The sequence below is a fragment of the Melospiza melodia genome, chromosome 4 (genome assembly GCF_035770615.1).
Source record: "Melospiza melodia melodia isolate bMelMel2 chromosome 4, bMelMel2.pri, whole genome shotgun sequence".
NCBI classification, from domain to species: Eukaryota; Metazoa; Chordata; class Aves; order Passeriformes; family Passerellidae; genus Melospiza; species Melospiza melodia.
This window is the reverse complement of record NC_086197.1, coordinates 91,818,892-92,972,324: the sequence shown is the minus strand read 5'-3', so window position 1 is coordinate 92,972,324 and position 1,153,433 is coordinate 91,818,892. Positions and strand designations below refer to the sequence as shown.

General features: G+C 38.6%; 4 protein-coding genes and 1 long non-coding RNA gene across 25 annotated transcripts; 3 read left to right on the top strand and 2 right to left on the bottom strand.

Moving 5' to 3' along the window:
* Positions 1-37,776: 37,776 nt before the first annotated feature.
* On the bottom strand, positions 37,777-71,635 carry GNAI1 (G protein subunit alpha i1). Of its 2 annotated transcripts, none has more exons than XM_063155605.1 (9): positions 71,281-71,635; positions 51,679-51,721; positions 51,459-51,600; positions 46,913-47,070; positions 45,279-45,407; positions 42,154-42,283; positions 40,791-40,944; positions 39,693-39,896; positions 37,777-39,580 (listed from the first exon to the last, which is right to left on the bottom strand). In XM_063155605.1, the coding sequence occupies exons 1-8, from the start codon at positions 71,396-71,398 to the stop codon at positions 39,706-39,708; spliced, it is 1,065 nt and encodes a 354-aa protein (XP_063011675.1). In that variant the 5' UTR covers positions 71,399-71,635; the 3' UTR covers positions 37,777-39,580; positions 39,693-39,705. The 2 variants fall into 2 exon arrangements, with proteins under 2 accessions (XP_063011675.1, XP_063011674.1); XM_063155604.1 differs by having other exon boundaries at positions 39,682-39,896; positions 71,281-71,634.
* A 146,873-nt stretch (positions 71,636-218,508) lies between these two features.
* Positions 218,509-257,617, top strand: LOC134418111 (uncharacterized). The gene is made up of 3 exons (XR_010027702.1): positions 218,509-218,663; positions 219,960-220,054; positions 257,176-257,617. It is a non-coding gene; the product is annotated as an uncharacterized LOC134418111 (long non-coding RNA).
* A 100,309-nt stretch (positions 257,618-357,926) lies between these two features.
* MAGI2 (membrane associated guanylate kinase, WW and PDZ domain containing 2) lies at positions 357,927-1,059,609 on the top strand. 13 transcript variants are annotated; one of them, XM_063155598.1, is made up of 23 exons: positions 357,927-358,340; positions 569,528-569,644; positions 765,910-766,029; positions 815,747-815,962; positions 822,938-823,151; positions 834,526-834,605; positions 900,396-900,453; positions 907,226-907,347; positions 908,768-908,950; positions 937,235-937,870; positions 966,281-966,312; positions 970,606-970,795; positions 986,303-986,394; positions 992,725-992,917; positions 993,876-993,962; positions 995,905-996,153; positions 1,008,955-1,009,140; positions 1,012,729-1,012,933; positions 1,015,051-1,015,291; positions 1,017,565-1,017,708; positions 1,035,709-1,035,847; positions 1,041,691-1,041,779; positions 1,056,610-1,056,803. In XM_063155598.1, exons 1-23 carry the CDS (start codon positions 358,040-358,042, stop codon positions 1,056,664-1,056,666), a joined length of 3,951 nt encoding a protein of 1,316 aa, XP_063011668.1. In that variant the 5' UTR covers positions 357,927-358,039; the 3' UTR covers positions 1,056,667-1,056,803. The 13 variants fall into 13 exon arrangements, with proteins under 13 accessions (XP_063011668.1, XP_063011669.1, XP_063011670.1 ...); XM_063155599.1 differs by having other exon boundaries at positions 1,041,669-1,041,779; positions 1,056,610-1,056,748; XM_063155600.1 differs by lacking the exon at positions 1,041,691-1,041,779 and adding an exon at positions 1,041,410-1,041,446 and having other exon boundaries at positions 1,056,610-1,056,747.
* A 25,676-nt stretch (positions 1,059,610-1,085,285) lies between these two features.
* Positions 1,085,286-1,148,062, bottom strand: PHTF2 (putative homeodomain transcription factor 2). Of its 6 annotated transcripts, none has more exons than XM_063155583.1 (19): positions 1,147,992-1,148,062; positions 1,133,990-1,134,066; positions 1,122,392-1,122,448; positions 1,122,004-1,122,015; positions 1,118,929-1,118,998; positions 1,115,810-1,115,968; positions 1,111,234-1,111,399; positions 1,110,365-1,110,529; positions 1,105,274-1,105,475; positions 1,103,993-1,104,151; positions 1,100,964-1,101,182; positions 1,098,866-1,098,994; positions 1,097,379-1,097,651; positions 1,096,115-1,096,246; positions 1,095,147-1,095,233; positions 1,093,936-1,094,091; positions 1,090,631-1,090,726; positions 1,088,189-1,088,314; positions 1,085,286-1,087,441 (listed from the first exon to the last, which is right to left on the bottom strand). In XM_063155583.1, exons 2-19 carry the CDS (start codon positions 1,134,032-1,134,034, stop codon positions 1,087,421-1,087,423), a joined length of 2,274 nt encoding a protein of 757 aa, XP_063011653.1. In that variant the 5' UTR covers positions 1,134,035-1,134,066; positions 1,147,992-1,148,062; the 3' UTR covers positions 1,085,286-1,087,420. The 6 variants fall into 6 exon arrangements, with proteins under 6 accessions (XP_063011653.1, XP_063011654.1, XP_063011656.1 ...); XM_063155584.1 differs by lacking the exon at positions 1,147,992-1,148,062 and adding an exon at positions 1,147,057-1,147,075; XM_063155586.1 differs by lacking the exon at positions 1,110,365-1,110,529.
* Positions 1,148,063-1,148,569: 507 nt separating this feature from the next.
* TMEM60 (transmembrane protein 60) lies at positions 1,148,570-1,153,223 on the top strand. 3 transcript variants are annotated; one of them, XM_063155579.1, is made up of 3 exons: positions 1,148,578-1,148,647; positions 1,149,035-1,149,084; positions 1,152,568-1,153,223. In XM_063155579.1, the coding sequence occupies exon 3, from the start codon at positions 1,152,610-1,152,612 to the stop codon at positions 1,153,012-1,153,014; it is 405 nt and encodes a 134-aa protein (XP_063011649.1). In that variant the 5' UTR covers positions 1,148,578-1,148,647; positions 1,149,035-1,149,084; positions 1,152,568-1,152,609; the 3' UTR covers positions 1,153,015-1,153,223. The 3 variants fall into 3 exon arrangements, with proteins under 3 accessions (XP_063011651.1, XP_063011649.1, XP_063011652.1); XM_063155581.1 differs by lacking the exon at positions 1,149,035-1,149,084 and having other exon boundaries at positions 1,148,570-1,148,647; XM_063155582.1 differs by lacking the exons at positions 1,148,578-1,148,647; positions 1,149,035-1,149,084 and adding an exon at positions 1,150,935-1,151,220.
* The last annotated feature ends 210 nt before the right edge of the window (positions 1,153,224-1,153,433 follow it).

The following is a 1,153,433-nucleotide window of genomic DNA, read 5'->3' as shown; positions in this document are numbered from 1 at the left end:
AAACGGTGGTAGAAATTTGTTCTCTAAAACACCTTTTTTTTTTTTCTCAAAAACAAGTAGCTTTTTGCAGTTTGTCAGTCCATGATTTTCCTTGCCCTTAAAATCTAACAAGCACTTTTCCATTCTCTATTGCTATTTACTTTTGAGCAGGCTGACAAGCATACACTGACAGAAGACATAGTTTTAAAAAACTCAATTCTTCATTTCTTTCCTTTTTTTTCTTTTTAATTTTCTAGAAATCATCAGTCAGCCAGTCACCAGAAATAAAATATTATATCTGAAATTTTATGAATAAAGGAAAAAAAAATTATGAATAAAGGATATGACTGAAGTCATGTAGAATGCATTGAATCTAAGCTAACACTCTGTCAAAGTGACTTGGAATTTAGGTCCCGAGTTTTCAAGACTGTCCATTCAGTTTATCCCCTGAAAATTCAATTAAAATAATGGAGCAACTTGAGGTGTGACAGAGGAAAGTCTGGCCTGTGACTTCTTGTCACATAATTAAGATGAAGAACTTTAGTCCAAGAGTAAGGGTTCTGTTGATGCACCTGCGGTGTCTCGGTCTATGACCGTCAGTGCAGCAAAATCTCATTTAAAGGACAACAGGTAACAGAGCAAAAAAAAAGTCCCCCACGGCCAGGAAAGGAGAAGATGTGGGAGGAAGAAGGCAGAGGTGCAAAGCAGGATAATCAAACATTTCAGAACATTGCTCAGTCATGAGCTCACAGCAGTGACCTTTTCCCTGTAAAGAGAAGTAAAGGTTAAGCATCAGCCGTGCCTCAGCCAGCCCAGGCTTTCAGCGTGGTGCAGTTGCTAAGCTCCCCACAATAGGCATCCAAACATATGCATTTGGAAAGCTGTGTGAATCACTCTGGAGTAATGATAACTGAAGAGACATAAGGAATAAAACAAGCAGTCAAAACTCAGTGAGGCACTCTGAAATTTCGTTTGCGAAAGAAATGGAAAAAAAACAAAAGTCCACCCTCGGGTCTCTAAAAATAGCCACAGAAAATTATCAGTTCAGATACAGAGAAACACTCTGCTTCCTCAGGCCTGCACAAGAGGATGCCAGCTGACAAAGCCAGCTCAGGCTGTGAGAGGACAGACACATTTGACTCTGTATGTGAAGAATTTCATGGTTGCATTGTAAAAGCAGAAATGCTCATCACTTCTGGAAGCTCTGAAGCCATGCTTTCATTCAGCAGAGCTGGCTGGCATCATAGACACTTCAGGGACAACAGACAGAGAAAAGTTCGCTCTTTTCATTGTGTTTTTTTTATGCTCAAGCCTGATCTGTGGCTTGAGCTAAATCTACTGTGAATATTTTGCAGATTTCTTTTCTGGTAAGACAAGCTGGTCGATGAGAGACCTTGCTGATCATGGGAACAATGTGCAGTTATCTCTCAGTGAGAGTTCAATCAGCTGAGAAACTCACAGCTGGCTGAAAAGGAGAGATATACAAGCAGGAGGTGAAGTTCAGGGTAGCACAGAATTTCAAGAGGAGAACAGGATGGGAAGAAACAGAAGAGATGAATGGATGGCACTGGGTGCTGGGAGCTGTTCTGCTGATCACAGCCAAAGCAGGACACCCTGCATGAGCCATGGACACCAGCTCAGGGCTGCACATTTGCTGTGTGGTGTAGAATTCACTCCCTGCAAACACTGAAATTCAGGGCATTCTTCAGTCAAGGGGCCTTGGGATTAATTTCGTTTAGCCAGGTTTCTCCCAAATAGCTACACACAAAAAATTATGCAAATGGAAAGAAGCAAAATCGATGTTTATCTGTTTTCCTGTTCTCTCACATAATTTTTGTGCTGAACAGGAGTCATTCCAAGCTGTGGACGTCTTAAAGAAAAGCTGGAAAAAATTAATATCCTACAGATGAAAGGGAGATGATTGTACAAGTCTTGCCATCTTCCCTTCCAGAGAAGCTGAGTGGAACCACAAACTTCTAAGATCTAGCAAAAGAGAGGCATGGAGGAATAATTTTTTTGAAAGCAATTTTAAGTTGTATAATTAAAAAACTTCTGTTTAAACCAGTGTGCAACATCTGTGGTGAATATTTTCCTGAATTTTTCCAATAGGACGATCCTAGTCAAGATGAAATTTCTAGAGACAAGACTGGTTTTGGTCCCTGAGAATACTCCTTTTTTTTACTCCCACTATAAAAGAACAATAGTCTCATAAACCTGTGATAAATTTACTTTATCAGCTGCTTATCAGGAAAAGAGTAGAGCAGAAAAGTGAAAAACAATTAAATATAAGATACAACTTTTATGGTCCAGGTCACTTAGTATTTTTCTTAAGAAGATTTCAGCAGTGTGCTCAAGTAGTGACATCCATGGAAGAGACTTTATCACTTTCTTAGATAAACATGTCAGTATAATAAGGATTTTGCAGATTAAATTTGGAAGATCAGAATAAAACCATGAGTTTCAATGTCAGACATGCATTTTTATGTCACCCGATGGTGACATTCAGCAGTATTGTCTGAGGACATGGACTTCAGAGAAAACTGAGTGTGGCGAAGTGAGTTTGAAGGATGCAAACATCAGAACTATTTGTTTACCAAAGTCTGAGGATTTCATCTAACAGTGCTAACAGGTATGATCTCAGTTGTGAAGGCATGAGAAAGGACATCACAGGTGTGGCTCCAAGTATATAATACCCATGCAGATTGAGCCTTCCTGCTCACTCATCTAAGAAGCATTTAACAGCTGAATATCTCCACTGAGAGACCCCTAACTTAAAAAGGTAGAAAAACATGACGGTAAGAAATGCAAGATTAATGGATTTCAGTTCTAAGATAAATCCGACCTTTTGGTCATATTCTGAGCCTCTTGGAGAATTAAAAAGTTTTAGAAGGGTGGTGCCTTTCTCATCAAGTTAAAGGGATGCTCCAGCTTCACCCAGAATCTGACCCCTCTTGCCGCTGCCCAGCTTGGCAGGGCCCACTGGCGATGGAGCTTCAGCAGAGAGCACACCTGGAACTGAAAGCTGAGAGATTTTCCTGCCACTCAACACCTTCCCATGGCCTTCAGCCTGGTCTGCCCCTGACTGACCTGAAAAAACACAAATGTAACATTTTACAGTAGCATAAATGGCTACCAGAGATCAGAGCAAAGGCAGAACAAAGTCTTAGTGGTAACAGACATCATTCAGTGATAAATGCTGAGAACGACTGATTTGGCTTGGTGGCACATCCCCATTGAGCTGTATTGGAGTGTTCCACATGTAAATCCTCCAGGTCTTCAGGACATAGAATCATAGAATCTGAGAATAATTTGGGTTGGAATGGAGTTTAAAAGTAGTTTAGTTTAAATCCTCCTGCCATGGGCAGGGACACCTTCCACTAGACCAGGTGGCTCAGAGCCCCAATCAGCCTGAGATGAAGGGGTCCAACAATTCATCCAACAATGAGATGAAATTCAAATCAAAGTCGTACAATGGCCAAAAACTTTATGCTAATTAGGGTTATCCAACTACATCCAAATTTTGAATGGTCAATATTTAGTATTTCTTTTTGTATTATTTTGATTGGTTTGGTTGTTTTAAACTTGGAGGAGAAGAAGAATAGACAAATCATGAACAGAGAACTCTGTATGACCAGACTGACCAGGCTAAAAATTAACCTGGTTGCAAGTAAATGGCAATAACCTGACTGCAGGAACTATTGTACTGTGATAATGAATTGGGCAAGGAGAACACACAGAATCTGTAGACAACCTGTATGTGAAACTGAGCTGAGCTTCATGTGGATTAACTGAAAGTGCAGCTAAACCTCCAGGTTATCTGCTTCCATCTTCACACTGGCTGACAGGAGAAGCTTGTGCTTTCTCTTCATTAAGGTCCAGGTCTTATCCTCTACTGCCATGTCTAGCAAGCAGGAATAGGTTTGTTTATGTTCATTCATATGGTTCTGACAGATCCTATCAGCAAAGACACGCATCTGTGCATGCTTTAAAACCTGATCCCACTCTGTGACTGACATAATTCTCCTCCAAACCAAGGCAAACTTAACCCTTTTTGCACACAACCCTTCAAACATCATGGGGTAGCAAAAACAAAAGGGTTGAAATCATCTCAGCTTTTCAGACTCAGAAATATATACATGTTTGAATGGGAATGTTCTGACAACAATGAAAATTTAGGATTGAACAGCAGGTCCAAATATGTAAAAAATGCACACTGAAAATCATCTCTGTGATCACCACCTCTCAGGTTTCAAGTGTACAAGAGGAAGGTGAGTGATGCTCAGAACTGGTGTTACCCAAGGGTAACACCAGCCACCTTTACTCAACAAGCAAAGACCACCTTACCCCAGAAACTGTGAGATGGTATAGAAAAACCTCCAGGTCCTGGCCATGATCCCTCCTGGCTACTGCAAAAATTGATCCTGTCCTGGCTGGAACCAGGACAGTACCTTGTTTTCAAATCAATGTACAGCAGCTGGGTTTATGCTTTGCCATGCCTGTGATTCTTGTTTGCTGCCCTTGAGTTACTTAATGCTCCCTCATTCTTCCCTTGATGCCATCATGTAAATGATTCTTGACAAGCAACATGAAAAATGAGACATCAAATCATAAAAATAACGAAAGCTGCATGACTTGTGTTTCATATTAGAGGATGGCTGGTTGTTGGGAGCTGATAGATTCCTCAGGAAAGGAGCGCAAGTGGAGTGTAAAGGCAGCAGATCCTGCAGAGCAGCATCTTGAATTGGACTTGATGACCCTTGTGGATCCCTTCCAGCTCAGGATATTCCATGATCATGATTCCATGATCCCATGGAGTAGGTGAGCTCCATCTCAGCACCGCGTAGAGCTCTTATGTGTGAACTCCACACATAAGAGCCCATACTGTGTCCAGCTTCAAAATCCTTCTGTTCACACCACAGGCTCTCAGCTCCCCATGCAAAGATGTGGAGAGCCAAGCCACAGACCCCCAGGGTGCTCAGTGTCCAATGGCACTCACAGCGTCTTGAAAGAAAGAAAAACTGAAATATCATCCCTGTGTGCTGGGCCAAAGACAACATCCCCATGGCAGTGCTGCTGGCTGCTTGTAAACATTGGAAGCTGAAGAAGGTTTCTGGAGCCAAACATATTTTGAGGGCATTTAGGCTCTTATTCATTTCCAATTTCAGAATAAAAGAAAGAGGACTGCTGTAGCAATTAATTAAGTTGATTAGATATAAATTTTCTCATCAGGTTATATTGAATCAAATATAACAGTTCTTAAGAATCTGATTTATAAATAAAAAGTGTGATGTCTAGTCCAGAGACCTTATTTTCTTTGACATTTATACTAAAACAAAATTCAGATATTTAACATAGCAATTTCTCTTATATTCCAATTATTCCCAAGCACTTTTAAATTACCATGAAAAAAAATCATTCATTTCCATTTTGCTTCCCAACAGCCATCTGACACACAGGGTGAAAGGAACTTTTCAATAATTACCAAATAATTTATGACCAAATAAATTTGTAGACAGCACTAATTTAATAACCAGCCAAGAGGTGACGGTACAAAAAAGATTTGTGGAGGTGGCCGCGTACCTGAGAGTAGTCAATGACATATTAAATTAAATATCTCTCTCTGGTGGAAATCAACTAAAAGGCTAAAGAAAGGATTTATTAAGTCATTTGTCACTAAATCCAGAATTTCTCAATACACTATTTCACAATTACTGGAAAGTTCATCCAGCCAAATATGAAAGGGCTCAAAGGACTCCTGTCTTGGAGAGGCTGCAACCCTCCTCTTTTTGCAGACACAGGCTCTAAAAATTAGGTTTTCTATGATCCCTTGTGCAGTCTCAGCCTTACAAATGCTTACAAATTACTGCAAAAATACTATTAAAATGACTGCTGAATTTATCATCAGCACAATAGCAATATTTGTCATTACAGGAAGAGAGATAAACATTTCCAAAATGTGATAACTGGGGAATAGGAGCAGTATGACACAGCTTCCATAATAGTGAGTGGCAGCAGCTCCAATATCTAACTTGTATGGGGGCAAAGCAAGCTGTCTGATGAGCTGATGTATATTTGACAGTATTTCCACTTCTGGGCTGCAACAAAACAAAACTGTCAATAAAGTCCAAGGACAAAGTGATCTTGCTGCAGAAGTCTATAACTCTTACTGATCTTGGCAGGAGTTGTGCCAGCATGTACTGGGGCAAGCTGCACATTTATAGATTCTTCCCTTTATTGCATATTTCATTATCTCAGCATATTCATTATTGCTATAATTTTTTATTGAAAGCCATTATGCTGTAATAGATCCAATAGACAATTGATTTGAGTGAATGGGCTTGTACATGTGATGGGATTTAGGTCTGCCCCATGGAACAAACAGGCACCTAGTGGAAATACACTTGACAGAAGCCTTTGCACAATCTTGGGCAATTCCAGAAAGTGCATTTAAATGAGAAGGTCAGCTTGTGCACATCCCTATTTGAAACTTTTTTCTCTCCTATACTTTATGGGAGTTGGATGGCCACAGGGTCACAGAAGCAAGAACTTGAAGTGCTGAATGTACTTGGGAGTCTCCAAAGAAAGCAGAAGGCACAATTTAAGAGGAGAATTTCTGCTGTGGTGCCTCTGGGTGGTGCAGTTTGCATCTGACCCTTCAAAGGGTGAGAGCCTGTGAAGGAATGACCTGTTCCCTGTCAGCCTGAAACTCATGTATTGCACCATGACCTAAAGTCAACTGAAAACAGAGACTTTAAAGTCAGCCTTGTTTTGAAATGTAAGGGTATATCAGACAACTGTAACCAAATAGCCTTTGTTTCACATATAAACAACAGCTGCTAAACAAACAAAGCCTTCTAAGAATGATTTGTTTCCAAGTCTCTCCGTTTAGAATTAATCTTTCTGGGAAATAGTTATAATGTCACAGCCAATACATTTTTGCCCCATGATACTTATTTTGCAAAATGAAAATCAACAGTTACAGCTTTAAGAGGGAATGAGCACAGCAACTACTTAACAATTTGTTCTTGGCAGGATCTGACCATGTCCCAATACCCTACAGATTAATGTTTTTATAATGGAAAAATGCAGCATTCAGCAGGAAAAGAGATTATTGCTGGCTGGAGTGCAGAGCAGAATATTGCTTCCTCTGCTCACTTCTAGCACAGTATCTCTCCTCAAGGCTCAGCCATCCCACCACTTCAGAAACCTGCATCACAGGCACCCCTTCAAGCTCCAGACATTCCAGCTGCTATCTTGGAAAATGCTTTGTGGGAGGGACTTTGCACAGTTTCACTTGCAAATGATATTGCAGGCTCCCTGTTGAGGAAAAAGCAGGATGTGCATCTTTGCTTTCCATCAACTCAGCTCCCTGGGCCTTCACTCCAGGACTTTGACCCTTTCCACGTGCTGGATATCAGAGCCAAAGCAAGCACGGATGAGCAAGGTTCTCACCCTCTGCCAAGTTTGATGATGTGTCTTTTCTCCCTGGGAAGAATGACAGTAATTCACAGAACAGACAAATGAAGAAATGAAGGCACTTGATAGAGCAAGCCCTGGATGGGATCCTGCGGGCCAGCACAGCCAGACTGTCACTGTCAGTGCCTCTCCAGCCTCCCTCCTCCACCTGGGCCACCACTGCAGCAGCAAGGCCTGATGCAAATCCCACTGCAGGCCACCACTGCAGCAGCAAGGCCTGATGCAAATCCCACTGCAGGCCACCGCTGCAGCAGCAAGGCCTGATGCAAATCCCATTTGAAGGCCTGTGCATCCTCCCGGGCCAGGAGGAAGCACAAAGTGTGACAGACTGTCTCTGACTGCAGCACAGGGCACAGGCAGAGGCTCCCCAGGTGTGCTGTGCCCCAGTGCAGAGCAGGATGGGGAGCACCCACAGACCTCTCATGGTTTTTGCAGATTACCTTGATCCAGGGTCATGGTGTGGGAACCATCATTCAAGATAGTAAGCAATAGAACAGTATGCTAAAATATTTCGTTCCAAATATACTGCTACGCAACATTACCTTCTGCTGCAGTGCTTCCCCAGTGCTGCTGATAATGTTGAGCCTATGGTTTCCTTTGGGGAAATTAAATCAATTTATTCATCAATACACTGCAGGGGTTTTGTCACAGGTTAAGAATCTATTACAAATTTGTCATTAGCTTGCATTTATACTGAGACAAAGAGGAAAATATCCTTTTCAAGCTGTACTTACAACTCCATAGCATGGAAAGCAAAGACATTTTAATATGTTTCTAGATTTATGTACATTTTAAACTTCATCCAGAATGCTGTTACCAGGACCCTGCTACTTCAGACTGCCCCAGACTGACACACTGGTTTTGTGGAGATGAATGAAAGCAGTGTCAGCCCTTTTGCTGATCAGACAATCAAAGAGAGACATTTTGAGGCAAAGTTATGTAGGTGGATAAAGTGTCAAGTAGGGAACACACAGAGAGAGATGGAGGTGCTTAGATTAGGACATTGGCTTTATCTATAGGACAGGGTAAAGTAATTACAGCCAAAGTTTTAAATCTGTTCAGAGCAAGTAGGGCATTTACTAGTGACTACAGAAGAATTAAATAGGACCTTGGACACATCAACAGTGAGAGTGACAAGGGAGAGGTGCCCATTACACACATAGAGACTTCCTACATCAGTATGAAAAGTGCCTCCTTTTTCAAACTATGGAGCTGTCTGTGCTTAATACACTTGATCTTGATAAAATGGTTATTGTAAATCCATACCAGCAGGGCACAAAGGGAGGATGTCAGGAATAAAACCCACCAAGATTACAGCTAAACTCAGTTAACCTGGAAGGTTATCCACCTCTAAGAGTGAAAAATATCTGACAGTATCTTAAAAAGTGTGGGTTGTTTTATATTGAACATGAACACAGCATTACCAAAACCATGTTGAATGGAAATAAGAATGTTTTAAAACCAGCTGCACTATCATGCTTTTAAAAAAGAGATTTATGTGACCTGTACAGTGCACAAAAGGACTTACAGGATGTCAAGGCTGGATTTTCACAGCCTCCATGCTGCAGGCCATGCTGCAGTTTGTGTCCACCATTCAGCAGCAAGAAATAGCTAGAGGAATTAGTAATGAAGACGAGGGCTCTGGTTCCCCTTATACCCTCCTGGAAATGTGCTTGGGAGCACCATTTGCAATGAAGCTCTCCATATATTGTGCATATGCTTAAAAAAGCTCTACTGGTCCATGCCAGAGTGACAGCAATACCTCTTCTTATTTCATTTTGATGAAGTAATTTCCTATGAAAGATGTCAGCAAGGCATAATTTTGCATAGCAGAATGGTGTCTTGGACACCTACACCTTCCCTGGTTTCTGATGTTTTTCATTTCTAGTACTGCCATAAACTCACTGAAAGACTTAAGGGTTTTTCATTTTTCTGGTTCTACAGAAAAATATCCTTTTCTATTGAAAACCCCACAGAATAAAGGAAGTTCTGTGCATATCTGTGGTGATGCCTCTTGAGTTAAATTGACCTGTGTTGGTAGAGCATGTGTTCCTTTTGTTTCGTTGCATTACCAGCCAAAACCCCTTTGCTAAATGCAATGAATCACTTTCTTCTTTCTAGAAATACAAGACTTTGCTGACTCGGGGAAAAAAATAATGAAGAATCCTCTTTTACAGCAAAAACTTTAATGCTTATTTAATAGGTAAATTTATTGCAGTTTGTGGTTTTCATTTCCTCACAAAAACCACCAGCAGAACAGATCTTCTCAATCAAATGCGTTATTGGCCCTGCTCCACCTTCCCATTAACAGTGACTCATAAGCTAGAGCTTAAAAAATAAACCTGATTTACTTTAAATAGAAAGAGAACAGAAAATAAAGGCAGCTGAAGTATTTCAGGTGCTGAAAAAGAAGGCTGAGGAGGTGAATTTTAATACTGAGTAAGTAATCTGGAGCACAGCTACTGCATCCCCCTAAATACTGTGGTGCTTGCTGTGCAAAGGCTTTCTGCTCTGGGCTTAATGCATGTGACACTTTGCTGATGGGCCCTCCTAGGTCTCTAATGCTGAGCTTTGGATTTAATGCTCCAAACAGTTGGAAGAAAAATGCCTTCCCCTATGAGTGTTAGTTACAAGGCTCTTAGAAGTGAATTGATTGCAATCTCCCATTATTCATCATCTAAGGCATTACACCTGCAGCTCTAACTGAAGTATTTATGACTATCCAACAGAGAGCTGTCTGTGCCAAACTCCAGGCAAGGTTACTCACACCAAAAGTAGGAATGTAATGGACTATAAAACTACCAGGAGCAGACAGCTGCTAACTCCTCCATGGGCTGAGGACAAACAGAGCCAGCAGGAGAGCAGAGCCCAGCACGTGCAGAGGGAGGAGATGAGTTCAAGGGTGCTGGCTGGAAAGGCTCTGGCCAGGCACACTCACTGCCCTGCCAGCAGGGCTGGAGCTGTGCACAAAGCAGCCAGAGTGTAAGGAAAGGTGAAAACAAGTTTGTGCAATATGGATACGGCACACTGCATGCAGAAATGCAGCTTTATGTTTATGAATATTGAAAAGAGACAACTAACAAACCCCTCTGAGACACTGGGTGTATCAGCTTGGCCATAGCACAGGCAGGAAATCTGATCAACACACTTTTTGTGTGGAGGAGAGCAGACAATGCACTGCTCTTAAATAAAGTGTAAATGCATTGCAGTAGATTTCCTCTCCCACTCTCTTTGTGGACTCTGCTACAGACACTGAAGGTGCCAGACTAGCCACCCTACAGAAACAGGAAAGAAATTAATCTTCCTGAGCCACTTAACGAACATATGCTTGGGCAGACAGGCTTTACTTAGGGCTTTGAAGTCCTAAACTAAACATCCAAGTCAAAGACAGCCAGTACAGATGGAGGAGCAGAAGGTTATTGACTCAGACAACAGTGCTTGACAAGCAGGGAGCTCAGTGCTGCAGCAGCTGCCCTTTCAAAATGGGTTTCATCAAAACACAGCAAAACACACGCGGGCAGTGCAGGTGTACACAAGCAGGGGACATGATTTGGGATCAGCTGTTAACACAGCATTTTCCACTTTTGATGAGACCCAATATAAGGAGGAAGCAGCAGCAAGGACACCTCTTGCATCCTTAGGAGTTTTGGCAAAGCTCACTGAAGGTAACTGAAGAGAAAGGAGGAGCCAGGTACCTCCATTACCTTCCCTATCCCACAAACTTCAACTTGCATTGAAGAGCAGAGCTAGCAAAATATTCACAATTGCAACACAGCTTGAATCAATGGGAATTCCTGCACTTTTCTGGTTCTTATTATTGTTTTTCCTAAAAGATAATGCAGAGATTCACCTGATTGCCATTGGCCAAGATTTCATTGACTCAAAAAGGGGCAAGTTCAAACCTGAGACAGAAAAATGACCAAAATGTGAGGGGAAAGGACATAATTGTAGCAGATAAAAGAGAGAATAATCATGTCCTAACTTTAAGTTACCACATCCACAACTCTTTCTTCCTCCCAGTCCTAGCTGAGCAAAGCAACTAAATCATTAATTTGCATTTATAGAAGTCCCTTCCTTATGGCAAACTGTAGAATCATAGAATGGATGGGTGGGAAGGGACCATAAATGACATCAAATTCAAACCCCACTGCCATAGGCAGAGACACCTTTCATTGGACCTGGTTCCTCATGGCCCCATCCAGTCTGGCCTTGAATGCTTCCAGGGCTTGTCAGCCCCAGCTTCCCTGGGCAGCACTGTTACAGTGCCTCACCACCCTCACAGGGAGGAATTTGTTTGTGACATCTAATCTAAATCTACCCTATTTTAGTTTGAAGCTATTTGTCATGTTATCACATGGCCTTGAAAAAGTCCCTCTCCTTTCTTCCTGTAGCCTCTTCAGGTACTGGAAGGTGCTCTATAGTTTCCCCAGAGCCTCCTCAAGGCTGAACAATCCCAGTTCTTTCAGGCTGGGATCCAGGAGATCCCAGGCTGTCTTCACAGGAGAGTGTCTCCAGTCCTCTGATCATCTCAGTGGCCTCCTCTGGACTTGATTCAACAGGTTGACATCCTTCTTAATTTGGGGTCCCAAATTAAGAAGGTGAATGCAGAAGTCCAGGGGGTTTCACCGGAGCAGAGCAGAGGGGCAGAATCACCTCCCTCACCCTCCTGCCCCCTCTGCCCAGGACGTGTCTGGCTTTCCAGGCTGCAAGTGCACATTGCTGGGTCTTGTCAACCTTCTAATCAACCAACAGCCCCAAGTCTTTCTCCTCAGGGCTGCTCTCGCTGCCACAGGCTGTGCACAGAGTGCCAATTTGGCTATGCAAATTAAAAGTGAACAATTAAAGAGCTGATATTTGTAACAGGAATGTTCACAGAGGGAAATTAGCACCATTTTGAAGGAAAAAAAAATTGAGCAGCTTGTGGCAGCCTGAGGGCAGGAGGAACTGACACGATGTTATTGCACACTTTATGCCCATGCAATATTAATGCAATCACCATGACAACCGTGACATCCTCTGAAATTATACACCTTTACAACTATGGAACATCTTCTGAAGGAAAAGAAACACATCTACAGCTTGCAGGAAGGCTGTTTTAATCTAAAAATCTATCTTTTTTTATAAGGATTCAAACATTTCCTCAACATCTTTTTTTCCTGAAGGCTACTGTAAGTTTGTTTCTAATGTGCATCTGACCAAAGCATAGCCATGGCTGTCTGGTTCTTTTTCCATATAAATTTATGCTCTAAATTGACATGATTATTGTTTAAAGGCAGAAAGTGGTACAAGGAAAAAAAAAAAAGAAAAAAAGTCTGCACAAAGTAGCTGATCAAAGTCTTATAAAAATTGAAATATTCAACATGTCAAAACCAATCATGGCTACATCCACCAGACACCTTGCTTAATCAGGAGCTGAGGTAGGATGCATCTTTAACATTTCTATAGTGTTAGCACAGTGTTTTCAGTGAACAAATAATCTGGATCCACTGAGAATAATATGGGAAACTACATAATGTAGGAGCCTGAATACCAGCCACAAAGCAATTGCTCAGAAAAGTAATATAAAGGCCACCAGACACTGTGTCATGCCAATGTTATCCTTTTCATAATGTATTCAGAAAAATCAAAATGACATAAGCAGGCTTTAGTAATGATGCCTCACTTCTAGAAAAATGCCCCATGTGGATTGCTACACTGCAGTCCTCTGCTTTTTATAGCCTTGTTACATCTCCTTCCAAATTGAAACCAGGCTGGGATTCAAGTGTACGTTCTTCCACTCATTTCAATTGGTAAAAAAAGCATCAAAGTACCTCAGGTTTATTAGAGAGAAAATGAGGAGTTTCCAAACAAGAAAAAATGAAAACAAAGTGGTAAGTGTCCTGCCCCCAGTAAAATTTGGAGTAGACGTTCAAGGCAGCAGCTTGACCTCTGTTGCCCTGTTACTGAGGATGGATGCCCTGGACAGTGTCAAAGGGATATCAGACTCACTTTGTGCAGTAGCTGAAAGTCCTCATCCAAAAACAATACCTTAAAAGCATGTAAGAGCTTTAATATTCCTGCTTATTTTCATAAAAAGCTGCAGATAGGGAAAAAAATAAGATAAACAGAGGACTCCTTGATCTATTAAAATCAAGTTCAAAAGTCCAAAACTTATCCAGCTTCCCTGTTTCCTGATTGGACACACTCATGGTTCTTCCCACTGGTTTAGTGTCACCAGGTACTCCAGAACAAACACAGCACACTCAGAATTTATGACAGACACCAACACATTTCAGTGCCAGACAGTCACTCCAACACTTTGCCAGGATAACCCTGCCCCGGGTTTGTCTCTCCCACTCCAAGCAGATGGTGGGAGCACGGCTCTGGTGGCAGGGTCTGCTCTGCCTGCAGAGCCATTTCCAGGCACAGGAGGAGACAGGAGCTGCTCCTGGCCACAGCATTCACCCACTGGAAAGCCTGGGCACTGACCCCAGCAATGGGCACAGCTGCTCGTGAGAATTCTCCAGCATCTTTGCTTCTTTCCCCAACTCCAGCATTGGCCCCACCATTGTCTTGGGCACAAAGTTAAAACCACAGGCATTGTGTAATTGTGTGACAGCACTCAGGGGAATAGACCAAACACTGTATCTTATTTAATTCCTACTTTCACCATGTTTATAGAGATATCTAAAGATTTTAGGTTTTATGCATTTTTTTTTTTTATATTTTGTAGCTTCGTAGCATGTCAATGTGTGGTTATATAGCTCCTTGTATTTTTCCTGCACTTCCTCTCGGATTTCAGAATAATAAGCTAATCCTTCCAATGCATACTTGGAATTCTGTTTATTCTTATTCTTAAGAAGAACAAACCTGACAAAGATATATTTTTTCTGCTAGAACTTAGAAGACATAACAAGAAATCCTCTGGAAAAACTCCAGTGAAGCAGAACCTGGGGGAAAATTGCCCAACCAACTGCTCTTCTAATTGGACAATATTTGTTAGACTAATGAAAACTTGTTAAACTTGTAAAAATTGTAGAAATCTGATGCCAGGTGTGCCCATAACCATGGAGGCACCAGGTAGCTTCCATTAAAGACCTGCTTTTTAACTTTTACTATTTTAACTGTTACATGTTTCACTTTTTGGGGATTTTTTTAGGCAACAACAGGAAATGTGAAATTGTCCCAGTGACACATATTTTTGAGCACAACTTAGTGACTATAACAGTGTCTGCTTCTGGCAGTGGCTGACTAAAGCAATGTGGGGTAAGAGTTGCTAAGGAGGAGTGTGAGCCCTGGAGAGAGATATTTGCTGCATTGCTTACACCTCTGTGTGCTTTGCCACAGTAAGAATAGCACCCTAGCATGGGAGACCAAACATGGGCTTGGGATAAAGATAGACAGCAGTCTTACACTTTCAGAGAAAAGTTACATCATCAGCAAAACTAACCAAGAAATGTAGAACACACCAAATGCTTTTCCTACAACCCTCTCTGCCAAAAACTGTATTAAAAAAAAACTGTCAAGTAAACTAAATCTGAAAATTCTTAGGACACGTTTTGTCCTACATTTAGTTAAAATATTGTATATGTGTATATGCTAGAAGAACCTGGAAGGGTTACGTAACAGCTTTCTTTAGAAAATACTACAGTAAAACATGAGACTTATGCAAAGCTCAGTTCCAGTGACATGATTTTATTCGTGACACTAATTTCTGTGATCATATTGGCAGGAACCATTGAGCCACCCACTCCACCAAATATTAGAACATTTTTTTAATACATGGGTTTTGGACATACATTTACGCATGATCACTAAAATGAAGCCACTTCTGAAGACAATAAGAAGAAGCAGAAAGGTATTTTAAGGGCAAATTTCAGCCAAACCTGCTCAAACTGATAGAATCAGATAAACCAAACATTGCTAAATCTTTACTTCTGTATGGAGCAAATCAGTCTAGAGCCCCTCCTAAACTACTGAGATAGCAGCAGGGAACCCTGGAACTCTCAGCTCCCCAGCTGAGGCCAAACCCCACTCGTGGAAGCCTGACAAACACCAGGCTTCAGTCACTGCATCGTGCCTCTCCAACTCATCATTTACCCTGGAACTTTCATTATTATTATTATTTGGGTTATCAAAACACCGTGAAGCACCACAAAGAACACTACTTTGAAAACACACAACAAGATGCCCCATAACCCTGACTAAGTTCTGTGGCCTCAGCACAAAGCAAGAACCAAGAGATTACACACACAGTGGTGTAGAGAAATCAGTGAAACAATGCTGATCAGCATGACTAGCCAGGATCCCAGCACACCAGGGCTGACTCTTGTAAACTAAGCCAATGGAGCTGTGCTGATTTACTGAGAAAACATCCTGTCGAGTTTGTATTGTACTTAACTGCTGCTTCATATTTAATTATGAAAACCTTAAATCAACACAAAAGCCTGCAGCAGCACACACGTTGCCTGCTGTGCACCAGCTGTCTGCAGTGACAGAGCATGACAGATAGCCCCAGCCCTGGGGGGCTCTGGGGACCAAAGCAGTCCCTCAGCAGCCAAAACCACTGCCTTCTTCATGCATTACAGTCCTTGCTGCAAGAGTACTTCCCCACTGCGCCCACTGCCACCACTGGGAAATAATTATTGTTGTCTGGACAGATCCTGTTTTCATTTACATCAGTGGGAATAAAAACACCATGAGGAGGAAATTACAGGGCTGGAGTTTCAATCCTGATGCATCTTTTGGGACGGCTGAAGGGCAAATTCCCCCGGATCTTTCCAGTGTTGCCCATTGGATGGGCAGGAGCTGGTACCCAGCCCAGGGGATGCTCCAGGACCCTGCCAGGCCATGCAGAGCCCCATTCCCACAGCCCAGGCAGCACAGATATTTCCAGGTGTTGAGGAAAGTAAACACAACAGGCAGAAATCCTGCCAGGGAGAGGGAAAACCCACAATGGCAACCTGATGTACAAGTTAGAGCTATGGTTACCTGGGCAGAGAGGACTCAGATTGACCCCTGATTTATGTTTTGGGGAACAGGGAATCTAGAATGGCATCTTTTTCCTCCTGGACAAATTTAGTGAGTCAATTTCATCAAATTACTGTCATTAAGCATGTTAAAGCAGCTGTAAGTAGGGGAAAACCCAAAGATAGTCAAACACAGAATCACACTGCCAGGACTATGGCAAGAGTATTTAATATTTTACAGGAGCTTGGAAGAAAGTTATAATAATGTGAAATTATGAAATAACCGAGCCAGAAGAGATTTTTATTTCTGCCTTCAGCTGCTGAAGATGAATGCCTAGTAAGTCCCAAAGGATGTTCCCTCCCCTCTTCAGTCCACACTCCCTCCCACAAAAAAAAAGGAAAAAATTTAAAAAGGCTCCAAGTTTTCTGCACAGACTGAATCTAAGATCAAAAGAAATTAAGTAAATAGATGGGGAAGCAACATAGAATATCAGTGGTAACTTGTCCTTTTATTTCCAGTCTCCCCTTCAGGTGTTTATCACTTTTCTATCTGTGTCAAGAGAGGCTCCCTACGATTTTGGAAAACCAGATGTGACAAAAATCATGCTAAAAATATTTCAGTTGCAAAATATGATGCTTCACAAAATACCAGAAGGCCAGAAATAATTCACAAGCAAGCTTTCAAAATGCTTCAAGTACACTCATGATAAAATTGCACTCTGAATCATAAAAACCATAGGAGAAAGAGGGGTCCCCAAATCAATTTAAAACTAACTGAAACTTTTTGTACACTAGCATTTAGAAAGAAGAAAAATAAAAACATTGAAAACATTTTCAAATATGCTTTCCTAATAAAAAGAGTTCCCTGGGTGTGGGTTCACACCTCTAGTTCAAAATTTTTATATATAAATTTTCAGATAAAAGTGAGAAATTTAGGTGGGATTTTTAAGGAACTCGTAACACATGCTACCTGAACAAACACTGTAAGAATGGGATTTTAGTGTGTCTGCAGAGCCAGGCACGATGGCTCTGTGCTGCTCCAATGCCATTGCAAAGTAAAGCTAATGAACAGAAAACCCCTTGGAAGCTGACTTTGCATTTACCCTTGACTGTGAGCACACACACGGTTAATCCCAGCTCAGCTGACAGCACTAATTCATGCCAGCTATGCTGCTCCACTGCCTGCACGCTCATGTGTGAAAAGCCAGCTCCTACTTTGTCTCAGGCAACTCCTTGACTCATTATTATTTTGCAAAAAGACTCACTGCCTCTGTTTCCAATTAATTCACCTAATTAAAATCTCTATATATTCTTTAACATGTCAATTCCTCTGTGCCTTCAGAGCAGGCTGCCTTTTTTCACATGAAAGGAAGATTGAGATCCAGAAGAGAATTTTATCTGTCTGCAGTCTACACTTTACAGCATCATTTCACAAGGCCAAGAAGAAGTTTAATGTTGTTCCTCCTGAAGCAGAGCAGTAAGGCAATATTAGAAACGATCTTGTAAACCACACTTCAGTGTGCTACATTTGAAGTGCTCCAGGGCTGGCCCTGATACTTAAAAAGCAGGAAAATCATGTGCCAGGAAAGGGCAAAACGCAGGCAAGAACCAAGAAGCATTAAACTCACTGTAGACTCTATTAATTTTAACTATTTATTTGTGACAATACCTTCTCCACTGCCTTTCTTCCAGTGTGTTATTTTAAATTACAGCACATTGAAAATATCATACTGCAAGACTCAATGCAATAACAGATTTTCAGAAAATTCTCATCTTACTGTACCCAATAAACATCCAATCATTTAATGTAAGCAGGCCAAATTACATGGCTGAACAACTTAGCCCTCCATGTGTTTAAAAGAGCCACAATAATTAATATGAAGTGTGAATTTGTAAATTTTAATCCCTTGCTACAATATACGCTAATAGTTGTGCAGAGTTGTGCATGCCTCCCCAGAAAGCCAGCTGTCAGCATGATTATCACATTTAAATATTATTTCTGAGATCAAATTGGTTTAAACCAAAGAAAGATATAGCAACTCACTAGTCTTCACTCTCTACCACTTCTGCATTAGCATTGTGGAATGAGTTTTTCATTTCAGCCTTCCTAGGTGGGAAACCCCAAGCTTTCCATCCCAGACGTTCTCCATGGACCCTGTAACAGCTGTTACAATGCCAATTAAATGTGCTACTGCTGTCCATGCTGTTCTTCAGCTAGAGCAGCCACACTAGGCTCCTGTAATTCATAGCAAGTCATAACAGTAATGTTATTGTCTGTGGATAATCATCTGTGAGAACTGCTGACAGAGGGGAAGAAGGAAAGACTCTCCATTATGTTAAATCCAGCTTGAAAGAGCCCAGAGGGAGGAGGAAGCACAGACTTCATGGCCCTGAGGTGCTTTCAGAGCACCCGACCAGCTCCAGGCAACATCCCTCTTTCCAAAGCCCTGACGTGTCCAAGGGTGGCCACACAGCAGGGCCAAAGGCAGCAGCTCTGCTCCTTGGACACTCTATGTAATAAAAGGACCAGAAAGACTGAAAGGGTTGAATCCCACCTCCTATTCTACAAGACAGATAGTGAGGGCAGAAAATATTTCTTCTATAGCATCACCCACATTACGGAGAAAACTTGGCTTACCACAAGAGCCTGTGTTATCTCAAGAGCATGGAAAGGAATCAGGAATTTAGATCTACAGGAGTGCTATGGTTAGACCTGCAGGACAACCTTTGGAGCTTGCAGCTCTCCCACTCATCTTCAGTGTTCTTTACTAAGGAACAGCAAAGTGAGCACTTTGTTGGTTTGAAGAGTTTTTAGAACAGATTTTGTTCTACAGGTGTGAGGAGTAGTCAACACAGAAAGGAAGGCTGCTGTGGAGAATTAAAGTGGATCAGAAAAAAAGGAAAGGGAAAGGGGAAGGGAAAGGAAAAGGGAGAGGAGAGGGAAAGGGAAGGGGGAAAGGGAAAGGGAAGGGGAGGAAAAGGAAACGGAAAAGGAAAAGGAAAAGGAAAAGGAAAAGGAAAAGGAAAAGGAAAAGGAAAAGGAAAAGGAAAAGGAAAAGGAAAAGGAAAAGGAAAAGGAAAAGGAAAAGGAAAAGGAAAAGGAAAAGGAAAAGGAAAAGGAAAAGGAAAAAGTTCTATTCCTTCACTGGTGCAGTTTTGCTGTTTTGCTTCAGCAATATATTTCTTGCTGCTGTGAAATAGGACATTGATTGGAGAGAATAGAAACAAGGAACCCACAAAACCCTGAAATATCAAAATTGTTTAAGTATGTCAATTTTAGGAAATGTCTGGTCTAAAATACTCCAAAGAGCATTTAATCTTTGCTTTTTCTCTTTTCCTTCTCACTCACAGCTGTAAATGTAGGTCTGGAAAAACAAGGGTTTAGTTGCAAAAAAAAAAAAAAAGATTAATTTTAGAAGCTGCTTTATGCCTCTTATTTTTGATTATGAGGCATGTAACATATTTGCTCATATTTACTTCTTCTTTGTTAAAGTATAGGTGCAAAGTCATTAACATACTGTACTTGCTTTATTCTACCCCAAAGAAGAAAAGCGGCCATAAACTCTGCTGAAGAACACCTGATTACACTGGCTTTGTATGGACAGAATGAAAAAAATATATCAGCAAGAATATATCAGTCAGGGTGGACATAAAAATCCATTTCTACTCGTAATAGATAATTTGCCGTCCTAAAATGTCAAGTTTTAAATGGCAGATGTGCGTCTTTATTTCTGACATAATTTCCATCTTTGATATAGCATCAAGATACATCTTAAAAAATAGATAAAGTGATTGTAGTTCATGTCTTTTAAAGGTCACTTTTGCCACATTTCCAAATCTGTTGATGATTGAGTTTAAACACCAGAGGAATAATTCCTGTAATGGCTTTTTCTGTTCAGTCTCTATTTTTCTCCACTTCCTGAGAGAAATAAAATGATGAGGAATATTTAAGCCCCTGGTCACATATGTGAGAAGTTCATAAGAGACTTCTGTATTTATTTCCCTAAGAGAAAAGGGATTCATCTCATCTGAATTACTCTGTTTATAAAGTGTTATATCCACAGCATACAAAAGTCAATTCAAGTGTTCTGAATAACATTAGCAGACTTAACATCAGGCCTTGAAGTCATTTATGGGAGAACAAAGATGTCCCTGTATTCCTGAATTTTTAGATTGAAAACATTGAACTTGTTCATTGTGAATAAGTTGATGATTTAAACATTATCTGTTGTACTTTCAATTTCAGACACAAGTCAAAGACATCTTTGATGGCCACTTCATCATTTTCTCCTCACCTCACTTACTGTTCCACATTGCAGCCCAAAGACACTGTCAGGTCTATGTGCAGCAAACCGGGGGAGTACACAAAAGATGTGTGTGTTATTCAGCAGTTTTCTTTATTGTTTGCCACACTTTCCGTGAGCTGTTAATGGAGCTGTCTGGGTACTGGCTCAGCCAGATCAAGAGCAGTTTACTTGTCTTCCTCTCTGCTGGATCATCTACATTTTCACAGGATGTAGAAGATGAAAAGTTCTCAAAACTCTGTGATTTAATACACTCACTCACCTTTTAAAAAATGTAACACCTTGCAGATCTCAGCGATAATCAGCAATGCAATGTAGAGATTGTTTAACTAGAATACCCCCTTCGCTGACAGTCTCACAATATTTTAAAAAGTTTGGGAGGTTTTAAATTATCCTAGAGATGAGAAAAAAAAAAAAAGTTTTTTCCTCTGTCCCAACAGACAGACCAGTTTCAAAATAGTTTTCTTCAGGAAAGACACAGTGTCAGCAGACCACCAGCTTGCAGTGTCCAAGCAACAGAAATGCATTGTTGGGAACCTTTCCTGCTAGACTTCAGCTGTGCTGCCTATTTGATTAGCTGATTTAGTAATGCAATATTCCCTCTTGGACTCATCTGAAAGAAGCAATATAATATTCTGAGGACAGAATTATAAGCAAACCTACCTTGAGGCAGTAATGATGCCAGCAGTGCAGTGCACATGATTTACATCACCTTCGAACGCAGCTGAAAGTATTAGACTGCAAAGACTGAAGAGAGTTTCTAACAGAGCAATCTTCACTTTGGAATTATTGGATCTCAAATCCCCAATATTGAATCAGTCTCAATCACCCTGAAAGCACCCTGAGCTAACAGCATGTGCAACTCAGATCCACCAGCAGAAAGGGGATTTTCACTGGAAAGTCATCATTGCACTCTAACACTTGGATGCTGAAACTCTGGGAACTTTTTCCCTTTCATTCCTGCAGTTTCTAAAGGAGCAGATCTTCATTTGCTTTTGAAACTCAGAGCCAGTGTAGCTTATTAAACAAGATGAATAGAGTTGCCATCAGACATGCAGAAACTCTGAGAGTCCTGGTGTTAGGAAGAACCAAGTCAGAACTTCACCTGATCATATTCAAGGTGACAGGACAGAGATGCCTCATATGAGTAGAACAATTATACTAAATATGAAATACAGATATAAGGCCTCCCAAAGAAGGAGTCTCACACATATAAGTTTTGGCTCTTTGCTCAGCAAACTTGCCATAATCTATAGGATTTTTGTCTTTTGTGTAGGACAGTGATAATCCTTAGTTTCTGAATATATTTCTTTTGTCTATGGATGCTGGACCCCCCTTGTGTGGTGGGTACATATATCACCTATATGGATGATATGGGACACAGTGACACTGAATTCTGAAAACAAGACAATCTTTCTGATTTTTACAATAGGCTGATGCATTGCCCCAGTGACTGTTTTCATTCTTCAGTTCTTCACTCATAGGAAGGGAATAACTATTTATTCCTTTTAAGAAAGTCCTTTGAATGAATATTAATATATTTATATGAATAAATTCTGTAGCATTAATAAACTCTGTAACAGTGCACTACCAATAATTTCTGTTACATAAGTATTACAGCATATTGATTTATGAAGAACTCAAGGATTAATAAGATTCATATGAATCTTTAATAAATGTGTGCATTACGGTAAAACACTTCACAATAGTGTTAAAATGCACAGTGCAAAAGGTAGCTGAAAATTATCAATGCAATCAGGACAATCCTTCCTCTAAAAGCCAAGTACACATGAACATCAAACACTACAAACAGTATCAAAAATGTCTATTGCTTGGAAAAAAAGGAAATAAGAAAATAAATGGAACGTGTCAGGGCTGAAATTAATAATTTCTGAGATTAGGCTTCTGTTTGGAGTCTCATGTGCAGCCATTACACTCTTAAGCAGACCTGAACAACCTACTCAGAGCAGGGGAAAAAAACCAAAAATCTCAACAAATCAGAAAAAGTAAGAAAACTCTTCGGAATTTGGAATATAATTTATAATCTCTGTGATAACACAAAAATATCATTGCTGTTAAAGTAATCATCTTAAACAGGTTCATGGGTTAAAAATTTCATTAGAAATTAATACCTTTAGCTTGAGCCAAGGCACTTCAAAAGATAAATTTTCATCTGTTAAAATTTAAACTATCATTATTTTCTAGAAAATAGGAGATTAATTTAAAAGACACTGAACTGCCTTTATTGGGACAACAGAGTAGCTTTTCTTTTTTTCTTTTTGTTGTTTGTTTGGTTTTGCCATTTTTTAGAAACAAATAATAGTTCTGAAAGTCCAAAATTTGTTAATCACATTATCAGGTGATTTTATTAACTGAAGAAATGAAGGGAATAATGGTCCAAAAAAATATTATTAGCTTTGCTGACATAAGAAACACAACATTAAATACCACCAGCTTAATCACTTAAGAAAAAAGCCTACATGGGGAGACAAACTTATTTTTTCCTTTCCAAATTACAACAGATATCCCTGAAGAAAGTTCAAATGACCCTGCCTCCCCATTTTAACTGCATGCTGGCTCAGCCTCATTGCTAATCAGAGGTCATTTCTCTGAAACACAGGACTGTGGAACAGAATTACTCCTCCTGCTCTCAGGGCCTCACCCTTGCTCTAGAAGGGTGACATCATCGCCAAGCACCAGTAAACTGAAATAAGACCGAGCTGATTTCCTGTTACTTTGTGTACCTCCCTGAAAGATGCACTTTACAGTCCAAGTTCACTGCCTTGCAGGAAGAGGATGCTTATTTTTAGCAACATCCTTGAATGTTTCGATCAGTGTGCAGATATAGAAGCAAACAGGACAATTGCAAAATCTCATTGCTCTGGGTTTTTTTTTGTTGTTACCGAAGAACAAAGTTAAATAGAATACAATGGTGCATTTATATAGCACAATCAAGCATCAATAATTAGGAAAAAAGATTAATCATCTTATGTTCTTTTTATTACCTTTTTCATTTTAAAAAAAGTAAGAAAACAAATTGAGATCTCAACTTATTTTTCCAAACCGTATGATTCACATTTACAGTTATGAAACATTAAAAATTCAGACTATGCAATCTAATCCTGTGGTAAGATGTAGACCAGCTTCAGAAGATTTGACTTCAGAAACCTCCAGCAGCAAATCTGCACTTTTCCTTCTCTTCCCACACCAACAGCATCTGTTCTGCCATGGTATTTGCCATAAGATTCCTGAAAGGAATTCCATTCTATTTCCCCAGGATTTTCTTCACCCATCAGTTCAGAATCAGTATTTCCTGAACTGAGACAAAGACAGAAGTTGCAGATTCTCAGACTTGCCGTTTGGCAGCCACGAATTCACATCTCTGTGGCAGCTTTCCTCTGCTTTGGGAAATGTAAAATGTGCCATATGCTGTAACTGCATGGACTCAACACTTCTGAGGCAATTGAAGGAGTAAAACACACCATCATCACCTTCCTGTGTCAGTCACAAACTGCTCACCCCAGCCCCGTTATGGTAAGGCAAGGAGCAGGAGCAGCCCTGCATGGCTTGGGTCGAGTCTGTGTGGGCAGGAGGATGTGCCAACAGCAGCTGCCTGCTGGGGACACACGGTATGAAATCAAACATGGGTGAATCGAGCCACCAAGCTGGCTTTTCATGGGATGAAAGCAAGCAGCTGTGACAGGAGAGGGACACCACAAAACACAAGTCACCCAGTATGGAACACCTGATTACTATCCCTCTGGCATCTTCCCTGGCCTCCACACTCCACCTTCTTCCCACAAGACCACTCCAAGCTTCTAAGACTCCTTATCCTCTATCAGGACAGCCCAGCCATGGTATGGATCCCAAATGCTGACCTCCCCAGAAGAAGGAATGTTGGTGAATTTTCCTGTAGACCCCATGCCAGGTATTTTTCTACCACTAGGAGGAGAAGCAGGTCCCATAGTCCCAGATGTGGCTGAGAAAAGCAACTCCCAGCAGAAGGGCATGTTTGCTCAAAGGATGATGAGGTTATTGTGATTAATGACAGAGGGAATCTTTACACCAGTGCAAGGGCAGCAATCCAATCCCTTCTGATCCAATCCCTTCTGAGCAGGCAACAAAGAAAAAACAGGTATGGATCAGTAGTGTCAAACCCTTCCCACAACAGACCCAGCCCAACACTCCCAACGCAACTGCTTTTCCTACAGAAAAACCCATTCCAGGTTCCCACCTCTAGGCCATTATGAAAACAGAGAGATCATTCAGGCTGCACACAGGGCACTGCCATCCTCTCCCTCTCCACACTGAAGGATTCTTAGCAGTAGTTAGTAAATCATTTCAGTAAAGGCCCTTCTCCAAGAAAGTTTTTTTTCTGATACTGTCATCAATCTGAATATTCTTTAAAAAGTTTTGAGATCCCAGTAAGGTAAGCACAGATACTGGCAACAATGCATGTTTTCAAATTAAAACAGCTCCTCACCACAAAAAGATTTGAGACTTTAGCCTCACCTATCCCCAGGCTTGCACATACAATTCAGTGTGGGTCATCCAGCAGCAGGCTGATTGTCAAAATGTTGCAAAAAAAGAGAAGAGGGAGCAATAGAAAAACAGATTTGTCTGATGGTCTGCGTTTGAAGGAAGGTCATGGGCACCAAAAAAGTGCAATTCCTTGGTTGTGTTTTCTAATCTGAGTCTCCTGCCTCAGAAGGCCCCATGGCAGGACACTTTTCTGGCTCTCCAGGTGTAGCAGGTGTCCAGGTGTCCAGGCAGAGGTCAAGCAGGCTGCCTTTAGCTGACAACCTCATCTCAGTCTCCTCCCCCCACAGGCTGGCTGTATCCTTGTATAAAAAAAACAAAAACTTAACCAAACCAAACTTAAAAAAAAAATAAATTCAGTGTTTTGATGGGAGCCTTTTCTGCTCCTACACCTCTCACAAATATTAAGCTTCTTAACAAGAAGGCAGCCCAAATACAGAAATCCAGGCTGCTACAGAAATCCAGGTTGCTAAACAGGAGATTTATAAAGGAGGAATGTTTTATCTCCACGGATAAAAGGCTGCAAGCAGTAAGGAGAAACACTCAGAACTTGTAGAGCAAAAGAGCAGCCTTCCAGCAGTCTAAGAGGTTTCACAAAATTTCATAGCCCTGTAGAACAAGGATGACCTTTACTGTCAATAACAGCAACAGTGGTTATGCTTTGTATTATATGAGTGTCCTCGTAAAGTGCCCTTATGGTTATGGCACATTTTGTGCATGCTGCAACATTTCACTGCAGAGAAAAGACCAGTGCTCTAGGCAGGGAAACAAGCAACACAGATGAGCACAGTGTCTCGTTGGGCAAGAAGGGGGACAGGGAGTCTGGAGAATGGCAGCCTTGGACAAGGCTGAGCCTGCTGACCAATTCACTGGGATGGTAAGGTACAGCTCTCTGCACAGTGGTTTCAATCACCTTACACTGCTCATAGAAAATCTGTCCCTCATCATCCTTCTCCTTAGTGAGATGACAGAAAACACCCTGCATGTCAACTGTGAAGAGTTAGGAGATTCTCAAAGCAAGTGCATGAGCCTCTAGGTCTGTTGGTAGAGCTGAATGGTAATGAAGACCATGGAGGACAAGTTCTTCCTTGAGGAGAAGAAATGAATCTTAGTGGAAAAAGCCTAAACGGTAAAAGGCAATTTGCAATGCAACAGTTGTCTCTGCTGTTGTTGCAGACTCAGAGACACAGATCACCTTCCACAACAGCTCACAGGGCTTGTAAAATGAAAAAAATTATAATCACTACTTAACCCAATCATAATTTTGTTATGAACACTGCATACAGGCATGTGTACTCCTTTCCAGTTGAGAGATCACTAATAACAGCAGTACTGGTTATCAAAATGTACACACCAGTACTGATTTACCTTGGGCATACAACTGTTAGAGACCAAACTATATTAAAAGTGAGATATGGCATCAGAAGCTTAGGCCACCAGAAGATGGTCATTTGACTTTGAACTGATTCCTCACTGACCAGTGCAAGTGAAGGATTCCCAAGATCCAGAGAGCAGTGGCAAGGCTCTCTTCCAGAGGCATGAGCTCCCAGGAGATTGCACCTTCAGTGGAAATAAGAGTGCTGGGCACTGGTTGCTGCTTCTTTTTATACCAGTGATACACAAAGGCTGAACTTCTGTGCACAGTCTCCCTCAAGCGAGTAACAAGGTGTGTGTGTCTACACTAAGTTTAGTTTTCACCAGGAATGTGTTTCCAAAGGAAATGCACCCTCATTTCTTCCTAGAGTTAATAAATTCTGCAAATCTGGCTCTGTGCCAGGAGTGTACCTAGAGCTCCTGAGGGGCACTTGGTCCAAAAGAGCAGCTGGTTCAGAGTAACATCTTGTGAAACAGAGACCTTGGGCATTGCATCCTTAGCAACAGGCATTTTTCTTGAATAAATCTGCTTCTTGCAGTCTGTGCTGCTTGCTATGAGGTATAGCCAAGGTGAGTGTAAAACAAGTGACACATGAGCACAAGTGGATAAAGAGACACACTCCAAAAATGCCAGAGTTGGTGTTGCAGAGGAACAACTGCCCAGCCCAGCCAAGCCACTGTAGAGCACCAGCAAGAACAGCATGGTAACAAGCCAGTCTGCACGTACTTGGAAGGAGGACTTAAATGCCCTCTCTGATGATCCCTACAAAAGTTAGCAGAGACACAGTTCTCTGCAGATTCTTTCTATTTGCAAGGCGTGACACAACTGTTCTGTTTTCCTCTAATGGATGTAAAAAGCATGTCATGCTGGAACAGGTCTGGCAATTTCAGTTTCAGCTACCAGCTGGTTTTAGCACCAGCTTTTATGAATCCTTGAAAAGATGTTCAATTTTGCTTTAACAGGATTGCTGATAGATCATATTGTAAAGTGTTAGTACATAACATTTACTACCTTGCATCTGGGTTTGAGAACACTATATCTGAAGAGAAGCTATGAAATCTATTTTCTATGGAGAAGTTAACACACTCTGAAGTCAGCTATTTTTAATCAGAGAGAAAATATGATAAAACCAACTAACTAAAGATAAGGTTCACATAAACATGTTTTCTAAAAGGAGATAAGCACACATTTTTCAAGAAAAAGGTTATAGATTTAGTTTCTAAAGTAATATTTCACCCTGTCTCCTTGAAAAGTTTAGATTGCTTTTCTAACTTATGCCTTTAAAGAAAGGCTGAGTACCTTTCCAGGACATGGGAGTAATTAAATACTAAATAAATGATCTGAACTACATCACTGTAGCTCAGAGAACCATATCTCAGAAATGGCTGAGGGATAATAGTGCAGTTTTAGAGATATCTAAAGAGTAAGGCTGAATATGATTATCTCCTACTCACTTGCTCTGCCACAGACTTCACATGAAACTTCAAGTAAGAAATGTATTGTAATAAGTGAGGTATGCCAGGAAATGGTCTTTCAGAGATTCTACAGAAGTCATTTTTGCCTTCTGTTTTCAGTAACACAGTAATACTTCATGCCATTTCCAACTGTGGAAAAGAAGTTCCAGTTTGTTCTTACAGAAAATATCTTTAACACATCATAGCACATTACAGCATGAAAAGGGATTGTTTAACAGGTAGAAGAACTCTTCTCACCTACACTGGTCATGATATTGTTTATATAATGATTCATAATAAATAAAAACAACTGAATTCCGAATAAAATGGAGATTTAAAAATATACAGAAGCATCCTGTTGCTAGCATTACATGATGCTATTGTTTATGACAGCATTTGGATTTTATTAACAGAGAGCATCTTAAATGCTTACAGGATACTAAATACTGTGCTAAAAAGTTTTGCTACTGAACAATTACACATCAGACAACATCCATTATAAATCTGCCATGTTAAAAGGTGGATGCTCACACTTACTGGCCAGCATGGGGCTTTGTGGTCATCACAGGTAAGTCAGCACTAGATTGGTCACCCTCTAACCTTAGTGGAAGCAGAATTCAGCTGAGTGGGACAGACAATGCTGAACACAAAACTCCCATCTATGATGCCAGCAAAGCAATGGGCAGCACTGTCAGGTACGTTTTAGCATTGCATTCTAGTTACAGTACCTTTTGCTTGGGTCTTCAGAGAAATTCCCAACACCTGATGCTGATTTTGAGGGATGAAATGTGATGTGTTTTGATTTTTGTATGGTTTTTTTTACAAAAGAGGATTTGTATCCCTCTCCAGAGCAGGCTGACATCTCAAGCTTGTTTACTGCAGTGAAACCCTGTCTGACTGGTAAACCATGGTGTCCCCTGCACACACTGCAGATTCCTTTGGCTGGGATTCACTTTGTGGAATCACTGCTTACATCTCCCAAATAACTGTGAGGAATTGAATAATACCCATGTCTTATTCTCATTAAATGCTATTCCAGACAATTCACCTCAAATGATCATTTATGGGAATAAAGCAAAAGGATGTTCGCTTTTGTGGTCAGAGCAGGTATTTGTGTAGGAAATGAGGCAACTTCCAATTCAGGATGAATTTGTTCACTTTAAATGGGAAACATCTAGAAAGTCTTGTTTTGGTAGCCCTCTAACTTGTCTTGGAGCATCACTGCTTCATCCCTGATTTAGCATGGTTTCACACTTGGCACCCAAGCCTTGGGTCAGACTGACCAGCTGTGTCTCTCACCATAAACAGCAGCCAGCCAGGAGTTTTTGTTCCAACAGCAGTGTAAGAGTGATTGAAAACATCGCTTTAAAACGTACCAATCCAAATAAAGCCAAACGATTACAGTTTGTAGTGGGGCATAAAGCATTTAAGAACACAACACAGCAAGTGCTCAGAAACAGGTGCCAAAACCTTCTTTGATCATAAACAAGGTATGTAGCCCAGGAGTTGCATGGAGGACAGTCAGAGGCTGTGTATATGCCCATATAATCATAATTTGGAAGCTGTTACAAAAGAGGAAACACGCAAAGATTCCATATTGCTTTAAAAGGGCTTACTCTTTATCTCTCCACAGTGTGCTGATCTGAAAGCCTCTTTCCCTCTGCTCCCTCTACAAAACACTAAATATGGCATTCACAAGACAGATGTTAAAATCTTATTTTTCAGCTATAACACATCCCACAGCCACCAGCATCCTCAGCTGCTTCCTCTTCCCCAAGATCCACTCACTGCATTTCCTGTTACCTCTCTCTCCTAATAAAAATCCCCCTAAACCAATTTATCACTTGGCAAGTGCATTTATTTTAGTTGTAGATAAATAACAAGAGAGGGGGCAAAAAAGCCCTGTAAATAGAAAGGTACACTGGTCAAAGCTTCATGGCACTAAGCTTTTATCAAAGTGTGTTTTGTGAGTTAATGGCCCAAATTAGACTACAGAGAGATTTCAGGCAGCCTGAACTAAAAAGTAATTTTCAAAAGCACACAAGGCTTCAAGTGCAGCACTAAAACAGAAAAAGAAAACATGCATGACATTTCTAAACTGCAGAGGAAACAATTATTGTGGTCCACAATAATTGATGTATCAGCAAGACTATAAGTACTTTTGGGTTTTTTTTGACAGTATATTTAGCACAGTTGCAGTACTACAGAACATAGAAAAGAGTGCAATAACAGGAAAAAAAAAAAAGAAAGGGAAACCATGGAAGAAAAAAAAGACCTCTAAATTAGACCCATGAAATATTTAAACCCATAGCAAGACAATGAGAAACCTTAGTATAGTTATTTGAGGCATTTTCCATATATTGTGTAAGATCATAGCTCTAGAAGAGAGATAGTGATGAGGGAAAACTTTCCAACAAAGCCAGTATGAAATTTTTTTAAAGCTTTACAAACTACCAAGGTCACAAAATTACCCACCTGCCTCTTGAGCTGAAGAGCCTCCAGGGAGCAGCAGGCAGCTCAGATCTAAAGAGAAGATCCATTGAACAAAGCTATTCAAGTATCCCACAGAACTACTGATTTCTGAACTTAGCTCTAGCTCTTCTGTTATCTACAGTCTTTGGCCTCAGAAGCAAACTCATCCAGGTGACAAAATACATTCTGATGATGCTGTTTCATGATTATCATTACCATGATTATCTGTGATTATCATCATTCATGATCATCTGTGGCATGACCTCCAGGTTGTTTGACAGCAATAAAAAAACCCCAAATCAGATATTAAAGATTAATCAATAGGAAGATAAATGATTGTACTTTCTCATGGCATTTGTCTTTCAAAGAATTCAGCCCCACTGGGCACCCAATAAAGAATACAAGTGAAGAGGTGTGCTGATAGAACTGCTAACAGAGTATTTATTTGGTATAATGAAATGCTATAAACATCACTTTGCTGTGCTTAAAGCACAGAAGCCTGTGTAGACACATTAACTGAACAATTTTGCCTTCCAGAACAAAGCTCAAAAGAAAGATCCGCCTCAGAAGTCCAGCTTGTACCTCCTGGGCCATTGGAAAATTGACTTCCTAAGAGTCCCTTTTTGAACACAGCGAAGATTAATGGCTCTAAAGCAGAACAGGGGTTGGCAATGAGGCGAAGAAATGCTTTTATAGCAGTCTTTAGTTAGAGCCAATTCAGGCAAGGGACAAACACCTTGCAAGGAAGCTGCGTGCCTTCATTCAGCAATTTAAAAGTGTTCCATTATCCAGTTAAACTCCTGCAGTCCTATTTCATCATTCAGCCTTTCCTCAGTGTGCTACCTGAATTCTTCTGGAATGAACACAGTACTCTGATTTTGTCTGTCTCTCCCTGGTCTAATGGCATCATGAGTTAATGAAGCCATCAATTAACTATCCTTGTCTCACCAGAAATAGAACAGAGGCAAAAAAGGGGTTGAAAAGTTATCAGTTTTCTTTTCAATCCAATTTTTTTTAAGCGTATTAAAATTTTTAGTAATCTACAAGCATCTCAAGTAATGTCTAATCTTTAGGAATGGAAAATTTTGAAGCTTGTTGAGATGATTCAAGCTGGTATTTTTTAGTAAGACACTAATTTCATATTCCATCCTCATCCACCCTACCAAAAGGAAATTAAAAAAAAACCATCTTTCCACTTTTAAATCCCTTTCATTTATAAATAACTTCACAATTCAAGATACACAAGGAGAAATGGAAACCAATTCAAGAAAAAACTGCAAGAATGAATGGACTAAAAAACTGCATTGTACAGAAAGTCTCCTCAGGCCAAATCCATCCAGCTCAAAAGAGAAGCAGCTGAAGGATGACCAAGTTAGCTGGTAGCTCAAAAAATTATTAATCTCAAATTGAACTAGACATTGTGAACTATTACAAATAAGATGTTATCTCTGGAGGGGGGAAAAGTCTGTAAGGATGGTTTTGTTATCATCCAAAGCTGAAGAGGAGGGACAGCAATATTCTCACACAGCAGAGCACCACTGGCTCAGGTCCCCCCCTCAGGACACTGACAGAGTTCAGCTTCAGCTCAGAGCAAGGAGATGAGTAAGGGTCTCACTCTGAGACCTTCTATTGAATTTAATTTACTTAGTAAAGGATACAGATATTTATTGCAAAGGAATGAATGATTAGTATTGGTAACTGTGATCCAGATTCTAGTCCTTGCAGGATGTCAGTATCATATAAATGAAATCAAATCAACAAGGTAAAAAAAAAAATCAGAGTATTTACTTACTCACTATGTCACAAAGATTTTCTCAGATTTCAGCAGGCCAAATATATTTCAAACATCAGACTGAGTTTGAGCCTTAGCATCCCAACTGCCAGCTGAACATCCTTGCAACTGGAGTACAGAAAATACCATGAGTGTCATCATCCCCTCCCTTTTGTAGAAAGTATGGCAATGAGAAATGCTACCTGGCACAGATCTATTTCAAAAATTGAGTTTCTGAAATGCTGGCATAACATGATAACGTGTGTGTTATTGGAGGAATGCAAGTCTTAGTTAACTAATATGTAATTTTAATTCTGCAAAGTTTTTCCTTAGTGATCATGCCTTCCTTCCTTCTCAGAAGTACAAGTTTTGTTGCTTTAAATAAATAATGTGAACGACACTGCATTTGGTAAAGGCTCAGAAAACATATTACCCCATGCCAGCTGACAGCAATCACTTGAGAAACTCTTTTAACTCACTTGAAAAGCTGAACATTAAAGTGAAGCAAATTATGCATTTCTAGCAAGACTGCTCATTGCTTTCTGCAGTCCATTTAAGGTGATGGAACAGGTAGCTCCTTTCAAAGCCTTTTCTAAAAGTCACTTTGTGTAAACAACCCATCTGCAGCAGCCATCACAGCTTGGCCTCAAACGACCTGAACACTTGTACTCCTGTAATTGAGGGTCCTACATCACTGATACAAGTCCAGTAGTTCTGTCCTCTTGGCCAAGCATGTCAGTATCAGTGTACTGGATTAAAAACAACAGTGCTATCAGGAAGTGCTATCAGTTCTTTGCTGTAATTCCACAGGAGATACAAATGCTTCATTCTGCTTCTCTTACAGCCTAAGGAAGCATCATATTTCAACACTGGTCTTGAGAAGACTCACACAGAGCACTTGGAGTTCTCTATTCATTTTCATTTCACAGAGTTACTGGGGGAAAAATGAAGTGATATAAAACACCTTATTCCTGTCTCTGCACTTTAATATTTAAAACACTATAAAACTCACTTAACCTCACAATTTATCTTTCAGATAATCTTTGAAATGCTGCAACACTAAAACTTCTGGTGGTGAAGACAAAACTCATTCAAGACTGGCAAACTATTACTCTGCAGCTCTACTTGCATTTTTTTCTGGCACAGCTTTTAAGTAGGGGAAGAAAGATCTTGAAGGACTGAGAATCTGGATAAGACAAGATGCTCCAAGTTTAAGTGTACAACATACCAACAACTGTCTCCAAGCAGCACCCAAATACATCATCTCTACTTGTAAAATTGTATTAAGTACTGATAGCATCCAAATACAAACTTAACAGACATCAGAAGTGCACCTGTGTCCCTCCTCCTCCTCTCTTCACTGCTGAAGAATGCTCCCTGTCTCCTCTCTCAGGGTGCCTCCTGCCCATTTCTTTTTGCTGAGTAGCTCAGACCCTTTCCCTCAATATGGAAGATCAGGCTCCATGGGCCTTTACACACAGACATCAGCAGCCTCACCTGGGAGAGGGATAAGCAGCTGAGCAACTGCACGTACCTCACTGCTACTGCCTCACTAGAGCTCCAGACAACAAAAGCAGGCAAAAATAGACCCAGAAACAACTTTATGCCACAACACTCTCAAAGCTGCTTTCTTCAAATGTCGGACAGAGCTGCCAAGATCATCACTGAATGTTTTCTTTAATGCTTTCCCAGAGCATTTATCTCATACATGCCCAACCGAGCAAAAACATTTTGATTTTTTTTTTTGTCTCAGTAGATAATAAAATTTATTACTTTCTTCCATTCTTTAAATTGAACCAGAGGGCCAAAGACTGAGAACTTTACAAAGAATTAAGTTAATAGGTAGAAAAACAAGGCAAACTAATGACATTTAAGCTAAACCAACATTATTAGGCTATAAAAGATGTGGGCAGAATCTATATGCAACAACTTTAGAATTTTATCAAACACGTTCATATCTATGTGCAGTCCCTAACAAATTCATTTTTTTTTCAATAAACTGCATAGAATTATGAAGGATTAAAATCACATTTTTTGTTAAATGCCAAAAAAATAGTAGAAAGGCCATCATTAGAAACTGGATGTAACAAAATATCCTTGTTGACTTACAGACCTACAGGCCAAATTCACATCTTCAGCATATGTTCTAATGTTTACAACAATAAAACCACAATGTAATTTTTTTTTCAGGTTGTTGTGTTCAGTTTTACATTCTAAATTATGCAGTTGATAGCTACAGTTAGGTTTTTTTTTTAATAAATTCACCTTTAGTTCTCACTAATAGGAATAGAAATATAAGTTTTGGCGATTCACATCAAGTCAAAGTTAATAGTATTCTCACAAAAAAATTCTGTGTTTTAATAAAGCTCTTGAAAGTCAGACAAAGTATTACAAGTTTGTGATTTATAGAATCAAAACAGGAATAGCTTTGTTTTAATCTATCAAAAAAAATCCTGACTTACAGGACAAGTATTAGCATTTTTTAATCAAAACTATTTAACATTCTCAGGATGACAGTTTCATAGCATTTTTAGAATAGATTTTGTGGGTTGGGGTTTTTTTAATCATAATTCAAGAGAATCACAACACTGAAACAGAGGAAGAGTGAAAATTTGTGGCCGTACCTCCCCATATTTTTTTCATAGGAAGATTTTATAGCTCCTGAGACAAATTATTGTGAAACTATGTACAAAATAGATGGTTTATTAATTTGATTTAGTCTAGAAAATTGTTCCTTTTTTTGACAAATGGAGAAAACCTAGAGGTATGTTTCTATTGGCAATGTGTTTCCCTCTCAGTCACTTGTACAGTACTGTCTCACAGTGCATTTGCATTCTGATTCTGTAGACAGGAGCACACTTGTAAGAGATATTTGAGATGTGCTTGGTGTGATGCTGTAAAGATTTCTGATCAGACTGTGGATCACTGTGGAACTGTAAACTACAGAACTAAAAAGCTTCACCTGCTCAGGTTCCTGGTTTCCTAGACTTTTATTCATGCTTTTCTATACAAAACCATGCAGTTTTAAGTACACTTATTTTCTAATCAATCTGCATATTCTCACATTACCATACTAATAATAATCTTAAATCAGGCATCTGCATATTCTTTATCTGCAAAAGAAAGTACAGATCAGCATATCTGTAGCAGGTTCCTCAGATGTCGACACAAATAGCACAACCTGTGAGGGAGAGCACAGTGACACTACCTCTCCCCAAACTTCTCTTAGTGGGAGGATAGAAAAGGAGGAAGACTGAGGTAGCTGGGAACAGCTAGTTCTGTGAAGCTGCAGTGACTTCCAGTGACAATGTATTTGATTTTAAATGCCTTTTGTTCCACTGCAATTAAAAAGGATCAATTTTCAGATGGCATATTCTTATCAGTACATCCTTGCATGCATAAATCTTTCTTTTGTAACACATGCTCTGACATTCCTTTCAGAATTGACACAGTTCTACAGACATGTATTTCTACACTGTGGTCTCAATTTTTCCTGTCCTAATACCCAGAAGGGGTATGCTATATCAAAAATGGTATAGCATTACACTGCCCTATATAGATCTCACCTTATTGACTTTTGAAAATAAGCTTAACTATGATTAGATCAAATAAATTACTCCTGCAATAAACTGCTCAATAATCCTGACCTCTGTTGTGTCAGGTAACAGTCAAAGTCTCACTACCACAAAAAAGAAGACACAAGCAGAGCAAAGCAGACAGAAGCACCTGGACCAACTTTGAAAAGCACTGCTTCTAAATACACCAAGGACAAAAAGCTTGATAAATGCAATTTAACAGCCATTTTTAAGTACAGCATATTTTCATTACTTGGAAATACAACTAAGTAAAACTCTGGTCCTAGTTCCCTCTATGTCAAGCCAGCTTCTTTGCAAGAACTCCAGAGGCAAAACCACAAAATGGTTTTCTTGCACCTATGCAACTGAATTTTCAATATTACTGTTCATTAGAGTATAAAAACTCAACAGTTTTGCAAAAACTACAAGCACTGCTTATAGTCCATGACTGATTAAGCTCCACTTTTACCAGTCTCATGTTCCACATTCATGGACCGTGAGTGCACTTCCACAGGCTATGAATTATTCAAGGCTGAGGTGCTTAAAGACTCTTGTTGCACCTTCTACACTTTTTTAAAAATTAAATATAGTCAAGGCTTTGAAGCTTACAACCCTGGCATTACTCTTTGACCCACAGGATCTTAGCTACTAATATGAAGTATAACAACTTCAAGACACATTCACACAGTAGGATAGCTAGTATCTTGGCAGGGTTTCCTTTTTGCTTGATTTGAAACAGACAATTATCCTTTAATTCTCCCCAGTTCTGAATGCACACCAGCCACCATGCTGTTCAGCATGCTGGAGATGGATCTCTTTTGCTCCCTAAGGTTTAATGTAGACTTTAAATCATGAAGCTGCTAATTGCCTACACGGAACCAGAAACAGCAATCCAGAAAATCTACACTGCTCCCATGCTGTGATCCTCGACCTTGTTTTACTTAATGAGAGATTACTACATTTAACACCAAATTAACCTCCAGATTCCATAGGTGGCATAATGAAGCCAAACAGCAAATTTTCCAAACCACCCTTCCACAGTGTTAAGCCTCTTAAAAATAACTACATGTTTAATGACAGCTGCATTTTACTGAGAGACTTCAACCACACGGCCATACATAAGACCATGGGGCTGGAGAAGTCTCCACAAAGGTCTGGTTTTTTTTACATATAGTACATTTACAATATCCTGAAGGAATTTCTTAGGTAATAGAGAGAGCTTCTTTGTGTCATGCTACAGAAAGCAGTTTGCCTGGACACTCTGCATGACAAAATCAGAGGAATGGGGAACTGAAGAGAGCAGAGCTCAGGCTGCTGAGGGCCAAGACTGTCCCCCTTAGACAGTGGTGTACCTGCAGCATTTCCTCCATTCTCTGCAGTGCTCTCACAGAGAAGCAGGCTCCTGATGGAACAGAGATGTGGAGCCTTACTACAGCTGCAGTGAAAACCAAGTGTGTGGCTCCCACCACAACTGCACAGAAATCTTCTTGGAGCGTTTCCTAGAGAAGAGGCCTAGGCTGACAACTTTATCTCTGGACAAAGATTGACCTACCAGTGCAGCATCTCTACAGGGAAACATCCCTGCTGACTATGCATCAGGTCAGTAAAAACAAGCTTATCTGTGGACTAGCAAGGCAAATTAGTTCGCAATTTTGTTCTGTGCTAATATAAGAATACTTGATAAACCACTAGTTAGAAAATTCCAAAAATTCTCCAACTGAAGGTGCTAAGAAAAAAAATATTAATTAATAAAAAAGCCTAATGCTTCTAACACAAAGGTTTTTACATTTACTCTTGACTTTCTATCTTCTCATTTTTACTACCTAGTTACCTCCACAGAATGGATGCAAAAAGATTTCCATCAGCACACTTAATGAAAAACATTTCTTTCAAGCAAGGCACAAAATTTAGATTTATTTGATTAATCCCAATTTTTGTTTTACATTAAGTACAAAAACCAGCTGGAACGTAGGTGTAAATACAATTCCACAAAGTAGTTCAGTGAGATTTAAAATCATATCCAAAACCATAAAGCACACTTAAAAGCAGCCCAGGATATACAGATTGCTTACCATAACTGCTGAAAGAGCTCATAATGTATCAACATATTTAACAACCTCCAGCAATAACTTATCTCCTTTCTAATCTTTCACTTAAAATGCATTTAGCAATTCTGGACCTAACAAAGAAAGCATTAAAGAATGAGAAGGGCAGGTAAGTTTTACTCAAGCAGAGGCCTAACTTAAACACATACACAATCAAAATTTAAACAACAGAACAATGACTTCAATATTTTGAACATTCTAAGAACATAAATGCTAAGATAATATAGAAAAATAGCCACAGGCTCCAAGACTTATTTACTTCTCAAAGAACTTACGGTGTACTGTAGCTGCCTGAAATATTTTAACAATTATAGAAAATTTTATCTCCAGGTTTGGTATGTTTGTGTTTTCTAGATGACAACATACATTTAAGACAACCATCAACTTATTTACATTTAGAAGCTTATTCCTTTTAAAAACTGTATTAAAAAAATCAGTTTTGGCACTATCCCTAAGGCAATGGATGACAGGTACCTAAGACAGCAAATCACATAATGAAAGCATAACCAGAAGAAAATCATCCTTAACTTATAAGAAATTCTGAGGCTATAATTAAAGAGGAAATCAAAAAATCAGCACTTCTAACTCACTAAAACATCCTACCCAAAGCATTGAAGAATCTTGCTATATGCAACAGGAATTTGCTTTAATCTGTGAAGCCCCCTTGTCTTGTGGGAGAACACAATCTTTCTATGGTTATTAAGTTATCCAACTAGTTTTATTACCAGAAAAGAGCAAAAAATTTAAGGAGAACATGAATTTATGTTTAAAGTAAGCAGAAAAAACATTACTCTGAACTCCAGCCTTTGCTGTCTATTTAAAACACCCCAAAGGTAATTTTTCCATTTAATCCACTGAGTAAAGACCACAGTATAATTTTTTATTGATATGAATAGTTTTAACAACTTCCTTTTTGCATTTCCATCAGCTTCAGTTGTAGCTGACCCTCAAACAACTTCCCAGTGTTGCCACATTTCCACTGCAAAGACTGCAAGACTGGATTTCATAAACTGTGAATTTCATTTAAATTTTAAAATAATCTTTGTGTTTATCCTAAATTTATAAAAAGATTTTTTTTTCAAAACTTAAGGCAAAAAATAAGTTTATTGGTTATGTTTCTTAAAGTCTGAGAAAGTGTTGTGAGGCTGTTTAAATATCAAAAAAGCTAACGCCATATACAGTATTACCAACAAAAGTAAAGAATAAGGCAGCATGCACCCTTAAGATGAAAAGAAAATTTAATTTTACAAGATGTTTAAATAATCCAAAGGCAAAAAGTGTCTGTCTCCTCTAAGAGTATCTTCATAAAACATGGAAATTTTAGAGGAATGTTTTAGAGGACAAGAAGTTACTAAAATATTCCGTTCAACGTTTATACAAATACATTACTACAACTGTAAGTTTACATACAATCAACTGACATCTCAGTGTTAACTAATTACTTAAATTTACAAGACAAACATAAATAAAGCTGTTAAAACAGGCAAGTACAGTACTGATCTATCATTGAGCACAATGCATTTTGTACTTCTTTCACCTTGAAAAGAATCAGATTAGAATTGTGCGAAGTCTATCTCCAAACCTAAAAATAAAATAAAAGAGAATTAAGTATATCTATGCAGGTTTTACACAGCGTGGGCATATTCCAAATGTTTAAGTCCTGTTTTCAGGCATGTAATTTACCATTTAACAACCTTTTGTCTGTTCTCAGAAGAGGCCACAGTCCTTAAGGTTATTTTTAATAATGACATCAGTTACAGCATCAAAAACAAACTGCACATTTTTTGTGTCTGTGGCACACGTGAAGTGAGTGTAGATTTCTTTTGTGTCTTTCCTCTTGTTCAGATCTTCAAACTGACACTGAATGTAAGCAGCTGCTTCTTCATAAGTGTTTGACCCTAGAAGAAGAAAATTGCTCAGTAAGCAGATTTCCAACAGAGGAAATGCACACTATCTTTGAAGGAAGGGGTTCTTTGGAAACAGTTAATCTAAACCTGAAGAGGAGAAATTCCACAGCTATTGCTTTAAGATACCATTAATAAAACCTTGAAAGGAGACCTTTTGGATGCATTTGTAATAACAAAAACTTAGCACTCAATTCAGTTTCAGGTGCAGGAATAGTCTTTCTATTTACTCCAGTGCCAGAGGAACAAGTCATTAACGAACCATCACTTTCCTAGTTTAGGACATTTTGTCTCCTTCATTTAAGTTACTTGCTTTAAATTTTTATGTTTTTAAAAGCTTTGGGGTTTTCTCACACTCAGTTACAGACACCTGGCATACAAATTTCTCCCAAGCTTTTTACTTCCAACATGCTATTTTCTGGTTGAAGTTACAATGAAAGTGATACATAAAAATGCTAAGGCTTGCTAAATGAATAAATGCTCTTTTGCTGTGTATTTCCTGAATAAGCTACAATGTCAAAATGTATGTATACTCCCTGTCCAAAAACTTCTCATGTATCTCGGGAATTCCTACTTACATCAAAATACAAAAGCAGTTTGTTATTTTCTTAGAAATAACTGGCTAAATAAATGAGCCTGAACAGTTGCAGCAGTAACATGTAAATGCTATCAGTGGACCAGCATATTTCACCTGGTTTAAAAGACTTAAGCACTGTTTATTTGTAACCCATCAAAACAACCCCCACCTAAATTTTAGGTCATATAAATATTTTAGATGCCTGAAGTTATAAAACTCCTCATGATCTGTGCATGGAAAATTAGGTATTTAACAAAAAAAAAAAAAAAAAAAACCAAAACAAAACCTTGACATCTCCACCCCTCCAATACCTGCATATTCAGGGTAGCAAATAGTGAGAGGACTTCTTTTGATTTTTTCTTCAAAAAGATCTTTCTTGTTCAGGAATAGAATAATAGAAGTGTCTGTGAACCATTTATTGTTGCAAATACTGTCAAACAATTTCATGCTCTCATGCATCCGATTCTGTAAGTGAAAAAAAAAAAGCCATCACTTTCTATTTTATCAGACTTCAGTAGTAAAATAAGGATACATATTTTTAACTGCTTACAAATGAACCAGTTACAAAACTAAGTTTTTAGCAAACTAAATCATATTTTACTGCAAGGAAATACAGAGAAGCCAAGACTACCACAAAGATCACTTCCACAAGCAGGGTTTAAGCAACTACTTTTTTCTCATTTCCAGGTTTAAGTTTTCAATATTTCATAAATGTTTTGTGTGTTTTGACCTTTTGCAGTACAGATATTTTACAGGAATTGCTGAGTTACCTGTATTTGTCTTAACACAGATTAGATCTTCTGGAAATTGAAAATAAATTCTGCACCTAGCTGATATTCCAGACTAAGGAAGAAAGTTCTACAAAGCTAGAGAATCAAGTAAGCAGGTATTTTAACTCTTACCATAATATTTAACTCTGTAGAAAAATTATCCAACATGTAAGTACTTTGGCCAAGTTCCAATCATTTAAGTAGCAGGATGCTAGCTACGACCTTCTTTGACACTATATTTGACTTGAAAGGTTTTCTTATTTCTCTTTCCTCCCCAAATTATATTTTATAGAAAGTTGCAGAACACAAGGAAGAGCACAAGAGTCTGTTAATGATTCACATACAGAGGTAAGCATCACTTCAGACCACTCAAGAGAGTAAAATGCACCCTGTGCACAGTGACACGGAAGGAGTAAACTCTTGAAAGAGGAGAAAGGAGCCGAGGGTGTTGGAAAGGAAAAAGAAGAGAAAGATTTCTGCAACTAAGACAAGAGATTGGAGAAACACAGTTAGAAAGAAACAAAAACTGAAGACTGAGGAAGGAAAGGAAAACAAAATGTGGCAAAGCAGATACAGATAAGTAAAAAAAATTTCTTACTATATACTTCTAGCTTCCATAAAGAGAATAAAATGTGTATTACTGACAATGTATCTTCATTAATTTATGCTTCCTTTAAAACATGAAAAGTTACATGAATACTTATCTCTTAGTATTCCTTATGAGAATGTGAGGAAATACTTTGGAACCCAAAAGCATGAATTCTCTCACCATTTCTGAGACGTTTTGCACAAACCCCATACATCTTACAAAGCAGTAATACTTCAAAAGACCCATTTATAGCTTTCCTTCAAAGGTTAGCTTCTCTGCAACAACTATTCCCTTCTTCAGCATTATAGTACTTGCCATTTCCTCGTCTTCAGCCAAGACCAAGTCATAATCACTCAGTGCCACACAAAAAATAATTGCTGTAACACCCTCAAAACAATGAATCCACTTCTTCCGCTCTGATCTTTGGCCTCCAACATCAAACATTCTGCAAAACAGAAGCAAAAAGGAGAATGAACTTTGGAATTTTTAGCTTTCTGAATATTAACCAACAACATCTGGAATTATCAGCTGTCTAAGTCTGAGAACAACATCTTAAAAAGAAGGCAAAAAGCCCTGTATCTTATATTTTCTCAGTATACACCTCAATTTTAATAAAGCTTTGAAAGCCTTCCTATACATTTTAGAGAACATGAGAAAGTATGAGATGAAAGACAAACAAAATTAACTATTTACAATACTATACTTCATTAACAAAGTTAATTGTAATCTGTATAAAATAAAAATATACAGTTAGCTTTACTAAAAAGTCTACCATAATAAAAGATACTGATCAATAACATCCTGGTGAATTTTAGCTCCTCTCTCTTCTAAGTCAAATTACAACTCAAATCTGTTCTTCAACTGGCTATATTTATATGGGATATTTTTAAGAGATTATCTTAGAAGACAAAATAAGCATTATATAGTAAAAAACCCCTCATTTTCCAACAATAAATGCATTTTTTGAAATGCAATTAAGTCTCACATATGACACTTACTGAAGCTGACTTGTGTTTTTTATTAGCCCCCTTTTCTGTTTTCCATGAGTTGTAAGGTTGCAAGTACAGAGCAGGTAAAAACCCAACTGATTTAATGTTAGTGCACTGCAGAAACACTGTGAATTGCACTTGAAGGGATTCAATTACAGTTGTTATTTTTAGATATCTTCAAGTGTTCCAAGTTGCTAGGTTTTAATTTGAAAAAAAACCCACAGTAAAAGTAAGTGGAGAAGGAAACAAATTAGAAGAAAAAAAAAAAACCCTTTGCTTTCTCATGGAAAACTGTCAGAAACACTGTAACCTCTAACAAGGTCTTATACTTGGAAAAACTGCAGAAGTGACAATTCTCACTGCTGTTTTAAGGTTCTACATTGAGATAATGCCATGTCAAAAACACTTGAAAGATAATTCCTGCTGAAAAAAGGATTCCTTAGAGGTGCTCCTTACCTTCAGAAAAATCTTTGAAGGGAGGTCTTTGGATATCACTCTATACAAGTGTGAGCCAGCCACCTACTACTCAGTTCTCAAATAACTAGCAATGGCTGTACCCATAGAATATATATTGTACTTAATACTGTACTTTGTACTGTATCTTAATAATGAATCCCTTAAATTTTAGTAATTACTTCTGTTAATTCTAATGCTATGCTTTGTAACTTTATACTGAGACCTGATTTTCCGTAAGAATTAACACTTCTACAAAAAAAGTGTTCTTTGAAAACAGAACTAGTAAATAATCAGACTCAACTTTTGGATTAGACTATAAAACAGGAAGAAGATGACTTGCTATTTGCAATTCAGATTGAATCAATAATCAAAACTATGTTAATTGCTTTATAGAGAAGGCTGAATTGAGGCCCAACCTGCAGGAAAATAAACACAAAGAGCAGAAGAGGAAAGAAATTGATTCTGTGCAGCTAGTCATACTTATGTACCCTTGTCTTAGTATAATCAAGCCTTCCATGTGTTTGGATGATCTTAAAAGTTCATTTCAAGGTTATGTAAGAGCGTACTGCACGCCCTCCCAATAACTCATTAAGCCTATTGCCTAAGGCACAGGTACAGATGTTTGAATGTACAACATTGCAGCTAAACAATTCCACAGGCCTGGCTCAAAGACACATTCTGCAGAAGTGTAACCATATGGTCCTTGTGACAGCCCCAATAATCTGTAAAGACTGGACCCATCTACAGCAGGGAACAAGAAACATGTAAACATGTAAAGTAAGTGAGAAGCTGGAGAGCTCCTGAGACAGTAAAATTCTCTCTTCAGGCTTGGCTAAGGACTACTCTTCTTAGGTTTGCAAGAGATTCATTACACCATTTATCAGCTATTTGTTTGTGGATTAATACAAATTTTATATTCTTAAACCCTAAAACAAAAGATTTTTCACAGTCCTGAAGTATCCATATTTCAGTATTTGCCGTGCATTACCATAGGAAAAATTTCTACAAAGATACTAAACAAATATATAATACAGACATGCTGAACAATTTCTGCAGAATCTAAATCCATATTTAAAGTGTTTTTTACTGAGTTTTCTTCTCATCCTTCCTCATCAGTAGGAGGTAGAGTACATTGATGGTTGACACTATCATGTGTTTTCACCTTGAATGCTGCACATGCGTCAGGGCAAACTTTTTCCAAGAGCATTTTGTGAGAGGACAAGGGGGAATGAGTTCAAAGTGAAAGAGAGTAGGTTTAGATGAGGTATTAGGAGGAAATCCATTATTAGAGGGTAGTGAGGCACTGGAACAAGCTGTCCAGGGAAGTTATGGATGCCCCATCCCTGAAAGTGTCCAAGGCCAGGCTGGATGGAGCTTTGAGCAACCTGGTCTAATGGAGGGTATCCCTGCCCACTGCAGCAGGGTTAGAACTAAACAATCTTTAAGGTCCCTTCCAACCCAAACCATTCTCTGATTCTGTGTGTTTAAACATAAAATGCTCAGAATATTACCATTATTTTCTAAATCTTGCACCACAGAAACCTAAGTTACATTCTCATTCCTTCATCTCTAAAATACTGCCTTAGAGTATAGGACATATTTGAGTTCACCTCTTCTGGAAAATGGATTTACTCTTTCATACAACACCAGGAAACTCTTACAAGCTTCCAGTTCTCCAACAGAATTTAAAACAAGAATCCAATAGAACAGCTATTTAACATGGCAGAAAATGCAATATTTTGTTCTGAGATTTAATTTATATCAAAAGTATCCTTGCAAAACATTTTCAAAATGACAAAAACATTATTGGAGCTCCAACAACTCTCACATGCCTTCAGAAAATTGAGTCAAGTTGTTTTTCTTTTCCATAAAAAGTGAAGGGAAATAATCAAGCTTGTGGTTAGACAAATTTGTTAAATTACACCATTGAATGCCATATTCCATTATTTTACTGAACTTTGATGGACAGATAACCATGCAGCATGATTTACATACTTAAAATGAAGATCCTTGAAAGTAAAGTGAGTTTCCACTATTCCTGTAGTTTTCACTCTAGTCCTGAGAACATCCTGTTGAGTTGGAATGTAGCTGGTTTGTGCTATCCTGTCCAAGTCATTCAAGTAACTAAAGGTAAAAATAAACACTGCTTTCAGTTATTCATAAAACAGCAACAAAATAATTACAAAGAATTACATAAGTTTTAAGTCCATTCATTACACTGTCCTTGAATTTTATAAAAGAGTTTTCTCTGCGAAACAAGACACAGTAGTCTAGTCAAATTTCCAAGTTTTTTCAAAATAAGCTTTTGAGACACAATGAGATTTCACCCAAGATGAAAGGAAACTTTAGCAATTTATTCCATTACAAAGAATTCTTCTTTAGAAAGTCCTACATGCAAACATGGCTCCATAAACATCCATGTTATTGGCTCTAATTAGAACGTCTTCATCTTTGCAAGCTACTGAACTGCAGATTACTTTGAACCATAAACAAAGCCCAAAATCACTCTACTTGATAACAGATACGAAAAGAATAACTCAGTGTTTTGGCCAGAATTAATGTGTCTAAGAAAGGGCCTAATACATGACAATTAACTTTCTATTGAAAATTCCTAATTGCATGTATTTTTTAGAATTAGTATGCTTTCATTGCCAAACTCCTTGCAATGTAGGCCAAGTCCAGTTTTTCTATAAAAAACTATACAGCTCTTACTTGTACTTTTCCCACAGTAAATAGGGAAGGCATTGTATTCTATTTTCTGTGTAACAAGATGTTAACAATTTTACAGATACATTTATATGGCCAGAAGAACAGTGTTCTTAAGAAACTTGAGTCACAGTTGTCTAACACAACAAAACAGACCACAGAAGGTTAGCACAGGAGAGTACGTGAATCCCCAAATGAAGTGCTCATATGGAAAAAAGTTTATACAACTGAGAAACAGCTTCAAGTACTACAAAATACATCAGAATCATAAAAAATGGCACTACAAGGCACTATCACTGCTATTGCCACTCTAACATCTTACATTTCCTTCAGTGGACTCTTTTCCTTGACTGACTTGCCATTACTTATTGCCACACCATCTTACTTTTGCCTTCCTAGTTCCTTAATGTTTTATTTTCTTACTTAAGTGCCCTAGCATAAAAGATACATTTTAATTGCTTCTTGGCTCAACACATTTCCAATAGACAATATTAATTAACAATGAAAACATAGCAATGTTGAAACAGGAAAAAACTCTATTATGCAAAAAAGATAGTATCCTTGGTAATACAGATACAGATCATGTAATCACATTTTTTTGGACACATTCAGATACTAAAAAGGTACTTTAGTCATGCTTCTGTAATAGAAAACCTATTAAAGCATCTTAAATCAATCTTTTGTCTTCTTTAAGGGAGTGAAACACATGGTCAGAACATGACAAGTTCATAATTACACTACAATTTTCCTTTCCAACCTCAAAGCTTTGCTGCAGCATTTTGTCCCAAGCAGACACTATCTTTGTCCAGGATACTTCTGTGGTTTCCATCTACGTGGGAGCAGAACTTGTCAAAACCTGACACCTCACAGTGCTTTAGCTCCTAGCTAGAAGGCAGAGAACCTTGTGTGTCCCCTGTACTTACTAGGCAGCAGAGTCATTGAGCTGGTACTCCCGAGATCTGTTGAAACAGGCCTGAACCCCGGTGTCCTTCCACAGCCTCTTGATAACTCCTGCAAGCTCTGAAGTCATAAACCCTTCTTCTGCTGCTCCAGCCAACACAAAGAGCTGACGAGCATCATCCTTCAGGATGGAAACACAGGGTGAAGAGAGAAATATTGAGAAATACAACAGAAGTATTATCATCTAAGAACTAGATTCAGCAAATGCATTATTTCACCTGATAAATTCATATCAAACAAAATGTGAAATAAAACAATTTATTTTAGTGTTCTGCATTAGATATTAATTCCCACATTTTTCAACAACAGAAAAAGACTAGTAATTGAATTTATTATTAGCTGACAAAGCTTCTGGTCTGTTTATAACCTGAGTGAGGCTTTTATAAACAGGACTAGTAACATATTTTGTGCTCAAACCTAAAGCTATCCATATATGCTCATATAATACCACATACTGGATAAAATGCTTACAATACAAGCTAGACCCTCCAGAAGGGTAGCTGTGTACTGAACAACTGAAGAAAACAAATTAAATGCTTAATTTTAATTAATTATACAACTTTGAAAGTGACAAATAATCACTTCTTCCCAATCATACATCAGGAATTAGAAAAACACTTCTAAAAATCTTTTCAGATGAATCAGCTACAAATATGCAAATTATTCTACTGAGACCAGGTTCTCTTGGTAATGCAATATCAAGCAAACATCAATATTTTTAAGAGCAAATGCTGGATTTTAAAACTATATACAATAACTGGCTTTGAGAGCGAGGCTAATGGAGTACAGGATGTAAATCCACCATTCCCCTTTTATCAGCATTTGACCAGTTCACCAGCGACATCCAATTTTGCCTGAGCAACAAAACTTAGTATTTTATTTTCTAAAGTATTTCTCTTATATTTAGACCTGTAAGGCACTAAAGGGAAGACAGCAGATGGGTATAGGGAAAATCCACATTAGTACTCCCCTGTGGGGAGCTGCTTGACCTTGGATACTAGGGGAACATGATCCAATGCCAAGGTACGTGAGCCAAAAAAAGTCAGCTTGTAACAACTACCCACAGCATGCACTGTTTGTCCAGTAATTAAAAGAAAGAACAATGAATCTGGAAAGAAGGAAGGATAAAAGGGAGGCTTGGACATGTCAGCTGGGAACTGAAAGTGTTACAAGAAAGAGGAGGATTTAAAAAGGCAACATATGACGTTATTCTCACAAAATGTAAGTGAAGACACATATGCAAATCTGTAGAAAAATCTGTCACTTTGCTGTTCCAAAACAAAGCTGTGGGGAAAATAAAGCCCATTTTCAGGATAAGCACAGAAAGCAGTGATTGTTCTAAAGATACTGTCCACTGCAGACTTAAATAATCAAAGACTGTGTGAGCTGACAGGGAAATTGTTTACAGATGGATTGGGTAATACTGCATTTCAGAGGCTGAAAATGAAAGGCTTGCAGTTCAGCGAACTCAAGCCAAACTTGAAGAGATTCAAACATATATATACACATTTGTAGGTATACATATGAAGAATGGGTTGTTGATGTATTGTAGAAAGTGTCTTTTGAAAGCTAGAATAAGTAGAAATCTAAAACAACATTCATCAAACAAAAATACTGATTACTATACATTCACAGAACAAACTGTGAACAAATAATAAAAACATAACAGATTGCAATAATAATTACATATAAAACCCAGAGCTGTGAAGATCAAAGGGGTGGACAGTCAGATTTAATTTGAGCTTTAATTTTGAACACTACACCTGCATAAAAGAAACCTGAATGAGAGTTCTGGTGTTGAATACTGATTGTGGATGCAAATGCAAGGACTCACAAAAGCAGCAAATCTTTAAGAAGGGACAATATATAAAGACACATGATGAAAACGTGTCATTTTATGTGTCTACAGCTTAGAAACTGACAGTTTTGTCACAAAAGATGATGACATTTTATACTTAAGATGGTCTGACTTTCATGTATCTCTACATGCTCTCAAACAGGGGAGTGGGGAAAGGGAAGGTAGAAGAAGATAATTGATTTCAACTTTTTTGAAGGCCAAACATTAAAATGAAAAATGGTCTCTGTTACCCCATCTTCCTTTTGCTAAAATGGCAACTACCACAGACACCACATGTGAGGCAGTATGAAATGATCAAGTTCCACTTTAATTATTAATCAATGCTAGGGACTTTCCTTCAGTTATACTGAAATAGGGAAACTTCCTCTACAGTGTCATTTTTTTAAACAGATTCCATACATAAGGTCATGTAAAATAACCCATTTAACAATCTCTCCAACTGGTGCAAATCTCACTTTCAGAAAGTGGTCTACAGTCCTTAGAAGCACATTGGCTAAATGCTTCTACTTAAACTATCCTGTAGCACAAAGATACACCAGATTTACAACTGACCTGCTGGTGTTACCTGTGCTCCTTTGATTGAATAACTTGAAAAAAGAGAACATTCAACTCACTGCTCTACCATTAGTCTTATGGCAGAAATAAGAGTATGTGATTTTTAAAGACATCTTACCCCATTTTAGAGCAAAACCATCAAAACTCACCTCATAATTTTAAGAAAAACAATCAATGTAACCGTTTATACCAGGAGTTACAATTTTGAGCTATTTTGTCTGCTGAAGACAATAAAATTAAAATAAAATTGAAAATAATTAAGGTATGAACACACTACTACTAACATCTAATGCTAATGTTCCATAGCAATGTTCCTGTGGAAAAAAAAGATTTTGGACCACCAAGACCTGACTATGTACAAAGGGATGGACAGTTATTTTAAGATTGTTCCTGACACAACTTTGCCTCATCATTTATACAGCTCTCTGAAGTCGAAAAACTCAGATGACTTAAAACTGACATCATATAGAACATGGCCCTCAAAATCTTCTTGTTAGTCATTTCATCTGCTAACACCTAAATTTACTCCTCCTCCGTTTTCTCTTACTACGCATTCAGTAACATGAGTCTACCATCTGCCTCTTTCCAGCATCAACTGCCAGACTCCAGAGAGGACTGCACAAACACCAACTAACAAGTAGTGAAACACTGTTGGTGCTATAGAAAACTTTGGTCTCAAGGGCAGACTACAGCAAACATGAGAGCAAATGTAGAGAGGCATAACCAGTGAAACTGAAGCTTTTACTAGTTATGCTTACACCTGAAGAGACATCAGGTAGAATTAACATATGTACATAAAATAATGGCTATAATTGGCTTGCAATCAGATTTAGATTTCAGATACAACTTTATGACTCATTATACATCATTTTACAAGCATCTTCCTTATGACATCCATACATACTGCATTTCACAAGGTTACTGAATGAATACTGTCTAACATTTATAAACTGCTTTTCAAACAACCAATAAAATCTTGAAGACTGTCAAGAATAAAGCATCTACATACTGCTTCTTTTAAAAATCCTCCTTTCCTCCCAAACTGTAATTCCACCTCAAAGTGATGGAAAGAACTTATGACAAATATTCCTGACTACCTTACATATACTTATGAAGAACAAAATCCTTCCTCCATCCTTCCTGTGAGATAGCCACAGTGTGGCAAGTTCTGGCTTCCAAACCAGCACTGGTGAGCATTCTGCACTGTGATTTCTGATTTCTGTGGGGAGGAGATAAAAGCACATGTCCTGAACCAAGTTAAACTGCTGTTCAGACCAACAGCTCTGGGGATCAGTTTCAGCACTGCAGCACAGACTGTATAGAGTTTTGTAATGAGAAGACAAGCAAAAAAAAAGATAAACTGAGCATTTTAGAGAGATATTCCAAACATCTCCCTGCCTGACCAGATGTGGATGTAATCAGGATAACCATAGGTAAGAGCACAGGATTAGGACTGGAGATACCATTAGGTGGGATGGCAAACAAACTCATCAGAGATTTGCACATGGGACATTAGATGAAATAAGATGGAAAATGTACAGGAAAGCTTAGGAAAAGGTCTCATTTCTTGGGAAAAATCCCAGGATGAGTATAATGAAAAAATGGGATCCCAGCAGCAGGTCCATGCCCATGTCTCTTTGAGCAAAATAAAGACCTCAACACTGGAAATCAGTATGAAACAGGACCCAGCTCAAAGGCTGGCAATGTTCCAGGCACTGCTGTGTCTATGAGCTAATAGAGAAGTGCAGGCAGTACACTGCAGAAGTAGCTAGATGCCTCCCTATTTAAGCTGTATTTTTCAAGGTGCCTAGTTTGAATTACCTCCTTAGTAGCCCCCAAGTCCACACAAATAGAGACATGACTGTGGACTTCTTAAGATTCAGATGTTTAGTTCTCCAAATTTAGACAGAATTCAGAAAATAGTATCTAAACCAAATAGTTGCTGTGAATCAACCTAGTGCTGACTGCTCCACAGGCAACCTTGTGTGTAAAAACCAAAGGTATTTAGTTATCAAACACTGTAACTCACAAAGATTTCTGAAGGAAACAGTATGGATATTTCAGCTGTATGTCTGTGTGTGTATTTCAATACTCACAGCCCTGACTGGATCACCAAAGTCTATCTTCAACCTCCCCATTGCTCTTATGATAGCAATAATGGACTGAATGGTGTTACTGTAGACAACAGCTTTGTACTGTTTACATTCTTCTTCTGAATAACCAGCTTCATGGATAATCCTATGGAAGAAAAAAGTAAATAAATTCTCTATTCAAATTTAAAAATATTTATCTATCACAGTATTTCACCACACTTACTTCATTTGCTTGACAATTGTGCTTTTCCCCGATTCACCAGCTCCTGAAAAATAAACATACGAAAATTCACCATTAGGCTTTTACTAATCTTTGAAAATACATTTTAATTCTATACTTCATGTATTTAACCAATATAAAAAGCTTCAACAGGTTACAACATGTTGAGCATGCTACAAACTGATTCTTAATATAAAAATGTACCTTCATCTGATAATTTCAAAATCACACCATTTTAAGAACAAATCTCAGTTCTAAAAGTCTTTTCTTACAGAAGTGAGCATAATCTTTACACAGACTGTTGGGGTTTCTAATGTGAACAGGTGATAAGTTGCTCAACTTCAAAGGGATCTAAAGCTTAATTCCTCTGTCTTTTTAACCAAAACCCACTCTTCACACTGTATTAATGGTCTTTCAAAATTGCAAATGAACACCTTACAATTCTTCAAGGCTTCAGTCCTTGTAATGAACCGTCTTTTGACCCTAGCATGAATAAACCAACAGTCAGCCTACTTTTTGTTAGAACAGATGGCATGAAGTTTGCAGTCAACCTGATATAATTTTAAGCGCTTAACAACAACACAAAACAAAAAGCCATGTTAAAATACAAAGCCTAGAAAAACAGTATCTGTTAACAGACAGGGAAAAAGATGCAGTTTTTGCTGTCTCAACAATCTATCTTTAGTCTGCTTCTTACCCTAAAAAACATGTGGAACTCTTACAGCTGCGGTCTAATCCCTTCAGATAGCACACTCCCAGCTTTTCTGTGACTTGTGCTCAATTCTCCCTCTCACAGTTCCCCTTTCTCAATATAGCTTTGCAGAAGTGAGTACAATCTTCATACAGTCTACAGGTATTTCTAATGCAAGGAGATCACCCATTGTCCATCTCCAAAATAACCAAAAGAAAACTCTGACCATAGAAAGGCACTGACAAAGGCTGTACTTTTTTGTCTCCAAAAAAAGGGCAAGAACCTGACACATGACAGTCAACCTCATCTTGCATAAAATAAAGGTCATTTTAGTGCCAACACACGTTTACAAAGTACAAACTGTACTAAGTTTTCACGAGGAAACAGGGTTTGGGGGGGAAGGACACTTAACAGATGTAATTTACTTTGACTCCAGTAAGGCTTCCAATGCCACTGTCCATGGCAGCCCTTGTACCCAGCTGGGTAAGTACCAACCTCAGGGTGTCTGAAAATCTGCCCAGACAGCCACACTTAAAGGCCTCTGTCAATGGTTCAAAAATCCAACTGGAACATCTTTAGGCAGTCTCCAGCAGACAACACTGGGCTAGCACAGTTTAGCATTTTCACCAATGACCTGAAAGCAAAAGTAGAATGCTGACATCAAGGTTGCAGCTGACATGAGCCTGGGAGGCCAGGAAGTGGTTACCAGTGTTAGATGACAGAGGTGTTATTCAGAGGGTTCTCACATGCTAGAGGACTGAGCTGAGGCATCTCAGAACACAGGCAATTGTGAAGTCCTGCAAGGGGCACACAGTAACACATCCAACACATCAGATTTGGCACCAGTGGGTTAGGAAAACTGTGGGGCTCAAGAAACTGAAGAGTCAGCAGTGGGGCCTTGTGGTGATAAAGATCAACCACATTACAGGGTGCTGCACTGGGTCTGTCTGGGACAAAGTTAACTCTCTTCACAGCAGCCCTTACGGTGCTGCACTTCAGGTTTGTAGCTAAACCAGGGCAGCTTTACTAACTCTCATTAGTAAGAGAAAGTGATGGTTCTCTTATAGCTGAAAAATGCATGCACAGCAAAGGCATTTTCTCTTTTCCACCATGTCCCCAGCCCTAGTGAGTAGGCTGGGTGTGGACAAGAGCTTGAGAAGGGACACAGCCAGGACAGCTGACCTAAGTCAACCAAAGGGATATTCCACACAACATGATGCCATGCTCAGCAGTAAAAACTCAGGGCAAGGAGGAAGAGGAGTAGTCATTTGTTGTTACAGTGTTTGAACATTTTTTGTTATAATCTTCAGAAGTGTGGTTATAGTGAAGGGTCTGGGACATAATTCATACAAGGAGAAGCTGAGGGAACTGGAGTTTTTAGCCTGGAGAACAGGAGGCTCAGGGGAGACCTCAACACTTCCTACAACTACCTTAAAGAAGGTTTTAGCCAGGTGGGGTCAGTCTCTTCTCACAGGTAATAAGTGACAGGACAATAGTAAATGGCCTCAGGTTGCATCAGGAGAAGTTAAGACTGGCTATTAGGAAAAAATGTCTTCATCAAAAGCATTGTCAAGCATTGAAACAGGCTGCCCAAGGAAGTGGTGGAGACACCATCCCTGGAGGCATTTAAAAACTCTAGCTCTGGAACCTGGGGACATGGTTTAGTGCTGGGCTTGACAATGCTGGGTTAATGGCTGGACACAATGACATAAATTATAAGCTTTTCAAAACTAAAGGATTCTATGATTCTTTCCACACAGCCATCATGCAAGCCAAGGCCCTGCCTTCCAGGAAGTGGCCAAACACCAGCCTCCCAGTGAGAAGGAAGGAATTAACTCTGCTCTCTGCTCTGCTAGTGCGTGCAAGCCGTGGTTTTCCCTATTAAAACATCATTATCTTGATCCATGTACCTTCTTGCCTTCCTTCTATTTTTTCCTTATCCCAAGGGAGAGGAGAGTGATCACACAGCTGCGTGGGTGTTGGGGTTGACCCTGGCCAACAGCTTCCACTGCTGCAGTGGCAACAGTGCAGATAAGTCAAAGGACACTGTTCATTCCCAGAAGCCAGTATTCATTATGCTGTATCCAAGTACTGTACACAATTCTCCCCCTCAGCACCCAGTAAATGAGATAAAACAAAAAAACAGTTAAAGGTCACTTAGATGTTTAGAGGGCACATGACATTCGAGGAAAAGTTACAAGGAACTGGGCATTTTAATCCTAGAAAGATTGGTGTGGGGAGAAGGTTTGATATCTGTAAATTTCTGTCCTTTCCATAACACCCACTTGAGACAGCTTAAAGCAGAAGTAAACTTGTCAGACCTACACAACAAAGAGGTGTGAGGCAATAAAGAACCTCTAGCACAGCCAATGGCAGAGAGACAGGGGAAGGAGGTGCAGGGAACCTGCTCAGTGAAGAGGCTGCACTGCCCATAGAGGAAGTAAAAACTGAGCCTTGGAGATCTTCAAGGTTCAACTGGACAAGGCTCCAAGCAAACTTATCTATTTTGATGTTAGCCTGGCTTTGAGCCAAGGCCTAAACTAGATGACCTCTAAGAGGTTTCTTCCAACTGAAGTATTTCATTTCTGCAGAAATTTCTATACTCAAACACTACAAAGTTATGCTTTTAGGATATTCCTCTTATTAAACCAAATATGTAGCTTCAGGACAGGCTCAGCCCAATTTAAGACTGGCTGTCAAAGGTTGCCCCACTGATGTGGTTACACCTCTCTTTCTCCAACAGCACAGAACGAGTGCTGGCACCAAGAGGAGACACTGAGCCCAGAGGAACAGAGCTAAGGAAGAGAGCAGGCCTGCCAGCATCAATCCTGACTGCTTAATGCCATCCTGAGCTCATGTCAAAGCAAAAGACTTAGTTCTTTATAAACCTGCATGTTTCTTTATAGAGCAGCAATAGTTCTCAAGAATCTGAGAATCTGAGAATGGGAGTACATTAATATAAACAGAAATCAGACACCAGTACAAAAGTCAGTTGCTATTTAGACACCTGAAGCATTTATAAACCAAATAATCTCAAAATAGCTAATTATGCACTTAAGCACAAATAGGTGACACAAGTTTAAGATTAGCTTTATTAATGAAATTACTATAATATGCTTTGGACTAATATTTTCATTCAAATAATTTGAAGATGTTATATTCCCTTCATTCAACAGCAATTTTGGAGATATTAAGAAATATACTACAGCATTTAATTTACATAATCTCATAAAATGTTCTGTTAAAAATTCATCACATTTGACTAACCAAGAATGTCAGTGTCAGGGCTAGTTACAGTTTAAAAATTTAATTATTTTTGTCATACACTTTGTACTCCATTTTCTGAGTCAGATATGCATGATTCTCCATGGTGTTAGAATTCACATGTATCAAATACCTACAATTATCATAAAAACATTCTCAGTTTATAACCACATACACCCATAATACACAAAGAATAATTAAGTAATTTATTACAGAGCACCTAACATGAGCAGTGAGTTCCTGGAAGGTGCATTTCCCTATGTTATTTAATGGAAAATAGAAATAGTTACATTTGGGTTGGGTTTTTCCTTTAACCGCGCACTCAAATGACTGCAGCATTCCTCATAATCTTTGCAAAGTAGACAGGAAAATTCCACCTAACTCATTGAACCATACTGAAAGGAAATTCATTATTTTTGCACTCCTGAATGCAGAACTCTGCCAGGTTTTCTGACAGATATACTGTGTAAAATTCCCTCTTTTATCTCAGCATAAATAAGTTGCTCATACAGCAAAATGAGAACTAACTGTGGTTTAGAAAGTTTTGGACAGAAGCAAGCAGTATTAAATATTACATGTGACAGCTGTGTATGAAATGTCAGAGCTAGCTATACTGTCACAACCAAACACTATCTAAATTTAGACAGACTTGATTGAATATTCCTCAAGCATCTAGTAAATGATGCTATTTACTGCTTGCTATTTAAGTGTGATACTTGATTTTAGATCACTACTGTCGATAATTTGAACAGTCTTACTGGCGCTGCTACTATTTATTTATAACAAAAATATTATTTGAAAGACATGACAGTTCTGCTTAGACTAGAAGAACAGCAGCATGTAATTTCTGAATTTAAAAGAGGCATTTATTTGTTTGTTTATTTTTAAATGGAAATTTAAGTTAACTGTTAGGCATCACATTAATGGAAGTTTTAATAACTGATTAGTCCTTTCTTCCCCTTGCACACTTTGTCTTTTGTTGCTCCTCAAAGAGGGCTACACAATCTACAAAAATCTAATTAAAAGAATTTTAAAACTTTTGTTCATGTAGTTGAGTAAGAATATAACTTGAATTAAATCTAATAATCCTCTTACACCATCTTGCCAGAAAGCAGGTAGATCCTTATGCTTCCTTATGCAGACACCAAAGCATGGGAGCAAAGCACATCCAACTTAAACAGCAAAATTTCCTATTATCCCCATAGATTCTGCTATAATCTGAAGGGCTTCTGCATCCAAGTTTAATACTCAGGCTTTACCTTCCCCCACCATTATTTCCCAGCTAGTACTGTGCTATCCAGAGCACAAGCCATATGAAGAATGACTGAGGGAGCTGGGGTTGGTCAGCCTGGAGAAAAGGAGACTCAGGGGTGACCTCATCGCTCTCTACAACTTCCTGAAGGGTGCCTGTGGTGAGCTGGGGGTCGGCCTCTTTCTCCGGGCAACAACAGGCAGAACAAGAGCACACAGTCTCAAGCTGCGTCAAGCCAGATGTAAGTTAGAATTAAGAAGGAAATATTTCGCAGAAAGAGTGGTCAGATACTGGAATCATCTACCCAGGGAGGTGGTGGAGTCATCATCCCTTGAAGAATTCAAAAAAAGACTGAATGTGGCACTTGCTGCCATGATCTAGTTGAACAGTTAGAACATGGGCTGGACTCGATGATCTTATAGGTCTCTTCCAGCCTTGAACTTCTGTGATTCTGTATTTGCCTGGATGCCACATGAATTCTGACAGCACTGCATGAACTCGGAGCCAGCACATAAAGCCAGGCCTGTGACCAACCCCACCGCAGCACCCACAGCACGGGGAAGCTGACAGTCAGCTAAAGAGGGACTGAGATCATATTATGATTTTTCTTTCAAGGCCAGCTCTCTACTTCAGAAATAGAAAAAAAATCAAAGCATGTTCATGTTCAAAAAAAACCCCCAAACAATCAAAAAACTATTTAACGGATCAATCTCAATGAATCTTCCTCTTGCAGGAACCAAGTAAGACAAGCAGAGCTCAAATAAATTTAAGAAACAGCTAAAGCAATATTTGATTCTCCAAGCTGTGAATTGGTCAATTCCAAAAAGAAATTTAAAAACAATTAAAAAGACTGGGTTGGACTCGATCTTAAGGTTCTTTTCCAACTTAATGATTTTATCACCCTATGACTCATTACTATGAAATTGTAGCAAACACCATCTTAAAGTCAATATTCTTTCCAAATGGAGCAAATCTGTGTTTAAAATGAACTGAAACATTTAATAATTTGATTAAAATTAACAGGTAAGCAAAAATGTTACTTTAAACTACTTAGAATGTCTCATGACTCATTATCCCACACACTGCCTACATAGGAAGCGTTCCAGAACTACTAATATCTGGAACAAATGCTTTATGCACCCGTGTACCAAAAGGAATGAGATCTTAACAGTAACATTTCTAACCTGTGACACATTTGCTAATTGGTCACTGAAGAAACCAATCAAATACCAAAGTAAAAAGCAAGGCAAGCTTCAAGTTCACAGTATCCCTCTTTGGACAAAACCAACTCCCAACAACTATTTCTAATAGAATAAATATAGTCCTCGTATTACTAACATAGAAAAAAAATGCAGACTAAATAAAATAACTTAAGCATTAGATAAAAGCTAAAGAGAAAAATTGGGCTGGCTTTGAAATAACACCAAATAAGTCAGACTAAGGAACAGAACCCACAAAATGTACACAGCCTTGTATGTTACTAGAAGAGAGTTCAAATAGGACAAGAGTAATTCATTTAAAACCTTCAACAGATGTTTGCCAGCTTTTCTTTCAGCCTGTAGAATAGGACACAGCCCAGACTGACTTAAGCATAAAGACACACATGAAATTTAAAATAAAATACATGGACTTGTAAATTTTTGGATTCAGGTACTGTAAAGCTCTCTCTCCACAACTTTCCTATCCAATTCTGTCAGACTTGAACTTCACAGTAGAAAGCACAAGCTGAATTGTGCCTGTTTCTCAGCTGCCACTGGTCACAGCACAAACTAAATACCCAGTGATTTCTACTCTTTCTGCTATGGGGTCAGGAATCTCTTGCAAAAATCAAGTGGCTTTGTACCTTGGAAGTGTAATCTCTTAAATTTATCACTTCATGACACATCAGACATGAGATTAAAATTAGAATGCAAGCTGCCAATCCGTGTTACTGTACTCAAAATACATCAAGGCTAGTACAAGAAACCCACAGTGCAAACTCTGCTACAACCCACTGGACAGGTTGAACAGCAAATGAAGCATTCTCCAAAACCCATACTGCTCTGCCTGCATTTTCTTATTTTGTCCACTCCCCTTTTTGAAGGCTCCCAACAGTAACAGTTATCTACCACCATCTGGTATTCTTGTTCTGGGGCAGCTGCTAGCCCTTGCAGTTTATGTCCCTTTTCCCCTTCCCAACTGTTTTCATACAACCAAAGGGAGATATTACTCATTACTTCTAAGGTGGCATTAGTCTTGGAATTTCCACAGCTACTGGAGTTTGAATGTGCCAGGAATCTTTCAATGAATTAAGAATCTGTATGATTAGTATCTGGCAGAAAATACTTCAGTAAATTAGCCATGTAGTAATAGTGTGAATCACAGATTACGTCACTGATTTAAACCAGAGAAGTGACAGATTCTAAAATTATGGCACCAATCTCTTTTTAGAGATAAAAGAACAGAGATAATTCTCAAGGTTTCAGCAGCTGCAGGCTTAGTCCTACAGAAGCAATACCATTTATACCCATAGGCCACTGTCACTTTTGTAAATTCCCTAAGAAATCAAAAATTAATTACAACTAAGTATTTCTTTCCTAGGTCTTCAGTATTGCTCTTATTAGATGTTTGAAATCAATATTGTTTCAAGATGTTTGTATATAAAAAAATATAAAAAAAATTATGTTTTATTGTACATAAAACATAATTTAAGAAAACTGCTAAGATAAAATGTCATCTCAAGAAGCAATCAAGTATAAACTCGTGGTAGCATCCTGTATGTTTATTCAGGTCTAGGTATCTAATACTAGATTGCTCTGAGTTTCTTAAATTGATATTTAGTCTGTTACTAGAACAAACACTTAGGCAAGTGATAAAGACAGTGTTAATTAGTTTAGTATTGAAACAACAAGGAGAAAATATGAGTTTACATTTAATATAACCTCTGGAACCCAATGAATTCTAAAAATAAATCTTATGGTGAAACAAGGAGGGCACAGACTCCATTTTGCAAACCTTAAGGTAACTTCTATTCACATCTTTAGAAGTATGAATTGAGTTTTGAGCTACTTGCAATCTTCAATTAGTGCTTCATATCTTTTTATGACAAAGTGTTATGAAGTGTTCTTTTTGCTTAGAATTCAATCATGCGATAAGCAGACATCTAGCAGAAATTATGTGCAATTTTATGTACCATACAAAATTAAATGCAGGCAGCTTTTGAATACAAATTCTACCCAGCTCTTCAAACACATTTCTGTGTTTCTCAGGTGTTTTAAATTACTAGCGCCTGCTACTGCTACATAGTAGGAATATATATAATGATATATTTATCATTATGTGCATCACTTATACCTGTACAGAGAGTCATCTCACTATAAAGGAGAGCACCAATACAATGCCAAGTGTGAAATTTCAGAAGTTTTGTGCAACATTCAAAAGGAAATGTGGTACCTTGGAATTGAAGCTACTTTAGAAAGGTGTATCTGTTCAGAACCTACAGGAGATCTCTTAACCACCAGTATCACTGCCTTAGACAGGGACAGCGCCATTGCACTTTTTGGTTCAATTAAGACAGAAGCACAGCTTCCTTCATGTGAAGTGCCAAACCCAGCAGGACCACGACAAGCTGAGAGTCAAAGGCTTGGAAATAAACCTCTCACTTGTGCCAGAAATTAAATACAGGTGCTAATGCACCTTTGGAGATGCAAACCACTTGGTAATCATGCTTGCTGCCTGACAACTACATAGCACATCACCAGCAGCTAAACATGCATGGCTTCAGGTTTATCTAAGATGCCAGTACTGACAGCAGCTTGATAAGATTAGCAGTTGGCTATTTAAATGTATCAGAGGCCAGCATCCACACTAATGTCATCTAAAATACTTGGAAATCTCTCTCCAAAATTCAAAGCCCAAAAACTTGTTAGGATTTTGAATGGAACTTCAATATAGCAAATAACTATCTGCTCTACAAAACTGAAGTAAGATTTAAATTTGCTTCTTCAAAAAAATCAAGTGGCTTTCTTCTCCCATACAAAGTAGTATGCTCAGAAACAATTACTACCTAATTTAAAATCATGGTATGAAAGAATTTGATTAAAGATCTTCTTGAACACGAGTTTCAGTGGTTGTTGTATGTGAGCCCAATCTAGGAGATCAATGCTGACTGCTCCAAAACAAAGAAAGTCCTTTACTCTTATAATGTCTACCAAGAGAGTTACCATCAATTTCTGTCAACAGAGTACAGCATGCCTCATCCAGTCTTTCAAAAGTATATCTAATAAACCTCCCAGAAAACCACAGTGCCTTGACATTGCTCTCCACAGTGTGCTTGGCCTTCATGGCCTTGTACAATGCTCCATGCTATAAATACAGCGTGCAAAGACAGGCACGTTCAGAGGTACCAGGGCAAACTTACTAAGCAGGCTATCATTAATCACAACCAAAAGTGCTTTATAAAAAATTCTCCTCTGCAACAAAGGCACACTTTATGGAGGTTGTTCTGGCAGAAAGATACAACAAAACAACTTGAAATAACAATGTATTTTCATTGCAAGCCCCATTTCCAATTCAGAACAAAACTACTGTTGTTCTATCTACAATTTTGACAGAACCTACTGTCCCAGCTACCACATATAACTATGTAACTGCAGAGCTGGGACAATCAGAAAACTGAGTGTGCATTTCTGGCAAAACAGGAAAAATATCTCTCATGTAAATATCAACTGATTTTATTCAAAGCTCTACTTGTTACATAACACCAAGGCATTCGTTGCAAAAGTGATAAATGGGTACTGTCAAAGTTCATATCAGGGAAAATGCAATTACACTAAAAGCTCTCCCATTCTTGTAGAAACAAAGCAATAAACTTCAGTTCATGTAAATTTTCAATATTCATCCACACCTAACTTAAAAGAGTTTTTCATCCTGTAGCTCAAGGACTAAGATCTACAAAAATAAGGAGAATAAGAATATTGATAATTGACCTAAATGCACTTCAATGTCACCAACTCCACCAGAACTCAGATGGACTGAAAGTGACAGAGATTCAAATGTAAAAAGTTCCTAGATATCAGTGGACAATTTCTTTCAAATACAAACATTTTCATAACTCCTATTTATATTTGAAGCAAGAAAGAAAATTCATGAGCATAGTCCACCTTATTTTTTGTTACATGCACATGCATTTTACACATAAAACTGCCCTGAAGTAGGGCGAACAGTACTTAAAAAATACAGCTTTTTTTAGGTTTTGTTGTTGTTGAAACAGAATTAGTATTTAACCAGTCTCACATTAAACTGAGACAGCTTTGAAGTATATAAAAATTTCAACCCCCTCCAAGACACCCAATAATCCAGAAGCAAGGAGTAAGGCAGACACCTACATAAACAGGTGCTGGGCTTCAAACAAGAACGTAATCAAAGGCTGATCTAACCTAACCCCAAATGAGATAGATAGAGCCAGATGAGGCTCTATTTATATTATTTTCTCTATCTGCTGCTCTTTCCAGAACAGCAGATAGAGAAAATAATATAAATAGAGCCTCATCCAGGAATTAGATGACAGCTTTTGCTAGCTACCACTGCAGCCCTAAAGCATATTAGAAGGTATCCATGTCAATGATTTAAGAGCCTTATGCTTAAGCATTTATATGCTTTAGAAAGAATAGAACACCTTTGCCAAGAGTTTACCAGACTCATTAAGGATCTGCACACAGCTGAGAAATCCACTTTCAAAATGCTTCAAGACATATTTAATGCATCAAGAATACAGTCAGCACTTCAATTAGACTTCTCAACTTATTTTCAGTCCAGCACTGTATAAACCATTACTAGCAGACATGAAATCAACAGGATTCAAAATAACATTTCTTTAAATAAAACCTATAAATACTCAAAACAATTGTCTGGTTTACTCCCAATTTGTTTATTGCAAGACCCATAACTGCAGTAATAGAAAGTTTTAAAATTGCATTCCAATACTGCATTCACACTGTGTTCTATTTTAATATTACAACTTCACTGTTGCCTCCATTCTCTTCTCTGCTGTTTGACACTGGGCTGGCAGTTGCACCTCTTGCCCACAAGCATCTTGCACTCACCAAGTGCTAGGTAGAAGAGGATTCTTCCTAGTCAAGCCTACAACCTACAAAAGAGAAGAGCATGAAGAAGCACAGATCTGATGCTCCCTGTATTTGGAACAAAAAGAAACTCCTACCTCTAACGGGCAATCAGCACATTCCTTAACGTGGGCTGCCTCTGTCTCCTATTGTAGCAAAGAAATCTTTAAAAAGTGGGTTTTGAATAGACTTTAATGTGTCTACCAAGTGGACCTTGCAGGTCCTGCAAATTTCACATTATTCCTAATCCAATTCTACAGTGAACTGTGACATAGAAATACAGAAATTGCAAGCATCCTATTCTGCATCCATTTTCCCCTCCACCTGCTGCTCTGCATTTCCAGCACGCATCTCTGCTCCTCATTATGCTTTTAGTCAGGTCCTCATCAGACCATTATGAAATACCAGTTGAATTGACCACTCCAGCAGCAAACTAAGTCTAATCAGGACAGCCAGTCTGACCACTCAACCAGCAAAAAAACCCTGAATTAAACATTTAAAAGTGACAGGGACAGGGCAAAGCTACTCAGCCAGATGCTGCAAAAGCACTTTCCTTTTTAGCAAGACAGAGCTTCTAGAATAGCTCTGCTGCGTGTAAGACAACATCCACTGCTTACTTCCAGCATTCCAACACAGATTTAGAAAGCAGGCAAGAACCTCTTTAGTTTTGTTGGAAACTATTGAAAACCCCCAGAGATTCAGAATGTCCTTACAACAGTGACCAATAAAAAACTTGCAGCATGATTCAAACAACTACAACGGCTTTGACAAGTAAAAAACCCCAAGTCATATGCAAAAACATATTTTATCAACTTTGCAAAAGGAAGATAGGATTACAAGTAGCCATTTGATTGCACCAGTACTTTCAAGTCAAGAAATAGGTCATATTAAATTCTAGACTATTAATTATAAACCCACTTCACAGTTTCAACAGGAATTTTCATTACAGTACATTGATTACTTCTATAAAAACAATCTGCTTACAGCAATGATTGTAAAGCCCTCCCATCCATTCTGGTTGCCCAGATATTGTTAAATTTCACTAAATATTTAATTTGGTACCTTTGCTAAGTGCATTACTCGCTACAAAGGCAACATTACATTTCTAACCAGAACATTTGAAAAAGTCATGAGGTCCGGTCTATCTCAGAAGTTGAAGCACAGTATATATGAATGTGTTGACTCCTTTAAAGAAGTTGCTTCACAAAAAGAATTTTCTAATTTCAGTACCAATTTTATAGGGACATAGAATATTGAAGTTTACATGTATTGGCAAATATAAACACCAAGTGCCCATGTAAGCATACACCTATCAGTCAACACAGCAACTTGATTATCAAGTTGTAACAAACCATACCAGAGGTGGTCTTATTTAAAGCATCAGTGACTCTTAAATTACCAAAGCCAGAAAACCAATTTACTTATTCATCACATATTTAACAAGAATTTACTTGCTTATTCCTTATTTAACAAATCTCTTATTAAAAGAATTGGTTCTTAACGGCTTTATGGCAATTAGCCCCATCAGCTGAGATCCTGGAAGAACTATACCAAAAGTAACTTAAAAAATAACAGAAATATGTTTCAAAGGAATTGAACCAAAATGAAACAAAGTCAAAATCTAACCTCAACAGGTAACACACTTTCAAACCAAGGATTGGTGCAGACAGGTATCTGTGACTCGAGGTGATAGCCAGGCCTATAAGTTTAAAGCTCCAGAGTTTTTAAGAGTGTAAGTTTTTAACTCCAGAGACTTTGAAGCTGGCTCCACAGCTTTGCAAACTCTAAGGGCAAAACCATGATGATGGGAAGCTTCTTGCAAATCCCCAAATCTAATACTTCTTGTATACACCTGTCCTGTATAAGGATTATAAACAGTCACAAATATGGGTAATTAGTCTACAAAATCACTCCTTTACTTCCCATCCTTGCTAAGAAATCTTATTTTGTCCTGTCTGTTCCTACTTAATGCTCAAGGAGAACAAAATATCTAGCATTAACAAAAAAAGAGTTCAAATCTCTTCTTGCAGAAGCCTACAGTCCTGGTACACAGAAGTCCTAGCACAAGCAGTTTATTTTTGTCCTAACAGTCTAATTTCAAAATCTCAGTTATGCTTCCACTCAGAAATGTCACTAAGTTAAGCCACTAAAAGAAACTGAACTTCTAAGAGAGAAAAGTTTTGAGTAAGAAAAATCCAAAGTTCTGATTTTTCCAGCTACTCTATATCCCTTACCAACTTCAATACTTTGTGGATACAGAATCTCTCAGGTAAAGCCAACCAAGTTCCATTTACAGAATAATTATGTAATTTACACAAAGCCTGAGGTAACAGTAGGGCACTGAGCAAACAAGAGGAATGAACAGAACAGCAAACTTAGGTAAAAGCTGAACAATGACTAAGATTCAGAATTGGAAGTTTTTATTAATACAGGTTCTCCTACACATGTCTTGGGAAAAAAACCACAAACTTTTAACAGCTAATTATCAAATCAGTTAATATCTTTATTTCAGTGTTTCCATGGCAAAAAAAAAAAAAAAACAAAAACAAAACCCACCCTCAGACTTAACAGAACATCTTAAATATCTATTTTCTACACCCAGTTTTGCTGTACCACATTTGCCAGATAGCATGTTACAGGAAACACTGCTAGACAGCAAAAGTGACTTCAGAATTTTATGCCCTCTGAGCCAGACTCGTGGCTTGGTTTCAAATTATTTAGCCAGATTTATATGCTGGCTACTCAATTATTCCTTCTCAGAGGACCAAAACAACTGAAAGTTAAATGTGGCAGCAAAAGAACCCACTTTGGCAATATGAGTATTTAAATCACTACAGCCTAACTATAGCACAGAGCCCCAAGTTCAAGTTGTGCCAACACAACCACGCAGGGAGCTGCGCTGCAAAGTCTGGTTCTGATGGGAGTTAAAATTAACTTCACAAAAAGAAGCTAGCTGAAATCCACAACAACTTTGGTAATATAATAGATAGGACAGGATAAACTGTCATATAAAACAATGATGATACAATAAACTGTGCTGCAGAGAAAAAGTAAGAAGACACTAATTACATCATAGTTTCTTACAAAATTTATGAGTGATCTTGAGGTACCACTGCTGCTGGGAGTCGACAGCTTACCAAAAGTACCTTACTAGAGCCTCTAATTCAGAAGGAACACAGCAGCAGCTTTATCCTGTTTTTGAATGAAAAGTTAAAAAAAAAATCATTTCTCAAGCTTAAAATGTTTTCTAACTCTTAAAATATTTTTAAAATCCTTAATACTTGCTATAATACAACTAATGTTATGTATACATGACTAGACTTTTAAAATCAAAATTTTATAAAAGCAAAGTCACTCATAACAAAGCACATAATGGACAGTTTCTCTTTAACTCTCTAAAACAATAGGCACTAAAGTAAATTTTGTCTTAAGAATGCTAAAGAACTCACATCATGATATTATCATAGTGACTTTTTATAAAGTAACTTCCAAAAAGAGGAAATATAATAATGCAACAGAAGACCAGATACCACTAAAGATAATTTATACTGAAGTCTTTGCACACATTAAAGACCAATATGATGATGATGTGAACTTTTACACCAACATTCAAATAGACTGAGACAAGCACAAAAGAACTCACACTGCAGCAGTACAAACACAACCATAACTCAAGTATGAGTATGCTTACTGCACAGCCCTGAGTCTCCTCTCACAAAGGCAAGGGGGATTCTTACACTGGGACAATCAACTCACTCCACACAAGCAACATCCTGATTGGCACAGTCCAACTGCACCATAATAAAATGCAAGAGAACCCCTAGTTCAGAACTCCTGCTAAATCTAAGGAGACAGGCAGGAATGGGGGGCAGGGGTGCTCACAGTGACACAGACAAGACCAACAGCAACCAACCAAACCCAAACACTAAACACTTCTTTTACTTATCAGAAATCAGCTTTTAACAAGAGGCGAACTCCGTAAGCATCTGTAGATGGCTGTCTCTGAAGGCATGACAGGAAATAGTTTGGTAGAAAGGTTTTAGACTAGGCTGGCATAATTTATGAAGATAAGGTCAACAACTCTGAAATCTGCCATACTTGTGAGAAAAAAGCTTTTCTGAGAGCTCTCCTAAGTTCAGACTCCTAAAGTCTTCCTTGTCTGCAAGTGTGGAGACAAAGAATATTCTGGAGGAAAGGCAAAAGAAGTAATGGTACAAGCAACATAAATGTATTTTTTCAGTGCAATGTGGAAGAAGCCAGGTACTGCCAAGCACTGTGAGGATGATGCTGCTGAAAAGATGAGTATGCAGCAGGAGTCAGTTTGGCTGAGCAGACAAAGATGCTGGTCTGGAACAAAAGAAAAGCAGACAGAAAAAGATGCCTGAGATGTGAAGAACTAGAAAAACAATTAAATAGAATTGTTTAGTTACCATCTTAAGGAACAGGAAGCTGCAATGGAAAAGATTAAATGCAGCACTGCCTGCTAAATGTCACTTATCTTTAAGAACATGACATGCACACGTTGCAGTATGAATCACAAGGATCTGTTCAGGAACAGAGAGTGGCTCTGCTAGTCAGGAGCACAAAGGTATCCACTGAACTCACATCTACAGCTGGGATTATGCAGAAAGGAGACACACAATGGCAGCTGTCACACACATGGCCTGTGCCTTCCTGGAGCCCAGGAGCTGCTCCTAAAGAGTGTTTAGGACATATCTATTGCCTGTTTCATCCAATATAAAAGAACCTAAACACCAATTTGCTAAGCTTGGTGAAGGATGTGATAATTCCAAAGACAAAGTGCTAATCCTATAAAGTCACGGTGCCAGTTTGAATGTATTCATAAAACCTGATGAGTTTAACCTCCCACCAGAAGGCATTCTGCTAAATGAGGGACTGCCTGTTCTCCTGCAGTTGGCACAAACTCAGCCTTATGTGCTCTAGCTAATTCCACAGAAATGTGCTTGGGGATGCACACCTGACCAGGATCACATGTCCATTAATGCAGCCCACAGGCTGGTCACTCAGAATCACCACCTCCCAACATAAGAATTACATTCATTCTGCAAGCATCACTACAATTTTTATTTGCTGAATATTAAAAGTTAAGATGAGGAACCATGGAAGAAAAAAAACAACTTGGATCTACTACTTTCTCTGTCTGGAAGCCAGCCAAAACATAAACTGCTTTTCAGAAATCTTACACTAAGTAGATGAGTTTATCTGTTAATAAAATAGAAAAAAAGAAAATATTACTTCAATTAGGACACAAGTTTTGGAACTGTCAATTTGTCACAAATAAACTGCTTCACAAAAAGTTAAGTATACACTTTAGTATGTTGAACTTTTAGTGTTGGTCATATATTATATTGCACTTATATTTTTTGTTCAGTTCTCATGAAACTTAAGTTACACATTGATTGAAAATAGTATTAAAGTAAATAAGCTTGTTTATGTAATGGTTTTAAAAGATAAAATCATCAAATCCCATGTATAAACAAGCATTTTCCATCTGGCTTACCAACTACAAGATCAAGTTCAGCTTATTTCTAAGAATGATGGGTCTCAGAAATTTTCCAGGAAAGGCTCTCCTGCTGTTGGGATAGCACATTGAAGTGCACAGAATTACAAGGTTCAAATAACTATACATGGATAATGCTTGGAATCCAGCATTTTTATTCCTAATAGCAACACTGAAAATTTTATAAAGTGATGAATCAATTTACAGATAGGACAAAAGAACGCAGACAATCCAGTTCAATAGTATTTTGTGCACATTCAATATATCTGCTTACTCCTAGAGACAAGAAAACAAAACATATATCTAACATGCATCAGTGATATTGTTCACAGTGATGGGTCAGGTACAGCAATGCCACATCTCTCTCAATTAAATCCCTGCAATATCCTGCTTTAGAAAAAAAAAATTAGAAAAGCATATGATGGAATAAATTAAATTTCCAGTCTACAAATCGATTGATTTTATGAACACATCTTCCCTCAACTGAGCATTCTAGCTCAAACTTCAGCAGGATTCTCTAAACACCAAGCAAAAATAAAATTTTTATATATGCTGGAATAAATCCAATTTAATGGGTCAATTATAATAATAATAGGTGTACAGACACATGACCTTTTTCTACATATACAGGGTGTCTCAGATGCCACTTGCACATTGCATTTTTCTGGCAGCAGACCACAATTTTTACTTTTCCTTTTCCTTCAGTGTCTTTTTAGCAGAACAAACCCATAAATAGACGCAGGAGTACAACCGAGTAGATGATGAACTCTGACGTGTGGGCTGAACAAGCAACTGGGAAAGTGAGTGGTGAGAAGAAAGGGACTCTAGTGGAAATAACTTTAAATATTTTTGCCACCAGATAAAGCCTTCACTTCACATTCAAGACACCTGACAGACTTGCAAGGAAGAGGAAGGGAAAATGCTTTATCTCCAAAACACGTGAAATACATTTGAGCATCCATGGGTGTATGCAAAAACCTCATCCAGAGTTCACTGAACATTTAGGTAATCATTGTTTAAACCATCATGCCAGCAGAAGCCAGGCTGCCAGCCCTTACACCTCATTTCAGCAGGGGACAGGGAAATGCTGACCCAAGAGAGCTGCTGCTCACAACACCCTGGGAACCCACATGCATTTGACCATTTGTGCCATGTCCTCAGATCTCATGGGAGCCCAGCAGAGAGGCTTTCCAGCCTTAGAAACAGAGAATTTATAAAATTTAAGCTCATAACATAGGACTTAGTACATAAGAGCATTAAAATAGTGACAAAATCCATTCTTAAGTTTAAAGCATCTTTAAACAGACGTCATCTGTACCCAAGAATTAAAATGAAAAATAGGAAAACAAGTACCAAACTACATGCACTAAAAGTTCCCTAGAGAACACCAAAAAACCTGAAAATTCATTTCAAATGCCAGATGACACAAAGTGTTATATTGCCACTTTTTAAAAAGGCAGGAACATCTGCAGTATTGCTATTATCACACACAGGAAAACCTTTCCATACAACAAGCTGAGGATTCCAAAGGTGTTCAGGACTAGGCACGGTACCAGCCCAAAGCCTGGCAGATACAGGCTCCCACTTCCATTTCCTGAACAATTCCAGCTTGTGTTTCTGGCTTATTTCACAAGTTAAATTTTAAACCTAGAAAATCATTTTAGGATCTTTGTTCTTCCCATTCTAGGTTTGTTTCATTTCTTCATCTACAATATAATTTGCTCTGTCTTTTGTCCTTTTCTGGAGCCATCTTAGAATTTAGCAACAGAAAGTTATTTAAGTGGTCTACTACGTTTGTAGTGAATAGAGCTCTACAGGAGAGCAGAATCAATGTCGAGGGGAGTGAGATATTGGGCATCATTTAAAAACTTTGCCTGAAACATCACCCCTGAGAGGGGAGCGGCAACTCAGCAGCTATTTTAACTCGCTATTAGACCCAGTCTGGTGTAGCTACACAGAATATACTGCCAAACTTCCCACAACATTAATTCAATGCAAATCTTGCAGTATTCAACTGTCCCCAGCCTACAGTAGTTTTAGTCCTGAACAAATGCACTCTATGTACTCAAATGTACTTCCTTTTTTCTTGCAATTCTGAAATTAACCTTATCTTCACACACAAAGTACATCTTAAAGCACACAAAAAGGTAAGCTTTAAGTACTTGTGGGCAAAACTGAAGAATACACCATGGCACGCTATAAGTCATTATGTTACCCATGTAGTAAGCCCATCAAGGTGGTACTTCCCGCCGCAAGATCCCAGAAACACAAGCAAGTTCCACAAAATAAAAAAAAAAAAAAAAACACCAAAAAACCACTCAAAAGCTAAATGGTGCTCTGCCTTTTGTTCTTTTGACACTTTTCTATACTTTACTCTCGCAGCAACAGTTTAGGAGTCGCTCGGGTCTACAAGAAATATTAAGAGTAAATATCCCCCCAAGGTAACGTTTCCTTCCTTTCAAAAGGGGAACAGAGAATCCAGGTCAAAAGTTCCAGGCGTTATCCCTTTGCGATGGGAGCCAGGGCCCGGACAGCCCACGCCGTGCCGCTTCCCGGGGCGCTGCCTCCGATGCTCCCTCCGGGCGGCCGAGGCGCCCACCTGCTCCGAGCGGCTGCAGCGCCTCCGCGACCCCACAACTTCCGAGGGGCCCCGAGGGCAGCACCGCCCCCCGCCCAGCCCGGAGGGCTCCTGTAAAACTCTCACCACCCTCGGTGGGCGAGGGAGCTTCGGGGAGCGGCTGCCTCAAGAGGAGCCTCCCCTCACGGCATCCCTTACCTAAGAGGAGCAGCTTCACTTCCCTGGCCGCCTTCTCGCCGTCCTCCCGCAGGTTCCTGTCGATCATCTTGCTCCTCTCCACCGCCGCCTTGTCCTCGGCGCTCAGCGTGCAGCCCATCTTGGCGAGGGGCTGTTTGGCTCCGCCGCGAGAAAGTGAAGCGGGGAGCGGCGGGGCTCGGCGGCGGGGAGGCGCTGAGGAGGGAGAGGGAGCGAGTGCTCCCCGCTCGCTCTCTCCTTCCTTCCCCCGCTCCCTCACCTGGGGCGCAGCGGCGTCGCGGGTACGGCGCGCCGGGCTCGGCTCACGGCCAAGAGGGGAGGCAGCGAGCCTGGAGGGGCGTGGGGAGGCTCGGCCGGGGCAGCGCGGAGCGGGGAGAGCGGGGCTGCGGACGGGCGGACCGAGGCCTCGCACCGGGGCCGCCGCTCCCGCCGCCGGCCCTGAGGCTGCTGCGCGCGCGGCACCGCCCCCGCCCCGCCGGAGGCGCGCGACCGCGCGCGCACCGCCCACGCCGGGAGGGGAGCGAGAGAGAGAGAGAGAGAGAGGAGGGGCGCGCGTGCACGGCGGGAAGAGCGGCGGGCGCGGCCGCGCGTGCGCACGGCGATGCCCAGGCGTTTTGGGGCGGGGGGCGGGATGGGGGAGAGCGCAGCGGGAGCGGAACGGGGCTGGGAGCGGGGACACAGCGGGAGCGGAACAGGAACGGGGCTGGAAGTGGAAGCACAGTGGGAGCGGAACGCGAACGGGGCTACAAGTGGAAGCACAGCGGGAGCGGAACGGGGCTGGAAGCGGCGCGGCCCGTGACGCCCCCGCGCGGGAGCCCCAGGCATTTCCCTGGGAGGGGCTCGCATTTAAACTGCTCGCGCGCGGGAGGTTCCATTGCTCGGCGGGGCGGGGGAGCGCCGGGCCGGGCTGGGCTGTGCCAGTGGGGTACTCCGGGGGGGGGTGCCGGAGCAGAGCTCCTCGTCCCCCTGTCCCGCCCTGTCCCCCTGTCCCGCCCTGTCCCCCTGTCCCGCTGTTTCCGCTGCGGGAACCCGGGGAAGCCTCTCGGCGTGCAGCCCCGCCGCCGCTGGGGGCTGGCGGTCGGCCCTCAGGAGGGGCAGTAGTAGGGCTGACTCTTACCTGGGCTGATCTGTCAACTGTACTTTACCTCACGAACCCAAAGCCAAAAGAACCTTCCCACCTCACGACTCAGAGCTGCTCATCCCGCTCTCTTTTCTGATGGACTTCCCTTCATCCGTGTATATAAGTGTTTAAATGGGGGAGGAGGTGCCAGGACCCTGGAGCAGGGCTGTTCCCGGTGGCACCAAGCAGTAGGACGAGAGCTAACAGGGAAATTGGTGCACACATAGTTCCAGCTAAACGTGTGAGAGAGCTTCACTGTGCAGTGGCCGAGCACTGGGACAGGTTGCCCAGGGGGGCTGTGGAGCCTTTCCCGCTGGAGATACTCCAATAATTTGGATGCAATCCCGGGCCATGTGCTCTGGGATGGCCCTGCTGGAGCAGGGAGGTTGGCACAGATGCCCCACTATGGTCCCCTCCGACCTGACCCACTCTTTCCCTGCCCTATCTCAGAGCCCTGGCATGGGGCTGTCTGCACATCTGTGAGCTGTCAGAGGCTGTTTTGTGACTTGTTTTGCAGTTTATTATAAAAGCCCTAAGGAAACTATGCAATGTTTACAAGTCTTTCCCCAGCATGCACATGTTGCACTTGGATTGCAAAAGAGAGATCCCGTTACCCGATAATAGGATCACAGAACAAATGGGGTTGGAGGGACCTCGGGATAATCCAGCTGAGCTGCAGTGTGACTGGGACCCACAACCCCATATGGTCAGCGCTGATAGGGTGAAGCACTGATTGCACTGAAATTTGTGGATAGAACTGTGCACAACTGATAAAACTTTGTGAATCTCAGGAAAAACTTCAGTCAAAACGTAAGGCGCAAAAGCCTACAAGGCAAATCTGTTAAATTAAAATTCATCTTTCTAGTGAGTCCTTAGGATTTTTTTGTTTCTATAGAATCTCAAGAACTTCTGCCCCCAGAATGTGCTCAAAAAGAGCAGCACTTTACAGCACAGAAGGTGTTTTAGCATTAGAGTGCAAAGACTTTAGGTCAGACTCAGCTATTACTATACTTGTCAAATTAAAAAGATGTTTTTCCTGTAATACTCAATGGAAAAGTGTATCAAATGTTTTACTTTGATTGGATGTGTTGGTTTTTCTTCTTTGCAGGGATCAACTATAACTTGGATATTTTTCACATCTTCTGATTGGTAGGCATGCTCTCAGCCCTAGCAAAGGATGGTACAGAATTCTTTCTTAAAGAAACCCCAAAGTACATTGGTTCTCAAGACTTTGTAAGACCTCTGACATTTTATTTGGCCATCTTCATTGTCCTGCTGCTATGGAGAATGCCAGGGCACCTGAGAGGAGTTTGTTGCTTCTCTGCCCTCCTGAGTTGTTCAGGTGCTTAGTTTATTTTGTGTTTTCTATGACAGGCTTCCACCCTGGTACTGTGTGGGATAAAAACTTTTACAAAATAGCTCATCTCACATATGGAAGCCTAGTCTTGTTTTAGGGTTCCTGGCCTCTCCTGTGGTAGAGGGAGCAATGTCAACTGCTGCTCAGGAAAGAACAGAGTCACTGGAGATGAAAATTAATAAGCTTAGGGATACTTTTCTGATTTGGAAATCAAGGCTAAAGAATGATTTCTGAGATAAACAACACGTGGTTAGGGTATTTGTAAGTGAAAGTACAGATTAAGGGATAAGAAAGTTGCAAACAGAGATTATGGTAGGTGGAAATAATGTGATAATAAGAGTGGCAGATGTTACAGAAATGGAGATATTACAAGTAGGACACCTCAACTTTGCATGGATTTTGTTTCATTTAATCATGTGCATAGAGCATACATTTCTATGCTTTTGGCCTAGAGTATTTGTGAGGGTGTTCTCTCTGCCCTTTTTTCCCTTTAACACTGTCACTACATTCATTGGCAAAAAGCATGAAACAGACCCAAGTTCCTTTTCTTTTTATCACCCTGTATCTGGAAAACAGAACTGGATAGTATCTCCTCTTTTGCACATATAGCTTAGTCTTAAAGATTGACTTCTTAGTTCTATTTAACCCAAGCCCACTTTATTTCATAATTAGGACTTTTCTACTACCTTTTCCTATTACAACCCTGTGGATAAATTGTGCCTGGTTGTACATGGACAATATTACAAAAACCAGGGCAACTCCTGAGCATTCTAATGTGCATTCCTTTAAAAATTTGAAGCCAGTTGGTATCAATTTTTAATTTTTCAGAAGTGGAAGTACTACATGGCACAGGTTCACTAATATTATTTCCTTGTGCAGTCTTCTTTGAAACTATAAGAGATCTTTTCAACAGTGTTCAGCAATGTCAGTTGTTTAGTTCTACTTATGCAATGATGGTGCAGGGGATAAATTATTGTATTCTAGTGTTACTTCACACGCATAGCAGCTCTCAGGATCATGGAATGACAGAAACTCTTTTTACAGTGCCCAAGAGGGCTGAGGAGTGATTGTGCTAACTCTGTTGTGGCCAGGAAACTCCCAATATTCAGAACAAAGGTTGTCAGTGCAGTGCTTTGTAATAAATAATGTCTTAGATGGTGTTGTGGAGCAGTGTAGGCCTGAGTCACTACCTGGAGCTACCACAGATCTGAACCTGATGTCTGAAAGTATTTTCTTCTTAGATAAAATAATCTACTCCATAGTGAGAGAAACTATAGTTAAGTGGATAAATGCAGCCTGTATTTGGACAGTACACCAATGGTCCCTATGTGTTATTCCAAAACACAGGGAATGTGTGAGCTCTAACTGATGGATCAGCATTGCCTCACAGCAGTATGGTTATGTGAGACTGTGTATTTCATCCCTGCAGTTAGAACTGTACAGCTTTTTCTTTCTTCTAACAAGTTGGGAGATTGCTCAGGAGCTGTGTGTTTCATGGCCTCATTCCTGAGAGGCGATTATTTCAAGAGATTTTGTTGTTTTGCTTGGTTTAACAACAAATAGCTGTTGTTTGATATGACCTCCTTTTGAGTCTGCATCACCAGCTCCTGGGCTCATTTTTCTGTAAGATTATCTTTAGCTGCTTGCTGCATGGGCTTAATAGATAAATTTCTTGTGTTTGGTATGGAATGCACAGTGTTTTATGGGGATAATGATCAGCCTTCAGCCTTCTATTTTGCTGTTTTTCAGATTTTAATTTAAATTATCTGATTTAATCATCCTTTGCTCTTGTCTTTAACCAGACACAGTACACAAAAACATATGAGAAATTGAATACAGCTGTTACAAAAGAAATAGAGGAAAGTGGGCAAGAATTTGAATTTCTTTCTTTGAAAAAATAAATAGAGCAAGGTAAAATGCTTTCTGAATAAAGCATGCAACTATATGCATAATTATATCTCAATACCTGAACTACAATATTTTTTACTTAAGTTATTTAATTTCTTTTTGTGCTGAGAAAATAAAATGTTCCCAAAGTGTGATTCAAGGTATCTTCTTCCATAGTGCTCATTCCAACCCTTCTGCCATGGGCAGGGACATCTTCCACTAGGCCAGGCTGCTCAAAGCCCCATCCAGCCTGACCCTGAACGCTTCCAGGGATGGGCATCCACAGCTTCCCTGGGCATGTTGTTCCTGTGCCTCACCACCCTCACAGTAAAGAATTTCTTCCTGACATCTAATCTAAACCTACTGTCTGTCAGCTGGAATCCATTCACCCTTGTCCTGTCACTGCATGCTCTTGAGGAAAGTCCCTCTCTGTCTTCCTTGCAGGCTCCCTTCAGGTACTGAGTCCACAATGAGCTCACCCCAAAGCCTTTTCTTTTCCAGGCTTAACAAACCCAGTTCTCAACCTTTCCTCGTAGGAGCAGTGCTCCATCTATCCAATCAACTTGGTATCCCTCTGAAATTGTGCAGGGGAGCCCAGACCTGGATGCAGTGCTCACCATGGGGCAGAATCCCCTCCTGACCTGCTGCCTATGGTCCAGATGCTGCCAGGACACAGCTGGCTTTCAGAATCTAAAACAACAGCTCTATTACACCATTTGAAACTTAAACAGATGAGAAAATAATTAAACAGCAAATACAAATCCTCCATGTGAATTAAATGTCAAAGACCCCTGTGCCCCATTGCAGAGTCTTCTGGCAAAGTGCTTGTAGTCCACCTTCTCTCAGCCTTTCCTCAGAAGCAGTGCTCCATCTATCCAATCAACTTGGTATCCCTCTGAAATTGATCCAACAGGTCCCTTGGTCTCCCTGTGCTGGGGACCCCAGACCTGGATGCAGATTCTCAGGTCAGAATCCCCTCCTGTCCTGCTCCCCACGGTGCTCCAGATGATACCCAGGACACAGCTGGCTTTCTGAATCTGAAACAACAGCTCTATTACACCATTTGAAACTTAAACAGATGAGAAAATAATTAAACAGCAAATACAAACCCTCCACGTGAATTAAATGTCAAAGACCCCTGTGCCCCATTGCTGAGTCTTCTGGCAAAGTGCTTGTACCTTCAAGAACCTCTGGATTACACTCTATGCATACACAACGCTGATTCTTCTCTCACGTTACTGTGATTAATTAATGGATAGTGGATACTTTAGATATTAATTAGCTAGGATAATGTCCCTGTTCAGCAATGTCACTAATGACAGGGCAGAGCTCATGCAACACCTCTGTGAAGGGCCTTTCTGACTAAGAGATTTTATACGCTTAATTCAATATGAAATTTTTCTTGGAACCGCAAAACAAGTTTGGCTTTAAAATTTCCCGACACTGCAGATGAGCAACACTGAATTGATTAAGCTGTAGCTCAGTAGCACGCTAACATCTAAAGTGTGCTTGTTAGTATGGATGCAAATAATTATTGTCAGCACCTTGGAAGATTCCAAGGTGTATATTGAGTGCAGGAGGTGCTGCTGGCAGAGAGAGGAGATATGTGCTGTGTATGCCAGCGAGTGCTGTGCACACCCTAGTGCTCACTGTTGCCTTGAAATAAACAGTGAGAATTCTGTTAATTTTAATGAAGGCAGTGTAATTACGATGATGTGGGAAGAAAATCAGCTTTGTGTATGCACACTGTGTAATGCAGAGGTCCTTGGAGGTGAACTGCGTGTGTTTTGCTAGGAGGAGGCTGAGAATGGGGAAGAGGGGAATTTGACACTTCATTCGTTTTATGTTAATCTTTCCAAGAGACCAGGTTCCTAATGAATTGTGCAAATATCTAAGTTGATGATTTCATTGTTCAAAGCACTGTAGTTAGGTTCTCTCCTAGAGTATAATAGAACCAGGGGTAAATGCTCAGCAAAGGAGATTTCTTTTTGTGCAGTTGGCATGTTTTTGAAATAGTGTCATGTTAGATTTAATTCTGAGTAGTTACAGCAGAAGAAGCTACATAACCTACTGTCTCTTCTACCCCTGACCTGAAAATAAACTAATCATGGTACAGATTTCATAGGATAAATAAACAAAGGAAAAACTCATTGAAAAAATGAACATTTTATTAATGAAGATTGTATTAATCTATAAGAGAAAGACACACACACACACACACACTGATAGACATTTGTTTCCAGAGTGCTAAAAGTCCAGCAAAAAATCCAGAATTAAAATTTCAGAACATAATGTCTTTAGTACATCCATAGCAGAAATGGATTATACATAAATTAAACCACAAAAAATCATGTAAACCTGTAATATTATGAAATACATGGCTTTTTGGGATGCAATCTGGGTAGTTATGTTATGTTTTGTTCGTTTGTTTGTATTAGTAAATTGAAATGATTTCCCAGTTAACTTGAAACACCACTGAAACACTAAATGTTGTATTTTTAAATGTTATTGCATGTTAATAAAAATTGGATACATAAACATGTACATTCATGTGCAATTGTCACACCAGCAAAAATTAAAATTATAAAGTGGAAATCAATTAACTCCTGTAGACTCTTTTTTATAGTGCCTGTATCAATTTTGAATTGTAGGAGGTAAACATCATCATATATAAGCAAAACTATAAACCAGTATAATATTTCCTGTTACAATGCTAAGTCTTCATAAATTGGTGTCTTTTGAAATGACTTTACAATGATGTATATTTATTCAAGATTCATAAAAGTACAATAAATGAAACGATTGCATAAGAAGTTACACTAAATGAGAAATTCAGGAAAATTGCTGCAGGAATGGTCAATTTTTATCTCACATAAGCCCAACATAAATATAAGACAATAAAGCAACTTTTTGACTGTCATATCTAAGTGTCTTCACACATGCTCTGAAAGGTAGTTCATATCAGTAGATACCTTGAATAGTTGGTTTTACTGCATATGAAAATATTACTTATTATAATAAATTAATTCTATAATGTATTAATACAAGCATATAATTCCAGTTATAGTATAAATCCAGCAATGATTTTGCTGACAACGCATATTAACAAACCAAAGAATAGGACTGATTATTTACAGAAATTCAGAGTTTTTCAATAATTGCAATGTTAAAATAATTTGTAGGTAAAGTGTATTGATTGAAAGGAGTAGATTTTGGCCATGTTATCCAATAAATATTATTTGTTTAGTTTCAAATGAAAGTTGAACAATATTTACGTGGAAATGAGAAGTACTTTTTTAATACATAGTCCTTTTTATTTTTGCAACTCTTTTTGTGTGGGCTATGGCAGTAGTCTTTCCATTTTAGAATGCTGAACAACTGTGAGTGCTGATTTATAAATACCAAGTAAAATAACTTTTGAATATTTATCAAAGTGGATTTGTCCTTCTTTCTAGGCACAATGACAGAGACTCTAATACTAGACCTTGGGATTTTTGTTTTATAACTCTAAAAGATTCTCCTGATTACAAAAGATGAAGAAGAAACAAAGTGCTGAAGCTGCCTGCCTTCTTCCGTGATTGTTGTGGAGCAGAGGCATGAAGCTGGTCTGAAGGAAGGCCTTTGCTGTGGTTTTGTGTTTATATGTTTGCTGAATCTTCAAAATGTTCCTCTTCATTCTCAGGTCCCAGATTCAGTCCAGAGTTGTACTTACACCTATAGATTCTTTTACTCTCAGCTTGTAATTACCTCTGAATTCTGCAGCTTTTGAAGAAGGGCTTGTGTATCCCAAATTTTTCTTTTTTCCTTAGCTACACCAGTTAATCTAAATAAACCAATAAGCCTTAGTTTTAGGCACTTTATTAAAAGTAATGAAGCTTGTGGTTCTGGGTACACTGGAGTCAATGGAAATGTGACTATTACTATTACTTTATGTCAATTACTGTATGTAAATACAGCAGAATTTCTCTTTTGGAGCTGCTCAAGTGCTTCAAGTTACACATGTGTTTAAGTGCATTCCTGATCTACAGCCAGACTCCTCAGCATCTTTCGAAATTGTTTTGTAGTTAAAAAAATTATGCTGACACTGTGTTGCAAAAACATTGTTTTTACTGGGTGAATGAAAAAGGTTACTATACTTTTCATCTAAAATCTGATCCTAAGTTTTTTGGTAGGAAAGATACAATTCAAGTTTAGAACTTGAAATAGGAGCATCTAAGTTTATTTCCATTCAAAATGTTGTGGTTTTGTTGACTGGGTAATTTTCTCATTTAATTTTCCTTAAATGGCCTAAAAAAGGCAGAACACTTCATGTCATCAGAAAAACCTAGATAAATATTCAGGGTATTCTCTAATGCAGTGACACGACTGGTTACATCTTGTTTATTTATGTGAAAGTAATAATTTCTCAGAGCAAAGCAGGTATGAGCCTTATTGCAGGAAATAGCGGTTTTGAATGTAACTTCCTTTGTCTTGCAAACAGGAACACATAAACCCAGCACATATTTGGTTATATTCCAGTGCCCCTTTGTTTGTTTTGCCATTTGCTTTGCTTTTATTTAAATTAGTAGAAGTTGCCTGGGTAATGTTTTTCATTTTATTGTTTGTTTACATGTCCAATGTCCTTAAAGCTTGTTGAAGCCTTTTTTTTCTCAAGTAGAATGTAGTTCACTTTTCTCATATCTATGCAGAATACAGAAAATCAATGGTTACAAAGTTATTAATTTTTAATTTTTATTGTGAATTGGGTACTATTATGATGTTCAGTTGAATAATACATTATGTCTAATGGTGCCTGGGATTATAAATTACATTTTGAACATAATATTTGCTTTGAAAGCTAAGCAGTTTTGCCTTGGAGTACTCTGTTTATCTGTTTAAATCTCGCCCTTCCACCCCCACAAAAAATCCTACATGTGCCAGAAGAGGATCCTGAAAGAAGGTTTTCTTTTCTTGAGTAAAGTTTGTACAGTCAATTGTGTGAACAAAATAAAATCAAGAACACAAACAGTGGTTTTTTTATAAAAGTGCAAAGGTGAAACTGTCATGACATCTATTTGTAAAAAGCCATGAAAATATGTTCAGAATTTTTTTGTCTTAAAAATATTATTACTAAAAACAAAAAGTAATGCTTTAGCTAAACACTGTCAACATTATTAATACCAAATCCCAGGTCTACTGTAAGGAAAGATGACCACTATCATCAATATCTGTAAGACTTGCTTGTAGCTTTGCATTACACTATGTTGGAGACAGTGGTAAAAGAAGCTAGAAATAAAAATTCTGTGTAACAAAATAGATTCTTCTCTCCAGTGTGCAAAAATAATTCTTCCTGGTCTGTCACAAGATCACCTGATTGAATAATCTGGCAAACTACACAGTTTACTCCATCATGTTGAGTTCTGGCTAGTACATTTAGGATTTGTTCCCAAGAAAATAGATGCTGTTGTCAGGCTTCTCTCACGAGGGATATTTGGAAGATCCAGATATTTCCCTGGCTGAGCAGAACTATGAAACTGAGTTGTGAGCCTCTGCTGCAAGAATTTGGAGAACCCAGATTAAGAAAACTATGTATTGATAAAACTGTCTAAGGGAACAAAAACAGGAAATGTTTTTAGATGAGAAAGAACTATCAGGAATTTAAACAGGAAAGGCTGAGTACTGTTTGTTACTGGAGAATGCTGATGCTGTGTGCAGAATGACCATTGCCCTGACTATGAGAGCTTTGACAGACACTCTGTCCAAGGATAGGCAGTCCAGATCAGCAAAGTTGCTCACAAGGTGCTTCACTGATTACAAAAGCTTAAAATGGGATTAGAGTCAAGGGAGTCAGGCATCCAACTATCCCCTAAATTAGCAGGATCAAGCTGCAAACAAGAATTATGACCAGAAGAAAGATCTTGGGCATGTTATAAAAGCACAGTGTTGCAGCTGAGGTCAGAGGAGTCAGAAGCAAACTGAGGGGACCAGACAAGCAGTGAGCTCCAGCTGGAACTGAGTGTTTGAGTGGGAGAGAGCAATCCAGAGCTGGTCACAGATGGAGATACAAGCAGGTGCAGTGCTGGCACTCAGAATGGTTTGTCCTCTGCAGGCCAGAGAGCCTTGGAGAGCAGGAGGAGGGCTCAGTGCCACCATGGCAGGCGCTCTGTGGTGGCAGCGCAGAGCTGCCCTGCCCGAGGCTGTCGCAGGCCCACCTGGACCAGGGGCTCACAAGCCCACTCATCCCTTGTGGGCCCCGAAACTGGCTGGCTGAGACAGCTGTGCAGGGCTCAGTGCTTCCTCTGATGATGGATCAGGATGGTTCTGCCAATGAATAGCTGCAGTTCTCAGGTTTCGGTTCCCACAGCTCACAGCAGCCTTCCTGGAGTGAAGGGCTGGGGCAGAGATCTGGTTTCCCAACAGACCTCAAGAACAGTCTTAGAGTGAAAGTTTCCCCCCAGAACAGTCTTAGAGTGAAAGCAAATCAGTGCTGTAGGAAGTGAGCAAAAGAGTTTGGAATCCATAAAACTGCATTTTTACCAAAAAATCCAAAACAACCAAACAAAAAAATCAAACCACAAACAACCCCCAACACCCACCTTGCAATCTCCCCCTCGACCCTCAAATCATTCTCAGAAGTTCTAAACTGACTTATTTGGTAGGTTTCCTTCATATTAAATAAGCCTTCTCACTCACTGATCTATGCATCCTCTTTTTATTGGAGCAAAATAAGAGTAAGTCCAGCTCAACTCTTAGTTTTGCAAGACAAAGTTGGCATGAGTCTGTGCTATTCCATTTCTTTTCCATTTCTGAAGTATTTTCAATTAATGTATAAAGAATAGGTCTCTACAAGCATCTGTTCCTACAAAACCAGATCTGATGTTATTGTATTATCAATTTTAAAAGCAGCAATGAGATTATACATATAGAAAAATTATTTAAAAAAAAATATGGTAATAACATTGCAATAGTGCTGCTAAGATATCCCCTACTCTACAGTAGGCTGGTCAATGTGACCAAAAATAACAGAAAACCGATACAAAATTAACTTCTTTATGAAGTAAAATGTAGGAACAAAAGCAATTCCAATTGATATGTTACTGAATTTTGTTTTCCATAACTGAATCTTTTTAGTTTTGTGATGAAAATGTCTAAGGTTTTGACTAAATATTCCACAACATTCAGACTTCAAATGCAGCAAAATGCTTTTTCCATGATTCAGACCTCCAAGGGATTGCAGAGAAGTGAGCTGGCAGATTTTTAAAATGCATGTGAAATTTTGTGTCTTTATATAGGTATGCATTTCTGTTGTTTGCGACATATATGTAAATAGTTTGTCCAGATTTTCATGGATGGATGGAATTTGTAGAAGGGTTCTGCAGAAAGCAGGACTCATTTCTGTTCTGTTCAACATAGTGTATGTTAACTTCAAATTAGTTATCATACCATATCTGATAAAATGTGCAGATGACACACAGGCCAACAAAACATTGAGTAATGATGAGGGTAAAGCACTTATTTGCAGGATCCTAAAATTCTTGTTCTGCCGGGCCCTGGGAAGGGGGGGGTAAAATTTATATAGGTAAACAAAGAGTAAGTGTATGAAGGGGCAGTTTTATCTTTCCTTGAGGTTTTAATGAGACCAATATTGAAGTACTACTTGGAGAACTAATGTCGATGCACTGAAAAAAAAAAGGAAATTGAAAGTCTACAGTATAAATCACCATTTAAATGCCCAGGGATAATTCTCTAATAAAAAGGATGAGGAATATGAGCAGCAGCAGAAGGAACTGGCTGCCCTGTATCTGGCAGCAGTTTGGACAGGCTCTCAGAAGGTGTCACACATCCAAGTGGTACCAGGGAACAGGCAGGGATGGATGGGAAGTGGCTGCCTCATGCCAGGCAGGGCACTGAGGAGACCACTGAAGCTTTCTTAATGACAATTTAAGGGTCAGTGAAAGATGGAATATTAAACTAGATAATCCACTTTTTATACTTCCTTAATGTCAGTATGCCGATAAATAATAAGTAAAATAATTTAGGAATAAACTGTAACAAATCTCTGATTAGAAATTGCTTCAATATGATCTTGCAAAAGAAGGATCCTCCAAATGAAGCCAATTCTCAAAGTGGTTGTCCCTTAGTTAAAATAGAGTTGTCTGACTTGCCACAGAGAGCTGTGATACAGAATTCTGTAATTTGAATAAAAGGAACCTTTTAGTTCATTCTGAAACATGGTGGAGATACCTGGCAACTTTGATGTTCCTTTGAACTCCCTTTTAGCTCATTGCTAGCCAAATGGCTGCTGGGCCTTGCAGATACAGTTCAAAGCCTGATTTATGTTACTGATTAAAAATAATGTAAAAGTCTCTGGAAAAAAGGAAGTCTGGGCACATAATAATGCAGTATAGGGCTATCCACCAGCTTTACTGAGCCGTTTACTGGATCTGGCTGCTGAGTTTTGGTTCTTACTTACTAGTTTCAGGTCTTGGTGAATGGCAGGAAAAAGAAGTTGTTGCTGGCACAAAAAACCCACTTTGGCAGTGTTGTTATTGTGCAGAGTGTTCCAACTCCTCAGTTTCTCATCTGATACCTAAACAGGACAGGGTATGTAACAATATATGTGACAGTGGGAAGAGCAGAGAAAGTGCTTTCCTGTTGTGCCATCATGGGTGAAGCTGTGATGTGTGACTTGCCTGTGGTGGTGACAGGCACAGGTGGCACTGTCACCAGCCCTGCCAGGGAGCTGGCTTTGCCCAGGAGTGCCCACACTGTGCAGTGCAGGAGCAGGACAAGTTCTGAGCTAAGGGGGCTGTGAAAGGAGAGCACTGCAGTATTGTTCTGCAGGGAGGGCTCTCAGGGCCGGGCAGTGCTGCCATACCTGGGCCCCTGGCCCCTCTGGCCCCTCAGCACGGTTTGAGATGTCTGTGTGACCTGGACACCCTCTGCTAGTGTGCACAAACAGTGATGAATGCTCATGGTGTGCCCTATTTAAGGCCATATGACAGCAAACAAGGCAGATTTCAGGGATGAGGAACTACAAAGGCGTCATAGAACCATGGCCTTTTTCTTAGGAATAGGTGTTCTGCAGTACTGCCTTGGCCACAGCAGCCTAGCCCAAACATAAATGCTATTTTTCACACCAAACTTTTTAATTTTAACTTCCTCTTTATGTATGTGTATATATTGTTTATTCACAAGCATGTCACAGCTTCCAGTGGGTTGAAGCAGGCAGTGTGGTATCTCTATTCATACATTTCTGCTTTTTAATAGGATCTATTCAGAGCAAGACAAAAGGCTGATTGAATGCTGGGAGAAATTTTGTATCGTAGAGTCATTTAAATGTGAACTAGGACATTCTCTGGAAAATTACATAAAAATGGCTAGTGACCCTGTGTACAATACTTGCTTTCAACATTATCCAAAGCCAAGACAGCCTTTTGACAGTTACATAATGCAGATGGGTCATGATCAGCCAACTCAGAAATGTTCAGCATTGTGCAAAATGAGAATCACATTTGACGAAGTTGAAGCAAAAAAAAAGGACAAAAATCCTTTCATTTTCAGTATGCTGATTAATTTTCTAATTTATAATATCCACATTCAGAAATATTTAGAATCATAGCATCATTAAGACTGAAAAGACACCCAAGATCATTGAGTCCAACTTTTGAAATTTTATTTGTTTATTGTTTGACATCTAAATACTGGTAGAAAGACTGATAAAGGCTCAAAACATAAAATCTGGGAGGTCTTCAACACACCTGTTTGCAAAAACATCTGCAAAATATTGTAAATGGCTCGTGAAGCTACAGATGAGGGATCATATCTACTATTGATCTCCATGAATCACATATATTTTGATTTAGGAAATTTCCTCTGACTCTAAAATAGCCATAGACTGATTTAGTTACAGAACTGATTTCCAGAATTCACAAATCCAAATAATTTAGCTCACTGCTAAATCTTCTTGCCACCCCTGGTTTTTTTCCTGCTTTCTTCACTGGAAAAAATTATGCTTAGGACTTTGACTTAATGCTTGTTTGCTCTTTCTTATGCCAAAACAGTAATTCTACAGAAAAATATTAACAAAATATCTGAAAAACTGCACTTGCATCAGTAAACACCACATAGCAGCAGTGTCAGTTTTCTCCCAGTGGAGAAAATAAGGTCTTAAACTACATAGAATTGTGGTGTTTCAGTGTATGTCATTTGTACTCTGTAAGCCAAAGGCTTTACATAGAGATACAGATATATAGATATTTAGATATGAATATATAAATAAAATTAACTACAGCAAAAAGTTTTATAGGTATATATATGCATTTTCTGCAGGGATATTATAGCACAAGCTTCTTTGATATTTCTGCTAATATTTTTTCCCTGTAGCCTGAAGAGAAATCTGTTGATGCTGAAGGATAATTTATGGTCTTCCTTTGCATTCTCTCTTTCTCTTCCAGGATGAGACTGTTAGTTACTTACATGCAGCAATTGTAGTATTATCTCAAATTAGTTATACTTTTGTGGCATTCCTTCCTTGAGAATAGCTGGCTCTTAATGTAGCCCAGTAAGTATTCCAAAATACTGTAATGGACAATCAGGTAAGAACACATCAACATGGCAACCTTTTTTAGCTGAGACTACTAAATGGTTTGTTTATACAAACTGGTGCTGCAAGTATTAGAATCTTGATTTTGTGTGACTAAAGACAATATTTTATTATTCACTCTGGCCTATTTTCCCCTCCTTAAACCTTCTTTTAGTCACAAAACTACTTTATAGAAGTGAAGAAGTGAATTATAAATAGTTGCAGTGAAAACAAGATTTCCTTATCTGCCTTTAGGTTTCTGATTTTAATATGTATAAACTGAGTTAGGGTGGTGAATTTTATCAAGAAGTGGTGTTTTTACGTTAAATCATAAAAAAAGGCCTTTACTCCCTGTCATGCAGTCATCTAGCTAGTTTGGACTGCTCCTGCTTTTTGGAAAGATGTGTGCTGTCGATCTGGAACAAGTATAAAAAGGCTGAATGTAAGGAAAGTGAAAATTAAATTTGATTCAGAACAACACTGAACACTGAAGAAGTTTTGTTTAATACAAAATGTTTTTGTAGCTTGAGTTGTCAATCAGTGCTTCTTACCACTATGATTGTCCTGAATTTGATACAAATTAGTGTCTTGAGGCTGTTTTTGTTTTGAAGCAGTGCATCATCTCTGCATTTCACTGTGGAGTCAGGGCAATAGCAAGCACAAATTCAGGCTGAGTGAAAAATGGATTGGGAGCAGTCCTGAGGAGGAGGTGCTGATGAAGCCATGACATGCCTGACATGACCCACAATGTGCTTTTGGAGCCCAGAATTCCAGCTGTGTCCTGGGCTGCATCCAAAGCAGCGTGGGCAGCAGGGAGAGGGGGGGATCCTGCCCCTCTGCTCTGTTCTTGTGAGACCCCACTGGAGTTCTGTGTCCTGGTCTGGAGTTTCCATATAGAAAGGACATGGACGTGCTGGAGCAAGCCTGGAGTAGGGCACAAAGGGGTTCAGAGGGCTGGAGCACCTTTCCTATGGAGCAGACTGAGAGAGGTGGGGTCATTCAGACTGGAGAAGAGAGGTCTCTGGGGAGACCTTTTTGCAGTCTTTCAGTTGCTAAAGGGAGCTACAAAAAAGCCTACAAGAGATATTTACAAAGGGCATGGGAACAAGATTAAGGGGACTATAGTGCTTTACAACAGAAGGGATATGAAAATCTTATTTAGACTTTTATCTTGATCCCGATGAACTTAAAAGTAAGAGAATTGCAGAGAACTTCTGATAATGCTCTTGCTGCACAGAGTATTTAATAGTGGCCGTCATCTACTTCAAGTCAAAGCAAAAGTACAGACTTATAAATATTTAATCCTTTTCATTTCACTTGGATGAATTAATCTGTCTAAGTACAGTGTTTAATAACACAGTACCCTTTGCTGTATTTCTCAAAAGCAGATATTAAAATGCTGCCTGAACTCACTTTGGGTCATTAAACTCCATTTAAATTTTCGCTGTGGTTCTTCACAGTTGAAAATGTTATACTTCACTAACCTCTTTGGGGGCTCAGCTTGATTTTTCCATATTAAATGTAGCTAACTTTTTAATCAATTTTCTGCCAGCCCTTTTTGACTTTGCTGCTCCACTCCATATTATTACATGTAAAACTGCCCACCCCTAGTGTAGTATTGTTACATAAAGTTTCGTAAAAGCTCATGCTAGACAGGAAACTAACCAAGGCAGAGCCTAAAGCCCACTGTGTTCCAAAGAACCATCCACACTTATTCAATCTATAAGTAATAATACAAAATACAAAACACCTGGCGACAGAGATGTCATTTTTCTGTTCCAGCTCATGCCTAGCAACATTTCAATCAATGGTAATTGTGTATAATACTCAGTTCTTTGTAGTACTCTCTAAATATAGGTTGCCATTTCTGTTAATACACAAAGATTGTTTCAACATGGAAGCAGAACCTTGGATGAAGCAGAAACAGAACATCCAATCACTTGGATGATGTTCTTAACATACCAATGTTTTTGGGTTTTTTTTTCTCACACGTATGGGCTGAGTTGTGAAGGAAGGAATAGTATCAAGGAAATAGATATATACTAACTGTTTTCAGCTGTGGAGAGAAAGTAAACTTTCTTGATATTCACAATAGGGATTTGTTATAAAAAACACATAAAAAATTAGAAAATATATAGTAAAGGCTTATGGGAGAAAGGGTCCTTGTGCACCTGTTATCTAGAGAATTTAACAAAGTTATTTCCCCCCATACCATGGGAAGGAAAATCTATAAAGGCCTCTTAAGACATATAGTGTAAATGTAAAATTGCATAAGGAAAGCAGCCTGATGGGAACACAGTATCATTAAATTTATATTGATTATAAAATGTGAGCAAAGTCAATGTTAAAGTCAGTCAAGATAAATGAGAATTTGCAAATGGTTGATGAAACATGAATATGGAAAAGAAAATAATGCACACAGTGATGATGTCCAAAAGTGTCAGAAGTGCTGTGTTCCCTGCTGTTTGCACTGCTGAAAGCATTAAAATAACACCTTGCATCTCAGATCACAATTACCAGGCTTCTTCTTTTGCTTTTGTGCTGAGGAGAAGAGAGAGATTGCTATGGAGACAATATATAGCTAATAGCTGGAGGGTAGGTGGAATAAATTCAATAAATAAACAGTCACAGCTGAAAAGAAGGAACGAGGGATGACAACCAAGTCTGACAAAAAGCTTCTGATTTTGTATTGAAAATTTGAAAAGGATGTAGAAATCAAATGCTGTCACTAAAAGCTGATAAAGCCATTGAATCAACCTGAGAAAAACATCAGGGATTGATCCAGTGTTCAAAATGAGAAGCTAGCAGAGAATCATAGGACCTTTTGCTAAACTCTACAGCTGTTTCTATGCCTTTGAATGGGCCATTTATATTATTACATTCTCTGAACATCAGATTACTATGAAATCCCTTTGGGTTTTCAGTCGGGGCATTGTGTGGACACTTGCTCTCTCTATTTAGCCAGTTCATTTCTTCCTGTGCTCTTAGAACCAGCATAAAGCTGGGCTGGTATGACAGCCCAGGGATACAATCAAACAATCTTACAAATCACCTGCTAATCTTAAAAAGCAATTATATGCCTGAGAAAGGTCATTAAATAATGCATAATATGGCAGGTGACAGAGTCACATTAATGGAAACACTTAACACTGTTACCATGGTTAGTGTGGAAAACATGCCCAAAAGGGGCTGGTGCTTTTCACTGCCACTATTGATTCCAGAAAACCTCATTAGTTCTGCTTCTCAATTAATTATGAAATACTGGAGAAATGCCTGTCATTGTTCTCCTGTCAATTAGAATTAAATATAACAAAAGCTTAATCTGCTTTTTGTTTCTGTATTTCTGCCCTGTATAGAGCTCCTACCCACAGTGTATTATTTACTGTTGATCAACAAAAATATTTAATGGTGGGAAAGAAAAGCTCTGACTGCAGACTCAACCTTCCAGTTGACTTTCTGGGTACCTGGTCTGGCTTCACATCTTTCATTGCACAGCCAGATCATAAATATTTTTCCTTCAGCGACTTTTACCTCTTTCAATCAGATGTTTTTCAATCATTATCTTGTGCAGTTTTATGTTGCCTTTCCTCGGATTCACAGCCTGGTTCTGGTTCTTTCACTGGCCACATCTCACATCTTAGGAAAGGAGAAGGGTCATTTTGGTAGGCAGGAAGAGAAGGATGGAAAGGTTGAAGAGTTGTTGAAGTTGTTTTCCTAGAGCCTCCAATTCTCCACATCTCTTCTGTCCCAGTTATTCACCCAAACTGTAACTAATCAGGATGACAACTTTGTTAATTTTTGGTGTTATTTGTAAGAAATTAGCTTTGCACTTTTTATTAGCACAAAGATGGAGTTCTCAGAGTTCGTTTGAGTTTCTCATTACTCCTATGTAAAATAATACAAATCTTAATAATTTGCAAATACATCTGACAGACCTATGGTTAGCAGATTGTGTTCGGCTCATTTTTCTCCCTGTCATCACCCAGTATCCTTCTAATCAAACGTGGCTGGCAGTGACCTGTAGCAGTGGAGAAGCTGATATGCACTGACTTTTGCTCCTCCTATTGCAGATGCAATAACCTGCTGCAAAGAAAATGTACTGACTGCTGAGGGCAGAAATAGGCTGAGATGGCTGGATCCAGTAAGTACTACTAACCAAGGAAAGTGGTGAGCCTTTTGCTTCGTTTGCTGTCATAATTGGTGGAAGTGGGTGTGTGGGGTTGAAGGAGGAAATAGGAGGGAGCCTGGACTCATACTGCTAGCACATTTTAATTTTAATGCAAAAGGTATCAGGAGGAGCTATGTTGCTCAAAATGTCTTTTACAATGTGTCGGTATGTCGTGGATGTGAACACGCATTGTAGAATTTTTTACATAGAGAAATAAAAAGAATCCTCAAATTCTTCCAGTACAATGAAAGCTAGATGTGCTCAGTTCAGTGAACACTGATGTGCAGCAGTGCTCCTACTGTTCTCTGACCTATCTCAGCCTGCACTTTCCATCTCTCTCACCTCTACACCTGGCTGGCACTACAGACACAGCAGCAGCACACGGCTTTTTACCTGCCCTGTGCTTGGTACCTGTAGGAGCACAGGCACAGCACCCTGGAGCTGGCCACAGGTTTACTTTGCTTTTGGCTCAGGTGTGTTCACAGTGCAGGCTGACATCTGTGCTGCCATAGTGGTTAAAGGTGTCTCCAAACTCCCCTCCCATGACTAATGGGTCAAGGCATTTTTTTCTTCTCATTTAGCTGTCTAGAAATGATGCATCTAATCCAAGCTATTTGTCTTGTCACTGTTACCTGGATTTAAGCAGTGTGAAAGAGAGACTTCTGAAAGACATTTTGTCTCCTATTGTGTTCAATCATTTGGGGATTAGATGAGTCACTCCTCAGATTTATCAGACCCTTTACAGTGATTACAAAGGAAACCTGTATGACTAACCTAGATTGTGACACTTTTCAGATGTTAAAGCTTGAACACAGGAATTCCACCTGACCTGAATGGCAGGGAGATTGGTTGAAGTATTTCAGTGAAGGAAGCTGAAATATAGGGCAGCATTGATGGTAACAAGAAAAACAGTAGAAGTACTAAAAGAATAGATCCACATATCTTGTAGTAAAGTATTGTAAATGAGTTTGCAGTGCAATGAAGCTTTGTTACAAAATGCCATACTACGTACCCCAAAAGTGTGGTATAATCATGTGCATGTTAAAACTTTTGTGTTTCCACTGAAAAAAAGACCCTCCAAGTTAATTAATTTTATTGTTAATTATTATTTATCAGCAATTTTAAGTATTGTTGATAATTAAAATTTTAATTAATTAAAGTGTAAATATATTTTGTAGTTTTTATATGCACTGGTAGTGTTTGACAATATTTTAATGGAGTTGAGCTATGGAATGTCTAGGCACAGCAGCTGTGTGAGCAAATTATCAACTTTACAAATAAACAGAATTCCACTAAGCACAGCAAAACTGATTTATGCCAACTGTGATTTTGAAACTTTGTATTTTGATGGAAAGCTTTGAAAAAAATAATTCCATTATTTAGAAGGTGTAAAGAGAAATCTGAAAACAGAAATAATTGCTCCATTTAACTGTCCAAGATGAAACACAATTGCATCTTTTCTTCTTTTGTGCATTCTTATTTATAGCACACAGTAAACAAACAGCATATTGTGTAGCTTTGAATAGTGGCTGACACTACTTCAAATAGATGATCTTGACAGCATGCCCAAAGAAATGTTTCAGCTTTAGAGCCTAAAAAATGTGGGTTTTTTTCTGTGAACTAGGTGCTCATATAGATACATCTTTTAAATTAGGAACAAAGAGTTTATTTTGCTGTGGGTGCATTTTTCAAGCTCGTGGTCCTACAGGGAGGACAAGGAGATCTCAGAGAAATGAGTGGAGTGCTGGTTGAACCTCACTGCTCATCTGAAATAGCAGGAAAACTGTTCATACAGCTGGAGTGGCTGACTCAGGGCCGTGTTTTCATCCCCAGCATCAGCTGCCAGGGCTGAGAGCAGGAGGCATCACCCAGTCCCCAGAGTCTCCAGGTGAGGCTGTGTGAGCCCCTGGGTCTGCACCAGCACGGTGGCAACGTGCACACTGCAGCTGCAGGGTGAGCACAGACCAGGCTCTGGGGCTGGCATGAATGCACCTGAGCATATGTGTCTGTGAGTTCAGGGTCTATCAACTCCAAAAGAAAACTGTGCAATAAAATACATTCAGGAAGCCTGATTGTATCAGGCTCTGGATATTTTATATATATGTATACACATATAAAGTTTCTGTCATGTTTATATGTTTGTACCAAATGTGTGAGAGGCACCTAGTTTGAAATGCTACTGACAGTAGAGTGAAATATTGAGGACTGCTGGACTTCTCTTTCTCATGTGTTATTTTACAAGTCACTGACTTCCTCTGCTGCCCAGGGAGATGGTGGAGTTGTTGTCTCTGGAGGTATTTAAAAAAAGACTGGATGTGGCACTCAGTGCCATGGTTTCGTTGATAAGGTGGTGTTAACTTGGACTTGATCTCAAAGGTCTTTTCCAACCCAGTCATTTCTGTGATTCTGTGAAATGTTAAATAGTTTTGTCAAATAAATCACGTTTGTCAAGCTCTATTAAAACAACATTTGCTCAAAGCAATTCTGATTAGTACAGAAGTGTGTGAACAGACCAAATTCTTCTGACCGTTTTCATCCCAAGTTCATCGGAGTTAACATTGATTCTCTTGGTAATATTCCCCTTCAGTAACAGGGACAAGGAATGCAAACACTGCGTTGAAAAAGGCTGCAGCTCAGTCATCTTCACAGAAACCAGGTGAGCAAGGTGTGGCCTGGAAGGTGCGTTGGGTTTACAGTAAACTGACAGGACCAACAACAGGCTCTGCTCGTGACCTTGGACACACCAGCAGCTGCCAGAGCTTGTGGTTCCCATCGGTTTTGTAAGGAATGCTGAGCCTGTGATATGTCTAAGTATAAATTTGACTTATTTTAAATAAGTAAATACTCACTCCTGTCAGAACGCCTAATTAAAAATAACTGTGAAACGGTGCAATGTGAGACAGTCTGACATTCCAATTTTTGAAAGCATTCAACTGTTTAATAAAACACTAAGGAGCAATATTTTAACGTACAATGTTACATTAGCTGTATACATTTAGTTATTAACACAAGTATATCTATTAAAATGATTTGTTGTGATAATTCAGACTATGAGTCACTTTCAGACACATGGGAAGTCTGTACTAACTTATGAGCTGTTTGAAGGGCAACCAAGTTGTCCATTACTGTGCTGAAGCATTGTGGCACATACAAAATGCAGCACAGCCTAAAGGAGAAGCTTTTAAGCTGCAGTTAGCTAGTTACTTCTGGCTTCAGTTCCACTACATACTGGATTTGTGATTTCAGGATTCTTTCTCACTGTTTGACCAGCTCTGTTTTGTCACAAAACCTGCCTATGGCTGCTCTCATCCTGACAGCTCCAGTTTTGGCAGCAAGAGTTGGAACATTTCCACCTCTGAGGCTCTGGTGACCACTGGCAGCTAAATCAGACCTGGGTCCTATAAGCCTGCTCTGATAGAGAGCTAAAACTCAGACAACTTCTAAAATCACCCAGTGATAATCATGATGCATTACATGAGACACTGAATTGCCCAGAATGCACCACAGACACTGTTCTTTGTCATTAACATAATTTCAGTATAACACACGTGTGTTCTTCTGGCAATAAGAGGTCAGGCCATGTCAGGTCAGACGAATGAAACCTGAATTTTCAGCCTTTGTGAAGATATGGTCTGATTTGGATTGCAGGAATCAAAAAATATTAGGCCAAATTGTAAGTTGGTTTTTTTTTTTTTAGAAAGGTCAGTATTTTATTTCATTCAAATTTTTATGTTCCAGGCATTTTTGGAAAACAGGTTTTTATTCAGTATGCCCACTCAAGAGAGAACAGACTTTCCATTAGCATGTCCTAATTAAGAAGGTTTTCCAGTAGATTACAAATGGGACTTTTTAGCTGAATTATGTACAATATTATTGACTGATTCAGCTCTGCATCTGCCAGTGCAAGTCTTTATTGCACTCTCATTCCCTTGATTTTCTGTAATGTGAGTACTCTGCAAATAACAGCAGTCCCTTTGTTCCTGGGAGGGAACGGACCTGCCTGGGGCTTGTTGAGTTTGTCAATGTTTGGGTTGTTTTTCCAGAAACACACTGGTCTGAACATACTGGCAAGTGTGGCAAATCGGATGAAAATGACTTACCCACCCTACACAATCATGGAACCTCTCTTCATCTTCTTGGAAACGCTTTTGGGTGTATAATGAACTGTTAACCCTACAATGATTGTATTTCTGCAGAAATAATGTGCATTTATCAAGCCAGAAGCTGAATGTTACTCATCTGGGTCCTGTCCTCTGACGTTTTTTCAAAAGACCAAACATGGTTCTTGTTTCTCTTCTGTGCAAATGTATATTTAAGCTTTGGAGTTACAAAATGTAGGAATTATAAGAAAAGAAAAAAATAAACCAAACAGAAAAAAACTTGTTGGGTGTTACTTTTAGATTCATTAATATTTTGTTCAAAATGTTTTGCCCAGAAAAGCTGCAGCTGCCCCATCCCTGGAAGAGTTCAAGGAGAGGTTGGATGGAGTTCTGAGCAACCTGGTCTAGTGGAAGGTGTCCCTGCCCATGGCAGGGGGTTTGGAACTAGATGGTCTTTAAGGTCCATTTTAACTAAAACCATTCTGATTCTATGAAAATGGTCTCTGAATGAGGCTTTAGCTCAAATTAAGACAGGCAAATATCACACAGCATACCTGCTAGTCACTAAGAGAACATATAGCCTCACCCCAACAGACATTCCCCCTCTGAAACAGCATTTATTTTCTATTGTAAATAGAAAGTGAATTTTCCTCTGAAGCCTATAATTACAGAATCAAATATTAATTAAAAAGTTCATTTTGAGATAATTATAGTATCAACTAAAGGCACAAAAGTCAGCCAACATATAACTATGATACCTTTGTGAGAATTCGAACATTTATTATCTTCCAATATCAAATTTAAATCAGTAAGTACAGGGAAGTATTTAGAGGTTTGATTTTTTTTTTTTTCCCCATTTTCCTTCCAGTTCATGTTGATTTCATATTTCTGGTTTACATCTGTTCATCCATTAATAACCCAATTTCATGACTTCATGGACTACATGTTGGCTGTGACCCCGGGTGAGTGTACACAAGGCTGACCAGCAGTCCCTGTGAAGGCTGCACTGCAGAGCTGAGGGTGTTATTGTGAGAGGCCCTTGGGGACCACACTCTTCATTTTATTTCCTCACTTGAGCACACTGCGTTGATTTGTCAGGGCACAGCAGGATGGAAGTAATTTAGACAAGATGTTGAGTTTTTGCTGCCTGGGACTGAAGTTGCCTTTGAGACTGGGCCGGGTTGGTCCCAGCTGCTGCACATCGCTGGCTTGCCGACAGCCAGGGAATGGCCTGTCCTGGAGCACACTCAAATCATGCTGTTTGCTTTAAATATTAACTTCTTGGGGAATGAAACAAGGCTCAGAGGCAAAGCAAGCTGTGCTTAGCCTCTGTTTGATTTGCAGCAGTTGTAGTAGACTTTTCCCTTTGAGGATACTCTGCAGTTTGGGGGTCTGTTAAATCCTGTATTTCTTTGGGAAGCCAGGCAAGGTTTATAAGGTCTGCAGCCAAGGCAGGTTTATAAGGGCAAATTTATTTGGGGGAAGAGACGAAGGAGTGGTTCAAGACTAATACAGACTGAGAAGAAGAGAACAGACAAGTGTGAAGTGGACAGGGCATGCTGTAAAGGAGGAGGTGGGAACAGATTTAGTGTTGGCTGGACGACTGGCTGCAGAGAAAAAGTTATTCCATCACCATGGCAACTAAAAGCCAAGAGAAAAGAGTAAGAGGCAGTGGTGAGTCCTGTGGCCTTACACAAGGATGTGTGTTCAAGGATGTCCCACAATGGCTATTTTCATTTGAGGTTAGATATTAACTGCAGTGGTTTTATCCTTTCCTGCAGTGCAGTGTTTGCACTGTTAGCGCATTACAGGCCTGTTTCCGTGGGCTGATGGATGCTCACAGCAGCATACAGCACCATATCCCATCTCAGCTGGCAGGGGAAATCTGCTTTATCTACCTGGTAGCACCAAAACTTTATTATATTTTATTTCACAGCATCTTTAAAATGTTACCTAGGCTTTACTTTTACATGGAAACTGACTCTTCTCTCCATCTCACCTGTTTCATACTTGCACAATTCTAATGAGGTCAGAGTGGCTCCTGTCCTATTGTGTGCCAGACAAGATGAAATGTAAGAAAATCCTTCAGTCTGCAATGCTGTGCTGTGAATGATTATCTGTCTCACCAAACTTGGTATGTCAGATGGAAATGAAACTGGAAAGTGAGCTTGCATAGGAGCAGGCACTGACTACTGACTTCTGCCAAAGACTGGCTAGGAGAAACCCTACCAGTAGCAGCGCGAAGTCAGGCTACAAACCCGTGGTTGTTTTCCAGCAAAGTGAAACACACTGCGACATTACGATGCGCTATTTATGTCTAACCACCGCTGTTTGGGCACAAGTTTCTAAAAACCGCATCAATGAACCCGGAGCCCGATGTCATTGCTTTGAAAACACCATTTTGCCACCTAGTGGTGGTTTCTCTCTTTATGTCTTATATATTTTTTTTTTGCTTTTCCAACTTGCATCTTACCGTGCTGTGAGCTGTATATTGTTCAGGAAGGCAGTTCTTCCAAGAAGACACATAGTAATTTTCCAGAAAAAATAGTCACATGCTCAGTAGAAACTAAAAGTTTGTTGGGATGAATTAGCCAACTTCTTTAAGTATTACCTGGCTTGGAAAGTGTCTTTATGTTCCAGATTTACATTATTTTGTTAAAGACTAAAATAATTATTCTTTTAGCTCTGTTCATGGCTTTAGTTAAATGGAATTTTTCAAAGTTTCTGTCTGCTATGATTTTCAGAGTAGATAGAGGACTTCACTCTGTAATATAGCTGAGCAGCATTCCCCTCCAAACACAGTGTTTTAACTCTCAAGTTGCAGGAACAAGGCTGTAGGTGCACTGATATTTGAGGGAGGCAGATTGCTGCTCTACAGCTCAGAGAGAAACCCTTCTGAATGAGCAGCATGTCTGAAAGAAGTCTCTTAAAAACCATGCACTTTGTGTGTGATTTACTGCAAGGAGACACTCCCATCTGGGATGTATTTAGTTATAACAAAGCTGTCTTTTGTTTAGCATCACAGAAACAGCTGTGTTTGTCCATAAACCAGAGAACAAAAATGAGAAATGAAATAAAGGTATATTATGGAGTATTATGTTAGTTAACGTGGTTTGATTTTGATGTTTTCTTCTTGGGAGGTTGCATGGAACTCACTTCCTGAGTGTTTTGCCAAACATTTTCTTTTCATTTAAACCTCTGAATAAATGCTAGAATTCCAGTGCCTTTTTGTTTTTTTACTATAAAGGCTCTTGTCTTACTGGAGAGGGCCAGCTCATCATTGCTGGTGAAATTAAACCTTCATGAGAACAGTATGGTGTTGGCTTAAACGAAGCACCTTATAGAAACGAAAATCATCCAAGATCTAAAATGCTAAGGAAATTATGTACACTCCTTCCCAAGAACATGGCCTGTTTCTAGATTTTCTCAGTCATTGGCACTGCTGTATGAGCAGATGAGAAATCAGATTTTTGTAGAGATTGTAGCACTGTGGCAGTCTCAGCCTGTGCACTGCATTGGCTGGAGGGGCTGAGGGCACCTCAGCAAAGGGAAGCTCAGTGTGTCAGAGCCATCAGGAGAGCAACCACCATCTACCACACACAAATATCCATTCCTCATTTCTAATTGCCTCGTTGCTCATTCACATTGTGGCATCCTTGTGAATATTCCTTTACAGACAGACTGATGAGGGTTTCCAAGAGAAAGCAAATGACTGCTTATGCATTCCCATAAAAATCCATCTAAAGTGGAAAAGCTTTTTTCAAAGGGTTAAGACAAAATTCAGAGGGAAAGAAGACAAAGTTCAGAACTGGATGTGAATTGGCACAAGCAGAACTAAATTTTTTCAATTCCACAATGCATTTCAAATTAAAATATCAAAAAAGATCCTCAGAAAATTATTTTAACCCGTGCTGGCAAATATGAATCTTGAAAGGATTTATTGTTCAACTTCTAATATATCTCCTCTCTCCCAAAAATTGAATAATTACATTTATAAATAAAGTCAAAATCACACCTGACTTTACTTCTAGCAGACCTCATACAAAAATATTCATTTCATCGATGTTTTAAGCTTGGTAAGACTAACACAGATTTTTAGTCATCCCCAGTAAGGGTGCTTGCTCTATATTTTTTCAAATGAATTATTTCATTACATCTGTAAACTGTTAAACAATGGTTTCTTCCTTGTACGTATGTCATCATGCACCAATTGACTGATATAACTCACTGTTTTACTGTGCTTTTGACCCAGGTTGTCATGGTGTAGAAACCTGAAACTATGACCCTTATTTCTGCCAGCTTCACCTCTTTGGTAAACAGACAGTATTTGGTTTGGCTGAGTGAACTGGGATACTCGTGAACTGGCTTTAATGATCCATCTGTGCAAGTTGTTTTTCAGCAAATTACAGGATCACAGGACAATTCAGGTGGGAGGAGACCTCAGGAAGTCTCTAGTGTAACCTCCTACTCCAAGCAGGGTTAGCTGTAGGGTCAGACCAGGTTGCTCAGGTCTTGGAACCCTCCCAGAATGGACATTGAATCAATTATGAGTTAATCAATCTCCCAATGAACGCTCTGCTGCTGCTTGATGGCCTTCCCTGAACGCTTTGACCAAGAGCAGATGCCTGGGAGATCTGGTCAGCCCCATCCACTGCCTGTATTGAGAAGCTATGCTCAGAGAATGCTCAGAAAGCACTGACTGGTTGTGTTCCACAGCCTCCCACCCAGCAGACCTTGGGCTGAGTTCCCCATGAGCACTAGAGGGGATGTGACCAGAAATACCCTTAAGTTTAAAGAAATCTCTGTGCATTTCTTCACCATAACCACAGGGTCTGTAACAGCAACCCATCACAGTGTCTGCCTTCCCAGCCTGTTCCTGACCCACAGGCTCTCCACCAGCTGGGCATTCATCCCTCAGAAGAGCTCCATAAATCCAAGCTGCACCTTCACACAGTGAGCAGCCCCTTCTCCCTGTCTTCCCTGCCCACCTTTTCTTGCTTGCTCCATCTTGTTGCTCCCTCCAGCTCTGCAAGCTGTTCCACTCTGCCTCAGTTATTCCAATATTTTCATTACTCCATGCAGAGCTCTGCTTTCTCCTGCTTCCTCCGCATGTTGCAGGTCTTTACATACTCTTAAAGCTGATGTCTCTTTACCTTTCCAATTGATTCTGAGGCATCTCTTGTCCCTGTCACCCTCCCCCTTTGCCTTCCACCCAGTTCAGTGCTGTCTCCCATGGATTGTTATTTCCAACCCTCATGATTTCTAGGTTAAAGCACACCTCACCAGGTGGGGTCATCATGTGAGCAAACACCCTCTTGTCTGGCTTTGTCAGCTGGACCCCATCTCTCCCTAACAGTGCTCAATCCTCACAAAAGATCCTGTGTTTTTAAAAGCCAAACCCCTTTTGATGACAGCAGTTGCACAGGGTATTGATTGCAGGACCATCTGCTCCTTCTCGTGTGTTTCCCCTTCACCAGCAAGACTGAGGCGGCATCGCCTGGGCCCTGCCCTTCACCCCATGCCTGCAGCCAGGTATTCACTTCTGCCAGCAATAGAAGCAATTTTCATGGCTGAAATTACGTGTTTGTACCTGAAAACACTGAGTATAGATTCCCTTAAACACACAATAATTTTAATTTCATGATAATTAAATATTTTTCTGTTTGATCGAGCATTGAATCTTAGAAAATCAGTTGCTTAGAAGTAGCTACAATTATAGAAATCCTTTGAATTTCCATGAAGACATTAATCTCTATCACTAGTATTTCTTGATAATTTTTTTTTCCTTTTGGATGTTAGGGGTACTATTTCAGCTATCCCTGTAGACAACAGCCTGGAAAAGTCCATATATCTCTCTATACCTATAGGCTTTTCCAGTGATTTGTTTGTAGAATTCTGTCTTTCTACAAAGTAGAGAAATCTCTTCAAGAAATTACCTTCCTGCTGCTGAAATGTCTGTTCCTGCAAGAATCTAGGAAAAAATGTCTGTTGTTGTTGAGAGTACCCAACAGGAAAGTTAAATATTTCCATTAGAACTCACTTCTTTTATTGGATCTTGCAAAACACTTCTCAAAGAAATCCTCCTGACGTAACACTTTATGTTTTCTGTCTTAAAATACAGTTTCCAGTGATAATAATTTGCTAACAAATCAAATTAATTCTATGATTTGAAAACACCTCTGCAGTGCCATTCAGTAGTATCTTGGCTTCCCATTAACTTCAGTAGTGTGTGGGCTTTTTACAATAGCATTTGTTCTCAGCATTTTACCTCTGTTTTCTAATTACTTTTCCTGTCAAAATGGTCACATTGTCAAGTCTAAGTTAAAATATGCAAACATTCATTGTCTGCACAAATGGAACAAAATCTCAGCTACAAAATGCCTGTTGATTTTACAGCCTTGAATAAAACACTCTACTTCTTATTTTGCATTATTATAATTTTTACATTGTTCCAAAACATGCAGAACAGCTTATTTTTGTTGTTGTTTAGTATTTATATCAAATATTTCATATGAATTCCAAGTTATAAAATAAACATGAATTTTTTGTAAGTTTTAAGTTTAGAAAACCATATGGCAAAAAGTTAGCAAAGCAACAAGGGTGTCTAGCATAGAGAAAACGACACATTCTTCTGTAAAATGTTAATTTCGTATTAATATGTGGGAGATATGAAAGAATAGCTACAAGGAATAAAAAAGTGTGTTTTTCTTCTACCACCTCATCCCTTCATGCAAAAGCACATATGGATCCAGCTAGCAATAACAAGTCAATAAAGTTCCAGGGGGTTTTTTGACTGGCAAATCTCTGCCTGTGTAAGGCTGGAGACAGATTTCACAACTAATAAGTAATTATTTTAATGATTAAGAAATAGTTTAAGTAGTTTAAATTGCACAGAATGAAGCTTGCTGCCCAGAAGGGAGTTAAGTTTGGGTACAACTCTGTGTGTGTGACACCTACAAATGTAATGGAAGTTGTGTGCGTCTTCCTGCCCCCTCTGCAAGCACACAAAATGAGTGCCGAGATGGGAGGGCAAAATTCAGGACCAGTCACTTTTTCTTGCACATAGATCACTTGTTGATCTAAAATGAAACAAAATTGGTACTCCATGGTTTCCAGAAGAGAAGTAACTAGCTGAACCTGTCTCAGAGCTGTCTGGGTGGAGATGAGAAATTCTTGTGCAAACAGAGAAGGGATCTTGGGAAAACAACCTGGCCTGATGGTAAGGAGTTTTAGAGAAGCCTATACAAGCAAGCAGGAATAGTTTGTTTTCTTTTCAGGGCAGAAAAGACTCTGCTTGCTTCAGGAGCAATTTTACCTCATCTGTTGCTAGCAGGATTGCAGTAGCAGTTCCGTATTTTTAGCAGTGTGAACAAAATTTAAATTTAGAGGACTGTTGTATGTTCCCGGAGCCCAGCAGTACCAATGTCCTCTTGTTTTAGGTGAGGGACTCGTAGGGGCAGTTGGTGACAAGCTCTGGCTTTGCTCAGGAGTGCACTGAACTCAGGTATTGGGTCCTGGGGCTCAGCCTCCTGCCCTCGCTCCCTCTCCATGCCCAGCCTCTCCCAGGCTTCCCTGGAGCCTGCAGCCACTGACTGCTGCCCCACGTTGGGATGCTCATGGAGACACAGCTCCTGCTTGCACCTCCCATGTCAGCTCTCGCAGCTTCATGGCCTGGGGGTCTGATTAATGGGGATGTCTTCACGAGAAGTAAAATAGGAAGATAAAAAAGACACTTAGGCTTGCTTGTTAAGTTTTTCCTTTCATCAATCACCCTCTGTCTTTGCTGTATGTTGTCACTGGACTTCTTGAGCTCTGATTATCCTTCATTTTTATTGTTTTAGACCTCAGTTATCAAACTCCCAATTCTGGCAAGACTAGTAGTTTGAAAGAATTGGTTTTAATTTAAAAAGCAGTTTTGCAGTAGGAATACTTTATTTTAATGGCCATCTTTCTAGCAGCCAGCAACCTTGGAAAATGTTGCCTTTGCCCTCTGCTTTAAAAGCTATAATTTTTCATGAGAAGAATTGCCTATGAATGCTTAAAATGCAGGCTTTATAGAAATCAACTTAAAATGCTGAGCAGCAGAGAACACTGAGGCAGGATTATGCCACATAAGGAAAAGCAGTTGGAAGACCAAAGATTTATTTGAGCATAGAAGGTCTTAAGCTGTGACAAAGTTGAACATCATTTGGCCTGTTTGTTCACCCTCTGCACCGCTTTTTTCCAAACATCACATCTGCAGTTCCCCAGTCACTCTGCAGCTACTAGAGGCAGCACTGGCTTGTTATAAGCAGCAAAGCAGGAAATGTTTGGGATCTGGCAGCTCCTTTTGAACAAGAAAGCAGCACTCCGAAGGTGTAGCTATAATTTTGGCACTCTGTTAGTGTACACTAAATCCTGCCTCCCAGAAGGATGAAAGAACACCCAAATCTCTTATCTCTCATGAAGTAGGCACCTGTAGCAGGAACATGGCTTTAAAACCTCACACTGCCTTCTGCTTGCTCATATCAGAGAGGAGTGAGCTGTGCCCTGCAGTGGGATGTTTACAGTGCCTCTGAACTCTATCTTTCCTAAATGATAGCCACAGAGATGATGAAATAAACCAGGATTGTTACACAGATGTATAAAAATCTCCTTAGATGTAAATCCACCCTCTCAATAAACAAATAGAAAATTTGATAGAGACATTATCTCAGAAATGTATATTTACTAAAGTTTATCTTCAGTGTTTGTGTCTGCATGCAGAACTATCAGCTCATTACTTTCCTTGCTTGTTAATTCCCTATAGCTTTGAAATCTCACAGCAACAAGAATAATATTTTGAAGATATTTGAGTTATGGGGGAAAAAATTGTCCAAGCAGGCAAGTTGGTAATTTAAGAAATACTTTACAATCTTTGTTTTGTTAATTTAAGAAATACTTTACAATCTTTACAATGTGTGTATGTGTGTGTGTGTGTGTTTTTATTTGCTTTTTAAAAAAGAAACAAACAAACAAAAAACCCCAAACCAAACAAGTCAAAAAAAGCCCCATACCCTCTGGTTATAGGAAAGAGAAACAGCTCAGAAAATTCAGTTATTCAGTTACATTAAGTTATTTTGGTGAGATAGAACCAAAATGGAAGTCTGAAAGTTCAACTGAATTCCTCCTTAATTGCAGGGTAGAAATGTTGCTGTAAATGAGGAACTGCTTATATTGCCATGTGTACATGCAGTATGTATATTACAACTCTTTGTGTTAAAGTCACAGGTATGTGTTGGAGAACAGCTCATCTCATACAGCAGTTTCACAGATGTGAACTGAAGGACTTTCATCACTCAAAATGCTCCCTTCCCTTTAGTACAATACAAAAATAAAACTGCTTCCTTTTTTCATTTACCAAATTGAGCACAAACACACACACCTCAACCCCACATCAAAATACTGATTTTATAAATTACATGGATATTTGGAAGTTAGAGGTTTATTAGACTGAAGAAAAGCTCATAAAAATAACTGTGCTTAAAAGTGAGTGCAGAAATAGGTGTAAATAAATTTTTCTATTTCATGCATAAAGTAGATGCTTTTGGAAGAGTTATCTCAAGAGACCACCACACTGAGACAGGAAATATCCCATAAGCTTTCAACACCCTTTGTATTTGATGAGATTTACTTCATGACTGACCCATAAAGTATCAGTCTTTTGGGACTGACCCTTTCTCATGTTTTTAGTTTAGCAATAGTTCTGCTTGAAAGCAGGGTATTTTTCTCTCCTGTAGTTCTTTAGTGGCAGCTGTGAATGCTTACTTGGAGAGGCATATAAATATGGGTATCTCTCTGAACTGCAGAGTAAAAGGGAAACAGAAACTGGGGACCCTTCACTCAGTGTAAGAGAGGATAGAGGCCAATGTATCTCAGTTTTAAATTGTCTGGATCATTGCAAAATGCTCTTGAAAGATTGCAAAAGATATCTTTTTGCCTTCTGTCCTCAGCTGCACGCAGCTCTCACCAGCTATTGTTGATAATCTCTCTCAAACCAAGACAGATGTCACAAGAGAGCATTTCACCATATTTGCAAAAGGAGTTTATGTCCAATAAAATACAAGACAGCTGCTCCAGAGCACTAAAGCAGCTTCCTCAGAGCTGTCTGAGTGTTTGAATTGCAACTTTCTGCAATGTGATGTGTTTGGAGCCCAGCTTTGCCCTCTCACTTGTCTCCATCTGTCATTTTCCCATATCTCAGGTCTGGGTTTCTGAGCTCTCAAGGAAATGGGCAGATTGGCCAGGCCCTTGGGCTCTGCACACCTCTGTGGCACTGAAAACCCTGCAAATGTCAAAGTCCTCAGGCTTGGTGGCATCCTGGCACTGCCCCATAGCCCTCAACACAGTGCTGCATCTCGGGATAATTTTAATTTTTGGGGACCCATATTTCTACCCTGATCTATGAAAACTGTCTCCTTGCTATTCACATGGATACAGCAGTGTTGGCACAATTGTTCTGTATGCACTGCACTGGAATGCAGAGATGAGATGTAGGGATTTCAAGTACCTTAGAATATTTGTGCAACAGTGCAAAAACTAACAGGCCTTTTAAAGTTCTGCCCCAGGATCAATTGCAGAATGTCACAGCTGACTCACAAATGCAGGATTGCAGTGGCGTGTTGTAAACAGACAAAATCCCACCCATCAGCTTGTTTGCATACTTAGAGAATACTGATCCAAAACCTTTCTGATTGCAATTGAGATAAGAAGGCAGATGTTTAAAGGAGTATTTTTTTTGTGAAAATACACTTCAGAATAAATTTACAACTCAGTAAACTCCAAATGAAATCTTTAAACCCAGAATTGTTAAGCTCAAGATCGATCAACACTTGAGGTTTCTAAGGTATGTGTAATTCTTGCCTCTGAACATCTGAAAAATGTTTGATTCAGAAGGGTAGAGGTGTATTTAGGATGAGCTGGTGAAAACTTTTCTGTAGAATGAAGCTGTGAATGTAGGCTGACAGTGAATAAATCCAACGTGTTGAAACCAAACTGCAAAAGATACAATAATTGTTGTCTCTTTTCGCAGTGGCAGACACTGTTGTGGACTGACTGCTGTCCCTTCAGGGTGACAGCCACCCCCTCCCCATGGCCCCCCAAGCAGTCAGCCTCACACCTGCCAAGAGTGGCTGGAGCTTCTCAGCCAGGAGGCCACTCTGTGAAAGACAAACATCACACATGGATGTAAATAAAATGGTACACCATCAAATAAAATAGTGTTACCGTCATATTTTCTGAAAAATCCTCTTTGCCCAGGATTCTTCTCCTGGGAAGCTGAGAAACCTCAGAGAAAAAGGGAAAACAATATTATCTCATTTGCTTCTCCTGTGTTTTGCTGCTTTGGAATGTGGTTGGAGATTGGTTATTCAACATGTGAATTGTTTTGACTTAATGACCAATCACAGTCAGGCTGAGTCAGACTCTGAGGAGAGAGTCACAGGCTTTTAATTATTATCTTTTAGCCTTGTGTCTGCTTCTTTATTCTTTAGTATAGTATAATATAGCATTTTTTAATATAATATAGTAACATAAAATAATAAATTAGCCTTCTAAGAACATGGAGTCAGTTTCATCATTTCCTTCCTGCCATGGGGGACCCAGAAAACACCACACACTTGTGCTAATCAGCTTGTGATAAGGAATCATTGAAGATTTCAGTTAAATTCCCTGTGGTCATCATGGGATCCCACTTTGCTGCCATATCTGCTGAACATTAAGGTCTGAGCAGTTTCCCTGGAATTGGTTACTCCTTCCTGCCTGTGTGCTTTCCACCTCTGGTGCTGGCCGGAACTGGCCACAGGAATGTTGTTTACAGAAAGGGTTCAGCTTTAAATTATCTTTTTTTTTTTTTTTTTGACAGTTATGGCCCTAGAAGGTTCTCATATGGCCCAAAAACATGAGCTAGAGGGGAGAGAGGAAAGAAAGTGAAGAGGCAAAGATAAAGGCTGGAGCATCCCTTGTTGTTTGCTCATGGAAGTACAAGGATAACAACCTGTGTTGGCTCTTTGTAGGTAAAGGAGAGAGATGGGCATCTCCAAAAAGAGGTTTTAAGATTCCTTATCAAAATGTATCTACTAATGCTGGTTATCTTTAAAGTGCTTAGCCCTTCCCATTGACTGAAGAAAAAACATGGGGAACAAATTCAGAATATACAGCTAATTTATGGATTTATGAAACAGTTGAAATATTCCTCCCTACAGGACTATTTTTCTGTGTTAATGTGTTAGTTACATTTTTTTTTCTTTGAAATCTTGATAACTTGTTTGGTGAATGGCTGTTGCAAGGACAAAAAAGAGTTAAAGTATATTTAAAACAGATCTTTGTGCTGCTTTTAAGCTAATGTAGTACATTCATGGAGATTCCTGCTTATAAAACTTAATAAACTGCCTCTTTCTTTGGATAACGTGCAGGTACATCCCATAAATGGTACCCAGTGAGCTGGAGCATGACTTGCGCTTTCTCATGACCAAATCAGAAGAGTGAATCATCAGAGCAGACCTGCCACCTAGAGAGCATCTTTCTTGCAGCACTGCTTGCATTCTGCCTTTGTTTGGCCAGCTGTAGTGGATGTGCATCCCACCCGAGGGAGGATCTTTGCTCAGTGTCCAAGGTCTGAACCATGGCTGGTCAATTTTCTCAGTCCTGAGGACCTCAGCAAGTTTCCTCTGGGCAAACTAAGCTCCAAGCTGGCTTTCCTGGTCCCTCTATAACCAATGCAAAGAAATGGACGTTTCTGGCTGTTATTCATCTCTGCCCAGGGGAGTTATTTGAAGGAGGTCAGACAAATTTCTACCTCTGCCTTCCTTCTGGGAAGCATAAATTTCTCTCCATTGACTATAAAGTGAAATAGGAGTTCCCATCCAGTGACCCCCCCCCCTTAATAACTTCCCTGCAGGTACAGCTTTATTCAGGACCATACGTAAAAAGACATGCATAAGTTCATTTTAACTGGCTCTTTACATAGGGCTTGTTGTCCACGGGTCACTCCATGTAGGATTTATCTTTCATAAGCCATATAATAAAATGAATTTTGCAAACTGCCAATGCTATTAATCAAGTACCAACCATTATCAGATCCTGAGAGCTTTTTTCAGAGACATTGGGGAGATTAACTTCACAGCACCTTCAACTGATATCTGCAGCCATGGGCATCAGATAAGTAATATGGTTTCTCATTACAGGCAGCAGGATGAATAGGCTGCAATACAAACCCAGGGTCCATTTTGCTGTTCCTGCTGGCAAAAATTCCCCCTCATAAAGCAGAGAATGATGAATCAACACACTGGGTGCTGGAGAGCTGGAAATAAACATTGTTCCTTAGACTGTGGGTTGAATTAGGAAATGAAAAATTTCTTTAGACATTTTGGGCCCCGAAAACAACTTAATTTATCCTTTTACAAGTAAGTCTCCTAAGTGTTCTCAAAATTTATCATTAGAACCATTGCAGAAATGGGAAAATATTTAATTGACCCGTAAGCATACAAAATTGGTCTGAGTTGATTTGACAGGACTTACTTCAACCAGTTTTCAGAAGATGTAAAGTAGTGTCTTGGTTTAGATATTTTGGTTTAGCTTCCATCAAGAATATTTATTTCTAAATATATAAATGTTTTTCATATTTTATTAAAACATTTTAGCATTAAAAATGCTGCAGTCACTTTTCGCAGAATCATAAATATAGTTAAAATGCAGACCCTACTGCCAATTAAAAACACTGGCTGTTGAGAGCTGACATCAGAAACACTCGTAGGGCACTGACCTTGCTTTCCTCTATTAAAAAAAGGAGCAACAAATAAAAAAATCCTGTATTTTAGACTGTGTGTGGTTATGGGCTGCAGTGTATAAGACTTCCTGCTTTTGCCACTAGAGAGCAGTGCAAGCCTTCTGAGTTTAGATATTTCTCACCCAGATAACCTATAGCTCTCTCCTTATCTGTTAAGTATTCATTTAAATTTCTCCTTAAGGGTGATGCAGGATTTGTGGAAAGAGTTATAGAATAGCATATGCTAAATATATGAAGTATTATTAGCTGCTAGTCACTAATTTTTGATTAAAATTATGAGCTTCAAAATAGAAAAGATGAAAAAGGTGCAGACCTTGTGATGTTCCGCTTATGCAGACTCACAGAAAATCAATTGGTTAAAATGGAATTCCTCTGATTTATATTATTATAGTGGGAGGAAAATATGTCCCACAAGTCTATGAATTCCTGAGCCTTCTTAGAAAGTAAAATGTACCTTTTACAGGTCAAAGGGAGAGCAAGGTTGTTTATACTCACCTGCTGTATTTAATGCCCTGTTCCTTTGAAAGAGGCTGCTCTTATCAGCACTGAGATAAAGAGCATTTTGCTTAAAAAAATTACTGTCAGTCCATTATAACATGTTGAATAACCTGATTTAATTGACTTCAGCATTTAAGTCTCTCTGTTTTTAGAAGTATTTTGAAGTTAACCTTTCTTGTTTAACACATATGGAAGTAAAAAAAGCTGTCAGCTAGGAGGTGACTGAGGTCTGCTTTCCCACTGCCCAACTCTGAAATGCTTGTTAAAGTAAAATTAAAGGTCTCTGCCTTCCAGAGCTTCACTTAAACAACTTATCACTCTGATGAGAAGTCAGCTGCAATTCAAATATTGCACATTTCTGATGAACACCATTAAAACAAAATGCAGAAAAAAATAATGCCAGCATCATTACAAAGAGACATTGCTGAACAGATGGGTGAGCTTCTGCCAGGAGAACCTCAGAAAGCAGATCAGTGACTTGGCTGCAGGGAGGGAGAGGGAGGAAAAAAAGAGGATAAAGGAGAAGAAAATAAGATAACTTCATGGGAATCTTTGCCAATTCAGAGCAGTGAGTCAAACTGCCTTCGCTATTACTTTGGAGAAAAAAATACAATATGGAGTTCATTATTTGGTGTCTCCCTCTTTTTGGTGCCTCAGCAGTTGAAAGTAGTTGAATAGATTGAAGCACCTGAATATGAGAGTAAATATAAATACTTGGAGATTTTTTTTGTGTGTGTTCATTAGGGTTTAATTTTGGGAGGCCAAAGTGATGCTCTCTAGGGAAATATAAGCCTGATACCATGGCATGATTAGTTCTGAAGTTTGACTGGATATAATGTAAGGATATTGTTTTAAAAATAGAGGAATAAAAAAATACACAATGGAAAACTTTTAGGTATTAGAGGACTGAGCAAAAGAACTAGTGCTACCACTGATATTGTCCTTCCTGAGATAAGTTGCCTCCTGCAAGGGTAGATCTGCAGCCTTTTTCTTCTGCTGCCCTGAGCTTTCTGAGGATTCTTCTGGGGAAAGTTGTTTATTTTCCTCCAGGGATTTTCTTCAGGTCTTATTTGCCAATGACCATATAAATGTTATATTGTCCCACCCCACAATCATTTATGGGATCAGCTGGAGGAAATACCTGAACTTACAGTCACCACTGTGGATGAAAGTTTCTCCCTTGAGCAGGGGGACAGAGGAATCACCAACAGCAGTTTAAATCCATATTTCAAACAGTAATGTTGGTTAAGTCACTGTGCAATACAAATGGGAGCTTTGAGTCCAGGCTCCTTAATTTCTGGTAATTTCAGAATAAGCGTAGCCCACTGCAGTCACATTTTCACTTTTTGTCTGATGCCACTCTAGCTGTTGAATTGAGGGTGATGTAAGTGAGAGGAGAAGCAAGAGCACAGCTTCCACTGCTGACTGCAGCACTTCTGTGCACATCTTAATCATATGTTCTCTGAAATGTTTCTCTTAATTTCCCTTGTGACCAGCTCTTTTGAAGTTTTAATATGTGACCTGTTGCCATCCACTTTATTAGCTCTTTTCTCCCTATTTGCTCTTTTCCTATGCTCTTTGGAACATTATTTTTCTTAGTCCTGGCTGCTTTACTCTCTTGATGTAATAATGAAAAATATTCTCAGGAACCTGTTCTTTCATCATACCTATGTTATGCAATGAACCTGTACAGTTTATCTAGGTCAGATGGTCTGCTTAAATTGCACTGAAATGAACAGAGAAATGTGAACTTCAGGCAGGTCATTTCTTTCAGCTCAGAATGCTGCACTGTGCTACAGTGTGCTTTAACTAGAGCTGGCCAAAATGAGTGAAAATCGTGTCAATGATGACTGCTTCCATGTTTCAAGGATTTTTATTTTTTTCAGAGGGTTTTTTTCCCTCTGTTGTTCTAATGGTTTTGAGGGGTTGTAGTGTTCAAGGGTTTTTGGTAGGGAAATAGTATAGATCTGCACCTACCGTCAAAGACAAAAGGATTAAGGAAAAAAAAAAAGTAAGAAATTTCACAATATATTCTGAGAATTTATACTTTATTGTATCAGCAGAATCAATAATTTCTAGCAGCAGAGGATCTATTTAGTAAGATTGAGCTGTTTTGACTCTGTACACCTGAAATAAGGTGAGTATATTTCACACAACCCATTTAACTGGGGCTGAAATGAAAAGCACTAAAATCACTCCTAAAAAAGAGCATAGTAAGGAGAGAAGTCCATACTTATATTGCTTTGAGCTGCACATGGTGACTGACCTCACTGTCTGTCTTGTTTTCATTTAGTAACCTCACCTTAATAAGCTTTTTTATTGACCTATAGATCTTTAACATAATAACAACATCCCAGAGGTACTGGCAAAAAGAAGGTCAAGGTGTGTCTTCTCATTCCAGTCTGAATATATTGATGGCATTATTTTATAATGACACCAAACTAAATAGGCAACAAAGTGGCCTCTGGCATTGAAAATGGTAAAATGGAAACTGGGAAGGCTCCATACACACCTGAAAGCTGTGCAGGTTTCAGTCAGCCCAATAAATTTAGTTTGAAACTGCATTCTGGTTATAAACAATTAAACAAGTCAGTAAAAAAACATGACTATATAGACTTTATAAAAGTATGATAACCATGCAGCTGGAATTGCTGAAAAGACAATTCTAGAGAAAAGTGAATTTGTAATTCCAGGGGAAATCTCAGCCACTCAAGTTTGGGGATTGCTTATGTTGTCACTGATCATAAGAAAACAAATCACATATAAACTCAAACCACTCTATGCCATTCGAAATATATTAATGAGATTTGGAAGACATTAGAAACATTACATAGTTTGTTGTTGTTTTCATCCATCTCCTTGACTGAGCTTTCCCAGCAGCCTCCCTTGCCCTGTTTGTGGCAGAGCTAATGAGAACTGATGTCTCTGTGTGCTTCTGCCCGGGCCCAGCTGAAATGAGTGCGCTGGGCCTCTGGGCACTGATGCAGCAGCTTGTTTCCAGGAGGAATGAGGAGTGCTCACCTCCTGCCTGCCTTTAATGCCACCTTTTGCAGCTCTCAGATTCACGTGTGAAATGCTGTGGCTGCACGGCCTCTGCTCATGGGTGATATAAAGGTCAGTGGAGTGGTATTTGCTAATACAGACAAATTTAATGTGCTGTTAGTGGTGTTTGGGTATCTCTGAGCACCAGCCAGCTCTGAAAGAGGCAGAGGAAATTTCCTTCTCTGTTTGGAATTTGTGTTTTCATGGGAGAGCAGCGCAAGTCTGGTTTGAGTCAGAGCTTTAGGATGTCTCTGGGCTTGTAGCAGAAAGCCTCTATAATAAAGACAGAGCATGAAACACTTAGTTGGAAACAGATGGGTACATCAGGCTGTGCTCTGTGAACCCAGGAGGGAAACGGGGCAGGGAGATTGGAAAGGAATTGGAATTTATGCTTCATATTTCCTCATGTTCTTTTCTTCCTGGTGAGTCCTCTGACTGATAACAAAATTAGCTTGCATCATATGGACTTTCTCCAGTTATTTAATGGACTACTCAACAAACAACCAAATCTGACCATGATATGAGATACTTAATGCAACTGTAATTAGCTGATATCCAAACAAGTAGAAGCTGAAAAACATCAGGATATTGAAATCAAAAATCACACACAAAAATTTGATAGTTTTCATTTTTAGGCTTAAAATAAATACTTTTATTTCTTCAAAGCAATTTACAGATTGTAGATTTGTATACATTACTCCTTCCTTCCTTCCTTCCTTCCTTCCTTCCTTCCTTCCTTCCTTCCTTCCTTCCTTCCTTCCTTCCTTCCTTCCTCCCTCCCTCCCTCCAAGAAATAAATCTGGCTGCAGTCTTCTTTTGTTAGAAGATAGTTTTTGTCCTTTTTTATTGCATGTCAACTTTACAAATACAGTGTTTATGGCTTTAGCACAGTATTATTACACAGCTGTGTTTTATTGGCTGTTATGAATTTCTGTGTGAAAAGCAAATGAGGCTGGAATATTAAGTCTAATAACATTATTTATCACTGATTTTGATAAACTATTCTGGTAAAAATGTTAGCAACTTTAATTCATCGAGAACTAAAATAAATAGTTCATTATAATGAATTAAATAATATATCAAACCATAGCTTTGTTTCAAAAAATACCCAAAATTTTATCTTTTCACCACATTGTTAATAGATTCAGCTTATGTTTTTAAGAAGCAGGTTGCTATTGACCATCTTACAAGGCAGTTTGTAATGGTATTTTATGCTTTTCACCAAAACTGCTAGAAAAAATCTGAAATAACTTTTTTTTCATAAATGAATTGCTTGGTCAAAACAGAATTCTAAGTTCCTGTATTCCAGTTCCAGGAATTCTTCTCCAAATCTCCTCCAAATTCCAGGAGGAGAAGAGTAAGAAAGAGCAATAAAGCTAAAGCTGGCTGTCGTATACATCTTTTATGAAAAATTCTTTCCTTAGGATTTTTCCTCCTAAAAGAGAAGCTGAGAGGCCTCAGGAACAAAATGTAAACATTGATTATCTGCTGCTGTGGAATGCAACAGGTGCATCTGTGATTGGTCTCATGTGGTTGTTTCTAATTAATGGCCAATCACAGTCAGCTGGCTCAGACAGAGAGTCCAAGACAGAGCCTTTATCATTCTTTCCTATTCTATTCTTAGCTAGCCTTCTGATTAAATCCTTTCTTCTATTCTTTTAGTATAGTTTTAATGTAATATATATAATAAAATAATAAATCAAACCTTCTGAAACATGGAGTCAGGTCCTCGTCTCTTCCCTCATCCAAAATCCCCTGTGAACACCGTCACACCTGTCCAGTTTCATGTTGGAACCGGAGATGGAAGGGGGATCTAGGCCTGGATTTGAGCATGTAGAGGCACCAATGGGGCTCTGGCTGCTGTCCATGTGTGCCCAGGGCAGAGCCACCGAGCTGCTCTGTTCAGGAATTCAGCTGAAGCTGCCGCCAGGGTCCCTGCTCAGCTGCCCAAATGTCCCCCCGATGTGTGTGACACTGCGGGGGACAGCCTTGAGCACACACAGTCTCAGGGCTGTGTCCTGGGGGCAGGATGCCCCTTGGCTCTGAGTCAGACCCTCAGAGCCACCCGTGCTGACTGCTGTCCGTGTCCTGAGCAGCAAAGATACCATGCCAGGTGTACAAAGGAGCGCGGTGAGGCTCAAAGCAACAAAACTGTAAAAGTCCGTGGGTGAATATGGTAGTGGAGGGGCTAGAACCCAAGGGGGCAGTTCTGCCAACACACAGCATAAATTTATTTCATTATTTCAGCAATCCCATCTACAATAGTACAACTACAATGTCTAGCACAGAAGGAGCAACATGGTTTTATTTATCAGAGTGTGAATAATATTCCCAAAAATCCTTTTTGCTTGGAATTACTGATTTGTGGCAGTTCCTTCCTCTCACACATACATAAGACTTGGTGTATATGAAGCAGATTTCAGAATTTAATAACCAAGTTTTAAAGTCCAAGTTGTCTACCCCCCAAGGAATTTTTAAAAATTCATGCTTTGAGCTCTCTTGAATTTCTATTGCCTTTTACTTCAGGAAGGCATGGAAATAAGAAAGTGAGAAGGTGATGTAAAAAAAAAATAATTATTCATGCTGTAGTGTATTAGCCAATGCTTCAGTACACTGCCAACAAATTCAGAAGCAATAAAACTCAGATGACCTGGAGAGGAGATGAACCTTGCTCTTGTCCAACCTTGATTTCATGAAAGGAGATAAGTGCTCTTGCCACACCATAAAACACATTCTGGTACTTCCTTGGCAAGATCATTCATAACTGTAACTCATTCCCAAATTGTTGTCTCCTGAATCAAAAAAAAAAAAAAATGAACCCAATCCACCATGGAAAAGAGGTTGCAAGTGGCTTTGTTCCATTGCACTGATGGCAGAATAAGGAAGAGTCTGTCTTCATATAATTAAAAATCTGCATATAAAAAGACTCAGGTCAGCACTGGTTTAGGATTTCATCTAGAGGAAGCTGCTGAGGTCATTGATTTTATTTTTAACTACTAACACATTTGTTTCAACTACAGAAGCTGCTCCTCAAAAGAACTCTGAGAATAAACATTCTTTTTCAATGCTTTCTTTTAAAAAATAAAACCAAAAGGCCTTGAAGATTAAGCTACTTATCACCACTTTCAGGGCTATGTTCTCCTTTTTTTCATGGCTTGTCTAGCTGGAGCCTCAAAATCAATTAACTGAAAGGTCTTCATCACCTCTGGAATTCCATTCATTCACATCAGTAATTACAGAAGGTCTCCATGAAGCAGTGGTTTCTCAAAGAGTTAATTGAAATGCAGGAACAGTTTAACACTGATTCAGCAGACTTAGCTCTAAACTTCAAAGGAATTGTGATTTACCATTTGGTTTCTTTGTCTATTTAAATTAATCATGTTGCTCAAAGGCAAGGGAAATGAAACATTGGAGGCCTCATAATAATTCCAGCATAAATGCTAAAATACATTAGTCCTTTGAGACACAAATTCTGAATTTTTATTTTTATTTCTTGTGTAAAATATTAATTTCACATAGTATCTATTTCTTGGCAAACATAGGATTTGCCCCCCAAATCTCTGACCTGTACACCACATCTGGGTTTATTAAGTACACTAATGTAAGGAAACACCCCAGGGCCTGATTCAAGTTTTACAAAGGTAATGCAAAGCTTATCAGATCTATGGTTTACTTACTCTTGAGATGGAGCAGGCTGCCCAGCACGATCCATGATTCATAACTTCAAACAGATACCTGCCACTGCTTCAGACAGCCTGCCAGAGATTTGGCAGCAGTTTATCTCAACACACGTGAAGTGAATCCGTTTCACACCTGCACTGTGAACTCGCATTTTGATCCCCAGATATGCAAAGATTTCACCCCACAGACTTCCGTGGATCTGACATGCAGTAAGTTCTTGTTTCATTGCTGAGGAAGAACTGGCATTACGCTCGCCTGTTGTGCTCTGAAATGATGGAGGGTTGAGTACCTGTGTGTGTCTCTTTTCCTTTTCCTCTCCAGCCTGTCCATGCTGTAGCACAATGGTGATTCCTTTTTTGGTTGTGTGAGCCAACGGGTCCACAGAAGCCGTGGACCACACTGGCAGCTGCAATCCCAAGCTGCAATGTCCCACACAGTGCAAACCTGCTCCCTTGGGCTCACTCTGGGGCTGTCACCCCATGTGGGAATGGATTAAAAGGATGTCTCCAATGTGATAGTCTGGGAGGAGCATCCACCTTGTCTGGCAGAAATGTTAGAAGTGGCCCAAAAACCAGACTGTCTTGTGTGTCTTTTATTGGTATGTTCTACAGAGTGATTCTCTGTAAGGCTTGGGCCCTGAAAGATTCACAGGGTAAGCAAAGACAGCATTTACTCACTTTTCTATCAGGCAAATTTAACTCTTTCATATAGAAACTCTCAAGAAGGGTAGTTGCTAGTTTTCTCACTTCTTAGATGTGCAACCTCCTCGTTACAGCTTTCAGGATGAGCAGATAAGTGTAATTCGATATTTATCCTGGAGTGAGTGCAAAGTCTGCTGCACCTTTCACATTCTTTGAAGTGAGAAGGGTCAATTTGTAGCACTATTTCCTTAGTCATCATTTTTGACTGTGTGTTTTCTGTAAATACAAGCTTAATTACTAGCTCTTGATTATTAATCACTGTCAGTGCAGGATAAATCTGTTGTGAAAAGACTGGTAAAATGATCCTTTACTCAACAGCACAGTGCTGAGTTCCCACAGCAGCACCTCAGTGATTGAGACTGTGATTTACAAAGTAACTCCAACCCACCATTGAATTGAATCCTAACCCCCTTAGGACCCTTTGAAAGTCTCAGCCAGAGATTACTCTTCCAATGTTTTTTGATTTTTGTATCAACTACAGAACCACCACGGCTCACATTGACTGTTCTGTTTTCCCTGGGAGGCTCTGCTGGCTGAGCTGGTTTGGACCAGTGGCAATTGTGTGGTTCTGGAAGGCTGGTGGGAGCCATGGGAGTGTTACATATGGTAGAGATAATTCATGCTATGTAAGTAGATATGTGTGTGTATAAAATATTGTGGAAGTTATGCCTTTGACCACTCTGGCTGGGAGCAGAGTTCCATTCTTATTGTAACCAGTTCCCAAACAGTGTTATCAGGCCTGTTACCATATGAATGAGACAGTCCCGGACAATCGTGGATGATTTCCCTGGCATCTACACCTGGGAGATAACATCTAGGCCTTCCTGGACCATGATTAATGGGCTATCTCAAGAATCTCACAAGCCCTGCACCTGGGCATGATTACATGGGAACTGCTATCACCCTACTGCATGTGAATGCAGCTTCTGCCTGGATACTCAGAAGCTCCTCCGAGTCTCAGATTCATCTTTGTCCATTCCTGCACAGGTATGGATCGTGCTCTACGTGTGAAGAGATGTATAGAAACGTGTGGTCATGTTTGCCCCAGGCAGAATAAACTGGATATAAGGTGGCTGCTGGAAGCACTCGGGGTGAAGTCCTGGGGGAACGCTGTCACTCTGTCAGCCGGAACCCTTGGTTCACCCAGTGCCTGCACCCGGGACTGATGCTGTCTTGGCTGTGGTGGTTTTTTTTTTTTAAAATTTCTATTTTTGTTGTTGAGCTAATTAATCTTTGTTAAATTTTTCATAAATTTGGCTACCGATTTGATCATTTATAACAGAAGTGTACAGGTGTGATGGGAAGAGGCAGGGCTGATACCTGTCCCTGAGACAGATCCCATGTCTGCTGAGGAACCCTATGCATTGTGCAACACATTAAATGGAATTATTACCTCTCAGTTAATGGAATTATTAACATTCAGCTGACTCTGACTTTTTTTACTGCAAAACTAACTGCAGGAGTGCCACCAACTCTCCCAATGCTCCCTCCTTGGGTTTACCAGGGTGTAAAATGCAGCACCACAGAGCTCAGTCCCTTTGGTGTGAGCTGGTGAGGAGGGTCAGGGTGCATCCTGTGATGAAGGGCACATTTCCTGCAGCGATCAGAAGTGTGAGTACTCTTTGCAGAGCATTGCAGGGGTGTGTCATAACCAGCTCCTGAGAAATGGCATCTCTGAAACGCTGGCTGGCCTCGTGCTACTGCTGCAAATGAGCTGTCTCAGTCCAGGCTGGAATCTCATTTCTCCTTCCCTTGGATATTTGCACTGTTTCAGCCTCAGCTCCTGATCTACAGTCCACAGATGATTCTAGAGGAGTTTTTTCTTCTGCAGTTATCAGCTCCTTTTTTTATTTTTCTCTGTTTAACTACATGACACAACTTCTTTTGTCACAGCTTAAATGCCACCTATCACAAGCACTTTAGGACTGAAGTTTATAAATTCACTCTTTTGTTCAGCAAGTCATTAAACTTAAGCAATTTTGAGAGGTTTAGAAAAACCCGAAGAGTATAATTCCTTCCTTGTTTTTCCCTTTTCTTCCACAGGAGAAAACTTGGCTAGTGCAGTGCCGGAGAAATGGAAAACAGGGATGGCAAAATAGCCATTACAGCTCCCAACTTTCTTTCTACTTTTATCCCACATACACTTTTTTTATTTTTAATGGAAAGCACATTTTATCCTTGTATCTGAAATATAGTACATCTCTATTTACCTGAATTCTGACATTGTTAACTTTACTTGGCAACATTTCAATTTTTGGGAGGGAAAGGAAAAGAAAACAGTATTCAATTAGTAATAGGTATGTTTCATCTCATTTTATGAGATGAGGTATTCACCTGCCTAAAACAGAGCTAAACCTGGGCAATGCTGGACATCCAAAGGTGGTCAGGCTATTTTGTGGGAAAAGAGTGAAAAGAACAACCAGTTTTAAGCACCTGAGTTTTTTTCCCCTGTTGTTAAATGCTCTAGAGAGCCTAACCTGTGCACTGGACTTCATAAGTTATTCAGAAAAGTCACAGATATTTCATGGCTTACTATCTTTTCCCTGCTTTGTTTCCTTTACAGATATCACAGAGGTAGATTAGACAAGGACCAGGCCATATAGAAAGAAATATTGTCTGTAGCTCAGACCCTTGGAGTTCTGTATGGTTCTACTCAAGCACACAACTACTGCAGAGCAGAGGCAGCCCTTGGCTTCCTAAAACTGAGTGTAGAAATTGTGAAAAATTGCCAGCACCAGCTTAAGTCAAGCATTTTCATGGCATCAACGACTTTTGCTCAAGACCTAAGGTGACAGAGAGTAGCTATGGCAGGTCTACCTACAGTGCTGTGAAATAGTCTAAATTATTTGTACTGTATCTATTGGCAAAGATTATCATCTGCAGTATCCCTCCATTTGTGCATGTGTGTGGAGGAGGAGTTGACAGTTTTGGCTGTATTAACCTGTCAGATAAAACAGATATTATATAATGTGGCACATCTGCCTTTGCCCTACACTGTGTTATATGTGCCTCTCTAAAGATCAGACAGACAAATTATCCTGTTTAGCTGTATATGTAACAGCCTGAGGCAACTGAGAAGGGAGTTCTGCCATAAAATTTATAATTGCTGGAGGCATGTTTGTCTCTGGTTGATGTAATTTTGAGCATCCCATTTTCTACCTCTCAGAAAGAAGCACTCTACCTTGTTCCCTGCCTCTGCTATCAGAGCTGGCACCTCATTCCTCCTCCTTGCTGTGAAATCAGTCACCTGTGCTGTTCCCACTTGGGAGCTAGGCTGGTCTGAATTGGATTTCCAAACTATTGCTGTGAATACCATCTTTTAATTGTGATTGTACAGGAAAGAGTAATATTTAAATTCTATGTTTAATATTCCTACTGCTGTGAGCCTGGGCAGTCCAGAGTGTCTCCCTGGCTGTGTGTGATGTTGGCAGTGATGGAAACCAAACAGTTTGGGTGTTCTCTGGAGTGTCCATGACTAGGAATTCCTCAAGACCAAGATGGAGTGAAGCATTTCCTAATCATCCAGAAGTGTTTCTAACTATTCCTGTATAGAATGGATAGTTTCCAGGCTCAATATCCTCCTGCAGCCTGTTGGATAGGTGTATCCTGGTGGCACAGGCAGGCTTCTGTGATAAATAATTTTTTTCCTGGCTGTGTTAATTCTGGACATTGGGTCTGAAGGGGGACCCAGAGGGAGAACACCTGCAGCTACAGAAGAGAGAGGTCATATAGAATGATTCATTTGTAGGAGTCTCAAAATCACATTAGCGAAACCCCCAGGCTGAAGAGATAATCAAACCTAGCTCTGCTCCTGCTGATTTAACTCCTTAATTTAGGGATACCCATTCTGTTAGATCAGATTTTTAATGCCAGGCAGTTAGAAGTGCTTTGCCTTGTCCCAGTCACTGTCCCTGGTCCAGCAGAGCAGGTTCCTCACAGGATTTGATGGGGCTCAGCTGCCTCCTGTGTGTGGCTCATGGCAGAGCTCGTGAGAAGGGGGTTCCTGCTGTGCAGGAGAGGACAGGGCCACCCAGCTGTCCTGTCACTGCCAAGGAGAGGAGCAGGGACAGCCTCAAGATGCAGGGAGCTGCTCCAAGGGGCTGCAGTGTCTCTTCAGCCCCTCTGAGGCTGTCTGACCTTCCTCTGCCTCGGGTTGGCTGTTTATTCTCTGCCCCAAGACGTGTGGGATGGTTCTGCTGCAGCCCACGCTTTTGAAGAATGAGTCTGGACTCTTCACTTTTTGTTCTTCAGGTTTTTTATTATATCTTATCTATAAAATTTTCTTTCTGCCCAGCCGAGGTCTGCACAGCAAGGCAGCCACAAGCACTCTGACCGCCCCTGAGGTGGTGTCGCCTTTTTATACTATAAACTAGGTATGTCATATTTACTTTTAATTCCCAATACCTCTCACCTATGTTAGACAGTGCACTTCTATTCTAAACCAACCCCAAAGTGCCAACATCACAGCAGAAAATGGAGAACAAGAAGAAGAAAGAAGAAGGACTAGACGCGCCCTGATTCCTCCATCTTGTCCCCATAACCTCTATACCAAAAATCCTAAAATCTACATTGTCACCCTGTGAATACTTTATTATTACACCATTCAAACCTGTGTGACTTTCCTGTCCTCATACAGAGCTGGCAGTTTGTTGGAAGGGTCGAAATCAAGCCACCAGGTGTTCCAGGCAGAATGCCAGGGTCTCTGAGCCCCCCGATGGGGTTCTCGGCAACTCTGGACATCACAAGGGATGCGCTGAGTTCCCACACCTCTGGAAATGACAGCTGGACCACAACACCCACAGGTGCCTCCTGGCACCCAGCTGGCTCCAGGTGAGCCCAGGCAGACATCCCCCACCCCATCCTGCCTCTTCCCACAGGGAGGAAAGCTGATGCACAGGCTGCAGGGAGGGAATGCAGCAGCAGCTACCTGCCTAATGATTTGGACATAGCCTAAATCTGTGTATCCCTTGATCCATTAAAGCTGCTTTTGTCAGGTCAAAACATGTTTTCCTTTCAGGAGAAGCTTAGCTCACTTAAAGCAGCCTGTAAAGCTTTTTTACTCACTTTTTCCTGGTATTCAAAGTGCTCTTCCTTCAAGGGATGAGGCAGTGAAAAAGTAACTTAGAAGGGAGGGAAAAAATAGTGAGAGTGAGCTGTCAGCTGGGTGACCCCATCATCTCAGTAGCTCAGTGTGGAATGAAGCTTAGGCACAGAGAAGTAGTTTCCTTTGGCTGCAGGGAATAGAGCAGATCCAAGAACAGGGTCTGCTGTCTCTGCTGGCCTCTTTTGGGAATCTCAGACTACGAGGAAAACTCCATCCTTTCCTCTCTACCTGTCAACACCCTTGCCCTCTGCTGTAGGATCTTTCTGGCACTGCTGTGATGAATTTCTTTTCAGGAATGATTTCAGAGACAGGAGGACATCTTTGTGTGTTTCCTGCAGCTCATCCAAGGCTCTCACCCACAGCCCTGCTCAGTGATGACCCCTCAGGAGCTGCTCCTCTCTGGCTCTCTGCTCAGCTGCTGACATCTAAAAGATACCGAACACTCTGGACTGTCAAGGACTGAACAAAAACATTTTACAGCTCCAGTGGAGTTATTCAAAGCAGTTTTCTATCTGTAACTATCTTGGGTTTGTGTGTGTGTGTCACATTTGAGTATATCCTTGCATAGGGTTAATGATGCGCTTTGGAGATAGCTGCTCACAAGAAATTAATGAGACATTTCAAGACAGAATTCTTACCAGCTAATTAAATTACCTGCCTTGCGTACTAGAATTAATCACTGCTCTCCCAACATATTTGTGTAAACAGACAGATTTTCATGTAAATTAAGTGATGTTTGAAATGGCTGATGAATCTCTGTTGTTTGGTGGTTCTGACACTTAGTACAGAAGAAAAGACAAAATTACTATAAACCATTCTTTGTTACTGCTACCACATATTCATGCTTCTTTACCAGTTTCTATACCTCTATATTACACAATGGGGTTAGCCTGCTCCCTCAGAGGAAAAGAAGATATATCTTGCAAAGCCTGATTTCTGAAATTTGATAGTCAAGCATGAGAGCAACTGTAGCTGTCATAGGAATGAGTTTTGGAGAATTTAAGGGATTTAAATTATTGAAGTCTTTTGTTGGAGGTCCATATTTCTCCAGAAGGTTATAACAAAAAAAAAAAACCCAAAACAAAACCACAAAAACACAAAAACCAAAAGCAAACAAACAAAAAAACACCATAACCAACCAACCAACAAAAAAAAAAAAAAAAAAACCAAAAAACCAAAAACATTTTATAAATATATTTCATACTTAAATAACAGAGGGCTTTCTCTCTAATCCACTCGCTGCTTTCAGGGATGACCACTCCAGTAGAGGAGAGAAAGGTTTTAGGTTTTTCTATCAAGAAAAGATGCCAGAATAAGAATAAAGAAAACTGGATTCTTTTGCTATCCCTCTTTCCAATTCAGGTTCATGAGCCACTTCACTTGTCCTTCAGTGCCTAAGCTTCCTCTTGCTGTTTGTTGCCTGTATCATCAGTTGCAATGCATCCCCTGCAAACGCTCTTTTACTTTCTATAAGGAGTGAGAGACCAATAAGAATGGAGTAAAATAAGATTATCTCAGTTTACTGCCTTCAGAAAAACTCCAAAATTCAAATTGATTTAATAAAATTTAAAATTTTTCAATTATATTATGGAGGATGAACATACCTATGTACCTATATATCCTAAGTAATTTTTCATGTACAGAAACAATTCCTAGGACAGGAATTTAGTATAGTTTATGGTTCTACATTTTTAGTAGACCTAAAGATCCACATCTAAAAGTCTTCTCTCAGCAGCTGTATTGACATTGAGCAATTCAGCCCTGGATACAGATAATGAAATTGCATTTGCTACAGCAAATGTTGGAAATCCATTCCTTGGAGATTTAGGTGTAAGGCTGATCTGGCTTTATTCCTGGGTAGAACTGCCAGATTAAGGAATGAAAATTCAGAGAGGCATAACTCCCAGGGTGGGGTTGCATAGTCCTTCTTTTCACAGTGTCTGCTGTGCTCCTGCTTGCATTTGGTGGATCAGCATTAGAGCTATTGCAGGTAGAGAGGAAATTCAACCAAGGATGATGGAATGATTAAATTATTGATTTCTTCTTCATCTGGAATATGCCATCAATCTCAAATATTTGTTCAATTGCAAGGTTTCCTGAATTTCCATTTTCCAAAAACTCCAGCATAAGCAAGATCAAAGATTGTGCTTTCACATAAATGGTTTATTTCATGGAACATTGTTTTTAATGCATTCCTATCCCAGAATATTCAGAGCCATACTTAAATTACTTTAGTTTTCTTGGTGATGTTTTCCTTGTAAAGATTCATATGTACTGTCTCTCCCAGGCTCATGAATTGTAGTCCTGGGTGTGAATATATTTCTGTGGCTTTCAGAGGTCGGGTTATAACATGCAAAGTTCACCAATGCAGAATGATTCTGCTGCTGTCAGAAATATTTGGGCTGTTTCGTTTTTGTCAGCTAAAGGACACAGTGTGGAGTAGCAGACCCCAACTGCACTGATCTTCCAAGAGGATTGGCTTTGGTTTAGAGCTTGAATTCCACTTCTTCCCTTTTTCTGTTTGCGTTGGAATATTTACAGAGCAAAATCCAGCTGTCCTAAGACTTTTTATTAAGAGTAACAATGAATTGCCTTTACTCTTGCAAGACATATTCTGAGCTCCCTAGCAGCATTTCACTGCACCTTTTCCATTATTTGTGGAGTGGGTTTTTTTTCCCTTAGGTCAATCTGACCAAAGTGTTACACAGTATTGCAAATAAGATTTTTCTACTGTTATGGATGTTGTCATCAGTGCTTCCTTGTCTTCACTGAAATCACCTTGTTTGATCCAGCCTGGATTTGCATTTGCCTCTTACTCATCCTTCTTCTCATGTGAAACTCTCCTTAATAATGCTGCCATGTGATACCCGTTCTCTTTATGACTTATTTAATTTCCTTTTTTGTGATTTCTGCTTGATTAATTACCATGCCTTCCAAGCACTTTGCTGAAATACACTGAGACCTTAGGTATCACACATATTCACCACCAGAAAACCCCAAGCCTTAACCAAACACAAATAAACTTCATGTGCATTCTCTTATTAATGAAATAAAGTTATTTTTAGCCAGGTTTAACAAGGGTGTGGTGAACTGTAATTAAATTGCTGTAATATTCCAAGGAATTATGATGAGCTATAAGGTAACATTGGTTCTGTCTACTCAGGCTACTTAGGCATCTTAATTAAACTGTGATTTAAAAGACCACAGAGGTGTGATTTGAAGGCTGTGCTCTGTGAAGGCAATGAAAGCAAACAAGCACTTTTGAGGGGCTCAGTTGGGCATGCTGGTGCCTTGAGAAGGCTAAATTCAAATCCTCTCCCTGGTGCCCGCCATGGAAAAGCACTGGCTCCAAACTGGCACCAAGTTCATCTTTTGTGAAAATTAAAGAAGTGTTTTCCACCCAGAGGGACACAAGGGTTTATGAGCTTCAAATATCATATAAAATAATGTAGATATTAAAGCATTTCAATTATTCCTGTACCTTGCTTCCATGAATCCTCTTGTTTCTGTGAGACATTTCTAACTCATGATATCCTGTCCACTTGGACTGATATTTCTTCAGTGCTGACTGAAATTGGCTTAACTTTTAATATAAAAGTACAAAATATGGATCATTTTTTAATAAAGCTTTGCTGTGTGTATTCCTTAAAGACTTGTGGGATGTGATAGTGTTAAAAGACAAGACAGAATAGTTAAAATAAAATATTTTTTAAAACTCTGAAGATTTTGTTTTCACTTTTCTTTGGAAGTAATCAAGTGGGAAAACTCAGTTATCTAATGAATGATTATTTCTCCCATTGATAACCAATTAACTGTACAGTTCAGAAGATCTGTCTGTGTTTTTGCCAAGTAATCTGTTGGTTTTGGGCTTATTTCCTGGCAGTAAAATGAACTGGTTTGGTTTGTTTTTCACCCTACTCTCAGTAAGGTCAGTCTCTCTGTTCACCTGACACAGGTTATAAGTCCTATTATAGCCCTTTTGATCATAACACCAGGATTATTGACAAGCTGCCAAAACGTGGGTTATAGCCGGTGCTTTTCTGGGCTTCAGTATTGACTATATGCCCTGCCAACAAAGCAGCATCATCATCATCATTTCAATCCCCAAGACAACAGGTTGCAGGTACCAAGCAGTGAACACTGCCAGACTGAGCCCTGTGGCAGAAACAGCGGTCTTACAAGATGCAGTGAAGTAATAATGGTGGTGAACAATTATGTTTCAAAGTGGAATTTTAGAAGAATAAGACCCATCAAGGTTTCTGAAATATGGCACTGAGCAGTTTCATTTTCCATTGCAGGCCTTTTGAAATAAATGCTCTTAATAACTCTTGCTTCTTTTCCCCTGCTATACAGAAAAGACAAAAATTCATCTCAGTTTTGTAACATGTACACCCTCTATATAAAACATTTTATCAAAGATCAACACAGTGTTCTTGTGTTGTTGTGTCTAGCAATATCTGCTAACATTCATCAGCAAGGAAGTTTTAACTAGCAGTTTAATAAAATGATGGAGCCTAGATGGGTAAGAATGTGAACAGCCTGGAAAGTAGAGTCCTTGACACAGTATGCATTCAAAGATCGATGGCTCAGGGCTGTTTCCAGCCTTCACTGTAGTTTCCAGGCTCTGTCTGAGTGATGTTAGTATTTGAATTATTGGTTTCTTGACTACCTCCTTGCCCAGGGAGAAATGGTGATGATCTACGTCATGTTCCCTTATCTTATCTTTGGAAAAAGCCTATTGAAAATGTCACACCAGCTGCCCCACAAATAAATTACTGTGGGTGGCAATGTTTTGGCTTGACACTGAAACTCAGGCCATCTAGGACTATAACCTTATTAATTTTTCAGTTCATCTTTAATTCCTACTTCTAAAAATAAAAGTCTCACTTTCTATAATGTAGAACTTTAACTACTAAAAGTGATGTATGTGCTTTGCTAATTTAGAGAACACATATGATTTTAGGGCCAAGGCATTGCTTTTCCTCTCAAAATCCCAAGGTGCTTTACAGACAGCTGCACTGAACAAAGCAGGCATTCACTGCCTTGTTCAGCTTGCAAAGGGTGCCTCTAGGTTCAGTGCATTTTGACTGACTGACCATTTTTCCATATGAGATGCTAAGTTTACTCTCAGGCTGTTTCAGAAGCATCACAGCTACATGGTCTCAGGCAGTAAGCTAGAAGAAACTCATCTTGCTGGTTCATCAGATTCCCAGGAGATTTCCTGGGGAATCAGACTCTGCCATTTGTCTGTGCCCTGCAGCCAACACAGGCCCAGCCTGGGCCATGCCCTGCATGGTGTGGGCTGAGCACTGGGTAAAGAGTCAAAGCAGGGAAGTGTCTCAAAGCTGAGGAGAATTTGGATTGTGGTATGTCACAGACACATTTTCTGAAAAACCCTTTCCTTAGGACTTTTCCTCCTGAGAAGCTGAGAGGCCTCAGGAGCAAAATGTAGACAATGATTATCTGCTGCTGTGGAATGCAACAGGTGCATCTGTGATTGGTCTCATGAGGTTGTTTCTAATTAATGGCCAATCCCAGATGCACCTGTTGCATTCCACAGCAGCAGATAATCATTGTTTACATTTTGTTCTGAGGCCTCTCAGCTTCTCAGGATGAAAAATCCCAAGGAAAGGGTTTTTCATAAAATGTGTCTGTGACAGTGGTAGTGGCCATAGAAGCCCTTTCCCACTGGGAAGAACAGGAGGGAATAAAGCAGCAGCAACATCAGGAAAGAGACTCTGCTCTGCTCTTTTTGTGATAGTCTGCACAGCAAAGGCTAGTTTGAGCCAGAAATCCAGAAAGAGGAATATTTACCAAGGTAAAGGTTTTCAGGGTGGTGTCTACAGTAACTATTTGTGAAAGATGTGATCAGAGATGAAGCAGCACAGTGCAGCACACTCCTGCACCCCCAGGGACAGCAGGGGAGAGAGCTCTGCCTTTTACTCTGCCTTTGTTTTTGTTCATGGCTTTGGTTATCATTTAAGGAAGATTAGAAGAGGGACAATCCAAAGTGCAATACTTCAAGCACTGATTTTAACACGTTTTACATACCCAAGGCAAAGAGCCTGGTAAAGTGTTCTAATTCACCTACAGTCTCTGTAAAGCCTTCTGATTTCACAGAAGCTTTAAAAAAGCTACAGGAGGGACCTACAGAATCATTCTGCTTCCATATGGCTGAGCTGGGAGTAGAACAGCTTCTAAATGCCTTTTATGGACCTCAGAGGCTCATATAACTTTTACCAAAATAATAACTTTTTAGTGGATTTCATCTCTTACTCTCCGCTTACTCAAAAAATAAAATAGTATTAGAGGGGGTCACTTCTGAGCAATTATGGGTTTTTCAGTTTGTTTTTTTTTTAAAGCAAGATGGCAAGATGAGAAGGGTCAAAGCAGTGTTGGGACTTGACTATGTCCAGTGTTTCATCGCAGTACAAATTGGTATCATACATATTTCTGAGTTGATGCTAATGAAAGTAGACAGACACTAAGTAAAAGGAGCTAAATTAACAATATTTGGAAAATAAATCCCCTCTACAGCCACAGAAAAAAATTATCCAGTTCTCAACTCCTTCCCAATCAATTTGAGCTCTCACCTGATGGGCTGAATATTTTGGGGGAGAGGTTAATTCTTTAACCTGAATGCTGAGGCTGTCCATTAGCTTTTTACCTCTGATTTTGGCCTGGCCATGTATTTGCAGGGACTATTGAACTGATACTGCCAGGGAGCAGCTGGATTATGGTACAAGAATGACCCGGAATTGAAAATCTTCATGGCTCTTCCCTAGATCAGTTTCCTCAGTTATAACCTTCTGATGGCAGACAGATTTTCTAATTAAAGTTAAATTCTGGCAGACTTTTTTTGATCCCTCATTAGATCTGATGGCCATGTGTGAAATATGAGCCTGAGCTGCCTAAGTGGGAGCTGTTAGTTTACCCACTAACTGCTGTAACCTGGAGGCAATAATATTAGTTTAGCAGGTAGGAACAACTTACTCAGCATTCTTCATGGGCTGGAGGGGAGGCAAAGGCAGCTGACCCCAAATGCTTTAAAAAACCCTCCTAGCAGTGATGTGCTAAAGAAAACACAGAGGGGAAAACCTGTGAAAAACGTTTTTGTCAAGGACCAGTGTAATAACAGAGCTGCTCAAGTTGGGCTAATTAAATTGTTTTAGCCACCAAAGGGATGGGGTTTTCCAGCTGTGAGCAAGCAGCAATAACAAACTTTCCTTAGGGGGCAGATTCTTGCCTGGCTCTTGAGCTTCACACAGCTCAAGTGTTATTCTTTCTCGTGACAGTCTCATCAGATATTTGGCTTCAGAAATGCTTGCCTGGCTGCATTAGCGGTGGAAGAAAGCAAGGAGGGTGAATTAAATAAAAATCCAGTGTCCTTGACAGCAGTGGGGTTTTGGGGGTCAGGTGGGGAGGAGGGAGGCTGTTCCTGGAAGAAGTTTTTCTGTGGGCTGTTGTATATTCTTAGGAATTTCTTAAGCTATATTCAGCCTGATTTTGAGATCCAGATTTTCTGCCATCCTCGTATAGTTAATTCTTTTTGGTTTTGGTTTTGTTTTTTTGGGGGGGGGTTTGGTTTTTTGGTTTTTTTTTTTTTTTTTTTTTTGGGTTTTTTTTTTGGTGCATTTTTTTTTAACCAGTATTTTCAAGGTTGGCTCAAAAAATCAGGCTCCCTTTTCAGATGCCTTGTGGGTGACTTTAATACAGGATGGAAATGTTGCTACAGTGTCGCTGCTCTTCAGAGACCACTCCCTACAAGTAAAGAGAGAAGTGAAGATTATTTATCAACAGCCCACTATATATTCTAAGAATTTCAATAAATTATCATAAAGCAATACATAGGATGAAAGATGGAGAACTTCTGACTGTGGATGATTTCATATATGTATATATTTATATATTACATGCTGATAAATGTATGATTTAGTTTCTGATTTCAGTCATTAAGCAATTATGCCTGATGAGTAAGGAGAGAACAGAGGGTCAGCAGTACTTTCTAAATTACACAGAGAGTGACAGGGCTTCATTCATCATGGTAACTAAGGTCTTCACTGTCCATGCTTTAGTTAATAACATGTCCAGGACAGAGAGCTGCAGCTGCACTCACTTGCCAGCCCAGTCAGGGAGAGGGCAATGGAGCTCTGAAACCTGAGTGGCTGATGCTGCAATGAATATTTGCTTGTCATTGATGGCAACCTTGGACTTTATATATACTTTATACAGATCTTAAATGAGGCTTGTTGAAGATATCAAGACAGACACGTGGAAGTATTAAAGCACCATGGTACGTACTACAGAGAATTAATTCCAATTTTTGAGGGATTTTTCTTGTGTTAATTGCAGATGTATATGCCTCTAATGTGTTAAGAAAATCTGAATTTTCAGGGAAGATGTAAAAATAAAGTTAACATAGTCTGAAAAAAAAAAAAAAGTAGAGTCAAAATAAAAAAAAATGCTTCCAAAACAATTCACTTTAACTGCTAAGAGATAGTAAAGCCTTCATAAGAACCACAGACATGGCAAAAGTGATAAAAGGATTCATGTTTCTGCAGTACTTAACACTTAAGAAGTTAGTATGAGTTGTTGAGACACTGAAAGGGCTTCAGGTGCTTTTGATGAGGAACTTCAAAATTGAACCATTTTCCCCCTGCCCTGCAGAATTTTCATAATTTCTTTCATTCCCAAGTCAGCTCAGTGTGGCTCAGCAGAGATGTCTGCAGGACCTGGGGAATGTTTTGGGCTGCAAATCCCCATCACCCTTGGCTGGATCATCACCTGAGTGTTGGGCATGACCTGGTGAAGGTTTGGAAGATGTCACCAGCAGCTCCTCCACTGTTTCCTGCTGCTGTTGTTTTCTGTCCAGCTGCTCCTTTGCAGCTGGCTGGTGAGTGCTGAGGGGTTCCAAGGAGTCTGAATGGCCTTGCAGGAGGATGTTGTGTGTGCTTTCTGCTGCAGGAGAAACCAGCAGTGTGCTGAGAAAATTAATTGCATCCTTGAATGCTACAGCTCCAAATTAGATGATTTCTTTTAATTCTCTTTTCCCAGCAAACCCACTAAAGCATCACATAGATGGAAAATTCTTATAAGGTGAATATGCAAACATCTCCCCCTTTCCCAGTCCCATAATTTGGGGTTAGAATGGGATAAGCCTTCAAATAGGCTTGAGAGATTTCATGCAGGACATCCATGACTCATTAGCTCATTGTCCTTCACTGATGTACAAAATCTTTCCCTTCATACAGTCGTGCAGATGAGCAGGGAATGACTCTACAATGCTGCTCATTCCTTGCACTGTGCATGAACTCTCTTCTCTGTAAGCAGATAAAAGACAGCAAAGGCAGAACCTCCAGTGAAATCAGCCCTGCTCTGGATGGCATCCCAGCAGCACTTTGGCACAAAAGAAACAGATGTGCTTTTGTTGTCACAGAAACAACATTATAGCCAACAGAACTCCAGCTGTTCTGCCTCTGTGCAGTTCTGGGCTTCTAAGAAATGCATGTTTCACCTGTAAAACTTATTAATTTTCTGCTCTATGCCACATTAGCAAAGCCTTATGTGCAAAGAGATATTGGTATGAGTCATGGTACGTAAAAAATGTTTGAGAACACATGAGAAAGCTCACGTGAGATCAACAGCAGCTGCCAGAGATAACACTGAAGTACTTTTAGAGAGAGCTTTTAGAAGAGAAGGTGAAGAAATGAGCAGATAGTACACTGCAGTTACACACAGGCACACTGCACACTGAAAGGTACTGAAAGGATTGAATCCTTTGATTATAAAGAAAATTGCATGGATAAAAAGCATTCCTTGGAGGTTAATAAACAAACCTAGCACTTTTGGTTTAGGAAGTCCCAGGCCATACCAAAGTGAAGGGATATCTTGCAGAACTACCTCTGTGCTCAACCTGTTCTCTTACACAACCCAAAATATTTCCTCCTCCCAGATGAACATTCCATCTGACCCTGAGTGGTTCCTGTTTTCATTCATTTCCCTTCTCTCAAATGATACTTTGTGATAACAAGTGTGCTTAACAAACACATTGCTTCACCTGTCACTGAGGCAGTCGAGGAATCAGGCCGCTGTCACGAGTGCTTTGTGTTCAATTGATCTATTTTTCTTCTGCTATAAGACTGTATTTTTTTTCTTTTGTGCCTTGCCTGAACTTCCACTACATCTATCAAATCTTATGAGATCTCAGAGATCTTCAGGGCTGGTTGCTGATACACAGGATGCCTAAGCTTTCTGGTACATGCCTGTATTCTGGAATGGAGAATTTCTTTTCTCAGTAGTCTGGACACAGCAGTTTGACTGCAAAGTACATTTTGATGCATTCTTGGATATTTGTCTCATGTTGGTCTTTCTAGCACACTTCAATAGAATTGAGATTTCTTTCTGTTTGTCAGACAGATGGAAGGAAAAATTTTATGAATAGTTGTAAATTTTGGTCATATGTGTTTCATACAATTCTCTCCACACCTTTTCTTAAAAGAGACTTGAAAAATTATTGTCCAGTGGTCTCAGTGTTCTCCCATCTTTTATATTTCTGAAAGGGTTGCAATTTTGTATTCTTATTCACTTGTCTTTCATTTAATGCCACAGTTCCTGCCTGGATAAGTTGACAGTAATTGCAGTCCATTTCTTGCAGCATATGTGTAAAGGAATAATGCTGTTCCCTTGGAGCATGTGCTGAAAGCACTCTGGAGCAGCCTGCTTTTAAGAAATGCCCTCCAGGGATTTATGGCCATGTTCTGCTTGAATGGCTTCCTGCTCCTGAAAGAGCTGGGTGAACTTTTCATGCACAATCACTGCAAGACATTTCTTTCAATTTTTGTCCATCTCTATTCCATTGATGTTAATGTTAATGAGAAGAAGTTAAGGCTGTCCCTTTCATAGGAACATGCCTCAACTCTTGCCCTGTCACTCTGGTCTTTACCTTTTCATTATATCATAAATGTTCTAGAGTAGGTCACTAGTTCTCTGACATATGGGATAAATGTATCAAGAAGAAGAAACCATAGTTGTTTCATTCTCTGGTCAATCAGTGCCTCAGATTGTGCAAATAACTGTGATTTGTGAGAGATATTCTCGGGTTTGGAGATTAGTTACAGAGTTTCTGAATTAATTTATTATGTTCAATTAGGGCTTGTAATGATTTCTCCTTTCCAGGGTCTGTGTCCCAGTTTCCATAAATAACCAACATTTCATATTTACCCAGATCTAGGTGTGCTGACTACCTGTTTGAAGAGTCTGTGGTGCCAGTCTGATGCTGCTGTCTCCCTCCTGGGCTCTGGGTTGTTTTTGGGCTGTTCTACTGCTCCAGTCAAGGCCTGCCTTGCAGAATGTTCATCCCTTCTTCCAGCAGCCAAACACTGATACAAATACCTCCCCATTCAAATTTCTGTCAATATTGTTTTACAGATGAAACACTTGGAAGTTTTTTTGCCTTTCTTAAAGGGCCAATAGTGCTTAGGTTTTATTTTTCATTAGTTTTTACTCTTATCTATGTATTTCTGCATTTGCAGCAATCCAATACATCTTCCTTACAGTTTCCATATTTATTTTTATTATTTGCTGTTCTAGCTCGCTGCCTGACTCATATGCTCTATATTTGGTTCTGAGCTTATTTACTAGCTCTGCATGTTGCTCTTAGTTGATTTATTATGGGCTGTCAGAGTATTCCCATCTGAGCTCCTTCATACTTCGTGGCCGTGATTAATCTATCACAACATTGGTTCAAATTTTAGGATTTGATCATTAGTCAGCCATTTTGCACAGGTTGACAATATACTTATTTTGTACTTTTCCTGTGGAGATATGAGTACAGTCTTTAAATAAGAATCATTTGGACTGAAAATACTTTAGGACCATTGCTAGGGTCTTACATAGATACTCCTGGTATGTTCACAAGATGGTCAAAGTCTGCCAGACTTAAGAGAGCTTTTGTTATCACCATGAATAACATAGTTCTTGCTTTGTTCAATTTCTATCTTCATTTTAATTTCATCATTTGCATTTTGTGTAGTGATAATTTCCAGTTGCAAAAGACTTCCCTGTCACAACTATGCACATTGAGGTGGGGTTTTAATATATCATTATGTTTTGACTGGTACTTGCACGTTTCTTTTATAAATTTACACATTTTCTTGGAGATATATGGGTGAGGGAAGGGTTGGTTTGTCCTGTTAGTGCTTTCACTTATCTGCAAGAGCAAAGTTTAGATACTAATTTTATTGTTAAAAATAAAGGCAATATTCAGGTTCTATTCCTGATTTAATGTACAGTATTCTTTTAAATTCAGGATTCAGTTGTAGTAAATGTTTTAAATTCCCAAGATAATATTTTTATTAAAATAATATGATATGATATGATATGGTGATTTTTTATAATGGGGGTGTCTTTTATAATTTTGTTTAGCTATTTTCAGTTTTAATGGGCAAAGTTCACAAATGTGATTTTCCCAGTACTACTTCTCTCCTCTGTGTCCAGCAGCCATACTTTCTTGTCTACTTATTTCACCCCCATTCCTTGTATTGCTTCCCCCAAAAGTATTGGTAGTCAGTTCCAGACTGACCATCATCTGCTTCACTCCAATGCTTCCCTTCCCCTCTTCTGTGGAGTTGGAGATGCTAGTGATGATGAGAAATTGTAATTGCAGAGTGCAGGAAAAGACTCTGATTTTAGTACTTTGGGATAAAGAGAAGGAAAGCAGTATAAATTGAAGATTATAGTTTGTCAGATCAACTCCAGTGATCAAAAAATAAATGTTTATTTTAATAACTGGTTTTCAATAGCCATGACATCCACCCAACCCCAAATTTTCCGATCATATGTTTCAATGCAGTTGTTTAACATGGCCTTTGTAGACTCTCAGTGTCACTCTGATTTTGCACCAGTGTTTGTACAAGCACAGGCCATTAGTTTGAAGTCCACAAAACACCTCTTCTCTCTTGCAGGTGATTTTTATGGATTCTTCATGCAGAGCTAACAGCCATCATTATTTTTTGTCTACATCAGTCCCTTCTGAAACACAAAACTCCCTATGGTAAACTGTAGTCCATTAATTTTATTAACTTAAGGCTGGGAGCATTGAAAAGAAAAAGTTGGCTTAAAATCTTCTTTTATTACTCAAACTAATTTCTTGCTTACACAACAATTCCAACAAGTTAATTTTTGTTTATTTTGAATTTTAAGTTATACAGGCATCTATGATTAATCTGTCACCCTGGACATATAAATTATACAAATCTAAAATTTAGACCATTCACTTTAAATATAATTTCATCAAACTTCTTTAAAATTGTCCCCAGCAAGAAAGCACAGCATATATTTCACAGCTATTTCTAATATACACTCCCATTAATAGGGAGCAATACAAAAATAAATTGAGGGCATGCTGAGCTATAAGACAACATTTAGATGACAGAGAATTGATTTTCTATAAAGATGAAGGATTTTATAAAAAAGTAAACAAAATCTTCAGGGAACAATTTGCAAATGAAATATGTGAAATTGGATGTCTCTAAGTCACCCATCAGTTTGATCTTTATAAACACATTTGCTTGTTGATGTTGTAAGTGATCATTGCTCAGTCTTCTTGCAAACATCAAATGGGGCACGATAATTATAGCAGCAGCATCATTAGGGCTGGACCTCCTGGAAAGCTGGAGCTGAGGAAGTCTGCGTTTTCTGCTGGAGTTCACCTTACACATCCATAAAATTGGCTGCGAACTCTTCTCTTCAATGGACACCAAGAGAAGGCTGATCTGGCACCCTTGTGCTGCTGAGCTGGGGAGGGTGGAGGGGGACAAACACTTTCTGTCACTTCGTCACCCTCTCTGACAGGAGGGCAGCACCCAGGCTATGGATGAGCTGTACCAGGGGTGCCCCAGGAGCGCTGCTGGGTGGGAATAACTCCTTCCCTCCTCCCTCTTTCCCCTTTGGTAGGAGTAAACCATAGCAAGAAGAAGCACAGATTTTTACATGGCCACTATGACCAATATGGAAGTGTAATACAGGACAGAATAAATTTTTTTCAAAGTTCAGTGTGAGCTAAAGGCAATATATGAATTTGGTTGTAATGGGTTTCTGAAATGCAGAAAAAGAGTTCATAACCCAGTTTCTTGAAACAGATCCATTAAACAATTAAACTAATTTTCAATTAAAACAAGTTTCAACCTTATTTTGCAATCAGACTGTATGTATTATTTTAAGCAATATCCCTGCCTTAAAGAATATGAAGAAGGAGATAGATTGATGAGGACAGACATGGATATTTATTTCTTTAGTAACAAAGTAATTTGCAGCACTCTAGTTGCTGCTAGCAGAGAATATATAAGTCATAAAGTGCAGTTAGGTGATAAATTTATTTATAAAGTACCTTAGCCACTTCCTTCTTCTCTGCTCACTAATCATTCTCCCCCAGGAGTCAGCCTAATTTTAATCCACCAAGCAGATAGGTAAGTGGTATGCAAGGCAGATAAGAATAAATCCTTGTCTCCTGCAAACATAAGATCTTCTGCCCAAATTTATTCGAAACTAAAGCACATCATGAATGTGGACCAGCCTGATCTGACATTTGAAGTTAAAAATTCCCAGCCATGGAGATATTGTTTTGTTGCCCTGAAAGCCTGCAAAGCAGGACCTATATCTCTTCAGAACATGGATTTTTCACTTTCTCACTCTGAGACCCAGAAAGCCTTGAAAAAACATCTATTAAAGCTCTGATACCATAAAGTTTTTTGGGTTCTTGTTCGCTGGCTTTTACTCCTTTCTGCTGTTGAGTTCCTGGTGAGGGAAGCATAGAGCTTTGTAAGAGAAGAGTTAGAAATTACCTGTTTAAACAGCTCTTTCAGAAACGCCAAAACATTACTAAAGTATTTGTTCTAAATTTCTGGAGCACCTCATGATAAGCAACAGCTACTACCATAATACCTTCCCCTAGATGAGTGTGTTGCATGAAAAATAACAGGGCATGATACAACTGCTTTTGCTTTGTAAACAGGAAGAAAGAAAAAAAAATCCAAAAAAGAGGTAAGTTCTAAATAGAAATTCTTTTGTTTTATAATGTTAAAAAAAGTGCCATTACATCCATTCAGAGAGCTTAACTCTCATGCCTGTCCCTTTCAACTGCTGAAATGTTCTATCTCAAAAGACATTCTTATTTATAGGATTTGTAATATGAGAGAGCTTATGTTTAAAATAAAAGCAAATGTTTTAAATGAAAAAAATTTAGAAAATAACTCTAACAACACTAGGCTACTGATTCTCAGATTGGTTCAGAACATTGTCAGAAGATGGTGCTCTCCCTGTGCGTCCTGTTCTCTATATAAAGTTCTTCCCTGCCTCTTCCATCTGCCTTATGCCTGCAAACAAATCCAAGAGCTAAGCAGAGCAGAGGGATCACCTTGTAGTCAAACTCTATTTTGCATCAGCCATCCATAAATGTTGTTAATTGCTACTTAGCTGCTTGATCCAGACTGTCAGGAACTTGGAGTGAAAAATTGAACAATGAATCAATTTGTGATAGTTATTGGACAGCAGTTCAACATTGGCTTCTGGGAGAAAAAACAACTCTAAAACCCTGCAAAGAGAGCCTTCTCATAAATATCTCCAAAACCCAGGAGTAATTCTGTTTTCCTGAAAACATTTTTCCCTACTTCTTTTTCCTCACTGAAACTTGTATCTCTAATGTATAGTTAATAAAAGAAGTAGACATAGCTTAGGCTGTATGTAAAGCAAATTTTTACAGAACTCAGGCTGAAGGACTTTCATTTCCATAGCTCTAGCACTTAATCACTACCCACCCATGATCATTTTATGGCATACATTCATGCTGTTTAGTTAAGGGTCATGCCAAGCAGGTGAAAATCTTAAAAAAAAAAAAAAGAATTAATTCCAATTTTGTACCTTACTGATGAGGGAAGTAACAACGGAGCGCTGCTTTTTAATGTTTAAATGATAACAGCCATTCTCCAATGAAAACAAAATAAAGAGAGGGCCTCTGTCAGCTGCTTGAGCAGCTTCACAGCTGTCTGCAGTGCCATGAGCAGTATGGCCATGAGGTTTGTTTCCCCACATATGTGAAATGTGTGTTACCATGATGCTCCTCTAAAACAGAGAACTGCTGGGTGCTGCAAACCAGTTTCTCACAGGAGGAGGACTCAACTGTGGGATAGCTTTCACTGTAAATAGTTTATTGCCATTATGTACTCCACCTGAACATAAATAGCCATTAAAGACACCTAGGCAGTGCTTTATTCCAGGAATCCTGACATGAGCCTGGTTATCCAGTGCCAAGAAATGGTTTTCTGCATCAAGAAGCGGCTGAAGATCATGATGATATAGAATTTTCCTGTTTTCCCTAGGAAGAGGGCTAGGATTGTGTGTTTTTTCTTACATGTGATACCCCTGTGCCAAAAACCCTCCTCCCCAAGGTGTTGTTGGCACCAGCTGTGCTAGCAGCTGAAGAGGGTCAGGGGCCAGGCTCAGGAAATGCCCTTGGGGCCAGAGGGTGGGCCTTGCTCTTCTAAAAGTAATTTATTGGCACAGAGTATCTGGCCAATGCTTTCAGATTGTTGTCACTGTACTCCTGGGACAGCACAGGTACAACGAGGTGGATCCTCAGTAAGTCGTCCGGCCAGACAGAGAAGAGACTCAGAGGTGACAAGATGAAGGGAGAGCCAAGATTAGATGGAAAAAAGGTGCAGAAAAGGAGAATTTGGAGGTTAATAAGAAGGGGAGAGAAGATGAGAAAACAGGATCAGTGTCAGAAATAGTCCTCCTCCTCTTTCCATCCTCTTCAGCCTGTTCCTAAAGGCTCATCCTCCTCCACCATCACACCTTGTACCAAAGGAAGATTGCCCCCTTTGCCTTGTGATTGCAACCAAAAGGAATTTTGCGCTGCTATCTGTGCACGATTTCATTACTGGCACCGTTTATCGCTTCACAGCAGAGTCAGCAGCCCCACTGAGAGAGAGAGAGCCCAGAGCAGAGCCCTCAGCACCCCAAGGAGGGAATCACCCTTCTGGCAGGGCACAGGCTGGTGATTCCCTCCTTGGGGGTAAAAGTCGGGATGTTCTCCTGCAGGAGGATACAGTGCAGCTGAATTTCAACAGACAGCTGAGTGGTTTTTATGCTTCTTCATCTTTATTCATGTGGAAGTTTATTATTTTTGTGAATACAGAAGGAAAAAGCACATTTGAAAGCTTTTGCTTTCACTGCAGAGAAGTACAATATGATGGACAAAGAGATGAATTTCCATGGCTGAGCATAATGTGTATGTTCGCTGCAGAGCAGCCTCAACCAGCGCAGGAACAATATGTTTGCTCTTCAGGCAAATCATATTTTGGTGTGAAAAATAAAGATGCCACATCCATACTGCTACTGCACATCACTTTTCTGATTATACTATCATCTGGAGGAAGAAATATAACTTTGTATCATTAATCAGCTCATAAGTAAATTCTAAACTAAATATTCATTAAACTTTGTTCTCATTCTGCAGCTGGATAGCCTTTGTGTTTCTGTAGCCTACTATTTCTCAAGGTTCCTAATAATTCCTTCAGAGATAAATTTCTTAATGAGAAATATGCTGAGATCTAAATCTATAGCTCTACTTTGATCAAAAGTTTCTACTGTGGATGGCCATAAACTTCTTGAAAAAAGATCCATCTTTATATTCCATACAAGGTGCACAGTAGTGGAAAATCAAATCACTAACAACAGTTTTATTAATTTTAATGTGATAAAGTCAAATTTATTACTCTAATTTGAAATCATTACAGCGATTCCCTTTGAATTCCCTCTGAATCGTCCTCTTTATAAGACTTACCAGCAAACGTGCCAAGGCCTTTCATTAGCACAAATTAGAGCAAATGCAAGGATTTGTACTTCAATAAATTTTCACGGATGCATGAAATTGCATGGCCAATAATTGCAGCCAGCTCAGTTATTTCAGTGATTATACAGTGTGCAGAGGAAATTAAACCAAGCCAGTGCAAACTCCAATCTGGACAGCTATCCACAAACAAAGACAAATCCTGCTTTGGTCAAATGAGGGCCCTCAAGAGAAAAACCTCATTAATTTTATTTTTGTTATCTGTGACTTTGTACCTCATACACCATGCTGTGACAGGAGCTCAGTTCTGGCACAGGTTTCCAAGAGGCACTACTGTCACAGACATCTTTTTATGAAAATCCTCTCCATAGGATGTTTTCCTCCTGAGAAGCTGAGAGGCCTCAGGGACAAAATGTAAACATTGATTATCTGCTGCTGTGGAATGCAACAGGTGGATTTTTGATTGGCCCATCTTGGATGTTTATAATTAATGGCCGATCACAGCCCAGCTGGCTCGGGCTCTCTGTCTGAGACACAAACCTTTGTTATCCATTCATTTCTATTCTTAGCTTAGCTAGCCATCTGAGAACCTTTTCTTCTATTCTTTTAGTATAGTTTTAATGTAATATATATCATAAAATAATAAACCAAGCCGTCTGAAATATGGAGTCAGATCCTTGTCTCTTCCCTCATCCAAAGACCCCTGTGACCGCTGTCACACACTACCACTCTGTCTGTAAAATCATTACTCATTGAGGAACCTTTAGAGTTTCTACAACAGTTTTCAGAAAGCTGAGATCTCCATAGCCTGGAGTAGTACTTTTCATTGTGTTCTCCAGGATTTTTAGCAGAGTGTTGTTCTTTGCCCTGCTTTGCTGCAGTTTGGGTACTGCTGATACAAACTGTTAAACAGCTGCTGTGTTCCACCAGAGAGCTCCTCTTCTACTGCAATTGTATGACTGATACACAAATCCTCACCACTGGCAAACAAATCTGAATAACAAGGAGCCAACAGATGAAAACACACAAATTAGCCAGACAAACAAGTCCAAGCAGGGACTGTAAATCTGATGCACAAGAGCAACTGAACCTGCTTGCTCAGCACATGCCAGACTCAGGTTCAGAGCAGGGAAGTTTCTATGTGGAAAATGGGAAAGAGTTCCAGGCTAGATTGGATGGACCTTTGACCAGGTAGGTCCACTGGGAGATGTTGTTACAATTCTCTCCTAAAGGCAAGGGTAACACAGTTTCTTGGTAATAGATCCCTTGGGGTGTGGGGGATTAGAGTGAAACAACAGTGAACAATCAGTGCTTATAAATATAGGTATGTGGGGTTTATTTGAGAACAATTTGGTTGCAGTGGAAAGCAGGTATGTAGTAATTTTGGTTATTATCTATTGTATTATAGCAATATGAAAGAATGAAAATATCACTTAAGCAAGTCTATAAGGGAAAATAAAGGAAGAAGGAAGAAAGAAAGGATAAAGGTAAAAATATATCACCACCCATGGATCTCACAAGGAGACTTGATTGTTTCAGTTTGGATGTCCATTTGTCAAAGTGATGATTGTTGAAGTGATGGTCACCATCTTGATGCATCAGATTAGGGAAAAAGCCTGCACAGCACAAAGTCAGATGAAACCCCAGTAACTGAAGTTCAGGTGGAAACACCCAGGTACTTCCCCTGAGCAGGGGGAGCTTTCAATCCTCTGGTGGAAGGTCTCAGAAATTAGTCTGGGGGTACTTTGAGGGACTTTGATGCTTTATGACACCTTCTAAAACAGAACAGCTGGCTCTCACATCAGTGCAGTTGAGCCAGTCATGTCCCATCAGAAGGGATGAACATCCTCAGGACCTTCACAGAGAGAGAGGGAGTTTTACAACTGAGTTGTGTAGGGGAGGGCTGTTGGCATGATAAAAAGCCCCATCCCACCTTGACGGATCTGCCTCTTATTCCCCTTAAAGACCTTGTGACCTCTGTTGGTAACTGTTCACCCCCTCTGTCTTAGGGGTGAACATTACACCAAAACCTCACCTCCTCCCCTTAGAGGGGTACAGGCCTAGCCTCAGCACAGCACCCTGCCCCTCCACAAATGGGCAATTGCTTTCAGTCATTAGCCATTAACATTTCAGGCTCTTACAGGTGTCCCTGCTCATGGCAGGAGGTTTGGAAATAGATGGTATTGAAGTTTCCTTCCAACCCAAACCATTCTGGGATTCTATGAATATTCCAGTTCACTGGCAGAGCCCAGACACATTTCTGCAGCAGCCATCACTCTGCCTGGTGTCACAAACCAACCAGGTCCCTCACCATCATCCTGCTTGCCAGCCCCTCAGCCAGACTGAGCAGTTTGGGTGGGCAGTGAGGGATACTCACATTCATCCTGGTGTCTCTGGGCTGCTGCAAGTGCTGCCCATAGCTATACACACAGATCTAAATGCACCCTGGAGCAGTCTCAAGCACTCTCTAATTATTCCTCTTGCCTGCAGCTCATGCCAGGGACATGGTGTGTAGGCACTGACAATGAATCAAAATCCAAATCTCTGGTGCAAACCAGCCATGACAGTTACAGGCAAAAGCAGTAATGGAGAGATGAAAAAAGCAACTTGAAATTTAAAAAAGATAGTAACAAATATAGAGTGTAAAGTGTCAGGGAAGCATCTCTTCATCCCAAAATACTTGCTAAAAGGAAGCAACCTGGAGTGACTTTGCCGTGGGCTTCAGTCCAGGTAATTACCTTACCCTTAATTGCCTGCCAGGGTAGCAAACTTCAGAGGATGCACATCCTCAGTGACCTCGGTCATCTTCAGATGCTCAGAGGGAGACTAAAATCAGAGGCTGTGGGGTCAGGAGCACCTGTGGCTGACCCTGTCATGGGGACAGTCTGCAGGACGGATTGCTGGGGACACGCCTGGTGAGGCCAGCAATGAGGAGCAGGCACCTGGAGGGGTGAGAAGGCAAAAATGGTGGTAAGTGAGGTAAGAAGAGCAGATGCATGCTGGTCTGCAGTGTATACAGAGGGGGCTAGACAGGTCCATTTGCCAAAATATCCAGCCTTTCCTCTTCTGGGACTGTAACTGGACTCACCATTAGAGATAGGGAAAATTGAGTGATTTGCTGTCTATGCTGTTTATTAAGAGATCCATTCATTTAAAATTTTCTTGAGTATGGGACAAGCACCACTCCCTGCTTATTCTAACCCTAACCTGTCTACGCTATCATGCTTGCTTCATTGTAGGTTGCCTTCTGTATCTGGTATCATGTTCCTTGAGGAAATTACTTATTTTTTAAGAATGATATTTTCTTCAAAAATCATGAGCAGGTGTAAGTGAAAATGTGTAAAAAGTAGCATCTTGAAAAAGAAACAGTTTTGCAAATATACTTTCACAAGTGTCCAAAAATCCACTTTTTGTTGCGATTACTCAGACATGGCTTCTTTTCAGCATCTCTACAAAGATAAATGAACCTTTCTACTGTCTGTAAGTGATTTATTGTCTCCACACTAATGCTATATTTATAATGGATGAAATTAGGATTAAAAGAAGGTTATGTGTAATTGCCAGCAGTGCTTGGCATAAGTACCAGTTTGTCCCACCTCTGTACATCAATCCCAGTACTTTAAAATGCAATTAATACCTGTCTCATTATTAACTGCTAGTACTGATATCAAAGGAAACAAATACAGAATTAAGATGAAAAGATATTCTGCAATTATTCATAAGCACTTATTTTCCTTTTCTATGGACCAAAACATAAAGGATTTTCTCAAAGATGACTTTAGAGAAAGGAGAAAAAGCATCTCAGTGTTTGACTTTATTACTTTGGCCTTCATAATTACAGGTAACTAGGGATGTAATTGAGATTTATCTTCCAGAAAGGAACATTAATATTTGCTGGAAGTTCTGTTCTCTAGCAACCTGCTCTCCAAATTTATTGTGAGATTGAAACTCATGTTGAGTGCTGATATCTACTGTTTTAAACATATTATGATAGAAATGAAGTAGCATAATTAAGTCTTGTCCAAAATGCTGAAACCTGCAGAGGTTGTTCCATTGACAACCTAGTAGTTTTTCTCTGCTCTGGGTATCTTCATCTCCTGTACAATCTCTCAAATGTTTCCTGCTGCATCTCAGTGTTGGAAACTTGAGTGGAAGAAGGAAACACACAATAGTTGATAGTAGACTCTTGCTCTTCAGACTGTTTCTGTAATGATAAACATACTCAAGGTCTGGCCCTGAATGGATCTGGGAACTATCAAACAAACATGCTTTCAAAAATCTCTAGTAAAAACTGCTTTCTCTTCTTCTGATAGTGAATTTTCTTTCATGTTGATTTAAGGATCCTTTTGTTTTAACTTCTTAAAATTACATATTTGAACTTATCTTTTACATACTGCATATTTTTTTCCACACAAGTTTCCAGGAGATTTGTGCATAGAATGAATGATAAATGCAACAAAAGGGAGACACACAGCATGGATTAGTGAAGATCATTTTAATTTTGGATGATTTCTAACAGAGCCTGTGGTAATTGTAAGCCTTATTGTTAGATAAGTTTATAAAAAAATTGAATTTCTGAGAGATGCATATCAATCTGTTGGTGATAAATGACAGAGAATGAAGCAACCCTGGCCTCATACATTTGAAAATTCAATTCAGGCCCTTTTGGTGGCAGCTGAAAATCTTCAACAATCTTAAGAATGGAAAAGAAACAGAAATAAGGGCTAACACCACAAAAAAGTCCTATTTTTTTTTTCAAGGTTTAAAGCCTGTAGATCTCATAGACAGAAGATAATATAACAGGTGGGATTGATTTGTCCTAACACAAGCATTTAGGGTTGGGTTCAGTTCATGTTCATATGAAATGGTCTACATAAAAGAGTGCAATTCAGTTGTCTAAACTTTAGGATCTTCTGCTGTTTGAGGTGCCTGAGGTTATTACACATCGTCTCTTACTGCCCCTCCCAAAGCACATATGTTTCCCATAAATCCCATGTCTTCCTGTAGAACATCTCAGAAAATGTCAGATTCCCGTTTTAGATGTCTTACCAAGATGTGTCTGTTTTGGGATGAACTGAGCTGAACTGCCTTGTGGCTCCACTGGGTGCACTGAATTCACTTCTGAGCACCAGCAGAGGGCCTGACACAGCTTGCTGACCTGTGCTACAGAAACCTTAATTTAGAAGTCTTGTCTGGACTCAAGTCTGACCTATATTCAGTGCTGAGCACAAAAGGGTCCATTCAGTTACACTTGTCAGGTGAATTGTCCCCTACAAGGTCATGTCCTGGAACCCATGGAGACATCATCAGACTGAGTTTTGACATCTAAGGTGAGGTCGAGTGAATCTGTTTGCCTTTATTATTTGGAAATTTAAGGTGCTACAAGAAGATAACACAGAACAGAATTTGGAAAAATACTTTAGGAGAACTGAAGTCTTTTTCTTTCTGCTGTGGAGTTGTTGGGGCTGGCAACATGGGGATGGCAACACGGCAGAGACTATCTCTGAGGGAGAAATCCACAGCTGTAGTGTCTCTATCTCTGGTCAGCACTAAGGGCCTTGTTGGCTGAAGGCAGAATCAGATTTATGGTCTATTTACATCTGCAGAACCATGTTCATTTATGGTGCAGCAATAAACATTTGTACTCATCTCCCAAGATTTACCACCATCAGCTGGTTGTTTGCAGTCAGTTTTCCCAGATTTATTCCTACTGATTTTAAACCATTTCTGCTTGTGAGCATGTGCCATACAAAGTGATTTACAGCAGCCTTTACCCAGATAATAGTACATTGCCATAGATCCTTTGCCAAGGCTTCTTGACCTTTTTTTATTTATGGTGTCCAGGGTTGAAGGATTACTTCCATGTACATTTTGGTTATTGCAGATAAGGACCCTGACAATTTTGTTCACACACTGCTAACTTTATTGAATTGTTCTCTGTGTCATGGTGTACAGCCTATGCTATGAGAAGGACATTGGGTTTTGATGGAGGAGAGTAGTTATTCTGTTTTCTCTGGACTAAAACTTGCATGCTTCCAGATTTCTACAGAAAACTCACCAAAAATTTTGCTATTCTATTCTAGTCTTTGGTGTGTTGCCAGCTAAAAGGGACAGAACTTACTGGGCTTAAGTCTGTATGCTTCTACTGCAGAAACCTCAGGTGTGAGTGTCCATGTTCCGAGATGATCTGATTTAGGCTTTGTAATCTTTGGCACCATAGTTCTGCCTTTCTCTCAGCCCTACCACCATGTGGCACTCCCTGAAGAATAAAAGAGGGCTTTTTCTGCCATAAAACACAATAAGAACAAATCTGGAGCAAGATAGATGAAATACCTCTATAAGAGCCTTCATGAGCAATACATCCAGGGTTCATTAAAAAGCATCTGTCATTGCCCCGGCCTCTAAGTCACAGCCTGGGTCAACCCTTCAGAAGCATCCATGTTTTCATTTCCCCTTCTCACTTTGACTGAGTATGTACTTTTCACATCTCTGTTGCTTTTAATTCAGCAAGGAAGCTGGAGGGTGAGGTTTCTGTCTTGCTGCATAGCACAGGCACAAAAGCACACAAAGCAATGTGCAATGAAGCACAGTCTCACACAAAGCCAGCACAAAACTGCTCAGTCCAGAAACAAATGGGGTTAGAGCTCCTTTCCTTCGAAGCAAAGGAAAAGGATTTATGTCAGGACTTGAAATGATGCAACTTATTTCTCCCATTCTTCCCTGAAATTAGCCCTGTGCATTGCAGGGGCTGCTGCTAAGCTGTGTAAAGACCCATTTCATTGCCTGCCATCCATCACACACTGCCTGCTCCCAAATGACTCCCAAAGGGAGGCACAGCCAAATCACAGGTACTCAAAATCTTGCCTGTATTGATTTGGTGAAAGGGTATTAGATGTCAGTATTAGATATTGCTTTGCTGATATTTATAGACACCTAAATCAACAAATTCCAACTGAAATCTGAAATTTTATTCATGGTAATACCTAACATTTTTTATTTTTGAGCTACTCATACATTTATTTATTGAACTAAATATATACCCTTTTACCTATAACCAGTCCCTGTTATTTCCCATTTAAAAGTGTAAGTAAATGCAAGAAGAAAATAATACTCCTCTGTAAAAGCGTACAGATTTATACCATATTTTGGACAGGAGCCAAAACACAGCCTACCCTAGAAGAATAATAATCTACCACAGTAATGTTGGCTGGAAGTGAGAGAAGACTGAACAAGGATGTTGAGCTGTACTAATAAGACTTCAGCTGCTCACCTGTGAGTACAGAAGCATGTGTAAGTATATAATATAATCATCTTAACTGTATCTGTTATGCTATGCTTTGGAAGGGCAGGGTATAAAGAATGTGTTCAGCTGGTTTGGAAAAAAAAAGTAAAAGCCAATTCTTTATAGTCAGCAAAATTCTTTACAAAAGTTCCCAAGGAGAAAGCAGATGCTGAGTAGCACAAAATTAATCTTGTAACATACTAGCTATAAAGTACAGTAACACAAATCAATACTGCAGCCCTAAACTATCAGCTGCTGAGCACAGGAAGAGTCAGCTGAATTGTGTAGGACATAAGCTCAGCTCTCTGGTTTTTCACAATGGTATTTCTTTTTTAGATCCTGAGTTAGAGCCTGCTGGAAACAGTGACAGAATCATGGCTTGGGATCAAGCCCTGAGCTATGGATTTATACTGACCGGTACCCAAGGAATGCTGCAGTTGAGTCAGTGCTGCAGTGAATTGATGCTGGTTATGTTATCCCACACCAGAACCAAATTGCTCTGTGTTAGAAGAAAGCAAATTGCTTCTGAACAGTATCATTTTAACACAGCAAAATCTGACCTTCTAAGTGTAAAATTGCACCTAGCAGTTATTCGCTCCTGCAGGAAGCGAGCTCACTGTGTATTTAACGCTTCTGTCAAACAGCAATTAGGTAATTTTATAGCTGAGTGTGTGGCTCCTAATGCAGCAAACCCACTGCCTGTGGCAGCCACAGCTTACCAGCCCAGCTGCAGACACGCAGGCTCTTTCTGGAGACACAGGAATGAGCTCTTTTGCAGCTGACTGCAAAGGCAGCCATGTTCTGTGGCAGCTCAGCTCACCAAAGCTCAGGGAACAGGAATTCTACACCTGAATTTTCCTACCCTGAACCCTGCTCCTCATTTTGGGTCACAGCCACCCTTCCTCAGTCCCTATATTTGGCAGGTGGAGGCCTGAAGCAGGCATTCAGCACTGCCAGTGAAACCATTCCAGGACTGGGAATCCAACATCTCCTCCTTGAACTGTTCATTTTTGAAGGCTGATATTTGCTATAAGAGAACATGGTGGATAAAAGCAACTGAAAAATCTATCTATAGGCTAGTAGGATTCATTCAAAAAGCTCCCTTTGGACCTGGCCAAAACCCCTGATACCTTCAAAAGCATCTCCCATTGTACCTTCTGAATGTATCCATCATTCTCTGCATGGTGGGAGGGTCTGCTGCATCCTTCAGCTCCTGACTTGTTGTGGGATGACCGAGCAAAGGGTTGTATGCAGTTGAAGTAGCTAAATGAGGTTGAGTTGCTTGGCTGCAGAAACCTTGGAACAAGTTGCCCAGAGGAGCTGTGGATACCCCTGGAAGTGTTCAAGTTCCAGTTGGAGAGGGCTTTGGGAAAACTGTAAGGGGGTTGGAACAAGATGATCTCTAAGGTCCGTTCCAACACAAGCCAATCTATGATACCATGAAAAAGATTTGCTTCCAGTGAGCCTGGCCACTCATTTTGGCTATAGTAAAAGCATTTTTCATAACATAGCAGCTCAAATTAAATAAATTTTTGAAATACTCCTCTTTTATTACTTCCTAGGGAACAATGGTAGGATGTAAAGGTTTGTCAAAGTATCTGTTTCCATTGGTGCCCTCAATTCCTTCTGCCACCATTTCCCGTGTCATACCTTTCTCATATGAACCCTTTTCTAAAAAAACAGCAAAACTAAACCTGAAGTGAAACTAATTTATATAGCTTGTATAACAATTCTCCTTAATCAGCATCTGTTGATGAGTTTTATACTTTATGACACTTTCCCAGTTTATATTTACTTGCCATATCTATAAAAATAGTAATAAATCTCATAAATGTTCAGCAGAGAGAGGAGAATTGCTGTGAATTCCAAGATGCTTCTCCTGATTATACAGCATGCAGAATGAAGAAGAATGCATAAGGAACTCACTTCAAAATGGGAGCCATACTTGGACACATATTTTTTGTTCTTTATATCAGTGCTATGCAAAGGCAATTAACTTTATTGCTGCTTTATCAAGCACTCTGGCAGGAAGATGCACAGGCATTGGATAAGACATACTTCATTTGTCTGCTAGTACCTGAATTTCAAGATGCTTCAGACGCAGAGAGTACTTAAAAATTATTCTCTTTATCTTTCCCTGCACCCTGTTATAGTACTAATTTTCTGAAAAAAATCTCAGATTTTGTAGTATAGTTACTCATTCTGCGGAGAAAAGTTTAGCTTGATATCATTTTTCACACACCTTCATGGAATTCTGAGGTCATAAAACTCTAAATACAGTATCCTAAAAAAGATCACATCTATTTTTAAAAGACTACAAAGTTTTGAAAGAAACCAGAGTGAAAAATAAAAATAAAAAAAAAAAAGAAAGAAGAACATATTCAAAGTCCGAACATCAGTATTTACTCAACTTCGGTTTAAAACAGCCTTGGACTTCTTGAGTCCCTGCCAGTTCAGCCAAGTGTACCTGTGCTTGACAATGTTTCAGTGTGTAGGACATCAGCATTGCAGACAGAGGATGCCAGGATATGCTCTTTTTTTAAATTTTTTTTTGTGGTTTTTCTGATGGCTACTGTCCCTTCCATCTGTCCCTCACTGTGACCACTCCTCTCTGCTTCCAGAGCAGCTTTAGCAGCAGTGACCAAAAGCATAAGCAGGGCTCTGATGCTCTTGTCTCTTCTGTGTTTCTGCCTACAGCTCTGAGCTTCACTGGAAGCTGGGAAGATAACACAGAATAATAATCCTGTTCTAATGTATAATTCTTACTGTGTTTTGCAATAGCAGCTCCTTGTAGACACACTGTTAGAGGCGCACAGGTGCAGAACTGCAGTTTTGTTGAGCCTTCAGAATGTAATATTTGATTAACTTTTTATTGGTTTTTCTTAATTTATTCCACCCAATTCTTTATGACTTGCATGAAGTTAATGTAAATTTAACGTGCCTGAAGACCACTAAGGAACAAAATTGCTAGAAAAGAGCTACCCCTGCTTGATTGGTATCTGTCAGATTCATTTGGTTACTGACTTTTTAATTGGAATACAGTTTTTGCTATTATTCATCACCATTCATGCAGAATTTAATATCTATATCCCTTATTTAATTGAATAGAGAAAGTAAGAAGATTTACATTTTAAAAGTTTAAATGACGAGCTGTTAATTGACATACCACAGCTAGACTCACATAATTAATTTATGTATCAATCAGCCACCTAGTCATTGTTACTCAAATTACCATTGGGAGTTTTGCCTTTATTCTGAGTTGCTTAAATATGTAAGTGCAAACATATTTCTAATTTTTTTGTCAGACACAGACAAGCATCACACCATGGGGAACACTGCTCTTATTATTTTAGGAATTGACATAGCCAATGCAAATACAGAAAAATATCTAACTGGCAAATTCAAATATTCTCATATTAAAGAAATATATAGGCCAATGATGGATAGTAGCCAAGGACATAAAAATATATAAGGTCTATTACCAAAAGATGTCAGTTAATTACTATGCAGAAATTCAGTGAATGTATCATATTGTCCTGAGCTCAGTTTATTAATATAACCATTTCCAATTTGCATTGAATGCTGGAAATGGCAGGTCAATAAAGACAAAATCTGTTGGATGCTTTTGCAAATATTGTACAAGCAAATGTGCTGATTAACATTCCATCACAGTAGCCTGTCATCAAACCTGCTTGTAGGCATGAGCTGAATGTGCTCCCACCATCCAAAATGACTTCTGCTTACCCACCCTTGTCACACTTCATCATTTCTGCATTAGCACTGAACTGCTGCAGCCACTGAGCCGGACCTGAGGGGCCAGATGCAGCAAATGCAGATAACAGGAGCAGGTTTTGGGAGCTTGGGATGGACTCCTCCATCTTTGCCAGTGAACGCCCTGCTTTGGGGCAATCCAGTGAAAGAGGTGCAGCCTCCCTCCTTCCCAGATCTCTTTGGACAACAAGGACTTGACTTTTCCCATTTGTCACATCTGTAATTTGGTTTTCTAATAGTGGCAGCAGTGTGCCCTTGATGGCACACAGGCCTTGAGAAAGCCGAGCTGTGGGAGCCCTCTTGCCCCTGGAACATTCTGTGAGTGTGAAATGGGAGCATGGAGAGCTGGAGGCCAAGAAGGACTCCAGGACCCTTCCAAGGGTGTTCAATATCCCTGGGATAATTCCTATCTCTGAAGCAGGCTTGTGTGGTTCACAGCTCTGCATCTCTAGCCTTGCCCAAGCCAGCTTGCTTTCAACAGTTGGCTGCATTACTCTTAGGGTTTTATAATGTGTGGGGTTTTTGGTTTTGTTTTCTGCTTTGTTTTTTTTTAACTGTGATCTCTGAACTCAGGTTATCTATGAATGATTACTGAGGGGTTTACAAAGAGGAGTTATGAAAACCAGAACGGCCATCCATATTCATTGTTCTGGAAACACTGTTCTGGAAATTTTCCAGTTCAGCTGGCAAAGTGGCAAGGTCCTGCTGGCCAGAGGAGCTCCTCTCTTAAGGGCTGGTAGCACCCCTGTCTCCAAATGCTGCTCCCACTCTTCTCTCATGGCTCTCCCTGTGCACAAGGACTGAGGAAACACCTTGAACTTGCCCTGTGCCTTATCCAGATGTGCTTTTAGCAATCAAGCCTGTACTTTTAGGTGACATATAATTAATAAACCAGACCACTAGCTTTTTGTTAATTGCCTTGCAGAACAGATTTAGATCCCAGTGACTGAAAATGGCCTGTACATTACAGCCTATCCAGAGATGCAGAGGGTTATGGGGTATCCAAGATCAATACCAATTCACAGAGGATGCTACCCAGGACCTGATGTTAGAAGTTTCATTTCTGGCTTTAATGAAAACTGCACTCCACATTTGGTCAACAAGATTTCTTGCAGCAATAAACTGCACTTTTTACACTGTGTCTCTGCTGTGGGAGCAATAATGTACAAAGCTCCACACCTTGCTCCTTCCCAGGTTATTAAAAGAACTCTACCTACTAGCTGTACAAATAATTGTTCAAAGGTTATTTAATAACTGCTAAGTATGATTAGTGTAAATATTGATATAAATATTCAATAAACAAAATGCTAATCTTATTAAATATTAAGCAATTTCATGAGTGTCCTGGGAACTTAATTAGTCTCCATAAAAATTTGATTCTTTTCCTCTGTAACACAGGGCATGAACAAATGCTCAGCTGTTTTATATTAGAGAACTCAGCTGGTTTTAGTGAACTTTAAAAGGCCAGACTGCTGTATCACACTTTAAACTCACATCTTGTTGCTGCTGCTCAGGTATGCAGGTGTGAATTTGTTATGGATTGTGTGTTATTAGGAAAGTCTGAAGCCCTGCAGCAGGCTGGCAGAGAACTTGATATGTTATGTTGAATGTCTTCATTACTTTGTCCTTTCTGTTAGTGTTTAGTAGTGCAAATTCTCATGCAGCGCCTTGACACACAGTAACAGAAATGCTTTCAGTTGCATACAGAGACAAAAAAGTTAAAAAGAAGTGTTGGCAGTAATGTGTAATATTAATTGCCTTTTTAAATCACAGAGATGTTGAGTATTTGATGCACAAAACAGTAATTAGGAGTAATGGGATATAAAGAGGAAAGATGATGTGTTGGACAGTTATCAGAATGTGTGTCAAAGCCTAATTCATTAGGCTGTGAAAAGCAATAATGCTGAATATGGTGGAACATTAGCATTTTTCAAATTAAAGCAAAGCACAAAAAAAGTAGTTTCAGGAAAAATGAAGCTGAAAAATCAGACTGTTCTGACCATTTTTTTTAGTTGTTCTTTTAACTGAAGCTTATCAACTATCATTCAGGAAAGAAACAAGACACACAAGAAATAATGGGTGTGATACCACCAATCTAGTAAAGGTTATGACTGGTGACAGTTCTTGTATTATTACAGTTAGATTTAAGCAGAAGTGCTCATAGATTTGGGCTTATAACCCTGTTTCTCTGGCAGGTTCTCAGCCGCTCTGCTGCCCTCATGTGAATTGTCCATGCTGGGCTCAGCCACAGCCCAGTCGGGGGCACCTGAGGATGCTGCTCCACAGAAATTGCTGGAAGCAGGATACACACGCAGCTCTGAGAAGCAGGAGGAGCTCAGGCACCTGCTCTCTGCCAAAACCCAGGTGAACCTGGCCACTTCAAGCACCCCAGATCCATGAAAGCTAAGTAGAAGAAAAACCCCACTGTGGTCTCCTCCTCCCCTCTGCCTGTGTAAGCTTTTTGCCAGCTATGAATCAGAGTACATGACAATCTATTTTCTACACCAAATAATACATTCAGCAGAAATGCTATTTTGATTACTTCAGTAGATAGGGTCTGTTTAAACAACAGAAAATCAAAAATGTTAAAATTAATTTTCATGTAAGAAATTTTTTTTGCGCTTATGAAATGATTGACTTTTTAAACACAGTTTTTCATATTTAAATTAGCATCAATTAGGAAAAAAACTTTTCTATTAAAGGCTTCATAGCCCATAAATGAAGCATTTCCTCCTTTATTCCGAGGTCAAGCAACACATTCTGGTTTATCCCACAATGAATCCTCTATTATTTATGCAGGTTTAATTTTGAATCATTGCCTCCAGCTAGGATGTGCAGTTTTGCTAACAGAACTTCTCCTGGCATGCAGACAAGAGCTGATTTTCTGTCTAGTAGATCAATCCCTTAAGTAGCTTTACCCTTTATCACCTTGGAAAGAGATCAGTGCCAAGCACAGGCCAAGCATTCATTTTCCATAAGTAATAAGCTCATGATTGTGGTGGTCGTACAAAATGGGCTTTGTCTTTTTAGAGTTATCAAGGGGAAAGGCAGCACTGATTTATATTTTGCTAAACAATGCTCCTGACTTCTTTGCAAACAGGGAAGTTCAGATGATCTGAGCACACCTGGGAGCACATTCATCACTGGACTTGTAGTATTTCCCCATTTCCAGGTCTATTTTAAATTATGAGCATATGCAGAAATTGGAAGATGCTTTCAGTGGGAAAGTAAGCACAGCAGATTAATGAGAGGTTTGCAATTTTCGAGTCACTTCTTTAGCATTCAGTTGAGTCCAAATTGGCCTCCTCAGGCTCCTGACTGAAAGTGCTGTACAGGAATGAGTTGCAGAGAACATTTACAACAAATATGTGGTACTTGACATTTTGTCTCAAACATTTTTTTTGCTCAAATTGAGTATTGTTTGCTTTAGGAAGCCTAACATAGAAAGCCAGGTGCTATCTTACAGGCATTCAGAATCAGAATATCTAAGGGTTTCCCAAGATACACTTACTGATCTGTAAGGGGTTGTATATTTATAGTATATAAAGAAATAGCTGAATAATATAAGCTGAGTGTAAAATTAGAGAAGTTTTCTTGGTGAAATTGCACTGTGATTGAATTCCCATGCTGCAATATTTCAGTATTTGTGTAAAGCACAAAACAAGCCAGCCACACTGGCATCTGATAATAAAAACCTATGAGTTAGAGTAAATAATAAAAGGTAATCTGCCTACTCATTGCAAATTAAGCTCAGAGCAGAAGCCTTAGGATGAGGTACATAGGAATAAAATTCATCAGCAAGCAATCCACATCTAGCATCTTGAATTAAATCAGTATTTTAAATGGACCAAATAATACACAGTGGCCAGTTCAACACTATTGCAAGGATTTTCTTTTGTTTTTGCAATGAAGCATCAAAAGAGCATTCTAAATCAGAGCAGCTATAAGCCTGAATAACCTGTGGGTTTGACCTTCCCTGTTCTCAGTCCTTGATGGTAATGCAGGGACTTAAAACAACAATGGAGTTAGAATGCTTCAGCCTGCATGCATTGTCTGTCTGTCAACATCTCAGAGAAATGCCAGCGTGTCCTTGCTCTATCAGAGAGTGTGCAGGCATGTGTGTGTTAGCAAATAATCTAGTAACAACAGATGTACTGTAATTATCACTGAGCTGATTAAAGTTCCAGGAAGAAATGACTACTTTTTCTGTGGTGGCTATTTCCATCACAATTCAAAACTCAGTCCTGGATTCTGCAGGAATCCTGGAAATGAGGAGCAGCAGGGTTGGATCCTTCAGCAAAATCCATTGCAGGGTAAAGGGTGCAGGAGCTGCCATGGTGTGAAGGCAGCCTGTGATCCTGACACCAGGGACAGGTTCCCACTCACTGCTCTGCAAAGGCTGCCTGCTTTGGTGGCTGATAGCAGTCTTACACATGCCAGAATATTCCTGCTGCAGAGCCCAAAGGTGTGGTTTGACACCTCCAGCCAGAGATCTCTATTCTCTCCTTGCTTCTATGAAAATTCTCTATGAAAGTGAAATTGCCTCAGCATCAGTTCCTGTAGGGGGACACAGTATGGGTAAATGAAGGTAATGCAGAATGTAATCTTATCCCCCAACAAGCTGCAGCTGAACCCTATTACTAAAGATTAGGAGCAGGCCAGATGATACCAGGCAACACCTGTACCAAATAAGAACTTGTGGTACAAAGGAGTGGATTGGTGGGAACTGGAAGGTGAGAAGTGAGAGAAGTTAGAGGAGTCAAATGGCTGCTGCAAGGGCCAGGAACAGTCAGAGCTTAGAGGAGCTGCCTGTGAGAAACATCAAGGAGGTATGGAGCTCTGGTGATATGGAATCCTTGCACTGTAAGGAAAATAGGACTGTTGTAATCTATAAAACAACAAGTTCCCACCTAGGCAGGCTCACAGAGAGGAGGGAGCAGGCTGTGCCTTTCTCAGGCCATGCCACAACATGTTGCATTTCAAAGGACAAAGCAGAGGAGAATAAAACCATAGCACTGAAGTCAAGCGAGGACTGGCCTCTTCCTGAACCTCTTTAGCACATTCTCCCGTGGTACAGCAAATGAGGCAGAAATCATCCTCAGGATTTTATTTTAAAATGAGCACGGTAGAGAAGACTTTGTATTTATAGAGGGTCTTTCTCTACTGTGGATCTCAAAGCACAGGAGAAGCCTCACTGCCCAGCAAAGGAATATTTCTACTGAATAAACTCACAATGAAGTGTTTTCAATTTGCCAGCCTTTTCCCATGATATAACCAGTAGACAAAATTTACAGTCTTCTTTATAGCCCATGCATTTTTAAAACATAGCATGGCATGTATCCACAGAGTTGTTGCTGTATTCTACTATGAATTTTCTCTAAAACCGGAAGAAAAACTTCATTTGCTGAGCATCTTAAAATAGGTTACATAAATTGGATCACTGAGCCACAGGAATAAAAGGAAAAGGAATTGCAATATTTCTGTTCTGCTGAATTCATGGCAGAGATCAATCTTAGGTTGATGTTTGCACAGATTTTTAGATTCTGCCTTTGGATTTTGCTGTGAGTGCTAGAGGGAGTTAGGAGCGATGTGCAGAATGATCTTGTGCTTACAAATATTGCTTTTCAAAAAACAGAGCTTATGAACAGTATTTCTGAAATATATTACATACTTTGAAGGTTTATGGATCCCCAATGTGCTTTATTTTAAGATTAGTAGGATTCTTTCAGGCAGGAGCAATAAGAATTGTGAAGCAAGTGCACTTTCTTTTGAGAGAATAGAACTCCTTTTTTCTTTCTATTGCCTAGAGTGATTGACTAGCAGGAGAAAAATTTTATAAGCCTAGATGTTGTCTTAATCAAGATTTATGTAATTACTTTTATTTCAGAAGGCTTACATTAGGTAGAAAAAGAAAGATGGGAGAAAGAATCTCAATATTCCACTTAAATATCCACTTTTTCCTCTGAAGGAATTCTAGAGCACTTTACAAGCCATCAGACTTGGTGTGCCACAGGGACCACCTGGAATGCTGCCTCCTCTGAGGTGGAGCCAAACAGACATTTCCTACACTTAGTTGCAACATATAAAAATTCATCACAAGAACTGAGTGTAAGGACTTAAAAATACGTCTGTCTCTCTCAAAGCACTGTCAAGGCCACAGAGGTAACTTGCCAACTTAGTTAGAAGTAATGGAGCCACCACAGCTTAGTTACTTGGGATAAGCACAGAAGGGAGGAATTTGCAATAGGAATGTGCTAATCTAACCCTGTTGGTTAGATCTGGTTAGCACATCCTGGCTAATCAAAGAATCACAGAATATTCTGAGTTGGAAGGGACCCACAAGCATCACCATGTCTGGCTCTTAAATGAACAATCCATATGGGGATCAAACCACAACATGGTTAGCACCCTGCTCTGACCAACCGAGCTGAGGCATCCAGACAAAAATTCCCACTGTGACAAACTGTGGGAAAGGAGGGAGCTGCTCATACACATATCCCCCCAAGTTATGGGAATGGCATCTGTGTCCTGTGGAACCTGAACGAAAGGTGGCACCTGCAGAAGAACAACTCTGGCCCCCAGCGTGCGCGGAGAGGCCCAGGAGGAACAAAGACCAACAGAACACTGCTGGATTCACAAGGGGTCACTATCTTCTGCCTGATCCCTCTCTCTCTCCCTCCCTTTCTTTCTCCCCCCTCCCTGTCCCTCTTTTCTATGTCCATCTAGCTCTGCACCTCACACTTACTGTTAAATAAAATCTGTGTTACTGACTTTGGCACACGGTCACGTTTGCACCTCAATTCAGGCAGCGGCATCTTTCACCAATGGGATAACAACACTGAGAAATATCTTCTCTGCCCAAAACTGGTTCAGAGAAGCTGTAGTGCAGCATTCTTGGTGTCTCATCAGTCTTTACACACACATAATGACTAATTACAGTGTCCTTGAGCCCAAGGACAGCACTCCTGCCCAGATGTGCACCTACCTGCAGCACTGAGGGGCATTCCTGTGCCACGGTGCCTGGGGACTCAGGGCTGCCTGTTCCCTTCAGCTTCCTCTGAGGTGAGTCATGACAGGTCCTATTACTGAAAGAAACCTCAGATATAACCTCCATCCCCCTGTGTTTCAAGCTCCCATCCCAGAAGTTCTTCCTCCTGGCTACCTTTTTTCTGTTCTATGTGGCTTACAAAACCTAAGGGACAACTTTAAGCATAATGCGGTACCTCAGCACAGTCACCACAGTCCTCCAAAAACTCACTACCATTTAACCAGTTTTGATTATGCTTCTCAAATGCTTCCCATCCCAATGGCTACAGGGATAATTCCTCACTTACAGTTTATATATGAGCCTCACCTCCCTTCAGCCTTCCCAGTGCAGTGGCCAAAGAAGGCGCTGTACCCTTCAGTTACACTTTATTAAACCTTCTGGTCACAGATCCATTGTGAGGGACAGGAATGTGCACTGGGACACTGGTATATTGCACAGCCCTGACTTCAGCAAGGCGGCTCAATTCTCTTCCCCCTGCAGGTGGGAAGCAGCACCTCTGTGAGGGAATGGACTCCCATGGTGGATGGGCAGACTTCCAGTGAAAGAGTCTGACACTTTCATACTTCTCCTAAAACTCAGCATCAATTTCTAAATTTATGAGAAAGAATAATCTGAAAACATGTAATTTTAGAGAATTCTACGATTAATCAGGATGTTTTATTTTGTTGGTGTCAAGATGGTTTGTGTTACTGTAAACATAGCATGCAGTGATACAGTTTAAAATCAATCTTTTGAAAAAATTTAAATAATTGAAGTCTCACTGAAATTAAAATATAATGGCTTAAAAAAAGCCAACTAAAAATATACACTGGCATCAAACTGGTAGGATTGGGATGGCGTGAGGTTTCTCTTCTCTGGAAACTTTACTTTAAAGCCGTCTGCACTTAAAAACATGCTTTTACTTAGAGGGTGATGAAACACCTGAACAGTTTTTCTAGAGAATTGATGGATGCCCCACCTCTGGAAGTGTTCAAGGACAGGTTGGATGGGGCTTTGAGCAACGTGGTCTAGGTGGGACATGCTCCCCTATGGCAGGGGCATTAGAGGGAGAGGAGCTTTAAGGTCTCTTCTAACCCAAACCATTCTATGGTTCTATTGAAACAAAAATAAAGAAAAGTTAATGCTATTTAAAATTCTGTTAGAAATGTCATTGAAATTAAATGTTTTATCTAAAAATCCCAGTGTTTCTGAAACAGAATTTTTCAATGAAAAAAATGTTGTTCATCAGGTTTTTATCACCATAGCTCCTCTTAGTTAAAACTCCATAGAGTAGTATATTTTCTGCCACATCCCAGTATGAGTGAGAGACTTTGAACAGCTTCCAAAGAGATCTTTCTTCCTGCTCATCTCCAAGACACTTTGGGAACTATCATAAACAGGGTGGCATTCATAACTGATCATAAGTAAAATAAGAGAAAAGGAGAATTGTTTTTGCTTTTGAGAAGCAGAACATCCTTATTACCTCTGCCTAAAAGTTCTGTATGCTACTGGTGCACATCTGTGAGGATTTTGATTGCCAAAATAATAATTTGATTAATTTGATGGAGAATGAGCACCATTGCTTGTTAAATTTCTCAGCTTTTTAATGTATCCAAACAGTAAAATAACACTGCTGAGCAGCACAGTGTAAAGAACTGAGGACAGATCTGTGTGTCTGCACCTCAGGACACTGGAAATGCACTGCCAACACATTCCATACAGGGTTTAACATCCTCAGGTTGCACCCCTACTGCTAAATGCATCCCACCCAAGGAGTAAACCATAGCCCTTAGCTAACAGGTAAGGAGTGGAAAACACTTTTGCTGATCACTTTTGGGACTAGGGCTAATCCCTCACAAATTGGCTTAGGGGTATCGTTGTCTAGGGAGTAATCACATTGCCTTGAGACGCAGTGATTTAATTTTTTTTTTTTATTTTCTGGGAGTTGTTGTGGGGTTTTTAGATGAAATTCAGTTTGAACATAGATTGAGCTGTGTTGCAGGGCACATAACTGAATTTTTATTGTATTGGAGCATTTTGCAAGTCCTGGAGTCTGAAGGACTTTCTTTCCCTAAAGACTATTGAGGGTAAAGGTGCAGCCCTGTAGGTGTGATGGGGTCCCTGACACAGACTGTGTGTAAGATTTGTGTCACTTGCTCTGGTTGGTTACTGCCAAAGAAATCCCAAATGTAAACTAGCATCTGCACAATGCACACAGCAAGGATCCAGTGCCTGCCATGAACTCAGGAATAAATTATCTGGTAGTGTAGACAGACCCTAAAAAAGAAATAAATTACAGTTAAGGGTGCTTTCCTGTTACAGGATCACCAGAATGGAAAGGCATTGTGATTATGAGGAGCTGACAAAGCTACCACAGAGTACACTTACTTATCATTCATGTGGTTTTTCTAATTTACATAATAAAGTTCTTGTTCTTTCACACATAGACTCAGTGCTTATGAGTGGGGAAATGCTGCTTATAGAGAAATAATTTATGATTTCAGAAACTCAGGTGGCTGTGTTTCTTAGGTTCAAGGAAAACGTTTGCTATTTGACAGCAGTCCTGTGGCTGCTGCCATCTTATAGCAGGAGGCTTCCTGCTCTTAATCCAGTCACAGGGTTTGCATTGCACTAGTGACAAGGATGATGCTCATTTATATTTAGATATGTGAGATTTAGGTACAAGTTCCTATAAAATTTCTGCAAACCTTGCTAGAGTCAGCCCCTGTCTGTTGGCTATGGAGGAAGATTGGAGCACTCATTTAGGCTTCATGCCTAAAGTTTATAAAGCCAAGTGAAATGAGTCATGATTTGATAAGGATAGCTCATACTCCTGGGAAGTGTAACATAAACTTCTGCAAGTGTTTCTTTAAGTAAAACATTTATATGTCAATGTATAGCCATGGGCACTCAAAGAGAAAATGTAACTAAGAAAAGCATGGCATTTTCCAGAGTATAAACCAGCTTGATACAGTAGATTACCTAAGTTCCTCTTATAAATGTAATGAAGAAGCTTCAAGTGTCACTTTATTAATGATTTTCCCTAATGAATTTAGGATATTTTGAGAATGGAGATATGGCAAAATCATTTATTTCCCCACGGTGTCACCAAGGACATATCTACACAGCAAATAGAAAAACAGCTGGAATGATAACAGAGAGTATCTGTGGGAGTTTAGAGATCTTCTTCCATGTTTCCAGAGAATGATTAAAAAAAAAATCTATTCTAGTCCCTACTTTGCTGCTTGTCTTAAATATGGGAAGGTTTTTTTCTGCTTTTGTACAGCACTTTATATTGTGGAACCCAAGCCTTGCCAGCAGTAAATCAGAACAATATATTTCCATGTACAATGATAATTTAAATACATTAGTCCTTGTTTTCTAAAGTGATTGGAGAGCTTCCAGCTGGATTTTTTAATGGAGTGAGAAAATACCAAGGACAAGAGAAACATCATCATTGCTTTTGATAGGGGCAGGTGGTATTTTTGGGTCTGCATGTTTAAATGCAATTTATTAAGAAATAACAAAAACTGCCTTAGCACATTTTTAGTTTAGCTAAGAGGGGTGATTTTTCTCCTAGCTTGCCTGTAGCTTATTTAAAACTGATGAGAATTTGGCTCCTAATCAAATACAATATTACGAGTGCTATTATTGTTTACTGTATTAATATGTTATACAGATAACATTTTCACTTGGGTACACTTCAATCTCAGTTTGAGACCCCTCTGTGTTGCCTGTGGTGTTACATATGTAATAATGTGAAGATTTATTCCACTGAGCTATTTCTAACCTTCACAGCATTACCTGGGACTGGTGTTGGCCTCAAGCTAGACAAAGGCCATGACCAAATTCAAGTACCTTGATTTATTTACATGGGAGGCAAGGAATGTGACTTTCCAATTAAAGCTATTCCCTACAGAGCTGCAGGATCTCATTTACTTGGAATGCAAAGCCTTTTTCTTGTGAACTAAACTCCTCCAGATACAGGGAATGCATTTAGCAGCCTGTGATACTGTAGCTCTGCTTTTATCACATATCTGTGCTTCCTCCTGGAGAGTTACATAACATATGTGGATTTTTATTAAGGTATAAGTCTATATGGTCTGATCCAAAACTGCTCAGCAAAATGCTTCAAAGCTAAAGGGACTGATTCTAATCTCACTTAAACTCTTGGCATCAGGAAGATAGTCTTAACATGTACTCATATCTGTGATTGCTCCCTCTCAGCTGTCTGCTCCAAAGACTGCAGACTCAGGGGAAAGTCCTCAGTGCACCTTTGCAAGCACCTGCACTTTCTCACTCAGTAAATGTCTTCAAGGTGAAGTTTTGCATAAAAGAGATTTTTTTCCCTAATTCACTATAATCACACTCATGACAGTCTGGAGTAACTAAAAGCTATTTTTCCTCTCTGGAGATAATTTTTTGTGATGGCTTAAAAAGAGACTCAAGTATGCTTTTATGCTTTCAGCTAAGCCAGTCTCATGGTTGTAAGATTAAAATTTGGCTTATAACCTCCCTATTTTAATTAACTCTTTTTCCCTCCTCACTCGACCATTCACCTCCTTCAGACCCTTTAAAAGCAGGTTAGGATATATGTGGGAAACAAAACCAAAGCGTTTTGTGATGTTTTTTATTTTGGTTTTTTTTTTTTTTTTTTTTCTTCCCTTTTGGCAGCTGAAATGAAAACCATCCACTGGAAAGGATATTGCCTTTAAGTGAGAGAAGGGGCTGGAGATAAGTCACTGTCTGTGGGTTCAGAAATCATGCTGAGTGTAGATCTTACATTATCAGAGTTTACAGAAGGGCAGAATACTGTGAGAGCACTTAAGATCAGCTGTATAAAGATCATTTAAGCATGTCACCATATTGAAGTATTGGCAAATGCTTACAGACTGCTGGTCTGAAACACCCCACCCAATGTTTCTGCAGAGAATGGGGCTGGCATTTGTTTGCCAGGCTGTGGGACTGTGGTTGTATTACAAATTCACTGATGCTCAGAAATTGTTCAGACACTTTGGTACAGAGCTGGGGGTCCAAAGGCTTGGATAGGTGTGACAGTGTTCACAGGGGTCTTAGGACGAGGGGAGAGACGAGGATCTGACTCCATGTTCCAGAAGGCTTGATTTATTATTTTATTATATATATTACATTAAAGCTATACTAAAAGAATAGAACAAAGGACTTCCTCAGAAGACTAGCTAAGAATGGAATAGGAAAGAATGATAACAAAGGCTTCTGTCTCGGACAGAGGGTCTGAGCCAGCTGGCTGTGATTGGCCATTAATTAGGAACAACCAACATGGGCCAATCACAGATGCACCTGTTGCATTCCACAGCAGCAGATAATCAATGTTTACATTTTCTTCCTGAGGCCTCTCAGCTTCTCAGGAGGAAAAATCCTAAGGAAAGGATTTTTCAAAAAAGATGTCTGTGACAGATAGGGTCTATTATAAAAACCAGAAAAAATATTTTTAAAGTGTTGGTTGTCTCTGTGTCTGGAGGTTAAGCAGTCTCAGCACACAGTCAGCCCTGAACTTCCAGTTTATTTTTTGCACTGGGTTTGGACAATCCTCTCACAGACTCACCCAGGGTCACAGGGAGGAAGGCCCACGGAAGGGGGTGAGCAGTGACAGAGACGGCAGAGCACACATCCCACCAGAGAGAGGGGCTGGATTGCCACTGCCTTGACTCTGCCTTCAAATAAATTCAGCCCTTAATCTAATCACCTGCCCGGTCCTATTCTCAATGGAACATTAAAGGCAGAAACCAGAACTAGACTTTTTTCTCTCCATTACCCTTTCCAAATAAATAAACATAAGGTGAAATTTGATTTTGGTGGCAGTATTGAAGAATCAAAGGGTTTAAGATCCTAGAAAAGGAAAAGAAGAAATGGTTACCATCCCAGCAATCAGAGAAGGCTTTATGATTTCAGGCAGTGTCATAATCTTCACCTGACAGGGAAAGAAGTTCAGGGAGCAACTACAGTTTGGTTTTGTTTGGTTGGTTTTTTAACGTGGTTTTTGTGTTTGTTTGGTTGGTTTTTGGGGATTTTTTTTTCTGGTGCTTAATACAGAAGGAGCATTCTTCTGCATGTAGCCTAATCAGGTTAGGAAAGCACTTTCAGCAGCCTAGACCACAGCTGTAACCTCCCCCAGTGTTAACTGGACGGCAGCAGATGGAGCAGATGGAATAGTGTCAGAAGCTGCAGGAGCAATCAGCATGTTGAAGTTGAAGAGTCCCTGAGGCAAGAAAATTCTGCCTAAGTATAGTTTACGACTTGGGATTTCATTCAAGCTTTGTTGAACTTTTAAGACATGTGGTCCATTCTGAACTCTTATAAAAAAATACCAATAGTTTGCAACAGCTACTGTGCTGCTCCAGTGTGCTGCCAAATCATTCCTGCTCCTCTGGTGACAGACAGTCCAGGCAGATGATTTATTTGCTTATTGAGATTTTTCATTGCAGATTTTAGCAACTCATCAAAAAAAAAAAAAAAAAGAAAGAAAAAAGAAAGCACATTCCTCATAATGTGGAATGTATTGAAATTTGCCATCTGCTCCACTCGAAGCATCTATAGGGTTTGGTTGACAACTGCAGCCCATCACTTCTGGCACTGGCTAACACACAGCCCAGTGCTTTTTACTCCCCTTTTTCTGAATTTGGCATTCTTCTCTGCAGGTCTGAAACAAAACCTCATCAACTCCTTACAATTGCTTTTAACCTTTAGGGCATCACTAGTGACAAGAATTTGCTTCTGGAGTGTGAAATTAGAGTATTAACAAAAGTGTGTATGTTTTCTTCACACCACATAAAGGAGCAGGAATGTTGGCAGATGAATTATGTACTCAAAAATGCTGGCAATTTGGGCAAAATACTGTGAAGTGGGTAAAAAAATATATATATATTCTGGGATGTAACTGTCTGTTGCAGCCAACCCAACTGGCACACGCTGCACTCTGTGCACCAGCTGGCAGGAGATCAGCATCTATGGTAGAAATATTTAAGATGCCTATTAAACTTTTGGCATTGGCATGGGGACTGTTATCACCTCTCTCCTGATCGATGGGATCTCTCTGCAGTTTCAGCCCAGCTCCTTGGAGAAAAACGTTCCCATGACAAAACTGTGGGTGCTGTAGGATCCTGAGGAAGTATCTGGATAGACTCCAAGGACTAACTGGCATCTCAAACTGCTGCCACCACTTCCACTCCATTTTGGTGAGCATTCTGCTGCCTTCCAGGGATCCCAGCCCCAGCACCCCTGTCCATGGCTCTGAGTCACACTCAAGGGCCACTTTCTGTCACTGCCCACGCTGGGGAGCTGATTTGTGCTTGCTCAGTGACTTCCTCAGAGCATTGTGACGGTGCTCACAGGGGTTTTCAGATGAGGGAAGGGATGAGGATTTGACTCCGTGTTTCAGAAGGCTTGATTTATTATTTTAGGATATATATTACATTAAAACTATACTAAAAGAATAGAAGAAAAAGTTCTCATCAGAAGGCAAGCTAAGAATAGAAAAGAATGAATAACAAAGGTTTGTGTCTCGGACAGAGTCTGAGCCAGCTGACTGTGATTTGCCATTAATTACAAACAACCTCATGAGACCAATCCCAGATGCACCTGTTGCATTCCACAGCAGCAGATAATCAATGTTTACATTTTGTTCCTGAGGCCTCTCAGCTTCTCAGGAGGAGATTTTTCATAAAAAGATGTTTGCGACAGAGCATCAGGTCCTTCTCTGGTCCAGTGCTGGAAGACACAAAATAGCTACAGAAACCAGGCACTTTTTGATTTTTAATGTTGCCTTCCTTGCTCATTTGACATGCAATGGGCCTACAGTGCAGGAAGACACATACTCTGTGAATTATTATTGTCAATCAAAGGCAAACCACGCAGTAAATTCAACAGTGACACAAATGACAAATAATTTTATAGGAAAAGAGAACCAGGACTTTGCTGCCTACTCAGTACTTTTCCAGGAGACAGACAAAGGACTTCATATTCTTGTGCTGTCAGTCTTGCACATTTTATAAGCTGTGACTTTGCTAAGAAATTTTAAAACACTAGAGAATGCAGATAAATATAGCAGCTATTTTATCTCCATTGGATTGCATATTCCCTGTAGCCTGTGTAATGATATTTTATCTATATTAATAGCTTATTCCAGGCAGCAACATATATTTTTTGTCTCTCTCCCTTTCTTTTCCTTTCTCTTACTCCAAAGGCCTAAAATGTTTATTGAGGGAGAATGTGGTACAAAGAGAACTACTTGATTGTCACATGCTATCACCTCTTATTTTAAGCTCTCGATCCTATGACTCATTAAAATTTCCTAAAGCTCTAGCATTTCTGAAAGAAAAAAATAATCTGATACCTTTGTAACTGGATATTAAAAGTTGTTTTGTACAAAATTTCTTTTGCTAAAAGTTTCCCCATTAGATCTTTTAAAAAACAATTTAAAACACTTTTCATCTAAGCAATAGAAACATATTTTTCATGGTCTCAATGGGATGTTATAATCAGTGTAATCAGAAACAATAGGTGAATAATGTATAAATTTTCATCATTTCAAGTTTATCAATACAATGATATGACCTTTCCTGTTGCTCACATTTGCTAATCACAGTGTGTCACTCAGTTGATCCAAGCAGATTTCTAATATCAGCTATGCTAAAATTAATTTACTACCTCTGTCCTAATCTCCTACTCTCTGATCAGTAATTAACATCTTCCACATGGAATAGTTAAATTTCCCATTCTAAGAAAGCCAAACCTTTCAGCTGTTCAGTTTTAAGATACAAACAATTGCATTTCACAGAAAAATGCAGAACTCCCTTTTAAAATTTATTCTATGGTCCCATCCAATGTGAGCAAACCTTTAAAGCAAACCTCATGCATTTTATACACCTATGAAAAACCTTTCGTGTAGAAATAGCTTGTAAAAATAGGAGTCTTTATTCTGGATGTTATCCAAATAAATATTGCTTTAAAGTGATTATTACAAAACCCAGGATGGTCCTTACCTAATAACCTTCATCTGTTTTCCTTGTGAAAACCACTAACCACTCTCATAATGGTCATAAAGGACACAAACACAGCAGTGTGGACTCCACCCTTGGCTGGCCATGACGGAAGGCCAGGGAGTCAAGGGCTGGAGAGATGTGTGTTCCATGCAGGCTTCTCCCTGCTGGGCTTGAGGTGCCCCACAGCCATTAGAGTGGGTAATTACATTGCTTCAGGCCATACCACCAGCTCCAGAATTTTTTTCCCAAGGGAATTAATTTTAATTACATTAATTACAGCGCGAGGAAATGGAAATTCGTCTACAATTCTGTGACGAGGCGCATGGCCATGCAGGGAGATCTATGAGGGCTTCACTGCCATGTAGCACACTGCATGTACACAAAAGATCACGTTGCCGTAAAACTTGTTTGCAATAGGAAATTGTGTTAAGAGTTATTATCTGTGTAAGGAGAAATCCCGTTACACCAGTATACAAGGGTTTATGCAGGCATGTCTTAGTCAGTGATGTGAAATAAGGTAAACCAGTGTAAGATCCAAGACATTTCCTACCAGGCTTATGGCAGTAAAAATAACATGGCTAATCCATCATACATGAACTTACATATTTTAACAGCTTTCATTCACCCTGTATGCAAGGCTTGAAATGCTGCTTGTTTCTGATAATCTTTGTATCAGCAATCAAGATAATTTTCATTAATTTTCAATATATGCATGCATTGAAGAAAAACAATGGTAGGAATTTTATTGCCGAGTGTTTTGGCATAACTTTTTAGAATGTCATGTTGCAGTCACTGCTTTCCACTGTGTCACACCTGCTTACACCATTTATGACATGTTACACTCCACAGCTGTAATGCAAAGTGACTTATCTGGTGTAACACAAAGTGAGGCATTAGCAAATGTATAAATAGCTTTGGGAGGGAACCAGATTTAGCAAGGAAATTTTGATTGCATCAGACAGTGCAGATTTTGATAGACTTTTAGTCAGTTTGCAACAGAAGTCTATATGCTTGCATTATTCAGTGCAATTTAATATGAATTACAAGATGAAGAATGTAAAGAGACATTCTGGTTAAACTCTGTGCCATAATATATTAAAGAATCATGAGAGCTACTACATATCAAATTTAGAGAAAAACAAACCCCAGGTATTTAAGGACTCATGCCATTTGCCAGAACCATGGCCCAGTCCTGAAAATACTTCAGCCTATGAATAATTTAGCATATGAGGAGTTAAGCTAATATACATCAGTTATTCTCTTTGAGTTAAAGAGACTAAGCAGGCACGTGCCTTCAAGCATGTGTGGACAGTGCACATTTTGTCCCCCAGGCCTTTTATTGTCAAACATTTTCCTCCTTTACTGTAAGGAAAAGTACTTTTAGTAATAGGAAAACAAAATTTTAATATATGGAAATATATGAAAAGATGTCTTATTATGTAACTAAAATTTTACAGGAATATACTTAGGCTCAGCCAAATGAGTACTTACAGTTACTTTATTTCAATTTTTTTAATTTGTAACAAGTAATAATCAGAAAAATTAAAGAGAATGGCTCCAGCAAATAATTGGAAAAAAAATTCACTGAAAGATTTACTTCATATGTTTTCTTCAATAAATAAACTTTATGACAAAAAGAGTAAAACTTTCCATGAAAAATACTTCAGAAAAATAGCTAAATTTAATAATCATAAAGCCTTGATGAAGAATTTCCATTACCATACCATAAATATAGAAATAGTATGTTTTATTACTTCCATGATATAATTGGAAAATATTTGGAAAATATATATATAAGGATACAATTTTAAAATATGCAACCTTTACATTGGTGCCCTGTGATTTAAGACTTTTTGTGTTGTACTACTCTAGTACTTCCTCTTCATAGTTTTGGATGGAGAATACCTAATATTTTAGAGCTCTTCCTTGATTACTCCAAAATGCTTTACAGGAAAACATTAATTCTATCAGTAAATGTATAGGAAGCCAGCATGTCCTACTCAGATCTGAATTCTGAAATATTTTTAATTTATGTAACATGGCAGTGGTATTTCCATCTACTGAAAATTGCACATATATTTCTGCAGTGAACCACTCAAAAGTGACTCACAACAGTTAAAAAGTGGTAGAACATGTGCACTTAGCACGATTCTGCCCTTGTAATTTTTAAAACACTTTATATTTTGAATGGGGGAACATTTCTGCACTCATTAGCAGAGCCTGTTTTTTGCAACAGGAGTTGCAGACATGTAAATTCCAACACATTCTGGGGCACAGATTAACTCTGTAGCACAGATTTGCAGCCACAGGATAAGAAAAGAGAATAGGTTTAAATATTATTTGTATTTAGAAATGTTTCAGTTTTTGCAACATGTTTGTGGTTTGGAAAATAAAACTTAACTTCCCAACTTAAGAACTTAAACCCCAACATCCCTCTTGGAAACAGGAGTTTAACTTCGCCAAATGTCAGCATTTTATCTGACATCAGCAGTTCATACACATGTGATACAATAGAGAATGAGCCTGCATAAAAGTAAGGCACAGCATCCTTTTAATAAAATCTAATGATAAATGAATTTTAATATCCTCTAATGCTTTTTTGGGGTTTTTAGGTTCACAGGATTAGTTGGCTCTTTCTGGCATAGATAACATAGTTGAGATCTATGAGACAATCACTCACTTCCAAAGTGTAGGAATAACTGAGTTAATTAGCAGATGTGAGTGTGAAATAGCTTTCCCATTAAAGAAAAAAAATCAAGATATTAGAAAATAATTGCTGCAAAAAGGTATGAAAATTAAAAATTGCATACATATGTATTAGCCAAACCCTCAAGGAGAATTGACTGCAGAAGAGTTAAAACATTAGATTGTTTTCTACATATTTATATTTTTATAATTTAGGATTTTTTTACACAAGTTAGAAAACAAATCTATTTTTCAAATCTTAAAATGTGATTTCTTGGGGGTTTTATGAAGTACTGCTGAAATAATTAATTCAGTACAATTTTGAGAGAAAACATGCACTGTCACCTAAACATTCCACAAATTTGTAAAGGCTTCAGTTTTGACAAATAAACACCACCAACCCCCCCCCCCCCGCCAAAAAAAAAAAAAAAAAAAAAAAAGTTTTGTTCATAGGAACAAAACAAACCCTCATAAAACTTCTGATCAATTCTGTTAATCCAGTCCTTTCTGGTGGATAATTCTTTTTCATACTCAGCTTCCTCCCACATTCTTCTGCACTGCAGACTCTTTCTAAGTAAAGCCATTCTTTGATGCAATGGGGAAAACAAATTTTCTAAGTTCCTTAAATGTATTTTTCCAGTTGTCCAGGCTGCTGAATCATTCTCTTAGGAAAAAAAATTGTTGTACTTTCAGGTTTTTGAGGGCAGAAATAAAGAGTTTCTGCTTGCCACAGTGCAAATGTGAGCAGTACAAAACTCATCCTGTAGCAGTTAGATCCCATTTTTTGTATAGGACATGAAATACCTTCTACAATTATTTATATTATACTGTAAATTTTTGAAGACAGATCCCATGCATTTCAAACAAGGACTTTTAACTCTCAGTTAGTGGCTCCAGGTGATCCTGTTACAGCAAGATAAACACTGAAGATTAACCTGAAACTCCAGTATTTCCCAAATCCATACTCTGCAAAGCTGAATCAGAAATTAAATTTAAATGCATAACTCAGTTTTGCTTAGAAAGAACAATTTCTGTTTATTTTCTTGAAATTTGAAATTACATAGGGAAAAAAAAAAAAAAAAAGAGTGGTGGACCTCCAGAATCTGTGAAATAAGTAAGCAATGTAAGATTCCTAATTGCAGATTCTGTCTTGGATTCAGCTGATACCAACCTGGAGTCACTCCTCTTTATTTCAAGTAATGACCCACACTAGGAAAGAAATTGTCCAATTCTCTGTATCTTGTGAGAATAAAAAACATTTCCTGAGGCTGTTCAGATTTCAAGTGTACTTTGAAGGGCACAGATGTCAACATGACCAGGTTGTTCCCAGTTTTTCAGGCAGAACAAAACCTGCTTCTTCTGATAAGGTGCTGAGGTCCTCTCTCAGGATAGTGACAACTGCAAAGAATTTTAACTCAGAAGTTGGGGCTGCCAGAAAGAGCAAAATCTTGGGGGCTGATTCATTGAAAATCACCAGACTTGAGAACAAAATAAAAGGGCACAATTTACGTAGGAATTTAAAACTTTTGTTCTGGTGAAACATTTTTAGTGCAATCTGATGGGGGGGTGTAATTAAGTGTGCACATGGTTAGTGGAGAGAAGGAACTGCTTAGATCATGGCTGTGTGTTTCTGCTGGAGACAGAGGCCAAAAGGCAGTGGAAAAACTATAAAACCCAAACACAACAAATCTGAAAAGCTGTGGCACTGCTGTATAGGCACTTTTGGCACAAAGAGAGGGAAACACCACATGGAAGGGAGAGGCTTCGTGATTTTGTTACTGCAATGTTGTCATAAAGAGGGTTCTGTCTGGAATTTTTATAAATTCACAGGGGTCTATTAAAAAACAGCTACTTCTGATCAGAATTATTTCATCCCCATGGAAATATTCCCTGAGCCCCTGTATTCTGTTAGAATTATAGGATCAAAGAAGGTAAATTACACAGACTTTCACACACTTCATATTTATTGAAATGGCCACATTTTAACTGTAATGTATTTTATTCTATAACTTAAAAAATACAACAGATAATAGGATTTCTGAATCATTTCCTCTGTAAAAATTACTGTTACTTTTTAAAGCACAGTGAGGTCCAGGGCACTGTACTGTAACCTTTAAATTTCTCTAACACATTCCGATGGGAATTGGAAATGCTTTCATAGCTATGCATCCTATTAAACACTGACCTAATATTACAGCTCAGTATACAAGCAGCAAGAGTAGAGAGAATAAATTTTGATGTGCTTTTTTCACAAGCACATGAGAGTAAGAAATATTTTGTTGTTTAGGTGCAGGCTTCGTATTTTCAAAGTAGATTTGCTCAGATATTTACTTAAATCTCTTAAGAATAAAAATGCAATGTTGCATTATTCCCAGTTTTACTATTTCTACAATTACACTATTTTACCTAGTCTTTCTTTAAAGTACTCTAAAGTAAGCAGATTCACCAACAGACACATATGCAGCAACATCTAGATAGTTATTGCCCCTTTTTAATCTGGTACTGGTTAAAGGGCAAGATGAATGTTTTTTAAGCAGTTTAGTACAATTACATGGGCAAAAGCATCAAATTCTATATTAAGAGGATGTCTCAGGAAAGTTTCTGCTAAAATCCAACCAGGGTAGTTCAGCCATCATACAAATTTGATGGAAAACTCTGTATTTAAACTAAAAGCACATTAGTTTCTGGTTTTGAGAGGTATTGGAATAGTAGGACATTTTATTTTTTCTTTCTACATACTCCCTTGAAATTATAAAATCACCAGTGTCAAAACTATTGAACACCCACACCTTTGTGAGGCTGAAAAAGTAATGCAGGTCACAAAATAAGTTCATTTTCCGTTCCATTAAATCTTTGACTATTTGGAGAAAAAACTATCTCATCCTTCCCCAAATCTGCCAAAGGAGCACTTCAGATTTAAAATACTTCAAGATGCTGGATAATAGGCACAGATAAAACTTGGTTTGACTATCTCCAGCCTGCTTTTCCACCTCCTGGGAATTGCCAAGCAAACACATCCTGTTTGATGCCACCTGAAGCTGCCAAGTGAGAATGAGTGGCTGGCACGAGTGATTGCCACGTGCCACAGCAGACAAATGCTGCTCATCTGTGACTTGGCTCCACACTGGTGCTGATATACATAAAGCATGATTAATATCACTGCCTGCAAATCCAGGGATTTAGTCCAGGTAAGGCTGGAAAGTACAAATCTCTGTATCACTTCACTGGTAGGGTTAACTAAAAGCAATCCCTGCTTCCCTCATGCTGGAAGCATTGTGGTGGTGCTGTTGCACTTTGCTGGGAAAGCTCTTGCTTCTGGCTAAATTAGAATGCCTTACAAGGCATTTGTCATTCATGGTAACAGTAGGAGAGAAATCAATAGTACATTCACAGCTGATCCCCAGCAGCTCTCGTTCTTCCTATTCTTTAAAAAAAAAAAAAGAAGAAAGTGCTGAGTTCCTCAGTCTGGATAACTTCATTATCTAATGCAAGCCCTAATTAGAGAAGATTTAAAAGGTAAACAGTCTCCCAAGGCACAGAAATTCCGTAACCCAGTTTATGTAAGGGATGGTGAGCACCTGTCATCATTGCAATTTTAAGCTACAAGTACCTTGAGGAAGTTGTGTACTCCTGTCTTAGTACCTGTTGGCTATGCAGTTGGTCAAGGTGTGTGAGGGTGTGGGAACCTGCCCCAGTGTTGACTGGGGTGACTGTGTGAAGGGACACCACAAATTGTGTCCATACTAGAATGTCAATTTCCATTAGCTGATGTGTTTTGGTAAAGGCAGGACTTACTGCCCCATCCTGCTTCACAGTTTTTGTTGTTTTCCCACTCTGGCAATTCTCTCTCACAGCCCATCTTCATCTTTAGCTATTCTGAAGCACATTAACACACACCTCACCAACACTTCTGGGCATCAGTGCAAGAAAAATGTTACCACCTTTCTGTTTTCTAAAGAAATTGAGTTCTGCTAACTAATTACCAGTGTGTCCTCATCAGTGTGGGGTTTATTTTTCATTTTGAACAAAGCAAACCTAGATTACTTTGCTCACCTTAGACAATGATTCTTAGTTTTCTCTGCTTTCAGAGCGTAGATAGATGTGAACTGTTACAGCACAGAGATTAGGCTATAATTGTTCTTTTATACAATTGGATCCCAAAGTACTGTATACTGCTATCCTTTTTTGCAGCACTTAGAAATCCCAATTGATTATAAACTTTTTTCTGGAGGATGTTTTATTCCTTGTCTTCTGAGGCTGATAATCTTCATGTTCAATGGAAAGCTTTGTCCTCAATTTATAAAGTAAGGACTAAGATACAGAGCATCTCAATGACTTCTTACTATCACCCTCAAGGACTGTGACAGCAGAAACACTAAACTTGGTTTCTTAATTGAGAAATATCTTTGACTTTTTTAGAAAATTCATTTAAAGAAGACATGTTGCTTTAATTGTGTTTATTCACATTTGTCTATAAATATATGTAAAAAGTGTACAAATATGCATCATTATTTATCCATAGATACACCATATATATATATATATGCACTAATATTTGTATGTCCTAGCATACATGTGTGAGGAAGGGCCATTAACAGGACTCTGCTGTGCTGCTGGGGCAGCCTCAGGGCTCTGCTCAGCACTGCCCTTCACGGGCAACACAGACCCATCAAAGTGAAAATCCAGGACAATGCCAACAGCACAGGAACCTGTGGGACATCAATAGGAAATAAACTTTACATTAGTCTTGTCAATGGTGCCTCAGGCAGCATTTTCCTTTATCTGTGCACCTGATTCATAAATGACACTGAGGTGCTACAGTCCTGCAAAGCAGAATTCTCTTACTGATCTGGCCGGCATTGTTGGTCTCAATTTTTTTCCAGTCTGGCAGGGTGCAAGAGATGTAACAGGAACACACACCCTAACATTAATCAAATTTTAAGTATTTTAAGTATTTATTTATTTTATCTTTGTGCCAGCTGTAGTACCTGGAGCTGGATGCCTCACCAGGGCTGTTGTGGAGAACATCAACCCCAGCCAAAACAAAGGCCTGCATAGGTCACCCTTTAGTGAGTGAAACTGTATTTGAACACACTTTTATTAGATTTTTATGATCATTCTAGTGAGTCTGGAACAGCCATCCAAATTATTTGGTGAGTCTGATGATAAAATATTGGAACGTTTTCTTTCTTCATATTGTGAAATATTAGTCCTCCAGGTCTTGCTAACAGAATGTGAGACTGAAGGTACAAACCTCATGTAGTTGTTTAAAGCTGAATTTCAATGTTTAGCATTGTGTGAGACCAGCTCTGTGATGTAATAATAATAATATAGAGAGAATATAAATTTCCTCTTACTATATGGAGAACATATAGAGAATATAAGTTTCCTCTTACTAATACCAAGTACGAGGAAACTAATATCAAGTAAGAGGAAACTCAGTTTTCCTTGCATTTCCTAACAATAGATTTCTGAAACTGAATTCCACATTGCCTATCTGGCATTGAATGCTCCACTGCTAATGTCAGGAGAGAGTCATTTGCTGCTCCCAGCTGTAAAGGTGGCATTTGAGCCTGGATCAAAATCTATATCTGATATCAAATGACATCTCTATTATTGCCAATAAATTTCTGATTAGCCAGTGGTGTAGCCCTTGATAATACATAAAAGAAGAGTTGGTGACAGTGTATTATAACTCAATGTTTCTTCCTCTTCTTCTCAAACTTTTTTCCTCAGTTTTTCTTGGATAAGAAGGTACTGCATGAGTAATGTACAATGAGAAAGCACAGCACAGAATAAAGCTTATGAGAACCCAACAAACCAGATATTTATGAAGATGGGATAGGATAGAATTTATAGATAAAGTGATTGCATAGAAGGAAATTAATGTCAATATTCATTTGCAATTCTGCAGGAGAAAAATTTAAAGTTTTTCATAGTACACTGCTGAATTTTGAGGGGCAACATCACAGGCCTGTTGACTTAAGAAAACTTACAAACCACTAGAAGTAGCTGTCATTTTTTGTCAGCAGATAGTATTAGGAAATAGAAGCCTGGGAATCTTCTAGGCCTGTGGAAAACTGTTGGAAACATTTTTACATTGATATGAGCGGAGAGAGAATGTGGACACACGGATGCAAAATACCAGCAGGAGAAGGATTGTAAAAATTGCACGTGTTGGTGAGGCCTCCAGAAGCAGGTGATCAACATCCCAGCACACACTGTGACCTCTTGAACAAACAGGTACGAAACAGAGACTGACTAAATGCTACTGACTCACAGCAGTGGGACACAGTAGAAAGATTAATCACCACCAGTTTCCAAAGGGCGCAATGAGACACATCCAAAGCAGCATTCTCCTAAAGCCAGAGGCTGCTGGGAAGGGTCAGAAATGGATGCTATGGTGCTCCCCAGCAGAGGAGGGGGTCTCAGCAGAAACGGGACATGATGTGGGGCAGGAAAGGATGGGATGGGGAGGAACTCTGACCTCTCATGACATTTTTCATCATGTTTGTTACCATCACTACCCCATCTGTCCTTTCTCCCACCCCAGAGATGCGAAGGCTTCCCCAGCAGCCTTTGAAGCTGAGAGCCCTAGCGTAGCCTTTTTATTTTGTCTAATTAATTTCTATTCACATTAAAATTTAACCATTCACTTACTCTTATTAAAGCTGGGTTTTTTACTCACCTACACCTTCAAAGATATGTATTTCCTTCAAATATGTTCAAATACAGGTGTTATATATAAAGACTTAAACATATTTTATATGCATCTGTGTATATGCAAATAAAATATTTATTTACATATATTTGTACAATTTTGTATATAAATTTATATGTAATACATTATACATATAAAAATATCTGCTTATCTACGGAAGGAATGGTAGGTGCATGTTGTATATTTTTACATAGGATTGCTTCCTGGACAAAAGGAAACATGGAGCCAATCAATTGGTTTCAAAAGCAGCAACTGGCCAATCGCACAAATGATAAAATATGTGGGGTGTGAGGCAGCTGTGCACGGCTGGGACGGTTGTGTGAGGGCTGGGATGGGGCTCCCACAGCGCCACACGTACCTGGCACCACCAGTGGCACCCTGGGCTGTGCCCCTACAGCTCCATCCCGAGCTGCACCCTGCCCAGCTCTGCCTCTTGGCCCTTCCCAGCCTGTGCTCCACCAGCAGCTTTGCAGCGCCAAATAAACATTCCCATCATTCAGTCGTCTCAACGAATTTTCCTAAAGCTTTAACTGGCTCATTTTTGCTTTGCAAATCTTGCCCCTATCTGTCTCTATTAATTGTTCCAACAGACTAATTGCTGAAATCACTTCTGTCAACTGAACTGCTTTCTTCTTCAGCCACTGTGGGTGTCTGTGGGCTAACCCAGGATGCCCCACCTCAGTTAATGGAAGCCTTTATTAATGCTTTGTGGTTGCTCTGTGTCATTTGCTTGCCCAAGACAGGAATATTAAGAAACACGTCCTAGTCCCCAGCTTGCATCCTTCATTGGACATACTGAACTGCAGATCCTGCTTTAGCTGAATGTTGTTGTGCTTTGTACAGACTACAAGTCTGCCAAGAAGAAACATTATTTTTGTAGTCCAATGGTAATGAAACTTTCCAGTTAAATGAAGGAAGTGTGTTCAGATCAAACAGAACATTATATGAAATTATTTGGTTGATGCATCTGTCCAGAGCAGGGACGCAGAGTCCTGGGTATAAACTGGGCTCTGCATTTTTTTTTCTTTTTGTGTAGTAGAGAAAGAATTCAAATTGGATTTGCTGCTTAAGACCTAGAAAGTAGGCACAGCTGAAAATCCCCAAAAGGGGTAGATACTCATGTTCATCTAGCCCAGCTTTAGCAACCAGAGTTATTCCTAAGTGCAGTAATCCTACTGCTGCTGTATAACACTGCTCCCTTTTTCTTCATGCAATGAAGATAAAAGGATAATAGGCACAGATTTTTTTTTTTCAACTAGGATATAGTTGGCTACTAAATATTTTCACACGTTCAGAAAACCATCAGAAAAAAGTAAAGAAGTCCTCTGAGAACTATGAAAATACAAAGATCCCTGAGGTACTAATTACTAGTGGCTGGGGGTTATTTGCCCTGTTCTTATGCATTTTAGGACTGCTGCTGTCCAGAGTCAGAGAAAAGGCTAGGCAATAAGGTAATACAGTATTCATCATATCTCCATGACATTTATTTCCTTTGCAGTGCTGCATTCAGACACGGCAGTGCTGTTTCACTGCAACACTTTAGTTTTCACTGCCATTGCAATCCGGTGAAGATGAGCTATAACTCTTGATTTGCTTTGATTTATTGTGCTGAGCCATACTTTGTTTCTACAAGATCATGATGAAAAACTTGCTGAAGTGCAGAGGGCACAAAGGATGTGTCAGGTACCAGGTAACCCGGGAGGGTCTCATTGCCTCCTTGGAATGTAGACCAATACTAACAGTCCCTGCGACAAATACAAGAGTGATGTATGTTGACATATAACTCATGTGAAACTAATCAAATTCCCCTGAATTCCAGGTATCAAGAAGGTATTCCAGGTATTGACTGAAGAAGGGAGCTTGAAAATCAAAGCAGAATTTGACAAGATGAACGTATAAGCAGAAGATGATGTAAAAAATTATATGAATTACTCTGTGCCTGAGCACAAGATTCTTCAATTTAGGGGTTTGTGTCCATGCTTAAATAAAGATGTGCATTTGCCTCATGTTTTACAGGTAAGAAGCTCAAGTACATTCTCCTCTGACTGCACAGCCATCATTTCTTTTAGTGTGCAGGAAATTTTGAGTAGGTTTACTCTGCTATATTGATTTGGGCTTGACTTACCCACGCAATATACTCCAGACTCAGTGTAAGGCTTATGTTCTTTAATAAAAACAAATCTTTCATATATGACCAAAACCAAAGCATTATGGCCTCACTAGAAGTTTCATTTTTCTTAAATAATTTTTATTGTTTCATCTCTCTACCAGATCTGTGATCCTTGTTAATCCTCAAACTTTCTTAACAGAAATCCTCAACCATGACACCCTCGTGTTGTGGCACCACCATGTGTGTATGTGTGTTGAACATTTCCATTTACAAGGGTGAAATGAGATTCAAACAAATGCAAGTTTCTGCAAAGCTATAGAAAAGGAAAAGCATCTTTTGGTTACAGAGCTTTAAGCTCTCAGTGTATTCAGATATTTTTATTCTTTTAAATCTTTTATTGTTTCTTTGCTGCCGAGGTGGGACACGAAGGCTCCTTATGATTCTGAAATGGAAAATCCTGAAAGCATTCCAAACCAAAATTTTGTTTTAAGACTCCTTGCGCACAGAAAGTCTGTATGCAAAGGTTGTAATAAGAATTTCAATGCTGTTCTAATTTGCAAGGAATCAGGGAAGTCTCTAAGGCATTAATAGAAAGAGTAGAATCTTCAGAAAAATAGACTCTTTTTTCCATATTTATTAACTAATATAAATACTCATTGTAAAATTATAAAATATTAAAGAAATGGAAGATTTCCAACAAGATAGGGAGAGGCCATTAAAGAAAATATCAAGGCAAATTGCTACTGTGATAGCTGTATCGGGAGAATCAGTATCATACATGCGCTGTCTCCTGCTGGGATGATTAGTAAAAAATCATTTTTAAATTATTTTATTTCATTTTTGGTCTCCATACCTTAAATTTGCAGAAAAGTTTGAATTTTTCAGAATGCCTAAAAAATTACACAGACCATGTTTATTCCAAAGTATCTCAGAGTCTTTGGAATCCTTGTTTATTTCCATGGGAGTTGTTTACATTTATATTATTTTAGTTCCTCTTTAAGAGAGAAGTTTTCTGTTGTATTCATTTTAAACCTATCAAACTGTCCTTTTCTTTCTCCACAAGCTGGTTCTTTCTGGATGAGAACAATTAATTGCAGCTCTGAATTTGTCAGCCTGTAGGATTTATGGGTGAATATCACATTCATTTTTATCTCTCCTAGTACATAGCAGGCAATCAGTCTTAAGGAGTGCAGCTGTAGTGTGAACATAGGGCAAGTGTAAATCCCCAGTAAACAGTGGAGGATTTAAAATATAGGTCTGCCATTTTACATAAAATTAATATCCATTTACAGATATTTTCTAGAAGTGATATTTTTTCCAAATGTATAAGTAAAGAAGAAAGTCTTCAGTGTCATTCTGATTTATCAGATTCTGCAAACATGAACCAACCCATGGAGAAGCAAATTCCCACATTAACTGCTATTCTTTCCCACATCAATACCGATCTGTCCAAGACAGCCTGAATCATCTGGGAATTCAGGTTATAGGATCAACACAACAAAGCATATATGAACTTCTGGTTTGGTAAAATTAATAAACCTCTGTGTATATAAGTTTAAAAAAAAATCAGTTGCTTGAAATCCTGTATGAAAATGGACTTGCTGAGCAGCTGTACACAAATCATTCCTCTGAATCTGCAGGCAATACACAAAATTACTTTCAAAATTCCTCTGACATTCCATAAGCAATTTATTAAGGCTAGCTCTGATTAATGATATTTCAGACATATGTCTCCCTTTAGCAGGCAGTGGAGGCTGGTGCTCCTCTCTTCAGGAGTTCTACTAGTTTGGTTCCTATATTTCATTCGTATTTATGTTTTGCCATTTGTAAGTTTACAAAAGTTAATAGCCCCCAAGTGGATCTGCTGGCTGGCACTTAGAAAGTTCATCAGAAGCACTTAAACTTTTTTATCTCAGATGGAATGGTACAACATTCCCACGGATTTACAAGAGTCATTTACAAGAGTCATTTATCAAAGACGACACCGGCCATGACACAAATATCAGCCAAGGCCATTTTTTGGTCTAACGCACTGCCACATTCATTGATTTTTTAACTCCTACTACCTTTCCACAGAATACTCTAAAAACAGGTTTTTTGAATTTCCTTTTAATTGTTCATAACCACACCTAATGCACATTTCCAGGACCACGACCATTCACTTTCCACCTGCTTTACAAATGAGCAGGAAAATCTCCCGTCAACGCCTGGAGAAGAAATACTTAATAACTTTGATTAGCATTAATAGAAGTTGCCAGCATGGATCCCTGTGCATTTTATTGAGAGCAGACTTCAAATTGGACTCTAAATGTTTTCATTTATTTTTAATTTTGTAAGTAAACAGGTCTAAAAATCCAGTGGAGGATTTACTTCCTTTCTAAACTGTTTCTGGATGAAATGTTAGCACTTTTGTAAGGGAATAAATATTGAGATAAATATCGATATTGCTGTTGAGAAGCCAGGTACTTTCCAGTAATAAGAACCAGAAAAGCAAACTTCTATTTAAAAAAAAGGAAAAAGAAAAAAGAAAGGGAAAATGCTGTTATGACTATAGCAAACTTTTGCTTTTAAATTAGGAGATTAATTATTAAAGATGAGTGGTCCATCCTTAATTTGCACCATTTCACATTTCAAGTACAATCTGACCTGCAGTAAAGAATATGTTTTTCCAGCAAATACAAAAGATTCGTGTCAAAAAAAACATATTGCTACCCTGATGACTAAAGTGTATCACCTCAGTTAGGCCATCCAAACTGTATCTCCCTGATGTCTTTGTCACACTCTCCAATTGCTTTGATTCATTCAGTGTCCCATGCTGTACACCAGAAGAGGGCTGCCAACACTGTGAAATGGCTGGGGGGATACTGACAGCTTGTCAGGCATCAGCATTCTGCAGACAAAGAATTAAGGAGATTCATTGAATGGTGTTGTCATAGGCAGTGGAAGAATACTGATAGAGAGGGGTTACATACCCATTTATGCCAAGACTTCTAGAAATACCAACTTAATTGGCAAAACAGTAAATTACCTGAATAATTTAAGACCTGCCTCTGAAAGAAAGTTCTGTATTTGAAAATTTTTAGGACAGGAGAAGCACCAACAAATATGATGCCATCGATGCATATCAGCAAATTATGTGCCGTTAGCATCCAAGATTTAGACATTGACATGATATACAAACAATTTAAATCATTTACTCTCACTTTTCCTCAGTAACATCAGCCCTCCCCACTGATCAGAGAGAAGTGTGGCTGTTTTCTGCTATGCTTTTTAAGAGGTAACCAGGAGTGATGTTTGTGCTGGAAGATTGGTTGTTAAAGTCTTTGCAAGGGGCTCAGAATGAAAAAGCAAGCTAAAAATTTAATTCAAATAAGAATAAGAATCCCCATTATGGTCAACCCAAAAATGCATGAAATTAGGATGGGTTTGGCACAATGCTTTATAATTAAAGAGCTGTGGGCTTTCAATCAGAGACAAACGTCATCTCACTCTCTTATTAGGTGCCAGAGTAACTTAGCTTCATTTCATGGTTCTTGCACATAAATTGCCCTTAGATTGATCAGTGTGGAGCAGTTCCTCAGTGTTGTACATAGCAATTTATGTCATGGCAATTCCTTTGGGTTCTAAGGAGAAATAGAGCCATCCTAGCAGAAATGTAATCATTACATTTACCATGGCTATGCTGCACTAGTCACCTTCATTTTCAGGTGCTGTATGGTCAGGAAGGGCCAGGGAACATAGGCAGGGGAATTTTTCACAAAGTTTCTTCCCTTTTCATGGTTCAGTGGGAAGCTCAGTCCAACATTCACAGTCCCTACTGAGCTCTGGGGGGACAAACAAAATGCTTCTTATTGTTAGTGTTGTTGTGGGAAGAGGGAGACAAACAGATGTGTTTTGCTGGTTTGATGTGAGGCTCATTATATCTGGAAGAATTTTTCTGATTGAAGGAAGGTATCTCTGTGGTCAAATCTAGCGGGCCAGAAAAAGCTTGCATCAGGGTTGTCAGAGATACACACACCTAGATAAAAATTGGGATCTCACACCAAAAAAATCTCTTCTCAAAGGAGATTCCAGGGTTGCTGTATCCATTACTTTGAAAGCAAAGTCATTTAATCTGCTGTTCCTAAGTAAGCATTGAAGAAATTAAATTTGAACAATCAAGACTAAGAATCATGTACAAAATCACCAGCTGTCTCAAATTCTTTTGACCCTTCTTGAACACCTCTAGTGCCTCATTTTGCAGTCACTGGTTATTACAAAGGTTCTGTTGTAACCACGTGCTATAACTGAGAAAATAAACCTAAAGCATAATGAAAATCTGTCATTCCAAAAGGAGGCAGAATAGCTAAGAGAAAATATGACATCTTAGTCATAGCTACAGATAACTTCTTATGTAGATTGATGCCACTTAGGGAGGGAAGTTGATGCCAGCTCAGACACCTCCCTCAGGTGAAGTCAAGAGCACATAAAGTTGGAATCCAAACTTTCTGTAGAGTCAATATTTAAAAAATCCTCCAAAGGACGACAGAGTCTACCCAAATCTGATTCTTAAATCTAAGCTGTGTCAATAGCTGTGAATGATCTTTCAGCTATCGACAGGGTCAATGAGAGGTATTTGGAGGTCTCAGTCCCAGATATAGATGGCATTTTAGCTTTAACCCCCTCAAAATACCCCAAATCAAGAAGAATAAGAGTATTCCAAATCAATACTGACTCCTGTGTAAGACCTCCCTGGTAATTGTGAAGATATGCTTATGACATCTAACAAATCACTGGCATATTCTTTGTTAAAGTAGGTTCCGGAATAATATCCAATTTAAACCTGTATTCCTTTAGTTAATATTCCAATCAGAGATTTTTATGGTTCATTATAAATCATTAATTTTATCCATATAGATTTTAAATGGCCAATATATTCCCCTAGTTGCTTAAACTCTAATTTTTTTCTTTCATGTGTTGATCTTGGGATTGAGCTGCTTCTTCAAAGAGCCAAAGTACTGATTAAACAATGATTTATTATAAGATTATCATTTATTGATCCATGTTCTCCGAAAATTACACAAATTGAGTTCAAAGCCTGACACTTTTTTTTTTTTACAGTGAGATCTCTAAACTTACTTGCACGTCTTTTGAATTAGCTACTTACTAGATTAAGTGTCACTATTACAGCAAAGGTGTCACAATATCACTAATCCTTCCTGGTTGCTTTTTGTAAAATGAATACTTGATATTATTTTTTGTGAACAATACAATTCTATCCTGTAGTTTCCACTTAGCTTCTTAATAAACTCTCTTCAAATTATTCTGTGGAATTTTCTGCTTTTACAAAATCTGTTAGAGGATTGCAAATTTTTTAGCCACTGAAATAAAAAAAAATAAAAAAAAGAAGCATTCACTTCAGAAAGTAAAATGGGAGAAAGGAGAGCATTCCAGTATTAAAATACAGTCTAATCACAGGATTCACATCAATCATTTTTGCAGAGGAATCCAAATATATAAACTGCTGAACTGTGGGCAGGTATTCCAGCCTCTCTCATCATGTAGGGGTAATCCTCCAACACCTGCCACATTGCCAGCATGCCTAAAAAAAAGAAAGCTTGGGAAATCTTTACTCCATGCTCAGCTTGATCACAGTTAGAGATCCAGCTGCCAGTCTGGCTCAGAACAGCAGCAGAACAATTATCTTGCCAGAGAAGATCTGGAGTAAAGTGATGGTTGGGTGAAATCCTGATTCCTGGGTGGGACTAAGAGGCACAACAGCCTCTCTGCCCTGGAAATGTTCTTTAAATAAGAGAAGAAGATTTGCGCTATTTATTGATATTGGGCTACAGAATTTATTGATCTGCTTTTGCACTGTGAGTTCAACATATCTAGAGCACATCTGGCTCACTCTCACACAGAAGGCAGCTGTGCAACATGTGTGTGTGTGTGTGTGTGTGTGTTTCAGTCCATGAAATCCCAAGCAGAAACACGACAAACAGTTCCTGGCTTCTCCCATCAATTTGCAAACATTATGGAGAAATTCACAGACTAACACGTTTCAAAAATCAGTGGTTTAAGAAGATGTCTTCCAGCTCTATATGTTATTTCAAAATGTGATGTAGGGTGATTTCTGTCTAGTTTTGAAACATCTCAGCGTCCCACATATTGATGGACCATGGATTTTTATCCACATCTCCTCTTCAGAATTCTCTTGAAATACCTGGAGGAAGAACCACTGAACTCAGTATTGCAAATTAGTGTGCTATGATTCAGAGCAGATGTGTCAGTGCAGAACTCCTGTCCCAGTATTCCCACATCTTTTCAAAACTCACACTTGAAGTCCTGCTAGAGCTGCACATGCTGGTTTTTATTTGTCATTTATCCTAACTAGGCCCCTATGGAGAAAATGTGAGAGACGTGTACGGCAGATCATTTTCATAAACAAGTTGTGTAATTACATTGGTTTCCAGAGCCATCAGAAACAGAACTTCAACATAACCATCCCTTACTGCAAGTTCCTCTTGCATTTTTTCCCTGTAAAACTTCTCATAAAAAGCCTCTTCAAAAAGAGCTAAAAGAAATTACATTCCCAGGATGTATCAGATTATACCTAAAATAAGGAAATAAATATGTCTCTGGTGCAGCATTTAAGTTTTTAAACAAAAACTACTAAAGTCATTTATCTGCTATAGGAAACAGCACAAATACTTGTAGATACCTCCAGTGATAGTAGAGAAGGAATAGAGAATGAACTGCAAAGCCTTGCATACAGATAATTTCAACATAATTTTTGGATGGGTATTTGAGTTGCAAAGAACAGTGTTTAGTAGCAAATGATATCTGTGACAATATATCCAAAGGATGATGCCTGTTAGGGGTTGATAGATAACTGATCTGTTTGTTCTCTACCCAGTTTCAGGCAATGCAAACTTGGGCACACAAATAAATACAGGTGAACATTTACCAGCTGCCTTGAGACTTCACCAGAAGAAATATGACTTTATCTTGTGTTATAGATCATAACTATCAGTGATTACATCTGCAGTTTGCATTCAGTAAATTTATGGTGGTCTGAGGTAATACTTCATGCCTAGAGGGAAGCATGGTCCAAAGTAGCAAACACCAGTTTAGGATCCAGGCTCTGTGATTTGGCAATGTTTTTTGAACAATCAGATGTTATTTCTTTAAGCCAGCTTTCAACAGATTGGAACAATATAATTGCACAGCCATTGCAAACATGTCCCAGAGTTTTAAAAACAAATCACAAGACAGATGAACAAATTTCATTACGTTCAAGGTAACACTGAAAAATGTATGTGCATAGAGGTAGTTATGAAATACTTGGAGATATAGAATTCACTGAAAAATTATTTTTTCTCCTTTGTCTTCTGTGTACTTGCTTCCTACCCAGCAAAAAAAAATCTTTTAATAATGATCTGTTTGAAGTGTCATTTGTTATGACTTGCAAGAGTCATCCAAAAGCCTCCAGGCAGGACAGGAATAAAACTTACATATCATTAAAATGGGAAGAAGTAGCTGGAAAGAGTAGAAGATATGCTGTATAAAAATATTTTACAGGTATCTGAATTTGCAATTAGTTTACTGTCTTGTTTCTTTTTAGAAAATTGTACAGAGGAAACAGTTTCCACAATAGCAACCTTTAAAACAATGTTTCTGTTAAAACTAAATTAAATTTGAAATAGCCTTTCAGTGACTTCCACAGTAAACTGGTAAAGAACAGCAGTACTATTCAGGGTTTACATGCTTTGGGCACATACATCTAGCACATTTCACCTATTAAATTTGAGCAATTCAATCAGCCTGCTTGATTGGATTGATGGCAACATCTGGTCTGCTTAAGACTGAGTAGTTTTGCTCTCAGTTCTATGTGTATCTGCCTTTTGTCTGTGTGGTGGGATGGATTTTTCTGCTTTAATTAGAGAGCTCTGGTAAGTTCTCAATTCCCTGATTAATACATTAATCACCTTGGCACAACTAAGTCCCCTTTTAAAACACTGTCAGGTAGGGAATGTTAAGCTTGTATCAAACTGCATCATGTAATTACACATTTCAGTTTCAGCTTTCATGAAGCCAGCAGCTCTACAATAGCCTCAGTACAATTTGTCTAGCCTGAGAAAGGATGTTCAACCCAGATTATACCAGGCAGTTTATGGCCAACATCTGAGAATTAAACTGACTGCTTGAAGAATTTCTCCTGTGCTTTCCAGATCCCAGTGGAACAAATGGGACAAAGATGAGATTTCCAGAGGAAAATGAAATTCTACTGTAAAGAGATTTTCTTTTTTCCTTTTTTCTCTCTCTCTTGTGATATAAACACCTGAGATTTGCCTTGATCCAAAGGTTTGCCTTGTAAAGAGGAGTGGAGTCAGCCGGTGCCTGTGGTGAAATCTCAGATAGTGGAGAAAATTACTGTGATTTGGTTATTCAAATCTGAGATAGACAAAAGATTTCCATCCCAACAGACATCTAGGGCAGATGGAAAGAGTGGCTTGAAATTGTAAGGGGAAAGGCACAAGTAACCCTGGAAATTAATTCAGAATTAGGACATTTCCAACTAGAATCAAAGTTCATCCAAAAGCACATCCTTCATATTGCTACAGTATTTAACTGCTTTCTGCATAAACTTAGATGAATTAGTCAGGATGATGTTGAGTTCAATTAGATGTAAAACCAGCATTTACTCTTTTTGCTTTGTAGGGTACAACCTGTCCAGTGGTAATGTAATGAGATCCAAGTTGCATATTGAAGTCTTACCTACCTTCAGTGGACTACAGTGTGCTAATCATTAATTATAAATAAAGGAACAAAGTAAAGCTGAACTGGGTGAAGAGTCCCATCAGCTTGCAGGCAAAAGATACCATTGATACCCTTTTCATGACAGGATTACTGAGTATCACAGGTGGAAATCAAATCTTCTGGTTGCTATTGAAGTATATCATAAACCAGGAGCTGGATTCTATGAATAAAAAACAATCAATGAGAGGAGACCTACTTCTCATTACACATTGTTTATTTTGTTTTCTATTTCCAATTTCATATTTCTTTTCTCTTTCTCAATTCCATGTACAGAGATGATCTTGAGAATCCCTCGAGTAACTCCACCAGTTTTGTGAAGATAAGCATAAAAAGGCTCACAAAGCATAAAAAGGCTCAGAACTCTGAGATGACAGAACTGAAAACGCACTACTGCAAAAGGGAGTTCTATTTCCCAATCAATTGGGTTGAAGATGGGTGGGGTGTAAGCTTTACCTGTAATTCAGTGTGAGCAAACCCTGTAAGGACAGGTCTCTGCTTCCACCTCAGCTTCTGCCTACCAGTAAATGACATGTAAACTTCTGACATCACCTTTCCATTGAATCTCTGTCATAAGGCAACTCAATTTGTTAAACAATGAGATTAAAACCAGAGCTGGACTAGATGAAGCTCAGCAGCTGAACTCCATTTAGCTCCTGGAAATGACTGTCATAATCACATCCAGCACAATCCAGTAAGAACAAGTTATTCAGTTATTCCAGTAATTTCCCTGGGTCAGATGCTCTTGGAAGCAGCAGGCATCCAAAGACAGGGCATGGCCTGACATGACAGCAGGTTTTGGGTGCCCTGGGATGTGCCAGCCTGCTCAGACAGCCAGTGTGTCAGTGCCTGCACAGTGCAGACTGGCAGTGATTTCTGTAGGTGGCACACGCGGAGCTGCAGCTCTAAGCCAGGCAGCAAACATGCTGAATCCTACCACCTTTTGTCTTGTGCCTACGATTCACTGTCTAGCACAGGCAATATACTTTAATTTGCACATAATTCATATTTTGCTTTAATATTTATCTTCACACACCTAAAAAAAGGGCATTGATTAATGTATTTACAAGGCAAAAAAAAATTGTCAATTACCATTAAGCAAAAATCTTATTCCACAAAAAGTCAAGTAGATTCAGCTTTACTTTCATGGTCAGAAAATTTATTTATTCACTGTCATTGGGGCATATGGTCAAGAGTAACAATATTTTTACTAACATCTTATATGCAGAGAAATTTTAGAACATTTAGTTTATTCTTTTTGGATTTTTATGCATCTGTGCATTCCAAATTAATTTCATTGCCCATAAAGTTTTAATGATTTTTCAGTTTCTCCAGGTAGATTGCTAAATGTATTAAATATAAGAAATATTTGGATTTTTTATTTATTTATGGTTACTAAGCACTATAAAGACAAGATAGAACTAAAATCAACTATTTAGGCATTTGTTGTAAAACACAGTCACCTTGGATAAAGAAAAATTTTAGATGCAAAATTTCTTTCTATTCTGTGATGACTGAAATTGTTTTTTCATTCTTTCTGAATATTCTGTAACACATTTTAAGAAACATCCCTCTTTTGTAAAAATATGTAAAGTAAAATTTTGAGGATACCTTTTTTAGTTTCATTTAGAAAGGAGTTGAGAAAAAATTTGACTCAGAATTTTTATTAACTTGGCTGCTTTTCCATTAACTATTAATTTAAAATAAAGCATATGGTTTCTCTTCAATTTTCATTCATCTGTCAGAAACATTTAGTCTAAGCAGCAGAAGGCAAACTATCCAGTTGCTGTTAATTCATTTTAGAGCTGAGCAAATATTTGGTTTTTCTATCTGAAAAATCAGATAGAAAATCAGAGAATATTTTCATTTCAAGTACTTGCTCACTTTCATCACCTTCATAAATTCAAATACTTAGATTTTGTAAAACAGAATAATTCCATTTCATGAAATACAGTCAGTAAGTTAACTGGAAGCAGGAGAAAGGGATGTTTTAATGCTTGAGAACAGAAGGTTACATAGATCACTTGGTGGGACAGATGGTGGACATGGCATTTCCCGAGGCTGAGTGGTGGATGGAGTTACAGAAGAGTTCCAGAGCAGGGACTCCTGAGGTGCAGCAGACAGCACTTCCAGGGGACTGAAACACCTCCAGGGAATGCTGAGCCCAGTGTGGAAAAGACCGAGATTCTCAACACTTTCTTCACCTCTGACTTTCCAGCGCTGTTGGGCCGCAGGTCTTGGGAGCAGAAATCCAGGCTGATGTGAACACAGACCCACTGTCAGTGAAGGAAGGATTGGTGTCTGAACTATTACAGGAGCCCGAGCCCTACAAATCAAGGGACACTAGCAATATCTGCTGAGGGTGTTGAAAGAGCTGTCTGACACCATGGCAAGGCCACTTTCCATAATCCCTGAGAAGTCATGGAGACTGGGTGATGTCCCAGAAGACTGGACGAAAGCTAATGTTGAATCCACCTACAAGAGGGGCTTAAAGAAAAATCCAGAAAATGATAGGCACATCAGTCTAGTTCAGTCACTGGGATAGTTATGGAATAAAGCCTCCTGCAAGACATCAGAAGTCAAATGAAGCGTGTGATTGGGAAAATCCAGTATGGATTTGAATAGGACAAGTTGTGCTTAAAAAACCTTCTATGGCAAAGTAGAAGTTTGTTCAGTTGATGGGGGACCTGTTGGAATCCTGCATGCTGAGAATTTTAAACATTCTGTGCTTAAAGGCACAGATCCACAGGAGAACACTGCAATTAACCTGAGGCTGTGGAGAAGGCTTCCAAAAATTCTTAACAGCACTGGGATTACGGGCGTGTAGGTGGTAAGAAGTGTGTAATATCATGGGGTGGAAAACTTAGGTTGAGGTTTTAGAATATAGAAATAAATATGAAGCAAGAGGGAGGTTTTAAGGCAGAGACAAGTTGTTCTTCTTTACCTTCTTCCTCCTTCTTCTTTGTGGGTTTGGGTGATGTTCTGTAATTGGACAGAAAAGTCTGTATTGCGGGCTTTGAGGGATCAGTTATTGGGTTAAAAGGGAAAATAATCTAGGTGTCAGTTCTTAATTGGATAGTTTAGTCTTAAAAGACCCTCTAACAAGAGATAGTTAGGCATTTTGTGCCTTCTAATGAAAGGCTGCAGAACTCATGGCAGTGAGACTTTTTCACCGATAAGAAATATAAACACCTGAGTCTGAATATCAACTACTGTCTCAAGTGCCTTCAATTCTGACCTCGAGAAACTGGTAGGGACCAGCAGGAGACATTGTCTACATAAATTTCTCCAAGGTTTCTGATGTGGTTTCTCAAGGTATCCTCCTACGTTATGGTCTGGACAAGAGACCTGTGCAGTAGATGGGGAACTGGCTGATGAGCTGCACCCAGAGTGTGGTGGTAAATAGATTCCTTCAAATTGGCAGTTTGTCACATTTGGGTCCCCAGGGATCAATATTGAGTCCAACACTGGTTAATATCCTGGACCAGAGGACCCCTGAAGCCCCTTCTAATCTGATATTCTACAATTCTACAATAGTGACATGGGTAAGTAGTGGAGCTCAAGGACAGCACATTAATATTAAACTTGACAGTGCAGCAGAGGATAAGTTAATTAAAGAATAAAGAAGCAAGATTCAATCTTCCCAACTCAGAGCTGCTGTCAGCCTTTGTAAGTTGAGCAGAGTCATGCCTGTAAGGATGTCAGATCTCCAATGAAAAACCCTCTGCTTCTGGAAGTGATGTTAGCATTGTAGTCCTTAATGTCACCGTATGGGGACCTGGCAGATAAGGTCAGTTCTGTAGAGCAATATAAGCATAAGAAACATTCACCTGAAAATTCACATTACATTCACATCTGCAGGAAGAAGGATTGAATTTTAAAAGACACTGAATCAGAAAAACATTTTGATCATCAAAATGGCATATATTCTCAGTGTGATGTAGTGGCTAATATAGTCTTTGGATGCATGGACATGTAGGGCTGTCTAGCTATTAAGGCATGCTCGAGTTATCATTCAGAGCTAGAAGCATCAATTCTGTCTCAGGGCAGTGCTCCACACAAGACTAATCGGTCCTGCTGAGAGATGACACAGCCCTGAACTGTGCCAGGAAAAACCCACAGGAAAACAAGTCTTGGGAAAAAAAACCCAACTCTCTGCTCTCGTACACAACATCAGAGAAATCTGATGAAATATCATACATGTTCAGTGACTTCTGCTCAACTTAGTGAAGATTAAGATGAATGATTCAGTCATGGTGCACCAGCACAAACTCCCAGCCAGCATCACTCACTACTGCTGGGCAGCTGTCAGACCCAATATGATTGCTGTGCTGTTTTGACTGTAGCTGGCACACTCATGAGAAGCAAATATAAACCCAGGATGGTAACTGTCTCCACACAAATTTTTTTACGTGTCTACAGTGCAGGTGTTTACAGACCAGTCAGATTTTTTGGCCCTCAGCACAGCTCATGAACATCTGGTCAGTGAAGTCAACGAGTAACGACTCTGTTGCCTGAACAAGGATAGTGGATGCAATTTGAGATGCCCTGGAGGATGTCACACATCTGTACAGAGATGGGCTACATGACCCCATTCCAGGGGAAAACCAGGGTTCTGCTGCAGCAGGAAGATGCACAGGTTAGTCCACAGCATCTAGCTGGCACTAGGCAATGATGATTTGGCAGCTGAATATTGCTACTAATTTTTCTTTTCTGAGAATAGGCATCTATATTGGGAGTCCAAAAATCTCTCTGAATTCACTGTTTATTAAATTTCTATTGTCTATAATTGCCTAAATTTATCTCACACACAGGCATTATACAACTCTGTAACACCTAAATTTGGTGTCTAAATCAGGAGGCTCATTTACAACAATCAAGAAGGCACAGAAATATGTACTGGTTGTTCCAGCCTATGCATAGCTGAGGCACAGTGCTCCTACTGTTTTCCAAAGCACTACCTCACTTCTAGAAATTAATTGTTGGAACACAAACATCGATTTTCTCAGTTTTTCCCAAATACTGATTTTCAAAGGATGATCCTAGGGATGAAAAATTTGTAAAATAACGAATCTGCATATGTGTGAATGCAGGGTAGAAAGACAGCAAGCTTTGCTGCAGTCTCCCTTTGAAACTCCTGATTTTGTGTGCATTTTCACTTCGACTCACACCTGCAAAACTAATCTGTCTAATCCCAGTTCTAGAGGCAAATGACCTGAGATATGTCAAATGAAATTTATCAATCACAATTGCTAAGGCTGCTTCATGCACTGGAGCAGTGTGCAGAGATTTAAGGTAGCACAGGTCCAAGTTAGTAACCACAGGAATGTGTAAAGACAGCTTGGACCTGGAATTAATTGTTTATTTATGTGTAGCCACTGGCAGGGTTTATCTAAGGCAAAGACAATGAGTAGCTCTGAGCAAGGTTTGCTGTACAGATTAAAGCCTCCTCTGCACTATTCAACACTCCTGAATCCAGAGCTGATGTCCCTGTCCCTCTTTGGAGTGAGCCAGAAACAGAACTGAGGAAGCCCAAGCTGAAACCTCTCATCCCTTTTCCATGGAGAGCTACAAATTCCCATTAAAATATGAGGCAGATAACAGGAAAATCTGATCATTGTATACAGAAAGATGAAAATGTCACTGTCACAAAATAGTCACTGTAACAGGAAATGGATTATCAGGTATTTTGAGTTCCCTCTGGCAATGTGCTGATAAAAAAAGGCAAAGAATTCCAACTTACCTCTCCTACGTATTTAAGTTTATTTCATCAGACAAGCAAGAAAAATATAATTTTAAATTTATAAAATGCTGAGCTCATGATTAAAAGTAATGGGTATGAGGTCTTCTCAGAGTTGTTTTTTTTCAGTTCAGTTAATGGTTTTTTGCATCTGTTGTAAGTTAGGAAAAGGAAATACACTTATTTTATTCAATAAAAACTGTAAAATAAAGTACAAATAACCCCTACTATAGCCTGTTTGAAGCATCAGAGTCCTCAGATGCTTTAAAAAGACAAATTAAAAAAAAACAACAATAGTAGAAACACTCAGAGGAATCTAAATTACATCTTCTATCAAAAATGGAAACTTGGCACTTAGTCAGGTGAAAAGACACAGTAGCCAATCCAAGCTACCAAATATTAATACAGTCAATGTAGAACAGCCTTATATTCGTAGTCCTCTTAGACAAATGATAAGTAATTTTACATGTTTCCTCTATTTAATTCACTTTTCCTCCTGTTCTTGTCACCTGGAACATCACTGACAACCTACACCATTTGGTTAAAATATTTTCCTTTCATTTTTCACAGAAAAAACCCATGTGCAGCAGATGACTCAAGCAAGTCTTGGTAGGTTACAAGGCTGCACCAGACACTACATGGGTACCTGGCGAGCTTAGAGAAATCTGCCATGCACTGGGTCTGTTTTAGGCTAATAGCCAGGAGATCTCTTGGCCCAGGCACCAGGCAGAGATAACATAGAAGCTTCACACAGCAAGCCCTCAGAAATGGCACACAGGGGCTTACATGCCTTGGCAGACTTCGCAGTGGAATGTGAAGGGAGGAGATAACTTTTACATTTGGATACCCTGAGACACAGTGATAAAAATTGTAATCAGATCATTATCACATTGCCAGAATATCCAATTCAATTATAAATCTTGGATGTATAATAAATACATCTGTGTAGCCTTAGGCCCGTATTCTTTTCCCTGCACTAAAATTTCTTTTGGCCACAGTACAAGTTTCAGTCAAGCTGTAAATTTCAGGGCCAGAAGAACATCATGGCTACAAGATGAAACTGTGCCTGAGTGAATTTTGGCTTGACAGAGCAGAGGAGGAGGAGAACTGGGGCACTAGGCATGTCTCCAACACAGGCTCCAGCCTCACACAGCAAAAGGTTCCTGGCTTGCTTCTGCCTCATGACTTTCCCTGGTACCGTATTGCAACGGGGTGCTGAGGAGCATGGTGAGGAGCTCGTCCTTCTTGGCCTCAGGCAAGTCTCACACAAGCTCTTGCCTCTGAACCTCCCACTCTAAAACTACAATTTAGCTTCACTGACACAGTTTGTGATAACTCTGGCCTCAAGCTTCACAAAACTCTTTACACCCTGCTGATCCGACAACCTGTTCTTAAAAGCATGGTTAGGCTTTGAAGGCAGTAAAGTTGTACTCCAGATAAGCAAAGTTGCGGTCTGTCTACTGCTAAAGGCATTTTCACCTAAAAGCTTCCTTGGTCAATCATCATACTTCAGCTGTCACACTGCTTGGCCAGGTCTCCAGTGGGCAGCAGTTAGAGACACAGAAGCCTTAACCTCTTTTGGGTTCATGTCAAAGGTCTCAGCACAGGGTTGGGTGCTGCCAAAGTTGCCACACAGCTTTGTAGTATAAACTAAGGTTACATGTTGGGTACTGGACAGACTGGCATGATATGAGTAATTTTTTCAGTGAGCAAGTCCTGTTGGACTAACACTGGATACCTTTGTAGGGCAGGAATCACTGGCATCAATGTCTGAAAAAAGCAACAGGAGGCGCAATGAAAACCAAGTTAATAGATGCATTTTAACAAACTTGCTAAGGCGTGTGCGCACAACTTGCAGCAGTGAGAGCAGAATCCTCATATGTAAACACAGACACATACACAAATCAAAAATCTGTTATTACTTGCTGGAACAAGTAATAACAAACAAACAAGAGTTTGCTTTGAAACATCTTTCTTTCAGTTGTTGCAAGTACATTTATTAACTCCACAGGAGTTGTGAGCTGTCCTTTCCTCCAGCGGGGAGGCTGCTGAAAAAGCCTGTATTTCTGTGATGGAATGGTCTTTTCTGACCAGTCTGATTAGCAAGACAGAGCAATTTATTTGCAAGCAGAGAATCCATGATAATGCCATTTTTCATAGCAGCCATAGAGGTCAACTATATTTCCTCCAGAGTCCTCAGCATGTTAACACTGAAATATATCACAGGATCAAACTCTCAGCTTATCAACCACTCCTTTCTGAGCTAAGTATTTTGTTTTGAAAGAATCTGCTCTGATCCATGCTTTTGGACATTTCTCCCTGTTCATTGTCATTTGGGCCTTGTGCTAACTCCCACATGGATCTAATCAAGCAGCTCAGCCACCATAATTGTGCAGGTATGGAAAAACTAATTTATTTTTTCCCTTATATCTCACTAACAGAAGTATTTATCATCCCAAGGACTGTTTTTGTGAGAGGAAATCTTCTTCAGCAGTGCATGAATTCCCTAAGGATTATTAGCTATATCACAGCAATTTTCTAATTTATGGATGCAAATTTTAGCATGACTTATAAAGAGAAAAAAACAAGTAGACTCTTCTTTGCACTTATGTGAGGAATAAAGAAAGATTAGAAAGTTTTGGCCTGTTTTGGTCTTTTGCGATGTAGCTCCTTTTCTCACAGCTTTTGTTTTCCACTTAGGGAAAATTTTTTTTTTTTTTTTAAGTATCCATGCCATGTGCCTGATATCTTCCCCTCCAAGTTTTGGCTTCCTCCATAAAGTTTTCCTCCTGATTTTTTAACACCTGTAAGCTTTTTTTTGTGGTAATTTTTGGTCCTTTGCACTGCATCTGATATAATTGTGGTCCATTTTCTTGGAGTCACTGAATTTCCTGATTTTCTTTTGTTTTTCTTCCTCACTTGCATTTCCTTTGACGGTATCTCCATTCCAGAGTGTTTGTAAGTCCTTCTTTTCTGTTACCAGCATTTCAGTGGGGATAATTTTTTGCAAGCTTTGGTCCTGCACTTCATGGCATCCCATGCCTTTGATGGCTTTCACTTTTGTTGGGATTTTTTTCTTCTTTTTCCCTATCCATGCCATGTCTTTCATATCTTCCACAACAAATACTTGTCTTCCTCCTTGAGTTTTTCTCTTGCTTTTGCAGCATTTGTGAGGTTAGTTTTGGCATGCTTTGTCTTTTTGCACTGCACCTCATTTCTTCCCAGACCATTTTGGTTTGTTTTGTCACTAAATGCCCCAATTTTATGGGCGTTTTTGATTTTTTCATTTGTATTTCATTTGATTCTAACTTTTTTCTTGAATGTTTGTAAGGTTATCTTTTCTCTTTTCACAGGATTTCGCTTCTCTTCCTGAAATGAAATGAGATTGCTTTTCTTGCTCCTGAACATGTAGAGATCCAGGGGGACAGGAATTCAGAGTAGCTGTGCAGTGTCCTTAGGAGAGAACACAGGCACTTAGAATCCCCCAACTCTTATCCCAACGTCAAGAAACGAGGTAGGGAATTATATCAGTCACCAGTTACAGTGGCAGAGGTCTTGGCTCTTTTTTGTTCATTTACTCTGGAATTCCCTTTCTGCAGGCCTACATGCCAGTGCTGTTCAAGTCACACTCACACTAAACCTACTAGGTTGCCAAGAATGTCATTTGCTCAAGATTGTTCAGCACTCTATAATGAGAGCATCTCTAACAGATTTTAGTTCATCAATCAAAACAGCAGCATCTGCATTTTTTCTTCCCTATCAATTTTGCCATATTTTTGTTTCTTCATTCTGGGCTCTTCAACAGCTGTATCTCCTGCCAGCCTCCTCCTCACCACCCATCAGTTGCCACTGCAGAAAAAGATACTGATTTCCATACTGTGACAGCATCTCAAGGAACAAAACACAAATAGTTAACTCTAAATTATTTGGACAACAGCCATGACCTCCCCAGCAGTTACCTCCCTGTTCTGCTCTTAAATTCTCTTCGTGACACAAAATTGCCAATGAACGCCACACATTACACAGCCACTAACACAGCTGGCAACTGACCAGCATGTGCCATTCTGGGGGAGGGTTGTGGGGAAAGATCCTGTACAGGTGGGACAGATCCATGCATATGGAACCCCTAAAGCAGACAAGGGTAGAAATAGATCAAAAGCATCAAACCTTTAAGATAAGAAAATCTATTTCAAAGATGTTGCAGGAAACAGAAGGGTGGAGGGTTTTTTTGGTTTTGGTTTCTGATTTTTTTATTTTTGTCTCGTAATCTTGTGTGCTTAGCTCAGGCCAAGGGAAAAAGACGAATTCTATGATCTGGCAATAAAACTGCATAGCAATATTTTGCTTCTCGGTAATAACTTTCAGGGAGTTTCTCATTAAAACTGCAGTACTGCATTGCACACGTGCACAGAGCTCAGTTCAATGGCATAGCCAACAACAGAACACTTCACTGGAACTCCCTTATACCCAGCTTCAGTGTGAGGTGTAAATCATGCTTTATTTTTATTAACACCCTGATACCAGAAGGCAAAAGTTATATGTTTAAGCCTATCCCTGTGAGCAGTGCTGATATGAACTATGACTTTCCAATACCAGGCAACTATAATTCACTATGGAAACAGTCTGGACAGATTTTAAGTTGCAAGAACAGGTTCCAAAGGGGCTGGACACATACACTAGCAAAGGCAGGCCTGGCATTTCCTGGGAGACAGGTCTGGGAAATGCGTTTTCTGGTAAGAGAAAGCTGAAAGGATTTACTGATGCTCTCAGATACAGTCCCAGACCATTTTCAATATTTGTCCTGGCAAACAGCAGCAGAAGGAGGGTGAATAGTGGCAACAGGGAAATGGGATGCAGAAGGAAACAGAAAGTAGAGCAAGAAGTAGAATAAGTGTAACACTAATTAAAAATAAGGAGGAAAATATAAATCTTGGTTACTGAGATCAGTAGCAGCCTTGGGAAGAAAGGTAGGTTAATGTAAGTGTGACTCTCACTCATCTGCCCCTTGGTTTGAACTACAGTTATATACTCTATAACAGCTACTTTACAGAAATTATCCCTTTCAGGCAGGGATAAATAAGGCACTTTCTATGCACGCTGCAGATAAAGGATGATACTGAGACATTATCTTTCATATTGTACTGAGCAATCTATTATCAGTATCAAATGATACTGAGAGGTTGGAAAGGTACAGGTAAATTTTTTCAGGTTTTTTTAGCCTGTTTTTAAGGCATTGGGTGAATGCAGCCATGTCATTCAGTTGCAGAGGCTTCTTCAGCAATAAAAGTACTATTTAATTACAAATTCCAAGCTCAAATAGCCCTTAGTTATGTACGCTTCATCCTGGACTATTCCAAGGTCACTCAGCCAGCCAGCACAGAGATTGAAAGGGTCTGATCAGACTTTTCTCAGTATTTCACTATGTCTGAAATGAAAACTGTCTTCAAGTCACATCTTACATTTCTTTCTACTCCCTGAATGTGTCTCTCATGTTGTGAGACATTACAGAAAATGATGACCAAGAAAATGAGTTTCTACTTTAAATGATGCCTACCCACTTAAATCAGCATGATGCTATTAGAACATCACATGTCAGACTCACATTGAGTTAACCTTTTACTATTGCATATTCACTGCTTAATCAGATGAAGAAAAGACTTGCTAGCTCTTGAAAATGTTTTACCATGAACATTGGCTAATTATCATATATTTACATATATTCAGGAAGCTTCTGGCACACTGCACAAGTATTTATCTGTTAGTATGGTAACTCTTATTCTTTCACAATTAAAAGGTCTTACAATTTTTCAATTTACAAAAAATCATCTAGCTGGTATAACCTAAAATATCCTCTCCTCTCTATATTAAGCCACAGATTTCAAATGATAACAAAGGAAACTTGATGAAATAGATTATATATCCTGGCTAATATTTGTGTGACAGTTACTCTTGATGAGAGCAATCTATATTTGCAATGCATTCAGAGACAATGCAATCAAGGTTTACTACCTCTTTTGCCTTCCTTGAGGCTTGAATTAGAACTAGTAAAGGGCAGTTACTGAGTGATGCAAGTTGTTTGTCCCTTGAAAGAAGACTGCTGGCATTATGGACCATGAAAACAAGCTCCTAAGATGTAGGGCACTCATTCCTTTTCTGAAAGGTTCTCTTCTTTTTATGGCATGATATTCATAAATTGTCTCACTCAGAAGACACATCTTAATCCCATACAGTAAATATCTCTTAGCCATGGCAGCAATAATTAGCAGCACAAGTTAGGAACTAATCTACCTTATGAGAAAACTTTCTGAGAGATGATGATTTTTTTCAAGTTGCCAAAAAAGTGCTTATGAACGGCTGCTGCTGCTGACAGTGCAATTCTTCTGATCAGTTTATCCCCAAATTCACTCCTGCCTCAGAAGAAACACAGCTCTATTTATCACTCACTGTAGATTACTACCCGAGCTAACTACCTAGATGTCAACAGGTTTATATTCTGAATAGACACACTAGTTTAATACATCATTAATATTATTAACACAAAAGATCCCAGCTGTACATAATGGAAAGCAAAACCCCTGTATTTTTCACCAGGCGCTCTTTTTTTATTTAAAATACTTAAAAAATCTCTGCTCTTGTTCACAGCCCTGACTACATCAATATACATGTTTCCAAATGCTTGTTAGGGTATATTTTGGGTCATACTTTTACATTTATGTGTAAATTTAAGAGGCACATTAGGATTATTTTGTGTCACACTAGTACATTTATATGTAAGTTGAGGAGCAAAGGCCATAATTGAACTCTCTAGTATTTCAATAGGAAGATATCTTTTCCCATTAAGAATACAGATGCTTTAGTCAAAGTCATGTTTGCATTACATCAACAGAACATCAAAAATAATTGCCTTTTTGTGCAGCAGAGCACAGAGGTCTCAAAGAGGTCTCTAAGTCTGGTTTTATAATGAAGGTTTAGAGCATAATGGCAATCATAAAGTTCTATTATAGACTCGAACATGGCAAAGACAGAAATAAATCGCTATAATCTGTAGGCCCCCATAAAACAAAAAACTCAGTTTTCCTCATTAAGTTTTGCTTACAGAAGAAACCAGAGGACTAGCCAATGACTTTTAAATTCCTCCAGTAATGGAAAAGTGTACAAGACAGCGACGGAGACGACCTACACGGAACACCACGGTGGGATACCTCTGCTGAAGTTAAGGCGAGAGGCCGGCACAATTCTTTGGTTGTCAATGCTAATATGCTGTTGTCAATCGACTGCTGCTCATCCCCCAGTTCCAGAAAGTTCTGTGCTCCCTGTTCCTCCACTGGCTTTCCCTGAGAGACCCCTCCCCTCCCACTCTGCTCCCCCGTTGGTGTATCCCGTGTCACTCCACCCCTGACTCCCTTCCCCATTGGGTAATTTGTGCCCTGTTCCCGCCTACCTTCTCACGGGTGAATACCCTGGCCCCAGCGCCGCTCCTGGCTCTTCACTCCTGGTTCCCTTCAGTGTGTTGTTGGCCGGGAGCTGTGTACAAATCACAGTGTGTGATTTGGGATGGGTCTGCTGTCAAACGTGCCTTGGGCTGTTTTATTTTTCAGCATCGGTCTCATTACATGGTTATGACAATGGGAAGATGCCACTAGCTCGCATCCCAGGCAGCAGACCAAGAACTTTAATGTTACAACTTACTTTACAAGTTTTTTGACCAGTCACACAAAGCAAAAGCACATTGACAGTAGTTCTGTCCAACCACTATAAGCACACGTACCTTTGGTTAAACCAATACTTGCTTATTTTGAATATAATACCTACTTGTAAGCCTTAAAACAATGCACAGAGCTTTGTTACTAAGCTTCAAACTTCCTAATATCTTGCTAAATAAACTTTTCTGTAGTTTAGAGAGTTATTCTAAACAAGCATTAATACATAGACCATTTTTTTATATGTCCTTGCTTTTCTACTTTTTAAATAATTATTCTGCCGACCTTTCTCATGGCTACTGCTTAGCTCTAATCACAGTTCTACTGTGTCTGAGGCCTGCCTTTTGCAGCTTTCCCAAACCCCTCTAATTCTGTAGATTCCCACACGGCAGAGGTTGTGTTCCTGCTTGCTCCTGTTTCTCTCCTCGCCCTCGCCTCACCTGGACCCTTGCTGGTAAGGCTTAGTAAACCCTGCTGGATCTGCTGTGCGAGGAGTCCTCTCACTTTCTCTGGTGAGATTTTGATTGCACCATTCGGGCTCAAGTGTCTGGTGGGCTGGGGGAGTTGTCAAAGCAGCCTGAAGTGGAGACACAATTTATGTACTAGTGATTAAGGGCCTTTGCTGTTAATAGTATGTGCTTTGCTTATTAACTCGCCTTCTCTAGGTTTAATTTCAAGCATTTGTAGCTTCTGCAATGTCTTTTTGGAACAGAGGTGCATCTGGCTTTATCAGATTTTTGTTCTACGTGTAAGTATTTAAAAAGGCTGTTGGATCACTGCTTGTGACTTCCTTTTTGATAAATTCCTATGTACACAACCAAGATTTCATTAGTCTCTTGGCCAAATAACTGTATTGGAGCCAAGGTTCAGCTGATTATCACAATTGTCTCAGTGTGCCTGTTTTAAAGACATTTCTAATATGGATAGATCTCTCTATGCTGTAATCAGGTTCGGTGTTCTCCCTTCCTAAAGGTGTAATTTTACAGTCAATTTTATTGAAGGTCAAATTAATTGCTTGCAGCCTGATTTATCAAGTAATTATTGTGATTGGTTTCTTTCTATAACATATTCTCACCATTACTTATCTTTCTCACTACTTGTGTCTTCCGTGAGCCTTGTCAGCAGCAATTTTTGATTTTCTCCCAGATCAGCAGTACAGTGTGGAATACATGAAGCCAGGGACCAGCCTGATAAAAATCCAACTTACAGTGGCACGTTGAGACATAGCAGTTTCCTTGCTCTTAGAGTAGTGTAGGTAGATTGTGGATACTTGGTGATAATTGCTATAAATATTGGTGTAAATGCGTCACAGAATTCTAAGTTTGCAAATTGTGTTAGCTCTAACTTAAAAAGAAGTAGCAAATTAAATTTTAATATAAATTGTACATCATCCACTTTTAAGTGGTTTATTGTTTTTGAATAGCTATGTCATTATTTGTTTAAAAAGTATAGTTGAGGTCATGCCTCTAACCCCAGGTTTACGTTGCTGCAGAATTTGCCTCCTTTCAGTGCTCCAGACTCTTCATGCTCCAAGACTTGAGACTCAGGGTGGAGGAGCCTGACCATCTCTCGTGAAGTTACTGGATGCAAATCTTCTAAAGCCAGTGACAGGATAATAAATTTCCTCAGCTAATTCTTAGCATCGTTCTGTCTGTTGAACAGACAGGTTGTCAAGTGCTCGGAATGTCTCCTGGTGTCTCAGATCTGAGCTATTTATGGCACATGCTTTGTGTTACAAATCACAGTCACTGTCCCCGGGCTGGTCATTACAGTAATCCGTACAAAATTATACCCAGGAGAAAACCCCTTGCTAATCTCTCCTTGGTTAATCTAGTCACATTTTCTCTTTTTTCCCAATCCTATGTACCTGTAGAGGAACAGTGGCTGTAATGTGCTGGACCTGTGTCTGTTTCTATTCCCAATTTAAGTGAAAGGAATTGGAAAAAACGGTTCTTACTTTTTGTCCCTTTGTTTACACCAAGGGAATTGTGTTCACTGCTGGGCAATGACATTTCTAAAGCCCTATTAAAAAAACCTGAAGCATCCACTACTACTGTCCTTCAGCTTTATAATCAGAAGTATGCCTGTCTGTCTAGTGGTATTTTTACTGCAGGAAAGGTTCACATCATTGTTTTGACATCCCTCAGCAACTGTCACTTACGCTTTTATTTGTGTCATTTATGCTTTTATTTGGGTGGTCATACATGTGCTCTGCAGGATGGGTGACCTGAATTTCTTTTGTTACTTTTGTAACCTGGAACTCTAAACAGAAGTTTTAAATAATCCATCTGATCTAAATATGGTACAAACAGCATGACAAAAGATTTATCTACACAAAATTACAACAAACTCTTAAATTGTCCATTCATTCTTTTTGTCTTTTTGGTTTTTTTTTTCAAATTTGTTTTTGAAAACTTAATTATCTTTTGAAAAAAAATTGAGAATAAGGAAAAAATTGTTACCACTATCTCATTTATGTAAACACATAAGTGCAAAAATTAAATTTCAAGAAAACAGCATTTTTTACAGAAATACCATCAATTGATCTTCATGTGAATACAGAGGCTTTTTCCCCCCCCTTGAACTTGCTTATCCACGTTGTCCTGAGTTCTTCTTGTGTTACTAAAAATAATAGAAAAATTCCTCATGAGATGAATAAGCCATCTTAGGTCTTAACTAAGTCATTGAAAGACATCTGCCTGATCTCATTGCAGTTGCCAATTTTAGGTTTCTGTGTAGAGGAACAAATTCCTCCAGTTTGCAGTGTGTTCAAAAAATCCAAGCTGCTCATGGCTGATGAGCACTTTTGAGGGCACAAGACTTGTGATGTGCTTGGCAACTCCTATTTTATAAATCAGATGGCTTTGTTAGAGCAATTTGGAAACCCTGTGTGGCAAGCCTCTTGTTTCTTTAACCCTTTACTAACGCCAATGCATTTTCTGTGTCACAGCCCAAGATACGCAGAAGCATTGTGGTTTATATTCCATATCAAGCCAGAGCTCATGAGGCTTCTGTATCTTCCTCAGTATAGCAGCAAAACACCTGCTTGAAGAACACTGTCTGTCCCAGTCATAAATAAATTTTTCAGTCTGCTTGAAGCAGAGGCAGAGGATGTCAGAGATCTTGTCACATCTTGTCACTTAAAGCGTGTTAGGGTGGTGTTGACTAGAGGTAGCTAACACAGGGTCAGTCAGATGGGTCAGATTGCAGCATTGTATGAATAATAATCAGTGTGCTGGCAAAATGGAAAACATATCCAATTTTACATTCCTCACAGTTCTGGTTTGGGTAGAATACTATTCCATATTTTCATTAATTGCTTGGATGATGGAACAAAGAGTGAGTCTATTAGATTTTTAGACATTATCCAGTTTAGAGGGACTGAAAGTATGTTTTGAGACAAGTCTAAATGATTTTTAAAAATAGAAGAAATATTTCGGAAAACAAGGATGCAATTTAATAGCCAAGTTTTATATTTTGAGAAGAATAACAAGTAATAACAAGCAATAACAAGTAATTTGGACTCGATATATCTTTGAATCATGTAATTGTTTGTGTTGGAACAGAGGATGTGAAATAAAGTACTGCAGTCTCAGGTTGAGATATAGTAGTGACTCAAACTGGAGAGAAATCAAATAGCTTTGAGGCTGCAAAAGAAGTCCAGCATTGTACTTGAATCCAAAACAGCACTGTCAGATGAAGTGAGGTTTTTTTCTTTGCTTATCTGGAGTCCTGAGTTTCACTTTGTGCACACAGTTCAGGCATAGCCTGCTTGGATAAAGGCTGGAGGAGAACAACGTGAATATTTTTATATAACTCACTGACAAGCAACAGAATCACAGAAACATTTGGGTTGGAAAACATCTCTAAGATTATGGAATACAGTGCAGCACTGCCAAGCCCACCACTAAGCCATGTCCTTAAGTGCCACATCTACACATCTTTTAAATTCCTTTACAAACAGTGACTCCGCCTCTTCCCTGGATGGTTTCTTCCAATGCTTAACAATGTTTTCAGTGAAGACATTTTCCTAATATCCAATCTAAGCCTCCCCTGGTGCAACTTGAGGCCATTTCTTCTTGTCCCATTACTTTTTACATGTGAGAGAAGACCAACCCCCGCCTATTTACACCCTCCTTTCAGGTACTTGTAGACAGCAATAAGGTATCCCCTGAGCTGCCTTTACTCCAGGCTGAGCATCCCCACTTCTCTTAGCTGCTCCTCATAAGACTCCTCATAAATAGTGGCTGAACCTGAACTTGATTTTTTTTTCTCAAGTTCCTACTGAGAAACACATTCAGTTTTATAGGAGAGGCCATGAACATACCATCCAAATAAAAGGATTTTTTAGGTGCTGGAAATACCCTGAATATTCATGCATGCAGACTGCGCATACCTGCAGCATGTGTTAACCCTGCCTGGGGCATAGTGGAGTTACTTTGATTAGCAGATTTCATTTCTGTGCTGCAGGTCCTGGTTCAATACTAGGAGCCCTGTAGGTGGGAAAGTAATTTGGATTCGATATATCTTTGAATCATGTAATGGTTGTGTTGGAAGGAACTTCATAGTTCATCTAATTTCAACACCCTGCCGCAGACAGGGACACCTTCCACTATCCCAGCCTGCTCCAAGCCTCATCCAACCTGGCCTTCAACATTTCTGGAAATGGGCCTTTCACAGCCTGTGTGGGCAACCTGTTCCAGTAAGCAATTTCATCCTGATATCTAATCTAAACCTACTTTCTGTCTGTGTAAAGCCATTGCTCCTTGTCACTGCAAGCCCGCATGTGCACATGCATCAAGAGGCATTTTCTTTATTGGGGAGTGCTAAAGGATGCTCAACACAAAGAGTTCATGTTTTATGTTTTCAGAGTTCTCCATAGCAGTGCAGTGTCTTTGTCCTTGATATAGATGTAAGAGGGCTCAAAAAAAAAGAATCCACCTGGTTTTCCCTAGAAAGTTTACAAAAAGTATTTTAACATACATAGCACATGAATATTCCATTTTTCATGGATTCAGCACTTTGAATTTGTCTTATTTTTCCTTTTATAATAAAAACTATCTTAATTGTTTTTAATGCACTTTGAAACCAGCATTGCTCTGACTTTTTGACTCAAGTAACATCATCTTACTATTATTTGAATTCTTGGCATTTTTTTCCTAATGATAAGGATGTTCTTTTTCAAATCAACACATTTCTGACCAGATTAGAACAAAGGAAGTGCTGGCTCAAATGACACTTTGAAATGTATAGAATAAGCATAATTCTTGAAAAGATAATTTTTTCCTTGTATAGTAATTAGTCTTGTGATTGAAGAAGGATTATTTTATTTTTATGCTCCATTATAAGATAATTCAAAATGTTACATTTATTCAATAAGTAAAACAATACAAGTGTTTTGGCACGACAATATTTTTACTGTACCAAAATCTATTTTTTGATTTCAAGCAGTAAGACCCAGCACCAGAAATACTTTGTTCTTGCTCACAGTATAGTAAATATTTAATTTTTCATTGTCACTGCTATGCATAGCTTTTCCTTTAGCTCTTTCCTTGCAGTGTGACATGACTAACTACTCTTGCCATTATGTTCTCATTTACTAATGTCATCGTGAAGCAGTAGCTTGTTGTCTTCATAATGAGATCAGTGCCTGGAAAAAACAAAGCAGAGTAATCATGCATCATATTTACCATAACTGACATGTTATATAAGGGGGGACCTTGTTACAGCCTTCCAGTACTTGAAAGAGCCTATAAGAAAGATGAGGACAGAATTTTTAGCAGAGTCTATTGCTATAGGATGAGGGATAATGGCTCTAAATGTAAAGAGGGTTGAGTCAGACTAGATATAAAGAAGAAATTTTTTGCAGTGAGTGTGGTGATGCATTGGAGCAGATTTTCCCACAGGGGTGATTAATGCCCCATCCCTGGAAATATGCACAGTCAGGTTGGATGGGATTCTGAGCATCCTGATCTAGTGGAGGCTGTCCCTGCTCATTGCAGGTGTGTGGGACTGGGTGACCTTTCAAGATCCCTTCCAAACAAACTTTTCTATGATTCTATGCTGTGCTTAGAGAAGAATAAAATATCATGGATCAGAAGCGTTCGGTAATGAATAAGAGAACTGCAGAAGCAAAGAAAAACAAGGTAACAGGCTCATAACACAAGACAGAGGTTTGGCACCAGGTCAGTAAGGGCTGGCCTGGCTACATCTCTGTAGAGGATTCAAATTAGGGAGGCTGAGCTGAGATGAATACAGTTTATGCAGATGTACAATTCAGCTCATAAAACAGAAAAGAAGCATTGAAGGCAAGGAAATTTGAAACAGAGCAAAAGGCTGACAGAACCATTGAGAAGTGTTTTCTGATGATGCCCTCTCAATACAATGGCAGAGATGTAGGTCCCCTCGCTGCTCTCTCCCATGAACCTCAACAATGTGGTGAGTGGGGCTGGTTAAAGAAAAGTAGCAAGCAAAGCAGAGGTTAATTACCAACACTATATGACCTGTAAACTGAACAAAAAAGGAATTAGGACTATTATAAATCCTTGATTTGAATTCTTCAGATAGTCCTACCCCTTTGTACCTGGCAGCACTGGGTTGTGCAGCTGGTATGTTATGTGCACAATCTGCCATTTTCTGCTTCCTCGTAGGACATGCCATTTGCTCAGTGCATGGCTGCTGGTATTTACTCTGCTTTCAAAAGTTACTTAAACAGTTACCTTGTTCTTTGAGAATTTTAATAATGTCAGGAATTTTCGAGGGGGCAGTATTGTTTTTAAATTTTATACTGTCCAATCTAGCATGTGAGGAGCGAAAAATTTATCTTAAATGTAAATTTCTAAAATTCAGTATCGAAATAGCTACTTGGGTTTCTTCATGCTGATTACATGGTGTTTTCTCTGCTTAAATCTACTCCAAAAATGCTGTGAAGTATTCTTTTCTGAATATGTCAGTGTTGTTTGTATTAGTTCATAAAAAGCACTTGATTCACCTGAATCAAAAAATAACTCCTATTCTCTTATACCTTAGCATTTTCTCAATCTAAAGAAAAGGAGGTCAGCAATGCAAAGGTCTGCATCTGTTTTAGCTTGGGTAGTAGAGTGCCCTGTACAGAAGGAAAGAGAACTCATGATTTTGTTTTTCACATAACAATGAAGCTGCATGGGAGGATGTTGCTGAAACTTCCATGCAATGCATCAGCTGGCCTGAATGTTTTTCATGAGTGAGAACTGGAAATGGAGTGCTTACTTGTCATTCACACTTAGCAGAAAATAGTAAAAATACCGCATTTCTCTATAAAGATATCATGATGCTGTCATGGAGTTAAATATTACAAAACAAGCTCAGGCTCAAAGTGAATTCTTGAGTTCACTCTCTGTGGGTTGTTGTTTTTTTTTTTTTTTTTTTTTTTTTTTTATGAGCAGGAATGCACTCAAAACAAAAAGTTCACCAGTCTAGATTTTTTTCATTTCCTTAGTGTCCCTGTTCAAACCCTGTTCTGTGCTCCACATGACACTGAGTACATGAGGAAAAAAAAAAATCTACGCAGCAGCTGCATTAGCAGTGCCGGTGCACAAACTTTACTCTCTATTTCCTTCAAGTAATTCCTTCTCCTAGTCTTGATATCAGTTCTCGTTTATTGTGAGCTGAAGAAGTCTCTTCCTGGCTGAAAACCTATATGATGAAAGTACAACAGTGCCAACACTTTATGTATACCCAGCTGCTCAGTGGGATCTCTGAGATGAAACAGAAGAGGCAACCTCATCCCCAGGTCTGACAGTACAGGGAGGGAAAATTGTTCTTCTGTTTTCTAGTAGGTAATGGCAATTGTCATCATAACAGTGACATGGGAGAGGGATGGAGCTCACAATCCCACTGTAAAATTATATATAGCTTATGAAAAGGATCAAATAACCTCCACATGCACTGTATGAGGAAACAATGAGCTTTTGCCTCACCTTTCTACGTGGTCCAAGCAGCCAGGTAATCATTCTTTGCAGGTTTAGAAGGAGGGAAAAAATATTGTTATAGCAAGAGTTTGGATTTTTCTTGTCTGCAGAATGCTTCCAAATCTCTGATGTTACAGGCAGCTGGGAATTTTACGAGCTCTTCTGACATATAAATTGTTATTGTGCACAAATATTTGCACAGCGTTGTACATACCTTGATGATGGATGAACTAATTACTGGTATCATTAAATAAAATTTAGAGTATTGTTAATAACAGCAGCAGTAACAATACTTAAAAGTGAAAATCTTGGCTTCCTGTCCAGGAAAGAAACAGCATTAGGAGGATATTTGTTTGCACAAAACATAGTGATAGAGATGAACATGAAATCAAAGCTCAGCAGAGAAATAAACCATAAGGGCAGACTGGGTGAGATGCCTGGCCAGCTGGACAACATTTACATTCCAAGCAGCATTCCCATGATTTACTCTGAACACATGGTGAGGTCATGACTAGCAAATAACTCCAGAGCAGATCCACGTCTTTATGCCTGAAGAGAAAGCCGAAGGACAAAGGGACTAAAAACTGATTATTTAAAGACGTTTTAATATTTCACAGAAGTACATAACTACTTCCATCCACAAGGATTTTCAAAATTTTTCTATAGAGAAATAATTTTCTCCTTCATTGACTTCACAAAGATATTTGATATGGTGGGATGAAACCAAAGATAAATTTCCCATAACAACTAGATAAATTTTCCTGTAAGCTTTATTGCAATAAAAATATTTGTCAAAGCTGAAGGCAGAATACTGGAGTGCTTTGTCATTATAAAAGACATAAAACAAGGACATGTATTATGGTGCTTGATTTTTATCTAGTTTTTATTTATTTTCTCTCATTTTTTTAACAGATAGGAAAGAAACAACAGCAATTTAAAAATAAAGAATGTTAGCAAATTCCAACATTTATAGATTCATATTTATCAATTAATATGCAGATTGTACATTGTTGACTGAATGATGGATTTATCTCCACAGCTGCTTGTTATCAACTTAATCCTAAATCACAAATTCCATTCAGTCTTCTGTGCTTTTTCCATGTTCTACTAAGGGTCCTTTTTTTTTCCCCTCAAATATGCTTAAATTATTGACTCCTTCAGTGTCCTTTATATCTGATGACATGTGTAAGACATGTTGTCTGATTTCTTTTAATTGATTCATTACTATATAACTTGCCCCCGAATTCTGATTATTTCCCCCAGAATTCCCATTTCTGATGAATTCAGAGTTCTGATGAGCTGGCTTTCTACTTTTCCAGATCTATTTGGTATACTTCTTGTGTATGATGTCCTTCAAACAATCTGCTAATGTGAAATAACATAAATCATTAAGTCTCATCTTGCATGCAAGATATTATTTTTGTTTCATATTCAGACTCCTCCTATTACTCCAGAATCATCAGGGTTTTCTGTCATTTCTTTTGGTTGTTGTTTTACCTGAAGTATACTAACATGAGCTCTCTCTTTGATGTATCTTATTTTTTTGTTTATATATAGTCTTTCAACCATATTCCTCAGGTGATAAAACAGACAAAATCATATATTCTGTGAACCTCAGACTTCTGAGGAACTTGCTTCCTACCTTAGGGCATTGCTTAAGTCTCCCAGGGTTTTGCTTATTAACTTTGTTAAGATAAAAAAATTTGATCATTGTCCATGTAGAAAAACAAGTTAGGTTCAGACAGTGGCTAGGAAATAACTCAGGTGAAGACAGCTGAAAATTTATTGAGAAAGAAGAAAAGATTCAAAGAGCAGGAAAACACCCCCTATTACTTGTTGAAATGAACAGAGACAAAAAGAGAGAAGCCTAGCACATGGATCTGGGCTGAAATACAAATCCAGTAGTTGAGTTTTAACAGTTTTACAACCCACAAAATAGCTTTGTCTCTTTAGTAATCATAAAGCCAATGTCTACAGTTTGTGACAAATCTAGAAGATGACAACTACCATGATACACTGTATAAGGGTTTAAGGGTTTATTTTCAGTGCCAAGGAAAAGAGAAAAATGCTATTCTCACAATCACTGATATGGTACATTGCAGTGTCATGTCCTGTCTGGGGACATCACAACCACACACTACAGAAAAAGTGCTGAAAGAGCAGGGCTAAATAAATTGTGCTGCAGTCTTAAAAAGCAAAAAATGGAGCTATATTTTATATAGATATATGAAGTGTTAGAAATTAAATGTTGAAGCAATCTAGTTGTGAAAAAAATCTTTATGATTTTCATAGTGCCATTTTTTATCCCTAGTATCTAGAGACTTGCTGCCTAGGAGGCAATGCTATTAAAGTGGACAATTAAGTCTCATTCAATTGCTGTAGTCATTACAGTTTTGGAGTACCACTCCACTTATTAACATTCAGGTTTCATTAATCCAAATTTTTGTAATGGATGAAGTGAGGTGTTATTATTATTATTATTACAAATTACGTTATTCCTTATGTTTTCCAACTGCATATAAAGTATTACAGACAAATGGAAAGTTTTTACTTTGTGCACAGTGGCAAGGGCAGACGTCAACACTGAAGTTCAGCTGATCTTGAGGCTGTTCTGCTCATAACCATGCACACTACTAATCACACACTTAACCTGAGGTGCAGCTCCTGGTCCAGCCCAGGGGTTGATGAGAATCACCACATACAACGTTCAGGTAAAATAAATTTGCCTTGTTTCAGTCTTGGATTCCTGGGGGCGAAGGGCAGGGGAATCTGTTCCGGCAGGGTCAGAGTGACTCCTGATGACTTTGCCAGCAGCTGGCTGAGCAGCCCCTGCCCCAGAGGTGCTGCTGAAAGCCTGTCCCTCACCTGAGCAGGATCACACTGTCACCTCTGCCATCCCCAGCCATGTGACAAAGTCCTTTAGGCTCATTTCTTAGGGCAAAGGCAGAAAAATCTTCCAGCCACCATCAGCCTGGCCTGGTCAGGATTTCTTCCTGTGCCTGTGCTGTTGATGAGCACGTTCTGGCCTCACGTATTCAGTTGTTTGTGGTGGAATAAGTTAAAGCTGTCGTGGCTGCTTGCCAATGACCCAGCTCCCAGGATAACAGAAACTAAACTTAGACCCTTCCTAGTGTCTGCATCACAGTAGCTGCAATACCAAAACCTACCCCAAAGGTGCAGAGTGTCCTGATGGGGATACCCAGGGAATATTTTTATTCTCATTCCTAGGCTGAGTCTAACCAAACTTACAGCTGTAAACCCAGTGTAGCATTCTCTCCATAATGACGTTCAACAAACGCCTTTTTTGGGTTTTTTCACCTTTTGATTTAAGTAGTCTTCCATTTGCTAATTATAATTAATGAAGTGCTTCTGAAACAACTGTGATGGAACATGAACATATTAGGATTAGTTTGCTACTGCAATTGCACCATCTTCAATTTTTCTATCTTACTGTCTTTACCTTTCACACATAATAAAATACCAAAAGTCCTTTCTCAAGTAAACACCAGAATATTAAGTTTCTCTAATATTCTGCAATACTCAAGTGTGCTGCATTGAAAAATAGCTGCATTAATTCTAAATGTTTATATTGTATTTTCTATATTGAATTATTAAAATGGCACATTAATTATTTATGTGCAGCATTGATGTACTTCCTAGTAAGACAATGTATGAAATAGAGCTGTCAAATATAAAAGAAGGGAAAAATGTTAATATTTGCAACAGAGGACTCCCTCCTCATTCCAGACTGAAAAGTTTTTTGTTACATTATCCATCACAGGTTGTCAAAAAGTGTTTTCCACTGAGATATCTAGTTACAGGGACATCTGGATGATTGCTGCCTTTTAACATTCACGGTAGTAAGGATCAAAGAAATGCATCCAGTCTAGATTCAAATGAACTAATTGATAATTTTGGATCTGATGGGCAAGTGACAGAATATTTTAGAGGTTTATGGATTAATTGAGATGTAAGAGGTCCTGAAGGAAAAGGAGGGGAGGAAAGCAGAATCACCATTCCGGAGAGAAAGGTTCATTTGACTTAATTTTATGCTGATTCGCTACCGAACAGAGCTATAATGTTCTGAATATGAGGTTGTTGTCTGATCTCTGGATCTTGTCAAATATTTCAATTTTTGGGGTTTTTTTGCTAAATTAGAGCAAGTTAAATTATAAGAATGATGTGTCTGAAATCTTTTATCTAAAAAAAATCAGTATTCTATCTCCTTTGAACTGTAATGTACCCTAATGTGTAAGATTGAAAGAAATAATGAATTCTTTATGCAACTAAAGAGAAAGAAACTTATTTATGAAATTAATATTTTTCTTTTCTGCATCATGTGACATAACAGTGATTTCTGAAGGCACATCCTAAGCTTCATTAATGGAATATATTTGCTGTTTGTCTATAAGTTTTAGATATAACAGTTCTAAGTTTCCTCTAAGCATTTAAGTCAAAACCTTTCCACAACACACCACATTGTTAAATTAATCTCCACAGCTACTGAAGGCAGTGGAATAATGGATTCCATTTAACTATTGGTAACACTGGGTTTTATCAACAGTAAGAATTATATATCCAAATAGTGCAAATTGAGTAAAGTTACAGGAAAAAATAAAGTGCCTCATTATGCCTATAAAGCATTTAAAAACTGATCAACTCCCCTGAAGTCTCAAAACCTGCATTTCCAGAAATTGGAGATATTAAGACCAGTCAATATGTGCAAGCTGAGACCAGCTAAGAGCAGCAGCTCTCTTAGCTCAGTCAGCCCTAAAGAGAATTCTATATTTATTAGTGATGTGCAGTATATGTATATGAAAAAGAAGTATTTGTTGTTCCCTGAGTATTATTAAGACATCAATTATTTTAAACAAGTTAATTTTTCTCTTTCCTCAGGATGAGGGTCTATGCTCTGCTGCATGAATCTTTTAAATAAGAGACTGTAGCATTTTTCCAGTTTAGTTTCTAATTTAAACAGGTTTCCCATGCACTGTGCAGGTGATTAGGTGTTCCATCTACTATGTGAGGTTGCCATATCTTTAATATGATTCTTAGGTAGGTCCTTCACCTACCTAATCTACTGTGAAGTAATCTATTACTATGAAAATTCATTAGAATTGGAATAGATTGTGCTTTTATTCATGAGCAAAGTGTGGTAAAATAGGAAAAACACAATATTTGGATTTGATACAACTTAAAACAGAATCACCAGTCCATGAATATCAATTGTAGAGCATGAAACATCTTCTAAGACATTGGTTTCATCCAGATAGGGCAGAGGAAATTAAAGGAATTTTTTTTACAACCCATTGCCTTACCCTCTGTTCTACTGAATCCTAAAAAATTTTGGAGGGAAGAATTAGAGCTTGAATATTTCATAAGTAGTACAGGGTAATAGATTTTAAGAAGAAATTTAACCTGTGAACATAATTCTCAAAATATCTTGTGCTGTTACAGCTGAAGAATGCTGTAACACTACTGATTAGATGGAAGTTTCACTGAAGATTGATATTCCTTTGGGTTGCTTGAACACATTCAAAGGTGCCTATTCTATCAAAAAAAGCTGTGATGTTTTATGCACATAAAATGTTAGGAGTAAAATATCCTTGCAAGTCAAATTCACAAAACATTTCTGCAGTCTCAGATTTGTGCAGTAATGAACAGATTTCTTAGTCTAGAAAGAAAAGTCTAAATTTGGCACATCATTACAGAACATTTTAGCAAGGCAACTCGACTCCTTTTTTTAGAATGGGAAAGGTCAGTTCCCTGAGGAATTGTCCATTTTGTCATTTCAGTTACAATAACTTTGCTTTCAAATTGAGCACTATTCTCTAAATCTTCAGGCCATAAATGTATCTTGGACTGTTAGAGCAGACAAAGCAGATAATACTGGGGATCTGCTGAGGCACAGTGGCTTCTGGATTCTATGGGTCTTTTGTTTTTTTAGACAGTGCTAGTTCTTATATTCCTCCAGACTTACCATTTCATCCTGCCTCATCTTTTCTAATTTTCCTATTAGCAGTTGTTAAATGGATAGTAATTGTAAGCACATAGAAATCACTTAAAATTCCAAGGTCTCCATAAAAATTCTAATTCTAATTCTGCAAGCAGGGCCTTAGGAACAAGAGAGAGAACTGCTAGAACGAGCCAGCTGTCTGCATGGTCTGTCAAAGGAGTTGGAGGTCACGAGGACAGAAATCTGAAATATGCAATACAAGATTTGCTTATTATCCCTGAAGAGCAAACTGAGAAAGGAAAATTTCCCTTTCTCCTTTCTGCGCTCCTCTAGTCATTTTTTTAGCTATGGAAAGCAACAGTACTAATGTATCTGAACAAACCAGGCAAGCTGATTGCTTTCCATTTTCTTTTAAGACAACATTTTATTAAAAAGAATTATAATAGGGAAAAATATGGAGGAGAAATTCTAAAAATCTACATTTATTTTAGGGGTTAAAATCCCATGAAGCAGAAAATTCAGTGAGTCAATCTGATTCTGATTCTGATTCTTTCCCCATTCCCCATCAACAAAAAATAATTGATCATCTATTTATTCCTGAGAATTTTCATTTTTTGTGCTGTGGCTCTGTGACATGTTCAGTAAGTGAATGCTTGAAATTATTGCCTTGGAGTTTTCCCTATGGTGAAATAGGCCATTAAGTTTCAAATCAATGTGGATGATTGCAATGTGAAACTAACAATTTTCTTGAAATTAATACTGGAAATGAGGCACTATGGTGAAGAAGTAAAATCAAAATTCATTTTTAGACACACTCCCACTATTTTCACAGAACTTGGATAATTAACCTATACAAGCATTTAACCACATTTTTGATTTTTTTGCTCAATGCTCATTTTCTAAAACTCACTAAACTCAATGAAAAGATTATTGGAACTCTCATCCTAATTCAAGTATTTTTCCATAGGATTACTTCACTCAGATTTATAATACCCAAAAGCCCTGAGAAATCCCTTGGAAAGAAGATGGTTTTTGATGAAGAATCCATGTCATATAAGCTCTGACCAAGACTACCTGTGTCAATGCCCCAGCAGCATAAGCAATTCCCACAGAAACTGCTGAAATCTCTTTTTAATTTCTATAGATGGAGCTTATTTCAAGCTAGGGCAAGAAGAAATGGGGGTTCAGTCATCACAGAGGGCATATGGCTTCTCCAAATGGAACATATGCAGGTTCTGCAAGACAACTCATTAAAAGAGGCAGTTAGAAACTGTATTTATCACGAAGAGCCTGCAATCTAAGCAGCAAAGTCTGTGAATGGGTAGATAAATACATGTACAGAGCAGTCAAATGGCTTTATCAAGGTAAGTGATAGAGCTGAAATTGGAAATCAAAGTACCTTTAATTCCAACCAAAGCATTTCAGATCTACTAAAGGATGTACATGGCATGTGACTTCAATGAAGTTTTAAAATGTATCACAAAGGGGATATTTGTTCGTGAAAAATACCTCACGTTGCAGCCAGGCTGCAAACAAATGCAGCTTTTTCATGAAAAGACTACTTTTTCCTGCCTCTTGAAAAAGAAATGAAGAGGCAGAAATCAAATTGAATTTTGATGAACAACTGGAAAATCTTGTCTGCTGTTCCAGCATATTTTGCTGGTGTAGAACAAAGAAAAATAATAATAATAATAAAAAAAGAAATGCAGCAAATGAAATATATATAGATTAGCTAATCTGGATTTATTGAACCTTACTCCTTTATTGAAATAGAAAAAGTCTGGTTTAATGGAGGAGAATGTGAGGGACAGAGATTCACAGAGACTAATAGAATACTTTGACACAACTTTCCTTCAGTGATGTGTCTGGACACGTACTTGCTTTCTCTGATTCAGCTTTGCTCATTTTTTTCTTAACCTTTACTGTCCCAAAGACCAGATTAGATCAGAATATACCACATATCTATAACACATAAAACATACTGTTAAATTTCCAGAATTACACTTTCCAAACCTTATTATTAATTTCTTTCAAAATTGCTTTTTTCGGGGGGGGGGGGGTCATCTATTTTTACAGATGCAGCACAGAGCTCAGGGAACGAAGCAATAACACGTTATAAGGACCCTGACCATGAAGAAATGACAGCTTCCTGCAGCAGGAGGCTCTGAGACAGAAAGATCTGAGCTGTTTCAAAGTGCTGTTACTGAGAACAGCAGTAAGGCAGAGGGAACCACATCCCTGAGGTGCTGCCTCAGCAAGTGCAGCACCAGGGGCCGCTGATGCTGCTGCCAGCAGTTCCTCACACGCTGTGAGTGAGAGCAGCAGCAAGTGCACACGTGTGAGAATTGGTCAGAAAGGCTGAAAAAATCTCATATATCAGAAAGGCTGAAAAAATCTCATGTAGGAAGGCACACTTGAATGACACAAAAATGTCTTTTTCTACTATTACCAGTGCAACATAAAAAGAAGGGCAAATTATTCCTCTGAACCTGTGATACGGTGTGATACAGACTTAAACACCTTTCAAGTCCCTTGGGTTTTTGGTTTGGATTTTTTTCAACTCATAGCATGAGGTTTCTTATATTCTTTGGGCAATAAGATAAATTTACTAACAAAATTCACTAACAGATTTTCTCAACAATAAGAAAGGAGAAGAAAACTGCTGTATTTTGGATGTTAGCAGCACCACTATTCTATGAGTATCAGAAGGTTTTCACCTTTTGAGAGCACAGGAAAGGTGCACACTGAGCACTCTGCAGTCCTAAGTAACACAAGATGAACTATTTGATGTTATGTGCAAAGCACAAGCAAAAACTCTTGAGGCATAAACACTTAGTTGTGAGGTCTTTTTTTTTTTTTTTTGCAGTTTACACAGTGAAAATGAAGTTTTCATTTGCTTGAACAATTACCTTTTTATGTTATACATCCAGCAAGGATATCTGGAAAAGATACAGGGGCAGAAAAGTGTTCATGCTAACTTGGGATCTCTGCAGTACTTAAATCTGAACCAGCCAGCTCCACCTCTCTAGTCAATGGAGAGAAATAGGCACTTTGAATGTCTATTTTGGACAACTATCCTAGGAAGGCATGAATCATACCTTAGAAACATTCATTTTTCCTTGAGCCTTCTAAACTGTAAATCTCTTGAGATAAGGATCTTTTATATGAGTTTGTGACTCCAAATGACACAAGACATTGACATATGATGTCTGGTTTCAGTCCCAAGAAAGAACAGCCTATGAACAAGTTTAAAGAAGAGGTAAAGGACAATCATTTAGAGTAATTCTGAGCACCACCAGAAGACTTAAAATGGGTGATCGATGCAAATGGCACAAAGATAGGACGAGAGCTTTGTGGATCATTGACTTTTGTGACCTTGGTCCACAAACCTATGTACTAAGAACTGATAGAATAAATCAGCGTGGCTAAGTACAGTGTCTTTGTCACTGGATGAAATATTCCCTCACAAATCTTCATAGCCTTCTGCAAACTTTAAACTTTATATCTCTGAGGTAAATTATTAGCTCCACTGTCAGTGTTTCCCAGCTAATGCAATGGAAATGAGGAACAGCTTTACCAACAATGAATAACAACCCTACATTAGAAATAAGAAATAGCATGGGAGTCTTCTTAGCAGGTCTGATTCCAGTTCCATTATGATTACTACAGTAATTTTCCAGTTAATTAATCTAATACACTGCAATCCTGACATTCAAATTGCTCATGCTTTCACAAAACACTTTTCTTTGATGCATTGACCCACTGCATTAAAGCAATAAGCAAATTGTTTAAGAACATCAAGTGAAAATAATTTGAACCATTTTCTTTCTTATTATTTCAAAAGGATCATCTACACCATGTAATAGCCTGCTCCAGCCTCCCATGAATTTCATAGAAAGACTCAAATTCATTTGAATGGGGGCTGATACAGTCCTGTAATTCTACTAATTTAAACCAACTATAAATGAGTCCCTTGATTTTTAAAATGCATGGCACAATATTGCCAGGAATAAGAATGTGTTCCACAGGATTTTATTTTTCTTTTATTACTGACTTGACATCTTTCCTTAATCCCGCCAAATAACTGGAAGAGGTGAAGAATAAAAAATAGTACCCAAAGAAAACATAAAATCCTATATGTGGATGCCATGGGACAGAGGGAGAGAAATGGCAAGTGTTTCTCACAGCGGCTTGTGAGAAATTTTAGGGAGCTGGAAAGGTGTGATAACCTGTTGACTATAAACAGTTTACAGGTGCTGTTTTTCTACTTTATTTTTTTTTATTTTTTTGTTCCTCTCAACGACAATGCGTGAGAAAGATGTTTCTGTTAGTTGGTTTCTGTAGTTACTCACCTAAAAACTGAAAGGTATTCTGGTTTTTATACATCCATTCAGATGCAGACTTACATGGACATTGTTCTGGGAAGCAACAATCCATATTTATCAGCAGTGAAAGCAGGAAAAGTGTTGAGTTGTACAGCATTTGAAACATCCACTTCAGCTGCTCTTAGCCCTTCAATAGTTTATTTGACAAAGAACTGTCAAGGAAGCACTCCAGAGCTGGCAGAAGGCACAATTGCTGCCTTGCCTTGTGTGCACTGCTGACATTGTGCAGCATTCTGTAGGGCTGTGCTCTCTCTCATCCCCAGGAAGGACAGACACAGTGGAGGTCCTGGCAGCAGTGCATTGTCTCAGGCTCACATTTATTTAATAGCGTGGAAAATCTGCAGAGTTTGGAAGAGTGAGATCGATATTTAAGGTAATTTTTTTATTTCACTGCTTCATTTTTTTTTTCTTAATGTCTGTCTTGGATCAGCTGCTGAGCTCTGTTTGCTTCTGAGAATTATCACCTTCTTCCTCAGTTTCTGGATTTCAAGAAATGATGTAATGCACAATATTGAAAACAAGCAACAGAGAGACTCAGAAAGTGTTGCTAGTAGCTACTTTTCAGATTTTTTTAAAGCAGTTTATATTTCAAGACAGGATTTCAGGGTTGATTAACTGCCTTGGCTGTTGTTGCAACCATTATTTTGGTAGGCAGCTCTCCAACATCAATGTGTCTATTTTGAAGCTGAATCAAATGATGCAGAAGCATTTATTTGTGTCCATCTCTTCTGGCATCTAGTAAAGTTAAGGGAAAGCCTTAGAGTACTGTCAGAGGCCTTGAGTGTGGGCTTGCTGAGCTAGTCAGAGAGCCATTAGGCATGTCTTACCTGACAGGTCACCCTGCAACCTTTTCAGGGAGAATATTTTGATTGTTTATATATAAATGCTGTTGTTTGAGATACAAAGACAATGGAAACTATGACAACTGGTGAAAAACATCACATCTTATGGCTAAAGCAATGTAATTGCCAGAATTTCTGGCCAATGCTCAGTAAGTGTACTGCAAATTGTTAGCACTTCTTGCTATTAACTTCCCCATGTTTTCTTAATAACGTTGTTTTATTTTAATAGACAGTTCCCATAAGGCTGCTCATGTGACTGTGATTCATTATAGACATAAAAGCATTTGTTTTTATCTGAAGAATGCAGACATCAAAACACTGCATGCAAATACCAGATAAAAGTTGAGAAGCACAGGAGAAATAAAAGATCTTGCATTAGGAAGAGCCAAGCACCGTGAGGGGGAAGGTTACACATCACTCAGTGCCTCACCAGCACACTGAGCTCTGAAGCACAAGCCAACATAGTTAAAAACTTCTTTGGTCATCTCCTGTGTTTGCGGGGTGCCCCGTGGCAGAAAGGAATGATGAATCTGACTCCATGGTCTCAGAAGGCTAATTTATTGTTTTATGATACTATATTATATTAAAGAATACTAAACTAAACTATACTAAAGAATGCAGAAAGAATACTTACAGAAGGTTAGAGAGATAATAGTGAAAACTCATGACTCCTTCCAGAGCCTTGACACAGCTTGACAGTGATTGGTCATTAAGTCAAAACAATTCACAGTAGAAACAATCACCTGCTGGTGAACAATGTCCACATTCCAAAGCAACAAAACACAGGAGAAGCAAATGAGATAATACTGTTTTCCTTTTTCTCCGAGGCTTCTCAGCTTCCCAGGAGAAGAATCCTGGGCAAGGGGATTTTTCCAGAAAATATGATGGTGAGAGTCATCTCTTCCCAGTCCTGCTCCTCCAGGTGAGCTGCACATCAAGCAGAGCGCACAGACTCCCTGTGGCAGAGAGCTGTGTGAGCATTTACCATCACCTGTGCAAACTGCACCTGATCTGCCTCTGCAGAAAAACCTTGGGGCTTTTTTGTATTCTATGCAAAGCCTTCCAGAATCAAGGTCGTGGTCCCCACATGTATTTATACACACACAAATCCTGGAGCCAGGCTGGAATGGGTACATGGCAGTGCAGACCCGTGGGCACACCCGCCACTCCAACTTCCCCCTACATGCAGTTCTCACTTCTACTTATGCCTGCAGGTTTGCATTTTGGACTTTCAGTCTTTGGACCTGAAAGTATGTAAAACATACTTTGTAAAACACAAAATCATGTGTGTAAGCATGAGGCATAAATTACGTTTACATGTAATGACAGTATTCAGTGCTGAAACAAGTAAAACATTCTGATTGAGAAGCTTGTGGAAACTCCATTGCTGATTATTTCTGAGGGCAGAGAAGGTTAATGTGACATAGATGATCCTGATGAGTCCAAACACCTAACAAACAAGCTGCCTGTTTCTCCCCACCATTTGAAAGGAAATCTAGGTGAGCAGTGTCCATGAACATTGATATTGCAGGTGCACACAGGAAAGGAGATGAATCTCTTTGAGGGTGACCAAAACTTTACTAGCTTTTGTCTTAAGTAGAAATACATTTGTATTTCTTGTATCTTTGTATTATTAGAACAAGGATTTCTGAGACAATGGAGGCATTCACTCAACTGCCCATTCAAACAAAAGGCAAGTTTGGAATTAAATCCTGACTGGAGTTTAAAATATATATCTGCAGTAAGTTTACATAGCAGTTTGCATAACTGCTGCATCAAAGCTCTTTCTTCTTCAACAAAATGCTTTGCATCACTATGAAATATTGTTCTGTGTGACTAAATGTTTTTGGAACGGCAACTTCACACATCTCAGTCCTGGACTGTGTAAATGTTTGTTGCAACAACAAGAGGGTCGGGTCACACCTGAAAAGTTTGCAACAGTCTTCCTGGCAGTAATCTGGAATTCTTTCGACCTCTAACTTCTACATGTTCAAAAGCAAAATATGAGAACTCTAAAGAGTATCCTAGCTTTTCAGGACTTTAAAAGCCATGTATTTTAAATTTTTGGTCTGGAAGATAGGCTGGGAGTTACATTTTTTCTGGTGATTTGCTTGTTCTAATTTAAAATCTTGTCACAATATCAGCTGCAGCCTCTGGCTACTTTATTCATTAGAAGAATGGTGCTTGTTAAAACAACAAAATATTAGCTGAACTGTGACTTCAGATCCACAACTTAGGAAAACATCTTCATCACTGCTTGCTGCTTCTGACAAAGCTACACTGGAAATTCATATCAAGTAAAATGATAATGAGTCTGCTGTTACAAAAATAATCCTCTTGGTTATTAATAATTGATAAGGTTGGGCACTGATTAATTCATGGCATAATATTAAAAGCACTTTATGAATTAGAGTCAGAAAAAATAGGATTGTTTATGAATAATGAGTTCTTTTGAATAATTTCCAAAATCAATAGACAAAGCTTTAAAACTCCTATGTCTGATGCAGAGCACAATGCTCTGGCCAGCAGCATCCACTGCTCTTTTAACTGGGGGGCTGCTGCCCAGGCTCCCAGCTTGGTCTGGCTGGAAATTCCTGTCCTGCAGAAATTCCTGTCTTGCTCTGAACTCTACCCTTCCCTATTGCTCAAAAAAGCTGAGGCAATGCAACAAAAAAACAGCAGAACACATTGCAGCACCAGAAACAAAAAGATCACGGGGAATCAGTTTGATTTTAACTTGTCCACTCAACCTTCCCATTCATTCCAGTTTTCTTTTAAATATTGTTCACTGCTCATTGTAGCTGTAAGTTCAAAACTTCCTATCTCAGCTTCTGATTCAACCTCCTCCAAAGAAACAAAAATCTCATTAACTTCTATAGAAAAAGGATCATGACCCAAGTGATCACTTAGCAGTGTTTTCTCTCTCCTCTAAAAATGAGGATAGCCACAAGGCTTAAAAAAAAAATAATTCTGTAAACAAACAGTAAAAGAAATCACAGAACTCCCCTTGGGGCTTAATGAAGAAAGGCTGTTGGGAAGCTTTAATGAAGTTTTGCCTACAGAATCCCAGAGAGATGCTCAGAAGTGGATCTGTGCTCCCTCTAGCAGCAGTGAGTCCAACCAGCTCCCAAAGGCACATCTCCAGTGCTAGAAAGGTCTGAACCTCTGCATGAATGTGTTGCAATTTTTACCATATTACCATGAAAAGCCTTTGCCCTAACACCCAACCTAGATGTTATTCACTGGGATGTGAAGGACAGCTCCTCTCTTTGCAGCAGCTTTTCATGTATTTAAAGATTGTTACCAGAATCTCATTTTTTTTTTTACTACATTTCCATTATATCTCCATAATGCTAAACAGGTCTACTTAATTCAGCACCTCTTTGCAGGCTCTGTGTCCTGGATCTATGATTGCTCACATTTCTAACTATTTCTCTCACACTTTTGCTACACTCTGTAGCAGAGGTGAAGAGCTAAGTATGTTCAGTGTGTACTAGACCATCATGAGTTCTTATTCTATTTAAAAGAAGCTGATAAAATATATGGAGGCTACAAAAAGCTCTTTTTTTAAAGTGAGAAACAAATTAATAACAAGTAATGAAATGCTGGGTAAAAAGGATTCAATACTTTTTAATATAATGACAAAAAATTTAGATGAAAGGCAAAGAACTTCTCATGGATAAAGAACTGGATAGGAAACAAAACAAAAAAAAATTGAAAAATGCTAGCAAAGTCCATCATAACTGTGTATTGAGTCCTCTATCTTACTTACCAGTGAACTAGAAGGACACAAAAACTATTTGAAAAATACTGTGTTAACAAGGGTTATCTGAAATTAACTGCATGTCTTATCAGGCATTTGTTACACAACGAGAAAAATAGCAGCATGCACAACAGTAATTTCTCCAGTTTATCTTAGGTCAGCTTTGTATGATCCCTGGTTATATTTGTTTTTACAGCTTCTCTTACTGTTCATTATGTTTCATAGTCACTGATGGGCAAACCCTCCATGAATTTAACTGGTCCCATTTGGTCTCCACAGTGTATTATGTCAATATGTTCCACAGCTCAGTGATGTACTCCCTGAAAAAGGCTTTCCTTTTATTGTTTTAAGCCTATTAAACATTATTTTCTTGGCTGCCCTGCTGTTGTTGAATTGTGAAAAACAGTGAATAATCAATGCCTATTCACTTTCTTCAGGAATTTATAGGCTTTTTCCAGACAGCCTAAATCATCTATTTTCCAATCTGTTTGTTCTGCTCTGTTAATTGCCTTATTTTATAGAAGCTGTTCAAACTTTTGATCAGCTTTGTTCTACTCAATCCCCTCTGAGATGGAGTGACCAGGAGTCCACAAAGTGTTCATGGCTGGACATGATGGATTTGAGTGCTACTTGCCTTGTTATTTTTACAGAAAATACATAGGTTTTTTTTATGTGATTCTGTATTTTTCCAAGTACCGAAGTAAAAGTTATTGTTAGACAATTCTTTGGTTTTCCTTTCACTCTGTTTGAAACATAAAAACAAAGAGCTGGTGTGATATTTTACAGAGTGTTATGCTTCCCATTTCAATTGCATGAACTCTCACAATTGCATTCAACTGCATTCAACTCTCACAGTTCAAACAATTTCAAATGTCTACTAAATAGAAGTATTCCTTACATATTCATATATTTTGTGGTACACCTTGAGCTTACATTTTTACTGCCCTAATTGCCTTAGCTCTCTGACCACAGCTGACACTGTTTTCTGGAGACCATTACTAAAAACTTTACTCTGTAGCTGATCAGCTCTTCCCTGGCTTCTTCCTTTCTCTCTGAAGTTACTTACAGAATGTTTTCTTGTTCATCTTAATGACCCTTGCGAGCTGTACCTCATTTTATACTTATTTTCTGCTTTCTGCTATTGTCCATGAAACTTATCTCTACTTATCTGTCCCTGGCTTAATTTGCCCATCTCCAGACTTCCTTCCTGTATTTCCACCTGTGATCCAGCCACAGAAATCTCTTCCTGCATTTCATCCTCAGCACTTGCACAGTTTGTAGCTGTGCCATTACTGGTCCTTTCTTAAGAGAGCTCCCTATTAGCTCATTTTCCTGTTTATACAGATTTTATTTGAATAGCAATGCTCTGGGTTTGATGGTGCCTTGACAGCACAGGGATGGAACAGTCTCAGTCTCAAGGATTTCCTTCCTTAACAGACCTCAGATTTTTTCAAGAGCCCTAATTCCATTATAACTTGTATTGTGACTGATTTCACTGCCTACTCACAGGAAACTGCATCTACCTCATTTTCACAGAAAATTTGTCTGTAGAGGATCCCTGCTATGGCAATTGCCTTTGTTGCTGCTTAAAGAATTCCTATTAAGTACATCTATCTTTTCAGCACTTAAATAAAAACCTTGCAGATACACAGAAATGCCTTTTTATTTCTGAAAAAGGTGCATATTTTTGTGTTAAAATTCAGACCATGTAAATAAGGTATTGCAAGACATAAGAAAGTAAATAATGTGATCAATGTAAAGATTTTGTTAGAAAAAGCAAGAATGGACATATATATGGAATTTTTGCAACACAGGCTGCCTTCCCTGAAAGAAACAGTGTATCATAAAAGTAAGCATTCAGCATAAAAATAAGGACAATTAAACTTGGCAGCTCACACACAGGGACTCCAATTCCCAGACTTTGACAACAAAAACATTATTTGTGTGTGTGTGTGTGTGTGTGTGTGTGTGTGTGTAAGGTGCTGTAGAAGGGTTTCTGATTGGTTTCTCTAAGATAGCAAAACTTCACAGAGCTACCAAAAGGCTGCTCACAGATGTTACAGAATATGAAGTTCATTGGCTGCTTCTCAGCCAGCACCTTGGAAAATATCTTCTGCATCTGAGGGTTTAGTCAGGTGGAGTTGCATGGTCTTTACATTTCTACATGGACCATTTTCTCAAACCCTATAGCAGAACTCAGTTCTTCAAGTCAAACACCTCATTAATTTTATTTTACGTGATAAGTGTTACTTTTCCTATGTCTGCCAATCAAATCTGGGATAATCCTGCAAGAAGCTGAATTCAACTAATATCAGCAATACCATATATTCAACTTTGGCCCATCTTGCCATAATTCATATTACATTTAAGAGCCACTGCTCTATTCAATTATTGTCTTGGCTTTGTTGGAAATGTGTCATCATTGCCATTATTCAAGTTCATTCTTAATTCTTTCTGAGATTTCTATAGGTTTTTTTTGAAAGTCCCTTCATTTTTACAAGTATTTATCAACTGTTCTGCTTCATTGTTTGTACTGTATCACAGATAACAAAGTTTGGACTTTTCTTTTTTTTCTCAGCATTTTGATGAACTGTCTGTAAATATCAGAGGTTTCCGTCCAATTTTTTATGTACAGGAACTCCTTGATTATTCAAAAATAAACCTGGGGAAAAAACCCAAACCTCAAAACTTTATTAAAATGTAACCAAATTTAAAACAAAAATAATACCAGATGAGAAAGGAAATTCAAAAGGGATCAGCAATTAAAGGTCATGTCTTACAAAAGAAAAAGTGAATGTTATTTTATTTCTTGATTAGCTAAGTTGTTTCTGGATGAGATGTTCTGTATCAGCCATCCAGAAAAACTTTATAAGAGTGAGCCCGAAGTATATAATAAATACTTTTAGCTTCTAATGTTAAGGTCTTAACAATAAACTTTCTTTTTGAAAGGAAAAGTTCAGTATCTGCCACTGTATGAGTCCAATTTCTAATAAGCCCTTCAGCATTAATGGAGAAGAGTCTCATATTCCATATTAATGGATCCCAGAAGTGCTGTTTGATGACAAATGTACAAGTAGTTTTATCTTTTGGGCACAGTAGCTGAATTTATTTGACTTGGCATGGAAAGCACCAAGATCTGCCTGTAGCCTGAATGTATTGAATAACATCAGTACTAAAGGCAGTAATCTGGAAGCATCCAGAGAACAAAATCCAGGGTCACCAACAGAAGATGAAGAGTATAAGATTTTTTTTATCCATATCCTATAGCTGGACATGGCTTCCTTATTATTATAATTATTTTTGATTACTTATACAGCCTTACTGAAAGACAGTAAACACTGATTCTGAGCAATGCAGGCTTCTAAGAGTGCATTTAAATAAACAAGTAAAGGTGTCTCAGCCACACAGCATTGGGCAACTCTGAACTGCACATAGAGCTTTCCTGCCATGGGATTCAGGCAAACGTTTCCATACAAAAATATAACACAGAAAAAATCCAGACTGGGTAAATCAATCACCAAAAAGGATCCCCAATCTCCTTTCCTCGCAATAATCTTGATGTAGACTCATTGAACTTGCTAAAGATAAATTTGGTGTTTTCATTAATCTGTTATGCAATTTTAAAGAGAGACACCTATTTAAGGAAACATTATTATCAATTGTGTTTTCACATGCTACTTTTGATCAAAGGACCAGTTGTTGCACTTATTCATCTAAAAGATGGTCTAAATTGTATTTATATTACGTTGTCCTGAGGTGGCTTGTGTTTAAATTTTTATCCCCAGACTGACATGTTCTAGCTTATATAGGTAAATCTATTTTAGGCAGTTTTCTCTTTCTGATATGCTGTTTTAAGTGCCACTCACTACAAGGGCTATGGCTCCTGAGGTTTCATGCTCAGCCATATACCCGCAGTCACAGATTCTCATTTTAAGATGAAAGCATTTACACAGATTGTAAAAACTCTCTGTCCTGCAGTTCCTCATAGACCCATCTGTGTATTTAATGCAGACAGTTCCCCCGTTTGCATCATTTAACTTTGGAAATTTCTACTTTAGTTTTTTAGCATGTCAGGTAATATATTTTTCTTTTTGGTAAAAATTCATTTACAAAATCAGAATGTCCATCAGCCACGACACACCAGGAATGGGGGACCAACCAAAACCATGGGCTGTGCTTGTCTGCTGCTGTTTTGGTTACAGATCCACACTGACACCAGTGCTCAGGGGCACCCTGTAGAAGTCCCCAGCATGACTCTGGGGAGCACAAAAAGGCTTCTGCTCACTTATCTTTCTTCCAAAGCTCATCACTCACAAATCCTATTTTCATAGTCAGGTTGCAACTGTTCAAGTTAAGGACTACTTCTGAAAGCAAGTCTGTTCTTTTTGCATGAGTAAGACAAGTCTACTCTGTGTTTGTCGTTCCCCCAGCAAGGGTGAATGGCTGCTTAGGCCCTGAAAACCTCATTTTCTGTCCCAATATTTTTTGTTTGTTTGCTTAATAAGGGAAGGAATTGTAGGAAATTAGAAGGGTGGGAATTGTTGGGAGCAGGAGTGTATTCAAGTACCTGAATTGTTGAGCTCACCAGCAAGTAAACAAATTGAGCTGAGCTTTTGCTGTGTTTTGGTATTCATTTTTTTCTGCTTCTATCAATATCTCAAGTTTGGATAATTGTTTTCAACATTTTTTTTAGGAGTGTGTTCATTAACAAACAAAAGAAAATTCAGTTTCATACTATTTTCAATTACTTGATTTGTGTGAGGTTAGCCACCTCATCTACAGCATGAAGTACCTGAGTAATGTATAGGAACATGGTTCTCCCCATTCATTTTATAACATAAAACTTTATGTTTTTATTTTTTGAGATATATTTGCAGTCATGCTGCAGATAACACACAGTCTTGGGGAAGCAGAATAGTATTCATATATATTTAGCAGGGCCCATTTAAGTTAATATAAAATCACTGTTCCTTGAGATTACATAGGAAAGAAGTTTTACTGCAAATGTGGAGGCATGAAAGCACTATTTTGTGGGCACAAAGCAGTATAATAGTTATTTCTGGAAAGCAAATAGCAATTCTAATCTATAATCTCATTAAAATATCAAAGCAAATTCATTGATGCTCCTGACAAGTAACATCACAATGCCATCGAAATGTGAGGTTACTGAAAAGCAGAACATGACTTTGACAATGATGATTATTTCCACACATGATAGTTAGGACCTGCCATACTGAATTCTGTTCCTTGTGGTTTTTAGGCCTTCCTGGATTTTAGCTGTACAAAACTAGGTGTCTGCTACCAGATCCTACACCCACATGTAGAGTTAAGTTACATCTCCCATTTTTAATTGCATGCAACACCATTATTGACTGTCTAAAAAAGGCTTTGTGCTGTGTATGCTTTTTGGTTTCACTGTGCTTGAATGTTTTATTGGAACATTTACTCAGGTGACTTGAGAATTACTGGGTAGTAAATGCACTAGTTAGGGAACTTAGCTGTGGGATTTTATATTATTTTTCAAATAATGGGCTAAGGTGCAACTATATTTTGTCTAATTTATCTTTGAAGGCTATTAGTCATCCTTTGCTACAGATTAACCTTGCAGGTTTGAAGCACTAATAAAAATAAACTTGTGATTTCAGAAGGGAAGCACACAACTCTTCTAATGCATGTATTGCATAGGAGAAATTATTTTCGTACATTCCATGTCTAGTTTTAGTTCTGATTATTGATTTGAATGGATTTTCACTTAAAGTTGATCTCTCAGTCATAATGAGTCATATTTGACATTTGGTCTTGAGCCATAAAGGTCTTAATATTTTAGCTGTATCCAGGTCATCAGTGTCTGCAGCCATCCATTGGCCACATTTTCTGCTTTCACAGTACCTCTGATCATTTGAAATATGTTTCCTTGAGGAGAATTCCAGTCTTAAAATTCCCTAGTAAAAACTCATGACTCAGTGTTTTCACAGTGTTCAGATCTTTAGGGATACTGAGCCACATATTGCTGATTCAGTAGCACATGAATTCTGTAGTGTTCTAATTACTGTCTACAGATGTACAAACAAGTATTTGGTCCAAAAGATTGATTCATTGCATCTGCCTTAAATACTCAGGTTCCCTGTCAAACAAGGAGATACCTCTCAGAATGAAATTTTCAAAGTCTTTAAGGATGACACCTGTCTCTCTAGCCTTTTTAAAGCAAATATTTCCTAGCTGGAAATAGGAAGTGAGGAAGTGCCCAGAACCAGTGGCATAGGGAGCTCAAGAAAGGAATGGTGTGAACCATACCCAGACAACTGCCCTGAATAGGGCAGCCTAAAATCCAGACTTGCTATAACAGACTGTTAATTTAAATTGGTTTCTCATGTCATGGGAGACAGAGGTAACAAAGATTACCTGTAAAAGGTAATCTGATTTTCAATGCATTTTCCACTGATGAGGGCTAGGAGCAAACAGACTGGTGTTTACAGATGTTGACAAGTTCCCCCTTATTTCCATGAAATTAATTACCGGCAGACTTTTTAATCTCCCTTTACATGATGTGGAAAAAAAAAGTCTGATTGCCAATCTCAGTTATTTAAACACTTTGGAAATCACTGCCATATGTCAACATGTATGCACAAGCCCTGATCTTGAACACGTAATTTTCATTCATCCTTAATGCAGCTAAATGCTTTTGTTTTCCCAATCTCTGAGCAGACTGGGAGCTGTTTGCTGCAAAACCCAATTCTTTATTGCATGAGACTGCAGCTAATTCAGGGACCATCTGTGTGTACTTATAACTTAAATCATTCCTTTCAATGTGCTGTATATTGTGCTTGTCAAGGTTCAGCTTCATCCTCAGTGGTGTTGCCTGCTTACCTAGTTCTGCCCTTTCCAAATGGAACTCATCACTTTCCTTCTGAGCTTGCACATAAACAATCTTGAGACAGCACCATATTTTACAAGTTTTCCTCATTTTGGTGAGCCATGCAAAAAGGGAACTTTCTGCACAGCTAGATTGCAAAGGGTTCTGTGCTGGAATTGCTGCCCATCCTCCCAGTGCTCGCTCTCAGTTGCACAGCACTGCCCCATGAAGCATCCAACAGCAAAGTGTGATTGCGACCCTGAACACAGGCAGGGCAGGGCAGGGCAGGGCTGTCCCACCCCAGCCTCCCTGATGTCCGTGTGTCCTTGCTCAGACCAGTGAGGAGGAGCAGGTGTCTGCTAGAACAATGGCTGGCACCTTGAAGGGTCCACTGAAGGTTCATGTGACACAAGAAGCACCTCCTGATGGATGACTTCTTTCAGAGAGCATGACAATAGCACAGAGAGGCATAATTAGCTCTAAGGTAGCTGCCTGAGGTACCACGAGCAATGATGCCTGAGGTTTCACTGCAGCTATAGAACCATTTGCCAAAGACTGTGTTGCTGCGAGTATTCTGTATATCTAAGCCAGATGGACTTAAGGTACTGCAGGCAGATCAGCTGCAACCCTTATGCACAGGCAAGTGCTCTTCAACTTGCTTTCTGTACATTTTCTGTCTTTTCAGAGATGTCAATATCTCTTTTTAGGCCCAACCACTTATAGGAGGTATAAAGGGTCTGTGTTTCTGATGAGGGATTAATCTCCCTGAACTCCAGTTCTCAAGTACTTGCAGCTGGAGCTGCAGTACTGGCTGACATTTCTTCAGCACCCTGCTCTGTGTCATCAGCTCATAAGATCTCATCACTCAGCTTTTTATTCTTTGGGGATTTTTCTGAAACTTTTACTTCTTCTGTGACTCTGAATTTTTCATACTGCGACTTCTTTTTTTGTTGTGGAAAATGTTTCATCCATAGCCACAAGCGCTGGAAAGGAAATAAAGAACTAACATCTATAATTGCCAATGCCACATGGTTTTTAAAAGCCTCAATTGAAATTACCAAAAGTTGATCACTGCTAAATGTAGCCCCCAATCAGAACTGGAGACAACTTTGGCAAGCAGTGCATGCTGTGGTTGCTGTCAGCTGCCCAACTGCAGGATTGTCCAAGGCTTCTCATCCTGAATTCTGGTCTCCTCTGAGGAAAAGAGCAGAGGGACTCCCCATCATTACAGGGATCTGCAGGTAGATAAAGGAGCAAAGAAAAGGTAATCAAAATTAGAAACAAAACTGCTTCATGTCAGGTGTGTAAGGTACAAAAGAGGAGGAATGGGAAAAGTGACAAATCTAGAGGTGCTCTGAGGAAGGGAAAAATGCAAGCAATGGATGAAAGTGGTTCCAAGGAGAGGAAACAGTGAGGGAGGAGCACAGAAGAGAAATGTGGGTAAATCCCTTTCAGGCAGAACCATCAGCATGCCCGTTCCCATCTGCGTGTCCATCCTCTCCTGTGGAGTCTTGCTGAACAGGAATCTGCCAGATGGTGATCTGAGGTGAAGGAAAGCAACACACCCTTAAACATCTGTCCAGGGACATTTTGTACTTGGAGAAAAGGGACAGTCAGGAGAAATCCTTTGGGAGAAGGGAGGAAACCTTGACAATGGTTTACAGGGAGTATTGCTTCTCTCAGCTATTTATACTGCACATACATTGCAACAGAATCTGTGCCTCTGTATCTGTACGATGTTGAGCACATTTCAAGAGCTGTAGTCAAATAAAAGGGAAATACAGTGGAAAAAGAAACCATGGGATTTTTGTTCCTAAGAAACTCAAGACAATCCTACTGAATGACAATTTATCTACATTTAAGGGTTTCATTCCCACAGTATGTTTGTGGTATGTCTTCAGCCGTCTTAAAAGCTGAAAAGTGATTTTATGGAACATAGTTTTTTAGTTTGGGTTAGTTTGTTGGTGTTTTGGTGCTTTTTTTTTTTTTTTTTTTTGTAGACATATATTACAGCGTTATCTAAATGGGTGATGAATGTTCCATCAGCACCCTACTTTATTTAAAACTTGCTGATTTTCTGTTGTGCAGATTTCCTTCACAGCTTTCTGGGAAGAACCATACAGATGCAAGCTGAGAAAGTCAGAGGAAATATGTAGGAAACAAATACTCTTTAAAAGAACAAAATATACAATAGAAAATTAGATACAGAAATGTGACAAAAAGAAGGTAAAATGTAAGGAAATGGAAATGAAGACCAAGGCTTGAAAGAACCACATATCTTCATGAAGTTTATACCCTAAGAAACACTAAGTTTCTAAACAAATTGCACAATATTTCTGTACATAAAAATATGATCTGCTATTGCACAATTCTGCCAGAAGGCTATGTGAGCCTGCAAATACTCATTCTCTTAAAAGAAAATCTCCTCAAACATTTTTTATCTTGTTTCTCCAATGAGTGCAAAAAAAATCAGCAAATTGTGAGGTGTATTACTTCTTGCATCTTCCTTTAGTATTTGAAAACTGCATTGTAGAATTTTACATGTACTGCCAGGACCTTGATCCTGCACTTTATCATTAAAAAAGGAGCCTAGGAACATCAGCAGCACTTTCTGACATGTGGTAAAATACATTTTTTGACATTAATGTTGCTCCTAAGAGTGCAGAGTCAGCACATAAATGGGCTGCTTTTGGTAATTCTGATTGTCAAACATGGACCCCCTGCCACACAGAGCTTCTATCTCAGCAATCATAGAAAACTGCAAAACTCCCAAGGCTTCCTAGGGCTCCTAAACATTTTTAAGCATCGTAAGATCTTCCCAAATAAGTGTACGTTTATTAAATAAAAGATAATCTACATAAAACCAGAGGTTATTGCAGTGCCTTGAGTAGAGTTATGCAATCCTCACTAGAGGGACTTTTCTCTTAATTCCAATTTAATGCGTTTTTCAGCAATGGAAGACAATGAGGGAAATGTGTTTACTAGCTGTAAGTTGTTGAGAGGAGCTTACAGCATTCAGTGTAAATGTCTAACACAGGTCTTATTACGAGGTAAATGCTAATAACCTAAATGCACTCACAATGCCACTGTGCACTCTGCTTATGTGAGACAATTATAGCAAATGGGAGAGTTTTCCAGAAGAAAGAGTTGTTTGGCTCATCTCCTCTTAACCCACAGCTGTAATTTTAAACTCTATGTATCATGGCTTCATTTCACTAGATAAATTAGTAATAAATAAATAAATCCATCACTTATTTGGGTTGCAACCTTAGGAAATCTCTCCTGCCTTTACTTTTCTTCTCTTTTTTGTATGCCTTATCAATCTCATTAGATTTTCTAGTCAGGGATTATCCTATGGCATATTTTGCTCTCAGCTATGGCTCAGTAAAAAAGACCTTGATCTCATGTGGAGTCTGCTCACTGCTGTAATATACAGTAATGTTAATAAAGAGTTCAAAATAGTGATAGTTCTGTTGCTGTCCTTGAAGACTATTCTGTAGACCAACAGTCAAAGAGAGTAGACTTCAAATGAAGGAAGTTTTCTTTTTTCATGTATTATCACAGCCTTTTCTTTCTCTGCATAACTCTTCTCTGCTCTCAGCTCTTCTGCTCAGTGCTGTCCTGAACACTCCTTATCTACCTCAAAGTCCACTCATCAAATATTTATAAATTAGATGAATGTTTCATCGCCTCTTAAGTTAAATACACAGATTTCCCTTTCTAAACCCTTCTTCTAATCCCCATCAGACCCTGGATTTCATTTTGTGGTTTGCCTTTGGCCATCCAGTATTTCGTGCAAAGGTACCCTTTTTCCTACAGACAGCACAAACAAAATATCAGCCTGAAAATTTATGGCCTTAAAAAATTGCTTCACAAGACCTGAAACAGCAAAGCGTTCTTATTAATCCTGAATGCGCCGTACTACAGGAAAGTAACATGGATCCCCAGTGACAGACCATAAACCACGCTTCTACCAGTTATAGTACCTTTCTCAGAAGAACAGCTTCTGTGTTCAAATTTTAAAATAAATGTTAGATATTTAAAGCAGAAGGATTCCTTTTGCCCTTCAGATGCTGAGCCAGTCATAAGGCACAACAGGAACTCCTTTGCCAGCACCAACATCCGGCTCTTGTGCTGCTGGTGCCACAACTGATTACACTTTACAGAAAATGAGAACTGCTAACAGCAGGGCCAGGAAGGCTCAGCCTTCCCCCTTCCCCCACCTTTTAAAAGCTTGCATTCAGAATGTGATTCACAGCTCCTATATGATCTTTTCCTGTGTAGATATAAATTTGAAACAGTATGACAAGCAAAAAAATGTTTGCTTTTCTTTCAGGGGGATATGAATACAGCACATATTTTTCAAGTAAAATAACTGAGAACACTATATTAAGTGATGGCCTTTTTACACACAGAGCTATTTTTTCAAGGTCAAAATCTGTTCCCAGTCAAATCCAGAGGAGCTTCACAACTGATTGCAGTGGCACTGGGATATTGCATTAAAGTCCAGGTTCTTTTCTCACAATTTAGCTTTCCTATATGCAAAGTCAGTGGTATGTTTATGGCATTGTATTATGAAAACTTTCTCATGATTCACAGTATTTTTTTGTGACTCCAAGTGAGAGCTGGTAAAACAAGTGACAAACTAGCAGAATCCATCTGCTTGAAATGTTTTGTGAACAATCACAACCTATCTAAAAAATAAAATGAGAAGAAAATCAGCTTTGTTTTCTTGTAGGGTGATTTGAGTAATTTTCATTTACTTTTTTTCCATTCTGTTTTCCTTCATTCTCACATGGCATCCTCCAGTCTCTCTCTTCCCTCCTCCTATTTCTGCCATCTTAACCCTTACATAAGAATATAAAAACCCTTCTGCTCTTAAGGTAGATGGACATTTTTTTTTTTTTAAGGAACATTTCTGCTGAATGTCATGTTCTAATGTAATTCAGTAATGGCTTTTCATGGATATTATCTCAGATTTTTAGAGAGTCCAGCTCCAGACAGCTTCACCTGACCAATTTTTATGCTCATGATAGCTCTAGTGATGGGAAAGGTTATAAAACTAACCCAGTGACTGTCAGAGGGGTTCAGTTGCCCAAGCATAAGTGTCCAGTGATGAAATACCCTGGGGCGTGTGAGACATCCCCACAGTGGTAGCAGACACGATAGACGGGCCCTGCAACCTCCTGCCTCTGTTTGGACCCCTGAATCAAGCCACTTTTCTTTGAAGAAAAACTGCTGAAGGATCTCTGTTCCCAGAATTAATGATGTCTCTGATGGCTGTAAGCATTCTGTAAGGGAGCATAGATGCCATAATGGCTTATGAACATCTACATATGTATGTTTAGATCATATGCCTTGGTTTAGAGCCAAGTTTCATTCACATGGTTTCAACTGGCACCAGTAGAATTGTGATCATTGCCACACATTGCCACAAAAACACATTACTTGGTGACAATTTTGATGCCAAAGCAATGTGGGCTTCTCAGAAGATTAAAAAACCACAACTCAAAAGAACCAAATGCCAACACCCTGTTACTTAACAATCACTTCTAAAGGAAAAGGATGTCTCCAGTAAGTTTCTTGATACACAACCAAAAATTATACCAGAGCAGATAAAGTATAGGAATTGCCTAATACCTTCCATCTGCCGTGCTGAAATCTATGCAGAGGATGATCCTTATCCAGAGCAGGAATAAAGCCTCTCACTTTGACACAGCATGAACTGTAATTCCTAAGACTTCTAAGTATTAGCAGATAATCTGGTGCTAAAATAAAGTAATTACTATTTATCTTCTAGTTGATATATAGAATCTGCAATGTTTAAGAAATTATTGCCTTTCTGTGCTTGAGGCTGTAGTGTAAATAGCTTTTGAAAAAAATAAACTTCCACTATTCCAGTTCAGAAACAACTGACTGGCTTTAGTGAACTCTAATTCAAAAATTTTGTTTCCATGCACCAATTAAAGCCTGTTTATAAACATGGTGTTTTATCAATACAAAAGTGCTGGATTAAAATCAATACTGTAACTGATGTTATTTTTCAAGAGGAGAGGCATGTATTTTATCTATTACATAATGGAGATTAACTAGCTACAGACCTTAACAACAGTGAGACAGGAAATCCTTGAAAAGCAGCAACACCAAGTCATGATTCAATCTCACACAGCTGTGGCAGATTCAAATAGTGCAGATGACAGAAGGGTCTCGAGACAGTAAAACTTTTCATGGAGTTTTGCATGGTGGACATTTCTCAGCCTTCATGCCAGAGTCAGCTTTGATGATGCTCTGTGTCCTTGACCCTGCAATGTGCTGAGAAAGCTGAAATAATGCCTAATCAAAGGCAGATAGAAGTGTTTACAGTTTCATCTGCTTCTGATTTACCTGCACAAAGTGTTGGGAAGTGTATAATAAAGAATGCTGGCCAGGTTGATGCATGAAGAATGTTTTCTTCAGTAAAGTAGAAACCTGGCAGTTATATACAACAGACAAAGAGCCCTTCTGATGAGAAAAAAACAACCCCTATTTTAATGTTTTACTAAAGCAGCTACTCTTCTTTGACCCACTAAATTCCCCAACTCTGAGATTATAAAGCAGTGTACAATCTGGGGCACAGCAAGACAACTTAAATGTTTAGAATTTAGGGTTTGTAAAATAGCAATGGGTTTCTACTGTCCCTTGTGTTAGTGATGTTCAGTGTCATTTATAACTTTACTTACCCATTTCAGCACCACATCAACAGATAAAACTGATAGGCTCATTACTTGGGGCACAATCAGGGACTGTACACTTAGGAAGAAAATCCTTCTGAGATTATGTGATCTTGATTGTGTTTTAAGTGTCTGAAGTGGAGCATTTCAAGGAGGCACCAAAAGGAAATGTATAATGAATGATGTCCTGAAAATTTCATGAAATTTGTTTTCTGATGGAGAAAACCAGTTAACTTATGACTCTGTCTGGTCTGACACTACATGTCTAAAGCCATTTAAATGCAATCAGCGAAGCTTTAAACTGTGGAAAGCTAACACAGTCTTAAAATGGGACCCATTTTGATTAAATAATCTTTAAAATCAGCTTTATTGTACTGTATCTGTCTCTATAGTGTTTCTGAGTCTCAGTTTTACCAATAAATTAATACTGATCACAAGTCTATTCTGACTGAAAATAAAAACACATTCAGACACCAAGACTATGTGAAATACAGGTACAGATGCTATTAATGGAAGTCAGTGCTGCTGAATACTCAGCTAACAACAATTAAAGTATAATGTGTTGTTCTTTCAGGCTTTCATGCAATGGAGACTGTTACAAGCACTCCTTCACTTTTATCAGATAATTTATAGGGGAAAAATTGGGTTTTAGGAAACAGTTAATAATATGGAAAATGAGATAATGAATAAAAAGCACTAAAGCTTTTTGAAAACCAGAGTTTCTTTAGAATATCTTGATCTCAACAGGCTTGTAAATACACTGAGGTTTAGTCATCTCACCAGAGATGGATTGCATGCAGGGTAACTCTGCTGCTCCTTTACTTGTACTGCCTATGGGGGCCATGCATCAGGCTTAGGGTGCAGCATCTGCTCTAAAGTCTGCACTCACTAAAATTTTGGTTCCATCTCATTTCATTAAAGTGGGTAAGGCCTTAGCCAATGTCTGTGCAAGAAACGGGCAAGAATTGGAGAACAGGCTGGAACCCATTTGAGTCTCTTGGGAGAAGCAGAGAAAATGGTGATGCAATCCTAGACTCAGACTTAAAGCTTGTGGCCCTTAAGCACAGGAGGGTGAATAGCACAGGGATGGCCTTAGCACATGCTGGTCCTCAGTCTGGACACAGAGTCCATTTTGCTGTTTTGGCATGGGTAGCACTGAAGTACTCATTCTAGATGTTACTTGCCTTGCCTATTTCAGCCTTGACCACCTTCAGATCAGACCACCAAAACGTGAGGCTCCATGGTGCAGGAAAAGCCAGCACTGCAAAGCCAGTGCTCATCTGCCTCCTGGTCCCCAGACTGTTCCCCAGGTGTGGAGCTGAAAGCCATGCCCTGGATGGCACAGAACCTGTCTGAAGAACACTTTATTTGCTTTGGGTGTAGTTACAGGGCTGAAATGAGCTGAGGGACAGATTGCCTCTTGTTCTAAAGGAAAGGGCATCGCCAGAAGGGCATTTCCCATGAAGCGTGGAACTGATTTCACAGAGCTGCTACAAGATCTTCTCATGCATGCAGAGGTTATTGATCTGGCGGCTCTCGGGGAAATCTTACAGATTTGGTCAGAAAGAGAGGCAAAGTAGAGTTTTTTTCTGTTGATTTTCCTTATTGGTTGGATGTCTAAAGCTTTTGCTTATGCCTAGGGGCTTTTTTGTTTGTTTGAGTCTGTGTAAACAATTGTAATTACAAATCTATTAAATTAAAGTCCATAGAGATTTTGTATTGATTTTTTATTGCTGTTTAAATCAAAAAAAATTCAGGCCTGTGTCATTTTTTTTTTAAACTGCACAGATGAGTATAAAATCCAGATATGTTCCAATAATGATTATTTTTACTTTCTGTGATAAAGTAGGATTACTGAGGTGAGACTTCAAGGAAGAACATGCAGAACACTACACTGAAGAAGTGGTTTTTACTTTCAGAAAAAATTAGAGTTTAATTAAAAGCTTTAATGAGGAACATAATCAGTCTTAGATTTCAATAAATCCATAATAAACAGGAACATGAAAGTCTATTTGTACAAAGTCAGAGATAGGCACAATGATGCCTTTGATGACAGAAAAGCACATCAGGTTGTTTGCCAAATACAGTCTCAGCCTTCCTATCTCCTCAGCTCTCCACCTAATTATCCAAATTTCAGGGGGGAAAAAAATGGATTTACTTATACTGGTGTACTTTAAGAAAGTTATCGTTAGGTCTACAAGATTTGCAGTGCAAATTTTTAGCATCCAAAATGTTTCCATGTTAAATTAACATGTGTTATAAGTTAGTTGCATGAATATCTAGTCTTTCACCACAGCATTGATCAGAAGATGGTTTCTCTTGCTCAAATTTTCCTGTCTCTGTTTCTCAGTTTTATCTGTTGTGACAGATGAGCTTTGAGTTTCAAATGGAAGGTGATAATGTGCTAGTCACATCATCCCATTTGATTAGTTATTTCGGAAAACTATTTTGATGACTAATCACTTTCACCATGTCAAAATGAATCCTACTCAGTTTGAAAGGTACTGTACAGACACAGTAGTAATGGATTAAAATTACATGAGGATAATGAGTTTAAAAATTTTAAAATGCAGAAACATTAATTCTCTACACAGTTTGTAAACCACACCTATGCCTGTGCATAGCAATAAGGGAACAAAACTGGCTCCTGAAGTGTAGTTGTTTGATGACACAATATTGTTTTCTTCTTTTCAGAAGCCAGTATGGCTCTCTGTCTTAGAGTCAATTAGGTTTTATACCCTTGCACTTCTAATTGGAAGTCTGTTTCCAATTCTTGTTTCTCTCATGGTTAAAAATCTCCTCATATCCAGCCTAATTGCATCCATAGCTGGTTTATATGCATTTGTTCTTGTGTCAGCACTGTCCTTTACCATAAATAGTTTTTCTCCTTCCTGATGCTTACCCATCAAGGATCTTTATAGAGCAATCATATCCTCTCTCTGAGACTTCATCTGATGGACTTAACAAGCAAAGCTTTTTTAGTAACTTTTTATGAAAAGCCTCTCCATTCTACTGATCCTCCCAGTAACTGTTGTATTTTTGATCCAGATTGTGATCTAACTTCTTAAAAAATAATATTTTAGAGGGGTTTTTCTCCAGCATCTTGAACAATCTCTAATGATATGATTCACCTGTTACATCTTAATATTGCATTTGACTTTTTCTTTTTTTGGTGTTATTTATGGTGTTTTAAGCATTGTTTGGTGCACGCCAGTCACTGCTGTTCTCAATACTTTCTCTACCTACTGCTTTGTACGTGTACACTTGTGCATTTTCTAAAATCACTAGCACTTCTGCTGTGATTAATCACAAAAATAAATGCAGAATATACTCTGAGGAGTATCTCTCTCTGCACTTGATTTATGGGTAATTCAACTTTATGTCAATCTGAATAGTGAGAATTCAGAGAAATATTATTTCATGGTTTTGTTCAAGAGATTACATGCTTAAAGGTCCTGAACTTTTCTGAGATGACTTCAGAATTTGTTAGCAATGGTTAACCAAGATCCAAGGTTTTAAAACAAGTCTTAAAGACCTTATAAGTACCAGTATAGATTTTAAAGATATTATTACAGACCCTGCAGATAAATTCTCAAAATATCAGATGAGTCTCATAGAATAGGAATGCAGATTTCAAACTGAAAAATCTACCCAGTGTTTTGGGTAGAGCAGATCAACATTCACAAATTACATAATGAGGCAAAAATACCTCTGTCTTGGAGAAAGCAAATTAAAAATTTGTGATGTAAAGGATAAATCATTCAGAAATACTCTCAGGCATCAAACTTTCATTAAATTCTATAACATATGAATCCGGCCATTTTAGACACTTAAAAGTGCAAATTTCAAAACTTAAACAGATGGACTGGGTATAAGGAATAAGCCAGAGAGATAAAACCATTCACCCTTTTGTTTTCTGCTCTTTTTTCCCCTCTTTTTATTTCCCCTTACATTTTATGAGAACACTGCAACTGGAAAAATCATTTTGCCAGAAAACCTTTCTGCTGAAAAACTGGGATAGATCTGACATACCTTTACAGTCTAAAATATAATGTGTCCTTGATTTAAGAAATCTGACTCAGAACAGAACAAAATTATGAGCCAGGGAAATTCTTACAATTAAAAGCAATTGCTTTTGCAGTGAACCTCTTCACTGCAGGCAGTTACTTCGAGAGCTTTGTCAGTCTGAATGAGTTTGCCAGCAGCTGTCACACATCTTTAGCCAATTTTTCCTTGTCACGCACTAAAGAACCAGAATGACTGTCCTTAGCTGTTATGAAAACCACTTGGATACCTTGGAAAACTTTTAAGTGAAATTTCTGTGGCATTTCTTGAACTTATTCAGTATGGTAGCCTGGCTCTCTGCTGATACTCAGGGCAAGTGCAGTGCGGATGCATTTTCCTGCAGAGTCTTGCAAAGGAGTGTAGCTGTGCTTGATCAAAGTGTGAGAACCCCTAGGAGGAAGGATGGCCTTGGGGAATATTCTGCCCTACACCCTCTGTGTGACCATGGTCAAGCTCATCTGTCAAGCAGAGCTGAGGAGGGGATGACACTTCAGCACTTAGTGTGGAAACACTTCAGTGAATGATGGTGGGGTGTTTGGATGGGGCTTGTGGAGGGAAAACTTTGCTCATGGCTAGATGCCAATCATTACCATGGTAAAAGGGGAAGGTACCTAGGGATACTGACCTATTAATGTAGATCTTTGGCTTCAGGAATTGCTCTTTCCCGCACAATTCAAAACACAAGCAGGGAAGGTTATAGCTGTCCAAGCCTATCAAACAGAAAATCAAACACCTAAGACATGCTCATAGGTATTTCTGTCTTCACCTCCATTGTGAGTCTGATTAATAGCTTGTGGGGGTTTTGAATACTTTTGATATATTTAAAATGCTAAAACTGGCTATTAGCATAGAGTTATACCAAACCAAAAGTAGAGCCCCTTTTCTCATTTTATGAAATGCTACTGCTAAAAAACACCTCATGGTGGTGTAAGAGTATCTACACTAACCAACTAACTAAGCATGTGAATTCCTTTAATCTTCAGACAGAATTTAACACCTGTTTGCTTGTGAGACCTGTGAAAATCTCAGTCCTAATTGTATCTGCTGACCCATTACTCTTTTTGGGTTATATATCAGATACTCCACATGTCTGTACTGTGATCAATGAGTAATGAGCTGAAAAAAGTTTGAGGTGAAGGTCATGCCAAAGCCCATATTTTTTCCTGTGGGCTTTTCCCAGCGAACTACAAACATGCCAGCTTCTGCTGAGGAGAAGGGTGCTCAGCCAGACAAGAGCTGAGCTCAGTGCACAATGTGCCACCTGCTCAGTTAATCGTGAATCTGAGCCCACCCCAGATCACCATGACTGTGCCCTCCAAGGCTGACTGAGTCCAGTGTTCTGAAGATGCTCTGTGGACAGATAAGCCACAGGCAGCCGCATCCAGGAGAAGCCACCTGAGACTGGTAATTGATAAGCATAGTATGGATGTTTTGTTCATAAGCTTCCATAACATTGTGCTTTTGCCAGTCTCCTAAGCGGAACAGAAATATGTGTCACAAGTATCAGAACAAGAAATTAGCAGAATAAATCTGAGGGACGTGTCCCTCATAAAAGTATTAGGTCACAGAGTGCAATTTAGGTGCTGGTCTATCTTTTTCCACCTAGAGGAGCAGATGGGCAATGGGATCTGAAACTGAGCACTCTTTTGCTCAGACCCACTCTACCTCACCCTACCTCGTTGCTGACCTAATCACAAATTCATGACTGCTGTAAAAAACTCAGGCTGTGAGCTTTATCGACCCAAGCATGACATCCAGCAATTCAGGAGACACCAATCTAAACATCTCGATTCATTTTCTTTCATGACGCCAAGAGCCCAGATCACTTTCAAGTTCATTTCAGCTTTCTTGTGTGCTTCAGCAGAAAACAACCCCCCTATGGACACTTTTGGGTCACTAAAATTATATGAAATTTATCTGTGCTAAATTTCACAGAGTTTTTAAGGGCAACATTTTATATAGTTAGCCATACAGAGAAGTGTATCATGCTGAGGAAAAAGAACAAAATTTATATATGAAAATGTGTAATATCTGGGTTATTATATCCTTTAAATGGGATACTCCCGGAAAAGAGTAAAGAACTGCACAGAGCTTCTCAGAGGCAGGGATTCAGCAAGGACCCTCTCTGCTTGTGTTACACCATAAGGAATGAAAGAAATTAAAAATCTTAAGATATTGAAAATCAGGCTAACACAGAATGAATCAAAAGACAGGGTCGTGAACAGGAGTTTCTAAATATAGATACATATATATATATATATATATGGAATTTCCTTTCTTTTACTTGGAAAATCCCATAGATACTCTTTCACTCAAACTTTCACTCAGTAAATCAATTTTACTGGAAATATATTCAGTTTCCCAGGAAAAAAACCCTGTACCTTTCTTCTATGGCTGAAGCACCAAAAATTTACTATAAAGGACTTTTGCCACTGTATATGGTTAAATCAACTTATATCTATAAAAATTATTGTCTTTTTTTTGTTTGTTTGAGACATGGACACTCTAAAAGTTAATATGAGTTTAGGTTGAACATTTGTTAGTTAAAAGGCCCTAAACCTGAGTGAGTAGCTTAATTCCCTTTCAAACTGAAAATAGTGAAAAAAAATTGCAAACATTTGAATTCTGAACAAAGACACTCAATCATGGATTCATAGCTTTCATTTTCTTTAAAATCATGTTTTTGATTTTAAATAATAGCCCTGAGAGTCCTCACACAAAGAAATCCTGAGTCTGTTTGACTGACTCTAAATTCACGTTTTTTTCCAAAGTGTGAAGCTGTGGTAAAATGGACAGATGTTTTTTTAAAAGGTGATATGTAAAGCCTCCAAGGAGCTTGTCATGTACATACAGATGTAGCTAATAAAAAAGTAATAGCTGAACACATCAGGATCTTTTTGCGCCAAAGAACCATGAGATCAAATCAATAAATTTTAATGCATTTGTTACAAGAATCTCTTTCAGATGAGAAATGGGGAAAACTCAGGAAGAGTTGCTTGATCAGAGAGAGAGAGATCTGTTGCTTGATCAGGCAACAGAGGCAGGATTTGAGGAGTGTGGTTGTTTTTCAATCAGCTATTTAGGTGAGATATCACTGTATTTATTTCCCACTTGTTTTCCTCCCACTCCAGAGACGTTTTTGCTCAGAATAAGCTTCTCATGTAAAAACCTGAGAAACTTCCTTTGCACTGCTATGCAGACCAAGATTTCCATGGAACATGGGCCAGATACTGGCCCAAAATATGTGCCATGTTTTCTGTCAGTGCCAGAGTGCACACACATGCCCTGCTGTTCCTGCCCAGAGCCTAGGACCGTGAGATTCACGTTCTCTGAACCTGGGAGAAGCCGTGAGAGAAGCAAGGAATGATTACAACAATTCTTATCTCCTTTACTGCTCCTGTGTTGTTCGCAAGTGGAGCACATTGAGGGAGATTGTTTACCTGAAGGAATTTGCTTGATCCAGGTGTGTTTGTGTTGGGACTGTTGGCTGACAGTCGCGAGATGCTGTGCAGTGGAGTTGAGTGCTTGGCAGATTCAGTTTAGATGTAATGTAACATAGTGTAATATAATATAGAATAATATAGTATAATAATGTAATTAATTAGCCTTCTGATAAGATGGAGTCATCCTCATCATTCTTCCTGGATGTCGGGTAAAAATATCACCGATATAGGACCATCCAGGCCCAGCACCATCAGTCCCCGCCCCACCTAGGACACATCTCCAGCCCCACCAGAGCCCTGTCCCTTCTGTCCATGGTCTGAGTCCCACCCCCAGCCCACATCCCACCCATCCCTGGGGCTGGTGCTGCCCAGGAGCCCCCATCCAGCTCTGCTCCTGTCCTGAGCTCCTGCCCCTTGCCCCTGTCCCACCAAACACAGAGGGGACGGGAATGATGCAGCAGCCGCAAGTAAATCAGAGCTGGCAACAGAGGAGTAAATCACAGCCCTGCAGGAGATTCAATAACTCGTCGAGTAAAAGTGTAGCAGGGATTCTCTTGGATTGCTAACAGGACAAAGCAGTTACCAGCTCTTCTTTATTTGGAGAGCAGCAGCTGCAGCTGACTCATACAAAATGTTAAATCTTACACTGACCTGCTCTACCCTCTATTACAATTACTGTGTCTCTACTCGGAGACTTATGTTCTCCATACAATATGTTCAGCTCATCAAAGTGATGTATGCACACAAGCCTCCATATTCGTGCTGGCTCTCAGGAATACATGCAGATATATATATAGAAATGGATCCTTGAAATTATATAGATATAAATATACACATAGATAGGACAAAAATCTCCATGGAATATCTGTATGCGAAGTCAGATTTTCTTTTAAGCATGCAGTTCAGTCTTGGTAATTGCTCACACCAATTCTGCCTGGAATATAGTAGGAGCTTTAGCAAAGATGTCCAGGAAATTCAGATCTATACATGTATATTTTATATTTGCACTATGCAGAGGGAAATATTTCTTTGTGAAGATTTAAAAGAAACCATCCAGAAGGTCATCAATCAATATTTAGGCAAGGAGGCCAAAAGTGAAAAGTCATTTTTACTTAATGTCAACTTCTGTCTCTGAAAAAGAACATTTAAAATAATGTAGTTAAAATAATATCAAATTATAGTAACATTTTTCAGATGTGGCATTTCAAATTTTCTTATTTTAGGTAAAATTCTTGATGTTTTCAGAGCCACAAACACTCCTAGAAAAAAAACACTTTAGTTACATGTACATTATTTTTCAATTAATGTATGAAATATTTCTAAGTCCCAAAAAATCATTTATAACAGGGATTTCTTTACTAGCAGGGATTTTAATAACTGGTGCCCCTCCAGCTCTGCAGCAGAGCACCACCATGGTGTTTCACAGATCTCTCAGTTCTCCCCAGCTGAAATTTGCAAACCTGCCCTCAATGACCTTTCCTAAGCCAGTGATTGGTATTTTTTTCTTTCTTTGACCACCCTACACATCATGCTTTGCCAGTCAAAGCCTGAACTGAAAAGAGCTCATCATCACATTGACAGATTGACATTTCTGACTTGAATCTGCATGTTCACATTAAATTCATCTGTCTCTGCAAAAGATTGAGACCATTGTTTGTCACACAAACGTGTCCAATTGATCAATAATATACTCTCATCAGCCCATGGAAAGCATTTACTTGCTCTCAGTGAATGCCAAAATTCCCTGTCTAATTCAATATGCTAGCAAATGAGGACACATTAAATTGCTTTCCTGTATGTATATGTCTATTGACAAGAGATTTCATGCTAATCTCCTTTATACCACAGAACTGTTTTAATGGTTGAATGCTTCAGGCTTTGTCTCCATGGGGTAGTAGAGGTAATCAGGCTTTCTCTTCCATAATTTCTCTTCCCTGCCTGCAGATGTATACAGAACATTTTCTCCATAAGCTTAGTGGAAAAACTACATTGTAGAAGAAAATACATGTACTACTAATAAGCAGAAAACTCTGCAAAGTTGATGCTCAGGCCTGGAATTCATTTCATCTGGGACCATCACATACTTTCTATGATGCCAGAATACAGTTTTAACACCTTGCCTGTTTGCCAAACCTAATCTAAGTTATGTTTTTTTGGTTCAAGACCTTGTTGGAGATTCCATTAGTTTTATTTACATGGCGCAGGTTAGAGACGTTATTCTGACAATGGGATCCAGGCCATTGTCAGCAGCTGTATGTGTATCACATCAGGCATTGAGAACCTCACAGGAGCCTGAAGTTTGCTGAAGTTAATCTTTCTGCCATGCATCAGGCCCCCACAGCAGGCAGGGCAAAGTTGACTCGTGCCATAGTTCACTACCACCCCAAACTGAAGCAAATTATCCATTCTGTACATGATTTCACTGGCACAGAAGTGTGTTCCAGTGTCTCTTCCACCACACCAGTTCCAGGACAGCATCTTCATTACAAATTTGCCCAGCATTTCACCAGGATGATGTGTAAGTCAAATCAGACAGGACTATCTATGAAGGATATAATATAACCTATAATATTATCAATATGCTATATATGGCATGGATTTTACCAACATACCATAAAATTTGGTTTTTTCAGATTCAAGGATGCCTAAGTATATTTAAAAAAGACCTTAACACATTCACACAAATAAAACAACACCAAACAACTCATTGAAACAGTCATAGGGCAGAGCCAATCATAGGTTCATGGTTATCAAAATACCAACCTGGCATCTAATGTATTATTCCTTTCTACAGAAAATAGAACAATAGTTCTTTGCCACCCATACACAATATTTGCTGCAGTATCTTACCAGGGTCAGATGAAATATTTTTGGTGTTTTTAACTGTTAGCTAAAAATTTGTTTTTTATTTGCTTTCTCATGCAAAGAATAATAATGTAACTTTATGATCAGAAGTATTAGAAATTTTATGTTAGCAAGTAGTAGATATTCTTTTAAAAGAAAAAACCAATACCTTATGGCTTTTGAAAGACAGCCCTGCAACTTATGAAGTATTGTAATTCAGGCAGTATCTCTTTGTGCTGCCATGACTCTGAACAGGTTCCTATCTGCATCATGTGTGCTGATAAGATAGTCAAATACCACAGGTCTGTGATTTGTAAACATCTGAATCAAGGGCACTGCCACATTCCCTGATCATTCATGCAGTGGAGTGCAGCAAAATGGAACAGAAAAGCTCTTTGGAGCTGTAACTGCAATGCCCAGAGTTCAATAAATTAGCTGAGTCTGGGGAAAGGTTAAAAGAAACAAGCTGGTTTGATTCAAGTTATAATTATTTTTCCTGTATCATTTTTGGCATTCTCAAAGCTTGTTTATGCCCTGGAAAGGCATGTACTTCTGCCAGCTCCATGCAAATGGTTACTCTATGCATGACCTTGTCAGGCAGCCACATTGAGCGTTTCATTGTCCATGGGAAAACTCTGCTTCAACTCAGCCAAATAATTATCACAAAAGTGGTGCAGTGAAAAAATAAAATCCCTGGGTCTCATGCTGCAATGCTCCCATTTTTTTAGTGATTTGGTAGACATACAAAATGGAAATAAGGTAGTCAAGTCAAAATAGTAGTAATTCTCATTCATGTAACTGATAAAACCAAAGCTCAGGTTCCATGTACATTTTTATTTCAATCATGAGACTACATCCTGCATCTCAAAAGGGACATCTGAACTGACATTAAACATGTGGCTGCAGCTCTTGCTACCTACCACATTATGCTCACATGGAATTTGCCACTGTCTTCCCAGTTCTGAAAATTTGTCTGAAAAGTACAGATTCGTGTGCCTCAGTAAGAGCTTTCTCTTCATTTGGCAATTGTCCCCTCCATTGTGACATGAAGCAGTACCAGAGGATCCCCAGCTTCTCTCATGTTTTTGGCATAAACATTGCAATGATGCCCTGTTTGGATTCATTACCTCCAAAGTAAAACTGCTTCAGATTCAGCCTCTTTTCCTGAGTTCACTTTAGAATACCAGGTCAAGTTTAATGTCAAGAGAAGGGTTTTTTTCAACAAGGGGAAAAGCTCATCTCTTCATTATAAATTGAAAATTTTAAAGGAAGCATTGCTGCCTGGGGAGCAATTCACTGGCTGAATATTGGTAACTGGTAATGAGAGCTTTGGCATGTGGTTTTCTAGAGCTGTTTTTTTTCTTTCCCTTTAATAAAAGAAGCAATAAATGATACATTAATCCAAGATATACGAGATGTGGATCAAATCTTCTCTTTTTTTGGTGCACATAAGCACCCTTAACTCTCAGAATCTCTGTTTTGTGCACACCCAAGCTGTGTTCATGTAGTGAGATCAGGTGAGTGATGTAGCTGTGGAACAGGGCTCAGGGCACGTGCCCAGTGCTGCTGCTGTGTCATTGCTGACCCCCTTAGCTCTCTGTGCTATGGAGCTGCCCTGCCTTTAACAGCAAAGATGAGTAAAGCTAATTCCTGGAGGTCTACCTGACCTGCTGTGGCACTTTGAAGTGCAGGGTGAATGTACTGGTAGAACATGAAACCCACATGAAAAGAGGTTCCAGTGGGACCCAATGCATTGTGCCCCCCAACACCCCAGTACCCTAAGGTGTACAAAAAGGTCTCTGAAGTTCCTTTTACTTCAGGTCTTAACCCGAAAACCCCCACTTTGCCCTCCAGAACCATGGCTATCATACCATTTAAAAGTAGCACAGAAGAAGCATCTTTTCCCCCTGAAATAAGAGTCCTAAGAACTTTAGGTTTAGCAGAATGAGTTAAGTGGGGCAGAAAAAAAATGCTGTAATCAATGTTCATTTTAGGCTCATTTAATTTTAATTTTTATTTCTGGGCTTCAAAATTGGAAGAATAATCTTCTTTATGAACATTTATACTGCACTGTAAATTTGATAGCATATATCTTTGCAGAAGTGCTAAATGTTACAATATTTAATTTGGTTCTGCTGGTTTAAGATAAAATTTATATTCATTACACACAGATTGTCTATTTTCATTTTTACATGGATATACATTCTTCATCTGGCCCTAGGAAAAATAAAAAGAGTGTCATTTCAGATTTCCTTAAATCGTTAATTTAAAGAACAACGTTTTCTTTGACAATGAACTTTAAAATTCCATTTCTTGCTTTCAGGTTTTAAGACCTTGTAAGAAATGTAAGGACGAACCTGTTATTTAAATATTCCTCATGAAAATGAATGTTTTTCTCTTTGAGGTCCTGGGACACATTGATTGAAATGTCTCCCAAAGCCAGATGTTTCAAGGAAGAAAAAATTGAGATTATATATTTTAAGTTTTGCAGCCATGTATCCCCAGTGTTTTCATATGCTCAAATCTGTTTTTCATGTAAACCAACAAGGCCATCTTTTGTTTGGTTAAGTAAATATAAATTAAAGTTAACAATTGTATAATATCTGCCTGTATTCACATGAGAGATTTTGTGGCTTTTTAAATCATAAAATTAAGCCTCAAACAATGTTGCTACTGGCTAGAATTTCAAGTCAAAAGTGCTTTGCATTACCATATGCCTGAGCTCTTTCTATCATGTAATGATCTCAGTTTAAATGAGCCTCTTCCAAGGGCTGCATGCAGACATTGCTGGTGGCATTACATGGGAAACACCAGGAAGGATCATTGCCCTCAGTCATGGATAAAACAAGCAAAAACAGCCTTTAACTGCCTTCCCTCCCCTTCAAATTAATATTAAAAAAAAAAAAGAGCAATCACAGTACCATTGTAGAGGACATGCAACAGAGCAGTAAGACTTGTGACCATCTCACTGCTTACTAGGCAGCACAGAAATCCTCTGATGCTGAAGCTCATTCCCAGGCTCAAAAGAAACCTCACATTCATTATTAAGGACACAGAAGCAAATAATATGTGGAAAAACAGATGCTCAAAATGTTTGTGGAGAGAGAGCCAAGAATTGTGCTTGTGAGTACGACACATTCTTATAAACTAAGTCACAGACAGAGTGGGAGGAAAATTGTAGTGCACATCTCAGCAGTCCTGTGCTCTTTTACATCTCCAGGAATGCCAGATCTAAACTACTGTTTATTTGAGCAAAAAAACCTCTTTCAGAAGACAGATTTTCCCTCTCAGGCTTTCAATGCAACTGTTCTCCAAGAAGCTCTCATCTGATTTTTGATCGAAATTACATCACATTATTCATGAAATTGTAATATAATCATCTAATCAATTCAACAGCCAAGGAAAACCAATTAGAAAAACCTGTGCTGAGCAAGTTTCCAGACTTAAAGAATTAAAGAATTTATGTTTTTCCACTTTAATTTATGCCTTTGAGAACCTGGGTTAAAACTACTAAGTCATCTCTTGCCAGTGCAGATTGCACTTTTAAAGTAAAAATAAGCTGAAAAGTTCATTTACTACAATTGTTAGACCAGGTATTGAATTTTGAAAAAATATTTCTGCAAAGGAAAGATCAGAGTTTATAAGCAGTAGGGAAATGCAGAAGTCACAGAGAATTAGTAAAGTGTCCAGAAGCATGATGAAATCAGAGTCAGGAATGCAGGAATGCAGCTGCCTGTTGGGTTTAAACCACAACCATGGATTAAGCATGTAATAATCCTGTATTTAATCCCATTGCTCAGCCTGAATGTATAAATTAATATCACACTGAAAGGGAACACAATGGTTTTATGGGTCACATCCTTTAACACTGGATTTCTGGACACATTCTCACCTCCTAGCTTACTAAGAGCTTGTGAAGGACTCAAAGGTCAGAATCTTTCAAATTTCATGGTATTTGTGCAGGTTTCCAGATCAAGAGAATGTCAATCAGATTTCAGTATTTTTTAAATTTTATTTTCTGTATATGAAAAGATGCACAGTTTTACTTAGTGGATCTTAGAATGTAACTCAGAACATTTGGTTATTCAGCTTCTGCCTGGGCGTGTTTCATCACAGCCCAACCATTTCTGAAACTCCACAGGGATCAAAGAATATAAGAGATAAAGGCCCCTTAAAACACCACAGTCCTTATAAATTGTTGTCATGTCAATTTTTCAGTGGGAAAGGATGACAGAAGCAAGAAAAAGCACCCTAACAGAGTACAGAGTCCATCAGTGCCCTTAAAAAAGACATGAGCCTAGCAGTCTTCCAGTATTGTTGTCTTTGCAGGGTAGATAAGAATGAGCCAGAGGCTGCAGTGTGAAATGAAGATTAAAAGCACTTTTCCTGTAGAGAGGAGCTCATCTGACATCTATTTAAAGATAATGATAGCAGTCTGTTAAAGGCAGGTGAAACAAAGGGACAAAAGAAAATGTGTCTAAATAAAAAATAATGGTCATGGAGCTTAAAGGACTCAAAAATAAACACACATCAGGTCACTAACCAGTAAACAGTAGAATCTTAATGGCCATTTATAACAGAGCTGAACAGATATACGCAAAAAGAACAATGTTCTTCACCTCAAATGGTAAATCAAAAGCATGCTTTTAACCAGCAACAGCCCAAGAGAGTGGAACAAAGAAGCTCTTTTGATTCACTAGTGACATTGCAGACATAATGGCATCACCTCTCAAGACAGTGAAGGATATGTCTGAACTTCCTTAGGGTTTTTTTCAATTTATTTAAAACCAAAATTAATTGAAGGAAGAGAGGCTGTTCATGACTTGGTTTGTATGCTGGGGGATGAATGACAGCTCCATGCAGCTGAATTGATATCTCTTAAATGGTCCATAAAAACCCATAAAACTCAACAGTGTTTCCAACCAATCTGGTCACCATGAAGTATAAGACTCATTTCACAAGTTTTCTTAATTTTCCTCATTCAGGCTGAGCTAAGAAGATACGAAGATACAAATACAGATTTCTGCCAGACTGCAGTTCACAGAACAGATTTGCAGCTTTTATACATGGCTGCATCTCGTTAAACTCCACAGAGACATGCAGATTCAGAGATGAGTATCTTGTCCGTCAAGCAAGTAATGCTGTTGTATGTGTGGAAAGGAACAGTTTATTTTAGAACTAGAAAAGGAAACTCTTTTATGCAAGACTGCACTAGCCTTGCAGAGTCTGGTTTGCAACAAAATTTTTACAGAGAAAGTGGATTGAATTCATCTACTTGAAACTTGTAAATAAGGTTTTGCTTCACAGATGTGACCAAATTTCCTCAACAACTCAGAGTTTGTGTCTCAACTATCTTCTAGAGACTTTAAACCTGCTGGCACAGATGCCACTTATATGTGTTAGATATATGCTTCATAACAGGAGAATTTCTGATGTCAACCTTTTTCTTTTTATGCCAGAGGAAAATGATTATTTGCTTGATCTTTGATACAAAGGGCTTTTGATGCCACCCAGCCACATGGGCAAGTTTGTGTGTGTCCACACGCACCTATGCATGCCACCAATCCACTGCAGTGCTTTGGAATAATGTATTGCAAATGAACTTTCTAAAATTCCACATCCTACTTGAGATGTAGCCCACTTGGAAAATTCAAATGCAAAGCAGAAAGATGAATATTTGACTTGCTATTCTAACAGACTTGGATGACTGAAACACCCACTGCCAGTAAAACTGTTCAACATCTCTCGTGATAACTTAATATACAATTTCAGTAAGTTTACTGGTCTGGTAATGCCTCTGGAAATCTAGTCATAATCATCATCTTAATTAAAAGATGTCCAAAATTAGACTGACAAGAACCATCAGCCTAAGTCTGTCTTCTGTCAGACTTGCTGTAATATGTTCAGAAGATATCCTATATCTCATATAATGCCTTGCTGGTGACTGTGTGGCTGTTAAGAGAAAAAAAAATTTTCTTTGTATTAGGAAGCATCAGAGATGAATTTTCCTACACAGTAAATGCTACTTACAGACACAGATTTTTCATTTCTCGGTTTTTAAAAAAATCACAACTTATTTCTACACAGGTAACGTGTGTAAACCAGTTGATGGAACAAGTCACAGCAATGCTTGCTTTGGTGCCAATTCCATTACTTTGATCAGTGCTCCTTCAAGGTGGAAAATAGCTTTGGAAGAACAGATTAAAATGTTTTATACAGACAAACAAATACTAAAGAATTTGTGACTTTTGCTCCACAAAAATCACAGATGTGTTTGATTGAATTTCTGAGACAATTCAGAGTTAGGAATGCATTAGAAATGGCCAATGACCACTTTTTAAAATTTTCATTCATGAAAAACTTTTTGTTCTAAAAATCCCCTGAAGCTGAAGATAACTCACTACTAATAACAAAGAAGATGCCAATAAGATTCAGTTCAAGGCTCCCTGGGTGTTACCTCTTGGTCTGACTTCAGATTGTGATGATGTTGCTCCTATCTTCATTGAACTCACATTAAAGAGGACATAGGACAAATCATTATGCTTGTATTTAGATAACTGTTGCTTCTTTCTCCATGTGCCCAGGACAGCCCAGAGGAATTCTAGGCAAATCCACTGTTATGAGCATCTCTTATGAAAAAAAAGAAAAATTAAAAAAAAAATTACTAACAGCTTTTACATTTGTTTAGAGCACCTAACAATATCTAGAAATTCATTGCAAAGGTGATCCTGAGCAGACAATATTCTCTTTCCCATGTCAGTTCAGATATACCTGAGTGGAATGCACATTGCTTGGTGACTCAAGGATGGGCTCTCTGAGATAATGCCTTCAGTTCAGCACTTCTTAAAAGTGCAGGGGAGAGGTTTGACTGGGAGGAAAGAGGAGGATTTGGCAGAGGGAGCAAGTGTATTTTGCATGGTCCCAGCAATCTGCTGCCACCATCTCTCCTTCTCTTCTCCTTCCCTCATGGAATGAGTGCATACTCCAACAGGGGAAAGCCCAGGAGGAGAAAAGGGACCACAAAAAAAGATTTTTAAAATAAATCTGTGTGACTTGTGTCATGCTCTTCAGGGACTAGGCCTGGCACCCTAAGCTTCCTGAACCATAAGTTCAGTGTTTTCTCCTACTTGCAGACCAGTTCTGCCGCAGCCACTCTTTTCTTAAGTGTTCCATGGTATTCTTTGCAAAATAAATTACAAACAAAAATCAATTCTGTGCCTGTCTAAAATATTGTTCACAGAAGCAGGTGAATGGTGGAACAAATATTAATACTCTGTAAAACAGTAATAAAAGTTTATTCCCAAGTTCCTAATGCACTTACCCATGCTCTATAAGGATGACTTTGCATCCTTCCAGTCAGTTCTCCTTCTGGCTATACAGGGGACTCAGTTTCCATAAAGACTACGGTACTTTTGAAAAGGTTTCCCATTATGAACTGAATCAGACTTTTTCCTGAACTTTATGAGGTCCTCTGAAATGGCAGAACATTGAACTGCCTTTGATATGATCATTTTCTCTCTGAGTAATAATTATAATTAGCTCTTTTCTAATATCCTCTTTTGGCTTGAGTACAGCTAAGGCTATAAAACAGGCCTGAAACTTTTCCCAGGCACTGTTGGGAACTCTTTTGTATTTTAAGTCAATACCTAAATATAATAAGTTTTCTTAATGTGAATGAAAATTCTATATGAAGTCAAAGGACCTTTATGATGTTCTACAAAACTATTAGACCTCTCTTCCCTTGAAGTAACCTTGACTAGATGGCTAGAAACTCATGAGGGGTAGTCTAGAATGTGTCCTGATTGTCTTCCTTCCTCTCCCATTTCATCATTTCACCCCTCTCTTACTCCTTTCCTTCAACACAGAATCTTCCTTTCCAAGTGACCTGAGCCTCTTAAATATTCTTGATTCTCTAAAAACTTACTCCCCTTACTTCCTTTTCATTTCCAAATACCTCACCACATCATTTACAGCTATGGTGTTTCTTTCTGCAGTAAGAAATCATCCCCAAAGACACCTGCCCATGGCTCTCTAATAAACAAGCTCATGACAAATTATTTCATAATGGTTTTCTAAAAAGCAAGTATTGAATCTCAGCCACTCCTTGTTGAGGATTGTCTTACCCAGTCATATTTTTGAACTGTTTCTTGCTATCAACTTTCAGAATGTGGCCTTGTGGTGGGCATTGGGGTGGCTGCATGTGTCCCAGAGGGTTCAGGCATCATCTGCTGCTCTTTCCCTGCCACAGTTGTCACTGAGCAACAGCATTCAGAGGACCTTTATTCTGAGGATTCTCCATTCGACTTCTGTGGGCAGCTCACCTCTGATAGAGATGTAAACCTCCTGTTGTGTTTCTGTCATATTGTTATCAAAAGACCATGTGAAATTCTGGATGGGAGGACAACAGGCATTCTCTAGTCCAATCTGCTGCTCGAATCAGGGTCAGCTCTGAAGTCAGACCAGGCTTCTCAGGGCTTTATGCAGCTGCTTAATGGCTTAAAAACCTTCATGGAAGGACAATGAGCAACCTCTATGAAAGCCTCACCTTGTGCTGGGCTCTTCTTGTGAATCTCAGTCTCAACATCCTCAAGAGTGCTCTGATGGAGTGTAGCTTTTCTCTAAGGCTCACCAACTACAGGAAATCCATTTAGTTTCTTGTCATCAGGTTACATCACCTGGATGCTGGTGTTGCACAGACTCTCAGAGACAGAAGTCTTTGTGCAGAAATTAATTATTTGGATTGTGGCATAGGATCAGGGCACAATTGGACTGTCTCATGGACTCACCCAGGAGTCCCAGTTTCAAGGGTTCTCACAGCAGCATGTTCAGCTGGATTGGGTGAGACTCCCTGAGATGCTCTTCTGCTCATTTCATGCAATCTACCTGCCTGTGGGTGTACGTGACCACTTCAGTTCATGTGTGATAAAATGCTATTGATTGTCTCCACTTGATCCAAGCCAGCTTCAAAACACCCAACAAAGAGCTGTCCTACGTGACAATTTCCTCATCTGTAGGAATATTTTCCATTGCCTGTTTACACCTTTTGCCCATGTACAATTTGACTGATCCTGCAGCAAGAATCTCTGTGACACTCCACCCACAGCATTAATCAATAGATGTAAGCAAATAAATTGGATTTGACACAGCAGAAGCAGCCCGGTGGATTCTCTAGAGCTGTCTAAAAATCCCACCTGGAGAGGTGTTGCAACAATCAATAAAATATTTCATTTTCAAGGTGGCTGGTGTTTCAGACAATCACCTAGGTTTTTAATTCTCTGTTGGAGAGTGGTAATGACAGCAAGCTCAACTCCTAACTTTCATGAGATGGGGGAGTAACAAAGTCCTGGGAGTCTTTTGCTGTCACTGGTATGTACCTCAGTCATTTCAAAAACTCATGTACTCCTCCAGGCACTAAGTGGGAGTTTCCAGCTGGGAATGAAATTAGCAAATTAGTTTACTGTAGCAACAGCAAATTGACAAAAGCATAAGAACGCATTTTTGTTTGATATTTTTTGGTTTCTGCTTTTAACTATGTATAAAGAAGAAGAACACTGTATTCATGCATATAGTATGGACAGGTCTGGTTTTTTCTCAGCTTGTATATATATTTTTTATGAATGTGTTTATGTTTCTTGTTCCTGATGTATTTTATTCAACTCTGCTAAGGGTTGATGTCTGGTATTCTTGTTGTAATTTGGAAAAAAATTCCACAAAAAAACCCCATACAAAATTTTCTCCCTTTATTTCTTACTTTAGATCAATACTTTATTTTTGGAATGAAGGACTGGATTAAAATATTCTGCTGTCACCCCATTAATGAGAACTCAGGGCTGGCACTTGCTTGCCTAAGTCCTTCAATTACCTGTATGACACAGCAAAGCCATTCATTTGATCAAGATCAGAATATGCTTAAACACCAGAATTTATGAATTTTAGTTTGCAAAGAGAGGGGGGTTATATGGCCCAAAGAATTCATTAGAAAGTTTTACACAAAATAAAACTTTAAATCCATTTGAATCTGGATATCTGAGATGAAATGACAAGGAGTAAAAGAAATTACAATGAACATAATTTTCTTTTGTGTTACTCTAATCTTTTCTGTGAGAACCACTTAAAAGTCTTGATCATGGTACTTGCTTGAAAGCTGCAGAGGAAGAAGTTCATAAAATTAAGTTTCCAAGTCATTCAATTACTATATAGTCAAACTGTTCAGAAAAAAATCTTCATAATTCAAAAAATCATACTTTTTCTATTGTGTATGTGTGCATGATTTTTAATGAATACAGCCCTTAAACAGTGTAAAACTGAAACATTCATAATTACATTTGACCTGACTGCAAGCTTTACTTTTTCTTCACTCTGTAGATCACAGTCAAGTCTGAGAATGGATTACAAATGCACACAGATGCTCCAACCCATGAAGTATTTGGATTAATCATATTTTTGCAACACAAAGCAACTTTAAAAAGCCTGTTGTTAACTTCCTTCAGCAGACATGTTACCAAACCACCTTAGTGAAACATAATTGCTAGTGGGTAGGTCCTACATAATGACATATGTGGTTTTGGATAAGAACAGAAGTCCACACAGCCTGGCATTCTGTGACTGACAATAGCCAAAACAAATATCCTGGGCATATGGGAGAGGGGTGAGCACATAATGATTTTTTCAGGATATTTTCCACCTTCCTGATATTTTAAATTCAGAGGTATCCTGGAAGAAATGTGATACTTGCATATTTAAGAGAATGAAGGAGGTAAATCAGCACCTGTGCCAGTCCTCCACTGCCTCCATGCCCCACTTAAAATGAAAAAGAAAAAAAAAATAAAAAAGAAAAATAAGAAAAAAATTTAGAAAAGGAAAAGAAAAGAAAAGAAAAGAAAAGAAAAGAAAAGAAAAGAAAAGAAAAGAAAAGAAAAGAAAAGAAAAGAAAAGAAAAGAAAAGAAAAGAAAAGAAAAGAGAAAGAAAAGAGAAAAAGAAGAAAGAAAACAAAAGAAGGAGAAAAACAATCAACAGATGAGCAGTATTGTGAGTGTAAAATATCCTTTTGTATTTTTTCCTCCTAGTAAGAGATGTGATATTGCAAGGACAAATCTCACCTACATGACCCTGTTGATTCCAGCAAAAGACAGAGAAAAGAACAAGTTTGGGGATTAACATCTTTGTGCTTGGCAGTACAACTTTTGGATGTGTTTCGTGCTTCTGTGTCAACATTCACACGTTTTTGGCAGGGAATGATGTTCAGGGCACCAAGGGTTCACAGCCCTTTCCCAGCAGAACGCCTGCCAGGGCAGTGAAAAAATTGCTTTAAAAAACTGACTTGGACTAGAAGGGGTATGCATATTGCTTTGAGAATATCTTTAATCTCCTGGAATGCTAAAAACATCATCAATCATTTCAAGATTTCCTGAGGTAAAGACAGTGCTGATAGCTTTTGGGGTCTGACCCCACCCTGCTTGCATCCATAACAGTGTTTCTATCACACCTGAGCCTTAAGGAAATTTTCGTCCTCCTTACTATTCTTTTGGGTTAATCAATGTAGTTAAGAATATCTGATCTGTTAAATCAGTTTCATTAAATGAGTGTGAGCTGTGTGTGTGAACATTATTGTTTTGGATTAAATGAATTTAGTTTAAATATTATTAATCAATATATGCCAAACAAAAATAAACACATTATTGGACTGAAGTAGTTGCTCACATGCAGTTTTCAGTGTTCCACATTTAACTCCAAAGCTTAAGTTAAGATAGTGTAAATTTAGACTTTGGACTGTGTGTGATTCCATTTCACAGTACATCAGATATTTGAGACAAGATTTTCTGGGGTTGGTTGCATTCAGTTCCTCATATGTTTCTGCTTTAAAAAATTCAGCACTGAGCAGAAGCATTCACTAAAATGAAAGAGCCGGAAAACAATTTTCACAACTATCAACAGCACATATACACTTGGAGTGTACAAATGTCAAGATACAGAAGCTGTTGAAATCAACTGGAAAATGCTTATCAACATGACAATTTTGTATCCTGTCCAGCTGACCAAATATTTACAACCAATAGCAAATTTTGTGTTAGCTGATGATTTCCTACCAAAAGTTTTTCTCTTATTTAAAATAGCAAAAATATCGGTTTCTTTAGGCTATTTTACAAAGCATTAAAAGTGTTTGTTAGAGCCAGATTAAAGTCATTAAAAGGGAAAATTTTAAAATTAATTAGTAGGGGTTTTTGCAAGCCACTTTCTTGCAATCTATTTGGGACAGCAAAAAAAGCATTTTTGCACTCAGACTGCAAAAGGAAACTTTTTTTCCCACAAACATTGTGTGTTTAAGCCCATTGAAATTCTTGTTTGATTAAATTATTGGTGCAGTATTTTTTTTCCCACCCATGGGAATTTCTTTATCTTTAGTTAAGGTATGTGTTAAAATATTGTCTACCAATACACTGCTTTGTGAGGGACTCTTAGAAATTTTACTGAGATACAAACACAGAGCTGGTGACTGCAGAGGATGTTTGTACACGAATATCAGGGGCATCCAACTCCTGGGAATGTAAAAGTCGTGCCTGAAATCTTTGAGGGGAAATGGGATGTGCACTTTTGTCGTTGGTTTAAAAGGAGCAGGGCTGAGTCCTGATGAAGCAAGAGCAGGATGGCAGCAGAATGCTTTTCCTGATGCATCCACAGTGATGGAAACAGAGCAAAGAACTGCATGGTCCACACCAGGAGGGCCACTGCCAGGGAAACAAGGCACATCATTGCTTTGATGCTCTCCACAGCTTCTTGAGAGGTGGAGTGGGAAGTGCTGAGATCTTCTTCCAGGCATTCAGTGAAATGACTTGTGGGAGTGGCTCCGGGCTGCCCCTGGAAAGGTTCAGACTGGACATTAGGAAGCATTTCTTTACAGAGAGGGGGCTCAAAAACTGGGTCAGGCTTCCCAGAGGGATGGTTTGATGCCCCAAGCTTGTCAGTGTTTAAGGGGAACTTGGACAATGCCCTTAATGTTATGCTTTAACTTTTGGCCATCCCTGAAGTAGCTGGGCAGTTGGATTCGATGGTAATTTGAAGTCCTTTCCATCTAAAATATCCTATTCTATTCTATTCCATTCCATTCCATTCCATTCCTACAGACGCTTCAGTTTTAAATATCTTTTTCCTTCCTTAGAGTCACAGCATGCTGAATGATCCAGGAGGGGAAAGGGAGGACATTCTTCTTTACCAAGCTGTTTGCCTCTCACCAAAATATCAATTTTCATCTATTTCTCAGTGTGTAGTGTATTCCTGTTTACACTGTGATTCCTGTGAATTTGTGAAAGAGATTAAGTCATTAGAAACAACCCAAATCTCCATCTTTAAGATTCTGGAAAGTTGGTAGAAATAGTATCTTGGTTTCTGTCAGTAATTCAGTGAATTTACTTCTTAACATAATATAAAAACTTAACTCTCATACTATTTTATATATTTTTTAGAACATTACTTATTCTTTGAGTGCTGTCAGGAATAAAGGTAACAGTAGTTCAGTCGATGAAAATAAATTATTCTCTGGTTCTATCATCAGTTTTTAGCCAGAAAAGTCCTTTAACTTTCCTGGTAGATATGATCTGAAGCCTCTATACAAAGCTTTTCTAGCTTTCCTCTTGTGCACATTAGAAACATTAGAACAAGCTCCAAGGGGAACAGCAGAATAGAGAAAATATTGCATGAATTCAAATACCTCATGTTCTTGTCCCAAAAAATATTCACTCATCAGGCAAGTCCATGAGAGCTCATTAACACAAAGCCTAATTCTTGGCTTGGTCCATCAGCTTGATGCCACTGAACCCATGGAGTTACTCCAGAGCAAGATTGATAACAAAGTGAAGAGCAAACCTCTCTTATCATCCACATCTTGATTAAAGGCACACATTTCTTCTCTCTTCCTGTGAGAAATTTGTGTTTGCTGGGAATGAGAATTGGGGTTTATAAAATGACTGCAATATTATTCTTCCCTCTTTTTGTTTTTTCCCTAACTGAAGTGAAGCTGAAATTGAATATTGAACAGTTATGTCTCAACTGCAGAAGCCACCTTTAGTTTTTACCTTTTATGCTTAGCTGGGAAGGGGTGCCAGAATCACAACTGTCCCCCAACATTAGTGGAGACAATCCAGAGCCATTTTTGCAAACTGTGGTTGTGTTACCCTGTTTTGGCCATTCAGCCCACTTTATGTCAGGACCTGTAACAGTTCTGCTCCCACTAGGCTGTGATCAAATAATGTTAAATGAGTTTAAGCAGAAAAGCAGAATCCAGTTTTGTTCCTGGCACGGACAAATTCTGGAAGCAGGATGCATTTCTTCTCAAGGGGATCTGAGAAGTCTTCCTCTCATTCCCCACTTGAGTCAGCTTGGTTGTATTTATGTGAAGATACCAAAGCAATCTTGGAAAAAAGGTAGACTATGCCTTTTCTTAGCTATGTGGAGTATCTCCTGCAAGATATTGTAAAGCATGAAGATCCCTTGGTTTTATTTATTGTCAATGTTTATGTTACCTCGATTGTTGTACATTTGCAACAGCTGTGAAATCCCAACACAGAGATATTCCTGGAACAATTATCTCCTACTGCAGTCTAATCAGAGTAGAGAATGTGACTAGGTCAAGGCTCTGGAGTTTTTTAAGATGAGATGCATGTGATGATAAATAATGTATGTGTCTAATGTGTTGCAACAAGATGTAAAAGAAAATTAATTCCAGAGGCAGTTTTTTATTATTCTTGAGTCTGTAACCTGTCATCTTCACTGTGAGTCAATGCCAAATTACAGCTAGAATCCTGTTCTGCAAATGAAATCCTTTAGTCATGCTAATTTTAATTTTAAATTTGATTGTTTGCATTTTACAACTCTTACTATTAACCTGCAAGCCAGTTATACCTCCTAAATTTCAAGACACGCAAAAAGCTCTTTTCCTATTCTAGCACTGCAGATGTAAATCATGATGCCATAGCCTTACCTCAAGTGCATTTCAGGAAAGCTGAGGGCAATGAACTGAGGAGGAAACTGGGCCTACTGAGCAGGCCTGGAGGAAGCAGAAGAATTAAGGCAGGAAGGATCTAGAGACCTTTAGCAGATATAAAATGTAGGCTACAAAGCCATAGAAAACTGAGTTTCATCAGTTTTACTGGAACAGTTTGTTTCTACAGGAAGGTATACCCATGTAGGCAATAAATTTAAACAGTTCCTCAGGTTCAGCAAGCCATCACTAGGGTCTGGTACCCCTTTGGACTCGAGCTGTGTCTCAGACCTGGGCAGAGCAATTTCCTGCCACCTTTAACACTATCTAGATCAAATGCTCCTCTTATACCTCAAGATTTGGATCTGGCCGTGATCTCCTAATGTTAAAGCTTCAAAATTGCTTCATGGTACCAGCAGTCAAAAACACTAAACTATTTACTTTCCCTTTTAAAAAATTGCTCTGGAGTGAAATACAACTTTTTTTTTTTTTTTTTTTTTTTTCCCCCACAGGATGAATCAATTTTAAGCAGTATTTTATTACAGGAAATGAAGCATACCAGGTGGAGCTGCGACATGCTTTTTAAATTGGCAAAATTAATCAAACTCCAAATTTGACAGGTCAGTAGAGTTACTATAACTAGAGTTTCAGAAAGTACCTACTAGTGGATACTGCTCAAGACTGCCACTTTCCAAATGGGAAGGAGAACTCAAGCCATTCAGATATCATCCCCTGCCTGCAGTATCCCCTTGCTCCCAAAGAGGTTACAGCAGTGCATTCCATAACAAGTGGCTGGCCATGTACAAACAGCATAGGTTAATCTTTTGCTCTAAAAATTCACTAGCTCCAGGCAGAACTCTGTCTGGAGCAACTGGGAAAGTGGGTTTAGATGACCTTGATGTGTATAACATCAGGCACAGAGCTAATCATCTGAGAATATATATCTAAATCTAAACTATCACAGCTAAATGCTAGAGCTCTATGTTCAGCTGAAATTTGTTGAACATATTTGCACACCAGCTTGGCTAATATCTAATTTTAACTGCAGAATTTCTGCTAATTGGTTCACAATTCAGCAACTCAGGCTTTGAAACCTTTTTTCCCATTGAATTAGCCATAAGATGCATATCTTATGAGAAGGCAAGTTATCTGGGGAGGGGAAAAAACCTGGTACCACAGCACAGAGCTCAACTATTGATCTGGCAGCTGGTGGTTTTAAATCTCTAACAGCACATTTCTAATAGCCTAAATGAGCAACAGCTGAAAATATTTCCAAGAGAAAGGAAATTTCTCTTGGAAAATGGAATGGAGGAAGAGAAGGCAATGACAATATTCACCGTGTCATTCAGAACATGAAATAAATGAAAAGTTAGGAGTGAACATAAAGTTAAATGAGAGAGTTGACAGGAAGATCTGAGGTTAATGTAAGATTGGGGTTTTTCCAGTACAGGATTTTTTGAGATAATCCTCTACATTTTATCTGACATTAAGTTGTCCTGGGATTCAGTTTCTAAACTGACAGTATGAGCAGAAAGTTATTTCTTTAAAAAATCACTCCCTCAGGGAGGGACATTGCTATCACAGAACCAACAAAGATGATTGTACCATTTGCTCATGCAGGCCAGTCTGATAACATATATGCATTTTCACACTGTGTACATAAGAGATCATGCAAGATCTTGAATTCCTCCATGAGACAAATTACTCAAAGCTGGGCAGGATGCAAATGAATAAATCGTTCTGATTGAAGGAAATCATTCGTATTGATCGCCCATTATAGGAGCACTAAAGTCAACATTTACATGGACATCTTACTCCAAAGATTCCCACACTCCGAAGATTCCTGCTTTTATGCATATCCAGGGTCAGATCAGTGTCAAAACCTGTACACCCACCTTCCACTCAGCTGGGAGCAGGACTGGAAGCCCAAGGGCCCAACAAAGATTTTATTTCTCTAAAATTTCAACTCCAGTTGCATCCCTTCAAAATAGACCTGCAGGAGGCTTTTGCCTCTAAAATGCTGTTTTCATGCTGGGGTGGCAGGGTCTGCAGTTAGGGGGTGGGAGCATTCCCCACTCTTCCTGATGATGCTGTTCAACAGATAATTTGGCTGCAGTGAGGGAACATAACTCACTACCACAGCAGTGTCCCATGGGATTACAGAAATTACTGAACTAATAGTTACCTAGTTACTAAGGAGACTTTTCCTGGTTCCAAGTGGATTTAGAGGCTCACATTTTCAGCCACAGGCCTCCGTTATTCTTGGTAAATGTTAGGACATCTCTGAATAAATATCAGCAGGGGCTGAGGTGCTCGGGGGTCAGATATTTCATCAAGGATGACCATGTATCTGGAAATCCACACACGTCCACGGCTCATGTGTAGTGTTACTAACAAAAGGTGGTTGTTGGAAAACATCCAGCTCACTAATCCTCTGCTCCAAGTCACAGTGTACAAGGGCCTGACATATTGTGCAATGACTCTGCAGTAGTAAGCCTCAAGGGCTTACAACTAAAATGTTATTTCTCTAAATAAATAAATGAATGTATGCGTTTAGATATTTCATTTCAACAGTGTGAACACTCCTCTGTGCCTCCAACCTTGCAAACAGAAAAGCTTCATAAAACTACAGCTATTTTTGAAGTTTCGGGTAAAGTAATATGGGAGATTGACATGTTAGTTGATGTAATCACAAAATAATAATAAATTATTATAGCCTAAGTATCAAAGCTTAAATGCAGGTGATATGCATGCATTCATTTCTATTGGAATTACATATAATTGATTGGAATTATCTATATTTTTACTGCAGGAATTTCCAAAATTGAACCTAAGAGCTTAGAAAACCAATGTCAGAAGAAAAAACAAACAAACCCCATAAAACCTGTGTCCTTCTGCCCTCCATATAATTTGAATCCACATAAATTGTGCAAAAACAAATTGCAACAAAACCTCCTGCTATCTTCATTGCAGCTTCTATATGCAGTAAACTGTATTTAAATAATAAAATAGTTCTTGATTCAATGGTCTAATGTTTTGGAATTTAGAGGGGACATTTCTGTGAGTGATGTTGCAGTACATTGCTACACTAAAATACAAACCACTTTTATGAGGCAACACTACAAATCATTTGGATCTTTTTTTTAAAACCTCTCCTGGCAAATGCTTCCTACCACATTGATTTTTGAAGAATACTTCAGATTCTCATGCTTTCATTATGGCTTATTAGCATACAGTAATACAAAAATACATCTATTCTTGTCGCAGACATTTTTTCACAGAAATCCTTTCTTTGGGATTTGTGCATCTTCTGGGAAGCAAAGGCCCCAGAAGAAGAATGTAGACAATTGTTGTTGGCTGCTGTGGAATGTAGCAGGTGCTCCTGTGATTGGATCATGTTCCGTGTTTACAATTAAGGGCCAATCACAGGAGCAAGCTCGGGGACAGATTGCCTGGACACAGAACTTTGTTGTTCATTCTTTCCTATTCTATTCTTAGCTTAGCAGCTCTGCAACTTCTCCTCTTTTTCTTTTTAGTATAGTTATAATGTATTATGTATCATATATCAATAAATCCAGCCTTCTGATCATGAAACAAGATTCTCGTCCTTCTCTCACCCTGGAGACCTCACCAGGTCGCGGTAATACATTCTTTCTATCAGTATTCATTAACTCTTGACCATGCTAGAATGATCAAGACAGATTACAGTTTTATTTTGCCTTTTTCTGGATATCTTGCTCACAAATTTTGAACTTTATAGGCATATTTTCATGAAGAGAAAAAAAAATCTAGTATTGAAATTCTCCTGAGTTTTCAAAACATCAGAAGAAAAATGAAATTGTGGAACTCATATATTTAAAAGAAGAGGTGGGAGAGAAAGGATGGTAGAAAAATAATTTCTGTATGTAAATACTGTCATTCTTACATGGATCAAAAAGAGGAGTACAAATAAGCAAGGTGAAAGGAAGATTGTGAAATAGCACATTTTACTGATGGCTTGTGAACAGTGAGTTCTGTGTCCTTAAATAGTGCTCTCCACAATACAGTGTAGTACTCACTTCTCATTAAAAATCTGCTGTCAGCAACAGCCTGAAGGCTTTTGGCCTTCAAGTTGTTGAAACAGAAAGTAAAATAGAAATAATACTAGTTCCCTCATATTTGACAGCTGGGAGCATACTGGGTGCATACAAATTTTAATAGCCAGCACAGAAAAAAGGAAATTTCCTAAACAATTCACTGGTGTACAGTGTGCTCACCAATCACAACTGTTACACTCAAGATGAAGAAAACAATCTTCTAAGGAATAATCTTGAAATGAAGGTTTAGACCAAAAATACAAAAGGAGCCACTAGAGACAATCTCATGCAGTGCCTTGTGGTGCTCATGAATGAGTCCTTGTTTGATGTGTTTATAAGATCCTGTAAATAGATTTTGAGCTTTCTTCTCTTAAATAGATGCTATCTACCTTAAATAGATAATTTTCACAGTGATTAGAAAGTGTTTTCTAATATTCCATTTAAATTACTCCATGCCAAAGTTAATTCACTTTCCTATTTACTTTAGCCATGTAAAAAAATTGCTCATTCTCTTCTAGTACAACCTTTGACAAGTCACAATACCATTGCTATGATTTTCCCTTTGTATCTTTCCTAGAACAAACAGAACTAATTCCTTTATGGGTTTGAGCTGATAGTTTAATTACTGCTCTCGATAATAATGGCTATCCTTAGCAAATGCTATCATTAGTAATGGTGAGGATAATTTTTGTCTCACATTCCCTTTAATAATGCTTGGAAAATGAAAGTTTATCTGAGGTGGAAATATGGAAAGAAGTGGAGTGTTTCCAGATGGTCAGAATAAAACTGTTCAATTACAAAAAACCTTTCATGCAATGTGTTTGTAAGATTTCTCTTGACTTGGCCATTGCTGAATTCTCTTGACATGGCCTTATCATCTGAAAATGTTTTGGTGTACAGGTGACCTGCAAAACAGGTGACATATTAGAGTGCCATGCATAGAAAAGATTTTGTTTCTCTTCTGGCATGGAAGATAAAGGATTTATCTGTATCCTCCTGACCACTAATGCAGATTTCTCATCATTTTTGTAACTCTTGGTAGTATTGTAACATGTAATATTGCAATAATTACAACTTTTGTAATATTTATTAAAGGTCCTTAAAATTGGACATATCTGACATCAAGTGCCAAGGTCAAGCCCTTGCAGAGAACACACAGCTTGAACTACCTCATCCTTTATTAACACATGGCATCACTCAAATAAAAACCTGGAAAAGCATCTTGCACACCACATCCTGCAAGCTGATAAGAAAAAATAAAAAAGAAAATGAAACAAACCAAATGAAAAGCTTTGCCTGTACCTGCTTACATTGTCTTAACAAGCATGTCAACCTACCCTCTACAGCAGGGGTCAGCCCTGACCATTTCTTAAAAATAATAAAAAAAATATTACCTGCATCCTGCCAGCATGAACCTGTGTTTGTGCATGATTGTCTATTGCTCCTGATCTCATTAATGCCTTAAAAGAAAGGCATTTCTTTTAAGAATTTAAGGAGGGATTTAAATTCAGAGTGCGTTAGAAAAGTCAGCCTGTTGGTGAGCGGTAATATTGTTCATGTCTACTGAGCTTTCAAAATAAAGACAGAGATTTGATGGAGGAAAGAAGGACTTGAGTTCACAAAGTTGCTGTGGGTAATATCACTCATGAGCTGAAGATTTTGGCAAACAGCTGATTTTGAATTTTCACTGTGAATGGAAACTTCTAAATCATTCTGAAGAGAGAGGCTTCTTGAATTTACAGAGATGGATCCTAAAAATAATATGATTTATTAATAATGAAATTAAGGGTAAGAGGATGTGAGTATTTGCATTATTAGGCAGAATTAGTTCTGTCCAGAATAAGCTCCTGGGGCTTCCTTATGTCAAAGGAAGACTTTTCCTCACTTTCCAATAGAGAGGCCAATGGAGTGATCATATATAATAATTTACTGTTATTATACACGAGATCCTATGGTTCTTATAAAAATATAAGAGATTCAAGTTAAGAATAGAGCGGAAACAGGGTTCTGTCACCAGTGCATTAAAATATTATAGTCAATTTAGCATTAAAGAGCTTCTGAGGTGGACACAAACTGAATACAAATTACTCTCAGGTCAGAGACATTTTCTTCCACAAAAGCAACATTTACAAGGCAGCCAGAGTTCAGGAGAAGAAAACTTAATTAAGTGCATTTTTAAAATTAGGTTTTTGAATATCTGCTGGATTTTTGTATTCAATAGATATCACAGAAGTGAAATCCATTAGATCCTAAAGAAAGGAAGACTTTTCATTCGGGGTTTATACTACCATTTGCTGTATATTGACTATTTTGACCTAGCACTATCTATCACTTTAATCAGGCAATGTAATTCACTCTTTTCATTCTATATGATGGCATTCAAAATCCCAACAAACTTTAAGGACAAAACAATATACAGCCTCCAGGGAAAACTTTGTATGCCTTTAATATATGATTTTATATGCCAGCATCTCCACTATGACTGAAGAAATGTTACCTGTCATCTCAAACGTGTGGAGGGTAGAAGGATGATCTTTTCAAAGGCTGAGATGTGTATTGGGGTCAAATTGCCTTTAAACACTTTGTCCCCTGAAGAAAATCTATTGTTCTGATCAAAGCAATTGTTTGACAGATGGATGAATAGTGCCTTTCAAGCACAAGCTGCTGGGCTTCTGGTAGGAATTCCTACAAGGAATTTCATGCCTCATGTGTTATGGAAGAAATCAGGCTACATGGCCACTATAGTGTAATCTGTATGTAAAATTTACTTTCTGTGAGTGTAGCCCAAAAATAAGCTAAGAGAAATTAAAATTAACATGTGGACTAGAGAAAGGCAAAAATTCATAGTGACTATCTTTTAGGTTTGGGGTTTTTTTCTGCAAAACCTTACTTCCTTCATTCTTCAGAAACAATTGTTTCTGTTTGGGTAAAAATAAATAACCCTCATAACCTTCATTGGCTAAACACCAAGATTTTCAGCATTTGATGAAAAAAAAAGTGAAAAAATTGAAAATATATGATGGAGGAAGAACAAAATGGCAGTGTGATTACTGAAAAATAATTATTATAAAAATTACAATATCATAAAAGAGAAATGGGTCAAGAAGCACTGATGTATGTTTTCACTTCAGCTTAAAAAATAACAACAAAATTATTCAAATATTGAGAAAAATGTGAAGAAAATATTCTGGAAGTGTATAAATGGTAGAATTCAGTAGACAAATCTGGTAATTTTGAAACCATAAAGTATTTAACTATCATCCTGTGAATACATTTAAGTTCAAAAAGACAATGACAGAAGAGAGAGGAATCAATAAATCTTAAGATCATAATTTTTTTTGCCATATGAGAAATGCAGTAGAATCCATTCTAAATATGCATGGAAAAATACTTCCAATTAGGTATCATGTAAAATCATAATACAGTGTTACTGCAAACTAATTCAGAACTGGTCATATGGCCAACATTGAGTAACTGTGCAGACCCTGCTGTAGTGATAGAGGAGACTAGTTAATTCATACTAAATTTTTACATCCCCTGGATTAACTGAAAATGTGCTGCACTGTAAAAAGAAATGGAAAAAATGGGGGGGGAAAAGTGCATTTGCCTTAAGAATCAAAACGACATTCTGTGAAGTGCAGTTGTTTACTGAAGCATAGCTATAAAGCTTATTGCATCTGGTAGAATGACAGCAAATAGAAATTCCCTGTAATATATGAAGGGACTTGATTCAGGAAAGTACTTTAGAAAAAATTCTTTTTAAAACACTGGGTGAAACCCAGATCTCAGATTCACAAAAGGAGTGCAGAAGTCCATCCGGGGACATGAGTGCAATGCCTAAACTTGGCTTGGCTTGGCTTGAGGTCACCTGAGACCTTGGTAGTTCTGCTACCATGGTTTAATGTCACTGCATTTCCCTCTAAGAAAACTGCTACAGTAATGAGCCTATAGCTGAAAGGCACTGACTCAAAATACATCAGGCAAGGCAAAAGGAAGGAGGCTAGAAACAGTTGACCATGGTCTTCAAAAACATTGATGGTAAAAGAAATTATATTTTCCATTCATCATGACATTTTCTAGAAATTATGTTAGATACCATTAAAAGTGCAAGAAATAAATACAGAAAATAATTATTGCAAATATAGGTTTGCGCACATAAGAATAATCCGTTTACATCAACAAATGTGTAAGGCAATGAATAGTATATATGCTTTGCTTTTATTGCTGTGTGCTCTAGTCTTTAAACTGGTGTTTACCCTATCCCTGGGGTTACCCAGGAGTGACTTTTCTCTCTATTAGAATTAATGGATTCTGTGATGGTGTGCAAAAGATTTCTCTTGGCTAATTCTGCAGTGTAACACAGAGCAGTAGCATAAGTAATAATAGTTAAATTAAAAAAAAAAAAAGTGTTTGATGCCAAATTCAAATAAACTTTAAAAAACCAAACAAAAAAATATTAGTGACAAGGTGTTCTACTCTTTCAGCTTGGAATGCCTGAAGTCAATTGTGCAAAGACTATCTAAGTGAATTCTGTAGGAAAGAATTCCATATCTAACAGAACCTACAAAAATATAAACTTTTTTTATTGAAACAAAGATTGACAGAGTAGTTATCAAAGGTTCATTGTGAAAATGAAAGGATTTATTGCACGGGGTTCTGAAAAAGTCAGCTGTGGAAACTAATTGATATTTTCAAGAATGACTTAAATGATGGAATTCAGAATGTTTCTCACATTTGCTAGTGACATCATCCTGGATGAAACTGCAAGCACACTCACCTGGAATTTAAACAATCTTGATAATTCAGGAGAGCACCTGAAGAAGCTTAAGGCTGTCTGTGAAACGGGAACCAGAGCAAGATGCTGATTGTAGGGCAGGAGAAATCAGCTACAAAACAGAGGAAGGGGACAACAGGTTAGGGAGTAGTTCTGCAGCGGTATATACCTTAGAGAGATTTACAGACTGAACCTGAATCAATAAAACTTCCCTGATGCAAAACAAAACACAGATACCATCCAAGTCATCCATGCAGGAACACATTTTCCAAAGTACTTGAATCAACATCCTGGAAAACTCAGCTGATGCAAATTCTTGGGCTCAAGTATGGTAAGAATCAGTTGGACAGAGTTTGGAGAGGAGTAATGAGACAAAACTTAGTCATGAACACAAGTTCACAGCGAGGAAAAAAGTGAAAAAAGTGGGACTGGCTGGCCAGAGGAAGAGGCAGCTGAGTGGCAATTCAATAATTACACAAAATTGCAGAAGGTTGCTGCAGAGAGAAAGGAAACAATCTGTAATTCATGTAACTGGTGAAAAAGACAAACAGAATTTAAGTTTCTTACTTAAATTCAAGTAAGAAACATTGAAATTAAACAGCAGGAATTTTGTCAGAAATGATAGTGGAATACTGAACCTTAGTTGGTAGGATAACCCGTGTATCTGGACATGCCTAAGAGCAGGTTCTACAACCATGCTGCAGTGGTGCTGGTTCAGGACAGGAAAATGAGCTACATGAGCTCTCAGGGCCCTTTAAGCCTTCTGATTCTACATTTAAGGTATTAGAAATAAAGTGAGACTTGCCAAAGGAAATGCTGAGAGAAATCTTGGAAAGGATTCTGGGAAACAAGAACAAATAAAAAACCCAAATGGTTTTTATCCATATAAAGACACAGGAGAAAAGAGAAATTAGGTGCAACATATGAAAGAGTTTTTTAAATAATATTGAACTAGGATAGATGTGTCAGATAACTGCTGAAAAAGTAATTGAAAATCCAAGTAAGTACAGGATGGTGAATTTATCATCTGAGGTAAAGCAATAAGGTTTCTTTAGAGTTTTAGGAGGACAGGGCAATTTCTACTGCACAATAAATAACTAAATAATAGGTCAAGATCCATGATAAATTATAAAATATTTTTGAGAAAATATAAATACTATAAATTCATATTTTAAAATATTGAAAATAAAAAACATAAAGAAAAAGAGACATCAATAGCTACAAAACCACTTTTGTCAAACCTTAAAGTTATGTAAGACTTGAGAACAAATTTTTGGAATAAAAAACAATATTGAAAACACACAGATAAATCATAAATGGGATGATCTCCATTATCCAAACAACATATTGCCAGAGGCTTGCCTGATTTCTCAGTAAGAAACTATTTTTAGAGGAAAATTTAAACATAGTAGGTATTTTCTATCTGATTTTCAAATATGGTGCTTTATGGAAAACAGTTGGTAAAGCCTAGCTGAGTGGGAATTAGTAAGTGAATTCTGATGGGAAAAGGAAATGACTTATGGAAAATGACACCTGGCCATGCTGGAGGGAAAAATACCAATCTGGATAGAGTTTACCATTCTCTACCATTGATCTTTTAAAATGTTTTTGACAGCCTAAGCACTAAGGGTAGTGTTATGCTGCTAAATAGGGCAGGGTCAGCACATAGAGGGACTGGGACAGCACCAGGAAAGAGCAAGGCAGCCGTGGTTTGTGCACAATAGAAACGAGATGAACTACAATGTACAGCACAATACACGTGGAGGCACTAAAAATAGATTTGCAGTGTAAAATAGTAGAGAATGGGACAAAGAGCACCAGCATTGTGGGTAACAAAAACTGGGTCTCCCCACTCCCCTCTTCCTCAGAGTAACCAGCTACCGGAGCTGGAAGTCAGTGTTGGGGAGGTGAATAAAGCCCCCAGAATCCAGGAGAAAATAGTTAGTGACATGCTATGCTAATTAGACATCCACAGGTCCATGGGCCCAGATGGGTTACACCTGAGAGTAACAGGGCAGGTGATGAAAGAGCTCACCAGAGCCATTTTTAATCATTTACCAGCAGTCCTGGTTAACCAGAGACATCCCAGGTAAGTGGAAATTAACAAACATGAGGTTGTTTAGCCTGGAGAAAAGGAGACCTAGAGGTGACCTTATCTCTCTATGCACTCCCTGAAAGGTGGTTGTAGTTTGGTGGGGTTGGTCTCTTTCTCCAGGCAGCACTGACAGAACCAGAGGACGCAGTCTCAAGTTGCATCAAGGGAAATATAGCCTGGATATTAGGAAAATTTTTTTTTACAGAAAAGGTGATAAAGTTCTGGAATGGTCTGCTTGGGGAGGTGGTGGGGTCACCATCCCTGGATGTGTTTAAAAAAGACTGGATGTGGCACTCAGTGCCATGGTTTAGTGTTGGGGCATGAGTTGCCTCAATGATCTTTAAGGTCTCTTCCAACCCAGTGATTCTGTGAATTCTGTAATGCCATCTACAAGAACAGCAGAAGGAGAATGGAGGGAACCTGTCATGCTGACCTCAGTGCCAGGGAAGGGCATGGAGGAGATCATCTTGAGCACCATTCCCACAGCATTTTCCTGGAGAAACTGGCTGATCAAGGCTTAGAGGGATGTACTCTTTACTGGCTGTAAAACCAGCCAGATTGCCAGAGAGTTGGGAATGGAGTTCCACTCAGCTGGCAGCCAGTCACTAATGGGGTACTGGCTCCTGCTGAATGCAGGAGACCTGGTATGGCACAGAGCTCTTCCATGCCCCTGCCACCAGCCAAGGTTTCTGACATGTATCTGTTCTGATCATTGCCCATATCATTTTGATAAGCTCCAGCCTAAGCATCCCAGTTTAATCACTGGTAGGGCTGCTCCTAGTTCCTCTTGGCACTTACTCAAGTGTGCTAATTTTATCCCTGTTAGTACAGCTTCCTTTTGTAGAACAACACAAACATCTGTGCCACCTCCCATCTCCACCTTTAATATGAACATTTCTGTGGGTGCTGAGTTCTGTATAATTAGGCCCTTCCTGAAGAAGGTCTGGCCAGTCCAAGCAGTTCTGGGAACAGCAGGTTTGTCAACTACTAGAGTGGTCCCACGGGATGTATATACTGTCTTGGGGAAAAGTAACAAACCCTGATGGTGCAAGGCATCAAGTGAAATTCTCTTTGTAGTTCTTGTTGCTACATTCAAGAAAGACCAGGTGCAGAGATGGTTATTGAGCTGATTTATTAATACAGTGCCAATATGCCTGCATTAGCATTTAGTTCAGGTCAGGAGTGGCCTTTTTTAATGAATCTCATCACCCTCATTTACCACATTTAGGGCACATAAATAGGAATATTTTCAAACAGAGCGAGCAATACCCAGCTGGTGTGTGTTCCACCCACAGGACCAGAGCAGAGGAGCAGGCAGGTGCTCTCACAGGGGTGTTGGGCAGTGGAAATGCCCCACTCTGCTGGTGCTGTCTGGCCTCCTGAGGCTTCTGTTGGGGCTGGCAGTGGTGCAAAGCCACCCTGCAGCCCAGCACGCCTTGCACAGGGCAAACCCCGAGGTGTGCAGCCCATGCTGGGGATGCTGTGGGAGACTTTCCTGGATTTTGTAGCAGGGAGATGGAAGGGGAGCATCTCCACTGAGAGCAGGGCAGTGTTAGGGTCACAGGTGGGTGACTGGGAGGCTGGCTAGGTCAAAATAACTGAACGGGGGTGAGAAATGGCAGGATGAAACACAAGAAAAATATTGGGTTCAACAAACAACAAGGTGAGAAGCTGAGAAAAGTTACAGCATCGTGAGGAATAGCTAGATTTGTAAAATTTTCCTTAAGCAAATGTGAGAAACAGACAGAATTCTCAGACAATTGGTAACAGAATAAAAGGCGCCTTTAGGAAGCCCAGACTTATAAGACCACTGCCTAAGGAAAATATTAATGCTTTGTAATTTTGCTGCCTTGTTACCTGGGTAAGTATCAGATATTCTAAATATGGGTACAGATGCAAAAACAGTGGCAGCAGTGAGGAAAAAAGAAGTAGGGGTTAGGTAGGAAAAAGTAAGATGAAAAAAGGTACTAGAATATACCAAACATTCTGACAGAAAACAAAAATACAATTTAATTTTTCTTCTTATGACAAAACAGTAGATTTGTTGGCTGTTTTCTGACAGAAAAAGAGGCAAAATTTTAAATTCACAAAATATTGGCATTATCCTTCCACAGGCTCAGGTGAAATCTATCTGTCTAGTTCTGGTGCAATATCCTGACATAATCTTCAGAAAAGGGAAAGGCTGATCCAGTGAGAATAAGTGACAGAAGGAACTGTAGAAATGAGAGTAAATAAAAGAAAATTACTTTCACTTCCCAAAGGATTCCAACAGCCCTGAAGCTATGCAAATCACTGTCTTCCCAACCTCAAGTAATCTGAAGCAATCCTGCACCTGCCCTTGCTCAAATTGTTAAACCAATACAACCTTGCAGGGAACCACTGCATGCTATAATAAGCAAAATCATTCAACTGCAACCCCATAACTGAAGTAATTAAAGACTTAGTTATTATAAAAAGAGCTCTGTGGCAACTTAATCAAATTTGGAATGAGAGTATGAGCCCTACCCTTATGGACAACTTCTGTCTCACACTTGGGAGCAGCTGAGGCACTTTGACTGAACATGACAAGGTCTATCACTCTGTAGGAGTGACTAACCAGACAGAGGAAGAAGAGTTATTGACACAAGTCCTTACTTCAAAGAACCTGATAAGAACAGAACTTGAATCAAGGCAGGATTCTCATCCACATGGATGCATTCTTTAGCAAACAGATTCACTCAAATCTAACAGCACAAACGGACAATAAAGTAAGATACATATTTGCATTCTGATATCAATAACATTGATGGAATCATATTTTCAGTGTAGAAGGTCTCCAAATTATCAAAATATCTGAAATTTTACCTAAATTTTAAATGCTTAAATTGTGGCCACTGAACTTGGCTCCAGTTTTTCTGGAGCTATCTGTCCAATCTCTAACCAAATTCAACAGATTAGCAGATGAAACGCTTGGGGAAAAAGAAAAAAAAAAAACAAACAACAAAACAAGCTTTTCTTTCTTATTTCAGCATTTAAGCATTTCCAGATTAAGGAATTCATGAATTATGATGGTGGAAGTAGAGTACAGGAGAAAAGGGCAGAGTAGAATAGAGCAGAAAGAACACATGCCCTTGTCAAAATATTGTGGTTGCACAAATGAAGCCAATTAGGAGCTCAGCTGACAAGATCTCTTTTCCCATGCAAGGGAAATCTTTTCTAGACATATATCTTTATGTTTTCAACAGCTAGAGAAAACAAATAGACATTTCTAAAGAAAAGAACAGAAATGATTACAGCTAAGCATGAAAGGTCTCTTGTTTAGTGAATCATCCACATTTTTAAGTTCTCACAATTATAAGTCGAAAAATTCCATTTTCTGGAATTGTGCCCCAATTTGTTTCTCAAAAAGAGAAGTAGCTTTAGACCCTTAAGGGAAATTGGTTGAGCTCACTATAAACATTTTGAATATGTAGGAACAGCTTGCTGATGTAATTTAGTAGAATTATCTCCACAGCAAGAACAAAAAATGCATAAACTCTAATTCTTGGCTTCTGTAGCTTTTAGAGGGATATATGGGGAAAGGATAGCAACAACTTCAAATGTTATGAATTTTTAAGCACATGAATGATGGACTTATTTTGCCCTTGTAAACCTAGGAAAGGATATATACACATTAGGGGGTTGCCATGGCTTGTGAAGGTATCAAAATCAGTAGTAACTCCTGGTTTCCATATCTGAATCACACAGATTTTCAAGCAACATATATATATTATTTATTTTAAATTAATTGTGACATTTTAAGCAGCACTGATACAGCTGTGATGTATAAAAGGAGACACCTGGATCAGTTCTGTTAAAAAATTCAAAACACGATCTAGGAGTGATTTTCTGTATTTACTGAAACCAATCATAAATCTCGCATTCAATTTAGTGGCAATGACCTATGCACTTATTTTTTCCTGAAGTTCTCTCCTCAGTCTGCCTCACCTGAGGTCATGCAGGTTTGTGAGGGAATCATGCATGATTCACTGATATTCTGCAAAAAGGGAGAAGTGGTACACCTGCTGCAGGAACATATCTTAGGGGCATTTATTTCTAAGTAGATGGATACAAGAGGAGGAAGAATGACGCTAAATTGATTTTCCATTGCTCACCAGAAAGTTGGGCATTCTTGTGAGTGTGAGAACCCCATCTGGATATTGGGAATTGCCATGCAAACAGTGTTATGCAGCAAGCAACCCAAATAATGGTGTTGCAGATACCTTTGTGTAAAACCTTCTGTGCTGAACCATGATGACAAGAGGTGCAGCCTCCCTGGAGGCAGCACTCTGTTCCTTAGCAGAGAGGGGCTGAGAGCCCACCTAACCCCACACAGCCCAGGAATGAGCTGGGCAAGTGCACCAATGTGTGTCTGCATCCTGTGCAGCCAGCAAATCTCTTGTGACAGCTTTTATAAGTAGATCTTTTTTCTTGCATTAGTAGCCCCCCTATTCAACATGATCTTCAGATTAATATTGCCATTGACACAAACAGGAGCCCCTGAATGCTGTAGAGGGTGCAAAATAGAGCAAAAAAAATCTGATAGAAAAGCCATCTTAAAGTAACAAGACCATAAAATTAAAGAACAAGGATCTCTCTCTCATACAGTAGGCGTGCCACAGAGGAAGGGTCCTGTTCAACAATTAGGGAAATGGGATTGGGTAGAAGAGATAGTTAATTAAAGTAAAAAGGGAAAGATAGGGGAGAAAGAGAACTAGGAAGTAAGCCTGCCTCAAAAATCAAGAGCTGTAATTTTTAGTAGCTGCTGGACACTTTCAGTTCCTTTGAATTTGGTAGGAGTTTGATGGTTTTACTGATGGCTAGGTCAAACCTTTGAGTAATTTGCACCAGGCTCCTGAACTCAGTATGAAGTCCCTGCCAATGACTTTAAGGCAGATGATATGGCCTCTATTTCTAACATAGCATGAGAGCAGCAAGAAGTGAATATGCTTGGGCTGGCAAGGAGAGCCTCAATGAGGTGAGCTCAGTGGTGGATGAGCAGAGGGGGGTCAGGAAACAGCATCATGGATAATGCCATGGTGTTCTAACAGGACAGCCACAGACTCAGGCAGGAAAAGGGTTCAAACATATAGCTGGCAACACAGGAATAAAATTTTCAGAAGTCCTATCCCAACAAAGGGATAGGTCTGGCTCAGGTAAGGACGCCAGGGTGCAGCTGCCTTCAGTGACTGTTAATGCTGCTCAGAGACTCCAGATTAATGCAGCGACCTCCAGCCACTCATTTATCACCAAAGTTATTCCATGAGTCTAAATCCAGAAACAGCCCCAACCAGAGTCCCTAAACAGGGGCAGTATCATTTATCGGACAAATCAGAAGCTCACCAGTTGTGAGTTCCATGCAGGAAACCGAAGGTCTCCAGTCTGTGCAGCATAAAGGGTGACAAGTTTCTGATTGCTGTACATTAAGAGCTCCTCTCAAGATATTCTGTCTCAGAATACATCCTAATTAATAATTTAAGTGGTTAAATTACAAACTCTTCTAAACTTGAGGCCTTCATTTTTCTACCATTGGAATTATGTTTTCTCACAGGTAGCTCAGTGGATTTCAGCTCTGTTTTCATTTAACAGCAGCTCTTCAGTAGGCAGAAAAAAAAATCATAAAATCTCACTGCAGTGCTGCTTTGCCCTGCAGAATTACAGACTCAAAGATGTATCCCTGACAGAGAAAAAACAGTCTGCAATGGACATAGATTCACAAGTTTGAAGGCAAAAGATTATTATGAACATTTATTCATTCCTGCATAGCTCAGGTTACAGAATTTCCCACAAGTGATTCCAGTGTCAAATCCAGTAATTTACAGTTGAATTAGAGTACATACCCTGAGAATGATTGGAATTTTTCCATAACGATGATGCAGTATGCTCTATAATGTTCTACATCAGCTCTTACTAGAAAGGCAATGAGGCAATATAAATAACTTCACACTTTTAAAACTTTGTTTTAAAACATTTTTCAGCATTCTTCCATATCTTATTTTCAATTAATTAGACTGAACTTGGTCATGAGCTTTGCTACATGAGATATTCACTGACAATTTGTGCAAATATCAACTCTGACAAACACAAGACCCACGACATAACTGGGACTGTGGACACACTTCTGCACTGAAAGTTTATATTAATGAAGAGTGTACATGACCAACCTCTTTTTGCATTCTGATTTGTATTATCCTTTTATTAGATGTTGTTACTCTGAATTTTTGGTCACCGTGCATCTGGGTACAGGAATGTTGGAGCATGCAAGGTGGATCTAAGGCAGTGTCCTGTGGGTGTTCAGTAAATCTGCCTTTAGCTGTGTCAAACTTTGTGTGGCACCATTTGTTTGGTACAAGGAGCCTGAAATCATTCAGCTAACACTCATTACCAGATCTGCCCAAATGGAGACTGCAAAAGCAAATTTCATGTTAGCATTCTTTCAAGCAATAAGACTCATTTCTCATTTCTGATATAAATAATAATAATTTAATTTCTTGAAGTCAAGAAAACTTTAAGAAAATCAATTGTCACCAATGGGGATAATGTAATCAAAAACTCCCCAAATGGAAGAATTCCAAAATATTCCAAAAATATCTGGAAAGAACTTTTCAATCAGCCTCAATGGCAAGACCATTTCTCATCTATCAGTGATTCTATCAGCCCACTGCATGCAGTCACTCCAGAAAACATGCAGAGGAAAGGAACCGGTGAATTCCATAGTGTGTCTTCTGCCCTAGAATAACCATGCAGCTGTTAGAAGTCCACTCCTAGTTCAGTGCATAATTCTTGTTATATTTCTTTTGGAAATGACTGGCTTTTATCAGCCCTGAGTGCTCCTCCCCTGGAAAAGGTCAGTGTCTCCCCAAGGAGGTCCTGCTCTCAGCCTGAGAGAGATTGCCTGGGAGTCCTACCCTTCTGTCAGCTGACCTTTAAATACAATAATGTCAGTTTGTTAACAAGAAAGTTTCATTTGTTAAAGTCCTTAGTGCTAGTCTGACATGCCATTTAGAACACTTACCTGTTTTTTTTCTAGCCTATGATCCCATGATAATGTGGCAGTGTTAATCTTTGAGGTCACACACTAGGCAGGTTCCCTCTCCAGCCTTTACTTGCAAGCTGAATATAAAAACTTTCCTCTGTCATTAAATTAGTTTTAAGGAAGTTCAGACATAAGTTCAAAGAAATATCATACAATTTCCAAAACTTTTACTCCAGAGGCTAGAAGCACTCTTTTTGTTTCTCTATGTGGTTGGAAATCTCAGGGAACTTGGGGGGAAGTTTTTGACTGGTTTCATGGGTCTGCAAAAAACAAATACTGTATTCATATTCTCTGTACTAAAGGGGCAAATACTGAGCATTTAATTAAAGACAGTGATAGTGCAAAACAGTTTTTCAGACAAAAGTTTAGCTAGAATATTGTTGGGTGAATATCAGTCACCCAACACTGCAGCATAAATTCAAACATGCTTTCCTGAACTCCAAAGCTTCTTCTGGTGCTGCCTGTATTCACAATTACAGGCATGATATTAGGCCTTTTGGTGTGCACATACATTACTGACAAAAAGTAAAGAATATTTTCTTTTGGGAACATCATTTTTCTTGTAACACTTTAACAGAAACAGGTCAGGCTCTTAGGGATCCTCTCCTAGGAATCACTCAAGTGGTTTACCCACTATGGGAAGCAAGGTAATTGTAAATCTTCCCTAGGAACTGAGTCCCTGCTGCACCACCCTTCTCCTCAGGCTGCTTGCATAGGCAATCTGTCAAGATGCACAGGATGCCTTTCTGCCTTCCCAAGGAGTTTGTTTCCAAAGAAAACTGAGGGAAGTGTGAGTGCTGGTAACCACCACGTGGGGATTAACACTATGGGACATGATGCAGAGCACAGCTGCCTCCAGCATAGACATATCAATGAAAAAGAGAAGAAACAATGAGGCCACCTACTCCTGTAAGGTCTCAGACCCTCAGTCTTGTCAGTGTGAACATGGGGAGGACAAAAAAGCAACATCAGAGTCAAGACACTGAGAAGGGGAAAACCAACTTCTCATATATCCCTTATCTCACACTGCAAAAGCCAAATTAAAAAAAAATATTCCAAGCTATCATCCAAACTAACCTGTCCAAGCCAAGGGAAAATGTTTTTCCAAACTCTGATAAACACCTTGATCATGAATATGTGATTGCTTTACACTTGCAGCACATCTAAGGACATGGATTCCCTGCAAATCACTGGAGCATTGACAGAGCTGTGCTGATGATCTGCCTCCAGCTGTGCCCCCTAAGCAGTGCTCCAGGCAAAGACACACACAAACTTCAGATTATTTTCCTACCTCTGCTTGGTGTAGCTTCCCCTTAATGTAATTCTGAAGTTCACATTATCCCTTTTAGTCACAGCACTGCAGGCATCTCATGTTAAGGTAATTATCTGTGATGACCCTGAAGTCCTTCTTGGAGTTTAATGTACCTATCATGCTCATTACCATAATATCCCAGTCTCCATAGTACCAAGGCATCTGAGTCAGTCATGTCACTGCAGAGCACAGCCTGGAGAACAGCAAAGAAGGAAAATAGATGAAGACAAAGATTCAAGAGCAGAAGCATAGGCTTTTTAATTATTAGAAGATATTTAGGAGATCAAAAGGGTAATGTAAATTTTCTGTAATGAAATGAAGTCTGAGTGACAATGTTCTGTTGGAAATAATAATGTTGAAATCATTTTGCAAAGCACAGCACAAAACTGCACTGTAGGAACTGACAGGAAATCTTTTTTTTACTAAGAACAAATAGATAGAACAGAAGCAAATTACAATAGAAGATTAATGACACTGCCATGTACTCTGACTAAACCAGGAGTAACTTCATTGCAAACCATGCAGCTACACGTGTGAAAGAGTGCTGTAAGAGTAGAATAAAGCTCAAAGAGAAATTCAGCTCTACTAGTAATGATGTGAAACAGTGGACAGTCATGTAAAAATAATGCACATTGCCCAGCATGGTTTCTGTCAAATTTTATATTCACTCTGCTCTTACAGATCTGTCCTTGACACTTGTTTCTTGCTAGTTAGTCCCTGAGTGACCTCCTTTAACAAATGACACACTTCACATCTATAGTTTTGCACCACTAATAGAAAGAGTATCAATCACATTTTCTCTGTTGAATTGTGCATCTCATGTTTGTGACTGAATTGAGGAAGAGCCATGCTGGCACAGCAGTGCTTCAGGGTGGGAATCATCTCACCTGGCTTTCCATGTCTACACCTAAAGCAGTCAGACTCAACTCCTCCTACAGCTAATGACAGGCTTTTCTGTATCAGGGCATAAATGGCATCTAGTTTAAGTGTAGATGAGTTATGATCTGGAAGTGCCTGTTTCTCTTTATTGACTGCAAAGGGAGCCAGGAGTGACTAGATCAAACAGAGCCTACACAGAGCCAGCTGAGTCACCCCCACAGTTTATAATTTTGATAGATCTCACACATATTAAACCAAATTTGTTCAGTGAAACATTCTTTTAGCGGAGCCTTTGGCAACTAGCATGAACTTAGAAAATAGGTCTTCCTGTGTCAACCTCCCCTGCCAACACACTTTTCCTGCAGGGAAGTCTGTGTCACTGTGTCAGAGTATCTCTTAAACAAACCCTTTGCCAGGTACCAAAGGACAGCAGACCAAAATTGTATAGCTGCCTCCTGAATGCTTATTAGCCCTCTGTTGCCCGGCCTATAGTAAAGCATTTTAATGAAGAGAGGGAGAGTAAAACAGTGTCCATGAATAGTTTGAAGATCAGACACTTGTTACAGATGCCAGGTGATTCCAGGAAGCCTGCAATGGATGCCTCTGTGGACCCCTTGTCATGCCTTGGCTAATTCCCATGCACTTAAGTGTGTCCTCAGCTCACCTTTTGCTCTTCTCTTCCAGTTGCCTCTGCATGTACCAATGATGAGCTAAAGGAACAGCAGTGCAGGTGCCCAGAGTGGCACACCTCTGCTATAAGGGAGTTCTGGTCTGCAACCATGTAATCAATGTAGGACCAAAGGGTAATGACCAGGATCCCTTCTCTGTTTCATGTTCATTCCCGTCCTAACTGTGACACAGAATAATAAAATTATAGAGTGATTTGGGTTTGAAGAGACCTTAAAGGTCATCTAGTTCTAACCCACCTCCCATGGGCAGGGACACCTTCCACTAGGCCAGGTTGCTCAGAGCCCCATCCAACCTGGCCTTGAACACTTCTAGGAAAGGAACATCCACATCCTCAGAGTAAAGATTTTTATTTCTAATATCTGATCTAAACCTACTGTCTTCCAGTTTGAAGTCATTTCCCCTTGTCCTATCACTACATACTCTGGTAAAAAGTCCCTCTTTGTTTTTCTTATAGGCTGCCTTTAAGCACTGGAAGGCCAAAAATAGATTACCGTCAAGCCTTCTCTTTTCCAGGCTGGACAAATCAAATTTTTTTAGCCTTTTCTCATAAAGAAAGTACTCAAGTTAACTTGGTGCCCTCCTCTTGATTCATTGCTGCAGGTCCATGTCCTTCTCATGCTGGGGACTCCAGAGCTGGATTCAGTACTCCAGGCAGGATCTCATAAGGGCAGGGCAGAAGCAAAGAATCACCTCTCCTGTTCTGCTGCCCACACTGCTTTTGTTGCAGCCCAGGATACATGATAACATCAAAAGGATTATATTTTTTACAAACAAACAAACAAAAATTTAATCTCAGATTATAAAAAAAAAAAAATCCAAAAACCACTTGTTAGAAAACCCCAGGTAGAATCTTCAGGTAGAAAAGGTGTTTGGGGAGATAAAAAATGTCTGGACAAGGTCCAGGTTAGCTGGGTCTAGGCTGCCCTACTGAGCAGGGGTTTGGAGCCTCCCAACCTCAGCCAGTCTGTGACTCTGGGAAAAATCCCACAAAGCAGCTGCTAGGGATGTTGGTCAGGAGAAAACTGAACTGATATATTTGTCCCTGTGCCTGAAAAACCAATGTGTGGAACAACCTTTAAATATGCAGTGAGGAAGGATATCCCTGCTGCTGCTGCTGCTTGAGATTCTTGTTCGGGTATCCAGGTAAAACTGGAGTTGTAGATTAAATCTCTGCCATAGGAAGTAATTGGAATGTCCTATAAGCCTCTCTATTCATGGCACCCTTTAGCAGCTATTTCACAGCAAAACTCCAATTTCAACTGTATAGTTTCAAATGTAATGGATCTATCCATGTTACTTCATAACAGCAGCTCTCATTTTTATTGATTTTAAGATTATTCTTACATAGTAGATTTTGAAGTTACTCCTGCTTTACACTTGTAGAAAATAATATATTTTTTCTTAAATTAACCAGTCTAGGGAAAAATCATGTGCAATTACAAAATCCATCCAATGCCAACACACAGCAGGGCAGTATTTTCAAGGTCTGAAACTGTACAAAGAAAGACAACTTTTTTGTCTTCCCAAATAGTACACATACAAAATAAATTGGCTCTCTTCACATGAAACATTAAAAAAATTATATGCCTCACCATGTTTCTGATATTTGGCCTTATTTCAGATTGGCTTAGACTTCAAAATCAAGTTCTGTCATATTAAAACCAAGACTTGAATGCCAAGAAACAACTCTTGCTGAACAACTCTGGTTTTGAAATTTCAGTTATTTTGTAAATAGAAGCACGGAGTCTCACTAGTGATTCTCTGTCTCACATGAAATACTGAGTTTTCAGACAGAAGACAACAGTTCTGGGGTTTAGTGCTTGCCTTAGGACAAGCGTGCAGTCTATAGGAGCCTCCAGTCCTAGAACCCTGCTGTAGAACTGTTCATACCTCCTTACACAGATTATTTGGGTTTGTACCTTCTAGAGGCGCTGCAGTTTCAGTATTGAACAACACCATCTTGTACTTTTTGTAGTATTTTTTTAATATCTCCATGCACTGCCTTACGAATAGGAGTCTGATGATGCAGTTTTCAGGACAGTCTGATCTTCCTTTGGTATTCTGTTAGTTGTTACAAGATGAAAGAACCACTGAAGGAATTTGTGTTAAATGTCAGTCTCAGAGAATGACGTACAAAACAGCCTCATTCTATTTTCTGCACAGAGATTGACTAGAATTTTTTTTAAATTTTCTTTTTGGGGAATACATATGGAAAACTCTTATGTGATCCTGAATCTTCTTGGAATTTTAAGAATTTATATGAGATGAGAAGTTGCCCTTTTAATTTTTTTCCCAGAAATTGACTTTGAGGACATATTTAAAAATTCAGCTAAAAGCAAGATTATATTTTTTCCCATCTCTAGAGGGGCTTATAGGATTCCATTAATAAATCTAAAGAAATTATTTTCCCTCTTGCTACATTTTGAACATGTATTTACTCATATATTTACTACAGCATTTACTGCTGCAGTGTTTTTTCATGCTTTGTGGCTTTCATATTAAGGAGGTACAATGGGAGGTGAGGTAAGTCATGTGGACAAACAGAACTGCTTTGGAAGTCACCTTTGCATTAGGTGGAGAAGAAATGAAGGGGAAAATCAGCCAAAAGGGAAACAGTTTCTCAGTTTACACTGTGACATGCCAAATGCTGAGTACTTGCTCTGTGGGGAAATGTCACAGAGCAATTGTATCAGCAACATGAAATCTTCAGAGAGAGAATTCAAGCCCAGGAGACTTGGAAGGCTGAATAACAGGAACTGAGAGAGACAGAAAAATTAATCAGCAGCAAGAACATGTTGGAGCCATTTAATCTTGAAAGGGGCACAAGTCCTACCTAATGAGATGGAGCTGTTCATTAAGAAATTCAAAAATATCACAGAAGATGGGAAAGGTAAAAAAATTACATTTTCCCCATTAGATAATATCAGTGTAGCATCCAGCACTAAGGATGCTCCTCTGAAATTAGGAATTCAAACTGGAAGAGGGGACAATGTTGGTAAGGGTAGAAGACGTAATCATCAGGCAAAAAGATAAGTGTTTGCTTCTTCAGGATGATTATATAAAGACTTCTGCTCATCACAAATGTGGTAGACATCATAAGGAATTACAACCCCAACAGACAAAGAAAAGGGAGGGAAAATGCTTGTTGAGATATTTTTTTTTTGCATGCCTAAAGAAGGGCAATGAAGCTGGTGAATGGTCTGGAGCACAAGTCTGCTGAGGAGCAGTTCAGAGAGCCGGGGGAGTTCAACCTGGAGAAAAGGAGGCTCAGGGGGGACTCATTGCTCTCCAGTGCTACTAGAGGTTGTAGTCAGGTGGAGATTGGGCTCTTCTCTCGGGTATCAAGTGGCAGGATGGGAGGAAATGGCCTCAAGTTGCACAAGGGGAGGTTCAGTTTGGGTATTAGGAAAATTTTCTTCACTGAAAGAGTGGTCTGACATTGGAATAGTCTGCCCTGGGAGGTGGTAAAATCACCATTCCTAGAAGTGTTCAAAAGGTGTGTGGATTTGCACTTAGGGACATGGTTTAGTGAGGACTTGGCAGGGCTGGCTTAACTGTTCAACTCAATGGTCTTGGAGGTTTTTTCCAACTTGGACAATTTTATGATTCTGTAAAGGAAAAAAAAATGCTCCAGGTTCATTGTGAATAAAGGTGATTTGAACAGGAGAGGCAAACCCTAAGGGATAAAAGGTTAGCTGGCATTTAAAATCAAGAGTGTTTGAGGATTTTTTAAAAATAAATTGTGGAGGAGTGCCAGCATTTGCAGTGATATTTTAAAAAAGAAACCTGAAGAGCCCTAAGTGTAAAGGACAGCTCAGGAAAGACAATTCCACTGAAGAAAGCAGATTAATTCTTCAAACAGGCCTTAACTTAAGTAAAAAAATGGGGCATTCTTACATGAAAAACTTTCCTTGAGAGCAAGGAGAAAAGGGTCAATGGTGTCCTCAGAGAATCTGTTTGAAACCAAAATAACTGTGGAAAAGACTGTGGTGTAACTACAGAGAAAAGATATAGTGGACCTGTGGATGAATACTGTTCGATTAAAAATTCAACATCGCTTCGTTAAGGGCAAGTTCTGCCTTATAAGTGTCTTAGAGGGTTCTAAAAGAGTAAAAAAATTATGATAATAATAATTATTTGACTGGTTTAATCTAGCCTAATTTTCAAAGACATTTTAAAGGAAACTGAGCAATAACTTAAGAAAGAGGGTTCTGTTATGTAAAAATATTTGATGAAATATAGAAAACCTAGAAAAGGAGCAAATAAATAGTTCTTACATATCAAGGATGTCAGCAATTGTTTCTAAAAGGATCTGTTCAGAGACCTCTGCTGGTTAATATATTCATAAATGACCTAGAAAAGACAGTAATCGATGATAAGGTTTGCTGATGGTTCCAAGTTATTAAAGATAGTAAGATGAGAGCCAACTGTGAAGTGTTGCAGAAGAACTGACAAGATGGATTGGGCAATAAAATGTCAGAAGAAATTTAGTGTAGACCAATGTAAAGTGATGCCCCTGTGAGAAGCCAATTGTACCTTCACACAAATTGTTTTATTCTGTCTTTTACTGCCTGGGAGCAAGAACTTGGGGTATGATGGTTGGTTCTAAAAAAATACCAGCTCTAGGCTGGTCAGTGTTTAAAAAAAACCAAACAACTAAAAATTGAGCACACGATAGGAATATGTTGGACAAGAAATAGCTAACAAAGAAAGCACCTGTATATACCTTTATCCTGCTGTATAAACTCACAACTCACCCATGCCACATCCTTCAGTTAGGAAAACATGTGAGTGAGAGGTGTGACACAGATCTACAAAACCACATCGATCACAGAGAGTAAGGAGAGGGATGGACTGCTAAACAGTAATTCATTCCGTGAAAAACAATCAGTCTTCATCTATGCTTAACATCAATAACAAAACAATAATACAAGGAATTTGACAGTTTGACCAAATAGATTTTGGAAACCACCAAAAGACCAGTTGAAAATCTTATCAACAAGACATGAGGTTAATTTTGTTTATGTCTACATTATGTCTGTACCTGAGTTATTTGACTGGACTTCTTTTGCACTCAACAGAAAAATATTTTCAGCATGCAAAACAGATGATCATTTTAGACATGCACAAAAAGAGTTGTAGCCAAAATTCCTGTTTGCTTGCTGTGACCATAAAAGAACCCTAGATAATTATCTCAGATACAGAAAGCTGCACTCCAGTAACCTCAAATTTAAGGGAAATAACAGAGATACCCATATGTTGAACAGGAGAACTGTTTTTCTTACGTAAACAAATCAATAATTTTGCAAGACTGTCCCATGCTCAACTGACTACACAGATGAAGCCCACAGCCTACTGCAGGATCACCTTTTATTCTTCTAACCCCAAAAACACATGTTCCATTGCTATCCCTTCCCATTGCTGTTATCTAACTGCAGTTCTATCCCCCGTGGCTGTCCACCCTCCCACACACAAGTGACTCTGTTCCCCTCCCTTTTCTGCAACCAATCTCCTCCCTTGCTCTCCGTGTCCCGACCAGGGGCTGCTCCTGTGCCATCATGTGCCATCAACCAACTCACGTCTTCTTTAAAGCAAGATCCCACATTCCCTTAACAGTGCTTTCAGTGAGATAAGGCAGGCTAAATGATGTAAGATGAACACCACAGGTTTTCTCTGATCATTGGCATTCTGGCAAAATTCCCTGAACTGTTTTCAGCTGATTGGGCAAGTCCACTAAAGAAGCTGCTATTTAAGGAATGCAGTAGCTATTGAAGAGAATAAGTTTTAAATTATTCCATAGAAGCATAAACAGCCAGGGTTTTCACATGTGTGCAGGGCATGTACCAGATCAGTAAAGAGATAAAGACTCAATTTAGAAGATGCATACTTCCAGTGTAAATTTAATATTTTTACCTTTAAAAGAAAATACAATTTATGTTCTGACTCTTTAATAGCCCCTTAACATCTTATATATATAAGCAGAACATGTTTTCCATCACAGTTTAAAAACAATCAGAGCATGAAGAGCTAGGATTTATCAGTTTAGAACACAACTGTGTTCTGTTGAGCTAATTTTTGACAGTAGTTGTGTTTTTGTGAAAATGCACAAGAACATGTTTCATCTCAGTTTAATTCACTACTTTAGCTTAATGCTGAGCTGAAGTAAAGCTGTGAGAACCAGAGCATGTTGAAAAAGAAGACAAGCTCATTTTCCTATTTCAGTTTGTAAATCAATGATGAGGTGTGAGATGGTGAGATTTACCCAATTTAAAAATTTGAAGAACGTGGAAAGAAAAAAAAAACATTGACTAGTGATAAATAATATTTTCATCTAATACATTAAGTTTCATTAAAGCTTGTTCTGAGTAGCTTTTTAATGCATTTTTTGTAGTTTTAAGTCCCAAATAAACAATATCAAAATACCATTAATCTTTAATTGGGCATCAACTAAACAGAATTTCCATTCAAATGCAACCTCATACAAATAATAATTAAAAAGACAAATTATCCACTAACTAATGAATTCACCATTCATTGATTTCCAGTGTAATAAAACAATAAGTACTAAGTAGAACAATAAATTTATGTAGTTTTATTACAAGTCAGACAAATATGCAGCAGACATGCATTTTTCACTGAGCAAATAACTACATTAAATTTATCAAAATATTTCAGCTAATTAGAACAGACTATTTTGCAGAATATCTTTCAGAAAAGGATAAACATTATTTAAATTAATCCTTGTTGATTTAAATGGTGCTTAAAGTCACTATGATATGAATCACTCATCTTGGTGCACGTTCTGCATATACACTCTGGTTTTATATGCAAGCAGTGACATCTCATTTGGAAAAGGTTGAAATCCATTCCTGTTCCATTGTTAGCTGTTGAATATTCACATTTGCAATTAATTTAAACTGCAAGCATTTCCTGCTTGGTCTGCTGGTACAAGATTTTGTTAAGAAATCTAAGTACGAATAGAATTTCCACAGCTGTCATAGATGCAGATAAGGCATCTGGGTAGGGGAGACAGATGAGTCTGAGAACATCTGCATTTTTGAACATTTGCAAGTTGCAGTGCAAATTATCAGTGGCATTATTATAGGCAAATAATGTGAAAATAGGAGTTTCATAGTACAGCCATAGGATGTAAAATGGTGGGAAATTATGAACTAGTGAATTACCCTCAGCTGGAGAGACTGAAAGCTTTACATGAGGCACAGGCAGTGCCTCCAAACCCACCACAATGGTCACCTAGGATAAAACAACATCAAGGATGCTGAAAGCCAAGATTAATTTCTAAAAGGCATTCTGCACACAAATAATGCCCTTGAAAATTCACATAAGAAAGAAGGAAAGCACATTATACAAATCCCAGGGGGGAAATGGAGTTGGCATTGGTGTAAGATAATTGTATTTAGGAAGCCTCTTTTGAGCTAATTCACCTCAGCATCAGTGATCTTGTGGATCGGGCTGCAACAGTGAAATTCAAATTTGTACAGAGTGAGCAGCCAATTCATGCTGCATCAGAGGAGGCAAGAGTGGGGGAGTCTACTGAAGCACTCAGAAATACTGCATTACCTGCCAAGCAAATCCAGAGCAGGTATGGCACTGACAAAGAAACCAACATAGGTCAAATAATTTCTCCCTGCTTCTTCATATTCGCAACAGGGAAAATACATGTTTATTAAATACTTGCTAAATCCAAATAAATGCAAATACCTGCATAGTACCAGTCAGGTGGCATAACTGTAGAATGAACTGCCTAATTTGATGATATAAAAAATCACAGTCGTATATAAAGTTCAGTATTCAGAGGACATTATTTGTTGTAACTACTGAAACCTGAAAAGCCACAGGAGAGAATAGCAGCTGCTTTTAATGCTAGATCATGAAGAATATATATATATATATATATATATATATATATATATATATATGAATATATATATATATATTTGGCATATTACATACAAAATCACACATCACATTGGAAGAATGCAGGTGATTCACATTAAATTGGAAGAGTAACACTTTAGTGCTTGCTCTTCTCTGGCCCTTACAAAAAATAAAAAAAGTAAATTTTTAATGGACATAACTACAATATGTTTTCAAGGAAATAGACTGCAAGTCAGACTAAGAAAAACAACTTACAGAATAATTAGCTAACATAGATGTATTCAGTTAGGCATGGCCAGATGTAATTCCTCCTTGGATGATTCAGGATATAGACAAAATAAGCTCTGATCACTATCTTTTAAAAGCTGTGAGAGACAGATAATACCTTGAGGACTGGAAAAGGACTACCAAATTTTCTATCTCAAATTTAATGTGGAAAAAGGAGGACCCAGTGACATACAGATCTAATCATCCTAGTTCCAAATCTTGAAATACACTGGAAAACATATTAAAGGTTCATTTTGTGAATGTCCAAGAGATAATTAAATGATAAACAACGACCAACATGATTTTGCCAAGAAAATTAATATGAAACCACTCTAGTGTCATTAAATAGCTTATTAGATAAGAACAAAAGAAAAATATATTATGTAGCTTAATTTTAATAAAGCTTCTGACATTATATAACATGATGTACCTTAATGTAATTAAATAAGTACTAAGTTCAAGATGAATGAATAATCAGTTCAAAATTGGATTTCAAATTGGCTTTTACCTATGGTCTACTCTTAAAATGTTATGGATAGTCCTAAGCCTGTCTGATCAGTTTTTCATTCTTCTCAGAAATACGTATTTAAAAGGAGGCTGGGCATGTATTAAGTTTCCTGGCTGAGCTAGAAACTTCAAACATTCTGCAGAAATCCTAACAGATGAGATGCACTATATTTCTCTTTCTAGAAAATTAGGCACATCTTAGATGAAATATGGCAAATTAGTTTGGACTGATCTGATTTCATAAACTGATATTGCATTTAATCCCTTTTTCCATTTATCTCTATGTCTTAATTATTCTTCTCTTCCAAATTTGTTCGAAAGGTTTTCATTATACTTAGGTCAAACTGACATATATCTAGTTTCCAAGATTACTTTTTTTTTCTTCTCTCAAATATCATTACCATAATGCTGTTCTCACTTCTGTACCATCTCTAGTTTGACAGATTCAATACAATGCCTTGCTGCCAACTTTAAAACTTAATGTACTAGTTCTTTCCAGTAGTATGCCATGTACATTATTCTTTCCCTTCCAACTGAGCTTAGGAACTTTCCTTCCACCTAAAATGGGCAGGCACATTCATCACTCATTGTCTTAAAACTACAGGGGAGATGACAGATGCTGGTGTCAACCCTCCCTTCAAGGCCGTGCTTCTCCTACCAGCCTGTTCTCTAACTCTTCCAGATATGAGCTCAGTCCACACCGAGCAATAATCAGGTTTTCTTTTCTTGTGCAAGAAAATCCAGCTTGTCAAGGCCCATGCTGATGGCTTCTTGCAGGCTGATCAGCCAGGGACTTGTAGCCCTCCAGAAGGTGGAGGGCCCTGTCCTACCTGGTACTCACCTGTCAAGGACAACACAACCTGGGGGCTTTTCACTCACTTATCCTTGTTCCTTCTTTGCTCTGCATCATCTTCATTTATAATATACACTACTGCAGTCATCTCTTTTAACACTTCCAAAATATTTTGACTTCCCTCACTTAAAATATACCTTACTGAAGATTTCCTGCCAAAACACAGTTCATGTATAATAGCGAGAGTATTCCCCCCTCGAAAACCTCTGCTCACATCTTGGAAGAAATTTTCTTCGATAAAAAGAACTCTGATTATGGAGTGCTTACTGTTGCTTGAGCCCTGCAATCCTAGTATTAACTTCTTCTATAATTCCCAGTTTCTGGGTTAATCATGCACAAATTTTCTTCTACAAAAGCAAGTTGAAATTTTCCCATCCACTGCTGTGCCTGATTTACGACTACTTCCCTCTCCATGCATACAAGATCATGGATTGTAGTAATTCTAATACCTAATTGTAATACAGCATGTCACTAGTAATTTTTGCATGTAATTCTACAACCCTAATAGCATATATTTTTCATTTTTGTAAGAGCTAGACAGATATTTAATCTCCTTGTATATTTTTTTAACAGAATGTTATTGAAATTCTGAAATAATATTGATTTACACATACAGATACAGTGATGAATTGTTTGCTTTTAAAACAACAGTCACAAAAAATAATAGATCCTGGGTTTAGTGATGATATGGTTTTAGGTATTGTGATGATGGTTTTAGGTATTGGGACCAAAATTCTATTTGACTCTCACAAAAGATACAGTAACTTTCTGTGTGCCTTTAATAGTCAAGGTTTTGGCCCCGCAAAGGATGCAGGGGCTGAAAATATATTTAGAGATGATTTAAGAGCACAGCTTCCAATTTATGATCTGAGATTTCTGCACTTAAAAGGCTTCCTAACTCTGCAATTGCCAAAGCTCCATAATACTTCAGGTTTTAATTTGTTAAGTTCCCAGGCACATAAAGCTGTGCCACAGCTCATTTCCAGGATGATATCTTTCTTGACTAATTTGACCTCTTTGCTGCCCAATTTATGCCAATACACCAGATGGAGCAAAAGATTGGTCACACTTACTGGTCTCTGCTTGTGACCTCCACACTAACAGGGAGAAGATGACTTTCTCTAAGAGCATTCAGACAAAAAGGCCAGGTTATCACAGCACACTGCATCTCAATTAATGGGTGCACACTCTTGAAATCTATAGCAGATGGCCATTTCCTATATTAGAATTAGCTTCTATACAAAACTGTGTATTGAAAAATCCTATGCTGGACTTTATTTGGGCAGAGAGGAGGAATTGAACTTCAAGTTTAAAAAAAAACTGTTGAAATGGGGCATGGTTCTGTCACATTTTGCATAAACCACTGAAATCTGATCAAGTCACCCAGGTAACATAAGCATTAAAAATTTATTCAAGTAGATGAAATAAAATTTTAACAAATTTTAAGCCTCTATTTGCCTTACCAGGCTGCTTACAGTGAGTCAGGATATACTCTGTTCTGTCAAGCCCAGGCTGCAGTACAATTGGAAATAAATTTAAAGTCAGCAGATTGCTAACTTTACTTTTCCAGGGATTTCCACCTGGAAAAGTGGAAAACTATGACTTCACAGGCCTTGTATAATTTTTATTCCAGTGGATGTACCATGTCAGGTATATGAACAGGAATAACTTCTGCTGGAAACTCAGAACAATTGCACGAAATAATATGCAACGCAACATGAATAGCCAAATAAAGGAGAAAAATTGTCTTAAAAATTAAAAACTCGAGCCTTCCATTGTCTCTTTAGTCATATCTGACTGTCACTTTTATTTCAAACCCAGGGCCAGTGGAAGGCACCAGGATGAAACAGCCTATGCCTTATCCCAGTGGCTGGAGCAGTCTATTCCCAGCAGCTGTGCAGTCATACACCACAGCATTAAAAACTGACTTGTCCCCAAAGCAGGAGGGCATACCAATCCAATCTGCCAGCATTTCAACACAGCAGCTTTAGGTGTAGAAAGTGGAAATGCTAATGGATTTCAGATAATTACAAAATGTATTGCTCCTAGTCTGCATTTGAGTGTTGATGTCTGTTTATTCCACATTGGATTGGAACAGTAGAAGGGAACACAAGCAAATAATATTTCTCCATGTGAGACATTTGAGAAGAGTATGAGAGGAAAAGGATTTATGTTCACCTCTGGTTTCTCTAATAGTCAAAAAAAGTGTAGAAATGAAGTCTAGAGATAGTCATGCCCAGAATATACTAGTCAGGCTGCAGTCTGCAGTGTGTAAAGGAATAAAAGAGAAGGTACAGGGAAGTTACACACTCCCCATGTAGGTTTATGAAGTGCCTCATGAATACATTTTGCTCAACTGCCTTGATTTATTTCTTGATTCTTTCCTCTTTTTTTTTCTGTTTTCTCTCCCTTTTTTTTCTATTTTTCAAGAAAGCTTTTGAGATGTTAGCACTTTTGTAGTGCAGTGTGACTCTTCAAGAATTATCCAGTTTGGACCTGGTTCATGGATGAGATAGTGTGCTCACAGAAAAAGACAAAGTTGCATGGGCAGAAAATGTTGCAAATTCCTGGCCCTACAAGTAACAGCAAATTAGATAGGAGCAATCAATGTTACCCAACTCCTTGATCCCCTTCGAGGGTGCCTTGGCTGAACAGATTCATGTAGTTCTCTCATACATAAGAAGAAAATACCAAATTCGTGGAGAGACATTACATCAGAGGTTTAGGAGCAGTTAACCACTGACACTAGAATATTATATTGCTGCCACAGAGATTGAAGAGGAGCTAAGGAATGGAGAGGATTCAGGATGATTGGCTGACTGAAAAACATTGTCTGCAATAAAATTTTCAGAGGCCTGAATCCATTATGTTTTAAAAAAAAGGTGATTTGATTATGGGTTGTTAATTCTAATTTGAGTAACAATCTGATTGTAGCTGGCTCATCAACCTCATAAATAAAGATAAAAGAAGATTCAGGGACTGAAAATTGAGGCAAAGAAAGTTCAGACTTAGAAATAAAACAAGGTGAGAACTTTTAGAAGTATAAGCAACCACCAAGATAACCTAACAATATTAATGCTGGTTATATTTTTTGGGTTTTTATTTGTTTTTTAAATTATTTTTTAAATGAAAAAATATTTAATTCAAGCAAATTTATTCATGAAAGCCTTATGGCATGTATTATTCAAGAGTGCAGAATAGATGATGGTGATGATGATGATAATAATAAGGCAGAGCTGACATCTGTTCTGAGTGGAAACCCAAGCTTATTTAATCCACAAGTATTTTGCCACTGGCTTGATTTCATTGTTGCTTTTGATTATATTAAAAACTCTTTCACCACTCCAAATTTACTGATAAAATAAGCACAAACACCAGCTGAAGTAGACCAGGGGATCCAATCAAAGACAACACTCCAGGAATAAAAAGGTTTTTTGGGTTTTTACAGCCAAGTATCCATGCACACCAGTGCAAATAGTTAAACTGGCACAACAGAAAACACAGCTGATTGTGCCAGGACAGCATGATAAATAGTCAAACCTGGCTTTGGCAGAGGGGAGCAGGAACTTTCCAAGCCAGCTTTGCCACCAAAGACTGTATCTCATGTGTCTCCTAAAGCAGGATGCTTGGCAGAACAGGACAGAACTGGTACATTGACCCCTCATTGCCAAGGTTCTAAGACAACAGATCTTTTTAATGCAGTTGATTTGAAATGTGTGTTTGTTTATGAAGAGTAAGAGCTGAAGGCCCTTTACCACAGAACAGTTTTCATGTAAACCACAAACCCACATTTCATTTGCTAATAGCTCTATGTCGTATTTCCAGTCTCTAAAAGAAATAATAGAGAGTCTTAATGCCAATTTTCTTTTTGAAATGCAGCCTCTCCCATAGCCTGTACATTACACCCAGCAGTCATCAGAGATGGATAGCAGGAGTATATTTTTCTTAGTGTTGAAGACTCAGTGAGCTGCTGACTCAGAATCACCTTTCTTGGAGACATGCCTTCCTCACATGTTAGTTCTTTGCTTAGACCACTAGAGCCATTTAAAGAATATTTGATTCACCACATGGCAGCATGAATTTTGAGTAATATTCCCCTAGCACTTACAGTGTGGTTCAAAATAGCATCCATAGACAGCTATATCTTAAGTTGATAATTTATTTTTAGAATACAGCCAAGAGCATTTTTCAATGCCCACATTTGCATTTTTCTTTGATTTGTGCTATGTAGAATCCCTAGTAAATGAAAAGTGCATCCAACAGATATTTTTTCAGCATTTTTGAACTGGCATGCTATTTTTAGACGAGATTAGTTATTCCCTCATCTAGATACTATATTTTGATCTGTTGCTCAAGCCAACTTCAATATGTCATGTCCTGAAAAGAACGGTAGAGAAACAGTACAAGGGAGCCATAGCTGAGTATCTATAGCTACACAACACACACAGCATAAAGAAGCACAGATTAAAGTGCCCATAAGCTTCCAGGTAGATAGCATGGTAGCCAAAAAACCATCCTCAATACCTTCCTGTAAGGCTTTGGGAGGAATGCCACAGCACTTTGAGTAAGCATTCCTATCATTGCCCTGGCCCTGGTGAATTACTCAAACTACTGTGATCATCCAAGCTTTTGTAACTGAGGCAGAAGCAAGGCTGGCCTTGTGATTCAGTTTAGTCCCTACCTGTCATGGTGTTCACAGGGGTCTTAGGATGAGGGAAAAGATGAGGATCTGACTCCATGTTTCAGAAGGCTTGATTTACTATTTTATTATATATATTATATTAAAACTATACTAAAAGAATAGAAGAAAGGGTTTCATCAGAAGGCTAGCTAAGAATAGAAAAAGAAAGAAAGAATTAATAACAAAGGTTTGTGTCTCGGATAGAGAGTCCGAGCCAGCTGACTGTGATTGGCCATTAATTACAAACAAGCAGATGAGACCAATCACAGATGCACCTGTTGCATTCCACAGCAGCAGATAACCATTGTTTACATTTTGTTCCTGAAGCCTCTCAGATTCTCAGGAGGAAAAATCCCAAGGAAAGGATTTTTCATAAAAGATGTCTGTGACACTTACCTTGATGGGATCGGCTGGATAAGGGCCCTGATCCATTGGCTGGGCAACTGCAGGCACTGTCACAAGGGAGAGGGGCAATGTGCATCTCACACAGAGAGAGTTCAGAAAGTTCTTCAGTCTGATCAGCCAATGGGTTCGCTCTTTTTACAAGTGTGTTAAATGCTTTCCTGGCAAGAATTTAGAACGTATTCAGCCTGTATGAGCTGATGCAAAATCACTACCACATATATTACTGCAGACCATCTATTAGGTTTTGTAACAAATAGCCTTAGATTTAAAACCAAACTATCATGGCAATCTTCTCTTGCACAGAGCTGACTTCAACAGCCCCTAACCCAGGCACTTGCCCATGCATTGTCCCCCCAGCACTGTAACCCCAAAGCCCTGCAGCACCACATTGCCACAGCTAAATGAGAAGACATAAGGACTGAGGCTTCCCTTTCTTGACTTGCCTGCAACTCTATGGCTAATTTGTTCTACTTTTACTTATCTTTATGTGGTACAACTGTGGTTTTATACAGATAGCTCTAAAAAGCCATCATTCTGTGGAGAATGAGGCACTTTCACTTTAACACAGCAATGTAAAGTAGAGAAATACAATTCCAAAAAACCTTGGGAAGTGGAGAGGCAGGATGCAGCATAGAAAAATGCCTGTCTGGAATGATAAGAGGTGGGCCCAGGCTGACACAGAGGTGTGCAGAGATATAAACCACTCAGCAGCAGGCAAAGGATTGCGGACTAGGAGCTGGGTTTGATGGTAACAAAGAGCAGAAAACAGCATCTTCCACAAAGTGAGTGTTAGAGAGTAAATGTGGATGCAACATGGAATTGTAAAATCATGAATGAAAGCAAAGGTGTATGGTAAAAAGAAGTGTATGGCAGAAAATGTCTAAAAATGGGCAAAGTAAGGGGAAGAGACCAGCAAGAACAAGACTGGTCCTTCCCACTAAAGGATCGGGGGCTGATGGCTTATGGTCTCATCCTTTCCAGAGGAGAAATAAAAGGGCAAGCATTCTTCAAGAAAAACATAGAAAACCAAGAACTGAGTGCTAATATTTAAATTGTGTCACTATTATCGAGACCTTTTGTGTAGAGAAGCACTCTAATTGCATAATTAGTTTCATTTTAAGGTCGGAAATAGGTCCAGAGTAATAATAATACTTGAATTAGGCTGCTGAGATTTCCATAATGCTGAGTAAAGCACTGGATGCATTATATGTAGTGTGCTCCCCCTTGCCCATAAAAACCATTTTGAAACACCACCTTCCCCTCAGCTGCACTTGTTTAATAGTTTGGGAACAGCAGCTGCTGTTTGAAAAGGGCAGTGGCCCTTCTGATGGAGTGAACCCACGGTCGAAATTACTCTGAAAGAAAATCCAGCATTCCTCCTAACAAAACCACTCTTTTTGTTACTGGTTATCAGCCCCTGATCTTGTCCACCACACCTCCACAAAAGCTGTGCTGCCACAACAAAGGGCAGAGCAGACACAGAACAAGAAGAAATCAGAATAGCTTAAATCAACACTATTGCAAAGGAACAACAGCCAAAGGGGCTGGTCTGGCTTCAGAAAAGAGGTGACATGACTTACAGTCTCCAAGTGCTCCAGCAAAATGTTGAAGATCAGAGGTGTGCAACTGATAATACCTTTAAATGCCTTTTCTTTTTAAATGAGAGGCTAACCATAATGTAAACCAAAATATTCAATTAGATTTTGCATATGTAACACAAAAGCAAGAGGAAAATATCCAGCCTGGAAGGCACAAATATTGGAGACATCTAAAAACATCTTTAAAATCAGCACACATAGGTTAAGCAAATAATCAGCTAAAAATTTAATTTAAAATTTTTATCCAGATTTTTTATTTGTTAAAGACAGGTCTCAATTTTTTTATGTGTTTTATGTGTTAAAGACAGGTCTCAATTTAACTGCATAAGCTATGAAAAAAACACCAAGGGGGCTATGGATATCTGTGGTCTGTAGGGAGGAGAGATGGCTGTGCAATGAAATAAATAATGTATAGCTGATGAAGGGACACGATGTAAAGATACACAGGTCATTAATAGATTTACATATCTGGAAGGGGGAAGATGCTTAAATTCCTTTAATATTGAATAACCTCCCTTTATAAGAAAAGTATTTTCCACAGGAAAATGTCAACAGACGTTTCAACAGGCTTTTCAAAAAACTCTAAATTTACATATTTTTGCATAATAAAGATTAATTAAATTAAATAATTTTCCTTATTTTTATTCAATAATAATTTTTCTATTATTTAGAGAAATTTGTTTGTAATTTTTCACTATAAAAATATATTTTGAAAATGTGTACTGGATATTTCTATTATTTTTCCACATTAAATACTATTGATTTTTTCAATATCTTCTCTTTAGTAAAAATGCCAGAATCAGCTTTTTCAGGAGCAAAAACCAGAGCTTTGTGAACTGCATGAGCTCAATGAACAGCTTGATTAAGTCTATTGTGACAGATGAGTGAATCATTATTTTACAAATTGCTGTTTATTAGTTCTGAAATACCCATTAATTTCTCCCAATTAAATATTAATAAATGTCTTCGTCAAGTTCATATAATTCCTTCCTGACTGTAATTTAGACCATTGTTTCTTTGGATTTCAGGGCTTTACATGCATTTCTACATCTGTTGTTCAAGACCCTCCTTGAATAGTAGAAAATACTTCTTAGGCTTCTCTTAAATTCTTCATTATGCGATTGATTGCAGTGTATTCTTGACTCCAGCTCAACTAGGTGATTAAAAAGTTCTCAGGTTAGGCATGTGAAATGTTTAATTAAACAAAATTCTTCAGTGTTGATCAGTACTTAAAAGCTTGGGTGAATCTGGCCTTGGAGAATGTTTCTTCTCTCAGAGCAGCTTAAACAATACTTCTCTCTTAGTAAATTATGTCCTTGTCACTGATTACTTCTGGTCCTCTTCAAAGAGAAGAGTGCTATCTTTTAATTTAGAGCTAGATCTCAGTACTTGGACTACAAAACCTGCTCATTTGAAGAAGTAATTAATGTCTGAGTCAGGAGATGGGATATTTATTACTAGGTTTAAGTTGTTTCATTAGAGGTACAACTTGTTCCAAGGGAAAATAAAATCAAATAGACACTGTAACACTGAGCACTTTAATGTCCTGATGTTTATGTTCTTTGGCTCCTTGTCCTCAAAGGAATTCAAAGTGGTGCCAACAATAGGAATTGTGCCAGCAAAGAAACACCTAAGTATAACAGGGCCCACGGGAGACAGGGGTATCTCCTAAATCCCAAGTGACCCCAGAGCACCCTCAAGTCCTTACTTGGACAGTTAGCTCCATACAGAGCTGCTCCCTGTGTGGTACCAATAGACAATGCCAGCAGCCCCTTGTCAACATGAGCTGGTGAAATACCCAAATAAAAAACTGATGGGCTTGAGTGAACAGACACTGTCCTGGCTCTGATGCACATCCAGGAAATAAAGAATTGTCCCCTGCTGCAAGTACTGCACTGAGGGCCATGTGGCACTTGGATCTGCACTGATACAGCCAATTCTACCACCTCTTTCCTCTCCTAGATCACCCAGGGTGGAAGCACCTCCCAAGCTTTGCCCTTCTGAGCAGGGCAATTGCACTCTTCTCCCCCACCACACCCACACGCTCCTCCTGCAGCCTTGGCCCTGGGAAAACATTCGTGTGTGCACAGTGTCCTGAAACTAGTGTGAACCCAGGAAATTAAAGATTGGCTTTTGGTTATGGGGGTTTGTTATTGGAGAAGAACCTCTCACAAATCCACCCACGTGCTGAGAGGAGCCAAAACTACAATCTCTGTCTCTTATGAGAAAAATAATTCAAGACTACAAATATTCTGAGGTGGGGAACAAATCCTGCTCTACCTGTTGAAATTCTAACAGATCATATAATTTAATTTGTGAGATTTACCAACTCTAATGTGACTTTTTCAGACACAAGGAAAAGGAAGGTTTCTCCCAAGATGAAATCTATCACATCAATAAATTCCATTCATCATGAGCAGATCAATGAGGCTCATTGGGGGACTCACAGGTTCAGCCTAAACATCACCTCTGCAGTGCCTTCTCTGCAGCTCCCTCGTGTCTTCAACCCCTTCTTTACTTTTTAGGGTAATCCTTTTTTCAGGGTGTCAGACTAGAATAACTCTTGAATCTCTGTATATATAATCTAGCTATGCATTACTGCCCTAGACGTAATTTCTGTCTGTTTTCTAGAAGGAGTGGACATAAGTGGTTGGACTGAGAAGCAAGTTTTTCCCTACACATATCTATTTATGTACCTGAAACAGAAGCCTTGAGATACCTTTATTCCTTTCCTTAGTTCTATCCTCAGGTGCTGTGACACTTGGTACCATCCTTGTCATGTAACATGGCACATAACCATTTCTACATTTTAAATTATTATTTTTGCACTCTTAAGTCCAGCAAACACAAAGAGAAACATGAATTTTAAAAATTAAAAATTGCTTTCAATCACATTTTTTTTTAATTTGGGGAAATAATGTCATATTATATTTAAGGTTTCACAACTTTATAGCTGACACATGGAATAAAATGTGACAGCCTAAGTACACAGTCATTGATCTGACATTCTCAGCTTGCAGTAAAGTAATACAGGCTCTAACCTGAGACATCATATTTAAATTCTGCACTAAGTCAGATGGCATTGAGGTCTGGAAGTAGCAGGTATTAAAATTATAAGTATTTACACGTGATGTCTAAGGTCTAAGTACAACACAGACAGGAGTAATAATTTTCTTTTTGTGCTTAAGACTAATGAACTTAATTATTCAAAGAAAGTTCCTAAACATTTTAAATGATCACATGTGATCAGTGTCTTTCAGAAAAAGGATAATCTTACTTTTAAAAGTTTTAAGACACAATTCTGAGCCACAAGTGAAATATCTATCTATGAAATAACTTTGGAAGATCTACCTCTTTTAATCTGCTCAAGGTTATGAAAACATTTCTATTTCTACTGAAAACAGTTTCAGCAAGTTTCAAGCCAGTCTCTGATAAAGTTCCTTTTATATCACTACTGAAATATGGATTTAATATGGTACACCTGCAGTCAAGTATTTGCATCGCTCCTGTAATTGCTATGGATGGTCACTAACACTTAAGGCTCTTGCTAAACCCACTAATTGTAATGATCCAGCTTACAGGCTGTAAATCAGGCTCTTCCTCAAGTGTCTAATCAAATCAAGACCTAAAAGAGTAGCTGGATCTGCATTTCTTGAATTCCTTTAATATTATGATAGTAACTTGAAAATCATAATATCAAATATTATTGTGCCATTCTGTAACTCCGTGTATAGAAACCCTGAAGTGAGCCAGAGGGAAAAAAAAGTTAAATTTTAAAATTATCCATTATTGTCCATCACTATTAATTATTATTTTAGAAAATTATGCCATAGAGGTGATAAGATATGTGTCTATCTAGAATCTGATACATGAAGTATTATTTTCAAATATGATTTCTAGCTCCCTGTGAAGCTGAGGTTCCTGAAGAACCTTAGCTAAAATTACTCTTTTTTTCATTTCCTCTGAAAAATCAAGGTGAAAAATGTCAATAGTTTCACTTAACTGACATCCCAAAGATCACCAGTGTATGTTATGGTGTTGATAGTACAATCCAGAAGTTCCCAATTCTGTTTCTGCCATTAGTTCTCATCAACTTTGACAGGTACTGTATTCAGTTCAACATTATTTTGTTCAGAACACATTTCAATATTCATCAGAACATTTCTGGACTGAGTAATCAAAATTGCTAATTTGTATGAATTTTGTTTTGTTTCTTATTTTAAGATAGATATTCAGATCTTGAGATTACATCCTTCCCTAACAAATTTCAAACTTCATTGTGTGAACATAGCCAGCCTATTTCCTTTGTAACTTCCCTTTCAACATAGAAAATATAATGGTTATTATTAACATTGAACACTCACCTGCTGCACTACTTTTAAAAACTCTGAGAGCCTTATTGGTAACCTCATGTTCCAGCATTAGAATCAATTACTGTTCAATTGACCACAGAAAATAAAAGTCTTGATATACCCTCATGCAGAAGATGAATAAAAGCCTCTCTCAACATATTATTCGTCATTTTAGTGTCTATTTCTATTAGGATTCCTGGAATGTGATGCAATCACAGGAAAAGAATGGACCATTGACTGCAAGAGCAGCCTTTCCTGTATCACGATGCTCTTCACAGATTTGTCAGCGAGGGCAAACACTCTCAACTGAGATAGGTTCCTTTACAGATGGAACAGGTTCACTGTGCCTTCATTTTTGAGCTGCTCACAAGCAATGGCATAAAAGTCACATTTGCTGGTTTTAAGTAGCTCCTAGTTACATGGATGAATTGTTGTTACTTTTTCACCTCATATTTTGTACAGTGCAGAACAAAAATAAAAAGCTCTTGGGAATGATTTTTTTTCTGTAATTTCCCATTATCATAAGTGAACATTAACAAATCTCTTGTCTGGGTTATTAAAAGAAAGTCGGGAGCTACATAACCATGGAAACACAACTTCCAGCCCCCTCAAGCACATGACTACTCCAAGCCATGACAGGCAAAGCCCTGGCAGCAGGAGCATATGATCCATTGGATCTGCTGACATTCTAGGCATTAAATTTTGCTTGAACTTATGCACCGTGGAGTTTTTTATTATTAGAGTTGTTTTTTTAACAAAAAATAAAAAGACGTAAAATGGTAAAGAGGTTTTTCCATTAACTCAAATGAGCTTTCTGTGTGTTTACTATGGGCTGTGCTGGCCCCTGGGGACCTGACCACAGATATTTGGGTATTTGAACAAACATATAGTGAGACACAGTTCTGGTTCTAAGGATCTTACACATCTTAGAAATAAAATATTCAAAGTATGTGAACAGAAAAAAAGTCGTTTTCTGACCACATTTAAATACACACTATAATGACATAATTGGAAAACCAAGTTGCTTTACTGAGTCAATGCCTAAGGATCCTAAGGATGCACAGAAAGTCTGCCCTGGTTTTGAACACTGAGTTTCTGTTTCCCATGTACCGCTGTTGCCTCAGTAACATAACTGCACAGTTTTCCTCAAAGAGACTTCTTCTCTGCTGATCAGGTGCTTTTCACAAGAACATATTTCACTACAAATTTAAAAACTGTCACTATCACACTCTTTTCACTCCTCCATAGGGAAGACTACAACCAAAGATCTTCACAAATGTCTTGGGAACAGCTGTTATCTTCCCAAGCCAGGTGCTCAGGGTGGTGACAGAGAGGTGTTGAAGCTCAGTGTTATTGCAACACTTCTACTGTAGTTAAACCTGACATTTCACCATCTTCATTCCCTGCAGGTTCAGCTTCCACTAGGAAGTTCCTGACAGACCACCCTGTGAAAGGCTGTTTCCAGAATGAGGGCATCATCCATACCTAAAATTAGAGAGACAATCTTGTTCGGGAATAGTTTCAAAGTTTTCTGCTCCTGTTGAAGCAATTCTTAATGTACTCAGCATAGCAAAATCATCTTTCCATTCGAAGGGTTCCTTCGTCCTAGCACATCCCAAATCTTGAGAGGGACTGCATCATGCTGCTGGGAACAGTCCCATGCTCCCTGGGAAGGCAGGACATCCAGAGGCAGGCTCAGACCCAGCACAACCATTCCTTGGCACTGTCAGGAACAACTCCACTCTTTTTTCCTTCTGAACTCACCTTCAGCATTTTTACAAACACACATTTCACAGTATGCATATAATTTATCAAATAATCTTCAAAGACACATGAAAAGTTTCTCCTTGGGGAAAGACAAGAACTGCTCATGATTCTGGATGATCATGTTGCCTACAGCAGTTTCACAAGGGTTTATTAGTGCAGGGGTGTGAGCATACACAAACCAGAGCAGAATATTGACACTGTTTTAAACAGAAACATCCCAGCAGTACCCAAGGCCTCCTGCAGGCTTTAGAGGAGGAGGGGATTATGAGGATTGGAGATTTCCTGAGCTCCATCTGCTTTCTGTGCTGTGAGGAGTGAAATGCCAAGATCCAAATTGGTGGTGGCAGGTTTGTTTCATCACCAGGGTCCTGTAATGGGATGTCCTCTGTGGAATGTGACTAAAGCTTTCCTTCCTGGCGTGTACATATACATATATACATACAAACAACCATGCTTGCTGGTCACATCCCTTCCAATCAGAACCCCATTTGCCCACAGAAGTTCCCAACATAAGATTATCTCAACAAAAAGGTAAATATTGGGCTCTGGGGGCAGCCCATGATGCCTAAAATATCTGCTTGAAATTTCTGTGCTCTCACAGTGCTGCTGAAAACCTGCAGAGGGGAAGTCATTTGGCCTACAGTCAAGTGTTCATGCAGGGTAGAAGAAATCACTAGGAAATATCAAGGTTGTTCATTCACTTGTCATCCAAATTACCCAGCCTTTTTTTGAGGATGAGGACAAAATGGGCCAGGGCTGCTGTGCTCTCTATCTTATATTTTAGTTCAGAAATTAAAGCAGAGACTCAAGAAGTGAAAATCCTGAAAACACAACACTGAATATTATTCCAGGCAGTCTGTTGCATCAGCATGCTTTGTTCCCTCCTGTTAAAGGCAAACCACTGTAAGCTGAGAAGGCAGGACCTAAATGTCTAGAAGGAGACCAGGCAAGCTCTTCCTGTTTGATTGCATTTTCTGAAGCTTACAAAGTCTGTTTATATACCTAAATCTGAATTGAGCCCCCTAAGTATGAAAGTCTTGCATCCTAAATGACAAGTCTGGCAGATGTAATGCAGTGTGAGCTCTCAGCTCCCAGGTATCTGTCATCTTCCCCTGCTGCAGGCAGACGTGCTCTGCTGTCAGTGCTAGTTCCCATGTCAGCCAGCTGGAGAAGCTCCTTGGACACATCACACTGCCAGCTGGAGTGCAAGAACACTTTCCCCTCGTAAAGTTACAATGTCAGATTTAAACAAATAGACTTGTAGCATTGTTAGGAATGCTGTCCAAAACGAGCAGATGTAATTAGGTCCACCTGCAAGAGCACAGTGCCAGCCCAGCTCAGAGAGGCTTCTGCTCAGGCCCATCACTGAGCCAGGTGAGGGTTAGGAGAGGGAGAAGAGCAGCCCAGGTGTTCCACATCAGGCACTGAAACACGGCTTCACACGTGCAAGGGCAATTTCACCAAGAGCCACCACGTGTGGAACTATAACTAATGTGGGGTTTTTAACCCCATCAGCTGCCTGATGCCATTTTAGTCATCACTTACTGTTCTACCTCATCTTAAAATGTCTGCTGGGCCCTCACATGCTCCAGCTGTTAAACTATTAACTGATAAAGGAAATTGGCCCTCCTATTCTCGAAAGCAGCTACCTTTCTTTTCTTTATCATGCTGCATAAGCCTTTTACTTGACTATGAAAAAAAAAAGCCAGGTAAATACACATTCTTTAATTAGGTTAATCCCAGCAGTCACAGAAAGCTGTCAGAGTTATTACAAGAATACTGTCTTTTTGCACAACAGAAATGAAAAATAAACTATCCAGTATTGCAAGTTCAAGGTTCCATGAAGCATGGACACAAAACCCAAGTTTTTTTGACAACTCTTCGTCATTAAATTGTTTAGCACAAATTGAAAAGATAACAGGAGAGCATCAGTACTGCCCATTTTAATGTTGGCAGTCTCTCCAGGAATTGTGTCAGACATGGGTGTCCTTATGGTAACAAAACACCCTTAGGGAAGATGTGGGAGTTCATCTCACTCCTATTATTCCATGCAACTGAACAACTATAGTTAGGCATCCAGAGAGATTTAGGCTGAACAGAAGGGCATGCTATGATTATAAGCACTTATGGGGCAATACTCTTGGAGAATAGGTAGGCTGGATTTGTTTTGAGTTTTTGAGATTCTTAATCTATGTTTAGGCAAGATTTGAGTGATCCAATGTCTTTAAAACTGAAGCTTAATGGAGAAAAACACATTATAAAGACTATTTCCTTTATAGTCTAAGCCTTCTTATCTGGATGGAAATAAAAAAAAAAACCCTATAGAATTTAAAACAAAGAACTGAAGGAAAACTTGTCCCTTGGTCATGCTCCTTTATCTCCACAGATGTATTAGATACCTTTTCACTTGTGAAATTTAATTACTTGTGTATTTTGGCTTGATCCTTGAAATACCCTATTTTATTTTTTAGACCTTACATTTACATCACTTCAGCATTTACCACATCAGTAGGGCTCCAATGCTGTCAGAGCTTGACTTGGCCAGTATTGTCATAGGTTTGGCATCAACACAGTTTGAATTCAGAAATGTTATATAATCTCAAAAGTAAATTATTTAAATACATTCATATTCATATATTTAAATAATTACTCATATGCATGATGTAGTCCATCATACTAATGAATAAAATATCAGAAGGCATCTTGGAACACTAATTGATTTCTATTTATAAAGACATTTATGTGCCTTAATATATATACTTTTATATATACATATATATAGATATAGATATAAAACAAAATCTTTGTTTTTCTTGAATCAGCCTCTTGCCACCTGTTTAACCATTTGTATTTTCATCCTGAGTACTATTTAATCATGAAGCTGATGCAAAAGTCATGTCAGGATTGATATTTATTCTACTGTGTAGGAGGTGCTAAAATATGATAATATACCAGGTATCTGACCAGCAGAAGGGAGTCACTCTAGCCCCAGAAAAGTTCTTTCTTCTTCATTTTTATTTTTCATTTTTATATCATAGGACTACACAAGAAGTTAGGAGTGTCAAGCCACAAGACACATGAGTGCCCAAATGAAAACAGAAGCATTGTTGCCATCCTTCTCTGCTTCTGTGTAAGACAAACGATGTTCTTGTTGCTCCCAAAGAGATCAGTCTGTCCCTGCTGCACAGAGTGGCTCTCCAGAAGAGCCAGGCAGACCTTACTGGGTTCTTGCAGGACACAGTAATGTACGCAAACCTCAGCAATCTCACAAGGGGCATGCCTGTCTTTACAGCATGTTAAGAAAAAAATATAACCGAAAGACGTTTCTAAGAAGCAGAACTTAAAATGAAATCCTATTGGTGAACCACAAATTGGAAAGTAAATTTTATTCAAGTCATTAGCCATTGTGAGAGACCAGAAGGACTGCTAGCTCAAAACATTTCAGGTGCATGTGTGGGGAAAGGGGCAAGTCAAGTCCTCCCCTGCATGGCAGCGCTCTGCTTAATCCATCCCACCTGTGTCCCACCTGTATCCCACCTGTGCACACCCCTGGCAGACTGGAAGCAAAGATCCACACCCCACCTCTGGCATCCAGCTCCTGAGTGGCCACCAAAACAGCAGTCCCACCTAGGGGGAGGGCCTAGGAAAGCCAAATTGGACTTAAACCAGAACACAACACAACTCTGTGTTTTGACCCTACTTTCTTGTGGCTTTTTTGTCACTTAGATGCACCACTGGAAGCTGGTAGCTATATTTGTTATCATCTCTTATCTTTTCCCTCTAATTTCTTCCTCTCAGAGTTTGAGTGACTTAAAGCTGGATGGGTTGGAATTTGCTAAGTTAGGCGGCTTCCCTTTGTTAGGTTAATGCTTTGTGAAGTGCTTCATGTTGATTGAATGTTGCTTTAAACTTTTGCCCAAAGTTACCTGATTTTCTAAAGCTTGCAAGTGAAGTTTTTTGTTGTTCTCCCTTCTTAAGAATATCTTGTTGGTGTTTCCTCTTGTGTCCAGCTCAGGGTACATAAAAAGCCTGTAAGGCCCTTAAGGGAGTTGTTGAGGAATTCTGGGGCCTTATAATCATGAAGGTATCTCTGTCACTCCCATGAAGCACCTCAGTGCCAAAGAGGGGGAACAAAATGCATTGCTGGGTTTGAGGGAGAAAATGAATTGCTGGGCATGAAGAATTATCTCTGTGGCGCAGCCCAGTGCTCCTGCATTCCTGGGTGTGTGAGTGGCAGGTGGCACACTGCAGAGACCTCGCATAAACCCAGCACAGCTGCAGTGGGCTTCACCTGCTAGCTGGTGAGAGGAGTGAGAGCTGTCAGCTCAGATCCTGCTCCTTTCCCTGTGCCTGGGACCAATGGCATCAAGCTACACCAGCAGGAGAAGAAGGTGCTGTCACTATCAGATGTTTAACTGTGTCACCTGCAGATGGGGATCAATGCCCTCAGTGAGCTTGGTGCGTGAGGACCACGCAAAGATAAAAAAAACAAAAAGTTTCAGAATTTGATTATGCTGAACAGATTTCCAGGCAGGCAGACAAAGAAGTGCTTGTACTCCCTTGAAATACTGGCTATGTGCTCATTTAATTACCATGTAATCATTTTTAATGAGAATTAGAAATTTGGTTTATTCTTAGTCACTGAAAAAAAAATTCTGGTACTACTGTTCTAAACAAAGAGAAGAAATGAAGGAACCAAACACATACTAACAACTGGTGTCTGTGTTTTTTGCATTTTCTATTCAAACACAACTCATGTTGCTATAAAAAAAAAATTTATGACCACAAGATAATTTTTGTCATCACTATATCTGGTTTTTAATGTGATATTCTTCATAGCATCCAGTAAGAAATGCACAATTATCAGCCTCCAAAGGTTTTTTACAGTATGTACTGCCAATAACAATTAAGTTGATAGTGCCTTCTGAATAAATGACTATCCAGATCCATTGACCCAAGAGTGAAATATTAACTGAGAAGATTCAAAGGTCAATATTCTCCTAGAACACCAATAAATCGTAATGTTCTTCACAATAAAAATTATGCACCTAATACCACATATACTGAAATTTCTTGCCTGGATGCCCCAATCTCTGTACTAACCAAATAAAGGTTGTTCGAGAAAGGGAGAAATCTTTGTTATAGGTGTGAATAAAGAGCAAAAGGTGCAGTAATCCAGGCCAGGATCCATATCCCATTGTATTGTTTAAAAAAGAAGTCTGTTGCTCTCAAATATGCCAGGAAAAGTGTTCATCTATAATCAGTCTCATAGGTGGAATACATATTCACAAATTTGTTTAATGTATAGCATAAAAAATAATTACTGCACTTATAAGAGGCCCAGTAAAAGATTTTATTATGCATTGAGTCTGACTCTTACTTAAGGTCAGAATTGAAAGGCAAAACAAAATCTTGTTTTAAGTCAAAACTTGCTTTAAGCCTTAAAGCAGCTGCTTGCTTAGTTACTGTTATGAGATCAAAGAGATCAGCCCAATTGCACAGTGAGAAGCAAAGTGATAACTTATCTTTATTTGATTGATTAAGCATGGTGAATAGATACTTCCACAGATAAGCTGTGTTGCCATGTTGAGCATCAGATTCTAAGACAGCAGCCAAAGGATCCTACTCATAATTTGTGCTTCAGGAGCAAATGACCTGTGGAAAATCCTGACCTGATTGATTTCAGCTCATAGACTGAGAGCTTGTTTTGCATACGAGTGCAAGGATGGAAAACGTAAGAATGAAAGGATAAATAGTGTAAGTAAACATGTCAGCAGGATGGGATATCCCATTCCAAGAAGAGGAAGTTTACATTCAATAGTTTGTATGTACATACCATAACTAGTAATTTTGTGAGTTTTATTATCGGTCTAACAACACTCACTGCAAATATTTTTCACCCATATAAAGTTTTTCAACGCAGGGTGAGGTTCACCCTTCCACATACAAGCTTTCTCAGCCTCTGAGAATTTTGGGGGGAGGATATTTTATTTTTCCAAGTGTGCTCATTAAACCATTATTTCTTCATACAATTTCCCTGGAATATGGGCTATGAGCTAAAATCAGATAAACAGATTTTTTTTTACCGGAGTGGCATTCATAACCTATATGTCAAAGTGCATGATCCAATAGCAGTTAAGGGAATTTTCTAATATTTACTTGTATTGCTGTATTTTCTACTGTGTACGTGCAATGGTCCGAATACATCTCATTATTTATTTTTACACTGCTTGACACCAATTTTGGGGGGGGAAAGAATGAGAAATTTTTCTTATTTGCTCACTCTAGCTACTGATATTTAAATGCAAATTATCTACTGTTAGCTGGATTGTTATTCTTATCTCCCTGAACCTTGTCTTTCTTGTACTGCACGTTTGTTCTGCTTTACTATCTGTGAACTGTCTTTTTTAAATTCCTAGAGGCAAATTTCCTCAAGCCTGTTCTAAGATGTACAGTAGTAAACATTCTCTTCTCTCAACTGGTAGAGCCATTCATCTACATTTCAAGTCTCATGCTGCTGGAAACTGGAAAATAATCAGAAGATTTGTTTATATATCACTGTTGTTCTAAAGTTCAAACCATTATAATAATAAAGTCCTATCCAGTATTCATAGAGAAAAAATGTCAAACAGAAAATGTGGACATATCAGGTATTCAGAAGACTGAATCTCAAACAATATTGTACTAGGGGAAGGGAACAAAAGCAATTTTGAAGTTCAATATTTCAGAAAATGTAGGAGACAAAAAGCAGGCAAAGGTGTCTTAGTCACATCTTTTTTTTCTTGTGCAAAAATCCAAAATCATAAGACCGAGCAGAAAGACAATGCTATGAAAACAGTTTGGTTCACTTTTAGACTTAGGAATGTACTGCCATAACTGAATTTCAATTTCCAATGAGAAAATTATATTGGAAACTGACATTTCTGAACACTTGCAAGATGGAAAATATACTAGCAATAACATGCATAAAGGAATGAGTTTGGTGATGGATTCTTATGAGTTTTCCCAGTATAAAATGTTTAGAAAAACTGTAGTGAAAACTTAAAAAGGTGATTGTTCTTATTACAGACAACACAGCTCTAGGAAATAAATACTGGCCTTAACTATTTGCTGCTGATTTTATTCTTTTAATTGAATTTAATGCTCATGGAAAATGCTAAATCAGGAAAATTTTTCTACATTGAAAAAAATGAAAACAGCCATAAAACAGCTTTCCATGCCTAGCCCCATAAATGCCTTTCTCCATTAACAGACCTTCCTGACTGGGTTTTCCTGTGATGTGGCTTTCCATAAGATGGGCCTGCTCGAGTGGGATTGTTGCTCCAATTGTGGCCTCCAGAGGTCCCTTTGAAGTTCAGCCATTCTGGGGCTCTGTGAAAGGGGAATAAATGTGTTGGTGACTTTCTGAGAAGGATACCTGTCTCCTGTGGTCTTCCCAGAGCCTATTAGGGTTTGTTCTTGCAGATCACAAAACTGCCAAGAGATTTTAACAAACTTCCCTCCCTTACAACCTGTCGGGTTCAGACCTCAGCACAGGAGAGCCATTGAAGCACATGAGTAACTTCAATATATAAGCAGTGCCACTAAATCAAGGCTGCAAGGTTTTTACTGATTCCCTTAATGGGCTGTTGATATGCTTAAAATTATGCATTTGTGGTTTTACACAGGTCTCAGTTTTGTTCTGAGTTTCCAGCACAGGCACTGGCTGTTCAGGGGGGGTCAAGTACTAGGGTTGAGTACCTCTCATTTCTTCCAATTATATCTGTAAGTTGTTTTCTTTCTCTTTATATTCATCACTGCTTAAACTCTCCAGTACCTTTCTAAGCAGATATTCCTCTCAGTGCAATGCTGTTTAAGTCCCCCCCCAGAGAGTTTCATTCTTCACTGCTATTCTGGTTTATTGCACATAGAGCCTTGCAGGCAAGCAGAGTGCTGACCCCTGGACAGGGTTGGGTTTTTTCATCAGCAGCTTGTATGGGGTTATTCTTTGTAAGGTCAATATTTCTGCCTATGGCCAGGGTAAATCCTCAAATGTTATTTAGATTCCTTCCATCAGCTTCTTTCTCCTGTAAGTTCAGGGATAAAATTTTCAGCCCGGTTCTTCTAGCAAATGCATTGTTTTATTTAAATGGGAAAAAGGAAATTTGAGAGTGTATTACCACTTCATCTTCATGTATTGATTAATAGCTCAGTAGTAGGATTAGCTAGAGAACTAAGGATGGTGCCACCTGTGACACACTGGAAGGTTCTTTGCAGTCTAGAAATGTTTCTACAAACCTGGTCCTCCGGGGCCAGGTTTTTCTCGAGCCTTTGCTGTTTTAAAACAAGATTATCTTCCCTGACTCCTGTAAGATTGTAATTGACTTGCAAATAAAGTAATTCAGAAAAAACAGTCCATGATTTTAGTCACGCTGAAAGAATTACCAGTTATTTTCTTTTTCACAGTATAAACTTATAATTTAGACCTTGGTTTTTCTTTCAGTTAAACACATGTGTTTTGAAAAAATAAATAGTAAAAATCCCAAAATCTAATATTTTCTGTTTGTTGCTCAATTGCTAATTTATTTTTATGCAATGAAGAGCTGAGTAGTAGACAATTATTTCATTATGTCTCTGAAGAAAAATAGCTTATGAAGTATGCTGGAGCATTCTTCAGCTAGGGAACTAGAGGAACTAGACCTTGACAGGGCTTGGATACAACCAGAATCTGACAATCAAAAGACAATACTTCATAAATTTTCTACATTTTTCCCCAAGAATCTTTCCTGATTTAATTGCCTCAAATCCAACTTCATTAATTTTTTAATCATGTAGAGCAGAGGAAAAAGTCAGAATCTTAATACTTCCGCTGCAGGTTTTGTAGTAGTGCCACTCTATTTTCTCAGGAATTTGTTCAGATGTTGTAGGAACTGGCAACAGTATAAAGCATATCACTGTGCAGGTCAGAGTGCTTATCAGCCATATTCAGGGTTTAGATCACCTTTTCTCAGTGCCAATGATGGTGAATTTAATCTTATTAGAAATATCAGCTGCAGTGGTAATAGGTCACTGGTGAATTGTATGGAGAGTTTGTGCAAGAGAGAGGTTTCCTATCTCTTTTCATTGTACCTAATATGGATGGATGGGCAGTGATTGTGTTCAGATCAGATTTAAATTGAATGAGTTGAATATGAGGAGGCTTCAAAGTCTCTACCTGAGTTATGTAGGTTTGGTTTCAATGATCACATTCTCCAGGCTTACCTTGTAAGGTCTCTGCCACCCTAAATCAGTAAAATTTTACTCTAATTATGTTCTCCCTGTGTCTAAAATAGAAAGAGAAGAATCAGGGTTTAGGTTTGGACATGTCCTAAGTGTGACTCCCTAGAAACAGATGGAAATTGTAATATATGCATTTAATATTTTGGGGAATTAAAATATCACTTTTTATTTTTCAATCATTAAATCCTAAAAATTTGCTCTCCATTTCCAGTTTCCTCTTGGGCCACATCCATTTCTTTTTGGAGCCCATTCTCTTTCAAGCACTTAACATTTACTTGTTTTGTTCAGTAATCTAAAATATGGATTGGATTTCAATTCATATGTTAATATTGTGCCAGTTTCTTTGAAGATTGACTAATCTTTCATCCATTTTAGTCCTTATGTGAGCTTGCCGTGAGAAAAGAAATGCCTGGCCAGTCAAGTGCATATTAAAATACAACACTAATAAAGATGAGCTATTGAACTGAAATATACAACTTTCAGATGTCATCTTCTTTTCATTTTTCTTCTCTGCAGCACCCTTTCTTGTCCCACACCACTAATTTAGCTGATAGGCTCAAGACTCTTGGGGTTCACTGATGGTGTTTTGCAAAAGAACCATTTCTTAGAACACAATTACATGAATCAGTGGGGTCTGAATGCAATGAAGATTAGTGTCTTCCTTCTGAAAATTGGCTTAAGAGCAGAATTTCATTTAGAGAGAAAAAATACGGCATTTTACTATTAAAAAAAATGTTTTTATAGTATTTTAATGCATGAAAAACATAGTGGTATTAAGTCTTTTTTTAATGAAAATAATGCTTTGTGAGACTTCTAAAGGGGAGGATGACTTAAGTGAATATTTTGCAACCTCTGTTGTCTCTGTGAATGAAAGGATTAAGTCTACGGACAGCCAAAATAAATATGCCTCGAGAGGTTATTGGGATCAATACAAAGTTACCAGTACTCCTATCATTATGTCAGAGGGATCCTTTAGCAGCAGAGAGCACATTTTATGATCACTGCACTTCACAGCAATACAAGCACAAGGAAGAGTCATCGCATTTCTACTTTGTTATGCTTTCAACCTCAACAAGAAGGCCAGACACTTTTACTATATCTTAACAAATTCATGTCAAGGATATTCACAAGACAGCTATTTCAAAATAAAGGCCTCATTGCTTGAATGCCTCACTCACTTTACTTCACATTAACTGCTTCACAGAATCTTGGTTATTCTTTCTTGATATTCATAAAATGCTGCAGTGTAACCTTGAAATTAAATGGTCAGGTGAAAGAAAAGCCATCCATTTGTTATAAAACTATAGTTTTTAAAGTCCAAAATAAAAGAAAAATAATTCATTGGGGCAAATCAAGGTTTACTTGCTTTTGATATCGTCCATTTTTTCTTCTGGCCCTTTTCCAAAAGGGAGTAGAACGCAGCAAGAAATAAAGAATGCTAAATGTTGAAGTAGTAATCATATTAAGCTTTGTCAGTCAGAGCTCATTTTTTCTTAACTTTCCATAATGCCATTCATCTGAATTAATCAACTCACGGAGTGTGGTTTGTGTTTTAAAAAGAGCTCCCCCCCTGAGGTACAGCTCAGAAACTGGCAATTGAAAACAGATACAGAATGCATTAGTGGGATGAAGTTGGCTGCGTCAACAAAAAATTCAGATTGGCACAACAATTAGGCAAAGCTCTCAAGTAGCTCCTGTGTCAGATACAGCTTCTCAACTGGGTTTGAAGGGGGAATGGCATAAAGCCACTCTTGCTAGAGATGAACCTGGGATCGTGGGGATCAAGTGCTTCCTCAGCCATTTTGCAGATGACTCCGAGCTGGACAGGAGGGTAGGAGACAGATGTGAACAGCTTGGCCAAAGCAAATCCTGTGAGGTTCAACAAGGCCAAGCACCAGGTCCTGCATTTGATCACAACAACCCCAGGCAGTGCCACAGGCTGGGGCAGAGTGGCTGCAAAGCTGCCTGGTGGAAAAATGACCTGTGGGTGCTGGTCAGCAGCAGCTGAACATGAGCCAGCTGTGCCCGGGGGGGCAAGAAGGCCAATGGTGTCCTGGCCTGTATGAGTAACTGGTGAGGCCACACGTCTCATCCTGTGTTCAGTTTTGGGCCCCTCACTGCAAGAAGGACATTGAGGTGCTGGAATGTGCCCAGAGAATGGTAACAAAGATGGTGAAGGGTCTGGAGAACAAGTTTGGTGAGGGGCAGCTGAGGGAGCTGGGGGTGTTTGACCAGGAGAAAAAGAGGCTCAGAGAGGACCTTATCACTCTCTACAACTCTCTGAAAGGAGGTTATAACCAGGTGGGGTCAGTCTCTTGTCCCAGCAAGTAATAGAGCAAGAACAAATGGCCTCAAGCTGTGGGAAAGGAGGTTTAGATTGGATACTAGGAAAAATTTCTTGCCCAGAAAGGGTTGTCAAGCATTGGAACAGGCTACACTTGAGAGTGGGAGTCACCATCCCTGGAGGTATTTAAAAGCTGTGTAGAAGTGGGACTTACAGACATGATTTAGGTCTGGGCTTGATAGTGCCATGTCAAGAGCTGGACTCAATGATTTTAAAGGTCTTTTCCAACCTAAACTATTCTGTGATTCAGTGATACTTTCTTAGCAACAACATTGCAACATTTGATTTACATAATTAATGCAATTCCTCTTGCCACCTGCATAACATGGCAAACAACTCACAATAATTTTCAAAAAGCTTTATAATACATTACCCTGCAGTGGTGGCTCTCCAGACTAACACAGGTGAAAATCATCTGAATTGAGGTAAAATGCTGAAGGATATTTGTGGTAAGCAGTGTTTATATGCATTTCTTCCAGCATTTTTGTATCATTACAGGGATCATTCACAGTCAGTGCAAGGTTTTGTCAGTAATTTTCAATACTTTCTTTTACAACTGTAGTAAAAGGTATTTTTCCCTGCTACAATACACATCTCTGCTGAAGAATTTTGCTGCAGAACTTAATTGCTATATTATGTTCTCCATCACTTCTATGATACCCCAGGGAAGAACGAATGAGAAATTTATAACTGCAAAAGGAATCTTTTCACCCCTTTGGGCAGCTAGATCTTGAAATAGTTTTAAATGGTATTTCAGGCATTATTACTTTAGCAGCCATCATCTTTCTAACCACATCTGGCACTCACCCATCACTTGCCAGTCCACCAAAGGAGTAGTCCTTTTTCACCTCAAAACAATCCAAAATGAAACAGTTAAGAGTGTTTTCATTAGGTCTTTATTACAACTCAGTTAATGATTCAAAATTATACTGAGCTAACTGGCAAGATTTTAATTCAGTCAGACCCATGAGGTTTTATCTCAAAATAAAATTCATACCAGAATTCATTTGGGTGAACTCAACAAGCCCATTAGTTTCAGTTGTTTTAGCAACTCAGGAACCTGGTGTTGTTTTTCTGAAGATAGTTCCAAATTGAGTTTCATTTTTTCCACGCTCACACTGTGCCACAGTTCTCCCTGCACTGGCCTTATCTACTGCAAATCCAAAACCACTCTTCTTCTCAAGCCTTATAATAGAGTATTTAGAACAAAACAAAATATATTTCTGGTTCAGCACTAGTGAGATCATCAAAATAGTGACTCAAAAAGAGAACAGGTAAATGCTAACTATTCAGGAGAGAAGAATTCATGGCTTTGTAATAGTGTAATTCTTTTGTGCTTGTTTTGTTCAAATCTTTGCCACAGGAAAATCGCCTACTCAACAGAGAATATGCATTGTGTTTTTCAATTCATCTTACTCATGTGTATTGGAAATCCTCTGTGCACATCCACTCTCCAAGACATTCTCTAGCACTCCTCACCAAACCTTTCAAAAAGCCTACAGATCATCTCAGGCTTCAAAGAGACACTGTTATGTATTTCTACTAGTTCTGACTGTTTTGCTACCTCTTCCTTCCAGATTATTTGCCTGAGTTGCCCATTTGACTCTTTGGCTCAGATCCATCTCATCCATATTTAGACATCTAATAAATGTAAAACCAATGGAGAAAGACAAACCTCTCCCATGAGCCATTGGTGGCATGGATGGACTGAATCATCCCCAGGGGTGCCATTCCTTCTTCTCTCTCTGAAGAGAGATGCTACCCAGACTGTCCCTGACATGGAGACTCCTGAGCAAGGCACATAAAGTTACATGCAATGCTCCAAATGTGAATTCTCACAGGCTTACATGACTTCAGTTTCCACAGGGACAGTAAAATAGAGCTTTGGTTTGAGAGGGTTTTAGTAATAGTGTAACACCATTTGTGTTTGATCACTTGGGGACATCTTTCTGCATGCTATTATTGTATTACCTACAAGTTGTGGATTATAAAACAAGACAACCTGATGGGTAATATTATATAATCAGAGCAACGATGAGACTCAGGAAAACAGATGGAATTCTTGATTTTCTTTTCCTTCACAGGCCTTTTGCTTTAATTTTCATATCAGTATTGTCACAAATTTTAAAGATCTGTTTTCTAATGTCTTCTTAGCAGAACAAGTTGTTGGGAATTTAGCTGACTAGAGAATGGAAAAGTACAAGGCTGTGGCTAATTCCAAGTCCTGCACCTGCAAGATAGCGTGTCCTTGGGCCTAGCTGGGTATGATAACAAGTGGACAGAGAGACGTGGGAAATAGAGAATGTAGGCCCAAAGGAATGAGGAAGAGTTCATGGTATAGTTTAACCAATAGATTGCTTGGCTTACAGAATATTCATAAGCTTATTACTTGCTGTATAAGTGTCTGATGCTCTCTTCAATAAACAGAACTTGCTGTTGACTCATATTGAGCCCTGAGTTTTCCCTGCACCCGGCAAATGGCTCATCCCCGACAAAGGCCTCATTCTGCGACAACAAGTATTACACTCTAATAGACAACTCTTTCCCATTCAACCCAAGCACACAAATGGCCATATTAAAACTTCTAACTTCACCTTTTCTGTGGTATGAGAAATAGTTTGAAGTAAAGAAGCAAAAATCCTTCTCTCTTATCCTTTCCAGATGCACTTGAAATGACAAGGAGTGACTTGCATGTTGGTGGTAACAAAACAATCTCCACATACAGAATTGTACTAGTAGCTACCTGAATCTGAGGAAAAAGGATGAGAGGATAGGAGGAAATGCCCACACCACAGAGCAGTGCTCCTGCAGTTTGAATCCTGAAGGAACAGGAAAACTTGCTCCATATACCCCAGAAGTAGCCACTCATCCATCCCTCAGCTGAGCTGGGGTGGAGAATGTAGGGCATGAATACATACCAGAGATGGATATTATTGTAATCAAATCGAATGGAGACTACACTGATGTCTAACTCTTGCATTAAAACCTTGAAAGTCCATCAAAAGAGTCACAGCACTGACCCCAGGGGAAATCCAATTTCTTTTTCATCACACATCTTTAATTTTCTGGACAGTGTCTCTGTCCCTCTTCCCATTCCTGTACTGTCTGAGTGTACTTAGTTAAATTTGTCTGTTCTTTCTTCATTATCATCAGGAAAGGTTCTTTTTATTATCTTTCCCTTAACATCATTTTACCCTGATGAAAAATCCCACCTACATACATTCTGTGAAGCCTGGCAATGCCTGTTTACATACCATGCATCTTTTCTCTCCAACTAATAAAGTGCTGTCAGCAACCAGGTTTTGCATCCCATCTGGCATGAACACAACACAGTAACCACCTAACCTGAGCCTACAGATAACAACTACTCTTCAGAATTATCTAAATATTATTTAATATTGTCATTTATACTAAAATTGAGTGGTAACACACTCCTGGCAATACTTGCTGGGGTAATGAATTCTTCTGGTGTTAGGACTGAGGAGGACAACCAGAGGCCACAGGACTTTGAATATTCCCAGTCCTCATAGTGTTTTAGAAACACTGCACTTAGATGTCATACTGTGAGCAGGAAATGAAAGACAAATCATATGAAAATGCTGTGCATTAAAAATGCCAAGGGTATAACCTTTCTGAGAACAAAGCAAAGATTCTTGCCTAAAGTTGTACTTCCACAATAATTATTTTTAATATTAGCACATTAATTAACTTCCCACTGCATATAGTAGCTTGCTGTTTGAATATGATTTAGAACCTATGACACATCTGTGTAAGTTTCTCACAGTGGGACCTGCTTACCCAGTTTGGAATCAACAACTTTTAAAGCTATAAGGTAGCTTTGTGTCCTGCTGATGTTTATCATTTCTATAGGCCATTTTTGGGTAGTGCCCAGAGACAGAAGTTATATTTTTACCACAAAATACCATAAAGGAAGAGATGCACAAAAAGATGGATTTAAAGAGGTAATTGAGCACTTTGAAAGCTGAGAAGCACAGACACCTTGGGACTCAGAGAATCACGTAAGCACAGCCTGCTCTGGACAGTGCTCTTGGCCCGCCAAACCCAGCTGTATTCCCAAAATTTCTCTGCCATGTGACTGAAACCACCCTGCTTGCAAGGGCAAAGTGCTCATTTGCACATGCCCCTGAGCATTGCTGGGGGTCCATTCTCAATGCGCCTGCAGGTCTCACCCAGAGCAAGGCTGGGTTATGAGCAGATCCTGCCCTGAATTTCTGCTGCCACCTGGAGCACCTGACATCCAGGGATGACACTCTGGCCCAAAGAGAGAAATTACCCAAAAAAGCATCATAGATAAATTTGGTGTAACAATCCAAAAGTTTAGTACTCTGGAAGTGCGCCAGGAGGAGCATTTTTCACTATGCAAAGATCTCAGATAAATGGATGCAAATCTTCTGTGGTTTGTGTTAAAAAGAACGAAGAACAATGATTTCAGAAGGAGTTCTGGCAATCAGACACAGATTCCATTGCTAAATTCTCTCTCATAGATGCAAACATGCACATAAACATTGATCTAAGCATTTTATTCTCCAGTCCCAAATTTGTCTCACTCAATTTGGCAAATAGCACACACTCAGTGTGTCTCTGTGAGGAAATAATGTTCTCCCCTGTGCCTCAGCTTCCCCTTTCCATCAGTGGAAGCTTCTAATCTAATATTTTTTAAATTTGTACACAGAAAAATGTTTTCAGGCTTAATATATCACGAAAAATAAATTACACAGAGATGTTTGCAAAAGAACACTGCATCAGTGCTGAGACGTTCATCATAAAGAACAATTACAGCAAATACACTTCGAATATTAAGCCTGAAATGTTTATAAGTGTATAAATCTTCAGAACAAATCCTTTGAGCAAAGCTGCTGCTTTCACAAGAAAGTGCTGTGCAAGAAAATGAATGAGATTAAATTTTGTTTATGTTTATAGCATACCATACTAATGTAGCTGCATTGGCTGAAAGCACTAATGACATCACATTAATTACTTTAAAGTGCTACATCGTCTCTCTACAAGTGCTAAAGGTCTCCTAGATGTAGCTGAGTTAAGACAATTCCCCTTTAGTATAAAATCCGTTCTTTAAAGATACACTTTTTGCACTTAATATATATCCCATTCACGTGCATGTTAAATGAAAACCAAGAAGAAGACACAATTACTATCTCTAAGCAGTTGAGGTGTGTGAATATCAAGGGGAGAGATGTGTCACAAGATTATAACAAGAACATACAGACCGAATAGTTCAGGCTGAATAGGAGGAAAAGTGTCTTAATAATGATAAGGTCTATTGGACCATGGAATAGTGTTTAAAGGGAAATAATAGAACCCCGTTTCTGGGAATAAGTATAAGCACACTGGAAAAAAATATGAAATTAAATATGGCAAGAAACAGTCCTGATGTGACTTAAGATGAATCAGCTTGTTGTAATTGCTTTTTTCAATTTAAATTACCTGTGATTCATGGTGGACAAAGACAAACAGAAAACACACCACACAAGCACTCCAGACTTTTAGGGATAGAAGGAGTTCAACAGATTAACATTTAGAAGACACATTTGCAGACCTATCAGTCATTCCATGAAAGCACTTAATATACAGAATATATATTGATAATAACAAATCATTCATATTTAAGTTTTCAAGTCTCCATTTGTTCTCCTCATAACCTCTGGGCTTCATTTAAAAACAAAGCAACAAAGCAACGGACTTTCTGATATTTATCTCTCTAGATCTTGTCAGAACACAATCACTATGGAAATTGTGTTGTTAATGAACTTCAGATTTCTTTTGTTTTTTTTTTTATTGCCATGGGTATTTTTTTCCTTATAAGCACGGACATAGAGAGTTGATAGCATGCTTTGTTATATTACAACTCATGGAAAAAATACTGAAATTGTAGTCTTCTAACTTGAGGCCCTTGAGGTGAAGGCATACAGAAGTATTTTCCATTGCTAGACGAGGACACTCATCTCTAGGAAATACAAAAAAAATAGGGGTTGGCCAGAATGAGGCCAACAACCATAAATTTAGTCTCTAGTAATGTTAAGGTCACAGTTGCTGGAAGGACTGTAGTTTGAATAGCCTCACAAATCTCTGTTCTAGTTATAACATTAACTCTTCAGAGAGGAACCTCTAAAGATTCCTCCACCCTTCAAGTCTGGATCTGCTTCAGCAGACAGGGACTTAAAAGAACTAGGATTGACCTTGACAAAGCCTTGAAAGCTGTGTTCTAGAGAGAAGGCGGCAAAGCACCACAATTTATAATATACAGATATCTTCAGAATGTCCTCCCTGCCAGAGATCCTGTGGTACCCTGAAGACCACAGTAGTTCCTGATAGTTTCCCATCACAGCCTACAGATCCAGCACAAGAAACAAACTAAATATTTTAGCTAACCTGGCTGCTATTCAGAATAGAAACTGCATATAAAATTGTGCATATAACTTTGTCTGATTGTCGAACAACTCTGTAAACACTTATTCTCTCCAGAAACACAAAATCTGACCCATACCTGAAGATGGGGCACATAAGGTGTCATGGCACTGAATGATGAGGTTATTTTGATACCAAAGGGATACCCAATCAAGCATGAAGTTTAAGGTCTCCTAACCTGTCTTGCTACAAAACTAGAATACATGGCAGAAGCAAGCTGGTTTTGTCTGCTTTCTGCAACTGAACCCTTGATTGTGCCTGTTGTGTAATGTTATCTGCTTTTATTTACACTCTGCTGCAGTAGCATTTTAGTTCTACGTTCTGATTCTCTTCCAAATATAAAGGTTAACAGAATAGAGACTTAAATAAAAATTCTCACCTTACTCCTCTACTTAATATGAAACATTGCCTTTTAGTGTGCAACACATATTTTCACCTCTGATTCATGTTTCTCAGGTGTATGACTTTATGTGTTCACATACACTCTCCATCACAACTTGAAGTACATAAAACCCAACAGTTCTGTCCTTCTGGCTGCTATGATTCTCATCTCTCATCTTCACTAGCAAGACAGAAAAAACACGAGCAGTAGAGGGCTAGTTCTTGTAGTAAAGTACCTCACATGCCCCTTTTCCCCTGAACAAGTGTTTTGTGTGCCAAATTTGCATGGCACATCCCATCAGCTCCTGAGAGCAGCACCATGCATTGTCTGCTTCCGAGTTTGGAACGCGCTGATTGACAGACGTACACGCTGATCCGCAAACCTGGGGGTATTTTTGGCTTCCCCAAAGCAGAGGGCAGTGATTTACTCCTTGTATACTTGGCAGCAAGCTTTAATGGCCAGCTGGTTCTTTATGGTGGTTGAGGGAGGCGGACAGATGGAGGAAGAAAGAGGCAGAAAATTCACTGTTGCTGTTGTGATCAATTGTATGTGGAGAACGTAACTTCAGTCTCTCTGTACATTGAAAACAGCTCATAATGGTAATCCAAAGATTTCTATAACTATAAAATGGCAAATTATTTTACTTTTTACAGTCAGCTGCGTTTTCTATATATCATAGCTATAGATACCCAGGATAATGAAGAGAAAGATTATTAATTTGCTGACACTTCCAATCAGAATGTAGGATTTAGGATCATTATAACTTGTTCATACCTGGATGATAAAAGAATCTGCCAATATCTGGTGAGATCAGTTTTCCAGATTAATTCTGAAAGGAACCTGAGATCCAGAATAAAAAGCTGTGTAAATCTAGTGCTTTGGATAAAGTTTTAAAGACGCCAAATAGTGTTATAATTTCGAGACTTTGAGCTTTATGTCAGCATGTAGCTAAAACCCTAAGACAGGGTTTAGAGAAAAGCATATAGGAAAAAAGAGTATTCTTATAGAAGTTGTTCTTTTTCTCTTAAGTTTGAAGGCAAGTGACTTGAGCAATTAGAAATACTGTGTTCAAAATTCCGAAATACAGGTGATATTTATGTTACGTTTAGCCATCTGAAGTCAGATATCCAATCTAAGCTGGTCATCTGGATTCACATTGTAGGTGGAGAGAGGTCAGCATTCCTGTCATCGTCCACTATTTACCTGAGAGCAATGAACTAGCTCTTCAAGGAACCTACTGATTTCCACAGATGGTTTCAAGCACACAGTTAATTTTGAAGTTTCTCAGGTTGACTAGGTAACAACTAACCAGGCTGAGTGGGTTGCTGTGCGCAACAAAAGATTTGCAGTCAGCTAGGGTGAAACACATGAAAATCACAGGAGCACTTGTGCTATGGAGGGGTCACCACGTGCTCCTGGGAGGGAAGCAGAACCAAGGCGCAGAGACAGTGATGGGTTTGGCCACCTCAGCGTGGCAAAGGCAAAATGTAACACTTGAATACAAATCAAGGTAAACTTGAATCAACAGAAGAGCTGAAAGCAGCCCAGCAGACACCTGCACTTCAGGCTTGCCACATTATTCTGCCTTACTTTTGTCCAGATGCTGCTTTACTTTGGGGCCATCTCAAGCTGCTGAGCACCCGAGGGCTTGTCTCCAGTGTGCCACACTGTGCCACACAGATAGGAGCTTCTTCATTTAATTCCCAGGAAACTTGGACCTTGCCATCTTCCCAGAGCACTTCTATGCACAGCAACCTTCTTGAAATGAAAAAGAAAAATTCAGTAAAGTTGCCAGTGTCTTTTTACCTTTCTCCTCACCCCCATTCATTTATTAGTCTGATAGACAAACCACTTTCCTATGAAAGCAGCAAATGAATGTTCATTTCCTCCTTCTAACTGGGAGAACTTTTGAATGGCAAAACATATGTCTTGCAAGTCATCTGTGCAGATACAGATTTTTATCAACAGATTTTTATCATCTATTACTAAGCATCTATTATGTTAAAGCAGCTGTAAAATTAAATCCATCTTAATAATTTAGCTGCATCCCTACAATTCTAACAAATCGTATTTTCTCCCTCGGTGCATAACTTGGGTGTGTAATTTGTATTTTGGTTCTATAACTGAATTTTCACGGGTCTGATGCCCACTTGCACTTTGGTGTATCCTGAAGTTTTCTAAAAAGTAAACAGAATACTCATGAGATATTGATGAATCTGAATATTAGTGTAGCACATCTGCTGTATAAAATGATACTGATGCAAAACACAAAAAAATGCAGAATCTTAGATCTTCAGACATTAGTGTCCTTTTCTTTGTCTCAGCATTAATATTCCTCCACACTTTTTAAGTTTTCAGAAGCCAGTAGTATTTTAGATCTGCAGGAGGTTGTGAATAATAATGTGCATTAATAAGGTAGCAGAGGACACAAGTTGCTGCTGATTGCCTATCCAAGATTGTTGTTGATGACTACAGTACTTGCTAAAAAAAGTAAACAAATTCCTACACAGAGAGATCCAAGATATGCCAGTTGCCTAGATGCTAAAGAATATTAATTTTTCAACAAAAATGCTCAACTGTGCTGTCATTCTCAAGAGATTTATTTCACAAGTAACATTTTTTTGGACAGGATATCAAAACCACTAGAAAGTATTATACATTTTCAAAAGAAGTGTAAGGATTTTATTCTTTTCATTGTCCATATTATCACGGTCTCTAGCATCAAGTCCAGCATTAAAAGGCCCAAGAAATCAAGCAAACCCTCAAATATGCAGTATAAATTGTTTTTATGAAACTGAATTTGACCTTTGTGTGCTATAATTAAAGTAACTACCTTAGTTTAACCAGCAGCTTATTTTGATAACCTTATATGGTTAGAGTGAGAGTTCATCTTATATCCCTGAGTCTTTCTCATTGACTTCAGCTGAGCTTTTCCCATGAGGATTCATGGTAAAAGGATTAGGTTGCTTTCAATTTTTATTTCACATATTTTTATTTACGCGTATGAGCCGAGGCCAGTACTAAAGGAGTTTATTTTTGGAATATGGGAAATGCAAATAGGCAGTTGCATTAATGAATTTATGTAAAGTTCTTCAAAGTGAAACAATACATTTCACATCTAGCTTTTATTTAAATAAAAAGCTATAGAGTTCTGGGATCCACCTAACAGAGCCTGACTTACAATTTGGTGTCTAGGAAATGACTTATTAGTTGCTATACAATATCCAGCTTCCTGAACATCACTGAAGAGAAACTGCAGGCTCCAACTGTCAGACACATAAATACAACACAGTATTGTTTGGAGACTCCCACAGAAACAAAAATAAGGATCTCAAAAAGAGAGTTAGGTTTCTCCTCCCAACAAAAAATAAGAAGCCTGAGTTTTGGGCTATTCCAGTGAATAGTTTCCCAAGGGACTGGCAGTGCAAGGTACCCAGTCAAGGACTGTCTGCCTGTTATTACTCACCAGGGAAGTTCAGGTGATGTTTGCTGATAGGGTGAGTTCTTCTCTGACCAGGGATGTTAATGGCCATAACTACTGCCATGAAATCAACTGCTCTCTAACAACTATCCACAGTAGCTTCTCCATGCCAGCATCCATTTCCAGGCCTTATCTGTCTGGAATAACATTCATAATGCTAAGCTATTTCAAAACAAATAAAACCATAGTTGATTTTCAGAATAACGTTACTTGCTCAGTTTAATCTTTAGTGGAAGTCTTCAGAAGACAATAGAAAAGCCCTGAAGATCTGCAGCATGTCCAGGACATGGGCACAGGACTTTTCTCTGAAGATTATTTTACTTCTGGCAAATATATGTTGTTCTAGGACAAGGACCTGCTTAGACACAGACAGCACACCAAAAGGACACAGCTCATGCACACACAGGCACAAGGCTTGTTCTGAATAAAGTGCCAGCAGAGCTGGGACCAGGCACATGCTGCTGCATTATATGCAATATTTGCTCATGCATCAAAAATTAGGAATGCCCATTTTCATATTTTAAGCATTAGTATTGTGAAATATACATGGCAAAGCCTAGGCTGGGTGCACAACATCTTCAGCAGTGGTTCAATATCTTGGTCTGATCAGTGGTACCTGAGAAATACACAATATACAATTATCATTCCTTGTTACCTTTTATCAAGCCTTTCAGTTGAAAGGTATAAGCATACATAGTAATGCAATGTATAAGAAACAGTATGCAGCATTTGTTTATACCATACTGTTGAATTTTACATCACACATAGATATTTTTACTTTTCACAATTGAAAACAATGAGGTATAAATTGAATAATGTGTAAAACCAGTGAGTACAAATCAGAAAATTTTAGAAGTGTCAGTGCAGCATGCGAGCATAGCAGAGGGAGTTATTCTTCAAGCTATATCTAACTGCTTTGTCAGAACAGCAGTGCCTGCAGAAAGCTATTCTTGCTCTTGATGTTACTAACACCCCTGCCTTTATCACAACCTCACAACACTTGGCACTCTTCCTAAGTCCTCAGGAAATGTCAGTAAATGTGTGGGGTTTTTCCATTTTTTTTAAATGGAAATTTCCTACTTCTTACAATGTTAATGTAAAGATTGGAAACATTTTGTCCAGAAAAGACAATCAGAAATCCCCAAAATTATAATTATTTTTCATACCTAGATTTTTTGATGTGTATCTTTTTTTAAAAAATTTGTGGTACTGGCTTTTCTCATAATCTGTATCAATTGATTATTTATTTAGTTAAATGTTTATGTTTGACTACTTATGTTATTGCATACTTTTAATCCAGATTAACAATCTAAAAATCCGAAATAAAAAAAAAAAAATCAGAATAAATCTAGACACAAATCCAATTTCCAGTTTGCTGACTTATTTTTCCACAGAAGTGATTTTGGTTTGGATCAAAATAAGCAGCAAATCTGAACAAAGTTTGCACCAAAGCAGCAGCTCCCTAGACAAGGCAGCTGGAAACTGATGCCCTTGTTAGCTTTTCTGGGAAGACAAAGAATAGCAATTTCACTGCTGGGAAGATGCTGGGGGCTCACACCTGCCTGGCACAAGGGCAAAGTTTCCACTGGACTCCCCTGGGGACAGCCTCCGTGGTCTCCTAGCCTTCTCCTAGGATTTTTCATAATTTTTGAAAGCACTCAAAACTCTAGTTTTGACAATAACTGGAGTAGGTTAGACACAAAGCTCTGGGAAATTGTAAGAACAATGACTTTTAATTTTTTTAAAAATTAATTAAATTGTTGTAACTATCTTCATTGGAATCGTGGTAAAGTCAATGTATTCCTAGTATGGTGATAGCCTGTAACCATCGAGTGATTCTTTGGACACAGACAAAGCAAAGTGTGTTCTGGCATCTGACAATATTGTAAAGTTTTGAGGACATCATCTGTACATAAGTCTGAAATTTGAGATATTTCTTTTCAATATTCCCTCACAGCACAGCAGAGCAAATAAATATTAGTCTTGGGTGAGCAGACTGAGAATCTGAGATTTTCCAAAACCAGCACTGGTTTAATCTTCAATACCACTATCAGAGTCTCCACAAAGAGAAGGAACAACAATTTTAATTGGAAAGGTGAGCCATGGCAGAGATCAAAGTTATTTCTCCCAGTGATCAGCTTATGTATTTCTTTCCTCATCTGACATTTCATCATGCCTTTCCTATAAAATATTCTCTTTCTGCGGATCTCAGCAGGATTTGTTGTAGGTACAGTTTCCCAGAGCTGATTAAGTTCATTGCTGGGTGTCTCTGCTGTCTTACTGGGGTACCTGCAGGAAGAAGGATGGAAACAGGGCCAGCTCAGAGCTCTGTCCCAGCCTGGGAGAAGAGGATTTTGGATTTTTTTATTGGGTGAGAAACACCTGTATGTGACTGGGAGTTTGCAGGTGGCACTGGAAAAGATGTAGTTTGCATGCAGAGCCACATAGGGCTGAAAACCTACTTGTTTGGAAAGGGAAATAAAGCATGTGGATGCTGGAGCACAGAAACAGTAATAAAAACTTGTCTGTGCTAAACATTGAATAGCGGCATGATTAACAGAATAGTGGGTTTAGATGCTTAAAAAATGCAGTTTCCAGCAGTACAGCTTCCAGAGTGAGGAATTCCAGTGTGTTCCTATTCTTGAGAAGTCACTGAGTCTGACAAGCAGGGTGGGAAGGATAATGGCAGAGAAAACCCTGACAATGCACAAAGAAATGCACAAAACTGAGAAGGCTTTTCCATCCCTTTCATCATTGTTCATCTGTTCTGACTGTTCTTATACTATAGGTATGGAGCAAAAAAACCCTGAAATTAAGGCTAGGCTCCTGCATAGGAGCAGTTTTTCCACGGTGGGCACTGGAATGAGCTGGCACGTTCTCATCGAAAACACATCCATCAAAATGAATTAGTAACTGCACTTGGCTGAACAGGGAGAAGCTGTGGTCCACTGGCCCTATAAGTATGGGGGAATGACATTTTTAAGAAATCAGGCAAACCCTGGCACTAGGTGGGAAACAGTAGATGTGATTTCCATGCCCATCTCTGCCTTTCTCCTCCTGTCTGAACTTGAACAAGTCTCTGAGTCGCTCTGTGCCTCAGTCTGTAATGGAGTAATAATATTTTCCTGCCTCACTGTGGGACACTGTCATCCTGATATTGTGCTGATGGGTACAATTGAACAATCTGCCATATATTAAAAAGAAAACTTGTTCAGATGGATGGTACTTTATCACTGAAAAACATCAAGTGAATGAGGTGTACTCGCTTTTTATAGGCTCCTTGTATGTGCTTTGTTATAATAAGAAATTCATCATCACTGTGGGGACCTGAGTCATCTTTGTCCTTATTCTGCTCCTTTTCTAGTGTTTTTCTTGAATGCAATACACATAAATCAGTATGAAAATGGAGTCATACCATGGCAAATCATAGGTTTTGTTTTTCTCCCTGGAAGTTGCACTAGCTCTTCAGTCCAAAATAATTATTACCATGTAATTTATTTTCACTTTATTATGTTTCTCTGAAATACAAATTGGAGTTTGCTGGTTATGCAACAGCTCTCCATATTCATTTTCCTACACAATGAAACTTCATCTGGGAATACATACAAATTAAGGATTCAAATCTTTCTAAGAAGTTTTGCAAAACTTCCTTTAGAGCCAGCTTCTATCAAATCCCATTTGCTTTTATAAGCTGCTGAAAACTCTAATCAGAAATGTCTGTGCTTATGTGCTCAGAACAGAGTATCATGTATACCTTACCTTACTTCCCTGCAAAAATCCCTGAATAACGTCAAAATGGCATGCCTTTCCTAATTCAAACATTTGGCACAACAGTGTTCTAATAAATGATGTAACAAGGGAAATCATAATAAGAAACATCTGTACAGATTGCTGAAGGCAAGCTCAAAGTATGTCAGAATCTAAGAATTTACCACATGGAAAAATTACTGAGAAAAATATGTAAAAAATGTTTATGTTCAATGTTGCTTGAAAAGGAACATGAATAAAATATGTAAATATACCACACAAGTAGACCACAACCCTCTTCTCAAATTTACAAAGCTATTGAAGGCTTTGCACAGGGAAGTAAGATCCCACCACTTAATAGCAGGAAAAGATTATGACCTCTCCCTTTTTGGTAGGAAATCTCAAGTACAGAGAGGCCAAATCAAAATTGTTCCTCTGATTTAAGCGTAATAAAAATTGGGCAAATCAATTTCATTTACCTTTTGCTTCATCAAAAAATGCAATGTCTGAATCTTCCATCATTTTCAGCTAAAGAAGGCAACACTTGGCCTCCTTGGACATGTCCAAGATTTCTCAAGTCAGAGACCTCCAAAATGAATATGTGAATTGAAGGTCATCCATCCATTGCATAAGGAATTTGCCTAAGGACACTCCTATACTGACCATTCTAATAACCTGATTCCCTGTGCTTCAACAAAACACTGGTTTTCATTTTTTACAGGACTTTCTTTCATCCATCTGTACCAGTAGGAAATGAGTAAGAGAAAGCAAAGAAAAACATGCTGCTGAAACACACTGTGTTCTGAAAATCCATCCCAGGCCCTTGCCAACAGGTAGGGAAGGCAGCCACTGAGACTGTAAGCAGGGATATTAAAAAAAAAAGAAAAGAAAAGTGTTCTCTGAATGTAATGCCTTTAGATTCCAGGAGGAACAAGCAGTGAAAGACAAAACACAAGGAAGGAGATTGGACACATTCTGGAGAATGAATAATAAAGTTGGACAAGCACACAGCACCCTGTCAGCCTCTTGCTAAGGAAAAGTCAACTATTCCAGGAATCGATGCCCTGTGCCTGGAGTTCAAAAGGCAAAAGTGCTAAGAACATCCAATGTTTTATATTTTTTTTTAAGCTTGGCCAGGTCTAGAAGGAAAATACTTGCAGTGTTATGTAGTATGGAGATGTCTCTGCTGTGCCAGATACCTGATTATGAGAGCTCAAGGACTACTGACAGTGGATGCCACTGATACTCAAACTAAAACTTTTGCTCTGTGCTTGGCTAGTAACTGCATTTTTTTTTTTTTTTGGTCATTCCTCAGAGCTTTTCAAAGAGTGTTTTAAATGTGGAAAGACAGTTTCAAGGTTTTAGTTGTTGATGATTGTTTCTCCATGCATGAGGCGACACAGTTTTCAGGGGAGCTGAGGATGGCTTTTTAATAACAAACTCTGTTACTTGGAACTATATAAAATACTTCTATAAAAATAATGCTGATTCTGTTCAAATAAACTCACTGCTGAGATGCTGCAGTAAGCTTCAATATTTTTAGACCATTTGGGCCCCAGGCAATCTGAAGTAAATATATTTATTTTAGCTTATCCCTGGTGTAAACAGAGAAAACCTGAGCATCAGGGTAAAGGTCACAATCCCATGGGCAACATCTGTTCCCTTGAATTTTGAGGAATAGTTTGGACTGTATGTGCAGTAAAACTCAAGATCTCTCCTCAATCTTCTCACACCCCTCCAAGCCTCAGCCCCAAAATGTTGAAACCCTTGAATTTCACCTCATGTGTCAGACAGAAGCGGGTCAGCTACAAGTGCTGGAGAAGCTTCAAACTGTGACTCAGTCTCAGAGTGTCCCAGCTTCAGTGAGAATATCCAACAAGCTCTTATTACCTCTTGTCATCACTCTAATTCAGGAAATATGAAGCTCTATAAACACACGAATTTTAATCTTATTTTTTTTCAACTGATATTCATTCTTCTATAAAAAGTCAGTGCTCTTCATTGAGTTAAAACATCACAGACAGAACAGATGTTTATGTTACATTCTGCCTTTTTACCATTTGCCTTTTTGCCATTTTACTCTTTACGTTACATTTTGCCACACAGACACACACATTTAAAAGCTTACACAGTTTGTCCATATTTTCCCCTAATTACGCTGGAAAGTGAGGAATGGCATTCATTAATTGTTTTACTCATGATTTCTTGCTTTGGCAGGAATCAGAATCCATTTCAAAATACCGGGTGCCTCAGTTATGCCTGATTATTATTTATGTAAAATTATTTCACATGTTCTACACCAAGAACAAAAAAAAAAAAAAAGAAAAAAGGTAGAATCACAGAATATGCTGAGTAGGAACGGACCCACCAAAGTCATCAAGTCCAGCTTCTGGCTCTGCACAGGTCACCCCACCCATCCCATCCTGTGCCTGAGAGCTTTGTCCAAACACTTCTTGAGCTCTGTCAGGCTGGTGCTGTGACCGCTGCCCTGGGGAGTCTGTTCAGAGCCCAAACACGCTCTGGGTTAAAACTTTTTCCTTATCAGGAAATCAACTTCCCCTGACTCAGCTTGATGTTGTTTCCTTGGGTCGTGTCACTGGTGACAAGAGCAAAGAGATCAGGGCCTGCCCCTCCTCTTCCCCTCTCAGGGAAGTTGTAACTGCAGCGAGGTCTCCCCTCTGTCTCCTCTTCTCCAGGCTGAATGGACCAAGTGATCTCAGCCACTCCTCATAAGGATTCCCCTCCAGACCCTTCCCCATCCTCATGGCCCTCCTTTGGACACTCCGAACGTCTTTTCTATGTTGTGGTTCCCAAAACCACCCCAGCACTGGAGGTGAGGCTGCCCCAGTGCAGAGCAGAGCAGGACAATCCCCTCCCTTGCCTGGCTGCTGATGCTGTGCCAGAATTCCCCAGGACAGAGCTGTCCCTCCTGGCTGCCAGGGCACTGCTGGCTCATGTCCAGCTCGCCACTGACCAGCACCCCCAGTTCCCTTTTCCCATCACTGCTCTCCAGCCTCTCATTCCCCAGCCTGTCTGTACATCCAGGGCTGCCCCAGCCCAGGAGCAGAACCCAGCACTTTCCCTGGTTGAGCTCCATGTGGTTGGTGGTTGCCCACCCCTCTGATTTGTTGAGATCTCTCTGCAGGGCCTCTCTGCCCAGGCGGGAATTGACAGCTCATCCAAATTTAGCTTTGTTGAGAAACTTCCTCAGTATTCCTTCATGTTCTGCACCCAAGTCATTGGAGATGATGCTGAAGAGAAGCAGGGTGAGGATGGAGCCCAGTGGGACCCCAGCAGGGACAGTCCCCAGCCTGATGTCCCCATTCACTGTCACCTTTGTGCCTGGCACGGGAGCCCATTGCTCTCCTATTGTGTAACTCGCTTTTCCAGCTGTGAGATGGACGTTTTATCCCTTGTGAGATAAAAGTATCAAAAGCTCTGCTGAGTCCCAAAAGATGATCTGCTGGCTGTCCTAGATCAGCTAGAGGAGTTACCTTGTCACAGAAGAAAAGCAGTTTCAACAAGAAGGACTTTCCCCTCATGAAGCCACGCTGGCTGTCACCAGTGACTGCATTGTTCTCCAGGTGCTCTTCACTACCAACCAGAATAAAATTTTCCATTATTTTACTGGGCATTAAAGTGAGACTGATAAAAAACATTCCCTATTGCAATATTTATTTATTTATCTATAAATCTAGATTATTTGAATTATATTATAGAATTTTTTGTTATACTGTATGAAAATATTTATTATTGAAAAGTGTATAAAAACAGAAAAGTAGTTATTGTTTCATATGGCACACCCTTAAAGATTTGAGATTTTAGGAGGTCAGAGTCACTCAGATCTCGGAGATATTCAGATGTAACACTGCTACAAGTCCATCTCTGCTTTTCTCAGTGTTTGCACGGCTTATAGACACTGGAGTGCCTGCCTGCTGTGTACCTGCAGTCATGATTTATAAATAAGAGTTTATAAAAAACTGTTCCTGTGTTGTTCTGCTCACAAGAACTGAAACACACATGAAACATGAGTTCTTCAAGGATATTATGCAGTGGGCTTGTTTCTAATGAGGCTATTCTAAATCTAATGTAGTGAAACAGCAAGGTTAAAACACCAGTATATTTAACTTTATTTATAGCAAAGCAGCTGTACTGGTTCAAGGCATTTTATTTTTCCAAGTAAGCTTTTGCATAATGGTCTGCCTTTCTTGCTCAAATGAAGAAAAAAAAGGGAAATTGGCAATGTATGAAAGGAAGAAAGCAGACATAAGAAACACATTCCTGACATGGATCAACAGTGACACAATGAAGACTCAAGTCTGGGAATTCACCAGAGTCTGGACATATTTGGAAGAAAAAGAGGAAGTCACTTGCAGAGATCTCTTTCAAAGACAGCTATTTTAAGATGAGTTCTAGATCTCCTTGAAATGTCATTCATCAAACCAACTCCAGACTGCAGATCCAAGCCCTGGTGCTTAGAGGGTGCAGCCTCCCCTGAGCTTTGGTGATTTACCATTATAAATGAGATATATCACCTTTCACTACCTAAATAAGCTGAAATCATGCCTTCACCCCTAAAAACCAGTGAGGCACACTGAGCATTGTTTTATGCCAGCATGCATAAGAAATTCCATTTTGCATTAAATTAGATATTAACTGATAGCAAGCAATTATTCATACTGCTACATTGAAAATGTCTTTAGGAAGAGCACATGCAATTGTATTTTCATGCTTAACTCCATCTCCTGACTGATGGTTGTTTGATTTCTGAAGCTGTGTGATGCATAAATTCTAGGCAATTATAAGTCATTTAAGATGCAGGCAGATTTAGATAAACTTAGATACATCCTCTATATATTTACACACCATTTATACAGATGACAAAAAGGTCACATCCTGAGGATGTTGGCAATTTATGAGATCCCAGGATCTGTCCTGAAGAATCACATGGAGTTTTTGTGTTTATTATAGAGGTTCTCTGTGATTTGGCCGTCGACCATCTGATGACAAGAATCATATCCACAGGCACAACTCTTTGTACCATCAAGCATTTTCTTGGCTGTACAAGTGACATCACAGCACTAGGCATCACAGCATGGGAATTGATGCACTAAATTACATTTTAGATCCTGAAATTATATGCCAGCTAATTAACACTGAAAGAGACAACATGGGTGCCTGAGTCTGCTTCTACATAATCTCAGGCAAATATATTGTTGTCACTAAGGCCAGAGGTTCATAAGGACATCATTTCTGCAGAGTAAAAACAAAATATAGGCTTTTAAATAATAACAGTCAGTATTACACAGCTTAAAACCAATAAATGTTCAGTACTAGGAGAGATTTTACTGTTTTCACCACATACTAACACCTTAGCACTAAACCTGAATTACAATTAAGAGACTGAGATAAAATGGAAAATGATAGGCTCAAGGCAAAAAGACTTACAGACCTTAGAAACAAATTTCTAAATGTCTAAACACAATTTTTCAAAATTATGGTGATAACTTTTTATTGGAAACTGTCCTGTGCTGCTTTTATATTTTATCGTGGTAGCACCAGCACAAGTGCACTTGGGATATATTTATGGTCCTGGACTCAAGCCTGATGTGTATTTGGCCCAGCTTCGCAAGACTGCCTGGATTTCCCCACACACTCACGCAAGGAAAAGGTTTTCCACTCTCAGAATCCAAGACTGCAGTGGTGCTAGGGCATGGCCCCCATGAGGTTAAAACAGCGGTGGGATCAATTTATGGAATAACAGGATCCACACTGGGTAATTTCCATACTGTCCCTGGCAGGACATCACCGCGTGTCGTGCCTGGTGCTGGCACCACGAGCTGCTGTGTGACTGAGGCCGGGAGCAGGGGCAGGACACTCATCCTCCCCGGGCAGCAGCTGGCACTGAGGCTCCTGCCCAGCGCCCTGCACCCAAGCAGGACCTCCAAATGCCCTTTTCTACCAGGATCCATGCCCAGAAACTCCCTCCCTCCTCCTGCAGCCTCAGAGGGGTGTTTAGATCACACTGCACAAACTGTGCCCCTGCTGCCTGCCCCAGGGCAGCAACCTCCCATGTCATTCACTCAGAGAACCAGATGGCCTGAGGGCACCTCAGCGTATTTTGCCTGTTCACAGAGGATCCCCTGAGCAGGAAGATGAGCTCCTTCCGACTCAACACCTCCATGTGAGTAAGACAGAGTGTAGCTATGATAGTTTCTGAAAAATCCTTTCCTTAGGATTTTTCCTCCTGAGAAGCTGAGAGGCCTCAGGAACAAAATGCAAACAATGATTATCTGCTGCTGTGGAATGCAACAGGTGCATCTGAGATTGGTCTCATGTTGTTTGTTTGTAATTAATGGCCAATCACAGTCAGCTGGCTCAGACTCTCTGTCCGAGACACAAACATTTGTTATCATTCTTTCTTTTTCTATTCTTAGCTAGCCTTCTGATGAAATACTTTCTTCTATTCTTTTAGTATCATTTTAATATAATATATATCATAAAATAATACATCAAGCCTTCTGAAACATGGAGTCAGATCCTTGTCTCTTCCCTCACCCTCAGACCCCTGTGAACACCGTCACACGCAGAGCATAACACCAGGGACATTTATTTCTTTATTTAATAAGTGGGTTCATGCTGAGCATTATGAAGTTGTCAGGTGAAAGTATCAACCTTGTCAGGTCTCCACAAATGTATCCACAATGATGAAGTGAATATGACTATGTCCAAGGAATATTACAGTAAATAAATAAATAAATAAATAAATAAATAAATAAATAAATAAATAAATAAATAAATAAATAAACTAATTAATTAATACATAAATAAGCAAAACAACCTCCAAAGCAACAAAAAATCCAAATCTTCCCCACCTCCCATCCCTACTCCACATCCTTCTCCAGGCTGTTTAAGGCATTGATTGGCACCTACCACGATTTCTTCTTTGGGTATATTACCACAGCCCCAGTTCTGCCCTCTAGCAATGGATTTATCAGTACCTCTGTGGCATAATTTAGCCAAAAAAGTGAAATTATATACATATTTCATATGCTTCAGTAGATGTTTAAATATGTTGATCTAATTTTTCCCTTTAGTTTATTTAGCATATAAATTGTCTCTTTTTAGTGTTATGTAGATTTTATCTCTTCCAAAAAAAATGGTTTAAGTTATAGGTCAAGAACAGATTTTTCTATAATACTGCTCTGGTTTTAAGCTATTGTGACTGGAAAATTAAAAACAATATTTGTTGCCCTAACATTAAAGCACCAGGGAGAAAAACTGTATATTGTGGGTTGATTCAGTTCAGGAGAGCAAAAGTCAAAGAAAAACCAGAGTGTCTACTTTACCCATCAGGGAACTGTGTAAATATGACTCAAAACTAGTTTGCCCCATGGTGTCAGACACAGCAAAATACAAAGCCTGCCTTGTGTGCACATTTTAACTCTTTTCACAGCCACAGCAAGGGGAAGAGGAGTGTTCCCAAGAGGTAAATGTGTGCAGCCCTGCTGGCTGCTGTTGCCAGCCCAGAAGAAGTGAGCAGCAGTTTTCTGAACTGGGGAGAGCAGGGCATTTTGGGCCTGAGCTGCAGGAAGCCTGTGGAGGTGATGGTCACTCTTACACAGCTGTGAGGAATACCTTTGTACCCAGTTTCCAAATGACCAAATAATACACAATGTTAGGGAAGTGTTGATGTTTTTCTTAGCTTTTCTTTTTTGTTGTTTCACTCGTTAGAAACATGAAAATTGTTATTGCAATGTGACCAGACATCCATGCACCTTTTATGATTTTTCCAGAGCCACAGCCATCTGATATGAGGATCAAACCCATTTGATATCAGCCTCATTTCAAAATGTAATTAACATTGCAACTCCCAAGAGAGACGAATGCATTTTTTTCTGAAGAAGGGCAGATAGAATTAAATCAAAGAACAGATTATCCCACAGCCAGGGGTGGGAGAATGACCACTCCTGCTTCCCTACCAGGCCAATGCATAAGAGGGTGAACAATTATGAAGACCTTACATTTTTGAAATACACAGCATTACGAGCGTTAACATAAATGGGAAAAAATCCTCACTGAAGCCAAATGCAATGCTGATCATGTATTCAGAAGTTTTTGGAGGAATATCAAATCTAACTCCATATTCCTAATGAATACAAAAAGGATGATTCTTCACAGTTGGCAGGCTGGTGTGAGCCATATAACAGAAATTTGTGGCTGTTCTCGCTCTGGAGTTAGAACTAGGGCTATTGAAATGATGGATGGTAAGGGGTATTTTACAGTATCTGCTGCAAACCTGCTCACATTTTGCATGAAAGTCCCTTTCTCTGCAGTGTGCAGCAGATCTAAATGCTCTCAGTTATAAATGTCAGCTTCAAACCACTCAGGTGGGATCGACAGCACTAAACTGGATTAAAAACAGCCCACATGAGAACAGAATCAGACCCAGCAGTTACAAAACAGCTATATTAGAAGACAGTTAGCTGTTTCCATAGAAATGGAAATATGGATAAAATCCCTTCAGATCAGAGCTCGGAACGAAGCAGGAGTAACCAAACTGTTTGTAAACGTGTCATGTCAAGCAGAAATCTCTGGTAAAAGTGCAGACTTGTGGTGCTTGTAAAGCTAATGTAAGTAATGCTTATAACACAAAGCCAGGGAAAATGCAGGCCCCAGTGCCTCTGGGCTGCCTTGCTCGTGGGAAGGAGGAGAACTGGAAGGCAACTGCGCATTACTGATCATGGTGACAGCTCCGTCCTTACCGGGGCAGAGCAGGTTACAGCGCTCACACTCAGCGGGGCTTACCCCACCATCCATCCATCCACCCATCCATCCATCCATCCATCCATCCATCCATCCATCCATCCATCCATCCATCATCCATCCATCCATCCACCCATCCATCCATCCATCCATCCATCCATCCATCCATCCATCCATCCATCCACCCACCCATCCATCCATCCACCCATCCATCCATCCACCCACCCACCCATCCATCCACCCACCCATCCATCCACCCATCCATCCATCCATCCATCCATCCATCCATCCATCCATCCATCCATCCATCCATCCACCCATCCATCCATCCACCCATCCACCCATCCATCCATCCATCCATCCATCCATCCATCCATCCATCCATCCATCCATCCATCCACCCACCCATCCACCCATCCATCCATCCATCCATCCATCCATCCATCCATCCATCCATCCATCCATCCATCCATCCATCCATCCATCCATCCATCCATCCATCCATCCATCCATCTCCCGAGGCGGGGGAGGCTCCACTGGCGCAGCCGGGACGCGGTGCCAGCAGATGGCACCGCAATGCTCGGCAGCGCCCCGTGGTACCCGAGCGGCCAGAAAGGCTGCCAGGCAGAAATGTCCGTGGGATACGGGCAGGAACAGCCCCTGGCCGGGCTCGGGTCGCTCCCAGGTGCGGGAACGCCGCGCTCGGTGCCCGCAGCGCTCGGGTGCCAGCAGCGGCACTGCTGAGCTCAGCCACGCTGCCAGAGCTGGGCTTTAAATACCGAAATAACCCTGACAGGGCGTGCAAAGCTCCAGCAAACTGCCCAAACAGCGACTAAAGGGAGCACTGAAGAGTGAGCGAGGAGAATGAGCAGGAGTTGTGAGCGCAGAAGAGCCCGGAGGGAGGCTGAAGCCCCCGGAGCCGGGAGATGATGATAACGCCCCAACAGCCCGAGCAGTGTTTGGCCTTTAGGAGAGAGCCACAGCTCTTTCCCTGACCATTCTTATTCCACACAGCGAAAACCAATTAGCGGACGCTTTTCTTTCGAGCTAATCCCAGTCTTGGGCTTTTCATTAGTTTGGGAGAGCGCTGGCAACTCCCACATCAGCAAGAATTTCCCGATTGCTTTCAGAAACGCTGCTCGCTGCATTCCTCCGAGAAATGCCTTCCCATTCGCACAGCATAAACAAGCACAGACACGGGCGAGACTTTCTGAAACCCTCTGCGGCAGCGTTAAATGGATACTCCTCCACATGCCTTTCTTTCTAAAGGTGAACTTTGACTTCTCTGCTTCTAGCAGTACTTTTTAAAGTTTTTTTTTTTTTTTGGTGGGCGGTTGTGATAAAATGAAAAGAGGAAAGTGGGTAAAAGGAAAAAGAGCAAAATATAAGTAAAACAAAAAAATTGACATATTCTGGGGAGGACTGAAAAGAAATAAATGGTTTTGGGAACTATTTTGCACTAATTTATTCTTCATTTCCAGTATATCCTCCTCCCCACTGGAATTTCACTAGGCCTTTTAATTATCCTTGATCATAATGGGAGGTTTCAGACCCGTATTCCCTATTTACAGCATTTTGTCCTCCAAGTCAGACTACGGTACTTGCAACTGCTTATCAGATGTTTGTGTTCTTGGTAGGAAGTCACTTATGTGCCTTTGTTCTTTATCAGGAATGGCTGATTTGGCTAGGCTGAAACTATTGATGGCAATAACAAAAATATGGAAAAAAAATCTTACATATCCCCAATACAATTTTTACTATTTTAAGAATAAAACCTGCTATCAAAAGAATTTTTTTTCCAATAAGGATGTTCTAGGTTTGTGTTCTACTTCTTCAAAAATTGTCCTGTATTTTCTTGTCAGTTCAGTCGGTCACTATACCAATGCCCTAAACCATTGTTATACATGGAGACATCAGTAATTTTAAAACCTTTTATTTAAATATTTCTCTATTGAGGTAAACAGAGATACAGAGCTAAAGCTCCTGAAATATTATGCAGAAGTTTTCCACACGGAGAGCTCTTGGAAGTAATGAAACAATTGACATTTTACACACACATTTGCAACACTGTTTCACAGAGCAGTAACTTGGTTACTATGGCATAAATACCTCATTATCTCTACTTTCACAGTAAAAATAGGGGGAAAATCCTATTTCTGAACTACCAATGGAAAAATATGGGGCTACATATTTTTAAGCATATACATATGCTTAAAAAAATATTATTTGAAAAGCCCAAAGCTTTTTTGAAAGTAAACGATTAATTCTTGAAAAATTTTGTGCATTTAGATACAGACATAAAAGCTGAAAAAGTACAGAAATCCCTAATCTCCCTGATTATGCTTCCTTTAAGTAACTGCTCATTAAAATAATTTCATGCATGTCATCCCATCATAAGTGAAAATTAGACTGACTGTTCAAAAAAGAAATAAATAACTGGAAGAACATAATTTCCCCTCCTTTCTAACATCCACCCACTCATCCAGTTTTTGTTTAGTGAATATTTTTTTTCAAGCCTACACCTTTAGACCTCTCCTAGGCCTTCCAGCAGTGGCCTGATCTGTCCATGTGTGACACACAAAGCTGGGAAAGTTTTGCAGTACTGATAAACTCAATTAGATCTCAGCTGCTCCTGTGACTGTGAACAATTTCGGGTGGGATGTGGTTATTCCTCCCTGTGGCCCCTTCCCAGCTCCATGTCTAGCCCCTGCTGAAAATCATGCACTAAGTTTCCAACACCTTTTCCCTACCAAAGCTCTAACAGCAAAACTTACCCCACCTTTAAATCCCCAGAATGAAGAGCTGATGAAGACACCTTCCTCTTACCTAAAAGCCAGCACAGTGCTTGTGTGATGAGCAAGAAGAAAGGTCTATTTTCTATCCAGAGCTTTCAACCTGCCACATGTTCTCCATGCAAATGCATTTAAACACAAGTTACTGGAACTTCTCAGTCCTTCAAACTGTTCCACTGTGCGTGACATACAGAAATAGCCACTTGATGACACAAAGACAGATTATGTGGGACATTACACAGGCATTACAAACACAAGGGTGATCAACTCCTACTGGAAAGTTACATAAATTTCAGCCCTTGCTCTGAGGACGATTTAATCAGGCAGTACAATGCTCCATGTGAGCTCCTTGTGTTCTGACTGTGGGGTAAAATGTCATCCCTCCTCTCCCTGGAATTCATATAGTTATGTACTTTTTGACAAATAAAAAAGCTGCAATGTGAGAAACGCAGGTGCCATATCATCAGGCTGCCAAAGGGAGTTGATCACAGGATTTTTATTTACTGAATGGAGATTAACCATTAGATGGTGGGAAAAAAATAGCTATAAAACATGGTTTGTGCACACAAATGTCCTTTCCTGCAATTTAACATTAGACACAAGAATGTTGTAAGAATTTTTACACTCATATTGAAGACATCAATGGACCTCTTTCTTGGACATAATCTATACACCAGACGAACATTAATTATCAATGTGTAATTTACACTTAGGCAGGTTTATAGCTCCAAGTTTCCCCTGACTACTCAAAATCAAATTTGCAACACCATAACTCTGCAAGACCCAGGTCCTTCTGGAGTCCTACATCTGAAACCAGTGCAGTGTATCTTTAAAAGCAGTGATCAATCAGTTGTTCCCTTCTGCAGGAGGTTTTAGAAATCAAGGTGACAATTACTATCCTAACTGGGGACTTTGGAGTCTACTTGTTTAATCCACATGAAAAGTTCCATCACAGCCACTATCTGCAGGCTCTGAAGTTGTTACATGTTTTACAAAGTATATAGATAGAAATGTTTTTTTCCCAAATTAAGTTTTCCTATTCCCATGGTTTCCAAATGACACTTTAAATGAACAGTAGCTGATTTTGGTAGCTGTTTTACAGAAATACAGCATTTGGAGTCTTGCCCACACAACAGCAAAGTTTTATGGGTATTAAGAAAAGCAGAATTTATATTTCTAAATAATTATGTCAATGCTTCCTGCAGCTACTAAAGTCGATTTGTCTGAAGATAACTGTTAGATAAATTAATTTTAATATTTGGAGTACCCATACAAACAAGGACACAATATATAGCCGTACTTCACCTATATATATCCATTTATGCAGGAATATGGCACAAGAATAAAGGAATAATATTCAGTAAGTTTAATTTTCAAAGCATTTTACTCCTTCTAGCTAAACCCAAGTCCTTCCTCACCACTGCTTTTCCATGCTGTTTCTGGCCTCTCTCACAGTGCTGCAGCTGTTCCCTGAATGAAAACCCTTTTCCCACCATGGGAGTCCACCCTGCTCCTGCTGTCCTGAGTTTGTGCCCCTCTGTTCCTGAGACACCCTTGGCTGAACCCCACAGCTGTGGGTGCTGGTGGGGCCCCCCTGTGCGAGATCAGGAAAGGTCTCCCCTCTCTGACGTTACCCAAAAGTTCAGAAGGCTCTTGGAACCCCAGAGCCAAGGGATCCCAGCCACCTCTAGTCTGTTGGCAGCACAGTTGCTTCTCTGAGCCCTGTCAAAGATGCCTCAGAGGAGTCTGGATAGGGTGGATTGCACCGAGTACATTCAGCTTTTTAGCTCGCTATCAAAGAAAGCTCCAGACACCAAAATTAATTTTAGCACCTATTCATTCAAGAAGAAAAAATGAACACCACCAGCACCTTACAGAAATGGTTCTGAACCTTGTATCCAACACTTCAGACAAGACAGGAGACACACAGTAAGGAAATCAAATCCGCTCTCCCATAATATTATAAAGTATCAATCTGCATCTCTTTTATTCATCAGATTATCATGTCCCATTATAAACATCATACCATATGTCGAAGTACAGTTTGATCACGTTTGCATGAACACATTTGTTAACAGACTCTGGAAATAATCATAAATTATTGAAGTATTATGATGTCTTGTATTTGGACATAATAGTAAAGATTTATTCTAAGTAATAATTATGTTTTCTCAGTTTAGTGTATATAGGTAATTCAATTGTCATCCTTGGGAAAGCATAATTTCTAATTCACTATCAAAAGCTGTTTATGATGACAGATATATTAATATTTCTAAGTTTAAAAAAATAAAATATGACTGTCATTCCAAATCAGTTTTAAGATAATTCCCTCTCAAATCAGGGCTTGGCTAGATTTACATTAATTTTTTTCAAAAAGGGATCTCTAAAGATGCAGGAATTTTCAAGCAGTTGCATCTGATTAAATATGCCATGTACAGAGAAGGAATAGCAAAGATTAAGACAAGTAAAAAATAGAGAAGATTACATTTTCCATGACTTTCCTCTTAGCTTTCTAAGTAAATCCTGTCTAACGTAGACAGCAGTGTGTTTTAACTTCCATCTACTACTCTGCAAATTATTTTTATGTCCTGTTACATAAGTACATCTTGAGTGCAATAATGCTTTAGAGGGATAATAAATAAAGAGCAACATAATAAAGGATGCTACACTGCAAAGAGCAGTGCATGGGGACAGCATTCTGTCCAGCTGATTCCTTGTGTGTAGTTCACAAATTCAGAAATACATCATTTAAGTTTAAGCACTTGAGCATCAGATTTTCATTACTGTTCTAATAAAATGGAATAATAGATTGATAGTTCCCTGTACTAGTTGCAAATTCATCTGCAATTGTAAATTTTGCCGTGTAAGGTGAACCTAAACCTAGTAAACATAAGCAGAGAATTATTTTAGAACTCTTCTGAAGAAAATATGGAGAGCCTGAGAACAGTTTGTCAACCCTGTATATAAAGTAACTTTTAAATAATTTTGAATACCTCAAACATGATTACAAATCCTCTTCTTCCCTTTGGCTTCTTCAAACACCATTTTCTGAGTCAACATAACTATACAGGGCACTGATCCTAGAATCACCTGCAGGAATTTTGTACTTCTTTAATGAGCTATGTCTGTAAAAAAACTGCTTATTTGTTTAAAGTTCAAAGCATATTTAAAAATGTGTGCATTCAGAGTCTAAATCCATTTGCATTATAGAACAGAATCACATAATTCATTTAGTTTGGAAAAGACCTCTAGGATCATTGAGCCCAACTGTTAACACAGCACTACCATCTCCACCATTAAACCAAATCTCTAAGTGCAACACACACACATCTTTGAAATGTCCCCTCCAGGGACGGTGACTCCACTGCTCCACTGAGCAGCCTCCTCAACTGCTTGACAACTGTTTCATGGAAGAAATTTCTCCTAAATCTAAACATTCCCTGGCACAACTTGAGGCCATTTCCTCTTGTCCTGCCATTTGTTACCTCAGAGAAGAGTCTGACCCCCAGCTTGCTACAACCTCCTTCCAGGTAGTTGTAGAGTGATAAGGTCCCCTCTGAACTTTCTTTTCTCCAGGCTAAACAATCCTGACTCCCTCAGATATTCCAGAGGCTTCATCTGCTCTGTTGCCATTCTCTGGATTCACTTCAGAAATGTCCTTAGGCAACCCTTTTTGGAAAAAAATAATGTAAATCTTGCCAAGCCCTGACTTGAGAGGGAATTACCTTAACAATGTCCCCCTTAATGTTGTCCCTTAGGGAGAGGCCCAGAACTGAGCACAGGATTTGAGATGTGGCCTCACCAGTGCTGAGTACAGGAGGACAATCACTGCCCTGGTCCTGCTGGCCACAGTGCTGCTGATACAAGTCCAGGTGCCTCTGGCCTTCCTGGCCCCCTGGGCACAGCTGGCTCACGTTCAGCTGCTGCTGACCAGCACCCACAGGTCCTTTTCCACTCTGCAGACACTGCCTCAGCCTGTGCTGCTGCCTGGGGCTGTTGTGGCCAAAGTGCAGCACTCACCCTTGTCACACAATTGACCTCAGCCCATCAATCCTGTCCAGATCCCACTGCAGAGACACCCTGCCCTCCCTCCAGCAGATCATTGCTGCCACTCAACTTTGTGTCATCTCCAAACTCACGGAGGGAGCACCTCATCCCTTGTCCAGATCATTGATAATAATATTAAACAGGACTGGCCCCAATACTGAGCTCTGGGGAACCCCACTGGGGTCATCAAGGATCACTGAGTCCAGCTTAAGTGCATTACTCATATGAAGATTGAACCCACAGCATTGGTGTTATTACACAACACCCTAACCAGCTTTTGGGATAAAAAAAATCCCCAACCCAAATGCAAAATAAAACAGAAGTATGAATATACTTTCATTTTGCCCAAGTATTAGCTCATTGATTAATGTAGAAGTTTAAGATAACAAGGAACTGTTCCAGTACTCTTTATTCTAACTAAAAAAGGTCAATTAAATTAAATTTAATTATTTAAATTTAATTAATTAATTAAATTTAATTAATTCAAATTTACCAACAACAAGATACTATTATATAAATGGCTAAATTTATTCACTAATTTAGTCTTGTGTAGTAGATACACCAATTATTTTTATTTGTTAGCCCAAAAAGGGCACTTAAGAGTGCTTGTCCCTATTACAAGAAAAGTGAGCTGCATAGTGAGGGACAGAGGCACAATGCAGTCCTACAATTTGTTAAGTTCTGATGGTCAGAGGCAAGACTGTAGACTACAATATTTGTCCTGCAGTCTTAGAAGAAGGGATAATTATTGTGCTTTCTGTGTTAAGTCATCTAGAAGCATGGAATATGTACCAAAAAAAAAATCCAAGTCCCCAAAAGAGTTTACAAATCTGGATTCCAGCCAGACACAACAGTGAGTGAAGCAAGCAGATGGGAGAATAAGGGCTAGGATAAGGAGCAAGTTTCTCCTGCTAAGTAGTAGTCACAGCGTAACACCTGCCTACTGCCATCCTCGTATCACTGCAGAGAGCCAAGTGTTAGTAGTAACAAACACTGTCAAGTGCCATGCTTTTGCAAAAAGGAGTGAGCTCCCAAAGTGTGAGCACCCATAACAGTCAAAATCCCTGCTAGAATCACAATCTCCAGATTTGTAAAAAGCGCCTGTGATTCAGAATAAAAAATACAAGCAGCTACATTCTTTGTAAAAAATTTATGTTCCCATCTACATCTCCAGAAATTATCCTAGAAAACTATCCACTTTTCAAATTAAAAACTAGTCTTATAACTACTCAATGATAACATATAAATGTCAAACTAAAGGTAAACTGTGGGATATATGTACATATAGTAAAATAATGAAGTTCAAAATAAATCATTAAGAACAGAAATTCAAGTTTGTTTTAAGTCTTTTCCACACTAGGATCTTTTAATATTCACACAGACTTTGTTTTGATAATTAATTATAACATACATATATGCAAATCAATTCAATGGAGTTTAATTCCATCGTATTTACACCTAGAAGAAGTGTCAATTACTTTACTTGTTCTTTTGGGCTGGAATTGACTTGCTATTTCCAAATCACAAAAGTGGCTTATTTCCCTTAAATGTATAGAAACCAAACAAACCTTGAAAAGGTTCAATTTTGACCTACTTTTTATCTGTCTGGTTATTGCTGTCTAAGAAACAAGGTGACTTCTTGCTCCCTTGCAATGACTGAAAACATGTTCTTCAGGGACACTTCTGTAAAAGATGCTGAAGAATCTAGTCTAATTCTTTGCTGTGGATCTTTTTCTCTAGCAATAAATTGGCTAGCTTGAGAAGAGAGCTTCAAACTTAATGCCTTTCAGATTTTGCAATGGTACAATCCAAAAGCAGTGACTTTCAATATCTTTTTATGTACCGAAATAAATTTTTAAAACTCTCACTACATTTATTTCTTTGAAGACAATGCTAAGATGATGGACCTCAGTAGAAGCCAAGGTACAACAGTGTGCAGATCTGCTTTAGGAAGATGATTGCATAGACAAAATCTGCAGGTGGAAACTTGTGTACTTTCTGAGAGAAGGGCATCCTGAGGTTACTGAATACCAAAACTGAAGGAGCAATATCAGGAAAAAAATTACTTCAGAAAATAATATTGTTAATTGGGTAGGTCAGACGTTTTCTGCAGGGAAACAGCTGCCAGTGCAGCACTCATTTTTTAAGTGCAAGCCACAAGGATAAAAGATTTGTTCCAGTGACACTTAAAAATGCATACCCAAAAATTAAATCATGCAATAAATGCAGCACTATGTGGGTCCCACTGAAAATTTGGTTTCACCTGAAGAGAAGGAAAAAATAATTCATTGTTAGCTCATCTCTGTAGGATAAAGCAATATTTTCCTCTATTTCCAGCACTCCTTTCTAAAGTGTACCCCAAAAGAGATAAAATCCTGTCAAATGAGCAATTTGTCATTTTCTCTCACCACTGGGGAAAATCAGTTTCAACCTGAGACCAGCTGAACTAATACCAATTGCACCTATTTAGTATTGCAGGAATGCCAATATATAAACCCAGTAAATACATTATTAATTCATTCAGGGCTCCTAGGTTTGTAAATTAAGAGGGTCATTAATTTGGGTTTGGAAGAAGTGTCTTAATAGTGTCAATTAATTTTTAAATTGAATTGCATACCAAGAGCTTAACCTTCAGGTCAAGAGGTGCTCAGAAGCCAATTTAATATAAAAGTCAATGGGACAATTGCTGTGAAGGAGCACTGCTCAATCTAATAATTGCAGAACTGGTCTCCATCCATAATATTGCCTTCATACAACTTCATGGCAAGGATGATGTGGCTCAATGAACAGCTGTGTCAGAAGACTGCAGTGATTTGGTTGGCACACAACCACACAGAATTACTGAATTGTTGAGATTGAACAACCTCTGAGGTCACCAAGTCCAACCCAATGCCCAGAGCAGGGTCAAGCAGAGCAAATTGCTCAGGGCTGAGCCCTGTTGGATCTTAGAAGCCCACAGTGAGTCAATCTCTCAGCAGAGCTTATTCCAGTGTTCTATCTCCCCCAACATCTATTATGTGCTCAGAAAGTGATCTTAGAACTTTGTGATCTTGCCTGCTTTTACCCCCTATTATCCATTATATCTGTATTAAAAGCTGTTCACAGCATAAATACTAATTTATGATGTAAATACATGGGACAAAGCTCACAGTGATGGTAGGAGTCCTATGAGAATTGCAAGTAATTGTATCTGAGGAGAAGTTCATTGCATTTAAAATCTAAAGTGAAAACAAGACACATCCCAAACCAATATATATCACAAAGTCTTCAGGAAGTAATTCAATTATTTTAAAAGTTCTTTCTAATTAGAATAGTTCTTTCTTTCTTCCTCTCTACTTTTTTAAAACCTCTTTTTAAATAAATCTCAGCACTGGTGTCAGCTTCCTTATTTACCTATGGTATGGTCATTATTCCACTACTTCATTATTAACCTTGGGGTGAAAAAAGAATTGGAGTGAAGGACTGCAGCAGCAGAACTGTGGATTAGAGTCACCACTGCCTACATCATTAACTTACAGGGACAAAATAGCAAGTGTTACTGGCTTCAGACACAACAACCCAGGCACTGGCTGCGACAGAAAAGTAGACTTACAAATAAAGAACCCTTATGAGAAAAAAACCATGATGTTGATATGAAGGTTATGAGAGCTCCAATATTATTTAGACAGAAGAAAACTAACAAACCTGTCCTTGAATAAAGTCTCTCAGACTAATTAAACAATCTGTAGGAGATTGCAAAAATAATATAATTGCCCATGCAGTGTTTCTTCTTCATGTGTTTCTAACTGCACAGTGACTGAGAAGATTTTTTTCCTTTGATTAGGGATAAAAAAATTCAACACCTACCAAACACAGTCTTTCTTTCATTTCCAGCTATCATATAACAAGGCAATGATAAAGTACAGTATTGTTTCCTCTCAGCTCAAGAAAACACATTTCCAAAGTCAAAATAAGAATTATTTGACTTTTGAAACTTTTAAAATCTATTTTTATATGCTATGTGTTCAACACAAATCTCTCAACTGAGTGCAGTAAGGGCTGACTTGCACCTGTCTTGCTTCAGGAGCGTGAGCATGCTTCCTTCTTCAAATTCAGTAGAGGTGCCTATCTGAGCATTTTCCCCAGGAAAACCTGGATTTCTGGTCAAGCGTCAAATATTCCTGGAGACTGTGGCCTTGACCTACAATTTACAGGAACAAAAACCTTGAATTGAAGTCTTGATTGAGGGTTCTGTCTTCAAATCATTAGATTTAGGTCATTACATCAGTTGAAGCTTTTTTTTTCCCCCCTGAAAACGTCATTCAAGAGCAGCATCAGTGACCTGACAGTGCAGTGCAGTCCCATCAGTGAGCTGCTATTGATGGAAGCACCTGTGCAGAAATGTTCTGTTTGAGAATGATGCACCAGTGTGACAAAGCACGGAGAATAACACCAAAACTGCACAGCAAGGTAATTCAGCTTCCTTGAGAGCATCATCCTGAAAACACAGCTAAGCCCATCTTGTGATTTTAAGCATGTGTGGGTCAATTCCAGAACTACATAAACAAAATTGCATAAAACCTCAGGGTGTGCAAATGCCTTTTTGTCACATCTGGAGCACACACACACTGGTTGTGGGGCAGAGACAAGGGCTCTAGGTTTACCCTAGTATTCAAGTTTTTGGGTATTTATACATCACTATGAAATTAAGCTCTGCTAATTCAAAACCATTTTTGTCACCAACCTCAGTGTGATGATACATGATACATAAAGATGTCTCCATCACCAGATAATCCTGCAATACAGCCAGCTGGTGAAAGCAACCCAAATGTTTCTGCACTTGTGAAAAACACAGGCAGCAGGGAGGGAAGAGTAGCTGGATCCTGATCAGACAAGGGATACCCTGTCCTTCAGCTGTCATGAGGCAGCACGAGTCAGGAACTCTGTTGAATTTAAAAGTGTGGTAGAGCAATGGAAATGAGACATCATCCTCACCAGCTGAATTCATTAAAGCTTCAGGCTTACTAAGGGAAAAACATGGAGAATTTGGCCAGTTAGGTGCTTCGGCATCACTTGCACCAAATTGCTAAATTGAGTGAGGTTTTTCTCGTGCTCAGTTTGGCTCATGCATGGCCTCTGAGCAGTGACAAAGCATTGGGTGAGTTTCTGCAGGTATTATTTTTGAGTCATTTTCTCCAAACTCCTCATTGCACCATGCTTTAATATTTATGGAAATGTATCTACAAAACATGCAACCTCTTATAAATTTCCATGGTGATGTCTGTGTGAATACTTCTAACTTCAGAAGTATTTGTTAATTTTCATGACAAAAAGGCTTTGCAATCACATTAAGTGCTAGAATTTTGACATGGAGAAGTTATTCCTCTCAAAGAGATGAGAGAGATGTGCAAATAAGGTTCTGAATGGACATGCTGTCACAATTTTACATGGAACATCAACAATACATCCCTAGAATAATATGCTTTCATTTTATCTTTTATAAGTTCATAAAATATTCATCTCCTTTCCCAGCCACGCTGTGAGATCAATCTCAGCAGCACTGTTAGTTCATATGAAATGTAAAATGAAACCGATTATAAACATGAAAGAGGAAAGTCTCATTTTGTCTAATCCAAGGGAAATGAAAATAAGGCAAGGAAAAAAGAATTCAGAGAATAGGTCCATGGTAGTTTGCTAATCTAAGATATCATCACATACCAGAAACAACCAAATATTTATGGATATTTTAATGGTGAGGTAGATTACTGAATACTAAATATTAAAATGGGAAACTGAAGAGACTAGATACAGGATGACTTTGACTAGCAAGTGCACAAACTGGTGCCATGGTGGTAGAGGAGTCATCAATGCAAACCCAGGCTCTTACTGAGCCACTTTATCTGCTATTTTTCAGAATACCAACCACCACCCAGCAGCAGTAATTCACAGTGAGCCTCCCGCTTCTCTTCCATTTCACTGTAACAGATACTTGTAGGCTTGCTATCTTTCTACTGTCAGGACAAATTTAAGGGATTATTTTCTGATAGGGTGTTGTGTGCAGTTTTGTTTCTGTCTTATTCTGTCTTCTGCTGTGGATATTTACTGGGATGCAATTTAAACTTGCATTGCTGTAAGAAGAGGCTATCATTTGTTTATTTCAATGGCTCTTTTCAAATTTATTTTGACAGACTGTCTCCACAACTTTGTCCCTGGGGAAGTTTTTGACCTCCAACAAATTTTCTATGTCTCACCTTAATCAACTCATGAGCAGCTAGCAAGAGCAGCATGGGAAGTATGCACTACCAAAATTTGATAGCAAAAGGGAAAAGTAACTGAGAAAGATTATTTTAAAACAAAAGCCAATAGAGATGAGCAGGAGAGAACAAAATGTTTCCTGCAATCTTATAAACCTGTTGTAAACAATACCATTTAGATGAACTTCAGTCTTTGATTTTTCTCTGCTCCCAAAAGTTGCCTTTATCTTCCAGTACAGCCATAGACACTATTTTCTTCCCATGCAGAAGTGACCACATTTGCCCTCTGCAAGAGCTATTGCCAAAACAGGAATCCTCAAATGGGTTGAGACAGCTGAGTACTACCCATTACTTTGCATTTTTTGCCAGATGTATGATTTACAAAATGTTGACATTTAAAATTAAATAATAAATTATTTTGAAGCACTGATGGCCAAGACTATGGAACATTTTGATCTAAGACAAATAAAAACCCAACAAAACACACACAGTAATTCTTTTTTTTTCTCTGTAGTACAATAAAACATGTATTTTTTATCAAACTTGAGAATTTGGAGGACTTGGGAAAAGAATTTTTAGATAAATAGCCTGAGATTTTAGCCTTTCCAAAGCAAGTGTTCTCCAAAGCTGAAGCCAGGAAATGGGAAAAGATTATACTAGAAATAACTCTAGGCTCATACTAATAAAACTAAGACTCACAGAAGACATGTGTGACTGTAGTAAATGTGGTAACAAATTTCTAGTGGTTTTTTAGTGAAATTTGCAGCTGAGAATATTAGGAATTTTTTGTTTTTATCCAAAGAAATAAAGGACTTGGCATTTTTGCAGAATCCCAAGGAGGACATTTAGAACTCCAAGCAGAAGAAATCAACTAAGACACTCTGGAGCTCCACTGATGGGAAGATAATCTATCACAAACTTTTCAGGTAACTAAAGGTACAGGGAAAATATTTATGATTTTGGATTTAATCATCTGAATTCCTGGCCCTAGATGAATACATGTCCTATGATGAATTTATATTGTAGCGTTGAGAAGCTTATTTAAGAATAATTGTTGGGTGGCTGACATGTTAAATAGAAAACTGTAGAGAAAAGAGGAATTATGCCCATACTAAAATGGAAAAAATGAGAGAGCAATATCATGTTGTTATCATCCAGTCACACAGGAAGCATGTGCTGAGGAAGGAAATTTAATGTCTTCTGAGTTCAAGTCCAACATCACAAACACAATTACAAGGCAGAGAACTCCATTCCTGCATAAATAATAGAAGGTAATGGATGTATTTTCTTTTTATCCCCTTTGGCATGTGCAATACATCATTTTCTGTCTGAGGAATTCACTTATCTAAAAACATGGCATACTGAAAATAAAACCAGAATTCAGTTACTTTTTTACTGAATCTGTAATGTTACAGTAGGAAGGATTCCTTTCCAGCTACCAAATATATTTATGAAGTCTCACGCTTCAGCTTACTCATGTGCTCAACTTTACTCCCAAATGTACAGTGACTTACTGGTTCTTGTGTTTACAGGCTCAGATTTAAAGGAATAATAAAGGCATTTGTGTTGTTTGCTGAATGTGTTTCATTGTGTGCTGTTGTTACTTTCGCTCAAGGAAATCCCTTGTGTTAGATACCCTTACATTCACACTCAGGACCAGCTCACAGGCCCTCCTGGGATGAACCAATGGAAGGGAATGGCAGAAAGGTCTCGGCAAATCACAAAGTGCTTTTTGGGCTCTTCAGGGGTCAGACAATAAATCTGCTCACTCACTCCTTCAGCCACATGCTGGGATGCCTGCTCTGTCAGAGACAAGAATAATCTGGTTGCACAGATAACCCTCTACCCCTGTAAAAATTAAACAAAATGAGCTGAAATGGTGCAAAGCAAGCTATGCATTTCTGGTATTACTGCCCTAGGCCCAAAGCACATAAGCCAGCTATGATATGATGGCAAAATTTCACCCATAAACAGTCAACTCAAAACTCTAAAATCTTATGGCTCCTGTAAGAAAATGCTGCAGCCATCCTTCACTCTCTCCTGTATGGCTGCCATCCTCCTCACCAAGTTTTCTTGGTCCCTGTACCTGGAAACTGCCATCCTTTCCTGACATGAGGATCAAGCAACACACAGATCTGCTTTGGGAAAACTGCTAAGGCTCCTTCCATCTAATCTCCCACCTCTCTGCCAAACTGCAGATGCCTGTGCTAGGATCTGCCTGGCTCACATTGCTGCCCACCTCCAAGTTAATGCCCCTGCAACACCAATTCCACCACTTCTACATGTTCTTATTTTAGATTAATACAACTGCAGTTAGACATTAAGGGGTTATTCAGCTGGGTTTTTCCATAGCACATGTGAAATCAGAAATGCTCTATCCATTACCTACTGTTAAAGTCCTCTGTCTTAAAATGGTAATGAGCATTTTAAAAACTCTGATCAATACTTTACTATAGAGTCCTAAGAAAAATAACATCCACAGCATGCCCTTCCCCCATCTAGGGGTATTTCCAATATTTATTGACATATTTATTAAGAGCTGTATTTTTGGCAGATGTCCTAGCTTTGTAGATATATTGTGCTAAACATGGACTTACTTAAAAATTTATTTTAATTATAAGACAAATCAACAACAGCAATACTGTACTAGCAGAATGACTACAAACTCCAAATTAAGAAATGGTGACCACTTTCAAAGAGTGGACTTTAGTAGAGCAGATGACTCAGCACAGTGATTTTGGTAAAATATAGGAAGGATAACGGGATGTTATGTCTTGTATTCTTCTTTTCAGCCATTTGGTTCCTACCCCTTTTCTGAACTAAAAACCAAGACAAATTGAAAAAAAGGCAGGGCTACAGAAAGACTGCAAGGCTACCTACTGACTCTCTTGTTTTCTTTCCAAATGCCTTAGCCTCTTTTTGTCAAATCAGAGCCCCTGCTCCCTAGTGACAACAGGACATTCATTATGGTCTCTGGAAAAGGAACCCATTACATAACCCTTGTCCCACCAGTGAAAACATCTCAGTACCTTCCAGTCAAGGCACCTTCCCAGCTCCCCTCTCATCTTCAGCTGTCTGTACTTATGCATCTCATGTTTCCAAACATCTGGGGTCTAGGTTTATTTATCCTTTGAGTCCACTTTTGGGAAGCCACTCACACACAGAGTTTTGCACTTCTGACCAGGCCCCCACAGCAAAACAGGTGAAATGACTTGCAAATATAGATGTCAGTAATTTCTCAATGTTCTCTTCCCCTCTGCATGTGTCTTTCTTCCCCTCTGGAACTCAAGTAATTCTGAGGGAAAATGAACTGAAGAACCCTGTTTTCCCACAGACTTATAGTGAGGTTGATAATGAGCTGTAATTGAAACTTTTCTCATTACCAAGACATTTATATGGTCTCTCAACCATGTGAATCACTGTTTAATAAGAGGCAAGTTCATGTTACAGCCTTTGGGACATTTACAGGATCTCTCAGCCCTACCCAGCTGCCTGTTTTCATGAAATAGCTTAATTATATTTGAGATAGATTTGGGTGAAACTGCCCAACAGCTTCAAAAGTTATTGGAGAAGTAAAGGAGACACAGCCAAGCATGATCACATAAAGGCCTGTTTCCATAGAAACCAAGAGGAAAACAGCAGCACAATTTGGAAAATTTCATTGCGGAGTCACTTTAATTGAAATTTCAAAAATATCTGACCATCTTTAAATCACATGCCATAACACAAAGTACATTTCTCCTGCCTTTTCCCATTCAATGCCCTGTCTGCAGACCCCTGCCTTCATGTATCCTGCTCCGTATCCCGCAGGCACAAAAACTACATTTCCTAAAGTCAGGATGTTGTTCTGAGTGTATTTTGTCAACCTCCACTTGGGATGGAAACTATTTTTTTCGTCAAGGCAAGTTTCCTAGAAAGACATGCCTATTGCCACACTCATTGCGCTCACACATGTGAGGCATATGACAGAACTAAGCAAAGGGAGAGCTCACAGGAGGATTGAGGTACAGTATCTGCTGAACAGCGCATCCCACTGCTGGGGCTCCAGGGAGGGTCTGCAGGTTGGAGGGTGGGATTTTGGCTAAGGACAAGCAGCAGAAGCAACCGGTGCGAGGGTGGTGAACACTTGCTGGGTGACAGTAAATTCAAGGGGAAGAACTGCCACCCCTCTCTTTGTCATACCCTCTTCAGGTGTAGCACCCACCTGAGCCATCAGCTCTGGGCTCAGCACCCAGCGTAAACAACAATGCCCATGTGCAACTCAACGAACTGAGGTCTTCGCATGGAGTGAAATCACTCTGCAAACGGCCGTGACACGGAGATCCCCGAAGCAAGCAGATGTCTCTCGGCTTTGCAGCCACAGCCAAAGCCCAGCTGCCTTTGGTGCTTCCCGGCCGCGAGCAGAGTTCCTGAACCGCAGGACCCTTCCCGCTCCGGCTCGGGCAGCTCCCCCAGCGATGCCCCGGACGGTTCGAGGGCCGCCGCTCCCCTCGCAGGGGCGGGGCGGTGCCGGGCCGGGCCGGGGCGGTACCGGGCAGTGTGTCCAGCCGGGCCGGGGCGGCACCGGGCAGTGTGTCCAGCCGGGCCCGGGCGGTACCGGGCAGTGTGTCCAGCCGGGCCCGGGCGGTACCGGGCAGTGTGTCCAGCCGGGCCGGGCCGGGGCGGTACCGGGCAGTGTGTCCAGCCGGGCCGGGGCGGCACCGGGCAGGGTCCGACCGGGGGCAGGCGTTGGGCATTGTTAGGCCGGGCCCGGGCGGTGCCAGGCAGGGTCCGGCCGGGCCGGGGCGGTACCGGGCAGTGTGTCCAGCCGGGAGCAGGCGCTGGGTACTGTCCGGCCGGGCTGGGGCGGTACCGGGCAGTGTCCGGCCGGGCCGAGGCGTGCCAGGCAGTGTTTCCAGCCGGGGCAGTCGATGGGCAGTGTCCGGCCGGGCCGGGGCGGTGCCGGGCAGTGTCCGGCCGGGCGGGGCAGGCGGCGGGGCCAGTGCCCCCGCTCTCCCGAGCGCCCCCTCCCGGCCGGGGCCGCGCTAGGGCCGGGCGGGGGTCGCCGCTCTCCCTCCCGCTCGCAGAGCGCCCTGGCCCCCCCGCCCGGGCCGCTCTCCGCCTTCTGCCGGCTGTGCCAGGCAGCCTCTCTCTCGGCCTTCACTACCGGGTCAGGCGAGGCGGGAGCGGCGAAACAGCGCCCGCCTCGCTCCGGCACCGACACCGACAGCCCTCCTCCTCCTCCCCGCGCCGCGGCCGTCCCCTCCCTCCCGCTGCCTCCCTCCCTCCTCCCTCCTGCCAGTTTCTCTACAACTAGTGCATCCACGCGCAGGCAGGGTCCGGCCGCCGCGGCTGCCATGGATATCAGCTAAAGACGGGAGCAGCGGGCACTGAGGCGCTCCCCGACCCAGCTGCAGCCCGCGGGGCCGCCGGCCGGCACAGCCGCGGCCGCTCCGCCCGCCCCGAGCCTGCCCGGAGGAGCGCGGCTGCCCCGGGGACCGGGGGCACAGAGGGACGGGGGGAAGAAGCACAAGACTGCAGGGAGGGAGTCGGGCAGAGCATCCCCACGGCAATGTCCAAGGGCTTGAAGAAAAAAAGCCACTGGACGAGCAGAGTCCACGAGATCGTGATCGTGAGGAACCCGGAGGGACAGCTGGGCTTCGAGCTGAAGGGGGGCGCCGAGAATGGGCAGTTCCCCTACCTGGGGGAAGTGAAGCCCGGCAAGGTGGCCTATGAGGGCGGCAGCAAGTTGGTGCCGGAGGAGCTGCTGCTGGAGGTGAACGAGACCCCCGTGGCCGGGCTCACCATCAGGGATGTGCTGGCGGTGATCAAGCACTGCAAGGACCCCATCCGCCTCAAGTGCGTCAAGCAAGGTAAGGCAGGCACGGGCCCCCCTCTCTGCCCACCCCCCGGGGGCCGGGGCAGGTCTGGGGGAGCGGAGGGGGAGCAACTTTGTTGCTGCAGTTTGACTTTCCCCCTCCCCGCCGGAGCCGCCCCCTCCCCGGCGGCGGGGGGAGGATGCGAGCGGCGCTGCGCGGTACCCGCAGCCGGGCGAATTAAATGTGCGTCAGTGACAGCGCTTCGCCATGCCGGGCGGGCGGGGGGCAGCGGCAGCACCCCCTGCAGCCCCGCTCTCACGGGGACGGATCCCCCCGGCCCGGCCCGGCCCGGCCCGGCCCGGCCCGAGGCACCAGCCCCGGTCCCGCCGCCCCTCCGGTCGATGCTGCCGCCGGCGCTGCCGGGGGCCGGAGCGGCGGCCGGGGCCGGTGCGGAGCGGGGCTTGCCCTTGGCTTCGCCCCTCTCCGGGCTCCTTGGTGTGAGGACAGGGGCTGCTGCCACCCGCCGGGTCCCTGGTGGCGCCCAGGGTGGCTTCAGCATCTCTTAAGTGTCATTAGCGGAAAAGTCATTCATTTGATCCCTGGTGAAAACGATCGCTAATCCCAGGGAAGCTCAGAGCAAGTGAGAGAACAGGCAGAAAGAAACTTTTGGGAGAGAACGGTGCACTCTTGCCTCGCCTCTGTTTCGCTTATTTATTTTGAAGTACTGTAATAGGTTAATGCGTTTCCAGGAAAGTCAATAGGGAAGAGACGCTACAGATGCTGTTTACATGTTTGTTTCTGCCCTCTTTAAACTATGCTGAGCTGAGTTCTGTGCAGCTGAACGTTCCCGAGGAGGTTTCTGCTACCCCAGCAGCGTTTCTGGAGCACAGGAGCTGCTCTGGGAGCCGAGTCCGTAGGTGCTGCTGGGCTATGGGTGGTGCAGCGGCTGTGGGCGTATCGCTCAAGTACGCATTCCAGCCGGGCAGCGAGCCCAGCCATTGAAAACTTGGGAATTTCTGCGGTGGGAAGTTTTTAGATACCATGCATCAGAGGCGCTTGTGCTCTGCAACTCCAGCCGTCAGCCTGTGCTCAGAGGACACAGAGGAGAATCTCTCTGGCACTGAGTATAATTGGGCAATTTTGCTTCCTCTTTGGAATTGACGGTTTATTGTTTAAAGTATAATTTGCGATACTTCCAAATGCTTGAAGAATATGCTAGTTATTAGTTTATCCAGACATGACAGAACCAGTAGAAAGAATCTGATTTCCACTCAGGCCTTCAGAATGTACTTTATTGTCTATTCAGTTATCTCCATGAGGTCAAGCCTCTATATACAGATATGATCTGGGACCTTTTTATTTGTCCTTATAGGTAAGTTGTGCAATATGCTGTAGATCATATCTTGACAGGCTGTGCAGGGAGACACAAGAGTTCATGTGATAAGCGAAGATTAAAAACGACTATAATGGATTCTGTCTTGCCAGTGTAGGGTCATCTTTGGGCTCCTGAACTCCAGGAAAGCTGCTCTGTACTGTCCTCTTTTTATTAATAATTTCAGTGTGAGTGGTTTCACTGTGATGGGATTCAAAAAAGAAGCAGCATTTGAAGTGTCAAGAATATAAGGGTAGATTGTCAGCAAACCGATTTCAATTTTTTGTTTCAGAAATCCTATAGATTCTTTACAGTAAGGCAAACTTAAGGTTACTTTGAGTTGCTATGTGAATCATATGTCCTATCTCTTCACTGTTTTTATAACATTTCTCCTTAAGTCAAAGCAACCACAGGTGATTCATTAATGTGTGCACCCTTAATAAATTACCTGTCATACATGAATTAGGGACCCTAGTCAGGCTTTTAGTCTGGGAATTACTGCAATCTTCTGCATAAGACATAAGGGATAAATTCTGAATTCTACCTAATTCTATGTATCTGTACCTGTGTCTCTACATACCCGAGGAGTTTCAGTTCAGTGTGTTAACTCACTGCAGTTTTAATGCAAGTTCTCAAAGCACTGGCCACATGTCTGTGTGTTTGGAAATGACAGTTCAGCATAGATTCTTGGACTGAGAAAGACTTCCTGGCTGGAATATCTTTCATGTGCTCCAGCATCCTTTACGCCGGAGAGAGAGGCCTTCTGGATCCAACCTCCTATTGGAAAAAAAAAAAAAAAGAAAAAGTCAATGGTTTGTGCACTTTACTACCTGACTCCTCCTTCCAGTGTCAGCCGGTGCGTCCCTGCGCCCCTCGGTGACAAAGCACAGGCAGCCACGTTACAGCAATATTACTATTCCCTGACAGTGCTTTGCAGCAGTGTGTAGGAGAGAAAAGGCTGAGCAATAAAATCTTTATATGTTTTTGCAACTTTTTTACTCCTTTTTAATTGCAAAGCACCTTTAGTGTGCTGGAGCAAGGTTAATGACTCCATTATCGTTGTTTCCGCGTAATTTATCAATGCTATCGCTGTCAATTAGAATAGCATGACCTTGAATGCACCATGTGACTGTAGCTGCTTCTTCAGTGCTGCCTAGGAATGAAGTCAGAGAGAGAAATGTGGAGGTAGGACACGACTATTTATAATGTGATCTTTAAGAGACTGTGAGTATTTCTCTTGTTTGAAAGTTTTGACAATTCAGCAGTGAAAATTTACTTGTAGATGGAATCAGGGAATGGCTGGATTAGCTGTTTTAAAGCATAGAAAAGGTGCTTTCATGATTTTTCCTTATGTTATGTTTGATTAAACACTCCCCTCTCTGGAATAATTAAATACTTCATCATTTATCACATTACTAGATGAAATACTACTTTGGAAAAGTCTAATGGAATATTGCTGTTTTGTGTTAGCTAAACATCTCGAGTTATAAATCCCCAAACATACAATGTAGGAGTTGCTGCATATTATGAGGAGGAGTAAACTTCATGAGAAACTGATTTGCAGTTCCATGATATAATTCAACATGAATTCTTCTAGGTATGACACCAGATAAATAAATAGGCTTTTAATGCAGGATGTTGTGCCTCGTTTTGCATGAGGAGAAAAGACTGTAAGAATCATTATTATTATTTAGTCTTAATTGCAAGAGTTCACAAAGAAATATTCCTTGGAGACTATTTCCTGTTTGGGTTTTTTTGGTTAGTTTCTTTTTTGAGAGCCACTTGTTGTGCTACTGTTGGCAGAATCACAGAGAATCTCTGGAAACACATGGGATGAGGTCTTGGCCCAGATGAAGTCAAAGGCAAAGCTGTCTTTGACATCAGATAAAGAAGGCAGGGTTTCCTCTGCAAACCCCCATGCTTTTTTTGAATATAAACCCTTCCAATGAGCGAAGTGTTTACAGCAGTTACATTAGTTGGGTGTACTGCAAATGCACATTTTGACCTTCAGCTCCTTTGGGTGAGGATAAGAGCCTTTTATTGTTCCTTAAAGAAATACTTCTGAATCTCAATGTGTTTGTTTTCACATGCAGAACAGTTTGGATTAAGTGCTGTCTTCTTCCCACACATGTACAGATGCGTAGTTGTAAAAGTAGCAGCGTGTTAAGGAAAGGCATCTTAATTTGGATAAGTAATCACATGGGGAAGAGTCATAGAGGGAGCAATGTTGCCTCCAGTTCCACTGTGTGTTCCCTGCTGTCTCAGATCCACAGCAATTCCCAGCAGTGGCTGGCCAGGTCTGTGCTGTCCACACTCACTCCTGGAAGGGTTGCATGAACAGCCCACTTGGTTGTACTGCATAAACCAGGAGTTTTATTCTTTACCAAGAGTTATAAACTTCCACAGATGCCCTCAGCAGAATCCCAGTGAAGAGTCTGAAAACATGGATTTCAGAACTCAGGAGCATTGGAGCAGATTTTGTCCTGGAGCTCCTGCCTGATGCATCTCTTTCTCAAGGAAAGTGGTTTGGATGTATTAAGTAACCAGGTGATCTGATCAACTGAGCAATTTAATTCATTTTTTGAAGTATTTAGTGGTACGACTATTCGAAATATGAATAAAACAGACACTGTCTATGGATATTTTCTAATGGCTCTTATCTGACTCTAAATAGTCAGACTTTAAGTGTCAATCCCTAATTCTTTGGCAAAAAATGCCACATTATGTGGCATTTAGTACACATCATGTAAGGAGGAACTGAAGTTTAATTTTCTCAATCCAATAATTTACTTAATAGTAAGCATATTCTAGAATGTTTTGCTGACTATAGATGCACTTGGGCATATTTTCAAGTGTTTTCTCAGTCAGGAAAAGGTTTGGACCCTCATTAGGATGGACACAAGAGCAGCCAAGTTTGGGCAGACTGCATCCTCCACATCCTATTCCTGGTGGCTGTGACTGTGCTTGCTGAGCCAAGACTAAAAGGACACAGGATGGTACTGTCTCAATACCCACTGACTTGTGGCTATGGGGTTTAGTAGCCTTGTAGTGTTTTTTCTTAACGGGTTCATCCATAAACTTTACAATTAAAACTTGGCTTAACTTTGAAAATTTCGTTTAAAAGTCTATGACAGGCCATTTGACAGAGAAATACAGCAATGCTGTCATTTTCCGAAGCTTTGGCTGCATGTGTAAACATGTTAGCTAGTTAAAATGTTAGTATTTTACTACAGACTTTTTCACACACAAATTCCTATGTATAGTTACGGATTTTTTAAAATGTTTCTGGTTATTTAAGGTCATAAAAAATTATCTTCCACATTCATTAAAACACTCTGTGCATATAGATACTCTTTTGGTGATATTTCATTACTGGATATCACATACACTATTCTCCAAGATGGGAATATTGGATATAGCTATCTTCACAAGAACAGTATTTTGAAACAGAAAGCTGCATGATCTTCCAGAATAAAAGAAACAAAATCACAAGGGTCTTTCAAAAATCAGAGCCAAAGAACCCTGAAAACCTATGTGGTTTACTTTTCTCTATAAATTTTGCATAGATACTATTTGAAAATAAACGTATTTCTTTTTCCTAATTTGTGCTTCTTAGGATTTTATTAACTCCTGAAATTAAATTCAGAGTTCTTTTTTTACCATTACTTTATGTTATTCTTATGCTTGTCCATCTTAATTTAAAGACCATTGAAGCTGACTCCTGACTCATGTAGCTTGTGATTTATTCTTCAGCTCCTCCAGAGAGCTTGTGATGTTTCATGTCAGGGACTCTGCGTTCACTGGCAGTAGAATTATAATCATCAGTCTTTTTCCTTCCCTGAGAATTACAAATGTGCCATTAAAGGATGGGGCCATGACTTTATTAGTGCATCATTTCCTTGAAGAAATTAAATAATTGAGAGTGCTCTGCTTAGTTCTGTTTAGTCACATAAGGTAAAGTTAATTTTACAGTAAGACTTGTACATCTCTTGATATTGTTGACATCAAAGGAAAGCCCTGGTGTGAGGGGGTAGAATTGTGTCTGACTTCCTTTATGCATCCTATAACCTCACCTGCATTAATTCAGCATTTCATGAAAGATATGGATTCTGAGCTTTTCTTTTAGTGTTCTTGATCTTCTCCTTGCTCTTTATAGATGAGGAGCTCCTTTCATGACATGAAAGATTCTATAAATTATTCATCTGCATATTTTGTATACAAGAAGTGGTGTATACATGGAAAAAGAAATCCTTCAAAAGGGACTTATGGGAGGAGGTGGTCACAACTGTGATTTAGAAAGAGTGATGGAAAGTGCTGCAGTAGCTGCAGAAGCAGATGTTTCTTGTTCTTCTCTTCCTCATGGTGCTATAAACAAGTTTAAAAAAAGGATTTTTTTTTTTACTGGGGACTATTGAGGCAAAGTTCAAAGTACGTAATGATATTTTTTGACTATGTCAACATTCTCAAACTATTTTTTTTGCTTATGTACCTAGGTGTTTATAAATATAACAATATACATAAAAACTTAAAAATTAGTACAATCTTTGGTTTTTTTGAGACTGGTAGAAATTTTCATTTTTAGGTTGAGATTGTGTAGGAATTTGTATAGAACTGCTATGCAAATATTGCTACAGTAATACTTCAGAATATTTTTCATTTAAGTTTTGGTGCAAATATATCTGACAGTTAAAATGAACTCATACACTCTGGTGCTCCACCAATGTACAGAATGGCACAAGATTTTGCAGTGGGAAATAAAATAATCATAAACTTTAGAATAAGATTGACTAGATGCCTATCTAAGTAGGTGCAGTCTACAGCACAGAGTTGGAACTGTTTATTGATTTCAGTGGCAAAGTGCCTGTCATTGAGTTTTGTTGCTGAATGCCATTGCAATCCTGGCCTTAACTGAATTTTTAAAAACCACGGAGGCTGTGATCCCAACAGTATCTCTTCAGCACACCCAATTTGTTACAAATCTGCTTTTCTTCAACCTCTTAGAAATCCGTCCATTAAGAAGGTGTCATACTTTTCTGGCCATTTGTTTAGCTTTATAACTGTAGGCTGAAACTACCCAATGAAAAGTGGAATGGTGGGCAGAAGCATGAGGAAAGAAAGATACTTAAGGGCTTTAACAAAAATTATTTAGCATTCCTAAACTGGACAAAAATTGGTAAATGATAATCTCTAAAACAGTACTTATGTTTTGAATGTTCTTTTAATGTTAACCTGAAATCTCTCATTTATTCAAACCTGCTATCCACAATTTGGAGACTTCACTAGAAGCTGAGCTGAAGGAAAGCTGTTGTTTGTGTGTATCTGCCATGTATTTACCCTTTTTACATTACTCTTGAACTCCTAGTCAGTACCTTCAGATTGCTAGAATCCAGAAAGCTTAATCAAAAGGTAGCTTGCTGTCAACACAGCACTACCAGGTGTCTTCTCATTCATACATACATTATGATTAGTAATATATGAATAATGCTGTTTCGCTCTGCTTATAAGCTTCAGACATTTCTCCTGGGTGTCTTTGATTATTTCCACAGCACATGAATTTGAGATGAAGGAAGGCAAGACAAGGAACAAAATGGAGAAAGTAAAATTATGTGAAAGTTCCAGGAAAAAAATTTAGAGATTATTAAAGTACATTGCCGGTTTTAGAATTTACATGTTCTGTCATATTCAAGAGAGAGTACAACCCTGTGCCTGCAGCACAGGAAAAATCAGCGCAGGGAACATGTGTTTCCTAGGTCTGTCTTAGTTTCTCAAAACATGTTGAAATCATAGAATCATTTAGTTTGGAAAAGACCTTTAAGATCATTGACTCCAGTGCTGCCAAGTCCATTATTTAACTGTCACCTTAAGTGCCACATCTCCAGGGTTGGGTTACTCAGCCACTTTCCTGGGCAGCTTTTTCCAATGCCTGACAATGCTTTCAGCAAAGAAATTTTTCCTAATATCCAATCTAAACCTCCCTTGTGGAACTTGAGGCCATTTCTTCTTGTCCTGTTATTTGTTACTTGGGAGAAGAGGCTGACCCCCTCTCCTTTCGGGCCGCTGTAGAGAGTGATAAGGTCTCCCCTGAGCCTCTTTTTCTCCAGGCAAAACACCCCTGCTCACTCAGCCACTCCTCATCAGACTTGTGCTCCAGACCCTTCCCTCTGTTGCTCTTCTCTGGACATGCTCCAGCACCTCAATGTTTGTCTTGTGATGAGTGGCCCAGAACTGAAAACACAAGATTGTTGATATATTGAGCAGGCCTGGCCCAAACAGTGAGCCCTGAGGAGCCCCCCACTGGTGCCTGCCCAGCGGGATGTACCTTCATTTCCCCCTACTCTCTAGGCCCACCATCCAGTCAGGTTTATGTGCAGCAAATGGTGCTCCAGTCCAAGCTATGACCAACTGATTTCTCCAGAAGAATGCTGGTGTAAAGCTGTCCCTCTAAAATATGCACAATTAACTCATTCCACAGGAAAAAATAGCATTCCTGCTTCTTCAGATGAAAGCATGAGTTATTGTTAACATGTCAGTGTTTCTGTCCCAAGTTCTCATGAAAGTTGGGTGAAGCAATGGTGCCACCTGAGGAGCAGAGGAGAAACACATATTTGTGTAGGATTACTTTCCTACAGGAGTAACATTCCTACAAAAAAAGAGATTTACCAGGTAGCGTTTCATCATTGACAGAATTGCATGCTGGGTTCCTTGCTGCTGAGGCAGCACCTCAGCCTCCCTGGCTCTATTTCTGCTTCCTTCTTCTCTGGTACCAACACAGCCCTGGTGTCATGGCCATAAACACTACATAGTGGTAGTGCAGGACCATAAACACTAAGTCATTACTGCAGAGGCCTTTCTTTTCAGGCCTCTGACCTTGGGAAGCAAGGGCAACAGTCCAGGTATTCAACACCATGTGAAAATGGAATTAAAATACCAAATGTGCATGTGTTTTATGATTTTCAGACAAGACAAACTGGCTGTCTGCTGCCACATCCGTAGATGAAATAATGCCTTTCTATATACATTTCAATATAATATTTTTGTTACTTTCTTGAGCCATCCTTGGTCAGACCAGTGCACTTCATGGAGGCCCCCCATAAATTTGCAAACCATGGAGCCCTGTCTGCCAGCAACATTATTTTTCTTGCCCACTCCAAGCCTTTTGTGCTAGTGAAGAACCTTCCTGTGCTGCTGAAATTAATCTTGTACCTTTCAGGTAGCACATCTTTCAGGTCTGGCATTAACACCAACTAGTTTATTCTGCCAGAAAGATATTTCTACCCTCTGTGCTTGAGTTCAGTTCAGAGAGCATGCAGAAAGTTGTTTTGACACGGAATTCTGGCACTCCAGATCATGCCTGTTCCAATGGGAGAAGGGCTGGTGTGACAATCTCCCATTGTGCCTGGTCTGGGGGGTATGTGGCACAGCCTTGACAACATATGCCAGTCCCTATAGCCAGTGATGGCAGCCATTTCATTGACTTACCCAGAATTAATAAATTGTCCACAGAGTTCACAGATTACTACGCTGAGGGCCGGGGTTTTCCTTTGGCAGTCTGTTAGGTCAGACTCTGAGGACAGAATTGAGGTCACTCACTCCCTCTCTGCAGAGTCACAGTGTGTTTGTTTTTAAAAATGCTGGAGAAATATTGTGTCCTCATTATAGAGGAAAAAAGGGAAAAAACCCCTAGAAATAAACTTCATCATTACGAGTAGTGCTCTTAGATTCACTATACGTAGCAGAACAATGGAAAACAGTGGTAGAGTATAATGAGCAAAAATTTCTACACTATACTAGCAGGTACATTGTGTAGCTGTGTTAATGTAACATGAGTATTCCAGAGTGGAAATCCTTCCTGCAAACAGGTACAAATTGTATTTTATTACTTATCTATTTATTAAGAGCTTTGTATCTCACGTTGTCCTTGCATTTCTCCAAATGAAATGTGCAAAATTATTTTTTAAATTGCACATTTTAAAGTTCTTTTTGTAATAATAAAAAAAACAACTTCCAGCTTTGTTCCCATCATGGCAATCATGAATTAATCTGCATATTTCTGATAAAATATTGCCATTTCATAAAACAACACCTAACCTGTCCTATAGAGGTTGAAAGGAAAAAAAATTGGGGCATTAGTCTCATTCCAGGACATCCATTTCACATGTAAGTTCTTATAACACACACCATTTTTTTCTACCTAAACTTAGACTGAAAAGTGATGAACAGTCCTATTTGTAGCCCATAAGAGTTACACTGAATAGTTTCTATCATGTTACATTCTCACAGCTGATTCTAGTATGAAATGGAATGGCTGTGTTCATTTCTGTTATTCCCTTACTAAGTCCTTCTTTGTGCTAAATCTGCATTAATAAATGTCACATAAGCCTCTCACATGCTTCCAAAATGGTATGTTAGTATAAACAAGTATTAATCCCATTATATTTTAATTCTCTGGCCTTGTTTTTTTTTTTTTTTTTAATAGGAACAGCAGTTTATATTTCCAAGTTTTGCAGGGTCCTGTTGCTAGCTTAAAAAGCTAAAAGATCATGCAGGTGCTCCTATCATGGCATTGAAATCCTTGTGAAGTGGGAGAGGGAGCAGCTGCTGAACTCTTGTATCAGACTGATGGAGGAGCTGAACACTTCTTCAGATTAAACTATTGAGTGCTTTGCTTAGGTAAAGTGTGATTACCCCCCAAATTCCCTGTTCAGCCACTGCACTACTCATTTGGAAAACTCTCCTTGAAGCTCAGGCCTGCTGGGATGCCTATTCTGCACTTGATATTAGTTGGTTTGCTCTGACTCCTCTTCATTTTTTATATATACATATACATGTATATATATAGTAATCATAGAGTCATTATTTTTACTGGTATTTCTGATTTCTCCTTCCATGTGGGTTTGTTATATCTGCCTATTGTCTCACACATGAAATCTGAACTCGTGGTGAGAGAAGCTGCCTTTTTGTTGTAGCAACTAGCATGGCAATTTCAAGTTGAGAGTCTCTCGTTTCTATGGCAATGGGAGGAAGTATTCACTTTAAATTCAGAGTCTAACATAATGAATTTCTTGGAATTAGTTGCTGGAAATATTCTGTATCATTTTAACATAGGATCTGTAACTCTAATTGATTGTAATTCAGTCTTGGTGATAGAAGCTTTAAAGTGGATAAAAGCTTAGCAATATTTTTTGATTTAAGAGAATATAGTGGTTATTACTTACGTGGAGCTTCTATTATTGGTAGTGCTGGTCCGTTGTCTCGTGGTTTTTCTAATATAGCTACTGCTAGTGAAGCCTATTTAAAATCTCTGTTATACTGTATACAGAGAATATGTTTCCTGAAGAATTTGGTTTTTCATTTTATCTGCTTGATTACAGATGTGGAGGAACATTTCTGCCCTGTAAACTTCTAGAAGAATTACTGGAATTTCAGACAAGCCAGTAAAAAGAGCTTTTTCTACACTCACTCTATTTGGTCATTTTCCAGTAAAAATAGCATAAAAGATTTCAGGAAAAGAATCCATTACAGTACTGGAGGTTTTGTTAAGAAAATAAAGTAAAATCAAGATATTGAGTTTGCTTAATTAAAATTGAAAGTCGGTAATTCAAATATCAATTAAAAAGTCTTCTGGATTTGTATTTATATTGAGTTTTTATGTCAAGCCTGTGATACTTATGTTCTGAAATAATCTTCAGAACAGATGAACCCACAAAACTTATATATGCCACTTTTAAATATGTGTGAAATATTGTATGGGTTTGTGTACAGTTCATCTGACTTGCAGAAGTGTTACAGCTGCTTTGCCTTGATAGGGGCTCATGTCTATGCCTGTGCTTTAAGGGTAGTGAAATTAATGTTTCTGAGTGTAGAAGTCAAAAAGCTGAAGGTTTGGTTTTGGTTTTCTTTGCATGTGTGAGAAAGAACCTCCTGCGTGTGACTAGAGCAGTACCAGTTCTAGAAGAATAGTAAATCCAATTAGTATTATTTTGGGTCAATATTAAGAAGATTTCTGGTAAGTAGTGAGCAACTTTCTCACCAGTTGCTGTAGGAGCAGGTTGCAGGAGCTGCAGAACTCCTCCCTGTGTGTCTGTGCACTGCTGGCCAGCTGGTGAGGATGCTGCTGCTGGGAAAGAGGTTTGCAGCTGGGACATTAAACCAGAAGTCTTCACTTGTATCCCTTTAGATGCTAATATTGGCCTTGTTATTTAGACTGAGTAGCTTCCAGATTCTAAAAGTCATTTACAAAAAACTGCACAGTTCCCAGACAGGGATTTATTCTTGACGTCCTCAGCTGCCTCAGTGAATTTCAGCCTGAGGAGGGAAGGTGGGACTGTGTAAAACTTCTTCCCTCTTTGCTCTCCTGACCTGGGCTATGAGATAGAGTCCTTAGAAACCCCTGGGAAATTACTGAATTTCACAATCATAATGATTTTTGTCCTCTGTGCTGTCTTTTTATGGTTTTGTTTGTTTTTATTTTTTTTTAATGAAATTTATTTCATTATTAAAGCCTGCCTAGCTTTTTAGGAAGAAAGGATCTTTTAAAACATGCAGGGTTTGCCCATAGATGTGGTACTGTATTTCTCCAATAGAATTGCTTAGTTTTTTCATTTTATTCTTTAAAAATTTAATCTCCTACAACATAAATATTGTTATTAGCCTATCAAGCCAACTGAAATAAGATCCCATGGTGACAGGTACTACAAGCTGGCAGGGAAAAACACTTGCTGCCCCAAAGGGTTTATAAAGGCAAATGAGACACAGAGGGTAGGTAGGAATAGAAAGAACTGCACAGTGGTTAAATGACTTGCCAAAAATCTCAGCTCAATCAATAACAGAGTGGAGAACACTGCAATGTAATTTAGAAGTCTATGCAAGCAGTACTGCATCCAAGTAAAGGCACACAAACCACACAAAACCCCCTCTCCTGTTCAATGAGGGTTTCTATTCATGGCTGCAGTAAAACATTTTTGTAGGTATTTATTTTATATTTTACATGACAAATCCCAAGTAAAGCTTTTTTAATAACAAAGAAGCACAAGCATGCAGAGGTATCTGCAGATGAGAGTGTGATAGAGTGTTTTCTCCTAAAATGAAATGCATTTCAGAAATATATTGGAAGTGGCAAAGTATAGGAAATCAAAATTATATACATTTATATATTTTAATGAGATATTTATCTTTGTTTGCACTGCTAATTGGACAACTAGGTACTCAGTCACACTGTATGAGACATTTATTAACCTTCTTTTGGCCTGTTAATGCCACTGTTTGACAAGTAACAAATTATAAGTAATTTGTGTGGGGTTTATTTTGGGATGTTTATTCCTTCACCCACCCCCTTTGTCTTTTTGTTTTAAAACCTTTTGGAAATAGAAGTCCTGAAAATATTACCATAGGCAGAGTTGGGTTTGCTGAGTGAAACATACAAAATGCTAATTAAGAACCCAGTGGGAGCCTATAATTTATCATAGTGGTTTGGCACTTCAGATTGGCTCCCTGGGTGGTGGCTCCTTTCAGAGCCCTGGTGTTGCCACCTTTTGATCCAAACTGGAGGGGGTCATTGGCAGAATCTTCGATTTAGCCCAACCTGCCATCGCAGCAAACTAATGAGGAATTGTGAGAAGTGAGCCTGTCCTGGTGTGACAAGGACTCCTGGCAATCCCAGGCAGGGCTCTGTTGTTGCTGTGTCAGTTGTGGTTGCACCAAGGTTCCCTTTGTGCCTCTGTCCCTCTGTGAAGAGCTCTTGGTGCCTCTTTTTGCTTTCACCTCCTCTTTGGCATCAGTTTCTCACTGGAAACGCTTTGCTCCCACTGCCCTTGGAGAGGCTGCTGCAAAGGAATGCTGTGCTGGAGTGGAGTGGGTTTCACTGTCTGGAAGGTCTCTCTGTTCTCTTTCCATGCTTGGGGCCAGTGTGGAGTTAAAGCAGTGATCAGTGAGAGGTCAGGGTGGGATTTAGCTTTGCACAGGCAAGGCTGCTTAGGTCCTGCTGAATCCACCCTTTGTTTTCAGGAAAAAGGAGTTGCATAACATTAAGATGACATCTAGCTGAAGTTCTGCAATCCTTCTTTTAATCCCCTTCTATGTACCACAGTACCTCTAGATCCTTTAAACAGACTTGGCACAAGCCAGTGCAGATTCCTGTGCTTTTATTCTGTTGAAGCACTCATGTGTCCTTTTGACAGCCATCATTCTGGTTTGATCTGCAGCACCCATTATTATATAGTTAGCCTGATAGGACTCTGGTCCTGAAGTTGATTATAAGCATGCTGTTGCCTTGTTTGCATTATTAATTCATCAGGCTTTTTACAGGTGCAGTCATTGGTAGGTATGAGAACAGAGGAAACCCTGAAAAGCTGATTCACAGTGCATGGTGAAACTGCTCAACAATTTGCTGCAGAAAATGTGCAATGTTCTGTGTGGCCAGTATCACCAGGGAATAGTGAGATGAGCTAGACTTTGGCTCAGGCATCAGACTTACCAGTCTGTACTCCTGTAAAGCAAAGGCCCAAGCAGTACTAGATGGAATAGCACTGGCATCATTGCCCTCCCTGGAGCAGGTGTCCTGAATTCAGCCCAGGATCAGGCTGTTCAGGCATGCCAGGTGTCCTCATAGCAGAAGGTAAAGACACCTGTGTTTAAAGGGTGCTGGGTCATTCTGCACTGGTGAATATTCATTTTCCTTTCTCGCGGCTCTGGATGTGTCTCCCACTGTGCTCAGAGGGTTGGGATAGCTGAAGCTGCACAGAGTGCTGGGCCCATCCACATTCCAAAATAGATGATGGAGTAGAGCATTGCTGTCTGTGTGAGAGGGAACCTGAGCCTGCCCTCTGGGGATGCTGTGTGGGGCACCATAAAGCTGTTGCTGAAGGCACACTTGCAAGCAGGTGACCTGGATGGGCTCCAGTTACACCTGTGGAGCAGGTCTGTACAATTATGTCCTTGGTGTGGGACTACACTTGGCTATAAATTCCTCAACTAATGTTTGTCAACTAATGCCTTCTTTCTCCTCCCTTTTGTTTTTTAAAAGCATGCAATGAAACCAAATGTTAATGCTTCATTTATTTTTTATTTATTTTTAGAGCAAAATCCTTGTTTACTGACCAGTCTTTCTCAGCATAGTTTTATCTGTTTAACTCAAGGCTTCCTGCTGCTTTGTCTGACCACATGTTATGCACTCTGAGAAGTCCTATCCACTCAATCACCAACTAGTTGCATCTCTCCAGCTATTCCTTTTTTTGCTCTTTGGAAGCTTTTCGAGCAAGAAATGACCCCATCACATCATGTTTATCTTCTGAGATCTGATGGATCACAGAACTACTGTGACATTGCTCTGAATCAAAAGTTTATGCACATGTTTATTCATGTTTCGCCTGAAAACACTATTACGTGTCACTGTTGAGAAGTGATTTGTGATCAAACCCAGGAGTAGCCAGGCCTCTGTGAGTCTGCAGCCTTTTAAATTTTTTTCCCCCTCTGGCTGGTAGCTAGAGATAACTGCTGTCTCTTGAAAAGATCCTGTAATTAAGGTGGGTGAACCTGCAGAGTATGATTTACACAGGAGTTTTTCAGAAGGGCAGCAGAATAGAGAGGGGAAAAAGCCCCTAGCAAGATGTTTCACCCAAATTGGCAAGTCAAGGATCCCTCATTATATTTTAGATTTTTTAAAGTATATTTTTCTGTTACAAAGAGTATATCCGTTCAACTTGCATTACTTATTTTGTAAATAAAATATTTAATTTTTATTATAGTGTAGAAATGACGTTACAAAGATCAGACTTTTTTTTCTGACCCCATTTTTCCCTTTATTACCCTAACCAGCACACTGCTAAGCCTGTGCCATTGAATTGTATGTAAAATATATCTTCAATAGAAAATGGGACCTGTAGCAGAGGGGGTCCATTTTTAGCACCTAAAGGTATCTTACACATATGGGGTTTTGTATAAAATACAAAGAAGTCCCTGGAGAGGAATTTTTTACAAGAGTGTGTAGTGATAGGACAAGGAGTAAAAATTTCAAACTGAGAGAAAGTAGGCTTATATTAGAAATTAGGAAGAAATTGCTTACTGTGAGTGAGGTGCAGTTACCCACAGCTGTGGGTGCTCCATCCCTAGGAGTGTTCAAGGCCAGGCTGGGTGGCTCAGAGGAACCTGATCTGGTGAAAGGTGTCCCTGCCCATGGCATGGGATTGGAACGAGATCATCTTTGTTATGGTCAACAGTATTACAAGTCATATAACTTCAAATTTTGGCTTTGAGGGACTAGAAACTGCAGTTTTCTCAGAGAACATAAATTGCAGGTGTTCTGTAGCTTTCAGTGTGAGGTGCACGTTTCTTGCTATGTCTGAGCCAAATGGAGCTGCCCATGCTGAGCAGCCCAGCGTGTGGCCCAGCTGGAAGTGGCTGTCATGCCCCAAAATGCTTCTCAAGCCTGCTGCAGCCAGCTCCTGCTTCCCCCAGGAGCAGCCTGTTCCCAGTGCCATCCTAGCACAAACAATAGCTGCTGACTGCCCCAGCCCAGGAGTGATCATAACTATTTCCACCTGGGTTTTTTCATTTGTCAGCTTGGAGATGTTCCTTCAGCTTGTTTTCCTTTGAAAAAAGTTTGTCTGTTAACAATCAGCTGGGCGTCATGTTTGCTCGCAAAACACCTGCAACAACACATCATTTCTGCTTCCCTTATGTCAAACAAGATCCAAGAATTACATGCCCATGCTGATTTATACTATACTGCTTGGAATTACATTGGAAATGCATGAATTTCATGTGTCCTGCTGGGCTTTGCTTGATTTTCACGTGCCAATATCAACTACTCAGGGACATTTTGTATCAGTTTTATCAAGTTCACAATACAGCATAGAATATTTCATATTTCTCTTGTAGGAGAATTCCCAATAAACTGTTCTCAGGTACTTCATTTCTGCATGTTGGAATTGTGTTTTAAAGGTTTATAATTCAGTTTTGGTTACTAAAGTTGTCTGTAAGCAATGCCTATAATTTGTTTCTGTCTTACAATTGTTTATGAAACCAAAAAAATTCTGATTGTTATTCAGGGATGATTGCAAAGTATTTTTATAATTGTTTACTATACATACAAGGAATAATGTGGTCAACGAAGTAAAATGAGGGAAAGGGAAAAAAGGTAGAAGTGGAAGGCACTGCTGAGTAATTCCATCCCATCCAATTGCCTAAGAGGCTAGTCTGTAATGCTGATGCTACTGCCTGGGAATTTCCATCTTTCCAGATGACATATTCTTGCAGAGGGCTGTTCAATTGTGTTTTTTAAGGAAGACAGCCTCTAATTAAGAGTTGCACTGGGAACTGGAGATGTCCTGCCTTTGGAGCCCTGGCTGTGATGTGCAGGAAGGACTGGGAAGAGCCCTGGAGCTGGTGCCCTGACTCTGACTACAGGAGTGGAGAAGGAAGAGAGATTTCTCTCCCCAAGAAGACAGTTCCAGGCCCTTGTGCTTGTTGGAAAGGATGGGAGACCAAGGGAGTTGTGCTTTTGGTTGTGTTTTGTGCGTGGGGCAGGAGCCAGTGCCCCTGGCAGGCTCCTGCATGGTGCCTGGTGAGCCAGGATCCCCATGCAGACATTAAGTGTGAGAGTCTCAGTGTAACAGATTGTTAGAGCTGTTTGTTGTTGAGTTTGTCTCAGTGTAACAGAGATGTTAGAGCTTCATTGTGCAATTCAGGTCAACAGAGGAAATGAATGTACTTGGTCTAAAAAAATTCTGTGTTCCTCCCAGTTTTTATGAGTGTGTATAACAAGAACCTTTGGAAAAGCTGCATGTTAATGCATAAGTGGTTAAGTTATAGTAGCATTAAGGATTTGATTTAAACTAACAGATTCAAGGTTTTCCAATAAAACTGCAAATCTGTCTTTTCATCCAAATTTTAAATGTGTTGTGTATGTAAAATATCCTCTTTTTGTGATTGTGTTTTCGTGGACATGTTTTTTTTTCATTTTATCAGTGGAAGAGGTTCAGTTTTTCTGTACTACATTAAAGCAGATCCAGAGCAACTAACTGATCCCTTCTGTTTGAATCCTTGGTGAGTTGGAGCACATTCAGCATCAATCAGATAAACACTCTATCACAGTCTTTGACCCTGTGATTTGATAGGAGTTATGTTCATAATCTCACTATGTTCCAAATATCTTGACTCTCTTGGCTTTTTTCACACATCTACCCAGTGTTTTAAATATGTTTTACTATATAGCTCTTACACTAGAACACTCAGTGCATAGAAGCACAGAAATAGCTTGGAAAAGGCTGCTGATATTGAGTCCAACTGGTCACCACCTTGTCAAGTAGACCTCAGAGTTAAGTGCCACATGCAGTAGTTTCTTGAATATCTATGAGGACAATGACTATGAAGTATATTGTTGCTATCATAGAATCACAGAAAGGTTTCGGTTGGAACACCCCAGGAAAGATAATCTTGTTCCAAGCCCTCTGCTGTGGGCAGGGACACCTTTCACCAGACCAGGTTGCTGAAATGCCCATTCAGCCTGGCCTTGAACATTAGGGATGGGGCATCCACAATTGTTCTGACCAGTTCCAGTGTCTCCAGTCTCCCATTACCCTCACTGTAAAGAATTTCTTCTTAATATCTAATGTAAACCTACTCTCACAGAATCACAGAATTTCTAGTTGGAAGAGACCTTTAAGATCATCGAGTCCAACTGATGTTGGACTCTCTTTTCTTTTGAAACCATTGCCCCTTGTCCTGTCACTGCATGTAATGCCTTTCCTGCTCTCTTGTAGCCCTTCAGGTACTGAAGGATATTCCGAGGTCTCTGGAGCCTTCTCATCTCAAGTCTGAAGAATCCCAGCTCTCTCAGCTTGTCTTCATAAGGAGGGGTGCTCCAGAGCTCTGATCATCATTGTGGCCCTTCTCTAGATCACCTCAGCGGGTCCATGTCCTTCTTTTATTGGGGGCCCCAGAGCTGGACACAGCACTACAGATGCCATCTCAGGAGAGTGGAGTAAAAGACAGAATTACCTCCCTTGACCCCTTGGTCATGCTCCTTTTGATGCCACTCAGGATTTGTTTGGCATGTTTAATGGCCTTGAGTGTGGCTCCTGAAGTATTGATAAAGATGCTATCTCAAGGAATAAACCAAAACTAACAAATAGACCAAATGAACAAATAAACAACCTCCCAAAACAACAAAACAAAATCTCCAAACCCTCAGGGGAAAAGAAAAAAAAAAGAGCAAACAGAAGGGAAATTAAAGTAAAAAAATAGAGCATTCAGAAGATGTTGTGTAGATTCCATAATTTAAAGCCAGTGTTAATCTATTTGAAGTGATGTGATGCCTCAAAAAACAAAGCATGAAGCTGTTCTGGACTGGGGATATCTCTGCTGCAGTTCCTCAGTCCCATGGCCAGGGGAAGGAAATCAGGGCGCCACTGCTGGGGGTGTCAGAGCAAGCTTGGCAGGGACAGCAGCTGCTGGGAGGGGGACAGCGGTGCTGGGGCCACCTGGGCCTTTGGTGGTGGTGTCTGGGTGGATGGAGAAGGGATTGGAGGTAGCTACAACCTCTTTTGGCCATCCATGCCAGACCAGCGCATCTCTTCTTGAGGGCTGTTGCAGCTTGATACATGTGGGAGGATAGAACGTAAGAGAATAGTGCAGAAGGCAGTCTCACCCTGAGGAGCTGCAGCTGTGCTGATCACCAAAGATCAGGAGCAGGCCTGCCCTTAACAGGCCACAGCTGTGTCCAATAAGGAGATGAGTGCTACAAAAGAGTGGGGCAGCTGGGTGAGGAGACAGCTGCAGTTTGTTGGTTGTGCTGTGAAGATGGTGGAGTCAGTACTGCAAGGAGCTGACCATGAGAACTCACCGAGAAAGGTGAACTTTTGCAATAAGATGACAAAAAAGGGAATTTTTGCATTAAGATGACAACAGATAATAGGCTTGATACAGTGCCGAGATGCAAGAATGTCATTATTTTAAAGTGGTAAATCTACCAGTGGTTTCAGTATTGTGAAGTGCTTGAAATGTGCAATGATGTAGGTTTCAAGATGCTTAAGTAGATTAGGGAATGGGTAAGTACTCAGAGATCTGGGCTCTGATTCTCTAGAAACCTTAAATAAATTTCCCAAACTCTCTACTTTTGTTCCCCACTGATAATAAAATCACGTAGATTATTACACTAATAATAGGTCTGTTCCTCAGAAAGAGTTCTGAGGGAGCTCAATTAATGATTGTGATGCATTGGTCTGCAATAGCAGTCAGGGTAGCATAGTAATATGATTTACAGACATGTAATTGCTAATTATTCAATATTGACCTGATCCTTGAAAAGTAAACTCTAAAAGCTGAATCAGATATTGTGTAAATATTATCTAAGTTATAATTTTTTTAATTCAGAGGTATGTTCTTTATTCATTTTCTCTGCATATCTCAGTTTTGAGACAATTCTCTGATCAAGTCAGAGATCTTTTTATTATGCCTTCCTACTTTTCCTGGATTTTTCTCCTGAGTGTTTGTGAACATTTAGGAAGATGTCTGGCCAAAAAATATCTCTGTGTTAGTTTGTTATTCTTCTTGTGCATTGTAATCATTCTGTGATTTGTCTATTTCATTTCTTCATTCAAGGAACCTGCATTTTGCACTCTATTTAATTTCTTTTCTAATGTTTTGCACTTCATTTTCATCCAAAATCAAACTTGTGGTCAGTCTCATGTTGGTTGTGGATGCTCCATTGCAAGTGAAGAGAGTTACAAAAACCTCAGTCTCAGAGTCAATACTAAAGGTAACTAGACTGAACCCTTTATCTGTGTTTGCTGGATTCTAATTGCCCAAATCCTACAGGGTGGTTGCAATATTTCATTAAACCTTGGGAGGACTAGATGCGTAAAAAAAATCAGTCAAGGAAAAGATAAGGCCACACTCGGCAACCAAGTATTAAACTTGATTCCAAATTAAGTTAGTATGGAAAAGAAAAAAAGTGTGAGTTATTCCTTTTATTTCTGTTTGATATTAAAGAAATTGAAATTCAATGTTTTTTTCATGAACATACTGATTCTTTTAAGCACTTCTGAACTGTTTGGGATGTTTTAGATAGCTTGTCAGATATCCTACATGCTGGGCCTAGGGCTGTTTATTGTTCTCAGATGTCAAGTAAGAGAGGGTATCATCTTCTTTTATTTTGCCTTAAAATGATCTTAAAAAACTATGGCTGGTTTATTTGAATAGTCTTGAAAAGGCAATTCTTTCAAAAGGAAATAATTCATCTGCATAAACAAATATAAGATGTAAAAAGATTGAATTAGTTTATTTCTATTTGAGATTTTTTTGTAAAATTTGGGGACAAAATCTGCTCAAATGGCTTTCATAATTTGTCTTTGAGCAGTTCTAGCTTTTATTGATTCTAGATTTATAGATCCTTGACTTTCTGGATAGTAAGCTTTGGCATCAAAGATCTAAATGAATTTGATCTGAAGCTGAGCTGGAAAGCCTTTTCATAGCCTCTCTGAATCAACGTTAATCTCACTAGGAAACATGGACAAGTAATGACTTCTGGGAAATCATATTACAATTTTGGGCAGTACAGACCATAGAAAACTGAAAAAAACTAAGTTTTGAGGTAGAATATTCACTGTTGGGGTACTAGAGCGTGTAAGCCTGGAGGAAAACATGCCAAGACTGGGATTTCAAAAGGACACAAGGGAGCAGGAAATCACTGAAATAGAATAGCCCTTGTGAAACTTCTCTAAGAGAGTGAGGTTGTAATAAAGTGTTGGTTTCCTCAAATAATGTTATGGTCTCAGGGACCCTGAGAGAGCTGTGTTGAGCATTGATGATCACTGGGGATTGAGGCCAAAGCTTGTCCTGCATTGACATACACGCAACTTGACCTCAGTCAATATCACAGCTGTCTTCTGCTCTCCAGGATTCCAGTGCAGGAACCAAAACTCCCATGGTTGTTAGTGAGTCTGGCTTCTGCTGTCCTGCAGTCATGATTTACTTTAGTAATTTGTTTAAAAGAGCCATCTGATCATTTTAGCCACTGGTTGTGTTTGGTGCTGTCTAATTCTACTCAGTAATGTACAGGTCTTCATTTCTGCAGGGGCCATTATTCAAGAGGAGGAAATATATCTTACTCCTCCATAAAAAATAAGAATCAGTATTTACAGAAAGGGAAAAGGAAGTAGCCATATGCATTGAAGACATGAATTAATTATCTTTTAAATTTATGTGTAATAGGCAAATAACTGGATGATGCGAAGAGGGAGAATTTGTGTTGGTTTGGCTTTTTTTTTTCCTACTGGCACTTTGTATGTTCCCTATAAATAATTGAGTGACCATGGTAGAGTCAAGTATTTTTGCTCTTGATAAAACTTACTGATTTTCCCAGGGTAAGTAACATCTGAGAAGTGGTAACTTGGGAGGCACCTCTAATGCCACACTTACTTCTTTGCGTCTCATGCAGGATTTCTCTTATCTTCCAGTTGCCACAAGAGTTCAAAAACTTTGTGCATGCCTTGTACAAGAGCAGATTACTGGAGTATGTATGATAGACTTGGGAGGTATCAGTGACAGTTGTCATGTAAATTTACTGCAGTTTCCAATAACTTGCATTTCTTAGCACTGTAGGGTGCATTTCACTACCTGATACAGAAAGATATATTTGGGTTTTTCAAGAAATCTGTATTATATTTCTGGAATTACTAGGAATAGCCTGTTAAAGTGAAATATGTTAAAGTTGTCATCACAACCCAAAGAGTAGTTTTGTGTTTCAGTGTCTGCATGGTTTTCTGGGAGTGAGGAAAAAGAAAAGAAAAAAAAAGTTTAAATTAGCTAAATCTGGTTTTATTATGTATTAGTGGGGGAAAGAACAAAATTTTGTTCTTCAGTAACATAATAAGATGCCTCAATAAATTGTCTCCATGTAGTTTAACACTGTTTTATTATATTGGTCTGATCCAGGCTATAAGGTTCTTTCTTTTGTTTGGCCATAGCTGATTATAGGTCATAAGCATTAGTATTCACTGAAACAATGTAAAACTAGTGGAGGAGAGAAGTAAAATCACCCTATTAACTACAATAAATAAGTGGCTAGGTTTTAATACATAAGGATAAATCAAGGAAGTAATGCCAAAGGTATGTCAGAATTCAAGTTATTATCTGTGTTTATAACTCTGTGGTGAAATTTTGCAGAAAATCCATTTTATCTGTAGAATTGTTGCCCAGATTTCTGTAACTTTGACAATCTTAAAATTATTTGAGTTTTAAAAATACAAATAAATTCAAAAGGATGCTTTCTAAAAAGTATATTTCAAGTGAGTTTCAGTAAAGAGAACGCAGAAGGAGAAACTTGATTTATGTCTGACTGAATTTATTAATTTTTTTACTGGGTGGTAAAAATCCCTTTCTCTGAATTCCTGTCTGACCACTAAGGACAAAATTTACCTCATTGTGTATTAATTAAAATTTACCTTGTCTATTGTGTATTAATTATTGTAATTTGCCTCTTTGGTTCACATGTTGGAAAAATCTTTTGTACAAAAGAAAAGCAGATTTGGTCTCTTATTTGTGATGTGTTTGGAATCATGTGACTTAATCACTTTGGGTAGGAGCTGGAACGGATAATCCCCTTGGAGCTTAAGGAAGTGTTCCAAAATCAGGGTATGATCTTGCAGCTCTCAATTGCTTGATTACTTGACCAAAGACCATCAGCCCTGTTTTTAAAAATGGCTGTTGAAAGGTACCAAAGCAGCTAGTGGGGTTTTCAGGCAGCTGAGGAGCTTAGGAAAACTGTTTACCAGCTGAATCTTTATAGACTCACAGGCATTTATGTTTTAATATGGGATTATGAATGGGAACACTTATTTTATTCTAGGCTAAATATGCTCTTGATTAAACGTCAGAATGTAGATCAACCAGTTTTAATTCCTGTGTGGATTAAAGAAAAATGGAGTGGACCTCCTCTTTAAAAAGCAGAAGGGTTTTCTTCTTCAGTGGTGTGACTGGGTGTCCTCACCTCTCTTTGGCTCCTTCACTGAGGCTGTATGGGTGCAGGAGAGTGGAAAAAGCTGGCACTCAGCCAACTTCCAGCGTTTTGGTTTGTTGGTTGGAGCGGCCCTATCCCCTAAAGATGACAGATAAAGGGGTGCTTTTTTTTTTCTGGTTTTGCTTTCTTACTTGGATACCTGTTGCTGAAGAGAAAATGGCAATTTTCGGTTTTGAAGAATTGTTGTAGTGGCTGAGATGTTCGAGAGTTCACCAAGCCCAGACAATGTCGTGGCCCTCCTTGGTGCCTTCCTCCCTCCAAACCCCTCTGAGCAGCAGCCCAGGGCACAGGGGTGGCTTTGGGCTTTGTGGTTTCTGTCTGCTCACCTTGCTCAGCCCATGAATCCTCCTCAGCTCTTTATCTCACTGCTGGTCCTCTCTCCTGTCCTTCCCAGTGCTGTGTCCTGCTGTTTTAGGAAAGGCCATCCCTTTAGTGCTGTACATGAGGCCTTTGCTTACACTGTAAAATTTCTGTTGCATTTGCACAAATGGGGAAATTTGTGGAATTGCATTCTTAAACCAGGAAACAGGTTGTGGAAAATAGCTCTATTGAGATCACAGCACACAGGCTGTTGTGTGAAGAGACGGGTGCTTCATGGATGTTGAACCTCTGTGAGGAAGAAAGGTTGAGAGGTTTTCTAGGTACTGCAGGTAAGCTGAGTTTTAATTTTTGTTTTTCATCATTTGTGGATGAAGTATTTGAAACTTCTTGAAAGTAACTCCTAATCTAATTGTTACAGAATCTGAATACCTGAACATAAATAATAAAAAAAAATCTATACAGGATTTTTCTTTGCTTAGGCTGCTTAACAGCTTATGTTTGAAGAATGATTTAAGCACCTCAGTTCCAGAATAGAATACCAATAACCAGTTCAGGCTGAAGAATGGTGCTTTCACTGTCTTTTAGTGAACAGCAGCAGCCTGAAAAATCAAAGCATCTGTGCCATCTTCCCCATAGGAGAATGTGCAACCACTGTGCAGTAGTTTGCATGCTAAAATACATATTGCCCAAACTGGGTGAACAGCTTTGTAGGTTGCCTCCATACATATTTATATGAATGAATGATTAGAGTGTCTTGCTTCTCCTTCCACTTCGTAGTTGAAATCTATTCCTATATGATCGGGTATCCATTACACTTTCACTGCCAAGTCACTTTCGCAGAGGATAATTTATTGGCTCTTTTTATCTGCTTGTTTAAAAAACTTGTATAGAAAGGAGTTTTATGTAAGGGAAAATGAGGATTTGTCTGTAGGGAGGAAATAAGGAGCCTAAGAGAATAGCTAGAAACCCTGCAGGCAAAGAGGATGGTCTGTTTCATGGTGCTGTTACATCCTTCAGGGGTACATCAATACTATATTATGTAGGAAGCAACCCCTGCAGTTTCCCAGCCAGAGTGTCTTGTGAAGTCTCTGAGTCAGCAGATAATGGAGATAAATTTGGGATTTGAGAGAGTCCTTAAAAGAGATTTTATTCTTTCTTTAAATTGACATAAAAAACAAACAAAGCTTCCTTAAACCACTTTCTTGGTCTTTCTATATTTAATTTCTTTTGTTCTTATTCAAGAGTTATTTTTGTAACGCTTCTTTTTAGTCTGCTATGTTTAGGTTTTTATACCATTCTCACCACTATTGTTTCTGAGTGGATTTGAATACTATATAAAATGACATGACAAACATCTGTCACATGTTGCTCTTTCATCCTCTCCCCAGGGAAGAGCCATGCCTGCAGTGCTGTATTTTTGTAAGACCTTTGTTGTTGCTTGGGTTTGGATTTTTTTTTTTTAGCTGTATACATGCTGCTGTAAATTTGTTAGAGCACGATGGCTCAGAAGAGAATCCTTTGTACTTGGAGGAAAAGAAGAGGAAGATTTTGAGTAACTACCTGAATGTCTCCCCCAATAAACATGGGAAAGGGTGGCAACGCTCAGGCACTTGTTTCTACTTTCAAAACCTATTTTGTGGTGCTTTTTCAGCCATGCTGTAGGATTATGGAGGGAGAGTTAAAACAGAGGACTTAAGCATGGCTTTGGTTCAGCATGTGGTGAGGTCAGCAGCTGTCCTGGTTTGTGTTTGTGATCCACTTCGAGCTCCTGTGAGGTTTTGTCTCTTGGACAAGACCTCTCCCCTGACATGTGACAAGCAGTTACAGTCTGCAGCTACTGTCAGGTGCCCTGAGTGCTGTGTTGTAGCACAAACCCTCACTGTGGGTTTGTGGTGGTACTTTTGGCAGGATTGTCTAGTTGAGGAAAGGGAGATTATCGTGACCTTCTGCTCACTGGAGTATGACATTATGCCAGCAGTAGGTTGAGACAAGTGCAGTCAGAGTTGCTGGATGGCCCTGCCTCAGTGACTGCTTTGGTAGGAGCCTCAGTCTGCAAAGTCACATTACTGGGCAAAGAAAGAACACTGCAAGTGAGTTCCTGTGCTCTCAAGGCACCTGGCTGCAACCCCAGCTTGTTCAGTTCTAGCCAAAACTCTTGGTTCCCAAGGGAGACATGAAAATAATTGTTTGAGTCTGGGATGAAGAAGCTACTGGAGTGGGCAATTCTTCCATACCCCTTTAAAAAATGTATAGAAAATATATGACACACGTTAACAGATACAGCTTTAATTTTTCTGACCAATTACATGATTTCAGAACTACATTTAAGTTATTTTCTCGCTTCCTTCACTTTATTTCAGGACTGTATAGGATGTTCAGTAACAATACTAATTTGTGGATGAAGGTTACTTTTACTCAGTAACAACATGGGTGACTGTGGAACATCATGCCTGCAGTCACAGAGGCACCTATTCTGGACGTGTGGATTTATCAGGGAAGGTTCAGCTGGGTCTGGCTTTACTTGCCTTGCATCTTCTGCTGCGTTTCATTCCAGGATTTGCGGTTTTTCAGTCCAGCAAGGCCATTACCATCACAAGAACTGACTCCACCTCATACTCACCATGTAATTTCTAATGGATGGGTTTTTAATGAAGGCCATAAGTTTTGGAGGTTTTGTATGTTGCTTTGTAGCTCAAGCATATCTCTTAGAAATATGCACCCTCTTGATTTAATGACCTACAGGGATGAGAAATTTGCGATAGGTGAAGTGTTCCATAACTAATTATTCAAACTCTTAAAAAAATCCTAATTTTTTTCTAGTGTATATTTCTAGCTTCAGCTTCCAGTTGTTGAACTTTGTTAGGCATTTGAATGAAAATTAACTCAAAAATACCCTTGTACTCAAATCTGGAGAGGAAAACTAAATTGCTTCTTAGCCTTCTGTGTGCAAACTATGCACCTGAAGTTTGAGTATTATCCATTTTCCAGCTCTCCAGTTGTTTCTGCAGCTCCTTTTGAACTCTCTTAAATTTATCAACAGCTGCTTAAAATACGGACACCAAAGCTGAGCCCAATGTTCCACTAATGATTCTATGAAACCAAAATGGCACTTGAAATTCTGAGCACTGTTTGAATCCTCACCTTGTTATCCATGTAGTGATCTTTTTCACAGGAGATCACCTTTTTTAATCCACCACTTAGTATAACTATAGCATTTCTTATTCTGAGACAGAGACTGATAGGATTTATGTTCTATTAGGCAGTAAATCTGTGTGAACAGAGCCATGAATTGTGAAAGTAGACTTTGTCCCCTTACTTGCAGGCTTCAGAATGTGTGTGTATGTATCTTGCAATTACATTCAATGTCATAAGTGTGTCAAGTGAAAGCAACCATTCTGAAAATTGCAATGGGAAAAAGGGCATAGGTCAAATATACAACATTTTTTTGCAGTGGAAGAAAAGAAATTAATTCCCTATTAAGAGGCATCTATCAGAAAACAGAATTATGTCATTGCTAAGTGATGCCCTTTATTAGTAACCCAGCCATTAGTGGAGACTTAAACTACTTTTGGGCATAGGCAATTCTGCAAGGTATGGTAGGAAAGGAATAAAAAAATTTCAGAAGATTAAATAATTAATGAGTCAACAAGATTAGATAGGGCTCTTAATCACAGTTCCCCATTTACAATTTTGAGAGGGCAGTGAAGCAGTCAGTTTGTTGTGTTTCATTCAAATGCCATTGCTGGTAAAGGGAAAAAAGGAAAAGACAAAGTCCATGCTCTTCCCAAAAGGACAGCATGTATCTGGTGACAACCAGTCACACAAGTGAAGGGAATACAGCTATCAGACCACTTGGAAAACCCATGCTGTAATTTTTGGGTTTGTGTTGATGATATCTGGGACTTCAGCCTCATAGTTCAAGCTTGTTCTCAGCTGGATAAAGTAGGATGCTTTGGGCTGCCCTTTTCCCTCCTTAGATGTGTCTGATCACTTCAGGCAGCTTTTTGCAACCTCAAAGCATGTGTCAGGTTTAGCTATGCTGGGAGACAGTGTGAGATCTGATCTGATCTCACAGCTCACACGGATTCACCTTCTGGCTGGCCAGCTCTGGGGGCAGCTGTGGAGAGCAGGTCTCCATTACCTTCCCACGTCTGAGCTCATCACAATCAAATAAAACAGAAGGGAACACAAGGGAGGATAGCAGTTAAGGGAACAAGTAGATGGGTCTGCCACTCATGAGGAGTATGAATGGGTGAGACTGAAGAGATGAAGAAGAGAAAAGGTGGTCAAAGGAGTACTTGAAAAAAATACAGGGGGTAAGAGGGAGAGATTTTAAGTTTTGCAGAGGGCAAAAAGGGTATGTGGACAGATGTGTGGGGAGGAGGTTGGTGAGACGCAGGGTGTAGTGGCAGAAGATGGGAGTGTGAACTTCAGTGTTGCTAAACTGCAATCATTAAATACAAGCTCCATCTGATCAGCACCCTACCTGCCTTGGGCATCATTTGCATGGCTTATGTGCCAATAGCATGTGATTTTCTGGGAAAAGTGATTTAATCTATAAAAAGCAATTTAAGAAGCAGGCTCTTCAGGAGGTGCTTAGGGCATGAAGGATGATATGGTAGATAGGAGTACAGTGACTTAGAAACATAAATAAGAGCAACTTAGCAGCATTATTTGCATTTCTAAAGGTTTTACTAGAGCATGTGTCAATACAACAAGTAATGCTTTTATGTCTTATCACAGTAATACTCAGCACATTTATTCTACTGAGCAAAGAGTAAACATAAACTATAAATAACTAGGGCTTCAGATAGTGTGGGTTTTTTTCTTCTGACTTTGCAGATAAGATACAAAATTGGCTCAGCAGAGCTCTGCTGGAACATGTCTGATTGTTCCTATTTCCCTGCTTTCTCCTTCACTTTGGGAGCAGTCTGTTTTATTGTCTTGGGTCTACTGGTCCTTGAGATTGAAGTTTACTACTCTAAAGTTACTGTCTGCATTGTGAAGGGGGACTTAGGAACCTCAGTCCCTTCAACAGATACCTAAAAAAATGTTGCATTTGCATATATATGTGTGTATATACATTAGCCTGTATCATTTATATGTAATAGCCTAATGACCAGCTCCCTGGCCAGGAAGTGGGAGGCCCAAGATGCAAACTCTCTTCTCCCTGAAGAGATGTAAAATGTAATTTGCTATCTTGTAAGTAGATGTCTCCATCCCAGATGCCAGGCACACTTACATGGTATAAGAACTGCTCTACACAGTCCTTTTGAAATTATACAACTGAGAAGAACTGAATGCATGCTGGTCTGATTTCTCATTGTGTAATTTTCTTTAATTTTGCCCTTAGATGGTGAAGTCATTGAGTTTCCTTCAGTTGTTCATCACATACAATGGGGGTGTCATCCCATTTGAGATGTTGGGATTCTGAATCATTTATTCAGGCAGTTAAATAATTTGTTTGGTGTATGAACTTATCAAAAGCCTAAACGTAAATGTTTAACACCGTCCAACCCTCTGTTCTATATGTAAATCAGCGTAAGAGTGTTTTACTAAATTGAGCCTGGTAGGTGGCTATTCTTCTGCTGTTTGGCAATAAGTCAAAATTTAGTGAATGTAATTTGTCATAGACAGAAATAACACAATATCTGTGAGAAAACCCAAACTGTGGTTCTTGTTTCTTCTTTTATTATTATTTTTTAGCATATCACTTAAGAAGTACCAGAAGTATATGTTTAAGATCAAACCTTTTTGGGTGTTAGCAAGGATTGCAAAATTTAATTCTGATTAGTGAATCAGTATTTTTGCCTTACACAATTGGGGTTAAATCATTCAGCAAGCCTTTTTCCTCTGAGATATGCCAGAATTACAGTCAGCTCTGTTCCTCTTGTTCTGTGATTTCCGTGTGAACTGAGGTCACGCTGTCATTCACTGTGGTGAGTTCCTCTCTGGCTGTAAGGTCAGATAAAGAGTTACACAGAACCGTGGCCAAATGTATCCGGGATCTTTCACGTCCCTCTGGTCTTACTTACCTGGAGTCCTTGCTGAATGAAGTGGTGATAAATCGTCATCTGCTCCATTTGGTGTGGTCTGGCAGGAATGCTGGGGAAGTGGGCGGAGTGGTGAATTAGCCTTGCTCTATGGCTGATATCTCCTGAATCCCGTAAATAATCAGCCTGGGGACAGCACATGACTCCTATTAGCATTCCATACCTGGATTAAGAGTTACAGTAAGCTCACTGACCAGGCTGTACGTTTGCTGTAGCTGGGGGTTTATGTAAACAGATCTCTAGAGAGTGGCACAAAAGCCACTGTCCACAGAGGGACGACCAGTGCAGAGCTACTTGGTCAACTTTTGGGGGTGGGGAAATCACTGCCATATTTCAACACTCTTTGCACAGTTTACCAGGCATGTCATGTTTATGTAACTAATAAGGTGATAGCAAGCAGTTTAGTTCTTACTCCAAAGTTATGATTACTGTTTGAGCACCAAATTATTCCCAAGTAGTGTCATGTTGGGTGCCGTGCATTCCGTGTAGTCGGTGGTGGGAGACAGGGATGACACACACCCCAATGTCCATGAGGCAATCAGGAGAGTTTATTGTTTGAACCCCTCTTTATACAAGGGGTTTGAAAAATCTGGTCTGGATAGCTCACTGATCTTTGACACTGCCCAGCTCCTGCACCAGTGAGATGTCTGCAGCTGAGGAAGGACTGTAATTAGTTGAGGTTCCTCTTTGTCAACACAGGGGCTGGTTTATGGAACCAGCTGAGTTTCTTATTTATAGCCAAATTAATTGCGCGATACTAACCAGCTTGGACTGTGACATACTGGGACAAAGTAGCACAAAGAATTATATAGATATGGACGGGTCTGAATTTTCTTCATTTTTGGCAAATGTGAATTCTCTTGCAACTCTGCTGTGTACTGCTAAGTTCTCAGGCTTATATTAGGTCAGATTTTGGAATGTAGTGCCTTTCACTGTGGGAAATAGGCAGCATAGAAGGAACTTAAAATTTCAGGAAAATTGAGCCTTACTGGACAAAGCTATGTTTTCTACTGCTGCTGCAAACTGAAAGACAACACATGAGGAATTGTCTGGATGTTGAGAATTAGGTTCAGTTTCGTGCCCACATCTTTTTTACAGGTAGAATACCTTATAAAAAAAATTAATAGCTTAAATGCTGAGCAGACTGAGTTCAAATCATAAGCTCCTTAACAGAGAGGCTTTTTTTCACATAGCAGCAATCATTATGGGCCTTGATCTCAGGGCTGTTTTGTGCAGAGTTCTGTACAGTCCATAATGATACCTGAATAGCTGTGCTACTTAGTGTAACTCCTTTCTATGACACCATAAAATATCTTTTGCTGGAAGTCCTCTATGTATAGAGCTGTGAAGTATTTAAAAATGAGCTTGGAAACTGCCTTGTGTGGGTGTGGAGTGTCCACATTTTTTTTCCTTTACAGTTGGAATGCCCCTGATTGGCTTAGATCTGGTTGACTTAGGCATTTTTTTCCTATGACTAATTTTTTTTTTTGTAACACACATTCATTTTGATAACTTACTGTAACTGTTTAATTACATTTTGCAATTCAGTAATTGATTCTTGACTATATACCAGAAATTACATAGATTGTAAGAGAGGTAAGATGCTAAAAGGGATGGCTAATTATCTATGCTATTTCTAAAGTACAGTTTTTAAATGGCTACTTTATTAGTAGCTCATCAAAGCATTCTTTTAGAAAGAAAAAAAAACTGCTCATGAAAACTGTCTGCAGCCTAAAATGCCTATCAGCTTTAGACTTGATAAGTCAATGAATCAATCATAATATATATACACCTAATCTGAGCACCCAGCATTTTATGAAAGTTGTAAGAGTTAAGGGTACATAAAATATTTGATATCTGGTCTTTAATTAGAAGTTTTTATATCCAAAGTTTTGTTCTTGGGTAGACTGCATTTCTGTGACAGTTAGCTGATTTGGTTGGTGTTTAGCATATGGCAATTTCTTAATTTATAGCTTACATTTTACTGTAATATATATAAAAAATGGAAAATAAGGGTTGCATAGTTTCTTTTAAATCTGTGGATATTGGTTTAGATGTAAAAATAATGAGGCAGATGAAATTAATTTATTTCTACTTAGGCACCCTCTGTGGTTCCTATTCCGTTGGTAAGCCATACAATGTGCAATCCCTGTTTAAGCAATCACAGATGCATAGTCCAGGCCTGTATGGAGTAAGAAGTTCTGGTAGTGTTCTGTTTTGCAGCAGGTATCTCACCTCTGGTTCTTTAGCACAAGGAGTCTAGTTTTGGGCATCCCATGGGAAATTTGATGGAGTCAAAAACTTGCCCTCCAGTGTCGTGTCTGTTGGGATCTTTTTTGCTCCCATCAAATTAAGAAGAATCCCTCACTTAACTTCAGGCAGAGAGTGTGCAGCTGTTTGCAGCCTAAAAAGAAGAAAAAATATCAGGTTTGTGTTTTCAGTTTCTTCTTCATCCTGTGAAATGAGAATCTCATACTCACTGAAAGGAAAACAAGCCAGTGTGCAAAGAAAAATGACCATCCCTTCCTAATATTCACATGCCAGAGGGTCCTGAGAGTTCTCAGTTTCTCAGAGCTGTATGAGGCCTGGCAGCTTTTAGTCTCCTACATTGGAACTTATTGCGATAAGAAGTTATCCGAAGAGGCAGCATGTTTGCACTTCAAGAGATTTTATAATCTGTAAAATATGAAAAAAAAAAATTTAGCAATTTAAGGGAATGAAAGAGCTGGAAATGAGTTGCTGTGTAAGCTGACCACGAGGATAGTCTCTGGAGAGAATTCCCACTGCTCTCTCTGCACCTGCATTGCAGTAGTACCTATATATACAGTTTTTAATTGCTTCTCTCTAAAAATCCCCTTTGGTTCCTCCTGGAAGCAAGATTCCAGGTGGTACAGGCAATTGATATAATTTGGTATAAGAGGTGTTTTACTATTAGGTAAATAGAAATAGTGAAAAAAATGAGTGATACAAATAACCAACCAAAACAAATTTTTCCAAAAACCACACTAATTTAGTATGGCATGTGACCAGTCAAATCTAGACAAGAAAGAGTACAGCTGTACAAAACAGAAGTGTCCCTTGTGATGAGAGATGAGCAATGCGTATCGGGTGTGCTACTGATTTTGAGAACAATCATTCTATTTTTGGATTGTTGTGGCCAACTGTGACACAATATCTCATAGGGAGGGCTATTACAGAACTACCCATTATTTCAGCTATACTTAAAATTCTACCAGCATTTGCATGATAAATGTATTTTTAAATGCTACAGCGAGGCGGTACATGTTCATTTGGCAACAATGACAGCTGTGATTAGCCATTTAAGAATATAGAAATAGAAGCAGAAGTTAACAAAAACAAGATTCTGGCATTTGTTTACAGGAATTCGGAAGGTGGACAAGCACTGCAGGGATGGGGCATATCACTGGAGTCGGATTGTACAGAACACAGAGCGACAGTTCTGTGTACCTGTTTTTCAAGAAAGCTATTGTGTTGTCTTTAGATCCCAAACCTTTGATTATTCAATTTCTCTGAATCTTTAGAAGTCCCAGAAGAAATACCATGAGTAATAGTTGTGGACCAGGTCAAGGTTTGAATGACTAAAAATGCGAAGAAGATCCTGATTTCTGTCAGGCTGAAATGCCATAACCTTTCCCTCTGTGTCTTTACACTCTCTTGTTGATTTTTTTCAAGACTTTGCTTGGCACGGATGACCCAGTATAACTCAGAGGGCATTTGTGTCTATTCCTCCCATGGGTAGAGTGCAGTTGGCACCACAACTTTGCCAAAGCCTCACTTGTGTAATGAACTCATTACCTGGGAATTTTCCAGCAAATGGGTCACCAGTCTACACCAGGGTAGAAAAACTGGGGGAGTTTACATGGTTGAGTACAGCTGCCCTTGCTTATGGGTGATACCTGCTTCTACATATATAAGGTTTTATGCAACTTGCTGGTTTTGCCATCCAGTTCATGTCCTTAGGTCAGCCTGTCTGTTGGATGGAGAAGGACAATTCTCATCTCTCTGGAGAGGACAGAGTAGGTTCAGGTTTCACCTTTTGTGGAAGTATCCATGTAGGTTCAGGCTTCACCTTTGTTAGGCTTGCAGTGTGATAGTCAAGACTGTGCCACCAGTGTGAGAGACCACCTCCTTTCCAGAAACATTGTCCTTTCTTTCTTGGCATGGCCCTCATAATGCAGCAGGCACCACTTATGCCCAAAACACTCTAGTCTGGAGTCCTTGAATTGGGACTCCCCTTCCTCCTCTTACCAGCAGGCTCCAGTTTATAGGCATGACTCAACTTTTTATCTTCAGGCCATCACCACCTGATAGCTTCCTGAGAGCCCTCTGGCTGGACTGTACACATTTACCAGCAGATGTGGAGCAGGGCTTGTCCTAGCTCCCAGCCCAGTTCATGCAGGAGACAGTTCTTCCTCACTCCTGCTGTACAACAGGCAGGATTAGGGCATTGGTGGGTCTGGGTTTTGGCCTCATGTTTGAGAGAGGGAGGATAGGTTGAGGAACCTTTAGGTAATTTCAAAGGGGGCAGCTCTGGGGCTGTGGTCACATGAAGAAGACAAGCAGGCCTATGAGAAATGAGTCTTCCACATGAACTGGGCTTAGTACCTTACAGGTTTTTTGGTTCAGAGGAAGAGCAGGTTGTTCAGGCTGCCCAGAAAGAAATGTACCTGCCCAGCTATTGCCTGTGCAAGTCTGACCCACCTCTGGTCAGGATGGTCAGCTAGGAGTGACAGTCTTGTCCCTTGCTTTCTTCACAGAGTCATCAGGCACACTCTGTGTGATGGGTTTTTCTGTGCCCCACTGCCCCTCCAGCAGCAGTCCAGGCACACCAGCCATGAGACATCCCAGATCTTCTGGCTCCAGTAGACTTGTACAATGCCACCAGGCCATAACAAAGCTTACCAAGAGTGTAGATGAGCAAAACCAGCTGCAGCAGGATTATGAAGGGTGGAGGTCTGGTGCAGCTGTGAGCCCATAAGGTGGAAGAACTCAGTGGGGCATGAGGAGTTCCTGGCACTTCTCACATCAGATATGAGTGTTTCCAGTTTCCTGGAAAATTCCATAATCACCTGTCAAGTGGAGACACCCAGGCATCCTACTCCACTTCCAAGCAGAAAGTGTTTTCCATGACTGGTCTGCTGGCTCACTTCTGAGGCCCTGCATTCTCCAGTCTAGGAATTCCACTCACATAGCTGGGTTGATGGGTGATGCAGCTTTGGAGGGCAGACCTGCAAACTCATCAATGCCAGAAGTGTAATGTCTGTAGCCTTTAATGGGATTTGTGCTCACAGTATTCTTTGGGTTTTTTTTGTTATTGTTGGCTTTGACTTTGACATTTGGAGATGCCCTGTCACGATTACCAACTCTTAATTAAATTTGGATAAATTGATCTAATGAGAAAATGGACAGATTGGGCAAAAATAATAGGGCAGAAAATACTAGAAATCTTAATCTTTTTAGTACATTTTAACTGACATATGCTGGTACTGTAGATACTTTTTTTATTACGTTGCCCTAAAGATCACAGAATATTTTAGTTCTATTTTTCTCTGCCATCTCATTCAGAGGGATAAATCCCTAAGAGTGCTCCTTGGTGCATGTAATTTTTCTGAACTTCAGGCCTCCCTCACTAAGGATGACCAGTTTCTCAGTCTTGTGTGGCCAGACTGTGCCTGATCTCATCTGGTCCCAGTAAACAAGGGTGGCCTGTATGAAAATATGTATGGGACAGTTCAACTGCTGGCTCTGCGTGTGCTGGCTGCAGCAAGAGCAGCTGCCTCATTCTGAAATGTCTTCTCTATTTGCTCACTGGTGTCCCATTGTGGTAGGTAATCCAGAGAGTTAAATATTAGTGGGCTTTCAGGGCTGCTCCTTGCCAGTGGCCCTTCTATATAAGGTTAATACAGTTGCCTTGCACTTGTCAAACCGGAAAACAAATGTGTTAACAATTAAAGCTTCTTTTGCACTGTATGTGACTGTTCTCTGTACTCAGTGTCCTTTGGGAAGATTCTGAGCTTTATCGCTGCCTCAGCCTCCTGTGGAGTTTAATTACCACTTGTCCCAGGGTCAGGGGGCAGTTTTGGGATGAGCTCTTAGTTCCTTACAGAGGGAAATGGGGAGTTTGGCATGGTATGAGGGGACCTGACCCTGCAGCAAAACTGCTGAACTGAGGAAAGAGCAAATGTTGGCAAGTGCATGACTAGTATTTTCTGGGCAAACTTGTAGATTTGGCAGGCACCTGTGACATTTGCTGCTCTTCCTTATGTTGATTGCTGAGTAACCCTGTATTTTTTCATGACCCTTGTGATAGATCAAGCTTCTGTAAGTTGTGTCTACAGAGCTCAAACAAGAATTTTCCTACATTAAAAAATGTGTTTTGGGTGAGTTCAGGGAAGTTTGTCTAACTCTTAACAAAGCTTCTGTCCATTTTCATGGCAGAGGAAGAAGGATCTGTTGTCTCCAAGCCTTCTCCTGTCAATGATATTCTGTCTCTCTTGTATCAGAATGAAAAAAAAAAAACCAAAAAAACATAAAACAACCCAGGGGAAGAACTTTTTAAAAGATCAGAACAGGAATTTGAAAAGATTGGAAAAGCAGGTGAGCCTGAAGCTGCAAAATCAAGCTGATGCAACATGCTGGCATAGGAGGATATTGGCAGTGCACAGCAGTCTTTGCTTATCACCCTTGCTAGCAGCTGCTGTGTTACTATGGCTGCATTCAGGGCTATTGCTGGGCAAGGGCTGCAGTATCTCATCCTCAGACAGCCCCAGCAGGATTTTTAAGGGTTCCCCATTGTCTTTGCACATGTTTGCATGAGTACCATCTTACTGGCAATGCCACATGGCCAAAGCTAGGGACTGTGTGAAACTCCTGAGCACTGTGGTCATTGGAAGGGATCAAACATGCTTATGGCACTGGAGAATGGATGGAGAGCTTTGCCAGTGGGAGTTTCTGTTCTTTGGCAGGAGCAGGAGAGCAGCATGTCCCAAGAAGTACATGCTAAAGCTCTGACTGTGTGTGAGGGGTACCTGGTTTTACCTGTGGATTTTGTACATCACCATGGAGATTTCGGAAGCCTTAAAATGTGGTGGGTTTAGATTCCTTGTCATCATAATGATCATATATTTCTTCCTGTGGGGTTGAAGGGGAAAATATATCAAATTTGAACCCTACATCTCTTGGCTCTGCACATCTTCAGTGTGGAATTACAATCAGTACAGCAATGTCCTTGCCAGCCTGACAGATCTGCTGACAGTGTAAGAGTTAAGAAGCCCTTAAAACCCAGTGCCTGCTACTGCAGCGCTGATGATTGCACTTTTCCATTTGCCTGGCCCTCCATGAGCCTTTAGCTCCCTCCTGCTTTTACTGAACTTTGCAAGTGTTCACCTGTCATAGCAGGGCTGTGCAGCGAGATCAGTGCGGAGGCCACTGACAAACTGAGCCCCTCTGGGTGGATAATTGATTACCTGTGAACAGGCAGAAGCTGAGAGAGCTGGGAGGGGCATGCTGGAGTATCTGGGGATCTGGAAGGTTTCTCCTCTTTGATGGAGTACTGAGGCACCAAACACAAGGTCAGTAAATTGGACATTGGCAGGCAGTGGTGACTCTCAGCTCTCCCCTGAGGTCCTTGGGAGGTTGCACCTACCAGTGTAGTCCCACATTTCTCCTCACAGAGAAAAGCAAGGCACAATTCTGCCCGAGAATATTTCTGGGTTTCATGTTCTCTGAACCCCAGAGAAAGGAAAAACAATCCTTATCATTTGCTGCGCCTGTGTTGTGCAAAAGTGGAATGCAATGTGGAAACTGTTTACCCAAAGTGTCGGGTGACAGTCCCAAGATTCTGTGCAGGGTTGAGTGCTTCGAGGTTTAGTTTAGATGTAATGTAATATAGTATAATAAAGTAATTAATTAGCCTTCTGATATCAATGGAATCCTCCTGATCATTCCTCCTTCAATGGGGCCTTCTCGGCACAGTGGTAGTGCAGGCCCAGGCAGTTCACTCCTGGTGCTTTATTGGACTCCTCAGTACTTCAGGTTTATTGAGGGTCGTAGAAGTTTTAGGGAATTAGGTAGGTAGTAGGTTTTGTTACCCTTATTGTGTCAGATACCTTAAGGCCAAGTGAGAGTGTACAGTCACAAGGCTTTAGGTTTTGAGAATAAGAGGTGCGTAGGGCCTAAAGGGAGCTTGAGAGCTTCATCCATGATGGAGGGAGGTGTCAGCTTAATGTTCTCAAGGTGTTCAATTAGACACAGTTCTTCCAGTTTCTGGTTGAATGGCTTAAACATTACTTTATGTTAAATATTTAATACTTACTTCTAAGTTAAAGAAAGGTATGGGCCGAGTATTTTCTTCCTTTGAAAGAACATGTCTCTCTCTTTTCAACTGGACTGAAGATGGTGGTTTTGTGGCATAGTAGGTGACATTAGGCAACCTAACAAATTAGACACCTATGGGGGTGTCAGCAGTTATTGCAGAGTACATATTAGCACAGGGACTAATGTAGATGCTTTTTTGGTTTCCTGTGGTAAGGTGCCCGTGAGATGTCAGGAAGCTGTGCAGTCAAATTGATTTCCACGGCTTGTTCATATGGATTTATTAAACTGCCTGTTTGTAGTGAGTGGGTGGTAGGACATCTGTACTTGACAAAGGGAGTTTGAGGACAGACTGTTATAACTGTTGAGTGTTTATATGGACTCTTATGAATCTGATGAAGACATCCTTATGAATGTCTTCTTAAATGTAAGAATGTCCAAATACTTGGGATTTATCAATTATTATTAACATATACCTACAGCAAACATTGGTAGTGGGAGACCTCTAACATCCTTTAATGTGGCTGTAGTATTAGATCCATAGGGTTTTGTTTAAAGAAAAGGAAAAAAATCTGGCCAAATTTGTTCAAGATAATTACCATGAGAACAGAATAAAAAAATCTTGGGCCTAAATACAGGGATAGCAAGGTTTTATAGTGCTAATGACTGTTCTTTATTGCTAATTTTTTAAATCAAAATCTAGACTCAGTCCTGGACTAGCACCTGCAAACCAGAAACTAACTTCTAGATTAAAATTCCTACAGTCCCATTAGGCTAAGTAATACAGTAGTGGAGATTTATTGTATTTCTCTTTTAAGTGCCCTTTCAAAAGTACCTAAATAAAGTTCAGATGTAATTTCCTACAATAGTTCAGGCAATTTTCTGGGTAAATATTATATATCTGGAAATTTCTATACAAGGTAGCTTAGCTGCAACCACGTGGAATTAGGTAGTAAGAAGTTCATATGTGTAGTTTGTAGAAGTTTGTGAGCTGTAATAGCATTGTAATCAGAATCTATAAATAAGAACCCTACAAAGTGAGAAATTTTTCCCTTTTTTAAGATGCCCCAACTAACCCACCCGAGGCAGCCTCACGGCACAGCATGAAATGGGCTCTGCCTCAGGTATTGAGTTATATTTGCCTTTAAAACCCATCCATAAAGAGCACTGTAGAAGATGGTTTGTGCTAAAAAGGAAAAGCTGTCCAAAGTTAAGGCTCTGTGGGAGATCTTTCCTAGGATGCACTCAGACACAAAACTTCCATCTCACTGCTCGGTGACCCTGGTGCTATCAGGTGCTGAGTGCCTTCAGGTTCCTTTGCTGTCAGTGGGAAAAAACCTACACACCTCAAGATCAGGCCCTTGGCCCTCAGTATCTGCACACTCATGCTGGCAGTGTGTGCAAGGGGATGGATGCTGAATGCTGGCACCAAGGACTGACACTGCAGCTGTCCTGGAAACACTCGTGATAGAAGCTGAAGGAGCATTTGCTTTGCCTACGGGGTAAGAAGAACTTTAAAGCTTCTCTGTTACTTCTTTTCAGATTTCATGCTAATATTTATGCCTTTCTGCTTCTTTCTGTGCTTAAATTTTCTGCCTTGCAGCTGAGTTACTAGTTAGAGCTAGTTATCTCTTGGAGACTGGAGAGACTTTTCCCCATCTCTTCTTCTCTCAGAAAGATTTCACAGCCCCCACGTCTCCTGCTGGCTGCCCAACCATCAGGCTCTGCTGGGCTCTCCCTCCACGGGCAGAGCCTCCACAGCCTGCCCAGGGTACCAGTGCCCAAAACCAGGGCTAGAGGTGTTACCCCTGTCTGCAGTCAGTGTTCTCTGCACTGATGTGCTGGACATTTCTCTGCTAATGTATTCTCTTCTTCTGGATGATCAGTAAGTGTGGCAATTCCTATTACTAATTCAGTGACTTTAAAGAAATCCTGGGAAGCAACCAAGGTTTTTCTCAGGGGAGAGTGTACTGAAAAAGATAAATGGCATAATTCTTTTCCCCTTTGGTATTTTCTTTGCTGAGTATACTTGTGCATTCACATAATCATAGAGCCAGCACTACATGTATTTTTGTTAAATTTTGTGTTGTTCTTTCTTTTAACCCATCGCAAATTGCATTACTGGAAACAAAATGTACATCTGGTCTGTAAATAACATGATTGTAGTTTTATTGGCTAAGTGTGGACCTCTATATGAAATGTTTTCATGTGTCTTGAACTCAAACAAGAATGTTACTTGCATTGATGCATGCATTTCATGGTCTTTTGGAATTGGAAAAGACAGCCTTTCAGCAAGCCTTAATGCCTTTCCATATGGAGGCAGTGCCTTGCTGTGCACATGGTCTTTGATTTCTTCTCAGCTCTGAAATTTCTTACCTTATGGTCTATGTTCCTTTATTATTTTTATTTTTTTTTATAAATAAGGGAAATTTAGCTTTATGGAACTTGATGTATTTATAATCCTGGAACTTTCCTTGTTTAGTGTGAGAAGTTGTAAGTGTAATTATTCTACAACAGGTCAACAGGTTGCTATATGAAATTGGAAAGATTTGTTGTAAGGCCTGTTTCTGTCCATAGACTACTAATATAGAATTATATATTTGTATAATATAAGAAATACAGATCATAAAACAAAAGAATATTATCAGAAGTACTTTTTTTTTGTGTCCTGGGTGTGATAGCTTTTCTGGTCTTGAAATTAAATTAGAATGAATACACTTAAATAGAGTTTTCTGAACTGTAAGGTTAAATTGAAAAACTCATCTCAGGTTTACTGAATGTTAATTTGACTGAGGTTACCTTTCCTCTCTGTCAGGGAATTTGATTTCTCCAACCTTAAAGAGCTGTCTGATATTCAGATGTTAGGACCCAAAGTAAAATCCAGTGTACTAAAATCCTTGGAGGCTTAAAACCCACCAGTCCAGACAGCAATCCAGCAAATTTACTTTCCAGGACTTCATAACCTAGTAAACATGTCCTTTCCTTACCTGAAAGCTTCCAGGACTCCTGTTATGAGGAGATAAGCACTTAGCTCCTGCCTAGACTGTATTTGCAATTGGATTTAAGGAGGGAATAATTTATACCTCAGCTGGGTCCCTCGAGAAGCCCCAGAAAGTCCAGAATTTAAATTACTGTTTCAGGCTGAATTCCTGTCTGTCTTTCCATGCTCTCTAAACAGCACCTACAGTGCTCAGCTCCTGTGCAGTGTAAGGGTGAGGACTATATGAAGGCTGATGCCATGATAAATTAGCATTTCTTTTAGTACATCCCTAAAAATAGCTCGTGATGGAATGATATCAGCCATGAAGGGAATCCCTCCCTCTCCAGGCTGCTGTTCAGGGAGGAGCTTTCACCAGATGTGAAATGAGGACAGACACTGATGTCAGAGTCTGGATGAACGTTTCAGGTGTGGGTGCTGATCCTTTGGGTTTGAATTGTCCTGTTGGGAGAGGGGGCAATATGGAACAGAGATGTTTTTGTCTTTTTCCTGTTATTCAGCAGTATCCTTTAGAAGCTCTGAAAACCCTGAGTGTGAACAGCTAGTGGACTCAAATTCTGTATTCCCTGTAGCTCCCAACCAAATGTACCACACCATTTGCCCATAGGAGTGATCATGTGATAAAGCTTCAATAAGAGTGCTATGCCAAGCTTCTTGGCCTCTTTCTTGCTGCTAGTATTGTTATTGATTAATCCCTGTGTACAAAATACCACAATCCACTCATGATTCATCTGAATTTTGTGTTTTCCTAGTATTTCATCTCCTCTGCTGTGAGTGTTCAATTGTTGGCCTTACTGTGGGCATTGAACCAGTTCCTGAAGTGATGGAAATGGTCTGCAGTGCCTCTGCAGTTTGAGACCAGGAGTTCTGCTTCATCTGTAATGCCCATATTAATTCGAGATAATCCATCTATAAATTGACAGCATAAAGCCTTATAATTTGTATTTATTAATTTGTATTATAAGCAATGTTGTCAGATACACCTCTCCTGCAAAAGACAGAGAAGAAGAGGTTTTTACATCAGTATACTTCCAAATATTCTTAATAAAACTGAGTGACTTCAGCTTTAAGTCTGGTGGCACATGTATGTAATGTTAACAAGACCAGCTGGGAACAAGGCTCTTATTGTTACTTTAATAGAAAATTAGAAAGGTTGGATCCAGCTGAGCAATGTTCTCAAGTGATGAGTACCCTTATCTTCCAGGAACTTTAATGAAGTTGAAAGCACTGAATTAACTAGATTGACCTGGCATGAATTAATCAAGATATCCCATCAGCCATTTAGCAGAGTAAAGCTGAGCAGTGTTTGAGTGGTCAGATCTCATTGTGTAAGATAGTGCTCCAATTCTCAACAGGAAAGTTATGTATCTGGGGTACTACATGATGATTTTGTGCTTGATGGATGAGTAACCTGCAGGATGATGAAATAACTGGTGAAAATGACTTTAATTCACCTTGCTTTTAGAAAACTTTAGTGTTTTATTTTTTTTTTTTTGATGAGCAATATGCGTTATTTAGATAATTGCTACTTTAGTCCTTTCTGTGGACACTAATTATGGTAGCTTGAAAAGTGTGTTGGAAAGAAATATATATGCTGTTCATCAGTGCTATGTGCATTCTAGCATTAGAAAATGGAGAAAAATGCACCATTTTAGGTCATACACCATTAGAAACTACTCTGAGAATCCTGCAGCTGCTGAAGTTCTGAGAAAATGATGATCTGTACTCCCCAAGTCAATGAGAGCTGACTCATGCTTATGTAGCAAATAGCTGCTGCACTTAAGGGGTACTATCAGCCCTGTAATATAAATGTGAATTGCATATGCCCACACCCTGAGTCACATCAGTAAAAATCTGCCATTGTACCTCAAATACACTTTTATCAACGTTCTGCAGGTACTTGGAAAGAAACTGTATTATAGTGGGGTTGAATCCAGGTGATGTAGGAGGAGAGCTAGGACATCTTCTGCAGTAGATCTTGGGCCTTGGAACTCCATCCCAGAAGAGGTCCCAAAGCCCATATGAATTTAGGAACAGGGTACACATTTTTAATGTGTACACAATTATACCATGCATGTGTTTTAAAGTACATATGCATCCTAATGTACAGAGCAGAGGAATAGGAAAATATTTTTTTCTCTGGTGGAAGTCATATTGCTTTGTAATGTTGTTTGTCACTTGTGCACCTGCTTCATCACTGAAAATACAGGTTAGCATTTGGATGGCGCAAGCTTTTCATTTAGGTGTAAACACAGGTGTATGCAAAAGCCTGTGCAGACTCTGTGTCAGTGTGTCAGGTTCACACCTGCTCCCTCCATATTCCTGCAGCTCTTGTGTTGCTTGGTTTAGGCAGCAGCTCCTAAAGCATTATTTGTGTCTCTGTGTCTAGCCAGGACCTCCCTCCAGCTGACCAACCTTCCAGGTGCATACAGAGCACGTGGCCACATATGCTTGGAACATAAAAATTGCTAATGGTCCCAAGACATCTGTGAGTTAACAGACAGGAGCTGCTCTTTGTGACTGCTGCTTTGCAGCTGCACAGGCACAGCCAGGGACTTAGAGAGGAAATGCTTGGGGTTTGGATTTGTTGCCTGAATTTTCCATCAGTTCCTAAAGAGGTAGAACTGTACCTGCAAAAGGTAAAGCTATTTGTCTCTTCAGAATATTTGCTGAACCACATAACTGAGTAATCTCTGACATATTTCTGTTGAATCACGGTTTTTATGGGCAAAGACATAATAAATTCTTATTAAAAGAAGAATCATGTAAAAATGGAGATTACATTGGAGATAGTATGTCCCAAATTTTGCATGCTTGACAGTGATAAATTAGACCATTTAGCATATCATAAGTTCAGTGAAGCAATATTTCAAGAGAATCCCTACAACCAGTAAATTCTATAAATTAATGAAGGCACATAGAAACTGGAGTGCAAAACTCAATAAAAAAAAGCATTTTTAAAGAAGAGCAAGAGGATATAGCATGGTTTATATATTTAGTCCATGCAGTCTCCCATGAGCAAAGTATATTCCTGAGTGAGCAGGAAAATTTTCAGGCTATGGTCACTTCCATAATTTGTTTGAATTTTTTCATCATAAAATGTCATGAGAAGATGCATGGCACCCATTGCTTCTACTGTTGGCAAGCCTAGAAAGGAGGCTTCATGTTATATACTGAGGAATGCCACTTCTGAGACTAATATTGAGTCTAATGCCATTTCAGAAACTGGAAAAGACAGCAGAAACTACTCTGCTCATGTGAGGTACTGTTTCCTCACATGCTTCCTGGTTTTGTTGTTAGAGAGCCTCTGGCAGAAGTCATGCTAGCTATAAAAAATTTGTGACAGGGACTTAGGTCTTTGCATCACAAGCAGCAGAAGTTTTTGACATTTCTTGTCATCTGCACCAGACATGCCTTTGCCAGGTATTAAAAATTAACCTAATCCTGCAGCTGAGTCTTCTGGGAGTTTGTATACCTTTGGGAGTTCTGTAGTGGCAGAGGAAAAGGAAAAAAAAAATCAGGGAAAAACAACAAGAATAAAAAAGCCATCAGTCTTGACTCAGAAATAAGTTTCCCTTCCTCTAAGACTGTTGGAAACTTTTCAGTTTGCTTTATAGAATCATAGAATTATTTAAGTTGGAAAGGACCTTTGAATCCAGCCATGAACTCCACTGCAAAGTCCACCTCTAAAACATGTCCCTTAGTGCCACATCTATATGACTTTTAAATAGCAGGATTGGAAGTAAATTCTTTGCAATAGCAGCTCACAATTCAAGCTGTTGCTCTGGATGCTGTGCTTTAGCATCATCAAAGTTTACTCAGGGAACAAGAAACTTCAGAAATTCTGTTGTACCCTCAATATTCAGTGGGCTGTGGCTCCTTACTTTTTATATCTTTCCCCAGAACTCTTTGGACTGGCAGGGACTCTTTTTTATTGTCTGGTGTGTATGATGATCATGACTCTGGCTTCTGGAACTTTGTCTGCAAGACAGCATTTTGCCATAAGCATTATGCACTTGTCAGTTCACAATGTCCTTTATAATACAAGCCTGTTATTATAAGCCCACTAGGTACAAAAATTCCAGAAATAGTTTAATGGCTTTTTTTCTGACCAGGGATTCTGTCACCCACTGTCACCACAGCAGTGTCTGCAGTAGTCCCAGTGTCACTGCAGCAGCCGTGCTGAACAAAGATGCCACTCAGACACAAAGATGCAATGGATCTTCCCAGTGCAGTCATCTGTCACTGATGGCTTATCTCCAAAGCATCACGTGTGGGGCCTGAACAGCATCCTATGCCATTCCCACCATCATTTGCAGAACTCAGCTGTGGTGTTACGTGTCCTGCCTCAGCTCTGATTCTTTATTCATCAGCCCTTTTTCCTAGGCTCAACAGAGAGACACAGAGATAGCAGAAAATAGTACCAAAAAAGGCAGGGTTCAGATGCATTTTTCTTTTCTCTTGGGAAATTTGTCTGAAAGATGCAAGAGGAGGCAGCAGGACCCACAGTGAACACACGTACACAGAGTATCCTCACAAACTTCTGCTGTTGCCAGTAAACACCTACCCTGCTTGTGAGATCTGAAAACATATCACAGATGTGAGAGGTGTTAAAATAGATGAGCTAAAACTCCTTACTAATTAGTAGATACAAATAAAGGAAGCTGTCTCAGTCCTCTGCTCTTTTCCACATTTTCACCTTTTTTTTTATTTTTAAGGCATAGTACATACCCAAAGGAATAATGGGTGAAGACAATCAACATGGATCAGGATAAGAATGCCCATAGAGTTAAATTCTCCTTTGAACCTGGGCCTCAGTAGAGCCTTTCTGGAAATGCTAGAAGAAACTGAAGACATAAATAAAATAGTTAAAATAAAAAATATAGTCAAATTACTTAAGAAAGTGAGATTAGAGGAGTTTAACAGTGAAAATTATAGCAATCAGGAGAAAAAGAAAGGAGTTAACTTTTTCTCTTTTTTCCTACCTTTACAAATCATTAAGCTCTGGCAAAAGACCTCCAGATATCAAAGCACTCTGTTTTTCACACATAGCCTGCCAGAATTGTTCCCTGTGTTGTACCATGAAACAGTTCAACAGTAACAGCACTTGAGTTACTTTGCCAGGGCCTACAGAGCTCCTCCTGCTTTGGTACTAGGAACTGATGGTCTAGAACTGGCTTTATATCCTTCACACATCAGGCTCTGTGTCAAGCTTTGGCTTGTCTTTTTAGTTTTATTTCTTAAGGCTGAGAGGCTCTTTGGATTTTTAGCTTTTCTCCAAAATTTTCAGAATTGCTACTAGCAATATCTAATCATGTTTCAGCCTTGAGTTTTCATATGAAGGGTACAGAGGTAGGTATTAATTGTCACAAATCCTTATGCAAGTTTTCTGCTTCTATGTAAATAAAGCACCTCAATTTTATATGATTAATCTAAAACCCTTTAATTTCAAATTAAAAGCATTATTTTCATATAAGTTTTTATGTATATTTCTGTCTTCCTTTCGTGCTTTAACCCCTGTCAGCGTTCAAGCCCCACTCAGCTGCTCACTCACTCCCCTGCCAGTGGGACTGGGGAGTGTGTTGGAAGGATAAAAGCTGGAAAACTCCTGGGTTGAGATAAAGACACTTCAACAGAAAAAGCAAAAGCAGACAAGAAAAGCAAGGAATCAGTTCCCTGCTTCCCATGGGCAGGCAGGAGTTCAGCTGCCTCCAGGAGAGCAGGGCCCCATCACGTGTGATGGTGACCTGGGGGACAAGCACCATCACTCCAAATATCCCCCTTCCTCCTTCTTTCCCCATTTTATACACTGATCATGGTGTCACATGGTCTGGAATATCCCTTTGGTCACTTGGGGTCACCTCTCCTGGCTGTTTCTCTTCCCAGCCTCCTCACCAGTGTGGCAGTACAAAAAGCAGAAAGGCCTTGGCTCTGTGTGAGCCCTGTTCAGCAATAACAGAAACATCTCTAGATTATCAACCTTGTGTTTAGCATAAATCCAAAGTACAGCCCCCTAAGAGACACTGTGAAAAAATGAGCTGTATCTCAGCCAAAACCAGCACGCTTCCCCATCAGTATCATTGTTTGTCTCCTATCCTTATTTACCTATTAGTTATTGGTTGTATCTCATCCACAGTTCATAAGAACAGAAGGGTTCAGAAGGTGGTTTGTAAGCCAGATCTGGACTCCAGTTTGTATCATAAATATCAACATTTTTTCTCTTCTAGCTTCAGGGCACTCAAAGATCCAGAGATCTTTGTCCTTCTTGCCTATCTTTATCTAACAGTGAGGGAGGCTGGTGACCAATTGCTCTGTCCCTTAGTCATGGCCACACGTCGACATTTTGATGTTGAATGCACTCAATGCATGGAGATTTTTCTTTTCTTATTATCATCTTACTTGTTCTTTTAAATACTCATTTGATATGACAGTTCAGGTTTATCTGAATGAGGGCAGAAAACAACACAAGAACAGTCTTTAAAAGAGTGGGAGACCTCTGTCTGGTGTACCATGCAGTTTTCTCAATATTTTCACTACTGGATCTTTAATGAAGTAGCAGTTTTAATTAAAACTTTTTTTGAGTAGTTTAGGAATTCATAATGGCTATCTCTCAAGTATTTTGGTAGTTGTCAGAGAAAGTAGTTGAGCAGCTTTTCAAATTCAGCATTCATTTGCTTGGTGTTTTCTATTGCAGTTATTTTTTCTACCTCATGTAGTCTGTACTTTCAGAACTAGATCTCAAAGAATGTCCCCCTCCTTTAAATTTCATTAAATTAACTGGTAGACTTAAGTTATTCAAAAATGCTTTTTGGACAACGAACATTGATGCTTAAGCTTAATTTCTTTAGCTGGGTGTGTGAGAATTCATTCCTGCAGTGCTCAGTAGAATCTACTCTAAATTTGGAAATCATTCAATTTTTAATGGAAATTTTGAGTAGTATGAAGTTTCTTGGTCATCTTCTTTCCTTGGGCAGAAGCATGTCAGGAAATGGAAGCTGTTGGAGCCAGTTTTACAACGGATGAGGATGAGCCAGTTCCACGACATCACCCCATCACTTCATGGAATTTGATAACGGTGAAAGACTCAGGTCCATGGAATTGTGGTTCTCATGCTTTTGAGACTTGGTGGAAAGGAAAGAGATCTTCCATTTACTTTTTTTTTTTTTTTTTTTTTTTTTTTTTTTTTTTTTTTTTTTTTTTTTTTTGTCAAGAACACCAAACCAGGAAAGAATGGGAAGAAGGTATCTTATTAATGCTGTCAGTATGCTGGAAGCCTGCAACCCTGTATGCTCTGCATCTCCCAAATCCAGAGACCTGCACAGCCTCCCCAAAGGAGGTATTGAAGGAGTCCTCCCTTCAACTTGAAAGCAGGAGGAAGAGTAGAAGTTTTGTCAGTAGCCATTTTAGTTCAATATTGCACACAGGCATCAGGTGATGCCTAACAAATGCAAAAAAAAAAAAAAAAAAGTTATATTTCTATCATTACTGAAGTCAATTTGGCTGTCATACTGTTTTTATCTAGATAAAAGGAAGTGCTCTGAGAATGTCCATCATTATAAGAATGATGATTGCATTACTATAATACATTTCAGCTCACAGCCCTTCACAAAGCACAGAGCTTTACAAGCATAAATGTAAAAGCCTCTATAGATAGAGAAAAAATAATGGTCATATTAAAGCACAATCAACAGAAGTGGGAAAAATACACAATTCATAGAAATTTCTTGTAATCAAAAAAAAAAAATAGAGATATAAGGGGTGCTTTGTGGTCTTCATACCATTTAAATATCCTGCATTCAATTTGCTATCCTGTAAATAAAAAAAAAAGACAACACCCAAATTCCAAAAATGCCTCTTCCAAATTTACCTTCATTTATAGCAAAATTTACACCTCATTGACTTCTTGTTTAATTTACCTTTAACAGTTGTTTTCTTCAGCAGTCTGTAATTAACTATTCTTGTTTTCAACTTACATGAGATTCTCAGTTGCTAAACTGGTAAGGGAGATCGGGTCCTGTGTACTTAAAGTATATAAAATCCTTGTCATAATTATTTTTGGCATGTTGGTCTCTCAGACTGAAAGGCCCATGAAATGCAATTCCAATTTTGACACTTTCCTACTGTAAAAGCAAAAAACCACAAGAGTGTTCTGAACTTGAGTTTTCACTGTTTTCAGCTTGCTGGTCATGCTTGATGTACCTGAGAAATGAAGTGGTAAACTCTTGCATTGATTTTTAGGGAATGGTACAGAGAAATATAAATTTACTCTTTATTTTTGCTGGGAAAGACTATTTGGAACACTTGGAAATTAGAGCACCTCCTGCTGAGTATAATTGCAAACAGCCATAGGTGACGTGATTATTTTTATTTTTGATGCTGACTTTACATTATTTGGTTTAGCTTGACCTGATGTAGTATCTTGTCACATACATGATGTGACATATACAATTAAAATCAGTTGGATTTTGCATCTTGAACAACTGGTAAAAGGAGCATAGCTTTCCTGTGAAAGAAATAGTTTATCATCAGAAAACTTCTGATTATGCTTGCTTTCATCATTTATTTTATGAGATTCAAGAATTAAAACAATCTGCAGTGCTAGCAATTATTTTTAAAGGCTGTCTCAATAAGTAACATTATTTTCTAATTTAATAATAGATATCTTGATTTCTAGTCTAAAATGACCTTCACTGCCTTGAGGAATTTTTATTGAACACCTTATGAAATTGTTGCCATTATAAATTTTACACATCATTTAAATCTGTGTGAAGAAATACAGCATCATTGGAATGTTGCAGTGGAATCTGGCCAACTACATTTTGTCTGTCTCATCTCTCACTCTATGTGTCAGCCTTTCCATCTTTGTGACCTCTATTCAAAGTAAAGAATTTTCACACTCTTCTACTCTATTAAAGTAAGAACAAAAAAGGAAGAAATATTAACAACGATAAACCTGTGTAAATTATAAGTGTGTCTTTCTTTTGAAAAGTTAATGCATAATATTCAGCCTTAAATGATAGAAGCTTTATGGAATAAGCTTTCAGTTTTTTATATTGGATTTCAGTATCTAGCACCTTGCAAGTTTCTCCTAATTACCTTTTCATAATTCATGGGAACTCCAGAAAATCTCCAGGGTTCATGAATTGCAACTGTGAAGTGTTTGCAAAAATAATATACCTTATACATGGAAATAATTAAATGTTCAGATGGCTGAGTTACATCTTTGTAACAGGGTCTGTGTAAAGGGATGCAGAAACTGCCAGAGACCTAGGCCAGTATCCAAAAAGAAGTCAATAAATTGGTCCCAAGAACTGCATCTTAGTAAGAATAACTCAATGGAAAATAGAACCTTCTGTTTTATGAGCACATAGTGAAGACATTGTCCTTTTTTATTGAAACTCAAAAATCTTTAACCTAAGAGTTTACCCAATGACTGGGAGAAATTGTAAAACACTAGAGTTTATGGAAATCCAGTCCAAGACCTGTTAGGATTGACTGGATTCTGACAGCAGAACATGGACTTCAGCTTTGGTTTGATCCTCCCAAGGAGATTACCGCCTTGTGTGAGTGAGGAAGATAAAGTATGGGCGATAAACTGACCAAAAATAATGATATATAAAAGATTAATATCAGTTGAGACAAAGCACCAGAAGGCGTACTGCTGAGAATTTGAATAAAATAATAAAATCCTAGTACAATGTAGCTACATTTGTGTGATTAAAGAGCAGTGGTGAGACAAGCAAGATGGAAAAGAATGGAAATGGTAATGGAAAAAGGGAAGGAGAGGTTCTTGTCCGTAGGTTTTCTGCCAGTTGTTCCTAAGAGGCTGGATTGCTTTTGACTCTGCAGATTGGAAAATTATTCAAGATACAGAAATGTTTGACCACATATCATGCACCCCAGCTACTTGTGTAACATTAGGCTTCAGTTTATGTCCAAACTTATGCCACTTAAAATACAGGAGCTCTAATTCTAAGACTGCAAAAAAAAAAAAAAAGCACATATAACTGCAGAATTTTTTGTGGGGGTTTTAGGAAGCCTTAGACAAGAAAAATTATCTTCAAGTCCATGTTTCCATCTTCTTCCCATTTTTTTTGTGAAGCTGGTGTGGTTTCTAGATATTGTGGGAAAGGAGCATTGAACCACAGAGACACAGTTCTCTGAAATGGCAGTGTATCTGGAGAATCCTTTAAAGACAGATGGAAATTGTTCCTTCTCCCTTCTAAGCGCACTTACATCAGCTGTATAGGTTGTAAAATATGTAGATCATTCATGAGCACTCCAGTAAATTTCCAGCACCAGACTGGAACTTTTATTCAACAGTGGATAATCAGAATAGATAAATACTTCCTTACCTCACTGCAGTGCAGGACAATGACAGCCATTGTCACCCAGAATGAGGACAAAGAGAAGAAACTTTGCCTTTTTATGTGGCTGCTCAAATTAGCAAGAAGCAAAAAAATCTTTAAGAGAAAGTTATTTTTTCTAGATTAGGATCAATAAATATAACCAGAAAAGCCAGTTTTCCAGTGATAAATCTCTAAAGCTTAGCATAAAACCTCAAAAGAGGCAATTTATACTGTGGGCATCAACCATAATTTTCCTTCTTTATGTGCAAATCAGTCTAAGAAGTTTAATACATAATTCATGTGTGTGAGTAAATTCATTTATTTTCATGGCATGGAATGATATTGTCTAAATAGAAAAGGATGTGAAAGAACAGCTATTATTCAGTAGGATCATCAGATAGGATTCATTATCTTCAAATGTATTCTGTGTGTGTTGCCGATGGATGATTTAATATAATGCAGCTCCATTGCCAGTACTCTTTATGCCACACAAGCTTTAAAAGGCATTATCTGGCTAAAAGGCAGAGATGGCCTTATTTAGAGCTCTGCTTATTATCTGATCTCTGAAAGTGAAGGGAGAAAAAGTCCACAGACTTTAAAGGTTTTTCATGTTAAAGGGAGATATTGAAACCCATTAATTTAGAGCTGAGAAATCTTCCAATGGTCATAGGATGTTGAGAAGATATATAAAGGGACAGCTTTGTAATTTAAATTCCTACCTACTGTCATTATTTTGCCAACAACATTTTCAGCCTACTTTGTATAAATTCCTGTCTTCCTTATTTCACAGTGTACTGTGCTTCAGGAATACTAGCAAGTCAAAGATAGGTATCTAGATAAAGGTAATGTTGTATATCCTGAGTAAAACCACTCTCTTAAAAAAAAAAGCAGTCCAAAGTAACTGTTCAGTGGATGTTACAGTAATATGAAAGGATCAGAGATTCAGTCTTTATCCATTCCTAGGGCTGCAAAACCAGAAGTCATCCTGCAGGCCTTGGGAGCTCAAACCTCCCAGAACACACTGGGCTGTGGTGGAGAGGGTCTGAGTGGACATTCTGCATTTGATAGACAGGGAAGCCTGCATCAAAGTGTTCACAGCTTCTCATCACCCAAGTGATGCCCTGATAGTCTTATCTACATTGGACAGAACCCAGCTGCTTCATTTGTTTCAGAAAAAAAAGTAGTCTGATGGTTCGAAGGCAAGAAAGTCTGGATTCCAGGTAGGGAAAGCAGAGTTGCAGAGCGATGCTGTTTGCTGAAGCCTAGGAGAGATGCAATTTTTTGGTTTTATAAGATTCTTGTGGGAGGGAAATAGTCAGGTCAGCCATATCTTATAAAACACTTGGCAAGAATACATGAATTTTCATGCTTCCCTAAAATTGTTGCTAACTTCTCAGATTTGTTGGTTGTCCTGTATTAAGCATCTTGTATGGGTTACATACGTGCTTGGCTATTTCATATGTGGTAAGAATGGAGGACTGTTCATTTAAAAGGTTCAGATTTTTGTTATGGCCTTGTTATGTTTACCTAGTTTTGATGTATTTCATGCTGAATTTGGCTAGAGTGGAGTTTGGGATTTATTTTTTTTTTTTAATTGAAGTTGTTTGCCCACAAAACAATGTAGTATCCTCTAACAGGTCAGTTTCTTGCTCAGTGCCAGTTTCATTGTATCCAGAAGCTGATGTCTGAGCTGAAAACACAGAAGTCAACATTATTTAAGGCTGTTTTGATCTCCATGACATTGTTGGCTGTAACTTCTTATCCCAGTAGTATTGTCATTGAAGGTACAGGAATGACCTGCTGGAGAATTTCCAAATAGGCTTGTGCTTGTGATTCATTATTCATTAAAGGAGACAATCTATACAAGGTTTTTAGGGTAGTCTAGTATGATGTGCTGCTTTCTTCTTCATCCCTTGTTCTCTTTTCTGCTGATTAGAAACAGAGTTTGAGTTTTCTGGGATAGAAGAACAGCTTGATTAAATCAAAAGGCAAGAATATGACTTTAAAAAATGAAAGGCCTTGTTTCACAAGGAGAAGTTAGTGATGTGTAGAATGAGTTTAAGTGACAGAACTTAAACCAAGGGCTGTGTCCTTTGTGTGAAGATTCTTGCTGGTTCTATCTCAGCACCAAGACAAAGTGCTCCTGGAATGGCTTTCCTCATTGCCCTTGGATGAAGGGCAGAGCCCTAGAAAGTGATATTTGATTCCCCAGGTGAAAAAAAACCCCAGATTACACTGAATTTTCAAGGACAAAGGGCACCTCTGTTTGGCAAATCTCCCAATAAAATTACTGGATTATTTATGATGATTATTAATATGGTGAAGTGAAAAGTATGATTAGAGGAAAATATATTAATAAACAAATTATTAAAGGAAAATTAACTAATGAAAGATAAAATGATAAAGTGAAAGAAATGAACTTTCTGCAATTACCAAAGTTATTCTGACATCTCTGTTTTGTACTTGAACGTCCCTATAAAAGCCATTTTGCAAAGAGCCAAAGGACATTCCTTCTCTCATAGTATCTCTCAGACAAACAAATGTAATAAGTGATGTGAGTCAGCACTTCATTTACTGTCCAAAATTTAAGAATGCGAGCTACTCAGTTTATTTTTGATTAGTCATATACCTCAATTCAGAGTGGCAAATGCATAATTTTAATCTAAATATTTAATGTTTGTGCTCTGTAAGTAGCAACTTGTGATACTCAATGTCAAATTTTGAATTATACAGATCTCATTTTCTGGAGGGTAGGGCATCTGTGACTTTTTGCAAATGCTTTAATTTGTCCTATGCAAAGACTGTAGTTCAATAAATTACCTACACATGTGCATAGTTTAATGTGTGGATGCTCATTGATTTTAGCTTAAAATTTTGATCTTTAAAGCCTTAATTTGTTTAATTGCATTACTGAATTAAGGCAAGAGTTGTTTAAAAGATGTCTTGACCTGAACTCTTTAGGATGCTATAACATTCAGTTAAAATTTTACTTGAATGTACACTTCCTATAGCATCAGCAATTACCCATTAATTTGTGCTTTATTTACTGACAAGCACAGGATAGAAGTCTCTGTGCCAGAAGTGGAACACACTGCTTTGCAATGTTTCCACTCTGTACCACCCAAGGAGAAAATGAAGTTTTGAGGCATTTTCCTGTGGCAGAGTTTTCCATCATCATTAGAACATGGGGCTGTCCCACATTCAGAATGCTGAAAGAGGGAAGTACAGGCTAAAAAAAAGGAAGAAAGCATTCACAGACTGATGGGGGAGAAAAGACAGTTGTAGAAGTGGGATGTGACATGATTTTCCTAGGCTGGATTTTTTTGGTGCGTGTTTGTTTGTGGATTCGTTTTGGTTTTTTTTTTTTTTTTTTTAGGTAAACAGTTCCCTTGACACCATTTTATCTGTAATTGTAAATAAGCTGTGCGTCGGACTGGAGTAACTCTCTAGAGTCAAGTCTATAGCTAGTCAGAGCTTATTTAAGTCAGGGGAGCTACGGGAGAGCTTTGACACGTGGAGGTTTAGTTAGTCAGAAATGTGTCCTCTGATGGAAAGCAAAAGAAAGCCAGCTTGAAAGGTACTGCACCCTTTGAGGGTCAGTATAATCCTGACAGTATTTAAAATGGATTTCACTATTGGTAATGTGACTGAAGTTGGGTCTGCACCAGATTCCTGGTTCAGTGAACAAAATTTAAGAGTCTGTGTCACTTTGAAGATAAAATAATCTCTCTCAGGACATGCTGTCAAAAGTCTGATGAAATGAAGTGCTGCAGCTTTGACTGGTTCTTTAGTTGTGCTTTGACTTCAGAGTCCTTTGGGTTATTCTTTATTAATCTAAAGAAATCTCACCTTCTGGCTATTTCACACTGTTTGAATTGCTAAACAAGTCTGGCTCCTTGATTTTGAATTCCAAAGGAGTCCTCTAGATCATATGAATGACCTCGGGCAATATTGCTAGTACCTGAAAACAATTCTCTGGATTTAGTTACTAGCATTGTAGTCGGTGTTACACAGGCTTATTTCAGGAATTTCTTTGCATGCAGGAAAGTCACAGTTGCAGTACTTGACTTCAGAAGTCTAACTGCAGTTCTGGGTTTCTTCCACAGTTCTGGACTTAATATTCCACTCTCCATGCTCTTGATCCCATACTAGCAACACTAGTTGAAGTTAATGACTGTTCCAAATTAACTATAGCCACTAGTTTTCTTTGATGTTGAAGTATCATTGCAGAGTCAGGTGACTTTTTAAATTAGTTTCTTACTCTCTGCATAGCACAAAGGCCTTAAGTCACTTGCTGTCTCAAAATACCAAACAAATATTAGTATTGGTAATTGCTATGATTTATGGGGTCTGGAGAATCATTATGGGGTTATTAAGGGAGTTTTGAATTTACTTCATATCGCTGTGTTGACTGTAAGCTGCCACAGCCAAGTATGAAGACTTCGTCCCTATCCTAATGAATAGTTGGTTGGGCTTTTTCATTTACATTATTTCACTCATGCTTATTGAATGTTGAAGTTACTTAATGGCTTAGAAGGCAATGTATTTTGTCTAGATCTATTCATCCCAGAAGGCAGAGGTTTCGATTTCCTTCTTTTTATGCTACTCAGTACAGAGTAAAAGCACACTGAGGAAGAATTCAAGAGGCTGACAGTATATATTCCCTTGAGAATAATTGTTCCTCAGGTTGGAGACATTTGGCTCAAGTTCCTTTACTTTAGGTTATTTTTTTTCTTTAACATTTAAATTCTACTGGGTAATTGTATGCCAATAATAACTTCTCTGAAAAGAGATGTTATTTCTTCTAACTTTATTAGCAGAGATTCCTGATGTAAAACATTGTGGAGAATGAGAGATTTGCACCACAATAGATTATTCATTAGCTGTTCCTGTAGACAAGTTTGGCACAAAACCATTTCAATCTACTGATTATATGTTTTGAGTAAAATGAGTTTAGCATTTTTTGTAAAATCCTAGTTGATCTGAATATTTTTTATTCTTCTATAAAGTATTTATGTGGAACTTATTCTTTAAAGGTAATATTTGCAAGATGTGGAAAGAGCCTTCCATTCCCTCCATCTCTGCTCTGCAGATTTGTTTCCCTAAAGTCACTGTCCCAGCCTTGGATCCCCCAGGTCCCTGACATCACTTTGATGGACTCTCAATCCACTGAGTTCTTCTTTTGATTTCTTAATACCTGCAAATTCTCAGAGCTCAAGCTTTTCCTGCTTCACTAGTACCTGTTGTCCTGCTGGTCCTGATCTCTCAAGTCCTGATGAAGCCTGTTCAGTTTAGGGCAGCCAGCATGATGCAGAGAAATGGGGCAGAATTTCAGGCTCTTAGAAATCTGGAGCAAATCACTCAAATCAAACTGCAAATGCAAATTTTAGTCGCAGTGTAGAGACAGACCTGGCCTGCACATGTAAATCCTTAGTTATTATGGATATTTTGGGCCATGCCATCATGGCACACAGTGCTAACCTGGGTCTGATAGTCTGCATTGAGTCCCACAGCCCCACAGCCTTTGCTGGTGCCAAAACTGACTGAAAGTTCTTGTGTACATCTTTGTGGACAACGTAAGTGGAATAGATGTATCCTGAGGCTGGCAAGAGAGTTTTTTAAGGATCATCAGAAAATGGTGGAAAAATGCTTTCTAAGGGAAGTTTCTGTTTTCTATGACAAAGAGTCAATATTTCCCACTGAAAAATCTAATGAGAATGAAACCTTGTATTCTGGGAAAAGATCTGCAGGGCAAAAAAAAAATAAATTAATAAACTTTCTGAGTTTTATTCAAACATTAATTTGCTTCTCTTGCTTCTATTTCCACTCATTTCTTTCTCATTTTTCCTCCTGCCAACTGCACCACTTGTGACCCTCACATTCCCTTGTCATATTCTTTCAGTTCATTTGTTACCTCCTCTGGCAGCATCAGACACGTTTTATCTCATCATAATTTTACATGTTATCTCCTGCCACAAAATAAACTCCCCTATTTGTGAAAGATTTACACAATCTCCTATTTTCTCAGTTGTTTCTGAATCGTCACTTTATGCTGAAGCTCTTCAGACTTACACCTTTGGCAATAAACCCTATTTATTCCTTCATTTATTAGATTCTTATGGCATCCTGTTCTTTGTCTTTCCTTTGCATTATAAATTCCTTTTGTATTGGTTCTCCAAGAATTTACAGTGCATCTGTTGCTCTGACTCTGTGCCTGGCTTCCTATTAATGATATTGAGCTACTTTATCTAAATTTATGGCAGTGAACAACTGTATGACCTTCAGACATGCTTTGAAATTGGGGAGTAAACATTCTGGATGATCAACAGTTTTTGCTAGAATCATCAGAAGATTACATTATTTGTTATGTAAAAGAAGAATGTGATTGTGGCGTTGAACCACTGGTTCATGAATCTTGATCCAAAAAAGTTAATTCCACTTTAATGTCACATTTATGACCATCCCCCTGCTAAATCAAAGGCTGTTGGTATTGTTCTCTGGAGGAAATACTGCTTGAGTAGATTCATTTTTTTCTGAGTATGAAAGGCCACAAATATTTCCAGAATGCTAATGACATTTAATACTGTTTAGTTGTTGTGTTGCCTCATACACTGTGCTGTTATTTTTTGTCTTTCATTCTTGCCTTTTTCTTTCTTCAGAACGTAGAAGATAAAAATTAAAAAATTTAAATCTTGATTATTTGTCTAGTTAGAGGTGAACCAGAGCCTAGATGGAAGAGAACTGTCTCCTGATGGAATAATATTTTGTAACTGAGGTGTTGGGACTAATTCTTTAAAATTGTGGCTAAAGCAAACATGTGACTCTCCTCTAAATTTCTTTTATAGTAACAATGTTTTATGAAGCATAGAGTGTGAGAAGGAAAAAAGAGAAGGAAAACATATCTGGGGCTTGCTTCATTTGTTTAATGGATTTGAGAGCTCACATTTCTTTTCCACTATGGAAGATTTACTGGAAGACTACTACATATTATAATCACATATTTTCATTTACTAATACCAGAATTTTATGCCTTCTGTTGCACACTCCTGATTTTTCAGAAGTTGGGTAGGAAATGAAAAATAATATTTCACCAGATCTCAGAAATTATTATTATAAGTTTGAAAACAGTATTTTGGGGCACATTGTCTATTTCCAGAATTGTGCAGACTATCCCTATGTATTTTCATGAAAAATGCCAATTTTTTCATTTGAGCTTTTGAATTTCTCAGGGTTTAATACTATTTGAGATGACAAGAATACTATCAACCTTAACCACCTCACTGAGGAGGTTTCAATATTCTGTTGAGTGTTTACATGCTCTGGATGCAGATGTGAGAATGGAGTCCCTGTTTGATGGGTGCAATCTCTTTTTATGCACAGCTTCATGATAACCAGTCTGGTTCTCCAGAGGACAACAATAGGCCTTGATTTTGCATTTGTACATCAGAGCTACCATTGGAAACTTATGTCCAAAAGGAGATTTTTTTTTCCCTTGACCTTGTTACTGTTTCTAAAGTACAAAAAATAAGTTATGGTTTATAAATCTATTATTCTAGACATGCCTATCCACAAAGTCTTTTTGAATCATTTGTTACCATTGCTTGCTGTATCTTAGTTGATATTTCTGGTTTTCAGTGCCGAAATGAATGGGGGTAATGATGTCCCTCACAAGGGCATGAGGAGTATTAAGTGTTTTGTGCCACTCTTTAGCAGCTCTTGCAGCTCTTAATGATACCTTTGTAAATAGTAAACAGGATTGTTCTCAGTGATTTATTTAACGAAATATGATTCACTTAATCCAGATGATTTTCTTAACTATAAGAATTTATAAACTGGGAGCCATTTAGTTAAAGTCCTGTCTTCAGCTGAGTCAGATGGAGTTCTCTAAACAGTGTAGATATCAGCATCTAATTGATTCCCTTGCAAGCCAGGTGCAAAGCTAATTCTGTCTATACATAGTATATGGCAAAGAACTGCAGCAAGACTGTAGTGGCATGAATATAACTCTGTGTGGGTAATGGAAAAGTGTTGGTTAATGAGAAAGTATCTCAAAAACACTTAGATGGCTCAAGGAGGACAGCAGGATACAGGTGAGGAAATCCTCTTCCCTTGACATCTAGTGGAGACACCCCTAGCATGAGTAAAGATTTGTGTTCATTTTGGTGCATGCAGCATGCCTTGTGACAGTGCTCTTTTGACTCACAAGCAGCTGTAATGAAAATACACAGCACTTTTTAATTGCTCAGCACTGCAAGTGATAATTTAAATATTGAGGTCTGCTGTTTGAGTTTTTAGGGCTGCACTTCTCTCTGAGTGCTCTGAGTTTCAGCTGTGTGCCGTGCAGTAGGCTAATTCTCTTTCAAGGAAAAATAGATTATTGGACTTTGATACTTTTAAATATAGGCAACTCTCCAATAACTGTAATTGTGATGTTTATTTATGTAACACCACAACCTTGATTTGAGTTTTTAATCATTTTAATTGAAGGTTTTATTTCAACCTAAACTTGCAAATAAGAATATTGTCAGAAAGTACAATGATTTCTTTGACATCACTGCTACCACTCAGTTTGCCATTTATCAGGTAGGAAAAAAAACTGCTATTGATGGAGTTTTTCTTGTCTATGTTATTTTTAAACCCAAGGAAGTTGTAGTTTGCCAGTGTAAGGTGTTCTCTCTGAGTGTGCTGAGCGGCAGTGTGAGCACTTTCTGTGTCTGCAAGGGCAAACTGTCTAGTTAAGTGATGCTACCTAGAGAGTGACTACAGATTCCACTAACAGATTCCACTAACACTGTGTTCATTTGCTGAGAGTCTGGGAGTTTGGGCTTTTTCATAGCCTCAACTTAGCCTGAGTTTCTGTCAGTTTCCACATAGATTAATTCTTCTCTGTTAGTTATTTCAGTTGTGCTATTTATGAAAATAAGTCAACAGCCTGCTCTAGGAGTATGGTCCTCATGTCTTTCTCATTTCAGGCTGGTGGCCTAACAGCCCTGGGTGGCCAGGCTGCTTTTCTGCTTCTGCACAGCACATCTTTCATTGGTTTGAGTGGACAGGCAGCAGTTCATCTGTGATGTTCTTTTTCATACTCCCGACTCTCTTGGGTCAGACCCAGCTCTCCTGGGTCAGCTTATCTCACCCAGTTCTTTGACCCCATCCTGTTGCCCAGTCTAGTTGCATGATGACCCTGTTTGGTTATTTTCTATTCCTGCTCCATAGAAAACATCATTAGGAGATTGAAGAGAAGACACATTGTCCAAATGGTTTCTTTAAGTCTGTGGCAAGTCAAGAATTACATTTATGCTTATAGTGATAAGAGTTTTAAAGCTAATGTGGCTCATTTGATCATGTTGTATGACATTCTCTGCCTCACAAACCAGTTGTATTTTTTTACAGCCTCCCCTCTCTTAATCCTAGTTTAAAAAGTAGACTTTCCAATATTCCTAATATGATTTGACATATCATTTACTGTAATGTCCAGTGAGTCTTATTCCCAGTAATAGAAACTGAAAAGAATATTTCAAATATTATTTTTCATATTTAATCCTTGTAACATTCTTTGTTTTCTGGAGAGCTGAGGTGAATCTTTTCAGTGTTGCCTGGACATGCTTTCTAAAAAGATGCTTGGCATTATGCACTGAGCTGAAGAAGAATCTATCCAATTGTTCCACAGCCTGCTCTAGCTGTCTTTCTGGTAGGTATTGATGATAATAGGAAGTCTTTTAATGTAAACAAATTGAACCCAACTCTAGGGTGCTCAGAATTATTTTGATTTTTCTGCCTTGTTAGCTGGGTATCTGGTAGTGTTTGAAACCCATATTCAAACTATCTTGCTGTTGTTTGTACCTGCATCTGGTGTCCTCAGATTTGGAGGAGATTTTTTAACAGACATTCCTACTGCATGTAACATCAATTCCCAAACCATATAAAATTTTCTGTTATGCCATATCTGACTTCTTTTTATTTTCATGCTTAGAAGTTTAGTACTTATATTTTCCTGTCCTGTAAAAATACTGCTGTCATAAAATCTCATTATATCCTCTGTACTTAGTGACTACAGCATATTGCAAATATATTTGCTATTTGCCTATTGCTTTTTTATGAAACATATGCCCAGTGTTTGTCCAATACTCTGGAACACTTCATGGGAGGCAACATATGGCACCTGTTCTTAGTTAAAGAAAATGTTGCTGAATCAGAAACTGATTAAGGATTCCTTTGCATCACACCCAAAATTCCACTGCCTGAGGGAAGAAAAAAAAAATAAACTGAATAACTTTGACTGAAGGCACGGTTTTGTTGACAAATGTTTGCCTAGCTGCTATGTTGTGCTCATTCAAATCCTTCCTCAGATTTTCCTTCCATGCTGCTGCACACTCATGGAGCTCAGCAGCAGCCTGCAATCTGCTATCTGCTTATGAAACTAATCATAAATTTATCCTGCTGTACTCCTTTCACAAGTATTTGTGGTTTCCATTAATTGTTTCCTCTCATACAGTTAATATGATTGTAAAATCATTGTTTTAGGGTTTTTTCTCTCTGAGTCCATAGTACTTAGTATGTATAGGTGCATACATAGTTCAAGTAAATCATTTTTAATAAATTTCCAGCTTGCTGCAAGAGAACTTAATCTATGGAGAGCTGTTGGTTTCATTCACAGGAAATATTTACCTATCCATCCCCTCAGGCTGTGCAGGAGATATACTTTAGCTAAGAGAGCAGGCTCTGTGCAGATAAACTTGAGATTATTCTCTACCTGGAGATGACAAACAGATCATTGGCTGCCTGAAGAATTCCCATGGACTTGTGGAAGTGGGACTTTCCCTCTCTCTAGTTTTATTTAGGATCTTCTGCTAGTTTTATGGCCTCATTATCCCTTCTGTCCCAGTCAGAAATAGTCTGACCTTTGACTTTCAGTTAGCAGTAATTTGGAACTATTTTTATAAAATAATGTGTATGATTTTTCTTAAGATTCTTCAAAGGAATGTAAAATATTCTTAATATTGGTGTTTTTACCACTAAATTGGTAGAGAAATGGAGCTTTATTTAGATAGAGAATTTTTTCCATGCAAAAAAAAATTATTTACCAGGTAATTGTCTGTGAGACTAGCATGGTATTATATATGAGGAACATTGAGCTCAGTGCAGGTTAATGTAAGTAAAATAGTCTAAATCATTGTAACTTGTGTTCCTTTCTCTACTGGGCTAACCATCCCTGTTGAGAATATAAGCAAGGATTTTAGAGGGTCTTTTGTTGTTATTGTGCATTCTTTTTTATATTTTTATTTATTTTTTAGCTTGCAATTTCTTTCTTATCTAAATCCTTTCCTAGCAATATTTTCCTTACCACAAGCCCAAATAATCTGCTGTCTGTCTGTTCCAACAATACCCATTGACTCCATCTGAATTTTCCATAGAGAAAAACTTTAAGATAAGGTGTTAAATATTAAATCTACAATAATATTTTTTCATTATTTGCTTGAGGTGTTGTTGAATTAGATACAATGGGCAAAGCTGAGCAGGCAGCAGAGAAGAAACTGCTTACAAAGTCAAAGATTATGATGTACAGAGATAAAGGACAGAGAAATCTGTATTAATCAACCAGCCAGGAAGAGACCCTAAGTCTAAATGAGGAGCCAATTAAAGCAGGTTGTTCTCACATAAAGACTAAATGCCATATTATAACATTGATCCATACCTTAAACACTCATTGATTTTTGCAAGGTGTTTCATCTCTAAAAAGGTGGGAAAAGGCACAGATTTTAATGAAAATTCAGTTGAAGAGGATAAATGAAGGTATAATCATACCATTTCAGATCAGTAAGCTCTTCATTTTGGGAACAAGCACATTATATTGGCATCTGCTCTGTCCCGAGCTGGGCTGCCCAGTACATAGACTGACTGCAGAAAGTCCAAGGAAGGGACAGTGAAACACAGAATTCCTATTAAAGGAGATTCTTAGGGATCTAGAAGAGGGAAATGCCATGTGGATCTCAGCAATGCACGAAGGAAGGGCATAGAGAACGCAGAGCCCAGGCTCTTGCCAGTGGTGCCCAGTGAAAGGATAAGAGGCAAAGAAATTCCATTTAAGCATTGGAAAAAAACACTTTTGCTGTTCAAATGGACAAAAACCAGGACAGGTTGCCCTGGGAGGTTGTGGAGGATTCATCCCTGAAGATAATGCAGTAAACACAGCCCTGAGCCAAGAGCTCTGACTTTTTTCTGAGCAGGAGGCTCGATGAGATGGTCTCCAGAGATGTGTGCCAGCCTCATCCCTGCTCTGATTGTGCAATTCCGTCACATTGGGCTGCTTTCTCATTGTCAGGAAAAGTTTTCTAGGAGCTCAGATTTTCTCCAGCTGCTGCAAGGCAAGATTAATTGTATAGATTTTTTAAGGTATAGGAGAAACACCTTTTTCATGGTCACATCCATGGATTTTTTTGCAAAGAAAAATGTTGTTGTTCTTCCCTAGACTCAGTGGGACTGAAGTACCATAAAGTATTTGTAAAGAAGAAAATACTTTTCAGAGGGTGGAAAACACAAGGAGCTCACTTTGAAAAAAGAGAGGTAGTTTTGAAAGACTGTGTAATGTTGGTTCAGGGTAAACATCTGTAGAATGATGGCCTGTATTATTCTGTCTGGATGCTGAAAATTTCTACATGAAATTATTACTTTTTTAGTATTTATTCTGCAAATGAGTAAAGTGAGAAACAGAGAATACAAAGAAATAATACAGTAACATGGTGTCATAGCAACCTATCTAGGAGGTGTAATTACTAGACTCTGATTTAAGATTCCATTGCATTAATTGAAAATTGCATTGTGTTATACAGTAAGTCTTGTAATAAGGAAATTCTGATGATTACATTAAATCCATCAGAAGTTAAAATTAATAACTTACTGTTTAAGTGACATTGCAGAGAACAAATTTGTTCTTGTTCTGTCAAATAACTAGTTTTTGAGGGACCCATAAAGATGAAATGACAGCTGCGACTGAAACTAAATAAAACCCAAGATCCCAAATCCCACAAATGCTTTCAAGAATTGTACCTTCTGTGTCTGACAATACACATTTCTGTAAACTCACAGAAAAGTAGCTGGAAAATAGTGTGAAGAAGATGTTTGCATAAATATGAAGTTGGGTACAGCTGTTCTAAGAAAACATGAAGCTAAAATAGCATAGGAAATGGAAGCAAGGAATTCTTTTATGTTTAAAATATAATCCTACATAAGAAGAGATTAATGAGAACAGTTGTGAAAATGAATTCATTTAAATATGAGCTATTTCCTTTTTTGGACCTCTGAAGTTTTGGTTTCATGAATATTTGTCAAAGTTAATGTTGTGAAGCTGAGCTGTTGCTTTTTCTTGGAGAATAATTCTTGTTGTCTTTCTTTGTGTTACATATTCTCTTTAAGAAAATGAAGATAATGCAATGATTAATATATATGCTGCTAAATCCTCATGCATAGCTTGATTCAGCCATGGAACAAGAACATTTTGCTTCTTGTGAAAAAGTAATGAACTGTATAAATATAGGAATCAAAGCTTAAAGTTGGCTGAAAATGATGAAGGGCTCTTCTCCTTGGAAACTTAATCTTTGTTCCATTTCTTGACATTCAGATTAGAAGAGCCATCAGGTTTTTCCAGACTTGCTCATGCAGGGTCACATCCATTATGGTGCTGATGGTCCCGTGGGAAGAACAATGCTTTGTCCAGTTGTGAGGTGATGCACTTGGAAATGATACAGCTGCTACTGCAGATGTAAAAACAAACAAACAAACAAGCCCTTTCATGGCTTACTGCAGAGAAACAATAAAGCCAAATCTCTGTTAAATGCAGTTTGCATATGTATAAAATTATCTTTTTTTTTTTTTTCTGAATTCCAATTCCATTAAGAGCTCAGATATATAGTTAATATTGATTTTTAAGAAACCAGTATCATCATGCATGTGGGGTCAGTGAAGGTGTTCTGCCTGTAGGAAGGGAAGGTACTCCAAAGCTGAAGGGTGAGTCAGAGTCATGGTTGTTTCCACTGATACCCTTCAACATTCAAACACAAGGAGCTGCATTCTGTTCAGGACTCCAAAATGATGTCTTCTGCATAGACTTATTCTAGTTACATTTGACATAGACCTCAATATGTTGTAAAAATCTCAATGTGTGCTTATAGCATGGGACTTTACATACTTGGACAAAAAAAGTCTCTAGCATTGTTTAAGTAAAAAAAAAAAAATGTCATTGTCTTTAATGGCTCCTTTTTTCCCCCTGTATATTGGTTGAGTATTGAAAAGTTGTTTATAGTGTTGTTTATTCCAAACTATTTTACTGAGGCAGGTATGTTTTGCCCTATGGAGATAACTTTAGAAAGTTAAAATTAAGGCATCTGTAGTCTCTAGTCTTATGAGGGAGAAACTCTCCTCCATGTATTGAAGTTGTCTCTTGAGTACTCAAAAATTTGCTTACACATAGATCTCTAGTGCCATGGCAGATGGCACAGTCTGTGGCATGGAATGTCTAGGAGAGAGGTGTGTATCATCCTAGAACATAGGGTGATAGAACTCCTGCACTCTTGGCACCACAAGGAGGATATCTAAAAACAACTCAGCTATTGTTGGAAATCTTTTAAGCAGTTAAACTCTGAGCCCAGGTCATATGCAGATACCTGCATCTAGATTCTTATTCTGGATCTCTACCTCATGCCTTTGCTCAATTAGTATAAAGGAGCTGAGTAAAAGGACACTATGCTGCCTTCTAACCACATTTCCTACTTTAAAGGTGTTTTTGTATCTATATCTATCTCTATCTATGTCATCTATATCTATATATATTTATATTTAACTGTAAATGAAGTCACACATAGGTCATTGGTATACATATGAGATCTCTCATCCTTGGAATTACTCAAAAGCCATCTGGACATAGTCCTGTGAATTCCTCTGTAGTGACCCTGCTTGAGCAGAGGGGTTGGACCAGGAGGAATCCAAAAGTCCCTTCCAAACTCATCCCTTCTGTGGATCTGTGTGATATTTGCTTATGAGCAAATTTTGAGCTAATGGGAATATGCCAGTAGATGGTGCTCATGAATATATAGCTTTGTTCCCACATAATTAGCAATTTTTTGGTATTGAATGCTACCAGGATTCCAGCATATTGTTTATGTGGCTCTTTTAACAGCTGCATAATTAAAGTTCAGCACATACATAACTGTTTGCAAGGAAAGAGCCTAAATGATGTCAGAAGGTTGTAGATGAAACTGATCCCATACCAATTCCCTCAGCTGCCTTCATGCTAGCATGAATCCTCCAAAATCAAATTATTTATAATCTATTTGAATTTCCCACTACAGAATGGCATTGTTCTTGGCTCTGGAACTATCCAAAATCAAAGAACTTTGAGCATGTCAGGGAAGGTTGAACATGAACTGCTGGCCTCAGTGCTTTACCACAGATAAATTAGGATAATAACATCTTCTGTTTGCTCAGGCTGCAGGAACTGACCTGAGAGCTGTATTGGACTTGACTCTGTTGAACAGATGTTGTAACAAGATGGTAAAAAATCCAATTCATTCCACAGAAAAAAGGAAAAGTGTTTTATTTACATGAAGGGCATAACCACAGTAAAACAGTTTGATGAACACATTATACATTTCAGAAAGTTGTTGCTGAATGAAGTGAGGACTAGGGCTTATTAAAGACACATTTACAAGCTGGTATCTCAGTGGTTGCTGTGCATAATGACCCCCTGAAAATGCTGCAGTGGAAACTGGGTGCCAAAGCCCCAGGAAACTGAATGGGTAAGACTGGAAGGTCAAAGAGGCAACTTGAAAACCTGAAGCTGAGTGAGAAGCCACTAGAAGTTAATTGTTAATGTATAAGAATGGTGTCCGAATTCCTACCCAGTGGCAAGAGCTAATCTGTCTCCTTGGATCCTTTGAAGTGATTCAGTTTGGAATTGAGCCACTTAAAAATGTATTTTTATGGAACAAGTGAATGGAACCTGCTGCAGTCATTGTAGGAAAATGGTAGTAGCATGATAGTACCTGACTTTCATCCACCTCCCAGGAAGCAGGAGAAAGCTGCCTTCAGCAGCCTCCACTCAGGTGTCTCCCAGGGGAGAACTTCACCCACCCCATGGCTGCTGAGGCAAGTGGGCACTCTCTGCCCAGCCCAACAAACACTGGGATGTGACTGAACCGAGGGAGTGAAACAGATCCTGACCCTGCAGCTTGGTGCCTTGGCATGCACTGGCGAGCTGTGCAGACACAGGCAGGTCACAGTAGTCTCCAGTAAAAATGCAGAACCTCTCCAGAGACCAGGCACCATGGAATAAAACTCTCCATTCTAGGTGATTTTCCCATGTACTTAAGTAGATGTACTTACTGTTCCTCCATGCCTTGTCTCCCTGTGTCCCCACAGTGCTTTGTTTCCTGCCCACACAATGCCTCTGTTTCAACAGCCCAGAGTATTCCTCCACCTGGGCCAGCCTGCAGCCTGTCACTCGTACATTATGGGCAATGTGGCTTCTGTTCTCCTCAGTCTAAGGAATTCAATCCAAACTCATCTTTATCCCACGAGAGGGTTCTCTAATGTAGATCAGGGTTTTTTATGAGCTGGTGAAATAATTTCCATTTATGTTTCCAGGCATGTGACCCATAATGAAGCTGGTGATTTGGGAAATTTCTCATATTGACTGAATCCCACAGTGAAGATTTGGGAAATTTCTCATATTGACTGAATCCCACACTGAAGAGCTTTCTTGCTTAGGTCTTACAGAGAACTTGAGCAGCTCAGGTCCCAGTGCAGAGCAGGGGTAAAAGCATCTTCCTCGCATCCTCTTGGCATGGACAGGGTGCAGCCCACCATGAAATTGGTCAAGCTGGTTTTGGATCTGATTCATACCTAAATAAAATGCTAAAATTATTTAGTAGCTCATGTGAGTAAATTCATGCTTTTAAATGATAGGAAGATGGGGGATTACAAATTTTACACAGAAAAGCATACGCTACCCTTATTTTAGTGCAGCATAAGGCAAAAACTGAGTGTTTTATGTTAATGGATTCACATATTGTTTACATTTTATTTGTATTATTTTGTTGGTCCTTAAATACAAAAACATCATTATAAATATTTTAGATATTTTCAGCTTGTAAGTTCTTTTGCCACAGCTGGTGGTCTATTTTGCCAATTTGGATTAAAGGAACATTACCAGTTGGAAATCTAATCCATTTTACAACAGAGTTAAAAGGAGAATAACTTGCAACACCTGCTAATAACCCCCCAGCCAGTTTCCCTGTTTCTTTTTAAGATTTTATTTCCCCCTGCTTTTCCCTCCCTGTGCCAGGGTTTGATCATTGACTCACTGCTGTGAAAGGCAGCGTTGCCACCAACTCTGGGGGCAGACTTTGAAGCTCTAGAGGTGGCTGCAAGGCTCGGGGTGCTGTGGAAAGCTGCAAAGCTGCAGCTGTGTTGCATGATGGACTGCCTGGAGATGCTGTGGGGCCACCCCTCACACATCAGCACTCTGATATCAGCACTGCAGGGGCTGCTCTCAGTAGAGATTCCGGCATTATCTCCAAGTCAGGCAGCTCAGTCTGCATGTGGCAGAGCCAAGCTTGGGGCAGGCTGGTTTGATGTGCAAGAGCCCTTGGTGAGACAGCGAGGAACTGACTGCACAGGGAGCCAAACAACTGTGCCCAAAGGACCAAAATATGCACAAAGCCATAAATTAAGGGGAGAGGAGGAACAGAAATGCTCATGAATAAATTGATAGCTTGTGTTGTGTGCTTGTAAAATTCATTTTATAGCACACAGACTCTCGAGTGCATCATCTTTCATGAGGTAGCTAGCAAACTTGTGAATGTGAGAGCAGTGCCAGCAGATGGAAAGCTACTACTATGAGTTTACACAGAGTTCCCTGTCAGTGTGACTCATCCACCCACCTGGTCTGTGCTGCCAGCGAGGTCAGACTTCACAGGCACTTTGCTTTCTCTGCCTTGTGTGGATTCCCATTCCCATTCCAGCACATGGGATGCCTCCCCAGCACACCTACAGGGACACTGGATCACCTTTCCCTGTTCTGCTCCCTTCTCACCTGGGTCTGTCCTGGGATGCCTGAAGTAAATGAGGCTATCAGAATAGGAATGGGAAAATATCCAGACTATTGGGTAGAACGTGGTACCTGATAAAATCATACCATTTCTTTATCAGTAGTATGTTAGATTTCCCAGCAGATACTTACCAGAACGTGTCCCCATCTGCCCCCCTCTCTTTGCACACATGTTCTCATAACCTCTTGGCAGCCAGACCTCCCTCCCACTTTTCCTTCTGGAGGCAGGATCGTGGCTGAACTGCCTGACACTCATTCACAACTCCCAGGATCACCAACCACTGCCACAGTGCATCAGTTCAGCCATTCATCTCCTACAACATCTTGCAACAATTACTTCCAAATACTGCTCAAAAATGTCTTGCTCTCCCTCAGTATGCAAGTTATACAACTACAGGCCTTGGAGGAGAGGGTTTTTTTTTAACCTCAGGCATCATAGCATCTAACTTTTCCTGTTGACATGTTTTTTCTCTAGGCCAGAAGGATGTTTTTGTTTTTCACATGCATACCTTTTCCAGCTTCATTACTATAAAGGTCTTGATAAAAATGACTTTCACATTTTTTCCAGACCATCTCAGCCACAAAATGTTTTCTATGTCCTCTGACATTAGTCAGTAAAACCCTGTTCCTGTGATGCATAAAAAAAGCCATCTTCAGCACTAATCTTTAATTTATGCAATGTTTGAATGATTTTCATCAGTTACTAGATACAATGATTTGATTTTCCTGTATAATCATTTCATCTTAGATATCTCGCTTGCCAAAAAAGCGTGACAGATCTGATGTGAACACTTTTTTATTACAGTAAATTACTTTGTATTCAGATTTTTTACATTTTGATACTTGATTACCCTACGAGATAATTCAAAATAATTATACTTTTTTTTCATTTTGAAGTTTAATTCTTTTACATGATAAACCTGTTAATTCCCTGATGCAGTTCAGAATCCAGTCTATTTTAAGTAACCAGTTACTTCACAAGGAGAGCTAGTGCCCAATTCCATATTCATATGGTTCTGTCTGCCAACCATAATTTTATTTTTTCTCCTTTATATTCAACAGAGGAGCTTCTGAAGATGAACAGGATCCAGTCTGCCTCATTTAAATACTCACTGCTCTCCTTTGCGTGGGGTTTTTCAGCACCTTGAGAGACTTACTCAGATTTAGTGCCAAGCACCTTCACAGAAATGGAGGGAAACAGTACAAATGCTGGAGAAATAGATTTGACACCCAGTCAGCCCAGCCTTTTTTTGGCAGTGTGTGGTAGCATGCCAGCAGCCACCCTCTGCATTTTGATAAGGATGCTTTTCAAACCATGGGGATCTATGGGCTTATAGGGAACCAGTGAAAAGGAATGAGGACAAGAGAGATAATTCTGGTCATCTAAAAATCACTGTGCAGAGCCCTGCACTTCTGTGTGAATTAGGGTTACAGTAATTTTTCTATGGAACTTTTGTTTTTTAAATTATATTCCTGCTGTAGAAAAACCTCACGCTGCTCCAAGAAGCAATGCTGAGATCTGCCCTTGTCAATGATGCCAGACTTCAGTGTGATTTTCCTCAGGACTCCAGCACTCACCTCTGGGGTAGCTGCCCTGCTCATGGCATGCTCAGGATTCCAGGAGTGGGTGTTCAGACAAGGTCTGGTGGAATGATGCTGTACCAATTTGCAAATACAGAAAAGCTAATATCATTGAATCACCTCGTACTCGGCTGATTAAATTAAGGCAGGCAAGGAATTTTCAGACTAACTGGGGAAGTACTTAATTAAATTTCCTGGAAAGCAGACAATGGACCAACACATAGAAATTTGAGTGGGTTGTGTAGGCCTACCTCCCTACTCAGATAGAAACTTCCCCTTGGTTTGCCCTTTAACAGAACCAGATTTGTGCAAATGGTATTGCAAGGTTGGAGCTGGCCTTCTGAACTTGATACCAAGGAAGAGATTATCTGAAAGCTGACATAGTTTGCACCTTACCTACCTTCATTAACACCTTAATTAGGGTGTAAAGCCCACCCCCTGGCTGATGGTTGACCTTGCTGTTATTCCTGGGCAGGAGGCAGGTAGGAATAAGAGGAATAGAAGCAGAAACCTTCAGAACAGATTTTTGCCTAAGTGTACAATATCTGAATGAGATCCAATTAAAGTACGTGTAACTTATAAATTAACGTTTTGATCCTTCAACAAAATCAGTCCCTTACTTCTGTGACTAGTCTCAGTAAACATAGTTTCCAGAATGAGATACTGAGCAGAGAATTTTCTGTACTGCCTGTCTACACGCGGATCAGCTTCAGTTGAGTCTGTAATATTAATACACACATCTACAGATCAAAATTTCCCATTACTTTTTCTTCTAGGGGAGAAAGATTTTTTGCCTATATCAAAGAAAAAAAGAGTAATTACTACAGCATTTACTCCTCAGTATTAATTTTGTATGCTTTTTTGAACCCAAAAGTTTTTACATACTTGCGAGTGTGTCCTTATAATAATTTAACTTAGACGAATTCATAATCTGACTAGGAATAATTTATTTATGAACTATTAGAGATTTAATTTCTTCTTAATGTTGTTTTGGAGACATATGCAATATACGAGTCTCTTGACTGCCATGGAAAAAAGAACATAGCTTTCTCTTCAAAGAGTGTAAAATAGAAGTGGATATTCCTTTTTTGGCTAAGCTTTAAGATGTTTCTGGTTTGTTTGGGTTTTTTGTTTCAATATTTATACTATTTTATATACTTTTTAAGGCATCAACAAAAGCAAGTTTTATTACTTTACCCACTCCAATTAATACCTCCTTAAATAGCAATGCTGAGATGCTCTTGGCAAAATTTTACATGCATTTCATCAAATATATATTTGGGTAACTTCTTCAGCATTTGATGCTACCCCATGAGCAACAAGAACATAATTTCCCTGCACTTAGTGCCCCCAGTTTCACAGAATGACAGAACAGTTGGGGTTGGAAGAGGCCTCTGGAAATCACCTTGTCCAACCTCCTGCTAAAGCAGATTCACCTGGAGCAGGTTCCAAGGATTGTGGTTTTGGGTATCTGCAGAGAATGAGACTCCACAGGCTCTCTGGGCAGCCAGTTCCACTGCTCTGTCTCACTCACAGTAAAGTTTTAGCTCATATTCAGATGGAATTTCCTGTGTTTCAGTCTGTGCCCATTGACCCTTCTCCTCTTGCTGGGCAGCACTGAAAAGAGTCTGGCCCCATCCTCTTAACACCCACTCTTAAGATATGTGTATGCATTGATCAGATTCCCTCTCAGTTTTATCTTCTCTAGACTAAACAGGCCCAGCTCCCCAGTCCTTTCCTTGTATGAGAGCTGCTCCAGTCCCCTTAACATCTTTGAAGCTCTCCACTGGACCCTCTCCATCCAACAGTAGACTTAACAAACAAACAAAAAAAATCTTTCAATTTGCATGAAATTACATACTTTCCCAAAACATCACGCCTCCTGGCACAAGTTCTAGATCTCTTCTCTCCGTCCACCTAAAAATACCAATAAAGTAATTGATTCCACATCCTCCAGCCCCAAGTTCTTCACAGAGCTGCAGTGTTCACAAATTCCACCAACAGCAATCCCACAAAACCCACTCTGCAGCCTCTGCTGTTCCACAGACACACGTGCAATACTTCTCCCATCTGCCCTAGGATGCTCCCCCATTACCTGGCAAGATTCAGGAGTGCTTTACCTGCTCCAGCTCCAGCACAGGGCCTCAGGAGAGATGGAAGGTCAGAAGGACCAGACAGTGGCCAAGGTGACAAAGAAATTCACTGTTTAGCCAAATCCAATAACAGTACCTATATCTTTGTGTATAGTGACCAAGGGATGTGTATACTTGAGAGAGGACACGGGTATGAGCTGCTTTTTAATGATTTACCTGAGATCACCGTGCACATCCTATTGACTTGTAACTGTTTGGACTCTCCTTCACCAGATAACTCTGCAGAAGTGGTCCTGATTCCCCTCATGATTCCCTTGATGTATCAGAGCCAGGGAAATGCCTCTGTTGTAGGACAGGAAAGAGAAACAGACAGGTCTGTGCCACTCTTCCCAGAGGTAAATTGGATTCTTGGTCATAGAGAGTGTGTGCAGCTTGGAGGTGCTCTTGGTGGCAGAAGAGCATTCAGAGGTGACTTCAGTGCTTGATCTGGTCTGTGGTGGGCAAGCAGTTAGAAAGTTCTGGTACTATACTCATTTGGAAGGGCTGCCCTCAGGTTGGAGACAAATGTGTTTATGAATCCATAATGTTCAAAACCTGAACATAACTCAGGTTCCTAAGAAAAGATTTGATAGTTGCCTTGAGTTCCATATCCTGTGCATGTATTCAGCCTGGAAGAACTGGAAAAAAAAAAACCAAAAACATTTCAAAGATTACACTTTTTTTCTTCCTGAGTCTGCTGCTACTCATTTTTATAACAGATTTGTTAATGTGTAAAAATTTAATTGGTTAAAAATCTTTAATTTTTTTTTTTTTTGTGTTGAAGGATGGGCTAGAAAACTACGGGGAGGTAAAACTCAAGTCACATTTGAGCCACTTGAGTTGAAATGTAGTCTGTGTTACATAATGCCCATCATGAAAAGCCCATGAATTCTTAACTATGTACTTTGATAGTGCCTGACAGATTGATTTACTGCACAAAGGCTCCTTTGCAGGCATGCACCCATCTCTTCATACCAGAGCTCTGAAGAGAATGCCAGGGGAATTCATCTCCTGGAATGATTCTAGTTTCTAGTAATTCCATTTTTGTTGAGACCTGGTGTCAGTGGCTTGGATTTTTCTTCCTTTCCCCCTCCCCCCCCCCCCACTCTTTCCCTTTTTTCATTCTTTAAAGCATTGCACTTTTAATTAGATGCAATTTTTGCTTACAGATGGGAAAGACAGTTACTGTGTTACATAACAGACTTTGTGAAATCCTTCTTCTTTTCACAGCATTTTTGTGTAACTTGTGCTAACAAATCTTTTGTCCTTAAGGAATGGAGAATTTTTTTTTCTTTATTCAGTTTCCTTAAATGTTCTTACCCATCTTAGTTCAGTTGGACTAAAGGTTTTTCAGAGCACCAACCAGTTCTTAACTTGTACAAAAGTCTTGCAGTGAAAGTCCTTGTACTTTTAGTAAAGAAGTACAAGTTCTTGTACTAAAATCTTAACTTGTACTGAAAGTCTCCTGATCTTCCTGAGGCCTAAGGACATTACTATGAAACAACAACATCAACAACAACAACAAAATATCTTAATTTTATTGGTCTTCCTGCAAAACTTCTCCACTGAAGTACCTGTTCACTCTTAAATCTGTTGCTGTGTAACATTTCATAAAGAATGAAACTTATTCTTGGGCACATCTCATAAATGACTGCTGCCCTTGTTGAATGCATAATAGTTCTTGGCTGAGAAACTTAAGGTTAGAAATACTGTTTATTATCTCCCCACAATATTTCAGTCCCTGTGGAGCAGCATAAACTTCAACATCCCTAAATGCCATGTGGCAAATTCTAATGTTTAAAATTTTATTTTGCCACACTTAGAGATTTTTCTGTTTCTCAAGCCACAATTGCATCTCTTGCTAGTGCTTTGTTGCTTCTCCATATTTTGACATGCAGTGTCATGCAGAAAGTTACCCAATCTTTATAAGATTTTTAAATTGTTAACAGAGTTGTAACCCACTTAAACAGGTATGTAAAAATTATCAAAATTACCAAAATATTTTGTAAGCATGTTATTTTTTACCTTTGGCTCTTGATTGTTAATTAATTTTCAAAAGTGAGGAAAATGTATGTTCAAAAGGATGCAAATATTAACCAGTTCCCAGTCTACTTCCTTGAACCTGTCTCCTTCCTGTGCTGTCTCTGCAGTCCTTGAATCAAATAAACTTATAAGTCCTCTTTGTATGCCAGAACTGTTCTCTCCCAGGAACTAAATCACTCCCAGGAATTGCTGCTGTATATAACATGAAGTGGAGTACACATCTGACATACAGAAATTGAATGTTTGATCACTGAGCATTCAGCTGGGATATTTCTATTGTGAATAGTTTATAAGCCAGGAAGTACCAATTTAAAATTTTCAAGAATGTGCAAAACTTCCTCGTGTCTCAGTGCTTATGTATGCATGTGTAACATGGTCTAGCTGTTGACTCTGATATATTGATTTAAAATGAAGCTATTCTATTCTAGAAACATATTTTTCCCTAGAGACACAAGTAAATTGAAATAATCTCATGAACTGTGTTTCATTGTGTATTTTAGGGATAGCTGCAGTTGCTTGTGAATCTGAATACTTTGGTTAGCTGGTCAAACTCACTATTTTAAATTTATTTTTACTTTTATATTGAACATGCTGGTGAAGGGTTGCGATTTTTTAATTAAATTTCTCATATCTTGCTGTAATTCATCTTACCCATGTATTTCAGGGTTTTTTGTATTCACTGAGTATGCATATCATAAATTGTTGTAATTATGAAAAAGTAAATAATGGTGTGCCTTAGCAGCAATATAATTTCTTATTATTCTAAGTTGTGCCAAATGACAAACAACACTATTGTGTAGTGCTCAGAACACTACAGCAAATAAAACTTTAAGCATAAATAAAAGGCTGCTGTAGAATATGTCAAACTGAATTTGCTCCAGTTCTTTCGGAACAGCAAACTTGTTCATGATCATTTAAATGAAGAACTGGAAAAGAGGAATGTAAACAATACATGAAATTTATGGCATGGAATTTATGCTATGGAAGTAATTAGGTTATTCTGCTTACAAATCAGTTCAGATAAATTCTTTAAACTCTTTTCCCCCGCAACAAAATGTTTATAAAAATCTCAAGGAAATGGACTGCATGTACACAACAGAAAATGGCTGCTAGAGACTACAAGCCATGCAGATCTTTGTACTAAAGCCATGATCTAATAACTAGGAAAGATTGTGTCTTCTGCACAAACATTGCTACGTCTAACAAATAATTCAGCTTTTTAAAAAGTCTTCTAAATATGTTTTTCTCTTTCAGTACCATTAGAATGGAACACATCTTTTGTTTATAAAGGACCGTGTACATCTGCAGCACTAAGACTTTTATTAGTAATTAGGTCAATAAAATTCCCATTTAAAATCCCTTAATTATCTATGTAAGTGACAGATTAACCCTCAGAAGAAACCAGATAGATTCGTCAGGCCTGTAATGCACACTTAAATTGATCAGTAAATTGATCTAAAATTGATCAGTAGTAGACCCTAATACAGAAAGCATGCTCAGATCATGTTATCAAATAAATCTCCCTTATCTTTACTCCAAATAAGCTAGACAAGATTTATGCTTGCTATCTTTAGAGTTATATTGTCATGTTTCTTGGATGGTCTTGCTTTCATGTGTAGAGCTGCCCTATCCCATATAAAATGCTTCAGCTGTTCTCCCTAGATCTACTTTAATAATAGAAATTATATTTAGCCCTCCAGAATAACTTTCATGCATTATCATCCAAAAAAAAAAAAAAAGCTCTTTTTTTTTGGAGTGGGTTATTGAAAACCTTTCTTCTATCAGTTGCTTAAAAGCTCATAGAGAAGCCAGTTGATTCTATGATATATCCCAGGACTTTTCTTTAGAGCTAAGGAAATATTCTCTGTGTAGTGTGGCTGGCATTGTCTGCCTCAGTGCTGTCATCAGTGCTCCAGGGTGTGCTGTACCCCATGTCAGTCTCTCTCATTAATATTTCTCTTGCAAAGCTGTCCTTTCAAATCAAGTGTTCTTCCACTTCTAATGCAGTCTCCACTGTTTCTGAAAGCAATTACCTTGCCAGACAAGGTGAGAATAGAAAAACAGCTTTTCTTCTTCTCCTTTAGCTGGCTACAGATTTCCCTCTGAGGTCATAGGAGTCACAAGTGTATTGCATTTTCTACAGCAGGAATTTGGGGCTGTGTTCCCTTGTCAGCACTTTGATGAGATCAGCTGGGATACTGCTACTACAAGGATTGGTGTGCTGTGTCCACTGAGAGACAATTAGGTTGTTGCTGGGTACACTTCTTGCTTTCTGAGCACACTTTGTATTGCTTGGGTTTTTTTTTCCACTGAAACATGCATGTATAATAATGATTTTGCTCCTGAGAAATTACTATTCATTTTATGTCTTTGTATTTGGGTCTGGCAAATGGTTCCCACCCAACTTCCACTTCATCATCTTCAGCAATTGGTAGAGAGCGTTATCTGTTGTTGTTTTTATTATCTCTCTCTGTACTTATATTCTGTCTTAATTTACTTTCCATGTTGCCTTTGTGTATTTGACAGAAGATCTGCTTTTATTTGAGAGCTCTCAAGAATGTGTTCACTGAACTTCAATTATTTGATTTACCTGGGGGAAAGTATTCTAAAATAGCATTTGATTCTTCTGTGAAAACACTATAGTCCTGCAACTTTAATTTGGATGTAAATATTTCAGAGATTGAGGTGATAAAGAGTGCATAAATTTATGTGCATAAATTAGCATAAGAAAATATATTATTACCACATACTTTGTGTATGAGTTTAAGGACTTGTGGAATTTTCACTAATGTCAGTTTATTTATGTCTTTCCCTTTCTACCCACTGGATTTTTTTGCCCCTTCCTTTATTAATTTTTCTTTATTTTCCATTGGAAAATTAAAATATTGTGCAATAGTAGGAAACTTGTCTGTCTTTTTGTTCTGGAAGCAGGAAGCTTAACCCTGCAATTGGATGACAGCACCAGCCTGACAGATACTAGAAGCATTTGGACAGTGATCTCAAGGCACATGGGGTGACTCCTGGGGATGGTGCTGTGCAGGACCAGGAGTTGCATCCAATGATAATTGTGGGTTCCTTCTAACTTGTCAGATTCTGTGATCTGAGGGAAGCTTTCTTTATGCCTTTTAAAAGTAAAATGAACTTATTTTGAGAGGATTGAGGCTTCAGAATGTATTGAATGTATTCCTGCTTTGCTGCCTGACTCGACTACACCTTGAGACTTGCTAAAGTCTATTTTCAAGTCTCTTACCCTTGCTTGCAGTATTTGCAGGAAGACTGTTGTATTCTAGTTGTCATTCCTCTCCTCTGGCAAGTCAAAACACAGTGCCAGCAATCTGCTTTGCAACCTGTCAGCTCTCCAAGGTTGTCTGCTCATGCTGGTTGAGTAGATTTTTTGAGCCAATGTTTTTGGGTGCTGGGTTTTGGAGTTTTTTTTCTCTCTTTTTATTTTGGAGTTGTATTCCCTTTCACTTCTGCTGTTGCTTTAACTTCTTGCTTTTTTACCTACCCAATGGTAATTCACAAAACTAGAATCTGCCGGTTTGAATTTGTTATTCTGAAATTCTGGAAAGCCTGGGAGCAGACTACAGATTTGTAGTCAGACTGCTTTTCATGGAGGATTGGCATGTGTATGTTTTTCATCTTACAAGTATCACAGTATTTTTTTGTTAAGAGAATTCTCATGATCAAAAGTGTGATTCTTTGGGAGACTGTGGAGAAAAAAGTCTGTTTCACCAAGACAAATGCTTCCAATGCACTTGGAAAAGAGTCTTATTAAAGTTGCCTTTGGACCAAGTCCCAAACTAACATGGTAGTAAATCTGGGGCTGTCACTGAGCCTTCAAAAAGCTTAAAATGCAATTGTTATGATGGAAGTAAACAGGAGAATATGGAAAACACAATAGTTGAAATTTATTTTTTTTTTATGAACGTGTGGATTGCTTTGTTCTTTTAAAGTTAATCTTCATAATATTCTGGAGATCTGATGTTTTAGAGTCATGTCCTTAAAGCATAAGTCAGCCATGGCACAGACTTTCTCAGGGGCTTGTGGCACATGATGCACCTGTGATATTTGTAAACTCAAAAACTGAATTTTGTTGGGTAGGAAATATTTCTTACTTGTGATTTTCAGCTACTGATGTGTCCAACAGTCCTTGCAGAGACTGCAAACCCAGCCTTCCCATTTTCACCCAAATGTCCCATGCAGATGGCCACAGGCTCAAGCCTAAGCTGGCTGTCTTTTTGTGCTAGCAGTTCACAAAGTATGGCCACTCTGCAAGAGCACTTGAACTGAGGTAGCTCCTGGGCCAGACTTCTCTGTGCCACAAGATTCAGTCAGTGCCTGTAATAGGAATTTGTGTCCCTTGAAATGAGGAACCTATCACATTTGAAATTATCTGTGGTATAATGCTCTGAGAAACCGTTGGATAAAACTGGGGTAACTAGCTTCAGCCTAAAACAAAATGATGACTCCTGGCCTTCCTTGAAAGAAGACTGTTGAGTGTCTGGTGCTGATCTGTGAGTATAGAAAAGAACTCCTAGGACTTCCTGATCAATATTAAAGGTGCACCTCTCTCCACTCCCTGTTTGTAGTATCTGAAATAAATGCCTCCCTATTGAATCGGTTTTGTCTTTCTGTCACTCAGCCCCTGGAGATGCTTATATAATAAGTTAAGACAAATCTGATTGCTGACCTTTTAGAGTGCCTGATTCTCTCCCCGGTGAGTAGGTGAACTCAGGGTGACCAGCTTTGATTTGGATACCTGAATTTCAGCTTCCTAGAGTTGAAAAATATTAATCTCCTCATTTTCTGCTAAATACAAGCCACATTGCTGAAATGTCTCAGAGTAAGTGAACGGCCCTTTCTTTTTTGCTTACCAACACAGTTTATTGTACTTTTACTCTTTTCAAGGTTTTGTGTAAACCTTACATAATGTTAGTTTAAATAAAATTAGTTATATTATTATATTCACTTTTGCTTCTCCAGGGCACGGTTGCCCAGAATTGTCAAGTGTTATCTAATGGTACTGTTGAATACCATGATTGTGAATATACTTTAGGTCACATAAATTTTTTTTATGCATTTGTGCATTTTCCTCTTTTTTAGAACTTCCTGATTATTTTTACCCGAGCTAAATAGCTATTGTACATCTTACTCTGAGTAGTTTAACTAGAGAATAAGGATAAGGAGTTGGCCAAACAGTCCCTTTCTGATGGATGATCTTGCTAATAGTCACAAGTGGTTTTCTTAGAATGGTTTGATCAATAAAATTACCCTGAATTTAAGATCTCATTGTCTTTCTGTTAAAAAGTAGTAGTGCCGCTCTTGTAGGCTTGGTCAAGCATTTGATTTCTCAGGTGAAATCTTCTGCTTTGCCCAATTGAGACCGTCACTAAAAGGTTTTGCAATTTCCCAAATTACATTATGTCTTATTTCAGATCAGGCAAAGAATTTACTCAAATGATAACTGAGGGAAATCTAGCCTACAAAAAAAAAGTGTGTCTATGAAGGGAGGAAATGTGGCTTTGTAGACAGATGGAGGTTAAGATTATCTAACAGCACAGGTCTGTGAGTAGAGGTAATCAGATAGATCAAGTGACATCCCTGAGGTGTTGGTACTGGCCCTGGTACTGTTTAATATTCCTGTTGGCACTCACAGTCCTGAAAGCCACCTGTGTCCTGGGCTGTGTCACAAACAGTGTGGCCAGAGGGTTGAGGGGGGTGATTCTCCTCTTGTGCTTCACTCGTGTGAGCCCCACCTGGAGTTTCTGTGTCCAGTTCTGGGGTCACAGACACAGGAAGGATGTGAACCTGTTGCAGTGAGTTCAGAGAGTCCCTGAAGATGATCAGAGGGCTGGAACTGCTCTCCAGTGAACACAGACTGAGAGAATTGGGGTTGTTCAGCCTGGAGGAGAGAAGGCTCCAGAGACCTTGTGGCACCCATACAGTTTCTAAAGCTGACCTACAAGAGAGCTGGACAGGAAGATTTGCAAGGGCATTTATCCATAGGGCATGGGGGCTTTGAAATGAAAGAAAATAGCTTTATATTAAATGTGAAGAAGAAAATCTTTACTATGAGGGTGATGAGGTGCTGGAACAGGTTGCCCAGAGACGCTGTGGATGCCCCTGGAAGTGTGCAAGACTAGAGCTGGTGCAGCCTGGTGTAGTGGAAGTGGATCATCTCTGAGGTCACTTCCAACCCTGCCCATTCTATGATTCTACTATATGACAAAACAGTTAATGTCAGAAAATGTACTTGCTCATTGCAGTGAGCTTGTTGCTCTTGACCAAAGAAAAATGTGCCAAGGATTCCCTTTAAATGAAATTAACTGGTTGTGCTAGCTGGCAGAATGCTACTTTATCTTAGTTTTTCCAGACAGATATCAGAACTTTATCAAATAAAGCCTAATTTCTCATAAATGCTGGTCATAAACATGTATAAACATTTCATGCAGAGTTATTTTGTGGGAGTTAGAGGAGTAGGGGAGTTAATATTTATTGTTACAATGTACTAGGAATGCAGCCAGACATCCTCTGATGCAGGCTGTGCTTAGTAGCAGTAATATAACATTAGCAGCACATGGAGTGAAAGACTGGCAAAGACAGGACTCTAATTCATAAACAGAGAAGTTGGATTTGTGCATTAAAATTGTTATTGTGCAACACTGTACAAAAGGCAGCACTGGAGAGGCCATTTACTTTGATTTTCCCCCTACTTAACTAATTGCTCCCTCCTAGCTGATGCTGCTATGATTATAAACCTCAGCATAAATGCCTCCAGGTTTCACTGTAATTGATCATAACAAATCTTTTGCCATCAAAGCTCAACTGAACCTTTTCAGTTCAGTTTACTAACAGTTATTTTCACTGGTCTCTCTATGCCAATCTTAGGATTGGCATATCTTTAACTTAATGTTTGTCCAAAGAGGCCTGAGCTTGTCCAGATTATTTACATAAATCTTGCATGTCTTTTTTTTTTTTCTCAGAGGCATTTTAAGATCTATTGCTTTTACCTGGGTAGTACTGGAGATCAGATAGATGTATTCCATAAGCTTGAAATACCTTTTTGTTTAAGGAAAAAAGCAGTTTTACCTTGAGGGGCTTTGGAATTTATGCTTTTAATAGGAAAAAAAAAATCAGCCAAATGGCCTTCTAGGGCTTGCCTAGAAGCTATAGGAATTGTATGGGAAATTGAATGATTTGGATTTTGGCTGTTCTTCCTACAGGAAGGAGCAGCTTATGTGAGGGGTAAGGCAAAGGAAGGATGCCTGTTTCTTGCTGAATTATAGTCTTGCTTTGCATCTGTGCAAACAGTTTTCTCAGTAAAAATATATTGAAAGTAATAGAACAGGATAAATTACTGGGATTATCTAATTAGAAAATAAAACCAACAAGGTAATTAATCTTTACACAGTAAGGCAAATTTTTTACACAGTGTGTCTGCAATACAGATTAAATGGCAACTCCTGTTGGTGTGGTTGGGCTTCTTTTGGTTCTTTTGGTGCTACACAGCACCATTTATTCTGGAGAGAAGGACTTCCTATAAGATGTCCTTCATTCTAGGCCCTTTTTTTATTAATGGGGCCACTAAGCAGCTACAGCATTTTCATTTCTACATCAACCCATCTCGATGCTTTAAAAGATTCCACTCCTCTTCTAGAGTCTGTTTCCTCTTGAAATGATGACCTACAGTAGGGTTCATTAATAAGTAGCAATAGGTTTTACAACAAGGACAACCCAGAGAAATATCAGCATGGCAGTTGTCTGTGGGGTTATCCAGCCAAGGAGGGCACACAGCCTTTGTGTTTTGCCCAAAGGAGAGCTCAGAGGACTTGTAGAAAATCCATTTGTGCTCTCACTGTAGGACTTGTTTAACATACTTGTTCCTGTCTTGCCTGTCTCATCAAATATCTGTGCCTTCTTTAATTTTTCATTTCTTCTTCTTCAGTTTTTCTTAGGTACTGTATTTATTGTGATTATAATATCCATCAATAGGTGATAAAGAAGAAAAAATCCCAGGCCTTTCCTAAAATCAGCTATGTAATTTGCATGGTATCAGATGGTGTGGTGGATCTGGTGAAGTGTCTGTTTTGAATTAAAATATATTTTAATTTTATTTCTTCAGGGATAAAAAAAAAAAATCAAAGTATTTTTCAGTTCCTCTAATAGAAAATTTTCATGTTTATTGCTGAGGCTTGCAAAAGTTTTATTCTGTGTGGTTTTTATATTAGTACTTGAAAATCTTAGATTGTCAGTTTACTGTTTGGATGGAACTGCCAGGCTTTCAGTGAATATCTTGCAATATTAGGGGGTTTTTTTGCTGACATTAAATGTCTAGGTACATTTTCTTTCTGAGCATCTAGGTTTTCCTTAGTGTAGTGGAGGGATTTGAAGTTTATAACCTGGATATGCTTTTTTACTACGCCTGTAAAAATCCACCCACATTTGGCAAAGTTATGAACATTTGAAAAAAAATTGCATTTCACACATTCTTGGTCAAGTTTATTAGATTTTTTTAGCAGCTGCATTTCCAAAAGATTACATATGTATTGGATGTTTGCCTCCCTTAAGATGGGACTTTCCTTGAAATTGCTGCTCTGAGCTGAGCAGGTCAAACCAGTACAACCAGAGGAACTGAGACTGAGGAATTTGCCTGTCATGTGTTCTAGTGAGCATCCTGTTATGATCAGTTAGCACAGCAATATGAATTAAACATTGAGGATTAAACTTCAGATGGGAGAGGAACCGAGCAGATGAATGGGAGTGATTATTAGTTAAGTGGTAAATAAAATGTTGTGTTTAGCATGCAGTGTTTTAGCATGGCTAAACGGGAGTGGGGACAGGACTAAGATAAGATGAGCATCACAGAAAGGAGCTCTGTCTGACCAAGGACAGGGGATGAACTGGTGGTTGGACTGCTGGACTGCATGAAGAGACCATGCTGCAGTTGGAGATTAACCTGAGAGCGGGGAGAGGCTGGGTGGGATGGCCTTGGTATTGTAAAGGAGAGAGATAGCCCTGATGTGCTGGATAAAATCTCCTGTGTGACTTCAGTCTGAGTTCTGCCAGGAGATAAAGTACTTCAAGTGTGCAAGATGTGTGCTTGAGAACAAACCATGTGACAACAAGGATTGGTGCAATGAAAACCTTTTATTACAAACTGAATGCATTAAAATGCTAATATAGATGAATCCAACAATACTTTCATGTTTTAATACAGAGCTTCTCAATCGTTCAGTTATGTTGGCTGCCCCTTGTAGCCAAGATTTTTGGGATCACTCTCTCCCCCATGTTTTTGGCTAGACCATCTTTCCTTTTGTTTTGCATTGTGAAAAATCCTTCTGTTGGTTGACAAAGATCCTGGAATTGTTTTTCTACAACTTCCGACTACATTCACCACCTGCAATCAGAGAGGAAGGAGTCAGCAGGCTGTCTTTGGTGTCAGTAGAGAAGCTTTATGCAGCAGAATTTATGAGTTTCCAAGGTTTAAAAAAGAATTTGTTTATCTATTGATTTAGTTCTCTTAGGAGGCCATGCATTCTCTCTGCTGTAAGTGAAGACTACAGCCCTGCCTTTCTTCTGCCTCAAGTCCAGGGTATGGTAATCTTCAGTATCTTCAGTTTTATTTGGAACACTGCTGTAGTTGCTTAATGTTTTCTTGACCTGTTGATATCCTCTATAAGACAAGACTGACTTTCACATAAATTTAGCATTCTTTCTGTAGTCACCCAGCAAGAACAAATTCTCATCTCTATTATTTTCTTTTTTGCTCTCTCTAAGTGTATGGATTTTATAGGCATTTTATTTCTTCCTGTCTTTCAAATAGTCTTTGCATAAAGGAAAAAAAAAAAACAACTGTCTGGCAGAAGTGAAAATCAGATGGTGTGTCAGCAGAACCTGAAACCTCCTGAAATAAATTCTGTGCCCTGACCCACTGAGCTGAAGCTGATGGATACAGCTCAGCATAATTGTTTCAAGCAAAAACATGGGGAAGCAAAGTGAGCATTAAACAAATATCTCTTTTGACTCACAGTGACTCACTGTGTAGCTTGAGGAAGAAAACTACTTGATGACTTTGTGAAGTACACCTTTTCCTCTATCGATCAGCATCATTGTGTTTTTGGCCCCTGGGCAGCTGAGGAGGTCCCCAGTCAGAGGAAGCTTCTTAAAGACAGAAGTTCTATGCACCTACATCTGCACCTTGCATAGAAGTTCATGGTGTGAAGCAAGAATATCTGTCATTTTGATTTAATATCTTCCTTCTGAATGTCAATGGAATGATACCATTCTGGAAGGTAGAATAGCCAAAGTATAGCAAAGTCTGATTTCTGTATTAAGTGATGACTTTTTGACTATGACAGAAATTTTCTAAAAAAACCCTAGTATGGTATTCTTGGAGACCCCCATCATTGGAAGGAAATGATGAATCTGATTCCATGTTCTTAGAAGGTTAATTTATTATTTTATGATCTATATTATATTAAAGAATATTATACTAAACTATATTAAAGAATACAGAAGGATACAGAGAAGGCTAGAAGATAGTAATGAAAACTTGTGACTTCCTCTTCAGCGTCCCACACAGCTTGGCCATGACTGGCCATTAAGTCAAAACAATTCACTGCAGAAACCAATGAAACAAACACCTGTTAGTAAACAATATCCAAACACATTCCAAAACAACAAAACACAAGAGAAGCAAATCAGATAATTATTGTTTTCATTTTTCTCTGAAGCTTCTCAACTTCCCAGGAGAAAATCCTGGGCAAAGAGATTTTTCAGAAAATATGACAGTGACAACCTAGGATGACATTGCAGCACTTCACCAAAAATCTTGATACTGGATTATGGGGTACCCTCTTTTCTAATAGCATTCAATTGATTGCTTCAAAGGAATGGGAAAGAAAGAGCCATAAACTGCTGAATTTATTAGATGTTTTGATTTACTTTATCCCGGCCAAAACAAGAAAATCAAGTAAAGAGTCAAAACTGTACAGCTTTACATAGTTGCTCACTTTTTCCTGATTATAATGTTTTCTTTATGTTTTGGAAGAAAAAATGGTTTATAACCATGCAGTGAAATTCTTTTGAGATGTATATAATGTAAAATCAGTTAATGCCCAACAGAAAGGAGACCCAGGGTAGAATTACTAGGCTTCTCCCAGAGCACATGATGAAAGTTTGACCTAATGTTTAAAAAGAGCAATTTAGACCCAATTCAAATTGCATTGAATTGAGTGGAAAGTCGCTCTACTTTTAATAGGAAAAGAGTTGGGGCCATTATTAGTAACTTTAATATAGTACTGTCTCAAGAGGTTGCATTCTGCTGCATTTTATGTTTGAATATGACTGCCTTGCTGCAAATGAGATGGTTATTGTGATTTCACCAGCAGCAGACAATTTCTTGAACAGATTACCATTACAAGTAAAGGCACAGAGGGAGGAAAGTTTATTGCCTGCTTGAATTTTTTTGTGGATGAAACACTAGAAACACAAAGGCTTAAAGAGGAGTTGCATTCCTTAGTTTTAGTGCACACTGCTGTGTTACAGAAAAAGGGGAGATAAGGGAAAATGCATGTGCATATGAAAAATAGGTCATGAAATAGCTGATTCATGGACAGCTGGAGCTGAGCTGGTTCAAAAGATCCCAAGAAAACTGTTACAGATCTTTGACCAAGCATTGTCTGGAGGCAGTGGAGCAAAACTTCTTCCATTCTAGTGGGAGAAATGTGGACCTGTCTCCTTGCTTTGCTTGTGAATGAAGCATTTAAAAGCTACTGGGCAGTGCTGCTCCATGGGAGGAGCTCCAAAGCTGGAGACGAGGCAGTGGTGCTGATGCTGGGCTGTGGCAGAGCTATTTTATGCTGGTGGTCCTCTCTAAGCTCTGGGCAGGACACCAATGGCTCAGCAAATATGCTGGCTACAAACTTCTCCAGGGGTTAGCTTCTTATTTTGCTCCTTCATCCATGCGGGGAAAGAAAGAGGACCTTGGTAGACCCTGCCCAGATTTCCTCCTGCCACACTGGAATAGATTGGGAATAGCTCCCAACTCCAGAGGTGTAGTTCACAGTCTACAGTACATCTGCATGTAGGCTCCAGCTCTCACCTGAATGGCTTCTGTCTTTTAAATTTAGAGCTAGTTTGTTAGGAAGCAAATTAAATGTATCTGGATGATTCTGTACTGTAAGTTCTAAGTAATGCCTTTCTGAAACTTACTTCAGTTTTGGCTCCTGGATATTTGGTTCTGGATTAATTGTATTTTCCTTTAAAGGCAACATTTTTCATTTCTGTAAATAAGTAAACACAGTAAAAAGTTAGGTAAATCATACCCAGATGGTTTTCTGACAATTTCATTGTCATATACATAGAAAGGAAAGTACAGAATTGATTAGAAAATCAGAAAAGATTTAATATTTTAACTAAAAAAATACAACTTAAAATTTTCTTTTATGTCACTTCCATCATGTTTTAGACTATAAAAGCATAGCTTTGTGAAGTGCTGAAATAATAATAAAAAAATTGCATTTTTTTTTCCTGATTTCAATGCTGATGTGAGGAGGCTCTGAAATGAGATAGGAGAACACAAGTTCCTCAAACTTTTCTAAGTGTCATCTTCTAAACATTCAGGAAAACAGGTAATTTAACATTAATTTTATATATTGTCCCATAAATGTATCAGGACCCTCTGTTACTATCACTGTGTATATTGAATTTTCTTCAAAGAAGTTGACCTGCCTTCCTTTATGCAAAACAAATTTCTGAAGGCAGGATAGTCTCTAAGTAAGGAGATGGAAGTGGGCTGTGTTGTAGTGCTAACAACTTTCCTCTTATGATCTTTTGGAAAGGTTTTTTATTGTGGCCACACCCAATTCTATTTCTACTCCTCTGTCTTTACCAAGGCCTTAGTCTGTTTGATCAGCTCAGTCCAGATCTCAGCTGATGCCACATAAGGATCTTGTTTGATGCCCCACAAAGGACTTGGATGTTGGGCATGGCAAGATAAGAGATGCAGATTGCAAAATTGCTGGGTTAGCATCGGTCCAAACCAGTGGAGGAATGTGCCAATGCCTTGGTCACAGGAGGCAGCTGCGTGTTTTGTGTTTTTAGTGTTGAGTGTTTTTAGTGTTGAGCATTTACTGCTGCATCCACTGGCCGGGTGAAAGTGAGCATTGTTTGCTTCTGGCACCAAATGCTTTGTGTCCCTAATTTTCAGCAGTTTGCATGGGCTTAAATACTTACAGACATACATTTACTAATTAGCTGTGTGAGTGTTGTTTGACTCCAAGTTTTACTTCAGAGATATGTGATTCCTGATTTCATGTACTCATTCTAACAATGTGCATTAGCTAAACTGCCCTTCATGCTTATGCAGAGTTTCTTCCCAGAGCAGTGCCAATGAACCTCCTCATCATCAGCTATTCTAGTGCTTCATTTCCAATCAGTTTATTATCTCAAGCCAAAATGTCCATTACTCTAGCTTACAGATAATCACAAACCAGAGTCTAGACTGAATTTCTGCCTTTGTTTTCCTTGCAAGGGTTTGTATCTATGGCTTTTAGAATGAAGAACTGATGTTCAGACACAATGATTTTTCTGCAGTATATCATATAAAAGGGTATAAAATAGTTTAACATTGATGTTTCCATTAAGTAAAAAATGAAAACTCTCTGTAGGAAGCAACATTAAATTAGTACAATTATATATCACAGTAATTTCAGGAAAGAGCATTATTATTGGTTCTATTTCTACTAACCACTGTCAGCATGAAGTAATAAAAAAAATTAGAAAGCACAGAAGAAAACAAAACACAGGGAAATGCATGTGCCCATTTTTGTTTTTGCTGAAATGAGCAAGTGGTGGGGGAATCTGTAAGAGCAGAAGGCTTGTAAGAAAGAGACCTAGGGCTAAAAAAGCCCTGGGTAAAAATCCCTCAAATATCTGGAGACCTGTTTTCTTTGCCTTGGTGTGGTGTAGAAAGAACACTGTGTTTTGGGGGTGGGAAGTGAGGCTGGGGGGATGAGTAGGGTTTCTTTATTTTGTTTTTAATATAGTATTGAATCAATATTCATTATAACAACCTGCCACTTCTGTGACAAAACAAGGCCACAGGAGCCTAGGGGGAGATCATCAGCCTTTCCTTCCATCATGTTATCAGCTGCTTCTGTCCAGGTTGGCACTTTTTTTGGTTACATGTGCCAAATATTCAGGATTATTTGTTTGGCCACACAGAAACTCTGCATGGATTTTTAACGCTTTGGTCAGTCACCTTTAATACCCCTCCTTTGATTTTCTTTTCTAACACCATTTTGGTTTTTGTCCAGTGCTTGCTAATTCCTTTCAATTATAAATGACCCTTGTCCAGAGCTGAAATATTTAATTTGTTACTCTGTTCTATGTAGAATTAGAATTTTTTCACTCTTTTTAATATTTTTTTTTTATTTGGGACTGGATTTCAAGGCTGCATATGACACATTTTAATTTGTTTCCTATTGTTTCTCTTCTATTACTCTGAATTAAAAAAAAATTAGGCATAAACAGAATAAATTATCCAGCATGCTTAATGTTGAGAATAGCTACATAGTAAAGGTGTACATCTCTTGTGAGATGGTATCCAAAAGCTTGTGTGAACTGAGAAATTAAAATTTGTGCCTGGAAAGAATTGCATTTAAATTTTTATCCCATCAGAAATATGATCAAAGAGAGCTGTTCTTAAAAGAAAAAAGTCATTTAAATAGTCTTACACTTACCAAAATTATTTGCATCCCCAGTTGCTCAAAAATAGTTATTACTTTACAATTAATTCTAAATTTAAATTATTGTTTTCATTTATTAAACAAAAGTAAAACATTATTTAAGTGAAAAATGTAAGTTGTTGAACAGGCAGTCTCTAATGAAGATTACAATTCTGGTGTATGCTGCAGAATCTAGTACAGCTTGTGGCTGTAAAGGTATCTGTATTAAATTTTGTAGACATTCCTGTAACCCCTTCTCATTTTACATTAGTACTCTAGTGTGGATTTTTTCCAAATTCATCACCCTTTTGCTTTTAGGATATATAGGAGAGTGATCAATAATATTTTCATAAATCCCATTGAACCTGAGAGCACACACCCTTCAGTCTTTGCAGAATTAGGTCCAATAATAATAAGGAGAGAGTTCACAAATGTCAATTTTGTAGTTCATACTACCCAAAGTCATTTATTCAGGTTCTGATAATGGGCAGAAATAAACACTGATTAGGCTGGTAGGAAACTTCAGAGGAAAATCGGAATGATTGGGATGTATCTATGTAACAGTAATTGTATCTTCTGCTTATCCTTCCATCAAGAGAAAAAAATGTGACCTTTGCTTAATGATGTGCTGAAACACCTTGTTGAATGTTTTGGGGTTTTTTTTTTCTTCTTCTCTTATCTTTTTTCTTGAAACAAGACATTGGAGAATTTTATGATTCTGTGATTCAATATTTATTATTTCATTTTGACCTTTCTCAGGATTCAAAGTACACACAGATTTATGCTATGTACTACTGAGGAGATGCTTCCTTGCATTCCCTTTCAGAGATATTGAATTGAGGAAAGGGTCTTGATTTGATGCATAGCTCTCACTTGACTCTTCCTTCATAATTTTGTACTGTGAGTCTCAAACACATAGGCATCTTTCCATCATTGGGCCAGATGGAAGCAACTTTTTCACTTAGCAGAACCCAATGTGACTTGAGCATATCTTTCTCTTATTTATTTTAATGCATTCCATTTCATGTCTCCAAATGTTTTCATTTTTACCCAGTTCTCTGGGTCAGTTCCAAAATTCACATGCCATAACCATTCCTCTCTCCACCTCTACCAGAATGAGCAATCATATTTTATTCCTTACTCTCCCAAGTGAGCTACTTTTGCCAGACTTGTGTTTGTTTTTTTTGCCTGCCAAACTCCGCCAAATGTCTTGTTTTAAAGATGATGGGCCTGGCTCCACACAAATTCAGATTGTTCTGCAGATTTTTTGAGGTTTATTTTGGTGAGAGTTTTTTTTTTTGGTTTTTTTTGTTTTTTTTTTTTTTTTTTTTGTCTTTTGTTTTGGGCCTCTTTATTTAATTTTTACTTGCAGATTTTTTAGTCTGTAAGACATTGCAGCTAAAATGATCTTCAGATGAGGAGTGAATTTCCTTCTGTTCTCCCAGAATGATACGTGTTAAAATATACTTTAAAGCAGTCTGGAATTCAGAGACCTGCATGGCAAGATCTTTCACTCATTTATGAAAGAGCTATCACCTGTCCAGGAATATCTGGTTTAAACTCAGTATTTACAGGTAGTACACTTCAACAGCTCTTCACTTTGTTTACATGACCTGTTAAAGGCAAAACTTACGTTCACTCATATTCTTCTACAATCAGTGTATTCCTGAAAACTGCCATGAAAGTTTGATTTCAGTAGTTCACTACTGACATTTTTATGAAACTCCTTTGGGATGTGAATTTTTATTTCAGTGCTGTGGGTAATGCCTATGTAAATCTGTCTGGGAAAATAAATCAAATTACATGCAGGGCTGAAATTATTCTTTATTTTTTTCCCTGAACTATTTATCAATTCTATTCCACTCCAGCAAATTATAATGATGTGGCTGTCCTGGCTGTCATCTGAATATTACAATGGGAGTGGGATATTTTCCACACAGTTGAGAGCTCAGCCAAAAGAAATAGCTATGTTTGAAATACTTTTGGTTTGCATTTTTAACTTTTCATTTTTAACGTGGATTAAAACCCCTAAGTTCCATGGTGCTGTAGCATAACTGCCTGTACAGGAGAAGTAGATCCATGTGTCACATTCCCAGGGAGGCCACACAAGTCCATGGGGATCAATATGACACAAGTTTTGGGTGGTGGGGAAGGTTGTGGGGCCCCTCTTGTAAGAAGCTGCTGTCACTTGCCCTGTTTTAGGGAATGGCTCTGAAGAGTAACAGGGAATCCTGAGAGTGCTGATGTCAGGAGTGGTTTTCCTCATTAAAACTCTTGCACTCTGCCTGGAGAGGTGAGCCAGACAGGTGAGAAGGAACTCAGTGCAGGGAATGTATTTAATCTGTGTCTTCTTCCTCTGGTAGAGGCGAAGGACTGAGAGAGGTGTCATGGCCAGTGTTGAGCCCAATTCATATCTAAGGGGGTATATTCTTCCATAATTGAGGTATTACAATGAGTCCTTTCTTCTACTACTCCCTTTCATCTTAGATTTTTTTCCTGCTTCCCTGATGGTAAATTCAAGAAGAAAACCATTGCTGATAATCCCAGGCAATAAAAACATAGAGGAGAGCAGAAAAATGAGCATCCACCAGTTTTCCTGTTCCTGTCCTGTGAAATCTTATGTCACAAAGCAGTTATCAAAAAAAAAACAAGGGAAGGAGAAAACAAGACATATGAAATAATTTCCTTATCCAGTTTTGCAGCTTCATAAAGCTGAAATGAAAAAAGGGATTTGGCATTTGTGAATTGCCTGTGGATTTAGCACTTTCAGGCTGACTGTATTTTGGAGGCATTTATTCTGATTGAGTCTGCTGTCATTCAAGAATAATAATCTAGGAGAGAAAAACTTTGTGGATCTTTTGATCCCAAATTAAAAGTAAATTAAGTAAATTAAAAATTTTGTCTGTCTTGTGTGCAGTCATTTACAGCCATGACATGAGACGAGATCATTGTGGTATTATTTTACTCTCACTCCAGAAAATGTATAAAACATCTGTAAGACAGTAGGTAGTGGAACACTCAACCCACTCTTCTCCAGGGACTAATGTTAGTGTGTTAATTTATTGTTATCTATATTAGAAATGGCTATTTAGCATATATTAGATGCAAAGAACCATTCAGGTTGGAAAAGATCATTAGGATAATGAGCCTCAACTGCAGATTGCAGTTTAGATATGGTCTGCTTCAAGGAATGGATGAAGAGCTCCCTGTGTTTCCTTGGGGCTATGTGGTTGGTTGGTTATGTTTTCCTATGTTTTCCTACTTGTTTTTTGTTTGTTTGTTTTTTTCTTATAAAAGAAGCAAAACATAATGAGACAAAAGGGATGTACCGCAAACATAAATCTTGAAAGGGTCAGTGAGATTTTTTTTTTTCCTTTCAGCAAACCTAAGGTAGCTCAAATTAGAAAATTCTGGCCAACTATTTAAAATTAAAAAAAAAAAAATTGATAACACTTCCCGATAGACCTTTTTTTGGCTCTTTTTTTTTTTTTTTTTTTTTCATACAGTAATATTATATGGTGAGTTGGAAGGGACCCATCATGATCATTGAGTCCAGCTCCTGGGCCTGCACAGGTCACCCCAAGAGTCACCCCATGTCTAAGAACACTGTCCAATTGCTTTTTGTACTCTGACAAGTTTAGAGCTGTGACCACTCCCCTGAAGAGTTTGGGTGTTTTGTTTCTTTGTTTTTAAAAAGCATGTATTAGTCATTGCCTCTGAAGTGTCCTTTCAGAGAGTTAAATTTTGGACTAGAACAGTCAGTTCTGTTTATCTCCAGGGAGCAGTGTGTGGAGGATGCTTTGTGGAAATTTTACTCTATGGTGATTATTTGAACATTTGCACTCCAGAAGAAGCCAAAAAGCTACAAACCTCCAGCATTTCTGACACAAGAATTCTGGAGTCCAGCATTTTAAGGCCATTTAAAGACTGCAATAGAGAGGACAGTGATGCATCTTGTTGCCACTACTAGATCATTAAAGTTGAAGAGAGGAAAATATGAGAGAAACCAAAGGAATACAAGAGAGAAATGGGATCCTAGCTCTGCATACAATAACTGGACTGGGAGACACTGTAAGATTAGTGAGGAAATGCCAAGTCACAAAGTTTGAAGATGCAAAATATGTCTTCACTGCTATTTTCTTTGTGATGCAGATAATGGGAGACTCAGAGGTATTTTACCATCCTCTGTTACCAAAGAGTGGATTAAAATAGAAGTACATCAAATAGATTGATTCTTCAGGGCTTTTTGGGGCTTTGTGTGTGCCGATTTCCTGTGGCAGTGTTTGCCTGCTTCCAGGGAGCTGTTTGTAGATACTTTAAACCAGGTGTAACATTAGACCAAGAGATCAAATAGCATCTTTCCCTTCCTAAGGTGCACTGGAATGTGATGAAACTGTGGATTTGAAGCACTCTTATAATAGCAAATGATGATAAATTAGTTTAAAGACAACCTTTGAACCGGACTAGGATTTCAGTGAACTACTGCAGAAACAGAAATAACTCATCTGCAATTTCATTTGGCTGTGTGATGCACAATGGAGAAGTTACAAATGGTGTTATTTACCACAAGGCTATTTTTAAGTGCATGTACTGAGCCTGCAATGCAAAATTTATAGCTGGGTAGTACTACTCAGTGACTGAAGCTTGCACACACCCTATAGGAGGCCATAAAATACCGTGGATTTTTAATCTACAAGAAAAATTATTTTAAAAATGAGGACAGGGAAAGCATGCCTCACATGCCCTCTCTTGCTATTTTTACTCTTACTGAGATGGACTTTGCCAGCATGAAACTATTAAGACTTATCCTCAGAATAACTTTTGAGCCAACCAGCAAATAAATCATTACTTGAGGAGAAGCTATTTTTATGGGTGTGGGTATATATGTTGTGTGTTTTTCAAGAAAAAACAACATACTTGCACAAAGATGTGACAGAATATTCCTTCAGACAGCTTTCAGGACACAGAAAGAACAAGCAGAAGTCACTGAATTACACGTTTGCAGACATGCACAGCGCAGGGTCTGCATGCCAGCTCTCCCATCCTGACAGCAGAGGCTGCTGCAGAGCCTGGGCTGTGGCTCTCAGGGCACTTTGTCCTGCTGAAGTGTCTGAACAGGGCCTTTTTCAGGGCAGGTGATGTCATATAGATAAAGCTTTATTTTGGCACACACATATGCACATTTATGCTGCATGGGTGCAATTTGACTGTATTTAGTTTCAAGATGTTTCATTTGTCAAAAGAAACTCAGGGAACGGTAAGACATTAAATGCACAGCAGGAGTGAAAAGATAAAAAACATGGTAATGAATACTTTCTGGTTTCTGGGGTGGTCCTGGTTACCTGAAGGTAATGGATTTGATTTTAAGCTCTCCAGTTCTCAAAAGTGCAGCTTTGTTGTGTAATATCTGTCCATCCTTTACCTTTTTCTGAAAGGAAAAGCAAATCCATATTTTTTTTTTTTTTTTACTTTCTTGCTGACTAATAAATACATCATTGTAGAGGATATTGGAATCACTGGAACTTCTGTCCATTGGTGGTGTCTGTAAGCTCAATACCCCAATAACAATGTGAAAATGTCAGATTTGTAGGAATTTGCCATTTCAGTGCATCCTTATCTGTAAAGGCTGGATTTATTACTAGGCCTATTTCTGTACCTTCTATAACTGGGTTGGAATAGCTGTCACTGAAGCTTTAATAGACTCACACATCAGACAAGCAGAAAGAAGAGGAGAGTGGCAAAAGCTTTTTAATACTTCATCAAAATTTTATTTCTTTGCTTTTAATAAAATCTAGTTAGGGAAATATATTTATAGGACTTCTGGTATATTTATGAATTCTGAAATATAAGGGGAAAATCCCCCATGCTTGCATAGCTCTAAACCAAAACATTGCTCTTCAGACACTTTTTTCATTCTTCTGTTTTGGGTAACATCTTACTGAGTGAATAACAAACTGTGCTAACTCCCACAGTCTGTCACTCTGTACCACAGCCTCTTCTGTGCCATGCTGCATCCAGCCTGTACCTTTGGCTTTTCCAAGCTGCACTTTTGAGTGGAGTTGCTGATCCTTGTCTGGCATTTGCATTGGCTTTGTGGGGCAGCTCGCCCTGACTGGCGCTGTCAGAACACGTTGGGGCGCGTGTACCTCAGTACCCAGGGCACTCTTTTGTCAGGTCTGTCTGGGTTCTTCTGCTTTGCTCTCATCTCATCTCCCTTTTGGCTGCCAGGAGTGCAGGAGGACAGTGTGTTGACAGAGGTCTCCATGACACCATTTTCAGGTGTTCTGTCAGGCAAAGAAATCCGCTCTTCCCTCTGCTTCCCACACCTGGCTCTTGCTGCCTGCCAGCACAGGCCCCGGGCTGGTGGAGGGGTGCAAAGCTGCTCCCCAAAACACACACACAAGGTGTTGTGGGTGCATGTGAAGCAGTGAGTCTCTCTGATGTTGCTGTTCCACTCCTGAATCCTCAGGGACATGAACATTCTGCAGGCTCGCTCCTCATCCTTGATTAACCATCTCTGATTAACCAAGGGCTGTGGTGATGCTGCTGAGTGTGGTATTTGCTGGGTCCCCAGGACAAAGGAGGAATTGAGAATCTGACTCCATGTTCTTAGAAAGCTAATTTGTTATTTATATGATATTAGATTATATTAAACAATACTATACTAAAACTGTACTAAAGAATAGAGAAAGGATGCAGACAGAAGGTTACAAAGAATGATAATGAAAACACATGACCCTCGCCAGAGTCCCGACACAGCTGGACTGTCATTGGTCATTAAGAAAAAACAATTCACCTTAAACCAGTCAACCACCCACCTGTTGGAAAAACAATCTCCAAGCACATTCCAGAGCAGTAAAACAAGGAGAAGTAATCAGATAATTATTATTTTCATTTTTCTCTGAGTCTTCTCAGCTTCCCAGGAGAAATTCTGGCAAAGGCATTTTTCAGAAAATATGACGGTGACAGCTGAGCTCTTCTCTTCCCAAGATTTAAGGTCTGCCAATATATAACCCTGAGTGGTCTTGAAGAACTCAGCATGTGAATGCAGAATAAATTATAAATAATAAATACATTTTTTTAAATAAATACTTCTTCATGGAAAATTTGGAAGTGCTCTCTTCTGGATGAGAGATTGCTTGCGACATCTAACAAGAAATCATGAAGAATGAGGCACTTATGCCATGATGATTTTTTGTGATTAAACAGTCACAATGTTAATCAACATTTTGTATTTTGGTCACTAAAAAAAGTAAAAATAAGAAAGTTATAGCTTGTTTTTTTCCCTACTTTTTGCTTACATTTCTTGAAGTTAGTGGAATAGTTCATTCTTTGACTGCCCAGGACTTCATAAAATGGTCTTCATTCAAACTATTAACTTTCTTTTAAATTTTGGTTGTGACTATTAAGTTTCAAAAAGCCTAAGCTGCTTTCTAGAAATAAAATCTGCACATGAGCCTTGTACTTAAATAAAGGTGTCTGTCTGAGAGTATTATGAGAGTCTCTACAATCCTGATCTTGCCCTTTCTCAAGTAAGTTGTGTTGGGAAGGGTTAATTATAAAACAAGACAGGCTGGTGGAGCAAATTCAGCATACCAGCAAGAATACATGTGCCAGTTTTTAGGGATGGGTTTTTGATTTTAATTTTTTTGAAATTATTTTTTAAGTGCTTCATAATGAAATGTTCATGCTTCATTTTATTTGACTTGTAATTTGGTCACATGCTTCTGGAGGAGAAGATTGCCAGGCGTGACTGAGTTGTTGGATCCTCCTCACTGTTGGTCCATTTCTGTTTTACAGATTTAATTGACTACATATTCCTTCTGCACACTGAATACAAATGTATTGCTTGCTTAAAATCCCGGAATGGAAATCAGACATAGGCCCCACTGACTCAATGGGATATCATTCCCAAGTGTTGTAGGACTGAGCTAGCTGAACCTGTTGTGCTTCAGGGAAGCAAAAGCAGCATTAATGTCTTTCATATCAGAATTGCATCGAAAAATATTATCAGTCTCTCGGTTAAACAGCAGCTCTTCAAGTTTTCACTCTAGTTTTACTTCTTTTGCAGTTATACAAAACCCCCCATGGTTTGGGTAAAGCTCTGTGAAGGCTGAGATTGAGCGAGCTCTTTCAGGTTTTTCTCTGTGTTTCCCAAATCCTTCACGAAGACATTTTCCTTTAGCAGTTAGATCTGGTTTGCCTCATCCCAGCGAAGGCAGGCTGGAGCCAGGGAGGTGTTTCAGGCAAGGCAGGCAGTTTGGTTGGCTGGTGGCAGGGCACAGCAGCAGTGCCCTGAGCGCTGCTCCGAGCTGTCCTGGCAGGGATGGCAGCGAGCTCAGAACTGGCACAACGTGGGAGCTGCTGCTGGCCCGGCTGGCAGGCACAGGTCAGTCACAGTGTGTAACTCTCCTGAATGCAAAGTCACAACTGAGGCACCTCATCTTGATCTGCACATTAAAAATTGTGAACTTATAAGGGTCATATCCTGGCTTATTCCTTTCCACAAGTCTGCAGGAACAAAATAACAAAAGGCACTTAAATGCAGTGGGAATGAGAACGATCAAATGAACATCTTTGCTGATGCCAAATACAGTTACAGATTCTCATTAAGTAATTTCCCCCAAAATTTGGCAAAAATATGGCAATAAGTTGAGGTAAAAATCAGGGTTGCATTAGCTATTCTCTGATAACAAAATCACTAGAGCCTCATTAAAATTCTTATGCAAAGCTTCTGAAGTGTTCATAACTACTTTTTTTAAATAGGAGCATAAGCTTGTTATTTAGATGATCACTGAGAGTAATTTCCTTAAGTATAGTATACAGCAAGGGACTGTAATGGATTCTTCAGTCAGAGTAGCTCTGATAAGGTATGTAGGGGCAGAGTTTGTGGTAATTGGGGTGGGTCTGTGGCTGAGCCTCATCCCCAGTGGGCACAGCTGTGAGCAGCACTGACAGCAATGAGCCAGGGAGTGCCCAGGGGCACTGACCAACACCAAAGGGAACAGAGGGCACACAGGGGCAATGCATTAACACGGAGGGTATAAAAGGTTGGGCTAAAGACTAAGAAGGGCAGGTGCTTGCAGCTTTCTGAAGGGGTGAGGTGTTGCTCTGCATGGGTTGAAGCCTTCTGGAATTGTATGGTGATGCTCTGTGTATCGTGCTTGTCTCAAGTATGATGTACGCTGCAACAAAGGTACACCCTTGATTTGTGAGTAAAGGTGTTGTAACAAATAACATAATTTGAGGGTCCTAATTTTGGTTCTGTGTAGTTGATAGATGCACAATGGTCTTTGAGGGTCCTAATTTTGGTTCTGTGTAGTTGATAGATGCACAATGGTCTTTTTATTTCTATGTACTTTAAGACCTAGCACTTTCCCCCAAAAATTAATTCAGTAACTGCGGTGTTAGTCCTGGCACTGTGTGTTGCAAGAGGATGAGAAGAGCTGCTGCTGCCCCTTGCGCTCAGTTTCAGAGGGTTTCTGTAGGTTACTTGTGTAAAGCAGAAAAAGCTTTAGCCTGGCTGTACTAATTCAGTTGTGGCTGAGAGCAAGGAAGAGATAGCTGGGATCAGGTAGTCACAGTAAAACCTTTGCTGGAAGAGCCAGGTTTCAGAGAATGATGCTTAAAAGGTCTCATGTCTTGGAGAGGAGGAAGCTGGAAGCAAAAGTGCTTCTCCACTTGAAAGATAACTTGCTGGTACAGAGTTTCCATGCCAAAGTCAATTTTTCAGAACAGTATACTGTACAGACTTACTGCCATGTGTCATACTGAACAGAAAAAACTGTCTCCTGAGGTACAAGGGAAATTAAAGGATTAACTGGTGATGGGACTTCTTCCCCCCTCTAATTAAATAAATTAATTTTATTCTGGAATGGAATTCTGACTTCATCTTGGCAATTCTGGTGATTGACCTATCTACACCTGGTTTGGACAGTTGAATTTAAGCACGTTTTTGTGAAGTTAAATTTTAAGAAGTCTCCACAGTCCTCTGAAATTTGGCTCAGCTGTGGCTTGCTTTTCCCTTTTGGAAGAGGGAAAGAGCCATAAAGATTTGAATGTTATGAGGAATGTATGGTTTGGGAAATAAAGGGTGTAATCTTTGCTCTAAAAAATCCCCAACTACTTGAAATCACTGAAATGAGAGGAGGAAAAAAAGAGAAAAGGAATGTTGGGAAGAGTCCAAATCCACAAACCCCACAGACGGTCCACATCAGCAAATGCCTTTTGTTTTTGATGATGTTCTCAATTATATATTGGGGTAGACACAGCAGATTTTCCACATAAATGCAAATGATGGCTGCATGATAAAAAGTAAATGTGTAAGTAGTGATGTTGTTGAGAGAGGGTGATAAAGGTCTAATGCCAGGTAACCAAAGGGAAATATTTTGAATGTGTAGATAATTGATGGCTCTCATTCCTTAGTCCTATATTTATGCTATAGGTACGAGTAAGAAGCTACTGAAACTCTCACAGATATTTCATAGAGGTTGTGATCCACCAGGACTGGTGTGTGTAACTTACACATAAACAAGTGGTGTTTACCTAAGAGGATTTTTCACGTGCTTGAGCTTACTGAGGTGCTGTAATGCTAAAAGCAGGTGCTCTGTTTTCACTCACGTGATGAGGTGATGAGGTGAACAGCACCAGGCAGAAGCCAGCTGTGTGTGTAACCCCTGAAATTCAGTGTAAGGACGAGTCTCAGGTACAAGTCACAGCCTCAACCATGCAGTTGTATGACTGCATGTGCACATCTGTATGTTATTTGGCAAAGAAATAGGAAAATACATTTTTTATTTTGACAGATATTAGATCATTCATACTATAAAATTCTGGTCCATTGGATAAAATTGTCTGTAAAATGGGATCTCCTTCTCTAGCTTTTCATCATTAAGGAAAACTGTTACATTAACATCAAAGATCAAATCAATCCCATTTTATTTAGAGTATATTTAATTTTGGCTTGTAGCTATATTGTGCAAATAGTATTTATTATTAAAATGTTAACTGATAAAAGTTATTGTAGAAAAACTGATTGTAAGAGTGTATTGGGGTTTGAGGTTTTTTATTTTGATGGGTAGAAAAAGATTTGGTGTCTTTTGAGCTCTTCAGTGAGAGTATACAAGAAGTTTCTGCTAAAATAATTTAGAAATGAGTAATAGAGCTACTTTATCATTTTGGTAATTACTAAAAATATAGAAATTGTATCTCTTGGAATTAAACTAATAAGAGGGTTGCCTGGGGACTTTAGAATTCACCCAGCTCTGCTCTTATCTGGAGGCTGGATCAACTATACCTACAGTACTTCCTGACAGATGTTTATCTGGCTCTTTCCTAAAGATTTGTGGTAATGGAAATTCCATAGTGTTTGTAGCCAGGCAGTCCATTCTGGTGCATCTCATACCAGAAGTGTTTTTTCCATCTCTCTTACCTCAGTGTGCCTTACTGCAGTTCTCTAAATGAGAAGAGATTCTTTTATTTGTAGCAGCCACTTCCATTTATTTATTTAAAGAGTTATTATTATCCTTCCAAATCTTCCGTAAGTTAAACACGATTCATTCTTCGCTTAGCATTTATCCCAGGATTACACCAAATTCTAGAATCGGTAGTGTAGGGGATGTAACTGCACTTACTGTGAGACTGATTTGGAGTACTTTAATTACAGCTCTTAATTATACCTGCTTATTCCAGCAGATAGCTGTAATGCCACCAATGATTGTCATGCCAGAATGGGAAGAACAGAAACTGTGTAGAATATCAAAAGCTTTTTAGCTTTTGGTTTGTGGTTGTGATTGCAGAATTTTGTTAACATGGCATTTCTGTACTACTCTTGATTTTACTACATTTTGTTCCTGAGGCCTCTCAGGTTCTCAGGAGGAAAAATCCTAAGGAAAGGATTTTTCATAAAGCATGTCTGCGACATTAATGTTTTTAAAGAAAACTTTTTTCCCTTCTGCTTTATTTCCCTTGAAGGCAAAGGCCAATAACAACAAAAACCATCTACTTCTGGTCTATGCAAGCTTTTGAAAACCTCCTGAGCTTCACAGCTGTGGTATTCAGCTGCCTTTTATCCAATTCATTTTCATTTTGTGGTATCTCAGTGACCATGACTGTTTGCAAACATAATTTTTTTTCTCTTTTCTGTGGGGGTGGCAGATTCTTCTCATGAAGACCTGGACATGAGTCATTCTCACACCAAGAGGAGCTTGGGGATCATTAGTTCGGGGTGGGAGTGGGCTGAGCATCAGCTCTGTGTGGATATCGGATGCTGTGGATCGCAGGGAAAGGAAGCCCATTGATCTGAGCCCAGTTTAGTGCCTGCTTGGACGTGCTCTTGAGATGCAGGAAGCCTATTGATCTCTGAACCCAATAGGGCAGCAATCCATTACTGTAGGTCACAGGGGCAGCCTTCCTGTTAGATTTCTGATGCTTTTACCCAGTGCACTGCAATGTTATTTCATGGAATTTTTAAGTGATAATTCCACAGGTTCATCTCTTTTCCATCTTTCCTGTTTGTTGCTATTTATGTTGGCAGATACATATATAGAAGGATCTAGATGATATAGATATTAATGTAAGTAGTAACCCAAATTACAATTTCATTTCCGGTAGAGTGAAGTTTGTTGCAAAAATTAATCCAAGATTTGCTATAATAATATTTTATTTGTAAAAATATTAAAAGTGGCATTTATCTGACCAAATGTAATATATCCTTGAAGTGTTTTCATATTCCTACAGAATATGAAATGAACTTGTTCTGAATTAAATACATGTATCCTCAATAGAGATTTTAGGATTGGTTTGCTTTGGGGTGTCTGGGGGAAAATAGAATGTTCTCTAGACCTTGCTATATTTTATTTCTTGTGCAGAAGTGTATTTTTAAAAAATTTATATGTATTTTTTATATATATAGAAAAAATTCTGATGCAGCAGTGTTTGTGTAGTTAAGCTTAGACCTGGATAGCACAAATAAGTGTGAGCCTGTAGATAAATACAAGGGTAAAAGAATATGTTGACCCAAACACCAGCAGAGCTGCTGCCTGCTTTCTGCATTTTAAATGTATAAGCTAAATAAATTAGCTAACATGATTGTGAAATGAGTTTAAATTGAGTTACATGGAAAAAATAATTTCTTCTTTGAAAACAAGAACATTGCTAGCAGAAATCCGAGTTGCCATTATTAAATTAATGCAATTTTAGTGAATAATTAAATTAGAAAATTACTGTTTTGGCATTTTATCAAGCTATAGTTTTAGGTGTTATTATCATAAACATGTGAATTACAAGCAGATACTTTAATGAAGCATATGCCAATAAATTAAGAGGCTTTCACAAGTAGAATATTTTATGGTGACTAATTAAGAAAAAAAACCCCATAGGATGCATTTAGGAAAATACAACCATGGAAGTTAAACTAACAACAAAACCCCTTGGTGTTTAATGAATATAGAATTTACTGGTGCCATCTACTGTTGGCAAAATAGAGATGACAGAAAGATGTGTAAGGAGTGGTGAAAATGAGCATGAGAAAAGAGAGGTCAAATAATTCCACTCAATATCAAACTGAAGGAAAACATGATAGAAAGGTCAGATTAGTTTTTCATGTTTCTTAGCTTATACCAAGGGAAAAAAATTGACATAAGAGATATACTTGAAAATGTATTTGAAAATGTCAGACTTTTTAATCCCTCAAACTTCATGATTGTTCACCAAGGACAGCCAGAAATGGATGTGTGCAATTCAAATATTGTGGGATTGGAGTTTGTCTTGATAGCTTTATCCTGTTTTTCTTTAACTTTTAAATTTAGTGGGGTCATTTCTTCAGCTTGTACAAACAGGTGGTGTTTAATTAATATTAGTGTTGAAATGCCATATTAAAATGTGACTGTAAGGAATGCTCTTCCCCCTTCCTCCCTTCCCCTTTTCAGGAAAAAAATTCCTTCTTTGGCTTCTAGGGAAGTAGATAAATGTTGGAGTAGTTTGAAAAGTTTCAGCGAAAATAGCACAGAGATCAAAAGGATAGCTGTAATAGAAATAATTCAAATTTTCCTTAATAAAAACAACAGTAAAGGACAAGTCTCTCAACATAAGAAAACTTATTAGGAATTTAAGAAATTCAACTGCTTGTGCTTTCCGAGTGAGCTTGAAGTAGTGACAGAGGCAAGCCAAAATGTCTGCTTGTGTGCAGAGAACTTTAAGGGCTCTCCTGCTGGAGATTTAATGTCTCATTAGGGGCTGGGTTGGGCGTTTTTCCCCTTTAAAATGAAAACCTGTTTTCATTGAAATCAGCATCAGAGGTCTTGATTACTTTAGCCAAGGTAGAGTTTAATCCACAAGTGACCCTGAAACAGGAAACTTGTCCATCTCCTGGATTGCTAGATGTTTTGTTCCCTTCCAGTGTACCTGTGGAACATGTGAGATGACTCTTAATGTGACTAAGATTTCATTTAAAGTTCAAGGTCAAGTAGGTGAGCACTCTGTCAGTAGCCAGATTGAAATATTAATTTAGAGGTCAAATATTTTTCCTTCATGTTTCTGGGAGCTTGCATGTAAAACTCAACAGGACTTTAAACACCATTGATGAAACAGAAATACCACACAAACACACAGGTAATTAATTGGATCTGTTTTAGGAAAAACTTAACGACTGCATTTTTTTTCAGGAGGGAAAAGAAAGCAAACAATCAAAAAGTAAATTTGTGCTGTCATAGTTCATACATGACTTAAATTCGGGACAACTCCCCAGCAAAGCAGAATCCCAAGTGTGAGCTGTTGCTCAAGCTCCTTTGGAGATTGTGGGTGAGAATGGAGCAGCTCTGGCTGCTTCTCTGGAAAGCTGTGTCAGGAGTGTTTCCTGGGCCTGAGGGAGGGTTTGAAATGCTCCAAGCTGACTCAAGGCACATGCAGTGAACATGGTTAGAGGTGGCACAGATGAGCTGCGGGTACCAGTGTCCTTCACTGGTTATAGTAAGTGAGTGATGAAAACTTCCCACACAAAGGGATTCAAGCCAGTGTTTCAGACTCCAGAGCAGTGAAGTACCTTCTCAGGGTGAGGAGGACCATTCTCCTGGTTCTCCATCTGTCTGCTGAAGATGGCTGTGGTGCAGCCTAGGGAGTGAGGTCAGGCATTTGGGTCAGGACAGAGATAACTGTCCTGACATCCCCAGACTGCTTTTGCATCTCATATTATGCAGCCATTTGGTTACCAGCACTGCCACCTCCCTGGACAGGCAGTGAAGCCCCTGCAGTGCCACTGGCCACTTCCAGTGGTCTTGTCTTGTCTCATTACCCAGTGTCAAGGTGGTGGTTGGTGACTACCAAGCTCCTTCTGGCATGACGTGTGTGCAGATGTTGGTGCACTTGCAATAATTCCTTCACAGTCCTCTCACTTTTAATGTGCACAGTGCTGAGCTGATCCTCTCCTGCCTGAAATGCCAGACAGAGAGGTTTGCCCACTTCCTTATGGTGGCACCAGATGCATCACTGGAGGAAAGGATGGAGGGGATTTAGGCAGAAGGGCTCCTGCCTATAGGGAGAGAAGGAAATTGGAGGCTTGAGAACACTTGCGGACAAGGAAGTCCAAAATCTTTATACGTAGAAAACAGTGAGATTCATGGTTCCTGTGATTCACCATGAATGGTTTTTTACAACTTTGCTTCATTTCATGCAGAAAAAAACTTCACACATGGACTGAATCAAACTGGAAGGTAGGAAGAGAATGGACTGTCTTCTCTTTGAAAAAGTTCATTGCTGCTGTGAAGGACTGGATTATAGCAATGCTGCTCTGGATTATAGCAATGCCGCTGAACTCCTATATTGTTCTAATCATTTTGTTTAAATGTGAATTTTCACAGAAAATAAAGCTGGGATTGCAGTTATAAGCATGCTGAGCACTCAGAATTGACAGGGAAGTTGAATGCTTTGGGTATGTAAAGCCCAAAAAATATGAAGAGTTCTAGAAAATAACATTGTATTCCTTGCTAACTGGGCATCAAATCACTAAATATGTGATTTTTTTACTGTCTTGAAGTTCATCTGAAAATTTCAGTAGTTATTCTCTTCCTAGAAGGAGTCTGATGAAAGTGAACTAATATTTCTGATCATTGAGATCATATCAAGGAATACTAGAAAAAATCTACTAGCAAGTGAGTTGCTTCTGTCTGAAGTGCATGTTTGAATGGGGCATGGGAAACTAAAGCACGCAGTGAACACTAAGAAAAAAGGCAGATTTTAAGTATCTGTTCATTGAATGAACTTTGCCATCCATCTTTTACATTAAAATGGGCAAAGGCCTTGCAGAAGAGTTTGGATAAGGTCATACAAAAATGATTAGATCATATTGCAGACACATGGAAGGCTATCCCATAAGTAAGGCTTTCTGTAAATTTTTTAGGCGTTTATTAAGATATAGCTGAAGTTGCTGTAGGCAGCTGTGGCTTTTTAATATATCCTGACCTTCTGCTTTTACAGCCCCAACCCATTTAGTTTGTGTATGTTCTATGGTGCAGCTCCTTTGCAAACACTGTTCTCTGCTAAACTGCTGATTCAAGAGTGAATCAATGCATATTAATATATATGGACTGAAATTGTATCTTAAAATGACTCAAGACAAACCTAGGGAAAAAAATTAAAAATCTTTTGCTAAATATTTTTTCCTTGCCCAGATAATTGATGATCAGATATATTTTAAGTCTGTGCCAGAAGTACAAATCACCACATAGATGTCTCTCTTCTGTGAAATTGTTCATTCCATCCAAGGTCTCCCCTACTTAAAATATTGAGTATTAAATATATTTTCACCTGTGTATAAAATACATAGGTGTATCTGAATAACAGCATTGTATCGCCTTGCTACTTTTCAAGGTTTTTCCACAGCTTGATTAACTCCCATCTAGGACTTTGGTAATGCAGATAAAATAACTGGATTAATCTTTTTGCTGTGCATGCTTTAGTTTTAGTATATGTTGCAAGAAAAGCTTTCCTGTGCTGCATGTGTATAGTTTTTGTTTGAATGTTGCTAGCATTAGCTATTGATCAGTTTTTGTTAGTGTTAGATGAGTGCTGCAGCACTGCTGTAAAGCTGTGGTGGTGCAAAGGCACAGCACTGATCTGTGTGCATGGGCAGGGACTGGCTTCCTCTTTGGTTGCTTTTTTGGTGTTATGTGTTTATTTGTGTTTTAGGGGGGGCTTATTTGATTAAATTTTTTATGTTCTGGTTGGATTTTGTTTTATTTTGGTTTTGCGTGTTAATGCTTTAGGATTAGTCAATGTATTGTCTGCTGCAGAAGTACTTGTTTGTCCTTGGGGAGATGAGAGGTGTTTTCAGCAGTGCATTGCACAGACTCTGAATAAGTGATTTGTAGCAGTATCTTCCCTTTGAAGTAGAAGGCTCCCAGCCTTGATTGAAGTGAAAAGTGTTTTCTAGCAAATGAATCAATGATTTGATAGCATCTCTAAACCTGAGAATGGGTCAGGGGGAGAAGTCTGTGTGAAGGTTAAAACTTGGCATGAATCCAGGTTAAAGTCTTCAACAGATTAAATGCCCTTAAATGAGCAGGGTGACTGCAGGTGCACTGCTCTAATAGCATTGCCTTGTCCCTAGGCAAAGTTCAGGTTTACCTTTTTAAAAAAACAATTTGAATTGTTTAGTTATTTATTATTTAATCACTTCTTGTTGGTAATGAAAAGTCTCAGATGTAATGCATTACCAGACTTTCCTTTTGAGGTGTTTCCATACAAACTTCATAATGATGTGTGAGCCAGAAGGGTAGAATTGGAAACTTAAGTCATTTTTTATCCTAATTATGTCAAAGGTACTTTGCCAACAGGTACACTAACCAAGCACATCACAGTAATGTATGGATTTGCATCAGTTTGGGAATCTAAATTATAGCTTTATTATATTATAATACTGGTAGAAATCTATTCTAGGTCCAGCTCATCTAAATATCAATAATGTAAATTTACATCCCTTCTCTTCCTGTCCAATGAAGGTTCGTTAGCTGCTCTGGTGACTGCATCTGGCTACACATTTAAATAAAAATAATTTTTCTCAAGTGTGAGAAACTCTGGAAACTGTCAATTTTAAATTATTATAGTAGATATACATATTTAAAACTCTGGAATTGAGATAGCAGCAGCCAAGTCAGTGCAAGTGTTTTTTTAATGTAGCTTTCTCAAATGATTTCTATTCTGGTCTAACTTGAGTGAAATAATTTAAAATCAAACTATCTAGGTTTCATTTTAGTGTATTCAATGTGGTGTTTTGAGGCTTTCTATTTGAGTTTCAGATCCCATCAAAAGATAAACTTGGTAACACTTCTGGCCTTCTGGTTTAGGGAGTCTTTTGTTGCAGAATGCTTCCTTGCTTTTTGCTAAGCAATCTCAATCAATAGAAATTTGTTCTGGTGGGGTGGGGGAGGAAAAGATCAATTTAAGCTTTACAATATGATGTTGTTGTTATTGTTTTTAATTCAAAGCAGTGATTTTAGATAATGTGGTACCCAGACCCCTGTGAACAAGCTGTTCTTGCAGTGGCCACTTTCCGGTGACTTGGCTGTCAGTGTGTTTTCCAACAGCAAGGTGACACTGCCATGGGGAGATTTGTCAGATGTGGCAATAATTAACAGCACTGGAGGCTTAGCAGAAAGCTCAAGGTCAAACTGTTTCCTTGCACAATTTCTTTTTTATTCTTCTAGGGACGTGATCCTTGCACAGAGTTCAGGCATTCCTGGGGTTAAATGGGGAGAGATAGGTTTTTGCACTTTTCAACATAATTAGAGGCCTTTAGTCTCTGAAGTTCCCATTCTGCAGCTTTCATGAGCACTGATTTTTCACTGGAAAAAAAAATTGGGGAAGGGAGAGAAAGAAAGCAGAGAAGGCTGCCGGAAACTTAATTTATGAGAAGTTAAGCTAAAATCTCAAGCATATGCAAAGAGAAAATGTGCTTAGTGGACTTGATATTTAAGTGTTTGCTTTCCTCAGAAGACCAGCCTGCCACTGGGTTGTTTTAGCAGTGTCCAGTCAGCAGAGTCCCAGCCATGAAACAGCAGTGACCTTGCCAGTGCAGGGATATTTCTTTAGCAGTGTTTAAGCACTGTTCAGATCCTTCCCTCTCTGTGGTCGTGCTCAGGTTAGTGATTTTATTACTTTTTCTTTCTTTTAGGAGCTTTATGTTGCATTTTTAGAAGGGAAAATGTAATTGAAGAAAGTAGATTGAAGAGATATATTTTGGACTTCTCAATTCAAAAACATTACTTTAAATGCAAAGACTGAAATTAGGCATGTCAGTCTATTCTTAGAGTCAAGATTTCATCACTCTTCACTGCCAGAATAATAGTGGAGCTGTTCCCACCATGTCTGTCTGCATGGTGTGTAAAGGAAGGAGGTGATATTGCAAGTAATTATGTTGGTCTGGAAAACTTATTCAAATGTAATTAAAAAAGCTTTAGGATAAAGAACTAAGTAAGACTTATTATTCTGTTATAATAACTATCCTCCTAATAACCATCTGTTTCTGGAGTCATCTTGGTCAGAGTCTTGGCAGTTTCTGCCTTGCTCATACTATGTACAAGGTTAATTTTTTTCAAGTATTGATGAAAAATGATCAGCCACTGATTTTGTCTTTTTTCAAAGTAGAATACTGTGATAAAACAGTAAAATACAGACAACATGGTGGTTGCTTATTGGTGAGATGACCAAAGGAAAGGTCAAATAATCAATTAGAGCATCTTATGACATATAGCTCTTAAATTTAGCTCTTGGTTTGAAGCATTCTCGCTTACTGGCAAAGAGAGGCATTTGGAAGCAGATCAGGCCACTGCCCCCATGCTCTTTTTGACTGTTAGGAAGCCATTTCCATTTTTTATTCCAAAGAAAAGAAATCAAATGGGCTCAGTTTTATATGTGAACTGGTAGTTCTAGGCTCCCACATTCAAGCATGATGTTCTCCAGGTGTGGATTACTGACACACCCTCAAAATTTACTGCCAGGGGGTTCCAGGGGCCAGGGATCTGACCCAGGGAGAGGAGCAGCAATCAGACCCAGCCGTGAGGGGATGGGCCAGGGCAGGGCTGTCTGCCTTGGTGGGGTGGGATTTGCAAACTGACCTCTTAAGTCCCGCCATTGATATGTGAAATGTAACATAAAGGACAGTACTACCTCTGGCAAAGTCAGAGCCATTAGCTGACATGGTGCACCACAAAAGCTTAAGATGAGGTTTAGGAACTGAGGCCAACTCCATACAGCACCATTTTACTTGTTATGGAAATTATTGCCAGTAAATGTGCCCACTGGCTCACAAATGTGCAGTCTTGTGGCTGTCTCTTGTCTCTGAAGCACTTCAGGGATGTCACAGAGAGGGGCAGGCCTGGGGGGACCCTGGATGAGAGAGATCCATGGCTGCATCCCTTCAGTAGCTCTGGCACTGACTGTGCTGAATGGGGACTGGAGGTTCCCTTTTTGCTGCTCAAGAGACAAAGCTCACAGTTGGGTTCCAGCTGTGCTGAGTTGGAGAGAAGAGTCTCATGTGCTCTTTCTCAGAAGAGCTGAGTGCTAAGTCTATTCACTTCAATTTATATTGCAAGTGTAAGAATGTGTTACAGTGCCTTCTCGGGTTTGAATGCTTATTTCAGAAGGGTTATTACATGCTTTTGATAATCTCTGCTAGCTCCTTAAATGGTGTATTTGTCTAAATAGCATCGTTTTAGTCTCTATACATCATTGATTTCTAAATACAGAAACATTTTACTAAAACAACAGGAGTAAAACCCCTCTTATTTAATCACTTATAATTCGTACCTTCCTGTTTTGAGCTCCACAGTGTTTTCTAAAACCTAAGATCTGGTATTACTGTAAGTGTTCTGTATTGTCTTCCTGAGCTCTGTGATTCATGTCAGAGTCTCGAAGAGATTGCTTTAAGAAAACCAGGGGTTAATCTCTCCCTTAATATTGCTGTGCTTGACTGGACTTGTGTCTTGTCCAGTAGCTCTTGAACAGAACAGGCCATCAGAGACAATCTGTGCTTCTTCCTGTGCAACAGGAAAACAAACCAACAGTGTCTGAAAGGTGACTGGACTACAGCGTGGCGTTCACATTCTCTGAAAAAATCCCTTTGCCCAGGACTTTGCTCCTGGGAAGCTGAGAAGTCTCAGAGAAAAGGAAAACAATTCTTATTTCATTTGCTTCTCTGTTTTGCTCCTTTGGAATGTGTTTGGAGATTGTTTACCCACAGATGATTGCCTGAGTGGATTCTGGTGTGAGTTGTTTTCACTCTTTGGCCAATCAGGGCCAAGCTGTGTTGGGACTCTGGAAAGAGTCACGAGTTTTCATTACTATCTTTTTAGCATTGAGTAAGTATCATTTCTGTATTCTTTATATAGTATAGTATTCTTTAATATAATATAGTATCATAAAATAATAAATTAGCCTTCTGAGAACATGGAGTCAGATTCATCATTCCTGCCTTTGTTGGGGCATTCCCCCAGCAAATACAATGCTACAGGGCAAAAACTGGCTGGAAGAATTTGATCTGAAATGAAAATCTGTGCCCTGAAGAGCAGTGGCATCCCAGTGTACTTGATGGAATCTGCTTTAGGAGGGACATTGAGTTGCTTGAGCGTGTCCAGAGGCGAGCAGCGAGGCTGGTGAGGGGCTTGGAGCACAAGCTGTGTGAAGAGCGACTGAGGGAGCTGGGGGTGTTCAGCCTGGAGAAAAGGAGACTCAGGAGTGACCTCATCGCTCTCTACAACTCCCTGAAGGGTGGCTGTGGTGAGCTGGGGGTCGGCCTCTTTCTCTGGGCAACAACAGGCAGAACAAGAGGACACAGTCTCAAGCTGTGCCCAGGGAGATACAGGCTAGAATTAAGAAGGAAATATTTCACAGAAAGAGTGGTCAGATACTGGAATCATCTACCCAGGGAGGTGGTAGAGTCACCATCCCTCGAAGAGTTTAAAAAAAGACTGGATGTGGCACTTGGAGCCATGATCTAGTTGAGGTGTTGGAACATGGGTTGGACTCGATGATCTTAAAGGTCTCTTCCAACCTTGAATTTCTGTGATTCTGTGATATGGTGCAAAATGTAAAGTAAGAGTAGTGAAAATGAAGTTAATAGATTAAGAAAAACTATCTAGTCTAACATTTCTAATATAATAACATTGACAGTTGCTTTAAAAATATACAAAACTCACTTTTCTAGTTCTAAGTGTATTACAAATGTACTTTGTCATTAGTTTAAGTTGCAAAGAGAATAATGTTGTTATACTGTTTTTGAAATCCTCCTCACTGAACAGATTATCTTCATGCTGTGCTCTCCAAATTATTCTAAATATAATACTGCAATGTCTATTTATTCCTTTATCTCATCTCAGCCCACTGGAATTTGTGGCCCCAAGCTGTGTAATGATAAGTTTGGCTATTGATTTATTGCTCAATGCCTCCTTGCTGGCATGCTGAAGTCATGGGCATGATTCCCTTTCAAATCCCACTGGGAACAGCATTCAAGAACTGTGTTATTTGCCTAAAATATCCTAATCTCAGAGAGGTCATCACTCACAGGTTTGGCTGTGTGCAATCCCTCCCACTGGTAGCTCTGACAGGGTCTGTCCTGCTGGCTGTGAATGCATTTGCTGTTGTTGTTCTTCAGAGATCTTCCAGGTAATTTCCCTATCCTCACAGGAAACCATATCAGTTTATAAAGACCTCTCCAATCCAAAAAATTCTAGGACACTTTGAAATTAGGTGAGGGCAGGGGGAGAAAGTCATATTCACCTACCTCCTCTACCCAGTCTATTTTTGTTCAAGGACATTTTGCCTCTGCAGAATCCCTGTCAGCCTCAGGGCAGGGATGTTTTGTATCATGAGGCCAGGATCTGCTTTATTGCTTTGAGCAGATGCATGCAAAAGCTGTGCAACATGGCCAAAATGGGAGTTATGCGCAGTATTTTTTCCAGAGGAGTGTATCATTTGCCTGACAAGGCAAAGACTGACAGTCTCTGGTTCTGGAGTGAAGATGAGCATTTAACCAGAATGGCAATGGATCTTGGTTTGTGCTCACAACTCCCCTAGTTTTTAATCATTGTGGTTTTCCAGCCTCATTGTGGTAACACGTGGCAGTCCTTGGGAAAAAGAAAAACTTGGGAGATATAATTTGTTATTCTAACTTAATTTTTATGAGTTGTTAGGTAAAATTGCATCACTCTTGTTACCTATTTTTGTTTCAGCTCTGGAAATGTGATATGTACAAGATGTCTTAAATTAGCGTATCAATGTGATAGTGATAGGTAGCAGTATGGTGTTCCTGTCTTTCACCTCACAGAGGCAGGGACCAAAATGGCAAAGCATTTATGGTGCTCCGAAAACCCCGATATAAGTGTTCTGTGCATTGGCTCCACATATTAGCTGGTGGGAGACTTAGGTTGTGCATTGGGTTTTTTTGAAGTTACTTTTCTTAGTGCCTAAGCACTAAGCACTCTCATCACAGGAAGTTGTGCATATTAATTGATAAGGGTTAAACTCCTGTGCGTCAGGAGTTCCCTCAGCTGCAACCTGTTTTGAAATACAGAGTATGCTAAGCAAGTGCACTTCTTTCACATGGTTGTTTCTATATCCAGTTTTGGTGCCTGTTGGAGGCAGGGTCTCAGATGATGTGGATCTTTACAGGAATGTCTGTACTGAGCCAGAGCCCCTTTTATCTTATGTTCTTGTGATATTCGGGATGGAGGTATATGACAGGCAAAATCTCAACTCTAAATATGTTAGAAAAGTTTTCTATAAAATTATCTCCCAGTGAAGCAGATATGTTCTATGATAGTTGCATTCATTATAGTGCAGCTTTTGTTGAACATTAGAGGGTGTTCAGGTAATATAAAAGCAGGGGACCTTTTAGCCTCAAAGTCATTGGAGAGGTAATTACTGTAATTGTAAAACTACACTGTTTCTTTTCATCACAGCCTGATGCATATACTGTATATTTTACTTAATATTTGTATAAAACCTCCAATCTTAAATAATACATGCTGTTCTTTGGTGCATGAAGGTCTATGGTCTGTTTAAAAGGAAAAATGTGATGTACTTTATGGTTGGAGAGATGCAGTGAGAGCAGTGACAGCCGACAGAGGATGGATCAGAGCTACCAATCATTACCATTGGGGAAGTGTTGGTGAAAGCTCTCTGTGCTTTTTAAAAACCAGATGGGTCAGCTTCAAAAGTTCCAACACTTTGGCTAATAATTTAGATTAGTCATCCAAGTCTAGCTCTTTCTTTTCCTTGAGTCTTTCTGCTTGAATGCTGACAGCACTGTTTGCAAATGCAGGAGAGAGAGCCAGAAGGAGAAGCAGACAGTACTTCAGTAGCTTTCCATAGCATACAGAGTAGCTTTGGGCCAGGAGAGAAAGAAAACAATTTGGTAGCTGTTGGCCCAAGTGTGAAAGCTTCAGGTGTGGAAGGTTCCCTGCTTCCTTTCCCTTCAGAGATCCCCTCTGCCAGTAGGCAGGGAGGAGGCACCTGTGCCCTGACAGCTGTGCTGGAAGGCATCCATCAGGCTGAAGAACTCAGCTTTTTGTACTCAAGCTTGAGCATGCAGTTATGGAGCTTAGTGCTGCCTTCCTTTTCCATGCCAGCCTTCTCAGGAGGTCAGCCCTGGTATCTCAGTCCTTCAGGGGCAAAGCTGATCACAGGGTTTAGGTCTTGGTTTTATAATATTTCCTGACCTTCAAGTGCATCAAGAGTTGTTTGAAGAAAAATTAATTCCTAGAAATGTCTGCATTCAGTTGTGCTCACCTTTTCAGAAGAGAATCATAAGAACAGATTCCCCAAAGTATATAAACAGGTGGTCTAAAGGATAATCTGTTTGAACTGTTTTTTCTTACATTTTGAAATCCAGTAGGGAGGGCTAATCTTTTGGCCTTCAGTTCCCTTTCTGCCCTCCCAGTGAATGATGCAGAAGAAAAAATAAGGCACAGATCTAAGCTGATTTGCCAAGAGATTTTTCTTTTTTTTAGTTGGTTTTTTTTCCCTTCTACAGGGAAGAAAGATCCTTTCTGAACTGGGAGATTAAGTGGAAACACTGGTGTATAAGTAGTGGAATTTCAAGGAGTGTAAATGTGTTCTTAAAAGGACTGTGAGTGTAGCTTCCCCAGAAAAGCAATATCCACTCCTGTGTTTAATGCTGCTTGGGAAGCTGGAACTTAAGGAAGAATTCTTTCTTCCACTTGTAGAAATCCAAACCAGTATCTGGGTGTTTCCACAAATTGCAGGTACCACTGTGAGTTTCTGTGCCCTTGTGTCTGCAGTTGCAGATTGCAATGTTTTAGCCCTGGTTCAGATTATAATGTTTTTATTCCTGCTTCTTTCTTCCTGTGATTAAAGGGAAAAAAACCTAATACAGAGAAAGAAGTGCCCTCTTGCTAACAACACATTTATTAGCCTACTGTCCTGACTGCTTCAATCCCCAGAGACAAAATCTTCCCTATATTTTGTGAGGCTATGGAATTTATCACTCCTACTAATGGTCTGATGTGCGTGACTGTCTGACAAGGGTTTGTCCCTTGTTTTTAAGTTGGAGATGTTTGTCCTTTCTCTTGCTAACCCTTTGCAGACTACAAATCAAAGATGTAACTTCAGCTTCCATGTCTGTGTGGTAAAAAAGCTGCAAAACCAAATTTTTGTTACTTAATACCAAGACAGATAAAAGCCTGAAAGATCATGTAAGCATGTGCCCTTGCTTTCACCAGTGTTCTAACACTGGGGCTCAGTGTATGATTTCTGCTCTTTTTATATTAAAAAAACCCAAACCACTTTAATAGGAGTGAGATATAGCTGTGCCAGCATGTCTCACACAGTCCTCTGCATCCTCCCTTCCAGACGTTTATCTGTGAAAGTGATACATGGGCACTGAAGTTAGATGCCTTGGAAAATCCCAGCTCTCAGTGCCAGAGCAGAAAATTGTGCTGAAAGCTTGAGACTAACCAGAATCCATTGCAGTTTGTGAACTTTTTAATTTTTTTTTTTTTTTTTTTTTCAGTCAGATTCCTCAGAAAGGAATAAGTGTTGAGTGGCAAGTCTGAGGCAGTCCCCAAAGCAAAACAAGGGGGAGTATCACTTTGCAAGTGGTTTCTGGAATAACTCCAGACCTTAGAACAAGCTGTATGGCTCCTAACCACCCTTCCTGGACTTGGTCCTTGCAATTTGCAAGGAACTTTCAGTCTGAGAAATGACAGCCAGCTATAGCTTCAGACAAAAGGAGAAAAATGGGCGTTGTCCAGAGGGGGAAAGCAGTGGAGCTGTGCAAGAATCTGGCTGCAAAGTTTTCTGTGGAGTAGAAACCATGAAACATGCCTATGGGATCCTAATGATATAGGATCTTTAGGCATCTTTGTACAAAGCCATGAGAAGCAATGTATAGATTCTCTATAAATACCTCCAAAGAAGCTGCTGTTGTTAGATCCCCATTCACTGTCCACATCTCTTGCAGTACACAGGTGATTTTATTAATTTAGGACATTGGCTTTTCTTCACTAAATATAAATGTAAATAATGTTTCATTTTATCTTAAAAATATTTCTTAATATTGAAAAGTCTCCTGGGTTACAGAAATATTAAAGTCAGTGTGTAGAATAATAGAAGATGGAAATGCATTCTGCTGATCATTCCCTCCAGGGAGAGCAGAAAACCTCTATGCTCTTTTATGCAGTATCATGGTTTGTGATTAAAACCAGACCTGGTGTAGTAAGTGCTATATTAGGAGGCCTGGATGGAATATGCAGCCTCATTTAGTAGAAGCTGATTTTGGAAGGATACTAGCTGATCTTGCAAAGGCATGTCTGTGTGAGGGGGGGAAAAAAACCCTATAGCTGCTTGGGAAATAATCTGGGAACCATGATTTCATTCGCAAGTCTGCTTCAGTGGCTTGGTGTTCATGTTAATCCTCTCAAAAATTTCTCCATGCTGCATCACATCACCCTACTGGCAGAAGTCAAGATCCAAAATTTCATTCATTTACACGGGATTCACCTCTTTAGCTGGTGAATGATCCTTAACCATGTGGTATCAGGAAAAGCAAAGTGAAATAGTTTGGGGACTGGATAGCTAATAGAGAAGGTGTAATATCCTCTGAATCTCAAAGGACCATTGTCATCTCTCATGAATAACTGCTTTGTTCCTGCTAGGACAGCCAGTGTGTGTGGCAGACTTTGTGTGAAGAAATTGGAAGATATATAATAGTGCCTTGCAGCTGAAAAAAATCAGCATCTTTTGTGGACTAAGTAGGAGTACCAAGGAGAAACTTGCCCCAAGGTTTACAGGGTCAATAGCATGGAAAAAAACCTGTCCCTAGAATATCCTTGTTCATTGTATGTGTATTTTTCCCTCTTCTTTTTCTCTTTTTTTTTCTTTTAACTTGATAACCGTTATGAAACACCTTGTAGTCTCTTCAAGCATCAGAACTTGTCTGAGCAAGTGATAAATGATGTCTTGCAGATTGGAAAGGTTGCTGCTATGTATCTTCACAGAGCTCTTGAGAGCCAGATAAAATACATGAAGGAAGCAACAGAAGAAATATTCATGCATTTTTGCCAAGAAGGGTTGGAAATGCTGATTAGCATAAGAGGAGGATTTTAAACATACTTCTTTCTTAATTAGGATGTGTCAGGTTATCAAACTCAGCTCTCAGGTCATGGAAATTGAAATAGATACCAGCATGAAAGGGTGGCCACTTTGCTGAACTTCATAGCAAAGCTAGAAAACCTGGCTAATTCTTATGTTAAAGTCAAAGCATGACTGTGAATTTATTGTCTCTAGTATCTTAGTGCTTGCATGTTTTGGTTCTATTGCTGCCTTTGGAGCATTTTTCTTAGATTCATTAAAATGATCATTTTAATTAGGTCTGTGTTTAGCCTGTTAAGGGAAGAGAATCTTCCTGAAAGGTTAATACATCCTGATGGAAACCATTCTGGCAGTGCTAGCTACAGGGATATACAGATGAAGCATACATTCTCTTTGGTCCTAAACTAAAGCATTGATTATTTTGGTCATTTGTTGAGTTGGAAGCCTTCTTGGTTGAGATCCAGAATGATACTTATACTTCGGAAAACTCTTCCTGAGAGTCACAACCAAAATTTTCCTCAGTAAATGCGATGAATATTTATTTTCCCTTTCAAGGGTAAACATTAAGAACATTAGTACTGTTACTTTTACAATGAAGGTTTTTTACAATGAGGGAATTGCATGTCCTGTAATGAGATCTGCTTGTTAAAATGTCTTGGTGTACTGAAAACATTAATATGGGCTTTTGCCAAGTAATTTATAATGGTCACTTGGTGGCAGATTTGAGCAGGTGTCTTTTTCAATGGTCAGAATTAAATAAACACATGTTCTTAATTCTGAGCCGTCCATATTTAAAGAGTATTTACATTTCATCCTCTGGAGTTGATAATGCAGCAAAAATCATATTTTGATAATTCTCATAGAATCATTGCAATAAAGAATAGGCACATTTTCCTCTGCTTTTCCCTTTCATTTTTCCTTCTCTGATACAGCAAGAAGTATTTGCTTGGTCATCACCGAGAATATTTTCCAGGTTCAGAAATGTAATTTTCTATTGGAAGTTTTCATTATATTGAATTGGAGATCTGTGATCTGTGATGAGGCACTAAGGAAAACCACCAGGTAGGCATAACTCCTCTGTAATTGAGGAAAGCAGAGTGAAATAATGGTTATAAAAGTTGTACCAGCAGATTAATTTCCAGGGGTGCTTATTATTATCAGAAGAATGTGACAGTTATTGTTGTGATGGAAAGCTGCCATCCATTTTACTGGATCTGCACACATTATTAAAGACCATAGGAAGAAAAGCAAGTAGTTTACAGTTGGGGTAGGGTAGATAGGTTTTAAAATTCTGTTATTTTGTGAAGCTTTGACTGCTGACAAAGACGTCCAAGCAGAAGGAATGTAATACTGTGGATTTGCCAACACTATTTGCACAAGAAATAAAATGTTTTTTCCTCAGAGAAAAAACCTTCAGAGGTTTTCTGACAATTTGGCCCTTTTTTGGTGCTAAAATGTTAATGACCATTAGTGGTTCATTTCCATTAATCTTCCCTGGGAAAATGAGACTTGAGCAGTCTTGTGTCTCTGAATGCAGGTATTGGGATGCAAGTGATAGTTTCAAAATCAATTGTCCAATATAAGCCAAGTTTGACAGAAAAAATAAATCCCAGTGGTTATGGTACTGAAGGCTTTGGAAAAGGGAGAATCAGATGTAGTTCAGTTTGAGCACAGGAACATATAGACACTGGTGAATTCATGTGGGAAAGAGCCCAAGCTGGATTGGTGCATTTACCAAAACTTTTCTTATTCTGTTTCTTGTAAATTAAAGGTTGTCAAATGAAGATTAGAACAACCTCATCAGCTTCTGTTTTGTTCCTGTGTCTGATCAAGTTCAAGGAGGATTGACATTGGCACAGGGAGCCAGTAATAGACTTTAGCCCAGCATCATGTTCTGCTTAGTTTCTTTCAGAACATAACTTTGTTTCTGATACTGCTTCTGATGTTTGTAAATATCACTCCTATTGTTTATAGACTTTTTGAGGAAAAAAATAGAGGCTTGTTTTTCAAAATGCTTATTTGACTTAAGGCTCATGTGATAGTCAAGCCAAGAAACACTTTTACCTTTATATTGTCCCTAAAAGTTTTTTAAAAAGGTGTGTCCTTTTTAAAGTATCTTGGGAGACTTTTTCTGGCCTGAATGTAGGTTGATTCCACAGTATGCACTGCCTCATCTTCCATGCCTCTCAGTTTCTGCAGCAGGGAATACAAGCAGATTTCAGGAAAATCCCACCTAAGGAACACTCGAGAATTTCACAGTTTTGACGTAGTTGATGAGTGCTGTCCTTTGAATTGACCTTCATCAGAAGAAAGATCATCTCTTTACCACTATTTGTCTCAATTCAAAAGTCTTTTATATAGGTTTACAGATGTATGAAGCCATTTCTTTTTCTTCTTCCAACTACTCCCATATTCATGTCTGTACCTCCCTTAATTGCATTGGATGCAGAAATCTCTCTTAATAGAATGAGCACCACATTTTTCAGTGTCACTGCAGTCCCATCCATCAAGGACTTTATCCATCATCTAATTGTATTAACCTTGAGTGATTTCATTAGGTCAGCAGAACACAAAGCAAAAAGACTTTACCAGTTCTGTTTCTGTACTTTAATGTAGAAACTGATTGCCTGTATAGGCAAATAAGCACACAGCCAATCATGTGGGAAATCAGTCATTAGACTGTTACCCCATTACAGTGGGCGACAAAAAAACCCCATATCCTTCAGGGACTCCTTTTGATCTCCTCCTAGGCCATACATTCAGAAGCCATCTCAGTATTTGTGCTAATCATACTGAAGATACTAAACAAGGAAATTTATATATATATTTCTTTGATAAAATCCAAGGTTAGTAAAGTCTTTGTAGAAAACAGCAGAGTCCCCTCTATCTTCTCTTTCACTATGAGCTCCAATATCACTTAATATGTTTGGAAGAGAAGGTCATGAAAGTTTCTGGACATAAGATGATTCCATGATAAAGACAGAAATGTATTATTTAGGCACAGATTTGGAGGAAAAAAAAGTTTAGTAAGAATTTATTTTGGATAGGGACTGGTGGTGTATTTTTTATGATCCCAGAAATATGTTGCCTTATGATATAGGTCATCTCAATCTGCTTTTGACACAAAATAATCATTGAAAAGAATTCTATTCCTTTGTGAAAACATGTCCTAGATTTTGCTGAACACTTTGTATTTTTTGAAGAGTCTGTTTTAAAAACCCAGAAAAACCATTAGCAAGACTTACAGAGCCTTAGAATCTCTGTTTAAAGACTTTAGTTCTTAATTTGACCCATCTTTGGTGTAATTATGTCTGGAAAGATGTTACATGCTACGTCCCTAGCTTCACTGAACATGAGCAACAGTTTCCACTGTTCCAATTACAGCAAGCAGGTCTAACTCAGTGGCAGATTGCAAATCCATCAAGAGTGGTGCAAGATGTGGCTATCACACAATACTGTAGCATACAGAAAGAAGCAAAGGAAAAATTCCCTTCACATCCACAGAGGTCACTGCTCAGGACCATTCAATCCTGGGGTGATAGCAGGAAAATGTTTTGCTGTCTGCCATGCTGTAATTTCTGCTGCATGTTAAATACAATGGACAAGGATAATAGTAAAAATTCAGGTCTGTTTTAAGTGTTTCTAAGTAATCTGTAACAGTAGCTGTCTATTTTTATTCTAGACATCATGCATGCTTATCATAAGGCATTTTGCAATATAACCCTCTGTATCTTCTACCTTTGTCTTTGCTAGAGAAGGTGAACTGTACACAACATAGCTTTCCTTTCTTATTTGCAGCTAGTTTTAAGAAAGTAGAAACTGGTATTTGCCTTTTGAATAATGGCATTGAAATGAATAAATAATTGAATTAAAAATGGAGAATTACCTAGGCATAAAATTTGTTTAGAAATTTGTCTTCACAGTGCCACTGTGTGTATATTCCTTTTCTGCATGAAAGCTGATTAATCTGTTTCGACAGCAACTTAATTTTACTAGCTAAGATATAGGGTCGAGCATCTATTAGCAAGTATTTCTTGTGAGGCACTTGCCTGGGGCCAGTTTCTTATTTAAATGAAGAACCTTCTAAAGCACATCAACTAAGTAACTCTACCTGGGTGTGCTTGAAATATTATGCATGCCTCTGTTACTAATCTGAGAACAGCATAAAAATGAGACTGAAAATCAGTTTGTGAAAAACAGTTTTAAGATGGAGTTCTTCTCTTCTCTTGCAGAGAAACTAATTAGTATTTCCTCCTTCCTCCTTTAACTTTTATTATGTATTTTCTTCTTTTAGGATGCTCTTATTTTAGCTATCTCCATATGCATTAAAAATTGACTATTTCTAATGTAGTATGATTTTAAAAGTGGCAACATTTGTTCTATTTTGGCTGATCAGAGGTGGACTGTTTAAAGAAACCTAGCATTTGAAAGAAACAGGAACCAGCAGCCTCTTTATCCTGAGCAGGGAAATGTGACCGTGTTCTCAGGGGTTTGAGGATGAGGGAAGAGATGAGGATCTGACTCCATGTTTCAGAAGGCTGATTTATTATTTTATTTTATATATTATATTAAAACTATATACTAAAAGAATAGAAGGAAGGATCTCATCAGAAGGCTAGCTAAGAATAGAAAAGGAATGAATAACAAAGGCTTGTGTCTTGGACAGAGTCTGAGCCAGCTGAGTGTGATTGGCCATTAATTAGAAACAACCACATGAGCCCAATCACAGATGCACCTGTTGCATTCCACAGCAGCAGATAATCAATGTTTACACTTTGTTCCTGAGGCCTCTCAGGTTCTCAGGAGGAAAAAATCCTAAGGAAAGGATTTTTCATAAAAGATGTCTGTGATAGGGAAATTAAGTGTAAAGGCTGAAGTAGTGCTTGAGGGTGCAAGTGTAACAGGAATGAAGGGTGCAGCAGCCAAGGGACAGCACAGTGTCACACCCACTGCACCCACAGCAGCCAAGGGACAGCACAGTGTCACACCCATTGCACCACAGCAGCCAAGGGACAGCACAGTGTCACACCCACTGCACCCACAGCAGCCAAGGGACAGCACAGTGTCACACTCACTGCACCCACAGCAGCCAAGGGACAGCACAGTGTCACACCCATTGCACCACAGCAGCCAAGGGACAGCACAGTGTCACACTCATTGCTGCACCCACAGCAGCCAAGGGACAGCACAGTGTCACACCCATTGCACCCACAGCAGCCAAGGGACAGCACAGTGTCACACTCATTGCTGCACCCACAGCAGCCAAGGGACAGCACAGTGTCACACCCATTGCACCCACAGCAGCCAAGGGACAGCACTGTGTCACACCCATTGCACCCACAGCAGCCAAGGGACAGCTCAGTGTCACACCCACAGCAGCCAAGGGACAGCACAGTGTCACACTCATTGCTGCACCCACAGCAGCCAAGGGACAGCACAGTGTCACACTCACTGCGCCCACAGCTGCCAAGGGACAGCACAGTGTCACACTCATTGCTGCACCCACAGCAGCCAAGGGACAGCACAGTGTCACACCCACTGCACCCACAGCAGCCAAGGGACAGCACAGTGTCACACTCACTGCACCCACAGCAGCCAAGGGACAGCACAGTGTCACACTCACTGCGCCCACAGCTGCCAAGGGACAGCTCAGTGTCACCCTTGCTGTGCCCACAGCAGCCAAGGGACAGCACAGTGTCACACCCACTGCACCCACAGCAGCCAAGGGACAGCACAGTGTCACACCCATTGCTGCACCCACAGAGGCCAAGGGACAGCACAGTGTCACACTCATTGCTGCACCCACAGCAGCCAAGGGACAGCACAGTGTCACACCCATTGCTGCACCCACAGCAGCCAAGGGACAGCACAGTGTCACACCCACAGCAGCCAAGGGACAGCACAGTGTCACACCCACTGCACCCACAGCAGCCAAGGGACAGCACAGTGTCACACCCATAGCAGCCAAGGGACAGCACAGTGTCACACTCATTGCTGCACCCACAGCAGCCAAGGGACAGCACAGTGTCACACCCATAGCAGCCAAGGGACAGCACAGTGTCACACCCACTGCACCCACAGCAGCCAAGGGACAGCACTGTGTCACACCCATTGCTGCACCCACAGCAGCCAAGGGACAGCACAGTGTCACACCCACTGCACCCACAGCTGCCTCGTGCACAAAGCCAGGGCCACCCAAGCTTCTCTCAGGATCAATCCTTGCAGATACAACTACGGCTGCCTAAATAAGAAGAGTTGCTCCATGGGCCAGGGAGAGATTTAATTATTTTGTGTACAGGTGATGTTCTAGTCTGCTGCTGTTGTAGGCATTTTTAATATTTTTTTTTTGTGCTCAAATGAAGCCAGAAATGTGTTGATCCTGTTCTCGGGGGGAAAAAATACCCACAAGCAAACCAGTCAACCAAAAAACCCCACAATTAAAACCCAAACCCACCAAACAAAAAGCAATAACAAAATAATTTCAAAAAAAAAAACCTCAAAGGCACAGTGTTTTTTGCTTGTTTACTGTATTAAATTCTCAGGTAGCTGGGATGACTGTGAGGCAAGAAAAGATCTGGTGGGTCAAGGAATAATATTGAACATCTGAGTAGGGAGAAAAATGTGTGATGCCTCTGAATTCCCTTTTTATGAGGGATTAGTCACCAAAATATTTAGAAAAAGAAACAGCTCTTTGATGAAACATGACTTGTATTTGGGGCTAGATAAAAATAAAAAATGTCTGCAGTGGAACAATGGAATGGGTGAGGGGAAATGCCTTCTGATCATAGCTTACTTGCTAGAAGTAACATGATAATTTCTTAAAATAAGAAGTCCTTGGAAGCTGACCTCTAATCCTATTTTTGACCTTTATCTTTATTTTCTAACAGATACAAGTTAAAAAGCCATCTTATTTCCGACTGAAATATTTTATTTCCTTTCAATTTCCTTTAAGTCTTAAAATGACTGTTCCTCATCCTGACCTTGTGGCATTTAAATAAAATAGAGCAAAATGAGTACACTATATGAACAGAAGCCACGAGAAAGGACAGCCATGAGGAGCACATTTGTGTAAAATTGTTTAAACTGTGATGTTCTTTTGCACTGCATAACCAAATGCAAATATTGTGTTGAATGAAAAATGCTAAAGGGAGCCACAGAGAGTGGAGAATAACTGGAAGAAAAGAAAGGGCACAGGAGGTAAAAACAAAAAATAAAAAAGGTGGATTCTGGCAGGGCATATGTGACACCAATGATGCAAAAATACGGAATGGAGCAGAATGTGCAGCAGAAGAAGTGAAAGTAATAGAGATTAAAGGGAACAAAAGACAAGTGGAATAAAAGAGCAACATAAAGATGGAGAAAAAAACATTGTAAGAATTGAAATAAGATGGAATTGAGTTTTAAGTGGCTAAATGGGGAATTAAAGAAATAAGGAAATATAATTCAGAGTTGGAGTAGACTCCTGTCTTTAGCAGTTGATTCTTTATAGACTTTGAATGTTGCATGTAAATATTCTCAAATGCTGTGTTAATCTGGTGGCACTAATATTATTCAACCTTTAAAAATTGCTACTTTCAGGGAACACTTACCACAAAAGTAATTTACTGGACAACCCCAGCAATTTTGAGTTTTAATAAATCAAAAGCTACAAGCAATTAATGGAACTGCTCTGTTAAGTACTTGCTAGTAAAAATCCCTCTTAAAATACTGTTTCTAGGATTATGCCCCCTGTAGTTTTTTAAATATTCCAGAAGTGTTAGAGTTCCCACAACTCCCCTGAAATAATTATTTCACAGTTAAAGAAATCGGTGAAGATAACTTCTGAGCTCAGCTTCGGTCTTTGTCTTTAACTCAGTTAATTGCACAGAAACAATTGTGAGAAACAACTCATTCAGTATTAGCTTTTGTCCCTTGGAAAACTGTTTCCAGGTTCCTTCACAAGCTGCTGTCTAGCTAAATTGCAGATATATTTGAAACTACTTTCTTAGCTCTTGCTTTCATTTCCCAGGTCATCCTGTAGCTCTCCTGTGGTTCTTTTCTGGATTCTGTGCAGTTTCTCCTTCCTTCCCCTTCACTCTGCAAAATTGAGTTTAGATTTTATGTGGGTGCCATGGGGTGCCACAATTACTGTATGTCTTTATCTGTATTGTCTCTAACATTTAATGATTTAATGTGAAGGTCAGAGCTAAGTGCAAGTAATCACAGTTTGACCAGATCTGTTTAGGGTTTTTTTGGGGGGGTGTGGGGGGAGTATTTTAGTGATGTGTTGGAGCTTTACTTTTTTTTTTTTTTTTTTTTTTTTTTTTTTTTTTTTTTTTTCTCAATCTCTATCACAATGGAAGCATTTCCCCCACCACCTCCACCCTGAAGAAAACCCAAAGTGTTTTATGACAACACTGCTGAAATTGAGGACACTGCCCCCAGATTTGTTCCTGTAGGTGTCCAGTGCTTGCAGCCAGGGAAAAGCTGGAGGGATCTCAGAGCAAGCCCTCTGCTGCTCCTCCAGCACGGATGTGAGCAAAGGTTGCCACCTGCCAGTGGATGCTTTAAGCATCCAAATGTGGAATATGCTTGGAAATGGTGTCAGCCAGCCCCAAGGCTGGATGTGCCCCAGGCCTGGCAGACTGTGGATAGAGAGGCAATGTGTGGGTCCCAGAGCCTGGACCCTGGGATGTGGCATCTCCTCAGACCTCTGCTTCCAGGCTGGAGCACATGGTCTGGGAGGGCCTGAGGAGGCAGGAATGGGGCAGAAGGGAAGCTTGAGCTGTTTACTTGACTATATAAATGAGTATTTTAACTTTTGGGTTTTATAGACTGCAGCTGATACAGTTAAAGGTCTGAGATCCCCTCCATGCCCTGAGCTGGATGTAATTTGCTATACTGAAGTGTTACTGTTCAATTACAGGCATGTTCAGCATGTGTATAATAAGCATGTGTAAGATGCTGCTTTCATGGAAAAGTAGTTGGCTTCAACTACCTAGTTGAAGATACCACAAATAAACAGGGATTGTTGGATGGCAAACCTCATTTGTGGACAGCTGTTAAATATTCCAATAAGAGAATGGTGCAGTAGTAGTGAGCCTGAGTTACTGCAGGCCTGCAATTAATCTGTTCACCAGGGTTTTTGAATTTGGTTGAGTCCTGCTCTGGATAGAGCATGGTTTTCCGTGGGGATTCTGAATTTGGTTTGTATGACCATGCAAGTCTCTAATTCCAGTTCCATGCCTCCAGTATTCCAGTTGCAGAAACACTTTTGTTCTTTCAGTGCAAGTTCTGCTCCAATCTTGCTGCGTTCTGAGCAAAGACTTAATTACCACATCCACTCAACAAGGACCTCAAGTAGGTAAATTTTACCTGAGTAACCTGATTTTGGTTGTACTGAACCCAGATCTCAGATCCATCCACACCCTCAGTAGTGCCTGCCACAGGTGTTTATGAAGGCTTTTTAGACAGGATTGTCTGGTTGTGAGAATTCCCTAGAGTACTTTGATGGCTTCCAGCACATCATAATCAGATCTCATAAAGTTTAGGAGAGGGCTTGCTATTCAATAGTTGTCAATGGATTTTTCTTCCATAAAGTTGTCCAGCCATTTTGTGAACTGCGGTAAACATTGTAAATCCTTTGGGAAGTAATATAACATCTTTATAGTGAGATATATAGAGAAATGTCTTTTGTTGCAACCTGTTATATGATGCCATTTTTTGATGCCCCCTAATCCTTGTTTACGGTGGCAGTGAACAAATACTGTCTATTCACTCATCATTCCAGGTTTCTTAGATTTCTTTCCTGTCCCACCTAGTTTTCTTTTCCAGGTTCAAAAGTCTCATTGTATACAATCTACGTCATCTGCTGTAATATTTCCTATTTTGCTTTATTTCAGTTTGGGTCACTGTGCCTAATGGACTTTGCATTCATTCCATCAGTACTTCATAAGAGTCGATATGGTCAATGAGTTTGTTTCTCTGGAACCCTAACCTTGAGGTCTCATTCCTTTTTGGTGATAACTATTTCAGACCCAACCACAGCATACAGTTTCTTTCATTAGATATTGATATATATGTATTTTGTTTGTTTTAATTTATATTTCATTTTTGCCTTTCTCTTCACTCAGTGCCTTGACACTCTTCTGGAGCATATTGACTTGGCCTTTGTCTTTCCTCCATGGAATAGTTTATATTATCCTTCACATTTACTGCTGCCCTGCTCTTTTCTTCATCCAGCCAGAACTTGCCCTTTTCCTATATGTTCCCCTTTCTTTTTTTGCTGATCTGGTTTTAAATATTCAAGAGAAAATAAAATTGAGATCTCTCTGAGTCTTGAAGAGGTTTCCTAAAGCTTCATGCAAATTTGAATCAAGCCTGTGGGTAAACCTTAACAGCCCTAAAAATAACACCTTTACCTTCTCTTACCACTGACAGGCTATTCCACCTGCCCAACTAAGATAAACTCTCTGCCTGAAGGAAGCACAGCAAAGACAAGAGCAGATCCTGCAGAGGCATTTAGTAGAAGAGATATTCAGAAAGCACAGAAGAGGCAGATGGCACAAGCAGGCAGAGGTAGAGAGGACTAGGGAAATAGCAGCCAGGCTAACAGCAGAGCAGTCTGATGTGGTTTTTCCTCTGGCTTTTGCTGAGCCAACAGTGATCTCAGTTTTTACAATGTGTCTTTGCAAGGTTTTGAGGAGCTCAGAGGCTGCAGATGCCCTGGCTTTTTGCTAAACTGTGGTGGTGGTAGTTATATTTCATGGAATAGCAAGGGTTTCTAACAAGTTACTTCATAGGAGCTGCTAGTTTATAGATCAGTGTCAGTACATTCATTACCCAGTCCTTGATTCTTTTAGGGGAAATTAAGAGTGTGGAAAACAGTTTGTTTGATCATTTGGAGCTGCTTGAAAGTTATGCTTAATGCAGTCACTTAACATTTTATGTCATGATGTTTGCCTTTTCTTTTTTCCCATTTGCAGACTCGAGGTACAGCTCATTAAGCACACCTGTGGCTGTTCAGCGACAAAATATTTTGTCATTCAAGATGCATCCCTCTGGTATTAAAATAGTGCTCATGTCCTACAGGGTTTGTTTTCTCTATTAACAAAATAGCCACAAATGTGCTTTTTAAAGAAAGGAGCTCTTCTGTTTCCAGCTTGCTCACCAAATGGACATTGTGTACTGTGAGGAATGGAAGCAATCCAACTCACTAGAGTCAGAAATTTTCATATGCCTGTTTCCCATTCCCAAAGAACAACTGACTATTTCTTGTCCAGATATTATTTGTGTAATTTACATTTTTAAAGGACAAGCAGAAATGCTATTTCTACTGCAGGTAAAATAACCCTTTAAAGCAATGTTTGGCTTAACAGTGAATTTACTGATTAAGCATTTGATTGTTCACTTTCAGGGTCAGTTCAAGAAACACCATGGAAATATCATAAAATGATGGAAGGGACCATAAAAATTATTCAGTACTAAGCCCCCTTCCAGGAGGAGTTCAAGTTCTTTTGCTTTATAAAATAACCATTAATATGTAATTTGCTTTAATTACTGTTATTAATTATGTAGCCTGTGCTTATCTGTACCGTTTTGCATTACTTAGGCTGTATTTGACTAAATAAAAAAACCATTACTTCCAAGAAGGCAAAGACCCCTACTCCTTTATACCAAAGGAAACCAAACACTGTGTGAACTTTTAATATGCACAGTGCAGTGGTTTGACTCAGCTGACAATTTAAAAAGGATCTGTCATCAAGAACAGCAGCTGTCCTTAACATGTAATTGAAAGTATTGTTATCATGGGAAAACTACATTGAATAATTTACTTTTCCATTCAAGGTCTATTCTTTGTGGGCTAGTTTCTTGCTTTCTTTCTTTCGGTTTTTGTTTGTTTATTTTTCCTATGATGTCCAAAGCAATTCAATCTGAAAAAGATTGCTTAGTAAATTTAAGTAAAAGAAAACCACCGGGTTTTAATTTTGGTGGATGCATCACATACTTATTTGTCACAAAGCCTTAAAGTCCAGCAGATCACCCTCTTTTGTTGCTCAAACTACTCTGATACTCTTTCTCTGTCATATCCAGGAGATTTGGTTTAAAATTGTTGCTTTCTTCCATTAGAATCTGGACAATCTGAATTCTCCAAATGCTGGCAGTGGCTTTTTTGCTTTTACCAATAATCCAAGAAATATGAAAAATCAGAATATTATTACAAGATTGATTACACAAGTTAATAATCTATGAAAACTAAAGCAAAGCTTGTAAAATAAAACCTGTTATTTAATCCTATGTGCCTAAACAGATGAAGGAGAATTTGAGCTTCTTAACCAGGGCTGCAGTTTACCATCCACAGTGGGCTACTTAAGAACATTTGCTTGATGTTATTCTACATTTTCCAGTATTTATTCATTCTTCAAAATTATTTGTATTTGTCTTACTCAGTAATGCCTTTAAAATTAGTAAATTTGACTGTAACAAATATATCTTCAGTTTTTAATGATAAAAAATCCTGTCCTGTTTGCGCCTGCCTTCGAAAACCAGAAGAGAACAAATACCCAGTTTTCCTCAGAAAGCCTCTTCCCTTGTGTCTGGCAGGAGTGCTGGCAGCAGCCCAAGGTGTTCCTAGAACATGCTGTAAGGCTTTGCACCAGGTGACAGCCAGCAAAGGTACCAAAGCCTACAGGTAGCATTTAGCTCCCAGCAGGCAATCCCCAGCTGTGCAGCTTTGTGTGTCAACCATAAAATGTGTGTTGTCTTTCTGAAGCCTGACTAAGCAGCTTTGGATATTACAAAGGCTCTGCTGCATTTTTTAATTTACATAGATTAGTCTTTCTCCTTTTTTTTTATTACATTGACTAATCAGGAAGATATCTTAGCCCAGACATGTTTATAACTGTGTGTGGCTGTGTTTGGCTACATAGATAAAATATTCTCTCATTTGCATGATTATTGCATGAAAGCAGTACTCTTAGGAGGCCCAAACACTAATTTAATGCTCCTTCCCTGCCTCTCTTTTTACTTCCAATTGTCCACACCCTCACCCTCCTCTTTGCTTTGGTGAAACCTTTTTATGGCACAGGCTGAACTGCTTGGCTCAATTCTCAGGCTTAAAACCAGTGGGAATATTGGATGTGAATTCGTCAGGGATGGGGTTTGCTGTGGCTGGAAGTTTTGCTGCTCAGCACTTGCCCTTCCCAAGTTGTGCTGGGCTAACAGGACAATCCTGGTGTGAGGAAGGAGGTGAATCCATCCATGGTGGAAACAGGGAAATATGGAGCAGTAGTTGACTGTAGAGAAAGTCTTGGGGAAACTGAGGACAATCTTTTGGGTGTTTGAAGGGCCCACCTTTGAGTGGCTTTTGTGGCTGGCTGCAGCTGCCTCACAGGCCAGGGGCTGGCAGGCTGGGGGAAACATCTCACACTGAACTGCTGCTCCATGCTCTGTGGTGTTTGTGAGGCCCCCAGGACGAGGTGAGAGATGAGAATCTGGCTCCATGTTCTCAGAAGGCTGATTTATTGTTTTATGATATTATATTAAAGAATGCTGTACTAAAACTATACTAAAGAAAGAGAAGGATACAGACTGAAGGCTTAACAAGAATGAATAATAAAAACTTGTGACTGACACCTCAGAGTCCAATGCAGCTGATGGTGATTGGTCATTAAGTAAAAACAATTCACATGGAACCAATCAAACATGCACCTGTTGGATAAACAATGTCCAGGCCACATTCCAAAGCAGCCAAACACAGGAGAAGCAATCAGATAATTATTATTTACATTTTTCTCTGAGGCTTCTCCACTTCCCAGGAGAAGAAATTCTAGTGAAGGGATTTTTCAGAAAATATCCCAGTGACAATGCTCGAAGCATAAACTGCTCCAAGTGGAAAAAGAAACAATTGGTTTTACATAAAATTTAGTAAAATAATAGCTTCATGTCTTTTTATTTCAGGAAACAAAATTGTCAGAGTGTTACCAAATCTGCAGGAACACAGCTATAGTAGTTGACTCACTGAACTTTATGAATGTGGGATAAATTTGCAAAGAAACATCTGGGCCTTCAATTTTTCCAACAGATGGATAAGAAAATGGCACAAATTCAGGCCTGATACTCCTTCCAAGATTTCTTTGAAATCTGTATTAGCAGATTTAAGCTTTGGTATTTCATATCAAGTGTTCAAACCTCTGTAATGAAAACAGAAGACATTGGCTTAGATTCTGATAATGAGTCAAGCTTAGAAATAATAAATCAGTCAAAAGAAAAAAACAAATTTAAGGATGTCACATCTAAACCAATCTGCCATCTTAGTTTTGTAAAATTTTAATAAAGCATATTGGATAAACTTTCAGCAATGACTACTAACACAGTTCTGTGAGATGCAAATGCCATTTAATCTTGTTTGGAAAATGGGAATTTTTATTGTGAAAATGGAAATCATGTGAGTTTAACCTGAACTCAACAAGCAATAATGGTAAAATGCTTGAAAATGCCATGGAAAAACTTTGGAAAAGCGATGACTTTTAAAATTAAGAAATTCCCAAATCTGTGGGAAGAGATATGGGAATTTTTCAAAAGAGTGAAATTTAAACTATAACCTAAATGTCGCTTAACTTACTTAATTTCAAACTTTCTTCTCCCTTGTTTCACTAGAAAATCTAAAGCACTCCTCTTCCCAATGAGTGATCTCTTTGCAGCAGCTGGGAAGAGCAGCAGTGACTCTCTTTAAGTGATTTGGGGAGCCACATCTGTCAGAGCCTCAGCTCATCTCATCTAACCCCATTACAAACCAGCACTGGCTGCCTGCTCCCAGCGCTGTCCTAAACAATTCACTTGGTTTTCTTACACGGACATCTAAACATTGTTCCTAGAAGAGAAAACAGAGTAAACTGTCTTCACAGATGGATGGCTCTGCACTGATTTATCCTATTGATTCTGCAAAAACAGCTGTTTGATTTAAACCAGGGACCATGAACTGCAGGCCAAGTGGCCATGAGAGAGCAAGGGAGAATGGCTGGTGACTTCAGAGACAGGTAGAGTTGTCCTTGTCCTTATGCTGTCACAATAAAAACAGTCAGGATGAGGTGCTTCTGTGCACTCATATACATTCTTGCTTTTCACATGGGATTTGACATTTCCTTCATAGCACTCTCAATCTGTGTATTACCAGTTCCAGTGCTGACACATTCCTGCTTTCCAAATTAAAACATAGGATCATGGAGCCCGCATTTGCTCCAAATCTACTTCTATTTGAAATAACTACAGTGAGCAGTAGAAGGGTTGACTGCAGATCTGTACCATCACTTGCTGTTTTCCTCTGCTTTTCTTTCTCTCTTGTCTTTTAAAATGGGGAATTTGAGCTTCTCAACCAGTGCACATTTAATGCACATTTTACCAGCCTAACATCTTTTCCTTTGTATAACTTTTACCTTTCACAGTGGGGTCTTAATTCTAAGCTGAGCATCTGTGCACTGCCAAAGTACAAATGCTTCCAGACATGTCCTAGATGACTGGGGAAGTGTATCACTGTACCATACCAGAACACCCCTTAATAGCACTCTTAATAATGGTTTCCTGAAAATGTTTCCTAATAGCTGTAAAAATCCATTCTTTACCCTTAGCTTCACCTACTTTTAGAGCCTTTTTTGCTAGAGCTTGTGTGGTAAAGTGTCTGATATTATTATTAATACTTATTTAAAAGATGGTTATGAGAAGCCAAATGTATAATTTTGTATTCATGGCTTTTAACAAATTTCTGATCTTACTTACACTGTCTAGTATTGTACAAATCATCTGGGCTTGTCTGGAAAATGAATTTTGTGTTACTTCTTGTTCAGAATAGTAAGTTCTAAATTATTTTTTTTAATGCATGCAAGTGTAGTTTCTTGTTACCACAATTTTAGGAAGAAAAATGAGAGAGCAGGGTAATGACTTGTGTCTGGATTTCCTATGCCTCTTGTTTTTTAATTTCTTTAGGGTATGGTGCATTGTGGAGAACACTGTAATAGTTGAGATATGGTAGGTTTTTTGGCTTTTTTTTTTTTTTTTTTTTTGGCTCATTATATTTAAATTATAGAAATAAAGGTAGCTTCTCAAGAGTCAGGAACTGTCAGTCCAGGCTGGACAGTCAGTGCTACATTGACATTCAGACCCATGTTACTATGATGGTGATAATTTAAAAGTGAATTTACTGAAGTTTAGTCATGTGACTGTCAGTTTCTGGTTAGAATTGAGTTCTGTGAACATGTGAACAATTTTGACATTGACCAATCTGTCTATGTCATCATAAAGTTGAGTATTAACCAAGTAAGTACACCTTGGCTTGGAAGTATTTTCCCCATTCTGAGTCTTGCAGACTATTCAATTTTTAATCACATGAATATATTGCAGGACCAAGCTCTCAGTTTTCTGTTTCACTTATTGTTATAAACTGTATACTATTATAAGTAAATCAGAAAATTTAGGGCAAGACTTCTTAGGGTTGTCTTAAGCTGCTTATATTTAAAATCAATTGATTTGCATAAAGCTGGTTTGCCTCCTTCCTATTCAGCAAAAAATAATGTTTCTATTCCTAGATAACTTAGGACTGGAAGGTACTTCACATTGGTTGAATAGTGAGTGGCTTTTCACAAGTTCCTGGTTTTAAGCTGAAGTAATTTGAAATTTTGTTGTATATGACCCCTTTAAGCATCAGCGACACAGTTGTGCTGCTCTTAGCACATGCAGCACCATGCATTCTGTGTGATAGCTTTTGTTACATGAACACTGAAAATTGATTTACCTTTGTCAAAATAAATGATACAATCATCCAAATAAATAACACAACTAATAAATTAGAGTTTGACAATATTCCCTAGTCAGTGATTCAAAAAAAGTAATTTGGTTCTGATTCATTCATGTGCTTCTATGATGGCATGTCAAATCACCTGACTCTAAAAATGACTCATTAGAATATAGAGTTGTGTCAAATGTATCTCAGTGAATTGCATTCTTAAATGTTTTCATTTTGGTCTCTCAGTTTCTGCAATGTGTAAGAGAGATGTTTGCTGCCTTCTTTGTGGCTGGAAGCCAATCTGTTATCTTGTTTCTTCAGTGTTGCCTGAAATACTGTCAGATCTAACTTTTAGTTCCTTCCTGCTTTTGGCTGACTTTATGCAGAGGATGCTGTGAGTAAAGTGTTGATGTTGGTCTCTGGGTTTAATCCCTTTATTGAGTGGACTTTTGCAAATCTGTGTTGCGCAATTATTCTTTTTTCTATCACCAACTTTAATCATGACTGTGAGTAATTAGGGTCAGGATGTCAGACTAGATTTCCACTTAAAAGGTGTGCCCAGTAATCATGCTGATCTCAGATGATAAAAAGGATTAATTACTGTACTCATCCTGGCTACTGCTGGAGATTTTGCTAGAAGGAACAGCAAGAAAGAGTGCAAAGCTATTAATTAATTGCACTGTATGCCTTCCACTGCTTGTTCTCTTACTCATTTTAATCCTTTGGAGTGCTATTATCTTTTCTGAAGCTTTTATGAACTCTTGTGCATATTTAAGCGCTTTTGAAAAATTACCTAACAAGTATAATCTGTGGCACGCAAATCCATTAGTGTCTTTTCTCCCTCCAGATCGTGTGAGATTAGTAAAGCACATTGTAAAGAAAATAAAATGGCTACTTGCCTTTTCCCTCCACATCAGATGTGCTATCTTCTATGTGGTAGCAGTTGAGTGCAATTTTAGCTGGAAATATAAATCCATGAGCTAACATTATTATAGAAAGGATTTACAGTGGTTTATTTACCTTGTTATGAAGAGTAAAACAGGTGCAAAACATGCCTGGGATTTTGTACATGACTAATTTTATTTGACTAGCATTTCTCATTTCATATTAAACCCACAACAAACTGCACCATGCGCTGATTTTACACAGTGCCTGCAGACTATACATGTGAGAGATCAATTCATTTCCTGCTCTTTAAGTTCACCTCTGAGGAATGTAGGCGTCAGTTTTGGTAGAAACTGCTCAGAGATGGTGCAGGGACTGGAGGGAACAAGAAGCAGTTCAAGCCCATGCAGAAGGGCCCCCCTAAATTGCTGGTGCTGCCCCAGGGATGTTGGTGGGGCCGTGGGGTTTGATGGAGTCAGGGTGATGGGGAACAGAGTCTGCGTGAGTTCCTGGGCAGGGCAATTCCTTCCTTGGATGGCAAAATCCTCCCTCCCAGCCAGCAGCAGCAGTGGGAAGGGATACAGATATTTTAGTGACCTGACTGAAATTCTCAGCCATTGTGGTCTGTGGTTGTCTGCGCTGCCTCCCCTCATTCTCAGGCTGCCGCTCCTGCTTCTCACATTTCTTGGTATTGGCACGGCACTCTTTTAACTCAGTTTCTTAAACAAGATATATGTTTCTTAAATAACATGCAGTGGAAATATTGGATCTTTGTGGAGATATTTCTGTTCATGAGGACATAGATTGCTATAATTTATTAATTGTTACAGTGTGGCAGATAAGCCCTAACCAATTATGGCCCCACCACACAAGCCAGTGATTCAGCACAAAACCAGAATGTTGTTCTGTCCAATAGTTTTACAGTTCTTACTTTTCTGTTTTATAGAAGGGAACTAAAGGCAGGGTATGAAGATATATCTTTTTTAATGTCACATAGCAAGACACTGACAGAATCTGGAGTTTAAGACCTTATTAATCTTAGTCCACTGTTGTAACCAGAACAGCAATTTCTTGCCTTGCAGTAGCTGATATTATTTACTTAGTGTAGCTAAGCTTTCTCGCTTGGTTGGTAAGAAACACTATTTAAACTGTGGTGTAAGAATACCATAAATCTAAAACAATTAACATTATATTCACTTGGGCAAAGACTTTTGTGGTTTTAATATTTAGAGGGTGTAAAGGCTATTTATTTTTTCTTTGAAGCAAAAATGCGTGTGCATGTTGTGTGCAAAAACTGTATTTGCTTGTGTTTTGCTTTTTCCCTTAAGGAAAGAACCAATTACTTCTCTCAAGCAGAGCATGACATACTGGAATAAATGTTAAGAAAAAAAATTAGTCAAAGTTAAAATAAATAGTTATGGTAAAAGCAAAACAAAAGCCCTCTTTGAATCCAAGAAATTTGAAGTGAGTCTGTAACATGTCAAGAAGAAAATTACAATAGGAATTTTCTGTATTATAAATGGTGCTGCTCTGCAAGCAAGGATTATGTAGATCTTTCTACTTCATTAGGATGCATTCACCTGTGAGATTATGGGATTCCCTGCAATCCAAATGAGGATATACCCTCCTCTAGGTGTCTGAAAACAGCTCTGTGGCAGTGCAGGGGGAGAGGAAGAAATCCAAGCAAAATAATATTGATTTTTATTACTTGCAATTCATTTGTAGAGGAAGAGGAAATGAGTGCTGTTTCTCATACCTGGTATTTACTATGCTCCTTAAACATTTTGCAGAGACCCAAGCAATGTAAGTGCATTTCTCCCAGCAATTCAAACCCAGCACTCAGCTCTGGGACATGTTAGAGTGTTCTCAGGTCCAGCAACCTTCCCATGGCCCAGCTCTCATCCCAGGGCTTTGCTAAACTTTGCAACTTTTTTTTGTGAACAGTGTTTATGGAGTCAGAGAATGGTTTGGGTTGGAAGGGACCTATAAATGGCTATTTAGTTCAATCCCCCTGTCATGAACAGGGTCATGTTCAACTGGATTCGGTTGCTCAGAGCCCTGTCCAACCTGGCCTTGAATGTTTTCAGGAGTCGAGAGTCTCTGAAGTCCATTATACCCAAACATTATTACCTTTGTCATTTTTTGTGTCAAGAAGGTCTGGTACTTAAAGATTAGGACTCCCTATGTATGAGTGATCCATAAAAGTAACCAAATCTCTGTCAGGATTGTGACTGTAGACAAAAGTATCAGGAAAATCTGTTTTGAAACATTTATAATGTTCCTGCTAAAATTCTCCTGCCTTGTATATCCATATTGGTTTTCCTGCTTGCTTATTCTGGTCCCTGTGCAGAGCTGCAGGAAGGCCTGTGTGTAGGTACTGAGGATGCCCCATAAGAACACCCTTCTAAAAACCAGTACATGGAGGAAACATCTCAAAGGCTCACTGCTGCTGGAGAAGAAAAGAGTTTGAGAAGAAAAGTGGTTTCAGGTTAGGAGAGCTGGAGGTGAGAGCAGCCGTGGCTGGGGAGAGCCTGTGGTGTGACAAGGGGCTGCAAGCCACTGCCACAGAGTGCCTGAGCCTCTGAGCACGGGAGGGACTTCCCAGTTCAGGGGGTTTGTGTTCATCTGGGAGCACACTGTGAATCAAGGGCAGCCCACACAGTTAGAGGCAATATATGTGCTTTTGAATCTCGTAAAAGGTATTATTTCTCTCCTTCAAAACTTGGCTCTGATAGTTGAGGTGGTCTCAAGATACTACATTTAATGCAACAGCGCTTCTGTATCTGCATGTTTATGTGTGCAAAGACCTGGCTGTTTAGTCCCCTATAAACTTCCCTCAAAAAAAAAGCTAATTTCATCTTTCTGAATTTGAGACAACACTTTATATACAAATAAGAAGTTAATACATCAATGTTTTCATAATTAATGAAATATTTAGCTAAACTAAATATATACTCCGATAAAACTGGAACTTTAAATGTCATTTCCCTTCTGGTAGGCTGAAAAAATTTTTGACCATGCATTGAAAGATTTTTCTGGAAAAAATCAAAGCAAAACAATGAACAGCAAAATCCATAAAACTTTATTCTGCTGACTACCAGGGAAGGTTATAAGCTTTTAATTTTTTTTAATTTTCCTCCTCAGCATATGAAGTCACTCTCCAGATTCAAAAGAAATGAAGGGTAATATACCTGAAACTCTAGAGAATAGCTGTCTAGTTCAAATTTGATGCTATAACTGAATGTAATTATTCTAAGGACCTATTTGAATGAATATAGCCAAGATTAAATGGCTGTGGTACACTGTTAGCACAGAGAACTAGGAGTCCTGCTAATAAGCAAAGGATGTTTGTTTATGAAAATTCATGGATTTTTTATGTACAGCTGAATTTTGTTGCCTATATTCAATTTAAAAATGAAAAGTTTTGTACTATAGTAACCAAACTTGCAGTTTTTGTTTTAACAACTAGTGAAATCAATCACTGATTGATAGTGTAAGTTTTCATGTGGATAAAGGCTGATGGTTTCAGTTAATAATTACAAATGTGTTCTAAATGACTGTCATTACAGCTCCATTATGGAAAGATCAGACACTGTGGCTCTGACTCTGATCTTAAGGTGGGCTAAATTAGGCATGAGGTCAAGTGAAGTCCCAGCTACATAAAATACAGGAGTAAAGCCTGTCAGAGATACCTGTCCTAGTATCTCTGAGATGGGGAGAATCAGCCTAGAAATGATCCTTCTCACAACTCAGTTGTGACTGTGCACTTTATGCAAAATGGTAGGAAAACATTAATGTTCAAGGCCTAAAGTCACTTTGATCTTGATTCTTTGCCTCCTGCCTGCTCTGTAGTTTACCTGAGACCACAGACTGCAGAGCTGTATTGTTAGTGTGCTAAATTCCTTGGAGATGAGAGCAATGCACACACAGCATCATGATAATCATTCCAACTGTCTTTGCATTCTGATGGCTAAAGAGAGAAATCTTTGAATTTCCAAGTCCTGCAGAGCGTGTGGACCAAAGATTAATGGAAGTTTTTCCATTAATTCCCTGGGACACTCTGGCATTATCAGCCACTGTTTCTGTGAAAGCTGATGTTCATTCAAGAGACCAGTGGCTTAATGCATGTAAGGATATCTGCTGAAACCTGTAGGATTTCATTATTCTAATAAGTTACATGCAAGTGTATATACAGACTAAAGGCTGAGAATTTATTGTTTTAAAGGAAGAAAAGTTTAAAACTTAAAAATTTTAAGAAGTACAAAATTCTTACAGTACCTCTTAGATCCTGCTTATTAAATAAATCTCCCCTGCTTTATTTCTGAGACATTACCAGCTAATGTGTGTGTAGTAAATCCAGAAGCAGGATTTTCATTCTGCATTTCATTCTGCAGTTGCTTCACTGGGTACTCTTATCCCTTATCAAGTTAAAATATGTGCTAACTTGTACAGTCACATATCTAACTGCCTCCTTATTAAGATGAACAAGATTTGTTCTATGATAGCAGGTGGTAAATTAGTTTTTAACAATCTTGCCCACTAAAAAAGTAATTATTTCTGGGCCTTATTTAAAGACTTTGTTTTAAACTGTGGCTTTTCATGCTGCCTTGGTTATTTTCCAAGCTTAATACTCCTTTTGTTAATTATGATTTGTGATTGCCAGACTACTTGTTTGGACAAGTAGAATGTAGTATTTTTCAAGTAGGTATTCATTAGAAAGGATTTGTCTCTCCCAATTTTGTTATTCATAGGATATAAATGAGCATTACAGTTGAATTAAAGCAGAATTATTGTTGTTCATAACAGTCTCTGAATATTTTAAAACTTTATTTTTTCTCAAGACAATTTAATTTCTTTTAAAAAGTTCTAAAATTTCTTCATAGTCATAGTTCAGGTGCATATGCAAAACACCTTATCTGCAAGAAGCAGACATGCACTGTAAAAATCAATATGAAGAATAGAGATTGTTTTAATTTTTAAAATTATGTGATGTATGACATAATTTGAAAGATAGATTAAAAAATACCAATTTTACCAAAGAGGGAAAAAAAAATTTCTCTGGTTGAAAAACATTTTCTAAAGAAAAGAAAATGAATTCTGAGCTGCCTGAGTTAGAACTGGTTTTGTACCAGACTAAGCTCTCTTGCAATGGAATTCTCAGATGTGTAACTAAAACTTTAACCTGTGTGTGGCCAACATCCAAAGAATGACACAGTATAAGAGCTTACAAAAGGAGCATGAGTCAAACTGTGAAGGTCTGTGATGGGCCATGTGAGCTAGGAAATACTGGTGGTTTCCAAAATAGGAAAATGCTTTTTGTTATTAAAAAATCCTCATTTTTTTTCAGGAAAAAATTCCACCAAATATCAATTAAGAATTTTTTTATTACTGTGGGTAAGTCTAGTTGATGGGCTGATCTTAAAAAGTTATTTCTGTTATGTACTGCTGACCTCTATTGGTTTATTCCCACTAAATGCTGATGTTGTGGCACTGCTGTTTTCCTCCCCTGGGAGATGAGAGCTTATATTTGATTTAGTTTAGGAAGTTTTGTTGCAGAATGCCAAAAATTTGAGCATATATATGTGTGTGTGTGTGTTTCTTGTCATGCACAAGTACAGCCATTAAGTTACTTTTAAGCCTCAGGTAAGTCAATGGAAAAGCCATTATCTTGGAATAATGATTTGATAGGGGCTTCTTGTGTCCATGAATTTACAAATATGCTTAAATGGTTTTATTGAGGTGTGGCCCTAGATATACTACACTATAAAAATGAAAATAAATGCCATAAATGCAATTTTCCATTGCCCGTTAGTCAAAAGTTTTAGAAAGGATAATTTGGCAAATCATCCAACTGTAGCATAGTCTAATTGGTTTTGAAGCCACAACATAAAATTTAAATTGGTGAAGATATTTAACTGTGTCAAATATTCTGTTCCTTCCCTCATTGAAGTCAATGCCACAATGTAATTTCCTTTGCATTTGCTCTTACCACTTTTTGAGTCTATTTCTGCTTGACGAGGAGCTCAGTATGACCTGGCAGCGTGCACTGGCAGCCCAGAAAGCCAGAGAGATCCCGGGCTGCATCAAGTGTGCCCAGTGTGTCGAGGTTCGGATTCTTTCCTGTGGTGGCAGCAAGGCCCTGGCCCAGGCTGCCCAGGGAAGCTGTGGCTGCCCCATCCCTGGAAGCGTGCAAAGCCAGGCTGGGTGGGCCTGGAAGCAGCCTGGGCACGTGGAAGGTGTCCCTGCTCCTGGCAGGAGGGTGGCACGGCGTGATCCTTGAGATCCCTTCCAACCCAAACCATTCTACAGTACTAGGATTCGCATAATTGACGTAATTTTTCTGATATTTGCACACAGAGGCATAATTTTGTTTTTGTAATAACAGTAATGTCTTGAATCAATTCATAGCCTAAAGCCACCTGCGCTGACAAATGACAATATTAAGACATTCTAGCTCATACTGAGCCTCCCTATCCCAGCCTCATCCCCAAGATAAGACTTTCATTGGGCCATTCTTTTGATCTCTGAGAAGTGCAGATGGTAATGGAGGTTTAATTTCCAAGTTTGCTTTTATCAGAGAGAGGGCCTGTGGTTAGCTCTGTGACAATGTACATAGCCCTGTGGAGTGCATGCAGTAGCTAAAGTGGTGCTCAGTGTGTGCTTTTTAGAAGAAATCTTGGTTTGGAATTATTTTTAAAAGGAATATTTGCTTTAAAAATTAATTGTAAAAATGAATTTTTAAGCATCTCTAGGATTTTGCTGCTTAGAGAACTGTACTGGAATTTCAGATCTTAATAACTTCTCTGTGTGGAGACGACAACTAAAGGAAATAAATGTCTAAGAAACAGGTTTTCACATAGTGGCAGGATGTGCATGGATTATAAAGTGCAGCCTGTAAGAGCCTGATGATTCTCCATGTAAATGTCCTGTAATCACTCAAACCAGTGGGAGCAGAAGTAAGAAATAGGCTTCAATTGCTACATTAGGCTCAAAATTTCTGAGAATCAGGTCCAAAATAGTTTGGGATTTTATTATTTAATTCTCCCCAGGGAAACATAGGAAACAGCACTGAGAGGATGAATAATGAGGCTTAGGAAATGCCATGTCCCTTTGGGTAAATTATGCAGCACATGCCCAAATAGGAGATTTTTTTTTTCCTTATTCTGCCTTAGAGCTGCTAGAGAAAGACCGAGAAATTTCTAAACCCTTGGGATTCCTTCAGATCTAAAACTATCCCATTGTCATGGAGTCCTAAAACATGCAGAGCATTCTTTTTGGAAAGGAAACTGCTGTTCTGGCTGTTCCCTACTGAAATTTCTATTGGAAAGAAGCATTTCAAAGGTCAGTTGCACTTCCAGACAAATGTTTCATATTTCTTGGCTTTCCTAGCAATCAAACCTTTGCCAGTGAAAGTCAAAAATATCCCATTTGTAGCAAGATGGATTTAACTCTATCAAAATTCTTTGTAGACCATGATTATTAGTGCTCTTGTCATATCCTGAAGATTTTTCCAGCTAAGGAATCTAAGCTAGTGAAACTCTAATGATGGGGCTCCTCACAGTGAAACCTTAGGTTTAGGCTTTGGGCATGTAGCCAGGATAATGGATAGCAGAGATCAGAAAGATTTGCTGTGGGTGAGGCGAGGCACAAGGTCTGGCGCATGAAATGTGGATGCAGCAAGTGGAGTCAGACAGGGAGAGCAGGGGCAGGTGTGAAAAAGGCAGAGAACAATGCTGAAAGAGACCCAGGACTCACCTCCAGACTGAGGTGAGCATCCGAAGCAAAGGTGGAGCAGCACTGACTCCGTGCTGGGCTGACTGCCTCTGCTCTGGAAAACCCACACAGGGGTGGGACCTACCTATCCACCCATCTCCAGCAATTCCTGCAGGCACTGCGTGATGTCTGCTCTTCTGGAGGTTCCTGGAAACAGGTTTGGGATAAGAATGACCCAGAACAGGGGACTTTGTAGTGTGAGAGCCTCAGCAGGCATAGCCCAGTGTGGCTGCATCATCACGTGGAGAAGAGGCACCAAAGCAGGAAATCTGGCATTCTTTTTTCATGGGCTGCATCCTTGACTAACTCGTATCTGATGACTGAAATATCTAGGTATTCCAAGAGTTCTTTAAAATTTTGCATTAATAGCTAATTATCTTTCTTCACTAGATCACTGTGGGTGCAGTTAACCATATTTTATCATCATGATAAGGATTTCAAGTGTTCTGTTTAATCTTGCCTCATGAGGTGTTCTGTGACTGCTAGGTGTATACTAGTGACCTAAATTTTGTATATTCTGATTTTGTTTCTTTTGTCTTTTTTTTGTTATTTCCCATAAAGAGCTTTATTTTAATATTAGTTTCTGTAAAACAAAAAATGTATTCAATAATTTCAGGAGATATTTGCTATTTACCCCTGAAAAAAAAATTAAAATTAAAGCAAGAAAAGTCACTCTCCTATTTCCTTTTTTAATTTGAGTAATCAGCCTTGAAAAATTTCAGATTAACAGAATATGAAAATCTGAAAGACTGCATTTTCAACTCAGATTTATTTAACTGATTCTCACAAGAATTTTACAACCTAGATTTCTCTGTGTCTCAGTGACTATGCAGTTTCATAATGAAAAGTATTCCTGCATTGATTTCAGAATAAGATCAAACCCAGTACTGAAAAACATCTGATAGGCTGGTACAGCTCAGCTTGCTGGTGGGGAGAAGTCTCTTTTAAAAAAGACTTTACCCATTTTTGTGTTTTCTTGTGGAAAGGCAATGAGGCATCATACAACAGTATGGTGCTCTTAAGGTACAGTTTTAGAAAGCTCTAACTGTAGTTGCCCTTCAAGCCTACATTCTTGTTTAATCATATTCCAGAAGTTTAGAAAAACTATTCTGCACTGAGTCTTTGTTAAGCCTTTGTCAGGAGTGTTTGATATTTTAATCTTGCAGAGAGCAGAGAGTGATTTGTGCTAATTAGCACTACACTTCCCCTGTCTCAGTGGTAGCAGGAATGTTTCTTAAGAAAAATATCTTTTATAAGGTATCTTTTGTACATCTAATATGCAAATTTATCCTCTTAAAACATTTATAATAGTGTGATTGTGTACCTGCTCTGAGGTAGGTTTGTAAGGAGGACGGAGCTGTGTGGTGTGTGCAGTGGGTAATTGGCCGCTGCTGAGAAGGGCAAAAAGCTCTTTGTGTTTCCCTTTACAGCTGCCAGAGCAGTGTAGCTCCCAGCAAAGGCAGTCTGAGGAAAAGTCTTCTCTACTCTGTAGGATTCAGGCTTGTGTACAGGATTAAGCTTTAAGAGTACGTATTATAACAATAGATTTGCATGAAGCTTAGAATTTAGAGATTCTGTTCCTCAGACGCCAAAGAAAAATCCATGTGCTAAATCATAAATCCTTCCCCAAGATCATTCCCATCATTTGGCATAGCACTAAACACATCTTAACACCTGTGTGACAAGAGATGGGTAACTCTATATTTTTTTCTTCAAACAGGCTTTCACTCAAAGAAATTTCTGCCAGCATTGTCCCTCACACCAAGGGCACAGGAGCCCTGTGGAAAGTTCCAGGCCTCTGTGTGTTTGCTGCACTTTGTGGCTACAGGGGCTGTTTTCCTCATGCTACAAGAGTCTGATGTTTTCTTGGAAAAGCCCTGTTATCCCAGAAAAAAATTAATGGCCATTTGTTTTCACACCTTCACAGTGCACATACCCTGCATTCAGAGTTCCTTCTTCTTTCTACTTCATCTGGTCATGGGTTATTAAGTGGTGACTGGGCAGCAGTGGGTGACACATCCAGAAAACAATTCATTAGCATTAAAAGTGCTGTTGTCAGAAGTACACCCATCTGACTGGGTAAGAACTTGTCCAGATTCAATTTGTTTTATTTTTCAGTGCCATCAGTCTGATGGTTGTTTGCATCCAGTTTGAGCTGTAGTAAAGTGGCATTTTCCTTGGCAGTTTCCACAAAGACAAGAACAGTGGCAACAAAAGGCTGACTATAAAGTACTAATTCCTACAGGATTTCAGACTTTTGTCTTGTTTTAGGATAAAAGAAGCTTTGCAAATTTGTCTTAACAGGCCTTTAATCTGTAATAATAATATTTAGCATTTTTCAGCTTCAAAATGCCTTACAAATGATCATTTCACAACACCCCAATGATACAGTAAGTATTTCATTTGCCCAAGACAATTAAGGGAGTCACCAAAAGCACTAGGAATAAAGTGAAAAGAACTATATATATGGAAAGAAATAATTTTAGGAAAACTCTACAACAATTCTTTATTTCCTCCGTGTTCCTCTTTTTTCTTCTCATTTTCCAAAATATGCCTTTTAATGCTGAAATGCTGAGAGCAGTAGAAGAAAACTAAGGGAGAAGACTTCAGGTTTGGATTGTTCATGGACTTCTCATCTTCCACAGCTCATTGTACACAGAGATTTGACACTTTTCTGTATGATGTCAGTATCAGTTTTAAACGACCAGATATCAGTTTTAAATGACCAAACAAAGGTAAATGTGTACTTTGGGGAGGTGAGAGGGAAATGAAGTGCTTGAGATTTTTTTAATGTACTGAAAATAATGTAATACTGCATGTCCTTTAGTGAATAACCCAGGGTGTAAAAGTTAGAAAGAAGTTGCAATTTCATTTTCATTGTCCCAAATTTCCAGTTTTTGCTTGTATCTAGAGAGGGCAGCAAAGAGCTGCAGTTTGAAACTTCTGCAGCAGGTAACCTGCCCTGTCTGCTTTTTCTTTGATTACAGCCTTAAAATAACTCATCATGAAGATATTTTCAAAGTGTTTCTCGGTTTTCTGACTCCAAGTTTTTGGGGGGTAGTTCTGTGTTATGAGACAGAATGGTCAGAATTAACAGCTTGACCACAGGCAAAGGATGTTGGCTAATCAACAAGACTGTGTCTTGTAATCACAACCTAAGCTCAGTTTATCAGTCTCGGTGCCTCCAGGTAATTTAGGATATTAGAAAGAGAATTTTTATTAAACCTCTGAAAGTCTATTCAATGTCAAATGCATTGCCCTGAAAGAGCAGGCTGGATGTGTATCCCAGACAGACTTAGCAGACCTTAAAGTGAAATTCAGTGGTTTCACTGCTCTTCAAAAGGAAATCCTGCTCCCTCATGCACAAACACACTGCAGGAGCAGATGAACTGCTGGCAGAGGGGACAAGCCTTTAAAAGTGAGGGAAGGGAGGTGATCTATGGGATATTTGGAGGGCATAGCCATGAACATCACATCATTAAAGAAAAAAGAGTGGATTTCAGTGGGTTCAACAGAGATGACTCCTTTGGAGCAGAGATGTAAGGACAGACATTACTCTGAAGTCCAGACACTTAAAACATCTGAACTTTCCCTCCACTGTTCATTATTCCCAGCTGCCTAGCTTACGTACAAATTTTTGTCCTAAATGAGTTAGTGGGAATTTTGCCACTAATTTCAGGAAGATTGGCATCTGAGGCTAGCAGAAGCATCCTTACTGGGTTTCCTGTGTTCCCCTGTGCTCATCTACAGCATGGTTGGAATATATCATGTTCACAGCCACCCCTGACTACCACCTTGTACATTTTGTGCTGTGCAACTATGCTTGAACAGGCCTGAACAAGCCATGGTTTTTTACCAGTTTTATTTTTCTCATTTTCTGGGACCTAAAAGGGCTCTATTTTTACTGGAGTGTGCCACTGATGTAGTTTGATTCTTTAAACAGGCAAAGTGCTGGCCCTAACCTCATGCACTGATTACAATTGATTTCCATAGCATCCCTCTTGAAAGGGATTTATATCATCTTTAAGTGGGAATTACCTCAGGGATGGGGATCAGTGGGATGTTATTTATGTGTACAAATATCAGATGGGCTGTATAGAAGGTGAAGTCAGACTGCTCAGTGACAGAGAAAAAGGCAACAGGCACAAAAACATAGGGAAATTAATCCATTCGTGCAAAAAGAATATTTTTTGTTGTTTTTTAAACTAATGGGATGGACGGAAACTTGGCATGGATAGCTCAGAGATCTTGTGGAATCACCTGTCATAGAGATATCCACAACCCAGAGCAAATGGTTGTAGGTGATCTTCCTTTGAGCAGAGGGGTTGAGTGGGAGGATATCTGGAGTTCCCTGCCAACTCAACCATTCTGTGATTCCCCAGATAGATCTTCTTATCATAACCTGCTGGAAAACAGTCAACAATTGTGCAGATACAGTTAAAGCTGCGTGAAATGTTTATTTAAATTTAAAAATTATAATTCATTGTAAATTAATTTGATTATTTTCCCTAATAATCGCAATAAATTATTGTATTCTTTTAAAAACGTGTAGTACAATATCTGTTTAAAAGATGATCTCCTGCTGTCTGATTTCTAGAAAAGATTTTTTTCCTAATGTCTGCAATGCTTTGTAAATTCCCTTTAAATGTTCCATTTGATGATCTTCCTTCCATTATAAAATTTTTGAACTTTAAATGTCACTTGAAAGTCCTGAGCAGATATAAAATATAAACTATGATGGAAAGATGTCAAAGATATAAAGAAAATGGACATACTTTTTCTCATGCTGTTTGTTTTATAAATGCTGTGACATTTTGACTAGGAAATAAAATACAACTTTTCCAGAACTGTAGGAAAATGACTGAATTTTTGGTAGTCGTAACTTGTCATTCCTGAAAGTCAATGCATGAATGTCTTCCTTCACTCTTACAGCCTCACTGCTGTAGAGTGAGAACTTTCCTAGTCATGGAACAATACTAAAAATGATCATTATTTAAGAAAAAACAACATCCCAACAACTCTCTCTGAAGCTGTGTGGAACATTCAGAGAGTATCTGGCAGAGAGAAACAAAACCAATTCAGAAACAGCTACAGATGCTGCTTGGCGTCAGAGGAACTTTTCAAGTGAGCTCTGTAGTAATCTCATCTCTTATTAATCATTCTTAGATATTGGGTCTATCATTTGCTAATAATCTCTACCAAACATTACTTTCTTACTCTTGGCAGCAGCCTTTAGAGTAATTGATGACTGTTTTCATGCTCTGTCTCTTCATTGGCTGTCTTATTTTTAGACTAAACTGTCATGTGTGTTTGTTGGTTTGGGGTTCCCCCATCCATCTGTTTATTCTTATTGCTGCCATGTGGACTCTGTCCAGTTGTTAATGTCTCTTGTGTTGTGTGGACATGCACCAATCATCCTGTCTGCCAGCCAGCAGAGACTGCTACAACAATTTACAGTTGTAATTTTGAAGTATATGCAATTTTAATTTTTTTTTTTTCCAAAGAAGGGCATTTCAAAGAGCTGTTCTCTATCTGACCCTTCTTTACTTGGATGCTTTTCAAGCCTTAAAGCTGGAAAGGAGAGCCTGGCCTTTGTGGTGCACGTGTTTATTTGCAGAGAGGAAAAGCTGCCCCTCGGTGTTCCTAAAGAGTATTACCAGAACATCAGTAGTGTTTTAGACTGATTAATGCTGATCACAGCTGTTCCATTGTGATAGTTAACCTGGGCTGAATGGAGTGAAAGGAGATATGGCTGATTATGATCTCCTGGTAAGGTGTTTGCCCTCCCTTCAATAGCCTGAGACAGTTGACATATTTGGCAAGTAGATGGTGGAACCATGGAAATATCTGTGCCCTTCTTGACTATCAATTCAAGTATTTGTTTTCTTTAACAAAATGTATAGAACTCTAGTCTTCATTACAGATTATTTTCCTCCTTCAAATTCCTATGATCAACTTGAGTACAGCCTTTTTTTTTTTAAGTGTACTACCAGTTAAGATTTAATGATGCTCTTCAGGGTACTGGCAGTTCCTCCCAGCTTTCCTGAAAATTTACTTTCTAGTCTGTTACCAAGGTCCTTGCTGCTTCTGGTGATTGTTATTTTTAGGAGAGAGAAAGGAGTGATGTTGACTGGAGAATATACACTCACCCATAAATTTGGAGAGAATGTGCAGCTCATCTGCCATCTGTGTCGCTGTCCTTTCTTCATCATCCATATTTCTGTCCCAAACACCCAAACAGTATGACTGAGAGCATCTTATTTACATTAAAATCTATCACTGGATGTGGAAATTTCTATTTTGAAAGGTGGTGGGTAGATGCACCATTATATGCTGTGGAAGTTTTTCCATGTGCCTGCTTGATCAGTAGAGCCACAGAAGTGCCTGTGTTGTTGCAGCTTGCTTGGGGAGGATGAATTGGGAGAGAGCTGCAGGTCACTGACCCTCTGAGGTGCCTGAAATGGTGTGACATGTTTCTGCAGGGCAAGGGTGTAAGAAAAGAGACAAATCTGCTGCCTCTCTGGGCAGCCAGGTCAGCCTGATCTCATTAGCTCCATTCCTGAGATAGAAGAGCAAAGAAATTGTGTAGTAGTGAGAAAGAAGCAGCTGAACCTTCAACATAAACTGTTTTTAAAGACCAGCCCTGGAAGCAAAATTCAAGCTGTGTATGTTCTTAATTGGGGAACAGAAGACAAATCAAGAAATAAGTGGGTTAGCTTTGCTATATCAGTGGGCTTGTTTGTGTTGAAAGTGATTTTTAAATTTTAGCTACTCACAGTTCTCTGTTTGTTTAAATTTGTTTGACAATAGTTCAGTTTTAATTAACTAGAACACCTTTGCCTAAAGAAATCATAACAGAGTGAAACACTATATTAAGAAAACCAGCTCAAACCTTCCTGAGTACTTATTCTTGCCATGCAGAATAAAAATTGAAGATAAAGGATCCTAGAAGAAACTCAGAGACCTTAGAGAAAGATAACTTTTTTTTTTGTTTTAATGAGTGCTATTTTTCATGTGATGTCTAAACTCTCTCCAAAAAATTGTTTTGACCCTTGTTCTGACAAAGAAACAGCTAAGGAACCAGAGGGGAACAGACATGAAATAAAGATTGCTTCAGTCTCAGATTTTTTTTTTAACTTCCTTGTTTAATGCTGCATAGAGTACCAATAAATCTCCCTCTAGGCTTTATGAGTCCTACTTTGTAGGTGGCAGATCTCAGGCATTGATAGGTAGTCAAGGATTGGGGAAAATGAATGTCATAGAAAAGTTTGGAGGAGAGAATATGCCCTGATTACACAACAACAACAAAAAAGCATTCTTCACTGTCCAAGTTTAATATCTGCAAATCTGGATACAGCTATGATTTCCTGGCTTTCAAATGCATCTCTAGTACCACTGAGTTGCCAGCAATGTATTCTGGATGGTTCTGAAAGTAAGAGTTTCCTGCAATGTCTTAATTTTACCTTTTTTTTTTTCTTCTTGATGGGATTCCACAAAGCCACAAGCATGCATTTTAAGATGAACTATTCAAAGGAAAGAAAATAGTCACCAAAGCTTCCCCAGTGACTGATGTTGTGTAAATACTGCCATGGTACAGTTGGATTTATTTTTAATTATTAGGCCAGCCTGGGGAAGTGCTGTCAGAGAGCAGTGATAGCCTGTCCATTGCTCGTTTGAGCAGAACAAAGGCCTTGACTTGGAGCAAGTTGCAATGCAGATAGTGTTGTCTGAGTTTATTCTGCCTTTCTTGTTCTCAAGCAGCAGAAATGTAATCTGGAGCTGAAATGGAATTTAATGCTAGGGTAGATCCCTGTGGAATTGTAACTCAGCTATATATTTCTTAAGACAACCATAGTTTTTCCATTTTGTTTTTGTAATATGATTTTGACTGTAGTTAGGAAATCATAATTCTGGTCTATCAGGGGTCTTAGTCTCATTGATCTGTTTGCTCTTTTACTGCTACTTTTTTTCTACTTTTTTATTTTTTTTTAAGCTTTGACTTCTTTCTCTTCTGAGAAGTGTCTCATTTTATTCAAAATTAGACATGATAAAATCTTAGGATCTTTTCCTCTACAGATTTGTTCACATTTTGTTGCTTAGGTTTTCAGGGGGCTACACATAGGGAAATACTGTTTAAACAGAATTGAAATGAGCTGATTGGGAATAAGCAACTTACACAATGCTTACCTTAATTTATGGTCTTGCGTACATTGTGTTGTCTTCTCTTACTCTTTACTACAAATGTTTTGTTTTATAAACCCACTGTCCCGTCCACCTCTGTGCTGCTGCTTTACAGAAGTAGATGTGCATTAAAGATGATGGTTATTTTTTCTGTTACAGAGTTTTTCTGCTACACCTGCAATTTTAGGAGTTTATTCTATTTGTTTGAAGTAAAAAATGACACACAGGAGTACCTTGAGACAGATTGATATTTGGGGGCAGTAGTGGAAACAACCTGAATAATCCCAGACTCAGAGACCAGTAAATAACCAGGATGTTACATCTGGAGTAGGACTCCATTGTTTGCCCATGGACACTTAACGTAATTTTAGATGTCCTGCAATATCTGAGTGTTTGCATAGCTTATATTAACATGGCACAGGTGCTAATCAAGACCTGTGCTGCTCTGGATGTGCAGCTTGGTGGCCAAGTGTCTAAGAACCAGATAAAGTAGCCCCAGATATGTTCTTCATTTTGGTAGGCAATAAAAAACTGGCCCTGCACCCTAAGAAATCACAACAGTCTTGCAGGGGGAGGTGTATCCCAGATGTATTCCTGTCTTTATTTCATCTTTTTTCCTTTACATTGCCACTCTATGGGTGGGTTTTGTTTGGTTGGTTTTTTTTATCGCTACACAGAAGTACTGGCAATCTGGAAGCCATTTGTAAGGGAATTCTTTCAGGCCATGTGAAACTTAAGCTAGTTTTATGTATGCATTTGCATATATATAGATGATAGTAGGTTTTAGGAGCCTAGATATAGACTCCTTAGCCTACATGTTGGATGTTGTGCCCACACCCTTCCTGCAGAGGTGATGTGTGGCTTTATGCAGGAAAGTTCAACACACTGAATGTTGCAGTGCACTTGCAGCATCTGTGGTGCTGAGATATTGGGACAGCCAAACTCATCGCAAGCTCATTGGATTCAAAGGATTAACAGTGTCATAATCTGTATTTAGTGTCTAAAGGAGCTGTGCTGTATTGAAATCTCTGTCAGATGAAATCTTCTCCTCCAGCAGGCTTGAGTACATGCATTTGAAATGTTTAGGACCAACAGCAAGCAAAAACTTATTCACAACTTAATTCTTAGGGTCTTGATGAGGAATGAAGGTCATGAAACCACACTGCATGATGTCAATTTTTGTCTTTTCGTACTAACTAGAAAGGAGGCGTGGAAATACTTATGACCACAAATAGTGCCTAAAATCTGGGTAGCCGAGCAGTTTTGAGTGGATGGGGAAAGACTGTAAACCCAGCAGAGACAGATAAGCAGAATTATTTTAACTGTACCTTTTGAACCAATTTGGAAGGTCCTGGGGGTTCAGGGTGGGAACACAGCAAATATTGGCACTCACTCCTTGCAGAGCATCAGGGTACTGTCAGTGTAAAGAAGATATCTAAGCAGCTGTAAAATTATTAGAACTTACAATTTTAATGTGTTTATTTGCAGGAAGTTCAAGGAAGGTTGAAAATGTCATGTACAACTTACATTTTCATTCTTCCTAGCCAGAATTATTCAACTCATCACTGTAGCCATTTTAGTGAGTGTCAGCTCTAATCCCCTTGAGAGAAGTCAGTTCTCATTTTATAAAGGAACAGAATGGCAGAAGGGCCAAAATATTATTGTTCAGAGGAACAGGTGAGAAGAATCTGTTTTCTGAGGCTCTGTATCCATATAATAAAGGTATGTTCACAAAAGGACAAATGATCAAGGTAGCTTCTCCCTCATCTGAGAGCCCCTTATCTGAGAAATGGTTACTGCATGCACTCTCCTTGCCACCTGGGAAAAGCCACACACGAGCTGATCTGCTGTCATGGATAAAGGAAGACAGAGGGTGTTGGTTTAAACTTCAGTGAAATCTCCTGTTCGTGTTTGGCTATAAACACACGTGTGGTGACTTGAGCTGACAGACAGTATCTTGGTTAATCTCAGTAACTAGATGTGGGCTTTCGGCCCAGAGAGATAAATAGAGCTGCTATCCCCCTGTCTGTCTGGGGAGCTGATGAAGCCTGTGAGAGCCTGAAGTGCAACCCCTGATTCCCAGCCAAAGACCTTCCACACCCTTCACAATATGCAAAAATACTCAAAAGCTTTAATAAAGATTTAATTTTTCAGCATTGGAGATGGAAATGCCAGGGTGTGTTGTTGAACTCAAGTGTCTTGCAGTTATCTCAGAGAAATGTAATGGAAATCAAAATACAGTCTCTAAAAAAACTGATAATGCTGTCCTAGAATCTGTTTTTATTATCCCTTAAATTTCCTTCACTTTTAGTTGTGCATACAAGATGAATAAATCTATTTGCCATAACTGTTTGATACTGCCCAAGTACTGAGAACTGGAAATTATATGAGGAAATATTTTCTTATTCTGCGAGTTAGATTAAATTAGGTGAAATTAGACCATATGTTCTGGTGTTTGTGCCTGTGATACAATTGTATTTTCTGTGAAGACATTGTCAGGATCTTTCTTCCCAGAAGGCAAAACTATTGAAACCCCATTTTTACAAGACTTTTTTTGCGTAACAGGTTAGAAGTATAAAGGCAATGTCATGTGAAAAGCATGTGTGCATTAATACTGACAGCTCTATCCTTTCTATTCCCATTTAGACTTCATTCACTGCTTCAGTCAAGCACCTTTTTAAGAGTTTTCTGTTTCATGATTTCTGTTTGGATAAGAAAGCAATATTAAGCAGATAGGGGTTTTTTTGGATTTTTTCCTGACTGACGTTGTAATGATAGAAAGTTGTCAACTATCCACAGGTTTTATCTACAGCCATGTATGAGATTTCTTCTATTCAGAAAAGTTCCAAGAAAAATATAAAGCAAATATTCATAGATTTTTTTTCAAATTAAAGTAAAACATATAATTTGAGCTCAGTCTTTGCTCTATTGTGATAATATTATATAAGTGTTCTAGTGCAAAAGTTAAACATAGAGTTCTCCTCTTAAAAATTATTACTTCTCATTGAAAATTGCTTAGGCTGGACTTCCATTACTCATTCTATCACCTAACCTGAAGCAGGAGATGGGGAGCTCCCTAGTTAAATCGTGCTGAATTACAGGTCAGGAGCAGCCCAGATTCATCAAAATAGAATTGTGTTCCCAACACGTGTCTTAAACAGGGACCTCCAAACTTACTCTTGCTTGCATTTAGATTTTAAGGAAAATGGAGATCACAGACAGAATCAGTATTTGGCACAATTTGTATAGATGCAATTAGATGAGTAATAGAAATATGAACAGGAAGATCTTCTCTGGCTCCTATTAAAAAAAATTATTTATTCCTTAGGAGTTTGGAAACATGTTAAGTGTGGCTGATTTATTGTTGACATGGTTAATCTGTTATCTCTTTATCTGGTATCTCTTTTTATTTATCTCTTTAAATATCAAATAATGCAGCTGATATATTTTTTAAATTTAAAACAAATCTTTGCTATTTTCCAAAATATTTTTTTAAAGCAGTAAAAATGAATGGCATGTAAATATAATAAAAAGAGTTGTTATCACATTAGAAAATAAAACCACACAACTATACATAAAATATTCAGATATCAGTGCTCCTCGCTGTGGACAAGGACTGCAGAAAACAGCAAAACTCTTGCTTGCTTACCCTGAAATTCCATTTTTATTACATGCAGAAATTAAGTGCCCAAAGTCTTGGTTTCTCACTTCCTTTCTCTTTCCCTGTCATTATTTTTATCCCTATATTGCACCTCCCTTGGCTCTGTAATCCCCTGAAACACTTCACAGTCCTGATTTTCCCATTCCAGCTCTCCATTTTCTCCTGTGCCCAGGCAGCTTTGTGTCCTTCATAATCTCTCCTGCTTTCATGCCCATGTGTTTATCTCTCTGCATCCCCCCGTATCTACTGGCTCTCAAATCTCCTTATCCTAGATTGCTAACCTTGCTCATGCTGCAATCTCCCCCTTTCTTTGATGATGCACAAGGCTTTCAGCTGCCCAGCCCTATTACATGTCAGTTTGCTTTTCCTCTGCTACAACTCTTTCTGCCCCACTTGGATACAGTGTGAGTAGAGAAGCTCCAATGACTTGTGAGAATCAATGTAAAAATCCTTTTTTCGTCACTTCCCACATGGTGACAAAACTAATATCTCTTTTGCTGTGAATCATTGCAGAAGGCTGAAGAAAGATAATTTTTGCTACTAGAAATGCATGTCACCCCTCTTTCAAACCATGGTCCTTGACCTTTGAAAAACTCCCATCATTTTTATAGTAGGGGTATTGTTAATTTATTAACTAGCTGTAGATGGTGGAAATTCATAAGAACACTAAAAGAGCATGGATCTTTTGGGTTTGATCAATTAAGTAGCCTGAAAAATGTCTCTGTCAGTACTTAGGAATAACACTCTGTCCTGTACAACAGCTTTAGTTACAGGTTTATGTGGAGTGGCCCAGCAAGAGCTTCAACCAAGGATGTCCTTGCAGTCTTGCACCACTTGGAAATGTGTCTTTACCAGATGCTGGAGTACTTGTTGCCTCTTGCACTCCCATTAGTCAATAGATATTAGTGACTTTTTAACACAATTATGTGTCCTAGGCTTCTTGCTGATTTTTTATTTATTATATTAAGTATGTTGAGTCTCTCCTTCTCCAGTTTTGAGGCAGAGTGATTTGGGGGAGAATGTGCTAAAGCTGTGTAAGTTGTGTGAAAGAAAGCTGGTGTTGAGCTGAGATGATCAGTTGGTAGAGTGCATCTGCCATCAGTAAGGAAGAGTATGGTGCATTTATGAAATTTCAGTATATTCTGAAATTACCATAGGAAAGCCACTGAGCTTCCAGGTGGGTTGGGTTCCCTCCTATGTTCTGGCAGTCAGGAGCAGATAAAAGGAGAGCTGAAATATTCCTTCCTTTCCTGCCTTGTTGCTCCTCTCTAAGCCCCCTCCACAGAGAAGTTGCATCGACTGGGAGATACAGCAACAAGGAAAGGGAATTTGGTTTCTTCTGATGTTTGTGAAAATGCTGCTGCTTCTTTCTTAATCGGAATTTCTGTTCTCTTGGAGATGAACAATTTATTGCACATGAGCACACTTTGTACTGATGGCTTATATAATGTGCTTTAGATGCTGGGTATCATTTCCTTTGAATTCAGAGGCTCTGCTGATGTAGATGTACAAATACCCTGTGTCCTGGGATGCCTTTGTAAATGAATTTTTCTTCCTTTTTTCCTCCTTTTTTTGGTCCTCTCTTCAGTGGCTGATTTGTGCTATTCAACATCTGTTGCCTTTTATCACAGTGAATTTCAGCAATAGGCAGAGTGATTCCTGTCAGTTTATATATCATTTTTAGTGCAGTTATGGAAGGAGCAGGAATGAAATGCCATACAAATACTGTTAAGAGGGAAAAAAACCCCAAAACTGAAAAAAACCTCACACCTCAACCAACCAAGCAAACCACACTACTGCTGTGTGAAAAAATAAGTGAAATATGTTAAGTTTCTGATTCTTCTTTTGAGAGTTTTAATCTGATGAGTGGTTATTCAAGTTTATTGAAATCAGCATGATAAAAATAAGTGATTTTATTTATAAGACTATTCAGCATTTTTCACAAATGGTCAAGACTGCATTTAATCAGCTTTTGAAATAAAATGAAAATTTTGTAGAGAAAAACCGAATGTGACATGAAGGTGCCACGTGTCAAGTGGATGATTTAGACCTCCTTCACTCTTGTTAAAAGCTGAACAGTTGCTCTGAATTTTTTTGATCACTGAGATTCAGTAGGTGATTAGTGGAAACAACTTGTGAAGAGTTACCAACAGGAATATGATCTGAGTTGGGTAAGCAAAAATTGAGTTACTGTACTAAAGGACTTTCTTCAGATTTCTTTAGAGAGAAAACTTCATTCTTTAACATTCAAAAAACCTGAAATTTTTCATTAAGACTTGGAGGTCCCAAAAGGATCAAGTAGTTAATTATTTAGCAGGAGTCAGGTAATTTCATTAGCATCAAAAGGCTTATGAGACACAGTACACATGTGGAAGCTAAGTAAGCAGCAAAGAGAAGCCAGGGCTTTGCTTGTGTTGTGCAGAAGTGTGCAGTGTTTGGAATATGCTGTAATACTGAACTGGCAAGGTGCTCAGGGAAGATTGCAATGGGGAAGGGGTACAGGATACAGCCTTTGTGTTCTGCAGCTCTGTTGTGTAGGAGTTAAAGCAGAATGCAAGGTTGATAAGACTAATGATGTAATTAAGTGATTTTTTTTTTAATGGCCTCCTTCACAGAGACAGGGAATCTGCCTCATGTTGAGGTGACAGTAGGCAATGGTACAGAAAAAAAGGAAGGAATCAGATAAAAGAGGACATGCTTGCACTGGCTGAAAGCATTCAGGAAACTGGACAGGAATATGATTTTCATATTAGAGGGTACTTGGTGGTAGATTTTTTTTTTTTTTAAAATTGTGGGTTCTTACCTGGTCATGAATCATCTGGAAAATTACAGTGACACTTGTTGATGATAGTAAATTATTCTGTATAGCAAAGACAAATTCCAACTTGAAAAGCTGCATTGAATAATTGAGAAATGCAGTGGTAGAGGACAGGATGTTCAATATTGGAAAAAAATGCAAATGAGAGAGAAATATTTCCTGCTGTTGGCTCAGCAGTGAGCACTGGGATGGCACCATTCTGGTTTCAATGCCTGTAAAACATCCGGGTTGCTTTCCTTTTTTTCTTTTTTTTTTTTTTTTTCTTTTTTTCTTTTTTATCTTTCTGATAATTTGAGAGCTGAAGTTACCAGCTGGTGGTTTTCCCTAAAAATAGTTTTAGTGTGAGCACAGTATGTGCATTTTCTTTCACTGATTTTGTAAAGGTACATTACTAGTGGTACAAAAAAGCCATAATTTGCTTTTGGATAGTAGAACTAAACAAAAAGATGAATGGGGCATATATCTACTGTATAGACAGCTTTCCTTTTGTTGCTTTGGGCAATCATATAGTTAAGTGATAATGTTCCTGGAGATTGAGTCCATGAAGCAATAAATGGCTTTTATAGTTTATTAAATGCCGAAGTGCAGCTGGAGCTACAAAAGCCATCTCAAGCAGTAAGTATGTTATTACCATTATGGAAAGATAAAAGGAGAATATCATGGGAACAGGAATTTTTAAAATTTTGAGGCAGGGATAAAATCAGAAAGGATAATATTTTCATTAAAACTATTTATACTTATAATAGTCCACCTTGAGAAATATGCTTATAAAACCCATCTTATTGTGGGGTAGATATGAACCAATGCTGTCTCTAACCTTTGCAATTCCAAACAAATCCAGATCCATAACATGCAAATGAACACTAATAACATTATGTGTAAAATTTTGAAGAATAGAATGAAAAAAAAATAAATTTGAGCTGGTTTGAATCTTAACTGAGCTGGTCTTTTCTCCAAAAAAATGCACTGAGAAAGAAGACCAGTGGGTTTTGCAGCAAGAGTAGTTTTGCCCAATTTTCCTAAATTGATACAAATACCAAATTATTCTGGTATTGGAAGCTACCCTGTTAATTTCTCTTTATAATCTCTGGCCTCCCAAGGCATGTCCCTACCCCTGGCAAATGTCTGGTATTATCACAGAAGGTTTGAAAAGGAAGTAACTGGGGAAAAGACAAGACTAAGTTCTTTCTGACTCTGTCTCTAGTTGAGCCAAGTCCTGCAGCAGCTGAACACATCCGTTCCTGGTTCAAGCCTACAGCTTGAAAAGGAAGGTTTCAGCTCCTTTTCTCAGGGCCTGGGTACCAAACTTGATCAGGCCAGGACTGAAGTGAGCAAAGGCTTCTTTGATGGGTGCTATAAATAGGACCCTGGTGACCAAGTGGTCATGCAGGAAAAAATATTGATGGATTATGCCAAAAATTTAATATCACTAAGCAGTCGTGCTTTAACCTAAGTATCTGATTAATTTTCTCACCTTCTCTGACCCAGTGAAATATATAATAATAGATGTATGATATAAATAAATCTATAGTTGTATTGAAAATTATCAAAAATATGAAATAAGTATTCCTCAGTATTTGCCTGAAAATCATATCTTCTCTTTTGAACCAGCTCTTCAGGACTGGGGAAGCAAATACTTCAGCACTTAAGTGCATGAACCGAGTGCTGACATATTCTCTGTCCCAGTCAATTTCAGTCACCGCCATTATTTTATCCAGAAAAGCAACTGAGTTTACGCTGCAGTACTTGGAGTTCAAAACTGTAGCCATTGACTGCTGGCACCTAGAGGAGTGATTTTATGTCTCATTTAGCCAACTATGTTGTGAGCTCAGACCTTGTAACCAGAGTCAAAGCTCCAGCACCTATGGCCCAATGTATGTATCCCTGAATTTAAGGCTGAAATATGAGTCAAAAAACAAATAGTGGGCTGAGCAGAGCTGCTCCTTCATGGATGGCATCTACATTGCCTGAGAAGCTTGATGATTTCCAGGACAACAGCTTTGGAGTCTTCCATTTTAGATCAACAGATTATAATCTTTCCACATATTTTAATATTAATGGAAAATTATTCAGGAATGAGGGCCCAATCTGTTCCCATAAAGTCACCAAAACTTTTGTCAGTGACTTACATGGAAGCAAACCTGAGCCCAATACAAAAGCATCCTGTCACTAGCAGAGCAAACTGAAAAAACTTAATTTAACCAGGCATGCTTTGGGTACTGTAATGTTTAGATCAAGTTGTCTACAAACATGTGTCTGTACCATAGTTTTACCTTTAACTCTCCATTGAACTTGAAATATATTTATTATAAATAATATTGGAAAGCAGTTATTTTCACTAAATCTTGTATATAGATCTCAAATGCATTATGTGACAATGCCTGGCAGCTGTCTTTCTGTGATGTAACCTGATGTACAAAATCTCCCAGGGACTGAATGCCAACCTTTATCCTGAATTACAGTTGTTGCATGTCTCTTTTGTCAGCCATTTATCTAAATCTTTGTCTTGTTTCTTTAAGGAATTTTTAAAGCCTTGGGAGGAAAGCAGTCTTTATATCACATTACTCTTTTTATATAAAAACTAAGATACATGTTATCTTCTTCTGCCTTTGCTAAAGGCATGAGAGAAAAACCATACCTGCACTTTTCTCATGTAAGTGTATTCTTCTGGCCAGCCCTTGAACAGATTGCAGTTCTTAACTGAAAATTGTAACTTCATCAGGTAATTTTAGCAGCATATATTCACCCAGGTGGGAGAGGTCTCAAGAGTCCATGCTCTCAAAGCAGAAGCAGCACTGAATTCAGAGCAGGTTTCTCAAGGCTTTGTCCAAATGGGTCTCAGAAAGTCCAAGAATGGTAACCTGTAGCCTCTGGGAATCCTCTTCCAGTGCTTAATTATCCTCACAGTGACTTTATTTTTTTCTTATACCCAGTAGGATCCCTCTGTTTCAAGTCACATCCATCACCTCTCTTCTGCACTTCAGTAGAGAGCTCTCTTCTTTATCACCCTTTTGATATTTATTGCTAGGATGAATTAGCTGTCCCTGAAGCCTTCTCTGCTCTGGATTTAACCCCCAATCCCTTAGACCATACTTGTGGAATTATATATATTCTGTTATACCTACAGTATCTTAGTTGCAAAGCACATAATTAATTGCATATTCTGCTGTGTTTTTCCTGAGGTCAGATCATTTTGACCATTATTTGTTACAAATTTGAACGTCTTTTCAACTAACCAAATAACTGAGCAAATGGCTTATAGCTTTTAAAGATTAGTCATAGACAATATCTATCTGAAATGATTTCACCCCAAAATTGCATTTTCAGTCAGCAGAGTTCATTATGATTGTGTGTTTCAAAAAATTCTTTCAAAAAATTGAGATGCATACCTTTATACTTCATGTGTTTTAATCCCTAAAACATCAACTGTATAAGGAAGTGTCAGGTTCCTTCAGCCTGCTTTCAAATAGACATTTCGATGTCGGATGCATAAAAACACATCATTTTGGAGCAGGACAAGAATTGAACATCTACCTGCTGACACACACACCAGGGATCTTTTTTTTGTGCCAGTCCTATGGTCATCTTCAGAGGCAGCAGATCTGAGCACAGGCAAAGGTAGCCCACACAAACCTTCCTTTCATGCTTTCATTACTTCATAATTACCAGCTGTAGCCAAATGAGGCACAAAAGTTCTTTCATTACTAAATTACTAACAGAAATCTCAAGTGAAAGCCATGAAAATTTTAGTGTTCAGATTAACTGAGTGTGTATCACGTCAGTGCTTCAGCATGACAGCTCAGAGATTTCTCAGCAGGCCTTGTTCCTGTAGCATCTCTGTGAGCTGTCAGGAGCTGTTCAAACAGTCGAGTTCGTGCTGTGGGATCCATGTTTGAGACTAAATTATGTCCCTTTTTTCTCAGTTGCAAGTATGTGGATGGACACTCATAGCTGGTTTATGGCTTTGGTAGCTCTCCACAAGATTTTCACGTTCAGTTAAACAGGGTGTAAACACAGCTGTTTACTTGTTTCCTACTCTTGTGGCTGTAGGTGAAGCAATGTAATCTTTACACTTTTCAGCAAGTGACATGGGTATCCATTGCTGACATTTCAGCTAATGGCATGAAATGCTCCTACTCTAACCCATGTTCCACTAGAGTTGTTGTGGCTTGCAGAATTACAAAACCACAAAATTACAGCTTGTACTTTCTTTTTTTTTTTTCCTCCAATAGCTCAGTTTAAAATAAAAATGGACCAAAAATCCCACCAAACAAATCTAATTATTTGTGCTTATTTTTTACAAAGACTGACATCTGACTCCTAGCAAAATAGGACTTGATATTTTGTTTTGTGTTTCACCCATGGAAGCAACTGTTTGGTAAGTGAGGCTGCTGTTGATGAAAGTGAAGGTATGCAGGGTAAATGGGATTTCATAAACCACTGCATTTGAGGGCATAGGACCATTTGGGTTCCTGATTCATGGGAACTGTAGGGAATCAACAGGCATATGAACAAGATTTTCCTAGTTGCATGAAATATTTATAGACAGCCTACTATATCTGGAATATTTAAATGATTTAAGTGATACAGACCCCGTACAGTTCTAACATGAAGGTTATATGTTTCTGGTAAAATATATAATTTACATTTCTTTGAGGAATTGTGAAGTGTAGATTTATAGCACTTGATGACCTTTGGCAATGCAGCATATAAACAACAAATAATTTTCTGACTTGGGGCATGCATGAATCTCTTTTCTCCATTATTTAATCCAATAGTTGCACAGTAGGTCATTTTGTCAGGTGGTGTATTTCTGTCTGGTAAACAGAGATTTATCTGTTTAGTAGGGATGTTACTGAGTGTGAGAAATGAGAAGTATTTTACCTGCTCTTGGCATTATTATTAATTATTTTTATTGCCCACAAAAGTATGCTAAGCACTTGAAAGAACCATTTAAGCAATTTAATGGATTTTGTAGTGGTTCAACAAATTTATTGGTTTTTTTTATACATATATTTCTCTTTCTGTAGATAATTATACAAGATGTGCTGCAAGCAATCACCTACCAGCTCCTTGTGTCACCATCATGTGTGATGTGATGTGATTTTTCCTGCTGTCTTATTCTTTCCATTGCACAAGGGACACTGGGGTTCTGGCTTATATTGTCACCGTGCTTTATGTTTTAGTGTGATCATTGATTTGCATTTATTACAATATAAATTTGCATTCTGCCCATCCTTAGTCGTGCCTGTATGTGTTAAACCTGTGGATGTAGCCAGAGAGATAAGCTGAGGCCAACAGGTGCTCTTATGAGCCCACAGTTGCTTGAGTTGTACCCTGAGGGAGAGTTTGTTTTTCAAAGGAAGATGAAAGAGCCTGGTTCTTTTTTGCTCAAAGGCAGCTCTGGTTTTCTTACAGGTGGTGAGGGTATGTGACAGAAGCAGCCCTGCAGGCTCCCAGGTCAGTGCAGAAGGAGGGGCAGGAGGTGCTCCGGGTGCCAGAGCAGATTCCCCTGCAGCCCCTGGGGCAGCTCCTGCCGGGGCAGCCGTGCCCCTGCAGCCCAGGGAGGCCCACGGGGGAGCAGAGATCCCCCTGAGACCCTTGGGGACTCCAGCCAGGAGCAGGTGGGTGTCCAAGGGAGGCTGTGAGCCCATGGAAGCCTTTGCTGGAGCAGGCTCCTGGCAGGGCCTGTAGTGCCATGGAGAGAAGGGCCCATGCTGGAGCAGCTTTTGTGGCAGGATTTATGACCCCTGCATCCCATGGCAGAGACCCACACTGGAGTAGCTCATGACTGATAGCGTGTGGGAAGAACTTGCCCAGAAGTTCATGGAGAATTGTCTGCTGTGGGAGGGACCCCACACTGGAGCAGAGGAAGAGTAAGAGGAGTCTTCCCCCTGGGAAGGAAACTGTGGCAGAGAACAGCGTGGGATGAACTGACCACACTCCCAGTACCCATCCCCCTGTGCTGCTGAGGAGAGGAGGCAGAAATTCAGAGAGAGGTTCAGCCCAGGAAAAATAGAAGGGTGGAGGGAAGGCCTTTTTAAGATTTGGGTTTTATTCCTTGTGGAGGGATAGAATGTAAGAAAATAGTGCAGAAGGTAGTCTCACTCCTGAGGAGTTGCAGCTGTACTAATCACCAAAGATTAGGAACAGGCCTGCCCTTAACAGGCCACAGCTGTGTCCAATAAGAAGATGAGCGCTACAAAAGAGTGGGTTAGCTGGGTGAGGAGAGAGTTGGAATTTGTTGGTTGTTGCTGTGAAGAAGAAAGAGTCAGTGCTGTGAGGAACTGCCCATGAGAAATCAGCGAGAAGGTATGGGAGCCTCACAATATGATGACAACCATTCCTCATTACTTACCCTGTTCAGATTAGATTGGTAATAAATTAAATTTGTTTTCCTGAGTCAGATTGGTTTTGCTGAGGATGGTAATGTGTGACTGATATCTCTCTGACCATATCTCAGTCCATGAGCCTTTCATATTTTCTCTATGTCCAGCTGAGGAGAAGAGGAGTAGAAGAGCTTTAGTGGGCGCTTGTTATCCAGACAGGGTTAATCTTTGTACAATTTTATATTTGAACTAATCTCATTAATGTTTTTTTCTACATAATTTGTGACAAGGGTTCATAATTATGTTGTTAAACCAAACAAGGATTCTTTTACATGTGATATCAAATCTTGTATGTTTAATCAGCCATCCAGAATGTAAAAACCAGATGGACTGTCACCATCTCTTGTCATTCCTTAGCAAACCTAAATCACATCTTCTTAATTAAAATGTAACTTTTTCTTTCATTTGCGTGGACTTGGAATGAACTGTAATAAAGAGCAAATGCTGCTAGGTTTAATAAAAATGAAACTTATAATGGGCAGCCAAGAGGAGTGTTAATCTCAGATTGGGAGCGTTATAGATGACATTGCAAATGGCTGCAATAGCAAAAAACCATTAAGTGCTATTTGAAATAGAAGTGTGCCATTTCTATTTGTGTATGAGTTTTTGGAACTGCATATATACTAGGTTTAAACAAATTTAAGCTGCAACAAATATGCTTCTGTATTTAAAAGACAGTAAAAATTTATAAAAAAACAATCTATTAATTTGAGACAGTTCCAATGAGCAAAGAAAAAAAGAAGAGAGAGAAGGAGCTCAGTGAAGCATAACTGATTCCATTTATGTGCTGAAATAAAATCATAGTGATAAAGATTTGTTCAAACAGCAGCTCAGGGCAGATTTCAAGTTGCTTTAGAAACTAGTGTGTGTGTTTTTAGTGCAGGTTTTTAATGGTAGAGCTGCTATATTAATATTTTTCTTTTCAGTTAGAGAAAGACAGTGTGTGTTTACGAGTCCATGCATCCTCGTGGCATTTAACATCATTTCCCTGGAGGGAGGGTTACAGCAGTTTGTTTAAAAGATCTGGAATAGAGAGACAATATTTTGTGAATATCCAGAAAGTCGAGTTTGAGTGTATTTTTATAATAATAGAGATTTTTTAAAGCACTCTTTTTCATAACGCATTCAGCAGAGCTCTGCAAGGTGAAACACAAATCTACTTACCTGGAGGTATTTATTGCAGCCCCTTTTCAACCTGCAGGTGAAATTAGTGCTTTGCAGCAGCACATGCCTGCATCAGAGAGGGACAGGGAAATTTACTTGAAGATTATCTGCCTAAGATATGGCTTATTATTATTATTTTAATACCAAAGTTGTCCTTGAGTCTATCCAACTTGTGTGAAAATCGTAGGGGTTTGTTTTGATGCCTAAATGCTCCACATGGTGTCACTTGCTCTTCCACCCTCCTGATTATGGGTGTTCTGTTTGGGCCACCTGCACTCACATGCAAATGCTTCCAGAGCCCCCACCATGCAGGCTCCTTCTTTTGAGCTTGGCCCAAAGTCTTTTAAATTGGTAAATTAATCAGACATGACTGAATTATTGTAGTAAATTCAAAAACCTTTTCTGACAACCGTTAATGAATTGATTTGTCCATAAAATATCTTGCTGTGGGAATGGGGAGAGCTTTGGCCCCAGTGATAGGGTGTTGTGTAAAAACGACAAACACCCACAGGCTCTGGTGCTGTGGTGATCCAGCTCAGTGCTGAGCCCCAGCCCCACGCCAGTGGCACAAGCGTCACCATTGCCTTCACAGCTGGGCAGGGTAGCATCTCCTAGCATTAATAATGGCTGCAGAAATGTTCTTCTGCCTTTGGAGGGCCAAGACCTTTCCATAATAAAGCATTATTAGCTGTCAAGTGCCCTTCTATTTTTTTCTCTATTTTGCTTCTGTCAGAAACAGAAAAAAAAGAAACCCTGTTGAAATCCATTAAATTAAAGCCTTATATTTAAAAGGTCTTGAGTTTAATTTCATTACTGAAGCTTACAGAAAGTCATTGTTCAGCATTTTTTATACCCTATTCAAATTGCTGGGGCTTAGGAATTGTTTGCACTTTCAAGTGTAAAAATTGCTCAGAGGGATTTGATGCTTCAGAAGTAAATTGCTCCATATTTATTGCTATAAAGATAATCTTCCAAACATGAATTGATGCTGCTCTGACTTCCTGGGAGTTTAGCACTTCTACTGTAGAAAACCTTCACAATCAACAAAAGGGGGAAATTGCTGATTACTTTGATAAGATTTGCTACCTGAAAGCATGAAGGACAGAGAGGACAGATATGACCCTAAGTACTTAAATATTCACAGAGAGTTAAAAAATCACATGGATAGTTGTTAGCTAGGAAATGCTTCTGAGCATTTAACAAAATAGTTTTTTTGATTGTAAAACTATGCCAGACATCTTTTTCACTAATCCAGTTTGTGTATGTTTTTAGTAGGTCTAGTAGTTTTGATTGCTCAACTGAGATGTAAGCTGCACTCCTATGTTTGGTCAAGTTGGCTTCATCAAATTTAAAAAAAAGTCTTAATGGAAAAAGAATTTTTTTATTATAAATCTACCATCTCACTTTCCCCTTTTTCCCCTCTTGTCTTGGAGAGTCTTTGCACATAGGGATGAAACAAATGGTGGAAAATAAGATAACCTCATAAAAATAGTTCCTGCCTTCCTGTTGTTCCAGTCTCCAGGGGAACAGATGGGTTTGGGCACCTGTTATATGTAATACATATTTTATAATTTTCTTTAAACAAATGTAGTGATAAAGAGTTGAGAAATTATGAATTTTAGACACTATAGGTGCTGAACAAACAAATTCAGAGATTGAATACAAGTCAAAGATATCTTTAAGCTGCACTACGGGGCTTGTTCAGGCAGAGGTAGATAAAAAGGGTATATTTGGACAAAACATTTGTGGAAAAGTGGATCAAACCATTAAGTAGCAAACTTAAAAAATACAAAAACCAAAGAGTTTTTTGTTTTTTTTTTACAAACTTATTGTCAGTTTAAATGGAAAAATGTAGCAGCCCTAGACTAGACAAAAACCCCTTAATGTTTTTAATTGGATTAATATGTTATCTTTGAATGAGAAAATCGATGCATTGTGGATGTGCTTGGCAGAGATTTGTGCTCCTCATGATTGCTCCTGATGGATTAATTTTCAGGATTGAGGTGCCATTTTTTGGAGTAGCATCTGACATATTTCTGTAGTGCTTTCAAATTACTGAAATCACTGCCTTAGGAAACAGAAGAAAACCCAATGTATTTCCTCTGAATACAAATGTACAACATGTTCCTTTGCCTTTTAGGAGCTAACCTTTGCCTTCTATTACAGATCTTTTCCATGGGCATGCTGAACTGAGTCACATGTGACGTGACAGTCACATTTCTTACATGTGTGACAAAACCAAAGCTATATTGAAAATTCAGTTGTGATCTAACTATTTTGAAGTACAATATACATATATATACATATATTTCAGATGTGTAATTACATTATTGTCTAGTCAGTGTCTCTATTAAACCTGAAAATATCTATTTCCATTCTTTTAAGGGTATTATCCACCGCTGCTGAAGTGAAAAGTGAGAATTCATCAGATTTCATTGCTGTTGGGGTGCCATTGGCAGTGAGAAAGGATATTCTAGGATTGATAGCCTTCTTTCTTCTTGGTCATTTCAATTTAAACTTCAGAATGAGAAAAGATGAACCCCATAAAACCCATTCATAATCAGAGAGTGAATTTCACTGCAGTTATTCAGCACAACAGAAGCACACATCACAATTTCATCTCTCTTGTTAAGATTTAGAAGCTGAATAACTTCTAGAGGTGAATAAGCCACCAGCTTCTTTTCTTTTGTGAGTTCTGTAATCCAACTCCAACCCATTATAAATGTGGAAGTGGTGCTGATGAAGTGTAGGCTCCAGTGACCTTGGGATCAGTTCTCTCATGTTGCTAGAAGATACCTCATTATCTAATAAAATCAGAAATTTTACATTAACTGTTCAGATCTTTTGTTAAGTCAGATAGTGTCATTAGTTCTAAATGACATATTTTGATGTTCCTTTACCATGTCTTTGTATGTATTCTGCACATATTTTTGTTCTGCACAAAGTCTTCATGAAAAAGCAGCTCAGCTTACTGCCAACTTGAGACTGCAGTAAAAGAATTAGAAACATCAGGTGATTTGGTTGCCCTGAGACAACATCCTTTAAATATTTGTACAGCTTTATAAAAATGACCTGTTGTTGTCCAGCCAAGAAGATCAAAGAAGGAAAAAGCTAGTATTAAATATAATACATGTGACTTTTACATAATCCCTAAATCAATAATAGATTTTTGAGTTTGTGGAGCATATTTGGATGGTGTCCACAATAATAAAATATAGGGCTAAATCTGTAGAAACCTTCTGTACTATTAGTTAAGTTCTGCTACAAGCTCTACTATTAAGATCTTTAGTAAAGCCACTTTCCAAATAGCCTTGGAACATGTTCTTCTCAGTAGAATAGAAATAATTCCAATTGATTAATTGATTAGGAATTGAAGAAGTGATGTTGAGAGTAAAGATCAAAGACTTCTAGAGCACAGCATGAAGTTCACTCTGTTCTCTGGCCCCTGGAGCAGCTGGCAGAGTCTGGCTCACATCCCTACTGCTGTTCTCTTTTCCAGTCAGCGACAGTGGCAGGAGCACTGCAGGAAAATTCATTAGTTTATCCCTTACATTATTTCCACTGGAAAATTTCTTCAATCCAGATATTTTTTTCACAAATTTTTTTCCTTATTTTAGGGCTTGAGAAGATTTTCAAGTTAGTAATCTACACCTTCTTGCATATGATTTGCAGGCAGCTTTAAGAGCAGTTTCTTCAATTTTCAGTGAAATTTTCGTTCTGGTTTCCTTTGTTCCCAAGTTTCTAGGTTGCTATTTAAATATAAGAGCCATGCATGTTTTTCTAAATGTCAACAGGAGCTGCATCTAATATTTTTTATAAACATCCTGGTCATCTGTGAGGGCTCTCTACTCCATGAAGGTCCCAAATAGTTAAACCAAATGAGCTTGCTACACAAACACCATGCTGTTGGGTGTGCTCTGCTTTTCTGCTTAGAAATCAGTGGCATAAAAAGCAACACAGGGAGCAAATACATGAGGAGCTGTAGTGCTCAGTGAAGTCTTCAAGATGAGAACAGCAACCTGAAATTTAATATTTTGCTAAAGAAGTTGATGAGATTTATGATTTTGGCTCCATTCCAGCAGTGTACTTAAAGCCAAAGCATATTCCCATTAGATAAATCTGTTTATGGAGGTAGATACGTTGCCTCTTTAATAAATGCAAGCAATCATTAGATTGATAAAATTTGTGAGTAAACAGTAAGAAGAAAATGTAACAATTAGTTTGGATAACAGTTCTTTAGAGTTGGTTTTTTTTGGTTGGTTGTGTTTTGGTTTGTTATGGGGGTTATTTCTTTGTGAGTTTTTTGGTAAAAACATCTAAACTTTGTTTACAAAAAAAAATCTACAGATTGTGTTCATTCACACTATATCTCTGAGAATCTATGGGTTCTTTTGGCACACAGCATGCTGTTGGTCACATTTATGATTTCAGCTGGAGCTTTTGATATCCAGCCTTTATTAAAAAAACCCAAACAAGCTTAATTGTAAATTAAATTATTGAAGTCATTAGAAAATTTAAGGCAGCATCCACAAGCATGCTTATTTTGTAAGAATGGAAACCCATTGTTAGTCCCCCTTCCAGTGTCTTTTAAGAAACTGTTCTCACAAATTCAAAGTCATTGATGCATCATTTATTACAGGATCTTGCAATTATTGATGAAAGTTCAGAAGATTAATGTCTAGAGGTTGAAATAAGCATGAAAAATTCTTATTCAACAGGCTCTGGAAAGAACAAAAGGATTATTTGATATAAAGGTAGAAGGGACTAGAGGCAGCTCAAGTTTTGACAATATATATTGTAGTGTTACCTCAGAAAATAAGTAAGAAGCAGCAGAGTATTTTCTGTGCTTTGGATTTGAGTTTAGCCAAGAACTGGCTATTACTGAACTGTTTTTAGGTTGCTGAACCATAATAAGAGTTTCAAACATGACCCACATGGGAGTTCAGAGTCTGTGGGGAAGCAGTGCTTGGGGATTGGCAGAGAGCAGTGAAGGCAGCAGGAGATGCCTCAGAAGACTCAATGGAAAAGAAAGAATTTCTCTAAGATAAGATGAAAGGAAAGGTTTAGCAGAGCTGGAGAAGAAAAGCAGGAGCCAAAACAGAGTGAGAAGGGAATTTGGAGTAAGGCTGGAAGATTCACAAACCTGGGGTAAGGGATGCAGAGGGCAAGCAAAACCCAGAGGTGATACAGCAGAGTTGTGTGCTGTGGAAGGGGCCAGGTTTACTTTGATCCCTAGGCTGAGATCTGTTACTTCTCAGCACTGCTGGTAATGAAAATTCTTCATCATCAGAACCAGATCAGTGCTGCTTGTTAATTCTAACAAAACTGAGTATTTTTGGCTCTAAGTACCATAGAAAAATCTTTCTCTGGCTGCTGCAGGAGAATGGGAGCACCTCCCTGTGTTTCCACTGCCCTTTCCCAGGCACGCAGGCTGTTGCTGGTGGCAGTAATAACAGCAAGGTCATCACCTTGGGACAGTGCCATTGAGGAGAGATGACAGTCAGGACATCTCTGACTAGGACAGTCTGCCAGTGACAACATCTACTTATTTTGCCTCTGCCTGAAGCTGGCCTTATGTTCCTCTCTGGGTGGTAAATCTACATAGAAAGAATGTCCTCTTACTGCCAGACCCTACTATTTCTTCTTGAGCAAGCTATCTTAACCTGGGCCATGTCCTCAATAGCACCATAAGAATTATTATTTTTTTAATACATGAAATTACTTACAGTTTCCTCTCTCCTGTTTTCCTCAGTGCCCCTAAACCCTTGTTTTCTGCACAAAATTGTTGTCTCAGAGCGAGGGATAAGTGGTGATCACTGAACGAGTAACTCCTCAATATTTCTTTTTAACATCGGCCATATGGTCAGTCTGTGATCATTGCTGAACTCGGTCAGGGGCTTAGAGACACAAAGCTTCTTATGCCTTTGTTAGGCCAGCTGTTTCAATTGGGAGGCTGAATATCAAGCATTCATGGTGCTGAATTTATCTAAAAAATCTTACTCTCTTGGGAAGGATTGAAAAAAACCTGACTCTAGTATGTGCTGAGGATTCTTACCTAAGAATTCTTACCACATATCCAAGGCTAGCCAGAACATGACATTCCTTCTTTCTTATCCTTGTTGCTGGTTTACTCCTGTTCTTAATCATAGTACCAACCATCCATTTCTTTTATTTTAACTGATTTTAGCAACATCAGAAGGGGAAACAAGAATATTTCATTTCCAGTTTTATTTTAAGCAGAGTTCAAAAGTTTCCATAACAGCTGGTAGCAATGCAAAAAACATTTTCTTTCATACTAGTTTAAAATAAACTTTCCAGCAATATCACAAAAGCAGTAGCATTTTGATAAAATTAATTAATGATGGTGCAATTACATGACAGATGTCTAGTAACTTTCTAACTTTGTAATCAGATGTGTTTTAAATGCACCTTATCAAATAACACTGTCCTTAAAACTCTTCAGAAGATTAATAAACTTCCTGGTGATGTCATTACTGGGAGTGGGGAGGGAAAAGGTTATTAGCTAAAAATAAAAAAGAATAAAAGCTTGTATTTTTCTGATGTACTTGAGGGTTTTACACTGAGAATGGAGCTGGGTGCTGATCTGGCTGTGGGTGTGTGATGTGGTCCCAGCCAGAGCTCACTCAGCTCTTGCTTTTGGCTCACCCAAAGTTGTCCCATCAACTGATTCCCACAGGTGTCTCTCCTGCCTCTGTAAATTGAAGCAATTGGATAGACAGAAGTCATGCTCATCTTGTGCTTGAAAGAGGAAGAGAAATTGGTTAAAAACAACTTGTTATCAGCCTCTCCCCTTCAGCTTAGGAATTGTGTTAGAGCCAGGTTTCTATGGGTATGTAACCTGCAAAAGAATGGTCAGGAAGGTGTACACCCGTTCACTCTCCTCCTGCCCCCCCAGTACACAGTGCTGGGTTGACTATATCATGCTTTTATCCCAAATCATCTTGTTCTATTTATGCTGAATAATAAGTTTTGCCCCTCTAAGACTTGTTCCAGAGAGTGAAGGGGGAGAGAAGAAGCTGCAGTTTGTTTTCATACGTTGCACTCACTCCTCCACATTCCTGCTCCTGACTGTGCTGTCTGTGAAGGGACAGACAGCAGGACAGAGCTTTCCTTTATTTTAGCTAGTTTTAGCTAGCTGAGGCAAAGAAGTTCCCTGGAATGTGTTTTTTTTCTTTTTCCCTTTGTTTGGAGCTGTTCAGCCCTGCTCTGGCCTGAACACCAGCAGAGCACGGGCAGCTCCACCTGAGGCCCGCCGGGCCGGGCCTGGGCCGCGGCATTTCCAGCACTGAGGGACTGAGCAGAGACTGAGTGAGCTGAGCTGCAGCCCAGGGAGGGGACTTTCTGAGTTTGTCATCTCTTTTGGAACATCAAAGGGTTTTATTGTTTAACATTGTTTAGGTTTTATTGTTTAATAAACAGGTTTTTTCCCACCTTTCTCCAAGGGGTATTTTCTCCCAAACTGGTTGTGGGAAGGGGCCAATAGAATCTGCTTTCCTAGAGGAGCCCTTTGGGGGTTCTCTCCCAAATCTGCCCTGAACCAGGACAGCTGGTAATGGATGAGGAGGAGGGTGAGGTATTCAACAGCTTCTGTGCCTCAGTCTTCAGTGGCAATGGAGATGCTGCTGGATAAGAGCCTGGATGTGACCCAGCAATGTGCAAAGCCAATCGTGTTCCAGTGGGCATCCAGAACAGCTGGGCAGGAAGGGGATTTTCCCCCTCAGCTCTGCTTTGACCCCACCTGAGTTCCATCCAGCTCTGGGATCCCCAGCAAGGAAGCACATCGACCTGTCAGAGCAAGTCCAGAGGAAGGACACTAAGATGATTAAAGGGATGGAGCCTCTCTTTTGAGGAAAGGCCTCAAGAATTGGGATTGGTCAGCGTGGAGAAGAGAAGGCTCCGGGGTGACCAAATTGCTGCCTTCCAGTACATGAAGGGAGCCTACAAGAAAAATTGAAACATTTTACATGGGCCTGTGGTTACAGGGATAGGAAAAATGGCTTCAAACTGGAAAAGTGTGGGTTTAAATTAGTTACTAGGAAGAAATTTTTTGCTGTGAGGGTGGTGAGGCATTAGAACAGGTTGCCCAGGAAAGTTGTGGATGCTCCCTCCCTGGAAGTGGGCCAGGTTGGATAGAACTCTGATCAACCTGGTCTCATGGAAGGAGTCCCTTCCCAAGGCAGTGGGGGCTGGGATGAGGTGATCTTTATGGTCTCTTCCAACCCAAACCATTCTATGTGGTTTCTGTGAATTTGGATTCTTCTGTGAATTTGTTAATCAAAAAGTCCTGCTCTTGAGTGCAAATCCTCAATTAGAAGTAATCAAATGGATTGTTCAAGACCAAATTTACAGAGCCATTCCTGTTGCAGTGTCTGCACAGAGGGTTTTTTGCCCCCTGGAACAGGAGAAAGTGGAGTTGCAATCCAATAAACAGAGCTGCAGCATCAGCTACTCCTTATTGTAACTTTCCACAGTATCTCACAACACATGCTTCAATAGCTGCTGGCAAGCACTGACTTTGGGAACACTAATCTCCCTGCCAGCTTGTTCATGGTACCAGAGTAACAGTGTGTCAGCAGTTGTAGTTACTGCCTCCAGGTTAAGAGGCATTTTCCCATGCTCTGTAATTACTAGCCAAACACCAAAGAATTAGCTCTGTCCATCTGACGGATTTGGTGATACTGTGTGATTGCTCCCACTGAAGCAATAACCATTCACTGACCGACTGGTTCCTGCAGGAGACTTGTTTTATAGCTCCATTCAAACACATTTAAGAAAGCAGAAATCTGAGGAGAGGCTCTATGGCCTTATAAAAGTAAAGCTAAGATGTTGTAGCTTACACCCTGACATTTTCAGAGCTTTGATTTCAGACACCAAATTGCACACTCATCGAAGCAATCAAATTAGAAATGACAGAAAACATTCAGATAAACACAAAATCATCTGTTGCATAAATAAAGGTATAGAGAAAAAAAAAAGAGATGAGTTTTATAGTGGAAGGAAACAAATAAAAAGCCTGTCTATAGAAGAAAGCTCAAATAAAAATGGAGTGATGGAGATGTTCTCCCCAAATATCTGTTTATAATGTGCAGTCATTTCAGTTTAGCACCAGGAGGAATGAAATTTTAAGCCAGAATCCAGGGCTTCAGGCCAAACCTAGTGTTCTGGTTGTCAGCAAACAGTGAAAATGCTGTCAATTAGCAAAAATCGTTCTCTGTCCTCTCACATCAAAGCAGTGATAATGTGTCCTTTGATGGCCTGGCAGCACTGGGATGAGAGAAGGCAGCCTGCTGATGGGAAAGGGTCCACCCAAAGATGAGAACCCTGTGGAAAGGTGGAGGGGCTCCTGTGCTGAGCCACAGCCATGATGTGGCCAGGTACCTGCAGAGAAGGGGATGGCTGATGGGGTCAGCAGGGAACAGCACAAGCCAGGGGTCTGGAAAATGACAAAACCTCAGTTTTCTGCTTATTTATGTCACTGGGTGAAGCAGCTAAGCCCTCCCTTCTGCTGAAAGAGTGAGGAGAAGGAGACTAGGGGATACCAGATAGACATGAATGACTTTTCTTTAGGTGTTTGACATTTCAGGTGGGCAATCTGTCTTGGTTCTGAGAAGCAAAGGAGAGTGAGATGTTAAGAAAATCAGATCCAGTGCCAAAATATCACCAAGAATTATTTAGGAATCATAGATACAGGGGTACAATTTTATTTTGTTTAGGAAAATGGCTTCATGGGCACTGAAATGAAATCTGATCTTGATTATATCGCTATAAACTGGTAGTAAACACAGCTGAGAGCAGAAGTAGATCAGTAAAAGTCAGTCATAAAACTGAAAATAGAGAGAGGTATTAGGAGTTTGTTAAAGTGGAAAAGAACATGAACATGGCATGTGAGAGCCAAACTCTTTAGCTGGAGATTCAAATTTGGTTCTACTAATCACGAAGTGATCCCACAGAGTTTCATGCTGCACAAGGGCAAAGAAGCTGAAGACTTGACAAAAACTGGTCACCTTTTGCTTCCAACTGTGGTAAATGGGAAGCAATTTTTCATGATCTTGTTCTTTGAAGTTCTCAGATCATTGAGTTCAACAATAAAAATGACATCAGCAGCATAAAGCTTTAAGTAGCGAATTGATTTTTAAGCTCAGACAGCCAAAGGCAAAAGTTCTCAGTAACACAAAAACGTTAAGCCATGGGGTTCTGGGTCTAAACGTTGCTGTAGATCATTTCCACTTGTACTGCAATGTGTATAGGACAAATCTGTGTCTTGGCAAATGCCTTGCTTTGAATTTCTCCACTACAAGTACATTAAAATCATTCATAAGTACTTAGACCATCAACATCTGAGTAAAATATCTGAATGGGAAAGAATTTTCTGAATCCAGTACATCACTGTAAGTTTCTGTATTACTAAATAAATTCTGTTACTGAAAGGAAAAGAGTTGCTAATAGATATTCAATAGTGAAGTACTCTATTCAAAAATGTAAGAGAAGACCTTGCTGATTAGGCAGTGCACAGCTTGTCCATGTCAGAGTTGTCCTGTTGTCACATCCTTGGCTAATTGCTTCTTTTAATCCCAAAGTTCTCTGTTGTTAATTGCACCTTTTTGTTGTCCTTCTTGCAGTTTTAGTGAAGGTTTTTAGCCTTTCAGAGCTGAGCCCTTTTCTGCTACAGGCAGCCAACACTGCATAGCACAATGCTGTGCTCTGCTCACTTGCCACAGTTGCTGGTACTGCAGTAGCAGAGAATTGTGATGCAGGTTGCATCTGCCTGTTCAGTACACTTGGAACTTAATAGAAAAATCAAAATATTTTGTTATTCGGAAATTGAAAAGACGATACCCAATTAAATTGGAGTCAACAACAAAGGCTGAAATCACTGCTGATATTAGGAACTGTGTGGTTTAAGTTTGCTTGCGTTTTGTCTCTGCGATTTCACGATAATTTCAGGCTTCTGAGCAATGTTTAATGTGTTCTTAATATTTCTGGTTCCGAGCTTGCGTCTACATGTTTCGGAAAGCAATACTTTTGCACATTTGGGAGCATTTATGTAATAGATAATATTTCAGTAGAAAAATATGTGTCTCTTTAACCTCAGGACAGGTTCTTCCTGCTGTTGCAAATGAACCTGGGGAGAGCTGGGGTTTCCCTGAGAGTGCTGACAGTATGTTGTACTGCATGAGGATGTTTTAGACTTTCCCATTTCAAAAGCCAGAAGTTGCTGACTCTTTCTGCCATCAGCTTTTATTTTAAATCAATGCATAGGGCTTCTGATTGTGTGGTTTAACAGTTTAGAAGATTACGGTTAGTTTGCATTTAATGTTTCTTTGATATTGGAGAGTAAAGCAGAAAAGGACATGGTCTCACCTCTGTTGATACTTTGGTGGCAAAAGTGATAAAATTATATCCTTTTTACATCTGATACTTTGTGAAATCTCAGTGGGAGGTTTAGGTCAGTGTTTCTTTCAAAAATCATCAGTCTTGTAGTTACTAACTCTGATAAAACTGCCCGTGCTAGGGATGGCAGCAATGAACAGGAATGTGCACCTCGCTTGTGTCCATCCCAGGCTTGATTTTAACCTTGCAGATTGTTTCGCTGTGTGGATAAGCCTGCAAGGCCTCTCTGGAGATAATAAGGTTTGAGAAGCCTCATATAAAAATATGATGATAAACAAGTTAAAGTATTGTTGAACAGTTAGAAAAAAAACAGTATCAAAATTAAAACTAGTTCCAGCAGAGGATCAATGAAATTAGGACTTCTAAAATTTTTTATTTTCCCCATTGAGCATGTCTGAAGTGTAGGTAAATAGTTCCAAGGCAAAACGCCATATGAACCTTTTCTCCTTATTTTTAATTCACACAATTTAAACACAGCCCCTGTACAGGAGCACAGATAGTTCCAAAAGAGAGTTATTCAGCTAGAGGAAACATTAATCTTTAAATATAAGGTGGTTCACTTTATACTCTGGTACGGATTATTTAGTGCTTTTCATATACTATAGCTCAAAGCCTTTTACTAAGAAATGAACTATGGTAGAGATGTGCCCTGAATGCAGAACTCCCCAGAACTACAGATACAAATGCATTAGAGTTATTTTTTGTGTCTGAATGCTGTCACTTGGATCTACACAAATGATGCATTGGCATGAATCCTCTGCAAAATAGATGTCTGCTTTTATGGACTAACCAGAAAATGTGAATCCAGGAGAAATATTTGCAAAGAGAAGAGGTGTCTTTCAGCTAAAGATTTTTTCCACCCCATAAAAACACAATTGAGTATGCGTGAAAAATGCAGGCAGAAAAAATATTAGTAAATATGAAGCATTATTCTACTTATTGTTTTTTCTTTCCTTTTTTTTTATTTCACTGACAGCTAGAATTCCAAAACATAAGCAGACCAAATTTTGCCATGTGCTGCAGAAGTGTGTGAGAGGAGACAGTTCTTCCCTGAAGACTCTTTACTCTGGATCGACAGGACAGGAAGAGTGGTGGCAACTAAAAGATGAGAGTTGATGTTTGAGAGCAGATGAGTTATAGTAATATAATAAATTAATGCTGGGCAGCTGCTGAACAATGCACATACTTTTAACCTCTTCAGTCACGAGGTCACTCATGTGCTTCATCATCCTTCTCTGGAGAGGCAGGCCAGTCCTGGCAACTGGTGACACTTCCCTGGCTGCTCTGAAGTGACTTTTTTCACTGCTGTCACTTGACCTTGTTTGGTCATTTGCCCACATCCTCAGCCACATAGAGATTGAAGTGGTTTGCACCTTCTTTGATATTTGAATCTTGCTAATTCTGTTCCTCTTTCCAGAATACTGAACTCTCTTATCCTTCATGGAAATCCCCTGTTTCTTGCTGTTTTTATTGAAGCTTATGAGAAGATAAAGAGTCAAGACAGAATTCAGAAACTAAAGAGAAAATGATTCTATTCTATTCATTCTATATCTATATAGATTCTATATAATCTAGTTGATTATATACCTACTGTGCTGGCTTTAATCTCATCCTTCTGTAGCACAACAGTGTAAAGGCAGCACTCTAAGACTCTGGGAATAACAAAGATAAAAGTATCTTGAAAATTAGGTATTACAATTGATGTGTCTCCAGTCAAATGGTATGTTACAGCATTTCTTAATGGATACCTTGGGCAAAGTGAGTATTTCAGAGATTACTGCTCTTACTGGTTGTCACAGAAAGGAAGCAATCTGAAGGTTTTAAAACAAAAAAAAGAAAAAAACATTACATTGAAGTAACTAGAGATTCTTTTTTCTTGCTCTCTTCATTCTTCCTGTTGTCTTTATTCAGAGGAGTTTGGAGGATCACTGAAATCAAGTTACAATAATTTCCAGAACTAAAGTTTTTTTCTTATTCTAGAAGAACAAAACACCCCTTTTTCTGTGTACCTCTGGCTCATGTAAATGGTATTGTACAAAAAGCGCAATTCAATTAATATAATTATTGGACTGAATGACATCAGCAGCAGAAGACCACAAGAACATTGCCTTTTTGAAGAAATAGACTATGGTCTTAGTAGCCCAATTTATCAGTTCTTCATGTCATGCTGCAGGTAAAGTCCAGTGTCTTATCCTTTGGACCGGAATGCTCAGATTTGGGGTTTGAGTGAGCTTTTATTTTGTTTTGTTGTATTTTTGCATCTGTGCAGAAAAGTTGGATCTCCTTCAGGCCTTGGGCAAAGTTAATATTTTTTATGATTATTAGACTGTGTCCACTTATTCAATTCCTCTATTTACAGTTCTGGAGTTACCTCATTTAGAAATACATTAAACTCTTTATTTCAATTTCAATTAATCTTTTTTTTTTTAAGGAATGGATAATCTAGTTAGGTGAGCTATGAAACTTTGGCATAAATGCTCCAAGCAGATTGAAGAGACCAGACCCATTTCCTTCAAGATCTTCCTCTTTTATTCTGTGCCACAGAAGGAGGTCAGCTCTGATGCCCTACAGGATCTTCAGGGCAGGTCATTAGAACAAACACAGTTTTCTCTGTGGTTATGTTCTTTTGCTGTGGGGGTTTAATAGTCTTTCTTTCTTTGCTATGAATTGTTTGGTTCTTGCTACAAGCACGCCAGCATGTTATTATATTAAAAATAAGTAAATAAAAAAAATAAGCAAATAAATAACATGCACGCCAGCATGTTATTATATTAAAAATAAATAAATAAATAAAATTGGTGGCCTGTTAAAATGGGTTCTTGGTTCAATGTGAAACAAAATATTTTTTATGTAAGACTGGCTATAGCTTAAGATACCAAAATCTGTGTTCTGACCCTCACTGTCTAACAGCTTCTTTACAGCCCCAAGCAAGTCACTTCAACTTTGTTCTCTGAGAGCTATGATAATGAATATTTCAATATCTCTCAGGGCATCAGAACACAAAAATTCTGCTGGCTAATCTGCAAGGAGAAGGTACTATGGCAAAGAAGAGACACATTATTAGCCATAAGTTAAAACCAAATGCAATTAAAATATCAATAAAATCATATGTGTTTCAGGGAAATGTACCCTCTGAGTAGCTAACAGAAAACAGCAGCTATTATATGCTGTCAGGAGTGGAGAATTAAAATGTCAAATGTGCTCTGCTTTACCACAGTTCTTGATGCACTCGTTGTGTGCTCCAGCCCTCAGATGGCTTTTGTGTTTCTCTCTGGACTGTGTGTGTTTCATGCTGGAGAGCCCAACCAGAACCCACTCCCGAGCTGCAGCTGTGCCCTCACCTGTGCCAGAGTGAGGTGGGAATCACTTCCCTTGAGGAAGTCACATGTAGTGCAGAAATAGTGACTACCTCCCCAGCTTAAGCTCTTCCAGAGCTTAGCACAATTTCTCTCTTCAAAACCACTGAAGAGGTCTCAAACACTTTAGGATTGGAGCTCTATTAATTCACCATTATTTTGCCCTAAGGATCCTGGAGGGTGGAGGATTCTGTAGTATCTTATGTGTAGAAAGCCCAGGGTAGGTTTCTTTGCTGTTAACTGCTAAGTTCAAGCTCTCAGTCTCTCTGTGGAACAATTTAATTCATGTTCTTGCAGTGCATCTGATATATTAGTTGCCAGAGAAATAAAATCATCTGACTCTTCTCACACATGGCTTTTATTGTTGTTAATATTAAAAGTTTTCTAGCAGAGACAAAACTGCTGTCAGGAGTAGCATGGTGGGAGGGATGATGCTTTCCAGGTATGCCTGGAAGTTGTATAGGAAAACAACTGTGGGAGAAATCACCTGTAAAATAAATGAAATTGCATGGCATTGATAAATACTATGGCAGTTTTGTAGAACTCAGGAGTGGTAGTAAATGGGAAAATATGAAAGCTTATTTACTGAAATGCATGAATATTGTAACCAAAAGAGTAAGACCCTGTTTGTCACTACTGTTACACATCAGTTTGTGACACAAAACAGCAGGGCAATATTCCAGTACTTGGTGTGTTGATTACAGCACTGGGAAATAAAGTCTATTGCTTTGCAACTTGTCAAACAGCTCTGTAAAATGTGGAACTAATGTAAAAGGGTATTTTTCTAACTGATGGTGTGGCACAATTGATATAAAAATATGTACATTTATATAAATAAGTCTTCAGTCACCTTGGAAGGATATCTATACAGGTGAAATCCTAATTTGTCTGGTTATGCTCTGGTTTTGTGAAAAACTGTTTTTCATGTAAGGGGCAGCAATCAGATGTTAAAGTACATAAGCAATCTCGTGTACCTGACTAACATTTAAAGCTGTCTTATGTAATCTGTTTCTTGCTTTGCTCTTAGCCATTTGAACTTTCCTGTTGTCAGGAAAATCTACAAAAAATGACAAGGGGATTCTGGTTCATCCAGAAGTGAACTTTGAGCTCTTCTGAGACAACGGTCACAAGCAAAATCTGAACATTTCAGAATTGTTATTATTTTTATTATTATTTTTATTATTATTGATTCAGAAAGAACCAATGTCTGATTGTTTAGTGCACTTGATGTTCAACTCATCCAGCAAGACTCTAAAACAAATCCCTGTTCCTGCAGTACTGCAAACAATATCCTCGAGTAACTGGTTTCCGGAGTGGGAGACAGGGTGTTTCTTAAGATTCATACTTATTTACCCAACAGTGTGTTTTGAACAGCAAACTGAATAGGTCAGATTTAGCTGCTGTTTGGTAGTGGTCTATACACAAACATGTCCAAGTTTCTGTGATCTTCAGCTATTAAGACTGTCAAAGTATTTCTGCAGGGAATAAAGCTCATAAGAAAGGCATGGCTTCACCTTTGAGCCCCAGCAAGATGTTTTTCCTTAGTCAGTACAATACTGTTGTCTGAGTAAAGTGCTGCTTGTTTATCTACATCTATTTCTAATGCATTAGCTGTATTTCTGTATAATTTCAATTTTATGCACTTTTTGGAGAGGACTTAGAATGGCTATTTTTAATATTTTCATGGCATTTGTTTCCTGGGGTAAGTATCGGCCAAGGTAGGTCTGGGGAACATGTATTCTGTGAATGCCTAAATGATTATTGCATTGAGGTTTTATGTAAAATTCTAGCCTTTATTTTATATTTCTAAAAAAATTACTTTCAAATTGAATTTGACATATCCTTCAATTCTCGGTAGTTTAGGAGGTGACATCCAGAATGAAATAAAGTCAGTGACCTCAGGTACTAGCCTTACAGTAAAATTGCTTTCCTGATTCCATGGTGTGCTTTATAGAAGCTTTATGAAAATGATTTTATTTTTCTTTCAGGACTCTCTTTTGGTATTTGGAGCTTCTTTTATCTAAATGTTCATCTGTTATAGTATTAGTAAGTGACTTCCTATTTAGAAACTATATACAAGATTCACAAAAGTGCACATAATTTATATTTAGAAGGCTGTACCTTTCACTGCAGGTGTCTGAAGGTGCTGTTCAAATGGATAAAAATGAAAGCAATTTCTTAGATATATTATGTTTTATTTGATATTTTTCAACATCTCTAAGGCAGCACGGTTATGTTTAAACCAAAATTTAAGACTAAAATCTCATATTCATGTATAATAATTGTATGGTGCAGAATGAATCATATGTGGTGTATGTGAAATGCTTGGATCTGAACAGTAAAGGCAACAGTTTCGTTGTTTGATTTCTGACATCTTTAAATATGAAAATAAATGTATAATTCTGCTTGGGAAAAAAGCAGCAGGGGCTGGTTAGGCCGCTGCACACCTGTCAAGCTTTCTGCTGGAAGAGTTGGCAGGCTTCAGCAAAGGTCAGAGAGGATATCGAGGGGATTATGGATCCCCTTTGCTGGCAGATGTTACCTGATAACCCTTGTTACCAGCACCAGCTCAAGAGGCTGTGCAGGTTTTTACCAGCCAATTTGCCAAAGCACTAAAAAGGGCAAAATTTACCTGCAATTATCCTGACAAAGCAGGTCCGGTCCGGAGAACCTCACGCTAAAGCCGATTATTCTCATGGACAAAAATTTAATCATGTGATATGGAGCGGGTTTGTTGTATAGTTACTTCTTCTAGATTTTGCAGTATTCTTTAATATCAGATATGACAGATTTGGTTTTTCTCTTCTGTGTTTCTGAGTGCATATAAAACCCACAATATAAATATGTGTGGAAACAAAATCGTCAAAATAATGGAGCTGAACAGAGCTACAGGGAAAGCCAAGGTCTCCTTTCTTAAAAAGGTAGATTTTGAATTGTCTTTATTTTTGTGTCACAAAGGTTCACATCCTCCAAAATGTATTATTAGAAGTTTTTATGACCATTCTCAGACAATTTATACCAAATAAGTCTGATGGAAAAAAAATTATTGAGCAAGACAGAATACTATGTAACTATGATAAGCAGTACTTCATGTCCTTGCTAATTAAGAAATGGAGCAAGAAAATATTTCACTCATTTTTCTATAGTAATGTGTTTCTCATTTTTATTGAAAAAAATACTTAACTAAATTACAGAAAACCAGTCCACTTTCTTTATCTCTCTGAGATATTTTATTAAAACCCTATCATTTCTTTAAAAGTAAAATAAATTGTAAAACAAATTGATAGCTACTTTGTCACAATCACATTATCAGAAATATATTTAGAATAGGTAATTTGATAATAAAAAAAGTTATTGTGCCTCTTCACAAAGGCAAAAAGACTTGGTAATAATAAGCGTGTAAAAAAGTATGCTTAGGAAAATAAAAACTAAAATAATAATGCTTTTAGGACGCAATTCTCGTGGGAAAAAAAGTGTCAAGAAGACTGAGATTGCTTTTCTCTTTTTTTTTTTTTTAGAAAGACAAATAATAGTAAATGTATATTGTTGACCAAATAATATGAAAAATAACATATTGATCTTCAGAATTTTTGATCATAGTTAATTTGATTTTTTTCTAAAGACTGTGAAGATGTCCACATCAAGGCTTGTCCTAATCTCTACTGTTAGGAATAGATATTGATCAAGTGTTACTGCACATAGGTATGATATGGTTTTCTGATATGGTCTTCTTGCACCTGGTTCTGAAACATCTGTTATTGCTAGGAACAAAACACAGAGACAACTAACAATTTGTATAGAAGCAGACTTGAATTTCCTTCTGATTATAAGCTCAAATCAGTCACTGCCCTCTCCAAACCAAGATTATCAATCTGTGAGCACTTTCAGTAGCTGTAATTTTGCATACCCCATTGATAAAAATAAATCTGTTCAGTTTGATAGTCTTAGTTTCAGTCTCTCTGATTCTCTAAAGAATTAATCTTGCTGTCCAAACTATCCCTTTAGAAATGAGCCAATTTTTTTTTTTTATTGTTTAGTAGCTCAGTACAATGTACTTGAAATGCAGCAATGGCCATGAGTATCTTGAAGACTTCATTACTCTTCATGCTAAGTTCTCAGCAGTAGGATCAGTGGATATTCTGGTTTTAACTTGCATTGTAAAAGGCCTTATGGGCTTTGTATTATAGCAGGAAATAGTATGAGGAACTACCCTGGCAAAGGAGGTAAAAACACTGGAGGTCCATCTATTGCCTACTCAACAGGCCTGCACAGAAAACTGATTTCTGAGGTTCCTGCCTCTGGAGACTCGTAGCTTGTTTGATCACACCTACACACAGTGGTTTCTGAAGTGCATCAGCTCCTCACTATGTCAGTGGAAACAGAGGAGCGCAATTCCAGATGGAAATTCCTCTTACTGATTTCCCTGAGGAAGTTCTCATTTCTTTTGTTGTGTGTAGACATAGTTTATGGTAATTATGGTGTAATTAGGTTCACCTTATTTTAGATCTCTGGAGGCATTTGTAGAGTCTGGCTGGTGTGGCATATACTAAAGCAGCTGCTTTAGGGTGAGATGAATCATGTCTAAAAATGCTCTTTCCTCCCCATTTACTGTAAGGGAAGTCTGTGTAACTACCTCTTAACTAAATGTCTCAGTTTCTCTGTAGGAAAATAATTAGGCCATCAGCATTTTCTGTGATGAAGGATGTAGTCTAAATTCTTCTCATAAGGGCTGTTCCACTTGGCCCAAACAATTCAGATCCCTCAACTAAAAAAAAAGAATGTTAATGAACATTAACATAAAAAAAAACCCAGAAGGAAAATTTGATTGTCACAGTTAATTAGCCATACCACCAAGGAACACTAGTTCTGGTTTCAGGAAGTGCTGAGCAAAAAGTTGCAGCAGGGACTGGAAGTCAGAACTACAGATAAATGCCCCAAAACTAAGCCTTGCACTGAATCTGTCTCTTTCCCAGCAAATATTTATACAAAGTGGAAATTAGGAACTATTTGAAGTTGCCTGTAGGGCTCCTGGAATACCTTAGACTGTGCCTGGCAAACCTTGCTTGTTGGGCTGAGCCTGGATGGGTTCGAATCACCTTCTGCAGAAGAAGGATTTGAGTGCAGGTGTCCTCACACATGTCTGAGTGTATTCCTTAAAAGCTGAAAGGCGGAGAAGAACCACTGGGGAAACAATCACCATTCATTCCCCTCAGCAGAGTTTTGAAGGACAGTACTCATTTCCCCCTGACTTCTGAAGGACCTGGCTCATACTCCTCCCTGCAAACCTTGCACCAGGTGCCACCATGCCTGAGTGAGGTTCCTGCATGTTGTGGAGCACAGGCTGGTTTTGAGGTAGGGGTTTGCTGTTCCTTATTTTGTGGAATTTCACATGCAGCAGATCCATTGCAACCACCTTTTACTTTGTGCAATCCAACTCTTCTCAGCATTGACATCAGCCCCTCTCAGTGCTGTGGATTCTGTCTGGGAAATGAGAAAAATCTCTGTGTTGCTTAGTTCCTTTAGTGCTGAACCTTTCCAGCCCTCTTCCTACGTGACCAGATCTCTTGAACCATAAAGGACATGCCTTCTGTCATCTCACAGAAGCATTTCAGTCTCAGCTGAAAGTCTGAAGGTTATTAAAATAAATGGAAATAGAGTATACATAAGTGCAAATTACTTTTTCACAGAGCAAAAGACAGCTCCAAATGTGTTTCTTCCTTATATTGTTTTCATTACTTAGTGTGCGCCCTGTGTGAGATCTGTTTATCTTTCAGGCATATAGTCTACCCTCAAAGTAAATGATACAGGACACTGTATTCTATTAAACAGTGCTCATGCTATAGCTAAAAACCATTAAAACTTATTTAAGTTACTCAGACACTTCCAATGCACTTGACAAAAAAAACATAGCATAATTTTAGTCTGTTCAGTCTAGAATATGCCTGATAGTGAGATCTCATAATTATATAGAACTTTTCATTTTGAACAACCTATATGTGGTCTGTAAAGAGACAGTGAGTTCCTGTGCCACCTTCAGACAATGAATGGGACATAGAACAGTGAAAGAGTAAGAATTACCTGGCCAAAACCAAACTTTTCCAGACACTGGAATTAATTCCTTATTCTTTTTGACATTTGCCCTTTGTTTAATCTGAATGAATGGACTAATAAAACAGCACATCAGTTTTAAATGCCGCCTCTATGCTTTTTTGATTGCCAGTTTGCCATGTGAATGAGTATACTTTCATAAGCAGATATTACCATTGAATTTTTTAATGGTAAATTTTATCATAATAAAAATATGCATGCTATCATCACACAGGTGTTAAGTTATATAGTTTCATTTATTGGTGGAATGAACCAAACAGTAAGGAAACCCAGAAAGAATCAAGGATAACAGTAAAGATGAAGCTAAAAATTTCAGATACTTTAGTAATTGAATAATGTAAACTTTAAGTTATATTTTTAAAAAATTGCAAGCTTCTTTTTTTTAAGAAGTCTTCCACTGAATTTTTTGTATTTCCAAAAGGAATTGCAGTCTCTCATACTTCATGTGTGAAGTATGCAATTATGAATTAATATGCAGCTATGAAATTTGGGCACACATAAAATCAAGTAATATCTAATGCTGTCATTATTTCACTTCCCTTTGAAACATCTAGATTAGCTACATCTACTTGGACTAAATGAACTTTAACTCCAAAAGCAACCTCATTGTTTATGCTTGGAAAAAATTATTTTAATTTTTTAATTACTATTTTTCCCATTAGTAAGCTTTGATAATGCTTGCACCATAAGAAATAAAATTCCCTCTTCAGAGTGCTTGTTGAAGCTTCTATATATTTTCTATATAACCTGAATTAAAAAAAGAAAAAATAATTGAATTCTGTCTTGAAGCATTTGTAGTTTGTGATCATTTACTGGTTTTCTCAGAAATCATTGTAATTATGGTGTCATTTGTAACAGAAATGGGAAAATATCTCTTCATTAGCTGGCACTTATTCCAGCCTGCACAGACCCTTGTAAATGTAGCTTACAATGAACCCAATGAACCACCCATGAAGCCTCATATTTTGCTAGCAAGTGTTATGAGGCTGTACAGAAAAAAACCCCAAACAATCTTTCTCAGGTTTTGGGACCTGTCAGGGTAAACATTTTGGTATTTGTAACACAGACCATGTAACTTCCTGAGCCACACTAAAAGACATGATTGGCTGTCCAGTGGCTTAAAATTATATTAATTTTTATTACCTTTTGAAAAAGGGCTTTGCAAAGACTCATTCTTCTGCACTGAACACAAGTGACTGGCATTTACACTAAGCATACTTTATTCAAATGGAAATTTAGAACATGAAAAGTTGATAAAACTTCTCTCTAAATAATGTGTGTATAGTTAAGACCTGAACATTTGCTGTGTGCAATTTTTTTTTCTCTCTAAAGAACAATGATAAAATGTTAGCCTCTGACTTGCATTAGAGGACACATGAGTCACCAACATGCCATGAGAATATCCAGTTGTCAAATCAAATTCATCATTTGTGTTAGCAGACTTGTTTAAGTAGAAATAATTATTTCACATTGGACTTTAGACAATTAGGTCAAAACTTCATTTAAAAATGGAGAGAAAAGAAACTGCCATTATACACAGTGCCCACACTACTCCAGATCTTACCTCAAACTTCTGTCTTGGTGAGAGAAATCACTGTTTTCTAAAAGAATTTATGAGTTAAGAAGAAATTACCAGATTATTAGGCAAACAAGTAGATTAAGAATATGTGTAACGTGCAAAATATTAATATTCTTATAATGAATCATTAGAGTTTATTCACTTACATAAATGCACAGACATCTCAGTTTGGGTGAACCCATTTCAAGCAGAATTTAACTCTTCTAGTGTTTGAACATTTCTAAGCGAGGCTATTCTTTTTTCCAGGGAAAATATGCTCCAAACTGGTTCTTGCAATTTCTAAGTAGCTTAGATAAAATTGCTTCTAGATTTTGCTGTTCTTATGATTTCTGAAACCAAGGCTGTGAGCAAAAACTAAAAAAAAAAAAAACATACCACAAAGACAACACCCCAAAAAGCAGCGAGATAAAACCAAAACCCAACAGCAAACAGAAAAACAGTAAAATAGACTAAAGACACCATTTTGCAGTGGAACAACTGAAACTGGTGTGTGGAATAACATTTCTTCATCATTTAAATGTGGTTGTTCCCAGTGTAGAACCCAGTAGAGTTTCTAGGAGGGCAGCAACGACCTGTTCCTCTGGGTCAGACCTTTTTTTGCCCAAATTTTCTCATTGACTTTGAGCCCACACAGGGCACCTGGGGCAGCCAATGCCCTGTGGACGTGGCAGTGGCTGGAAGAAGGACAGCAATGAGTTTGTCTTTGCAGCATTCAAGCTGGTTCCAGTTTCTTAGCCCTAATAAAGAGTCTTTAGCATCCACGCTTATAGTCCCCTTGGAAGCTTTTGACTCAGATAGAGATAAAATTGAAACCATCTCCTTAGGAGTGCTAAAGGAACTGCCATCCAGAACCATCAATGAGCTGCTTAGCCAACACCAGCTTTTAGCTTCTCTGAGCAGCTGCTGAGATCCTCAGCAATTACACAGCTCTACAGAAGACTGCACTTTCCATGTGTTGTGTGGGGGAGTCTGTATTCAGCTCATTTACCCTAACAGCTATTCCACAGCTGAGATAGGAAGTTATCCCTTGTCTTTTTGTCTCTGTTTAACATATAATTATGTTTTTTTAATTGCATTTTATTACCATCTGATTTTTAATTCTACATGCACCCTCTAGGTACACTTTAATTCATGCACAAGACGAATGTATTTTTTTATTTTAACGTTTTTGCAAATAGGTAATTTTGTTTGCTTTTTAGTTACAAAATAGATTTTAAATTATTTAAAAATGCCTAGATAAATTTTTCTTATATGTTTCATTATTGTAAATAAAACTCTCTAATTCAGAAGAAAAAATTACAAAGTCTTATGGCTACATGGCAGGTCATTGAGTGATAAAAACCAAGATTAAAAGTCTCATGTTGAAAGTTATCTGCTTCTGCACAATGTACTGCTACTGAAACAATTTACAGAAAGTTTCTTAAATTTGAAAAATAAATTGTAAGAGCCAATCCTCACTTGATTCCTTGTGAAAATATCTGGGAAAAGCCTCTACTTGCAGGCATCATGATGTACTGCCCAGTTATGTTACCAATTTGAGAATAGCCCACAGTACCTATATTGAGTTTTTCTTTTTGAAATGTGCATTACCCAGATTTTCCAATTTCTATTACCTACCTATGCAGCATCTGTGCAGTTTGGTTGACTTTAGTGGAATTATTTTTGATAAATGTGGACTGTCCTGGGTGCAAACTGTGTGAGTTCATGGCTCTTTATGCTAGAATTCAAATGACACTTTTCCAGCTCTGCACAAACCTTAGGAAATATAATATTGTCAGCAGAATATCTTCTGGTACAAGTGAGGAATCCTTTTAAGAGCACCTTCCTTCCAGGAAAAAAATCACTGGTAGAAATTTGGGCAAGCAGAAAGCTTGCTGCTGCTTTTTAATGATAGGATGATGGTGAGGAATGTCTGTTGCTTTGCATTGGAAGGCAATTAATTGCGTAAATGCAACCCTGTAATAAAATTAGCCCGTTGGTAATGTGTTGGGCACAAAGCAAGAAAGGAAAGTCACTCATAAACAGGTGATTGAGGTAGAAGTGATTGAAGTATCTTACAGATACCACATAAGAAGTTACTGAAAAATCTCAGTAGGTCTGTCTTCCTTTTTCAAGACCAAGCTTCGTTGGATTTCTTTATTTTCATATTCATTAAAGCCTTTGAGTAGTTACAAGTTGAGAACAGTAATATTCACATTTTAGGCTGATCCCAAGACATTTACGAAACCAAATTTTGTAAGAAGGAGCTAGGAGAAGGAAGAGCAACTTCAAGTAGTCATAATTTTAATCTCTAAAAGGTGAAGGTGTTGTCATTATAGTGCAGGAGCTCTATTGTCATTATATTGCCAAGGTTCCATATTGCTAGAGTTTTGTACCTCCTTGATGCTTCTTGTAGGCAGCTCCTCTAGGCACTGACTCATCCTTGTCCTCACAGCAGGCAACTAACTCCAGTTTCCCCCTTAGCCAGCCAATCCACTCTTTTATAACACTCTTATTATTGGCTACAGCTGCAGCCTGTTAAAATCAGGCCTGTTCCCAATCTCTAATAATTGGCTCAGCTGCAACTCCTTAATGGGGTAAGATTACTTTCTATACTACCTTTATTTTCTTATATTATATCCCCCTACAGGAAGGCATGGATTAAGCACACCTGAGTAAGGGGTTTTTATTCTCCTCTAATAGATGTAGTTTGGTCAGAATCTTGGGCTCTTCTGTTCAGTCATAGCCGCACTTGTCAATAAACAAATATACATGCCTGAGGAATTTTCAAACTATGAAGCCAGGAATGTCATTTGGGGATTTTTTGGATCAAGAGTACAACAGACTGAGGTATGTTACATCTTTTTCTTGCATTGGCTCAAAGCACATCAGATGCAGTTACTAAGAGAACAAGGTCCATGGTTCAGAGTAGTCCTTTGTATTGTGAGGTGGTTGTGTGTTCTCCTGGTAGCACCAGCTAGAAAAAGGACACCAGGAGAAGGGTCAAGTGATGTTAGCATGAGTCAGTCAGAAGTGGAATTGACATGTTCCAGCTCCATTCACAGGGCTCTCTGTTTTATGCATTAATGCATAGTCTCACATATTTATGTCTGGCTTTAGAAATTCTTTGCACTTTTTCAAAGTGCAAGTTTTCACTCCTTTTTTTTTTTTTTTGACAGTTTAAGGAAGTTACCAGTGTTTTGTGCTTGTGCCTAAAAATTAAGACTTTTTTGTAAGGCATTCAGCTGAAAATGCTTCCTGTGTTAAGTACTTGCTGAAAGAAAGGATTAGAATGTAGTTAAGTATTGGACAGATCATGCTGCGCACCCATAAAATATAAAGGATATAAATAAAAAGGCTAATAAAAGGATATAGCTATTGTGGGTGTTTAGAAAGTAGAAAGCAACAAACCAGGCAAGGATTTTAGTAAATCTTCAACAGGTTTTCTGTGTGCTGATATGTACAGTAATCTGAGTAAGTCTTCCTATTGCAGCAGACCATGAACTGAAGTTGTTCTTTTTAATTTAAACTGGGTCATCTAACTCACCACACTCCTCCGAGAAGCACACTGCAATAATCATAGAACCATAGAATGGTTTGGGTTGGAAGGGAAATGAAAGATCACCTCATTCCAATCCCCCTGCCACGGGTAGGGACAGTTTTCACCAGAACAGTTTGCTCAAAGCTCCATCCAACCTGGTCTTGACCACTCCCCAGGGATGGGGACTTCATGACTGTTCTGGGCAGCCTATTCCCAGTGCTTCACCACCATCACAGGAGAGAATTTCTTCCTTATCTCTAATCTCCATCCACCCTCTTCCCTGAGCCTTCTCTCCTCCAGGCTGAGCAGCCCCAACTCTCTGAGCCTGTTTTGAAAGCCCAGCCCTTGGATCAGCCTCATCACCCTCCCTGGGCTCGTTTCAGCAGGTCCATGTTCCCATTATGCTGGGGGCCCCTGAGCCACAGGCAGCCCTGAAAATAGTCTTGCAATAAAGAAACTATGTTTGAGTCATACATAGGTCACTAAAGAAAGACTTTTAGAAAATGTTACTAGCTAATGGTAGCAGTGCAGAACACCTTGATTTGAAAGTAATTCTTTCTGCCAGAAACTTCTGTGGAAAAAAAAATCTGGGTTTAAGATTTGAAAAGGTTAGAAGTTAAGGAACTGGAGAAATGACTTACTAGAATTCATACATATTTTATTTCTTTTAATACCTCACTTTTAACCCCACCAAAACAGCTTCTAATGGATTCTCAAATCTCTAGAGACGATTTTTAACATTATTTTTTGATAGAATAAAGTGCATCCATATGTCTGCTTTATTGAATGTTCCTAGTGGTCTCTGGAAAATAGCACTTTTATTAATGGCAATACTTTTTTGCCTTATGGGGTTTTTTCCAGTTAAACTTTTGGAAGACAGTCCATACAGATTTAGCCTTAAATTCTGATTCTGGTTGCACTGCTATACAGTGTGCAGATTTGACATTTCAATAAGTGCCTGAAAAGAATGAATGAAAAGATCCTAGTTTCTATGTCACTTAATCAATGTTGCGTCTTTAGTCAGATAAGGAATCAAAGTGATATTCTTAGTACAATACAAGAAAAACTTTATAAGCTTATTCAACTCCCGTGTAGTACTGTAAAACAAAGCTTGATGGATACTTTAGCAAATTTTAGTTGATAGTTTGGCTTCAAAATTAACTGTCCCAGCAGGAAATCTAATTAAGAATTATGCCAAAATGTTTGGGGTAAAGGGAAATGCATGGGAAGGAGTGACAAGGCTGTAGGTGGAAAGTTTGCAAGTGGACTGCAGGCAGTCTTATGAGACACTGTGTTCTAAATGCTAGTGTCCTGTTTTCCTGCATCAGACTAGGATCATTTTTTTTCCTCTTTCTCCTTTATGATTCTGCTTCTCTTTTACCCTTTCTAAAGTCATGTCTACATTGTTAATCACTGTATTAACTGCCAAGGGAGACCAAATGACTCTTTCAGACTGGATATCTAATTCTTAGACAGCTGAAGATGAATCATATTTGTTTAATGGTATTATTTAATTTATCCCCGGTAAGTGAGGAATGGAAAATGAGTGGAGCTGTGGGAGTCATGAATCTTTCAGCTTCGGTGGTTTGGGTGCTTTCAACTTTAATTTTCATGTTCCAGTATCTGTAGAATTAATTCCCTGACAATTCAAAACAGCATCAGGGAGGCCTTTAAGAAATTAAAATCTGAAAGCAAATGAAAGCAGGCAGTGCGTGGTGGTGAAAATGGATGAGGAGTAAGGACCTTTGTAAGAATTGTGAATAGCCCAGGTGTTGCCCCAGGGTACCTGAGGGCAGCCAGGCATGGCCAGTTCTCTCCCTCTGTGGCCTCTTTGGAGTTTGCAAGTTCAGAAGATCAGACACGGGTATTTTCTTCTGCGTGAAAAAAATTGCCTTCCGTTTTGAAACCAGTCTAAAGGGATTTTGAAGGGAGTCTGAAATTTATACCCTTGCAGATACTAGTCATGTAGAGTTCTGCTTCATAGTATTACTAGAGACTTGAAAGATGAGAAGTATAGGAAGTGGGGATGAAAGCAACTGGCTAACAAGTTAAATGTAAAAAATTTGTCTTAATGGATTTCCTTTCCTCTGTCACTGTAACTCCCTTGTTTTATAAGTGCAGTATTTTTATTCAGGATTATGCAGTGTAAAAGCTACAGTCCAGCCTTATGTTGGGAGAAAAGAGTACAGGGAGAAGCAAATCAATTGATGAGAATAAGCTAACAGCATAATACCTCTGCTTTCATGCAGTTGAATCTAGGAGTTTGTTAAGTAATTTTTTCCTTGAAAACCAAAGAGCATATTTCTGTGATTATGATAAAAATCCTACTGGAAGAAATCCCAAGCATTTTGCAAGATTCATCAACACATTTTTAAAAGTCCTTCTGTAACAGTGTAGCAATTTGATTTTTGTAAAAGTGTAGCATGCTGTTGCTAAAACCTACTGATGTGAAAACATCACTGAGATATTTTTCTGCAAAGATGTTTATGTGCAAATAGTAAATGGTGAAGCACAGCAGCAGATTAGCTGTGAAATTTGATCTTACTCGATTTCTGTAGGTATTTGAATTAGAACTTCCAAACACAGTAAATTTAGGAGTTGCCTGATCCAGAATGCAACTTCATAAATATGCTGGTTTTACAAATGGATTTCAAATGATGGTTTCAAAGGCGTCTGAATGAATCTTCTAAGACAGCACCTCAGCAGGCATTTATTATCCAGCCTGGGAGATGTGTTCTTCAACTGATTCCAGTCTATGAACAGGACAGCATTATTCTGATTGGCCTTTGGCACATGAAATCCAAGTAGGTTTTTTTGACCACCTAATTAGCAATGGAAAGAAAACAAAGCTTTATTTTAAATGTGTATGTACTTTACCAGATACTTCAGCTTTCTGGAGCATCTAACATTTTTAAGATAGCCTAAATAGAGAATAAAGAGCTCTACTGGGCTGTTTATAGACTCTTATCACCTCTTAGATGTTCGTTCTTCAACAAAAAAGTCAATCATATTACTGTGAGGTAAGAGAAGTTCCACCACCTCTCAGGTGCTCTCTTCCACCTGTAATGCACTTGGCAGCAGCTGATCTGGTGTCTGTAGGGAATCTGTACCAGGAAGCCCTGGTTAAAAATTGTTTTCAGAATCTGGTGTCAGCTGCAGCACCACAATATGTGAAATCCTACTTTTCAGAAGATGCCTGGTACACATTTAACTGATACTCTGCATCTTTTAATGAAATATCCTGTAAAGGAATGTTTTATTCCAATAAAGCATCTTCCAAAATAGCTTTTGAAGGACTATATGACCTTGGAATAAATTGGCAATTGTTTCCAAATACAAAAACTCTTTATACACAAACTTAAATTTCTTTTAAAATAAAGCTTGTGACATTTTTAATTAGGCAAACCAGGAAGCCATATTTACTCCTTCCTTCTTGAGACTTTTAAATGCAATAGCTGGAAATGAACTTTGGTTCTTCCTCTCTTAGGCATGCCAGCACTGGAAACAAACAAACAAAAATCCCTTGTTGAGAAACAGGCTCAAAAAGTCCTGAAAGCTTTTTCTAAGGGAATCACAGTTCATATTTCTTGGAAAAAGGACCTGTCAAAATACTTGTCTTTTAAATGCAGGCAATTATTTTTATGTAGGAGTATTCTGTGTTGTATCTAGTTTGGGATGTAAATATTAATATACTAATTGCAAAGGATTTAACCTGTTTATGGAGGTCAGGGCAAAAATTGATTCATTTTGCATCTTTGTGCTGTAAAATTCAGAGTTCCTTTTATGTCATAAGCCACTTCACCATTTAGGGATATCAGTACCTATAAACTTTAGGCAAGAAGGTGAACATTATGAAACTATATGAGTAAATGCAAATTAGAATGTTTAGAATATTTTTGCAGAAAAGTGCAAGTTCAGTTTTCATATAGGAAATAATGTTTAAGACTTTATTGTTATTTCTTGCAAGGATTTTTCTGTGTGTTTTAAAGTACTCCATCTTTTCTCCTGCAGTTTCATCTTGTAATGCCAAAGTTATCTAGGCCCAAATCACAAAAAAGTATACATAGATATCCACCTCCTATATTAGTGGCTGACTTTGAAATCACAGTAAATACTTTAGTCTTTTCAAATAGCCCTTAGAGCATATTTCTTACTGGTCACCTGTGGCATTGAATGTCATGATTGATGGTTTTAATAAAATAGATCCTATTCTTGTATTGTAATTTTCCTATTTCTCATAGTTGTGTTGAATCCTTGTTTTTCTGTGTCCTGTGACAGCCTATTTCATTACTATTAAAAGCTTTCTTGTTCTGATACTGAAATACTCCTAAATATACAGGAGTATACTCCTAAATATACAGGGTTCTATTGCCCCTGTGAAGAAATGAAAGACTTTTCAGAAGAGTCATGAGTTAATTTCAGTTGGTTCCTCTAAAGGAACATCAAATTTCCTTCAGTTCCAGTGGTGGTAGAGTCGTGGGTCCTCTGTGGCTCTTGGGGTGAGTGGCAGTGAGGGGTCTGTGTCTAGCTCTGGTCTTATCTTTATATGCAATGTAGACAAATTAGAAATCAGCTGCAGGGGGAAACATCCAAGAGAGATAAAACCAGAGAAATTTGTTCCCTCAGTTTGTTCATCTCAATATTAATAGGAGAAAAAGAACAGGAAAAGGAAGAGAACGAAGGAGAAAGAAATAGGTTTAATTTGCAACATAAACTTTCTTTCACGGAGCAGTTATGGGTATTTCATTAAAGGGAGAGAGGGGTACTGTAAACCAAGGACTGGAAACAGAAGTCAGAGACATTCAAATTAAAATTTAGGCATATATTTTTAAGAGTAAGGCCAATGAAATCACACAGAAAGGAAAGGGTCATCAGTTTTTCCCATCTTCAAGACTGTAGATATTTCTGGAAACAGCTGTAGCAACATGAATTAATGGGCTTCTGGTTGAAGTTGCATATCCTGCAACATTTAGGAGGTCAGACTAAAGGATCTAAAGGGTTTATTCTGACCTTGAACATCAAGCATTAATATCTGTAATCTTAAAATATAACTGCATACCTTTGCTCATGTTTGGGTGGTTTTTGATCTTTCCAAATCAGCAGCCACCAAATGATAGAAATGCCTTTTCTCTGTGTTATGCTTTTAAATTACCCACATTTTTGATGCAGAAATTCAGAAAATGTAATTTGCCTTAAAACAAAAAAGAAGTAATCTTAAGACTGTCTCATGACGGGGTTCCAATTTTAGAGACATAAATATTGCTCAGTGACATTTTTCTAACCCAATCATTCTTTCAGTAGCCTTTGGCAGCCTGGCTTGTTTGAATCTGAAACTCTGCATAAATTATTTCTAATATCCAGTCTTTTTAGTAACATTTTTTTCTTGTTTGTGGTGTAGTATTTGGCTGCTATCCCAAAATGCATCTTTTTCCCTTTGTGGTGTTCTATTTTTGGCACAGATTAATACAGGCATTAATATTATTAATAATGATGATGATGATGATAATGATGAAAGTAGCAATAGTAATGAGTATATTTTTGGGTACTTGTTAGGGCAGCAGATAACCATTATGCTTGCAGAACAAGCAAAAACAAGACACATAGCATAAGTTAGTATAGAATGAAAAGAGAGATTGTCTAGCATGAGAAACATTTGCAGTGAGAAATTAATTTTATACTTGAGTTTATCCTTCAGATCAGTATCACAAGATACAGGCTGGATTCATTTTGATTGAAGATAAACCATAAAGGGCCAGCTGTGAGAGGCCCACCGTGAGTCCACCAGGCTTAAACCAGTTGACACATTTTAGGAGGTGCTGTAGTGCTGGCAGCATCCTCAGAAGTTAGCTTTCCTCTTGGTTTTCCTTGATGTATGGCATTCCTTTGTTGTTGAGATATCTCCAACCAAAAAAAGTTGATATTTTCCTACACTGACTATTCCCTTTCTGAGCAAGGGCATCTGCCAGCTCCTCTTTGACAACTGGTGAATTACTACATCTTTTATATGTTCCTTAAGAACAAAAGCCATATCCCCTTTTCATGGTGTCTTTAGTCTCTTGCAGATTCAAGGATGCCTCCAGACTGCAGTACAGGACAGACTGCTCTACTCAATTTTCTTTGAACTGTCTCTCCTCCATTTGTTTAATTAATGCACCAAAATCAGATGCTTTATGGAATACCTCTGAATTCACCTCAGGAATAAGATCATAGCTTCAACTGAAGTCAGTCTCTAAGCAGCCAGCCATGGATGCTCTGTTCCAAGCTTCAGCCAACATCACACATTCATAACTTTTTGAAATGTTTTGGTTTCTTTCTTTTTGCTGGGATGAACAGGATTTTCACTTCCCTCACTGTCTCAGTTAACACAAGAGAGCTCCCCTGCTCTAGATGTTCCCCCTCAGGAGTTCACTATATTGATGTAGAAACTGGTTCTGAATCTGAGTTAAACTGACATTCTGACACCATTGCAACATGTTATTTGTGCAAAAGAAATCTGATTAGCAGGGGGTCTAAACTGTTTTTTTTTTATAATGTTCTTTGACTGCAAGGAAAAATATTTCTTCCCCTCAGTATTATAGAGTCTGAAGGTCCTTAGGGTGGGTGGCTTGTGCTATACTGATATAGACACATACAGATACTTCCTTTTTTATGAGGCATTTCTTTAGATCTGACATCTGTTGCAAGATAGAGGTATAAAGATACAGATGTGTCTGTTATACAGACCCAATATTGGGACATCAAAAGCCTTGGTCTTGTGGGGTTCACTTGTTCTGAGGACTCAGTGTGGCTGGCAGGGCCAGTAGGAACTGCTCTCTATTAATACTGATCCCCAAGATGCATTATTTTTTCAGTTATCCATAAAGTTTCTGGGAACTTCACATTGAGCAAGTCCACTGCAATCTTTAAGTTCTTCTGTCATGTAAACGGACTTTCAGTTTTGGGGTATCACTTGGCAGCTCAAGGAGCTTTCTGAAGCAATCTCAAGGTTCAAATTGAACCCTTAGCACTTTTTAGTCTGAAGGGACACTTGAAACAAACAGCATCCTTCCTAATGTGCAGCAGATTATACAGTTTATTTGTTGCATGAAATATGCATTTTAAAGTCATTGTTTCATCCTGTGCCATCACCTTTGCCTCATTTCCTAAAGCAAAATAGACACTTGCAGAGTCCCTAAATGTAACCATCTGTGTCTTTCTGCTCTGCCACCTTATACCCCAAAATCTGAATGCAGACCTACTCTGGCATTAGCATTATTTGAGCTTGTTAGTATAGGATGAGTAAACAATCTGACTTGCACACTGGCATTGTTCTGCATGTGAGGCCCAAGTTCACCAGTGTTTGTCCAAGAGGCCTCACAGTAGTAAATGTGTTCAAAATGGGTAAAGGTAAGTCTTTACGCCAAGTACTGAAATTATTCTGTTTCCTTTCAGTCTTCAAGTACTGAAATTCCTTTCAGTATTCTCATGTATAGAAGAGAATACATGAGATGAACAGAAATTTACTTTTCTACAGCTGTACAAGCGTCCAAGAATCCGGCCTTTTATTGTTTTAGTTTCTGGTTTTATTGCAGTCTTAGAGAAACAGAAAATTTTTATTAGCTTCCTGATTTAAAACCATAAATCTCTCCATTATATCTGCATGCTAGTTTAATACTGTCAAGCATGTTAAAAATAGGAAAAGGTAAATTGACTGCTGGCATTTCTTATATGGTGTAAAATTTACTTACAGTATATTGGACCTGTAGCATTAAATGAAGGAAATGGCATTGGAAAAGTACAGATCTAATATTTTATGGGGTATGCATCAAAATCTCTACAGAAAAGGCAGGTGAAATTACAGGCACATCCTGCTTGATAATGTTCGTGTTTGAGGCTCTTTTAATGGCTTTGTACCATATGCAGATTGATATTGACCTTAACATGCACAGATAAAACTGGAAATGTGTAACTATTAATCCACACCTCAGTGGCTTGCCAAATTCTTTATTGTCCCATGATTTTATCCCTCTAGTTTTCTCTTTTAATTAAGTAACAACTGTGAAAATGTAATAAATTCTCTGCAAAACACTAGGCATACTCCTGAACTACAGACTATATTGATTTTAGTCCAGTAGATCATAGCCATAGGGACAATGTGCCTGAAGGGTAACAAAGTGAACCTACAGATTGTCATCTCATTTTTGTCCCCTGATGTGACACCTTTCTGCTTCTGGGGATGCAGAGTGAGCAATTTTAGTCCAGCTGTAATTGTGTGTTTTGTTCTGTGCCTCAGCAGACTGGGGTATTAGAGAAATGCAGCAGCAGTCTCTTCCCCAGAGGTTGAGGGCATCTTGTCTCTGCAGGCAGAGTGCATGATCTTGCTGGAGTACCCACCATCTGCCTGCCTACAGCTCCTGGGAGCAGGAGCATTTTATTTCTCCATTGAAACATATTATGTAAGCACACATATTTTTCACAATCTAATTCTGCACAATGCACAGTGCCTCTTTTGGTCATTTGCATTTTCCAGCAGTGCTAATTAAATCAGCACGAGGGGACTCAGCTAACCAACTGAGACCATCCCAGAACATAACAGCCTCTTCATGCACCGAGCAGCTGGTTCAGTGCTCCAAGACCAAGTGCTGTCTTTCATGCTAAAGTACCATTCTACACAAAAGGTACCTTTGATGGCATAAAGACGCTGCTCTGTTGGCTACACATACAGCAGTTTTGAAGTGTTTGTTGAGTAGCGTTAAAAAGACTTCCATTTTTTTGTTCTAAAAAATCAGTCCCATTTTTGTAGGTTTTTGAGACCAGGCTAATTTGAAGCTGCATTTTGTTTGCATGCTGGGGATCTACTATTTTTGTCTGATCCAGAGCCATGGGCTCATGCAGTCTGGCTGTGCCTGGAAGTGAAGAACGGTGTTGCACTGCTTAGAAAGCTCTGTCAGCAGTAAGTACATGGCAATCATTTGCTTTGTCATCTACAAATCTCTGTGTTGTATTTTGTGGTTATTTATTTGCTTTCATTTCATCCTGCCAGCTTATCTCTGAGACAAGTAGGAAGATTTTCCTTTCCATTTGTGTAAAAAAGAGTGACTGTAGGAATTGTATCCTCAGTGGGAATGATTCAGAGGCAGAATTAGAGAGGCTGTCTGCCCTGCCACATTGCAGAGCCAGAACATCCAGACTGATGGTTCTTTTTTTTGCCTTGACAAAATGTTTGTCAGAGACAGACCACCCAACACAACAACCCAGACTGTGATCCAGAGCAATAGTTCTCTAGTGTGGAATGTTCTGGTACCTGGAGCTGAGTGCTGTCATGACAAATATTTTTACATTTAATTAACACCTAAGTAGGGTGTTAATTCCCTTTCAGTGGAATTAACAGTATGATCTGCTTGTAAATCTCTAAATATTACATCTACTGCTAGTCTAGTTATATCTTGTCTGATTTGTTTTTAAGCCTAAACATGACCTGTTCCACTAATAGAGCAGAATTTGTTCCAAGTGACCTCAAGCACTCCAGTGTCTTCAGTCTCTTCTGCCTTGACTGAAAGGCAGGTTTCTTAGTGTGCAGGGCATATCACCACTCCAGTGTTATCCCACAAGGGCTAAACAGAGCATCCACTGCTCCAGTGGCCTCTCAACATGCCCAGGCACTCCCCTGCCCTTGGCTTGGGGACAGAAGTGCCACTTCTCAATTTCCAGCATGACTCATTTCATTTTGTGTGCTGGGACATTTTCTGGCTGTCCTGGCTAACTTGTGTGATAACTCTGAGGTGGTGCCACTGTGGGCTGCAAGCTGAGAGGAACATCCCACACAGGTGAGATGCAGAGGGCTGTGACACTTGTCTGGTGCTTAGCATTGTGTTCTTTGTAAAACTGGAGGATACCTTCGCAGCCTCAGGCTTATTTGCAGCTTAATTTCCCATTGCTGAAAAATAGCTGCAAAGCATTTTAATTTTTCTCAGTGTTTCACTCTTGTTTTGACTTGATATGAATGGCATATGAATGAAACTTGATTCTGGAATCCAGCATTTTCAGGAAAGGAAACACTTTTGATAACATATATGCAATTCAGTCTCAGAGATTATCAATAATTTTGTGAACTCAAAAATTCCGTTTATCTATTGCAAAATTGAGTTTGGAATTGACAAGTTTCTTGAGTACAAAGTCTGCAAAATGCTGTCGTGCTATCAGAAAGCAAGAAAGTAATGTGTTATGGTAGTGATTTTTCATGGTACATTACGAGTTCAGACTGAGATGCTGCAAAGACTTTAAAAAACTGGGCTGCCATTATTCAGATACCAACCTAAATCATATTTTTAAACTATTATTAGAACTCATACAATGGTAACCTCTGTGAGCTTACTTCCCTCATAAATTGTGTATTACTGGGATTCTTTTACCCATATTAATTTTTCTTTTTACAAAGTGTCAGCAATTCACAGCCTATTAATATGGCAATATTATTTCCAGAACTAAGGAAAATAAGTCTCTATCTCAAGCAACTAAAATTGTGCAGTTATGATTTAAGTAAAATACCTTTCAAATAATTCAAGTCTGGTAAAATTATGCCACTATTCCAATTCAGTCTTTCATATTTTATTTAAATACATGTCAGACCTCAAAGTTCCATCACAGTTGTCTTCCACAAAGATAAAATGAAAAGAGTATTAGAGAAAAAGAATATTTGTGTCCCTACTAAATGAACAGTTGTACTGACGTAGTAATAGAAAAAGAGTATTAAACAGAACAGTAACTTTTCCATTAAAGGTGGGGATCAATTTCTATCTACTTTTTTGAGGAGCTGGCTTTACCCACTCAAAGCAAGGACAGGAGAATATTTGTCCTCTTGTAGGGGGATAGAACTTAAGTAAATAAAGGTAATATAGAAAGTAATCTTACCCCCTAAAGAGTTGCAGCTGAGCCAATTAGTAAGGATTAGGAGCAGGCCTGATCTTAACAGGCCACAGCTGTAGCCAATAAGAAGAGTGTTATAAAAGGGTGGATTGGTTGGCTGAGGGGGAATTTGAGTCAGGTGGCTGCTGGGAGGACAGGGAAGAGTCAGTGCCCGGAGGAGCTGCCTACGAGAAACATCAAGGAGGTACAAAATTCTAGCAATATGGAACCCTTGCAATGTAATGAAAAGAGAACACTTGCACTTTAATGACAACACCCACTGGAAGAGAAATTTGAACATACAAGTTCTGATTTTGCTTGTCTAATAGAACTTGTAACAGAACATTAATGAAGACTGGCAATCTATCCATGTAGCTCCCAGCACTGGGCTTTAGGGGCAGGTGGTCCAGAATGGGGCTCAGAGGGGACTGCAGATGCTCTGGATGGGGACGGCAGAGGTGGCTTTTGGTACAAGTGAGATGTGTGTGGAATTCCTGAGGAATATTGTCTGAGCAGGTCCTTCTTGGAGGTGTTCTGGGCGTGCACCAGCTGACCCCAAGAGGGCTTGCAGGGTTTCAGTGCTGGGTGAGTCACCCTTGAAGCACAGAGAATTGCACTGATGGAGTGAGGCACAATTTGTATCTGGGCAGAGCAAATGAGGCCCCCATTATCAGCATTGCTGTGTATTGTAGATTAATGCTGCATTTTTCAGAGAACTCAATTTGTCTCTTTTTTTCTGAGAGCAGCACATGGGTGTTTTTTTCTTCCAAGTACACACATTAAAAATATTTTGCTACAGTTTGATAAAAATAAAATTCTTATATTTTCATGACTTCTTTTTTCCTCATTAATTAAATTTTTCTGTTGGACATTTCTGACTAATATAGATCTTCCCAGAATACAAAACATCTTTCTGGAAATGTATCCAACTGAAATAACAACATAAATGTTTTTCTGAAACTAAAACCAGCCTTACTAATCTGTTCAAATGTTTTTAGTATGATAAAGTCAATCTCTGGTTAAATCTGTTCTGTGAGTTTTCATCTTTATGTGCCATCAGTTTTCAGAAGAGGCTTTGTCTTAAAAGAATACAGATACTATTTTTTCCCTTTTCCAACTGACTTCTTGAAGTCAGTTTCTAGAACTTTCTTTGGGAGCTGTATCTGAGAGCTTGGTTACATAACAAACATCGGTGCTAGCAAATTTCATACTCTGTTGTGATACCCTTTGACCAAATAGAAGGAGATTTCCCAGAGTGGGAGCATCTGAATGCCAGGTAGTGTTTGACTGCTAGTAAAGACTTCAGTAAATATGTACAAATTTCAAGAGAAAATATTGCTGCCTTTATATGACTTCACAGGATGAGTGAGGGTTTTGACATTCTCATTTTGTAAGTAAATGTATGATCTCTTACAATTTTATGTTTGTCAAAAACATCTGTAAAGATAATTATTTGCCTTGTAGCAAGTCTAGTAGGAGAAACATGAGTCTTTTAAATAGCTCAGTAGAAGTCATTACAGTTTGTGTGTAAATTAAAAATCAAATCATTGATAAACTGGAGGCATCTACAAACAGCTGGTTCATAATTAGCTTTAGTGAATTTGAAAAACTGGAGTAAAAGGCAGTTCATTTTGAAACAGGTTTTGTAGAGAACAGCAACATTATTTGAACATCACTTTATTTATACACTTATTAAATGGAGCACCAAATAAAAGATGAGTATTCTGAAAGCAAAGTGCCCCAAACTGTCCTCTCTGTTACAGAAATGACAGCTGGACTTTTTTTACCAGCCAGTTAAATCATGGCATTTCCCAGCAACTTCAATCTAGAATTGTGCTGAGCAGTAAACTTAGGGAAACAAAACAAAGTACCTCTAAACAGCAAAGGTACAAAATTATTTTACTGGCTAAATATGCATTTTTTGAAGTTGACTTGGGGTAACTTTGAGATTAGAAAGTCCATGTTTCATGTTGCTAGCAGCCTTTGGAAGGTGCTGCAGCTGGCTTTGCAATGGAAAACTCTCTCTAGCTATGAGGAGTGGAGCTCTATGTTGTAATAAGAGCTGAAGTTCAGCAACCTGAGTTCAAGCACAAAATGCAGATGTGTTTGGCTCAGTTGATTCTCCTGCTGACACAGCCTCTCTGTATCATTACAAACCACATTTTTGCTTCCAGCACAGTGCACACTTGTGTCTTCACATTTCAAACAGAGGCTTGAGGCTAGCCACAAAAACTGAGAAAATGAATCCAGGGAATATGCTTTTACAGTGCCCCTAGAATCAGCCTTCCCCTGTGGTGCTGGTCTCATTTGTGGCTGCTCCAGAGTTTCCTGTTTATCTGGTCCTCAGACTGCCCCAGAAGGTACAACAAAGGCAGGTGTAAGACAGTGGTGAATTAAACACACGGTGTCCTTAGACAGCGAGGACTCCTCTGCTCCCAGAAACAAAATGGAAACTTCCTCCACTGTGAAGATCAAAGAGTGTGCAAACCTCAGCCAGCCTCTTGGTCTGAGGAGAGCAGGTGGAATATATCATCTGTGGAGATTAGGGAATTGCATATTTGTACAGAGGCATACATCCAAATATGAATTCACATAATTGAGAAAGTCTGTCATTGGCTAGAATTTACTGCAGGTTTTAAAATATAGTCTGTATGTAGTGTCATCCCCATGCAGTTTAACCTGTAAATCCTACAATCTGTATTTTAAAATTTTGAATTTAAAACACTAGGAGGAAGAACTCAAAGGATAAAGCTAAGGATGCAAGTCTAAGTGTTATAAATATGATACATGTGTATGTAAAAGACCCATAAGCAAAAAGGTCAGTAATATAATCCATAGCCAAAGAGAAAGACTACAAAATAACAGGCTATGAAAGAGATGGTCATTTTCCATCAATAAATTTGATCTTAAAATGTTTTTCATTGTATATAGCACATAGAAGAATACCAAGATCTAATCTTTTCCAAAGCCTTGAAATTTGTTTAGATCTCCATTCAAGGATCGTAGAATACCATTTATTGGAGTAGCCCCAAATGTGAAAGAAAATTTTTTTTTCCTTGAGGGTTTTCGTGCAGAATTCCCTCTTGGTTCTCCATCACACACGGTCCACAGAGCTCATAGCTCACCCCAAAGGTTTGAGCTTTGCAGATGAGTCAGACTTGGCTGAAGGTGGTGGTGAAAGGCAGGCAGAAGTGCAAAGATGATGAACAGTTTAATCTAGGGATAGAGAGGCTTTAAAATAAAATGTGTGCTCTTCAGCTGATGGCTGACAGTGAAATAAATGCCTCTTATTATTTACTAAAGTGGTTTTTTACTGTTACGGTGTTTCCATGTTTTGCATGGAGACTTGAAGGATCATCCCTTGTTGAGAATGCCCATTATACCATGACTGGGGAAATGCTGACACTTATCTTTGTACTAATCTGAGCACCAGATAGGTTTGTTGAGAATGATTGCCCTCAAATAATAGGCTTAACTACGGGCTGTATTTTAATAATGAATCTTCTAAAATCCAACCAAGAGTTTTCATATTACTTGGAATTTTCACATTCTCTCTTCAAAGTGATTTTTCTGGTTAACTGTTGGCAGTTAAAGAAACTATTAAAGTAAATCATCTTATACTGACTCATATGTTTAAATGCCTGAGATCTTTATTATTCAATTATTAAAATAAGACACATTTCATTTGTTTAAAAAGTACTATTTGTATTGCAAACAAAATGAATTCATCTGAGTAGTGGAAGTCATATTTTTTTTTCTTTAATGAAGCATATCTTAAGGATGCTTTTTAAAGTTGGTTACAATAAAATGTCACTGAACTTGTGGGAGGGAAAAAGGAATTGTGGTGCTCTTTTTCTGAGAGGATCATCTGGGGAAAAACCAGGGGATACAGCAGGAAATTTTGGTTTATGCTTAAAATCTTTCAGGGTGTAAGACAGAGGGTGTGTTCAGGAGCTGTGGCTGACGTGGGCTTTCTCACAGCTGTGTGGTGCCCATCCCTCACTGCTGCTCATTTCTGGTTTCTTTGCATCAGCCTGGAAGTGTGTGGGTCTGAGAACAGGACAGGAAGAGGGAATTATAGGTCACCTCACAACAGGTTGTATATGACAGAATGAAAAAGTTATAGAGATGTTTAAAGATAAGTGGTCATGGTGCCACTAAAACTATTGGAATGACTAAGATGGGTTCTCTACAGTAATTTCAGGTATTCTGGATTCTTACCAGACCATTTGAAAAGGCCTTCAGAAATGAGCATTTAGACCGTGCACACAGATTTTTACCTGTGATGACTAAGATTTCTTTGATATATCCCAGAGAGTCACAAAAAATATTCTTGCACTCACCTTCCTGGGTAAAAGAATAATAATAAATCAGATATTATTATCAGCTATATTCTGATATAGCTGATAATAAAAATAATAAATCAGATATTCCTGATATAGCTGATTGAAAGGACTAAGGTAATAATTTAGGCTACTTATAGAAAGGTCAATTAGATTATCTGTGAACAGTGCAGGATGAATTAATCTAGCAGGCACCAAATTGCATGTATTCTGCTGAAGTGGTGCAGAAGAAACTTGAGCTGCTCTCAGATGGCCACAGACCCACCCCGTGGTTTGGATATGAAGCTGCAGGTGCCACCTGAATAAATAATTGGATGAGACTCCAGTAGAATACTCCTGCTGAAGCTGCTGAAAGCCAGCTCATTCAAGGCATTTGACTTTGCCAAATATATGGCTTATGTTTAAAGTCAGAAGTAGAAGCTTGTTAAAAACAAAGGGAGAGCCAATCTGGTTGCAGTAGAGCAGTAGAAGAGAGGGAGTAGTTTATACTGAAACTTTATGATCTTGTCTGCTTTCACAGAGTAACAATACTAAGATATTTCCTCTAGTTTCTCCAGATGCAGAGCATGTACAGATGCAAATGTAGATCTAAAATTCTTGCTTGCTCATAGATATTTCTAACCAGGAGTATTTATGGAAGCCAGGGAAACTAAAATCTTATGAATTTTAATCCCAGCAAATAAAATACCTAAGGCAAATTATACTCAGAAGAGACACAATTGGTTTTACTGTTAAAAAAATCCAAAAAATTTACCACACCATGTTTTGGGAAGTCAATTCAATGAAAGATTATGATACAAGATGAGCAAATACTAATGGGTGAATACTCAGAAATGTTTGTTGAAAATTTACACCAATAAAAATGTCTTAAGGGCAAAACAAATGATTTAGAGCTACCATTGCAGGAACAAGAGGGATGTTTGTGTTCACATGTTTTTCATGGAAAATATAATGCAGGTGTAGACTCCAGCTGGAACATCAATGAGTTACCACATAGGAAGTTACAAAAAAACTGTTACATTATTTAGAATTAGAGAAAATTATAAACATTTATCCCTGCCATTTTCTTGGAAAGGGCAGTTATCTTCAGATTTGTATCTTCTAATGATCTACAAACTATTGAGTACCCTTTTGTCTGTGTGTTCTTTATCGTATTTCTTTTCTGATTGGTCTTTTCTACTAGATTTTATAAAGACCAGCAAACATGAGAGAAATGCATTAGAACACTGTAAAAAGTTATACTTTGCCCATTAGATTCATCAGTATAGCATGCCAACAGAGTGGTTTTTAGTTCAGCCAAATGTATCTTATTTTATAATGTCTGGAATCGACTCCGGTCATGGTTATGAGTTTGCCATCATGATTGGTAAACCACATATACATTATGCAAGAGATCATTACTGGAAGTATTTAATTCACAACCTATGTTTCTCAGCTAGCAAAGCAAAGGGATTCATTGGAGTGAAGCGAAACTGGAACAGAGCACATGCCTCAAGCCAGCCAAAAGAAAATAAAGCATAAAAGCACTGCATGGCTGCAAGCCAGTGAATGCTCCATCACGCAGTTGTCAGCCTCCTCCTGTGGCCAAAAACCCTGTATATCATGGTCTCTGGGTTGGGCTCCTGAAGCTTGAGCTGTATAACACCTCTGGCACACACCAGTGCTCCCTGCTGCTGTCACATGCAGTGAGCAGGACGTGTCCTGGGGGAGCTCCTTCCCCCTGAGCTCCAGCCTGGGAGCCCCAGCAGCGCCGGGGATTTGTGGAATGGTGAGATGGGCACCGGGGGTCCCTGAGCACCATCCCCAGCTCCCCCGCTGTGGGCACCTGGGAATAAGAGAAAAGAAGGGGATAACATTCATGTCCGGGATTTTTCAACATCTCAGTAGCTTCTGATGTTCTACAGAAAGAGAAAATAAATGGAAGCTGAATTCTACAGAAACCAAGTCAGTCACTTGTCTGACGGTGCTGGATAGGGCCATTAAATAGTAGTTACGGTAAAAGTGCTTTTCCCCTGTTTCTTTTTCTATAAACTTGCTGTCAATGTCACTGTTCTTTCCCTACCAAGTAAACCAAATGACAACATTTTCTGTGTCTTACTTTCAGCCTTTTGGAGGACACAATCCTATTACTATTACACGTTATTCTTGCTTTATATAGTCTGTAACACAAGGTGTAATTCACTGCTGCTGAATCAAGGCTGGTTTACATATTTGCAATTCACTACAGTTTTCTTGCAAAAAGTCTTCTGGACCCATAACTGCACACGCAAGGTGTTGTTCTGATTGTGCTTCAAAAGGATCAGGCTGCTCCAAATCTTAGGCACTTTAAATACCACAAAAGCACTTCTGGAGTCAATATGCTTTAAAAAAGCATCAGGTAAAACTACAGAACTTTTTAGGGGAGAAAAGCAAAAGAATGACAATTGAAAGCATGAACTAAAAATATACTACATCTATTTTTTTTTTTTTTGAGCTCTAGAACTATTTTGTTTTTTAAAATTCCCAGGAGAAAAAATTCATTGTTATACCAGATTCAAAAAAAAAAATAAAAGTAGCTTATGCCCGAAGTATTGAAAAACATGAATTAGTTCAGACAACAAAATTACTTTTGAAGATTTGTAATTTTACATTGTAGTTAATTGTAGTTAATCTGACTGCTCTTTAAAATGCACAAAACTCTATATTATGTACTCAGATATTAAGAAAAATTTTTTCTTTTCCATTGTGCTTTGAAGTTTTATTTCCTCTGCACCATGATTTTATTTCTGTTTATTTCTCTTAGAAACTTGCTTTTGAATTGCATGTAACAAACACAAGGCTGTAGGCATCTCTTCCTGTAAATACACGTTTTTATATCTGGTTTGGAATATGCAATTTGCCAAAAATATCAGGTGACTCTTTTTATGAAGTACTTAGGAGGTTTTAGTGCATTCATTACACATGTTGAACTAAATGGCTGTGCTTGAAATGAGAGGCTGTAAGTAAAAAATGCACTTTGAGGGTCAGAAATATGTGTAGGTTCCTAAACTTCCTAATGTTATAAGCTGAATGATTCAGGTTTGTGTCAGTGGGCAGGCTACAGCTGCTGCTCCCGAGCTGGCATTTTCTCAGGCTGCCAAAAAGCATCTGCATCACTGGGCATGTTCTGTACATTCGAGTGAGAAGAGCAAGAGCTGCAGGACCTTTGCTCTCTGCAGCCGATCACAAAGGACAGACTCAGGGAGTTTCTCTACAGCCTCCTCAGAAATCTCACAAGAAATTAGAAGTAAGGATGGTGGCATCTGCAAAAACTTTTCTATTGCAAGAAACAGGGTTAGTGGTACAAAGTAGTAGATTACTTAGAGCTTGAGGATCCTGGAAGAACAAAGATCCATATGGAAGTTCTCAGCCTCAGGGAACCAGGCATACAGGTATTTTGTGTCTTATGAGCTGGGGTGCTTTTTCCCCTCTTCTTTTGATTATGGAAGTTTGCTGGCTTTTTTGCCTTTAGCTAAAGAAGAGAGAAATCATTTATAAGCTTTTTATAAACCTGGAACAAAAGGTTTTGAAGTTACTGACAAAGGGCAGCAGTAATAACATTATGGACTTATAGCAGGCAGATAAGGAATATCTGTAAGAAGAAATGTATTTTAATTTATAACTATTTGTGCTCTTCAGTTACTTTGAAATAATTCGGTAGAGATGTTATGTGTTCCTATTTACAGGAAAATCTTTATATAGTCTAAGTCAATAAGGCTTTTGACAGAGAGTTCAATAACAAATGACATTTGAAAAAATGTTTTAAGGTTGCATGTGTGAAGCAACAAGTTAGGGATCTATCTACTTGCAATTTTTCATCTTGGGAATGTATGTCGGAACTCAATGCAGTAATGATTTTCTATATTTTTCCTATGTCAGAATTTCAGAGAGTGAAGAAATTGAGTTATTTATAGACTTCTCCATAATTATATATTTGATCCCTTTTCAAGGTTAAGAGAAATTGGGAGAAACTATATTGGGAAATTCTTATTAATCATGTTGGATTAGATTTATAGATATGCCTTTCATAATGGAACATCTTCCAGTCAGTATTTGAAATGGTTTTGTCCTAAAGTTATAGTAAAAGTGGCAAATACAAGGTTTTTACTCAGTTTTCCCGCCACATGCACTACTTTGCTGGAATGTTGTAGTATCATTTTTGGTGGTAGAAATAAAAGATGAACCCTCGTTTTTGATAGTGTCTCTTTCAATTGTGAGTTCTATCAATATAAATAAACCAGAACATATAACATTTATGTGATCACTAAATACACCCACATTTCATTCTGGTTACACATGGACTAAAGCCACTGAGCACTGCAGAGAGATTTGGAACCAAGATTTTTAGTTTAATAAGAAATGGGAAATTGATACATAGTCATGGGAAATATAATACCTAATACATTATTATTTAGATACATATATTGGTAGTCGTATGATAACAGTATGTTCAAGTTTTGTGCACAAAGAAAATTGACAGCTCTATCTATAATTCTATATTTGTTTTCTGAATTGTACAGGTTTAGCCAGTTATTTGAGCCAGTTATTGAGCCATTAGCTTTTTTAACCTTTGCAATTATCAATAGTAAAAAATATTGTACCAACCACATGCTTTAACCAGAAAGCTCTGTGTGCTTTTTGTCCTCCATCGGGACAGACCCATGAAGGAAAATGAGCCACAAAGACTTCACAAGTGATTCATTGCTTCCATCAAAGCAATATGATTTTCAATTGTACTTTCATTTGTCTTTTCCCTGACAGGAGGCATTGTTGATAAGGACCTTCGTCACTACCTCAATCTACGGTTCCAGAAAGGTTCGGTGGACCATGAGCTCCAGCAGATCATAAGAGACAATCTCTACCTCCGCACCGTGCCATGTAAGTAGGGTGGGGATGGACAAACCTCCTTTTTAGTGCCAATAGGCTGTCTGGGTGGGTGCTGCTGAGGCCCTTTGCAATGCCTGAGGAGGTGGTCTGTGGATAAAACAGACCAGTAAATAGATTTGTGGCTTGCTTCCAGTCTTCTACATTACTGCTGAGAAATTCAGCTGTGCAATGCTGATGTTTTCCTGGTGTTTTCGAAGCTGTAATTTCATGAAGTCTGTCTCTAGAATAATAATAATCTTATTTCTTCTGTAGTCTCAGAAAGCACAAATTTAAAGGGAAAAAACACTAGTTTTCTGGGCTGGTTCGGCGGATGTTCAACAGAGAGAGTTTGATCTGCCTCATGTTTCACATATCCATTGTGTAATAAGGCCATTGGGCTTAGAAAGCAATAGGGCAAAAGAAGAAATGTATAAACTAGATTTTGTTTGATGCAACAGGCATGGCAATGAAAGTTTGTACTGTCTTGCAAATGTGTTTGTTGCCACATAAGTCAATATTCAACATATTCTGAAAATTCTGAAATGGTTTTTGTTGTATTGACCCTATTCAGCTACTTCAGCAGTAGACATGAAATCAAGCAGAGTCACGCAAGCCATGCCCTGCTGTCAGGGCCATGCCTTTCAGAACAGATCTGCTTGGCTGACAGACAATATATCATTTAAAATGGACTGAAGTTCCATTATTCTTCCTTCATAAAATAATTGCTTAGCAGACATAAAATGGGTCTTCTGGTTTTGGCAAATAGGAGTGCACTTTTGAACTTACAGACTTGACACTGGAATGATAGGCAGAGGAAGGTGTACTGAGTTAGTGACTGTGCTATTTACATGGTAATGAGTGGGTACTCTGAAAGCTGAGATGATGTGAATGCTACTGTGTGTTTTTACTTTCATAATTTTAAAGAATGGAGCTTTGAAACGATCCTCCTAAAAAATAAATATAAATTCCTAATTTCTAATGTTCCATTTGCAACTGATCAGAAAGGAAGGTGGAGAAAAAATTTTAAAAATTATTACCTGTATACAGAAATCAAAAAATGTTATATTTATGTGAGAGTTATGATGAATTAAGTTTGTCTGAAAATGCTGAGAAACATCACAACTGAAGTGGAAATGCATGTACAAAAAAGTTTTGAGACTAAATCCCACTTCGGAGGATGTCTGGGAGCATCATTAGCCTAAGCATGTTTTTATTATAACCCCAGTCCATGCTCATTAGTGCCACAGGTTCAGGTTAAAGAAGGAAAACACAACAATATTGCAACTACTGCACACAAGTGTATGACAGACACTGTCAGCAATATGGGCACAATGAGTATTTTTTTTGAGGTTGTTTTGTTTACATTCAAGGCAATAATAAAGTAGTGTCAAGTAAAATATGGTACCCACAGAAACAAATTTGTCATTCAAAATGTAACACTACAACCACAAAGACTGCAATTTGAACCTATAAACAATATAACCTTTTATTTTTGCTGTGGCTTCTCCATCTTCTGTGTTATTTTAGATTGTTAAATTCTTAGTTCAGTATTGTATTATATAGTGAGCATTTTTTTTTCGAAGTAAAAACTACATTTTGAAATATACTATAGTGTTGCAGATGGCAGGTGCTGATTTGCCAGGTAAGTTGGCAAATATTCTTGGAGAGTGGAGGATTCTTTTCAGTAGTAGTGGTAGGAATAAAAACCAACCAAAAAAACCTCCATAGTGCCTAATTGGTATATTTTCTTCAAATTTTTCTTGAAAATTCTATGAAAGTAATCCTTTTTCAAAGTGGGTATATAAAAAAAAGAAAAATTATCAAATGCAGACAGGATATCTCATTAGCTAAAGAATTTTTCATAATCAGTCAAATAAAAAGGACACCATCACACAGTTTGCAACCAAAATTTTCTCCAAATCCTAATTGTGGTGAAAATCTTTTTTTTAATGCAGTTTTACTCTGTTCCCAGCATTCATGCCTAGGACAGAAAATATTTTCAACTATTTTCCTATTTTCATATAACTTCAATAATTTTTGAATTACAAACTTACCTTTCAAGGGTGTTGGTATTCACAATGTTCTGCTCTGGGCAGTATTTTATTTTTAAGCTCTGTACATAGTCTGAGAATACTGCTTGGTTGTCCTAGTATACACTGGTAATGTTTAACTGCCTCTACCACTGCCCACAAGTTCACTTATGAGTGCACCTAACCATGAACTTATTACAAATCTGTCAACAGATACCAACACAGCAAAAGCAGCACTCATTTTTGTCAAATTCTTGTGCAGAAAAATAGAGAGGGAAACCCAACTGCAGACAGCATAGACTTAATTTCCAATGACAAGGTTGTAACACAAAGAGGGGGGAAAAGATTGAAAGATAGGTGGCAACATTTTCCTTTTAAAAATGCGTCCACAATCTTTGCTCTGTTACAGAGGCATAATTGCCAGTAAAACCATTAGAAGGTTTACAGAGAGTCCTTGGCCTTGCCTTTTTCTGTCCTTTGCTTTCTGTTCACACTGGCAGCACCAGCCCCAGCAGAGCAGTGGGGCATGACCATGGGTTTCTCAGCCCTTTAGGTCAGACTAAGTCATCTTTCACTTGCATTTTATACGGGAATATTCTCTATGAAACCAGGAAGCAGAGAACTAATCCATACCTTTTCTAAATCAGGATAAGTCAACTCAAGTTAGACAACTCAACTGGTATTTACTAAAAACTAGATAAAGTTGGGCTTTGGACTCAACCCTGGCAGTGTCTAAAGCTGGCTGGAAAAGGCCTTATAGAGCCAGCTCTAGTGGGAGGTGTCCCAGCCCATGGTAGGTAGGGAGTGTTGGGACTAGATGACCTTTAAGGACTTTCCAGTCCCTTAACATTCTATGACTCCAGGTAAGACTTTGAATTGTCTATTATACAAGTGTACATCCCTGTGTACACCAAAGAATAGATGGACCAGAATCATATGGTGATAATGGATCAATTCTGCCCTCAGAAATTGTAGCCCCTGGGAATGGGATGACTTGGTTGGGTTTGTGATCCTTATGTTTTTCTATTTTTGCTAATGCAGTGCCCCTTTCTACTAAATTAGAAATGACCATATAACCCTGAGAGTCAAATGCTGCCTTCCATAAGTGTCACAGGTCTCAGTGCATATGAAATTGGTTTTCCCTGCCTTGCCAACAGGAATGATATGGATATGTCCCAGGGTAGGATGTACAATTGTATTTGCAGCAGTCAAGATGCAGCTGTTACCAAGGCACTTTTGGGGAAAGAAAAGTTCCTCATTTTCCAGTTTGAGAAGACCTAGGTGAAGTTTGTGTCATGCATTTTCTTCCCCTTTTCCTGTTTGTAGAATTTTAGCACTTTTCATGTCCTAAACTTACTCCTGTAGATATTTAGGAGCACTATTGTGCACTACTACGTTTTACCATGCCTACAGAAAAGTAGGCATGGTGAAACATGGTAGCTTTCAGCACTGTCTGACACTATCCATCCAAATCTAGGGATTTGGAGAACAGCCACAAAACACATGTAGGGCTCTGAATGCTATAGGCAGACAACACCTTGGTCATGCTGCATCTTGTGCTTGGTAGTGCTCTCAGCAAACTGCAGTTGCCATGTGGGCAAGCAGCTTCCCAGTCTTCACTATTGTGAGAAGAGGTGGCTCTAGCACTGTGTCATCTCAAGAATAAAGCTTTGAGGAGAGTAAATCACAGGAAAGCAGTTTTGGTAGTGACATTCACGGCCAGACCTATCTCTTTGATATGTCCTTTCCAGCAATTGCAAATTCCATTTTCTTTAAGAGCTGGTAAAACAGGGTAGCTGTGGTTGAGAACAGAATCAGTGTATGCTTCCTTTCCAGACAGGGAATGTGAAATGATAGTGGAAAACATTGTGATTTAACAGCACTGTAAAAAGTCAAGGACAAGCTGATTCATAAAAGTAAAAAGTCATCCATTAATTGGAAGAGAAGCTCATTGATTTCCTCTGGGATATAACTTCAGATTGACAGTAGCTCAGATGGTCTATCCTGCTGGAGGATGTAGGAGGATGCTGCCCAGGAATGCTTTCTTCACAGTAAAAATGCGGAAAAAAATAGCTTTAAAAACATGATGGGGATGAGGAAGCTTCCTCCCTAGTTTTTCAGTTTAGACAAAAAAGGAATTATGTAAGAATAGAGAGGACTAGGTATATGGCTCAGCCTTACAGTTCTGGATATTGCAGTGTTACCATTAGCACAGGAATTGGAGGAAGGACGTTTTATTTAAGACATTTATCAGCAGCATAGGAAAAAAAGTTAAGTTTGTAACTGAGCCACGTGTTGTATGTGAGTGACCAGGGGCAAGAAATGGAATCCTTATGGGCAGCAGTTTCCCACATACCAAATTATGATAACAAATCCTCCATTTTCTCAGCTTTCCTGTCGATGTCATGGGTGCTCTGTGTTAGGTGAATACAATTAACACTGCACTGCAAATATGACACCTATGAACACTTAATAAGTTACTTCCCCTGTGACTTATTTTTTTCCATCTTTTGTGAATATTTAGATTCAGGTTATTTTGATTCAACATAAATGAGTCTATTTTTCAAAAAAAGTTTTGTTCTATTGTATTTTAGTTTACTCTGGTCTATATATAAGTTTAACCCTCATGCTGCAATGTTATCTGTGTACTGTTGAAATGTTATATCTTACAGCATGTTTATGTTTGTTGTCTGGTCCTCTTCCCAGAAGAAAAAGTACATGCAGTGATGCTTTTTTTTTCCTGCGTGTTGATTTTATTTATCATATATAGTAAAAGTAGAGTCATTAGCTTATACTTTGGTGGTACTAAAGTCAATAAAATATGTTTATACTTGAAGCTGCAGGGGAATTCACACTTTCAAACCTGAAGAAATCTCCATCTGCAAAACAATGCAAAACAAACAATGTCATTTCCTTTGTCAGAGAAGTGCAAACCTTATTGGCAAACCTTAGTCATTCATAATCTACTTTATGGGTACCAATCAGAAATAAAGAACTTCTGGGAGTGTGTAAGACTTTCCTCTACTAATGATAGGTGTTATCATAATTTGTATTTCTTCTAATACCTTTTATTTTGGTCACAATAGTTAGTAAATACTTAATTAAAACCATGTTACATACTTAGATTTTCATATGAGGCTTCTAATTTCCAAGCTGAGAAAAGAATTGCAGAATTCAAGTAGGCAATAATTCTGTATTGGTTTAGGGCAGCCAAACTCATAAGTTCTCTGTGCATAGTTCTGCTGCTCTGGATAAGGTTGTGAGCTATACCTGACTAATCCTTATTTGGACAAATATTCAGCCTTTCCAATCTTTTCTGAAAAATGCTTTTTTTCTTCTTCTAAAAAGTGTATAGCCAAGAAAATTGAAATGGAAATGTGTGAAACAGACTTGCCAATGGTATAATATTTTTCTTACAAGTTTGTTCATGTCAAAAGTATCTTACAAGAGGTATTGTCAGTGAAAGAGCTGCCAGTTTGACGTCATATGGAGCTATTGCTAGGATAAAATAACCTGTGCTTAGCATACCTTACTGCCAAGAAATGTCTGCATCCCTGGAAATAACAGCACCTAGCTTTAATGACTACATTATTTTTCCAGTGTTAGCTGTTGCTTAGACTTTGATGGTTCAGAACAGAGCAATGCAGGGCTCTTAACAACGTTCTTGTTGTGTATCTCATGGAGCACATCTCCAAAGTGTACTTAAAGTGAAGCCATTGGCATCTCAGGCAAACTCAGGTAATTACGTGAGACAAGGGCCCCACTGTGCTGCTTGCAGAACAGCCGCATGTACCAGAAGATGAGAGAGTTGTCACTGCTTCCAACAACAGACAGCCTAAATAGAAGAGGAAAAGAGCAGCTGAAAAAAACACAGAGCACCAACAATGCCTAAAATGTCCTGCATGAGGTGGAGTGGTGGTTAAACTGTTTCCTGTGGAGTTTGCTTTGTTTTCCACTGCTGCATTCGGTATTCCTAATTACCCACTGAAAATGCACTTGGGACAATGGCCTGTTCTTCTGAGGGCACTGAGAATTCCTGGTCAAAAGAATTTAGCTTATACATCTTTGTATTGAGTTTTCATCTTATTTTATGAGACTTTTTTTTTCTGTTTCAGAGCAGGGTAATAAAAGTTGGAGTCAGCTTCTTCTCCATCAGTTTGTACAAAGCATTGCCTCTGCACAGAGCATCTTTGGGCTGCAGGCACTGCATTGCCTTCAGCAGGAAGTAGATAAAAATAAAGCCGGGGAAAAAAAAATTAAAATTTATTTATCAAGGTAAACCCTAATTTTAATTAAGGTTTTAATTAGGATCAACAGATGTCCAGACGATATCTACAAATAACACTGATGGAAAATACTATACTGTCTGTTAGTCATGAGAGAGAAAATGTACATAGTTTCTGTCTTTTTTCCTCAGAAATTTCTCAGTTCTACATATTGGGGACATCAGCTTTTAGGTATTCAGTGACTAAGTACTCACGTTAAAATAACATGTATGCAAAGAAAATATATACAGTTCAAGAAGGGGGGAAGGAATGTGTCTGGTGTGGTAGAACTGTAGTAGGAAGTGAGGACAGTTGAAATATATTTAAGAGGAGTAGTTGTGTACCACTTCTGATATTGTAACTTAAATGTTCCATGAAGGTTGTATGAAGACATTAGGATGCTTTCATTGGCTGTACAGTTACAGCAGTTCTGTTTCTCAGAGATTTTTGCACCCAAATCACATCTACAAACACTGAGGCTGATAATTCTATCCCCTACTCCCATTCTTCCCTCCTTTATTCCCTCCTTTCTGCTCTTTTAAGTATCATGCTTTTCTCCCATTTTAAAAACCAAATCATCCAAAATCAGTATTTTTTTTTAAACAGTGCCAGTATAAATTATTTTTCTAACAGGTAATCTGATGTCCTGCCAACTGGAAAGCTGATACAATATCACTAAGGTCACTAAAGGTTTAGCAGTGAAAAAAAGGATAAGAAAATGCTCTGAAATTGCAAACCCAATCTTTCTAAAGCTGCTTTCCTACAAAAGTTTATCACATATTATCACATATTTTCCTTCACTGATGTTATCTGGCATGTGATTTAAAGACTGATGCCAAGTATCTCAGGTTGCTCATCACATCTGTCTGGGGTTATTTATATGTGATGTAATACATGCATAACTCCAGATGAGAGTTTAGTTTTTGCTGGTTGTCCCCAGGAATCAATAAGTGTTTATTTAAGCTCTGGGGAGGCTCTCTAGTGTTGCAAAATGGGTTCTCTAATTCCTGTGATACCAAAAGGATAAAGGATACTGGTATTTTTAAATGAGTTTTGATGATAGCCCTAATTTTATTGATTATTTACAGCAAACTGGAAGGGCAGTAGCATGAATCTGGTGAAGTACCTTGCCTCAGCAGAAATAGAATAGCAAACAATAGAAGAGGCCACAAATAACTTATTTCACAAGTACAAGTCATAGTTCTTGAACAGCCTAAAGCAGCTGGAAGTTTGTATCTCCCTATGACCGTAGGGTTTTCAGGCCAGGAGATCTTAGATACGCTACTGACCTTTCTCCTTAAATAAACAAAGTATCTTAGAAATTTAAGAATTACAAATGTGATGAACTGAATTTGCAGCATTGTTGAGTGTAAGCTTCCTATGATTTCTAAAGTATTTTTTTTCCTATATCATCTTTCCAAATTGCTTTTTGATGTTAAAAGTTTTTAAAATGTATCCTCTAGGTAAATTTAGCCTCCATCTGCATGCAGTCAAATAGGTCAAAAATTGATTTTTTTTCCTAAGGTAAGCTGAGATACTCTAAATATCTGTGTTTTCTCTCAGTCTGGATAAGATAAACTGTCAGAGAAAGTTGGATAATCTTTACTTGGTGATTTTTAACTGAAGAACAACTGAACAGTGAACATGGAACACCAAAAACTGTCCTTAGAAATTCAGAACAATACCAACAAAAAAAAGGGTTGTGGAAAAGAATCAATATTCTAAACTGAATGACCAGGTAAACTGCTAAATCTGTGTTTGCATCATTGAACAAAAAGGTCCAATATCAGTTTTGGGAGGATGGGGTTCTTTTGATTTTTTTCTCTTCTGGAGCTTTCATCTACAACCATAAGAAAAAGCAAATGTAGATCATCTGGTGCCTAATGAGAAATTCATGTGCATTCATAAGCATTGGCCAAGTTTACCAAAAATCCAGCTTCTCACATTGATGTCTCTGAAGTGCACCTGCAGCTCAGCAGTCTCCTGACAGCAGCTGGAGCCCAGGTCCTTCCTGGCTTGTTTGGACACCCTGCTCTGTGCCCACTCCCTTAATTCAAAAAGGTCACTAACTACATTCATGACACTATATGAATAGGTATCTTTTTTCAAGACTTAAGATTTTCCCACACAGATGAAGGCACAACTTTCTGCATATTTTCTCTTTCTTAAAAAAAGGAAAGAATTTCAACCTTCTGTCCATGATAAGCTCAGGTCAATGGAGAAGTGTCTCTATTGGCATCATGTTTTAGATTCAAAAGTACCCTGGCTAGAATAAATCCCTTTCAGAAGAAAAAATATTAGAGAATGAAGATTACAGAGGTGCTGTAACACCTGAAGAGGTGCTTAAGACCTGAAGAGTGAATAAAACTTTGGTTTCATCAATAGGGGTGAGATTAATTTGTAATTTACTGGCTGAAAAACTGTTACGAGGAAACTACTTTTCTGCAAGTCCTGTTCTTTTTATTTTCCTGTACCCTGAGGATACTACTGTCCTGGTTTTGACCCATGACAGTTTGTCAAAATTTTATATTTCTCCTTTATCTCCAGGTTTTGATTCCACCTAATGCATTTTTCTTTTTCTGATGTATTACTGTTATTAACATATCAACCTCTTGACTAGCAATCAATCTATTATGGATTATTCAAATAATTCTGTCAAATTTATTCCATTGAGTCTGAATAGAGAAACTTTCTTACTGTGGAGATGGCAGAAATATATTTTGGTTAGAAAAAAAATAATTAGAAAAATGCAGAGGTTCCAGATCTCTACATTTCAAATGAAAGCAAGGATCTGGATTTAAATGCAGAACAGTGTTGTAATTTTAGCTTTTAAATTCTTTTCTTTGAATTTTAAAAGCTTGCATGGACATATATTACAGGGTTTAGAAAACACTATGCTTTTCAGTTAAGAGACCAGATTTTCTTAGTAAATTACAGATTTTCACAGTAAATTACATTTGCTATTATTATTTGCTATTTTATCAATGTTTCTTTGTTGAAACTAATCACCAATACCTGTTATACATTGCTAAGATATTTTCACATTGCTCACAATAATAGTGGATCATTTCATATGTAGGAAAGCACAAAATTCACTCTAGGCTGCTGAAGGTGCAGTCTCCATATGTGCTGTAGTGACCTTTAGCTAGTGACAAAATGCGAACCAGCACTCACTTTAACTTAACTGGAATTTCTGGTTCCTGTTTTTGATTTTGACTGGTTATTGAGCTTTCTTTTTCAATGTGTTATTGCTATGTATGATTTCTTCAACTCGTGTTGGTACTGACTTGAGTAGATGCTTCACCAGTTATTTCATTTGGCATTTTTTAATACAGAGAAACCCCGAAATTTCTGTTTTTTCTTAAAGCTTTAAGTCAAAACCATTATACCCGTTCTTGCAAAAATGGATTTTTTTTCTGCAGAAGAATCTGTGGAGCCCTTCCTGGTCACAGGTGTGTCAGAAGTCTTACAGTAAAGTTCTGCCCTGTTATGATTCATTCATTTCACAGAACACTTCATTTAATTGGGAAATGCACATTGCATTGTACTCCTTCTTGAAGAGCTCTTAGAACCCAGAGGACAGGCTATCATTCAATTATCTTTAATTCATTGGCAATTGTATGCTATGGGGGCACTCAAAATGGTGATTTGGCAAGACTTCCTTTCTGACATGAAAGTAGAAGTCACTTTTATATACAATATCCTCGTAGTAGCAGCGTCTATAAAAAATTCTCTTGTTCCCTTAGAGATGTCCTGCTTTGACTCTCACTAAGATGCTGAGCAGTTCTGAGCCTGTGCACGTGTTTGGCTCCAAATTTCTAAACCCAGCCTCACTCCCTGCTCGTGGTTTGGTGCCTGGCTCTGAGCCTGCCATAACTGGTCAGGGAAAGGGAGCTCATGACTGCAGGCTGTCGGTTTTACACAGGTTGCAGAAGGTGGCTTTAACCAGAGCTGAAGCTTAGGGCATGGACCTTTGTAACTTTTGTTCATACGATAAACAAAGCATAAACTTCAAGGTTTATGTCCTCTAGATAAGCTAGTGCAGCTACCTTCTCAAGAATTGGATAAAAATCCGGCTGGTTTCAAATTTCTCTCTTTCTCTTTTCTGAGTCTTGTGAGGACATGGTGAAAGGAACAGCTGAGTAGTGAGTCATTCTACTATCCAGGGTTTCATTCAAGGAATATGTAAAATATAAATTCCCCATCAATTACCAAAGATTATTCCCCCTTGTGTATCATGCAGAAGGAGGCTAGCTGTTTTATATATTATCTAATCTTTAGTTTATCTTTATGTACTTCAAAAATAATTCTTACTTCCTATAAAGCTTCAGAACTTGCCATGAGATCATTAGTCACTTTTATCTACACTGCAAATGCATCTCTACTTATATTAAGAGTTGGGCACCAACAAACTATTATTTAAATACACAGTTAAAATTGCACTGAGTCAGAAACATGGCACTTGGAGCCAGAAACAATTTAATGTAAACTGTCAGAGAATAGTTGTTGTTCTGTTTTTCTACTTTATAATGCAATGTCCTGGAAGAAAGTGATGAATTTTGGAGAAAATCCTTTCTTTCATCATCTTCACAAAAAGAGAGCATCTAATTACTCCTTTCCTGTTGTTTTCCTCAATTTGCTTTGCCCAGCTCTGGCATGTCTGGTAGGTTTTTGCAGGGAGCTTTAATTTTCAGAATCTTCAGAGTGAGAGACAGGGTCATTTCTGTCCTGGACCAGAACTGCTCAGTCTGAACTGGAGAAATCAAGTGGAAAAAAACCAGGATATTTCAGGGATTCAGTCTGGACCCTGCTCCCACTAGCTTTCACATTAAAAAAAATATTAGAAGTCTGCATGGCGCTGTGTTTCTAAGAGCATTTTTTTCCTACGCAGTCGAGGAAAGTAACCAGGCTGTAAGTTGTGAAAATTTTTTTTCTGTTAATTCCTACTCTATTATATTCTTTTAAAATTCTGAAAAAGTAGCAAAGTCTAAAAGAAAAGAGAAGGCTTCTGCAAGATGCAATTATATTGTCTCTGTGTACCTCTTTCTTAAACGTGGGAGATTTGAGCAATAATAATAAACATGAGAAAATGTTAGTTCTTCTATAATCCTCCATTAGCATCATAAAAGAAAATTCTGAATAAAGATTAAAGGTTTATTTTTGAAAAAGGAAAAGGCTTCCGATTTAAGTTCTCTCTTCTACAAAACAAGGAAGCTTGGAAGTTGAACATAAAGGAAAATGGAGAAGCAAAGCAGAAGGGATTGTTCAACAAGGGGAGGTGACAGAACCTGCACGAGGGATGGGACAGCCCTGGATGTACAGAGAGACTGGGGAACGAGATGATGGAAAGCAGTGCCACAGAAAGGGACCCGGGCTCCTGGCTGATGCAAAGTTAAACCTGAGCCAGCTCATTAGTCAGTGCACTCTTCTAATGGTAATTTTTACTGAGTTTGGACACATGGAGGGTTGCTGAGGGCGTGTGTTTAACTGTGTTGTGGCCAGAGGCCAGATCATGCTCTCTGGCTCAGGCAAGAGCTTCCTGAGGATCATTGCTTTGTTGCCATTGTTAAGGACTCATTATGTCATAAACTGCAATGTAAAGTGCAATAACTGGGATTTTTTTCTCTGCTTTGCTAATATTCTTGCTCATAAACTATTACCAAAGACTAGGCAGAAGTTTTAAAAGTTTTAAAAGGATAATGATGGATTTGGAGAGACAGTAAACTCTGACCAAACAATGCACGTCCTATCCTCCCATGGAGTGGAACCTCACAGGTCTCAGGGTACATGGCACAGGATCAGACAATGAGGAATTCATCTGTGAGGCCATTTGGGTGGTGGAGGGAATACCAAAGATAACTGAAGGTAAATTTGTAAATGTTTGTGTGATACATTTAAAACTTTCTATGGTTTCCTGCCTTTTATTAATACTCAGTCTGAAACCAGGTCATTGGTTTAGACTGAAGATCATCTTAAATCCATTTGAAAATATACATGAGTTCAAAAGAAAAGGCCTTGCATTTCATTTCTTGATACCTTTTCTGATGTGATTACTATTTTTTACCCATTTCTGCTCTGGCCAATCTTAAGGGAAGGAAGAAATCTACTACCTTAGCTTGGCTCTGAAAATAAACTGTAAGTCACCTGAGGGATGACTTTAACCCACTGGTTAAGAACAAGGAAAATTGCACAGGAAGTGTACAGAGAAACAGTCATAACTTGGAGAACAATTTTTACTGTTCAAATGCAATATCATCATGAGCTTTCATTGAGTTGAAGTGAGAATTAATTTCATTCTCTATGTCTCTTGTAGAATTTTGTTGAATTACAAGCCTTAGCTTTCTGCAGGTTAGAAAATAATGCACCTCTTCCCCAGATAATACAGTGAGGTTTATAGCTGCTTAATTTTCTTTCATTATATGATTTCATGTGGGCCCTATAAAGACGTGATCTGCACAACACTAACAATCTTTCAAAGCTAAAGCTTGAACAAATCAATGTCTCCAGGTCCATTAAACTCAAGCACAAAGCACGTCACGCTCCTGGACAGAAGGATTAATAAGGGTGTAAGAGTACACAGAAGTAAGAAAACAGTGAATACAGAAACTAGACTTGACCTGATTATTCCAGAAGTTATTCACAGGAGGGTGTGAAGCTCTGGCTCTGTATTCTTCCACTCCACTTTTATTCTGGGGCAGATCATGGCACAAAATAGAAAATATCTTCCTGTTATGTGGTCCAGCAGAGGTATTTTAAATGGGTTCACAGAAACAGCTTCTCATTTATTGCCATATCAGTGCAGAATGAGAAGAGAAGGGGGATTATAGTGAGAGGGGAACATTTAAAATATGTAGGTCTGGTTTTTTGTTCAAACCATGTATGTACCTCACTGTGCAGAGCTGCTCTGTTCCCCATGGTTGTGTACTGTCCCTGTTCAGGCAGGACTGTGCACTGCTGCAGCATGTGACAGACAGGGAAATCTGTCTCCATGCAATACTCCATATGGTGCTGTAGTCTCCCTTCATGTCCCAGTTCTCCTTTCTTACCCCAAAGAGACATCAGAGAAAATGTGGGAACACAATTTCCTGGGCCAGTATGGAGTGTCCTCATCAACAGTGCACAGTGCTAAGCATTTCAAGGTGATGGCTGTGTCTGTGCCAGAAAAAACAGATGGACATGAATGGAAAATAGTGACCCTCTCGCTGGTGGGAAGGGATTTCTTTCCCTGCACCTCCACTTATAAAAACCTATGATGTAGTTAAATGTTCCATTTGCATCTCCACTACTCCATCCATCTCGTACAGAAGTGTACTTACAAGCTCATTTACCAATGGCATGTGCTTCCAAGTTTTAGATAGGAAAACTGATTCTGAATGATATAGCCCAATTTTCACTTCTGGAGGCTGAAGAATGCCACAGCAACTTGGCAAATATTATTCTGCAGTATTATATTATTATACAGTATTATACAGAGCAATATTCAATATATGTCTCTTAGCACACATAGATTTTTTTGAAGTAGTTTTGGGGATTTAGGTGGGTTTTATTTTGGTTTTTTTTGGTGGTTTTTTGTTTTTGGTTTTGTTTGTTTGTTTAATGTTTTGCAATTTTGTTGCGGTTGTCTATTTTGGTATAGTTTAGGGTTTTGTTTGGTTTATTGGTTTTTTTTCTTTTATTCTGGGGTTGTTTTTTTTTCATGTTCTATGTAGAATTATTTAAAATATTATGAGTCAGAGTTTTGGTTTTCTTCTCATTGTCCTTGCCAGATTTGGGATTCTGGCCCACTGCTTTTGTTAAATCTGGGCCATATATTACTCGTCCTTCTAAAAAGCTTGAGCAGAAGAAAACAGTCCGAGCTGTAAAGTGTGGAAGAGAGTAGCAGTAGAGTTCACGCTCACCTTCCCCTTACCCTCCAGCTCCTCAGTAAGTTCTGCAGTAGCACAGGGGAGAGATGATAATTGATATTGATATTGATAATCAATCAGCTCTCGCTTCATGGCCAGAAGCACATGAGCATGACTTGCCTGCTCATTCTCTGCAGGCACTAGTGCCACTCTGCTGAGAATCTCAGCTTGTTTGCTGTCCGCAGAGGCAAGGGTTTGGTTGGCTAAATGTCACTGTACACAGAAATGCTGCAATAATACTGTTGATTCGTGTAGAATCGTGCTATCATGTATTGTGCATGGCTAACACTTGAATGATAGGGCAGGATCTGTAAGATATTTCAGACGAGTAACACCAGGAAAGTAAATATAATTGTTATTAGAACAGTTAGGTGATTTTACAAAGCAGCCTGTTTTACATGAATGTAAATAAAAGGGATTGGCAATCAGATAAACCCCTTCTTAGCTTCTTAATATTTTTTCTGCTTCATCTGTTTTATTTTTTTCTCCTAAATTGTATTACTCAAATGAAAATTCAGTGCATGACAACTAAAGTGTGCCTAACAATTCTACTTCTTTTTAAAAAGGCTGAATTTCTTATTTATCCCCTGATGCTTCAATCCATGAAAATGCTACATTAATTATGATATATGCTGTTCCCTGTTGGTACTGCCTGGAGTTATGCAGTTGTTGTATTCCTGCACTTTGGGACAATGCAATGCCTGCAGGGATTGCAGATGGGAAGGGATCCCTGTGCTCTTGGGGGCCACCACAGCACCTTGGGAGCCAAGGTCTCAAGTGTAGTGCTCACAAAGACTTTGGGGGACTTGGGAGGGTCAGAAGCTGTGCCTTGCTGATGTAACAACTGAGTCAGGTGTGCAGGTGGAACTCTTCTCATCCTCTTCTGCAACTTATTTTGTACAATGTATTTTAAGTTATTACTCCTAAGATTTTCCGCTTGTCTGAATACACACCAGCCACAATTTCTCTGCTGATGTCAATCAGTTTAACTTCATTACTGTTGAGGATTTTTACAAATTAGCACAGTTTCAGGCTTGAACCTTGTTATGATAGCCAGGAAACATCAAGTTCCTTTTCTAAATGATTACTGAATGCTAACAGCTCTCTGGGTGTTACTGATGTAGATTGGCACAACTAGATTTGTTCAATGCTGAGCTAAATATGTTCCTGAAATTTTGAAATAATTAAAGTTTTGTAGCATTTTCCTGCAGAGATTTGTAAATTGTTTTGTTCTCCTGAATTACAAAAGAAATGAGCTAAAAGTTTAATCATAGAACTGTAAAAGGTTGCAAATCTAAAAAGCAGGACCAGCTTTATTGTTTTCTTAAAATAATGTAGTTATTGCCATTTGCATAGTTTAAAAACAAATAAACAAAAGCCCAAAAGCCAGTGCTCACCCTAAGATTTAAATTAAGAGAACTGTTTTCATTCATTTTTGTTTTTCAAATAATTCACTTTGCAGGCTAATTTTGCAGCATGGTGCAGATTGTCATAATTGCTGCCTAGGAAGGGACACCTTTGCTAGGGTTGTTTTTGTCACTTCTCCTTATTTATTTCTTTGACCTTTACCTCCGAGAATAAATGTCATGTTGTGGCTTAAGCACTAATATAAGCAATAGCATGCCTGAGTGCAGCTGTAATTGAGGATCTACCTATTCTTCCCTTTGCAAAATTGGTACAGCCTTCACAGCTAAACCCAGGTGCTCTGATCACAATCAGGGGCAATTTGGAAACCTGAAATTGTGTGGTCTCATTTTCATAAAAATAATTTTGATGGGGCCATTTTTAGCCCACATGTGCTTCTGAAAACAGAAGCAGAGCAGGGGAGCGTGGGCCAGCACTGTTCACATGGACAAGGGATATCAATTTCCTTGAAAGGAAGAACAGGAGATACTGCAGAAAGACAGTGGGGTTTTTTTACACTGGGCTTTGCTGTTTTGTTGTTTGGGGTTTTTTTTTTCTTCTTTTTTTAATGCTCATTCACACTGGTTTTCTGCAAAAGGACTAAGAACTAGGAAGGTGTGAGATGAGGCTGCTCAGTGATGATGGGCTCGGGGGGAGCAGCAGGGAAGATGGACAAGGGGAGCAGGGGGCTCTCTGCAGTAAATGAGAATAAGGGGTTATATTTTTCACAGGACTGATTGAAGTGGCAAAGCTGTGGGGAGAGTAATGTGACAGGATTATTAAAGATTTCATTATAATAGAAATAAGAAAGAACATGAATTAAAACTGCTAAACTTGACATTTTCTAATTTTTAGTGCTGTGGTTTATAAGTGTAGTAATTTTCTTCTGTCATAAGCTACAGTGTATAGATAGTCATAAAACATTTTTTAATTTTTTTGCCTTGCAGAAAACAATAACATTTTAAGGGGGGGTTAAAAAAATTATACTTTTATCTTTGTTTCTCTTTTCTTTTGTTTATTTTTATTTTACTGCTTCTGCTAAACAGTACTCTGCAAAGAAAAGTTTTCATGCTTGCTTTACTGTAAAAGAACTACAGCTCTCAGTAAATGTGAAGACTGAAACAGCCTCTTAATGGAAAACTCAGTATTGCTTTAAATATCAAAAGAAAAAAAATTAGTTGTCTTACACAGAGAGACTTTCTTCCCATAAATTTGCAGTTTTACAAATTGTTAATTAGTCCTCTGCAATCATTCGGATGTTGGAGGGAAGAAAAATAATTAAATATATGTTGGCAGCTGCAGCTAAACCTTGAGTAATACAGAAAACAAAGATAAATAAAGATTCTGAAAAAGCAAGAAAGCTTGCTAAGAGCATATCTAGCCCAGTGTTCATAAAATTGAGATTATGTTGTTTATTTACATCAGTTCTGTAAAGGTAATGTGAGTCATGAAATAATTAATAACATATAAGAGAACTTGTTCCTGATCTTTGTGTCAAGCAGGCATTTAGGTATAGCTGGAAACACCAGAAGCATTCTTTAAAGAAATACAGTGGAGCTATGTCAAATGAGAATAGAAAAACTTACATTTTTATGTGGAATTTACTCTTTTAATCCCAGACATTTCTCTGGGATTTCTCCTAAACTCAGAAGCATTTGAGATGCATTCTCAATGCTGGGGTAGCTCAGACATGCATTGCAGTGATATCCTTTTAAAAATGAGAGTAATTTTTATCTCTCAGTGTGAACTGAACTTCAAGGAGTTTTCTCCAAGCAGCAGTACTGCCCATTGTTTCTTTCCAAGAAATGTCCATGGACTGTCCATTAGTCCAAATGTCCATCAGTCAGAAGGGCTCTGATATGTCCTGGTTCTTTTTGGCTCATGTGAGGAACCAGGAATCACTCCAAACTCTGCAGGAGGGAAAGAAGTGGGACATAGGAGTTTTTTCCTTATGAGAACTGAGATAGTTTTGATTTACTGCAAATTGTTGCAGTAAAGAAGACTGCTGTTAGAAAAAAAAAATATCTGTATTTAGTTTATTGTATCTTTGGAGGCTTAAAACTTTCTAGATTGGCTAAATATTTACAACAAAATCAATCTTGAATCTTATTCACTCGTTGAACCTTTGGTTCTAATATAGGGGTCTCAGTGGTAAAAATTCTTAATTTCAAACTCTGTAACTCTGTTTCTGGTGATTGAAAATGAAAAGCCTTTGGGTTTTATGTTTCTTTTCAAAAATCATTTCTGTATTGGTTACATTGTTACCTGCCATCAAAAACATTAATTTCTCAATAGTACTTTTGGGAAGACTTTACATTGGCACAAAGTGGATACTAACCCCTTCTTTCAAGTGCAAAAGAACTCCAGTTACATCAAGAAATGGACTTGACTACAGAAACTATTCAGAAATTTTGCATTCTGTCTTATGAGAAAGTGGCAGCATTGCTTCTCAGTTACAACTGTGCATATTAAACCATTCTGTTAAATTTCTGTGTCTTTGAAGAGTAAATTTTGGATGTATTGTGGCATCCTAGAGTTTTACTAAGAAAACCGATCCAGAAAATCAGCAATGTCACACCTATTTAATCTCATTGTAACTTTTATATTGACGATGATTTTATGATTTGAGATTTTAGAATTTCTCAATTATTACCAAAAATTCCCAAAAATAATGCCTCCATTTATTAAATTCTTCCAAAAGAAAACATTTTACATTTCTGTAAAAGTTACCCAAAGGGCCTTCTAATGGTCTTTAAACTGTGTGTGTCTTTCATATAGCTTGAGAAAGATACAGAGTTAGGGAGGAATTTCCAGACTATGTGTCTCTGTTATCACCCACCAATGGCAGTGACAACAATGGCAGTGACAGTGGCTATCATTGCAGATCTACATTTATGCATAGAAAGAATAGTGTAATCTCCCTTCTCACTTTCCAAAGTGGAACCTCCATATTATTGTCTTCTCATTTCCCTTATTCTCTTCTTTCTCTCCCTCAGATTTTTCCTCATTCTTGAAGGAGCCCCAGAGCATCCGTCTGTTTCTTTCTCTTTAAAGCAACTTCATTGCTTTAAGGGACATCCAGTCTAAGTCACGGTATAATCCTCTTGATGCAAGCAGGGCTAAAGGCTGCTTTGTTTTTCACCTGGTTGTAAGCATTTCACGTTGATCTGGTTCTACACCTCACCTGAGGAATTAGTCTTTTTAGCTAATAAAAATTTTGTTCTGAGTCACACAACTAAGATGATGCGAACATCTAATGAGCAGATTTCCTTACAAAACTTCTCATCTATGTAAATGTTAATATAGGTGACATTTATTTATTACCAGCTTTGAACTTGTTATGGATACCATATTCACAGCCTGCCTTCTTAGTGTCACTAGCTTTACATATCAGACACTACTAGGACTTTTCTTTCTTTATATTTTGCTTACCACCACCATAATAATAATTTCCCTCAAAACATCATTTTGGGATTCCAGATCACAGTTAGCACTGCTTCAAACAGTACCAAAATATTTTTTTGGTCACATCCCATTAAATAGTGATGGGAACCCTAATGTTGTTTTGGTCTCACTTGTGGCCAACAAGGCTGCACCACTGTAGAGCTGTGGTTTTGCTTTGATCTATTTCTGAGTGTATTCCAAGCCATGCATTTGATCTATTCTGACATCTACCCTGGGAAAAAATGTTCTTTTCAACATTTATACACAGAGGCCAAATAAGCATTTTAAACACAGATGTCTAGGTACATAAAGTCGGAGTTCCCTTCCAGAGTCACTATTCTGTTTATTCACCTCTTGCATTCATGATGCTAATTTCACTTTTCCTTTGTAAATTTGTATCTTTTCCTGCAGCTGGTGTTTTAAAACCTTTGACAAAGGTAGTTTTTTCAAAAGTTAAAATCTTTTATACAACAAATCATCAAGGTAACTTAATTCACTTTGAAGTATAAATGAAGGAAACTGAATTACAATTGATTCTTCTTTAGGACATTTTTCTCTATGTTGAGGCTGGACACACAAAAGAAACCCTGCAGCAAAGGGGTCCCAGCGGTGCCTTACTTGTAGTGATTTTTGCATTCTACATTTTATATGGAACCTTTTGTATATATTATGTGAGTGATCTTCAACTGTTTCTAAGTTAATTCCAAAGGGGGCTGAAGGAAACCTAGGGAAAAGGAACGGAGCTGATGTTAAAAAACAGGCAGGAACTGAACTGCATGCAGATGAGAGCAGGCAGAGCTATTTTGTGGCTAATTCCTTAGATGAACAACTCCCCACCACTTCCCTGCCCCCAAGGAGGTGTAAAAAAAGGGAAAAAACGTCACTAGTGCTGTTTTCCATTGACTCTTGTTCAGTGGAAAGTGAAACTGCCTGCAGTGGAAATTAATTGAGTTTGTCTGCTCTCACACACATCCACTCAAACTCCATGGCTCATACTTAACCCTTAACTTATTTTACATTTCTTTATAGCTCCCCAAATGCGATAAATTTACAAAGCTATAAAGCCAAAGGTAAACTCTCCCTTTAAGTCTGGCTTTTCTGAGATATGCTCTTTGCAGAGACATCCATTTTGAATGTCAGAAAACACCCTATAGCTAAAGAGACATTGACAAAATCTATTTGTCATATTCAAGTAAAAAGAAATTGTCACCCTTTTACCGTGAGGTATAAATGAGCAGGGGAAAAAGCTGAGTTAAGTATCTTATTGTATGCTAATGAAAGCCTGAGATTACAAATATTTCAGTTATGACTCTGAGACATTTTTTTTTCTTTCCTAGTGAAGATGTGAAGAACACATAAGAAGCTGCTTCTGTCCAATCAAATCCCTTTTTGGTCATACAGAACTCCTAACAAGACATTAACATTTATTACATCCTCCAAAGTCTACTGTATACAGCTGATCATAGAGATTACACTGCCAAAATTATAATTAATATAATCTTGACTTCTTCTGTGCATACTCTCATTTGCTGCTGCCATTTTCTTTGAGTAAATGAAAAGAGAATGCTTGAAATAATTTAAATAACCTAAAGTTATATACAGCTGGTTTTTATTAAGTGTTTGCCAGCCTGAGTAATGACATACTTTCTTTGGCATGTCACAATAAGGTTGTGGTAAAATATATACATTATGATTACATGAGTTAGTAACCAAGGAAACTAAATTGGTATTGTACCAGTGTCCTCTAGAACATATATAATTAAAAGCCTGTCAGGTTTTCTGAGAAAGATCTCCACTGTCTCAGGACTTAACAACAGCCTTGCGAAATTCTGATATACAGACTGAAATGTTTAAGGTGAGAGAGCAGGTGCTGTATCAGCTGTAACACACTTGTCTGTGTCTGAAAAGGTGTTCTTCAGCAGACTATATACACAATTTTTATATTTTTCAACGGCATTTTTGATGTCTTCTCAGTTGCTCACTGAAAGCAAATGCCATAAAAATAAAGCCTCCATTAAAATTGAAGCCAAATGTTTCACTGAAAACAGAAGATGTTGAAAACACTGAGTGACTTCCTGATGGATAAGATTGTAGGATTAGAATTATTTTATACATTCTCTACATTAAGACCTTCATTCATTTCACCTAACCTTGGGTGAAAGCCAGTCAAGTTTTACATGAATCCTACTTGAATCTCGGTCCTATGGGCACCTTTTGTCCAGACAGAAAGCAGAAGTATCTTGGGTAAGGTTAAATTGGATGTCTCTTCAAAGATCCTCAGAGAAAAATGATATCCACTTGAATATGTGAACCCAAATTAGACAGGGAGTGCCTTTTACCACTTTCATTTTACACTTTAAATTGATGCCTTTTTTGTTTTGAAAGTTCTTTTAACTCCCCATTTTGGTTTAATCCAGCTACTGATCACCTTCCTCTTTAAGACAATTTTAAGAAAACACCTGCTCAGATATTCCTAAGAGCCCTTGTTATCCAGCCAATTTTGCCAAGGGCAAAAAGTCCCCCACAGATATCCCCTTGTTAAGGTTCCATATTAACTGTGGACAGATGTGTAACAGTGAATGCTTCTATTTCTACCCATGGAGTTCTCAAATGTCACTGTCTTAGTTTTATGAACTCTTGAAATCTGGGGTTTTTTTCTTGTTTTTTGGGGTTTTTGGCTTTTTTCTTTTTTTTTTTTGCCATGCACTAGAGCTGTATCCTGGCAGTACAGTTAAAACAGTGACTTAACACTTCCCTCAAAACAAGCAGTTGAAGCTTGACAGCTTCATAGTATTTCTTAAAATTTTAAAAGAGCACATACTGCAACTCAGAAATAGTTTGTTGTGAGTCACAAATAAAATATGCTCATAATAAGAAATCTGAGAATCACTTTTCTCTGAGTGGAAAGAGTGGTGATTTCCCACTAATCTATGTCACTCAGTAAGTTTGGGTAGTATGCAAAACTTCTCTTGTGCTAAGGAGAAAATTATCTGAAATTGCATCTATTTATCAAACATATGGGTGCAGAAGAAGACTTCAGAGCACAGAAAAAGAAAACACAGCTTTCTCTCAACATGCCCATGTGTTTAAACAACAGCAAACTCTGCTTTATTTTCCTAATATTTTCAATGATCAAAAATGGTATCCTGGTATGAAATGGATTGTGCACTTACTGAACACACAGAATGCCCAGAGTCATTGGATCATAGCTCCTACACTGATGTGTGTGGAATAACCCCTTCTCTTGCCTAAGTGTGAGGCAGGATGCCCAGGGTTTGCTGCCAATAAGTTTAAGTGATTTATCCAATAAGTTCCCAAAGAGGTAGAGGAATAGCATAAATATATGTAAGATTTGTAATTTGAAATATCACAAATAAATACAATGATCCACTAGCAGCTTCTGTGTTGTCACATATGGAAATCATTCATACTTTTCACAGGTAAGAAATTCCATAGTTTTGAGACTATTTGTCAACTTGCATTTAAATACAACATTGTTTTATTGTAAAGAACTCATTTGGTTTTGAGGTATTTAGACAATTGGGTCTATTATGAACTTTCTACTCTTTGTTAACTGGCCATGATGGGAAATCAAGGTGACTTCTGGCATGCAGCAGAGACCAACACAAACACACACACAAAAAAAAAAAAGACCTAAAATCATTCTGAAACCTCCTCCAAGCTGTTGTCATGGCAAAGGAATCTAATGAGAATGCTTTTAATTCAATGATGTTTCAGTGGGCCTTAAAAAATGTGAGTTAGAGCCAGATAGGAAATGTTTGTGAGTGAATTACAACCTGGCATTGTCTCTGTGTATTTTAGATACTGTTTTTCATCATCCCCCAGTACTAGGAATACTGGAGGGTGAGATCCTTCTGCTTTATACATTGTCAAGGTAATTGCTGGACAACTTGCAGTGTAATAGTGGTGAGGAAGGAATCACTCCTTTGATATCCCCCAGTCCTTATATAGTGTGTGGAAAATGTCACCACACTGGGAGGCTTATTCTTTCCATCTCTGAACCTGAGGGATGTAAAATTATCCTTGTTTGGACTCTTTTATGGCACAACTGCAGGAATTTGAAATTACTTCTGCTTATTATTTCTATTTAGGAACAATTTCAAGATAATGTCCTTGGAAAAAAAGTTAAGAGCATTAATTTTCTCTGTAATTTTCACTCTTTCTAAGGAAGAAAATAAAGAGATGATTGGTCATTCATCTGTTCGGTGTGGTGGCTGGCATCTCTGTGCCAGCAAACACAATTAGGGAACAGATTTATTATATGAGCATTTCAGAATCAGTAATAACACCAATTAGTTTTCTCTTTTCCTGGAGAGAAACCCGAGTAACCCATCTTTGTGTCTGTGCAAAAAAAGTAGTTTAAGATTCAACTGCTGGAAATAGAAATCTGAAATATTCAGATTGGAAATAAAATGCTGCTGCCTAGAAATATGCCACTGTAAATTTCTTGGAATAACTGATCAGAGAAAATTAGAAATTCATCTTTACTCTCCATCAATAGTAGCAGAGTCACAGAGTGGCTGAGTTGGAAGTGGCTTCATGGAGGGCATCTCCTCCAAACCCCCTGCTCTGGCAAGGCTGTGTGCATCCAGGTGCCCAGGACTCTGTCCAGGCTCCGCCACCCGGAGTCCTGCAGGTGCCCTCCTGCCCAGCTGCCTTCTGGGTGGGTGAGCCTCAGCATTGATGGGCGGGGTTCTTCTTCTGCGCTTCTCGTTGAAGTGACCACCACAGAAGATGGAAAATTTTAAAAATTTCTTTAAGTACAAGATAGTATTTAATTCCATAATTTGAAAGAATAATTCTTTTTTTATACAAATCCCATCTGCTGAGGGTGCACTGTATAGGTTTGTCAATACAAGATTAGGCCTAACAAATGCCAAAAATGTCAGATGCCCAACATGAACTAGCAATAGGGCTTTGAGTTTTAGAAATATAATTGCATTTTAGTACTATTCTGAGTTATTTTTTATTCATGCTCAAAAAATAGATCGAGTAAATATTACCAGTTAACCAAGTCTCTAAATCAGTTTAGCATTTCATGTCATGAAGTTCAAGGCAGAACAATAATGGCCAGATGGTTATGTATTGCCATGCTTTAAATAGTTGTTAAGCATTAATTGGCTTATCACTATAAACAAACTGTTTATAGAAAAATGCATATTTATTAAATAAAGTAGGTTTCACATTTTATTATGTTAATTATAGCTCACAAAAAAAAGTAAATACTTCTATTACAGCTGACTAGTGGTTTTATGTTTTTAATTTTAATTAAAATTTATCCATCAGATGGAAATTAAAGATATGCTACCCTGTCTTTTTCCTTCCAGGAGACTTAAAGGGTTGAAGACAATACATAAAAGCTCTCATTTTAAAGGGTGAAATTTATGATTTACACCTAATTTAGAAGTAGTGTGAGTCTTAGTCTCCTGATTTTAAGTATGTGAGGACATGTAATTCACCCCGAAATAGAAGGATGTCAGGTTTAGGTATTTTAATAAAAACAAAAATGATCAGAAGCATTCTAGGTCTTAATTACTGATGACCCCATTACTGACCTGGACAGTAATTGCAAGAACAATAATATTCTGCTCTCTAATCTGAACCCTAGTTGAAATGCAAGAGTGCCTGGCAGAGGGAACTGGCAATTTTTTGAGTGAGGAACAACTGTGACTCTTCCAGGTCAGTGAGAAATGTCTACTAGATGTATATAAAGATAATCCTGTCACCAGGAAAGTGAAAAGTAAATATGAACTGAATGGGCAGCAGGACAGTTTGAAATTTAATGCATGTAAGAGCAGTGAAAACAGTTAGAGGATAGGTAAGTGATGAAGAAAAAAATTTTACTCATGTAAAATTCAGTTATTCCACTTGAGAAAAAGCAACTTAGAAGTGTGGTAAGGGCATCATCTGAGATAACTGCATGTCAAACACTTCTCCCAGTCCTTGTGATACAACAGTACATCTTTTCTTGACTTTCCATTGGCATGTAGCCTGGCCTTGGACCAAAGAGAGTGAGTTAAATGAATGCCCTGGGAGATCATGATGAAATGAGCAATCCTGCACAGGGTTTCATGATAAACCTGTGTGTGTGTGATGCAACCTTGGATTACAAAATGAGCTGTAGAAACACATTACATTGTAAAAGAGCAGTACTAAGATAAGAATCTCTTTCTTGTAAAGAAATTTAATTTCTTGTTGTGGTGATTCTGTGCTTATGTGTACAAAATTCCCAAACCAGAAGAGTATGTGCACCAAGAACTCCAGTTGCACACTAATAGGAGCAACAACAAGGTGGTGCAGGATAGCAAAGAGATGGTAAAAAAGCAGTTCTATCATGCCTTAAGTGACTTAGAACACCTGATTTCTGCAATACATCAGAAGAAAAATTAGTATTGAATTAATCCTAATAAAAATGCAGGCCTTGAAAAATAATTGAGTGTGAGGAATAGTATGCATAAAATAATTAACTTCTCTTTATGATGAATCACAAGTTAAAACTTCCTATCTGTCCTTTCGCCTCATTTTTAAAAATAGGATTGTCAAGGAAATGGGGGAAGAGTTAAAAATTGTACTAGAAATGAGAACTCAACTTAGTGTTTAGTTAATCATAGTCACAGAAATATCACAAGTGAGAAAACTTTTAAATGGTCACAATGGTAAGAACATGAACATACCTATGTGGAAAGGACAACATTGTTTTCAGTGGGGACATTATTTGCTCTCTCTTAAGTTAAGAGAATTTAATAAACTCTAAATTAACTAATCTACACTGAGTCATTTATCATTTTAAGTTGCTTCCTTAGGAAATGAACAAAATATTTGACCGTTTTGATATGTTAAAATGTCTTGTTGTCTGACATATCTGACACAATTTTTTGTTCTTGCATTTCTGCAAAGTTATAGGTACTTGGACAAAAATGTGTGGTGAAGTCTTTTATTTATAATTTGCCATATTTCCAGTAGTGGGGCATGGCATTTAATAATATTTGTGAGGCTTCCTGGTCCTTTTTGTCTTTCTAACTAACAAGTATTACCAAGATGTATACTAAAGTGACCCTTCCCCTTCATCAAAAGCAGCATGAAGCTTCATTTAAGGGACATGGGGTCACAGAAGCAGTGATATTTTCAGGTGAGATGACAATCAGGAGCAGTGGATATGGGCATTCCGTGGTGTTCTGGGTAGGGATCCCTTCCCAAATTACCCAGACCCACTCTTTGGTCTGCTGGCAGTGGTAGCTTGAATGGAGGCTGCAGTATGTCTGTCCTGTCCAGATGTACTCATGCAATTTTAGATGCTTTTTTCCTCACACAAACACACGGTTCCCCTCAGAGAGCACTTTGCCTTTTTTCTTTTCTTGTGTGCCTATGACATTTCTAAGGAGCTTTTAACAGCTTGAATCCTGCTTTCAGCTGTCTCTGAGAAAGCCCTATTCAAAGGGGCAATTACATGTGTGACAACTGTCTTCTCTCAGTAATTCCTAAATAGCCCACCAACAAAAACTAAAAGCCATGCATGGGGACAGCATTTACCCCAATATTATTTGTGTGAAAACTGTGTAAAAAGCTACTGTTTTCTAGAAATGTCTGGAGTACAGAATTTTAGAATGTACCACTTTTTTATATTTTCCCATTTAAAATGACTCTTAGGGTAAAGTGTACCAATTGTGAAAGTGCTCTGTTGATTACCCCCGTCAGACTTTGCTAGAGAAATGTGAGATAAAGGGAACCTCCAGAGCTAAAGGGAATAGCAGGGCCTTCTACATGAAGTATCACAGAATTCTGATGCCACCAGACAGTTTGCAGGCCTCTTGCGTTTTGTACCCAAATAGTAAAATAAGTTTTGCAATCTGATGCCTACCATCCTCATGATAAGATTCAGTGCTATCATAATCCCTGTGCATAAAGCAGTGCAGGAAAAAACAAGCAGTAACAAGAATTATAAAACTTATGAGCAATAGGGAAAAAAACCCCCAGGTTTGTACCAAAAATACTTTAATTAAAGCTAATGGAATGGAATAACTACAGAATTTTTTGAAAGAAAAATTAATGTAAAATCTTAATTCCTAAGATAAAGCCTTCAATAATGTCCCCTCTATTTGTTTTAAAACTGAACATGTTTTTAATAGGCTCCACTAGGAGATTAAATAAAATATTCCATTAAAAATGTCCTTTTTATAAATGTTTATTTTGGGGTTAGATTGCAATCTGTTAAAAAGAGCAACTCTTCCAAAACTGTCAGAGTAGATCATGCAGGAAAGTGAAAGATGCAGAATATTTACTTAAGAGGAAATGGCCTAAGGAATTATTGCTAATTTTAATTAAATTTTTTGCATTCCCAATTGGTCTGCTATATCTGGACGTCCTTAGAACTACTCGTTTCCTGCAGAACACATTGCTTTATGGCTGCAGCAGCACCTTCTGGTAATCCATTCACAAAGATTGCTTGTCATTTGATCTTTATTAATGAAAGAGTGGAAGGAACAATTTATTTATAGTATGTTTAAGAAAAAGTATTTGGTAAAAACTAATTATGTGTGATACTCAGTCTTCACTGAACTTATTAAGTTCATAATTTTTTTACTCTTTGCTGCTTGCTGCTCTTTCCTCAAATGAAATATCCTGACAATTTCTCAGTCATATCTACATGTTTTTCTTTTCCTGTAGAAAGTAGTTGGTTGTTTGAGAGACCAGCAGAGAATATTGAACTCCAGTAATTTTTTCTCCAAAGTGACCTGTGTGGCCCCATCTGCACTCAAAGACAGTTTGCTAACTGACCCATGAAGTTATGAAGGACATGAACTTGCTTAACATGCCCTGTAATAACCACTAATGGTCTATTCAGGGTAGGGAAGGCGTTCTCTTCTTGTCCATCTTTTCTCTTGCATCACTGACCCTTTTTAGAAAATTACTAAGACCTAAAAATCAGTTTACTATTCCTGTAAAAAACAAGTGAAAAATACCCAATTTTTAGCAAAAAAAAAAAAACCCGCAAACCAAGCCAAAAACCTCAACAACCTCCCTCCCCAAAAAACCCTCACCAAAACCACCCAAAACTTCTCTATCCCTTTGCTAAAGCTATATTTTAGTCACAGTAATGATACAAAAGAACAACAGTCCAAGCTGGGCTGTTCTGTTGTGGTTTTTTTCTGTACATGTGCATAGTCTGTGCAATAAAAAAAAAATCCATAATCCAAAGACCAACAAAACCACAGGTGCAAGGAGATTATGAGAAGTCTCTGGGTAATTACCCAAAGCATTGGTTTTTGGGTTTTCCTGTAGCCTTCATTCAATGGCTATAATTAGACTGCATGTTTTACAAAAAGCTTTTTAATGAGCTTCCCTTTCCAGTTTACCTGGCGGGTACCCAGTTTATCCCAACAGATTTCTAATTACCTCCAGTGAGTTGAAGGGAAGTGACTTGCCAAATCTACCCCCATTCTCTGACCGAGGAGCCATTTTCACTCAATGAAGATGAGTTATTTAGAGATCAAGTTTCTTAAAAGAGCTTAAAATTCAGCAACTACAGATGATTCCTCCTGCTGGTGAGGAGCCCTTCCTGTAAGCCAGGAAATTGCTAGATATCTTATAGTTCCTCACAGGTTGATTGTAAGGGGTTTATTGTCATGGCAATCCTTTTTTTTTTTTTTTTTTTTCCCCAAGTGAGATGCTGTTTGGTTATAGTCTGGTACCAGCTGCCAGTGAAGGTCACTTCAGAGAACCAAGAGGAGAATAAAGTGCACAGTTCTTTGGCTATAATGCCTTTGATATAATGTCTTCACTCATTATATCCTTCTTCTTTTCCCTCTTTCTCCAAACTTAGGTGGGAGAATCTCACTTCTTTCAAAGAAATGATTTTAACTTAGTGTTCAGAACTTGAACTGGATTATTTTATTCGTAAAGAATGTCTGATTTATGAGAGATAGTGCACAGTGGGGGGCCTTTAGATCAGAAGAAGGTGAATCAACACAAGATTTTTGGGGTCAAAAGTGTTGATTCCATGGATACATTTGTAGTGCAGTACGTTCTCTGTGCTCATGACAATGCAGCTTTTTGGTTTTCTGCCTAAAAGATTTTGAAAAAATGTATATCCACTTGACTGAATAACTGGACCTGCAAGTTCCAGTCTTCCACAGGAGGTTTGACTTTGGGTAAAACAGCTGAAGATTTTGGCAAACTCAGACATGAGTCTACTCTAAATGAATCAATATAAGCAGAGACATCAGCTTCGTTGAGGCCAGTACACCAGCATTCCACCTCAGAAAAATTACAATCCTGTAATTATAACAAGTCATTAAAAATGGCCTTCCATGGAAGGATTTTGGTCACAGCTGTCCTGAACCCTGCAGCACAGTTGTCATGGGCACTTATTTGTGATCAAACAACTGAGCACCATGAGCAAGAGTTTGGCTGTTGATGATCAGAAAGTGCCTTTGTGGAAAGAGCAGCATTTTCATCAGCCTCTGTGCTCTCAAGAAAACTAGACACAGCAGGATATCTCTACAGGAGAGGGTATTTTCATTTGAAGAAACAGCAGTTTCCATAATGAACGTTTTTTATCCTGATGCAAAGCTAAGTGACATTGATAGTGACCTGATAACATTGAAATATAACTTACTTTTTAAATGACAAGTAAATTTAGAACCAATACAAAGAGAAGGTGGGTCTACAGTTAGGATTTTTTTTTCTATCTGTCCTGTTGATAGCACATTTCTTAAAAATATGCTAATGTATATAGTTCTTGCATAGTGCAGTGAAGGGTGTGTGTATTTAATGACTCCTTAACTTTAGATATATTTACAGTTTCAAAGAGTAGAAGTCTCAGGAAGCAAGTAGTTTAAAGAAACAACTCTCTGTCCCCTTCCTCTCATGCAGTTCTTTCCCCACTGCTTTCCTATCTAACACATGCTGTACATCTCAGAATAATTTCAGTTGGCATGATATGCAAAACTCATTAAAAATGAATAGGGCAGTGTCCACATATCTTCTATTTACTTAAAGTACTCGTTAGATATTTTCCCTAAGGATGACTTGATCCATCTTAAAGTAAACTGTTTCAACTGTGAGAGTGCTCCCTTGGTAATAAGGAATGGTAATAACAAATCATGAAACCTGTTAGGACATTAATACAAACAATGTGTGCTAAAGCTGGGGAATAACTTTTCATACCACCAAAAGGAATGTCTGTGAGAAGGGCACTTTGGATAATACCTTTTGTCTGCTCTTCCTGGCTGCACACAAACACAGAGACAAACTCTCACACTCCTTCCAGCATCCTAGCCAGCACTGCTGGGAAGGTAAAGAATATTCCCTTTAGAAAATAAAAATAGGATTACTGGTAGCACTCAGATTTTGTCTGGACCACTGAACCAGGCATTCCTAAATCCAGCTGGGAGCTTAATCTTGTCAAAACACCACACTAGGGCAAGGCCTAGGCAGGCAGACATTCCTTCCCTGATTTATTTTGGTGTGAAGGATGCCCAAGAGCATAACCAAGAAGGGAATTGCTGATCTCTGGTTGGGGTGGACGAGACACCAGGGCTGACCATGGTGTGCCTCTGTATTTCAGCCTGTGAGTGGGCAATCTGTGCTAGCCAGGGTGTGCTTTCCTCATGGGATGTGTTGGATGGTGAGCTTGCCCCCAGTGTACCCTGGCTTCTGTGAGGGCTTCTTTCATCTTTTCGTTCTAAGTAATGAAGGATTAAAAGTCTTTGAGACAAAAATAAGGTCAGCTGAAAGAGCCTTTTTATGGCTGTATTTCTCAGTTGTATAAAACCTTAAATAAAGCATCTGACTTGGCATAAGAGCTCAGTGCCACAAAAGTTAATATCTGAGAAATGTAGTCATGTTTCCTGAGAAGTTAAGGGTGCAGTTGTAATTTCTTTCCTTTTAGATCTAGGTCAAAAATGTCAGTACCTATCAAAGAGGTGAAGCCTGTAAAAGAAAAAAAAAGAAAAAAAAAATCACTTCAAAGTGTGTGAATACTTTCAGGGACACCATCATTGCCAGTCTCAAACAGGAGAGGGGTTCTGTAAGACACCAAAAAGGGAATGAGCATATGTCATGGTGGGGTTTTTTTTAATGAAAACCAGTAGAGGGAAAATACAGAGGTAAATTTCTCTATCCAAGCAGAGTCTGAACATTTTTTTTTTTTTTTTTTTTTTTTTTTTTTTATTTCCTGAGAGGAAACAGTTCAAGTTCTTCATTCCAGACAATGGAATAAAAACAGCTTTTAGCCTAAGGTAATTACTCATTATCATAATCTTCACAAGAACTTCCTGAGATGGACATGAGTGTACCTGGGGATCTTTAATCAAATTAAATGGATATTTTCCTTTTGCTAATTAAAGATAGGAAGTTTGGTGTGAAATAAATTAGCAAAAACTGGTTATTCTATGAAATGTTAATACAGTGCTAGCACATCTTGGTCTAATTGAAACCCAGTATGTCATGCATCGTAATGATTCTCTAGAAATGCACATGGAAAAAGAAAAACATTTTGAGGACTATAAAGTATTATATTTCATTTAGGAGGAGGAAACTCCTGCTGATACTGCCATGTATCACCACCTGTTTTGAATAAATGTCAAAAATATTCATGTTTGATAAAACACTACCCAAAAAATCCATAAAATTATATTTACTCATTGGGATCATATACAACATAGATTGCCCAGGAGCAAGAGAGATTTCATTGCAGTTGTAGTTTCTTCTCCCAGAGCCACTGGCCTCAAAGAAAATTCATGTACTGGGTGCCAAATGTTTTAGGACTTACTGCACTACAGGTCAGCAGCAAGTTCAGTGAATGTGAGTGTCTGGTTCAGCTGTTCAATTTCATATTTTTTTCAAATTTTCTACTATTTAAATGTTTAGACAAACATATCTGAATCCATGCATATGGAAACTCGGCTTAGATGTACCTCTGCTTTTTCTCTGGTGCGTTTTTTTTGCCATTTATGACATACAGCATCCTTAGCTTTAGACAATAGTTTCATTTCAGAAACTTAAGCATCAAGATTAATTAGGCATAAAGCATTTTTTGTTTTAATGTTAAAATTATTGCCTCCACGTAGGACTGTGGAAATTTAAGTCCACCTGAAAGGATAGGTATATTTAAGTTAAATCAATTCAGCAGGTAAGATTAACACTGGGTTGTTTAATTCATGCTGTACTAATGTTAGGGTAAACCAAACCCTGACAAAACACATCCTTAAAAAACCCAGTTACGATCTTAAAAATGCAAAATCCTACAAAATATCTTTATTAATTATTCTTAAGATATGAGCTCTCACATGTGGCATAACTAGTCAGGAGGAATTGACTCAGTTGCAGGTATGAGCATAATGTGTTACTCTGGCAGTATTTATACATGCAGCTCTAATGGATTTGGAAATCTGCTGCAGTTTATTTTAAAAGCACACCCAGTCTGAGAGGAAATCTTTATTTTCAACTCCAGCAATCTATCCTTTCTTCATTAAGGCCACAGGAATGGCACAGCCTCATTGATGCTCTGCAGCTGTTCCTTTGCTGGAGTGTAATTCTTGTGCAGTTCCTTCTCACCTCTGCTCCTCCACATAGATACTTGACATTCAAACCATGTGAATGTCCTCCCATGAAGGATTTGGGCATGGAAATACATAAAGCCCTAAAATTAGGCCATGATGTTCAAATTCCCAAAGATAAGGCCGTAGATTTCAACTAGTATACGAAATAGAAATTGAGCCTAGTTTCAATTTTGTTGTCTTATTTCAGTGCTGAATGAAAAAATAGTGGCAGAATGAGATTGGAAAGGTCCTTGTGACTGCCTGGTATCTTACAGTTTTCCAGTAATTAATATTCAAAGCAGGATATTTCTTTTGTCACTGTTTAGTAAGTGGATGTTTCCTGCTAATGTGACTGTGGTTCTCCTGCGCCTTTGAAAATTATAAGCGTGCTCATGACAGCATAGAAATATATACTGTCAACATTCAGGTACCAGAAGAAGTTCCAACAAGTTTAGTAAATCATCCACCATCGTAAGACACAATGAACTGTGATTGAGGAAGTGATGAATACTGCAAAGCTTGGGAGTGTCATCTGGCTCACTCTTTATTTTGAGCTCCAGTTGAACAATTGTCACAATATGTTCTGAAAGTGGTGGATTGCTACTAAAGTTCAGAGAGATGAGTAATAGGAGAGGATCTGAAACCTTAAACTGTAACAGCAAAATACCATGGCTAAGAAATTACTCTTCATATTATAAGGCATCTACTCTAGGCCTAATTAAACTTGCAGATTTCTTTGAGGAAATCAGATTTTGAATTTTCCTTTACTTCAATGAATTCTTGTGCAGTGATTAAAACCAACATAACTTTTTACGTTTTTGACTAAGCAATTATCTGTGCATAGACCACCTGTATATCACTGATGTTAAAGATACTGTTTCCATTGCAAATCCTGACACATTCCCGAGGCTTTCAGATTATGGAATTTCCTTAGGCTTCTATTGTGAAGTATGTTCCCTGGACAATACTTTTTGTATTGAACTGTGAACACTTACTGAATTGAACAATACATTCCTTTTAAGATCAGGGAAATCTATCATTGTTTATATGTGGTTTGGTCTTCTAGTTCAATATGTCAGCAAGAGGAGACTTCAGTTTTTCAGTATAAGAACTTCAGGTCAGTAAACAGACAGAGTAAAAAGTAAATTGAAAGTTTACTTTGAAAATTCTTAAGGAACAGCTTCAGTCACTCATCCAGTAGAGGGAACTCTAGTACAGTACATGGCAGGTGACCTGGGACTGCAGGATCACAAATACAAGGCAAGTGTAAAAAGTGTCTATGTTACATATCATGTGTAAAGGAAAGTACCTACCTCATATGTGCCATTAATTTTGTAGTGAGCTTTTTCCAGTTTGTTTATTTTCTTTCCTTCTTTTCCTTGTATTCTGTGGAAAGAGTTAATATATGTCTGCCAGATTTAAGGGATGACTTCCAATGACAGTGTCATGTCCTAATAGTTCCTAAATATTACAGACCATGTACCATTGACCATTTATTTGAAATTTTGTCAGAAGAAAAAAAACCAAAACTGTTAGCTTTTTAAGATGCCACAATTATGTGTCAGAGTGGCAGATAGTAATCTCTCTTGGAATGACTGGCACATATCCTTTGGAGGAGAGGGGAGCAGTTTACAGCACAAAAACGCAATAGTCACCAAAAAACTCCAATGTTGTATTAAGCTGTCTTTCTATAGAAAGCGCCAAAAATGAATTCACTCGCTTGGTTTTTTCTCTCTTTTTGGTTTCTTTTTTTTTACCTTCATCACCTGAATCTGCTTTCAGCTGGTATATCACTGTTTCATTGTTTATAAGGCTTGGTGTCTTCACTCAGTCATCATTCTGTCATCTACTGCTTTCTTCTTGTAGTTGCTGTTGCTGTTCTTGTCCTTAGAGACAAAATGTCACCACCTTGGTTGATCACTAAATAAGCTTCTTAGGGAAAATTGTTTCTTGTTTCTTCCAGACTGCTAGAAGTCAAAAATAGATGTAATATTTCTCTGTTGCAATCTGAACTTAAGATCCTTCCTAGGTCTGTCTTCTCCAAAGAGCCTTAGTTCTCCCATACTACATAGAGACATTTTGTTATTTCAACACAGTGAGATATTCTATGGTCTTATATAAAAGATAAAGAAAAGTTTAGAAATGCAAAACCTGCTGACATCAGTGAACATTTTTGAAAGTTTTTTCAAAATATATTCACCTAGGGTAGGGTTTTCAATATTAAGATATCACATGGAAAGGGATTGAATCATATGGTTTTAACAAGTATTTGTTCTTATAGAAAGAAAAAATATCCCAGCACATATGATGTGTTGGCATTTCCAGTGGCAGCATTGCAGATCCTGTGCACAGCTGTGAAAGAGAGCAAAAGTTTAACCCAGCATCTGCTGGGGACTTGACAAGTGCCTCAGCTGTGGCCTCTTCTCTGCTTGCATGCATTTCCAGAATTAAAGTTCCAGAAGGACAGACCTATTAGCTAACTAATCTGCTTTTTCCATGTAGTTCCCTCACAATTGCTGTTTTCAGATAAAACTCAACTTACCTTTCCATTATATTCAAGTAGTAGCTTTTTTTAAGAGGGAATCATTATGGGTCATCTAGAAATGATTGTTAATAAAGAAAGTTTCAGGAAACTGAATTTATTTTGGTTGCATACCTACAAAAAGAGATTAGCTCAGTTGGTTAGAGCATCATGTTGGCAATGCCAAGTTTGTGAGTTCTCTCTCTGTTTGGGAAACTCACTTACGAGATGGACCCAACCACCTTTGTAGGTCCCTTCCAACTCAGAATATTGTGAACAGCTTTATCTTTAATACTGTTAAAGTCAATGCAAAGCTATTTTTTAGCTTCTGCAGAACCAAGAGGCAAAAAATTGCAGGAATGCTTACAATTTTGACCAATATTTTGTAGTTGCAGGGGAGTATAAATTTTATAGAAAAGTGGAACCAAACTAAATATAGATATGATATGATATCTAGTATTTCTCATTACTCAAATCTTTTGCTGCATCCCTTGGAATAAGTCTAAAATTCTAATTCTAAGCTGTAGTACAAAACCTAGGAGAAAATTAAGTCATGCATAACAGAGATCAATTCAGAATTTCCTGAGGATTCCAAAAATAAGGAGGAATTAACTTCATGTTTACCTTTTAATTCATGGTCACTCTTGAGTATGTATTGATACCCAGATACAGAAAAAGATATCTCTGAAGTTCCAGGCTGTGTACCTGCATAAATTCCCTGTTTGGTGTTTTGTTGCTAAATGCATCAAATCTTCCTTGAAATATGTCTAAACACAAGAGGGAGAAATAGGTGCTTCAATTCATCAGAATTCTGCAGTGGTGTCAGACTTGAGAACATCACTTGGGCTCTCTGAATGATTACACTAATGCCAGATATTTCATTATATAAATTACATGTCTAAATGAGGCATAAAGCAGGCAGTCAGGATATGCCCTTTATTCAGGATACTTGTGCCATGTTACTCTCAGGTTGGGTTTTCTATTCTCTGGCCACTCAGGGTGGCAGAGCAGGATAGCTTTGTTTGTTTAGGAAAACAGTTTGAAAAATAGCAAGCTGTAAATGCATATTTATCCACCTAAACAATCTGAAAGTGTGAGTCTTGACAGATAGCTCCAGCTGCTGAAGTACAAATGCCAGATGACAATACTTGTAGAACCTTGACACACCATGTCTTGTGTGTGTTTACTTTTGGGTTTGGTTCAGAATAGTTTTTACTGGGGTTTTTTTTTTTCCCTCTGTTTTCTGATCCATATCTAGAGGCAATCACCAGGTGCCAAGCATCTCCATAGGATTATTTTGATCAAATAAGCAGGTTTTTTCTGCACAAGGACTACCTTGAATTCAGCCCTTTCTCCTAGATGCTATGCTCTGTAAGTGCTGAATGGTATTGACAGAGGTAAAAGTTGTGAAGACTTATTTTCATTAATTGTTTAAAAATGGATTATTCTTTGTAAGGGTGTTGCTATAATGATGCAAGATTGCTTGTTTGGCTCTTGAATTTTCAGAAAATTTCCCTTTTATTGGCATTTACACCAATTGCATAGAAAGGGTTTTTGGTTTTTTTGGGGGTTTTTTTGGTTTTGTTTTTTTTTTTTTTTTTTTTTTTTTGGTTTTTTGGGGGGTTTTTATGGTTTTGTTTTGGTTTTGTTTTCCTTTGGTTTGGTTTGTTTTTTTATTCTGAGATAAATACTTCTCTGTATATACGGTGCAAAGCAGGTCTCTGCAAATAGATTGCCAGTTCATGTTCCAGTTTTCCTAATACTGCTGGCATCTAAAATATTTCTCTTTTAGCACATTTGAAATTGATATGGATTGTTAATACATTACTCTAAGTGATGGAATGGATAATAATTTCCTAAAGTAAATGCAGGACATATCATACAATATTAAATAAAATGTGTAGAGGGACACATGTATAAGACAGGAAGGTAATTTGATCTCTGTTAAATTATTTAGAACACATTTCCATTTAAGTAAGGAGCTAATGATAAGCAACCAGGTGAAGATTTGCACATTGACTTATGGATTTGTATTAAAGATTTCACATTGCTGATTACATTTCAGCAAATTTCAGGGTTTCTCTTGTAAACAGATCATTTTATATTCTGTATACTAAAATGAGAGTTGTTGTTTAGGTTTCCAGTGCAAACGTGTGCAACAGGACCGATGTAAAAGGGCAAAAGGACAGTTACTAAAATATTGGATTTCTTTTTTTATTGGTTGTACTCCTGCCATATACAATGCTAGCAGAACCTCAGGAATGATAGATTTCTTTAATGATTTTTTTCAGGACATCAATATGCTATATATGAAGAAAACATTAAGATGTTCTAATTTTTTTTTACAATTTTGAGTTGTTTAGAATGTTATTAATTAGTAGATTGTAGTATACCTAATATGCAATGGTTGCCGATGATACAGACAGCAGGATGGCTGGACTTGGGTTATTGGAAAATATTCAATAAGCTTTTTTAAAGTTGATACTCTTAGCAGATTCAATTTGTCACTGAAGCCAAAACTAAATTCAATGTATTAATCCACATTATCATCTTTTATTAAATGTATCATGACTAACTTGAGGGGGTTTATTTTCTACATTATATTTGTAACATAGTATTCATTGAATGTTCTGCATCAAAAGATAACTGATGCTGACCAAAGAAGAGGTGCACAATTCTCTTCTTTTTGAGATGCAAGATGAGGGAGAAGCCAAGTGCTTGTCTGGTCTCGCACCTCGGTGGCTGCAGTAGCTGAACTTGACTGAGTGAATTTCCTGAGTAAGTAACAGCTCTGCCTGTGGTTTGCTGACATCACTTGGAGAATGTAGGTGAGGCTTTCCAAGCAGCAGCTCAAAAGTTGCTCTTGGTGTTTGGTGTCCATTTGCAGCCACTCTTGATCTTCACTTTGAATGCTCCCCTGCACAACTTGAACCAGGAAGATGCACTAAAACTGCAAGGTAAAACTGTAGAGCTTCTGATGCCTTGAGCAATGCACCTGCTCAAATAAAAAATCCTGAGGACATATCTACCCCCTTCAACCCTTACAGAAAGGCACCATAGCCCCAGGATCAGTGGGTCTAGAACTCTGCAATTACAACTGATGGTGTTCCAGAATCTCTAGCTGATTTCAAATATATGTCTTAAATCATTAGTGCAGAATTATTTTCTTCTATGTGCAGTGGGATTACTCTTTTGAATAACAGATGAGAAAGAATTCAGTAACCTTTAATCTCTGCCAGCTGGTTCAACCAAGCAGCCTAAAGAGGTGTGCAAATTTCTTATATATAAAATAGGAAAAAAAAAATCAGCATTTGATCAATGAATCGTGAAAGTCAAAAGGGCATTTGTAAAAATAGCTGATTATGTTAACTTTATCTGCTTGCCAGTCTGCTTGTTCCCAAATGTTTGCTTCACAGAAGATAAATACACAGTGAATTTTCTAGACATGCATGTACAGACTTGTGCCTTAGCAGAAGACAAAAAATATACATGTAAAAGATTTAAATTTTTCATTTTTCCATTTCTGACCTTAAATGTTTACTATGTTCAGCCTCAGCATAATGATATAGTAGGGGGGATTTATTTCATTTCATTTTGCACCTTTAGAAGATCATATACAGGTAGTGCTGCGTACATCTCTCACAGGTACTTCTATGGTTCCATTATTGTGTTATCTGGGAATTTCACAATTTTTATTCTGTAAATTTATGGCACTTTTGCAAACAAAAAAATGGACCCATTATTCAATTAGGAACTTAGGCATGCCATTAGGGAATGGTAAAGGAAATAATAGTTAGTGGGTCTACCATGCTTCAAAGTGCTTTTTCCCTTTTCAGGCATTTTTTTAAGTGACTTTTCAATCAGATAAAATAGAAATGGTTTTATATCGAGTCTGTTCTAGGCTAGCCAGATCTCTAATGCAGAACAAGATTACTCTCACCTACGTTTGTACTTTTATAATGCAAATTTTGCACTTGAACTAGTTGCTAAACTCCCGTTGGAGGCCCTCAGTGGGAACTGGGTGATGAAGGCATGAGTCATCTCATCTTATTAACCACACAGGGAGTCTGCAAAACTAGCTGAGATATCTACAGAGAGGATAACTAATTAAGTTAAATCTAACTTAAAGCACCTAGATAACTTGGTCAGGACCACATAGCAGAACAGGAAGCTGAAGTACTTCACCATTCCTAGGTCTGTGTCCTAATCTCTGATACAGTGTGCCTTTCCATGACCTTGATTACATCCTTATCTTCTAGTCTTAGTACTTGTCAATGTACAGCAATAAATTATACAGCCAATGCCTATGATGTGGCCACCAGTACAAGAGCTACTCACTTTAGGCTCTGCTGATTAAAAATGTATTGTTGAGGTACTGATTCCATTGACTATCAGTGGAGATTAGAGGATTATCTCAAAAGTGAATGTTGACAAGGTCTCATTGTCAAAGACGATGAAACCAGACATTTGGGGAAACAAAAAACAAACTCCACTAATTAATTTCCAATATTCAGAAAAAATTGAGCAGGAGTCTCATGGCATGATTTTTTAAGCTTGCTATTGATGCCACTGTTTAGGATTTGATCCCATTCTTTCTTCCTGAGAACAGTAGTTACTGTAAAAAAGCATTTTTGTATGGATTTTATACATATATAATTTCAGACTACATTCTTGTTATTATCAATCTCTTAGATGTCACAATTTCTGTTCTTTATTTGTAATTGAAGCACTGGGATGACATAATTGACAGCAGGACCTATATTCCTGATGTAACTTGAAAGGAGTAGAACTTAATGTACTCTTGACTAGATTATCCTAATTTATCCAATAAGATTAGAGTCTGTAACATACAGAATGTTTTCTATTTTCTGGACCAGAATTTTTCCTTCATATTCTGTTCTTTGAAAGTAAATTCAACATAAACCTGATAGGCAGGTAGATTTTATAGTTTTTGTGCTCCTGTCTAGTAAAAGAACCTTCTCAAGGTGATGCCAAGTATTTTTTTTTCTTTATTTTTAGTTCCATGAATGATATATGAAGTCTTGAGACAAGAGATTTTTGTTGTATTTCATGAAGGACCTTAGGTCTACCAGGGTGATGAATTGTGTGATGGGGAATTTCTCTGGGAAGCCTCTGGTTTGCTGAGATTTACAACTTAGTGAAGGTTGGTCTTGTACAGTGACTCAAAGACCACATAAATCAACTAAGAGATTTTGGGATGAGTATCCTTTTCATTCATTCAAGCCCTAGAATGAGCAGAATTCTTTCTCTGCGTCCCATTTCTATCTCTGAGTCTCACTGCAAATTCTGAGGCTTAGAAATTTTAAGATATGACCTGCCTTCTTATTTCAGACTGTGTTCTTTTTTTCCCCTCTGTAAAGAGCATAACAAAGCTCATAAAGGTTCTGGAAATATTTTTAAAGCTGGAAAGGGAGCAAGGCAGAGAACAGTGATAAGTGGAGTGATTATCTGCACCTGGGGGTTCTGTTGAGCACTTATCTATCACCCCTTCTCTCTTTGCCCTGTGAAGTCAGTGAAATCACTCAGCTGAGTAATAGTGTAAACTTTCAGAAAAACAGATGTCAACAGGACAGAGATGACAATGAACTCAGATAAATTATAATACCAGAGAGTAGAAAGGAAAGACTATTAGTTGCAAGGAAAACAAAAAAACTGAAGAGAGAATGATATTAATACAGAAGAGTTAAGAGGGAAAGGAATGGAATTGGGAATGATGCTTTTGCTCATTTTGATGCTCATTATCAAATATCAAAATATCATATGTATTTACTAAGAATATCAAAGAAAAAAATTGAATTTGCCAGCTGTACTGTAATATTTATATTCAACGCCTTAAGGATTTCCTTTTTCTTTGTCCTTTTCCTTGTCACTTGCTGATGAAGACACAGAGTGTCTGTGTTTCTAATGGTTACAGCTGTCAGAATAATGTGGTGTACAAGCAATTAGATCTGTGTTACCAAACAGGGTGCACACATGTTGAGTGCATATGGGAAAGGGCAGGAAAGAATTCACAACTCTGTTCATAGGCAGAAGCTCCATACTAAGGAGTTGATAGTGCAAATATATGGTCATAAAAAGAAAAAGAAAAAAGAAAGAGCTTTACTAGCCACTAAATATGAACCTATCAGTAATTTGAATGAAAAACTTGAGTCTTGTAGTCCTTAGAAAATCCCAATGTGAAACAAGTGCTGACTGTTGAGGACTCAATGGAGTTAAAGTGTTCAGTATTTGCTGTGCTGCAATACTACTGAAGCTGCAGCAAACAGAAATTGGTATTTCATATGTGTAGTATGGGGAGAGAAAATCAAAAGAAAATTAAGACAGTTGTATAATAATTACTGTTCCTTCTTTTTAGGTCAGCTTCTATATTACAAGGAAACATCATGGTTTTGGCATTGTTTTGTGCCAAATTTGGTATAATTGAATAATTTTATTATTCGGCTAAGGAAATAGTGTAAAAAGGTCCAGTCCTGAATAGCATGCAATGATATTAAAATGTTAGCTGGAACCAAAAACTGTATTATGATGATGGGGTAATAACAGTGTAGTTAGGAAATAGCACATTTGTGGCTTACATCTCAATAAACAAAAGAATAGTGAGGTCAGTTTATGATTCAGACTTGAGAGAATTAGACTTTTTCTGGGCAAGTGCTGGTCCTGTATCCCCTTCACAGAGGGCATGATGTGGGATCCTTATGCTTTTCCTAAGGAATAAAACCGGGGCCTCACAGTTATGGAAACAGAAACAGCTCCAGGTTTTTTGTTGTTTCTATGGAAACAAACTCCCACTTTGTTTACAAGGCAGAGGAAATGCTTTTTAATGCATGAATTAAGGGCATGGAGCACTGTGCAAAACAGGTGAGCCTCCAGAAATCCTAGGAGTCAAGACCAGCAAAGCCAGCTGGGGCAAAAGCAGGGTTTAACAAGAGCTCATCTGAGCACTTTGCTGGTTAAAAAGAGGAGAAAACCAAAGCATTAGCTGCTGCTTTAGGGAGGATGGATCGCTGCCATTATACCATCAAGTGTTTCAGAGGTTCCTAAATTGTCTTCTGTCTCACACTCAAAACTGCCACATTTGAACAGTGAAAAATATTGTTTCACTTCCAGCTAAATGCACTTTAATGGCTTCTAGACAGCCATAAAGCTGAGCAGCAGGCATAATTCTTCCAACAGGATATAACATCCAGTGTGTTTCTTGATTATCCAACTCAGTCTGATGCTCTACAGATTTCCAGTGCTTCACACTTTTGTATAAGATGTATTTCTAATAGAATGGATTCATTTATGGGTTGGATATTTTTCTTTATGTTATACTGTAAGGATTTTTCAGTCCCCATGAATCTGTGTTTTATCAACCTACCCTCTAAATTTCCATATCAAGAAATTGTTTTATTTCATGATCTCCGTTAGTTTGAAGGTCATATTTGGCTTTCTGCAACATTTTTTTCAACCCAGCAACCTCAGAAAGTTTGGCTGCAGGTCAGCAATTTGGTTTTAGTTAGGCCCAAGTGAAAGGGAACATGAAGAAAATTATGAGGTCTATAAATGCTTTATAGAAAGTATTTTCTTTGTTGGAGTCACTAGGGAAAAAATTCAGTATTCAAGCCTGTGCATCCACCAGTGACAAAATCTTTACTGCTATCCTGTGAATAGTGACTTTCACCTCCAATGGTCTGCAAAAAATCTGTACTAATAGAGCAGGATATTATAGAACATCTCAAGTTGGAGGGAACCCATAAGGAACATTGTTGTACTGGGTACTGGATATTTCAATTTACTAGCTACATCTCTGTGGTAAATTAATATTTTAGGGTAATAGTGAGATAAATGCTCTTAAGCAGTACCTTCCACAAACTCACTGCACAAAATCATTTGCACAGATACTCACAAGTATTAGAGTTTGCCATTCTGAGACTGCTGTGCTTTCTGCTGCCTTGTCTGCAAGGTTCAGTCATTGAGACTGGTTGTTTGGCTTTCATTCATATTGTTTATTCCTGCATCCTAAGTGAATTGATTACCTTCAGTGGTTTTAGAGGCTTTCCTGAATGAGGTGGGATGGGTCCTTTTTCTGCAATAACTCAGAGGAATGCATGGTTGTAATGTCTGGTGAACTTCAAGCATGGGACAACAGATTTAAAAGGCAGGAGATGGATAAGAATCCAAAAGAATGAGGTTAGGATTAACACTGTGGCTTTTTGTTTCATTCAATCAATCAATGACATTTGTAAGAATCTCTCATGACAGTTTATTTTTCAAAGCTACCCAGTAATCCCAAAGGCAGTGGCATTTTTGTTAGGTTCAAATACAGTTATATTGTTCTCCACTCTAGCTCTCTGATATTTTGATAGTCAAATAAAAACCCCATAATCTTAATTATCATCCTAGGGTCATGCAATTTTTAGAAAATAAGATTGGATGAAATACTAGGTATTCACTTCTATGCATTTTTGTTTCTCTCAGCCTTCCAGTTCAACTGGCAGGTCTTCTTGAAGCACTGTGAATACCCATTCAAAACAAAATGAGGATTCATTTACTGTGATAACAGAGAAATGTATTAATACTGACTGTGATACAATAAAAGATGAAAAAGGACAAAAGAGACCTGGACAATGTGTACTACTGTCTGATTGCCCTGAAATTTTTTCATGTTATTTGGACCTGCATGTTATTCAGTGGCAATTAAAACTTATTAGTTTGCTTTTCTCATTATTTTTTTAACCACATTTAATGCCAGAAAAGCTGTTGAACATTGCATATTAGAAAAACTATTGGCTGCATTTTTGCCTTATATATAGCTAGAGGTCTGCTAGATTGATGGAGAGCTTACATGCCAAAGTAAAAACAGTTTATACATTGAGTTACTTTATTAAATTACATGCACAAGTACCCCTGGAGTTTCCTTCCTGATGATGCTGTTTTCATTTTGAACTGCTGTTTTGACATTTGTAGAGTTTTAGCAAATGCTTCAGGAAAAGGTCAGTTTATAGCGACATTTTCCCTTTACAAAAACCTGTGGAGAGGACACTGAATACAGGTTTACTTGATAAGGCATAACAGATTTTAAACGAGTCTTTTTTTACTGTGTTTTTGAACGCTTGTTTTTCACAATCTTTTTTTGTGGTTTTGAGCTATGCTCCAACCTTCTACTAGAAAATTCTTTCATAGAACTCCATTCTGAATGTTTTCCTTGCACACTGTTAACTTTAAAAATAGTTCACAGCTTAGGAGTTTTTGATACAAGAATGAAGTGTTTAGAAAACATAAGGCTAGGGTATTTTAATGTTACTGACAAAATCCAAATAGACTGAAAGAGCTCCTGCAAAATCCTCCCTGCATGTCTGTGTGGTTGTGCAGTGTTTGCTTCTGGTTTGCTATATCTGCAAACCATTGTTTCCTCCCCATTCAACTGGGTCATTTCCACCTGTCAGTCAGTCCTTTAATGGTTTGAAATCCACCAAATTAATTAGATACTGTCTAGTAACATGAATCAATACTTTCCAACATAGCCAGAGCTTCTGTCAGTGATGTCATTGAGTAATTTACTGTTTAGGGAATAAAGGCCCATTTATTAATGAGAATGTATTCAACCTTTTTTATTTCATATTTTCAAAATCAGGATATTCCAGTAATGTCTCTCTGACGTATTTTAAAACAAAAAATACGGTTCTTCAGAAAAGTTCCCTAAATATAAAAGAAGAAATAGTTCACTTTTTCAAAAATACAGAGTTACAGCATGAGAAAATATATTGAGAAATGTGTTTCTGTCTGGTGATAAGTATGTTCCCTGCACCTGAGAATTCTGTGCTTTTAGCTATCCAGGAATTATATTGATGTTTTAGTGAACACAAAATTTGTTTCTATCAAAGCAAGGCCTCTGAGTTTCAAATAATAAGCACTTAGAGAAGACTTTTCAGAAGGTGTTCAGTGTTTCTATTGATGAGGTGGTTGTTTAGGAAATAAATATGATAGAAAAATATCCATAAATATATATTTTTAACCTTTGTATTAACACCATGAATGCTGTATGTTTAATGATTGAGGGAATTGGCCTTTAGTCATTATGTACCATACACTTTTTATACAGCAATGAGACAGAATATGCAAACTGACCTTTTCTTTGAATGAATTAGAATAGAAATTCTACTGAGTTCTCAGGACTGTGTGTACAGAACTCATTAGAGCTGTCAAATTACCTGTGCTCACTGAGCTGGTAGGACAGTGTGGTGGCAATATTTAATGTGGCCGGATGAGAGAAGTCCCATGAGCAAAATGACTCAGTTCAGCTTGGATGAAAAGACTAGTCAGGATAGGTCAATGGCATATATTTAGTCAAATATTGTATAACCAATCTACCACCAGAAAACAGAGAGATCTGATTAGAAATACTTGGTGAATTTGGTGGATGAGGAGGATGAAAATACCCACACCAAAATTATCCCATTTTTGAGAGTCACTAGGCATTCATGTGAATTTTCAGTCTTTTAGTTTTCTATTTTACAATGTCTATTGTTTTACAGGAGATTATTTTTCAGTATGCATGTAGCATGTCCTTACTGGCACACTGAAAGATAATATTTTTGATTCCATCAAGTCAGAGCAAATTTCTTCCCAAATTGTTTACTTCTCTTTTGACTGACCTAAATTGTATAACAAGAGCATCTTCAAATAAAATCTATGTTCATATGTAGTAAATGAGGAGCATGTGGTTATTAAACAGTTATAACAGTGTTACAGCTAGGCCAGTGAGAATATTCATAGCATGTACTCCTCTGAACTGCTGCTACACAATTATTTTTGACAGATTCACTTACAAAATGATAGTATTCATTTTCAGAACACATCACCATATCTTAAAGAGAAACAGCATAGATGCTTCATTAATTGATTCTTTATTTTAAAAGAAATACATATATTTACAAGATATTAATAGCTTTTACCCTTTAGCTTTCAGTTGCATGGTCTTGGACAGAAAATTGCAGGGAAATGAAAGTGCAAGTGATATGCAATATGATATTCAAGCATTAATTTTATGTGTAATATTGAATTTTTCATATCTTTCTCGGACAAAAATGTCCTCAGCTGATCCATAAGAAGTTTAAAAGAGCTTTCCTTGCAGTATTAGCCATGCTTTTTAAAAAGCATTTTTTATAAGATTTGTTCTATTTTCACCCAGCTTGGCTCAACATTGTTTCATGGGTTTCTGTTGGTAACCTTTTCAACTATAATAATTTATTACCTTTCATTTTTTGTGTTCAAGCCAAATGAACAGATTGCATGAATTATTTCTTTTCCATAATAACTAAATGATTCCATCAGACATTTTTAAGAGAGACTTTTTTTTTTCATTCTTCGGCTCAAGTAGGGAAACTTTCAAAAATTTCCTGGTTTAGCTCTGTCAATGAAAATCTCATTCCCTTTCCTGTCTTGTTTCTCCATGAAAATTCAGTAGTGGAGAGCAACCTGCCAGCAGAGCAATTGCCCATCTGACCATGTTCACTCAGTCTCAGTCGTGGTCCATCCTGTTCATAATTGACCAGTGATTATTTGGAGAATGAAAATATTCTGTCTATTATGAAAGGGCCTAACTGAATTTTTTTAGCCTAAATATCCAGTGCCAGAAGGTTTCAGGTTAGACTCAATGCTCCTAAACATATATGTAGGAATTAAATGCTAAATACTGAGAATAAAGCTTAGTTTGGTTTTGATTTTAAGGTGGTGATTCAAAACTATATCCTTACCATAGGTCTGTATACCTGCTGGGGTTAGGGCTGCTGAAATTGTTGAAGTTAACTCTACATAGAATTAAACATATGACATTTTGTTTTCCCAGTCCGTGCCTTTAATGCAAAAATAAAAAACAGTTTAATAAGGCTTGTAAGCTGCCTGACACAAAGTAGAAGAGTTAACCATGCTTCTTTATGCCACTGCATTTTCCAAAGCCTGTAATAGTTGTCAGCTGGTGTTACTTGGAAAGCATAATTCTGAGTTTTCAGTAATGTAAGAGAATAGAGGTTTCATGACAGAAGTAAGAGATATATCCTATTCATTAAAATCTGCATATTTGGAAAGTGTTCAGGAAATAACAGTAAGATAAGACTGATTCTAATTCTAGAAAAGCTGACAGAATCCAAATAATCTGAACATATATAGTATAAAGAAAAAAAGATAAATGAAATCTGACTTGATCATGCAAAAAAGTGCTCAAGAGGTAGTTATGGAAACAGTAGTTTCTGAGAGCAAAAGCATTTTACTTTAAAAGACAAAGACTAATAAAAGCTGGAGCTAAGGTGTGTATGAGATCTGAAAAGAAATGCAGGAGAGCAGGTGGCGCTGCAGCTCACCCTGGAGATCAGGGGATTGTTCACTTGATTGTTCAGACTTCCATAGTCTTACAGTGTTGAATTGATTTCTGTTGAAAATATGGTAGTTAAAGCGTTAGGTTTAAGTGGAGACACCTGTGTTCAGGTTTCTTAAAAGCAAGTCATTCCCTTCATGCTTTCCTTAGGAAGAATCTCTAGGTCAATGAGACGCAATTGATACAGGATTCGCTGTATGAAATCCTGGGTGGGCCATGCCTTTGAAAAGGTCAGATTAATCTATCACATCACCCTGTGAAAGGCATTTTCCTACAGCCTGGAGCTTTCCTTAATTGCTTGCTGTGCCTACATCAGTAGTAGAAATAATAAAGAGCTTTCTAGATGCATTGTCCAATATATCAGCTGAGCTTTCAGGTTATTCTGTGCATTTCTGGATGGTTTTGGTAATGATCGTGTATTTCTGGATGGTTTTGGTAGTGATCATGTATTTCTGCACTTACGCTGAAAAAAGAAAATTCATGGTTTATCCTGTAGCTAAATTCCAAACCTTGCACTTGATTCAGCCATCTCCCATTGGGCAGGGTGGGAGGTGCATTGTGTGTGTCCCACGGGGACTGCACGCACAGGAGAATGCACAGGGTAGCTCCAAGGACCTGCTGGAGCTCCTGGTGCTCGAGCATCAAGGGGGATTGTGTAAAACTCACAGGCTGCTCTGATACTCCACTTGCGTTCCTGGGTGATGGTGGGCAAGTCAAACGCAATGACAAGAGTTTGTGAGCCAGTCTGAAGTGGTAAAGGTCGCTCCTGCATTAGAGGTTAGCAGCTAAAATGGAACTGAATAAAGACAAGTGAAGGGTTTGGAAGGCATTTAGGCATAAAATATATATACCATAATTTACATCTGCTCTTTTAACTTTACAAAAACCCTTCTTTTAAAAGGTTATAAAAGTAAGAAAAAAAGTAAAGAAGCCATTACATTTATATATTTTTGCACTATGCAAATGCTGATTTCAATATGCCAAGTAATCAGAGAATTACATATCTAAATATTTTTAATTACTTTAAAAGTAATGCTGCATATTCTTTCATGTTACTGCAGTGCTATGCCATTTTCAGTATCTGTGAATAATATTATTTTCTTCTAGCTGATCTGCAGGAAACTTCAAAATTTGTTGCTCTAGCTTGGTCTTGCCAGAGTGCACTTATATTCTTCGTGATATCAAAAAATTATTTTTTTTTTAATTCAGTTACTTAAAACTTACAGTGTTCTGTAAAAAGTATTCAGTATCATTAAAAAAATCATTTTAGGGCCAAATATATATTGAATGTGTTTTCTCCAAGGCTATAAAATATTTCAGAGTGTAAATGAGTGCTAAATTTTACATTTAGTTAAGTTCATCACCTTTTAAAATTTCATATCATCTCTCTCTGAGTTATGCAATTACTTCCACTGGGGCACTTAAAGTTTGTAGTCCTCTGGAGCATTGGTGGATATTTTCTGGAAACTGCTTGGTCAGTTTTATTTTATTACTGTGTAAAGGGCTTTAAAATACCTTAAGTATTATAAAAATGTTTTTTAAAAGTTATATTCTGTAATGTGTAATGCCATGTGCAAAGATTATTGAGGAGGTCAGACTGGCTAATCAGAATGGTTCCCTTGGGCCATAAACAAAAAAATCTAAGACTAAATAACTACTAGCAGTTTTTTGTGAATATGTGAAAATAAAAACACTAGTTTAATACCTGAAAAGTATTGCATAGGAGTTTTTTATTTCAAATAAAGCTAGAGAGATATTGCAGTTCTCTTTTCACTTATGACCTCTCATATGTATTAATCCTTTTGAATTTTATTTATTCTGTTTTAGAAGGGTAAGTGAATAATTTCATCAATTTTGTGTTACTTCAATATGTTTCTCCTAATTTTAAAGAAAACCATTTTAGTGTTTTCTAATAATATATATAACATGCTTTTACAGCAGGAAGAAAAACATCCTCAAGCTATAACCTCTATTGTCTACTGTGAAACTATTAGTATTTATTCAGAGTCTGAAGTCTGAAAAATATAGTCAAAAATCTTATCACAAGACATTACTGGATGATCAAAATTTACCTGGATTAAAAATTTAGAAGTGGCTATCCTATTACTTAGCTGAAGTGTTGAACCCTTCTCTCAGTTGAGATGTGAATGCCCTAAAACCTAGGCTACAAGCTTAACTTTACAAGGAAGATGGGCATATATATATTTTAAATGCTACTTTACAATGTAGGGTTTTTTCATTCATTTTTTTATCAGGAAGCTTCTAGGTTTCTTGGTTTAAAATAGATATCCTGATTAAAATTAAAGAATCCAACACTTTCCTCCATTACAGCAATATTAAACCTAGATACATTTTAAAAAAGTTTAAGGTACACAAACTTTTTCAGCCATCTAAAATACAAGAACCTGCTGTTTCCTTCACATTCTTTGTGTTTTCTACAAAAGGCAGCATGTGAAGCTGAACTGAAATCTAAGAGCTTATTGTGATAATGGCAGTACTGCTATTGCCCTTCTGAGGAAAGATAAAAGATATCAAGGACCTGTAAATCATTTCAGTGAATAAAAGAGTAGTGCATAGGGTATTACCATTTATTGAGATTTCTTTACGTTCTTTCTTTCCCATCAGTCTCCAATAAAGCTTCTTGCAAGACTGGGACAGGTGCATCTTTACTTCCAGAGTTCTCTAACCTGACCCTCAGAATGAGTTTATTATGGTGAAAGAAACTTCAGCAGAGCTGGGAGAGCAAGGCAACAAATGATCATCTCTGATGCTCACAACAGCTCCTTCCAGTTCAGGATTTTGCACAGCAGTGAAGTCAGGGAATTCTCCCCATGAACTTGGACAGAAGGACTGTGCCAGGAAGATTACCTAAACAGATGAAGTGCAATAAATTTTATAGTTTAACAGAACCATGCAGTGACATTCAAATGCAGTATGACTACAGTGCTTTGTCTTTGAACCCACAGCCAGGGACCACTTCATGCACTCTCTCAGCATGGCATAAGGCAGTTTAATAGGGCATAGCAGTACTGTAAAGCTATTTGGAGCAGGAATAAAGACTGCCCTAATTACATGAAATTCTTACCAGAATTTTGCTGTAGAGTCGGAACTTAGGCAGAAAGACCAACACCACATGATAGACAGAAAAAAAAAATAGCAGCCAAAAATCCAGATCATTACAATAAGTATTTAAGAATATTAAGAATCAGCCAAAGTCATGTTTATCAGGCTGGAATCTGTTTTCTGCTTGAGACAGTCTTTCTCATAACATTATGAGAACTAAGGAAAAAAGATAACAGAAACATTGTCAGTTTTGCTTACAGTTAGCAAATCTATTACTGACAGAATTTTGTCTCACAAAAGTGAGACCTGTCCCTTTAATGCTAAGAATACATGAATTAAATAATCCTCTTTTTGAGTTTTTGTGTATATGAAGAACCATAGTCCCAACAAAATTGTCCATTGTGCATGTAGCTGCTCAATTCATAAAAGACAGGTTTGTGACTTTTGACTCTTAAACTGCAGATGTGTGCGGAGAGGATCAGACCTAAGGATAATACCTGAAAATTATTTTAACTAATTTTAAATGACCATATGCCAGATTTCATCAGTATAACGGACTGGTTAGAAGACACATTAATGTCTACTGCATATTTGAAATGTCTTGTGCCAAATATAACCCTTAGATAGCAACAGGACCTTGCAAATCATGGTAAAAGCCCATGAACAATGTGAGGTTTTCCTTGTAGTCGTGGCTCTTCCTCAGGGTGGATTTGAAGACCCATAAACCCTTCCTCCCTTAGCCAAACATAAGGTAGCTTGATTTGAAAACAACTATCTTTCATGCTATTTACCTTTCTTATGCTGTACCCAGCATATCTTGCAGGCTGGTTTTTACACTAATAAAACCCAGTGGAAGGCATGATTGGGGACCATTAACCTTTAGAACACAAAAAGCTTAAGCTCAGGGAATATTTCTGAGCTGCCTCACAGGGCTTTGAAGCCACTGCTTCCATCCTTCATCTAAATTGCCTGAATTCATTTTCAGGGCTGATAAACTGTCAAGTGAATTATGAGACATGGGCCTTGGGTTAATTTATAGAAATGCTCCTGCACCAATGCTGAGTAAATCCACCTTTCTTGGTTGACTATACCTGCTTCAGCATTCAGAACTTATTTTGGCCCTTTACAACCTCTGCATTTCAAACTCTCCTTTCTTCATTTAAAAAAAAAATCCTAATTTACTAAGCATTATTAGGAGGGGCATTTTTTATCTCATCTTTCACACTCTTTCAGATACAGTAGTAGCAATACAATATGTAAACAGATGGTCAAGTTGACTTATTAATTATTTTTTTTATTAAGATGAGAAAGTCTGTCTCACTAGTCTGCCAGCACTTCACCTGTCAAAAATTAGTTCAAAGGAATAATTCACCTTTTATCTTCCTGTATTCAATGGCTAGACAGACTGCAATTTATGCTTATCTGGCTAGCTGAGTTCAGAGGCAATTACAAGGAAATCCTGTACTTGCCAGTTACCTTTCAGTGTTGGGCTTTGGCTCTTTATTTCCATATGTGTTCAATATAGGTAATATGGAACTGGAAGTAGTTTGGCTGTCCCTTTTTAATTAACTATTTTGCATATTTTATAGATGAGGGAGACGAGTACCTCAAGCTGAGATATTCCCATGAAAATTGCTAACAAAAAACAATTAATCACTGCCATGTTTTGCTTACCTTTGGGTAGCTCTCAGATTGACATTAATGTTTATATTTAAATATTTGTATAATTGGACATTCAAATATAACAACTAGAGTATAAATTGTCTTACTGAGAGAAAAGTTGTGAATATATCTCTTTGGAAAAAGAGACAAAAGTAGACTGTTCACACTACTTTGGGGTTTTATTGCATACATCATTGTCATCTCTTAGCATTTCAGTTTGGGGAAAATCTATTTATACTTCAATCTTTATAGTATATGCATGATTACTTCTCAAATCCTGTATCAACAAGATCCATCTCATGGTAATGGCTGTAAAGACCTTGCATGTATGGCAATTATATATAATATGCCCCTAGAGAATGCTTAGATTTCTTAGCACTATGTAAGCATCTTGTCATGGTTTAACCCCAGCTGGCAACTGAGCTGCATACAGCTGCTCACTCACTGCCCCTGGAGGGGATGGGGAGAGCATCACAAGAGCAAGAGTGAGGAAACTCATGGGCTGGGATAGAGGCAGTTTGGTAAGTCAGGCAAAATCACCACTTGTGAAAGGAAAGGAAAACAGGAATTCATTCACTGTTCCCATGGGCAGGCAGGTGTTCAGCAGCCTCCCTGAAAGCTGGGCTCCATCATGCCCAGGGGTGACACCACCACACCAAAAGCCTCGTGCTTTCTTCTCCTTCCGCCTGCTTTGTGCTGAGCGTGAGGCCCCGGTGTCTGTTGGGCTCAGCTGTCCCAGCTGGGTCCCCTCCCAGCTCCCTGTGCACCCCCTGCCCAATTGCTGCTGGGGTGAGGTGAGGAATAGAGAAGACCTTGACTGTGTGTGAGCTTTGCTTAGCAATAACTAAAATATCCCTGAATTATCAACTCTTTCCAGCACAAATCCAAAAGGTAGCCCATAACAGCTGCTATGCAAAAGCAGCACACATCTGGAAACCTAAAAATCCTATGATTGAACAGAATTTACCAGGCAGTCATGAACTGTAAATGGGGGTGATAGAAAGTATTTCTTGTTCAGAGAAGAGGTACCATATCAATCATCGCATATCTAATAGTTATCAGTCACTTCTCTACCAAGAAATCTCCATCACATTTGCACCCATTACAATTGTTTTCAGTAACAAAATCAGGATCAGTAAATTTGCATCCTGTTTCCTGCAGCACCTCTTACTAAAAAAAGCACAACATTGCTATGACATACTCCTAGCATTTAATATTTGAAAGCAAGATGCATAGAATGGTAACATAAACCCAACAGAGTTTTTAGCTTCAGAGGTCTTTAAGCTTTGTTATATATTTGGCACAAAGAACTGTGAAGATCTGCAAGGAGAATGATTTGATTTTTTTTCTTTTTTCAATTAGAATACTTTGAAGCAAGTTACTTTTTTTGCTCTGAGTTTTTTTCCTGACCTGAATAATTGGAATGGTAATGTGTTCATAGATCAGAAGTGCATTCTGAAACTTAATTCCCTTGGCACCACAGACAATGAGTATTGAAATGGTAAGCGTTATTTTCCGAGGTCCTGATCTTACAAAGAGCACAGTGTAAAAACTTGGGAAGAGCAAAGTCCCTGTGTGTGGGGAAGGGGTGTGAAGGAAGATGAAGGTGAAAGAGGTTGTGGTTGACTGGCACCACTTTCATCCCTGCTGTGGAAATGGCTGTACTGGTAGGCATTTCCCACTCCTTGTCTTCTATACATACACAGGGGTTGTCAGCTGTCCTGAATTTCTTCGCTTTTCTTCCTGCACATCATCAGAAAGACATTCTGTCCAAACACAGAAGCCTTCAGACTTTGTTGTAGGGCCTTGATAGCCCCATGTAGAGATGTTCTCCCCAGTCACAACACAAAGTTCTTTACCCACAGAATTATCCAGGTAAGACACACAGCTGCACATCCATGCAGCATTTCCATCCAGAGCAAACCACAGTGGCTTTACAGAGGTCACAGCCCCAGTGGAGGGACTGTTCTCTGGATTTTATGTTGCTCTCATTGTAATGTCCAAGATTAATAAACAGAATGTAATTTTAAAAAATTACCAAATATACAAGAAACAGGCTGATCAGTCATGTTTATTGTAGTAATGCATTTTTTCTCTATTATTTACCTTTGGAAGGTATATTTGGGTTATAAAGACTAAATTGATTGTTTTTTCTAATTAAGAAGAAAATGAGGAAAGGGGCTGAATATTTATTTCAGAATTGCAGTCTACAGTATTTAAAATGCATGACGAGCTACAGTCTTGCTTCCTAATTACTTAGTCCCTGTCACTTCTCATTAACATGTAAATCATGTTATAAACATAGTAAAGGTGGAGTAAAATATGTCCTGAGGGGAGGGGGCATACTGGAAAATTGCTCTGGGCAGTGTGGTGATGAGAGTGTTTCATTTGCAGCTCATCTGTATTCCACTCCTATGGGAAGATGCATATATGAGATTTAAGCAATCATATTTTCTTTGTCCTAGGCTGGAGTGGTCGTTGCACTTAAACAAATTGATCTCAAGGTTTTAAATTATCTACAAGGAAATTAGCATACAAAATCTAAGACTATCAAAAATATTGAGAATACGTTTAAGGAGTAATTGTATTCTTCTTTAAAAAGAAATAAAATCTGCCTATGATTTTAGGAGATAGTCCTGAAAATAAGAACATTGCTAATAAGATGTTTTGATTCATAGCAATCCACCAGCAAAAGTCTCTTGGCTCCCTGCTATATAAAAATGGATTATACATTATTAAGACAACATTCAGAATATTCAGAATTACTCACTTGTCTTTTAGTATCTAATATTTAATATTTGTAAGAATAATTGTTTCAAAACAAATTCATGAAATATCATTAACACTTTTTACTTACTCAGAGGAGTCTGCTTCTGAAAAGACATCAAGGCCTATAATTTTAATGAGAAAATCAGTTTATACATATGATTTTGCTCTTATTTTACTTACCTGTCATTGACTGAATGATGAATAAGGTAGAAGTAGAAGGTCTTCTCAAACACTACACTCCAATATGAGGGAAAATATATACTTCTAAAAAATATAATTTTGGTGCTTTTTTCTCTATGAACAACTACTTTGGAGTCCTTTGTCTGAATGAGAAAACTGAATTTGTAAATTTTGCCTTCTCCATGTAGTCAAATCTTACAATGGCTCATGAAGAAAAATATTTGGACTAAATATTATAAAGGAGTGAGTGGCTTATACGTATTTAGCATAGTTAGTAATCTGATTTAGCTCAAATTTCAGTGAGCTGGTGAAACAGAAATAAAAGTTCTAGAAAGACAAAAATGAGAAATTAACATGTTATTGTTTCATTAAAATTAGCTTAGAGCACATAATTATATATATTATGTGTATATCATGTTATGCTGTACTTTTTAGCGCTTTCCATATGAATATGGCAGCATATTTTAAAAAGAGATATTGGCAAGTGATTAGTGGACAGCTGGGACTTTTGGCATGAAGGATGTGTATTTCACACATCTAGAGCTTACTGAAACATCTAATATTGAGGAAAAGATGAATTTCTGTCCCATCTTGAGAAAGGGGAAACAATTTTCTTTATTCTGGGAGGAAGGATTATCTCATTCCCCAGCTCCTGCAGATTTTCATGACAGCTGGTTTCCCTAGACCATGCCCTGTTATCTGCCATTACATCCACTCACAAAGCATCAGTTCAGTCATTCCACTAAAATGATGTGTTATGGTTAGCAATAGTGTAGGTGAAGGTAGCAGCTTTGATTAGAACAATTTGCTTTCCTCTGAGTCTCCCTACTTCAGGAAGCCAGTACTCTCAGGAAGACATTGTACTCAGGTTTAGTGTTTTATTCACAGACAAAAGAGCTGGAGATATATATTTTAGTGAATTAATTGAAATTTTAGACACTTCTTTGCAGTGGATCTTTTTAATTAGATGGCAATGACAGTACAATAACTGCTCCCTCATCTTGCCTTGTGGTTTGCTGGACATACAAGGCTCTCAAGCAAAAAGGAGATAATGGTTTCAGCAAACAGTAAGTGAACTTTAAACTTCCTGAGTTAAGAATATTGAAGAGATTTGAGAAGATGAAAATGAGATGAGAGTTTTGATGAAGGCAGAAAGAAAAGGGATGTTTTTCAGGATGGTTCTTGCAGGGATATGGGCTGAAATAAAGCTGTCATCACACTTTTTGGTAGAAGTCAGTGTTTTCAAAAATCTGTTGATTATTACAAGAAGTAAAAAGTAAGAAAGGTAATATATCTTCAGTTAAAAGAACCTGCACACAAACTTGTCTCAGCATACCAGGAGGAAAATTAAAGTGGGATTAGTCCTTACATTTTAATGGTTTTCCCTAAAGAGAGGGAATTTATTTCATACCTGAAGCTGGATTCTAGCTAAAGGGTCACAGTCTTTAATTTCACAACAAAGTGATAATAAAATGGATTTACAGACCCTGGTACACTTGTGTGCCTGAGTCACACAGGAGGCAATGTCTTTGCTCAGAGTGGCAGGAGGAGGGAGGAGATGGGAAGTGACAAATTTGGGTCTCTCAGAGGTTGTGTAAGGCAGAGCCAGGGCAGGAGGAGCTGAGGCTGCCGGGGTCAGTGGCCTGGCTGCTGGGCAGCTCAGCAACACTCAGCCCCAGTGGGTCTGCAAAGCCTCAGTGGGGCTGGCAGGGAAGGCAGACCTTGCTCTTCCCATCTGCAAGGGCTGAAGGGGCACAGATGCTGAAGGAGTTGCAAGTGAGCCCCTTTCTGAGCCTCCTGGGGGCTGTGAGTCATGAGGAACAGTACCTTATATAGAAAAAGATGCTCTTTAGCAAGGGTGGAAAAAGGAATTCCCTAAAGCCCATGGTTTGTCCTCTGGCACTGCTATCCTTTAGTTACTGATGGCAATCCAGCCCAAAGACAGTTTCCACATGGGTCAAGCTGAGTTCCCTGTTGAGCACCAATTTCCTTAAGCCAATAACTGCTTACCTGCCATCACAGCAGCATTTCACCCTGCCTGCTTCATTAGCTTGGAAAAGAGTGTTACTCTAGGAACAGGCACTTAACTTCCCCTTTGACCCATCCCAAGCCCACTTTCCTGAGGGCACTTTTGCTCACAGAGTATTATTCCCCAGCCACCAGCCTTGCAGGACTAGAAGTGTGCAAACTCACTCAAAGATTTGGCACAAAGTGTCATGCATAGGGCCAGCAGGAATCTGTGTTCTGCTGGAAAATAAACAGGAAAACACCAGAAAGGTGACCATTTTCTCCAAAATAGAACGGAGGATCTGGTGAGTTAGCACTGAAGTACAAGGTCCTAAAATGCATCACTTACTGAGGGCAAAAATGTAGAGGGACAAAAAAATTAGCACCAACAGCAATGTTTGGAGGACTGCAATGACGAAAGGATGGGAAAAGGAATGACCACAGGGTCTGGGCGGGCATTACAGTGAATAGGTTTTAAGTGATGCTCTACAGAAAATAATTATTTTTTCTTCTGTACTTGTCTTTTGCTGTCTCTGTGATTTCTTAATGGTTATTTGAAAAAATAATCTAAAGGCAAAGTCGTGTAAGAGATATCAACAAAAACTGTTAGTTTCACTTAATGATAAGTGGAGAAGAAGAGTTAAGTAAACCAGAAAATGGACAGTTAAGAAAAATTTCCTGGTAACCAAACAATTATGTGAAGGGCAAAGCAGAAAATGAAATAGAAGTTGGAGAGAAGCTATGAACTTTGGTTAAATTTTTCCATTTGAATTCTGACCTGTTAGTAAAATTTTCTGAGCCAGACAAAAAATTGGAGGCAGCCTGGGAACAGTGCTCAATGACAGTGACATTTCCTGACAGAGCAATTCTTTGCATATCAGTTGTAATAATTGTATTCAATCTGACAGCAACAGTTTAACCCATTCACCAGGGGAATTGTCTTGCTGCGAGACCAGTGATCTATGTTTTCATTTAGATGTCAATCCAGCCTTGTGCTGTATATTTTAAAGGTAGAATTAGCCTTAAATGATTGTACTAATATGATAAACACCATCTCTCCTTGAATTGTTTCACAACAGAATCCTTAAAAAGCAACTTGTTTTCTCCTGCAGAAAAACTTAGAAATCTAAGGGGTTTTGCCTTTTTCAAAGACAAGCTGAATGAAATCACTTATTTCCTAAGGCAGTTTTCTTTTTTGACCATAAAGGAAAATAATTTTGGGCATCAGAAAGTGTTTTTCCTCCAAACATATCCCAAGTGCTTCATACAGTTTTAACAACTAAAATCCAAGTGCCTGTGCCATTTTCTTACAGTATGAGTGGGTTTTTATTTTTTACATGAGAGGTAGGAGACCCTATCAGGCTGGAAGACAGAAACATCAGATGAAAATCAGTTAAATACATCCATTCATTGTAGAAATTATGCTGCCCATAAAAAACTTAATGGTGGGTGGAAATGGAGAGAGATGAAAATCCTGTGTGACTGGCCAAGCTCAGAGGGTTGGAAGCTGCTTTAGATGCACATTCGGTTGTCCTTTGAAAACTGTCAAGCCTTATAAATGCTTCCCAGGCCTGTTTCTCTGCTTCTGCAATACTGCTAGCTGCTGCAGAAAATATCACCAGAATAAATCTTCAGAAATTACACCCTGCCATTGGGTTGTACTGAAGATGATGGGTGCCTGAATAGACTTTTGAAATACAGCTAAAGTAGTCACTAAATGCATTTATGGTGTGAAAAACTCACCGATACAGGATAGTCTATTAATAGAAGGGGTGAGCTTAATTGCAAAAGGGAAGAAAAGAGGAGAGGTAGGGAGAGCATTGTAGGTAACCTTCAGGACATGAAGACTTGTAGCTTTTAATATACAGCTGTTTTCTGTGTGGTGCAATTGGCTTAGGTGGTGAATTGTTTATATACCATGTTAAGGATTATGGGAATGGCCCACTCTTCTAAAAGACTGGGCAAAGAGAACAAGCAGAAAGTTTGAAGACACTTGCAGAAAAAAAAAAATCAAAACCAAAAAAATTAAATGCAAGTGAAAGAAGGAAAGTTTTTTAGAGAGATTACAAAAAGAAGGAGATGAGTGCTACAAAAGAGTGGGGCAGCTGGGTGAAGGGAGAGCTGCAGTTTGTTGGTTGTGCTGTGAAGAGAGTTGGAGTTTGTTTGTGCTGTGAAGAAGAAGGAGTCAGGCCCGTGAGGAGCTGCATGTGAGAAATTGCCAAGAAGGTGTGGGAACTTTTGGAATGAGATGACAACATGTTAGCTTAAAAAATTATCTAATTAATTGTTTGACATAACACAGAAAGCTACAGTACATCTATGAATGGACAAAGTTTTCAGTGCCATGCTGTGAAGACAAGGTTTACCTGCTAGCCCAGGTTCAGTTGGTGTGGTGGAATTTTTTCTTTAGATTAAGTCTGATTTCTTATCCCGTGGACCCTTGAGAAATAAAGGCTGTAGAGCACTCCCTGAGCTTTTAGTGGAGATACTTAAAAATTTTCCTTGCAGAGAGATGAGGAAAAACTTAAACAAAGTAAATAACCAACATGATGGTGAATGACTCTTTAACTGAAGGTAATGGACATTGATTCAATACAAAGTTCTTTAAATAGACCTTGTTTGCAGGCTCAACATTTACTTGATCAATGTATTTACACCAAGGTAAGGGATCTGTGTGTTACTGTATGGAACACAACGAGACATCATGGCAATGTTTAACTACTGTCTCAAAATCCTTGCAGAAATAAAAATAAATACAGTGTTGAATGCACATATTCCCATACCAATCCTTAAATGAAAGACAGATGATTTGAACAGGTTTAATTTTTTCTAACTTCAGTCCTGTTAAAGAGAGTTGTCTAATTTCATGCTAGTCACAAAGGCTTCCTTTCCAGTAAATGGAATAAATAGGCATAGCTGAAAGATAAATAATCTGGCCTACTTTAGAAGCTATTTTAGGATGAAACATATTATCTTTTGGAGGTGCTTGTTTCTCTTTGACAAGAATGAAGAGAACTGACTGTGACTGACCTAGAGTAATAGGTTTAACTTTTAGATCCCTCAAGCAGGGCAAATCAGTTGCATTCTTTGTCATATGAAGGAGGGTCAAAGTAAAACACTGGTATGCCAGTAAGAAGAGTTTTAATTTTTTTTTTCACAAAGCATGAGTTGTTGTGTGTTAGTAATTCAGATCTGGAGTAATTCAAGAATCCCCTTTGTTCTGCCTTTGTTTTCTCACTGTTACCCACAGGTCTTGCTGTTCTATGCTTCAAAAGCTATGTCATAGAAGTTTATGAGGAGTTAAAATACGATGAGTTTTTTTTAAAAAAAAGAATACTTTGTGGAGGATTTATATTTCCATATTTTGTATGCTCCGCTGAATAGCATAGTAAAGTTAAAAATATCTTCCAGTATGAATTTTTTAACAAACAAAATGTCTTAGATGTTTCTGAAAATTGTGTAAAAATAGAACCAAAAAAAAAAAAAATCAAATGTAGAACAGCACACAGAAATGCAGCTTATTCTGATAGATGACTATAGATTGCTTATTGTTTGCTTTCACTGGGTGTCTTGCTTTGAACGGGTTGGCAGCAGTTTCCCAGGAGCTCTCCTGAGCATTTGTACCTGTGTTTGGGTTATGTGCTTCTCACAGTACCACACTAAAGATGATGTTGTGCTCATCTTCTGGACACTTTCCCAGTGTTATGTGGAAGCGTTCTTGTACATGGATCAAAACATGGTATTTCCACATATACAGAGTCATCTATTTGCTGTTGTGAAACACTGATTGTAATGAGCCCTGTTGTTTTAAGTAAATATTTGAGGTTCCATCTGAGCAGATCTCTTATTACGTGGCAAATGGCCTTGTTACAAACTGCCAAGGAGATGCAGTGCAGAGCATGCACAGTTGTGGTCCAAATGCATACAGCTGCATGTGATTCACTGCAGAAACTGAAAACCTGATAATGTCATTTGCATGACTTCATTTTTCTCATTATGTTATTCTCTTTATTACGATTTTGAAGTTACAGATTTCTACTAAGTAAACTGTTGGCTGTTTTATTCTATGTTTAAGGATTTTATTTTCCTGTTTATTGAAAGGGCTTTAAAAACAGGAGCCACTCTTAGCAGAGCTACTGTACTGTATCATTGTGATGTTAAATCTGTCAAGGACACGAAATAGCATCATAACATTTTGACTGAGTACAAGTGACTGTGCTGTAGTTTTGAGATTGTGGCTTGCAAGTCAAGTGTCAGTAGAGGTAACTCATTAGCTACAGGGCTTTCAGTAAAAGACCATGTAGTGGATTGGCAGTCATGCAATGTTCAGCTGTATCTTCACAAGTGGGGTGGGGGTTTTTGCAGAGCAGAGGTTCTCAAAAGGTTTGCTTCTAGGTAAGCAAATGTATTTTGGATCCCTAGATTTCAGTCTCTTCCTTATTAATATTATTCAGATAAGGAGAGAAGATGAGGAAGGGCTATTTATCTGCCCTGACATTAAAAAGAATTAAAAAAGAAAAAGGGCAACAAACATGCATACGCAAATAAATATCGCCCCCCAACCCAAAAGTAAGATTTCACAGTTCAGAAACAGATTGTACTGTTCTGATCAGAGAACAGTACAACCATACACTGACTGCTTTGCTCTGGGCAGTCATCATTTGTATAGAACACCTGATATTACCGCTGTTTTGAATTGATGTTTTTCACTTTTTTGTTTTCAACATGATTTCAGATAGTATTTTCTTGTTGAACCCACCTGTTTTTAAAATAGAAGAGGAAATAGAGCATCTCATATAAGAGATGTCTTAATAAAGAACACATGAGCAACTTCAGCTTTCTGCAGTTGTTAATGGTGCTAATTAAGACTGCATTTTCTCACCTTCTCTTTGGACTCATGAGTCAATCATCTGGAGAAAAGTCAATAGTGTCAGCAAGGTGACAGAAAGTTTCTTGAGGAGTTTTGTTGTCTAAAAAGCAGATCTTTTCCTGTGAACTGTCATCAGTTATATGTAACATGTTTTCTATGTTCTATATTCAACAGTCAAAATAACTGCAATTTCTCTTTCTAAGCAGCAAGTCTATATCAGTTTTTTCAAAGGTATTTTAGTGGAGAGAAGTGAATAGCAGCTATGTTTTTCATGAAGTGAAACAAGCTTGTTTGAATCACCACAAGCTTCCTCTAGACTTGATGGGAGTTTGAATAATCCTAGAGACAGGTTTAAGTAAGAGTGAAAAGGACTGTCAATAAAAAAAACCTCCAACTAAGGGTAAAGTATTTTATGTATGTGATATGATATAAATGTCTAAATGGTATGAGAGCTGTTGGAAGGTGTAGGAGCTACAACAATCTTATCTCAGTCATATAGGAAGAAGAGGGCTTTTTCAGAAATACATTGGTCTGTTTGAGACAAGACCATGAAATTCTCTATTTAGGTCAGTTCAACAAATACAAATTTGAGAAAGGATATTAACTTTTTGGGGTTTGGGTTTTGGGGTTTTTTTTATGTTTTTAAAAAATAAATAACATTTTATATAAAATAAGATACAAAAGGATAATATTTCCCCCTCTATTTTCAGACTGTGATGTCTTAAAGTCATATAGAAAAAGTGCCCTGTGATTTCTAACTTCTTTTGTTATGCAAGAGATACCATTGAAGACTTTAAGTCAGGCCCATGATTTTAAGCAAATCAAATCTGGCTCTGGTACTCCGAGATTAAAGTAAGAAAACTATGACTCTTGGAACACCAACAGCAACACCACAGGAGATTTACTAAATCTTGGTGTCTGTATCATGTGTCTAAAATCTTAAAACAAATAATAAAATAAGTGAGCAATGGAACATACCAAACATGAAAAGATCTGTTCCTGTGAGCCACTCATTATATTGGTCCACTAAGGGCATGAGACTGTGGGAGGCAGAGCTGTATGCAACATTTCATTTTTTTTATCTGTCAGCCAGAACAATAGTTTTGAACATGGATGTTAAAGAAGTACTGCTTACTTGTGTGAGAAAATTTGTCATTCATAGTCAGGAAGAATCTAGTAATCTTTTTGTGAGGGCACCCTCAGCAGTTTTGCCGGCGATACCAAGCTGCGCGATGTTGTCGACACGTTGGAGGGAAGGGATTTCATCCAGCAGGACCTGGACAGGCTTGAGGGGTGGAACTGTGTGAACCTTGTGAGGTTCAGGGAGGTCAATTGCAAGGTCCTGCATGCGAGTTGAAGCAATCACAAGCACAAATATAGGCTGGGTGGAGGATAGATTGAGAGAAGCTCCTGAGTGAAACCCTGGAGTTCTGCTTCCAGTTCTGGGGTCATCAACATAAGAAGGGCATGAGTGAGTCCAAAGGGGAAAGCAGAGATTATCAGAGGTCTGGATCACCTCTCCTATGAAGAGGCTGAGAATGATGGATTTATCTAGTCTGTGAAAGTTCTGGGGTGACCTTAGAGCACTTACCAGTACTTCAAAGGGATTTCGAGAAAGGTGGAGAGGAACATTTTACAAGGGCATGTAGTGATGCAAGGAGCAATGGCTATTAACTGAAAGAGGGCAGGTTTAGATTAGATATTAGAAAGAAATTCTTCCCTGTGAGGGTGAAAGACGACTGGAGATTCTGGAACAGCTTATCCAGAGAGGTTGAAGCTGCCCCATCCCTGGAAGTGTTGAAGACCAGGTTGGATGGAGCTGTGAGCAGCCTGGTCTAGTGGGAGGTGTCCCTGCCCGTGGCAGGGGCTTTAGAATGAGATGATCCTTAAGGTCCCTTCACATCCATCTGTTCTATGATTCTATGATCCTCAAAGCACAGATTGTTCAGTTTAGTTGGTGTGAAACTTGTGACTGATGGTAATAAATACATGGTTATTCATTTACAGTTATGAAATGCCTTTGCAGTGGTTTACATCCTTAGTATTGCACTTATATAAAAAAAAAAAAAAAACAATATATTTCTCTTATCTGACTTTACACTGAGAAATTATTTTTTGAGAATTTGACTCCTTTATAGGACTTGGTATCAAAGTAGGAAACCACAGCCAAAAGTGCCAAAGGCTAGAGAGGTTAAGATGATGGCAATGTAATCTTTTAATCAGTATCTCTGAATGTGAATTAAAATATAATGCAGAATACAATGTAGAAAGACCAAATGGCGTCATATAACTTTTGGGTAACATTTCTTATAGATAGAACATCAATCACTATATATTGTGAAAGTATTACTGTACTTCTTAAAAGGAAGTAGCAATAATATGACAACAGTGTATCAAAAATAATCACAACTCCAGCAAACTGATTTTGGGCAAATTAGGAGGGATCATTTTGTTTTCTCTTGTCTTGAATAGAAGCACTAGAAACATCTACTGTAAACCATTAGGTCTGCTGGAAAAATAATTTCCAAGATTCTTTAAAATACAGTTTATTCCAGTCAAATGAAATATTACTGGTCTAGATATCTACTGCTATACCACAGTCCCACAAACAGACATCAAAGGCTTTCCTAGGTTATAAAAGAGCTATCCTTGTGATTTTGGAAACATCTGGAGATTGCATCTGGAAGAAAGGCATTCTGAACAGATTTTAAAAAAAGATTAAGTTCTCTGAGAATGCAGTAATAGGAGAGCTCTACAGAAGTAACTGTGAAATCAACAAGGATGTGAAATAGATTCTGTATTTAAAATAATTCACAAAATTACTGTGTGAGCTAATTAAAGAAGACTAGAGGGAGTTTTATTGCTTGGAGTGTTAAAAATTAGAGTGGATGAGACACTAGGGGGCCTGTTCAAAAACCTTTGAAACCTTTTGAAGTCATCATAAGCTTTTCCCTTGAATTTCAGCAGTTTTTCAGTCAACCACACATAGTTGTGCTAAAAGAATTGCTCTCCATTGTTAAGCTGTGCACTACATCACTGCAAAGTGTTTTAATTTTTTAATCTAGAACTATGTAAGTGTGGGAAAATAGAAACACTTATATTTTTATCTCTTGGAATGAAATTAGTTGCAATATGAATAGAAAAGATAGATTTCCACATAAAGTTAGATGTTTCTGTATTTCTCAGCATTGGTAAGGGATACAAACTCTGTTCTTCGCTAAAACTAACAAATCTTTTGCTAACCAAGATACAAAGATAGGAGTAAATTTTCCAAGCAGAAAATTACTGCTGAAAAAAAAATTAACTGAATTAGGAGTCAATAAAAAATGCAGTTTTTGGTTATCATAACTAATTAATCAGATGTAAAAAAGTGTGGACTATAATATGGAACCTAAGAGGAGAGAGCCATCTAGTTCCCATAAGTTTTTCATTAGGTATTCCTACATTCTAGAATAAAATTTTTAAAATACTTTAAAATGGATGAGTACATTCCATTAGACTTGCATATTCATAACTCAGTTGTTTTTTTTCTTAATAAAGACTAGAAAAGCCCATGTAAAGTTTAACTTCTCCTCCTGTAAGTCTTGTGTAACTGTGTTATAGGTAAGAAAAATTGTATTCAAAATTCTGTTTGTGCAGATATTTACATATATTTATAATTGCATGTGGAGATATGAAAAGCTGAAAAGCCATGTGAGTGGAAATGACTCTTCCAATCGTTAATGTAACATCAGAACTGGATGCAAGTGTTAGCCACGTGCTTTTGGAAGTGTCTCTGTGATCGGTGTAAACGCTGACCCTTGGCTGTGACAGATTGAGAACAAACTGGAGGAGGGCAGAACCCCTGGCCAAACACCAGCTGCTGTGCCAGTGTCCAGGGATCTGCCTGTGGGAGCTCACTCTCTGGAGCCAAGCCATGTGAAATGGCAGCCAAGCAAAGTGGCTCAACTGGTACCTGTTCACTCAAAATCCCCTCTGCGCTAGAACTGCTACAGAAATCCTAACTATTCCACTTCTGTCCAAAGCGTCGTTAATTTGTATTTCTAAGTAACCAAATTCCATACCTTCTAGCAATCTAAGAAATGAAACTAGAATTTTTAAGGTCATCAAAAGATGGCAATTTGGGATGCCTTTGTATTATTTACAGATCAGAGATAAATTTGTAGCTTTTTTTTTCTGGTCATAGTTTTCTACTCAGTGGAGTTAGAGCCTCATCCAACTAGTTAGCTGTGAATTCCATGTATTGAGCACCATTCATCTGTATCTTCTTCACCCAGAGTTATAAGGAAGAAAATTTTTATTTATCAAAGCTTGAGTACCCATTTTAAAACACCTAAAAATTATAGTTAAAGTTAATTCCAAGTTGATCCATTGAAATTTACAATTTCTATGGATCCCTGTATGATGAATTTGTGTCTCTAAGCCTTGAATAATCCAATCAGTAGTTTCCACTCAAGCAAAACCAGTTAAAGAAGTAGAGCTGAAATCCAAGATAATGATGTTTCAAAAATATCTGTACAGATTATTTAATTGTAAGAGAGTTTTTACTGATCACATTTGTTTTATATCTGTATTTCTCTGAGATGAGTAAACAATAGCTTTTTCATTTCCCCAAAGATTAATGACATTCTGCCCAACAGTTTGATTGGTTTAATCAGTGAGTTCCACCGACAAGGTGTGCAGACAGAAAATACCCCAGCCCCGAAAGCTTCTCTTATATTTTTTCTATAACATCTTACTTGGAATAAGAGGTTGATAAAAATTAGCAATAATTTTTTAATTGATGCAACTTCAGTACTATAAAACTTGAAGTTAGTCAGAAAAAAACCCCTCATAATTTTGTCTTCTTATTATAACTAAATACAGAATTCAAAATATTTGCAAGAATAATTTAAAATCAACTGAAATATGGAACAACGTAAATTCAGGTTTAGTGATCCCGTATTATCTGTTTGTTTGTGATACAAAGAATAAAATTAAAATTCCAGTGCTGTTCATATTTTTTGGAAAGAACTCTTTTAGAATTATAAAACAAGAGAAAGTAATATGAACCTAGGATAACTCTGTAAGGGAGGGCAGACACTGAGTCCTGACAAAACGGGTTGAAAGTCATTCTGATCTTTTGGCTATAAACAATCCCCAGTGAATAGGATTTGACATCAGATTTTGTCAGTGACTTGGTTTATATAACAAAACCATTACAGACTAGACAGAAATGGCATGTTCCACTCAGGGAAAGCTTAGGGGAAAAAATAGAACTATAGACATTGCATAATTTCTCTTCAGATAAGTTACACGAAGGATGGGTTTATTCAGTCTTTCCAAAAACCCAGGACTGACAGCCCCTGGATTGGCAGGACCCAGGCAGAGCTTGGACAAGGCACAATTGGGTACTGACATCAAGGAGAGCATGGGAAATATCCCCCTTTCTTTGACCATCATAGGAAAGGCGCCACGATGAACAAACCAGGTTTAATGAAACATTCATGTGCCAAAACAAACCAGTACAACAATTTTTGCTGCAATTCAAAGCATCTCTGCCGTGTTCCCAATCATGGTAAAGGTGCATCACAGAATACTCTTCTATGTTGTCCCTGAATACTGTTCATTATTTTTTCTTTTACTATCTATCCATAAGTAGGCTGGAATGAATCTTTTCGGTATATATTGATATATATTTCGGAGGCTCTATTTTCTTCCAGTACATTTCAGTTACCTAAAACTGAAACCATACTGTTCTAATGAAAAAATACCCCAGAAAACAAGCAAACAAAAAGAAGCCAGCACCCCGCCAAAACTTCTATGAGAACAAAAATATCCAAAAAATTGTAGTCGTTTGTAGTATTAGAAAGTTTTTACTTACCCAAAGTTTTTAATCTCCAAAGATCAGGCTTTAATAATGTTTTTCAAGTATTTATAGAATATTTTCTGCTTAAGCAATCAAAATACTGTGAAAAGATTTAAATCATGACTTCTTTGTGAAGATGTGAACCTGAAAATGTAATAAGTCACTTAGATTTCCTGAGGTGATGTGAAAAGCTAGTTGAAGAATTAGGAATAGACCAGGCATTTTGTTCATAAATTAAGACACCTTGGCAACCAGAAATTGATTTTAGTTTCATTAGGTATAAGATTTTCTCCAGTTTTTGTGAAAGAAAAGATTTTCTGTGTAGATGGGAAAATAATTTTAGTGTAATTTATGACTTTCAGAAGTTTCTTCTTTCTTTTTTCTGAGATATGAAGATTTTTGCAGCATCATAGAAATTATTGCATGCTATAAGGTTAAAGTAGTTTGCATGTCACTACCAGCAATTTAATGGAACCTAAATATTAGAAAAGACTTTCTTTGGTTCATGGGCTGAGAGATTTAAGGTTTTATTTTTGTTATCACAATTAGTGACAGTAGAGGTATCAATAACCAGATATTTGAAGAGTAATAGTTATTTCAAAGTTCCAGTAATAGATTTTAAAATCTATTTTGTTGTTTGCTATCAAAGCATAGAAAACTTTTGAACCAAAAAATAGTTTTTAGTAAGGCATATCATAAAATTAAAGTAGTGTCTTAGAATATGACATCCAAACAAATAAACAGAGATGAATTGGGTATCAAATTTCCTCCAGGGCTCAAATCTATGAGCATGGAAACTTGCTAATGCAACCTGAATGATTAGGTTCTGTAACTCCCTAAGTTAATTCAAAATATATTTTCTGTGAAGAAATGCTATTTGTGTATGAAACGAGTTGGATGGAAAAACCCTTATGAAGGACAGTGGAAGTTTATTGACAAAATGAAACATATTTAATTATGTTTTTCTTCATCCATTCTAAAATCTGAAAAACTGCAAACACAAACATTTATTTATTTCATCAAAAGTTTTAAATCAATTTTCTCAAGGAAGGTAAACTTAAATTCCAATTTAACTCTGCAGAAATGTCTGTGTTATGTAGGAAAGAAAGGAAATGGAAAATAGTGGAAAACGAATTATGTTTCAGTCATCTAACATTGCTTAATGATACTACAAGTAGTTGTATAAATTTTTTATATTAGATTTATAGATTGGTTACTAATAATTTCAGATTATATTAGGCATTTCTTTCTGCAGTCCTCATTTAAAGTGGGCTGTTTCCACTTCAATATAAAATTGCCTCAAAGAAGAAATTTCTGTATTAACTGAGAGGTATCTGAATATTTTGTTAGATTGCAAAAATCATTGTTAGTTTCTCTTTATTATAATAATAAAAAGTCTTGATAAATATGGTGAGGGAAATGTAGAAAATTACCTCCATCAAATAAGATTGCCCTGATGCACATGTAATTGGTCAGAAGCTTCTAATGTTCTTCCTCAGCAATGTAATGTTGTTTGCACAAAGATATTTTTCTAGCCTTAGACATTATCTCTCTGAAAATTAGTAGCTGATAAATTAGGTGCTGATGGGGAGCCAACAGAGTGCAGTCAGCTGTGAGTGTGAAGATAGCACTATTTGCATTCCTTATTATTCATAAAGAATTACAGGACGCCCACACATCTGACATGATTAGAACACGTGAACAGTAGATTAAAATCATTCTGTATTAAATATAGAAAATGAAGTAGAAATGAAAATAAATTTTGGCCATTATAGTAAAGTGATGTTTGTTCAGTATTTCCTAACTGATCTGTGTTTCTGTGCCAGCTGTCTTTTCAAGCAAAAGAAAGCTTTAAATTTTGCTGGAAATTCTTTGCTTTAGATTTCAGTACAACTTCCTGCCCAGGAATTACATTGGAGGCTGTATTGTAAACTCTAAGTCACACTGGAACTGAAAACTCAGAGGTGATATTTCTCCCTGGCTTGCTTATTGCTGGTTTTTTTTTTTTTTTGGTTTGGTTTTATTTTTTTTTTTTTTTTAATTTTTGGTATTAATTATTTTAATGTGAATTTCTAGTTGGAAAGGTTATTTTTGAAGTTCATGCATCAGTCTTAAAAGGTGGCTGAATCCTTATATTCTGTTAAGCAAAGGTAAATATACCTGTCCTTAAATAACTACACATAGCAATGTTCAATGTTGCAAAAAATAGGACCAGAGAAACCTAATGTGCCTGGAAAGATACTTGTCTGGAAGTTGGTGTGAAAACTCACAGGATGCAAAAAAAAAAGAGTATTTTGGATCAGCCCCATGCTCCCTAATCACAATATATACCCAGACGTGTGTTACTGCTTTCATTTAACTTGCAATTTTCACAAGTCTGGAGTTCCTGTGAGAGCTTTCAAGTCAGAAGAAGTTTACTGGCCTTTTGTGGCAGAAGTCTGATTGACACAAGCATGTATACTGTCTTTGTGATCACCACATCCAGTCTCTACAATCGGACACTTAAATTCCACTAGACATTTAATCTGTTAGTTGCATTGCTATGCTGTAACTCCGTAATAATTACACTAAAATTCCACTGATTTGGGTATCTTTTTATGAGTAGACACAATCAGTCATCTCTTCACTCTGCCTGCCATCCTGGTCACTGGTCAGCTGTGGTCTGGGTGCCAAGGAGCCTGAGGTTATATACCTATATATACCTATTTCAAAATCACACAGCTTCTGGATCAGAAGGCTGTAGGAACAGTGATTTTGTTTGATTTGACAGTGTCTGTCATACTTGAGCAAAATTTTTCAAACACTCTCCAGGAAAGATCAAGAGCAGCAGAGAGAATTGCAAATTAAATATCAGTAGTTAAGGGTTAGGCACACTTAGCTTCTGAGAGACTTCATGGACCTTTATTACAAAGTTGGTATGATAGCAGAAATTTGGAGGTGGCAGATGCAAAGTAAAGAATACTAAAATATATATTTGAATTATCTATATACATCACTGGGCCTAAAGATATGGAAATTGCTCCTGCTGAGGAACAAGGTACCACTTCATGGAGGTTTTGCTAATAATTCTGTTTAGAGCACTGAAACTTTCAAATAGACAATCACATTAAGGAGATCAAAGACTAACTAGAAAATAAAATGCAGAGTATTCAGTATCATCTTATCAGTTTAAATTTCCCATGCTAAATTTTAATCACCTCATTTAAGAAAAAAATGAAAGAATTCTGAAGAGCAAAATAAATAGGAGCAGAAGACGTTCAAAGTAATGAAGAGATCTTGAGAAGTCTGATTCTAACTTGTGTACACAAGCAAGATGTTATACTGAGAGGTAATAAATTGGAAGTACTGACAATGTAACTTAGCTCCTTTTGTGTCTTTTACCTTTATACTAAACAGGAGTACTCATTAAAACTGAAGATAGTCACTCATATTGAATGATAAAATGATTGATTTTTTTCCATTGTTTTTTTTACTTTGTATGACATTGAATTTGTCTTTGAATAAATTGAGTTTTGGAGTTGAAAGTATTAAAAAACACAACAAGATATACACGTGACTGAGGAATACCCATAGTCATATCAGATAAAGCATGTCCTTTAGAGAAGGGATACAGACTCACAGATTTCTGAGTATAGGACAAAACATTAACTAATGGCAATTTTGCCTATGGGCTGATTGTTTCATAATTGTCAACTGCTGAGTTCCCTTCACCTTCATTTGAAGCATGAGGTGATGGCCTCTGTCAAAGATGGGATGGTGGATTAGATGGATAATTGGTCTGATTCCTCATGACAGCTCAAATTATTCTATGTAAAGTCAAAGTAAAGAAGAAAATCAAGCTTGAACTTTTGTCTGAAGATGAAAGCAACTGTCTAGTGGTGGGGTTTTGTGGGGAGGCTAATTCCTGCAAGCATTTCTGCTACACCTGAATAACACTGAAGTGAGAATTTCTGGAGATTGCTCCAAAATGCAATTTCTTGTAGAAGTAGGTTGTGCTAATTTAAGTTCTGGAAAAGGTTTAAAGCTGTATGAGGATTGCCTCCTGTCTGTAATAATATACTTTGCTGTGCTGCAAAGCCTCGTTCACCCAGGCAAAATGCACCAGTAGGTATGGTAAATTTCTTCTGGCATCTGAGCCAGCTCTCCTTTGACCACTGAAATATATGTGTAGGATCCCATATTCTGCTGTGCGTACTCATCCTTGTGGAACAAACATCACAAGCCACTTAGACTGGTTATGGGCATTTTAAGCCTTTTGGGTGCAATAGATTGACAAGATAAAAATAGATGTAGCTGCCTTTCAACATCTACATGATTACCAGGTCTGTATAATGAAGTCATCTCTTCATTAGAGAAATAGCAGGAGCAGTTCTTTTCATGCTGAAGGGTGCTTAAAAGAAAGAAGAGTCCTTTCCTTCCTTCTTGGCTTGCTTCTGGTTTTCAAGGAGAGTATGCACAAACAACCCTGAGTTATTTAATGAGTGCAACTACCAACTTTTCCTCCATGCAATCTCTATTGTATATCAGAACATAGAGAACATTTTGTTTTTCTTCCATGTTTTATTGCTTATTTTTGTGTCTGTTTTTGCACTGTTTTGGGCAGCTGTGGTCACTGGAAGGACAAAATTCTGACTGCGAGATGATGGGAAGCTTAGAAACAGAAAATGAGACTGTTTCTGCAAGGAAACAGAATGTGTACGTAAAAAAAGAAAATTATGACTCATTCTCAAAACAATATATCTCATATTTTCAATAATTACTAATATTGTGAGTTCTGTACTCCTCTAGCATTACCTTTTTTTAGAGGTTGATTACCTTTGATTACCTACCAAAATTCCAGTATGATTTGGTTAGTAAAAGACTTCTGTGGAAAAATAACAGAAAAACAACATTTTCTGGAGACTGCTTCTCAAGCAGCAGAAAAAGAGCAGTGCAGCTGTAGAAATATGAGGTCAAATGGTCTTGACCACCATGAATTTACAGCAGTAGCTTTTAGAGCAGCACTTACCTAACCAGTAATGCCAGACGTGTAGTGAGATCTTGAGCAAGTCATGAATTTCTTGTGTGTATTTCTATAGATAGCTGTGTGATGGCCCTTTCAACCCTGTGCTTCTTGGGGCATCTTTAAACCACATCTAAGTTATACAAGTTTTCCAGGCTGTCAAACAGGGTCCACTGAATCAGCTCTTTGGTCAGTGACCAGCAGCAGCCCTGCTGGGGGACCAGTGAAATCAGGAACACATTAAATGGATTTTCTTGTACTCAGTGAAGTCTGAGAATAGTGCATGGCATACAAGAATCATGGAGTGAATTTTATGCGTTTGGTTTCCCATCTTCTTTATGTAGTGTGCTGGGTTTTGTTTTTCTAGCACTTTGGTTAGCTGTTTGTTATGTGATATCTTTAGCTAGACAGTGTACCTACAAAGGTTAAAATAGGAGAGTCCTGTAAGCAAGAAGGTGGTAGTCCTTTGCTTTGCCTTGCTCAAGATGTAGCTTTTCTGGAATTATTTTCCAATACCCAAACTACAGGAATACAAGGAGAAATATAAGTACAAAATATGTCAATAGCTCCCTACAAAAAGGTGTCTTGGACTCATTTAATACACTCATTTATCAGTGCCTTTATTTTTAGTTTTCAGACTTTATAGTGCTAGTGATTGAAACAAATCCTCCTGTTGATTTGCCTGTATCCTTCCATGTAGTGCGTGGGTTTTTCTGGGAAACTTTGACCAGGAATTGCAGTGATATGGAAGGCTGCTTAGATCATGCAGTTGAAAGTGGCAATTCAAATGTCAAGCACTGAGTGAAAAACTGATTTCCACAGTTTCATAATTAATTCCTCTCTTATGCAGCCTTGCTCATTTTGTGGTCCCAGGTGTGAGAAGCAGCTGGTTGGCTGAGCTTGTGTGGGTGGCCAGCTGTGCCTGGCATGTGTTCACACAAGAGGAAATTGCAATGAAAAGGTTGCATTACCTAAGAGAACATGCTGTGTCCACAGGTTAGTGTCACACCCTGCCCCACAGAGCAACCAGATGAGCCTCTGCTTTTCAGACAAATAAAAATATCACAATGGAGCAGTGTCCTAGTGCAGGGATGGTGCAAACAGCGGGTACACCCAACCTGGGAACACAAAATGGCATTTCATGCATAGACTGAATTATATGTCTACTTTACAAATAGGTGCACCTTTTTGTGTCTGAGTCACACAGCTTGACATCCATAGGTAAATGTTAAAAATCTGACTGCAATTAGAAGTTTTTCAAAATGTACCATGATACTGCCCCAGGATTCACTGTGGTAATAAAGTCTTCATGTGACAAGGTTTATATTTATCCTAAATGAATAAACTGTATTTAATCTTGCAAATGTCAATATGATTAGGAAAAAAAAGTGTTAATGTCAATGTACCTAAATGCCCATTTTCAAATGATGATAACATGTTTTTCTTGCATTTTTAGGAAAAGATACAATTATGATAAATGACAGGTTCTGTATTTTTCATTATCCTTGGTTGCAAATGCTGGTATTAAGGTTGACTGATGCACATTGCACAAATAGGATGCTTTAAACTATGTACCAAAACACACAGTAAACAGCTTCATGTGGCACATAGTAATGAGTAATCCTGGACAAGCACAGGCTTACCAGTAATACAACCTTTAGGCTATACAGTTTTGTATTCTTGCTTTATTAGACATTCTCAAAAAGAAAAAAAAAAAAGTCTTTCTCAATTATTAAATGCCCTAGCCAGACAGCAAATGCACAGACTGGATAAGGAGGCTGGAGAATTTATTTATTTCCAATATATCTCGTATAATCTGAGTTTTGAGACTTACCTACAGTCTGTGCATACAAAGCATTCAAATATCATTTTTAAATCACTTGTAACAAGAAGCAGCTTACAATTTTACTCAGGTTTTTTGTTTGTGATCTTATTTCACAAGTACACAAGATTTTAAACAATCTTCTAATTTTAGAAATGTAGGAGATGTAATTTGAATGTTGAAGAATCATAATAGAGAATAATTGAGGAAAGATTGTTTTGTGATAGGGAGACAAATAAACCTGAGCTGCTAAAGCAGAAGATGGGCAAAAATGAGGTTTGAAATAGTAAATAAATACTGGACATTGATGGATCATGGATTTACAGAGAAAGATGGAGGAGAGGAGGTGATTCTGAAGGAGGTCAAATGCATCCATTGAGACATGGAAAAAGAAGCAAAGTAGAAGGATGACAAGGTTGAGCAAGTGGTAAATGGATGAGTTGATCCATGACCAAAAATCAGTCGGGGAGGGGGTGCTAAGGAGCTGAAGGGGATGTCATTGCAGCTGTACCAAATATCAGTATGATAAAAAGAGGCTTGAGTAGAGGAGGAGTCCAGTCAGCATTATTTTTCGCTTTGTTTTCCTCACTCTATGTAAGTTTTGAAATAATATATGTATCTTACCTATAGGCTCTGAACTTTGGCCATGTCCATAGTGCAATAGGTACAGTTTGATTCCTAACTCTTTTTCTTTATTTGAGTACTCACTTAAATGGATTTAGATTTATATGTCCAGGTATATATTTAAGGAGATTCAAGCCAGTAAGATAATTTGGTAAACTGCAGTTTTTTCTTCTTACATTAAACGGGAAAACACTGAATGCTAAAGCTGTCATCCTCACACAGTCAAGGCTAAGGCATCATTATAGAACTGTAGTGTCAGGAGCTAATCTTTCTGAGTGCTTAAAGAAATTATATGAATAAATCTGATTGTAGAAGAAAGTTTTTATATGGATGGAAGGATTTATTCATTGTAGCCTCATTTGGCTTCTGGTTTCAAAAAATGTCCTTGTCTGAAACATGAAGAAAATCATGTTAAGGTTTGTCTACAAGTGTCATTTGGCTGTAGGAAAAGATAAACTGAATCAAAAGGCTCTTTTCTCTTGGGACTACTTCAGGGACTCCTCAGAGATTTTGGAGACATGTGCAAAGGTGAACTGGCATTTTTGTAGAGTATACATAGTCACTACTATTCTCCTTTAGTGTTTCATCTTTTTTCTATATTCCTGAATTATAGAGGATGGATATAATTTGGTTTTCAGTGTGTAATTAGCATAGCAGTATAAATGGCCCAATGCTTTTGCCTCAGACAGAGACAGAAAGGAGCACTTATTGTTTCTTTGCAAGTTCGAGAGTTAATATCCTAAATGTGGGCCTGGGAAATGTTTTCCTAAACCCCACTACTCTGAGACTGCTTATGTCCCATGACCTCTTGTGCCATTGCTGTGACTGACCTCCACAAAGTCTCAGCATACAATTGCATGAGCTCTAACTACCCTTTATTTTGTTAAAAAGAAAGAGATTCAGTGGGGTGAGTTACTAAAGCCAAAATTGAAAAATAAAGAGCAGTTTGTTCTGCAATGAAAGCCAGTGCCTGACAAATAAAATTACAGCAGCTATAAAAGTGTCCCAGTCTACACAGTTAATGATATCTTTGGTAATTAAGTTACAAAACTAATGTAAACACTGCAACTCCTTAGTTATAGCAGAGCTCATAAAGTGCTTTTGTCTACTCTATTTTCTTTCTGAGTGAACATATAATAGGTTTATTGTATAAGTTGCGAATAAACTGAATTACAGCATTAAGCCCTTAATTATTTGACAGTTTGGAGTACAATTAACTGTCTCTAAAAATTGTTTGGTAGTTTGGTTAGCACTCCCAAGTTTTAAAGTAAAAACTGAATGATATTTTAAATCTAATTTACTTAAACAGGCAAATCAAATCTTGCTGTGAGTACTTGCAGAAATTAATCTCCACTTGTGCTTTTTATTAATTGGGAAAACCAGCTGTATTCAACCTGTTCTTTAAACCTGGCTTTCTTTCAGTGGTAGCGAACAAATAATTGGTTGAAGAGGTATTATCTTGAAATAGAGCAATTTTTATTTAAAGGCATGCTTGCTGTCATATGATTAAACAATGTGGAAAACCTACTAAAACTTTGAAAGAACAGAGAATATGGTAGTAATCTTGTATTTAGATTGTCTTTCCTGCAAGTAGCTGTGTTCTGAAATATGTTCATAGGAATATTTTTTTAATTTGGTATATTTTTGGCATAACAGCCCATTTTGATGTTACCATTTTGATTACAGGAGAGAGATACATTAGCATCTAGCTGTAATTTGATTTTATCCTATCCCTATTTCCTTCATGGTTCTATTTCAAACTGTGTTTCAAATAAACTGTGTATGCAGCAAAGTTGTCTGGCAACAAAATCTATGGAGCCAAGTAGGTATTTGCTACCAGATAATGTGATACTTTACCTTTTACACCATTTTGAATTCTTCTTATCTTACTTTGTTATCATTTGCACCCCACAAGATGAGATCAAAGTCGCCCATATCTTCATGAACATTAATAGAAAAACCAAGCTTTTCTGATGATTGAGATAGTTATAAAAATACTTACTACATTCTATTTTAAAAGAGCTTTGCATTGAATAACCTCTGAAAGATGAGAGGTTGTATTTTTTTATCTGTATAACACTGACCAGTCTCTTAGCTGATAGTTGAATTTATTTCAATTTGTTTGAATGCAGAAAAAAAAACAACAATATGACAATATTTATTTAGATTGCGTTGACCATTTGGCATTGACCATATCTGTAATGTAACTCTATCCAGGATAATATAAATATTTCAATATACCAATATGCGAAGAGTTTGACCCTACTCCATGTGAATTTCAGCATTTCAATAGTTTCTGTGTTTAAGTATAGAAATCTTAGACAACTTAGTCCCATGCTAAAACTATGTCAGATGAAAGGGAAAAAAAAGTGAAAACTAAAATCAAAATGCAAAAGCAAAATGCAAAAAATTGTATAAATGTCTTTTTCAGACTGAAAATATTGGTTGGAGTTGCTATTTTAGACCTGCACATATAGAAGTCTAAGAATAATCCTGTCTCTGAATTTTGAGTTGGCAAGTGTGAATAATGGCTATTTTTCCAATTTTGTCAAAGCAACCCATAGTAGTAGGAGCAGAATATCTTCTCAGTGCAAATGGTTGTAACAGCCACAAACGGGCACCCTAATGTGGTACCCACAGTTGTAGTCAACAGCTATTGCAATCTGTCCTCTACAACACCTCTTTTTATTTTTGATTATTTCACAGCTTAAGGCACCACCAGGCAAGTTGTTTTCTTCTCAGCAGGGGCTGCTGCAGCCTGTTGTGCCAGTGCTGAGGCGTAGTGAGGCTCAGGGTCACTGTGAAATTGAGAGATGGGCAGAGAGCAAAAGAAGTAGGGAGTCAGGAGGACAGAAGGGAAAGTGGAGCAAAATCTCATTTGTGGTTGGTAGGATTGTGTTGGTGTCCTGGTAGAAATCAGAAATCCCTGGATGTGCTTGGCTAGATGGCCAAGTGATCAGGGCTCACTGAAAAGGGATAGAGTTTTTCTAGACCACAACAGAGGCTAGTGATCTTAACAATTACTCCAGGAATTCTTACTTTTTTTTTTAATTAAAAATGAAGAGCAGGGAGGTGAAAAAAAAGAGAGACTAGAATTTATTTTCTTTAACCTCAGTTCTGAGATCCTTCTTTCAGTTCACAGTTTTCTTACATTCTTTATTCTGCTTTGTTGGTAAAGTTCCTAACAGACCTTGGATTTAATTGTGTGTTCTTTGTGTCTGTGTTTAGTTGGAGGTTTGTTGCCTTCTTGAGCCCTTGCTATCAGAACTCCATCTTGCCCATTAACATATCACTTTATCAACTTGCTGCAGCTGAGATGGTAATTGAGATAGATCTGTAGGAACCAGTAACAGTGATAAGACACAGACACAGTGGATACTGAGAGGCATTCCCGTGCAGCTTGGCTGCTGTCCATCACTTTCACATCAGTTTCTCTCTCAATTCTACTGAAGGGGTTTTTTGTGGCCAGATATTACCTGTTACGCCTATTTGAAAAAGGCACAGAATGATGCCCTGTGGATCACCAGTGATTGGTTTTAGTGCCTGACCTGAAAAGCACTGAGAAAGGAGTTGTTTTTCTAAGGCCTGCTGATGGAAGATTTGCTGTTATTTTAACTGAACAGAGGAATAGGCTGCATGGTTGCCATGCTGTGTACCTCAGAGACAGCTTTAGTACCTGGAAATGTTCAGGGAAGCTGAGTGAGGAGACTTCTGATGTTCTTAGTACTCATATTCATTTGAACTTGACATCACCTTTATTCAATTTATATGGCCAAGCACAGTAATTCTTCAACTTTAAGAGGTCACAGCAGAAATTTGTCACTTAAACAGTTTTTATTGTTGAAACAGTCTTTTTTCTTTTTCCTTGTATGTAAAAAAACATGGAAAACATTTTCCCCAATATGATAAATATATATATATTGAGCCATGTGTTTAAATTTCTTTGTCTCCTGGTGACCTTCTTCTTTTGTTATTGGTTATTATTATTAAATTGACATAACTACAGATAGAGTTAATAATGCCATTGTTTTAAGAAGTATCACAGAAGGCCACTTCTACAGCTGGGGTCTTATTTTTGCTTTTGCATGTCCATTTCCATTGAGATACCCTCCCATCTGCCCAAAGCTTTAAACATTTCTGTTATAACCTTGACAGGAGATTACCTAAAGAAAGGTGAAAAGTCCTATTTTAGATATATTTATTGTATATTCATTGGTTTCTGATCATGGAATCACCTCTGGAGGTCATCCAGTCCAATCCCTTGCCAAGGCAGGGTCACCCAGAGCAGATGACAAAGGAACTTTTCCAAGTGGGTTTGGAAAGTCTCCGAAGAGGGAGTCTGTACCACCACTGTGGGCAACCTGTTCCAGTGCTCTGCCACCCTCAGTGTAAGGAGGTCTTTCCTCGTGTTGAGGTGGAATCTCTTGTGTTTAAATTTATGGCCATTGTTCCTTGCCCTGTTGCTGGGCACCACTGAAGAGTCTGGCATGCTCCCCTTGTCACTCTGAGATATTGCTATGCAAGAATGTCTTCTCTTCTCCTGACAAAACAGGCCCAACTCTCGCACTATCTGCTCATGAGAGAGGTGTTCCAGATTCCTAACTGACTTTGTAGCCCTCTACTGGACCTGCTCCAGTAGCTTCTTGTCTTTCTTGAACTGAGGAGACCAGAATTGAACACAGTACCTCGGATGTGGCCTCACTGGGCAGAGTAGAGGGCCAGGACCACTACCCTTGACTTGCTGGCCTCAGTTTTCCCTGGTACTTGGGGTTGTTCCTCCCCAGGTGCCAGACCCTTCACTTGTTGATCTTCATTTTTCTCTCTGCCCAGCACTCCAGCCTGTCCAGGACTGGTGAAATGGCAGCACAGCCTTCAGGTGTATCTATGACTCACCCCATTTCATATCACCAACAAACTTCCTCAGAGTGCCTTCTATCCCTTCATCCAGGTCATTAGTGTTGAACAAGCTGAATAAGACTGAAACAAATTGAATGAGACTGAATGATGATCAATTAGAGCTTTAGGTTGAATGGCTCAAAGTTTCTGCCAGCACAGAAGAGATTGTTCTCTGTAGCATTATTTGTACAGAAGGCAAAGATCACAGGTCCCCCCTGCCTGTGTGTGTCTGTGTCTTTGGATTCCCTTCAAAAACTTTTGAACTGGATGTATTTTAACTGAATGTGACAGAAGTAGAGGAGTCTAATTAATTAAATAATTAGATTTCCACAGATTTATAAATGTTTCAGTTGGACATCAAGGTCAATCAGTCACAAGGCACTTCAATAATGAATTATGCTTTATTAGTTCCAGTGACGTCAGACCTTACTGTTGTCTTCCATCAATCATTCACTTGCTTTGGTGCTAGAGGATGTGTAAACACACATGATAGATGTAGATGGCTGTGCAATCCATGACTTTTGAACAGTCCAGATTTTCAAACATATTTAAAAGCAATTGTGGTGGTATTTGAGCATCCAATAAAATGTCAAGCACCTAACAGGGTTTCTTGTATGGAAAACTTGAGTGTTAAGTAACTAAGCATTTTTAAAAGTCTCCATGTATCTTTTCAAGCATATGAGAGAACATCTGTTGCACTTTTGTAAGTATGAGCAACAAAGGTTCCTTTTCAGTCCACTGATGTGCTCATTTTAGGAAACATTGATGCTTTGAACTCCAAATTCCTTTCTTGTACCCTGAATTATGCATATGGACAAGGAAATGTTAAAAAGCCCCAAAAAACAACAAAACAAAAAAAATATGGACAAAGAATAAAAAAAAAATTAAAATAGGCTTCAGATTTTTCAGTCAATTATCTGCAGACATCTTTCTTAGGTGCATTAAAAATGTTCACAAGTAATCTGCTAAGCATATAAATCTGAGATAGTTGCCTAGGATTCTGTAACAGAAAAAGATAGGTGATGCTGGAGGCTAATTCCCTCTAAGATAAGTACAAAAGCTAAGTGGAAAACATTGCCCTGTGGACATTCCCGTCTCTTTTTGTAAGACAGACTAGATGATTAGGTTGTATTTGACATCTATCATTTCTGTTGCTAAAATTAACCAAAATTATAGCCCCATCTAGTCTGCAAATTGACATATCAATTTCTGCTACGTAAGTGTTCCTCAATGTGAAACAGGTAAGATCTACCCCTTAATATTCCTTTAAATTGTCTGTTCTATTTCATGAGATTCATCAATATAGTTTTGTCATCATATTAAAAACGAGGTCCAGTATTTAAAGATGATTTTAAGTTCTGAGTTCATACTTCTACAGAGACTAAAGCAACTTCAAAATTTTCTTTATCTGCTTTAGAGCCCAGAGATTGGTCCTGTTCATGCAAGCATTTTTGCTACTGATTCCCATTGTTTGCAGTTAAAGTCTTGCTAATTGAGAACTATTTGCCTTGACCAGTCTAAAATCATGTTCATGCCATCACAGAGTCTCTTAAATATTTATCTTTTTCTTTGATAGATAAACTGTGTATAATCAGCTCAATGTTGTGGGTAAAAGTTGAGCTGAAAGGTTTTTGCCAGTAACTAAGAAAGAATAAAGATAGCAATTTGTCTATGTTGTCTGTAAATATATTCTGAAATTCCTCTAGGAAGAATTCAGTCCTGGATTGTTTGTGAGGAGCTTGTGTTGATCATCTAATCCACAACAAAACCACATGCCCTCTTCTGGGAAGTGTGCAATTCGCTGTCTCCACTCATAAAGTAATCTCAGGCTTGAGAATGTGAACAAATCGTATTTTTTAAAAAAATTATTAAATTTCCTTTTAAAATCTCTCAGTAAAAAAGATCCCAGTAGCAATGAGCCTGCAAGCAGCTTACATGCTGCTTCTAAATAAAGCTTTTATTCCAGGCTCCTTTTTTTCTCACCTTACATACAGAGGCACACAAGGGACTCGCTCTTGGCAGTTTCTGCCACTTTGTCTCCTAAAAACAGACAATAGTTTGTCATCCTAATTGTAAGCTCTTAATGTCCTATTACACTAGTGACAATTCAAGAAAAGGGAGCTTCCAAGCTTGGCAAAGGGTAAAGTCTCCTCTGCTGCTTCCTATTCATTCAGCAGAGCTCTGTTGGAAGCATGAGAAATGAGTTTGCTGCATGTTTCTGTGCAGCTCACACAGAAACATGAATATCGCTCACAGCCACCACCATGCTGTGGCAATGCCACACTGGCCACACCTTGAGGGACAGAGCTATAAACCTGTCAGAGGTTCCTTTGTCTCCCATGTACCATTAATCTTATGCTCATCATCGAGGCATTTTCAAGGGCTAACACAACCTGTTTCCTCCCACAACTGATATTTCTGGGTGACATAACAGGAAGGGCCATCTTCAGATTCTGCTAAACAGGAGGTGGATTTGCCTTGGTCTTAGAGGTCATTGCAGCATCTTGCAAAGCAGCAAAAACAGAAATGGGTCCCATATGTCACTGGAAATCTACTTTCTGAAAAAAATATATTGGGTAAATAACATTTTTTCTTTATTTCTTTTTTACTATAATGTGTAAGAACAGAAATAAATGCCTTCTGTTCATGAAGTGTGAAAGTAATTTTATACGTCTAATTCACACTGGCCAAATTTAGTAAGAAAAACAGTATTCATTTTGGAGGTTTGCTTTGGTATTTATAAAAACCATTCCAAAACCTACAGAGATGTTGCAGGTATGAGAAAGGGGTCTGGATCCTATTCCCTTTCTGTGCTACAGCTAGAGCATAAGCCAGTGTCCCTTGGTCAGTCCAGCAGAGGATTGCACAAACATGGAAAGGAAAAGTGTGGAGGCAGACAATTTAATAGTGGAGTCAGTGGAAATCCTGAGCAGACTTCCTGTGGAAACCATGGAGAATTACAGAAGTTGGTACCAAAACAATGCACCAGGCAGGGCAGAGGTGCACTGCTCCCTGCAGAGCTACATCTCTCCTGCTGACACATGCTGCTACTGCTTATCAATCCCAAAAATTTCATTTTTCCTAACAATGTCCATCACATTTTAAGAGGTGCTTAAAGAGGAGTATCAATGGTAGCTAGAAATTGACAGTTAAGTTGCAAACACCAGTGCATACTCAGTCTACCAAAGATGCTTTCAGAAATATCCTTTCTTGCCTTTATATGATGCAGTATTGTTGGAAAATCAGATGCAAATAAACATTACTTTGGGAAAGATGGAGAAGGAGGACATTATCACATTCATTTAAATAAAATGAAGTAAGCACAACTGACATTCTTTTTCCTTCACTGCTCAATGTGGTATAATAAATCATCCTTGATGTTTCCCCATTTTATTATCATTATCTGTGAACAAGCTAGAAGTAAGTTGATTCTTTATCAGCTATGACATTCATCTGAAAAACAAGACTAAAAATTCAGTCTCCAGAGTGAAAAATTAAAACCATTAGGGAAATATGGAACAGAATGTCTAATCAAATGATTATATTGGATGAAGGAAAACCATGATTTGGCAATGAGGCATTTTGCTTTGTAGTCAGAATTAACTTTCTAATTATAATGAGTTATGAATTTTGCAATTATTAATTTTTAGAAATGTATAACTCTCCAAGAGAGTGGATTTAAAAACAACAGTGTTTTCAACATCAGGAAAAAAATGTACTAAAGCACTATATAGAATTAAAGTTTATACACACACAAAACATAACTGTAACTTAGTTTTCACCGAAACCAGTATTTACTGGGCATGTGACCTGGGAGGAATATAGAAACACTGTACCAACTTTCAGGAATGGGGTTAGACATGTCAAAAGCCCTCTGGATTTAAATCCAGTAGGGGACATGATGGGAAATAAGAAGGTTTCTGCAGGTACATCTATAGAAAAAAAATTAAAAGTAGGGCAAATGTGTACCTGCTGCTGCAATGTGCAGAGTACCTGGTGGAAAAGGATGAGGTGCCCAGTGTCTTCTTTGCTTTTGTCTTTACTGTTAAGACTGGCTTTCAGCAATTCTAGGTCCCTGAAGTCAGTAGGAAAGTCTGGAGAAAGGAAGAATTACCCTTAGGGAAGAAGGAGCAGATAGGTGAGGCAGGATGGGACATACAGAATTATGAGTGCATCCCTGGAGGGTTTTACCCATTAGTACTGAGGGAGCTGGCTAGTCACCACAAGGCCACTGCTTGAAGGTCAAAGCTCTCTGGAAAGGTTCCTGAGGACTGGAAGAAAGCAAATATTACTCCTATATCTAAGAGAAAGGAGGAAGGTCCGGGGAGCTGCAGGCTTGCCTGCCTCACTTCAGTCATCGAGAAGGGGTGGGAGCGAAAAATCTTGGCAGCCATTACTAAATGCACTAAGGACAAGAAGGTGATTGGAAATAATCAGCATGAATTTATGAAGCAGAAATCAGGCCTCATCATGCCTTTATGCAGTAAAATAACTAGCATGGTGAATGAGAGGAGAGCAGGAGATGCTGTACACCTTGACTTTAGCAAAGCTTTCAGCACTGTCTCCATATTATCCTCATGGACTAACTGATAAAGTATGGATTAGAGAAATGGGCTGCCAGGTGGATCGAAGACTTTTTGAACTGCTGGTGCTAAGAGTTTTAATAAGCCTCCCAAAGTCCAGCCTTTGAGGTCAATCTGTAGTGCACAGGGTAATAATGAAACAACAAAAGCCACCTGTTTAGCAGTGTTCAAAGCACTCTGTATGGACAGGCTGCTGCAATACAGAATAGACTTTTTGGGGGCTAGATGAACCACCTATGCTTAAGTTCAGAGTAGTCAGATCTTTAAGATCTCCTTTGTGCTGGCATGGGGATCATGTGGTTTGTAAGCAAGCTTGAGAGATGGTTGTGGGACAGGATTTTTCCTGTAAAAGCAGCTTGGTCAGCTTTGGGATGGATCAGGACCTTGAACTAGCACAGTGAATGAGGATGAGAGAGGATGAGGCCATGGCAAGTTTACTCTGCACTGACAAACTCTGCCCCTTTCTCAATGTGAAACAATAGGAATAAATCAAAGAGCCAGATTTCAGGAACTAGACCAGTATGTGGTCACAGTTGCAAAGATTTTTTTCATACTGGAAATACAACCTAAATTATCTTTCATAAATTTATAGAGTGATTGTCTTTCACTCTATAAATCACTTGACTCTATACAATAATGTTGAAAGGAATAGCAGTTTAGGCAAAGTCACACTTCTCACATGGAAGCAGGACTGCTTTGAAATGTTGCCATTAGCTTGACTTTTTGCAAATCTATTTTAAATTTTACAAAGCAGAGAAGTATTCCCTTGGAAGTAGTGTATCTAGATCTATATTTTGTTACAAACAAGGTTAAAAATATTTCAATATTGATTGTGTGATTAACTAGAAGTAAACCTATATTAATGTTTAAGTGAATTTGGTTTGTTTTTCTTTTGTTGGATAAAGTACTGATTATATCAAGGGAAATTGCTTTGGAATGGATCAGCTGACTTAAAAGGGTTAACTGCTTTTCTGGAAGGGCAAACCTATTTATTTCCTTATCTGTCTTGTTCCAGAGAAAAGCAATTGGCATGGAAAGTATTTCCTAACTCTGGCTAAGCTGTTAATTAGAACACTTCTCAGAAACAATGGATTTTGTGAACAAAATGAAACAAATCTGTGATTGAAGAGAGCAATTCAGAGTAGTTAGGTATTAGTTTTGCTTATAATTCCCTGCATACTATATTTAAGTTTCTGGTTTATAAAATATGTATTTTTAAAATTTGTAGATGTGTATTTCAATATGTATTTTTAAAATTTGTGTCTTTGAAAAATACACAAATCTCCATGTATAGGCATAAAACTGTAAGAGCACAAAATCATTTTGTTTTCTTCTTCTTCATTTAAATGTGCACATCCATAAGACAAGGCAATGTTAAGGCAGTGATAGTAATAGGCTTAGCTATTGGTGACTTTTCTCTGAATAATAGTATGTTTCCTGAAAATTGCAGTTCAGGGATTAAACTCCATGTGATCTTTGCTTTAAGCTCTTAGATGAATTACAGAGAGAGAAGGGAAATGTCTCCTTTCAACTTTTTTGGAACTAAATATTGCAGCTTTTTTATTTCGAAGTATAACATGTAGATACCTATGTATAAAAGTGAGGAGTTTTTTTGGTTGAATACACTGGAGAAAAAATAATTTGGTTTTGAGGTGACCTCAAACAATAGGGTGGTAGTGGTAGTGATGTTACACGAATAAAAAGGAACATATAGCTTGATTAATTATCATGAAAAGTAAAAACTATTCATGCTAGGAGAGAAGCAGATGTCCAGAATTCACAAAGTCATGTCACTGTCATGTAGTTGCCACTGTCATACCTGAACTGCTCGTTCACCTAATCTCCCAAACTACAATCAGTCATTCTTATCAATACTTGTATTTGTTAACTTACCCTGCATCACCTATCCACCTCTGACTTTACAGAAAGAAACACAAGAGTTTCTGTTTGTCCTTCAATCTCTTGCTCTGGAATTAAAATTAAATGCACTCCTTTCCTTTCTTACCTTTTCTCAGGTTTGGTGTGTTCTCTTCTGCTGAATGAGCAAACTTTTTTCCATAGAGCCCGTTTCTTCCTTCCAATCTAAAAGTTTTGTTTTGCTTTTCAGAAAACTGATGTGTTTGCATGAAATTTTACACAGCAGTTTGTCAGCACTTGAAATAAGAAATACTGTACAACAAATTGTCCATACTGAAGTAATGCAGTTACAGTATAATTAATGCAGCTTTTAGGGCTCTCCTGCCTTCATTAGTGTGTAAGAATATTTTCCATTCATAATTCTCTCCATGACAACTCATAAAATGAACAGTTTGTGCTCATTTTGTGCTAGTACTCATTTTGTTTCTCAGTCATCCAAGACCATCTGCACACTCCTTTTACTCTAAAGATATATATTTCCATTTCAAATCAACTTGCAGTTTGCTGAATATAGCAACCCAAATACTATGATTGAAGATCTCTTCAGATAAACTCAAACACTTTAATTTCTTCTTCTAAAATTCCTGTGGACTAGGTACTTCTTCCAATAGTATGCTCTCTCTTGAGTGTGTATAGACATCTAATTTTGTCTTTAATTCATAAGGCCCGTAATGATTTGTTGTTTTCCATTTTAAGTTGAATGAGTTTTAAAGAATACATCCCATGTTTCAACTTGCATGATGTTATTTACTCTAAAATATCTTATCCCCAAATCCAGCAAAAGTTGGGAGTAAACTCAGAGCTGACTTTCTAAAAAATAAACCTTTAACTGGTTATTATTATGGTAAAAACAATTTTCTTAGGAAAACTGGCTCCTTCTGTGTCTGCCCCATTTCCTTTCATGCCAGCAGAAACTGACAATAGTGAGAACACATCTGTCCCCCCAAAACATTTTTCTGTAGTTTTTATCTGTTCTTTAAAAATATGGTACCTCTGCACTATGAGTCTTCAAGTGAAAAAACTAGTAGGATGAAGCACTTAGAGATAGGTCTCATCAAACATAAGAATTTTTTGCTACATAAATGCTATTAATTTTAATTTTAATTTTAAATTTTGTCCAGAACTTTCTTTCTTTTCCAACCTCTGTCTATATTATGTCTGATTTTTTTTTTACATTTTCTTTTAGCTGCAATTTAAAAGATAAATTCAATAATTTAGGGATGGCCAAGGGCAGGCATATAAAATCATGTAAAAAGAAACTAAGCATTTCAGTCATGAACACAAAGGGCGGGGGAAATAAAGTAACATTTCTATATTTCACTGCTCCATAACATCCAGCTCAGGTTATAACTTAAATAATAAGCAGTTCAATTTTCCATGTTCAGGAGCCAGGCATGTTCTTTCACAAAGAACCAGCAAGCCAGCACACCCCTTCACCATCCAGGCTTCGTGCTGATCATTAAGAACCCCCTGCAAGGAGCCTGAGGTCAGGAAATTTTGACTCTGTACATATTCTTTCAAAACCAGAGATCTGTAAAACATCTGCCTTCTTTTTTTTTTTTTTTTTTGTACTTGGAAGCAGTGTAACACACAGAGACTGATGCTATTTAGGTTTGAGAAAAAATAACAATCCATCTCTCTTAGTATATTAGTAACTCCAGCATCCAGTGATGAGAATTATAGGAAGAATGGGAACAATGATTACTCTTCTGCTGTAGTAATGCAGTCAGGAGTGGAAAAAAAACCCAACTTCCTTCTGCCTAATTGCAACAGTTACTCAGCTTTCAACTTCTGCAACAGCTATATCCACCTAAATTAGTTTCAGAACTTGTATAAAACTGGGTTTGCTTTTATATTTCAGCATTCACAGATCTTCAGAAAAAACCAAAATTAATGTTTATGGAAAGTAGTCCAATGTATTAAGTGAAATATATGAGTTACCTACACATTTATAAATATCCCTCTTCACAAGCTAACCACTACTGCTTTTACCTGTCAAATTCAAACTGAGGTAAATGAGGAAATATAAAATTAACCTTAGCTCTGCCCTTGCTAATCCACGGGCTGCCATATATATTTTGCATTCTGTTTTTGCAGATAATATAAAAGAATCATGGAAAAAGCACTTTGCTTACTTCACAGAAACACTTTTTCTTCCCTTTAACTCACTGTATATTTTACCACACTGCCCTGTCATGCACTGCTTTTGGAGATGGGCTGTCACAGATATTCCCAGTGGCTTTTGCAGAGGTAAAATTGGAGAGGGTTAGACTGAGCTGTCATGTACTGTAATTCTTTATTTTATGCCTTTCAGAAGGTTTAATTTTTCTAAAGCGATGCTCTGTAAGAGATACTAGGGAGAGTCTTAAATGTGTGTTAACAAATTTTTTTTCAGAGATTTAATGTGGGAGGATATAGATTTTTATTTGATTTCTGCCATACAGGAATATTGTCTTAAGATTGAAAGCCTAACTAAAACACAGAATCCTCCTACAGCAACAGCAACAAAACAAAGAAAAACCCAAACAAATAATCCCCACACAAACCCCACAAATTAACCCAAACTAAAAGAAAAAAAAAAATAAAAGGAAGATTCTAGAACTGAATTGGAGCTGTTTGGCAAAGTCAAAGGCATCACACATGCAAATTTCTCACTATCTGAAGAGGTAAAGATGTTTGGAGAGGATCTGAGAATGCAGTTGCCTCTTCAACATAATGGTATCCAGAAAAGGATATATCTAACAATATTTTGAAGTTTTTATAGTAAATAGTGAAATAGTTTGCTGAACTGTTTTGCCCTGATGGTAATGTAAATGTCATAATTAAAGTTATAATTTGGCATAGGAACATGGATCATCATGGTTTGTGTCTGCAACATGATGATGAACTTTGGACTTTTAGATTTTGATGCATAACCTTGAGTATCTTCCAAACAAATATCAGAAAAATGTCCTAAAAGTTTAGATTTTTGCATGTAGGATGATGAGTGTTGGATTCTCAGCACAGCTATAAAGTTGTCCTATATTCTCTTAGTTTTCCTTTTTCTAATTATGTGTAATTTACTATACATGATGGAAAAAAAGCACCATCTTTACACCTCCAATCCTGCAGATTACATGTCTTTTATTATTAAAGGAACTATTAATACAAATGTTGTACTCATAGAAATTCACATGCATATGTGTCCTACAATGATGCCCTGTACCTTATGAACATAATTAGGCCCCACAGCACAGTTAAATGCCATTCTGGTTTCATTAACAGGTAAACTGAGGCATTGCAGTCATTACTTGCTTCAAATTACAGTGTTTTAATGATAACATTATTGGTGCAAGCCAGGAGCTGTGAATAGCAATTGTTTGATCCAAATTGTAAGAACATACCATTAACCCAGACCAACTTCAACTACAGCCACACTTCTTTATAAATTTGTACTACAAATGTTTCACTTGCATTAAGCTAGAATGGTTGTTGACATTTATATTTCATCAGCTACCTCAGTTCCAAGTGCCTCTTTCAGAAAGTTCAACTTTCTAAGGCCACATCATGCATCTCTTCTCATATCTTTCCCTTATTTCTTTCCACTGAGTTTCCACCCTGCTCTGCAAAACCTTGTCACTTGGACCCTGCAGTGTGCTAAGCACACTTTAAAATTCTCTTTCCTTTCCTGATGATTTGTTTCATTAGTGACATTCTTCAAATCAAATGTACCTAATCCATGGTTCAGTCTACTAACAGGAAATCGGTTCAGTGAACAGGGTTTTATATAACAAAAGAAGTGCTCACTTAGAGAGTACTTTAAATACTTTGTTCATTGAAAAAAATGCTGACCTTCAGATTTTTCTGGCTTTAATGCTCTGGTGTTTCAGTTTGGATTTAACTGTAAATGAAAGCCTTCGAAAGCCATGTAATCCATCGATCTCATACTTGCTGAAGCATAAGTTCCATGGTACATGAGTTTTTTTATTTCTTTAATTTTTTTTCTGCTGTAATTATGTCAGCTATGCTATTTCCAGGCATACCTTATACAGGTGTCTGTTCAGCTGTACCTTTCCAAACCAAGGCCCAAATGTCTTCTTCATTTTCTTTTTTTTTTAAATTTTTTTAATTTTTTTTAATTTTAATTTTAAATTAATTTAATTTAATTTTAATTTTTATTAAATTTTTTAATTTAACTTTTTAATTAGTAATTCCAGTCCCAGCATCTGAATTCATTTGATGGGAGGTGGTATCCTCTTTTTGGTGCTATCAGTACTACTGTTATTGGACTGCTTGGGCTTAGGTGTTCTGCTTTGAGATTTGGGTATCTAAATATATGGTCATCTTACCTGATAGATTGTTTTTGTTGTTGTTTACACAGACTTTAACTATTTCCTGAGACTATTTTTTTAATTTTGACAGGAATATGTTTTTATTTCTCTTTGCTTTTAGAGAAGGTATAGATATCAGAAACTACAATAGGCTACAGACCATTAGATTATTTTATCATCTCTCACATCAGTTTAACTAGCTGCACAATTCAGTGTTCTGAGGAAATACCAAAATCTACTGTCGCCACCACCACTGTTAGCTTGGCAGGCTTTCAAAATTATTAATCTATTGGTAATACTGGAGAAAGATGGACATTAAGGTCAGAGAATGAAAACAAGAAAGACCAATTATGCCAAAGAAACTCTGTCTTGAAATTGGAATAGTCTAAGGAATTATTATGCCAATTAAATACATTTATTTATTAATTTGTTTCTTTCCTCAGGGAACAATGATTCCACAGTGTTATTGATTAGAATATTTAGGTCCTAAAGTAAAAAAGCCTTTTTACTGAGTCATGTCATGCTTCCTTTATTCCTTCATTTTAAATCTAGTAAAATAACCTCTACCTCACAGAACCCAAATGACCTTGTGCGGCTCAGCCATCATTAAATTATTAATATAAATACATTTTATAGTAGAAGCATGCATGGGGATCAGATTTCAAGGAAAGTAGGTTTCCAAAGAAAGGAAGTGAATGTGAGAATGTGAGCAAGAATTATATAACGTGATTTTTTACTCTTAGTATACACTTGAAGAGCTTCTTTCTTATGATTTATCTCGTGGTTTTCCCATTGCTCTTCAGTGGGATACTGGTATTCTTTGAAAATCCTAGCCACAGAATCCTGAGATGTGCATATTTTCTATTTACAGATCCATAGTTTTCAGAAAGGACTTTCAAAAAGGACATAGTTTTCAAAAATGACATTTTCTGTCACTACTCCTAGAAGTGATGGCCTGGCTCATCACTCATTTCTGACTATTCTCTTCCTTCCCTCTGGAGTATATATCTCATGAAAGGAGATGCATAGATGGAAGTTCTAACCCTGCCTTAAATAGGAAGGAATTTCCTCCTGATACATCCTGCTCTACCTTCTAAAAGAAAAGACAGAAGCAATCCAGCCATTCATTATCTAGTTTTCAATTCAGAATGCATTTTATCTGACTGGAGCCTGGTTTAAAAGAAATGAGTTCTCCCCATTTCAGTCATCTGTTTCTGCTGTTGTGATGAAATGCCAATAACACTCAATAGCCTATGCTACTGGCAATAAGATAATTTTACTGATTAAGGAACTCTTCCTTATCTAGGACTACCTGTGAAATAGAATATTTGCTGTGAAGTAAAAAAGTTGAATAGCAGAAAAAGAATTCCAAAGCTCAATGTAGCATCTTCAGTACATTCCCATACTGATGAATTCTTCCTTATTCACACTTAAAAATACCCTTAACATTCTACATTTAAAAATTGTTGTCTGTGCCATCACTGGAATCAGATGCAAGGCAAAAAAATCCACAAGTCCCCTTATGACTCCTCTAGGGAACATGAGACCAGCAGTAAAGATCTATAATCTAGTCAAAGTTCCAGCTCTCATTTTAGAGTAGCTGTATGCTGTTATTTTTGCTGCAGTTCTACTCTTTCGATGAAGTGAAAAATCCTTCTGTATCATATTTTAATGGAGTGGCAAAATAGAGATATTTGCAATACAATATTCTGTTTGTATTTTTTGCTTGCTAGACCACAAGATTTTGACAATACTCAAAAGTTTGTTCTTATTTTATCAAATTCCATATAAGAAACTGGAAGGGTTGAATGAATATGCACTGAATTTTGGTATGTGTAATCTTGGTTCACAAGAATTTTTTGTCAGCGGAGAACAGTGAGGTAAACTGTGATATCAAAAATCTTGACATGTATGTCAAAAATGGGTTTCTCTTTGTGTGTGAAGGTGTTCCACAGAATACAGAAAAATACAGTAGAAGAAAAAGTAAGACTAGGCTCTTGGTGTTGATTCTGACAACTGGGTACAGGCCTGACACTCTGAAAAATTTAAAGCTATGAGTTGGCATCCCAAGCACACAGCTAACAGTCTCCTCAGAAGGTAGGTACCTGTTAGCTGTGTGCTTGGGATGCCAACTCATAGCTTTAAATCATAACATTTCCACCTAAAGTATTATTAAAAATTGGGCATTTACTATTTAGTTTTGACTCACACATATATCAGCTGCAATTGTTCCTCTGTATTTTAACTCTTTCTAATGTTCCTGCTGCATAGGATATAAGACTTAGGAAATGTTAATTTTCTGTAGTTGCGCATTAGGAATTCCTATTGATAACAGTCACTACCTCTTGCCAGTTCTGGCTCACATTTGAATTCACACACTTCCTATAAAATCTTTATTTGTCAACTTTCTTTTGCCAAATGTAGGGCTTCTTAATTCCAGAGTTCTTATAGAAAAAACCCACTTCTTTAGGAGGTTAAAAAAGTTATGATTTCTGTCAGAGTCAAGTTATCAAAGATTCTTCTATAGAAAAGATTTTTATTTGTGCTAGGAAAAAAAACAGTACATATAGACGTAAAATATTATTTATTAGGAACATGCTGTACCAGTTTGGGTTTCAGTTTGACATTTAGTCAGTGCCTACAGAGTGAGTGGCACTATTTGCTCTGCTTTTGAATTTGAAGGCATGGGGTCTCAGTGATAATAACAGCTCCTGCCTTGCAACGAGGATGGTTTGCCTTCCTCTTTCACTGCATGTGGAAGTAGGATCTGTGATTTGTGTTGAAGAAAGGGCTTCCTATATGTTAGCCAAATTCCCTTCTGGGTGATCCAGACAGAGTAGGGTTATGATTCATTGGTGGTGGTTGAATGTGATGCGTTTGTCGGCACCTTTGACTTACTCTTGTCTAAAGCATACATGTCCTTTTCTTGCAAATATGTGGGGTTTACCCTTTATATCACTCCTATATATAGACCTCCCACTTTATATCACCTAATTTTCCTGCTGTATGTTGATAATAGCTTTGACTGAAAGTGGATCTTTGGTAAAAGGTGCCTTGGAGCCACTATAAACAGTCCATCACAGCATGTCAATGGTTTGACTTTTTGTTCTGAGGATTTCTTTTTTTGTGTGTGTCTGAATCTTCCACAGCACATTGCATGAGTTTTTGTTTATTGTGAAGAAATAAAGGATATTTCTTATTCTGATGGGGGAGACAGTGCTGAGGATGCACTCTGAATTCCATATAGCAGAGTAAACCTACAAAGCCACAAATTGAAAGAGAGATGTGAAATATATTTTCTGAACTCTCATGGCTTTTAGAAAGAAAGAATGCTTCCATGATGCCAAATCCACAAAAAGGCTGTCTTATAAATCTTGTGGTTGATCTTCATAATGGGCTCATTATTCAGGCCTTCCTGATTCCCCCTACCCCTTTGTATCTTCACAAAAATTCTAAAAGCTTGATAGGTTGAAGATGACTATTGCATTTGAAAATGACTATTATAAAAATCCTTTTGAATTGGCCATTATGCCCAAGCATAGTCGGGGAGACTGAAGGACAGACAGACAAATGCATGTTTCTGTGTATGCCATACCCACATCCTCCTTTCCTTCCTTCTTGCCTCCCTCTCATAATGCCATTACAGAAACTTGGTTCTCCTTAAGAAACCAAAATAAAAAAATTTCGCTGAGTTACACCAGTGAGTTTGTACTGACTTTTGGGAATCACTCTTGATTTGTATCTCTCTGAGAGTTAATTAAACACTGAGCGCTTAATGAGATTGTTTAGGAACAGGTCTGCAAGGATATACCATGTGGCTTTCTGCAGGTGAATAGGTGCAGTGAATGGACTGGGCCTATTCACCCTTGTAAGTTTTTACAGAATCAAATTTTTAGGTATGATTTCAAATTTTAGCTTTTCTTTCAAGTTTTGAAGAGAATCTGAACTATTAAAATGTGTTTAATATCTGCAAGAAGATTAGTAACTAAAACTGTATTGTTATGGCTGTAGTGAACTACTTTTTATGACTACAAACACAGTAATTTTTGATTCAGGATTTCTATAAAGTAAGTTTTCTAACAATAAACAGTGTAAAAGAATGCAGTGTATCCAGCCAGGTACATATTAAAACAACAAAATTATAGTGCCTGATACAATAATTATATCGAATGTCCCATGATTATATTAACATTAAAGATAAGGCAGCCTTACAAAACCAAACCAAAACAGACAAACAAAACCAACACACTTTGAAGAATGAAAGGGGAGAACATTTTGTTTCTGAGAAAAAGTTGCTGCAACAGTAAATGTCTCTATAAGAGAAAAGGACAATTGGAGGAAGAGGAGGGGAAATGTGGAGCAGTCATAGGAGAATGGCACAGAATAAGAAGGGAGGACAGCAGTGATGGGAGCCTGGGAGGGCAGGGCTGAGCCCGTCCCTGTGCTCGCTGCGGGGCTCGGGCGCTGCCGCTCTCCAGGGTCCTGAACGCTGAGAGCCGCCCGGCTGGTCCGGAGGAACAGCGAGAGGAGTCGTTTAAATAGGAAATTTGAAGTGAATGGGCCGAAATTAATGAAGAAATTTAAATTTTGGAATAAATTATTTGAATAAATAAGAAAATTCATAAATTCTATTTGTTTATTAATTTACTTATCTACTCATTTATTTATTTCCCTGTTGCAGTACAGATTGTTTTGTACATCCTGTGCATTCACTATGGTTCTTATGGGAAATGTGCGTGTTTTTGCATACTCATGCACAATATTTAGAAAAGAGTTTGATGTGTTCTGCTGACACAAGCTTCCCATTGTTGCATTCCTTGTGCATTAGATCTAATCAGAGATATGCTTCCATTTTGCTTTTCATACTGAGTTAATTCCCTCTTCCAGTGGGCAAGCACACCACAGAGTGTTTCATTTACTTGTCACAGTGAGATCAGGAAATCTATTGTTAATTATTATGGTTTCAATTCCCAACTCAGCTTCCTGTGTCAGATGTGTGAGTGTTTGACTATTAATGACTAGATGGAATATTAGTATCTACACTATGAATATTAAGCTTTCTCTCTTTATTTAGGCAAAATTTTCTAGAAAGAAAAAAAAATCAAAATGGTACCAGAAAAGTCTCTTGCACATTTGTCCAATAATTGGTTTACTATCAGTTTTATGTGTGCATATACGAATCAAGTGATAGAATTTTTCAGACTTTTAAAATGCACATAACATGCAAACATAACATTTAAAACACTGCATGAATACAGAGGTGGATACTAATAATAACAGTAATAGCAGATTCATATTAATGAGAAAAATGTTATTGCACCTAGTTAAAATACAAGAAAGATTAAATAAAATAATTAAAATTGTAGCTATCATACCTCATACTTGCATATAGACACTATTTTTATATGTAGTCTCAGTAATTTAATGATTGTCTTTTGTTAATAGGAAACAAAAAACCTAGAATTTCAGTTGAAACTCCTACAAAAGCCCCAATGAGTCCCCAGATTGGGAGTTTCAGAGTGGGAGAGCAATTGTATGAAAAATGCTTTCCTCGTCTTCCCTTACAACACAGCAGGAGGGGGGGGGAAGGAAAAATGTGTCATAATTTCCAAATGTTGAGTTTCCCAGAACAATCATATATGAAATTTCATATCAGCCACTTCACAGTAAAATACTGTTGGCTTCAGAAGAGGATTATAGTCTTCAGTAACCATTAGGAGTTAAAATAGTGGATGTGTTCCCTTTCTGTAAACATTAAGCTGTGGACTTAGACTATTTGTACAAAAGGTATAGACCTTCCATTTTATTTTTCAAAGGTATTACAGCAACCCCAAACATGACTTATTTTAAACAAGGTATCCTAATATAGCATATACAAGCAGAATACTAAAATGTATTTTGCTTTCTTTTTTGACTTCCTTTATTTTAATATGACATTAAATAAAGAACATTTTCATAGTTACAATTAATAGGAATATAATAAATTAGTAGACTAACTGCTTTAAAGATTGGTTTTCTTAATTTTTTATTAGCATTATTTAATCCAAAATTTGCAATAAAAATTTTGAGACCTGTTTAGGAGAAGATTGTATCATATACAGGGACTAGGGAGGACTGAGCAAACATGCAGTTGAGTAAATATTCTCTAGCAGGTAATAACTTGGAAGCACAGTGCAAAAATACTGGTTTGAGAAGGCTCTGTCAAGAGTCTTTTTGTTTCCTAATATTATATCCATTCCTCCTGCAAATTTAAATTTTCTTATTCTTTCTGTTTCATTCCTACTAGTAATAGCACACAGGATTAAAGAGTGTTTGCTGAAATGTAATTTAGCTGTTCTTAAATCATGGTGAAATAACATTTCAGTAAAAACATAGTCATGTCATATTAATTTTGATACAACCACAGTGATTTTTCAAATTTACATGTTAAATAACATTTGCAGATCAGGAAAATATTTTTCTCTGCGAAGAAGTTTTATGAAACTTATTATGCTTGGCTATTTAACAAAGGAAAAAAAAAACCTGGCAAATTTTTTTGTTTTGTTTTAGTTTGTTTAAAATTGTATTTAATCAAGATATCACTTACATGAAAGGAGAATTGGCAAAATACTTGACCAGTTTTCATGGATTTAGGTAACTTTCTTTGCAACATACTAAGCGCTTTTAGCAAAAACTTTCGGTGTCTTTATCATTTCAGGTCTCATATTGGATGACAGAACACTAGGGAGCAGTCAGAAAGATAGGTGAAGAATTTATTTTTATTTCATTCTTTCACATAACCTAAACACTTGAAATCTAGAAAGATTCTTTCCAAACTATTTGCTTTTCTCAATAAAACAAACAATTTTTTTTTCTATCAGACAAGAGTTTTGCACAATTCAAAAAATGATATCTTTCCAGTTCCAGAGAGGAAAACTATCAACACATGGGCAAAATCATAGGAGCAGGAAGACATTCCAACTCTAGTTTCAAATAAAGTAGGTCACATGCTGTAAACTCAGACCAGGTAGAGATTTAATTTTTGCAGTCAGTGCCACCAGAGTTGTGTGAATTAAGCTGCTGTTTAATAAAGATTGTGGCATCCTATTCTCTGGGAAGAGGGAAAGAGGTCCTCTAATAAGAGAAGTGTGCTGAGTCAATCAAGTGCCATTGGAAGAAGAGTGAACACTGAATAAACCAGTAATTGACATCTTGTGGCTACCCCTATTGTAAATCAATTAAACTGCACTGAATTCCAACAGGGGAAAGCAGTAGGGGCACAGATCCTCACTGCAATGCTACCATAGACCATCCTACTGGCAGGCACTGGAAGCCAATTAAAAAACTTACTTATCCAAAATAACACACTTAATGAACACACTGTCTGAAGAGAACTATAATTATCTTCTCCTTCTCATCATGAGCCTGAACAGGCAATATTATAAGCTCAAGGAGAAACAGTTGAACTATCCCAAGAAAGTTAAATTAATATCCTCAAAAAAATAACCAGTCATTTTTATGGGACTTTTCTCCCATTGCTGCCCACTAGCTTCTGCCAAAGTTATTAAGGCTAGTGTGTTTATCAGCTAGATGAAGACACTCAGTCTTCTTTGAAACACAAGTCTCAGAACGGGTTGGCAAAGTAATTTTATAAAAGTTTCTCTGGATATGGAATTTGTGCAAAGTTTGTAAGAGGGAATAAGCTTCCCCTCTGCTGAGCCCTGATGAGGCTGCTGGGGAATCTGGTGTGCTGTGTCTGGGCTCCTCAGGACAGGAGGGACCTGGTGCTCCTGGAGAGAGCCCGGCGCAGTTCAGTGCAGACTGGGGGGCTGCAGCATCTCTCCTAAAGGGAAAGCAAAAGCTGAGGGAGCTGGGCCTGTTCAGTCTTGAGAAGAGATGACTGAGAGGAGACCTTAAGAACATCCGCAAGTATCTGAAGGGAGGGTGTCAGCAGGATGGACCAGGCTCCTTTTGGTGGTGCTGAGCGACTGGAAAAGAGCAATGGGCAGAAACTGATTGACAGGAAGTTCCACCAGAACACAAGGAAAGGTTTCTTCATGTGTAGGTGACCAAACAGGCTACCCACAGAGGTTATGGAATCTCCCTCACTGTAAATAACAAAAAAAAATCTGGATGCAATCCTGTGCAATGTGCAACACACCCCTTACAAAGGAAAAAAGAGCATGGACATTCCAGCAGACTTGATGGTGAATTTCCTCCTCAACATCAAAGGAATTTTGTTACTTCTGTTTTTATCATTCACCTGGTTTTTAAAGAAGGGAGCGTTTCCATAATTTCTTCTCTTCTTGTAGCAAATTTATTTTTGTCGTGCCTCAATAATTTGATAAGAGAAGGTCATGAATTCCAAAGGACACTTGTGTTAATGTAACTAATAATCTCTCAGTTCTTTCTGTCTGTTTTGAAGTAAAATATAACAACTACTCCATTCCATGGAAAGGGCTTCTATAGAGGCTTTCTCTAGCACGAGTCACAGACCACGTGTCAAATGGCTTATTTATAATACAACTGGATTCTTACCACATCTCTATCTCAGCCTTCTTTCACTTTCTTCTCTGTAATCTTTAACTTGTGATGGCAAAGGACTGCAGGTAAAGCCAGAACCCGAATGAAATCTACCTTAAAATTGTTACATTTCCTGATTAAAATGTACAGTATTTTTAAGGGTGGAAGTAACTCAAACTACTGTAAATGCCGTATTTGTTGGGGTTTGCCCCATTGTATAAAGCATGTGTGTAACTTGTGTGCACTTGGTTATTTTCATTCATCAATAATATCGATGTAGTTATAGCTGTTTTCTTCCTTTAGCACTAATTTTGAAACATAGACTTGCAAATTCTGCATCTAATGGAAAAAGAAGCCATTTGTTCCTGTTTGCTCCACAAATTTAAAAATACTTCATAAATACATGACATACCCATTTTCTTACTGATTGAATGCAGTTTCATTTTTAAGGATATACCTTTTTGACTTGCATATAAATGAACTGTAAAAAAGATGCAACCTATTTCTATGGCTTCATTTAGGAATAAATCCAGCCTTAAGGCTGATATTATTATAACTAAAATAGGGATTTTTTATTGTTATTTTATGTAGATATATGCATTTTTTTACTGTTTCGAAATTAACATTGCAAATATTGAGACTATTTCTCTGACAAAGTAGATCATTAATTTATTTTTGTCATGCCTCAATAATTTGATTATGTCTGTGTTGTTGTTTGAATTAAAGCTCTAATTTTTAAAAGATTATGATTTAAAACTAGTGATTCTTCTGGGAAACTCTCAAATTCCTCTCTAAAGATTACAGGAGATAAACTTAATGATTAAAAAACCCTGTATTTATTTCCTGAGTGAAGTATCAGTCTGTACTGGTTTTTATTTTGATAAATATTACTGCACATAATTTCCAAAACATAATTGTTATCTGCATGGTTGAGACAGGTTTTCATCCATATTTATTACATGGTTTTATTAATTATGTATACATGTCTGTACACATTATTTACATACCTACTTGCATGTATACCTACAGCCATCAGATGGAAGATTAGCCTCCAGTTTCTTCCAGTGGATTAGACCTGTACTTACAGCATCAACATGAAAAGTCTGAATGTTCCTGTCAATGTGCATGGCAGCCCAGGCATTACAAAAGGCTTTTCTTTGGAAACCTAAAATCACTGCTCTATTTCTTAGAAAGGAAATTGCTTCCTTTTGAGAGTTGTAAACCATACTTTGCAATAGCTGGGTGACCGCAGCATTTCATTTTTGAAAAGCTCTACTGTACTCAGCTTTGCTGAAGTGAACATTTTGATGACTCTAATAAGTGTGCATAAGATGTGATCCTCTTGCTTATCAAGAAACTCATCACATTCAGGGGGAGTCCTGTGCAGAACGACACAACTGCATTCCAGTAATTGACTACATCAGAAACTTTGTTGAGCAGTCCCATGATTTACGCACTATTGTAACTATTCTTAAGTACCAGGCAGGGTAATTTGTGTCTATTTGCCTTTTCACCAATGATAGTTTAGGCCTATTTTTGTGCTAGAACCAAGTTTTATGTTGACTTTATAATAATAATAATAAAGAGGCTGACAGTATCCAAGTTAGAAAACACAAATATATATTCTGAGTTCTGAAGACTTGTAGCTTGTCTGGCCCTTCTAGCCTCTCCAGGTGACTTACTCAGCTGGCTCTCTCATATTTTACCCATTGCATCCAGTGAATGTCACCACTTTGCTTGCAATATTATGGCTTCAGGAGAGTGAAAGGAAAAAACTATTAATAGAGTAACTACCTGTGGCTAGACAGAGTGCCCAAAAGAACTGCAGAATTCCACCTATAACCAGAAACTTAGACAACTGAGATGAAGTTGTTTTTGTTCCTGTCTTGTGTTGATTCCTATGGCCTTCATTGTTGGGATCATCTTAAACATGTTCTAGTGTTGGGTGTGCAGTTGTTAGATATCTTTCTACAAGGATGTCCCACTTCTGGCATTTTTAATATATAATTAAATGAAATGTAGAAAAGCAAAAGTCTAATGATTTTTTTTTACGAAGACTGGTTTGAATTAATGCCTCATATATATATATATATATATATATATAAATTGTTATGGGAATTTTCATGAACTGTGGCAAAAATTTTGGCTATGATAGGAATGATGTGAAGCACTCTTACTAGAGCATTACTGAAAAGGATGTGCCAGGGTTAAAAACCGTAAGTCTCTGAAAGATAGAGTTGTTATTATCAATCTAGTGGATATAATAATAGCCTAGTCATATGGTGAAGTTAATCTATGATCTCTCATATAACTCTTTTCCCTCAGTGTCCTAAAAGAAATCCAGGTTGCTCCTTTGTGTACTTATCAAAAGAATTGCTTACATCATAAGAGTGATAGTACAGAAAGTAAAAGGTGGAAATCTCATTTAGTGTGTAGTGCCAGAGGAACTGAGGTGTCTGTGGACAGACTCACAGTTAATACAAGATGAGTAAATGGTTATTTTTTATATCGTTGGAAACATTGGGAAGTACTGGAAGTGCCTCTGTTGGGTGGTGGATGGATGAGTAGGCTTTCTGGTCTTAACCTGAGTCTTTAACAACCTTGTCATAGGAAAATGGCTTTAGATTTCTTCTGGAATAGGTGGTACATTGCATCTACACATTTGGTTTCTCAGAAAGACTGATTAAATGTGGATGCCTACTTTCCCCTTTGTGCCTAGTTTTGCAGGTGTTTCCCGTTTGTTACCATTTTATAATGAATGCATAAGGAATATTTTGAGTGAAATTGTGGTCTCATTAAACATGATAGAATTTTTTAAATGGAAACTGGGGTTCGAAATGCAGTATTTTATCAAGACTCACAGTGTGTTTCCTATAAGATTTTCTTCTAACATATTGTTTGCTGGCAATTCTGACTGTTTCAACAATATTTGGGCATTCCATATTACTTGGCAATAACTCGGATTCTCACAGAATCTGAATTCTTTCAGTCTTTTAGAGCCTGAATTCCAAAGCCCTGCACCGTATGGTAGCTTTAATCAGGGTAGTCCCAGGGAGCAGGGCCATTGGATACAATTCAGAGAGTCAGTTTTAATTGTAATGGCCCTTACATCAAAGATAACTTGAATTGCAATATAATAATATGAATAAAGAACTAATAATTGTTTTTAGTTGAGTATGGTCCATTTGCTGATGAGAAATTAAGTATGGCTTCAGCATAAATATTTAAATATTGTATTGTAAAAAAACAATGTACAATTGGGAAGAAGCTGTAAAGGGATACAGAACGAGCATAGCATCTAAAAACAATTATGTTTATTAAGAAATAAGCCCCTAATGTTAAATATTTAAGGGGTGTCATGGTATCCAAACTATGTATGAATATTGCCACTGAAAAGTTGAATTGCACATCTTGTGCGGATTGCCAGCGCAGAGCTGGAAGGCAGAAGGATGCCTGACGATCTCCCCGGAGCCCTATTTCCCTCCCTGCTTTGTAATGTAAATGGCTAGTTTGAATCCCAGCACGGATCCGTGCGCTCAGCCCCCGAGCATCCTCTCGGTTTCCGAGCGGAAGATCACCTGACCGCCGCCCGCGGCTGCCCTGCACGGACGGAGGGACGGACGGACGGACGGAGGGACGGAGGGACGGAGCGATCGCGGCGCGGGCAGGGCTGGGCTGCGGGGCCGGCGGCGGCCGGGGGCGGGCGGAGGGAGCGCCGCTGCCTCAGCCCTCCGAGAGGCACAACAAAAGAGCTCAGCTGCGCTTCTTGCGCGGCTGTGCCTGGCTTAAGCAGAAGATTCTAGACATTGGTGCCGAAAAAATCAAAGCGCAGCTGAGACTACGTCTGCCGGGGAGATTATTGCCGTCCCCAGAATGGGCTGGATCCAGTACAGGTGGTTTGCAGATCATGCGAAGGCAGACGGGCTGAGAGCCATGGAAAGGTGGGATAAGGCGCTGCCTTCTCTTTCTTGCCGTTTTTTTTTTTCTTTCTCTCTCTCTCTCTGGATTTGTAAAGCAGTGTAGCTGGAACCTGAGTCAGGGTCACTTAACGAGATTAGATGGGGTTTAATCCCGCAGAACAGAACGAAAATGGGAGGCACTGCTGTGTTCAGACAGATGTTGAACCCAAACTTGGGCTGAGTTGGACTTGCTGTGAGCGATCCTTGTGCAGCTTTTGACGTTGTCTTTGTTTAGAATAGTTCCTTCACGAAATACGAGGCTTTAGGACGAGCTGCATGCCTCTGTAACAAATTGACTGTTCCAATGCTAGTAGATTTTTGCCAGAGAAGCTGCAAATGAAGGCTTTGGAGGTGAGTTTATGGAAATAGGAAGAGCTGTTGACTTTTAATTCCTTGTGATGCGGGCATGGTTAGAAGTTGAGCTGTGCTTGTTGTTGTACATTGTCTGAATTGTAACAATGGGCAGTTCAAGTAGAGCAAGTTTGAATGGTGTTTCTTCAGCGTTGTAAATGCATTTCACTGGTATGATCTTTGGCTTTTCACAGAAGGCAAGGAATTTCTTCCTTTTTTTGAAGAAAAAGCTATCAGATTTTTTTAAATATCAAAGAACAAGGGCAAATAAGCATTTATATTTGAATGGTTGTTGTTGTTAACACCAGCATGCCTCCTAAACATCTAAAACATATCCCAGCAATTTCTCATTTCTTTTGCTGGGCAGAGGCATTTCTTTTGTTCCTGATTTTTTCCCCTGCCTCTTTAGAACAAAAGGCATTTCCTTTTATTTTTTTTTTAATGGCAGCAAGAGAGTTACATACAAATTAGCAATTTTATACAGGTTAATGCTCTGCTTCATTCTGAAGTAAACTGCCTTAAGGTATTAGGAGGAGAGGGGGTGGGCAAACCGGGGGAGGCTTGACCGATGCCCAAGAAATACTGAATTCAGATGGATTTAGATCATACAGAGAAGCAGACATTTATCTGTAACTGGATTTCAGCTCCATGTCATGCAAAATCTGCAGACTATAGCAGGAAGACTCTTAGCAACCAATAAATCAGATTTGTAATGGGCCTTTAAAAATGTCTGTGAGGGGTGACTGCTTGGGTCCCCTTTGGCCAAATTAAGATGCAATCTGACAGTACAGTAGCATCTGTGTGCTGACATTTTCTCATGAACCTAGTGAAAAATGGCTCCAGATCTCTTCTTCAGTACCCAAAAGACAGTTTCTGAATAGCCATGCATTTTCCCCTTGTATTGTTGTTTATTATAATCACCATTCTCTCTGGTAATGTCTGACTGGCTTGTTTTTCTTTGCTTTCTTTGACTGTGTGACTGGCTGAGGGGCTGTAGTGGGCAGTGGTTGTTTTACCTGAAACCAGAACCTCGTGCCAATACTACTGCTTACAAAAAGGGAATAATTTTACAAAGTGTGTATTGCAAATGTGTTGTATAAATACTGCTAATAGAGCAGCTTCTGCCAGTTATGCTGGAATTAGGTAAGTGGGTTGAAAAACATGTGTCTTGAATGATGTGCCGCCCATGATACAGGTGAAAAAGAAATGCCAGCCTTTGGTGAGTGCAGCTGGCAGGTAAAACTGAAAATCCTAACAAAAGGCATTGGAATAAAGTCCTTAAAGGCCAGAAGGATATGTATGGGTCCAAGCATTTGTTTATCCGAGGGAGTTCACGTTCAGATACTACAAGAGCGAGGGGAGAGGAGGAGCAGGGGAGGCACTCCTTTAATTGTACTACAAGTGTGCTGGGTGGAAGGAGCCCCGCACGGAATGGCCATTCAGTGTGATTCTGCAGCTCTGCTCCAGCCCCCCTGAGCAGCAGCTGCAGCCCAGAGCTGGGAGCAGCCTCTCCCTGTCCGTGTGTGGGGTATTGCAGGGCGGAGAGGAAGGGGACCGTGTTTCTCCAGAGGGATCTGTGCCAGGGGATTCATGGGGCAAATGGGAATTTCACTCCAGTGAAAATCACTTGTTTAAATGTTCCCGCAGATGGGGTGGCTCCACAGCACTAAAGTAGGGCAAGTAGGAGGCAGAAGGGTAGCTGTGAGGAGTTGTCAGTAGTATGGATCCTCTCCAGAAAATGTGGCCAGTGTTTTTTGTGACTGCTTAATAGTGCCTACTATTTTTGTTGGTGCTTAGAAAGCATGTTGCGTGCAGTACTTATAAAACCCCCAAATGTTACTTGCCAGACTTATTGCAGTCTTTTGAGATTCATTTTCATAGACCTAAATGCTTCCACTACCGCCAGAAAGGAGCAAAAATGGAACTTTAACACTGAGCAGATCCCATTGCTCCTTCTGTACAGGTAGATAATTTGACAGTAGTAAACACTTGCTTCATGGAAAGTGACACAATTGCACAGTGGGATTGTGAAAAAGAAAAACAAACATCTTGCAAACCATCAGACAAGCAGAAATGTCAATGGGAGGTGTTCAAATAAATAGAGTTAAAAAGCTTTGAGTGACAGAAAGATTCCAGGTGCCTTATTCACACTGGCCATAGTTACAAAGCACTAGAATGCAGCTGCAGTTTTGGAAGGTAAACGAAACCTGGCTGATTTTCAGGTGTGTTTGTAGATAATCAGAATAAAATGGGAGTCCAGTACTGAACTGGAACAAATTATATTTCAGAACTTTACACATTAAGAAAAACTGGATTAAAGATCACTACAGGCAGAAAACTTTCCAGAAAGAATTAAATTAGTAAATTTAACCCTAAAGAACACACACATCCAGCTAGGGACACTGTCTATTGATTATGTGGTTATTAACTACAACATTATTTAAAGTGGGATTTAACAGTGAAAATCTGATTTGAGAAATGTAGCATGACTTTTGACTTTCATTGTCATTACAAAATGAAAACTGTCCAGGGACTTTGCTTGGAAATGCACATTTTCTCATGGTGCAATGGTGACACACTGGACCTCTGTAAAGGGAGAGGGGAAACACAAATAAAATGGTGGCACTAGGAAAATTTCTCACCATCACTTTCTGAAAGCTGTGTAAATACATCCTGAATCCTGAATGGATAAACACATGATAAACATAAAAGTCAGGATTGTCTTCTGGTTGTGATGAAAATAAATAATAACAAGAATTCGATAGATTAGTATATACTAACAGGAAAAAAGACTTAGACCCAGAGTATTGAAATCTGAGAAAATTCTATTTACATTGAAGCAGTCCAAGTAGCAATTGCCAGTGTTCCAGCTGACAGACTCATCAAACAGCCCACCTATTTCCCATTTCAGTAGCAAATGCCTATACAGAAACCATCATGCTCTCACTGCAAAATAAGCTTAAGAACATTAAAGACCATATAATATTCCCAGCTGCCCTAATGCAACCAGTTTAAATCAAGTTTGTTGTAAATGATGTCACTATAACAGAGCTGATTGTAGCCCACAGGGCCAGGAAAAGAGTATGGTCAGCATAATTTACCTTTTTTTTTTTTTTTTTTTTTCCCCTGTAAGAACATCCCAGCTATTTCTATTCCCATTCCTCTGTCATTGTTTCCTCATGTATAATGTATATAGCATACCTCAGACCCACATGTCTGATAAAAGCACCAGACAAAAGTTTCAGAGAGAACTCTCCGATCACTGTAGCAACTGCTTTCTGACTACATTATGCTGTGGCATGAAGAGGAGGATGGTTCTTTTGGTGACCTTTGGTGTTTGTGTACAGAGCATACCTACGTTTAGACTGCCTACTTATTGTAGAAAACGAAACATCAATAGTAGAGTTAGCTGAAAACTGTAAACTGAAAGTTGGCTGCGTCTGTTCTTTCTCTAACCTTTGAAGGTTAAGTTGACTTTTCAACTAAATAAAGAAAACTCTCCTGGAAACATGCAAGATGCTTCAAACCTGACATTATATTTCCTGTCACCATTCTAATTTTTTTTTTTTATATATTTCTCCTCTCACACGTTTTTTCTGACTCTCCACAGACTTCTTTATTTATGTAAACCTTCTTTGATTTAAGCTCACTTACCATCTATGACTTTTCCCTTCTGCCCCAGAACTCCATGTTCTGGGACAGTGAGAAGCAATTTCTGCCACCAGGTCTGTCTTTAGTCCACGTGAAATCAGTATTTGGTGCTTGGGAACTGGGTTATAGAGAGGTGCATATCCAGATGCCTGCAGAACATAATACTCTCAATCTCATCAGTCTTCCTACAACAAAAAGGAGATTATTTTTCATCCCAACATCAGCCACATACACCATGAAGAATTTAGCCAATATCGCCATGGTTCAAACTGCTGAAGGGAGCAATGAAAGCTGGTGGCTTTCTTGGGACAATTTTATAATCTGAATCTGTATCCTGAATACCTGTATGATCATAGGAACGGTACTAAAGGAGAGTGGGGTTTACGGCTCTGTTCTGCCTCTGGTGAAATTGGTGCCAAGTTTCACTCTAGAGATGAGACAGAGAACATTTAGGAGAGAAAATCTGATCTTGCAGAGGGGCTCAGGTTAAATACATTTTATCACCTTCCTGGCAAAGAAAACAAGCAAATAGGATTTGCAGTGGGTGATCACGGAACCTCTCAACCCCCTAACTGTTATTCCTTATGAAAATATGAACAACAACAACAAAAAAAAACTGCCTGGGAAAAATATTTTAATCTGAAGGTATTAGGAGTTAAGTCTTTACAGCCATGACAATCCCCATTGACAGAATTGCTCATAACCCAGAGGTGATGGAATACAAATGGGCATGGATGTGAGAAGCATTGCAATAGAGAGCACATCACAATAAAAGCTCTCTTTCTCAGTTATCCTTTCCTTTCCAGTCAAATAAATAAATTGCAGTGAAGTACAGTGGGAAGAATTAATGCCGCTAGAGTGCTTTTCTGATGACAGAGATGATGGAAGCTATAAAAGTCTGTCCTAGATACCTAGAAATTAAAGATTTTTGGAAGTTTGTAAAGATTTAGGAGCTCTTAGAGTCTGGATTGATTCAAGCAGACTAAGTGGATATGGAGAGTGTAACTTCAGACTTGGTCATGTGCTGAGAAACCTGTTCTGATGGGAGCACAAAGCCTCGGCACTCCTGTGCTGCTCCTGCTCTCCATCTGTCTCCCCTCCCAAGGTCATGGCTTAAACCTGCAGGATTGTTCATGACGTTGGCCAGAGTTGGAGTGGCTGTACTCATCTCTGTGATGGCAGAAGCCATGATGATCCAGGAGGTGATAATGTTTGTAATGAAACATTGGTGAGCAGAGCCTCTGCAGGGACAGGACCTTCAGGGCAGAGTTCCCTTTCATTAGAGGATTTTTCACCTTCAGAATTAGCTTATTGGAAGAAATTCTGAAAAGTAGCTTGGCATCATCCAGTAATGCTATGCAGTCAGATACAATCCAGCATTTTGTATTTTAACAGTGCACATCACCCAAAGAGGAGTGAGGAACAGTGCCTTTGTCACTAATTAGGGTTCTCTGTCAATGGTTGGGATCAAGAATATCTAAAAGCAAAGCTTTATTATGACACCAGCCCCTGTAATGTTCCATAAATTTAGAACATTTGGGGAGAATTGCAGATGGCTGAATAAAGGAGCTCGATCAGATCATAGTTATTCACTGTTTGATCACACAACTGACTGGGGTGACTGGAAGCCTGTGTGTCTCTCTCTTCAGAGCTCTACAGCTCCTCACTGACAGAAGGAGACTGCTGTTTTGGTGTTTCTTGTTCAGGTGATGCAATAGAAAGAGGTTCTGTAAAACACAAGTGAACAGTTTGTGGAAATGTGAGTATCACTGCACCCCAGAAACCCTTATAGCATGAGTGGTAGGTATCCCTTGGATAGCACTAGAAGGAATTTGCTGCACAAAAGGAAAGGGTAACTCCAAACTTTCCTAGCTTTTGCATGACTGGTGTTTAAAACCTGTAAGAACTGAGGGGATAGTATGCTCCCATTCTGTCATTGCAGCCATCAAATGCTGTTGTTGAACCAACTGCAGCGACATAACCATCAAAAAACACCTGCCTGTGCCTATTGGAAAGTCCTTCTGAAAAAGGAGGAGTGTGCCAGTAGGGAGCTCTTTATTGTGTTAGGTTTTTTCCTTCTGCAGATTCAGCAGGTGCTATATATTATCCTTTACAACCTTCAGCCATTTGGAGCTAGGACACTGTAATTATGTTCCCTGTCCATGGAAGTTACTGACTATTACTGTGTGAAATACGAGCTCTGCTCAGAATTCAAAACTAAACTGAGGAAGCATGTTTGCTGCTGTTTTCATACCAACAGAATAATGGCATTTACAGTACTGTTCCTTTACACTGGTAAATGCTCTCTGCCCCTTAAATGGTGGAACCTGTATAAAATACCTTATTGCTGATATGTAAAGAAGTCAAATTCCCAGTGTTGACAGTTCTCTCCTACAAGTAGTAGTTTACATTTGTGTAGTTAATTTAAAAAAAATGCATAGGGGTTTACTCCTTTGTAAGTGTGAAAATAAATTGGGAAGCTGAGACAGAGAAAGTACACAGTCATTTTTAAACAGAAGCAACTTTGTAGGGATAGTCAGGTTCTCAGGGCCCTTCCCAAGTCTTGAATATATTGCTCTTGGATTTGTATGTGGCTATTTGTAAGTACCTGCTGTTTGTAAGTACCTGCACCTGACTCCTCCAATGACTCAATAGCACAAGAGAAAACAAAGTTGGGTTTTCTATCTCCTGCTCCTACTTTTGCAACCTCATCCACATGAGGATTGCCTTCTGTGAGGTTTCATTACTTTCTCACTAAAAAAAAGCAGCCTGTTTTTATCTTGCCTGAAGTTATTCAGAGGAAGTGAGATATGGGGGGTGCCTTGCACACTATTCCATTAGGATAAATAATGTATGCTGTCTATTGTGTTTCGAAGAATGTTTCAAAGAAAACTCTCCATGGCATAGTTATGATAATAAGCAGGAAAGAAATAAAAGGAGAGAGAGCACAAGAAAATATAGGTGCTTTAGTATTATCTGCTAGTTGAGCATTACAGTGTTTGATATTAGTGTGCTTCTTTTGCCACAGCTCTTGGCAATAGCCACAGCAGGCCATGGAAAAAGATGTGTAGCCCTAGGAGAAACAAGGAAAAACTTTTTGTTGCTCTGTATTGCCAAGAGATAAGGTGCAGACTGTTCTTGGCAGAGGCACACTGTACTGTGACCAGCTCTTGAATATTTTCTTGTCTTGCTCATTTCTTCGTCCCACTCTCATTTTAATAGCAAAGTCCCACATGCCCCTGCAGTCTCTCAGTGAAATGACCACGGCTTTTGAGAAGCATTGATCTTCTCAATTTCAGGTTCTCGGCCCACATCAGGTGTGGTAGCTCCTGAAGGTAGAGAACACACTCTTACCTCCTACCAAGATTTTTTTTTATTGTATTCTGTGTTTTTCAATCACTTCAGTATATAAAGCTTAGTGTATATGAATCATCCACTCTAATAAGAATATGTGATAGACAGTCCAGATTCCACCTCAACAGCAAATACAACAATTACTGGCAAAGTATCTTAAATGTTTGATATGGAACTTGTTTCCCCAGCTGGAGTAACAGCAGGGTATTTGGCCCAGCATCCTGCTTTTCACACTGGGAAAGAGTTCCAGCACCAGGCCATGTGGGGTAATACTTTTCTTTTATGCCTCCCAGTTTCCAGTATAACTCACCAGGATACTAGGATTTTTTCCAAATGATATGACATTCTTGTTCTAAAGCACAAATTGATATTTATGTGGTCACAGAATGCAGAAGAAATGTCATTTCCAGCGTTGGTCCCATGGATACATGCTCAGTGGTGTGTATGTAACCAGACCTTTACACCTCAGTACAGGGTGACCCAGTCATGGAGGAAAATTGGTTTGTTATGCCTTCACCGAGCTTACTGCTGCCTTGGTGATGAGCCTTATATCTTCAAGCACATCAGACCTTCCTGCCATTATTAGAAATACTTTAAAACTTGAAAAGTCAAAAGCCTTGAGTTTTGGCTAAGTCAGCATGTAAATCTGAAAATGTGTTTCATTTATGATAAAGGCATTTCTGTGCATATGAGTCATGCCTGGCAAAGGCAAAGCACAGTAATCCAAAAAGGAAAAAAAAAAGAGAAAATAAAAGGAATCAGAATAAACTCTTTTTTAGGCAATTACTATCAAAAAAATATAGGAGAGTGTTTGACAAAGAATGTGTCTCCTCTTCTGGGATCATAGTATTCTCCATCAAATCACCTCTTCTCTGGGTGGGAATATTTTCCTCCTTATTTTTTTGCAGGCATGCCTTCGAAATGTCACTTCATCTTATAACTTTGCATATGAATTTGATTTGCCTGTTTGTTCATCCTTTTTAGGGTTCTTTGACCTTTCCCCAAAGGTGTGAAGGGAGATTGGATTGAAATAGGTAGATGTTGATGAACAAATCATTTCTGTCTTTGAGTGCAGTACAGTTATCTGTGAGAGACAACTGTTTGCCCTTAAAATTACTGACCCTCTCTCTGAAAATGGCTATCCTTGAGTCTTGGTGTGAGCATCTTACACTGACAGAGAGAAATGGCCATTGTCAAAGGTTCTGGCCATTGTTACAAAGGTTTGTAACCAGCTATCTCTGCACCAAGGAGTCAGTGGGAGGGAGAGGGTTTAACAAGCTCAGTGAGTGGCACAGAGGAAGAAAGGGCATGGAGAGGAGCTGAGAGCAGAAGGCTTGGAATAAAGCTCCAAAAGGGAATGAAATCAAACAATTCATAGAGAAACAGAGAAAGCAACCAAATACAAAATTAAGAGAAATGAGAAAGAAAAAGTAAAATGAATGATGGCAGAAACATGAATTATTATGCACATCCTCAAGCTGTCATGGCAAAGAATATAAGCCCAACAACTTTTCCTTCACTTCTCCATGGAAATAAAACAATTATCAGGAAGCTATTCTATTTTATTCTTCAAAGAGATTATTTAAAAGCAGTTCCCCATTCTGGAAAGACTTGACATCAAGAACAGATATTGTCTCTCATAAGTGTTCTTTATGGTTACTGTTTAACTCAGATGCCAGAAAACTGACACACCATGCTACTTAACAGGAATGGATGGTTTTGCCTTATAGAACCTGAGGAGTAAGGAGAAAAACGCCTTTGAAAAGAAAAAGAATTGTGAGCTGGATTGTGTTGAAGGAGAATTAAACCAGTGATAAAGTTTCCTTCCCCAGGTGGTAAGGTTTTCAGGTCAGTGGAGACGTTCACTTCCACCCCAGGCTCTTCTCCTTGCTCCTGATGCTCATGCCATTCTTCTGTTGCTCTAAAACATCCATATCCCACCATCACAAACCCCTCCCTCCAGAAGCACCCAGTGTTTGGTGTGTTGTACCAGGCTCCTCTCCATCACTGCAGTTTGGGGAGGGGTTCATGTCAGGGCTTTCACCAGGGGAAAAAGTCTTGTGCAGGTTTTCAGCATCCTGGTGAAGCACAGGCTGTTGAGGAACAAGAGGGTGGAAGGGTGAGGATGAAGAAACCCAGTCATTGTGGCCTCTACACAGCATCCCTACCCATGACAAAAGGCAGAGGGGAAGCACTGTGAGAGGAACAGTCCCAAATCCTGGGTGCTTTGTGGTGCAGTGTTATATGAGAGCATGAGAAAATTGTGGTTTGTGGCAGAAAGTCAGCTTCCAGCACTTTCACACTCAGGTTCCTTGAAGCTCAGCCTGAATGAAATCTGATTAAATAGAAGTCTAAAACATGTGCTTTATCTTAAAGTCTTTGAAGAAGTGTCTTCAGTCCTGAAACATATTGCAGCTTTATTACAAGCCATACTCTGATCTGAGGCACTGTGGTGCAAATCTGCAATTAGTTGTTCAAAATCAGTGGTATTTTGCTAGCAGTGGAAGAGAGGAAGTTCACCCCTTCCTCCCCAGCAGGGGGATGAATTCCTTCTAAATAGTTGGCACAGTAAATTTCTCCTGATACAGTGCTGGCACTTACTTTCATCTGGAGGATTAGAATTAAGTATCACCTTCATTTTACAATTATACTAAATTAAGTTAAATCATTATGTTTTAAACCTTTTGTTACACTGTAGAAAACTTACTTCAGCTAAAACTCCTACTTCTTATTTAACTTTAAATTCTATGCTCAGGAGTGTTTCCCAAAACGTGGAAACACATAATAAAAACATGGAGAGCTAGTTGTCTCTGAAATGTTGCTATCAGTATTTTTGTTTTCACAGTTACAGACGCATTAGATTTCAGGATGGTCCAAGGTTTGTCTGTTTGTAATAATGACAAAAGTGCTGGGTTTATCAGAGGAGAGGTGTAGATGGTGGTTAATGAGGAGTCAGTGTTGCAATTTATATTAAAGTGGCAAGAGGCAAAGACTGAATATGCACAAGAGAGGTGAATAATTTCATTTGCTTCCACACTGCATTCTGCATTCCAGGTGGTAGTGTCAAACTGAGAGGATATTCCAGGAAATAATCAAAAGTTCTTTTCGAGGACCATTAGTCTTAATCCTCTCCTCTTTTTTTTTTTTTTTTTTAACATTATTATCATGCTCTATTTTAGTCCTCTTTACCAGTTCTTCACAAATAATTCCTTTTTCTATTCATTAAGTTGACTATTAACTTATTAGTGATTGCCTCTGATGCAGTAGGTACTACAAATCTTGGTCAGTATCATTTGTAGACATTTGTAAAGAGAAATTCAGTGTCCACCTTAAAGGGGTTGTGAACATGCAGTTCTACATTTGACATGTTCTGTAGATGTACAGCTGTATTCTACTGTTCCAGGATTTCAGAATTCTTAACATAAAAGCATATTTTACAAAGTTTATTTTTTAGAAGTTTAAACCATGCAGTATTAGAACATTTCAAAGAACTTATTCATCTATGCATCCATAATAGAGAGACACTGCAAGGCTCATACACAAGTTTATAGTTTTACACTGATTTTTTTGCATAGGAAGGACCAAACCTGAAGCCTTTCTACATACAAATTAAATTATTTTAAAATTTCCTGGTAATGAGAAGCAAAATAGTGACCATGTATTGAAATTAGTAGAGTTAGAACACTGTATCAGAGATTGCATATTTTCTTTTAAATTAAAATACCTGTACCATTTTTTTCAAAAGTTTATAACTGGAAGAGACCTCTGAGCCATTGAATTCAGTCCTCCTATAATCAGGGGCAGCTGTATCATAAAATCTCCTGGATAAGCAAATCAGATTTTCTGTATTCAATGTGTGGAGCACCAACTACACTCTCATCAGTTATCAATGTTGTTCATTGATTTCAGTGCTGTGCTCTATTCAACAATTAACTGGGCATATCACCTTCACTGACCCAAATACAGACATTTTGCAGAATAATCTCTCGTCCAGCAGCCAGATTTGCTGCTTTATACCCTTCCACCTGTCTAGCTGCATTGTGATCATACTTTTTTCTACTGAATTCTTTTCCTTTTTATTTGTTATTTGAAATTCATAGTCATAATATTAAGTAATGGGTGATTTTTAGATGTGTCAGTCCATACAGGGCAGAATAATTTCTAATTTATGCTTTAGAAATAAATTTGTTTAAAAATTCTGTTCACAATAGAGATTGGTTTAACTTTTGTTGCCACAGTGCCCATCCAGTTTGCGTCAAACAAATCTCATAACACAAATCTAGTAACACAAATAAGCTTTGTCCTTGGTCCTTGAATCAAGGCATGTGCTGCACAAAAGAGGAGATCATTAAGCTGTTAAAAATGTGTGATGGTGAGACTTCCATTATGCCAAATCTTCTTCTGAGCTCCTGGTTCTGTCTGTGGTAATGATGGATCAGTGAAACAACCTTCATGTGTAAACATGATAGCTGTAGTTGTTGCACTCTCAGTTCTGGATGTCTGACATTTCACTAGCTGTAGCTCCTTTAATTTTTGCTGTGTTCTTATTAAGTCTTACATGATTTTAACTCTAAAGGAGAAATGTCACACCCCTTTAATCACATCACATTTATTTATTTTATTTTTTTCTGCTTCAACATTTCAACATTATCTTAAATTATTCTTCCTGTGACCTTGCTTGGTCCAGACTTTCAGTAAAGGACTTTCTTAAAAAATTAATACAGGCCATTTCTTCTACGCTGTTGTATTGTAGGGATCTTAAGAAATCTCTAGCTGACAATTAAAATCAATATTCCATAAGACTACTAGAATAAACTTTTGAGTATTGGGAAACAGCAATGAAGAAACACTTTTTGTCTATAGAGCACCCAACTCTCTATATTAATAGTCTTCCTTTGATCTCCTCCTGGACCTGACAAGATAGGAAGCAAATTGGTAATTTCCAGGGTTTATTTCTTCTAATTAAAAAAAAAAAGAGAGAGAGAGAGAGAGATAATTGCAAAAGTATGTTTTACATAAATATGGGACTTGCCTAGCTAGAGATCCAGACAGGCAGAAAACAGAATCTGGGTTTCTAAACAGCAGTTAAGGTCCTGTGGTAAAAAATGAGTATTTCCTGCTCCTAAAAATAGCAGTTTGTGACATAAATCCTACTACATAAACAAACTATTCTGTGTAGGTGAGGTAACTTTTGTTCCTTGAATATTTTTTCTAGCTCTTTAGTGTTACTTTGGCCATGATGAGCTGCTGTGGCTCTGGGCTGTTACATTTCCAGACCCTTCTGTCAAGGAGGATTCAAACCAGGCAGCATCTCCTGCAGAGAAATTAGAGCCTGAGCCCTGTGGTGAAGTGGTAACTTTGAGCTGTACTCACAAGTGTCTCTCAGCCCTGAGATGTCACTTGAGAAAAAGCCACGTTCCAGGATGCTTTGAGGTTCTGCTTTTGAAGTGGCAGGAGGAGGCTGACAGATGGGAGAGCAGGCTGAAGTCAGGTACAGCAGAGGTGAGAAATGGCCACAAATGGATGCCTGGGTGCTCTAGCCTTTCATGGCAGAGGTGAATGACAGAATTCATACATAAAAGCAGATGACAAACTTTTATTGGCCACAGCACTTTAGACAATCAAAGTGAAAATTCATTTGTTTCCCATTTGGTGGATGAAGATACACAGCTTCCTGAAACACCTTTTTATTTTTCCCTCTGAGAAATGTTGTATGACCTGTAAAGAAATGACTGACAAATAGAAGAACAGAAGTATCACCATGACCAGTGAATTCTTCATGAGAAATACATTTTCATATAAAAATTTCAGAGCAGAGCATAGCTTGATAAGCCCTGGAAAGCTGCTATTTTGGTAAATACACACAAAACATTACTGGGAGATTTCTGTAGCTGACATTAGAAATGGAAATTATAAAAAAAATTTTAAAACTCTACACACATGTAACATGAAGTAGGAGGAGTGTGTGCCATGCTTTCTTGTCCCTTTTAGCTTACTGACCAATGCTAATGTCCCAGGGGGTGAATTTGTTGTAGGTTCTGCCAAGTGATGAAAAACCAATACAGCTGGAAATAAATGTGATGAAATGACAAGAAACCAAAACATAACAACCCAAGGATTGTACACCCACATTTATGAGTGCTGATTCAAAACTAACAGAAATCAGAAATCAAAGAGGTATAAAATCACTCCAAGAAAAGTGTTAGGACCCGTGAAACAGCTTGTGGTAAATGGAGAAATAATAAAGAAAAATTTTGTGCATTTGTTTAGAAAATAACAAAGAGATTGACATAGTAGGAAACTGTGTAATTGCTAAGAAAAGGATATTATTATTTTTTCACAGTAACCTGATGATGGGTCGGTACAGAAACCAAATCTGAAAAGGAAATATTGTGAGAACAAAATCTGTAAATGTTGTTAAGCAACTGGAGGAATGAGTAGAAATTCCTCCTGCTGTTGACATGCATTTCTAAACAGGCTGAATTCGGGAAAAACCTCTAAAGATTAACTCAGTAATTTGGAAATTACAAGGAAAGGATTCAGTGGCCAGCACTTTACACTGTGCTATCTCTATGTGATTGCCAAGCCCTTACTGGGGCAGTGTATTTTGGTATATCACTGAACCAAAACACAGCTCAGTCCAAAATGAGAGTGGGAAGAAACAGGTGGCACTGGGATGGCTCAGCACGTTGTTATTGCTGTTTTACACAGGGATTCTGATCTCATTAAGATTCATATAGTTAATGAAAAAAAAAGGCATACTTGGGAGTTTGAGAAAGACACTTTTACTTTAAACATAATCTACATTATATAAAGCTCCCTGTGTTTACACTGTGAAAGTGCTGACACAAGCTGAGAGTCACTCATAAAGCAAGTTTATTTTTCAAATACATTGAGTACAGAATGCACAAAAAAGCTTACAAAAGATGGAAGCATATCTCAGAAAGACAGAAAAAGATTCAAAATACATTTTATTAGCCTAGAAAAAAATGCTGGTTTTCATATAAACCTTTTCTTTGTTTTCCTTAAAGACTTAACCATAGTCTGTGACAGAAATGTTATGACTCCAGAGATACATTGTTTTCAGATGCATTGTGAAACACCCAATATTCCTTCTTGAACCTTTCATATAACCTTAGCTAGAGGTTTTACTTAAGGCTAAAGCCTCTCATGAAGAATTAAGGCTGTCCCAGCTTTTCCCATTTCATTTCTTCAACCATGCAGTAGAAGAAATGAAAGTACTAATCCTGCTCAGCATGGCTTTTAGTTCCAGGCAGAGCAGGAGTTCACAGAGCAGTTGGACTCTGGGATTGCATCACCCTGGAAGCCACATCCTCATTGCCATGGCAATGACATGCAACAGCTTCTCTGAGCTGAACCTCCTCCCCTGAACAGCAGCTCCCAAGAGGTGACAAACATGAGGTTGAGCACTGCATCCGATTTTGGAGTTTTTATAAACCACTTTTGGTAGGTATGGGGTGTGGATTCTGTGTGTGTGCGTCCTGTGTAGTTATATCAGTAAAAATCTCACTTAGCATGTCTTCACATAGACTCTGTATAGCAATAAAACTCACCGACTTTCCATACAAATGGGTTATGCTCCCCTAAGTGTATTCTCCTGAATCTGGGAATTATTATTATTATTTATCTCAAATACACTGATACAAACACAGATATTAATGCTTGTGGCAAAGTTGGGTACTTGAGACAAGTCCTTTCTTGTGTCCTTGACAGATGTGAATTGGCTGGGCTCTTCTGGGCAGAATAAGCTGTGACTTGGCTTCCCAGAAGAAAAGACAACACTCGGATTCCAATGAGTTGTGGATTTCTTTTTAACAGTGGTCTAGTCTATATTCATACCTACGTCCCTAATGCTTTTGATCTCTTGACAGTGAAATACAGAGCTTGATAACCATGCCATCCTTCTATGCAACATGCTTAAAATTAGAGATGTGATTATGCATTATGCGTTTTTCCAAAGTGACTTGGTATTCCTTATCAATAAAAATGAATATATAATCTTATAATTAATATTCAATGCCTACCTTACATAAATACTGATAAACTCACTTTTAAGGGCTTGTTGCTGAATATTCTTTGGACATCTTATTTTTGTTTATATTGGCACTTCTGTCAGGTGCATAACAAGTTCCATATATATCCACCTCTGGGTGTGCAGGGGGAGAGAGGAGACAGGTTACTTACAACAAAATTGCTCTCAGATTTCACATATGCTAGCTTCTTGTGCGTTGGAAGGTATTGGAAAATGTGTAAGATGGAAGAAAAGGATTACACTTCTCAAATACACTCATCTTACGAGCCTTGCTTTCCATTGATTTTTCCTCATGATCTCTTTGACTCGTGCTAACTTGATGACAGAAATCCTTGCTCTATAGGGAAGAAAACACTTCAGCTGTGTAGCTTTAAAACTGATGAAAGGTTTGTTTAAACACTGGGGGAATAATCAAGTCACCTTAGAATCATCTCTGTACCTGAGATGAGCACAGTGTTGTCTCAGTTTGGGAAAATGAATGGTGCTGATGTGTCTAGTACTTTTTTATAACTGCAGAGACTGCGTGTTTAAAAAGCAACACATCAAAGTGATTTAATGCATTAATTGGATAAAAGGAAAAACAAGTCTCTAAATGAAGGAGACCTAATAAAGCTGGCAGATCTTTTGCAAATAGAGAAGTATTTTCTTTGTATAATGCAGAATTCTTCTGAAAGCGAGTTTTTTCTTTGATTTAGCCTTGATTAAGTGTTTCAGGGGTAAAAAATCCAATTATACCTAAACCCAACGTGTTGAAAATACTCAGAAGAGAACTTAAAGCTAATTGATGTATCTGAATTCATATTCAAAGTGAGGAATTACCTAACATATGTCTGTAAAGCGTTGCACCAAGGTGTTCATTTCCTTGCTGCGTCTTTCTTCTTTCAAGATACTGCCCTCAAAAATTTAAATCAAAACAAGCAAATCCAATATCACAAATGCACTGATTGCTTTTCAAACTGTCTGAACAGTTCAAACCACATGCTGAATTAGTGGATCAGAATTCTCTAGAACACCTTCCTTGACTCCAATTAACTTGTTTTCTGACCTTGGGGAAAGTCATTGGACATTCCTTTTTGTCTGTATACCACTAATATAAGAAGAATTATGTTTATGAAGTGATGTTTACAGGTTTTTTTTTTAATCTATTTAAAGTGGAAGATAAAAATGTGAAATCCTACTGTTAATAACTTTCAAATCTCTTTAAACCCAAAAAATCTCCAATTTGATGTTACTTTTTTGTATTTCTTACTTCATGCTCCATTACTGTGTGATTATTGCGGTGTTGGTAATGTAGCTGCACCTTATCAAGGGCAAAGGTATAATGTTATGTTTCAGTGGCCTAAGAATTTAGACACCAACAAAAAAAACCAGTGAGATAGGAGTAAGTTTCCAATTTCTCACTCTAAGGAAAGAGTATACTCTGGGCCTCTTATATGAGAAAAGTGTTATTTTTCCTTATGAACTGAAAGATGAACTTTTCTCAAAACTGAGAAAGGTTTAGGACTACACCAGATAAGCTGACATATTTTATTGGCAGGACTCATTTGCTTTCTTCATGCTGTGCAAGCTGACATGAATAGGTTGTAAAAAGAGGTGATAATACAATGAGAGATAGTTACAAAGAAAATTGGAGGAAATGTAACCAGTTCATTTTCCTCTAAAATGTAATTTAGTTTTTCCAAAGAGCAATAAAACATAGGTGCTTAGGACAGTAAGTGGAGGTATGTGTATGTCCCAGATGGACTTTTAACTGAAGTAACATCATAATAATATTGGTATCTGCTAAAAAAAAAAATCAGCAAAGATCATTTATATGTCACATTAAAGTAGTTGGAAAATTGTATTTCCTTCCTGTTCTTAAATTTGTACATATGGTCAAATTTCAACAGCAAGGGAGACACTGAGGTACCTCTTTATGGAACTAATTGTGCCTAGCAAGATTTGCCATGGCTGCAGTGTGGAATGAGTCCAGAAAAGTTTTTAGGGCTGGTCCAGAGGTGGACTTGTGGAACAGCACTGGCTGGTACCTGTGCTATAGCTGGGTACATCTGCAGGGACAGATGTGGTGCAGCTTTGGAGCAGGATCCAGAGCAGGGTCCTGTGGGGCTCCTCACAGCAGGACATGGGAAGGGACCTGTGGTGTTTGTGAGGATCCCCAGGATGAGGTGAAAGATGAGAATCTGACTCCAAGTTCTCAGAAGGCTGATATGATATATGATATGATATGATATGATATGATATGATATGATATGATATGATATGATATGATATGATATGATATGATATGATATGATATGATATGATATGATGCTGTACTAACACTCTACTAAAGAAAGAGAAAGGATACATCAGAAGTCTTAGCAATGATAATGAAACTTTGTGACTGACTCCTCCGAGTCCAACACAGCTGATGGTGATTGGTCATTAATTAAAAACAATTCACATAGAACCAATCAATGCACCTGTTGGTAAACAATGCCCAAGCCACGTTACAAAGCAGCAAACACAGGAGCAGCAATCAGATAACTATTGTTTTCATTCCTCTCTGAGGCTTCTCAGCTTCCCAGGAGAAAACCCTGGACAAAGGGGATTTTTCAGAAAATATCATGGTGACAGGGACCAGTGGTGGTGTCCACTGCCAGCCAGGTCAGGCTCAGTGCTGCACTGGGGATGGCTGGGATGTGCTCCTGTGCCTGAGCTGGGAAAGGAAAGCTGCTGTGAAAGCCAGTCTGGATGGTTTTGCCTCTGCCAGCCTCAGGGCCAGCATATATCCTGCAGACACAAATGGCTGGTGCCATCATTGCACTGTATATTTACAGTGGTCATGTAAACACAGGTACTTCAAAGGCATTGTATGAAGGATATAGCAAAGGCTCTGGGCATCTTTCCTTTGATGTTTTGAGTTGTGGATGAAGCCTGCTATACTAAAAGAATTTTTCTGTTTAGCTCTCAGTTTGGCTCCAAAAACCTGAAAGTGTGCTATTTTTTGACTTGGTGTTGTTATCAGTTTTTACAAAAAGCTGTAAAGTGGATAAGTTTAAGAATATTTTGAGTAGTTATTTCTAGTGTGCTTAATTAGAACTGAGTTAAGTGAGGACAAACCCAGACTTGGGAGTGACTGTTCCATTTAACCACAGATCACTGGTCCATGAATCTTTTTTCTATTAATATGATTGCTTCTTTCCATTTTCAGGTCATATTGCATGGGTGTCTGATATGAAAAATATTCACTAATGCTTACTCTCCTTATCTTGGGGCATACATGTGTTTAGGCAAAACATAGCAACTGCCTATTTAACTCATTGCATTTCATTCTCATGAATATACAACCTCAATGTCTCAGATAACGGTCAAATAAACAAATAATAATTAAATATATTTTGTATTATTAGCTTTGTTTTCTCTGTTATTAACTTCAGCCATTCAGCTTTTGGTTTTGGATGATGTGAGTGAACTTTTCGGCTGATAGAGGCCCTTTTATCAGCTTTGCCAGTAATGTGCATATGCTTCTCAAAGGAAATGCACGTTTGTCCATCTTGCTTCAGAGAATAAAAGGGAAGTTTAGAAACTGTGAAATGTATTACACAGAATGACTGTTAATTCCCTATCTGATATAGCTGGATTTAGTCAACAGAAGTGCTGTGTGGCTAATAGGAGTTTTTGAACTATGGAGACTGTGATTAAAAGTAATTAAATATTGAAATGTTTAAAAGATAACCATGAACCCTGACTCAATAGAAGTATATTTAAATATTTTTCCTAGATGAAGTACATATTTTCGTAGTAACTGATGATTTTACTGATTTCAAGTCCTGTAGCAGTATTAAAATGACATCAGACAGCTCAGTTATGGATCAGGTTATGTCATTGTTAAGTGTAGCAATCTGTCTGTGTAAACTGTATGAAAATGTGTTAAAGGAACAGCACTTTATGAGTTAGAGCATCCCTCCAGGAAGGTCTTTGCCAATGCAGTGTACAAAGGTGAATTGGTAGTTTTTGCTTCATCTCAGCAAGCAAATGAGTTCATTGTGTACTTTGGAAAACAGTCCACAACTCAGAACATATAAATCTGTCCCCCAGAAATCAGTAGTAAAACTTCAGATGATTCCTGCAAGAGGTGGGACTGACATACTCCTACACATATGAAACAGGACCAGCAGAAGCTGCAACATCAGTTAATTTCAGGAATATCCAGAAGTTTTATCATATTAATAGAAAAAACAATCTGCCTACATTTACTTTACCTAACATTTCTTGTCCAGCAGGAATTGCACTGGCTTTTACCATTGGAAAACAGGCATGGTTTAGCCTTTGTGTTATCTACATGTTTGCGTTCAGCTTTGTGTGTGGGGACAAACTGATCCATCCAAGCAGGCAGGTCAGGGACACTGCTCATGGCTGCACTGTGGTCACAGGTTCTCTCCTCACCAACAAACATGCACTCCTTTTTTTTTTTAGTTTTTCTACAGCTCAAGAACTGCTGTAGAGAACAGAAATCAGAAAGAATACTGTCTGCTCCCACTGATTTTCAGTCTGCTGCTAATTGAGACATAGCACTGACTCTGTGATGCTGCTGTATGTGACAACTCACACCCATTTACTGTCTATTAGTGTTATTCTGGCTTTAGAAACTAAATCTGGCATCACATTTTACAGCTTGGGGAAAGATCCTCTGAGGAACAAAGCAGTAAGATGCAGTCAGAAGTGTCTAGTCACTGATACCAGTCACCACCTCAGCTCACAAAAGTGCCTTGATTAGTGTTTGACAGAAGTCTATTTTTTAAAAGGAGGAAAAGGTTTGTTTTAAAAGAAAATGTTTTCGTAGAATGCCTATTAAAATAGCAATTGCAGCCTATAGAAATGGCAGTTTTAGAGGAATCTCGGAAATGTTCTGTTTGTATTCTACCCATCCAGTACAAGAAACTTGTGTAGATGTGATGTCCTGAGTTCATTAAAGGGACTTTTGCCAGGCTGACATACCAGGAATCTGAACTTCTAAAAACACACAAGCCAACCATACAATTTTTCCCCATATAAAAATATTTCAGTCATAGCAAACATTTCAAAGAGCAGGCATTTTAAAATTGCAGCAAACAGGAGATCACTTGAAGCATTGTTCATGACCCAGAGTGTCCCTTCTTTTCTAAGGATGCTGCTTGAAATTAGGTGGTAATTTATAAAATATCTGTAGTGCCGAGATAAATCATTGTATCCCTTCAGTGTTGCCACAAACAAAACATGCACAAAATGCCTTCTTGGAGTGTGCTGCCATGTGAAACTTGCCCTTGCTGTCTCCTCACTGCCCTGACATGAACTCTTGCTGCACTACACAGGGTTGCAGTGGAGATAAGCAGGTGCTCAGCCTTCCCTTTCTTCATGTTTCCCAAACCTCCCAGGCTCACTTTTGAGCCTCTAGTTGTTTATTCCTATATTCTGGTATGGAAATGTCCTTCAGCTTAATAAATTGTAAATAATTTTTGGTGCAACTCTGTCCTTGCAGCGTTTATATATGACTTCTATAAGAAATTTCCATCCTTCAGGCAGCTGTCTGCAAGGCAGCTGTGATCCACTGTGCTGGTCTGCTCTTGGTGATTAGAGAACTTCTTCCCTCTCTGTAAAGTCTGCCAAGTCAGATAGTCCCACACTCAGGGATCCATCCACATGAGGCCCTGCCCCAGTTTGCTGCTATCTGAAATTAATATTTAAGCCTGACAACATATTCAAGGACCTGTGGTGTAGGATTAGGAAGATTCAGCCTTCAGAGCCAAACCCAAAACTTCCCCAGCATTTTCTCTCCAAAGTTAGCTGGGAAAAAACCCACAAAATTTCTGTATTAACCATCAGCTTTGGAAAAGAGAAAATCCACAATTTCTAATGCAGAACTCATCTTAGAATATACTTGCTTTATTAGGAGGCTGAAGCTCCTCTGCCTGACTCAGAGAAGCTGTGTCTGGAGTAGTAGTGGCACTCACTACCTCAGTGTACCTGTAAAAAGCTGCTTAGGGAGAAAGAAACCATAAAGATTAGTAAAAAAAAAAAAAAAAAAAAAAAGAGTAGAGAAAGGGGGAGAGTCATATTTCTTAAAGGCAGGACAGTATGAGAGCATTGAAAGGTCAGCACTGTCTGTTTAGGGCCAGGCTCTTAATTTAGTGCACTGAGGGATGCTTCATGCTAGAGGGGAGGCTTTTCAAGCAGTGTCAGTTTACATTTGGCCAGAGGAAGAAGGATTATCATCTCCTTTCCAGCAATGTGGAAAGGAGGCCACCGTCCCACTCATCTTCAGGCATGTGGAAACAGTGGGGGAAACTAAACTCACTACAGCTCACACTGTTCCCTGTGATATCCAAAGCAAACCCTGCTTCCCATCCATTGGCTGCAGGGACTGACAGACTGCAGTGAGACTCAAATCACTGCTAAATGACAGCATTTTTACAGGCATTCAAACATTAAAGAGGGACAAATGGCTGAGGAAATGGCTCTGTAACCCTTGCAAAATCTTGCAACAATTTTTTTTTAGTATTTTTGGGAGCTCAGTTTCTGCAGGCTGGCCAGATACAGCTGCAAAAGCACACAGTGCCATCAGCACGCTTTCTTTGGATGCCTCAAACCCAGCCTACCTGTCTGGATGCTCCAAACTAATTTATGAACACAGCAAGCTTCCCACAGCCCATCCAGGCTGCTTTCTGGCACAGGGCGTCCACAGGACTGTACAATGGGCCTCACATCACTTTCAGCCCCTCACCCAGGCTTCACACTCTGCTTCCCACAGAGCTCTCCCACAGCTGATAAAGATATCTTGTGGCTGCACAGAGGACTTCACTCTCAAGATTGTCTATTGATCATCATTTGTGAGCCCTGCAATTCTCACTATTGCTCTCCTGTGAATCATTCCAAGCTACTCTGAGAAATTTGCTGCCCTTTCTGCTCTCTGGATAAGTCACCACCTCCTTCTCACAAGCTGGCGGCTGATTGAAACGGATATGAGATTTTCAAAGCATTGAAATAATATTTAGCATTCTAATTATATTTCTGTAGGTGCTAGTAATAATAATGCAGTATTGATTCATCATATCTCAGGCTGGAAAACTCAGCAAGTCAGCAAGATTGGAAAATGCAAAATTATTTTTAAAGGCACTCTGTAGTGAAATACTGACTTAAAAGTTGTAATTGTGAAAAAAACAGTGAATATTTCTGCACACTCTTTCCTAAGTGAAAACTTTAAATTGCAAGATACAGATTTTTATGTCAGAATTATACTAGAGCAAGGGAAAAAGAAAGAGTTAAAACAATTCATACTAGGTTAGGATAAAAGGAGAGCTGAAAAAAATCCCACTGAGTCATAGAATAAGCTGAATTGGAAGGGACCCACCAAGATCAATGAGTCCAGCTCCTGGCCCTTGAGCTCTGTCAGGCTGGTGCTGTGACCACTGCCCTGGGGAGCCTGTTCAGAGCCCAAACACCCTCTGGGGGAAGAACCTTCTCTCTGATACCCGGCCTAAACCTCCCCCAGCACAACTTCAGCCACTCCCTCAGTGTCACTGTCACCACGGAGCAGAGATCAGGGCCTGTCCCTCCTCCTCCCCTCATGAGGAAGCTGTAACTGCAGTGAGGTCTCCCCTCAGTCTCCTCCAGGCTGGACAGACCCACTGACCTCAGCTGCTTTTATGGCTTCTCCTCAAGGCCCTTCACCACCCACATTGCCCTCCTTTGCACACTTTCTAACAGTTTAGTATCTTTTTTATATTGTGGCACCCAAAACGGCCCCCAGCACTCGAGATGAGGCCACCCCAGTGCAGAGCAGAGCAGGACAGTCCCCTCCCTTGCCCAGCTGGTGCTGCTGTGCCTGATGCCCCCAGGACAGGGTTGGCCCTCCTGGCTGCCAGGGCACTGCTGGCAGGATGGTGGGGTAAGCTCTGGTGAGCATGCAGTGCTGCAAAACAGAAGACTGAGGTGTGAAGTTCTGCCTTGTTGAGTGCATTTCTTTCTTTGGAATCATTGCTAGTGTTAAATTAATTTCTCTTTCTGTGGCTGCTCCTGTGAAATACATTAGCTATTCATAGGCATGGAGATCTGTCGGGCAGGAAGGGCACTGCGTGAGGGGAAATTTGCATTATCCAGTGTGGCTGAGAGTTCATGTAAGCTCTGTGGCTGAGAATATGACTCTTATTTAGTAAGCAAAACATTCCTGAGACTGCAAAACCTCAGAAATTGGTTGGTATTCCATCCGTTGTGCACTCATCTTCCCCTGTCTGCTGGAGGTACTGAGGCAGTTCTTCCACTGAGCAGCAGCTGCCAGCATAAGAGATGCTTTGGAGATCCCAAGGACAGCTTAGCTTTAGGTTTAAGACATAATCAGGAGTAAAAGGACCTGTGGAACAAGAATGCCAAAAGGTCACAGAGAGAAATGCCATTTTATCTGTTTAAATAGCTGCCACCTGCATGGGCATGATGAGGAGATGCTCAGTGTCTGGAGATCCCTGTGAAGCTGCACAAAGAGCTTGGGGAACTCAGGTAAATGAGTGCTCCTCACCTGAGGCAGCTCTGTAATTGCCACTGCCAGTCTGTGGTGGAACAGGTCTGGCTGCCTGAGGACTTAATATTCCCCAGGCTTCCACAGATCTCCTCCTTAATGTTCTCAAAAGGAGAAATGCCAGCACAATGCAGTAGATAAATATGTGTTCCCAGTACTATTGACACTGCAGATCAGGTATTCCTACTCAAGGCTTATTTTCCTCATTTGTTACTTACTTGAATAGAGAAAGAAAAGGGAAAAGGTGCAAGAGGCTAAGGGCTTTTCTTTGAGGGAATAGCAGCAGTAATAACAAATCAGTCTAGTTATTGAACTGCTCAGAGCTGTCAGAAGGTAAGAACTTCCTGTTCATTTTTGATGGCAAATCGGGAAGGCAATCTATTCCCCCTGCCAGCCTCTTGTTCTTGAGAGAGCTAGTCCTTTCAGCAGAGAATTTGAGTGATAGAATTCATATAGACTTCAAAAAGATCAGATGCAGATGCCAATGGCATCATAGAGATAACATCCTCAAGCTGGGGTGGTAATAGCGTCTATTTAATGGAAAGTCATGCAGCCATCAGACAAGCTCTAAGCAGTTGCCTCAATTGCCTTTTCCTAAAAGAGGGGCCACAGTACATTACATCCAAAAGCTGCTCTGTTTGCAAACAGATCTAACAAAATGAGTTTGATTTTAGACAGATTTGTGCTTTATTTGTTTTTTAAAATCCTAGTTACTGCAGAAAACTGCTTGACTCTTTTAATGGCAGTAAGTAACGCATAAGCAGTTTTGCTCCCTCACTGCCCTGTACTTTTGTTACTGTAGGCAGACAGATAAGTGAGATATGCAAAAATCCTACAGTCTTGTTCTGTGAAGTTCTCACAAAGACAGAATGTTTAAATGTTTCATCTCTTCACCATAATAAGAAAACAGAGCAGACAAATATGGCTGGGAAGAGCATGATGTGTATGTAAATCCCAGCCTAAAACATAACTGCTGGGTCAGATCTTCTGAGAGCGGTGACTTCAGCTCAGTATCTCTGGTAACAACATTGATCTCTGCACACAGCTCCTAGCCTGTGGATGAGAATGGGTTTGGATGAATAAATGTTTCTTAGTTTTATACCAGGTACACCAAAACTAGTTTGAATTTAATAATTACAGTGCAAACTCTATGGGCCAATAGAATTGCATGAAATAACAATGCTTCAGAAACCCTACATATTCTAAGAAAAAAAATTCAGACTTTTTCTTCTCTCATTAGACAAAATGTCAACAAAGGTTTGGAGGCCTTCAACGTTGGAGTTTTATTATGGTTCATGCTGAACTAAGAAACTTGCTGAAGTTGTGATCTGAGTTTAAAGGGGGGAAGGGACACAGATGGCTCCTGCAAACTTGGTTTCCCTCCAGAAGTTTTGTTTCTACACTAACTTTACAAATGTAGCTAGGATTTTATAAATAGGTATCATATGAAACGCAACATGGCCTGTGAAATTGAAGCAGCTCTTGGCCTAACCTCCAAAAGACTGCTTTGGTTTAGCTAAACTCTGCCAAGTCAGGAGTGGATTTGAAGGCAATTACCAAGCCATATGTTGTCCTTATCTTAACACACACAAACCCTTTTGTTACAGCACAGCTCCTTCACGTGTTCCTTCCCAGGACACAGCCCAGTCTCCCACCAGTGGTTGTTTTCCTTTTGACTGTGCCCACCTGTGCCTGCAGACCCCAGTGTGCTGCTGGCTCCACTGCCCTCGTCTCCAACATGTTTTGGGGCTTGGCAGGCACAGCAGCCTCCACACTCATCCAGCTCCCTGGGCAAGATGCCACGAGAGCCTTTCCTGGGCACAGCAAAGGGGAAGCAGGGAGGTGTGATCATTGAGACAGCAGCCACTGTGTGTGCCCAAGCAGGATGAGGCCCCAGGGTGCTCTTCGTATGTGAGCTATTAAAAAATTGCAGTGATGGTTAAGACGGGATGGAAACTGGCCAATAGCCTGGAATAACCCAACAGGTGAACATGGCTTTGATTCTGCTGTGTGCTGAGCTTTAGGGACCACATACTGTAAACTTTGGTTAGTAAGAGAGATGTCATGATAGCTTTATTAATATTTTACGTGCAGGGAGTTCAGTAAACTCTGGACAAATCTTTGGAAAAAGGCAGGGAGTGTGTGTTTTGTGGGGAAGGAGAGAGAGGGGAAGGGAAGGGAAGGGAAGGGAAGGGAAGGGAAGGGAAGGGAAGGGAAGGGAAGGGAAGGGAAGGGAAGGGAAGGGAAGGGAAGGGAAGGGAAGGGAAGGGAAGGGAAGGGAAGGGAAGGGAAGGAAAGGAAAGGAAAGGAAAGGAAAGGAAAGGAAAGGAAAGGAAAGGAAAGGAAAGGAAAGGAAAGGAAAGGAAAGGAAAGGAAAGGAAAGGAAAGGAAAGGAAAGGAAAGGAAAGGAAAGGAAAGGAAAGGAAAGGAAAGGAAAGGAAAGGAAAACCCTTTCCCTAGGGAATAAATGCAGTATTGTTCTTCTCCATTATTTTGTAAAGCTTTCACTGTTCATTTGTTTTCAAAGAGACGTGTGTACTTCCCCATGAGACCAGAAGGAATGCATAAAGTCCCTCATTAAATACACCTTACCAAAAAATCCATACTACCTTGATACTGCAAGACCTCAGGAGAAACACTGTGATTTCTGAAGTCTCATACAAAATTCAGAAGTGTCTTTAGCACAGGAGATTGTTCCACTAAAATGTATTTCTAGAAATCAACCTGTTGAGAATAGAGACACAGATGCAGAACTTGGAGGACTAAGCTCAGCCTTTAGTATTAACCTGAAATTTCTATCTGATCAGGAATAAATAACAATCTTAGGGTTTTACATTTTTAAGTTGGCATTATGATAGTGCTAAAAGTCCTGCACGTGCACAGCATCAAGTGACAGAAATGAGCACAAGTTGGTAGTGTCTCTTGTTAATTCCATACCTATCCTAACCTACCCATCTTATCCAGCCCTAACCCACCCTATTTGTGAGACCATTCTTCCTTTTCAGATGACTGCAGAGATCAATGCACAGTTTGATAGCAGTGAATATCCTGTTTAGTACTGCAGAAGGTACAATGCATTTAAAGTTATGGTAGAATTCCCTTGGAAAGCCTGTGCCATGACTGCCAAAATGGGATGTTAACATGAAAATAACTTATAATGCCAGATACATAACTAATTCCAGATATTATGGTATATTCTTGAGGGTTTTGTTTAAATATCTTCTCTGCTCTGAGAACTTCAAGCAACAATCTCCAATATACATTGTCTTACTGATTTTAAAATGGAATGGTTTCTAGTATCTGTATTATTTTTCAAATACTCTAAGTATCTTCTATTTTAAAAGTTTTGTCAATTAATCTTAATTAGGAAAATGCATTATTTGGTCTTTATGCTCTCGATGGATCATGAGAGATAGTTGCATAGATATTTATAGCTAGGAAGGACCATTCTGGTCTAGTCCAACTTTATGCATTCCTTTAAACAGAGAATTTCACCTGATAATCCCTAAAGCAGAGGGAATTATTTTTCCTTACTCTATTAGCAAACCTTATTAGCCCTAAGAACCTCTGGTAGAATTTGAGCATATCTTTATGAAAGGCTAAGTATCTTAATTTAAAGATGATTTAAAGATGAGGATGCATTCCTGGTGCCAGCCCATCCCAGTGCTGCAGGCAGCAGAACAGTGGACAGGTAGGATAATTAGCAGAAGATACAATGGCACTTTCTCTTCTATGCCACATCTTTAAATAGAGAAGCCTCTTCTGGAAGCTCAAAACCAGACAGAAATATGCCCTTTTCTTTGTTTGTCTTGCCCGTCTCCTTTCCTTAAAATGTCATTAATATGAAAATGCAATTTTTCCTTGTTCACTGCACTTGAAATGCCAGTTGTGCCATTGCCCTCTTGCCACTCCATGCTCTTCACTAAAATCCCCCCGTGTTCCTTCAGCCCGCAGCCCCTGTGATCCCAGCACAAGAGAGGAATACATCCAGGTGTTTGGGCACCCAGGACATGGCAGGGTGCTCTGCCACTCCCTGACCTTGCTGCTGTGCAGGGGGCTGGACACAGAAGCGTTTCTGTGCCCTGCAGGGGCTGTGTCAGGCCACATCTGGAGTGCCAGTGGGAGCCCCAGGGCCAGGCTGGGGGCACCTCGCAGGCAGTGGCTGCTCTGTGGCAGATGATGAGCTAATGAAGCTTCAGTGATGCTAAATCAGACTTTGGGGCATTTAAAGCAAGGAAGTAAGGTGTCACACAGCCATGCTTGGGGGAGGGGGGAGGAAAAAATCTTTAAATTATCCCAGATTAGCAAAAGGAATTGCTGAATTAAAAGTGTGGCGTTAAAATGCCGCTTTGTGTGTTGCAGGCAGGAAGCTGTGTCCTGCTCTCCCATCCATTTTATAGAACAATGATGCCATTGACTTTGCTATAGTTTTTCCTGATTTAAGCTCATCTGAGATAAACACAAAGCCCAGTGTCTTTCCAAGCCATCCATCTTTGTTTGTGGAGAAGTACTGGTGAGAGAAACAGCTCAGCCATGCGTAAGGGGAAGTCATAATCTGACTGTAGGATCTGCAGTGGCACATTGTATTATTAGCTCCTGAGTGCTCTGTTTTATAGCTCAAATGGACTGAAACATGCTTTTTTTTCCCCCAGCTTCAGAGAAAACATTTTTTAATGCAGATCCAACCACGTCAATAACCTATCCTAGCAGTTTTGCTATTTTGTTCATATTTTCACTGTATGAAAATTTGTGCTGCCCTGGTATATTTTCTGCAGTGAATTTGAGCTTGTTAAAATTGGAAAATACATTCCAAAGATGTGGAGCTCTCTTTCCAGAGACCTTGATTTTTATTCCTTTCCCAAGATTCTGAGGTAGATTATAGCCTTCACTGCCTGCAAGACCTGCTGTGTAAATTGTGAGCTCTTTAAGACCAGCATCTGGTTTTAGTGAATCACATTTTCTTCCTTGGTGTGTTTCTTTTGCTTCCATTGGCAAACACAGGAGGGATGTAAAATTATACATCCTATGAGTGTACAGTTCCAAATTGATGCTGGTTTAGGACACACTCAAAAATAATGTTTTTTTCTGCTGTACACAGTGAGTGTACAGAGCTATGCACAAAAAAAAAATGAGATTAAAATAATGTAGATTTCTTCTTTATTATTCTAGTGTTCTTTAAGTGGTAATTGCATAATGAGATGAAAAAGATATTATGCATAATTTTATTTTAATTCAAATTAGTTTTTGTACATTTGCCCTCAGAAAAAGTAGAAAAATGAGAACATGAGTGTTTTTTGAAAAGTTTTAGGTTACCTTTTTCTTTACATGGACATTTTTAGTTAAAGGGGATGATCTGCACTGTAATTGCACAGCCTCTCCTAATTCCTGGAATCAGGATTTTTTTTCCAATTGCTCAACACTTGCTGCAGAGAGCAAACTGGGAGCATTGTCGACCACGTATTTTCTCATGGAACTCTGATCTGTGTAATGGATCCTCCCATTGTGTTCCTGTTGTCCTTTTCCTCCCTCTGTAGTCATGCTGGATTCATGACTGAGAGTACTCCAAGGCAGTGACTTCTTCTCTTGTCTTATCCATGCTCTGGTACAGTTCTCCTATGTTACCATCATCATATCCATGGTGAAATATATGTAGCTATCTGCAGAGAGTAAATGAGAGACTAACTTTAGACAGTTAATTTATCCTTATTCACTCACTTTTCATTTCCCTCTCTGAAGGAAATTTCAGGTCCCTTGTAGCAGTTTTATTGGAAGGCTGTACTAATAGCAGTGGTATCCACCTTCTGACTAACTGATTTCTGTTATGGATTTAAAGGTTCCAACATTCCAATGTCAGCCCAGTTTTCATAAAGTTATTCCTTTCATCAAGAACCTTTGCAAATATCCATAACTTTCGGGATTTGCTTTGTAATTATTTTCTGTTCCAAATAAAAGTCAAGCTATGTACCTGAGAAACTAAGCAAAATAATGCCTCCAAATAGGTAACAATACAGTGAAATACAGGGTGCAGCTCACCTTCCATGGTATTACTGGAGATGTTAATTCATATTGTACTCACTTTTATTTTCAGAAATTTCCTTTCTTAAAAAAAAAATCTGAAGAAATCCGAAGTAAAAGATACCGAAACATTCTGACCATTCAGTAACAAATATTTTGAATTAAATATTAGTGCTCCTTCCTGAATGAAGCCTGATTTTTGCATATACTAAATTTCTTCATATTCAGTAGTTGGAAAATGTTCAGAATGCCAGAAAAATGTGAATACAGGCTAAGATGCCTTCCTTTAGGAGCTTGCTTTTGAAAAATATGGCCACCATGTGTAAATAGTGGTCATCAATATGGTACAGAGACCATATCAGCATTGTTATATTTCCTTTACTGGCTTTAGATCACGCTCTACATTTCTCTTTATGTGCCACTGCTGGTGTGTTGTAATGGTAAGGCTAATTATAATAATAGATGCAGTAGTGACTTTTCAGCACTGGATGGATTTTTCAGTAACTTATTGAGGTCACTAATTCCTTTCATGCAGGCTATGAATAGAAGTGATTTTCCAGCACTACCCTAGAAGAAAAATACTCTGTGATCTGTTATCAATTCATGAATCTATGTCTCCTAGTTCTCACAAAGTGACAGATAGTCTGTTTTAAAAAAATGTAAAAAGTGATGTACTGCATACAGTATCAAAGGTGTAGGTTATATTTATACTTCATAATAGAACATTCTGTACACTAAAAGTAGTGCTAATGATTCCCCTGTTATAATTTCCAGCTGCAGAAACTGCAAAGATATGTGTTTTATTTAAAACATATTATGCACAGAAGAAGACTCTAATCAGAGAGCATTCGCTTTTGAAAAACCAAAATTAGTGGTAGTGCAGACTTGTGAAAGCTTCTCTGATGGTTCAGTGCCAGCCTGTAGCTCATTTTGGTGCAGCTGGAGCTGTCTATGTCTGTTGGAGTAGGTGCTGCTGTGGGTGTGCTGGAGGACAGGAGTACATGTGCATGGCTTTGGGGTGTGTGTGACAGTCACTGTTTGGTTTCCTAAAGGGACCAGAAGCTGTATGACATGAGGGTTTCACAAAAAAAAAAAAAAAAAAAACAAAACAAAACAAAAAAAACCAAAAACAGAAAAAAAAAAAAAAAACAAAAAACAAAAAAAAAAAAAACCAAAAAAAAACAAAAAAAAAAAACCAAAAAAACCCCCCAAAAAAACAACCAAAAAAAAAAAAAAAAACCAAACAAAAAAAAAAAAAAAAAACCAAAAAAAACAAAAAAAAACAACCAAAATGCCGTTCTATTACAGCCAGTTGGGCTATTCCTGGAAGCGCAACCTGAATATTTAGATGGAACTGGCAGGGTGCCAGTTTGACACCTGCACTTTTTGTCTACCTTTTCTGCTCTCTTCACTTTTCAATGAGAAATCTTAAGACACCTGAGAGGAGATGTAATTCACGTGTTATGGTAGTGATGACTGACTAGGCAGAGCATTTCAAACCAAAGGACATCATGGCTAAGAAAAGGTCTTCCTTGTAAATCTAGGCAGGTGTGGCCATATGTATTTGATTTCAGAGATTTCACTGTAAGCTGCCTTAGACAGAAGAGACAAAAGTGAGAGAAATAAGAAAAAAAAGTATTAGGAAGCTTGTCTGTAATCTTTCTTCACAGGAATCTCTAGAGTCTGTTAAAGGTAAAATTTTATCTATGGAAAAGGATATTCTCCCTCCTCCTTGTGCTGTCTGGTGACCACTGTTCTTCAGTCACCACTGTCTGTGATTAAAGGGAAGAATAAAGAACATTTTTATAATAGTAATACTTTAAATATTAGTAAGGAATATATAAACAGGGCTGTTAACATGTGCCTGAATTGCCTTTTGGAGAGCAATTTAAAACTGTGGTTTAAACTGGTTTTGCTGTCCATCTACATAGGCCGGCAGATCCTTCACACAGTTACAGATTATTGTCAGAAGAAAATGTGCTTGGTCAACACCAGCAGGAAAATGTGGCAGCAGGACACTATTTAGGTGGCTTAGTGTGTATTTGCAGGTGTAGCAGTAAATGACATTTCAACCCTCTTGTCTTTCTCTTCATCCAAGTTCTTGAAAGTCCGAGCAGTAAAGGTGCAATATATTCACTGGATGGCACTTTAAATGCTAGCTTTTAAAGGTAACTTGTAGGGTTTTTTTGATATAAAGAAATCCAGGGCAATTAATTTTCAATAAAAATAAATCTAAAATTCAAGTTTAACATTTGCAATGCACATATTATTGTACTGCTTGTCTCCTGAACAAAGTTATAATTCCTTTTTACTGAGACACTAAAAATAGCTGTGGCTGTAATATATGTCATGAGTCATAAATCAATAAGAATGTTCTGCAAGACGATCTATTGATTTAGTGCAATTAAAGTAAAACCTATTTTGGACTTCTTGGGTGTGTGAAAAGGGTAGTGCTTTTGTCAATGTGTTTTGGATAAAAGCTTTGTTCAGTTCTAGGCTGGTATTATTAAAGAAGGATATTTGTTATTTTTCATGTTTGCCCATCTTAGGAAATAAGGAGATTTGGTTAAGAGGAAGGCACTAAAGAGAAGTATTAGTCACTAAAGGGAAGTTTTTATTCAAACACATAATAGCAAATTCTTCATTTAAAGTGCAAACATGACCATTTTTAAGGTGCATGGCATCAGTGGTGAAAGTATGACCTGAGCAGTATTTAGACAATCACTATACAATTGAAAATGTGACACCATACATGAGTTTGGAAATATGTTAATCTAACTTCTTCTTTTCAAAAAAGTGAGAGGAGCCACTGACACCATGTGGAAAACTTGGAAAGTGCCTGTGACAAAATAATCTCCAACTTGGTAGCCTGTTCTATCTTTCTTTCTGACTCATCCACTGTTAATAAGACAGGGTGAAGAAGGGAGTATTTTCCATCAGTCTGCAGTCTTTTAAAGGTGAAAATGCTGTTCCTTGTGCTTAAGGCCACGTCCATCACAAAAACCCCGTGCAGTAGGGATGACTGAGTTGGATTAGAAGAATCCATGTCAACAAAATCTCACTGTGTGGTTCACAAACCTAAGAGTCAGGGGAGGCTGTTTGCAGCAGAATGCACAGGGTTTGGGGATAAAGGTGAGCAGAATGTGTCTGCATGTATTCTACAGCTAATGTGTCTCTTTGTGGGCCGGAGCCCCCACTGTAGTGCCAAAACCCTGAAAATAGAGACAGAAATGTTCCTTCTCTTTTGGGGAGTCAGGGAAAAAACAGTAATATTATCTTCTTTCTCAATATATATTTTTATGTCTAATGATAATGCTTCTGAGAATAAATCTTCCTCCACACCAAATTTCAAAGCAATATTTAGATCAACACATTATGTAAAAAACAATTTAGTATTACCTTCAGAAAGAGAATCTTATCAGGTGGGAAATGAACTACGGGCAAACTAGAGGAGAGAAAGACACTCTTTCAGAATTAAACCTTTCAATTCAATATTCCTAGAGATAAAAATGTCCCAAATAATGTACTAGGAGAGGCAAGAAGCACAAATACACAGGAAAATGACTCAGACATTGTTTTGTCTAAATAGATGATTTTGAGACCACAGAATCACTAACAGCTTTCTAATGGTACAGTTTCTCAAGAATGATATTCATCATAGCCACAAAAATGAAACTTTTGTTCCCTCTCTTTCTGAAGGATATTTTTAACAGAAGTATGATGTACTATTTCTATTTGTGACAAAAACATTTGAATGGATATTTGAAAGATTTGCTAAGACATTCAGTTCAGCTGCAAAAGGAAAAGATGTATTAAAAATTATTTTACTTCATTCAACTTTTTCTTCAGTGAAGTGCTTCTGTTTTGCTCCAGTGTGCATGATGTGTGCTTTAAAATTAGGATTTCATTCATTTTCTATGTAATTATTTAAATTGTCTGCTTTCATTATTGAACTCATTCATAATTAAGTGAGACCCATTAGGGTCTTCTACAGTACTGTCGTTAGCAAATCTGGATTGTTGGATCACTTTTCTGCAATTATTTGCTTATTATATTTTTTGGTGTCCTATGTTTTATTAGGATTATTATTAATATTATTGACATCTTTATTTAATTGGTAAAATATATTATCAATTAACAAACATTTCCACAGAAATATTGACCAAGTCTCATAATTTCCTGTTTATTTTTCAATAAATTTTTGTTCTTATAGGAAATCTGTTTATTACTTCACACATTATTTAAACAAAAACGCTAATTGATGAGGGAGCCTGATAACTTTTATGAAGAAAAACTGAGAAATAAATTTGACATTTAGGTCAACATTTCACAAGTAGATCAGCAGAAACTAATAATGATAAGTGCTTATATACTTAAAACAGGCAATCACACATTGAATAATGGCACGCAGATTTTCAGTATCTTATGTGAGATGATTCAATGTCTCTGTGTAGACTTAAGGTCTAATCAGTCTCAATGGTTTTGGTGTTTATTGCTGTTGAGTGTATCTGCTGCTTATTTAAAATATGTTCCATCAGTCTGTTTGTGCTCAGGTGCATGTAGCATAAAATCATAGTAGTCCCAGTAAGTCTGTGATTGAAGGAGCTGTGTGATAAAATAGTATCTTGGTTTTTAGAGTGTATTTTTGTGTAGCAGCCATAAAAGTACTGATGGAATGATCTTACAGCATTTTGACATTCACAGTATTTTCAGTGGTGGTGGTTTTGTTCCCATTTAAGCTTCACTCTTCCAAGTGATGGTTATTTGGAAGGACACCTACACCTAATCAGATCCCTTTTAAAAGACTTAAGTCATCCTCACAGGTCCAGAAGCCTCTCCAGTTGTGGACAAATGAAGAACCACGGCCTTGTTGAACAAATCCAGGACTTAAATGAACACCAGTAATTTTTATTGTATTTACTTTAACAATTTGAGGATTTTCTAACTGCATCAATTTGTGGCATTTGGAGTAGAGAAGAATAAGGAGGAGATTGCCTTCATTTTGCTGCACACAATTGTTATTTATAATTATTTTGATATATTATCTACTTTACATTCCCTGTCTTTAGTTAGTTGTTTTTTAAGAATATTACCTATTTCTGACCTGATCTTCAAAACGTCACTTACTTTTCATTTTTCATTAAGTTACATGTTGTGTTTATAGCACTGTTAAAACACAGCTTCATAGTAAATTGGAAAATGATACTGCAGTTGTTATTGAGTCCTTGTGGCATTAGAAACATTTCCTCTGTAACCTGTAAGATATGAAAATTCTAACGACCTAGATAAGCACTTCAGTAATACCACCATTAAAGGACTCTAAAGATCTGAAGATCTTCTTGGAGACCTTCCATTTATTTCTCTTCATTACTGCTATGTAATAAGTTATTCCTTGCTCTTCGTTAGTTACTTAGGGAACTTGGGCTTTTATTCTAGAAACAACTAAGAAGTGAGCAGGTAACCAAATGCTATGACTACACAGAGAATTCCATGTGTTGGTATGAAAAAAATTATGCTGAATTACTCAGGATCATAACTCCTATACCATGACATAATATTTAAGAAGTTATTACTTGTATATGAGAAAATCATATAGTCTCAACTATTTAAAAAAAACCAAAAACCAGAGCTTTTTCCTCTTCCTACATCAGTTGAAGCAGAATATTTTGACACATTAAGTGACTTTAAAAAAAACACAGGTAAAGGGTATGAAAGAGGTTCCACATACCACCAATCTTATTTCCAGCTAAAAATACCTTATTAAATGGTAGGCACATGTTTGAAAAATTCTGACAGTTTTTGTGTCAGTTGCACGAGTTAGAGTTAGAAGATTTATGTAAATTTGTGCAGGAGACAGAGCATTACAAACCAAACAGTGATGTAAAGTTTCTCTGTACTCTTTGAGCAGTTACCTTTCAGCTTCCCAGCACAAACCATTTCCTACATGCTCGTTGCAAGCTCCAGACTCCACTGTCCTGTTCCTCAGATGCCTATAAAGCAAAACTTTGATATTTTTTTTCCTCATGTTAGCTGCCTGTGTTGGACAGAAAAGGAAGAGTAATTACTTTTTTCCTTTTTGTCCCATGGTTCCTTTTCTTCAGCAGCTGTGCTCAAGGTTGACCTTGCCTGCATGCCAAATGCCAAAGTTTGATGCTTGGTGTGGCTGTAGCTGTTGTGTCTTGGTGGCTGCAGGGCTTGAGTTACACAGATCTCAAGGATTCTTCCAAATCTTTCTGCATCCACGTTGATGTGCACAGAATTGTGTCCCTATCCAGGCTTTAGGGACACCCTGGCTTTAGGTGGGTCTGGGTTTTAATACACTGATCCGTATGTCAGCCCTGATAGACCAGTTCCAAAGAGGAACAGATAGCTTCTGCAGCCCAAATGAGTTCTTGGAAGGTTGCTAAGGAATGTGAAAAGCATCTGAGGAAGGGGATAACTTCTTGGCATGCTGTTATTTGACCTGGACATTGGTATCAAGGTACCATTCTTCGTGCTGAATATAAAAAAGACATTTACAAATAAACGCAAGAGAATTGCATTAGAAAAATATGATGAAAAGGTTTCTGCACATCTGCTTTCACTAGTGAATGATTTCAATAATTAGCAGCTAGCATACAGATCCATATTTGTGCCTTCAGATATCCATGTTTAACCAAGTATAAATTAATTAAAAATGAACATAATTTATCGTGATGATTTTCAGCAATATTCTCCTTATCGCACTGGTATGAAATGGGTAAAATTTGAAATGGAAATGGAAACTCTAAGACTTTTTTTATGCTAATGAACTGTATTTTATTGTTTTAAAATTGCTGGTACCAAAATTTTGTGACATTGGAAAAGCTGAGTCTGAGTTATGACAAACACACTGAAATCAAGGCTCAATTTAGTATTCCTGCATACAGGTTCTGTTTTTGTGTTTATGTTTAAATATGGCTGAATCTGTTATAATCTGAAAAGATTTCCAAATCTCATGTTTTGCCAATCATGCAGAATTGGTGACATTTTTTGAAAATTATGGCTCAAAGTAATCATTGAGAGCTACTTTTTCTTTGTGGAATCCTTTTAAGGCTGGCCATTGTTTACGCAGTGAGACCTCAGCCTGCTGGTAGTAACTCTGCAGAGATGATTGGGATGGCTCAAATACACAGTTTAGGCTGGTTCAAAATGGCTTTTGAGGAAGAGCCATTTGCTTCCTGCTGTCAGATTTGTGCTTTCTTAGGTCATTTGACAACTCATATTTGATCCAGAGGAGCTACACAACTGCATTTATGCTGATTTAGGAAGACCAAGAGCTACTGAATTTATGCTGCTTTTAAAACAGGTTAGACTTGCAGAAAAATACCTGGATTGCCAATGCCTAACCTGAGGGGGAACAAAAGCACTTCACATTATAATTAAGCTATCAACATATTCTGACATGCTTGAAATAAAAATGTGTGTTAGAACAGGATCAGAACTCTGTGTCATATGGTGGTTATGGCATCTTTAATCTGGTACTAGGAACCCTAAAGCTGGATTTACTTCATCACTGAACCCCATCTGGGAGTCAGCAGAATCATCCACATGGGAGTTTTCTGTTTGAAAACCCAGACAAAGACACTGACATCTGGGTTTTTTCCCACTTGTGATGCCACCAACCTTTATTTTCTAATAGTTGATTTTAACACATTTACACAGTAAGTGAAGACGTTTATAGAACCTATATTTATCATATATTAAACTGAACTGAACTGAGATCCAGCAGACTAGAATTGCTGCAAGTCATTCCAGTACATTGGATAAATACATAATTACTTACATTATTTAAGAGACAGAGATAAACATATACTGGAGGTATCAGTGAGGAAGGTCTTTAGTGCTGTAAATTGATACAAATTTCTATGGAGAACATTTATAGTAGCTTAAGTTTTAATCAATATTATGCATGTATTTATGGTCTAGGCTGTTGTACTACTTCTGTTAAATGAATAATAATGCCATTAAGGCAAATACTAAAGAGGAAATTATTTTACTGTGTGAAGAGCAGATCTTTACCTGTGCTTAATACTATTGATTTTAGTGAGAATATATATGAATTCAGATATTCTTTTCCTTAAATGTTTGTCAGAACTGCTTTTATTAGGTGTAACCTAAAGGAGAGATTGTGTAGGCTAAATGAAAGGCAATTTTTTTTGGTTAAGTTTTGTTGTAATTCTGAAAGTTTTGAGTATCTATACTTAGAAATCAGCATTCTTTCCTCTTGGTGCATATTTATTATACAAAAATAATGAGATTCAGCTAGTCTTATTCATTCTCAATAGAGTTAAGAGGGCTTTGTGAGTCAAGTTACTCATTCTTTAAAATGATGCTCATTAAACATGAAATCCAACAAAGTTAAAATAGACATCGCTGACCAGGGGTGAGATATACCCGTGAGCCATTGTCTTGCAAATTCTTTTTCTCCTTCTGGATTCTTTTTCTGAGGTCTTGAGGCAGCTTGTGTTACCTACCATGACATGCAGTTGCTGAATCTGAAATGAGTTAATGGCATTGCATTATCTCCTGATGACAAATCCATTAGAATATGTCACTGCTCTCACTTATAATTCTAGTCTCTGCTTGTTTGGTCCTCATTGCAAAAGAAAATATGCAAGTTTTTATACTTCCATTTCTTTACAAATGTTTTGCATAGCTTTATAAGGCTGAGCAGTACAGTCAAATGAAGGGCTAATTTGTATGTTCTAACAACTATACATAGATTTGTTGCCTTAAATTATTTAAAATCCTCTTTGTTAACTGGAATGACCTACAGTATATAATTCATAGTTGTATTAATTATGAATTGCATGGGTCATTTTACTCCACTAAAATGAAATATTTAGATGACTATTCTATACTCTTCTTGAACAATCTACTTTGCAGCAACTGTATGTAGCATACAGAGGCAAGTTTTTATTGTGTTTTACTCTGTGTTAAAAGATTTGGGGTGGCAGAAAGAAGCCTTCTTGATCCCCATCTTTACAGACCCTCCTGGGACAGGGGTCAAGGTAGGGCAGCACTGCAGAGCCTGGGAGCAGCTGTGCATTCCTGCATTCCCTAGCATGTGATGAGTTGGATTAAGTTGGCCCTTTGGGGTGGTGTCACTTACGGGAAGCACTGTTCAAACAGGGCAGCACTGAGCTGGGAAGCAGCACAATGGTTGGCAGACACCATGACCTGTCTAGCTGTTGGGTTTTAATTCTGTTCTTTTCCACCTGAATTCAGTGCAATAGGCATGAAAGACTTGTACTGAGAATTAGGAAAGAGACTTGCCTGACTTTGGTGAGACAAGAGCCAGCAGTGAGGGAGGGCAAGAAATGTGCTCAATGTATAATAGTTGGAAAAAAGCAAAGGGAAGATAAAGTGGGAGAAATGAAGTCAGAAATGGATGGATAATTGACCTGGGTGGAGGCAATAATGAAACATTGATCTTTTGAAGTGAAGATCGGGAATCTGTAAGAAGCCATAGGTGGGGAAGAAGTTATTATGGTCAGAGAGTCAGTTAAAGTAGGGGACATAACTGCATCAGGTTAAGAGCAGGGTATTTTTGCCTTGTCAGAATAACAGTCAGTGAAAATAACTGTATAATATTGCATTAAATTTATAAAATAAATTGGTTGAGTAGCAGACTTGAATAATATCTTTAAACCAGCTACATCAGTGGACAAGGGAAGAGCTGTCTATTCTGTGTGGACTTCTGTAAGGCCTTTGACACAGTCCTCCACATCCTTCTCTCTAAATTGATGAGTTCAGTGGAAATGGTTGGATGGTTGTGTCCAGTGGGCAGTGGTCAATGGCTCCATGTCCCAGTGGACATCACTGACAGGTGGTGTCCCTCAGAAGTCCATGCTGGGACCAGTACATTTAATATCTTCATCAATGGAATAGACATTTGCAAATGACACCAAGCTGAGCGGTGCAGCTGACAAGCCTGAAGGAAGGGATGGCACTCAGAGGCACCTGGAAGAGCTTGAGGAATGGCCCATGGGAACTTTGTGGTGTTGAACAAGGCTGAGTGCTGGTGCTGCTCCTAAGTCAGGGCAAGTCCTGGTACCAATACAGGGTGGGGATGAAGGGATTGAGAGCAGCCCTGTAGGGAAGGATTTGGGGATGCTGGCGGATGGGCCACAAAAGGGATAAGGGGTCTGAAGCAGCTCTCCTATGAGGACAGGCTGACACTGTTGTGGCTGATGCCCCTGGAGAAGAGAAGGCTCCAGGGAGACCTTATTGTGCCATTTCTACACTGAAGTCTCAATTTTGGGTGGAATATTAAATTTTCTGCCCGGTAGCTTTTACAGTGCTGTGTTTTGCAATTAGTATGAGAATAATTTCGATAACACACTCATGGTTTAGTTGTTGCTCAGTACTGTTTGTTCTAAGTCAAGGACTTCTCAATTTCTCAGGCTGTGCCAGTATGCAGGTGCACAAGAATCCCAGAGGGAGCGTGGCCAGGACAGCTGACCCCACCTGGCCAAAGGGATATTCTGTAACACAGAACTGCACCATTCCATGCCCAGTATATAAACTGTGTGGAGTTGGCTGGAAGGGGATGATCACATCTGTGTGTCATTTGTTTTTCTCAGGTTTTGTTCTTCTCTCTGTTTTTGTTATTTTCCTTTTCATTACTATTATTATTGACACTTTTATTATTATATTTTAATTTATTTCAGTTATTAAACTATTCTAGTCTCAACCCATGGGTTTTACCTTTTTCTGACTCTCATCCCCACCCCACTGTGGGGACTGGGTGGGAGTGGGTGAATTGCTGTGTGGTACTTAGTTGCCATCTGGGGTGAAACCACGAAACGAAGCCTGCTACAAGGATGGGGATTGACATTTTAGCAGAGCCTGTTGTGTTAGGGCAAAGGTTAATGATTCTAAACTGAAATAAGGTAAATTCAGATTTGAGAAAAGGAAGAAGTGTTTTACAATAAAGGTGGTGAAATGCTGGCTCAGTTTGCCCTTAGGGATGGTAGATGTCCCACTGCTGGAAACATTCCAGGCCAAGCTGGATGGGGGTCTGAGCAACCTGATCTAGTTGAAGATGTCCCTGGTTATTGTGCAGAGGACTAGATGACCTTTAAACGTTCCTTCTGACACAAACTATTGTATGAGTCTATGAAGATCAGTGGTTATTTTATAACAAGATATTTATTATTTATTTTTAACTTAACATGTTTTAAAACCTGAAGTAATATGGCCTATATTCACTCTACCTAGCTTTAAGCATTTAACTGATGCATTAAATTAGGTCAAATACCAAAGTTAAATAATGAATTGGTATTTTGTAAAGCAATCATATTCCAGGAAGTGCCTAAACTCCTTAAAAGTATCCAAGAAATGAATGTCTTCATAGGAAGAATTTTCCCTCCTAGCATATGTACTTCATTTTTATTGTCTTCCTAGGTATTCATATTCTATAAATTTCTCTTTTCATTATATGAATTCTTGCTGAATATTTCCTGTTTTATAAGATTCATTGCTAAAGTTATGGCCCCATATATGTTAAATACCTACCAGCACAGAAGTTCAGCTCATTTAGCCAGCTTTAGCTGTCAAATTCTAATTTACACAGCTTCAAAATTTAGCACATGCATTTCAAGTTCTTTCCTTCCCCAGTAAAGGCCTTCAGGCAGGCAGAGAGAATACAGCAGTGGGGACATTTTATTCACCCATTATGCACCCATTGTTCCTTGCATTATTCTTTTATGCTTTTCTTTTTCCACTCTAGTTCTCTTTCTCTTATTTTACAATGGGAACTGATGAGGATTCTCCATTTTAGGGAATCACAGCGTGTTTTTTCAAGGCTGACCATGCAGTGCTTAAATTAATTGGCAATGCTTTATGATCTACCTTTTTTCAGTTGGGTGAAAGCAATCAGCACTGCTCAATGTTATTATATAGGGCAAACCCAGCGACACAAAAAGTCAAAAAAATGCAAAATGGCTTTAGCCTGCAGACATAAAGAAGGACAAGTTTCTATGTGTCTACCTCAATACCTTCAAACATTAAATATCTCATGGTTTTATTTTGGCCTTTGGGCCACAGATTGGCTATTTTTAATTTCTGAAGTTTGCATTAAATTTATTATTACAGTTTTCTTATTATGCATTCAAGATATTAGCTGCTTAGGAAATAAATTGCTATTAAATATTCTACAGATAAAGAATGAGTAATTAGGCTTCCTTGGAAGTACTTAACAAAGGAAGAAAGCCCTCAGTGCCACCATTTTATGTAGAAACTGACCAAGGCAGAAAGGTGAATAAGTTACCTGCTACCTCCACTTTTCTAGGCTGCGGCCTTTTACATAGAACCAAAACAACATTTTACTGCCTCAAATTTTGAAAATTTTCTGGAGAGATCTGGGAATCTTCTTATTCCATATAAAACAAGTTTATGTACGCTTGGTCTTGCACGGTGGTGAGCAAACTCTTCATTCACTGACTTTGGTAGCTGAGAGCACTCAACATTTATTAAATGAAATCCTTTCTAATTATAAATGGGGAATGAGTCAGGCTGTTCCAGTCATGATAAATGAACCTGATTAAACATTTTGTGTCAAATATAGCACAGTGGAAAGGAAAGTTAGGAGTGAGCGGATTGAAGGGCTGCATAATTACCAGGAACAGAACTCATTCATTTCAGGGAGGCAGCGCAGTGCAGCAGCTTCAGTGCTGTGAGATTTGGGGGAGAATTACAGAAAATACAGGTTCTCCACTGGAAATCAGCCTACAGGATGTGTATTTATCTTTCTGGCCTCCATCTCTGAGCTTTGTGTGGGTTTGCTGTGCATGCCTCAAACTTTAAAGGTGAACTGAATGACTGCCAGTGCCCAGCTCAAGCCTTGACTGGAGGGTTCATGAAACTTCTGCTGGAATTGCCAGTGAGGTTCTTATGCAGGGTTCTGAGCAAAAGCCAGATAAAGCAGATAAATAAGAAAAAGAAGTTTCTAATAATGAAATAAAATTAAATCTGTTCTAAATTATGCCATATTTACACTGTATTTTAATTGATTCTGAACCTTAAATGTCTGATTTTATAATTGCTGATAGTTATTAAGGCAATTTTAAAAATCTGAATAATTTCTACTTGTATTTCTGCCTGTGAAGGGCTGTTTTATAGTATTTCACTTGATTAACAAAGCAAAATTGTTTGCTTTTAAGTTTTGCAGGGAATTCTGATATATACTTTCAAAGGAGTGGAAGAGTAAAAGAAAGAACAGATAAGTAATGGTTTAGTGTTCTGTTGAGATTTAATAAGTAGAGGATTTTTGTTACCTAGACTAAAATTTATAGAGCTGCTGGACAATGTTTGCTGCACAGGACTGGAATTTTAATTCCTTGCTGGGATTGTTTGCTGTAAGGTTTTTTGCCATAGCTACATTACAAGCTCAAATATGCAAACTAATATTAGTATGGCCACCCTGGGAACACTGCAAAGCTGGCAGTTCGCATCTCCCATGTTCAAAATGAAATATCAATAGCACAAAAATATGCAATCCCACAAGGATCCTTCCATGAGCTTGACTCTACATACACCATTAAAGCATTGGGGCTATTCAGGGGCTGCAGAATGAAGCATTTGCATCAGGATCAAATATGGGAGAATGCACAAAAGCCTCTGACATTTTGCCAGTCATGGGCACTGCAGAAATCAGTGGCAGATTTCTGTTTCAAAGCACAGCTGCATTTCTCAGAACAAATGCAAACTTCTCGTCAAATTTATATTATGAAAAGGAGGATATGGCAAGTCTCACCCTGGTTTTCTTTTTCATTTTTAAAATGTCTTGTTTTGTAGTTATTTTGTTTTGCGTGTGGAGTTCTTGGGGTGTAAAGTAGAAATGTCTCTCTTGTGGTTTATTAAAATCTCACAAATTCAGTAAGCTGAGAACAAATAGTACTGGAAACATCTGGCATAGTTTCTACTGCAGAAATAATTCAGTCTTCATTTTTGTGAGAAGAAATGTCACACAAAGATATGGAATCTCTGATCAGTTTTTAAATTTATCAATTTTTGCCTCCTGATCACATTTCAAGGACACATTTTTTAATGATACCCGTTCCATTAAATTTCAAAGACTTCATGTACTCTTCTATAACACAGAAGAATATACACCATGTACTTTCCAAAGGATACTATTGGTGCAAGATAAATTAAAGAGGGATCAGTTTACTCTAGAATAAAAAGCAAACACAAAACAACTTGCTTTTTCTCTTAGAGAATAAATTCAAGGATTATATTTTTGGAGAAATCAAATCATCCAATTCCATATCTCTCTGGACATGCATGAACATTTTTATTTCAGAAATACAAGCAATACTGAAAAAAAGAAATGTCATATTCTGCCTTCTTCAGAGCTCTATGATTTAGTAATGATCTTTTTTAAGCTCTATTCATAAAACATCTTGTATGAGCAGAATCTGTGTGCTGATACAGACTTTTGCATGAGGTGTTGTCATTACATCCTTTTTAACTACTGAATGTGTTATTAAAAACTAATTATTTCTTCTTCATCATTAGTGATTTTTTTGTTTGATTTACTGTGGATAAAGTCACGCAGAGGCTGCAAATTTAAAGATTACATTTTTTGAAGTAGTAACTCAATTAAGATCTTTCAGTTCCTGTTGCTATCTAATCATTTTCTAAAACAATGAGAATTACCTTTAGTATGCTGCAATTCCCCTTAACTCAAGACTCAGATCACATTTGCCATATGTCCCCTTCCCTCCTTGGGCTTTGTCTCTTAATGTCTTCCTGGATTTAGCACCTAAATCCTCAAAAAATGAGAGCTTGTTAATAAAAGGTGTGTGAAAGCATAATCCTTAGAATATTCTGTACCATGATGGTTAACTATGGTGCCATCTGAATCAAAGAAAATACTGGTACATATTTTCATGAATGTCAAGTGATCATTGTTCAAAGACAAGTCAACCTTCCAGTTTATTGACAGGAGTACATGAATAAAATTGTGCTTATAAAATTAGCTGGCTGTAAAGGAGAAGACTGAGTGAATTAGGGAAGACAGGTCTTACAAATAGCAGAAAATGAACCAGGTTAGTTCATAGTATAAAACAGTATTATAGCATAGCATAGCATAGCATAGTATAAAGTCATGTTTGATGAACTCCCTATGGCATAGATTATCCCCCAGTAATTAGTATGTCCTTAAAGCAGAGAAAATACTCAGCTTTGCTCTCATCAAGATTTTTTTCCCAGGTAATTGTGTTGGAAGCATCATGTTCCTTGAATTCTTGGCTCATCTAAGCACTCATCAGGAGTTACCGCTGACACTTATGAAGAATGAAATTTAATCAGAGGATTAAAAGGATTAGAAGGTGGTTTTAATTATTCAAAGAATGAGGATCCTAAATGAGCTTCCAATATAAGGGTCAAGAACTTGCTAGTTTTCATCTGAAGGCTTTATCACTTGACGTTCGGGGTTATTTGGCAGGGTGAACTCCAGCAGGAGGCAGCTGGATTTGAGGACATAAGCAATTTCTCTTATGGTAGGAATTGGTCTGACTGAAGGCTCGCTTCTCCTGAAGAAACTCTGGAATCCTTGCATTAGGAAAGATACAGTAGAAAAATTCTGTCCTGATCCTTTCCCTGTGGCTACCTGAGAGAACCTCCCTAGGTGTAGTCACACTGGCAATAAAGCCTCAGGCTATAGGCACATTTTGGTATAAAATTCCTTCCTCCCCCCTGGAGTTAGAGTTCTGTCACCAAATCAAGAAGAGGTACCATTAATTACTGAGGTTTGTCTCTCTTTCTCAAATATGTACCATGGCTGGTTTTGGATACCTCCAAATCTTTCCTGGTTCTTTGTAAACATGTAGTAAGATTTTCAGTCTTTTATGGTGAGGAAGTCAGGCAAAGAGATTTTTCAGTAGGATTTAATGCTCAGCCTTTTGTCCTGGTAAGAAATACCTGACAAATAAATGCCGTCTCCAAGAACAGCCAGAGTGGCAGAACTGTGCTCCATAGTAGCTGTTATCTGTGGCAGCTACCCCTCAGTAGCTCCTGTCAGAGGGAGTTTTGCAGAGCAGTGCATTTTTGCAATGGACATACCTGACTTTCTTGCCCAATTGCCATTAGCTTTTTTGAGTCCCCACGCCACTGCCTCATTTCAGGTTTGTACCTGTGCTGTGACTATACTGAGACATTTTGCAAACATATGCCCTGGAAACAGTGGAGAAACTGCCAGTGATTACATGGCTTCCTTAGTTAATGAAAAAATGGTGAAAAGTAACTGAGACTCCAATCAGCTGTGATTGTCAACACCTCCTTCAATGCTGGCAGCCTACTGGCAATGCTAAAACAGTCTGTAATCTGGCCATGACTCAAGAAAATATCACTCTAAACTAGTAGTCTTGCCAACTGTTACCCTAGTTCTAATATTTTCTACTTCAGTAAGGTAACTGCCTCACTTTTACCTCAAAAACTCAAGAACCTTTTGAATATATTTTAATTAGACTAATGCATATTCTTTTAGCAATTAAGGACAAATATACATACTTTTATGTCTATAGCAGATTTCACCCTGGTTCATCAAGAGATGTTAATATCCTTAGAGGAGCTAGCAAACAAAGCTAAATTGAGCTGATTCTCTTCTTATTGAGATGAGTGGTTGTTTCCTCTTGCCAGGTATTCTCATGTCAGTGTCCCTTTACCAAGTCCTATTTTTCTGCAGTTTTCATCTCTTGTAACAGAATCCTACCTTGAAATAGAAACACAGGCAGCATTATTAGAAAAGAAGTTCATTCTTCTTAAGCAATATTCACCTCTGAATTTGGAGGTTGTTTACCATTTTTTGTATAAATATCTGCATGAATGTGTGTGTGCGTCTGAGTAATGTCTGTCTGTGTTTCTCTGTATCAGATGTGGGGATATAACTTCTGATTGTTTTCCTATTTTCTCCTCAGTTGTTTCCCCAGAGGAATACAACTGAGGAGAAAACAGGAAAACAATCAGAAATTCCTCATAAAACCCAGTTCTGTCATCATAATTAAAATATCACTAAATGCTTTGGTTTTGTCTTCACTGATTGAAATGTGATTATTTCTGCCAGGTGCATTCAACATCTCTAACTTTCCTTCCCTCCTGGAATCCCTCAGTGGGAAAGCATGGGGAAGGATGTCTTCATTGTCTCTTTTTTATCTCTGGTTCTAATGTAAGCGTGAAGGCACCGTGAAGAATCTCTACACATTCTTGACCAAAGAAAATTCAGGAACAATTTGATTTATGCACATCTAAATGTCATGGAATTTTGTGGGAAATGTCATCAAAGTCAGGAAACTTGCTATTTGCTGAAAAATTCTAAGTGAGGAAACTGAGCTCTGAGAGATGGAGGGATTTAAATTTAGGAGCCATAAAATAAGATGTTTCTATCTTTACTTTCTGCCCACAACTTTGTTAAAGGTTATAGTTCCAGCAGCAATTGATGCAAGAGCAGTATTCCTGTGCTGATTCCTCAGTTGATGCTATTCACAGTCCTATACTTTGTCTTAAAGCACCTTAAGCTGAAATTTATATTAATACCACCCTGTGAATGGCAGTGGAATGGAAACTGGTATGTTTCCTCTGACATGACAATTTTGAGGCCAGCAATTGCTTTCAGAGCACAAAGTGGACTGAAAGTGCTGGTATCAGATTCCCCTGTCTCAGCTGTATCCAAGACAGACTGTCACTGTCCAGCTGCAGTCTTTAAGAGCCAAAAACAGAATTAATGGGGAATTAGGAAGTCTTCTGTTTGGCTTGAATATTTTTAAACTGCCTTTATTAGTCTCATCAGTGAATAATGCGTTGCTCTCCATAGATCATCTTTCAATGCATGTGGCCATGCTGCCTCCATATCATCAGAAGGATAAAATCTCCATGGTATAACATCTCCACGTTGCACAGTACAGATGTCACCCAGATTGTTTTCTGCTGTTTCTGATGTTTTCTGTATTGTTATGACCACTAAGAAGCCTCATACACAGAAAAAGTAGTTTAGATGATGGGATTTTTGTTTTGCTCCTATTCAAATGGCACCAATTTGTTTTACCAGCCAGGGGTGTCACTGTGGTGGTCCTCTTAATTACCTTGCCTGGAGAAGTTCAGTCACATGCTAAAGGTCTGGTGCCTTATTGTTACATATGTGTGAACAGCTTGAAATGAATAGAAATACTAAAGGATTTCACATAGCTCCTGTTTCCAAAGAAACCAGTTTCCTGTTGTCTGGGCATGTTCAAAGAGGGTAGGTCAATTGTAAGACCAGCATAAACCTTGCTGTGATTTCATGGTGAGAAAACAAACAAGTAAAAAACCCAAATTAGGATAGAAAAGCTGATTGTAATTAGCAAAGCATTAAAGAAAATTCTTTTAACACTTGGGTGGATGAATGGCTGAGAAGGTGTCTCCAGGGATAAAACAGAAGCTTATGGGAATGTCCTCACTTTTCTGAGTTTCATTGATTAATTCTCTCCCTTCTGTTTTTCCTTTTTCTTTCTTCTGTGCAGCTATTTGAATTAGACTAAGGGAAGGGGAGCTGGGGCAGGGTGAGATATGTCTTGGGAACTTTGATGTTTACATGTAGCTCCTTTTTCCACACTTTCATTAAGGGTGACAGCATTTTAAAAACCTTTTCTGGCATGTGTCTTTTTTCTCTGAGATTTAGATTTGCATTTATCAGCGTTATCTTGCTTTACTCACACACCAAAAGACCTTAACCACCTAAAATCCTGGGGTTCAAATCCCTCCATTCTGCCCCCAGATCAGCCAGACATTGCATCCACATGCTAACAAGGACAGCAGTGACCAAAGCCACATTTGAGTTGCACATTAGGAGAGGAGGACTGCTAAATGGCAGGATGTCAGCAAGGGCAGTCAAGGGTTAAAGGAATGACTGATCTCTAAAGCTTTTCCTTTACTTCAGTGGGTTCAGTACAACAGTCTGTACTGCAGTATTGGCTAACAGGTATTGTCATTAAGAGCTATTCTTCCTTTCAAGGCACAACTGTCAGGAAATATTAGCTCTTATGGGGAATTAGCATGGATCAGTACATATCTCCACTGCCTAGGAGAAAAGAAATAAACAAGTTGTTCAACTGGGAGACAGAATGTAACAATCTTATTTGATCTGGATATTTATCTTGCATTCCCACTCAGTCTACCCCAGATATAGACACCCCTGTCTCCCTTAGTCCACATTCACTCTTTCAGTACCATTAGTTCTTCCAGCCCTTGGATTGGGTATCACACCCCAGAGTGATTTCAGTGTGTTCTTTCCTGGTGATGAGAAACCAATGTGAGCCTTTCCCTTTGAAGCATTTCCATTTGGGCTGTGTAGTGAAATCACTTTAAATCTGTCTGTAATGACAGGATATCACTGACTGAGCAGAAAATCCATGAGGAGACTACAGTATCAGAGTTTGGAAGGGACCTCTAGAGGCCATCTGGTCCAACCCCTCTGCTCAGGCAGCACCAGCTAAGTTGTCCAGGACCATGGACAGATGCCTCTGAACTTTCTCTAAGGATGGCGACTCCCCAACCTCCCTGTGCCAGTGCTCAGACATGGTCTGCAGGGAGAACTGCAGCAGCTGCTCATCCCAGCCCAAACCAGAATTTTTAAGGTCTTATTCTGATCCCAGTTAACTACGAATCTGCTGAAGTCAAGAAAGCGACGCTTCATTTATACTGGTGTTAGTAAGATCAAAATCTGCCCTGAGGCTCTTATTCTTATATAGATGTCTTGCAGGGAATTATGTGTTCTTTGAACAGCCAAAATACTGATTTTTGTTGTTGTTTTTGTTGTGCTTTGGTGGGGGGATAGGGGGTAGAGAAATGTAGAAGAGGTTATTTAGATGAAAATACAGTAGTAATGTACCTGGAGCACTTTTCTGAGGCTTCTTTATAACAAATATTTCCTTTCCTGATATAAAAAATCTTAGCAACAGGCTTCCAACCTATTTTTCTTCTATTGAGAAACATGAGTCAGTAATGGAAAGACTTAAATTAAGATATCTAAATAAGAGTTCAAAAGTTGTTTTCAAGTCATCCTGTAGTATTCTTTGTTTTTCAGGGGGGAAAAAAAAGCAAACACCAAACCAACAAAAAACAGAGTATCTAAAGTGGCTGTAATAACTCAGTGGAAACTTTTTTATTGAGAAATAAAATAACTCTATTTGGCAAGGCATATTGTTTGCTGATCTGTTTTGGTTGGCTAGATGGATGGCCTAGCAATTATGAAATTGTTGTACTGCTAATCAATTCCTTATCAGTACAGACTTTCCTCTTGAGAGTAATCTCATGACCTTGGTGACATTTGCAAAGTACAAGGAGTGCACTGAAGTAACATTCAATGAGATGAGTAACATTCAATACTAGTATGAAAATTACAAGATACCAAGTAATAAAAGTTGTATATTTTACTTGGTGTAAGTGGGATCTCAGACCTTGATGCTTCAGGCTTTCAGTAAATTCTTAAAAAATTTTTATGAGATATTTTTTTTGTGTCTAGGTACTTTATCAACACCAATTTGTACTTTCACAAATCTAATTATCATAAATAAAATATGGCATTATAGTAGATGAATGAAAGCTTATATCACCCATACCATTGTTCATACTGTGTACGTCTGCAATCCTCTGCTCTGTTACTATTTTTCATATAGTTTTCCTCCTATTTTAGCGTTCAGGTCTTTACTCAGATTTTCTTTTATCAATATCCCAAACAATTTTTCCAAGACAAAACTGTTTTCAGAAGAGAGCATCTTCTGAAAAAAACATATGGGCACTTCCATGTGCCTATAGGTTTATCTAGAATGAAATTATTCCTTCTTTTTAATGTATATTACATTTTTTATTCTATGTTTTTGTTTTTAACAATAGCAAGATACTTTTCAAAGACATTTTAATGGATCAGGCTAAGTATTTCCTATCAACTTAGTATCATAAATAAATCAGTGATCCTAATGTAGAACATTTCAGCTGTTTTTGAATTTGTCATTTGAAAGTTATCCACTAAGGATTTCTGAAATCTGTTTAAAGTAGATTTTATACCTATTTTAGCAGATTTTATTCTATTTTAAAAACTGGGATCCTTGCCAAGGTCACACAGTTAATTTTTCCTGTGCCTAGTAACATATAATGTACTATTTGCAGTTCACATTGCAAGACTGAATGATGTGCGCTCATAGACTCATTTTTATACCCCTACATTTGTGCTGTCTGAATAATGGAAGACATTCTGAATATATTTGCTGCATAATGATCCCCCAAAATAAACCTTAGCTGCTTTAAGAAATGTTCCTGAAAAACTGCCATTGCTCACATTTCCTTATCATCCTTAAAATTTAGATTCTCTACTTAGCTTATTTAGATTTAATATTTAAACATCTGCATGGTGGACTAGGAAACCCAAGTTTCTCTGGAAAAGCTAGCTAAAGTACTAAATACAGCAGGAGGCACCAGTGAAGTTTGCAAGGCTTTTCTTTTCTTTTCTTTTCTTTTCTTTTCTTTTCTTTTCTTTTCTTTTCTTTTCTTTTCTTTTCTTTTCTTTTCTTTTCTTTTCTTTTCTTTTCTTTTCTTTTCTTTTCTTTTCTTTTCTTTTCTTTTCTTTTCTTTTCTTTTCTTTTCTTCTCTTTTCTTCTCTTTTCTTCTCTTTTCTTCTCTTTTCTTCTCTTCTCTTTTCTTCTCTTTTCTTCTCTTTTCTTCTCTTTTCTTTTCTTTTCTCTTTTCTCTTCTCTTCTCTTCTCTTAAATGGGAGCAAGAAGTTCTCTCTCTGAAGATGTTTGTAAGAGGTTGAGGACTGGAGTGAAAAGCATGTATGGAAGTGTCATTTCTTTCTAGAAAATATACAAGTGGTAGCATATACATCATCAGGCACATTATTTTCCAGGACCCTTCCCTTTCTTCCTCCCTTCCATTTGTCTATATTGTAGATCACTAAGGTCATAGAATTTCCAAGTAGAATTTTCTCCTAGAAATAGAGTGTTCTGGAGTGGTGGGCAGGAGGACAGGTCGTCAGCATGGAGGGCACTGCACCCTCATCAGTTTTCCCCAGGAGAAAGCCTGAATGTTCTTCCTGAGTGGACCTCAGAGAAGATCAGGTGGAGGGACAATTTCTCTCTTCCATAAACTCATTTTTCAGCTGATTTACCTGACAAAGGTTCCGTAAAGTTTTAACATTCTGTTTAATTGCAGGGTTGAGCAGCACAATCCATAATAAGCTCTATCCACAATAGATATGGATAGACATATCCATATCTACACTCCATAATAAACTCTATCCAATTCAGGAAAGTCTTTCTTAAGAAACAGCTTCTAAAGGGTGCTTGAAGAACATCTGCAGAGAGGATAGCTTTTTGTTGAAAACAAAGACATCTTGGAGTTATTTTGGCTAGATGGTTCCCTTTCAGGCTGATGTGCTGTAGGATGCAGAGTGGCAGATGGCAATTTAGGGCACAGGCTTTCTGAGCAGAATGAAAGTATTTTATTTGCAGTTACAATCTAATTTTTTTTTTCAGAAATATGCTCATTGAAAGAAAAAAATATTTGAAACTATGGTTCAAAACAGTAATATAGTATGTCCCATTGTAACAGTCCACATTTTAATGCATTCTTTATGAGAAGAATTGAGTGAAATGGCACAACAGAATCAGTAAAAAAAAGGATCTAGGTCCAAGTGTCACATGCTTATTTGTTTAGTTGAGATGAAGTTATCAGCAAGGATAAATTACCCTATCAAAGAGCAACCTTCCTTCACTGACTTCAATGAGAGTTTAATGAGAAATCTTTGTTTTTGAGAAAAAAATTCAAGTTTCCTGTGAAGCTCATGATACTTTGTAGTCACTCTGTACTGTTTATCTTATATTGATTTCTTTATAACATTCTTTGAAAAAGATAACTATTTCAGGAGTTGCTTATTCCCTCCTATACCAGCATTGTTTAGAGATGCCCACACACATCAGAATATTATTATACTTACAGTAGTTTTTCTGAAAAAGTACATGTATTTGGAGAGAAAATTCCTAGTTTTCTTTAGTTAAAAAAATGAGCAGAGTCAGATAGGGACTGGGACACAGAGAAGAAGTTCTGCCATCAATGGGGGTGAAAACTGGAGCAATTTTGGTTGCAATGGAATATGATTAATGTCCAGCTATAGCATGTCCCTAGTAACAACAATTAACTCCAGCTATACCCCTTTGTGTCACCAAATAGTCCACAACCCATGAAGAAGTTTTTGTCTTTGAACTTACTTTAAGCAAAATATTACAGAAGTTCCCATAAAAAATAGACTGAATGGTTATTTCTTTATTCAGTTTAACTTGAATGTAAACATAAAGAAAATAGGTCTGCAGTTGAACACTCTAATTTTGAATAGAGAAGACTGAGAGATTAAGAAAACTAATTAGTTTACTTAATCTCTCAGTCAACTGGAAGAAGTCAACTGGAATGAAGAGCTAAGAATTTTAATATAGACAAGACCTGGAGTGTAGAGGAAGCTGACCTAAAATGCATGCAAAAACTATGAACAAATTTTGAAAAGAAAGAATAATTAGGGATATAGTGGTTAAAGGAGAAATCCTGGGTTTAGTCAGGTTGATCATGCTAAGGTTGTCTAAGATAACTGACATTTCTGAAAAAAAAAAAAAAGCAAATAACTTGCTACAAATAAAGTTAAATTTAATCTGTCAGGATCTCAGAAAAGCATTTAATATGGTTTCACATAGGAAAGTATTAAGTAAATTAGAAAATGAGAATTAATAAAAGAATTGTGGTGTAGTGAACCATAAAGGAATCTAGCTAACAACAGCAGGCTTTGCTTAAAGGCCACTATTGGTCTGAAAGGGATTTTGTAAATAGAACTAACAAGGATCATTATTAGAACAAATTGTATGTAATGATTCCTTCAGTGGTGTTAGTGTAAATTAAAGCATATAGATGAATTTTCAGTACAAAGTATGAATGGAATATTATAGAAGAGTACAAGTAAAATGAAACCTAAGAATATTTTATTAAAAAATTGCATAGCTTTGCACTAAATATTTCTGCTATAATTTGGAGACTCGTCAACATGATATTGTTGATGGAGATAAAACAGCATGGATTAAACAGCACAGACTATTTAAACTGATGTGACCATGTCTAGAATTTTATGCCCAGTTGTGGCAATGAGTATTTGAGAAGACAAATTGGAACTGTGTTAGGAACAGAAAAGGATATTGTTCTACCACCACAAAGGTGGTAAATGGTACTTTACTGAAAGTGCAATCTTGGCACAAGGATAAATGGGAATAAATTGGCCATGAACAGATGTTGGCTGAAAATTGGAAGATGTGCCTTATTACTCAAAGATGCCTGGCCAGTTTTTCTGAGGGAAGTGTAAGGGTAAAATCTTAGTTTGAAATCAAGCTGGTAGAATTATGAAAGTGAAAATAGGACCTGTCTTCCAGGTAGAGTGGTGTGGATTTGTTAACTCAGTTATTTCTCTTGTTTTACATATGCAACCATAAATGCAGATAGATATTGTCTGCCTGGATTGTGTGCCTTGCCAGTGTTTTTATTCCAGATTGCCTTGAACTTGGCAAAGCAGAAGCATTAAATTATTTCTTTAAATTATTTATGCATAGTGGCTATATAATGCTTAGGTTTTCAAAGTATTCTGTTGGCATGTCTGACATTCTGACAGTTACCCAAATACATTAACTTGCCCAAGGTTATACTACAATCCAGTCCAAAGATCACATTGGAGGTCTGTTAGACAAAAGTGGCAATTTTTAGTTTTAAACCCTAAAGTACACTGTCATTGCTTTTCCAGCACTGGGTATGAAGGGTTAAGAAAGAGATTGGCATGAACTCTTTTTTCCTAATTAGGGGTTTTTCAAAACAAGGTTATTTCACTTGTAGTCCTTTTGTTCATTCTGTATCAGTATTACCCAAGCATTGCTCATTGTTATGCTTAGAAGGTAAGATTTAAGAGTCTATGGATAGGTAAGCAGGCAACACTAATTCCAAATAGTAATAAAATTATAGGTATGTAAACTCAAGATGATCTCATTAAAGTAATAAACTCAGAAGGATTTTGAAGACCAGATGGAACTCCAAATAGGAAAATCTATAATGGGACATAAGGATGCAAATTACCCAGAGCAGAGTTTTTCCACATTTGAATGTAGTTCCTTATGTCATAAAAAGATATATACATAAAATACAATCTGTTAAAGTATTTGTATTGAAATCGCAATTTCTAAATAGATATACTTCAAAGGATTCTGAATTAATGAATATGTATGGAAATGTTTTCTTTCATGCAAAGATTCAGTGGAAAATGTCAAACTTTGTATGATGTGCAGAATCAAAATTTCACATTTAACATGTCTGCAGCTTCTCAGAGGCTCTATACCTATTTTTGTATATGCACTTGAAAGTATTTTACTGAACAGTTCATCTAGAATATTAAAGAACTTATGGATAACTATGGATCAGTTGGAGATTTCTTGTTTAGTCACTGTCCATTATTCTCCCTTTATCTGTCTCTATCAAGCTTTGGTAGTAGGAACCATGCCAAAAGGATATGATCTGACCACAATCTGGGCAGTGAAGTGCAGAAGGAGCCATCATACTGGTTTTAGAAATCCATCTGTTCTTCTTATGCAAATAATATTGCAGTATTGGAAAAACTGGCTACTTTGAACATCCCTTTATGACTATCATAGATCTTGCTTAATGAGTATTTTAGGATGACTATCAGAATATTTCAGTGTTGGAAAATGTCCTGTATCTCTCTCCCCAAGGGCTGGTAGTGTCTTTGTGTCAAATCTGGGACTGGTGTCCTACAGCCATATTGCCAGTCCCTCTCCGGAAGTCCATTCTGGCTTGGTGGGGTTTTATTTGTCTTTTCTGGTGAAAAAGACAAATAAAATGTGGAGAACACATTTGGTGTGGAAACTTACAAAGCATACTGGAGAATGGAATAAGTGTATTAGGATGTCTGTGTAGGAACAATTATTTTCTCTGAATAAGTTTCTGTCATATGCACACAATATGTAAGAATAAGGCACAAGCAGGTGTTTGCTGGGCCTTAACCCTTTGTATCCCAGGAATCAATGAAAGGATATGTGCAGCTCCACTCTGCAGTGAATCAAAGGAAATAAGCACTATAAAGTGTTGCTCACTCAGTGGATACTGTGTGTGATATCATTCTCTGGAAGGCTCCAGGGGGAAGCAGGCCTTGTTTATATTGTGTCTTTTTTCAATAAAATATTACTGACTTCTCACAGTGCAGGGACAGTGTTTAGCACTTGTTTCAGTTTTTAGTAGGACTGAAAAATGGAGCATTTAACAATGGCCCAAGTTCTTGCAGTATGGTAGCACTTGGTTTCCCAGACATGCTGGCTAGTCCTGGCCTGGAGATGACCCTCAATAGTGCTTTTGCAGCAAAAAGGGAATAAATGATGTAGCATAGAAATGTCAGGTGAAAATATTTTTTTGTGTTTCCTTCCCTTCTGCTACTTATTTCCCTTAGTTACTAGTTTTAAAGAAGACTCCTGTGGGGATCTGGCACAAAACAAAATAGAGCAGCTGGTAAACCCTAAACAGAGCAATGCTTGTAGTCCTTTTGCATTGATTGATCTTAAGTCATTCTTTAAACTACATTCCTTTACTCATAGGTCAGTTTGGTTTTCAGTCAGTTTGTAAATCATGGTAGCAACTAGATGTTTTGCAATCTGCTTGATCTGTTGCTGTAACCTGATCTTGTTTTTGTGGTAGGCCGGTTGAGGTGGGGATCTTCTTCACAGTAAAAAAATAGTGAGACCACATGAAAAGGCTTGGCAACATATTTCTTAATAATTTGGGGACTGGAGAGCATAATGGCAGTAGAAATGAATATTTGGGATTATTATTCTGTGTGGCAAGTGTTCACAAGCACCTTAAAGCCTCACTTAAAGTCTTAAGTGTGAAGTTAGAAACCAGCTCCATCTCAAAGCTTGCAGTAGACAGACAGTGTGTATCTTGTACTAGACACTGCTGACCACATTACAGTAGGGTTACTTTTAGAAAGCAGTCAGCGTGTGATGTGGATTGCATTCAACAATGAACTGCCAGGTTCTGACCTCACCCTGGTCTCACTCCAGCAGGAAACTCCAGTGGAGTTAGAATAAGTCAATGGGCCTATTTGAAATTTACACCAGAGGATATTGATTTGGAATCTTGCCCTTGCCTATGTAGCATCTTCTGAAGCAATGTTCTATTCTAGCAGCCCTCTGAATTGGTATTCTTCTGGTTATGGGAGTTAGAAGATTGCCCTAACTTTATTTGGACAAAAGTGGTTATCCAGTAAAAATGGAACATTGAGTAGTAATAACGCTTTGTCAATTTTCAAATATCACATACTGGACTCTTCTCTTAAGCCACAAGTGATTTGGAATCTTGTTTCAGCTTCTAAACATAGAAAAGACTAATGTTAGAATAGGAAATTATATATAATTAGCAGAAAACAATTAAAAGCAATATAGAGCCTAGTTTTTGTGAAAGTACGGACTAGACCAAAACACTAACATATAAAAGTTGTTAATTCTTAAAATGCTGTAGCATTAATTTCATTAACTGCATTGAATAAGGAATTTTACTCTGTTATTTCACGTGACTTTTTTCAGACTAAACAGATGGTCAAATACATATTTCCTCAAATTTTTAATTCAAAGAATGTGCTAAATAGCACTTCTTTTCCCCAGGTCCTGTGATTTAGGCAAATGTGACTTTATCCTATTTTTCATCACTATTCATAAATTTAGATTTTGAGGAAAGATTGATAATTCACCTCATATAACAAAAATTAAGATCTTTGAATTCCAAATTCTAAAAGGCAAGCAGAAGTACTGTGCATTTATTTTTTAAATGTCATTTTTTTAAAAATACTTTTCAGAATTTTTGAACTCAAATTATTTTTTTAGTTGGGACTGGTGAAGCCTGAGAAGAGGGAGGGTAGTGTCTGATGGTGTGAGGTGCCCAAATAAACAAAGCTTTACTCTGTACAACCCCCTTGTGCTACAGACTCATCAGGGTATTGATTCTCCTGGGAGAGGGAGCCATGCCTGAGAGTAAGTTGTGAGAGTCAGTCACTTTCAGTCAGTCTGAAAGTCAGCTTTTCAGAACTCAAAAATCATGTTAAACATTTAAAGAGTGGAAAGTTTCTCTTTATACCTTTGTCTTTCAGTGCAGAATCATAGGAATATGAATTATGTTTGCCATCAAGGATGTAAGTGGGTATTTTGGACCACGTGTCATTTATTTGCAGAGTTAAACTTCCCTAATAGTCACTGGTGAGCACTTCAGAACAGATTAGCCTTACAATGAGGTTTTAAAATTGGCTTTAAACCAGTTTCTTTATTCTCTTTTACCTTCAGAATCCATTTACAGCACATGTATACAAAACTATTATTTTCTGCCTTTAAAAAATAAATTGAGCTGGGATAATTGAACTAATTATTTGCGTTGTTTTTAATAGCTCTTTAAAGCCATTCATCTGAATATTGTGCTAGGATTTCATACTTCCTTGCTGAGCCACACAGTCCACTGGATACATGGAAAGAAACTTCTAAACACACTCAAGATATGGAAATATAGATCTAATTTCACTCTCATGAATCCAGTGGCTCAGTTTTATGTAACTGCAAAATGACATGCAAATGTCTTGCACAATGACATGTGAAAATGACCAACTCAATTAAAGTGTGCAGAATATGTCTTCTTAGTTTCTACACACCCCAATGTGATGAGCTTCTGTTTCCTCTGACTGAATAGTATCAAAATGCTCAGGGTTTTCTCTGACACCTCCCAGGTGTGATGTCAAACTTAGTGTGTGACTGCATGTAGCAGAGTGTAAGGTCCTAGTTTCTTAAAGTTTAAGTTGAATAATTTTTTTCTGAAAATATAGGATTTATGAGGTGAGGACAGGCTTTCCTGAAGTAGTTCAGAAAATCTGTGTCTTCCTTTAATAATACTGTTGATATCTCTTCCCTGTGTAAGATCAGTTTTTAATGTCCAAGGTCAAACTGAAGGTGGGAATGAGAATGAGGGTTCTTAGAATATATTGCTTCAGTTTTGCTTTCTCAAATGATGCCACATCAGGATCAGTAATTCTGTCCCTTTCTCCCTTCTCCCAGCCATGGTAAAGTCTAATAATTGTACAGATTTTTGACTGCTTAGAATGGCTGACCTTTAAGCAAAAAATTATTTTCAGCCCTAGTTAGAGAGAAGACTTCGCTGTGATAATTAAGGGAACTGGGGTATTAAAGTAAGTTCAAAGTATATTCATGGGAATTAAATGCATTATTATTAGACATTAATCATGATGCAGGAGTGTGATTGAGAAATTTCATATGTGGGAGGAAATAAATGTCTCTCGTCAGCACTGAGCACACCAGTGGCTTAAGCTGACCCCTCTTCCTCCCACTGTCACAGGCTGGGAACACCCAGATGTTCAGCTACTGCATGTCATCCAAGCACTGGCAGTTTTCAGCTAAAAGCTGTTCATTTCTTAAGATGAGCTAACTCTGCTCCTTGAAACCATGAAAGCAGAACCTGTTGGACAAATTGCACACAATTTCACGTTTTACCCTTGTTACTGAAGGAGAAGCAATGGCATTTTGGAAATAAGAAGCAGAAGTGAGCATGTTACATCAACTCAAAGCTAAAATTAAGTTACTCAATTAGTTCCTGGAACTTTTAATTGATCTAACTCCTGTAGTTCCTTCAACACTGGCAGAAAAAACTTGTGCTAGACAAAGTTATTGAATACGAAAAAGATACCTTGAAATTATAGAAAAATGGTGAGGGTGGGATTGGATTGGTTTGGTTTGGTTTTTATAGTCTGAAATATTTGAAATATCTGATACTTAATATATTTCAGACAAGCAGTGGCAGTCTTTGTCATGCATGTTTGTTGGATCTTTTCCTGTGGTTGAGTCCATTTGCTAAAAATTTTCTTAGACCAGCTCTTCATTGATCTGCAGTGCAAACTAGAAGTGGTCATTGCAATCATCTGTCATTTCTGACTACATGAAACAAAACGCAGACTTCTACAAATGTTTCTTGCCTGAACCTCTCATTTTCTCATAGGTGTTACACCCTAATTTCATTTTAAAGGCTTCATAACAGAGAAAGCCTCCAACATGAAACTTGGCCTTTCTGCCCTGGATTTTTGATTTTTCACCCTTGAAATACATTTAAACTAATGTTGCACATTACTGACTTTTGCCCATTTCAATTATAACAAATATACTAAGCTAATTTGTCACCAAAAAAATGCCATGACTGGAGCAATAGTGAAGTGAGTTGTTTCTTGAAGGAAAAAGTCTGTTAGAGCCTATTGAAGACAGAAATTAGTTATGTGATGCCATCTCACTCTTTTCCTGTAATACCAGGCTATTTAAATTTTCATTCAGGGCTGCTGAAATTGATGTGTAGGTGATAAATCATTGAATGAAGCTCTCAGTTATTAGTTGAAGCCCTAAAGCAAGCCCTCAGAAGCCTGCAGATTGTGAGGTACATGTACCCTGGTTCTGTGCAGGCTGGACTGGGCCTGCCTATGCAGTTATATTTTATTAGCAGCTGGCTGAGCTTTCAAGCTTTGCTTTTGGGATTTTTTTTTCTCCAGAATAGCTGTAACCTCAGCCAGGTGACTTTCTCCAGAGTTGGTCAGTGACCACAGAAGAGATTGCTGGAGTGACACTGTTTCAGGTGACAGTAGCACCCAACCCATATGTGCTCAGATCTGCAGGTTGAGCCAAAGATTTCCCCCCAGATTTGGCTACTTCCCTCCTTCAGTTTTTCCCTCCTCCAGTCTCACCCAGAGCAAACTAATGAAGAAACTAACAACTCACAAAATAAAAACCAGAGATTGTAAGAAGGGGACACATCCAGCAGAGGTTCTCCAAGACTTCTATAATTTCCTTTGGCAATCAGTTTTGCTTTTTTCAGTCTGTTATTCTTGTGGTTTGAAGATTTTGGTCAATAATCCTTGTGGTTTTCAGCCTGGCTCGGTCAGACTAAGATCATACTACAGCTGTGATAAACATCTTGGCTAACCCAATTAGTTTCAGTAATACTAGATGCTTTATGCATTGGTTTGTTGATTCTGAAATTATTCATCCCTGCAGTGCCCATAGGAGATGTATAACTTTTGATCAACTTGCATTCAAAACTTCTTTTACATGGGACTTTATGAACCATAAAATTGGTTTTCACTTTACTGCTTAGAAAAAATATTGCAAAAAAAACCAAACAAACCCCATTTTTAAAGGTGCTAAGAAAATTATGTAACTTTTTAGAAAACAGAATGCTGTTCTTGGACATGCTGCTAATAAATTCGGAGAAATTTAGAAAGCCACAAAATAATTATATTTAAAATCTGTAGCTATTCATCAAATTTGCTCAGACAATTCTTCATAGAAAAGAAATCAAAGCACATTGTTTAGTAGTGCTTCTGAAGCTGCCTTGGACATTGCAGGTCTCGCTTTGGCAGTTCTCACACTTGCTAGACAGCACAGAGAAAAATGGTGCAGCAAACTCTGAAAAAAAGGAATGGATTTTCCTTTTTCTCCTTTCTCGTCTTTCTCCTTCCTGTGTTTCTTTGCTCTCCTTTCCCCTATTTCTTCTTTTTCTTTCATCCCTTCTTTTTCTTTCCATCTCTCTTACTTTCACTATCTCTTTTTCTTTCTGTATCTCTGTGTTGGCTGGTGGGTTGGTTTTAACTGTCCTATGGCTTAGTTCTACATAGAAAGATTCCTCTTACTTTGAAACTAGCTGTTTATAAAATAACACAGAAAACTTTTAGCCTAAAAGGGAAAAAATCAACAGTTTTAACAAAAATATTTGAAGGATTTTATTCCAATATTATACTTATGCTGAAAGGAAAACAAAAGTTAACCACAGTTATTTTTTAAAACTAATATAAGCTTAGAAGGCAAAATTACATATTTTATTTTGATTAACAGTAAGAACTTGGTCCACACATTGTTAAAATGGATGGTTTTACTTTTTTTTTTTTAAATTCACCCATGAAAATTCAATTTATTTTCATAGCTCTAGTCAGAATTCTATCTATCTGTGCTTCCTTTCTCAAATTCCCGTCCTTCCTTTCCTTCCTCCTGTGCTACATTTTTGTTATACATCAATTGATCTTTAAACATTTTTTGTTGCTGGCTCTGTGTGCTCCATTATGTTTCCAATTACAAAATAATATCACTTTTAATCCAAATTCTGAAGGTCACTAATTAGCTCATTTCTGTTCCATAACAAGGGAAACAATGTTAACTTCCATAGCATCGAAGCTGAATATAAATGCCTCATTAATCTTAGACATATGAAGGCAAGTATCCGAGGATGGATGTCAGTGGAGAAAAATAGCCCTGGAGGGGAAGACACAGAAAGATCAGACAGTGTTTATTACCATGAAGACATTCTTATGTGCTCCATAGACCGGGTGATGTCAGGGCACAATGCGAGGTTGTGAAGAAGTAATGTTCTATTGAGAAAAGTATTGGAAATGGTGAAGTTGATTTCAGGTTCAAGAATTCCTGCCTAAGCCATGGCAGAAGTTCTCCCAGAGCAATACCCAGCACCTTATTAGTTTTTTTAAAAGGTGGTGGTAGTTAATATCCTCAGTCAGCAGAAAGCTTCCTTCAGGGACAGGGCACTTCCACTTTGTTACCATATATTTTGTTTCTCTCTTCTCACAGCCTTTTTGGGAATGCATCAGGAAACCTGCTCAAAGTCCTGCTGGACTCAGAGCAGGACCCTGAGTCAGAATTTGTGCAAACACCAAGCCACCTCCCATCTGGTGGGAGCAATCTGCAGGTGGTACAGTGTTCATTTAAATGAATTAAACTAATCAATGGATCGTTTGGATTTTACATAATTGCGTGTAAGTTTGAGATGAAAACATATTCATTAAAATTGAGAGCTAATTATTTCTTAGTTGTAGTGCACAGCAAGTCATAGAAGTTTTCATATGTAAAACTAAAGATATTGATATTTTCATTCATTCCAGTTAACTTAATAGTCAAAGTTGATGGGTTTATGGGTTGTATTTGGGAATATTTCAACAGCAAATATACAATATTAAGTACATAAAATAATACAATAATGCATAAGATTATAACACTAAAATGAATAAGGATTAAGTAGTAAAATCCTAATGCCTCATTTCTACACATTTGTTACAATTTCTTAAATTGACATGTTCTGACAATGCACTTTGATTATAATGAAGCTGTCTTTCCAGTTGAAGAATCTTCCACTGTAGTAATTAAGATGCTCATAGTTTTCCAGTTAAAGTACTCTAGAGAATTGTTTATTCTTTCAAAGTGTTTCTTTTCAAAGAAAAGCAAAACAAAACCCCAAAAAATTAACAAACACACACATAAACAAAAAAACTCAGCACAAATCCTGCTAACAATTTTTTTTAAAAAAGTTTGTTTCTGTTGAATCTAACTTGGGATAACTAACTCTTTGATGAAATCAGGATGACTTCCTAATAGCTCTTAGTAAAAGAAAAAACAAAGCAAACAAAACCCCAAACAAACAAACCCAAAACATAGCAAACTGTTCTTACCTTATCAATATCATTCCAGAAATATTATGGGAGGATGTGAGAAACTTGAGACTAGAGAGACCTGTGGCTGAGATTTTTTAAGGAAAATTTTAAACGTAATCTTCAGACCTTTGTATACTTTATTCAATCATCTGCTTATGAAACAATTTTCCATTCACACAGTAGTGTCTGTAGCTGTGAAAATTTGCAAACTATGATATCCTGACTTACACTTATCCATGTTTCTTTACTAATAAGATTTTTTCTTCATAACAGAGAACTAGAAATATTGAAAACATATGAAACTGAGTATCACCACTTAAACTGAAGGAACCAAATCTTATTTCTTCACTTGTTTTAACTAATTTTTCACTCTGAAAATGGAATTATAATTATTCCCTGAATGGAATTTCAAGAGACAATGCTAACATTTTCTTTTCCCTTATTAGTGTTCCTGGGAAAATCTCGCAAAGGAGATTAAAATATGATTTCTGCAATATTAAAAGGCAGTGCTGTGTCTCAGTGCTCCCTTTTTTATTTGTGGAAAAGTTTTATTTGATAATTGAAAGTTTGTTTTGAAGCACCATCATTTTGATTTAAGAAAACTAACCTGTTTATAGGAGATTATACTAGAAAGATGCATGAGACAGCCTACAAGTGATAAGATTCTTTTATTCCAGTTATACTTTAGATTCCACAGAAAGAAATGTAGTGTGTAAGGCAGCAGTCTCAGATTTTGTTTTATTAACAAAGCTGTAAAATGACTAAATGAAATTGAGGAAATCTAAAAAAAAAGAAAAGGAGAGGGACTCTGGCCTGCTATATAAACAATAGCCTTTGTTACATCATCATATTGTAATTAGATTTATTATGGCTGTATGCTCATAGTTTGAATAAGTGGAAAATGTGATGTGAGTTTAATTGGCTTATTTGTCGTGCTGAGTTCACCAGTGCATTGGATCCTGCCTTGTCCTGCTGCTAATAGAAACATCTCTTTTAAAAAATCAGCTATTCCACTGCAATGAACGCCAACATTTTTTTAAATTAGACTTAACCCATCAAAAAAGTATCAGTTGCCTCCTGTTCTTCCCCTCCTTCTCATCATATTTGAGAAACCTCTGTCCTTCCAGTTCCGGTGCAAAACCCACTCATCAAAAGCACAAATTCTCTTTTTGTTTCTGCCACAGGCCTCAGATTATTTCTGCCTGCTCAGAGAATGAATAAACTGGGCAGCTCATTTCATCTGTCTGTGTCTTGATACAGCAGTTCTGTGAATAGAAGGAATAGAGCTTAACCCACCTCAGAGGCTGCTGAATGAGGGGTAGAGTAAGAGCATGGTTTGTAATGAATGTCATGGATACTCAGAAATAATCATATGGAGTGTTGGAATAACATAATTGCCTGTATTTTAGGTCTTCTGGCCTGTACATTATTGCAACAATATCAAGATGAACTGTGTCTAGGGAATTAGAATCTGCAATTGAATGGACTGAATTTGCTTCTCTTTTCCATTTACTTAAAAAAACCAGTTGTGAGGTCTATTTTAATGTCACTAGCAGTATGGATCAAACCTAAAAGGGATTTAAATAAAAACAGGTAAAAATAGGGAGAAATTATTTAAATGCAATTCAAAGAAAATGTTCATATCCAGTTCAAGATCTTATGGAGACTGAAACCCTGTGATAAATGGTATGATTTTCTTTGAGGAATCTGTTATTATTAATACCAGGTATTCACTGTATTTCTGTGCAGAATTTATACTAACTTATCCTATTATATTACATCATCTGTGCAATTTTTTTTCCCCATAAATAGATAGGGAAGAGTATATCATAAGTGTAAAAGTGTACATTCATATATTTAGTCTCTAAATTATTAGTGAAAAATTAGGTTTTTTAATAAACACAGCCTTGCTTTTTAGAGAGACAACTGGTGGCAGTTTTCTAGTTGCAGCCTCAGCTGGTATTGTATATGGATTTTATTGTCTTGTTATCTTAGAACGGAGGGTGACCCTGCACTTCAATCATCCAACAATAATTAGCAAATAAGTAAATTACTTTTGAATATTTGTCAGAATCTGTGAGTAATCTAGACTGAGCCATGGTCTGACATCCTGTCTGGTCGGATGAGATCATTTGAGTTGTCTTTGTGCATCCTGAGTTCAATTTCCCTTTTGTTTGGAATCAGTAGGCTTGCATGGCTAGTTAAGTCCTGTCTGCTCCCTTAGGACATCCATTATATCGAGGACTTTAAAAACAAACAGAAGTTAAATCTTTCCTTTTGCCAGGTTACTTTATGATTGTGCAACAGTTCTCTTTGTACAAGATAATTCAGACATCTCATTGGTGTCAATGAGATCTAGACACTGTTTAAGCTGGGCTTTTGTTGCAGGATTTGTCAAAATTGATACATGTGTATGGAGCAGATATGTTTAAAAATGCCGTCCTGGTCAATTATTTAATTAAGCCCATAAAATAACATGTAGAGGTCTATATTTTACAAACTTTATAAAATATACATAAATCAAGACCTGAAATAATGAGTAATGAGTATAACTTGTTTTAAATACTATCCTTTGCATATAACTTTTTTATTACTATTTTGACTAAGAGTATTTGTAGGATTTTTTCAAAAATATACTTCAAATATTTTTAAATATACTGCAAATATACTTCAAAAATATAGATCAAATCAAAGTCTTTGGTGTATGATGGCTTGTAGTTTTTCCTTGTGTTTTTGTGGGTGGTTTACTTCCAGAAATACAAAAGTTAGTAACAGAAATATCCTACTCCTTGTTTTAGAAGAGGAGTCAATTATGTGTGAGACTTGCATTGCTGTTACATGGTTTTGGGCAAAAGGTGAATTATGCTTTAAAGTAAAGAGAAATGTGTGTACAAATGGTGCATATTTGTTTTGTTGAGCTCTGTGATTTTAAGGATATATTAGAAAATGGGTATTAAAAACAAGTTATCTATGGTGCAATCAGCAATTGCAAATTTTATTTGAAATTACTGTGCTAACTGTTGCAAACCATGTCGTGATTCTGAACTGCTGTAATCATGGGAACTTTATCATTGTGGTCAGTCCAAAAGAAGAGGATGCAGGAGTATAAATCAGAAATGCATTGCATAAAAGAATGGATATGAAAAGTAGAAACTAACAAGGATGGTTATAGATCTGGCCATGTTCACTGGAGGAAAATGCAGAGGAGAAGCATAAAAATTATCTATGAATATATAAAAGTACCATAAAGAGTGATTGATTACTTTTCTTAATTAATAAAAACATAACTAGGAGTAACAGGCTTAGCCTTTTAAGCTTAAATGGAAGAAATAAATTTTATAGAACACAATTATACAATGAAATATTCTGCCAATGGAAATTGTGTAATTATTGGTACAGGAGGTATTTAGGGCTGAGCCTTGTAGTACATGTGTAAAAGAAGCTTCATAATGACAAGACATATCCAGCTTTGAAAATTCCAATTGTAGAAACACAAATCTAGCCATAGGTAACAGCTGTAAAAGAGTTCTGTGAACTCTAGCAGTGGCTCAGCCAACAGTCCCAGGGGCCAGTCCCCATTCATCCTGAACTCTCACTGAGCTGCTGGGTGATGTCCTTTTGCACAGGAGGGATGGTGGCATTTTCTTCCAGCTTACATTCCAGCTGTTGGACCTAGACATTGTATGGTGTCTTAAGTGTGGAGGATAAAGAAAAATATATAGAAGGACACAGAAGAAAGATGTGTCTATATGCAGGGTTTGTGTTTGCACCAGTATTCATTTCCTGAATTGCTATAGTCTTAACTTTTTCTTTCGTGGAAGCAAATTTAAGCAAGTCCCAGCATTTGGGGCATAACAACGTGTGCTGAGGTCCAAGAGGGGAATCTGCTCAGCTCTGGAAGGGAGTCATCCTTCCTGCTTTCCATTTCCTGTGCTCTCTGCTCTGCGCTGCAGGGACCTGACCCACAGTGAGCAATATCTCTAGGGGGATGCAGTGTGGGTAAATGAAGGTGGTATAGAATGTAATCTTATCCCCTAAAGAGTTGCAGCTGAGCCAATTGCTAAAGATTAGGAGCAGGCCTGATGTTAACAGGCCACGCCTGTAGCCAAAAAGAAGAGTGTTATAAAAGAGTGGATTGGTGGGAACTGGAGTTAGTTGGCTGCTGTGAGGATGAGGAAGGGTCAGTGCCTGGAGGAGCTGACTACAAGAAACATCGAGGAGGTATGAAACTCTAGCAATATGGGACTTTTGCAGTATAATGACAATACAACTCTTGCAACATATATATGACTGACAACAAATATCAACGTAGATCTCTCATTAAGAGAAGGTGAAAGTATCCAGTTAAGAAATTCATAGTGCTGTTACCCCCACAGCTCAAACAGAAGTGCTCAGTCCTTCAGAAACCTTTTCAGAGATACTTTCACAAAGCCACAAGTTGCACAGACAAATGCCACTGGACATAAATGCTCCAAAGCTTCTCAGACCATGATCACGGAGCCCAGAGTGGGTCACCACAGTGTCTGGGATGGGACTCTGTTTCGGAGATGGAGAAGTCAGGCCTGCCCCAAAAGATCTGTGATACTGAGATCTTCTCTTCTGTAGTGGTTTATACACAATGTTTTCTGCTTTTCTGAGCAGAATAGCACTGGGCTTGCTTGAGAATAAAACCTAAAGATGTACATGCAGCTGTTTGGGAAAAAGAGGTTTTGAAGGTTTTTGTTGTCATGTCTCCTGGTGAGGTCTGCAGATGCAGTCTGTAATTAATGTAAAATATTGTCAGGTGTTTGTAGCTATACTCTTCCATCTGTGAAAATCTGGCCTGCCCTGAATCTCAGTGAAAGGCAAATGTTTTTGAAAGCACTGAGCTGAACCCACAGGAGGACTCGCTGCAGTTGTTTGAAATGTGAAATGTAATTTATATTTAAGGAAAGCAGGATTTGTGGGCTAAATAGTTTTTGTTGTTTTGAACCTAGTGGATTTACATTAAGAGTGGGTTTGGCCTTTATACATTGCCATTTAGAAGCTGTCACAATTCTCAGATTCTTCTCACAGAGCAATAGGTTCCCACAAACCATGTAATCTCTTCCTTACCAGACTGTGAGTTTGATTTCCTGCCTCTCCAGGAAATAAAAAACTGATGTCTGCTATATAGGATAAGGCCAATCTGTGGAGGCATGAATCAGCACTTCAGTACATCCAGGAAAATGTCTTTGGTTCTGCAGAGGGAATGCCATTATTGTTACTTCCTTCTTTTTAGCAAGTAGATTAAATAGATTTGTAAATTCCTCAGCCAGTAGTAAATAAATGGAAATAGCATCACAAGATAGGAAACCAGCTAAAGAGCTGAGCTTCTGCACGTCTGTAAAATGGTTCTGAGACTGCCAATGTAAAGGATGCTTACCAAGAAATCTGAGCCACTGTGAGTGATATTTGTATCTCAGAGACTCTATTAAGGGATAAGAGGCAGCAATAGAAAGGATGCAGCTGAATATATGCCTGCTCAGTTAGTTTTGATGTAAATGTTCTAGGTACTGCTCTTAGCAGTATCATATTAGCCTTTACTGAGTTGTTATTCTAGAGTAGTCCATCAATGGTCTGCAATTATCCCTTGAAGAGTGTTTATGAAATGTTTGTGTGCTTTTAGAATTACAGAATGAGTGTGCAAATTTTGTAAGAACTCGTGTAAGTGTAAAACAAAACAAAGTTGTTGATGGTTTTTATTGCACACTTTTTCTCCAGATGCTTTACCATTAAAATAATAAGGCCATAAGAATTAAGTGAGAAAGAAGAGGGAGGAGGGGGGATTGTGAAGAAATGGGGTAAGCAGTAGGGAAGGGTATTTTCAGTTTGGATTGTGATAAGTGAGAGAGAGTTGCTGAAACAGAGACTTAACAGGAGTCTAACCCAGACAAGATGGTCTGCAGGGACTTAATTGGCCATCACTATTTAGAGAGGAATTTTGTGCATTGCCATTTCTTTAGTGCTGTTTGCCCAAGTATATTGGAACAGGCAGTACAAAATTTAGGACTGAGGCAGTTGTAGCAGTCTGTGGATACCCGAGGACATGTCAAACACCAAAATGTTACTTTATGCAAACTAGCAGGGTGAAAGTAGTCAGGGGTCTGCCCAAGCTGCACCTTTGCAGCCATTTGCTGGCCAGTCTGTCAATGATCTGAGTGATAACAGAGGAAGAGAACCCTGTAAATGCACAGAGTCTGTCTTGTTATTGTTATTTTTACTGTCCCATGCTTGTCTGCTATCTCTAGCTCGAAATGTTTCTAAGCTTGGCCTCAGCAAATTTTCTTCAGAACAAGATAACATCAGTGTTTTAAATTTCTCATTTCTATGAGCTGGAGAGTGTACAAGCATGTAGATACTTAATTCCTTCAGAAGAAAGAGGTCGCAGACAGGAGGTGAAGCAGTGCTGCCTTAAAAATTACAGCAATGACAGTAAATGTCTGCAGAACTGCACTACAGGAGAGGCAACCCTTTCTTCCTTACAGCATGATCAACACCCCCATCCTCAGGAGTTTGAGCTATTTGTGCCTATAAATTGGTGTATTTATTGCTGTTCTAACTGGCCAAAGACATGAAATCTGAAATTAGTCCTCTTTCTCTTCCTCAGTAGGTGGAATTATTTTCAGAGCAGTCAAACTCTTTTAAAGTCTCAGGAGAAATATTTTTACATGGCCAATGCAGAGTCCCTAAATGGAATTGCCTTCAGGGCAATTCATGTATGTTTCAATTGATTAAATATTTAAAATCCAACCTGATGAAAGCAGACAATCAAGTACAGAGTGGAAAAAGATCAGGAAAGATCAGCAGAATTTATGTTTTAAATCAAATCAAGAATAAGGAAAGATTGTTATATGTTACAGGCATCTTTTTATAATGTACATACTTAGTATATATTCATATATGTGTGCACATGTGCATATATATATTGCAGAAAAATCTGTCATGTAAAATCAGCAATAATATGCAAAATGCAAACAGAGCTATTTCACCAGACCCTGTAATGTTCAGCTTGATGATAATGAATGAAAAAATCTGTATACATCTTTGCTAAGGGTGATAGAAGTAGCAGTGCTTCTCCAAACTGTCTCTTTAAATTATCCTTAATGAATTAATGTGCTACTATGAGCAGATAAGGCTGAAGTGTCTTGGGGATGAGATGCATAGTGCAATGCTGAGCTTTACAAAATGACCTGAACCTTTCTTCTGGCTGTTCTGAAAAAAACACCCAAAAATAATAGCAGCACCCTCTCCACCTCTTGACACTTTATTTAGAAAATTGTTAGCCTGTCCTGTGAATATTCCACTTGTCTTCAGTGTACATCTTTTACTCTGCTGTCAGCTCTCGTGGTTATTCTGAGCTCATTTTTCTTCCTCCATAATCTTGGGGAAAGTAATCTGGACAAAAGCTAGCCAGCCTCAAATTATTTGCACAGTTAGATATCAGGTGGTGCTTGATCTGTCACATTAACATGAACAGAGTCACTACGGGCAATTAAAAAAAATGCATTTCTTAAATGTTGGGTGCAGACTGGACACCACAATGTATATAATCATATGAGAATCCTTCTGGAACTGAAAGAGTGCTTTTTTTTGATCTTACTCATGATGAAACTCCACCTCTTGTATTTGCTACCTCTCACCCATTATTTCTTTAACACTGCAGGATAGCATGAAGATATCAAGAATGCATTATTGTTAATTTTTAGCTTGAATAATTTTTCCATCTATCCTAGCACTTTCATGCTGTGGGAATAAGTATTGAGTTATTAAGTTTGTCGATGTTACTGACATAGTATGATGATGAACAAAACTAGTGTTGAATACAATACAATAGATCAGAACAGAGTTTCAAAAGATTTTTTAGATGGGAGGGTCCTAAATCCTAAAGACTACCTAAATCTTAACTCTGTGCATTCAAAGTGTGGGGCAATATACCAGTAAAGTTTGAAGTTTTGCTGTATTTGTGCTAAATTTATGTATTAGGTCCCTGAATCAGTGATTGTTATGGACTGTATTTTCAAAATATAACTTTAAAATACAAAAAAAAACCCAATTTCTGAGTACTTTGTTTCAGACTTTATCCTGTTTCTCAGACTCAGCTGAAATCTGCAGTGGTGGCTCTAGGTGGCACATTCTAACTGTTTCACTAATCCAAAATGAGGATGTCACCTCTGGGGCAGCACTTCACTAATGAGAGAGAGACACAGTGAATGTACATTGGATTAACATGGGTGAGCTCATTCCAGTACCTGTTGGATGGACACTGAGCATCACATTTGGAGCAAAAAATCAATACATTAATTGAGAGAGGACACTGAATTCTCTTCCTGTGTGAAGAGTTGGTTCTTTCAAGGACATGTGAGCAGAAAGTCACAAGACATTTCTTCTTCTGCAGCTTTAGTTTTCTTGTTTTCTTATGTGTAGAAGAGCATTGCATTTGTAGTTTTCAGAACAGGTATTAAATAAGAAGAGATTTTTATAAGAAAACAGGGTGAAAATAGACAGTAATTTCATAACAGGGGCAACATGTGCATAATTTTCTACCTTGCATTTATTTCAGGTCAAGGTTTGTATGTCGAACTGCACTGGAGGATGACTTTTTAAGAACACTTTTGAACTCTTAATTGAAGGCATTTGTACCCAGTATTTTTATAGTATAGAAAGTAATGTAAAAACAATAATTAAAAAATTGAAGTATCAGAAGTGAAATGTCATTTTTCATTAATTATTTTAAAATAAACTAGATTAAAAGCTGGATTTAATTTTACCTCTTTTTGTATATTGCTAAGAAATCTGAAGTCTGAAATATTCTTGATTCCATAGCATAAATTGGTGTAATAGTAGATTTTATTTCATGGAGTTGCAATGATTTCCCTTCATGCTGTGAATCAAATGTAGGAGATCATATTGCAACTAGCCTAGGAAATTTATACAATGAATACTCATCATTTTTCTGAAGGAATGGATATTAATGGAAAAAATACTCAAGCTGAAAAAGCCCATTAAATCAAGGAAGGACACTGGGTACCTCCAAACACACTAGAGGAAAAGTTTTTAGTTCAGGCATAGGGTGGTATTTTATTGTTCATCTTTCAAGGCTGAAAAACTTCTACTACTTTAACTACACTCCTCTGGACTCTGGAGTTTTAGGGTTTTAGGTGTTACATATAAAATAACTCATTTCTTACATTTAGTATTGCATTGCTAAGAACACAGTTAAAATTAGTTGTACTGTCCATATTTTGTATGAACTGTCGCCTGCACTGGGACTTCTGTTGTCAACTTCATGGCATTTTCTACTTTCTGATTTTCCTGGTAGTTTTATGCTGTATACCTTGCATGGTTTCTAGTCTCTCCTTATTGCTTTTATTTAACTTTAAAGTTAAAAACAGGGGCTATATAAAATAATTAATCTTAATCTCAGGTGTGATGAAACATCAACTAATGAATATTAGATCATTATGTTACATTTTTGCCTGCTGTTTATGTGACAAAACAATGTGAATTAAAACCATTCTATAGGACTTTGTATCATACAGCTAAAAGCTCCAGAATGCAAAATGGAAAGATGAAATTAAAAAGATCTCATTTTTTTAAAGTAGAACATAATTCCCAATCACAAGAGAAACACTACACTTACTAGTAGACAATCTATAAAATTATAATCATTCAATAAGTAAATATATTATGCTGTTAAGTTTTATAGGATTAGCCATACTATATTTATTTTACTTCAGTACAAAATGTGAGCAAAAATTTTATCACTTCAAAAGATAAAATAGCCATGTATTAGAATTTCAAAGAAATCCAAAGTTGTGCACTTGAAAAGTAGCTCTTCATGCATGGGTTATGTTTTTATGCAAAAGCAGCTCTGTACAAGTTTGTTACAAGTAACATAATAATGGGTATCTCATTCAAAACCTTTTAACAGAAATGTAGATTTCTCAGTAATGAACCTTTAGAAACCTTCTTAAGTTCTTCATCAAAATATCTTGTTAAATAAGCTGCAGAAACAAAAAGTCCATGGAGAATGAAAAGTTAATTTCAAATCTGTTAATTAAAGCAAAGTAAAAAAGTGTGTTGCCAATGAGAAAATCTATATCTCTTTCACATCTGTACCATCATGAAGGTTAAGGAAAAAAGAGGAATTACAAATTCCCTCTAAGGTCTTTTCATGCCAGTGTGCTGTAGTGCCATATGAGATAAACACAAATCCAGCCATTAGTTTGCTTTGACAGCATAAAATAATTTTACTAAAAAGAAAAAAAAATTTCATAGTATTCCAATAAAGCTGCTTATGTTATTTCTGTATTCCCTGATCAACAAAAGTGAACCATTATGACACAGCACAAGGGAGATGGCTTTACAGGGTAAGATTTCAGGTTCATCTCTGTCCTGTTCCTTGTTATGAGTATCATGTAACATCACCATTCCTCAGAAAACATTTAGCTATACAATTGTGTACGGCCTGTTGTGTTGGTAGCATCCCTTCTGTTAGCTCCAATTAACAAGATCAGGGCTCCTGTGGGGCTTTAGAAAATGGACTCCTGAATATCTTATGGTTCGTTGTTCAATAAACATTACTACCATTATTTTATGTAACATTTTACTCTTTATTATAGCACTATATCTGTTTGCAGGAGGCAAAGAGATTGGTTTTCATAAAGAACCAAATCATTCTTTAAAATATAACATTCTGAATTTCCCATTTTTAATTCCAAGTGACTGGCTTACTGTAACTAAAATATAATCTATTTCTTGGCTCCATTTTTACATCAGGTAACACTTTCTCAAGTACTCCTGTTTGCAGGCCAGCTGAGGACAAGAAAGCAGAGGTGTAATTGAACATTCAGGATGGACTTTAAGGCACATGGCATAGTTTGTTAGCAGTGACAACTGCTCCGTGTTTGGGAGCTGTGTTAGACACTCAAGTTGTGAACTGAGGGACGTAGGAATGTTCCCTGCCAAACGAGGATTTTATTCTGGATTCAAAAGCACAAAACTCACCAAAGCCTGGTGCTGCTGGTGCACTTGAACTTCGCTTTCAGCCCTCTCCTGGGCATTTCTGGTTGGATATTAGCGGCCACTTCTTTTATTGGTAAACTCCATTATCACAGGATCATCTCAAAATCAGCCTGGAAAGTTCCTCTGGAGATCATTCGGTCCAACATTCCACTCACAGCTGGAAAACTGCAAAGTTACAACCCTGTTGGATAGCAGATCATGTTGCTCAAGACTTTGTTAAGCTGACTTGGAGAATCTACAATGATATGCAGTCTTTCTGGGATACCAGTTCCAGTGCTTGATGTAGTTTTTTTTTCCATTTTAGTACTTTAATTGATAGTGTTTGCTTCTTTTTCTTTCTGTGTATTTGGAATAATTAGGGGAGAATTGAGGCTGAGAAAATTAACACCCCACTCATTCTTCGATGTCTCTTAATAAAACCACTGTATTAGTAGATCCAATTTCAGTTGGAAGTAGTGGATATTTTTTTGAGTGAAGGAAGAGTGACTGGATAGTGACAGTTAAAAGTCTGCTTGTGTAAAATGTTTGAGATTGGTCACCAATTCTTGATCAGCACTGAGAAGATTTTAAACTCTGGGACTGGAAATCCCTGAGATCTAAGTAAGCAAGATAAGTGTCACCTGTCTTTCAGAGACTATCATTTATCCCTGGCTGGATGGAGGTGTGCTATCCATATTATTGAAAACTGGTGCTTCCGTGTCTGTCTCATCCAGTTACCTGCCTTTGATGAGAGGCAGCTTGAGGAAGAGTAGCAGTACACTGTCCAAAAATGAATGTGCTAATGCTTCTGTAGCTAAAATCATCACTAACTTCATGTTGAATTCAGAGAGTCATAAGTTCTACAGCCAGAGGGGATCATTATGTTCACCTTGTCTGACCTCTTGTGTTATATAAAGGACAGAGTTCTTCAACCATTTTTAATAATTAACACAATTTCTATGAAAATAACCTTAAAGACACCCAGAATTTACTACATGATAATAATTCAAATTGTTAATTAGCCTCAATTAAAAACATACACCTTTTTCTAACTCTGGGCATGAATTCTCACCTTCTTGCTACTAGATAGATCATGGTACTAAACATTTTATGAAGCACATAATTATTCATTAAACCAAATTCCTGCTTTAAAAATATTGTGTAATTGAAGACATAAATCACTCTTCCATAATGTAAAATTTGAAATATTCATTAAATCCCTCCATTGTGAGCTCCTAGAACATACATGCTTTGGACCTGCATCTGCTTTCACTCATCTTCCTGTTATCTCTTTATACCCTAGTTGCTGTAACAGTGACAACATATCATGAGTTCATTTGATTTATGTGTGTTTAAATGTGTTCCTACAATAGCACAAAATCTCCAGGGACTCTGGGATCATTTGGATAAAGAATGTGTATGTAATTCATGCATTTTTCTTTCTGTTCTCTAATGGCTCTATATTTCAAGTATATTATTATTCATCAGGTTTTCCTGTACCTGTGTTGTTATTACCAAAATGCAGTTAAGAAATTTTGGGTATGACTGCCAAATGTTTCAGCTTTTGCAACATTGTGACTTTGAGCTCTTTCAAGAAAAAAAAAAAAAGGGAGGGAACATATATGTCATTCAGTTTTATTTTCTTAGAAGGACAGTCATAATTATTATTAAAATGTCCAACAGTATAAACTCAAGTCTGTCATCAAAAAAAGCAACACATCTATGTAACACCAGCCAGGGTTGGAGAACCAAAGAATGAAGATACATCCACGTTGCTATAAATCAAGGTTTTCTGGGATGTTGAAGCATGGGGTGACAGCAGAGAACTTGGCGCTGTACATTTGCTCTCCATTCTTGTGTCTTCTTCTTCTAAGGGCACTTTTGAAAGAGCTTAGGATCCATTGCATTTCACCTTAGGAGATTTTTCTCTCTGCTTTTTCTTCATTGGGAGAAAGGAGTTTTCTGTCAGTAAAATACATTTTCTATTGAGATGGTCAATTTCTTCTGCAAAACTAATTGCTTTATCTTCCTACCATTTTCCCTGTGAAGTCTCCTGCTTCTTCTAAAGCTTGCAATATGTCAAGGCTTTGTCTTGTCTACATTTTAGTCAGAGAGCACATTTATGGATCTCAAATATTTGGCTATTCTTTTTTAAATAACAACAGGCCAAAAAAACCTCCACACCATAATCCATGAAGGTTTAACAGGTGACACAGTGATGCTCTGTGATATTAGAGAACTAATTCACCTGCATCGAATTCCTTGACTTCACTGTATTCTAAGACAGAAAAAGCAGCAGTAAGAGAGAGGTTGTTATTTATTGCAAAATTTTAGATTAAATTAATATTAAAGGATGTGGAAATTGTAATGTGTGATTTATAAGCTTGATTTCAATTACATGCAATTTTTTTAAGCCACAGAACGACATCTTGGCTGGTATAAATCAATGAAATTGCTGTTATTTATGCTAGTTGCAGGTATGATTATATATTGTTAGTTTCTTCATAATTCTGTTCTTTCCTTCAGGTATTTCATAAGAAAAGCTCCACAATCATACTTCAGAATGTCAGGAACTGTAGAATTGATTCTTCTGGGAGATTTGCATCAGTTGAGCCCACTTAACTTGATCATTCTTTATTTGTGGCTGATCAAAATTTCAGCAGCCTGCATTGTGCCTTTACCTTCTTATCTAGCGGCAGTTTGGGACTGCTCTGAAAAGAGATAGGTGTGTATTTATTTAAAACTTGGTTTACATTACAGGAAAAAAGTGTGAAAGAGATACAGACTTAAGGTAGCTAATAGACTATTTCAGATAGAAATATAACACACTCCCTCTAGTGATTAATAGATCATTTCCAAAATCTTCATAAGTTTATATGACTTATTCAAAATGTTGTTGACTACTAAAACCTGTAAGCTATCTTTTATGTTCTGGTGGTACATGGTATGAATATGCTTTCCTGCATACTTATTTTGAGTAATATCTCAACAAGTTGAAATGTTTCATTAGATGTATTTGAATGCAAGATTTCTGGACATATATCATCATCATTAGTTCCATTTTTTATTTTTTGAAGCTCTGGTAAATCACAGAACCTGTCAGTGATGTATTAATTTTCTCTATGCAGATAAAAAATGAAGAACAACTGTGAGTTAAATAATAAATAGGCCAATTTGCACTCATAATTCTTACATCTTAAATCTTCATAAAGTGTCATTAAAATTCGATGTTCCTTATACAGATTGATGTGCAAGCAATACATATTGCAAAAATTATATTCAGTGAATATGTAGGGGGGTGGGTTTATGCAGTAATTATAGCATTGCTTAATTTATAATTATTATCTTTATTAGATGTAATTTAGCCAACCAATATAATTTAGATACACAAATTCATCTACTACTTTATTAAAATATGCTTGCTGCCCTTGACAGCTTCATGCCTTAAGCAAACACAATGTATTGAAAATTCTCTTTTTCTTTTAAGTTTTCTTCTTGTGGAGTTCAGCAAACATAAAACTCTGTTATTGCTGCCATTGTTTTATTCTACTTTCAGAAGCTGTTTACTACAGCTAAAATTAAAAAGGCCTTGTTTCTCATAATTTTTCTTCCTCAAGGTCAACTGATGTAGCTACTAGTTCTTGACTAGGTTTTCAATACCTAAAAAAAGTGGTATTTATTTAGAGTAATTATTTTTTTAATTCAGCCTTTTATACTGCAAATTATATTTTTTAAACACATTATTTTAAAACAAAAATAGAACCAAGCAAACATTTTAAAAGCAAGCAAAATAGTTAGTAAATCAATGAACTTAATGTTAAACTGTGGGAATTTGACATTAAAGTCACAGCTTTATGTGAGCTAAATTTACTTGGTCACAGAAGACGCTACACTATTTTTGTCCAATTGTTGACAAAGATGCTCCACCAGTCTGTCTGTGTTTCCTGTGGGCTAACAGTTTTGTCTGCGTGATTTCTTGAGTTCCGTGCCTGTTTGAGGTAAACTAGTCCTACAAAGTGGGAGTTAGGTTTGAAGTTCAGTCTGGTAACCCATCAGATAAAGTTCATGATTTGAATGTTTCTCCCTGTGAGCTGGTTCAACAGCTGTATGGAAGAAGCCCTACTGAGTAACAAACCTGAGGCTTGTCGGTAAATGAGGAGAAAATTCGCTTCCCATGGTGTAAATGACTCCTTCCTTCTGCTGAGCATGGTGGCACAAGAGTTGATGTGGTAGTGTTGATGTGTTTATGTGTTGCTGTTCCCATAAAAACAAAGCAGCAATGGCTTGTCCTTCCAGAGCTCACTGTTGTTCTCCCCTGGAGAAATAATTGCAGCAGCAGAATTAGCTGAGGTTTGGCAAGTCTGAGTGCAGCAGTATGTCCTGACTAGCACCAAGTGAGCACAGCAGTTCTCGTGTTTGAACAGCTGAGTGACAAATGCCATGTGCTGCAAAAACACAAGGAAGGAGCCTGAGCCAAAATAAGCCAAAATAAACCAAAATAAGCTCTGTGTCTTGGTGTTCCCCACCAAAACACCCATGGTAGGAGGGCAGCCCTGCACTGTAAACGTGGGGACACCACCTTTTCCTATAAAGGGTCACAATGCTGAAAGGTGTCCCAAGGGAGAAAAATCTCACCCGCACATTATTTTAAATAAAAACCTGTTCACCTAGAGAGATTGACCACTGTTCAGATAAGGAGAAGCTTGGCTGGCATGATGATTGTTAGAACTGAAGTGTCTGAACTTGAGCCCTACTTCATGACAAGCACAGAGCTAGCTAAGGAGCAGGCAATGTATCTATGCCAGGTACACTGCTTGAAGTAAATTGACAAGTTATAAATAAACCTGAGATTTTACAGCTATTGAATGCAGGGGCATTTTTACATACTGGAATAAAGGGACAGAAAAAAAAATCTTAATAAACAAAACTCAACCCATAATGGGTCAAGATTTGGATAAGAGAGATGTGAAAAAGCAATAGTGACACTCTATGCAGGTATACAGAACTCTTAAACTTTGAAGAAGGAGAAATCCTAAGATGCTTAAAAGGAAAGAAAGAGTATCACTAAAAATACAGAATGTTCATGTTCTCTCATAGCTGGGGAGCTAGAATAATTGATCCACACTTTTCAGGAAATTTTGTTCCCTAATACTAATTAATAGAACATAAATTCCTAGATAATAATTAATGGCATATATAAAAATAAGAAGATAATTAGATCTGCCTCAGTTTGAGGCAGGTACTTTTAATTTGCTCAGTTATCATCAGTAGGAACAGATGCTAGCTTTTGCTAACTGTTTGGAACTAAAATAACTGCTCTCTAGTGACTACAGAATTGAATGTTGCAAGGTTGATTATTAGAAGTCCTCATATCAGAAAAGGAAGCCTCACGGTATATGAAAAGCATCAATTTTTGTTATCCAACCAGAATAACACTTGCTACTCACCAGTAACTTTTCTTTAAGCTTTGTCAAATACAAGAAAAGCATCAAGGTCACACCTAGGGCTGAAATCCTTCAGATTGTTCCAAGCCCTTTTTTAATCAGACATAAAATTTATGTTTTTTCTGATATAAGGATTTTATCCATTAGTTGAATCATGAAGTCCTCATGAAACAACCTTCACCAGGGCTAGAGTTACACCTCAGAAATAATTCCTATTGGAGATAAGAATAGCAAAGGCTTCCCACATTCAGAATTATGTGGAATTTAGTTCCTCAATTTCACTGTATTTGACTCCTTTGAAGTTAAATCTAAGCTTATTTTTTTTTTGTCTACCTTCAAAAGAATAATGAACAAGGTTTTAAATTTATTTTAAAAAATTGAAGGCAGTAGTAATATTTAAGTTTACATCATGCACTTTTGAGTTTGTTAATATGCTATAAAATAATGACTTCTGTATAAATAATTTCTTCAACTTGTTATCGAGGAATGTGATATTTTATTTCTTTTTTATTAATGTGAGTTAAACTGAAAATAGTTTTTTTCCTAAAAACAGATGGGAAAAAATCTGTTTCAAATACTTGTGTTTGATGGAAAGTAATATTTTTAGGGAAAGTAATTTAATATAAAAATTAAGATGGTTTCAAAATAATGGATTTATTTTCTGATCACTATGGTAGAAATGTTCCATGATGCATTCATTGATGTGAAAGAAGAACAGATTTTTTCTGCTACTATTTTAAACTGGACTTGGTAGAACAGAAAAATTAAGCACTATGTTTCCTTGGAATTTACTGCATAAGGTCTTAGTTCAATGAAAACTTTATTCTCTATGAGGAACAGTGGAAGAAAAAGGGAAACAGAAATTTTTTTTACGGTGTTGTTACCGAGATGACATTGGTAAAACATGTTCTTCTTAATAGATCCTTTGGGGTGCATTAGAGGAAACAACAATGAATGATCTATATTTGCAAATCTATATATATTTTAGATTTATAAAATATAAAATAAGCTTTATATAAAATAACCCCTATATAAAATTGTTCTAAAATAAACCCTATATAAAATAGTGTTTATTTTAGAAAAATTTGGTTGTGTTTGGTTATGAAGGAAAGCATGTAGGTAGTAATTTTGGCTATGATTGTCTATAGTAATAAAGCAATATGAAAGCATAAAAAATCACCTATGAAAATGCATAAGGGAAAAGGAAGAAAGAGAAAGATAGCTACCTACAGAGTTCATGATGAGACTTGTTTGTTGCATTGTCGTTTACCATTGGTCTAAGTGATGGTCTTGATCTGTAGGGGGTGGTGGAAGAAACCCCTGAAACACAAAATCCCAATGGTTAAAATAGGCTCAGGCTGGGTGGGGACACCCAGGCACCTTCCCCATGCAGAGGGGAAGTTTTACACTGTCTCCCCCAACACATCCTGGATCTGTTCCAGCATTTTTAGATCATTTGCAGACACCCGCTGGAAGGCCTCAGCAATGGCTCTGGGGACACTTCAGGGTGGTTTGTGGCGCCTTCCGAGGCACGACAGCTGCCTCTCAGCACGTGGAGCCAGTAGTACCCCATCAGAGCTTCCGTGGGGGAGAGGGGGCAGAGGACAATGACCGTGAGAAAGAGAACCATGCACGACTGGTTCTCCCTCAGGGGTGCAGACCTGGCCTCGGCAAATGAGTCTGTGCGCTTTGGCCTCCCCTGCTGAACCCAACCACAGCTGCTTTTCAACACAGCTGTTGAGAAAGGCTGCCTTTGTGGGTACATTCTTCTCCCTCCAGGCTTGTTTACTTCTCCTTGGAGTTAGGATAACTGGACAATAGGACCAGATTTATCTTGTCTCAAGCTTCCATCAGGTGGCTTAACTCACAGCCCATTTCCAGTCAGGAGACATGTTCTGGGAGGGATCTGGCTTCGGTGGTCACAGATGAGCAGTTTGCTACTGTGGACAAAGGTCCATCCTTTGGTGATTTTAGCAATGTTTAAGCTACGAACCCTAATATTTCAGTCTCACAGGGGTTCACACCATTATTGTGTATATCCTACTTTTGCTCTTTGTACTGAGAAAGCAAGAGGAGCAAAGAGGGACCAAGATTTTTTGTCTTACTCCAAAAGCAGGCAAGAAAATATGTGCTTATTCTGCCAGTGTGCCTGAGAGGTGCAGCCTTCAGCAGTCTGTACCCTTCAGATGGGAAATGTGCTTCCACAGGGACAGAGCAGTGCTGCCATGGGAAGCAGTACCGCAGCATGACTTCTCCTTCTGCTCAAAGCCCTCCACAGCATGTGGTGGCATCCCACAGTAAGAGATCCTGTCTAGCACTGATGGGATCCCTGCTGGGGGACCAGCACTCCCTGTGTCTCAGCAGAGCATTTGCTCTGTGTCTGGATAGCAGTTGGCCACCAGGGATTTCAGCTGGGAATCTGCTGGAAGCGTGGCTCACAGTGCTGCACAGCCACTCATTCTCTTCTTTGAACTTGTTCAGTGAAAATGACTGCCGCAGTATCTGCTGCTACATCTGAGTATTTTTTAGTCACCAAACCAAAGTCTAGTCTGGTGAATGGTACAGAGTTTTGGCTGTGTATATCAAATTTAGGGCTGAAAGCAAAGGAATACAACCATTGGAACCAGCTATAAACAGGAATATGTGAAGCCCGAGTAACATGTGACTCTCTTCTACCATTCAGACATCATCCATTGTAGTTTTTGTAAGTACTTTTTGATTCAGAAGTGCTCTGGATTGGGTCTTGCTGGCGTGCCTTGTGAACAGATACTGTTCAGAGGTGCATCAGAACATAAATCTGAAGACTATAGAGAGAGAATAGACATATCTGAAGGCTGCCACATTTTAAATACAGATTTGTTTTTAGTTCACACATACTAATTAGTTGCCTATTTTAAGCAGAAAAAAAATGCCCCTAATTTTTCTGTTAGTCATCCGCCCTGGTACTCTTAAAATACTTTTATTGCTTCATATTATTTATTCAGTATTAATTGTCCAGTATTATTGACACAAATTTAAACAGCTGAAGTACTGAAGTTTGGCTAAGAATACACATGTGGATGGTTTCTATGGTAGCCTATTTCACAGTCCCTCTTTTCATGCTTCTCAAAGTAAGACTTTAGAAAATCCATTTTTAAATATTTCTTGAGATTTAGTAGCAATGGCTAACAATTTCATCAATCCTTTTAAAATGTTCTATTAAATAGACATTATACAGAGTGGCTGGCTTTCCATGTTTGAATAAAATATAAAAAGCAAAAATAATATTAGTGTTTTTTGAGTTGAAAAGCTATTATTGCAGGGATTGCACAACCTTTCAAGGTACACTATGGTGTGTTTAGAACTTAAGAGGGTTCTTCAGCTCAATGTGGTAATAAGTACGAGCTGCATAGCAGAAGTCATCCATAACAGTTTATTTATAATGTTAATAAAATCAAATAGTAAAAAAGCAAGTTCTTTTGTTGATAGCAGAAATGTTGTCTTTTACACTAAAAGTTGTGTGCTTCCAGGGTTTCTGGAGGTATATTTGAATTATGCACAGTACAAATAGATGTTTTGGCAACACATTTCAACAAATCATCCCAAATCTCACTTAATAATATTTCCATTGATGACCCAATCCATTGAGCCATCAGCAGGAATAACAAATTTGCTAATATTGGACAAAAATTCATCTGTAATATTTCACTGTTTAGCAGAGATACCCATGCCAAGTGACTACTATGCAAATAGTTCTCTATGTTATCTATCTTGAAGAGCTGCAAAAATCAGACATTTCCCAGAAAAGACTTTGTTCATCCAAAGGCAGTAAGAAATTATTTTCTAATTAAGCTTTTCTAGTAGTAGAAAGCATTTTGCATGTAATAAGGTGAGCTTTTTATTTTATTAGTAGCATCAAAAGTTTCTGTCTGGATCTCATTAGCTGGTGATTTTTATAAATCTGTGTAGAAACATAAATGTTCATGCATACATGAATCTCTCAACATGATGCTCTAATGTATGTCTTCATTATTCAGATCATTCTTTTGTCCACATATATTCATTTTTATGTAAAACTAATTCTTTATAGTTGTAATAAAGATTTATGGGGGTGAAAAAATATGTGCCATAGGAATCAGAGTCTAAATGGACAAAAGAGGAAAAACTTTGTCATGATCTTTTAGTTTATATCTTTACCTGAAAGAGTGAAAATTCATTAAAGAAGAACATTCATTAAAGAAGTGACTGTCTAAAGCATATACAAAAAAAAAAAAATCTTGGATTCCATTAATTATTTATTAGCTCAAGAATTTCCTAGTTACACAAAATAAAACCCCAGACTTCATGCATCACAATCATTAATCATCAGGTTTTCAAAGTTGGGTTCTCAAATGTTTCTTTATGGCAGTTTGCTGCTTTCTTTCATGTTTGTTTGGAAAGCAGGTATGGAATTTTCATTTTCTAATAAGTACTAACGATATTGGGATATATTGCTGGGGTATTTGCTAAGACATTAACATGTTTTATGACGAAAATCCTAGTGTCCTCTGGTGCTTCCTGGCTGGTACTAATTCTTGCCTTAAAAAAAAAATAGCAACCTACCAACCAGTCAAAAAAACCACAAAAACCTTTTGAGGCACTAACGTGGAATCCAAAATTATTCGTACCTGATTTTCCTTCTTTTCATCTTTTCCACTTTTTGAGCATTGAAAATCAGATTCCTTTAGAGATCTAGCTAACCCCTGAGAGGTCTACACTTCCAAGTGCCGAACAGCCATTTTACAATTTGGCATTTTCCAGGAATTATGAAAAATATGTGTTTCTTAAGTGTTTAAGATACCTGCCTTAGCAACAGCTTTTTTGATTTTTTTACAAGTACTTCCTGCAGTCATCCATGCTTAACTTTACACAAAGTATTCACACTTCTCTGTTATTAGATATTCTCTTTGCAGTTTATTGTTAACATTTTGAAGACGACTATTGGCAAAGATAATGAAAAAGAAGTCATTTTATTTGCTCAAATTTATTTGCTGTTTTGGCAATGAAACTTGGATATCTGGCTTAATACTGGGTCAGAGTTCTTCTCAAAAGAAAGTACCCAGCAGATTTCATGGGAATTCACCAAACACAGGTAAAGTGCCCCAGCTGATGCCACCCAGCCAGCAATGTCACCCAGCCTTGAAGAGGGAGCACACAGAGCAGCAGTGCCTAACACAGGACAAGGGCACAAAATGCAAAATTCAAATCCTTGCACTGTGTAAGAGTAAATCTGGATATGCCACAGTTCAAAGAAAATTCTCCAATATCTGTTTCAGTGCACAGCTTTTGTACTGCATTTCTTCTCTGGGTGCTTCTTGCTGGTTCCAGTGGTCCTCTCATAATTAATAAAATAAATTAACAAATACACAATGTTCCTACCCACAGTCTTTATCTAGAACTACTGTCATTTGCATCTCTCAGTTTTACTTTTCTGTTCAGCTCCAATATGACTTTATTTTACAGTGCATAAATTATCTTAGGGCTGTTCACTGTCTGTCACATTGCACAAAACCAAGAGAACAAATAAAAAACCCAGGCTGTGTTTAATCAGAGGCTCCTGTCTGCATATTGAATCTAAAAATAATTTTTTAAAAGTATTTGAAAGCATGTGTGCATCTGGAATCTAATAACCATGCTAACCACCAAGCAGGAGCTTATCTAGCCTACCTAATGCATATGTCTCAAGTTTGGAAATAATGAAGATCTAAAGAAACATTCAAAGAATGCATATTCCATAAAGGACATGCTTATCTGCTCCTATGTGCATTATAAATCTCAAATTCAGGAATTTGTTATTTCTGTTCCACACCATAAAATATAACACATTTGTCCTAAGAATTATGTGGTGCTGAAGAATGTGTGCACTACAACCCAGTGCACAGACCCTTAAGACTGCTTTTCAGTCTTATGTTTTGCTTCTTCAGCAAAAGTCAAAACATATCCAACAATGAATCCCAAATTATAATACAAACTGTGAAAAACCGTGGTTGAGGTTTTTGTTTTCTTTCTAAAGGTTTCTTTTCATGTGAATCAAATTCTCTACCTAAATTCGGTAGATTGAGCCATGTAGTTCATCTGTTATTTCTGCTGCTCTCAGTGAATGCAAATTATGCACAGGGATTGCAAAACTTCGTTTTTAGTTCGCATGAACTAAGCACCTAGACATGAAGCTTTTAGTTCTGTGATGAAGTATGGCTAAGCGCTTTTCACTTTCCTCTAAAACTTGATCGGAAAATCCAGGTGATAGTAAAGACAGCACTTCTTCAAAATAGCATCTGATTTTCCACTCTGTGTAGAGGTAACTTTGCAACTAATGCTGCAGTCTCAGAGCTCAGCAGCTGCTGAATGCCTCCTTTCACAGAATGATGGAGGTTGGCAGGGACCTCTGGAGATCATCTTGTCCAACCTCCTGCTCAAGCAGATTCACCTGCACCAGGCTGCACCTCCTTGTGTCCAGGCAGGTTTTGAATGTCTTCAGAGGGGACTCCACAGCCTCTCTGGGCAGCCTGTTCCACTGCTCTGTCCCCCTCACAATAAAGAAGCTTTTACTCATATTCAGGTGGAACTTCCTGAGTTTCAATCTATTCATTGACTCTTGTCCTGTCTCTGAACAGCACTGAGAAGAATCTGACCCCACCCTCCTAAGGCCTGCCCTAGAGATATTTTTATGCATTGATGAGATTCTCTCTCAGCTCTGTTCTTGCCTCACTAGAACATTCAGCATCTTTGCTAAATTTGAATTTATTAACACCCAGATCTTCTTCAGGAACACATTTGCCAAATATTAATGCAGTTGGAAACTATTACTCCTGAAAAACATTTTGAGGAATCTGTAATTCATTCCTTTGCTTCTGCAGCTTTTTTTTTTTATTTTTTTATTTTTTTTTTAATGGGAATACATCAGAGAAGTTGCTGGTATTGTACGCTTGGAAAGGGGAAACACTTCTATTTTTCATGACCATTGGCAGGAAGGGACTTATGCCATTGTGGTTTATGTTGTTGTTATGAGAATTGTCATAAACACTTGAAGCTTCTGGCTTTGTAATATGCCTAAAATCACTTTACTTGAAAATTATGTTTATTATTCTCTTCAGCTGGAAATTCAGTATATCAAGACAAATGTGATGCTTCTCTGCTTAGTGCAGTTCGTAATTTGACAAGATAGGTATAATTTCCCATACATTTCAGTTCTTCCCAGTAATCGTGTTCCAGAGTAATTTGGCAAACAAACAAAAGACCTAATTAAGTATTGTTGAATTTTTCTAAGGCAAAGTGTATACAAGGTCGTGGCAAGGGCTCAGCTGAAGTTTATTAAAGATTAGCAGTCTGTTTCTGCAGGAGGGATCCCTCCAGCTACTGCAATGGATGACAGCCTGGCAGACCATGCTCCACAACAAGCTGTTGTGCAGAGCAGATCTACAGAACAAATTCTCAGTAGAATGTCTCATCAAAGGCCTTCGTATATTAAAGACATTTTTCTCTTTGCATTTTGTTACATTTGGAAGAGATAAGCAGAACCAGACATTTTTCACTTCCATACATTTGGAAAATTGCTCTAGAAGTAGGTCATTGTGCAAAAATGACTGGATTGTTCCCCTGCTCTTCTTTTACACTGTAAATCCTTGTGGCAAAAACACACCTTTCCTTTTGAAATTACCTCATGCAGTAGGAACCAATCTGTGATTCCAAATATAAATCAGCTAAGTATGTATGAAGTGGATAGTGGTGTGCCAGGTTTGCCCTTAACAAAAAAAAAGTAAAAATTTAAATATTTATAACATGCTTGTATGCTTGGAGCATTGAAACCTGTGAGCCCAGTCTGTGAGTTGGTATGGGACCATGTAGGGAAGGCCTTTACTTCTATTTTCCTGACCATCATATAGACCAAGGGCACAGCTAGTACAATATTATCCTTGAGATGCTGGTAAAGACAGTAAAATGCAGATTATTTACTGCAAGGATGAAGTGTTCTTTAAAATATGTCTAAAGTACTGAGTTTTTCCTGTCACAGTTCTGGAAGCTTTGACTAATATTCATATTCTCATGCTGACAAATAAATAAATTTTCCTTTTTTTCTTTTCCATAACTACATTGAGTGAGCAAAGAAAAAAGGAAAAAAAAATAAGGGCCTTTCCTGCTTTTAAAAGTAGCAGAGCTAAACAGAGTCTGTGAAGACTCAGTGCCTCTAAGTAGTAGAAATATGTTCCAAGTCAGGCTGTGCACTCTGCTCCCAAATAAACACTAAAATGTTATAATTATGTAATTGAATACTGAGATTAAAAATAGACATAAATTCCTAGTTCTTCTCCTGCCTCTACAAACTGGTGCAGAGTTTTCCAACCCTGGAAGTCTTCTAGAATCAATAATTCTTTCCTTTTTTTACTAATAGAGGCAATCTGGACTGAACACTGTATGAACTGACCATTTTTCCAATCTGCACTAGAAGTCAACATAAAAGTTCCATTTATTTATTGTTCCCCTAGCTCATAAAAGAAGTATTTCAAAAATAGTTTATTGCTATTAAATTAACACTCTCCTTGTTTTTTAATAGAAGCAAAGATTTCTTACATGTCTAAGCACCTGCCCTCAGGTGCCTTAAACTCATTAAAAGAAAAACACTCTTTCAGATGCTATTTATGTAAACAGCATTTAATTCCTCTCCTGGGATATAGCACCATCCTACAACACACATGAGCATGGAAAGCCTGGACTCAAGTATAGAAAATCACCATAATTCCCCTGTGGAAGAGAAGAAACCAGCTGCAAAGGCAAAGGGTCTTTTTAAAACATGACAATAATAAAAATATATAGCACATACCTAAAATATCTCTAAAATGTACCAACCATACCTCTTAAAAATCTAAAAAAAATAGCTGCTCACTGAATGACCTTAATACATGTTTTGAGAGGAGATTGTTTCGTGAATGATGCAAGAATTGGTCATAAAATCAAGGAAAGTCAATACCAATCCAGATTTTGTAGACCAAGGTCCTGCAATTTCTAAGCTACCTACAGGTTGTGTGACAGCACTTTCATGACTGGACTGGTCGTGGTTACTTGTGAGCTTCTCATTTTATGTCTTCAGCTGCATCTATAAATTGCATTTGTCAGAAATATGCATAGTGCAAATACCCCTTGTTGGTTTTGGTCCTGAAATATCTAAAAGTATAATATTCTTTCATTATGGAATTCAGAGATAATTTTTTCATAGGTTACCTTGGTAACAAAATTGTAACTGAGTTCTTTTTGCATTAATGAAGGGCTAAATATTATAAGTAGCAGCAACTATGTCCTATTAAGCCTTGATGCTGCATAACAAAAGATGTATTTCTGTACAAATCTGAGGCTTGGAATTAGTCCTTTGTTTTAAGTCTTGAATCACCATAAGTTTTAGGCTTGCTTATCTGTCTATATGGAGGCAATTAAAGACAAAATCTATTAAGAAGTGTAGCTCTAGGTTAAAGGCAAGGAAAGGATTTTCTTGTAGTCCGTAAGACTGCTATATATGGATCTCATGTTCAGACCTTGATGGGTGTTTAAGATGCTCCAGTAGCTGTGTCCACCTCTGTAAATATGCATTAAAATTACAATGTCTATGGTGCTTACAGAAAACTATAAAGGATGGCAGAATTACTGTTAGCAACAACTCAGTTCCTCCAGGGTGAAGGAGTAAAAGAGGCAATAGCCATTGATTATTCCATTAGCCAGGGAGTTGCTTTAACCATTTCCAGGATCTCAGGTCCTCCAGCCTGAGGAAATGAGAACAGATGCAGGAGGGGAATGGGACTCAGCAAGATTTTATCAAGAGCAATAAAGTTCTTCAGGGGATGGAAGCTGCTGTAGCTGGCGTAGAGTCGCCCTGAATTCAAGCAGCTATTGATCATGGTTTGCTCCTTTCTCCATTTTTTTGTGGGAAGTTATAGGTCTGCAGTGCTCAGTACACAGTGCAGTGCAGGGCCCTTGGAGCTGGCTCCCTGAGTAGTGTAAGAGGATGGAACCATACAAGTGACAGTGTGTCCTGGGGTGACTTTATGATGCTTGCATCCCCCATCATCTGTTCTGTTTATGCTAGATATTAAGTTCTGCACCTTTAAGACTAGTTCCAACAGCGAAGGAGGAGAGAAGAAGTGCAGACTTGGTTATCAGAACACCCTAAACCAAGGCACAGTGTTATCTGCTGCTGTTGTCTAAGCAGATTAGATAGAATATTTAATTAATAGTTAATTAATGCAAGACATGCAAAAGGTATTATCATATCTCTACCATATCTGAAAAAAACATGACTCAGTAATGTAAGGGCAGAAAGATTAGGTCTTTAGCTTCCAAATTAAGAGAGGGATTCAGAATCTGAAATTTAGTCCATTACAGTTTTCTACATGAGTTGAACAAAGACTGTGACCAAAGCAGAGAAACACAGGAATAACCAAGTCTGTTGTTGGACCTCCTGTGAGACTTTGCCATCATCCATCATGAATGACTGCTGAATATCCACTTGTTTAAAACAAACCAGGGTGTATTAACACTAAATAGTATAAAATCATTTAAAATTTCAGTTGTGAGGGAGCTCTTTATATCATCTGATCCAAATTTTCACTCAAAGCAGGGCTAACATTTTCTGTAACTTGTATTTTTTCTTAATTGATAGACTAGTAATCCAAGCTTGTCTAAATTAAAAATATATTGAAAAAACAGTAAGTTATAGTTCTCATCTAATATGTGAGCTTCCTCCCTGTGCTGTGTCTGAAATAGTCTTGATTTGCCAGAGTGTTTTGTGAGGAAGATCCAGTTTCTGTCAATATTCTTTGATAGTGAAAAGTTTCTCAGGAGAGAGAACGCAGAACAAACATCTGATGTCTGTGCTGTTGGCAGAGCTCCCTGGAGCTCAGGGGCACACCAGAATCCCTGTGCTCCAATACAGTTCTCACAAAGGGCTGGAGATCTTTAGGGGTGCTGCTGCATCCCCAGCCATTAGATAATCTGTGGGAAATTAATTCAGCATGCTTATTGAAAATCCAAGGGTCTGAGGGCTTTAAAAATACCATCTCCAAAACACAAAGGTAAGCACAAAATCACGGAGTGGGTCAGGTTGGAGGGGACCACAGTGGGACATCTGTTCCAACCTCCCTGCTCCAGCAGGGCCATCCCAGAGCACATGGCCCGGGATTGCATCCAAATGGTTCTGAAATATCTCCCAGGAGGGAGACTCCCCACCCTCTCTGCGCAGCCCGTGCCAGTGCTTGGTCACTGCAGAGTGAAGTTCTTCCAAATGTTCAGATGGAATTGTGCATCAGACACTGCCTCGTGTCCTAGTGGCTGGCACCACTGAGCAGAGGCTGGCTTTGTCCCCTTGGCATTCCCTCTTTAGATAATTATGCACTCTTCCCTGGAGGATGAACAGGCCCAACTCCCTCAGCCTTTACTCATCAGAGGGATTTCAAGTCCCCCAGTCATGCTCATCACCCTCCACTGTATCCACCTCAAGAGCTCCACATCTCTCTTTCACTGAGGAGCTCAGAATTTTACTCCAGATGGACAGAGTACCCTAGAAAATAGTATGACAATTCCCAGATATTAAAGCCAGTTTTAGTTGTCAATATTGAGATGGGAAAGGAATTGGAGAAAATGAGGGAAGGGTCTTACAGATTTATCAAAATATATTTTCCATGTTAAGCACTGAAATGTTGTCTTGACAGTCTCATGCAGTCTTTGCCATGGACTTCAGGCTGTGTCTGAAGAGAAAAAGGTCTCCATGACAGGCAATGGAGTTAATCTAACACTTTCATGTCTCTGTGTCTTCAAGTAACAGAAAGGAGGTTGGACACGTTTTTAGCCACTTCCCACTGTCAACAGTCTTTAAACCAAACCCTACAAGTGTGATGTAATCAGTACAGTATGGATAAAAAATTGAGATGTTTCAAACACTCTGACACTGAGGAGAACCAAAAATACTTTCATTTCCAAATGGAATTTTGATACTTAATTAGTGGTTTCAGTCAAATCAGGGATAGCCTGACCACAATAAACTGGACCATTAGGAAATCAGGTCAGTTTTAGACTCTTCCCTGCTAACATCCCAACTTCTGCTAGCTAAGCCAAGTCACTTGTCAGGCTTTGTGTAATATTATCTGTCAGCTTTTACAGAGGTCTGTCATCCAGGGATGACAACAGAGGCAATAACTAAATATAAACACCTGTGCAGCTTGACAGCATGGTTAGCAGGTGATTTTAATCCCACAGGCCCTAAAGCCTAACCATTTGTCAAGTCCACTTATGGCACTGAAACAAGCAATGTGAATATAACCCTTACAAATGTACTTACAGAGCTGTTATTTTGTGTTCTAAGTAAATGTTTCAAATATCACAAAGCAGATTAATTGTAGAAAAGACTGTTTTGTGTTACCTCTGAATTCCTGATGTCACTAAGGAGCTTTCTAGTAATGTAAAAATAACAGCAGTATGATAGCTTTTCGTTAGTGAGAATAAATATAGATCCAAATAATATCTGGCACGATCTTAAGCATACATCTCATATACCTCTGTCAGCTTCAGCAAATAGAGCTGGATTGCTTTGAAAGCATCCTCATAAGGAAGATGTGCTATGTAAGATGTTGTGTAAGTGGTTTACTTTGTGACTTTTCCAAAGCTTTCAAAAAGATCATTCTGCATTTAGGCCATGTGCTTGACAGTGTGTCTTTCATCTTCCTAATAGGCACCACAAGGCCACATAAGGAGGGAGAAGTCCCTGGTGTGGACTATATTTTCATCACTGTTGAAGATTTTATGGAATTGGAGAAAAGTGGTGCTCTCCTAGAAAGTGGAACTTATGAAGGTAAGCAGGCTTTTACTGCTAAATTTGTGTCCTGTTTCCATTGTACTGTTTTCTCATTTGATGGAATTGCTCTGCTCTATCCTGTTACAAAGATGTCATTGCTACTGCTATCAGAAATTTGTGAAGAGCCATATGGCCATTCTGAAAATATTTTCATATATAAAATCTAAATGCAGATGAGTTCATTGTAATTTTAGTATATTATAGTGGTTAAGAGAAACATTGCATGTACTACATTGCATTTACAGGACAGAAACACTAGTACTTTACACCAAATACTCAAGGGCATTTCCACAGAATTTCAGCATACAGCTGCTTTCTTAACATAGGGCAAACACATTCCATAGCAGAAATCAAGTGTGAGGCTGACACTTTTCCTTTGCATGTTGGATCCTGCAATTGTCCATCTATATCAGAAGCTGAAACCTCACTATTTAAGTGACAGAGGAAGAATTTGCTATGTCATGTCTTATGGGCTTTATAAAGTTTTTGAAAAGAGCTCATTCATTTTGTAATATGGCAGAGGGATAGGGGCTGTCCTAATGTCTGTATTAGAAATCCTGCCTATGGGGCAAAGAGCCAGCAGCTTACTGCATGACTCTGCTTCCCAGGAGAACCAATGATTCATCTGATTTCAAACCTTTTCCAAAACACAGCTGTCCTGAAAGTGAAACTGTTGCAAAGAGGTGGGCAGTTACATTGCAGGGTATTTTAATAAAACCAGAATAATGATTCACTATTTTAAACCAGATGTTTCTTGCAAATATACTAGTATTTAAAGTAACTAGGTAATGGATAGTGTTTTTTACTGCAATATTCAGAGGGAACACCATTTATAGGCAAAATATGACCCATATACATGGGAATACCTGGGTGAGTAGAGCCATTTTACAGAAATCAGCCCCATATTTTCACCTTGTAGCAAAAAAAGCAATAAAGACCTTTTTGTCCTTACTTTGTCCCTGCCAAGAAAAGCATCTGAAGATACATAAGGAGCTATTCACCCCAAAAAAATCATTAGCTGTGTTATAAATAGCAGCAAAGAAGGCAATTTTTTCCCACCTAATCAGCACAAAGTACCCATTGTCCAGTAAATAAATTTTCGTTAAGAGTTATATCAATACAGAACTTGTAACAGAGATTTCCATTAAAGAAGGTCAAATAAAGGAAAGTATGTCATCTTTCAGGTTTCTACTTTTTTCACCACTGTCTGGCATGTAATGGTACAAGTTACCTAAACGTTAATGCAACACCACAATTTTACTTTTATCACAGGTCAATTTAATAACAAGCCTTTCTTGGACTGTCTTTTTGTTACCTTAGGTGTTTGAAAGTAACATTAGAGGAGCTTAAATGGAGCACAAGTCTGTCATTGCTTGACCATGTAATTTCATTAGTTTGCAGCAAGTTTGTAGAGATTGAACTGCTATGTTAAGTTAATTCACAGTGCTCTTCTGTCCCTCGAGGGATACTGAGATGTGTCTTTTAATACCAGCTACCAGAGCTGAGTGGACAGCAAGGTGAAATATTGGTTGAGGAAGTCTGCATAACTCCTCAAACCAGCTGAGCACCCAGCTGAAGAGGGGTCCAAAGCTGTGACTGTACAACATCTGCCAGGTCATTTGCTTATCACAGGTGACAAGTTCACTGAAGCCAGGAAATCAGAAGCGAAACTTACAGCTAACTAAACTCAACAGACCAATTCTGCCTAAATCCTGTCTTTGATTCCCAGATTTTCTAATCACCAGATGCTCATTATGGCAAAAAACAGATAATATATTATCTGCCTATGCCTTATGGCAAAAAATAGGTAACACATGAGAAAATATAGGTATTTTACAGATGCTGTTTTTCCTATTCCCACACAATCTTTTGGATATGACCACACAAATTTACACCTCCACAATTTCCTGGTTAATTCTTGACTGTTATGCCTTCTTTGGCAAAGAATTCTACTGATCATCCTGTCATAAGTTTTCCTGAGCACATTAGAACTTCAATGATTAAGTTTACTGGTAAAAATTAGGCCAACCAGAGCAAAGAAATTTTCTATTTCTATCATGAGGAGATGATTTTTGTGTTCTTGGTTAGATCAAGCAACTTCTTTGAGCATACATACTCTGGGAGACAAATTTTTTCTTATCAAGACTGGTTTTTATATTTATTAAACAAATCACTCTTCTTTTTAATTGTTCTCAGTATTAATAAATTGGTTTAAATGTTTATTTATTTAATTTTTGGTTTTAAGAAAATCATTCAGCATTTAGCTAAGTTTCTATGTAGAGTAGCTGAGTCAGTCTATGCTGATTATCTAAACACAACCGCTATGAACCAGTCAATCTCTACCAGAATAATGTTTTAAAGAAGGGATTTCTTATTCAGTTGAGATAAAAATTCAGACTGTACACCTGTGTTGTTTTTCATCACTTTTTGACTAGAAGGTTTGTTTCAGTCAATTTACTTTCTACTGTGTGAATTCGAAAGAGAATCAGGAACATCCAGGTAAGCCAGAGGAGAATGAGGTCAAGTGCAGACTTACCTGACACTGAGTGTTTGTATTGTTCCTTATAGAATCTGGTATTGTTGGGAAGGGATATTTTCTTATAGTAATGATAAAACCATTAAAACAATCTGAAATCTTTTGTTCTATTGTAGTAAATAAGAGTTGTGACTCCAACTTGGAGAGGATACAATCTAAAAGTGAAAGCAAAATGTATTCTTAGAAAGGTAGAATTGTATAGTTCTTTTTTTTCCTTGAAGCATACTTTTTTTTTTTTTTTGGTTTTAAAATAAATTTTTAAGTTATAAATTCTTTAGAATTAAAAATAGGATACTCTGTGACCTCCTTACTGCTTTAGGCTTTGGATACACCTTTCTTTGTCTACTGCTTTTGTGACAGCTGTGAATGACTGTAGTATTCCAAAGGGCTGTAGAAAAGCAATAGTACATTCAGGATCAAAAATCTACAATTCTCTTTTTTTAGCAGTTTTGCAAATGTGAAAATATTTCATTTCCGTAGGACTAAATGCATTATTATTTTGACCTTTTCTGCTTATGTCTTTTTGAGCAACTGCTGATAAGAAAGCTATCTTTATAGATATTAATTATTTTAGGCATACGTGATATTACATAAACAGTTGCTATGCTTTGCAGCTTACCTGTGGCTAAGTTCCCTGTCAGTCTAGATAATATTATTCAATGCAGAACAAGAGAAAGAATACAAGAGGCAGTTCCACTCTCAGTCAGATTAAAAATCAGAGTCACGTTAACTTTGGTGAGATTGTTACTGGGTTTTGAATTGGTAATAAAATTACAAATTTTATTATGCACATTTATCTAAAATCGAAATTTTTTATACACCAGCACCTTGCTATTTCAGACAGTGGATATTTGCCTGAAGCACATCAAACATTTATTTCAAGGTCTTTGTATAATAACACAACGAAAACCTAAAGGTTTCACTTTGTTTGCTTTTTAGTAGAATTTCAATTTACTGTGCTGATTAAAGAAATTCTGAATTGGCTCAAAATGATAACTTCATTATCCAACACACTTATTTAGATGACATAACCATGGTTCTGTAACCAGAGGAGGAGGTGTTCCTGTGCAGAATGAAAGCCACCGCCATGCAGACTCATGTAACGCAGGAAGACCCGCCCCACCAAAATAACCCACATTCCTTTCCTTATTTCTGGCATGAAGATCAAAGATGGTCCTTGAATTGACACAATGTGTAAATCTATAATATGCAGAATAGCAAAATCTGCGATGAACAGACAAACCTCTGGTAGGAGGTTTGGCTCAGCACACTGTCATCTCTCCAATGTGTCAAAACTTGCATGGAGACTCCATGGGTCACTGATATCAAATGTTGCTCCCACCTCCTTATTAGATCAGCAAAATTCTTAACCAGTGCAGCGTAGCAGTAGAATTAAAATGTACTTGAACTGTATTTTGCTTAAGAGTGTAAACACTCATTAACAGGAATGTAACAGCTTCAATGTTACCAAAACCCAGATATGTTAAGGCACATGATTGAAGGTTATAGTAAGACATCATTACAAAGTGTTAAAATGTAAGAGTTTAAGTGCAATGCATGCTATGGGTAGGATTGCCTCCTAAAAGTGACATATGTAGTGGCAGTACCAGAAATAAGAAGAGATGTTCAGTGTATAAATACTGTAAGAAAAGGAAACGTGGTTGTTGGCAATCCATAAGGATAGAAATGTATTTCAAATACATTAAGCAAGACGTATTTTAACAATGTGGAGCTCTATAACAAATGAAAACATGAAAAAGCCTGTTCATAACCATTAGATGTGGCAAAAATGAGAACAGAAACTGATTCGACCAGTACACTTACCACTAATGCATTAAGTAGAACTCTTTTTTTTATCAAATTTTTGTTTTCCTCAGAAAATCTCCATAAGAGTTTCTTTGTAAAACACATCTTATTTGCTTCTAGTATAATAATCATTAATTTATTCCATGAAAAGTAATTATTTTAGTTATATTGCCATTAATTTTGCCAAAAATCCACTTTTTATTATTTGATTGTTTGGAATTGTCTCAAATTCATTTGCTGGCAAAAATTCCAAGATCACTGAAGCTGTTTAACCCCTTACATGATCACGGACTTTCTTTGGCCCCACTGAATTCCATGGTAAATTTCCAGCTGACTTAAATGAAAACAGAATTTCACCTCTGTTTTTTTCACTGATGGACTATTATTTGGCAGAAGGGTGAGTTAGCTGGGATTTCCCTAACAATCCAAAAATCTGTAATTATTATATCTTAAAAAAAAACAGGTTGACTACATCCCACGGGTGAAACCTTGGTGTTTTGCATTACTTGATTATTCAAGGACAAAGCTTGCAGTTGTTGTGGGCACAGGTATAAAGGGCCAGCATTAGAATGAGCTCTTTTGGGGAAGGGAATGTGGGTGACAGCCAAAGTCTTGCCTGTGACTCTCCCAACAGCTGGCACATAAGCAGCACTGGGAGGTGCTCAGATTCCATTCACCTGGAGACAGTCCCCATGCTGTCTCCTTGAGAAGATATTAAGTTTTACACAGGCTTTCATTTCTTCTCTCAAGCCAAATTTAGCCTAAATGATCAAAACCCTTCTGTTCAGCTAATGCATTTTCAATTAACATTTCATTTTAATATCTGTAAATTTATAAAATGAGTTAAGGACTGTTCCATGTAGGCAATGGAGATTTTAATTACTGTATTGTGGTGATAATGGTTTTATAAAGTGCTGGTGTTTGATTCCAGTAGTTTTGATTCCATTCTTCCTTGTAAAAATTGTAAGGTATTCAAAATTCCACCCACTTACTGTGTGCAGTGTTCCCTTGTGTGCAGGACATCCTGAGCACTCCACAGCAGATGGATACAAAAGAAAATTAATCAACATAAAGATAATAAAATGCTACCCTCCTAAGACCTAAGCACAGTAGTTAATGAAATACTCTGATTTAAAATGGAAAACAAAGCATTCATGACGATAGATGCATAGAGACAAAAATAGTAGTCCTTCAAAAGCCATGTCTTTTAACAGCAGAAAGAGTTTTCAAGGGCATAGAAGAATGAGAAGAGATACTTGATAGTAAAAATCATATACTTGTTGAAGGTGCCTCTTGAAGAGGTAGATCTCGTATTAATATGATGTCAGCTTTTCACCCCCATATTCAGGGAACATGTAACTGTGGATATTTCAACATTTAGGAAGAAGAAAGAAGAAATCTTAGACAAAGAAGAAATCTTAGATAAAGTCAGGGACTTCTTGATCTGATTGGGTTCTTGCACGTGTTCTTTATTAGTAAGATTTTATGGGCTTTGTTTTAATGGGCAAGATTTTATTCTTAGGCCAGAGGGAGGAGTTGGATTTCATCAATAAATATGAAATGCAAAGAAAGTAAATGGTCAGAAGCTCCAAAATGTAATGGCAGTGAATATATCAACATGTATGATATTTTAAAAATTCATTTTAAGTCATGAAACATCATATTTACTATTTTTAATATTATAATTAAATATTTTGTCATTTTCCCAGGGAAGTAATAAGGAAGGAATCAAAATTGGATACATATAATTTCCCTTATATATGAAAAAATAGCCACTTCTAAAAATAATACTTTTGCATTGACAAGGGTGACCTTCATAATTTCTACAGTGCCTTTTTAAACTCTGAAAGGTTGGAGTAGTGTTGCACATTGTATACTTTGTGTCTGTTCTGAGGCTGCATGAATGCTCATCATTTTGACAATTGATATTCCGGGTGTGTGATTAGCAACAAGGTTCATGGTTAGAAGGTCGTGCCCTGTGGGCCAAGGCAGGTCATCACCCTCCACAGCACTGCTGGGAAGCTTAAAGATCCCTGAGCCTGCAGATCATATCAATAGGCAAATACTATTATTTCATAGAAGTTTAAGACATAGCCAGTTTTGATGTACTGCAAGAATGTAATCGGTAAGAAAAGATAACATCCAGGTGAGGTGTACATCATAATGTAGCATTAAAAAATGTCACCTGAGGACTACATGTGTCAGTACAGGTCAAGCCCATTCCCACAGGCATCCAAGAAGTAGAAGCTTAAGGAATAGGGTTTTATGCATCAAATTCAGAGAGTGGAGCCATTCAGCCTTTAATAAGACAGCATCCTCATCCAAAGAATTGATGGCTCCTTCATCCTGCATGCTTCCAGAGGAATCCAAGAGATCACTGGCTTCCCCACAGCTTCTGAAAGTGCTCAAGTGAAAGAAAACCAAAATTGGAGTTATCTCTGTCTCCAGGAGCATCTGTCAGCTCCACGCCCTGCCCAGCAGATAGCCATGGACTCTCTTGAGCTGTGTGAATTCAGGAGGCTGAGTGGGATGTACTTGTCTGAGCTGTGGTGCAGTCAGCATCTCGACTGAGCTCCCTGCCTGCCCTGCCAGACAGCTGGGCTGCCAAGGCAGAGGGTTCTAGGAGGCCAGAGCATTTCTGGCTATTCCAGGGTGCTGGCAGGGGGCAGGTGCTCCTCCTGAGTCAGTGTCCAGAGCCCCTCTCAATCACATGTGTCAGCACAAGGTCGCAGACTGAGCCACTGTCACCTGTGGCTTGGCAGAACCCATAATTCTGCTGGCTGGGGCTGCACAGTTCAACAGAGGCTGCACAGACATTCAGTTCATCTGATTTGGGATTTTTTGAGATTCTGTGACTGCTGCTAGCAGAAACTTAGCTCAGTTATTGGCTGGTGATTTTCCCAAGTGTCACCATCATATTTTCTGGAAAAATCCCTTTTCCAGGATTTCTTCTCCTGGGAAGCTGAGAAGCTTCAGAGAAAAAGGAAAACAATGTTATCTCATTTGCTTCTCCTGTGTTTTGCTACTTTGGAATGTGGTTGGAGATTGGTTATCCAACACATGAATTGTTTCTACTTAATGACCAATCCCAGTCAGGCTGTGTCGGAACTCTGGAAGGAGTCACAAGTTTTCATTAGTACCTTGTTAGGCCTTCTGTAAGTATCCTTTCTCTATTCTTTAGTATAGTTTTAGTATAGCATTCTTTAATATAATATCATAAAATAATAAATTAGCCTTCTAAGAACATAGAGTCAGATTCATCATTTCCTTCCCTTCGTCCAGGGGACCCTGAAATTACCACACACAAGAAAATCAGAAGGATGTATGTTCACCAGGCAGACAACAGTCTTCTTTCTCAGGTGTGTTCCCAGAATGTAGAGCTGGGAACACCTGTTGTGCCACCAGGTACAACAGAGCACAAATTATAGGGGTTCAGAAACCTTGAGTGCTCCAGAAACCTTGTATGCTCCTACAGGCTCTCTGAAACAACTGTCAACATACTTTAGTTTGTATCAAACCTAGATCAGCACCAAGATTATTTCAATTGCAGAAAAATCAAGAAAGAAATTTTGCTTTCATGCCTTTTCCCAAGCTGGGTTCACCTTGTATCAGCTGAGCCCAGGACCTCAGCCCTAATCTTTAGAATTCTGTATAGTTACTACCAGAAAACTATTAACAAACTGAAGTGTCCAGGCAAAAGTAATGCAAATTACCAGGAGAGCTGTAGGGAATAAATTTAGAGAACTCATCAGATAGGGCTTTGTTGAGTAATGATTGAGAATCTCAGAGAATTTAAAATGTGTGAACCCAATGGATGAATAAAGATAATTCAAAGTTGGGCAAATAAGTAACCAGGGCTAATGTGATGAAGCTGGAAAAGATTAACATTTCAATTTAATATTGGGGGGGAAAGTTCTCATACTGTGTGATTTAAAACCTAAAATAACCTCCAGAGGTGTAGATACAAGTTTAATCTTTTAGAAATTTTAAAAGTAGTTATTAGTAGAAACATTCCTGCACTAGTAGAAGGATTAATTAAAGGCTGTAGTATAGTACTGCATGTTTCAGTATAGTATATATTAATGCTGTCTGTGTGACACATTATGCTTTGATTGTGGGGTTTTTTTATAAAAGAGGTCACAACCAGTTCGTGTTTGCATTTGAGTTACATTTCTAAGTGAATTTTGCCTGCAGTATGTATAGTGTAGCTTTAGTTTAAATGCAAACAGGGTTGGGAAAAAAAAAGTCAAACTGTACAGCATGACTTTCCAGGCTATCACACTTATAAGCCACGTATACCTGTAGGTACTACAAAAGATGTAAAATAATTTAACATTCAAATTGCAAATCATTATGATGTGCTCTGCAGAAATGTTTTTCCACATTGCTCAGTTACAGAGATCTCCATTTTTCAGTACGTTACTGGAAACACACAATATTTGCTATATCCAGTTTTAATGTATTTCTCATGTTATGTTTTTGTGAAGGTGCTCTAGATTTTATATCCTCTTGGATACTCCACATTCATATTTATGATATTCCTCAATATTAAGCTTCATATCACCTTCTTGTATCAAATAGTATTCTGCTAAATACCATAAACTACAGTCCAAAAGTGTTTGGGAGGTTCTGAAAACAAATGGAGAAAATCCCCTTTCTGTTTTTCCCAGTCTCAGAATTTTCAAAAATTATTGAAGCCATTTTATTTTCTAAACTCAAGGTACTGAAGCTTCCACAATACAATTCTAATAATACCTTTCTATGAATCAAAAGACTATGCTTTTTCTGAGTACATTCTCTAAATCCTTCTTGCCTTTTTTTGAAGACTAAAAGTGTATTCTTTAGTCTTTGCTCTCTTGATCACAATTTTTCAAACATGATAGAAAATGGTCCCAAAACAACCACAAGCCATTTTCTGGGATTTTCAGGTACATCCTATCCAGTCCTATGGACTCACACATGTTTTGCACATTGGCTGATCTAATTAGTGCCTAATTTGATCCATCTGTACCATGGTAGTACCTGTTCCTGCCATCCTTTGGTCCTAAGCAAAGACCTGGATGGCCTGGGAGTGAGCAGCAGATTTTGCCAGTAAAGGCTGAGGAAATGACAGTATTGAGACTTTCACTGCGATAGATTATCCTTATTGAGACCTCCCTGCCATAGATTATCCTTTCCTACACTCTCCATCTCTTGGTCATCCATCACACTGTCCCATGTTCTCCTCAGTCTTCCTTTAGTTGCTGCTGTGGCTGTAGAAACCTCTCCTGTTGCTATTGTTGTGCTTTAGCAATTTCAATTTCACCTTTTCTTAGCCTTCCTGATTCTGCCCTGTGTATCCAGGAGCAATTCTCTATTTCTTATTGTTTGCCTGTTCATGCTTCTGCCTTCCTGACACACCTGCAGTGAGGAGTTTCCTGGGAGCAAAACCTACCTTTGTAGTCTTCCCTTGTTTGCACAATGTTCTATAAAATCAGTGTAAGGCCTCTCTATAATAGCAAGGATTGCAGTTTCTGTATTTCTGTTCTTTCAGCAGAAATGGCTTTGCAGCAAGATACAAAAAATTCCATTTTATGGCCTTGGATGGAATTGTAGGTTTGTTTTTTTTTTTTTAATCCTCACTTTGATTACTCTGCTTCAATAGCAAGGTATTGGAAAACTTTGCAGTCCTGCATGCAACCCTGGCCGTGGTTGCTATGGTGGACTCCAGACAGGTGAAAATAAGTGTGCATCTTTCTGCCTGCTGGCACCAAATAAGACAGGAAGGATCCTGTCTTGATGACCTTAAAATAATGAAGGACTTTGAGAGGAGTAGGTTGTGCCAAGTGCAAAATAATGCAGTATGAGTGTGGGAAGAAGGCCTGGATTTGTATGGTTAATTGAAAAGAAGGATTCAGCTACTCATACAGCTTTTTGTGCAATAGTGTTGCATTACTTCCCAAGTGAGCTAATTAAAGCAAGATAAAAGACCAAACACAAGCCCTAAAAGAAGTGTTTGTGTTTCAAAGCCAGGAGTTTCTGATTAAAAACAAAACAAAAAAACCCCTGAAGATACTAAAAACAAATGAGCAAAACCTTTCAAGTGTAGGGAAATCTGTATATTTGGTTTACACTGTTTTCAAAAATAATGGCTCTGTGTTTTACCTTGTGTAAATGAAAGCATAAGTAGAACTACAATGGAAGGTTCTCTACAAAAAAATAGTGGAGAAGCAATCAGAAATCAGGACCAAATATGCAGCTAGAGAATTAGATATAAAGCACAGGTGATGACCTACATTTACAGTTATTTTATTTTGTGCACAGAGGAAAAAATAGCCAGGAATATAGAATAGGTTTTAAAAGATACTACTGATGTAGCAGAAAACTACACCTGCATAAGTTCACCAGCACTGAAAGTGATGCAGGAGAGGTGCCACAGACTGCAAAATGAGTGACTCTTCAGAGATTGTGTTTCCAGACTCAGTTAAGGGTAAGTCTAATCTGTTTCAGTCATCACCAGGAGGAGACAGGATGCAAGATAGCCATGACCATGGCAGGTTGATATCTGACGTAGTTTAGAGCATCCTCAAGGCTGTTGAACATCAGAGGAATGCAAAGACAAAAATCTTGCTTTGATCTAAGTTCACCACCAAATTGTGTTGTGTGCTCTAAGTTCACCACCAAATTATATTATGTGCTCTTTCAGGACTATGGGAGAAAAAAATCTACAATTTAAAGAAAAAAAGTCCTGAAGGCCTTCTGAATCGCATAATGATGTGCCTGATAAGAATACTGAACTTCCAAATTGGTGACTGGGAATCCAATACTTTTACTGTCCATGGGTAGACACATTTGTGGGGTCTTCTACAGACATTGAGGTCAATTGTAAGGAAATTATATTGTTGTACTTCCTTCATGTCTTGTGCCTACGAATGCTCTTCCCTAGTAAGGTTTTAAGAGCTTTAGGTGAAAGAATTGTTGCTATTTGTATTTTTGTGGTGTCAGACAACCCCAGGTGTAGACCGGAAACCATTGCCTGGATACTGCAGAGGCAGAGAAAATAACAGAGAAAGCACATTCTTTTGTGAATTTTTGAGTTCATTTTAAGATGAAGGACAATAGATTACGGTGTGCAGGAGGGAAACCAGCTGAATGCCAAGCAGTGGATGTCCATAGACAAGTGGTTTGACTGCTTTCACAGCTGTACATTGGAACACTAGAGACGAAAGATGTGAGAGAGGTAAATAGAGGTATTGAAGAGGCAATGGGCACAAACATGTTCTGTCTGAATATCATAAAACACTTTTTACTGTGAAAGAGTCCAAGTGCTGGCACAGGTTACCCAAGGAGGTTGTGGAGTCTCCATCATTGGAGACATTGAAAAGCCATCTGGCCATGGGCACCCTGCTCCAAGTGACCCTCCCTAACCAGTGGGGTTGGACAAAATGATCCCTGCAAGTCCCGTCCAACTTCATCTGCCTGAAATTCATGACATCATAGTGTGGCTATGAATAATTCTTCCTGAGGGCATGTCAGGAGCAGCAGGAGCTACAAAGAGATTTTGTAAGAGCAGGTGCTAACAAGAACAGAAAAGGTAAAGCAAGTGCTGAGTTGAGTAAGGAGTTATGCAAGTGAGAAAATAATGTTGATAGGGAAAATAAGTGAGGCAGGGAAAGAGATGGGTGCTGTGATGAATAAAAGGCTGCTGGTAAATTAGTCAAAAGTGGCAGTGTTTAAAAGGAAGGTAAATACGGTGAGGATTGAACGGCTCTTGCAGCTGGGAGTGCAGCGTTCTCTCACTCTGAGGAGCTGGAAGATCTCACCACTGGGAAGATCTGGAACTGGTGTAGCTCACAGCTGCTCTCTTGCTCAATTTAATAAGAAATATGTTACATTAGTTTAATAACCTCATGTTAAAATGAGAGCAGCTGAATGATTTCACAACTTAAAGCTTCACTAGGAAAGTAAATTCACAACTAAAAAACCTTAAAGCATAGATTCTAGCATGAACAGTATTATTGTCAACATTTTTAATACTCTCTGTAAAAGAGAATTATATTCAGTGTGGTTCATAATAATTGCAAAGGATTTATCCAAAGCAAGTTGGTTTCCCATTTTCTACTGCAGTAGGCAGGATAGGCTGCATGCTATCACAAAATATCCCATTAACAGTCTTTTATGATAAGGTTTGAAAGGCTTTACACAGAGACAAAGGGGGAATGTGCAAGTCTTTCCTCCTCCCTTGCCCAGGCCTGTTGGAGACTCCACAGCAGAGGGTAGAGGCTCTGGAGCAGATCCTGCACTCTCACTGTTTTGAGGAGCACTTCATTTGCTGTGGATAGATTGAGTGTGGCAAGGGAAAGAGCATCCTCCTCACCGCACTGGCACTAGGGCTATGTCAGACTTGAGTTTTTCTTTACAAGCTAGACTTAACCCAAAGCTGCTGGCTGTTGTAACTTCATAATTGAGAGTCCTTTGAGAAAAATTCTATCTCACCTCCCTGTAGAGATTTTGGTTGCAGGTACTTGTGTTGGTAATCCCTAGCACACGTTTTATTGTCATATTGTTCCCAGCTGTATTTGGATACAAGTCTGCTGAGCATAAAAACTCCACAGCTAAAAGAAATAGAAATAAAATCTTCTGCAGGCTAACTGTTATCTTTGGAAAACCTCTACCTCTCCGTCTGAGAAAGGATAAAAATCTCTTGATCGATGAAAATTTAAATTAAAACTCTGATTGACTCAGCTGTGAAAATATAAAAGAGGACAGATGGTATAAAGATGTGCATGATTGTATGCTCAGTGGCAAAATTTAGCTGGAAAGAGAAAGGAGGGAAATCAAAAGGAAAGAAACAAAAGAAATGAAGGAGCTGCCCTTATGGCACTATTTAACAATTTCCCTTCATAATCTCACCTGGCAATGCCTTTTACAGTATAAGCTCCCAGCCTTTGGTGGCTCATTGCAGCCCCCACATTAAGGGGTTGCCATCAGTGTTAGAGTGGATTGTTCTACCTAAAGGAACAACCTTGAGACAAAGGCAAGTATGCTTGCAAAAGCAAAAGTTTGGTTTGGTACCCAGTGGTGCTTTTGTCTTTCCTTACTGGGATTGTACTGGAGGGTGAGGTAGAAACCACTAACAGGAACACAGTCAACAGGAGATGCTTTGTGAGGAGACTGAGCTGACCACAGCACAATAACCCTCTTGCCTCACCTTTAATGCAAACTCAGAGAAAAATATTCGTAGGAATTGTGAGATGAAAATTTGGTATTATCTTCTATGCTGAGGCTTAGGTTGAATCAGCTGGGGCAGAGCCTGCATCTGTGACCTTCAGGACTTTAAGCAGTCTTTACCTAAATTCTGTATGCTTTTTCAGTTTTATCAGTTATGAGTAATTTCCTGCATTCCAAACTATTTTTTGACCTTTGGTACTACTGCTTTTGCCAGTGAAAGTCACATGGGGGGAAAAAAAGAAAATCAGTCCAAGCTAAAGATTAAAAACGATCTCTTCTCCTAAGGAAAATCATTCTGGTTTTTGAAAGTTTCATCATTTCTCCTTATTGCACATATATAGTGTGTTTGGAGTCTTTATCTTAATGTTACAGGGCTTTTCACAGCCTAATTTTTACATGTGTCTTCAAATGGTGAAACAGCTAATATGAACTCTAGGGACCCTTTTTTGGAGTGTGGCAATCCAATCAGATAAGGAAGACTCAGGAAGAAACATGCATCATATAGGCAGTAAATTTTTTGAGACAGGTTTTTTACCCATGGAAATGCATTGTCCTGTCAAAATGCTGTTAATGTATAGAAAAAGTAGGGCAAGAAGGGGGTTGTTTTATTGCTTGAATGACAGGTTGCAGTTTCCACTGTTTTCAGCACTGTCTTAACTTTTCAACTTATAAGTATAATCTTTATTTGTAAAAAAAGAGTTGGGCAAAGCATAGTGATGTATTTTATAGTAGTCTTCATGCAGCTGACCTACAATCTACAAAATAATTACTGTGTGGATTAATCTCATTCTTTCCATTCCTCATTCCAAAGATGCTCCAAAATACATTGGTTTGTGAGACATTTACTTTCAGAAGTGACATTCCAAATAAACCATCAAGGCAGAAGAAGGTTAAGCAAACCAGCCACTTTCAATGCCTTCTCTGTATTTTTTGATTAGGTATTGAAAAAATTCTTCACAGCACCTCGACACCACCACAAAAGTGTGTGCATGGTACATGTTATGAAGACACACAGCATTCAATAAAATAAATATCAGATATCCTTCTTTCATTTCATTCTGTACATTTCCATTGTATGAATGAGTCAGGAATTCACCAGGAAAAATTGCATGTGACTGAGAGGTAACTGAGGGGTTATTTACATATTTATGTAACTTAAAGTCTTTAACCTTAGTGCTCCTAATCATCCCCTAGAGGAATTAAATTCTCTTCATTCTCTATATTGAGAATTTCAGTGCTTAACTTTGGGTGCACTAAATTGCAGGGCTCTTGCTGAAGGAGTTAAGTAGATGAGGTGAACACTCCTCCACAGCTGAAGACCTGTTTAAGATCCCAGAAGAGGCCCTTAGCAAAACAGGGACTGCATTCCAGGGCTGATGATCAAACAGAGGACCGGAAAACACATCAGTGTTTCAGTCTGTTGGGTACAGATACAGAGAGGAGCTACCATTTCCATCAATAGCCCTGATGAGCATAAATTCAGAGGAAGTCACTTCTGACATTCCCTAGGATTGCAAAAGCATCCTGACAGGTGGGGTCAGGTTCCAGGTTTACCCCTATCAGTAAAGCTGATATTCCTCAGTGCCAACCACTTTGGCGCTACAGAGGCTGAGATCTGACACACAGACTGCCACAGTCTGTCTGCTCCTCTTGTCTGGCACACACAGATGGGCACCCTCAAGATCACAGGCTCACAGAATTGCTTAGGCTGGAAGGTGCCTCTTCAGGTCATCTAGTGACCATCTTTGTGAATGAAGAGGGGGTGGCAAATATTTCCTACTTGGGCTTTAACAAAACTGTTTCCAACAACACTCTCATGGACAAGCTGGCAGAATACAGACAAGACAGCAGCCTGATGGATTGAAAACTGGCTGAACAGCTGGATCCAGAGGGTTGAGATGGGTGGTACGAAGTCAGGTTGGAGGTAAGACACTGGTGGTGTTATGCCAGGATTGATCCTGGGGCCGATACTCTTCCTCAAACATCCTCATTAATGGTCCAGAAAGTGGGACAGCATACCCTCTTCAAGTCTGTGGATAGTACAAAACTGGGAGTGACTGACATAGACACAGTGGTGTTACCATTCCAATGGATCTGAACAGGCTGGAGAATTAGACTGAGAGTAAATTCATGAAGTTCAGTAAAACTGAGGAGGAATACCTAGTGCAGCAGTACGTTATCCCCAGGCAGAGTTCCAAGCTTTCCAGCTGCAGTCTCACAAAAAGTCACCTCACCTGCCCAGCCTGTCTTTCCAAAAGAATCTGTACCCAGCCATTTCAGAAATGTACTTGCTGTTGCATCACGTGTCCGTTAGCTCAATGGCTCTAACTGTGTGTGGATTTCTGATTCCTCCTGTTGGCTTGCCCATGACATATCCATTACTGTCCAGCATTTCAGAGAGGCACTCAGACAGGTTCATTCACCAGAACAATCTCAAGATCGTTTCACGGGCACCTTCTTTCTTATGGACCTAGGCTTGAGGTGATTCCACTTCATAATTGGTTTTGTTGATTTCTGTGTCACTTCTCTTCCCATCTCCCCTGGCTCTTACCTTGCCTATTCCAACCTCAATTTTCTCACTTGCTTTTTGAGGAATCTCCACCTCTCCTGTAATTACCAGTTTAAAGCTCTCAATTTAGCCACCCTTGACACACACTGTGTGCTTCTGGTTGTATGCTTTGGACACAAGAACCTCCTCCCCAATTCTGCATCATTCTGTTTTTCCAAGAAAGGGATTCCAGACTTCTGCTGTTGTAAACTTATCAAGCTCTATCTCACAATCATAGTATATCTTGTTCTTATTTCATATTAAAATATTGCTCTAGAACATCACTCCTACATAGAAAATTACCTCTAATTTCAGGATTTTGTGCCTTATAAGCTAAATTCATTCACCTTTATGTCAATACTGAATTTCCTTTACATGACTCTTTGCTTTGGTAGATAATCAATGGTCTAAACATAATTTCCCTTTTAATTTTTGATATATCTTTGAGTGTGACTGATATCCAACATAGTTCCCATGTGGTATTGGAAGATATTACATATGACCTGTAATTATTGAGCTTTTCTGTAATAGTTTCTAGAGGCTACACAGGATAGACTACAATGTGTGAAATGGCATTAAAACTTATGTTTAAGTACCAGTTATTTTTTCATTTTACTCTTACATCACCCCTTGCAAACGTAGAATCTTTGTGTTCCACCTCATTCTCTTTCTGCTGAGCTGAATGAACCCACATTGGTTTAGTCACTTCCTGTGCAAGGGTTCATGCAAAACTCAAACTGAAGAGAGATCAGGTTCCCATTTTTTGACTTTAAAGTGTGTTTTAAAGCCCTGTATAATTTTGAGGTCAGAATAATAGCCCACTGTGTACTTGGATGTTTTTTTCCCTCTTTCCCTAATATTGATGTTTTATTTGCTTTTCTTCAAATATAGAATTTTATATATATTTAATATCCTCACTGCCAGTCCAAGAGGTCAGGTGCTGGCTTTCTGCAGTGGAATTACCTGTTATCCCTGTTTTGAGAACACTGAACTTTTCTTTGCCATCCTGCTTTCTCCCCCACATTCTGCAGTGTATAATTACAGACATGTTAATTCCTTTTCAATCATGGAAAATAAATGTAATATTAAAGAGGAAAGTGAAGTGAATTTCAATATCAGAAGTAAATTAAGAATCAATTAATTTTTTTTTCTGTGTTCCTTTCCTATGTAAATTCCCCCAAAGCTGAAGGCTAAAGCTTCCCCTTTGTTAAACCATGGCGGCTGGAATCAGAAAAAAATAGCAATGAGGTATTCAGCCCTCTGAAATACATGCTGAAAAACTCAGGGGAGCAAATTCGGAATGTCTTGCTGCTCAGACATGAACGTTTTCTTATCAGCACTGTCTTTTCTGCTGCTACCATTTTTACTTTGGCATTCTTAAGAGGTGTCTGAAAAGGTAGATATTTCAAGCAGTAGGAGTCCAAAAATAAATGCTCTAACCATAATCATCCCAGGTATAACTAAAACTTGTTTATGTATTTGATTACCCCTGGCTGGCTCACCTTCTGTCGGGGAAAATTTGTCATTTCGGTAGGGGGGAGAGGGGGAATGTTTTAAAATAACTTCCTAAATAATAACACAAACCAGAGCTAGTCATTAGATTTACCTATCAGATGTCTGAATATTTATGACAATTTATGTATTTTTCATTTGTAATCAGTCACTTGAGGAAATGAATACATGAGTGCTACACAGAATGCTATTTTTTCTCATTTTGTTTAATATGAATAGACTAAAATTAAATGAAATGACAAAAAGGAGAGCTGGTTAAGTCTTGTCAGGTCATTGAGGTTGTCTGCCTGCCAACAAAGCTATGTTGCCTGAGGTATGTGCAGGTGCTTTGCTTCAGCCTAATTTTGAATGACTCATATGGTGAAGCTCTTGCACCACCTCCCTTGGGAGACAGCTCTGTGATCTGACATTCTAAGAGGGAGAAAATGCCTCCTGATCCTTGGCTGGAGGTTTTATTGTGCACAGGTTTAATCCACTGTTCGTATTTGTATCCACCGAGGACATTCAAAATCATTTTCCTTCTGACTCTGGGTTTGACCCTCCCAAGAGAGGTAATGATCATATTTCCCTCTGATTTTTCCCCACACTGTATTCTGACTTGTAGTTAGATCAGTCTAACTAAACTGTTTTTAAATACTGTCTAAGTATTCCTAGAACCATTGCATATACTCTGATGCTATTCTTTCATGGGTTTTTTTTTTCCCACTTGTTTTCTGGCACTGAAGTGCTTCAAATTCTGGATCCAAGGTATAAGTTATCAACATATCACTTCACTTCAGTCAGTGCCCACTGTTGTTTCTCCACCAGATTCACTGCTTTAACACTCTCCTCAACAGCACTTGGATGGGTTTGGCATGTGTAACCTGGGACCTCATCACAGAGCATTTCAGGAAGGGAGAAGAGGAATCAAGCTGAAAGTGGGAAGTCTGAAAGAAATTAGTATTTACAGATTAAATTAGAGGGAGTGAAGTGGTTTTAAAATTAAATATCCTTTAGTAGGAATGGGAAATTTCAGGGTGTTAGCCTGGAGGAAACTAAAATTTGAGGTACCACAAATTTATGCAAAATGACTGGAAGCTAAGTATATAATATAAGGGGTAAAAAAGTGAAATCTGGAAAATTCTTATTGCAGCAAAAATTAATGTTTTAAAGAAAAAATGCGCAGAAAGCATCTATGCCTTAGTTCATCAGAATTGGTTTAGAAAAGCCTCATGTTCTGTGGTACAGAGGAAAATGAAGTTAATGGTGCTGTGGTCCCTGTGGCCTCTTCACCCAGAAATGCTGCTCAGAAGAATGGGGTCTTGCAGCAAGACTTCAGTCCTTCCCTTCAGAAAGACTGGGGAAAGAACTCCCTGCCCTTAGAGGCAGCCTGGAAGCTTCACTCTCTCCACCAGGACCTCCTTGTTCCTCTAGTGGGGCTTCTGTTCCAGCTGTCATTACTTATTAATAATTTTGCTTTATGCCAAAAATTTTCCCATGGTTCATTGTATTTGCAAGTCAGATCAAACACAGCATATGTCCTTTCTCTCTTAGCTAGAATTAGTTCATTTTGTCCTTCACTGATGAGTTATTTTTCCTGAAACACCTTCACTGACTTGTGGCTCTTTCCTAGACATGTTATTGTTCTTTTCATGGCAGCAAGTATAAGTTGTTCCTGAAGGAGCTTTCTTGTCTTTTTGTTAATCCCTCTGGGATGATGCTTGCTGGGGCCCAGTACCTTTTTGCAACTTTTAAGCTTCCGCAGCGTTATTTGGGGTAAAGGATTTCAGAAGTGCCTTGTGGAGAACCATAAGGAACTTCAATCACCAAAGAATTGATCTCTCAACAGTTAATGTTTTTGCTTTCATGGAAACCATTTCTTAATAAATGCAATCAAATGCTTGTTATCATGTTCACCAAATATTCCAGTGTTTGTCAGGTCATTAACTATTTCATAGTTTCTAATAAGACATATATTTATTTCTTGCACTTATTATCATTTGTAATTTCTAGACTCTGCACTTTCTATCTGAAGATCTGTGTTTAAGGTGTATTTTTATGCAACTGATACATTCCTGAATGGTCCCACATGAACGCTGAGTAAATAATTGAAACTGAGTATCTTTCACCTATAATTGGAAAGCAAAGGTGGCATTTGCATTGGGCTATGATAGCAATAAGTTCAGAAAAATAGACATCCATGAGGCTGAGATAACATTGCTTCTGAAGCACAGCAGTAAAATTAGATTTCAAACATATATGTGAAAAGGGAACTATGTCTGATCACTTTGTCTCCTGATATTCAAGGGTATCCATTTAGGTACCAGATAAATCAAAATTACCTTAGTAGGAAAACATACTTCTGTTTTCCCCCAAGCAATATAATTATTTTTAAGCTAAAATGACATTAGTCGGATGAAAGACAAATAAGGCGTTAAAAAGTCAGAAAGGAAGATGTATAGACATGACCTAGAAGGTTTCTAAAAGGTCTAGTGAGGAATTTCAATATTAGAGAAATCAGCTTCTAAAAATGACAAGATAAAAATACTGGATCTCACAATTCTGAGATACATAAAATACCTTTGGAAATGTCAGGAATGTGATGAAAACTTTTTCTGAATATGAGGTAAAATTTTCCTTTCAATAACCATCATTATTATATAAGTTAATATTAATTTTTCCAGTAAAAGCATTAAGGCTTGAGTAGTATAATTTTATAATTGAATTTAAGACTTCTTACACTAAGACATATTTGCTGATATATTCACATCAGTAAAACATTCTTGAGAAAATGTGCCTTATGTTAGTAAGAGAGGTTTTGTAAGGACAGAACTCCCACTGGTTCCCTGAATAAGATAAACTATCCCAACGAGAGGCGTTCTTTGCTAGTATAAATATGTCCACTCTGAGGCTTTTGTCAAGGCAGTCCTGTTAGTTGAGGAGGCTGTGAGGGATATTTTTTCACACTTCCAATGAAATTACTGTGACAAAAATCCTGATTAGTCCTCAGTCATTTCAGAATTAAGGAAAAAAGTTGGCAATCTAGGTGATATTCCCATGTTTGTTCTAAGGAGAGCATAGAGGCATCTGTGATGTTTTGGATAATTAGGAAGAATAGAGTACAACATCTAAAGCTAGAAAAATTGTGTATTGCCTTTCATAATTTCATTGTCACCAGTTTCAGTAATGTGGCAAAAATCCTGGCTAATTAAAAGGCCTTTTTACTAAAACCATATTTTATAAACAGCAAAAAAAATTAATTTCTGAGAGTGAAGACAACATGATCACTGAGTGGGAAAGTAGGATTTGGGCCTCAGGAGATTCACGGTCTCACTCAGGTGATTCATGTTCAAAGTTTCATATTTGTCTTGTAAGGTGTAGTTGCATCATCAGTATCATAACATTTCCCAGTTGTGTCTCTTACTGTTTTATTAGTGGGGAAAAGTTGTCACACATCATTTAGCCAATACATTCTCTGAAGGAAAGAAACTGAAAATCATCCTGAGGTAATTTACATGTTTTGCTATATATGTTTAAAATATTAATTCCAAACTCAACACTTAAGGTTTTTTTCTTTTGCCCTATGCTTAAGATGTACCTTCATACAAGGAATGGATTGAGTGTTTAGATCATGTGATATATATTTGGTGAACATACCATGACACTATAAAAGTGTATTTTGTAACCATGAGATAGTTTACCATTTTGAGAAATATACCTGAAAGCAGTCTACATTAAATAAAATGAAAAATATAGGACTAGAAGCATATTATTTCCAGTAGGCAATCATAGGGCTAAGAAGGTAGTTAAACATGAAAATTACTTATGAGATAGGTTTAGAAGTTTGGAGGTTAAGTATCATAAGCCTTCACTTTCTCATATTAAAGTCACTTATAAATCACCATCCTATCCAAATGTGAAGTTCGGATGTACTCCTCCAGGTCAGTTGATGAAGCTGGAAAAGCCAAAACCTAAAGATGCAGATTTGTGTTCCATTATCAGTTAAAATTATGTTTTCACTGCTAGTTTTCAAAAATTATCTTAGTGCATATTATTTAATCTGCAGGTTTGAGATGAGTGATGTTAAGAAAAGAAAATATAGTAAATAGTACAGTAAATATTATGACATCTCTTTATTATCTTGGTAATTGAAATACCCCTTCACTCTAGTACACTACTTATTTCTGGTCTCATTTTACTTCTTCTATTATAGCTTATTTGAATCTAAGCAGATACATCAATAATCACTGTGAATATTTGTTGCAATGTTCCCATAAACATGCTCTTTCATGATTGTTCTCCATTTAGGATTTTTATATTATTATTCCTGTGATAACCAAAACCATGTGAGTTCTCTGTTCCAATCAAATGACTAATCACAGCTCAGAATTTTGATAATCCTTGAAATGAACTATCCAAACTAGTTACCTACAGACAGAGCTCAAGCAATAACAATGAGCAAATTTGAGAAACTGTAAAATGAGAAGAAAGACACATTTTTGTGGTCACGTTCTCTGTATTTTACTTCGCATGCATAAGGACTATTAGTGTAGTCAGTAAAAAAACCCTTTCCACAAATTCTTAGGAGAAAGTCTTTATTGGCTACAGAAAATAATTAATGGGGCTCATTAATTTTCACATTTAATTTCATATCTTCAGAGTTTTTCATTATTACAGGAAGCTGTAAAAACAGGCTCCTGTATTGGGAGTCACATCTCCAGTATTAAGCAGTTTTGTCATCAATTATCTCAGCATTAGCTAAAATAATTATATAATTTCTGAAGATTTATCTAACTGTTAAATCCAGTTACTTTAGGTTGAAAATTATGTAAGATGACTGAAAATACTTGTGCCAAAAATCTTAGAAGTTCCAAGGTGAGTTAGGTGTTTAAGGTGTGTTGAATACTGTTTAAAGTTTGCACTCCAGGTATTATTATATTACTATTTGGGAAACAAAACTAGATAAAGGAGTTAGCTGTAAATAATAGTATGGATAAAGTAGATTTAGAAATTTTTACCTCATTATTCAGAGTATTTATGTATTTATTCAATTTAATTTTTTATCAAGCACAGAGAGACCAGAATAATGAAAAGATTAAATGGTTTATATAACTACAGTGAAAAAGTGATTGCAAAACAATGTTTCAAATATTTTAAATGTGTAAATGTCAGCAAGAATGAGAGGTTATTTAGGGTGTGTGAGCAGTATTAGTAAAATAGCCAGATTAAATTTAAAAAGAAAGGATTTCATCTAGCTCTCAGGGTTAATTTCTTTTTTATTATATAAATTTTTTTTTTATTATAAAATGTTTTTTAAAAGAAGCAGCAGCAAAGTTCTCTTTTAGGAAATCAATAGTAAACTAAAGCACAGACTGAGAAAATTATTTGGGGAAATTATTATCCTAAATGTCCTTGGAATCCAGCTTTAAGAACAAAATAAATCTTTCCCATCTGTACTTTTGACCCAAAATGCTAATTTTTATGCATTTATTTTCCAAGATTCATCTTATTATTCACATGGTGAATAAGTGTTGCTTGTTTACATTTTTAAAAGATTGGAGCAGCTTTTGATTAGTGCTATGAATTAAAATTCCTATTTAAAGCTAAAAGGAAAATTCACAGCAGAAACTAACATCTGTCTGCAGATAACAGAAATTTGGTTTTCACAGGCAGTAGCCTGCCCCCATGCCTCTTGCTTATATATTAATTGTAATTTGTTCTCTATTAACTGAAGATTTTAGTGGTGCTTGACTTTCAGGTTTTCTTTGGATGTTTAGTGTAGAGGTTTTGAAGGATATTGGATGGGGACAAGAGCATCAAAGGGCTCTGCTTGCCTACCAGATATCCAGGATCTCCCACACCCTTTCAACCATTGCCAGCAGAGGATGGGTCTGTAGGGAGGCTGAATTTTCTAGGTAACCAAACTATAGTCCCTGAAAGATTCTGTGGTGCTGACACAAATGGTGGGAGTCAGTTCCATGCTAAGACACTTGTGTCCAGGATTCTGATGTCCCACTGCTCTCTGTTAATGAGATCCAGTTAATTAGCCAAGGGGAGGCTGGAGAGGGATTCAGCGATCAGCCGCTGCATGTCAGCTTCAGGCTGGACTGAGCCGTTCCCTGCAATGTCAGGCCAGGAGATTTCAGCTGCTTAAAACAGTCCTTTAGCATCATTTGGGAAAGTGGAGCCTGCCTTTGCACTGGAAGGTAGCACAGGAACACAGGAGCAGCTCTGCAAGGAGAACCATTCACGTGCTCTGGTCCCCGCTGTCACTGAGAACTAGAATAGAGCCTGACCCACTGTGAGTTAGGCTCTATCCTAGTATTGCAGGCTGAGCACACTTAGGGGACAGAGGACATCTTCTCTGTTAGTTGCAGCAGAAAATAGCACAGCCTCTGCGCTCTGAGACGCATGCTCCACATGCACAGCAATGCATGGGAAATAGGAACAGTGAGGGGTTGCATCAAATATGCACTTCTGATCCAAACTGAAATGCCCAAATATATGTACAGACGTGGTATATCTCACTGGGCCTTCAGCTGCTGTTCCAGGAGGGCACAGGTCTCCCAGGAGTCATGTTTCAAGTCTACTAGTCCTGTGTGAATGTCCCAGAATCTTACTGGCTGCAGAGCTGCAGGGGACACTTGTACTTGGTCAGCTGGCCTGGAACACTGATCTCCACTTCATATCATGGAAGATTATACACTAAAGGTGGATGTGTGGGTTCAGGATTTGTTATCAATTGCCCAGTTCCATGCAGTGAAATAGACTGAAGTTACAAAATTCAGTCTCTGCTAATGTTAACAATAAACCTTCAACTGCAGCAGCTGAATCTTTTTTTCCCATGTTTCTGGCATTGCCAATTGTTTCTAAGTTCACTTCATGCTCTAGATTCACATACTTCATTTTTCATTTATATTCATGTTTGAGTAATGTAATATTTATACATTTGGTCTTGGCATCCAGTGAATACAAACGACAGTGAGACGTTTTCTCAGTCCCAGAAGAACCAGCAAAGAATTTTGTAAATTACACATCGCTTATCACATAAAATCTCAGACAAGTATTTGGCTGTGTGTCAAATGCCTCTAGATCACAACTGTAGAATTAAACTATGGAAATTTTGGAAGTGCTCTGTTTTCTGCTTTATTGCAGACCAATATTTCCAGTTTCTTTAGCTGGTAAACTTGTGCTCTTTGTTTTATTCAGCATTTAGTAGCCACAGTCTGGAGTGGACTTAGTTAGTCATGGCTGGAGTATGGGAGAGTTTCCTTTACACAAACTATAGTATTATTTTTTCTTTAGTTGGATGTTCTCAAAAAGAATGATGAGAAACAGACTGCTGTAAAAGTAGCTGTGCAGACAAGACCACATCCACTGTTAGTATCCCCACAGAAATAGGGGGGAGAAAAGGTCCTCACCTATACTTACATCAAAGTAATATATATAGATATAGGTGATATACATATATATAAACTGTATAGGATAAGCCACCTAATAAATAGTGATTCTAATCTGTAAATGTAAATGCTGAATAGATGGTGTGAATGCTACCTGACAAAAGCAGACTGATAATGACTCCTTCCAAACATTACAGTTTGGTTTTCTCATTTTATTTCCCTTTTAATTTCCACAGCATTCCTAGGATGGGAAAAATCCATTTGCCAATGAATGACTATTGTTGAGTGAGCTGAACTGGCAAGAGAAACTCAAAATGGTTGAAACTGTGCCATGTTCTAGTTGATGTGGTGGTGTTCAGTCACAGGTTGAACTCAATTATGTCAGAAGTGTTTTCCATCCTAACTGATTGTGTAATTCTGGGATGGGCAACAGATCTGGGGAGAATTTAGCTGAATGTTAAGCAATCACAAAGTAATTTAAGCCTTCTGCAGAGCATTGGATCGAAATGGCCACTCCATTCTGTGGTTTGTTAATTAACTGCTGTTTTTCCCCCATCTCTTTATCATATTGAAGGTATAACACATGCTTCTCTTAATCTCCAATATATTATAGCTATCAGATCAAACTGCTGGTAAAAATGAAGTGTAAGGATATTTTGCACATAGCCTGACACACTAAAGTATCTCATGAAATGACTCACTGAATATAATATGAATTATTCCAAATGCTGGTGAAGCTGTGTCAGCTGATCCAGTAGTTTATAAATAGCACAAATACCTTTGCTTGCTTTCATGCTGTCTCTAGCTATTACAGTTCATTAAGATCAGATGCATGCTGCTTTTCTCTGCTATTCAGATTATTCAATCCATTAAGACACAGGAGTGAGAGAAAAAATCATGAGAACTTTTGTGTCGATATTGTTGCCAGGGAACCACATTTTATTCCACTGCATAGGACATTGGTGTCACTTTGAGTGTGAGCTGCAGAAAGACAATTTCAGAGGAAAAGATTGGGGATGTAAAACAGAATTAAGAAAACCCTAAACTTTCATTTTAAAAGAGAAAAAGAGTTATGCCAATTGTTTCAGAAGAATCCTGAATGGCCTGAAAGTTTGGGGGTTTTCTTATATATCTGACTGGAATTGTGAAGGGAATGTTAATGACAGATAGGAGAGGCTTCTTGGTCTCTCCAGACATGTCTTAAATAATATTCCAAACCTTTTTCTGTCTGTGCACCATTGTCATGCATCACCATTTGAGCAGAATGGTGAGTATCTGTCTGGAATGAAAAGGAATAATTCAGTCTTTCCAGAGGTGTCCTCTGCTCACAGGTGTCTGTACAAACTCATTTGGACCCCCATATGCCTGGAAGGGTTTCATGATTTAATCTAAACAGTCTTTAACCATTCTATCATTTAAACAGCTTTATAGGCCACATTTCTTTTAAGAAAATCTGTATATGTAGTTTCTGAAGCACAATAATTATGAATTAGAAAAGAAAAACTAGAACAAAATACTAGAACAAAAATATAGTCTATAGCTATGAAGTCTATATAACATGAGAAATTTCATCACTGGACTGCCTTATGTCATTTAAAACTCATTTGACACTTCCATTTTAATCAGATCTTCCTGAGAATTAAACTATACATAAAAGGAAATTGAAGAAGCACGAGTAAAATTATTCTAAAACTATTTTTCTTCATTCTTTAAGGGAAGAAAGTATTGACAGCAAAGAACCATTGCAACAATAAAGTTGCAACATCCCCCCACCTCCTATAAGGAATTGGAATATTCATCTGGTGGCTTGATAAGCAATGTGTAAACTGCTCTTTTCAAATTACAATATCTGTGAGATTCTGATTTCTTTTTTCTCAACAGAATTTATCTTAACTGTGTGTTTCTTATTTGGAAGGCATTGGATTAAAAAAGGGAATTCATTAAGATTGATTTCATACCTTAATTATATTTAAAATAGACACAGAAAAGCAATATAACTGCAGGGCAAGGAAAGGATCTATGCTGGTAGATGCTAAAGTAGATAACACTATGTGTTTCTTCTGCCACTCATTTGTGATGTTCTAGTCATTAAAGCACCTGGGAGATGAATGGTACTAAATAAATAATAAGTTTTTAGTGATCTTATGGAACACTAAAAGTCACAAAACTTTTTAGAGAAAGTGGGATTTGCAATGAATCCTAAATAAAACTAAATAGGTTCCTAACATCAAAGCTTGCTGTCTTCACATTTGTTTTATCTCCTTCTTAAATTTCTTCTTTTTCCCACTCATGAGAAGTGGAAGCCAGTTTTTCATGGATGAGTATCAGAATCAGGTTACAGTCTGAGAAAATTTTATATGTTCAGTTTTTTTCAGTCATTTTGAAAAAACTTCCATTTTCCAGTTATATTTGTTGATGTGTGATTGACACAGAGTGTTTTAAGCATAGTCTAGGAGGGTGTCTTCCTTAACCAGTCATATTAAACAGATAAAAACTGTACCTCAGTGCAGCTTGCAGCAGGTCAAGGGGATTAAAATTCCAATTCCAATCTTTTTTCCACCACAGCACATACTATAGCTGTATAACCAAATGTCTAAGTATGTTATGACTTGGATGAGTGTGCAACTAGATGAGAGGAAACTAGATATAATTTATTATATAACTTAGAGATATATGCATAATTTTTATTAAAGAGTTTATTTAAATAAATCACATAAATCAGCTAATTGTTTTGGTAGCCTAACTAGGGGTCAAAATATCTAGGGAGCTTTTGTGATGTGGAATATTATTTAAAGTCTTAATAAGAATATGCCTCTTGCTTGAGCACTTGAAAAAGGTTTGTTAAAGTGAGTGTGAAGAATCTTATTTACATTACTTAAAATTCAGATAAGTTGAAATTTGACTTTGCTCTTTCTTGGTCAAGGTTACAGCATTTCATTGGTCTGTGATGCATTCATTATATAGTATACCATTTATTCTCCAGTTCCAAAGCTGTAGAGGTAACTAATATCATCTCATCTATCATTTTTGCTCCAGCAGTTTGTCATGCAGTTTCTGTCAATAACAGGATGGAATCCACACCTTTATACAAACACACATTTCTTTGCTTCCTAAGTTTTTGATATAGGTCCTCCTGTTATGTAAACTTATGTATATCTACCTCTCTTGAAGGCTTCTCAGTCATAACAACTTATTAGTAAGCAAAATATTTCAAGGAAGTATTTGCCTGTGTTAGCTTGTCACTGTTAAGTTTAATTCATTTTGTTCTCACAGCTTCTTCTGTGCAACAGCCCCACAGACATCTTTCTTATGCTTCAGTAGGTATAAAATTGTATATAAAAATTGTTTTTCTGATAGGTAGACATCGAAGTTTTCAGAGCGATTGTATACTATGCTGTCTTAAAAACTAAAACCCAAATGCGTGAAGAGATGTTTTACTGAGTGGGGAGCTGGTTTCTAAAAGGCAGATGACCAGTTCTGTGTTAGAAGAGCTCAGTAAATTATGGTAGGCTGTAAACATTAATTTTTTTAATAAAGGGATGTGTGGAGGGATAGCATGTAAGAGAATAGTGCAGAAGGTAGCCTCACCCCTGAAGAGCTGCAGCTGTGCTGATCACCAAAGATTAGGAACAGGCCTGCCCTTAACAGGCCACAGCTGGGTCGAATGAAGATGAGTGCTACAAAAGAGTGGCTTAGCTGGGTGAGGAGAGAGTGGGAGTTTGCTGGTTGTGTTGTGAGGAGGGCTGGAGTTTGTTGGTTGTGCTGTGGCAAAGAAGGAGTTGGCGCTGTGAGGAATGCCCGTGAGAAATCACCGAGAAGGTATGGGACCTTTGCAATAAGGTGACAACAGGGATGATTGGTCTGGGACACATTTATACAGGTCATGGTATTTTTTCTCATAATTGGTGGTAGTTAAAGAACATAGGAAACTGTATTAAATGGGTGTGAGCTCCTTCCATGGTGTTAGGGCAGAGATAAGGTGTCTGTAGGCTTGTAGGACCTGAGAAGTTACATCATGTTTGTATATGAAACTGCTTGAAGCTCTCCTGGCTGTCTCTGTCCAGCTGTGGTGCATGCAGTGCAAGCAGGAAGATGACAAGCTGGAGAGGAATTCATAAGAAATATTAAAGTCAGACTTCAGTCTGTTTGGTTTAGCACCATAAAGGCAAAGAGGTGACTTTGTCACATTTTTCAAGTGTTTCTGCAGTGTTAGTAGAAACAGATACCAGGTAATAGTTCTTCAGTCTTGCAGCCAAAGCATAATACAATCCCCTGGCTGTAACCTGAACCTGTTCAGATTAGACATGAAGCACATATTTTTAGCAGTGGAGGCAAATGAGGCACCCAGGGTTACCATGCATTAAATTTTTAAAATGAAAGTTATTTTTCCCATTCAACAATTCAAATACCAATTAATTCAGGGATGGATGTGTTCACAAGAGCACCATGATATGTTACAGTCTGAGAACCTGAATATTATCCCCTTACCTGTTACTAAGATTCCTGTAGGGAAGAAGAGAGGTGGCTTGGTTTGGATCACAGTAGTGTTGTGGTGTTGTGAGGGTCCCCAGGATAAGGGGAGAAATGAGAATCAACTCAAAGTTCTTAGAAGGTGGGTGTATTATATTATGACATTACATTATTTTAAAAGCAATTGTATACTAAAACTATACTAGAGAAAGGAGACATCAGAGGACTAGACAAAAAAAATAATAAAAACCCATGACAGACCAGAGTCCAACACAGCTGGACTGGGATTGGTCATAAAGTAAAAACAATTCACATGGAACCAATCAAAGATGCAGCTGTTAGTAAACAATCTCTAGACCACATTCCAAAACAATCAGATAATAATTGTTTACATTTCTTTTCTGAGGCTTCTCAGTTTCTCAGGAGAAAAATCCCAGCGAAGGATTTTTCAGAGAATATCATGGTGACATACCAGCTCGTGCAGGATGCTGCTACAAGAGCCTGTGCTACATTCCCAGCAGAGAGAAATGCCAGCAGGCTGGAGAGGTCAGGGCTGGAGTCACCCTGAGGCAGGAGTCCCCTTTCTGCCTGTGCTCAGGCCACAGGCTGAGCCTTTCCTGGTGCAGTGCTGCTCCGTAGCATCCCAGGTGAATCTGTTTGTGGCATCCATCCTCTGCACTCACAGCAGATGGGGCCATCCAGTGGTTTTGGCATTCCCAGAGCTCCGCCGCTGCCAGCGGGACACCATGGGGGAGGCAGATCTGCACACGGAGAGATGCCCTGGCTGTGTGCAGGGCACTGTGTGGTTAGTGGCACTGCCCGAAGGCACTTTGTGGGCTGCAGGCGTGGCCCCTGCAGCCCAGCCAGCTTTTGGGAGCACTGCTGCGTGCCAGGAGCTGCACAGGGGCCTTCAGAGCCAGGTCAGAGGCTTGGGCATGGCCCTGCACATGGGCCGTGTGAGGCTCTGGCTGCTTAGCAACTGCATAATAGGGCTGTCCCAGAAGAGCACACCGTCTGTTTAGTCTATAAATGTAAAATACCCATTTTAAACCTGCACAGTACATACTAAAGAACGCTGGAGCACTCTGTTTTTACAGTGCCAGGGTATTTGGCACTGTCAGAGCAGCACCTCCCCAGCACAGCAGAGGTGCCAGAGGTGTCTGTCACACTGCGACTGCCCAATGCACTGACCCCTTCATCCAGTGAAAGCTCACTCTGCTTTTCCTCCTGTCCTTCCTGTCCTGTTTCGCTCTGTAGAGAGCATCATCAGCCATGAAATTGTTTCATTTTCAGTCAGTTTAATTAAATATCAATGGTTTGGAAACTAAAAATTTACAGTGTGTATAACAAACAAGTGTAAGTTTCAAAGCAAGCACAGGCAACACAGCTCTTAAAAAAAATGTGTTTCTTAATCTCAGATGTCTTCTTTTATAATACATTTGCTAAGAAGCTGTAATCCAAATTAGACAGACAAAATACCAGAATGCAAATATTTGAAATCATAGGTATAGCTTTGCTAAACAATTCACAGTTCTGTTTTTCTATTCCTTCAAAAAAAATTTTTAGTTCAACAATTTTCACTTGACTTAAAATGTAATCAGCTGACAAGCACCTTCTAGGTTTTCTCAGAGTAAATAGTTTGGCATGTTAGCTTTTCAGTTTGATACAATGAAATGGTAAATCAGGAATAGTAAGAAAATGGAAATTAACATGTGGTTATGTCTGCTTTTCAGTCAGTGAGTGATATCTACATTGGTAGTAGAGAGGTTAAATTTAGCTCAAAAGCTTCCATGAAGAGCACTCTTATGGGAAAAAAACAGGAAAAAACCAAACAACAGCAACAAGGACAAAAAGTAATGCAAGGAAAAATAATTTTTAAAGTAATTAATTATCTTAATTTTTCCTGAAAAAGAGAGTCAAGTGATTAATCAGCATGATAATTTTAAAAACATGTCACTTAGGTAAAAAAAGCATCCATATTCATGGGCATCCATACATTGCTTTCTTCAAATAAAGTCTGTAAATGGATTTGGTCCAAAGGTTTCTAACCACCAGGTAATTCTGTTTTAAAACTGTCTCTCCCATAAACAGTCCTGCTATTTTGTGAACAGACTGACCCATGAGCAGTCAAGCCCTAAACCTCTTTCCAAGTTGCAGAGGTACTGGCAGACTGAAGCAGTTCTGATTGTTTTGTTTTCACATCTACCCCGTACAACTTTACATACACTTAGTACCATTCAGGTTTCTTGATTTCCAGTCATTTCTCCACTGCACTCAGTGTACAACAGTCTTTGTTTTAAAGGCATCTGAAGGACACGGAGTTCTGCATCTGGAAATCTTCTTTGATTACTAACCTGAAATATCCATATTTAATCCAGATTGATATGAAACTAAAGGAGATTTAGAGATAGAACACAAGAGGGTGGGATATTAAGGTAATGCTGGGGCCAAAAAAAGTTTTTTTTAATGTGTTAAAAGATCCTTACATACTTTAGTATGCAGTGTTTGAGTTGGATTCATTATGTCAGTGTGGCAGCTGGATCTCACTCCATTGTTGGGGCATTGACAGACATCCCACCCAGCACCAGCTGGTGGAGAACTGGCCAATGTGGCCACTCACTGCTGCTTTCTCCCATCCCTCTCTTTCCTGTGGCTCCCATTTGTCTGCCAGAAGAGCAGGCTGTACTCAACAGCCCTCTGGTCTGCTTCACACAAATTCAGCTAGGAGCACTAGAGAGAATTATCCGTCCATAAGGACGATGGTCCATAACAGGGCAATGGTGAGGGGCATCAGTACAACTTTCACAAGTCTTGGATTTATTCCAACTTCCAACACTGCTGCAGTTGAAAAGCTATTTTGAGAACTTCACACAAAAATAGGTCTTGTTCAGCAAGGTTGGTGAATATAGTGACAATGACATCATTAGTTCTTCTGAACAGAAAATGTGCATGGAAACTCAGCATTTCCAAATGTTATTTGTTATAATTTTGTTGCACAAAACTTTGTACTAGAGAGGCACTGATGTTAATGCAGTACTGTTAACACAGCACTTGAACTAATGGCACACAGCAGCAAGTTTTATGATCATTCTGAATGACATTTTTAATGTGGAACATCCAGCTTAAAAATCAGAACTGACAGTAGCTCTGTAAGTTTTTCCTTGCAGCCTGCTCAGTGATCATCTGTCTGAGGATCAAATTCTTGTGCATTCTCCATGCCTGGGTCACCTTTGATCTTCTGACACTGTGAACCATTAATAGCAAGGCTTACACTGTTGACTTATTTTCTACTGGTGACGACATATTCCTTTGATTTAATATAAATTTTGGTTGTAATTTATGTATTGCCCTTCTAACAGGGAAAATGTCTGCATCAACCTCTCATTGCAGTGATGTAGCTTCAACCTGGCAAATTTGCAGTTCTTTAAATTTTTCTATTTAGAAATACTGAGTCAAGTTCAGTGGTATCAGCTGGCCACAATAACATCAAAACTCTTTAGAACTGAAGTTATTAATTCTGCAATTTTAGCCCTCTGTAACGGTGTTTAGTATGAACAAGTAGGACCAAGTGTTAACTATGTACAAGGAGTATACTGATTTTAGACATATGATATTATTTAATCTTCTTGGCTTTCATTTATAGGATTAAAGACAATGATTTTAGCAATGCTGTTCTGGGTCTACATCAGACTAAGACAGTTCCTTCCAGTGTTTAATCTTAGGAAGGGATTGTTGGTATTGCCCAAATCAGTTGTTCTTTGAGGGCCCTTGCATATTCCCACTGGTAACTCCTAGTGACCTAGTAATATATGACTCTCTCTCATATCAGTGTATGAGAAACCTTGCCTGAGCATGATGTTACTACTGTGTGCATGTAAATGTAAATACTTGAGCACATCTCTGGCTGCACAAGTTGCCATCTTTATGGATGCTAAGAGACAATGCAGGTTGCTCCACAGAGTATCATTATCTATCTGCCCGTTATTACTTTCTGTAGAGGAATGTGCCTCGTGATTCAGCACACACATTTTGCCCACAAGCTCGTAGGCTGGCACTAGAGTCCAGAAGGAGCTTGTACCCAGAAAAACCAGCTGAAGACTGGTGCCCATGTCTACTCCCAGTCATGTCTGTACCTTCTTGTTCTTTGCCCCTTTGGGGATAGGAATGTGAAATGTGGGTCTCAGAACCTACAGAAATACAGTGCTTCAGAGGCTCTGAGAACATGAAGTTCAGCCTTTGCTCTCTGCTGCTCTGGCATGTGAAGTAACCATGTATCTGCAGCCCCTTCTTGACTCAGGACCATCCTTGGCCACTAATGCTGTAAGGGCGTATGCCCAGTGCACGCAGGTGCCCTGCCAGATTTAATATTGCCAAGAATTAACTCCTTAGAATCCAACCTATTCTGCAATAATGTATGCCAACATTTAAGGAAGGAAAAGTGGCAGTGGCCTTGTGGAAGTCCATGAGGTTTTGCCAGTCTAGGCTAAGAGTGATGAGGAGAAATCTCTCCTGCCCTGTGAGTGCAGTCATGTGTTCCTCTCTCTGTCTCCTCAGCCTACACTTTCTTGCTGCTTTGTCCCTGCTGTGATGTGTGCAGGCTGGGCTCAGAGCCCTTGCTGTGGAGCTCGGGTCAGCACCAGGCAGGGCACTGGGCACTGCTGTTGCCAAGAGCAGCCCATCCTCTCCCAGCTGCACGCGTGTGCCTCGACAGGGTCAGAGCGTGATTGGAGAGTGGGAGATGCACAGCAGCGCAGAAGGCTTGAAATTAAATAGCCTTTGACACTTTTTCTTAACTAGTCTCACTCTGGCACAGACCCCTGCCTTAGGGGAGGTGATCCAGTGGAACAGCAATGACCTAAAGCTGCTGGTCTACCTAGTGAAACATGCAGGGAGGAAAATTTATCTCAAAAATGATGGTATGAGAATATCTGGGCTGCAAATAAATGTTTGTAAAATATCTCCATTAACATTATAAGAATAAAGACTTTAGTTTTTTTCTGACTAAAACTGGAGCTTTTTTTCTTTTTTATTTTACACAGAAACAAAAAAGTGGAAAAAATCCTGGTGGGTGAGACCTTGATCTCTCCTCTCATTTATTACTAGTACCAATGGACTAGCTGTCCTAATTAAAAAGAACTTGCCCTTTCAAACAGAGGAGCTGAATTCTGATGTAAATGGCCTTGTAGAAAAGAAATTGGTGAATGAAGTCATTACTGTAATTAACATTTATGCTCCTGATGTTAACAATGTACTTCTAAAAGGAACCAATAGCACAGGTATTACTCTTTAAACCATCTAATGGTCTGGCCTGGGTTCTGATTTTAATTGCCCTTTGGTTATCAGTTTAGACAGATCTGCCAGGGGTAATTGCATTGTAAATAAGACATCTCAAGAAATTCACTAATGAGCTAATGAACGATAGTTATTTGTGAGATGAAGCTGATAATGTTTATTTAGACAAATGGTGTATTTATGTGTTCTGTGTTCCACACATGACCATTCAACAGTAACTGGGTTACATTGTCTTAGCTGTTACTCAGTCTACTCCAGAGTTTTATCTTCCATTTTCCAGGAAGTCCCTGGAAGGCTCTTTCTGTGATTTCTCATTCACAGAACTGTGGTTTGGAGCCCTGCATTTCTATTTGACTTTGTTTATATATTTCTTGTCTCCCTTAGCATAAATCATAATGACAGCCTAATTGGTTTACATTTCTGAAGCAGTTTGAAATGTGAAGTGTTGCATAAGTGTTCAAAGTTGTTATTGCTTTGTGACTCTTCCCAACCATTTGCTCTCCAGACTGAAAATTAAAGAGAAATTACTTGCCATTTACAAGAGTAAATATAGTGAATCTTGTCATAAGTAATCACTCAAAGATCACCAAAAAAACCCTTTGTTTGACAGAATTGCACTTTTTAAATGCTTGAACTTTGCATTTCCTTCATAACACAGTAAGTCCATTAGCTTCAGTGGAAGTATTTGATTTATGGTCACACAAAAGGAGAATCACATCCTTGATATCTTTGAGAGGGTAGCTTCATGGTGGAATGAAGGTAGTGGAAAACACAGGTCTTCTCTAAAGATTTAGCTATAATTAAAACACTGGAACACTTGATAAACTTAGAATTTGAGATCATGACATGTTTATTTCACAGGAGGCATTTGCATAGTTGTACCAGAATTTTACAGATTGGAAGATTCCTATCAGTCACAGATGCATAGTTTACCTAAATAATTTACACATACCAAACTCTTTTTTTTTTTTTTTTCCACAGAGCACTAACCCTTTTGTTTTTCATAGGACCAGACCCGTGCTTGGTATTACCAGAGAATTTTTATTAGGTGCAGTTTTCAAAAAATAAAGTCAAACAGGACAGATGCTTTTAATTTTCTTTGTTGCTTCTGCTGGCTCACAGGGCAGAGTCAAGAGGTATCCATGACAGAGTAGAGAAGCCTTTTCCCCCAGAACAGGATTTTAGGATCAGAAATGAAGCAGGCAGGCAAAACAAGGACAGCCAACAAAAGGTAGCCTGGGGCAACACAGTGTGTCAATGAGAAAGAGAGAGATAAGAAACACTTGGACAGTTGTGCATGTTGGCTTCAATCTGTAATGACTGTGCAGACCACACATCAAAAACATTTGGCTGTCCTTGACAGAGAATGAAAAGAGTACAAATTTTTCAGCTACCCTTTTTTTTTTCCCCCACAGTCAACCTGGTGAATAGCAACTCATTTACTTTACTTCTGTTTTTAATTATTTGTCTAATGGCCTTCAGGCAGTTATTTGAGATCATCTTTCAGAGACAAAATGAAAACTCTTCATCTTTTTACAATGCTCTTTCTGCGTTTGGTCAGATGGATCTACAAATCTCACTGTTTTAAACAACGTTTCTATTGTAAATGAAGGGCAACATTGCCACCATCAACTCCGATCAGACTTAATTTAGTCAGCACTTGCAGCTGGGCAGTACTGGGCATGCAGAGACCTCCATGATCTTGGGACCAAAGTGTCCAAAGTGCCTACATTCTGTCAGAGTCAGTAAATGAGTGGAAAGCACCTGGTTTTACCCCACTTCCCCAGCAGTCCTATCCGCACTCAGAGATTGAGCGATACGAGTTGGATAAATGGCAAAATGTCCAGGCTCTGATGGTGGTTATGACATTTTCTTTGCACCCTCTGGCCACTTTCTTGTTTGTCTCATGTCCAGTGAGAATCAGTGGAAGGTCAGGGTTTATTTAATGTCTCACCTTGCCCTCCCAGTGGTGGCTTAGCTCCTGAATGGAGGTGACCCTCCGTTCCTTCTTTCGGGACAATGACATGGTGAAGTTTGTAATTTGTGGGGCCTGAAGAAGAGCATGCCAGAATGCCTCATTATACAGCTTAGGAGCAAGAACTGGGAGAAAAGACTCATCAAGCTTGATCAAGTTTTTTTTTTTTTTTACAAACTTCAAAACTCTTTCCCTGTTTTTTGTTTCTTTTTTCCTACTAATATGTGATAAACTCACCCCAGTAATATCAATTACTCCATTCCTTATTATCTCTTAGTTTGTATCTAATCAGAAATTTTCTGAATGGTTAAAAAATAATTAGTTTTTAAACCTTCTTTTTTCTTCCCGGCTTAAAGTTGTGTTTTAACACTGGTAGGTTGTGTGGTTTTAGGACAGGTTCTTGGGATTGTGGATTGCCTCATCATAGATCTTTATGCAGTAACTGAGCTCTGGAGGAGCTAAAATGTGTTTTTGTAGCACAAGACCTCACTGGCAGTAAAGTTATGGATTAAAACTCACATGAGAAAGGTAAAGCTCTGTATCTCAGCCATCTCAGGAGCGAGGTGGTGGACAGAATAGTGAGGTAAAAAATACCACTGTAGAAAGAGATATCCCACTGGCTTTAAGGAAAACAGGGAACACAGAGCATCCATTAAGTGTCAGTTATGGTTTAGTATTTTGCCTTTATAATTTGAAATTACTTTAAAAACCACCTGATGATTCTCACTAATATGGCAAAATAATCTGTTGATGAACGCAGAATTTATGCAGTTTTTTCTCTGGGGTGGTTTTTTTTTTTTAAAGTTTGTTTATTTTTTTGTACCTGAATCACTGTGAGTCTCTGAGAAGTATTTTTATTTATTCTGACAACTCCTTAAGGAAAGGCCAATAGGGACCATCTGATTTATTCATGTTGTGCAAGATGACTATCCAGGACAATCTGCAGAGGCTTTTTAGGCACAAAAAGAAAGGATTCCCTACATACCTCTCCAATTGGCAAGACAACTTTCTCTGGTAGCAGCCTGAATAAACGAATAAAAGAGCTGATTGACTACAGGGATCTCTTTTTTCCTCAGGTTTGAAGAAACTGTCAAATGAAATTAAGTCTAGAGTATCTTCACAAGGTTGTCAAGGCAGTTGGAGACAGATTTCCAGCTATAACACAGAGAAAATGCCACTCTGAAAATGTGTAAGGTGTCTATAAACACAGCTTTTAAAATAAGTTTAAAGTCCTATGATAAAAAAAAAAAAAAAAAAAGAAAAAGGAGACACAGTAGTGAAAAAACCTGGGGTGGGGGCATTAATCCAGCTTCTTGTGTCAGGCAAAAGACAGATCACACAATTCTCATGACTGTAAGACCTCTGCAGTATCATTTTCGAATAAACTTCACCTAGCCCTACACATGGCATTTTCAGATAGATCTGTGGTAAGTGTGAATTGATTTAACATACGGGTAATCTCTCAGAAACTTCTAGCGTAGTGATTCTATGTTCTTGAAATTCATTCCCATTTTTTAAACAAAACTTCATCTGAAAAATTTGGCACATCCTTTCCTTCATACCACCTTCTACAGAAATATGGTTAATTTGTACAACTGAAATGCATTTTATTTTTATTATAGGAAGCTTATAATTTTACTTGCTTTTGTTAGAACATCCTTTCTTTCTGGAGCTTTTTTTTCCTTAAACAAGTCTACGCCAATGCTGCATGCAATAATGTTCTTAACCACGTGATGAGCACTGCATGGCATTTGATTCCTTTAGTTCAGTAAATGATTCTAACTTTGCTTATTATTTAGCAGAAGGAAGCTGCTACTATACAGTGAGATGTCTGCAGCACTGCCAGTATCACTCTAGAAAGAATAGTAATTTGCAACAAAATAGCTCTCTGATTTGCATTAATCAGTAATAAATTTCACCTAACATAATAACTTCCCCAAGACTTATTTTTTTTCTCTTTTTTAAGCCTTCTGAACCTTCAGAAGCATTCATTTCTGTGGCCCAGACTGAACTAGATGAAATTTTGTCTAGAAATATTCTTAGACTTTTCTCATCTTTCCAGATAATTTGTAAGGGTGTAAAACCATGTAGGCACTACTGTCAAAAGGGAGGGACTCTGCTCCAAGCTGTTCTCTAGTATGGCACAGGATTTTTACTTCTACAAAAATCTTAGCCATAATATATAAAACATACAAAGGGAAGCAGAAAATCTTTTTTTTAGCTTTGCTTAGCCTAATTCTTTAAATGAAGGAAGAAAGCAATAGCGTGATTTAATGTGTTGGGACCTTGAAAATTAAGGGTCTGAATCATGACCTCTAACATTAGTAAGCTTAAAGGTGTCTGTACCTTCTTTTAAAGTAACAGCCAAAACCCATGGACACTTCCAGAAGTCAATTAATCTCATCTAAACTCACTACCAGTGCAGATGGGGGAAGAGAGTTCATTATTGTAGATACTGGACTTCTCAGCAGGTGGAATTCTCAGCAGGAAAAGTGAAATTAGCTAAAACCCCACTCTCTACATCACTTAGGGATCATACACATTTAGGGACAGGTGATTACTCAAGGGTCCCCTTCAGACAACTCACAATAAAAATTTTAAGTGAGGTGGGGAAAAGTAGCTTGGTATCTGTGCTTAGCTGCAGCAAAGAACACACTGTTTAGGAATTGAACCATGTTTCTTTTCTAGAAAAGCAGAGGTTTCAGATTATACTACTTTTTTGAAGATGAGGCCAGATGACAGAATTGCTTTAAAGTGTGCAGAACACCATAAAACAGTTATTAATATATTTATCAAGCTGTATTCTTGCATAGTCTTTTTCCAATAGTCTGCATTTGTACCTTTGTGATTCCTACTTTTGAAGTCCAAATTCCATTTTGTATTACTTATTCAATCCTCTCTCTTTGTCCATGGTTTTCCTGAAATATGTAGGAGTGGCCTTTTCAAGAGGTCTGTCAGATCTGTCTAGATTTTTCACTTCTGGTACACTGTGCTCAGCAGAAGATCAAATTATGAAAGTTGAAAGTCATTTCATATTTGCTGGTGGTTGGGAGATGTGTGATGATTTGCTGTGTGTGGAGCACTCTGCTGCGTCTGATAAGCAGTCCTCTCTCTCCTAGGCCATTATCTAAAACTGATGTGTTCTGCTCCTCAGAAAGAAATACAAACTTGAAGAATATTTGGGAGAAATAAGGTCAGGACCTTAATCTTAGAGGAATCTTAAAGCAAGACAGTTCCCTCTGTGCAGCCACCTGCACCTGGGCTTAACACAGGATGGTTTATAGTTACTTTATCTGAAAGGTATTTACACCTTCAACCCCTGGGATTCCCACATCTGACAGGAGAACAGTTATTTCCCAACTGTGAGAGATTCGGTGCTCAAGAGAATTTTATCTGTTCACATGGTGTGATCTTGGTAGAAATTAAAGGGATGATGAAAACAGTCTGGGCTGTTTTTAAAGTCACCCGATTTTATAAAGGTGAAATTGTTGTCTTCTTGCTCCTTGTACTCTTACACAGAGCTTTAGGGATTAATCTTGCATATGTGCCAGAATTTGTAGATGGGCAATCAGCTAAAAGATTAATTAGCAAAATGTAAGGAATGCAGAGTATTTATAGGATAAAAGCACCCTAGTATTTAAAAGGTGGGAGGAAAAAAAGAGTCATTAAAAGGAAAAGCAGCTATGTAAAATGGAATTATGGAAACAGCGATGAAGAAAACTTAGAAGTTTGAGCTCTCTGAAATACATTAAATTGTGAAGTGATGTCTCTGAGGAAAATATATTTTTAAAAATGAGAACTAGCTTATATATGCCTTAATTTGGGGGCCTTAAAAATTTTCAAAATCAGACCATGCCCTGTGCATATCTGGTGTACTCTATCACCACCTTGTTGTTACTGAAATTCATTTGCTACTAATATTTATCTTGAAAAATGCCAATTAAGAAATAAAAACCAAACTTGTACTTCCTTACTTATAAAGTCTGTCCCAGTCTGTATGGATGGAAAAGAGATCCTTTTATTGGGGACAGTTGGTGTCCAACAGCAAGAGAACAGCAGTTTTGTCACGTTGGAAGCTTTGACAGCCCATCTTGTCTCCATCTCTGTATTTGTGAATTTAGAAACTTCCTCTGCTATTGCATTCACTGGGGGCCAGAACACTCTTGGGCAAAAATCCACAGCTATAATTAGTGACTTAATTTTAATGTAGATGAATAGACAATCCCGAAGCCAGTTATTAAAATGTCATTACTTGACACAGAAGTTAACATATTGCCTAATGTCTGTCACCAGAAGCTGCAGAGACCAACCCAAATGAGAATTCAGCCTGGGGAAGAGGCGCAGCAGCACGAAGCATCAAATGTCCCCCCAGCCCCTGCCAGAAAATGCTGAGGTGTTTCTTGGGAATGCACAGGCAATGGCTCTGACCCCTCTGTTCCAGCAGAATCCTGGGATGTCCAGAAAGCATTTCTTTCAAGTAACTTGATTTGTAGCTGAAGCCCAATGCAGTTAGGAAGTAGAAAGGGGAGAAAAAAACAGACTGTGTAACAAGTAGCCCTGGGGATGTTGATATCCAGCAAGCACGGAATTAGTTCTGTGTATCATGTGTAACTAATTCAGATAGCACTCCCAAAGTAAATAAATTTTAATCTTTATTTTTAATTCAGACTTTAATTTAACAGCAAGGCTCAGAGAACTCAGAAATCTGGATTCAAAGGCTTAGTTAGTAAAAGGAGAGCAAAGACATTTCCAGGATCTTCAGTCTTCTGTCGAAAAGAAACTAAAAGTAGCCATAAAGATCACAGTAAAAGTGTAACTTTTCTTGTAAATATTTCTGAGAACACAATAGAAGTTAAAAGCTGCTGTTTAAAAACATAATTGTGAATCTATATTTACTAACTTTTTTTTCCCCTAAATTCTGGGAGATCTGAACTACAACTTTTCCCATTTCTTTGCCATTTTAATGGCACAAGTCCATGAGTAAAAATAATGCCAATGTAAATCTACAATCTAAATGTTTCGGAAGGCTTCATTTTTTAATTCAGCTTTCTTTGGAGTCACGGTAAGAGTTCTGCAACTTCAATCCATCAAGCAGCTTTGCAAAACCATCATGAAAATGTATGAACCCAAGAACAAAATCTACTCACCCAACCTTACAGCAATGATTAAAAAAAGGCCTTAATTATAGTATAGTCACCCGTCAAAATAAATTACTCAGGGTGAGTGGGTGAAAAGAAGTTTGCTAGACTTCCTTAAGGAGGTGGTAATTGTCTTGGATTTTGTTAAAATACATCACTAATTATATTTTAACAAAGTCTACGTACTCTTCCTCTTTAGGAATTTTATAAGATGGTTGTAAGAAAATAGAGAAGTGGATTTTTCAGTTTTAGAATATTCTATACTTGTGTGGTTTTACTGGAGAGCAAAGCTGGCGTACCAAAAAATGCTCTAAATCAGATATACAGATGATCAGAAATGTTAGAATAAAGTGACTTCACAAGCAGATGGCAATTGATTGGACATACCTCTATGGCAAAGTGATGTGTGTGCATGGTGAAAGGAAAGCACAGTGATACCACGTGCTTGGTTCGTGGAAGTTCACAGAACGTGCATTTAAGAATTCCTTCCTGTCTTTGACATGTATTGCACACAAATGATGCTCAGGAAAGTGTTTGAATCACCACCCCTGAAAATGTTCAATAAACTTTTAGTTGTGGCACTCAGGGAGATGGTTAGAGATGAACATGGCAGTGCTGTGTTACCAATTACATTGATGACCTTAGAGGTTCTTCCAGTCTTAACAATTCAATGGTTTAATATCAAATCCTTCAAAGAGGGTGTCTGCAACACGTCTTCCTGGGATATGTTGTCCAGGAAAACTTCACACAAAATTTGAAAGACTACCAACCTCACATGGTCTTACCCTGCTGGTTACACTGCCAGTGTGTTGGGCCTGCCCTAAAAGATACCAAAACAGTGAGCTTGTTTTCTTGCTGTCTTCTGGAGGTTAACAGAAAGCTACACTTAAACTTACATGCCAAGAGTGCACAGGGTGTGGAGAGTTGCAGATATCAGCTTGATGTCCCAGGGCTTGCAGGCTGGGGGTCATTATAGAAGGAGATATTTTTTTTTTTTGGCACTTCCTGGAAGATGATTGCTTTACTTAATTCCAATTAAATACTCCATCAATTAAACACTTAGAGCCAGATAGAGTGAATGTAGACCATAATAGTTAATGTGCAGACTCCAAAGCAGGTTAAGTTAAAAAAAAATTAAATACCTTGTTTTGAAAAGATCATTGATTTTCATAGACTCATGGAATAGTTTGAGTTGGAAAGGATGGTCCAACCCCCTTCAATGAGCAGGGACATCTTCAGCTAGATCAGGTTGCTCATGTTAGCATTCAGAAACACATAATCATGAGAATGATTATATGCAGGTGCTTTTATTGAAGAGCTCTGGGTGTCAGGGGTACAAACCCAAATCTGACTCCAACATGGGTTCGGGATGAACGTGTTTTTATATTCTATCATTATATAACTTTTGTGTTAATTATTAAAATTATATTGTTCTATTGTATACGTAGATTTCAGCCAAGCATGGGCTTCCCGTGATCTCCCTCAAACTCCTAACATAGTTTTTCATTATTCTTCTTACGATTAAACAATAATTATATTTAATTACTAAACAATCATCACATCTAGCAATTATATCATTTATCATATACTGCTTAGGCAGGTGCAATTTCGCATGACCTAACATTTGCAACAGGTTTTTCTAAAAGGCCATCCTTTTAAGCCTCCTTTAGGTACTGGCTGGCCACAATGAGGTCTCGCTGGAGTCCTCTCTTCTCCAGGCTGAACAAACCCAGCTCTCAGCCTGTCCTCACAGGAGTGGTGCATCATTTTGGTGTCTCTGCTCTGGACTTGCTCCAACGGGTCCATGTCTTTCTTGTGCCAAGGATCCCAGAGGTGGAGGCAGCACTGCAGGCCTGGTCTCAGCACAGCAGAGCAGAGGGACAGGATCCCCTCCCTCTAGCTGGCCACGCTGCTTTGGATGCAGCCCAGGGTGCAGTTGGTTTCCTGGGCTGTGAGTGCTCATTGCCAGCTCATGTCCAGGTTTTCTCCCAGCAGCACCTCCAGGTCCTTCTTGGCAGGGCTTCTCCTGATGTGCTCGTGCCCCACCTGTGCTGACTTTGGGGCTGTCCCACCCCAGGTGCAGCCCCTTGCAGGTGGTCTTGTTAAACCTGATGAGATTCCCGTGGGCCCACTTCTGGAGCTTCTCCAAATCCCTTTGGATGGCTTCCTGTTTTTCAGGTGCACCAACCAAACCACTCAGCTTGGTGTCATCTGCAAACGTGCTGGGAGTACACAGAGTCCCACTGCTGGTGTCACTGATGAAGATATTAAACACTATTTTTCCCAGTATGGACCCCTGAGGGACACCAGTTGTCACCAGTCTTTGTCTGGATACTGATTATAAACAGACATAAATCATGAACAGATGCTTCTTGTGGAATGCAGTTGGCTTCTAGTCATAAATAAATTCAGCCATCTTCTTTTAATCAAATTATAAAATATTCATATTTGTTCACATTATTATTTTTATTTAAAATTAAGCTAATTTCTGCCTACCTGAAACTCTCTATACTATTGGAATCTATTACATTTCCATATATATTTGTGAACTGTTAAAATATCAAATGTAACTCAAATCTAGGCAGCAATTAGGCTTCAGAGTACTTCCCCTTAGTTTATTATCAGTAGTCAGTGATCAGAAAAGCAAATATGTAGGGCTTTAACATTCGTCATAACATTTGCAGTTGTTCTCATAACTGAAAAAATAAGGTTTGTCTTTCATTTCCTAGAGTTGTGGCTGACTCACACAATTTTGACTGATACTTCAGCAATTCAAAGCTGTATAAACAAAAAAGACAGATCAATCCAAATGAGGGTGCTGAATAAGCAGAGGCAGGTGTGTATTTGTAGCTGGGTATTGTTTCATCTCACTCTAAAAATAAGTGTGAAAAGGAATGTGTCTGTGCTCTGGGCTCAGAATGTGAGTCACACCACAGCTGGGAGCATTCATCCTAAAAGCTTCTGGCTCTGGCACACCTCTTGTTTTCTGTCTGGTTGTTCATTTTTACTATAATTTCCTAATTCCTCATCACTAATTTAACTTTTCACGATACATTTTTAAACTAGAGTTTTTAATTCCTTATGTGAGATCAGGGGAGCTTCAGGAGCCAAGGGTGCTCTCAGCAATGGTCCCCTTTCTCCACAACCTGATGGCCCAGGCTGGCCTGGCCCAGGAGCTAAAGGAGCCTGGAGGATGAGGAGCTCCTTTGTGCAGACCGGGCACAAAGCCCTTCCTCTCCCTTCTCTGTCCAGAAGGATGGCAAGAGGAGGTGTCCACTCTATGCTGCATTTTGGGCCTTTCCTCACGAAAGGAAAGGGACAGGGACTGGGAAGGTCAGGAGAGGAAAGTGCACGCATGTCAGTCCCTGCAATGGAGCACAAAGGAGAACACGACATGGGGACACGTTTGTAACTGTGCTCAGTAGCTGCCATCACTGGGTGTTGAGCACATCAGTATAGGCACTGTCAGTGTATCTGAGGCTTATTATCATTTCAGCATGAGGATTTTTCTGCTTCTTTGCTACCACCCAAGTGCTCTGTCTTTTTTTCATCCTCAAAGGCTTACCTTTTCTCAGGAAGCAAGTTAGGATATTGCTTCACCATCAAACATTTCATCAATAAAATAAAAGTCTTACTACATCCTGACATAGGTGAACTAAAGTTAAGGAAAAAAATAAGCTGTTTCCTCCTCCTTATTTCCTCACTTTTTGCTTCTTGTGACTTTCTGACTTTCTAATCTGGCTTCTGTCATCAGAGCAAGCCTACCCATCAATTTGTCTGACTCTTCCTTGTAGAATCAGGGTGCTGACAGCGTTCATGCAGCTCGGGGGTGGCAAGGGACACTTGGTAATTGTCACTGTGCCATGGCTTCCAAGCTGCTTTGGCAGCCAAGTCAAATAGGTTAGGCCAGACCCTCTCCAGTGCTCAGCTGCACTCAGAAGCAGCTGGAAGCACTGAAGCAATCAGGAGCAGCAGCCAGATGGATTCAGCAGAGGGGCTTTCTCTGCACCGCCTGCCTGCACCGAGGCTTTGATTCGGGGCCAGCACAAAGAGCTTCACTTAGGCTTAAACTGACCTCTTGACTGTGCAGGGGTGGCAGGTGAGTACACAGACATTTCTCTGAGTACAAGGAGGAACCTGAGTAATAGAGCAGCTGCACTTAGTCAAATGGAGGGAAAATGTCTTTACTACTGCCCCTTGGTGGATGACAGAATCACCTAGATTGGAAGGGACCTGTGAGATGTTAAGGCATAAAATGCAAGAAGAGGGAAGGCATGCAGAGTTACATTCTGCACTCTACCGATCTGATTGTATGGAACTCTTGATTGAGAATTTGTACCTTTACATTTAATAGGCTTTCATGGCCTTTTTTTCCTTCTATGACTTTGTATAATTGCTTTTTGACTGCACTTATGATGCTGGCAGCATCTCACAGTGAATGCCACTATTCTCTTATGCTGTGTAAAAAAACACTTCTTTTGCTTGTTTTAAACCTGCTAATTTCATTGGGTATCCTCTTGTCCTCAAGTAGTGGGAAGCTAAGCATCCATTCATTGATTTTTCTAGGCACTTTCCCAGGGTTGTCCTGTTTTTATACATATCTGCCATATCCCCCTTCAGCTGTCCCATTTCCAAGCTGAGAACTCAAAATCAATTTTAACAGTTCCAAGCTTTAATTGCCCTTCTTTAGTTCTCCCATGTAATTTTTGAGAGGCAAGTACCAGAACAGCAGGCAGTATACAAAAGAAAGGATATTATGTGATTTTGTATAGTGCTATAAAGGTGTTGTCTGTTTTGTGCTCCATTCATTTTTTTTTAAAAAACTCCTAACTGCTGGTATTTCTCATTGCCAATGAGCATGAGATATATGTTTTCTTCTAGAACACTTTCTTTTTTTTACTTTTTTCTCTTTTTTTTTCTTTTTTTTTTTTTTTTTTTTTTGTTTTTCTTTTTAATAATTCCTTTTAAAAACTTAACTACAGTTGAAATTGTTTATTTGGTGTTCCTTTTTTTACCTACAGGAAAATTAATTTCAGTACCTTATGATCAGTGTTTCAACAATAGCCTATTGAACCCTCCCCTTTGCTCGGGGAAGATGAAAAAGAGATCAGAGATTTTCAAAATTTAATGGCAACAAAAGTTACGTTTTTCAAACATTTAGTCTTTATATTATGCTTAGATATGACATTTGCCAAGGTTTTGTGAGTGTCTTCCATCATCTCTAATCTCCCAAGTCTTATGTAAGGAATTTCAAGACACTGAGAATCTCTTCTTCATAAAAGATACAGTTTAAGTTGATGCTAATTTTTCTGTAATGGAGCATTGCTCCTTCATTTAAATGGCTGGATATCTCACTCTATGTATTTTTTTCTATTGGAGTTTAACTAATTTTATATTGACACATTGATTGTATCAGTATGTGTATAGTTTCTTATTTTTATTTCCATTGTTTCTGTATATTTTTGAATTAAAAATATAGATCAATAATTAGCTAGCAATAAATGATTTTAAACTCACTTTTAAATCAGTGGTTACTGGATCATAAAGCACATAAAGTTTTATGTTGTGGGACAGAAGTAGGAAATTATACAGTATTTTCAATTTGAAATATGAGTTAAATCCTCTTTGGCCCCCGATCTTATATCTGCAATTTTTTTGTTACATTTTTATGTATGTGATATTCATGGATTTTTTTGTGTGTATGAATTTTATCTCTGTCTCTCACTAATGCATACAGTCACTCAAAGTGAAAAAGTGTCTAATATTTTGAAATAACATGAGAGCATCCTTCAGTTAAAACACCTCATCTACTATTCAGGATATTAGCATTACTGCTAATTATTACTGCACTCAATTTTGTATGAAAATGACAAAACTAAGAACAAAGGAAAAAAAAGCCAAGATACTGCACTTGAGTTTCACACTTTGTGTCGCACTAGTACAATATCCCTGGGATAGATCTTCTGATGTTTATGGAATCAGTGGAAATCAGTGCATATTTGACGAGTTTTGTCAAGCTTAAGGCCTCTGAGGCACTGATTAAAACTGGTGAAAGGGCTTAGGCCAGGGAGATTTTTAAATTGAGGAATCCATTTTTCAAAGTATGGGATATTACAGACACACAGTCTCACCAATAAAGTTGACATTATCTTAGAGCAGTACAAAAGTAAACTTCCAGCTGAGCTCTGTTGGATTTCAGATGTTCTCAAAGCAGCCTGGACTGTCAGAGCATAGAAATTTGACTGCAATCAGATCTGGTCTTGACATTTTCTGGAGGCACAGTCTCTGTTAGTGGGTCAGTGTAGATTTCCTTCGTGCCCTTGGGACCCCAAATGCTGCTCCCCTGCTTTGACCCTGGCAGTCAGAGAGCTCCCACTGTCACCCCCTCAGAGCCCCATCTCATTGCCCTGCTGGGTTAAACCTGCTGCCATCTCACAAAACCCTAAGAAAATCTGCAGTGAGTCAAAGTTGTATTCAAACATGCCTAAGTCCAGAGTCACTATGAGTGTCATTTAACACAGTACATTTTTACAGTGTGTTACAATTACAGAAACATCTGTTATTAGTATTGTTTTGCTAAACTGCTGTGAAAAATTTATTGAGTATTCAGTAGTTTCAAGGCTGTTCAATTACTTACCTGTATTGAGTTGGTCATGTGGCTGAACATAGTGAGTCTTTGGAAACACAAGTGCCAATAATAATTTTTACTCTGCCTGCAAAATGTATTTTATGATGGTTTACTGTGCACGTATAACATATATATTTTAATGCATTTATTCTTGTCATGCTTATATGTGGTTACAATAATATTGTCATATTGTCTTAATATTGTCATACTATTTATGTTTCTTTCTAGAAAGTACATGCTTTTTAAAATATTATTAATTGTTTTACTGATCTATTTTAACCATATTTTTAATGAAAAATTTGTGGTACCAGCAAGACACTAATTTTGAGATCAGATGTGCTAAAAATGCAAGCATACAAGTAGTGATAGATAAGATGGGGCTGTGGTCCATCTAATCTAATAATCTTTGTGACAGAAAGTATATGACTCAGAGGAAGTTGCCAGAAATTTCAGGAGACACAAATAGAGGGTAATCTGTCAGCCACCTTAAGTCTTCTCAGAATTCCTTAGTACTTGGAGATAATGTTAAACCCTAAAGCATAAGGTTTCAATCTTATTTTCAAAGGTTTCTTTGAAAATATATTAGCATTAACTATTACAAATTTGGAAATTGTGAACAGCAAAGATTTGACAAATATGAAAAACAAGATAGTGAAAATGTTACTAAAAACTGCAAATCTCTGAATCATTTGCTGATTATTTACTTTCGAAGCAAGTGAGATTATTTGAGGGAGTGAAAATGACATAACATAATAAATAATCAATATTCTCATCATAATTTTGATCCTTAAGAAACTCTTGTTTTGTAGCATAAATGTTGCAAAACTAATTTGTCCTAACTAATTATTAGAAATAAGAGAGCGGCTCTGGTTGGCAGGTATTTGGATGAGAGGAATGTAAACTTAACCTGTTATAGTTTCAGAAATATATTTTGTTGGGCAGGAATGTAAATTTCACCTGTTACAATTTCAGAAATTGTTAATAAGATACTTGTTTGTGAGCATGATTGGATCACTTGTGTTACCTCAAAGAAAATTAATTACCATTTCAGGAAAGGTAAACATTCAATTTTGCAGAAAACATTTTGAACTATTCTTTATTTAAGCTGACGAGCCAGATCCCACCTCACACATCTTACATTAATGTAAGACAAAAGAAGCAGCAGCAGCTGCCTGTGTATTTCTGCAATCTCATGTGTTATTCCTTTTCTCTGTTTGCAGACAACTATTACGGCACTCCGAAGCCTCCAGCAGAACCAGCCCCGCTGCTGTTAAATGTGACAGACCAGATCCTGCCAGGTGCCACTCCAGGGGCTGAAGGCAAACGAAAAAGGAATAAATCTGTGAGCAACATGGAGAAGACAGGCATTGAACCACCAGAGGAAGAGGAGGAAGAAAGACCTGTGGTCAATGGCAATGACGTGACAGTAACACCAGGTCTGTTCTTCCTTCTTACTTTGCAGTGAGTTTCTGTTATTCAGAGTCCTCAGTAACCTCCTTCTGCAGTGAGAATATGCATGTTCAGGTAAGGATGTTCTTGCAAGAGGCAAAGGCAGGAATTTTGAATATTAGGATTTCTCTGAAGCCTAAAAATAATTACTTAACCTCTATTTTGGGGAGTCATCTCACTTACCTCAGCTACTGCAAAGATTTCTGTCTCTGAACTAGTCTCTTTGAACCCTCTTCATAGACCAAAGAGAAAAATATCTTCTTCCTGAGCATGGATTGTGACCTGGTTTAGATTTCTATGTTAGGAAATCATTCACAAATGCCTGTTCCTCTCTGTTGACTATAGAGGGAGTCTAGAGAACTGCAATTTGTTCAGATAAATAGTCTCTGTGTTTTGGGTCTTGTTGTTCTCAAATGGTGACACTCACAAGATTGTTCAGCACCTTATGAAATGAAATTTTGGAAATTATCATGAAGACATAGCAATATAGTGCAAGACTAAAGTCACCATATTAACAAAGGTGTGGCACTGCCATTAAAACCTACCCGGCAATACCATCTGGAGGACACTTTTCAGGAATGTTTCAGAGCCTGCATAAAGCTGATAAGAGTTTCAGATGTCAAAGACCTCTGAAAGACAATTGTTGATTTACTTCTTGGATCACAGTGCTTCAGGGAAAAAAAAGGGGTTCTGGGTACTGACTGGTATCTTGAGTGAAGGAACTCCTGCCTATTCTGAAGCAGGTAATCAATTTCCCCGTCCACCTCACACTAAGGCAATATTTTACAGAACTTAATAATTCTTATCCTGAAATAGAATTTAAGAAATTGTTTTGTTGTCATTCATTAAGAAAATGGAAGAATTCAGATTTTTATGAGAAATATTGCTGTGAATCCTTTCTGGCAAACTTAGAGACTCAGACTGTTGAAGTCGAAGTCTAGTGACAATGACACAGATGAGAAGACAAAATGAAATATTGCAAGTTCTATAAATGTATAGGTTACTGTGGAACAAAAAAATCTATTGCCTAATCTTCTATGCTCTGTAGAAAGATTTTCATATTGCAAAGTCTATATATACCCTTTTAATTCCCGCCTCACTACAAAGTATACTGAATTTGATATGTTTCCATCCAGGATGATTTTGCCACATGCTTTTCCTTAGCTGTTGCCTAACATTACATATAAAGGAAAATTCCTGTGCAGAACCCATCCCCATCTGCCAGGGGTGTCCAGGAGCAGTGGGGTGAGAGTGGGTCTGGTTCTTCCCCTTGGCTCTCCAAAGGGCTGCAGTGTTGCTCCCTTGCCAATGCCACCACATGCTGCACGAGCCCTGCTCATCCCTGCCACACAAGATTGCATCTGTTGGCATCTCTCTGACACTGAGTGCCCTTCCTACACAGCTAAGCAGGAAAGGATGGAGCTCCTAACATCAGCACTGCTGCTGTTGCCAGGATACTTCCACAGTGAAAGAGGCAAAGGCAGGATTTGCTCTCTGATGTGTATTGCAGGAATCGTTAGAAAGATCATTCTTTGTAGTTATTCAAAATGTGCCACATAGGAGACCATTGCTGAGCAGCAATTTCCAGGACAATATGTTTCAGCTCCAAGTGGATCAAGAGGCAATATTTACCCGCGTTTTTCCTTGAATTCTACACCTATAATACGCTTCTCCCAGGCAAATTCTGTGTGAGCAATGGCTAGGCAGCCCAGAAGAGGCAGGCACTGGCATGTGCTGTGTAACAGAATGAAATACACGAGCAGGGATGTAGGACAGCCCTGTTTCCCCTCCTCTCCCCGCCACAGTAAATCCTGTTGGCGTGGCCAGCAGAACAAGCAGTGCCTGTGTTGGCTCTCGTGGTTTATAAGCAGTGTTTTGTTGTTCAGTTACACTGATTGAGGACTTTGGGGATTGTAGCAAAGCAGCTCTGCACATACATGCTGTGCTGCCTTTGTTGGGCAGTGTGGCTCCCACAGACCCTGCTGCCGCAGTCATTTTCTCTGTGAGCTGACAGAGGTTTAGTCACCTCTAAAATGTCAGTGCATTTCCAGTTTGTGTCTTTAAACAATCAGGAAAACCAGAATATTTTAATTAATTTATTTCTTTTTAAACTCCTGGTGGAGGGAGCATTTTAGTTTTTATAAAGAATCAGCAAAGGTAGGACATTTGTTATTGCCAATTCTTTTAGAAAGAGTGTTCTATTTTAAATACTTCACTTCCAGGAGGAGGCTTTTATTAATTATAAGGCTCCTGGGACATCTGAAACATTGATTCATTTTTTATAGATGCTCAGCAATTTAATGGCTTATTAACTGCATATCCAAGCCTGTCAACTCAAGTACCTCTCTAACACATAGGACCATGAGGTTGAAATATTAACAGATCTAAGATGATTCTGAAGAAAAGAAACCCATCCTTATCAGACCAGTTAAGTTATATCTGTGCTTACAGAGATTTTTGTGCTTTTGGTCTGAATTTTCAGGGAGCTTTTCAGTGTCAGCATAATCTGTGCAAGTGTTGAGCTTTAGCAATTTTTCATAAAGACCTTCCATATGCCTTGCTTCATGTCCATCAGATTTCCCTGAGATAGTTGTGTATGGACAGAGTGACCATAATTGCCCAATATGTTTATTCTTTCTGATTTGTGCCACCTGTCCTCAGCCCTAAAGCCACCAGGAATCCTTCTCAGTGCTTTGGCTTTTGGTACTCTTCATCCTGGAGTACTCTTCATCCTGGATCAAGTTCTCTCAGGACAAAATAGTGTAATTTGGGAGATGAGATTTATCTCATCCAGCTTTAGTAAATTGTATGCCTAAATGTCTTACTTTTTTGTTTGAGCTATTCGTCTCTGCTCTGTTGATAAAAAATTAGAAGAAAAAAGAAATGTCACAATGTAAGAGATCATAGCTGTTTTAGATACACATTTTAGGGGATCACCTCTACAGTTTAGAATTATTAATTCAGCCTACAGATACAAAAGAGCTTAAATGACTAAAATTAAATTAAGAACTTTACTATTTGCCAAGAAACATATGGGAGACATAATCTATAGATTAACTGTTAGGATGGGCAAGTCTAGACTTAATATTGGGTTTCTTACACTTAGTGCAATTGAGCACACTACTGGGTGAGAGATATTGCACCTGAGAAGACTTTCCTGACAGACACTGTGTTGAAATTAATGATTTCTGCAAAACTAATGCTTTGACCAAACAGGTAAAAAGAATCTTGATCAAATAGTAACCAGAAACTTGTCAGACATTCAGCAGTTTTTACTGCTGTCACTGTTAATGTCTGCAGCGGATTGAGTTGGTCTCCTTTACAACCAGCATCATTTTTTTGACACTGTGTTGGTCATGTCACATTTGCTTTCCACTGCTGACTGATGAAGTTTATCATCCAAACTCCAGAAGAATCACTTTCACATTGAAAGCATACTTATGTATGTGCATTATTCTGACAGTGCTTGAGCAATGATAAGTTGCACCCAGAGAATGAAGTTCTGTCAGGCTCAAATTAATTGAGGCGTAAGATATGACATAAAGTTTCAAAATTATCATTCCAGGCCCTAGGAATGAACAAAAGACCAGAGTCCCAATGCCATCAATCACCATGCAAGTTGCACTAGACCTAGGCAACATGTTGAGTTTATTGTTTTATTATTACACAGCAGTGACAGCCAGAGGCATGAAGACAACATACAAAGCTTCCAAAACCGCACACATTTAAAATACAAAATTTAAAAACACACATTTAAGTTGGTATCCATTGATTTTTCTAGGTTCTCTAAGCTCAATTTATCACAAGCAAGTCACATCCTGTGACCCACAGAATACCCTGTGCTCTCCATGACTCCTGCTTTCCTTGCCCAGGTCAGCTCCTGGCTCTCACTGTGTCAGGAGTCAGTGGCAGCAATGCCTCCAAATAAAAGCACCAATACTGAATATGGCTCCAGCTCTACAGGAAAGGGAGAAACTCCAAGGCTGCAAAGCTATATCTTTACAAGGAGACACATTCACATATATTGGCAAACATGAGTTAAACTACTCTTGTATTCAACAGTTATTTTAAAAGGATGGACTCTTTCCTGTACAGAATTTAAGAAATTATCCATTTGATGCAATAAGGGTATAAAGATATTAAATATTTTTATTCAGAACTGCTAAAACCACCTCATAAATTGCTATTTTTTTATTTTCTGATATTACTTTGTTCATATTAGTTGGTTCTTTTGAATGGAGACACTAAGTTTTAAGTTTTTTAACTTCTCTGCATGAATAATCTGCAGCATTAAAATAAAGGAATAAAGTGACAAGGTCCTCTTGCATGTTTAGATGGCAAGTTTCAAAAATGAAACTGTAAATAATTGAAACAATTTTCACTTTTTTTTTTGTCATCATTATGGATGGGATTTGTTAATATAGTTATTGAAAATCACAAATCTGACCCCTTCAGGCCTGTTGAAAATAAGATCTTGAGGAAGAACACATATTAAAGATATGGTAAAATCCCAGGGCACAGCAGTGTCACCACATCTGTGCTCTTCAGACACATTGGCTGATCAACAGTCATTGTGTGTGATTCATCTCTGCCCCAAATGAATTTGTTCTGCTGTGCTCATATCTGCCATGTGACCTTTGTCTTATATTCAGTTTAATCTGCATGTCTTCCTGCCTGTGGTACAGATGTGGTCAAGGCTGCAGCCAGCCTCAGAAACACAACTCACAGATGTGTTAATAAGGCCTGAAGTAGATGAGGAATTTTGCTTTGCAAAGAACAAAACACCCCAAAAATTATTCAGCAATTATTAAGTTGTCCTATTCTCAGGGGAAGTGGGGACCATACATAATCTCTGCTTTGCAGGAAGCTTTTACATATTTGAAAATGCTACAGACAGATAGATTCATGTTTCCAAATAGCATAAAGTGATTGTAATTCCACATAGTTCAATCATGAGTTAAGATTTACCAACATGAGCTTTGTGTGGATATAGAGCTGTAGATCATTATCCTTTCCAAGGCTGAATCTGGGTTTTTTTCATGCTGTTCTGAAGGGTTGATGTGTCAGTGTCAAAAGTATTTTTTAAAATCATGAAAGCTGTATATACCATTTATGCCCAAGAAGCAGCACCTTTTACTATGTCATGTAAAGAAAAAAAGATTAGTTTGACATAATTTCTTCCTGAAAAGTCTTGACAAATATTTATGACCTCTGAAGAGTTTGCATGTCAGTGGTTTGATTCTTACTCCCCATCCTAGGAATTAAAAAGAGAAAGATGTGCAGGTACAGTTTCATGGGTCTTCCTCCTCCTTTTATTTTTTTTTTTTTTTTACAAAAAGACAAAATGTCCTAATTGAGCAAATAATTTCAGACGAAATTTAAGTACTCAGAAATTAAGAATATAAAACTAAAAATCTAATCTAAATCTAAAACTCTAAAAACCCAAATAATATATACTTTGCTGAAACCAGGGTTCTGTTTGTCCTTTCCAAGTTTCTTTTCCCCATGAAGTCTGGAAGGTGTTGGCATTACTTTCCATGAGTCTGCTTATGTGGTACTCTCTGTACCCTGGGTTCCATTTCATCCAGCTCTGCCAGCTGAGAACAGTTAGGTAATCTGTGTTTCACCTGACCTGTTCTCTGCCCACTCCACCTTCTTTTGCCCTATTGCTGATATTAATTATGTTAGTCATTTAATCACAGGTGATTTTTTTTTTTTTTTTTTTTTTTGCAAAAAGAGCACTAATTGCCTTGGGGTTTTTATGTGTCATAAACTATCAGCTCTCCTTCCCTCCCACATAGCAGAAGGAATCTGCTTTTGGTACTATTATTATTATTATTGCACTTACAGAAAGTTTTCTTGTTAGCCCTAATGTCCTGGCCATATCCCACTTTCTAGACTGACTGTTCTGTTTTGCTGTTATTTTTCTGTGCTCATCCTTAACAATTTAATCTAGTTTTCACCTTTTGTACAATTCTGCCTCAAGTAGCAGCTCATTGCAAATTCATTACTTAATTAAAATTATCTTTGCTTATAATTACTATTTTTCTTTTCCATTAAAAATTGTTACTTGTATTCTTAGTATTGCTTATTCAATCTTTAGTAGTTCTCCTAAACCTTTTCTTTCTTACCACTGCTTGGCATAGCAGAACATTTATTGATTCTGTGGGTTAATTAAAATCTACACCTTTATAAACAGTTTTTGTTAATTTTTTCTTGCTCTTCTTTCTTGCTGTTGTAAGCATCACTAATTAGAACATTTCACCCAAGCTGTCTTCCACTTTCCTGCGTGTTTCATGTGGTATCAGCATACTTCCTTGCTCTGCGTGCACTGTTAGATCATTTAATAAATTTTCATCTTTGTGAACTTTCCTGTACACTACAGTGTTGATAAGTTGAAGCATTTGGTATTGGCTCTGGAAAGCTAAGCCTCCTCCTACAGGTCATACCAACAATGAAATCACAACCACTTTCTATATGGTTAATATATTGCTATGAGCTCTTGGATATCATTGGTTTATTTGATATATGGATACATAAAGCAATTAGTGCACATACATTTTTAAGTGAAAAGGATCTGTAGTCTGTAGTAAAACAGTGGGGTAGTTGTTTTTTGTGTGTATATATATGTGGTTGGGAGTATAGTTTGAGAAGTTAAGACATGAGACAGTAGAGCTGCTGGATATGAAGCTGCCTTCTGCTCAGAGCTTATTGCTGGTCTGGAAGGACTCCTGGGACAGAATGAGCCAGAACTCTTTATTAAACTTGTTTCAGTTTGGTTTTATTCCTTTATTTTCTTTTATCGTGTTCCAAATAAAATGCATCATCAGAGGAACCTTTGTGTAAACCAAACAGAATTGTTCTCTTTATTTCAAGGCTGGCAGTTCACAGAGACTTGCACCCCGTAAATTCTTCACCATTAACTTGGATATCCAAAACCTGTAATTTTTTTTATCTTGTAGAATCAAGTGAACATGAAGAGAAGAGTACAGCTGTCTCAGGTGAGGCATCTACCACCCAGCCTTGTCCTGCACCAGGATATGGTCAGCCTGAAGAGGCAAAGGAGGATATGGATGTAACAAAACAGACTAAACCTGAAGAGAATGATGACTTGGGCCCACTGCCTGATAACTGGGAAATGGCTTATACAGAAAAGGGGGAAGTCTACTTTATTGAGTAAGTCTTATTTCTTCTATTTTTAATAGCTGTATTGTATTTAACTGGGTGGGGAAAGGGTTTGTCTGGTGAAGTGGAGCATTGCACTCCTCCTCATTAAAACAGCAGGAGTGTTCTGGCTGTCAGGGCTCCTGAGGGCTGGTGGCAATTCCTGCATTAGTGATTTAGATGGAAGCCTGCTGGGTTTTAAGATAGATAACTGGTATGCTTCCTTTAATGGTAGGAATTAAAGCTTTTGTTTCTTCTGTTAAAAGCAAGGCCTTTCTGCTGTTCTGGTGCTTTCTGCTGGGAAAGTAACACAATCACTGGTTTTGTCCTTCCTTATGTGGACAGAGGTGGAGAGGGTGAAGCTTTTTTCCAGTTAAAGGAAAGGAAAATGAGTGGACTAAAAGCTAGCTAATGAACAGTAGAGGGAGACCATGCTGTATATAGAAATAGTAAAATAAACAACTATATTGAGAATTAGTTATGTGTAGAAACTTTTCCCTGTTGGTAGACTATACATACCTGTTACTAATTAGTATGAACTCGTTGAAGTAATGGATATAACAGTTCTTTATGCTCTATATGCTCTCATTAAGCTATTAGAGAGATTTCCAAGGGGGTCCACGAGAATGGTGAGGGGTCTGGAGGGGAAGCCTTATGAGCTGCAGCTGAGGTCACTTGGTTTGCTCAGCCTGGGGAAAAGGACACTGGGGGTAGAACCCATTGCAGTCTGCAGCTTCCTCATAAGGGAAAGAAGAGGGGTAGGCACTGATTTCACTCTTGTGACCAGGGACAGCACTCAAGGAAATGGCCTAAAGCTGAGTCAGGGACTTTTAGATTGGATATCAGGAAAAGGTTTTTCACCACAGAGGGTGGCTGGGCTCTGGAACAGGCGCCCCAGGAAAGCTCACTGCACCAGGCCTGACAGAATTAAGAGGGTTTGGACAATGCTCTTGGGCATATGGTGTGATTGGAGTGTCCTGCACAGGGGCAGGAGTTGGGCTTGATGATCTTGATGGATCCCTTCCAATTCAGCACATTCTATGATTCTGATTATTGTAAATTACCAGGATAAAAATACAGCACGTTTCTGAGCTGGTATAACATTTTGTTCCTCAAAAGAAAAAAGAAAATGGAAAAGCCAGCATTTTCATCAGTAGAAATCTACTACAGAGGTAGAAGGAGCATGTATGTTTGCTTTAAGGAACTGTCTCAGTTTGGAGCATTATCAGTTATTCTGATTATTAGTAGGTGAAAATAACATTTGGTGGTGTCAATTATGCTTTGAATCCTGCATTTAATTTAAAATGTTGTGACTATCACATGAAGTGTAAACAAATTTTAAGAATAAAGTTTGTGCATGTGACTTTTTAATGAATACTGGCATGACCAACTATAGCTTCTGGCATGTACAAGGCTGAAAATAGCAGTAACTATTAAAACATAAGTGTGTTTGCTGAAAAGGGCAAAAATGTGCCTATTCTAGAAAAAGAATAATTATAATTTGTCCAAGCAAGCAGAGAAGAGCTAGGATGACCTCAGGGCTAGTTGAAACCCTTGTTTCCTTCTTACCTTACTCCCAAATTTAATTTTTCCACACATATTGAATGCTCTGACAGAAAGCAGACTGAATTATATGGCACTTTTGTTTTACTTATAACAAAAACCTGTGGTACATTTGGAGGACGGGGGAAGGGGTGATGGGTACCAAAAAAACACACCAAACTGTGAGAGTAGTAAATACTACAGGAGGTAATTTAATAGAAAATAAATATATATTTTGTAACAAATGCAGTGAATGCAAATAGCCCTAATGCTCTACAGAGCAGCCATTGCACTCCTCAAATTCCTTTAATGTTACATCTTGCTTCCTTTCCTTGAAATGCTCTGTTCTACACTGCAGTTCTGACAATGCTCATCATTCACTTTCACTAAATGAATGTTATGTAAAGCAAAGAAATCAATCAGAGGTGCAGACTGCATAGGAGGTCTATTGTAAGGGCTTCTTGCTTTTGGGATTATAATCTTGAACAATATATTTGCAAAAAAATGCAATTGCACATCTGTAAAAAGATTATTTACTAGAATCCCAGCAAAGGGAACAACTCTCTGATCATTTGAGCTTTCACATTGCACAGCCTTTGCAGGGTTAAGTAGGAATGTAATGCTGTGGGGATGCTGTTAAATTGCCTCTTTGTTTACAAGTCACTTTGGTTAATGGCATGAAGAGACTCCATTTGCTTTCACAAAAAAACGGAAAGATAAAAAGACAACAAAAACCTATTTGTCTAACAACATCTCCCTGAACAGTAGTAAAGATTGTACTAGATTATTAAATAATAGATGAAAAACAAACATTTTTAAAGTGTACATCACAATAAGTGGGGAAAAAAAAGCCACACTAGGCAGCATCTTTTATTGCTTTATTTGAGGCTCATGTGGATTGTGCCTTTAAACACTAAAGCCTTCCAGCAGCAAACGATCTCAAGTTCCAGGTTGTCACAGGTATACCCAAAGGTCCTAGATTTCATGCAGCAGTTTCATTCATTCACCTCAAAGTAACCTCTAAAATTCAGATGTGACCTCACTTACCAAAACTGCTATCAGAATAGTGTGGCAGATTTACAGTGAGAGAGGAAGTGACTTCATAAGGGGAAAGATAATTGTCTATAGACAGGATTATTTATTTGTTAATCATTAATGGTTCAGTTAACTTTTTGTAAAGCACAGTGGAAGGAACTTCCTCTGCCTCAAGGACTACAAAAACAAAAAAACATGTCATCTACCAGATTCACTGAATGATTCAGAGGATGGTTGTATTTTAAAGCATGTCTTGCTCTGTTTCTTCCCTTCATTCCCTTTCTGACATAGGTGCATGACCTTATGTTTACCTATTTTAGCATTCACAGACAGAACATGAGCATCTCTTCTTGCAACATAATACTTACCAGTGTTTTTCAGGAAGAGCTACCTAAGTACATTTCTTGGGCTGTTTCCAGCCTCCCTTACATATGAATCTGAATTTTCAAATACAGGCACACACTACACAAATAGGACTCCATCTCCTACATTTGGTTTCACTCAGAACATATGCTAATGAGAACATGCAATAATTAACAGACTGTATATAAATTGGAATGCCATCAAATACCACTCCAGTTTTGCTCCTTCTTTCATGCTTTAAGTATGGCTGATAAATGTGGTGTATTTTGGCATGCTTTAATAAATCATTGTCGTCACTGATTTTTAGCTGTTCCCTCTCCCAGGGCGAAGGAAAGGCTGTGATTTCCCATAGCCTTCAGACCTTGCCTTGCCAACAGCTCTCAAACCACATACTAGGGACCCAAATCTGTGTTGTCCTCACAAAGTCAGCAGGTGTGGTTGTTAGATCCCAAGCAATCAGGGTTTGCTGTGTTGGTCCAGTGTGATGCCAAAGCGTTGCAAAACAAGAAAGGACCAGGATTCTAGGTGCACATGCTATCATGTACAGTCAGCCTGAAATGTGGCCTTCAACTGTCCAGCTTCAACAATTATTACATCATATATTGCTTATACTACATTAATGGTTTTCTTAGTGGAGAAAAGTCTAAAATTAATGCAAGCCACAATAGAACATCTTTAAAGGATTATCTTTTTTTACTTGTGTGGATGAATTTTAGGAGAATGTGGCCACACAAGGTTTAACAAAACACTTTCCAGTACATCTTGCAGACATTCAGTCTCTTACTACTTCAACACCTACTTCTTAAAACAGTACAGTCAGCATTGCCTTTTGGACCTGTTGCAGTATCTTTTCTAGTTGCTAAAGATTTTTTTTTCTGTATGAAAGTATCATAAAAGATTGAAAAACGGCTATAAAATAGTCCTTTGCCAAGGACTCTCCTTTTCACTATAAAAAAACAGCCATTAAGTTTTTTAATACAGCTGGTGCAATTTCAGGTGATATCTGAAGAGTACATCTACCAGAATATTGCTATGGACTTCACCGGGATCAGATTTTCTTGACAGTAGTTTTTAAGACAGGAAAGTTTTTTGACTGCAGGAATAACATTTATCCCAAAATCTTATTTACCTGAAGAACCATCATGTGTTTAGTTGTTCCTGACTGCTCCATTAGTACACCATCACAAAGCAAGATATTTTATTTAAGCCTGGATACACCATTATTTTATAGTGTAAGATACTAAAAGTACTGGGTGGAAGTATACCCTTCTACCTGCTCAAGATTACTTTCATGTCCTGCAGTAACTACAGGAACTTTTATAAGTTAGTTCAGCTAACATATTTCTGCGAGTACGTTACATCAGAGTATCAGCCTATAATACTGAAATGTTTTGGTTGTCTGGGTATTTCTACTATTTGAATTAAGCAGCAATTAGGATGAAGGGATTTGTTGGTTTTTTTCACATACTGTTATACACTTCTGATAGGATTTTTCTTTGGGAAACAAGCCATCTTGTGTCAGTAAGATTCATTGTATAGACAATTTTGATCCATCAGGGGTCTTGTGAATATCATTATAATTGGTTTTCTTTGTTTATATGTTGGATTGAATCTGTCAGTTTTGGTCAGCATAAAAAGTCAGATTTCTAGTGCACTTTGGACTTCAACATGGCATACAGCAGGACAGGCAGCTGAAAAGAGGGATCTTTTCTCCTGAGACTACTTCCTTGCCTCATGACAAGTTAATTAGGAACATGAAGATGGTAGAACTGTAAAGAATTTGTGGAATGATGAATTCTTTTTTTTTTTTTTTCTCTTGTCTATTGATGTTATAAAGACATTATCAGTCTGTACTAGTGGTGTGCTGTCCCTTGCTCTCACTTGCTGTTTTTATCTCTGCTGACATCCAGGTCAAACTGCCAGCTTAACTCCTCTTGTCTTTCCTTTCTTATTTCTAGTCTTTCCCCCCAAAGGTCTCTGCTGCTGTGCTCTGCAGAATTAATCTTCCAGCACATTACCTCTGATATTTGTAGTGTTGTTGTAACTTTTCTCCTTTGTATTTATTGAACTAGAAGAATCAGCTCACCTGGCTTGCCATATAGCATTAGGTATCTAACATAAACCAGTTGCCAAGACTCCTTCTGTGGTCAATGGAGAGAGATAATTATCTCCAGAGGCTAATTCATCCTGTCCATATTTAAGGGCAGAATTAATTTGCCAAAATACAGCTGCTTCTACAAGTAAAGGTATCCAAAACTTTGTCTGCAGTAGCATGTAATTTGTGTCAGGACTCCACTTTTGAAGGAAATCTTCTGGCTGTCTTCACACACTGTGATTTGGCTCACATTTCAGTGTGGCCACATTGGATTTGTTTCAGACAAAATGGAAAAGAAGGTTGGACTCTGGAAGTGCACTTAGTTTTCTACCACCTTTGGGCCCTGAACTCCATCCATGAGACCAGATTTGAGTTAAAACCAGCCTGAGCTCCTTTTGGTCTAAGCCATTTCTATATATAGATTAGCAATATCAGAAGAGTGAGCACATCTTGGTGCTGATGACCCAGCTTCTAGATCTCTTCAGGTGCCGTGGGCTGCATGCCTGAGAATGTAGCGCACTAGGTGAGCTCCTGCTGTGCATCCTCTGGTTTAAATTCAAGTGAAAAGCTTGAAGAGCTACAAGAGTGGAGAACACTTAATGTGAAAAAGAGGATAAGTGAGGGAGAGATTAATTTGCAAAATGACCTCCTGATCTAAGCCAAAGCACCACTGTAGAGGCACAGTAACAGCCAAAGACATCTCCATTATCCTGAAAGAAATGACACAGAGCTTGTCAAAACCAGCACCCTTCAGAAGTGACAGCCAGAGGCCATTGGGGAGATGATATGACCAGGATTATGTCACTTAAGAGCATATAGTTAGGTGGTTCTGCTGGGTGATAGGTAAGATAAATTATGCTGTAAAGGTGTCTCTCCCTTGAAGAGAGAAAAATCCTACACAATTAGCTATGTAATTTTTGCAGTCACATGAGATGAAGCCCATTCTTTGTTAAACAGCCTCAGTCAAAGAGAGTTTCTTCAACAGCAGAAATAACCATAGGAAACTTTAGGCAGTTATATATTCCCCAAAAAGTCATGCATAAGCATCTTCTGCTCCTGTGAATGCCTAGAGGCAGTGCTGCTGTCTCTAGGCTGAGTGCATAAGTGCTTATCTACTGCCCAAGGCCATCTAAGATTCAGAGGATAGGAACTCCCAAACCTGGGTCTCTTAAGGACCATGAACTGTGAGCACATGGTGAACTGCAAGGCAGGCTGGCACTCACAGCTGCTGCTATGCAAACCAATGCCAGAGGACAACTTCCTTTTGTATCTGTTCCTGCATGTGTGCGAGGAGCTTAGGGAGCATCCCACAATGGATGGGTTGCAAAATTGCTGGTTTAATGCTCTGTTTTCCTATCCATGAACCTCCACACACAAATTACTTGAAGATCGTTATTGTGCCACTCGAAAATCTCTGCAGACAAGCAATGCTCCAGCATGAAGAAAAAGGAGGGAGGAGCATTGCTGAAGTTAGGGCATTACAGAGCATTGTGATTTTCTTCATGTCTGCTCCCCTTTGCTCAAGTTGTTAGATCAAGGACTAGCTTAAATATAATGTGTTCAATAAAAACCCAAACACACCCATATGTGCTGCCCCCAAACACACTGAAACAATGCCCATTTTGAAATGCTTTCCACAATACCATGCAAGGTACATATCTTGCAAGATGCACAATTTAGACTAGGTCTGCAGTGCTTTTAAACGGCATTAAGGCTATTCCTGTCAGTAAGTACTTTCTATATTTCCTTCAAAAATGTTTCAAGAGGTTGCCCACAGGCTTTGTTAGTACAAGAAACTTTATCTGTCAAAATGCTTTAAATTCACAGTTTGTTAACACAAATCCATTATACTCAAATCTTAAATAAAATAATATCCTGTCTAACAAATAATTATAATAAAAAGATAACACTTTGTTAGATAACAAAAGCCACACTCCTAGTGGTTTTACTTCCTGAAGATATTGAGTAGTATCCAGTGAGATTCCCAGAAAGCCTCTGGCCTGGTAGCCAGCTCCAGGGCTATTAACAGGGAACAGAGGCATTTCAACAGTCTCTGTGAAGTCTTAAAAGCAGAGCCACAAAGAAAATCTGGAGAAGAGCATGAGGTTGAGTCAAGGCTTCTGGGAAGTATTCTGTGCTTTTTTTCACTCTTTCTTTCACTCTTCACCCAGCTGAAGAACATTTTTTTCCACATATATTTAAAATTGTGTGCAACTAATACCAGACGACAGATTATAATTGTAATAAACTGTTTCTGCTAGGCGCAAATACTTGGTGAAGAGAGAGGATTTAAGTTAGTTCAGCAATAATTATTTTATTGACTTTTGGCAAAATATTAAGCTCCACTACTTTCCTGAATGACCTTTAAAAAAAAACAGCAATTGCAATACACTTCAGGCCAATATGCAGTTTCTGTTTTGTACATAGGTATCAAATTTGGGTGAATTTTAAAAAGATGTGCTCTTTCCATGCTCCACCTGCTTGAATCAAGACCAAAGGGATCCTTTGTTAAGGAAACTTTGCTTCCAAAATTTCAAAAATTAGGATTTTACTGTTGATTTTTAGAGAGATTTTAAGACATGCATTGTTGATTTGCCAGCAGTTATCTCAGTAGTCCTAACTAGTAATCAAAATCATTGAAATTATTGAAATTATGGGCTTTCTAGACATGTTTTTAATGATAAGGTATAGTTATTGCTAAATAATGAAGCGTTGGTGAGTGTAAAACGTTGCTGGAGCCACAGCTGTATTTCTCACAGGATGCTTTTGTTTCATCACTCTCATTCCATCACTGACAACTCCAAATGCCTGTTTGAGACAACTGCTGCTGCAGTTCATCTGCTGTTCATTCATAACTAATCTGTAAACCCCCAGCCCCTTTTCCTTCTGGTCTCTCTATAAGACTTCCCAAGTGGACACACCTGATTATACCTGATTGTAAGGTAAGCAGGTTATGCCCCCTACAAGGTTTTTTAGTGCTTGAGAATTCAGTGTGCACAGCCTATGCAGCAGATATGTGTTCATGTTACTCTTGCCATTAGTGTTAATTTGACCAATTTACAATTTACTGTTCCTTCAGTCTCTTCTCCCACAGTTGAAGCTTTCCTATCAAGGCTTCCTTTTAATTATATTAAAAACAGGAGATAAAGGTTGTCTCCCTTTAGCTTTTACACATTCTGGTCCTTTGCAGAGCTGAAGAGGGAATAGCTGACACAGGGGAGACTGGAAGAATACCCTGCCAAGTAAACCTCCCATGCAGGACTGAAGTAGACATAAAAACCACAATTCTGTACTCCAGGGCTACTCATTTCCCTCTTTTACTGAGAGCAATGTGACATTTGTCCTGTCTCTCCTCCTTGAAGGAGTGTTTGTGTGTTGTGTACCTGGTTGCTAAGATGATCCAAGCAAACAAGCTCTCACTAGGAAGAGCATAGGAGGATACTAATGGGACTGTGGAGGTGTTAGAAGTCAGGTGGGGTTGGCTGTGCCTTCTTTCAAGTCCTGCCTTCAGAGCAGGAAAGGATTTTTTACCCACTGGAGTACTTGTCTAGAAGCCTTTGAAGTTCCATTGTTGGAGTTGTTTAGTCCCACTGTATTGTATGTTTAGTAGAGATTATAAAGTGGAGAGGCAGGGCAAGAGAAAAGGCACAGCAAGGAGAAGAGGGATGAATTTCAAATGCTTCTTTGCCTCTGCAATTATTTGTTATAGACAAAAGTTCTTGTGGATGCGTTTTGCTGTTACTAAGTAGCTGAACAGGTTTGACAGATATCACCTAGAAGAGGATATTGAGTGCTCTAAGAGCTGATCTAAATAAAATATCATCTCCATTCTGTGAAATATCACTGCAGACTGAAGGATCACTCTTCTGTTGGAAGAGCTGTTGATTTTTTAGTTCTTTTATGGTTTTGTTTAAAGTGGTCATCTTGCACAAAACTGGGACATCAGTCCTGCTGGCTTTGTGGAAGCCACATTTATGCTAAAGGGAAGAGAAACTGATTGTTGTTCTTAGTTTCACCTAAAGCCTTGAAGGTGGCAATTCAACTAATTCACATTTTTAAATATTGATATTGAATTTGGCTTGTTTCCAGTTTGGCACCTGTTTTTGTAGATACTTGAAAACCCTTTCTAAAAATATTTTAGGGGTGTTTCCAGGGCTGGTGAACTGGGCTTGTCTGATGGGTGGATATTGGCCAGTTGACTTGCAACAGAGCTGGCTTTTAGCACTGCTACTGTCACTGGCTTGTTTGGAGGCTCTGGACAGTAATTTCATGACTTTGTGACTCCATTTTCTTGCCTCTAAACCAGGGGTAGTTATTTTTATTTCCTTTGTAAAACGCTTTGAGATTTGCTCTATACCACAGCAAACATTGCTAGTAGTAATCATATATATTGCTCTTTTAAAGTCATAGGAAACTATCTGTAATTCTAATTTAGTCCCTGCAGTCAGTGGGGGTCCCTAAAATAATTCAGAATTAAGATCTGGGAGAGCGTGGCTGTTGTGCAGACATGCCCACGCTCCAGACATGCAGCTGCAGCTCCCCCAGGAATGTCCAAGCTCTCTCTGAGCTCTGGCCCTGCTAACAGGGTATCCCTGGTGGTGTGGAGCTCAGCGTGAGCTGCTGGGTGCACCCAGGGAGCTCAGTGGATGGATGCTGGGGTGATGAGCCCAGGCTGAGCTCCGTCCTGCAGCACTGGCACTGCTGGAGCATCTCCCCCAGTTAATTTAAAGTTAGCACGAGCTGTGGTGGGGCTGTGACTGCAGCATAAAAATGCACCCTACAGGAGACCACAGGCAGCCAGAGCTTCTGAGAAAGTGTCTTAGTTACACTTGCAACCAAGCACAGGCTGCTGGCATCATTTCAAATTCACCTTGCCTTTGGCTCATCATTCTTCATATCTGCAAATATAGCTCAGCTCTCGAAGGGAAGGATTTGTTTATCATCTTCACCTGTCATGAATGGTGTTCTAGACTAGATAATGCTTTTAAGAAAAAAAAAATTAAATGCCTCAATTTTCATTTTAGTTGCCATTTCATCCATACATAGCTCTGCTCTACCTTCTTTCCCATTCAGAATGTGGAGGAAGCTTTAACATGGTGACAGTTCTGCTGAGAAGTAGGCACTGTCACTGTATTGAGAGAGAAAGAGAAATTGAGGCAGTGGAAAATGTGTCTGCCATGGAAGACAAAGTGGGAGAAGGAATTGGTTCTATTTATTTATTTTTCCCTAGGGGAACCAGTGGTGTTGGGATCACATGGACTGTATCAGTAACTAAGAAATTCACAAACAGTTACATCCTAATCCATTTTTGCCAGGTCTCCTGCTTTTGTACACCTTGTACCAATGTTTATAAGAGAAATCATAAGCACACTTTAAAATGACACAGCAAATTAATAATAAACAAAATAATTCAGTATTGTATGGAATGAGCTTCCTCTTAGGATGTCTCAGATAAATGAAACATCGTTTAGAAGTGTCTCTGAATGATGGTATTGTAGGAAAGGCATCTCAAAAAATCAAGGAGTAATGATGACATCATTTTCAGGTTTATAGTCTTCTTTAACATGTTTACGATATTTGGCTCCAAATTTAATTGCTTATGGGTAAAGTATACATAGAAAGGATCTGGCTTTTAACTCTCATTAGCTGTGCTAAGTATCAATTCATTTGGCAAAATAATCTCCCAGAAAACAATTTTTGCCAGTTCAATGCTCTTTGATGGCTGATTTCTCAAAGATCTATTCTGAGTATAGAAAGGAGCCACATGATTCATTCAGCTTGTGCATATCTATTTTATCTCTATAGAAGGATTATATATGGAGAGATAAAGGTTTGTTTAACAAAGTATCATTAATCACCCTGTCCGGAAATGTAGACTTTGCAGGAGCATGCTGTAATTTGCATCACTTTTGCTATGCCTTGTCACTGCTGCTGGAGAGAAATAACAAACCTGTATTTATGAAAAGGACAGGTTTAAGACGAAAATAATTCTATCCGAAAACTGTGAGAATGGTACAGAATCCTGTCGCCTGCACTCGATCAACGGCAGAACACTGTATTTGTAATAAATTCCTTTTGCTCTGGATGAGTTCTGCATTTTCAATGAGGTTAACTTGGCAACATTCTAGTTGATTTTAATAAAAATAGCTGCTTTGAGGACAGGGAGCTGAGGTTGCCAAATTTACAACTGCCTTGCACAATTACTCTTACACCTCCTTCAGGGCTACTTAGAACCAGTAAGCAAATTAAGTGTATCGATTGCAATTTTGTTGGACTAACCCTTTTTTCTTAAGGAATAAACTTGATTCCTTTCAGTATGTGTCTGCTCAGAGTGATCTCTTTTCTTTTCAGCCATAACACAAAGACAACATCATGGCTGGATCCACGACTTGCGAAAAAGGCTAAACCTCCAGAAGAGTGCAAAGAAAATGGTAGGTGATTAAGTTTTCCTTGCTGCTCAGAGGGGATTTTCCTTTGTGTGTGTGTGTCTCTTTCAGTTCTTACAAAAATCAGGCATTTGGGGGAATGATGAAAGGTGTTTAATTGCTGCTTTGGTTAGAAGCCATAAGTGATACCAGTTCTCAGTGTGCCATGTGTTTCTGCTTTTTATTCCCCTTTCTGATGCTATCCAAAGCTGAGGATCACAAGTGTGTTTTCTGCCTGTTGTGTGTGTGACTCCGGGACTGACCCTCTCCCTCATCTCCTACAGAGAACTTTGGTCTGCAGAACAGAATCCTTTTCAGATTCTGAGCTTTTAATCTACAGGCGATTCAATGCATAAGGGAAACTAGCAGCACCGTGGGAATATGAATATTGTTTGATTTGTATTTAAAGGTACAGTGCTATGCTATTTAATAGCCAATTTAAACAAAATAGTGTCTGATAAAACAGGGTGTGGGAGGGAGAAAAGAGATCAGTGTCTGTCAGAGTTCAAGGCTGGATTTGGGGGGGTACTACATTGCTAATGCCTTAAAATTTAAAAGCATACGTACTGCTGAGGATGCTTAAAGGAGCTGTGGCTGTTTTGCAGGAGAGATTATTATATTGACAGATTCAGAGATTTGAAATAATACAGATCATACCAGTATAATTTCTGATTTTTATCTGGTAAAGTTTATCAGTATTTAAAGCATTTAATAAAGTCAAGGCAAGGATGTGTTGTAACCGATCTGTTTCTGATAAGGGGTTTTTTTCATTGTTTTATACTTCCATGTCAGATTAGTCAGTTAAGATGTTGTGATTTCTAAATACAGCTACTTATTTTATTGTTGTGAGATACAGAGCATTAAATGCATGCATGCTATGTGCATTAGTTCAAAGCATTTTAAAATATTTTAAATGTGTTCATAAGTTTTCATATACTGCACCTGATTTATTTTAAATTTTCCAAAACACATTCATTTGGTTAACGTAAATGCTATAAATAGAAAGGAAACTCAGGGCTGATTAAGAGGTCACTGAGGAGTTGCTGGCTGTATGAATTGCAGGGTCAGTGGTTTGGTAAAAAATGTTCCCGGGTTGGATTTTTTTTGTAAATGGCTTTTTTTTGAAAGATTGCTGTACTCCAAAAATAGCTTCCTTATTTCAGCAGCAATTCTGACGTTCTCTTCTGACATCAGAAATTACATGTCTGAATGATTTTGTGATGCTTATTCTAGCACAGACAACATGAGCTCCCAGACTAAATTCTACAGTGATTACAATAGAGGTCTGATACTGAAACAAAACAAGGGCACAGGAGCTTTGCTTTCTAAATCTCTCACAATACTTACATGAACCTATATCATTGCCTGCTCCTTAGATAATAATAATGGGAAAAGCAGGAAAAAATCCACCAATATCTGTGGAATAACATTGCACAGAGTTACTTGGAGTAAATATGTGCTGGTTTTTTGGGCTTTTTTTCTGTTAACTGTTGTATACTGAGATCAGAACAGCACTGACATGTTAAAAATACCTAAGTGTCTGAAACAATTTAAAATTAAGATCAGTGCATTAAAGAAAAAGCATTATTTTATAGTTATTTGACTACTGGATTACTGAATCACCATAGTGTGCTGGGTCATGTTGTTCTTTTAAGGTTGCTTAGCTCATTAATGCAAAGTACTTGGAGTGATGCATAAAAGACTTTAGGGAGAGATTTTCTATTCTTACAATGATTGTTCTTCCAACATCCTATCTTTTCTAAGGTTCTTCTGTTTTTCAAAAGTGTCATTTTTTTTTAATCTAATACCTGCAGAGGAAAAAGTTCTTCAAAATCACTTACATGCCTTAAAATTACTGTACCTTGCCAGAGTAGTCCAAGACAAGGAACTTTATTATAGCACACAGGGATTTGTTATTTTTGTTAAAATTTAATCTAACTTCAATAATTAATTTCAGCTATGGCTTGATAGATTTTTTTATGCCAAACATATTTTCTGTTACACTTTGTGATTTATTCTGGCATATTTTACTCTGAGAAACAAAATTTAAGAAAGACATCAGTGTTTAGATAGGAAATTATACCTACCTTGATGCTTTATCCCTACATTCATAACTCTTGCTTTTCATTGACATTCATTTTGCCACATCTGAAACTTGTATTGATTCTCTGAGATACATTATGACTTCTTTATCATCTACCAGATTCTGCTATCAGATTTTGATTGTGAATAACCCAAATTTTGTGTTCTCCTTTCAGTGCAAATCCTGATAAATCTTCCTTCTTCATTCTGCCACCAGCATGCAGTTTCCACACCAGGCAATGTCCAAGCAGAGCAGGATATCAGAGTCCTGATCTTCTGGGCTGGTGATATTGAGGGCCCCCTCTGCTCCAGGCATTTCCTCTCTTCCACTTTCTGCTCTTCAATGCTCCTTTGACAAATATGATTTCTTCATTATCTCTGGCTTCTGTGGCTGCAAATCCCAGAGCTTGCTCATTCCCTTTCACAAAATCTGAATCAACCTTCCAGCACATCCCTCCTCTTAAAAATTTTCACATGCTTTTGCCAAGAGATTGACAAGCTCTACCAAGTCAAGCTTTCTTCACCTAAATGTGTGCTGTGGACTCCTTCTGTTTTTCTTTAATGATACCTACTGCTCAAAATCCATTTGTAGGTCAGGAGATTTTAAGTGATGATCTTCATTTCTGTCTCTCTGTCGCAGAATTTCTGTGTGAGTTTCAGCAAATTACTTTGACTTTTGCTCTGTCAGACCTACTTAGATGGCAGGACTTTGAGCAAGAACCACCTCTTATGCTCTGTTTTTATGGTGCCAATCTGAGTTTCATAATAGCAATAAGCAGAAATAGCTGGCAGTTCTACAATAGCAGCTGCAATTTTTTACACTTTTCTGATTTCCTCCAGAAAATCTTGACCTTAATAGAAATAATTGGGTTTTTTTTCCTGCTGAAAATGTAAGTTAAATATTTTTTGTTGTCTGGATTTAAATACTACTTTCATTTTTTTTTCACATCAAAATTAGTTAAATAATTATTATGTGTAGAGTACTAGAGAAGTTATAGTTCTGCCCCCTTTGCATCTGTGAGCTGGATTCCCTCCTTGCTAAACTTCCTGTAAAGTCATTTAACATAACATAACAATTTAACAGATTCACAGGCTTTGCATGATTACAGGTATATTATGTGAGTGGTCTTCTAACTGAGTCTGTTCTTCAAGAGAGAACATGGAAAAGAATGATGAGTCCCATAAGACAGTAAAAATGCAGTCTAATACTGAAAGGCAGCTCAGCTGTAATGACATGAAATATCACAGGTTTTAGAAAGTTCATTTGTAATTAAGAAATATAACAATTAATTTTTTTAAAGTCTTTAATTCATTTTAGAGAACTTTTATTCTGGAGAAAAATCAACAATTTCTTCTGCATCCAATCTGGGGATTAAACAGCTCTTAAAATTTCCCGGGATCAAATATATCAAGTTTCACTTATTTCCTTTAAAAATTTCCCTAATTTCATTACTAATCCATCCCATTCCATAGTCTCTATCACTCTTAACCCTCTCTTTCTTTTTATGTCAACCTCCTTTCTCCCATCCCCTAGTTTTCAAATATGAGTAGGCCAACAACTATAAATAAAACTTTGATTTCACCTAGCATTCATCCATCATCTGTCTTTCCATCTCCTCTACACCCACCAACTTGACTGCAAAATATAGATATTTATGCAGGGTGCGCTGAATTGCCTTAATACTTCATTGACTGCAAATGTCAGCTCTGCTTTGGCACTTAGAGGACACAGACCCCAGATTCACCAGTGTGAACACCTGCATGAAGACAGGCTGCTGCACTTCAGTGTTTTCATGTTGAACTGAAACCCAGTCCATCCCATTTTTTTGGGCTGTGTATTCCCCGTTCCTGCAGTCCCAGGCAGTGCCTTTGATGCTCTCACTGCCCCACACAGCTCTCCAGAATTCAGCATTGGTTACCTGATTCCTTACAATGCTGCAGTAACATGTACCAACGTTTCATATTGTTGTTTTATAGATGCATTTGGGCATAGGCATGCTGGGTTTATGGGCAAAGCATTACTTCTTGATTCCCTCACACATATTTCTTGCTGGTAGCCACGTAGAGAATTTTTATCTCATATGGATACAGTTTGTGTTTTCTGATACCTGTTAATGGCAACCTGTAGAGGGTTGCCATTAACCCTACAAATAGTTGCCATACTTTCCTACAAATAGGTTTTATTTTATTTTTTTTACTTTGAATTCCCTTTGCAGATTATTAACCCCATTTTAAGTATTATTTAATCATGTAATGTAATGGAGCTGGCATTACTTGCAATAATATTGATCGCAATGAAATTTTTTCTGTCATTTTTTGACATATTGAACGTGGTTTTCTCTGCTTGCATTTTCAATTTGCATTAATTAAATCATAACAAAATATTTTGAACCGTTATGACCTTTGGAAGGGCATTTCATGCTGGCAACACCATCTGGGCATTCATTGACCAAAACACTCTTCCATGCCAAACTCACAATAATGATAATAAAAATAAGAAAAGGGTCACCTCATTCCTGGGAGTCCAGAAGACACTTTTCTGGACAGCCTGGTTCAGTGACACAGCTTATTAGAGTAATTCTTCATCCTTGGATAAGTTTTCAGACAAAACAGCTGTCCAGATGTGCATCCCTTGGCTGGCTGTGCCCTGGGCAGCATTCTGGTATCTCTCTGGGGGGAGGTCTTGCATAGAGTGAAGCTTCCTTGGAAGACACTTATCAGTGTAAGAGATAAGTCCTGTAAGCTGTAATGGACTACTGAGTATTACTTTGCCTTCAGAACCATTAGAGTTTCTCACAGTCTCAGCCATACAAATCCCTGTAGAGTGCTAACAGTAATCTTAAATAGAGCTGGTAATTGCAAGGACAAGAAGGAGTAAAAGTAGAGAAAAAAAATTCTGTTTTCCTTGATTATTTAGTGAGCATTTGGCTCTCTCATCCTCACTGCTCCCACTGCTCACCTAGATAGTGCATTAAATAGGGAGATGCCAGGGACCCAGAGGCACACAGCCTGCAAGGATCCCTGTCTTTGGAGGTAGTGGCAACCCCATAGTAACTCTTCCAGCACTCTGAGGATTTTAGGGGTTGCTAAATGCAGGTCAAGGAAGCTACTGTCTTGTCCCATGGTCTTTTGTGAAGAAAACCACAGGCTTTCATTCTAATTCTTCATATCACCATGCTTCATGGTGATATGAGAACAAATCACTTCCAATTTCTGAGTTTTATGAAAGAGGATTATATAAACACATCTTTCATGTGCCTGTAAAGATTATTTGCTTGTAAAGTGGACTGAGATTCACAGCTGAAAATGTTCATAGAGATATGAAATATTATTTTTGCTAATGGCCCTTTATGTGTAAAGTATTATAGCATGTATAACAAATGCCCCCTGTAAGGAACACAGCATGCTCATCAGTGGTGTAAGATACAGTGAATTATGCATTTTCTAACAGCAATAAAGTTTTACTATTATTTTATAAGACTTCTTAAAATTTTAATTTACTTTCAGAATAAAAATAGGCACATTCACCAGTGACATACCCCCAAACAGAACCAGCACACTGGAGCTGAAATGATAATACAGTTTAAGCTGCACTGCTACTGGAAGGTCATCCAAGGCTACAGGGCCACTACAGAATGGCTGTGGTAGTTTGAATTCCTGCTTCAGCTACTCACATCAGTTTCTGAGAGCATCTCTTTTTCATTTTGTTGCCAAGTTAAATGGCTAAGCTTAAGTAGTTTTCAGCTAGAATGTGTAATGAAATTTAGAAAGGCAGGGAGAGAGATTTTGTGAACTTGTAAGGAGAAACAGGACCAGAGTTTTAACAATTCACATCTTTAATGAGCTATAAATTGGATTCCACTCACCACTGAAGCAAGTAGCAAAATTCTCATTGACAGCACGAGGTTGGTTTTTGCCACTAAAATGCAAACAACACATGTTATGAGAATAGAGGTGACCTGAAACATTCCTACAAGGACTATTGAAAGAAGTGGTCCTGTTTTTTCACATTATGCAAAGATCAAGGCCTTGATGCCAGTAAAGAACAACAGGTTGGAATTCCTTCTGAAATACGCACCTTGTTTAATCATAGGTAGAAATCAACATACATGATTTTTTAATCCTATTCTCTCCATAGCTTTAATCCTTCAGTCTCTGACTTCTAAATGACAATGAAGCGTGATAGATTTAACAATGAGAGGCTTGTGAGATTGTATTCATTACAATGTGGCCAGCTACCTTTGGCTTTATTATTTCTCCTCCCTCTGATTTTCTGTGAAAGCTCTCGTTTTTAACAGAGATCATTAATGAAAAAAGAATGTCAATCTTCTCATTTTCAAAAATTATTCTTCATAATCCTCTAATTTTGTATTTCATCTAGAAAGTCAGCAATTTTATCAAATTTAGAAGCCAAAATTTGGTGCTCTTTGATGGAAATCTTGACTTGTTGCAAAGTGGTTGGCTATTTTCTGGCAATCACTTTGGAGTCCATTGCTGCCAAATAAGAAATACAATGACTTGCTAAAATCCCTATCAATGCTTGTTATTTTGCAGATAGCTTTAAAGGTAGAGTATTTGTCATCAATTCCAAACATCCCGTGACTGGCTCTTTGCTTACAATGCATTACAATTGAGGAGAAGATGTATCCAAACCTTTCTCTTCCATTAGCAGTTGAGCTTCACAAATATACAGCTACCTCAGGGTTTTGTCTTTCTATTTAGTGAACTCCTTGTATTTATGATTTCCATTTCTTTCTTTTTTTTTCTTTTTTTTTTCAGTATACTTTAAAAAAGGTCTCAGTTATTTTCCTTTTGTGACACCTGGTCTTTGATTGCAGCCTAAAATCCTCAAAGTGAGTGCCGGAGTCCCTGTTAAATAGAACTGGGAAATCCTGTCTGAGCACAGATATCCTGTATTTAAGATTTGACAGATAATGCAGCACTTTAAAAAGCCTCTGTCTTTCATGACTAATACCCTCAAAGACCCACTGGCAGATAATCACTGTTTGTGGGACAGGGGAAAAAAACGTGGTAGCATTTCAAGTTTTTTGAGAAGTGTATCTGCCTGAGTGGGAGGAAGGCACAAGCACTTAGTGTGTGGATGGTAGATACTGCAGAGCTGTCGAGAAGGGAGGAACTGCATTTGAAGAATTCATAGTAGAAAGCTTTGGAATAGAATAAGTGGCTATAAAAAGTGGAAAGTATAAAAAGCAGAGATGTGGAGAATGTGTTGCTAGCTATATAAAAAGATATTTGGATTTGTGATGCCTTTAAGCATTAGAATTATTTCAGAATAGAAACATGAAAAGGGAAAAGTATCTCTGGGTATCGGGAAATCCTGAAACCTGGTAAAAGGACTGATAAGGCAAACAGGCAGGATTTTGGAATCCTGACAAGAAATGTTAGAATTTGTTTCCCTTAAACATCAAACCTTTATATGTAATTACATTCTACAGAATACCGTCTAATGTTTCATCAAAATAATAATTTCTGATTACACATTCTGGTGAAACATTGAATCTTTTTGTCTATGCAACTATAAAAATTAAAAGGCCATAGAAATGCAGAATGATTCCAGATGAATGTAGTCACTTGCTCTAAACACAAATGAGCCTTACTTACATTTCAATATGTGCATGTTTCTGTAGACATGCAGGCCAGATTCTGGTGACTCCTGAGGTTGCCCAGGGATCTTCCCACACAAAGATGAAGCACCCAGCTCTTCTGTTGGATCCTCTTCCTTCTGATGCATGAATGAGGGGAAAAGATTCATGTGAGGGGGGAAAAGTCATGTCTTACTATGAAAACTATTAAGAATACTCAAACTAGCAATTTTGTCTGAGAAATTATCTAGTCTAGATAATATCTCACTACTGATAACCTACATCTTTCCTATACTGACACTGCAGTGATAACATTGCTCTGCTTCACTCTGGAGGTAACAGAAACTACAACTTCTTTTGCCTGCGTACTTAAATGTACTGGACATTGGACTTTGTTTCTATGTACTTTTGCTCAAGTAGACTAAAAAATTTGAGAAATTTTTAAATTATAGAAATTTTTATTTAATCTTTCAACTCTGACACCAGCATGAAGGACATGAATTGCTCTGTCTAAAAGTTTTTTTGCTTTGGAAGGAGGGAGCAAAGGTTAAAGGTTGGATTTATAATTTTAAAATGCTTTTTCCTCTTTCAATCCCAGCTGGATTTCTCTTATCTATTTTCTTTTAAGTAGTCTGTGAGTTTTCCTTTTTACAAGAAAAGTCCTTGCCTAGACAATTTAAAGTTGTAGTTTACCTTCTCTATAACAGAATATTTACTGGAGGGAGTAAGGTTTTCCTTACAAAGGAACACAATTCTCACATTTTCACTCCTTTAACAAAAATTCGGCCATTCTGTTTTTCCAAGGACAGAAATAGAAACATTTGATCCACATTTGAAATTCCTGTTCCTTCTATTCAAAATAGTGTCTGGAATAAGTGTATATCACTTTCATAATTAAGCAATTCAATACTTCAGCATTCATTGTGCTCATGTGCAGCTACTGAATCTGAAAGTGTCTGCCAGTGCTCTCACAGGATGGGCCTCTTGCTTTCCATACTGTGGCTTTTGCCTGACCATCACTTTATCTTCAAAATAGATTTTTTTAGAAATTTTCATCCTTGGACAAAGGGTGGACAAAGTCAGCTATTTGGGGGCTATCATTTTTTTATGCTCAGACATTCATATTTTAAGGGTTTAGGACTAGAGAAATCATTCAATTTCTTTTGAGCTGTGGAAGTGAGAAAGGAATGCCCTCATTGGTGGTTTGGGGGGCAGATGTTTTTTAGACTTATCAGTCTCATCATTCAGAGGGTTTAATGGGGACCATTAGGCTGTTGCCAGTTGTAGCTCCATTAATATTCGTTTAAACTTGCCATTTTTTTCTGGAGGTCCGCTTTGTTAGAAAATACAGATACTTTCATATTTTCTACCCTTCAATTCTCTTTCTGTGCCATGATATTTCTGCTTGAGTCTTTTTTCCCTGCCACTATTTGACTTACTTGGTCTCTTCATAACTGAAGAATACACCTGTATTTGCAAGCTCTGCATTAATATACAAGATCATAAAATGTTGCTCTGATGAGTAGTGAAAAATGGTATGGAAAGACCTTAGAGTGTGTGTCTTCCAAACTATTAAACTCATGACATATAATGCCTGTTCACAACATAAGTGAGTTTCAAAATTCTTTGAACTTTCTGAGCTTAGTCCCCTTCCTGTCTCTTTTTTTTTTTTTTTTTAATTTCTTGGAGGATTTTATCACCTTCAGTTTTGTCTCACCATCTTTTTGTTCTCGTGCTTCCCTACACTGTCTGGTCTCATACTGTCATATTTAACATCTCCTGAGTAGTTTAGATTATTCATTAAATGTGGGTGGTAATTTTTGAAAAGTTAAATTGTAGTTTTGGACTTCTGTTGGTCTAGTGAAAAGATCATGGCAAGTATAACAGTATTGCTTGTTATAATGATTGCTGGATTTTGCACAACAGTTTTTCTTTATAAAATTCCTGATTGTTACTAGAAGATATTTATTATTATATTAATTTCTATAAATAGATTGAACAGGTAATGCTGGATAGAAAAATATAGTCTTAAATCTATTTCAGTAAATGGAATTTCATTAAAATTTCATTATGTCTGGCTTAAATTCCATATTGTTTCAATAAATGAATCTAACACATGGTTTAAAAAGTAGGATTTGGTCTAGCAAGGAGTTAAAGCAGATAATCATTCCCCTCTAATATTAATCCTGCAAGAAATACAGTTCTGAGGTTAAGGAACATTGCCTTAGTAAAGAACTGAAGAATTTTTTCCAGCTGCACTATCACTAGGTAGGCAAAAGCAGAATTAGAAAAAATTGCTATGGATTAGGAACATTAATAAACATACTTTAGTCTTTTACTTAAGCACAAGTAAGATTATAAGTGACACTACTAGAAGAAAAGAAGGCCGATTATTCTGCCATTATTATTTTTTAGATTAATTTTGAAACAGCCTTACTGATTTATTTTTTGTTTAGAGAAGCCCAAAAACACTCTCAGTTAGTCAAAGGTGATAGTGGACTTCTTCAAAATCCACTGAATGGCTTCTGTTGAAAAGCGTTGGATTAGGTGGAAAGATAATACATCTGTAAGAAGGAGGATTTTCCTTTTTCTCAGTGTAAGCTTCCTTCATTGATTGACTTGAAGGGTTCCCTATTCAGATGAGGAGTGTGCTTTTTGAGATTTTGTTTATGCAACACCAAATATTGTAATTATGTCCTCATGAATATTCTTTCCAGAGAGAACAATGTGCATCCGTGGCAGTGAAATCCCCATTTAAAATGTGTGTGCCAGCTGTGGTTATTCTGGATTGTTTATGCCTTTGTGATACACTTTCCTTCTCTCACTTCTAATTGTTTTTGAATGACTGTGGCAGCGGTCACTGACAATTAATGACTGATGGTCAAATTGCATGAGTCCTGCCTTTGTTCCCATGATTACTGGTACACTCTCAAAACTAAAATTAACACCACCCTCACCCCCCACATTTCTCTGCCAGCCATCATCTCTGAGTTACTGATCTGTTAATGTTTCCTTCACTTGAGGTTCAGAAAATGTAATAAATTTTCTCTCCTTGGAATAATTTTTAGCAATGACCTGATTGATAGACAACCCAGCTAGAATATTTAGTGTGCCAGGGTATTTCTTGTTGCACAGTTCTTAATCTAAGAAAGAAACATAATGGCAGAATCTTATTCTTTTTCTGGGATAGTAAATGAGCCTCATTATTGCCGCAGTAGTTAAGCTAAGCATTTTTGTTAGAATAGTGAAGGCTTTGAAAAATCAATATGAAAACCTTTTAAATATTTGTCTTGTGGGAAGGTGGAGCTGGTATTTATATAATGTCCTTCTTTGCAAAATAAAGCCTGTGTCCCCAGGAAGGTTAATTGTGCTTTATGTTCCTGTTCATGTACAGTGTTACACAGGGGTAGTGAATTTGCACAAACTGGAGAGTGCATTTGCTGTTGTTGGTGTGCTTCATTCAATATTTATACTTTGGGCAGTAGTGAGGGCATGCTCATCTCATCCCCTTGACCTGATCTAGCTGTTTCTACCATTCTAATCACCATAACTTCTGAGCAGCAGCTTCTGTGTTTTGCTACCTTACTCTCCTTATGTACACAGATCTCCCACTGATGTTGCTGTAGGGAGCTCTGTAAGATAAGAGCAATATTGATATTCATTAGTAGCATGTGCAACTGAGAGGAGATTTTGAACTGGGAATATTGCCCTTCAGCTTTTGCTGTTGTACATTGCCTTTCACATGACTGAGTGCCCATCAGCTGAGATGTCATAGAGACTTGAATTTGAGGTTGAAATAATGCCATCGTGGATTTGATCCTTCTGAGAACTGAGCCACAGCTTTTTATTTTTCAAACATTATGTGTAGCCAAATTCTATTTCAGCTTTGCATATATTCATACACACAGATTTTGCAACACCAAGCAAAGAAAGATAAGCTTTAAACTGGTTGAAAGAATTTTGGATTTCTGCTTGGAATTTCTCCTTCTGTGTAATGTATTTCCAACACTGTAAGTCTTTGAGTTTAATGCCAGAGATATATTTTCTCCAGTAACTTTAAACATTGCCTTTGGGAATTGCTTATCAAAGGAGTTAAACTAAAAGGATGACTGTGATCAGGTGTTCCTAGGCTGCTTAGTTCATACAATGGGGATTTTTGTCATGCTCTGATGAAAGTCCCTGATGAGAGATGAGAAATATCTTGCTACCATTAAAATTAAAATCATGTGTGGCTACCTCAGCTTGAATTTTTTAGAATGTTGTTTTCATATTGGGCTTTAACATCGTTTTAAGTTGCATTTTTTTTGGTGAAGTGTTTCAATTTTTTTTTTTTTTTTTTGAAGATTCAGGAAATCAACTCCCTCAAGCCTTCAGCACCAGAATAATGCACTGGGGTTGTCTAAAAACTCTATACATTGCAGGTCTTTCAAGCTTATTCAATGTTGGTATTTTTCATGAACTGTGGTCAGAACTGGGAAAATATAGTCCTACAAAAGGTTGTACTAAATATCTGGATTACAAGCTGTAGAAGTCTTTTTCATCTAAACTTATGTGTGATATTTGACCAGAAAAACTGGATATACTCATTTCTTGAAAGCAATTATTTATTCCTGGATAAGTTAAACATAGTTTTCTTTCTATTTTAGTAACGGTTTAAATTGTTTGAAAAAATAATACATTATTAAGTGAATTAGGGCTATTTGTTAGATTTAGCGTGTTAGATTTAGAAACAGAATTCTGGAGTCCTTTATAGTGATTCTATAGCTGAAATAAAGTTGAATCTTACGTAGAATAAATTCCTACTTTACAGATAGTGAGGACAACATAGTAAGAGAACAAAATCTGTTTTACTGGCTCAGAATAGCTCTCTGTCTAACATGGATCCTGTCTCTAAGTACTGCTTGGAGCGAATGGTTGAGAAAAGGCTACAAGAAACAAAGCAGACAAAATCCCCCTCTTGCACCTTCCTACCTTTTATCTCTCACTGTATTACAGAATCTCTGAGCTGGTGATGGTCTCAGGATCACTGTGCTCTGTCCTTTATGAATGTGTCTAATTCCTTTTTTAAACTTTTCCACCCTCTGGGAAAGGTTTCATATGCCATTATCATATTCCTTTATGTGGTATTTCTCCAGCAGGAGAACCCTAGCACACAAAATCTCACATTGGCAAATGAGGTCTTCCAGATCTCTGACAGCATTAACTATCTCCTCCTGCACCTCTGCTACCTGTTTTTGGTTGAATGACCAGAACTACACACAGTTCTCAGGGTGTAATTGCACTATTGATGGCATAATGCTGTTTCCTGTTTTAGCTTCAGTTCCCTTCTTGACATTGCTGACATTATGTTTGCTTTTTTGACTCCCCATGGGCTTAAGCTGATGTCTTGAAGATCTCTTCTCTGAGTGTTAATATTCACTTTAGAGCCCATCATTATGTATGTGTGTATGCACAATTACCATTTTTATTTCACTTTCTGCATTTCTTTGCATTCACGGAGATAAAATTAATCATCCATTTTAACATTCAGTGTTATGAGATTGTTCTTCAGGTTCTCACAAGCAGTTTTAATTTGATTATCTGGAATAAGCTTTCTGAGTCTTTCACCAATATCTCAGAATCAGGAAAGTGACTTCAGAATGAAAAGATCCTGAGAAAGAACTTATGACAATTTTTATTTACATTCTTTATGCTTGATCCCTTAAGATGATTATTTGCATAATTTTATTCACCAGTAAAATGGACTAAATCTGTGCTAAAAGAGCCAGAAAGAGAGTTAATACAATCATCTTGTTTCTGAAACGAAGGCTTTAGGAATGCATGGTAACAGCAGCTCCATTTAATTAGCTGAATTTAATTACTCCACAGAAATGAAACCAGCTGGCCCAACTTAGTGATGGAAAAGTGGGGTATTGAAATCCAGAGCTGGACAGCAGGGACTCTTTGTGTCTGTAGACACGTCCAGAGAGTGCCTCACCTCACCCTCAGCTTTTATGCTAAATGAGATGGATTTTCCTCCTGCCGCCCCTGCCTAGCGAGGTGGATCTGAAGGGAATCAGCGGGGATCGACCCTGGGTGAGAATGACATGGAGCTCTTTGAAGTACATGAGATGATTTTCACTTCAGTCTTGGCACACTCTAGGAAAAGCCTTCCCCTTTATAGATCCTGAGGCAACTAGTTTGGGGGATTGACAGAGAAATTTATTTAGTGTGGGATCTCCAGCAAAACTGGTCTGACAAAGCAGCAGGAGCAGGCATTACCTTCCTTTTCTTCTGCAAGGCACTTTAAGCCTTTTACACTTGTCCTTTATTCCATTCTTGTGTGACTCCATTGATGCTGTGCTGCTGAAGAGCTCTGTAAGAGGTGAAGAGCAGCCAGATTTGGTAGGGAATAGGCTTCTGGCTTCACTTTGTTGCTTTGAGAATGTTTTCTAGAATGTGCTAGGTGTTTTGTTAAAGGAAATACAGTTATGCTCGGATAGAGCCTTGGAGTCAGGACCGTGTTCAATTAAAAACTGCAGGAAAAGGGGAAATTCTGTAATATATATACACGCACAATTTTTAGTTTTAAAAATAATTTTCCTTGGTATTATCTATTCATCTAAAGGCTTGGAAAAACTTGAATGGAAGGTTAAAAGTTTGGGGCTGAGTTTAAATTCACTTCATCCAAATTTGGAATATGACACATCAATACTGTAGAATCATTAAAAATGTTACACTGTTTTTCAAGATTATTCATCTTAAGAGCTTCATGAAATAAAACTAGTAGCTTTAGAAGATTTTGCTACTGTGTTATATCTACTAAATACCCTTAAATGGCACAGAGAATAGGAAAAAAAGAGAACTTTGAATTAAGGGAACTGTCTGAGAAATAATGCTAATGTTTAATTGCAATTTGGTGACCCAGTAGCTGGGTTATTCTGGCTTATTAAAAGTATGTAATTACTCAGAAATTCACATTCATTTGTGATACATCAGCATCACAGTTTAGTGAAACTCTCCTATAGCTTGGTAAGCTGCAGGACACTGCATCTGGGAGTTTCTGAATAATTTATCTGAAGTAACAAGTATCATCATGTGATGCTGTATCAAAGCAACTGCTCGAGTGAAAGCCAGCTGGGTACAGCCGTTGTATATCAAATAGCTGCTTGAGTTGTCTCTCTGGAAAAATTAGAGAACATAATGAGCAAAATTAGAAAACCTGGGGAGCAGCCTCCATGGATACCTATTAGCAAGAAGTAATTTAATTAGTGTGAAATCTGTGAAAGTTCATTATTTACAAAGCTTTGTAGTGTTATAAGAGAAATACATGTCTACATACACACATCTATTAATGCAGCATGGACATAAAAATATATAAAGTATGAGATGAGTGCTTATTTTTCTGTATCAGCCTTATGAAACGCTAATAGAATATTGGCTCAAAATCTAAGGACTCATTTTGTCCCCAACAGAAACTTTTGGGTTGTTTCCCAAAAGGCTTTATACAGTCTCACTAAAAGTAAATGCTTCAAACACAAGATCCAGGAGAGGCTGACAAAAGAGATTTGCTAAGGAGAGATGCACAGCTCTGTTAAGTATTAGATTGATGTTTTCATGGGGTGGGTCTATTGAGAGTGCCATTTGTGCCCACTGCCTGACGCTGACTAGAAATAGAGAAACACGATGTGCAGAACTGACTGAGAGAAGGACAGACCTGCTGAATTTTCAGCAGAGTCAACAGATGATGATGCAGCTGCTCTGCATCTCTCAGGATCAAGCCCTGCTCTAAACATTATAACTGCTCTTACTAACTTGTCTCCTGGTCTCCTAGCAAATCCAAAATCAGAGTGGTTTAACAATGAAGTCATTTATAACACCTTTTGGGTCCACAGTTTAAATCACAAAACCAATTTGAGGATGGATTTGTGTCAATGGCTTTTGTAGCTCTGGCTAATTGTTTTTTCTGGGAGACATGGGAGAAATACTGCTTCATAAGGTTGTCATTAGCCTGGGAAAAAAGAGGCCATTGATTAGAGGCATGAATAGAATGGCTTGTAAGCCAAATTGCCAGTTGGGGATTCCCGAATGGCCAAGGGCACAGCCTGTCTGATCTTAGCAAAACTCTGCATTGCAGTGGGGAACTCTAAAGGATGCATTATTTTGTGATGTTGACCTTAAATCAAGTCTTTTTTTGAGGAAATAAACCAAAAGACTTTTGTTTTCAATAACAGATTTGTAATAGACTAATTCAAATGTGATCCAACAACAGAAAAAATTCTATAGCAATTCAAAGTGACAGACATTTTTTTAATATAAATTTAGGCACATATCTGCAGTATATATAAGCAAGAAAAGGATCCTTCTATAGTACATGAAATGTGAATATTGCATCATTATTACACAGGAATTTGAAAGGGGATGACAGCATAACAATTCTCATACATATACGAACATAAAGCACTGACACTCTAAATTGTAAAAATAGAAAAATATGGACATTTAGACAGCACTTTTGTTTCTTTTCATTGAAAGACACTTTATAAAAATATTATTTTCAAATGATACTGCCATTTGAAAGACGTTAATAATGAAAAAGTGGAATCCTTACGTATCCAAAGACCTACTGGTACTGTGTTAAAATTCAGTTTGCTAAAACATCATACAAACATTAAATGTCTATTGGAACATTCTTATGATTTATTGAATTTTGCTAGCTAATATCTTTCTAAAGGAATAAAAACTAGTAAATTCCCTAACCTTAATGTGACGTGGTCCATTCTACATATATGAACAGAAGTGTGCATCATCAGTACATCAGCTTGTTTACAATGTAATGGTGAAAAGTAAAATTAAAAGCAAATCAATTCATAAAAGCAATTTACAATATTTACAGAGTGAATGAAGCATTTTACTGTTTTCTTTCTTTTTGTCATAAAGGGAAACTGGGTCAAAATGGAAGGGACAAAACCAGTCTCTTACAAGGTCTAATTTGACCTGCAGGTTTTGGACCATTACAGGAACACAGATACTTGTAGTGAAGTCCACACTATTGTGATTTCTAGAATGTCATCTTTTTAATGATTCTAGTTAAATTGCTAAATCCATTATGAGCAAACAGAGCTTTCATTTAGCCTTGTGAATCTCATCCATTGGCCTTCTAAGAGAACTTATATCACCTAGCCGTCAGTAGCACATTGTGGCATCCAAACCCTCCCTGAAATCTTAAAATTCATTTGTCAAATTACCAGTTAGCATAGATGGACAAAGCTCAATGTCACATCTTGAAGAAATACTTCTTACTGGAGCTTTAAGCACACTGTCCCAAGAACCACAAAAAAAAAAAAAACCTTCCCTGTTGTGGAAGAAGAGGTTGGTAAGTGGTTCTGCAACACCTCTGTTAGAGCTCACTGTCTATTCTGCAGGGAACTGCTGTAGTGGTTGCTGTTTGAGGAGCTTTTACCTGAATTCTTCCTGAATCCCACCATTGGCACTGTTCTGTACAACCTCTTTTGCCAGTAATTGGATTCTGAGTATTCTCTGATTTCCATTCCTTCCCCTGGAAAGGCAAGGCAAAACAAAGATACAACATAGTCGACTGCCTACTGGAATTATTAGTGTTAAATGCTCTATCACCACTGGGCTGAAAATTGAGTTGTTTATTATCAATTTGAATGCCATTCTGGAGTTCCACTACAGTTAGCCCTGCACTACTTTCATTACAAAATCAATTTCCTGAAGATGCCTATCTCCATTGGTTTAATATATACCACATTGAAAGCTGGCATAGAGGAGCTGGTGCTCTTCCAAGGTAGAAGTATTGACTACTGAAGAGGAGATGTAGTTAGAATAGGAAAAAGCAATAGATTTCCCATGTTTCAGACTGGCTGATGCTCTCTAAGCCTGAAGGACACATCTTAGTGACTTTTTTTACTTAAAAGTTCCTATTCCCACTTCAGCTGTGTGGGGAACTGCTCCCATTCTATCCTGCCTTTCAAGAAGTACCTCCTGATTAATCCCAGCTGTCCTTTTCCTCTTACCTCTCAGCTGTCCTTCAGTGAGTATTTTCCCAGGGACATTGTCCTAGATTGACTGTATGATGCTTTTATCCCAAATCATCTTGTTCTGTTTATGCTGAATAATAAGTTTTGCACCTCTAAGACTTGTTCCAGAGAGTGAAGGGGGAGAGAAGAAGCTGCAGTTTGTTTTCATACATTGCACTCACTCCTCCACATTCCTGCTCCTGGACTGTGCTGTCTGTGGAGGGACAGACAGCAGGACAGAGCTTTCCTTTGGTTTTAGTTAGTTTAGCTAGCTGAGGCAAAGAAGTTCCCTGAACTGTCGGGAGTTTTTTTTTTCCTCTTTTCTTTGGAGCTGTTTAAACCTCCTCTGCCCTGAACACCAGCAGAGCACCGGCAGCTCCACCTGAGGCCCACTGGGCCAGGCCTGGGCCGCGGCATTTCCAGCTCTGAGGGACTGATCAGAGACTGAGTGAGCTGAGCTGCAGCCCAGGGAGGGGACTTTCTGAGTTTGTCATCTCTTTTGGAGCAGCAAGGGGTTTTATTGTTTAATATTGTTTAGGTTTTATTGTTTAATAAACAGGTTTTTCCCACTTTTCTCCAAGGAGGTATTTTCTCCCAGACCGGTTGTGGGGAGGGGCCAATAGAATCTGCTTTGCTAGAGGAGCCCCTTTGGGGGTTTTCTCCCAAATTCACCCTGAACCAGGACAGATGTACTCTAGACTCCAGCTTCAGGAACTTCCACTCTTCCCACACTGAGACCATGGAGGACCAGAGCTCCTTCTGGGATCAGAGATGGGGGCTGCCTGCCCCTGAGGGACCCCTGTTTTCCCGGAGAGCCCTATCCCTGCCTGCCCTGCAGAAGGGAGCTGCTGTGCCCAGCTCTGAGCAGCCAGGTTTGTGTGCTGCCAGCTGAGCACAGCAGGCTCAGCCACCCTGTGCTCAAAATCAGGTCACCTGTATCCTGCACATTTCAGACTGGGAAATCCCCACAGCAACAGGGAATGTAACATTTATTCAACGTGGAGAAGTTTATAGCTGCCTTTGCTTATGCTCTGCCAATGTCACTGCAATCACAAGGTTACAGGAACAACAAGGATACTACATCATGCTATTAATATGTCTGGTTTGGGGCTTTTTTAAGAGGATTTTGCAGCTTTAACAGTTTTATGTGCCTACAGATACTCTCAGTCATGGATTTATTAGGATATTTTTTCTCTTCAAGTATTATTAGATATATCTTTAGAAACAGGGTTTAAACCTGTCTCTTTTGAGGTAATTTAATGTGTAGAAAAAGCCCAACTTTTCTTCCTTTAGACTAGAGGGCTACTTCAACTCTTAAACTGTTTATCATCCTCATAACCTTTCTTTACCTCATTTCTATTCATCCTATTTCCTTCCCCATCTCTCTTCCCCTCCTCACCCTTTAAGTGATCTTAGCAGATGCTAAAGATGTCAGGCTGATAGCTCTGCAGATACAGACTCTTTATCAGACTTTAAAGGTGTTGTTAATTCAGGAGTAAGCAATGTCAGTCCTATATCACAGATTATCTGTCATGGACTTAACCCAGGCCCCTGTTTAGAGAAGGAAAATCTATACACCATGGTCTTTATCTTCCTCAGTGGTGACTGCTGAAATATTTGCAGATTGACCACTGATGATGAATTAGTGTGTAACAGATGTATGCTACTCTGCATTGTGGCATTGTGTCAGAAGCTCCATGTTTGATGGCATTTGGGCTATTAACCAATTATAATCATGGTTATTTAGTATTTGCACCACATAATGCCCCAGATAACCCACTATAAATGAATCACTAAAAGCACACAACTGAAAGCCACAAGTGCTGAGCTAATTAGAAAAAAACTAGACAGAATGAAAAAGGAAGGAAACAGTGGTTTTTTAATATATAATTTATTAAATTCTCCTCTAATCCCCTCTTTCTATAGCAGTTTAACATTTACATATTTTCCTTTTGCTGTGTATCATAAACCAGGCCTATTTTCTCCTGCATTTTTTCTTTTTATTAACTTCTGCCTATGTTTCTTAATTTTTTTTATTTGGTAAATTCCCCTTTTCTGCATGTGTGTCTTTTAATTAGGCATTTGCACATCACCCCTTTTTCTGTGAATTTTCCAAACTCTAAGCCCCTATTTCTGTAGCCCGCCCTTGGGTTTCTGCAAGCAGGTGCCTCTGCCCAGCACAGAACAGTGAGGTACAAGGAATTGCAGATGTCATTATTCTGCAATTATTTTGTGTGTATGTAAACTGGGGCTTTTATCTCTGTAATTATTTTTTTTTCCCCTAGATCCTGGTTGGTTTTTTTTCCTTATCAAGTTCCTCAGACAGAGAATATCTTCACTAGACAGGCAGCCATAAAATCCTTCTGTAGGGAAGGAGGCTGCATGTTTACAGTGCTGAGTAGATTTCCACTCCGTGGACTAAATTAAAACTTAAGTGATGATTTTAGCTCTGCTAGCTTCCCATTCCATCATTTCAAGGAAATGTTTTGTATTTAGGCTGTATAAAACTAAATGAAAAGCTTTACCATTGTTTATCAAGCTACATGCTCTAGTTTCAGGATTATCACCTTCAAAGAAAAGGAAACCTATAGTCTTGTTCTAAAAAAGGATAGATGAATGCATTACTGCATAAAGATAATCCTTACCAGTATCTTTTTTTAGAATGCCTGTTGAAAATCATCACTATGGAAAAGCACATATCAACCTAGAAGTTTGAAATATCAGTTTAGAAATCCACCATTATTAAAATCAACTTTTCAGGCACTTAAGGTGTTACTGTAGAAAATTAACAACATAAATTTAAATCTAGAGCTTGGCAGTTGGCAAAAGAGAGTCACTGGCTTGGCTGTTATGTAATGACATGCCCAAAGTTATTGAGCTGTTAAATTAAACCTTTCCTGTTATAGTGCTGATAATCAATACACTAATATTTGTGTAAATTTGCTGTGCAATTTACAGCAAATTAAGGGGGTGGGGGGGGAGATGGTGTCTGTATTATATTTTTTGCCTATAAATTTGAGTTTTGGGTCAATTTAATTCAACAAGCACTCTCATCTTTTACTGGAAAGATTTGCTGTCTGGTCCTAAACTCTAGCTAGCCCCAACCATCTCATCCTCCCTTAAGCTCATGTGTGTCAGCAGTTTGAGATCTCTTACATGAAATTCTTCACACCCAGGGAGCAGTCTGAAACCACACATGTTTTTGTCTTTGCTATTCTAAAATGTGTCCTGTGGGTATTGTCAGATTTCAGGGGGATTTAGCAGTAGAAAGCTGCTCCAAAATCTTTCTGGTACTACAAATGATGGTGAGAGTTCATTTCTTAAACTTTGCACCTCTAAGAGGGAAACTGTTATCAGGCAGAATCATGTCTGAAGCTGGTGTACAGGCAAAGATTTGACTGTACCTTGAAGTTTCCTCTAAGCTCTCCAGGGGTGCCCAGTGCTTTATTTTCTACAGGGTATCTAAAAATACAGTTAGGCAGGGTGTCACCTTCCTGAGAGAAAGGACTTCATCAGATGATTGATAAAGGCATCCTGGCACAAGGAAACAGCTTTATTAAGTGCACAGGACATGTTTTGTTGGCTCTCACCTAGACTTGCAGCACAGACCTGTCCTTCAAACTTCTGACAGGGATGTACAGAGACTTTTGAAAACCAGGCCTTTTGTACCAGGCTCTTTATCAAAAGGAACTCTAATTCAGTAACTTAGTGTTCATCTGAATGCATACTACAGTGAATAGTCAATCATTTTTCATTTAATAATGTAACATGTCGTTTTTCCCGTTTGCCACTTGCAGCTGGCATTTTTGCAATGCATTTTATTTTTCAGACATCTTCTAGTGAATCACCAGATAGAGCAGCTGTGACAGCTATCCATTAATTATATCTCTGTATTAAAGTCTAATGAAAATATGACTTTCAAGGGAAAGTCTCCAGTAGTGCCCAAGTAGCAGCAGTTAAACCAGCACTATCTGGTAGTTGAATCGGTGGTTGATTAAATATTTGTATAGAGATTCACATAGCTGTATTAACCTCAAATATTATTTATGAACAATTTGCCTTTGGGATTAGAATGAAGAAAAGCAATAGACTTTTTATGTCTCAGTAGTAATTAGTATTGCCTTGATGCACGTTTTCACTATGCCAATCACAGGCAATCCAAAGTCACCCACATGTGTGTCATGGCCTTTCCCTTGATTTAGGCCAAGCAAAGCTTCTGTATTTCAGATACAGGAAAGTAGATAAGCTGCCTTATTCTATCGACTTCAATTTATAAAAAGTGAAAAGAAAATAATCAGCAAGGGTTTAAAGGTCTTTCAAGATTTTAAAAAGTGAGTGATGTGCAAGACGGAAGCAGCATTTTGGCTTCACTGGAAGCAGAAACTGAAATCGGAAGGCAATACATAAATGTAATCATAATTTTGTACCCCAGCTCTCCCTGTGACTCTCCAGTCAGCACCTGACGTGTGTGAAGTGAGATAGGATCAGCCTGGGGACACATTGTTAACCCAAAGGGCACACTCTCCCTCTGGGCTGGGGCTAGAGACACCCCACAACTGCAGCCATTCGAGGGGAGCAGAAATGAGGGGAGTTTGATTATGCAGACACCTACAGAAGGAATGCTCAGGTCCTGGAGGGATTCCCAGGAAGGTCCAGAAAAGCCCCATTCAGTAGGCTTCTATTACAATCCCATTCAAGAGACTGCAGACTGAAGCTTATGCTGGGGAGGAAGACCTGTTTCATTGATTACTAGAACTTGCTCATCATCTATTTTGTATGATTCTGACCTTTCCCTAAATGAAATGGAAACTTTTCAATTTTCTCATTGAAAATAGATGCAAGTGGTGTCAGCAGGAATCACAGACAGACCATTTCTGCCAACTGTGATTTTCCTGTCAGTTTTTTCTTTTTGTTAGTGGTATGCCACAATGCTGACAGCTTTTATTCTTTGAACAAAGCCTAGCAAGGAAATGTCTGTTGAAATGTGATTATTCCTTTCACTGACATACATAGGGACTGTTCCCACTTTTGATTCTGTAACCATGCTCCTGAAACTGTCACCCTTCACCTTGTTGGGTTTTTTCAGATGCCAAATATTTTCTAGGGTCTGGCAGAATTCCAGAGAAAGTGCTGCTGTGTTCCTGCTGAAATCAGCATCAGACATGATGATGAATACAATCCTGTGTATTTCAGTTGCAGTGCATTCAGGCATAGATTTTTACTTACACAAACACAGAATATTGCTTCACCTTGCAGTAAATTTTTCTTCATCAGACACAAAAATGAGCTTCACTATGGCTACATTTAGAAGCCATCTCTCTTTACATGCTAGCCTTTTTCTGTTTCTCCTAGTGGGAAAAGGTGGAATTAGTAGCATGGATTTATTGCCACCAAATTTAATACTCCACGAGAAATAATATGTCTATTAGCTCTCCTCTTGGAATGTTTCAGTATGCCCCAAAGTCTAAACCACTTAACATTCATGTCATCCATTATATGGTACCCACTGCATCTCTGATACAGCAGAATTAAACCTTCAACAGAGAGAGGAGGTAAGGACCTCAGTTTTCACCCTGGTCTGGCAGGATGTGCATGAGATTATGTCTCTGCTCTCTTCTCTGAAGTTGAATTTGTGGGGAAACATCTGTAGAGTTTCTGGCAATCTAAATGGATCCTGCCTGCTTTCTGTACATGGACTCCGAAGAGAATCCCAAGATCAGTCCTGTGGTACATTTCTCTCCCTGTCACTTACCTCAATAAAGGTCAAGGAATCCTGATGGAAATATATCTGAAGCAATTGATTATTAATAAATAGAAACTAAGATATATTTCCTCATAAGCTTCACAAATCATTTCACTCTTCTTTTGAGGAAAATGGGATAGGGAGGTGGCTAAACAAACTTAGAGGGACCAAAGGAAGGAAGGGAATCCAGATAAGCAGTGCATAATAGTGGGACTTAAGGCCTTTGTTTGGGAAATAGCCACATCTGTAAGAAAGGAGGCATGAAAGTTTCCCTTAAAGAGGAGGTGACAAGGAAAGTTTTGTTGCTGTTGTTGTTAGGATGACTTGTAAGGTGCTGGCTGTTTAGTGCCAGATGAATGCTAAGAAATGTAATGACAAAAAAGAGCTTATAATTCAGCTGAAGTACCTCTCACCCCAAATCTCCAAACAACAGAGAAAAGGAACATGTATTTTAACTCCCTTATCCTTTATCAATGCCCCAATGAACCGAATTGCTTACTTTGTGTGTGAAACATATCATGAGGCTATCTGATATGTTAATGCAGTCTACTTTACAAAAAAATAATCATTGCTGTTAAATTTACTACACCTGTTAACACCTAACTCTGCTGCTAGCACCCCACATCAGCCTCCACGTTCTGCTACTGAAACCCAGCTTTTCAATGGAGATGTGTTCCTTTTCCCTCTAACTCTTGAGAATAATCAGACACTTCATCCAGCAAGATCATGTCAATGTCTGCCAGCCTGTTCTAAATGACCTCTGGACCAGCTGATACTTTATACTACATGGTCACCCAATATTTGGAGTGGCTCTACATTTTTTCCACTATGTTTTAACACTGTAGGAAACACAAACTTCCTTGAAACAATCAACTTCAGATATGAACATCGGCATTAAAGGATATGATTTGTATCTCGCTCACCCCTAATATACAGCCACTAATTTATGCCAAAATTGTAACTTACAATGATCAAGACAATCACCATAGTGATTACCTGTGGCAAATACTGTTTCTTGCTACTAGATTTCAGAAAAAAAATACAGATTATATTTATAGTCTTTCCAGTTGATTTCATAGGGTTTATAAATAATCCCTAGGCTTCTTTGAATATTTTTAGTACTTAGAATCTTAACTTCTTACGCTCCTTCTTTAGATTTCATCTTCTTCAAAGAAGCATTTATGAGTATAAGGTACCTCTTCACAATTCCTTCCATGTTCTTTGGCTTAGGTGAGACAAAATTAATTCTGCAATAAAGGACAATAGAGAAAAATTACAAAGTGATTCTAAATCCTAGCACTCTCAGTGGTTTTAAAATAAGGAAGCATTATTCTTAAAATTAGTTTTCTCTTGTTTACCACTCTTTGTGCTTACTCTGTCTAAAGAATTAATCCATTCCTCTGCCTAGCTGCATTGAACCATGGACAGCATTCTGCATTCTGCAGCCAGCTTTGTTAACATTAAAATACATGTTACATGGGCTGTCTGCAGGTGATAGATGTCCTTTTCCTCTGCAGTCTCAGAACCCCAAATCTAATCAAGTCGTGGAAGTCCAGGGGAAAAGGCCAGTATCCAGTAGTGCTAAGGGAAGATGATGGACAGCAATAAAGTGTAAAGTTTATTAGTTTAAAAGACCTCCTGTCTTCTCTTTTTAATGGTTTCGAGAAGAAAATTTGGTGCAAAAAACTTTGAAGGGCTTACTCCAGTTCAGAAAAATTAAAGCAGACTTTCCAGTGTGATTCTTCTAATGCTTGTTTTAGATTTTGAAATTTGAAATCTGCAGAGTCTACAAGATAGAAAAAAGACTTTGTAACTTTTATGTAGATCAGGTCAGAATGTAGTGATTCAGACTACTGAAGGAAAAAAATATTTACAAAGTAATATATAAATAGATACATAATATTTATGTTTATGTATATCAAGCAAAATATCAAGCTATTTGTCCGTTCGTGAAGGAAAAGCTTTCTTTTGAATAAAAAAGCAGAAAAAATATTTTCTTATTTTCTTTTAATTTTATAGAAAATATATTTTAATTTACTTTGATTTGCTGTAGGATTGAAAATTAGTGGGTCTAAAGTTTTGTGTTATTTGGAAATGGCATAATATTTTTGTGAGCTAGTTTAATTCTGTGTGCACACTCAGTTTTTCAGACGCTGTTATAGTTCCACTGTCCTGAGCAGTGCAGAGAAGGCAGACAGCTGGTAGTTCCTGCTGTTTGGATTTTCTCTCTGGGGCAGAGCACCTTGGAATGCCCAGTGAACATTGAGCACAGAGATGTTGACAATGCCAGGTGTTTAAACCACATTGTTCATTCTGCTCCAAGCTCTGCATGAACACTATTACTTTCTGTGGCCCTGAACAACATGTTTTCTTAAATCCTGCTTATGGACTTAGCTCTCCCTGCCTGGGCATATTTCATAACCAATGCTTCTAGGTTAGTTACACATCACAACAAAAGAGAATTCTTCTGGCATTATAAACAGCTCTGGTTTAAGCAGACATCAAAACCGGAAAGTTTTCTATCTGAAAAGCACACAGAGTGGACTTCTCAGTGAAGAATTCAGTGTGTTTAAAAACACTGTGTATTTGTTAATAACACTGGGGGTACAGTCTTCCTTAAGAAATAAATAACTGGAAATAACTGGAAATGGAAAACAAATCCGGTCTAGTCCCTCACTGTGATTTTTAGCACTTGGTGGTATGCCATATTGTCAATAAAAGAGAAAAGAAACACTTAAGTAAATGCATTACAAGCATTACTGTTGTGCTTTGGTAGAATTGCTGTATCAAGTTTTGCAGTCTTTGTTAATACACTTCACAAAGGATAATGGCAATATGTAGTCTGAACTTGTTTAGGAGACTAAAGCCACTTAATAGAGCAAATAGGAATTACAGTTTTCCCTGAGTGATACATGCCAATGTTTCTGCATTATTAGCTAGTCCAATGAGCAATAGAAGCCATCTTTCCTCACAAAAAAATCTTGTCTTCGAGGAAATATTACTGATTTACTGTTCCAAACGGTAAAAACTAAATCAAGAAAAACGCTCCATGGAATTTTTGGCAAAATTTGAGTTAAAAAGGGGTTGAACAAAAATAAGAACATTATGAAGTACATGCACCTTCATCAGAGTTGGTGTAGAGCTGCTCAACTGTGCAGCCTTACAGATCTGTAAGTCTAAGGTCCCCACTTTTGCCATATAAAATAGGTCAGTGAGGGGTTTTTAATCACAGTGTGAAAGGTGGTCCTGATGATTTGTTGGAGGACACATGATTTTTTCAGGCAGTCCTGACCCAGTGATAATTTCTGCTGAAATTATGAAAGAGACATGAGACTCGCCTTGAATTCCATAACATTTATGGCATATGTGAAGGCACACCACTGTACTGAAAGCCCACCCATTCCACTACACAGGCTGAAGTGGTAAGTGTGAAAGAGCTCTCCACCTGTTACAACATCTTCAGTACTCCAGTTCCTCCCTAAAAATTGGGATTTATTCAGAGGTAGCTGCAAAGAGAGTAAAATGACTTATGGACATCACTAGCTCCTTGTCTGTGTTGGGCCCTCATTCCTCCAGACTCCAAGGAGTGAATTCACTCTGAGAAGTGAATTTTAGAGAGATGAAGAAAGCAGTTCTCTGCTCTAAGGATCCACATTTGCCTTTCTGGACTTCTTCCCATCATGTCCTATACACCTTCCTCACCCCAGACTGAAATATTGATGGCTTAACTGTATGGCAATGAGAAAGCAACTTGTGTGTCAAGGGACAACCAAATTCACTCAGCAAACTAGATAAGGTTTATGGTGATGTTGTTCAGTGTTTTAACAGTCTCTGCAACTTAGCCACAGCAGGAGACTCTGTTGCTGTACAGTAAACAAGAGCTGATTGATTTTGTAATCTCAAGAGAGACACCTGCCTTCCCATTTGACTAAAGCTCTCATTTCTTTTGCTCTAGTAAATCTTACAAGCTGGAGAACAAACAGCACTCTAGTACTTCATACATTTAAAAAAAGAAAATCCATTTCCATCTTCCAGAAGACAGAACTGTAGGTGCAGAAGGTCAGCAGTGCAAGTTCCCATGCACTCTGTAGCACCATGCTCTTGAAAAAGAGCTTTTTCTTCTTGATACAGCTGAGACTATTTTAGCATCTGTGTGTTATGAACTGTGTCTTCCTCACTGCATGCATGTTCCTTTTCTAGAATTCTATTTATACAAACAATAAGAAATTATTTTTTTAAAACCAAATAAAAAAGAGGAAAAGCAATCTATAGGTGTTAGAGAGTAGTGTAGAATTTATGCATTTAAAATAAAGAAAGCCAAGTTTTCCATAAATTATTCTTCATGTGTTTCGAGCCTTCTCATATTGCTTTCTTCTCTGGTTTTTTAAAATTTTTTTTCTTTACATACTAATTTTGAGAGGTATCCCTGAAGTTATTTAAAACACATGTATATGTGGCACTTAGAGACACACTTTAGTGGTGGACTTGACAGTGCAGACGCAGTGCTTGGACTTGATTTTAAAGGTCTTTTCCAGTGTAGTTGAGAGTGGGAAATTGTATAATTCTATGGTTTATATGTCTCTTAAGGCAAATAAAACTGCCTCTTATGGCATGTCTCCAGATTTTAGAAAGGCCACTCCTGTTTTCATTGTGCCTTTTTAATGCTTTGTAATTATCAGATGTTTGGGGTCTCTTTGCAGTGCTGTGTTGTCATATAATCTAGAAATTTATTTTTTCCATTTACTGTGACTTTAAAGAAAATTAGAAGTCTTTAAAAAGACTACAACTTTACAGTAATTCTAATTCTAGGGCCAAAGTATCTGTTTCATTTTCCCATTGAGGGAGCACCTTGTTTATTTCCAAGGAGCTGAGAGCTGTCCCAGGAGTCGTGGTGTGGGATGGAACTCCCAGCATGTTCCTGAGCCCACAGGCACCAAGGCAGCTGGATGCCTGCTGAAACCCCCCACACTCCTTGGGAAACTGTGCTGTGGGGGAAAAGCCAGTTTGCACAAGCCACTTTTCTTTAAATTCAATGGAATCTACCCCTTCACAAAATTCAGAACTACTCCTAAGCCTCGTTCAGTGGTCCAAGCTGCACCCTGGGCCCTTTGCTGTCTACTTGGAGTTAAATCCCAGTGCACGTTCTGCACACCATGTATCCCAACATTCATTTCAGTTCCTTGTAGAATTCGGGTGGAAGATGTGCCTCTGAAAGCTCTTAGTAAACTTATACAGCTCTTAAATTCACAATTGTGCCCAAGATAAATGCATTCAAATAATAAAGAGGGTTTTTTCAACATTAAGTATCCAGAGATGAGGAAACACCAAAATTTAGGCAGCATTACCCAGTCTAATCCAATCCTTTTTGTGTAAATCAATGTATGTGTTAACTGCATGAATTTATTAAAAAGAATTCCTGGTCTCATTTAGTATGGCAGACACCCAGCACATAAGTTTTATGTAAAGTGGTTAAAGATTTACAAAATCCTTAGGCAATTAAAGTTTATTTTAAAATGGGATGTGCTTTATGTTATCACCTGCTCAGCCCACTTCTTTACCCATAGTCTTCCTTCAAATTTAAGTTCTACTAGTTTCAAGTGACCGCTAAATTGGGATTTAACATGTTAAATAATGCTAATAACAAATACATATGTGTGAATTTTAATATGTCCAGCTTCATTGGAAGAAAATTAATTTTCTAACAGCATTTCCTCTAAGATGGGAACAAGTTTTGCTCGTTTTAAAGACAAGGAAAAATTTTCATTGTGAAGAGCAATGACTAAAAATTGCAAGGTAATTTGAAAGGAAGATCATAGACTCTGAGTTAATTTACAGCTGAGTTATGGTCAAAGGAAAGTAGTTTCTCTTCAGCATCTAACAAAACTTCCACAGCAGCAATTGTGTTGAAAGATTATATTAAATTCTTTAAACTTGTGGTCAGCCTAGCAGAGATTTAAAACGCTACTAAAATGGAGTTCTAGCAATTGAGGAGTACTTTTTCAGATATGGTGTAACCACTTTTTCTGGTGCCACTGGGAGGCACAATATTTTTCAAAACACAGTTTGTCATAGAACTGAGGTGTCTTCACTAGTATTTTGTCTTCATATACCAATTACTTGCATTTTCAGTATTGCATAGAAAAAGAAAGTAGTAATATAACGAAGAAAGTGAAATATCCTAAGTGAGACTGTATTTTGAAAATGGTAATATAAGGAAGAAAATGAAATATTCTAAGTGAGAATACATTTTGCGAGTGTATAAAACAAAAAATATGTAAATATGTAAATACAAACAAAAAAGTTCTGGTTTGGTTTGTTTGGGGGAGTTAATGCCTTTTGAAGTCAATATCAGTTTCAAAACTGTGAGGGAAGAAATGAAAAATCATCAAGCAATGCTATGTCCTTAATCTTCAGGTTTCACTCCTCCAGGCTGTCATTACTCATCGATAGTCTGACTGATGTGAGCTGGACAATTTTCATGTTGTTCTGAAGTACCCATTTTGACAAGGCAAAATTAGTAAAATTTGCAGAGTTCTTAGCAAATATCAGTTATATTGGCAGGCAGCATTTATTTCTTCAGCCTGGGAGTCCTAGAATTGAAGATGTGGTATCCCAAGGGAGAATAATTCCCTTCAGGGATAAGTTCATGTCAGCTTTCCCTTCAGAGAGGTGGGTGAATTTTAATTAGGTGCATCTGGGATTTCTCCCATTTCCCAAGCCTCCCCACTGCCTTCCAGCTCTGGCAGGGTCATGTCTCCCCAGCTCCTGAGTTCCATTTGATCCTTTGAGAAAGTCTCAGTTGAGATTTAATAAATATAGCTCCAGAAACTGTGCCTCTGTCTCCATATTTACAGCTATAACAAAGCCACATCAGAAGCACCAATATAAAACACACCAGCTGCTGAAATGGAGAAAGGGAGCAAGTTATGCAACCCTTTATCTATTGAGGTTAGATAGCCAAAAATAAAATCACCATTATGAAACTTCCAAAATTACAGAGAAACTTATTTGATTCACTTTTTTGTGCTATACATACCCAGAAAGGGTTGCAAAAAGATTTATGAGAATCAGAAACCTTGGCCATCCCTACCCTACACTATCCCCCTATTCCAGTCCCTGGTAACCTCTATCCCACGTTCTCCAAACTCATCATATAAATATTTCCTGGTTAAAGATATTTACACCTGTCAGTGAATCCAACTTCACTGGAAGCTTTTTCTCTAACACATATTTTTTATTTCAGATTAGCTATGGTCCATAGTCCTTTCCTTGGAGCTGTTAGTTTTTAGAGAAGGTTACATTAATTCTTTAAAAACTGTAGAATTGCTTTTGTTTGTAACAAAAGCAAGGGACTGGTTTTCTTTGAAAATAAAGTAATGCTAGTAATGCTAGTTAATGTATGGTTCTGGTTACCTCTGAGAAGGAAAAATTCTTCCAAAGCCTGTGATCCTTTATAGCTGTAAAATTTGATCTCATCTCTTTGCCCTTCAGACAGCCTCGCATCACTCCTCTAATACATTAGTAACCTTCCCCACCCAGATCTCAGTGAAATGGCAATAATTATCTGCCATCTAGAAACCCAGTACCCCACCGGAGGCTGGTGTCACCTCTGAGAGTGTGTCTGGGTGAGGAAGAAAAGCAGAATCATGTCTGACTGCTTGCCAAGAATGCAGAGGAAGGTGATACCACAACCAAGAGCTCATTTTAGTGAGGCTGGAGGGCATGAAATGACTGGACAGTTTAGGTACCTTGCACTGAAGTCAAGGTCAAGCTGAAGGCAAGATCAGAATTAGTTCTTTTGCCTTGATGGGGTTTTGCTATTCTTTGAGTTAATAATATTTTTAAGAGAAATATATCAGCAGATGAAAATGCTGAGCCACCGAGCAAGGTCAGCAGCTACCTTGAAATATGTACCTTGGACTATATAATCAATATTCTCTGTCTCTTATCTGATGTCTTCCTTTCTGAGTACCTGGAAAGACATTTGGGAAAAATCACCATGTCTCAAAGTTAGGGATATCATCAAAAGAGTGCAAGTGAAAAAGATGATGTGAGACATGCAAATTGGTATGTAAAATAGAGAAGTTCAACCTGTATAAGGCTGCCAAAAGCTGAAGTTTCATAATGGACATCTAATTAATATTTGTTGTTCTTAATGTTCCTAAAGTCTGTCTTGGCACTGGATGCTCATATTTCTCTGTCTAGCTTCATCAGATCCCTGTCTCTGATCACATCTCTAGTGAGACAGACTTTGATAGAAACCCACTAAGTTATTCCACCACATGAAAGTCTGTGTCTTGGTAATATACATTTTTAATTGGTCAGAGTTGTTGTTTATGCTGTACCAGACAGTTCCTTTACAGTCTCATGTTTATCATTTAATAGACTATCAGGAAGCAATTATCAGGTTGGTTTCACTTTGTCAGACTGGCTACAGTATGCTTGTATTAAGGATTCAAATAAATGTTGAATGGTGTGTGCTGCCTGGTTTGCAACTGGTGAAAGTACACACTAGTAGAACATCCAGAAGAGAATTATCTGTTTGCTCAAGGTACTGAGGAGCTTAATTCTTAGATGATTCCTTATTTCTTTTCATTTTATTTGTGAACATAAAAAACCTCGTTTACTTAAGCATTGTGGCGTGTCATTAATTCTGTGTAGAGTCTGTAACTACTGTGCTGTTCTCATCTATAATTTAAATGAGGCTTTGCACTCAATGTGACTGAACAGAGGAGACAGGTACCATAATAGCTTGCAATAATTGACCTGGCGGAGCCATTTTGGAATCATTTGAGAGTAATATGCTTGACCCTGCAACCCTTCCTCCCACAGATTTCTACTTTCAATCTTGCAGTTCCAACAGAGGCTATTAGCATGGCATCATCTCTGATTCATGGGGATGTGAAGAATGAATGCATTATAAATGGAAGAAAACATTTTGGTCTCTCTGCCCTAGTAGGATGTTGGAATCGAGAGGGATCAAAACACGTTGTTTGAATCTTGTAGCTGAGATGATGGTGGTAAACAACACAGGCACATAGGATGGATTCCAATACATTTTCCAAAAGCTGGAAAATTTAAATGTGTTGCCATTGAGTTGGTTTGTCTGAGCACGAACCTTTTCTATGAGGGGGAAATTCTGCTCTGAGGAATATTCTGAGGAATATTGTCCTTTCCTCTTTATTCACTTGGGAGGTGCAGTTTCAGGTCAGACCACTGTTCTCATAGGAAACCAGGATTGTGAATTGTTGCATTCCTTGTCCTGTTCAGCAAGAATCTTAGAAGCAGAGCTGGAGTCAGACATGTGAACAACCATGGGATGGTTTTGGTGGGATACCTAAAGAAAAGAGTATATTTGGTGAGAGAATAAATGTCTTGGGCAGGAAAAAAGGAAGTAATGATTTGTTGCAGCCCTGCCACCCCAGTCAGAGCTGGGCTCTCCTGGCTCCCCTTGCTGTTCTCAGCTGTGGTGAAGAGTGGCTGCATGTTCCTGCTTGAGTGTGCACAGGCATTTGCTGAGGTTAAATGTGAGAAACAAGTCATGGACTTCCATGTGAAGTTGCATAATATGGACAAAAGGAGCAGAGCTTATGAATGAAAGGGTGAGATTTACCTCACTGCAACTGAAATAACAGAGTAAAATCAGACTGGCCAGTCCTTCCCCACAGGCACCCCCCACACCTGGCCTTGCTATGTCCACCATGTGCATGTGGCTGGGTTTGCTTGTGAGTTGAAGAGCTCCCAAGAAGGAAATCACCTAGGGTAGACCGCTCTCTGGCCTCAAAGGAGTTTAAAAAGCAGCATCGCTCTTAATAATTGTGTGGGCCTTTTGTGACCAGGGCCAACAGTTCCCAGGAAGGGCAGCAAACATGCAGCAGCTGGAAGCTACATGGGACTAAAAATATATTGAGGATTGCTGAGGCAGTCTGAGTCAGGCAGGGAAAAACAGGCTGGGAAAAAAAAAGAAGCAGCATTGCCATGGAAGCTCCAGACAGTGCAGGTGGTCAGAAGGGGTGTCAGGCCAGCCCCACAGATCCTACACCTGGGCTGGTGAGGCTTTGTGGGGATTTGATAGGGAAAATAAGACTCATTCCCAGTGGATGCCAAAGGCTTTCTTGACTGAACCTAGTGACATCATGATTCTGCTGTTTTGAAGGGAGTGGGCAGAGAGGCTTTGGACCTCAGCCTCTGACTAAGTTAGAGTTCCTTAACATCATTTAAGTGGGAGGAATTAGCCCCCACACGTAATATCTGAGACTTCAAACTCCTTTCTCTTGTCAGAGTAAAAAAAAATCCCTGATCCTGCAGGAAAGGTATTAGTGTTTCAGGCCTGTGGGGCACAGCAGGGCAGGTACTTCTCTGAGCACTCTTGTGCTTTTAAGTGGCTCCAATTATTTCTGAACGACTAAGTAGAGTGCTCATTAAGAATTTCCCTTAAATGAAAATAATGACCTACAAGGTCATGTTAATTAACAAGCACAGTAAGTCAGTGAGAAGAGGTTCAGTTAATACAAACAGTGGGCCCAATGCTGCATAACACCACACTCACAATCAGTCTGGGTTTGTGTCCATCTTTGTAATATTAACAATTTGTAGGACAGGATCATTGCACAAATAAAAATTGCTGCAGATCAGTTCAATCTGACAGCAGCCACTGGCTCATTATGTGGCCATGAGCAGTATCTGCTTTTAGATCACACTGACCAGAGCACTCTGGCTTACTGTGACCAGGAGCAGTGCCAATTTACCCTACTGAGAAGAAAACTTGACATATTCCAAGACTTTTACTTGCTTTTCAGAGTTTGTCATTTGGACTGGTATGGTGCAGGATCATACTCAGTGATGAAATTTCACAGTTGAATCATCATATTTCAGCTACAAGTCCCATTAGCTGCAGGAGGCTCAGGCTGTCAGACACCCTGTGACTCCAATTAGAACAGCACAGCCCAGCCTGGGCTTGGATTTCTCCTCTGTGAGCAGCTTTAGATGTGCTGAGCCTCACATGTTCTTGCCACACATCTACCAGCCCTCAGCTCCTCTCTCTGAGTGTCTCAGCTCAGCCCCACCATGCTCCCATGGGAAACTCCCCCGACTGCTGGATCTGGGACACACAGGGGAAGGCTGTAGAGATGCTCTGCAGTCAGGGGTTCAGAGGCACACACAGCCCTGTGCTGCCCTGAGTCCTCCTGGGCAATATTTTGGAGACCAGCCACAGCTGCTTCCCTTTCCCTTTGCACAGCATACCCCTCACAGGAGCAGCATTGTGTCCATGCACCCCCTTATCTAACAGCAGCAGCCCAGGAAATTTACAGGATATTGTAGCATTCACATTCTCTGAAAAAATTTCTTCTCCCAGGATTTTTCTCCTGGGAAGCTGAGAAGCCTCAGAGAAAAAGGAAAACAATTTTATCTCATTTGCTTCTCTTCTGTTTTGCTCATGTGGAATGTGTTTGGAGATTGTTTACCCACAGGTGATTGTTTCATTGGATTCTGGTGTGAGTTGTTTTGACTCATTGGCCAATCAGGGCCAAGCTGTGTTGAGACCCTGGAAAGAGTCACGAGTTTTCATTATTATCTTTTTAGCATTTTAGTAAGTATCTTTTCTGTATTCTTTAGTATAGTATAGTATTCTTTAGTATAATATAGTATCATAAAGTAATAAATTAGCCTTCTGAGAACATGGAGTCAGATGCACCATTGCTGCCTTTGTCAGGGCATTTCCCAGCAAATACAATAGGATATGGCACTTAGCATCCCAAATATTTGTACTTTGGGAAGGTGGAGCAAGCATGCATGCTGTTACCAGGATGACAAAAACTTAGCATCAAGAGCCCTCTCAGAGGGTGTATAGGATTGTTACAGCTGACAGACCCCTATAAACATCGAGGAAAATATGTATTTGGCCCTAAAACTATAGAAAATCAGCTTTTTAATTTAGGTCTTATTTGGAAACAAGTTAAAAGGCTCATTTTGTAAATGCCTGCACACACCCATACACTCCACTAAAAAGGTACCAAAACTTGGTGGAATATTCTTGCACATCCATATGTAGTAAACACTGGCTTTGTTCTGATTATTAATAGCACTTTGTAACAGCAGAGGAGTGACACTGGGTTTAATGCATTTATATTCTAAAGTCTTTACTTTTTCCGGCCAAACAAGGAGTTACTAATTAAAATCAACATGTTAAAAAAAAATAAAAATTAAAAAGCAGATATTAAAGAGTCTGGCATTTGACTGAGCAAATTGAGTCATTACCTCATGAAATATGAAATGTTGTGGTGGAATTTTGTCCCTCATGTTACAGAATTGTGCCTCTTACCATTGCTTTTAGGTCACATACATGGATGGGTCTCTGTTTTCTAGTGTGCAGCAGTCAGGGGCATATCTCTTGTCATGTGGACTGTGACAGCTCTGTTGAAGCCAGCAGAGCCCAAGCAATGCTCACCAGCAAAGATCTGCCCCTCACTATTCACCCCCATCTGCTCTGTGACTCAGTCACACCAGAACTGCCGAGCACCTGCCTGCCTGATGTTTTTTTAATGAGTTGAACTCTTCATGTTGGGTTTGTGTCTCGGCCAGGTTCCAGTTTAATCACATATAATTTTTAGTGTGAAGTTTCACCTTGGGCTTTGAACTTGTAGGCACGGAACAAAAAGTCCTGTTTCTAGTAGAACTTGCATAAGTAGTAATAATAATAAAAGCTAGGATACAAGGCAAGTATTTTAATTCATGGGTTGTGACATTCAGCTTGTATGAACAGGAAGAGGAATTATCCTCAGTAGACAGGAAATAATGAGGTTGACCCATATTCCGTAATAGTGTATGAAAATTAACTAAAGATTTGTGTAGCTAAGATAATGAGCCCTTATATTTAAAGTTATAGCCTGGCCTAATTGCATAAAAGTTTGTGGGAGAAGATGTGTGTGTACACTAATAGATTAGTGGCTGTCTCTGGAGTTTCTACTCAGCTCCTGCAAAGCAGTTCAGTATGTAATAAGTCAAATTTAAATGGCTTGCTTGTACAATGTTTGGCTAAAAGTATCCTAAGATGCATGAGCCCTGCTTTCCCAAGTATGGGGTGTTCTTCTTTTAACTTTCGGATTAGAATCAATATGTGATATGTGTTTTGCAGTTATTTAAGTAATAAAATGTACTTATTTATCAGGAAGTAAAACTGTCACTAAGGAAAAAAAACACAAAACCTGGTTCTGACATCCTGGAACCATGAACATCAGCTTCTAGCAAGCTGCTTCAAAAATATAATATTGGGAACATATATTGGGATTTGTGAATTTCTTGATTTGTCCTTATAGGAGAAATTATTTTTGTCTTTAAAATTCTGGTTTTGGGAAAACATTGTAAAGGAGGAAATAAACAGGCACAGACAAACTTCTTAGTGCAAGTAGTTTGTGAATTTGTTAGTTGTAATAACTATAGAATTTGATTGGTAGTAATAATAGTAATTTTTCTATTTTGTTACACCATTTATCTGGGAATCTGAGGGGTTTATGTATTTTACCAGTGATTAATAAGACATAATAGATTTTCAATATGGTTGAAAGCTAAAGTACATTAGAACATCTTAGTGAGATGAAATGCTAATAAAGAAACATTTTATAATAGAAAGTGAAAAGAATAATGCTAATCTATTGAAATGGTAGGAGGAATTTGGGGTGAGTTTTCCCTTTCCCAAAGTAGGAATCCACTGAATAATGTGCATTCAGGTTGTCATAAGAATACAAGTAGACAATCTCCAGTGATTGAAATATTATATATAAATTTTGTTTGAAGAAAAAGATTCTGAAATTTAGTTTCTGTCACTTGCAAAGGATAGCCATCAGGAAGCATCTTCAATGTGATTATTTAAAAATTGCACAACAAATACTCAGCTACAGAACCCTTTAAACTCCATGTCCTGATTTGTCTAATTTACTCTGAAAATTAAAGGATGATTTCCATGATTTAGTGCACTGTTGCTGCTAAAGACAATCATTTGGGACACTCTGAGGACAGCATATCAAAGAAACTCAGGCCCACAATTCTGCCCTACATTTTATTTGCAGGGATGCATCTTGTCTCCCTGTCTGCTGCCTTTCTGTTTTTCCCCCTTGCTGTGACTGGTAGGGTGACACTGGTAAATATTCTTTTTGCAGCCTGGAAGGGACAGTCCATCAGCAAAAGACTGATACAGACAATCCACAACATGCTGCCAAATCACAGTTAACAAAATCACACACACAATTTTCTTAGTGGCTATTTCTTGCATTAGAAATCCCAGCACTTGTACAGCAATCTGTGGAGGGTTTCGGTTAGTGGTCTTGCTTTGCAGAATGTTATGAGCATAGGCACTCGTGTTGCTGATCAGCACCAACAATGGCAGGTGCTTCAGAGAAAAGCACAGGAAGCCCAGGAGTGGCAATTAAAGTTTAATTTGAATTAGAGGAAGTTTCCTCTTAACCTTCATGAGCTTGTGATAGGACCTCAATCTGAAGGATATTTTTCCTTCAGTTATTAACCAAAATATTCATTATATTTACAAATTACTAAAACTGTTTTAAATCCTGTTAAGTCTTGGTGATACTCTGTGGTGCTGAGTTAATCAGGTCTTACAGAAAAAAATTTATTTCCATTACTTAAATTCACTGGCTTTAGATTTTCTATTTAAATGTGCTGAAGATAACCATGTTCAATTTATTTTCTGTGTATCCATCTGTAAAAAAAAAAAAAAAAAAAAACTCCATTTAAAACAGTTCTGATCTTTTTAACCTGCCTTTGTGTAGAATTAATTTGCCTCTACCTTCTTATTTAATAATTAATTAAATTTCCTAGTATGAGAATCAATGGCCTTGTCTACATCTGGCCTGGATTACTGCCCTGGACTGCAGGCAGATTTTAAGTTATTTCTACACCCACTGCATTGTGTAGGAAGAAATGTTTGCCCATTTAATCTCCCTCAGCACACAGAGGGTGGAAGAAGCGACTGTGCAAGCTCTTGCTCTCCTCTACCTGCCAGCTGGGTTTGCAGCGGCTCATTGATAGGCTTGGGTGTTCAAGGGCCAGGAGCCCAAGGCTGGCTCCAGTCCAGCTTCTCAGGATATTTCTAGAAGGATCTCCAGTGCTTATAGGAGGCAGTGGTGCTGGTGGGAGAAGGGCTGGGAGCAGGCACCTGCAGCAGTGGTGTTTCTGCAGGGTACGTGCCCTTCCAGAGCTGATGAGCTGCTGAGGGGCAGGCAGTGTGTCCCAGAGAGCTTCTTCCCAGCTGGAATGGAGGAGTGGATACCGTGGTCCTGGGCTCCCAGTTTCTGCACAGAAGAGAGGCAGAGTGATGGTTCAGAAGGAGGGAGGCTTTGCTGTGTCTGCTCTTCCCTTCCCAGCACAGACAGTGTGCAGTGCAGCCCGCCCAGGCTGGCTTGGCCTGCAGGGGAACGCCTGGAGGCCCCTGAGCAGCTGGAGACCTCCTGAACCTGCTCTCGAGTCCTGTTCCTAAGGGTTACAACATGAGTTGGAAAGCACAAGATGTATCTAAAGCTCCCACTTAGAGCAGTAACACCTGAGCTGCCTCAGAGCAGTCATTTAGAGCATTTCTGAAGGCAAGGAAACGTCTGGCTGGTGAATTCAGTCTCAGACCTTGCCTGGAGCGTGCTCTCATTGTCAGTACAAGTGGCATGGGTTTGAGAATATTACATTTTGCCTAAGCCAGATTTCCTAGTAACTTTTGTTACAGAAAAGTTCTATGAAGTTTCATTGAAATTCTGATCAACTTCCAAAACCAAGTAAATGTGCCAATGACCACAAGTTCTCCTGCATTTTGGGTAGCTCTTTTCCATGTGCCTATATCAGGCAACAAGAAAAAAAAAAATTGTTGTCCAAAGCATTTGGTATTTTGATTTTCTTCATAGTGATTTCCTCTGCAAAAATATAAACTAAAACTCCTGCTAAAACTTTCTAAAACCAAATTAACCACAAATATTACTGCCACAGCTCAAGGGAAACTGTCTTATTAATGCTGTGGAAACTGTTACTGTATACTTTTCCACCTTTCCAGCTGAGAAGTAAATACAATATCAAGAAGACAATTTTATCAGCTAACTGTACTGTGAAATCACTATTTCAGCCTATACATTTCTTCAGTGGCAGAAAAGCACTTGGAATAGTATTAAGAATTAAAATAATTGATGGCTGGAGCTACTTATACACTAAAGGTGCTAACTACACTAATATTGTTGAATGTTTGCTGCTATGTAACTGCTAAGCATTTTGCTGAATGAGATTAATTAACAGTATTCCTACTCATAGGTCAGATCACCTTTTGTGGATATGAGGCAAAAGATTCAATAAAACCTTGTTATTTAGCTGTTGGGTTTACTATCAGATGGAATCTCTAGAGTTATAATCCACAATCTGCATTTTGATTTTATTTATCTTTTTCAACTATTCTGTAGTACTGTGATAGTTAAAATTGGTTTAAATCTGTTTAACCTCAATTTTCAGTTTTAATATACATAGACAAGAGATTAGGGTGTCCAGTTTCCTTTTCTGTCACTGTGCATAGGAATATACAGCTGTTTTGGTTTTGTGACTCCATATTCTGGTCCCTTCAGAGACCCTTCAGGTCTCCTAGAAAAAAAATGCTCAGACTAATGTTATTTGCATCTTGCTGTATATATATATATATATATATATATATATATATATATATATTAATATACAGCATTATCCTTATGCCACCAAGTAATCAAAACCAGAAAATAAAATGTTAATCTCACTCTGCATTCCATTTGAGCTTTGAGGAAAACTAGGATTTTTATAAGTAGGTTGGTTTTTCTGTGATCATATCAGTGTGAAATGTATATTGAAATAAACCTCAGGTATTGAAAAAATTGCCATGTGGTAATTGTCTTCCTGAATCCTATTATACATGTGGAGACAGAACAAAACTTTGGCCTAGATAATATATTTCAATACATGAACACGCACAAAGAAAAAGAGACAGTTAAATAATGCTGCTAAGATGATAAAAACATAGTCCTGAAAATCCAAACACATTAAAATTCAGGTTTCTTGTGTGATTTCAGTTTGGGTTTTTTGTTCATATAGACTGTGGTATTGTCTTGTTTCTCATGTGAGTATGAGTATCTTTCACTTGGGCTCTTTCTTCCTTGAGTACAAAGGACAGAACTTTGTGTACTCTGGCATGGCTCAGAGCTCTGTAGAAGAGACTGGTGGCTGTGGGATGTTTTTGCTTCTTTTGCAAAGTGCTTGATGCAGGGAATTGCAGGAAGAAGTGGCCAAGTGGGGCAGTTTGAACCTTGGTTTAACTTGCTCTTGCTGAATCTAGCTCTGAAGACCTGCACTCTTACACTGCATATGGTGTTCATTTTTTGAGTGGCGGCTTTAAGACTCTGGAAATCATCTTAAATTTTCAGTTTTAATTATAAAATTTTAGTATTGACTTCCATATATTTTATTGATTTTTTTTTTTTTTAAGTTGGGAGGGGGGAATCAAACTGAAATATTTCTGTTCATGTGGTTTATCTGCAACTTTGCAAAGGGCAACTTCAATAACAGTGTTTCTTTCACATGAGAAAACAGCAGGGTGGATGGGTTGTGCCTGTAGACTGCTCTGTGAGGTCTACAGGACCTTCTGCTAGCAGGGGGCTGGATAGTGTGCAGCACAGCAGTGCTCCCAGCAGACAAGGAATGGTGAAATTCAAGTATCTTGGATTCCATGATCTTGAAAGAACAAGTACTTACAAAGCCTGATATTGTCCCTCTGTTATCTCATGCAGATATGTTTGTAGTAGTTGTGATAAGAAGGTGCACATTTCTGTCTCATCAGCTGACACATTCATGCATGCTCAGAAAGGACAGGATCTGCAGAAATTTTACCTGACCAGGTTTTGAAACATTTAGTGATTTTTTTGAGTCTAAAAAAGACCCTGCTTGATGTAAAAACATTCTCTTTAAGTTCTATTCCCAAGCAGAAACTTTCTTATAGCATTTCAAAATCAAGATCTACTGATTTCTTTTATCATTGTCCCAAATATATTTTTATGAGCCTTTTCCAGGAAATAGCTGGACCACTTTCATTTCAATTTTCTATCAGAAGCTCAAAGCAAGTGAAAGGAAAGTTATGAGGGGAGTTTTCCAGCAGCCTGGTGACAGTCATTGTGGCCAGCACTGCCCACAACATAAAGGTCGTGCTCTGAAGCCACCAGGGAGCAGCTCCATGGGCAGCTCATCTTCCAGGCTGATACCCTACCCAGGAGTGTTCTCCTGTTTGCCTGAAACATAGCCAGGAGAATCACTTGGCCTCTGGGCACACGTTTTAATAATCATAATTGCTACAGGATCACAGGCTAGAGTTGCCTTTAAAAAACAGTTGCCACCTGTGTGAGTGTGACTATGGCCTTGGTAAAATGGGTATATTGTGGTATTTTCGGGGTCCCCCGTGGCAGGAAGGAAATGATGAATCTGATTCCATGTTCTTAGAAGGCTAATTTATTATTTTATGATATTATAGTATATTAAAGAATAGTATACTGAAACTATACTAAAGAATTGAGAAAGGGTACTTACAAAAGGCTTAACAAGATACTAATGAAAAACTCGTAACTCTCCCCTCAGAGTCCAATGCAGCTGGACCATGATTGGTCATTGAGTCAAAACAATTCACATGAAACCAATCAAACAACCACCTGTTGGAGAAACAATCTCCAAACCACATTCCAAAGCAGCAAAACACAGAAGAAGCAAATGAGATAACATTGTTTTCCTTTTTCTCTGAGGCTTCTCAGCTTCCCAGGAGAAGAATCCTGGGCAAAGAGGATTTTTCAGAAAATGCGAAGGTGACAGGCGTATTTCTTTGTTTAAAAAGTTTTCTGGACGGTTTCCCTATTCCTTTGCTTGATCAGAGAGTGATGTCACAGTACTTGGTTAGATTTGAGACTCACCAGACCTGGCTGTAAGCAAGAGGTACCATCCCTGCTTTTATTCATGTGATCATTCATACTTATCTGACCTCCACTCCAGAATATCAGAATATCATGGGCTGAAGCTCCCATTTTATAACTGTGATTTTCTGCATTGCAGTTTCTCTTTCTTCTTTTTTTCTCCAAGACCAATTATTTCTCCTTGCTCTCTAGATCCTAAATTGAAGTGAGTCACACTAAAGGCTTAAAGTGTACTTGAGGAAATCCAGCTGAATTTAGCTTAAAGAGACAAATCAGGTAGATTTCTGTCTTCTGAGAAACTGAATTATAGAGATGTTAGCATCAGATACCCTGGCAGGATTTTATTTCTTTTGTTAGCTTTTTCTATTTTCTTTTATCAAAGAAGTTTAAAACTATTGAGTTCAAACTCTTTAAATCAGATTGTTTTCTAGCATGGTGTCTCATAAAAAAATAAAAGACTGCAAAAAGTGAAGTGCTGTTTGTAGCTGAGGTTATTTAAGGTTTCAAAGATGATAATGCAATGTTGCACCTTTAACTTTAATATATTCTTTAGTGAGATAGTGCAGACTCAGTCACTGCCTTACATAGATTTTTTTTCCTTTGGTTTGGCTTTCCATTTGTTTTAGAGCCATTCTCTGCTAGCTTGTTATTTCCACAAGACGGAAAATCTACATCAGTGTTACAAAGATAATACTGTGGAAACATCCACTGAATTATGAAATCATGCTTCATGTGTCTAAAAGCCCCAGAGTGAGCCCTCCAAAGCAGTGTGTGCCTGCAGATGTACAAAACTGGATGTGTGAATATTTGGGTGCCTGCTCTGTTCAGACCCCAGTCTGGCAGCTCCTCAGTCTGCTCCTGGAGCTGTGTAGCAGCATTAGTGGGGCACTGAGCCCAGCTAAATATACCATCCTTTGGGTCTGAAAATGTTGGGGTTTTCTTCCATATTTTACATGCTACACTAACAATCCAAGTGCCTACACAGTTTCCAAAGCCCTTTGAGAGATGAATTTATTATAATACTGTTGTCGTAGTTTTCTTGGTCACCTGCCATTCTCCAAAATCTCTGCTGTTTGTTGACTGGTGCTTTATTACATCATTTTGATGCTGAAAAGAAATTAAATACCATATTTGTACCATGATTTCAAAGCATCCACCGCGACTGCTGGTTTGAAACATTCTGTGAGGCTGTGTACTTATGATGCCTGAGAGCCAGGAATAGAACATTTCAGCAGTTGAGAGTTACAGATGAGCTACAAAAATTTGTCACAAAGGCATTGCTGTCTCTTGCATCATTCAGTGTTTTCAGATGTTGATGTGCAAGAGGTTATTAAACATGCTGGTCAACCTTGCTCAAATTTACAATTTTTATATCCAGTACACATGCAATGTTTTTTACTTCCACAAAGCACTCTAGTATAGCATCAGTACATCTGTAATAGCATCAGTAAAGGATTTATGCTAGGAGGTACCTCTGCAAATTTTAAAAAGCTAATCACATTATATTTTATAGGGATTTTAGAAAGTAAAAATGGTCATAATAGTCTGGGGAAAGAGTGAAGAAGGAAATTTGAGCAAGTATAGATCTTGGTTTAAACATTTCCACAGTAATGATTTTGCTGACCATTTTCTTCAAATTAGGAGAATGAACTTACAGATCAGAATTTGTCTTTTTAAAAATTGAAATTTTTCAGCTATTTTAGCCTCAGAATCAACGCAATATATCACTTACTCTTTGAAAGGTCTATTATAAAGAGTATAATTGTGGTCCCTCCATCATTTGCTTCTAATGTTCATTTGAACAGATTCTAGTGTAACAAATTCAAACAATATACAGTAACTAGGGCTGAGAAATTATTACCATGTAGTCACCAAATATCTAATGATATTAGAGAAAATAACTGAACGCCGAATTTAGAAGTTGCATTTTGCTGCTTGCATAATGGCTATAAGCAGTTTGTAATTTTTCTTGTAACTAGTCATGCTAAATGATAATTTGTAAAATATTGTGATGCAGCATTTAGAAAATTTCAGACATCAATTTTAAAATTTTGACATAGCACAAAAATTTTCCCAATTTTCAAATTTTACTGATATAATTTCCACTCTGTGATCAGGAAAAACAGTAAAACAGTTTTCAGGAACAGTGCAGTGATCACTAAATTTTTACAATTACCTTTCTTCATATACTCTTAACTCATCCTTATCATTCATAAAGGTGTTTGTGACTGCTAGCTCCCACAGTGAGAAAAGTAACAAAAAAGATGATGAGAGCAGAGAAATGGCACATACTTATTTGTCTACCTGTTCCAGTAAACCCTCAGTACTGTAGTGTAAGACAATACACATAAAATGGATGTTTTGTGAATCATGTCCATCATAACCATTAAAGTCTTGGTGTGGGCAGAGGTTTGCCAGTTACAGGTTTATGCACCAGACCTTCATGGGCAAATTGCTTTCTTAATCTGTCCTGTGATTAATCCCTTCCATGTTGTGCACAGCCAACCAGTAAAAAATACAGAGTATGGGTAATTTTTTAACCTAGTAAGAAGGATGCTCCTTTACTGAAAAATATGTGAAGTACGGGTTCTAGTCTGTTAAGCAAATAATCACAAGAATTGAAAAAGCAAAAGCAAATGAAAACAGTTATTTTTAGACTGAGAACAATGGTAAGGCTGTACTTCTGGGAAATGGTGAATTTCCTTCAAATCTTCTCTGAACATGGATGCCATATCTTGATGGGAAGTAATTGCACACTGTGTTTAAATTAATCAAGTATTACTCTTATGAATAATAGAAAAAAATATCAGCAGCCAAATCTATCACAGCTCTTATTCCCTGTTTCTGAATAGTTATGGGTCTGTAAGTAAATTTACTTATCATCCAATTCCATTCAGAATAAATATTTTAAACATAATTCTTTCTCATATTTTGGTCTCTAGTTATGGATTTTATGTTGTAGCATCACTCCAACTTTCAATGACTAAATTAATTCTGTGTTAATTTCTCAATTTACAATACTATTGCCCATGTTATTAATTGTAATTAGCATTATCTGATCCATAATCCATGTTTGGCTGAAATTCAAGGCTCTCAGAAGCTAATCCCAAAACATATTGTGAAATCAAAAATCTGGGAAATAGCATGAGTGGAAAAAATTGGACTTACAACTACTGCATGTGAAATCCAGCTGAGAATCTTTTGCAAAATTATATTTTACAAAGCTGTCTTCTGAGAATGAAAGTGGCTCTTTAAATCATGCTGAGAGCAGTGTAGTGTAGTGGTTCACAGAGAATCAGCAGTCCTGGACTCTGTCCCATGCACTGCCAGGGATTTAATGTGTGACCATGAGAAATTGCATCTTTTTTTTGTGTGTGTTTCAGCATCTCCATTTGCCAAAATGAGCAGAATATCATTTGCTTATTTTATTTGATATTTTAAAACATTGGTATATTGTGTAGAAAAGACATTATAAAGCTAATGCTTTTCCTGTGAAATATAATCTTCCATCTTTTCCTTTGAGTATTTCTACCCCCCTGCATGAGCAAAACATGTTATTAAGGGGCATTATTAAAGATAATTTCCTTAGGAGCAAAGGACTTGACATTGTGCCTTTGAAAATATCCCCATTTCTGCAGCCCAGAAGTTCTTATGACAACCATTGCTTCTGCAGGCAAAACAAGCATGCATCTAGGAAACTAAGCAGACAATACATACAATTCTGCTAGCTCTAAATGTCACGAGTTCACTTCTGATTGATTTCAGTGCAAGCAAATCTCCTTTCTATTGACTTTAATGTGTGCTGGCCCAGGTCCAAGGGATTCAGTACAAGCTGTAGCTACCAATCTCAAAGCAACTTTAACTATGCCACCAGTAATAACAGCTCCACATTCAGAAGCAGGTGCCATTATTTTGTCAGATTTAATCAGCTAATCTCTTGGTTTAAATATCATGAATCAAAAGCACCGTTTAAACTCTCATATCTAAATGCTTCTTAACATAATGTTATTTTACTTTGTGGATATTTTGGAGTAGGGTAAGCACATATCAGTAGTCTTGTGAAAAAAGAAAGCTGAGCACAGAAACCAGATTTGGCATTTCATATGGTAAAGATTCTGCTAAGCTGTTGGAGAATTAGTTATTCAGCTACGTATTGGGGAAGCAAGTATTGCCTTGAGCAAGTAATTTAAAGAACAAACATAAAATAGCTCCGTAGTGAGGATGATGCTGCTGAGAATCGTGATTTACCTGAAGTCAGCACATGAACTCTTGAATATAAGGATCCTTGCAATTCAATAAATGCTGTGTTGTAACTGGAGGCAAATTCAGGCTTAATTGAATGGAAACATATCTGCATATCCTGGAAATCTCAGAAAAGCAAAAATGCTCAACAGTATGGCTCAGAAGCTGAAATGCCATCTATCCCATTTTATCAATTTCTCCATCTGCTTCCATCTCAGCCTGCTAAGAATATAGAATTCTTTTCTAATATGCTGTTTATCATGAATTTAAAAATTTCATCATATATCACAGCCACAAACTTTTTCAACAGTCCTGTGTGTCTTTATTGTGTTTGTTTAGAAGTTTTACAGAATAATTTTCAGTTACTCTGAAAACACTGTGTTTTGCCACTGCTTGACCTGTTGGTACTATAACTTTATGATTATTAATATTTACTGTCACATAGTATAAAAGAGAGCCTTTTTTTGAGTTACCAAACAAGTGGATATTAGCTGATGTCAGCCCAGAATAACTTATTATCTAAGAAAACTCTTGACAACTCCAATGCAGCAAAGAAATTAAAGATCAGCTTTCCAAACACGTTGAGGGGATGCCTGACTAGCTCTTAAAGGTCTTATTCTGCATGAGATGTAGCAAGATAAATTTAGTTTTCTTGCAGCTCTGTGCTGCCAAGTCTATTGCTAGACAGTTTCTGGGACCTAAGTTGTGTAAATGTGGCTGCAGTGAGGGCTTGCATGCTACAGACTGGGGACAACATTTGGTCCCTTTTGTTCAGTGGAAATCCTGCAAGTACACCTCAGTTCACAGTGAGGAGGAAACTGAAGGCTTGGTTGGACCTGAGAAGAGAACTCAGATGAGAGAATTTAAATCAGCCATTTTGCTTTTCTGAATTTTACACCTTTACACTTAATTGGGGAGGAGTGGGGGGGTTGTTTGTTCACATTCTGCTCTTTTCTCAAGCATCAGAACAGCTGTGTTTCATGAGCTTGAACTGAAATAGGTCAATAAAATGTTGCCTGTGTGATTAGAGAGAAGTTACTTGGATATGTAAATATGATTAAAAGTCCTACAGCTTAGATTGGAATGTGAAAGCATGTACTATTAAGGATTAAGGGAATACTTTTGTGAAACAGGAAAGCAAATTTCTTTAATATTCAATTAACTTCAATGAAAAGGATTTAGATTTAAAAGATCTAGTCAGTAAAAGCAAACACCTAAGCATTTTCAGAAGGTGTGTGCCTGCTGAGTAGGCTCTGTATATGGACATAAGCAGGAATAAATACAGAGGCTAAATTTATTTCACCCATTATATACTACTGTACATTTCACTTTTTTTGTACACTTGCAATGTCTTCCTTGTGCCTGTTTCTATGCAGTTATTTAAGCTATTTTTTAATGCCTTTGGCAAATAATTATCCAGTTATCTAGGCTACCTCAGATCTTGTAGATGCTGCCAGTGTCTTGTGCCCTGAGAGAGGGAATCACAGAATGTTTGATGTTGAGGGGGACCCCTGAACTCCCCTAACTCATGGTCACTGCAGCCAAGGCTGGCTTTGACCTTCCCATCCCCAGCCAGTGAGTATGACATCCAGCAGATCACGTCTCCTCTTGGTCTTCACTTGGTTGAGAAAGCTCCTGCTGCACTCCAGGAACCTCTGCTGTGGTGTCCCTTCAGCAGACTGAAGTACCTTCAATCTGTACCTGAACCTTCAGGCTGGGTGAAGCACCCCATGATGACCAGGGCCTCCAAATGTGGGGCTGCTTCTCTCTTTCTGTAGAGAGTTTAATCTGGTTCTTCTCCTGAGGGTCTAATCCACGTGTCCTTCCTGGCCAGGCAGCCTGTAGAAAACATAACCAATCAGTTCACAGACCTTCAGATGCTCTAAGATCATTATTATGGGGGAAGAATGCCATATAAAGGACTAATGTATTATTAGACTTGTGTCTGCTTCAAAAAAAGTAGTGGCAATGACACCTTGCTGGGCTGAGAAACCCACCCACACCATCATCAAGAACCAGCAGTCCTGAGAAAAGCCACTTTTTGACATATTTTGTATAAGTCACAGCACTTAAGATTTCTGATTCATTTTGAAGACTAATTCAGGGTGAATCAACACAAATTATTAGCAGAAGCTTGCAGAAATAATTATTAAGAAAGGAGGGAACACATTTGTGAGGAGATAAACAAAAATGGAACTGAGGATCTGGAAGTATCTCTGAACAGTGACTGGTTGGAAGCTGTAGAGAGAAAAGAGGGGGTGGAAGGAGCAACAAAAGAAGTAGCTTGTATGCAGAGAAATTGTCACTCCTGGAGAAAAGTTGTCCACATTGCATGTCACCCATTATCCTTTATATCACAGCATGGTTTTGTTGGAAGGGACCTTCAAAGATCATCTGGTCCAGCCCTCCTTCCATGCATGGGGACATCTTTCACCAGACCAGGTTGCTCAAAGCCCTTCTCATCTATCCTGAAGATTGCAATTCAATTGGAGTTTTTAATGTAACTATCTCATAGGTAATTATTCCATCTTCTGAAGACAAAAAGGAAACTGAAGAATCGAGTAATCTATATACTGGGAAAGCACAGCCTTGAGTACAGGGATTTTCCATTACTTTCATATTTCCACCTCCATTCCTGTGTGTACATGAAGTCTTCAGAACTCAGCTGAAGGGGAACCTGGTAAAAGATATCCTCACCCCAGAACAATATAGCAATAACCACAGAAAAGCAAAGCACAGCCTACCTGAACCCTAAACTTCTTTCAAGGGGAAGTACATTTTGATGGGAAAAAGAGAGTTAAGAAATTCTAGACTTGTATTAAAACACAAAACTAGACAAGTCACACATTTCAAGTTTAAAAATAATTGACAGAGCAGCATATATCATACTATGATTTGATGCTATGAGGACCACTAATGTGTGGGCTGAGATTTTTTTGATATAACAGATATAAGAAGCTTAAATATTCTTAAGCTATTCAGGCCATAGTTCCTTGAAGATTTAATTGTAAGAAAAAAATAAATGTGAAGCTACTGGTCAAAGATTACATTAAGATCTCTAATGATAGTTGAGAGGAAGTACTGAAAGAACCTGTAACAATATTAATAATAGGAAAAAAATGAAAAAAAAGAATAGGAATGTTGAAGGGAAAAAGGGGGCTAAATTGGTTTATTTAATTTAAAACTGTTATCTTACCCATCTTTTAATTCTTTAGTAGATTTTTTTAGGGTACATTTATTTTGCTGCCTTTTTATATGACAGTGATGGGGTGTTGGTGTACTATAATTTGCTTCTATACTGGAACATATGGCCACACTGTCTGGTTTTGATATCTTCATCTTTTTTGTCTTGCATCAACTGAATACAAATGGAGTTACAAGGTATTTTCTTTGGCAAATGTGAAAAATAATCTGTGGATGTTGTCAGTCTACTATATAGTTTGGAATGGACATCAGAAAAGAGACTATCCTTACTGAAAATTGCTCTTTAACATTTTCAAAATCTGCTTATGCACATTTGTTTTATTTCTGTTCATTTAATTAGCTTATATCACTTCAAAAAGGAAAAAAGGAATGTGAAATGCTAGAAGTAGAACCATTAGCAGAAATTCCCATTTTCTGGCCTCTAGATGTTGCAGTGTTGTGAGGGTCCCCAGGATTAGGTGAGAGATGAGAATTGATGCCAAGTTCTCAGAGGGCTGATTTATTATTTCATTATATTATGTTATATTAAAAATGCTATACTAAAACTATACTAAAGAAAGAGAAAGTAGACATCAAAAGGCTAGAAAAGAATGAATTAAAAAATCCTGTGACTGACCAGAGAGTCTGACACAGCTGGACTGGGATTGGTCATTGGGTAAAAACAATTCACATGGAACCAATCAAAGATGCACCTGTTGGTAAGCAACCTCCAAATGACATTCTAAGCAATCATATAATTATTGTTTACATTTCTTTTCTGAAGCTTCTCAGCTTCTCAGGAGAAAATCCTGGCAAAGGGATTTTTCAGAAAATACAATAGTGACATCTAGATAACACAAAGGTCATCCAAAATAGCCATTAATGTGGGAACAAAAAAAGAATAGGCAAAAACTGATCTAGGGAACACATTAAGGACCTTTGTGTGCTATCCTGAAGAGATTGAGATATTATTCTGGAAGGGAAGAGAAGAGGAGAAGTTATGCAGTTGGTTCTGCTCTCCTTTCTTTCAAACATTTTTCATCTATTTAATAAGATTGGCATTAGACATGAGTTTAAATCAAAGACTGCAGACATACACTTTTAGATGGATTAAAAATTGAATTTTGTATCCATATTTGGCATCTCAAGACCATTCATATTGCAGTAACTGAACGAATTTTCCCTTTCTTTAATCCAATACTTTGTTCTCACAGATCAAGTGCTGATGTCATTGGCTTTGGTCTTTATTATATTTTTCCTTTTACTGTCACAGTCTTTAATTGTCCTTAATATCAGAAATGTTTAGCAATTTATCAAAATTAAAAACATAAGTGGCCTATGTATGAGGCAATAACAGGTAATTTCCCTTGAGGAGTGATCTCCCTCTGACCATTAGATTAGGTAATACAACAGAAAAAACCCTCCATTAATAGTTTCTGGTTTTTAAGATAAGACATGGGTAATGGACAGTTACCAGGGGTTAAACTCTGCTGCTTCCCATCAAGTGGTGACTTTGGTGCAGGTTTTTTGGGAGAGGAGCCTGCTGTGCTGCAGGGGACAGTCTGGTTCCCACCAGGGCTGGGAAGGTCTTGCCAGTGGGAGATGTAAATTCATGTGTCCATGCACAGAAACGTTCCTACTGCAGCAGCTTCCACATTACGTGTCTCTATTTCCTCAGTCTTTTTGCCCTGCTAAATATCCCTTCCTTCTCACTGCTATAAAATTACCCGGATTTATCTCAGGTTTGCACAGTGTCATGAAAGAAAGGGTTTGGCTTATTTGTGTATTCTTGAATTGTAGAAGAATTTAAAAGTATCTGTATCAAAGTTGTGCGCTCTGCATCGCAATTTATGCCTTTATTGAGAGCTCCTCCTCATGAGAGACAAGTGTGATTACACAAAATAACATAGTCATCAATAGACACACAGAAAATTTCCAGTCATTTAAAGGTTTTTTAATGTTTATTCTTGTAATAAAAAGAAATAAACCTATTGCTATTAGCAGTCAGGAGAAAGATCCCAAAAGGCTTTGGGAAAACTTTCATAAGAGAACAATGTAGAATCAGGAGCAGGGCTGAATATAATCTCCCATCACTCAAGGATAATTGGATCTGTGAAATGGTTTAATTGTTGTCTGGTTGCAGTGAATTATTTTTGCTACAGCAAAGAAGGTGCTGGTGCCTGCTATTTTTAGGGCAAAACAGCCTCCAGACTTCCAATATTGCTGTGTGAACACACTGAATTGAGAACTGATGATTTCTGAGACCTTGATACTAATCCAGTATTTTTCATTACTTTCATTGGCTATTTCAGTATTTTGTCATCAGGAATGGAGGGGAATGCCTTTGGTTGATTGCTATGAATTGCTGCTGTCTCCGTTCACTTTATTGAATTATTTCAGAACCTTGGAAGTGTCCTGACAGCAGAAGCCTGACCTGCAAATCAAAGAGTGGGCAGAGTTTAGCTCAGAGACACTGACACCAGCTGCTTTTAACTGCCCTGTTGAGAAGGGACATGAGAATGACCTTGATGTTTGCAGTGTTGCAGTTGCTCAGGAGACCCCCAGTTTTGCAGGTAGGAGGTCCATGGGGAGAAGAGATCCACCTGGAATCCCTGGAGGACTCCATGCTGGAACAGGGGAAAACCTTTATTTTATTTTCTTTGCCCTGTTCAGCTGAGGAGGAGATTAAGAGGGTGTCTTTTGTGGACACCCCACAGGGTCATCCCACCCCGTAGCACTTAAATGTTGTGAACATCAAACTCTTTGGGAGAATGTAAAACTGACAGGCCTGATACAGCCCATATTTATCCTGTTTACGGTTGTAGTCCTAAAAAAACTGAGTGGCATTAATTACCTTTATTGTAAGAAGACAAGGAAATGCAAATATTCTCAGGAGGACCTTAGACTGACATGTAAGTAAGTTTTAATTTTATTAAATCCTTGGGATGTTGAGCACTCACTGGTGAGTTATATATTTGTATCACTGGGGCCTTTGTGTTTAAAGGAACAACCACACATGATTCTAAAATCATATTATACACCCCCCCCCCTTTTTTTTACATTTTGTACAGATATGCAGACTCAGCTTCTGCAAACTCAGAATTGGTAAACATAAACATTCTCTCTTCTTTAGGCTATGTGGTACAAACTGTATGAACAGTTGTTCTTATTTTAACTTGCAGGAGACACCATTGTCTTCTGTCACTTTTAGGTGACCAAAGGTTATCCTGCTTATTACTGACTCAAACAATTTCAAAAAATAAAAGGGGAAAAGAAGTAGAAACAAAAAAAAAAAAAAAAAAAAAAAAAAAAAAAAAAGGAACAAAGAGATTGACAATTCAATTCTGGGCCAGTCCCAGCAAGACTTTCCCAGCTATCATGCCGTGTCTTCTCCCCTCACAGGCACACCATTGCTTTCTCTCAATATTTCCACCAGTCTTCCTGTCCCTTAATCCTTTCTCATCATCTAGTCATTCTAAAATGCTGAAAGGAAAAAAGAGATTAAAGACAAAAATGAGACAGTGGTGAAGCAGAACCAGGTCCCCTCCTTCCACTTAAACTCCTTTACAGTTAAACAGTAGAGATTTTCCTGCAGCACCAGCTGCCTTGTGTAATTAGCACTGCAACTGAAAAGTGGAAAGCTAATACATTTTTATCATTTCACTGTGTACTAAAAGGCTGGCAGAGCCTGCCATTGCCACAGGTGTTAGAAGTGTTCCAACCCAAGCAGTTTACAAACATGGCATTTGCACAACTATTTTTGTCAGTGGAGCAGAGACAAATATGCACCTAAAATACATGTAACATTCAGTTCCCTGCATTTTAAGGCTTCTGATAAAGGATTGGAGGCTTATTTTTTTTTCCATGGTACAGAAATCATCTTTTCTATGAGCACAGAGTAGTGAACCAGATGTTTACCAAGCCTGTGAAATGCAAGTACCTAAATACAGTTTGAGGAAGAAAGTAATCACTAATTTAAATCCAGAAGTCTTCACTGCAGCTCAGCCCAAAAGGCAAACTTAGGAACTGAGCACACGTATTCAGTAGGTATACAACATTTTGCTCAAAATAATTAAAGGTTGCTAAGGAAAAACATAACCAGCTCTTGGAAAGTACACCCAGTAGATTATATCATAAATTACAAAGAAACTTAATTTTTTCCCATTCTCCTTCATGTGAAAGCTATGGCTGATAATTTCACCATTACTTTATGTATCACTAGAGTGCCTATCAAGAGAGGTGTAAAATCCCTTCCAACTCTGCTTGCCTTTAAGACAATAGTCTCTACACCTGTCCAATATAAAAGTCTCAATAAATTTTCATCCTCTGAGTTCTGTCTGCAGATGGTCAGTACAGTTTATTAAGTTTCATGAAGACTGCTAATGACTGAAAAGAAACATAATCAGACACAAAAAGTTGATCTGTCCTGTACTTATTTGCTCTTCCCTGGTTATTATACAGCTATTCATTGTTACAGACAATGACAACAAAATCAATCTTATCATTTCTTCTGCTTGCAGTTTCTGCAGTTTATTTGTCTGATGTACTCAGACTCTTTTCTAGTGCTTTAGGGACAGCCTTGGTTGAACAGCAGTTTTTATATTATCTTTTGGGCCCTAATCCATGTATTTTTGTAAATAACTGAGGCTGTAGTCAGTAAGATCATGCTGCTGCCTTTCTTACTGGGCTTTCTGAATGTGTTGACATTGAGGGGACCCAGCCTAATCACTCTGAAGTTTTCTCCTGGGCCATAGGGAGAAACCCTCTAAAAATTTCAATCAAGTGTCCACTACGTTAGTCTGTAAAAGATATGTCTTTGTATGCCTTTATTTGATTACTTCTAGGCTGGTTTACAGAAGAATTGGAAAGGCAAAAAATAATTATTTTTTTAATGTTTGTGTTTTGTGTTCTATATTCTGTAGTAACTTTGTGGCAGACCATACAGCTTCTGGGATAGTTGTGGCAGAAGCAGTCTGGAAGTCTCTTTTATTTAAAGAACTTGTAGTGACCTTGATATTTAAGAAGCTGAAGGGACTGGAGTACAGTAAAGAGCAGAAATTAAAAGACTGACAGAAAATGAGGAAATCAAATTTAAATTTGTTTATTCTGCCACTGAGTTGGTACAGCTTCAAATTGGAAACTTCAACCATTAAGCACAAATGTGATTAAAATTAATTAATTTAATTTAAATAACCAATTTATATAATAACCATGCAAGGGTATACACTGAGGAAAAGGTTACTTTCTGTTGGAATTAAGTAGATCAGTTGCTGATTCCAAAATTGCATGTATCAGTATCATGAAAGTCAGATGCCCAATCTCTCTGGGCTGATGTTTATGATAAAGGCAGCCATGACTGAGTAGCCTGAAAGTCCCCTGACATGCAAACAGTCTAGTGATGCAATGCATGAAAAAAGTGAGCAGACACTCTCTTCTTCCAATAACTGTTTTTTCCATCTCTCTGTCCCATTTCCGTCTCCATCCCACTAACACAGGATCCTCTCAGTCCCCTCTCTAGTGTTTAGGTTGCTACTCTATTCACTCTTAGGGAGGTTTTATACCAAGAAGGAAGAGAGAAAAATAAAAGGAAGGCAAAGTAGTTCTTTCATCTTCTTTCATAGTAATGATTTTTATTTTTTATGTGATGAAATGTCAGAAAAAGTGACTACATACATATTTTGCATTCCCTTTGCCTTCATTTTATTTTTCTTTCTTCCTATATATTTTCTTCCATGTTAGGATATGCCAATATTAATGAATATTGAAACATGAAGAAGGCATGGGTAGATCTTTATTGTATTATTATCTCATATTATTATCTGTTGAAGGCAAAGTGACTTAGAAACCTGATTAGTTTGTCATTGACACAAATAGATGTATTAATTCAACACTAAAATTGCAAAGTGCCCTTATGAATGCAAGCACATTGTGTCTGGTACATTAACAAAGGACCACACACCTGTTTCTCATGCAAAGATCCTTCCTGATGCTGTCACAGAACCATACTGTGAGTGAGTTTTGGCAGATGGCATTACAATTCAAATAAAGAAAAATAAGCTTGTGAATTCGTATATATTTTCTTGTCACTCAAATGCCAAGGGATTTTTTTTAACAAAATGTTTAAAGTATGGAGTGGGTGTCCCCATAAATATCACTAATGCATAACGATGAATAAGTTTAACAAGAGGTTTCAGAAAGCAGTTCCATGCAACCAAAGCAGATTTTTATTGATTGTACAGCAAAGCAAAAAGTAATAAAAAATGGGCTTTTAAACTTCTCACCTTCAGCAAGGCAATGAAGCCACTGAGAAGAAAAAACCAACCTCTAATCTTATTTCAGTAGTGTAAATGAAGAATTGCTGCTTCAGCAGGTGCAGTGTTAACATGAATTTTCCCCAGTGCAATGTAATCTCTCTCATCAATTGTATTGATTTATCTATTTCATCAAATACTATTTAAACAACTACTGTATCTGCATTATGTATATGCAGCCAAGTTCAGAACTGTAAAAACATGTTATTAAAAAGCATGGTAGTCATGGAAACAGATCATATAGAAAGTACCTTGAGGAGGATTCTGCAAACTGATTGTATAGAACTTCACTGGCCACTTTATAAAACACAGAAATGTAGGATGCCTTGTACTGGATCACAGCTCTAGTTTATTTAACCTGCTCTCAGATTTCCATCCAAGGTCATCTGGTGATTCTGAGGCAGTTGCAGCTCATCACAAATAAGTAATGTGCCTTTGAAACTTTACAGTCTGGGCAGGATAGCTTTCTATTTGTAGACCACCCACAGATAATCAGTTCATTGTAAGCATTCAAAGTAGTACTTGGCTTTTTTTTTGCTTTTTTTTTTACATTATCACTACAGATGCTATATTTTTCTGTCTCCTTTTATAATACATCTATCCATTTCCATCACTGGCCTGTCAAATAAAATCAAGTAATTGCCATTTGTTGTAATAACAAGGCAGAAAAAGCCACCAGAAAACCAGACAGCATTATTCTATGTGATTTATTTTGAAACATTGACTTGAGATTCCCAAGGCCCAGTGAGAAAAAGGCAGTCATGAAACAAATGTTTTTTAATATTGATTGAAATTTTTATTAAAGTTCAGTGTTGTTATTTTAAAAATCCTTTAGAAACAAGGCAAAATAACGTTTGACTAGGAAAGAGGGTCAGAGAAGATGAGGGAAAAGTGGCTTCCTCCATGCACAGGAGCAGCATGGCTGTATGGAGCTCTCCTGAGCATCTGGCTGATGAGGAGTCTGGGTACATTTTGAAGGAGGCAACAAAGTCAGCTTTGCAGGTGATCCCATGGGGACCCATCATGGGCACGGCTGCACTGGGGCCTGGCCAGGCTGCTGGAGTGGCCCCCTGTGAATTTCTGCAAGGACACGTGAAGAGTTCTACACTTGGGCAGAAACAAAATCTTGCAACAGGCTGGGAACTGACTCGTTAGATTGCATCTGTAATACTGAACCCAGGTTTGGGCCCCATGATACACAGGAGTTCAACAGAGGGCAACCAAGACAGGCAAGGGCACGGGCACTTACCCTGTGAGAAAAGGCTGAGAGTATTTCTGTTTTCCCCTTAATAAAGGCATCGAAAATAGCACTGAAATGTGTCATTTGGGTTTATCACAGAATAATAAATATTTTAATTTGTAAGACTAGCGGTTAAGAGGTGAAGAGATAACTAAAATTGTTGAATTTGAGAGACAAAATACCTGGCAGCCTCCCATAAAATTTGGCCTGTGCTTTTAGTAGCTACATACTTTTTCATATGGATCTTTTCAGGTTAGTAGCCAAATTTGAAGGTTAAGGTTTTTTAATGACAGTAAATTCAGAAACTCCACAAATTCACAGAATATGCAGTTAAACATATAACAAAAAAAACAATGAATATAAATAAAGTAAGAGACTGGAAAGCAAATAGAAGAAAAGCCTAACTTCATGACATCATTCATTTGTTAGATAAAAAACATTGGTTTGCAACAAGGCTGAATTGATACAGTCAGTAATGAGATACAAGCACTGAAAGATTTGAACATCCAAAAGATCAAACAGAGTGTTTCTTTTCAGTCTGTTTTTTTTCAAAGTTTAAAGAATATAGCACAAAACAGCTGTGTTAATAAAATCAGTTTCAAAGGCAGAATCTTCCACGTTGCAGCTCTACGTGGCATGAAGCAAATCTGCTGAACTTCAGGAATACAAACTGATGATGCAGTGTGCAGGTGATGTGCTCAGGGCTCCTGTTCTGCAGGGAAAATGAGAGGGTCAGTGCCAGATCATCTCATTACAGCCCCCCTGCTACAGGGGTGCCTTGCTCTAGACCAGGTTGCCCCAAGCCCCATTCAGCCTGGCCTTTAACGTGGCCAGGATGAACCTTGTTGTACATGGGTAATGAGATTATTGGCTCTCACAATTAAGGGATAACTATTGTGTGAATATTAAGAAAAGCTTTAGTGATGTATAGTTATGTTGTTGTAGTTTAGATGTCCTCTGCTCTCCCCACAGTTCCCTTTCTCCCCTGTATTGTTGCCATCAGACACCCGGGGTTGTCTAGAACAGGTACGAAAAAGCTGCACAGGTGTCCCTTGCATGGGGCAGGTGGGAATGGAAAAGCTTGGGGGTGCTCAGGGGTGTGGCATGGCAACACCTGGCCTCCAATCCAGTTACAAGAAAGCAGTCTCTCCATTGATGAATGGCAAAGAAGAGCTGACTGACAGACTTTGGGAGGGGCCAGGGCTGGCTGATGCAACCCCCCCAAGGGTATAAAAGACTGAGCATCCATCTTGAAGATGAACTGGTTATGTGGTGTCTGTGAGAGCAGTTCCCAGTGCTGTGAATTTTTTCTTATTTAGTCCTTTTGTTGTATTTTTGTCAAGGTTTAATAAACGTTTTTAGGTTTTCAAGGTGAGCAGTTGTTTCTCACAACCTTGAACCAGCTGGAAGGGCCACCTGGGCTTGTGGGCATGGAGCCCAGCAGGGCACAGGTCAGGCTCCTCTGGCAAGTCAGCATCCACAGAAATGTCCTTCATCCTGAAGGGACTTCACTCCTAGCAGTGCCCATGTCAGCTAGTTTAGAGCTCTGAGCTGTGAGGGTGTTGCAGTGACTCTGCTTATGTGTACCCTTTGTTATATTTAAAATGAGATGGTGTGTAATTCAACGCAGAAATTTTACCATGCTCCTCTTGGAAGTTAAAGCACACTCTGCTGTTTTAGTATTCTAAGGAAGCCTGGGTACATTCTTATCCAGCCTTCTGAGCAAGAACTTGTAGCTAAAATGTGAGATATCTCTGTTTCCCCAGCAACAAGGTGGTCACTTTAGTGGGAACCTTGAGATCAACCAGGGAGCTGGTTTAAGCTTCTCTTTGCACAGAAGTTCTGTAATATGAACCAGGCACATGGCACAACTAATGCAGGAGTAAGGACAAGAACAAGATAAAAGGATAACAAGATTTGATGAAAAAAATTGTAATGTTTTAAAAATCTTTTTCCAATACTTCTGCTTTCCTTAAATCTGTTCTTTATAAATACATGGAAATCACGATTTTGCATTTTGTTTGAAATCTTTGAACAGAAACTCTTGGTTTTCTCTTGAAAAGGCCCATGGAAAGCACTTTTAAACAGCTTATTGCCCACTTACCTCTTGAGCACTGAGTTCCTTATTAAGCCTTTATTAAGGAAACCATCTCAGGCACTGCCTACAGTAATCTACCAGAGTTCACAACATGTGAGTTATTTCCCCCTTATTTATTTCTACTTGATTGGGGGTTTTAATTTTTATTTGACTGAAAAGCTAACAAGCCTTTTATAGATTTAAAAAAAAAACAAAAACAAGCAAGCAAACAAAAAAACCCAAAAGCAAAATAAAAATACCAGTAATTCAGTTAACACTTTGTCACTGTATTAATGCAAATCTTAATTAGCACTGCACAGTTCTCCATGTCAGAGGAATAAAGTATACCTAATGTTAAAAAATATCCCAACTGCTGCCAGTATTTCACTTGGTAACAATGCTGGGAAAAAATAATATTGAATTTATAATAATATTAAGTAATCTATGTTCTACATAATTAAGGATGCAGCATATCACAATAAGCTGCACAGAAGGAAGAAGATGCATTTATCAGATGTATTACTTACACATTTATTTCCATTCTATGAGGAGAAATTTTGCATAATGACATTTTATTTGTGAGAATGAATTGCACATAAATGTTTTTGATTGCAGACAGAACATAAACAGTCACGATTCCGTGAAATTTGCTGTTATGAGAATGGCAGTTGGAGGACACGAGTTTCACTGAAATTGAACTTTCATGGCTTGACTTGGAGGTGGTACATTCACTAGGTTTTACAGATCTTCCATGAAAGGAATAGTCAATTTGGGGTTTTTTGTGGAGGTGGAATTGTCAGTCCTACCTTTGTTGTTATTTTCACTGAGAGAGTGAACAATTCAAGTTCCATTTTTATCCATTTTTTTTTATCTCCCCACCCACTCAGTGTTGCCGTAGCATGTACCTGTTGATCTGGTTCAATTTTTGAGCTCCAGATGGAATGCAGAGAGGTGACCTAGAAAAATTCACATAGGTATGGGGGTAATAGGTTGAGTCCTAATTTTCACTGGGTAGTGTTATCCTCTCTCTCCTCATGACAGCCTGTGTCAGAGGTTTCAGGAGCAGCAGCACAGCCACAATGTGTTTCATGTGTCATCTGGACAATGTGGACTTGCACAAACAAAAGCATCCAAAGCAAGTATCTCCAACCCTGAGCTCCTGAGGGAGCAGAACAGCATGCCTGGAGCAGCATCCACCCCTTGGGCTATTACAGGCCATGTTTTTTTGTGTAAGCTATGTGGTGAGGAACACTGGTTTAGACGTAGAGATAAATATTTGCAAGGACTGTATCTCTTAGAGGAGCTGGAGGACTGTGACACTGCATTGGACTGTGGGGCTGCACTGCTTTTAACTTGTAATCCAATTCTTTTGATACCCTTTCCAGTAGGTAACTGACTTGAAAAGGCAAAACTGAATTTGAAACAGGGAGAAAGAAAAGATAAGAGAGAAAGCAAGAGATGAAAAAATCACAGGCTTTTGAGTGGGATGATACAGTATTTTTTTCTGAAAAATCTCCTATATAGGTTAGAAAACAATTCCTGGCCTGTGCCTGGGTGTTAGCAAGGCAGGTGAACCAAACTTGTGTTGACCTCCCCAGTTTCCACATGCTCATTGACAGTATTTTCAATAAAAGCAGGCATTATATTATTTTTTTCTCTCTCATGCTATGCTCCTTTGAACTAAACAAATATTTTGATTTGCGGCCGAAACAGGAAATACGCTCTCATCTTCCTTTCCAGCATGTCAGTGGGGTGGGTAGTGACACAGTGCTGTCTGTTGTTCTGAAACCTTGAGAAGTTTTATCACTCTCTTAAACTTAGTGAATGATAAACTTCAGAAAAATTAATCTCCGGGCTTGGTGGTGTGCTTTTTCATCTTGGCACACTGAGATCCAGAATGTACTCTTTCCTCCATCCCTAGAGAATGTTAAGTGGCACCATTAAAAACCATTCTGAAATGCAACAGCTTTCAGAAGGCAGAATAAGAGCATCTGCACCATTAGCATAAGCAGTCTGTGATGAGAAGGCACTACAATTGATTATTAAAGCAACCTGCTCAAATGCATATTAGTCTTTTCTTTTTTCCTTCTTTCTCATTTTTCCTTTCTTTCTTTTTTTTTTTCTTTACTTTTTTTTCTTTCTTTCTTGCTTTCTTTTCTTCTGACTTTCATTACCACTCGGCATTTAACTTTTAGAAAGGCAATTCTGAATTAAAAGCTCACCCAGATGGTTACTGAGCAAAGGTTGTTTTGGATGACTGGTATTGGTTACATGCTGCTTGTCTTGTAAGGAATAAAGCATGCATTGCAAAAACTGGAGGATATAAATATATCATAGAGACTATCTAGCACCCTTACATCCACTCATGGTGTCAGCATTGCCAACCACTGCACAAACTATTACTGATTTTTAAAAGGTGATTTTATAAACATTCCTGAACAGGCCTTGCACTGGATGATAGGAGGATACTAGATATTTAAGATTTAAAAATGAAAGGTATTTTTTAAATTTTTTTCTTTCTCTAGAGAGAAAGCCTTCAGCAGTCTACAGACTTGGAGGACAAGAGTGGTAGAAGTGTTGAGTTCCTAAAGATGAAGATGTCTGTGCACAGTATCCATGAACCAGTGCTTACAAAAATTGCACACAAATGAGCATGCTGATGCTACCAAATGAATATTAGCTGAAAGATATAGCTCCTTTCCCTATTCACATCCATTAGCAATCTCCTTCACTAGTCTTGTACAACAATTCTCTTTTACAAATATTTAATGTACACTTTCATCCCTAATGATCATCCCTGGGTACAGTGAAATCAAAAGGAGAAACTGTAGTGCCCTCACCCCTAATCTGGCAAATGCTAAGCTTCCTGTTTTATAAAGCAGTAAAGTATTTCTGTCCTTTAATCTTTCATTTCAAGAGTGAAAAATGGAATAGATGCCACAATTCAATCTAATGAAAAATAATCACAGTGCTCCTGAAAGCTAATGTAGCAGAAGATTCTTCTTAGAGAAGCTCTGTAGTAAACTACACTCCACTAATCTTATCTGTCATTCCCAACAGGCAGGGGCCTGGGGTTTGTGCTCTAGCAATTCTGTTTTACTGGTCAACACAGAATTTTAATTAAACATAGCTTATAGACCAAATCTTAAATGGAATAGTAAAATCAGAGCATAACCTTACATGGAGTGTATTATGGCACACAAAGGTAATCTTGTTTGTCTTTCTTCTGAACCCATGGATATCTTATGATGTTAAATAATCAGTCATTCAAGCCATGCATTCAAAAGTGGATTCTCCTTAGTATGTCAAATACATAAAATTTTTACAGATTTTTACACACAGTAAATGGATTTTTTCTTTCCCCTTCTTAGTAGTTGTGCCAGTTCATAAGTACAATTAGGTATTATTTTAGGAAAAAATAGGCCAATAGGTTAAAAGTGAATCCTCAATTATTTCAGATTTTTATCAATATGTAAAACTAAATATGTTATCTGCATCTATATACTTGTCGTGTATATCCTTACATAAAAATGCCCACTTTCAAAATTGGAAAAAATATCTGCTTGTTTATTTATTTATTTCATACTCTGAAAAAATGCATTTACTAATGGACTTTGGAAGGGGAGCCTGTGCACACCTGTGTGTGTATGTCAATGGGGAGGTGTGTGTGTTTGTGTGTACTTTTATGTGCAGGTCTTACTGGTACCTGTCTGAGTTTTCTTTGAAGAAATATAATTTTAGATGGACAGATATGAAAGGAACATGAAGTTAATTAGCAGAAGAAAACTGTACAAGGTTACATGAAAATAAAATGTACTGATAGTACTTAAGCTAATATTTTATATTCATCCTGTATCACAGTGTTTGGTAAGAGCATCATTTTTCACAGCAGATTTTTGCCTTGCTTATCATGCATGAGTTGGCAATGAAACTTTCTGCAGGGACAGTACAGGATTTGTGCATCAGCTGGTTTCTTTTTGAATATTTATGGATTACACTACACAGTCTTGTCCCAAGATACACAGGATTTTGTGAGAGCTGTTGTAGGGTGATTCACCTCATTTCACTCGAGTTCTGAGAAGGTCTGGGAAGAGCATCAACTGAGCTTTCTAATGCTTAGAGCCTCGACATGCCGGTGATGTGTCCCTGCAATGCAGAGGTCAGCAGCCTCCTGGGCTGCCCCTGGCAGAGCATCAGCAGCACATCAAGGAAATGCTCCTGCCCCTCTGCTCAGCACAGGTGAGGCACAGCTGGAGTGCTGCCTCCAGGGCTCCCAGTACAGGGCAGGAAGAGAGTCCAGTGAATGGCCACTAGGATGATTAAGGGATGGAGCATCCGTCCTAGGAGGAAAGGATGAGAGGCCTGGCACCTGAACCTGGGGTGGTTTAGCCTGAAGAAATGAAGGTTCAAGGGAGATGTTATCAATCTAGATAAACACATGAAGGGAGGTGCAAGGACAGAAGCAGGCTCTCTGCAGTGGGGACAGGGCAGGAGGCAAAAGGGCACAGGCTGAGTTACCCAGAAAGGTTGTAGAGTCTCCATCCTTGGACATGTTCAAGTGCTGACTGAAGATGGTCCTGAACAATCTGATCTGGCTGACCCTGCCTTGAGCAGAGGGGTTGGGCTAGACAATCTCCAAAGTTCCCTTCCAACATCAACCATTCTGTAATTCTGAAACCAGCTGGAATACCTTATGCTGCCTTAATTCCTGTGAAAAGACAGTAACAAAATAACCCTGACAAAAGTAGTTCAGAATGTGGACTTAGGAAGATTTCAAAGCTAACAATACCCTAAGAATAATAGGAAAAATTGAATATCAACATTAGGCCTTCTGTTAAAAAAATATAGGTAATGTGGAGTTTCCTCATCTGCCTGCAGAGGATTGTATCCTTCACTGCAGGATTGGAATGGGCTGAGCAGGAACATCCCCTGGGGACAATGTGACATGAAGATCCTAGCAGTCTAAACAGGTGCATTCAAGGAAGGATCAGCTACTACAGATGCATTTAAAGGAGAAGTAACAAGCAGAGGTTAACGTGGCCTTTTAACCCTTTAGCCTCCCTTTTGTCGCTCAGGCTTTACTTTCCTATTTGCCCCTTTGAGCAAGTTAATAATTGTCTATTCATACTGTGAGTGAAAAAATAAAAAAAGCTCAAGTCCTCCAGGAGTACTTTTTTATGACCAGTGTAATTACTGTTCAATGTGATCTACATCAGTTCTATTCTGTCTAGTTCAGTACTCATCGTCTCCAAAACGTTAATTTAAAATAGGAATTTAAAAAGAAAAAAAAATCTGAGATAAGGAATTCCAGAGTCAAATTTCCTTTTAGAATCTCAGCACCACTCCCCATACATTGTGTCATAGTCTTTAACTGCACAGAAATCAATACCTGTGCATAATGGGAATACCCATCCCTCTGTGAGTGTCCTCCATCCATGTCATCACTTAGTACCAAGGTTTCTACTCTGTTTATGTCAACTGAAATACTTGTTTCCTCTGTCTGGTGCCTTTTAAACACAAGATGAAATTCTGTTGGCAGTATAATATTTTTTTAAGCATTCAGTGTTAGTGATAATAAAATAAGTATCTATGTACATTAATATATATGTGGCAGTTTGGTTATAAATGAATGCAGATTGATTTTCAAGATTGTTGAATTAATATTTGCAACAGTTTCATTTTTAAGACCAGAATCTTTTAGGGATCTCTCTTTCTGAAAAAGGTAGTCAGCTTTATGTCCAGAGGATGCTACAATATCTTATTTTGGTTTGTACTTTCATGTACTGTTCTGTGCTCCTGTGTTCCTGATATATAACTTACCTTTGGAACAGGATGCCTTTGGAGGTTGTGGAATTGCTATCCCAGTAAGAAGAGTTATGCAAACATTTCAGTATACTAACTGTTCTTATATGGCAGGATACAAACTCCTTTCATTTCTTCTAGACCAACTTTTCCAGGATTCCCAAGAAAAAAAGCTGAGAAAGCTTTTTTTTGTGTGTGTTTTGTTAATGAAAAAAGAATGCCCTCACTTCCTCTGTCAGTGATGTCATACAAGATGTGCTGCAGTTGTTGGCTGGTACAACTGTTGGAACAATAAAGAAGTTCAACCAAAATGTGTTGCTCTATAAACTAAGAGTTGGTTTTACATGCAAATTTCCAAGTTACTACTACTTGTGGCTGCCATGGGGTGTGTTCATGATTTGGCTTTGCTTTAGTCATTGTATCTAATTTCACTATTATTTCCCTCAACACCCAGCAAAGATCCACAATTTTGTTTTTAGAAATCTTTGCGTTCTGTACTGTATATACTGAGAGGGATTAACTCTTTGTTTTTCAGAGCTTCCATATGGCTGGGAGAAAATTGATGATCCCATTTATGGCACTTATTATGTTGAGTAAGTTCCTAATATTAAGTTGCTATTAATATGTCATGACCTAATACTGGTATCCTCTGCATTGCTCAGTCTGGCAAGGAATGGGTACAATTACTTGTTAAACTAAGGATATACCAGGAATTCTCAGTGATATAGGCAGTTAATATATCCAGATACATTCAAAATGTCCAAAATCAGCGACTCAGGCATTCAGTCACCCTCTCTATCCAGGGTCTGGTTTCATGGTACCATTCCAGGTGACACTTGTACAAAGAACATATCCATTAAAGAGACATTGCATTTTCTATCTAAGGTTTGGATATCCAGCAAGGTATAAATCTTGTTAATCAATGAATAGAGCAAAGCATATTCATTTTAGTTCAGTTAAAATCTGAGTATTCACTTGCTGCAAATCAGGTGTTAATACTGGTGTACCAGCAGTCAAGTTTTTTATAAGCTGTATATAAAATTTTATGTTTTATTTTGTATTTTAAAGTGCAGCTGAAAACAATATAAATTCTATTTTCATAGCACAATCCTTGATTTCATTTTCTTCAGATTCTGTTTTAGTAATGAAACAAGAAAAAAGTTTCTTCCTCTGTGCAAAGGCCAAAAAAATGCTTTGTTTGAAGTAATGGTAGAATCTGGACAGTTTGTACATAAAATAAGTAAAATGGAGAGATTATTTCCTCTTCTTTTTAACTTAACATAGTGAATGAGACTTGTGAAAAATGAATCTAGATCCAGATTGTGATACCTGTTTGGGAGGGGTCTATTTTCACTCTGCTCTCTACAGACAGTATGCAAGAGAGGAGACAGGAAACCACTCCTGTCACTGTGCAGATTGCACTTGAAAGGTTGAGAAAAATCTGTCCATTAGTGCCTTTTATTAAACAAGAGAGACATTTAGGGAATATTGCCCCTGACCTAAAATTTCAATTTCAAATCTTGACACTCAAGCCGTATATTTATCTAGTTGAGCAGTATATTTATCTACTTGTTTCACAGAAAATAGAAAATTTCCTTTGTGTTTCATATTTTTCCCTTGGTCTCTTGAATCCATGCCAGCACACTGACTCCAGGATTGCCCTGGACATGTATTGGGGATGCAGTTTTTCCAGGCTTCAAGATATGCTGCTCTTATGCAAGGGTCCAGATGTGCAGGGAGATCAAAAAATCATCTGATTCCTGGAGGTCTAGAAGATGTAGGATGCCCCTTTCTTACGTCCTGTCACAGCAGCAGCTTGTGAATGCCCCTGCATCCCCAGCCTTCTACAAAGCAAACAATCAACAGAAAATGGTGTTTGTTCACTGCTCTGCTGACTCCTTCTGTCCCATTCTCCAAATGCCAGAGCACCTGCTCTCCTTCTTTGTCCCCAGCTTGCTTACTGCCCTCAGGTGAGAGAGGCAGCAGCTCCATCTACTTTGCTGCTCAGCTCAAGTCACCTCAATCAGTCCAGATTGAAGCAAAAGGATAAATTTTGAAGTCCCTACATAACACCATTAAATTACTCCCCCTTGTGATGCCTGAGTTCTTTTATGATGCCCCCAGGTAGGGTAGGGGCTGCAGTTCTCATATCATTTTGTACTTAACCCCTGCCAAAGATTTCTGCACGTGCAATTATGCAGCTGCTGGGTGTAAGTAAGGCTTCTGCCCCAGTGGTTTTTAGTGTATTTTGGGGTGTAACAGGTGGTGTGCAATTTCTGAGCAGTAATCTCTTACTGAGACTCCCTTGGCTGCTGGTGTAGCCTGAGGCATTTTGGCACCAGCAAGGCTCACACTGCACTGCAGACTCAGAAAAGGAACAAGTATTTATCTGCATTTCATGTCCAACCACAGGTAAACAGATGCAAGGCACCAGGCCCAGATGTTATTGTGCAATTACATATTTTAAGGCTGTTAGTGCCAAATTTATTAATACTACCACAGAGAAGATTTGTGGACAGATACATCAAACCTACTGCGGTCTATGAGGTTTTTAGAAGTGGAATGGATGCTCATGGTGTGGCATTAAAATTGCAGCCCTGCTAAATTCACATGGAGTTTTATAGTCAGTGAAATGTAGCTGTAGTTTAATTTGCTGTCTGAGCTCAATAAGTTTGAAACAAAGATTGTTTTCCATTTTTCCTGCTACAATATATAACAGTCACAGCTTTTTTATTACCAGTACTCAACAGATGAGTTCATTTTTAACTAGATAAAATCAGATAACAATAAACTCTCTTAACTTTGTCATAGAAGTAGGTAAATGATGAGAAGCAAGATTACAAACTTCCACATATTTAGGGCCAGTCCAAGTTTACATGCAGGCCTACAAAATCCTCATAAAAGAAGGGTTTGTACTCTGCTCACTGAGTTGCCTGTATCCCATGGGAAGATTGTATGTTTGAGCATTGAGGCAGTCAGACTCCCTTCCACCTTACAAGGAGCAGCCATGTTCAGATTAAATATTTTGAGACCAGAGAAAAAGCTGAAAAAGAAAACAAACCAAAACAAAGAAACTTAAACCTCCTGCTAGTCGAGTTACTAAAAACAAATCACAATGTATTTGCAAATTCTGTTAAAAAAAAGTCTCCAGTGTAACTACCTCTCTTAATCATGCATTAATGTAGGTGTGAGAGAATATTATAAATTTCATTTGCTTTTTTATGCAGGTCCAGGGCTCATTTGTAATGTGTAAACATTGGACATAAATGAGAAATGTTTGCTATATGTTTGTTAGCTTTCAGGCAATCTGGTCTTAATTTGTAAACTAAGAGCTAACAGCACTGAGCTGTGCAGAACTATGGAGAGAAAGTAGTCATTAGAGTGCACTGGGTCTTTCAGGATTCTAATTGCCAAAAGATTGTTTTCCTCTTTAAGGATGACTAACTACAACACAGAGCTCAATTTTCAGACATGGGCTCTTTAATAAACAGCTAAATTAGCCATATAGGTATTTATCCTAGGAAAACATTCTCCTTGATTTACAACTTCTGACAATTCTCTACTCAAATAGAAAAAGTTATCTCAGGTCTTTTTGTCATTATTATGTGTTATCAACTGAAAAAATGTGAATATAAAGGGTAGGTAGGCACTAACAAGCTATACATTAGAATATCCATTTTATAGGCATCTTGATCCCCAGGATTACTTTGTTGGGTAACAGGCATTTGGGTACCCATTGGGTAATGGGTAATTTCAAAAGCTATAGGCAAAAACTGAAAAAAAACCATCTCATATATGAAAGTAGGTAAGAAAAGGAGATAGGTTAAAATCCTTCTACTGATGCTTATGCTCTGACCTGCTACCATTTTGTCAGAGCTCAGTGCCTTGACCATCAACTAAAGTCTGCAAATTAGGCACTGCAGCCCACAAATCTCCTAATGATGTGTTTCCGTTGTCTTAAGTGCACATAACCTGAAACTCATCACAAAAACCACTTAGCCTGGCCCCACTGACTGCTGAGAGGGCAGAACTGTGTCTGTGTCTTATAGCTGGGCTGGTGGTGATGGTAGCTCCCCATCACACAGAGCATTTTGACATCACAAATAAACACAGCTCAGAAGAAAATCCGACCTCTGAGGGTGTGACCCCAGTTGAGATACAGTGAGATAACAGGGGCCAGCAGCACCAGCCACTCCTTTGCACAGCCGCAGTGGCGCTAGAATAAAATAGTTGGATTAGGTTTTAGATTAAGATTTTTTTTTATTTAATATATACTGTATAAAATAAAGGAAGAAAATTTAAGTTAGAATTGTTCACTGAATTAGATCCTATGAGTAATGAGCAATATATTTTGGCTACCATCCAAATCTGTTTTAACCACAAAAGCACTTACTTGTAAACATCTCTAAAACTCACATTTGGCTTGTCTTATGAAGGCCTAGGCTAGTAATAAATATTGTGTATGCTGTTGAAGTAGCTAGATGTAAAGCTAGAATGTCTTTTCAAGAGAATTACTTAGCTTAATAACTTTTTTCTCAAGTAAACTCATCAGGAGCACTTTTTCTCATTTAGCCAAGAAGCTGTATAGTACTTAAAATTGCATAAAAGAGATGTGTTTCATGTAACATCACTACAATATTACTGACTGTTAAAAATGAATGATTAGAACTTTTTTTTCTTTGAGTCCTCTTGGACACAATATTTAATGCAGTTTTTGGGGTTTTTTAAAATAGTTGGAAATTTCACATTGTACTTTGGAGATTGCACACTACCAAAAAGCAGTCAAAATATGAGAATAAATTGGAGCTTAGAATTATTAAAGCTACACCAACAACATGAGGTGCTTCAAGAACCTGTTAGTCTTCCTATCTGATCTTACAGGACAAAATATCATTTTCAGCTGTTGTTAAAGATGTTTCTGTTTAAACGGACCAAACAACTTAAACTATACCTAGAAACTGTAGGTAGGCAGTAGAAAATGGATTCTAGCTGTGACGTCAGTACAACAATAATTAATCTTTCTTGAGCCATGAGCACAGATTAGCTAAAATCCCAACTTCTCTTATATCACAGAACCACGTATAAGTTGAATCTTGGGTCTGCAGGGGCCCTCCTCCTTCAGGTGTGCCCTGCAACTGCAACATGACACTAAGCATAATGCAAGGTCCTGAATGAAGACTGGAGTGTAATCTTGGATATCCATTACCTCTGCATGATATGGCACAAAAGCCTTGGGAAACCTCTGCTCTTGTGGAGGGCAGCTGGAGAGCAGGGCAGGATAATTTAGAGCCCCTAAAGTAAGAGATGATCCCTGTGTTGAAGCAACTAACCCACATGTATAGCAACCCTGGTTTAAACCTAGCTAACATAAAACAAGCTAGGTATTGTACTCCATATCTCCTACTAGAAGCTATTATCTAACTTCACACTTCTCTTGTGAGAAGCCTACAGGCTTCTGTAGTCTGAAGTCTGAAGTCCTGGCATCTTTAATACATTCTAGTATTTACTTCCAAATGCATTCATAGAATGCAATTATATATCAGAATTAATTCTGCTTGAATAAAAAGCTAAAACTCCTTTGATCTTCTATAAGAGAATACTCTATTTCACTGGTCTTCTTGTAAAACCTTTCACAGAGATTCATTTCATTTGATCATGGGTGCTCAGAACTTTATGTAGTATTTGAGTTTCATCACTGTCTTTTGTAAAGGCAAAAGCAGTATTTCCTTTACAACATGGAAATACATCAAATGATAAACACATCACATATTTACTTTTTTCATGCTTATGTTAGTAGTTCATTATTACCTTTTTTAATGCACATAAGTCTTGCTTTCTCAATTTTTAACTAGTGAAGTTTTTCTCCCTTTATCATAAGTTTCTAGGTTTGCAATAGAATAAGGTGCTGAACACCCTGACAATTACTAGAAATAACAGAAAGCAAAAGTGAAGGAAAGGAATAACTGCAATCTTAAACAGCCTGTCTGAAGAATGGAAGGAAATGAGAGGGACTTTCTCTGTCTGCAGCATAGATCAAAATTTACTGAAAGCTATTAATGTAAATTTTAGAGTATGAGAATAAGCTAGCAGTCCCTTGAATGAGTTATAGCCATGTGAACAAAGCAGTAACTTAAGGATTTATCACATTTGCTTCATCTCATTAAATCAAATATTCTTTTACATGACTGAAAGTCCTTTCATTTCATTAGCATTGGCCACTAAATCCTATTTTGCAAGTGTATTGCACTCCCATGGGACTTGCTGACTTTCTTCTACCTCACTTCCTAATGGCAATTCCACTTATCTTCTTTGAAGCTGTGGTAGGATCAAAATCTCAAAGGACCTGAAAAGTGCTTGATGTAGCGCAAAAGGTCATTGATATGTAAAAAAAGGGCAAAAAATACCCTTTTAGGACCTTAGAGTCATGAAAGTTACCAGGTAACCTGTCCAAGTGCTTAAATCCATGATTGGGATTGGATTTTTAGAAGACCTCAGTAGATGGTAACCCAGTGAGAACAAATAAGGAGTGACAAAAGCCTGCCCTTCTGTAACAGGATTGGATTGAAAGGTATCTCAGTGATGGACAGGATTGAAAGATAGCTCAGTGATGGACGAAATGTGTGCTTTAAAGAATTAAAATCAAGGATATGGTGACAGTAGTAGTAAAGATCATAGTCCTAAACACAGTGCAGAAAAATGCATTGTAATGCTAGAGATGGACTTAATGACCTCTAGTAGGAAATGTAAAACATCAAGAAAAAATGTATGTACTAACTTTTCTTATATTTCATATATTATCTGCATAGTTCTAATCTGCCATGTAATTTCGTTTCTGTATCTGATTTTTGTGTACAGCTGAGCAGATACACACCATAGTACTAAAAAGGAATAATCTTCAATTTATTACCCATTAGATTTATTTGTAAATTAACATCATAAAAGCACACTGTGTTGTATAGGCTTTTCTTTTTCTGTAAGTGAGTAAATTCACTTACAACTAATTTACAATAAAGCACAAAACTGGTTGAGATCCTTTGAATCATACAGAGAAGAGTGGTCATGCTGAAGACATGAAAAACTGTTACTGTAGCATGTTTCAGCAGTGCTGCTGTTTAATTTTACTATCTATGTAGTCTCACAGATCACAACCATTTTTATGTGGCAGATTTAGCATATTGAAGTGATAGGATGCTGCTCAGTGCTGTTCATTACACAGGGCACTGGTTGTATTTCCTCATCCACAACTAAATTGTGCGGAAGGTAAGGGACACACTCTGGCCCGTTGGGGCCTACAGCACCCTACTGTGAAAATTATCATTTCACCCAACTGAAACCAGTTTTTAATCAAAACCAATTTTTTTCCAGCCACATAAATAGAAGAACTCAATTTGAAAACCCTGTCCTAGAAGCAAAAAGGAAGCTACAGCAGCATAACATGCCCAACGCAGAACTTGGAACAAAGCCTATGCAGGCCCAAGGTTTCCGAGGTACAGTACAATGTCAGCTGTCTTGGTTAAGATGAAAGATCCTGCTCTCCTGTCTATATGACAATGATTTTGTCATAGTCTGGTTAAAGGAGTAGTGTTGCCAATGCTCAAAATGTTATCACCTATATCTTAGCAATTTTCTCCCTTAAATGTCCGGGTTCCAATAGTTGTAGGACTCACCAATAGTTGTAGGACCCACCAGCCAACTAAAACTTCCAGAGGTGCAGAGAAAAAAACAGAAAAGATGAATCTAGTGTTTCCTAAAGGCTGAGAAATTGAAAGCACAAAAAGACTCCCAAAGTAATTTTCTAAATAAAGTCATAAATTCTGTTCCTGGGAATGTACAACTCTCTCTTGAGCACCCAAGGTTGGCAACACTGAAATACTTAATTGTACTTTCTCTAAATTACTCTTAATTGATGTTTGGTATGTTTCTAAGCTAGCTCATCTAGCAAGCATCAATTAAGTTAAAAGCCTCAAGCACAGTGTTATAGGAGTTTACAGGAATGCAGCCACTTGGAAACATAAAAATGAAGGCGCTCAAAAGGAGCTGCATAAGCATCAAGCAGTACTGGTGTCGACTAATGGATTTTAACGTGAGGTTATAGTCAGAGAGTGAGGCTTGTTCTCCTTTGTGGCAGTAGAAAGCTCCTCATCAACCTTACCTAGACCCAAATTTGCCCGCCTGCGCCCCGCTCCCAGGAGGTCCCGCAGCGCCAGTGACCTGTCGCAGTGCCGGCGCGACCCCGCCGGGGCCGGCGCGCTGTACGGTACGTCCCGCTGCTCGCCGGCCCTGGGGCCAGCTGGGCCCACACATCTGCACCTTCCCCAACCCTCCCTCACCCCCTGCAGCATGGGAGAGCAGCACGGGGACCCACACTGCACCCCGAGGCACGAGACACGGAGCTTGCACCGCAGTCATGTGTGTCACTTGTTGGATGCCTAAACCAGAAAAGCTCATCTGGTGTTTACCTCTTCTGGGTAACAAATGGAATGAGACATTCACAGGGGATGTTTTCTTCACTGTGGCTGGGAGGGAAATTATGAGGAATGTATTACTTTGTAGACAAAGCTGAATTTATAGGTTAGGAAAGAGGTTTTTAAATTACCTCACAGATCATTTTTATTGTTGTGATTATTTCAGCTGCGCAATAGCCACTTCTAAATGGATTTCTGATATCAAAGGATATTTATATCTTTTCATTTATGGCTGATCTGCCATAGATAAGAAATATGTTTTACGCTTTGTATTAGTACAAGAACCCACAAATATTTTTCCTGTAATGCCTGCACTCTTTAATTCCTTGCCTTTGATAGATACACTGCCACTTGGTGTCAGCCACTATTGTTATCTGCTGTCCCTGCTATGTTGTGAATAGATCAGAACTTTTCTCTTTCTTGTTTGTGTTGACTGATGTAGAAAAACCACTCTTCACCCGTGATGCATCACAGCTGAAGGGGACTTTCCTCAGCACAACTCTTAAGAAAAGCAACATGGGTTTTGGATTTACCATCATTGGTGGGGACGAGCCAGATGAGTTTCTCCAGGTGAAGAGTGTAATTCCTGATGGGCCTGCAGCACAAGATGGGAAAATGGAAACAGGTAATTATGAAGGTTCATCTGTTCTTTTATATAAGAAATAGATTTCTGAGTCTCACTCTCTCCATAATTACATTCATTTTCCATATGACTTTCTGTGTTAATATGTAGAAAAGGTAAGTTTCTTGGTAAAAATTTCTTCCTAGTAAGTGCCAGGTAGATTTTTTCCTATTTCACAATATTTTAAGGGAGAAAAAAATCTCTGCATTTCCCTACATAAAAGTGAATTATAGTTTATAGACTGTTTACTTAAGGGATGTTTACATGGAAAGAAAAGAGATAAAGAACACAGACTACTAAGTGCAAATTTATTTCTTTAGAAAGGATGGTTTTGCAAAATAATCAGTTGAGTCTCGTCCAATACTGTTCTCATTACAACCATCATAACAAGAGTTTTCAGTGTGGCATATGGACACACAGGCATTTGTGTCCTTTGAAAAAAATTTGTGAAAACTCATGAAATAAAAGAAACTTCTAAAGAGAGATTGAAAGCTGCTCTGAAGATCTGGACCATCACTGCAAACATTTTCATGTTCACAGATTGATAAAGATTGCAAACCACTGTCTGAAAGGTCACATCAGGTCTATGAATGGATGAAACTCTTTTGAATGGAGATGAATTCTTTTTCAAGCAGTTGTCATCTTCTTTAGGAAAAGACAGAGAATTATAGAATTATTTCAGTTGGCAGGGACCTCCAGTTACTAGCCCCCTGTTTAAAATAAGGCTAACTTTGTGCTTGGATCAGGTTTCTCAGGATCTTGAGAAAATTTTGTTAAGACACAGGTTCCACAGCCTCTGTGGACTCCTGTCCCAGCATTTCTCAACTCTCATTGTGAAGACTTTTGCCCAGAATTTGTGGATGCCTCATCCCTGAAAGTGTTGAAGGCCAGGTTGGACAGGGCCCTGAACAACCTGGTCTAGTGAGTGGCAAGGGAAGTAGATGATCTTGAAAGTCCCTTTTAACACAAGCCATTCTGTTGTTCCATCATTTTTGTTCTTTGGGTCCATTGGGCTCTCCACAGGTACAGCTGGTTACCAGGGACTGTGTTACTGTGTTTGTGCAGCCCTGGCACTCTGCACCATCTCTCCCCACTATAATTTATTGATGAGCATAATTTTTTACTTCCATTTCTCACCAAGATATTGAAATAAAGAAATGCTAGTTTGGTATTGTTGTTGCCTCTGTAGAAAACCCATTTCATGGTGGCCAGAGCCACTATGAAGATAATTTTCTAAATTTTGGTAACAGACCCATATGGAAGGGTCACAGCAGCAGAGAAAGATCCTTTTAGTATGTTACAGTGCAGGGAGCAGACACAGAAATAAATGCAGGGACAAATGATGCAAGTGGAATAGTCTGAAGTGATTTTTCTGGAAATTTCATTTCATCTTTCTTTTATTGTAGTTTTTTTTTTAATCAGAGCCATATTCGTATGTCAGAATAAATCACCCTGGATTCTAGTTTATTTTGTTGGACTCTCCAGGACTCACCAAGCAGGAAGTGTAAAGATTATGAAAAGTATTATTTAAAGAAAACCCAAACAGGATTTACTTCAAAGCTAATGTTATAGTCATCATGATGTTTCTAATGCCAGAGATAAACAGAAAATTTGTATGAAGAAACAAAATGTAAGAAAGAAGTAGAATATAGATTCTTTTTTTTGCAATGATTTTACAAAAAACATTAATCTAACAGCTTTTTAATTCTCAGTACTTGTTGCTATTTTAACTTAATGCAGTATAGTTCCCAAAGGGAAAAATTATTAAATTAGCTGATTAGGGGAACAAAGGATACAATAGACTTCCTGAAGTTCAGAAGATTTCAGTGACATAAACTTCATTTTTCCTTAATATTTTCATACTATCTCATACATGGCATGAGAGTTTTTCCTTGTTTTTCATGGTTTAGCATTCTCAGATGCAGAACTCAAATATAGTTACTCGCTAATCCCTTTGAAGTGTGGGTTGGTTATTAGTGAACTTGGCCATATGGAGTTATTTTCTCTGGAAAATAAGGTGTCCTTGCAACTTACTTGAATTTTTATGCTGAATTGAATGTGGGTTTCACAACACTGTTGATGGTCATTATTGTAGTCATGGATTGTGCTGAGAACATGTAAGAAAACTGGTTTTTAAAATGCATAGAAATAGCATTGTTTTTTTCTTCAGGTAAATAATTCAACTATATTAGAAATGCAAAACAGAAATTTACATTCAAATATATAATCAAACTATAATTATATGACCCCAAAACATAAAATTAGATCTCAGAACAAATTTTGGCCTCAAATATCTTTGTTTTTAAGAAGAGTGACAGATTCTGAAATAAAGTAATTGGAGAATCTCAAAATAATGATTGCGACATCTGACATTGGTTCTATGAATAAAGCAAATTTTAAATACATTCATGGAAAACTGGAAAAATATATTTAAGGTCAGAATGTTTATAAAAGCATTGCTCAACAAAGTACTTGCATTTCCTGATATGAAATCCTTTTCACATTTCCTGAATTAGAGTTTCTCTCCCTGTTGAGCTATTGTACAATATAATCAACTGAAGATATGAAAGCCTCCCAGGTTCCATCAATAGCTTTTTGTTCATAAAGCTGTTAAAATCTTACTTTGGAAAACTACTTGAAATTACATCTGTTTCTTCTTGTTTGTTAGTTAGGCATCACTGGATAATGAATAGAGCTTTTAAAATATTTTATTTATTCTTTTGATACTATGTGTCATCATTCAATTTATGTGCCCTCCATATATGATCACAGTCATGGGAGGCTTTGGTTATAGATCAAAACATCATATTGTGGCAGGAAGGCATCATACTAGAAAGTCTGAGGGCAGTGAAAATTATCAGTGAAGCAAACTGAGTGTAAGGAATAATCACAGCACTGGTGCCCCCAGCTCAAATATGATTCTGGACCCTGTCCCTTGCAAAGCTGATACAATTTTTTGGACAAGGGGTGATCAAAATCTTCATACTTCAGACCTGCATCAGATTTGGGGGAAATGCAAAGGAAAGGCACCATCTCATTTATCTTACCTAAACTTTGGCCACAAGCTGAAGACACTGAAGCTGTACTTCAAGCTAATTGTTAAAGAAACAAGCTCATAGAAAACTACTTTGGTTTATTTCTCCACTCAAAGTCTAATATAGGGGTCAGAGACAAATGCTGTTCAAAGAGAGAGTCTATGTAAGACATTGTCACCCTTAAATGTGATCATAACAATGCAGTTTGACCTGAAGGTTTAAAAAAGGAGCAATTCTGCATTTCATCCTTTGGAACATAGTTGGAAAAGACTTTCAAGATCATTCAGTCCCACCTCCCATGCCAGAAACAGGTGAACCTTCCACTAAACCTGGTGGAACTCCAGCTTCATATCATCATGAAGCAAGCTTGTTGAGGGTACACTCAATCCTTGTGTCCAAATCTCCAACAAAGATGTGAAATGGTGCCTGTCCCAGTACTGACCCCTGAGAGCACTGCTGAAAGCCTGGGAGCCACTGGGAACACAGAAGCAGCACTGCCTGACAGGACTTGGCATTGCTGTGAAACAGAGCCGTGAGGCAAACCGAGTGCACTGACATGCAACACGAGATATCTGAGGTCCTGACAAGCTATCAGAACCCCTTGGCGCCCAATGCTGGGCAATAAGAGGTATTTATATTTGTCCTAGACCCACAGTAAACCTCACAAGCAGACTCAGAGGAATCACATCTTAGTGGATGAGTCAACAACAACCGAAATTACATTCCTGATCCCATTTGCCAGATGTTTCAGTATTTGTAGGGGCTGTTATGCCCTCATGTAAATCTAGCATCTGTGTGCTAATGGTTGTTAATAATCCTGAAAATGCCTTTCTAGGACATGTTTTAGCATTTGGAGCTCAATCAAGCTGCTGGATATGAACATTACATTCCACAGCATCTCTGTCTATATCAGGACAGCCTAGGAGCTGATACCAAGTTCTTTTTTGGGAGGTTACATTGCTTTATCTTCTCTGAAGCCTCATGCAGCCAACAGAAAACTGTCTGTATTTAAGATGCCCCTGCATTCAATTCAAATGCTGGTAAAAACTGCATCTACATGAAAAGATTTTTATACAGTGAGTGATTTTGACTGACTGCTGTTCTAAGGCAAACAAAGATTTAGGCCTGTGGCTGTGTCAGATAAAAGCTCAAGCTGCAGAGGCAAAAGCTCTCCTGCAAGTCTCAAGGTTATTCAATGGGCTGGATAAACTGAAACGCTCCCACATAATCAAGCTCGGGGAAAGATTCTCACTCTCTGCATTTCAGCAAGCTCCATTTCCTTTGGTGAAAGTTTGCAGGAAACAGCTCAAAGACATGATCCAAAAGTGGTTCTTGGAGTCTGGGGATGACCCTTCTGACTGATGAATATCTTTGGTCAATGCAGGTTAAACTTTCCAGAAACATAAATCTGTGGGGAAATGTCATAGCTCAACCATGTGAATCAAAAATGAGGGAATACATTCTTTCATTTCATCTGCCAAGTATGCACTTGGCCAGCTTTAAGATGCTAAATCATCTGTAAACAACGAAAACTTGGACTTTTTTAGATGTTGTTCTCTCAGGAATGGCAGTTTTTCTGTATTAGTTGATCTAGTCTAGAGATAGAAATTTGTAAATTAAAGATAAGGTTCAGCTAACAGATATACTTGTCTACAATTCAAATGTCTACACCTACCAAATAAGAAGACATCTATTACTTTTGTATGACTGTAATATGATGAAGCCTAGAGAAAAAAGCTAGAGATTTGTCCCACATCTACCACTCAGAATTTTCTGCACCTTAGAGATCTCCAAAGGGAATGAGTTGTCAGAAATGCTGGAAGGAGTGGCCCATTGCCTTGCTTCTGTCCATGGACATATGTCAAGACCCATAACAGTCTTCTGCATATGAGGAATTTTTCAAGAAGCTGAGGTTACTTTAAATGTAAAAAAATTGGAGAAACCACACTTGTTGATCTACAAAACCATGAATGTTATTATTTAAGTGAATAAGGGCAAACCCAAAGCCATTATCAGGTGGTTGAGCCTACAATGTCACTAGGCTCAGGAAATAATTGCCTTGTTTCATTAATGTATATTTTTTCACAGTAAGGCTAATATCTTACAACCTTTATAAAAAGTGGAGTACTCAAGACAGAAGGAATTGGGGGACATCTACAAAAGGATGTATTTTTACAAGTTCAAACAGATGCTTAATTCTGTTCCCTGTTTATCCATTGTCTGATTATGTGAACAAACCATCATTTCACCCAATGTGAGCCCAGCTGAGATGCAAACTCTCTAGTTTGAGCAACAGAAAAGATTAACTATGTATGCATAAAGAATGCCTTCAATCCAAAGAAGCAAATATGTTAAAATTAAAATCAATGTTTTGGCAGTCATCTGGAAATGTTAATAATTTCAGAACATCACTCAGTGTATCATGACCACACACCACATTACCTGTAGTCATTTTCAAACAGGTCATGTCTTTCTGAAGTGCTATCAGTCAAAACTCAACCAATAATCTTCTCTTTTACAACATTCCCTTCCCTTGGTAGCCGACTATTTACCACCATGTCGAGAGGTGCATTGGCCAGGAGCTGGGCACATAGATGTGAAACTTGATTTCCACAGTGCCTAAAGCTGGCTGAAATTTATTTATCTCACCTGCCTGGCACCTTCTCAGCCAGTGGCTCCAGGAAAACTGGTTCCCAAAGTTAGGGCATAGTGTTAGGAAAATGAGAAGCTGTGCTACTAGTGGGACCACTGAGGAAGGACTATCTTTTCATTGGTCTTATGCATCTCCAGGCTAAAAAACTTCTTTATTGTGCACCAAGACCTCATGAAATGTCAGTCTTGCAGCTGCAAGTTGATGCCAAGTGAGGCAAGACTGTGAGAGAAGAGCAGCACATATAAAACCAACTTGTATTATCTGCTTCCCTTACTTCCCCTGCTTTATTTGGAAGCTAGGATGTTTCACCTGGTGTTTTAGTCTAGCTGAGACTGCACATCTCTCTCTGCCTCCATATGTGGCTAATCATCCCATGGAGTTCAGAGAAAGAAAATTACCTGTTTGGAAAGTAACTAACAGCAATAACAGAAATTACTTCAGGCGTTGTGGAGAATGATTTCTCCCACCCACGTTAGGCCAGTCAGTGTGAATTTGTGTTATATTTACTGCTTGCATTCCAGCATCCTCCAGGCTGATGATGAAATGGTGCAAAGCACAGCAGAAGCACTATATTTGCATCAGGTACAACCAAAACCGATAGTTCCTTCCACTAGCAGTGCTGGTTATATTTTCTTGTTTGTGAGACATATAAAGAGTAAATGTTTGTTAAAACCTCAGCCTGGTTTTGCAGTACCAGTCTTCTTTCATTTCACAAGTTAATCTGGCTTTTTAAATCAAGGAGATTCTGAGGGTCTGGAGAGTGGAACCACGATGTGAGTGCTGTGGTCTTTGCACCAGACATGAGGACAAAGTTAACAGATGCCCTTCTAGTTCATAGCTGAGACTAAACTAATGTCACCTTTTTTTTGTTTTGTTTTGCAGTACACAGCATCCCATTTAATTTAATCCACTTTATTTTCTCACCATAAAAACTTGCACATCATATAACTAGTGTGAAAACTATGCAAGAGGAGTAGAGTTAAAATTAACCCTCTTTTAACAATCTACCAATTTGCTAGTCCTCACAATTTTATCCTGAGTGTCTAAGTAACCAGAATTCCTTAAAGCAAGACTCTTAAATATTTTTTTGTTGTTTAAAGGGGGCTAAATCTGAATCATATCTTAAATTTTACAGGACAAGTTTTCTGTTCCCCTGTCACAAAGGAAAGTGCTGAAGTATGCCAACATTATATTTAAGGGGTTTCAAACACAAAGCAAAGGAGAAAATGCCAGTTTAACTATTTATTTGATGTCATATATTAAGACTCAATTTAGCTGGGGAAAGAGATATGGCAGGTGGTTTTAAATGTGTGATGGTGACAGTAAAACTAATCGTTGCATCTTATGAATATTAATAGCAATTAAGAGACTCTTTTTCAGTCCCCTGTTCTTTCAAATTTTAAGGCAGGCAATTCACTGAGCACTGTATGTAAATAGAAAGATAAGAAGGTAGTACTTACGTTGCTAGAATTTTTTCATTCTTTTGGTACTTTCTTCTAAGATTAATTTTCCATAACATTTTTTATGTTTCTATGGCTTTCAGATAACTTGAGACAGTAGTCACATTAATATCTGTAAATTTTTCCTTATGTTGACCAAAGGACAAGGAAAGGTATCTACTTTTGTCTCAAAGTTACTGAATTGTAATCTCCATGAGATTCTTAATTTAGTGTTTTATTCATATTTTTCTTCTTTTGATATTCACTATATTATAAGGTACTCACTGAATGATAACCAGGACAGAGACAAGCCTAGACTAAAAAATGTATCCACATTTTGTATACCACACACTAGTGCTGTCTACGTCTGAGGTCTTTGTGTGCACCTTGTCAGATTTTTCGGTTGGTTGGTGTGATATTCAATATCCTTGTGCTCTCTCTGAGTTGCAAAAAATCCGTGTGTCACTATCTGTTCTGCCTGATAGGGATTTAGAGCTTGAGTCTGTGCTGCCCCTCTGAGCTACTGAGCATTTGTTAAGTAGTGCCTACAAACAGACACTCCTTGAGCTATGAAGAGAGCTTTTGATGCTTTTTAGCCCTGTCATTTTTCTATTCCCTTGAAGTCTTCAATTAAAATTACTGATGCAAGCTGAAAGAGTAATTGTAGCAGAGCATCTAAGTTGAATTTCAAAATGCTTCTGAAAATGGGCAGTGTGTTGTTTAAATCACAGGAACTATTAAAAAATATTCTTAAGAACTCCTTGTCTTCACATCACATGCTGTCTTACTTTATGGGATGACTCTGGGCTCCCATTATTAGTACAAATGGAGCTAAGTGGTCTCTGACTCTGTCTTGGGGTTTATCCCTAAAGTCTGCCATAACAGAGACATTTTGGGAATCTTCTCTCTCATATTTTATGCTTAGTACCTGAACTCGAGGTGGTTCAATACAGGACACTATGGAAGATAGATTCCCAAGAAGGGTGGCAGCAGGGAGGAGAAGGGACTGACTCTACCAATGTCTAGGTGCAATTCAGTTGACAGGCATAGGTGTCCAGTGCCATTGAAAGTTCCAGGGATCCCACCTAGCCTCCTCCTGCCTTCCCAGGCAGCCCTCTCTTGTAAGTCCTGTGTGGTACCTGCAAGTCACATACTAAAATCTCAGATGGCAAAGGCTGTCACAAATGACATTAGACACTTGCTTAAACAACCTCATTTCTCCTTCAGCAAGGAGTCTGTTTACAGACTCCTTTGGTTTTCCTTATCATCTATTAGGGTAAGCAGTGATTGATTGCTTAATTACTGTAATAATGCTCCTTTTCTGACAATTTAAACAACGTTTGTTTCCCCTAGCCTAATTCAAAAACTCACATTTGTGGTTTGATGAATACTTTAAAAAAGAAACAAAAACCCTTTTTAAATTAATAGACTTAATTCTCTCTAATTTAACTGTTCAAACCACAACATTATAAGAAGTTTGATGATTGAGTTCAACCATATACTGGGGTTTATAAATTCATTTTGCTCTCCAGCACTTACAATATTTTACTGCATGTATTATTGGTACCCATAAAGAATATGCCAATATCAGGACTGAATATTGTATATGTAGCTTGTTTCCTTTTCTATGGTGACTTTTCTTCAAAGTTCTTTTTGAAGTGAGTCACTTATTTTTTCAAGTTCACATATTACACAGAAATTAAGGAGGAATCTGAAAACAACACCAATCTTTCATTTGCTTTGGTAAAATCCATATTTATAAACAGGAAACAGCTCATAATACTCATGGTTTGTGGCACTTCATTTTGAAAGAAATTCACAGTTGTTGGCACTATATTTTGATCAATGATTATCAGTCCCAGGACTGACAATGTGTGCTTGTTACTTGAAACAGCAAAATACTGGACATGTAAATAGGTGGAATTCTGGGTTCCATAAATGATATTCTGCAGGAGAGAGTATATGTACAGGTCTGTTTATATGTGGTGTTTTCTAATATTTAAGCCATTAGAGCAACTCTTCCAGGATCTGCTATAGATAGAGAAACCAATGATGAAGTAATTTGATGGGAAGATATAATGGAAATATGATTGATGATAATATAAAAATCCACTCTCTTGTGACAAATGCAACACAAACCATAAACACAAGGCATACACACCCTGTCTAACCTAAGACACTGGCCTCAGTCTCTTCTAGAAAGAGTAAATGGAGACATTCTGGAGCTCAAAGGTGCTATATCTTTAGCAGAAAATGAGATCATACAGAAATCAAGAAATATGGTAAAGTAAAATGTGAAAGAGTAAAGGTGAAGAAGCAAAGAGACTGTTTGGACATAAATTATTCAAGCATGTGCAGTCTCATATTCCTACTAATTCAAGGTCTGACTCCATGGAAAAATGGCCACAAAGGCAAAAAGCATAGACAAGAATACTAAAACTATTTCATACTTATTTCAGTATGCAAAATACAAAGGCAGAAAAAAATGTTAAATTATTTATTCTCTGCACTATCACATCCCAAAACACCTCTATCCAATTTGACTGTTCATGTTGAAATAAACACTTGTTTTGTGCATGAAAGTTCTAGGAAGCCCATAAATTCATTCTTCAGTCTGAACTTCATCACGCAAAATCTGCAGATTGTGCTACTAGGATATTTAACATAGACCAGGAGATGATAAATATATTGTCATAATCCTCACATTTATTAGGACAGTTTTTGTAAGTTGTGCAAGTTGCCCCTTGAGTAAGCAGCATGCACTGAACTCAGTAGCTGCCAAAAATGCTGCAGTTGCAGAAATTACTTTTCTTCTATCAAATGTAATTAACAGCTATCTCATATGATTTGGCTATTTGTATGAACAGGCAAAAATATACATTGAAAATAATAGTCATCATCTTCTCATGTACTATTTCATTCAATAAATAATGATGTTTTGTTTTTTTAGAAGAGTGATCTATGAGGTCAGAAAGCGATCTCACTATATGAAAAGATAACAGGAAAAGTTAGAATTTCATATTGCATGATGAAAATAATCTAGAATTGTACTTTTCTATATTGTCAGCCATGCCACGTTTGATTTTCTTTTGTTTTGGCATATAGGGCTTTATTTTACCATTCAATTTTCAAAACAAAAAGTAAGTATTTAGCTGAGTTTCAGATTTTTATTTTAATTTTGAATTTAAAAACTAGCAGACTGATGTGTATTCACCTCTGCCTCCCCATTTGTGCAACCAAATACAATCTATACCTATTTTAAAATCTGGGAGTTCAAAAATTGGTCTCATTTTTTTGCCTTTAACTACTTTTGAGAACAAATTTTAAATTCTTGGAGAATTTAAGAATAAATTAGCTAATTAATTTTAAGATACAGTTTCTGCTGTACATTTAGAATGGCAATATCTGTCTTGACAGTTAGCAAATATTTTGCTTGAACATATTACGTTACATCGGTGTACCTGAATTTCCCCATCCAAAAGGAGAAATAGCCATTGTAGAACTTAGTAAAGTCCAATAATTATTGAAGTTAACAACTCCCATCATAACTGCTAAAAACAAAAGTGAAGAGAAGCTTAAGTGAGTTCAGCTTAAGATATTAAGGCCAAATATTGTCAAAGTCCAATTGTGCAACATATATTAAAAGATAAATCTGTGTTCAGTCGCAGGTGGATGAATATTTTTGTCAGTGCTCTGATTTGTATCATTTGATGCATGGCATGAAGTAAAACTATCCAGAGTTGCATCAGAGATGACAAAACATTTCCAGGCATTTAAATAATATTTGAGGACGCTTACAAACCTTTAAGTAATGGGGAGTTACAGAGACGTTTGAGGCCATTTTATTAGAAGTTCACTTAAAAAAGCATCTTTCACTGTCTGTTGCCAGAATCGGGATATTAGCACAGATGCACCTCTCATCTGACCCTGTTTAGCTGCACACATGGCCTTTATAAGAAGAGCAAGGTTTGTTCCAGCACTTATGTGACTGCCTCTTTGTAATTGATGGTTCTGACATTTTAAAAATGGCTTGTTTGTTTAAAGACCTGTAATGAAAATTTCTCAATGACATAAGGAGCGCTTTTCCAACCAGGAGGTTGGCAGGAAGTGAATCCTGATGGAAAGTGAGAAATTCCTGGAAAAATTCTTCCAGCCTTTTCTCTCTCTGTCTTCTCCCCTCCAGCAATCACATAAGTGTGGTGCTGTCCCTGAGTCCTTGGATGGAGGTGGAGCTCGAGGTGCTCTGCAGCCCCCAAAATCTCTGTGTGTGCAGCAGTGGGAGCTGCCTGGGCCCCGCTGGCTCCTCCTCAGCTCCTCCTTCAGCAGGTACCAGAGGGAAGCAGAGCCAGGGTGCCCTAAACACTGCTGTGCTGCCATGCCCGGATAAGTGAGGGCTCTGTGCAGGAGCTCAGACAAATTCTTGATGTCTGGGTCTTGGCTGTCAGCCTCAGGGGGTGACTGGCTGGTGGAGAGGGGAGAAGAGGGTCCAATCTCCAGACACTGGCGCAGAACAGGGAGAAAACTGACTGCAATAGGATATGCTGGAGCTGAGGATGACATAATTTGTTTTTGTTCTGCAGGGAGGCAGGGAGAAAAGGCAGTAATTTCATGCTAGAAATGGCTGGAGAGTGGGTGTTTCTATGCATGTGTGAGTGTGTAGGAGGCAGGAGGGGGAGGGCAAGGTTCTAAGGAAAAGAAGAAAGGAGCTCTGCAAGAAAGGTCTGAGAGCACTGATGTGAGTACAGATCTTTTAAACACTGGCAGTTTCACTCCTTTTGATGTATTGCTTTCTTCTTTAGCTGCAAATGGAAGTAAATTAAAATTCTTTGTATTAAACTAATCTCTTCTACATTAAAATCAGCATCATTGTGTGCAGTATTTACTGAGACTTTCTCTGCCATACTGAGCATCACCTGTAGAACTGCTGGGGTAAAGTCAGATAATATTGGACATTCTGTCTTGATAGGTGTTCCTTGAGAATTTATTCATAGGCTAAAACTCATGAAGCATGTTGAACTGTGCTGCTGCTCTGTTATTTGTGTTCTCCTCTATTCCACCTTAACATAAGCAAAATAGCAAGTCTCAATAGGCAAAGGCTATCAGCAGTTCATGATAATTGGCCTGAAATCTGCCTTTGAACCAACAGTTCTGAAGAAACTGTCAGCCTAAGCCTGTAACACAGTGAAAGGCTGAAAGAGCACTGAAAAAAAAATTGGATTTTTTGCACTGGGATGGTTGAAAAAAAGCATCAGAAAGAGGTGGGAAACTGGAAAATGTGGAAATTGAGGTAATGATGAGAACTTGACAGTGTAAGGGGAAAGTGGAGAAGCATCATTGTGTGGGACTGAAAGACACACAGTAGATGTGTGGGGCAGCATTAGTTATACTCCCCTCACTAGCAGGTTACCAGGATTATTCTCCTGATGTTGGGCAGAGCCCCAGCCAATGCTCTTGGTACTTGTTTGCTGGAGTCTGGTTGACTTTCTCGCACTGAAACTTGCACAGAAGCTTATGTGCCACGCAGCAGCCTGGTGTGCTCAGGCAGGCTTTCCTCGGGCAGCCTAAGGGGAACACGTCCATCCAGAGCAGACACTGCCTCCTGTCACACCTTGGCACTGGGAGCCACACGTGTATCCAACCTTGCTTATCTGACAAATGGGATTGAGGGTGGATTCCTCTGTCAAATTCCACAGGAAAGTCATGCAACATGGCAGTGCTACACGTGGTGTGAAAATATTGATCGCATTTATGTCTTTGTACTTTTAGTATCACTTTAGAAGGTTGTTGTATTTTAATGGGAGGGAGTTGTTCTAACATAGGTGGGAGAAGTTGGAAACGCTCATATCATGTCTGGTCATTTTCTAGACAGGTTACAATGGCAGCATCCTTCCTCAGAGTTCAAAAAAACTTCATTTTTTTGGCAGATTTTTTTTTAAATCTCTTTAGTCTGTCTTGTTCCAATTATTTTCTGCATATCAGACAAGAGTATATTTTTTTAGGCCAAACTTGATTGCATCAAAAGAAAATGCCGTTGACTATTATGTAGGAGATTCAACTGTTTCTAGCACAGTTGAAAAAGTAGCTCTAAATTGTTTGGGGAAATAGGGATAATAAGAAGAATTGTACTTGAGCAATTGTTTGTGCCAAAAATTCCACTCCAGCCAAGATGCTGAGTGGATGGATTTTTATTTTAAACTGTGCAGTGTTGTAAATACTATCTTTCAATAGTCCATTCAGTTCTGAAAGCAGGATTGTGATACTTTAATCTTTTTTTTTTTCCTACAAGAGTAATGAATTCATCTTTGCTAGGACATAATACTTGTAATCCCAAGCCAACTGGAAGTAATATTTTTCAAAAAATGTTGGGGGGATAGTAAAAAAAATTCAAATTGAAAGTATTATGAGCTTAAGAACATTCAGTGAAAAAAACAAAATCACAATATTTCTAAATTTTAGAGGGATTTTTAATTTACCTATTCCAGAAAAATTGCCACAGACTGGAAAAATCTTCTACCTAACCCAAAGCTAGGTTTGATCACCCTAGGCCCAGGCATATTGGATTTCATCTTTTCCACATAAAAATATAACCACACTTAGATGTTAGTCTCATTTTGCCTGTGTGTGTGTCAGAATCAGTTGCTATTTTTTTCTCCAGTATGAATTCTGTGTTAAACATGCTTTACCACGGGCTGGCAGAAAAAGCCAGGCTTTCCCTGATTTGGGTCTCCAGTTAAGTTGAGCAGTACTGGCTGTGGCCATAGCAAGCTACATCAGGCTGGCTGTCTCTCTCTCTCTCTCACATAACTGGAAAACAGCTCTGGGACACAGCCAGGCCAAGTATGGGGAAAAGCAGGGGCTAAAACAAAGACCCTATAGCAAAGAATAAAATACAGAGTGGGATTCTCAGTAAAGATTGTATTGAAATCTGTTTGCACAATGCAAACACAATCAAGACAATGTAGACAACCTTTAATATATCATTTTCCAAAGGATCACCCCAAATTTGGAGTGTGTAATAGAAATCATGAAAGACACTTGAAACAACCTCTCTCAGAGTCAAGACTGGAGGGAGAAAGTCAGTGTGGTTAATCAGTTTCTGACAGCAGTCCCATGGCAATGCAAGCAGCCCTGTCCATTTGACAAGCAGAGTGATGCATGATACCTGTACAGTATAATTGCATCCACTTCAACAGACTGCAGCAAGATTTTTACTCTTTCTTGCAGTGACAGCAAGTTCTTCTCCCAAATACTAGAAATTATATGAGATACAACTTTTTTGTGACCTTGGTTTGCATCCTGCAATAGCAGGGTTTAGGGACAGGCTAAATATCAAACCTACTCCTTCAGAGTAATTTCAATTTCTCATGCACCATGGCCTTACTATTTTATTGCTATTAGTGATGAAGTTAGATATACTCTTATGTCCCATTTTATGTATAAAAGAGAAAAATCACATTAAGCTCATATAATTTTCATTCCTTTTTCTTTCATATCTTTGCATTTCAGTCAATTTAGTGAACCAGTGTTAACCTTCCATTAGATAAAGGCACACCTCGTATTTTTGTGTCTGATTTAGGCAGTGCATCTGTCTTTTAATTTGGGAGAGTGAGAGGTTTGAGGAAATTGCAGAATGCTCGTGTAACTAGTTTCTCTTTTAATGGAAACAGTTTTTAATCTCTTTCACTTGTTGTGTTGGTATCTAAGCACATCTGGGTCTTACTTAGGTATTCAAAGTCCTTGTTATGCCTCAAGAGCATCCTTCCCAAAAGGATTCTATTTGTGCAAGTGAAAAAGAGGAATATATTATCATTCATCTTAAACAGTCTTGCTTTTGCAGATTCCCTTTAACTACCCAAAAATAACTATACATATAAGAACTCATTCTACTTTTCATGGCTGGGGAGAGGGCAAGCAAGAATCCTTCAACAGAAGATATGTGGAGTGAATGAAGAAGAGTGTGCAAGAGAGAGCTGAGAAAATATTTAGCTCTGATCCAAAGTAGAACCTGCATAGACTCCAGTGGAAGGGAAGCACATCTGTTATGTGCAAACATTTCTTCTCTGTGCATGCAGAAGGCTTGCCAGTGGACCTGAACCTCATGTGTGCTATTACTCATTTTAATGATGATATTTTTTTGAATGACAGGACAAAGCCAATAATAGGTTTGGGGAGAGTGCTCTTTGTAAGATTATCTATGGACTGGCAAGGACTGTGCAAATACAGAAATGCCTTCCAGCTGCCTTGGCCTGCACGGGGGACAGCAGGCAGTGTCAGAGGGATTTGTCTCACAATTTCTTCACATCATTATATTCCTCCTTCCACTGCTGCTAGTATTCTTCTCTATTTCCATCCCTTAATTGACACTATCAGTTCCACTACTCCCTTGTGCTGGGCTGGCTTTGAGGGGTCTCTGGTGCTATGGGGCTCTTTCTGATAGCAGCAGCCTGAAGCTGGACATGTGGGCAGGTGCTCTCTGCTCTCTCAGGGTGAAGGTTGTCCTGTGCCTTCAAGTGAACACAGCTGGAGGAAAATGTGCCACCTCTGCTTATCAGAAGCTCTGCGCCAGACAAACAGCTATGTTTGCTGTTCTTTAAATTCCAGATTGCCTCAGAATCCAGAACATGCTCTCCAGTTTTTAGAGTAGATGGACCACTTTCTTTCTAAATCAGTGCTATTTTTGAAGCTAGCTGAAGATATATGAATTAGTGTGAAAATACATGTACTTCTGTTTTCAAAAAGTACCTTTTAGATGAGTTTTGCTAGGTGGAACTGTGGCATTTATCATTTAGTTTGCAGCTCATTGCAATAAATCTGGGAGGACAGTGAAGTCAGAGAACGAAAATGTGGTCACTGCTAATATCAGAGTTACTGTCCTCTCTTTTTATCGTGTCTGTCACGTAACACATAAGCACACACTGAGAAGAATTCACACTAGCTATCCCAAGCATATTGAATAATTCATAGAAGTAGTGCTAGGAATTGTGCTATAGGGACATTTCCAACATGGTATCAATTTATATTTTTTTTTCATAAACCTCTTCCACAGTCCTAGTTAATCAGATTACTCCTTGCCATGGGAGTGCTGTTACATTACAATAGTTTTGCCTTAACAGATACAAATATATGGGCTTTTGGAGGGATAGTCGAAAGACTGGATGGTTTCAATCTCAATAAAAATAAAATTATGGAGCTCTTCAGAATTTGTTTCTTCACAGTGTTTAATTGTAATTTCTCTTACTATTTAATGCTGAAAGCATTAAAAATGTTTCAAAAGCAGTTTACAGTATTACAGGCTCACTAGACATTTAATAGATTGATTGATTGGTTCATCTTTATGTATGTAAAATTTCTCAAGGCTAAACAATTTGAGGCTTCCTTGCTGAGAACAGCTAAAGGACTGTCAGTTTCAAAATTATGCAAAAAACCATAATGTATCAACTATTTATGGAATAAAATTAGGGACAAATTTTATTTTGTAATTGCAACAGTACATTTTTATCAGTTATTGTAAAAGCTTGCAAAATACAAAAGTATTTTGTGAAATGATTTATTGTTCTTTATTTTTTATTGTATTGAACTGGTATAATATCTCTTTGGTATTTCATCATAAAATCCATGAAATCAAAATGCACTAGGTCAAACAAACACTGAATTCATTCACCCAGCAATGCTTAATTTTGCTGTTAGGACAGTATTATTTATGGTGATGTCTCTCTTGTTAGTGTCAGCAGCCCCATCTTTACTTGGAGTGATTCACAAAGACAATCTTGAAGTTTTTTCTGAGCTCATAGTTTGTAGTAAAAAGCAGAGAGAGCTAAAACAGACAAAAAGCCATACTTTCATTTTTGTACCCAAGGTTGTTTGCTTTTTTTTTAGTTTGATCTTAGGTACCTGAGTTTCTCTGATTAAAATCCCCATTGGAAATAATGACTGTGTAATTTCACTGTATTTCTAAGTATTGTAGTTGACATATAAGCAGTTGACACCTGACTGGTTTTTGTCTGGGAACCATTTTCTGGTTGTGCGCATATGTGAGCATTGCTTGCATACAAGTCTGAAAAATTAATAATTTCATACTTAAAAGGACATAAGAAGCAGAAAGAACTAAAGGAGCTTTAATGTAAATTGCCCTCCATTTAAAAACACCAACTTTTGGAGCAGGATCCACTGGTATAACTTCAGTCTGTTTGTGCCTTCCTGAAGCAGCGCAGGGCTCGTAGACAGGCAGGAGTTAGGGTTTTTTAAAGACAGGGAAGAACAAAGCACTCAATGCACAGCAATTTCTGCTTCCTCTCTCACTCTGCTGCTGGAATTCATGTCCCACATTCCTCCTGCTCCTTCCATTCCTGAACCCACATCACACACACTCATGCATTGCTCACCCTTAGTCATCCCCTGACTCCTGTGTGCTGCATCCATTAACACATGGCACTTGTGCCCTTCTCTGTGCACTTCTCATGCAACATTTCTCAGAAGGAAGTTTATGGGGTGGCTCTCCCACTTCACACCATTTTTAGAGGCTTTCCAAATAGCAGGATTTTGTGCATATAACATGCTTGAGAGTACTTTTCCAAGATCACCTTCAAAGACTATGGCTCCCATCTCCAATGGGATGGGAGACTGCAACTGGATCTCAGTTTCTGATGGTCACAGAAGAAATACACTTCCAGGACTGATGGTGCCACCTACTTTGTCAGGAGCAGGATAGAAATACTATGTGGAAGCAAATGACATGAAGTGGTAGCCTTCTGAGGAAAAATCAGATACAGTGATAATTTTGGGAAAGGCTTTTTAATTTCCATGGGATGAGTCACAGGAACATTGGGAGATGGCAGACATAGTGTGAGACTGCTTTTTCATGGTCTGAACAAATAGTCTGGTGTGGCATCACAGTTATTCATAATAACACATTTTAATGTACTTTTATTCATTAGCTAATTAAAAAATTAATAAAGATAGACATCCAGAAAATTAAGTCTTTGCTAAAGGGAAAGATATGGTTGTTCTCATACACAACAGGGTTAACGCCCCTTTATGTATAAAATCTGAGATTTGACTACTGAACAGCAATTGATGTATCCATATTGCAGCAGTCTGTGGCAAGTTCTGGAGTCCAAACATTCAACTAAACCATTGCAATGGAAAATGATGGAGTATTTACCCTGCAATGGTGTTGTAATTGGTTAAATATTTACTACAGTGGAAATTAAGTTTCAACAATATTGAGACTTTTCAGTGCTATAAATCATATTAGAACACCAAAAATTCTCCTCTCTCTCAGAAAGCAAAACACAAAATAGAGAAGGTGGATGAGACAAAAAAGGAGGAAGAGCAGGTAGTGGGAGATAGGATAATCCTCATAAAAGGAAAATGTGATTCTTAGCCATAAAGCTGTAAGGCTAGAGAGTGACCTTTTCCTAACTATTATAAGGCTGGAGTTTTCTCTCTGTTATAAAGCAGTTTTAAAAAAAGAGCTTGGTGGGACTTGTGTTAATGATTTTGCCTCCTTACAAAAAAGAATATTACGCAAGTTGAATTTTGTAGTTTATACTCAGTGTAGTATTCAGAAATGAGCTGAAAGTATAATTACTTAGTGGTGAAGGTGTTAAATTGTTTTGCAAAGAGTAAAAATATATTGTCCTTGAAAATGAGTACTTGGCAGCGCAAGAGGCTCCAGAGATATTAAGGCAACCAACATTTGCTTGGAAGGAAGGTCAGTTTGATAATACATTACCCTCTATTAACCTGGAAAAATACTGTAAAACCTCAGAGAACCTAAAGGAACTCCACTATTTATCTTTACCATGCAATTTTAAAGCGAGTAATATATTCATACATGCCTGAAAAACTATTGAGTAGATCTTTTGCTATAGAAATTATGTGAGAAGCTCTCTGAAGATAAGGTAATTATTTTTGTAAATAATTTTAATACAATTTAATTTTAATACAATTTAATTTTAATACAAAAAAAAAAAAGAAAATATAGAGGTAATACATAAGATTAGCCCATATAAACTAAAATTTGAATGACCTTTATAAAACTTATGAGTAGAAAATTAGTTACGTTTTACATGTACATTTGTGTAAGCATATGTTAATGAATCAGTAATCAAATATAACTCCATTTCAAATGCACTGAGGTATTTATATGTAGTAGAATATCAGTGAAATTCCCTTTATTTAGCTGGAAATTTTTTCACTGTGTTGATAGAATGCTTCCTGTCTTTAATTTTGATTAAAAGCATTAATCTGTAGTAATCCAGACCTCTTTTGAAATATCTGCCTCTGAAAGGTGCTGACCTTGTAAACCCAGTTGACTGAAAAGATAGAGCAAGATTTGAGGATTTATATATATCTACATCAAGGAGTGCATATATATACATTCAGAATTTCTGGTTTGGCATGACAGGAGAAGCTCCAATAATGAGGGTGAAGCAGTGAATGAGCACACATTTCATTACAACTAATGGCATGATTAAGATGTTAATCAGTCAGATTATTCAGCATAAAGTTTGGTAGTGGATTTTTAGCATAAAAAGTAGCATCAGGGATAGCAGCAAGCATTTCTTTTGGGAAGAATGTGGATGCATGTTATTATTATTGTAGATTAATGTCTCTAATCAATACATCGGAGCAGCACCTTCAGATTTGGTGCCTGGTGTTCGGCTCCACATCCACGGTTTGGATCTGAAATAAGCACACTGACTGCAGGCCGCTCACGTTGATCTCAGTCAGCAGAATGTGGACTTGAGCAATGAACACACAAAACATCCACAAATCAAGGCTGTAATTCCTAGCTTTAGATTAAATTAATAACCTGACTGATAGTTAAATCAGATTTGTACTGGTCTCAGAGAGTCAGCTGGGGAATTAGGCACCTGGGCACTGTGTGAGTGTTGCAGGAAAAACAAAGTATTGATCAAACAATGATGAAAATCATAGTTTTACCAAATAGATAACAGTTATAAAACTGACCCACTTCTGGCAGTAATGCCCACTGCAGTAACAAGGAATCTCCTTGGAAACCATATAATCTCTAAAATAGAAATGAATTTTCAAGTTGTACCTCTATAGATTTTAAATAGAGATGAATCCTACTCATCTATCTTTGCACATATTTTTTAAGTGTCCAAAAAAGTGCTGTTGCTTTCACAAATTACTAATTTAGTATGTGGCTAGTTATTCTTGTCCTCATGGTGCTAGCATTACTCAAAGAAATAAAATAGCTCTATTAACCATTTCAGTTCACATGACTGCCTATTACTAAAAATTCCCAGTAACATTTATATTTATATTTCAACATATGAAGGCATTTGTCACTGTGCTGCAGCATCTTTATAAATTCCCCATCTAATTCCTCACCTCATCCATCTCCCTTTTTCCTTCCTGGCAGTTTATGTCAGGAATCAGCAGTGGCAATGGTGTGCAGTTGACAATGCTGCTGAAGATGTCTTCCACCAGGGACAGGTGGCTCATGGCCAGGATTCCCAGTGGGGCACAGGGGCAGCTTGGTATTTACATCATGCTTTTCCATGCCCTTCTGCCTTTAGGCTGCTGGGAGGCTGGCTGGGCCACTTTCCTCCTCCTGGGAGCCATTACCTAGATAAATGTGATGCGCTGCCTGCAGAAAGAAAATGTGCGTACAAAAGCAAATGTGTTGTAAATTTTGACCTCCTTTTTCTAAAGAAAAAAAAAGGGTTTCATTTCTTCCTGAGCCTCTGCACACAGTGACACCTTCCAAAGTGATCCCAAATAGCTATGCAAACGTGGCATACATTTTTTATCTCGCTCTTCAGATCCACTGACGCTCTGTCACGCAGTTCATTCACACCAGGCTTTTCAGGATGCACAAGCAGTTCCTGCAAGCAAAGCGTAGACAGAACAAGCTTACATAATTTGTAAATAAGAGGCTACCTTGAAAATTGGACCTTTTTCTCTTCATGTGGTCTTGCCTCCAATATACTTACCATCTCTTAAGTAAATACTTTTTCTGTAAAGCAGCAGCTTTAACATCCATGCTATGCTTTCAGATGCTTGAAGAAGTGAAAACCGTTTCTAGGAAGAAAATTTGCCTACTCTTTACTGCTTTATGACCTGCATTCATTTAAGTATGCTTCTGCTATTGCATTACTTACATTTTTTAGTCTACAATGTTTCATGTTTACTAGCTCAGCAAATAATCAAGGTCTTTAGATTTTTCTGGAATGTATTTTATTTCTCTCCCAAATAAATGCCTCTATTTAAATGGCTTTTACCACTATATGCAAAATACAAATAAAATGGAAACAGTTTTTTCTACTAATCCACATCTGCCTGAGTGTAATTACATGATACATGCTGGTTAAGCACAAAAATTTTGAATAGACAGCTTTTTAATTAGGCATATGCATTGGGTCACAGTAGAATTAAAATGGGTTCTAAAAAAAAAAAAAGAATTGTATAAAAATGGCACCTGCTTACTCAACAGATCTGAATCTTGGGTAAAGTTGCAGACAAGTGTCTGTCTCACATATTTGTATTGGCCCCTGAAGCAAAGTTCAGAGCCAATGCTCAGTCCTTCATGACAGGAATGATGAAGTCCAGTGATGGGAACAGATTTTAGCCCAAGTTATCACCCCTGCAATGCTCTTTGTACAAATACTGCAAGCAGATGATTTATATCTGTTCTTCAGGTTTCAGAAAGAGGAAAATCTAAGCCTATTTTATGCCAGTTTGACCGCCTGAATGCCTAGGAATACATGTTAGCTTGACTTTTTGTCCAATTTAAAGAACTAATAAATTACAATAATCATCATTAATGATTTATTAAATAAATAATACTTTTTATTATTATCATATATTATTATCATTTTCCCCCCGAACCTCAGTTTCCAAAGTTTGGTGAGTGAAAGAAGGAGCTGTGGAGAGTGGTTACCTGTCAAACACAAGTAAAACTTTCTGTTTGTGATGAAGCCTGGGAAATGGGTCTTCCATGTCAGTATGAGCACTGATCTTTTAATGGACTATTTGGTGTTCTCACATACCAGCAAGTGGTCCTGAAACTATTTCTGAATGCAGAGGCAGCTGCCCATTATGTCTCCCAGCAGCTCTTTTCATTTCACTGTGGCTGCTGCAGTATAGTCTATCAGAGAAAGTTGTTATAAAGCTGATAATAACGTGGTCAGTTTTAAATTTAGTTCTTTTCATCAGCAGATGTAGTTATTGAGTTATTGAATGCATGTACTTCTCCCCAGGTTGCCTTTTTGATATGTTTTAGCAGTTAATCTAATGTTCCTCTTTAGAAGAACTAAGTATTTTCTTGGCAGGTGCTTTAAGTATTTCAGTACTAATACACAATAGTCATCTTACACTGCAATCTCCTTTAAGAAGTTGTTGTAATTCCAAATTTTTTTATTTAAAAATAAGGGTAATTTTATACCAAGTATTAACAAAATTAGGGCATTTTTATTTTTCTTTTTTTTTTTTTAATTTTAAGACTAATCAGGCTACCATGAACTACAGGACCCTAGGCTTTTATCTTTTGCCCATAAAAGTCAGGCAATCAGATCTCAGCAGCTAGAGCTAAATAGGTTTTACAGGGTTCTGTGGTGAGTCAGAGTACAAGAAATCAGAGAATTTCTGTTTATGCAGAACTTTCTGGAATCTTTTACAGCCAAAAAAAGCCACTTCTAGCCATTTGTAATGGAAATTATTTATTCACACACTGGATTAACATCTATGGCAAGTGGAGGGAAGTGGAGTCTCAAAGTTTCAGAATGCAGTTTGTCTGTTACTGTCACACACCAGTTCTCTGTACTGCTGCTTGTAAGTGTGTGTGTGTGAATGTGAAAATGGCTCATTTCTTACAAATCTTAGCTTCTTTCATGACCATCAATCACATGCTGTTGTTATTAAAATTACCCACACGTTTCATATTTTGATACTGGAAGCGTGCTCTGAATTCATGATTAACAGGCTCCAGTGCCAGTAATCTTGCAGCACTATGCAGAAAGAGAAGACAAGGTCACTGCTGAGAAGTGACAGAAATATCTGGTAATGACAGTAGGGAGTGTGGGTGGGCAGGTGAAGGGAAAGCTTCAGCGATGAAGTAATCATGTATTGCCAGCTCTGAAACTGATGCAAAGTATGCATATGCAGCATTTAGATTATATGGGTGAGAAATGCAAGTGGGAATAAGTAATGCTGGAGAAGCTAGCAGAGTTTATGTGGGCTATAAATGCAGCAAAAAAAAATTATGCTGCCCAAGTCCTGCAGAGCTGGTGTGTCCTGTGCTGACTTGCCAAACCATGAGCTGGTTTTAGCACCGTTGCTATTGGCTTGTGCTGGCTGCAGGGCTGTCTCCACCCCAAATCACAGCATTCTGTCATATTTTAAGCACATAAACCTAGCACTAAGAGCATGATCAAAAACCTGTCAGAAAGAATGGAGACATTTCTACTAAATTTCAGTTGAAGACCTGATCTGCACTTTTTTCTCTGTATTCATACTTCACAATTTAGTGAATTCTAATTAATAATGAGAATGACAGACTAGTAGGCAATTAAATTCACTGAAGTACAGCCAGAAACCTAAGTGTAAAAGAAACATAACTAGAAGAAATAGGCAAAATATTTGTATACAAATAGTAGGAACATAGGTAAGAAAATGGACAAACTTTACCTACAAGATGTTTACACAGAGAACCTAGGGATAACAAAAACCTATCAGAAACAATAACTGGAGCCAACTGAATAGGTTCTTCAGAAAGGAGGTAAATAGAGCTGGTAGCATTGCCTGAAAATACAAGATAATTTGTGATGAAACAAGTTATATCAATAAAACAAATTCTGTTTGGATCAAGCACTTCAAGCATGAAAAAGGTTGGGGGTTTTTCAGAATTAAAGCTTGTGGAAAATCCCCAGGGTGTCAGATTTAATTCTGAAACATTATTGTAGAGACAAATGTAAAACAGAATCTGTCATTAAAAGATCTTGAAGCTCAGAAATTTCTTCACCAGTTACTAATCCAACTAAAGATAATGACAGTACAGATCTGGTTTTTGCTTTGAAATACATAAGTAACAAAATGGAACCTCTAATCAAACATTCAGGCACTGAGTCAATTAACATTACATGACAATAAGTAATGATCAGCAGACTTTAATAAGCAAAACCAGCTAGTTAAATATATTAAATATTATGGGAGTTCATGGTTTTTTCTGTGAAGACGTGTAACTGTGTTGTATCTGACACAGAGGACTAGGTTCAGACATCCAGGAAGTCCCCTCCAGACCCATTTTCCTAAGTTTTTCAGTTAAATGCAAGAGCCTTAACTAAATCTGAGGTAACTTTAGGACAGTTTGACAAATTTGCTTGCTGTCAGTATTCTTTAAGATTCTTCAACTCAGTGCTGAATTTAGACATTGAAGATTCTGTTTTTGTGGCAGTGTAGATTTTTGAGAGGTAGGCCACGGTATCTGTTGTCTGCTGGGTGTCTATCAAACCTGCAGTTCATCTAGAGATTCTGATTCAGATGCCTTCCCCACAGATCAGATCAGCCCTTCTGGGCTCCCTCATCCCTGAGCAGTCCCAAGTCAGATGAGGTTGGGGTGCCATGAGTACAGTTTGTACAGGCTAGTGAGGAAGATGAAATTGGAGAGCACCTGACAAAGAGGATGTTCACCCTGGAGAAGGCTCAGAAGGATTTTTTCAATTTATCACATAAATACCTGTACAAAGAAGCTGGAGCCAAGTTCTTTCCAGTGGCAAGAAAAGAGGCAATGGGCAAACACTCAAACACAGAAGGTTCCCTTTGAATATCACAAAATGTTTTCCTGCTGGGAGGATGATTGAGCACTGACACAGGTTGCCCAGAGAAGATGTGAAGTCTACCCCCTTGGAGGCTTTCAAAAGCCACCTGGACATGACCCTGGGCAGCTGGTTCTAAGGGATTGTGATTGAGCAGGGTTTGGACACTCTGACCTCTAGAGATCCTGCCTAGCTCAATCAGCAAGCTGTAAGCAAGCTCCAGTCATTTTAGCAAATTTAATTCTAAAAGCCAGGCAAAGTTGATGCTTAATATAAATGTTCTGCATAACTTCAGAGATACCCACTCACTGTGAAACTGTGATTTCTGGAGGCAGACTATGGCTTGCTCAGAAAATCAGACAGGAGATATAAAGTGGATCACTATTATGCTTGTCCATATGCACCCATTATTATTAGAAGCAGCAGAAGAGAACAGGCAGAAAAGATGCTACAGGAACCTTTAAGGGAGGTTTCCTAAAGCAGACAGGTTTTGAACTTTGCATTAGCATGGCACTGGCTCTGTAATGCTCTTAACTTATCTCTCTCTTCCTACCCAATGCTTAGTACTTCTCTCTGTGTCAGCAATGAGGAACTCTCAGCCTGGAAAAATTAGTTAGGTTTGGAGAAAGTACAGCTGAGAGATTAATTTGAAGGGTTTCTGAAATTAACCCCTTTTTTACTCCTTCCTGGCTCCTGATCTGAAACTGTTTCTCCCCACTGCAGCCCACTGTAGCTCCTTTCTTGGAGCTGAATTTAGTAACTCATGCCCTTGTGTTTATCACACTGTCCATTCTCCATGTGACAATACAGCAGGTGGGTCCCAAGCAGTCCCACTGTGACTGAGTTGGAGCTTCAGGATTTCCCCAGCCATGCTATCCATGTCATACCTCAGAAACAACAAAGAGCGTTAAAGGTATTGATTCAGGAAATGCTGAAGGATTTTCTGCTGGCCTGTGAGGGATAATGGAAGGTTGTTATTTGAAGAAGTTCTTACCCAAGATCTTCTAGTGCTCAGTTTTCCCTGTTTAGTGACTGGGGAAGGGGATACATACATACTTGGCGTGTATGTTTCCTGACTGCACTCCTTTTGCAAAAGCTAATTTCTTTTCACTACAGCTCTATATAATGTCCACTAGTTTATGTAATTTTCTGATATATTGAAACCATATTGATTTAAGTTTTATATCATAGCTAATCCTCTCCAAATACTTAAAGTGAGGGGCTGAAAACAGGCAATGATTTACTCGCCCAACACAAAAATTGCATTTTTCATTTTGCACTCTGCTAATGTATTGTAAGAGAGGATGAACAAACAGATTGGTCTCCTCCCACCACATAGATGCATTGCCAGCACTCAGGGAAATAAAGACTGCATGGATTAAAAAGTCTCAAGGTTACTATTAAAGCATAGTTACTGAAACAGCAGCATGCACTGAAGAGCTCTCAGCTCAACAGAAGCAGTCCTGAGCAATGTCAGCCTCACTGCTAACGTGGGAGCCAGGCATGAGAATGCAGGTAAGATCTTTCTATACCAGGGCATGAGCAAATCATGATGAATTGCAGCCATTGCCACAGTAATTTGTACGGTGCATATTTTCTTTTAAAATCTGACTTCTGAAAACGGCTTTATTTTCAGCTGCTTGAGACAAAAGCATTAGAGTTTTTTCAGCACTGCCTATGAAGTGACATTACTGTTTGTGCTTGTTTTGGAATCTATTTATGGTGCACATTTAAGAAAGCATTTGCAGCTCCTAAGGTTTATGTGTGTAATGCTCACAATCATTTAAACAAACTTCCTTAGCATTTTTTCCCTAGGCAGCCTCTGAAGAAATCTTCCTCTGAATCACAGTTTGTGCAGATGCAATTAATTACTGTCAGGCTGTTACACAGACTGATCATGTGGGAATTGACCATTTCATTTTCACATAGAAACAGCCTTTGCCTTTTGCTCTCACTTAGATACAGCCCTTGCATTGGCATCTTGATGATGCTCTTATCCTCTGTTTGCCGGATTAGATATTTTGATTGAAGTACTTGAAAGACATAATTACATAAATATACTTGAAGCAATTCCACCCAAACCACCTCATTCTCCCTAAGTCATTCTCATTTTATTGCAGAGTTTTCAAATACCTTTAAAAGGCTTTCTGTTGTGATGTGTAAATTTTTGAATTGTGTACCTTGTAGACATCTCATAGTATCCTGGTGATTAATAATAGGATAATAAGACATTCATCACTAAGAAAAATACTTTAACTTCTAGAGTTCTCTAATGAAATATCCTTTTCTTTTCCTATGAAGATGTAAACTTTTTTATGAAAGTGAAAACTGAATGTGGGTCATCAAACTATTCTGAATATTTTTTGCACTGATAACTCGTTTTTATTTTAATATGTGCCTTAACAGTACGTTAAAAAATTATTTATGGCTATAAATATATAGATCTATTCTAACACCAAGAAGAATCTTGAACTTATTTCTGAGCATTTCAGTAACAGTAGATGGTTGGTGCATGGGCAATATGGGGACCCATAAATAGCCTGTTGACTTAAAGAATTCTGCTTCCATATGCTCAGACTGGTAGGTCTGCTATACATGGGACAAGATTTGAAAGTAAAGGTCATATCTTTAGCTGCTTAGGTGAAAATATTAAACTGATTTTCATATATTTGCCTAGATTTTTCTAATGTTAAGCTGTTGAACCCACCAAAAAATTTTGTTGTGTCATTGTCCTTGAACCTTTTGGCTACAACAAAATGCCGTGAAACATCTCTATATTATGTAAGATAGATAGTTCATGCCTAGAATAGGAAAAGACAGTAGCAGTTCTGAATGGCTGATGGCAAGTAATCACATTTAACAGAAAAGTGTCAATATCATGATCAGTGCAAAAACTGTTTCCTTATGCACATGCATACACAGTCTTGAATTGCTATTCATTGATTCTGAAGTCCAGGAATACTTACTTTTTTTTTTTTCTTTTATTCTTCACCAAGCATTGATTTTTCTTGACAACACAGTTTCCAAATAATCATTCATTTTACCTTATTAAAAAAGTAATCTATACAGACTGCACTGAAATAAGTTGGAAAAATAGGGAGGAAATGTCAGGAAAAAGTGAATGTCTGGATCCATCTAAATTTTCCATCTGTGAGCTTACAGAGAAAATAACTGGTATTGTCATTGCGTCTTTGTATTACATTTACTGCCAGACAAAATTTACTTTTTTGTCTCTCCTTTATGAGTCAGTATGTTGGTTGAATTTATCATATTTTTTTTTTTAGTAGGCTTCTATCTCATTTTTAAAAAAATGCACTGCATATACAGCAATTGAAGTTGTCTCATGTTGTCGCTGTTTGTTCTTCTCGTTCTAGGTGATGTGATTGTCTATATTAATGAAGTTTGTGTCCTTGGACATACTCACGCAGATGTAGTCAAACTCTTCCAGTCTGTTCCTATTGGTCAGAGTGTCAACTTGGTGCTATGTCGTGGATACCCTTTGCCCTTTGATCCTGAAGATCCTGCCAACAGCATGGTGCCACCCCTTGCAGTAATGGAGAGGCCTCCGGTAGTGGTAAATGGAAGACATAACTATGAAACTTATTTGGAATACATTTCTAGGACTTCTCAGTCTGTTCCAGACGTAACAGATCGACCACCACACTCCTTGCACTCCATTCCAGCAGATAGTCAGCTTGATAGCACATTCCCACCACCTGCCCATGATGATAATGTATCAATGGCTTCTTCTGGGGCCACCCAAGCTGAACTCATGACCTTAACCATTGTGAAAGGGGCCCAGGGCTTTGGCTTCACTATAGCAGACAGTCCTACAGGACAGAGGGTGAAGCAAATTCTAGACATTCAGGGATGTCCTGGTTTGTGTGAAGGTGACCTCATTGTTGAGATCAACCAGCAGAATGTACAGAACCTGAGCCATGCAGAAGTAGTGGATATACTTAAAGAATGTCCTGTTGGAAGTGAAACTTCTTTGATTATCCATAGAGGAGGTAAGTTTGGAAAGTCTGTACAATTACAAAAATGTGTGTAAAAGGTTCTAAACCATAAAGACATACATATACTCACTACATCCTTGTTTGCTAGATTGGAAATTAATTTCCATGTTGTGGGAAGTAACACCATTGGTTTTGGAAAAGTGTGTCTGTAATTAAGTATCCTAGGCAAAATCTTACAGTTTGTTGTACATTCCTTTATGTGTTTTGAGTGTCAATGGTCCCATCTCTGTATAAGGGTAAAGCTAGGCCAGTTCCAGACCTTTCACCCCATAATAGTTTGTGTGGTGTCTGCAGCAAACTCACGTAGTCCCAAAGCAGTGCTGCAAGCTTTAGATATAGTTGTATGTATTGATTCATTAATGTAGATCAAACTCAGAGCAATTTATTTGCCCTTTACAAGGTTACTGGTTTTCCTAAGCCACTTTGCCTCCATTCATTGTAAAAATTTTGTACAACAGTAGTTGGGGTTATTTTCTCTCCTGGTAACAGAGATCCATGGTATCTATTTCTCTGATTTAAAAAAAAATAGCTTTTAGCAACTTGTTTTTTCTCACCAGCCTGACACAGTAAGTTTGAATGTTCACCATTGGAAGGGGAGAGCGAAGACATCCATAAAGAAGCAATAAGAACAGAAAAAGAGTTAAAAACTTGACAGAGATTTCATAGCTTTTGTTATTTTAGCCAAACAAAATTTCTTTGGTGGTTTGAGGTGAGCATCCATCCTAACTTATTATTACCTGAAGTAAATAATGATTGAATTTTTTAAATTAAAAATCTTTTTTTTTCTCTAAAGGCATTCATATGTCACTTAATGTACATTAATCTGTGCTTCAAAAGAAAAAGAGAAGGATCCTATGCTCAAAGATGCAAAAATACTAACTACTTTCCTTCTGAAGAATAGAAATTGGGAAGTGAAGCTTTAGTGTTTGCATATGGCAAATGTTTATCATTACAATACCTAAAAATCCTTAGAATAAGGAATATAGTAACATTATATCAAACTGCAGAAGTAACAAACATAAGGTGATTATAGGAGATCTATAGCCACATAGTCAATAATGGCACATAGTCAATAAAGTATTTTTCAGGTATATATATATATATAAAAGAATGATTTACAAGAGACAGAATGTGATATTTCCTTGGAATGAAACCAAATTAGGATGATAATTAAATTAGACTCACTGTAGTATATGGACTTGAAGAAAGTTAATTGTTGTATTCATTGGTATTAAATCTTGTCCTTAATGGCCATTAAGAATCTTGAACAATAGAGTAAGCAATATTTTTTTATTAAGTTGATAAATTAGGGAGCATTTCATAGCCAAAAAAGAGCATCAGGATGATTAGGAGTGTTAGTGTAAACCCTAAAAGGTGGAATTTTATTTTGAAAAAGGCAGGATAATCACCCTCTAGAGGAAAACAATTTAGAACACCAGTCTTCAGAGAGAAGTGGAGTGTGAAATCCAGCATGCTGAACAAGCCTAAGTAATAAGAGACAACAAAATAGGTATTTCAGCAATCAGTGTAGGACAGTAGCAAAAAAAACCTGAATCAGCCGCATACCCAAGCCCTAGAGGATAATTGCTCTCTCTGAGGAGAATTTTCTTCGTAGATCATTGATTCACGATCAAAACATGATAGTTGAACATTGATCAACATGATAGTTTAACAAGTTCTGGTACATTAACCGAGCTGTGGTTATTTCCTGCACGTGGCTGTGGCAGGTGGGAGATGCTGCACTGAGCTCAGCGCTCGACAAAGGCACTGAGAGTTTGCAGCCTCTGCAAACAATGGCCAAACAAGGCCAAACAATGAGGTGCAGCTCCTTCCCCTGTCTCAGGGACACATCCTAGCTCCAAATGCAGTAGCATTTAACCCTCTGCTGCTGGGGCAGGAAGGGGTTGGATGCTTTAGAGAAAGCAAGGTAGAGAAAGACAGCGTGTTTTGTTCGTGGTAGAACAATTACCAAGACTAAAGCAAACGTTTGGAAATACTGCAGTGTCATTAAACTTGGTGGGATGATACAGAACATATGTGACTTTACTATCATAAATTTTTGTATATCAGAAATACTGAGTATAACTCAAGATTGTGAGACTACAAAATTAAAATTTTAAAAAAGCTCACTTTTTTGCGCGATTCAAAAGAACTGGAAAAAAATAGTGTATGAATCAAACCTACTCTACCTAAGAGATGGCTAAATCATATCTTAACACAAATATGAGAACTGTTTTAAGATGAAAACCAGGGGTTTGTTTCTTTTTTATTCATCTGTTCATAGGAAAAGGGAATTTATGTGACTAACTACACACCCAGAATGCAGATTGTTATGTCTATGTTGGTCATCATGTCTCCTTTTATAGTCCCTGTGCAGAAATGGACTTTTCTATGATGTAATTCATGTAATTCCACTGTAGATGTTTCAAATAAGTCAGGTATATCTAAGTATATCTTAAAACTACATTTGCTGCTTGACTGATTGTAAAGGGAGTAGGGGATGACTGATTCAGGTGTATGTGTCTATCCCGCATGTTATGAATAATAAACAGGTGGTAAGATTTGGTCATGTGAGATAATCTAAATACAAAACCAAATACTTAAAGAAACTTCCTTTGACCCAAATATTTAGCCAGTGACATCAGTAAATCAAGGCATACTTTCTCATTACTTATGGATCCAAGTTTTAGTTTATTATCTTTATGTGTAATGAACTTGAATTATGCCATCCTTTTCCACCATTACCTATGCATCCTGTCTTTAATGTCTCATTTTTAAGATTAAGACCAAAGGGCTGTTCCTGCCTGTGGAGGAAGGCTGTGTTTTGCATAGGTTTTTGTGTTGCCTTGTAATGTTTCTGTCTGTGATGTGAATATGGCCTGACTGGACACCTAATTGTGGCATTAGGTATGCCACAAATCCATTTCTGTAAGTGACTTAATTTCTCTCTCATCCAGCCATCTTATCTACATTGCAGACAAGAAACAGATTGAAATTGGCTGAGATTTATTCTCACTATAGGAAGTAGTATTTCACACTGGAAAAAATAATCCCTTGGATGCACACAGTATGCATGCTACAGCATTTTAAAAACCATTGTCCCACAAGCTTAAAAGGTCAGCAGCCAGAGTATGCAGGAGAAGAAAAGGTCTGCATGTCTCAAAACAGTACTCAAATTTGAAGAGGCCAATAAAGTCTCTCTCACCATCACCAAACAGAGACTTGTCATGGGGTACAATCCAGCTGGAGCAAGTCCCACAGCTCAGTCAACTCATTTTAAGATTTCTGAAGCAGAAGTAGCAATCTATCTGCTACAAAAACAATATGGTAATGGAAATAATACACTTCTCTATCAAAGGAAAGAATCTCTCTAGCACTGGCTAGGCCTCTTACTGTCTTTTTCTGGTTTATTGGAAAAGTTCTTTGCTAAGTAGATGCACCATAATAGTTCGGTACCTTTACATCTGTTTTTGCTGAACAGCCATATTGTTTCCATGGATTACTATGAGCTGACAGAGGTGTTTGCACTGAAAAACAAAAACTAAAATCAGGGGAAAAGTTAGTGGAAAAGTGTTAACAAAAACAAAAAAAAAAAAAAGGAAAAAATTATTATAAATGAAAGAAAATAACACCCGAAGATATTTACTCCTTTCCAGATTTGCTTCAGGCTTTACACTTCATCGTCAGCTTCTGCAGTAGATTTCATTGAGTATAGGCTGCTGAAATAGTGTGGAAGAGCTCTTGAAAATCAGTTTTTCTGAATGTAGATCATAAATTCTGAATTACTCCAGTGCTACAGAAAAATAGCACTTAGTGGTTAAAGTGGTATGTAGCAAATTTATGTGGAGCAAAATATTCAGTAATGAGGACTTCAAAAACTAGGTTTGGCATGTTCTACTAATTGAACTATCCGTGTATTTGACATATGCCGCCTCATTTGGAAAGTACTTTTGAAATATATGGACCTATAAACAGCAGCCCAGCTCCAGAAGTGTTCCTGTCTAAAAAAGAACTGATAGATTCAAATCTAGATCCATCAAGACTATGTCTGAAATGCTGTTGTTAAGGAAACCTGCAGACAAGCCAGGACTGATTCATGCAGTTATGGCAACTCATAGCAAGTGCTGAGAGTGAAACATTAAATGCAAAAAGTGGGAGGCTGACAAAATTCCTACATCAGATGGCTATTTTGTAAGCATGGAATCAGAAAATGGTATAATCCAAACTGGCTGTGAGAAAGTGAGAATGTTGGTATGAAACTGAGCCAGAGAAGTGACACACTGTGGACGCTGTTTAATTGTTAGCCCAGTCCTGGTGTGGGACTGGACTGACAGCAGCCAGTGTCACCGTGGCATGGCATGGGAAACAGTGAGAGCCACATGCAATGCACAGCCAAGGTGAGTAGGGAGAATGTAACTACGTGCTTGTCAATTGTGTGAATAAAAGGAAGGCAAATTAGCTTTCTCAGATATTGTATGCATCTTACTTGAAATGTGTAACTCCTTAAAACCACTAACAGATACTCGTACATCGCATGCAGCATCAGCAATTTCAAAAACAGGCAGAAATTTCACCAAAAAACAGTCTCTGAAAATTCTAGTGAAAAACACTAACCCCTCAAAATAAGCAGACTTCAGTGGGAGAAACCCTCCATCCTCAGTACCCTTTCCATGGACTTATTTCAAATTTTCCAGTTTTGCCCTTTTCCCATAGAGGTTTGCTGGTTTTTTGGTTTTTGTTTTTTGGTTTTGGTTTTTGTTCCTTTGTTTTGGGTTGTTTTTTTGGCCAGGATTGCTGTGTGTTTCAGTTCCTCTGGTCAGGAAAGCTCATGCTTCTTTATCCCAGGTTGTTGCCTTTTAGGAAAGCTGCACAAGCTGAGGCAGCACTAGTCTGGCCCAGGAAATTCTGATCTCTGTTCCATGACCTCAGCCCACTGCTGAGGTCTCTGTGGCTTTTATTCTTATTCTGCAGTTCTTCATACAAAATACTAAGAGTACCTGTTGCAAACTGGAGACCCTGTATCTCATGGCATGCTCATCCCCAGTTCAGGACTTTCTAGTCAACAGTCCTGAGGATTTAAAGAAATTCAACTCTTGGAAGTATGATGTAGGTTTTTGATTTGGGACTTAGAGAGTTTTTCCATCATCCTACTGTCTCTACTGTTTTACATCCCTCAGTCAATGGAAAAATTTTCCTTTCCAGTCACTTCCTAAAGGAACCCAGTCTTGGTTTATTTGCATCCTATGGGTACTCTAAATTAACAGCAGTCTATTCATACTTGTCGTGTCCATAAAGTTCTGCTTCTTTTATTGTTTCTGAGAGGAGATTTTGGGACAGACAAGGTCTCACATCTCTTCCTGTTTCCTGGTATACTTTCTCCTCTCCAGATGCTTACTTCAACTGTATATCTGCTCCTGATCCATTTCCTCCTATTTGCTGAAAGCAGTCTAATGTTGAGAGGAATATTTGGCAATATCTGCATTTTAGCCCTCCTGTGTTCTTAAATGTCACATGTATTTCTTGTTTTTGAGCTTAAGGGACATTTTATCACACAAAGGGAATGTGCACATGAACTCAGCAGTGAACCACTGACCAATTTGAAGTGAACCACATGACCATTGATACCTAGAAATTGGACACATCAATGCCTTCTGTTGAGCATGCTGCTGACAGCATCCTCTTAAAATTTTCTCTTTCCAATTTGCCACACCATTTTTGCCTTGCCATCCCTCTAAGTGCTCTGTTGTTCCTGGATCCATCTGCTTTAAAAAGGATGGAAAACAAAGGTTCATAGCTGACCTTTTGCCTTTCCATCTCAAAATTAGGAGTTTTTATGGTATCATAAGCTCAACAGTTTCCTCAGCTTGATTTCTCTGTAAACATATTCTTCTCATGTTGGCTTTTGAGTTGTTTCCCTTTTTTTTGTGCTCATTTTTGTTGCTATTTTAGCTACTGAAGCCAAAAACATTTAATGATCAAAAATACTGTGAGTCATGCTATATTGTCCACTTTACTGACTTTTCTGTTAGAGATAATGTTGCCCTTTTCCCAGCCATGGACACTTGCCCCTTCCTACCTTCCCTACATAGAAATCAGAATTATCTGCAAATTTTTTTCTTAACAGCCTTGTGAGAAGGACAATTGTCTTTCCTTTGTTAATTCCCAAAATAAAATTTCTGAAAGATTATTAGAAAATACCGTTAACATGCAACAAAAAAAACCCCTGCTGCTAGATTATCAAAAATTCCTGAAGCACTGCTTTCCTGACACATTTTTACAAGATATGTCTCACCTTGCAGAGTATCATATTTTTAACTGTGAGATATATACTCTCCTAGCAACCTTTCAATTATTTGAATCCTTTTTGCCCTACACCTTGAGACTGTTTTATACTTTATATTCACTTGAAATACTTCTTGTTGCAACTATCTGGTACAAAATTTATTTCAATAAATATTACACATTATAGCAGGTAAAAAAAAATAAATTACTTATAGAGCCTTGTTTATGAAGGGATTCAATCTAAATCTTTTTACTGAGAGAAGCTGTAACCTTACAGTAACCCAGGGAATGAGAAATTTGGACAGGAGGAGTTAGGGCAGGAGACCAGTTATCCTAAAATTTGCACTAATGAAACTTTCATATCTTTTCTTGTGTAGCTCTGATTAGCTGTGAAACAGTGTGCAGTGCTTCCATATTTCTGAATAAAAGATAAAGAAACCATAGACATCCTTAATGAATATGGATTCCTGGAAAAATAGACATTAATAATAGTTAGTAGCTGTTACACTGTATTACTAGAAGTAGTACTAATTGCATTGCATTTCAAAGTGGCAGTGCTATGGTTTTGTTGCTTCTTTCTTATTAATCTTTGTGCACTGTGTGGTACATTTGTGGATAATTTTGCAAAGCATTAGGTAAACTCTTTTTACATATACTACACAGAAGGTTTTTAATGGCTCTTAGAAAGCATTTTGTTTCAAAAGTGCTTTTATCACTGGTGAAACTGTTTTCTAATGAAGGCTTATATGGGCTGTGTGAAATTTGAACAGTGCTTCTATTAAAACTTGGGGACATTTCTCCTAGGGATGTGTGTGCCTAACTCTTGCTGACATTGGGAGGAATTGGTTTGCACACTGGAGAAATAAGTCCCTGTAGAAAACCTTTTAGCAAAAAGAAACACAAGAGTGTAGGCATGTATTGTCATCATTGCATGCCACAAGAGGTAACTACCATTGCTCCAGTGGCTATTCTGCCATTAAATTCTTACACCCGAGAGGCTACAAACAGTGAGCAGTGAGACATTAGAGTTACAAAGAGACCTACTGTGCACACGGGATCTGTGCAGAGCTGCAGGAACTCTGCCTTCAGAGCAGGCAATTGCTCTTGAGGAGTGCAGGGCACGTTACTGTGTGCCAGCTACAGCCCTCATCACTCTGGAACCCAAGAGCTCCACTGGCAGGACTGCAGACTGGTTTCAGTCTTACTGGTGTTACTTAATGAATTCACACAAATTGAAGAACAATTTGTTTGAGAAAACAGACTTTTTGGCTTGCCTACCTTAGAATCTGGCCAGGCCAGAGAAGTTTCTCCTCTGCACTTGCAAGCAGTATTATGAGAAAACTTAATGGTATTATCTTGGACTTTGCATCTCAGTGAAAGATTGCATCTTTTAAAGCCAAATAACTCCCAAGCATGGTACATGGGAGAGCCTACTGCAATGCTGAGGGATGAAGAAACATTGGGTTTTTTCCCCAGTCACCCCTAGTCTAGTTTCTAAGAGAATCTCACCTTCTTCAGAGGAGATTTGGGAGATCTCAGCCTAAGGATGGAGAACTACAGAGCTGGACTCTAAAAAAGTACCAAACAACCTGTGCTTGTGTACTGAGGCATGTCTAAAGTTTAGTCTAAATGTGTTGAACAATGTTTTTGTTGGTTCAGTACAATGTAATGTCCTATTAAACAGCATTTGTTGGGCTTCCAAATCTGTTGTCAAAGTACAATGTGTAGATGTTGTGATGTGGTGATTTGTAAAATAGTGCAATATTTTATAGTAATAAAGTAAGCTAATACACTATGAAACAAGTGACTACATTATCTATTGTGCTACAGACTTGAGACACAGCGCTGGGGAGATGGGAAGGTGTGCTGTTCAGGCACTTCCTAAGCCACAAAATTCTCTTGGCCCCTATGGTTTGCATATCCAGTAAAAATGCAGAAACTAAATTAGTCTTCTAAATGAGGTATTAATCCCTGTACAATTCTTTGAGCAGTTTTCATTTACATTCTTAAAAAGGGAAGGAAGGCTTTAACAATGGCTATGCTTGCCCTCTATGATTCATGCTCAACATTTTTTTTTAAATTTTGTTATAAACCAAGATTATAACATTTAATAAATACAACACTGACTTCTCAGGAAACCTTTATCTGACTCATAATTCAAACTCAATCAAAACCAGCACCAGGATTCATACCGTTTTGTTTTGTCACCTTCAGTTTACAGTTTTAAAAAAGTACATGGAAGCCAAAGCTGCCAGGCATAAATTCTGAAAGTTGACTCCCAAGTATGTCCAAACAGATTTCTAAAGGAAATAAATTGCTTTCCAAAGCCAAATTTTTCATAAGTTGGGACCGTATTTCAGCACAGAAGAAACTGTGCAGTGTTCCTGTTTGGTAAATGAGAGAAATATTGACTTTCATTTCTGTGTTACCTTTTAATACCATAAGTTAAAGAAAGCAAGCTTTCTTTACACACATTCCCAGGCTCACCTTCTTTTTAATGTGTGTTTCACATTGATGCAAATTATAGTCAATGGACTTATTAGAATATTTTTTCTATAATTTAAGCATTTTTAATTGCATTTCATGTGTTCTAGATCGAACACTTCTAAAAATTCTCAGATAATTAGAAAAATACTCTCTAGGCATGAATACAAGCACAGATACAAAATATTTGAATGAGAAAATATTTTCATCATCTTTACATCCATTCTATCAGTTAATTTTCATTTCTATAATTAGGGTTTTTTCATAGCAGAAAATTTGATAATGTTTTTAATTTGATAAATGATGATGACGATAGTAATAGTAGTAGTAATAATATTAACAGTAATACCATTTTCTTAAAGAAATTTTTTTAATGATTAAGCAATACTTCAGGGATTTTTTGACATCGTAGAAAAGGTTTGCTAATTATGGGAATACCACAGTATTATCTATATTTTAATAGTTTCACTAAATTCACTCATCAATATAAAGCCAATATCTTTTTCTTACAGCCCCTGCATAACTTCCGTATTTTAACTTGTTGTCAATAAATTTGATTATTTTAGGCATCTGGGGCCAAGCAGTGCCTCTCTACTGCAATTTAAACACAATCATATCTCTGAAGTACAGCAAAAGACGCCTTAAGCTGTTCCTTAAGGGGGAAAAAAGAATGACCAGTTGAGGAACTGTAAACATGATCCTAGTGGGGTAATGTACCAGAAGACCCAGATTCTCTTTTGCATCACTCTTAAGCCTCACATAATTTAACATCTTGTGTTCTCTGGAATAAGTATGAGGAAGTACTTAGTTAAAATAGAAAGATTCTGGAAGATGACTCAGTTGTTCAGCCAAAATGTAGGAAGATTGCATTGATGGAAGGCCCTAGAGCAGTCCAGAGAGAATTCTGGGAAAAGTCCACAGGGTTTTGATCTGTGGCCAGTGAGAGCCAACAAATGTGGCAGAGTCAAAGATGGTCATCTCCATCCAGTTTCTGCCATTCCTCACTAGCTGTTTCCATGTTTTACCCAGTCCTTCCTCAGTCTGCATGTTTACTGCTTGTCGTTCTGGCTCCATTTTCCCTTGTTTGGCAATTCAGGGAAGCTGCCATTCTTGAATGTCAGCCCAGCCTTTGAACTTAGCCTTGCTTTGAGCAAGAGGTTGGCCTAGCTGAGCTCCAACTGTCCCTTCCAGTATAAACACTTGGAATATTCCATGGTTCTCCATACTTCCCATATTTAGGCCAAGGGTGCTAAAAGAGAGGGTCTCTGATTGAACAAATAATCAGCTGGATAATTTTAAACTTCTTCCACAGTACTTCTCAGAGAGAAAGAGAAGCTTTTTAATCTTCTCTCTTTATTACACCACACTGAATATATATTTCTTTACATATGAGATTTATTTAAAAGTCAATGCAAGCAGGAAGAATGGTGACATGCTTTTTGATATCAGCTTGCCAGATGTGTTCCTTGAGATTAAATAAACAACAAATTATTCTTCCACTGTAATTGAAAAATAATGTAGTATTTATTTACTTTTTTTGTAGCATCTCTGAGAGATCTCAGTGGCTTGTGGGGTTGGCTCTAAAATAGAAACATTTGGAGAGTCTGACGTAGCTAATATTCACTGCATGACCACCAACTGGAATGATTATTTCTACTAAAGTTAATCTTGAATAAGCAAGAGGTTTCTCTTGTAATTTTTTCATTGCATATCAGACTTTTAACTTTATCAAGTTCTTTATCCCAATACCATCACATTAGGATGTGTTGTACTAAAAGAAGAACCATCTAAATACAGCTTCAGTCAATAGGGTCTTTTTTAACCATTCATCTCATAGTGATTAATTGATTCTATGTTTTTTCACATGTCCCTAAAGGCAGATAAGCTGAAAATCTTTTACACGCAACATCCTTCAGCCTGTCTTCCCAGTCTTTCCTTGCAACACATAATGCCACATTCTCCTCAGCACTTGTTATCAGAGATCCTGTGTAGGCAGCTGCGGTGAATCCTTCCTCATCTGCTCTGGGCAGCAAGCAGGGACGCTTTGTGGTGAGGGAAACAGGCATCTCTATGGTGCCATGCAGCTTCTGTAAACATCTAAAGTAGCAGAAATCAATAGTGTTCTAAAAGAACCTATTCTTCCCTGCTGATTGTTAAAGTTTTTAAAACTCACCTACCAATATTTCAAATTTAAATTTCTACTCACTTTTGGCCAGATGAATCCCAACTTAACTGTGAAACAGTTCAATTTCTAGTCTACATGAGTCAAAATATTTACCCCTACAGCCAGTGGTGGAAAACAGCCAGTGGTGGAAGATGACTTAAATAATTTTATTCAGTCACTGTATAGGCAGATTGTTCTCTGGGTTTGCCTGTTATGCTCACAGATTGGAGGGAAGTCTGGATGGGAGCCTTAGGTTAACTGACAAGTTCATCTGACAAGCCAGATGAACAAGGGTGCATGGGATGAGTCCTGCCCACACACCAGAGGCAAGCATAAGTAATAATCAAAGTTATTAAAAACCCCTGCATTATCACAAAAGCTGAAAGCTATCTCCTGAAGTAAGGCTAAATCTGGAATCCCATTCATGCTACTATAGCAAACAGTCTAGATTTCTTTATAAAAGTGAAGTTAGAAATGTACAGTACATAAAATATTTTGTATTAAATATATATTAATATATTTATTAATACTTAAAGTTTTATTATAAAATTTAATTGGTTTTACATAATGGACTTTTGTAATTCTTTATATGCAACAACTCCCCTCCTTACCTAAAAATGGAAACAAGTAAAATTATAATGGCTTACATTGGATTGGAAGATTGCTTCACTTATCAATCTTTCAATCTAATTATAAGTAGAAAATCAGTGACAGAATTTATTTTTAATGAACTATCTCTAGGAAAAGTTCTTGCCTTCTGACTAAATGCACTTTCTCTGAAAGTCCTATAAAAAACATAAAGCCAATACTGGTAAATTTTGCAGCTGGCAGGGAATTTGGTCCATGTCACGGAGCTGATAAGACCTTAGTGATAGAGAGCAATGTGGAATGCTTAATAAACTAAGTATCAGCAAACGGGAAGTGTCTAAAGGGTTTGTTTATATTTTTCTTAGTAAGATGCCATTGGTAAACTATTTTATTGCACTTATTTTTAATGTTAAGAAGATCAATGAGGTCCTGTTCCAGATTCTTTCCCTGCTTCCTCATACTTCTTCCATCTTATTTTTCCATTTTTTTTCCTATTTGCTTCAAAGTTACTATGTGACACTTCCATATGCTATGCAAAGCATCTTGTAGATGTCTTATCTTTTACTAAAGTTTTTTTTGGGGGGTATTTTTTACCTGAAATATGGGATTTCTATAGTATTTTCCATGCAGTTCTTCATTAGCAAAAGTAATGGCTGATTCAGTTGTCCATGTACAAGGAAGATGGAAAGATGTTTCCTTACTACCTAACTCCTATAATAGATCTCATTTCCCGTGGAGACAACTAGGCATGTAATTTCAGGATTTATTTCCTATGAGGAATCTTGCAAGGTGTTGTTCATTAAAAGCTTGTAAAAATTAAAGAAAAGGACTTTGCTTGGGAAAAGCAGTCTAAAACAGATCTGAAAGGATAGAAACCAGCTAGTGAAGAGTTAGACAGTCAGAAAAGATGTTTTGGATCATATAAAGAGTACTGGTAGGATCTGTGTTGTCTGGGGATCATTTTTTCAGCAGGTAGGAGGCATAGCTGACCTACAGCTCTTAGACTCTATTAGCTATAAAACTGCTCCAGAGACATTTGTGGTTACCACGAGTAAATATTTACCCAAAACAGCTGCAGCCATCTTCTGTGCCAAATAGACCACAGCAGTCTGATGGAGAGACCTCTTTGGTTTCTTCCAAATGTGTAGGCTGTCTTTGTTCCTCTCAGAAGTGCTTGAGTTGGGCAGGTCCTTCCTGAGGTCCTGGAGACTTTTCCAGTGGCTGTGGCTTCTGAGCAAGTGGAAGGAGGGTCAGGGAGATCTACAGCCCAATCCAGCAACCTGCTGAGAGAGCAAAGCACAGATGGAATGGGATGAAGATCTGGGGACTAGCAGGGACTATACAGAGCTTTTTACATCTCAGGGAGCCATTGATTTCATGGAAAGAAGGACCTCTAATGTAGGGACATCGTGAGCAGGGCAAGCTGTTCCAAACTTTCTTTGGTTTCTATGTTCTCCAGTCAATGATTCTACATCTTCCCTATTTTAAAATATATGTGGTTTATTTCTATTATGATAAAGCTCAGTGGTTTGGGTTTTGGTTTGGTTATATGTATAATCAAGCCTTTGGAGCTGTTATAAGAAGGAGTCTAGACAGGTCTAGATAAAATATTTGGCCAGCCTGGATTCAAGCTTATGTGGGAAGAAAACACCAAATCAAAACCTGCTATACTGCCACAAAATAGAAAGTAATTTCTTCACCAATTTGGTATATCCTTTACATTGCAGATTTAACACTTGATTTCTGGAACTAAAAACTGCAGCTGCTTTTTCTTCTGAACTGATAATCATTTCTATGACTATTTAATTGTGAGTTAGTAATGAAGAAACAAAATCACACAGAAATTCTAGGGATTTCAGAGAGTTTTACAGAGAAGGAAAGTTCTACTGCACCAGTTCTACAATTTGGGGTGACAAAGACAAAAACAATATGCATTATTATAATTATGAAGTCAGAATCAAAGAGACTGAAACTGAAATATATTTCTATCACTTTCTCTTTTGCAACTTGAAGCTATGAAATTCATATTTGTCAAAAAACACAGACATCAAAGAAATAAAAAAGAAATAACAGTGGTTTAGAATACAATATAATAAATAAGAAAAATAATAATTTTGTGTATTGAAAAAAATGTTGCAAATTTAAAAAAATTTAGGAAAGAAAAATTAATGCCTCAAATTTTGCAGGTGGAGGATCAGGCCTAGTCTCTAGAGAGTAAATATTATTTCTGAAGTACCCAAAAGCTTTATCATTTTTTGCCTCTCTTGTCTGAAAGATAAAGAATTGCAGTGTAACAACATATATACTTTTGTCACTAAATTTGAGTGCATTTATTCCAGATTACTGGTGTAGAATTTCAACTGAGTTACATTTCTAACTTGCTTCTACTAGGAAAGGAAGGAATAAAATTCATGACTTGTGTTTCTACAGAGCTACCCATTTTTTATTCATTAATATGTGATAGCTACTTGCACACTGGTTTGGTTTTTTTCTATTTGCCTCAGCAGTAAATAAACTTTACCAGATTAAGGAGAAGTATGGGTATTTGCCATGTGTCCCATTTGAGGTCTCTTTGTATGGCAGAACACACAAGTTCCAGAACATTCTTCAGAGAAAAAATTGTTCTGTGGAGAATCTGAAAACAACGGTTGTTCTGTTTTCTCTTGCAAAATAATTTTTTTTTCAAACTGCAGCAATTATTTCTGAATTACTAACTTCTGAGTAGATGGAAACTATTTTTTAATTAGAATGGATTTGTAATTTGTTTCCTCTATCCTATGAGTCCTAAAGCTTTTAAAAAACTCACCAAAGAGAACATCACTGAGAAGTAGAGCAACTTAATCTAGAACTGTCAGTTGCCTGATAGATCAAAAACTTTTTGATGGTATGGAGAGCAAAAGCCTTCTAATAACAGGGTGAATTACTTCAGGCTCTGTGTTATGATGGACATCTAATATTTAGTGCTTGCTAAATATTAGATGATCCTGCTAAATGTTAGATGGTCACTAAGTATTTTGTCTAGAACTTAAATAGATTTCATCTGAGATCTGATTTATTCTGTTATTTTACCCATCAATACATTCTGGAAATGCAGCTGCTTTTCACAGAAATGGCATTAGAGAATTACCATTAATCAATGAAAACTCCCTTTGATAAAAGGCTCTAATTTGAATTAACATTCTCCTTCCCTTTCCTCTGAAGTGGACCCTTTGTTGTTGGTCCCTGTTTCATGAAATATACTCTTTAAGTTAGCCTGTTAGAGTTGAAAAGTATAATTTTTTTAAAAAAGAACACCAGAGGGAAATTTCCTCTACAAACTATTTCCTATCCTATCAGATTGGAATTATACACCAGTAAACCTCTAGGGTGGCTGGGTAAAGAGCATACAGATCTACCTTTAGTGTCATTTTATTTATCTGTTATTTGGAGAAACCCCAGGAGAAATTATCATGACCATCACAGATTAATTGTGCTGTTCATCCAGATTCCTTCAGCCTGCTATGTTCTTCAGGCATAAATTCAGTTTTTTACTTGTGATCATACTGATACTGAGGTATGAGGGTAGATTAAGGAAGAAGGTGGTTTATGGATCCAAATACTTCATCCAAGTTTGTTTTCTTACGCCGTCAGTTCTGATTTTAAATAAGGAGGGACCTCCATGCAATGTACCCTAGCATGTCTTTCTAAAAATGGTAATTTTTAAGGTCCACAAAGTGCTTCACGCTTGTCAGCACCATAATCTCCTCTGTTTAACTTGTCATGTTTATGTACTGTTCCAATTTTCTCAGCATTGAGGGGTTTATTTTCCATTATGTTGGACATGTCATCTAACTCAAGTCTGAAACCAATTTGTGTTCCTCTGAGAGACACAGCAATGTCACAGGCAAAAAAAAAAAATTTATTCACAGTTTTTCTTCCTTTTCCTTGTAATACATTCATTTAATGCTTATCACTTCCCAACTATCTTGTCAGGGTCCTTTTTAAGCATCATTTTTTAGTGTTCTGTTCATTAACTTTTCAAAGTCCTACGCAGGACTACATGTGACCAGCACATAATCTAAACATCATAAAATTCACATCAATACTGTTCCTCTCTCATTAGACTTCAGGACACAGCTGCTCTTTATGTTAATTGCTCGACTCCAAACTTTCAGGAATTCATAAAAAATTGACATTTCTTAACAGGTTTTTTTGCAAGCCAGGTCATCTTGATCAATTTATCATTCTTTATACTCTTCAGTGTTCTATACTGCAATAATATCATGCCCATCAATCATTATTACTCTCTCATTTTTTTTCTTTCAGGCTTCTGTGGTCTTATGCTAAACCACCCGATCTTCATGTCATTTTAACTAGTATAATTTAAATCACTGAAATGATCAGAAAGGCTTTTACTAATTCAGTTTTGTTCTTCTTGATAAATAAGTTGTATACTGAGAATTACCTCCTGAGTGGGAATGTGAAAGCAAAGACATTTGTCTCTACTAGGTACATGTCAGAGTGGACAATATCAGATCTTCAGTGCAAAGTGTCTTACCTGGAGGTTCAACCAGGGAACTGCAAATTTAGAACTTCTCTGTTCTTTTCACAGTTTTGTTACCCTTTGTACATGGGCCTTCCATTAACATCCCTTGCCAAATATTGTGCATTTCAACACTAAATGCTGTATTTTCACATCTAAGAGTTAATCGTGTAAACTTTGGTCTTGTGATAAGTTTTTCTTCTCAGTTTGTCTTCTCTTTCACAGTCTCTAGCTGTTGTCAGTCTTTCTGTTCTACCTGAATCCCTGTAGCCAGGAGTAAGCTCATCTGTCAAGCTGGTGTGAAGGAGTGGGAAATTGGAAATTAATTATTCCTTTGAATAACATCTGGATCCAAAGCATCAAATAATCATGCTATTGCTTATCCCCAGCTTTCACCACTGTGGCCAAGTGGCATGATTACCTTTTTATTATGTTGCCATTGGGTGTTTGTCATTCCACCATGTGGTATGAAAATGAGTTGATTATGGTTAACACACCTGAGCTCCTGACACTACCCATTTCCACTGAACAGATTTCAAAAGAAAATTAATGACATTTAGAACCATGCAGACAGCCTGATGCCTATTAAACTCTAAAGAAGTTACTACTGTGTAATTTAATAATGACAAGCAGTCAAAGGAGACCAGGAGGTTCTCTAAGTCTCTGTAATTACACTTATTTGTTGCTTTATGGTGAACTTCTGTCCAGTGCTCCCAAATCTCAGAGAAATCAGGAGGAGGGAGACTCTGAGCTCATTAGCAACATCCAGGGCCATCTGAAATGCACTGGCATACCAAGAAATCTTCACTGGAATGGCAGAGTAAGGATGACAACTGAAGATCTGAAATCTTCCATAGATTCTGTGTCATATCTGCCAATCTAGGACAGATTTCTGAATAACATTATGTGTGGCACCCTGGATATTAGACTGTGTTAAGTTCCTAATTCACAGACTATGACATGAAAATTTACTTGTCTGAATATCAATATCTAAATCTGGCATGTGTGTTGTGTGTCAGCTATAACTGATGGGGACTTTTATTAACTGCTGACTTGTAGGCATCCTATTCTATTGAGATGCCCACGGATATCCCATCTCACTTCCCACCAAAGGTCCTTTTGTCACAATTGACAGCACTAGGAGGATATACATGCAAGCAAAAGAGTGGATTTATTGTTGAATGTTTTTCCCCCACACTTGCTGAAGTCATTTTGTGAATGTATTTTCATGAAGAGGACTTTAGGGTGCTGTATTAAAACAACTTATGTACCATCTACATTTTAACAGAAAATATTTGGAACAGGCCTTGATATTCATCAATGTGACATACTATAATTCACTGTGAGATTTCTTTATTGGGCTTAGAAAGTGTTAAACCTTAAATGGGAGTAGAATCTAAACACATGAAAGAGCAGAGAGAGTGATATAGTTAGGCAGAGTTTCTGACTGTCAGAGAGCTCCAAAAATATGATGCAGTATTCCTGAAAAGTTTTTGAGGCTTAAATTAGCTTTCACTAAAGCCAGGCTGAGTTGTCAGACGTGTTCTTAGCAAGCATACAAAGTCTCTATGGGAATGGCAGCACTTGCAGACCCTTCTAGAATCAACAGCCACAAGCTGTCAGGGCTCTGAAGTCTCAATTTATATTCCAAATGATGTTGCTGGTTCTGTGTGTATGACACATACCAGGCTTTTCACCTTGCTGGGTTTGCTCTGCTCAGGGGGAGTTGCATTCAACAATGTATTTTTTGCCTGAGACAAGGCATTGCTTTCATTTCCACTTCTCACAGCATTAGAGCAGCACAGTCAAGAGTGTAATTTCTAGTCTGGAAAGAGAACCAGTGACACTGTTTTTAACAGCAGTCATTGGACAACAGACACGAGCAAACGTGGAGATTCTTCAGGAAAAATTTCCCTTCAGGCAAACAAAAGGTTCTTTTTCATGTCTGTAAAAAAATATACCCTTGACCTTTTCAAAATGTAGATAGAACCAGTGAGCAAACATCTGAGATGTCTTGCTCATCATGTATGAGTACCTATGCATGCAGACTTTTCCTAATTGAGTTAGTATTTAAATAAAAATACATATTCTTAGACTTCAGAGAGGAAAATAACAGTTCATCCAATACTATCTGCACCTCCAAAACAAAAACTAGGATGTGAACCTAAGGATTTGAACTTGTAGTAGAAACTTCTGTCATAAAAAGAGACAAGGCTCTTCCTCAATTCCATGAGATAACTTTTTCTACTTCAGGTCAAGTTGTCCCAGTAAAATCCGTTCTGCAGCAGCATTTTCTCAGTTCCAAGACATGACTGTCCTTGAGATAATATAGTTTGATATCAGCAAGGAAATAAATCTGTAGCAGAGTAACACTGTTCTGGTAATCGGTGTTTGAAAAGAGAAGACAATTTGTGCACAAATGAGACATTCTATAGGTGTTTAGTATCTAACTTTGTCCTTGGAAAATAAGGACCATTCTTGTTGACCACATAAAAAGCTTGTTCCAAAAATGTATTTTTCATTTCCACAAATTGGGATTTTTATTATTTTTTAAACCTCTAGTATATTTACACATCGGAAACTGTCACTAACTATTGCATTTGCCTCTGCACTGTTTTAGATATGATGCAAAAATTCTCTGCCTCACATCCAGATTAATTAGAAGGACATGGAACTTGTTGGGTTTTTTTCCTGGTTTCATAAATTATTTTAAATCTCTGACTGATAAGCAATTCATAGAGCTGTAGCAGCTAAGGAAAATAAATACCTGTGTGTCCATTAGAATGTAAATTAACTCATTACTATGCCTGCTCCTGACCTTTTCTGATGGCTGTGTTCTTGCTAACAAAGACACTTTACTATTCATGAAAGTGAAATTTAATGGTAGCTTGAGATTCTCTGGCATATTTTAGATTACATTCTGATAGACTCAGGTGACCGGTGAGGGTTCCAGCTTGAACAGCAAATACTTTTAGCATTCATGACTTTGAATAGCTATCCTTTTTCTAATTATTTGTGAAGATTTGAATATTGTTGAAAATTTGTTGCTTCAGGAGGCTAGGTCAGTGAAACTTCATGAACTGCACAAAAAGGGCTCCTATGTTTAAAAAGTTGAATATTGACAGTACCTGACCTCACAGTCATTTAAGATTTTGTATCAGCTCTATAAACATGGAAACTTACAATCATAGAATCATAAAAAGGTTTAGATTGACAATACCTTAAGATCATCAAGGCCAACCATTAACCAGCACTGCAAAGTCCATCACTAAACCGTGTCCTAAAGTACCACATTTACACATCTTCTAAATACCTCCAGGGGTACTGACTCAACCAACTCCTTGGGCAGCATGTTCCACTGCTTGGCAATCCTTTGGGTGGAGAAATTTTTCCAAATATACAATCTAAACATGCCCTGTGCAACTTTAGGCCATTTTTTCTTGTCATATCTCTTGTTACTTGGGAAAAGAGATCAACTCCCACCTCACCACAACCTCCTCCTGAAATGTGTGGAGCAAAAAGGTCTCCCCTGAGCCTCCCTGTCTCCAGGTTCAACACCCCCAGCTGCCTCAGCTGCTCCTCATCAGACTTGTGCTTCAGATCCTTCCCTGGCCCTGTGCAAGCCCTTCTCTGGACCCATTCCAGCATCTCAATGTCTTTCTTGTCCTGAGAGGCCCAAAATTGATTAAAGGTGTGGCCTCACCATTGCTGAGTACAGGGGAATGATCACTGCTCCGGGCCTGCTGGCCACACTATTGCTGATACAAGTCAGGATGCTAGTGATTGTAAGACTTCTCCCAGCTGCTTATAGAATATTTCATGAGCCTCTTCATCCTGGTTGGGCGGTCTACAAAAGAGGAATCCCACCATGTTATCTGTCTAGCTGGCCTCTCTTAATTCTTAAACATTCAGCCATGTCATCTCATCACTAAGGTCCAGACAGTCAAGACAGCCTCTAAAATACAGAGCTGTCTCTCCTTCTTTGCCTGTGTCTTCTGAAGAGTTTATTGTCTTCCATTGCAGCAGTCCAGTGATGTGAGTCATCCCACCACGTTTCTGTAGTGGCAGCTATATCACAGCTTTCCTGTGGTACCAAGAACTGGGCTTCCAGCTCTTCCTGTTTGTTGCCTGTGCTGTGTGCAGTGGTGCAGGCATTCTCCAGCTGGGCTATTGATCCTGCCACCTTTTTGGGGAGATAAGCCCTAATTCCTGTGTGACCACTGTCAGCTGCTTCCATGGTTTCTAGCTCATTAATAACCCTCATGTCTCTGGTGCTGCATGGATCCATCCCCTACCTCCACTGAGGACATTGGTAGCACACTGCCTCTCAGTGACATGCAGCCCCCAGGGTTAGCTCTCGCAAGCCTGGTTTTATCCCTTACCCCGTTCAAATCCAGTTTAAATCTCTTTCAACGAGCCCTGCTACCTCCTGTGCATAGATTCCCCACTATGAGACAACTGTACCCTATCTGTTCTCTGAAGTCCTGGTGTTCTCTAAACTAACCCATGATCAAAAATACAAAACCCACACTTTGCTGGTGGCACCAGACTCAGAGCCAAGGAGTGATCTGCTGGTTCTTCCTGTTTCTTCTGTAATCATGTTCTGCGACTGTAAAAATAGAGGAGAACCCTGTCTGTGCTTCTGATCCCTTAACCACTCATCCCAAGGCCCTGAAGTCTGTCTTGATTTCCCTCTAACCTCTTGTTGCAACTTCATCACTGCCTACCTGAGAAATTAATAATGGGGCTGTGTCAGGGTAGGAAGCTTTCTCTTCATATCTTTGACCAAGGCTGGAGGGAGGCAAAAGACTTCCATAAGAACTGGGTCTGGGCTGCATATTGGGCCTTCTCTTCCCTTCAGAAAGGAGTTTCCTGTGACAATGACCCATCTTTGTTTTGGGAGGCAGCTTTGGCACAGGGAGCAGGCCAGCTTGCTGACAGCATCACACCCATGCTGGATGAAGCACCAGCCTTGTTATGTTTGGTTCCACTTGCAGAGTCTCATACCTGCGATGCCTGGATACCTGGAGAGGTGAGGCAGTCCCAGGGGAGACATGCACTGGGCAGGCACTTGTCACCACTGCCACCAATCCCTTAAGTCACTGTGTTCAGCCATGGGGAGAGGATAACAAATTCCCTCTATCATCTGTCTTGTCTATCTGGGGAGCCTGTCCCTGGGAATAGAGGCAGTGAAGGTTAGAGCACAGTGCTGGTAACACCAAGGTCATGGGCTCAGTCCCTGGATGGGCCATTCGCTCAGAGTTGGACTTGACGATCCCTGTGTGCCTGTTCCAACTCAGAATATTCTGACATTCCAGTAGTCTGATACTCTTACACTCCCCCTGATTCCTCAGCCTATTCACTTCCCAGAGGTGTCACTGAGCACAGGAGCTCCTCACTCAGTGCCAGCAGTCCTGACACAAGGACAGTGCAAATCCTGGCACTGGGGTGGCAGTATGATCCCACTGGAGTTCCACCTGGGCAGCTGTGCTCCTCATGCTGGGTGCAGAGTTAGAGAGGCCTTGTCCTTCTTCCTGTAGCTGGCAGGGTTTCAGCACCATTCCTGTGTGCCCTTCTGTGCCAGCTGCTGCCAGACTATCAATCATGCCCTTGGTGCCACACCATGCCCTGTGTGCCCACCCTGCTGATGGTGCTCCTGGACCCCAGAGATCCCTACGGGGTTTTTTTAACCTTTGGAGGAAGGCTTGGCCTGGTGCTCCTGGTGCTCCTGGTTAGCTTGGCATGGGCTGCAGGCTGCTATTGGCCCTCCTCTGAGCTTCCCAAATTCAGACAGTTCCCCCATACATCTCACTGGAGCAGTTCACAGGCAATCATGTCAGCCATTCACCTCAGCAACTTCAGTAGGATGAGATCAGGTACATTTTCCTAAAGTACTCTTCTACCTCTAGATCATTTCTGATAAACTTCTGTCTCACACTTCACGCTACATGTCAAGAAGTCTGAAACTCTGAAAGAAGTGCTGAAATAAAGACTTGAACTCATAATGCCCCCACATCCCCTGAAGTAGGGATGAGCCAGGCAGGGTGGTACCCCAGTGGGGTAGAGATCTAGCTGACCTTCCTTTGAACAGTCCCTGCTTTTTACCCATACTTTCATAAATTGTCTGTAGACAGAAATGTGTTTAATCTTTGGGATCACTTTTCATAGGTGTTATAGGCCAAAGAGTGAAGAACAGTGATGATTTAAACTGGGGCACTACTTCTATTGCAGCTTCACTTGGGTTGAGAACAGGAGCAATCAAGTAGTGGAACATAAAGCAAAATGCCAGCACAAGCAACTACTGAGAATCAGTTTGCACCGTTCTGAGTCTTTTTTCAGGAAAAACTTGATTAATAACATCTGATCATATGTATATAGCCATAAAGAAGACAGAGGTATTTCTCAGTTTTATTAATGTGAACCTGCATTTGATGCAGCTGATGACTGTAACCAGCCTTCAAGTTACTGCAACACAGTGCAGTTACTTGCCATGCTGCCTGTATGTCACCTGCTGCAGGGGAAAGGCACTGGCTCTAAACACTGGAATGTTGTGGTCAAAGGCAGTGGGTCATTCATCTCACTCTGATGTGGGATGTGTTGATTTTTGGCCCATTGCATCAGGTGCCATCCCAGCTAAAGACCAAATGGATCTTCCACAGCATGGCACCATGTCTCTGCAGGACAGCTGACAGCAGGAGTAGCTAACTGTGCTTGAAGAGCTAGAGCTTACAGTCTTCTTACACCAACTCTTTTTTTCAAGGTAAATCAACTTTTTGTTGTTGTTAGAGTAAGAGTCAATATTTAGAGCTTTTTGAAAAAGATGGACTATTGAAAAATATTATGTAATAATGATTGTTTTTATTAGAAATGGAACTACTAATTGCCATTCCCTATACATCATCTGATACTTTAAATATGGCATGATCAGCCAAAACCTTTTATCAGCTACTTTTTTTCATAGGTATTATTTCCATTTATTTTCATTCATTGTTTCCTTTTAGATTTTGTTTACTACAGTATATAAATTAATTGAATGTACTACTTCTCATTGATCATACTTCTTTTCCTTAAAAGGAGAAAATATCTGAAGAGCAATTGAATTAATGGTATATATTGGTTCTGTACACACACAAAAAATTACCTCTCCCACAAATATTTTCAGAATTTTAGCTGTAGGATATTTTAAATCTTAATGAGTCAACTCAATGGTAGAATTAGCTCTGTGCACCCAATCTGACCACACGTTACATAGCTCAACAAAAAGCAAACATACAGAGAGAGAAACCAGGTGTAATGTGAATGGTAAGAAACAGTTCCCTGAACCTGCTAATGGTGAACACCTGAGTCTGAAATCTCAGTGTTCTCACCTGTCACATCAATTTGAAGTTAATGAGTATTTGATACCTTTGTAAATCAGGCCCATACAGACAACTGATAGACATCTCAGGGATTCCAGTAAGAGAAAGAAAAAAGCACAGAAAATAAATCTAGTGCTACAGTAAATGTATCCAGTAACTTTTCTCGAAGGAAAAACTTTTGCTTGAAGTGTTGTCACATGGATGTTGATAAGATGCCCATGGAGTCAGTTAATGCTCTGGGAGTGCTCATCAGCCATCTGTTCAGTGACTTCCAAGCGTCTTGGAAGGAGAAAGGTCTGTTCAGTGCTTAAGACAGCTTTGCTCAGGAAGCCATATGCAACAAGGATATTAAAGCACAAAAAAACTCCCAAGAAGCCCAGTGAAAGCCAGTGGGCTTTCACCCATTAAAAGTGAAAGTGTGACAAGTGATGTGGAGGGATGTTGACTTACCCTGAATGTTGCTTTAGATTAAAAATCTTTGTGTTGGATGCTGTTGAGTTCCTCCCTGCAGCACACGCCGTCACTGCAGAAATCAAACTGTTCCCAGGCTTCAGTTTAATTATCCATACACATCTGCCACAGGGGTGAACATCCTTAAAAGTTCTGTGACTTAGCAATAACTGTGTGAGTTGCTTATGATTCCATAAGGTGTGAAGAACTTCTCCAGGAAACAATGCAAAATAATGTGTGAATAATGAATAATGAGAATAATGAAGATGGAAATGGAGCAAAAATCATCCCCATGGGAGCAGACTAATAACCAAGGGCTGGTTTTGTACCACTGACATTACAGAATTTGCAAAAAACCTGAAAAGGAAACTAATCAGACTGCTGTCTTGCAAATGCTCTAAGTCCTGCCTGATAAGCTGCTTTTAGAAAATAAAACTTTTCAACAGTAAATCCTTGCTGAAGTGTAAGGCACATGATATCTGTAAGAGTATTTTACAACAAAAGCATACCTAAACTTGGCTATAAGAGGAAGTAGATACAATGAGTGTGATGTGATTTGTCTTTTGTTACAGGATATCTTCATCAAAAAGGAGAAGTACACTAAACTGAAGCTGGAGTTTGCCTTGATATGAAAAAAAAAAAAAAAAAAAGGAAAAAAGTTTTTTCTTCTTGCTACTTTTGAACCCAAAATCTGTTTTCAGTTCACAGTGTTTTTTAGTTAAGTTACAACTTAGAAACCATCACAGCTCTGATTTCCAGGGAAGCTCATTTTGGAAGGTGGTAAATACAACTTAAAAAGCAATCTCAAAAATAATTTTTGTAACACTGCTTTATGAGAAAATGTAAATCTGAGTTTTAGAAGACATGTGGTTGTTACTGTACCTCAGCTTATTTTTTTGAAATTAAACAATTAAAATGTTCATATGTGTTGGCCACCAGCTGCTGTACCTTATTACAGTTTAAATAGCTAGCCTGGAATAAGAAATCATTATATTCTCAAAACAATTTTGCAGAAGCATATGAGGTCATGTATTTTTATTGTTGCATGCTTACATGTTACCACAGTATTTTCCTGCTAGCACCTGGCTGAATGGTGGGGCTTTTTTAACAGAAGCCAGAAACCCAATTGTCCTTTCCTAAACTGATGCAGACCTGCACTGGCTGTCTTTACAAGGAGTGTTAATAAAAAAGATACAGGAATCTTCAAGAAATGAGCTACAGCCCATTGTGTGGTGAGGATACCATGAGGAGGGGAGGCTCTCAGGCACATGGGTGAGCCAAAAGCCACTCATGGGAAGAACAGGCTGCATGAAGTCTTTTTATGTGGATCTAAGCTGACTTCTGTTATTTCAAATTTTAAACATGTATGTGGATATGGAGGTGAGGGGTGTTCATATGTAAATGTATATAATATTTTCAGCTACTCAAGTTTTTATCCCAAGTTGGACAACAGGGGGCTGGGAGTTTGGGGAAGGAGAAGCAGAAACCTGGAATGGAATGAGGTTGTCAGAGCTTGTCCAGTACATGTTTCTAGTTGGATGTGAGTTGATCAGAAGGTTGCGCAGTATTAGTATTGTACTAGTACGCAAAAGAAGTTGAAAGCCGCATTTTTTGGAGAACAAATTTCAGCCCTGTTGATAAATCAGCATGTGTATATGAACTGATGCCAGTCTGCTGGCAGCCATCATTCAGGTGGGATCCTGCTCTCCGTGGTGGGGAGGGCTCACATGGCATGTAAGAAGCACCAAAGTCGAGGAAAATATGGTGTGAAGTGAGGTCAAACTAAATGAAAGTCCACTTCTCATTGCCTGCTCTAGATGTGGCTGCAGATGGCCAACACTGCTGAGTGGACACTGAACATACATTATTAAGGTATATTCTTCTGGTGAGATTTTAAGCCTCAGTTTTCTACTTTTAGAGGATTTGTTTCTTTTACTCTTGCAGTGTTCTACATATGCAATGTTCTCTTGAATTGCAGCAATTGTTGCATGTGTTTAAATACTGGTGATAATTATTTTGGTACACAACAATTATCCATGATCAGTCTCACACTGAATAACTGATAATGTCATATATTCTATAAAAGTCAGTTTTGTTTAGGTTGGGGAAAGGATGTTTAGTTCAGCTGTGAGTGTAGATCTTCTGTGAGACAATATGAAAATTGTCAAGAAATAGGTAAGAGATGTAATGTAAAGTTCCTTTATGGAACTAGGCCTTCGCCCCTTTAGCCCAGCACCTAATCTTTGACAGAGGTGAGAGATTATCTCGTTTTACATGAGGTCAAGGTGTAACAGATGGAATTAAATCAGAAGAATGGATTTTACTATTAGTCCCAAGGTTTGTTACCTTTAGAGATTGTTGCTTCTATAGCATCCATTTGTACACATATGGATCTCCAATTTTTTTTTTTTTTTATTTTCCTTTGGATCTTTTACTTCTCTGGCATCCTATATCTGTTAGTTTTATTAACATAATTTCATGCTGTGTGAATAAATATTGCTTTTTTTTTTTTTTTTTTTGAGTGTAGATGTTGTCATTTGTATGTTGCAGTCTGTGCCCATAACCTCCAAGCTAAATATAAGTTTATATTCTCTTTGTTTAAATGAATAATTGGATTTTTTTAATTGAGGGGCTTTAAAAGAAATCTTGACTTGATGTATATGTCATTGATTTTTAAACACTTATTATATTTTTAATTGATAGCAAATTTTTTTATTATATCTCCAGCATAACTTATTTTTAGGTGGAGACAGTAAATAAATAGGGAAAAAAACCAGACCTTTCAGTTTAATCAGGAGTAACTTTTCATGACAGTAAGTTATGCGAGGTGCACCAGTATCAATGGGTAAGGAGTGTCACCTCTGCCAATATTTTCTGAACAACAAATCAGGGTAGTAAGTTGATTTTAGCAAGTTTCTAGTCTCATCTTTAGCTCAGAGCAGAAAAGTACTTTTTAGTTTTCACTCTTATTAACAGTACAGAAGCATAGTGGGTAATAAAAAGGTAGCCATCTGCCATCCAATAAGTTATTTAATAAGGTTCTGCTACAGAATCTTTAATACTGAAAGTGATGTACAAGCCAGATCTATCAAGGATGCCTGTTATCTCAGCTTGAGTTTGCAGATGGAAAGAAATCTGTCCACTTGTTAATAAAGCAGTTTTTATCCAGCACTGTTGAGTCAGTAAGCGTAAACCTTTCCAGGATTACTTTTTTCAATAGACCTTTTTTTTTAAAAAAAAAAAAACACATCATCATTACTAAATAACCAGTGTTTCAGTACAAATGGCTCAAGTGCTTTTACACTGCAAGATACTTTAGTCAAAATAATTAAGTATCAGGGCCAAAAAGATTACCTCATTATCACAGAATTCTACAAACCTTAAATATATGTATGCATATAATTCCTGTTATGATTTTTCTGTAGAAAGATACTATTCTAATGCTCTCATAATTTTAATTTTCTTTTTAGACTCACTTTACAAAAAGAAATAATGAAGTCAGTACTACTCTTTCAGCTGAATTCATTTTTTGAATGAGAGAGCAGCCCTCCTATTAGATATCTCACTTTAAGTGCCATTTCTGTTTCCAACAAAACAAATGAACTCTTTGTTATTAGTTTTTAATTTTACCTAGGAAAGTCCACAGCCTTTTTTTTTCTTACCTGCTATTAAGCTGAGGATGAGTTTTTTAATGAAAGCTATGTTGAAAGCTGATATTAAAAAAAAAAAAAAAAGTGATCTAATACCTTTTGTAGAGCTTTTTTTTTTATTATTTAATACTTTGTAAAGGTTTTTAACATTGTACTGCATAAGATAGGAACAGTGTTTTCAATGAGTGTTTCAAACCATTCCCTTTTATGAAAAAGACATATCTGGAGTTTTAAACATTTGTAAGCTACAAGAGTTGAAATTTAGGGAAGTCACTGAAGCAAGTTAGCAATCAGTTAATAACTAAGGAAAAGGAGTTAACTACTTGTGTAAAACAGGTAGTCATGCATGACTTCTTGCTAACTAAGACCAAAACCAGGACAGTATCAAAATAAGCAATCCTCTCAAGACTTGGCCACCTTATCTAGACTAATGAAACCGTTATTTTTCTTCAGGCTTTTCTTCTAAAAAAATCTCTTGTATTATTAGGTTTTGTTGATGGGATGTTCTGAATGCTTCTTCCTAAAGGTGCAACTGCATTTGACACATCAATACCAGGTCATTTGGTGTCTTATCCAATGTCCACCAAGACATTTGGAAGTCCTTTTGATTAGTTCTTTTAATTTCAACCTAATCCCATGCTGTTTGTAAAGTATGGCAATGATCTCAATAGCTCCACTTGCATATATATATATGTATATATGTATATACATATATATATATTTCTATCTATTTTTTCTTAGAAATTATCCCTCGTGTTTTGTGTTTTCACCCCTTGTGTGTAGAGAATTTCCATATCTATCAATATTATCTGCAGACCTGAATGAGAATGGGAGCGTAGACACCACTTAGCCTCCATTCTTTATGCATCAGAAAAAGCTGCTAACGTTATTTTTTGTTTATTTCAGGTTTCTTTTCTCCATGGAAAACTCCAAAGCCTGTAAGTTTCCTTTCAAAACTGTATGCCTTGAGTTCATAAGATGGCCATCATGCTAAGCAAATTTCTGTAGACTGTCACCTATCCATCCTGTTGCCAGCCCATGGGACACCTCTCAGCAGTGCCCCAGCTTCAAGTGACATGACACAGCACCAGGGGTGGCCTCCCTGAAAAGCTCTGTTGGCTTGGAGCCTGCCAGAAGGGGAAGAAGGAAAGCCCTCATGTTAAGATGGGTGGCAAGAACCAGAAATGTGGTGGCTTAAAAATAAGAGGTCTGGAGGAGAAGGCAGCAGAAATGAGTCCATTCTAGGCTTCTAGTTGGCAAACTCTTTGGAATTAACAACATGCACTTTTTCTGGTTTACAAGTGGCTTAACATCCTCAAGGAGATTGTTACTCTTTCTTGCCTTAGGAGATCTAGAACTGCAATAATCACACTTCAAATAAGAGCTCAGGCTAGATAACTGACTGAGGTGCCTTTTAATCAACTTTTCTATGTTCTTATGATTTTGACAGTAATGACCAAGGTGTAAAGACTTCCCACTGTAAGACTGTAAGCAATGACTGTGTTTATTCTGCTGGCACCATATTATATAATTTTTTTGAATTTGTGACGACACTCACAGTATAAAAAGAATTCATAGGCTACTATTTTTGGTTGTCTGGTTTGTTTTATTGTTGTAGGGGGTTGTTTGGTTTTTGGTTTTTGTTGTTTTTTTTTTTTTTAATTTGGCTCTTTAATTGAGATTTTACAGGCCTTAGAGTAATTCTTAATTCTCCACAAGCTTGTGTAGAGGAAATAGAACCTAAAGACTCCTAAGAGCAATGAGAATAACAATGGCAATACCTTTTAAAGGACTTAGAGCCTTCTTACTGGGGAGCAGGCAGGGGAAGTACATTAAATCTGAACAACTTTACATACTCTCATATTGGAATATGGCATGCCTTAATTTTGCCAAAATAATTTTTGTATCCTGTCAAGTACAAATAGCAATTAATCAGCTGATGCAACTTTGTCAGACTGCTTCAGGTTGTGGTGGTTTTGCTATAAAAGGATAGAGTCTGTATACAATACATTGGAATAAGTATTGCATAAGTTGCTTTGTTCATCTGTGTAGCAGAACATTTTTGAAAATAAATTGGAATATTAAAGGCTGGCTTGCTCTCACCAGTTTAGGACTCCTGAATTGCTGGAATGTTCAACTTTTAATCTCAGATAAAAAGTGAGGAAATAGATAGCTTGCTGCTCTCTTGTTAAAGATCCACATTTGAAGACCTCCTCCTGTCCATACTTTGCCCTTTTATGTACACATCAAATATATAAATATCAGTGTATTTATTGTTGATGATTTTCTGCAATATCTCCTTATATAAACAGTATGGTAGTTCATGCTCAAGAAGCACTTGCCAATAATCAGGATCTAGAAAAACAACCTGAGCTGATGCAATTTTTCATGCAATGGTGTGAGGAAAACCAGGGCTTGCAGAACAATATAACACCATTGTGTGCTGTACCTGCAGGCAGACTGACTGCTCACAGCCACTCTATTTTGGGGTAATCTCAGCAAGAGATTTCACTAATGATTAACCGAGTTAAGGTAGTGTGAATTCCTCTGTCTGGCACCACTTTTAACTAGAGACATAGTCAGACATCAATTTCTCATGTCCAAGGCCTGAAGACTGAAACCAAGTGCCTGCAGCAGTGCGTGCAGACAGTCTGAAGCAGTAAGGCCAGCGCAGGGGGTTTAGAAAGCCTCCCCAACACCTCAGCACAGCCTGTATCTGTGTAACAGCACAGGAAACAAGTGACCTGGGGTAAGATATTTCCAGTGACTCCTATGTATATCATACATATCTTATATGTGTATATCACGTATAATATTAGTGCAAAATGACCATGAGCAATGTCACCAAACCATTGCCCCAGTTTGGATTTGGTGCCCTTCACTCACTACTGTCCTTACTCACTTTCAAGAATGCCTTTTTTTCTGAAGTAGCATTATGATAACTTCCATTACTGAATGCTAGGTGACTGTTTAATTAGTTAATACAGGTTTGGGAGACATAATTCCCCTTCTGTTTATCTGCTTATTTAGCTGGTTGAACTTCACACTTGAAGATTTAAAGCTAACCAGCAAGCAAGAGTTAGACATGTGGGACCCAGTAGGGTTTTGCCAATTGATCTCCAGTTTCCTGTCCTTTCCCCAGGGTAAAGTTTGTTCATCAAAGATAATTATATTTTCCTTTCTTTTTTTAAATCTTTCTTTAAGTATTTTAATTTTGTCCAGTTTCACATTTTGAAAGAGGTAAGTGATCTATTTCCCCAGCCCTTCCCAATAAATTAGGAATCTTTCACTTCTAGACAGACATGGCCCTGCATGTCTTTCATCTTCATGAGATAGTTTGGTTTCACTGGCTTGTGTTCTTGTAGACTCCTAAGGGAAGGTAAAGCCTATACATATTTTTTCTGGTAATTTCCTTTATCATAAACTGCTTGAATTGAGCTTAGTTCTTCTTTCCCCTTTAGACATAGGAGTCATAATCAGGTGTGTTTCTAGAGACCTTTGTATTTACAATTCCATAATGCAATTATATTTGTGTTTATAGCTACTGGAGGTAATTTCTTTAGGGCTCAGAAGTAGTACTGTGCTACTCATGTGACTTACCACACTGGCTAATTTACCCAAAGGGCAATATTTGCAGAGGATAAATTTATGTTGGTGTAAGAGGTTCCTGAAGATACCCAAGGTAAATTCCTAAACTATTTCGATGGCAGCTCAGGTATTTTCATATGCCTCTGTATTGCACAGAATGTACATACTTATAGTTTTGAATGAACCAGCCCTACTTACTGCTGAAATTCTGACAGAAACACGTCTTGACTTATAATAATACTTTTTAAAATAATTAGGTCCTTGACAACTGAAAATGGCCAATATCTATAATCTGTGTTCTTAAGTATGAGCCTAAGAAGGTCAGATCACCAGGGATATGCAGCAGGATAGTTATTCAGCATATTCACCAGGAGGACACTAAAATATCTATAGTCCACACATACTTGGTGTGAAAAAAGCCTGGTGCAGTTAATCATCAGAACAGAGAGTAAAGCTACCTGCTGACCCAAACATCTTCTGAAACCAAGGAACTAAAGACAAATGATAGCCACAGAATTTGTAGAGCAAGCCCACTCTAAATCTGCAATCATCTTTGATAAAGGTTTTCTGATACAAGAATAGAAGTCAGTGGAATTTAATTACAGATGAGTTTGTTTCCAAGAGGCGTTTTTTGTGTAATTACCATTGTTGGGTTATGTGTGAGAACACACTGTTCTGGAGGCTTTACCACCCTTGTCCTCAGGAGGGGTTATAGGAGTAGCTAAGTACTCATTTCCTGGGCTAAACATTTGTGTTTCGTTTAATTTAGCCTCTTCAAAGAAATTTGCTAATGCAATTTGATTAGTAGCCAACTTCTTCCAGAAATAAAAAAGCAGATCCTCAAGCCATCTTTAGCACAGCCTATCATGTCTTCAAGTTTGATGTACATGTAAGACTGCTAAAGACAGTCTTGTAAAAAGCGTGAACTGAGGTGTCTTTCATGCACAGACAATAGGCTGTTGTAGGCTTTCCTGTAAATGGCCTGGAAGAGTTGAAAGCCTTATCCTGTGCTTGGTTGTATAATGCCACTTTAGTGAGATTTTTTGAACACTAGATGCCTGAATACATGCTGTAATAATTTTCAGTTTTGATTCGTTTTGATTTTCTTTTGGTTTTGATTTTGGTTTTTTAAATCTTCCCTTGGAGCAGTAAATTCTGGTCCCAGTTACAGTTATCTCCTTCTCCCTGGGCAGCCAGTTATTTTCATGTATTCTCAGAACATACAGCATTAAGGCCATTCACTTTCTACACAGTCTGTCCCTTCTTTGCTAAGCACTAGCTTCATGTATGTTATGTATTTTGATGAATCTGATAATTGTGTCTTTACAAACTGACAGATTCCACCTTTAGCAAATAATTTCCAGTAGCTCAGCACATCCTGTGAGAGGCACTCCACAGAGTAATGCTGGGCCTAATCTTACCCGAGAAAGGTCACATCTTGCCATGAGCAACAAACTAAGAAGTGAATTTAATCAAGTCATTTTATAAACAGCACAACACACACCTTTCATTTCAAAAGGCAGAAAACAGATTTACTAATTTTGAAAACACATCCTCAACAGAAATCACTGGATTTGGTCTTGTTGTGGAAGCGACAGTTTTTGCAAAACTTTATTTTTATTCTTTGTATGTTTTTATTCCAGATGATGGAACGATGGGAGAATCAAGGCAGCCCTCAAACAAGTGTGTCTGCTCCAGCTATGCCACAGAATATTCCCTATCCACCCGCTCTTCACAGGAGTTCATTTCCTGATTCAACAGAGGCCTTTGATCCACGAAAACCTGACCCGTATGAGCTGTATGAGAAATCAAGAGCTATTTATGAAAGTAGGCGTAAGTGAAAGCTCTCTTGACCCTGCTGGCCATTTAGTATTTAAAGTTTTGCCTTTGAATGTGTCGCTGTTGGCATGATTTTCTGTAATTATCTTTTGTAATTTAAAGGAACTACATTTCTTTCCAGTAAATAGAGTCCATTGTAAATGTTTCAAAAATTGTACACTTACATATTTTCTTAGATCTTACCTAAATTCTCATATATGACTTTCATAGGTGTTTTTTTTCCTTATATTTTTGATCTCCCCGTTTTGACTGTTAAGTCCTTTGTGAAGCACAGTAAATGTCCCACCACATTTTATTGTATTTTTTTTATAGTCAACCAATAGGAAGATATGAATCTATCAATGAAAAAAAGAGTTTCACCTACTTTCACTTCAAAGTGACATTTTTTAAGAAATTTCGAATATATTTTTTTTTTATAAAAATGTCTTTGACAAGTTTTCACATTGTCCTTGGTAGCTAGAAAGAAACGCACAGCATAAAGTACTATTTGCAGACCTATACAAAACAGTACTGAGCCATTGAGATGCTCATTTTGATTTAATTTCTCATGTTTTTGGAAGTATTGTCCATGTTTTTGACAGCAAGAATAAAAGAGCGTAGACTTATTTACTCTTTTTGTAAAGAACATTTTGGCCAAAAATATTGTTCTAAATTGTCTACAGCCTTTGCACTTAGTAAGATAAATTCTTAAAAACAGTTAACTTTTTTACCAAAATCTTCGTCACCACTGCCATTACTTGCATATGCCACTTTTCAATTCATTTAGTAAAATACTTGTGCCTATAGACCAAAATATGCTATAAATTACACATAAAATATTGGAGCTGATTCAGACCAGCCCATTAATATTAGTTGGGCCCAGAGACCTGGAATATTCACATTTCTTTGGCATGCAAAGGGATAGTCTGAAGGAAATACATTATTGTCCCCAACAGTGGGCTCATACCATTCTTACTTGCCTTGCCTAATACATTAGTTACAGCATCAGCATCTCCTCTTTGGCTTTGGCATTCCCAGTCCCCACAAGAATGGATATGCTGGAGGAACCCCAGACTTCATTTCCAAGTAAACCTTTACCTAGTCTTGAAGCTGCATGTCATATTCCTCAGTTCTTTGCCACTGTGGCCAGTGCCACCATCTTCTGCCCCACTGATCCTATTACTGGAACACTTTTCAGTATAGATTGTCACCCTAAAAAATACAGATTTTTTTTTTTTTTTTGAGGGAGACAGTTGTTGATGTTTTATTTAACTCTATGTACTTAAATAAATTGCTGGCTTTTTTTGAGGAATACCAGTATCTTACCAGGGTATCTTACTCTCCCTAAATATGGATGTGAGTACTTAGACCCCTGTAAAAAATGTATTTAATCTTCAATTATAAACTGTTAGGCATAGTAACTAAACTTTCCAGTACATTTACAAACACCATGTATGTAGTCCATGATGACTGGCATTCCCAATGCAATGTACAAAAAAGAGACTCTAATTTTTGAAATTTAAAACTCATTGAAGTATGGATCAGGATACTGTGTGGAGTAGACCAAATAGATTTGAAAGAAGTAAGACTAGTTTTGATCAAAGATTGGAAATCATTTTCAGACATCTCTCTTCTTTCACTTTCTCTTGTGCATTAAGGGCTAGACTAGCATATAAAAAAACCATTTGCTTGAACTGCCATGTTATTCTCCAAAGTTATAGAATTGGGTATATGATAAATTAAAAGGAAAAGAATCCATTCCATAGTTAGAAATTACTTTATGTAGTTCAGCACCTCTGCTGAAAAAACTCTTGGCTTTGTATAGAGCTCTAGCAAACAGAAACTCTTTGCAAATAATAATTTCCCTTATCAGTAGATTTTAGAAGTGATGTAATTTAACAAAAATCTTTTCACTCAACAATCAGAACCGTCTCTGTAGTTGAAGTCATCAGACGAAGAATGCCAATTTCCTACACAGAAACAAATATCTCTGGGAGACAATTAAGAAAATATTATAAATACCATATGCATGTATGACATATGTATTTATATGGCATTTTTTTTCATCCTGATCCCCAATCTATGCTTGATCTATGTGTGCCCTTCATAAAACTGTGGGAATATAGATCTGATGTCAACCACAAAGATTCACTTACCCCCCAGAAGATTATATATGACATTACAAGATATATTACACCATGCAATATTCATGGCTGCTTTTGTCAAGTTTTCTGAGCACTTCTTTGACTAACATGAACTTTTATCTTTTACTTATATGATCTACTGTGTTAAGGAGTATATGCTTTACAATAGGAAGAACATCTAACATGTGGGTTGGAGTTATGGTAAAGCCTGTGTTTTAATGGTATAATTGCATTTGAGTTCTGTCCAAAAGGCAACTGGAAACTGTATGTGAGATGTTTTCATCACCAGCTGCCTAGAAAACCAAATAATTAAAAATAGTAAAGCTGCTAGGCCCAAAACAAGAAAGTGAGAGATGAAAAGCAAGACTGCGGTAGCCTTATCCTAGATTTTGATCAGTGTCCCATCTTCCAGCTAATCTTGGAAACTTAAATTTCTTATCTTCTTTCTCCACTATCCCCTCAACATTTTCTCTAAGATTTGATTCCACTAGTTTCCAACCAGATCTTGTCTGCATTCCTTCATATCCCTTATTTATAAATAGCTACCTCGAAAGATCTCGATTCTCCCTGACATTTTTGTTTCATGAATGTCCTAAGCACATATTTTAGAAAATTTAATTTGTCAAGCCTTAGCACCATGTAGTTGTCCTATTTCCTGAAGATGGAAACAGCAGGAAGGAAATCCATTACTGAGTCAAGTAATTGTCATCTAATTTGAGTACATAGGAGGGAGAGTTTCAAGACAACACTCTTTCCTACCATATGGCAGTGTCAGGTTGGTTATCTTTGGGAAGAATATACCCTAAAAGTGCACAGGAAAAGTTCAGCTACTTGGTTTTTTTAAGTACTTCTTATCTCAAGGCAAGTTTGTCTTATCTCCTGGCAAGACCTTCTTTTCATCTTCTAAAAATAGGGCAGAGAAGTGAACAATCATGACCTGGAAAACTCAAAAAGAAAGAGATACTGCAAAATTTTTGTTTCTCTCGTTGTGAGACTGTTACTAAACAGTTCATTTTTGTGCTTCTATAACTCTGAATTTACACAGAGCCTTTTATCATAGGGTTTCCCCACAGTCAGCACTAACCAGGGCCTCATAAAATTCTCCTGCTTCCCAATCAGAGAGGGAGTGAAGCGAGTTATGAAAACCAGGGTAGTTCTGTGAGGAGCACAAGGAATATGACTCAAAGCAAGAACTAGACCAATGTGCTGCCTCTAACTCATGCCTACCTAATGATAGCAAGAACAGGGTTGCAAGCAGGAAGTCTCAATGAAAAAGTATGAGTTTCATTCTACAGAAAGGTTTTTCCACCTAAAGAACATGAAGAACCTGCAAGACCCTGGGTGATGGGAAGATTTCAGTTTGTAACGGTTACAATACAAATTACAAAGCACTACCACTTCTGCATGGGAAATAGTTCCATACAGGCAGAGTGCAACTCTACTTTGGAAGTCATAGTACCTTTGAAAATTGTTTGTCATGAGTTAGCTGTTACCTGTCAGGTCTTCCCTCTTAGCTGTCACCAGCCTCTGCTGTCACCTATCCCTATGCTCAAAGCTCCAAGTAAATAAAAAATGAGCATGAGGGGTTTCCAAACACTGAGGAGGACTTCCATGTCATCTAAAAAACTGCATAAAAGCAAAAGATGGGAAATTGGTTTATGCTTTCTTTCTTTACTTTGTCTCTCTGGTTTGGGTTGTTTTTTTTTTTTTTTTTCTTTTTTCTTTTGGGGTTTTTTTTCCGTCTCTTTCCCCATCTCTTCTTGTTTCTCCTGCATGCTGAAGAATACCTACCTAACTTTCTGCTGTGACATAATTTTCTCAGCTGGATACTTTTTCATTTTTTTTCTTCTTCTATTAATTCAAAGCAAAACCTTTATCTCCTTTCTCCTTACTAAAACTATTAGATTGTAAGTGACAGAGTGACTCTCCCCATTACCAGTTTAGGTCCAGCAGGTAGAAAATGCAACATCAGATCAGGAACTTCCTATTAATGAAAAAATTATGACTTCATATACACCAGATTAAAACAGCTGTAACTGGAGCCCTTGAGTTATCATTAGGAGACCTCCTTCACCTGAATTTTAAACTTTTAATTTTATAAACTCTCCTTATCATATCTTATATTGTATATTGAGCTCTGTTTATTGTAGATTCACAGTTTGTAAAAACTTCATTCAGACCCCCTGTAGGCATTAGTCAAGCAGGAGTCACAAAGCAGTTGGGAATCATAATTCCATAATAGTTCTCTCGTTATAACAGAAATTTCAGGTTATTTTCCTCTGAGGAAAGAGGTAAATATAAATAAATATAAAGAGGTAAATAAAAAAAAATAAAATATTTTTTACATTGATTGGGTTACATTTGTCCTTCAGTTACTGTGGTAGCCAAGGCTGGTGCTGTGACACAGAAATGCCAGTAGGAAGAATGAGATAAGCCAGTGATAAGCGCTCATTAAAAGTGAAATCTGAACAATTCCAGTTCCACCTTTAGCTGAGAGGACAAAAGTTACTTTCTTCAAAATCTTCTATGTTATTTTCTCCTCTGACCACAGTATTTTGAATTTCTTAAGTCCCTTTCAAATCTATCAACTGTTTTATGCAATGCATTATTTTTTTATTGCCAGAGATTTTAACAAATTGGAAAGCAACCAAAAAGCAAAGTTCACCAACACCTGTGAAATATGTAAATGGCAAATCTATTTGCATAATTTGCCTCCACATAATAAGGTATATTCTTTGGCAGACTTATAAATACCTTTCTGTAAGGGTCACAGACAAGCACTTCAATTCATATTCACAGGGTACATTTCCTCCAGAGCATCAGCACAGATATGCATTAAGGTAGAAAAGATTTGTCAGACAGCATAATACTGATCCATAATGTGTAACTACAAAAACACCAGGCTTGCAGAAAAATACTAAGGCAATCAGGGTTTCCTAAATTTGATACTCATGGATATAAAAAAAAAAAAAATAGGTCTAGCACTGAATCCATGACCACCTGAGGGGTTTTATGGCATAGTCTACAGCTAAGCAGAATTTTCCTGACAGTGCTTGTTGGCTGAAGAGCTACACTTAAATTAAAGATTGAAATTATTAAAAATTGAAGGAAATTTTTCACATAATTGGTACTACCACTTTTTTCAGATAATGTTTTCCTGACAAAAAAAAATTGCCTCTAATATTTTTTCCCTTTCTTGCTCATTTTTAGTCTAAAAAAAATCAATTTTGGTTATGGTGCTTTAACATATATGTATACACATCTGTGCACAGGTGCATATAAATGCAGAACTATGATAGCACTAAATATAGAGTATTCTAAAGTATTGTAGAAAGGGAGTTTTGTATGGGTGAAGGGTTTGGGACTGTAAGCTAGAAAATCAGGTTCTAGTTTCAAACCTTCCTTGCACTCATTTTACAATATCTATCAATATTTCTATTCACCAGTTAGTGCCCTTTATGACAGTAAGTCATGCCTGCCTTCACTTAGTAAATAAAAGTATTGGGAAATTGCTAAGTAAGGTCTATTATCATCAAACCACTCCTTGACCTAGAGTATGAACAACTGAGGCATAGGAAGGGAATTTCTCAAAGCAATTTCCAAACAGTCCATGTTGGTGTTTTCTTTCCATCTAGTGCTACCCTAAGCAACAGCATGGAGATGGTCTAAGAACTGATATTATTAAATTAATATAACTCTTTTTAATAAGAGATTATATACAATAAAAGGAGAGGAAATTTAGCAGACTAAAGTCAAATGGTTTTATATTGTTCATCATTGCAGAAAGAGTTACTCACCATGACAAAATGGATTTGTTGCTTATAAGAACTGACAGTGAAACCAGAAGCACTTTCACATGGAATTATGAGTGTATAATCATCACAGTGCCATGGATGTAAAATGATTTTGATTGCTGGCTTGCAAAGTAGGTCCCTAATGACCTCTGCTAATATGAAGTGTCCATTTTACAGCTGATGGCAGTGTTAAAGATGCAGAATTTCTTTCTCTTTAGCAATTTACACTTTACTAAAAGGTATACAAATAGATTTTGATCTGCAAAGTGGCAGCATGTACTTAAGAGTCAAAGTAAAAATTTAAGAGAAGTGACTTGTAGGCATAGGGGAGTTGGTGCATGTTGGAGACAAGTGGGTGCTGCATTGCCTGTGGGCTGTGGCAAACTGCTGCTGGCACAGCTTTGGAAGGGGCATTGCAGCATAATCACACTCATTCTTCTCACTTGTGAAACCCCTGTTCACCTGAAGCATGGCTAGCACTGAGATGCTGAAATACAGATGTTCCCTTGTGCTAGTTTTGTTCCATGTATTTAGCATTCAACAAAGACTGATCCAGAAAACAGCAGAATATGGAAAACAAATATTATCAAATATTGTCCCTACCTTTCATCAGCATAACTCTTCCTCCAGAGAATACCAGTGGCTCCACTGGTGTAAATAAAAATACCCTTGTGTCATGCTGTGGGTGAATTGTGCTCCTGTGGCTGTATCTTGGCAGCAAAGAATCCTGCAAATTTCACCATTGATTTCATATAGATCAGGATTATGTCCTAGGCCTTGTTTGTTGCTTGGCTGTTTTCACAAATATTTTACAGTTTTCAGTTTAAAATGAATGAGTGAAAGTGAAATAAATCTATTAGAGTAATTTATTTTAGACTAAACAGGAAGACAGGTATGCAAGGTTTTTACTGTTCTATCTTCTAATAGCAAAATTAATCTTGGTTTTGCATTCATCTGATATGCAAAGAATTGTAGAATGATTGCCACAGAATGGTTTGGGTTGGAAGGGATCTTCTTTCAACCCCCAAATCTTGATGTATGGCAAGACCACTCAAAATGCACAGCTGCATCCCCGTTCTCCAGAGCACAGGGAGTCATCCCCATGGTGGAGATTTATTTTAATATAGTCAAATACAAACAACAGTTCAGAAGATTTCTTAGTTTTACTTTCCTGATTCTTGTTTCTAGGACAGGTTAGCTGAACTAAAAAATTAAATCAGTGAATTTACCAAGTATTTTATTATACTTTCAAGCTCCGCTTTGTAAATACTTCATTCTTATTTTACATGAAAGACTACAGCTACTCATGGCAATGCAGCTGAAGATGTTTAACCAAAAAGGCATCACAGGGAGAATACACAAATATTATGTAATCATTTTAAATCTTTCAGCACTTTGAGTGCCTCTTCATGGTGGAGTATTGGGTAGGCTTGTCTCTTTGTCCTAACCTCTCCAAATTTTCATTCTACCTCATTTCCTATGAGGTAGAGGCAGGATATCTAACATATTAAAAAGAATCTATTAAAAGTTCAGAAGAATGCCAGAATTAATTTAGTAATAAATAAATGGAAAGTTTCAAGTTGCCTTGTGTAAAGTTAGTTTCCTATAAACCTAAATGACTTATTTCTATAAAACAAAGCTCACTAGAGTCTCCCAGTATTCTGGTAAAATTACCAGCTCAATTTATCCTTAGCAGATAGAAGGTGCCAGGATGTGCACAAATGACATGCATTCTGCTCAGCTGAGGGCCAGGCACAGCAGTCCTTTGTCCTCTGTTGGAAGCTGCTTTTCTGTAGGGTCTCTGAGAACAGAGTTTTGAAAAAAACTCACCTCTCTGAGGTGAGTTTTGAAAAAAACTACTTATCTCTGCATTTGACAGATGGAGACAGTGCTAACTCAGTCCCTTCCTCTGTGTTAAAAGTTCTTTGAAGTTTTATATTCTTTGCTAACTGTTTGCTTGTCATATGAGCACAGCTATATAGAGGATATATTTTGTTTTACAAAGTGTCAGTGACATTATCACAGTTATGTGTACTGCACAGAGACCCATACTGCTGTCAGCAGATTCTTCCTAATATGAACATTGCTTTGCTATGGTCACCAAAACCACAAATCTGCACCTGGGTTTATCTTTCTGGTGATCAGACATTTAAAAACTTCAGCATCTTCAGCACAGTTCAGATTTTCATGTGTGTGAATTCCCAAACTACAGTGAAAACACATGCTAGGTGCTGAATGGTTGATTACAGGATGATAATTAGCACTGTAAGAATCTACATGAAGTTCTACAAGGCAAAGGAACAAAAGCAATGTCACACTTCATGAGATTAGCTTTGAAGGAAACCATTGCTAGGCACTTTTGACCACAAATAACAGTTCCCAAAAAAGGACACTGCTAACTTACTTAAAATATATAGTTGTCTGTCTTAACAGAGCAAGTTGTTCCCTAATTGGTCACAGTTTGAGAATGGTGGTGATTCCTTCACTTTGCTGCTTGAGACCAGTTTTGGGTGATATTAGAGTGACTGCAAGCTGAAATGGGAACAGAATGAACCAATCTTACAGCAGCTCCAAAGAGCAATTCTCGCTGAGTGACCAAAAGAGCTTGTGTACCTTCAAACCTAAAAGCTTATTGAGACTATCAAGATGAAATTGCTTTCTCTACATTAAAATCATTTTGTCTCTTAAAAGAGTTCCATTAAAATCTTGAAAGGGTGTGAGTAAAAAAAATCATTTCTCCAAGTTTGCAGTGGAGCAGCATCAGTTTCAAAGGTTTTGGTTTTCAGGAGCTGTGCTGGTGCAACATTTTACATTTAGATAGCATGTCTCACTGGAAAGATCCCAAATCACTACAAAATCTGAAGTGCATGAAGGAATTGTCTCAATTCAAAGAGACAAAACAAAGACATGCGGCCACCTATAAAGCCAAACAGCATAGCCCACATGACACAGCTCAACACAGACAGTAAACACAAATGCAACAGGAACACCAAATCCAATGTCCCCATTCAGTGGACCTGGATTTGGATAGGTCAAGGCTGTTATCTAAACATACTTACCAAAAATTTTTAAGACATCTCGATTTTTAAGACATCTCTTGCTAGCTATCTTTTGGAAAACATCTTTGCCCTGCAACAACCATTTCAGTATTATCTCAGGAGAGCTCTGAATCACTCAGCTGCTGCCATTGCAGACAATGCTGCCTTTAGGAAGGGCTGAAGGGCTAAAGCCACCAGAAGGCAGATGGCTTGAGTCCAAACTCTTTCAAAGTGTTACACAGCTTCCCACAGAGGAAATGCTGTGTTATGTCTCTCACCACACCCTTCTGTCTTAGGAAGATGGTATATACTCATAGCTTGCATCACTGTCCTGCAAATGCTGTTGTGAAAGACCTCACCTCCTTTAGAGCATGAAACATGCATGGTATGATATGGTATGATATTCTGGCTTAGAGTCATATAAATGGGATACCTGATTTGCCCTTTTGTTGTGTGTAGGTCAATAGAAATCACCTCTGGCTTGGAATGTTTTGCAAATCACTCTGGGTGCTGCCAGAATAATAAGACAGAAATTCTTGTTCAGAAAATTTCAAAATTAGCACAGGAAACATGACTGAATTCAGCTATTGACTCATCTAGCTTCCTCTAATGCAAGCAAAATAGTTTTATATGAAAACAAGACAGTTAATTGCTGCACTTCATATAGTGAAATACAAATACTTTGAAACTATCTGCATAAAAATACATTAAAGGGATTCACCTGCATTTCCTTTCATCTACAATCAGTTGTTCTTATTGGCAACATACATCACTCTGGAAAAATCTTCCTCATCTTGATGATAAAAGACATTTTGCAATGGAGTTGTATAAAAGCAGGAGTCAAGCCATCTGAGGTCAAGTCATCCAAACACACCCATTAAACTTCCCCTTTTACTGCTGTACTTGAATAAGCACAAATATTGTCACTGTTTTTTAACAGTTTTAACCAAACTAAGTTTTTTATCTTCATCAGAACCTACATTGTGTTAAAGAGACATTACCACCTCAACATCTTTTTCACTTTGCACAGAAATGGCCAGGGAGGTCTTAATCTAGCAGGAATATGTACATGTACCACATGGAAAGTAAAGAAGGAGGGGAGGAGAAAATAAAATTTCAAGAAAAAATAGAAAATGCATTTTAGTAATTCAAAACACAGCAGAGAAATTGATGCTGCATCTTTAAATAACTTGAGAAATGTATTTCACCTTTAATTCCCCATTTTCCTATTCAGAACAAGTGCTGCCCAGGACTGGTTTTCGAGCGGATTCCTCTGGCAAGTATTCTTCAGCCTTTGTTTTCTGTAAACTAGTTGTCCTCCATTTTATGTTTTAACTATTCTTCTTTTTTTAATCATTTCTCAAGATGATGGACAGTCTTGACTGCCCAGTCACCATTTTATTGTCTATGATCTTCGTGGGGTTGTAAAATGCTTATGCCAAACTTTTTTATAATAGATTTGCATTTTGAGCAAGGAAAGGTATTTCTTTTTCCTCAGCCAGTTTTTATGTTTTACTGTGTTTTATGTGTACTTTCATATTAGTGTTCACTCTTTAGCATAAAATTGCATCTCTATAGCTCATGCCCAAATCTAAGCCAAATAATTTTTTTTTGTATCTGAATTTATTTCTGTTTTAACTTTATCACCAATTTCTTGCTTTCGTATTTATATCTTGTGCTGTAAAAATATAAAAGAAAAAGCTTTCAAAATCAAGAGATTTTTGAGGTGTTTGAGTCAACACTGATCTTGTAAAATGGCAACGGATTTTTTTTAAAAAAAGCAATATTTGATTTCCCAGTATTATCATGCTAAGTGAACAGTTAAAACAGGCATCCCATACCAAAAAAAAGGCTGTTCTGACAATCCTATCAAAGTTTTTCTAGTCCTACGCAAGCCGGACAGAGAACCTAAATTAAATATAACATTGGACAGGCTTTGCATAAAACAGGAGGGTTTATACATTGAATTACTCTGTTAGCACATCAGTTCTTTTTTCTTTTCTTTGATGATTTTCATACTGAATTTTTTATTTGCCAGCTTTCCTCTCTATAAATATCAAGAGGGAATATGTATGCTTTTTTTAAAAGCTACTTACATTGCAGAGCAGCAGATCCATGAGGCTGTTTTCAAGCTTTTCACATCTTTCAAGAGCATCTGAAACTCAGATGAAGTTACTGTAGTTTTGTGTCAATCCCAATTCACAATTTAGAATTATTTGTGTGAAAAAAAAATCTTCACCGTCTTCAGCAAAGGAGTCCAAATTAGTTTTTCTTTTCAGTAGGTAGCTGAATACACCCAGAAAGACTGTAAAATTATTACAGCAAAGCACTTCATCTTTCCTTTAATTGCAATATAGAAGAGATTTAATAAAAATGTTATATCAACATTTACAGGATCATCCTGAACATTTACAGGTTCATCACTGTAAAATCACATAGCATTTGTTCAATTTGTCTCACACAGAAAATTAATTAAGCATTTGCAGGTGTATATTTTTTCAACATTTAAGAAACAACTGCACTCATGCATCTCAGTGTGTTGTCCACCCAGAGATTCAGAGGAATACAGTGCAGAAATGTAGCTGGGAGCTGATAATCGCATCCTCACCTGTGAGATCTCACTAGTGTTCAGTAACAATCTATCCTGGTACCATTACATTTAAAGCAAATCCACCATCATTCAGGAACCAGAAAGAATTTCCCAATGCTCTTTACTCTCCTCACTGTGCAGGGATGATCAGATCACAGCTTGTCCAATACCATTCTCAAATTCATGGGGGAGCCAGCTGGTTTTATAGCCTAGCAAAGTGAATTGGTGTGATTTTTTTTCTTCCAGGCCAAATGAACTGTTAAGAAAGTTTTCCTTCACACAAAAAGAAGAAACAGAGTGGTATAACAATAAGGAAAAAAGAGATTTAAGTTACTAGCAGGCAAAGTTAAAGATGTTTTTCTAATATAAATGTGTAGAGAGGCAAGGAAGGACAGGGAGCATTGTATTCTGGCAGAGGGTACCCATATTACATGAACAAAAATATTGAATTTATGGTGAAACTCTCAGTAAAACTGGTAGGAGACAGGTCATTGAGGTACATTAAGCTGACTGGAAGGATAAGCAAACTGGAAAAGACAGTTTAAATTCAGGATTGGCTTGTCTGCAAACCTGTTCATACTTCTTACCTGGCATGAACCACAAGGTGCTAATCTAGGTAAGCAAGAGAAAACAAAAGGATACATTTTTCCACACTGACATTATATTAACCAACAGTTTGTAGTATATTGCAAGGCTCAGGAGTGTCATTTTCTGTAAGTACAGGTAATTTTCTCTGTATGATCAACTGAAAATCTGCTCCCGTAAGAAAACACAAAATTTAGTCTATCTAAAAATCCTTTGTGAGGAACAAAAAAGTACCAGAATCCTGGAGAAGCAAGCACTAGAGGAATATCAGATGAAATGGAATCATTTAAATGGGAAAGAATACTTAATCAATGTATATTCAGGAATATTGAAACTCCTGCCACATAATCATAGGGGCTTTTAGAAAATCTATCAGACATGAGCTCCTGTGAAAAAGTACAAAGTAGAGAACAATTTACCTGTCTTTCAAACACAAGAAAAAGGATTTCAGCAGCAGCATGGCTTTAGAACGTGTTTTTGATCAAAGACTAAAACTGCCCATGTGGAGATAAACCAAGAGCTGTGCAAAGGGAGTTTAGCAAAAGTTGGTTGGTCTAACCAACCAACTAACCTGGCACTAACCTGGCAACTGATTTTTTTACACTGAACAGGTGATATGTGCTTAATTAATCTATACTTTCCATTTTACAAAATACCAGTTATAATTGTAACACTTCCATGTTAGCCTGGAAAAGACAATGCCTAGCATGAAATGTAAAGATGAATGGCTAGAAAGCAGCTAAGCAATTCTACTAGAAGAATCTGGACTGAAAGATTAATGTTACTGGAGAGCCTTTCAATAAGTATTCTGTCTTATTTCATGAATCACTTAAGCACATAAACCAAGGGTAGAAGTCAGATCCACTTTCAGAGAAGTCAGTTCAGCAATCTATGGTGTAGCTGTCTCCAGAGCAGTGGAAATGTGATCAGTGCAGTCACATCATACCCAACATGAAAGCTGAAACAGCACACAGGTTTGTGTACCAGTCAGTCACTGCAGATACTGTGACATTATGATATTACTGCAAGGTGGGTGACCTAGTGACAAAGGCCACAAACCAGCTCAGTTGCCAGTGTCTTCTTTGCCTGTGTCTTCGCTGGTAAGGTCTCTGTGCTGTTTGCTTGCAGAGGTTTGCAATAACAGGAAGCTAGACTTGATGACCCAGAGATCCTTTCCAGTTTTGCCTCCTTAGTGGGACTGAAAAGATCTAATTTTTTTTTTTAAACGGTTTTCAGTGACTGTTGGCAGACAATGGACTCCACAGAATTCCAAGTCTTTGGGAAGGAGCGTTGTAGCCCAGTCAGTTGATCCAAAGGGTTCCAAACTGTGTTAGAAAAGTATGCCCCTACACAGTATTTTTAACCTAAACATTTTCATGGTCAAGCTGGCTTATCTATTCCACTCTAAATGGGGTAGAAAAAACAGCATCTTTTAAAAAATAAACGATGCCCCTTATTTTAGAGTCTGTTGCCAGCACTGGTTTGGCTCAGCTTTGTCAGTGTATCTGAGTGATGTTTTCATCTCAGTTTGCCAGAGCAAGTATTCTTCACAACCTGACATTCTTACATTTTCTTATTGTATTCCCAGCTGTGCATATTCATTCACTTGTACACAACAAAGGCAGTGCTCAGGTTGTGACAGACTGCTGGAACAGTGCCTTTGAGTGTTAAACCTGGGTTTCAAATGCTGATCACACTGTGTCTATCTACAAAAACATCTCCCTAGTGCTAGGCCCCATCCTTGTAGGCACAGCAAACCTGATAAAATACTGCTTTCTTCTGAAATTCCTCTGCCTCTCACAACTTTTAAATTATTTGCATTAAGCTAACATACAGTACACACCCAGAATTCATTTGCTCCTTAGTGTTGAGGCACATCAAATAAATGGGAAAAGTCAGTATAATAAGCTTCTTGGTGCTGTTTGGGTTTGTCTTCTCAATATATGGGAAGGAAGTTGGTAGGGAAAGGTAAAACATTTATTTTACCAATTGAAATATTTGTGATTCATTCTCATGTTCACCAATACAGACTGTTGAAACAACGCACTATGCTGCAGTTTACAGGGGATTTTATTGCACAGTCGTAGTATAGAGCCAGTGCGTGTCTTTCTGTATCTGCCTTTGCAATAATACCTGACTGAAACTAACCAGGCTTTAATCCCAGACTACACATGGCACATGCCAAATTCCACAGTTCATGAGGTGCCCACGGATGGCTCTGAGGGGAGATCTGTGAGCGAGAGCCGCTGAAGTATTTCAGCCATCTGTAATCCCTCCCATCCTGAGGGAACCAGGCACAGCTGGAGACACTTATGAGCAGTTTGCTGAAATGAAGTTTGTCATCCCTTTTTTCTGTTGGGGTCAGCAAAAAGCTGACACTGACCAAAAGCTTTTGTGTTCACAATATATAGACCTGAGTGCAATCCATAGCAAATGCCATTCCTGTCAATCACTGCTTTAGGTGGTGAGCCTAAAGCATCTCTGAGCATGCAGACAGCAATAGTCACAATGGACAACAGGCAACTTCTTAGTCCTCCAAATGTTTACAGTTTCTATTATTATTATTATTATCCCAGAACACTGTGTTCTTTCAAGTGAAGCTAAAGACACTTTTATAAGAAACTGACTTTAAAAAGACTCTATATTCCTCAACTGATACATTACAGGACATAATGTATGTCTAAAGACAGGTTAGGCAGGCATATGGAAATGCAACCTTATTGATTCACAAAGCTGTTGAGACTTTAATTGAGTAGCATTAAGGAGTTCAAGTTAATGATGTTAGCTTTCAATTTAAACTCTGAGACTGAGAGGTTTATAATGATAATTTTCATCAAAACTCCTTATTGAGGGTACTACCTGGAAGTGGAATACTTAAAAGCTTCATTACATAAAAAGACATATATATATATCTGTGTTTGGAACTTAGATGGCCTGTAATGATTTTCATGTTTTGTGAGTTGGACTGATGTATCTCTGTCTCCCATTTCAGTTTATTCTTTGTAGGATTTAATGAACTGCAGGGAAAGACAAATTAAAGACCAGAAGTGGATGAAGAGCAGTCCATTAAACAGTCAGTTTTAGGAAGAAGACATATTTTTAACCTCTATTTTGGACAGACTTTTCCGTACTGATCTTCTGTGACTGTATTCTAGTTTGGTTTAGTGTATTCTACTGAACATAACTACCTAGAGAGAGAGAGAGACACCTGCATTTTCAATTCTCCTCCTTGTCTGTGGCCCATTTGTTTCCACCAGCTCCAGCCAGGATGCCATTAGTCATGTGCAATGAACACAAGGTGGGAGGGATTGGTGCAAATTCTCAAGATAAGACCAAAATGCTTTGCTCAATGGGATTTCTCTTTAAACCAGGTCCCGATTACAAGGAGCTAGATGTTCACCTTCGGAGAATGGAGTCTGGGTTTGGCTTCAGGATCCTGGGAGGAGATGAGCCTGGGCAGCCTGTGAGTTATTTCTTCCTGATTTCCCTTTTCCTTCCATATTCTATGATCTGTGTAAAGGTCAGAAAAATATTACTACATAACTGAGCCCAAATGAACACCATGATAAGGATACAAGTAAAATTACTTTTATTCATCCATAAAAAAACCCAGGGCTCTCAGGTTTTTCACATCTGAGAATTAAGATAGAATAAGAAGGCATTAAGGTGGAAACAAAGCATCACTCATCCCATTACTGCAGAGTGTGACCTGACATCTCTTTATCTAGACTTTTCAAAATCAAGTTTAAGCAGAAGGTTCCAAAAATCCAATTATGTAAGACTATCCATAACCATGTTCAGAGTAGACAACTTGTATGCAAAATGTACATGTGTGGTTAAATGACATGGTCAACAATGCAGTTTATTTCCAGAAACAGAAGACCTTTCCATGGAGTGATAGTCAATGTTCCAGGTTAAATGACAACATCATGTGAGGCAACAGGCATAAAAATGATAGCTTGATACCATTAGGAGGGAGGCACCCCTGTAACCAAATAACAGATAACAAAATGAGCATAGATGGTTTGCTAATAAAATATAATATAAAATAAATCTTATGCACAATATTTAAAAGAAACTGTGTAGAAGCCCAGAAAATAAGGATCAAATGTGCATGATATACCACAAATGTATAAATATTTTTATAAGTTACTGATCTATCTAAATACTATAATTTTGAGAGCAGGCAGAATTACTGCTCTTTCAGAAAAAATTCAATGGTGTATCTATAATCTGACAGCTAGGACTAATCTCAAGTCAATAATGATAGTGCTTTACTATCACAATTTTAAGTCTGAATCTTGTGTTACTACATTTCTGAGATAATGTATAATTAATTATTAGATTTGTATATTCCCTAGTCAATTTATATATTCCATATTCAAATTAATACAGAATAGTATATTTTTCATTCAAGTCTTAAGGTTAACCAGCACATGGCTTTGAAAAACAAAGAAGCTCTTATATTTTAAAATTGTCAATACCTGTCAAAGTACTGATAAGTCTTAACAGTTTACTGATGTCTCCCATAATAAGAAAAGAATGCAGTGTATTCTAAAAATGATGCTTCAAGTCTGTTTGGAACTGAGTCTAGTTTAGAATAAGTGTTTTCAATAGTTTTTCAAATGTAAAGTATAGCTGCTCAGAAGGAGTCCAAGACAACACTGTTTCATCCTCTGCACTTGCAGTATGCCTGAAGCCCCTCTGATATGTAACTTCCTTCTGTGGAGCATGGCCCAGTGCACATAAAATGATACCACTGAGCCATCATCTGCACATTCTCCAAATGAGCATTTTTCATGTCCCTTCTGGACAGGCCAGCCAGTATAAATTCTCAAAGCACACATACTGGCTGAGGCCAAAAAGGAAATCTCTGAGGTGTTAGTGGAAATGTTCCATTTTATCTTTTCAGATTGTTAGGAAATGGCACTAGAAAGGCGCTACCTTTAAAACCAGGCTGGTTGGAGCTTTGAGCAACATGGTGTAGTGGAAGATGTCCCTGTCCATGGCATGGCAGGGAGATTGGAGTTAGAGGAGTTTTAATGTCCTTTCCAACCCAAACCATTCTGTGTTCTAGGAAGATTTGGAAATTTCCTTCTACCTGTTCCAGAAAGTAATGTTTAATGGCATTTCCTATCTCCCAGGAATAACCAAGTGACTCTGGTTACAGGGCTGCTCAATATTTTGTGATATTTGGTGACAGCAATATTTGGTGTCTCCTTTAGTGCTTTTTTCATTACAAATGGATAATTAAGCAGTCACTCGTTGGAGGTTTATGACAATCTCATGGGGAAAAGTGCAGCTCAAATGCCTTATCTAAAAGATGATTATTTATATAAAACTGAATGATTTCAACCCAAAGGACTAAGAGAAAATTAGTGTAGAATATCTGATATTCTGGTAACTCATATCCATAATACATGCCAGAGTTGTGAGAGACTTGAGTCTCTCAGGATGCTCAGCAGTCCAGTAGAAAAGAAATTTTGAAGCAAGCTTTTTGCCCTGCACTACATGCATTATGCACTGAAGTATTACAGAAGATCAGCTCTTTCTAGTGTCTCTTCAGCAAAGGACTGACCTGACTTTACTGTGTGAAGTCAAAGAGCCATAGCTGGGTATCAAGGGCAGAGATAAGCACCTTGCTATTTTTGGAGAGCAGGACCAAAAACGCTGCCCTCTGTGAACCACCCTGTAACACATTTCACTGTCCTGTTGAACAATTGCTCTCAGCCTGCCCTTAGCCTCAAGGTTGCTATCTCTCTTCCATGGTTTGCACACACAAAAGCATTTTTCCCCAAGACTTATCAATCCAATGAGCTTTACGTGTCTTTGCAAACATTTCTCAGAGTCCCCAGGAGTTAAGAAGAGCCTAACTTGAAGCTGAGGATTGTGCAAGGCAAAAAGAACTTTCTTAGAATTAAGTGTGGCAGTGCTGAGGTTTTCAATTCTCACTCCCTCGTGGTTGTCCATCTTGTTTTCACTGCTCAAATTTAACACCAATAAACACAACACATGGACTCTTTTTAGCGTCCCTCTATTTTGTATTCACAATACAAGACTTCTTAACTCTGTTCTCTCTCCTCCGCTGCTTCCCTGCCCCCCATGGACAGCCCACCTGCAGCCTCCCATTCCTTTCACTCCAGAAAAGCAGAAGCAGTTTTTGCCTCTTCTCCAAACCCCTGCCTTTCCCATGAAACAAGAACTGAAAAGCTTTGAAATTTTTATTTCAGCTCTCCTGCTGTGCCGCCAGGTAACACGGAACAAAAGGAAGCTTTTGTCTTTGTGGTTTGATATCTAAAAAGAAATATGGATTCTTCAGCATAAGGCAATAACTTTTTCAAAGAACCAGAATCCAAATAACATTATTTTAGAAGGATAATACTGACACTATAGAGGGACTGTAGCGTAGTTTCCTTCTAGTTATATCAGATACCTGGCATCTTAGAAGGAGAAAATGCTGCTGTACTACTCCACTTTCCATATTTGTGAGCGTAAAAATACTTTTGAAAGGAAATACTTAAATTTATTGAGAAATTTCAAATATCAAGACTGTGAGTTGCGCTCTCAAGTCTTATATTGCACTACAACAGCTATTTATCACATCTCCCACTAGCTTGAGGATTTAGAGATAATCTCTGTTACGGTGAATTATAACATTACTGAAAGATTGCAAAAACACATAAATTGGAACTTTACTGAAGTTGCAAATTGCTGTCCCAAAGGGGAGATGTATTTTGCATATATTTGTGCAGCTCAAACTCAGAATCCCAGGAACGTACACATAATTTTTCTAAGAGTTTTACCTTTTCAACATGGACAAACTGGGATTTTTCTCAAAATTGTCCTCAATATATATGTTGTATTCTTTTTATTGTCAATGCCAAGATATATTCTAAGTATCTTTCTACATTTCTAAGACATAGAGCAAAATGTTAGGATAAGGCCATGCCATAGAGCAAAATGTTAGGATAAGACCATGCCTTGGGAAGTCCTATTTTAACAGTGATTAGGCAGAGTTCAGGTGATTAGCTTGGATTTAGACAACCCTGACACTTCAAATTAGGTGAATCACCCTTTATGTGTATATACTTAAATTTTGCTATGTGCCTGTGAAGCTACTGTGTTATATTCAGAAAAACTAATACAAATTCAGATAATTGCCAAGAATCACAAAGAAAGTCAATATCAAAGTAGATTAACCTGTATAAATTAATAGACACAGGCTTTAATTTCAGATTAGGCTCTGCCACAATCATCCTAATCCCAGAATTTGTCCTGTTTAATCTCAAACAATAGGAGAAACTTTTCTTTTTTTCTCTGCAACACACTCTTCATTACTACATGCCATCATCCTTCTCATTATGCATTCAAAGCCATCTCATGCCAGTATGAAACTGCATTTCAGAGGTAATATAATCCTGATATCTATTTTTCCAATTTGTGCTTTACATGTAGAATTGATATCTATTATGGCAGATTCTCAGCCATGAAACAAAAGCAGATACTGCATAAGAAAAAAATTCAGACACAAAAAATGAAAAAGTTCGGGAAATTAAGTTATTCTTGCTATTAAATATCCCAAATAATAGATATAGGAGCCATCATCTTGACAAACACAACTAGCTGAAGTGTTTAAAGTATGACTCTCTGCTTATGTTAGGAATCCAACACTGAGATGAGTAACACATCACATTTCATGGTGGACATGTGAAATATCATCAATAATTACTTAGATCTTGAAAAAGTTTTTCTAGTTTGCTTTGTGTACCAATGACCTACCATGCTATGATCTGCATTTTTTTTTTACAAAGGTTAAAGATGCTCAAATTGTTTAATATTTTGTCAGAAAATTATGAAAAAACTGCAAATGTTCAACAAAGGAGGAAGCCAATCCCTACAATCTCCCAATCTGTAGAGGGTTATCATCCATCTCTTCTCAAAATAACTAGGAAGAAATTCTTGCTGATGTGAGATGCTTAATTCTCAAATGTTTTGAGAATACTTTGTGGATATGTAGCTAAAAGTAGCCTTGGAGAGCTTTTCTTCTGTCTGGTAAAGGAGCATAAATTCATATTTCATGGTTGAATTTTGCACAAAGTATTTTCCAAAGCTTTGAGGTCTACTTTTTCACCATTTGAAGAACAGGATGGAGAACCTGAAACAGCCTCTCTAGCCACTCAGCCTGGCACTGCTTAACAGGATCCCAGGAACACCAGAAAGCAGGAAAAAGCTGCACCATGTTCTCTCTTTGCTAAGTTTTGAAAGCAAAAGTAAGCCAAAGGGAGGTGAAGAACTGGGGAAAATTCTCCAGGCTCCACAGGGGATTTCATTTAAACACTATGCTGAGATACTTGCAACTCTGCAGCTGAGACCACAAAAATCCACAGGCCCACCTGTGTGATTGCCACATCTAGCCTTTGCAATTCATCATGAAAAGCAATGCTTCATAGCTTTTATCTTTTATTATTAAAAGCAGATTGTCACATGACATGTCATATCCATCATTTTATGCTCACTCTCAGACTGAAAAAGATAACAGAAAATTTGAAACACACTCTGTGAATGCTTTAATATTCTTTCAAAGGGAGCAGGTTTTGTTTGAATCAATCTCAGTTGTTTTACCAGTTATTCCACAGGGAAAATATATACATCTTCTTCTAGGAAATTATGTGAAATTATCTGCATATAAGGTGGAGAAAGTCATTACAAGGTTTTGGACAGATGTTTTACTAGTTTATATGACCCATACAAGCTACATTTAAAAGTCAGTTTGGGAAAACCACATCTGCCCAGAACAAGCTGACATTTTTTTCTCTTTTTTCCATTTTAATCAAGCACTGCCTGAGCAATCATTCATTAAGAGTAATAACATTTAAAATAGTACTTCTTTTCCCCTAAAGAGTCCCAAAGCCAGCTCTGTGTAGTGGGGTCACTTCCACTGCTGACCTCAGGTATATGACTCCAGGTGCTTAAATCACACAGCGGTGAAGAACCTTTGATAAGAAATACACAGACTTGATAATTTTAAATAAAAAGACCCTTATATGGAATTAATCTTTTTAAGTCTTTGTTATAATGTAGTCTATAGAAACTCAACACTCCTTAGAGGCAGATTATCTTGATTTGAACAAATCAAGCAGGACTCAGATTAGGATTCCCTGGTGTATCTCTCCTGTGCAGGTCGGAAACTGTGTTTTTGGGGTCCCCTGGATGGAGGAGGAATTGATGAATTTGACTCTATGTTCTTAGAAGGCTAATTTATTATTTTATGATATTATATTATATAAAGAATACTATACTAAACCTATACTAAAGAATAGAGAAAGGATGCAGACAGAAGGCTAAAAGAGAATAATTAAAAACTTGTGACTCTCTCTTAAGAGTCCAACACAGCCTGAGTGTGGTTGGTCATTAAGTCAAAACAATTCACATGTTGAATAACCAATCTCCAAGCACATTCTAAAGCAGCAAAACACAGGAGAAAAAAATGAGATAATATTGTTTTCCTTTTTCTCTGAGGCTTCTCAGCTTCCCAGGAGAGAAATCCTGGGTAAAGAGGATTTTTCAGAAAATATGATGGTGACAGGAAACACCTTACCTTCTTACCAAAGACGAGGAAGCATCTTCAGTCATACCCACAAGAGGACAAGCCCAGCTTTCAGACACACACAGAGCTCTTCACGTGTGCTAAATCACTAGCTTAATTTCACAAGAAAGAGAAAATCACTGCAATGTTCATTCACTAAATTGGAGTCTCAGTGCAATATATGACAGGATTTTGTTTCTTGCCTAGATTCTCATTGGAGCAGTGATTGCCATGGGCTCAGCAGACCGAGATGGCCGTCTCCACCCTGGTGATGAGCTGGTGTACGTGGATGGGATTCCAGTGGCCGGCAAAACCCACCGATACGTGATTGATCTGATGCACAACGCCGCCCGAAACGGGCAGGTGAACCTTACTGTGAGGAGAAAGGTGCTACCCACGGGTGAGTGAAGGCTGGGAAAGGCGAAAGGAAAAACAGATCCCAGCGCTGGCATCACAAACCGGTGCTGTTTTAAAATAATAGAGGAAATCAATGTGAATGTTTGTGGCATTTTGAGGAAAGAATTATTGTAAATATGTGTCCCTTGTTCCTCTGACAAAAACAACTGCGTGTTGTTTCCTTCTGAAGTGGAAACATACTGGTGTGGTGATCATAAGTGCTCTGGGTTTGTTCCATGCTGTCTTGGTCTGTGCTGTCTCCTTTTGTCCACTTTTGGGACTAAACATTCATCTAAGTTAAAGCCATTTGAGCTGACTGTGTCAATAAGAGAAAGGCTCAAAGACTGCTAACTGTTTTAGGGCAGGAACTCATTTCACTCTTATATGTGTTAAAAGCCCATTTCTGGTCTCACTGATGTCATCTGGAATTTCCCAATGAACTGCAATGCAAGCTGGCTGAAAATCTTCTGTAGGGCACAAGGGCTGGATTCTTCTGTCAAGCAGACATATTCAGAAAATGAACCTAAACCACTATGAAGTATTTGTAGTAAATTAGATGTTTAGACTAACTCAGTCTCAATTGCTGAAAGACATCAGAACCTTGAAAAATGCGTGTGGCAGCATCTATTAAAGCTTTAATGGGAGAATTTGATGACCTTCCATTACAACCATTACTTACTTGAGGAAAGAAGTCCATTTAAGAACTTTTAAAACACTTTTGGTGAGTACACCTGCCTGAGGCACCAGAAATGAGCAAAACCACATTCCCAGCCTGTCCTGTCTTCCGCCTGCCCGTGCCCCAGATCCACTGTCACTGCCTGCGCCGTTCCCCTTCGCTCCTGTGCCAGAGCAGCCGCCCTCCCGCTCACCTTCGTCTTCGCAGTCCCCCTCCCACTGCGGCCCCGCAGCTCCCTGCCAGCCGTGCTCCTGCGGGACTGACTTTCTTCTGTTACTGACTCCAGACTCCTCCGGCCAGAAAGGGGCCCCCGCGCCTGGTGCGACGCCCCCTCGCAGCTCCCCCAGCGCGAGGAAAATGGCCAATAACCAAGGTAATGACGCCGAGCCCTCGCCACCAGCGCCGCACGCACCGCGGGCAGGCCTGGCACAGAGCACCGCCGGCCTTCCCTTAAACATTAAAGGCTCCACCAGCCACTCTGGGATCCTGGTGCAAGCTGGTAAAACACCTGCAGTTATTCTTGGGCCTTGAGAGTGCCACACCAGGGAGCGTGGCGTGTAGCTCATTAATGTTTGAGAATTTTGGGAGCTGAACGGGGTTTTAATGTGGTGTGTTACAACGTAAGCTCTGTGGAGGAATTTAAAACAACTGGTGTTGGGCATGACTGAAAAATGCTATGCTAATACATCAGGGCAATTGATTTCATGGGAATTTCTCACGAGCATGAATGTATACAGCAGAGGGATCTGCGGTTTTCCTTACCTGTCTGTAGCTGATACACGTATCTTAGCCCTCACCTGGAATTACCATTTTGTACATATACTTACCCAGATCTGAAACAGAAAATCACAAGTCACAAGATCTGGAAAAAAATTTGATTAGGAAAATGTGATTTTTGGATTGAAATGCCATTTTTTCACAGGCAGGAGCAAAATGTAATTTTTCTGATAAGTATCTATTGTACAGCTGACAGTCAAATAGCCATTTAAGCTTTTCTTCCTTTATTATTCTTTTTCTATATTTAATGGCATTCAATTGCATTCTTTCATGGCCAAACCAGCTCTTGGTCATTCTACAGGGTAAGAGAATTTCCTTTCTGTTGCAGCCATACTGACGTAAACAATATTCACCTTTCTGAAACATGACAGCCAGAAAATGAGAACTCTCTTGTCACTGGCTATGGCATTTAGTTGCAGATTCAGTTCAATAACTCCTAGAGATCTTCAGGAGTATAATAATTGTTTGTTTTCCTTCCTCTTTGTACTCTCTAATTACTTTTTTTCATAGTTGCAGAAGGACTACTAAAGGACACACCTGACTGAGAAAACAACAGCTTATCCTTGGATGCTGTTTATTTTATTAATATATACACACACTGAAAATCTAATTTGTAAACTACTCTCTACCTAGGATGTATGTGTATATGTGGGAGCTCCTCACATGTTTAGTAAAATTACTCTGCCACTCTTGTTGTTCCAAACAGAAAACATAATACTTACAATTATCTGAAATTTCTGTATTAAAACTGTCAATAAATACTGATTTATGTAAACAATTTAGATCTGCAAAGAGTATAAATCTTTTTGTTTCCATCTGGAAGTGTAAATTTACTGTTTTCAATTGCCAAAATGCTCACACTAAAAAATGTGTAATTCCACAAGCTTTAACTTGTTTCGTGTTCTTGTTACTGTAAAGCAATACTAAAGTGTACATGGACTCCATTTTCATTTCTGCTCTTTTGAACTTGTCAAACAAGAGCATCTCCAGACCTTTAAATGACCACTGCTTCTGCCATGACACCCAAGAAAAACTACTTGTGATGATTTTGCATTGTATAACAGCTCTGCTCTTTGAACATTTTTTGAACAAGCTAATCAACTCATAAGAAGAACATTATGCAGCTAATCCTAATTACTCTGTTAGCTGCCTGCTTAAATTCTTGTAATCCAAACACAAATAATTTTTTATTGGATTAGACAGTCACATTTATCTCTTGATGACAGATCTACCAGAAGACAAGGGAATAGGGCCTGGTGATGGTTTTGCAGTCCAGATAGACACTGTTTCATACTTTCCTCTCTTGTAGCTAGTGTAGCAGTCAGTGTTCATGCTTGCTTTATCTGATTGCCCTTGAATGCTCTGCATAATTGTGTAGATTCCTGTCTCTCTGCATCTATTACAGCTCCTAGTTTAACACTTGGGGTAGTCTGCTCTGTAGACAGTCAGCTGTACTCACATTGCATCAGCGATTGTACTGCAAGTCACAGAGCCGCCGAGCCAGTCAGGCTGTGACACCGGTGTGATTTATGTTGCAGGAGAACCCTGCCCAGAGAATGGCAGAAGCCCAGGCTCGGTGTCCACGCACCACAGCTCTCCGAGAAGCGACTACACCACCTATGCCAACAGCAACCACGCCGTGTCCAGCAGCACGGCCACGCCGCCCGAGGGCTGCGCGTCGCACGGCCTGCAGAGCAGCGACGTGGTCATCCACCGCAAGGAGAACGAGGGCTTCGGCTTCGTCATCATCAGCTCCCTCAACAGGCCTGAGTCTGGCTCCACAATAAGTGAGTAAAGCAGCTTTTCGGTTCGTAGCTCTCCCAAGTTTGCCCCAAATAAAATTTTAAAAAAACCCGCTGTCGCTATAGGACACAGAACAACACGAGCGCGCACACTGCTGCTTTCAAGGTGAAGGAAAGGGAAGTTTATTTTCTGACTCTAACATTTACAGTTTTCTAAAAGTGACAGTGAAAGTGTCACACACTGGACAAACTAACAGTCTATCAAATTTCTCTTCCTCTATGAAGGAATGCAAAACAATAAGTTATTTACAGAAAGTGTGAGAAAGTTTGTTACAAGAACACTTAGAAAATCTTAAAAAAATCAGGGCAACACTCCACACCAATAGTTTATTTAAACCTATCTGCTAATAATTTATCACAGCAGAGATTTAAACTGAAGATACTCTCAATGTTTATTCAGAGGCACTGCTTGTTTTGTCTTCAACAAAACGAAAAGTTATTCTGTCCTCTGGAGCCCTGTGCTTCCCACATTTCTTTGGCTATCAGAGTAATAGAAGATTCACTCACAAAGTCGATTTTGTCTGTTACTGTGTCTCAAAGAGACACTATAAGTAGGGTTATGTGAATAAATTATTCTCCTACATGCAACTGAATTAGACTTTTTTAAAAAATCAAGATGAAGTTCAGCAAGTTGAAAAAAAAAGCTTAGATCACAGCAAACCCTATGAAAACAGCTGTCCAATTACGGGACTGCAGGAGCAACTAGAAGTTGGGAGAACTTCTTAAGTGCAGGTGATGAGAGGCTGATTTAACTGAGTGGAGTAAAGACAGCATCAAAATTACAGCTGAGTATGGGGGATAGGTGTATCTCTGTGTACTCTGTAGTGCTGCGGCAGCAAGATCTGCCCTTAATAATTACAGCTCACTTTCTGTTCAGAACACTGATTTTCTCTGTGAGTCAATTTTATTGCTTTAATATAGACATCTGGTGCCACTTGAGCTGTCCTGGGTACATCCAGGGAGAGATCAGACAGGAGTGACATAGGACCTACAGAAGACTCAAACCCAGGTAGTGGCAGCTGCAGGCACAGGGGCACCTTTGGGTCTTTCCAATTACATTTGACCCTGAGAGCTGAGCCCTCTGGAAGAAGGAAGCAAAGAAGGCTTTCTATTGAGAGACGTCCAGATGCCCCACCAAATAATGCTAACCACAACTGAAAAAAAAAAAGAAGGGAGATTTATAATTTTTCAAGTTGAAGCCTAGTACAATGCTTTCCCTACACTAAAATATGTTTTGAAGGAACTGGTTTTTTGCCTGAAACTGGTTCCTGACAAAATAAAATCACAATTTCAACTTCAGGGCCAAACACCATTCTTCTAAATTCATACCTGAAAAGCAGCCAAGAGAATACTGGGAAAACCTTATCTCACAATAGCAAGTTACCTCAGAAAACTTTTTTGCAGTATTTCATGATCATGCAGTTATTTAAAAAGTTGCTGTTCATGCTACCTCAGCTGAATTTTAAAACTCCTTGACTGCTGGAATTAATATTGTAACAAAACCATAGCTAATTAGCCTCTTGGGACTCTGAGTTTTCACATTACTGAATATAATAGCCAAAGAACTGGAAGTTCTTTTGCAGAAGATCAGGAAAGAAAAAAAATAATCAATTGTGGTACATATATGTTAGTCAGTTAAGTCAGTCATGATTTTTTTCATGAAAATTGTTTTATTGAGAGAATTTCTGGTTGGGGCAGATGGAGAGGGAAAGGGTACAGAAAGAGAAAACCAAACGTTCTGTGACTGGAATAGTCTCTTGAAGACTACAGACCCAGGTTCAAAGTCCTGCTTCGCCTCCTGCCCTCCAACTTGTTCTTTCAGTACTCTTCTTTCTTCACAAGCAACTGTGTAAGGAGTGATTTTTGACGCTCAGTTGAACACCTCCAATAGTAAAGGGAAATGACAGCCTGCTGTGGAAGTGACAAGAGAATTTAATCAAATAATAACTGCATGGAATTTCAGTGATCCCCAAAAGTACCAAATCCTAAGTTTACAAGAACAGTGAACAAAAAATTACATTTGCTGTAGACAGTGACAGAAAAGAGAAGAAAATACCCTTCCTATATAAATTCTGTTACACAACTGTAGTAGGAAAAATATCTTGAAAATTCCATCATCTGTCATCAGTAATTAAAACAATCTAAAAATTATTGACTCTTTCTAGAGTAAGAGAGGTTATTTTCTCTACTTAATATTTACTTGGGTGAAGTCATTTAAGCTTTATTAACAGGAGCATAGCCAGTAGATTGAGGGAAATGATGATACCCTTTTACTCAGCACTCACTGGCATCCTTTCAGAATACAGCATCTAAGTTTTGGGCCCTTTGGTAGAGCAGAGAAACTCTCCTGAGGTACCTTCTATCTTGAAATAACACAAAATCCTTTTATTGAAATGCACAATCAGAAGTAGAAAGCATACCAACAGTTGGAAAATATCAAATGGATATAGGAATATCCAAAATATATGATACATCACTATCAAAATGTGGACCTGCAATGGCACCGTGCTAAGTACTCCTTCTGATAGCAGCAATATCTTAATTGGGTGAGATATTGTGCTCTGGTTCCAGTGTCCCCTGTTTCAGAGGCAGGGCACTTGTTGCCAGCTCCTGTGTCCCCATGTGGAACAGAATGATGCTATGCAGACATGCATGCACAGAGTAATGTTAATGTTCTAATTGCAAAGCAATTCTGAAAAATTCAAAATGGGCAAAATAGGTCAAAAAAGGGAGCATCATGTAGTGCCAGACACTGTTAGGAGGAGCAGCACCCAGGAAGTTGTCTCACTGGGAGCATCCTCAGGGCAAAGTGAGGAAGGGTTCCTTTGATATAAGAATGTTTATTTCAATAACTCTATTCCCTCCTCTACTTTCTTGCAAAAGCAGAAGACTTGAGGTCTTGGAAGAATAGGTATCATCACCACTATTACTCAGGAAGGCAATTAATTATGCACTGACAGTATTTTCCTTGTTGTTGAAATCACACTTACAAGCTGTGTTTTACAGTCCAACAGATTACAACAGCTCTTGTGGAGTACAGGAGCAGGCACTTTGTGTCACCAGGTGCTTCAGGCCCTGCTGAAATTGAGGCATCATTCCAGCAAGGCTGCTCCTGGATACAGAGCTGCAGGGTCATTGGTTTGCTGCTCTGCAGTTGGCCTGAAGCTGGAGGGGTTGCACAAAGCTGTCCTGTTTGCCAGGAGAGTTTGCTCTGTCGGCAGGACCATCCCATGCAGTCGCAGTGCTCCTGCTGAGTCTCAAATCCCTTCTCCACCCTCTGGTGGGTTGTGGGCTGCACTGCTCCCTCACAGCCTCCTCTTAGGAGTTCTTCATGCTCCTTTGACCTGAGAATGAGCCATGAAGGCTCAGCAGCTCCCAGAACTACAGATGGAATTCTTTTTCCAAGAGGTTTAGGGTCCTGGTCAGCTTTTCTCTCGATACGGTTTGCAAGGGGTTTGTTGTTATACTTGGTTTATGGGCCTGCCTTTGCTGTGCAGAAATATTCAAAATACTAAATGCTGCTTTTTTACTATTGATAGACACAGAGTGAGGACAGACTACAGCCATAATTAGGAAACACACTATTTTTTCACATTTTGTGATGGGCAGCACTGAAATAGCTGTCAGTTTGATAAATTAACATTAATTACTTTGGAGCCAGCCTTTAGATATGAATGTCATTTTTCCTTACTGATACTTGCTTAAACGTCCAATTCTTGGGGCACACTTATTTTCCTGTGTCTATAATGGTAGAAATTTTGTTTCCCATTTGTCAAGGCATTGCTTGGGATGTTCTCTAATCCAGCACAGGGGATTATTTTGCACTGAACTACAGTTCTGATGTGGGGAGATCAGGAGTTGAAAACGAATGACAAGGATTGAATGAAGAGATTTTACAGGGCAAAGCAGGGGCATAGGAAAGGTCAGCCATGCTTCAAAACTGTATCAGTAAAAAGAGATAAAGTGGATAAATAAAGAGCTGTGCTTGAGTGGTATATCCAGGAGCAAGTCATTTTGCCTAGTGCAGCACGCAGAGGATCTTGGAGTGCTAAGAGATTAAGGAAAGAAAACACACCTGTCCAGGCTCCTGACCTATTTCTAAGAAAGGATTAACTTCCACTGCCTATAAAATATACTATTGTGCCTTCCCCCAGATCCTGTTCCAACATTAAAGGGGAATGTGGCTCTCATTCCTTCTCCACACATGAGAAATTACAGCTAAAATACTTAAATTTAAGTAATTAATCTACACTATGCATTACATTTAGGGAAGTATTTTTAGGGTATCAAAATAATTTCACTATCTGCAGCCTATGGAAAAGCACTTGCAGATTTCTGGAGGTGACCAGAATGAGATTTATGTCCCAGAATTTTATGGAGTTAACTTGTTCCTGCCTTCTTCGTATCTTTTTTTTATTTTTTTTTTTTATTTTGCAACTTCCAATGAAGTTGGAAAATTGGCAATATTTCCAGGAATTTCACTGTAGCAGGTACTGTCAATTAGCACAGTTATAAAGTGTAAACAAACTGAAAATACAGGCCTAATCAATAAAAAAAATTCAAAAAATTAAAGACTGTGCATACTTATTATGATCTTCCTTCTGCTTTGCAAAAGAGGAGTTGTAGATTTAATTTGCCCCTACACTGCATGTGCCAGTGCCTGCTGGATTTTCAAAACAGGATAAAACAGAGTCTAATGAAAGAAGTTTCTTTCATTTCTCAAAACATGCAGTCTTAACTAAAAAACATAAATCCAAGATAAGCCTCTGCTGACTGCAGAAAACAGCATTCTGAGTAAGTCCCATTCAGCCCAGAGTTTCTTTAAATTCCTTACAGTTTAGAGCTAAAAACCAGTTTATTGATCAGTGATAGCTGTGTGATCTGTGTTTGTGCAGCAATTTCACCTCTGCTTTGCCTGGGTAAGATGGTGGTTAGGGACATAATTTTATGTGACCAATCCTCAAATTCTAAAGGATACCGAGCTTTGGAAATTAGGATGTCTGTCTATCCCACCTAGGACATTTTTGGAGCATAGCAGTGAAAACCCACCCACAGTGTGCATCCCCCATGGAAGATATTTGCAGTTTGTGGGCGAGGAATCTGGATTCTCATTTCTGTGCAGCTGTGATACTCAGGTTTGAGCTGTTCTGCCTCCTCAGCTACAAAAGCACACTTTCTAAGTATGTTTAAGAGACAGTAAAACTTGCAGCTGAAAGAAATTTCTATGTGATTTAGTTTCTCAAATCAACACAAGCAATTATCATAGTGAAAACAACCTTAAGGGGTCAAAGAAGTTTTTAATATCATCAAAATACATTGCAGTTGCAGGCATGAAATATTCAGTTGTCTATTTGATATTTTTTGGAGATAAATAATGAAGGATCTTAACTGCATTACTCCCTTCTCTAGATGATTTCTGTCCTCCAGAAATATTCCAGTGTATTTCTAAATACATAATTTGGACCTACAGGTGCTGCTCATGTGTTTTCAAAGAAAAAACACTGTGAGTTTTCTTAGCAAAACCCATCAAGACAACCAAAGTTTTTCTAGGAATTCCACAGGGCTCACTTTACTGTCATTAAAAGCATTAATTAAAGTCTATGAGTTCCATTATTTTTTCTTAGATCTTCAGCTTTCTAAGGTATCCTTACCACTTAGCTTTCTTAGGCAAGCAAATATGCTCCATATCAGCACAAAATGGGATGCTTCCATTCACAGATTCATTAATATTATAAAGAAAAGGGATTATTTTCACATGCAACTATGCAGAATGCATACTATTTCTATTTTCCAAATAAGTGTCACATAAAATATCCTACCCATATCAGGAAAATATGTTTTAGCCCTGATGGAAAGTCCACCATGCTCAAGTTTTCAGAAATTTAGATTTTTCTATAGCAATGAAGTTACAGGTGTTTATATTTAATATATTCTTCCAATTAAAATCTGATATGCTGGAGCCTCCTAGTTGAATGAAAACCTTTGCATGTTTAGAGAATTGAGAATATAATAAATATTCGCTTGATCACTGTGTAACATTGAAAAGGACAGCTGGCTCAGGAAGGCTCATTTGCTTGGCTTACTGCCTATATCTGTTAACACTAGAAAACATTGCAAGAATTTATCTGCCAGAGGGTTTTAATAGATAAAGTAGAGGTTTGATTTTTTTTTCCCCTTAACTGATACTTTTTGACATTTAGCTACTATATAGAGGGGAAAAACTGGAGAGTTGCTGTCTAAAAAACAGTCTCAACAGTTGTGTCTAGAAGGACTAAATAGATGTAAAAAAATACTGATGTAAATCAGAAAAGCTTTATATATGGTCATGTTTTCTTAGAATCCCCTCCTTTTTGCTTGTGGGTCTTTCAAATGAGGAGAAATTATTTTCATATTCAAAAAGCAAGAGGCTGGTAGATATAGCAGTCTTGTTGAGCTTATTCATCAATGGTCTGGGTGAAAGGACAGGGTGTACCCACAGCAAGTTAGCTGATGTTACAAAACTGAGAGGAGAGGCTGATACACCTGAAAGCTCTGCTGGCCAGACCTGGGCAGTCTGCAGAGTTGTGGGGACAGGAACTTAATGAAGTTCAAACAGGCAAATGCAAGGTCCTGCATTAAGGAAGGAATAAACCCAGGCACCAGCACAGGCTGGGGATGACTTGTGGAAAGCAGCTCTGTGGAGATGGCCCTGGGGATCCTGCTGGACAGCAAGTGTCCATGAGCTGGCACTGTGTCCTTGTGGCCAAGAAGCACCGTGGTGTCCTGGGGAGCAGCAGCAAGAGCATTGCCAGCAGGCAGAGGGAGGTGGTCCTGTCCCTCTACCTAACCCTGGTGAGGCCACATCTGGGGTGCTGTGTCCAGTTCTGGGCTCCTCAGTCATGAAAGTCGTGAAACAACTGGGGAGGGCCCAGTGAAGTGCTAAGGTGTGGTAACAGTGGAATAACCAGCGCTGACTCCAAGATTGGAGAAGGCTGATCAATTCCTTTATTCTCTGCCCTATATTATACTATAATAGACTATAATTCTATATTATACTGTATTTATTAAGAAGCTCATAACCCTTACAGACAGTCCCATACAGCTTTGACCTCATTGGTCAATCAATCCAAACACCATCACTAGTGTCCAATTAAGAAATCACCCTTTGGTAAAGTAATCTCCATAACACATTCCACATGTGCACAACAACAGGTGCAGCAAGTAGAGATAAGAATTGTTTCCTCATTCTTTTCTCTGAGCTTTCTCGCAGCTTCCCTAGAAAATCCTGGGACAGCTTTGTGTCTCTGTTCAGAGGATATGTGATTGCCACACTAGGGGGGTGATTAGGGAACAGGAACATATCTCTCAGAGAAAAGGCTGAGAGAGCTGGGCCTGTTCCACCTTGAGAAGAGGTGGCTGACAGGGGCTCATACCATTGCATACAAATATCTTGAGGGTGGGTGTCAGGAGAGTAGAGCCAAACAATGAGCATTTGGAAAAAGCACAGAAAGTTCACTCTGAAAATCTTTCCTCTGAGGATGACTGTGCACTGGACCAGGCCCTGTCAAGGTGGTGAAATCTCCTTCTCTGGAGATATTCAAAACCCTTGTGACAAAATTCAGTGCAATTTGCTGTGACTGAACCTGCTTTAGCAGGAGGTTAAACTAAGTGATCTCCAAAGGTCCCTTCAAACACCCTTCTGTGTTTCTGTGATATTTGGTGTTAGGAGCAGTGTCTGTACTCAGCAACTGCTCTGGGTTGGTGTGCAGCTGACCCAAGCATATGGACACTCAGGTATAATGACACAAAATTTGTTCTCTGTTCTGTGACATGCAGGTGTGGTAAGGATATTAATTTTAATCATGGAGAACAAAAGTGAGTGATTCTTATCAAATATAAATATAGAGAAAATGTAAGTTTCTGAAAGCAGACCTTATCCACTTTCTAAATGCAAAGATTTCCTTGAAATCATTTTGTCTTTAAATTTTTTAATTTAATTTCTCTTCAATGTGCTAAGTGCTGCTCATTGCATGATTAAATACATTCAGGGAAAGCCTCAGCTGCTACAGGCCAACTCTGTGTCAGTTTGTGCTGTAATGGTGTAAATATCTGAGCAAGATTTAGGAGGTGAGATTAATGACTTCAGATATCAGAGAAACTTTGGTGCGCTCAGGATTCAAAGTCATGAAATTGTGAAAAATACAGTGCAGAAAAGTAACATTGTGTTGCATTGTGAGATCTTTTGCACTGTAAGATCTTTTGTTAGATAAGGTTTCTGCAGCATTGCTACTCTGCTAGATTATTTTGGGTCTAGGATTATACCCCTGTCTTGGAAGGATTTATTTTATCTTAAGGTAGATATCCAACTACATCACTCCTGAGTATCACATTTTGCATTACTTGATAGTACTAGAGAAAAAGACTCTTTATATCTATTTTGGAGGGCTGTGTGGTTTGTATAAATATAAATTCATTCTTATGAATTTCCCATATTTTCAACAGTTAAAAAATATGTATTAGTCCTTGTTTGCAGTAATTTTTCCCTTGCAGTCTCGTTCATTGTATAGTCTAAGAGAACCTGGAAATCAATTGTTCTGCAAAGGGGCAGCTTGTTTTCTACTTTCACTTTTAGGAAAATTTGTGACTTTTTTTTTTTTAAAAGGCACAAATCCAAGTCTTTCTGTATAGCCTGCTAATATTAAATGCTGCTCAGGTAGCTCAGTGTTTTGAAATAAGTGGATCAGATTCTGTGCAAAGTCTCATCCAGGCACAGGCTTCCACTCTTTAATACATACATATGTTTGGAGAACAGCTTGTGGTGAATTGTTAAAAGAGGGATGAATAGTTCAGTAAAAATTTTTAAGGGCGGTAGGAAACATTTACCATTAGTCAGGATTTTGGGACTTCCTTTAAAAGGTTACATCATTAAATGCTCTGCTCAGATAAAAATAAGACCCAGAAGATGCAATTTAAGAAAAAAAAGTACTTTATGTTAACAAAACCTTAATTAAATGCCAGACATGGGAGATTTCTTTCCAAGAAGAGACCTGCCATGCTGGGAGAGATCCAATAGCCACACAGCTCCTTGCTGTCCCTTTGCTGTGACCAGCAGCAGAGAGGACAGCACATACAGCAGACAAGACCTTTCCCAGGCATTGTGTCAGCTTTTACAGCCAAGGTTTTCTGATTTATTCAGAAATAATAATTTGTGTGTACACCCCTATAAATTGGTCTAATCCCTTTTTTAATTCTTTTCTGCCCCTCCAGAAGGTTGCCCCAAATTCTCTTTTGGAAGGTGTAGACAGCAAGTTCATGGACAATTCCTTTGAGCAGAGGCTTCTTTTCTGCTTCTGACTTCCATGCTCCCCTTCTCTGAATCTTTGTGACTTCATTGCTGTGCTTTCTGAGATGAGAGTACTGAAGCAATTAGCAATACCAAGACTTTAGGTGCACAGCATTAAATAGCAATAGTTTGTTTCACTTGTTACTCTTTTAGAACTCTTAGTGTCATATTGACTGTTTTAATGAGTTTATGTTTTTAGACAAGTAGGCGCACATTTCAAGGTCTCTTGAGTGATAATAATTAATTTAGGGCTCATATCTGCTTAATCTTAGGCAGGGTTATTTTTTCCTTACTTGCATCATCTTGCATTTCTTTTCATGAGATCCTGTCTGCCACTTCTTTCAACCCACTCCCAACCGACAGTTTACAGCTCTTCCCCACTTGTTTTAGATGTGACCATTCTGAACAATAAAAATTCTCCATTATGGAAATTCACTGTTCATTTCCACCTTTGCTCCTTAGCTTTTACCTCATTAATCCCCTATGAGAGTAGTTCCTTCTTATCCCTTCGAAGTATTTCACTACCAAAGGCTCTCTCTAAAAACTGGAAGTTTTCTAACATATTTTAACATGGGGATTTTTGTGAATAACCTACACATCAGATAATCTGTGTCCCTCAGAAGAATTCATGCTTGTAAAGAAAAAGCCCTAAAAAATCCTCCCCTCCCAAGGAAGCATTTGGGACCATGGCAGCCAGGATTTTGTGGCTTAGGAGGGCGCTCAGGCAGAGTCCCACTGGGAAGAGAAGCAAAGAACAGAAATTCCTCAGGATAATGTTATCCTGACAGGGAAGGAGCCAGGAGATAAATGTCTCCTCATATTATCTAGAAATGTGCATGAACCAGTTTCTGCTGTGTGGCCATGAGCTCCTTTAGTAAGTCCCCAGATTTGCCCATAAAACCCTATAGAGCATAGCAGTGTAACCTTGAATCCAACAGAGATTCAGATTCCTTCTGCAAAATTTTCCCACCCCCTACTTTGCAGCAAGATCAAATGGCAACATATTGCACCAATACAGCCTGAGAAGAGGAACATTAAATCCCCAAATAGCAAAGTGGAGTAGAAAAGGTACCTTGACAGACACAAGTTTTCATCTGATGGTCACCTACTCTCGATCCTTTCATAACACAACAGAATGAAGGGAGTTCAGGGGTACCAAAACATTTAGAGTAGGTACCTTTATCAGGAAGGTGAAGACCATTAGGCTTAAAGGGAAGAAGAAAAGAACACCAAGTTCCTCCTCTTTCTGCCTCCCTTCCTTTGTCTCAGGATTTGGATCTGAGCTGGAGTCTCGTGGCTCTCCCACCTCCAGCTTCAGTTTCAGCAGACATCTCAAACATGCAGACATCTGCTCTATTCACTTGGCAGGTACAAGAAGTCCAACAAAAAATTTTTCTGCCAAATTAATTGGACTTCCCACCCCCCACCCTCCCACACCCCTTACTACTGAAATGATGTCTCTACTTAGGCTAGCAAAAACATCTTTAGGTATGGAAATGGCAAGCATGGAAACTTTAGTTGTGGCATCTCTACCATATTTCCCCTTCTTTCTTACTACTGAAATTCTTACTTTTTTACATAAGACAGTCTCATTTTTAGATCTCCACTGATATACAGTCAAGACATGACAATTTCAGACAGATCTTTTATTGCATTTGCCAGAAACAGGCAGATTTTAGTATTAGTTTAAGTGATTCTTGCTGATGCTTTAAGAATAGGTTTGATGAAAAAAGTGCTTTGTAAGCATAAACTGTTTAAGAGTCAAGTTACTTTTTTATTTGTTTGCTCACTGATATGTATGTATGGCAGTTGTATGTCTTCATTAAGGGCAAAATAAACGCAATTTTTTGTAGAAAGTGTAGCTATACATATGTAATCTATTTTAAAACAGAAGTGTTTAGACATTGTAGCATAAATTCAGTGCTTATTTCCTAAGCAACAATGCATTTCTGAAGTCCATTTGCTGTGTCTGCATTAGTAAAGTTGTGTTTTAATTTATATTCATGCCTGAACCATAGTGGTAAAGAAGAATGCACTTTGATTGTGGCTTGCACTTCAGAGTACTCACTTATATTTTCAGTGTTACAAAAATTAATTTTTGGCACTGTAAACAACATTTACATCCATACTAGAAACAAAAGTCATTTTGAGGTATGTCTTTCGTGACTTTATATCAGATGTGCAGTCTTTGTTAGTCACCATCAGTAAATGTTTATCAAGGTGCTGAGAAATTTCTTCTGCAGCAATGTATTCTGAACACATCTCCTGTTAGAGCTTTGGTTTATATGAGCATTGATAACCTAGATATTTCCAAAAAAATGTGTTTGAACCATCTTTTGTTTCATTTTTCCAAGTTCTCTGTAGATAATTAAATGTTAAGGTTATATTATTTTTGAAAAAAGAAGCGCACTGGTTTTAACACCAATTTAAAGGTGGATAGTGAGGCTGAACTGCTTTGTGCTGTTTTCCAGGACTGAAGTGTGGGACTACAGAGGAATACTCAGACACCATTAGGATATTAATAGACTATATAGTCATTTAATTGTGATAAGCATGTTTATGAGTACTTGAGAGAAAGAAAAACAGCATGCTCTTTGGGGAGCCTAGAGAAAATACTCAGCTATAGTATATGCATTTAGTTAAAAAACAGAAAATAATAGAGTAGAAACACTGTTAAAAAATCAAGAACAATATTTGGAAAATTTAATGAAAATTGAGAGAAGAGACAAAACAAGAGCATGGATGGAGTAAACAGAAATGTGAAGAACCACAGAGGAGAGCAAAAGGAGAAGTTCTGTTCTGTAATGTTTTAAGAGGGCTGAGATCTTTTGATGTAGTACATGTCTATGTACTCATAGCTAGCTGTCAATTCAATTCTATTCATTTATTATTAATACCTAATTAGAGAGCTGCACATGTCAATAAATCTTCAGTATTATTTCTACTTATTCATAAATGCATTTGGATGGAGGAGAACAATTCCATGTACCCCGGGCATTTTCAGTAACAATTTTTTGCATATAAAATAAATAATATTTTTGGTGCCTCTATTGCAAGATAAAAATAAAGAAATTCTGTAAAACAGGAGGTGGGAGACAATTTATGACTGCTACTTATTGCATAAATTTATATCCTTTCCCTGTTTTAATGCCTTATTGTTTCCCTGATGTGCTTATTAGGTTGTTTCCTGCCAGGTTTGCAAAATAACTGAATTATAAACTTTGGACTTCATATGTATATGCCATGTGTATATATGCATCTGGATTTTGAATTTGTAGTGAAAAAAACACAGTACTGTGTTACTGCAAATGACATTGCATAAGAATTTATATTCTTATATGCTTTTACAAGCTGCTTTTTAATTCATATAAAACTTCCTTCTAAGATGAACTGATTTTCTTTCATTTGTGAACATGACCACTTGTTTCAGCACATGTTAACTGTGTCTATTGTCTCTTGTCTAGCTGTACCCCACAAAATAGGGCGGATAATTGATGGAAGCCCTGCGGATCGCTGTGCGAAACTTAAAGTTGGAGACCGGATCTTAGCTGTGAATGGCCAGTCTATTATTAACATGCCTCATGCAGATATTGTGAAGCTCATTAAAGATGCAGGTCTCAGTGTAACTCTTCGCATCATTCCTCAGGAGGGTAAGTCAATGGCCCTTAAAGACAGGAAGAAAATTTTAAGTAGCCTCCAATTAGCTTAAATTATGTCACCACTTGAAAGAGCATCTTTTGTTCTCCTTCCTCCGCTGTAACGTGCAGCACACCAGAATTATGAGCTTAGAACTGGCTCAGATGGGATCTGCATTCTTGAAAAGGTTTCCAGTTATGAAAGGGGTATTTAAAGCAAACCTGGAGAAACCTGACAGAGAGAGAGAAAGAGGATATTAAGGTCTTTTGCAGGAATTGTCTTCTACATGGAAAAGCACTCTACAAGAGAGACAAGTTTTGAGTTCATTCCTTCATATCTTGCTATAAGCCAAGCCAAAGTTTGACAAAGTGATTCACAAGAGACTGCAATGGTTGTCACCAGGCATGTTCGGCCACCAGCTACGTGTGACAAAAAGTGATGTGAAGGAAGAGTTCAGATTTGGCAGTTTCCTCCATCACTATCACATAGTGATACATCACTGTAAATGCACAAGGCAGGAAATAACTGAACCCTAAATTATCTAATTTTTAGGGTGAGGATAAGGAGATAGACTCATTATTCTGGTCATTGCTCCACATCTAATCACTGAAGATCTTTTGATGTTGGTTCCTTGAGGTTTGGGGTTGATTTCAGGGCTTTTTTTAGTTTAACAATGTGCTGCACTGCTGCATGAATTGTACCACATTAATGAGACCATGTCTTTATATCTCAGCAACAAATACCGGTAGAGCTGGGAATGACACACAGAAAGTAATGAATTACTTAATGATCCATGGCCCAGTTAGATGGCCTTCACCTTATGCTGCTGCATCCAGCAAGGGGACAGGGAAATTGTCTGACACTGGTCACAGTCTGCAACTGAGAGAACTCATCTACTTTGTTAAATGAATTCAGTGAAGGGAAAAACACAAACGTACACACATTTAGAATTCACTTCAATTAGCACCCTTATAATTACTGGAGGTCAGCTTTACAGGCATCTAAAACAAGTGTTACTTCATACAGTCCATGAAGTTTGTTTAAGCCTCTCTGGTATCGAGGTTAAATAACATCATTAATAGTTTAGTGTTAGAGATGGATACATTAAATTAGAAAGAAAGCAGAGGTACAGCTGACTTGCAGTACTACAAGATGTTCTCAAGTGCTAGTGATGAGAAATCATCTGTGCCAAGGCACAGCTTCCCTGTGTGAATGTGTGACATTGGACACCTCATTTGCCTTCTGATATTAGCTTCTCAGCTTAGAAAAATTGGTAAAAAATCTAATACCTCTGTAATACACTTTCAGGTAAAAAATACCATATAAATGCAAAGCAGTTTTAGAAGCAGCTCATGGTTTGACCAGTTCATCCATAGTTATGAGAGTAATGTAGAAATGAGGGACAACATTTCCAATCTTCCTCTCTAAAACTTGCAATACAAAAGAGACTCGCAGATGCAAAATGGGCAATTACAGCCTTAAGCATAGTAATTACACAGACAAGTATTGCTTATGCCTGCATGAGGAGTGTTTTAAGTGCAAATATACAAGCTTTTTTTGACAATTAATCCTAAATTGAAAATATTTTCAATAAAGTAGCCAAATTTTTTTATAATTGTGGGCATAAATTAGTTAAGTAGAGAATATGTACCCATAGGGAAAAACTCACATGTTAAAAGTTTAAAAATAAACCACATGAAAATTAAAACTAGATTCAAATGTAAAACTATGCAAGATCTGTATGATGTGTAGCTCTTGCTGTTAGGGATGCTCAGCCATATGTGTGTGTCCATTTTGTTTGCTTTGCACCATGCCACACTGGCCTCACTCCTTCTGTTGCAAGGAGGAATAGCAAAAACATATTTGCCTTTGCTGTTGATAATGCAGGAACTTCTGCAGTGCTCTGTCCTCGTCTGGGCAGAGTCTTTCTCATTTATGCATCCTAATAGGTAATGGTGAACAGGACTGTGCTGGTGTGTTGGAAAAAATACACTTGATATGAGCTCAGTACAAAATGAGTCTCCCCCCAAGTCCAGCAGGAAGCCTGAATGAAGATTGGCATCTTTTATTTATAGCAAAGCAACAAAACCATATTTCCTATGCCAATCTCTCTGACTTTTTGAATTTTGTGTTGTTTGGAAAGAATGATTCTGTTTTTCTGCACCGTTCCTATGTGGAACCTCAGTCATTTGACATAACACAGTGAAATAAACTATCAGTTCAAATGGTTAGTCAGAATTTTTTGAGATTGGGTTTACTGTTTTACTGTTCACAGTCCCCAAAAATTTAAAGACAAAAAATTCTTGATAAGCTCAAAGACAGCAGGACCTAATATGTTCCTAACACTAAACACCAGTGTTTTAGCTTTTGTGACACGTCTATCATCCCACTGGAGAAAACAGTAAAATGTTCATCCTCTCAAAATGAATTTTTTTCAAAATGGAAAGCATTTCAAATATCTTGTAGCTGTGCTAAGGCACATGAAGGACAGGGAGGTCATTCAGGACAGCCAGCACAGCTTTACCAAGAGTAAGTCCTGCCTGACCAACTTTGTGACCTTCTGCAATGGAGGAACTACATCAGTGGACAACAATGGACAAGGGAGGATCTACAGGTCTCACCTATCTGGACATCTGCTAGGCCTTTGACATGGTAGCCCACAGCATCCTTCTCTCTAAACTGGAGAGAGATGAATTTGATGAGAGGACTGTTCAGTGGATGAGCAGGTTGAGGGAAGGGATTCTGCCCCTCTACTCTGCTCTCATGAGATCCAGCCTGGAGTTCTGAATGCAGCTGTGGGGTCCTCTGGACCTGTTGGGAGCAGTCCAAAGGAGGTCATGAAGGTGACCAGAGGGCTGGGGCACCTCTCCTATGAGGAGAGGCTGAGCAAATTGGTGTTGTTAAGCCTGGAGAAGACAAGGCTCCAAGGACACCTTATTCTGACCTTGCAGTACTTAAAGGTGGCTTATAAGAAATACGGGGATAGACTTTTTAGCAGGGCCTGTTGTGGTAGCACAAGTGTTCTTACAGCTTTGAACTAAAAAGGGACAGATTCAGACAGATATAAAAAACAGGTTTGTTTTTTTTTTTTTTATGATGAGAGTAATGAAACACTGGAACAAGTTGTCCAGAGAGGTGGTAGATGCCCCATCCTGGCATTCCTGTCAAAATTCAAGGCCAGGTTGGGCAGGGCTCTGAGCAGCTTGGTCTTGTTAAAGATATTCCTGTTCATTGCAGGGGAGTTGGACTAGACAATCTTAAAGTGTCATTCCAACCCAAGCTCTTCTGTCACTCTATGATTCTATCATTCCATCATTCTGTGATCTGTAAATCTATGCTTTAAAAGAATATGTGAAACGTGGAAGCAATTTCCCTTGTTCAGTTGTGTTTTAAATAATGACAGTGTCAACCAGAATTATAGAAGTCACCAAGATTTCGGATCCCACAGACTGTCAAAAGGAGACCAATAGGTTCAAATGTCTTAAAATCTAATTATAACCTGAGCGAGTAAAAGCGACAACGCATAAATTTGCCGACGTAGCGCGTGACCAAAAATTATCATTGTGTACCTTTGCCCTTTATTGAATGCTGCCCTGTGACAGGTGTTCCATCTCCATCTCCCCATGAAGCAGAGCTGAACAGCCCGGCCTCGGCGCCCAGCTCGGAGAAGCAGAGCCCGCTGGCGCAGCAGCACAGCCCCCTGGCCCAGCAGAGCCCGCTGGCGCAGCAGAGCCCCGTGGCCCAGCACAGCCCCGTGGCACAGCCGCCACCTCCGCAGCCCCTCCAGCCGCAGGGACACGAAAACAGGTTCTGCACTTTCTCATTTCTTCTTTTTTTCTTTTTTTTTTTTTTTTTTTTTGGCCACTTGTATGTTAGTCTGGAGTCAGGAAGAATTTTTTTTATGGTGGGTTTAATCTCTGGTGTGTCGTTTACCAGCCAATTTCTCGCGTGTAATTTATGCAAATTTATCCATAATGGTAATCAAATGGTAGGGGGACAGAAATTTTGCGGCCAGCTGTATTAAATGCTGTTTATAGAAAAAGCACACACAGGCTGTGGGATGATACAAGTTGCTGTGACCTCCAATCAACACTATTTAGTCTTTGTCTTATTTTTTAGCATGTTAAACAAGGCTGATTACACTCACTGTCTTTATGCTAATCTTCTGTAACCAACACATATCATCAAGATCCTCTTCCCCAAATGATGCTAGCTACAGGACTGCAACTTTTCTCTTCTGAAAATACTTGAGTTCACTTGTGATTCAGACACTACACCCTCTAATTCTCCTTACTTAACAGATGTAGTACTTTCACTTGCCCAAAATTATTTTCTTTCAATTAGTCATACAAGGAAAATTACTTTGCCTTATATTTAATTGAGTACTTTCTCCAAACGTGATCACCTCCTAGAAGACATATGTTTCTGACAAAATTCAATATGAAGTTTTGACAAAAGTCATTTAGTGCTACTGGAAGTCACTATTAAATATCTGTTAAAGTGGGAATTTTCAGATGGGAGCAGCAAATTATATTAATCAAAGTTCCAGAAAGAAATTCTGTAATAATTTTACTGAAAAGTGTAAGCTCTAATTGCTCATGTCACCATTTACATATTCAGCAAAAATTACAGTGCCTCCATCTGTGAATAAAAACATCATCTACTGATATGCAGCTGTGGCCATATATTGGGCACCTGCCTAGAGATGACTCTTTTTTCAGGAAAAGGTCAACTCTTGCTAGTTCACACAGTATTATTTTTCACTAGATTTCATGAGCTAGATCACAGCTTGTTTGTATGTGTCCATGGACAGACACGGTCACTTGGTTGACTGAAAACTTCCAGTCTATTATTAAAGCAGAATTTGAAATGTCTATTTCCTGTACAGGAAAGAAATGTTTCCTTTGGCACCTAGGGAAGAGCGTAAGAACATTCACTTTGTGAACATTTTTGTTCAAATATAACCTAAACCACTATTACAGAATTACCTTGCTAGAAGGGTTCAGGACTTTCTTTGTGCCTCTTTAGCACACCACATGGCTGAGGTAGGGAAGTTTGCCATTAGGAATGTTCTTTACTTCACCCTGAAGTGCCATTGTGTGCTGATTTCCATGTGCTAGGGGAAATTCCCATCTGAATAAAGTCAATAAGTAGCTACTAAGTCACATTTTCTTTCAAATTTTAGGACCCACCTCCTTGTGACGATTTACCAGCTCAAGCGATATTTTACTTGCTATTAATTCCTCATAACCAAATTTATTTTCTTTTCACCTTACGTTATTTCTGTGCATAACTATTGACATGAATTTACTGACACAGCTTTTAGCCACATTGCCTGATAGGGAGTGTATAATAAAAATAATACACACTGTAATAACAGATGTTATATCAAGGAATAGCTTTCATTAAAGAGGTAACAGCTAAGACAAAGAATTTATCCTTTTTTAATCTTAAGAAGCTCACAATAATACTTTATGTCAATGAAAGGGGATATACACTGGAGTGATATTCCACTTATTCTGTAGAAATATTAATTTTGGAAAAAAACACTTTATAAACTCAGTGAATTATTTTGTAGTGAGCATAATGGGTGTTTTCACATGCCGTTTCATCTTCAACATAGGTAAAGCGGGAATCAAGATGTTTTTCCTGTTCCTGTCCCTTGTATCTCACTGATACAAGCTGGAAAATAGCACAGTATGACCTGAGGGAAAATTGCTTATGCCCATGTTTCAAAAGTGCTCACTGTTTTCAGCTGCCTCAACTATTTACCCCTGAGAGTTTTGCTTCCCTGTGAAAATTTGTTCCGCGTAATTTTGCAGCCGGGCAGCTGGCTCTCACTCCTCGCTCCCTATTGCATGCAATGCATATTCCTAATGAGGCCTGCTGCTCTCTGAAACCGAACCACCGTTGCCTCCCCTCAGCTACAGGTCAGAAGTAAAAGCCAGGCAGGATGTGAAGCCCGACATCCGGCAGCCGCCGTTCACGGACTACAGGCAATCCTCCACGGACTACCGGCAGCCCCCGCTGGACTACCGGCACCCGCCGGTGATGGACTACCAGCAGCCACCCCCCCTGGACTACAGGCAGCCCCCGCTGATGGACTACAGGCAGCACTCCCCCGACACCCGGCAGTACCCCCTGGCCGAGTACAGGCAGCCCCAGGTACAGGCAGGGCTTGGGAAGGATGGAAGATTGACAGGTCTCACAGATGTGTGTGCGTGGCAGAAAGATTTTTTTTTTTTTAACGTAGAATGTGAAGAAGGAATAGAAATAAAAGCAAGTTTTGGTATAGGGGAAGAATTGCTGAGACGGTCTTACTGGATAACCAAGGAGGCAAAGAGCGTATCCTGAGTGGGTCGTAGCTGGTGAGAGAGAGACGGTGAATCTTGTTTCTTGATTCAGAAGGCTGATTTATTAAGATATACATATAATACATTATTACTATACTAAATAGAATATAGAGAGAGGTTTGCAGAGCAGCTAGGCTAGGCTAAGAATAGATAGAAAGAATCTATAACAAAGTTGTGTTCAAGGACTCAGTCCCCTGGCTTGCACTGGTGATTGGCCCTTAATTATAAACATAGGAAATGAGCCAATCAAGGTGTCCCTGTTGCATTCCCCAGCAGCTGATAATAATTGTTTACCTTGTCTTCTGAAGCCTTTGGCCTCCAGAAGACGCAGAAATCCGAAAGAAAGGATTTCTGTGGAGAAATGTCTGCGACAAGGGTGTGTTAGTTAGAAGGGGTTTTTATGGCTTAGAGCAAAGGATAAACCCACCTCAAACAAGATGTTTTTTACCAAGCAGAAAGATAGCACAGGCAAACAAGTCAGCAGACATTGCAAGTAGAAAAAATGTCTCAGAATTTTCCATTGCAAGAAAACCGAAAAACAACTTCCGGCTTTAAACTGTTATGTACTAACTTTTAGTGATTGGAGAATAGTAACATGAACATGGTAATTACAGTAGTTATGACAGGCTATAGATAAAAGTTAAGGGATAGATTGGTTCTACTGCATTAAGATGCTCAGCAAAGTCTATAATGCATTGTAACCCAAACCAAAGGGTCTCCAGGCCTGCCTGCAGCTGGAGCTGACAGCTGTAGGCACAGGCTCTGCCACCCATGGCCCTGGAGTGCTGTAACATCTTGGATGGAATAAACTGCATTTTGGAGAGCTGCCTGGAGCCCCACATCCCTCATTTTGGCTCTTACAGGCAGACATGCCCAGAGCACTCCTACCCACACAGAATGCTGAAGGGTCTGTAGGGACAGGTCATGGATGCTGGTAAGGAAGATGCCACTATGGAAGGAAAAGTCGCATTAAAGGGTTTTACTCTGAGTTACTACTTCTCTGTAGAGGAAATTACTTCCAAACCATTAATATTTATGTATTAATGTGTGTGATCTGAAAATTAACATTACATTTATAATTGTGTGACTGTAATGTTAAATTAATGCCATTTTTAAGGTACTGGAGTGTTGAAATAAAAATTCGAACATAAATAGCCTTTTCATCAGCAGAGGACTTTTTTCATTTTTGGCACATATTCATTCATCAGACAGTGGGTGTACTTAGGTCCGACTGCATTTCTACAGCATTCTTGAAAATTAGGATTTTTATCTAATCGGACTAAATAAATAAAGGAATGAAATTCTGACTGATAAAATTAAATTTCTGTTGGTAATAGTCTGGATGAGTAGAAACTAGCCCATGAAACTTGTTTCTTTGACATCAAGCATGATCTGACAAATTCAAAGCCATGATGAGTTAGATGAAGAGTTATGGTACCTTGGACAAGACTCCTCTGATGACAGATATTTACTGACAGTTTTGAAGGTTGAGGATTTAGCTGAAAGTTCAGACTTTAAAAAAGATCTTCCTTTCTCCTTACATAAAATCAGGAAAAACAGAGGTCAAAAAGTATTAAACAGGAGACTGCAGACTTCTGGACACTATATGCTGGAACCATGTATAGGTGGTTTGTATGTCCATATTTTCAAAACCAGACACGTAAACCATATCAAGAAAAATACTGAAATTCCTAAATGGAATCCAGAGAAACCTATGAAAATATTGTGCATTTCAGTATATAAATAACAAATATCTATCCCCATGTGCATACCTTATAAGATGCTTCTTAGCATCTACAGAGATGCTTGGGTTGGCTCTTTCCCAGCATCCCCAGTTTAATTCTCTAATCAGTAGACTGCCCAACCCAAGCTTACTCGTTATTTTCTGCTACTCCCATGGATCTTGCACTCTTGGCTGACAATGCATCAGAAGCTACATCACAGTTTCCCAGACCCCTCTATGCACCTTTGCTTATATCAAGTGGATCAATACATGTTTGAAGAGATCAATTTTAAAGTTCTCTTGAATGCATACCACAATGCCCATACAGTTAATTGTATTTCATTTTGTGTTTGTCTGTGCAGGACTTTGATTATTTCACCGTTGATTTGGAGAAAGGAGCCAAAGGATTTGGGTTTAGTATTCGAGGAGGAAGGGAGTACAAAATGGATTTGTATGTGTTGAGGTTAGCAGAAGATGGACCAGCAGTAAGAAATGGAAGGATGAGGGTGAGTAAAATACATTGTGACATTTTTTTTTACATTTACAGATATTTTTGGTGATGGGGTCGAAGGGAAAGCACTTTTTTCACCTCTGATCAGGTTTTAAAAAATAACGCCAAATACCTCTTCTAAAATAAGCTCATTCTGTAGGGACTCAAAAAATTAGTTGATACATATAGTAGATCCCTGTCATTTCTTTGCAAATAAATTTATTACTTCTGACTGATAATACCTTTTACCATGTTAAAAATTTTTGTTATTATTATTTTCACTCTTATCTAAGCAACTTAAAAATCTCATACAAAGTTTGGTGTTTCTTAGACAATAATAACATGATTAACATTTGGGTCTCTAATCACAAAAGCAAAGTGATCACTATATGATATGTATTAGATAACTATGAAACCTAAGACCTCATCTGTGTTGTTTTACTAATTTAAGCAATTTGTCTTTGTACTGTTTGCTAAATTTGTTCATTGATCTTAATCTTGTTTGTAGGGATCATGATCTTAAAGAAAAGCAAACACAGAGTCTGTATAGGAAAAAAATACCTAATCAAAATTAGAGACATTTAGTCTGTCCAGTTGTGATAAACACAAGGTATAACTTCATCCAAGCCTGCTGATACTTTGCAGAATTGTGAGTACACAAAAAGGAGAAAGAAAGAACATAGGCAAGACTACCAAGAGTCAACATAAAAAGTTGTTTATGTTTCTAATTAGTACAGTCATGTTCAACCAATGTTTAATTTCAAAGATGGGCAATGAAAATTGTGTTCTGTACGTACAGTGGTAAGAACAGATTTTACAAATGTCATGGTTGTTACACTTATTCTGTTTCACAGCCTAAACAATCTGATCAAATTTGATGTCTTACTGAAAGCGCACTGTCTTTCTGTGTATAGCTCAGGAGTTTTGCTGTGCTTCAAATGACTTTGTAGAATTGTAAAACTCAGCTAGTCCTCAATTGTATGGTGGAGTGCAAGCCCCTGGCACTGGCAGCAGCAGCAAAAGCAGTCCCTGTGTCAGGAAAGCCAGTGGGGCAAGCAGGCAGGCAACTGGTAATGGACATATAATCCCACTGCATTTTTTGTGTGAAATACAGGTGATTTCATGCTGCAGCTGGAACTTTAGCTTTCTAATATCTCCCCTGGTCCTCATTCTTTCCTTTAGTTTAGTATTATCATTGTCTGTTGCTCTTAATGAGAAGCCATATGCAAGATGTACATTAGTAGCTATAATGTGATTAAAGACTGAGAAAAAGCTGTGCTTTTAATAAGCTCTGGAATCACATGTTTGCAAACATATGACTAAGAATACAGAAAAAAATAAAAGAGCAACTTTGAAGAGGGTTCATTTCAAATAATAATCTGTATTAGGTAGAAAATTAACATTAAAATCTGGGTGTCATTTAAACAAACTAGTACTAAGGAATGAAGTTAGATTATTCACTTTGTGAATAGCCAAAATATAGAAGGTATTTAACATGAATAGGAGTTGGTGGGTTTTTTAATTGCATTAGGAAAAGTTCTGCATGCTTTAAGGAATACTGCTAATATAGTTTCTAAAACATCTTGGTTTAAAGCTTTTTCATTGTAATGGCCACAACAGATAGCCTAACATAATAAGTGTTTTTCTGACCAGATAGATGTAATTGGGGGTTTTTCTCCCTTTTAAAAGCATCATTCTTTGGAACCAGTTCTACCATGCATCCTTGTCACTGAGTGTTCTCTTTTATTCCCCTGCCTCACAGACATTTTAACCTGACAAATGGGTTTGGAATGTGAAAGATTCTTATATTCAGTGACCTGTGACTGATGGACAGCAGAAGTTCAAGAAAAAGCTTCAAAACAAAAATAGAAAAAATAGAAGCAAACAAAAAATAATGTTGAAAGAAATATGTTACATAGGAGGGAGGGCAAAGGAAGCAGAGTTCTGTACCCACATCTCCTTTCCTAAGTTTACATCAGCTGTTAACAATGCAGGTTCATTCACACTTCTTGGCTGGTTGTTGCATCTCTGTATCTCTGTTTGACAGGTGCATCTCTACAGCAAAACATGCAAAAATCAGGGCAGTGCCTCTTGCTTTAGATACCCTTGTCATTAAAGACAGGATTCTCCGATCCTTGGCTTTCAGCACTGAGGACAGCAAACCATGCTTTGTGAAGGATCTTACCAGAACACTTTCCAGCTAGGAGTCATTCTGATAACCTACTTGTCTCCATTATTGTTTTGCTTGCTGTTTCCTCCTCCTTGAACAGCCTTCTTTAATTTAACTAAAGCTTTACAGAGAAACACTGAAGCAGATGGCACAAGGTGCAGATTATGCTTATAAAAAAAATAACTCCAGCCCCATTCCCACTCACGAAACCAAGAAAAGAAAAGTAAAACCAGATAAGTTGTTGTAAAAAATAGATCATATAATGAAACATGTTACCTGTAGAACACTTAGATATAATAAGCAAACATATTCCACAAATAACATTTTGTTTTCAATCTACATATAGCCAGCAAAAGCCCTGATACAGACTCAGCCATATTGATACAAAGCTCCCTATTTTACATAAATAAATAAAATAATTACCTTAAAGTAATAGAGCTGAAGCTATACTAGTGGTTTTATAAAACTGTATAATTGAAGAAATGAAATCTCAAACTGAAAACAGCTCTGGATGGGAAAGTTAAAGTCTGTATGTTTGGTCTGTTAGGGGGCACTGCAAAACCACAGTGTTGGAATGAGTCCCAACAGCTGTATTCCACTTGGACATGTGTTTAAAAAATTCTGGGAGTCCACCACCACATATTCAAAAGATTCTGAAGTCTAAATACACGTAAAAGTGTTAGGCATTACAGATGCAGAGGATATTAGAGTAAAACCTATGATTGTAGGAAAACAGATGTAAATAAAGAACTGGAATGGAGCTATCTCTTGCAAAGGAAAAAAAGTAGATCCATTACTGAGGAAGGTAAGTATGGAAGGAGTACAATATGCCAATAATAGCAAAGAGAAATTGAACAAGAAAGCAATGATAAAACAAGATGAAGAAAGTGACATCAAAATCAGGACATCCTTATGAAAATTCCAGTTTGATCTTCCAGTTTTTATGAACTTCAGTGAGACTTGTGAGCAGACAGAGAACAGATTCACAGAACAAGCCCAAGAAGTGATGATCTTCCAGTGGCCCTGCCAAAACTGTCTGGATTTGTAAATATTGATGTAAGAAGGAAAAAGATTTTATGAAGTTCATTATCACATCACCATTTCCAATCATAATTGGATTATTATTCTGGTCTCCCTCCCTACTGGGGATGGCATGCTAGGCATGTTTTTTTTTTAGTGGAAACAAATTCACCAAGGAACACCCTGTTTTAGGATTACAAGATCTAAAGTAGTCTTTAATTGCACTTCATGACAGATGAAGCTTTCTACTTTGATTTTCTTCAGAATTATTTTGGGAATTGGAAAGGTGGAAGAGCACTGAGTTGATGTGAGAGTTCATCAGTTCTCCAATCCTATTTCTCTTTGACTCAGGGATTCCTCACTGCCAGCCTAGATAGACACAGCGTTAAGTCTTGAGATTCAACAGATTATTCCCTTAAAAGCAGGTTTAAACTTTCACGGTCTTGTTACACTTGGTCATGGCACCTTCACATGCACTGAGACTTTTATTTGAGCCCATAGACTCTGCAGAAAGCCCAGGCTGAGATTAATATTTAATATTAATCTTAATTTAATATTAATCTTAATTTAACCTGGATTAATCTATCACTAGATATGGGAAGGAAATTCCCATCAAAGGACCCAGAGGTCTACAGGAGCTCATTCTTTGCATGCATCTTCTGCCCATGTGGTTGTTAAACTATTCTCAACCAGTGTTGGAGACCCACAGCCATAAGTGCAGCTTTGTATAAAATCATATATCAGATCATACACCACAATTAACTGTGGCGAGACTTTAGGGCCATTTATGGATAAGATATATGGCAGCTCCTCACAGGAGAATGCTGTAAGGGAGAACCTCATCACTACACTGGAATTAAATACTCACAGTGTATTTTATATAGATATATAAAATTTATGTAATGTATGTAAATACTGACTTAATTCTGACAGCTGAGCAGGGAGCAAGCTACAATTATGAAAAACGTCTGTGCTCCATTAGACAAGGATGTATTAAAATAACCATGAAAAAAGTTTGGAGAACTATTAGTGCCTTTGTTACCTTTTCCCAGACTGGCAGAGGTCTATCAGGATTCCATTTCTCAAGCAATCCTAACATCAGGGAGAATCACTGAAACTAGTTGGTGATGGCAATATTAAGAATAAAGCTGCAAGGCCCAGTCTCAGAGCAGGACAAGAACATGGCACACACACTGTCAGTGGCAGTCATATTGAGCTGATTCTGCCACCAGAGACAAGGGACATAACACAGACCCTGTGGAGCACAGCCCCCACAGACACTACTGGAAACAATTTAACAGGTCTATTTAGATAAGGCTCATGCTAACTTATATTTTATTCTTGCCTCATGCTGAGGACAACGATTGGCAGAGCTCAGCTTGCAGATTTCTATCCCTTCCTGTCCTAGAAGGAAGGGATAAGTTCCTTACTGCTCTCAGGGGGATTGTTAAGCATGTGTGGTGTTGCTAGACATGAGATAGGATCAACAGATCTCTTATTGCCTTGAATGGTATCGCCAGCAGCCAGCATGTTTATTGAAACCAGTGTCAAACAAAGAGACTGGCTGAGAGCTGCAAAGGTACAGAATAACATTAAATTCTTGAAGAATGAGGGTGAAATGTGCTTTTTTATAGGCAGTATACATCTGTGTCATTTTGTCACTTTGTGATCCTTTTTTACATCTTCCACAAAAGCCATACATCTGACATTTTTGACATCTCTAGTTTCATTGTCCTGTCAACTCATTTTTCTCAGTCCTCATGCACCATTTAGCCCTGTCTCCAGTTCCTCATATCTCCTTATGCTACATTATTTTTCTCATTTTATTGCATATTTTTCTTATATTTTGGCAGGGCAGACATCTGAAATCCAGGCACAGCAGAATCCTGTATCTTTCCTGCTCTGCAGTTCTGCTTTGACTCTTCAGTCTTTTTTCCTGTTTGTTGCATTTCTGTGGTTTGCATTCCTCTTTTTTTTTCAGTCGTACACAGCTGGAGGTAAAACCAGGCACAATGGACAGGAGGCTCCTGTAGTGTCAATTATGAGCTTCTGTGTTGCTGCATAAGAGTCTGTGTGGCCTTGCTTGGTTGTTCCAGCTTGCTGGGTGATCATTGCAGTGACGCTCACATCAGCAACAGATCTATGCTCTGCTCAGGTTCATGGCATTCTGCAAACCAGCACAGTTTGTGTATTTAATAATTTCCCATAATGATAAAGTTCACAGCAACCTTATCTGTGGTTATTCAGAAACCTTCATCCACCCACACCAAGAATTATTCCTAGCAGAAGGGGAGAGTTGGATATCCAAGAGCCAAGGGTCAAAAAAGACAGGAAGAAAGAGGGAGTCTGTCTTTTATTTGGAAGGAAACAGAACTAAAGTTTCAAATCATGGAGGACATAAATATTACATTTAAAATTGCTGTCAAAACCCATGTATGAGCATTTGGCAACATTCAAAGTTGACGTTTTCCTCTTTTTGCAAAAGAGTTACAGAGCTCCTATCAAACTCTTAATGTGATATTTAAGCCCTCTCTTGAGCCATGAGAGAAGTCCCCTCTTTAAGTCCCCTTTGAGAAGTCTGGACTCCAGGCAGGCTTCTGAGCAGTAGGGTGGGATATAAGAGTTGGCTATAGCTAACTATGTCTCCCAGAATTAATTTGTTACCATTAAGACTCTTCAGGCTTCTCAAAGGAGCAGGTGGTATGTGGGCATCTGTGCTCTCTAAGTGCTGTACAACGGTGGAGTTTGACAAGGTAACATAAACCTGTCTCCCTGCAATATGACATTTCCAAACATCTCAAGTCAGGGCACCCTGAAATCACATAAATTGTTCAGGGTTCAGTGAATAGATAATCAGAGATGAGTTAATTAGGATCCCACAGTTCTTGGAAAGTCTTTTATACCATGCAAATCAGAAGTCTCTTGTTTCATCATGGTGTTTTTTCCATTTCACATTTCTTTATTCCTAGAAGTTGCACACATTTAGCTTGGTGTTCATCTAGTCCCGTAATCACTGTGTCCCTTTTTTGCAAGCCTTGATTTTTAGGTTCTTAGTAGATCAGTTGTCTGTTTCCACCAAATAAGCAATCATTCCCTTTCTGAGGCTTGGATATAACATAACTTCCATAGATACTTGTTAAAAGTCCATGTTAGCATGTACAAAATATCCTCACTCTATTTTAAAATTATTTTTCAGTTGCTGTTGTCTTGCATCTCAGAGATGAAAAAAATCCAACAGAAATGCCTGGACTGCCACATACCATTTTGTTAGATTCCTACTGCACAACCAAATTTTGTACCAGAAACCACATGCAGTCCCTGTAGTTTCATACACAGGAACCTTCTACTATTTGTGATTCTGGTCTCCATACATTAATATTGTAAATACAATTAATATTGTATTTCTTCAGTCCTTCCAGAACAGTCTTTGCAGGGTTATCTCAGCTGTATTCCTGTTGCTAAAGGAATATGGAAAATGGGAAAATATGAAAAAGCACTGATTATCAACAGGACTGATTGGTTTTTGTCAGTGACCATCAAATCTAATCAAAGCTTAAAAGGAGGAATGAACAATTTTTTACTCTGCAATAAATGGAAATCCTTGAAATCACTTTGCCATGCAGACACACCACAATCTGCACTGACTCCTCACTTGTGTAGAGCCTCTCTGAGATTTCTTGTTAATGAAGAGCAGAGCATCTATTTGGGATGCTCCATCAGTGATTGGCCCCACATTAAAGGATGATTTCCTACAGTCTGCAGTGGAAAACACATAAGGTTGCAATCAGCAAGAACAGTTAGCAAGAAGTAGCTCAGCTCAGCTTGAGAGTGATTAGAGCAAAAAACATTAAAAATAGAGAGAAACATTTGTCACACAGTAAAGAGAGTAGGGGACAGATACAGACATTTCTTTGTCCAATCAAGAAAGCTGCAGCAAGGAAACAGGAAGGATGAAGGAATAGCTTGATCAGTCATGAGTTTTTACAAACATTTAAGGCAATGCCAGCATCCAAAAATGAACAAAGGACTTACCAGTTTAATCTTTAATTTCTGATATAGCACACTAATGAATCCTATTTTATATTGAAAACAAAGAATAGGACTGACATACTGCTGAGTGACTCATGAAAATCCTCAGGTTTTCCAGGTGCTAAAAAGCAGTGAAGTCTCATGTTCAGAATATTGGAGGGAAGTGGATATTGCTGCCGGGAAGCCTCTTTGCAAGTTTACTCTAATCACAGCAAGCACAAAGGTAGGAGGAGCAGTGATAGGTCCTAAGAGCCAGAAAGTCTTCTCCACATGGTGTGCTGGCACAGCAGGGACTCAGCTGCTGAGCCCTTGATGTGAGTGAGGGCTTGAGAAGGCTCTCAGGAACCCCACTGAAAATTTGGAATATATATAATACTAATATTTAGAATAATCCCACACATCAGGGGCAGAAGTACACCCCAGGAAAATACAGTGCTCCACCAGCTGCAATTTGGCTAAGGTTTTGTGCACACATGTGGAAGACAAATGCCCCCGGAGTGGTTCATGCCAGTTAAGCAGCCCATCTTTTCTACATAAGTAGCACTTACTCTTAAAACCTGCAGCATACCTGGCTTACTTTATGCAGTAACATAAATCTTACCTTCATAATAAGCATTCAGTGAATGTCAACACTGTCATTTAATGGAACAAAAAGACAAAGATATTCTTAGGCCCATTCATTTACTCTGTGATTTGTGATCCACCCGAACAGCACAGGAAGATGTTAGCTATGCTTCCCCACCAAACTGCATGTCCCTTTGGGGTAATCTAACTCACACTCCAATTCCCTACTACATACATCACTGTCCAACCTCACTTGTGGAGAGACTAGGTGTGATTGATCTGAACTCAGGGAATTCAGCTGGGCTACTCAAGCACATGAGCTGGATGCCAGCCTGTGGCAAGAGGGGCTCAATGCTGGGTTTGTGTAATTGGCAGAACTCAAAGAAGAATATATTGACATGCAGGCATAAAGCTGATCAAAATTCTGCTGTCTGCACAACAAAGAAATGCAAACTGAGGCCCTCGAGGATCCTGAATATATTTTGACAATATAAAAGCTTAATAAATCAAGAGTGAATTAACTGTTGGTGAACTATTATTCAGCATTCCTCCAAAAATCTGTATTTTTAAGAATCTGTTTGCAGAAAGGTTAGGATAGGAGTATTCCTCTCACATACTTAATTAAAATCTTTCTTACAAAAATTTGTCCAGTTTGGCACATTCAAAACATCCTTCTAACTCTATGCCTAGTAGCAAAATCTTTCAAGCCAGCTGTGAAAAAAATACAAGTTAATAATTGTGATAAAAATAGTGAAGTATTAAATTTTAAGACTAAGATACTTAGTTGGCAGGCAGGCATCTTATTTAAATCTGGGGTTTATGGAATATTTATGAAGGTTTTCAGGTCTAAAAAATTAATTAGCCCTAACTGAAAAATTAAGAATCAAGTGTTAGAAACAAATGAGTACACCACATGATGCTGCTCTGATAATTAAAACAATTTGTCCAGCAACAAGAGTGACATAGGCATCAACTTCTCATCTGTATTTTCCCAAATCACAACAAGTGGAAACTGGGAGAGGTCATCTCTAAGGATAAAATGAAAGATATGAGGCCCATTGCTATGGCCCCAGCCTAGTATCCTCATTCCAACAAGGACAAGTAGAGGATGCTTAGAAAAGGAATGTAGGACAAGTATGAAATTATTCTTCACTGTGTATAACATCCAAGATGCTGTCAGTCAGGACAGTCAGGAGTTTATATATTTTTCTATGCTAGGACTCAGTGTTAGGACTATTTTTAACCACTTATTTGAATGTATTCATGCTTTTGACATTCCAGATATAATGTATCAATGGATTCCAAGTCAAAGTGCCTGCATTGTTTGCAAAAAGCGTCCTTTTTTTGTTTGTATTTATAATATAATAACCTTACTTCATCATTCTGCATATCATTCTTTATTCTATTGATCTATATCATGTACTGAACCTGACCAGTGTATTTCACCTTGCATCAAAAGGGAGCTGTACTTTACCCCTGACCAGCCTCATTGGCCTCCTCCAAGCCTTTTCTCAATGTATCACATTCATTTGGAGGTGAAAGCACCAGAACAATTTGCAGTTTTCAGGATATTGCTGCTCCTAAATGACACAGTGATGGCTTCTCCTTTATTCTCCACTTTCCCTCTAGCAGCTGGTATTCTCTTTGGGTTTTTGGCTGTGCTGACATTTTCAGCTTAGTGAGCTGAGCACAAGGACAGCAGGAACTGTGTTTTCAGGGGTGATGGCTGATTCAGAGTGATGGACTATATAGTTTTCCACATGTACTATACTTGCTGCTTAGCACTCAGCACCACTGGATTTCACGTGCTGCTTTAGCACACAGGATTGGGCCACTTTTTTTTTGGAGCTTTTAAGTTTAGATATAAGAATACAGCATGGTAATGTGCTGTCTGCAAATCCTATCACCTGTTCCCCATACCATTTGCAAGTATGCTGAGCAGAACAATCACTTTGATAAAGTCTTTTGATTGTGAAAATTGACCACTTATTTAAAGCATTTTATTCCTAGAATTTAATCTCCTGCTTAGAAGAACCTATTCTTTTTCATCCCACAGCAGAGCCTCTATTGAAGACTTTACTATTAAAAGCTTTCTGAAAATGTCAGTATACTAACCAGATCACATTAATCTATATAGTCATTGAGAGCTCCAGTGACCTGCAATAGATCTGTGAGGAATGGCTTCCCTCTGCAATAGCCACACTGACCCTTGCCCACTAAATCATCATTATCCCTGTGCCAGCTAAGCCTCACCATCCTTATTGCTTCCTTCCATCTGCTCAATTGAACACGAGACTCGCTTGGTTACTTTCCAAGACCGTTCCTAAAGACTGGTGTCACACTTGCCACTTCCCATTCCTTTGAAATTCTGCAATTTACTGATTTAGGCAGTAGATTATATCCTATAGCTACTAGTAGAACAGCTTCATATCCAAATTCCTTTAGAACTGAGGATAAAAGTCATCTGTGTCTGGTGGTGTCTCACTTTCCGTTTCATCAGTCTGCTGTAAAATACTTACCACGGACCCTGCTGTTGGGTCAGTTCTTCACTCAACCCTGCAGTGAGCAGACCCTCTGCAGGAGTTTTGCTGCCCTCCTCTTCAGTGAAAATTGATGAAAAGAATTAATCTGTTTTCTGCAGTCTTTTCTACCTTGTGCCCAAACTATCTTTTGAGATCTGACAGACTCCATGCCTATGGTGTGCTTGAAAACATCTTCTTCGATCTTATATTTCAGCATTTTTCCTCCTCAAAATCTTTTTGTGGCTTCATCTTTATCTTGTTGGAGTTTATGTTCTTTTCTGTTTTGCTGTGTGGATGCAACTTTGGATGAAGCAATTTCCATTCTCAGGTTTCTCTGTAGGATCTGTAAAATCAGCTTGTCGGACCTTGAAGTTGGTTTGCTTTTGCATGATAAGAACTACCTGAGGCCATCAAGAAGATACCAGAAAATTTTCTTCTTCCTTTTCATAGTCTCTATTGGTTCCTATCCCTGATTTTAATGGTGAAGTAGATGTTATTAATGTAACATTATGCAACAACGAGTTATCCTACCTCTGATTTTAAAAAGTAATAGTGTATCAAATACAGTAAGATAATGCATTTACCTTTTATCTTTGACAGTTTTATTTCACATATACATGGATTATTTTGCAGCAATGTTGTGAAAGGCATCAAGTGTACTGTAGTACCAGAATGTAGTACCATTTTGTAGTACCAAATGTAGTACCATTTTGTAGTACCAAATGTAGTACCACTTTGCTGTCTTTTCAGCCCTCATGACTGACAACTCCGTTTTTCCCTCTTGCACTCCCCACTCTGCAAACAATCAGGCACGTACATTGTCCTCTTTCCCAAACAGCACTACCATTTCTCTCTCTCAGGAAAAGGTGAAAAAGTGAAAAGAAAAAAGCTGGAGCTCCTGCTGAGGAGTGGTGGGAAGGCCTTTTCTTGTTCCACACCATGTCCTATGGCCCCTCTCTCCCCCTTCTTTTGGGCAGGAGTCAAGACCTGTGGGAACAAAGGGCCTGGCATTTCCAGGAGTAAAAAGCTGCAGTTGCTTAAATAGATGGTTGGCCACAGAAAAAAAAAATACTTTTTCACTTCAAACTTTTATGTGGTTGGTTCAAAAGTAGCATGGGACATGTTATTGTAATTCCCCCAAAGGGAAATACCATGTCTTCTGCTGAGACATCCTATGTCACATACCTAAAATGCTCTGGAGGGAGTCCAAGATTACCAAAAGCCCACAGCTTTGCTCAGGCTGTGTGTTATACCTGGGATTTCCATTCTCTGCTGTGAGGAGATTTGCTCAGCACATATCCAGCCTGTACCTAACTCCAGGCAATGATACTTGAGCTTGACAGTACTTGGAAATTCACCAAAATAAATACTCTGGAATTGCCTTTTGGTCTCCAAGTACTGAAAATTTTTCAGCCTTTTGAATTGACAATAACAACCTCAACAAATAACATGTAAAATTGTTTCAGTTATAAAAATAGAATGCCCACATAAAAATAATTAAATGTGATTTGTCTCTTTCCTGAGGTTTAATTATAAAATGTATTAATAAAATGACAGATAGCAATGCCCTCCACACAAATCATTTGAGGCTGCTTTTATCATTAGGTTTAACATGGACTGAAAATGTGCATACACAATTAATTTAATTTCATGCAGCTGGGAACCATACACCTGCTTGGAGACTGTTCCTTACGCACCAATGGAGGCAAACATACACAAGGCTCTCATCCCTGGTTTAAAAGAACACTCAAGCAAGGAAAAAACCTCTTTACTGCATTAAAGCTATATGTGTTTCCCTTCTGGTTCACTCTGTTTCTGAAACCCTGTTTGTGTGTATGGTTGGCTTTTTTTAACAAGACCAGTAATAATTGCTTTAAAATATGGCCAGAGCCAAACAAAGGCTCTGCAGATAAACCCACATGTATACTTAAGGCACTTTATTCTAATGATCTGGAGAAGCTTTACAATTTTCTTTCTAATTAACCCATCAATAGTGATGTTACTTAAACATTCCTTAGGAATATTATCTTCCCATTATTGCCAGAAAACATGTTGCCCAATTTTATAGCTCAGTTGTTCTTACACATGGATGGAGCATCTGAATTAACTTGAACTGAAGCAGATTTTGTAAAGAAACACTTTCCATACACACAAACTACTTTTATAATTGCATTTAAATCATTAATATTCAGATTTCAAAGCATTAAGGGGTTGAAGCATTCAGTGTTTACTTTGTGCTTGCACATTGTAAGAATATAATAGAGGAGTGTTCTGCTTACCAAGTGGCATTGGGTTAGGAGGAGAACCAGTGGGCTTGGGTAGGTATTTATCCCAAACATGGAAACGCAGCAAGGGTCATATTCTTCAGGAAGAAAAATACAACACAAAGCCAATGTGAATAAAATTTCCAGATTCATAGCTGCAAAGAACATGAATTTCTTCAGAATAAATTCAGCTTGGGCAGCAGCCAGACAAGCTTCCCAGGTTGTCTTGCCAACACCCTTCATCCTTCATCTGCTGAGAACATCTGGAGGACATAGAGGTAAATCACTCCTGTTTTGTAATCTTTGCTGAAGACCTCCAGGAAGGTTAAAAAGCAGAGCCTGGGGAGTGTCCCACATGCAGGGCTTGCCTGTGGGGACTGGGAAAGGGTACATGTGTCCCATGTTTAAAGAAACATCAAGAACTGGAAAAAAAGAGGTCTACTGCCTGATGAGAATGTGAAGATGGCTGAAATATTCAGTGTGTTCTTTGTATTAGTCTCCATTGAGATGTTCACAAAAACATCAGCAAAGAAATTAGTATAAATCAGAATAAAGAGAAAACTGCTTAAAGCATAGTTAGATTCAAGTTTGCAGAACTTGCTAGTGCTCATGTATGCTCAATGACTAAGGCAAGTAAATTTATAGACTATCAGTAATTATGTCTAACAATTCATGGAGGACAAGAGAGTTAGACCAGAGAAAGCAAAACATTCACCCTATTTTTAAAGCCAAATAAAAAAATTCCTTTAATTTTTGTGCTCAGAAACAATCTGTGACAAGTTACCAAAAAGTTGAGAAAGTTAACTGGCATGTGAATTGTGGAAAGCAAATCTTGTCACACCAGTCTAATTTTCCTTTCTTATGTCTGATTTTCATTCTTATTTCTAAATAAGGAAAAGGAAAAAAGGGGGAGGAGAATGTACAATCTTCCTTTCACCTTTTCACACTACCTTCTATGAAATTCACATGAAAAGGTTGAGGCCCTAGGTGGAATCTCTTTTAACGCGGGTTACTGTCAATAATTCCTCTCGAAGGCTGCTCTGAATGATTTGCTCCTTAATAGTAATTACAAATGTAGTTCTGAGGTGTCTGGGATGAAACCAACTCAGTTAAATATTCCATTATTAATTGAAGACCTACTGATAAAAAATAAAATAGAATTTGCTGATGCCAGTATGTCACTATTCACAGGGAGTTTAAAAAGACTTTGAGAAACAGACTGTTTCAAAATAAAAATTTTGTACTAAAGCAGTCAATCTGATAAAAGTCAGAGGTGCACAGTGCTCAGTTTAGGGCAGAGAAATCAGATGCACAATGATAAATGTGAGATAACTGCTCAGAATCCAAACTGACCACAGGTTGCAAATCTGATGTGTTACAAAAAGGCAAAGAATTCGTTCTGGGAACATTATTAGTAAATGTGGAAAGAATGTTTTCATTTTGGTCTGTTCTACCTACCCTCCCACCTTCATAATATATTCATTTTGGGCACTGTGAACAGACATGGAAGGATCCAGAAGAGAAGTGTAGAGAAATGCTCTTTGGTATAAACTTCAGGAATCATCTTTTGATCCTAAAAAGAGAAATGAGGATCCCATGTAGCAGACACTGATTTTATGTTTCCAATCACCTCTGGCCTCACCTTGCTGTATCTTCAATATGTGGGCATATCTAAGATCCTCTTTAAAAATCACTGGATTTAGAAAATAGCTCCACAAAGCTAAAAATTTATTCCAGAATAGAAATGTTGAGGGAGAAAGCATATTTGAATGCCTGGACAAAGGGAGCCCATACAGCAGGGTTTTGTCCCATATCAGCCATAAGAAAATCTGCATCATGGAGGGAAAGGAAGGGAAGGTTATCAAGGTTTAACTGCGGGAGAAAAACAAGAATTGTTCCTTACTGACACATGGGGAACAGCTCCTCAGCCGAGGTTTTCTGTTTTGTGTGAATTTCCAGATATGAGTGCAAAGTCTAATTGAAGCTTTTCTCGAGTAAGAGTGTTGACAACTTCTCCTTGTTTCCTCCTCTAATCAGAGCTGGGCTTGTGCTGCAAAGGCAGAATAATTCAGCTGTACATCAGTCAGCCACAGGACACAAAAGCAAGGAACACAATTAACCCACTGCTCCTGCAACTATTCATTATAGCTCTGGTCTCACCCTTTCTGATGTACATTTCAGAGCACCTCATTTTTGCCACCTTGTTTCTCTCCCCTCCTTCAGTCACATAACCAAGCTGCTAGCCTTTTTTTTAAGCTTTCTCAAGATATTTGCACATAATATTTCAGAAGAAAAGGAAATATCAAATCAACTACAATATTTTATAATGAAAGAAAATACCAAATGAGCCACGTGCTGCCTACAGAGAGAAAAATTGTGAATTCACAGAAATACAGAAAAGGTTACATTAATACAAATAGTTCCTGCATAGTGACCAGTGAAAACAGAAGGAAGGCAAACAGCAAGGGAAAAATGTGACATTAACATAACCTTTTCACATATTAAACTGTATTAAAATCTTTCTGTCTGTCTGCTCTGGAGTGCAGAGGATTTTATTTGAAGGACTGCACATTCCCAAGCAGCTTTCAGTACTAATTTTAAAAGCTATTCATCAAGGAGTGTTAAAAACACCTCTTTCATTTGATCTAATCTGGCACTTCTCTCAAGGCATGCTAATAAAAACATTTTAAATACCTTCTGCAAAATATGGTCTACCCAGGCAATGTTCCACAACAAAAAAACCAAAAAAAACCAAAAAAAACCAAACAAACAAACAAAAAAAAACAACAAAAAACAAACAAACAAAAAAAACCACACCACTGTCCTCAAGCATTCTGAAAATCTGACTTTACTTTTACAGGACTTCTATGGGGTTTAATTGTTTCATGAGGTTTAGAAACAGGTTTTCCCAAAATCATTTAATTTTGTCTGTATTTGGCCTGACTGATATCCTTGTGGGGATGCTACAAATCCATCTTCTGTCTGTGTTACAGGAGTGGTAACACAGATTTTTCTCTTTTTGCTCCAAGAATGTGAACCAGCAGCCTTCTCCAAAAGTCTGGGGGATGCAGAGAGCCCTGTATGGCCAGACCTGGGGGAGATCTCACCATCATCCTGAGAGCACCTGTGTTCTGTGTCAGTGTGGCCTGAAGGCTGCCAGAAATATTTTAAATTGTGCACAGCATGGTACAACCACATGATTTTTTTTTAGAGAGAAAATCATCTGAGGAAGAAATTTGCACTGCAAAAATAATCCTGCACAAAATAATTCTGATTTTTTTTTCCCTCCCCACTGTTAATACTGCAGCATTTACAAAGTGTAATAGCAAAGCTAATAGGTTTTATTTGGATCAATGGCTTTTCAGTTACACAAAGTATCAGCATAGATTGCATACAGGATCCTGGGATGATGCAGCTCCTATTGACAAATATGAAATCTATGAATTCCTATTGAGAAACACTGTCATAGTACTTCTATTAGCATTCTTTCTGTCTCTGAGCAAAAGTAAGGACTAGATAACTTCTTGACATCCTTTCTAGTTTTCTTTGATGCTAGGAGTTGTATTGACATTTCATATTGTGCACATTTATTTGGTAAATATTATATTTCAAACTCAGGAAAGAAGGAAAACCTCTGAAGGATTACACTTTAAGCTGACAGAAGTAGAATTGTAGCAAAGAGAACATACAAAATAGAAGATATTTCAATGTCCAAGGCCAGCTAAGACCTGCTTTTGTTAAGACAGTCTCGTAAGAGGGAAAGAAAGTGTGTGTCACCTTGAAGGCTGCATCATCTCTTGTCACAGAGGCATTTTATGAAAAATCCTTTCCTTAGGATTTTTCCTCCTGAGAAGCTGAGAGGCCTCAGGAACAAAATGTAAACAATGATTATCTGCTGCTGTGGAATGCAACAGGTGCATCTGTGATTGGTCCATGTTGGTTGTTTCTAATTAATGGCCAGTCACAGTCAGCTGGCTCAGACTCTGTCCAAGACACAAGCCGTTGTTACTCATTCTTTCTTTTCATCAGCTGGCCTTCTGATGAAATCCTTTCTTCTATTCTTTCAGTACAGTTTCAATATAATATATATCATAAAATAATAAATCAGCCTTCTGAAACATGGAGTCAGATCCTCATCTCTTCCCTCAGCCTAAGACCCCTGTGAACAAGATCACAATCTCTTGTCTAGATGTGTAGGCATTGTTGTTTTGGGTGGTGAAAACCCTGTGAGGAAGCTGTAGGAGCCCAGTGAGGCAGGTGAGATCCTGCTGAGCAAATGTGTTCCTCTAGCACTGGCAATTGAGTGTGCTGACCCACTCACTGGGACCCTCCTGCCCTGCTCCTGGCTGCCGTCACTGGACCTGGACCTCCACCAGCCCCAGGAGACCATCCCTGCTCCTGGGTTCACTCAGGCTGCCCTTCCAGGGGGGCTGGGAGGCTTCTGCAGCTCACAGATCCCAAAGCTGTGGTGCTGCTCGCAGGAGGGTCCCATGTCACCTCTCTGTGTGCTCTCCAAGGGGTCTCACAGCACTGCAGGCTGTGCAGTGCTGCTCCCTACCCTGCTCTGAGCTGTGCTGACCGGGCACAGCAGAAAGCAACTGCTCCCCTGCTGAAGGCTTCCAGCATGGAAAGCCAGCCAAAACCAAAACATGCAGGCTGGAGGCAAAGCCAAGCAAGTTGGGGTGGATGGGATGTGCAGACATCAGTGCCACATTTAACTGCTGTAGAAATAGAGCAGAAAAATGATGATGAAGCCAGCTCTAACTGGAAATCTGGCCGGGAGATGAGTGGCAGAAATCCACAATCAGAACCCCGGAGTCAGCTGCTCTAACTAGACAGTTCAGCCACAGGCTGTGCTTACTCCCAGCAAAAAGCTCCTGTGGTAAATAGTTCAAAGCCTGCTCTTTGAACCCCAGCAAACCTGCTTGTCCTGTGTCATAGCACTAACCTTTCTTTGTTTAACAGTGTGCTGCATAACGACTCTTAATTTGGTGTGAAACTTTACGACCGAGGTTTGGAAATTCAAATGATGGAAGTTTCTGTTTGTGCTTTGAACCTCTCTTTTCTCTATGAAAACAGCAAGTGCAACAAAGTTCTTCTCAGGCTCACCCAACACTGCATGTTACAGAGCAGCAGGGATAATGTTCCAGTGATTCCACCACGTCAAGCAATTCAACAAAGCCTCTTATGTGCAGAAGATGTGAGCAAGTTACAAAGGCATTGCACTGATTTCAGCAGAAGACAAGCAGCATTTGATATACCATATTCAGAACCCACTTTGGAGGCTATTTGATCTGCCAGTAATATTCCTCAGATAGACAGGAACAAATTTTCCTTGATGTGTCTGTCTGTCATTCAAGTAACCTGTGATCCATTGAATATGTCTCTTCCTGAAACACTCATTTTACTGCAATTCTGTCTGACTCAATATTCTTCTTACCTGACAGGTAGGAGATCAAATAATTGAAATCAATGGAGAAAGCACAAGGGACATGACACATGCCAGAGCAATAGAGCTAATCAAGTCTGGTGGCAGGAGAGTGCGACTGCTGTTGAAACGTGGGACAGGCCAGGTCCCAGAATATGGTGGGTTTTCATCTTTATATTTTTATATGTGCATGACTCTATACAATTTAACTAAAATGCCTTTGAATTAAGTAACAATTGCAGATATTTATATATTGTAATCTCCTGGAGCACATTAAGTATTGCCTTAAGTGCTTACCTGTGATGGGGTGGATTTACTCACATGTGTGTACATCGATGTCATCTGCTGCCCTCCCAACACAGGCAGTGGCTTCCAAGATGTGCATTGGAGGAAGCACTACAAAGCTCCTAGGGGACATCTCTGAGCGTGCTGGGAGTTGCTGATTTGCCCATAAACTCTCCTTTTCTTCCTTTATTGGAATTTCTTCCTTATTGGTACTTCTCTGCACATTTTGAGTCACAGCAGATGATCTTGTTGCCATGCAATTGAGTGGCCCAGGCTGGAACTCTAAGCATTGTCAAGAATGTACTCCTTTCTTTGACAACTTCACCCATTGTATTCTCTCTGACAAAATACATGGATGATCAATTAGAAGTCAGTTATTAATTTAAAACACGAGATTTTGCTCATTGTAGTGGGAAAACAGGATCCATTCTTCTTATATTTTGTTTCAGAGAGATTTCTGGGACTTTTTAAATATTTCAAAAAGTATGAGTCATTTAGACAGTATAGAAACCTTATTTCATAACTGAAATGACAAAAATTAAAAAGAAATTATCCAAAAGTAATTTCAAAGATGAAGAGTTTTTTAAAAAAACTGAAATCAGGGCTTACTGTATAGTATGGTGTTACAATCTCATATATTTACATAAGTTGTATGATGTGCACCTCTGGGCCTTAAATCTCTCAGGAAAAGGGCTACTTTTTAATGAAAAGTTTCTTTATGCTATGAGGTCCAAAACTCTATTAAACATTTTTACTTTTCCTTTTAAAGTTCCAGAATGCCTTCCCATTAGAATCAGAAATTATAGTCACATAAAAATTCAAATACTTAGGCTTAACTATAGGTTCAGGTGAGCCTTTGTTGCCAACATAAATTCAATACCTCTGTTAAAGTCAGCTGCACTGAAAGTCAATTCTTTCCCAGCTGTCAATACACAAGGTAATTGCACTATTTTCTTCTCTGAACAAGAGCTAATTCTATGGCTAAACCAATACTCAGGACACTGTGTGCTGCATTATTTACAACTTTCAAGGGCTTCTGAATAAAGGCAGAAAAGATGGGCCATAGCCCACCCATCTGGTAATAAAGTTAGTGATTTATACTTTTGGTGAGTAGAAACAAAGCCAAAATGGCTTCCAGGGGCTCTGATAAAATCACACTAAGACATTTAATTTTAACTAGTGTGCAATCCTTTCAGAGATACCTCAAACAGAAGTTCAGATCACCTCCAAAACTGTTTAATGGGAGAGGTGCATCATTTTTAATGAAAGAGCAAACAAATGGCCAGGACTGATGCAGTGGCAGTAATCCTTCTCAAACAGCAGAACCCTATACCAGCAGTCCTCTGCTTCCTCAGAAAACAATTTCATCTAATGTAGGCCCAGGAGGCTGCAATGAGCAAAGAATCAGTTGCAGTTCAGACCCGTTCCATATCTGAATTTCTTAAGGTCCCAGTTCCAAATGGCACTTAAATCCAAAATAAATTTATATTATTTATATAGCCTTATAAAATTGTACATTATTCCCATTAAAAACATATTTTAAAAAACTTTAAAATATTATTTAAAAAAAAACCAAAACACAAATAAAAAAAACCTTCAGTGTAAGTACCATTGATTTAGGAAAACAAATCTTCCAAAATGTCCACAGAAGATGATGAGTAGAAAATGCATATAAACCACTAGAAATTGAGACACAGCTTTTAGTGCTAAGAGAAAGCAACAAGGTTCACAGTGTTGTTTAAAGCCAAGCTTGCCATTTGGGAAGGCATTTGGAATAATTAGCATTAGTTGTTTAAAAATGCAGATTACTGAGACATAAACCTTGCTACAAAGAAAATTCATCAACAAAATGCTTTTTAGTCAGCCCATTTTTCAAACTGCTTCTCCAGATTACAGCTTTAGAAAGGAGGAGAACTAAGTAGCTGAGCTTGAAAGGCCATTTTTCCTGCTGCACTGAAAAAGGAGTAAAAGTGTTCAGGAGTTACTTCATAGTGTACAAACAACTTGCAGAAAGCATCAGAGCAAAGGAAAACATCTGCAGTTCTTAATCTGTGAATTGTATCCAGTCTGGAAGGGGAATGGAAGCAAAATGAGAAGATGCCTGTTGAAATTAACTGAGATAATTAAAGTCCTCCCTAGGTCATTTCCCAAAGGTGTGAGAAATAGTCTAAGAACAAACAGAAGGTGAACCTAAATTCCAACAGCAGCCTGCCTAGGAAGTTAAAAACAGAAATCAACAAGCAGAACCAATTAAAATGAGAGCCCAGGTCTCAAGCAGGCCACATTTCAAGGTTAAGTCATCATGATGCAAAGAACATCTGTCAGAGACCCCCAGAAACGTCTTTTGCAAATGTAAAACTGAATGCAGAGAAGATTGTGACTGTAGGCTTGGGGACAAAGTAGTCCTGAGGACAGCAGACAGTCAATATTTAGTAACTCCCTCTTCCTTCAACCAGAATTTCACAGCTGAGATGTAACAAGACTAATTGGAGCTCTTTTTACTGAAATAATCAGAGGGTTTTTTAAGCAATTACATGTCAGAAATATTTCTTATACTCATCAGGGTCCAGCTGTGGAGAGCATTGTAGGAAATAAGACTTGGTTGAGTATAAAAATGCAAGGCTGGAGGACAGAGCTGGTATTGGGACTGCAGTGGTGGTGTGCAGCAGAAGCCTAGGGATAAATAAAACAATAGCACAAGTGTACCAAGGTCCTCTCCTGGAAATTCTCTCTCAAGTCCCTGACAGGCAAAATGATCAAGGACTTCCTAAGCCAGGTTTAGTAATGCTGTGCTTTCCAACAGCAGCAACACACTGATTCACAGCACTAAAAAGGAGAAAACTTATTTAGAGCTACCAAAACCAGCCAGCCAAGACTGCCACATTATTGTCTTCAGCCTTCAATTTCTTGATTTTCCTTGTGTTTTAAACTCCAGTGCAATGTTTCTGTTAGTACAAAATATGGTGGTATGTACTTATGTGCAAGAAATGTCAGTGTTTAAATGATTCTGTGATTGACATCTGTAAAAGCAGTGGTAAGGAAAATTCATCAATAATAAGAAAGTGATTTGTGAAAGAAAAGGATGTGTACTGAAAAGAAGAAAGCACTTCATGAAGAAACAAAGAATGAGCTGCTGAGAGAGTGTAAATCTGAATGAATTATGTCAGTTTATACTGCCTGGAAATCTGTCCATTTCCAATCTTGAAAAATTCTGGTTGAGCTGAAGCACTCTTCAAACCTAGGGTAAGAAATAAAGTGTGCTGTGAATGCATCATTTACCTCCATTCCAGCTGCTGATTTTGCTTGAAAACAAATGCCAGGGATCCCAGCCCATTTCAGAGGCAGCAATCCCCTTGTAGCAGGCACAGAATGTAAGCCAAGGAGCTCAGATGTGATCAATGCTCCAAAACTACAGCTGATTTCACAGCAGGATGCAACAAAAGAAGTGTTGAAAACAGGTGTTTTATCACCCAGCATCTCAGAACATGTTTGTTGAGGATAAGGATAGCCAGAGGAACTGTGCTTCCATGGGAGATGAATTATCACAGCTCATCCTAACCCGAAGAGCATCAGCATCATGTTTCATAGGAAACAGTCTGCCAGCTGAGTGCTCCAGAGAACCAAGTCCAAGCAAGAAATCATATTAATGTGCAAGAAAGCCTAGAAGTACTGCTGGGAATCCTGATCCCAAAAAGCACTTAATGCCTGGGAAGTCTGGCTGCAGAGAGTGTGAGGATTCATTCATGTCACAGGACACCAAACCCAGAGTCACCACTGCAGAACTGAGCACCTCTCCCACCAGCATTAAAAACAACCTGAATGAAGTGATGGATCAAGACATTTCTTGAAGTGGCTGCCTCATTTCCCATGTGTGCACCTACCTAAGGGGTCACTGACTTCAGCAGGAGCTGCTGGGTGTGCAGCAGCTCTAAAAATCTGCCTGTTCACACTGTGGGAGCCTCATTACAGATGGCTTGCAAAAATATTAACAATATGAAGGTGGAAATTAGGTGCTGATCTCAGATAACATTTGTATGCAGCCTCATTACAAGTATTTCAGGCCTTAGGCATAGCTGTAGAAACATCAGGAGAAGATGCAGAGCCAAACACTGGGACACAGCATCATCCTCAAAGGCAAAATGAAGGAAAGCTGTTCACAGAATCCCAAAATGGTAACATTCAAGAGGAAGTAAAGCTGACGTATCAGTCCCTCCATCCAGCTGTGAGTTCTGCAAGAAGCAAGTTACATCTAATGATTGATCAGCCCCAGAAAACTCCAGTTTTTGTGGGAACATAGTCCTTCCTCTAGATGTCTTTAGAGGAAGCTCCCCAGGAAAGCCTGTGGTGTTTCACTCTCGGTCTCAGCAGTCCTGGCAGCTTGTTTTTTCTGGCTTACTGCTCCTGGCCTTTCCTGACTGGAGATTTTATTACTCACAGTGCATTAAAATATGTAAGCTCCTAGAAGTTCCTGAAAGCAATGAGTCTTGCAATCAAATGTAAAGGTGGAGAAGGCTGAGGCAGGTTAGCACCTGTAGGTGGATTCCATCCCTCCAATAAGGAATAAGCCCCTGCCCCAGTTGTTTTCTGTCTGGTAGTGCAGAGGGAGCAAAAACACTGAATTTCACCTGTAAGGAATATCTAACCTATTAATAAAAAATATAATTTGTTTCCATTCCTACTTCTAGGGCTACAAAATCAAGTTTGATATAAGGTTTCTATTAAGTTTCACTTTGTTTAAGTTGCTTAAGAGCTCCTGCAGGAAGTTATAAATTTTAGAGACTCCAGCTCATTTACACTGAGATTTTGGAAAACTTTTCCATTGCCCTATCTTGGACATCTGGATCTGGCCCTGAGCATTCTAGGTCACGCTGTGATGTGACACTAACAGATACACAGAGCTGTGAGAACTGGAATCACTGAGGTTTGGAGAACAAGGAGTCTGCATTGTGTGGTGATGGTTGGTGCTTTATGGATCTGCACAATCATGGTGCCTTCCCTCTCTTCCCCTTCTTTGTTGGGCTTTCTTAGAAGACATGTCCTGGGGGGTGCACTGTGTATTTTTGGAATCTCTGTTTCTTCACACAGTGCCAAATTGTGTACACAGCTCACCCCATGGGTTCGTTACACACAGATGGTTTTACAGAACTAGAGTTTAGATTTACTTTGGGGCTGTTTAAGGGAGGAAGATTAAAGTGTCAGTATATGCAAATTGCTGGTTAAGAGATAAAAGCCACAAATTATTTAGCAATAAGTCATTTTAAAAGAAATTTTGAAGAAACTCTCATCTCCTGCTTCAGCACCACCCCAGCAAAAAAAAAAAAAAAACCAAAAATGTCAGAGTTGATACCAATACAAGGATTTTTTCGTACAAGTAAATTGGCACAGTTCTTAAATGCATTAAACCCTTTGCTTTTGATTTGTTATGACTCCTTCAGGAAGCACCTCAAGATGTACTCCATATCCATAGACCAGGTGAATCTATGTCCTGAATATATATGTACAGTAGTTTCAATAATCCACTAATATTTAGACTTACAGCATGCCTGTTTGTCTTAGCTTTACAGAAATACTTCTTTCCTGTTACATATAAGCTTTTCTCTCGGTTGTTCTAAACTTACTAAGAATTCTCTGCTCTAACAATAGTAAAAATGTCTGTATGTCACTGGTTCTGTTAATTCTAATGATTGGTCCTAGGCTGTTCCTCCCCTTCCTTTAGGAATGGTTCCTTCCAGTCTCTCCATGTGCATGAAAAGTGACAAGCATGGGTCCCCATATTTCTACTTATTGGGCCACCCTAAAGACACGGTTTGTAAACTCTGCATGTATATTATCTTTCTAATACATTTTGTTTCTCACAACTGTTTAGAGAGTATTTTCCAGCTGCTTCTTACATGCTAGCTCACTTAATAGTTTCTACAGTATTCAACTTTTCTTTCATGACTGATTATCTAAGACATCACAGCAGCTATGCATTCTACAAATGTATTTTAAGATCCTAAATAATGTTTTGCACGTTATACTGCTGCTAGTGCATAGGTCTGCTATATTTCCATTTTTTCTCATGATAAAAATTTATCTACTGAATATGACTTTTCAGGTAGAAAATCTTGAACTTCTGAGTTTAACCTGTAATTTTCCTCAATTTTATGGCACTTGGCTTGTAAAAATATTAACAATATGAAGGTGGAAATTAGGTGCTGATCTCAAATAACATTTGTATGCAGCCCCTTAAAGAAATAACAAATGTAAAATTGAACATATTTTGAAAAGTGCTGTAAGGTAATAGTCATTTATTAAACCCTGTGGTTATGCTGAATTTACACAAAGCTCTTTGCTCTCAATTTCCAGCAATTTTCTTCAGAGAATCAGATCCAACTGCACAGATTGTTCAGATGCATCCAATTTGTAATACAGAGTCAGGGCCCTGATATGATACCTGGAAAGCAAAGGAAAAGAAAAGCTTATTTTTTTCTATTTTCCCATTGATTGCTGTCATCACAGCAAACAGCAGTGTCCAGATGCATCCAGCTCTGCCTGCTGCTGACTTTGCACAGTGCAGAACATTTGCTGCAATTGCAAGAACAGTCTCACACATTGAAGCAGACAGATTGGAAATAGAAAGGGAGCAATATCAGAGATGTTCTTCCAGCCTCTGAGCTTTAAGCAGCTCTTCCAGTGTGATGCTCACAGAATTTCTGCCCCTAGCAGAACTAAACTGGGTTTAAGTTATCAGTCTTGTGCATGCAGATCCAGGTAACCTAACCAGTGTGATTCCAGTTGGAGTTTATTTCCAGTCTGTGTTGATAAATAAGGTTTTTTTGAACACAGACACATCCATATGCTTTGCTGCTGCAGAGCTGGACACATCTAGAGGCTTTTTGGAAATGTTCCCGTGTATTTCAAGTGTGTATGTCACCACCAGAGACTTCCTAGCTGCAAGTTCCTGCATCATATAGAAATGTCAATTCCATCATTCCTTGTATTCTCACCTTGCCTCTGTTTAATTCTTCACTGAACACAGCTCAGAGAGGTTAGATAGAGGTTAGAAATCCAGGCTGGCATTAAGGCCATTTCACAAGTCCCAGTGTTCAGCTCAATGAACTGCAGTTCAAACACAAATTCTACATATTTATACCCTCAAGTTTCTGGGCATCATCTTTATTTTTCCTCCTACAGAAAAAACATACACAGGAAATAAGTATTTTTCCTGAAATAAGTAGAAACGTAAATACTCTATAAATATAGCTAAAGTTAGTTTTGCAGTCACCCAGCTGTGAACGGTTCTCATTTATTTGGCAGGAAGTGTTGAAACAGAATTTTTTTCTCAGTATAGTGTATCCAGAAAATCAAAAGAACTTCAGTTCTGGTCAACACCAAAACTGAAATACTTGCTTGATAAAAAAGCAATGTCATGTCAAATGAAAATATGTTTGTTATAAAATGTCTCCATTTCAGGTATTTTTAGTGAAAGAATTTGGAGGGGAAGAATTTTCCTAAAGAGCCTGTTTTGATGGGGCTTATCCCAACCAAAAATGTGGCTGTGCTACCATTCATTAGAGCACTGAGCAAGGAGTTAAAATTCCTGAAGCAGAACAGATAAATTGACGATTCTAGTGTGCCTTAGGAGAGGCCCTACCATAACATCATGGAGCAGTCTGTTATAAGACCTCATCTCACATGAAGGATTTTTTCCCTTTTGTATAAATAATCAATTCTGGAAGATGATCAGCACCCTGACTGAAATTTAGACACAGCACATGGGGGATGCAGGTGGTTTGAAAGGTTCCTGCAGATCAAGTGACACCTGCCTGTGCTTCCTTGCACCACGGGTTTGGTGGCCCTTTCTAGTGATCACTGCATTTATATTTGCAAAAAACAGATTAAAACTTGGGAGCTTATACTGTGGGGTGATTGTTTGAATATAGAATATAGTTACATCCTTCAGAAGATACCAGTTTGCAGTCTACTACAAACTGATTTTTCTAGTTCCTTTAGAATGTCTGAAGCTTTTACATTTGTCTAATAAATGGCTAAAGCACCTTGGCCTATGCTTTGAAGCCAGACACTCCTATCTGTTCAGAGTACTGATCAGATAATCCAGTTCATCTCATTTTTAATGCTCATTTTATAAATCTCCAGAGCTGAGGTTGGGTGTTATTTGAAACTTGAACTGCCTCATATATCATTTATCTGATGGGAGTGCAAAAATCAATAGTCATTTTGGAAATGTGCCCTTTCTGCCTGTGACCACCTTGGTGGAACTGCAAACATTCATTCATATTCCTGCTGCATTTCCAATACCACCTTCTTATTTCTAGCAGCACCAACTTAATTTCAGGAACCTGTGGTGTGTTAAAAAAAAAAAAAAAAAAGACTAACTAAATGAACCAACATACTGGTTAATAAAATTGGTCTAAACCATCAGGCAATTTGAATATGGGCTCCCAAAGGTTCTAGAATGTTTTATTGCTATGGGTATAAAACTATTCAAGGGCAAAAATTAATATTAAAACCTGCTTTACAAACATGTCTTTAGTATTTAATAAATATGTAGCAGCTGGCAGAAAAGTAGAACATCCATCTATTAAATAACAGTGGATGTGTATTTATAAGTGGGTGCATATAGTTATTTCTGTCTTACAGAAAATTTCTGTTTCAAAAGCTGTGCAGACCTTTTTCCCTTGATATAGAAATAGAAAACACAGTCTTGAAAGAAAGAGGGACACATGAGATAACATTTTCAGTTTTCTGGCAATGACTTTGAGCTTCCAGGAAGGCAATACCTCATTTTTTAAATGCAAAAATACTGAATCCTAAACATTGGTTTGGCAATTACTCTCCCAGTGGATTCAGACCAGTCTAACTGAATAGTCTAACCCAGGCTTCCCCCATCTGTATAACAGGGATAGCAATATTTACTTACCTATCTCATGGGAGTGTTATGGGGATTAATTATTTAATGCTTGAGAAGCACTTTAAAGATTAAAATTCCTAGTTGACTACTCAGGATTATTACTAAAGCAGAACCTTGCTAATCCACACCAAAATTGGCAGTGTCCCCCCATATCTGAGCAAAGATTTATTAATAAGGTTGTTGAGCAAGTTTTCTTATAATTAAAGCTTTATTAGTCTAATATAATATTCTGGAGTAGATTTACTAATATGGTGTAAAGTGTAGATAATTACAGCTAAACTCCAGTGAATAAAACAGATGAACAAACATTATCCCGGGTTTGGTTCACATAAACTGGCAAGCAGACTTCTCAAAGGGCAAAGTTCCACCCACAAATCTTTTCCTAACACTTATTTGTGATGTTTGTGAGGTCCCCAGGATGAGGCGAGAGATGAGAATCTGGGTCCCTGTTCTCAGAAGGCTGATTTATATTATATTATATTATATTATATTATATTATATTATATTATATTATATTATATTATATTATATTATATTATGCTATAACTATAATAAAGAAAGATAAGGATACAGACAGAAGGTTACAAAGAATGAAAACTCATAGCTGCTTCCAGAGTTGTGACACAGCTGATGGTGATTGGTCATTAAGTCAAAACAATTCACATGAAACCAGTCAAACATGCATCTGTTGGATAAACAATGTCCAGACCACGTTCCAAAGCAGCCAAACACAGGAGAAGCAATCAGATAATTATTATTTACATTTTTTTCTCTGAAGTTCTCAACTTCCCAGGAGAAGAAATCCTGGCAAAGGTATTTTTCAGAAAATATCACAGTGACACTTACTTTCATGGCTCCCTGTATTTTCATCCAGTTGACAATACTGGAAATCAGTACCCAAAATAGAGAACCTGAGAGAACACAGCCACACCTCAGTCTCCACATCAGTTTTTGCTTTCCTCATGTAATCCAGACAAGTAGGTAAAACGGGAATTCAGTAGCACTTCCTGTGTCTCTGCACTTTGCCACAGGACTAAGCCCAGTCCGCTGCTGTTGCAGCGCAATATCCCAGAAAACCCTCTCCTGCTGCTCACCTCGCTTTCATTTGCCACAGGCCCCCAATTAATAACAAGACTGCATCACTGCCACTTGTTCCTCCTCAGAGTTATCTTCCCCACATACCTGTGACGGTATTTTTGCCACAGCGAGCTGGGGACCAAAGGGAGCAGTGTGGAGGCAACAGGAATATTCCTGTGTCAGAGCCTTGCCACTGGCCTGACTCTGTGATGTTCAAGACTAAATTAAGCTAACAAGGCTCCTCATGGTCTCTCCTCGCTGACATCAGAAATATGATGAGTCTAAGTGCTCACACAGAGAGTGACACAAAGAATTGTTATTCGAGCATTACGGAGGCAAAGGCAAGCTCTGTCCATGGAGGGACTGGCAGGTCCTGCCTCTGTCCTCACTCCACCATCCCATGGTGCAACTCCTGGCTGATGTTTTGTGGTCTGACTACAGGGAAAGGTAGGCAGAGGTCATGGCTTCTGACAGGTTTCTTAGAGCTCCTTATTCCTAGCTTGGGGGGAAAAACCCACAGAAAATGAAATCTGTTTTCTTTTTTTTTTTACTTTGACGATATGAGGTAACTGTGACTCTCCAACCAATGCTTAACAAACATGACCAGAGAATGCTGAATTTTGTTGAGCAAGAGCAACACAGATGTGCAACCCAGAATTTTGAACATCTGGATTTTCAAACATGTAGCCTGTGTTTACTTATTAGGAGCTGAATATTACAGTGTAAAATTCATTTCTTCATACACTTCCGTCTCATCATAGAGTTTTCAGATAAATTTGTCTCAGCATTCCGAAGATATCAGATACCACAACAGCCCTGACAGCAGATGTGGTCCCAGAGTCAGCTCTGCACCCTCATTGCCTAAAAACCCCCAGGCTGAGGAGTTTGCTGAAGAGACACTGAACTGCTTCTGCAGCTTCTCCCCTAAGCAGAGCAGGACCACTTATTCATGAGCTTTGGGACTGAGTTCAAACCAAGTGATTTGTTTTAGATCCTGCTCTCACTGAATGAGAACCTCAGTGCCTGCCAGAAACAACTTTCTAGGAGCATTTCATACACAGTCAAAGTGCTCCTCACTTATTAAGTAAATTTTATTTATTATCTACATGCTTTTAATAATAACAGCTATTTGTTGACCTGACTGAATGTGATGCCTACTGTTAACACCCATTTTAGCTATGATAATTCATAATTTTAATATTTAACTTTAATTAAGTGTGCAATATCCAACTCTTAAATTATTCAGTCTCTGCAGAATGTTTTTCATTAATACCACACATTTTATTAACATATTTATGAACACCTTTTATGACTTAATGTGGCTTAATTCTATTAATAAAAACTAATTTGAAAGTCATTATCTTTTTTAATTACACAGTAACTTCCAGTGTAGTTTTTCCAGCTCCAGCATAGCTCTGGGAGAGAATTGCTGAGGTTTCTCCAGTTCTACTCTGCTGCCTGACCACACAGGGAAAAATAAAACCTTCTTTATTGACAGGTTGAATATTGCCTGAGTAGCTCTGATCTGGTAAATATGTGAGATGCTCAGCACTTCAAAAAGGGCACCAAACCACCTGGAGAACTATTGAATGATAATGTGTGGTCAGAGCAGCATCACTCAGACTGGCACTTAAGCTGTCCACACATTTAATATTGACACCACAGAGAGGAGCTTCCTGTGGAGGGTGAAAGCCCCATGCAGGCTGCTGCTCTTCACTTGGGCTCTTCCAGTATTAGTAATCCTGCAACATTTATGCAGATGGATTAAGCTGATTCAAGGAAAAATCTAATTTACCAAAGGTTACAACCTGTCCCTGGAGGCAAGGGTAACTGCAGTTCTTGTTAATAGATCCCTTGGGGGATTAGAGTGAAGGAACACTGAATGTTTGGTGTTTATAAATATATATATATATGGTTTATTTTAGAACAATTTGGTTGAAATGGAAAGCAGGTATGTAGCCATTTTGGTTATTATTACATATAGCAATATAACAGTGTATGGGAAGGAAGGAAGGAAGGAAGGAAGGAAGGAAGGAAGGAAGGAAGGAAGGAAGGAAGGAAGGAAGGAAGGAAGGAAGGAAGGAAGGAAGGAAGGAAGGAAGGAAGGAAGGAAGGAAGGAAGGAAGGAAGGAAGGAAGGAAGGAAGGAAGGAAGGAAGGAAGGAAGGAAGGAAGGAAGGAAGGAAGGAAGGAAGGAAGGAAGGAAGGAAGGAAGGAAGGAAGGAAGGAAGGAAGGAAGGAAGGAAGGAAGGAAGGAAGGAAGGAAGGAAGGAAGGAAGGAAGGAAGGAAGGAAGGAAGGAAGGAAGGAAGGGTTTTAAGACATGACAGCCACCTCTCATGTCATTGTAGCTGAGCCAGTTATGCCCCATCAGAAGGGCTGGACAAGGTGAATGTCCTGATACCTTCCACAGAGGGGTTTTGCAGCTGAGCCAGTTGTGTAAGGGAGGACATTGGCATGATAAAAAGTATTATCTCACCTAACAGGATCTGCTTCTTATCAGCCTCTTCTCCTATCTGGCTCAAAACCCAGCTTGTCCCTAAACAAAAGTTCATGCACACCTGCTTGGCTCCTGGGCTGTGACCTTGCACATCCTCAGCAAAGCACCAGCTGCTTTTGGAAATGGACAATTGTTTGTCATTAGCCATTAACATTTCAGTCTCACACTAGGTTAACTCTAATTGGTGATCACGATGATTTAAATATTTAGTTGATAGGACTGTTTATTAGAATCATGTATATAGAATAAACTAAATTGGGTCTTGGAATGAGAGGTAAACTGTGTACCCATAACATCTGGCCTTAAGAGTCACAGGCAGAAGACCATTACAGTAAATTAGTAAACCGATTTACCACATTAATTTACCTGCTTCTGAAATACAACCTGCTCGTAGGTGTGGCTCCTTATTTTTTCCCCTCTCCCATCCTGTGCTTTGGATAGCTTTTTTCTGCACAGAAAAATGATCCTTTTTTATTCTTGCTGTTGTAAAGGCAGCGTCAAAGTCTCAACCCTGTTGTGAGTGATGTTGGAGAGAGCCAAATGATGCAGAGCTTCGACACTACTACAAAGTCACAATGAATTGTTTATGGATGTGATTTATATTTAAGGGGTGAACAATGGCAGAGTAACCAGGAAAGGGCTAAAGCAGCACCTCAAGACAATCCAGGCCACCTGCTCTCCGTGGCAGAAAATCTGATTGTTTCTGAATTCATTAGTTATCTCCTGTGCCAGCCTGAAAGATCTCAGGCCACTTTCTTGCAGTGGCCTATGTTTTCTAAAAAGGACCTGGTGTGGGGTGATGGGTGTAGATCTCTGTGTTCACCCACTCAGCTTTGATCCACAGCCCCCAAAAGGGTTTCCATAAGGAACTCCCCTCCTTTGGTTGTGTACGTGTTCAACAGAAGAGCAGACATCTATTTCCAGAGGTCTTTTGAGACACCTCTCTCTCTGACTCTGTGAGGCAATTAAATTATTATCTCAAGTGGTAAGAACAGTAAAATGCTGGTGAAACAGTGCCATAATTAAAGAACCGACTCAAGGAAAGGGATTTACTGATGATGCCCTGGGTGTAATAATGTAGGATCAAAACCAGTGCAGAATAATAATAGGAACCCTCCAAGTCAGATCAGTTGTTTCCCATGTTTCTTGGTTAATCATATTTAAAGACTAAATTACATAAGAAATTGAAAAGTGATTTCATACATAGTGCTTGCTACAGATTAAAGTCCACACAAATCAATGTGTGTGGCTTTCTTGTTTCAAGAAAACATGCATCATTTTCTAAAGAATTTTTAAACTTTTTTTCTTGCAATATAGTTTTTCCCTCTCTTACTGAAGTTTAAATTTTCCCTTTCTGTTTGTTCCCTTAGCTCCAACACCAAGTAAGATCATCTCCTGAGCTCCTGTAGATTTGGTCTTCCAAGCATAACTAACAATCTGCTCTTTCTCAAGTGTTGCAATAATTCTAAAATTAGATCTTGGAACATGAAAGCACTTCTCTAACACACCTCTAAGCAGAGTACAGAAAAGGTGATGAAAGTGAATTTTACCTGAGATGAAGTCATTCACAGTCTCATTAAATGGCCCTTGCACAAACTTCATGAGCATTGAGTCTGCTGCAAAAAATATTTAGGGCATCTTCCATTTAATATCTAGATAAAGTATGCAATGGAAGATGGATATACTGAACCCAAAGGAACTAAATATTTGCTCATCAGTAATGGCCAGGAACATGAAAAGAAGTAGGGCATCAATGGCACTAGGAGCTGAGCCAAGCCGGATGTAGAGCTGTGCTTCCCACCATTGGAATTGGTCAGTGGCTGAATTTTCTGGATGTAAAATTAAACATTTCAGGTTTATAGAGGAGATTGAGGTGTTCATCACTTACACTACACTTACATTCATATCTCTTCAGTTCTTGTGAAGCCATGCAGAAGCCATGTCACCAATAGCTCCATGTAATAGGAACAGTGGCCACCTTTTCCAGTATTACACCAATGACAAAAACAAAAATGCACAATGAATTTGGGGACAGAAGAACTAGGTCTGGCATTGTTTCATACCACAAATATCAGTCTTTCTTAATGAATCATTCTGCTCTTTTGAAAATGCCAAGCACAAAATTTAGAAGTGAAAGATGTCAGGATTTAGATGCATGTTTGGTTTCCTCTAATCTTTTATGACTTGTAAAATAACTCTGATTGCCCTGAGAGACCATCCTCAGACTTTGGAAAACAAAAGTGTGAAGCCAAAAGAACTAATTACTAAAAAGTAGAAAGATTCCATTCTTGAGCAAAGCAACATTTAAAGTTATTTTTATAAGGTGATCTAAACATTCAGAGTCACCACGACATTGCCGAGTACAAACAGGCAAGTGCTATAACAAATATGACTACATTAAGATAGAAAATTAGATTAGGTTTTCATTGTATGAGAAACAAGGTTTCAAAATACTAAGCTGATCACTCAACTGCAAGTGTGAGAAAGGAGAAGTAGTTCATATGCTAAAATAACCAAGTATAATCTGGGTTAATTTTTATAAATATATATGGCATGTATCTAATTCCTATACATAGAATTAACATTTTGCACCCGTAGCACACTGCCATCATAGCTTTGTAAAGCATAAGAGCAGTGCTGAAGATGGAAGGGCATTCCCACCTGGATGTGTCCACAGTGACTGACCACAGCAAGTGCCATATCCCAGCAGAGGACACCTCAACCCATTGGTGTTTGCTTCCAGGGCTGCTGGTGTTCAGGGATCTGGATGTGGATAAGTTCAGGGGAAGGGGAGACAAGGGAAGTGTAATTTTAAGCCAAGAAAAGTGCAATTTGTGAGAAAACATTTGCATAGCATATTGAATAATTAACAGGAATTACAATTTATGGCTAGAAGTACAGGCAGGCTGCAAGGTGGGGGCAGAGCCCATTGCCACTCACTGTCTGAGAGAGGCTGGGGGAGAGGGTGGCATATTGTGCCACATTTCCATAAGGCTCACAGCTGAACAAAAAGTACCAAGGGCTTTTCTAACCATGAAATCTTCAGAGAATCATTTATTTCAGGAGACAAAGGGTGCTGTGTGTTTGGGTTGTGGAAGTGTCAGGATAAAAGATTAAAGATTCTTTATATATTCTGAAATATCCCTCCTCAGAGAGTGTTAAAGAAAAGCTTCAGGAGACCAATGCAATCAGGAACATCAAAGACATGTCAAGCTATAATGAGAAAGACCCAAATGCCCTCCTGGTGCAGCACTGCCAACATTACTGGATACTCACCAGGGGACAATTTGTCCCATTTTTGTTATTAGCAGCATCTGTAAGAACTGCTTGCCACCTCCTGGCAATACATAATTGCAGACAAAAAAAAAATGGGGGAAAAAATAAAGCACCATATTTTTTATTCAATCATGCCCTTTTTGATTCCCTAGGAAAATATTTCTGGGAAGCTATGAGAACAGCTGCTTAGACAGTTCAGAGAACACTTCATCCAGACTAATGAAAGTGTTCAAAGCTTTAATATATTGTACATTATTCATATAATTCAAAAATTAAAAAGGCTTTGAGATTTTATTACTTAAGTAATAAAATGTGATGTAATTTCTACTCTTACTACTAAATATTCAATAAATTATATTAGTACTGTATGGATACTTATATCTGATTAAAAACCACGCATCCTTGATAAATTACTAAACTATTATCTAAAATATTTTTATGCTGAGGGAGAACCTAGTCACAAATCAGAGGTCCATGGGCAGAGCTCTCCTCCCTGTTAGGACCAAAGCCAGGGTTCTTTTTCTCATGGCTCAGCCATCAGCAAGCACTGGATCCAGGCAGAACAGTTCAGACAGGAGCAATAGACTCATGACAGCAGTACCCTCATTTCCACTCCAGTGAATGTGTGAGAGCTGACAGAGCAAAACAAACAATTCATGTATGTGGCAGCTCTACCTCCAATAAAAAAAAAAAAACAACCTTTAGACAGAAAACTTGTGTTCCTGATGTTTTCCCTGTGTCACTCTTGCCCCAGAATGGCTGTGCTCATCTCCCACTTGTCCTCCCACACACTCAATCTTGTGTCTGTGGTGGCTCTTACTCAGTTAGCAATTTACTCCTTTGCCTGGGAGTTATGTGGAGCTGCTCGTAGGTGAGTCATTCTTACACATCCCATGGAGAAGTGCCACCAACTTGTGCTGCAGTAGCTTGCAGAAACTAAAAGCCACCCAGCAAACACCTCCTAAATTACAGCAAATGAAATGCCATCACAGTGACAGATTATAGTGCTGCTCCCAGCTCATTTGTCTTGTCTAAATTAGTAGGTCAAGGGAGATTTTCTCCCTTCAAAGAAAGAAGGCAGGCATCTATTAGCCTTCAGTGAGAGGTATACTTTTGAAAACCAATTTCTCTCACAGTAAGAATGTTATCAATGGTGACAAAGTCAGAAACAAGTTCAAAACTATCTCTCCAGCAGCTGCAACTGAATGCAATATTCTACACATCTGCTTGCAAGTTGTTTGGGCATTAGTAGCTCATGCTCTGTTAAACAAATATTGTTTTCAGTTCCTCACAGAGGTGAAGGAAGAACAAAGTAAAATCAGCGCTCTGTCTCTGGTGTAGTATGTGTACAAAATGCTTTGACATGTGTTGGAATAACAGATAGTAAAAACAGGTTATGTTCCAAATTAACTCAAAGGTTTTATTAAAAGCCTTAGACCAACAGAATAAAAAGTATTTAGAAATATTAATAATTCTCTCAAAAATGTAGCTAGAAACTGAGTATAATCATGAAAATAAATTACTCGTTTAACTGCTCTGCAGGATAAAATTTAACATTTTTCTCCTGTTTATATTTGCTATGGAGAAGCAATCATTTTAGTGCTGGTTGAACAATTTCAAATGAACCCTTATGGCTTGAACACAGCTCTTTAAAAGGTTTTTTTTTCTGAGCAACAAATTACTTACATTCCTGCACTTTGCTCTACTCTAGTAATTTTTACACTTTTCCACCATGTTCAAACATTAGAGGGAAGTTGGCTACAATACCTTGGCATTAGTATTCTCCTCACTAGTGAGTGACATATTGCAACAATGGCTTGTTGAAATTAACATCTACCAAGGCTGAGGATGACTTTCTATATGTCATTTCATTTGAAAGAAAATCAGGTTAGGTTGGGTTTCACCATCTCAGACTGATGGCACTTAAACCTTAAAGAAAACAATTTTCCTCTTACTTGCAAATGCTAAATTGCCAAAGAATATAAATGATCATTTTATTCCATGGCAGCATTGTTCCATAACCACTGGAAATACAACCTATGTATAGGTGCCTTCCTAGCAAGTATTTTAAACAAAGTGCAGCCAGTGACCCACCTGGGATTGTCCCACAGCCAAACCAAAAAAGCTGTGGCTACAAGTTTTCTTATTTGGTTGGCCAAGTTGTCTTTTACCTAGGGTTTTCTGGGGGAGAGATAAAATCCAGTAATGCATATAATATCCCATATAATAACTGGACACTAGGCATGTCTCAGTTTATAGACACCTATACTTATAAATCAGTATATGTAAGAGATATACCGATTCACTTTTGTTGAAGTACATTCTAACCCACTATGATTTCTCACTAAAACATTTGGTTGTTATTTCATCCCCTTTAAAATAGAAAACAGAAGAAATTCTGTAATCCCCAGGCAATACAGCGGTAGGCCACTAACCTCCAGGTCTCTTCTCCAGAGCGTCCGACAAATAACTGGTACCATATTATCCTTTGTGCCTCAGAGGAGCCACAAGACATGTTTGACACCTTGATTTTGAATGGTGTGCCCCTGGCTTGTCCTCCTGGAGGAGAAGCAGCTGATTTGAGCACAGTGGTACCTTTTCCACAGAGGCAGTCTTGTTACCCCAAAGCATCTTGCTGCTCCAGGCTATTTGGTGTTTTCACTGGTGTGTAGCTGATACTACCCAAAGGAATCAGCTATTTCTGTAATCCAGGGCTCTCACAGCCTAACATGAGATTGGATAATGGCCACTACTCTTCCCTAACACTGAAAAACTGTGAAAACAACATCTCATGGATAACTAGGAAAGAAGATTGTAGTTCAGACAAATACATTGATCCAACCCTTGGCACCACCTCTACCCTGGGTAGGAGTGACAATGCCATGAAAAATATAGACTTAATTTTCCAAAGCTCAGGGTGGCTTCTTCAGTTTGCTCAGGTACCTTGCTGGTGCATGTAGGCAGCTTCATGCTGAGTCCCAGGATAGTTTTAGTGATTTGGACTCTGTGCATTGTCCCTGGCTCAATAAAATGATAAAATGAGATCCCCTGGATTTCAGATTAGAGAAGAGCCAGAGTGGGGTCTGTGCTTCCTCCATCAAGCACAGGCTGTGGGCCTGTACCAGGCTGGTGGTGCAGAAGAACAGAAGTAAAGAACAAGCCCAAAGTCAATGCTTTTTGTAGGCAAACTCCTAGGAGCTGATCACTCTACATGCACAAGTCTTCCTCTTATTTTTTCTTGCTTGAGTGCCAAGCTGGGAGCAGATGGTACATTAGTCACCCTTAACTGGAGGGTAAGAAAGTGTGATTTCTTTTTTTTCTAAATTCAGTTGAGACCCTCATCCCATTTAGATTCCCAGCTCAATGTTTATTTGTCTTACACAGAACTTGTACTTTCTACCCCTCTCAAATGCTAATCCTCTCCACACATATGCTCATTATGCAAAAGCATATGACAAACACCATCTGGGAAAATAAATAGCTCCTCAGCTAACTGTGCTGCTCCCTCCCTTTACGTCACCCACCTCACTATTGTCTCTCCTATTTTTATCTGCAAGACAGCAATCACTCAATCCAGCTATTAACTTAAAAGTGCTGTTTTAGTCAAGCAAGCTGCAGATCCCAGGCTGGGCAGTAGAATCTATTCCATTTTTCGAGACGATGTGCGTCTCCCTGATAATTTGAAAGCAGCCATAGCACTGAGAAAAAAGCATGTTACTCTTTTAAAGGGCAGTTGATACCACTGACAAATACTAGTCCTGACCTTAAGTCCACGCTTGTTTTTTAGCTAGAAGGTTACATTTTCTCCCCCATAAAATATGCAGCTCCTGCCACAATTCTACCTCGTTTCCATGGATTCCTGAGACAGTCCTTCATCTCTGACAGATTATTCCTCATACTGTTCAAAGCCTAGCTAAAATGGTGCTAAATAGGGAATGACATTAGCCAAGTTCAGTGATTTCTCTCACCTCTAAGTAGACGGGTAAGAATGGGAGCCATGCTGTCATTAATCATGGCTGATTTGTTTTCTGCCAGAAAGTTAATCAAAAGAAATGAGCATGTATACACAAGAGAAAGGCATCCCAGAATATCCTAGTTTGGATTAGGAAAATCATCGTGATTCAGCAAAGGAGACACTCATTTGGCTAAATCAAACAGGATCTGCACAAACCAACCATATTGTGTTGAGGCTAAGTAACCAAGAGAAATTCAAAATGCACAACCAGGAGACTCAGCAGCTGACACTGTGATATAAAGGCAGAGCTGTAAATGTACCCTGTAAGAATTGTGGGGCCATAAACACCGCAATACTGTATCTGTTTACAAAAAATATGAGACAGAATTCAATGATGACCTTATCTGAGCTACAAATTCTTGTCAATTATTATACGCTTGTAGGGACATGTTTAATAGATGGCAGAAAGTCCTTCTCATTTGTCCTCAGAGACAGCACTGATATTGCCCAGCTAAGAAATCCATTATAAAGCTACAAAAGAGGCTATTTGATTTCATGAGCACATGCCTTTATTATTTTAAGAATAATTTAACATAGGCAGAGGAAAGTGGAATCTGTATGAAAAAAAGACCAGGGTTTCCAGCATTTTCAGTTACCACCAGCTTTGAGGTTCTTGTGTGTCTCCTGTACTTTTTTTAATTTCTTTTTTTTTTTCTTTTTGTGGAGAGATTATTTTTAGTTTTCTCCCTATTGGTTCCACAATTGTGGGAGTTTCACCTCAGCTGAAGCAGAGGGGTTTAAGGCTGGTACACGGTTTGGGAGTCAGTGTTGCTCAGAATACATGTGCCTGTGCAATAAATACACTCTGTGCTGCTGGATATGCCCTTAACTCTCTTCTCTTTGTTGTTACAACAGACGAACCAAACTCCTGGAGTGCTCCCTCTGCCACCTCCCCAGGTCTGCCGGAAGTAGCTCTTTCCCTCGACGACATAATCTCACCATTATCTTCATCACACATAGCCCCACCCTCTGACCCTTCTCACCAGATAAGCCCAGAGCCAACATGGGATATCAAGAGGGAACACGATGTAAGGAAACCAAAGGAGCTTTCGGTGAACGGTCACAAAAAGAAAAGGTTAGGAGAACAAAGAGAAAGGTCAGCAAGTCCTAAAAAGGTAGACAGGTCAAAGCACGAAGAGGCTTCTTGGAAAGGATATTCAGGAGGCAAAAATAAGACCACTGATGGTGGCAGGCCCACCTCAGAAAGCAAAGCGGTGGGACACGGCGTTATGATCGAGGCTGGCGCAAGAGAGCACATGTGTGCTGGAAGCAGTGATGAACAGTTTGAGAGGCTGAGGAAGCCAGAAAGCAAGAGAGGAGGATCTCTTAGCAAAAGAGACCACAGATCCACAAACACCAGTGAGAAGTCGGCTGCAGCACCCGACCATGTCAAGACCGATACGGGAGCTACCAAGACCTACGGTAGCAACCGCTGCAGCTCGCCTGGAAGCGATATGGACCACAGCCAGAGGGACCCTGATGGGAAACCCAGCGAGTTCCCCAGGAAGGGCCATCTCCACTCCATCAGCACTCGCAGCACCAACACCACAGTTCGAAAGGCAACGGTCTCTCCAGGGCCATGGAAAATCCCTGGCTCGGATAAGCTACCAAGCGTCCTGAAGTCTGGTACTTCTGCCATGAGCAGATAAGCAAGGGACTGTTGCCCTCTAACTGTCTCAAACTGACGCAGAACATTCTTCTTAGTTTTTGTCTCACATTGGTTTGTTTTAATTTATTTTAACTATCACACATATACACAAAGCATTGAGGAATGAAAACATTAGTGTGTAATTCCATGACAATGTGCACAGTATCTAATAAGTTCAAAAAGCATATAGTCAACACAGAGATTTAAAATCGACCCTAAAGTCCCAGTTCCATTTTAGGGACTTTGGCAGCTATGGAAGAAACCAAAACAATATGAAGGACAGTACATCAGAGAAGGATAGTGCAGTGTAGCTTTAGCATTTTTTTCCCACTGCATGAAGGACTTGGATTTCATTCAAACTTTATATCAAGAAACTGGAACAAGTTAGAGCAATCACAAACTGGAACATCGCCTTAAATAAAACTGCACGGAGCAAGCTGAAACTGAGAGAGGATCTTTTCATGGAGCTAAAATGTTGTAAATAAATTGTTCTCGACATATCTAGACAGGGGTTAAAGGGTTTCTTTAAAGCATCGTTCGGAACTGTACACCCATGACACGTCTCCACTGTTAACGCTTTGGGATAGTCCACGTGGCACCCTGTAGAATAGTTCACCGGGTGCTGCGGGAGGAATGGGGAATCCAGTGGATTAGTTTCTGTGATACCATTTCTACTGCCATTTTTGTGAACAAACCACGTTTCTGTACATTGGAAAGGAGTTAAGGTGGAGTTGTATTTGCAAATTATTCTCAAAAGTGATTTATTACAGGTTCCCCAAGTCCTGTGAGGTAGCACACAAACCAATTGGTCAGGCTCAAACCCCAGGCATCTGCAAGGCCCTTGCAATGAAAGGAAGAGTGCTACAGAGAAAAAGCTGCAGTTTCCTTAAGGAAAGGCCTTTCCTTCCTGCAGAAGATGACAGCATCACTTATCAACAGTGCTATGTTTCATACCCATCCGCATTTACTTAGGACACTCTCACCTCTCATCCCCTCAGTCTGGCAGAGCAGGTGCCTTTCAGGCACACGTCAACAATAATTAGACTGGTTTCTGAAATACAGTTGTCGGTGTCCTCATTCAGTAAATTCAGTATTTTTCCATTTTTAAAATGGTTTCCATTTTACCATTTTTTCCCTATCTCCATTTTTTTCTTCTTTTTGTTTTTATCTTTCTTGCTTGTCTGTTTTGAATTTTAAGCCTTAAGTGCCAGGTAAACATTCCAGTCTGCCTTCACAGGAAATAACTCCGAGTTCAGTCAATCAGTCATTATCTTGTTTCAAACAGATGTGTGTCTGTGTAAGTGTGCGTGTGCTTATTCGTCTGTCAAAATTAAAACAAAATCCTGGGCAATAATACATTGGTAATTTAAAAAAAAATTGTAAAGCTAAGTACTGTCAAAAGTTCATATTTAAAAATTATTGTTCACTAGCAATCTTAGTTCCTCACACGCTCTGCTGAAAAACTAGATTGAGATTGGCTTTGTTCCAAGAAATTAGCACATTGCTGTATGTCTCAAACATTGCACTGGACTGCAAAATTTATAGACATGTTTCTTCCTGTCCAATGATTTGAAAAGCCTCAAGTCAAGGATTTTGCAGCTTTCAAATTTTTTTTTTTTAAGAAAGAAAAATCCATTTATAATTTTTAAAAAAAGCACAAATCCGTGTAGCTGTTTATAAAACTCTTATTTAATGGGAAAAAAAAATATCTTTATCCCCTGAACTAGAATCCAATATAATTTGCCATTAATTTATTGAATCTGATTTTGGACAATGCTTCTGTAGTGTAGATGCACGTCCCGGTATCTTATTTTTATGTATAAAGAAAGCAAACAATGAAATCTGAAAACCAGTTGAGATTATGCTTGCATAAACTCTAATTTGCACAGTTCACAGCTACTCCTTGTGCAGTAATTGCTTTATGCGGCTGTAATCGATAACCTGTGAAGACAGCACATCATCTAAACCCCATTCCAAATAATATTTCTGTGTAGTGTTAGCTGTGAATTTACCTTGTACAGCTCTATCTCTATAAATATAATTCCATGTATTAATAGTCACAGAAAGGCTGTAAGTGAGCAACTATTTTTATGAAACGCACCACTATGGATAAATTAACTTTTACAGAAATCTTGTTTACTGTATGATATTCTAAACCACTGTCAAATAAAATATATATCCAAAAATCTTTCATTTTTTCAATTGCATATAGTTTGTGTTAATTTTGAGTAACATGCTTCAGTGTTACCCTGACAAACAACCATTTTCTTGCATATGGGTACAGGTAATTAGCTACTGCCTTATAAAAACGGGAACAGACCGTTTTAATTTCTTACTGCAATATATGAATAAACATGTCAGTGACCAACCAAATTTTATAATGGCAATCAAGGCTTATGAGGCAACACAGACACAGAAAAATCTCTTTCTTGATGGGGAAGCCTAAACCCTTATTCTGCTTCCAATCCAGGAGGCAAAGGACCAGGGTGACCAGACTCCAGCAGTGAGAGACAACTTCTACGAATGTATCACATACACAGAATTAACCTGAGCACAAACCATATTTGCCTCAGATATCAGGCAGTTCTAACTAGCCCTAGAAAGGTTTTGTTGACAAGCTGTGTGAAGGGGTCACAATTACATTTTCAATTTATTTTACAGAAAAAAAAAGTCTCAAAAAACATCATAATGGTGTAAAAATCTTGGTAACCAGCCAGCTTCTTTTGGGACCAAATCCACCTCTCATTAAATACTCCTTACCTCCAGTTAGGCAAAATAAATCATTAGTTTATAGATTCTAGACACACTAAGATGTCTAGCTGGAAAACAAGCAGGTTTTTTCACACAAATACATTTTTAAAAATGAGTATTTCCTGTTTCCTTAGAATATAATTTTTTCAAGATATAATAATTTGTCTTGATACAGCCTGAGTCAACTTCTGCAAAACTTTGTTTTTTCAGACTAATATTCCCCATAGAAAATTTCAACCCGCTGAACTAATAACATAGTTTTGCATTAAAATAAACACAAAAAAAATGAAGCATATTTAACACCCAAAAATAATTTGCTGCAGTTTAAATAGCCACTATTTTCATGGTTGTAAACATGGGTGTTTGCCTGGTTCAGACCCAGAGGTATCACAGGGAAGTGTGCTGAAGACATATGGTTTCATCCAGTCTAACTTCTTCTGTTAATAACTGCTAATGGTCTTTTAAACACAGTAGTACAGCATTTGCATTGCTCTCCTGCTATTATGACACCTTTTAATATCTCTTTTTCATACCTATGCCACAAGACAAGGAAATAAATGCCTTCTTTGATGCAGATCCTCTGCTCCGACTGCAGGGTAAGAGTGTTAGGAAGCCTGCCAGCCTGTGATCACCAATGCACACTTGGGCAGGAGTTTTGACCAGAAAAACACCACAGACAGATGTCAGTGCAGCCCTTTGCTTAATCAATGGCAAATTCAATAATTCCCACAAGATCTCACCAAAGAGGTCATCTTTTCCTCCAGAAAGCTGCTGGACAGACAGCACTCTTCGTGTGGTTACAACAGAGCATAGGTTGCACTGGTTTCACTGCAGTGCTCCCCTAAACAGGAGGGGCATTTGCAGCCCAAATATCCAATATGTAGACCATATATATATATATATATCCACTTATTCCATGGCCTCAGGGATCTGCCAACAATTTATCCCCAGGGTGGATAGCTGCTAGGAATTGATGCAGAAGTTCAAACATGGACCCAATTCTTCCCTGATGCTTTTCATCCAAACGTGCAGCCAGCCACCATTGCCAAAACCTTCTCATCCCCATCAATTCCATCTGATTTGTGCCATTTCTGCTGAACACAAGCATCTCATGCTCAGCCCTCTCTACATCCCATGTGCTCTCATCACCACCAGATTCATTCTGAATCTCTTCTCTTCCTCCTCAGCTCCCCGCTGGTTACTAATTCTACCTCTGGGATAAGTGCTGCTACCATTCAGTAAATCAAATTGTCCACTCTCCATTTTCTTCTTCTGTCCCTCAGAACTTGTGTTCCTTTTTTCCCCTTGTTCTTTTGGCTCTCTGTCACCATCTGGCATCTCTCAAGCTCCACCTGATGTGCATCAGCAGCTCAACATGAGATACCCCTTCTAAGATATGTCATGACCAATTAGACTTAGACCAAGTCATTAACCCACTCCTGGCTGTCATACAGGTGTAAAGACACACCCAAAACCTTGCACTGAAGCCCAAATCACCTCCCTTGTCCTCCAGAAACCACCAGTGGTTATTTATTAGGCACGCTATGTCTACATGCAGCCAGTAACCACTTTTGCAAGTACAAACAATGCTTTATCTTCTTTGCTGAATGTCTGTACTGATAATGATTCAAGCATTCAGGCCAGAGTTTGTGGATGCAACACACCATGATCTCTACTGGAAGTCTCCAGATTCATTTTACAAAGTCAGGGACAGGGAAAGCTGCAGGCACATTTCTGCCTTATCCTCTGTGCTCGTTCTGTACATCGCTGCTGCCATGGAAACCTGGGGCCAGAACTGCAGAGGCAAAAGTGGAAGAGCACACCTCAGCAAATGAGAATGTCACCCTCCAGGTTTCTCCTTGCTTGGAAGGAAGCCTTGCTGTGAAGTGGAAAGGTTTCTCAATACACTGCCATGGAGCTAAAAGCTGGAGAAGGCTTTGGACTTGCCCAGGGATGTCTGATTTCACATAAGCCTCCAAAAGAGCCTTTCCCTCTTCTGCCCCCTAGAAGCTGGGATTTTTTCTCTAATTGCTGCTAAAAAGGCCACAAAGCATGGCAGGCTGCCCACCCTCCTGACTGCTGAGGGCTGGGAGAGAATTGCCATGGCTGTGTCCTGCAGGACTGCCACCCGGCACAGACTGCAGGACACCCAGGGCTCTGTCACCATGTGTCAGTGGAGGGCCCAGAGAAGGGGACTCTCAGAACCAAGCACTTTCACCTTCACAGCTGTCATCCAAACAGTCAGTGACTTTAGCCATCACTGCCAAAGGGAAATCCAGTGCATTATCTGGACAGAAACAGCTCTGTTTGGGCCAGGATGCACACATCACTGTAGGGATACCAGTTGTGGGTTTCTCTGGGTCTGCATTGAAGACACCTGAGACAGTAATTCATGTTCAGACTCATGTGTTTATAATTTCTTATCAGTAAAACAGTCTCACCACTGTGAGTTCAGCAGCTTTTCATTAGAAGGCACAAAATGGCCAACAATCTCTTGTTACAAGGTCTTTTAAGACTAAACTATCCAATTAAGAATTGACACCCAGATTATTTTCCCTTTTAACCCAATAACTGATCCCAAAGAGCTGCAATGGGGACTTTTCTGCCCAATTACAAAATGCCACCCAAACCCAAGAAGAAGAAGGAAGAAGAAACACAGAATGATACCCTGTGCCCTCCATCTTGCTTCCTTCCACAACATACTAAAAACCCCAAAACATACATTTCCCACCAAGTGATACACCTGCACTACACTCTATAATCTATTTCACACTTTTGTGGATTCCAGTCTATCTTGAAGTCTAGGAAACTTTCTCCATGGATGAGGGTCAAAGTCAGTGCTCCCCTGGGGGGTCAGGGCACCCCAGAGCAGACAGAGAAATATTCCCAGTGCCCTGGGTTTCCACAATCAGCAGTGCCCCAAGCCTCTCACAGATCCCCTGCTCAGCACTCAGAACTGTCCTCTCCCTTGGAGAGGGACACCCAGACCAGCCCCTGCCCACCACCCAAATAAGCACTGTAGGCTCTGCATAGCCACCACCCTCCTGGAGCCAAGGCACACATGCTCAGTCCAGCCTTGAGCATTCTGGAATATTTTTCTCAATATTTTTAACAGCAATGATGCGATCACACACTCATCTTCATAGCTGGCACATCAGCTTAGAGCAATCTTTTTTAAAATGTCTTGTCAAGACACAGTAACATAAGCATTATCTCTGAATTATAGCCAATCTAAAACTTGTGTTGTGCCCTTCCTGTCTTTAGTGCCTCTAGGGCAATAAGTCACTCTGCCAGTTCAATTAATCGATAAGGAGAGTTTTGCTTGCAAGGTACAAATATATATCCTGCAAACAGCTGGGGGAACATCAGTGCACAAAGACCCAGTCCCACACAGGGGCCTGGAACAGCATCTTCCATCCCCATTCAGGAACTGCCCAAATAGCCATCTTTGAGTTACATGGCTGCCACTCTCAGGAAAAAAAACCAAAACACATAGGAATGCAGATTAATCCAGAAAGCTATTGATCATCCACAGATCAACTCCTGTAAGTATAAAGACGTTTAAACTGGAAAACATAATAAATAAGCAAGAAATGGTGCAGGGAGAAAGAGGAGTGATGAGCTTTTCTGTGATGTGGCCACCTGCTAACCTGCTTTAATTTCAACTTCTTCAAGCTTAAAAAGTGAAAAAGATGAACTATCAAACACAACAAATGCTGCAATAAAGCTCTGCAAGTCTTGGGGACAGGAAGCAAGAATATGTAGTGATTACACTTCTGAAGAGAATTAATTTATTTCAGTAAAATGCCTGGGCTGGTGCCTGGGAGGGGAGAACCATCCCCTGCCCTCCAGTGGTGACTCCAGGGTGTGGATGGGCTCCTTCCACACAAATGAGTCCCTCAGTTTGTCCAGGGGCTGCAGCCACACTGAGCAGCCCCAGCAGTGGGCTGGCACTGCCATGGTGGAACAGCACCAGCACCACTGTGGCACAGGAAGGGGGAGAATTCAATCCCTGGAATACTTCCCTCTTTCTCTGCATGCCAGGAGTGTTGCATAGCACCAATGGACCTCTTGTCCACCCAAAGATGTTGTAGATGTGGAAGCAGGGGAAGGAGCAACTAAAATAAGAAAGCCAAACCCAATCACAATGAGAGCCCCAGTGCAGCTGCAAGCAGCAATAAAGGTTCTGAAGAACCACAAATCCACAGCTACAGCAGGAGTGAGACCAGGGCACTGGCACCATTCTATCCTTCCCCTCTCAGTGAATTGGGGACATTGCTGTCACTGCAGCCACCTGAATATTTACATTTCTTTACTAACACTCTGAAAGAAATGCAGATTTTTTTTCCTGTAGTGCCCTTTGCTCAAAAGTAGTGAACAACAACAGGCACCCCAGCCAAAAATTCTCCTACCACCACTAAGCAGCAGGGCTGCCCATGGCTCTGAAGTTTCTATTCATGCATATATATGGAATTAAAGAATTTTGGTGTTAGTACTTTCCCAAGAGGATTAAAAACTATGCCAAGAGCTTTAGCTAAAGTACTTAAATAATTGCAGTCCACAAAGCAGAAAATTGTTCATCACGTCTCTAAACCAGCAGTACAAAAAGCTAGACTTAAGTACCTATTTAATTCAGGAAGAAAAATCAGACCTTTCCCAGCACAGTCCAGTCACCATGTGTGAAACACCTATTCTAATTAGCACTTCATTCACTCCAGAAAGTTTTAAAAAATAAGCCCAGCAGGCAACACAGAACACTGCAATCTGTTAGTACAGAACATTTCAGAGTACTTCTCAAACCTTGAACATCACAAACAATACTAATTGATTACTTTTTATATTTCTCCAGGAAAGATGGATGCTAGCATGTGCCTCCTCCTGAGTGACTCCTGTCTGCAATATCCCTGGTACTGCCCAGCTTTTCAGGTTGGTTGCTGGTGTCCCCATGCCATGGGCAGCTGCAGGAGGTCACAAAGCCTTTTGGAGACACCTTCCCATCTGACTTGCACAGCAGCACCAGAGCATCCCCTGCACCAGGAGCACAGAGAAGCTCCCTGTGGGACACCCAGCTGGGAAGGGGTCCCAGCTCTGGCTGTGGAGCTGCACAAACAGCTCTGCATCATTGGCATGTGGCACCATGTTGTCATTAAAGTGCAAAAGTTCTCTTTTCATTACATTGCAAGGGTTCCATATTGCCAGAGTTTTGTACCTCCTTGATGTTTCTCGTAGGCAGCTCCTCTAGGCACTAACTCTTCCTTGTCCTCACAGCAGCCACCTGACTTCAGTTTTTCCCTCAGTCAACCAATCCACCCTTTTATAACACTCTTCTTATTGGCTACAGCTGTGGCCTGTTAAGATCAGGCCTGCTCCTAATCCTTAGTAATTGGCTCAGCTGCAACTCTTTAGGGGATAAGATTACATTCTATACCACCTTCATTTACCCACACTGTATCCCCCTACAGCACCAAGTCCTGCCTGTGACACCTCCCAACAACCTGCACCCAGCACCATAGGCCTACAAATGAGCCTTGTGTCAAGGGCAAAAGCTCTTTCCCTAACCACCACAGTTTGTTCTGAGGGTGTGTTTTGGGGCGTACAAGCCCCTTAACCTGGGTGTTTATTCCTTTGCCATACTAATTTATAGGGAGGCACTCTTCCTGAAAGAGGGCAGCTCCAGCAATGCTTCTGCCCTGACTGCACATCTCAACACAAGATAAGCTTTACATCTGACAAAACTGAAAGATAACAGCCCCAGGCTCTGGTCATGAAGCAACTCTGGAGGATCAGCATCCTCACTCCCTGTGGGAACACACCTCAAGCAGCCTCTGCCCAATTCCCTGCTCTTTATGCTGAGCATACTTCACACTGGCATACAAATTGCAAGTGCAGCCCAAACTGATCCCCTCCACACCTTCAGTACCCTGAGGTTAACAAGTAGGCCTCTACCTCATAATTTTATAGCTCCATTATGTTCTTTGATTAGCAGCTCTGTCCCAGACTCAATGGCTTTGGAATAAATTCAGAACATTTGTTAGCTGGCGTTTTAAAAACTGATTGTTACACTATTTTCCAAATTACATAGAAGTTGCTCATATTTCAGTCCCACTTGTAAGCCCCAGCATCCCTGGTCTTTGTCAGCTGCAGTGAGCACCCCAGCAATGGCAGTGGAGGTGACAAGGTCACTGGAGGTGATGCCACCAGAGCTCTCCACCTTTTGTCAGTCCTTCCCCTCAGGTGTCCCTGCTCTGATGTGCAGGGCCTGGCAATTCCCATGTCTTATGCAACTGATGAAGTCCAAATGGAATATTTATTTATTTAATATTTATCCAAAAGGAATATATATTTATTCCAAATGGAATAAATGATGGACCAACACAATGACAAATTCCCCCTAATTTCCCCATTCATTTCAGGCATTTCCCTCACAGCAGGAGCACACAGTAATCAATGTGTACAGCAGCTCTGCCACCATCAGCCCAAGGCTGGCCTGGAGCAAACTGCCCTGCAGAATTAGATGCTGATTTTCCCCATCCAGGTCTGGATTGCCTCCTGGTGACCCAGCCAACACAGAAAAGTGATTGGGGACCGCTGTTCCAGGACTGGCCATGTAAACATTGCAGGCTCAGGTGGAACAAATGGGCCCCATGAGTCAAAGCAGGGTACTGTGAGCTGTCACTGTACAACAGCAACAATCACTCTCACTTCAAGATGCCAAGGCCAGGAAACCTCAGCCAGCATAGCCTGAGGGACAGTAAGGAACTATTGCATGTTCTTTATAAAAGACCATATTGAAGTCATAGATTAAAAAGCACAAAGGCAGTTGTAGCTGAGTGAAATACAAAGTATGAATTGACCCATTCATTTAATAACACCTCTTACTCCCTTTTCTTGCCTTTGTATGTCAAAAAGCTGTCCACAGCCAGCTTTTATTGGTTACAGGAGTGGTGGGAGCTTGTGGCATTTTCGGGGGTCCCCTGTCTTTGGGAGGGATAAATCTGACTCCATGTTCTTAGAAGGCTATCATATCATATCATAATCATATCATATCATATCATATCATAATCATATCATATCATATCATATCATGCTATACTAAAATTATACTAAAGAATAGAGAAAGGATACTTACAAAAGGCTTAACAAGATACTAATGAAAACACATGAATCTCTCCAGAGCCTCGACACAGCTGGCTGTGACTGGTCATTAAGTCAAAACAATTCACATGAAACCAATGAAACAATGACCAGTTGGTAAACAATGTCCAAACCACATTCCAAAGCAGCAAAACACAGGAGAAGCAAATCAGATAATTATTGTTTTCATTTTTCTGTGAGGCTTCTCAGCTTCCCAGGAGACAATCCTGGGCAAAGAGATTCTTCAGAAAATATGATGGTGACAAGAGCTGCCCTGGGGGAAAGAGGGATGAAGTCAGCCCAAGTGGATGCTGCTGCTGCCTTTGCTGAGTGCCCTGGAGCACAGTGCAAGCCTGCACAGACACGTGGCCAGAGCAGAGAGCTGGCAGAGGGCAGCTCAGACCTGAGATCCCTGTGGCCTCTCCAGCCCACAGCAGGCTGGCTGCCCATGGGATCGTGCCCCTGGCATGCAGGGTGTGCCAGCCACGCAGGCAGGGCCCTGCTAAAGCTCTTCTGCTCTGTATACAGAGTTATTTATAGAAAATAGACTCTGCAACCCACTGCTGATCTTTAGCAAAAAAGCATTAGGGAAAAGTGCAAGCAGCGTATTTTGCACTAAGGTCTTTCAGTAGAAAGGTCATTCACCAGCATAATAAAAACCAAAATACTTTAAAAGAAAACAATTTTATGCTCTACATCATAAATAATATGCATAGTTGCAGAATTCTTATTATTGGCTAATATTGCACCATTTAAAAAATATTTTAAATTACCATGTATGTGACCTTAGGGAACTACCAGATATTTTATGGTGTCTGATGGAATCAGGGCATGAAAACATGGAACAAAATGGACACAGGAAAAATTACCAAGTCATAAGAACTCATATCACAGCAACACAGTTAGACAGACTGACCTACAGCTTGAGTAATGCAACCAATGTAACCCATACAAAGTAAAGAAAGCTAGAAGTACATAAACTAATAAAAGTAGGATGAGAAAATCAATTAATTTTAAAAACAGCCAAATTTGAGTCTTTGGCAGAGAGGAAATAACCTCCCCAGGCTGGTATCCACAAGATGTCTGGTGAGCTTAACACCAACCAATCATCCTCTCAAGAATAAACCTTCTCTGTGAGTTCATTATGCAATGTCTTTTTAATTAGTTTCCCCCTTTGAAAGAAACTTCTTAGGGTTTTCCTATTACTTCTAGCATGACAAATGTTGTGCAGTGTGTCATTGTCCAAAACTCAAAGGACATGTAGCCTTATCAGTACTGGGAATTGGTAGTCAGTGGCTAAGACCATGTTGTATAGCAAGGAGTTCTGTAAGCACAGACATCCCAAATATTAAGGAACTCTGTAAGCACAGACATCCCAAATATTAAGGAACTGGATGACACCGGGATCCCAAGGTGACAAACACAAAGCACAAATCACCAATCTGTGTTCCCAAGAGCTGTGAGGAACCTGTTTAAGGCACAGCTGAAAACATAATGTGAATATCCTGCATAGGGTGACAGTGCAAGAAAGGCAGCAAGGGGGTACAAAAGGCAGTTGTGGACCCCTCAAGACCTGGACCAAGAGAGAAACAGAGAAAAGAATTACACCAGCACCATCTTCCTTGCTGCTTTTAACATGAGCAGCATTGCTGTGCACCTGCAGCAGCTCCTCCATCACCTCTGGCAGGGACAGAGCTCTGCCCTTGTGTTTGCCACTGTCACATTCTGCCACTGCAGCTCAAGCAGCCACTTCTGGGATGTTACCTTTTACCATGTGACCGGGCAGAGAAAACCAGGATTTTTAGAGAAATATGTGTGTGTGTGTGTGTGTGCAATGTGTGCAAACATGGTCTCTGCTCCAGCCTTCCTCCTCCAAACCTCATGCTGCTGCAGTGCTCTGAGGCACAACTGTTCATGATGGATTAAAGGCAAGTCAGCAGCCCCTGTAAACATTTATACAATATAGAGCAAATGAGACAGAGAATATCCAGTAGCCCAATGGTTAAAAAGATGAATTTTAATATCCCAAGTTCATTTCCTGTTCCAGAGACTAATGGGATACAAATACAGAGCAGGATTAATCTCATCCAAGTGTAGACATCTACATTACCATTCCTCATTTTGAGCTTTTTACACAGGCCCTCAATGGGCACTTTTAGAAAACTACTTGTCTGACAATTTATTCTGCAGAGGTATCTAAAAATTTCCACTGACTGGAAAAAGTGGGCAGGGTCACTAGCTCCAAGTCACGTCCAGCATCTCCATTTCTGAAGTCAGAATACTTAAATCCCTACTAAAATATTCCCAGACGCCTTTAATTTGAGACATGTCCAGATCAGTCTGCATGAAGGAGTTAAGCAGGTAAACCCTGAGTTTCACCCAGTTATTTGTTATATTAACTGTGTGCAACCTCTCCCCCCAGTCACCCCCAGCTGGGGCAGAGGCTCAGCCCCACAGGAGGCAGCTGAGCTGCAGCTCTGCCACTGAGGGACAACCCAGAGAATTGCTACCAGCACCAGCAAGGAAAGGGACCGAGCCCTTCTGAGAATTGGAGCCTTCCTTCCCAGGGAGTCCTGCTGGGACCAACACTCCCAGTGCTGTTTCTGTGCTGCCTGCTCTGCTTGCACTCCCCCTGCCTGCTGCAGCCCCAGAACACGTGTGCAGTGCTCAGAAATAACAAAAAAGTGAGTGACTGTGGGTGTCACAGGTCTGTAAGAACGAGTTTTTCACAGTGCATCTAACTAGCAGGTAATTACTAATGCGTTTGCAAAGGTGTCATGTTGGTAACTTACATTCCCTCTTCCCAAAGCTCACATTTGCATGGCAGATCCTGTGTCCTCCTCTGAGGAGCTGATGCTGAATGTGATGTGCATTCAGTGCCTGGAGAGCACAGCTCAGGGTTTGGTGTGGAGCTGTTAGAGAGGTGTGTGTATCTAACACACCATGCACATGCTTCCCTCAGAGTGCAATTCATCACAGGGCCCTTCTTCCAGGTGCTTCTGCCTGGATCCTGTCAGTGCATCTATCCCTGGCCCACAGCCCACCATCCCAACTCCAGTTCCTCACACTTGTTTACCTTTCCTTCTTGCAGACCTCCCAGAGAATTTTATTTTTGGGTCTGGCATTTTTTTTTCCGAATAAATTGTACCTATGTTTTTTCCCCATAAATTGTACCCAGGTTTTTTCTTTTAAAGGTGTTCCAGATATTTTCAAATGCCTGGGTCTCTCAGAAATGGGACCGGGTCCTCTCAGAATATGAAAGAAATCAATGCCTGGGCTCTAACTTCTTCCTTTGGGGGCACAGAAGCAGAATTATTTTCTACTTCTTTGCACACGTGATAGGATTGGTGCAGAAGAGAAAATTAAATGGAACTTTTCTGCCTAAAGAAGAGAAAATGAAATGAAACTTCCCTGCTTCCTCCACAGTAAAGAAGACCTAAACAAGCATGGACAGACACACAGGTTCACAAAACCACATCCCAACAGTGGTACAAGTAACCCCTCTCAGATTTTCACCAATAAACCCTGTGTAGGTACATTCAGGCCTGACCTCCTCTTGTACTGGGATTTTTTTGGCTTTCTATCATAATACCTGAATTTTGTGTTGTTTTTCTTGCAGTAGTCATGATCTTGTAGTTATGTGTATCAAATGATTATTCTACTCTCCAGGAAATAAACAGTGACTCATATGAAAACAGTGAAGTGAGCACTGTCTGTACCATGCCTGAATCCCAAAATACTCTTTAACTCCCTTGGCTTTCTGAAGAATGGTTAGGGGCTGGTATAGAAGCCCAGAAGACAAGGGGATAATGTGGATGTGTCAAATACCAATAGCTGGACGGCTGTGGAGCCAAGCAAGGACTGCTGGTAATAACATGCTGTGGAAAAGAACAAGATGTGTCTGGAGAAGGGGAACACCCTGAGGCAGGGCTATGACAAACATCCTTTTTCTGGCTGCTGGAGAGAAGCACAACAGAGTTCAGTGCAAGCATGAAATGAAGCTGAGAAGTGGGCGTGGAACATAGAGGGGATCAAGACCACCCAAGACCCATCTGACTCGTACCCAGAAAGGTCTGAAAGAATGGACTCTGCGTGACCACTAATTCAAATGGAAAGAGAGGAAATGGTCATCAGGGCAGGGAAAATTATCTACAGATAGGTACCCCCACCAAGCCTGGGCATCCTTCCTTTTATTCTTTCTTTCTCTCTTTCATTCATCTCTTTCTTTCTCTGTACTTTTCCCTCTTACCTCTTTATCCAAAAGCCACTGTCCTGTGCTCATATAGCAGATCAGGGACTAACATACCAATTTCCATGCCAGGTGTGTAGTTTACTAATAAAACTTCATGGTTTTGTGGCCCCTCTGTGTTTTGCAATTCCTTTCAACCACGAGCATTTACAAACCTTGAGGGCTCCCTCTGCCTTACGGGTGGGACAACCCAGCTGTTTTACCAAGTGATGAGAACTGTGTTATCCACCTGTACCACACAGTGGCACTGGTAGAAAAGCAGGATATTATGGTCATGATATGCACAGCTAAACTGTGTTTGTCTCTTCCAGATTTAGCCCATCCAGGATTTTTCATATTATAAGAATAAGGAGACTACAAAGCAATGACTGTGGTTACAATCTACCTGCACCACTCACAGCTCACACTGACACTCCCTTGCTGCTAAGTAAGTGACATCAAAGGTACAATGCAAGTTGGGAGACTGGTGGCAATATTTTATGTCTTACCGAGGTGGTACATTCATCAGTTGTGCTTGTAGCACAGGGATTTTGAGAATGGGAATTCTAAAGCACTTTTTTTCTCCTAATCCCTTTTAATGACTGCAGCACTTTTGTTTCCTTCTAGTATTTCCTCCAAGGAAGCAAAAAAGCCTTTGAATTAAACTAATGTTAGTTGTCTATTACTGGATAGCACAAAGAGAGACCGAAATTAAGTACTAACAATGTTCTGAAACTAGCATGACCTTAAATTACAGCAGGTTAATAAATCACTTCAAATGTAAATCTCTCTCTGCTCTCACCTTGAGATCTGAATACCTTTAATCAAGTTGCATAATGGAGATTTTGATGATCAAAGCCTGCAACTGCTGGTAGAGTGAGACTACAAGTTGGAGAGACAGCTGGGACTTAAAGTTTGTGCTGTTCAACAAAAAATGCTTTGGAAATTCAGTCTCTCAGGAACCTGTAAAACATAACAAGGTGCTGCAAAAGGTTTCAATATTTAACAAAAGCCATTGTAAATCTTTTGAAGCCCAGCATGGGACCTCAGGGGGATCAAGGAGATAGGAAGAGGTCAAAGAGTCTTTGGGGCAAGTCACAAGATTGATGTTTACCAGCGCAAGTGTGGGATGAGTTGTGGCAGCCTGTGTCCCAGCAGGGCTCTCCAGTGATGCCCTTCCCCTGGGACAAGGACAGCTTGGGGACCTGCACCTTGCAGCACAAGCACAGGGCATGCAGAGTCAGGCCAGACTCACAAACCTGAGAGAGCCAAGGGTAAATGTTGGGGTTCAGTCCTGCTAAGGGACTGGAGGGCGCTGCACCACCAGCATCTTAACACTGCTGTCCTGCAGCAGCTCTTGGTGGCAGCTGAGGCAAAGGGCCAGTGCCACTTGTTCTGTGGTCTTCTTTAACATCAACACAAAATAGATCTGCCTGCATCTGAATTTTTTTTTTTTAATTACTTACATACCAAAATTCTTCAAGTGTGAACAGGCAGTGTTCATAAGCCTTCAGTGTGGAAAATCTGGGAGGAGGGAGACAAAAGGACAAAGGGAAGACAGAAGAAAACTCAGAGTGGCATTAACTTCCTTGACATGCTTCCCTCTCTACCCTGTACCAGGCTGCCAAATTTAAAGTGTTTGTGATTTTCTGAGAATGTTCCTGTTCAAGCATTTGCTCTCTGTGATCTTCCTACTGGGGGGCAAGGCAGCATAAGGCTGTCATGGTTTTCTTCCTGTTTATCAATATTACTGCTCACAGGCACAAAAACAGCCTCATCTTAGAGATGTAATTTATGGGAGTGTCTCTCCCTCCACACTTCTAAAAGGGGGAAAAGAAAATAATTACAAGAGAATGATTACAAGAATAATAAGTTTTATAAAAGTCTTAATCATATAAATCAGACCAAACTCCCTGTGAAATAAAAATGAAAGCTTGGCTCCACTGGAATAAAACATAAACCTCTGCTTTCAAGGTGGACAGGATTTCACATAAACCTAGAAGAGAAATGAGCAGTAATGCCTGGTTTATTTCTGTGCAGGGGAAACATCCCCAGCAGAGTACCAGGCTACTTGAGCTCTTCAAGCCTTTTCCAAGGAACATAAAAGCCAGAGATCTGGTGCCAAATCCCCTGGCTGGCTCTCTCCAAAACAAGGAGTAATTCTTACACACCATGGAGGATTTCAGCACGTGCTCAAAAGCAAATACCTGGATTTGCCTCATCCAAAGTGAAGCAGTGCCTGCAGGTGTGCAGAGTGCTGCAGTGCCCTTCTGCCCCTGTGTACTCTGCAAAGCTGGGCTGGCCTGGAAACATGGACAACACAGTCCCAGGGCACTCCAGCTCAGCTTAGGAGCATGATTCACAGCAGCCATCTCAGATTATCAGTGTAACAGCTGCTAGCTGCATCACCTACAGTCCAAATCACCCCTCCACAGAGAAGCAAAGCCAGGCTTGCCAAGCTCCCCTTCCCTGCTGCTTTGTGCCCCAGAATAGGCAACATTAAAAACATTTTGGCCATGGGGTTTTTTATCCAGCATTTTCTGCTTGATATGTAAACCAAGGCATATTAAATGCATGTATATATGTGCATATTTGTAGGCACTCCACATATTTGAGCCCATTTCTTACAGAAGTCTGCACTAATAGGTTGTATCCACCACAGGTCCTCAGGTTCCCTCTGTTTCTGAGCAGAGGACCTGGGGAGGCAGCTAAGGGGAAAGGCTGCTGCTCTGTAAATACTGCATCCCCCCTTCATGAGATGCTGGGCTCAGGAGGAGGCAGAGCCCAGCTTGCAGCAGAGGAGTAATTGCCTTCTGGAAGTGAGCTGCAGCAATCTGTGCCTTCCAAATGCAGTTTTCAGTCCCCATCTGCAGGCAGGATGGAGCAGGGCAGCTCAGCCCCCCAGCCAGGCTGGGGGACACTGAGTTGAGCTGGGTAAACCATGGCCCTGCAGGGCAGGATGAACAACAGCCACCCTGTCCAAACCACAGCAGCAATCTGCAGATAAAATTTTGTCTACACCTCACTTAATCACCAGCCAGAGTTTTGAGGGTCTGGTCTACACAAGTGGCTGTAAAGGGGCAGCTCTGGGCAGGGCTGGCAGGGTCAGGCTGGGGTAGGTACAGTGTGGAATGTGTACACACTGTACCTATTTTTGATGAGACAGAAAGGTGGGAACAGGCAGATACATCTATGTGTGCAGCTGGGGCAGAGCAGGTCCATGCCTGGCAGTGCTTTGGGAAGCACCAGGGATGCAGAGGAGAGCAGCACAAACCCTGCAGAAACGGGGGGTGTGCATCCATCCCTCAGGATGGTGCCTTGCTCTGGTGACCCAAAGCAGCCCAAACCACAGCAGCTTCCCAAGCCAGCTGAAAGAAGAAAGAAAGATAGCTACCCTCTCAGACAGCAACACACATCAACTACATGAGCAAAACCAATCAACTCCCACATTTCCAGCTCGAGGAAATGGCTAAACACAGGACAAATCTGGGGAGAGGGGAGTGTGCAGCTGAGTTGTGAGCTCCACAGCACCTGCATGGTGGCTCGCTGCTTCCTCAAACACCAACAACCACCAAACTCCATTGGTGTTTTTTGCTTTGTCTGCTTGATAGGTTGATGTCCACACCCTAAGGCAGTAAAATCCTAAAGGTAAATTTTCCTTAGTCCTCACACTGGAAAATGAAGATTAAGAGGAACATGTTGAGCTTCAGCCCAAGGCAAAAGAAAAGAACAACTTAATCAATACTTCCAGGTGAGATACTCTTCCCTTTAGCTGAGGAAGCAGGAGGAAGGTTTTGATTAAAGTCCACCTTCCAGCCCTTTCCCATTTTAAGATGTTTCACCATTATCTAAGCACTCTCCACCTGCTCACAAACAGGTTGTTAATGCAGGCTATGTTACTCAAATTTGTCAAAAGTGATTTAAAATCCCATCAACATCAGAAAACTGTAAAGGATAATATTAACCACTAAGTCCAGCAAGTCAAGAACTGCATTTCCACTAGTTTCTAATTAAAATTACTCTGTAGTAAGTTTGTCTTAATTTTCTGTTGTGACACAGTCCTCTAATTAATACATTTTTACAACCAAAATAATGAGTTTTCTATATTATATCTGTCTAATAATGTATCTTCCAAGAAAAATGAGATTAATCATTATTTTAAAACACTGACTTTATGGGGTTTTTATTTCCTTTATGAGATCTGCACAGATAAATCAAAAAAACCACCGTTTCCATCACCCTCCCAAATAGGATTAATTTACCATAAGGAAAATGGATGGAAGCATCAGAAGCGCTCACTCCAAATATGCTCACAGTGACTAATACCATGAATATGAAAAACTACCTTAACTGATATCTAGGTTGCAGATAGATCTTGGCAGAAGACAGAGGAAATGAATGCAATCACTGCAAAATATGTAAAAATGACAGAGAGAGGAAAGTCTAGACAATGTGAGATGATTGCCACGCTCTCCAGCTCGGAATGCAGAGCCTGTCTTCTGATTGTTCTGAGGTTTAAACTGCCGAACAAACACTGCTCTTCAAACCCATATGGGCAAGCAATTTGCCATATGTTTCAGAACATGGCACAAGTACCCAGAGATGCACCACTGCTAATGCTGCAAATAGAAAAAAGCCAGAAATGCCATCCCTGTCGCTCTGATACATTAACAAGGGAGTGGAGCGCTCCAGGCTTGTTTTTAAAAATAAATTCCAACCCTCTACATGGTAACTTCTCCATCTCCATGCTCATAGCCAGGTGAGCTTGCCCTGGCTCCCAGAGCCCTGGTACCAAAGAATTGATCTAGGACTCTGGGTTGATGGTAAATTGTCAGCAGTGTGTGCAGGCAGCTGAAAGGGCCAGCTGTGTCCTGGGCTGCATCCATCCCAGCATTACTGGCCAGTCCAGGGAGGTGATTGTCTGTGATGGTGGTCACAAGGGTTTTCAGGTGAAGAGGGATGAGAATGTTGATTCCATAATCAGAAGGCTTGATTTATTATTTTATGATATATATACATATAACATTATGGCTATACTAAAAGAAATAGAAGGAAAAGTTCTCGGAAGGCTAGCTAAGCTAAGAATAGCAAAGAATAAATAACAAAGGTCTGTGCCCCGGCAGAGAGCAAGAGCCAGCTCTGCCATGAGTGGTCAGTAAATCCAAACATCCACATGAGACCAATCACAGATCCACCTGTTGCGTTCCACAGCAGCAGATAACCATTGTTTACATTTGGTTGCTGAAACTGCAGCTTCTCAGAAGGGAGAAAAACCCCAAGAAAGGATTTTTCACAAAAGATGTCTGCAACAATTGTCCTGCTGCACAGTGCCCCGGCATGCTCTCTGTGCAGTTTTGGGCACCTCAGGTTGAGGAGGATATAGAATTATTAGAGAGCATCCAGAGGAAAGTGACTAAGGTGGTGAAATGTCTTGAGGACAAAATTCACAAGGAGAGGCTGAAGTCACTTGGCTTGTTCAGTCTACAGAAGGGAAGTCTGATGGGTGATGTCATGGCAGCCTAAAACTTCTTCAAGAGGGGAGAAAAGAGGTGCTGATCTCTTTTCTGTGATATCCAGTGACATATGGAACAAAGCTGTATCAGGGGAAGTTTCAATCAGGCACTAGAAAAAGGTTTTGCACAGAGAGGTTGGCCATCACTGAACAGGCTCCTGGAGCAAGCAGTGATGGCATCAACCCCATAGGAGTTCAAAGAGCATCTGAATGATGTTCTTAGTCATATGGTTCAGTTTATACTTGTCCTGAAGGAAACAGGTAATTGGACTTGATGATCCTTATGTGGTCCCTTCCAACTTGAAATGTTCTAAGATTCCAAACCGTCCAGGTCCAGCAGTGCACTGTATCCACCTAAATCTTGTGTGGAGAAAAGATCCAAGGACAACTGTCTCCGTGTCCCCCCATTCTCTCTGAAGCATGGGAAGAAATCCTGGGCACCAGGACTCAAAGGAAACCCCATGTGCCCCATTCAGCTTGACATCTTCTCTCTCCTATCCCTCAGCCTCCCTGCACCATGAAGAGGTTGCATGGGCAAAACTGTCCTTTTGTGAAACCTTACTGCCAATTTCTACCATTAATTTAAACACCAACATTCCATGCACTCAGCCTTAAACTAATGAGGCAATGCTTTCTTTCTGTAGGGAAAAAGTGCTCTCCTCAAGATCCCAGCTGGTGATTCTTGGTCTGGATTGTTCTCCTAAGTGTTTCTTCTACCCCCTTGCACACACTGCTCTCCTTCTCCACGTCTCAGTGATCCATTTGTCTGCTCCTCCCAACCACATCACACATAACAGAACACCACTCCATCATAAAACCAACATTTCCTGCAAATATTAAAAGAAACTGTCAGCTAATGACGGCTTATTCAGAGGAGAGTGTGCAAAATTTCCAAATATATTGAAAAAAATCTCTTATTATTGAATGGAGCATCTAAACAGCCTGTACAACCTCATTTACTCACCAGAGCTACGTGCTGCTGGTACACCATTCACCTGAACAGTTGTCAAACATCAGGGCAGGCTGTAGACACCTGCACACAGGATGTTTCTGGTCTTTTGAGTCTGATTATATTGATGCTGGTTATAACCATTTACAGACCATAGTTTTAGGACACTAACAGTGTTTGCTTGTAGTCAAACAGTCAGTAATTTGCTCCTGCTTAAGTCTGAAATCTTAAGCCAAAAAGGTAGGACATCAATTTACCTTCAAATAAAAATTTGCAACCTGATTTCAATACTACGATTTCTTCCCTCTGCCATATCAATTAAAAACCAGATAATCCTGCTGCTGGTATTAAATAAAGTGGCACAGAAATAATAAAAATAGGAATATTCTTAGAAGAATAATAACAAGAAATGGTACTCACAGCTGATAATTCTGTGGCTGCCCCAGTCAGAGGAATATCTTGTCAGGGGCAATCCTCACAACTCTATCCCAAAGGCTCTGGAAATGTTTTATTAAATAATAGCTGCATTTAAGAAAGAGTATTGCAGGGAATTAACAGTCCTGCTGTCTTTCTTGTTGGGTTTTGTGTTCTGACACTGTGAAAGCCTTTGCATTTTTAGAATGCAGAACTGCATATGCAAGGAAATCTGTGGCTGAAACAGACAATTTGTACGCATTGCCCCTTGTGAAGAGAGAGCTCCATTCTCTTTGTAGCTGTCTCTAAAGCTCTGTAATGCCATGATGGGGCACTCCTGAGCCTTCTCTGCTCCAGGGAGGAGACCCAACTGCTTTAGTCTTTCCTCACAGGGCGGGTGTGGCTGGTGGCTTGATCATCTCCAGCCTGTCTGCATCTCCATCTAAGGTCAGCAGATGCTCCTCAACCACTACTCAAGCTATCTAATATACATTATTTTCTTGTACTGCAGTCACAACTCTAAGTTTTATAGAGCTGGGCTGGTGTCTTGATGAGTTGAAGTCACAGCTGCTGTTAGAAGGAGCTGATTCACAGGCTGAGATCTGGAGAAAAGAGAATTGGTGTTGTTCTCAGAACGTTCCCCACCTGTGAGCTCCAGGTATAATATCTGTATTATCAGTAGTAACTTTAACAAGGCACCAACGTAATCTTCAATGAGACCCTCACTTACCTTCATGGGTTGGTTTAAATGTTATTTTTAAACATTAATAAATCTATTTTGCCTTTTATTTCAAATGGCCCAGCTGAGAGAATTAGAAAGAAACCAAATATAAAGGTAGTGGCAAAAGCTGCTCCACTAGTCCCAGTAGTGCGTTTCTTGGCTGTGCATTATTAAGCCAACACAAAGAACATTTCCAGGAATACCATTATGCTGCTGCATAGAGAAAAATGCTTCTGATTAGCATGTACTCGATATGCTTGGAAAATTAGTTCTCCTTCAAAGAATTCCAGCAACAAGTGAAACATCTGTTGTTTCCTCCAAGTTATAACAATTATTTTACAATTACTCCTTTGCATACTTTGAATTTCTAATTTTTTATTTTTATCAAGAAAGCCAAGATTTGTGGTGCAATTGGAATTCACAATGTGCACATGTGTGTGGGAAGGAAGAATAGGAAATAATGGCAGTCCCTAACTGCAGCGTTATGTCACCCCAAGGCTAAAATTGTTGGCCATCTACATTATTTGCATTCACTGTATTAATTCCCCTCTGTACACAATGGCAATTAATCCCATTTCAATAAATTCAATGGCTCCTATTTATTCCAAGGTTGGTGGCAGTGATCCCTATTGTTTGCAGCCACACAATATGCTTTCTGCAGCCAAAACTCCAGCTCCCACCCCTTCCAGCAGCACACTGCTTGTGCAGCTGTGGCAGCACCAGCGCTCGGGGTACGAACAACACCGAAATAAATGGTGTTAAAAGAAAACCCTGAGCAGGTTGGAGCAGCAGCAGCATGGCAGCAGAAACGTGCAGAGGCACCTGGGAGAGGCTGGAATTGCTGCAGCCAGTTTCTCAAGTGGTGAAAACAGGTCACAGCACGGGCAAAAAGAGCTGTGAAGAGTCAAACCCCTGGACAGCACAGAAGTCAGAAGCCTGGTAATATTCACATCTATAACGCTGGAGACAGACCCACCTCATTATATTCAGTGCAGTTTATCTGCTCTCAGGAGCTGTTGCTTCACAAGGTGATGCACAAATGAGAGGTGAGAAATGCAGGTTAAATACGGTACTTTGCTCTTCCTGCTGTGTTTGCCTGCACAATGACAGCACAAGAGCCAGGGGCAATGGCCTGTTTCCAGCATCAGCCCCAGAGGGTCACTGTAAGTTATTTCTGTCATCCACATAGGCTGCATGAATAAATAACTCACCAAATACACGTAGTCAGATTTAGCATGGGTTTACAAAAGACTGGAACCAGAACACCTTGCTGAAGGACAGGGATAAAATAACAGTGGTTCCCCCTCTGCAAGCTGGAGAGATTTTTGCTATTTTTATCCACCCTGCTATTTTTATCCACTGCCAGGCCAGCCAGCAAAGGCCTTTGAGGAGTATCTTTGACTCAGCTGCAGATCTACAGCCTGAAGACAACAGAGGAGACACAAGGCAAAGCCTTGTTTGTGTCAGCCCTACTCCCTCTGAGCAAAGAGTACCCTTGATTCCAGCTGCTGGGAGGACACACATGACAGGGAGATCTCTGCTCTGCACAGACATCTTGGCCAAGCAGGGAGGGCTCTCTGCTTCTAGATGGGTTTTACACCTCAATGGCATCACAGCTTTATACCTGGCAGCATTGTTGCCACAAGGGATTTCCAATCTAACAGGAAAAAATAGAGGCATAACCCCTGCAACACTGCCAAGACAGGAACAGCATTTCCCATGTGTGAGCTCAAGGCCAGAGCCCATCTTCCCCATCCTTCAAGTTACGCATTTTAGTACTAAAGACCCTTGGAGTTACTCACGTTAGTAATAAAGACACAGATCTCTCCAGGTACACCCGTGTGTCACCCTGGCACAGGCTGAGCCTGCAGTGCTGTCTGCAGGCTCTGAGCTGCAGCTGTACAGATGTGAGCAGCTCACCAGCTGCCATTCCACAGCACAGGGAGAGAGCTGAGTGCTGGGGCAGGACTGTGGAATACTTGTTGGGAAATCTTTTCTATGAGAAAACAATAAAATTAAAAAAAGAAAAGAAGAAAACAATTGTCTTCCTTTCCAATAGCAGTCAAACTAATTATGCACCTGCAAACAATGTTAAAGTTTCACTGCAGAACAAGATAGTAAAGTTGGATTATCTGCCCTAATTTAAGCGGCTGGAAGTTTTGCATCTGATTCTAAATTATCCACACACTTCTTTTCCTTTTACACTCAAGAGAGAAATATCCCAGAGGATCACTAAAATGAAGGTCAAAGATCAACTGAATGAATTCTCCTCTAAAGGTAAATGTGACTTTTAATGATTGGAAAGGAAGCCCTGGGTCAATTTGGCATCTAAAATTCAGACATCTCAGGACAAAGAACCCTACACTAAGTTGAAGACCACAGCCCTGGGTACAGCAAGCAGAGCATGCAGAGCTGTTGGAAAGTGACTTTCCATTGAGGTCAAACCTCCATCCTTAGGCTGGTTGTCTTTGGCCCCAATCAGCATCATTGTAGAGATGGTATAATGAAATTATGGAGTACTCCAAACAACTATTTCACCAAAACTCACTGGTTTAGTGACAACTTCCACTTAGGTTCCATTTGTTTAACTGTGATTTTCAATTAGTCAAGTAATTCACTTCCCATTTATTTACATGCATGAGACAGAGCAAAAGCAAAAGATTTCATTTGATGCATAATCACATACCCAGACTCAGGTGTGGATTGGGATATGGGCAGAAGGCAGACAGCTAATTCCTGACAAATTTCATTACCAATAAGGCCGTGCTCAAGAAGCAGGAGCTGTTTATGAGGGCTAGAAGTGAAAAGTTGGTGGGTGTTTAGGAATGCAAGCATGGCTAAACATAAAGTATTGTGTCACCATTAAACAAAAGACTGAAGCTAGAAATTGAATATTTTTGGGAGCTTGTCCCTAAAGTGAATGTGCTTTCCATTCCTTGAAATGATTAATCAAACATGGGGGAAAAAAAAGAAATAAAATGGACAAGTCTTTCTGCAGCATGACCTTATTTCCTACTCTGGATCATGAACTTATACAAACTTGTATTAGAAAAATTGAATCTGACCAGCCATCAGTGCTGTTTATTTTATCAGAGGTGCTTGTGTCCATACTGAATGTTGTAGCTTCATCTCTGAAGAGCCAGAAAGGAAATCTCTCTTGATTTCTCTCTCCAGAGAATTCTGTTACTGACAGCAGGAGACATGGCATTGCTTACAGCCCAGAGAATTGACTTCTTATCACAAAACCAAATCCACAGCAACTTCAGATTTCTGAAAGTTTGTTTAAGGATAGCAAAGTGTCCACTCAAGTGTAAAATTATTAAAGAGTGGGAAGATATAGGAAAGATATAGGTAAAACCAAACTTTAAAAAATATTTTATCTTATTAAATAACACTTTTGGAAAGTTAAGATACTGAGGTACATACTGACTCTCCGGTGCTTAATCTAAACTAACTAATCTGAAATAATGTTCTACTTATATTTTACACTTGCCTAATTCAGACATTCCATATGGACCTACATGCACCAAAGGTATCTGGGGGAAGCTCTCAAAAGGCAGCCTGACAGACAATCCAGATGGCATCAACCAGACTGGTTTCTTTCCCCTTTCCCATTTATTCCTATAGCCACACTTTAAACTTTCCCTGATGAAATCAAGATGGGACTTAAAATTTAACCTGAGCTTCTACATTAACATCCAAGTAAAGGTCTTACATACTTGCTTATAGTTAACACTCCAGCAGGTCTTGGGCATGACAGCACCAAAACAAAATCTGCTGAGACCTCTTTGCCAGCAAGCCCAACCTGCCCTAAATGTGACATTAGAGCAGCTGGAGTGCTGCCCAGCTGCCCAGGACTCCTGGCTGCTGTGGCAGAAGCCACGTGCTCCAACACCAGCCCCCAGCAGAGCCTGCTGCAAGGCACTGCTCCTGGGCTGGAGAAGCAGATCCAGCTCCTGCTACAGCAGGCTGGCAAATTCCCCTTGCCATGAACCTCCCCTGTACCAAACACCTCACTCTGAGCAATACAGCATCCTCCAGAATGCTGTGGCTGCCCATGCATATTAAACTGCATTTGAGGATCAAAATGACCAAAGAGGACAGACACCTGGTGGCAGCAGCTGATCAGCTCTGAGAGGCAGGACATGGGGATCCTCTACATTTAGAACCAACCTCTCCACATGCTTTAGCCTCCCCAAGATGATTTGGGCGAGCTGCAGAGTTCTACAGCCACAGGTTGACAAAGCCTTCAGCCTGCAATATGACCCCTCACAGCAAGACCAAGTACCAAGGGACAAGACTTAGAGCTGCAGCCTCCTCCCATTTCTGTTACTGTCCCTAAACAGTCTATTACAAATCCTGTCCTGTCCCAGTCCTAATCAGGGGAAGCAGCAACAAACTATGGGGAAGACCTTGGTGTCCCTTTCCCAAAAGGCTTCACATGAAGGCCTTTCTCAAGGCTGCCTGTGTGTCTAGGGGAATGTGCATGACATGCCAGACTGCAGCAGTGATTGACTGCTTGAGACACTAAGGAGGAAATCTTATCTCCACCCAGCCCCAGGCACTGCTGGGCTCAGGGGTTCCATTTCACAGTGCAGATATCCAACTCTGACAGCAGAACTGTCACCACAAGTGGGTCATCAGTTCCAAGTATCAGAGGTAACGCACTCCCTTTCTTTCCTGAGTTATCCCTCTCACAAACTGTCCACAGCAGCCTTGGACAGACATTTCCCCCTTCCCAAAGCAGCTGCTTGGTGGCTGCCACCAGCAGGGTCTATTTGCTCAGTCAGGAAGGCAACAGAGCAGATAAAATGAGCAGAGCTGACAGGTATTAGCACCAACACCTCTATCAGCCCAGGCAGGGACCCTGGCAAAGCAGGCATCTCCTGGTGGTTTGTGGTCAGACTCCCCAAGGCCCAGCAGAATTGACAAGAGCACCTTCTGTCTAACACCCCCCATACAGGGACTTAAAGGACATTTGCAGGCTCTGTCCACCACCAATGACAAGATGATGGTGATTTTCAGGAAAAAGAAGTGCCAGCAAAGCAGGATCCTAGCAACCCAGCTGAGAGTCACTACTTATCCTAGGACTGACAAGAAACAAAGGCAGTATTCATGAGGAAAGCCACAGTGAAGTGTTGAACTGTGTGAAGACTGTTGTGGAGGTTGTTTAACAAAACAAACAACATGAGCACCTTCTCAAGATGAGTTCCTCTGCTGTCTTGCAAGAATTACCCTGGAGAAGATGACTGCTTTTCCCATTGGAAAAGATTACTTTGTCAGCTGCTATTTATTACAAAAAGATTTCCTTCCCCAGCTCCTGCACCAATACAGACAGATTTTGTGCAGCCATGCAATAAAAACCTGATTGCTTCATGGACTGAGAAACACAATCAGGCATTCCTCCTTCAAAGTCTTCTCTGACATTCCTACTGAGGGAAATTCACTACTGAGAAACTCATAACAAAAAGTCTACCTAAGGAGGCAGCAGTGGGCAGATCAACAACACCAACAACCTTGCTCCTCCTCTTCACCCAGACACCTTGTAAAGACAACAGCAGCAGCCCACTACCACCACCTGTAAAAAAGATAATTCTCTCTACCATTTGCTGCTGGGTGCCAAAGATGGACCTTGAAATCTGAACCAGTAATATCCTTAAGCATTGCCTGTAATCATATAAGCTTGCAATCCAGAGAAGTTTTTGGAAGTTACTAAATTTGGTAGCTACCAAAATGTTTTAAATGTCCTATTCCTAGAAGATAACATGGAAAACTAATCAAATTATTAAAGTATCTTTCTGCATTTCACCAGCACTTTAACTTGGGTTGTTCTACATGATATTCTCTATCATTTGCATTCTGTGTGCATGTTTCTTTCCCAAATGTGCTTTAATTTAAATAGAATATATGGATTTAAATCAAAACAGGCAGACACAGAAATATGCTGGATGTTACTAAAGACATAGCTCACTGCATTTTTTTTTTTTTACCATCAGCCATAGAAAGCTTTATTCCAAGCCTGATCACACTTTCAGTTACAAAACACATGGCAAAAAATAACAGTTAACAACGCAAGATCTGCCATATTTCTACTTGCCTCTATTCTTATACTGGACTTTCCACATTGAGGGATGGAGAATAAACCTCTCTCATTTTTAACATAATGAATATACCTAAGGGTAGCAAATAAAGGTTTTTATTATTTTTAATTTCATTTCACAAGTGTTTTACTTTCCCCAAGCCGCCATTTGTTAGTGCAACAAACCGCACAGTGCTAGTTGCTGAGGTATACATGGTTCAACTAATTTCACCTTCAACCCAAATTGCTGTTTTTTCTCATCCTTTTTTTTTTAAGTAATGAAAGCCATATAGTCACTATTTCACATGTCTAAAAATAATTTAATTCCACTCTAGACTAAAGAATGGTTTTCTTCTTGGTGTTAATAATGACAGGCTGTAAAAAGCATCAGCCTTATCTTTTATCACCCATAGAACTCCTGCTGTTCTTTTTTTTGTTTTTTTAAATATATTTTGTGCAAAATTAAGTTCTGTGTAGGTCTGTACCATAATTTGGAAAAAACTGTATAAAATGTACTTAATTTTTAAAAACAATCCCAACGTCAAACAACAGAGAAAGGAGAAACAGATCAGAGGCAGTTGAAGTTTTCACATGAGAAACTAAATATAGTATGTTCTTAAAGCTCCAGTAATACATTCTTCCAAAAACCAGAATGCACTTTGGTCATTATTAAACATTAGTACAGAGGCAAATAAAATACAAAATGCTTGTTTGTGTTGCTTTATATATAAAAATATTTTTATACCACATAAGTTTAAGACTCAATACTTCAAATCTTTCAAGATTCTGAACATTAGCAAACATAGGGCAATATCCAGACTCTTGTCAACAATTACTTGTAATTTTTCAGTATGAAGCCAGTATTTTAGAAACAGAAAACATAAGAATACTTGTGCCTCGTGGTATTAATCCTCCCAGAATAACTTCCTTGTAGAAGGAAAGTTTGTTACAAGTTACTTAATTTCACAGGGATGGACACATTATTTTTGTCACACTGAAGAACCATGAGTCAATATGACTGGTCCTTGTGGGAGGCAGAGGAAGAGGTGTTAGAAAGCCCAGCAGAAAGCACATGGCAATGGCACCTGCTGGGGAGGAATGGCAATTATTTCAAGACACAAACCTGCCAAACACCAGGCTTTGCAGCTCTGCTGCTCACCAGAGCCACTTGTTCTTTGTGTTTAGTTGTTCTTAAACTTCAATGTGGTATGAATGGCATATACTATAGTGTACAAGAGGAGAGCATCTATCTATTTATCTATCTATCTATCTTTTGCTCAGTCATTCAAAGCATTCCTTTCACCAGTAAATAATTTGCTTGTTTAAATATTCAACTTCAACATATAATACATACTGCTCCATAGTTCACCATAATATATCCCAATTAATATACATTTATATGTATAAAGTTTCTCATTAAAAGTAACAATAAAAAGTGCACATGCACAGTCAGAGCTGCACAGAACAGCTCAGTATTTCAAATAAATACAATTTTTAATTTTTATCAAAATATCATACAGCATGGTAACCATTTACAATTATTGCTCTAATAAATGTGTTATCAAAGAACACTTGTTGACTTCTTATATAATACCTTTTTAACATCCCAGGATATTTAAACTGCAGCCTATATGAGTTTAGATCCTGGAATTACTCAAAATATTAGAAATTGTTTCTAATAGAAAACATTTTTGCTACCTGTCATACTGTATTGTCAGTACTCTATTTTTTGAGTATGTCTCACTTTTCTATTGCAACCAAACATCTATTGACATTGTCCTCATAAATGACTGGTACAAATGAAATATTCTAAGCAATTTTACCACACTATCAAAAATCAAGTGACTTCCATATAGTGTTACTGGTAACTAAAAATGCTCAGCATTGGCTTAGCTTTAAAAACAGAGAGAGCAATTTAGTGTGATCGTGTTTCAGGATTTCAAACTCTCAGACACACAGTTTTTGACCCTTCCTAAAATTGACCTTTTCCAGAACAGAACAAGTAATTGGGAAATAAAACATAAATGTCAACTAAAACAAACATAAACCAGTGAGAAGATGAAATAAATACAAAGATTGCACAAGACAGATGTAAACACTTCCGTTTTCCAAATGACTTCCTTGAAGAGGTTGTAGCTTCTGAAATACAGGTTCAGTGGCTGCTGTGAGGCAGTTTTGTCCACCAATGACCTTTTCTGTAACACTGTTATTTCATCTTCTTTCTATGCTGTCAAGATTTGATCTTCCAGAGCTGGAAAAATTAGAGCAGGACATCAACTTATTTCTCAAATTATTTCTGTTTATCAGAACTGCAATACCAGTACATTTTTTCTTACTGCATTTGCTACATATTCTAATAACACACAGAATACATTTTACAGCCATTTATTTCTAACAAGAAAAAGATGGCAGATGTAAGCAAACTTAATGGCCAATAAAGGCCAATGGGACAACTACAAGCTTGTGCCTCATAACCTGACTCTTGAAATAGTTTCCAGAGTTTGCAGCTCAGGGTGGGCCTCAGAAAGGATCTAAGGGGACAGCCCTACAGCAGTGACAAACCAACACTGTAGGACTGGTCACACTTTTCCTACTGCAATGCTTCACTGCAGGGCAAAACAACGATAGCCTGCTCTGCCTGCCTCCCACAAAGAGCTGCAGAGTCAACAGTGAGGAATAAAGAGAGAAATCAAATCTGGGACATGAAGAAAAGTTAAGGAAGGTCTTGTATTTATGTGTAAAAATGTCTCCGTATATCTATCTAAGAATTCTTGCAAATAAGTGTCCTAAATGAAATTACAAAGCCACAAAATGAAAAAAAAATGTTTTAAGGGTTGCTCTGACAAATACACCATTATTCTTCTGATATAGATTTAATTTAGTAATTTAGTAACAGTTTTCAAACAATAAATCTTCTAGTTAGCCTGGTTAAGAATTAACTATGCTTCAATATGTGTTCCAACTATGGTGATAAAAGGGATGCTTCTCAAGTATTTACCTTTAGATTAAATCCAAGCAAGTCACTGATGACACCAGAAACAGCTGACAGGATGACAACCTGGGTGATGTTATAAAGCAGTGGATTCATTGTAAGCCCATATAACCTAAAGGGACTGTCCAATTCCTAATAAAGCAAAACAACAGCATCATTAAAACCAAAAATGACACAAAGGAGGTTTTGTTCACATATGTATTGAGCAGCATTACTTTAGGAAGTCTTCAAGTCCCAGTGAAGCAAAACATTCTCCTATTATTCTGCATATCAAACACAATGTGCAGGGAAATATCCATCACAGTAACTGAGTGTTTATTGTTGTTGTCTAAATAACTCTTCAAAAAACTGGAGGCTACCCATGTACAGTACCTACCAACCTGCTCATGAAGCCAAGAAAATAAAGAGCTAGGTGACACCATCTCCAAATTCCTTACAGTTTTTCAGAAATCACCTTCAGTATTAAAAGAAGTGACAGGCAGCAGAACCACAAAAAATAAGAAAAGAAAGATTTTTCATAATGGCAGAAGACTACTTCACAACTATGAAAATTAACAAAAATATCTTTCCTATTGCAATTTCCTTCTTTTTCCATTGATTTTGAAACTAACAACTGATTGATATAGCCAGAAGATGACAAAGGAAAAAAAGTCCTATCCATCGTTAGACTGCCAACATTTTACTTTTTTTAAATTGAAAGGAACAAAACTTTAGCACAAATTAATCTGTAACAAAACTTGAATAAAGAAGCTATTTCACTGATTTTCAATTATTGGTGTGTGAATATAGTCACCCAAACTTTTCTGGCCTAGAAATATGTCAAATAAAGGAAATAAAAAGGAGTTTTAAAATGTAAGAGTGGATTATATAAAGTCTACCAACTATCACTGCTTTGGTCATTTATATTTTCTAGCTTTAAATTCATCTTCATCCTTCTCCTGCATTACATCCTGAGCCTTGAAAATGCCCTTATAAACCCTTTCTTAAACATGAAGTATTTCAAAGGTATTATTCTTCTTTCAAAAATGTGAAATAACAATGAACAACCTTTTCATTTGGATGTAATGTTGTATAAAACTCTGCTGCAAATACAAAAGATACAAAAGACATGATTCTGAGAAGGACAGCAGAGAGATTCTGTAAGGAAAAAGGTTTTAGATTCTGGATTCATCTTACCAAATTTTTGAGTAAGAAAACAGTAAGAATATTCAACAGAATCTAGTCTTTATAAAGTTTAAAGACCAAAACCACCCAAAATCAAATTAAAAAACCCTAAGCCCATTTAGCTACTGGACATGAAGTATTACACAAATCACTAACTACCAAGAATTTATTTAAAGCTCATAGTAGGTGGCTTGAAAATCTCACTTTTTGGTATCTTCTCACAGTAACTAAACGATGGTCAGGGTCTGGGATTTGTGCCACAAAAGCTAAGTTCCCCCATTGGAAAAGGCTGACTTTTGGCAAGAGAAAAACATGAAAGCTTTTTTTGAAACACCGAGAAGGGCATGAAAAAAATGGAAGCCATTTAGAACAAGACTTGATCAGCGTGGAACCTACCCACACTCTCACAGCACACAAACACTTCAGCCCATGAGCAGCTCATGAGAGCTCATCCTAAACCTGTTGGGCTTTGTCTGTTCTTGTCCAGTCCCTCCCTGAATCCAGATAACCCTCTGTATCCACAGTGCACCTTGACCACCTGATGCACTGACAAGACTTCCTTCCATTTGCTCCACAACCAGGTCCTGAAAGCCTGACAATCCCTTATTCTTACACCAGGAGACAGTCACTGATTTAGTCAGGCTCTCCTTACTGCTGCAGCACAGCTCCCAAGCAGTTGCTTTGTCAGCTCTGAGTCCTTGCTGAGTCCATCAGTCCTCTCAGGAAAAGTGCTCTGTATCTTTTCAGAGAGAAGGGAACCAACACACACCTTGCTCAAGGTGAGCTGGTGGGAGGAATTACTCATCTAACTAGAAGAAATACTCTGATCTCAGCTGCTGGCTGGCTAAATTAAACAGAGTTTTAACTGCATTTTATGGGCTGCTCCCTGGCACATGGGAATCAACAGCCTAAGGGACTAAATTCAGTGTGTGGTAGAGTGAGGTCACAAGGTCTTCAATCATCACTGTATTGACACTCAGACAATAAAATTTCATCATTTATTTCCCAGGCATTCATCATCCTGACCACCCTGAAGCACCTCCTCTCACACTGCTAATACACAGCTAAAGAATAAAACTCCCTGGATGTAATAATAATTTGCAATCCAGAATGATGGCAACACAACAGAGTGCAGTCCATGAACAAGCAGCATCCCTGTGGAGAGGTACAGAACAAATTTCAACCAAAGCACACCCTACTGCCTGCAGAAGTCAGACAAGTGACTCTTTAACCAATCTATTCTACTTCTTTTTTATAATATGGGAATACCATTTGAATTCTTACCTTCAATAACTTAGTAGCAAGTTTTAAAACATTGTTCACTAGTGTCAGTTCCTCCTTCTTATTAGGCTTTTTCTCCATTTTCAAGTACAAGTTTATCTGATTTAAAACAAAAACACAAGTATCACCACCTACTCAGAATTTAAAGGAATTAATTTTGAACTATTTAATATTTCAACAATGTCATTGCTCAGCAGCCATATGACAAAACTGCAATGAATTTCTGCAAGCAAGCAAGCTTTTTGTTTCCTTTTTAATATTCAAGAACAAGTACTGGCTCAGCACCATAGGAAAATACAATGCTAATTTATGATAAAACAAATTAATTACATTTGACATTATTATAGCACCAAGTTTAAAGTTTAGTCCAATCTATAAATTAGGCACAAAAAACCAACATAGGTAGGGTTTGCATAATTTTTTTCCCTCATTCAAGGGTTGCCTGAGGTTTGACAATTCATTCCCAGAAGGTTTTTATACCAGTGGGCAGACCTTACAAGACTTAACATCCTCAAAAGCTATTGAACTGAATGGAATGCTAAACCATAACTCTGCTAAAGTGTAATTTCTTTTAAAAGATTCTAGTGTAATTTAGTATTTCATGAGCACCTCGAGAGCAGAAAAATCAATCTTTCCAGTGCCTTGAAATATTTGAAAAATTATTAAACTCTTCATTGCTGTAGGAGAACAGTATATTGAACATTTCAATGCTTCTGAGAAGTAGACTTTTTTAGGTCATTATTTCTGAGAAAGTTAAGAGTTCAAACTAGCTCTCTTTTGTCCTTTTAGCAATTTTGAAACATCAGCTTTCATTCTCAAACAACCCATCTTTGATATCCTACATCAAACAAAGCCTAGGTTTTTTTTCTTTTCTATTGCACAACAAAAGCAAATCAAAGCAAAAAATGTCTTGAAAAGCCACTAACTTTTTATTTTAGGGTGACAACCTGAAAAATAAAAAAATGAACAATTTAGAAATGTGCTGAAGTAGTCAGTCCTTCAGATGCCACTTATCTGACCATGCTATGATATATTTCACCACCTTGTTGTATGGTGGTTATTGAAATAAAGGCCATAGACATCTAAAACAAGTAATTGATTATCAGATCTCCCTAAAAAGACCACTGTAAATTTCTTACACAGGTTAAAAAAAAAAAAAATCTATGCCTAATATATTCCAAGGTATATTAAGCTCCTGAACTATTATTATTGCATTATACATTAAAATTCTGCTTTCAGAGCCAAAGAGATTCCAATTTTTAAAGATAAAACTATTGATTTATAAGCAGGACTAAACAAAAAATAAGGGCTCTAATTAGCAACTCTGAAAACCCTAGGAAGATTCAAAGGTGTCTTTTAAGAGCTATTATGATTTCCTTAATTTCAATAACAAACTTGCCATCAGGAGGAGTGTGTCTGCTCAGCCATCTACCACACCTGCTTTGAGATTCAAAACTGGCAAAATGACAGCTGTGGTCTGACCATACATTCTATTTTGCTCACAGATTTACAAGAGCAATTAAAAACACTTTCAGAAGGACCTGAAAAATTATAACCAAACAACATAAAATCAAAAAAATCCCTTTTATATTCCCATCATGACTCCTAATCATGAAATTCATAGGTTGAATTTAAAGCACAAAGAAGTGCCTGGAACTCTGCTGGCAAAAGTAGAATTTTCAATTTCATCTTATCTGTGGAGCATTTTAATTGCATCATAGAGTGGAGACTCATTTGTTGGGGTTTTTTTGTTATTGTTGTTGTACTTCCCTGTTTGTTTTCAGCTTTGTTCCCTTCTCACTAAGCCTAATAACTGCAGTGTGCCATTTTCCAGGACACTAGATCAGATGTTCTTTTTTAGATAAAGTGAGTATCAGTCAATATTTCAAAAGGCTTGACCTTCCTTGAGAAGCCAAAATGTTAGACTTCCATGAGTCTGTCTCAAGACCACTGTAAATATGCTGTAGTACCCAGCTTAAGCAATTAAACCAGTCTAAAATGAGTCCTACCCAGGGTGAAGTGTATCCTTTTCATTTTCTGAGAAACAATTGTGAATTCTATTTTGGTTTTCATTTCATAAAGCTCTCAGGCATTTTTGAGGAAAAATACTTGTAACAGGATAAGCTGCATTCAAATGCAAAGGTGTCTGATGACATAACACTTCTTTAAGTTCTGAGGACATACAGAAAGTGTTTCTTTCAATATCCATGCTAGGTTAAAATGCTCAGACATTGACTCCCAAGAAGATCATAGTATAGAAACCTATAAAAGCAAAATAGAGGCTTGACAATCTCTCTCCCCTTGCTCTTTGCAATTTTTTGCAATCCTTATCACAAACGCTTCCCTCCATTTTCATTCCAGAAACAGCAGACAAACTTCACTGGGACATTCAGCTCCGAGGATTAACAGAACAATGGAAAACTCTCCAGGCTCAGGAACTCTGAGTTTTCAGACTGGTGCACAATATCTCATTCAGGACAAGGGAGAGGGGCAGTCAAGCTTCTCAGTGTCCAACTTTATCTTTAGTAAAGGCAGAATGAGTCATTTATTCATCTGTCACAGGCCTCACATCCTGACTTTGGGACACACAGTGTGGAAGATTTTATTCTCCTACTTTAACACATTTTCTGTAGGAAATCTGTGAAGGTTTCTGGAACTGCCTATTTACCTTGCCCTGAAAGGGTTGTTTTGTACCAGTGTGAAATTTCAGAAGAAAGAGATTTCTTTCTAACCTAACACTACCTGAACATGCTTAGCTTGGAAAACTATCAGCAGTGCCTGGCAGAGCAGAGAGGGAAGTTTGAAGTACAAACACCAACCAGAACATTCCTGAGAAGAAACACACATAGAACCAAGACAAGCTTGAAAAATGACTAAAAGAAGATTTCCAAGAAGTCTAGAAGAGGGTACATGCAATCCATGCAACCTAGCAGTCCTAAGGTATTGGACTGGAAACAGCAACTCACTTCATAGAGGGTTAAGTTTGTCTTCAGATCTTTTACTCACCCATCTAACACTGAGATTCCAGGATTTTTTTTTTATATTTAAAAACTATTTTTTATGTTTGTGTTCTGTTAGATGTTAAACTATATCAAAGGAGATGGTACCTCTAAGCTCACTCACTTAAACAAAAGTTGGGATGAAGTCAAACATTTATCTCAGAAATTGAACTTTGGGTTGCAAAGTTGCTTCACTTCCCCATAATTAACTCCCTAATCCAAACTATTTTAATAAATCTACAAGGCCTGAGATGTACCAGATGAATGAGTTGTTTAGGTATAAAGATATAGGTCTATACAAATTCTCACCTGCTCAGTAAGTAATATTGAGGTATTGCTGTACTTTTTACTTGTTTCAGATCCAAGAGTAACAAATCTTAAGAGAAAAACAGTTAGAGAAATGCACCAAATTACGAGTTCCCAGTTGTAGTGACAACCAAGGAAAATCTCATGCATGTGAAGTAGCTGAAAAAAGAAAAAAGGGAAGAGAAATCTAAATTTAATTTGAAGTAATAATTACATTACAATACAAGAAAATAGTAGCATATCTCCACAACTTCAAGAAACGTACCCAGTAATAAATACATGGAGAGTTATTAGGCCTAAAAAATTTGACTCATAATTTTAAACCAACAGTGTATCAGAGATATGAGGTCTGAGAAAAGATAAATAAAAAAATACATTCTAAGACAATTTTTAACTCCTCTTCAGACTTGCAAAGGCGCTACGTGGGATAAAAAAAAATACACCCTCACATGTACTAAGTTTTATGTAAATTACATTCTTAATAAAATACTTATAGCTAGCTAGCAGGCAAACACAATAAAGGTAGCTAGAAATTGTAAAGACAACACAATCAGAAGCCATTCAGAAAATCCTCTAGATTTTGAAACAGAAGTTCAAAGACAATCTTAAGCAACAGAAAGCTTCTTTAAACATATATTTGCTTACTAAAAGATTTTCCACTAGAGGGCAGGCCGATATAGCCAACAAGCCTGTTTCTCACAAAAAGCATCACCAAGGTCAGGATCAACTGTCTTTGCAGAAGTGTATTTTGATGCAAAATGAAGAAAAAAAAAGTTCCAAAAACCACAATGAAAAATGAAGGAGGACACAGATTTAAAATATAACAGTGATATTACAGAATATCCTGAGCTGGCAGGGATACACAGGGATCACTGATAGAGCCAACTCCTAGTCCTGCACAGGACACCCCCAAGAATCACCTTGTCCCAGGTGCAGAATCCACCACTTGCTCTCATCAGATTATACACCACTGGTGATTGCCTAGCCCTCTAATTTGCTGCAACAGAACTTTCTTCTGCTATTACAGAAAAATATTCTAAAGAAGTTGAAATGATGATACAAAACGGAGCTGTATTCTAAAAAGCTCCAACAGCTTTCACTGGTTTTTCACTGCGGTCTTTTAACTTACTAGACATCAACATGTAAAAGGCACTCAAAACTGTTTCAAAACTATTTAAGCCATGGCTGTTTCTCTACAAGTAAATTTTCCTCACCTGTGCACAACAGATAAAGACAACTGAGATAGTCAGCAGGAAGGCAGATGACACTATCACATCCACCGAGCGCTGAGGACCCCGACGCTGAGAACAGAGGAAACGCACACGTGAGTGAAACCCACCCAGCCAGCACTGGGATTCAGCACAACTAGTTAGAATCACACAACTAGTTAGAACTCACAAATGTTCTCAGCAGCACCGGAAAAGGGGAAACATACAAATTTGGTTCCAAGGGAAGAAAGGAAGACATTCCACAAGAGTGCTACCATATGCAGAAATTTAAAACACCCCAACTACATTCTATTATCCAAGTGAAGTTATCCTCCTTTCATCCCACCAGCACCACACTAAATTGTGTTTGCTTATAGCTCCTGTTTTCCACCCTCTCCAGCCTCTACACCACAATTCCTTCATGTTTTCACTAATCTTTTTCTGTTTTTAAAAACTAGTGATAAGGGATTTCAGGGATCAGAATGTCTTACAGATAATACTTGGGCAGAATTTCTAGCTTCACCTGGCACCCATACACTCACAGCACAAATACACAAGAACTGTCTTGCTTTATAAATTCCTTGTGTTAATGACACCAACTGATGAGACTCTTAAAATAAGAACTGTCAGTATTAGACCACATGTGATCACTTTTTACCCAACATATTCACACAACTTTTGAGCTGGCATTACTAAGACAAGACTCCAACTCTGAACACACTCAGGCTTTAAAACAAGGTGAAAAGCACACATTAACTTTCTCAAAATCTGTCTGCCTGCAGCCACTGGTGGCCCAGAGTCACAAAAAGGAAGCATATATGGGATATATGAACCAATAATAAGTGTACAGGAAGAAATAGCCTACAACACCACCTTCCATCAGCAAGGAGATATTTTATGTTAGAACATAAACAAGATGTTTAAAATATATTGTGTTAAAATCTTATTAAAAGCAAAAATATAAATTATTTTACCTTTAGATAGGACCTGAGAGAAAGCCACATTTTTATATTCTGCACTTTCTTTAAGCGAAAGTGAGGTACCTCTGATTTTCTTGCCCTTCTGGCAGATGTGAGATGACCAAAAAGTTTAGCAAAAAGTAGCCTCTGCAGAGAAGAAAAAAAATTACTTTAGCTGGTAAATGGTTTTCAGAGGTACTAAAAATATAAGAGAAAAAGGCTTCACTAAATATGTCAGTGTAATGTACAACATACTAGTGTAAATTAAAATATGCTAATATAAACCAAAAGTAAATGTAGCATATTATCAAAGAGAGGAAATGCACTAAAACATTGTAGAAGTCTCCACATTCTAATGATTAACAAAATTTAGCTACACTGAGTTCCTTTCTTCACATTTTAGACAGCAGATCTGCTATGCTCTTAAAATTTGGAAAAAACCACAAACCTGTCAATCATTTGCATTAGAGAGCACCTATACCACAGAAGTTCATTTCAACAGAAATCATTATTAGAAGTGGGTTAATCCCATTCTACTGTATTACACCACATATTTTGACTATAATTTGAGAACAGAAATTATAAAAATGTTTCTTTTGCAGACCAGTAAGTATTTATGTGCTGCAGCTAGTAAGGTAGCTCTCTGAAGTTTTAATTCCAACAACAAGCAATGGAACAGTACTTCAGAGAGCAGCTCTCACCATCTCCAGCTACAGAACTGATCTAACAGCAAAGCAGGCAAGGCCTTGGCCAGGGATGGAGAGAACTGTTTTGATGTCCCATCCCTGTCCAAGGTAAGGCTGGATGGGGCTCTGAGCAACCTGGTCTAATGGAAGGTGTCCCTGGAACTGGATGATCTTTAAGGTCCCTTCCAACCCAAACCACTCTATGATTCCATGAATTAAATTGAAGGTTTTGAATGAAATGCACTGGAAATTTATAGAGCTCTTCCCCTGAAACTACTTCTCCTTGTGGAAACCTGAAACAAACTGGGACATGACTAAGCATTGGGTTAATGCATTGAGCCAGCTTTCCCCCAGAAATTCTCTCCAGGAAAAAAATAAAACACCAACAAAAAAACCCTTTTAGCTTCAGAGACTTCAGTCCACTGGAACTGAGTCATCTCCTGAACTGCAAGCCCACTGAAGTGTTTGTCATCACTGATCTATGACTCACAGCACGCTGAAGAAAACAAGTTTAAAATAGCCACAAAGTCAAAAAACGCAAACATTAAACCTTGGTTTGCTTTAGATGAAGTCTCTTGCTTTGCTGCTCATACCTGTTTATATGTTCTCTCTGCTACACAGAGCAGAAAAAAGAAAATCCACACGAGAGACACCCGGACCACGAAACTTATAATAACCATGGAGAGAACCAGAAGGTCTCCATCGGACCCAAATGCAGTCATGCAGAGCTCAGTGGCAGAGTGTGCTGCGAGCTGTTCTAAATCCTTAGCTTGGAAAAGTCGAAAGACAAAGGGCATTAAACCCAAGATTAAAGATATGACATTTCCAAAAATCTGATAGCCAATTCCTGGTATATGGCTGTTCACCTAAAAAAAAAAAAGGAAAACAAGGAATGTATTTAATTTTTGAATGATTTTGTCATTAATTCAATAAACAAAATATTAATGTTTTTCTTTTATCACAAAGAACACTTTACAATCTGGTAAACTGTATGAAAACTTCAACCAATCATCATCCCATTTTATTTTTTGAACTCCAGGATGTCCTCAAAGAGCACTTAATGCACAGGAAACAAGTAATCTAAAAACCCAACAGTGAAACACTGCAGCTAAACTCCAGTGCACATTCCTGCATTAAAAATTCACTGAACGCTGAATGAGCCAAGTGGGCCAATCAGACTGGGCTGTTTAGATCCTGTATGCTGCTCCTAGTTCTGTTTGGTTTAGGCTGTATCCTTTTTAGTGGAATCAAGGTGTTTACAGTGCAGACAGGCCTGGAGTTCTGTTCTGCTGGCCATGGCTTGCTGGGTTTGTCTCTGCTGTGTCTTGCATCCAAACCTGCAAAGCCTCTGAGTCAGGCAGAGATCAGAACTAGGTTTGTGAATAACTTGCTTTTTAACAAGTGGGAGAGAATGAGTATCAACTTGTCAGAACTAGTGAGAGTTTTCTTTGGCTATGCTTGGTTTTATGAGCAACTCAACAAAATACTCATGTTGTCTATTTTGAAAAAGAGCACATCAATTAAATGCATTTCCAACTGTTTCCTCAAGAGGAGTACCAGGAAAAAGGAGGGAGGACTAGTGAGAACATCCCACTCATCCTCTTAAAGGTTTGCTTCCTAAAGAGGAAAGCTTTCTTTCCCAATCCTGACTTTAGCATCCAGATACCCAGATCTGTATATTCCTAACCCAATAAATTACTTGTTCATTGAAATCAAGGAGATTAACTTGATTATTCACAACATGTATCAATAAAACTGAGGTTGGCTATGTGAGCAAGCACCTTACAATGCAAACACCTTTTATCGTCCCAACACTGAAGATTTGGTAGCTCTTTAATCTAGTAGTAACAAGTAAATCAGAGTGATGTAAGCCATAGAACAATAATGTGAATAACAAAGACTTAAACCATAACACGAACAACAAAACAAACAAATTAAAAAATCCACAACCAACCAATCAAAAAACACCAAAAATCCCACCAAAAAGCCAACCAACCAAAAAAAACACCCACATAAACCAAGGTTGGTAGTGCTTACACTTCTAAACACAATATTTGCATAAAGTAAAACAAATACTCACTCTGTTCATTATCATACCACTGATTTCAAGCACAGACATATCTGCTTTCTTGCAGTCATTACCCTCCCATACAATTGCACTTATTTTTTCTAGTCCTGGATTCAAACTGTGGATCCAAGGCAAATGACTCTGGGAAAGACAAAAAATATCTTCCATCAGAATTAAGAATCTATTTTCATGTCAATATGCCTTTGTCAGAAATACACTAACAAATCCCCTCCCCGCCAAAAAAAAACCCAAAAACAACCACACAAACAAAAAACTAAAAACCACAAATAAAAAAAAACAAAAATAAAAAAAAAACAACAAAAAAAACCAAAAAAGCCAAACCCAAACACTTCAGACTGACACAAATATTGCTATATAGCATTTATTTCTATTATATGTTAACCTCATTCCTTAAAATCCTCCCCTTCTTTTCCAAGAAATAGCTGTGAGAACAGAAATCTCTCCTTCTCTATAGTCCATTTTCTAATAGGGATGAGTTAATGGGATTAAGGATTTATTGGCTTCTTTTTTACTCAAATGTATCAGAGAAGAGAGAAATATGAAAACAAAGTTTTATTTATGAGTCATTTTCAATTCTGACACATTTAATGGATTTATTTTATTTATTTACCCCTAACATCCTGAAAAGAACTCTTCTCAGGTTAAGCCTGAGGGAAATAGCTTTTTTTTTTATTTGCTCCTAATGACTTCAAAATCCTTGTTCTGCACAAAGACCCCCTGTGCACACTGGATCTGGCCAGACTCAGAGAGCAGTAGGTGTCTAATCAATACAGGCAGCTCCTAGAGCCAAGCAATCCCAGGTTAATCTTCTGAATGCATTTAGGGCTCAGGGACCTTTCTTTCAAACCACAGAGCCAAGTGAGAACTGAAGGACATGGGAAAAATGTTGAGATGACAAATACTGCTGTGGCCATTTCTTTATTTTCCTCAGCCCCGTGTCCCTCCTCCCCCATTCAGGAGATGGAAATTGCTTTCAGCTTGAGTCACCTGGCACTGTGTGCATCACACTGCTGGAAGTGCTGCTGCTGGCAGGGGCAAGGGCATGCTATTATTTCTAGATTTTAATTATCACTGACTGCAAGTAAAGCTTTATTTTCATTTTATTGCTTGCTTTGTAAGTATTGATCTGAAGTATTTGTAATTTTCTGAGCACTCAATTATCTCCCTCATTTCCACTGGGTGAAGAAGAAATTATTTATAATATTAAAATAGCATAAATATTTGTGGCAGGTTTTTCTTAACCACAGTTTTCCAAGCTCTCCCTCTAGAGGGAGTACCAGCACCAGGAGCTGAAACTCAAAAATTTACTATCTACAATCAAGTAGAAAAATTCTCAAGTGGACAAATCAATATAAATCCTTAAGTCAATATATGTACTCTAATTCAACTCACAACTGCAAGGTTTAGTGTTTTATTGAATGCAAGCAGAAAGAACTAAAAATAAAAATAGAAAACACTGCATGAAATAATCCAAATTGTTATTATTACCTTTAAGGTAAAAAAATTATAACCAAATAGAATTTAGGCATGTATAATACAGTAATTATATCATATATATATGCATATACATAAAGCATATGTTATCCTTCTGTTTGCTTTTCTTATATATACATTTCCAAATAAGCAAACAGAAAGGTGTCTGGTAAGTGCTTATAAAAAGCAATTCCACTAGAGAAAAACAAAAGGGAGGAAAACCCGCCAAAATCCAAACAACAAAAAATTAAACAAAACAAACAAGCAAACAAAAAAAAAGGGGGGAAAAACCCCCAAAACAGAAAAATAAATACCCAAACAGAACCACCTATCACAGAGGAAACGTAAATCAGTCAGTCCTTGCCCTAAATTAGAATTAAGACTCAAGCACTCAAATATTCTATAGGCTATTTTGATATATTGTCATACCCTCTTCTTTTGAAAAATTAATGACTGAGTAGCAGAAATCAAGTTTTACTTGTTTTAATTCTACCAAATCACTTTGGCTTTGTTACTTCCATCTGATATAGGTCTTTCTCCCAGGCTCTCTGTGACATATGACAGGTAACACTGACCTTGTGTGTAGTGTAAAAAACCAGAACTGCTGGGCACCAACCTGATGGAATGGGTCATCTCTGAATTCTTTCTTCACACACGGGTTCACCTGAGGGCTCTCCACGTCTGTCTCGCTGGTGCAGGACGAGTGGCACTCAGCACAGTGCAGGAGGTCCTCCCACAGCACATCTTCTGTTTCTGACTCTGGCCTTGTGCTCTCAGAGTCTTGTCTGGAGCTGGAGCACCGGGAACTGCAGCTGGTACCTGATTTAGGTGTGTCCTGAAAGCCAGACATCCACTGGAATTAATGCTGCTGTTTTATTCTACATCATTTCCTGGCAGAGATGTTTTAAAGGTCAGATTAGTGAATCTGTGTTCATCTGGATTTTTAGGTTCTAATCCATAATCCTTGTCATCACAAAGATTTGTGTGTTTATTGCAAGTGTGTCTAAGATGTTGCACTTTTTAAGACACTGTACCAAAAAGCAAGCAACAGTCCATGGCCTCTGCTTTTTAGGGAAGGGGCCACATAAGGAAGAATCTAATAATACTCATTATTAAGAGGAAATAACTACTTCACAGATTTAGAGCTCATTAGTTGAGAATTTAACAGCAATTTTCAAGCCACAGACTCCAGCTATATCTCCAGCTTCTGAGGAATTGCTCCTAAAGTCCCCTAAAGTCACATTGTTACTACTAACATACCTTCTCAAAGACAGTGAGCTTGTTTGAAGACAGTAATGCATCAGGTATAGAGGGGGAAAAAAAGCAATGGTATACATAGCTAATGCCAGGTTTATGTGTAATCTGCACAATTACACATAACAATATAATTATTTTAAACAAACTGCACTTGACAAACAGGTATGCCTTTGTAAACTCCAGTTTTACCTAGCTCTTGGATAAAGAAAGAAAAATCTGAACTTTGGGACATTCAAATCTCCCAATGTATACACATGAAACAATCTACTGCTGTCTTCAGAAAGACAATGTAGAGTTTAAACTACTTTCTACAATAAACAGAATCCATTTCCAGCAAGACAGGGGGGTAGTATTAAAAGCAGCATCAGCCTACTCACTGCCATTCTCTGGCAATTTCCATTCCCTCTTAACACCAAGTTTATCTCTTCTAATTTCTCTTGAGAACATACAATTTTCTACACTGAAAAAATATTAAGCACTGTTTCAGCAGACATACTAACTTAGTGTGATTCACAGTTCATTACTATCTGAAGAAATGTTCTTCATTCTTTCTGAAAACCATGTTTAATGTATTTTATGCAAATAATTTTGTAAAGAAATGTTTAGAAAAAATTTGGTCTGAACTCTTTCTCCACCTTTTACAAAGACAGGGATAACATCAATGCAGAAAGAGTCTGAAATTATTTTTTTTAAAGCAAAAAAGAAGATATTTATAGAAGGCAGACACTACTGGGTACCAGTGAAGCTGAAAGTTAATAAAGTACAAACATGAAAAATAGCTTGCTCAAACAACAATTAAGTAGACACATAAACATGAAAATAAAAGAAAATGCAGGACAGAATTTGAGAGTATATCCACAGACTTCACTTATTAATTTTTTTAATACAAAGAAAGCTTTCACTGATTTGAAAACTATTGTTTCATTTTCTTTGTAATGGTGTGGGGGAGGCGAGTTGGGAGCAAGAAAGAAAAGCTTCCTCTTTCATTGCATCAGTCAGATCAGTGAACAGGGAATAAGTGTAAAACAGTACTGCCACAGCTAAACATGGATTACATTCTGTCTCTAGCTTCTGAAGGTATCTACAAAGTCTGCCCTAGCTTTGAAGCACTCTACACTAGAGAAAAATATATCTAAGGTGAAAAACAAAAGAAATCAATTGTAATGGTGCCTTTCTGCTTTCTCCTGTGAAGCACTATGGCTGCACAAGCACACAGTGAAGGGACATCTCTAACATGAAACAAACAGTGCCATTATCACAAACCACACATGGCAAAAGGCACTAAATGCTGACATCAATCAATATTCTGGATCTTTCTAACCAAAGTCTGCAAGAAATGAGTGAAAGAATAGCTTATTTAATGTTTTTTTATGCCATGCATCAACTTCAAGGCCTTGCAGTTGTGATCAGAGCAAGCAGTACCTGAACCCTTCCAATACACTTTTCCTATAACAAGTACAGAGTTTACTTATGAAGCTCTGCCTATCAAGCCCATCTGTCAGTGGACTTTTGCCAGTGCTGATTTTACTCTTTGCTTTCTTAGCTCAACCTCTGAGAAAAAATAGCAATACAGTCTTTAAGAAGCGTTCCATATCTGTGAAGTTGCATACCATTAGCAAAACAGCATAATTTTTTAAAATAATGAATAAATAAGCAAAACCACACTAAGATATTCCATTCTCTTTCAATGTCTGAGTCCTTACAATTAAGAATTTTGCTCACATGAAATCTGTGAAATCCCTTATTATAAGCTGTAATGTCATAAAGTCTCTTAAAATTTTGGTATTTTTTATACATTGACAATTTTGGTAAAATTTCATTACAAGATTTAATGTTACTGTTTCAATAAAGACAAGGAAATGAAAATTCAGGGTCAAATCAGACTTCCCCCCAAGAAAGTGAGTGAATCCAAAATACTAAATGGAGAGAAAGAGGAGCAGAACCATGCTGAAAATTTGCATATCCCCAATTAGTACCGTTTCTGTAACAAAGCAAATTTCCAGAGGAGATAACTGGTGTCACAAGACAGCAACAGAATAACCATAACCTGATGCAAAATCTACCAAACATATTTTAATTCTCCTTACAACAAATTGAAAAATAGGATGAAGCTCAAAAAAACTAGATTACAATCTTTTCATTTCAAAACTTTGTCATTAAACGAAAGCAAAGGGAAAAAAATTTTGTTCCTCACTAGCATGACTTCCAATTCACAGACTCCTAAAATCCAAGATAGGAAAAAAAAAAACCCATTTGTGGAAATGTCATCGTTTAACTCCAGCCAGCAACCAAGCACATGGCAAGCTGCTTGCTCTATATGCCTTACTCAATAAGAAGTCAAGTTTTTTGTCAGAACTCACAGGCAAGAAGCAATAGAAATGAACCTACCTCCAGAGGGTAGTGTTTCTTGTAATGGTGAGATTTCCTGTTCCGCAGGGTGCAGTCGCTGGAGGTGCGCTCTGCATTGCGGCGTAAGGAATAGCCAGTGTCAGGCCCCTCCTCACTAGAAACCTCATCTGATAAATTTGTCACAGTCCTGGCAGTATCCTAGGGCAAGAAATACAGTAGCAGTAAGACAGAGTAATATTTAATAAGGCTTGTTCTCAACTAGTGAAATCAAATTTCTTTCTACAACTTCAGTATCTACGCTCAGTTAAACCAGGTATTAACACATTTTCAAGACTCAAAATTGACAGAGTAGGAATTATGGAATAGAAATTGTAGCATCAAAGATATTTTTTTCAAAGGAAAGCCTATTTCACATTAGCCTCAAGAAAGATCATGATGCTCTTATTTTAAATATGATTTTTTTGTAAACTGAACATGCCAAGATACGCTTAGAGAAAATGTATCTGCTTCTGAAAAGAGAACAAACCAAACCAAAAAAATCCAAACCAACCAACCAATCAAAAGCAACAGTATGAGACTGAATTAACAACATATTCAGTACAAAGTTAACATTTACCACCTCTTACAAGGATGAAGGCTTAGAGGATGTATGTTGAACACTGAGGTCACTAATGTGTGTTACTTTGAATACAGGATATCCAGGAGATAATAAGACCCAGACAAATTAAAAGTTCTGCTTTCTTCCATGATCACTTCCTATAATTCTGTAATAATTCTTTTTCCCCTCTCATTCCTATTCTTCCCTATAAAGAGTCCTGCCTATTTCACTTGGAGGGAAATCCTGCTTTCCTCATCTTTCATACAGATCTATTAAAAACCACAAAAAAAAAAAAAAAAAAAAAAAAAAAAAAAAAAAAGGAAAAGGAAGATGATTCAGACGATTCACAGGCAAAGAAATGGTCAGAAGGATCTTCAAATTACAAACTGTCCAAAATCTGTTCCATTTTATCACAGAGACAGACCATAGATGCCCAGACTCTCAGAGAAGGCAAAGAAGGTTTACCTGGTCAGGAAATACCCACAGATAAAGGACAGCACACAAATTTGTGTATTGAAATGAAGAACACCAAAAAATGTATAAACACCATTAAGGTTCCTCCTACAAGAAAGAGGAAAGGCCAGGAATATGATGAAGTAAGACAACTCACTATAAGTTTTGGCTCCAGGACCCTAAGCCTAATTTAATTTTTAAAATATTTTTAAGAATAAAGCAGATAAAAATGCATCCAAGGCATCACAAAAAGCAACAAACACACTTACTTTGTGGTGACTGTGGTTGCCCAGGGCATCTCTCCCCGTGGCAGGGCTCCACCCTGTCTCCTCTGGCCTGAGCACCTCGCAGCGGCGTTCGTGGCCCTGCACTCCTTCTTCACTGCCTCTGCCTGGCTTCTTCCCGTCAAGGGACACGTAGCCATTATCAGTTTCAGTGGATTTATCTATTGAGTTTTTTGCTTTCTTAGATCTATATTTAAAACAAATACATGTATTAAATCAATTATTCTCTGAATTATTTCCCAGTCTAAATCCTGCTTATTCCTATCAACCGATGTTTTAGCTTTACTAAGATGTCCATGAAATAACAATATTAACATTTGATTTTGATGCTATATTTGTAACTATTTAATCTTCTAAATAACACCCATTATCCTCTCTTAAAATTGTTATAAAATAAACTGTCAGGGTATGAAAGAAATGTGTATCATTAGCTACTGAAAGAAGAGAAAAAGAAACCTGTTTTAAAAATAAAACTTCACAGCAGCTTTGCTAATGGAAGAATCACAAGCATCAAAAGTGAAAGAGAAATCCCTCTATTTAATCTTAACAAATAAAAGAGGTTTGCTAGAAGTTGCTTTAATAATTATTAATTCAAAGCAAGCATGCAATTTCCTGAAGCTGCAAACAAACATGCTGTTTAGTACTCTGTACACTGATATTTGGTGCTGTTTTGAATATACTCTGCTTACTGACAACCCTACTAAACAGAAGGGGATCTACTCTTTTCTGCATTATCCAGCAACACCCCAGGCAACATTTTTCCCTATCTCTCACAAACATACCAACTAAGCTGCTTTTTAAAGGACAAAATCTCCAGGATTTTAAAGGACAAATCTCTCACTGAATAGTCTCCCATAACATCCTCTAAAATCAAAGCCCTTTCCTAGACAATAAATGTACCAGCAGACTACCTCCTGCAAGAAGAAGCTCTCTCAAAGCAAACATTTGGATGATTACACTCCCAAACTAGAAAGTGCAGTAGATGAAGGCATGAAGAGGAATAGCAGCTTGCTACCTTACTGACAGGGACTTCTAGTCTTAAGCTCCTCTATTGTCAAAGTGAATTAAATTTTGTTTTTTAGATTTTCAGAACACTAAGTGGGGAAAGAGAGGAAAGAAGACAAGTGTTATAAATAATGTTCTGAAATTTTTTATTTTTATTTCAAGTAGAGCACAGGGCTATCAAGAACACTGAATTATCAAGAATCTGTTCAATTGATCTGGTGCTCCTGTGAGGGAATATGCACTGCCTTTCTCTTTAAGGACTGAGGCATTCTGAGAGGGCTTGGATTACACAGCAGAAGATTAAATTCCTCTTTAATATGTACATCAAACAAATTGGGAGAATTTGGAGAGTCACTTCACATTCCTTCCAAGATAAGGTATCCCACACATAAAGGGGAGTCCTGAAAGCAAAAAATGGCTAGGGACAGCTGGACAAAATAGGGAAAAAATCCAGAAAGGACCAATTCAGCTCAAAAAATAATGGTATGCAGAAAAAATGATCAAGAGAAGAGACAGTGTTACTAATGTGTTTAATCCTCGTTTACCATCTTTAATTTGTCACCCTAACTAGGAAAAAAGTTAACATTTATAATTCTTTTAAAGCAAAAGGGACTGCCTTTCAGTGGCAACTCATTGCAAAATAATAAGCAAGGTCAGTTGTGAGTAATGAGGAAGAAGCACTAAAATTAAATTATCAGCAATAAGGAGGAATCCAGATAAGCTAATCTGTAATTCATTAAATATTCCTCCAGCACTTCTGCATTTACTTCTGCACTGTTTGAAAGAAAATTTTAAGTTCTCATCACACATACACATCCAGTCAGAAACACTTCCTCCACAAGTTACTAAACTGTGTGAGCAGATTAATGAGACAGCTCTTCCAAATTTGATTTGAAAAGTTTTTATGCATTTTACACAAAACTTTAAAGCTAGAAGTAGCCTCAAACAGTTGAAAAGGAACAGATAAGAGAAGAAAGGAACACTTGCATGCATGCACAACCTCTTCAGATGGGATTTCACTACTCAAGCAATGTTTGAGTGCTAAAATCATAAGACCAAAGCTACTGGTCTGGTATCAACTAAGGCTCATTCTAAATATCAGGGAGCTTGACTGAAGTCTTTATTTGCTTCTAACAGAGAAACTAAAGTTATTTTTTTGTATAAATTTAAGTGTAAGCCCCAAGCCAGAAAAGTGTATATTGGGCTTAAAGTTAGGCTTTTGTGCACATGTTTTAAAGAAAAACAAAACAAAAAACCCCACAATAATAAACACAAACAATATATCCCTTGATGGCAAAAATGTATGGTTCTCTAGAATTACTATATATACATCCATCCTTAATCAATTTTTACAATTTTAGGCTATAACTAAAAGTATTTAGAATAAAACAACGAACACCAGGAATAAATACAATGTCTTAAAAGGCTTGAATATATGCAAAAGCTAAATCAAGAATGATTTTTAGTCCTCTTCATGCATTATCAAGGGAAAATACTAAAGAAAAGTTCAATAAAATTTCTGAAAGAGTGTGGATTTGCACTCTCATGTATTCAATATATTTCAATGTATTTTCACTGGGGTTGATCAGAAAAACTCTTCTCTCTGTTCCCACTGCAAAGCTTTTCGAGATTACAACACTTTAGAGGTTATAAGACTTCCACTGGAGTAAGGACACATGCAGAGCAAATTCTGAAATCAGTACTGCATTCTGAACAGATCACCTGCTTGGATACCACCCTCTTTTCAAGTAAGACTTATCAGTAGTATTTTCTAAATTGCCCCTGTGCTGGATTAAAGTTTAGAATTATAATTTTTAAGTCAGACTGAATTATGCCATTTGAAAGGATATTTATTGAATACACACTTCCAGTTTACTAATGATCTGAGCACAGTCAAATGGTGTAGGTACACAGGGTCCTTCCCTAACACAGAAAATTTAATTTCTGAGGTGAATTTGAATGACCTATACTTAAAATTCCAGAAAACAGTATGTCAAAGATTTGTGTAAGTGAAAAACTGCTGAAAAATAAATACTTAGCAGACATTCTATGTACGACATTTTAATGTGCTTATCTAAAGAGCTTCCAAGTTTGTCCTAAGAAACAGGCCAAGTGTAGCTGTGAAGCTTCCTTACAGTGAGATTTCATAAGATTTTCTTTAAGGAACCTCACCAAGCAGTCAATGTACTCCACACTGTGCTCTTGCTTCCTCATTCCCAGCCCCACTCCCATTGTGCTGACAAACTGTTTGTATTACCATGAAAAAAATTACATGACGAAACTGAACTGCATGTTCCCCTGGGGAAAAAGAAGGTTATTTTTCATCTAGACAAGTTTGTATGGCTCTAGACACACAAACAACTGTGCCTCTGCAATGAAGGGGTAACAAAGGACTAAGGGCTGTTTACAGCACTCTCAGTCACTCTGTGTTCTTCTTCCTTTGAAGATACTGCATATACTAAGTAGTCATCGTGGAGGCTTAACATCTATATATATACACACTCTACCTCTCATTAAATGATTTAAACAAGTTTTAGGATGAGTTCCACACAGCCCTTCTCAACTGAAAAAACTCTGAGCCACGTAGCTGGAAAGAAAAGGAAAAAAAAAATCTTCCAACACTCTTCTTACTGCAGAACAGTATCTTCAATGAAGGGAAAACAAAACATCAAAATGTTTACAAGATTACCCTTGAAGCATGCCAGAGAATAATGCCTACAGACCCTGGTGCCTATCACTGTGACCCACAGCTTATCAAAGACAGCTTAACCCACACAGGAAAAAGTCAAATGAATTCTCCTCTTACAACACTTCTAAACATTTTTAAAACTTGTCCAAGGTTTCAAGTATTCACTCCCAGAAGGTAACAAGTTTTACCACTGGTTAAGAGCACAGATCACAGGTATGACAGACACGTTAGTGTTGCTGTATTTACAATGCAGCATGCACAACAAAACATCAATATCATAACTTGCATTATCCCTTTTCTACATTTAATACTATTTATTGAGTGTATTTTCACTAATTAATACATGCTGATACATAGCACTCAAAATGTTGCATGCATAGCATGTCTTCCACACAGAGCTATAAGAATGGGTTTTTAAAAAAGAAATTTAATAGCCCAATCAGTGTTTATTTGAATCCTGAAGAAAAAGTGTGTCATTTGATGACAGTGACAGAGTTGAATAAGCATTCTCTTGGAGTAACAAGGAGGTAATGTAATAAAGTAAAAATTAAATAGTTGAATTTTTCTCTTTGGATTAAAACTGAGACACTAAGTTGGTTTTTTTTCTCACGATAGCCTACACGGTGTAGTAAAACAACAAAATATAATTTAACTAGAAATTAATTCTGTACTCTGCTCTCATGAGATCCCACCTGGAGCACTGTGCTAAACTCTGGGGCCCCCAGCATAAGGAGGACATGGGACTGTGGGAACAAGTCCAGAGGAGGGACAAGAAGATGATCAGAGGGCTGGAGCACCTCTCCTGCAAAGACAGCTGAGAGAACTGAGGCTGTTCAGCCTGGAGAAGAGGCTCCAGGGAGACCTCTGAGCACCTTCCAGAGCTGGAGAGGGACTTTTTACAGGAGCAGGTAGTGATAGGACATGGGGCAATGGTTTCAAATGGAAAAAAGGTAAGTTTAGCTTTCAATATTAGAAAGGAATTATTAAGTGAAGGAGTGGTCACAGTAGAACAGTCTGCCCAGAGAAGCTGTGGCTGCCCCCATCCCTGGAGTGTTCAAGGCCACGCTGGATGGGGCTCTGAGCAACCTGGTCTAGTGGAAGTTGCCCCTGCCTATGCCAAGGGGGGAGAACTAGATGATCTTTAAGGTCCTTTCCAACCCAAATGATTCTATGACAATTCAATATTTTTTCAAAATCATTGCATCAGCATTTACAAAAGTCAAGAAACAACACATTAGACCATTCTCAAATACTCAGATGAGTTTGCTATTAAGAGCAAAAAAACTAGATCAACAGAAGTTTAACCATTACATCAATTTTTACTTAATTAGAAAAGGGATAGTGCATCTCTAACACTTATGTAGCCTTGAATAAATACAAACCCTGATAAAAAGAAAGCAGCATGCCAGATATCTCTGAAGACAGCGCCAATACTGCAAGAGGTGCTTGTACCGTAGCTCTGCACTGTTCCCTCCTGTGTGTTATCTGTGGTACTAGAGCCATCTCCTTCCCTATGTACTTCCAAATGTGCTGCTTTCCTTAATTTCCTTCAGCAGAAGAGATTAAAATGGGAAGGTAGTTTTGTAAGTGCAATCTGCTAGTTTTATAATGTGTTCAGCAGTTTAAGCATGCAAAAACAAGCAAGATTTCAAAGTATTTTGCTAAAGGTTTGTCATATCATTTTAATAAACTCTATTTAATTAAAAAGCATGATACAGTCATTATTATATACTTAAACACAAAACACATTCCATTCCATCATCAGAAGCTTAGACTACAAAAGTCACTGCTGCAGTGTTTCCCATTTTAAGGGACAATTCACTGTAGCAAATCAGTCAGTGGAGTGCTTGGAAGACTTAAATTCTACATTTCCAAGAGCATCTCTTTTCGCACATACTTTCCACAGATTATTAGCCAGATTTATAAAACTAAATTTGAATATAAACACTGTCACTCCACCACTATTCAGATAACTGTTTTGAGACAAAAAGTCTGATTTAATGCATCAAAATTCAAATAAAACTATGCCTAAATTAGTCAATGCATAAAAGTTAAAGAGCACCAATTAAGCACCATTTTGAAGTTTCAAATAAAAACAGAGCACAAATTTCTCATCTCTAGCAAAGCACAGAGTGTAAACCCCTACTTTTCTTTTTCATGCACATTCTCTACAGTAGTTTAACAGTCCTAAATGTAAGTACTAAACACAGACTATAAGTCTTTGACTAAAGTACTTCAACACAGACTATACCTTCTTCTTTTACCCCCTGTGCTGGGAGGTGGCTTAGGAGTTCTTGTGGAGACAATCTGACAGTGCACAGTCCCAAGCAGCAACATGAGCCATATTGGCCCAATGACTTCAGTCAGAGGTATATTATGTGGGCTTTGGGCTGTATAGAATAGCACTACAGCAGCAACTGGAAAAGAAGGGAAATGAAGTTGAGTTTAATGTCTGAAATGGCCAACTCATATGGCTTTTGTCAAAAACAAATCAGTCAGATGCAGACCTTTACCTGCATTTTAAGCCAATGCAGGTAATTCTGAGAGAACAAAATTATTATTTTCCTGAAAACCAGCAGCAATTAGGGTCTAAATAGCCGACTATTCTCTTGGTACCCATCTTTTCTTTCATACTTGTGATATCATAGGTATTGCTCAAAAAATGGAATGAAATAAGAGGGGAAGAACATTTGGGAAGTTGTATCTGTCATGAAACCATTTCAGCTATGGTGAAACATCAGTAGGAGACAAAACCAAAAAGTAAATATCATCCTTAAAGCAGCCCAAATAAATTTAATTCTGCATCATGTGTTTTAACAAAGCACAACACAGTGAGTTTGATGAGACTTGAGACTAGAAACTCCTTACACAGCAGAATGCATTTTAAACTCCATGTCCCAGCCAAGGGACAAAATTGCCCATATGGATGGGCAGCCACGCATAAGTACAACCCTATAAACATTTTATATATACTTCTGTGCATCTTTTTTAGCAGTGAGGAAAGATCAAAAGACAAACCATGTAAACTATGGGGTAGTCCAGCTGAAGTCACCAAGGCTCCAACTAGCACTTGTGGTTGGAAAAAGAGCCAGCTTCCAATCCCATGGCTAACTGTTAGTTTTGTAAGCCTATAACCATTTTCATATACAGCCAACAACCAGGCTCCTGCACCCAGAGCCCAAACCCTCAGCAACATCTTTGCAGGCTCCAGGTCAACCTGAACACATCCAGCAGGTATGAAGCACGAGGAAAAGGAACCCCTCTCATCTCTGCTTACTCTGTCCTTGCTCTGGCTTGAAGAGCTGTGATGCATAACTCAGCTGAGAGGAGCTATCAAGAAAAAAACAAAACCAAAGCAAACAAAAAACCAAAAAAAAAAAAAACAAAAAACCCAAAAATACCCACAGAAACTCCAAGAAACAATTCAGAAACAGATCTGGGAAACAATTCTCTGTGCCTAACATCTGCACATCCCATGAGAACTTGGTTTTGTTTGTGCACTACTGAGAAGTGAAAGTCCCACAATTTAGACCTATTTCTAGCACAAATAATTACAAGTTCAACAGCTGTCACCAGTTCTCTAGTGAAATTGACTGAAAAAAATGCAGCCACATAAAAAGCTGTGTGCCACATTCAAACATCTAAAATAAATCCCATGAACACCTAACATAGCAGATAACCTGGATGTTCTCCACTAAAAAGAGGTTTCATATGTTTTTCACTAATTAATCTTTAGCAAGGTAACCAGTATTAGAAACATGATGAACACACAAAACAATGGAATAATTTTTGATTGTGGAAAAACTAATTCTAATTTCTCCTCTTTTTCCTAAATTAAAGCACGAAAGCTTTGCATGGAGCATTATTTATTACTTTAAATGAAGTACATTTTTGCTGTATAAGGTTTCTCAAAGACCACATGCAATGAGAAATCCAACTTATTAAAAATCAATAAAAGAGGTACAGATAGCAAAAGTTAATGTTATCTCTTTCTAAATGAGCTTATCTGAGTTCCTCACACATACAATTAGCTCCATGAGGTATAAAATTGAAGAAGGAGCTGATTTTGGCTCCTATCATACAACTTGGATAAACACATAAGCCCAATTTGAAATGTTTTGCAGTAGTAGGCCTACAAAAAAAAAATTTAAATTTGCTACTGCTACTTAAAAACATTAAGTAAAGCAGAGCTGTCTGGAAGAAATCATCTTCCAGAATACAAGAATCTGCAGATTGTAGATTCCTAACACAGAGTTTCACATACATTTAGAAAAATATTATCCATCTCCTGATCTTTTTTAAGTACAATAGGACGGAAATTCAAGAATTTATCTCTGCACAGTGTGACAATACATTCTAGATCGATTATCCAAGAATTGCTCCTATCAACAGCTAGGTAGAATTGGTTGGAACAGGATTTCTTACAGCACTTTTTATTATTTCTTTATGTATTTCCAGTATTTTGATCTCTGCTTTTCTAAAACACAGTGGCTTATTCTGTAAAACAGACACAAATGAAATAATATCACATTGAACAAAAAGCTGCCTCAGAGTAAGCAACCTTACATTTCAAAGGCCAACAAGCATTTCTTTTTAAAGCATTTGGAGTTTGAAAATATTTTTAATACCGAATTTAAAAATGCATACATATATATTTATATATCTCACCACTACAACAAACAACCATTACATCACTATTAAAGTTTCTTGCTTTATACTTAAGAAATACACAAGAAACAGCAAGTCTGCATTTTATTTTCCCCTTAGAATATAAAAACATTTTAAGTTAAAAATGAGGTATTAGTATATACTAGATAGATAAGGAAGTAGAAAAAAAAAGGTTTTACTTCTATGTTAAGTCACTGGCCTGTTCCATGACCTTAAGCATAAAACATTTCTCTGTAGTTCTCTTATCACACATGGTGCTAATCACTTTACACTAATGGAAACCAATGCAAATAAACCCTGGAGTTTAAATCTATAGCCAAGGAAACTGTTTTTTTCTGTAGATTTACATAAATGCTAGCAAGTACCCTGGCGAAGCTAATCAATTTTAAAGCAGTAATTCCAAGCAATGAAATTCATAGATCTATAGAAAATACTTTTGGTAAATTATTTAATTATGAACACATACAAATGAAATATAGCCAGACCATTTTACAACTATGTCAGTGAGAACCTGTCATGATGACAAAAAGTTCAAACTTCAATACAAAATCCAGATTCAGGACAGAAATCTGGCCACTGGAATTCAAGGTAGTTTATTTTAATCTTCCATCATGGATTCTTGATATTTTGGTGCTGCCTTACCAAAATTAGTAACTGAGCACACTTTCTGAGTAAAATAGAAGCAAACCTTCTATTTAAGTGCTTGCGGGGGGGGGAAACTGTTTTGAATAGTTTCCAATAAGTAAATATGTCCATTTAATTTCACTTACATGTTTATTCTAAGTCTTTTAATTTATTTCAAAACCTATCAAAAAATCTGCAGCTTATTCTGCACAGTTTCAATACCAAGTATTTCAAACAGTTGGGTTATAGTGTAATATGGAGTAGTATTCATTATTTCCTGCTATTTGTTAACTCACAATCACAGAAATACGTTGTCACATAACAGACCATGTGGATTAGGGAAATGATGCATTCCATCCACAGCTTAGTAAACCAGAGACCCAAAGAAATCAGAGAGGAAAAAGGCTAGCTCTAAGAAAGTCCTGTAATTCACGTCCTAAAAACTTGCTTGCACTCAGAAACCTCATTGTCTCACTGTTTTTCTACTTGTAGGGTCTTACAGAGGGGCCACAAATTAAGTGCCAGTATACATTTTTTTAAATAAATTTACAAATAGGAACACAAAAAAATTACTGCAATGGTGTTTCTCAGAATAACACACACATGAACATGATAACAAACCAACCACAACTTATGTATTTTACTACCTATATTACTATAAAAAAGATTAGAATTATTAACACTATAGGATCTCTTACCATAGCACAGACAAATGAGGAATCTATCTCAGAAATGGGGATAAAAAAATTTTTTCAGAGAAGGCCACATGAGTATTTTTTTAGTACTGCAGGTCTTGAGGCACTGGCATGGTGAGATTAATTTTACACCTGCTAACAACATCACCACACAAGAGGTAGTGCCTTCTTTTTTTAACTCCATATATTGTTCCAATTAAAATTTCCAAATGATACAATGATTCACAATTGAGACGACAGATGGTGAATTTGAAAAAGTAATATTGCATGTTAATTGGATTTCAGTGGAAAATTCATTAGTCATTTAGCTTCTCAGGGTACTTATATTGCTCCCAACTTTCATTAACCTTCCGTTCCATATGTGTTGTACAAACTTCTGAAATACTTATTTGTTTGGTGACTTTCATACTGACAGACACTGACTCACTACATGACATTCTTCCCTTTCTAATTTTCCTCTTATGTGTCACATACAATTAAGGAACTCACAAAGTCAGATTGCTAGAACTCAATACTATATATCCCAAAAGCTGTGAACTGACTTCTCTTTGTTAACAGCTGTCCTGAAAACCTGAATTATATTCAGATGTGACAAACAAACATGTGCCAAATGCTGAAGAAAGCTTGTGAGGCGAGTGTTAAATTTTTCATTATGCAACCTTTATATATGTAAAAGAAATGGTAACCAAGAGACATATGCTTGGGACTGTGTCATCCCAATATTTTATGAAAATACTGGAATAGACCTTAACAGCATGAAGTGAACCAAGCAGCACACTGCAGCTTCATATGGTTAAAATAAGGCATTCAGTAGAAGTTGATGCTGTAATCCAACTCTACCTTGGAGAAGGTAAAGAACAAGCAGCCAGAAAAAAATGACCCTTGATGTCACTTGGAGCCACCACTTGTAGAAGAATGGAAAGAAAACAACTCTCACGATTCCTTTGCGGGTCAAAGATGTCCAAGGACTTTCAGGTTTTGCTTTAGCAAAAGCAGATCCTTTAAAAAAAAACAAAATAAATTTGAATTTATTTCATCATTATGGCTAAGAGAAATCTCAGTTGTTTAATAGCAGAGTAGCTAAGACAGTGAAATGGTGGAAGAGCAAGATTTATTCAAATAATTGCATTTAATAACTGCTGCTTTAAATAACCATCTCCTCAATCCAAATATGGCATAAATTGTTGATGCCCTCTTGACTGCCATTATCAGGAACTTCTACAAATACCTGTCATTTCAGAATTTTTGAATAACAAAACATTGCCATGTCAAAATTATTCTAAAATGAATTATTAAGAATTGTTCTGTTTCATAGAGGTATCAGAAACTTTATATAAAGCAACAAGTCTCATGAAAACTCCACAGGCTGTGCAGGCACAGCAGAGTCCTTTCCCAACACAGAAAAGGGATCTAAAATACCAACACCTGTAAATTGCACCAGCCAGGTCATTGAGGAAAATTGAATGAGGTTGGGAAGCCCTGAAGTGAATCTGTCCAGCTGAGGACCAGCCCCAGGAGCAGGGAAGCCACCCCAAGAAAAATTTATCTATGTCTCCTTCTATACCATTTCTTATCTCTCTCATTCAAATGTCCTTTCTCTCCCATATCTCTCTATTTCTTTTTCTTCACAGCCAGAAAACAGTGTAAAATTTCCTTAATGGGGATGTGACTTAAATTATGCAAAGTTATTGACTGAAAGGGCAATTACTGCATGCTGCTACACCATCCCCATGTCATTTACAAGCAGCACTGGTACTGGTGAGCTCTGTGCTGCACAGGTAAAACACTGCCAGCTCTGAAACTACTTTAATGCCAACTCAGACATCCATGCAGTCATTTCAATGCTATTCATGTACAACACTGCACTGAAAAGGTCCAACACTGTTAATTAGTTTCTTGTAAGTTCAAATGTTATTTGATTTTGTTCCTCTCTCACACATTTCCATTTTTAAAAAATTAAACTGTTAGGTGATGTGAGAACAGCAATCTGCACAACCACAGAGCAGATCAAAGAGAAAATGGGAGGAAGCAGCCCAAATAAAACTTTGCAGGGTCCTTCCAGGGTTCTCCTCACAGAGCCATCACTGGAACCATCAGCCCAGCCCAGGCCATCTCCATGAAGCCAGAGCAGGAGAGAGGCAGAAAAGCAGGTGGGAACTCAAACCATGGCATGGACACCATGACCAGGTGTGAGCCCTCACCATGCACTGCTGGGAGCAGCTCTCCAAGTCACCTTCCAGAGGAAAAGGGACCCTGCCTGAGGGGTGGGACTCACTGTGGGATGCCAGGGAAAAGCAGCTCAGATGGCACAGCACTTGTAGGGCATTTAGGGGAGAATCCAGGGGTGGGGGGAAAGAAATGGTTTGGGCAATTTAGGGAGGAACAAGTGCTATGAAATTGAGGGCTAAGGGCATAAAAAGGACTGGTCACACAAACAGCCACTGCCCAGAGCGCCGTGTGTCTGGCCATGTCACAGGAACTGCTCAGCACAGCCTGGACTCACTTCTCCCTGAAACCCCTGGGCTCTCCTGGGCCAGGGGCTGTCTGCTGTGTGCCCAAGGACACCAACATGGGGCTGAGACATGGAGCTGAGTGCCAGCACTGGCCATTATTGCCAGAGCTGGGGGGAACCGTGTGGCCATGGTGTGGCCGTGGTGCCGGCAACCCCAGGAGGGCGGCACAGCCAGGGCAAGGCCAGAGCTACCATCGGGCATGAGGATCCAGGGACAGAGAGGGTGAAGCTCCAGGGACAAAGGGGGTGAGGCTCCAGGGACAGAGAGGGTGAAGCTCCAGGGACAAAGGGGGTGAGGCTCCGGGGACTGAGGGGGTGAGGCTCCAGGGACAAAGGGGGTGAGGCTCCAGGGACAAAGGGGGTGTGGCTCCAGGGACAAAGGGGGTGAGGCTCCGGGGACTGAGGGGCTGAGGCTCCAGGGACTGAGGGGGTGAGGCTCCGGGGACTGAGGGGGTGAGGCTCCGGGGACAAAGGGGGCTGAGGCTCCGGGGACTGAGGCGGGGAGGCTCCAGGGACTGAGGGGGTGAAGCTCCGGGGACTGAGGCGGGGAGGCTCCAGGGACTGAGGGGGTGAGGCTCCGGGGACTGAGGGGGTGAGGCTCCAGGGACAATAGGGGTGAGGCTCCGGGGACAATGGGGACGAGGCTCCAGGGACAGAAGGGGAGAAGCCCCAGGGACAACAGGGGTGAGGCTCCAGGGACGATGGGGGTGAGGTTCCGGGGACAATGGGGGCAAGTAGGCCTCTGGAGGCCAAGGCTGGGTGTGAGGGTGCCCAACCGGCACTACCCGGCTTCCTGCGCTGGCTGCTGGGCTCATGGGTAAAAACACTAAATAATGTTTTCCCTAGCCTTCACAAGGCATATGGGAAATTACATACAGATAAGAATAATTTAAGACAAAATAAAGACTTTAAGAAAAGTCTCATATCATCTGACCTTCTGTTGCCATGTTGTTATTTAAAACAGGCAAGAAACAATCAAGGCCTATACATTTTTACCCTCCAGAAATTTCAATGTAACATTCCCTCCAGATGTCAGAAGACTTAAAAGAAGTCTAATTGCCTGGCAGTAGGAGTAAAACTAGTAAACTAGTAACTCTAAAATTATATAAGACCATGCACAAGACAATAATAAAATTATATAAGACAACTAGTAACTCTAAAATGATATAAGACAATGCACAAGTTACTTTCCTCTTTTTCTTCAAAATACAGACCTATACAACAAAATTTAAATTAAATAATTAAATTTTAATATTGCAATTTAATCTTAATATCATTATTTAACAATGTTTTCTATCCACCTGCTTTAGGGAAGAGCTATGTAGTGTTGGCTGTGTTTTGTTTCATTTGGGTTTTTTTTAAACCTACTAATCCACTTTTGTTACAAGACATAGGATGGCTGTTATTTAATACTGAGAAATTCAGCTTTTTCTAGCTCAGAACTCACCTCTTACAAGATCAACATCTATGAGGTCTGGTTTCACATGTCCTGTTTTCTTTGGTTTGTTTCTCAAACCCTGCAATAGATAAATACTATCAAAATACTTTCATGTAGATGACAGACATTACAAAAGACGAAAATATCTATGTGGTCAGTAATTGTATTTAACCTATACTGCTACTGAAAATTCAGACAAACATGTCAACTTCATAGATTTAAATTACTATAAACTAAGCATTCCAAATAACAATGCACAATGGATGCCTTTTACACACTTTAAAATCTATATAAAACCCAATTACTGACCCACCAGACTATTTTTCAAACAGGCACTGAGCACTCATAGCTTTGCATTATGCAGACAATGTATGCACACACTTGCAAGAATTAGTAATATATTTCTAGTAGCTTTGCAGAATTTTTGCAACAAATTACATTCTTGAACCTCTTTTCTCCTTAGATGTCTAACTCAACTTCACAAAACTCTTACACTGCAACTCCTTAATTCCAAATCCAGATAGCAAATCACACTGCAATGTAGGAGGCACTAATCAACAAGCTCTCAGAAATCCAAATTCTAGGAAAGTATTGAATTTTTCCTCAGTACTGAATATAGATTAGCCAATTAAAAGGAAGGGGAAAATCCCACACAACAGGAATGCAGCAGGAAGAAAAGCAAGCTTATTTTTTTTTTTAAGAAGGAGCATCTTCGATCACAGAAGAACCAAACTCGCTGGCAAAGCTTTCAAGTTTGTTTTTAATGCTAAAATGTGATGCTGTACTCTCAAGGCTTAAAGACAGCTATGAGTTTATTCTGCTCCCCTTAGCTTAGATTCTTGGTCACATTAGACAGTAAGGAAATCACAGCATACAATTCATAGCAAGTAAAATAAAATATTTCAAAAAATATTTAGGATACAAATGAAATTATTATGAAAACCATTTAACTGTTCACATTCAAAAACCATGTAAATTGGTGAACTGTACATTTCTACCATTGCCAAGGCTCATCCATGTGTAAAAACACTACTAAAACATAAACATTAGGTATAAATGGAAGCATATAAATGAAATTATTGTCAATGAGAAACAGATCAGAGAAATCTGGTAGTGTTAATCTTCGTACAATAATATCAAGCAAAATGTTCAACTGAATGCAGCGCAAAATATTTCTCACATCTAAATTAAACTGGATTTCTTTTTCATGCAGAAATAAAGATAAAAAAATCAAACTGAAACAAGCTAGATATGTAGTCATTACCTATTGTGTTTATTAGAAAAATGAGTTTACTTCAAACAAAAAAAAGAATTAATACACAACTGAAACATGAATAGGACAAAATGTGCTCCAAGGATGAAAAATAGACACAACCAGTTGTATTTTAAATGCAAACACTATAAAGACCTTATAATGCAAGATTTTTACAGAACTGCAGTAATTTTATGTGGAATGAGAAAAGAAACCCATAATTAGAATTGGAAATTACCATAATTCTAGAATCAGCTACAGATTCTTGTGAATTTTGCATAAGTGAGCCACTCCATTTCATAAAGAAAACTGAGGTTTAAAAAGAAAATGCTGAATGGTGTAGTCACTTTCAAATGTATTAGTGCTTATGGACCACAAGATCTCTCTTGAAAGTCTAAATAAAGATGTGCCTCTTGGAAGAAATAATCTCCAAGAAACACATGCTCAATCTTAGGACAAATTTACCACTGTGGCTTAAATTATGTTTTCATGTTAAAGAAAGAACTCTGAAAAATCTAAGTCAAGAGTACAACTTGATGTGACCTTCAGAGGAAAAGAAATGGTGAATCATTTTTTAAAAATTCCATTGGACAAACAGTACTTTCAAATCCATGGACTTCACTGAGCTGGCTCCTGAACTGTTTGCCACATACAGTAGAAGCATTCCATTTATTCAGATGCAATTTCTACACTTAATGCATCCCAAATCTCTTACATACATGGAAAACAGCAGTTTCAGACTAGGGTTATTTAAAAAAATATTCAGTGTTTTATAATGCTCAGACCCATCCAGTTAATTCATATAATTTCTATTCAGCATCAAACACTTTTCAGGTAAGCATTAGCAAAAGAAGGTTTAAGTAAGAATACTTAAAAAATAATTGTTATTATTTTAAAAACTCTTTTACACAAATTTTAAAATTAATCTTAATAGATCCTATTACAGTTGTAACTAAATTATAAACGTGTAATAAGAGAAATGTATTTTCTACTACAATATATGAATTTTTCAGATTTTTAGTGATGTTAATCTATAAATCATTACATAATCATTTCTAAATTTATAATGTCAAAGTGCTCTGTAGGAGCTCTGAGATTAAAGCACTTCTGTGCAATCCCTGAACTTAGTCATGTGCCTTGGTGTTACCCAAATTGCACTTCACTCAGTCAGCCCAAACTCAGACACCACCATAATTCTTTAGTTATTGGACTCCTGAGCCAAACAAGATGCTGTTTGCAGTCAGCATTTTTTTGCAGTACTTGCAGTAACTATTTGAGTAACATGCTATCACACAGCAGTTAATTAATGAACTCCTCTCAGAGCTGTGATGGTTTCATGGCCATGGGAAGGACCCTTCAGGCAACCTGAGGCTCAGCTGTGCTGCTGAAATACCATGGGGTCCAACTCAGTGTGTGTATTTCTGTACAAAAACTCTGTAGCTCAGGTCAGGAACAGCTCCCACAGAAGCCAAGCAAGCCCCCACACACAGTTTTAAGTCCTGCAGAGTGAAAAAACCCATCCCCGAGGAAACTGAAGCAATGTACATTTTACTGATAAGTAATAGCAACACCTTGAAACTCATGCAGAAATAGCACAATACTTCCATGCAGTGCTGGAGGGGGAAAAAAGGTTAATTGCAAGAAAATGTTGACTAAATTAACACCATGGGTCTTTCATATACAACTCACAGAACTGGACTTATAGGAGTGATTCCTTTATCTCCAAAGCGATTTAGCAATGTGGCAGACACTGATGGTACTGTTAGTTAAACCAAAATGCACAGAACACTGTTAAACTGCTTGTTCACAGAAACAAAGCCTGAGGTACTTACCAGTCTAATAAACTGTACAAAACAATGACAGCATCATAAAGGAGGGAAAGTAAACTGCAGGTATAAGGTAACTAACTGAAAGCAAAGAGAGCTCAGATAACTGACATTAGAATTCATCACAAACAAAAGTGAAAGACAGAGGTATTAACACAAGTGAGCCCTGTCTTAAGATAAGTGAAAAGAAAAAAAAGTACTGAGATACAGAAAGATGCATCACACTAAACAGTGCAGAGTTATTAATTATGTAAAATAAATAGAGCATAGTACACTGGTTACATTTGGTTACACTCCAGAAGTCTAGTTTTACTTTACCAGTATTAAATAGCACCACATACAATTTAAATTACTTCAGCATACACAACCACAAAAAAAAAAGCTGCATTATTACCTTTATTTCTCTTTGCTCTACTGATTTTTCCCATATTTGTTGATCATATGCTCCAATCTAAAAAGAAAAAATACCTCTACATTAGGATTTAAAAGATATTGATCAAACAAAATCAAATCAACCTTCAACAAGAGAAGCTTGAAGCCAGCAAGTTATTTCCTTGAGGAGTTTACAAAGAAATTTTTATCTTCTCCATTCCATCTTGGCTGGACAGGACCAAGCTAATCTGTAATGGAACTGTGACAGAGGGGAGAGCTGAGCCTCACACAGCCCCAGCCTCAGCCCAGGGCTTGTGCAAGCCCGAGCACTGGGAAGATCACACTCCCTCCACCCCAGGTCAGGACTGCAGCCTCCACGAGAGAGAGCAGAACTATGGCAGCTACACTGACATGGTCCTTCAGATAACTGCAAAAGAAATATGCACATCTAGTTGAACCCATACCCTCAATTTATTTTTTTTTAAACTATCTATAATTCCTATTCCACTCCACTCACTTTTAAAAGCAGAATGGTATTAGCTTTATCTCTTGACAGTGCACAGCAACCAGATCAGGCTGGTAATCAACCAGCTTATAACCCAGGGGGAACTCAATGGATATCAAGAAACAGCACTTTTCCCCATTGACTGTCAGATATTTACAGGAGGGGCAGCCTGAAACTTCAGGATTTAAAATGGTGACAAGAACAAGTCAATACATGAGACAACATATCCAAGTCTTGTAAGAAGTTATCAAAGATCATCAGATTGCTTTGAACTCTAGACAAACATTATTTCTAGGCAATAATCAGTAATAATCTCTTTTACTATGGTGATTTTTAAGCCTTGCCATCCCAGCTGCTCTACCTGGACACATAAATCTTGTGTATCTGGGGATTGATTCACATCACACACTCTGGGCAGTTAAGTGTAAGATCACTTTAAGGTCACAACAGAGAGACAGATGCAGTTCCTGGGGCTCAAAGCTCCTTTTCCAGCCTGCAGAAGTGACAAGCAGCTCAGTCAGACACCTGACAGAGAGGAGAGAGGAACAAATGCCATCACCTGTGCAAAGCTGCACAAATGATTACTTGTGAGGAAATTTTTTTTTCAAGAAATTTTTTTCAGAAAAGTTTATTATACCTTACTGCAAGGGTGTGACTCCTCCTTCCAGTTCACAGCTGCAGCAGACATAAGAGACCCTAGCACAAGCATACACACCTTGTACAAGAAATCATTGTTTTCATTTTTCTTTTAGCATTTCAGCCTTCAGCATTAATGTAGATGTTATAAAAGAAAGACAGAAAAAAGTCATTCTTAATTAAAAAGAATCTTTTAAGCAAGGATCCAACATAAATGCAAAAAAATACTCAGGGAAACCAACACAGACCTACATAAACAAAGAAATCTAAAGGCATCTTCTGTGCCTCTAAACCTGACCAATTAGTGGAAATAAATAAACATTTAAAAAATCTAATTTAGAAGAGTAAATCCCAAAGCATATCTAAGATTGAAAATGAGAACACCAAACTGAATTACTCTTTCCCAAATTTAAATTATGTTTCCCATTCAAAAGAGCTAAACAATTTCTATAGTTTGCTACTTAAAAACTTTGCAAAAGAAGCAATCTACTGGCTTTTTAGTAATAATAAATACTTTACTCTTTGCATTTGGAAAAAAATAAAAGAAACTGTGGAAAATAATTAGGGAGTCAGGCACAGTAGTGGGCAGAATTAAGCACTTACTACAATTAACGTAATTAAACCAAAGGAAGTTTAACAGCTAACTCCACCTGGATAACAGCCAGCAATTAAAAAGTCCATATATTGAATAACCACTCCACCCAGGCATTTACAGCTAATTGTTCTGGCTTTTTCCTCTAAATACATTTCAAATGAAATTTCAGGCCTTTCTGCTTTTCATTACATTTGCTAAGAAGAGCCTGAGTAAAATTTGTGTGCTGCACAACATTGTGTCCTCCCCTCCCCAATTCCAAAAAAATTTCCTTCTACAAGGACAGAAGGGGGGATGCAAGTCTGTGTCCCTCTTAAGCAACAACCAAACAAGGAAGGAAAGCCTTTGTGCCAATAAAGCTGCAAAGCAAACTCCATAATTCCATTCATTGCTGAAACTAGTTTAGAGTTGAAAGTCATTAAAACAGTGTTCTTCTTTTAGACAAATACCAGACCATTTGTTAAAGGAATTCTAGGAAACAGACTCCAGAAGACATCTAACATAAGGAAGTCAACTGATTTTGCATTTTTATTATATTTTCCTACAAATATTTCTTTTCCCTCTTTAGACAGCAGCTTCCATCTCCACAAAAAGACAAGCAGCAGGAATTTTGCCATTTCTCTTTTAACACTGCTCTATAAAGCAATTATTCCATCAGGAGGTAAAATAAGAGATTCAGAACTATTTTAAAGGGCAGGGTCCTTTACAACTGTTTTACTGGAGAAGTGGATCTGTCCAGCCACCTCTGATCAACTTTAGTTATTGACAGCTGAGCACAGAAGTGTTCAGCAAGGCATGCTGGTGGGAACTGAAAGGAAAGGAAGAGAGAATTGCAGACAGCAAGTACCCTTACAGCCTCTCACATAGTTTTTGTTGTTGTTTGGGTTTTATTTTTTAATCTACTTCATATCACCTCTTCATGTTTTTACGAAGTTTAAGCAGGTGTGTGTGCCACTCAGCACATCAAATGCCAACCTGATACTCAATGTTCCTTCTCAACATCTGCATAAGCATCCCTCTAAACTTCTCTTCCAAATGTATCAGATGAAAATACATGAAAACAAAGGCAACATTATAAAGTAGAATACTGGATACTGGCACACTTCATTTCCCACATTAAACAAAAATAGGAAGAACTAGTGTTACTCAGGCAAGTGAAAACCACAGGCATTTTATTTTCTCTCCCTTATGTCAGGAAAGCAGATTTAGTGTCTGTGAAATGTGCCCTGCAGAATTCATTGAAAGATACATTTTCATCTACAACAAAATTATAACATATAATGATTACCAGAGACACTAGACATGTATATGAATCAAAATGAAGATAATTTGTGAATGAATTGAAGAAGGTAAGTTAATACTAGCAAACCTTCCTAGTTTTAAATTATTGAGTACACCAGTGGATTCCAGCTTCAAAGAGTTTGGATTTACAAGTATTTGCATTTGAATTCTGTTTTATGTTAAATCTAATGTAAATCTAAAACAAATATAGGCTCTTGGCTATTCATGTATTTCCTTACAACTGCACATACCTGCAGGACACGGAAAAGAAGCCTAGCACCTAATCTAGCACCAAAGAAATTAAGCTCTAAAGGCAAGTAAAAGGAAGGAGTAACCTTCCAGAGATAAGATCAGGTTGGAACCTGAATAATTTAAATAAACACAAAACTTGCTCAAGGAAGGTCTCCCTCAATAATCAGCTGTCCCAGGGCTCCTCCCTGGCCTTGGCTGGAGCTGCTCTGCCAACAGGAATGCCCTGACCAACTCCAGTGCCCATTTACTGCCCTCCCACTGTGCCGGGAGCCTTATCCCTCACAGCTGCAAATCCTGCACCAGCCTTGGGAGAAAATGTAAAGTACAAAACACAGGAGTCAAAAAAGGTCCCATTTTAAAGTACACAATTGTAAGAAATGCTTCTGAAATCTCTTCGAGACTTAACACAAGACTCTTTGTGATACTTTCAATCCATCAGTCTACCCTACAGTGGGCAATAAACTTCTCTTAAAGTAAACTATAAAACACAATATCCCAATTTCAAATTGACTTCACACAAAAATTTATTCTAATTTAATTTATGAAACACCTAATCCAAACTTGTACTCTATAGCATTTTTTATTTGTTATGGCTTGGCAGAAATAAATTTACAGAAAGTTAGATATCAAGCCTACTGTCTCATTTTGAAATGCAACTTTTATCACCAAGCATCAACACAACCTTGTTACAGGAAACTTGTCAGTAATATGCTACAGATATTAAAAACTGTGCTATAACCTATCTGTAGCTGAGTTAAATAAAGTAGTAATGTCATTTTATATGCAGATGTAATTTTTAAATCGTGCACCCCAGGTCTACTCAATGCCAAGATTTTATCCAGTCTATCCAACTCAGCTACCTCTAAAATTCTGAAGATCCCACACCTCAATAAATACCAAGTAAAGAAGATAAAAGGGATTCTGTTCATTTATGCTTTTGCAGAATTAGCAACCATTCTTCAAGCAACTATAACTATAATTTTGAGAATATAAGGAATTAAATGCAACTGAAAACTGCAGCCACTCTTTCACAACAGAGAAGCAGGTGTTTAACATCCTAAATTTACAGGGTATAATAAAATTTTCTGAAAAAAATTTCTTGAAAAAAAATTTCCTCACAAGTAATCATTTAAAAAAAAAAATCTAACTTATATGTGACTTGGCATGGGAAATTACAATTATACATTTGGTAAACTTGATAAAGCCACCTCTTGACTGAAAGATTAAATAAATTTGAGATCCTTTTTAAGGGCAGACTCATAACTTTTTCTGGGTTTAACAGATATGTGCATCTCTTGCAATTATCTAAAAATAACTGCACTTACTCTTGCCCAATCAAATACGTCAGGAAGCATTTGATCAAATTTCTTCATACATGTGAAATCTGGCACCTGTACAGCTTGGCTGTATAACAGCAATAGCAATTAGCTTAAGTGAAGAGTTAAGCTATTGAAAACACAGCAATATTTAGTTCAAAGCACAGTGGAAAGGGCTTTAACACTGCTCAGTGTTTCTTCCTGGTGCCTTTCTCATAGTGAGCCACGTGTGCATCAAGATTGAATTTGAGCTTTGTGAATGACACTGATATTCACTTTAAGCTAATGTAGTGATGCTATCAACCTGTAGCCCAATACTCAACAAGGCCCCTTCTGATTCTAATGGAATTGATCAATATTTCAAGAGGCATTTATAATTTATGAGCATGCAGACTAGCAAAGATTATAATCCTAAGAATACATAGTATTTCCTCCTGGATCTTAAAACTTTAATGTTTATCAATAATGAAACTTGTGTGCTAAACTTTGCTCTTTAAAACCTCTGAGCACTTTTACAAGTCACATCACAATGGTATTACAAATCCAGAATATGTAAGATCTAGAGTTCAGTAAATAAATAACAAAGTTGTTTCCTTGGAGTGTCTGATACCTTATTAAAATATTTTGTGCTAAAATATTAGCTAATATGTTTTATTAACTTCTACAGTCCAACATAATTAAAATAATTGTATGATTTTCTGTACCAGTTTTAGTATTAAGGTATCCATATATAAACAATTTCTATGTGGGCAGTACTATTAATTTTTACAATATGTCTCATTTTCTCAAAACTTAGAACAGGATTATTAAAAGTTATTTTCAACTCCAGTTTGTTTCTTACATGAACTTGCAGTAAAGGTAATACTCAGTAGCCCAGAAGTATAATTATCTCTGTTAGAGTAGATCTCTAGATCTCTAGTCTTGGGATGGGGTTTTTTCTGGAAATTTTTCATTTTCAAGGGTGGCAAATTTTTTTCAACTTTGTTTATGGTGGATATGTGGACTGGACAAGCTAAACTAAGACAAACTTAGCTGATAAACCACAGATAGAAATGACTATAGAACAGTTGTACACTGTCTGTTAACAGCAAAGATTTTAGTAACTTTCAGTCAAATGGAGAAGGACAGTGAAGGGATTATCCTAAGGCACAGAATTTATAATTGCTGAATCATTACTTCTGATTTTAAAATATCCCAATACCCCTCCCTTCTTCTTGTCTGGTGCCAGAGGGAGAGCTGAAATCAGCTATTTAGAGTAAAATTAAGCAATCAATTCAAACTTTAATAAGAGTTATTTATTATTAACTATTTGAATTGCCAACTAATGACCCACTTAAATTCTTTCAATAACTGCAACAGCACTGTATTTACAGCCATTTCACTGAACAATAATTTTGCTGAGGCTTACTTTAGAGATACCATCCCTTTTAGAGTCCAATAAAAGCTAATTAAACATTTATCAACTACATACTAATGGTTTTTTTCTGAATTATTCTTTACAGATTAATTCTTCTTAAGATCTGTCAGCCATACTTATTTATTGCCCTGAGTAATACTTTACAAATTTTAAGGTATCTACGAAAACCACAAAACATTTCTTTTCATCACACAATTAAACATAGAGAAAAACTATACACAGAAGAACAGCTGGAAACCAGGTTTGTAGGTTAAACTAAATGAGAGTAGAGGAATAACCAAAGGTACACACAGCACCCAGGTGCTGTCTGAGGTGAGCTGGCCAAGAGCAATCCCTTCCCTGGGTCCATGCTACACTACTGCTAACAATGCCCAGCTACTCTCCAAGTGTTAAGGATTTAACTCTGAAACATTTTATTTTTTTTTAATGATAATGTAGTTGCACAAAACAAAACAGCCTCATGATGTAACTGGGAAAAGAAAATCCCTCTTGACAGGCTCATTATTCAGTATAATTCCCTGCAGACCTCTGAAAATCTAGCAAACTTTCCTGGTGTTGCAACTTGGGAGTTTAGAATAGCATTGCCCTGATGTCCCTGATCATTTCCACTTCCCATTGCATGCTTTCCTTGCTGCCCCTGCATTTGTCTGGGTGGCCAAAATATCAATCAGATCACACAGGAGAGAAAAGAAAATGTTAGGCCATAATTTCCAATTAAATAATTTAAGAACCAGAGAATCCTTCCCAAGACTTAATTTAATTTAAGGATTTAATCTCCTTGCTCCCCTGCCATTAGTTAGTTCATCTCCTTGTAGACTCACAGTCTTCCTTTTAGCTGGAAGAGTTTCCTGACCAAATTCAGTAAACAAATGTATGGCAGTCTGTGGGAAGGCAAAGCAGGAATGGGAGCCTACAGGCAGGCAAAATGCAAGCCTGCTCCATTCAGCCACAGCCCCTGCTGGAGCTCTCTTTTGCATCAGATTCAGAAACCAGTTTTGTCTCACCAAGCAAGGCACTGAAGGTAAATCCCCACTAGGTCAGGCAACTGCTTGAGTACCAAATGTGGAAAGAAACTCTATCTGAACACTCATTTTCTTCCTCCATGCTCTGACAAACGCCAGCTCCAACACTCATCAAATTTCAGCACTTGAAGTCAGATGTTTTCAAATCAATGCAGTTTCAGCATCCAAAGTTTTAGCTAAAGTAGCCATACAGCCTGTCCATTTGGCAAAACCTGCCTTTGTGCCAGGGTGAATAATGCATCATGAGAATACAGTGCCAAACAGGAAATCAGCTGGTTTCAAGGCAGGATATAATCATCATTTAACTCCTCCTTTATTAACTTAACACAGGGACCAGGTTAGGAAAGTTAAAGCACTGATAGAGTTAAACGTGGGCAGGGATCTCAAGGGCAACACAACAAGCTTCTACAGGTTTGTTGATGACAGAAAGAATGCTAGGAAAAATGTGGGCCCTCTGTGGAGAGAAACAGGAGAGCTGGTTACCAGGGACATGGAGAAGTTTGAGGTACTCAGATATTTTTGCCTTGGCCTTCACTAGCAAGTGCTCAAGTTGAAACCTGCTTTAGTGGAAGCTATCCCTGTCCATGGCTGGGGGGTTGGAAAATGATGAATTTTCAGGTCCCTTACTTACAACCCAGGTCATTCCATGAATCTAAACAGGCAAGTGCAATCTTGGACTCATGAGCTGTAAAACACTGAATATTAAGATCTTAAAGCAGTACCAATAGAACTCTAATTTTGCCCTTTAAAGCCATGAGAGAAAAATATCTCATTTGTTTTATTGTGCCCTTTAACAGATGTACCCAAGGGACACCCAGAAAGCTGCATTTGCAAAGTCAAATGATGTGCAATCAGTGCAGGATTCAGCCTCAATTCAATAAGTTTCATTCTGCCTTCCCCAACAACCATCCTCAAGAGAAGGAACAACATAATTGTACAAATTTGTTGGTAATATTGCAGGAGAAGGAGTTTCCCATTCTAGCAGCAAGGCTTCTGTAAGGATTGAAAATCAGAAAGTTGTTAAGGTAAATTTACATATCTTCTCCAAACAGGAAACTAGACCAAAATTCCCTCTATTATTACCTGTAAAGCTTGAAAGTATTTTGAGAAATTAATGCAAAAAGTTACAGGCAATAGAAGCAGTATTTTAAATTATTCATAGCTTTATTATTTTTAACATCAATTACTGTCACTCAGGCAGTACTTCAAGTACATACATAGTATCAGTATCATACAAAAGTTATGCCACCAGATACTGAAATTGTTTTCAACAAATGTGGGGTGTCAGATTTTTTTCACAGCAAACACTATGATGGCTTCCTCCACAAAATACTCAATTACGAAGCTGAAGCAATTTCAGGATTGTGGTACATCCACATAATCCTAAGGATATTAACCAAGTGATGCATCTATGTGAGAAGCTGTCTGGAACCCTTCCAGAGAGCCATGCAGACACTCCTGCCACTCCCTTTTATTGCAAGAAGCAGGGCAGCTCCAAGGGCTGAAAACAAGCCAGGCCAACCCTTTGTCACACACATCTCAGAACTGTCCTCCCCAGTGCACAAAGAAATACAGCAGACGTTTCCTTTATTTTAATTTCTACTGAGTCAACCTATTTAATGCCTTGAAAAAGTATTTGTACTGGCTGGGAAACGCACTGGGAGCACTAAAACTCTGTCCTTGCAACCTTGTATCTCAAATAACAAGCTGTTGTAATACCACCCTGAAATCTTACAATCAAACTTAAAATAATTCAGAATGGATTACTGTATTTTTATGAGACAGTAATCAGGAGCTCCAATATACTAAAAGCAGAGTAAATCCATTGTCAAAACAGAAAAACATGTTTACATAATAAAAGGTCTGACCTTTTAAACAATTAAGGGTATTACTAAATCATCCTGGTGTAAGGAGCTCAATTTCAGACAATAGTATGAGTCATGAGTAAACTTGCTGTTTGCAAAACTTGCCTTAAGTAGGGCTGGAAGAGCTCAATTGCTTAACTCTTTCCATTGAAGAGATATAAAAATGTCTCTTGAGAAACCAACAGACCTTGGAAACTCAGTGGAGGGACACATGAAATAAATATATTTAAAAATACATTAAAACTGAAAACTAAGAAAGACAAGGAGTAAGTTATCTGCTCAGTATTTCTGACACAGCCCCAGCCTACTCAAATGCTTCTTAGTCATCTATAACTAGAAATACCAGAAGTGAACTTTCTTTTCAAGGCATTCATACACCAATTTATTAATCTGAAAACACCTCTCCAAAACAACAAGTTTATTTTTTCTCATTTCATCAGAGAGGTGAGCAATACCAATTTGATCAATACTGACTGCAACCCTGGGTCTCTCTTGCCCCAGAAACAAACTTCTACTGCTGGAATGTGCTACATTTTGATCCCTCCCCACTTTCAATTCCAGTTACAGGTGTAATGAGTCAGCAGATCGAACCAGTGAGACAACTCTGACAACTACAATAAAAACTGAAATTGAAATTTAAAACTGGAAGCAAGCAACAGGTCTTGCAGTTCAGTATCTTGATGTCATAAGCAAGGACCAAAAAAGAAAGTCTGGTATCAACTGAATACTAGCACAACTCTTTCTGTTCCCCAAATTGAAATCTTTGGTTTAAACAACAAATCCATGGGTAAAAAAATACTGTGCCATGTAAGAGATTTAAACAAATACATAAGCAAAATCAAGGGTAAAGGTGAAAGAGTCAGGATATTCCCAGGAACAGATAGCACACACCACACTACAAAGCTAGAAAACTCTTTGGGGTTACCAGCCAGATCCAGGAGAACCCTGAATTTGTGGTACCTAAGAAATTACAGTCTAATTCACATGAACATCTGCAACTTTTCTGCAATACAGCCTCAAAACATTACACTTCCTCATACTGAAGCAACACAACTTGCTCATTTGGCAGATCCCAGACCACGCGTGGATTGCAATTAAATTTTGTTCACACCAGGGAGAAAACCAACATCTGGCTTACACATGATCTTATCCCTCTTGTAACAAACCCACCTCACCACAACTCCTTGCCATAAAGGCGCTGTGCAATTCCTGGCCAAGCACATCTCTGTAAAAGCCTACAGAGATTCACCACAGAAATGCTGGTTTTACTATGAACCAAGAAAATGGAGATGTGTGTGAAATCACTGGAAAAAAACGGCAGAACAAGGGTTAAAAGAATGACCTGTACTGATAACAAGTAATCCTGTTAGGAGCAATGTTCTGGGAAAAGTAAAACTGATGAATGGCTGGTTTATATCAAGATCAGAAGGCCTGCCCTCTGTAAAATCACACCTCAGTGACTCATCCTGCCTTCCCAACATCAGGAGGATGGAAAGTTGGAGCATATCAAACGTACCATTCCCTTTACTGCATGACCAACAGGAAACACACATGTATTTGAAAAAAAAAAAACCAAAACCAGCCAGACAACAAACATGAACTTCACTTGAAATTTACAGAGAATGCAGGCTCTTTCTTGCATCAAAGGACCATCTATATGTAAAGCTGAATATCATGAAAGATCTGTCCAAAGGATAGTGCATCATCACCAACAAAAACAACCTCACAGACATGATGAGGATCATCCAGCATCTCTTGCACTGCACAGAGGGATCCTGGCCAGACCAAATACAAACACAGCTTGCTGTTTGGAAATCAGTACTCTGATATCTCTGTACAATTAGTGAATTAAGTGTATGAGAGAATGAGTGGAAGCAGGTAAAATCAACATCACTTTCCTCTTCCATGACATCCTGCACTGAATTTCATTACATTAGATCTTTTACAAGTCATCTTCCAAATCAGAGTAAATGGTAAAAAATAAAAAAAAAAAAAAAAATTCATTATTAAACTGTGAATGATTTTCAAGTTTTTAATGCATAATTGAATGATTGGTATAAATTCAGTCAGCAAAATTAATTTTTCTGCTCTTTCAACTGTACATTTAATTCACTGTTGTAAAGACCTCAACAAAGCAGACCTGTATTACCTTATTTCTAGCAAGTAACTGTTGCTTTGCTAGAAGCTAACCAGAATTTCTGTTTTGAAGACCACTGCATTATTTGCTTAAGGACAAGATGTTCCTTTTCCAAAAGACAGCTAGAGACCCAAGGAAAACACTAACAGAAACCAATTAAACCACAGAGAGCCAAGACTCTCTCTTTTGGGTACGTATTATACAGGGTTTTTTTTACTGGCAGAAAATTTGTTTCAATCCTTACTTTCTACTTAATTACAAGGATTCTGTTTGTGCTATAGAAACAACATTTCTCTGTACATTAATTAACACTCAACTGAGAATGCAAAATTTGGTTTTTTGCAGAGCACAAGTAATCAGGGCAGTAAGGAGTTTTCAGCTAGAAGACTACAGACTAAAAGCTATTGACTTAGGACTATAGACTTAGCTAGAGACTAAAAGCTATTTCATGTCACTAAATACTTATTTACCTATGGAAGAAAAGTTTCAAGCTATTCATTCTCATACAATGCTAACAAGTAATGCATAAGTATTTTATATTTGTTATATTAACACATAAACACAATAGGCCAGCATAAAAACAAATAGAAATCTTACCTTTTTCTGGTACCATACTATAGCATCAGTTACTTTGGACGCCATTTATTCCACTGTATTCACAGAGTCATTTTAGGCTGTTAACAGAAAAAGACAGAACTTTACTTCCACTTCCCCACAAAGGCCAAGCAGGGAATGCAGAAACACTCCCGTTACCTGCAAATCACTGAACAGCTGTATTTACTTCACACATTGCCTCATCTCTGTTTCACTAAGAGTTTGGGCTTTCTCCTCTAGGCAAACAAAAAAAACCTACAAATCTGCTGCCACAGGACATCAAAAGCCCCAGTTTTGTCCTTCCTTCCCAGTAAAACACACAGGCTGCACAGAGGTGATCTGTCATTGTCTCACAGGAACCTCACAAGTGCTTTACTACATGCAGTCTTTTAGTCTTTTTTTTTTCCTGATAAATATTGCAACCTATAGTTATTAGCCCAACACAGTACTCTGAGGTCCAGTAATAATTATAAAATGCAAGAAAAAAATCATACAGACTACTAGAAATACTTGGAGAACAAAACAATATCAGTGCTAGAACTTCACTAATCATAACTAGCACCCTCATGAAAACAGTAGACCAAAACTAAGTCAAAAGGAGAAAACCAAGAAAGAATGGTATGGTTATTTTAGTGGTAACAAATAGCAACAGCATTAACTAATCTTTGATGCCACTGTAATCAGCAATCAGCATGAAAAAAAGACCAAAACCCAACCTTTCAGCTTATGTAAAATATTTGTAGCTTGAAACTAATTTTCACAGTCTTCCTTCATGTAGTCAGTCAGCCAGAGTTCATTAAGAGAGGGAAAAAAAGAAAAACATAAAAAGCCTTGAGGTATATCTGTGCCTCTCTTGTACTGGGAAGCCCAGAACTGGAGCCAGCACCCCAAGTGTGGCCTCACTGACAGCAAGGACATGGTTCAGGATGTCACAAGGAGGGCAGTGACTTAGTCCCCAAACTCCAAACTACAGATCAAGCATTTTTCAAGATCCATCCTGAGTAAAAATATTACACTTGTCAGTATCAACAATAATATTACACCTTTTATTTCTTCATTAAAAGGAAGCAAGAATGATTAACCTGTAGGGAGTTTATATAATAAAAGATTATTTGGGATCTTGATTTAAAGGCATTTGTTTACAGCTTTTACACAGATAAGAAAAGCAAAGAAAAATGCAACATTCAACAAATGGGATAGAAACCAAAACTGTATGATAGATTAAAATGAGTGTCTTTATGAAAGACCTAAGCATCAGAGCAACTCATGACACTTCATTGTACATTACTGATCACCAAAAAATTCAGGGTTTGGGTTGTTTTTTCTTTAAAGCAGGTATTAACCACACGAAGTTAATCAAGGGAAAGTGCCACATTCTGCACCTGGGACAACCCTGGCTGTGTGTAAAGACTGGGGAACAAAAGGCTGGAGAGAAGCTGCAGGACCTGGGGTCCTGGACCAGGGGAACAGGAGCCAGCAGTGCCCTGGCAGCCAGGAGGGCCAGCCCTGTGCTGGTGACATCAGGCACAGCATCCAAGGGAGGGGACTGTCCTGCTCTGCTCTGCTCTGCACTGGGGCAGCCTCACCTCCAGGGCTGGGGCAGTTCTGGGCACCACAACACAAAAATACATCCAGCTGTAAAACAGCACCCAGTGGAGGGCCACAGAGATGGGGCTGCCCTGTGCAAGGCCAGCGAGATGGACTTGATGATCCTGATGGCTCCCTTCCAACTCAGTATGATTCTATTTATTCAAAAAATGACCCTCCAAAAGACTCAGTTCTGCACTGACATTTGTTTGTTCATTTTTCTCTGACTGTATCTTTTAAGTAGTGTACTGTATAAAAAAAGAAGGATGTCCATTAGACATACTCCTGTTTTACACAGTGCATTACTTAAAAGATATAAATAATAGTGCCTTTAGTTTGGACATGCACCATATACACTATAGTACAAACCTTCAACAAATGGATTGGAGGATTTCTAAGAGACCTCATGCTACACATGTTCATGTTTCCCAAATGAACCTATTTTTAAGATTTCTAAGATACTCCTGTATCTTCTATACAACTTCAGATAAAACCACAACTCAAGAGAAAGAAATGTCTCAGAGAGCTTAGACAGTCATTGAAAATTCCAGAAATGTCAGAACACTGACAATTGGTGCAACTGAGCAAGCAAACACCTCAATTTTTCCACTGTTGAAAATATAATTTAAGTCACACCAAGTCAGTTAAAGCTAGCAGCCATGACTCTGTCAACATCTGTGATTCTTTCTGATCTATTTGTTTCTGATAAGTCTGTTTTTCTAAGAGCAACTATCAATTATTAAGAATCCATTGGCACAATAAATATAAAAATACTATCACATAAAGAAAGGAGTCCAAGAGAGACTGCTATAAACTGATATTTCACATAGACTGGTCACCTTTCTATTCTCACCCATACAAAGCTTACAACAGGACTTGCTTTCTTATTGGAAAACCTCTTCAATTAAACTTGACTTTAATAATCCTTTGCTCCGTTGGACTCAAAAGTGACATAAAACCCTCCCCCACACACAGCACCCACATCACACGGGCACAGTGACAGCAGTGACAGGTGCCACCTCAGGAAGGGGCTCACAGACATTGATCACACTTGGGGTGCAGGGCAGGAAGGGGGCACACAGACACTGATCACATTTACACCTTCTCTGCCTTCGTGATCTCATCTTGAAGGACCTTTAACTCCTTCTCATTTCTCTTAAATAACACTCCTCTCAAATCCAATGTACCCAGCTTCCTACCAGCCTGATCACAGGATGAGACAAAGGTTGGAACAACTCATTACCAGCAGTAAAGAACTGCTGAACCTGGACAGAAACCTTTCCCTCAACAGCTACATTAACTTGATGTCCTTCCCCAAGGCCAATTATTTTTCAGGAAACCAAACATTAACTCATTAATCCAAGACCTTGAACTGTGTTGAATATGGCTAAAAGTGGATCAGCAATTTTAAAGGCAGTAACCTTTGTTTGCAGTAGCTTTTTAATTCACTCTAAAATCCTTTGCCTCAAGAAAAACTACCTCACAAAACTATAAACCAAATATAAAGAACTAGCTTTATTTGATTTCTATCAACAAACCTGTTATTTAGATTATCCATGGTTCTCATATTTTTAAGAAACGCTGCATTAAATCCTCCATAAATCTATTTTGGTGGCATTTAAAGCTTATTAGCATACACATTTGCATAAACAAATGCAAAGATTATGCTTACAAAAGTAAATATGACAAAATCATGGGATTGATGTCTCAAAACAGAATTTGGTGTGCTAACTAAAAATACCTCTACTAGAAAATATCACATGCTTTCTTCAAGAGCTACGCAGCGATTTCTGAGACAGCACAATAATGAAAGGTGAAAAAGTTTATTTAATTATTTCTGTGCTTCTGCTTGCAGGAGCTGGATTTGTCTGTGTTTTGGTTTTTAGTTTGTCTTTAGGTTTTGGGGGGTTTAATGAGACATTATGAGTTTAATAGACTCAGTCTGAAGCCAGCTTATCTGGGTGAGAGATGGATGGAAACAACTCAAGGCACTTCAGCACTGAACACCTTTAAGTGAAGACTAAGTATTTCCTTAAACTGGAGACTAAGTATTTTAGCAATTTCATTGCTAATATGAATGAATTCATTGCTAAAATGAATATGCAGCAACTCTGCATATTCATTACCACTTACCCTGGCATTCATGTTTCCAGCTGATATTGATCCTGAGGTCAGCCTGGCTTCTAAAGCACACCAGGATCAGCTGGGAAAAAGTGAAAAGAGCTGACAGACCAACACAAGCAGAGCAGGGCCTGTTCTCCTGCCTGGTTCTCCCCTCATCCCCTCTGGACCCAGCCTTCTGCTCCATGTTCCCTGTCAAATACCTGCATCTAGGACAGGTATTCAGCACTCAGCTGCACAATGTCCTCTGCAGAGCAACTACAGCAAGATTAACTTAATCTTAACTAGCTGAAGACTTCAGAGCAACACAAAAAACCACTCCAAACTTCAAAGATTAGACAGAGCATCCATGTATAAAAGCTTTATCACAACCTCTCTGTAACAGTCAACAGAGCTTTTGTTACATTTCCATCAAACAGTTAATGCTATAAATAACTAGTAATATTTTTAAATCAAAGTTTCATTACTTTCTTAAAGCCTAATAGAGAGGACTATCCTTATTCAAAGGTGGGGTTGCTTAGCTATTTCCCAGTTCAGGGCATAATTATATTACACAATACACCTTGCAATCAAAGTAGCAGTTTCTCAAAAGCCACAGAAATTTATATTTAGATGCCTTCAGGTAGCTAAGAGCTCAAGCCCCACAGTACTGCAGTGCTTACTGAGTAAGACAGGATTTAAATAAATTCAAAGTATATTTAGAAATTTTACTCATATCCATAGGGCTTTGGCGACCCTAGTCAGACATAAATGTATATAATCCTAAATGACAGTCTAAAGCAATCTGAACTGACAGAAGTTAAGAATAAAATTGTGCTCTTCCATAGTGACAAAGAAAAAACCAGCCTTTTTTAAGAATCTACAATTCTAAGCAGTGTCAGCTAGCAAAAGGACATAATTAAAAATACAGCACAAGCAAGGACACATAGGCAAAGAGTTGCTGTCCTTGCCTGTAAACACTGTGAATCACTCAGGATTTCAAGGAACCTGTTCCCTTTATAGCAATCCCAACCTGAATGGTCAGGGTACCATGCAGCAGCTGAGTCAAGACCTGAGTGTCCTTCTCAGCTTGTTATGATCTTAGGCTGATGATGCAATGGAGTTGCATGTTCACTATACATCATCAGAATTAAAAACTGCAAAATTTAGGTCGCTTTTGTCTCAAACGTTTTTAAAAAGTCATTGATTTTTAGTACCTTCAGGAAATTAAAGGCAGTTTTTAAAAGGCTGTCATATAAAGCCATGAGAATACTACAACCTGCTTTCTTCAACTGCTTTCCAAGCTAGAACTGTTTTACCATTATGTCAGATCCTCCAGATTGCAGTTTCACAATCACAGGTGTCTTTTCACTAAGATTCCCAGCATGTAGGGTAAGAAAAGACAATGAATCAGAACAGCAAAGACTATGGCCTAAACTACTAATTTAATTGCAACACTTGCATCACACAAACTCTCTTAAAGCATTACACTTGTGCATGCACAGCTAGAAAGTAACTTTAACAAAGGAAAAAATCTTCACTTTCTAGGTTCAGTATCAAAATACAAGTTATCATGAAATTGCTGACATTATTTGATACTTTAAGTTTAAATGAGCCAAATAAACAGCTCAGTCACATTGGGCATCTGCTGTTGGCTGGAAAGCTGCTTCTGCCATGACATAACAAACCAAGGGAGCATCCCTGTATTGCAGATACAGCACTAAACTTACCAGGAGTTATCCTTCCTCCACTTAAACCCAGGGGAGCTCTGCCACTGCCACAAACAACAGGATGAAAGCCTTAAAGCAATGCTCCAAAAGATCCATTATTTTTCATGTGCATTACACACAAACCATTAAACCTACATCTCCTTTTTGAAAGGAAACGTCAAATACTAAGCAATGCACTCACTGTTCTTTTTAAGTACTTTATCTATGCATCAGTGTTCTCAAAACAGCATTTCAGAATTGCAAATTGTATACCAGCAAACGAGAAACTTGTCACTCCTAGGTTCACACCTTTCAGTGGAGGTTTGATCATGTTCCTTCCAGCTACCCTTATGAAAACCTGCAGCAGTCAAAACCAAAGGGAAAAAAGTCAAGAAAACCCCAGATGCTGCTAACTTAAGGACAACATCCAGCAACCAGCATGAAAAGTTCTCTTCCTGCCATGATGGCTGAGCCCCCCAAGTTGTCTTGCAACCCAAGGTCATACCAGTTTGTAAATAAAAAGGGATTAACATACTTGCCTTCCCCAAGGAAGACTAAAACTCTGCTAAAACTGGCTACCAGCATTCCTAGGATGCTGCTCATGAGAGTTGATTTTCAAACTCTGCCCTTCACTCCATCTCAAAAAAACCCCAAAACTCCACAAAAAAAACCTGAAAATCCAAAATGCAATCACCCCCAACCAATCAGTTAAAAAAATTAACATCTCTAAATACCTGTTTCAGGAGGTTTTAGTTTGTTTGAGAAGGCCTCTCTCATCAGGCCAACAGCAGCCACAATAAGACATGAATCAGACCCTGTGCTGGCTGCTGTGCATCAAACCCTGCTCTTGCACACAGATGTACCAAAAATGCCATATATGATCACACACACACACACACATCTGGCAGCAAGGCCAGGCCCGCCTGTGCCTCCAGTGAGATGTCAGATGCTGAAAGGCTGATACCTTCTTACTCTGCCCACAAACCACTGTGCCTGACCCTGTTTCTGCTGCTGCCTATTTCCTTATAAGCTCATGCCCTTTATCACTCCCCAGCCAAGCAGGAAGGTACCACAGACACAGCACAGAGCACGCAGGGAGAACCAGCCTTCCAAAAATGACGGGCAGCAGACTCAGCCCAGCCATCCTCACCTCCACAGCAAACCCACCGGTGCCCGAAGCAAGAAGTGCCACACAAAATAAGTGTCACCCAAGGAATACTTGTTTTGTCACTGAATTACACAACTGTCTGAAATAGCAACAAAATGTAGACTATCAGGATTTCTGAGATTTATTTCAGGTTATGGCAAAAAGAACATTGCGTGCAGTTGTTGCAACTGCTGCAGACATTTCTGGAATCTCTGCCTTAAGATCAGTGCAACTTTCCTAATTTTGTTACATAACTGGCTCATGACTTCATTTGAAGAAACTTGACACAGTCTCATAGATACCTTACTCATAAATATAGGAGGGAAGGACTCTGAACTGAGAAGTCCAAGATTCTACACCTCCCATAATTTACTTTTGAGCCTGCTGCAGTATTTATCAATTAGCAAAAAGCTTCCAATATTTAAATATATTCTACTGATCAATAGAGTAGCAGAGTCCAAGCCCTTAAAGTGAACTACACTCAAGTTAATTTTACTTCTTATCTACTATAAGAGGTTCCAGTTTCAAAATTCTCACCAAATACAGTAATTGCTATCAGCACACTGGATCTACAAGCCATTTCTGAAAATGCTGTACCATTAAAAAAAAATAAAAACCAGCACATGCTTGATCTGAAGTTCTTTCTATTCCTGTTTTTTGTACTGAATACTACACACACACATACATATCCCATTAAACATTGGCAACCTCATACTGAGAAATCCCTGGAACATTGCTGCTCTTACAGCTGTAACAACTTTATTAAAGAACAGAATTTCTATAAACACCAAGTTTTGTGTGTATATATATATATATATATATATATATATACACAAATATTGAAAAAAACCCTCCAAACAAATATCATCACCACCCTGAAATAAAATGCCTTTCTTCTTTCTTGAGATTCCTAAGGCAATAATAAATCTTGCTCACTGGAAATACTGACGTGTGTTTAGGAAGACATGTTTATCTGTCACCAGGCACTGCACAGCAGAGTTGTGGCTTCTTGATGACTACAGTCAGGAAGCTGAAAACCACTCCTAAATCACCAAGTTTGCATCATGTTCCACAAATAGTTATCCAGCAAGTTTTTGAAGCAGCTGAGGCATGAAGTGGCTGAGCTGTCGGAAAAAGCTGCTGCCTCTGGTAACAGCCACTGCTCTGTACGAACAGAGTTGAAAATGCTGAGCAGGAATTTTTAAATTATTTTTTTTAAAAAAAGGTCTCTGGAGTGATCCAAGCAAGGAATTGCAGAGTAACAAGCCTTACATGTGTATCTGGCAAGGTCCTCAAAACAATCATTAAAAATGGAACACCATTATACCCGAAAGTCTATCTGATAGGGTCTAATCAGCAGTTTCTACACAGGAAGATCGTGTCTCGGTCTATCAGTATTTCTGGACATGTCAAGCTAACTGATCGACAAGAGCAAGTGATAGAACATATGTGGACTTTCAAAGAACCTTTGGAAAGATGTCAAAGGCTTCCAAAGAGTCTGTTATCTATGAAAAGCAAACATTGCCACAGATTAAAACCAGCCAAAACACTGAAGAAAATATGGACTCAACATTCTTCACCGCAATCAGCTAATTGGAAAATGAAGATTAACAGCAGCATCCAGTCTGCACAGAGCAGGCTATTGATCACCTATTGACACTGGTGCCCAGAAACTCCTTGGAACACAGACCACTGACCTGCAGCTCTTCCATTCAGTGCCAGTCCAAGGTAAACTGCACACAAATCCCCATTCTCCTTCATGCAGAACCATCCTAATCCTGAAACCAAACAGACTAAATTTTCCTAGCCTGGTGTCTCTATGTTCCACTGGCTTTCACACACCTCAGCACACAGCAGTGACAGAGGCAGACATTCAGGGCCTCATCCAGCCCACATGTGCCTGGTGACTACCTTGGTCAAGGATGAGAGCATCCACAAATGGCAAATTCCAGGCAAGTTTTCCAACCATCTTTTACTAGAGAGATGAACACAGACACCGTGTCGTTGCTTATCAGGCCCTGACAGATAAGGGTAGAGATGCCCCACATTCCTGCTGGCTCCCAGAGCTCCACAGAAGGAACTCCAAGCAGACACAATCTCTCCCTAAAGACACGTCCACACGACCGACGGCAGAGGTCAGGATGCCCTAAGGCTCTACAAGGGTTTTACCCACTCTAAACCAGCACCACCACAGGACACCGTCCCTAGCGACCAGCTGCCAGCCCCAGAGCCCATCACACAGGGCACAGCTGCCAGGCTCTGGCTGCCCCTGCTGAGCTCTCACAGGATTCACCTCTGCAGAGCGAATTTCCACAACAAATGGCACAAACAGTGAGCACAAATGGCACCGAGGCAGCTCTGACCACAGCCAGCTTGAGCACTGCATCTCTCCCCACAAGCCTCCTCAAGCACCATTAACACAGTGATCTCGACTAATTAGGGCTATTTCCCCTCTCCTCCTCCTCCTATCTGGACCAGTAGACTATGATTTTTATGAAGTACTGCCTAAATTAAGTTCTGAAATAGAGTGAACTGAGCCCTGTCCTATTACTCCAAATGTTAAGCTTCTGTTAAAAGGTTCAGCAGTGCTCACTATATTTATCTTTTATACTGCAAAGAAGAAAAGAAAACCTGAAGCAGTAACATTTCTAGATGGCAATCTCAAACTAGCAAAGCTTAAGAAAATGCATAAATTTTAACAATGAAAAGGCAAAATAAATGGATTTCAGTATCAACCATGTCAGTGTTATCTGTAAGGGAAGGCAGGGGGAGAGAACTAAGAAGACCACTAAAAGCCTTAAGAAATGATATCTCAAATCCAGAAAGGAGCTTCAGCAGCTCAGGGACACCAGCTCTGTTCATCAGCTGTGCAATCTGATTTGAAATACACCTACGTTATTGGGAGATGATTATTAAAATATACGGGGGAGGGGTACTGAGAAGGGCTATGAATTACCAACAACTTGAAAGACTCTCCTATTGAAACAGGCAACCATGAACAGAAAAATAAGGCATTATAATAAATTAAATGAGACTTCAAGAGAAAAACAGAAAATAAAGTCAAGAAAACAACAGCTTCCCAGTAATACAGGCAACTTCATTTATTAACTAAGCTGAGAGGATAGCAAAGCCAAATTTTTAACAGGGAAATATTATATTACAACACATAAGTAGACTGTTAGACTCACTGCCACAGGAAGTCACTGAAGCCAAGATTTTACTCCCATTCAAAAAGAAAGCAGCTATTTAAACACACAATAACAATAATAATAAGGGGGAAAAAAAATAAACACAGAGCTGGGGGAGTCTCCAGCTTCATAACCCAGGATGCAAGAAAGCATCCAAAGAGATCACTGGGCTGTGCTGGGCCACGCAAACACTGCCCTGAACCCGACTGCAGACGGCCAGAAGCCAACACCAAGGAGAGCCACACACAGAACAAACTGTCCCTTGCACACATCAGCACCAGGGGTGCTCAGTGCCAAGGCAGCATCTGCCAGCCACCTAAACCCCAAAAGCATCTGGCGCTGGCCAGCGTCCAAAATGTGAGGCCCGCACCATTTCACGTCTGATGGGACACTGCTTTCATTTCTTCTCCCACCCCGCAGTTGTGTTTTAGTTTTCAAGAACAGGACCACAAATTATTTGCAAATAGGAGTCCAGTGCTTGGACTCATTCCAGAAAGCCATCTAGGCTCTTTGGAGAACATCTACCAAGATCACCTCAAATGAGCAAAGAATTAAATACCGAACATTACATGTATTCCCAGCGGAAACAAACTTGGAAAAAATCCCATTCACATGCATAAATTAAAAAAAAAAAAAAAAGAATAGTTCTAGGAACTCCCTGATATCCTCTCCTTCCACGAAAAAAAACCAAACAAAAAAGCCCACCACAAGCACAAGCTGTATTTCTCAATTTCCTGACAACACAATGGATCTCTCTATATGTGTTTGCTCTAACTTTGAAGCTGCTCTGAGATGGGGCTGGAGCAGACTGATGACCTCCAATGACCCTTTGCTAAATTATTCTATGATTACAAGCAGAGCATACCCAAGCATTACACAGCAATACATTATCACTCTAATCAGTATTAACCCTTTCTTCCACTGTGGCAATTTATTAAGCTCTGTGGGTTCGTCTTAAAAATTCTAATATAATTTCTTCAAAGACTTAACCATTTCCTCCTCTGCATCCATCAAGAAGGACCTTCATAAATAACAGAACAGTAAATTCAAGGGAGAAAACATGATATTAAAAGCTTTCAAAGTCTGTTACTTTTCACACCACCACATATCTTTTGGTAAGTGGTGATCAGTTGTCCTCAAACAGGAACATGCAGCACTACCTCTGACAGGTACCCCCTAAGAGTTTTGTTTTGTTTCCTTCATAAAACAAAAAAACACCAGAGAAAAAACAGGCCTACCTTGCTCTGTGGGCAGAAGCAATTAACTCTGCCTGCTCTTACCATTGTCCCCACCCAAAATATTTTTCCTGCCCCCCACCCATCATAACAACCAGCCCAAGTGCTTGGCTGGCCACTCAAAGTAGGCTCGTGCTGATGGCTCAGAGCTTAGCACACACACTGCCCAACAATTGCTCACTTCTTGGAGAAGGGAGGGACTCTATGACTGCTTTTTTTGGGTAGGAATATTAATTTGGGACACTACCCATCTAAAGTTTTATAAAAATTTGTCACAATGTAGGTAGTGTCTTTCAGGTGCCATTAACTTTGGTTTCATCATCTGAGTAAGAAGTGACTCAAATGGGAGAAGAGAGACAAAGGAAGCAATTGTACAAGCTTTGTGCCCTTAATAAGTCTTGCTAAAAATCCACATAAACTGTCTGATGATGAATCCATAAACAACACTGTTTATTATGAAAAGAACTTCCTCATGGACAAAAGGAAACCCAAACCCCAATCTCTGACTGGTATCATTCTCACTCACAAGGGTCCTGAGAAAAAAAAAAAAAAAACAAAAAATTTCAACAGGACTTCTACTAGAAATAAGTAAAGACAGATATATAGAAAAAGCCAAGGAAGACAGTACATGTAACTTTGGAGAATTAGGAAAGAAATTAAGTCCACTGCTTTCCAGTGACCCCTGCCAGCTGTGACAGGAACAGCATTGTTCAACTCCAGCAGCATTCCACCCCTCACTGCCTGGTCAGCTGCCTCAAACCAGGCTGGCTGGAATCCTTTAACACACCTGTCCCCCTCTAAAACACACCAATCCTGCTTCCCCTTTCAAAACCTACAGGACTCTGATTTCTCCCAGAATTCACACCAGTGCCTGGCACCTATGGATACAGGCAGGATCAACTTTTTGAGACAAGCTGAGCTAACTCTGCTCTGGGATAAACCCAGAATACTCTAAATTCTCCATGGAGTTCCCAACAACTACTGACAGCTTATTTGTATGTCATGTTCCACACAACGCGAGGGGAAAAAATTATTGTGCAAACATTGAATTAAACCAACTAGGTTTCCGAATTCTTTTTCTGGTGACTCAGGCTCATGTTTTATCCTTGGTAATATTTATATCCAGAATAAAAACATACACTGGCAGTAAAACATAGCAACACAATGTGTAACTGCACAAATATTCCACTTTAAACATGGACTGGGATCTTAAATACACAAGTTCCAAGCACTGCTCTCAACCTTCACCTTCAGAAATGAAAGTTGCTCGCAAATACTGTACAATGGAGTCCATCAAGGTGATGTGCATACATACATTCGTAAACACCCTACTGGAACAGAAATAAGACTTCTGAGAAAAGGATTATCCTTTCCAGGGAGTCACAAGCAAAGAGGCAAACCAAAGAAGATCACCAAAACTTCAGAGCTACAGAAATAGCCAAATGCATACAGCTATTTATAACCCAGAGATTTATGCACAAACCACTTTTAGCCTCTTAACCTCAGGGAAACAAAGTCTGATGCCAAGCACGAATGTATGTAACAGAAATACAGAAATACATCCTGCTGCTGCTTACTGACCATTCCTAGTGCAGCTGAAGATATTAGGATTCACTTACTAGGATTAACAGGTTATTTCAAGTGCTGCACTTCTCCCTGATAAAACAGATACCACCATCTGTTTAACATCATCAACAGGAAGATATAAGCAGACAAATTACTGATGACACACCATCCCCACTCTCATTCCTAATGGAGAACTCGTGTCTCCAAACTGTAAGGCAAGCTGTATTTTCTGTAGGAACATTTCATCACAAAGAATTTCGGAACATTAATTAAAGTACTTTCAACAAGTCAGGTTTTCCAATTAATTACTTTTTCCATTTAATTATATGACAGATGGATAAGGCACTGGCAAATTTGGAACAAAATGCAAGACTCGGCAGCATTGCTTCTCAAGTGACCAGTAACATGTAAAAGCAGTAAAAGGCAAAATACCAGGCACAGAGCTTAACACTGTGGACTCAAAGTTTCACTGAATTTGATAGATCTGGGTAACACGCCCTCAGAGGGTGTGAGAAACAGAAGTAAAAGTAACAAACACCTGCACAGTTCCACTGCTGTGGGATACATTTTCCTCAGCTCCTTTGTTTCTCACAGAAAAGACAGCAAATAAAGCACCAAGAAAATGAATGTGACAGCATAAACTTTGAGTGATGAGTTCTCTAATATTTTCATTCCCAAACGGAAAACCAAGGATAAGCTGTAGTAAGGTTGGCCCTGTTTTAGGGTGGAAAAGAGGAAAAAAAACAAAAAAAAGAGGTAAAGCAAAAGAAAATATAAAGGCATGTAAAACACAAGAGACACGAGAGAGGTCAGAGACGAACATGAAGATGCTGAAATTCAAGAGCTCTGAAGGGAAGCAGAAGAGACGCTCCATCGTTCTATCACCTGACACGGGCACCGAGGCAGCTCTCGGTGCGCTCAGCGGGAGCAGGAGCCGCACAGCAGCGCCGGAGCGGGCAGGCAGAGCCCCGAGCACGGCGAGGGCCCCGGACCGTACCGGCACATCCCCGCCCGCACCGGGGGACGCGACACCCGCACACCGAGGGCTCCGGGACGGCGCGGCCGCTGCCCGGCCGGCCCCGAGGCGGCTCCGCGGCGTTGCGGGGCAGGGGCCGCCCGGAGCCGCGCTCGGACCCCCCGCCCCAGCGGCGCCGGCTCCGCCGGAGGGAACCGCGGCGCCGCGGAGGCCGCGGCCGCCCGCCCGTGCCCCGGCAGGGGCTGCCCCGGGGGAGCCGGGGGGCGGCAGCCGCGGCAGCCCCGCCGGTGATGCCTGCCCCGCGCCTCCGCCGCGCCGTCCCCGAGCACCGAGAGGGCACCGCCGCCTCGCCCCGGCCGGCCGCGCTCGGCCCCTTCCCCAGCCGCGCGGGGAACTCGGCGCCCCGGCTCTCCCCCCGCCGCTGCTGCCCCGGCGTGGCGGAGCCGCCCCGCGCGCCGACCCCCCCGGGTGCCGGAGCCCCCCCGCCGCCATCTCACCGTTCGCCGGTGCCGCGGGGCAGCGCGCGCCGCACGCAACGGCGGCGGGAGCGCGAGGCGGCGGCGGGAAGGCGCGCGCGAGGCAACAGCTGGCGGGGGAAGCGCGAGGCGGGGGGGGGGAGCGGCGCGCGCGTCCAGGCGCCAGCGGCGGCAGCAACAGCGCGCCACCCGCGCGCGCCGCCGGGCCGGGGGCGGAGCCAGCGCGGGCCGGCAGCCAACGGCGGCCCCTCCGCCTCCGGGGACGGGGACAAGGCGTGACTGGCGGCCGCCCAGCCCAACGAGAGCGCGAGGAAGGCGGGGCTGCACTTGACGGACAGGCGGCGGGGCGGAGGCGAGGCCGCTGTGACAGACAGCCCTTTGCACCAATCGGCGGCGGGGGCGGGGCTCCAGGCTGATCCGCCGCCGGCCGGGATGGGCGGCCCCGGCTCGAGGGGCGTCACCGACGGCCGGGATAGGAGGGCGGGATTAACTTGAGCGACGTCTCTATGGTCCAATGAGAATGGGGACGGCAGGACGCGCGCCCCCGCTGGCCAATAGCAGGCGCGGGGCGGGTGAGGGAGGCGGGCGCTTCCCTGAGGCGGAGCGGGCGGGGAGGGCCCCGCGCCCCCTCAGCTGAGCGCGGGCCCCGCGGACCGGGGGATGCGCCGGGATCGGCGGTAGGTGACGGGCAGCCAGGGGGGATCCCGCCTCCGGGAGCGCCGGCACGGCCGGGGAAGCGGGGCCCGGCGGGACAAGGCCGTGAGGCCGAGGGAGGGGAGGGGCCGAGTTTGAGAATACAAAGCTGTGTTTAATAGGGGTTTTAAGCCGGGCCTACCGCAGTGTTTCTTGCGAAGTGTTAAATTACCCATAGGATCAGAATAGGCTCTAAAGTGGTATTTAATCGAACTGGGGTTCTGTTTAACATGGTTTCACCATAATACGAATGTCAGGACTTTTTAGGCGATGCTCAAGGTTTAAATCTAAATGTGTGGGTTCGTGTTATTACTGCTGAGCTGAGTGCCATGTGTAAGTTGCCCTCCTCTTTATTTTTTTCTCCTAAACAGGACAGTGTTAGCTATCACAATATCCTCGTTATGCAGATCATCCCACCAAGGTCAGTGATGCTCCTTGGATAGTTTCTGCTCACTGAAAATATTCACTCTCTAATTATCTCGGTCCTTTAATAGGAGTCAGGAGCTTTTTTATTTCCACTCTGACATCCCATCAGTGTTCTCACTGAAGAGCCAGTCCGGACCTGTGGCACAGCTGCATCCTTTTCCCAGTGTCACCCAGCTTGCTGGGATGGCTGGGCTCTAGCAAAGGATCTGCCCATCATCTTTGTTTCATCATGGGATCATCAAATGCTCCATGTCATCAAACCCTTCATTGTTATGTCAGCTCTATCTCCAGCTCTCAGCCTTCAAAATCTGGCAGCTTTCTTTACTTGGACTCTTAGATCTCAAAAGTACACTTGGATTTTCTTCAGTTTTCATCTCAGAATGCCTCTGAAACTGACTGGAGCCGTGCAGTCCTGCCCAGCCTGGCAGTAACATCTGTTATATCAGAGAAAGGCAGTGTAACTTCTCCCCATGCTGAATTTTCTGCCTGTTTTTCCAGTTGTGCAAAGTGAAAGTATTTTCAAGTGAACAACCTTCAAGCTGAGTAGCCCCATGTAATACATCTTCAGGAGCTTTGTGTTTCCTCCAGAGACAGGTGATAGCACCTTCTTTGGGTATCTGATAACCTGATACTTCTGAGAGTGTTGAGTTTCTCTTTTCCTTTCAGACCCAAGTTTCCAGTCTGTTTCTGTTTGGTTTCTGCTTTCTCCAGTTTGCTAATAAGAGAGTGTCCTTCTTGTAGTGTTTGTAGCATTGATTTCCAGAGCTGGTTTTGAAAAACATCCTCATGAAAAGAATGTTGAAACTTCATCTCAGACCATGACTCCTCACTTTAGCCACAGACTTGCACTTGAGAATATTGCAAGTGTTTTCAAAATGCTGTAAAAGCTTTAGGCCAGACATAGCAATTGTTCTGCCATCCCCTGCCAGCTGCTTTAGGTTTGTTTCTGTAACAAGAGCAAAACAATGCCATCTAAACCTCCTCCAGTTTTTTGGCCCTTTAACTCTTGGGTGCTGCTTCTGAGTTTCCCCTCTTCCCCAAGGAAGAGAAGGGTGAGGGGTTTGGTTCCACCCTGTCAGGAGCTGCCTTTGACCAGAGCCCTTGGTGATCTGAGCAGAGCTGAGACTGTGAAAAGCAAAACTACAAAATCCTACTTTAAACTTTCTCTTTTTTCCTAGTTCAGCTCAGGGAACTGGCCTGATCTGGACACAAGTGTCAGCCCCAAAACAAAGAGGGGATGCACTGACTGCAGCTCCAGTTTAGATTATTTAAGGCAAAACTGGATCTTCTTACAAGAAATCTTACTAAATCCAATCCATCCAAACTTCAAACCCAGACAAAACAGTAGATCTGTGTATCAGAAGGTGCAGATTTAAACTGCAGGATGATTTCAGTGATGTACAGAATTGTTGGCCCCCAACTTTCATTTCCCTCCTTCCAGCAGCAAATCTTATCTGAGCACAGAATTTGTTCAACTTCCTAATCCTGCCAAAAACGATTTCAGTTTAAAAACAAAAGGGTGGCAGCAGATTTGTGGATTTCTGCTTGCTGGGTGAGTTGAGCACCACAGCCAGGAGATGTTGGGTGCTGTGGTAATGCCTCCCAGCTCCTGTCCTTCCCTCAGCATTCAGTGCTTCAGAGCACATCATCACACTCCCAGCCATTCAGATCTTTTTCTAGTCTGGAATAAATCAAAGCTCATTTTCTTATTTCAGGTGAAAGATTATTTGTGTTCTAAAGGGAATTAGTAAAAATTTTAACTCAAATTTTTGAAATAATTAAAATACATATTTCAGCACCATTTCACAGGTAAAAATGATTCATTTTTGTAGCATGAAATCGAGAGGAAGATCACAGTCCTTCACACTTCTGCTTTTTACACCTGTAGTGAAAGGCTTTTGGCAGGTGCAGTGGTAAAAACTATCCAGTTAGGAAGATAAAAACTTCACTTTGATGACTGCAACAGCAGACGCATTTATCTTCTTTTTCTTTTGTCATGACTACAGAGAAATTTAAATACCCTACCCAGCCAATAAAGCTGTCAGCCAGTGTCTGAAACACGTGAGGTGCCTGCCAGGGAGCAAAGCTTGTCTGCAGCCTTTGGTCACTCGAGGATTGCTGGCTGGCCCAGGTCAGTTCAGCTGCAGCTCTGCCAGCTGCAGGAACCCTCAGGGCCTCCTGTGCTGGTTTGGGGTTTTGCTGTGGTTATTTTGTTACAGAGACAAAACTGTTTTGTTTTGTTGTCGAGTGTTAGCTCCGAGTGCCTCAGCACCGGTGCAAAATGGATCTGAAGATATTCTGAACGTTCAGAAATCCCAAACTGAGCCTGACAGCTTGTTTGGGATTGAAGTACAGTTTGTTTCACAGAACGAATTGAGATGAAGGCGCTCACACAGCTGACCTGAGGCACTGCAAGGGAATGGGGACTGGAACAAACCCTGCTCAGCTGAGCATGCTGGTTATCAAGGGGTGGGTTGCCGGATTTCTCCCGGCTGATTTATGGCCGGAGATGGCCTTGGGCAGCCCACGCTCCAAAGGACGAGAAGAGGCTTCAGGTTTTTTCTCAGTCTTCAGTGTTTATTAATTGTTTATCTAAAAGATTTTCTCTCAGCCCGACAGAGGTCTGCACAGCAGCCAGCCATGAGCACACTGAGAGCCCCCGGGGCGGTCACCTATCTTTATACTCAAAGTTATGTATACAATATTTACCTTTTCCTTCCAATACTTGTCACCCTTATTGATCAGTGCACTTCTAGTAATAACCAATCCCAAAGTGCCAACATCACCACAGAAGATGGAGGTGAAGAAGAAGAAGGACAGGACATGCCCCAATTCCTCCATCTTACTTCTCTAAACCCCCCTGTACAGAAATCCTAAACCCTGTGTTTCACACTCTAATTAACTTATCCCTTCACCATTCACCCAGTGAGATCCTCCCATCCTCATACAGGTGTCGTCTCCCGTGCAGGATCAAAGTCCAGCCCCAGACACTTCTGGCACATTCCAGGACTCCCGAGCCCCCCAAGGGTGGTCTCGGTCACTCTGCACCTCTGTCCTGAGGTGCCGAGATCCCACAGTGGGTGAGGCTAGGAGTGGGAAAGCCAGAGCGAGGAATTGCTGTCTTTGTGGAATTTGCCTGATGGTGTCAGTTCTCGGGCTGGTTGGGATCTATTCTGAAAACTGTGTTTTTAGTGCCTTTTATTTTAGTTATAGTTATTGTAGTTGTCAGCATTGTTTTTGGACTAATCAAAATTGGTTTGGCATGGTTCTCAAGTTAATTTCAAGCTCATCTCCCCCTCCTGAGGTCTACCATTTGGAAGCCCTCAGTGCTCCAATGGATGACCTAGAAGCCTCAGTGGAAAACACTGACCCTCCTGTAGAGGAAGAACTGATTTACCAACCATGGTTTGGCAATCATTCTGCACCACAACAGTCAGTGCCTTCCTTTGATGCCCTCCCTGCCCTTGTGTTTCCTTAGGTTGTTGCTGACAGCCAAGGCCTTCCTCTCCAAGCTGTTTAAATGAGAATGTCCCTGGCGCAAAGAGTGCTGCTGACATGGCTTTTTACCTTACTCTTCCTGATCATGCTGGTGCTGAAGTTGGATGAGAAAGCCCCGTGGAACTGGTTCCTCATTTTCATTCCCGTGTGGATCTTCGACACCATCCTTCTGGTGATGTTGATTGTGAAGATGGCCGGGCGCTGCAAGTCCGGCTTCGACCCCCGCAACGGCTCGCAGAACATGAAGAAGAAGGTCTGGTACCTGGTGGCCATGCTGCTGAAAGTGGCCTTCTGCCTGGCCCTGTGTGCCAAGCTGCAGCGCTTCACCACCATGAAGCTGGCCTACGTGTTCATCCCCCTGTGGGCCCTGCTGCTGGGGGCCCTGCTGGAACTGGGCTACAACATCTTCTATGTACGGAGAGACTAGGCCAGGCCAGAGCTCCCGGGCAAGGCTGGCTCCAAATTACTGGGTTATTGCCATTTTGCCACAAATTTGATCTTCAGACTAGAAAGCCAAACGAGTCGAGCTGGAGACTTAAGCTAAAGCAGACTGAAGACTGAAAGTGGATATGTTTCTTTTTTTTTATTTTAAAACTCACATATGCTCTTGTAAATAAAAGTATTTGTTCAACATAAGCTGTTCTAATATGATTACTGATGCTTGTGGCATGGAATAAATATGGGTTCTTCACGTGCAGGTAGAAGACCTTGTCAGAATAACCACAAATGTTCTACCCAGAGTATCCAGCACATTGAGTAATCCTGGGAAAGAGGACTAACATTTTCTGCTACTTATCCTATCCTGTAAGTCAAGAAATAACCAGTTAACAGTAATTTCCATAAGGA

Excerpts from the sequence above, each read along its gene's own strand:
- TMEM60 (XM_063155581.1), top strand. The coding sequence starts at position 1,152,610 with ATGAGAATGTCCCTGGCGCAAAGAGTGCTGCTGACATGGCTTTTTACC.
- GNAI1 (XM_063155605.1), bottom strand. The coding sequence starts at position 71,398 with ATGGGCTGCACGCTGAGCGCCGAGGACAAGGCGGCGGTGGAGAGGAGC. Across the intron at positions 51,601-51,678 it reads ACAATTGTCAAGCAAATGAA|GATTATCCATGAAGCTGGTT; the intron begins GTAAGTGTGGTG and ends TTTCTTCCATAG. Across the intron at positions 40,945-42,153 it reads TGGCTGAAGACGAGGAAATG|AATCGGATGCATGAGAGCAT; the intron begins GCAAGTACTATA and ends TTTCACTTACAG.
- MAGI2 (XM_063155589.1), top strand. The coding sequence starts at position 358,040 with ATGTCCAAGGGCTTGAAGAAAAAAAGCCACTGGACGAGCAGAGTCCAC. Across the intron at positions 996,154-1,008,954 it reads TGAGTCTGGCTCCACAATAA|CTGTACCCCACAAAATAGGG; the intron begins GTGAGTAAAGCA and ends TCTCTTGTCTAG. Across the intron at positions 1,015,292-1,017,564 it reads CCGAGTACAGGCAGCCCCAG|GACTTTGATTATTTCACCGT; the intron begins GTACAGGCAGGG and ends TTGTCTGTGCAG.
- PHTF2 (XM_063155583.1), bottom strand. The coding sequence starts at position 1,134,034 with ATGGCGTCCAAAGTAACTGATGCTATAGTATGGTACCAGAAAAAG. Across the intron at positions 1,110,530-1,111,233 it reads ACAGGGGGTAAAAGAAGAAG|GAAATTAAGGAAAGCAGCAC; the intron begins GTATAGTCTGTG and ends CTTCTGCTGAAG. Across the intron at positions 1,087,442-1,088,188 it reads TGCTTGGATTTAATCTAAAG|CTCTGGAAGATCAAATCTTG; the intron begins GTAAATACTTGA and ends TAATTTTTCCAG.